At 45.5% G+C, this 1,153,433-nt stretch overlaps 3 protein-coding genes and 1 pseudogene across 13 annotated transcripts; 2 read left to right on the forward strand and 2 right to left on the reverse strand.

Annotated features, from left to right (window-relative positions):
• Positions 1 to 74,096: 74,096 nt before the first annotated feature.
• TMPRSS7 (transmembrane serine protease 7) lies at positions 74,097 to 633,176 on the reverse strand. The gene is made up of 18 exons (XM_085623815.1): positions 633,075 to 633,176; positions 632,622 to 632,826; positions 628,333 to 628,463; positions 593,429 to 593,496; positions 589,723 to 589,916; positions 552,452 to 552,490; positions 541,926 to 542,154; positions 512,235 to 512,365; positions 435,006 to 435,118; positions 395,545 to 395,651; positions 364,214 to 364,350; positions 295,549 to 295,656; positions 263,054 to 263,164; positions 260,875 to 260,991; positions 236,387 to 236,558; positions 218,509 to 218,777; positions 162,241 to 162,377; positions 74,097 to 74,267 (listed from the first exon to the last, which is right to left on the reverse strand). The coding sequence occupies exons 1-18, from the start codon at positions 633,174 to 633,176 to the stop codon at positions 74,097 to 74,099; spliced, it is 2,541 nt and encodes an 846-aa protein (XP_085479941.1).
• Positions 78,956 to 84,263, reverse strand: LOC146805719 (uncharacterized; annotated as a pseudogene).
• Positions 84,686 to 89,231, forward strand: LOC146805720 (uncharacterized). Its single transcript, XM_085623004.1, has 7 exons — positions 84,686 to 84,881; positions 85,365 to 86,113; positions 86,426 to 86,482; positions 86,569 to 86,686; positions 86,844 to 86,980; positions 87,475 to 87,721; positions 88,927 to 89,231. The coding sequence occupies exons 1-7, from the start codon at positions 84,692 to 84,694 to the stop codon at positions 89,079 to 89,081; spliced, it is 1,653 nt and encodes a 550-aa protein (XP_085479130.1). The 5' UTR covers positions 84,686 to 84,691; the 3' UTR covers positions 89,082 to 89,231.
• A 330,341-nt stretch (positions 633,177 to 963,517) lies between the features above and the next one.
• On the forward strand, positions 963,518 to 1,090,253 carry POU1F1 (POU class 1 homeobox 1). Of its 11 annotated transcripts, none has more exons than XM_085623005.1 (11): positions 963,523 to 963,578; positions 964,185 to 964,291; positions 964,407 to 964,430; positions 964,925 to 965,098; positions 1,023,276 to 1,023,344; positions 1,024,022 to 1,024,135; positions 1,039,062 to 1,039,286; positions 1,042,014 to 1,042,064; positions 1,070,115 to 1,070,279; positions 1,075,715 to 1,075,775; positions 1,087,299 to 1,090,253. In XM_085623005.1, the coding sequence occupies exons 4-11, from the start codon at positions 964,951 to 964,953 to the stop codon at positions 1,087,510 to 1,087,512; spliced, it is 1,047 nt and encodes a 348-aa protein (XP_085479131.1). In that variant the 5' UTR covers positions 963,523 to 963,578; positions 964,185 to 964,291; positions 964,407 to 964,430; positions 964,925 to 964,950; the 3' UTR covers positions 1,087,513 to 1,090,253. The 11 variants fall into 11 exon arrangements, with proteins under 11 accessions (XP_085479138.1, XP_085479131.1, XP_085479134.1 ...); XM_085623008.1 differs by having other exon boundaries at positions 964,925 to 965,068; XM_085623009.1 differs by lacking the exon at positions 1,042,014 to 1,042,064.
• The last annotated feature ends 63,180 nt before the right edge of the window (positions 1,090,254 to 1,153,433 follow it).

The raw sequence follows: 1,153,433 nt of genomic DNA on the forward strand, positions 1-1,153,433 counted from the left end.
TTGCTAATGACAATTATATAAAAAGTAACAGCAGTCCCAACCCGCTCTTTGCATTCTCCCACCCGATCACAAGGATCATGGAAGATGGCTTTGCTAGTGGACCTGCTGCTGCTCAGCCATGCAGAATGACATTGATGTCAAACTAGTATCTGCCCAGCCTAACAAAATGAGCTGTTCGGTCTATTTCCCTTTTTGAAGATGCTGCCTCCTCCAAGATCACCATGTAAGCTATGACGGTCTTGCAGGGAAAGCTCTGCAAGGTGCCCCTAACATGCTGCAGAAAACTCTCAGCACATCACAAGCATTTCTTATGTGTATATTGGAAATGTGTTCTTGTTTAAGCGGTATCATTCCAGGGAGCTGGGAAGCGTGGAAAATGGTGGGGAGCAAATACAGATGAAAACACTAAAAGGGTATCTGTTCCTATGGTAGTATGTCTCAGGATGGATATATAGAAAAGTAGAGGGGGGTCTTCCTATTTTGGAAGTAGTGCCCTCACACACCTGTGAGGGTGTCATGCTTTATCATCTGGCTTAGCACCTCATGAGGTCGGCGCAGCAATACCCCACGGGCCCGCGAGAGGGCTCTTTGGTGGAGATCTTTTAGTGAAATAGCCGTGATGATGAGTGTGGGTGTATGAGATGAGTTGGGTGGTGAGTTAAAACTACCTAAGGTGTACCAAAAAGATACATTTAATTTAGACCCCCTTGGTAACAGTAAAAGATATGTGTAGATTGTGTACTTCTAATTCCGAAAAGAGGCACCCTATCAATGTGTATAGGTCGACATGTTTCACGCCTCAGGGATCCAGGAGGGATCCATGGTGCTTCATCAGGACCAGAAAGTGATAATTAGTATCCCTACCCGTAATCAGGTTTAGGTGAGAGGGTTTTGGTATCAAATAATTACCATAATGGGATAAAGTAAGTCAAGCAAGTTCCTACTTGAAATGAACCTACTGAGGTCTCTTAATCCAACCTGAAAGAGAAAAAGTATAGGGTATTCTGATGGTTTGATATTGTACGCTGCCTGGGGGAGTCACAGGGGGGTACATGATGGCATTGAAATACAATGTATAAATCAAAGCATGCTAGGAGCGTATACAGCAAATACGCTCATGTAATTGGATGGAGCTTGTGAGTGAAGCAAGTGAGCCTGACCACATTTAGGAGAGTTCAGGGAATTCTGCCCCCTGAAACATTTATTTAAAAGAAACAGGGACAACTGGGGCAGCCTGAAGCACATTTCCAAATATATCCAGTACAAATTCAAGAATTTTTAAAGCACACTTCAGAAATCTTCCAATACCTTTGTGGTGTGTCAGACAAGTTTTACTTTACTCAGATACGTTGAGACTGATATGCCCCAAAACCAGTGGCCAAACAGTTACTTTTCAACATAAGGTTCCCTAAACGTTTGCTGCTGATATCCTTGTATTGCAGGTAGTTATGAAAATCTGGTTATGCAAGATAACATAGACAATCATTTTTCAGAATGTATACAGAATCTTTGTTCACTTCATTTTCCACCCAGACTCTACATGGTTGAGGCACAATGTGAAATTAATTATAAAAGTCTCAGAATCGCAGGCCACGCACATTATAACTAAATTAACCGTAGAGGCTATGACAGCAATGCTACTCAGCAATTAGACAGCACAGGATCAGATAGCAGATAGACGACACCTACTTTACTTGCTTATGGTTCAGACAGAAGTAGTCATAACATCATATGAACTTTATCAATGTAAACAAAAAAAGGCCTCCTCAGAAGTTAAGAAGCAATTCCCGTGGCAGAAAGTGCTTTCTGCTACCAAGGAACCAAAATCAGCAACAGGTCTCTTAAACTCAGCACAAATGATCACTCAAATAACATCATACCATTTTTGGGAGAATTGCAATAATTTTATTTAAAGCATTAGCTCAACCAGTTTCTTCAAGTACAGATATTTTATCATGAAGTATAACATTTTGTTTTGGATAAATACTCTCAATTCCTAAAACCAATGTTTGACATTTCCATGAAATGTTTTTTACTTTTTCCTTCCTCGGGCAAGCAGATACCTACTAAGTCATGTAGCTGGCTGGAAGCAATATTCCTGTGAGCAAGCCGTCCTTCCAATTGGTTTCAATGGAAGAATGCTGAGGCACACCCGCAGACAAAACTTTGGAGAATTACTTTCTGCAATCTACATCATGGCAACTGCCATACTACATATGAAACAAGTCTCCAGTATTGTTAGGATTTGGAGACAATCTGACTTGTAGATGTTCAATCATAGTCCCAAAGATAGGAACTTTGCTCCATTGGCCCTCTCGGCCAAGCCCATATGTCACACTTTGCATCATCTGTTATTGAGCAAAATAAAATTTAAAAAAAATCATCATTAGGAGAAGCACATTTCACATTAACTCTGCTCCAGTTATACTTTATGTTCTTGATGTCAGGTCTGCACAGAGTTGCTTTTGCTTTGCAATGCTTGAATCACTTGGTGTTAGTTCTGATGAAACTTTCAGCTGGGAGCCAAGGCTTTGTGGGACTAAGCATCACTTGGCATCGGTTGACTTGAAGCTCTCAGCTGGGCTGCGAGCATAATGGGGCTTCATGTCCCTCTGCATTGGAACCGGTGCAACTGTCAGGTCGGATCTGTGTGGTGGGCCCCTGCCAGGCTTTTGATTCACTTGGCATCATTTTCTGTGAAGACGTCGGTTCGGAGCTGCACTTCTTAGAGGGGCCCTACATTGGTTAGCACCGGACATGATAGAACCATCCGTTAGGCAGGGAGGAGTGCTCTCTGATGTCAGCTAAGGGTTTAGGCACCACTTGAGGATCAGAGCTCACTTCAGCAGCGGCTAGCGGCAGTGCTCAGTCAGGCCCAGTTAGTACTAGTCAGCTGGGCAGCTGCAGGGTAGGCTTCTGGAAGCTTTTTGTGTCCCTGAAGTTCAAACAGGAGGCTAGCCAACTGACCATTTGAGTCACTCTGGGTAGCCTTGGATCAAGGCAAGCAGGTCCAATCTTTCTTCTTCAAACAGGCAGGTAGTATTTAAAACAGCAGGGCAGTCTTTCTGACAACAGAGTGATCCTTCTTCTGAATCTTCCACAGGTCCAGGAGTGTTTTGATGAGTGGTTCAGAGGGTCCTCTTTTTAAACCTGGTGCCAGCCTTTATGTGGGGAATTCAACGGCCTACACCCAAAACTGGTTCTGGTTACTTCTCCCCCTTCCTCTGGGATTGACTTCAAATTGTCTAATTTGACAAATGACTGGTGTCCGGTGTTTTGTGTGTGCTGTGGGCAAGGTCCTTTGAAATGTAATGAGGGGAGGGTGCATCTCCTCCACTACCAGAAAGACCCTCTCTCAGCTACACCCAGATCTCATTGTTCACTGTCTGGGCCCAAAACACATTGTTGATGGGGGATCAATTAAAAGGCCCAGTTATCAGGGAGCTAGAAACTCATAGAAAGGCCTCAGAAATTGGGCAGGAAAATGCCAACTTTCTAAGGAGCCATTTTCAAAATTATAATCTACAAACTGACTTTACAATTAAAGAGGATTTTAAATTGAAATTCATGTGAGTGTAAACATAATTTCTCTATCTGCTCCCAATTTGAAGTTAACACTTAATTATTGAAATAAAGTAACCCAGTATTAGTCGATGGGAGAGATAGACCTTACACCTGTGGAAAACAACTTTAGGAGTTGATACAGCTAAAAAGCTGTATGAATTTTTATGTGACACATAAACTGATTTTGAAATGTTTCAAGTGACACATGAATAAATGTGAACTAATCACACGTTAAAGAGATATGAAAAATATTGTGAGATAATTTAGTTACTGCATCTTAAAAGCATGCAGATAAACTGTAGGATAGATGAGGTCAAATACATTGAATAATATAGGTTAATATTTCATTAACCAGCTTTAGTTGCTGATTCAACGTGTATGAAAAAGGTAAAGTGATATACTCATGTGTTATAAAACTTCTAATTATTCTCATTGAAATGGTAATGTGTGTAAAGAATTAATGAACTCTAACGTGATCTAGATAATTTTACGTGTAATATTGAAGAGTCTCATCATTTGAATATGTGAAATTGGTCACCGAATGAGAAAAGAAAAACTGGTGTTGAATAGCCATATTTAGTGCAATTGTCCTGAGACCTTTCAGATTATGATCTTCATATATGTACCATTTGAAAGAATATTGATATTTTAGTGCTCATAAATTGAAAGGATTTTTAGAATATTGATATATATTTCCATTACTTTAAATTCTGCATATTTGCTTTATCTGACACTTGTGAGACGTTTCCCTAAACGTACAATTTGAAGTGAAACTATGTCTTACTGGACGAGTTCTCACTCGCTTGCAAGGACTATTGCAACGTAAGTTGATACTTTGGGAACATCTGCTATGGGAAACTGTCCTCCTGAACTCACTCATGTGCCTGTTGCTAAGGGATCATTGTTTGGAGGTTTTCATATTCCGGTGATCGGACAAATTTGTGATATGTACCACCTCTGATGTCCTATAACAATCATGTTATACAAACTGACCAATGGACTAAGTGGTCTGACACAATGAGGTGACCAAGGAGGTATCATACAGTTTTTTTGGATCGTGCACAGACCGGAGGTTGAACAATTTGCAATGTTGTCAGGTGCCACAGAGGTATCACTCTCAAATCCCAAAGAGTGTAAGTGGACTCTACTTGCTCTTTTTGGGCTGACATATAGATTGTGTTTGCAAATCTTGGACTCTTTCCTGATGGGACTCTGCCCATGAGCTGTCGTGGCTCATGTTCTTGCTGAACTTTCCAATAGCTTGTTTTTTTTTACTTATGGGAAGCCTAAACTAATTAGACTGTCCTGCACTCTTTAAATCTTAAATGTTTAATAATGATGTACTAGCCTTTGAAAATCTTTGATATAGTTTACTTTTAACTAAACCAGAGTCCAAGTTTATCATGACTTGTCTCCTTAAATTGATTGCGCATTCAAATTAATTTATGAATGATAGGGAAAGACCAGTATGGAGAAATCTCTAATCGTCAGGTACTAATGATATTGTTTTGTATTGCTTTAACAGAACTATTGGTTTGCATAATTTTAGTCTGGCTAAATTTCTTTAGAAGGTTCGGACTAGCAGTGATAATTCTTTATCTATATAGTCTGGAATTGAGAGTCATATATATGAATCTAATTATTAATTTGTGAATCGATTACCAGTTCCTGATCCTCATTGGATATCCAGATGTTAGTTCTCCTATGTCCAACCCCTCAGAGGCACACAGCAAGATCTATCGAAGGGTCAAGTGAGTGTCAAAGAGCTAAGGGCTGGTACGCCATTGCCCTGCTCCCATACCACCAAACCTGAATGTGGCCCGCCCGCCAGATTACTAGTGAAATTGGTGTCCGGCAATAAAACGGCTCAAATGTGGGACCGCCACATCGTGTTCCAGCACTGCATGGACTGCAAAGTCCATGCTGTGCTGGAACTGGGGATGCATGCACACAGGGAGGCACAGCATGTGCCACTCTGCATGCACCAACATGCATGAAGCAAGGGGGCCCTGTAGGATCCCTTTTATTTTCTGATCGGCAACAGTTTCATGGACTAAAAACCTCCATGAGACCGCCAGCAGTCAGGAAACTTATAATATGCATGGCGGTGCCACAGCGGCACCACCAGCATATTGTAAATCCCTGACTGCCATGCCACCACCAGGGAACCAGTTTCCCTGGTGGTTGCAGCAGTCCAATGGTGGTCTGAACGTCAAAGTTGTAATATGGCGGTCAAAATGCTGGTGCAGCAGTGGCCAGACCACCTCCTCCACACCACCGTGAGTTTTTGGCGGTCCAAGGCCACCAAACTCATAATCAGGGCCTAGGTTATATGTTAGAGAAGTGTCATAATAAGAAACACATTTTTACCAAAAGGGCTCAATATACACTGCAACATAGTTATTTTTCAATCAGGACATGTAAAACATAAACACACATTTCCTACTTTTAGATTTCCATGCCTCCTTCCCCATAAGCCTTTAGGGCCTACCTTAGTGGGGACTTATACGTATTAATAAGGAAGGTTTAGGCCTGGCAAAAGGTTTCGTTTGCCAAGTTGAAATGGCAGTTTAAAAATGCACTACAGGCTGCAACAACAGACCCGAGATATGTTTTAGAAAGGCTGCTTTAGTAGGTGGCAAAATGAGTGCTGCTGTGCACTAGTAGCATTTAATGTACAGGCCTTGGGTATATGTTATGTTATGTTATCAGGACTTGTAGAGCGCACAGCTGCCCCAGCAAAGGGGCGTCCCGGCGCTATAATAGACAAAGAACCGGACAACAAAACAGTATCAGGATGCATGACACAGCTACTCTAGAAGTCCGAGGGAAAAAGGAAGGTTTTAATGGCCTTCCTAAAGACTGTCAGTTCCTCAATAGCACGGATATGAACAGGGAGGGAATTCCATAACTTAGCAGCGAGGACTCTAAAAGAGCGGCCGCCGGCCCTAGCCCTCTTAAAACGCGGGACTGTAACCAAGTGGAGCCCTGAGGATCTTAGGGACCGCACTGGTATGTATGGTGAAATAAAATGCTCCAAAATCTGAGGGGAAGAGTGCTTCAAAATTTTAAATGAAAGACAGAGAGATTTAAACTGGATCCTCTGAGCAACAGGGAGCCAATGAAGTTTATGGATAGTTTTTTTGGCCGAACAAAATCTCGGCAAGCCGACCAGAGCCCTGGCGGCAGCGTTTTGAACGCGCTGAAATCTTGAAATTTCGGCCAAGTTGGCTCCCAGCAGCAGAGAACTAGCGTAATCCAACCTAGACAATATTGTGGCTTGTACAATAAGCTGTCTGGTAGGGGCATCAAAGAATTACTAGGGACCTAAAAGTAAATTAAATGTGCCAATTAGGTATAGGCAACTTTTGCCATGTTTCAAGGAGAGAGTATCAACACTTTATCGTTAGAAGGAAAAACAGAGCCCTAAAAGCCAACAAAAACTGATTCAGCAAAGAAAGGCAGAGGAAGGCAAAACTCTGGGGTGCTCATGCAGAGAGGATCGGGTCCTATATTGATTTTAATAATCATAAGCAGTGGGCAGAAATCACATTGCATCAAGACCCACAGTGAGCCTTCACAATGCTTTGTTTCATTTAAACAATTAGAATCCCTGTGTTCGAAACAGTTATTAGGCACCAGATGAGGCAAAATGTCAGCTATACACCCTGTGGGAGCACAAAGAGAAACTAGTATTGCACCTGGGGTGATTTGGAAACATAGCTTTTATGCATTCAGAGTCACTGATGTCCCACTCAGAGATGCATCTTAAATGTATGTATCTTGCTTAGGCCCACATTGCAGTCCAATCCAATCAACCAGTCTCCATAGCCCATCAATGCCCTTGGATCTCACTGGCTTTCTTTACTCACACTGTTTTAACATGCCAGTGGTTGTTCACCTTGGAGGAATTCTGCAGCTATGGGCATGGTCGAGCGTGATATTTGGATCATCCCCCATCCAGATTCTCAAGAACCAATGATCACTCGCAACATGGTCTCAGAACTGTGATCCTTTCCGAGCCTTTTCCTCCTGTCTCAGTAAGCTCAATGGAGGGTGCAGTGCCAACACAAAGAAAATCAAACTCTCTTTGGGACTTTCACCAACTTTACCAGGCTCATTTATGCTAATATTTTGGAAGCTGTGAGCAAACCTGAATCCTTTTTGATCAGCTCATTGAAGCATTCTCAACTTCAGCCCTCAAATGTCACAGTCGCATTTTGTTCATACCAATGGGGTTTTCACTTCTGTGGCCCCTTGTGCATCCTCCTTTGGATTTAAGTGTGCACCTGAGTAGCCATCTTGCTCATTTTATCATAGCTTAGCTTCTGTGGCTCTCACAACCAGAAATAACTTGGTGTGAGCCGAATGCACCAGAGATATTTTCAGCACTAATAGATTTAGCAGGTTATCTAGAATACACTGTTTAGTGAATTCTGACATGATGAACACTGGCACTGAATGTATTGCCTAGGGTTCAGTTGATACAAAATGGCTTGTTTTGCTTACCAAATAGCGGCCACTTGGTGCTCACATTCAATCACCTGTAAGGCAGGCTTTTAAACCATGTAAAAGTTTAGATCAAGGTGAGATTACTCAGTCCTCCATGCATCTTCTGATTCATTCTACCAGATATAAATTAGTTTCCAAGTACTTTTTGTGAGGAGTAAGCTGGGAGGGAATTACATGGCTCAATGAAAATTCCACTGGTGACCTGGTAAGCGGATTAATTTGCTCATCATGTATCTCTTCTAAGGTTTCTCCTCACTTTGCCCGGCAAAGGCATTGTATATTATCATTTGGGTCTTATTTCACATGTTCATGCTTTTCCTCTCTGACAGATTGGGCAAGATAGGCTTGTGGCAGGTACACCACATAGAAAACATATATCAGCACTACACACTGTCTCTCACCTTCCTTGCACACATGGTTTTGGTCTGTCTGCCAACTAATGCATATGTACAACTTGTTGGCCTGTGTTTAATGATGGGTTGGGCAAGTAAGGGAAACATCCATTACACCGCAGTCATTACATCGCACTACTTTTACAACACAGCTGTTACAACGCAACTGCCTTTACATTTCATTATAACGCATGCATTACAAGGCATGTCACTACAATGCATGCCATTACAATGTATACCATTACAATGCATGCCATTACAACTCATGCCATTACAATAAATGCCATTACAACGCATTATAAGTTAAGTAATAGAGATTTTTTAGTTTTGGGGTGGGTATGGGTTTTGGGGTAGATGGGAATAGTAATTTTTACCGCTACACTATCCAATACTTACCCTACTGTTGCACTCACTGTGGTCAGAATCGTAATTTTTACCCCTACACTATCCAACACTTTCCCTACTGTTGCACTCACTGGAGTGGGAATAGTAATTTTTACCCCTACACTATACAACACTTACCCTACTGTTGCCCTAAAAGAATTATGCATTGTAATGGTATGCGTTGTAATGGTATGCTTTTTAATGGAATGCGTTGTAATGATAGTTTCTAAAAATGCGTTGTAATGGCATGCGTTGTAAAATCATGCGATGTAATGGTAGTTGCGATTTAAAAACCGCATTGTAAAAGCATGCGTTGTAATTGTTTGTGTTGTAACGTCATATATTCAGTAAGTAACAGACATTATTGGTCAAATCACCTAACTCTCTATCCAGTGGCACAATGCAGGTTAGGTTCACTGAGAACAGTTCACCACAGATGATCACCTTCAGCCTCACAGACAAATCAAAACTGCTACCAGTGAGCTGTAGCATTCATTGTAAAAGGAGAAACCCAACTGGTCCTGAAATCTTCCTACCTGACTTGAAGCCAGCAGCAACACACTTCCACAGTTGAAATGCACCCTGTAGGGCCAGGATGTATCTGCGCGATGATTTTGTGGATGGGATCCACTTTCCTAGGTGACCGACCTTCCATCCATTTTCACTCCTCTAAATAGCATGCATGTTCACCACCCTTCTACCCATCATTGGTTTCACGCCCTCTTAAACTTTATACAGAGTTGTCAACTTTACTTTTAAAATTAAAGACATTAACCCCATAATCACTGGAATTTGTGTGAATGACTAGAAATGTCAGGAGGTTGGATGGGACCCTCAAGTATTCAAAGCCAAATCTGAGTATAAGGAAACAGGTACCATGTACGTGGCAATGGGGGCAAGTCACCCGACCAGCACGTTGGCCACGCCATTATTGGCTAGTGTCTAGGCTTAAAGCTAATACAATCTGCATATGCTGCAGACCAAAATGCACCAGTGTGCTGGATACTGAATGTGAGAGTTGTTGCTTGGCCACTTAAAAACTCATGAAACATATCATCTGTTTCCTCCATGGAAACCCCGAGTAATAATAACAGCTCACTGACCTTGAAGCATCTCGTAAAACACCATTGGGGTGCAGCAAGGCATTTCAGTCAAAAAGTGCTGAACATCTCTCATTACTGTTGTTCTCTCAGCCAGACTTTCATGGTTTTTAAGTCGTTCTTAAATGACAACTAGAGTTTCCAGGAGCAGCTCAAGGAGACTGCGATTCTATTCGTACATTGTGCTGCATGAGTACTAGTTCTGTTTCATAGGGTCATTTCTAGAATAAGGCTGCTCCCAGGCAATGGATTTTCCCACACTCCTGAGCAGGTCTGTAGACCATCCTGGTTCTAGTTGATTCCACCTGGGATGCATTAAATGTTGAGCAGGTGCCATCCCTCAGGCTACTCCACCATTAATTATCCTTTTACAGGTTCACTGACAACAAGGTCGCTTTGACTCTACTTCTTCTATGTAGGCAGGGCTGGTTGACTTTTGGTGTTTAAATAGTACTGTTGCTGATATTTGCACAGCTGATGTGAGGAACATATTAAGCCATCCAATAGGTCATGTATAGAAAATGTAAGAGCTTAACAAACACAAGATTATTACAGGCACTTACTGTGAAATCTTTGTTCAGGAAATGTAGCTGCAATACCTTATCCCCATCATTGGTGGGGGTATGTGGGTTACCCACACCTGCCAGTGACGAATAGAAACAATGGGAATACAGACTTCGAATTGTGCTGTGTTGTAAGTCTGAATAATTCTTGTCCTTCTAAAACCATTGAGCACTGTCTGCTTGCAGCATCATTACTGGTTAGTATGGAGGAGTCATGTTAATTATTAGGCCCCAACCAAGAAACAAGAAATAGCTTTCAAGCCTTTCATAATTTCCATACTAAGGCAGGATGAGGTTTCCTCTGTGCAGTCAACTGAAGCCAAAAGCTCCACTTCTGGTTGTGCCATATCTGTCAAAGTATTCAGTTTTCAGCTTTGTAACTTGCTCCAAGGCAACACATAGATGTTAGTTTCCTGGAATTTGCTTGGCACGTCAATAGAATAATACTGTTAGATTGCAAGTCAACAATGTTGGAAATGAACATACTTTGCATGGTATTCCTCTACATTAGTCCCTCATATATGGTACAACCGGTACTCAGGGCCTGTAGATTAAATGCTGCTAATGGGCTGCAGCACTCACTATGCCACCCACCAAAGTAGCACTGAAGAACATGTCTCCATCCTGCCATTGCAACCTGTAGTGCAGTTTTTAAACTGCAATTTCAACATGGCAACTCAAGCCTTTGCCAGGTCTAAATCTTCCTTTTTAATACTGTGAAGTCACACCTAAGGTACGACTACAGCCTCACAGGGCAGGGTGCATGGTATTTAAAAAGTAGTATATGTACCTTTTAACTTTTAAATGTTCTAGCGGTAGAAAGACCTTCAAAGTAGCTTTTCATGGTGGCAAGGATGGCTCTCCCATAGAAAAGAACTGGGTTACATTTTAACTCCTTATAAAGCATCACCTCAGGTTGGGACTAACTAGAAAAATGATTTAAGAACTCTTTGGAAAAGGAATGTACAATCCAACTTAATGGTCAAGTCAGATTTTAAATTGCTATTTTGAAGTTGGGACTTTTAGAAAGTTGGCATTTTCCTGCCTAGGCGAAATGTGCCTTTTGACAGTGTTAGGGTCACATGACTGTTAATGACTCTTCTGTATGTGATGTGTTTTGGAGCTGGACAGTGGACAAAGGACCTGGGTGTACACGGGAGTGGGTCTTACTGACAGGATTACTGGGGAGGAGCTGTGTCTCTGCCTGTTTATACTTCAACGAGTAGCGGGGGCTGTACCCAGCCCTTCCTGACTTCAGAAGGAACCTATCCTGTCACCTGCAGGTGCTGCATGCACCTGGGATTGCCTGCCATTTGTTTCACTAGACAGGCTTGAGCCAAAGCCCGGGGAAAGAGAAGAACTGACCAGAACCAATTTTGGGCTTCAGCAAAATATTATCCTCTACCGACAAGCTGGCACTGGGTTTAAAAATGGCACCCCCAGAACCTGAAATCAGAACACTCCTGAACATAAGAAGATTCAGAAGGTCTGCCCTGCTGTTAGAAGAAGAAACCTGGACCTGCTTGCCTTGAACCCAGGACCCCAGAAGTGACTCCATGGCTCAGTAAACCTATCTCCTGTTTGAGATACAGAGACACAAGCTTCCAAAAGTCTTTCCTGCTTCCCAGCTGAGCAGACCAAACAGGACCTGACCATGGTCCCATAGCTTGCTTCTTTGGGAGTGAGTCCTGCCCCTCAAGTGCTGTTGTAAAGGTATTGGGCCCTTTGCTTGAGTCCAAGTGTACTTCTCCCTTCTCAACAGAAGGTTTCACTGAATCTGATGCAGAATGACACAGGGCCTTGTATTGCTGCACTGCACAGCTCCTGATCAGCGGCTTCAACATACCTGATACAGTGCCTTGCATTGCAGGACCACACAGCTCCCGCACAAAATACAGAAGATACAACTTCCAGTGCGCCGAACCTGGTCTCGTATTCGACCCGCTCTTCATTGCGGTAGGACTGAACTTTTGACTCACCAGATATCCGCAGTTGGTGCTCTACGTCTTTTGGTGTTATTTTCACCTTAAACTTTAAAAGCCCATAACTTCAGTGAATTCTTGTCACTTTGGTGTCAAATATTTTATAAAAATGTACCCAATTGTTTTGCATTTGCATTGGATTTGGGATTGTTCTTGTGCTGTGTTTCACTTAATTATTGTTTGACCGTTGCATCCATACTTTACACATTGCCTCCAAGTTCAGCCTTACTGCTTTTGTGCCAATCTACCTGAGGTTGCAGCATGTTTAAGTATTGACATCGGTGGTTCACCATGACAAGGCTCATGATTATTACTTGAGTTGGACTCTCCCCCATCTCAACTAATAACCCAATTTCTTGCCAACAACATCACTATCGAACGATCTGCAGATCTATTATTTATTTATTTATTTGAAAAGTTTTATATAGCGCTGCAAGACCCGGGGGTAGCAGAGCACTTTACATGAGCATTAAGATTCCAGTCGGTACAGTAGATTCAGCGGGATCAAAAAAATATACAGACATTACACATTAAAAACACTTAAAATAAGCAAATAGGCTAACAGTTATTTCCCTGAGTAGAACAAGAATGTCACGGCAGACGGTTAGCACAGAAACAATAAAAAAGGCAAGGGAGCTAAAGAAGGGTCGTTTACCCGGGACAAGGCTTTCGTTTATGCAGTTAAATGAGATGGGCTGATCATATATCCTTTGTCCGAAACATGCAGCACAGCTCACATTAGGAAAGGGGGAAAGGGAGAAATAGGGGCCGTTAAGTGAGGAAGCGAAGAAAAATCCTGTGACATAGGGTGGGAGGGAGCAAAAGAGAGGAGAAGGGAGCAACGAGTTTGCGGGAGATTGAGGAGGAGCTGGAGGTAAGGGTTAAAAAGAGGGAGGGTAGCATTAGAGTGGAGAAAAAGTCTAGGAGAGAGAGAGGGGGAAAAGTTGGACAGAAAAAGAATAATAAATAACTGGGGATGAATAAAGGGTTGAATGCAGAGATTACGGTCCCCAGTATTTGGAGAGAATGTGGGATTTGAGGTCTTTTTTAAAGGTGTGGTACGAGGGGTTGCAGCGCAGGTCTCTGGGGAGGGCATTCCAGATGATCGGGGCATTTCCCGAGAAGGAGAGGGATTGTGTGGAGCTCCTATTTGATAGGGTGGGACGAGAAGTAAAGCATTTGAGCTTCTCATCTGCCGGGAGCAGCCCACTTTTTCAAGTTTGTCGGAGAGATATAGCGGGGTTTGTTGGTGGAGGGCTTTGTGTGTAATGCAGGCAGTCTCGTATGCAGATCTTCTCTCAACGGGTAGCCTTGAGGGCTGGGGAGATGTGGTCGAAGCGTTTGCAGTCGGGGATTAGTCTGGCAGCAGAGTTGAGCACAGATCTGAGGAGGGCAAGGTGTGTTTTGGGGAGTCCAGTGAGGATAGCATTACCATAGTCTATTTTGGAGAGGACTATTGATTGGACAAGCCATTTAAAGTCGTCAGAAGGAATGAAGGGTTTGAGTTTTTTAAGATGCCGGAGAGTGTAGAGAGCTCCTTTTGCTGCGTTCTTAATGTGATTGTTAAGAGTGAGTTTGTTGTCGATATAACATTGGCTTTTAATGTTTTGAAGTATTCTAGGCAAATACCTTTCTTTTGATTCATTTTTGCTGATTTAGTATTTTCATTCTTTTTTTAAATATTTTATTTTGATTTTTAAGTTTATAATTATACAAAACATGACAAGCATATTGTACACAACATAGTTATAAAAAGAAAAAAAAAACAGAAAAGAAGAGAAACTACATGTACAACCAACATAAAGCATGAAAAATGAAATAAATCACTATTTGCCTAGATAGCTACAAATCCTAAATACTATCAAAGATAGGTCTGTTAAGGCGAATACAAAGGAAGGTCAAAATAAACAGAACAAATATGAAAGACAGGGGCACGACATATGATAGAAATTAGTAGCTATGTAGCCGAAGACTGGACCAAATCAATCAAACCCATCAGCCATCAGACCACTCCTTAAAGGGGGCCCAGATTCTAGCCCCGACGTCCCGCCTTTTTCTCCCCTTAACAAAAATACAGAGGACTCGAGATTATATAATGCTAACATCCTGGCTCTCCATTTAAAAAAAGTTGGAGCTTCCGGACTAATCCACTGCGAAGTAATGCATAACCGGATCATTGCCATTGCTAGAAAAAGAAAAGCAGCCGTATATCTAGAGCCCCCAGTAGACCCGGTGCCATCGCAACCCATTATCACAAATTCGGGGGAAATTTTGAACTGGATCTTTAACACCACATTAACGAAGTGCTCAATTTCATGCAAAAATACCCCCAGCTTAGGACAAACATAAAACATATGCACTGCATCCGCACTTTGAGATCCGCATCTAGCGCATCTATCACCCTTCTGCCCACCCCATTTTGCGATCTTAGCAGGTGTATAATATAGGTCGAACATCGCCATATAGCATTGAGTCTGTAGGCTGCCTGAGACTGAGATCTGACTTGCTAACTGTACCGTAAACCTGATGTCAACCCCCGTCTTACCAAATTTCTCCTCCCACTTTAAATCCTGCAAGTCCAAGTCGTCCGGTAGACAGGATAGAAAATACTGATAGACAATACCTATTCTTACTTTCTTTCGGGCCATGTCAATTATGGTTATATTTCCGAATTTAATAGTCATCTCGTTCCGGGGTTTATCGAGAAAGCTTCTAATCTGGAGATATTTAAAAAAATCATGGGTATGTAAATTAAACTTCTCTTTAAGAAAAGAAAAAGTAGATATTTGCCCCCCCGAACACAGATCACCAATAACCTGCAATCCACATGGCTGCCATCTTAAAATAACCTGATCCTGAAAAATTGATGGCAACGTACCAACAGCAGAAAAGGGCGTATATATGTTAATATTTGCGATTGCACACCTGCGGCGAATCTTCCGCCAAATCACGAACGCCGCATAGATCACTTTGAACCTCGTCTTTTTAAAATAACTTGGTTCAAGTATCTTTAAAAGAATACCTTTAGCTGCATCCCCCAGACCTATTTCATAGATAGTAGGCCTATTTGCTAAAGGGACAACTGCCCTATCCCCTACTAAAAGTATTCCAAAATGTTGCAGCATAGCTGACCAATAATACATTAACAAATTAGGGACCGCCCATCCCCCTCGAGCTCTTGGGAGACACATCCATTTGGCAGCCCTCCATGCTCGACGAGAGAAATCTAGATCCAGCCCTCTCGGCACTACTCAGAGAAGCTAAAGAGAATTCTAACGGAATAGTTCTGAACAGATATAGTAATTTCGGCAAGACTAACATTTTAAGAATATTACAGCGACCATATAAAGAGAGATGTAAATGATCTAATCTTCCAAGTTTCGTATTAATAGATTTAACCACTGGGAGCATATTCATGTCTGGGATACCGGATACAGAAGCAGAAATTTTAACCCCCAAATACGTTACTTCTGTAGTAATAGGGATATCTGAGGTACACATAAAAGCTGAATGAAGAATCTGCGTCTTATCGACGTTCAGCTTATATCCTGATAATGCTCCGAATTGCTGTGCCAGATTTATTATAGTTGCAAACGCCGTGGAGACATTGCTTGTTAAACTGACAATGTCATCAGCATATGCCAGCGTTTTATAATCTGTACCATTAACCGTAACCGGCACATTTTTTTAATCTTCTTCAATTTTTGTGAGATACGGGTAAATGTACAGAGCAACAAGCAACGGCGAGCACGGACAGCCTTGCCTTGTACCCCTACAAATATTAAATAAGCTAGTTTCCTGCCCAGAAATACGGATCAATGCCTGCGGAGAAATATAAAGTGCTTGCACTGCCTGTATAAATTCGGAGCAGAAACCCTTCCAGCGGAGCACTGCCCATAGAAACCCCAAGGAGACCCTATCGAACGCCTTCTCGGCGTCCAATAGGATCACCCCGAGGGGAGAAGCCGTGGCCTGTGCCCAATCTAGCAAGGTGATAACCCGCCTTACATGGTCAGCTGTATCCCTACCAGGAATAAAGCCGTGTTGCCGAAGAGACACTAAAGGGATAATTACCGCAACGAGCCTAGTAGCTATGATATTTGAATACATTTTACTGTCCGTATTAATTAATGAAATAGGGCGATAGGATGACGGATTCTGGGCAGGTTTATCTTTCTTTTTAAAAAGCACAATGGTTGTTTGCCTCCAAGATGCAGGTATAATGCCCCTCTGGGCTTCCCTTAAAACTGATAATAAGTCCTGTTGAATTACTTGAGCAAAGGACCTGTAAAATTCTAGCGGAATAGCATCCGGTCCAGCGGCCTTCCCATTAGCCAACAATTTGATAGGCAATTCAACCTCTTCCCAAACATTAGGAGCAGAGAGGATTTCATTCTGACCTGTTGTAATTCTGGAGGTATCCATGCCATGCAAAAAACCATCAGTCAAAAAGTCGACAGAAGCCATGGCATCCTCTTCCTTGTATAACTGAGAATAAAATAAAAAAAAAACATCTAGAACCCCCTCCTGAGTAGCCTGCAACTGACCTTGCTGATCCAGAACACTGATAATTCTATTTGACATACTTCTCTGCTGGAGCCGTTTGGCAAGAACTCTGCCACAGTTTTCACCAAATTCAAACATCGTCGCACGATATTGAGTATATTTTGCAGCCAGGTCCTTACCAAAAAATTCCAGTAACTTAGATTTGACCTTGGCAACCGTCTGTTGACTTTGATCACTATTAAGACCTTCCTTGATGTTCTGTGTCAATACCATCTCTGCAACCCGTAATTGCTCTAAGCGAACCTTTATCTGATCCTGAATGACCCTCCAGCGATAAGCCACAAAAGTCTTGGTCTCACCCCGGACCGTAGCTTTGAATGTGTCCCATACTATCCCACACGACGCCGATTCCCGATTGAAACTGAAAAATTCTCCCATCCATTTGATCATATGGTCCCGATAGGACTGTTCCAAAAGAAGTTTTTTTTCAAAAGTCCAAGGTCTTGGGACTCTAGTCCCTCTCACCCATGGACACTCCATAATCACGGCATTGTGGTCTGACAATGGTCTTGGAGAAACCTCAACCGAGGCCTCCCCTACCAATTGATCTGACATAAAAAGATAATCCAACCGCACCATTTTATTATGGGAAGCAGAGTAAAATGTAAAACCATCCTCAGTTTTACTATGCCAGTGCCAAACATCAGCAAGTCCATGTTCGGCGGTTAATGCCTGAAGGGCATGAAAAACCCTTGGCTTCCTACCATGATACTTTTCGTTGTCTGCCAAATTAAAATTGCCTGGCAAATGAATATTCATATCACGACAGAAAATCATTGGGTGCGGCCACAATGCTAATCCGATATTTAAGTACTTCATAATCGCCGGGTCATCTAGATTTGATCCATAAATGGAACAGATCGTGATAAGCTCATTACAAATCGAAATTTCAACTAAAGCCCACCTTCCCACTCCATCCACTTTGATCCTTCTGCAGACACCAAGCCTGCGCCTTACCAATATGGCCACACCTCTAATCATTGAAGATTGTTTTGTACAGGCTACTAAATCAAACCCCGGAAATTTCAGACATTCCCGCTTACCCCATGGCACGTGCGTCTCTTGTAAACATAGAATATCAAGTTGCATAGGTTGTAGAACTTTAGATAAGAGCGCACGCTTCTTACCAGCATTCAGGCCACAGATATTCCATGTAGCTATACGCAACCTACCCTGCCCCATTTAAACAATGTAAATATTCCAAGCTCACTTTATTCCTATGCATCTTTTTTATTCATGTAATCACCGTCAACCACAACCTTAACATTATGCTTGTCATGACCGTAACACACCAAAACCCAATCACCAAAACCCCCCCTCCACCCTCGAAACTGGATCAGCCCCCTGCCCAGACCCCACCCACTCCCACCCGCAACCCAGAACTACAACCCCCTTACTAGGCAACAGGACCTGAGTCCTTATGATGGTTATGAACAGGCTGTACTCCGCTCTCCCCTAGATCCTACCACCAATCTTTGCCCATCTTAGCCCAGCGGGGGAGGGTCAAAATAAACAAGTGTAACATCAACAACAACCACTAGAAAGAACCCCCCCCTCTAATATATCGACATGAAACAATATTGACCCCTGCAATAGAATACCTATATGGTCATCATAAACCTACATGGCATTCAAAAATTCCTTCGCCTGGATCTCACATAGGAAGAATCTAGTCTGACCCTGATGTATTATTTTCAGCTTTGATGGAAAAAGCAAAAAAGCTTGTGCCCCTTTTGCTTGGAACGCGGTCATTAGCTGGCGGAGCTGCCACCTCCGCTCAACTGTTGCCTGACAAAAATCTGGTCTGACAAAAAACTTGCAGCCTTTCCCGACCCTCTTCCTATCTGGTCTTGCAAGGTTATAGACACTTTCTCTATAGCTAAAAATTTATTTAGGCAAATCAATATGGCCCACGGCTTATCCGTAGCTGACCCCATCTTCTACTTCAGCTTAAAGGGGAAACGATGTGCCCTCTGAACCTCCGTCTGCCAATCCCATTGTTTTAAATCCGGAAATGCTTCTGCAAAAAGCTCTACAACAAACTGCCTGGGATCAGAACCCTCCTTTCCTTCTGGAATACCTAGAATTCTTAAGTTATTCCTCCTGGCTCTGTTTTCAAAGTCTGTTAGCTTCCAGACCATGTCGTCCCTTTGTGCCTTAACCATATCCGTAATACCCTTTTGCGTTGCCAGGTCATCCTCCAAAGCAGAGATCCTTTCCTCGGCCACTACCGTTCTTGAGACTATTTCTGAGCAAGTTTTGACAACTCTCCGGATTGAGTTCTGCATCTTGCTACATGCTCCCTGTGTTCAAGAGCTCTCCTGGCGCACCTCCTCTCTGTGAGCCATAATAGTCTGGTAGATGGTTGATAGCGTTATTTCGACAGGAGGCCCTTGAACGCCATCATTCGATTTAGAAACATCGATAGTAGGGCCAGACTGAGTAGAGAACGAATAGTCCCATGCCATTGATCCGGCTGACTCAGCCAAACCAGATGCCTTACTTGAAGCCAGCCCCTCTTGACCAGATGATTTGTGTCTTACGGATTTTCGCACAGTACCCTCGCCACCGAGTGAGAGTTCGGATTTTTGTGCACCCCCAAATTGCCAATCTATTAAGTCACTGTCATCATCTGTCCATTCTTTATCAAGCTCTTCAACCTCTGAAGAGCCTGAGCCTGAGTGGTCCGACATAGAGTAAAATTTATCAAAACTGTGCACACGTTAACATCCGTGTAACATGCTTCATAGCATTTAGTTTCAAACAAATCAATTCAATTAAACAACGAATGGCAATGAAGGACCACAATGTTCTGATTTCTGTTTTATCCTTCTGTATTATGATGAATTTGGATTTACAGCCAGCCAACACGTGTTTCGTCACGGGGCACAGTCTCCCCTGACTTCTTCAGGGCTTTACTTTGTAAATCAGACACATCAGACCTTAAACCTGGTTGTAATTCCGACCCAGCGGGTCCTAAGAAAACACGATCAGTCCAAAAGTAATCGGTGTAGAGCAGTGTAAGAGGAAGTTTGTGCTGACCTAGTAAGTTAGTTGGGGTAGAGCCGATGTCAATCTCATGACGAGTACATCCATGAGTCACAGCCTGTCTCTCCCCGTGTGTAGACCGATCGTGTTTTCTTAGGACCCGCTGGGTCGGAATTACAACCAGGTTTAAGGTCTGATGTGTCTGATTTGCAAAGTAAAGCCCTGAAGAAGTCAGGGGAGACTGTGCCCCGTGACGAAACACGTGTTGGCTGGCTGTAAATCCAAATTCATCATAATACAGAAGGATAAAACATAAATCAGAACATTGTGGTCCTTCATTGTCATTCGTTGTTTAATTGAATTGATTTGTTTGAAACTAAATGCTATGAAGCATGTTACACGGATGTTAACGTGTGCACAGTTTTGATTTGTTTGTACAGTGGGCCGAGGCCCACTACTAGAGGGTTTAGGGGTTTTATCCCTCTCCTGTAGCACCGTTTTTGATAAATACCTAGTAAATACTATACGTATTAATGTATTATAAAGAGAGCGCCCTGAAACAACCTGGCAGATAAATAATAAACCCCCCCCCCTTTTTGAAAATAGAGTAAAATTTGTCTACCCCTTCCAGCTCTTTACTTGAATCGCTACCATCATTAAGAGCCTGCGTACTAGTTTCTAAACCATCCGCTAACACCGTATCAGGATATTTGCTAGATGCTTCCATATTGGTTTGCTTCGGTCGAGGTCCCTTAGGCTCTGTAGGAGAGAGGTGGACTACAGCTCCCATAATTCCACTGGTCAGGGCAGATGCCATAGTATGGATTACATTATGCTCATTAGGTACAGCCTCTAACGAATTTCCACTGCCTTCGCCCTGTAACTCGTTACCGCTTTGGGATGCCGACCCCTGAGCCACAAAATCACCCCCAGACTGCTGCTGACGAGGAGCGATACCAGACTCAAGGGCAGGGACCAACAAACCTCCATTGCGAGCCTCCAAGCCAACAAGTGAGACTTTCTCAGTTACATTCTGCTCGTGTTTGCCGGGACCCACACTCGCTGGAGGAGTCGATCTTCCAGCTTTCGCCACTTTCCCTGCTTGCAGCTTAAACAGCGCGGGGAGCGTCTGCTTCGTTTTACCGGCTCCAGCGCCGGCCGATAGCACAGGACCCGAGGCAAAACCCAAGGCCCCCGTCACTGCCTCCTCCGAACCGCGGGCGGACGGATGATCTTTACCACCGAGGGCTTTACCAGGGCTTGCTGTGTGGGCTGATTTTGCAGTGCCGGCACGGGTTTTCGGCATTTTCGGGGGCGGTTTCGGTGGCATTGTGAAAGAAGCAGACCAGGATGTCCGAGGTCTGCTAAGCCGAACTGGATACAGCTGATGTAGAAAAATTTTACTTGATAGAACTCGGTAACGTTTAAACAGCCGCCAGAGCATAGCCAAGTTACGCTATAAACCGCCTTCACTCATTTAGACGGAGCGGTCAGTTGTATGGTGGAATTATCCAGGAGAGTTCACAGCGTCTGCTCACACAGCCGAGTGACCGGCCGCCATCTTTTAGTATTTTCACCTGAACAAAAATGACAAAACAGAGCTGGTGTACTATTCTGTTATCACTAGATGAACTAATGAGAGTGCCTTCTCATTGCTTTTCCCTCGATCACACTGCTTTCTCCTTGCTTTCCCCCCTTTTTTAGTGTCTTCTCCTTGCTTTTCCCTCGTTTCTATTACTTTCTCCTTGTTTCCCCCTCATTGCCGCTCCTGCCTGCTGGCCTTTTTCCCACCTCCTGTCTAGCTCCACCTACGGCCTCCCACCGTTCCTTCCGCTTTTCTGGACCTACATAGTGGAGACCCCATTGAGCAAGTCTCTGGTCCAGCTCTCCCTGTGCTGATGCATTGCTCTTAAGCATGTCTTCCCCTTGCTCTCTTCCCCATTTCCTGGTACTTTCGTCTACCTTTTCCCACATTTTTAACTGCTTTCTCCTTCCTTTTCTGCCTCTACATGAGTGCTTTGGTCTTGCTTTTTACTCATTCTCACTGGTTTCTCCTTGCTTTTTCCCACGTTTTTGAGTGCCTTTTCCTTGCTTTTCCATCATTTTCTCTGTTTCGCCTTGCTTTCGCCCCAGTTTTTGAGTGCCTTCTCGTTGCTTTTCCCTGCTTTCTCCTTCCTTTTCCACCATTTTTTGAGTGATTTGTTCTTGCTTTTCACTCATTCTCATTGGTTTCTCCTTCTTTTTCCCACGTTTCTGAGTGCCTTTTCCTTGCATTTCCCACATTTCCCACATTTTCACTGTTTCACCTTGCTTTCTCCCCAGTTTTTGAGTGCCTTCTCCTTGCTTTCCCGCTGTTTTCATGGATTGAACAGATCACCTTGAAGCAGTTAGCAACTCCAGCACCTTGAGACCCTCAAGGGTCATTTGCCACGCTTTATAAATCCTTGATTGATAGATTGAGTACTCAGATTTTTTTCAACGTAAGCACTTCGGAACCTATGACTGCGTGAACAGAGAATAATTAAAAAGAGTGTCATACCATGACAAGAAGCAGCTCATCTCTCGGCACATATCTAGCTCAATCACAAGATCCAAGTTTGAACTTTTTAACTGCTTCTGGAGATGAATTTATCATGGGTGCTAGCAGCAGACACGCCATCCAACAGACTCTTATTAACCTGTTGAAACTGTTCTCATTGCTGTTACAGAACCTCGAAAGAGCCCTGTGTTGTTTTTTTCATCGCTACGTCCTCAACTCTAAAGTCGCAATTAGTGTCCCAGGGATATCCTTCAGGCTATGTTTCTGGAATCAAACACTGATTCTCCATTACCCATGGTCACCCATGGTCACCATGTCAGGCACCGAAAGTACCTCTGACATTTGGAAAGCCATACAGTTGAATGAACTGTCACTGTCATTGGAACATGCAATTAACTCAAGGCAGAATGAAAAACTGATGGGTCTTTATCTGATAAATGCATGAATCCCTCTAAATGACCTCTTCACATGTATTATCTCTTTAATTATTACCGTAGTTCTATCTGCATAAAGTGTCACCTATGGAACCACAACTGATTAGACTGTTCTCAACTGAAAACATATCCACCAACGCAGCAGATGTTAAAAGCATGGGATGGAGTGTATCATTTTTCCATAAAAGGTTCTAGGAAAAGAACATTGAAAAAACATTCTCAAAAATCCAAATCTGACATTCGTACAAGTGATACCAAATTATCTTCAATATGGAATTTAAAGATTGTTCTTCATTGGTGATAAAAAAGTATAGTGATTTAACTCTTAATGATTCCATTTATATTTGATCGTGTTTTTGAAGCCCTGGCCAACCCTCAGAAGGCATTGAAGGTTTGTCCAGAGAGCTGGTGGAGCCGTAAGCAGCAACCACACATGAAAACTATAAAAACAGGATTGGAGAGTTAGGTGGAAATTGTTTCATTGGAAACAAAAATGTTTTGTATAGGTGCAATAAACAGAGGTTGGTTGTTTTATTCTCACATGCAGTTTAGCACTGATACTGTGTGTTTTGAAAGATTTAAGTGTAGGTTCTGCCTAGAGGGTCGACACTTTTTTTAGGTGCCTCCCCCAGGTGTCCCTGATGCATTTTGGCATTTGGAGTGTCATTATTTTCCAACTTCATTTTTCAGTGGCTACATGTAATAAAAATATACTATTTTGTTCACATTCAAGCTCAACCTCTTTGCGCACAAATGTTCCTGTGAAAAGTTAGGCTTGAATTGAATTTAGCCATTAAAAAATTACGTAATGTACCTGAGCGAAAACTGTCTGCAAAAAATGTTCAACAGGCCTGCCCACTCCCTCCTTAAAACACACAATCCCAAAAATTCATGTAAACCCCATATATACAAAAAAAACAAAAAACAGGTTAGAGGACGCAGCAAAGCACTCTAAATCTAGGTTACACTCAGCATAAGGGTGTCAGATACAAGCTATTATTTGGAGGGAGGTACTGACCGCTTTTGTGGTGATGGTGTTGGTACTCAAATGAGGCTGGAAGCTTATTGGTAACTGCTCTCTCAAATATTACGCTAGGGAAGACGGATTTGCAATCAGCAGTAATTTCTGAAGACTCATGGGATGAAATGTGTTTTTTGAGAAGGGACTGGATGTGACCTGGTTGCAAAGACACAATAAATAAACCCTTAGGTGACACCATTGAATGTTGGGTTTTAGAAGATAGTTTTGATGGTACAGAATGAGAGATCACATTTTTGTAAGAAGTGGCCTTCAAAGGTAGATATTATGCTTTCCAGGTTACTGGGAGTGAAAAAAGGTCAAATAAGAAACTAAATCACAGGATCAAAAGGATAGAGCTGATTGAGTCTACTTCTGCTTTATAAAGAAATTTTGGAGCACCATTGATTTTGTTCCTGTGTGAAATATGGACAGTTTATGCAGTAGCAAAATCTATTAAAGTAGGCTATCCTATGTCAGGCGTGGCCGGCACAGGAAAGAGCAGTGGGGCAGGATGGGGTGGGGGTGAGTTGACAGATGACGGGATAGGTAAAATGAAATAAAAAAAAATTAAAAAACTTACCTTGTGCTCGCCACATCGGCAACTCGCCGATGCTGCGAGTGCAAGGTAAGTGGTTTTATTTATATTTAATTTAATTTTACCTTTCCTGTTGTCTGCCGCCCCCGCACCACCACCCCACTGATCTTACCCGTGCCAGCAGCGCCTGTCCTATTGGATGGTCTTGAAGAAGGGATTAGCTTTGGTCTTGGAGTCCGACAAGGAGTGGGCTCTGTGCCACTATTCTGGCGTAGGAATCCAATTTTTTGCACTATCTTCCTGAGGGTTTTGCATTTTTATGAAACAAAGGGGCATATTCACAAGGAACTATCGCTGAGTTAGCGGCACTTTATCGCACCCAAAGTTGTGATAAATTTATCGCCCCATTCACAAGCTGGTGTTAACATCCCACAGCACCAGTTTACCCGCTATAGCAGCCACAAAAAACATTGCCACGGATGACCCCCGCAACTATCGCTAATGAGATGCAGAGTAGGCGTTCCCGTGACAAAAGCAGCGACAACACCACTCCACATCATTCAACAACGACCAGACAGAACTGCGATAAGAACACAAAACAGGCGATACAGAGATAACACCTGCTCTGACCTGGTGCTAAGTCGAACCGCAGCCTGCACCACAAAAGGGAGCACAGCCCACAGCCACATCGGAAGGGCAGCAGATGCCAGGGAGCCACTGGTCATGCGGCCCGGACACCCAAGAGGGCCACAACACCCACCACCACCACCCCAGGACCCCATACAGCACCAGGAACACCCCCCCCCCCGGACCACCACCCAGGCAGCGCTGACAAAGACCCCCAGGAAACACACCAGCCTCACAGACCCAACACCTGACAATGTCATTGCCCAATACATGCTCATATGGACAACCATCGCACGCATCATGACCAACAACGCCCAACAGGCTGACGGCACCAACACAGCGGACAACCAACATCCCACCCCACACAAAGCTGCTGGCTGTGCTGCACCTGTTGGCCCCTGGTACCCCCCAACCAACACCCGCCACAGTCGGAGGAGTAACACAGCCAGCCACATCCCAGTCACAGACACCTGTCCTGGACATCACCATTAGCCTGGTACCCCATTCCCCATACATCAAACATAATGCGCAAGATCCGCTGGAGACCAAGCACGGACCATACGCCATAGCTGGATGCATGCACCTGTTGTGGGCAATCCACAGCACACATGTCATACCTGTGCCCCCTGCCAACACAGCACACAATCACCACAACAGAAAGCACACTTCTCACATCAATGTGCAGGCAACAACTGAACACCATGGAACCTCCACCAATCTCGCATCCAAATACCCAGCCACTGTGCACGGTTCCTCCATCCTCCGACAGTCCATCAGCAACCAGCATCCCCAGGATGGCACTAAGGGAAATGCATAGCCCCTTGGCAAGTTCCAAATGAACACCCCACACACCTCAACTCCACAACCATGCAACTCACAACTCTGGCAATGCACATGTCACAAAAACAAAACCAACATGCAAAACAACATGCCCATCCACCAGACACGACAGGACAACTCACAATGGAAACCTGGGCAAGCCGTGAACATGAGCCATCAACGGCATGGCACCTCAGCCACACAATAGCCAATTGTGGGGAGAGGTGGCAACCAGGCATGTGTGAAGGATGCAGGAGAACCATGATTGGGAAACTACACAATGCCAAGAGTGGCGGAGATGTGCTGGACAGACCGTAGTATGCAGAACACACCCATATCCATGGCGACATACACCTCTGGTGTATGGAGTGTAGTGGACAGTGGACACAACCATGTGACCCCGGCCAGTGGGGAGGTTTGCGGAAATGTTGCCTGTTACGTCCCCCCCGTAAGCGTGAGCAGAGTGAGATCGCCCGGCATACGCCAGGCCAGAGTAGGAATGTGAATAAAAAGCACGTAGCCCTGGGCGTGGTCCTCTTCCAGAAAGCTCAACGTCTCTGCCAGGGTGGTGCCGCTCACCACTCCACAAGGCCGACGCCGTCCTCGTGAGCAGAGTTGCCTGCGATCCTGTGTGCATGCCATACCCCGAACCGGTCAGGCCCACCCCTGCTCTGCCAGGCCACACTGATCACCTGCCGACACTGGCATGTGTCCCAGTGGACCCACCACGTGCAGGCACAAGCACCAAGCCCGAGGCCCGCGACCATGGCAGCCTCCTCAGACCATCACGGGCTCCACGACAGAGGCACGCTTTAATCCTTTCTCGTTAACGTACTCTACTGCCGCCTCCGGCCTACACCATGGTCAAGTAGGTCACACATTTGGAACTGAGTCTTGATTACACCATGGCAGTGAACATTATTTAAGGCAGAGTTCATGTCACTATACTCCCTTCGATGTGGTGCCACCATGTCTGTGCATAGCATTACAACCACACGTGTCTGTTGGCCTTCGTGGACTATTGCCCTCGGCCTACGCTGCACACGAGTAGGTCACAGAACTGGAACTGAACATTGATTGTTCAACGGCAGATTACATATCTACGCACGCAAGGAGAGGCGTGAGAGGATGACGCATTGCAGCCCGGAGGGAATAGTATCATCGTCACTGAGGTGATCGAACACTACCGACAACTGCCCTGATGCCACTAACTCTGTGCATTGTGAGCCAACGACAGCTGACTGTGGGCCCTAGCTGACTGCTGCCCCCATTCAAATAGGTCACACACACCTTCGAATTCAGCCTTGGTATGTTTATGGGAGACTTCCTGTCATTGTACAGGCCTCATCGCAGACTGCATCCCCTTTCAGCCCCGGTGCAAAGATGTCTATTCCCTGAAACCCATGGTCACTTTCTGGTTGGACTTTGGGGGCGACTGAGTCCATCAACTTGGGTTTGTCATCGCCATCATGGCGGTGATACTGACTTTGTGGTGAAAACTAGGCTGTGGCATTCCAGCCCAGCATTTGCTGCTTCTGGATAACATCAGACCTTTCGCCTCATTCCCTGGAGGACACCCTCCACCGTCCTCCACAACACTCCGCAACATACACCTCAGACATTGATGAGGACCCACTCAGGTCGCTAGGCCCATCTGACTGCACCGCAAGTCACCATCCCATGGCAGGGTGCTTGTGCTGGCCGCTGTGAATCCGGGGCCACTAACTCTGTGCAGATCACATCAGGGACCCTGTCTGATTGAATATGGGATGACCTCTGTGACTTTGGTCCTGGGATCATCGACACCATGTGCATGTGGACCTGTGCTGTCCACTGCCTCCGGCTTCAACTGCGGCCCACCAGGGCTCACACATCAAATTGAGGCCTGAGCAGCCCGGACGTCGCATCACCGCAGGAGGCATACGCCACCTCCGCCAGGACAACCTCGAAACGCCATCTGCCAGAGTCGAAATGTTGGTTGTGAGAAACCTACAGAGTTGAAAAACACCTGTCGTGGATGTCATCATCAGACTGATACCCTGCTCAGCACTCCAGGTGCCACTGACTCAGTGCCCCGCAAGCCATTGTTCGTTACTGATTGTGTTTTGTGCTGTGGAGAGGCTGCGCAGCAATCTCATCTCAAGCAGTGTGGGAGACCTGGGATGTTGTTGAGGAAGCTGATGCAGGTCTCACACACCACACTGCATCTGCTTCAGGAATATCTCAAAGGGACACAATCTGAGACTTTTTCTTCACATAAGTGTGCTCATCTCTAGTGCCCCAACCACAGTGCACTGCAACTCATGGACACTTCTGTTTGCATGTTGTGCGTCCTCTGGACTTTCTCCATCTCCCTCCATGTTGCTCAGCAGTTGACTCTGTTATGCAGGTGTTTTCAGTTTCCGTTGCACTGGTGTCCACTGTTCATGTGGTTGCCAGCACCAAGCACTCTGTGCGGGCTGGCTTACACTCACCCCACACACATCCAGCACAAGCGTCATTGTACATGTGGCCTTGCCAATAAAGGGGTCGGGTGCACGTGCCCATAGCCAGTTCAACATGATATCTGCGTGTGCCCCTGTGGTCTTGTTGTATGCATGAGGGCCCTGAGCTTTACATTACATTGTGCTGTGTACAGCGGATGCAGACATGTCACCACAGGCAGCGCGTTGGAGCGTGGCCGTGTAGTTTTGTCGTCACCATTTAATTCGTAAGGGGAGTGGGCTAGGCCGTCGTAGGCAGAGCCAACATGGGTGTGTGACTGCTATTTGCGTGCCCCTGGGCGTGGTTCTATACTGTGAATGTGCATCTGCATGTGTCTCTATGGCTGTGTGGGTCTCCTTTGTGAGGTGTGGGTGGTCCCTGAAGTGTAATAGTTACCAATGTATGTGATCTAGTTTGCCTTCCATGGGCCCGGACTCTAACCATGCCTGTTCAGCCACCTCCTTTTGGCGTGTTGACACATGGAAACGGGGTGCCATGTGTGGGTGGGTGAAGTGTCGTGAGCCAGCTGTGCTTGCGGGTGCTTCCTGCTGTGTGGTCTGTTGTAAGCTCTGTGTCCTCCTCTGAGTAGCTTGTCTGCCCGGGTCCGGGTGGTGGGTTGCGTGGAATGTCCATGGGCTGTTGTAGGGTGTCGGTGTCGAAGTTGTGGTGGTCCTCTCCGGCATCACAGATGTGTTGTCTTGTGTGCTCTGCTGGAGGTGTTGTGTGCCCCTCTGCAATGTGAAGGGGAGATGCATGTTGACATTGTGTTAACATGTATGTTTGCGCATTGTTCTAGTCTTCATGCTGACTGTGTGACAATGTACAATGTGACTGTTCGTGAGGTGCTGAATCCTGCTGCGGGACAGTGTACATTTGGACTACATGATGGATGTGAGGTCGTAAGAGTACATTTCCATTTCACAGTTTCCTGCTCTGTCAGATGTAGTAGACATGTTTCTGTGAATGTGCGGAGCCAGTTGTGTCCTCTGTTCTGCAGTGTCAGCTATGCGCATTGTACCACGTTGTCGTCAATGTGGGTGTGCTGTTCTTGCTATGTGTGTGTGCTGCAGTGTTCCAAGGGGATGAGGGACATGATCCTGGGTGATTGTGGGTGTGCAGTGTGCTATGCCTCGTTGTGCATGTGTGCCATTGTGCCCATCTCCGCCCGTCCCCCCAGTCCCTGTTGATGTTGTGTCAGGTCCTCTCAAGCTGTGTCCGTACTCCCTACTCCTTGCACCGTCTCCACACTGATGACTGTGGCTCAGTTTCCTCCAGCTCCTCCTGTGTTGGTGGACTGCCACCTCCTGTTGCTGTTGCTGCCTTCCTGTTGGCAGCGGGTTTGTGCCTGATTTCGGTTGTCACGTCATGCCGGCGCCTCTTGGCCTCCTCGATTGGCCTCCTCGGCACTCCGACTGCATTCCGGGTGGTCTGCTTGTGGGTCAGTTGCTGGTAGTTTTCTGTCACCTCCGTAACGCTGGTCTTGTTTTCCTGCTATCTGCACCCCGTCTTCCTCTCCCTCTTCTCCTTGGCCTTCCCCGACCCCGTTGTTCCTTGCTGGTGGTCTGTGGGGGTTGTGGGGTTCGTGTTGGCCTCTGTGCTGGGTCAGTTTGCATCCATGTTGCTACGTGCTTTGGCTTGTTTCTGGTGTGTTGTTTCTGTCTTTATTGTGGTGCATTTGCCCGCCAGACGCGGTGTATTTGAAGGCATGTGTCTGGTTTTCATGACTTTTTGTACCACGTTGGCCTCGTCGCATTTTTTTTGCCTTTGCGTGTCGCATTTTTGCAGCGTGGAATTGGATTTTGTGCGGCCAGTTGACACGTTATCTGGTGACTATCGCATGTTACTGCCGCACTGTGAATACTTAGTTGGCACGGCGTAATTTTCCCAGGTTGGGCTGCGACGTTGGAAGTTGCGTTAGGCTACTCTTGCGGTAGTTATCACACGTTCTTTTGAATATACCCCTAAATTGTTTGCAGTTGTGATTTCTGAGTACTGAGAAGTTGCTAAACACCTCCTAGTAAAGGTGTCATACCTCTAAACATGCCACCGAATTGCCTAACACGAACTAGCATAATCAACGTTTAGATTGGTCCAGGGTAGGTCTGCACAAAACACTGCACGTAACATATACGTCACAAGCCCCAAGTGAGATGCAGTCACCATAACGACACACAATGCAAGACTTTAATAATATGGAAGTAGAACTGAGAGGCATCCATGTAGCACAGCAGGGCAAGATAAACTATCCGATTAAATGATTTTCATGTTTTAAAGCCTACCTCTATCATTAAATATGTCAACAGTTAAAAGTTTGCCACATGCACAGCAGGTTAACTTACATTAGCTCACATTTTTCTGCCGTAAACAGAGACCTAAAGCGCGTTCGGCAGCTTTCCATTTGCAAAGGTGAACCATGTTTAAGAACCACAAATGTTTAGGCACATACTTTAAACTTCGATTTGTGATTTTAGTGCAGCAGCCACTCTGAGAGCACGCGCTATGAGAAAAACAATCAAATGATATTTCAGGAGCTCACATCCTGTAAGTAATTACTGATAAATATCAGGTAGTTCTAAAAGGAAGGAAGGAAGTTGAGATTGCTGGCCCACACAAAGCGAGAAAGGATATTCTGCAATTTCCATCCCCACATAAAAGACGTGACAGTGTTGCAAGCAGCCTTTGAAGCAGGCCTTCTCATCTACCCACAGCACCGGCTCCTCTTAACAGAGGGGGTACCATATGCAGAGGACCCGTTTAAGTAGGTGTCCCCTGATATTTAATTATAATTAGGGCTCCCTGATTTCCGTTTTTAATTATTTTTACACATGAATACAGACAGAAAACATTTAACATTCAACATTTGTAACACAGACACCCTTGCACCCCTGGTGCAAGGGTGCCTGCCTTGCAGGGAATCATCCTTGCAATGGAGGCACCTTTGCACTATGGAGCAAGGACACCCTTGCACTATGAAGCAAGGGTTTCTGTGTTGGGTCTAGGCAGCTTTTTTTGGCACAAGGGAGAACAGAGGGGTGCGCTGTATTCTTGTAAATAGGGCACATCCCAGCATTTTTTAAATGATGCAGCACAGTGCTCCTAAATTGCTTGCAGCGTCGTGCTGCACCATACCCTTGTAAATATCCCACTTAGTATATAAATACTGTCGCTTGACCAATTGTCAGGAGAGGTCCTTTGCCCAGATTATCACCTGAGATTCTGCCAGAGACGGTCTCACCTCCTGCCAGCACACTTCGCAGAGGCTACATCTCTCCTGAAGCCGATAATGCCAAGTCCAGAAGGAAGGCTGCAGCATGTGTTTGCCCTCTGCTGATAAAGACAGCATTTGCTGACAACAAGGTATGCAGTGCATCTCCTCTCCTTAAGAAACTCTAGACTGCAAGTTGCTCTGCCTTTCATGCTCTCTTAGTGTAGTGCATAGAAGTAGGTATTAGAGTGTTAGGTTATAGATGACGTTTTAACCATGCTACAAATGATTATTGAATTCTTGTTATTTATAAGGTGTCTTCTTGCTGTTTTTGTAATATTCTGTGTAGTTGCTTTATATGTACTAAAAAAACTGATTATTCCTGTAGTAATATATCCTTGGACATGTAAAAGCATTCATTCTTCTTAGAACAGTGTTTGTGAAACTGTGAATAACTAAATAAGGTTTGTTACTATTACCTTGGTGCCCCTGACCACTTTATGGGGTTGTTAGTAACCCAGAAACAATACTTCCATGTCAATTAAACATTGAATAGTGTTCTGTAGTGCTACAATAACCTGTCTTTGAATTAAGTTCACCCTAGTCACATGGGCGTGGCAAACCACACCTTGTAGAGCTATGACAAAGTTGTAGCTTATGTAACAGAAGCACACATTGAACATCCATCTAGGCCGAGGCAATACAAAATTATACTCTGGTGCAGCTTTCATCTATAGTTTATATACAATAAAGCACTACAGTTGTATGATGGACCCTGCATGCATTTCCCATGCATGCCTTTACACCGCAGTCAGTATCCCGGCTGCAAAGTTACCATGTGTTCCTTTATCACGCAAGTCATTACAACAACTTTCCTTAGGGAGGCGCTGGACTTTGGAATAGTATAAATTACTATTCTAACTCTAGTCAGTGTTGGAGGTGGTGGACCTAAAATCCAACACCAATCTAACAATGTGTCCCCTAAAGCAAGTCATTGTAATGACTTGCGTCGTAAAGAAACGCTTGGTAAAATTGCAGCTGGGGTAGTGACTGTGGGGTAAAGGCACATTGTGGTATTGAATGCAGTGTAAAGGATGTTTTTCAAGCACTACAGACTTTCAGGTGAAGCACTACAGATGTATAATAGAGTCATAGAATAGAATAGAATAGAATAGAATGTTTTGAATAAATCCCTAATTAAATTATAATTGCAAAATACCAATTGATGGACAGAATGCAGAACATTGCCATACATTCACCCCAGTATAGAGATGTGGGCCTAAATCCATCGTTTTTTTTGCTCCACATGCCATTTCAATTTGAACCCAGCCAAATGCAAATCAGTCTTGACCCGGCGCCCAATGGGAATAGTCCAGCCCGAACTGCCAGGCCAGGTCCTGCCTGGACTGGAATCAAGCATCCTAGGACCAGTTTTGGGGTTTCACCCCTCATCAGGCAGGATAGCTTGACTCCAGTGGCATGGAGAGCATGGGTCCCACTTCTGGGCATACCCGTCCCACTCGGGGTGACAAATGCAAAAAGAACAATTGATGGACAGAATGCTGCACAATGTCAAACATTCACCCCAGTACAGAGATCTGGGCCTAAATCCATTGTTTTTTTGCTCACCGTGCCGTTCCAGTTTGAACCCAGCCATATGTAAATCAGTCTTGACACTGCACCCAATGGGAACAGTACAGCCCGAACTGCCAGGTCAGGTCCTCCCTGGAATGGAAACAAGCATCCTAGGAACGGTTTTGGGGTTTAACCCCTCATCAGCCAGGATAGCTTGACTCCAGTGGCATGGAGAGCACGGGACGCACGTCTGGGCATACCCGCCCACTCGGAGTGACAAATGCAAAAAGAACAATTGATGGACAGAATGAAGAACAATGTCATACATTCACCCCATTACAGAATCTGGGCCTGAATCCATCATTTTTGTGCTCCCCATGTCATTTCAGTTTGAACCCAGCCACATGCAAATCAGTCTTGACCCTGCACCCAATTAGAACAGTCCAGCCCGAACTGCCAGGCCAGGTCCTCCCTGGACTGGAAACAAGCATCCTAGGACCGGTTTCGGGGTTTCACCCCTCATCAGCCAGGAGAGCTTGAATCCAGTGGCATGGAGAGCACGGGACCCACATCTGGTTTTATACAGAAAAAAAACATATGTAATGTAAGCTGGTTCTGTTGTGAAGTGCTCCAATACCCACTGACAAGCTGTGCACTATAACAAACTGCAAAAGAGGTTTTTCAGAGAATGGCATAGTGGGTACTTTGAGGGGATAAATGGCCCATTTGGGTTTTTACATAATGGCCAACGCTCCCAGCAAGATAATGTATGAAAGCCATCTTGTATAGGCCTGGGCGGTGAACTCCGCTCCGTTCGAGGAGTTTGCGGAGTTTTCCACACTCCGTGTTCTGCGGATCACACGGAGTTCCGAAAAACTCTGCTCTGTGAGATTTCTCAACGCGGGCAGTCAGATTTCTCAACACAGGCGGTCACGGATGGTCCCGACCTCTCGCATTGAGAAACTTTCAGTTTGCGTTGAGAAAGCTGCAGCTCAGGTAGAAAATCTACTCAAGCGGCAAGAAAAGAAGCAACGTCCTCTTATGCTGCGCATGGTGCCATTCCCGATGATTTTACAGTGTGGGACAAACACCCGGAGCTGAAAATCAATGCGACCGGCATGACCAAATGCACGCTTGCCGAACTCTGCGTAGCGCTGCAGCAGAGTTTTTTGGTCACCTCGGGGAGTTCCGCAGAGCGGAACTCCGCAAACTCCGCCCAGGCCTAATCTTATAGGAAACCAGTTTTCTGTGACGTGCAAGACTTTGAGAGAATGTCCTGTAATAAAGGCAATGATGATTGGTGCATCTAATACAGCAGAACCGACACTGATCAGCATTAAGGGGCCATTGGATGAGTATGGACATGGAAATGATGATGGAGTTGTTCTGTTTCATTAGGCACTCTTTTGAATCAGACTAGAAAGTACTTCAGAGGGGCGAGTACATAGACAGGGATGTCAGAAGTGGATTTTAAACAAGTGGGGGCTACTTTACAATTGAATATCAAATGTACTCTCATAGAGTGGGGTACATATCCACCTCTTTTAGAAATCACAAATAGAGAAAATATGCACCAGTGTTGTGGTTCATGCAAAATTCCCCCACAAAGGAAAATCCCACTTGATAACATTTGCCTTTTCTTCTTTGCAGAATACAAATGTTTCCACATGGAAAAAAACAACCTTTCCCTACATTTTACCTGTAAGAAAGTGAATTCTTAAATGGGGCATATGACAGTCCACCTCAAATATTAAAGTCACTGACCTGTTAGGTCCAGTCAAATAAAAATAAAAAATTTAAGTGTGAGGTCAAGCACCAGCAGCTATGGCACAGAGAGAGGACAGTCCCGCCCCAATTTGTTAGCAAATAGAGAACAAATGAATAAGCAAAAATGCAACAAAACAGCAAACATTCAATGAGAGGAACCAGAGATATGATTTTTTCAAAAATGTAAGCAAAAATGGCATTGAAAAGCACAAAGCACCAATGATAGACAACGGAAGCGATAGAGCAAAACCTTGGTGCAATTTGAGAATGACTGTTTTGAAGTCCATATAGGATGCATCAAGCGTATTGGTCCTGGGGAAAGTCTGGAAGTTAAAAAGTTTGAAAAAGTTTCTAAGTCCCACTTCTAAAAGGGACTTTGTCACTTTGTAAGTCCCCACACAGAATGGGATTTTCTTCAGATGTGTGGCGATTGCCGTGTGGGATGTTACTGAAATTCAGTCTCATTTTGTTGAACTGCTGGTCAGATACTTTTCCCGGTGGATCCTGCTGAAGCTCCGAAGCGCTGGAGGAAACATTTTCAAAAGCTTCCAAACATTTTTCTGGTACCTAAACTACCACAGGAGTGCACTTCTAAAGCCCCCAGGACCTCAGGGGAGCAGGGGAGGCACTTAGAGACTTTAAGAGTGCCAGTCAAAGGCCAACAGCAGTGTGCAGTCCTAGTCTATTTGTTACTGCTCAGCTGAACACTTCAGTAAAAAGGCATCTTGCACCTTGTTCTGTCCCTTTAGCCACACAAGAAATCATTGACCCTTTATGTCCACTTTGTTGTCCTGGGTACTTGTGAGAGCTGGTCCATCGCTTCAGGTCCCCTCACAGGTCTCAAACAGCAGGTTCAGTTCTGTTCTTCTGCAGATCCAGAGAGTGTTCTGGGGATAGAACCCTTGTGTGCAACATTTATACCTGACACCAGCTAGTGTATGTGGGTTTGGTACCAACCTGACTAGGGGGACAAAAGACAGCTTCTTCCAGGCCTCCCATTACATTTACTTGTGTAAGGGGAGATCCCCTTTCAAATTAATGATGTTCTTTGATCTACCCTACCTTGTTTTACTGGAAGGTGAACAAAAACACCTTCCCACACCCAGGCCGTTGTCTCTGCTCTGGGAGACGTTTTCACACCTCTTTCACACCTCATTCTGGCCAAGTGCAGGCTGGGCAGTTGCTGGATAGCTAATACAAATTATACTCCAACAGATTCAGGCAGAGTAAAGGTAATTTTCTAAAAGTTGTCTAGCAAAATATTTAATAAAAATCAGAGTTCATCATTAGATTAGATTTTTTTTTAAATATAAAACTAAGTCTTTGAACTGAGTCTGTAGTTGGGAGAGTTCAAAAGTTAAATATTAAAGTGTATAATCTATACTTTGAGGCAGATCAAAAAGCCCCTTGCGAAACTTTTGCACCTCCATTGTGTCACTTTTTGTGATGCAGTGGCGGTATAAACAATGTGCCACTCATTTACAATGTTACGCATCTAGGGAGATGTGTCACCTTGTAAAGCACTGTGGCACATTATACATGCGTCAGGTATAATGTATGAAGGGTGGGCGTTCCCATGCAGGAAAACCTCGTAGAAGAGAGGCAGTGAAATTTACAAGATTTCACAGCACCACGTCTAGGACGCCACAGTGTCAAAACCCTAAGCCTGCTTGGAGCAGGCGTAAGGAGTGATGCAGTGTACTGGGAATAGGCCTCCCCATGCATTGCTGGAGCTGCGTCATGCTTGTGGCATAACTCCAGCAATGCATGACTTTTGCATCAACAGAAACGTCAGAATTTCTAACGCATCTGTCAAACCTTGCACCATGGTGCGCCATATTGTAAATACGTCGCCTCGATGGTGGCACAAGGGTTTCGCATGGAGGTGCAGGGAAAATGACGCATCTGCATCAATCTCTGAGGTGTCAGTTTCTTCTAAATCTGCCCCTCTGAGTTTTCCTGTGGGGCAGTTACAACTTGACTAGAGACAATGCCATTTTGAGTCTGGACACTTGGGGATCATGTCATTACTAACGTCACACATGTGCCACTGTTACATATTATTTATCCTAACTTGTGGGCAGCAAAGTCTTGTATGGGGTGACTTATTTCATATTGAAGGTTTTCCTGCCCATCAAAAGGGTGATTTGGACTGGTCATATATTCTCTGCCAGTGTGGTGGATGGCACAATAATGCACAATTGGCATTTAACTTTATCTGCCAGGGGTGTAGTGTTTACGCTATACTCAATGGCCTTATAGGAGAGTTAAAATTGCCAATCGGGGAGTTGCCCATTTCTACATATTATAGGGTCAGTGCATATACACTGTGCACCAGACAGCAGTGTCCCAGTGTACAAAGTCTAAAATCCAACCATAAACCAAGCATTTGCAATGCAATCGGTCTCGTCTTTGGGACCTTACATGTATGTAGCTATGCAGCACATTAGCCTGGGTGCTGAAACATCTACTGTTCTTTAACATGGAGGGAAAGTAAGCATCAAACTGCGTAACACGCCAGGTATGGGAACACATGGAGAAAAATATTGCCTTTCAGCGGGGAAATGGCATAGTCCAAAGCTCTGTTTTTAATATTAAATCAGGGCATTTGGTGCTCATATCACTGAAAATCCAAGATTTGGAAAAAATACTATTGTCTACGGGTGCTGGTGAAAGACAATTTCTGTGGACTGGAATCTAGAGAATGCTAATGTGATTCTCGTATTTTTCTGACCTCTGCTGGTCGTTTTCTATAAAGAAAGTTAAATAGAGGCAGTTGTCAGAAAATAAAAAAAAGAAAGTTCCCAAGCAGGATGTAATTCTGGTATTTTACTGACATCTACTGGTCTTTTTCTATCAAAACAGTTAAATGGAGGCAGTTAAACAGAAAAAAGGTCCCTAAGGGGAAGAAGACAAGTCCTAGGGCTGATCACCAGAGCTTACAAAGCACATTCACATATAAGTATATACTAAAGTATAGACAAGAGGTCTTGAATGCTCGACCTAAAAAGCAGCAAAAATGGGGGTGACAGCACAAAAAGGGGAATTTTCTTACACCCACAAAGGCAAATCCTACCTTGGATACACATTTAGAACTGCCCTTTAAATCGTCAATTATATCACAAGTGTGAATATTCCTTGAACAAAAGTATGAATACCCACACACACACACAAGATTCCGTTTTTTCACCAATTTTGAAAGGCATACCTGCCCTGAAATACCCTTTTTCTGCACCTGAGAGTAGATTTACTCTCATATAACATTAAATATAATTGCCTCTATATATATTTGTGAGTGTTATTTCACTTTTCTGCAAGGCAAAGATTAATTTACACTTGTAAACAATGTATTTTGTGTGATGAAGTTGCTTTATGAGTGCGAATCCACTTGTGTGCATCGCTCAGATACATCTGAGCTCGTAAATCATGCCATTTGTGTGGTGAAGTTGATCTTAGATGTGCAGATGGATTTTTGAATCAGGCCACTGGTGAGATTTTACCTGGTGTTGTAGGATGCAGGGGTAAAGGGCTTTGACCCTTTCCACCCTCTACAACTCACAAAAAAAGAGTCCCCACATGAATTTGTATTTAAATTCTTATCCCCTTAGATGAAGAGGCCTGGCCTGGATAACACTGGGTTCACTAACTACAGCATAATGCACATACCAAGAGCTGGCAATTTTAGGGAAGTCAGAGGAGGTGGAGTCTGTCTAATAGATGGCTGCACGTGAGCCGATCTCAAATATGAGGGCAGGGATATGGAAGCAAGTTTCCCTCCTGCTTCACAAAAGGACATAAAGGTATTATTTCACTGCCAATGACTGCCTATCTTCTTCATCCTCTGATATCACATAGTCATGTCACCAACGGCATCAATGAGCAATAATAAATGTCTACTCAGGCAAAGAAGTTAGAATCCACTTAGACATCCTTAGTAATTCGCGTATCTCCAGAATGTGACCAGCAGATAGAACAAGCAACTATTAAATGTCCAAAAAAAAGTGTTCAAAATTCATCCAAAAAAAAAAATGTATGTGATTGTAAATCTGTTTCTAAATTTACAGTTAAGGAGGTGATCCAAGTGAATTTAGATCCTACCCCAAGACTTCTATTTAATTCAGTGCTTAATTTGTAAAATGTTAAGTGCCAGGGCTCTGACCAGGAGGCCACTGCAGCTTGCACCAGCCGTAGCCCTTGTCATCGCTGCCAAAACAACTACTAACCATCTCTCTCGCATGTAAATGCGACAGTTCAGAGTATTCCAGGTCCCCAAAGCTAAAGAATGGTGGGGGAGGCAGGTATTATCACTTTTAATGTATTTGTAGTCCTAAATAACCGTTGTTCTGCTCATCTCTAAATTATATGAGCAGCGCCACCATGTGGTGGACTGTTTTAAGTACAGTGCTGACAATTAGGTGCTGGTGCCGAGCACCAAATACCAATTAAGTGCCGGTGCTGAGCACCGGAAAGCACCGGCTCAAATTAAGCGCTGATTTAATTGCAATAATTACCAGATCTAGGCCCAGATTTACTAAAACTTTATGCTGTTGCCAATTGACACAAAGCTATCTATTGGTATTTGCTTTCTAGTCAAAAACGTATTTTGCCCAGGAATTGTGCCTTTTGCTGAGCGCAAAAAGCAAGTTGTGCTTCTTTGTGTCACTTTGAATCACTTTGTGTTGCTTTGTGACAAGGGGGCTTGACTTGGGTGGATCAGCGCAAATACCCATTGGTTTTGATACAAAGTCTGATCTACTAAACGTGCCAGACAGGGCTTTGCATAAAAAAATAAAGCCTTGTTTAAGCAGGTGTTGCCGGAGAAAATGTGTTAATTTCTCTTAAAATCCATGCATTGCATGAGTGTTGAAATCTACAGCACACATCCAATGCATGATCATTCTGAGTTTGTCTTGGCATAGGAATTTGTACTGGATAGGTATACTTCCAGTACAAATGCTATGCTAGAAAGTACACACTCACCTCTGCACTGTGGGGCACGTGGTGCAAGGCAACCTTATTAGAGTGGCAGAGGAGAGGATGACATTAGCTGGAGGCCAATTTTAGTATGCATGGTGCTGTGCTGTTTTTCCCTCTTACGCAATACAGCACAGCAAATGTGGTTGTTGTGCTGCGTCACATGAAAAATGTATAAATCTGGCCCTCAGTGTGCAAAAAGTCAAACCATCTCAGTTTTTGGGAGGTAGTGAAGACACAGCTGTGTCCACAGAAGCTGCTTTTACAGGGTTCCTGTTCCTTTCTTTACAGTGTTCTACTTGAAACTGTCTATGGTATTCCTATACTACCGTAAAGAGTAATAGTCCTGGTGTGTGATGACCCTGAAACCTTTCTTTCTGCTGTTGTAAACTTGACGCGACCTTGCCGTTACTTGTAGGAAATTGATCCCCTATCCAAGTTCGTAATGCTGTCTATGTTTCCATTACTCGATTCATTTATTGTATCTTTGTATTGTTGTGTTAGCACGTATCCCAGAGTCTATTGCATCCCTTGCCGAAATCCTGTTAAATTTAGTTTTTTCCATTATAGGAAACTTTTTGAAAGCTGAAAATGTTAACTTTAGTGTTTCAGCTAAAGTGAAGAAAAGCCCCCAGGTTCATGCTGAGCTTTTCGATTTGGAGAAATCCGATGAGACAAACTTTTCACTATACTCCAAAAACTTGAAAAGTTTATTGACATGGGTCATGACTATTTATTCTCCTTTCTATAATTTTTCAGCACAGATGTTGGTTGACTAAGACCTGAGCCCAAGTCATACTAGTCAGGGTAAGAAGCAGGCAAACCCTAAATGAACCTGTGCTCACCCTCTGATAGCTTGGCACAGAGCAACAGGCTTAGCTTTGAGGCAATGTGTAAAGTATTTGTGCCACACTTCAAACAATAAAATAGTGAAAACACCACACAAAAAGATTCCACACCAGGTTAGAAAAATAGTGATTGATTTAATAAATAAAACAGGACCAAAACATCATAAATCCAGTAAGTAGAACTTGAGATATGAATTTTTCAAGAAAAAACTGTAAAATAGCGCTTAGAAGTAATAAGCGCTTACTTGGGATATCTAGTAGCGCGGGACCGTGACAAAGTCAAAAGTTCAGGCCAGTGGCGATGGAGCACAGGCCGGATACATGGATCCAATGAGGTCCTCTGAACAAAAGTACCTCTATCTTGGCTGCGTCAATGTCGAAGATGCAAGGTGCAGCCGAAGCCACGCAGTGTTGATGATACACCAGTCCTGATCTGCGAAGATGCATCAGCTTTGATGAGCTGTGATGCGGAGAGTCACCATTAATGGAGATATGGAGACCTTATGTAGTGCAGGTTCTGAAGGTGATGTGTTGGAGCCAATCGATGCTGCAGAGGCAATGCACTGGTTCTGGTCACGCAACAGGAACAATGCACTGGTTACACTCCACACAAAATGAGTGACGTAGAAGTCTTTTAGGTCCCTAAGAATTCAAATCAGGAGGCCAGCCATCTAGCGCTTGGAGTTACTCTGGGTTCAAGTAATGCAGGCCCAGTCCTTCTCACCCAGGCAGCAGAACAGCAGGCAAAAGGGCAGCACAGCAAGGCAGGAGTCCATCAAAGCAACAGTCCAGCAGAGTCGCAGTCCTTCAGCAGCACAGCAGTCCTTCCTCCTGGCAGAGTCGTCACAGGTCCAGAAGTATACTGAAGTGGTGGTGTCAGACATCCAGTACTTATACCCAGTTGTGCCTTTGAAGTGGGGTTGACTTCAAAGACAGGTCGTTGAAGAGCACAGAGGTACTCCCTTCCTACCCTGACTCACTACAGAGGGGTAGGCTGCCCTTTGTGTAGAGACAGTACACAGCCTATACAGATGCAAGTGAGGTGGGTTCCGGCTCCACCCTCCCATCCTGCCAGAATGGCCCATCAAGTCACACTTAAGCTCCATTGTGTATTGTTGTTTAGGGGGAATACACAATGCCCAGCTGCCACCCTTCCCAGAGCTGTATCAGAGAAAGGCAGCAGGCACCAAATGGCTAAAGTAAGAAAATGCCAACTTCCTAAAAGTAGAAAAATGTATAATAGAGCATGCACTACTTCCCTTTAATTGCTCCAAACTCCAGAAACTTATGTGTAGATGCGTGCTCCCAATGTCCGTGGATCGCCCCGAACCACAGCAATACGAAAGTATTAAAGAAAGAGCACTCCTCTTGCGCTCCCACTGTCGCACATCGAAAAGTGGGAATCAATCCCACCAATGTATTGCATTTAACCAGGTATTCCAATATAAACTCATTATGACCGTAGCTATTTGCTTGTCCAATCTTAAAACCATACGCCGTTATTCTTTCATCATGACGGAGACAGTGTGATTGAATCTGCAATCTTTATTGACATCTTCAAATACCAGCTGCACGCCAATCCAGGCTTATACACAGGTACGTTCAAATCAATCACGTTTTGAAATTGACACGTGTGAATACCCAATGCATTTTGAGCCTACTTGGCTCTTCGTCAGGGGTTACTAGGACAAATACAATAAACAGCTTAATCACTTTCATGAACGATATATAAAAGACAACGTCAATATACGACAAAAGCTTCAACCCATCTATGTCCTTCCTAATCAAACATGATTCAAATACCATGATCAGTGTTTTTGGGTGGTATAGGGAGGTAAATGGGGTAGCAATTTATTATTATTTGAATCATGTTTGATTAGGAAGGACATAGATGGGTTGAAGCTTTTGGGTTGTAGTTGGGTTGTATTCACACAGCGTGTCAACTTCAAAACGTGTCAACTTCAAAACGTGATTGATTTGAACGTACCTGTGTATAAGCCATAATGAGTTTATATTGGAATACCTGGTTAAATGCAATACATTGTTGGGATTGATTCCCACTTTTCGCTGTGCGACAGTGGGAGCGCAAGAGGAGTGCTCTTTCTGTAATAACTTCCTAAAAGTGGCATTTTCAGAAAAGCACTTTAAAATCTGACTTCACCATAAATTGTGATTTATAAATTGTGACTCCAGAGACACCAAACTTGTAAAGTCTATCTCTTCACAATTGGGAATTACACTTACAAAAAGAGCTTTTCACTACCAGCACATGTAAAACTTAAAAAGTGCATGTCCTGTTTTAAACACGTTGTACCCTGCCCTCTGGGTTATCTAGGGCCTACCTCAGGGGTGGCTTACGTGTATAAATAGGGTCTGGCAAAAGGTTTATTTTGCCAGGTTGAAATGGCAGTGTAAACTGCACACACAGGCTCTGCAATGGCAGGCTTGAGACATGGTTAGAGGGCTACTTAAGTGTGTGGCACAATAAGTCAGGCAGGCCCACTAGTAGCATTTAATTTACAGCCTGGGCACAGATAGAGCACTTTACTAGTGACTTATAAGTAAATTAAATATGCCTATTGGGGATGAGCCAATATTGCCATGTTTAGGGAAGAGAGCACAAACACAGAGTGAGCTTGTGAGTTGTGTGTGCTATAGAGGATAGATTATTCTGTGTGGTACTTCTTCATATGGAGGCGGTATGTGTTTATCCACATGAAATTGCTATCTTTGAACTGGGCCATGCTTTCATGATTAAATACACTGAAATAAAGAATAGTTGATATCCCTTGTAAGGTAAGTTGTTCAATGATGTTCGATAACTGTAGTTGTATTTCACATAATCATTGGCGTATCATAGGGCCCGCATCCCCCACAGAGCATGGGGGTTCCCAAGTTCCAGAGGCACCTATCAGGACAGTACCCTGACTGGAGAGCTCCTGACTGAGTCTGGAGGGGGGATGCCCTCCATGTACCTTGCAGGGGCGGCCCCCTCAAGGTTAGTTACGCCTCGGTACATAACTACATCTGAAGCTGCAGGGCAATGAACCCCAAATTTAAAAAAAAACTAGTCCAAATGCCATCATACAAATAGCATAATTACATGTGGAATTGATACATTCACCAGTATTGATACTTATGTTTTTCTAAAAGAAAAATTTTGTCTTCATTTTACCATTGATTTAGACACACTCCTGATTTGGCGGGGGTCTATTTCCCAGAGAAAAGCAAATCGCTGGTATTGCTGAATTCTAGATTGTAGGCAGAAGCATACCACCCTCCCTAAGCAGTATTATTGTGTAATCAAAGGAATGTTGCTTTCAGATTGACAGGTTATGTATTTTTTCTGGAGTTTTGTGTTGACAGGCGAAATCCATCTGAACGAACGATTCGCTGACTTAATTCAATCTATGAGGTGCTGGGTATCATTCAAAATCCAGTTTCTGCACATGTTTCTCATTCTTAAGAGAATAAGGTAGAAAGCCAGTCTCATTTGGTTCTTACTTATCGCTTTACCCAGAGCTGGATCGAAGCCAAACAGGATTAAAGAATAGCTTACCTTGACTTCTACTCCAAGAATTTTATTCAGGAGCTCACTTACTTCCCTCCAAAAAGACATCAGGGCGAGACAATCAACAAACAAATGCTTGTCATCTACTTCCAAAAGATTACATCTCTTATATCTTGGGACTTTTTGAGCCAATATTGCCAATCCCTGAGGAGCCAAATAAGCCCTGTGGAGGGTAAAGAGGTGATTCATTTTTAATGATGCAGGTCTAACTACTGTATAGAGTAAGCTTAAAGGTACTTGCCATAAATCTTCGGTCATGAGTTACGGCAAGTCCTTCTCCCATATTAGATATGGCTGAGCTAGGTTTTTGTCCTCTGCTTTAACAGTGTCCCAGTACCATAGATTGACTTCTTTCTTGAGCAGACCATTTTCTCTCACAAGATCTACTTGTTCCCAGTACTTGATCTCTGATCAATTCTGTGACGAAGACCCTGCACATAAATAGAGGTAATCGAACATTGATAACTCTCCCTTTGTGAGGTCTGATAATGCCTACCAGGCCATGGGATTCCTAACATCCTTCGAATCTCTCCAAGGAATAAGGCTCGCATTCCTAAGTGTACAGAACAATTTATCTTGGAGCTATTTTGGTGTTTCCAGAGAGTCCTCAGATACAGCCATAACTTATGTACCGCGAGCAGGACCTTCAACCTCACTTGTTTAAAAAATATTGGATCCCAAAATATATTGAGAAACTTCTCCTGCCCCAGTTGCAGCCACATAGCCCTGAACATGTTCCCAATATGGGATTCATCAGGTAGCCTTGCTAACATCCTGATATTTTTTAAGTGGAATGTCTACCAACAGTTCTGAAAACCAGGTAACACTAAGCGACCCTGTTTTGGCTCTTTCTAAGTTTCTTCCAAGATATCCTTATGTCCTTGGATGACCGTATAAAACGTTTCACACTCCCTTGAATTTTGTTTATTTGTTCCCTCTCTAATAATAGGGGGACAGTATTAAAAAGGAAAGTCAGTTTGGGGAGAATCATCATTTTGACGAAATTTTCTCTCCCATAAATATTTAATAGAAGATTTTCCCACTTCCATAACAGAGCCTCGATCTCTTTACGGACCTTACCTAGGTTCTTACTGTGGAGATCAAGAATTTGTGTTATTGATATTACCAAATATCTGATTTAATTTTAAGCATTCTGATTATAGTTAGAGCCTGCCCAGGACATTACCTCTGTCTTTTCCTTGTTTATTGAATACCCCAAGATTTTCCCAAATTCAATAATGTGCTGCTCCAAGCTTGGAATAGATATTTCTGGATTAGATGTATACACAATAATGTGATCCTCATATAAGGCGATCTCTAATGGGAGGCCTGGAGCTTGGAAGGGGACCATGACCTGATCGAGTTGAATTGTTTGGGCTAGGAGTGCTATAGACAGGTCAAAAAGAATAGGTGACAGCAGACACCCTTGTCTAGTTCCTCTTTAATTAGAAGATATTTGAGTTAATTCACCGTTTATCGAACATCTAGGTCTGGGTGATTTATATAAAGATTGTATTACTTTAATGACATTGTCGTTAAAACCAAATACCACCAGTTTTCCCTGTCAAAATCCTTAGCAGCGTAAAAAGTCGCTATCGATAAGGGGGTATTTTGGCCCATATTTATCATAGTGTTGTGTCGCCCTTGCACCACGCAAGGTGGCACAACACTAAAGTCAGATTTATCGAGCCACGCAAGGTCACCTTGTGTGGCCCTGCATGGCTTGATAAATCTGGAGTAACACAGACAGCGCAAATCACTGCCTTGCGTTACTCTGCCCTAGGGAGGTGTTCCATTGTTGGAGAGTGGTTGTTCCCACACATCCACCCATGGCTTTTGGTGCATTCCAAGATTTACCCTTAGTGGTAGACCAGAAAATGCATCAAAATGCTACGCCTCCTCAGGGGAGGGGTAACAAATAGAAATATCTTTATTTCTCCTTGTTTTTTTCCTCTTTCTATGTATGCTGCATTCTGCAGCACACATAAAAAGAAGAAACTGGCTCACTGGATTGTTTTTGTGCAGCAAGGTGCCCTTTCCTTCACAAAAACAATCTTGCTTACAACGCAGGCATTATGGTGCAAGGGGCCCTGCATTGGCACTAGTAAGCCAAAAGTGCACCAGTGCGAGGAAAGGACAGGAATGTGCTGTATGATGGCAAGTATGGTGCATTCCTGCCCTTTCCCTTTCACTCAGTGCAGCTTAGCAAGGTGGCCTACTGCATTGTGCTGTGCCAAAGTATGATAAATGGGAAACATCCTTTACAATGCATGTGTTACAATGTATGCCATTACCTCGGGTTTTTTACTCCGCAAAATCTTTTACAACACAGGGCTTTACACCGCAACCCATTACAACGCATTCCCCAAAGTAACGCCCCGGTGGAGTTACAATAGTAAATTGAGTTGTAATGGGGAATGCATTGTAATGGATTGCGTTGTAAAAGATTTTGCAGAGTAAAAACTGCAGGGTAATGGCATGCTTTGTAAAAGCATCCGGGGTAAAGTTTCCTATTCATGATAAATAAGCCCCTAAATGTCTCATCTAGATCTATAGCACCTATAAGTAAATTAAGTTGGCTTTCTGGCATGAAGCCCTTCTGATCCTTGTGAACAATTGAATAGATAGAATTTGCTAGTGTCTTCTCTATTATTCATGTGAAGATCTTATAGTCACCATTTAATAGTGAAACGGGTCTATATTATTATTATTTAGCTTGTAAAGCGCCTGGTTACTCCAATGGAGTGTCCCCACATTAAAACACCATCAGAACCCCAACAACTGACCTAAGCTAGCAACCTTCCTACGCCTCTGACTGCCCGGCAGTCAGAGTGTAAGCACTACTTCCAACCTCCAAGCGGGTGTCTGAAGAGCCAGAATTTTATTTTTTTCCGGAACAGAGTCTCCGATACACACATCCGGAGATCCACGGGCAGATCATTCCATGCCTTAGCCACCAAGAAGCATAAGCATCTCCCTCCCGCTCGAACCTTCCGCACCCTGGGCACAGTCTCTTTGGCTGTGCCCAACGATCTCAGGTTCCGAGCAGGCTGATATGCAGTGAGAAGTGGGAGCAGAAATCTTGGCCCCTTCTGATTAAGGATCCTATGGACAAAGCATAGGGCCTTAAAAGTAACTCTCGCCTGTATAGGGAGCCAATGAAGTTTCATCAGAGCTTCCCCCACCGATGCCCGCCTGGGGATATTCAGAATCAGCCGAGCTGCCGCATTTTGGACCTTCGGCAAGATGTTCAAATTTCTGGCGGCCACCCCTAGGTACAATATGTTACAATAGTCAAGACAAGATGTAACAAGGGCCTGTACAATAGTTCTTATAGCGTCAGGTGGAAGTAGGTGTATGATGTTTCGTAGCATTTTAAGAATGCCGAAGCAGACTCCAGCCACAGCGGATATCTGCTCTGAGAAAGACAAATTGTCATCGAACCATACTCCCAAATTCTTGACCTTAGCTTTCAGGACCGGAGTAAGTCCCAGTTCCTCCGGCCACCATAGCTGAGACCAAAGAGAGGGCTGTTTTCCAATTACCATCACCTCAGTCTTCCCCGCATTCAGCTGAAGACAGCTATGTTTCATCCAGTCTGCGAGCGCACCCACGCAGACCTTAAAGTCAGATGCCATTCCAGACTCCTTTTGCTGCAGAGTAACAATCAGCTGAGTGTCATCGGCGTATGACACCAGCTTTACCCCATGCCTCAATACAATGTCTGCCAGGGGGCGCATGTAGATATTAAACAGGGTCAGGCTGAGGGCCGAACCCTGCGGCACCCCCTGCGACAGAGGGCAGACTCTAGCTTTAAAAGGATCTTGTATAACCTGGAAGGATCTGTTCTGCAGGAAGTTTTTCACCCACTCGGAGATGCTGCCACTGACCCCAGCCTCCCGCAGCCTCTCCAACAAAAGGACATGGGAGACCGTGTCGAACGCAGCGCTCAGATCAAGAAGGATCATTGCAGCTGTGTTTCCTTCATCAGCTGCGGTTCTCAGCGCCTCCGCAGCCAGGAGAATGGCCGACTCCGTGCTATGAAGTGGCCTAAAGCCAGATTGGGTGTCGTGGAGAACCCGGCTTTCTTCCAAGAACATGGACAGTTGGTGATTTAGATGTTTCTCCGCAATTTTTGCAACGAAGGGGAGCAGAGAGATTGGTCTCAAATTTTCTGAGAGGGAGGGGTCTTAAGAAGGTTTCTTCAGCAATGGTACCACCATGGCGAATTTCCAATTGCTGGGAACCTGCCCCGAGCTGAAGGACATATATGAATCAGATTTTTGGGATCTTTGTTTTCGTTTTAAATTATAATCAAGGGGCTTTATACCAGGAATGAGGGATCTCTCCATTATTCATGTATATTGAGATGAATAGTGTTCTCCTACTTATTTAACTTGTGTTTCAATTACCACTTTCCCATAATCTTTAGGGTTACAGTGCCTTGGAGCCCACAGGGTGTTTTAAAAGAACCCTCACTCCCCTACCTGGTAGGTGACATACTTCATCATAGGGCTCCCACTCTGGTTGTTGCATGCTCCCAGGGTGTTCAGCGAAGCCAGATTACAGCTGAGCTTGTTTCTTTTAGGGTGATCTTGTACAGTTCCAGAATAAGCCTCCTATAGAGCTCCCTTGGGAACCCATCTCAGCCTGCCGCCTTACTATTTTTTGATCTCTTGACCTGGTTTGTGATCTCCTCTTCTGTGATTTCTACCTGGGGGCCCTTGATTTGCTCAGCAGTAAGGGATGATAATTTTTAAGCTAAAGGGCAGCTTTTAATATCTGTCGACTCTTGGTTAATATCCTCAGTATATTCCTTTCTTATTTTTATTTTTTTTAAAAACCTTTATTGAAAAAGTTGTACAGTCCATCAGTGTGATAATGAACACCAGATCATATTACACATCAGGACATTTGTAAAGAACACCTTCCCGCACCAGAATAAACATGTAGTAAACCCCCCCCCACTAATGTCGATGCAGGCTTGGTAGTCTCATGTTGCAGTCCGATATCTGTCGGCACAGTCTATTTGCATCTGACGTAGTCCACCTTTTACCACGAAATATGCGCAGGTCAAAGCGTCATTAAATACTCAAGGCTCCCATGTACAGGACCCCCCCCTCCCAGTATCCCAGAACACCCACAGCGTACAACCTAAATAGTGTGCAACATACTCAAACCGCAATCTCAGTGCAGCTGCCCTGGCGGTGAAAAGAACCCCCTCTCGGGGTGCCCCTCCTGTAAGGCCAAGAATCGGGAGTCACATTCCGCCTCACGATTTGTCTCTGAAATACCCTCCCCGTCTACCCCGTCATTCCTCGCCACCTGCGCTATCAGATATGAGGTTAATGGACCCCAAATATCCTTTGTGCGCGACTTAGTGGGCAGGAGGTCGACATACTCGTGCATGTGCTCCTGCCAGGTAGTCATCAAATTAATCCAATCTTTAAACTTGGGAGCCCGGCCCCTCCCCCAATGACATGCCCCTTGCTGTTTTGCCAATAGCAATCCCATTGCTAGAAATTTTTTATATTTTGTATTAACCGCTTGAATCAGTCCCAAGAGGCCTAGTAGTGGGCATGGCTGCAGCCAGGCCCCTATCATGCCCGATAAACCATTGAACGTCTGCGCCCAGAATTCCGCCACCAAAGGGCAGCTTCATGCCAGGTGAAAAAAATCCGCCCCTCCCGCCTTCAGTGCACACATAGATCATTGTCTCTAAGGTGGAGTCTGTAAAGCTTGGCCGGAGAAGAATACAATCGGTGCAAGAACTTAAAATGAATAAGGCGCAGTCTACTGTTACTAGTAATGGCCACAGTCTGCGTTCAGCTGAGTTCCCACTGGTCATCTGTCAGCGGGGAGCCCAAATCTCTATCCCACTCACTTCTGGCCCGTACAGGGTGGGTGGGCACTGCCTTCTGTGTATTCTTATATAAGAGAGATATAGCATGTTGGGGGGTTCTTTCTGCAAAAAGGCATGCAAAGGAGCTAATGTAACTGGCTCTGCAGGGAAATCTGGGGTCACTGCCTTAATACTCTGTCGGAGTCTGGTATATAGAAACGTGTCCATAACTGTTGGTGTGTGTGTTCCAAAGAATTGCTCCTTTGAGCGGAACTGCCCCGCTATATACAGGTCCCCCCATGTGGAGTATTGGAGGCCATCGAGCAGATTGCGACATATTCCCTTACACGTTACACGTATCAGAGGGTTACGCGACAAAGACATCTTGGGGGAGTATAACACAGGGTTCCCCAGCTTGCGGGCTATCCGGTGCCAGGCCAGTATAGTACAGTCCACAGTTGATGAATCACGAGCCCTCTCCCTCACTGCAGTGAACAGATAGCCGGACGGTGGGATCAGAGCCATATATCCATCTTCAACCACCAAATGCGGCATAAAGGGCGGTGGATGGAACCAATAGGTTGCAAAATGGGCCTGTGCCCAATAGTGATAAAATTCAAAATCCAGAACTTCAAACCCCCCTTGATGGTATGGCATCATGAGCGTGTTAAGGTTAAGGCGTGCTTGCTTCCCATCCCATATAAGCCTTGTGAGTTGGGTTCAGAGTGTGCTAAAGAAAAAACTCCCTGAATGATATGGAATATTGACAAAGAGATATAAGAGCTTCGGCAACAACACCATCTTGATTAAGGATATCCTACCCGCCATGGACATGGGGAGGCGCAACCATTTGGTGACGTTATCAGCTATCTTATCAATGGCCGTGCCATAGTTTGTTCTCATCAATGCTTCCTTATCCCTAGTAATGCGGACTCCCAGGTATTTCAAGTTGTCAGCTTCCCATATTAGGGGGTAGTCCAGATGGTATGGCAGGGTGTTATCTGTTAAGGGAAACACAGCAGACTTTGACCAATTGATTTGTACTCCAGATATAACGCCGAATTCAGTTATCTCGCGTAGTATGGGATTCAAATTGATTTGGGGCTTCTTAACATATAATGTCATGTCATCCGCGTATAGCGAGATAAGCAGTTGCCTAGAGGGGTAAATCAATGCTTTATCATTGTGGTGCTGGCAGAGCTTCGCTGCCAATGGTTCAATTGCAAGAGCGAACAAAATGGGGGATAAAGGGCACCCCTGGCGCGTGCCCCTGGAGACAGCAAAGGAGGGAGATTTGGCTCCATTTACAAGCACTGACGCCACTGGGTGACTATAGAGCAATCGTATCCAGTTAAGGAAAGTAAAAGGCATCCCCATACGCTCCAATACACCGAGCAAGTAATCCCATTCCAGGGAGTCAAACGCCTTGGTGGTGTCAAGGAAGACCGCCACAGCCGAACACTTAGGGTCAATATCTTGTAACACTGCAGCAAGGGTTCTGAGGTTATGCGACATGGCTCGAATAGGGATGAACCCCGCCTGGTCAGGGAGTACCAACCGCTGCATCAGCAGGCCCAACCGGATTGCCAAAACTTTAGCCGGTATTTTAATATCACATTTTAATAGCGATAGGGGTTGGTACGAGTCGCAAGACAGCGGGGACTTCCCGGGCTTCAAGAGCGAGGTTAACACTTCGCGCATGGTTCTCGGTAAGCTACCCTCCTCTAATGCCGCATAGAATACCTCTTTCAAAATGGGGGCTAGTATCGAAGCATAGGTTTTGTAAAATTCTATGGGCAGCCCATCGGACCCCATGCCCGACCAGATTTCATCAGCATAATATCCTCTGTGATTTTGTCTACCTCCAATTCCAGGTTTAAGAATTTTTGCTGATTATCCCCCAACCAAGCCAGAGCAGTATCCTCAAAATATTCAGGCAGGTTAAGCGGGGTGCCCCTCTGGGAAGAGTACAGAGTTCTATAAAAATCACTAAAAGTGGTCAATGAGATTTCTGTGTGTAGTACCTTGCGCGTCTTGAATCTCCGTTACATAGTTAGAGAATCTAGGGGGCCTAATCGCTGCTGCCAGCGCCTTCCCCGGCCAGTCGCCCTCCCCGTATTTCCTTGCCATGTGCGGTTTCCCCTGAAATTTACACACCCTGTCCGCTGTTTCGCCATATTCTGTCAGCTTGCTGCGTAGGGTAGCTCTAAGTGCGTGCCCATCAGTACTGACGTTCACGTCCTGCTCCAATTTTTAAAGCTCTGCTTTCAACCTAGAAAGGTCCCTGCACAGCATTTTGAGTACTCCCCCCTTGGACAAGCACCAGCCATGAACCGTCACTTTAAACGCTTCCCAGACAGTAGTTATACTGGACACAGATATGAGGTTGCGTTCAAAGAAATCTCGGATATCTTGCTCCAGTTCCGTTTTAAACACCATGTCGTGCAAGTGTGCCGGGTTAAGACACCAACTATTGTATGGGTAGTGCTGCAAAGGGGCATAAAGCTCCGCCACCACTGGGGAGTGGTCCGAATACATTCGGGCCAGGTGGGTTGCATCATGCAGCCAGTGCGTAATGCCAACCGATATGAGCATGTAATCTAGGATGAGTGGACTGCTGAGTAGTGTGTACCCTCCTGCAGCGCAGGATGTATGTGCCTCCAAGAGTCGAGTAGACGATTATCGATTACTATATCTCGCAGTGTTCTGTGAGTGAGTGTGGAGTGCACAGGCACAACCATAGATCTATCCAGCTGCGGTTGCAATCCATTTTGAAATTACCCCCCCATATGACATAGGTGGTGCCTATCTCTTGGATTCTACTCCACAGCCGAATAAGAACTTGAGGGTCATCAGTGTTGGGTCCATAATAATTAGCGAATGTCACATCATAGGAATGGAGCCTTCCCCAGGTAAGACAAAACCTGCCGCTAGGATCTGCGTCCATCCCACCAGGTACAAACGGCATCCCCCTTTTGAATAAAATAGCGACCCCACGAGAGTAATTGGAGTAGCATGCTAAGCAGCGATGTGAAGCCCACATCGAGGCGAACAAAGCTTCAGTACCAGGGCTGAGGTGCGTTTCCTGTAACATAGCCACGGTGATATGGTGTCTGTCTAAATACCTAAGTATCTGCCTCTTTTTCCTGGGGTTGTTCAGGCCTCGCACATTCCATGATGCTATCTTAAACCCATTCATATCACGCACGGTGTTTGTTGTGATTGCTAAAAAAGGCTGTGCTCAACCCTGCATCAAGAACTACTGTAAGTTGTACAAGCCATAAACCGGCAACCGTGCACCCGCCACCCACACCGGCTTCCCCAACATGCTGGGCATATTAACCCTCCCCACCCCTCCAACAATCCGTATCCCACACTTGCTTTCCCTCGTTTCCATATAAATGGGGGTATGCCCTCATGGGGGAACACCAGGGGCTCACGACCCGCCCTCTCCCTCCTTACTTTCACCCACTCACTGCTTCGCTTGGAAGCGGGCAGCCGCTGTGGGACAGAGGGGAGATGCCAAGCAGGACAGTTTGCCAATTGCATAAGATATAATAAACCATCACCAATTGCGAACCATTCAGCAGAAACAAGATATTGCGAAGAGCCACAGGAGAATCAGTGGCCATTATAGGTCTTAGTCAGGGTTCGACAGTGGCGAGTGAGATCTGGAGCGACTCTGTGCCTCCGACGTCTTGGACGCTGCCCGCCGATGCTGTTTAAGGTAGTCTTCAGCCTGCTGTGGATTCTGGAAAAAGTGCTGCTTACTCTGATGCATTATCCGCAACCTCGCCGGGTATAGCATAGCATAAGGGATGCCCTGTGTCTGGAGCTTTTTCTTGACTGCAGAGAACTTACGTCTGGCTTCCTGAACCAATGGTGTGAAATCTGGATAGAATGCCAAGGTAGTGTTCTCATATTGAACCTGTTTCTTTTCACGAGCCAGGCGCAGGACCGCATCCCTGTCCCTATAGTTCAAAAACCAGGCTATCACCGGTCGTAGCGGCGCTCCCGGGGGCGGGCGAGCTCCTAGTGATCTGTGCGCTCTTTCCACCGTAAGGTGTGTTGAAAAGGAGTCCCTTCCAAATAGGTCCGCAACCAACATTTCAATGAAGTCTTCCATGCAACCCACATTGGTGGATTCTGCCAGGCCAAGGATGCAGACATTATTTCTTCGGGAGTGAGCCTCCAAATCCTCGTTTTTGTCAGCTATTATCTTGAGCAGCTTGTCCATTTGTGATAATTGCCCCCTACTCGTGGTAGCGCCATACTCTAGATTCGAAACCCTAGTCTCAGCTTCCTTTAGGCACTGCGCATGTTGGTCCAGTTTTTGTTTTTTGTCCACATACATGCCACCAGATGGTTTAAACTCTAGGTGGAAGATCCCCATACCTTTCACACTTGCCGATGTCCTTACCGCCCTTAACACAGTGTGCGGAAAAAAAGAGATCTCCCAGAGGTAGGCTGTCTTCGTGTCCAACTCCCGTTCCCATTCACTAAACTGGACCACCCTGGGAACCCAGGAGGACTGAACCACAAACCCCTGGCATAATCATAGGACCATCCTTAGTCCAGTTTGTTGACCACAGCCTCCATGCGCATGTTCATTGTATCAATTTTAGTGCCTATAGCCGTGAGGCTTTGCTTCATACCCAGCAGAAGGGCCTTCCAGTCATCATCCGGCGCCTCCGAGGCATCCGAGTCTGCATGCTCCTGCGATGACGATTTGGGTGCCCTACGTGATTCAAACAGGAGTTTAGTTTGCTTGGCGTCCATGCGCCCCATCTTGCAACGCTTTAATCAGGGCAGTGGCCCCAAGTAGAACTTCCAGCAATGTCACTTACGTCAGCGACCTCCGCAAGTCAGAGATGACAACTGCCCCTCTTAGAGCAATGCGACCAATGCCATCTAATCTGTGCCTAAACACCGGCCTCCCGGCGACAAGCTGAATTAATATCTGGCCCGCCGGCCTCGCGGACAGCCTTGGTAGCAATAAAGCAATGCCCACCTAGTATACTGACAAAAAGCCGCTCCCAAGTTCCAGTGGTGCCATAAGCAAGCTGGGGCTCCTAATGTCCAAAGGCGCTGCCGGGAGGCCCAGAGCGCCACGAGGGTCCCAGAGGGGTATGTAATGTTGCAGTTCCCCACTCCTGTCAACTATGTTTATACGTCCTCCCCCAGAAGCGCAGATCCACCGCAGCACATACAGCACAAAATTGTCGCCAGGTGCAGGCTATCCTTCAACCATAGTAGCAAGTAGATAATCAGCGCTGATTGGGGGCCGCAGGCTCAGTGCACCACAGGCAGCTGACCGGGGATCCCACACAGCTTACCTCAACCCCGGCCAGACCTCCGGGAAAAGCGTCTCCACTTCAGGCTGTGGCGGGTCAGGCATGTAAAAGGGAGGCTGCCCCTGTCAGTGCGCGCACATGCAGCACAATGGAGGCACTGACCTCAGGCTCTGCATATCAGGACGATCTCATGAGGCCAGCAAGTGCACCAACGAACCCTCCCGGGCCACCACGAGCTGTATCTCACACCCGCTGCAATGAATGCGCGCCGCAGGACTGCCGCTCCACAGCAGCACGTGTCTCCGGTCCACTCGTAGTGTCAGGTGTCGGAAGTCAGCGCCAGTGTCCTCGTGCATCTCCGTACCCACCTCCGCCTCACAGCTTTGGTAGTCCGCCAAGCAAGGCGGGAGGCGCCAGCCGCCAGCGCGCCTCTGTCTGAGCAGTTACGTTCTCGCCATAGCGGCCTCGGGCTCTCCCAACTCGAGCGCCGGCAGTCAGGCTCCGCACGGAAGCGGGGAACGCCGCCCACAGCAACAGCAGCAGCGTGTCAGGCAACTTCCCCAGGCAAGGCACATAAATTTAGTATCACCAGCTTCAGCATCACGTCAGCAGGCTCACAGTGACTTCAAATATACATTTCCCGGCTTCAGGATGTGCTTAAAGTATATTTTCCTGCTCGACTAGGCGAGAGCCTCACAGGCGTGTGGCCATCTTGGTCGTGCGCCCCCTAGCGCCCCCGTATATTCCTTCCTTATTATTCATAATTTCAACTTGTATTTCCTCTGTTGAGGTTAAGTCCCTTCTTGTACTATGCTCCGTTAATAGATCAATATGATTTCTTACTAAGCCTCCTTTGGTCTTCCAGGATAACAGTGAGCTACTTTTCTCTTCATACTCCAAGTGCTGCATCTTACTAACTTTCCACTTGTCTTTTATCTTCTCCAAGCAGATCTTAAGCTGTTTTTGTTCTTTTTCTAACTCCAGTCTCAGAGTTGGTTTAGGCCAGGGCAGCTTCACAGCATCCATCTGTATTTCTCGTTCTTTTTGAGTAAGGTTAGGAGTTATGCGAAAACTCAGCAAAATTAGATGGAGTTCAGCAAACAGGCAGAATTTGGCATGTTGCGCTGCTCGCCTTGATTAGTGCTAGGAACTCATTCTGTGCTGAAAATTCAGCGCCAATGGCACCACACCACAGGGCGCTGCTATTTGAGTTGATTTTGCTACCACTTGAGTAGATTTTCTACTTGAGCAGCAGCTTTCTCACCGTGACCGGTTGCGACTGCCCGCTTTGGAGAAATCTTTCCGGGTACCCTCCTGACAACTGATAATCGCACTAGGGGATCTCAAATCTCACTCGCAAACTTACTGTTGGCGAGCTGCGCACAAGAAAAAACTGTCACATGATGATTGACGGAATTTGTCTGGAACTCTTTATTACATGCGTAATGTGGAGTGACCAAAACTCCGCAAGCTCTGCCGGTGGAATGGAATTTATTGTCGACCCCTACTTCTGAGCAATTCTTTTACAAAGCTTACTAATATTACCCCGTGTCATAAAGACCTCTCTATAAGTAATCTTACAAAACACCCCCTTATTTATGCTTTATAAGTATCTCAAACCATAGTATGTCCCACTGTTCATATGATTTGATAGTAAAAAACCCGGGTTTCCCCGCTTAACTTTTCTATAATTGATTAATCCAAGAGAAGAGCACCATTAAGCATCCACCTGGTGTTAGGCTTTGCAACAAGGAATTCTAAAACAAGTGAAAGCGCAGTGATCAGACCCTGTTGCTGGGCAGTGGGTAACTAATTGAACCATTTATGTTATAGACTTCTTTAAAAGAAAATAGTCTATTCAAGAATAATGTACATATTTTTTATTGTAATCTGTGAATCCTCTCTTCTCACCAGAGTTTTTGCACCTGATGTCAAGTAGAACCAGGCCTCCGTCATGTACCTTAATTTCCTTCTCATTCTCAGTGTACTATTATAAAGACATTTTGAGGTTCTATCTGTCTTACTATCCATAACAACATGGAAAGCCTCCTCTTGCAAACATGGAGAAGAAGAATCTATCAAGTGTCGCTCTAAGATGTTTAAGAATGATTGATCATCGCAATTGGGTCCATAATACCCTGCGCCTGTCCACTCAAATGAGCCCGCCGTCAGAGTGACAATTAATCATCTACCAGAGAGCAATCAATGTTTATATCCAATGACTGTAATCCTGGAGAACCTCTGGATTATTATAGTCACCCCTTTTCAATGTGCTCTTTGATCAGAGCAGACAATATCCTGGAGCCAAGCACATTGTTGAAACACAGTTTACACTCTAAACTTTTTAAGTGTGTCTCCTGAATAATGATAATTTGGGCTTTGATGCTCCTCAAATAATCTTTTATCAATCTTAGCTTTTTACCTGTTCTCAAACCACTGATATTCCAAATAATGATTTCTATAATTCTACTAATTTCTAAAAAAAGGTAGAGATGCCCAACCACCCTGCACCTCCAGTTTCACTTTACCACTGAGGTCATCTTTCCTGCTAGTATTTAGCTCTTCATTACTACTGCTTCTCTGGGAATTTTGTTGCTTGACTGTAGGACTTTGTTTATTTTTCTCCCTATGCTCCCTACCTTTGTGTACACATTCCTGAGGAACCCTCCCAACATTATATGGTGTCATCTTCTTGCCTTCTTCTCTAATTACATTGGTAAGATCCCTTGCCTCTAGATGTCTACCTTATAAATACAATGATTAAACAAACTATGTCCCTGTGAACAAAACATCACATGCTTCCCCATATCTAGCAGTTTTCCTAATAATTAGTTCCTATTGTGTGGACCTCATACTCTTGATTAGTTCTTCTACCTCTTCCACTTCTTTGAGGGTGTACATCTCCCCTTCACACCTCACTCCTTCCCTTCCATCCATTCTTCTTTAACTTTCTACCCTACGTCCGCGTTTCCTCTTGGGGAAATTAGGGCCGGTAGTCAACACCTGAAAACACCTGCACAAATTAAGCACTGCTGCCTCCCCTCATTAAATGCTTTTCATTGTTCACCTTTCCCATCTGCTGTTTTTCCCTTGCCTTTCTCCCATTTCCACTTTTTATTCTCATCATGTTACACTTTAATCTTGCACTCCCAATCTCTGGTTGCCACTGAAGAAAGTGGGCGAAGCCGGGGAAGTGGGTGTGGCCTCTTAACGAAATGTGAGCACCAGCACTTCATATTTTACAAATTAAGCACTAAACAGCACTAAAAACCAAATGATCTTTAGCTTAATCGAGAAACTTATCTATTGCCTCCATGCAGTGAAACCATGCAGAATGAATACCACTACTGTGAAACACATTAAAAAGTACTTACTGGTGTGCGCATGACCTTCTTTCACATATGGTGTACGCGTCACCGATGTGAATACACAAACAAATATAGATGCCCCCCTCCATGTGTGCTGATCACGGCTGCCACAACTGGTCAGGAATGTCTTGTTGCTTATCGGTAGTCTTCATAACCCGGATTAGGGTCCTCCTCGTCCCAGTCCTTACAAAGTGAGGCAGTCCTGCCTCCAGTCAGCCAATCAAAACACTACAAAACCAAAAAGTCAAAGGTCATATAAACCCCTCCCACCCACCGCCATGCCTGTTATCAACAAGTCCCAGACACAAACACAGCGGGAGGGAGGGAAGAGGACTGGGACGAGGAGGACCCTTATCGGGGTAACGGTAAGTAACAAGACATTACCCCCTCATGGGTCCTCCTCGTCCCAGTCCTTACAAAGTGAGGAACTCACAAGCAGAGAACCAGGAAGAAAAAACGCAGTACACCAGGGCTCCTTGCGAAAGCACAAAACTTAATCAAACAAGCGATTAAGGAAAAGCAGTGTCCAAAACGCCAACAGCAAAACCGGCCACAGAGGCATATAAAACAGCAAGGCGATAATGCCGAACAAAAGTGAGATGGGACCGCTAAGAGGCAGCTCTACAAAACTCCAGGACAGAGACCCCTGCCGCCTCAGCCCAGGAAGAGGACACAGAACGTGTTGAATGACCCTGCACCGGAGACGGAGGAGGCAGACCCAGAGACCCACAAGATAGGCAGACCGCCAAATGCACATAGCGAGAGAAGGCTGAAGAAGAAACCAACCAACCCTAAGCCACTCCCGCACAGGAGACAAACAGGGCAGGAGAAAGACGAAACCCCAAGGCACAGAGGAAGAAAAACCGAAGGGTGCGAACATCCAAGGAGGAAGGAACAAAGGAATCCTTATACCCAGGCAAAAAAGGAATGTATCACCCCGAGCCGAAAATGGAACACGGAGGAAACCCAGGGAGAAAAGCCGGGCCCAGCTGCAAAACAACCCCAACCAGCAGAAACTGCAAATGAGGGAAGAAGAGAAGCAAAGCACCCAACTCACCCAAACAAAGCGCGGAGGTGATGGTCAACAAAAAAACCACTGTTGCGGACAACCACAACAAACAGCCACCAACAACAGCACAAAAGGGGGCAAGAGCAGACCCCGCAAAACAGTAGGCAAACCCAAGAAGGCACAACCAAAGGAGAGACTGGACATTGACGTCAAAAACTACACAGAATCCGACTCACCAAAGGAGCAACAACCTCCAAAGAGGCCCGGGACCCCGATAAGCCTGAACCGCAGCCCAATGAGCAGACAAGGCAGAAGGGGAAAGGTCCTTCCAAAACCCATCTCGGAGAAAGACAAGAAAAGAAGCCGTATCTCCAACCATGGATCCAGACCAAGAGAAGAGCACCAGGAGACAAAAGAGCCCCAACATGCACCATAGTTCTTAAGTGTTAAAGGCCGACCGACAACTGAATGCCACAGGCCACCAGAGAAGAACAGTCCAAAGATGCCAACGACATCCGGTCAAGAGCCAGGCTGTCAGATGCAAGCGACAAAGACAGGGTAAAAACAGATGCGGACACAGAAGCGGAGCTGGAACCAAGGGAAGCCGGCCAAACCTTCCCCCCGCGTAGCAGCAGGAGCGGAAACAAAAGGCAGCAAGGCCAAAAAGGAGTAACCAACAACACAGACACCTTCACCCCCCGAATCCGCTCCAGCACCCTCGGGAGGAGGGAAATAGGAGGGAAGGCATACAGAAAGGCCCGAAGGCCAAGGAAACGAGAGAGCAACCCCCAAGCCTGAGGACAGACCACCTCGGAACAAAAACGGGGGAGAAGAGCGTCGTGAGGGGAAGCAAAAAGACCGATCCAGAGAGTCCCGATCCGAAGGAAAAGGTGCCGGAACAGAGAAACAGACAGATGGCACAAAACAGAGGACAGGAGGAAGCGGCCCAAGCCACCCTAACGAAATAAAGATGCCTCTGAACGTAAACAGCCCTCAAAACAGATGAGATTTCACCCAGAGACAAATCATGGAAGGCAGCAGCTACAGAGACGTGCACCTGGATCCCCCAAGAAGGCGCAAATAACAACAAGCCACCCAATCGTCGGGATGAACCAACAGACTCAGCAGACTCCAAGGACCCCAACGCAGCCCCCCAACCCCAAGGACAGGCATCCAATGTCAAGAAGAGTAGAGAAGGAAGCAGAAAACGTACCCTCACACCAGGGTGGGAGAGCAAAGCCACCACACCAAATTAGGAACCAGAACAGGGGAGAGAAGAACCAGAGCCATGCAACCAGTATGGGAAGGGTCCCAACGAGCCAAGAGAAGAATCACCAAGAACCTGAGGTGCAGACGAGCCCAAGGAACCACAGCCGTGGAGGCAGCCACCAACCCACGGACCTGCAACCAACCCCGAGCTGGGGCAGAAGGGCGACCCAGCAGGACCAGCAGAAGTGTCAAAAGTACAGAAAACTGAGCCGGAGGGAGGAAACTGCCCCCTGCAAAGCGTCGAACAGGCCTCCGAGAAACTGAAGTCCCAGAACAGGAACCAGATGAGAAAAGGCCAGAACCAACATGAACCCCAGATCCTTAGAACAAGGCCATCAACGCCACCACCGCCAGAAGAGCCACAAGGAGGTTGGAAGCAGAAAACTGACAAAAGAAACACAGGGAAACACAGAGAACCCAGACTCTGCAAAACCACTACAGCAGGAGCCAGCACCGCTGAAAAAAAAACCAGGGAGCAGTATAGAGGCCGAAAGGCAACACCTGAATCTGGAAACGGAACTCGTCTCCCGCAAACTGCAGGAACCGGCGACCTGCTGGATAGACGGGAATGTGAAAACAGGTGACTTCCAAACCCTGGGAAGCCCAAAAATCACCCACCAGGATGAGCGGAATGACCCAGCCGCACCAATCTGTTCAAATCCCGGGGACTCAGATTCAGAAGGAATATACAGGCGCCGAGACCAGGAACAGAGAGGAACAGAACCCCAGGTCCCGCAGCGCCACCGGAACCAGCACAACAGTGCCCTATGACAAAAATAGGCTGACGCCAGAGAACATGGCAGAATGCATCACGGAGCCCATGGACAACTGGGTAACCTCGAAAACAGGCCAAAAGGGGGACGGCCCCGGAACGGAATCCGATAACCAAGAACGATGCTCGACACGCCCCACCAGTCAGAAATTGACCCGACCAACGATCCAGGAACAACGGTGCCGATTCTCCAAAACAGCAACATCGCCAACAATGTAGACAGGAACCCAAAACCCGTGAAACACTAGGATTTGAACACATAACCTCTTGAGGTAGAGACCGCAACCATAGCCACCAGGCCACCGAGACACCACCTGGGCATAACAATAATTGACCAACACCCAGGGACAGCTGCAGGATAGGGTAGAGAACCGCTGCAGATGCCGAGAACCAAATGGAATGCAGCCCCCGACCATGGGCCCGACCACGAAAGGGCGGAGCAGAAGAAAGAGTACACAGAAACCCCAGATCATGGTAAAAAGACAAGTTTGTCCACAGAACTGTCTGTGGAGGAAGCCAAAAAAAAAACTGGATCCACAAAAGGCAGGCAACGGACCAAGGTGTCTGAGCAGCATTAAGGCACCAAAGCGCGGTCCAGAGAGACCTCCAAACAGCCACCGCCTCCCTAGCATCCAAGAAGAGGGCCCACAGGGCAACAAAAGTACATCAGACAGAAACCGAGACAAGACCTCCATCTGTGCCAAGACGGAAGTGAGATCCCCCTGACCCGGAAGCTGGTCAAACAGGTACCCAAACCGTCAGAATGGACCTGCGAAGCATAGGTCAAAGAGCACCAGTACGCACCACAAAAAAGAGACGTTGCAGAAGAACGCTTAAGAGCAGACACCACCTCCCGCACAACTGGGACAGCCCAGGAAGCCGTGAAGACATAGAGGATAAACAGCACATATAGAAGACCTTAAACAAATCAGTTTAAAAACTCACGGTACCACAACACATCCGGCACAACCGGAAACGGCAACAGGAGACCCGGAGCACCAGGGTTCCGACCACCATCAGAGCAAGAAAAAAACAGGCATTGCGGTGAGTGGGAGGGCTTTATATGACCTTTGACTTTTTGGTTTTGTGGCGTTTTGATTGGCTGGCTGGAGGCAGAACTGCCTCACTTTGTAAGAACTGGGACGAGGAGGACCCATGAGGGGGTAATGAGCTGCCCAGTATGCACTAGAGCCGGTCAGTAAGGCATGCATATCGCAGATACTCCACTATATTATTAAGACACCTTCACAGCAATACTCTCTGACCAAATAAAGATGCCCGCCAACCTTGGTCCCAAAGTAAACGTCATGATGTGCAGATCAGCCGACAGCTGGTTTTAACAATGGCGCTGAGAGCTCGAGGCACAAACTCTGGAACTACTTGTTGAGTTGAATGACACGCTGCTGCACCAACAGTTCACCACAGGTTCTGCTCTCAAAAGAGTAAAAAATAAATTCGTAAAAGCAAGTAAAACTCACTCGCGCACACGTGTTACCTCCTTAAGTCACTAAAATAGGTGTGTAGTTTCGAAAACGCAAATCCTTCCAATCAGCATAAAAGCATATCTTTGAACTAGCAGGTGGCATAGGTCCGTATGCTGGGGCTACTCATCGCCACACCTTCAAGTGTAGAAGTAGGATTTATTGTAAGAATAAAGCCCCGGCAACAGAAGTAACAGCAACCGTCAGCTCCTTATTACTGATTTCTGATTCTGATTCTGATTTTTTAATTCTTTATTTCGACCATACTGATCATAAAAGACAATGAATAAGTAACATCACCCAAAAAGTACATACATAAACCCCAATACTTAACAATGACAGTACGTGACAAAATGGTAGTGCATGATAAAATACAAGCAAATTTGTATTTAGGTTAAAAAAGCTTATACAAACTTTTTTTGTTTTAAAAGGTTTAAAATCAGTACAGGCCATTGACAGTGGTTAAAATAAATTACCTTACATTACATCTAAAATTCTAAAACCATGGGTCCCAATACTGGCTGAGGGGTATAATACATGACAGAGCGGAAGAAGCAGAGTAGAAGACAGTGATTAATAATAATTACTTTCGCAGTCTACTTGCTTTCGATCTTGTGTCGGATTCTCCACACTCACCCTAAAAACTTCGCTAGGGCGATCACGATTGCCCCCTGAGTGCTTGTCTTCAGTATTCGCAACGCTGTAGCACTCGACCTGGTGCCCATATTCGAGTAGATTGGTTTAAGCTATTTGCTCCGTGGAGAACTATATGCTGGCCAAACAAATAAAATGGGAGGAATTGTCTCATCCATATTCTGGCAGTATGTGCATTTACTGTCTTGGGAGTGGTGCCAGGTTTTGGTGAAATCTTTGATCGGTAATGTACCTGTCCGAAACTGAAAGAAACGTTTCCTGTCAGTAGGCTTTGTTATGAAGTCCCAGAAGCCTTCATACAAAGGTTCCGACTTATGTTCCAGGAAGATACTGGTCAGTGATGATGAACTAGAAGAACACAGATTGCCAGCTCTAATCATAGCCCAGTATGCTTCTTTAAAATCTTTTTGGGGGGGAAACATGTTATTCACCCGGTCATCCCACAGCTGCCTCATGCCCATGTTCACTCGGGAGCTTTTCACCCGCTGTAAACAGCTAATCTTGTGAGAGTTATCGGCATCTCTAATGTCTTTGAGTGCTTGGGCGTAGTGGGCTAGCTCCGGAGTCGACCATAATCTTCTCCAGTAGGCCAATGGTCTGAACCTAGCAACCTCTGCCAGGGTGTTACACCCCGGATCAAAATATAGGGGTGTGAGTGGAGTACTTTGGGGAAGGCCAGTTAGACCTCTCACAAATCTGTTTTGGGCCAGGACTAATGGGGACAGATTTTCAAATCCCCAGAGTTCTGCACCATAGAGAGTGGAGGCCATAACCTTGGTATTGTATATCTTAAGTACAGGACCAACGGGCTTAGTCTGGGAGAGCCTATGTTCTTTCAAAAGTGCTCCTGCAAGCTGGGAGTGCTTAAGCGCCATCATTTCTATCTGGGGTTTCCAGTCTAGGTTATGGCCTACAGTTATTCCAAGGTAGGTACATATATCGGTTTGTTCCAGTGGCTCCTTATTCATAACAACCCTTGCCTTGACTACTTTATGTTTATGCTGCACCTTGAGTTTTGTTTTGTCCACATTTACCACCAACTCATGTGCCTTGCAAAATGACTCAAAGCAGGTTAATGCTTGCTGTAACCCAACTTGTGTTTTTGATAGAATTAGGGTATTATCAGGGAACATAAGTATTGGGACCTTTTTGCCTTCAACAGAGGGTGCGTCAGTGGAGAGCTGTTAGAACTGGGATTTCTGGTTGGCTAGGGCTTGCGCCAAAGCCAGGCAGAAACCACCACTCTAGTCAGGGCAAGGAAGTTACACGCCAAAGATAACCTCTGCTCACCCCCTTGGTAGCTTGGCACGAGCAGTCAGGCTTATCCCGGAGGCGATGTGTAAAGCGTTTGCGCGCGCACCCAGCAACAACACCCAAGGCGCACCACAAAGGAAGCTCCACACAAGGTATTCTATAAAAATAGCCTTTGTATTATAAAACACATTAGATAAAAACACACACTTTACAATGTGCCAACAGGCACGGGCAGAATTTACAAGGGATTATATGTACAGGGGACAGGGCCACATGGACCACTGTCCGGAATTAGCACTTTTAGAACTTAGCACAAAAATATAAAATTACTGTAGCACAAAAATAACATGTATAGCACACAACCAGTACTTACTGGTATCAGGTAAGTACCACCTACGCAACCCTAACCACCTTAGGAGAATGTCACGCAGGGAACTAGAACCTCACTAGCACCACCTGTACTAGGAGAAAACAAACAACCACCTAAGTATCACAGTACCTGTAGGGGTAATAGAACATTACACATGATGCATCAAGCATTCAGAGGTGTAGGACATGGCACATGACGCAGAAACTCATTCAGAGGTGCCGGGCAGGTAAACACATGATGCATAAAAGATTCAGCGGTGTTAGGAAGAAAAACACATGATGCATAAAACATTCAGAGGTGCTACGAAAGAAAACACATGATGCATAAAACATTCAGAGGTGCTAGGAAAGAAAACACATGATGCATCAAGATACATTCAGCGGTGTAAAACAAGGCACATGACGCATAAACATACATTCAGAGGTGCAGGTTAGGAAACTCACATAAGCCACCACCTGTGGCAGTCCCTAGGCCAACTGGCCCTGTCGGGGCTAGGACACTCTGTCCCAGTCAGGCTGCGCCAGCTGCGCAGGCCAAAACGTAATTATCCCAACCTAAACGTTGCAGCTGCCCACTAAGTTCTGGGCAGCTGTAGAACTGAGCGTGGGCAACACCAATGGGCCCTGGGACACGTGGGAGCGGCCCGCTGCCTTCCGGGGCCGCTCTACTCACTAAGAAATGCCCCGTAACGTTGGAGCGACGCGCGCTCTAAACAAATGTGCCACCTTGGTTGCAGTGGCCCGCTACGGCGGCACCACCACGGGGGGACTCGACCCCGGCACTGCGTGCGGACTGGGCTTTACGTTGGAGCCTCACGGGGCTCGAAGAGAATAATGCCCCCGTCTGTTGGAGCGCCACTCGCGCTCTTCCCACCACAATGCGGCAACGTTAGAGCCTCTCGGCTCTTAAGTGAAGAATGCCTGACATCGGAGCGGCCCGCTGTCAGGTGCGGGGCCGCTCAGACAGTACGACGTGGAGCCCCAGTTATCCCCCACTCACCGCGAACTCTCGTCGGCTCCAGGGGCACTTCGGGGCTGGGGGGCAGTCACGGCGCCTCTTCTTTCGGATATCTGGGAAGCGCGGGGTAGGCTCCCGTCCGCTTCCGTGAATCAGAGCGTCGCATCCTCCGGTGAGGCCCCGGTCACGTGGGCAACACTCCCTCCCGCTGGACCAATCCCAGCGCGGCAGGGAGATGACGAGGCGGGGACTCCGGGCCTGCGGCGGTGATTACCTCTGCTCTTCACCGAAGCGCGGGGTGGGCTCCCGCCTTCGCATTAACGTACAAGTCAGCGGCAATAAGCGGGGTGGGCACCCGCCAACGAACGCCACAACAATGTCCCAGGCAGGGTGGGCACCTGCCAGGGGACCCCAGGATCAGCGAAGACGGGGCAAACACCGGGTGGGCACCGGCTTCCTGAAAAAAAGCGCTCACAGCGCTATAAAAGCCCAAACAGCGCGCCCAGCGCGCCCAGCGCTATAAAGTCCAAAGAGCGCTCCCAGGCGCCACAAAGCCAAAAATGTCCAGCCACAAAGTCTTTCAAGAGCAGGGGGGCAAAGACTGGGCCCAGAGCCAGCTCACAGGGCCCTCCAGCAGGGAGGCAGTCCCCAGTGGCGGTCTCTCCTGGCGCCCAGCAGCAGCAGGCCCCCCCTCAAGTTGATCCTGCAAGAGAACAAATTGTAAGGGGACACAGCCCCTTTTTATACAGTAAAAGTCTTTGTCTGAAGGTGCAGGGAAGGGGCGAACCAGTTACAACAGGTTCCTGAGCACTTTGTTTTGCTCAGCCCCTCTCCCTATTCACTGGCAGGGCTAGGGTCATTAGACGCACCACAGGGGCCGGAGCCAGCATTGTGTGGGGAAAGCCCTGTCCTATTCAGGACCCAGGTGTACTCCCCAGCCATCAGTATGCTAAACTCCCCATTCACCACTGGGTGACTCCTCCTGACTCTGGGGATTTCCCTAGTCCGTCACATGACCGCCACCAGCCAATCGCCAGACAAGCCACACATTTCATACTGCACACTGAAGTGCCCACTTCTAGAAGTGGCACTTCTACACTAGGTACATGCACGCCGCACACATCATCGGGCAGCATTCAATCACACGAGTCCGCACATACCAAACTCGGGCCTGCACACCCCACGCATCAGGAACTACCAGGACACATACATTCCCCCATGCATTCCTATGGGAGGGCAGGCCAACCTCACAACACGCACGCACTTTACCCTGGGACACAGCGGTAAAGTGTGCAGAAACCCAAAAATCACTACACCAAGTCACCAATAAAAAGCAAAAAGTTTCGGGGTGAACCTGCCAGAAGGGCCGGGTCCAACACAACCCCCTTCCAGCCAAAACGCAGGGCAGACCAATCACCACCGTGATGGTCTTCCCTGCTTTGGGCGATAAAACACGGACGCAGGCCCGCAACGGCAGGGACACTCTCCGGTTTTACGCCACTCTGAACCCACGTGGTTCCCTCTGGAAAAACCCAGCGGACCAACTGGGCTACCCCACTGGTACTCCTCAGCTGTCCGCGGCCAGGACCAGGCCCTAGGCCATCTAGGCGCCACTGGTCCTTGCCTAACCACAGAGTGGGGGGTAGTAACCCCTGGCACGTAGTGACCATTTTCCACTCTTCCTCTCATCAGGGCGGTTCTAAACATCCACTGATCTTCCAGCCCAGGGTCTGTACCCTCAAGCTGACCAACAGTCACGGGTGAGGCTCTCCTCCCCCTACCTCTTCTTCTAGGGTTCCGTCCTCTCCTCCTCTGAGAGGCACCCTCAGAAATCAACTTTCCCACCAGCTCAGGACCTCTCCCTGAGAACTGGTCTCCCAACCTAGGGTTTAACCCCTCAGGTTGCACCGGGGTCAGAGGTGGGCTCTCCCACCCTCTGCACCCCCTTCCAGAGTCCTGCTCCCTACCAACTGGGGCGGTACCTCTGGAAGAAGAACCGGTCAGGACACTGGTTACAGTCGTCCTACCCTGCAGGTCAGGCTGATCCTGAACCTGGCCTCCCAACCTCTGGTCTAGAACCTTCGGTTGCATACTTGCCTGGCACTCCAGGACTTCTGGGGACTCACACAGTATCCCCCCAAGAGTAACATATGCCTCATATGTTGCATGACAGTCTGCCTGGCGCAGATCTCCCGTCCCCTGTCCACCTGACAGTGCGCGAAGATCCCCCAGGACAGACGTGTAGTCGCCATGGTCACTTCTAGGAGACTCAGCCCTCCCGGCTGGTCCCTGACCCAATGGCTCCTCCACCGGGGAACACAGCCCCATGCCCCTCCTCTCGCTGGACTTCTGTACCCTCCCTACTGGAGCGGTACTGCCTGACACCAGAACCACTGGAGCTCTACTTACAGAGATTCCAGGTTCTCCATACACTGGGCGATCCTCCTCAAGTGGCCTAACAGGACAGCCTAGGCCCCCAACCTGGTGTTCCCTGAAGAAACCATCCAGGTTCTGAGACTGGGTTTCGGGCCTCTGGGGACTCAAAGTCACCCGCTCACTCCTACTCCGCTGAGATAGGCCGTGAGCCCCTACACCCCTCTCACTACTCTGGGACCTAGCTGGGCTACTCTGAACCTCTACCCCCATCCAAGACGGGAAGATCCCTGAGCCACTGCTGTTGGAAGCACTCTCCCATACCTCATCAGAACCTTGGGCCCTTTCCCAACGGTCCGCTTCTTTTGCAAGGTCCCCTGGACTAGCAAACCCACACTCCAACAGGTGTTGGCGCAACTCGGGACAACAACTCCTGAGCACCTGCTCTTTGAGAACCAGATTAAACAGATTCCTACAATCACGTTTCCTGTTAACCCACTCCCACTCGCACAGTGCATCATCACATTCCTCCACAAAATCCCCCCAATCCTGGTGAGGCAGCTTCCTACTGCCCCTGAACTTCAACCTATACTCCTCTTCTTGGGAAACAGGTACCAGACTGGGGGATCTGGGAATGGAACTCTCTGCACTGGCCTCTCTATCGCGGCCACCACTGGACTCCACCCTCCCTGGTGAATCCAGAAAACTACCACTGCGCTCTGGGGACAATTTACCCTCCAGAGCTAATCTCTCCCTGGTGAGGGCCCTCTCAGCCTCCGCAATCTGTTTCTGGGCTAAGACCCTCTCGGTCTCAAACTTTTTCTCCTCCACCCCCAGCTGCGCCATCGCCTTGCCATGCTCTAACCTGAGCTTCTCCATGGCCAGCTGATGCTCCCTCTCTTCCCTCCTATCTATCCACTCCTCTGGGGACAGGGAAAGGGATGGGGTGCTGCTCCTGACACTGGACCCAGCAAGGGACTCCCTATCTATGGGGTCTTCACTCTCTACTGGCGTCCCAGTCAGGTAATCTTCCTCCTCTTCTGAATCCTCAGGGCTCCCCTCAGACCCACCACCCTCTCGGCGTGCGGCCCGGGCCCTATCTTCCTCGCTGCGCTCTCGCTCCCACTCATCCTTTTGCCATAGGATCAGGTTGTCCCTCAGTTTGGACTGGGTATCTGACTCCCCCACCTCCATGTCTCTCTCTTCACAGAACCTTACCAACTCCAACCTACTGTATCTAAACAGACCACAGAAATTAAAAGCAGGCTCCATTTTGGCGGACGTTCTCGAGAAGAGTTTAACACAAGGAACCTGAGTGTCTGAGCTAACACAGGAGTACATAATTCAAAAAGGACACCTTTAGGAGAAGAAATACTGGAAGTCAAAAACAATAATCCCTAAAACGTGATTTATCTAATGCAGAGTTTTGTGGTGTAGCCAGTCGCTGCTGCGGTACAGCGCAAACGCAAGTCCAAATCCCACCGCTGATCACCAATGTTAGAACTGGGATTTCTGGTTGGCTAGGGCTTGCGCCAAAGCCAGGCAGAAACCACCACTCTAGTCAGGGCAAGGAAGTTACACGCCAAAGATAACCCCTGCTCACCCCCTTGGTAGCTTGGCACGAGCAGTCAGGCTTATCCCGGAGGCGATGTGTAAAGCGTTTGCGCGCGCACCCAGCAACAACACCCAAGGCCCACCACAAAGGAAACTCCACACAAGGTCTTCTATAAAAATAGCCTTTGTATTATAAAACACATTAGATAAAAACACACACTTTACAATGTGCCAACAGGCATGGGCAGAATTTACAAGGAATTATATGTACAGGGGACAGGGCCACATGGACCACTGTCCGGAATTAGCACTTTTAGAACTTAGCACAAAAATATAAAATTACTGTAGCACAAAAATAACATGTATAGCACACAACCAGTACTTACTGGTATCAGGTAAGTACCACCTACGCAACCCTAACCACCTTAGGAGAATGTCACGCAGGGAACTAGAACCTCACTAGCACCACCTGTACTAGGAGAAAACAAACAACCACCTAAGTATCACAGTACCTGTAGGAGTAATAGAACATTACACATGATGCATCAAGCATTCAGAGGTGTAGGACATGGCACATGACGCAGAAACTCATTCAGAGGTGCCGGGCAGGTAAACACATGATGCATAAAAGATTCAGCGGTGTTAGGAAGAAAAACACATGATGCATAAAACATTCAGAGGTGCTACGAAAGAAAACACATGATGCATAAAACATTCAGAGGTGCTAGGAAAGAAAACACATGATGCATCAAGATACATTCAGCGGTGTAAAACAAGGCACATGACGCATAAACATACATTCAGAGGTGCAGGTTAGGAAACTCACATAAGCCACCACCTGTGGCAGTCCCTAGGCCAACTGGCCCTGTCGGGGCTAGGACACTCTGTCCCAGTCAGGCTGCGCCAGCTGCGCAGGCCAAAACGTAATTATCCCAACCTAAACGTTGCAGCTGCCCACTAAGTGCTGGGCAGCTGTAGAACTGAGCATGGGCAACACCAATGTGCCCTGGGACACGTAGGAGCGGCCCACTGCCTTCCGGGGCCGCTCTACTCACTAAGAAATGCCCCGTAACGTTAGAGCGACGCGCGCTCTAAACAAATGTGCCACCTTGGTTGCAGTGGCCCGCTACGGCGGCACCACCACGGGGGGACTCGACCCCGGCACTGCGGGCGGACTGGGCTTTACGTTGGAGCCTCACGGGGCTCGAAGAGAATAATGCCCCCGTCTGTTGGAGCGCCACTCGCGCTCTTCCCACCACAATGTGGCAACGTTAGAGCCTCTCGGCTCTTAAGTTAAGAATGCCTGACATCGGAGCGGCCCGCTGTCAGGTGCGGGGCCGCTCAGACAGTACGACGTGGAGCCCCAGTTATCCCCCACTCACCGCGAACTCTCGTCGGCTCCAGGGGCACTTCGGGGCTGGGGGGCAGTCACGGCGCCTCTTCCTTCGGATATCTGGGAAGCGCGGGGTAGGCTCCCGTCCGCTTCCGTGAATCAGAGCGTCGCTTCCTCCGGTGAGGCCCCGGTCACGTGGGCAACACTCCCTCCCGCTGGACCAATCCCAGCGCGGCAGGGAGATGACGAGGCGGGGACTCCGGGCCTGCGGCGGTGATTACCTCTGCTCTTCACCGAAGCGCGGGGTGGGCTCCCGCCTTCGCATTAACGTACAAGTCAGCGGCAATAAGCGGGGTGGGCACCCGCCAACGAACGCCACAACAATGTCCCAGGCAGGGTGGGCACCTGCCAGGGGACCCCAGGATCAGCGAAGACGGGGCAAACGCCGGGTGGGCACCGGCTTCCTGAAATAAAGCGCTCACAGCGCTATAAAAGCCCAAACAGCGCGCCCAGCGCTATAAAGTCCAAAGAGCGCTCCCAGGCGCTACAAAGCCAAAAATATCCAGCCACAAAGTCTTTCAAGAGCAGGGGGGCAAAGACTGGGCCCAGAGCCAGCTCACAGGGCCCTCCAGCAGGGAGGCAGTCCCCAGTGGCGGTCTCTCCTGGCGCCCAGCAGCAGCAGGCCCCCCCTCAAGTTGATCCTGCAAGAGAACAAATTGTAAGGGGACACAGCCCCTTTTTATACAGTAAAAGTCTTTGTCTGAAGGTGCAGGGAAGGTTCGAACCAGTTACAACAGGTTCCTGAGCACTTTGTTTTGCTCAGCCCCTCTCCCTATTCACTGGCAGGGCTAGGGTCATTAGATGCACCACAGGGGCCGGAGCCAGCATTGTGTGGGGAAAGCCCTGTCCTATTCAGGACCCAGGTGTACTCCTCCCCAGCCATCAGTATGCTAAACTCCCCATTCAGCACTGGGTGACTCCTCCTGACTCTGGGGATTTCCCTAGTCCGTCACATGACCTCCACCAGCCAATCGCCAGACAAGCCACACATTTCATACTGCACACTGAAGTGCCCACTTCTAGAAGTGGCACTTCTACACTAGGTACATGCACGCCGCACACATCATCGCGCAGCATTCAATCACACGAGTCCGCACATACCAAACTCGGGCCTGCACACCCCACGGATCAGGAACTACCAGGACACATACATTCCCCCATGCATTCCTATGGGAGGGCAGGCCAACCTCACAACACGCACGCACTTTACCCTGGGACACAGCGGTAAAGTGCGCAGAAACCCAAAGATCACTACACCAAGTCACCAATAAAAAGCAAAAAGTTTCGGGGTGAACCTGCCAGAAGGGCCGGGTCCAACAAGAGCTCTGAAAAATAATTAACCACCCTGTTTATAAACAATGAAAACAGGGTGGGAGCCAGAACACACCCTTGTCGCACCCCTTTGAGGATTGGTAACCTGGGGGTATTGTTTCCTTGTGATGCCCAGCGAACCTGCGCATAGTTGGATTTGTGCAGTTTAACTACAAGCTGTAACAGCTCTAGAGGTAACCCTAGATCTTTCAATACGGCCCAGAGCTTATTACACCGGCCGGAGACAAGTGTTGCCGTCACCTACATTCCACATTACCTCATGCAATCTCAAATCCACATTGGTAAACTAGAGGAACCCTAACAGCTCAAACTACAAACACATAATGATAATACACGTAATAAAGACACTACTATACAACACAACACCACAGAAGTCAAAAGGTTCTGAACCACTAGGTTAGAGCATCTCCCTCTCTAGAGCTGAAAGTTATGTGTGCTCTCTTATGCTGCACCTGCTCCCCTGACCTCCCTGCTTCTATCTTGGGTGAGTCATTCCTTTCATCTTCATATGCTTGACTTGGCTGGGAGTTGCCTCTATTACTTAGCAATTTACATAACAACCAAAAGCAAAATCTGAAGCAGCGGACAATTTACAAAAGTACATTATTAAACACCTTTCTGGAGTCAAATAGCTAAAGCAAATAAAACACACAGACATATTGCTGTTGTTTTTCATTTGAATATTTAATATATATAATTATATTTTATTCCAAATAAAGGCTAGTTACAAAAGAGAAGGTAAATGCTGTTCAATCCAGGAATCAAAATGTGACACTCGTGTGTAAACACCAGGAAAATTGGGCCTTCCGCATCCATAACCCCAGCTGACGATGCCGATGAGAAACCATTTTCCGTCTAAGTCCCTTTGACATGCCAGGGGTCCCCCGGAATCACCCTAAAATAAAACAACGCATCAGTTGTAATTGGTCTGTCATAAAATGTTATGCAAGCATCACACGCGCGATCGAGAACAGAGAAAAAAGACATTTCATCGCGGTTGTCATTTTGCTTTACCAGTGGGCCTCAAGGTTTATTTGCTAATCCCGTCAAGAGCATATTGCAAGCTACACCGCACATTTGAAATGTATAAACATAGGAGCATGAGCATTGACATGCAGAAGCCTCTGTATACAAGGGAAATAATCGCAGGTTTTTATATTTTCAGGACAGTGCAAACATTCATTTCGGTATTTCGAAAACATTAGTTTTAAATTATATTAGTTTTAGGGATATGTATAATTGTATGTGTTTTTCTTTCTTTATTTCTTACTTTATTTTAGCGGATTCATATAACACAAACATGGCCAATTGATGTCAGAACGCTTTACATGAGAAATGTTTAACACTGCAAAAGCAGTTTACAAAAAGAACAATTTCAGGCTATAGTTGCATATTGCAACAAGCATTTTACATGAACACATTTTATGAATGATGCACAAAAGCGCAGCTTCTGTTAGAATTGTAAAAGTTAACATTTCATTTTATTCACACACAATTAATCCTTGTGCGTTGTAAATTCATCAACGGAGTGCGTTAACCAACCAAGCTAACACTACACACTAATGTGTGAGAGGAAGTGTTTTCTATGTAAGTATGTGAAAATAATTCAAAGAGGTTCTTCTTTAAGTTCAGAAAAATTTTACTTTCATCCGTGGTCGCTGAGGCTGTGAAAGGCTGGGACTTTAAGCAGTGTTGGGAAGTTCACTTTCAGAAAGTTGCCCAGAATATGAGCCTCTGCACAAGAGCTTCGTATGTGTCTGGATGTGTTCCAAGAGTTTAGGTCATTCTGGTGTGATGCTCACCCAGGTCAAACAGGATTACTTTAGAAGCAATCCCAGAGTCATTGGATGATCATCCAACTACTCTAGAAGTCATTTTCACATCATCAGACATCATCAAGCTCTTGAAGTCATCAGCAGAGTTTAGAAACTTGAGCTCGATGACTTGTGGATGACGTGAAAATGAGCATCTGATGACTTCACAAGGTGTGACTATTCCTGATTACTTCAGGAGGATTTAAGAATGAGTATGCGATGACTTCACAAGGTGTGACTATTCCTGATGACTTCGGGAAGACTTAAGAATGAGTATGCGATGACTTCACAAGGTGTGACTTCCTGATGACTTCAGGAGGATTTAAGAATGAGTATGTGATTACTTCATAAGATCCAATTGTGCTTGATGATTAGAAAATAAACATCCAAATCTCCACAAGCATCATTTCTTCTTAACATGATGAAATTGCTCCTTATGTTTTGAGAATGATTATACTTCTAGTGCAAGAGGTAAACACCCATTACAACTAATCTTTTACCGCTACTACCATCACCCCGCATACCATCACAATGCAACTACCATTACTCGGCAATGCCATTACAACGCATGGCATTACAATGCATATACCACACATGCTTTTACAACGCAATTTGTTGTAAATGCATGAATGGTAGAAGCATATGTGATTTATATGTAAGTATAAGGTATGTATAGGGTTTGGGTTTTGGAGTGTAGGGTTATATGCTTTGGGGTTCGGGGGTAATTTTAGGGTTACGGCGTTTGGGGTGCTGGGGTATTTATAGGGTTCAGGGTGTGTTTAGGTTTTGGGGTGTCTGTGTATTTGTAGGGTTCAGGGTGGGTTTAGATTTTGGGGTGCAGGGGTATTTTAAGGGTTCAGGGTGGGTTTAGGTTTTGGGGTGCAGGTTTATTTTTAGTGGTCAGGATTAATTTTCGGGTTAAGGGCATGTTTGGGTTTTGGGATGCTGGGGTATTTTTTGGGTTCAGGGTGGATTTAGGTTTTAGGGTGTAGGGGTATTTTTAGGGTTTAGGTTTTGGGGTGCAGGTTTATTTTTAGTTGTCAGGGGTAGTTTTAGGGTTAAGGGCATGTTTGGGTTTTGGGGTGCCCAGGGTATTTTGGGGGTTCAGGGTGGGTTTAGGTTTTGGGGTTCAGGGGTATTTTTAGGGTTCAGGGTCGTTGTAGGTTTCGGGGTGCAGGTTTATTTTTAGTGGTCATGGCTAATTTTAGGGTTAAGAGTATGTTTGGGTTTTGGGGTGCTGGGGTATTTTTAGGGTTCAGGGTGTGTTTAGTTTTTGGGGTGCAGGGGTATGTTTAAGGTTTAGGTTTTGGGGTGCAGGTTTATTTTTAGTGGTCCGGGGTAGTTTTAGGGTTACGGACATGTTGGGGTTTTGGGGTGCTCAGGGTATTTTTGGGGTTCAGGGTGGGTTTAGGTTTTGGGGTGCAGGGGTATTTTTAGGGTTCAGGGTCATTTTAGGTTTTGGGGTGCAGGTTTATTTTTAGTGGTTATGGGTAATTTTAGGGTTAAGGGTATGTTTGGGTTTTGGGGTGCTGGGGTATTTGTAGGGTTCAGGGTGGGTTTAGTTTTTGTGGTGCTGGGGTATTTTTAAGTGGCATGGTGGGTTAGGGTTTTGGGGTGTAGGGGAATTTTTAGGGTTCAGGGTGTGCTTGGGTTTAGAGGTGCTGGGGGATTTTTAGGGTTCAGGGTGCCTTTAGGTTTGGGGTGTAGTAGAAAATTTAGGGATCAGGGTGTGTTTTGTTTTTGGGGTGCTCAGGATAATTTTAGTATACAGGGTTCAGTTTAGGTTTTGGGGTGCTAGGGTAGTTTAAGGGTTCAGGGTGGGATTGGGGGTGTAGGGGTATTGTTAGTGGTCAGGGTGTGTTTTAGGGTTCAGGGTGGATTTGGGGTGCCAAGGGTAATTTAAGATTTTAGTGGGCATGGGTATTGGGGTGGTATGGGTAATTTAACAATATTAGGGGTGTTTAGTTATTGGGATAAAAAAGGCCTTTTTTTGTTTTTAGTTTAAAAAAAAAAAAAATTAAAAATAAATATATATATACATATCAAATTTAAAAAAATATATATATTTACCATAAACACTTGTACAAACTTTATGCATTCACCGTGCACGCCTTTACGTTGTCATGGCATGCGTGGTAAAGGCATATGCGGAGTAAAAGTTTGCGGGGTGATTATATCGCGTGGTTGTGCATTTTTATACAAAGGCGAAAAATTGCTTTGCAATTTTTAATAAACGAAAAGGGCAGAAATGGTGCTGTGCATGAATAGCAAAATGTATGCAGCGGTAAAGGTTGGAAATAGAATTTCACGCACCTAAAAGTGGAAAGACTATGATGCCTCTATCATAGCTGCCCAGGTCTCAGATTGCGTATGTGTGACATTTTCATATTTCACTGTAATTAGGAGTGACATTCAACGACTATGAGTGACACTTTCCTGGGAACAAAAATCAAAAATGAAGATGAGGGGAATATATAAATAATATAAATTAGATCTATTTGAGCAACCAGAAACACTAAAAAAAAGTCTTAATAAAGCTGCAAAGCACTAGAAATGGAAGGGCACTAAGCAACATGAAACACAGGGCGCTCTGGCGCTAAGCAGGCCACGTGTTACTAGTAGCAAGTCTCATCTTCCGTACTCACAACAATACCAGTGTGCACATTTGTGCCGGTTTTGGTTCCCAGTCTGGCCCTGTCTATGGCTGCCGCGCAGGCGTGCCAAGCGAGTGTGCTAACATTTCATAACATTGCTCCATCTCTTCAAGAAGGAACCGTGATCACATGTACTGTGTGTCTGTGTTTAAGTCTTAGGTTAGGTTCTTTTGCTTTTAAATAAGGGAAATGTCCCCTAATACAGATATATTTCACCAGCAGTTCGCTCAGTGCCAATACATATATATTTCCGCTAAGCGAAACTACCCGCTACGTGAGCTGAGAAGAGTGAGGCCAGTGATTAAAACTGGTGAAGATTTTTCCTTTCCACCTTTTTAAAGTTTTCTAAAACTTTATAATCCTTGTGAACTTCACACACCTTTAAAGTTTAAATATAAGGGATCTGGTGGAACAACATTTTGGCTAAAAGTAATTTTGAAGGAGACAAACTGGTAAACTACAAACAGCTTTTACAAAGAGAAGTGTCTTTCCAAAAGGTTTTGGTGTAACGCTTTATGGCAAAAATCAGTTTTTTTGTGCTCAACACTTGTGTAAATGATGATGTGGAACTGACGCTTTGCGCATTATACAAAGTGGATAGTGTGATAAACGCAAAATGACATATACGTTTTCTATTATACACAACAGAGCATACAATGTGCTTTAGCAAACAGTGTATAAGTCAGTGGTTATTTTTAACACATGTATTTATTTTTGTCACTTTCTTTTTGTACAAGGCAGGTAAAATAAGCATCCACTGTAAAAAGACCAATGCATAACATTAATGAAGATGAACATTGGGCATTATATGCATGGTCACTGAAGTTAAGTGAAAATGAAGTATGAAAACATGCGGCAGGATAAACTAAATAACATAACAAAAATAAATGCTGCATATTATGTTCAGTTGTACATTTTGCATCTATATTGCTATACACGTTATTATTTGGCCAACATTACTATGTTTTATGAGCAGTCTAGGACCCCGTAATAGGTGTTGCGGGCCCCTAGGTGTCCTTGGGGCACATGTTAAGAATGCTTATCAAGATGATTTCTAATCAAATGCGCTATAAAAAGAGACGTGCATGTAGGAGAACTTTCTTTCATGATTTGCCTTAATCTATTTCAAACAGATTTGGCATTTCACTAACAAATGATTCATTTTCTACCTGAATGTAAAAACAGGCACATTTTATCATTGATATCCTGATAGCTGTGATGATGTTATCTACTACTACCAGATGAACTGGTTCACGGATGTCATAGGATTCACACTTAAGTGGAACCATGAGTGCTATATTAATAGAAACGTCTGCCTGCTTACACTGAATGAATCTAGTGACCCTGCCATAGGCAAACACCCCGGATTCTGTTTCATATTTTATTACACTTTGGTCTCTCCTCTGAATACGAGTGTAATTTGAGCTGTAAACAAGAATATTGCTTTTTTCTAAAAATATTTTGTTATAGGCTACTACATCAGAGCCTAAAATATGAGTGATCTGAGTTACTGCTACATATTCATTCTCTGTTAAGCTGTAAGGGTATGTCGAACCAACGCTATAAATGCAATTTTCTAGTTTTAAGTATCGTTGTCTGTTTCTCTTATATGAACACATCATACTCTGGTAAAATTCTGCCTCAACACTATCAGGAGGCAAATGATTTTCCACTAACACAGGTATTACTTGTATCATATTTACTGCATCTAGAATTTGTGTTTCTATACCTACTGTACCATGCACATGTTGTAAAAGGAAACCATTAAGATCTTCAAAAACAAAACAATTAGCAGTAAACAGAGGCCCTGCTGCTCTTACACTGTCCACTAAATGGACCAATTGATGAACATTCATTGTCAAAAATCTTTTTTCATATAAATCATTAAACAGTTGCACAAACAATAGTAAACACTGTTCTGCTATATTTAAATCTTCCTGGCTAATGTCATCATTTAATAGCTTATGAATTGCTTTCATAAGTACACAAAAGTGTAAATAGCGTGATCTATCTAAACATGTTTTAAAACAGGCATTCCATAAAATAAAAGAAAGTTCCTAAACTCGGAGGCCTTCCAATATGGTAGTTTATCAACAGACCTTGGAACTCTACTAACATCCAGTGTGGGTTTTATCTGTTTCAAATAGACATTAACTACTTTGACTTTTTCATAAAAAGAGTATGAATGGTGCTTATATTCTTTAGTGAACCAGATGGTCATCAACAATTTCATAATGCCACTACATACACCATGCATGTAATCAATCACAAATCCTCTGCTTACACAAAAATGTTTCAAAAACATGAACCACATGGGACCTTTGATCCCTCTTACACTGTAATCGGAAAGTCCACTCTCAATATTAGCTATTGCACTGTTTACATCCGATTTAATAGTATCAAGTGTCCTTGGTGGCCCTTTTGGGTTTTCAGCATTGTAGGGAAATACTCTACAGTGCCCTTTTCCTGAAACAGTGACTTCACCCTCTTGTAAACAATGCCAGCACCCAAACTTCCCATTAAACTGGGTGCTGTTTGAAACAAGACAACGAGCTGGTAAATCACATGTGATTGTCAGAAGTGTAGCGTGGCAAGTAAAACTACAATTGTTGTGATCTTTAAATGACACTCCACTTTCCAGCTGTGCAAGTTCGTTATATAATGGTTTTAAGAAAGACCACATTATTGGCTTTTTTGCAGAAACCCAAATACCATATAGTAATATATTTTCACGCAGCTTTCTTTGGGATGCAGGCAGCTCGTTTACCATTAAGTACACTGGCCACATTGATATTTTTGAACTTTTAAATACAGGAACACCATCTGTGTTCATTGCAAATGAAAGGCTGTTAGGGTTTTTCAGGAATCCACTCTTGAATAAATCCAAATACAGTTCTCCATCATATACATCTTTCATTGTTTGTTTCTCATTCTCCATATAGTGATCAAATCGATGTTTCCTCACCTTTTCTGTAAAATGTCTCCGCCTAAACATAGTCTGTAACTGTGCAATTACGCTATGCTGAATGAAATAAGACACCGATTCACTTGGACTCAAATCTTTCCCACAGTGTTGGTTAGTACAGGTCTGAGTGTTTTTATCAACATGTGTATAGCAAGTGGCACAATAGTAAGTAATATTTGGGGCCTTAACACTTTTTTTGATATATTTGTGAAGGTGATACATAGTTCGGAACATTCTATTATCACATGGCAAGAGCAAATAGATGAGATTCAGCATATAGCCAGCTGCCTCATCACTCAAGCGAAAACGAATAATAAAGCAACAAAGCAATAGTATGACGACCCCTAAGCATTTGTTAGAGCCCTCAAAAATAGGTGATGATTCATCTGTGGTATTAGTTTGATCAGAACAAACTTGAATATCTCCGTACTCATTTTGAATGGTATATCCAACTTGTTCCAAAAGTTGTTCAAAACCAGAATCCGAGTCATTAATTAAATCATCTTTAAGTTGAGCATCTCTCTTTTCCTTTGCCTTTCTGCCCTCTGCTCCTGTCGTTTTTGATGCCCTCTGTGCCACTCGTTTTTGTGCCTTTCTGCCCTCTGTGCCACTCGTTTTGCTCTCTTTTTCTGTGCATTCCTGCCCTCTGCTCCTGTCTTTTTGGTGCCTCTCTGCCACTCGTTTTTCTCTCTTTTCCTGTGCCTTTCTGTCCTCTGCTCCTGTCGTTTTTGATGCCCTCTGTGCCACTCGTTTTTGTGCCTTTCTGCCCTCTGTGCCACTCGTTTTGCTCTCTTTTTCTGTGCATTCCTGCCCTCTGCTCCTGTCTTTTTGGTGCCTCTCTGCCACTCGTTTTTCTCTTTTCCTGTGCCTTTCTGCCCTCTGCTCCTGTTGTTTTTGATGCCCTCTGTGCCACTCGTTTTTGTGCCTTTCTGCCCTCTGTGCCACTCGTTTTGCTCTCTTTTTCTGTGCATTCATGCCCTCTGCTCCTGTCTTTTTGGTGCCTCTCTGCCACTCGTTTTTCTCTTTTCCTGTGCCTTTCTGCCCTCTGCTCCTGTCGTTTTTGATGCCCTCTGTGCCACTCGTTTTTGTGCCTTTCTGCCCTCTGTGCCACTCGTTTTGCTCTCTTTTTCTGTGCATTCCTGCCCTCTGCTCCTGTCTTTTTGGCGCCTCTCTGCCACTCGTTTTTCTCTCTTTTCCTGTGCCTTTCTGCCCTCTGCTCCTGTCGTTTTTGATGCCCTCTGTGCCACTCGTTTTTGTGCCTTTCTGCCCTCTGTGCCACTCGTTTTGCTCTCTTTTTCTGTGCATTCCTGCCCTCTGCTCCTGTCTTTTTGGTGCCTCTCTGCCACTCGTTTTTCTCTCTTTTCCTGTGCCTTTCTGCCCTCTGCTCCTGTTGTTTTTGATGCCCTCTGTGCCACTCGTTTTTGTGCCTTTCTGCCCTCTGTGCCACTCGTTTTGCTCTCTTTTTCTGTGCATTCCTGCCCTCTGCTCCTGTCTTTTTGGTGCCTCTCTGCCACTCGTTTATCTCTCTTTTCCTGTGCCTTTCTGCCCTCTGCTCCTGTTGTTTTTGATGCCCTCTGGGCCACTCGTTTTGCTCTCTTTTTCTGTGCATTCCTGCCCTCTGCTCCTGTCTTTTTGGTGCCTCTCTGCCACTCATTTTTCTCTCTTTTCCTGTGCCTTTCTGCCCTCTGCTCCTGTCGTTTTTGATGCCCTCTGTGCCACTCGTTTTTGTGCCTTTCTGCCCTCTGTGCCACTCGTTTTGCTCTCTTTTTCTGTGCATTCCTGCCCTCTGCTCCTGTCTTTTTGGTGCCTCTCTGCCACTCGTTTTTCTCTCTTTTCCTGTGCCTTTCTGCCCTCTGCTCCTGTTGTTTTTGATGCCCTCTGTGCCACTCGTTTTTGTGCCTTTCTGCCCTCTGTGCCACTCGTTTTGCTCTCTTTTTCTGTGCATTCCTGCCCTCTGCTCCTGTCTTTTTGGTGCCTCTCTGCCACTCGTTTTTCTCTTTTCCTGTGCCTTTCTGCCCTCTGCTCCTGTCGTTTTTGATGCCCTCTGTGCCACTCGTTTTTGTGCCTTTCTGCCCTCTGTGCCACTCGTTTTGCTCTCTTTTTCTGTGCATTCCTGCCCTCTGCTCCTGTCTTTTTGGTGCCTCTCTGCCACTCGTTTTTCTCTCTTTTCCTGTGCTTTTCTGCCCTCTGCTCCTGTTGTTTTTGATGCCCTCTGTGCCACTCGTTTTTGTGCCTTTCTGCCCTCTGTGCCACTCGTTTTGCTCTCTTTTTCTGTGCATTCCTGCCCTCTGCTCCTGTCTTTTTGGTGCCTCTCTGCCACTCGTTTTTCTCTCTTTTCCTGTGCCTTTCTGCCCTCTGCTCCTGTTGTTTTTGATGCCCTCTGTGCCACTCGTTTTGCTCTTTTTCTGTGCATTCCCGCCCTCTGCTCCTGTCTTTTTGGTGCCTCTCTGCCACTCGTTTTTCTCTCTTTTCCTGTGCCTTTCTGCCCTCTGCTCCTGTCGTTTTTGATGCCCTCTGTGCCACTCGTTTTTGTGCCTTTCTGCCCTCTGTGCCACTCGTTTTGCTCTCTTTTTCTGTGCATTCCTGCCCTCTGCTCCTGTCTTTTTGGTGCCTCTCTGCCACTCGTTTTTTTCTCTTTTCCTGTGCCTTTCTGCCCTCTGCTCCTGTTGTTTTTGATGCCCTCTGTGCCACTCGTTTTGCTCTTTTTCTGTGCATTCCTGCCCTCTGCTCCTGTCTTTTTGGTGCCTCTCTGCCACTCGTTTTTCTCTCTTTTCCTGTGCCTTTCTGCCCTCTGCTCCTGTCGTTTTTGATGCCCTCTGTGCCACTCGTTTTTGTGCCTTTCTGCCCTCTGTGCCACTCGTTTTGCTCTCTTTTTCTGTGCATTCCTGCCCTCTGCTCCTGTCTTTTTGGTGCCTCTCTGCCACTCGTTTTTCTCTCTTTTCCTGTGCCTTTCTGCCCTCTGCTCCTGTTGTTTTTGATGCCCTCTGTGCCACTCGTTTTTGTGCCTTTCTGCCCTCTGTGCCACTCGTTTTGCTCTCTTTTTCTGTGCATTCCTGCCCTCTGCTCCTGTCTTTTTGGTGCCTCTCTGCCACTCGTTTTTCTCTTTTCCTGTGCCTTTCTGCCCTCTGCTCCTGTCGTTTTTGATGCCCTCTGTGCCACTCGTTTTTGTGCCTTTCTGCCCTCTGTGCCACTCGTTTTGCTCTCTTTTTCTGTGCATTCCTGCCCTCTGCTCCTGTCTTTTTGGTGCCTCTCTGCCACTCGTTTTTCTCTCTTTTCCTGTGCCTTTCTGCCCTCTGCTCCTGTCGTTTTTTGTGCCCTTCAGCCCTCTGTGCCACTCGTTGTTCATTTCTACCCATCCATTCATCCATCCATCCATTCATCACTCACCCACCTATGCATGCATACATCCATAGAACAAACGCACCCACCGTCGGAGTGCGGCCAGCTATGTCATCCATTCTATGCATTCACCCATTCATCACTCATCCATACAGCGCCGGAGTACGGCCAGCCATGCCATCCATTCTATGCATCCATTCATCCACTGTATGCATTCACCAATTTCATTGCTTTCTGCATGATGGCAACAAGTCAGATTTTTGCAGCTTCATAGGGATCTGTACCATTATATCATATGAATTGTAATCCCTTTAGCTCATACTGTCTTATTGGGCACTTTTGTCAATGGCCTTCAGTGGATGCCTAAAAACCTCTTTGTAGTCCAGAAGCTAGGAATATTCGATATAAATTGCACCACGTCAGTGTACTTTTCGGGATGCTTTTCTCCAATTAAATCTGTGAATCAGTTGAAATGCTTTGTATTTTACCTCTGAAACTTAAACAGACACAACTAATTCCTGATTTTTATATCAAGCAGGACATAATCATGGTTTCATTCAACGTCCTATTTTTCACTTGCGATCGTTCTGTGTGTGTTCGAAAAGATGGTGACTTTCTGCTTTTGGACAATCCTGGGGAAGTTCTTTGTAAATGGCTGGTCAAAAATCTAGATGAAACTGGTCGGCCAATCACCGAAGAGAGAGATTTTAAAGCTATGATTCTTTTCCAATCATCTGGTAAGCACAATAAGTAAACCTTTAGATTAAGGTTGCAACTGCAGGATAATGGTACAAATTAACAACCTGATTAAATAAAAACCTACATTGGTGTATAAATGTATCCAATAATGGCCAGTAAAAATGAACCCGCATGTCCTCACATATGCCTTGCATTGCTCTCCAGAGACAAATGTAACACTTATGAAAAGGGCTGAAACGTTTAGCTTGTGGCACTACTATAAGGCAGCCATTTTTGGATAAACTATTTTATTTAGGCAACTTTATTCTGGAGGTTCAAGTTCAGGCTTACAATGTGTACTGTCTATTAAGGAACACTCACTTACTTGGTTATGGATAGATTGTACATTTGTCCTTTATTATCCATACCTCTTTATTTATATATTCTGGCTAGCGCGTGAAGATATATTGCAATTGATCACTATGTTCTTATCTCTGTTTTGAAGTTTATATGTAAATATTTTTTTTTTCTCGTTTTTTTAGTGAAGAAACAGTGTCTAATGATTCAGGCTATTTTTGAAGACATAATTGCAAGCTATTCGGGCACAACAGAGGGTCTAAAACAGGTGTTACTTCAAAGGGCACAGGAGGAAAAGCAGTTGTTAATGGACTGTGGCAATCGGGGAAGCGCTGGGAGACTTAAGAAGGTGTTACGCGAACTCCAAGAGGAAGAAATTGCTGAGAAAAGATGTAAGGACAAAAAAGCCAAGCAGAGTGGACTGGATTCTACAAGAGTTGGCAACAAAGCTCATGCCGAAAGCACAACTTTTCAGCATGGTGATGCGAGTTCGCGGATGAATTTGCAAAAACTTGAAAACCTGGCCCTTTTAGCAGGGATGGCTAGGGTCCTTCATCCTAAACCCACAAGTAAAGACTCAGTAGAACGTGACAATGAACTTGTCTTGGAGTCCCAACTTAAATCCAAATACCAAGGACAAAAACATGCCTCCCTTTCACCACGGCACCAGTTAATGCCCAAACAACTATTCCCTGCACGAGAACTGGCTGTTGCGAGCAAAGATTTAACACCTTCTAGACCCTGCAAACAAGATCCTAAAATGATGGTACACTCGGCACCACATAGTTTGACACCACAAGAATTTGTGGCTCACGGCTCACAGTCACACTGCCTGGCCTACAGTGAGTTTCCATCTGCAGCAACAGCTGTGGATATGAACCATACCCCGTGCCGTGATGACCTGTTTGCAAGCAACGAAAACTTTGACCAGAATGTAAGCAGAGATAAATGAGTGCTGCCATTATACACATTTGCATATTGTTAAGGCTGTATGCCAGCCGTTTTTCCTTGGTTAACACAATTTGCCTTTTGGTGCCAAAACCACAACTTCTACCTGTTATCTCTACAAAAAGCCTAGATACTCATTAAAGCATAGAATTAATATGGGGCATTCATTTCCTCAACAATAAGGCACGTATACCTACCTGTGAAATATGAATAGACAAATGGAAAACTGTTTGACATGGTCAGTGTAAATGAGGGCCTAATGATTTCTTTCTCTCCCCCCCCCCCCCCCCCCCCTCAGGACAGTGAAGAATCCTTTCATTTGATGACGGAGGAAAGTCCATCATTCAACACTGGGGTAATGTTTTTTGTGTTTTTTTTAAGATACATAGGAAATTGCATTTCCACCTGTATGGCCTAATTATGATTTGCTTTCTCTCTAAGGAAATGGTATACAACTCCTTGGCCATAATTAATCACAATGAAAACTATTCCGTTGGCCCTGGTTCCTGTCAGAATGAGGAGTGTGTACGGTTACGAGCTGAAATCGAACACTTAAAGGGTGCGTGCTTGATATTCTACCTTCCCAAGTAAACTGCAACAAATTCCCATTAATAATGATTTTTTCCACCGAAATACATGCATTGCCAAAGAGTATGCTCGTTATGTGACTATTGTATTATCTGCTGCCTTTAACAACTGTATTTATTTGATTATAGCACAGTTGCAAGGCACTTGCAATAGGGAGTTGGCATTGGAGTATTTGCAAGCTGTGATGTCTGCTTTGACCAATGCAAGCAACGTAACAGATACAGCAGCATCCAAGATATACAGTCGATCATTCACTGTACAAAAGGTACTTATTTTCTCTGCCACTCTTTTAGCCCAGTTGAAGTGTATATAGGGTAAACCTTGTAGATTTCCTGCATGAGGACTTTGAAATCTTTCTGCATGCTATGTTTTTAAATATGGCTGCCTTATACTCGAGGTGCTACACTAGCAAATATTACATTGTTAGCAAAGTGTTGTAAATATGTTCTTGAAGCTTCTTGTTAGATATAAGTAGATTTATTCAAGTTACAGCAGAGTACAGAAAACCTCACCAGCTGACCAGGCCATCAGCTGACAAGTGTAGAATGCTAGAGTACAGGCTAGAGTACTCTTAGGTAATGTGGTAGGCTGAGGAGGTAATAACACTAAGAAAGGACTAACTAATACAGTCAGCCATGTTAAGTAAGAATCAATATACAACACAATGTATAGATGCCAAATCAAAATATAAAACTCATATATTTTTTAATATGTAACCTAACATGATGGCAAATAGTTAATAGTTCTATTATTTTGCAGCCTGATATGCAGCAGTTGGTGAAGGACTCAAATGATCCTTCACGGTTCAAAGATGTTCTCGTTCCAAAGCGAAAATTGCACAAACTCTTGGAGGAAGCCAAGGCAGCTCGAGACAGTGCGGGTTTTCTACTCAATGGCATCAGCGAAATACTTTTTTCGCCCAAAGAACTTGCTTCGGCAAAAGGTGTAACGAAGGCTCGTGCTGGAGCAGCTGTCCTTGATGAGGAGAAGGTCGAGCCATTATTTGGTAAGATATTACAAATGTTCAACTTAACATTGTCTATCTGGGATTGTGAAAATTCATTATTATACATGGTGTTAAAGAAGGTTTGCATATGTGGTCTTGTATCATATAATGGTACGATAACTCCATCATTACTCAACAGATGTCTGCAAATGAACAAGAAGAACAATGGGGGTGGCTTGTCATTTATTAACAATGTGTGCTGAGTTTGTGCTACAAATCTGGCACAAAGCCTTGAGTTGGGATTTTATTTCTAAGTCTGTGGTCCAGGTGAGGGGCTCAAACCGGATGAATGGGTGATAGCAAACTGAAATTATAAAATACTGTAATTGAAGCTTTTATGATTAATAGACCAGTTGGTCCGGTCCCTAGCACTTGGTTGTAAGCTCCAATTTTTATTTCTAGTCCCTATGCTAGTTAGACTGTTTTCAAAATATGAACATTGCAAGTAGAGTTCTGCCTCCAGGATGGTTTTGTTAAGAAATCTGGCACTGATTACTTTGTTTGCAGAGGAAGCGTGACTGTGTTTCCAGAATATGTTTGTTTCACTTCCTCTACATCGGTACAGTCTTTATTCCAAGTACCCCAGCGTTTCAAAAGGGTGAAAGAGGCAGAGAAGACAGACTTCTACTTTGGGCTGTAATGGTCATTAGGGACCAGGGGCTACACACCAGTTATGTGGTGGTGCTTTGTGTTCAATTTCTGTCGTCGGTCACGTTTGCTCCTTAATAATTCTCCTATTTAATGTGGATTTAGAGCTGCAGAAATGTACGCCTGCTCTGAGCCATGCCCACTCCGGCTGCCCTGAGTTTTATCTGAAGTTTTGGAGGGGACCTCATCTTTTATCACCAGGGGTCCCATTGCACAACATTTAAGACTTTTGTTGAAGGTGCACATTTCTGTGTCCTTCCTGAAACTCCAACAGATTTCCAGAATCCACAACTTGCTGCTTCACTCTTAAGTCCATAAAGGGACTTTTTTCTTTCCTCACCTTCCGCCCCCTCTTCATCAATGCCTTGCTCTCACCTGTGCCTCTTTGACCAACTGCCCTTAATGTTACACTTGTGAACCCTTGTAACCCTAACCATATCTCATCTGGCACTCTGTATGAAATAATGGTACTGAAACTTTTTAAAGACAGATCAGCCCATTTAAAATCTAAAAATAGTGGTGGTGACATGATACTGATGTATGTTTTATTTTCCCAGAGTTTATGAAGTCTGTGTGCAGTAGCAATGGCTGGCCATCACTGGACTACAGAAGCATGAGAAGGAAGCTGGCTACAAAGATTTGTAATGCTAGGAGAGGATTAAAGAAAACTCCGCATCTCGAATCAAACCATGAACTTGCTGGTTTTCGTTAAGCAATTTTTTCTGTCTGGCCTTTTTCCCCCTCCTTTTTGTTTTTTACTTGACTTTTTTTTTCTTTTCTGGATTTTTCCTCTTGTTTGGTATCCTGGCCCCTATGGGGCCAAATATGTGCTTTCGATAAATAAAATTACATGTTGACACATACCTTTTGGAACATTTTTCATTTAACCACTGTTTTGTTTGTTCTTTTGCCACTGGTCACCATGTCAAACAGATTCAGATAATGCTCTGTACCTCAAAATAAGGCAAGTCCCAGTGAGTCAGGAGTATGTGAGTAGCAGCACAGGTTAACAGTAGCGGCTCGTATAGGGCGTGCTGCGGGCGGGGGAGAGACAGGGTGGGAGGGTAGCAAACAATGACATACGACAGAACGGAGGAACGTAATAATTACTTGCCTTCGTCCGTCGTATGTCAGTGTTTACTACTCCCCCACCCTGCCCCTCCCGTCCCACTGCCCTGTTGCACGCCCTATGCAAGCCGCTACTGGTTGTTACACTTATCTGAATGCAAAGTATAACATTCTTGCAGACCACTTCTTTTGTATGAAGGTGCTTGTGGTATTTCTGCAGCACAAACCTAGCCAAAAATAGCATTTCTCAGATTTATTTTATACAGGTATCTACCTCTCACTGTACAATTTAAAAAATAATCAGATTATTAGGACCAGATTTAGGGAAGTTTTCTTTGGTTTGCTTAAGTTTTACAATGCAGACCTGAATCAAAATCCTTTTCAGGATTTACAAATCAGTGTATTGGTATTTGGTACAACACTCATCCAAAATGGGAAAGGTTACACGTTTGCCTAGACATAGTGGGGCATATTTACAACTTCTGGCGCATCTCTGCAAATCAGCAGAGATGCGCCAGAAGATTTGCGTCACGCAAAACTACCCTTGCATCACGGCGGTGCGTCAGTCCTTACGCCTGGTTCAAGCAGGTGTAAGGAATTGCCGCAGTAGCGTCGCAAAAGTGCCTGCATGTAATATTTCACGCAGGCACTTTTGCGAGGCGCACCTGCCCCGGGAACACCCACATGTGGTGCAGGGCTTTACAACCTTACACATCTGCCTAGATGCGTCATGTTGTAAATGGGTCGCAGGGATTGCCACGTTTACGCCGCCGATGCGTCACGCAAGTGACGCAACGGCGGCGTAAACGTGATGCATGGGGCTTGTAAATATGCCCCAGTATTTTTTGGGAACCAGAAGCGTAACCTTCCAGGATAAAACCCAGGCTAGACTCTCACAGACATTGCATTCTAGTGCAGTGGTGCTAGAGAGAGATAGACATGACCCTTCCCAGCTCTCTCCCTGGTTATGCAACACAGCCAATCGGGTGCTGCACTGCGTTCAGTGACAGATTTGTAAAGCTGGGCCTTACTTTAGAACTTGTGGCATTGCAAACAATATTTGGTATTGTGTAAAAAAAGGCATATTACATCAAAGTGACCTGTTTTCAACAGGAAAATACATCTAAGGTTGTCTGCCAAATGTTTTCCTACCAGCAAATTCATAGTCCTAAACTAGTAGGGAATACTGGCAGGTGGCTAACGTGCTCCTAACGTGGAATTGTCAAGGTGTAATGCACCTGTAATGATTTATTAGTGATCTGCAGGCATTCTAAATTATTAATTAAATCATCTGGGAGTAATCTACTCTTATTCTTCTGTTGGTTTAAAGTCATCCAGGAGTATTTCAAATAATCATGAGTAATCCAAGCTCCTTTTGGAGTTGGCATTACAGCACCCTAGAGTAATCTACACATTACTAAAAATATAATGGGGCCTTTCTAAAGTAATCAATAGCGATCAATAAGCTGTATTAGGATCATCCAGGAATAATCCACATTCATCCGGAAATTGTCATGGGATCATTCCAGAGTAATCAACTTCCATCCTGAAGCGGTTATAGGATCATCCAGGAATAATTGACAGCCATCCTTAAATTGGCTAGAACCCATCCTGGAGTAATTCTCACTCATTCTGAAGTTGTCAATTAGTATTCGTGGAGTTGTAAAAGGTAATCGCTCCCTGCCAGTGGAAGTCATCAGAGCACCATCCTAGGGTAGTTTTTGTGATGAGTCTATAGAGTCATCTCATTTAAATATTTCTTCCTATAGGCATACTCCAGGATGGCTTCAGATGACTTCCCCAGATAATTGCAGGAATAGCCTGACTGTAATCATCGGATGAGTCCAGAATGATTCCAGGATGATCTTCCTTTTTGACTAGGGCAGTTACGGAAAAGGAAAGGTAATGATAGGCCGGTCTTTCTGGTGTGAGTTGGACTGTGATCGACGGTTGAATTTTAGAGGACTCTGTCAGTCAGAGAGGAAAATATACATTTACAGGCATGTGCAATTTGCATGTTTTGGTCTTTGAGTTCAATACAATGGCATTGAAGGCAATCACGTGTGAACAAGTGTTCATTTCAGTTAGGAGCAGTGATTTTCATCTCCTTTATAAGCTCTTATTTTTGGAGCCAGCACAGAGTCTGCATGAGAGGCTGCAGATGCTTCTGGACTGAGGCCAAAACAAGCTAAAAAAAGCCGGCATCCATCTCAGGTGCTGATCCTTTTAGCGCACATGGACACTTTATCCAGGGCCAAAGTCTTGGAAGGACTTCTCAAGGGACGAGTACTTCAAGGTACTAGTCATGTCTCTCTAGTGAGGTCTGAAAGATCTGAAATGACAAATTTCACACAATCATATCTGTAAACACTTGCAATCTCCAAGGTATGCATAGAAGGTATATGTACTGGTTGACAAGTATTGTGCCTTGGATTAGTAACATTACTAACACCTGATGAAGAATAGGAAAGAGTCTAGTTAGAATTGGGTTATAGGGACTTGAGCTAAAACCAACCATTGAGAAGTTATTTGAATCTTAACAATGATACGTATATAATTGTAAATATTGTCTAGACCTTCCATGAGGTGTGAATAATGAAGATATGTGTGTGTGTGTGTGTGTATATGTATATATAAATACAATATACCAAGTCTTCCACTTCTTGCTAATTTATTAGAAGACTGTAGGGATAGGCAAAGGCAACCTCTATGTTGCCTTTGTCGATTTAAAATATTCATTCGAATTGGACCCTCGCACCAAATTGTGGCAAGTTGTTAGTGCCATAGGAATACCCTCTGATGTCTTGTCTATCGTGGTTTGCTTACATGAAAAACACTATGCTAGAATTTGTCTAGGCTCCCATGACCAGCTAACAGAGAGAGTTCCTTTGTCCAGAGGCGTTTGCCAAGGTTGCATTATGTCCCCCCTCTTTGTTTTTGTTGTCTTGAACCCCTTCAGTGCCCATGACGAGATGGTCTCGTCATGGGCCGCGGTTGCGCTGTGCCCATGACGAGACCATCTCGTCATGAACTCCGCCCGCTAATAGAAAGCCCGGCACAGGGCGGGGAAAGGGCGGGGCACAGAAGGGGTTAAACAATATTGTGCATTGTTTAACTTTACCTAACATGGCTTCCCCCTCTCTAGCGGGTGTGAAAACTCCTATCCTTCTCTTTGCCGATAATACCTTGCTGATTTCCATGACCCCGATTGGGCTTCAAAAACTTCTGACCCACTTTAGAGAGTTCTGTTGCACTTGGGGCCTGGAAATCAACACTGCAAAGACTAAGGTGATGTTTTTCATTCCATATAAATCGTTTAAAGGGAGACTTGTATTTTAGGGAGCATCGCTTGAGATGGTGGATTCCTTTATCTATCTAAGAGTCACTTTGTCTGCTACTATGTCTTGGAAGCCCCATGTTACGCCATGATTCAGCACAAACAGATAGTGGGGGCCCTTTCCAGAGAACATCAAGCTCCTTATAGTAGACCGATAGCACCAGCTCTCCATATTTATTAAGCAAAGGCATTGGGCTCTGCGCTTTATGGAGCAGAGCTGTGAGGCTTTACCAATAATGATGTGCTAACTAGATCTGAGAACACATTTATGAGAACTGTTGCCCTTCTCCCTACCAGCACTCCTCTTTAGCCTTTGACTTTAGATATGGGTGTGAAAATGGTGGAGGGAAAATGTAGATTGAGCCCACTATTATTCTGGAGGCGCCTATGGTCCACTCCTAAGTTAGCTCACTATGCTACTGCTCTTCAGGATGTTATTGAGAGTGATCATTTTCACAAAATTCACTGGCTCTATAACATCAAACAGTCACTAATTTCTATTGACTTAGGGTGTCTATGGGAGAACCCTTCAGGGGCTCCTATTCTTCAAAGGAAACTATGAAAAATCTCTATTGGGCAAAAATATTGTCTGATGAAGCCAACAAAGCTGCCTGTGCCACTTTGTCAGCTGAGTTACCTAATTTTAAATCGTCCTGTGTTTACGAGCAGTTTTGGTAAACTATCACAGTGTCATTGGATAGAAAGCTGGATTTCCAGTTCAGAGTGGTCACCCTATCACTCAAATCATTTACTTCTAAATGGTTGGCATCTGATTCTACGGTTTGTTCTATCTGCAATGCCCCCCAGAAATAATTTCGCATGTTGTTTTTGCCTGTCCTGCATATGCCCGTGCACGTTCTGCCTGGCTGTCGGCTTTTTGCGGGCAGCTACGCGCTAGAAGTCATGGCACCACTCTCTGAATACTCAAATCTGACTGTGGCCACCATACGCTTATACAGTTGCCAATTGTCTGGGTGCAATGTTGTTAGTTCGACGGAAGGGCTCTTCCTCGCTCCTGTAACAAACTGTCTTTTACATGTATGTTCTGTGCATTATACACTTTATTCTTTTTGTCAAATGACTGAGCTGGTCTGGTCTCATACACTTATGGGATTTTATGTGCATCTCACATGAATTGTTGTTTTTATGTATTTCTACATTTTACTGCTACATTTACAGTTTTAATAATTCATTTTAACTGCATGCACAAACTGTTATGGCTTGATAGGGGAAACAAAGTTATATTGAATTGAACTGAACACATCACTGATGACATCATCCAAGCTTCTTTTGCAAACATTACTCTTTAAACGAGTAAGGCATAGAGATCTGAATTCTGAAAGTCCTCCGTTCAGGACTGTGGGAATTCTTCCAGGGCTTAATATCTCAAAAAATACTGAATGTATTTACACCAAATCATAGAAAGCACGCTTTCTGGACCAAGATCTTTTTGGTGTAATTTTGTTCAGCAAATTTTGCTGTAGCGCTGTCTAAAAAACGTCTCTGGAAAATGCATGGGGATTTTGTGGCTGATATCCCTCATTTTCTCGGCCCGGCATGACAGATCATGGCGAAACGTACAATGCACAAATTAGACAAAAAAGAGCTCTTGTTTGGAACTTTTTGTGAAGGTTCATCAAACAGTGACAATGTTATTAGCAAATCAGAAAGGTATTTCCTATGGGAAAACTGACTTACTTATAACTACCCAGTGGTGACCACCACTGGGCAGCATATGAAGAGCGTTTTTTGTTTGGGTTATAAATTTGGAGTTGTTTGATGAATCTTCACAAAACTTTCCATGCTCATCACCCTCAGCTGCTTGCTGGAAAGTTTAGGGGTCATCTATCAAGCGGGGCGGAGAAAAATGAAAAAGCCTTTCCCCCATGCAGTGTACTATGGGAATATTAGACAATGATACAGTAAACAAATGCTGAAAGAATTGCACCAAATTTGGAAGAAAGCTAGCCCGTTACTGAGAAAGAGCGCTTTTTGTGATTTGATATAAATATGTACAGCCGTTTTATAGAACTGAAGGTACCAAATTTATAGATATCTGTTACTGCAGGACTACAGTGGGACTATACAGCAAAATAAATAATTTCGATTGGCTGTGCTGCGGGAGTCCCTCTTGCCAAGTGATGTGATTGGAAGCTGCACCATGAAGAAAAATGTTGCTGCTGCCATTCCAGGAAACTGGGACTCGATCCTCGTGTTCTGAAAAATAAAACAAAAAGCACATGGGGGGCACGATAGGGATACCCTTAACCCCTAGACCTTGTGGGGAGTCCCACATGGGTTGAAATAAAAAAAAAGTTTTAAATGTAGTCACTGTACAACTGAACTCCCACAGGACTCATCACAGTCCCTGCATGGTAATGCAAGAGTACCAATGGACCGGAAGAGACACGAAAAAACCCTGAAAGTACAGCCTTGGGGCTGTGCAAAGCTTTTGATGGAGATTGCACTCCCAATACACTATGGTTTCTCATTACATGAGCAAGCCCCGTGTGTGGCGGGCATTCTGTGGTCAGTGATCAGACTGTCAATCAACCAATAAATCCGTACTTGTAGTATGTGGCTTATCAGCAGTGAGAGTATCCAGGCGCTGGATTGCTGGGTTTAGTCCAAAAGTCAGGTCTTGAGTCTCTTCCTGAAGTTCATCAGCTAGGGTGATGTTCAGAGGTGAAGTGGAAGGGTGTTCCCGGACTAGGCGGTGAAGTTGTAGAAAGAGCATCCCTTGCTGTCGCTACGACAGATGTATGGTGTCTTTGCGAGGACGAGGGAGGCTGAGGGTAGTGTAATGAAGTGACAGAGCCGGATACAGGTAACACTTCTTTATTCAGGCCAACCGCTCTCTAACTGTCGAGCAGGTTGTCAACATTCCATAGTAAGCTTCAGGACATACCAAGAGGAGAGGGGAGGCGGGGGTGGATGGAAGGTACCAAAGGGAGGAAAGGGAAGATACAACAGGTAGGTTTCTGGATGGTTGGTGAAAAGTCAGGTGATGGTTTATATATGCTGGTCCTTGGTCATGGAGGGCTTTGTGGGTGTGTGTCAGTAGTTTGAAGTGGCATCTTTTCTGAATGGGTAGCCAGTGGAGGTTCCTCAGATATTGAGTGATGTGGGTCAATTTGGGCAGGTTAAGAATCAATCTGGCCACAGTGTTCTGTATTGTCTGAAGCCTTCTAATGAGTTTGGTGGTGGTTCCTTCATACAGTGCGTTGCCGTAGTCCTCGTGCTTGTGACTGTGCATAGAGCCCACTCCCTCCAGGTAATAAATGCCCATTAAGTGGGCAAACACTAACTGTGCACAGTCTGCACTCAGTGTGTAGACTATTTGTAGAACCCACTCCTTCATGAGATGCAAGCCCCATCAGATGGGCAAGCCTCTACTATGCACAGTCTGTACTCGGTGCGTGGATTGCGTAGATCTCGGTCTCTCCAGACATGGAACCCCATTTAGGTGGACAAACCCCCACTATGCATTGTCAGCGCTCAGGACAGAGACTGAGAGTAGAGCCTACTCCCTCCAGAGATCTAAACTCCATTAGGTGGGCAAGCCCCTTTTTTGCAAAGTCTGTGCTTGGTGTGCAGACTGTATGTAAAGGCCAATCCAACCACACATGTAAGCACTATTAGATTGGTAAGCCCCTATTTTGCAGTCAGTACTCAGTGAATAGGCTGTGCGTGGAGCCAACTCCCTCCAGAGACCTAAGACCAGGCAAGCACTTTTTGAGGGGGAAAGCCCCTCCTATACACAGTTACCGCTCAGTGTGCAGACTCTAAATCGAGCCCCCTCTCTCAAGAGACACAAGCCACACTAGGTGTGCAAGCCCCTACTATGCACAGTCTGTGCTCAGTGTTCAGATTGCATAATGCTCAGTCTCTTCAGCCATGGAACCCCCTTTAGGTGGGCAAACCCGTACTATACCTAGTCTGCGCTCAGTATAGAGACTGTATGTAGAGCCCACTCCTTCCAGAGACCTAATGCCTATTAGGTGGTCAAGCCCCTATTATGCACAGTCTGGGTGCAGTGTGCAGACTGTGTGTAGAGCCCACTCCTTCAAGACATGCAAACCCCATTAGGTGGGCAAGCCTGTACTATGCACAACCAGCGCTTGTTAAGTAGACTGTGCACAGAACCCACTCTATCTAGAGACCCAAGCCCCATTAGGCAGACAAGCTCCTACTATGAGCAGTTGAACTCAGTGCGCAGATTATATGTAGAGCCCACTTCTTTAAGAGATCCAAGCCCCACTAGGTGGGAAGCAACTATTATGCAAAGTCTGCACTCGAGGAGCAGACTGTGTGTAGAACTCAATGGCTCCAGGCACCCAAGCCCTGTTATGTGGGCAACCTGCTAATACACACAACCTGAGCACTCCGTGCTGCTCTTCTTAGAGAGCCCACTCACTGTGAGCTCACTCCCCCACATACTCAAGCCTCCTCACAAAGCAAAGGTCATACTGTGTACAGTTAGGTATGTTAGTAATATTTGACTTTACGTTAAAAAATACCTAGAAATTCACTGAAAAGATAGAAAGGTTCAAGTAACATTATAGTTAGGAGTGTGAATCATTTGTCGGTTTTAAGTTTTTAAAAAAACATAGAAATTCACTAAAAAAACAAAGGTTAAAGTGATGTTATAGTTAGGCTTGACAATAATATCTCACTTTATGTTAAACAACACAAACCTTAGAAATTCACTGATAAAAGTTTAAAGTGGGGTTATACTTAGATAAAAATACCAGCTAAAAATAAAATTTTAAACTCAAAAAAACTGAAATCTGCTATTTATAGTTTACTGAGCTAACATGACATGCACCCCCGCCATGCACTGCTTATCACCTCACATACAACATCACTCATGACATGCTTAATGACATCATCAATGACATTACTGATAACATCTCTCGTGCCAGATATAAATGGGTATCTCCAGTCACCTGCTTCAGTACACTACTGGGACAGGGGAAGATCAGAAGAAAACCGAACCTTTTTTCTGAGAAGAGCGCTAAAGACCTGGTTTCCCGCTTCCTTTTGTACTCAGTACAAAGAAGTGGATTCCAAGGGTCATAAGACTGGCCTTCTGTTAAAGTTACAGGGACACAACAAGCCACGAAAGGCATTTTTGTGCAACTGCCCAGTTGACCATTTGCAACTTGACCTGGACTAGATCCTGCTGTTTGCCCTCTGCCTGTTAACCCATGAGTCTGTAGGTGCCTCCTCTAAGCTTTAGAAATGTATTCCTGTGGTAGATTGTGACTGAAATGACTAAAGTCAGCAGGTAAAACTTTGATCAGGAGGAACCTGGTTGGTGTTTCTGCTCCGCATACCATTGTGGTCAGCTTCAAATTGTGCCTAGGTCTCGGTCTACCGCGACAAGTGACTATAATTGTCACTTTATGGGGCATATTCTCAAGAACGTGTGATAACCATCGCAAAAGTAACTTAATGCAACTTACAACATCGCAGTCTATCGCGGGAAAATTACGCCATGTTAACGAAGCATTCACAACTCGGTGGCCCCATGCGATAGTCTCCAGATAATGCGTCAAATGACCGCGTTAATATCAACGCCACGCCGCAAAAATGCGAAAAGCAAATGCAAAAAAAGCTGCGAACAGGCCAATCGCGATACAAAAATCAGCAAAAACCATCTCCGGGCCTGCAATAGACACCCGTCAGGCGGGCAAAATCACCATAAAAGTAGAAAAAAAACAGACAAACAAATGCCAAACAACAGCGAAGCACAATGGATGTTGCTGGAGCAAGTATGGAGGAGAACCAGAACCCCACAAGTCCCCCGGAGGACCTGCCTGGGACCTCGGGGTCAGGAAAGGCCAAGGAGAAGAAGAGTAGGAAGAAGGATCCTGATAACGGAGGTGGTAGAACACCATAAACAACTGTTCATCACCTCCACTGTGTCATTGGCAACCAAAAAGGGACTATCGCAGTCCATCGTGGACAAGGTGAATGCAGTGGGAGTGCTGAAGAGGACAATGGAAGAGGTCAAGAGGCGCTGGAATGACGTCAAGCGCAAAACCAAGCTGAAACTCACCAACAACCGGAAGGCAGCAATGCAGACTGGAGGTGGGAGTCCTGCGCCACAGGAGGAGCTGGACGAGATGGAGGAAATGCTGTCCACAGTCATCAGTGGGGAGACGGTGGCTGGAGTTGGGGGACCGGACACTGCTCAACATGACCGGACACAACAGCAGCAGGGTAAGTAATGACCAGGGACTCGGGGCACGGGGGAAGTAGGGCACAATGGCACACATGCACAATTGAGATGAGCACATCTGCGAACAAACCGTGCCCCAGCCCCCAATTCCCACCAAGAGACCAATGTACCCAAGTAGGCAACATCTCAGCACTGTATAAGCACAGAAGGCAAAGGCACACCACATGAAAGTGATAAGAGGCAGCAAAATCAGAGCTGCAGGGGCGACTCTCCCAAAATGCAGCACACACACATAACATGCAGAGCACATCAACACTGACAACAATGTAGCACAAACTGCAACACGTCCACAATAGAACACAGGACATAACTGGTGCCGACTGGGTGTAGACACTGGCCAATCACAAGTGGCATTGCAGGGAAATATGAGTTGACAATGTACAAGTACAAACACACACACGTCTGTTGTCGAAATGCCCACTGTCCCCCATCAAATAGGCAACTCCTCCCAAACAGCCACGATGTACACTGTCATGCAACCTTTATGTAAACATGGACAATGCGACAGCATACATGTGAACATATTGTCAAACTGCATCTCCCCTTCACATTGCAGAGGGACAATCAACACCTCCTGCAGAGCAGGTCGACCCTCTCTTCTCTGATGATGAAGAGGACCACCACAGCTTCGACTCCGACGCCCACCAAGAGTTCATTGACAGCCTCTGCAGCCCACCTCCAGCTGCAACGAGGACACCCCACCCGCTGCACAGACCACACAGCAGGCAGCACCCACCACCACCGCTGCCTCCCAGGACCCCCAGGAAGAACACATGGCCTTCCAACGCCATGTGTTGAAATGCCAGGAGCAGCTGGCTGAACAGATGCGGGTGGGCTTCGACCGCATGGCAGATAAACTAGATGCCATACGTGGTTGTCTAAGTCCCATCAGGGACCACTCACAGTCCCTAACGGACACCCACAGTCCGCTCCATACTCTCCAATGGACCATGGCTGATGTCGCTGGGGCCCTGACTCAGAGACTAGAACAACTGTCCAGTCAGAGTGGCTCTAGCGATGTCGCCCGGGAGTTGGCACATATGCGGAGGTTAATGGAGACCATGGAGTGGGCCAATGCGGAAAGAGCAGTTGCCACGGCTGCACACCAGCGAGTGGTAGCTGTGTTCCTCAATGACCTAAAAACCATCCTCATGGCATTGCTGACACAAGGCCTGGCATGATGCATGCTGCTGCTAGCACTACATTCACATCTCCACCCCCTGAAGTGTCAGTGCCACACAGTGCGGCAGACATTCCACCTCCGGCCCCTGAGGTATTACTGCCACACAGTGCTGGAGAAAGGCCAGCACCACCCACACGTTAGGCACACGGAACAGCAGAGGATAAAGATGCAGATGAAAATGTCTTTGTGGTAAGAAGGACGCAGTAGCATTGCTCTCCACATATGGCCGGTTTCTGCTTGTGTCTGCCCTCTGCATCATCACCTTCCACTGTCCCCCGATGCACCCTGCGACATTCACCTTGGACCTCGACATGGACTACCATATACTCGGTGTTTGCCAATGACACAGCACTCAGACTGCGGACTGAACACTTCCTCTTCCTTTGGACATGTCATTCCCTGAAGGACTCTAGCTGGCCCTCCACGGGCCAACATTGTAAAGTGGGGTTTGCATGGCCCTGTACTGCTACAGATGCAACACTCCACTGAATGTGCATTAAACATTCCAAATCACACAGATGTGTTGTGTCTATGGTCTTACAAGTGTGGTAGTACGGATTAATGTAGGGTCAGTTAATCCCTCTTACGTCCATGTGGCTCATGTCATTGGACTTGGGTCACAGGGTGACACATTGCCGACGCAACAACAGTGACACACGCATTTGTTACTTCCTTGTCCAGCCCCATACGGAACAACGCCCAGAGCCCCGGGGTCATTGTTCACAGCCTTATGCTGAACTGGCATTCGCCAGGCCAGCCCACTACGCTTACGCACACAGGTGGGGATGACAACGCTACATGTGCCAGGACCTCCCTGTAGTGATCTGCTAATCACAGATCTAGTTGTCAGCATGCCATAGCCACTCCCTTACAGCTGGTTTACACCCACACCACATCCATCCAGCACACGCGTCACAGGACATGTGACCCTGCCTATAAAAAGGGCCGGGCGCACGGGGTGTGTTCGTGTGGTGTGCATGTAGCCATGGGGGCCAAGGGGCCTGCGACATCACATTCCGCCGGCCTGGAGGAGACAAGATGGCGCCCGCACCACGATACCCAATCATAGAGGGTCCATGACTTGCGGGGCACAGACTTGGTGGCACTGGATACACTGCGGCCGGCATAGGCACACCGCCACAGGACGGTGACTTTCGGTGCACTGAGGTAGGGGCACCTTAAGTGCTGAGCAGCTGTGCAGCCTGCGATGATGCCCCGTCCCGGCGGTCCGGACGGCTCAGGTTTTTTGTGCCCTGCTGGACCGCAGTGTAGGCCTGAGACAGCGGACAGTGGGGGCCTACCGCCACTGGATCACAGAGTTAGTGGCACTTATAAGGCTGAGCGGGTGTGCACCCTGCGATGATGCCGGGTGCACTGGTATGTCCTCTGCCATGGCAAAATCAAGACCCAGAATCACAAGTGATAACTCCACCCCCACCTTTCATTGTCCAAAGTCTCTCCCATTGGCGGAAATCCACTGACCAATGGTCACTTCCTCGCAACTACGTTGTTGTTCAAGAAAAACTACAGCTCCCAGGATGCTGTATTACCGGGTAAGTGTTGAATGGGGGGGACTAATCAAAATTGAACCTCAGTGGGTGAAGGTAATAACATGAAAGGTGCCGAGTTTCTAAATATGGAGTCCTTGAAAAAACGTTAGTTGCAAATTTCCCTCAAGTCCCCTTCAACGTTCCAGCCTTGTCGTGCGTGTGCCTGCCGGGTCGAGAGTCAGGGTTTCAGTAAACCTGGCTTACCGTTAATAACAATCTGCTTTGCGCAGCAACCCATGGCATGGCTTGCAGTTCATGGCGGGCCGGAGTTATGGCAATACCTTGACGACGAAAAACTGCAATAGCAGAAGGTGCCAGTAATACTCCAGCCTCTTTGGGGAACGGAGCCTTCAACGCGTCTCTGGCAAGTGTGACAATATCCACTGCTTTCCACTCCAAACGAAGAGGTAGATGCCACTCTGGGGAAATTGTCAGGAAATCTTTCATTAAAACAGCTCACGCCTAATGCATTTCGGCCATTTGGGCCTTCCTCAGATGCTGCTGTGTACAAGGTGTAAATCCACCCCCACCTTTTAATGTCCAAAGTCTCTCACATTGGCGGAAATCCGCTGACCAATTGTCACTTCCTCGCACCTACGCTGTCGTTCAAGAAAAACTACAGCTCCCAGGATGCTGCATTTCTGGGTAAGTATTGCATGGGGGGCACTAATCAAAATTGAACCTCAGTGGGTGATGGTAATAACATGAAAGGTGCCAAGTTTCTAAATATGGAGTCCTTTAAAAAAGTTAGTTGCAAATTTCCTTCAAGTCCCCTTCAACGTTCCAGCCTTGTCATGCGTGTGCCTGCCGGGTCGAGAGTCAGAGTTTCAGTAAACCTGGCTCATGGTTAATAACGATCTGGTTTGCGCAGCAACCCATGGCGTAGCTTGCAGTTCATGGCGGGCAGTAGTTATGTCAATACCGTGATGACAAAAAACTGCAACAGCAGAAGGTGCCAGTAATACTCCAGCCTCTTTGGGGAACAGGGCCTCCAACGCGCCTCTGGCAAGCGTGACAATATCCACTGCTTTCCACTCCAAACGAAGAGGTAGAGGCCACTCTGGGGAAATTGTTGGGAAATCTTTAATTAAAACAGCTCACGCATAATGCATTTCGGCCATTTGGGCCTTCCTCAGACGCAGCTGTGTACAAGGCGTAACTCCACCCCCACCTTTCAATGTCCAAAGTCTCTCCCACTGGTGGAAATCCGCTGACCAATGGTCACTTCCTCGCAACTATGCTGTTGTTCAAGAAAAACTACAGCTCCCAGGATGTTGTATTTCCGGGTAAGTGTTGCATGGGGGGACTAATCAAAATTGAACCTCAGAGGGTGATGATAACATGAAAGGTGCCGATTTTCTAAATATGGAGTCCTTGAAAAAAGTTAGTTGCAAATTTTCCTCAAGTCCCCTTCAATGTTCCAGCCTTGTCGTGCGTGTGCCTGCCGGGTCGAGAGTCAGAGTTTCAGTAAATATGGTGGCCTGCGGAGCGGGGTTGCATGATGTGGAAGGGGCCATGTCCGCGGGCCCTGGGCTAATGGCTTGCAGCGGCACGTGGTGGTCCCTCTTTTCTACAAGCCGGTGGCGGAAGGTGAGCAGTGAGACCAGAGTGCGCAGGAGTGGGCATGCACCGCTGGGTGGCGGGAGGGTCTGGGGTGCAGCTGCCTGGGTGCGTAGGGGCGGACAGGCGATGATGTGTGCAATTGTATGTAATGTGCCGTTCATGTATCTGGACTCTGTTTCAAATGAAGGGTCTGTCTCAGACGTGGGACCCGGTGAACTGCACTACATACCAGCATGTGGTTGGAGACACACCGGTGGCAGCAGGTGAGCAGTGAGGCCTGGGTGCGCAGTGTCGGCACTCTCTCTCTCCCTGTCCATCTCTTCTGTTATCTGTGTCTCTCTCCCCCCCTCTGTCTGTCTATAGTTCTCTCTCCCTCTCTGTCCGTCTAGCTCTCTCTCCCCCTCTCTGTCCGTCTATCTATTTCCCCCACTCTGTACATCTAGCTGTCTCTCTCCCCCTTTCTATCCATCTATCCCCCTCTCTTTCTCTCTCTCTGTATCTATCTCTCTCCTTCGCTCTCTCTCGGTCCTTTGATGTGCGCAAGACACACCTTCTCATCATGATGTTTGTCTTGCAGCCTGTGACCTACGGATTGTCCCGAGGGGAGCCGCCATGTATCTTCATTTCTGTTCTGTGTTTAGTTGAATACATTTTCATTTGTTGATTTGAAGGAGAATGTGTGATGCTCATTTTTGTGATGACACATGCATGTCACCAGATGTGATTGTGTGACATCAGGTGGATTATTTGGTACATGATTCCGTGTAGTTGATGTGGCATGTCTTTGGCCGGGGGGGGGTGCCCTGGGTGGGGGGGACCTGGGGGTGGTGGCGGTGGGTGTTGTGGTCCTGTTGGGGGGCCGAGCTGCATGATCAGTGGCTCCATGGTATCTGTTGATCTTCAGGTGTGGCTATGGGCTGGGCTCCCTTTTGTGGTGCATGCTGTGGTCCGACTTTACACCAGGTCGGAGCAGGTGTTAGTTTCCTGCTGCTAACGTGCCTTATTGCTTGTTTTGTGGTCGTATCGCTGATCTGGCTGGTCATTGATAAATGTTGTGGAGTGGTGTTGTCGCGGCATTTTGCTCGGGAACGCCTACTCTGCATGCCATTAACGATACTTGTGGGGGTCATCTGTGGCGATGTTTTTTGCGGCTGCTATTGCAGGTAAACTGGTGCTATGGGCTGTTGGCACCAGTTTGTGAATGGGGTGCTAAGTTTATCGTGACTTTTGCTGCGATAAAGTGCCGTTAACTCAGCGATAGCTCCTTGAGAATATTCCCCCTATGCTTCTTGGTGCTTATTCTTCTTAAAACTTTAACATTTTACATCTCTGATTTCCCTTATTAAATGTTTGTCATTTTTTCTATTCAATTTCACTCTATTTTTCTAAGTCAGCTTGGGATTTTTACTGTGTCACTTTTCAACTTCATTATTGTTTTTGTACTGCACAAATACTTTACACATTGCCCCAAGATAAGCCTGCATAGTTACTAGTGGGTAGAGCTCAGGTTCACTTTGTTAATTTAAGGGTGCATGTGACAAGGGTTGTGATAATTCCTTGATTATTCGTTGAGGTGGGCAGTCACCTGCCCCAAATAATGCCACACTGTCTTACAGTTATTATGATTAAAAACATATTTGTGGTTAATATTTTGATTCATAAGATTACAACACATATGCACATTTTTTGGAACATGCATTTTTTTAAATTAAATTAACATCTATTGTGTATATATATATATATATATATATATATATATATATATATATATATATATAATCTACTGGCGGTCGCCAGTAGATAGTTATAGTTAGGACCGTGTTTCCATAGGAAATCCGCAACATTCTATTTGGAATAACTTTGGCGACGGTTGACAAATCCTCGCGAAATTTTCAAAATAGGTGGGGCGCTCCGCTCCGCTCCTACCCTGAAAGTCTCGGGGGGATTCGTCAAGCGGGGGCTGAGAAAAAAGGGGGGTCCCCAAACGCATTTCCCCCATGCAATTTTCCATAGGGACCTTTAGTCCAAGGTACAGCCCGAACGGCTGAACAGAATTACTTGAAATTTGGCAGAGAGGTAGTCCTCAGGTCAGGGAAGTGCCTTTTGCTTGGTCTGGTGTCAATCTGTTCAGTAGTTCCTGAGAAAATCAAAAGTAAAATCATATATATATGTGGGCGGAGCCTAACCACACATCTCATCCTGAGATCTGATTGGCTGTCGGCACTTCATACAAGAAGTGTTGGCAGCCATCTTGGGACCAATATACATGATAGCACCTCATTAAACAGCATTGCAGTTAATAGAAGGTTTTAATACTTTAGTTACATTATAAATCATTTGTTGATGGTACCATACTCATTTTAGGAATTGTGGTATGTTCTAAGGTGATTTCATCATGTGAAAAAGCCTTCTGCTGGGATATCATGATTGAGAGAAAAATATTTTCTCATGCTTTTCCCACAGAGGTTTGGAAGGTGATCTATAAGCTAAACTAAGAGCTTATTTTCTGTAAATTCACATTATCTTTCTCAGTCATGTGAGAATGAAGTCTGACATTCTCAGTAAAACATGTACATCCAACAAGGGCAGAGACTGTCAGTTGATTCCTTTGTGTTCTACTGCAGCTTCCCAGAGTGTTCCAAAGAACAACTAGAGCGCTAACAGTCCTACTTATGATAAACATATGGCACACCTGAAGCCATCTTGCTTGGATTAAAGTGGTAACTCTTAAAACATTTAATTTAAAAAGGAACAAAATGAGGGGGTTCATTTTTCCATAAAAAGTATGATTAGTGCTGCAGAAAGAAAAATTAGGGCACATTTTGAGTGACTTCTCAAATCCTCTTCTATTTCATTAAAAAATTCTGACATGCAGACTGAAACATGCACTTTCAATACCAGCAGCAGTTTTCCCTGGTGAGCAGTAGCTTTACTACAGTGATCTAATGAGCAAAAATAGTGTTAACATTCTGAATTTATGGCAAATGTGTGACACATCTGAATGCCTTCTTGATGGAATCAAAGTAAAAAACTGAAAGTATTTCCTACTGAGGAGACTGCAGGAAATGAGGAAATTAGGAAACTTCATAACAAATAAGTCTCCCAAGATGGCCACCAGAGACAAAAGAGCCCAAATGTAGCCCAAATATCACCCAGATGTAGCCCAAGTATAGCCCAATGACAGAATGTCCCAGAGTGTTCTTAAAAACAACTAGAGCGCTTACTGTCTTCATTATGACAAAAGTATGGTACACCTGAAGCCATCTTGATTGGAATAAACTGGTAACACTTAAAACATTTAATTTAAAAAGGAACACAATGAGGGGGTTCATTTTGCCATAGAAATTATGATTAATGCTGAAGAAAGAAAATGAGGGCACATTTTGAGTGACTTCTCAAATCCTCTTCGATTTCATTAAAAAATTCTGACATGCAGACTGAAACATGCACGTTTAATACCAGGAGCAGACTTCCATGGTGAACAGTAGTTTTACTACAGTGATCTAATGAGCAACTAGAGTGCTAACATTCAGAATTTATGGCAAATGTGTGACATATCTGAATACCTTCATGATGGAATCAAAGTAAAAAACTGAAAGCATTTCCTACTAAGGAGACTGCAGTACATGAGGAAATTAGGAAACTTCAAAACAAATAAATCTCCCAAGATGGCCACCGGAGACAAAAGAGCCCAAATGTAGCCCAAAATCACCCAGATGTAGCTCAAATATAGCCCAATGACAGAAGTGTGCAAAACACTTATTATTTTGTGTTTTTGCAGTGTTATATAGTGCAGACTTGTCAGGTATTGGAGTGCTTTACATGAGCATTGGTTACATCACACAAGAACAAATTCATTTTGGTTGTAGACATGGGGAGACTAAGTGATTTGACCAGAATCACAGAATGTCGAGCTGAAGCAGAAACTCCAACCTGGTTCCCCAGTTGCAAAGTCTGCAGTTCTGGAAGTAACACCACATCCTCTCCCCTAAGTGCAACATTTAATCAAGTGGTCAACAGGATAAAAAAACATAAAGATAATAAATAATTTAAAAGTGCTTTGTCGCTATTTGAAAACTCAGAAAATATGTCCTTATTTTAGTCTTTTAGAGCACTAACCATAATTTTGATGCCAATAAGACCCTCTCATATATGTAATTTCTAAAGGAAATGCTCTAGGTATTACAGTTTTGATTACATCAAGATGACGTCAGGCGTTCCACACTTTTGTAATAAATATAGAATGTTAGCAATCTAGTTGTTCATTAGGATACTGTTGAGAGGCAGAGGCCAGGGGCACGGACTCTGAAAATTGAAGGCAGGTAGGAGGGTGCAAAGGCAACAATTTAACCACACTGAGCAGGCAGGAAGGGCCGTGGCAGCACAACAGACTATGGAGGGCAGTGGAAAGGGGGGAAGGGGCAACAAACCAACAATACAGGACTTGCCAGAGAGGCTGTGGCAATGTAATAGACCATTGTGGGCAGAAGGAAGAGGCAATGGTAGTACAACCATACATGCCAACAGACCCGATTCAGCCAGGAAACGTCCAATGTTTTTAAGCTCAAATGGCCTTTATTTGATCTGTCTCCTGTCTACAATCTCCTCTTTTTCAAAGTAACTCAAAGGGGAAAATCAATACCCCAGTTTTTTTTTCAAAATCTCCCTCTTACCAAGTCCAAAATGTTCGCAAGTATGGTACATTGGATCATGGAAGGAAATGGGGTAGGGGCATGGACTTGGATAACAGAGGACAGGAGGGACATGGAGAGGTGCACCAAACTGACCCTGCAGGGCAGGCATCAGGGTTTGCAGCAGCACAATACACCACACAGGGCATGCAGGATGGGAGTGCAGCACAACAATCCATAGAAAGCAAGAGGGAGGGGACAGGACCATGCACATGGACAACAGAGAACAGAGGGGCAAGAGGCAATGGTAGCTAGCTGACCATAATGGACAGACAGGAGAGAAAGCTGCAACATAACAGACCATAAAGGGCAGGAGGGACGGATCAGGGGCATTACAATGGAACAGACAAGCCAGGAGGGAGGGAGTAGGAGTCTGCACATGTAAACAGAGGGCTGGGGGCAAGAGGGAAGGGCAGGAACAGCAAGATAGCCATGGAGGTCAGGCAGGATGGGCACTAGAAGCAAGACACACCATGAAGAGCAACACTGAGACTGTGATGGCATACACACAGACCATGGAGGGAAGGTGGGAGGGGGTCAGGGGCAGCTAACTGACCACACAGGGAAGGTGTGAGGGGCCATGGCAGCACATAAGACCATGCATGGCAAGTGGGAGGGTTAGTGGCACCACAATGGCTATGATGGGCAAGAAGGAGGGTGCAGGGGCATGCACAAAGGACGATGGAGGATAGAAGGGAGGGTCAGGACCTGTGCACAGACAAGAAAGTTCAGGGGAAGGGGCCTCACAACAGACCGCACGGGGTAGGCAGGAGGAGCAGTTGCAGCACAACAGACCAGGGAGGGCAGAAGGGTATGGCAGTACAATGGACCATGTAGGACAGGAGGAAGAGGATAGGGGCATGGCATGTGGACAGGCAGGGTGGAGGTGGCAGGGACAGGTTACAGTCATCTGACAATGCTAGGCAGGTGGGAGGGGAGTGGCAGCTCAACAGAACACTCAGAGTAGATAGGAGTGGCAGGTCCATGGAACATGGTGGGCAAAAAGGATGGAGCAGGGGCATGCACAAAGACATCGGAGGGCAGGCGGAAGGAGAATAGGGGCAGCAAGCTAAGCACAGAGTTTAAGCAGGAGGTCAATGATGGGGCATAGAATTGGGCAATGGAGGGCAGGAGGAGTGGACTGGTACATCATACTAAATTGAGGGCAGTGGCAGCACATCAGACCATGCATGGCAGGAGGGAGGAGGCTAGTCCATGGATTCACACAACAGAGGATAGGGAAGAGGGGGATGGGGCAGTAAGCTAACTGTTCAGAGAAGGCGGGTATTAGGAACTTTATTGTTTTTAAAACGTGTGTCTGAGCGAACTACTTAAAATATGAACAAGTATGCAGCGTAATCTCACTTTTATTCAGGAAGAAGAGGACGTTTGTGACTGTGACTCCGGGCTCACTTGGCAGAAACACCCCCTGACCCTCCACCCCCTATCGCAAAATGTAATGCCCGTGAAAAGGGTAAGTGAACACAGTGTTATATAGAACATAGTCCTGACAGCACGATTGAAAATGAAAACTAGATATAGTGTATGGTATAAACTATGCACCAAAAAGTGTGATATAAGATAAACCGGTGTGAAATATAATATGCAATACATTGTGCGCAATTACAGATTCATTGGAGAGCGCGAGATAGCACAGGCACTAGCGCGTGCTATGCGATATGCGCCTTGGAGTGTAATATGCACAGGGCAGTGTTGTGTAACCTAACTAGTCTCTAAAGTTGTAATATAAAATATGTGCTGGGGAGTGTAACGTTGCATATGCACTGTGACAAAGATATGGATCCCAGATTGTAATATGTATGGCATAGCACTGTGCGTTATAACATAGGCATCGAGGAAGGCACGTTAGATGGGGCAATATAACCCGTGCGAAGACAAGTGTGGCATGACATATTCACGGGGTGGTGTTACAGTGCACATGGGCTAGAGAGTGTCATAGCATGTGAACTAGCTAGTGGAATACAACACAGAGGTGTGTGGCACTCAGCAGGCAATGGTGGGTGTAACACAGCATTGGGCTCTGCCAGGAGCGCGCTGTGACTCTCAAATGATGTTCGTCCCCTTTCCAGAGAGTAAAATAAAAAGTATTACACATCCGGCAGTGGATGTGTGTTTTATTAACCGTGAGGGGGGTTTCTTGCATAGTTTTGGTTGAATTTTTGTCGAATCCCCTTTGAATGGCTTGGTGTGCATGTGTATTAAATGTGCCCGTCAATAGCTACCCATGTTTGTATAAATAAACGACAAGGGTGTCTACCGGGATTGGGCACGGTAGGGCATCAGACATGTCAGAGCTTCACTAGTGGTGTAAATACATTCCACGTGGATTCATTGTATGCATAGTCGCCTTTTAATGAATATCACACAAATCGTCATGGTGATAGGTACGTACGGTTTGTCCAGCATGTCCTAGGTGTGTCTATAAATATATATTTTTTAAAAATAATGAAAAACAGTGGCCGGCCCTGGGGATTGGGGTCAAAAAAATATAATTAGGAGACAGGCCCTGGGTGATGGGGTCATCAGGGCCAATAAATTAGAATAAGAAGGGGAACCACACAGCCCCCCTTCTTACAAAATTAAAATAAATAAAAGACTGGCATCGTGCCGGAGGCCACGCCCCCTCCTTGCAGCACTCTGCAAACGCGCCCCCTGGCGAATTGTAAGTTGGGAATTAATTCCTCTTCAATACTGAGGGTCCCTGAGGGCCAACTAGCCCAACAGGCATCTCCAGTATGCACCAGGGAGCTGCGCTGCAGACAGGTGTTCAGAGGCCAAGCCCCTTTTTACACCTCTCTGCAACGCAGCTCTGTGGCGCTTACTGGAGGTACCTAGTGGTCTAGTTTGACCCTAGGGACCCTTAGGATTCAAGGGGACTTAATCTCTCAATTTAGAACAGCCACAGGGCGCGTTTACACAGTGGTGAAGGGAGGGGACGGGGCCTGAGGTGACGTGTGCAAACACGCACTATGGCACGTTAAATTGGGGATATATTTTCCCTTCAATACTGAGGCCCCCCAGGGGCTAACTAGCCCACCAAGTGCTTCCAGTAAGCGCCACTGAGCTGCATTGCAGAGAGGTGGTCCAGGCCGTGCCACTTTTTACACCTCTCTGCAACGCAGCTCTGTGGCACTTACTGGAGGTACCTAGTGGGCTAGTTGGTCCCTAGGGACCCTCAGGATTCAAATGAACTTAATCTCCCAACTAAAAACGGACACAGGGCGTGTTTACACAGTGGTGAAGGGAGGGGACGGGGCCTGAGTTAACGTGTGCAAAAACACCCAGTGGCCTGTTTTAAGAGGTAGTTTTAATCCCCCTGCCCTATTATATACTAGGGGCTTACAGAGGAGGTCATGCTAATCACAGGGGGACCCCAACGCATAATGTTCCCTAGTGTATGTTGGTGTTTTCACTGTATTCTAAGTGTCTTTTAACATAGCAAGGGCTCTAGGACTGGTTAGTCAGACTCAGTTACCACCAGTATCCGTCTGAAAAAGTTGAGGGTACAGGATGATTTTGCAACAAGGCTTCTTTCTGCTTTTCTTTTTGTTCTTTCTGCACGTTATCCTTCTTCCTGCACTTTTCTTCGTCTTTGAGGACTTCTGTTGCTTCTTTCTGCACTTCTTTTTTTTCTTTCTGTGCATTTTTTCTTCTTTCTTCACATCTCCTATCTCTGTAGGCATAGTTAGAAATTAGCATTTAAAAAACCTTTGAAATTCACATAAAAAAACATAGGTTTCAGGCACGTTATAGTTAGGAATTAGCATTTAAAAAACCTCAGAAATTCACTGAAAAAAACCATAGGTTTCAGGGGTGTTATAGTTAGCTGGACTTTTCACTTGTACAAAACCATTGAAATTCCCCCGTTATAGTTAGTTCAGCTAACGATAACTCGCGCGCCCACAATGCACTGCTGATGACGTCACATATTACATCACTCATGACATGGTCAGTGACATCACTCATGACATCACTGATGACATCTCAAATAACATCACTGATGACATCATCCTTGTGATAGAGTGGCAGACCTCCTCTCACCCTAATATAACCTTTGATACACACATTCAAAAATAGAGACTAAAATTTTCAAAACAATGGACATACCAATACCAGTTACAACAACCTCTTCAGTAATTCTAAGATCCACATACACATCCACTCATTCACCAACAGTCCTATACAGTCACTCATACATGTACTCACTCATCATATGTACTCATACACCTATACATCCTGTTACACAATGCCACTCATCCATAGAGTTACTCACACACATAGTCACTCATGCTAATAAAGAATCAAACATACATTTACTTGCATATACAGTTATACACACACCACCACACTTACTTCTATGGAAACTTACACATACTTAGTCTTCTAAACAATCACTTATAGAAACACATACTTATTCATACAGGAACTCTTTCAATCTCTCACTCTCACATATACTCACTTATATACACCAATAGTCACATATACTAGTTTAAAACATATGTAGTTACTCATAAAGAAACTATTGAGACAGTCATTCACTCACTAACACACCCATACACACACTCATCCACCCATACAGTCCTGCACACATGCTGTCTTCAACACATACAAACAGTGAGTCACTCATTCATGCACCTATGCACTACGTAATACCCCCCACCGAACCATGCAGACACTCAGACTGATACTCAAAAAAACAACTAATAACCTATATAGACACCCATGTAGCTACTCACCAACCCATGCAGCCACTTATACACAAAGTGAGAGACTGATACAGATATTTACATATTTAAACATTACTCACTAAGCCATGTATTCACTATGATACACTTAATCAGTCAGTTACACAATCAATTTTTCAAAAACAAATCATCCCTTTAGACACTTATATACCCATTTATTCTTCCATCGACCTTGAGATATACATATATAAAACATATTTAATTTTCAGAAAAACAGACATTCACTGGATGATGTCATCAGTGATGTCATCAGTGATGTCATTTGAGATGTCATCAGTGATGTCATGAGTGATGTCACTGACCATGTCATGAGTGATGTAATATGTGACGTCATCAGCAGTGCATTGCGGGCGCGCGAGTTATAGTTAGCTGAACTAACTATAACGGGGGAATTTCAGTGGTTTTGTACAAGTGAAAAGTCCAGCTAACTATAAAACCCCTCTTTTCACTTGTACAAAACCACTGAAATTCTCCCGTTATAGTTAGTTCAGCTAACTATAACTCGCGCGCCCGCAATGCACTGCTGATGACGTCACATATTACATCACTCATGACATGGTCAGTGACATCACTCATGACATCACTGATGACATCTCAAATGACATCACTGATGACATCACTGATGACATCACTGATGACATCATCCAGTGAATGTCTGTTTTTCTGAAAATTAAATATGTTTTATATATGTATATCTCAAGGTCGATGGAAGAATAAATGGGTATATAAGTGTCTAAATGGATGATTTGTTTTTGAAAAATTGATTGTGTAACTGACTGATTAAGTGTATCATAGTGAATACATGGCTTAGTGAGTAATATTTAAATATGTAAATATCTGTATCAGTCTCTCACTTTGTGTATAAGTGGCTGCATGGGTTGGTGAGTAGCTACATGAGTGACTATATAGTTTATTAGTTGGTTTTTTGAGTATCAGTCTGAGTGTCTGCATGGTTCGGTGGGGGGTATTACGTAGTGCATAGGTGCATGAATGAGTGACTTACTGTTTGTATGTGTTGAAGACAGCATGTGTGCAGGACTGTATGGGTGGATGAGTGTGTGTATGGGTGTGTTAATGAGTGAATGACTGTCTCAATAGTTTCTTTATGAGTAACTACATATGTTTTAAACTAGTATATGTGACTATTGGTGTATATAAGTGAGTATATGTGAGAGTGAGAGATTGAAAGAGTTCCTGTATGAATGACTATGTGTTTCTATAAGTGATTGTTTAACCCCTTCGGTGCTCATGACGGAACGGTTCCGTCATGAGCCACGGTTGAGCTGTGCTCATGACGGAACCGTTCCGTCATGACCACGCCCGCGCAAGATTCCGTCAGCACAGCGGCGGAATCTGCGCAGCATGGAAGGGGTTAAAAGACTAAGTATGTGTAAGTTTCCGTAGAAGTAAGTGTGGTGGTGTGTGTATAACTGTATATGCAAGTAAATGTATGTTTGATTCTTTATTAGCATGAGTGACTATGTGTGTGAGTAACTCTATGGATGAGTGGCATTGTGTAACAGGATGTATAGGTGTATTAGTACATATGATGAGTGAGTACATGTATGAGTGACTGTATAGGACTGTTGGTGAATGAGTGGATGTGTATGTGGATCTTAGAATTACTGAAGAGGTTGTTGTAACTGGTATTGGTATGTCCATTGTTTTGAAAATTTTAGTCTCTATTTTTGAATGTGTGTATCAAAGGTTATATTAGGGTGAGAGGAGGTCTGCCACTCTATCACAAGGATGATGTCATCAGTGATGTCATGAGTGATGTCATTTGAGATTTCATCAGTGATGTCATGAGTGATGTCATTGACCATGTCATGAGTGATGTAATATGTGACGTCATCAGCAGTGCATTGCGGGCGCGCGAGTTATAGTTAGCTGAACTAAATATAACGGGGGAATTTCAGTGGTTTTGTACAAGTGAAAAGTCCAGCTAACTATAACACCCCTGAAACCTATGGTTTTTTCAGTGAATTTCTGAGGTTTTTTAAATGCTAATTCCTAACTACAACGTGCCTGAAACCTATGGTTTTTTCTGTGAATTTCAAATGCTAATTTCTAACTATGCCTACAGAGATAGGACATGTGAAGAAAGAAGAAAAAATGCACAGAAGGAAAAAAAAGAAGTGCAGAATGAAGCAACAGAAGTCCTCAAAGACGAAGAAAAGTGCAGGAAGAAGGATAACGTGCAGAAAGAACAAGAAGAAGAGCATAAAGAATCCTTGTTGCAAAATCATACTGTACCCTCAACTTTTTCAGACGGATACTGGTGGTAACTGAGTCTGACTAACCAGTCCTAGAGCCAGTGCTATGTTAAAAGACACTTAGAATACAGTGAAAACACCTACATACACTAGGGACCATTATGCGTTGGGGTCCCCCTGTGATTAGCATGACCTCCTCTGTAAGCCCCATGTATATAATAGGGCAGGGGGATTAAAACTACCTCTTAAAACAGGCCACAGGGCGTTTTTGCACACGTTAACTCAGGCCCCGCCCCCTCCCTTCACCACTGTGTAAACACGCCCTGTGTCCGTTTTTAGTTGGGAGATTAAGTTCATTTGAATCCTGAGGGTCCCTAGGGTCCAACTAGCCCACTAGGTACCTCCAGTAAGTGCCACAGAGCTGCGTTGCAGAGAGGTGTAAAAGTGGCACAGCCTGGACCACCTCTCTGCAATGCAGCTCAGTGGCGCTTACTGGAAGCACTTGGTGGGCTAGTTAGCCCCCAGGGGCCCTCAGTATTGAAGGGAAATTATATCCCCAATTTAAAACGTGCCAAAGTGCGTGTTTGCACACGTCACCTCAGGCCCCGTCCCCTCCCTTCACCACTGTGTAAACGCGCCCTGTGGCTGTTCTAAGTTGAGAGATTAAGTCCCCTTGAATCCTAAGGGTCCCTAGGGTCAAACTAGACCACTAGGTACTACAGAGCTGCGTTGCAGAGAGGTGTAAAAAGGGGCTTGGCCTCAGAACACCTGTCTGCAGCGCAGCTCCCTGGCGCATATTGGAGATGCCTGTTGGGCTAGTTGGCCCTCAGGGACCCTCAGTATTGAAGAGGAATTAATTCCCCAACTTATAACTCGCCAGGGAGCGCGTTTGCAGAGTGCTGTAAGGAGAGGGCGTGGCCTCCGGCACGATGCCAGTCTTTTATTTATTTTAATTTTTTAAGAAGGGGGGCTGTGTGGTTCCCCTTCTTATTCTAATTTATTGGCCCTCATGACCCCATCCCCCAGGGCCTGTCTCCTAATTATATTTTTTTGACCCCAATCCCCAGGGCCGGCCACTGTTGTTTATTATTTTTTAAAAATATATATTTATAGACACACCTAGGACATGCTGGACAAACCGTACGTACCTATCACCATGACGATTTGAGTGATATTCATTAAAAGGCGACTATGCATACAATGAATCCACGTGGAATGTATTTACACCACTAGTGAAGCTCTGACATGTCTGATGCCCTACCGTGCCTAATCCCGGTAGACACCCTTGTCGTTTATTTATACAAACATGGGTAGCTATTGACGGGCACATTTAATACACATGCACACCAAGCCATTCAAAGGGGATTCGACAAAAATTCGACCAAAACTATGTAAGAAACCCCCCTCACGGTTAATAAAACACACATCCACTGCCGGATGTGTAATACTTTTTATTTTACTCTCTGGAAAGGGGACGAACATCACTTGAGAGTCACAGCGCGCTCCTGGCAGAGCCCAATGCTGTGTTACACCCACCATTGCCTGCCGAGTGCCACACACCTCTGTGTTGTATTCCACCAGCTAGTGCATATGCTATGACACTCTCTAGCCCATGTGCACTGTAACACCACCCCGTGAATATGTCATGCCACACTTGTCTTCGCACGGGTTATATTGCCCCATCTAACGTGCCTTCCTCGATGCCTATGTTATAACGCACAGTGCTATGCCATACATATTACAATCTGGGATCCATATCTTTGTCAAAGTGCATATGCAACGTTACACTCCCCAGCACATATTTTATATTACAACTTTAGAGACTAGTTAGGTTACACAACACTGCCTTGTGCATATTACACTCCAAGGCGCACATCGCATAGCATGCGCTAGTGCCTGTGCTATCTCGCGCTCTCCAATGAATCTGTCATTGCGCACAATGTATTGCATATTATATTTCACGCCCGGTTCATCTTATATCACACTTTTTGGTGCATAGTTTATACCATACACTATATCTAGTTTTCATTTTCAATCGTGCTCTCAGGACTATGTTCTATATAACACTGTGTTCACCTACCCTTTTCACGGGCATTACATTTTGCGATAGGGGGTGGAGGTTCAGGGGGTGTTTCTGCCAAGTGAGCCCGGAGTCACAGTCACAAACGTCCTCTTCTTCCTGAATAAAAGTGAGATTATGCTGCATACTTGTTCATATTTTAAGTAGTTCGCACAGACACACGTTTTAAAAACAATAAAGTTCCTAATACCCGCCTTCTCTGAACAGTTAGCTTGCTGCCCCATCCCCCTCCTCCCTATCCTCTGTTGTGTGAATCCATGGACTAGCCTCCTCCCTCCTGCCATGCATGGTCTGATGTGCTGCCACTGCCCTCATTTTAGTATGATGTACCAGTCCCCTCCTCCTGCCCTCCATTGCCCAATTCTATGCCCCATCATTGACCTCCTGCTTAAACTCTGTGCTTAGCTTGCTGCCCCTATTCTCCTTCCCCCTGCCCTCCAAAGTCTTTGTGCATGCCCCTGCTCCATCCTTTTTTCCCACCATGTTCCATGGACCTGCCACTCCTATCTACTCTGAGTGTTCTGTTGAGCTGTCACTCCCATCCCACCTGCCTAGCATTGTCAGATGACTGTAACCTGTCCCTGCCACCTCCACCCTGCCTGTCCACATGCCATGCCCCTATCCTCTTCCTCCTGTCCTACATGGTCCATTGTACTGCCACACCCTTCTGCCCTCCCTGGTCTGTTGTGCTGCAACTGCTCCTCCTGCCTGCCCCGTGCGGTCTGTTGTGAGGCCCCTTCCCCTGAACTTTCTTGTCTGTGCACAGGTCCTGACCCTCCCTCCTATCCGCCATCGTCCTTTGTGCATGCCCCTGCACCCTCCTTCTTGCCCATCATAGCCATTGTGCTGCCACTAACCCTCCCACTTGCCATGCATGGCCTTCTGTGCTGCCATGGCCCCTCCCACCTTCCCTGTGTGGTCAGTTAGCTGCCCCTGACCCCCTCCCACCTTCCCTCCATGGTCTGTGCGTATGCCATCACAGTCTCACTGTTGCTCTTCATGGTGTGTCTTGCTTCTAGTGCCCATCCTGCCTGACCTCCATGGCTATCTTGCTGCTCCTGCCCTGCCCCCTTGCCCCCAGCCCTCTGTTTACATGTGCAGACTCCTACTCCCTCCCTCCTGGCTTGTCTGTTCCATTGTGATGCCCCTGATCCGTCCCTCCTGCCCTTCATGGTCTGTTATGCTGCAGCTTTCTCTCCTGTCTGTCCATTATGGTCAGCTCGCTACCATTGCCTCTTGCCCCTCTGTTCTCTGTTGTCCATGTGCATGGTCCTGTCCCCTCCCTCTTGCTTTCTATGGATTGTTGTGCTGCACTCCTGTCCCACATTCCCTGTGTGGTGTATTGTGCTGCTGCAAACTCTGATGCCTGCCCTGCAGGGTCAGTTTGGTGCACCTCTCCATGTCCCTCCTGTCCTCTGTTATCCAAGTCCATGTCCCTACCCCATTTCCTTCCATGATCCAATGTACCATATATGCGAACATTTTGAACTTGGTAAGAGGGAGATTTTGAAAAAAAACAGGGGTATTGATTTTCCCCTTTGAGTTACATTGAAAAAGAGGAGATTGTAGACAGGAGACAGATCAAATAAAGCCCATTTGAGCTTAAAAACATTGGACGTTTCCTGGCTGAATCGGGTCTGTTGGCATGTATGGTTGTACTACCATTGCCTCTTCCTTCTGCCCACAATGGTCTATTACATTGCCACAGCCTCTCTTGCAAGTCCTGTATTGTTGGTTTGTTGCTCCTGCCTCCCTTTCCACTGCACTCCATAGTCTGTTGTGCTGCCACGGCCCTTCCTGCCTGCTCAGTGTGGTTAAATTGTTGCCTTTGCACCCTCCTACCTGCCTTCAATTTTCAGAGTCCGTGCCCCTGGCCTCTGCCTCTCAACAGTATCCTAGTGAACAACTAGATTGCTAACATTCTATATTTATTACAAAAGTGTGGAACGCCTGACGTCATCTTGATGTAATCAAAACTGTAATACCTAGAGCATTTCCTTTAGAAATTACATATATGAGAGGGTCTTATTGGCATCAAAATTATGGTTAGTGCTCTAAAAGACTAAAATAAGGACATATTTTCTGAGTTTTCAAATAGCGACAAAGCACTTTTAAATTATTTGTTATCTTTATGTTTTTTTATCCAGTTGACCACTTGATTAAATGTTGCACTTAGGGGAGAGGATGTGGTGTTACTTCCAGAACTGCAGACTTTGCAACTGGGGAACCAGGTTGGAGTTTCTGCTTCAGCTCGACATTCTGTGATTCTGGTCAAATCACTTAGTCTCCCCATGTCTACAACCAAAATGAATTTGTTCTTGTGTGATGTAACCAACGCTCATGTAAAGCACTCCAATACCTGACAAGTCTGCACTATATAACACTGCAAAAACACAAAATAATAAGTGTTTTGCACACTTCTGTCATTGGGCTATATTTGGGCTACATCTGGGTGATTTTGGGCTACATTTGGGCTCTTTTGTCTCCGGTGGCCATCTTGGGAGATTTATTTGTTATGAAGTTTCCTAATTTCCTCATGTACTGCAGTCTCCTCAGAAGGAAATGCTTTCAGTTTTTTACTTTGATTCCATCATGAAGGTATTCAGATATGTCACACATTTGCCATAAATTCTGAAAGTTAGCACTCTAGTTGCTCATTAGATCACTGTAGTAAAACTACTATTCACCATGGAAGTCTGCTCCTGGTATTAAAAGTGCATGTTTCAGTCTGCATGTCAGTATTTTTTAATGAAATAGAAGAGGATTTGAGAAGTCACTCAAAATGTGCCCTCATTTTAATTCTTCCGCATTAATCTTAATTTCTATGGCAAAATGAACCCCCTCATTGTGTTCCTTTTTAAATTAAATGTTTTAAGTGTTACCAGTTTATTCCAATCAAGGTGGCTTCAGGTGTGCCATACTTTTGCCATAATGAAGACAGTAAGACTCTAGTTGTTTTTAAGAACACTCTGGGACATTCTGTCATTGGGCTATACTTGGGCTACATCTGGGTGATATTTGGGCTACATTTGGGCTCTTTTGTCTCTGGTGGCCATCTTGGGAGACTTATTTGTTATGAAGTTTCCTAATTACCTCATTTACTGCAGTCTCCTCAGTAGGAAATACTTTCAGTTTTTTACTTTGATTCCATCAAGAAGGCATTCAGATGTGTCACACATTTGCCATTAATTCAGAATGTTAGCACTCTTTTTGCTCATTAGATCAATGTAGTAAAGCTACTGCTCACCAGGGAAAACTGCTGCTGGTATTGAAAGTGCATGTTTCAGTCTGTATGTCAGAATTTTTTAATGAAATAAAAGAGGATTTCAGAAGTCAAAATGTGCCCTTTTTATTCTTTCTGCAGCACTAATCATACTTGTTATGGAAAAATGAACCCCCTCATTTTGTTCATTTTTAAATTAAATGTTTTAAGAGTTACCACTTTAATCCAAGCAAGATGGCTTCAGGTGTGCCATACGTTTATCATAAGTAGGACTGTTAGCGCTCTAGTTGTTCTTTGGAACACTCTGGGAAGCTGCAGTAGAACACAAAGGAATCAACTGACAGTCTCTGCCCTTGTTGGATGTACATGTTTTACTGAGAATGTCAGACTTCATTCTCACATGACTGAGAAAGATAATGTGAATTTACAGAAAATAAGCTCTCAGTTTAGCTTAAAGATCACCTTCCAAACCTCTGTGGGAAAAGCATGAGAAAATATTTTTCTCTCAATCATGATATCCCAGCAGAAGGCTTTTTCACATGGTGAAATCACCTTAGAACATACCACAATTCCTAAAATGAGTATGGTACCATCAACAAATGATTTATAATGTAACTAAAGTCTTAAAACCTTCTATTAACTGCAATGCTTTTTAATGAGGTGCTATCATGTATATTGGTCCCAAGATGGCTGCCAACACTTATTGGATGAAGTGCTGACAGCCAATCAGATCTCAGGATGAGATGTGTGGTTAGGCTCCGCCCACATATATATATGATTTTACTTTTGATTTTCTCAGGAACTACTGAACAAATTGACACCAGACCAAGCAAAAGGCACTTCCCTGAGCTGAGGACTACCTCTCTGCCAAATTTCAAGTAATTCTGTTCAGCCGTTCGGGCTGTACCTTGGACTAAAGGTCCCTATGGAAAATTGCGTGGGGAAAATGCGTTTTGGGACCTCCCTTTTTTCTCAGCCCCCGCTTGACGAATCCCACGAGACTTTCAGGGTAGGAGCGGAGCAGACCGCCCCACCTATTTTGAAAATTTCGCGAGGATTCGTCAACCGGCGCCAAAGTTATTCCAAATAGAATGTTGCGGATTTCCTATGGAAACACAGTCCTAACTATAACTATCTACTGGCGACCGCCAGTAGATAATATATATATACCAATGAAAAGATGCCAAAAATGCCCACCAGGATGACCCATAATATCCTCTAAGAACAGTCTCTTTGAAAATTAGGTATATGTAGATCACTTCCTCGCTCCCTTTGTTAAAGGCTTGACATCTCATGTAAGGGATACAAAGGACTTTTTTTTAACTAAAATTGAAAATCTGCGATGGAAGGAATTATATATTATGGTGTGCCTTGATGTTGAGAGTCTATATACAAGCATTCACCATGAAGATGGTCTGGGAGCTTGCAAATATTTTCTAAAGGAGAGAGACATCCACCTCTTGGCACATACCCATATGCTTCTTGATGGGATTAACATCTGCCTCAATGAGAATATCTTCCTATTCAATAAGATCTTGTACAAACAAACACAAGGAACAGCAATGGGCACCTGTTTCACACCCAATTATGCCAATCTTTTGGTTGGTTGGTGGGAGGGACAGGTGCTCTGGGAAGCAGAACTATCTTGGTGGTCTGCCCAGATAGTTATTTGGCATCGATATATCAATGATGTTTTCTGCATTCGGAATGGTCAGGAAAATGAATTACAGGACTTTGTAAAGGACCTAAACTCAAACAGTGTCAATCTCTGTTTCATAATGAATTACAGTAGAAACATTGTGGAGTTCTTAGATCTTAGAATAACAGTAGTTGAAAACTCTCTTCAGACCAAACTTTTCCTTGTTTGTTTAATTTCAAACTGATACTTGCTATTGCTTGAGTAGTCCAGTATTAAAGATTTTTTTTTAATTATTTCGATAATGCCTGATTGAAATCCAAGTAACACCACTGAATCTGTCTTAGTAGTTATACCCTCTGTAAAGAATGCAGTATGGGTAGATCAAAATCAGTAGTTATTTTTTGTGGTCTGTATTTGTTGGGTTAGTTGTGTATGAATGAGATGAGTTATGTGTATATAGGGGCCTGTTGTTTGCTAGGGTTGCGTATATTATCAGTGGGTTGTTTTGTAGGTATTCGCAATGGATTGTAGCAAATTGTGCACGGAGGGGGCAAGATTTTATTGTTTCTTCCATAAGCCAGATTGAAGATTTCCGTGGTATTTGTAGGTTTGACTCTGTGCTGCAGGTGATCATACTTTTTCACTGTCTTCATTGTCACATGTAATAATGTTTCCTTATTATGTATGACTATGAAGTGAGTGGGAATTTGTATTTGGATATATGGCCGTGGTGTTGGTGTACTATCTTGGTTCTGTTTTCCTCTAGAATTATTGTAATCTTTATATTTGGGATTAATGGCATTGTATAGCCAGGAGCAGTAGTATCTGGAGACAATGTCTTTGGGTTCTATTCGCGATTCTGCAGTGGATGTAAAGGTTATGGCGTTTATGTCTTCAAGTGTAGTGCATGCTTTTATTTCGAGAGAGATGGTGGGTGGTTGTAATTTGCTCAATGTTTTTTTTCTTTCTACCATATAATTTTAATCAGTAATATTTGTCACATTTCCAATATGTCCGGTTGCTCTGAATGCTTTCTGTAAGTGAAAGATGCGTAGTGGTCTCCCTATAAGAACAGTCCAGCTCGTATTGCTGGCCAGGCTCTCTCTGAACAGGGACACATGCAACCTGGGACTGGTGTCTGACGATTTGGGCCTCTACAATCAGAAGTGGGGGGTGGCCTCTCGAGTGAGACACTCGCTTTTGGGAGCTCCGGTGGACCGCTGCCTTTTGAAGTGCTTACTGTGGCACCGGGGCATCTTCTGCAGTTCACCGGAGGGGGCCTTGACTCCTGGAGTGCTCCGTAACTTCTGGGCTGTTTGGAGCAGTTTCACTGAGGTCGGTGGCCGTGATCCGAGTGGCGGGGACCAGAGTCGCTCTCAAGACCCGCCATCTTGCGGGCTCCGAGCCCGAGCAGACCGCGAGCAGGGACTTCTTCTCCGTGACTACCAGAGGTGCCAGTTTCCTCTTGACCACATTGTCACTAGTGACGATCGCTATATGCATAGCGGAGTGGCACCTGAAAATCTCCCCTTGAACTGCTGGGGGTCCTGCGGCATGGAAGATCGTATGCCGCCATCTTGGGGATCTCCTCGACAGGAGCGGACCTAGTGGGAGCCTCCCCTCCTGATATTTTCTCTGCCTTCCAGGCCCTGGAGGGTCAGCGCTCTCTCAAGGTAGCGGGTATAGGGGAGATGCGCGGTGACTCATTAGTCCCGGTCTCTGTGAGCCCTATTTGTTTAGAAGCTCAATCCAGCTCCCAACCCTACCTGACCTTAAGATGGTAACCGCTCTAACAAGCTTCTCTGGAGTCTGAGGGAGACTGCCCTGGTGACACGTGGGTCCCGCATGCTACATCTGACGCGCTTAAGAGGCGGTCAGTGGGAGAGTGGAGAATATCCCAATAAGAGTTTAGATGATCGGATAGTGCCTGAATCATACCTCCACAAAAACTCTGGTAATACGGATTTGACGAGCCGGTCCCCAAAATGGCACCCACACAGTGTAATACCATCGAAGAGGGAGGATGTTCCCTTTAGATGAGGGAGTCACATTGTGGATATAAGGCTTAACAGAGTAACAGAATAACAGTACTACAGGCATGACCCTCCACAAAGTCACGGAGATCCACAGACTCAACTTGCCTGACTTAAAGACTGCCGATAAGCTCCATAACCGATTCCATACTACCTTACTCGTCACCTCCATCTCCCCATTTCTGGTCCCGAGACCTTCAATCACATCAGGATCTTCATTATAATCCGGTGGAGCTCGAGTAACAGGGCCAATTTCCAGTGGAGCTGCATTGACAGCTATAGGGGAGATTGGCTCCGGCACAATGCTTAGGCCGTCACCTACCCAGCCGGACCTTGGACATAAGTCTCGTCGTTTATTCTCCGCTGTTGTTTCCTCCCTGTGAAGACTTTTCCCCATTTATTTTCTCCTCCATGAGCTACTACTCTTGGTCTAAAATTGGACTTCGACCAGACCTCGAGTTTATCCCACATCTGGATCACTCATCAAGACAAAGATTATGTGAATTTGCCACCTGACCGTTGAGACCTTGCATTTTGGACGATGCCCAGTGGAGCTACCTTGATACCTTTAGAGGAGATGGGCTGTGGACTTCCCCCTCGGCCGTCACCTACCCAGCCGGATTTTGGGCAGACTTTCCTTTGTCTCTCCGCCGGATCTCCCTCCTGCCCTTTTTCCTTGCCCTTCTTCGCTCCTTTTATCTTGTTTTCCATGCTCTTTAAATGTTTTCTAGCAATGATTGTAACTGGTAACTGATGTAACTTTGTAACAATGTGGAACCTCATGTAAAACGCTCTGATTGCTTCGGGTCTAGCCAGGTCTATATAAAACTCAAATAAAAAAATAAATTAAAAAAAAGTTGTTTGAGTCCTCTGACAGTGAGCATGAGACCAAGGTCTGGGCATACTCATTGCACATAGGGTGGCACACTGAGAAACACATTACAGTGATGGGTGGAATTGCTTGAATTAATCTCAGCCCCTGGCCATTACTCTGGGCTGCATTCTAGTCCAGTATTTCTTTGCCCACCATCCCACCTCAGACAGCAACCAGCCATATGCAAATCAATCTTGATCCTGCTCCACTAAGAACAGTCCAGCTCATACTTCTAGGCCAGGATCCCTCTGAAAAGGAGCACAAGCAACCCAAGACCTGTTTTGGCCTCTTTGGGCCTCGTAAGTCTGGTGTAGCTTGAGTTCTATAGCACTGAGCATGGGACATATGACTGGGAATACCTGTTGCACATAGGGTAATGCACTGAGGTTCCCAACAAAGTGAGGTCGGCATTTTTGTTTTCAATTTATGGGTCTTGGTTGTTAATTACTTTTTAAAATGTCAAAGTGATTATTTAATTAATTTCCATCTTTTGCATGAAGGTCCATATTTATTAAGGGTTTGCATTGCCCTTGCTCCACTAAAGGAGCTGCAAAAGTGATGCAAAACCTAAGTAAGATTTATCAAGCCATGCGAGGCAATCTTACATGGTCCTGTGAGGCTTGATAAATCTAGAGTAACGCAAGGCAGCGCAAATCGGTTGTCTTGTGTTACTCTGCGGCAGGGAAGGCATTCCATTGGTGGAGCATGGTTGTTCCCATGCATCCACCCATGGATTTTGGTGCTTTCCTAGATTCACCATTAGCGGTAGACCTGGGAATGTTCCAAAATTGCACTCCTCCCCAGGTGAGGAGTAACAAGGAGAAATATACTTATTTCTCTTAGTTTTTTCCTCTTTCTATGTGTGCTGCATTCGGCAGCACACATAGAAAGAGGAAAATGCCTTGTTTTAGTACAGCACCCTTGCATCATGATGGAAGGGTGCCTCCGTTGGCGATAGGCAGCCAAAAGTGAACCAGCACTAGGAAAAACATGAATGCTCTGTATAGTGGTAAATACAGCACATTCCTGCCTTTACACGCAGTGCAGCAAGGTTGCTTGCTGCTTCACTTTGAGTGAAAGAAGTATACATCTACCCCCTAACGCAAGTTTTGTTGATGGTGTTGTATGTTTAACCTGATCATTTGAGAGGTTCTGTTTTATGTTGTTGTTTTAATTAGTATCTATAGGAACACAATGGGCCTCATTACGTTGTGGCTGGGTAAGCCTCCGACCACAGGTCGGAGGTTTTCCAAGTCACATTGGAGGTTTCACTTCCGACCGCCGTATTACTATGAAAGCGGTCGAAAGTTAAACTGGCCAGTCATTCCAGCTGGATTTCGATGGGCTCAAGGAGCCCATCGGCCAGTTGGAGGCCCCACCGTAATCCCTAAGGACGGTGTTTCCACCGTAGGGATTATGATGTCGGTTTCTAACTGGTTTCCATGTAGGTCTTTCTGACATGGAAAGCCTTTCGGAAAACGACTTTGGGGGTCTCTAGCAGTGTGGTGCCTGCCACATGGTGTAGGGATTAACAGAAACTTCTATTTCTCTATGGGAGCTTGTGCTACGGCCGGTTTACGGCCGTACACAAGCTACAACATATATATATTATCACTATTATAAAAAATATATATTTTATATTATATTAAATTATTTGGGTTCTCTTTTTTATTTACTGGTTTTATAGTAGTAAATGTAAAGAATAGCCAAATATATATATGAAACACAAAAATTATTAACAAATCAATTTCAAAACATAAACAAATTGCCAAATAAACAAAAAAAAAAAAAAAAAATATATATATATATATATATATATATATATATATATATATATATATATATATCCAAGTTACTGACAGCTCCTTCTGGTACCACAAACGACCCACGAGAGGTGGCGCATATGCCGAAAGAGCAAATCGGCAAATCCAATCAAAGGTACGATTTCAAACGTAAATGCGCTCTCAGAACGCATGAATCAGGTCAACAAAGTTTCGGTAACAAGCGTTTATTACATGACGCGTTTCAACTGCCGCCGTAGTCTTGGTCACATGTAAATTGTTGTGAAAACATGGTTGGTTAAATAAAGACATCTGACATTTGATACAGGAAGTACTAAATCAACCGAAGTACGGCGGCCATATTGTAGTGTCTAAGAATGTATTAGATATAATGCAAAATAGCAGCGATACTTCTAGCATGTAAAGTACAATCAAAGATAGGCTCCCCTGTGAATTTACAAATAACAAAGTAAATGCATACATGCATGAAAATATATTGTATTCGATGGTGCCATGAATGGCCACTGTCTGTTATACATGTGGGAAAACATCCAAAATAACTGTCCTGTGTGTAAATGGACATGACACAACAATCACATGTTTAAATACATGATAAATGCACAAAATAGTATATCCATAAATGTATCTCAAGTGAGAAAATTCGTATGTCACCATTCCATGATTGCTGTGAGTCCATGATATCAAAGACAGTCCGCCAAAAGCATACTTCCATAAATCATATATATATATATATATATATACATATATATATATATATATATTTACTTAAAAAACCATAGGTTTCACACATGTTATAGTTAGCTGGACATTTCCCTCGTAAAAAACCAATGAAATTCCCCCGTTATAGTTAGTGCAGGCAACTATAACTCACGCGACCGCAATCCTCTGCTGATGACGTCAGATATTACATCACTGACTAAATATGTGTCTTTCTGAAAAATAAATATTTGTAATATATGTATAGCTAAAGATTAATGGAAGAACACATGGGTAAATAGGTGTCTAAATACAGTGATGTAATATCTGACGTCATCAGCAGAGGATTGCGGTCGCGTGAGTTATAGTTGCCTGCACTAACTATAACGGGGGAATTTCATTGGTTTTTTACGAGGGAAATGTCCAGCTAACTATAACATGTGTGAAACCTATGGTTTTTTAAGTGAATTTGCAAGGTTTTTTAAATGCTAATTCCTAACTATAACGTGTGTGAAACCTATGGTTTTTTAAGTGAATTTGTACGTTTTTTTAAATGCTAAGTTATGTATTTATTAATAAAAAATTTTTTCAGGTTCTTCTCCGTGCGCGCACCGTGCGCGCGCTGTGGGCGCTCGGTGCGCTTCGCGCACCGAGCACCCACGAAGCGTTGTGCGTGCCGTGCGCGCACCCCACGCGTTCTTGAAAAAAAATAATAATTTTCATCCTTGGGGGTCCTTCTGTGACCCCCCTGACAAAGGCTAGGGGGTCAGGAACTGCCCACCCTGCCTCCTTTTCACATTCTCCACCTTTGTTTTTCACTGCCTCAGACTGCGAGAGACAAAATGGCGGTCGACACTTCCTGATTTCGACCGACTGGAATGTTTACTGTCATGTAACCACCAATCAGAATTACGCTCGCGCACGGCAGCGTGCGCGTACGGTATGCTTACCGTACGCGCACGGTGCGCGCCTATAGATATATATGTACTTTTAACTGAAATTTTCTCAGAAACTACTGAACAGATTGACTCCAGATATTCAAAAGGCACATCCCTGACCTGAGGACTTTCTCTTTGCCAAATTTCAAATAATTCTGTTCAGCCGTTCGGGCTGTACCTTGCACTAAAGGTCCCTATGGAAAAATGCATGGGGAAAACGTGTTTTGGGACCCCCCTTTTTTCTCGACCCCCGCTTGACTAATGCCCCCGAGACTTTCAGGGTAGGAGCGGAGCGGAGCGCCCCACCTATTTTGAAAATTCGCGAGGATTCGTCAACCGGCGCCAAAGTTATTCTAAATAGAATTTTCAGATTTCCTATGGAAACATGGTCCTAACTATAACTATCTACTGGCGACCGCCAGTAGATAATATGTAGATAATATATATATATATATATATATATATATATATATATATATATATATATATATATATATATATATATATATATATATATATATATAACCTACTGGCAGTCGCCAGTAAGTAGTTATAGTTATTAGGACCTTATCCAACTAGCCCACTTACTCAGGATTGAAACGGAATTCAGTCCCCAACCTTAAACGCACTACAGGGCGTGTTTGCACACATGGCACCTCAGGCCCCGCCCCCTCCCTTTACCACTGTGCAAACGTGCCCCGTGGCGTGTTTTCAATTGAGTGATAAAGTCCCCTTCAATCCTGAGGGCCCCTGGGGGCCAACTAGCCTACCAGGTACCTCCAGTAAGCGCCACAGAGCTACATTGCAGAGAGGTATAAAAAGGTGCATGGCCTGGAACACATCTCTGCAACGCAGCACAGTGGCACTTACTGGATACATCTGGTGGACTAGTTGGCCCCCAGGGGCCCTCAGGAGTTAAAGGGAATTAATTCCCCAACTTTAAACGTGCCACAAGGCATATTTGCACACATGTCACCTCAGGCCTCGCCCCCTCCCTTCACCACTGTGTAAACACGCCCGTGGCACATTTTAAGTTGGGAGATTAAGTCCCCTTGAAACATGAGGGTCCCTGGGCTCCAACTACCCCACAAGGTACCTCCAGTAAGCGCCACAGAGCTGCGTTGCAGAGAGGTGTAAAAAGGGGCGTGGCCTCTGAACACCTCTCTACAACGCAGCTCCCTGGCACATACTGGAGGTACCTGGTGGGCTAGTTGGCCCCCAGGGACCCTCAGTATTAGGTAATTAGGTAATATATATATATATATATAGGACACAGATATCACAGAAGTGTTGCAATCTCTGCCATCTGCTGACCATTCTTTGCTACAAGTATTGACTGAGTTGCATCAAGAAAATTATGATATGGATTTCCAAGACTCTTCCCCCAACTTAATCAGAGACTTGTCTGCCTTACCCAAAATCCAAAAGATCGATACACCTTTTAAAAAGAAATCTAAGTTTACTCCTATACTGACAAGAGATGGCATAGACATATTTAGTGAAATCAATCAATTGAACTACAAGATCTCTAATTCCAAGAACAAAATGAATAACAGGAGAAGGCAATATTTTTCCTTGGTTAATAAACTACAAAATGACAAAAGCATCAAAGTCAGAAATTCTGACTAAGGAGGAAACATGGTTTTATGGGCCAGAAAAGACTATATGGAGGAGGCACTATCTCAGCTAAATGATAGATCTTGCTACAGACTTAGCAATCTAGGGGCCTTACAAGACACAGCCAAGGAGTTTTATGCCAAATTGGTGGCTTGGAAGGGCATGGGTTTATTATCTATGGATGAATACCAATATATTAGGAATGATCACCCTACAGTCCCTAATATCTATTTTATTCCAAAAATTCACAAAGATGCTACCAAACCTCCGGGTAGGCCCATTATATCAGCAAGAGGTAGTTTACTTGAAAATGCCTCCAAATACATAGACTTTTTTCTCCAAGAATACGTACAAAAACTACCCTCCTATATAAGAGACACGGGCGACTTCTTCTCCAAATTAAGGGACTTTGAATGGGATAACAAATTTTATCTTTTTAACTTTGGATGGTTTACATGCAACGGAAAATGTTATCTGTACAAAAACAAGGCTACCTTGCCCCAACACAATACTATGTTATTAGGCATGATAAACTTTTGTTTAAATAACAACATATTCTTATTTGACAACTCATTTTATCAACAAATGCGAGGCGTTGCCATGGGAGCCAGCTTCTCCCCCAGCTATGCCTGTTTATTTATGGGCTGGTGGGAGGAGCTGGTTCTCATGAGCAAACACAAGAAATACATTGATGATCATGTCAAACTATATTACCGGTATATTGATGATTTATTTATTGTATGGGGGGGAACCAAAGAACAGGCCTTGAACTTTGTTTCAGAAATTAACAAAAATGACATCAACCTGACTTTTACTTTTACCATCAACAAAAATAGTATGAATTTCCTAGATGTAGAAATTTAGTCTAAAGACAATGCACTTCAAACCAAATTGTACAGAAAGGAAACAGCAGGAAATGCCGTATTGCACTTTTCCAGTTTTCATCCCCGTTACTTAGTACGCAGCATTCCATATGGGGAAATGCTGCGACTTAAAAGGATTTGCAGTAACCCAGAGGATTTAGTCGCAGCTCAAGACAAGAGCAAGATGAGACTATTATCAAGAGGATACCCAATGAACATCATACAAGGGGCTATTAACAAGACTAAAAAATTGGAAAGAAATGATTTATTGATTTCTAACAAAATCAAAAATATGTCCCAGATCTCTGATAATAACTCTGACGAGTTGAGACTTATCATTACGTATAATGTTCAAGAAAAAGCAATAAAAAAGATTATATATAGAAACTGGGTTTCGGTCAAAAACGACCCCATAATTGGGAACAAGCTCCCCATTAAACCAAGTATCACGTATAAAAGAGCACCTTCTATGTTTAATTGCCTAGTTTCCAGCGGACCTGAATCTTCTAAAACTAGTAATTAGTTAACCTTTCCAAATGGTTTCACCAAATGCAAGACATGCAAAGCATGTCAATATGGCAAAAACAAAACCAGCTATCAAACTGCATTTTGCAAAAAAGAGATTAAAATCAATAAACCGCTCCATTGCAAAACTGAATTTGCCATTTACATATTAGAATGTACATGTCAACTCAAATATGTAGGCAGTACCGAATTGCCTGTCAACAAAAGGATTCTGCAACATATCCAAGTTATAAACAATGGTGATCCCACTTACCCTGTCTCTAGGCACTTTCGAGAAATTCACAATAATAACTTAAAGGATTTTACATATTTTGTCATAGATGCCATACCCAAAACTAAAAGCGGGGGCAACAGAGAATATCAACTTAGAAAACTGGAGACCCGTTACATTCTTAACTTGGATAGCAAATCACCAGGAGGGTTAAACAACACGGAAGATCTTTATACTTGTTTATAATAATGTCCTGCCCCACTTGTGATCCCGCGCAACAATTTCATATGATACAAACCTTATTTTACATTTCTGTGAAATATATTTACATGATTGATGAGATTAGGTCCTCATGTTTATTTGGTCTTTCCCTTTTCTCTTTTTACAAAATGAACTAAAATTTAACAACTCTAAAAGTAATATAAGGGAAGAAACAATACAAACTACATAGATGCTGCCACATCACATCAACCGGTGAACATTCTGTTTTTTTTAGGTTCACTATATGCACTTTAGTATTTTACACTAGTTTTTATTCATTTTATATGAATAAGAAGATGGGATGATTTTATCACATTTTAGGTAGCACTTGGCACTTTATGTATGGAACTGATGTTTATACCAGTTTTATCCACTCTACGTGAATTTGTTCATTACTTTAAATAGGAGGTAATAGGGGATTGAACCCAATATTGTCTACATGTTTATTTAGTCAGTCTACTTCTCTTAATAACTCACGCTTCATGAAGAGTATTTTATATCAGTTGTTTTTGGTATTACAATTATATATTTATATATTTATTATATGTTTAAACAACCAAAACTCTTTTATATGCTGATTTTAATCAAAACTATCCATTTTTTGTTATCTAAATGGGTTTTTTCAGGAGGTAATGTTGAACAAAGAAAGTTGATAATATATGCTGTAAATTTACTGTTATAGCATTTATTTCAATGTGACTGTGAAAGTATTTCTTCGATAAGTGGAATAGTATGTTTTCTTGTTCCATAGCCAGTTATAACCTATAGCACGATAAAGGGTCTGTTAGCACTATCAGCGCTGTCATGTGATCAAGGTCCGCTTCAGACTGAAACGCGTAATGGCCGACACTGAAATACAATTTTAAAGCACATCATTTTGGGTCCGTGTCTGCTTTGCTAACAAACTTTTTATTGAATGGTGGAAAGCAGCATATATATATATATATATATATATATATATATATATATATATATATATGTTATGCACTTCGAAACGCGTCGGCAAGAGAATGATAAGGTGATGCAGGAAGACAGGCTGCATTCTACTGAAGCGCTGTTGAGTGACCTCCCGTTGCTTCAGGGCACTTTGGTTATAAAATTCGTACACGGCGGCCCGGCCGTGGGGAGGAGCACCATTGCCAGTTGGAAGAGGATTGTGAAACCAACTGGTGAGGCTGCAGCTTTGGAACTTTTCAGAACTGCTCGGCACAGCGCCCAATATGCTAATTCAAGCCTGCTTCAATGCATCACTACCTACCAAGGATGATAAAGGTTTTAATACAAACTAACATTTGAACTTACCAAAGAGAACAGTTTTCATCGGATTGGGGACTCTAAGTCCCATGAGGCAATTCATTACTGCACTGAGCAAACGCCCACTGGGGGGCGAACATACTAAATAAATAAATAAAGCCGGAAATGGATCAATGCGAGTTTCAAATGCGAGTTTGCTGCCAAGAAGAAGAAGTTATGCACTTCGAAACGCGTCGGCAAGAGAATGATAAGGTGATGCAGGAAGACAGGCTGCATTCTACTGAAGCACTGTTGAGTGACCTCCCGTTGCTTCAGGGCACTTTGGTTATAAAATTCGTACACGGCGGCCCGGCCGTGGGGAGGAGCACCATTGCCAGTTGGAAGAGGATTGTGAAACCAACTGGTGAGGCTGCAGCTTTGGAACTTTTCAGAACTGCTCGGCACAGCGCCCAATATGCTAATTCAAGCCTGCTTCAATGCATCACTACCTACCAAGGATGATGAAGGTTTTAATACAAACTAACATTTGAACTTACCAAAGAGAACAGTTTTCATCGCATTGGGGACTCTAAGTCCCATGAGGCAATTCATTACTGCACTGAGCAAACGCCCACTGGGGGGTGAACATACTAAATAAATAAATAAAGCCGGAAATGGATCAATGCGAGTTTCAAATGCGAGTTTGCTGCCCAAGAAGAAGAAGTTATGCACTTCGAAACGCGTCGGCAAGAGAATGATAAGGTGATGCAGGAAGACAGGCTGCATTCTACTGAAGCGCTGTTGAGTGACCTCCCGTTGCTTCAGGGCACTTTGGTTATAAAATTCGTACACGGCGGCCCGGCCGTGGGGCGGAGCACCATTGCCAGTTGGAAGAGGATTGTGAAACCAACTGGTGAGGCTGCAGCTTTGGCACTTTTCAGAAATGCTCGGCACAGCGCCCAATATGCTAATTCAAGCCTGCTTCAATGCATCACTACCTACCAAGGATGATAAAGGTTTTAATACAAACTAACATTTGAACTTACCAAAGAGAACAGTTTTCATCGCATTGGGGACTCTAAGTCCCATGAGGCAATTCATTACTGCACTGAGCAAACGCCCACTGGGGTGCGAACATACTAAATAAATAAATAAAGCCGGAAATGGATCAATGCGAGTTTCAAATGCGAGTTTGCTGCCCAAGAAGAAGAAGTTATGCACTTCGAAACGCGTCGGCAAGAGAATGATAAGGTGATGCAGGAAGACAGGCTGCATTCTACTGAAGCGCTGTTGAGTGACCTCCCGTTGCTTCAGGGCACTTTGGTTATAAAATTCGTACACGGCGGCCCGGCCGTGGGGAGGAGCACCATTGCCAGTTGGAAGAGGATTGTGAAACCAACTGGTGAGGCTGCAGCTTTGGCACTTTTCAGAAATGCTCGGCACAGCGCCCAATATGCTAATTCAAGCCTGCTTCAATGCATCACTACCTACCAAGGATGATAAAGGTTTTAATACAAACTAACATTTGAACTTACCAAAGAGAACAGTTTTCATCGCATTGGGGACTCTAAGTCCCATGAGGCAATTCATTACTGCACTGAGCAAACGCCCACTGGGGGGGCGAACATACTAAATAAATAAATAAAGCCGGAAATGGATCAATGCGAGTTTCAAATGCGAGTTTGCTGCCCAAGAAGAAGAAGTTATGCACTTCGAAACGCGTCGGTAAGAGAATGAGCCGCACTCACAACGGTGGTGTTTCTGATTTAATAAATGACAGCACTGGCAGTCCTAATGCATTTCTGCCTCCTGACCTTTCACAAAGGGAAGCCCCAGCATCACACTGAAACCGCAGCCGATCAAGGTGATTGCTTCAATTATATACTTTTCTGCCCCCTGGTGGGCGGCCTTAGTGGGCCTTCGTTTTGAAGCATGCTGGTCCTTGTGGTGCGAAAACAGTCAATCATTGCCCTCCAGTGGGTGATGCTTTGATACTGTTCATTTCCGTTGTCCCCTCGCAAAACCATTTTCTAATTGCAGGAAACCATGCCAAAGTCAATGCTTGGCGGCGCCTACTATCCCTTGCCGTTTTATCGGATTACACAGGTGGTTCAATTTCGGGAAGTTATGGCACTCTTTAGAGGCGGTGCGTAGCTCGCGGCCGAACCAAGCCGCTAAAACATCTCTCCAAATCTCCCAACGGGAAGAAAACGAGCCGCACTCACAACGGTGGTGTTTCTGATTTAATAAATTACAGCACTGGCAGTCCTAATGCATTTCGGTCTCCTGACCTTTCTCAAAGGGAAGCCCCAGCATCACACTGAAACCGCAGCCGATCAAGGTGATTGCTTCAATTATATACTTTTCTGCCCCCTGGTGGGCGGCCTTAGTGAGCCTTCGTTTTGAAGCATGCTGGTCCTTGTGGTGCGAAAACAGTCAATCTATATATATATATATAAACTTGATAGGTAGTATACCGTACGGCGAGTTACTACGTATCAAGAGGAATTGCTCAATGGATGAAGATTTTGACCAAGCAGCTAATGACAGCGTTAGACGCTTTAAAGCTAGAGGATATTCACAAAAGGTATTGAATGAGGCACAACTGAAAGTAAAGGAAGTGACAAGACTAACCTTGTTAGAAGACAGTCCCAAAAAGAAAGATGAGGCAGGAAGCTTAAGATTAATTACTACTTATACCTCATCAGCAATGAGGATAAGACAAATATTACGAAGACACTGGAGGATTCTCAGAATAGATACTACTATAGGTAGTTCTCTGACTGATTATCCTCAGATTACTTTTAGGAAATCAAGATCCCTAAAAGATCTATTGGTACAGAGTCACTTAAAAAAACCATCTGTTTCCACCTTGGGATTGGGGGACCTTCAAGGTTCATTTCCCTGTCGGAAATGTAAGGCGTGCCAGGCAAGTAGAAAGACCATCATGTACACCATTCCGGGATGTGAAATCCCAAAAAAGATCACTAAATTCATAACTTGCACTACACCTTTTGTGGTATATTGCCTCGAATGCCCCTGCAACTACCGCTATGTAGGTAGTACGGTAAATGCGGTTAAGATGCGCATCCTAGAACATCAAAGGGCAATTGCAAATAGAGATGTCAATTACCCAGTTGCACGACACTTTGCCTCTCACCACAACAGTGATAGAACTCTCCTCAGTTTCTTCAGTCTGGACTGTATACCTAAAGATATCAGAGGGGGAGAAAGGGAGAAAGCTCTGAGACGCCTGGAATCCAGGTATATTATTGAACTCTAAACAAAAACACCTGAGGGGCTGAATTCAGGGGAGGAACTAATTACTCACTTATGAGAAACTATTTTGTCACTGTGTTCCAAAATTTGAGCTGAATAGAAATCAAGGAATAACTGTAAAATTTGTACAAGTATGATCAATGAAGTAATGAGATGTCTCGTCTGAAGTGCATTAATGATATTGTGAACATACAATTTGAGAGTATGCCCATACAGGGCTTTATATTTACAGAATATGATGAGAATGAGATGCCTCATTGAGAAAAATTAATGAATTGTGAAACATACAATTTAAAGTCAAGAAATTGAATGAATTATAAGTTAATTTGATTACAAAGAATATATATCATGAATGAAATGTGTTTTTGCATGTTCAAAGATGGCGACCAAAGTTACATGGTACTGGTCCCTCATTTATGTTTATAGAATGAGTTAAAAGTCAATTTCCGTTTTGAACGCGAGCCGACACTGACGAAAGCTACGGCTGAAACGCGTCTGTTGCACTAATAAATCCGAATTGGGATTAAAATCTAACCGGAGTGCTGGTCCTTTGTTCTGGTTGTGGAACTTTGGAGCGTTCTATATATATATATATATATATATATATATATATAACCTACTGGCAGTCGCCAGTAGGTAGTTATAGTTAGGACCTATTTTCCATAGGAAATCCGCAACATTCTATTTGGAATAACGGTGGCGCCGATTGACGAATCATCGTGAAATTTTCAAAACTTTTGGCCAGTTCCGGTCTGCTCCTATCCTGAAAATTCCACGGTGATTCGTCAAGCAGGGGCCGAGAAAAATGGGGGGTCCCAAAACGTGTTTTCCCCATGCATTTTCCCGTAGGACCTGTTAACGCAGCTACAGCCCGAACTGCTGAACGGAATTACACCAAATTTGGCAACGAGGTAGTCCTCAGTTCAGACTCCTGCCTTTTGCTTAAATGGTGTAAATCCGTTCAGTAGTTCCTGAGAAAATCAAAAGTAAATTCACATATATATCTGGGCGGAGCCTAACCACACATCTCATCGTGAGATCTGATTGTCTGTCAGTACTTCATCCAAGAAGAGTTGGCAGCCATCTTGGGACCAATATACATGATAGCACCTCATTAAAAAGCATTGCAGTTAATAGAAGGTTTTAAGACTTTAGTTACATTATAAATCATTTGTTTATGGTACCATACTCATTTTAGGAATTGTGGTGTTTTCTAAGGTGATTTTACCATTTGAAAAATCCTTCTGCTGTGATATCATGAATCATGTTTGTGAGAAAACTATTTTCTCATGCTTTTCCCACAGAGGTTTGGAAGGTGATCTACAAGCTAAACTGAGAGCTTATTTTCTGTAAATTCACATTATCTTTCTCAGTCATGTGAGAATGAAGTCTGACATTCTCAGTAAAACATGTACATCCAACAAGGGCAGAGACAGTCAGTTGATTCCTTTGTGTTCTACTGCAGCTTCCCAGAGTGTTCTAAAGAACAACTAGAGCGCTAACAGTCCTACTTATGACAAACGTATTGCACACCTGAAGCCATCTTGATTGGAATAAAGTGGTAACTCTTTAAACATTTAATTTAAAAAGGAACACAATGAGGGGGTTCATTTTGCCATAGAAAGTATGATTAGTGCTGCAGAAAGAAAAATTAGGGCACATTTTGAGTGACTTCTCAAATCCTCTTCTATTTCATTAAAAGATTCTGACATGCAGACTGAAACATGCACTTTCAATATCAGCAGCAGACTTCCCTGGTGAGCAGTAGCTTTACTATAATGATCTAATAAGCAACTAGAGTGCTAACATTCTGAATTTATGGCAAATGTGTGACACATCTGAATGCCTTCTTGATGGAACCAAAGTAAAAAACTGAAAGTATTTTCTACTGAGGAGACTGTAGTAAATGAGGAAATTAGGAAACTTCATAACAAATAAGTCTCCCAAAATGGCCACCAGAGCCAAAGAGCCCAAATGTAGCACAAATATCACCCCGATGTAGCCCAAGTATAGCCCAATGACAGAATGTTCCAGAGTGTTCTAACGAACAACTAGAGCGCTAACAGTCTTACTTATGACAAAAGTATGGCACACCTGAAGCCATCTAGATTGGAATCATGTGGTAACACTTACAACATTTAATTTACAAAGGAACAAAATGAGGGGGTTCATTTTGCCATAGAAATTATGATTAGTGCTGCAGAAAGAAAAATTAGGGCACATTTTGACTTCTCAAATCCTCTTCTATTTCATAAAAAAATTCTGACATGCAGACTGAAAAATGCACTTTGAATACCAGCAGCAGACTTCCCTGGTGAGCAGTAGCTTTACTACAGTGATCTAATGAGCAACTAGAGTGCTAACATTCAGAATGTATGGCAAATGTGTGACACACCTGAATGCCTTCTTGATGGAACCAAAGTAAAAAACTGAAAGTATTTCCTACTGAGGAGAGTGCAGTAAATGAGGAAATTAGGAAACTTCATAACAAATACATCTCCCAAGATGGCCACCAGATACAAAAGAGCCCAAATGCAGCACAAATATCACCCAGATGTAGCCCACATGTAGCCCAATGACAGGAGTGTGCAAAAAAACTTTTTATTTTGTGTGTATTTGCAGTTTTATATAGTGCAGACTTGTCAGGTATTGGAGTGCTTTACATGAGCATTGGTTACATCACACAAGATCAAATTTATTTTGGTTGTAGACATGGGGAGATTAAGTGATTTGACCAGAATCACAGAATGTTGAGCTGAATTAGAGACTCCAACCTGGTTCCCCAGTTGCAAAGTCTGAAGCTCTGGAAGTAACACCACATCCTCTCCCCTAGGTGCAACATTTAATCAAGTGGTCAACATAAAGATTACAAATAATTACTTTGTCGCTATTTGAAAACTCAGAAAATATGTCCTCATTTTAGTTTTTTATAGCACTAACCATAATTTTGATACAAATAAGACCCTCTCATATATGTAATTTCTAAAGGAAATGCTCTAGGTATTACAGTTTTGATTACATCAAGATGACGTCAGGCGTTCCACACTTTTGTAATAAATATAGAATGTTAGCAATCTAGTTGTTTATTAGGATACTGTTGAGAGGCAGAGGCCAGGGGCACGGACTCTAAAAATTGAAGGCAGATAGGAGAGTGCAGAGGCAACAATTTGACCACACTGGGCAGACAGGAAGGGCAGTGGCAGCACAACAGACTATGGAGGGCAGTGGAAAGGGGGGCAGGGGCAACCAACCAACAATACAAGACTGGCAAGATAGGCTGTGGCAATATAATAGACCATTGTGGGCAGAAGGAAGAGGCAGTGGTAGTACAACCATACATGCCAACAGACCCATTTCAGTCAGGAAACGTCCAATGTTTTTAAGTTCAAATGGGCTTTATTTGATCTGTCTCCTGTCTACAATCTCCTCTTTTTCAATGTAACTCAATGGGGAAAATCAATACCCCAGTTTTTGTTCAAAATCTCCCTCTTACCAAGTTCAAAATGTTCGCAAGTATGGTACATTGGATCATGGTAGGCAGGAGGAATTGGGGTAGGGACATGGACTCGGATAACAGAGGACAGGAGGGACATGGAGAGGTGCACCAAACTGACCCTACAGGGCAGGCATCAGGGTTTGCAGCAGCATAATACACCACACAGGGCATGCGGGATGGGAGTGCAGCACAACAATCCATAGAAAGCAATAGGGAGGGGACAGGACCATGCACATGGACAACAGAGAACAGAGGGGAAAGAGGCAATGGTAGCCAGCTGACCATAATGGACAGACAGGAGAGAAAGCTGCAGCATAACAGATCATAAAGGGCAGGAGGGACGGATCAGGGGCATAACAATGGAACAGACAAGCCAGGAGGGAGGGAATAGGGGTCTGCACATGGAAACAGAGGGCTGGGGGCAAGGGGGCAGGGCAGGAGCAGCAAGATGACCATGGAGGTTAGGCAGGATGGACACTAGAAACAAGACACACCATGGAGAGCAACAGTGAGACTATGATGGCATACACACAGACCATGGAGGGAAGGTGCTAGGGGGTCAGGGGCAGCTAGCTGACCACACAGGGAAGGTGGAAGGGGCCATGGCAGCACAGAAGACCATGCATGGCAAGCGGGAGGGTTAGTGGCAGTACAATGGCTATGATGAGCAAGAAGGAGGGTGCAGGGGCATGCACAAAGGACCATGGAGGATAGAAGGGAGGGTCAGGACCTGGGCACAGACAAGAGAGTTAAGGGGATGGGGCCTCACAACAGACCGCGCGGGGCGGGCAGGAGGAGCAGTTGCAGCACAACAGACCAGGGAGGGCAGAAGGGTGTGGCAGTAAAATGGACCATGGAGGACAGGAGGAAGGGGATAGGGGCATGGCATGAGGACAGGCAGGGGGGAAGTGGCAGGGACAGGTTACAGTCATCTGACAATGCTAGGCAGGTGGGAGGGGAGTGGCAGCTCAACAGAACACTCAGAGTAGATAGGAGTGGCAGGTCCATGGAACATGGTGGGCAAAAAGGATGAAGCAGGGGCATGCACAAAGACATCGGAGGGCAGGGGGAAGGAGAATAGGGGCAGCAAGCTAAGCACAGAGGCTAAGCAGGAGGTCAATGATGGGCCATAGAATTGGGCAATGGAGGGCAGGAGGAGTGGACTGGTACATCATGCTAAATGGAGGGCAGTGGCAGCACATCAGACCATGCATGGCAGGAGGGAGGAGGCTAGTCCATGGATTCAGACAACAGAGGATAAGGAGGAGGTGGATGGGGCAGCAAGCCAACTGTTCAGAGAAGGTGGGTATTAGGAACTTTATTGTTTTTAAAATGTGTGTCTGTGCGAACTACTTAAAATATGAACAAGTATGCTGCATAATCTCACTTTTATTCAGGAAGAAGAGGACGTTTGTGACTGTGACTCCGGGCTCACTTGGCAGAAACACCCCCTGACCCTCCACCCCATCACTAAATGTAATGCCTGTGAAAAGGGTAGGTGGACGCAGTGTTATATAGAACATAGTCCTGAGAGCACGATTGAAAATGAAAACTAGATATAGTATATGGTATAAACTATGCTCCAAAAAGTGTGATATAAGATGAACCGGGGCGTGAAATATAATATGCAATACATTTTGTGCAATGACAGATTCATTGGAGTGCGCGAGATAGCACAGGCACTAGCGCGTGCTATGCGATATGCGCCTTGGAGTGTAATATGCACAGGGCAGTGTTGTGTAACCTAACTAGTCTCTAAAGTTGTAATATAAAATGTGTGCTGGGGAGTGTAACGTTGCATATGCACTGTGACAAAGATATGGATCCCAGATTGGAATATGTATGGCATAGCGCTGTGCGTTATAACATAGGCATCGAGGAAGGCACGTTAGATGGGGCAATATAACCCGTGCGAAGGAAAGTGTGGCATGACATATTCACGGGGTGGTGTTACAGTGCACATGGGCTAGAGAGTGTCATAGCATACGCACTAGCTGGTGGAATACAACACATAGGTGTGTGGCACTCGGCGGGCACTGGTGGGTGTAACACAGCATTGGGCTCAGCCAGGAGCACGCTGCGACTCTCAAGTGAGGTTCGTCTCTTTTCCAGAGAGTAAAATAAAAAGTATTACACATCCGGTGGTGGATGTGTGTTTTATTAACCGTGAGGGGGGTTTCATGCATAGTTTGGTCGAATTTTTGTCGAATCCCCTTTGAATGGCTTGGTGTGCGTGTGTATTAAATGTGTCCATCAATAGCTACCCATGTTTGTATAAATAAACAACAAGGGTGTCTACTTGGAGAGTACCCACCGGCGGGGGCGCCGGGATTAGGCACGGTAGGGCGTCAGACACGTCAGAGCTTCACTAGCGGTGTAAACACATTCCACGTGGATTCATTGTATGCATAGTCGCCTTTTAATAAATATCACGCAAATCGTCATGGTGATAGGTACATACGGTTTGTCCAGCATATCCTAGGTGTTTCTATAAATATATATTTTTTTAAAATAATAAAAAACAAATGCCGGCCCGGGGGGATGGGGACCCCGTGGCCATAAGTGGCCTGAGGAGGGGGGCAACGCAGACCCCCTCCTAAAGAATTTAAAAAAAAAGACCATGACCCAGGGGTTGGGGTCCCCGGGCCGATTAAGGCCTTGGGAGGGCCAAATTTATTTTTTTCAACCAAAAAAATCAGGGTGCAGGCCCTGGGGGATGGGGTCTCCAGTGCCAATAAATTAGAAAAAGAAGGGGGGCCACACAGCCCTCCTTCTTAAATAAATAAAAGACCGGCATCACGCCAGAGGCCACGCCACCTCCTTGAAGCACTCTGCAAACGCGACCCCTGGCCAGTTGTAAGTTGGGGAATTAATTCCCCTTCAATACTGAGGGTCCCTGAGGGCCAACTAGCCCAACAGGTATCTCCAGTATGCGCCAGGGAGCTGCGTTGCAGACAGGTGTTCTGAGGCCACGCCCCTTTTTACACCTCTATGCAACGCAGCTCTGTGGCGCTTACTGGAGGTACCTAGTGGGCTAGTTTGACCCTAGGGACCCTTAGGATTCAAGGGGACTTAATCTCGCAACTTAGAACGGCCACAGGGTGCATTTACATAGTGGTGAAGGGAGGGGACGGGGCCTGAGGTGACGTGTGCAAACACGCCCTGTGTCGCGTTTTAAGTTGGGGAAATAATTCCCTTTCAATCCTGAGGGACCCTGGGGGCCAACTAGCCCACCAGGTGCTTCCAGTATGCACCACTGCTCTGCGTTGCTGAGAGGTGGTGCAGGGCGTGCCCCTTTTTACACCTCTCTGCAATGGCGCTTACTGGACGTACCTAGTGGGCTATTTTGCCCCTAGGGACCCTCAGGATTCAAGGGGACTTAATCTCCCAACTTGAAAAAAACGGCCACAGGGTGTGTTTACACAGTGGGGAAGGGAGGGGACGGGGCCTGAGGTGACGTGTGCAAACACACCCTATGGCGCATTTTAAGTTGGGGAAATAATTCCCCTTCAATCCTGAGGGCCCCTGGGGGCTACCTAGCCCACCAGGAGCTTCCAGTAAGCTCCACCGAGCTGCGTTGCAGAGAGGTGGTCCAGGCCGTGCCACTTTTTACACCTCTCTGCAACGCAGCTCTGTGGCGCTTACTGGAGGTACCTAGTGGGCTAGTTGGACCCTAGGGACCCTCAGGATTCAAATGAACTTAATCTCCCAACTAAAAACGGCCACAGGGCATGTTTACACAGTGGTGAAGGGAGGGGACGGGGCCTGAGTTAATGTGTGCAAACACGCCCTGTGGCGCGTTTTAAGTTGGGAAAATAATTCCCCTTCAATCTTGAGGGACCCTGGGGGCCAACTAGCCCACCAGGTGCTTCCAGTAAGCGCTACTGCGCTGCGTTGCAGAGAGGTGGTCTAGGCCGTGCCCCTTTTTACATCTCTCTGCAACACAGCTCTGTGGCGCTTACTGGAGGTACCTAGTGGTCTAGTTGGACCCTAGGGACCCTCAGGATTCAAGGGGACTTAATCTCCTAACTTAAAATGGCCACAGGGCGTGTTTACACAGTGGGGAAGTGAGGGGACGGGACCTGAGGTGACATGTGCAAACACGCCCTGTGGCGCATATTAAGAGGTAGTTTTAACCCCTGCCCTATTATATACTAGGGGCTTACAGAGGAGGTCAAGCTAATCACAGGGGGACCACAATGCATAGAGTTCCCTAGTGTATGTAGGTGTTTTCACTGTATTCTGAGTGTCTTTAAACATAGCACTGGCTCTAGGACTGGTCATTTGAGATGTCATCAGTGATGTCATCAGTGATGTCACTGACCATGTCATGAGTGATGTAATATGTGATGTCATCAGCAGTGCATTGCGGGCGCGCGAGTTATAGTTAGCTGAACTAACTATAACGGGGGAATTTCAATGGTTTTGTACGAGTGAAAAGTCCAGCTAACTGTAACGCCCCTGAAACCAATGGTTTTTTCTGTGAATTTCTAAGGTTTTTTAAATGGTAATTCCTAACTATAACGTGCCTGAAACCTATGGTTTTTTCAGTGAATATATATTATAAAACAGTTGAAACATGTACATGATTAATAAACAATTGAATAATTTATTATCAATTTAATTGTTTTATTTATTTATGTATTTGTGGAAATGTGGATTTTCCTGGTCAGTTATGTCCCCTATCTTGGACCCCAACGGTTCTATATACATATTACAAGTACATGTATGTTCCCTCCAGTTCCAGTTTCTAAGACGCAAACATATGTGTGTCTACCGTCGACATGTTCTCTGTCAGATCCGCCATCAATGGGCTGGATATTCGATTCCTAGGTATGAAAGGCCACCGACTTTATATGGCTAAGTTACTACATTTTTACAGTTCAGGCAAGTAGGCCCGATTCTGTCCTCAAAGCCTTTCCCTGCTCTCTGTCTCTGACAGCTTCAGCTTGAGCTCGCATCTGTATCCATGAACTTTGTCCTACTCCCTGTGCAGCTAACGGTGCCTGCCTCGGCCAGTTTTCGCCTGTCTGCCAAGAAGCTGTATTTCACCTTCGAATTATCTATTTTGCTCTTCAGCCGATGCATTCCTGTCTAGTGATTTAGGTAAACATTTCCTTTAGCTCACAAGCAAAGGACTCAGCTTTCCGTCCTCCTGCAAGTGATTCATAGCCCTGCTGCCATGGAAAGTTTTCTGCCCCTCACATATTATATAGACACTTAGACGCTTGTACACGCACACACAGTTAGTATAGAATAGATTCTGTCCGAGAGTCCTTCTTTGTGGATAAACTAGTTCTCTAAACATAGGATGGTAGATATGATTTGGGATTAGGTTGACTTGACCCCTCAGACTTCTCGTCTCCACATGTAGAGCTAAATGTCAAGTCCCCTTCACCCCCTAGTTGCACGTCAATTACACGTCATACTGCTGCGCGCGCATCTATGCTAAGTATTATCTTATAGATCCACCTATGTCTGATAATCCTAACCAATCATGTTTCTTTTATTCCTTATTACGCCTAGTTTCAATTTCGTACCTGTTATGTCATTTTTCTTATCAAATGTTACGCCTTCTACATTCGTTTCATTGTAATGCACTTATTATAAAAATGCATGTCTGTCAACAAAATATTGTACTTCACTTCCTGAACCCTCGTGGTGACGGAACCTGAAGGCCGCGACTCGAGTCGGCCATTTTGAATGGAATAAAGCCCATTTAGAAAACCTCTTATACCACGGATTCTGCCTCTTGTTATTTTGAGCTATTTTATTTTATTTTAAGATTCCGTATGAAATTCAGTCCGGTAATATTTATTTTATTTACCACATAATGGCGCCCGAACAGGGACACTTTCTCATCTCACGCGCCGGCGGTGCGTTGCAGGCCCGGTCTCCTGCCACAGCTGGACGGACCATAAACGCGTACCAGCAGGATTTCCTGTAAGCTCCCTCCGGTCAAGCGGGGGCGACTGAGGCTGCGATCAACCCAGACGAGGCGGTGAGAAGTGCGAAGTATCCCGACCAGAGCCTAGCTGAGAGAGCAAGATCCGAGGTATACAGAGGCCCACCAGGTTTTCCGAAATCCCGATGTCCAGAGGGTCCGCTGTCCGCAGTTATCGAGTCCTGTCCATTCTCTGAGGCCTTCCGTTTCAAGGAGCTACTCGGTGAGTACCATCGCCGGGGAGGCGTGTTGACGCGCACATAGGTTGTGCCGGTCAAAACGGATTTGGGTACACAAATCCGGTCTGCACTGTTTAGCAGTGTATATGTACTGTTTAGCAGTATATCAAGTATTCCGAAGTATTCAGTTATTGTCAAGAATTCAGCGTGGTGATTAGTTAAGCAGACTGTCATCATTGTCGACCATTATTAAATGTTTAATGTTTAATGTTTAAAGTATTCAGAAAATGTCTTGCATATTGTGGTATGAATGACTGTTCATTGTTCACTGTTCATTATTGTGTTTCTCGTATTAAGTAAGTTCAAGAGTAAGTATCAGATCAGTTGTCAATATGCCGCTCTTCTCGAAGTTAAGACAGATTACCACCAGAAAAGGGGTGCTTGAAGAAGCAGTTCCTATTCCTCCTAGAGACACTCCAGGACATTTCATGTACCATAAGCATGGCTTAGATGCCATATTGTTTCTTGATCTATGGGTAGATTATACCAAGGGATTACCGGAAAGTCAAAGGTGGCCCGCAGCGGGAACCTGGGATGCAGAGTGCATCATGAAAGTGGAGGAAGAGTTATGGAAAAGAAAGGTCAGACAGTCACAGAAAGACGCTGTTGAGTTATGGCGTAAAGAATCTCATAGACGAACAGAAAAAGCACGTAGACAAGAAGAGAGGAGTAAAGAAAGTTCAAATAAAGTTCAAGAAAATCTATTAATTGAGGAAGGTATCCGAGTGAGATCAGAACAAGTAAATAGACAAAGAAATGCTCTTATGAACGGTATGTATCCCCTTCTAGCCGAAGGATTACCTAAGGCTGCTCCAGAGATACCAAAAGACTTGCCACCCCCATTATTTCCAATTAAGGTACATCCAAAGGGGCTTCCCAGAACCGCAGAAGATGTTTTTCTTTCCTCATATCTAGATGACGCAGCTCCCGAGTATGCTAACGCCGCACCACATAGACCATCTGGCAGAGGGGTTCAACGTCAGGATCAGGTATCTGTCCCCGTGCAACAGCAAGTTCCGACACAAGCGTCGGCAAGCACATCTGTTTCCGCATCTGTCTCCGCAGTCGACTCTACAGGGGTATCGACACCCATAGTTGCTGTGTCACGTTCGACGAACCCATTCACACCCGACGCCCCAGATGGGGCCACGGGAGGTGCTAGCAGTACTTTTACACCACCTAGAATAAATAAACTTGTCTTTCAAGAGTCAACACATTCACGTACACCAAAATTCGTAAATGAACGTACGCTTAAGGAACTCCTTGTAAATTGTAGATATGACCCCGTGGTCGGTAAAGAGGACGAAATGGTCCTGGCATCATTACGTATCAGGCGAGCCGCAGAGTATTTAGCAAGGTTACCAGGGATGATTACGCATCTGGATAACATATATCATTTTGTTCAAACAGGACGAGATCCAGGATGTATTAACAGAGCTATGGAATTCCAGAAAGTAGAGATACAGGGGGAACTGTTACGTTTCCTCATAAACTGTGTGATCAGAAATCAAGATCGTCCGGGGGTAGACCCGAATGCAATGCTTATTCTTACAAAATGGAGTCAGAATATATCGGAAGGGAGACACGATAAGCAAAATTGTATAATAGCCATGTGCCGAAAAATCCGTAAAGAAATAGAGCGTATTCATGAAGAAAGATTGGGAACAGACGAGTTTGAGCAAGATGAAGTGTCCGAATCAGGGAACTCTGCAAGACAGTCAGAGACCATAGCCTATGTAGGCAGAGGAAGATCCTGTGATAATGCTAGATGTTTTTCTGATCCCATACACTCAGTATGCTCAAATAACAGCAGAACGTATCCAACGCCTGTAATAAATCTGAAGTCTCCTGAACATTCGTTTCAAGCCGCAGATAAAATACTACGAGAACGAAGGGGTTATCACCTCCTCGATTCCATAGATGAGCAAGAATTAGCCAGATCAGCCGTTCACTGGATTGTTAGTCCTGAAAAATACGGTGATGAGACCGTAGCACACACGTTTCTCAACCTCAGTACAGATGAGCAACGTTTAGCTGGAATCTATATGATTCAGCAACTCCTCATATTATATAAGAGCCAACATGCTGACCCTGGTCCTTTACCTGATATATTAACGGAACTACTCACGTACAGATGGAGAGGTTCTAGTAACAAGCTAATTAAAGAGATATTAGTGTCACGTAAGCAGTACGTCCTTTTTGTAAATCCAGATTCTCTCTCCCTGCCCCCCAGAGAAAGAGCACCGTACTACATGGATAGACAAAATCCTTTACGAGAGGTGCACCCAATAAAAGGCGAAGACAATGAGTTTCACCGTGTATTTGTTTACACACCCATATCAAAAATGGAATTATTAGAAATGAAGAAAGTAGTACCTAGTCATGACAAAGACCCAGCGGGTTTCCACCGAGAAATTAAAGACATGTTACTGATGGGAGAGTACACCTTTCCTGATATTATGACGATATTAAAGGTGCTTTTGCCTGCTGGCATTTATGAAAAACTGAAAGAAAAAGAGTGGGAAGTGGGAGACCAAAAGATAGACTGGACAGCATTAGCAGAGGAAGAAAGGGCCCGAACTGCAGGTTCAGGGCTCGGGGATAAAGTTAAACTGTTACCAGGTTTACTAGTACAGGTACTGCCACGTTTATTAACTACAAAAAAAGGAAGATTGGGGTGCAATCACAGCCTGCAAACAAAAGCAAGATGAAGACACAAGCGATTATTATGCTCGATTTGAAAAATGTTTTGGTATAAATAGTGGTATAAAAGCAAGTAGTGATTCATATCCACATTTATTTGTGACAAAATTAGTGGAAAATGCATTACCTCCAGTAAAGAATAGAATATTGAAATTCGAGAGTACCTGGCAAAGTAACACTCCGTCGCAAATGCTACAAATGTTACAGTATCATCACAATAGAATTAGGGATGAACAAGAACACGAGCATAGACGCATGAAGGATACAAAAATGAAAATGCTAGTTTCTCAGACAGTACCAGCAGATGGTCACAAAAAGGGTGTGACACATTCTGGTGATTCTGCAGTTCCTGTAAAAGGAACCTGCAATTACTGTAAACAACTAGGCCATTATGTACACGATTGTCCAGTCCTGAAACGTAATATAGCTACAGGTATTGCAAAGGAGAGACCACGATTAGTTAGACAAGATCAGAATGAGCAAGGAGCTATGCAGCATGGACAGTCCATGCCAGTTCAGCAACAGTCCATGCCAGCCTCACAGCAACCCATACAGTTTGTGCCAGCTGCACCACCGTTGCCTGCTACTGCCACACAAACTACAACACGACAAATGTATCAGACTGCACAGTATGAATACCCTGAGTATCAGCGCTACGCATGAACCAGCCTAGAGAGGGAAGTTGACTTACCGCTTATCGAGATTCCTGTAGATCAAGAAGGACCTTATGTACATAGTGAATTATTAGGTCAAGATAGAAAATTCTTACTCGATACAGGGGCAAGTCGAACAACTATAAAACGAAGTGAAGTTCCAGGGGCACCCCTCTCAGGCTCTCAAAATGTTTCCCTTGGTTTTTCGGGAAAACCTATTGTTAATGAAGTATCACAGCCTCTACCACTTACGATAGGACCTTTGACACGAACTACAGATTTATTGCTTACTAAATCATGCCCAGAAAATCTGTTAGGAATTAAAACTCTGAAAGCACTAGGAGCCATAATATGTTGTTCTCCGGAAGGAGTAAGGTTGTTTTTGCGTGATTTTAAAGGTCACTATGTGTCTAGAGACATGGATCCCCGACTACAGACTTTACCAGTACATCTATGGGCACAAGGCCCTACGGATGTTGGCTGCATGAACATTACACCCTATCGAGTTACATTGAAAGCAGGAGTGGTACTACCACGAATGCGACAATACAAGTTACCGCATGATGCTGTAGTGGCTTTGCTGAAAATCATTGATGAGCTAATTGCCCAGGGAGTAGTTGTAGAAACAGACTCCAATGTATGTAATTCGCCGATAATTCCGATTCTTAAACGAACTGATCCTACTGCCCCACCAGTGTACCGATTGGTTATTGATTTGCGTGAACTAAACAAGTGTATTGTACCACAATTCCCTGTGGTCCCTGATATATCATCATTGTTGACAGCAATTGATTCCGAAGCAACATTTTTTACTGTAATTGATCTCAAGAATGCCTTTTTCAGCGTCCCAATAGATCCGGAAAGCCAATACTTGTTCGGATTCAGTTTAAATGGGCGCAGTTTTAAATTCTCACGCGCTCCCCAAGGATTCACAGAAAGCCCCAGCATCTACAGCCAAGCACTGAAACGAGAACTTGACAGTATCCACATGCCAGTCAATACAGCACTGCTTCAATATGTCGATGATCTGCTGATCACCGCGAGAAGCGAGCCAGAATGTGAAAAAGCTTCTCTGACAGTTTTACATTTTCTAGCCGACAAGGGGCACAAGGTGTCTCCTTCTAAGCTGCAATTCTGTGTCCAGCGAGTTATTTATCTTGGTCACTCGCTGTCCAAGGAGGGAAGGCAGCTTACACCAGATCGCATCCAGTTAATTGCTAACATGTCAATACCCCAGACACAGAAGGAGGTGCGGGCTTTCATAGGCCTCACTTCATATTGTAGGCAGTGGATCCCTCAGTACGCATTTCTAGCAAAACCACTCATTCAGTTAACCACACAGGAGGCAGCCACATCGACTGTTCTCCCTTGGACTCAGGAACATACACAAGCTTTTGAAAGCCTAAAGAAAGCTTTATGTCAAGCACCTGTTTTAGCAACACCATGTTATAACAAACATTTTACACCCTTTGTTACAGAACGCGAAGGTACTGCCTTGTCAGTACTCACTCAGGATCAAGCAGGATCACGCAAGCCATGTGCTTATTTTTCCAGTACAGTATAAGTACCACATGCAGTAGAGATTCTTGTGAACCGAACACAAACACAACACTTGACCATAGCAAGACTTACCGGTTATGAACTGACATTGTTTCAACCACACATAGAGATCCGACGGTGTAATACATTGAATCCTGCTACACTATTACCTGTAATTGGAACAGACCCACTAGCTCATGATTGTGTTGAAATCATTGAAATAAAGACGAAACCTAGACAAGACTTGACAGACGTTCCATTGTTAGATCCAGACCTGACGTTGTATGTAGATGGATCGTGCATGAGAACAAATACAGGAGATTTAGTGGCCGCGTATGCAGTCACAACAGACACTGAAATTATTGAGACACATTGTATAGATATTCTGTCAGCCCAAGCAGCAGAACTTATGGCTCTAACGCAAGCCTGTATTCAAGCCACAAATAAGAAAGTTAATGTATACACTGACTCACGTTATGCATTCGGAGTTGTACACGACTTCGGCGTGCTATGGCGAGAGAGAGGTTATTTAACGTCCCATGGTGCCCACATTCAGCACGGACCCCTCATTCATGCCTTGTTAGACGCAATACATCTACCCACTGCTATATCGATTATGAAATGTAAAGCACACACGAAGGTTACTGATACCATTTCTCAAGGCAATGATTTAGCTGACAAAACAGCTAAACAGACTGCTCAGAATCGCACATTAGACATGACAAAGCCAATAGTTCAGACACCAACACAGTGTATGACAATTAAGGATCCCACACTTGACGTAATTGACATACAGACACATGCCACAGCAGAAGAAATAAAGAAGTGGACGGAACTAGGAGGGATCCAGACAGATCAAGGATGGATGACGAAGGAGAAATCTGTATGGTTTCTCCCTGATTCCATGGTTCAAGCCATTATAGCTACAGTTCACAGTCCAGCACATTTGGGAGAGAAGGCTATGCTAGACAGCATTCAGCACATTTGGTTCAACAAACATTTACGAGCAGCAGCTAAACAAAAAGTTCGTACCTGTATGATATGTTGTCAGTTTAATCCAGGAAAGAGTGTTCCCGTAGAGCAGGGTGGATTTCAGCCTCCTGACCATCCTTTTGAAGTCCTCCAGATGGATTATATTCAGATGGAACGTTGTCGAGGATTCAAATATGTTCTCGTAGTTGTCTGCGCTCTCTCCCGTTGGACAGAGGCGTATCCCGTATCAGATTACACTGCCCCGACTACTGCCAAGCAGCTAGTTCGAGAATTCTTCCCACGGTACGGTTTACCACGTGTTGTATATTCAGATAACGGCCAGCCTTTCTCATCCGAATTAATGAAACATGTCTCACTCTTGTTGGGATATCAGTGGAAATTCCACTGTGTCCGACACCCCGAGGCAGCAGGTCTCGTGGAACGACATAATCAACTTTTAAAAATCAGACTGTCTAAAATATGTCAGGAAAAGGGTGTGGACTGGATAGTAGCCTTACCAGTTGCGCTATTCTACATGAGAATGGTAGCACACTCTCGAACAGGGCTATCCCCGTATGAGGTGATCTTTGGTAGACCACCGAATATGTGGGGGACGCCTATACCCCGTAAAATAACTGATGTTGACTGTAATATGCTGACAGATTACCTGGCTTCCTTGATGTCTGCACTACAATCTTGTCGTTCACAGGTAATCGCAGCTTTTCCCGACAACACCGAGGTGAAACCTCATGATGTAATTCCTGGCGATTATGTCCTCGTCAGGAATTTTGATCGGAAAACCCAACTGGAGCCAAGGTGGAGACTTCCTAAGTTGGTCCTGCTGACGACCAGAACAGCTGTGAAGATCGAAGGAAGGAAAGGCTGGGTGCATACCAGCCATATCAAAAAATTTCATGGACTTCCTCCTGACACAAACAGTATTCCCCGTGTGTCTTCCCCCATTGACTCAAAGCTACCTTTGGCTGAGGCCAGTAGCACCGAACTCTATAAACAGAAACTCAGGTCCAGATCTAAACTGTCGGACGATTTGATTGTTTAAGTCCTCTCCAAGGTGAAGCGGTTGAATCTGTCCCGACATGTATCCCTTAGGTCTGAATCATGTAGAGTCCAGAATCATAATGAAACGACATGCTTATTGTAAATCACTGCGTAACCACTGTATTGTGACTTTATTAATTTTGTTTTCCTTGAGTTTTTTAATAGTTACTGCAAGTATATTGTTGCATATGTATTATCCTGTTTCTAAACGTGTTTTCAATATAACTGATGAACATTCTTTTAGTGACCTACCCCCACATGAGTTGTCCTATAGACTTGCGCTGCGCAATAACACATTCATTAGTATGTTACATCATTCCCATCAGACTAGTAATGCCACCAATTGTTGGGTGTGTGGCCGGCTTCCTCCCTATCAGAATAACAAAGGAGTTCTGCCTTTCTTTCCACATCCGTTCACACACAATGGCTCCTGTGGAGCATGGTTTAGTTTATTAAATTCCATAGACCCAGACACAGCAGTTTATCAACAACATTGGATATGGGGAAATCTGAATCTAGTTTTATTCAAAGTCTGTCACCCTAATAAGGAGGGTCACCCCAGTAGAACAGGAACTGATTTAGAAAATGAAGTGTATAAATTAGGTAATTTTACGCCTAATCTTATGATTTTGAATGTCAAATCCGAAGTTGAACTAATTCTGCCCACTATGTCAGTATTTCCAGTAAAGGGTGAATTATGTGTAAGAAAAGTTGGTTCCATACATATGGGCCATAGCCAATGTGTTACTACAGTAGAATATCGTGATCAAGGTAAATCTTCATTTAGAGCTTCTCGCCATTCTTACTTTATATGTGGCCAGACGGCATATATGCGTCTGCCTCTAGATTGGGATGGTACCTGTTACATCGCATTCCTTTTGCCACCTGTTTTCCTAGCTCCTCCTGATTATTATCGACATGTTCATTTAGTACACAAAAGAGAGCGGAGAGATCTCCCAGTTGTCGATTATACTGAGACGGCATGGGACAAGTATGTAGATTTCAATAAAGGTATCTTTCCCTATATAGGTACTATATCAAATAGTAAGCTGATACGCAGACTAACCAAGACTCTTGAAGCTGTAGTAAACGAGACTATAGCCGCCCTAGGCAATCTGACAGAGGAACAATCAGTGATGAGAATTGTTGTTCTCCAGAATCGTCTTGTCCTTGACGTCATCCTGGCCGATAGGGGCGGAGCTTGCAGGGTCATCGGATCCAGCTGCTGCATATTCATACCAGAAAATTCGCCATCTGTATATAAAGCTATAACACGCCTTCATAAGATTGTAAGCCAGATACACGAGAATCCAGGCACTTGGACGTGGTCCGGGTGGTTTTGGAGTGTGATATCAGCCTGGGGATGGAGAGTTCTATCCTTCCTAGGTATTGGCCTTCTTATGCTCTTCAGTTGTTGTTTATGCCTGCAATGTGGACCAGCGATTTGTGGTCTGTGTGCCACATCATGCATTCCATATCACAGTTCTCGTTCAAAATACCGGAAGAAGAAGGAAGAAGAAATGATGCTCCATGAGCAAATCGATGGAATGATGAAGATTGATATCTCTTGAAGGGCAAGTAGGGGACAAGGAGGGAATGTGGAAATGTGGATTTTCCTGGTCAGTTATGTCCCCTATCTTGGACCCCAACGGTTCTATATACATATTACAAGTACATGTATGTTCCCTCCAGTTCCAGTTTCTAAGACGCAAACATATGTGTGTCTACCGTCGACATGTTCTCTGTCAGATCCGCCATCAATGGGCTGGATATTCGATTCCTAGGTATGAAAGGCCACCGACTTTATATGGCTAAGTTACTACATTTTTACAGTTCAGGCAAGTAGGCCCGATTCTGTCCTCAAAGCCTTTCCCTGCTCTCTGTCTCTGACAGCTTCAGCTTGAGCTCGCATCTGTATCCATGAACTTTGTCCTACTCCCTGTGCAGCTAACGGTGCCTGCCTCGGCCAGTTTTCGCCTGTCTGCCAAGAAGCTGTATTTCACCTTCGAATTATCTATTTTGCTCTTCAGCCGATGCATTCCTGTCTAGTGATTTAGGTAAACATTTCCTTTAGCTCACAAGCAAAGGACTCAGCTTTCCGTCCTCCTGCAAGTGATTCATAGCCCTGCTGCCATGGAAAGTTTTCTGCCCCTCACATATTATATAGACACTTAGACGCTTGTACACGCACACACAGTTAGTATAGAATAGATTCTGTCCGAGAGTCCTTCTTTGTGGATAAACTAGTTCTCTAAACATAGGATGGTAGATATGATTTGGGATTAGGTTGACTTGACCCCTCAGACTTCTCGTCTCCACATGTAGAGCTAAATGTCAAGTCCCCTTCACCCCCTAGTTGCACGTCAATTACACGTCATACTGCTGCGCGCGCATCTATGCTAAGTATTATCTTATAGATCCACCTATGTCTGATAATCCTAACCAATCATGTTTCTTTTATTCCTTATTACGCCTAGTTTCAATTTCGTACCTGTTATGTCATTTTTCTTATCAAATGTTACGCCTTCTACATTCGTTTCATTGTAATGCACTTATTATAAAAATGCATGTCTGTCAACAAAATATTGTACTTCACTTCCTGAACCCTCGTGGTGACGGAACCTGAAGGCCGCGACTCGAGTCGGCCATTTTGAATGGAATAAAGCCCATTTAGAAAACCTCTTATACCACGGATTCTGCCTCTTGTTATTTTGAGCTATTTTATTTTATTTTAAGATTCCGTATGAAATTCAGTCCGGTAATATTTATTTTATTTACCACATATTACTTAATTAACTTCACATACTATACCCTTACAAACTTAGCAGTCTACAGTTAAAATATAACTAATATATCACACAATCCACACCTTTGATAATCAATTAGCTACTTAATTAACAACTAATAATCATTTGTTAATTATTAATTAATCAACGTCCCACCCTACACCCCTACAAACTTTGCAAGACACAACTAAAAGGTAACTAAAATAAATCGGTATTAGCTAATGCACATAATTAGTTATGAATTAAAAATAATAATAAATAAATAACAAATTGTTAATTAATTATTACTTAACTTCCCACCCTATCTCCCTATAAACTCAAAAAGCTCACACCCAAAATATAACAAAAAATATAATTGTTACACAATTTACATAATTAATGATCAATTAAATAATTAGTAATTAATTAATAATTTTTGTTTTATTAATTATGGATTAATTAACTACTCACACTATACCCTTGCAAACCAAGCAGCTCGCACATAAAGTATAACACAAAAAGATAATTTTACTCAATTTCCATAATTACTATTCAATTTAATTAATAGTTATAAATTAATAATTAATTGTTAATTATTTATTGCTTAATTAACTTCCAAATCTATACCCCTACAAAACAAGCAACCTCTTGCAACACTATAAATTACAATTAGCAATTAAATAAAAAATTACTTAATTTTACAAACTACATTTCAAAATATTATTAACAATTATACAAACAATAACATAAAATTAATATATGAATAAAAGCACATCAAGATGAATAAAAAACTATATTTTTTACAACTATATTATTGAAAATTTTATTAACAACAATATTCTTAACAACTATATTAATTTCCTGAAAAAAACAATAATCTTGACAACGATTTTTCTACATCACATTTTTGTATCACAATATTTTTTTCGATATTTCTCTTACAACTCAATCTTTTGTCCAAATACCGCTCGAATCTGAACTGCATGGCATCGAGGAGCTGGTGATTGCTAAGCTGGTCGATGACTGGGGGAGAATGTTTTGATTTGTTCTGCATTCCGTCCATCAATTGGGTGTCTTTTGCTTTCTCGCCCTAAGTGCGCCGGGTATGCCTAGACGTAGGTCCCGGTCTCACTTTGCCACTGGAATCAAGCTATCCTGGCTGAAGAGGGGTGAAACCCCGAAACCGGTCCTAGGATGCTTGTTTCCGGGCATAGCTTGGCAGTTCGGGCTGGACTGTTCCCATGAGGCACAGGGTCAAGACTGATTTGCATATGGCCAGGTCTAAACTGGGGTGGCATGGTGAGCAAAAGAATGATGGATTTTACCCAGATCTCTTGTCTGGGGGAGAATGTTTTGATTTGTTCTGCATTCCGTCCATCAATTGTGTGTCTTAAGCTGGTCGATGAGACATCGGCTGATTCGTTTCTCTAAGAGCTTTGTTGGATATGGTAGGAGGTAGATGAGTTTGTGGCTGGGAAGCATGGCTTGGTCAGCGAATGGTTTCTTTAGCAGGGGCATGATGGTGGAATGTTTGCAAGTGTCCGGAAATGTGGCTAAGTTGAAGGAGGCGTTGAGTATGGGTGCAAGTGCTTCGCTGATCGGTAGGAATTCTTTAGTGAAGGCATGGTGGGTGGAAAGTTCAGAGGGAGCCCTCAAGTGGATGGTCTTCACGGTAGCAGCAATTTCAATGGTGGTGATGGCAGGCCACAAGGTCAGGGTTTGTTCATCTTACGTGATGGGAAGTTGAATTGCGAAGGGATCCATATAAGGGTCGGAGTTGCTGTATATAGTGATGATTTTGTTACAAAAGAATTCTGAGAGTTTGTTGTAAAGGTCTTCTGAGGGGGTGATGTTGCTGGAGTCATCAAGAAGTGCTGTGACATCTTTAATGATGGCCAAGATTTACTTGCTGATGTTACTGCTGGCGTTGATGCGATGATGTATTTATCTGCAGTGTCTTGTTTTGTTTTTCATTTGCCCTCTAGTTGCCTGCTGTGGTGTTTCATCAGCCTCACTTCTGCTGTGTATCAGCTGGCCTGTGGTCAGGCTCCTGCTGTTTGGTTTCACTTGAGGAGAGGTGGGGTGTTAGCACAGGCAGTAATCCAGCTGTTGAGGTTCTTGATAACTTTGGGCTAGTTGCTGCTGTGCATGGGACAGTCCATGGAAATGGCCGAAGCTAACTCTTCTTCTGAGATTTTTTCCAGCTGTGGAAGGTAGTTTCAATGGTGGTAGGTCCGTGGTGGTATGGGATGGGTATGCTGAAACTGACGAGGACATGGTCTGTACAGGCCATAGTTGCTAGATTGTGGACTGTCACGTAACTATTTGAGGAGAAAATTGGGTCCAATAGATTAGCAGCAGTGTGAGTGGGTTTCGTAAAGTCCTGAGGGAGGCCAAGGTTTCAGAGGTTTTAAAGAAGGGCCGTAGAGTTTGGGACAGTGTGGTTTTCCAGATGATTGTTAAGGTCTCCAAGGAGGATGAAGGTGCTGACGATGAGGGGCGCCATGAAGTCTGTGATGTCACTGGCAACATTTCTGAAGGATCCTGGTGGTCTGTATAGGAGGGTTCTCCAGGGAGAAGTTGTCCGTGATGCCTATTTCGAATGTAAGGTATTCTATCCAGCCTGTAGGGAGGGGTGTCTGTGTAGGTGGTTCAGCTGATGGTATCTTTGAATATGATGATGACTCCAACTCCTGCCTTGTGCTGAAGGTCTTGCCTGGCGATCTTGCACCTGGTGGGAATGGCTGAAGCATCATAAGGTGCAGAGATTGGGTTTAGCCATGTGTACCTGAGGAAGAGCAGGTCTGGAGTATGGTTGTGTAGTAGGTCATATATCTCCTGTGCAAGTGAGTGAATGTTGTTTGGGTGGTGTTTGGTCTGTGTGAGCATGAGCACATGGCTGGTTTGTGTGAGGTGAGTGAGTAGGGTAATGTGTGCTGTTGGTGCAGGAGTGATGGATGTAGGATGTGAGAGAGTGCATGAGAACGTGCAGGAGGTGCATGTGAATGTTTCCTCTGTGTTTTGTGGTGTGATGTGGCAGCAGAGCGGCAGCCAGGAATAAGAGCACGGAGGTACGCAGTAGTGTAGAGGTGGGTAGAGGAGGAACCAGGGTTCCTGGTCCTGGGCATAGCCCAGGTTTGGACGGGCACAGAAAAGCTTGCCTTTGGCCCACCAGCGTTGCATCCATGCTACAGTCATCATAAAAAAGGGTCTGGGAGGTGGGAGGAGCACAGGGTACCATGGAAGGGAAACCAGTGATACCACTTAGTATGCTGATAGATGATGGGAAATCCGGTGGTCACTTCTTGTGCAGATTGATGGTGGGACAGTTTTGCCAGGAAACCAGTGATGTCACTTCCTGTGCAAATGGATGTTGGGAAATCCAGTGATGTCCCTTCCTGTTCAAAAAGATGATGGGTGATCCAGTGAAATCACTCCCTGTGCAGTTGGGCAAGGGGAAATGAAGTCATCTTTTTTGGCTTCTTCTTTCAAAGACTTTTTTGGGGAAAACCAGTGATGTCACTTCCTATGCATATGGATGATGGGAAATCTAGTGATGGACAATGGGAAATTAAGGCTTCTTGCTTGACATCTTCTTTTTATGCTGACTGAGTTATTGGAGAAAAGAAGTATCTCAAGTTTTGAAAGCAGATGAGAATTCTATTCTCATGGGCCTCCAGCCCACATCTCTGCCTAGATCTTCATTAAATTCCATATTCACCACTTGGAACCGATGGGCCTATTGTTGCATTTTTCAGATTCATATGTCCACAGTTTGAGGCTCAGGTCCAGTCTGCTTGTGAGCTTGTATGCCTCATTACAAAAAGGCCACAAGTAACCCCATGCCTCTTAATCATTCTCATCAAGTATGTGCCTCGTTAATCATTTTCTTATTTTCATAGTGGTGAAAAATAACAAGGGAATCGTCAAGAGGTTCTCTTTGAAATACCTGAAATCACCTCCTCACCTATACCAGCATGACATTTTATAGAACTACATTGATGCACAATAAACATCTTTTCTGCCCAAGCGCACACCTGTGATACTCCAGAAATAGTAATAAAACATGACCTCATCTTCTCACTGAAAAATGGTTCGCCCCACCTCTTAATTTTCTTTTACCATCTTAGTCCCTCCTGTCTATTTAATGGTACACTAAGACAGACCCAAGAAAAGAGAAGAGATATTGCTTTCATTTGCAGACAGAGGAAATGTGCCCTGACTCATTCACGTTCTTTCTCTTCCTTTGTACTCTTGCTCATAATATTTAGATTTACTCATGACAAGACCATCTGAGTTTATATCATTCTCTTAACTCTGTCTGCTTTCCTCCATTTTAGGGTAATTCAATCACATAACCACTTTCATGGCTTTTTAATACACAGTCAATATCACTCAAGCAGCATAATATTTTAGTCATGAAGGCCATGTAATCTGAATTATAAATCATTCTGACATGATCAGATTTAATGGTTTGTCCAGCAAGCAATCACATTCAGAACTAAACCACAAAACCTCTCTGGACATTATCAAAACCCTGCATCTCTTTCCCTGAAATGTTCTCAAACATCTCAAACATCAGAAAAAAACATGTTTGAGAACTTGAAAAATATCCAAGAGACAACACACACATGGCTTCTTACCAGCTCACAAAAATAGAATGTTTCAAAGATATAATATTTCATGCTAAAGCTCAATCTCTCAATAAAAAGATAAATATAACATCAAATTGCCTCACTAATCTTTGCCATGGCACAGAGAGGAACTTCATCTCATTTGCAGTTACATTCCCAATAAAAATAATATCAGTAATTAATTCACTATCCATAATCCAGGTGATTTAATAAACAAAACCTTAATTCTGTACAATGTAGCACTATGCACTACTTTGCACTACTTTACATCAAGGGGACTACCATGGGTGGCATATGGGCATCTCATGCAACACCTCATGGGTTTTGATGCAAACACTTGTCTACTAACATTTGTCGACAAAGTCTTGCGCCAAAATATTATACCTCATCGAGGCTTAACAGTACAGCAACTTTTAAAAGCGTCCACATTTGTTCAATTTGCATGTGCATTGCACTGGATAGAACATGTACATAGTGGTAAAAGTATTAAAGTAACGTTTTTGTACTGATAGAGTCTCCTTCTAATACAAGACAAATGTTTGACAGGATTCACACACACACTATTGCATTATGGCACAAGCGTGTGTGCATTGGCGCATGAAACCCTAAAGTGTGCCAGCACTAGGGGAGAGGAAAACAACACTATATCTTACTATTTACTTTCTCTCATCATTTGACCCAATACAGAGACTTTGGATGGTGCTCTGCATTGTGCAAAATCTTAGTAAATCTGCTTGCTTGTCTCTCCAAAACGTATATCATGCCTTTTATATCCTCATTTTCCTGTTCCTGTGCAAGCTGGAAAATCTGCATCATCTAAACTACTAACCTGTGGTGATTGGTTTTGCACTGGTTGAAGTATGATGGAATGCCACATGGAATGTGTAGTGTTAAGAATGTTGGAATGCAAGGTGGAACCTGGGACTGTATTAGTAGGTAGTGAGTAGTTAGGATGGTTTTCACCATGGCTCCACACCTTTCCCCCATTGGTCCTTTGTGACCTCGCCTACTCATGAATAGTCTACTCACCTCAAACCCAGTTCAGCCTCTAGTATTTTCTTAGGCTCATCACACGCGATGAAGAGGGTTTGAGCAATGGATTTATTTCCCTTGATCCTTCCTCCTCATCTAATGAGCTACTTTAATCGAAAGGGATTCAGATTATTTTCTTAGATGGAGAACCATGATTGTACTGCACAATATGATGACACTTTCCATTTCCAACAAGCTAAAGTGGCTATCCACTATCCTTGGAACATATTGCATTCCACTGTGGCCTTCACCCTTTTGCATCCCCTAGAACTTTGTGAAAGATGCACTAAGTGACTACATTGAAACACATCACTTTACAGGTTTCCTCAGCAATGCTGACAGACTTTTATGTGGACAATAGCAAAAAGATCATGGGTGATTAGGGGCTGGCTCAGAGCAAACACTACACTGTCATCAACATAACAAAAAGTAATGAACAAAGAGAAATTTGTAGAGGGAATTACAGGCCCCTAGAATGTAGAAGCCATTGCCATCAGGAAGATTTGACGTAGTCTTCAGGGGACTTAGGGCCAATGGTAAGATTTATATTGCAGAACAAAGGGACCCCCTCTTGTGCTTGCCACACCAAGAGGAGATGGAGATAAGACTAGATCCCAGGGCTGATCAATCTGTCAATGTGATCAGTTCAGTAATATTTTTATTAACGAATTGTGAAAGTATAGAAATCTGGAGCATCAGATAGTGTTAAAGGATGGGGCTCTTTCTGTAATGCATCTGGTGAGGAATGGTCCCCTACTGTATAGAGGGAAACTCAAAGAGATTCTTAAAGATCTTTGTGTCATGTACATTATAGAACCCATATAAGCAAGTACTTTAGTGGGCGAAAGAGCAATGGAGATGATTTGAGTGATAAGGAGAGCACATCACTGTATTTCACAGGCAGGTTGTGTTGAGTGGGTAATTAGCATGCTTCACTTACTTTGCAAGCATCTCTTTTTCCAGACATTACTCCTGCACAAACCATCCTCGGTGTTATAATTCCATATGTAGAAAGACATATTGTTTGGTTAACAATTTCAACCTCAGCTTTTTGAAGAATAGTTGAACCTCTCACACCTAAAAGACACATACAGGAATTTTTTCATCAAAGAAATTACATGCTTGGGTGGTTACAATTGTTTTACAAATGCATGCTTTAAATTCAACTATTATTGTACTGTCTTTACCATGTGTCCAACGCACGATCCATTATGTATTGGCTCTTGAACATGAGGCATTGCTTTCATGCAACTTCAGTTATGTTACATTATGCTAATTTGTTCTGGCCCAAAGGATACATACCAACTATATTACAATGCAAAAGGATACATAGGACGACAAGCTTTTGAAGAATGGTAAATAATTGGCTTCTGTGCTGAAGGCAGCATGTTACACGGTAACATGAAAACATAACATGTTTATTTGTAAAGCACACCCGTAGGTATTTTGGCGCTGAAAAGCAGATGTTTATTGTTACCCAATTCAATGGTACTCATCTTGACACTTCCACAAAGAGTGCTCTACCTCCTGTCCACCATCTCCTGGAGTTCTATATTTTGTGAAGCAATGTTCAGAAGGAGCGTTAATCCCTAATTTGGGTGCTCCATTGAAACTTCCTCCTTCAAATTCTCGGTACACATTCTGAAGTCCCTGTTGTACATTGCACCTAACCTGTTCTGTACCCCTGTTGCTCCTGGCTAGCAATCAATGTTTTAGGAACATGCAAAATGTCTTTCAAGTGTTCTCTTCTAGATACAGTTATCTGTACATTTGCTATCCGTAATAGCCCTGTCAAAAGGTATGCTTGGGTGGCACTTCGGAGAAATGATCGAACACACTGAGGTCACCCGTTGAGGGAAGGGCATAAAATGAAAATTGCTTCCAGAGTTGTTATGTGGAAATGTATTTAAGTAATTTGGTTAAATTAGAGAAGAGAGAGAGCGAGAGCGAGAGAGAGAGAGAGAGAGAGAGAGACAGACAGAGGGGGAGATAAAGAAAGACAAACAGAGAGATAATATAGCAAGCATCTCAATTTTGTGTTTTTAATATTCTACAGGTAATAATAATGTGTGGCAAACCATGGAAAAAATAAGGCTCTATGGGCCATATGTATCAAACTCCCTTTTTGCTATTCCCAAAATGCGATTTTTCGCGAATCGCAAATTGAGAATCGCGAAACGGTATGTAGATAAAAAAATCGCAAAAAATGTACGATTCAGAAAAAATCGCTATTTCCATTGCGATATGTGAAATAGCGATTCCTTATACCACAAAAATCGCAATTTAGAGAACTCAGGTGCAGCATGATGACATCAGAACCAGGAAGTGTGACTACCCATGCTGCACCTGAGTCTCAGAAGCACAGTGAGAGAGTAGGAGTGGAGGTGAGGGATCACTGCAGTGCAACAAACAATGGCAGAGCTTGGAGACATGGCCAGAATGGACAATCAGCAGCAGGGAGAAACACGCAGGAAAAGAAAACAAAAGTTTTCTGAAAGTGAGCTGGAGGTCCTGATACAGGAAATGGTCGTTAGTCACAAGCACCTCTTTGGGAAAGAAGTCCCTGGTGTTCCTGAAACACGCAAGAGGAGGATTTGAGCTGATATCCAGCGTAAAGTAAAGGCAATTGGCATCACCCACAGAAGCTTGGAAGACCTCAGGAAGCGCTGGTACGACATGCGCCAGCGCTCCAAGAAGGTCGCTGCCAGGTTGGAGCAGGGGAAGAAGACCGGTGGTGGGACCTCTACTGCCACCGCCTCAACACCACTCGAGGAAATGGTTGAGGGGACCCTGCTTCTGGAGAGTGTAATGGGCTTGTCAGACCTTGACAGCTCCGACCCCCTGGAACCAAGACAAGGTAAGAAGCATGCCATCACACCTCTGATACCCCCTACTTCCCCCACATACCCAGGAGAGTCCCAGGGGCACCACAAAACTAAAAGTCCAGTGCAGGTACACAAGCACACACATCAATGCATTATGGGTGATGTAGTCACATGCACATAACAGTGGAGCATTGACATCCAGCCAGTCCCAAACAGCATGTGCGCATCAGGAAAGACAAAACACAGACAGACAGACAGGACCTATGTAACTTCAAACAGTGAATTTTAATGCATGACAGATGCAAGTTAGGACAGAAAATTAATGTGTGCATTTACGTCCACAGCACCATCAGAAACACAGGGAACAGTCAGTGGAGGAGAGGATGCATTCCCTAACCCAGAGGAAATAGGGCAAGAGGAGGAGGAGGGAATGGAGGAGGAGGGCAGCCCAGTCATCCCCCCAAAATGCAGGAGGCGGAATGCAGTGCCACCATTGCCCCCGCTGGAGGAGGAAGCCCAGGACTCCGATGGCGATGTCCAACCAGTCACGGAACAGCCAGAGCCACAACACCGTCATCGAGCACTTGCTGATCCTATCCCGCCAATCCCATCCAGGTGCAGGGCACGTGCATCCACCAGTGCAGCAGTACCAGGAGAGGACACAGTCTTCAGAGGGCAGGAGGTGCACATATTGGAAGTCCAGCGCCTGCAGGCCAAAAACATCAGGTCAATACAGCGGCAAATCAGTGTTGGCTTCATGGGCATGACGGGTGCCCTGGAGGCACTCTGTGCTGAACTGAGGGCGGATCGTGCTGCCAGGTGCAGGGAGATGCAGCGCCTAGACCTCTACACCAGGGCGGTCAACCGCCTTTCCTCAGCAACCAATGTGCTGTCAAGGCGCAGCATCAGTATGCAGCGTGAGGTGGCACACAACAGCCAGGACGTGGAAGGGGCCTGGTACAGGTGACATGTGCTGTGGATGAGCTGCGGGCAGCACGCACTACTGGCCCAGGAGTCCTCACTCCGACAGACGAGGACGCCCAATCTGGCAGGAGCACCATTACCCCCTGCCCCCCTGGATAGGTGCCGTAGTGTGCGTCACAAAATGGCTTCTGGGATAGGTGAGGAGGGCACTGTGCACCCACAGTCAGGAGCTACAGGCCGACAGCGCCGCATTTGAGGTGCTCAGACTTGGACAGGGAGAAGGGTGCATCAACCCAGTGTACATGGACACTTGCTCCAGATTGTTAATGCACACTGTGATCCTAGCATGTGCTGGGCATTGAACAATACATTGTGTGTTACACAGGCTGTGTGCAGATATTAATCCTGTAGTAAAGGAAATAAAACACATTTTCGTAATTGATAGTTAGCATTGTGTCATATTTTCTTACCTAGAAATAGTTCTGTGTGATCTCATCTGGCGCCCAGCCGCTGCACCAATTACACCGGCTGGTATGCGTCCTGGCGCAGGTCCCTCCTCATTGGATGAATCCGATTCACTGAGCTCCACTGTTGTGCCTTTCCTGGTGGCAATGTTGTGCAGCATGGCACATGCAACCACTATCTTGCAACAGGTCTGGGGGCTGTATTGTAGTGCCCCTCCACTCTTATGTAGGCATCTGAATCTGCTCTTGAGAATCCCGAAGGTCCGCTCAATGGTACATCTGGTTGCTATGTGGGCACTGTTGTACCTCCGCTCCCCAGCGTTGGCAGGATTCAGGTAAGGAGTCAGTATAAAATCACGGACCGTATACGCACTGTCACCTGGTGGGCGGGAGGAATATGGTTAAACACTGTCCTGCCAATGCTGTCCTTTACTAGTGTGTCCTTTGTACAAATGCTATTACCTAGTAGGTATCCCTCACCAAACTCCCCACTTGTGAGTCGATGGTGTATCCCACTGTGACTGAAGATGAAAGCGTTGTGTGCGCTGCCTGGGTATTTTGCGACATTGTCTGTGATAATGTGCTTGGCATTACACACCACCTGTATGTTCAGGGAATGGTAGGATTTACGATTCCTGAACACATACTCGTTCTGGGAGGGGGGGGGATATGGCGACATGTGTCCCATCTATGCATCCAATGACGTGGGGAAACTGTGCAATTTGATAGAACTCCTGCTTGGTCTGGTCTAGTGCCTGTGGTGTGCTGGGGAACTGGATGTGGTGATGCAGCCTCTGTACAATGGCATCAAGGGACGCGTGGAAAAAGCGGGACAATGCACTCTGTGAGACCCCTCCTGCTGTGGCTATCACCCCCTGGAAGCTACCTGATGCCTAGAGGTGCAGTGAGCACAGAACTTGGATATGGGTGGGGATGGTGTGTGTCCTGCGTGTGGGATGTTCAAGTATAGGTTTGAGCTTCGCTATTAAATCCAGGATGCTCTCCTCATTCAGCCTGTAGTTTGTATGGATCTCCTCCTCAGTACGCTGGAACAGGGTTATACGCGCATGAAAGATCCTTTCCTGGCGTCTCCTTCTCTGTGCAGCAGCTCTGAGTCGCAGCCTCCTGGCTATCACATACAGCCCAGCCATTGTTGAAAAGATCTGTTGCATTTTGGGCCTCCTTAAATAGTTGCACCTGGTTACCACCTGCTCAGACTTGGTGGTAATTGCAATTCTCAAAAATGCAAATTTCGGAAAATCGCAATTAGCGATAATTTCATCCATTCAGTTCTGCGATTTCGCAAGTTGCGAGCTCAGCAATTGCGAAATTCGCTATTGTTGAGTCAAAACTTGCAAATTTGCAAATAAATAGCTAAGGCTTATTAAACGCAAATTTGCTAATCGCAGAATTTGCGATTAGCAATTTTGCATAGAGAATGTGTCTCTTACATAGCAAAGCTTTGTTTTGCAATCGCATATACTGTTTTTTTTGCGATTCGCAGTGTATGAGATTGCAAAACTGCTTCATACATATGGCCCTTAGTGTGTGAATGAGCTAAGAGACATCTGGCGGCAGTGGAACAAAATCATCCTGCAGGCTCATGGTTAGAGGATGGAAGTCACAAGGGAGCCAGTGAACTATGAATAATCCAACTGTATTGTGAAATGTGATAAGACATGAAAAGTAAAGCCAGGACTTGGAGCAATTAGACAGTGTCACCATCATGCCCACCAGTACCACACTATGGGGTAGCAGAACAGCCTCAGCACCAAGTACAGAGCTCTAGTTTCAAAACTAGGAAAGTACAAGAGCACTACATTCCCATCTATATGGCAAACATTTATCAGGGGTTCCCAGGAAATAAACAATGATGATGGCCATCAACATTGAAAGTGGAGAAGGATGTGGTCTAACAGCTAGGGCGGTCGACCTCAAATCTAGGGAACCTGGTTCGAGTTTCGGCAATGATGCTCAACATTTTGTGATTATGGGCAAATCACTTAATCTCCCTGTGCAGAACATAAATAAATGTGTCCTTATGTAACACAACATGTAAAGCGCTCTGATACCTGATAACTTCATGTCAAGTTTGAGCTATATAAAAACTCCACCCAAAAAACATTGTTAGAGCTGACATCCTTTGTGAGGTATTACCCAAACCTTTTGCCTTCATCCCTCCTGTTTTGCTGAATTCATTTTAGTAGATTTTAGGACTGTGTGCACTTTACCACTGTTATCAAGTGCTAAAGTGCTTTTGCTCTCTACTTAAAACATGGTACAATTGTACTATACCCAAGTGGCATACTTAATTTGCTTGAAACTCCCTAGTAAATAGTACTATATGAACCCAGGGCCTTTAAATGAAATGATTCGAGTGGGCATGCAGCGCTCATTGTGCCACTCACTAAAGTAACCTTTGAAAACCAGTATAATGCCTACCACTGCGGCCTGTATTGCAGTTTTAAGCTGCCATCTCGACTTGGCAAATTAAACCTTTTGCTAGGCCTACACTTTCCTTTTTAATACTTATAAGTCACCCCTAAGGTAGGTCCTACAGATTCATAGGACAGTGTTTTAAAAAGTAATGATAAAGTCGGATTTTGAGTCACAATCCGGAAAATGTCACTTTTAGAAAGTTGGTATTTACTTGTCCCAACCATTTGTGTCTTCTTCCAGTGTCCTGGGTCACATGACTGTGAATGGCTCTGCTGCTGGAGTTTGTGTATTGCTTCCAGTTAGTACCACAAAGGGTGCGTAGGTGTGGACAGGATGGACCACCCTGGCAGGAAAACGGGGAAAGGGCTGCACCTAGCACCACTTACACTTTTTTTTATTTTATTTTTTTATTTTTTATTACAGCTTGATGAGAACATAACAAGGCAAGTAATTAAACAATTATGGCAATCAGTACAGAAAATGAGTAGACTATGCAGATTAATCTACAACGGCAGAATTAGATAAGTCAGACGCGGTAGGGGAAACCTTGTGAGGGGGAGAAAAACAGTGAGGGAAAAAAAAAATGGTTTGTTAGATGTTCAGCCAATCTGTAAAAGGCGCCCATATCTTCAGCCCCCTCTCACGCCTCCTCCGACCACTTCTTAAAAACACAGCTGATTCCAAATTATGGAAAGTGAGAATTCTTGCTCTCCAATTCAGAAAGGTTGGAGGTAACGGGTTAATCCAATCGGAGGTTATACACAAACAAATTAGAGACATTGCAATACAAAGAAGGGCAGACTTGGAAAAGGGTCTGTCTAAGCATGAGTCAGTTTCACACCGAGTTATTACCAACTCAGGAGAAAATGCCACCTGAATGTTAAGGGAGCTATTAATAAACAATTGGATATCTTGGAGAAATGTAAATAATTTGACACAAGAAAAAAACATGTGTACATTATTGGCTGCCGACAGGCCACATCTTGGACAACCCTGAACACCACTGCCTTCCCATTTTGAAATTTTGGCGTGGGTAAAATACAAATCGAACAAAGCCATGTAGCTTTGGGAACGTAAGCTCCCGGAAATCAGTACAGCATTAGAAAGACCCAATGCATGAGTAATATCTATACCAACCTTACCGAACTAGACTTCTAATTTCACATTCTGAGAAGAGAGATCGTCGGGAAGGCCTGATAATAAATTTTGGTAAAGGGCCCCTATTCGAGCCTTCCTTAAAATCAGATCCATAAGTGTATTTTTAGTAAGTGCGATAGGGGTATTATTGAAAAGATGGCCTATATAGCTGCGTAACTGCAGGTACTTAAAGAAATCATGTGAATCCAATCCATACTTGTCTTTTAAAAATGCAAAAGAGGCCATATTGCCCTCATAAAGTAGGTCCCCCAATATAAGAATACCGTGGGATCTCCACCTAATTGTAACCGAGTCTTGAAAAATTGAGGGTAGCAGCCTGGCGGTAGCCAAAGGTGTATAAAAGTTAATTTTGGGGATCAACCATTTCCGCCGTACCTTCCTCCAGAGTGCATAGCTGCGATAACCTTGAACTTAGTCTTTTTGTAGTAACTGGGTTCAAGGACCGACAGGAGAGACCCCTTAGCCTCTTGTCCTAAGCCAATCTCAAAGATAGAGGGACTACATGGTTGTAGGAGAGTAGGGTCTGCTATCCTATGGTCACCCCAAATTTTTGCTTTTTGCTTCACTGGTTTTTGACATATTGAGGCTGTGGGCCTGCCAATCAGACCCCCAGCCTGCTGTTCTCTCTACTAAATTAAAACTATGCACCCTAGGTGCATAACCAATTGGAAGTGGATCACCCTGTCAGCCCCTGTACCAGTGTACACTAGGTACTCAGGGCATTGGTGTACCCAAGGCCTGCCAAGGGCTGCAGCATGTATTATGCCACCCCAGGCTTGGCCTAACAATTTGACACAACTGGCTGATCACTCAGCTGGGGTAAGTTGGTGTAATCACCTCTTACTTAGGTGTAGTATACCTATACCTAACCTTAAATGTAACACCTGGTAACCTATAAGTCACTCCTATGGCAGGCCTTAACAATCCTGAAGGCAGAGTGCTTGGTTCCATGTGAGATGGTGCTCTGGCATGAGCTGAGCCTGTCTGCAGTGGTCGGAACAACTTCCTTCTACTGTTTCCAGATATCGTCATACCATATACTCTTAAGTGCATTATGAACCTCGCGGTTAAATGCTATCTTTGGTTTGGCTTTATCAAAACATGTCGAGTAAGGTGTCATACGAATTGGAATACTAACCCCTCGCCAATTCTGGCGACGGGGTTAGCATTCCACCCTTCTAGAGGGACACGACATGTACAGTACCTGAAACCCGGGTAAAATCAGACATAGCCTCAGCTCCACAAAATGGATGCTGCCACCACAGACACAAGTCTGCCCTCCTGCTGCTGGGAGTCCTTCCAGCTTGGGAGGTGTGGACAAAGGGTTTCCTGCCAGGGGAGGTGCGTGCACCACCCCAGACAGGATTTTGTGTATTGGTCAGGTAGGGCTTGAAAGAAACCAGATATGCCTGTGGCTCACAAGGAGCCTCGGTGCATATGCCAGTTCAAACCGGTCCTGGGGCACACCAGTCCCGGGCCTGGGGCGAGCTGGACAAAGGATTGGGGGTGTAACCACCCCCCTTCCTGGTCCCACCCATAGGGAGGGACCTAGCAGGTAGTCCGGCCCCTAGAATCCGAATAAAGGTAGGGGCTGTGTCCTAAGACTTCAGACATCCTGGAATCAACTTAAAACTAAGAAGAAGACGGGAACTTCGACGCTCTGCTGCACAGAGGACTGAAGCCAATCTCCCCTGTGGTCAGGGAGTGACCACCTTGCTAACGCAAGCACCATCCAGCGAATCAACGTCTGCTTTGCCGCCGCCTCCCGCCGGAGCCCGAGCCCAGAGACTGACAAGACCTGGACCTCCAGACCTCTCACCGCCCGATCCACAGTCCCTGCAAAGAGGAGACCCGTGGAGGCACCGAGACACGTGGAGCCAGCCATCTTGAAACGACTACGACAAGCTGACCAGTGCAACGACCGAGGCTCCCTCCAAGTTGTGCTTTGGGTCCTGAGAAGCCCAACCATCGAGCAGCATCTGCACCAAAGGTGAGCCCTCCAGCATCTCCACGATCTGCGTGGGGCCCTTCTGCATTTTGCCACTCGACGCGCCTAACCGGTTGCTGGCCCGCTGGCTAGTGGCCATCTTGGCGACGAAATCTACGAAAAACACCGCTGGTCTGGTTGCTCCAGACTGGCCCTTGCTCCCCTCCAAAGGAGCAGTTCCTCTGACCTTGCTGGTCAGAGCCATCAGCTTATCTCCTTGCCTACAACAATTGCTTTTGCCAAGGCTTGTTTGCTTCGATCAAGTCGCCGACACCGCCGACAGCGAGAGCCTGCGTGGGACAGCTCGTGACTCGACTCCTGGACGTCGTCGACCTTCAGGGACCACGTGGCTGCAGAGACAAGCTACACCTTTCTTCCTGTTTGCACCCGACATCGCCTGGTACCCACCTGGTGCCACGCTGGTCACTGGCTAGTGACTGTGAACACTGTCCCCTCTGCTTACAGGTCCTCAACATCTCCGATCCACCCTTGGATCCACTGCATCTCTTCCCGACCGACCGCCTGCAGCACTTTTGTCTACAGGCCCCACGGAACAGATAGAAGAAACCCGACGCACTTCGAGGCCTATGCACCCGCTTCCTGTGGGTGAGGTAAAGCTGGCACTCCTGTGCCCAAGTGTAGTATTACATCTCTAGTGCCTGTGTTCCAAATCTTAAGTTCCTAGGTCATCCGGAAGATTCCTTTTGCAGTAACTTTGTACTTTTTACGCACCCATTGAAACCTATGGGAGCACGCGTGTGACTATTTGCTCTGCACACGCCACCCGTGGACCTCCTGGTCACTAACTGACGTTAGCTCCTTGTAGGCCCAGCGATTCTAGAGGCCCTAGGCCTTTTCCCCTTTCTGTTCGTGGTACTTATACCACTATTTTAGTATATGGTTTGAGTGGCCACCAGGGCCTATCCATATAAAGTGCAACTTCTGTGTATTCTGTGATAATCTTGTTTGACGATTTGTGCTCCTGTGCTCATAAAGAGACTAGGAGTTACTTTGAGAAATAAATACATATATATTTTGAATATATATCTGTGTGGTGTCCTTTCATTGGTATAAAAGGGGGTTACTATTGGTAAAACAGCTTGCTTAACACGCATCACGAGTTTAGCCTCAAAGACTGCTTAGCCTACGATACCACTAGGGCAGCTAGTCCAAAAAGGTTGACTTACAACCACACCATAAGGGTTGCTTGGCATGGTACAAGGTGGTCACTAGAACTAGTGAACAGCATATACCAGGCCAACTTCTCACATTGGTGAGCAGCGGTTGGATTTGAGCTTGCTGTGTTTTACCATTGTAATCTCTTGGTTACCAATTGAAAGATCACATAGGTACCTGTAGGTACATATAAAACAAGATTAGATATACTTAAGTTCTACTGAACTTAGTTGTTGTAGAGCAAAGGGAGTAGCACACCCTGACTACAACTACTAGATAGGTTTAGTAGGTAAACCCAAGTGTAGGTAGATTGCAACACATCCACCCACACTTAAGAGCAATGGCTGGGGCAGAGGGGTCCACTGTACCCATCTCTGTTGAGAGTGACCCCCCGAGGGCACCATCCATCTTTGCTACCCTTAATCAGAATGAGCTCAGGCAGTTGGCAACTCTTAGAGGCCTTAAACAGCCCAAGAACCCTACCTCTGCTGTGCTCAGAGCACTCTTGCAAGATGATGAGAATCAGAGAGAGCTCAAGAGAGCTTCCCAGTTAGCCCCCTTAGGGACAGGAACAGGAGGCCCCCCTTCTGAAGATGCCACTGAGGTACCCCTTTCCAATAGCCATCCCTTAGATGAAAACCATACTACAGAGGAGGAAAGTGAGGGGGATACAGACAGTGGTGAGGATGAAGGGAGAACTAGCCCAGTGCCAAGTGTTATACTTGGCCCAGCTAAACCAAGGCTATTGGGGACTGACAGTGGGTTCACCCCACTGGATCTCCCCAGTGGACTTAACACAGGGCTTGGGAGGCAAAGGAATCGCTCAGGTGACTCCAATGCTTCTCATGGCTCTAGAGGCTCTCAAGGTCACTCCAGGAAAAGGATGACCACCCCTCAGAGGAGGGAACATGAGGCCAGAATGCAGGAAGCCCAGCTGAGGATCAGGAAGCAGGAGCTAGAAGTAGCCCTGATGGAAGAAAAACTGAACAAGGCTAGGCAACCTAGAGAGAGTGGGTCTATACCCACTGGTGGCAGCATTGTCCCTAAGGACAAAGATAGGGTCTTTGATAATAGGAACCTGTCTAAGGTTGTGCCCCCCTACAAAAGTGGGGATGACATCCACAAGTGGATAACTGCTCTTGAGAGAGCCTGCAAAGTACAGCAGGTTCCTGAAGACCAGTGGGCAGCAATCCTCTGGCTCTCCTTTGAGGGAAGAGGCAGAGACAGACTCCTCACTGTTAGAGAAGAGGATGTCAGAAACTACAGAGTCCTGAAGAGTGTTCTAGTTGATGGGTTAGGCTTAACCACTGAGCAGTACAGGTTAATGTTCAGAGACACCCAAAAGACACAGACTCAGGACTGGTCTGAATACATTGAATGTGCCACTAAGGCTTTGGAGGGTTGGTTGCTGGGAAGTAAGGTATCTGATTTTACAGGATTGTATAATTTGATGATGAGAGAACAGATTTTAAATAACTGTCAAAACCAGCAACTGCATCAACACTTGGTTGACTCTGATCTGACCTCTCCCCAAGAATTGGGAAAGAAGGCAGACAAATGGGTCAGAACCAGGGTTAAGCAAAAGAACCAGAACCAGGGCCAAGGGGGTGATCAGAAGAAAACAGACCAAAAGGGTGGAGATCAGAAATCTAAAGACCAGAAGTCTTCAACAGGGCCCCAAACTACTGCTAAGGAGGGTGGGTCCCAACAACAGTCCAAAAAGAAGAAAGAAGGTCAAAAGAAACCCTGGTGCAATCATTGTAAAAATACAACTCACTGGACTAGTGATTGCAAAAAGGGTGGAGCCCCCAACACTGTTGCCCCTAAGGCACCTGCTCCCAGTACTACTGTTAGCAGTGTTGGTCCCCAGACAAAGGGTGTAGTGGGAATCACTATGGGAACTGAAGGAGATTCTGACTTAGACAGAACCCTGACACAGGCAGTCTTGATCTGTGATGGGGACATTGATTTGTCCCTGACTGTGAGCCCCAGTAACCTGGGCAAGTACAGACAGACTCCTTTAATTAATGACAAAGTGGCTCAAGCCTACAGGGACACATGTGCCAGTGTCACTATGGTGACACCAGGCTTTGTGGACCCTGGACAGTACATACCAGGTGAGAACTACCTGGTGACCAATGCCAGCAATGCCACTACTTCACATAGTGTGGCAGTTGTTAACTTCTCATGGGGAGGGGTAACTGGCCTCAAAAGGGTTGTGATTAGTGCAGACCTCCCAGTAGAATGTTTGTTGGGCAATGACCTAGAGAGTTCTACAGGACTCATGCAGAGATGTTAGGTATATCATCACATGTCCTTGCTGTGACCAGGTCACAGGCCAAAAAGTGCCTCACTGAACCTCAGGTCTTGGATCCTGGAACAATGGACCAAGCACCTACCAAGAAGAAGAACAGGAGGGTCAAGGCTGTGCCTTCCCCCCTGCCTCAGAGTGATGATCAGCCTTCCCAGGAAGCTGATCTAGAGGACCCTGAAGGAACTGTCCCTGAAGAGCTTGAACCTGACCAGGTTGAGTTTCTGGGGACAGGGGGACCTTCAAGGGCTGACTTGAGGCAGGCTCAGTTATCCTGTCCCTCTCTTGAACCCCTCAGACAGCTGGCTGCTGCTGAGGCTGCTGGGAATGCTCAAGGTACCCATAAAGTGTATTGGGATGAAGGGCTCCTTTATTCAGAGGCTAGAGACCCCAAGCCTGGTGCAACCAGGAGGTTGGTTATACCTCTGCAATTTAGGGGCTTCCTTCTTACCTTGGCCCATGATATTCCTTTAGCAGGACACCTAGGCCAGAACAAGACCTGGGACAGACTTGTCCCTCACTTTCACTGGCCTCATATGAATGAAGATACAAAGGAGTTTTGTCGCTCCTGTGTTACCTGCCAAGCCAGTGGCAAATCAGGTGGCACAACAAAGGCCCCCCTGATACCACTACCTGTGGTGGGGGTTCCCTTTGAAAGAGTGGGAATAGACATAGTGGGTCCCATGGATCCTCCCACTGCATCTGGGCACAGATTTATACTGGTGGTAGTGGATCATGCCACCAGGTATCCAGAGGCAATTCCCCTTAGGACCACTACAGCTCCTGTTGTGGCCAGGGCCCTGCTGGGAGTATTCTCCAGAGTGGGGTTTCCTAAGGAGGTAGTATCTGACAGAGGTACCAACTTTATGTCAGGATACTTAACAGCTATGTGGAAGGAATGTGGTGTCAACTACAAGTTCACCACCCCTTATCACCCACAATGCAATGGGCTTGTTGAGAGATTCAACAAGACCCTAAAGGGTATGATCAAAGGATTACCTGAAAAGCTCAGGCGAAGATGGGACATCCTTCTACCCTGCCTTCTGTTTGCTTACAGAGAGGTCCCACAAAAAGGAGTTGGCTACAGCCCCTTTGAATTGTTGTTTGGGCACCCTGTGAGAGGCCCACTGTGTTTGGTGAAGGAAGGCTGGGAGTTACCTCTCAAAAAGCCTAAGCTAGACATAGTGGACTATGTACTTGGTCTCCGCTCCAGGATGGCTGAGTATATGGAGAAGGCATCCAAAAACCTTGAGGCAAGCCAGGCCTTACAGAAAGCTTGGCATGACCAAAAGGCTGTCTTGGTTGAGTTTCAGCCAGGACAGAAGGTATGGGTGTTGGAGCCAGTGGCCCCAGCAGCACTCCAAGACAAATGGTCTGGACCCCATACAATCCTGGAAAAGAAGGGAGAGGTCACCTACTTGGTCGACCTAGGAACTCCCAGGAGTCCCCACAGGGTACTCCATGTTAACAGGCTTAAAGCATATGTTGACAGGGCAGACATGGGCTTGCTCATGGCTACAGATGAGGGACAGGAGGAAGAGAGTGACCCTCTCCCAGACCTGTTGTCTCAGAACCCTGAAGATGGCTCAGTTGAAGGAGTGACCCTTGGAGGCAACCTCACTGCCCATCAGCAGACTGAAGGTAGACAGGTTCTACAATCATTTTCACATATGTTTTCCTTGATACCTAGTCAAACTGACTGGTGTACCCATGTGGTGGACACTGGTGACAGTCTGCCTGTAAAGAACAAACTTTACAGACAACCTGACCACGTCAGGGACTGTATAAAGGCTGAGGTACATAAAATGCTGGAATTAGGTGTCATTGAACCCTCAGAGAGCCCCTGGGCTAGCCCAGTGGTTCTGGTCCCCAAACCTCACACCAAAGATGGCAAGAGAGAGATGAGGTTCTGTGTGGATTACAGAGGACTCAATGCTGTCACCAGGACAGATGCCCACCCTATTCCAAGGGCAGATGAGCTCATAGACAAACTAGCTTCTGCAAAGTTTTTGAGCACATTTGACTTAACAGCTGGCTATTGGCAAATCAGATTAGCTGAGGAGTCTAAGGCCAAAACAGCATTCTCAACCCCAGGTGGGCACTACCAGTTTGTGGTGATGCCCTTTGGTCTGAAGAATGCACCTGCCACCTTCCAAAGGCTGGTGAACCAAGTCCTTACTGGGTTGGATGACTTTTGCGCAGCATATCTTGATGACATTGCTGTCTTTAGCTCCACCTGGGAGGATCACCTGATCCACCTGAAGAAGGCTCTTGAGGCTCTGCAAAGGGCAGGCCTCACTATCAAGGCTACTAAGTGCCAGATAGGGCAGAGTAAGGTTGTATATTTGGGCCACCTTGTAGGTGGAGGCCAAGTTCAACCACTGGAGAGTAAGATACAATCCATCAAGGACTGGTCCCCTCCAACCACCCAGACTCAAGTTCGAGCTTTCTTGGGCTTGACTGGGTACTACAGGAAGTTTGTTAACCCCTTCGCTGCTAGGCCTTTTCCCCTCCTGTGCTAAGCCCTTTTTGGGCTATTTGAGGTAGTGCGCGCTTAGGCCCCTGTAACTTTTTGACCACATTAGGTATCCACGCCAAATTTGCGTCCTTTTCTTCCAACATCTTGGGGATTCTAAAGGTACCCAGGGTTTGTGGATTCTCCTAGAGGGGTCACAGAAATTAGTCAAAATACAGCAATTTTTTTTTTTTTTTGTGAAAAATGTGAAAAACGGGCTGCAAATGAAAGCTTCTGGGTTTTTCTCTGCAAATGGTATCAAAAAAGGGTTTGTGGGGCTGAAATCACAATTTCTCCAGCTTTTAGGGAATGACAGACTTTTGTTAGAAAACCAACATTTTTTACACAGTTTTGGCATTTTTCTGGGACATACCCTATTTTTGCTATTTTTTGTGCTTTCAACCTCCTTCCAGTTAACGGTAGAAAAGGGTAACAAAACAATACTGGATCCTGGAAAGCTATACATTTTTGAAAAGTAGACAAAATTCTGAATTCAGCAAGGGGTCATTTGCGTAGATCCATCAAGGTTTCTTTATAGAAATTTACAGGCAAATATAGGAGAAATTAAAAATTTGTTGAAAAAAGCAGCCTCTTGAGTCAACGTTTTTACCTGTAACTTCTTCGAATTATGACATCTCTTTGAAAGCAATGTACCGTTACATCCGGTAGACCTTCCTGGTTGTGTGGACATATAGGACTTGTAGGTTCATCAAGAGCCCAACGAACCCAGAGTAGAAAAATGAGCAGCATTTTGTAATGTATTTTTTTTTTGGTCCGGGTATATAGCAATTATTGTGGGAAAATGTATACTTGGAAAAATCGGTATGAAAGTCACCTATGTATTTCTGAAATGGGAACAAATTACAGAGTTCAGAAACAGTGCATATTTGCACATTTTCGAAATTGGGAATACTCATATTTGCATGACAATTATTGGTCATTTTTCAAAATGACTTTTTTTTTACACAATGTCTTTCATTTGGAAGGGAGAAATGCATCAAAAATCAACAGGTAATAACAGTTGCTTTACAAATTTGAACTACCCTAAGTCTCCCGAGAAAAATGGTACCTCACTTGTGTGGGTAGGCATAGTGCCCACGACAGGAAGTGGCTCAAAACCTAAGGTGAACACACCACATTTTCACACTGAAAATTTACACTTTTTTTGCAAAGAGTCTAGCTGTAGTTTTTGAACCCTAGCCCTGCCGGCACCTAGGGAAACCTAGCAAACCTATACATTTTTGAAAACTATACACCCAGGGGAATCCAGGATGGGGTGACTTGACTGCCTCCCACCATGGTCTGTTACCCAGAATCCCTTGCAAACGTAAAAAATTGAAAAAAAAAACACATTTTCCCCACATTTCTGTGATGGAAAGTTCTGGAATCTGCGTGGATCCACAAATTTCCACCCACCCCGCGTTCCCCAAAGTCCTACGAGAAAAATGGTACCTCACTTGTGCGGGTCGGCCTAGTGCCCGCGACAGGAAACGGCGCAAAACGCAACGTGGTTTTGGAGTGAAAAATGACCCTTTTTTTGGCAAAGTGACTAGCTGTAGATTTTGTACCTTAGCCCTGCCGGCACCTAGGGAAACCTAGCAAACCTATACATTTCTGAAAACTAGACACCCAGGGGAATCCAGGATGGGGTGACTTGACTGCCTCCCACCATGGTCTGTTACCCAGAATCCCTTGCAAACGTAAAAAATTGAAAAAAAACCCACATTTTCCCCACATTTCTGTGATGGAAAGTTCTGGAATCTGCGTGGATCCACAAATTTCCACCCACCCCGCGTTCCCCAAAGTCCTACGAGAAAAATGGTACCTCACTTGTGCGGGTCGGCCTAGTGCCCGCGACAGGAAACGGCGCAAAACGCAACGTGGTTTTGGAGTGAAAAATGACCCTTTTTTTGGCAAAGTGACTAGCTGTAGATTTTGTACCCTAGCCCTGCCGGCACCTAGGGAAACCTAGCAAACCTATACATTTCTGAAAACTAGACACCCAGGGGAATCCAGGATGGGGTGACTTGACTGCCTCCCACCATGGTCTGTTACCCAGAATCCCTTGCAAACGTAAAAAATTGAAAAAAAAACCACATTTTCCCCACATTTCTGTGATGGAAAGTTCTGGAATTTGCGTGGATCCACAAATTTCCACCCACCCCGCGTTCCCCAAAGTCCTACGAGAAAAATGGTACCTCACTTGTGCGGGTCGGCCTAGTGCCCGCGACAGGAAACGGCGCAAAACGCAACGTGGTTTTGGAGTGAAAAATGACCCTTTTTTTGGCAAAGTGACTAGCTGTAGATTTTGTACCCTAGCCCTGCCGGCACCTAGGGAAACCTAGCAAACCTATACATTTTTGAAAACTAGACACCCAGGGGAATCCAGGATGGGGTGACTTGACTGCCTCCCACCATGGTCTGTTACCCAGAATCCCTTGCAAACGTAAAAAATTGAAAAAAAAAACACATTTTCCCCACATTTCTGTGATGGAAAGTTCTGGAATCTGCGTGGATCCACAAATTTCCACCCACCCCGTGTTCCCCAAAGTCCTACGAGAAAAATGGTACCTCACTTGTGCGGGTCGGTCTAGTGCCCGCGACAGGAAACGGCGCAAAACGCAACGTGGTTTTGGAGTGAAAAATGACCCTTTTTTTGGCAAAGTGACTAGCTGTAGATTTTGTACCCTAGCCCTGCCGGCACCTAGGGAAACCTAGCAAACCTATACATTTCTGAAAACTAGACACCCAGGGGAATCCAGGATGGGGTGACTTGACTGCCTCCCACCATGGTCTGTTACCCAGAATCCCTTGCAAACGTAAAAAATTGACAAAAAAAACACATTTTCCCCACATTTCTGTGATGGAAAGTTCTGGAATCTGCGTGGATCCACAAATTTCCACCCACCCCGCGTTCCCCAAAGTCCTACGAGAAAAATGGTACCTCACTTGTGCGGGTTGGCCTAGTGCCCGCGACAGGAAACGGCGCAAAACGCAACGTGGTTTTGGAGTGAAAAATGACCCTTTTTTTGGCAAAGTGACTAGCTGTACATTTTGTACCCTAGCCCTGCCGGCACCTAGGGAAACCTAGCAAACCTATACATTTCTGAAAACTAGACACCCAGGGGAATCCAGGATGGGGTGACTTGACTGCCTCCCACCATGGTCTGTTACCCAGAATCCCTTGCAAACGTAAAAAATTGACAAAAAAAACACATTTTCCCCACATTTCTGTGATGGAAAGTTCTGGAATCTGCGTGGATCCACAAATTTCCACCCACCCCGCGTTCCCCAAAGTCCTACGAGAAAAATGGTACCTCACTTGTGCGGGTTGGCCTAGTGCCCGCGACAGGAAACGGCGCAAAACGCAACGTGGTTTTGGAGTGAAAAATGACCCTTTTTTTGGCAAAGTGACTAGCTGTACATTTTGTACCCTAGCCCTGCCGGCACCTAGGGAAACCTAGCAAACCTATACATTTCTGAAAACTAGACACCCAGGGGAATCCAGGATGGGGTGACTTGACTGCCTCCCACCATGGTCTGTTACCCAGAATCCCTTGCAAACGTAAAAAATTGACAAAAAAAACACATTTTCCCCACATTTCTGTGATGGAAAGTTCTGGAATCTGCGTGGATCCACAAATTTCCACCCACCCCGCGTTCCCCAAAGTCCTACGAGAAAAATGGTACCTCACTTGTGCGGGTTGGCCTAGTGGCCGCGACAGGAAACGGCGCAAAACGCAACGTGGTTTTGGAGTGAAAAATGACCCTTTTTTTGGCAAAGTGACTAGCTGTAGATTTTGTACCCTAGCCCTGCCGGCACCTAGGGAAACCTAGCAAACCTATACATTTCTGAAAACTAGACACCCAGGGGAATCCAGGATGGGGTGACTTGACTGCCTCCCACCATGGTCTGTTACCCAGAATCCCTTGCAAACGTAAAAAATTGACAAAAAAAACACATTTTCCCCACATTTCTGTGATGGAAAGTTCTGGAATCTGCGTGGATCCACAAATTTCCACCCACCCCCCGTTCCCCAAAGTCCTACGAGAAAAATGGTACCTCACTTGTGCGGGTCGGCCTAGTGCCCGCGACAGGAAACGGCGCAAAACGCAACGTGGTTTTGGAGTGAAAAATGACCCTTTTTTTGGCAAAGTGACTAGCTGTAGATTTTGTACCCTAGCCCTGCCGGCACCTAGGGAAACCTAGCAAACCTATACATTTTTGAAAACTAGACACCCAGGGGAATCCAGGATGGGGTGACTTGACTGCCTCCCACCATGGTCTGTTACCCAGAATCCCTTGCAAACGTAAAAAATTGAAAAAAAAACCACATTTTCCCCACATTTCTGTGATGGAAAGTTCTGGAATCTGCGTGGATCCACAAATTTCCACCCACCCCGCGTTCCCCAAAGTCCTACGAGAAAAATGGTACCTCACTTGTGCGGGTCGGCCTAGTGCCCGCGACAGGAAACGGCGCAAAACGCAACGTGGTTTTGGAGTGAAAAATGACCCTTTTTTTGGCAAAGTGACTAGCTGTAGATTTTGTACCCTAGCCCTGCCGGCACCTAGGGAAACCTAGCAAACCTATACATTTTTGAAAACTAGACACCCAGGGGAATCCAGGATGGGGTGACTTGACTGCCTCCCACCATGGTCTGTTACCCAGAATCCCTTGCAAACGTAAAAAATTGAAAAAAAACCCACATTTTCCCCACATTTCTGTGATGGAAAGTTCTGGAATCTGCGTGGATCCACAAATTTCCACCCACCGCGCGTTCCCCAAAGTCCTACGAGAAAAATGGTACCTCACTTGTGCGGGTCGGCCTAGTGCCCGCGACAGGAAACGGCGCAAAACGCAACGTGGTTTTGGAGTGAAAAATGACCCTTTTTTTGGCAAAGTGACTAGCTGTAGATTTTGTACCCTAGCCCTGCCGGCACCTAGGGAAACCTAGCAAACCTATACATTTCTGAAAACTAGACACCCAGGGGAATCCAGGAAGGGGTGACTTGACTGCCTCCCACCATGGTCTGTTACCCAGAATCCCTTGCAAACGTAAAAAATTGACAAAAAAAACACATTTCCCCACATTTCTGTGATGGAAAGTTCTGGAATCTGCGTGGATCCACAAATTTCCACCCACCCCGCGTTCCCCAAAGTCCTACGACAAAAATGGTACCTCACTTGTGCGGGTTGGCCTAGTGCCCGCGACAGGAAACGGCGCAAAACGCAACGTGGTTTTGGAGTGAAAAATGACCCTTTTTTTGGCAAAGTGACTAGCTGTACATTTTGTACCCTAGCCCTGCCGGCACCTAGGGAAACCTAGCAAACCTATACATTTCTGAAAACTAGACACCCAGGGGAATCCAGGATGGGGTGACTTGACTGCCTCCCACCATGGTCTGTTACCCAGAATCCCTTGCAAACGTAAAAAATTGACAAAAAAAACACATTTTCCCCACATTTCTGTGATGGAAAGTTCTGGAATCTGCGTGGATCCACAAATTTCCACCCACCCCGCGTTCCCCAAAGTCCTACGAGAAAAATGGTACCTCACTTGTGCGGGTTGGCCTAGTGCCCGCGACAGGAAACGGCGCAAAACGCAACGTGGTTTTGGAGTGAAAAATGACCCTTTTTTTGGCAAAGTGACTAGCTGTAGATTTTGTACCCTAGCCCTGCCGGCACCTAGGGAAACCTAGCAAACCTATACATTTCTGAAAACTAGACACCCAGGGAAATCCAGGATGGGGTGACTTGACTGCCTCCCACCATGGTCTGTTACCCAGAATCCCTTGCAAACGTAAAAAATTGACAAAAAAAACACATTTTCCCCACATTTCTGTGATGGAAAGTTCTGGAATCTGCGTGGATCCACAAATTTCCACCCACCCCGCGTTCCCCAAAGTCCTACGAGAAAAATGGTACCTCACTTGTGCGGGTTGGCCTAGTGCCCGCGACAGGAAACGGCGCAAAACGCAACGTGGTTTTGGAGTGAAAAATGACCCTTTTTTTGGCAAAGTGACTAGCTGTACATTTTGTACCCTAGCCCTGCCGGCACCTAGGGAAACCTAGCAAACCTATACATTTCTGAAAACTAGACACCCAGGGGAATCCAGGATGGGGTGACTTGACTGCCTCCCACCATGGTCTGTTACCCAGAATCCCTTGCAAACGTAAAAAATTGACAAAAAAAACACATTTTCCCCACATTTCTGTGATGGAAAGTTCTGGAATCTGCGTGGATCCACAAATTTCCACCCACCCCGCGTTCCCCAAAGTCCTACGAGAAAAATGGTACCTCACTTGTGCGGGTTGGCCTAGTGCCCGCGACAGGAAACGGCGCAAAACGCAACGTGGTTTTGGAGTGAAAAATGACCCTTTTTTTGGCAAAGTGACTAGCTGTAGATTTTGTACCCTAGCCCTGCCGGCACCTAGGGAAACCTAGCAAACCTATACATTTCTGAAAACTAGACACCCAGGGAAATCCAGGATGGGGTGACTTGACTGCCTCCCACCATGGTCTGTTACCCAGAATCCCTTGCAAACGTAAAAAATTGACAAAAAAAACACATTTTCCCCACATTTCTGTGATGGAAAGTTCTGGAATCTGCGTGGATCCACAAATTTCCACCCACCCCGCGTTCCCCAAAGTCCTACGAGAAAAATGGTACCTCACTTGTGCGGGTTGGCCTAGTGCCCGCGACAGGAAACGGCGCAAAACGCAACGTGGTTTTGGAGTAAAAAATGACCCTTTTTTTGGCAAAGTGACTAGCTGTACATTTTGTACCCTAGCCCTGCCGGCACCTAGGGAAACCTAGCAAACCTATACAGTTCTGAAAACTAGACACCCGGCGGCTTCCAGGGAGGTATGGCTTGCGTGGATCCCCCAACGTTTCCTTACCCAGAATCCCCTGCAAACCTCAATTTTTGCCCAAAAAATCACTTTTTTCACACATTTTGGGGTGGGAAAGTAGTGGCATCACCGGGCTCACACAAATTTACCACCACCCAGCGTTCCCCCAGGTCTCCCGGTAAAAATGGTGCCTCACTTGTGTGGGAGGCCCAAGTACCCGCGGCAGGCAAGGGCCCCAAAGGTAGTGAGGCCACCTCAAGATGGCCTATCGCCAAACCACCTGGTTTTGCAAGGGGGGTCACTTTGGTTTTTGGCCCGGTGCGCGGCGGCCATCTAGGGAAACCTACCAAACCCAGGCATTTTTGAAAACTAGACACCCGGCGGCTTCCAGGGAGGTATGGCTTGCGTGGATCCCCCAACGTTTCCTTACCCAGAATCCCCTGCAAACCTCAATTTTTGCTCAAAAAATCACTTTTTTCACACATTTTGGGGTGGGAAAGTAGTGGCATCACCGGGCTCACACAAATTTACCACCACCCAGCGTTCCCCCAGGTCTCCCGGTAAAAATGGTGCCTCACTTGTGTGGGAGGCCCAAGTACCCGCGGCAGGCAAGGGCCCCAAACGTAGTGAGGCCACCTCAAGATGGCCTATCGCCAAACCACCTGGTTTTGCAAGGGGGGTCACTTTGGTTTTTGGCCCGGTGCGCGGCGGCCATCTAGGGAAACCTACCAAACCCAGGCATTTTTGAAAACTAGACACCCGGCGGCTTCCAGGGAGGTATGGCTTGCGTGGATCCCCCAACGTTTCCTTACCCAGAATCCCCTGCAAACCTCAATTTTTGCTCAAAAAATCACTTTTTTCACACATTTTGGGGTGGGAAAGTAGTGGCATCACCGGGCTCACACAAATTTACCACCACCCAGCGTTCCCCCAGGTCTCCCGGTAAAAATGGTGCCTCACTTGTGTGGGAGGCCCAAGTACCCGCGGCAGGCAAGGGCCCCAAAGGTAGTGAGGCCACCTCAAGATGGCCTATCGCCAAACCACCTGGTTTTGCAAGGGGGGTCACTTTGGTTTTTGGCCCGGTGCGCGGCGGCCATCTAGGGAAACCTACCAAACCCAGGCATTTTTGAAAACTAGACACCCGGCGGCTTCCAGGGAGGTATGGCTTGCGTGGATCCCCCAACGTTTCCTTACCCAGAATCCCCTGCAAACCTCAATTTTTGCTCAAAAAATCACTTTTTTCACACATTTTGGGGTGGGAAAGTAGTGGCATCACCGGGCTCACACAAATTTACCACCACCCAGCGTTCCCCCAGGTCTCCCGGTAAAAATGGTGCCTCACTTGTGTGGGAGGCCCAAGTACCCGCGGCAGGCAAGGGCCCCAAAGGTAGTGAGGCCACCTCAAGATGGCCTATCGCCAAACCACCTGGTTTTGCAAGGGGGGTCACTTTGGTTTTTGGCCCGGTGCGCGGCGGCCATCTAGGGAAACCTACCAAACCCAGGCATTTTTGAAAACTAGACACCCGGCGGCTTCCAGGGAGGTATGGCTTGCGTGGATCCCCCAACGTTTCCTTACCCAGAATCCCCTGCAAACCTCAATTTTTGCTCAAAAAATCACTTTTTTCACACATTTTGGGGTGGGAAAGTAGTGGCATCACCGGGCTCACACAAATTTACCACCACCCAGCGTTCCCCCAGGTCTCCCGGTAAAAATGGTGCCTCACTTGTGTGGGAGGCCCAAGTACCCGCGGCAGGCAAGGGCCCCAAAGGTAGTGAGGCCACCTCAAGATGGCCTATCGCCAAACCACCTGGTTTTGCAAGGGGGGTCACTTTGGTTTTTGGCCCGGTGCGCGGCGGCCATCTAGGGAAACCTACCAAACCCAGGCATTTTTGAAAACTAGACACCCGGCGGCTTCCAGGGAGGTATGGCTTGCGTGGATCCCCCAACGTTTCCTTACCCAGAATCCCCTGCAAACCTCAATTTTTGCTCAAAAAATCACTTTTTTCACACATTTTGGGGTGGGAAAGTAGTGGCATCACCGGGCTCACACAAATTTACCACCACCCAGCGTTCCCCCAGGTCTCCCGGTAAAAATGGTGCCTCACTTGTGTGGGAGGCCCAAGTACCCGCGGCAGGCAAGGGCCCCAAAGGTAGTGAGGCCACCTCAAGATGGCCTATCGCCAAACCACCTGGTTTTGCAAGGGGGGTCACTTTGGTTTTTGGCCCGGTGCGCGGCGGCCATCTAGGGAAACCTACCAAACCCAGGCATTTTTGAAAACTAGACACCCGGCGGCTTCCAGGGAGGTATGGCTTGCGTGGATCCCCCAACGTTTCCTTACCCAGAATCCCCTGCAAACCTCAATTTTTGCTCAAAAAATCACTTTTTTCACACATTTTGGGGTGGGAAAGTAGTGGCATCACCGGGCTCACACAAATTTACCACCACCCAGCGTTCCCCCAGGTCTCCCGGTAAAAATGGTGCCTCACTTGTGTGGGAGGCCCAAGTACCCGCGGCAGGCAAGGGCCCCAAACGTAGTGAGGCCACCTCAAGATGGCCTATCGCCAAACCACCTGGTTTTGCAAGGGGGGTCACTTTGGTTTTTGGCCCGGTGCGCGGCGGCCATCTAGGGAAACCTACCAAACCCAGGCATTTTTGAAAACTAGACACCCAGCGGCTTCCAGGGAGGTATGGCTTGCGTGGATCCCCCAACGTTTCCTTACCCAGAAACCCCTGCAAACCTCAATTTTTGCTCAAAAAATCACTTTTTTCACACATTTTGGGGTGGGAAAGTAGTGGCATCACCGGGCTCACACAAATTTACCACCACCCAGCGTTCCCCCAGGTCTCCCGGTAAAAATGGTGCCTCACTTGTGTGGGAGGCCCAAGTACCCGCGGCAGGCAAGGGCCCCAAACGTAGTGAGGCCACCTCAAGATGGCCTATCGCCAAACCACCTGGTTTTGCAAGGGGGGTCACTTTGGTTTTTGGCCCGGTGCGCGGCGGCCATCTAGGGAAACCTACCAAACCCAGGCATTTTTGAAAACTAGACACCCGGCGGCTTCCAGGGAGGTATGGCTTGCGTGGATCCCCCAACGTTTACTTACCCAGAATCCCCTGCAAACCTCAATTTTTGCTCAAAAAATCACTTTTTTCACACATTTTGGGGTGGGAAAGTAGTGGCATCACCGGGCTCACACAAATTTACCACCACCCAGCGTTCCCCCAGGTCTCCCGGTAAAAATGGTGCCTCACTTGTGTGGGAGGCCCAAGTACCCGCGGCAGGCAAGGGCCCCAAAGGTAGTGAGGCCACCTCAAGATGGCCTATCGCCAAACCACCTGGTTTTGCAAGGGGGGTCACTTTGGTTTTTGGCCCGGTGCGCGGCGGCCATCTAGGGAAACCTACCAAACCCAGGCATTTTTGAAAACTAGACACCCGGCGGCTTCCAGGGAGGTATGGCTTGCGTGGATCCCCCAACGTTTCCTTACCCAGAATCCCCTGCAAACCTCAATTTTTGCTCAAAAAATCACTTTTTTCACACATTTTGGGGTGGGAAAGTAGTGGCATCACCGGGCTCACACAAATTTACCACCACCCAGCGTTCCCCCAGGTCTCCCGGTAAAAATGGTGCCTCACTTGTGTGGGAGGCCCAAGTACCCGCGGCAGGCAAGGGCCCCAAACGTAGTGAGGCCACCTCAAGATGGCCTATCGCCAAACCACCTGGTTTTGCAAGGGGGGTCACTTTGTTTTTTGGCCCGGTGCGCGGCGGCCATCTAGGGAAACCTACCAAACCCAGGCATTTTTGAAAACTAGACACCCGGCGGCTTCCAGGGAGGTATGGCTTGCGTGGATCCCCCAACGTTTCCTTACCCAGAATCCCCTGCAAACCTCAATTTTTGCTCAAAAAATCACTTTTTTCACACATTTTGGGGTGGGAAAGTAGTGGCATCACCGGGCTCACACAAATTTACCACCACCCAGCGTTCCCCCAGGTCTCCCGGTAAAAATGGTGCCTCACTTGTGTGGGAGGTCTAAGTACCCGCGGCAGGCAAGGACAACAAACGTAGTGAGGCGACATTTGGGATAGGCAATGTTGATGTTGCCTCACTACGTTTGGGGCCCTTGCCTGCCGCGGGTACTTGGGCCTCCCACACAAGTGAGGCACCATTTTTACCGGGAGACCTGGGGGAACGCTGGGTGGTGGTAAATTTGTGTGAGCCCGGTGATGCCACTACTTTCCCACCCCAAAATGTGTGAAAAAAGTGATTTTTTGAGCAAAAATTGAGGTTTGCAGGGGATTCTGGGTAAGGAAACGTTGGGGGATCCACGCAAGCCATACCTCCCTGGAAGCCGCCGGGTGTCTAGTTTTCAAAAATGCCTGGGTTTGGTAGGTTTCCCTAGATGGCCGCCACGCACCGGGCCAAAAACCAAAGTGACCCCCCTTGCAAAACCAGGTGGTTTGGCGATAGGCCATCTTGAGGTGGCCTCACTACGTTTGGGGCCCTTGCCTGCCGCGGGTACTTGGGCCTCCCACACAAGTGAGGCACCATTTTTACCGGGAGACCTGGGGGAACGCTGGGTGGTGGTAAATTTGTGTGAGCCCGGTGATGCCACTACTTTCCCACCCCAAAATGTGTGAAAAAAGTGATTTTTTGAGCAAAAATTGAGGTTTGCAGGGGATTCTGGGTAAGGAAACGTTGGGGGATCCACGCAAGCCATACCTCCCTGGAAGCCGCCGGGTGTCTAGTTTTCAAAAATGCCTGGGTTTGGTAGGTTTCCCTAGATGGCCGCCGCGCACCGGGCCAAAAACCAAAGTGACCCCCCTTGCAAAACCAGGTGGTTTGGCGATAGGCCATCTTGAGGTGGCCTCACTACCTTTGGGGCCCTTGCCTGCCGCGGGTACTTGGGCCTCCCACACAAGTGAGGCACCATTTTTACCGGGAGACCTGGGGGAACGCTGGGTGGTGGTAAATTTGTGTGAGCCCGGTGATGCCACTACTTTCCCACCCCAAAATGTGTGAAAAAAGTGATTTTTTGAGCAAAAATTGAGGTTTGCAGGGGATTCTGGGTAAGGAAACGTTGGGGGATCCACGCAAGCCATACCTCCCTGGAAGCCGCCGGGTGTCTAGTTTTCAAAAATGCCTGGGTTTGGTAGGTTTCCCTAGATGGCCGCCGCGCACCGGGCCAAAAACCAAAGTGACCCCCCTTGCAAAACCAGGTGGTTTGGCGATAGGCCATCTTGAGGTGGCCTCACTACGTTTGGGGCCCTTGCCTGCCGCGGGTACTTGGGCCTCCCACACAAGTGAGGAACCATTTTTACCGGGAGACCTGGAGGAACGCTGGGTGGTGGTAAATTTGTGTGAGCCCGGTGATGCCACTACTTTCCCACCCCAAAATGTGTGAAAAAAGTGATTTTTTGAGCAAAAATTGAGGTTTGCAGGGGATTCTGGGTAAGGAAACGTTGGGGGATCCACGCAAGCCATACCTCCCTGGAAGCCGCCGGGTATCTAGTTTTCAAAAATGCCTGGGTTTGGTAGGTTTCCCTAGATGGCCGCCGCGCACCGGGCCAAAAACCAAAGTGACCCCCTTGCAAAACCAGGTGGTTTGGCGATAGGCCATCTTGAGGTGGCCTCACTACCTTTGGGGCCCTTGCCTGCCGCGGGTACTTGGGCCTCCCACACAAGTGAGGCACCATTTTTACCGGGAGACCTGGGGGAACGCTGGGTGGTGGTAAATTTGTGTGAGCCCGGTGATGCCACTACTTTCCCACCCCAAAATGTGTGAAAAAAGTGATTTTTTGAGCAAAAATTGAGGTTTGCAGGGGATTCTGGGTAAGGAAACGTTGGGGGATCCACGCAAGCCATACCTCCCTGGAAGCCGCCGGGTGTCTAGTTTTCAAAAATGCCTGGGTTTGGTAGGTTTCCCTAGATGGCCGCCGCGCACCGGGCCAAAAACCAAAGTGACCCCCCTTGCAAAACCAGGTGGTTTGGCGATAGGCCATCTTGAGGTGGCCTCACTACCTTTGGGGCCCTTGCCTGCCGCGGGTACTTGGGCCTCCCACACAAGTGAGGCACCATTTTTACCGGGAGACCTGGGGGAACGCTGGGTGGTGGTAAATTTGTGTGAGCCCGGTGATGCCACTACTTTCCCACCCCAAAATGTGTGAAAAAAGTGATTTTTTGAGCAAAAATTGAGGTTTGCAGGGGATTCTGGGTAAGGAAACGTTGGGGGATCCACGCAAGCCATACCTCCCTGGAAGCCGCCGGGTGTCTAGTTTTCAAAAATGCCTGGGTTTGGTAGGTTTCCCTAGATGGCCGCCGCGCACCGGGCCAAAAACCAAAGTGACCCCCCTTGCAAAACCAGGTGGTTTGGCGATAGGCCATCTTGAGGTGGCCTCACTACCTTTGGGGCCCTTGCCTGCCGCGGGTACTTGGGCCTCCCACACAAGTGAGGCACCATTTTTACCGGGAGACCTGGGGGAACGCTGGGTGGTGGTAAATTTGTGTGAGCCCGGTGATGCCACTACTTTCCCACCCCAAAATGTGTGAAAAAAGTGATTTTTTGAGCAAAAATTGAGGTTTGCAGGGGATTCTGGGTAAGGAAACGTTGGGGGATCCACGCAAGCCATACCTCCCTGGAAGCCGCCGGGTGTCTAGTTTTCAAAAATGCCTGGGTTTGGTAGGTTTCCCTAGATGGCCGCCGCGCACCGGGCCAAAAACCAAAGTGACCCCCCTTGCAAAACCAGGTGGTTTGGCGATAGGCCATCTTGAGGTGGCCTCACTACCTTTGGGGCCCTTGCCTGCCGCGGGTACTTGGGCCTCCCACACAAGTGAGGCACCATTTTTACCGGGAGACCTGGGGGAACGCTGGGTGGTGGTAAATTTGTGTGAGCCCGGTGATGCCACTACTTTCCCACCCCAAAATGTGTGAAAAAAGTGATTTTTTGAGCAAAAATTGAGGTTTGCAGGGGATTCTGGGTAAGGAAACGTTGGGGGATCCACGCAAGCCATACCTCCCTGGAAGCCGCCGGGTGTCTAGTTTTCAAAAATGCCTGGGTTTGGTAGGTTTCCCTAGATGGCCGCCGAGCCCTGGGCAAAAAACAAAAGTAACCCCCCTTGCATAACCAGATTACCTATTGTTACTACAGCGTGAGAATTTAGGAATAATACTGCAAAGAAAATGTGGCAGACAATTTGAGGTTTACAGGACAATGGGGATAAAAAATATTTTTCAAATCACTAGAGAGACATCACCATGAACTCCCAAAGGTTTTCGACAATATCTACAGTTGGTGGGTTATTCTTACATGGAAATTGTACCTTGGCAGAGAAACAAAAAAAAAAGATTCCTGCACAACCATCTATTCTTCAAACACACACACATACTGGTTGGATTTGGCACGAGGGCAAGTCATGGTTCAGTGTATTAAATTTTATTAACAAGAGATTTCACAAATATGAAATGCACTGTCAATAATTAAATTCACAAAAAACCAAACCAATGACTTGCAGCTCGTGAGCTGTAAAGCCACGTCAAGGCACCAACCGCTTTACAGGCCATTCACACACCTTTCATACGTGATACAAACAAGACCATTCGCACCACCAGGTACAAAAGCAACACAGTACAAAAATCACCAAAAAGGGACAAGGTACACCCTGCTTCAAAAAAACAAATATTACTGCACAGTCATCTAACCCGCAAGCACACGCACATACTGGTTGGATTTGGCACGAGGGTGAGTGATGGTTCAGTAGATAAAATTGTATTACCAAGTGATTTCACAAAAAATGAAATGCACTGGTAATAATTGAAAGGGCAAGAAACTGAACCATTGACTCACAGCTCGTGAGCTGTAAAGCCACGACAAGGCACCAACCTCTTTACAGGCCATTCATACACCTTTCATACGTGTGAGACATACAAAACCATTCACACCGCCAGCCGCGGGCCCATCACATAACAAAACTCACACCGGCACACAGCGCCATTCAAGGGCCCATCACTTTCACACGCCCACAATCCAGACACAGCAACTACACAGGCAGAAGGATTGCGTGGAGTGGCACTCAGCTAGCAGTGTGTGTAGTGACCAGCAGAAAGTCACTACTCACACACAGCCAGCCAAGCACCGGTCGACACACACCGCTAGCCAAACGCCAGTCCACGCACACCGCTAGCCAAGCGCCAGTCCAGGCACACCGCCATCCAATCGCCAGTCCAGGCACACCGGCAGCCAATCGCCAATCCACCTACACCGCCAGCCAAGCTCCAGTCCACGGACACCACCAGACAAGCACCATTCCACGCACACCGCCAGCCAAGCTCCAGTCCACACACACCACCAGACAAGCTCCAGTCCACGGACACCACCAGCCAAGCTCCAGTCCACGGACACCACCAGCCAAACACCAGTCCGCACACACCACCAGTCCACACACACTGCCAGCCAAGAACCAGTCCACACACAGCGCCAGCCAAGCACCATTCCACGCACACCACCAGCCAAGCACCATTCCACGCACACCGCCAGCCAAGCACCATTCCACGCACACCACCAGCCACGCACACCGCCAGCCAAGCACCATTCCACGCACACCACCAGCCACGCACCAGTCCACGCACACCGCCAGTCCATGCACACCGCCAGTCCACGCACACCGTCAGCCAAGCACCATTCCACGCACACCACCAACCAAGTGCCAGTCCACACACACCAACAGCCAAGCGCAAGCCTACACACACCGCCATCACATTTTGGATTTTTTTAGAAAAAAATAAAAACACAAACAAATTGCAAATAGATAAAAATCTTCTAACAGAAAATCAGCAACTAAATACATTGCACTAACACCAACATTGAAACAGAATCAAATTATCCAAAGAATACAGACCAGCCAGTTCACTTTACCACTCAAGAATCCTCCCAAAAATTTTTTCGCGTGTGGTACGCTCTAAAACAAGCAGAGAGACACAGTGCAGGATGAGAGGGACAATCGGGGCAGTACATACGACTCTCCTTCCGCGTACCTCTTCGCCAACAGACTCTACATCTCCTACTGGGAAAATCTTTTGCGGGTGTGGGAGGAATGTGATCTGGAAAGTGGCGTTCTTTCAATCTAGCAACATCCTCCACCAGTCCAACTCTAGGAACACTTGCCTGTTCCACTACAACAAGGCTGCCTATTACAGACTCCTGAAACTTAACAAAAGTCATCTTTGAGGAGGAGGAGCCTAGCGCGCATCCAAGATGGTCGCGTGAGCACAGGGCTCCCCGGACCCTTTCTGCTCCTCGGAATATATCCTGAGATTATCCTGATTTGGTGTATGGAATCTGGGAGATGAAGACCAGCTGATCATATATCTCTTTTCAAAACTCTAATCGGACCTGGGAATCCTGAGTTACCGTCGCCGGAACTTTTGGGACCCACCCGACGGAGGTGGCCGGGGTGAAGGTGACCCGTGGGGCCGGGCTGCAATTGAACAACAGCGGCCTCTGCGCGGTGCCAGTTACCGATTCAGCACTTTCGGTTTCGGTTTTGGCCTTCAGGAGATCAGCTGGCGTGCGTGCTCAAGGTGGCGAGGTGCCTCCTGGGCCTCTGCCCGAGGTTTGCTTCCATCTGCTACTGGCGGGTCTGACGCCTCCGACCCCTACACCGACGGTTTGTGGTCCTTTCGCTGGCACCCGCGCACCCCTTGATCGGAGGTCCCATTGAGTGACTGCGCTCACATGGCGGGCAAAGGGGGTCCGGAGGGGCGCAAGACCAAGGCTTCACTGCGCGGGGGGGCGGTCCAGAGCAACAACATGGACCGCTATACCCAGGGCAGGGGGTCCCCTGGCGCTGCTGGCCTCTCCCCGGATGCTGCGGGGGGAGGCACGACCGTCGCTGCGGAACCTTCCCTACAGGACATTATGGGCGCCATCGAGGGCATCAGGGAAACTATCGCGACGCAATATGAGGCCCTGGCCCGTAAGATCGACACTGTCGCGATCGACGTCACCCTGATTCGGGCCGACCTCTCTAAAACCAACGAGAAGGTCCAGGCCCTTGATACACGGACCTCCACCCTGGGTGCGGAGGTGTCGGATCTGCGGGCCGCGCTTGGGGACATTAGAGTGGTCAACGACCATATGGCCCGGCGGCTTGAGGACTTCGAGGGACGGGCCCGACGCAACAATATCCGCATCATTGGGGTACCGGAGTCCTCCGACAGCCGCCCGGTGGACCTCGTGGTCGAGGAACTTATCCTGCAACAGCTGTCCCCGGTTGGCCTAAGCAAATTCTTCGCTGTGGAGCGGGCCCATCGAGTTCCGGGCGGCCGGCCGCGGCCGGGGGCCCCCCCGAGGCCTATTGTGGCTAAACTGTTCCACTACAGGGACCGCGATGCTATTCTGCAGGCTTCACGGACCCGTGGCCCGGTCCGCTACGAGAACTCGACCATCAACTTTTATCCGGACTTCACGCAACTGGTCCAGAAACAGCGGATGGGATTCCAAGGGGTGAAGCGCCGTCTCCGCGAGCTAGGCCTGAAGTATTCGATGATCTACCCGGCGAAACTTCGAGTGGAGCATGGAGAGCGGACAGCCTTTTTTGACTCTCCTGTGGCCGCAAGTGACTGGCTGGACTCGCTGCCGGACGGGGGTGGCCGGCCCGGGCCCACTGGGGGCACCGCAGGTGACGGGTCCCCTTAGACTGACCTTTGGTCCTTGCTTTTGCGGTTTTGCACTGTACAGTTGGGTCTTACTTCTTTTGCATACTGTGCTTTACCAGGACCCGTGAGGGGTGCGGGCGGGTACGGGTCCCTTTCCTCCTCCGGGGTCTTTTTGTAGAATGGGGTTAGTGGGGCGACAGGCACACTGCAAGTTGGGGGGGGTCTTTGGCCCGCAGGGGTGCAGGGTGGGGGGCGTTGGACTTGGGGTGGGGTTGGGGGGGAAGAGGGGTTGTTTAGTTGTGTGTTTTTTGTTTACAGGGCGAGGTATTGATTTTTATCCATATTTGGGAGCGGTGCTGCGGGCTGGGGGCCTCTTGAGCTATTGGATGGGATGGGGGGAGACGGGTTGAGGCTTATGTCATGGAACGTCAATGGGTTGGGGGACCGTATTAAGCGGGGTGTTGTACTGCAATATTTGCGTCGTTTGACTCCTGATGTGGTGTTTCTCCAGGAGACGCATTTGGTCGGCAATGTCTGCCATGCGATGAACAGGGGGGGATACCGCCTCGTAGCCCATTCTGGTTTCACAACTGGCTCCAGGGGGGTGGGCATTCTCCTGCGAACCTCCCTTCCGGTGGAGATCACGAGGATAGTCTCGGATGACAGAGGGCGCTATGTGTGTTTGATTGGGAGGTGGGAGGGGCAGCCCCTTACCCTGGTTTCAGTCTACGTCCCCCCGGGCCTCCAGAACTCCGCCTTTACTGATTTGGGTCGAATGTTGCTTGACTTTCCGGACGGCCTCCTGCTCATGGGCGGGGACTTTAATTCTGTGGTTTCGGGTGAACTGGATCGTCACCCACCGAGGACCCTCCCCGCTGCCCAGTCATGGCTGGGTGGGATGTTGGAGACCTTCGGCTTGGTGGATAGTTGGAGACTAATGCATCCGACCCAGTGCCAGTTCACCTTTCATTCGGGGGCGCATGGGAGTCTCTCCAGGTTAGACTACTTCCTTATGCCCGCGGCGCAGACTGGTCGGATTCGAGAGGTCAGACACCTGGCGCGTGGTATCTCCGACCATTCTCCGCTGTGGCTTCACTTTGACACCGGGTCGCGGTCCGCCGGGCGGATAGCTCCCATTAACCCCTAGTACCTGCGGGACCCTGTGACTCGTGACAGCCTGGTTAAGGCCATGGACCAATACTTCAGTGAAAACGAGGGGTCGGTGTCGTCTGCGTTGTCCCTTTGGGAAGCCTTTAAAACTGTTATACGCGGACACGCCCTCGCCCAGATAGTGGTGGCCAAGAAGGTTAGGAGCGAGGCGGTGGTGAAGCTGGAGACTGACATCTCGGGGCTGGAGTCGGCCTTGGAGGCGAATGTTACTCCGGACGGGCTACATGCCCTTAGCCTGAAACAGTTCGAATATAGGTCCCTGGTCACTGACGCGGCCAAAACTATGTATAGGGAGCAGCAGGGCCGATTGTATGACGCGGGGGACAAGGCGGGAAAGTTGATTGCGTGGCTGGACAAAAAGGAGAGAGTGAATCGTGTGGTCCCCGAGTTGCGTGCTGCGGATGGTGTGTGTGTGACTGAGCCGGATGAGATTGTGGAATGCTTCGCTGACCACCTCCGGGCGGTGTACTCCCCGGTGACTGACAGGGACGAGGATGACTCTCGCCTCCTACTGAGAGATATTGCTCTGCCCGGCCTGTCCGTTGAGGACCGGGAGCGGTTGGACGCCCCCTTATCGTCGGATGAAATAGCGACCGCGATTCGTTCCCTTCGCTCGGGCAAGGCTATGGGTCCTAACGGTCTGCCCATTGAACTATACAAATTGCGTCCTGATAAGCTTGCGCCCTTCCTCGGCCGCATGTTCCGCGGCTCTCTTGCGGCGGGTTCCCTTCCTGCCGACCAGCGCTTGGCCACTATAGTCGTTATCCCCAAGGAGGGCAAGCCTCGTGACCGCTGTACCTCTTACCGGCCTATTTCACTGCTCAATGCGGAGCCTAAAATCCTGGCGAAAGTCCTGGCCAATCGATTGTTGAGTGTCGTGTGCGACCTTATTCATCCGGACCAATGCGGCTTTATCCCGCACCGCAACACCGCTCTTAACTTGCGGCGTCTGCACGGGGTCCTCGCCAGGGCGGAGTTCCTCTCCGAACCGGCCGTGCTGGTTTCTTTGGATGCCACGATGGCATTTGACACTATTGAGTGGCCATTCCTCTGGGCCGTCTTGGATAAATTCGGCTTTGGAGAGGGATTTATTGGCTGGGTGAGGCTCCTTTACACGGGACCCATGGCTCAAGTGGTGGTGAATGGGCGGGTCTCTCGGCCCTTTGCCCTCGGCAGGGGCACGAGGCAGGGGTGCCCGTTGTCCCCGTTGCTTTTTGCTCTCGCCCTGGAGCCACTCGCTGCTTGGCTCCGTTGGGAGCCCTCGCTTGGAGGGATCCGGTGGGGCCCGGGCTTTGAAGATCGGGTCTCGCTGTATGCGGACGACATTCTCCTGTATCTCACCTCACCGCGGCAGTCACTCAACGTCCTCTTTGACGTTCTGACCTCCTTTGGGAACAATTCGGGTCTCACGATCAATTGGTCTAAATCCTGCGTTTATCCCATCGCTGGTGGTCCTCCTCTCCTGCCGCCTCGGCTCCCGATTCAAATATCTCTGAGCGGCTTTAAGTACCTGGGGATATACGTTTCGCTGGACCCGGTGGCTCGCTACGAGCAGAATCTTCTGCGTCCACTTCGGCGACTGCGTGAGGACACGGCCCGGTGGTGCAGGCTGCCCCTGTCCCCGCTGGGTCGGGCCGCGCTGTTTAAAATGATGTCCCTTCCCAGGTTCCTCTATGCACTCCAGAACTCCTTCGACGTTATCCCAGTGGCCTACTTTCGGGAGGTGGAGAGCCTGCAGAGGAGACTGGTGTGGAACGGCCGGGCGCGTATTGCTCTTGCCAAGCTCACTCTCCCCTGGTATGACGGGGGCATCGCGCTTCCTGACATTCGCAGGTACTATTGGGCCTCGCAGCTATCTGCCATTAACCACGCCACGTATGCGCCCGGCTTGAATCCGGCGTATGAGATGGACAAGTTCCTGCTTCCCGGCGGGAACTACAACAGGGCACTTTATTCCCGCCTGGCTGACCGGACCCTTACGGGTCCTACTAAGATTGCTGTGCGGACCTGGAGGGCTGCCACTGCGGCCATGGGCTGGAGTGAGCGAATGACATGTGCTACTCCCTTGTTTGCCTCCGACCGCCTGGGCAGCTTGTGGACCACCAAGGGGTTTGACCAGTGGGACACGATTGGTATCAGCAAAGTGGGAGACCTGTGGCACAAGGGCGCGGTCAAGACTTTCGCGGTGCTCCAGGCCGAATACGAGCTGACCGACAGGGAGTTCTTCCGCTACGCCCAGGTTCGACACGCCCTGCTCTCGGTCTTCGGGGAGGGGACCAAGATCCCTGTTTCCTCGCCCCTCGAGGACCGCGTACTTGACGGACATGTCCCTGATAGTACTATTTCTTTAATTTATAAAAAATTGATTAATCACCGGGCGGATCTCCTGGTGCGCCTTCGGGAGGCTTGGACTGGGGATGGGGTCGAATTGGACGACGAAGACTGGCAGTCTGCACTGTCGTCCCCCAAGGAGGTTGCCATTCCGGCTCGTCTCCGGTTGGTACAGCTCAAGATTCTCCACCGGGTGTATGTTACGGGTCCGCGCTTGGTCGCGATGGGATTTTCCGACGACGGGCTCTGTAAACGAGGCTGCGGGCTCAGCGCCACCTTTCTTCATATCCTTTGGGAGTGCCGCGAGGTGGCGGACTACTGGCGCCGGGTCCACACGGTTATGGGACAGGTCACCGGGGTTGTGCTGCTGCCGGAGGTGCGTCGCTGTGTCCTGAATGTGTGGGAGCCCAATGACTACAACGCGGCTCAGACTCGGTGGGCGGCCCTAGGGAACATGATTGCCAAGAGGGATATAGCGCAACTTTGGGGCGCTCAACGGCCGCCCACCGTGTCAGTATGGAAGGAGAATATGGACTGGTGTATGTTTCGGGAGAAGACAGTGTATGTGGCCCGTGGCAAGCCGGGGGCATGGGGTAGAATTTGGGGTCAATGGAATGCGTATCGCGGAGGCATCTGTACGCCCCCCCTGGTAGACACTGATATCGCCATGTCCCCCTGACCCTTGACGGCTCCTGGCGCTTTTTGTAACAACTACATATGGACGTTCATCTCCCTTGACCCCCTTCCCCCCCCCCCTCCGTCCCCGGCCTCCCGGTACTCCTCTCTTTAGCGGATTGCTCAAATGTTCTGACTGGAGTTTCCCGGGGGGAGCCTGAACCGCACTGGTATCCCTCGTAACTCGCCTTTTGTTTTTATTGTTTTTCCTTTTGTTTCTGTTATTGTTGGACTGACGCTTGCTGTTCTTCGAGAACTATCTTGAGCCACTGCGGGGCAGTGCCCTGGGAACGGACTGCAGCCTTGATATGTGTATATTTCCTTATGTACCTAGCGGCCGGCCCGGGTGGTTGTAGGCCTATACTTGTAACCGAATTATTGTTCAATAAAAACTTTTTCAAAAAAAAAAAAAAAAAGTCATCTTTGACTCAGGGCAAGAATCCTGGAACACAACAAAAGCATTAAACATTGCCAAGTGGAAAAGATGGATAGCCAACTTCTTGTACCAAATGTAAGCCTTACGAAGAGCAGTGTAAGGTTCCAACCTCTGATCTACTCTGTCAACACCACCCATGTACCTATTATAGTCTAAAACACATACAGGTTTGCGCGCTTCAGCGACCTGACCCCAAACAGTCACAGGTGCAGTGCTTTCATCATGGATGGAAGTCAGCATGTAGACATCTCTCCTGTCTGTAAACTTCACAGCAAGAAGCTCCTGGCAACGCAACGCACTGCACTGTCCCCGCACAAGCTTTTGACAAACAAGTTCTTTCGGAAAACCTTTACGGTTACAGCGGACTGTGCCACAAGCAAAAGTGTCCACTTTGGCCAATTCCCTGAACAACCGTACACCAGTGTAGAAGTTATCTACATATAAATGGTGGCCTTTGTTAAAAAATCCTCTTCCAAGTTCCCAAACAATTTTCTCAGTCACTCCAAAAGTGGACGGACAACCAGGGAGGTTAAACCTAGATTCCTTACCGGTGTACACCCTGAAATTAGAGACATATCCAGTCCTACTGTCACACAGCATATACAGCTTTATTCCATAGCGTGCCCTCTTACTAGGAATGTATTGCCTAAAAACCAAGCGGCCCTTGAACAACACCAAAGACTCATCCACTGCAATTTCTCTACCAGGGGCATAAATCTCAGAAAATCGATCAACAAAGTGATCAAGGACAGGCCTAATCTTAAAAAGACGGTCACAATCAGGGTGATCTCGTGGCAACGCTAAACCATTATCTACAAAGTGCATCATCCGAAGCAGAAGCAAATACCTGTCACGACTCATGACTGCCGGAAAAATAGACGTTGCCATCAAGGGACTGCTAGACCAATATGAAGCCAATGATGGCTTCCTTAGCAAGCCCATCAAAAAAGTTAAACCCAAGAACTTCTTCATCTCTTCAACATTTGTGGGAGTCCACCGGGTAGCTCTAGAGTGTGGCTTAAGACTGGCACTGTTGTCCCTCAAAAACTGTTCGGCATACAAATTAGTCTGCTCAACAATCTCTGCCAAAAACACATCGTCCATAAACAACTGAAAAAAATTTACAGGCAAAAAGTTCTCGGTATTCACTCTAGACCCTGGAACACCAGTAAACTCAGGAAATTCCGGCTGCACCATGCCAGGGGCAACCCAGAGGTCATCACTTTCAACGGGAAGACTTGCAGCCCCAGCCTGCAGCCCAGATGTCTCTTGCCGCACTACACCAACGGAAAGGCTTGCAGCCCCAGCCTGCAGCCCAGATGCCTCTTGCCGCACTACACCAACGGGAAGCCTTGCAGTCCCAGCCTGCAGCCCAGATGTCTCTTGCCGCACTACACCAACGGGAAGCCTTGCAGCCGCAGGCTGCAGCCCAGATGCCTCTTGCCGCACTATCGGCACATCAGTCTCCTCCTTTAACACAGGCACTTCATCCGCGCTAAGAGTATCTTCATCATCCGATGACCCCATACGGAGAGAAAACTCACTGCCAGAATCGTCCCCTGCCCCCTCTCCCTCAGAAGCAGAGTCAGTCTCTGACCCAATATCAGAGGAAGACTCAAACAGCAAACCAACAACCTGCTGAGCAGTCATCCTGCGGCTAGCCATTATACCTACTAAGATGGAAGACTGCACAAACAAGTCAACAACAACCAACAATGTGCAAACCAAGTAAGTAAAGAAATGTGTACCTTATATCAATAAGATCAATGTACTCAAAAACTATACAATCCAAAATCAAAAGAGACAGCTACACTCACCAGAAACAAACTCTGCAGTGACACAGCAAAGACCAACGATATCAAACTAGAAAGAAGAAAAAAAAACAAATTACTCACAAGACAACAAAATACACATCATGCACCAATGCAAAAAGTTTTTGAAACTCAAAAACCAAACATACTGCTATTATTACACCATTTGCAAAAAAAAACAGGCAGAGAAATCAAACACATTTGCATTGTACAAAAAAACAGTCTCTTACCAAACTACACAAACAGCAAAACCACCAGAACCAAAATGTCACCGTGAACAGAAGAAAAGCCTTCACCTAGAACAAAAAAGTAAACAAAAAAAACATTACAATTGGAAATCACAAAACATATAACAATAAACATTATAACATGCCATGTCACTACCCAAATGGTCAATCGGTTTGTGTGCCAGGTCAGGCAGAAAACAGCAGGAAAAAAAAGGCTATTCAGTCCCGGGGCAGGTGACCCAAATACATATAACAAATTGCACCCTGGAAGCGAGGGGTCACTTCTATTTCTAATTGAACTAATTCCCTGGTGTCTAGTGGGCTTTTCTGCCTCCAATGGGAGCAGAAACGGCAAAAAAATAAAACCGATCTGCCCACAGAGGGGGCAGAAAAGTCTTCAAAACATTTAGGGGCCCAAGGAAGCGACCCTTGCCCAAGGGGTCGCTTCCTACAATAATATTTATATCCCTGGTGTCTAGTGGGCTTTTCTGCCCCCCCCCCAAAGAGCAGAAACGGACAGAAAGACGACCAATCTGCCCCCAGGGGGGGCAGAAAAGTATTCTAAAAAATTAGGCCGCAAAGGAAGCGACCCTTGCCCAAGGGGTCGCTTCCTACATAAAGAAAAAGACATCCCTGGTGTCTAGTGGGCTTTTCTGCCCCCCCTGGGGGCAGAAACGGGCAGAAAGACGACCGATCTGCCCCCAGGGGGGGCAGAAAAGTCTCCTAATCACTTTACCACCCTAGGAAGCGACCCTTGCCCAAGGGGTCGCTTCCTACATAACGAAATAGACATCCCTGGTGTCTAGGGGGCTTTTCTGCCCCCCCTAGGGGGAGAAACGGGCAGAAAGAAGACCGATCTGCCCCCAGGGGGGGCAGAAAAGTCTTCAAATTATTTGGCCCCCAAAGGAAGCGACCCTTGCCTAAGGGGTCGCTTCCTACATAGCATAAACAATATCCCTGGTGTCTAGTGGGCTTTTCTGCCCCCCCCGGGGGCAGAAACGCGCAGAAAGCGGACCGATCTGCCCCCAGGGGGGGCAGAAAAGACTTCCACAAAATTTGCCCCCAAGGAAGCGACCCTTGCCCAAGGGGTCGCTTCCTACATAGTAAAAACAGCATCCCTGGTGACTAGTGGGCTTTTCTGCCCCCCCTGGGGGCAGAAACACGCAGAAAGCGGGCCGATCTGCCCCCAGGGGGGGCAGAAAAGACTTTGCCAAATAATCGTGCCCAAGGAAGCGACCCTTGCCTAAGGGGTCGCTTCCCAACCTCCAAATACAAAATCCCTGGTGTCTAGTGGGGCATCCCTACTCCACGATCGCGACGCTGTGCGCGATCGTGGAGCAGGAATGCCCTGTATTGAGAGATCGGGGGAGAGGAAATACTCTTTCCTCTCCCCCGATGCCTCAATACTAGAGATTTCACCGCCGCGGCCCCCACCAGACGCCAAACACCTACCTCTGCTCCCCTCGGACGCGCTGGAAGAAATGGATTCCAGCGCGTCCAACGCTTCCTGATGACGCCGGCGCGCGCTGTGCGCGCTGACGTCATCAGAAAGCGTGGGGGGGCTCGGGGGGGGTCGGGGGTGGCAGCGGAAGCTCTTCCGCTGCCACCCCCGTAAAGGGGGCCAAGATCGAGGGACAAGGGGGGGAGCGCCAGCGCTTCCCCCGGGGGCTGTCCTCATGACGGAACGGTTCCGTCATGAGCACAGCCCAACCGATGCTCATGACGGAACCGTTCCGTCATGAGCATCGAAGGGGTTAAGAACTATGGGTCCATTGTGACTCCTCTTAATGATCTGACATCCAAGAAGATGCCCAAAAAGGTTCAGTGGACAGTAAGCTGTCAAAAGGCATTTGATGACCTGAAGGAGGCCATGTGCTCTGCACCTATCCTGAAAAGTCCTGACTACTCCAAAGAGTTTATTGTCCAAACAGATGCTTCTGAGTTGGGTGTGGGAGCTGTGCTGTCACAACTTAATGTAGATGGTCAAGACCAACCCATTGCTTTTATTAGCAGAAGGTTGACCCCCAGAGAGAAGAATTGGTCAGCTATTGAGAGGGAGGCCTTTGCTGTGGTGTGGGCCCTGAAGAAGCTGAGGCCATACTTGTTTGGCACTCACTTCAAGATTCAGACCGACCATAAGCCCCTCTTGTGGCTAAATCAGATGAAGGGTGAAAACCCCAAACTGCTTAGGTGGTCCATTTCCCTACAGGGGATGGACTTTACAGTGGAGCACCGGCCAGGTACTGACCATGGGAATGCAGATGGTCTCTCCAGGTACTTCCACTTAGGACATGAAGACGAGACTGGTCAAGGCTAGTTTAATGTCCCAGCGTTTGGGGGGGGGTTGTGTAGGAGAGTAGGGTCTGCTATCCTATGGTCACCCCAAATTTTTGCTTTTTGCTTCACTGGTTTTTGACATATTGAGGCTGTGGGCCTGCCAATCAGACCCCCAGCCTGCTGTTCTCTCTACTAAATTAAAACTATGCACCCTAGGTGCATAACCAATTGGAAGTGGATCACCCTGTCAGCCCCTGTACCAGTGTACACTAGGTACCCAGGGCATTGGTGTACCCAAGGCCTGCCAAGGGCTGCAGCATGTATTATGCCACCCCAGGCTTGGCCTAACAATTTGACACAACTGGCTGATCACTCAGCTGGGGTAAGTTGGTGTAATCACCTCTTACTTAGGTGTAGTATACCTATACCTAACCTTAAATGGAACACCTGGTAACCTATAAGTCACTCCTATGGCAGGCCTTAACAATCCTGAAGGCAGAGTGCTTGGTTCCATGTGAGATGGTGCTCTGGCATGAGCTGAGCCTGTCTGCAGTGGTCGGAACAACTTCCTTCTACTGTTTCCAGATATCGTCATACCATATACTCTTAAGTGCATTATGAACCTCGCGGTTAAATGCTATCTTTGGTTTGGCTTTATCAAAACATGTCGAGTAAGGTGTCATACGAATTGGAATACTAACCCCTCGCCAATTCTGGCGACGGGGTTAGCATTCCACCCTTCTAGAGGGACACGACATGTACAGTACCTGAAACCCGGGTAAAATCAGACATAGCCTCAGCTCCACAAAATGGATGCTGCCACCACAGACACAAGTCTGCCCTCCTGCTGCTGGGAGTCCTTCCAGCTTGGGAGGTGTGGACAAAGGGTTTCCTGCCAGGGGAGGTGCGTGCACCACCCCAGACAGGATTTTGTGTATTGGTCAGGTAGGGCTTGAAAGAAACCAGACATGCCTGTGGCTCACAAGGAGCCTCGGTGCATATGCCAGTTCAAACCGGTCCTGGGGCACACCAGTCCCGGGCCTGGGGCGAGCTGGACAAAGGATTGGGGGTGTAACCACCCCCCTTCCTGGTCCCACCCATAGGGAGGGACCTAGCAGGTAGTCCGGCCCCTAGAATCCGAATAAAGGTAGGAGCTGTGTCCTAAGACTTCAGACATCCTGGAATCAACTTAAAACTAAGAAGAAGACGGGAACTTCGACGCTCTGCTGCACAGAGGACTGAAGCCAATCTCCCCTGTGGTCAGGGAGTGACCACCTTGCTAACGCAAGCACCATCCAGCGAATCAACGTCTGCTTTGCCGCCGCCTCCCGCCGGAGCCCGAGCCCAGAGACTGACAAGACCTGGACCTCCAGACCTCTCACCGCCCGATCCACAGTCCCTGCAAAGAGGAGACCCGTGGAGGCACCGAGACACGTGGAGCCAGCCATCTTGAAACGACTACGACAAGCTGACCAGTGCAACAACCGAGGCTCCCTCCAAGTTGTGCTTTGGGTCCTGAGAAGCCCAACCATCGAGCAGCATCTGCACCAAAGGTGAGCCCTCCAGCATCTCCACGATCTGCGTGGGGCCCTTCTGCATTTTGCCACTCGACGCGCCTAACCGGTTGCTGGCCCGCTGGCTAGTGGCCATCTTGGCGACGAAATCTACGAAAAACACCGCTGGTCTGGTTGCTCCAGACTGGCCCTTGCTCCCCTCCAAAGGAGCAGTTCCTCTGACCTTGCTGGTCAGAGCCATCAGCTTATCTCCTTGCCTACAACAATTGCTTTTGCCAAGGCTTGTTTGCTTCGATCAAGTCGCCGACACCGCCGACAGCGAGAGCCTGCGTGGGACAGCTCGTGACTCGACTCCTGGACGTCGTCGACCTTCAGGGACCACGTGGCTGCAGAGACAAGCTACACCTTTCTTCCTGTTTGCACCCGACATCGCCTGGTACCCACCTGGTGCCACGCTGGTCACTGGCTAGTGACTGTGAACACTGTCCCCTCTGCTTACAGGTCCTCAACATCTCCGATCCACCCTTGGATCCACTGCATCTCTTCCCGACCGACCGCCTGCAGCACTTTTGTCTACAGGCCCCACGGAACAGATAGAAGAAACCCGACGCACTTCGAGGCCTATGCACCCGCTTCCTGTGGGTGAGGTAAAGCTGGCACTCCTGTGCCCAAGTGTAGTATTACATCTCTAGTGCCTGTGTTCCAAATCTTAAGTTCCTAGGTCATCCGGAAGATTCCTTTTGCAGTAACTTTGTACTTTTTACGCACCCATTGAAACCTATGGGAGCACGCGTGTGACTATTTGCTCTGCACACGCCACCCGTGGACCTCCTGGTCACTAACTGACGTTAGCTCCTTATAGGCCCAGCGATTCTAGAGGCCCTAGGCCTTTTCCCCTTTCTGTTCGTGGTACTTATACCACTATTTTAGTATATGGTTTGAGTGGCCACCAGGGCCTATCCATATAAAGTGCAACTTCTGTGTATCTTGTTTGACGATTTGTGCTCCTGTGCTCATAAAGAGACTAGGGGTTACTTTGAGAAATAAATACATATATATTTTGAATATATATCTGTGTGGTGTCCTTTCATTGGTATAAAAGGGGGTTACTATTGGTAAAACAGCTTGCTTAACACGCATCACGAGTTTAGCCTCAAAGACTGCTTAGCCTACGCTACCACTAGGGCAGCTAGTCCAAAAAGGTTGACTTACAACCACACCATAAGGGTTGCTTGGCATGGTACAAGGTGGTCACTAGAACTAGTGAACAGCATATACCAGGCCAACTTCTCACAATGGTGGTGGAAGTGAAGCTCATGAGCCAAAAAGTGGGAAAGCCAGATGTTGAAGTAAGGCGGCCCAATTATATAACAGAACACTAGGGACTGCTCACCCACCTCTGTCCAATGGTAGATACATCCATTTGGCAGCCCTACGAGGCAGAGGATAATTCCACAAAAACCTATTACAGCATCTTTCTGCACTGCTAAGACTAGATTGGGAAAATTCAAGGGGGATAGTCCTAAAAATATACAAAAATTTAGGCAAAATCAACATCTTTAATACATTCCTCCTACCAAATAAAGAAAGATGTGGGTTGCCTAGCCTGTGCAAAGTAGAGTTGGCGATATCTATAATAGGTAAAATATTCATTTCAGGTAGCTGTTCTATTGCAGCCGAGATTTTAACCCCCAAATACATTGCGCTTTGCATGACTGGTGCCTCCGAGGGTGCCATTGTGGACGATTGGATAATCTGAGTTTTCTGAACCTTAAGTTTATACCCTGAGAGTCGGCCAAAAGAATGCGCCAGGGTCTTGATGGCCAAAAATGAAGAAGACACATTGCTGGTTAGAACAATAATGTCATTGGCATATGCCAGCGCTTTGAAGTCAACCACATTAATCTTAACAGGCACAATATTGCTAGAAAGCTCTAATTTATTTATAAAAGGATCAATATAAAGAGCGAATAAAAGGGGCGAGCAGGGACAGCCCTGTCTAGTGCCCCTATTAATCTCAAACGGTCTTGAGAGTGTCCCTGAAATTGACAAAGTTGCTTGAGGGGCGATATAGAGTGATTGTAAGGCATGTATAAAATTAGGGGAGAACCCCTTCCACTGAAGAACGCTCCGCAGAAAACCCCAGGCAACCCTGTCGAACGCCTTTTCGGCGTCCAACAGGATTGCTCCGAGGGGAGAGCGCGTGGCTTGAGCCCAATCCAGAAGAGCTAAAACACGGCGGACATGGTCCGCCGTGTCCCTTCCGGGAATAAATCCGTGTTGCCGAATAGAAACTAGTGGGGATATGACCGAAGCTAATCTAGCCGCCAGGATCTTTGAAAAGATTTTGCTGTCCGTATTTATCAAAGAGATCGGACGAAACGAGGCGGGATCCAGCTAACATGATAGTTGTAAAACACCAAGAATCTGGAATACTACCAAGCTGGGCGTCTCTAAGGGTCGTTAAAAGGTCCTCCTGAATCTCTGAACGGAATGTGCTGTAGAATTCCAACGGGATAGAGTCAGGACCCGCTGCCTTGCCACTGGCCAATGAATTTAATGCTATTTCTACTTCATCCCATACAATGGGTGCGGCGAGAACCGTATTTTGATAATCCGACATTTTGACTGTATTGAGTTCATCAATAAAAGTACTAAATTCGAAATCTATAGTATGGGAGGTGACTTCATCAGTATATAAGGAGCGATAAAATTCAGAGAAAACTGACAAGACCCCATCAGGGGTATCATGGATGGCCCCCAAAGGATCCTGAATCCTAGTAATACGGTTAGCTAAACCACGCTGCTGAAGCCGCTTAGTGAGGACCCGCCCAGATTTCTCACCATACTCGAACATAGTCGAGCGGTACTGCAGATATTTAGCCACAAGGTCATGGCCAAAGAACTCAAGCAAGGAGGCTTTGATTTGTGCAACCTGCGTCTGAATAGGGAGTATATCCCCACCATCCCTAATCGTGCTTGTAAACAGAACCTCCGCGCTACGTAATTCCTCGATCCGAGCCTTAGTTTGATCCTGTATTTGCTTCTGACGAAAAAATGAGAAGCTTTTGGTCTCCCCGCGGACAGCGGCCTTAGATGAGTCTCAAACTATGTTACTGGGGGCAGAGCCTCTATTAATATTCAGGAATTCAATTGCCCAAGGCCTCAAATGGTCTAAATAATTTGAATCGAGTAGCAATTTTCTCTCAAATATCCAGGGTCTAGGGATTCTTACAACACCTGTTATAGTGCATTTAATAACCAAAAGATTGTGGTCCGACATGATTCTGGGGAAAATTGCAATTGATGGGGTATCTGCCAGTTGATCAGGCAAAAAAAATAATCCAATCGGACCATTTTCTTATGGGGAGCAGAAAAGTATGTAGAGCCGTCTTTATCTCTACAATAACGAAACCATAAATCAGTCATAAAATGTTCTTGGACAAGGGCTTGCAAAGCTCTATAAACTCTGGGTTTTTGGCCCACATAGGTCTGCCCTCCAGTTATGTTGAAATTGGCTGACAAATTAATGTCCCCACAGAGACAGATAGGTTGGGGCCTTAAAGCCAATTCAACATTTAGGAAATCTAAAAGTGCGGGGTCGTCCAGATTTGAATTATACACGGTGCAGACTGTCAAGGTTGAGCCATTAATCAAGAGCTCCGCAATTGCCCATCGCCCCCCAGCATCTTGGCTAGATCTTAAGCATGAGCCTACCCCACGTTTCATTAAAATAGCCACCCCCCTTATCATAGAGGTCTGGTGAGAGCACACTATTAGGTCAAACCCAGGAATTTTAAGACATTCTCTATTGTTCCAGGGGACGTGAGTTTCCTGCAAACAAAGTACCTCTAAATGGAGAGCATGAATAACCCGTACAAATAAGGCTCGCTTCTTCCCATTATTCAGACCGCAAACATTCCATGAAGCAATAGAGATTTTACCCGTTGTCATTGAGCATTTTAAGGATAAACATCACAATTTTAATAATTCGATGATTTAATCCATGATTACCATGATAAAAAAAATCTATTTCAAGCTTATTTTTTTGAATGCGCCCTGTACCCACACACCCAACCACCCCCCACCCATGCTGAACCACCCCCCCATGCCCACACAACCCCCCAAACAAGGCAGGGATCGTAATCCCAGTGATGGAGAAGCTGGTATGAGCAAGGACCCCCCCCCCCCAGGAGTCGCTGCCAATTCCCCAAAAATAATTTTCCGTCTAATAGTTAAAGAGAAAAAGAAAAGAAATAGATTGTTGTGAACTTAACGTTACATACAATTACATTGTACATTCATTGTAATGTGGCCAAAAATGTTTTTTCTTGGATTTCAGACTCAAAAAATCTAGTCTGGCCTTGGAAGGTCATTTTAAGTTTAGAAGGAAAAAGCAAAAAAACTTGTGCCTCCTTAGACTGAAAAGGAGCAATCAGCTGGCGGAGCTGCCACCTCCGCTCTACCGTGGCTGGACACACGTCCGGTCTAACAAAAAACTGACATCCTTTTCCAAACCATAAATCCTTTCTCTGGCTAAAAAATTATTCAGACAGATTAAAATGGCGCGAGGTCTATTGTCAGTCTGGCCCAAACGGTGCTTTAGTTTGAAGGAGAAACGGTGGGCACGCTGGATCTCCAGCCGCCAGTCCCATTCCTTCACCTCTGGAAATGCTTCCGTGAAGAAAGTCGATGACAAACTGGCGGGTGTCCGAACCTTCCGTGCCCTCGGGAACCCCCAGGATTCTTAGATTGTTTCTTCGTGCCCGGTTCTCCATGTCGACCAGTTTCCCTTGAATGTCAACCCTCTGCGACTGAATTGCATCTATGGTGGATTTGTGAGTCACTAGATCATCTTCAAGCGTGGAAATCCGAGTTTCTGCTTCCGTGACCCTAGATGCAATATCCGTACAGGTCTTAATTACTCTGCGCAGAGAGTTTTGGACCCTGCGACCCACAGACAGTATGGAGCCTTGAAAGGTCAAGCAGAACAATTTTACAGAACCCGATCTGGGGTAGGACATTGAGTTCCCCATACAAATGCTGGCACCAGGTATAAATATTGGACCTCCAGAGCCACCCAGGAAAAGACTCCTGGACCTGTGGAAGTTATAGAAGAAGTTCTTCCCTGCTGCTAGAGGACTACTCTGCGGCTTGAAGGGCTGCCTTGCTGTCTGTGAAGGAAGACTGTACTTCCTTGCCTTCATCCCAACAAGAGTGACTTCACAGGTCAGTTGGCTGACCTCCTGTGTGAACTACAGAGACACAATAATATTCAGAGGGTTTCCTGCAACTGCCCAGCTAACCCTCTGCAACTGGACCTACCTCGACCTGCAACTGGGCTTGCCTGAGTCCTACTGGCCTCTGCTGGAGTGAATCCTAATCCCTAAGAGGTGCCTTCACAGGGCCTGGATCCTTGGCTGGCATCACATTGCACTCCTCCTAAAACAAAGTTGAAAATCCTGCAGTTTGTACTCCTGACGATGGCTAATAGGCCAGTTTCTGCCTCTCGTGATGACCACTAATGCGAGACTCTGGTGAACCCTGCTCTTTGTGCCAACAAAGTCAGTCCGCGGCAACCGGCAACGCAAGACTTGCACTTTGCGCGTTACATTGACAGTCCACGGCGATTGACCTGCCCTTCAGGCTACAGCGACGATTGCTCGCAATGCCTGGACTGCTCTTCGTGCTACAGCGACAACCATCCACGACTCTCAGCCTCCTCCGTGTGGCCTCCTCCAACACAAATGGAACTCTCTGTGCCGGACTCAGAAGGTAACTTTTCAGTGGGACTAATCTGGTCTCTGTATCCAACCCACCCTCCAGTGCAGTTGACCTGAACTTGTGATTTTCGCCCCCGTCTAGCAAAGCCAGATGACTGCGAGTGGTGCTTTGTGCTTTTAGGTGTTAGTCTCACTAAACAGTTTAAAATTGAATATCTCTGGTTATACTTACTGTATTTTTATCGTTCTGGTATTATTTATTAAAATTTACTCTACTTTTCTAAATTGGTTTGGGATTTTTCTTATGTTTTCACTTTATTACTATTTGTGTGCTGCTTAATTACGCTACACATTGCCTCTAAATTAAGGCTGACTGCTTTAGTGCCAAGCCATCAGAGGGTTAAGCACAGGATAATTTTGTGACTTTTTGTGGGCGTGTGGTTGTTGTTTGAGTGGAGCGTCTATCCCTCTCATCCAATAAACCAATTCCTTACAAACTTTTCATTAAACTGCTGCTTTGTCCTTGATGTGTGGGTGAATCTTCTTTCTGGAGTGGAAAGGATTTTTCCCATGTAGGCTGTCTATTTCTTATCAAGGGGAGTCTCTACTGGAGATTTTGGCTGAATCCAATTTGAGTGATACTTGAGACATTTATTTTACTAATGACTGGATTCCAACCATTTATTCCAGGGGTGGCAGAGTGTGGTTGATTAAATCTGTGCCACTGCCAATATGAGGAATCTTATTATGTTTTGCTTCATATAAGTGAATGGCTTTATTGATCATAAGCCTTTGTGTTTGAATCTTTTGGCCCAACTAAGTGTTTCAATGCAACCAATGTCATGCCCTATAAAGGAATTGTTTTTTAACAGGACTGAAATGGGATTTGGTGCATCCAGATACTCTGCTATTAAATTTATGTCGGCACCAACAAATTGACATAAAGCAATGCCTTTTGGTACATAACTACATTTGTTATGTTTATGCCATTTCTAACATTTGTGCAACTATAACTGATGTCTTGGGTATTAATAGCGGGAGTTCATTTTATAGGAAAATATATAAAAAGTCCAATAGCTCTTGTTCTAGACCCTCTTCTGAATTAAATTTAGCTTTGAAATGGATCTCCGAAATGTGAGAAATTGCACAGTGCAGAAGGCGGTGCCAAACGGAAATCAGAGCAAGGAAACTAGCTATTCCGGAAAGTGCTTTGAATGATTTATGCACTGCCAACTTGTCTAATAATCAATGATCGTTTTAGAAACCACACATGCCATTACAACACAAAGGCACCCTAAACCCTAAAACACTACCCCCAGCACGACCCTCCCTCGACCCCCAGTCCTCTCCCTACACTAAAATACAACCCTGCTCGACCCCAACACTACCCTAAACCCTAAAACACTACCCCCAGCACGATCCTCCCTCGACCCCCAGTCCTCTCCCTACACTTAAACACTACCCTGCATGACCCCCCTGACACTACCCTAAACCACTACCCTGCACTACACGCATACCCCACCGACCCCCTTTTACCCTAAAAAAGTAACCTCTACCGAGGCCCAATCCCCCTTACCTCTCTCTTCTCGTGGTTCCTCTCTCCTGCTTCCTGCTTCACGTCGGCTCTGAGGGGCGGGGCACGTCGTTGTGAGTAAATGGAAGAGCCTCTGTTTCTTCACAACGAGGTGGATCGCCATTTCTTTTTTACATCGCATGCGTTGTAAAAGCGCATGCGATGCAAAAAAATGCATAGTAATGGCTACGTGTTGTTACATTGCATGTATTGTAACACTTGCGATGTAATGGCATGTGGGGAAACAGTTGCGTTGTAATGACTGTTTCCTGTTACTACCTATATCTTTGAACGACTCAATGGTAAAACTTGTGGGTCAAGTTATTTTGGAGAGACCACTCACCTGGGCATACCTATTGAGCTTATGGCATTAACTGCAACAACAACAATGTGGTAGATGGAATGCTTGAGTTAATTTCAGCCATTGGCAATAGCTTGGACCAGATTCCTGACAAAGTACCACCTTATGCAAATCCGGATCTACCCTGCTCCTCATGGGTACAGTCCCTCCTGAACTGCCCGGGGAAGCCCCTCCAGAAGGAATCACAATTAACTCCAGACCAGTTTTGCCCTACCAAACTACACCTGACTAATGAGTCTCAATCAGGGCGAAACTAGTCATTGTTTGCTTGTGTACTGGTGTAGGGTGTAGCTGGCCTAGCAGCTTGAACTACACTGTTCCTATTAGAGCAAGGTCAAGACTGATTTGCATATGACTGACTCCAAATTTAGGTGGCATGATACACAAAAGAACAAAGAGTTGGAATGCCACCCGAGCAATTGCCAGTGGTTAGAGACTTATTGCAAGCATTCCTCCCATCGCTTTTTGTGTGTCGGTCTACCACCATGTCCTACAAATTAGAATGTTGGGCCTTTGAGTTGTTGTACCTAAAATATGTTTGGGTGTTGCAAAGGCCACAACTTTTTTCAAAAGCCCTTTATCTTAAATCAACTCCCTGCTTGAGTAAATAGCCAATCTAAATGTCTATAACCAAAGGGTGGGGCTACACACTGTTTCTGGAAAGACTGTCAGAGTCCTCCCCAAAGCATGCTGGTACATGTAGACAAACAGTCTTTTAATCACTATAGAAAGTGGTTGCTTGCATGTTCAAGCATAGCTCAGTGCTTGGTAACCTTTGCCACATATTTCATATTTTCGGAATTCTTCAGAAGAGTAAATGTTGTTAAGGTAGAATGGGTGGGGGCCATGTCTTGATGCTGTTTTATTCGTGGATTAGAGCCAGCACAACACCAATGAGCTAACCTCAAGCTCTGGAAACCAAATCAACAGCTCCAAAAATGAGTTGGTGCCCATTGTAATCTATTTATCAAGGGGTGGGGAATGACATATTGAGTGCGGTAAAGCTGTCCCCGTTCTCACCAATGCATGCCTGTACATGTAGTCAAACAGTATTTTACTCACTGTAGAAAGTGGGTAGTTCGAGCTCAGCCGACAGCCTGGTAACCTTTGACAAGCGCACTCAAACATGCAAGTGAACATAGGATTATGAGGTTCTTTTTGCTTAATTTTGTACCTTTTGTAGGCTTTTAATTTGATCAGGTAGTAGCTTTACTTATGAAATATGGATATAGCAAGAAGAAATTCACAGCAAGGAGAACACTGTGGGGTTAAAATATGTGGACAACTCTTGTTGGTGTTAGCCTGCAATTCTATTTTTGATGGGAATGTGACAGGTTGTTTCAGTTGCCTCAATTTTGCTATAATAGGAAATTGTGTTCTATTCATCGTTCACTCGCTGCCATTAGCTAACATTAACAACTATTTTTGAATCATTGAAATTGTCAGATTCACCATTTTCAGAAGTCCGTCTAAATGACAGTGGTCATAGGTGCATACCCAAAAGAATGCCCAACTTTTTCATAAGTGTTCCTTCTCCTTTTTAAGTTGAACCTGTGACAGTGCATGTGCTGCTGCATGCACTCTTGCTTGCAAGACATATTGTGCAAAGTAGAGGGCTCAGAGCCTGCCCATTGCTTACCATTTGTTTGCTTTGTTGTTACTTTTCTTTGCTGACTCATATTGGCTGTCACATGTCAAGCGTCACTTTCTTTCTTCTTTGTGGAGCATGGACCAAGCACAGCTTCATCAACTTAATTAGTGCCAGTCCACTGCTCACGCTGTGATTCAGGTATTATTTCTTCTTCTCCCCACCCACTCCCATTCCCTTTCCCCTGACCCCTCCTCTTGCTTTTCTTTATTGCTGTTCCCCCTTCTCTCATGTTGCTCTCGCCCTTACGTTGTTGCTGCTCCCACTCTCCTCTCCCATGCCTCCCTCATTTTGCATGTCAGTACCACCCATTTGCCACTTGATAACAGCATGGATAGATGATGGGATGTGCAGGCATTGAGTTTAATTCCTGGCTAGGCTGACGCAGCCTTCCATCCTTTCGGCGTTGGTATATTGAATGTGTTAAATATGATAATAGTAACACTTGTTATCTACGCTACTTAAAAACAACCTGTGCACCTGGGGAATGTAGCTCCACATCAGGACTGTAAAACATGCACTGAAAAAGCAGTAGAAACAATTGTTTCTTTATATGCGCCTCGAAGTGGGAGATTGGAATTGCCACTTAGGCGCACCCTTCCACCTCATCTAGGTCACACAGGGTACAAGAGGTGCCGGTGTGTCCCGTGTAGGCGGGGCTTTCTTGATGACCATGGGACAACCTCGTGCTTATCCCATCACTTACCAGATGATATCCTACCATACACACACACACACAACACCCACACACTCAACAGTCACTCCCACCAAACACTCACTCCTGCACAAAAACAACCTGACGGCCTTCCCGCCAAACACACAGTATTCATTACATGCCACTGATGCTGCATGCAGCATGCAGCAGGAGGCACTCATTGCGAGCTTGGTGTTTGTTAGGTGACCGTGTCCATCCATAATCAATGTTGAGAGACAATTCACATAAATTCCCAGAATCTCCACACTGTATTTTAATGAAGGGCTAAGGACAGGAGGCTCCGGACCCTGGCAACAGTGTGCTTTTCAGGCAAAGCCACGGACAAAGTTTGAAGTACTTGTGAAAGTATGATTTCTTTTCCCATTTTAAATAGTTGTCATTTTTTATTTTACTACTATTTTAATGTACATTGTTCCAAAGCACTCAGAAACCCCTTCTGTATGGCTTGGGCTATATAAATGTGATAATAAATAAAACAAAAGTAATGCTGGTACTGTCTGCATGTTTCAAGTGCGTGGTCTTTCCTAGAGCAGTACTCGAACTAAAGGGCTGATTACCATATCGGTCAGTCGGACCCTGACTGCTATCGCGTGAGTCATGAGACCGCCTGACAAGCAGTCAGTGGTCCAACCACCGCATTAGGAGGAGACTGCTGGGCCGGCGGTCGGAAAGTGCTCCTTTTCACGGTGGCTTGTGGTCGCAGCATAAGCCACAGTGAAAAGGAGCACTTCCTACACACCATGAGCTTTGTGCCATGCACTATATAGTGCATGGCACAGAGTGCATGGAGGTGAGTGGGGGCACCACATGTAAATGTAAATGTTTTTGTACTTGTATAGCGCACAGCTACCCACAGTGGGTTTCCCGGCGCTTGTACGAATACCGCAAGGGAACCCTTCCTGGTTTTCCTTGTGAAGTGTCCACTCCTGGGCACCCCCATGGTGAAACCAGGCATCCCTCGCGCTGCGGGGGCCGTTGTGGAGACTAAGCAAGCTATTGCCCAGAGTTGCAGCGTGGGACCCATGATTAGAAAGGCACTGAGGCGAGAATATCCGGTCAGAGGAATTTATGAGCCCGAGACCCGCCGAGGTAGGAATCGAACCCTGGTCCCTGGCAAGAGCTCTGCATCAAGGTCTGCCTGTTCTAACCATTGAGCCACACTTCTCCACTTGTGTCCCCAGGGCCACTTTGCATGGGGCCCACGAGGGACGGGGGCCCCATTTGGTGCCCCCAATATCCCTTTCCAACAACATGTACATGGCGGTGTTCCCGCCATGAGCAGGCTGTTGGAAAGGGATATCCAAATTCCAATGGCGGTGCCTGGCATTGCACCGCCTCCATTCTGGGCCGTGACTCCAGCTGCCAGCCCATCGGGATCTCAGATCCTGCCAGAGGTGGCGGTCTGGACTCCATTGTGGGTCCAACCGCCAGCATTGAAATGCAGCGGTCAGACTGAAGGGCTGTCAGTGGTCGGAACGCCACTGACAGCCTGTTGGTGTGCGGTCTGACTGCTATCATAATCAGCCCCTAAGTTAACATTTCTGCCTAAACAGATACTTTATCTCAAATGTGATCAGTTTATAGTAGTCTAAAAAGATCCTTTTAATAATAATAATAGATTGGATGAAGAACCTAGTGCTTGCTGGGAAAAACGTCCAGTTTCAATATACGTTTACATGTATTGAAACCTATATTATCTTGAAACAAACACTAGGAATTTTACTTAATTGGATGAAGGGTGAGTAAATTCCTCTGAAATTTATCTTGTGACCTGCATTTCGCCTACACATTTGAAAAATAGTCACATAACCAACTGAGCTTTCCCACCATTTGAGACAGCACCTCCTCAAAACAGACTGAAGATGAAGAACATTCAAGTGTGCACTGCTGACCAGTAGCTATCAGTGGTATTACAGGTGCATTGGCACTGAGAAAGGAGTAAAGGACCCACTGCACCCTAATGATGATTGTCTTTAACTAGCCATAGAGGCACTAAGATGGCTAATTTTCCTTGTGTGCATTATGGCCAATGGCATCCGTGCTTTGCCACCGATCATGTAACTTTGTACTTGCCAACGGGGCTACCAGTCTCTCTCCCAGTAAAAATGAAAATTGCTGTTTTTACTGTTAGAACATGTTAAACACATGTTCTCCTTTACAAATATGCTGCTCACTGCCTTAGGACTGGATGGACCTGATATAGTGGTGACTTACACCTATTAAAAAGGGAGTTTGGGCTTTGTCATTGCTTAAGAAGACAGACTGGGAGCCATGTTTTACCTTATCCCTCTCAGGGTGATTAAACAAGTGATGCAGTCCCTGAGGGGACACTATAACTTACAGGCACTGGTTACCATTGGTACCAAATATTAAGGACTTACAAGTAAGTTAGACTATACCAACAGAGTATAAGTCAATCAGCCGTATACCTTTTTAAGTGTCAGAGCACATGCAGTGAGTCCTGGTTAGTAGGGCTCAAGACATTTCAGAGCCACTACACCAGTGCCTAGTAGTCAAAACAGGAGTAAAATGTGGGGGTGAACCCAGCAAAAGGCCTGTTTACTCACAGCATGTTACAATGCCTTTGCTAACAATCACAAGTTATATTTAATGTGATTTTATTACACTTCACAAATGTAAACCCTTACATCCTGTTTTTATTTAAATACCATTTAAAAAACAAAACAAATGCACATTAAAAACATGTGTGCAGATACTCAGAGTGTTGCATGTTATTCTTTACCATTAGTGAATAATGGTAAAGAATGGGGTGGACATCATAACCCACTGGAGGCTTCCTCACCTGTGAGTCATGGCCCCTCCCCACTCTAAACAATGGTAATAAATAGTATATTTCATTTTGTGCATATGGATGTTTACTATGTAGGCGAATCATAACATTTGAAATAAGTGTGCTAATAATCCAACACTTGACACATTTATTATTAGTGCAAAGGCAAATTAAATGTTACTGCAATAGAGGTATACATCTCAGCCAAATTAGCATCTAAGATGGTTCACAGTCTACGTACCATAACTCCTTATTTCTTCAAAGGTGAATCTTCGTGAAAAAAAGTAACACTACTTTATTAATTTATGAATCATGGCCTTTGTTTACTAAGTGAATCTATAGTTTATGGACTTCCAATCTTTTCCTAAAAGATAGCAACAATGACTTACAACTTAGATCTGCAACTGCCACCACCTCACAAATAACAAACATGCTTCTAAAGTGTGAACAAATCTGTGAAGAAGAATCTGTGCTAAGGTGCGGGTGAATCTTTATTACATCACCTTAAGTATTGCGAAATGGGTGGTCAGTATGGAATCTTTGGTTACCAAGAGAATCTATCACACATTTGGAGTTCCAAGATTGCAAATCATGTTCGTGATATTTTATAGGGAAAGGAAGGAATCAAATTTAAGAGCAATGCATTCTTACCTGCTTCTTGCTTTAAGCCCCAGCCGGTAATCCAACATTTGGTACCACCATGTACTTGTTGTGCTGCTGACGGGATGCATATTGGCTGAACCGGTCCCTTCACTGAACTAGTCCATGCTGTGCTGAGTTGTAGCAGTGCTATGTCATAATCAAAATTTCTATTATCATAGTATTCATGAGTTATGATTCTTTTAATAGTTGAAACAAATTTAGCATAGCCTTGAACACGCATTCCCAAATGAGCTGTCCATTGCCTAGGATCAGATAATCTAAGTAGAGAGAAAAAAAAAATAATCATTGCTCACAAAATTTAATTTTTTTAATAAATATCAAATCGCAAATGTCAATATTACATTTTTATTAACAGTAGTTTCTGCTTCCTAACTCATAGGTTAGAGAGCCTAGGGAATCATGGACAAACAGCCCAATTCACAAAGGTAAACTTAGACCAAAAGTTTAAGTTTACGGCTTTCGGTATTCACAAAGGTAAACTTAGACCAAAAGACTAATTTTACAACTTACGGTATTCACAAAGATAAGTTACGAGTGGTATCTTTACATCCGCACTCGGGGTGGAGGGGAGATTCCTCTCCACACCTGAAGTGAGATTCCGCCCCAACTGAAGAGAATCCATACCAAGTTCTTACATAAAGATACTACTCGTAAGTTACCTTTGAGAATACTGAAAGTCGTAAACTTGAAATTTTGTGACCTACCTCATAAATATTGATGAAGCGCGTTGAACTGCGGACCACTACATTTCTGTATATTGTGAACCGACCTATTAGTACATAGGTCGGTTCACAAAATAAGAATGCACTCCGTAAAAGTCGGTGTGCAAATTGTAACCCCCTCACCTAAGGCATTCTTTGTACATGAGGCCCCCATGCCCTTGGGAGGGAAACCACATGTATTTATGCTATGTAATTTTCGTGTCATTTGTTCATCAAACCCTATGCCATTTGTTTGACCTCTCAGTGCAGTCTGCCTTCCAGAGAGTTGACCCCAAATATCTGAGGTCTACACTGCATATTGATATCAACAGTATTTTAAGATGATGAGTTTGGGAATTTGTTCGTTAGTGTCTGGGTTGGTGGCATCGCTTAATCAATAAGTTACGGGTTTACGATATGTTATTGGACAAGTGTAGTCACAAGGCAATGCTGATTGCTTACTAATACCTTAGATGTTGTAAAATTCCTGATTCTGAGCTAATAATATGTGATTCTGGGTCTTTGTGTTTTGTTTGAGAATGGGGCTGTATCCCTTCCTAAACTTTCTAAGAGTCTCTAGTGCTGTGTACCTTCTTGTCCATGACTAATACATGCTGCATTGTATGTAGCCAGATCTTACGCTATCTATTTGGTTCCACATAATGCTAGTATTGAATGTTTTGCCACAACAGGAATAGGAAAATGGTTTTCTCTACCTTTAGTCTCAGTGGAATATTTATTTATTCTGACAGGAGTTTCAAAAGTATAGTTTTAAGCTTTTGCAGGAGTTCTCTTCCTCAAGTCACCTTTACACCCTCAATGCTTCACCCTGAACTTCTGCAGTTTTGATCTCTCCCATAACATGCGAGTGAGGGATCCCTTTTTCACATAACGTTTAACAAGCTTCAGGGCAAGTTTTGTTTATTGCGTCTGGGCATAGTAGAGTATAATTTCACCTGTAGAGGAAGGCAAAAAGTGTTTATTTGCTCTGTGTGTGAGTTGAAATGTTGCTCTCCCTCTGTAGTATAGTTTGCCACTGTGCCTCATCAAAATCTTTGCCCAGCCCCCATCTCTGGATACTGGAATTTAAATTTATTTTGACCCAAAACAATAATTATGAATTTAAAATAGTCATACTTCAAAAAGCTACTATTCATTCAAGAATTAGGAAAAACGGAAGGTGTTTCAGGAAAAAAGGAAATAACAATCAAAATTAAGAGCGGACGAGGAAAAGAGTGTATATGGAATCCACCCAATGGAAAAGTAAAAATAGCTAAAACAAACTCTGACAGAAAAGGAACAACTTTGCAAACGTTTTTAAAAAGCAAGAGAATGAAAGAAAAATGGATAATGGGGGTCACCCCCATAAGGAAGTAAACAAATGGGAACTGGGATCAGACAAAAAGTAAATATAATAGGTGAAGGAGAATTGCTACTACAGGGAGCATTTTTAAATGAAAAAAAAGAAGTAAAAGTGGGAAGTAAAGAAATGAAATCATGAGCTGCATTATTTCCAGAAAAATTGTCTAATTTGCTTTACAAATACTTTTCAAATGGGGTGAGATGCTCATGCTTGATAGATGTATGTGGCACCTAATATGCAGCTATAAAATAAGAGCCTACCATATTAGGCACATTAAAGTCTTGATTTGATTAATGTGAGCAATTTATTGCTACTTTGTGAAAAATATTTGGTGTTGTTTTCTATTCTTTCCATTTATGAAACTATATCATTCTCTAGCCTTAGAAAAAAGTCTTAATTTCCATATATTGAAGCAAATCTGTTGGAGCAAATGGCAGCTTTCACTACTGAGCTTGTACCATCTCTTATCTTTTTGTGTCCATAGCACTTTCCATTCCAGGCTTTCTTATAGTTTATGGTCTTGCACAAATTCTAGAGTTTTTAGGTCACACCTACTAGACATCGCATGTGCTGTCTTATGTGAAATGTACTGTTAGCTTACAGCGGGCCTAGAGCCCACCCTCTGCTTGCTGTTGGTTGGCTTTATTATCACTCTCATTTGCTTGCTTCGTATTTGTTAATGTATGTCGGCTTTCCTTCCTCTTCTTTTATTTGTCCCTCTCCTGGAGCAGGCACCCATAAATTGTTTTCTTCCCCTGCTCACTTTTCAAGTGTGACTCTTTTCTTTTTGTTTAAGCACTTCACAAAGGAACATGTGTTTTCCAGAAGATTCCTTTGTGTGCTATGCTTCCCACCCTACCATGCTTCGAAGTTCCTTTCTCTCGCCCATGTGCTATCCCCCCATTCCCCACTCACATTTCTCTCCGGCCCATATGCTTTTACCCGCCAGCTCCATGTTGCTCTTTTGCATATCTGCTCCCCCACTCTGTTCTTTGATTCAACAGTCATAGTTATTTCAAGTAATCATGTCATCATGCACTCCTTATGACCTCACATATTACCACACTCATGACATGTTCGTTCTGTAACATCAATAATAACATTACCGATGAAAACTAAACTTGCATCATTGATGAAAACACTTTGCATGGCAAGGGAGCTAGTTATAGTTCTTCAAACTAACTATCTGTGTTGGATTCCAGAGTTTATTTTGTTCAAACAGTTATGTTGAAACAGACATTTTCAAGCTATAACATCTCTTTAGCCTCTGTTTTTTTCATTGAATTTCTGAGATTCTTTTTAATGCAAAGTAAGATATTATTACCATACCTAACTAAAACATCACATTAACCTTTGGATTTTCAATGAAAGTTTAAGTGAAAAATGTGGTTGTTGGTTGAGGTGGTGAAACCCTACTCAAACAACAGCCTCAATCCTTTTCAGTGTGAACCACAAAAAGTCACTAAATAAACCTGTGCTTAACCCTCCGGTAACTTGCAATTAATGTTGATGCACACGCAATTATTAAACACAAAATGAAACAGGCTGCCGCACCAAATTGTTAGGACAAGAAAATGCTAACTTTCTAAACATGGCATTTTCATAGTTGTGATTTAAAATCTGACATTACCATTAAAGAGAGTTTTAAATTGCAATTCCTCAAGCACCAAAAAGGACATTCCTACTTGCTCCCACACAAACGTTATCACTTATTAAATGTAACAAGGTAACCCAATGTTATCCTGTGGGAGAGGTAGAGCTTGCAATAGTGAAACACAAATTTGAGTTTTCCACTACCAGAAAATGTAAAACTTAAAAGCACATGTCTGACCTTTTAAATACAATGCACAATGCCCTATGGGCTGTTTAAGGCCTACACTAGGGGTGACACATACCTATTAAAAAAAAAGGTTTAGGCCTGGTAAAAGGTGTATTTTGCAAGGTCAAAATGGCAGTTTAAAACTGAACACACAACCTGCAATGGCAGGCCTCAGACATGGGCTGGTTAAGTATGTGGAACAGTAAATGCTGCAGGCCCACTAGTAATATTTAATTGATAGTCCTTGGGTACATGTAGTACCATTTTACTAGGGACTTATAAGTAAATTAAATGTACCAATTAAGGGAATACGCCGGGATAGAGCAGTTTCTGATTTTTCCGTATATCTGGAGCCTTCTCGATACCATCACATCGCAATTTGTTCTGTCTGCAAATTACTCAGGCTATGGCCCGTTATTGTAATTACCCTCCATAAAGAGATTACCTATTATTTGGAATTTCCCTTAACCTTCAGGTTTATTTCATAATACATGGATTGCTGACGAAGGCTGCATGACCAGCACGCGCGTAGGAGGAGATGGAAATAATAAGCCATGATGAATAAGAGAAATTAATTCAAACAAACCTCATATTTGCCAGGAATGATAAAGTATATTTGCAAATTCAATTAAGTAAACAATACTGTCATTTGATGAATAACAGAAGATTTACTCTCTGTGTGGGAGCGAAACTGTAAATGTTTTATGAATATGAAGGTGCAATATTGAAACATTGTATAACATGAAAAACAAAGAAGGATGAATGAGGAAGTATGAATGTATGACCAGGGTCATTTTGTTCTACAGCAATAAACAATCATCTTTTAATTGAATTGTATATAGATTGAAATATGTATATTCATATAATTTTCTTCTTTTTTTTCATATAATAAATTCATCAATTTCTATTTGATAGTTGGGTTTGGTATTTCAATTTTAGATGCCCCCATTATGAACAAGACAGTTAAAGATATAGATACCTAAGCATTTTTTGTACAATTGCTTTACCGTCCCTGGCTTAGGAAATTCTTCAAGTATCGGGGGAACCCCTATATATGTGCAATTGCCTACCTTAGGGGTGCCCTACATGTAAGGAAAGGGAAGGTTTAGGCCTGGCAAGTGGGTGCACCTGTCAGGGCATTATGGCAGTTTACAACTGAGCACGCAGACACAGCAGAAGCAGGTCTGAGACACAATTTCAGGGCTACTTATGTGGGTGGCACAACCAGTGCTGCAAGCCCACTAGTAGTATTTGATTTACAGGCCCTGGCACACACTGTGCACTTTACTAGGGACTTACCAATAAATCAAATACAACAATCATGGATAACCAATCAGAATCACAATGTATACAGCGAGCTTATGCACTTTAGCACTGATCAGCAGTTGTAAAGTGCCCAGAATGCTATAGCCAACAAAAACAGGCTCAGAAAAATAGGCGGCAAAGGGCAAAAAAGTTTGGGGATAAATCTGCAGAAAGGTCCAGGTCTAACAAGATTAAATATCGGAATCAGGAAATCGGCACTAGCACCACTGTAGGAGCTGTGCTCCCGGCTAGGGGGACGTTATTCATAAGACAAATGGGTCTTTTCCTTGACTGACTTCATCCACTGAGGCTATTTATGGAACTGATGTGGTTACCTCTTCTATGTTTTAATAAATCCACTGTTCATTTTTGTAGGACTAGGCCCTTTTGGCTAAAGTTCCCTAAACTTTTTGCTTTCCCCCTAGACCTTTTTTCTGACATGGTGTTGCCTGCTTAGATGCTTTGGACACTTTGCCACTGCTAAACAGTGTCAAAGTGCAAGTGCTCCCTGTATAAAGTGTAATGGTAATTGGTTGTCCATGATTAGTATGTTTGCCTTACCCTAGTAAAAGTGTGTGCCAGGGCTGGTAATGCAAATGCTACTAGTGGGCCTGCAGAACTATTTGTGCCACCCACACAAGTAGCCTTAAAAAGGGAACTCAGGCCTGCCACTGCAGTGCCTGCGCGCAGTTTGTTACACTGCCATGTTGTTCTGACAAGTGCACCAACTTGCCAGACCTTACCTTTCCCTTTCTATGCACATCAGACACCCCTACGGTAGGTCCGAGGTACCCCCTGGGCAGGGTGCAGTGCTTGTGAAAGGTAGGACATGTACTAAGGTGTGTACCATCCCCTGACAGTGAAATAATCTCCATTCTGTTTTTCACTGTTGAAAGGCCATCTTGCCCATAGGATAGAATGGGAGGGCTGTGCAATATGTTTCCCAGCCTATCTTCCTAAAAGCTTAAGATGGAAAGGTGAAGTTTAGTATGCCTGAACTCACAATGTAATAACACATCTTTTTATGAAGGTGGTTTTTGCATTGTGTGTTTAGAAGCCACTCTTTTAGAAGTGGCTGGGTTTTTGTGCTCTAACATTTCTGAGTCTCTGCCTGGTTGTGGATTGACTGTCTGTATTTGAAAGCAATAGGATCTGTGGAATGTCTTGACCCAGGGGAGGAGGTGAGACAGCAACAGGCTGACCTGCATCTGGAGTGTAGGGGAAGGAGTAGCCCCTAGAGGTGAAGAGGCCTGGGTTGCAGCCATAAAACAATAGTCCCATCTCCCGCTGGGTGATTGAAAATCCAGACCCCCACTAATCACAGGAAGAAAGTGTCACTGGCAGGGAGGCACCCAGAACTGGTTTGAACAGGGGTCAGTGCCCCCTAAACCCAAAGACTTCAAAGCCATTGAGGGGTATAACTATGAGAGCTGAAGCCCCTGAATTTTGGAGAATGGCTTGATCAAGACTGAACAAGACTGGAGCTACTTCGTGGTCAAGAGGAACCTTTGCCAAGGAAGAAACAACTGAAGAGACTGAAGGAAAGGACTGACCCTTGTTGTGTGCTCTGGGGCTGGCCTGCAGTTTGCTGTTTTAACCAAGGAAAGGCTAAAGGGACTTTGCTGTGAGCTGTGTCCCCCTGCTTGAAAGGACTTTGCTGTGCTGTGTGCTGAAGAAACTTATCCCCAAGGGCCCGAGGTGAGCTGGCCCCCTGTTGCAGAAACTCGGGAACACAAAAGTGTCCAGAAGAGTCTCAGCGGCGCTGTGTGCATGTGCTTTTTGCAGCCTGAGACACTCGTAAGAAGTGCCCTGTGATCGTGGGCACCTGGAGCCCAAGCGAGGATCAGCGATGCTGTGTGCGTGTGCTTTTTGCAGCCTGAACCCGTTGTGAGGATTGTACAGCTATCATGTGCACGGGAATCCAAGTGAGTCTCATCGACGCTGTGTGCGAGTGCTTTGTGCAGCGTGAGACCTTCGTGAGAATTGCCTTGTTATCGTGCACACCTGACATCCAAGTGAGTCTCATTGATGCTGTGTGTGTGTGCTTTGTGCAGCGTGAGACCTTTGTGAGGATTGCTTTAATATTGTGCACCTGTAGTCCAAGTGAGTATCATTGACGCTGTGTGCATGTGCTTTGTGCAGTGTGGACCTTCATGAGGATTGCATTGTTTACATGCACCCGGAGTTAAAGTGAGTCTCAGCGACGCTGTGCGAGTGTTCTTGGTGCAGCCTGAGACCTTCGGAGAGGTGGAGAGACCGCCTAAGGCACCGTGATCAGTGCCGGATTGTATTACGCATTATCTTATTTCTGCATAACGAACTACCTGATTGTCGTATTACACATGGCATAATTTCTGCATAACTAACTACCTAATTGTCGTATGAACCATTGAATTGTTTCCTCATAACGAACTACCTGATTAGTGTATTACGCATTGCCTTATTTCTGCATAACGACGTACCTGGTGGTCGTATTATGCATTGCATTATTTTCACATTGCAAAGTGCCTGATTGTTGCGCTACGCATTGCATTATTTTTCCATTGCAAAGTGCCTGATTGTTGCGTTACGCATTGCATTATTGTTACATTGCAAAAGTGCCTGATTCTAGCATTACGAACTACATAACATGGTATTAGGATTACAGTGGAATGTTTAGAAGTGCTCAATAGTATCGTCAGAACCTATAAGGGCTGGCTGGCCTAACAACCAGCCAGAAGATATAGTACACATACTCATATGTTTGATTTATATTGTGTGGTCTTATAGTATATCTTGTTTTAGAAATTTATACTCGTATTTATAAAACTTGTGTGGAGTCTATTTGTGGTGTCATCATTGGATTGCTGTGAGCGTGGTTGCAAATACTTTACACATTTGCCTTGAAGATAAGCCTGGCTGCTCGTGCCAAGCTACCAAGGGGGTGAGCGGGGCTATCTCAGAAGGTGACCTTCCTTTCCCTGACGTCGAAACGCGGGTCCTAAATTTGGCCTAAGCTACCTACCTCTGCCAACCAGGGATCCCGGGTCTAGCAATTCTCAATTTGTGAGCCGGTCTCCTGCAGCCGGGTCAAAGTCAATTAGTGTAAATGCAAAATGCTTTGTGTCTGAGATATGCTCATTTGCATGAGCAGACTGCTCCAGCTTCCCCTTTTCCGGCCGTAGAGCCAGTGGTTAGTATGTGTTGTACTATTCAGCCAAATGCTCCTCCATTTAAAATTTTATCATGGAATGTTAATGGAATTTAAAAACTGCTACCTAACTTTATTGATTCCCATGATGTTTGCCTCTCTCAAGAGACCTGGGCTTTGTCGCCTGTCCATAGATGTGGGTTCACATCTATAAAGGTAAACACACCCGGTGTGGAAGGGGCAGACCCTCAGGTGGGTTAGAGATTTGGGTTAAAACTTCCTTACAATGTCAAATTAAGAAAATTCACATTGACTTACTAGATTTGATGGTGGTTGTGCTTATTCGGTACTATGGTGTGGTTTTTATCATTTTTCATGTTTATAATAGAGTGAGTCCTGATCCAGCAGAGCCAGTGGCTCTCAATAACCTTGAGGCGGCACTCACAGAGCAAATTGGGAGGGGATTCCTTTTGATGGCAGGAGACTTAACAACATTTGAACCCCAGATTGATAATCAACTGGAATTGCCGGCAAATTGTGATGGTCAGTGGGGTATTCCCCAGCTGGATTTGCCTCCCCTATGCTGGTCTTCATAAGCCGGCCAGGTATTGGCCCTCACACTTAACTTTGATTTAAAAGCCGCAAATGGCAGGACCCCATCTGATCGTTTAGCTAAAACGACTTTTAATAGACCTGGATAGGGGAGTCATATTGATTACTTTCTTGTAGATGTGAATCTATGGCCGCATATGATAGATATAGAAGTGGTCGATAGATTTGATAGCAACCACCATGCACTAACCCTAACCCTGACTGATAATTTTAGAATAAACTCAGCCCGAAGGGGCTTCGTGATTTGGGGTGCCTTTCTGCATCTAACAATTAAAAACAAATAGTGATGAAATGGTTGGAAAAAAATCCATTATCTCTTGAGGCAGTAGTTTCTAAAGTAAGAACTGAAGTAGAGCTTCTCACATTCCTTAATGATTCCACCAGATGTGAGTTGCTTGAGTTGAGACACATAGTACTTTTTAACCAGATCAGGGATCTGCTGGGCAAAACGCCAAAGGGGGGTGTGAGCTTCCCCAAGTCAAACCCATGGTGCAATCGCTCCTGTAGGTTAACTGAAAGCTATTTGTTGGTGGCAGTGAAAGCCAATATGCGCCATAACATGCCCAGCTGTAAGGCCAAATATAGACAGGTTTTGTCAAAGGCAAGGAAGGAGTGGGAGGATAAAAGGTGGCTAACTCTTCATAAGACCATGATTTCTAAGGATAGCCATACATTTTGGCACCTGGCCTCCACTTGTACTACTGGTATTCAAACTGTGTTGGATCTTTGTGTACAGCTTGATGATTGGGTAGATCATTTTGGAAAGTTATATTCTAGCAGTGGAGCAATAGCTGTGGATGATAAAGTGATTGAATGTGTCTCTGCTCAGGAATCTAATAACACTCTTGTCTTCACCTTATCAGAGACGCTAAACACCATTAATTCATGTATTCCTGCCCGTGCACCGGGTCCGGGCAGGATCCCCAACGATTTATTTAAAACCAACACGAAAGTGTGGGGACAGGACAGTATATAAATATTCTGTCGAATGCTACACTGTTGGGTCTTGCAATTTCATCTTTGTGGAAGTTTGCTGAGATCCTGCCCATCTTCAAGAAGGGGTATCGGGCAAGTACGGCGAACTATCGCCCCATCAGTTTTATGATTTGTTACAAAAATGTTTTTGCAAACAATTACTGTTTCACCTGCAGAATTGGATTGTTGAGGAGGGTATTCTATCTGACGTCCAGGTAGGCTTTTGCACAAGTATCAGTACCCTGGATCAGGTCCTTAGGTTTGTATGTCTATATTGGCGCGAGGTGTCACTCCGTGGGGGAAATCTGTATGTCGCTTTTGTAGACCTGCGCAGAGCATTTGGCCTTGTTCCCCGGGCAAGTATGTGGAGAGTACTGGAAAACCTGGGTATTCCGCCCTCCCTATTGAACATTTTAGTGAGACTCCATGTGGGAAATAAGGCTTAGGTTCAATGGGGCACAGATGGACAGCTTACTGATCCATTTAGGGGAGTCCGAGGAGTCAGACATGGCTGTGTTTTAGCCCCTACCCTCCTTTCTCTGTATACTAATGCGGTGATTGACCACCTTAGTAAGGAGGGGTGTGATGCACCAAGCCACGGGAGAAGGAGGGTTCCGGCCTAACTTTTTGTCGATGACGCCTTATAAATTTCGAAGACAACGCAGGACCTACAACTGCTCTTGAACTTTTTTTCTTCATTCTGTGCTGAGAGGGGCCTTGAGCTAAACGGTATCAAAACCAAATGCAAGTTTTTCTCTAGGGCAAGACATTTTCGTTGTAGTAGACATATTTTGGTGGAAAACATGCCCATCGACCGTGTGTACTCCTTCTATTATTTTGGCGTACAGTTGACACCTAACCTGAGCTGGACCCCGCAGATTGAAAAGGCCCAAGTGACGCTTACCCAACAGTATGTAAATCTGGTGAAGGTTCGCTGCAGAACCTCTTTCAGGTGGGTGGCTCCTGTCCTGGAGATTTATAATGTCAAAGTTATTGGGTCTGTATTATATGGTGCTGAACTATGGGGCTCATCAAACCATAATAGCCTTGCTATGGATGAGCATAGGTTTATGAGTTCTATCCTCTCACTCCCAATGAGTACTCCTCTTGTCCCCCTCTATCTAGACCTTGCCCATAGGAAAATATTGCACAAAATTGAATGCTGAATGTTATTGTTTTGGTATCCTTTATGTACTACAGTCGATCTTGAACCCTATCTTGAAAGTGTCAGAGATTTGCTGACTCATCCAGGTATAGTTAAAATCCCCTGGTTTCATGCTATTAAAACTCTCCTACAGAGGTTGAGTCTAGAAGTTTATTGGCTTTTTTCTTGAGCACTTGGGCCAGTTATCTAGAGAAAAGATGAAAAATCTTCATTGGAAAGCAGCAGCTATGGACATAGTGACTAATAGCACAGGTAGTCTCACTTTGGGGCACATTATCAAGGACGGCGTTACAAATTATCGCCGGTTTAGCGGCAGAAAACTGTCACTAAAGCAGCGATGATGGGCTTGATAATATGCCCTTGAGAATTCCAATAGAAGCCCATGTTCTGGTGTGAACCTGGGCTTCTATTGGAATTCTCCAGGGCATATTATCAAGCCCATTATCGCCGCTTTAGCGGCAGTTTTCTGCCGCTAAACCAGCGATAATTTTAACGCCGTCCTTCATAATATGCCCCTTCATCTTTTATTGATTTGAAACCATCTATGAGTTTTGAGCTATCAATTGATGAAATCGAACCTTCTCTTGCACACAAACTATAGCTGCAGTTTAGATATGGCACCCTTCTGGAAAAATCCTTTTTTCTTAAGTGGTCTGCAGGGAGTGAGGGTGGTGACGACCAATGTCCGGCATGTGGGGGTGGAAGAAACACTGAAACACTTATTGTTCTTTTGCCCCCAGTACAGTAGTTTGCAAGCAAAGTGGATTGTGCAAGAATCTTGGTACTAGGATATACCAGGTTGCTCTTAGAAATTTAAGTACCAGTACATCCAGGCCACATGTCGTCGGGGTGGCTAAATTTCTCATGGCAACTTTAATAAGGCACTCCGAGTGCCTATAAGATGTGTAAGTCACCTCCCGAGCAGCTATAACTGGGATGAAAACAGTGGAGTGTTTTTATGAAACTGTAAATGTGCTTAGCCTATGAACTGTTTTATTCTGTCTTAATAATTCTATTCATTTTATCAACAGCTGGACAGTTTAAAAAAAAATCTATTTAGTACTCTGTAAACTGTGTCTTTTTTCTACTTTGTGTGATTTGGACTGACTGTTGTCACTACAGTGGTCCACCCTGACCAAAGCAGCTTAATGCAACATAGAGCAACTCAACAAAATATAAGAGGAGTCTATAATACGCTTTACAGTAGGGGAACATTCTCACTGCTGTTTATTTGGGAAAGGGGGATGTGCAGGTGTGCCCTCCCATTTCCTTGCTCTTTCCATTAGCAGTTGAAACAATGGTATGCATGATAGAGACCCACCTGGTTCCAATGGGCTAATAGTCTGGTGGATAAAGTATCACTATATGCAGATAACCTCCACATTTACATAAGAAACCAAGAAAAACATGAGGGTCGGCAGTGATGAAAATCCTACAGACGTTTAGTCACTTTTCAGGTCTGGGAGTTTACTGGGATAAATCTAAATTATATCCATTAGGCTCGGTGGAGGACCTGGGTGGGTTGATGCAGGAACATGACTTACAGCTATGAGGGTGTCACTTAACAAATGTACATATTTTTTATTTAATGTGTAGTATTTATTAGTGTATGTGTAATAAATGCGTTTTTCTTTTTTCAAAAGAAAAGACACTGACTGGAAAATATTTTATTGAGTGTTGGTGTTGCGTGTCAGTGAATGGAAATTACTTGCCCACACCACCTTCCCTGACTAGGCCTTGAACTGACTGCTCCACTTTACTATCTTAAGAGAGTGAAGTGCAGCAATGGGGTACTTGGTTCCCAGTAAGGAGAGTAGTGTGGGTTTAATACTTGGAATAATATATTTCTTTACGTTAAAACAATCCCTAGAAATTCACTGAGAAACAAAAAGGTGAAGTGAGGTTTAAGTTAGTTGAAAATGTCAGTTAGAAAATACCATTTTAATCTAAAATTAACCAGGTGTAGTTAACTGCCCCAACTTTGGCCCCCACCATGCACTGCTTATGACCTCACATATTACATCACCCATGACATGTTCAATGACATCTTTGATGACATCACTCATGACATTTCAAATGATATCATTTAAAAGAGAGTTGCAGTCTGGGATTGTTTGCATTAGGGCTGTGAGAAATTGGGTTACTGGTTGAGGGGGGTGAAATACTACTGAAACAGCAACCACAATTCTGGTCAGGGTGAAACACAAGCAACCCCCCAAATTAACCTGTGCTCAACCCTCTGGTAGCTTGGCACAAAGCAGTTAGATACCTCTACCCCTGATATCCATCTAGCTACCCCTCCGGGCTATCTTTTAAAGGGCATTAATCGTGCAGGGGGCAAACTAGGAGGTGGTCTTGCCATTATCCTAAAATCCCACCTCAATCTGTCTATCACCAAAATGACGAATATCGGGATGATTGAAGCTATGTACTTCACTATCTCGGATGCCGCAGCAGTAGTATTGGCGGGTATTTTAGTCTATAACCCTCCTACTGCCTCGTCTCTTTCTCTAACGGCATTCATCCACCTGGTGGCTGATCTCTCCCTTAAGCACCAATATTTTTTGGTGCTTGGAGATTTCAACCTCCATGTGGACAACCCTCTCTGCTCGAAAGCTAACAACTTGCTGGAATCGATGCAGAGTCTGAATTTGTTTCAATTAGTCAAGGGCCCCACACATATAGCTGGGCATACTCTTGATCTTATCTTTGCTAATTCCTCGAACATCACAGTTTTTTCCTTCTCTCCCTCTCACCTGGTCTGACCACCATCTTGTCCCTTTCGACCTAGAGTTAAACTCGAGACCCACCCCCACTGTCCTTAGGAAAGAGCTGGGAAAAAAATGGCATAAAGTTACCTGTGCAACCTTAGACCCCTTATTCAACTATCAGCCGGACCCTCTGTCTAGTGACATTGATGCTAATGTGTCCAGACTCAACACCGCTCTGCTCCTTGCCATCGATTCCATCGCCCCTCTCAAACCCATCACCTCTGCTAGAACACGCCCCTCTGCCCCTTGGTTCTCTCTAACCCTCCGTGAGGAAAAAAGTCGCTGCAAACTTCTCGAACGCAAGTGGCGGCAGAACTATGATCACGAATCCAGAGCAATTTACAAATCCTCTCTGAAAAAATTTCTCAAACTAAAAAAAGCTACCATGAGAGACTACTTCTCACTACAAATCTCCAACGCTAAGAACTCTTCTAAAACCCTTTTTAATATTGTTAAAGAATTTGTAAATCCCCCGGCCAGGGCCGTGCAGAACCCCTCTAGCCAGGCTCTATGTGATGGACTGTCTGACTTTTTCCTCGAAAAAATTGCTAAAATTAGCACCTCGTTTCCCACTGAGGAATCTCCCCTGGTCCTCCCTGTGATGGCCCCGGAATCCACTTCTTTACAGTCCTATAACGAGCTGACTCTTGAGATCGCACTTAGGTTACTCACCCAGTGCAGATCTGGCTCTCCTTCCGACTCTATTCCTGCCAAGACCATGGGTGAACTGGCCCCCTTACTGGCTATCCCATTTCTTTCTATTTGGAATGCTTCCCTCCATCATGGCATTTTTCCAACTATGTGGAAGGAAGCTTTGTTGGTCCCTATTCTGAAAAAGCCGGATGCCGATCCTACTAAATTCTCCAACTATCGCCCCATTTCCCTCCTCCCCAAATCCGCAAAGATTCTGGAAAAGGCAGTGCAGTTGCAAATAACAGAATATTTGGAAACTAACTCTTTATTGCACGACTCCCAATCTGGCTTCAGAGCAGGCTTCAGCACTGAGACTGCCCTCTTGGAAGTGTCTGAGACTATCCGTGAGTGTGTGGATAGGGGCGAGGAGGCCTTGCTGGTCCTCCTCGACCTATCCGCCGCTTTTGATACGGTTTCACATAAAATCCTATTAAACCGTCTAAAGCAGGTCGGAATTGGTGGCTCCGCCCTCGCCTGGATTGAGTCCTTCCTTACTGGCAGAACTCAGAAGGTGGTGCTCAGGCCTTTCAAATTAGAGGGTAAACCCCTGTTGTGTGGTGTCCCGCAGGGCTCTGCCCTGAGCCCTCTGTTTTTCAACGTTTATCTTGCACCCCTGGCCGAGGTGGTGGAGTCTTGTGGAGTCAGAGTGGTCTCTTACGCTGATGATACTCAGCTAATATTCTCTTTTAGAGACCACTCGGACTCCACCTTTGCCAACTTCCGCCAATGCCTGGACAACATCTGTGCCTGGATGACCACCAACCACCTTAGACTTAATGCTGATAAGACAGAAGTCCTGTTCTTTAATCAGAAAACTCCAATATCCCCTAGCCTATGGTGGCCTACAGTACTTAACCCTGCGCCCACCCCTGTCCAATCAGCACGTAACTTGGGCTTTCAATTTGATGATTCACTCTCCTGTAAAGCGCAAATTAACAAGGTCACCTCTGCCTGCTTTGCGAAGCTGCGCATGATCAAGAAGATTTTTCCCTATCTTCCTTTAGATGCCCGCAGAACAATCACTCAGGCCCTTATTACATCTCATCTGGATTACGCCAACAGCTTATACGCCGGTGCCCCACAATATCTGATCATTCGTCTTCAGATCGTGCAGAATGCGGCAGCCAGACTGATTGGAAATATTCCCTACCGTCAGTCGGTTGCCTCCTATTGCAAAGAGCTTCACTGGCTCCCCATTGCAAGCCGCATTCAATTCAAGATCCTCACCCTCGCCTATCACGCTATTAACGGCCTTGGGCCTGGATACATCAAAAGGCGAGTGGCAATATCTCAACCTGTCAGATCACTGAGATCTAACAACTTATGCCTCTTGACTACACCTCACTTTCGACGCTCCAGAATGGGCGGTAGAGGGTTCAGCGTAATTACTGCTAAACTATGGAACTGTCTCCCACTTGACCTCAGGTTTTGCCCGTCTGAATCTATCTTCCGTAGCAAATTAAAAACATGGCTGTTCTCCTTACCATGACTTCTGTTTGTGCTTTCGATCTGACTCTCCCCTCATGTTTTTGAGTTTCTGTCTTAGTGCCGGGACACCCCTTCGGGGGTAGCTGCGCGCTGTATAAGCTACTTAAATAAATAAATAAATAAATAAACTTAGAAGCAATGAGTAAATTATTTATGCAGCACTTCAAACAGTAATAAAGTGAAACACAACACAGGAAACATCCAACACAGATCTAGAAAAATAAAGTAAATTTTAGTAGATTATTTGATGCCAAAATGACAAATATTCAATCAGCAGAACCAGAGATATTTTAAAGATGTAAGTAGAAATAGTGCTAAAAAGCACAAAGTGACAACTGTGGTTATCTGGTCATGCCGGATAGGGACAAAGTCACAAGTACAGGCCAATGGCGATGGAGCATGAGCTGGCTACAGGGAGTAAGTTTGACCTTATGAATAAAGTACTTAAATCCTGGTTTTGGAGAGTTGCGAGATCCTGCATCGGGTATGCATTGCACAGCGGTAGTTCCGATGAGCAAAGAACAACTGTCAACTACACCTAGTTGTGTGACCCAGGATACAAGCTGCAGGCACCAAATGGTTGGGACAAGAAAATGACAAGTTTCTATAAGTAGTTAATGAGTACAAGGGAACCTAAAAATCGATAGGGACCAAGGGTAGTAAGTATTTACAGGAACCGAGGTCTCTAAAGTCAATGAATAGATAATACTGCTCTGGATTCGAGAATAATGTCCAGGAGTAATCAAAAATGCATATGTAGTACACTTTTAATCAAACATATATGTGTGTGGAAGAATAACCCCACTTGGATAATCCTCAACGGGTGTTAAAAACATGAACACAAACAGGCATTAGACATTAAATGACCATCAGCCATATATACAATGAGGGTCACTTATTTACAACAAGGAGAAAACTACTGCACGGCAAAATATCCAACTGGCAGTTCCATTACATTTAATTGAATTTAAGATTCATTCTTCTCATGGCTTCCAGCACCTGTGAAAAGAAAACAACTAAGTCCCATTCTGCCTTTTGAATTTATAAAAATTTGATCAAGAAATATCTAAAGCTCCAGAGCTTCAGTGGTACAAACCTGCTGCAAGTATCCAGTCTTAGCCACAGATGCGGTTACAAATGTATTAGTGGGCCACTCAAAAAGGTTTTTTTTTATGAAAAAGTGATCAAGTCCCCTTCTGCATTGCAACGTAGCAAAGCTTTCAAACTTTTTGACTGCTAGACTTTCACCTGGGCCAACCCACTTGGTGTATCCAACCATGGATCTAGAGTGGTCCTCCTCAAATTGCATCTAGGTCCCGTTCTACTGCTTCTCCGGGCTATCATTGGCACTTTGTTCTTCTTATTCTCTTTATGATAAAATTGGTTGTGCAGTTTTATTGTGTTTTGGGTGACTTTTTCTAATGTGTATGCACTGCTTAAATGCTTTACAGATTGCCCTTGGTTTGAGTCTGACTACTTTGTGCTTTATTTCATTTTATTTGGGTGACATCTAGTAGATGGTGGCCTTATTATTTAAGGTGGACACTTTTCCAATCCAAATATTTATTCACTTTGCTACAAGTAAGAAGTGATTACCTACGGCTGGACTGAAAGCGTACAATGAGAAAAACAGTGGATAGAACAATAGTACACCATACCATTTAAGTGAACATTCCCTAGAACTTTGCAACAGCACCTTGATTTTAGACTTTCAGAGTAAAATATGTTCATTTAGACTACTATATTACCCTGCTAGAGTGGAGATCATGTTTATATACAGAAATTACATGCACACACTAATTGGTGCTTAAGGTTCAAGTTTAGTGATTTATAATATACTGTACCTGTCCCCCTGAAAGCAATGAGCAGCAGAGATTAGCCAATCCTTGGATAAAACAGAAGCACCGCAATAGGCTCCTCCAGAAAAGTGTAGACTGACTTGCCACGGCCATTCCCCATCCACTGAGTCCAAACCTCCAATTATGCGGTTAAGAATGTTAGACTTTTGACCACAGTCTACAACACAACAAGCCACATTAATTAGTATGTGTCCAATGAGCATAAGGTAAATAGAAATACTTTGCTAAGGAATAAACATACTATTATTTCTATTAAAGCCTTCTCACAAAGTTTGCTATCACCATGTATACTGTTGACAAAGACGACTTCATCAGTTTATAGCCAGAGATCATGTTATTTCACATGCTTCAGATTACCTGTCTTAATATATGAGTAACACAATAACTAATATTGAGTTCTTCAAGCGCCCAGGCGCCTTGCATATAAAATGTGTAGGCATAACTGTTCATGCTTTGGTACGATTGTTAATAACATTGTGGGGAATACATTTATTTTAGTTCAGAATTCTTATTAGATATTTTAAAAGAAAAGGAATTCAAAATAAACAAATACAAAAAATGCATTAATACAGTGATACCCTGCCTTGTAGTGTCTGTGATGTCTCTGTGGTCTCTTTGTCTCTTTGATGTGGTGGTGTGATATTCTATTCTTGTTCATGGTCTAATTATTCCAGGTGCTGGTGATTAAATCTTCCTGGACTACTATCAACAACTTAGTTCCTGGTGAGATGGTGTATATGTGTCAATCTGGGGTTTGCCTGATGATGCACATGATGTGTCTGCATATACTACCTGTCGGAGCTCATCCTCAAATATGTGTGCAATAATAGTTTTACAATTTGGTTGCAAATTAAAACTGGGCTCTCAGGCGTCAAAGAAGAATTAAAATACAATTGCCATGAATAGAAGAAAAAAACAAATGATATCCCACCAGTGCTATTCAACACCAGACAGTCGAAATATAATAATAAGAAAAAACAAACATTGACAAAACCCATAGGTCTTGGTTTTTGTCTGGAGTAATGTTTGGCAATAGTTGGGAAACTCTGTGTTGCACCCCAGCAGTCCTAGAAAGAAAACTCCTTATTGGGAAACATCTTGGGTGACAATAATATGGACTAAAAGAAAGTCCCACAGGTAGATCTCCCAGTGGTGGGCATGAGAACGCGAATCAATAAAATTATGTCATTTAATTGCCTCAATAATATTCTAGTTTGCTACTCTTCATTCATTATTAAACTACTCCATTAGACCAAGTTGTTTGGAAGTTGAGTAAGATTTATTCAGATATTTTCCTATTGTACCCAACAGTGCAGAAATAGGGGAATTATACAACCCACCATCATGAATAGATGTGTTACACTTGAGATCTTCCAGCTATGGCAAGTTCTTGTTGCTCAATATAGGATACTTCTCAACTACAGCATCAGAGTACCACCTAATTCCACTGAGAAGGGAAGATGTTCATGTTACCAGTCAGGAGATGTATAGATGTACGTGACTTAACAAGGAGCTTCACCAAAACCATTAGGTGTAAAGGGTCATAGTCACTATTGGCTCTCTTAATGACTTTAAAACCAGCAAATGGCTCCTCAGGCAAAAGAACATAATGAAGCCAGAGTTTGACCCTCCAACTTTGAACACTGTAATTAACGTATATCCAACAGAAAGCAAGCCTTTGCGGCCTTCATACAATTTCTAATTGCCACAGTAAACAACTGTTGGGTAACTTTTGACGAATATATAGAACTTAGCAATATTGGCTCAGGAATGTTTAAAGCAAAATTGTCATCCACAGTCTAACTCTGAAGAGGACCAGTGCATTACAAGGGAAAATTGAAAACACCCACTACAATACAACAAAACTGTTATCTGTTCTACATGGACTGTTATCAAATTTTTGTTTTACATTTTTTTATAAGACCTTTATTTATACGTTCCAATGGTTAAACCTCATAAAACGTATTCTTCCAACAATTAACTTGTACACACGGGTAATAAGTTGTCATTTTTTGTCTTTCATTGTTATCTTTCTGGCAAATTTCTTTCCTCGCTTTCATCTGACTATTTAACAATGACCATGCCACCTTGAGGTTGTGTCCTTCTATCTAATTTCCAGTATTTATCTCAGCTCTTTTATGGAGTGGGGGGTTCTTGAATCTTAATAGATGGGTATAATCATCATACAAATTCCACCACTGGTCGCATGGGCCTTTGTTAGTGACATGAAGAGGAACTTAGGAGTTAGCATTCAAATAGATTTGCATAAACAGTGAAACCATTAGGCTCCACAGGAAATAACAAGGATAATTTAAATAAATGTAAAAAACATTATTAACAAACTTGTGATTAAAGCAATGACATTAATCCATTAAGAATTCTTATTCAAACGCCATCAGTTACCAATTTAAATGGTCCAAGAGTCCATATTTTAGAATAAGGAAAAATAAAACATTAGTAAGAATTACAAGAATACAAAATAGCCAGAAAGTGTTTTGCATAATGGAAACCCCTAATCTAAATCAGCTGATATGGTTTGGGTAAAAGGGCATTTAGTTTAGGTAAATAAAGTGTAAATTGTAAAGGCTATTTATAAAGCGCACTGTGACCAAAAAAGATATCCTGGCGCTATAACCACTATGTAAGAAAATAGCTGATGAAGAAACTGAAGAGCGGGTCGCTAGTGAGGGAATAGCCAGGTTTTCAGTAATTTCCTGAATTTTAGTAGGTCAGAATGAGATCGTAGGGGAGCTGGTAATTTATTCCATATCCGAGCTACATTGACGGTAAAGGTACATCTGACTTTTTGAAATCTGAGTTCTTGGACATAGTTGCCTGTGGTTGATCGGAGGTTTCTGCCAGGAGTATATTTTTTTAGTTTGCTTTGTAGGGGTTTTGGTCCTTTATTGTGTAGTGCCTTATGGACAATACAGAAAGATTTAAAGATAATTCTCTGCTTGATAGGCAGCCAGTGGACTTCCTTCAAGGCCTCTGTGGCAGATGAACATCGATATCTGCTCAGTGATAACTTAGCTGTGATTATCTGGATGTGCTCTAGCTTTTTTAACAAGTAGTTAGGGGCTCCTAGCAACAGGTTGTTGCAATGGTCCAGCCTACTTAGTATTACACCTCTGGAAATCAGTGATCTAGCTGGTAGATCAAGCAGAGAATATAGCTTCCTAAGGGCCCGGATCAGTGCAAAACAGGTCCTGGTAAGTCAGTTCACTTGATTTTCTATAGACAGGACTTGGTCGATGATCACACCTAATTTGCGTACCGCTGTTGGGGTGCCAAGTGGCATTTCCGAGGTAACGCCTAGAAGTTAGGAGATAGGGATACCGGAATTTTATTGGAAGAGCAACAGAGGAGTTCAGTTTTATTTCTATTCATCTTGAGTGAATTTGCATTCATCCAGTCAAAGATGTCAAGAATGCATGCTTGGAAGTTACCTGTGGTATCCTCTTGGTTATTGTTCAGCGACAGAATTAACTGAGTGTCGTCTGCATAGTTAATTAACTTAATATTGTGGGTTTTTATAAGTGAGATGAGAGGTTTGATATAAATATTGAATAAAATTGGGCTGAGGGAAGAGCCCTGGGGGACACCATTTGTTGTCTTTCTTAATTTGGATAGAAAAGGGGTAGAGATACGGCCTGACAGCGACCAGACAGATAGGATTTTAGCCAATTTAACATCGGGCCCCCCACACCCACAGCCATAAGTCTGGACAGAAGAGTGTGGTGGTCCACCGTGTCAAATGTAGCCGATAAATCTAGGAGGACAAGTACAACAGATTGCCCATTGTCAGTAGTCCTCCGCATTTCATCAGTAGCACAGATAAGGGCAGTTTCGGTTCCATGGCCAGAGTGGAATCCAAATTGCTCTTCCTCAAGCCATGCATAGTTTTCTAGATAGTGCGACAGTAATGAACTTATGTGGTGCTCTAAATATTTTATTGGAAAAGGGAGGAGGGAAATAGGTCTAAAATTGGCTAGATCGGCGTGGTCAGACAGAGCTTTTTTTAGCGATGGCTTAGCTATAGCTTTTTTCCAGCAGTCAGGCACCTTCTCAGTTTCAAGAGAATGGTTGCAGAGTTGTAGGAGAGGGCCAGCAAGCTCTTCTTCATATATTAGCCATTGCTTTGGTGGCATAGGGTCCAACGGCGACCCTCATTTCATGGCCCTGTACAAGGTTTTAAAAACTTTGCCAGAGATAGGATCCAACCTAGTCAGTGTAACAGGAGAGAGGTCTGAAGGGGAGAGGTCTAAAGGGGGAGGCAGTCCAGATTATGCGGAGCTATGAGAATGTGCGATGGTGTGTTTAACTGCAATAGATTTGGCAATCCCATCCAAAATAGTTTTAATCTTACTGTCAAAATATTACGACAGATTGTCACAAAATATCTGTGATGGTATAATCTCTTGCTTAAAGCAAGATGGATTGTTAAATTCTCAGAGAATTTCAAATGTTTTTCTTACTTTGTGAGTGGCTGCAGTTAATAGTAGTTGGCTCTCACTTTCCTTAACTTGTTTTTGTATTCACTTAGTGCATTTTTTAAATTTAACTTGTCTACCTCAAGATAATGGCGCCTCCATTTCCTCTCCAGTTGCCTACATTTTAGTTTGACATTTCTCAACGTAAGGTCGTACCAAGGGGCTGATACCTTTTTCCGATTTTTTAAGGTAGTCAGGGGTATAGTTTCATCTAAGGTTTTTAAAATTTCCATGTCAAATCTATAATAATTCACTTCAGCAGAATCTGCTGGAGAGAAATATGTATTATTGATGAAACGTTTGGATTCAACTTTAGGGAGCTTATGCCAATCTCTGCCTTCTACTGAATGTACTGCTGACTTTTCAAGGGAACAGCTCTTATCCACCTGCAGGTAGAAGGTAATCAATGAGTGATCAGTCCATCAGAGAGGGGTAATTTCCCCTACTGAGATAAGGTTTTCTGGGGAGAAATTAGGTCCTAGGTATGGCCAGCTATATGTGTGGGGCTATGGACCTGCTGCTTAAGGTCAATTATTCGCACGTGCTGAGCAGCTCCTTATATGCTGCAGATAGGCCACCTTCTGCCCAGAAATTAAAATCTCCCAACAGAAAAAAATTGTTGTGCAGGATCCACAGGTTGGAGATATTATCTAAGAGAGAGGGAAGAGAAGAAATTACAGTAGTGGGAAACATTTCTGACCGACCGATTACGATACAAGGTAATCATTTGGTCAGTCCGACTCGGTTCCGACCGGCATTCGGAGAGTCCGAGTCGGTCGAAGGAATCATAGAGCTCTACGATCTGCGTTTCCTACTGACCGATTGCGATGTCGGATTCCAACAGCCGTTCCGACTCGGTCTGTCCGACATGGATCCGCTGTCGGAAACTGACTTTTAGGGCCCTTAGCAGGCCCCCCATCACCCGAAGACTAATGTCTGGGAACTGTGGGGGTACCTATGGGTCCCCTCTTTCCAACCATGCACAGTGTGACAGGCACCATGGGGTGCCTGCCACAGGGTGCACGGTTTTCCGCATTCACCTCTTTTTTCAATAGGAGCCTGTGTTGTTGGATGGAAGACAGGCTTCCATTGAAGTCAATGGGAGTTCAACCGAACGGTGTTCAGTACCATCATAATTGGTCGGTCGAACTCCCCGAACCCGAGAAGCCATTCCGACAAGGAGTAGGTCGGAATGCTTTCCAACCGACATCGTAATGACGCCCATAATGTACAAAACAAATGAATATAAAATGTGTAGGCCTTTTCGTCTTTCAAGTTGTAAATTCGACATTTCAAAATGGCAATAGAAAAGTTAGCTAACATTAACTATTTAACAGGGGTTAAATTGGCAGCTGCTCATAATGATTAAATATAGTTATCTACTACAAATTATATGATTACTATGTACACGTTATTTTACAATGTAAATCTCATTTTAATTACAGATGTGTTAATTAAATGAATATTATATTCGGTCTCCCATATTCCTCTAGTTCTCTCTTTAACCATTTTCCATGGGGCATTCAAGCACTGTTTCTCTCTCTCCTCCCAGGTTACTTCTATCCTGTGCTTCATACAGCAATGTCTGCAAGGTTTTCTACAATTTGTTTATCATCTCTGGTCAGTTGATTAAATCCTCTACTGCCCTCTCACCATCCTGACCAACCTCAAATTGAATTTCTTCAACCAGAGTCCACGCTGTCAAACCTTTTCCCCAGGCTGTCTTAGTCGATCTCTTAACTGAAAGCCAATGTATTGCTATGCAGTGTTTTGCCAACAGTAGATCTAGCACTGCAAATTTTTGTCGCATGTTCCTACTCTTGCATTTGGGTGTGACACTGTTGGACCTGGCTCTTTCGGCAGGGTCCTACACATGATTGGTAAATTTAATTTACTTGTACTTTCCTATGTACCCAGGGCCTGTAAATTAAATGCTACTAGTGGGCTGCAACACTCATTGTGTCACCCATTAAAGTAGCTTTTCTCATGAGTCAGGCCTGCCACTGCAGCCTATAGTGTAGTTTTAAATTGCTGTTTCCACCTCACAATATAAATCTTTTGCCAGGCCTAAACCTTAAAGTCTCATAGGGCAGTGTGGATGGTATTTAAAGTAGGACATGTGGGTTTAAGTTTTCCCTATCCTAGCAGGGGAAAACTCCTAAAGTCATTTTTCACTAATGTAAGGTTTACTCTCCGATAGACTAACATGCGGTCACCTTATTGTATTTGATAAATGCTAATTTCAGATTGAGAGCAGATAGAAAAATTATGTTTATACTCAAATGAATTGTAATTTTAAATCGTCTTTAATGGTAAATTCAGATTTTAAGTTACGTTTATATAAATGTTACTTTTATTAACTTGGCATTTTTTTGCCCAAACCAGCTTTGCCTTCCTGCCAGTGACCTGGGTCACATGACTGCTCTGCTGGTTTGGGTTTGTATTGCCTCCAGACAGTGAGACAAAATGAACCTAGGTGTGAGGGGAGAGGTTTTTCCTGGCAGGATAGCTGGGGAGAAGCTGTCCCCTGCTAAGATTACACTTCAAGGGGCCCTACATGTAGCATACACAAAGGAACCTGTGACAAAGCATGCACCACCCTAGATAGGTTAGAGCCAACCCTAGGGAAAGGAAGAAATGACCAGAACCAGTTTTGGTGGTGGGTCAGGGAATTCTCACAAAAACGCTGGCCCCAGGTATAAAAGTGTGACCTTCAGAACCTCTCATCAGAACACTCCTGGACCTGTGGAAGATTCATAAAAAGGAGTGCCCTGATGTCTGAAGAAGGACAATTTGACCTGCTTCACTTGAAATTTAGCTTTACAGAAGTAAATCCAAGGGTTGATTGGCTTACAGAGCCCTCCCTGCAACTGCCCAGTCGACCAGTACCAACATGACTGGCCTCGACCTGCCTGAGCCCTGCTGCTGACCTTCTGCTGGAGTCAGTCCTGATCCACAAATGGTGCCCCCTAGGACCTAGAACCTTGGCTGGAATTAGTGTGAACTCCTCCTCAAAAAAGGTGAGAATTCAAAAGTTTTAGGCTCCTCACAACCACAAAGCGACTTCTTCATGCCGAGAATCTACAGCCAGCAACAACCAACAACACAAAACTCCTGCAGGACCTGTTTTTCACACCAACAGCAACCTTATGAGACGACTTGCAATATGAGACTTGCACTTTGCGGCATCTGCGACAGTCAGTGACAATCATCCAATGCAAATGTCCAGAAATCACCGGCTTTTCACGCTACAGCAACAAACATCTGTGATGCTCAATCTGCTTCTCACACTGTAAGACTCTTCTTCGCATCCCCCTCTCGTGAACAGAACTCTTTGCACTGGATATGAGAAGGTAACTATTCAGTGGAACTAACCTGGACCCTGGACCCAAACCGTACTCCCTCCCGGTCAGCCTGAACTTGTAATTTTTCCCCAGTAAAGCATTACCAGATAACTATGAGTCGCAATTTGCACTTCTTGGCACTATTTTTACCGAAAAAATGTAAAAACAGTATGTATGGATCCATTGATTTGATTTTTGTCATTCTGGTATGATTTTTCTTATAGAAATTAATACATTTTTTCTAAATTGGTTAGGGATTTTTCTTGTGTTTTTACTTTATTACTCTTTGTGTAAATATTTTACAAAACAAATCACAGGTGTACCCATAGACCCAGATGAAACTGGGGTAATCTTTATTATCTGCAATAGTGTCTCAAAAGGTATTTATTAGTACAAAGACATTGCCACACTTAATTAATAAGAGAACCAAAGGAAGAACCAAATATATTACTGAGTTTATTTAAATGTCTCAAAGCACAAAGTAATGAAAAGCAGCATCTACAAAAATGGGTGCAGTGAATATAAAAAAGTGAAGAATTAGTGCTCGTGAATCAGTGCCCGTATATGGCCCATGTGAAACACATAAAAATATATATTTTTTAAAGCAACATACATAGAAAGACTTCAAAGAAATCTTAACACATGAGTTCAATGATAAAGTAAAGGATTTATATAATCAAGATAGTCGAGATAAGCAAATTTCCGCTGCCTCTCCTGTCAACGGCGTTTCGACCCCAAATACTGAGTGTCATTATCAGGACAATAATGCACGTAGATAATGTATGCTTCCAAAAAGAGGGAAAGGAACAATGAATTAGCAGATAGACTCAACAAAGAGCATGGCAGGTAAAAAAGATATAAGTGCTCAGGGGACCAACCTGATCAATAAATCAAAATTGAAGAAGCAAAGGTATTAGGCTGTTCAAGCAACAAGTAAAACCAATCTTTGGGCAACCTTCATCTGGGGTGGCTCCGAATTAAAGCAGACAAGTTCTTTTTCTCTATGATATAAATACTTTAGTCAGACTCAGGACAGTCCTTTCAAGTGATAACCCAATGTGCACCGATTGATCTAAGTGAGACTGACAAGTATAGCACAAAAGTAAGGTCAAAATCCAATTGGTAGCTTAATAGGTACTGGCAAGAAGGTCTAAGGTCACCAACCACGGAGACACCAATAAGCAGTTCCTGTAAATCAGTGAATGATATCTATGAAAAATATATATGACCAATTCAAAACTTCAGTAAAAGAGTAAAATAATTCCACTTATCACTAGCACCAAAACACATTTCGCTGTTCAAATTTAAAAGTTACCTCAGTTTACGTGGCAAACCCGGAGGCCAAAGGAATCCAAATGCAATCAAAGTGATCATTGTAATGAGGTCGCTAACTCTGAAGCGGCACACAAATGAATTGTGTTGACCTACAAGAAAGTCAAAGAAAAGCCTCTGAGCTCTGTTATGCCACAAGGGAGATCCACATGGCAAAGGAAGTGTTACAAGAAAACGGGCACTCACTTACCGATAACGTTTCAAGAGAATCACCTCAAGCGGCTGCCTCCTCCATTATGAGCAGCCGCAAGGGACACCGAAAAGTTATAACGACGTTTGGAGCAATAAACACTAAACCGCTAAGCATATTTTACACATTGCCTCTAAGTTCAGCTGATTTCTTTGTGACAAACTACCAAAGGGTTATGCACAGGTCGATTTGTAACTTTTGTGGTTTACTCTGATAAGGATTGTTTTCAATATTTCAGTAGAGCTTCCACACCTCTCAAATAATAATTACATTTCTTAATGACACCAAGTAGGCAATGTCTAATTGTCCCAAATTGACGAGTTTTGCCACCACATCTCCCACTAATCAGATATTATCCTGCATGTTTAGTTCATATACATGAAAGTGGCTTCTCTATCTTCACATTTTGGACACTTTGGGGGCCTGTTTGGGAAATCCTATGTAATGTAGTGGGTGTCAAATATGTCTGGTTTATGTAATTGAAGTGGATCATTTGAAATCCGTCATTGCTGGTTATTTCTTGCATTTGTGCAGAGGTGTTCACCCATTCTGCATCTCTCAGTGGGACCTGCAGTTCCCTGTCCTATGTTTTTCTCACTTCCAGGGGGGTCTCTAGTCTCTTTCAGAGCCTTATATATACATGAAACACGTCTCCTGCCCTGTTCTGCCTCTAGCGACGGCACCACAATTGCAGAAGTCTCATGTTTAGTCGAGAAGTCTGCCCCAATCTCCCTGGTTGGCTCAGCTTGGCAAACTTGAGGAACTGCCCAGGTCCAACCCCAAATGACTCCTGGGTCTCCTTGAAAGTTATAAACCTTTCCCTGAGGTTCATTTCTCCCATTGTTTAGTATCCCCTCACTCTCTAGGCCATTAACAATATACTGTTGCATATTTATTCAAATGGCTGCAAGCACTCTATCTAGAGCAATCTACTGAAGGGTGGCCGCTTCAGGACTCTCTTGACTGCAGTCTCCCAAGCAGTTGCCACCTGCTGCACAACATACTTCATGCCCACAATTTGGATCCTGCCCCTCTTTGGAACAAGTAAGAGTGCCCTCTCTTCTACTAGACCCATGAGCAGCTTTTTTCCAACTTCTCTCCCTTTTCACATCACTTTGCTGCCTTTTGGAGCTGTGTAGCTTTATTAAAGGGCTCCAGATCTGGCAAACTCAGCCTTCCCCATTCTCTGTCCAGTTTTAAGACACCCAACTGTACTCTGTTCCTTTTCCCTGCCCAGAGAGATCAAAACACTGTCTAATTCTCTAAATGTTGATTGTGGGATTTGGCACATAGTGTTTTGTGGACTGTTTAGGTAATCGGGGCGCAACACCATTATCACCACTGCTACTAACCCATAACAGAGAGTGGGAGGGAATTCCAGAAGTAGATTGATGCCTTGTGCCCCCGCAGTACTCTCCCCGTGTTATGTTCATATTGCAGTTTTGTTGTGCAAGTCACCCAAATCTCCAGCTATCAGAAGCCCTCTGGCTCCCATTCAATTTCTCTCTCATGAAGCTCCACCTTACTTTTCCCTCCTGAGCCAGACAATGGATATAGGACCATTTTGTTCCTATTAATACACAAACTCAAGGCTTTCGCAAAGTTGTCTAGTTCCTGGAGGAGGGAGACAAAGACCGGAGGTAGTATTTAAATGCACTAACGTGCCATCTGCATACATTTACACCATATCTATTGTGTCTACCTGTTTGTCCCATGGCTGCTTATTACTCTCAGACAGTTCCCAGCAGTTCAACTTCTGAGAGCAATATTGGTATTAGGGGCTATCCCTGCCCTGTACCACTCTCTATGCTTCACCTTTACAAAATCATGACCCTTGCCATGAGTTGCTGATGCAGCAGTTGAATCCAACCAATATACTAAGGTCCAAAGGCCATTCTTATGAGGACTCAATCATATATTGCCAACTGAGGGTGTCAAATGCCTTTTTGATATCAAGTGTCACCATGACACATTCCATTTATGTCTTCTATGTGCTGTCCATTTTATCACTCAGGCGTCTTGAGTTCTATAGGGTGCAGCGACCCGGGATTAAAAATCTGCACTGGTCCTCAGTAATATGTTCCCAATGATTGTCAGCAGTCATTTTTTGAGAATGTTTAAGAGAACTTTTGTATCCACGTTTAACATGGATAGCAGTCTGTAAAAGGTTGTCACTCCTGGGTCATTGTCAGGCTTGGGCAACATGGCTATAACAGTTTCCCTCATGTGCTCAGGTAATGTATTTCTTTGCTTAGCTTCTACCTAAATGTGCAGGAGTCGGTCTGGAACTACATACACAAGCTAACCTGTTGTGAAGGTGTCGGATGCGAGTGTTTCCCGCAGTTTGGGCACTGGGTGTGCTGGAAAATAGGCTGCAGTGAGAGAATATGGTTCACATATGAAGGATGCGTGGAATATTCAATGATGTTTTAATTTACAAAAAAAGAGGTCGAGTGGGAATGATTATCCACTGTTTTCCTCTTCCTTCTATAGATATGTCCTTCCTCTTGGAATTTCCAAAAGAGCGAAGCGGGGATACTGCCCCGAACGAATAAGGTAGTAAGTACACGACAAGGGGTACAGACCACACCAAAGGGACCAACACCCTGATGAATGCCAGAGTGACCCGGCTGGGCACGCAAATAGCTGGCAGAAACATGTTGGTTTTAGCAGGGGGATTATAGGGTCGTTACCTGCCCTGGATACCCCATTTTCTTCATTTTAACCCTGCCAGAGGTTGACAAGAATAAAAGTGCGAGAGTCAACCCCTAGACAGTTTTAGATTTCTTTCTGCTTTTCTTTTGGTCCCTTTACTCTGAGAGACTATCCGTTGTCTTTTTCTTTGAGAAGCACAATTTTGTGTTTATTCTAACTGTTCTGTCTTTATACTTTACCCTCACCACCGTCTTTCATCATTCATTCTAAAAAATTGCGCTCCACCAAAGGTGTTGGTCTGCACCTTGGTGTATGATGCGGCCCAATGATGAAGCATGACACTCTCGGGTGTGTGAGGGCAGTATTATAAAATCTATTGATTTTCCCACTTCTTAGCATCCTAGACTGCTATACTTGCTTTTTTCTGTTATTCTTTGTCTCTGTCATGTGTGATTAAGAATGTTTGAGGGAGTCAGAGACAGTGCTATCCCTCGTCTCTTCTACTTTGTGGGTTGATGATTGAGCACGGCCGCTGAGCCGTAGAGACAATAAGGGGTATTTCCCCGCAAGATAAAGGTGATTCCCCTATAAAGATTCAAATAGGATCTGGAATGGAGGAACAAGGCCTCTCGTATGGAGATGAGGCAGCAGCCCGTATTTTAGCTTGTCCGTCCCTGCTGGGGGACACTGCACTTACACAGGCACTTACACAGGTGGAGGGGTGGGATGCACTTACCGAGTTAAAAAGAACACAAGTAAAAACGATCTTACATGGTGCAATCCTCACGGAGTACCTGAGAGCGAATGCAGCCCCTGGGGGCCTCTTAGTAGTCAACGAACCATTGATCTTTTTGGAAGACTCTACTTTTAGAAAAAATTGGTCGTTGATAGCGTGGAGATGCTCCCGGGACTGGCTGATATTGATCATAGAGACAGCTAAAAAGATCTCAGACGACCTGTTGATCCAAATACAAGCGAGTGAAGACAATTTAAAAACATCAATCCAAATCTCTGTGTTCAAAAAGAAATTAGAGGAGACAAACAGAGTAGTCAATGAATATAAAGACTACTTGGTCAACTCCAAAGTCCAGAAACTTCAGAAAGACCTGAAGAAATTTTCAAGGGAAAAAGTCTTCCCCTACACTAATGATGAGTATATTAAGAACAAAGAAAACTTAGCGAAACAAAAGAACCAGACTCGTCCGGCTACAGACCATTCCAGTTCAGGGAGTGAAAGTAGCGACAGCGATTATAGACCGAGATACAGGGGTAGAGGCTGGTCAAGAGGATATATGCGACCATACCAACAGGGACCGCAAATGGGCTTTGGATGGCCTCCGATGTACCCCCCGATGGGCCCCCCACAATTCTTCCAGAAAGAATATCTGCCTTTTTTAGAGAGAGGCAGGGGGAGAGGCAGGGGGAGACAGAGAGCACAGAGAACACAGAGGGTGCAGTGGGACGATCTGAACCAGAGGATCACACGCAGCATGGCCCGGGAAGGGGAACCCAGCACAAGCAGGGAGTAAGTCTGGTTATGAATTTGAGAAAACTAATCCTTACACCAACACAGGAGAGAGTATTAGCTAAAGGATTAGGTTTCGTACCCACTAATCAACCCGATAATTTCAAACTCAAGTGCGAATTAGCTGGGTTCTTTCGAAACATCCGTTTGAAAGTTTTTTTCGAGGGAAAAGAAGCTGTTAATACTGGAGGTGACACTGGGTTTAGAAACAAGTCGACTTTTGTCCCTACCCTCAATCAGTTGCCGCCTGAAGTAGGGGTGTTTGAACAGGCAGTATTGAGAGAGGTGGATCAATTGGACGCAAGAGGAGGAAGGAGACCATTCTTCAACCTTTCCAAAGTGGAGAACAAGACCCTACAAGAACTCAAAGATGATAAATCAATAGTGATAAAACCAGCGGATAAGGGCGGGGCGATAATTATCCAGGACCTGGATACTTATAACGCCCAATGTCTCCTCCTCCTAAATGATAGGAGGAACTACACTATACTTGAGAGGGATCCCACAGAAAATTTGAGGATTCAAATTGCCTCCTTGTTGGAGGAAGCGTTGTCGAATGATTGGATAAGCCAGAATGAGGCCGCTTTTCTATGTAAGGATCAACCAACAGTACCTTACTTTTACACCTTGCCTAAGGTACATAAACCAACACGACCGCCCCCGGGGTGGCCGATCGTATCAGGTGTTAACTCAATTCTGGAACCTCTGTCCAAGTTCTGTGACTTCTACCTGCGCCCAATTGTTCAAAAAATGCCGGCCTACTTAAAAGATACCAGAGAAGTACTTAACCTCATGAAAGATCTTGAGTTTGCTGTAGATAAAGATCTATTGATTGGGTTGGATATAGAATCTCTTTATACCAACATCCCCCAACAAGAGCCTCTGAGGGTGATTGAAAACATACTGTTCTCAGAGAATTGGATTTTCCAGACACCAAGGGCTTTTATTCTCTGCCTGTTGGAGATGGTACTTACTCAGAACTTCTTTAAGTTTGAAGATAAGTTCTACCTACAGACCCACGGAACATCGATGGGGAGCTCATGTGCCCCCAGTGTGGCGTGTCTGTATGTCTCAAAGTTTGAGGAAGAGGTAATCTTTCAACCGTCCAACCCCTTCTTTAACAACATAAGGGACTGGCATCGGTATATAGACGATGTTCTGATAATTTGGCGGGGGGATAGGGCCTCGGCTGAGACCTTCCTAACTTGGCTCAATTTGAGAAATCCTTTCCTGTTCTTCACTGGAACAATCACGAACAATACCCTCCCATTCCTCGACTTGAATATCAAAGCCGAGGGAGGGGGTCTGACTAGTAGTGTGTTCCATAAAGAAACAGATAGGAACAACTTACTATCTTTTCTGAGCTTCCACCCACGGACCCTGAGGGAGAATCTTCCCTATGGACAGTTTATGCGCATCCGCAGGAACTGTTCACATGTGGAAGAGTACAAAAAGGAAGCAACCATCCTAAGTGAGAAGTTAAGAAGCAGAGACTACCCTGAGGGTGTAATTAAAAGCGCCCAGAAAAGAGCAAGGAATTGCAACAGGGATGTTCTCCTGGAGACCAATCAGAGAGAAACTACAGACAGGAGTATCTGTGTGACCACATACAACACAGCTTCGAACAACCTTAGGAAAATCATTCAAAAGAAGTGGCAGATTCTTAATTCAAATGGACTGAACCAACCTGTCCCTTTATTTGCATTTAAGAAGAGTGCGAGTATTAAGAACATAATTGTGAACACTCGCCCGAGACTAACAAGAGAAGTGGGTCACCTGGGTTCTGGCCCACATTTTTTACCCCCGGTGGTTGGGCATTATGCCTGTGGATCGTGTAGAGCCTGCCCCTTGTCAATTAATGGGAAAAATATTGACATTGGTTTGAGGAGCCCGTGGGAACTTAGACAGCACACCACATGTAATACTGAAAACGTCATTTACATTCTGAGGTGCCCGTGTAATCTATTATATGTGGGCATGACCACACGAAAAGTAAAAGTTCGGATTTTAGAACACATGAGCACAATACGCTGTGGTAAATCCAACACGAAACTTACTGCTCACTTTTTGGAGAAAAAACATGATGAGAAAGACCTGAGGTGGCTAGTGGTGGACAAACCCTTTATTCCGCAGAATGTGAATGACACTTCTAGCTTCCTACTACTGAGAGAACAGAGATGGGTAGAGCGTGTGAATAGCCATACCATAGGACTAAACGATGGAATCCCATGGTTCCAGTTGTATGGTATCACACAATAGGTTTTGATAAATGAATATAAGATCTGTATCTATTCTGAAGAAAGGAGAGAAAAAAAGATTCCAGTTTTTAGAGCACACTGCCCTTTTGTACATGCCAGTGACACGATACCTTAAATTAATACTCGGTAGAATGATGAAATACGAGTATATTAAAACCCTCCCCGCTCTTCCCCCATAACCGAGATAAATACCTTTGGGTTAATTAGATTGTAATGAACCGTCAGACATTCAAAGATGGCCGCTTCGAAAACAACATGGCAAGATAGCATCTAGAAGGCCTCTTTCTATCTCGTGGATACAGCGAGGCTGCCGGGTAACACGCAGAAGGGGCGTGGATGACCGCGCGTATACGAAAACAATGTTCCCTTTTTAAAAAAGGACTCGAGGGAAGTTAATCGCATCGGCGGAGGACTGACGAGGGGAAAGAGGAACGAGTGCCTCTTTGAAGTAGTAAGCGTTTGTTTTAGATGCGTGAGTGGGATTAATGCTCTCTAGGCACTTAATTAGGTGCAATGATGGCTCGAATGGAGAGACTGTGTTGATGCAAATAAGCTTCAAGCATTGCGATTATTGGGCAGTCGTTGTTACGAATTTTAACCATTGCCCGGAACACGCTAGTGTGTGACAGTCAAGGAACCAAGGTATTCAAAAGGTCCCTTGACTAGAGGAGTAATTCTAAAGCGAGTATCTTTGTGCCATACAAACGAGTCTTTCTTTCTTAGTTATTGACCATTTTTCATGCAGAGTGTGACGACAAGAGCACCCGCCCCCGCTGTCCCGGGTTTAGAACATTTTTTCATAAACTCTTGTGAGTATGTCTCTGTTAAGTGTATAGATGGGTACACTAAAGGGGTGATAGAGACTATTAACACGTGGTGTGACATAGGTATTGTACTGAACAGGGCATGTTTTTATCGATAGTTTGGGTATTTTATTCGGATCACTATCTGGATATACATGCACAGAGGTGACTCGTGATACCACCTAACCTGTTGTGAAGGTGTCGGATGCGAGTGTTTCCCGCAGTTTGGGCACTGGGTGTGCTGGAAAATAGGCTGCAGTGAGAGAACATGGTTCACATATGAAGGATGCGTGGGATATTCAATGATGTTTTAATTTACAAAAAAAGAGGTCGAGTGGGAATGATTATCCACTGTTTTCCTCTTCCTTCTATAGATATGTCCTTCCTCTTGGAATTTCCAAAAGAGCGAAGCGGGGATACTGCCCCGAACGAATAAGGTAGTAAGTACACGACAAGGGGTACAGACCACACCAAAGGGACCAACACCCTGATGAATGCCAGAGTGACCCGGCTGGGCACGCAAATAGCTGGCAGAAACATGTTGGTTTTAGCAGGGGGATTATAGGGTCGTTACCTGCCCTGGATACCCCATTTTCTTCATTTTAACCCTGCCAGAGGTTGACAAGAATAAAACTGCGAGAGTCAACCCCTAGACAGTTTTAGATTTCTTTCTGCTTTTCTTTTGGTCCCTTTACTCTGAGAGACTATCCGTTGTCTTTTTCTTTGAGAAGCACAATTTTGTGTTTATTCTAACTGTTCTGTCTTTATACTTTACCCTCACCACCGTCTTTCATCATTCATTCTAAAAAATTGCGCTCCACCAAAGGTGTTGGTCTGCACCTTGGTGTATGATGCGGCCCAATGATGAAGCATGACACTCTTGGGTGTGTGAGGGCAGTATTATAAAATCTATTGATTTTCCCACTTCTTAGCATCCTAGACTACTATACTTGCTTTTTTCTGTTATTCTTTGTCTCTGTCATGTGTGATTAACTACATACACAAGACCTTGAAAAACTCAGGAGTAAGGCCATCTGCTCTCAGGGTTTTCTTAGGAAGTAGTCCATGTATACCAGTCACAACTTCCTCTTTTGTTATACATAGCTCTAATTTCAATCTCTTGGACAATCCTCTCCAGGAACGCTTCCATCTGTGACCTACAGTGCAATACCAGTCTCCTTAACAGATCTGCCAGTTATTCAGAGAGAGTGCAGTTAATACTGATTTGTGTGATCACCGCAGTACTATCTGGTTTATTTAGGGTCAGTATTAAAGGCTCTCTTTTTAACAGCCAGGCAAAACGTCTACCACATTTATCTCCCTTCCTGTGTAATTTTTGTCAGCATTATGTCAGGGTGTACTTGTCTAATGCACCCCCCTCCATATTTTCTCTAAGTGTATCTAAACTTCCAATCATTTCCCGGCTTGCACTTGATTAATGGATTCCTGCACCTGTAGTTGTGACAGTCTCCCCTCCTGCTGGTACAAAATATACTGCAATTATCATTTTGCACAGTATATTTCACAAATGCATTCCTATCTTATAACTGCCTCCACGGCCTCTGTTAGAAATTTGGTTACTGGTTGACTGTGGTTTAAGCCCTGGTCAAGCAGCAACCACAATCCTAGTCAGGGTAAGGTACAACAAACCCCAAATTAACCAGTGCTCAACCCCTTGGTAGCTTGGCACAAAACAGTCAGGCTTAACTTAGAGGCAATGTGTAAATTATGTGTGCAAATTATTCGTGTTCAAACCACACGAATAGGATCTCACACACGTTAGGAGAATAGAGCTTAATTTAATAAGTAAAACAAGACCAAAACAACAAAAATCTGATTAGTAGAACTGGAGATATTCAATTTCAAAGTTTTAGGTCAAAAGCCAAAAAGCACAAAGCACCAACTGGGGGTACCTGGTTGCGCCAGAACGGGACAAAGGTACAAGTTCAGGTCGACTGCTATAGAGCAATGCTAGGCTACAGAGACCCGGTTAGGCCAGCTGAACAAAGTACCTTAAATCCTGGTTGTGGAGCATTGCATTGATCCGTGTCGAACATGCACTGTGCAGCCAGAGCGATGCATAGGTTCTGAGATGTGGCGTGTGAGGTCCTGTTGTGTCATAGTTCAGGGTCCCATCAATGGGGCTTGAGATGCGAAGTCCAGAGTCGGGATGCGGCAAGGAGCTGGTGATGCGTCAGATCCAAAGAGCTGCAAGGCCACAATGCAGAGTCTGGCGTTCATCATTGAGGCTGCCATCGACGAGAGATGCAAGGACCTAGGCTGTGGATGCACGGTGATGTCTGGGCAAGGCGTTGGTTCTGAGGACTGTGGGTCTTTGCGACAGGTAGAATGCATGCAGCAGTGGCGATGTGTCGGTTCTGCTCTGGAAAGCTCTGCTCAACCCAAAAGGGGCGTCGGTACTGCTCAGGGATGTGCGGCTCAGCAGAGAAAATGTGCCGGTTCCTTTGACAAGCACTTTAGGATCATTTCCAAGGGTCCAGAACTGGGGTTGCACCACTTGGCTGGTAGACTCACAGACGGCAGAGTCCAAGTGCAGATGCAAGGTTGTTGAAAGCCTTTTATGTACCTGAGTCTTCAGATCAGGAGGCCAGACAACTAGCAGTGGAATCACTGGGAGTTCTGGGTTCAAGAGATGCAGATACAGTCCTTCTCACCCAGACAAGAAGACAGCAGGTTAGCCCAGGAAAGCAGGATCCCAGCAGACCACAGTCCAGCAGAGTGTCAGTCCTTCAGCAGCACAGGAGTTCTTATTCCTGCGGAGTATCCATAGGTCCAGAAATGTAGTGAAGTGGTGGTGTCTAAGCTCCTTCTTTTATACATAGTTGTGCCTTTGAAATGGGGAGGAGCTTCTAGAGGCAAGCCTTTAAAGTGCACAGATGCCCTGCCTTCCCTGCCCTGGCTCCAGACAAACTACAAGGGGTATGCAGCCCTTTATGTGGCGACAGGACACAGCCCAGTTGGGTGAAAATTAGGCTTTATGCAGCTCTTACCCCTGACAGTGATGGCCCATTCAGTCACACCTAGGTTTCCATTTTGTGTGGCTGTTTAGGAGGAATACACAAAGCCCAACTGTCAACTCCACCTGTTCATGTGACCAGTGACAGGCTACAGGCACAAAATGGCTGAGGCAAGGAAATGTCAATTTTCAAAAAGTGGCATTTTAAGATTTGTAATTTTAAAATCCAACTTTAGGATTCCAGAGACACCGAGCATGAACTAGGCATCTCTTCCCATTTGGAAATGACACTTATAAACTGAAATGATGCATTACAACGTTAAACGACATAATTTATTTCGTACATATTTTCTGTTTTCATAATGAGTGTGCGCAAGGATTAAAACTAAATTGCACTTCATTAGAGCCATACGTAGTATTTTGCCCTTCATTCAGCATGTACCTTTTTTATTTACTAGTTACTGTTGCCCGGCTCACACAGTATACAGCTGTCCTTGATCCATAACTTAAGAGATGTGCGCTCCACATCTTCTTAACAGTCATTTCGGAATACCCTGTCTCACGTACATTAGCCTACCTTGTACCTTAATAGTATGAGACCCCGGAAGGTAATACATCTAATAAATATCCTACGTCTTTTTCTTCAATTATGTCACATGACTTTAACAAGACCTTAGGTAAGTTTGCACTCTCGATTTTCCTTGGTCTACACGTCTTTGAATATAAGTGCCTCATGGGGTTTGATACTTTCTTTTGTTACATGATGACATATGAAATGTGTTTTTCTCTCTCCACTCAAAAGGAATGCAGGACAAATGTAAGATCCATACCATGCGATTACTATTTCTGACTCGCAATGTATATTTTCCGACATGAATCATGTAAATGAAATCACCAATGTGGGACAACATGATTAATAATGCCATGTGACTTATGTATGTCTTATTGGTATGTTTACAATTAACTCTGCTTTGAAAAATGTGTTAACCAAAATATTTTGCTGAAAATGTCTTGACACTGTGTATTCCATGTTTTTTATGTGATCAATTATCTCTCCCTCTCTGCTTCACTCCTACTTCTATGACTTCCCGTGTCACTCATTTGCTCATCGCACATAATTCTTGATGTGCTATCTTCTCTCACCCTTTCTTTGGGTCTCTTATATACCTAAATAATGGTATGACCAATCATTTGGTCACTAATCACTATTATCTAAAACCATAGGTCTATTGTTCTTTACACTTTAAATCTAATATATGACGTGGGTTTCATTATGACTATCATCCTTGAAAAAGCCCTTGGCCTATCTGGCCCCAATGGTGAAACACGTGTCGGCTGCCTTCTTTTTGTTTCATATGGGTTCATAGAATCTGTTCCAAATAAATAAATGTACAAATCAAAGAGTGCATTTTGGATTATATTACCACAGGATATTATAATCGAACTCTTGGGCACAATTTTCCCCATCCTTACCACTACCCCAGGTCTGTGTTCAACCCTGAAGTCCATTCCCTGTTGGGAGAGGGACCACCTCAACAATTTTGGATTATCACCCCTCCTCATTTGTATTTGCAACCTGAGTGGCCTGTGGTCTTCATGAATAAGAAGTGAGTCCCAAACAGGTATGGTCTCGCCCAGACCACAGCAAAGGCTTCCCTTTCAATAGCACTCCACCTCTGTTCCTTGGGAAGTAACCTCCTAGAGATGAAAGTTGCAGGTTGGTCTAGGCCCTCTTCATTAATTTGTGAAAGTACTGCCCCTATGCCATGTTCTGAAACATCTGTTTGAGCAATACATTTCCTGGAAAGGTCAGGGGCTTTGAGCACACATAGCCTGCTTTAGGGAGTCAAGTGCTTTTTGGCATGCCTCTGTCCAAATACCATTTCTGGGCTGCTTATTTGAAGTCAGCTCTGTCAAGGGAAGAACAATGGTGCCATATTCCTTGACAAACCTCCTTTAGTACCCTGTGAAGCCCAAGAAGGCTCTCACCTCAGTTTAGGTTTTAGGGGGCTTCCAGGCCATGCTAGTCTCTATCTTGACCTGGAGGGCCTGCACCTAACCCCTGCCCGAAATGTGCCCGAAGTACACCACAGACCCCTCCCCTATATGCAACGTACATTTAATGAGCTACTTGGATGGGTTGCACAATCAGTGCTGCAGGCCCACTAGTAGCCTTTAAGTTATAGACCTAGGGCAAAGGTAGTGCACTCTACTAGGGTCTAATATATACATTAACCCCTTCAGTGCCCATGACGAGCTGGACTCGTCATGGGCCGCGGTTGCGCTGTGCCCATGACGAGTCCAGCTCGTCATAGACCCCGCCCGCTAATGCAACGGCCGGCACAGGGCGGGGAAAGGGGCGGGCACTGAAGGGGTTAAATATTCCAAATGTGGATAAGTCAATCAAACCATGTTTGAGGGGAGAAGTACATGCACTTTAGCACTGGTTAGAAGTTGTAATGTGCTTAGAGTCCTAAGGCCAACAAAACAAAATCAGCACATATGCAATGATACGCCGAAATGAACATCCATGTATACACTTCTTGTAATGCAAGGTATGCCTGCAGCATTCTGTGCTTGTCCGCTATGTTTCAAAAACAGTCTCCTACTACACTTGTCAGGTTTATTCTTTGATCACACTATGGTTCTTCTCCATTCTACTAGGAAACTCCCTACTGAGTAGTGTAAATCCCATATTAATTGTTCTCGGGACTCAACTAGAGGCACAAAACGATTTAAGAAAACAGGAATAAAAGAGATGCGCAATATGGCATCCAAAATTATGATTGCCACCTTGAAATAGTTTCTGTTTTGAGAAGTCTATGATGTAAATTGATATCAAATTTAAAACAAAAACTTTTTACAGCTAGGAATAAGCAATTCTTCCACCGTGTTTAAATGTATTTAAATCTAAGTTTTTTGGTTTCTTGTTGAAATTTTCCCAAAGCATCCACTAGGGCTATTACAAGATGATGGTGACATTCTCACCAACATAGAGCCTGAACACAGATTTAGCAGGCGAAAAGTGACTAACTGTGCAATGTGTCAGAAAATGCACAAACTCCAACATACAGCATTCTTTGATCCGTTTCAGTTATAAATATTTCTTTTTGGGTGAAATCTGCAAATTACACAGCAGGATTGAGGATAACGTGGCAACTGTGCCCATGAAATCCCAAATATAATGCAGACCTGAAATGATGAGATTTTGAGATGATTTGTGAACATTATATTATGATGCAAATTCTAAGAGTCTTTTTAAAATGCAGACTCAGTGGTGACTAGCCCATCCAGATAGTAGAGACAAGTGACATTAATACACAAACTATTGTACTAGAGGAAAGCGTACACAAACTAGTGTTAACCAAACGAGTTGAGGCACCCACATAACAGCCTTCTTGGGGGATCCAAGTCGCTTACATAACAATGCAATCTTGCACTGAGGAAACTGTAGCCAAATCTATTTTCTATGGTTTTGGAAACTACAAGAAAGAGTGAGTAGTCATACTTGTGTTGTCAGTTTTATAAAAACATTCCCTTTATGGTCCTTTTTTGAAATCATCAATGGAATACTCCACCAGTGACATTTTAACCTCAGAACAGACCAAGACCTTCACTGTGGCTCCAGTAAGAGATGTTTTCTAAAATGACGTAATCAAATCAACCAGTAAGCGGATCAAATCGCCCTACCCCCTGCATCAACCGCAGCTCAATCTCCCCAGTGTAACAGCTCCCACCAAAAGACATGTCCTGCGCACCACAACTGTAAAATACGACAGCTTTGATGATAAATTATTACAAATGCCCTAACAGAGCATCCCCAAACTGTCACTATAGCATAACTAGTTTTTTCATAAAGGCAAGGTCAACAGATAAAAGAAAACATGGTCAAAAGCGAATGTTCCACAACATTCCTTATAAATCACCCCAACTGCTTAACAAAATGTCACCATTGAATCACCTTGAATAAAATAGTTAACACACCTATTGGTTCTATCTCATAATATTACACAAGTTGGAATTAAAAATATTAACTATCAAATATATGTGTCTCCTACTTTACACTGAATGCATTAACGGACATATAGTTTTGCTTTGGAAAAATTGAATTTATTGATATTTTTCTTGAATACACCACCGCCCAACACTTTTTTCTTTTAGGAGGAATATACATGTCTTGGCAGGCTGCTCATGCCCTTCAGTTTTAACAATATTTCTTTCTAATTTGGTGCATTGACCCTGCTGGCTATTGCGCTCTTCTACCAGGATGCACCTCCTCGCTTTTTCCCTACCGCCCTCTGAGCAGCAGACTGATATTAGTGCATCTCTTTACTTGTAACGGGGTGGCTGAGGACTATCAGAGCTGTCCACGCCCCCCAATACTTTCACACTCAATGAGGCCTGAGCATAGGGGGGATAATCAGTACATCAATGCATCAGGAGAGAAGATGGAGTAGTCAAACCTCCCCCTGCACTTATGCCCCATTACCACTCCTAACCCACCAGAACTTCCTTCCTCCTTACCCTAGTGAGAGGCTTAGGTAGTTGTGGTGGCAAGTTTGCACCATCAGTGTGCTATGTTTGAAATGGCAACACAGTTCCCAGCAAATGAACCGGGAGGGAGTAAGTGATGGAAGGGTGGAAGGTCACCGAGTTCCAGAAGGAAGTGAGCATGAGTAAGAGTTGTCAATGCATTGTAAAGGGTGGCAGGTCATGATAAAAGCAGTAACAGGCAAGACCTAATTCAATAACTTGTACTTATTAAGGTAGGCCAAAATGTTTTCAAACCAATGTTATAATAAACAACTGATATGATCACTAGATACCCGCCTACCTTAAACTGGAAGAGCACACAGAATAAGTGAAACAAGGCAAGGCATACGAATATTTACGTACTACAACTTATTTCATCGCTTCCATCAGGGCAATCCACAGTTCCATCACATTTAGCATTTTGTTTTTTGATGCATATGCCATTTTTGCACTTAAATGTGACACTGTTGCAGGGAACACCTGAAAGAAGAAAGCTTGTGTCATATGAAGTCACTACAATATGAACTTTAATTTCTGGTCACTCACACCTTCTTACATCCCACTATTTACTCTCCAGAGACAACACTCTTGAGTCTTTATTAATGTAGTGTCTTAAAAACGCGAGTCACTCGAGGTTTTTTATTTGGGCTTTTCCATGCCATATCTGTGCGTAGCACACAAATTGCAGAGCCTCCACTAAGTTACTTGGGAGTGAGTCCAGGGTTTCGAAACAAAAGTCAACATACCGCCACGTTAAGCCACCCTTTCATTTAACATATTTGCTTCTTAAGAAGAATCCATTTTCCCTTTGCATGTCACAGATGTTTTATTTTTTGATTTCACCAGCACAATCTTGAACCCATGGAGTGTACCTAAGAGATGAAGCCCCCCTACCCTTTTTGTTTGCTGATTATCCTTGGCTAGAGTCATAATGGGCAGCAATATAATTCATTGGACCAGTCATATAGTTAATTGGACCATTCATTGTCGCTCTCTGTCCGAGGCTGTAGCACTCAAGAGATACTTAACTGCACACTCACATCCTTGTCGACTTGTACACTGATGTTTTATCACTTGATTCTGGTGATATAATGGGTCATTGTCAACTTGGAGTTTCTAGCGTAATAAGCGTCCCTTGGATGTGTGCTATAGAGAATTAAGAAGCAGAAGTCTCTTACTGGTCCTAAGGCTCCCCATTGGGACTCCAGTCAGGCATAATTCAGGATTGGATTGAGAAATTAGGGACTACTTTTCCAAAGATGATGGATCTATGATTTTCAAATGTGTCTATTTTGGTCCTGAAGAAGTCATTGTCCTAGATGACACAACAAAACATGCGTTGGTTAGATTATAACCAGTTGAAGTGTTAACCACTGAATAAAGTGTCAGTAAAGAAGACTTGGTCACACAGTCACACAGAGACTATTTCTTTGTGTGCAAGTTCTCACAGATCCCAGAAGATGAAACCTGCCAAAATTTAGCAGAGAACATGGCCTGGAAGAAAACCAAAACATGTGGAATTCGGTGTGTTACATACTGATTCTTCACGTTTATGCCTCTTTTCCAAGTTGAAAACTCACACGACAGGATACTTACCACACCTGGTAAATACATCACCCCATGGTAATGGTAGTTACTGAATGTGGTAAACAACCCACCCTTTTCCACAAAACTGGTACTCAAGGCCACAGGGCTTGCTTCTGGCTTTGTTACAATGATGTACAGCACACTGCTGGAGAGATGAGGGCCTTCATTTAAGACCCAAGTTATTTAAAAGTGTGCTAATTCACCCCACCACAAAGAGTGCACATGTGATGGGGCAAGAGTGAACCGTCGTTGGCCCATCACACATGCACAGTATTTCCACTGACACTCTGAGCGTCTTGCGGTAGACAGTGTTACAATCAAGGATGTAATCTAGTAGGTTACAAAAGATGTAGGTTTAATAGGTTTAGATCAGGTTACAGGCAAATCATGTAAAGCCCCACCAGGAGCAGCATCCTGCTGCTCAGCCCTTCCCAATCTAACTGTCCACTCAATCAAGCAAAAAAACACTCTCCACATTCCAACCATCCAATGACCTCACTCATTGGCTGAGCAGCAAGGAGCAGAGCACTAGAGAAGAATGCATTGCAGAATACACAGAATACACCAGATGGCATGGGAAAAATGCACACACTGGGAAAGTCAGGAAATACTTATGCCGCCAAACCCTCTTATGGGAGAGCCACGACTGCTAGTAGGCGTTAAATTATACCCATAGTTATACATTTGTGTCAATTTGCATGGTCCTTGAGCAGAGGTTTTGTCTACACCATGAATATATAAAGAGTTGATGAGGAGCGACTAGCTTTTATTTTTCAAATAGTTTTGAGTGAATTCAAAATTTCAGCAAACTAGTGCATTAGTTGCTAAGCACACATATCCAATACAGTATTAAGCACATGTCCAGCGAAATACTCTACATACATACATACAGCCCAGTAAGTTTAAAGTCTCTTTTTCAAATGTTAAGGACACTTTACTATGGACAATTACTTACTTTCTGTACAGTTCAGTTCATCTCTGCCATCTTCACAGTCTTTTATTCCATTACAATCATAAGAATTATATCGGTTTAGGTGACGGGTTTTGCAATCTTTCTTCATCGTAGCTAAAATAGAAGTCAATTATATTAAAACCAATTTTCTAATAATAAAGACATTAATCTTTTGAGGACATAATGCCAACAGGTTTGCACACACCCAAATAAACGTATATACGGATTGTGATCTTGAAGAAAATAATAACTTCTTATTAACGAGTGGAAGTATGATGCAACCAGTCACATTATACAATGAACTGTAGAAATTGAGGATTCATAGTAATCTGGCATTCATAAACCACATGCATGTGAGGCAGTATTTACATGGTGTCGTGCTGCAGGATATATACCCACCACAGCAGGCAGGGTTATGCTAAGGCTAAATGAGAAAAGTGCTGTTTTCAATCCTGAAGCATTTTGCTGTAGGTCTTTCTACTAAAAACAATTTTCTTAAAAATTATTTTTACCATTTCCAGTAAGAGTAAGTTAAAAAATAAATGGAAAATGACTTGCTATTTTCTCTTTGGGGACTAAGGCCCAGCGAGCTCAGTGATCGGTAAATTAATAGTTTGTTTATTGATAACAAAATGTATACAAACTGAACGGAAGCATAATTAAATTAATTGAAAGTACTTGAGAATAATGTCCCCAGAATGTTTGATTAATATTGAGGAATATTATGATCTTTGGGATAAATCTAATGAAATGTATTGTGATTCGAGGTAAATCATCACGTAGTACTCGTTTAACCCCTTCGCTGTTTTTGTCGGCCAACGGCCGTCGCAAGCACTACCTCCATAGTGTTGCGCACGTTCGTTGGCTGGCGCGGCCCCGCCCACCTTATTAAACCGCCACACCGCGGCGGAATCCGAACCGCAGTTAAGGTTAATCGATCCAATATTGCTGCACTGGGTTAGGAGGAAACAGCAGGACTATATTTATTAAATGTGGCCTGCTGCTGCTCTCTTCTCCTACGCAGGCGCACAAACCGGGTGCATAGCACCATGCACAGCCCTTTGCACCATAGTGCAATGGTATGTGTGTGATATCTAGCATAGGTTTGTTTTGAACTGGAAAGATACCCTTCCTGTTAGACCTGTCAGCCTTAGGGTTGTCTTCACCCATACTTTTTACCTTGCTCCTCCATATTTTTCTAACCTCATTTCTGTTGGACATAGGACTATGTGCACTTTATCACTTATAACCAGTGCTCAGGTGCGTGTGCTCACTGCTTAAAACATGGTAACATTGGCTTATCCCCAATTGGCATATTTAATTTACGTATAAGCCCCTAGTAAAGTGGTACAGTTCATGTTGCCTATAAATTAAATGCGACTAGTGAGTCTGCAGCACTAGTTGGGCCACCCATTAGGTAGCCCTGAAAACCTGTCTCAGGCCTGCCATTGCAGGCTCTATGTGCAGTTTCAGACTGCCTTTTCAACCTTACAAAAGAAACCTATTGCCATGCTCAAATTTTCCTTTTTAATACATATAAGTCACCCCAAGAGTTGGCCCCAATCAGCCCACAGGGCAAGATGCAATGTATTTAAAAAGTAAGACATGCACTTTTAAGTTTTACATGACCTGGTAGTGAAAAACTCTTACATAATGTTTTTCACTATTGCAAGGTTTACCTCTTGCATATGATAACATTAGGGTTATTCTATTACATTTAGTAAGGCTGTAACTTCCAAGTGGAAACAGGTAAATAGTTCATGCTGGGTGTCTCTGGAATAGTAATGAAAAATCCTCTTTTACGGTGAATTCTTATTTTTGAATTTTTGAATTTACAATTGTAAACATGCCAGTTTTAGGAAAGTTGGCATTTTCCTCCCTTAGGCATTTAGTGCCTGTAGCCTGTTTTTGGATCCCATGAATGTGTATAGTTGGCAGTTAGTCTTTGTGTATTACTCCTAGCCAGCCACACACAATAGAGAGCTTAGGTGTGCCTGGTTGGGTCATCACTGGCAGCATGGAGGGTGGAGTTAGCTACCACCCCACTTGTACCTAAATATGCTGTGTCCTGCCTTCACACACAAGGGATTTCATACCCCTATAGTTAGTCTGGAGCCAGGGCAGGCGAGGCAGGAAACTGATAAAGTTAAAGGAAATCCTCTTGAAGTTCTCCCACTTCAAAGAAGTGACCAGGTATAAATATTGCACCTCAGACACTAACTCTTCATTACACTTATAGAACTGGAGAAGAAGGACTGTTATGCTGTTGAAAGGACTGCCACTTTGCTAGACTGCTACCCTGGAGGACTGCTGCCTGCTGTGCAGACCTGCTGCTCTGCTACCCTCTTGCCTGGTTGAGAATGGACTGGACCTACAATCTGCACCAAGGATCACCCGAGTGACTCCAAGGGCTTGTTTCTTGTAACTAGCACCTTGACTTTGCAACTGTGAGTCCTACCCTGCCAAATGGAGTCACACCAGTCCTGGACCCTTGGAAGTGGGCCATGAAAAGGCGCTCATGGCAGCCTCTATACTCTAGTGCTGCTTCTTTAACTTGCATGTATGGTTCTGAATCTTACACAGCACTGGTCTTCATTCCTGTAGACTAGGCCTGGGCAAAAATTTCGTTCCGTTCGCGGAAATTGCGATAATTTGACATTTTTGCGTTCCGCGGAGAGCGCGAAAATGTCAAAAATTCCGGTTTCCGCAGCTTGGCGATAATTTGTTTCTTGCTCGCGCTGTAAAATGATACATTCTCGCGCGCGCGCGATCGCCTTACCTGAATCCCTGCGTTCGCCGACAAGTTTTCTTGATCCGGTCGCGTTCTCCATGAGATGTTGTATTGTTTTTAGCCATTTGCGCTGTCTCGCGACAGTTCGCGCCCGCAGTGACGTCATGCGTCGCGCGATCACGTCTTTCTTCTCGCGATCATGCACCGCGAGAACAACTCAAAACAAGATGGCCGCGCCCGCAAGCAACCACATGGGTAAGTTGGCGACCCGCAACCATGCAGAAAATCTCGCGAACATGCCGGAAAAAAACTTCCGCATCTTTGCGATATTTCTGCTTGTTTGCGATAATTTTAAACATTCTCGCGATAATTTGCGAAGGTTAATTCCGCAAATTCCGCCCACCCCTACTGTAGACCCTAAACATGAAAACACACCGTAGGTAAGACATGAACGGCTGCAAAGAAGGATATGACAGCTCAGGGCGTAGCGACCTAGCGACCTAGCTGCCTGCAAACTAAACTTCCTGTGAGCTGCTGAAGCTGCACGCACCCCTCACTTCACGTCCGAAAGCGCAGCCAAAGGGCCTGGAAGTCAAGTATGACGTAGCTGGAAGGACAAAATTCCACTGAACGCAGGCAACCAGTGGCTTAAAGAGAACCGGAAGCTGAGTGAGCGCCTGGAGTTAGTGAGTCGTTTGGGTCGTTATTCTTTAAAATGGTAACCGGCGGTTGCCCCTTCACCGCTGCTAACATGTGCAGGGAGTCTGCGGCGGTGCAGACGGTGCCACGTCACGTTGTGTCAACGAGTCTCTGGTGCACACATTACTATCAGGCCCCCCCTGGAGCTTGGGGGCCCCCCTGCACCACGGGGGCTGCGGGGTCCTGTGTTACGCCCCTGCCTTTAGTGTAAGTTAGGCGTCAAGGGCTTTTCCAAGTGACTTGACAATGTGTGAAACCTAGGCTAAGACACGTCTAAGTTCAAGTCAATGAGCAACATTTGAGCTGGGTTGGGCAAGGTTGTCAAGGAAATGAGCCTGTCTCAGTTCCTTTTCTTGTCTTTTTTTATGGTGCATTTGTTCTCAGAAAAAAGTGACTTAGGCTTTGAAGATTCAGTTTCACATGCCTGTTCGAGGGCCATCCCTGATACAATAGATTCCACGATTTTAAAGGGCTACCTTGCAGTGGAAGTCCTCTAGAAGCCAGGTGATTTGTCGTTACCACTCTCAGTCAGACCCAAAACTTCGATACTGACAACAAAATATAGCAGGCTAATCATATTTTGTACGGGGCAGATTTACAAGCCCCTTGCGCCTCTTTTATGCTGCCGTTGCGCAAAACCAGCGCCATACTGCGGGGTATTTACAACGTGACGCATCTGGGAGATGCGTCACGTTGTAAAGCCCTGTGCCAGAAGCAGGCGTTTCTGTGCAGGGGGGGCGTTCCGTCGCAGGAATGCCTCCTAAAAGTGGCTGAGTGAAATCTACAAGATTTCACTCAGTCACTTTTGAGCCCATGCTGCGTCAAAACCCTGCGCCTGCTTGAAGCAGGCATAAGGATTGACGCAGCATTGTGCAGATAGGGCACCACAGAGCCTCGCTGGAGCTGTGACGCGCTTGCGACACAACTCCAGCAATGCGCTGCATTTACGGCACAGATGCGTCACGCATCTGTCCATTTTTGCCCCATGGTGCGCCTCATTGTAAATGCGGCGCATCCATGGTGGCGGAGCCGTGACGTACAATAACTGGCGCATCCCTGCTGATATGCAGGGATGCGCCAGTTATAGTAAATCTGCCCCCATATCTTTTCCTTGAAGTGCATTGGGGTTTAGTAATCCGTTTTCTTTTTATTCTCTCATCAAGTAATCTTGCATCAGTAACATACAATATACAGAGAAACTGTTCAATTTCCAAAAGGTGTTTGGGATGCACTTTCCTGCACCACAACCAAATGATTGTAGGATCATAGACACTGCAGCATCTCCTAGTTTAATTGGCCAGTAGCATCTGTTTTTCTAATGTACCTTGCCCACTGTTAAAAAATATATGTTTTTTTTGCCCTAAAACAGTAATTACAAATTTGCTTCAAGAGGTTTTTACAAAGAAATCCACAATTACCTTGCAGTACAGTGGGATACATATGTCTTTGAATGGAGCATTCATTTTTCCCAAGGTTTCTACCCTTCAGAACAGCTCGTGACGTGCTTCTGATGAGACTGCAAAGGGTCATGGAACATAGCACTGCCACTGGCGCCATGCTGGAGACGAGAATCCCAGCAATATTGAACATTTTTCGTAAACACGGTTATGAATCTCGCAGGGGTCACGGCAGGCTCACCCACCACTAATATAAACTTTGATGAAAGATGGGCAAGATTTAAGGATAGGTAATTGGGCTGGGAACAGAGGACAAAGGGCTTTAGTGTTTCATCACCTGGAAATCATGTCGCTCTTTGATATTCATAACTGAAATGAGAACTGCTTGCAAAACAGCGCTTTTAAGTTAGCCGGGAACTCAAAAAGCTTGTTATGAGCAAGCAAAAATGGCCGTCACGTGGTGAGTTGATGGCCATCTCATAATCAAGGTCTAACAAGCTTTTCTGTGTGAGTTCTTGTGATGGCGTAAGAAACAGGGGCTAGGGTCGTGCATTAGACATCATACAGGCGATATCTGTTGGGTAATGTGCACCGATTACATAGATAAACTGTAATGAGCATTTCTGAAAAGCGAGGTAGAGTTACAGTGGGAGGAGGGGTGAGGCGGAGAGCAAAAGGGGTGGAGGAAAGAGAGAGCAGTAGAATGTTTGCGTCCCAGATATAAGGGGTGACTTGGCATAAAGCGTTTGCCTTTTACTTGCTGCTAACTGCTAATAAACCAGAGACAGAAAAATCACAGACCTCATTTTGTAAAATAATAAGTGCCAGGGTCTGAGGTACGAAGTGGGACAGAAAAAAATAGGCCGAGACACCAAAAGGAAACCGGATATCTTAAAAAATAGCCCACGTTTGCAAAGCAAGGCGGTTTTGAACTTGTAAAGACACTTTGTATAGGTGTTTTGCAAGGTATGGGAGAGTGTCGGAATTTGTGCTTGCTGCAGGCAGTTTGTGGCATTATCAAGGAAATCAGCAATAAAAAAATAACCCACCCGAGCATAACATAGGCTCAAAAACACTCAGAAAACCAGCCCACACACTAACTTGTCAGACCAACTCTTCTGGCCCTACTTGATTCCCTCTCTGCCACTCCGACCCTAGAGGCCATCCTGGATGATGCCACACACTGGCTACACCTGCCCTGCTGAATGCCACTGCCACCCACGGACTAGCCCACTTTTTTAGTCCAGTTCTGTATATTCAGCATTTTTAATTCAACACAAATGACTGCACTATAGTATCATTAGCCCCAGACTGGCAAAGGCACAATGTGCTCGCTTTTGTGGGAGCATTATTTTTCTGGTCTGCACTATCAGACGTGCATTTCAAGCTTGCCAATGAAAACAAACTATTCCTAGTTCAGGAGAGCTAAAAAGATGCGGAAGCACAATACAAAATGACATAGAAGTCATGTACATGCAGTCTCTCGCTTTCACTCTCGCGGACACAGACACACACACACACACACACACACACACACAACCGCCCCAAGACCGGCAGATCATTGCAGTATGCAGCATTAGCCATATCATTCGGATTGAAACTTGTGCCTTAATGTGCTACATTGCACAATCTGTTGCCCACTTCTTTGAATCTCTTTTCATAGCTTGGACAGATTTGAGGAGCTTCAAGCACCTTATTTACTTTTCAAATCATTGTTCTTTGCCCCAGCCCATCAGTAACCCGAGCACTTCCCCAGAGGTCTGCCCCATCACTGTACTTTCTTAGCTCTTTCACCATTCCCACACACAGCTTATTACCACTACTAGATGCTTGGATGCCTGGCAGCCTTTATGCAATCTCTTTTTATGATCACTGACTCCCATCTGGTCAAAGCCAATATACACATAAAAGGGATCTAAAAGCAGCAATGTAAGTACATACTGAGGGGGTCCACTGCAACTCAGAAATACAGAGGAGGTCCACCCCTTATCCCATCCACTCACACACAATTTGCCCCATCCTACTTATTTCTAATTATTTGTACTAGATCAAGAGTTTGTACTTTGAACCTATGTGATGTCACTAGAAATAGGAACAAAGTTGCAGTAGTACCGTTTTAAATAACATTGTGGGGCCAAAGCACTAATGAGTTTGTTGTTTTGCAAGCCTGCAGTTCGCAAAATCACAGGCTTTTTGACTGTGAAAAGACGCAGCCCCCCTCCCTACATTTGTATAGCCTCAGGAGGTGGCCCCCGCCTCAAATATATTGAGGCCCCGGGGAGGTGGCGGTCCCCAGGCAGCGTGGGAGGGTTAGAGCCCACCCACACATTTTTTTCGAGCCCTTGGGAGGTGGTGGTCCCCAGGTCTGCACGGGGGCCACATGCCCCCGCGCATAATAAACAAAGCCCCAGGGAGGTGGCAGTCCCAGGGGCTGCGGGGGCCACCGCATATAATTTCCCCATTGCCCCCAGGACCTGGCCCACCCAGGGGCACAAAGAAACAAAGTGTGGGAGACGGCACTTCATTTTCTTTTCCAGCAGGATTTGCGCACCCAGCGCTAATTCTGCCGATTTTTTTAAAAAAAATGCTTTGTTTGGGCCTGGGGGTCCCTGTTGGTTTCCTTGAGCAGGCCCGGGGGGGTCAGGGTGTTTCTTGTTTTTAATCTTTTTTTTTACTGTTTTCCTGTGACTCGGTTATCGAGTCACAAGATAGCTGCCAACACTTCCTGGTTTGGACTGTTGACAGCCAATCAAAATGAAGCTCGTGCTCTGGACAATTCGCGAATCCTCCTCAGTGCTCAGATATCGATATTTTTAATTTTTTTATTTCTCAGCAACTATTGAATGGATTTACACCATTTTTTTTTAAAAGCACGCTTTCTAGACGGAAACCTACAATTTTTGCCAAATTTGGTGAAATTCCGTTCAGCAGTTCGGGCTGTAGCTTTGTCTAAAGATTCCTATGGAAATTAACATGGGCAAAAATGCGTTTTGGGACCCCCATTTTTTCTCTGTCCCTGCTCAATGAATCACACCCAAACTTTCAAGACAGGAGCTGACCTGAGCTGGTCATTAGTTTGGAAAATTTCACGAAGGTTCGTCAAACGACGCCAAAGTTATTGGCAAACGAAAAAACGTTTTTTTAATAGAAACAAGGTCCTAACTATAACTAGTTACTGGCGACCGCCAGTAGGTAACAGACATATATATGTATATATGTATATATATTCCACCACCAAAAGGTCCCCACCAAAGAGACCATGGAGCACACACGGTTTTAATTCCTTCTTTTATTCCTAGGCAAAAGCGTTTCAGCGATTCCACCTTCGTCAGTGCCATCACAATTTATTCCCCACATTTCACCAGGCAACATTGTCCTATTTCATTGGACAGTCGCACGATATATATATATAGATGGATAGATAGATAGATAGATAGATAGATAGATAGATAGATAGATAGATAGATAGATAGATAGATAGATAGATAGATAGATAGATAGATAGATAGATAGATAGATAGATAGATAGATAGATAGATAGATAGATAGATAGATAGATAGATAGATAGATAGATAGATAGATAGATAGATCACTTAGTGCTGGTCACCAATGGGTAGTTATAGTTTGGATTGCTTTTCCACAGAAAAGGCAATTTTTGGTTTGCTATTAACTTTGTTTTCATTTGACGAATATTCACAAAACTTTACAAAAAAAGCAAATTCACCTCAGCACCTTCATCTGTCAAGCAGAGCTAGAGGAAACAAGGGGTCCTAAAAAGCGAATTTCCCCATCCATTTTCCATAGACTTGTTTAGGCAGCACTAATGCTGAACGTATTTACACCAAATTTGGTAGGAAGGAAGATCTTGGCCAACAGATTGTGCTTGTTATGATTTGGTGTAAATCTGTTAAGTAGTTTTTGAGAAATTAAGGTAAAAAAATAATTGTATGTCTGGACGGTTGGGTCCGAGGGACTGTAGCAAGTGTCCCTCAAACTCAATGAAGAATAGAACATTCTGATTGGCCCATGGAGCTTTTTTCCCTTGGGCAAATTTGCTTCCGCGGGAGTCAGACTCGCAAGGGGAGTGAGCCCTCTGATTGAGAAAAATAGTGCTGGCAACCATTACATAACTCAGGTACTTAGTCCCCTTCCCTGAGGTTTTAAAAAAAAACTAATATATCAGGGGTTATGGTAGGGATACCCTGCCATAGGCCCTGTAGGAGGGGGGCCCAGAGAGACCCCACCCAGGCACAAAATAAAAATATATGTGACTGGGACCCTCCTCCCCTCCGCCCATTTTGGTAACTTAAGTAAGAGAAGGTCCCCCTCCCTGAGCTAATTATGGCCTTTGGGACCCCACCCCCAGGGCCCAATGCATTCATTAAGTGAAGAGGGTACGTGGGCCCTACCCCGAGCCTTTTTAGACCTCGGAGACCCCATCCCCTGGGGCAAAATCATAAACAAAGGGATGGCCATGTGCTCCCCTCCCTGAACCTAAAAATGTCCCAGGGGCCCCATCCCCCAGGGCCAAAGTCAATAAGAAATTGGAAAAGGGCTCCCTTTCCAGATCCATTGTTGGTCCCATGGACGAAAATAAGTTTATAGTGAGGGGGGCCACGCTGTCCTCCCCACTGAGCCTTGAAAGGCCCCGGGGACCTCATCCTCGGGGCCAGCTCATTTAATGTCACCCGGGAGCCCCACTTATTGGAATTTGACCCTGGGGGAGGGGACCATTTAAGTTTAAAACGTTTTTTATTGAGACAAAAACAAACCATGGGGGAGGGGGATAGGAGGTCAGGATACATGGAATACAGTCAAAGAAAAAGAGTGCAACTCCAGAGGGTTGGCAATAGGTAGCGCAGTGAGTCAGGGGGAAAAACACAGTAAATGAAGGCTAGAAATGCAAGCTATGGAATCCCTACCCGCGTATCCGACACCCCAAATCTAAGCAATGAAAGCCATCAGCAACTCAACAGAACACAATCCCCCCCCCCATCCCCCATCCTCCCAGTAACGAAAAAACCACACCCCCCCCCCCCCGTCCTATGGTCCCGCACCAGAGTAATCCTCACCAGGAAGCCCCGCACCGCCCCCCCCCTCCCCGGGAGGTCCCCGTCTCACATGTAGACTAGTCCGCCGGGGTCACCGGCGGCGTCAGCCTGAGAAGCCTAAGATACCTCGGGCAGGTGAGCTCCCGGAATTCAGTGGACAGCAGCGCTAGAAAGGGTTGCCACAGCTCTTCAAATTGGTCTATCTCCCCCGCAACCGTAAGCGACAGCTTCTCCATCCCCAGCACATGCCAAAGCCTATGCAACCAACCGGTGATGGAGGGGACGGTGGCTGTGCGCCAGTGGATTCGAATGTTCTGAACCGCAGACCCCAGCGCAATTGCGATCTGCCTACCCCTACGGGACTTCAGTGGGTACATTAGGTCATTGGGGAGGCCCAACAGGACATACGCCGGGAGTCGCGGCAGCTCTATCCCAAAGTGCTTATCCACCTCGTCCAAAACTTCCTTCCAGTAGGCGGTCAGCACTGGGCAATCCCAAAGAATGTGTGAAAGGGTACCTTCCTGCCCGCAGCTCCGCCAGCACCCCCTGTCAGTGTGTTTATGCATTTCATACAGTCTCTCCGGGGTGTAGTACCAGTATGTGGACACCTTAGTAAAGGTCTCCGTAAGGCCCGTGTGATATGCAGAGTGCCGCGCCCGATACGCAATGTTGTCCCATTCCTTGTGGCTGAGTGTCCTACCCAATTCCCTGTGCCAGCGCTCCCTCCCGGGGTTGTAATAGTGAAACGGCGGGGGTTGTAGGTATTTGTACAGATCGGTGATTAGCTTAGCGTCGGAGGTCCGAGTAGCCAACCACCTCTCATACGGTGTAATTGGACGGGCGGCGGTGGCACGCACCTGGGGCTGGAGGGCCCAGTGCCGAACCTGCATGTAGCGCAATCTGTCCAGCTCCGTCAGGCCGAACTCCTGGCGGAGTTGCTGAAAAGGAACCACTCCTTCCGGGCCATAGATCTGGAAGAGTGCCCTGCAGCCCGCCTGCACCCAGTGGGAGAAAACCCCCGACTCCATCCCTGGGGAGAAGTCCGGGTTGCCCACAAGGGGCGTGAACGGCGAAGGGAAGGTGGTAAGGCCCCGGGCCTCCCAGACCGCGTCCCACACACGCAGGGGGACCCGCGTAACAAAGGAAGCGTAAAGATTAGGGGGGCGATGCGCGCGGCGCAGGAATGGAACCTCTTGTAAGGTGCGGCCCGCCACTGCCTGGTCTTGGAAGAGCCAATGCTTGTCGGACTCCCACCTGCTCCACTCCACCAGATAGCGTAGCTGTGCCGCCTGAAAGTACTTACGGAGGTCTGGAATGCCGAGACCCCCCGCCTCCGGAGCAAGCGTGGAGAGGACCCTCTTCATGCGTGGCCTGCGGCCCTGCCAGACAAAGCGGGAGATGTCAGCCTGCATTTGTCGTATCCAGCCCACCGGGGGTTGGAGCGGGAGGGCCCGGAAAAGATATAGTATCTGGGGCAACACCGTCATCTTGACCGCCGCGATTCGCCCCAGCCAGGACAGCAGGCCTTTGTTCCAGCGGCCAAGCTCATCCTTGATCTTCCTGCTGAGGGAGGCATAATTGGCCGTAACCATCTCCGGTAATGTAGGCGCCAGTAGGATCCCCAGGTACGGCACCGTGGACGAGGACCACTGCATGGGGAAGAGCCGCTGAAGATCCCTCCTGGTACCCGCAGCCAGGGACACGTCTAACGCCATCGACTTGCTCATATTCATTTTGAAGCCGGCCACCCCCGCAAAGGCGTCCAGTTCCCGGAGGCAAGCAGGCAGCGACCTCCTAGGGTCGTCCAAGGTCAACAGGACATCATCCGCGTAGAGACTGACGGTGTGGACGTACTGGCCCATCCGGACCCCAACAGCATCCGGATTATTACGAATCCTCTGAGCAAACGGCTCCATGTAGAGGGCAAACAAGAGCGGCGAAAGAGGGCAGCCCTGCCGCGTGCCGCGCTCGATGGCAAAGCCACCGGAGCTGCACCCGTTGACCCGCACCGACGCTGAAGGATGCTTATAGCAGTTAAATACCATGGTGCGGAACTTATCGCCGATTCCCAATTTCTTGAGGACCAGCTCAAGATACGGCCAGTGGACTCTGTCGAAGGCCTTCTCCGCATCTACGGACAGCAACATCCGCTCTCCCGAGATCCTTGAGGCCTTCTCCAGAACATGCGTCACCCGCTTGGTGTTGTCAACCGTCTGTTTGCCGGGCACAAAGCCAGCCTGGTCCGCCTCCACCAGACCGGGGAGGTGTGGACTCAGCCTGGACGCGAGAATCCCCATGTACAACTTGAGGTCGACATTTAAAAGCGAGATGGGTCGGTACGAGCCGCAGAGGGCCCGGTCCTTCCCAGGTTTCGGGATTACCGCGACCGTCGCCCTCAGGAGATCCGGAGGGATGGCTCCCGGTTCGGAGAAAGAGTTAAATAGCCGAGTAAGGACAGGGGCCACGACCGTGCAAAACGTCTTGTAAAATAGCGACGTGTACCCGTCCGGGCCCGGGGCCTTGCCATGTTTCAGCCGCGCGATAGCTGAAATCACTTCCTCAACATGGATGTCCCGCTCCAGGTGGTCCGCCTGAGCCGGATCCAGTACCGGGAGGGTCACCGACTCCAAATAGCCGTCGGCATCCCGTGGCGAGGAGGGCTCCTCAGCATACAGCGCCTCGTAGAAGCCGCGGAAAGATTCCGCTACCTCCGCGTCCCCGGAGACAACCCCCCCGTCCGTGCCCACCAATTCTTTCACAACGCTACGCTGTTGCGCGACCCGGAGCCGGTGTGCTAGGAGCTTGCCACATCTGTCCCCCCCAGTATAGTAGGCATGTTTCAAGCGTAGGGCGGCATACTCCGCCCTGTCAAGATCCAGAGCCGACAGGAGCTTCCTCGCTGCCTTCAACTGCCTCCACACCCTCGGCGCCCCCGTGCGGCGGTGGACCTGCTCAAGCTCCCGGACCTGAGCTGTCAGCTCATCCCTCTTCAGTTGCCGCTCCTTATTTTCAGCTGCAGAGATAGAGATAAATTCCCCCCGGAGGACTGCCTTCAATGCCGCCCACTGTGTCGCCTGCGAGGTGTCAGTGTTGCTATTGTGGGTGAGATAGTCCTGTATGACCTCCCCGATGCGTTGCACCACCGACTTCTTGTGTAGAAGGGTATCCCGGAGGCGCCACACCCCCCGAGAGGGGGAGGCCGCCGGCCACTGGAAAACGCCGGTGACTGGGGAGTGGTCAGACAGGGTCAGGACCCCGATGTCCGCCGCCGTGGCAGCGGCACGCATCGGTCCACTCACCAGGAGGTAGTCCAGCCGTGAGTAGGTTCGGTGTGCGTGCGAGAAATAAGAGTAGTCCCTATCCGTGGGGTGCATGGAGCGCCAGAGGTCGTGCAAGTCCATTTCCGCAATCCGGGCCCTCCCAGCCTGGGACAGTTCCCCCGTCTGCGGGAAGCGCTGCGCCGATCTGTCCATCACAGAATCGAAGACAATGTTAAGGTCCCCCCCCAAGATAATGTGGCGGTCGGGGGAAGCAGTGACATCCACCAGCGCGGAGTCTAGGAAGCGCTCTTGGTGATCGTTTGGGCTATAAACGGAGCCGACCGTAAATGCTATGCCTCCCAGGCGCATGCGATACGCAAGGAGCCTCCCCTTCTGTTCAGCACACTTGTGCAAAACCTCCCCCCGAAAGGAGCTCGCTAGGAGAATGGCTACCCCCGCCGTCTTGTTCGCTGCCGAGGAAAAGAACTGGGTAGGGAACTTAGCAGAACGCATCCTATGGCAATCTCGGGGCAATAAGTGTGTCTCCTGCAAAAGGCAAATGTCCGCCTGCGTCCCCTCCAGCAACGATAGGATCGCTCTGCGCTTCACCGGGTTATTCAGACCCTGAACATTAAGGGTCACTACCTTTAGGCCCGGCATTCCTCGCGGGGATCGGGAGCGCCATGCAATGGGCAGGGAATCAGCGGGTGGGGCGCGCGGGTCCGCCGCGCAGGACAAGCCAAAACAAAGCGGGCATAGACAACATCGGACGGGACCTTCCCAACCCCAAAACAACCCCCTCCCCCACCCCAAACACAACCCTGGCAACTAGCCACCCACAAACTCAAACACCCCATTGTCTCAGTCAAGCCCCAAGACGGGCAAGTCCGTAGAAAGGAACGAAGTGGACGTCCAGCCACTCACCTCCATCCACCCCCCCCAACCGCCCCGCCCCGTACCAAGCATGTAAAGAAGCTAAAGACATCTCCCCCCGGAGTGTGTGTTAGGCCGTCAAGGCCACGCCAGAGGAGCCGGTCGAGTCCCCGGCCGCCGCCCTCAGAGCGTCGGCCATGTCCGCCCTGATGGTAGGGGAATCCGGACGCCCCACGCTGGCCGCTGAGCGCCGCCTCGTTGATCTCCGCCGGTTCCGTCTCTCCGAGGACCTCCACGACGGCGTAGCTCCTTCTTCCTCCGCCGCCGTGAGCCCCAGGACACCACAAATGTCTTGCAAGGAGCGTAGCTGGTGTAACACCCCATTCCACCGAAAAATCAGGCGGAAGGGGTGACCCCAAGAGTACGGCGTCTCGTGTTCGCGCAAAAAGTCAGTGGCAATCCTAAAGGACCTGCGTTTCTGCAGCGTGATGGAGGAGAGGTCCTGGTAAAGCGCCACCGGCCGATCCCGGAAAGTCAGGGGCTGTTTCCTGCGGGCCTCAGCCATGATGCGTTCCTTCAGTGGAAAGTCGGGCAGGAAGGCCAGAATGTCCGGTGGAGGTGCCGATGACTGGCGCTGCCGGCCGACCCTATGCGCCCTATCAATGCTGATGGGAAAGTCCGCAGCTTCCCCCAGGATCTCTCGGAACAGGGCCTGCAAGTAGCCCCTCAGATCGGACCCCTCATCCGCAGTCGGCACACCACGCACTCGGATGTTGTTCCTCCGAGATCTGTTCTCAAGGTCCTCAGAGTGGGCCTGGAGCTCCACACACTGCTCCCGGAGGCGGAGAACGTCCTGCTGTAGGTGGACTATCTCCTCCGCTCGATGTTGGCCCTCCGTCTCCACCGCTTCAACACGTTCGCCAAGGCCCTCCACCTCCCTGCGCACTTCTCGGACCTCGCTGGCCACCTCCCGCTTCAGCGTCTGGAAGTCCTCCCTGAGGGAGCTAAACAGTTCCTCCATAAAGGCCCTCGTGACGGGTGGCTCCCCCCCAGTCACATCCGCCGGAGCCCGGGAGGACCCCGGCGAGGGCTGCGCCCTGTCCCGCAATTGCTGGGCCCTGCCAAGCATGTCCGGCAGGGTACGGTCCCCTTTCTTCGGGCCGCCTCTTCCAGACATCGCTACCTCCGCAGTCGAGCACAGATCCGGGCGCCCCAGGGGTGCTCAGCCGCCGGCAAGCACTCGACGTGGGTATCCCCCACGAGCGAAGTCGCTGCGTCACAGGTGACAAAATGGCGGCCCAGTCCGGTCACTGTCAGCCGCGGGGGCCCGTGCGAGACAACCAAGGGGGCCGCAGTGGGGGGGTCTCATCAGCACATCCCTCCGAGAGTCAGCCCAGCAGCAGCGGGGGTCACTTGCATCCAGCAGCCAGGACTCCGGCGAAGGCTGCCACCACTGCTCCTTCGGGGACAAAATGGCGGCAGGGCTGAGCAGGCCAAAATGACCAGGCCCGACGACACCACCGGGCCCCCTGAAGCACCTCACAGTCAAATAAGTTCCACCACCGGCCTCAGTCCGTCAAGCACAGGGGCCCAGATGGTCCAACCCCGTCAGGGAGTCCGCTGTACCTCGGCTAGGGGTTAGGGGCCCCCGCAGTGCGAGGTGTCGCCGTCACAAGTCTGAGTGCCGGGGCGCCCGTCCCAAGCCTTCCGCACCGTCGGGTCCTCTCCCGCAAGGCTCCTTCAATCTGCATCGAGCGGCGGGCCAGATCCCCTCCAAATCGCAACTTTCAGCACCAGGCCCAGCCGAGGTGCCCGGACAGCACTCCACTGCGCTCCGCCCCTCGGGCTCGCCGTCGTCCCTTGAACTCGATCGAACTTTTGGGGGGGTTCCCCCGAGGCGATCCGAACCAAAACAGCACCAATATGCACCCCTGATGCTCCGCCACTCTCCTCTCCCGCGCTGAGCCTCAGCAGGGGGAGAAAAGCGTAAGAAAAGGGCTCTAGCTTGGCCGGGCCGGAGGAGCTACGGGAGGAAGCGTCCGCTCACCCCGCCATCTTGGCCACGCCCCGGAGGGGACCATTTAAACCTCAGGGAGGGGGGCTGCATGCCCCCTCCTAATAATTTATATGTCTTGGCACCAGGGAATGGGGTCCCAGAGGCCTAAAGGACAACCCAATGCCTCGCACATCAAAGGGTCTGCATCGAATGGGTTTGGAAGCCTACTGGCTGGGGGGTGTTGGCCACAGGGACTGGTGGCAGGCCAAGACTTATGGCCCCACCTCGCTGTGCATAGCCAAAGACCATGTGCAGTGTGGGGTTGGCTTTTGCGTGGAGTTGGGTGCTGAGCATGGCTGCAGGTCGAGCCCTGTGACCAACCCTCACTCCACACATGATGAAAGATCGTGTCCACCATGGGGTTGACTGCCTCCGGGTGAATTGGCCACAGGGACTGGTGCAGGCTTTGCTTTGTGAATTTGTGGCAAGGTTCTTAAAAAAAAGTTTTTGGCCCCAAGCACCAGGCCTAGGGGGTTAGAGTATCTCTACACTGCCCCCATAATGTCTTTTTTTACCTACAGAAGATGTCCTGAGTGATGCAATATGTGGGGAAATTAGTAGTGCCTGGTGAGGGTGTGAGTTTTAGTTACTGTAGGGCACGAGATATAGTTGCTTGAGATAACTGTAACTGGTGAATTTGTTTGGTTTTTTGAGCTTAAAACGTTTTGGCATTACTGAACCTTTCACCCAACTATAACGTTACCTTAATCTTTGGGTTTTTTCAGTTACTATATAAATATATATATATATATATATATATATATATATATATATATATATATATATATATATATATATCTATATATATATTCACTGAAAAAACCATAGGTTTCACACATGTTATAGTTAGCTGGACATTTCACTCGTAAAAAACCAATGAAATTCCCCCGTAATAGTTAGTGCAGGCAACTATAATTCACGCGACCGCAATCCTCTGTTGATGCTAATACTGTATCTTTAGCTATACATATATTACAAATATTTATTTTTCATAAAGACACATATGTCATCAGTGATGTAATATCTGACATCATCAGCAGAGGATTGCTGTCGCGTGAGTTATAGTTGCCTGCACCAACTATAACGGGGGAATTTCATTGGTTTTTTACGAGTGAAATGTCCAGCTAACTATAACATGTGTGAAACCTATGGTTTTTTCAGTGAATTTGCAAGGTTTTTTAAATGCTAATTCCTAACTATAACGTGTGTGAAACCTATGGTTTTTTCAGTGAATTTGTACGTTTTTTTAAATGCAAATTTTTTTTTGAGATTTTTGGTAAACCTATGTATAAAATAATATATGTACTATATCCTGCATTATGGAATGGTTAATTTTTTTTATGCATTTTTTTCCGTGCGCGTACGGTAAGCTGACGCTACGTGCTCCGTACGTCATAAGTACGGTGCGCTTACGTGATACGATGCGCGTACGGTAAGCTGACGCTACGCGCTCCGTACGTCATAAGTACAGCGCGCTTACGTGATACGTACGTGACGTACGCGTACACGCGGAAGCAACGTCGCGGTTACGCAGGGGCATGTAATGCGCATGCGCGAGTGCGTCTTACGCTCCGTAAGCGCTCCGTAAGCATCACGTTCGCGCATGCGTACTTGTTTCCGAGCGCGTAACGTAAGCTTACGGAGCGCGCACGGTAGGTCATGTGATCCACAAAGAACACTTTTCATTGGTTGAAACTACTTTCAGTTCCAGAAACTTCCCACACCACACCCATTCCCCTCATTACTGCTTGAGATCCCCTAGGAGAAGGAGCTGAATTGACATTGAGATACAATGGCAGAACAGCAGACCTCTTCTGAGAGTGAGGCTAGCAGCACCACCATCATCCAGAGAAGGAGGAAACAAAAGAATTCTTTTGTATGGGAGTATTTTACTTTTCCAGAGGGGCACTTTGTGACCGTGTTTTATCTAGAGGAAATCCAAGGAAGAAGTATTCCTTTGGAAATCACTCTATGATGAGACACCTTAGGGATAGACATCCCAGGACCTTTGCTCGACATACTGGAGAAAACTCTTCAGTAAGTCACCTGAGCCCAACCTCAGAAGCTCAGCCGAGTACATCATCGGCAGCTCAGCTGAGCCCTTCCTCTGAGGTGGGAGCATCACCTTCTTCTGCTCCTCTGGACATTAACCCTCGATTTGGGAGGGTTGCAATGAGGTGTACAACGTGTTGTGGTCTTATTGTTTTTGGGGAGACCAGTGTTTCCCTTATTAACAATAAGATAGACCAGCACGTTTGTAGACGCTCATAATATTCCCATTCTTTCTTTCCTCCATCCCTGTATTAACCCAACGGCTCTTTTAAGAGCCAACCTTACCTCACAATTTTTAAAAATTTTTTTTAAGCTTTCCTTTTTGAAATTTTTTTTTTGCCGTGCGCGCACGGTACGCGTAATAGTTACGCGAAGTTCGCGGAATTTCTCCTCGCGGAATTTCTCCGTTTACGCCGTGCGCCTACGCTATGCGCATTCGGTGATTTTTTGAAAAAAAATTAAAATTCATTTTTGCCCTTGGGGGTCCTTCTGGGACCCCCTGACAAAGGCTAGGGGGTCAGGAACTGTCCAGCCTGCCCCCTTTTCACGTTATCCACCTTTGTTTTTCACCCCCTCAGACTGCGAGAGACAAAATGGCGGCCGACACTTCCTGGTTTCGACCGATTCGAATGTTTACTGAGATCTAACAACCAATCAGAATCGCGCTCGTGCACGGCGGCGTGCGCGTACGGTAAGCTTACGGTACGCGCTCGGAGCGCGCCCATAGATATATATATTGATTTAAATGCTATTTTCTCAGGAAATACTGAACAGATTTACACGAGACCTTCAAAAGGCACATCCCTGACCTGAGGGCTACCTCTCTGCCAAATTTCAAGTAATTCTGTTCAGCCGTTCGGGCTGTAGCTCGGACTAAAGGTCCTATGGAAAAATGCATGGGGAAAACGCGTTTTGGGACCCCCCCTTTTTCTCAGCCCCCGCTTGACGAATCCCCCCGAGACTTTCAGGGTAGGAGCGGAGCGGAGCGCCCCACCTATTTTGAGAATTTTGCGAGGATTCGTCAATCGGCGCCAAAGTTATTCCAAATAGAATGTTGCGGATTTCCTATGGAAACACGGTCCTAACTATAACTATCTACTGGCGACCGCCAGTAGATAATATATATATAGAGAGAGAGAGAGATAGATATATGTATATATTAAATGTTGTTGAAATGTTGAAATAATCATGCAATTTATTTAACTTTAGTTGTCACAAGTGTTATTTTATTTCCCTGCCTGGGAGTGTGTTACAGTACCTGTGAGTGGCCCGTGTGGTGCTGGACCTACTCCAAGGCTCGGCTGGAGTATATTTGAGTGTGTGTTGACAGCTTTAGGGATATAGTAACTCTGAAGTGTATTTTGTGAATTGAAATTGTCTTAGTCTGGGAGGCGCACGCGGCAGCGCTCAAGATGGCCGCCGCCTAGTGGAGCTCTGTGTCACGTCGGAACGCCGATACGAGTATGCAGCCTCCAAGACACTAATTATCTTGGAAACAGGCAGATACCAACAGCGTAACATGCCCTGCTTTGTTCAGAAACATTTCTGTGCCCTTTGAGGGATCTTTTTCTGGCTTTTAGGTGAAATGTGTGCTGGACCTGTACTGCAACCGCCATTTTGGATTCTAAGATTTTCCTTTCTTCAGAAGTCTGCGGCGCATTTTTCTTTCTCCCCATCTCTCTCCTCAATTATTGAATTTATCTTGATTAACTCTGGCACTGAGAGACTGGGGAATTTGACTGTGGAGCTTTCATAACATTTTCCACTGCTTATCTATGGGCAGAAGTTAAAATCTGTTACTCTTAATTACGAGTCATCAATCGACCTGGAAACAGACAGGTATTGCGGGCGGCGCATACCCTGCTTGGTTTGGCAATTATCTTATGCCTTTTGAGGATTTTTATCTTACTTTCTGTAGACCTGAGAGCTTAGCATGTGCTTCAGCCGTCATTTTTTGTCCCAGGACTTTGTTCTCCTCAGAAGTAAAATCTTTGTGGTACGCTCTTCATACTCCTCACCTCTCTCCTCATCAGTTGGTTATATCTTGTCTACCCTTGGCATTGTGAGGTTGGGGAAGGCGATATATTTTTTCTGTTCGCAGCATCCTTTTTCTTCTCTGTGTTTTTTTCACGTTTTGCAATGTTTTCTATGGGCAGAGGTAAAAAACTACTGCACTCAAATAAAAATAAAAGTGCTAATTTCTCTACAACTGACTCCTTGGTTACTGCTCCTCCTTGAACAGTTCGCTCTCTGCAGTGGAGATGGCTCAGTCTTCTTTCACTCGGTCAGTACCTCTTCCCTTGTCAACCTCCAAGACGCAGACAACACCTACAGCTACCAAGCGCCTCAAACAAGACCCACCTTCTCCTCCTAATCCTCTTGCTCCTGAATCATTGGATACTATTTTAGAGGAGATTCGTGCGCTATGCCCATTCATTGAGGAGACTAATACTCGATTACAAGTGATGGATAACAAGTGGTCATCCATGGAATCTAGGCTCTCCTTGGTGGAACAACATGTTAGTGATGTCCAGGACGCTGCTGTTACAATAGCGACGTTGGAAAAAGATATTTCACTGCTCAAAAAGTCAGCAGAAGACCTTGAAAACAGAAATAGACGGAACAATCTTCATTGATATGGTCTTCCATGTTTTGTTGGCCTTAAATGTCTTGTGTATGCATTGTTATGTTCGTTACTCCACCCATATGTTCCATGTTCCATGACTTGTCGAATTTCTCACTTTCTTCGTTCCGCCTATGTGGATCACATTCCATTTACCCTGTATCTTGTAACAACCACGTGTTTAATCTCTGTTTATGGCCCTTACTGACATACCAACTGTATATAACAATGTTTCTCTTCGTATACTTAAATGACCTGTGGCCTATGCAACCCTTGATGTCTTCGGTTTGGCCACCTATAATCACGTACTGCTCTTTCTCTTTGTTCTAAAATATGGACATATGATATGACCATTATCGTGTTTCATTCTAAAATATGCTACACACTGTATCTAAACTTGTACATATTAACTCTTACTGCATCTCCATCACTAACCCTCACATGACTTCTGCATTACAACCCCCCTTTTGTTTTTCCCTTTCAATGCACTATTCATTCCCTCACTAACTCTCCGCTGTCAACTATATACTCGCTGTCCTGTAACGTTTATCACCCTGTTCATCCACCTTCTTGCCTTTCTCTCTCCTCCCAACGCGCTTTCACATCTTGATCCACCGGTATGTTCTCTCTGACTCTCTTGATATATACTCTTATATGTATCTGCATACTCTCAAATGGCTTTATTAACCCTTACTGTACAGCCCTGAAGAAGCCCCAGGCCTATAGGCCATGTAGGGGGCGAAACACGTGTTGGCTGTGCCACCTCTTTCCTCATCCTTCATACCCACTCCTATGTGAGAGTGCAAATAAAGGACTTTTTCACCTCTGGATCAACTTGTTTTGAATTGGAATTTGTTCCTCCAAGAATTAAAATATATAAATCTTGCCTAGACAAACCCTCAGAACATGGTCTTCCGGAGGGCCTTGAAGGGAATGATCTGGTCACCTTCTGCACCTCCTTTTTTCCCCAAGCTTCTAGATCTTCCACCTTCTACTAATTTGAACATTCAGCGTGCTCATAGATTAGGCCCTCGTCTTTCTTCGACGTCGGCTCCATCGAAACCTTGTGGAGTGATTTTTCTTTTCCTGTAGTTTACAGACCTCATCCAAGTACTAAACGCAGCTAAGTTCAAAAAGCATCTCGTTTGGTCTGGTGCTAAATTGTTTATCTCTCAAGATGTATCTAATGCAAGGGCTAAACGTCGGAAGGACTTCCTTGAACTGTGTCCCGCACTACGGGCCCTTGGTGCACGATATGGGCTCTTTCATCCTTGTCTCTTTAAGGTGACCTTTCAGAAAAGCACGTCCACCTTTGAAGATCCTGCAGACCTGAAGAAATTTATTCATTCACACTCTACTTCATCAATGGAGATTCCTGGTCCTTCTAATGTTACTTGAATGTTACGCTAAATCCTGCTATCTGTTTTACTAATGTTTGCTTCCTTTACAGGTCACGCGCTAATTTATAATTTTTCTCACCAGCTTCCTTTGTCATTTCTTTTGTAGACCTTTTGGAATCCAGTTGCTTGTTTCCCCCTGTATTGTATTGGTGTTCCGGCGTGATGCCTTCTTCCTTGTTGGTTGTACCGTCTTCATTTGTTGTCGCCACTCCCTATTGTTGTCCTCATCCCCCCCTTAAACGGTACGTATTACAGTAGTCTTTTTGACATGTACTGTCTTCTCTGGTTATTTTTCTTCCTTTTTCTTTTTCTCCTCTTTTCTTTCCTTCTTCTCTTTTCTCCCCCAGTATTTGCTCCAGTCTATTCTTCATCACATATTTATCTCTTGTTCTTACTCTTTTTTCCCACTACTGACAGTCATAGTATTCTCCATAAATTATCTCTATATTTATCCTACTCCACTTTTTGGCTTTGCCTTCTCCTCTTTCTATACTTCTTCATTACTGCCAATCTCATTGCTTTCTATTTTTGGTCCTTTTCTTGCATTCAGAATGGTTTTATCTCCCTAATTCTTCCTCTTCTCTTTTGTTTTTCACTGGAGACTCGACTTTACAACCTTCTTTTTTCTCTTTTCTTTCTAGTACATTGCATTGATATTAATTGTGTGATTTTATATTTAATTCATTGTATTTACATTCAGACTCATTTCATGGAATGTAAAAGGTTTTATTAATCCCATTAAGAGGCAGAGAATATTATCCCACCTTGCTACATATAATCCTGACTTAGTCTTATTGCAAGAGACTCGTTTGACAGAGTCAGAAACTCTGAAACTTAAAAAGCAGTGGGTGGGTTTAGTTTTGGTATCCCCTACGAACACAAAGAAAAATGGGGTAATTATTCTTGCTCATAAACATTTGAAATGTTCTGTTCTTTTCTGTCTAAGGAAACCGATTAGGATGGTAGATGGTTATTAGTTAAGTTACTCATCAATAATATTTCCCTTACAGTTGCTAATATTTATGGTCCAACTCAACCAGACTCTTCTTTTTGGCCTAATATTACAAAAAAGTGCATTCAACATAAAGATTATTTTTTTTATTTTGGGAGGTGACTGCAACCAAGTTATGGACCATTTCATTGACCGAAAATCCCAAGCCCGTTTCATTCCCCACAAGACCCATAAACAGGTTCAAGATACAGTATCTCAGACTCATCTTGTAGATGCCTGGAGACTCTGCAACCCTGACAACTCAGAATTTTATTTTTTCTCTCCTCCACCTGGCACTCTGTTACAATCGGACTATATCTTTCTTTCTTCTGCCATAACACAGACCCTTATTTCCTCCTCAATTGAACCCATTGTCATTTCTGATCACACACCGGTTGTTGCTGATTTTGACTTGATTCCCTCACATCCCAAGTCTTCTAGATGGAGGTTTAATAATTCCCTTTTGCAGGATCCACTTTTCTCTTCTTCTTTCATTTCCTTTACAGAATAATTTTTTTCTCTGAATTCTGCTCCTGATATCTCTCCTTCACTACTTTGGGATACTTTTAAGGCTACAGCCCATGGCTTTATCATCGATTTTGTAGCCAAGAAAAAGAAACATTTTCTTAATAAGCAAAAGATTTTGCTAGCTAATATTAAACGTTTCGAGCATCTTTTTACACATCTTCTTCTACTTCCTCAATACAGGAGCTTATTCGGGCTAAACTGGACTGTAATAAAACAACTACTGATAACTCCTCTTCTGTTTTACTCCGAACGAGCGCTCGGTATTATGGTGGGAACAATAAAGTTGGCAAACTCCTGGCAAATTATCTTAAATCCCATAAAGAGCGTGTTTTGATAGATTCTATTCATTAATCAGATGGGAAAACCCTTCTCAAAGAACAAGACATTTTAAATTAATTCGTGGAGTTTTACAAAATTTTATATACCCCAGAATCCTCTCCACTTCCCTCTTCTATTGACTCCTATCTTAATCAATCAATCAATTAGCTTTATACGGCAATTAAGTCATAAAATCACATTTACAAACATTACATATAAATACACATAAATTACCTAAAAAGTTAAAATTGCAATTAAATTTATAAATGGCCGACGAGCTTGAATTTAAAAATGTAAAAGTTAAGAAGATAAACCTATCTTAATCATGTTCCACCTTCACCGCATATAGACCTTGACTTTAGCTCTCTAGAGTCTGATCTGTCTATCCAAGAAATATTGCAATCCCTAAATCTTCTTAAGAAAAACAAAACACCTGGACCTGATGAGTTTACGGTAGAATTTTTTCTTCATTTTTCTCAACTTCTTTCTCCCAAACTTCTACAAATCTTTCAATTTTTCCACACTAATGGTAAGGCACAAGGTACTTTCTTAGATGCTACAATCTGCTTAATCCATAAAGATGGCAGCGATCCGAAACAGTGTAAAAATGATCGCCCAATATCTCTTGTAAACGTAGATTATAAAATCTTTGCCAAACTGCTCATGATATGCCTTGAACCTCTTTTACCGAAACTAATTGGTTTGGAGCAGTGTGGTTTTGTTATAGGTCAGTTAACATCTGACAACTCTCGCTTATTTTTTAAAGTTTTAAATAAGGCCTCTTCTCTTTCGTATCCTCTTGCTGCAGTCTTTATCGACACAGAGAAGGCTTTCAACAGAGTTAATTGGTCCTTCTTATTTAAAGCTCTCCACTGGCATGTTTTTGGTCCTTAATTCATTTCTTTGATATCTTTATTATATTCAGCCCCTAAAGATTCTGTAGCAGTCAATGGTCTTGTTTCTCAATCTTTCTCCTTAAATCGCGGTGTCCGTCAAGGCTGCCCTCTTTCATCCCTTCTTTTTATCCTATCTCTTGAACCCTTCTTATTGCATAACCGCCAGAATTCGTCCATCTCTGGCTTTTCATATGGTGATCAACACTTGAAATTATCTGCCTGTGAAGATGATATCTTACTCTTTATATCTCATTGTAGGAGAGTAGGATCTGCACTTATGTTGCCCCCATTTTTTCCTGATGTATACACTGGTTTCTGGCTATAGTCTGGCTGGGTCCCTGCTAATCAGGGCCCCAGTCTCTCTGTTCTCTCTAAATGACCTGGTGTGCATATTAGATGCACTAGTGATTGGATACTGTGGTATCTTATGAGCCTCTAGTATATGGTACCTTAGGTACCTAGGGCATAGGCACTTCACAGGCCTACCAGGGGCTGCAGCATGTATTATGCCACCCCTGGGAAGCATTCTCAATCTGACACCACAGGCCTGCTACTGCAGCCTGGGTGAGGTAGTGTTAGCACTCCTCACTGAAATATAGGTTTCTATATCTCACCATACACACACATATAAACCACCCCTATGGCAGGGCCTATCAATCCTGAGGGCAGGGTGCTTGGTTTACAATGTGAGGGGGTGCATCTGCATGAGCAGGGCCCCTCTGCAGCTACCAGAGTCTATTCTCTATGGCTGTTTGTGGATACGGTTAAACCATATACTCTTAAGTGCATTATAATGCTAACTTTGGAATGACTGCATCAAAACATGTCATGTTTGGTGTCAAACAACTTGGAATCATACCCCCACATCAGTCCATGATGTGGGAGCATGATCCCACCCTTCTAGAGGGGAGGACATGTACCCACTGTAGTAAAACAACAGAAATCTGAAAGAGCCCTTGCATCACAAAATGGATGCCACCAGCACAGACACTGGGCTGCCCTCCTGCTGCTGACTGAAACTCGCAGTGGAGGAGGCCCAACAATAGGCATCCTGTCACAGGGAGGTGTCACCACCTTCCAGACAGGATTTAGTGTATTGGAGCTGGGTGGGTGCACTTCTAGAGTGCTTTGAAGTCCTGCACAGGGGAGCAGTAGGCTCCTCTGTGCATATGCCAGCTCAAACCGGTTCAGGGTCTACCTGTCCCTGCTCTGGCGCGAAACTGGACAAAGGGAAGTGGGTGTAACCACCCCCTACCCTGGCCCTCCCAGAGGAGTGGTCATAGAGCTAGTCCCTCCCCTATCTTCAGTATAAGATAGCAAACTTTGCCATTGCAAAACCGAAAACCCTGGACGACGCTCTACAAAGAAGAATCCTGGCCCTTCGATGTTTCACTACCTTTGGAAGACAGAAGAATCTCCCTTGAAGTCAAGGAGTGACTCCCCTGCTTGGCAAGCACCAAAAACCTTAATCAGCGGTCGCAAACTTTCCCGCTCCCACTGGAGTTGGAAGTCCCTGCAGCCTGAAAGTAAATTTTCTGACTTCTCGACGGCCATTGTGAGTTCCTAGCAGAGCTGAGGAAAGTGGACCCCATGAGTGACGAGGAACAGCAATACCCGGGTACCGTGCACTATTGTCGAGTGCAACCCCTTTCATGACGTTCTACGAACTTGTGCATTGAACCATTTGTGGCCCAAGCCACCAGCAGGTTTTGCAGCGAAAATCAAAGGCCTACCCCGTCCCGAGTGACCGTGGGCTCCTGTGAAGCATTTCCTCAAGAGGCGTCTTTGCGATCCCTTGCCTGTTGGCTTGTGGGTCCCCCGAAGACTTTCTTATCTACTAAAAGGGCTCCTCTAATTGCTCCAGGCCTGCCCTCACTCACCCTTGCTGGGTGACTCCCTCAGACCTTGCTGGTCTGCAATGCTGACCTTCGTTGATTTCCACAAGACTTGCAGTTGCCAAGGCTTGTTGGCTCCAATCCGGTTGCTGACACTGCAGTCAGCTGCAGACATCATGGGACACTCTGAATCCAGCTGCTGGTCATCGTCGATCTCTCCTGGACCTCGTGAGCAAAGAGTCAAAACACCATCGATGACCTGAAATCACCCAACATCCGTGGTCAGCCATCTTTCTGGCCACCGGTCACTGGCAAGTGACTTTGAACACTGTCCCTTCAATTTTCAGGTCATGTGCATCTCGAATCCACCCTTGGATTCCGCCGGACACTTCTTCAGTCGACGCAAGCAGCAAGTCCTCCATAGAAAACAACAACGCGACCCGACACCAAAAGACACCTATGCACCCGGCTTCCCTGGGTGAGGTAACTCGTGCACACCAGTGCCCTAGTGTGTGTTGGCCCTCGAATTACTTACCTTGTAAGTGGCTTGCTTGTAGACTTCCTCGAAGTACCCTAAAACAAAAATCAAACCGCGACTTGCTCCATTGTAATCAATAGGAAACCCGCGGCTGTGTTCACACACTGCATGCGTCTCCAGTGGGTCTGTTACTTACCTGCTTTCACTGCAGCAGTGAAGCCCCAGCGATTCTACAGGCCCTAGGCCTTGTCATTTTGCAAGTCGACTTTCTTAACCCATTTTTTTAGTATATGGTCTGGTACACCCCTAGGGCTCCAGCCATATTTGTGCTTAACTTATTGTGAAACGTTGATATTTGAATGTGTTCCTGGCTTCTAATCTCATAAAAAGCTTAGTAGAGTGTGTCTAGAAATAAATACATATATATTTGATATATATACCTGTGGGGTGTCCTTTCATTTGGCAATTCAAGAGATTATAAGGTAAAACAAGCTGCTTTACATTCCTCTGAGACTTAGCCTGAAGGCTGCTCTCCACAGCTACCACTAGGATAGCTTTCTTTAAAAGGTTGTCTTAAACCTATCTACCATAAGAGTCAAATTGGACTGGTGCAAGGTGGCCACTATAACTAGTGACCAGCATATGCCAGGCCAACTTCTCACACTCATCCCAAAACTTCTATCTCTCCTCTTTTGCAAGAAAACTCAGATTTTTCCCTTGTTTCAGGCTATAAGATCAACACTGACAAGACAGAAATTCTCCCCATCACTAAATTTTGTTTTAAACTGCTTTTTGATCCCACTGGTTTCCGTTGGAATAGTTCTAAAATCAAATACCTAGGTATTTGGTTCTAAGACTTCATATAAGATTCTGTTAAAATCAACAGGAAGGATGTGTTTGATCGTATCTCTAAACCTCTCTCCTCCTGGAACCCTCTATTTCTTTCTTGGTGGGGTCGGCTTTATTCTACTAAAATGATGATTACTCTTATTTTATTATATATTTTTTCAGGGATTCCTGTCCATATCCCAAATGTCTACTTTAAAAAAATGGAGTCCCTCCTTTCTAAATTCTTACGGAACAATAAAAAATATAGACTTGCCTTGCCACATCTTCGTAAACCTAAATCTATGGGTGGAGTGAACTTTCCCGATTTTCGATTGTATCATAAGGCCTTTTTATCTTCGATCGGCTTCTAAATGGCTCCTTTCTGAAATCTCCCGCCTTTACACCTTTATGGATCAATATTGAGCATTGCACTCTTTTCCTTTAAGGAAGTCCTTGCTTTCTCAACAAAGACCACCATTACTTCTTTTTCGTTATTTAAACACACTTGTTCATTATTAAAACCTCATTATAGATCAGACTCTCTCTCTAGGAATTCTTTCTTTCAATCCTCCCTTTGGTACAACAACCTTATTACCCTCAAGAACAGATCTCTTTTCTGGAAGTCCTGGAGGCTTAAGGGGATTATATGGGTTCAGGAATTGTTTGATGGTTTATCTCCATGTTCATTCCCCCAATTTCAAACCACCTTTATATGCCTTCGATCCTTCTGGTAAAAATGTTCTACTCTTATGACTATAATCTTAGATGTTTTTAATCTCTGCCCTCTACTGAACCCCTTCCCATAGTAGATCCACTACTTAAAGTATTAACTACATTTCCTGAAACTTCCTAGATCTATAAATCTCTTCTTTCTCCTGATCTGATTCATTCTAAATCTAAGGTGAAAACTGCCTGGGAGACGGATTTGGGCTGTGATTGGACCGTTAATTTCTGGAACAAACTATGGGGTAGATCTCTGAAGATATCTAGATCTGCTTCCACTACTCAGTCTCTGTTCTTTATTTACCACAGACTATATTATCCACCTGCTTCCATAGCAAAATTTACACACGCAAACGATGTGACCTGCTGGTCTTGTCAATCTCCTCTAGCTGATCTGATGCACCTCCTTTTTTCTTGCCCTGCTGTCGCTTCCTTTTGGAAGAATGTTTGGAAAAACCTTTCTCATATTTTTAACTTACAGTCTCCTTTATCACACACTAATCTTTTTTTTGGGTAGCTTATCAGATACATTGGGTTTGTTTTTTCCATGAAAAAGGTTTATTTGACTTGATGTTAGCCTTAGATTTACAGCAGATCTCACTTAATTGGAAATGTTCAACTAAACTTTCAGTGGCTTCCTGGTGGAACAACATTTGTCATTACCATAGATTAGACATTGCATTTGCTTCTTCTGTTAAACCACATGTAAATAGGGATTTATTTTGGTCATCATTAACCAACTATTTAACTAAGATTTCAACTCCTGTATCAAGTAATCGTTCTGAAATTTTTCAAACCCCATAAGTCATCATCTGGTCACTATTGTTTCTCTACTATATTTTTTCCCCTTTTTGATTATTATATCTTTTATGCTTGTTTATTTGTCTGCCTCTTACATTGCATACGATAAGATAAGTTACAATAATTTTAATAGTATATAAGATTATTATATTGTATTGTTATAAGAAGGTTATAATATAATCTCATGATCTTCAATTATAGAACTGTACTATTTACTCCTCTTCCCCCCCTCTTTTCTCCACCCTTCTTTCCTTTATTATTGCTAAAAATGAAAACAGCTTTCTATTTTGTCTATTGTCTGTTTTTATATTTATTATATTATTCATATTTTGGTTTTCCATGACCTTTTCTTATGTAATTGTTATTTACTTAATAAAGCTTTTTAAACATAAAAAAGTAATTGTCTTAGTCTTTTATAGTTTGAATTAGCAAGCCCCTCCCTAAACCCCTACTTACATTTTTATAAATCCCTCTCAGTTCGTACTAATATTCCTCATGTCCAGCCACTTCTCTGTGTTCCACCTACATTTAATACAAAATGTACATTTATGTGTGCAGAGATCTCTGTCACCTTGGCAGAGATCTCTGCACAGAAAAGGTAGGAGAGGTGGAGGTCTCCAGCTGTAGGTTTGTAACTTGCATTTTATAGTGCTAATGTAGTACTACTTTACATAGTACAAAATGCAGTTTGTGAAACAGCTCCTTGGTGATCCCTTCCTTTAAAGGCTTTCTAAGAATCCTATGCAGTAAAGATGTGAGGAGAGTTCAAATTATTTTCATGAACATACACTGTTTTCTAATTAATCGTGTCTAGCAACGAACTCCTTTTTAACCAATGGTTTATAAAAAGTCCAGTGTGTTTTTTCTCTTCCCATCAACGGAGATTTGAATCAAATCAAGAGTAGAATCATGGAGTGAGCTGATATATGGTGTTGACAGTGACATCTATTCTGACCCAGGCCTGTTGCTGACTGCTCTCTGACTTCTCTGGTTTAAAAAAAGTTATTTTGCATTCTTTCTGTTTCTTTGCAGATTCACCCTTTACCCACCCTGGGGAAACACCTCAATGGGCTAAATATGTCAAAATCAGCTTATGTGGATAACAAGAGGGCTTATTCCTGTCTTTGATCTCCTGATTCTGCCTCTAAGGGGGCTGCCTCAGAGAAATTAACTGTCTTAGGGTTTTACCATTGCCATTTGATTTTGAGAAATTCCTGTGCTTAGGCATAAAACGTGAGGGCATCCAGTAAATCAGACCTCAGAGTGCTGACCTTCACAGCAGCTTTCTTAGTCAATTGCTTATCTGTTCCCAGCCTCTGGCCTCCTCCTCCTGCCTCTCAAAGTTGTTGCATGAATCTGGTGTTCTCAAGATGGCTGCCAGAAGCTTGGGATATACTGGTGCCCTTGGTCACTGCATAGAGCTTCCAGGTCCCAGAACCTCTGCTCACTCAGGCCTCACTGTTGTTGGCTGTCTGCCGAACACATCACTCAATGCAGCTGAGACTTAACCCTGTTTCAATGGTTGACTTGCAGAGGACAGGGAACAAAGCAGGTAAAAAGATCCATTCCATTTCTTGCCTTTTTGTGTATTTGATACCTTTCGCCCTTCTGTTTGGTCACCAGATCATTAATTATTCAGCTGATACATAAATTTGCTCTTTCATGTCCTTTCTTATCTCTGGAGAGCTGGTGTTGAACCCTAGAAGTGAGCTGCATCAGCAAGCCGCCATCTTCCCTCCATTTGTCCCATGTGAGAACATTTGGCCAATGCTATCACCATGTAGACAGCTGCACACAAATCAAGTTAGATAAGTAAAGAGAAGAGAAGAGCATGTTGCGACCAGAGGAATGAAGATGGTTGGAGACTGCCATGAGGAAGGTTTGAGTAGAGTGTAAGTCAGATTGAGCACATAAGAGAAGAGAATGTGGTTGACAATTTACAATAGTTTTGGAAAGGTAGAGAAGAAGAGAGATAAACAGAAAAAAGAGGGACAGAGGGTGGTATGAAGATTAATTACGGGAGCAAACATACCTACCAACATAAATGAACCTGGCAAGGATTCAGCAAAAACAGAGAATGAGAATGGGACAAAAAAACTGGGAAATGCAGTTTAAAAGAAAACATGGTACAGCTAGGAGTTGAACAATATAGACATGGAGATTGAGGAATTTATACACGCTGTGGATCCAATAGGAGAAGAATCAAAGAAAGCAGGGATATCAGTGCTTGGTTCAATACAAACAAAAGCAGACCATTAAATGTCAACTTTAGAAGCAAAAGAAAATGGCAAAATGCGATCTAATGCATGCAAAGTGAGAAAAGAGGACATTTGGGGGCAAGCTATTGAGATGGTTAATAGAGGAGAAGGGTACAGGGAAAGAATGGTCGTAAGAGTCTGAAAATAGTTTTCTTCATCTTCCTCTGCTCCACTGAAGCATCTCACACACACCTTCTGCCAGACGTTATTATGTATGACTGTTGGTCTCTATACATGAACGTATTTATGTTTACTGCTCTCTGTTTGTGAATGTCTGTATATTGTGTGCATCTGAGAGCAAGCACTACACAAATTCAATACTTAATGACCTTGCCAAGCTTGCTTTAAAAGAGTCTGCCCAAAGGGAGGCATTAAGGTAACAGTGATGCATCTGATTACAAATAGGCTGACAGAAATTAAAGATATGTAAATCATGCTTTCAAGGTGGTGCGGTGGGGGTGGCAACAGGTGTTCTTTGCTCTGGGCACTGTGCTTTTAGGGGCCCTCCGCCCAAGTTACAAAATGTATTTAAAAAATAAAGAAGCAGGCCTGACCTGTTCCTTGGTGATGCATCAAATGCTGTCACATCACTAGGTGTCAGATTAACATTTCTGGGTAATCAATATGTAAGATAATAACTGCTGAAACAAATTATACATTCAAGATGTAGCTTAAATAAAGTTCATTGCAGATACCAACCACAGTAAAGCTCATCGCTTTCATCAAAGCAGTCATCGATCCCATCACATTGCTGAACCTTCTCAATGCATAACCCGGTGGAACATTTGAAATAACCTGCTGGACAAGCTGAAGAAATGGAAAACCATGTTACAATGTGACATACAGGCCAAGATTATCATGGATGAAGTATAATATTTAAGATAATTTCTTCCACATTTCATTTGGGATTAGCTGCTACACTAGTAGATCAATACAGCGTACATGCTTACATTTGCAGTATTGTTTAGGTGGCTCAAAAGTACAGTGGAAGTGAATGACTTTGACATTTCAAATATCAAGTATTTCTTCTGGTCTGACAGCTTCTATGCTCACCCTTTCACATACTTGGTATTGGGTTTAAGTCTCCATAAATATCTGAAGCAGTACGAATCTCATGGCTCTAAGCCGCTGTACAAATAAGTGACTTTAGACTCCAGTATCCCAGCATTGCCCCACAGCCCCTGCCCCACGTCCTGCTTCGGGTAGGGTTTCCATTTACATAAACAGCCAACATTGTGTCCATCTTTTGGGTCCCCGGTCCATGCCAGTTTATGAACCTGATGCTCATTGTGCATAAATACCCTGTAGCACAATTGTGTCCACAGCTCCAGCCTCTGTGACCCATCTAGGTGTATTTCTTGTTTATTTAAGTCATTGAAACCAAGTAGAGCATGGGTACACCACAGGCTAGGCGGGGACCAAGGCCAGACTCACCTATATTTCTTAGCACAGAGGAGGCACCAGAAATGGAAGTAATTTGTGGTAATTGCACATCCAGACTTTATTATCATTGTTTTAAAGTATTATTGTTTTAGAATTGTCCTTTCTCTTGTCCTGCCTAAATGATCCTCGAATGAAGGATGTGGAGCCTCACACTTGGAGTGCCCCTGACTTTCAGATCACAGGGATCTTGAAATAAATATTGATTCTTTTGTATTGTGTTAGATTGGTAATCTTTAGCTATAATGGGCAATTATAATGCTGCTTTTCCTTCAGTAGAGGTCATTCCTTGAAGAAGAAATGTCCTTCAGATTCAAGACAGGACTATCTTAATAGAGCAATGGGGAAATAACTCACTGCAAGAAAATGTTGATACATCTTGTGAACACTTTACTTCACTTATTCCCTCATCCAATTCAAATATAAGTACTATACGTAGTATAAATTTGGTGCTGCTGTGTATTTCTGTACTGTTTCGAGGGGTCGGGCTTGCTATGCAGTCAGGGCTTTTTGTGACTACTAGTGGTCCAACAGGTTCTCTCAAAACTAACTGCCTTAATCAATAGACTAAATGCAAACCTGAGCATGCTGTTCACTGTGCAAAAACATATGGGTTCTTAACCACCGTCAAAGCCCTCACCACACAGCAGTATGAGACATTAGGAGAATGTAATATGTATCGTGAAGTTCCTCTAATAGTTTTATATTCTTTGGACCTAGAAATCTTATCTTTAACTGATTCAGGGGAGACACAAAATCTGGTTGGCCACATGGTACAATCAGAAATGATGCTAAAACTTGCTAAAGCCCCTGATGAGATAAAAAGAGTATACTGGAGCTACTGAAAGCTAGTAAAGAGATTAATCCTTTCTGGTAGGTTATAATACAAACAGAATAATACACAGGGTTTTACTATCTGAAAAAACACATTACAACTTAATGCCTAGAAAAATAGCAGCATGGAGGCAGCCTTTGCCTCATTTTGGAAATTAATGGCCTGGTGGATTTTTGAGACAGAGTATTGATAAGATGGTAGAAACAGATGTGAAGCAGGAACAATCAGTTGCATATTAATCTACACTGTATAGTGAGTGCAACACAAGTACAGGGCAATCTTTTTTCTGTATTTAATTTTATTAGATGAATGAAATCAGTGAAAGAGGATATTAGCATTTAAACAATAATATTTTTAAAGTTAGTAATAAATCCCATTAAAAAATGCACAAATAACCATAGTGTTCTTCATGCAGGTGATGCAATTGTGCTTTATAAGACTGCAATAGATCTACAATCTGCTTTGTCCGGTGACATTTTTTGGTAGTTAGTTGGATGACAGATCGTAACACAAACATTATCAAAACAAGAGTTATGTTTATTGCGAGTGTTACTAGGAATCATATAATTTTCAGGGTTGAACTGGAAGTGTTGTGAAACGTGTGTAGCTTTTCATACTTAAGGCCTAATTACAAGCACGGCGGTCCTTAGGACTGCCGTACTTGTGGTGCCAGTCAGACTGCTGCAACCCTGGTGGTCCGACCGCTGTATTAGGATTGTGGCGTGGGACCGCCACAAGACTGCTGCCTCTGCACGGATCAAAGATCCAGCTGGGGTGGCGGTCTGATAGCAGTTGGAATATGCTGACGGTGCCGATGCCAGCACCGCCAAGCATATTCTGAGTTGCATTTCCACTTCTCATTTCATGGCGGTGAGCCCGCCATGAAAAGGGTGGCAGACATGCAAGTAAGGTGCCACTTCTGGGCCTGGGGTGCATGCGGGGACTCATGTTGTGGGCCCCCCTGGTAGTGCACCCCCGTTCCTGCTTGGTTGACATGCATGACATGGTGCATACCACACCATGCAGGAATGTGCTGCAAGTGCTGTAACGGCGGCAGTCTGCTGTTAAGGCTCTCCTATGAGCCTAACACAGCCACTGCCATGAGACCACCACAGCACCGCCTGCCTGCCTGCCCTGGATTTAAGTCAGAATCTGTCAGGCTTGTACACCACGGGCTTGGCGGTCCTCCTGGCAGTGCAGCGGAGGCAGTGCTCGTTAGCGGCCCCTTCGACTTGATTTTAATTAAGCACTAAATTGAGCAGTAAATTTCAAGGTAACTATATCATGCTTTACCCAGCTCAATCAGACACTGAAAAGATTTGGTGCCTGTTAAGGAACTAAATCAGTTTTGCACATGCTACAGCTAGTGGAGCAAAATCATTTGCAGCAGCAGCACATGTAAGCTGAATTGAGAGTAAAATGGATCATTTGAAATCCCATGCTTATTGTATGTAAAATCATTCATATCTGAATTGGAAGTAGCTCGTATATAGAAACCTATCACTGTAACTTTAAATTCTTCTTATTCCATGCCCATTTCACTTGACCTCTAACCCCATTGTCCCTAAAATATCTAAAATAGAATTTCCGAATAGGAATGGGAATACAGTACATGCCTATCAACATCAGAGCAGTTAGTGGTGCATGGTCACACCGAGACCTGTACAGAAATTCTGCATTGAGAAAGAGTAGCTGCTTTCCCTGACAAAGCAAAACCAAAGGGATGATGGACGGAGTGTTGAACATTGCAAGCACTCACCCCCAGTCAACTGATCTGGGTTTAATCCATCATCATTCTTTAGCTCACTCTGCCACCCCAGTTCAGACATGGCCATATGCAAATCAGTCTGACCCTGTGCCTCATGGGAACAGTCCAGCCCGAACTGCCAAGCCATGTCTTTCCTGGACCGGAAACAAGCATCCTGGGACCGGTTTCGGGTTCATAACCCTCATCAGCCAGTCTATCTTGAATCCAGTGGCAAAGCGAGCAAGGGACTCACATCTGGGCATACCCTGCCAACTTAGGGCGAACAAAGCAAAACTAAAGGGTTCATCATCCCCTTTGGTTTGGCTTTGTTCGCCCTAAGTTGACAGGGTATGCCCAGACGGGGCTCCCTTGCTCACTTTGCCACTGGATTCAAGCTAGCCTGGCTGGTGACGGCTGATTAGCCAGAAACCGTTCCCAGGATGCTTGTTTCCGGTCCAGGGAAGACATGGCTTGGCAGTTCGGGCTGGACTGTTCCCATAAGGCACAGGGTCTGACTGATTTGCATATGGGCATGTCTGAACTGGGGTGGCGGAGTGAGCTAAAGAATGTTGATGAACTAAACCCCGGTCAGTTGACTGGGGGTGAGTGCTTGCAATGTTCAACACTCCGTTCATCATCCCCTTTGGTTTTGCTCTGCTTTTCCTGACAGACATTACATAGCTAATTCTTGAAGACAAGTCACAGACCATGGAGTAAAAGGACCAGCCTCATTCATCTGCAGGATAAGGTCTCCCCAGTCCCATCAATTCATAATCTATCATCTAGTTTGCAATATACAAATAGTTTCACCACCCAAATCAGGGCCAGTTCCACATAATCATCAAGAACCATTGCCATTTTTTACCAAAAATACAGTAGCATTGATACTGGGAGCACACAATCACGGCAGTAGCTAATTCGTGCTGATAATTTCACTCACCATCGTAAGATATCAACAAGCATCATCTTTAAACATCTTTCAAAAAATGACTAATGCACTGACTGTAACCCAGATTAATACAACTCTGATAAACAATGCAAACATTGAAAGGTATGGTTGACTTTCTGCTTCTTTATTCATTCACTGCCCTCCCTATTCAGTTGTGCTGCATGCAGTATGGCAATGGATTCACCCCTTCAAATTAGCAGGAGATTTTACTCCACTTTACCATCCCATTACTCCCCTTAACTTTTCAATTTATTATTCTGATAATCGTCATCTGTAAAAAAACAAAACTACATTGGCCATCCAATTCAACAGATGCCTGTAGAAATAATGCACCAAGGTTTTGGCTATAGCAAACGCAAGTGAGCTACATACCATTGACGCAATAACCGGTAACAGCACAGCAAAGAACACACACTGAGGCTAAAACTGTTCCTAACTCGCAACTCCTCCCCTATGCATCACAGCTCCAACTTGTGTCACTGTGACCCTGTTTCTTAGGTCACCTCAGTCTCTTCTCAGACACCGCTCCACTGAAAACAATCCACTTCCGTCAAGTAACCCAGTTCAGAAACACTTACAGCACCTCGCAGCACTCAGTAATGTTTTTCATTTCTTAACAGTGCCAGTTTTTCCTAATTTTCTACAGACCTGTTCAGTAAGATAATAAACCTTTGCTAAACTATGGTGAAATTTCACATTTCTGGAAGTACAGTGATAATGCTACCAAAATGAACACACAGACACTCAAAGTAAACAATTTCTGTAGAGTATGAATTTATTTGTATGAGAGCCACCAATGAAAATATCAAATGTTACTACAGATGGCACGCTATACTCTTTAAGCACAATACGTGCTTTAGCATGTGAATGCTCAAAGTTGCACTTATTAGAGTCAAACCTCAAACGATTACCTAAACTAGAATATGGCAGAAGGGAGAAAAATAAAAACACAAGTGTACCAAGATCAAGTAATGGGGGGCAAAACTAAAATTTTGAAGATAGAGGAGCTAAGGACACCAATTAATGTATCTATGGACCATTAGCTGCTGCTACCGTCAGGGGTGGTGGGGGGGATTAAGAAAAAAAAAACACCTCGGGATGGCCAGTCAGCCGGCCGCCGCCTCTCCTCTGTCCTCTTACTTTTTCCTGACTCCGGTCCGGCCGTCAACAGGAAGCACCCGGGCACACACCCTTGTCCAAGCCTGGTAATCAGTCGCCTTGATCACAGCAACTCACTCTTGGCCTCCATAAATGAGAATTCGCTCTCTAAACTTCAGGTTGTCCAGAACACTGCCGCTCGTCTCGTATGCACCCTACCCCGGGGGCTCGGCCACAGCCCTACTTCTTCAGTCTCTACACTGGCTACTGGTGAGAAAGAGAATCATTTTTAAACTATGCTGTCTAACCCACCATGCTCTCCGTGGTCAAGGGCCCTCTTACCTAACCTCCAAGATTCTGCTCTACACTCCTTCGAGACTTCTTAGATCATGCGATAAGGTCTTGCTCAAAGTCCCTAGGTTTAAGAAGGCCAGAGAAGGCTGCAGATCTTTCTCTTTCCTTGCCCCTCATCTCTGGAATAATTTGATTACGCAATTACGCTTCTGTGAAAACCATTCCCTTTTCAGGAAGGCTCTTAAGACCCACCTATTTTAGGTTCACCTTCAGCCTGTCCGTACTGTCCTGGTCCCATGCCAAGATATTCCTTCGGGGGTGATTTGAGCGCGTAATAAATTAAAATAACATAACACAGGATTACCTGAGCCAATCACAACGCTGCAATGTAGCGTTGTGATTGTTCTGAGTGTCATGGATTGGCGCTCAGATGGGGACAGGGAGCCTGTGCATGTTCCCTACCAGGCTGTGCATTACAGGCTGGCGGGGAACTTGCAAAGTGCGCTAGAACTGTTAGGCTGGCCCAAGAGGGCTGGCCAAACAGTCATGCGCAATTAGGTAGTGCAAACCACACCTTCCCTGCTCTGGCCCGCCCCGCTCCACTTTGAACAAGGGCACTGACTGCATGCAACAGGAAAAATCAATTGATAATAACGATCCCTTATTGTCATTTTATTTTTCCTTTTGCTCTGCTTTAGCGGAGGAGCCACCACTGCTATGGACTCAAGAAATAAATGAAAAGTCGAAGAAGGATGAATCCCTCTGTGCCCCAACACTATAATACACATATTTCAAACAAAACAACATAAAGAAGAATAAGCCAGCCAGCCAGTCCTGGTGAAAATCCTAAAAGCCAAATATATATCAACCACACAAAAAGGCAAGAAAACAGTGGGGGGAGGGGGCGGGGGTGGAAATAGACCTGAATAAAGGGACAAAAATGCAGCAAAAAAAATAAACCAAGGAAGAACATACACAATAAAAAATTTCAAAGTACAGCACATAGTCAAATGTCAAAAACAGAAAGTGAACAGGGCAAATAAATTGATGAATATAGAATAATAGAGAAAGAACAAGCATTGTCAATTGTAGGTAAGCGAGACCACTTGGCAGTGCCAATGCTTGTTTTCTAGGTATTCGCCTACATCGTTTATGTACAGACTGACCAGGAACAGCGCCAAACAGGAGTGAAGATGTTCCAATATTAAAGTAATGCATTTGAGTGATCTGTATCAGCTCAGTGAGGCAAAGCTCAGAATAAGCAGTGTAAATATTCAAGAGCTCTCCATAATTTGACGCACTTCAAGCAGAAGTCAGAAACGAGGCGGAACATTCTGCAGACAAAATGCTGATTCATTCCTTCAGCTTAATCTTTCATAAAGTGCAATTATCTTTCATAGAAAGTTCATATTGTATATGGCTGGAACAGTCCGCATAAATATGAAATGGTATTAATGCTCCTGTCCGGTGAATTACAGAGCAAAGATTCATAGGGTTGTTTACACACCCCGTTCATGTTACTTCCTACAGTTCAGCTGTTTGCCATCTTCCCACTACTCGCTATTTGCTTTCCATTCAGATGCTCACCAACCTCTTCCCTGAAGTCTTCTGGGGCAGATGAAAACCAACTGGTTTCCATGTCAGGCCTGGAGGTAGATGAAGGTGGGTTCCAACACCAAAACGAAGTACCACAGAAGTGGCTTGTAACATCAATGAGGTGCTGGGGCAAACCTCTCTTTGCTTACCCACAGCACACAACCATCAATGTGCATGTACTTAAAGAGCCATCTGCAGTAGATATACGCATGTAACATACTCTACTGTTTTTAGAAACTACAATGTTTTAAACTCAGCGGGCTTATTCACAAACTGCATTTTGCAGCATGTTTAGCAGTATTACAATAGCACAACTAAAGTACTACAAAATGCTGTTCACAAAACTTTTAGTATAACATTCCACTTCCATCCCTACTATATATTTTCTATTGAGAGATCCTCACACATGTAAGTTTACTACTAAGGGGCCGAATACGATCCCGTTCGGAAGGTCTCCGAATCGATTTCAGGCTTGCCGAATCCGATTCTGAACCCTTGTTTCCCACTGAATTGTACCCAGTTCCGAATGACCAAGTACCATGCCCGGAAACCATTCAGGCTCTCCAAATCAGTTCCGAAAGGCATTTTGGACAGGTCGAGCCTTTCGGAGCCGAATCGATCAGCTCTATGGACACAGTTTCCAAGCGAGCTATTACGGTGACAATTCGGACAGCCGTTCCAATTCGGTTTGTCAGGAACAAACCAGCTGTCGGAATCTGTCTTTAGGGGCCTGTAGGAGGCCCTCTCACCCCGGGCCCTCCAAATCAGGCGCGTGGGGGTACCCACGGGTCCTCTCTTCCCAACCATGCACAATGTGGCAGGCATCAAAGGGTGCCTGCCACAGGGTTTATGATTTTCCCCAGCCACCCCTTTCTTTATTGGGAGCCTGTGTTCTCGTCCGGAACACAGGCTCCCATTGAAGTCAATGGGAGTCCGACCAAATCGTATCTGGAAGCAACCGGAAGCATCCAAATCGTTTGGTCAGAGTCCCCCGATCCAAGTCGTCCAGAAAGCATTCCGGAACCGTTTCGGCCAGAATGCTTTCCGGATGAGATCGTAAACAGCCCCTTAGTAGTAAATGTGGAGGGACCCATTGAGTGGCTGAAAAAAGGGGCGCACTTACTGATGCCAAAAGTCTTTTCCAAATGTCTCCTATCGCTAATTACTGATTGGGTTGATGCGAATCAGATATTACCCCTTGAACAAACCGGCTTCCGTAAGGGGCATGGTACATTGGATAACCTCACAGCCCTTCAGGTTATTTTGGACAAATATATAAGAGTTCGGGGAGGAGGAGTGTATGCTGCTTTCATTGATTTCTCCACAGCATTCGACAAAGTTGTTCGTCCCTTGCTGTGGAGAAAGCTATCTGACTTGGGCATACCCCTCTTCTATTAGATCTGGTGCGGTCTTTACACACGGACACTTGGTGCCGAGTGTTACAAGGTGGAGAAAGGGGTTTATCGCGGGTTATTCCCTCCATTAATGGATTAAAACAGGGTTGTCTACTGGCCCCATTACTTTTCTCCCTGTATATGGCTGATCTTCCAGCTTCGCTTTCATCTTGTGTTGGCATAGACCCGGTAGTGGGGGGATCTTCTATTTCCTGCCTTCTATATGCAGACGACATCCTTATCCTAGATTTAACACCTAAAGGATTAGCTAATCGTCTGCAGGCTTTACATCTTTTTGCAGAGACCCTCTACATGAGGATAAAAGCCACAAAAAGCAAAATTATGTGCATTACAGGGAAGAAAAAATCTAAATCAGAGAATTTTGGTTGGTCAGTTGGTAGTCAGAAATTGGAGGTGGTTCAGACATATACCTTCTTAGGAAAAATAATTTCGGCCAACCTGAGTGAGAAGCCTCATATTGATAATAATTCCCGTAAAGCCCTGTCCCAAGGCAAAAGTCTGAGCGCCCTTTATTCCGCCACAGGGAGAAGACATTTTGCTTGTTTACTGGAGGTCTATAGGGCAAAAATTCCATCAACCCTCCTGTATGGAATGGAACTGGTTGACTTAAAGCACTGGGGTTTTCTACAGACGGTAGAAGGAAAACTATTAAGGTCTATAACTTCTCTCAACCCTGCCTGTAGACTTCAATTCGGTCTCCGTAGTAGTTGGGCGCAGGGCCTGTCCGCTCTAGTATGATGGGTTGTCAGCCTGGCTAGAGGAGAAACGGGGACTTTGAGATCCCTTCTCAAGGGGGAATTGCTGGGTAGCTTAAGAGAGTACTCCCAAATTGTTAAGAATTTTAGAAAGGCTGTGGCACTTCTTGAATTGGAAGAGAGTACCCTTTTTACCATTTCTCCTTCCCAGCTAAAATCTCTTTTGAAACAGGCTTCTTGGGCTCTTTGCTTCACGTTGGACAAGAAGCCCATGCTAGTAAAGAGGGGAGGTGATCTCCTTGCTAACACATACACAATGAAGCTTGCCCAACCCTATGTCACTTGGAACCTACCACATGGTGTTCGGAGATTTTGGTTCCTCCTAAGGCAGGACTTGCTGCCCCTAAATACTCTTTTGGCAAAATGGCATGGGTCCTCTCCCACATGTAATCTTTGTAATATGTCTGCTCAGGATCGTTCTCATGTACTGTTTATATGTCCTGCATTGCGTCCACTTCGTTCGAAGTGGTTAAGATCAATATGCTTGCAATTGGGTATCCTTAATGTGAATTCTTTTTTGCAGGCCTTATATATTCCTCCAAATGAAATGTTTTACTTCAATATTTTTAACTTTTTTTAAGGTTTTTTAGCTATTTATTGATGAAATATGGAGGTATGTGTCGCTGATTATCTCGTTCAGTGGAAAATGTTGCAGCTGTCAATTTTACTTTGAGAATTTGTATTTGTGTATCTTGTTTTATGTGGACCTCTTTGGAGTGCAAAACATAATAAAATAAATTGAAAAAATTGGGCGCACTTACTACTAAATGGAAGGGGTTTAAGGTGGAGAAAAGAGGGGTTTAGGAATGAACATGCACCTGCCCACAAAATACTAAGCCAATTGCTGTTCACCAATTGAACTTTAAAGTTACTATAGCCAGAAAGGGACCCAAAACATTAGTACTTGATTAAGAGTTCGGCTCTCTGACCGCCATGGTCGCATTGGTGACGGATTCACCGCTGTCTACTAAGCGGTCCGCCTTCCATATTACGATGTTGTTGGATTTCAGAATGAAAGACCGCCAGAGCACCACCTACACCCTCAGTCATTCGCCTACTGCCGTGGCGTCTGTTGGGGCAACAAACTTTTTTTCTCAATCAATTGTGAGAAGGGATTTTAGAGCTAAACAAAAAAACCTTAGACAAAAAGCTTTGTCGATTGAATCAATCAATTCTTTAATATATTATTTGTATAGTTGACCTTCTAGTTTATAGATCAATCGCAAATTTAGAAAAATACTCAGTGGACAATACTGTGCTATCTTCACGAACCATCACATTCAGTCATTCGATTCGATTCAACTCATTTATTCTCATTCATACATACATCCATTCAAAAACATACAAAGGATTCATTCATCAAGTACATAAAACATTTTTTAAGAAGACCACAGAAGAAAAAAGACTAAACACTTTTGTCTGACAATTTTGTCTGACAATTTAGATTAAATCGAAATTCTTGTGGCCAAAAAAGCAAGGTCTACGCGTTTCGAGTCCCCATAATTACTAGGGCTCTCATCAGGACCTGTTGTGCTGGAAAAACAAGAAAAAAGAAAGATTTACTGGGTCTGGAAGCTCCACACTATCTCTTTACAATACTGCGAGTGTTATAGGGTTTAAATTACCTCTATTATGTGGAAAATAGATCATCCGATCTATATCACAGATAATTCTGAAATGAAACAGAAAAAGATAGAAAGATTGAAGAAATGCTACAGTTGGAAAATTAAAGAGATGCTAGAATATCAACAGTCATCCTCAAGGGTTGCTTATTACTTACATGATGTTATGTTTAGCTTTCGTCTTGTTTTAGTGAGCAGAAGCGGATATGTAGTCCGGGCTGAGGGCAGTAGGGCAAGCAAATCTCTTTATGTGCTGTTTGTAAAAATGACACGAACAAAGTATAAGCACCATAAAGTTGCCAATAAAGCAAGCTGTTAAAACAGTCGAGGTGAGTCCATTACCTTCAAGAGTAGAGTCACGGAGATAAATCTGGTAGACTCGTTTGTTTGAGTTTTTTTCATATAACGAAGCTCTGTGAAGAATAGTAAAACAGAGATTTTGAACGGGCGCGGCGTGGATGGCAGCTTGGGTTTTTTTGTCTACGCATCGTTGTGGAAGTAATACAGACAAAAGATGAGCATGCTAATGCTGCCAGTAACACGAAGTGTTAAAACAAGTTAATTACCTTAGAGGCGGAGTCGCGGGGGTGAATCGGAAGGACTCGCTGTAGTTTGTTTGTCTTATATGGAACTCTGTGAGAGAAGGACGACCGTTAAGTTGATAATAACTCAAAGGCAGTTGAATTTTGAGTTTTTTAGTAGATACGCTATCAGGAGCGGAGGCCATACCTTGGAAATCCAATTTGCTTTGTCTTCTCAGTCTCGCGATTCGTGAGTGTGGTCATATGACCTCAGCGCTATTTTGTATGTCCGAGGAAGTCATGGAAGAAAGACTATGGTGTAGAAGCATGTGTATTATGGAATCTACGTTGCTGCAATAAACAATTGTAAGGATATTTGGGAGTTGACGTAAAAATATTTAGCAGTCTGGAAATTAAGTTGATGCCCATAAATACTGTAGGTACTGAGTTGCCATGGTTGGTATATTCTGAGTGGTGAAAATGGCGGTGTAGTAAAGGGACTCGTTGTTAGTTGTTCATATGTTGGGATTATGAGATGAAAAAACCCCTTGATGGCAGATAGTAGCTGAAAAAAACTTTATTGATACTCTTGTGAACAGAGCTGAAAGGCAACTGGAGAATAGGCTTGTGTGTCTCAAGTCAGTTTGAACAGTTCTGAGAGTTCATTCAGTCCAGTAGTAGCTGTATTAAATTTGAGAATTAACATTGCTTCACGTCTGGTCAATTTAAGTTCTAGATCGCCTCCTCTCTCATCTTGTTCAACTTTGGAGATTACTGTCCATCTTAAATCTTTGATTGAGTGATTGTTACTTTTCCAATGAGTGACAAGTGGCGCTGTTTCGACGTTTTTGTTAATCCTTGATTTGTGTTGGGATATTCTTAGTCGGATTTCTTGACTTGTTTTCCCAATATACAATAAATTGCAAGGACAACAAATCCCGTAAATCACGAATTTGCTTTTGCAGTTCGTGAATGAGTCGTGTTTCCAATAAATGGAATTGTGTTGGAAAAGAGAGCCTTCTTCCGTAGATGAACAACATATGCAGGTACCGCATTTATGATGACCACATAATGGTGGGAGCCCAACATAGTCTCGTAAGGTGTTTTGTTTTGTGGTGGGCATAGCCGCCCGTACAATTTGATTTGCAATGTTACGTCCCTTTTTGAAGGCAAAGAGGGGGTTGTGTCTGAGTGATTGATCGATGTTCTTGATCAAGTGCCAGTTCTGATTGATGACTTTTTTGAGCATATTTGAATTAGGGCAGAACGTATAGACACATACGATTCTCTCAAGTGATGGTTTTTCATTCTTTTCAAGGAGTACATCTCGTGGAGTGAACCAAGCTCTTTTTAAAGATCTTTTGAGCAGCTTTTTAGGATAACCTCGTTGTTTTAGATTGTCCAATAGTTTGGATGCATGTAGCATGTATTCATCCTTAAAAAAGCAGTTGCGTCTAATACGCAAAAATTGCCCGTAGGGTAAATTCTCTTTTAGGTTCCTGGGGTGACTGCTAGTAAAGTGTAACGCTTTATTGCGGTCAGTAGATTTTTTAAAAAGAGTAGTAACCAAGCCGTCTTCTGTAGGATAGACCTCTACATCAAGGAATGGAATCTTAATTTTTGAGTAGTTCAAACTGAAATTAATGTCTTCTGTACGATCATTTAGCCAGCAGTGAAATTTGTTCAGATTGTCTTCTGTACTTGTCCAAGTCATAAAGACATCATCAATGTACCGCATCCAATTACCAATGTATGGGTAAAAAGGATTATTTTTATAGATGAATTTTTCTTCAAACTGGGCCATAAAGAGTACCGCTAGCTCTGGTGCGAACGGACAGCCCATCGCTACTCCTTTTACTTGGTAATAGAACTCACCATTGAAGTTGAAGAAGTTTTTCTTTAAAGCAAAGTTGGCTAGATCCATAATAAAGTCACTGGGTACTTTTAGTGGGTCTGACCCTGCTTTCCAGGTATGAGAACACTACAGCCAGGCCTTCATCCTGTGGTATTTGAGTATATAGTGAGACGACGTCTAGTGTGACCAAGAAATGAACATTTTGAACAAACTTTATTGAGGTTAGTTTGTTGATGAAATCAGTGGTGTCTCGCAGGAAAGATGGCACTTCGTGAATGAAGGGTTTTAGAAAATAATCAACGAACTTGGAGATTGGTTCTATTAAAGAATCACATCCTGAAATTATAGGTCTTCCCTGGGGCGCTGTTTGGTTTTTATGTATTTTGGGAAGTACATAAAACAGTGGTGTTCTTGGATTGTTATTTTTTTAGGAACTCATGTTCTTTTTTAGTCAGGAAGCCTTGTTGTAATCCTATTTCAAGTTTTTCATAGTCTTTCTTCCATGACTTCCTCGGACATACAAAATAGCGCTGAGGTCATATGACCACACTCACGAATCGCGAGACTGAGAAGACGAAGCAAATTGGATTTCCAAGGTATGGCCTCCGCTCCTGATAGCGTATCTACTAAAAAACTCAAAATTCAACTGCCTTTGAGTTATTATCAACTTAACGGTCGTCCTTCTCTCACAGAGTTCCGTATAAGACAAGCAAACTACAGCGAGTCCTTCCGATTCACCCCCGCGACTCCGCCTCTAAGGTAATTAACTTGTTTTAACACTTCGTGTTACTGGCAGCATTAGCATGCTCATCTTTTGTCTGTATTACTTCCACAACGATGCGTAGACAAAATAACCCAAGCTGCCATCCACGCCGCGCCCGTTCAAAATCTCTGTTTTACTATTCTTCACAGAGCTTCGTTATATGAAAAAAACTCAAACAAACGAGTCCACCAGATTTATCTCCGTGACTCTACTCTTGAAGGTAATGGACTCACCTCGACTGTTTTAACAGCTTGCTTTATTGGCAACTTTATGGTGCTTATACTTTGTTCGTGTCATTTTTACAAACAGCACATAAAGAGATTTGCTTGCCCTACTGCCCTCAGCCCGGACTACATATCCGCTTCTGCTCACTAAAACAAGACGAAAGCTAAACATAACATCATGTAAGTAATAAGCAACCCTTGAGGATGACTGTTGATATTCTAGCATCTCTTTAATTTTCCAACTGTAGCATTTCTTCAATCTTTCTATCTTTTTCTGTTTCATTTCAGAATTATCTGTGATATAGATCGGATGATCTATTTTCCACATAATAGAGGTAATTTAAACCCTATAACACTCGCAGTATTGTAAAGAGATGGTGTGGAGCTTCCAGACCCCGTAAATCTTTCTTTTTTCTTGTTTTTCCAGCACAACAGGTCCTGATGAGAGCCCTAGTAATTATGGGGACTCGAAACACGTAGACCTTGCTTTTTTGGCCACAAGAATTTCGATTTAATCTAAATTGTCAGACAAAATTGTCAGACAAAAGTGTTTAGTCTTTTTTCTTCTGTGGTCTTCTTAAAAAATGTTTTATGTACTTGATGAATGAATCCTTTGTATGTTTTTGAATGGATGTATGTATGAATGAGAATAAATGAGTTGAATTGAATCGAATGACTGAATGTGATGGTTCGTGAAGATAGTACAGTATTGTCCACTGAGTATTTTTCTAAATTTGCGATTGATCTATAAACTAGAAGGTCAACTATACAAATAATATATGAAAGAATTGATTGATTCAATCGACAAAGCTTTTTGTCTAAGGTTTTTTTGTTTAGCTCTAAAATCCCTTCTCACAATTGATTGAGAAAAAAAGTTCTTTGCAGTACTAGCAACCTGTCGTTACTTCTATAGTCTGGCTCAGCTTTACTGCCACCAGCCAAAACCCAGTCCTGTTATTGGTCTGTTGGGGCAAAGCAGCTGCCGTGGGGCAGTACAGAGAAGTTTCTCTGCTCTCTGAATTATGAGTTGGCTTTCCGATGAGCCAACCGAAGGATTTGGGGTGCATACTCACCCATTTCCTTCCCTTCAGTCTCTGATGAGGATCACTTCATCCACGTCCCCCCTTCACAGCAGCATCTTGACACCAAAGAAAACACCCCTTTTGGTGCCAAAATCCAGGTAAGTCAATTTTGAAATATTTACTCATTGAGTGGGCTGGGCACATATTGTCCAGACTCCAGCAATGAATGGGTAGTAGGTATTTTTTTACATGTGTCATGCATATGTGCACATTTGACACTTGTGCAGTCAAACTATACATGCACGCATCAACATATCTGAAAACATATTCACAGTTGTCAGAAAGACCACTACCAGCCCATCAGAGACACTTTAATATGGCTGGCAGGAGACCGCTCGCCTCATTCAAGCAGCACAGCAGGAGTTAATGAGGTGTGAATCAGGGCTGCTGAGCCCAGCCTGGAGTTCTTCACAGGCAGGGAGGGAATGGAAAAAAAACACATATACATATAGAAAAAGGACATTGAGTCCAATTTTTTGTCTGTGTCCGTCCCGGTTTTTCCAATTGAAAATCTGGTCACCCTACCATCAATGGCAAATGTGATTTATAACTCCAGTGTTAACATTCGGCTTGTGCCTTTCCTTTCCGAAGGCTCTGTGGTATTACTTCCCCCAAAACAGAATAAATGCTCACAAAAGCAGTACTCTGGGCAGAGGCTGAGAACTGAACAAAGAGCAGTCCCTAAATTCCTCCACTTGACCAGTCTGATTATAATGTGTTTCAAAGACAGTTTCACACCCATTTGCCCCAGCTATGTGCTCCAAATGTACTATCCACAGAGTGATCCGAAGACACTATTAAGAGTCCCTGTTATAGTTTCAGTCAGCAACTCCAGGAGGGGCATTCCAGGCTTCGGATCAAAACCCTAGCTACTTGCTTCATTGTATAGTGCAGTCCTAGAGCAACACACGCTGTGCCCTACTTGTGGTCTGTCAGTCATAGAGCCACCGAAGAGATTAGACTCAGTCTAGACTTTTTTTAGGTCTCGCCTGACCCAGCGCATGCGCTGGTCTGGCGAGACTTATTGAGAGGGCTCCAAAAAGTGCTACCAGGCCAACCTAGAGCTACAGTGCATGTGCGCGGGCGCGCTCGCCGCGCTTTACCGCGATTACTTTTCTTTTTTTGCATATTTATATAGCGCGAACTCGACCCGAAGGTATTGGAGCGCTTTACATAGCACCGTATTTACATTACACATTCAGGCACGGGGAGATTAAGTGATTTGCCCAGAATCACAGGATGTGGACGCGACCTCGAGGCTCGAACCCTGGTTTCCTGTACCAGAGGCGGCAGCGCAGCCGACGGACCACATCCTCTTTCACTCTGGCGGCCGCTTTGATGTTTGATCGCGATCGTGATCACTTTCACTTTCGCGGCCGCTTGGCATAGCCAATAGGTCTCGCTTTTTGGACCTTATAAGTATTTAGTTATGCAACTGTTGCATAGGTAAACGCTTATAAGGTCCCAAAGGCGAGACCTATTGGCTATGCCAATGCTTGTTTAGCATACTTGTAAGTAGGTCGGCTGCTCAGGCTGATAACCTCATCAATAAAGTGGGTGTTGTTAATGCACTCAGAGGTTTAACAGGACCCCTCCTTCTGGGAAGAGGGACACAGACCCGATTGAAATGGGTGCTCTCGCCCAAGTATACTGTGTCACGTTTCTAGCTGCAGGGACACAGAAATGCATCTTCTAAAGTGGAGCCCTCATGTGCATAAATGTTGATGCCCGACAAGGAAAAGTGGATGCTGAAAACTGCAATGACAGCAACAACATTGACCAATCAGGATCCCTGAAAACACAGAAGCGCTAGCTGTCACTGTCTCGCTTATTGGTTCAGGCTGTGCCCAGGAAAAAAAATTCAAAGTTTTTTATTCAGACTTTTCATAAAATTGGATATAAAAATTATGCATTAGGTCATCGACCATATGTCACACTATAACAAGCAGCGGCATAGTCTCTGCTATTAAGTGTCAGACATATGTTACAAGTAGTACAATATCTAAGGTAGAATAAACAGTGGCACAACCTCCCTCCCTAAACTAACACCCTGATAGAGAGATAAAGATGAAGCAAATAGCATATATAAAGAAAGAATAAAAGCGGGGGATAACAAAGATATCTGAATATCGCTGAGGATGGAGGTCAAGAGTCTTATGGCATAAGGGCAAGCTCAGAGGAGGGAGGTGTGAAGGTGTAGATTTAGGATCGTCCTAGATGTATGACATATATAAAGAGCAACGAGGTAGACTAGGAATACTACCTCATAAATATTACAGTGTGAGTGGGGGAACTAGTGGACATGGAAGACGGTTGTGCCCGGGATATTTTAAAGAGTCCTGGCTGAAAAATAAAACTGCACCTTTGCTATAGAGTGTAATACTTCTCCAGTGGTTCACTATAAGCATTCCATGATGTGCAAAATTATTGTGAAGACTAGGAAAAGCTATTCAACAATAGGCAAGAATGAGTTTCAAGATCACTGTTTCACCGCATACATATTATGAAAAAGAAGATGTTGTGCCTTCCACATTTCAGCTATAATTTTCTAGTGCACACTAGGTGGGACTGAAATGCAGCAACTGGTGTTGTTGAAATGTGGCTCTGTTCGGAGTGAATGGCAAGTCTACCGATGGCAAACCACAAAGGACCTGTGGGTGGATCAAACATAGAAAGGGGGGAAAGCCACAAATAAGGGCAAGACAACTGAGATTGACACGAATACCATCCAACCTTGAGCAAGGATTGGCTTTGTGGAGTATGGCATACAATGCTGTCTGCAACAGACAACTTGAGTTGTCCATAGTGCGATGACAAGAATGAAAACAGAGAAAAGGAGCATGTAAATATGAGTAAGTTGTAGCAAAAGGATATCATTTGCTACTGTTAAAATGTGTTTGACAAGGTAAAATGGCAAATTGGGGCGGGGTTCATGTTTTAAAGTGTGGCTACCAGTTGAAAAAAGAGAAAACATAAGAGAAATAAGATGTTAGTGGGTTAGTTGTGTTCCTTTAGTATTCCCTGAGCACTTTCACAATCATGCACTTCATGTTTAAGAACCGATATATTATAAATAGGGGTGAGTAACACTGCATATCTTTTCATGGGTAATGGGTTAATGTTTTGTTAAAATTACAAGTATTGTGCATATTATGCTTGGGTGGCTGTGTGCATGAAAACGTATGCCATCATCTACAAAAGTCTTGCAACAGATCTGGTATGTGGTTTGAGTGGTGGACTGAACGACATATTCTAACTAAACCAGTTCCCCACCTCCAAAAAGTATGCAAAAAGCACAAACGTAAGAAAAAATAAACCTGCAAAATATGCAAAACCCAATTTTCTGGATTTACGTAAGATTATGTTCACATAAAAAATTGCATACCCTGGGGATTAATCAAAATTACGTGCTAGAACTCTCCTTACAGGTTAGAGTGAGAGAGCGGCCAAAGCGATATATATGCTATGGTTATAGGGACACTTGTAAAGCTATTGCAAAACCCCACAACATATTATTGGCTCACCTTTTAGTAAGCAGAGTAGAGTTCAAGACTTACTAAGAAAGGCATAGGAGTGCAAGCATCAAAACACCAAATTAACATTACAGTTTAAGGTTAAAGAACGACCACTCATAAAAATTACCATTTGATAACTAGTTATAATCAATAAAGTGAAGAGAAAGATAGAGGTGAAGTGGAGAAAATGTGATTTAACTATTCCAATAAGTGTCATGGGAAACAACCATTCATTTGCGGTACAATAAAATTGAGGGTAAGGAAAAAGTATGAATATTGGAAATATTGTGAGAATCCGCAAGAGCAGGAATTTGATAAAAGTGGTACAATTTATGACTGTGGTTGATACAATAGCGATTGCAGGTCAGGGTCAAATGCGTTGTTTCTTTCACCAAAACCTTTACCAATAGGATTGCTGCAACAGCTGCATTTCATAAGTGGTCATCCAGCTCAGATGGACTGGTGGGGCAAATGCCACGAAATGAAGAGAAGTGCATCTGAAGAAACTCAAAATGGTGAAAAGTGCCTTTCAAGGGTTGATACTTCCGGTGAGTTTGTCAAATGATCTGATTGTTTTCCATCAATGTGTTCTCTGTGTGAGGAATTACTAACCGCTTCCCTCCAGGAGATAGGACTGGCATGCTGAGAACAGTTATACATCCACTGACATGGGTATGAATGGTAGGAGCTGGGCGTGAGGAGGTCTGAAGACATTCAAAAAGCTCTGGTACTAGCACAGGCTAAGTCAGTTTGGGCTTTGCTTGATGAGTATGGGAGTTTTAACCTTGTTTTATATGCCTCAGAATGTCTCTAAATTCTATAGCTATAAGTTTCTACTGTGAACTTGCAGACAACTGTTCAGTTTGTTGCAGACATTAGTTACAGCACTTAAGACAGGGATCTACAGGTATAATGGTCTCACAGCCCTTAGAAAAAGACAAGCACATGCCGAAGGCACACAGGTTCTGAACAATGGACCATCGACTGCACTCTGTGGATCCTCTGTCATCCATGCAGCTGTAGAGTTGTCAGGTCACACTGATTTCCAGGTCCTTGGGTCTTCACAGTAGACAAGCAGACATAGGAACAGGCAGAGCCCTACACTAGTCAACAGTGGGGCATATTCACAAGGAGTTAATTTATCTCCACCTTAATGCAGCAAAAGTGGAGATAAATTTAACACCCCATTCACAAGCTGGTGCACACTGCAGACAACACCAGTATTCTAGCGATAACTGCCCCCAAATTTATCTCCACGGTGGACACCACCAACTAACACTAATGAGATGCAGAGTAGGCATTCCCGTGCAAAAACACCAGAGAAAAACACAATACCACATTCACAACGATCTGCCAGATCTGTGAAGCGAAGCAAAAACAGGGGATAACCCGCTGTAGCACCATGGATTTTACACCTGCCTTTTGTTGGTGCTAAGCAGGATGACTACCCACAGCATGAAAGGGAGCCAAGCCAAGAGCCACAACCGGAGGACCCACAGATGCCATAGAGGCAATGATCATGCAGCTCCGATACACATGAGGGTCACAACACCCACCGCCACCACCCCCAGCCCCTCCCCGGCCATATTTGCCTTATGTTGCCAACCTCTGAATACCAAGATGATACAGTCCTTGGCTTTGAAACAAGAGTGCTGACACTATTTGTCTTCTCTGCCCCCCTTACCCAATCCAAACACGACCCTATAGAGAGTCAGATCAAAAAGGCCCCCAGTACTAGCCATTGAATCCTCATGTCTGAATGCGATGGATTAGCCAGCTGGATGGTTTAGGCTACTTGATCGTCCTAAGCAAGGCCAGGGTGAGATAGTTAACTGCTTCTCACAGGAAGTTCCCCTTAGATATGGGATACCTATCTGTATGTAAAACCCTCATAGGGCAATGTGCATTAGAGCCTAATCTCAAGAAAAGTCATCTTGTTCCCTCGAGCTATCCCAACGCCAGGTAAACAACATGCCCATAGCGCAGGACTCTTCGGATGTTTTAGGGGATATAGTGTTATATCCACTTCAATGGTTCTTGGCTCAAAGTGTAGATCGGATGAAGGGGTAATATACAGAATATTTCCGTTTGTTTATAGCCTTTTTGAAAAAAGGGCTGGCAAGAGTTTATTTCTGACACATGAAACCTTTTAGACTTTAAAATGACCACTAGTCATGGCTGTATAATTGAAGAAGAAGCAACATGAAAACACTTGATGGCCAATGTTTGACTGCTAATGAGAAATACTTCAATGAACAGACCAATCAATCCAAACTCAGTTGGTTAATTGATTTATACATTTAGAAACAATGCAACAATTCTGTTAAGACAGCAAAAGGTTTGGGCAGTAGTAGCGCCTACCGGACACGGTTTGTGGGGCCACCACCTCTCCTTCGTCCTCTGTCCCTCCGACATTTTCCTGGACTCTCCGCCAGCAGCATGAAGCACCCACCCTCCCAGCCTCCCAATGTCCCCATAGCCAATCTCAATGCTGCCTGTGATTGGTCTGAGTGCCGTGGATCGATGCTAAGACGGGGACTGGGAGAGTTTACCTGTTCCGCACCAGGCTGTGTAATGCAGCCTAGTGGGGAAGATGCAAAATGTGCATGACTGCTTGGCCGGACCAAGAGGGCCGGCCAAGCAGTCGTGCGCACTTCAGGAGTGAAAAACACTCCTTTCCCTACTACGCCAGCCCTGCCCCGCCCTGCCTCGCCCAAGAGCCACTGAAGTATATAGGAAAAATATAATGATAATACCAATATTTATTATCATTTTATTTTTCCTTTTGTTCAGTTCAGTGAGGTGTTGCTCCTCCGACTTAGCGGATGAGCCGCCACTGGGCTTGGGGTCTCTTGGATTCTTAACCTAATGTTAAGAACTCTTTTTCAAAAAATGTTTCAGGATTAGAACACAAACATTTTCTGATCACTAAGGCCTTAGTTTAATGTGTGTAATATGTAGTTCTGTACATAGCTTTTTGCTTTTGCTGTGACTATATTGTCACATTGATTTGTCCACTCAGTCATAGTAAAATAGCCTGGCCACCACAATAGCTTTCCAATTGGTCCTCTAAAGGATTCATCAACGCGGTTTGTGTAATTCACAGAAAGACAACACACATGCATGAAAGTATAGACAGACAGATGTATGCACTCAAATACACACGCATATGGAGTCATATAGGTAAAAATACAGATATGTGCACACACAACCCTCTGCTAATATCCATGCACATATGCACAAACGCATAGGCGCACATTTCCATTCATTGGCACAAACGCAAGTACCAAAGCCACGAAACCCTGTCAACCTCATCAATGCTGACTAAAGTTGCGGTGAGTGTGAGATAAAAGGCGTTTAGCCTGAGCATTGTTTCCTCATGCTCTTACCATGGCTGCAGTGACGATCAAAGGGCGGTGAGCGAAGCTTTTAAAATGCGTATTGTGAAGAAAGTGTGAGGAGGAAGTGCGGTTCTTTACACAGGTACTCCACACATTTTCCTCCTCTTGCTTATTTATGGAAACTGAACATTCTTTCATTTGGGGAAGAGAAAGAGTGGATGGTTTATAAAGTAAATTGTGTTCGGTGTCATCAAAGTAAATAACAGCCTGTGACACGAACCCCTGACAGGAAAATAATACTTTTTTCTGAAGTCAGCTTCTTCAAACCTTTGAGCGCACCTTAAGACATTTTAATACTGTGATATTAGCACATTTTTAATCAGGAACTGAAAGTGCACCAAAACCAAAAGCCGGGAATTATTCTTTCCCATGACATTTTCTGTGTTAATTTAAAAAAAAAAGCGGGTTCAGCTTCAGCAAACTGAAACACTAAGGAGCATATTTACAAGGTGCGAACGCCGCCGCAGGGTAATTTATTTTGACACAGCGGACTCATAATCAGTGCTCCACACTGCTACATATCTAGAAACTGATTCATTGGGCCAAAAACGTCAGTTTGTAGTGTCCCGTGTCACACTATACCTGCACCAGGGATAATGTATGCAGGGTAGGCGTTACCAAGTTAAAAGCCACATAGAACTGACGCAGTGAAATTTACAACTTTTCACTGCATCACTCTACAAGCCAGGCGTAAGGATTGATGCAGAGCTTTTAACATGAGACTTGCCTCTGTGTTCTGACTCATTGCTGGAGTTGTGTCGGTCTTACAACCACCTCCAGCAATGCGCCACTTTAGCGACGAAAAAGGCCTCAGAATTTCAGACACATCCATGAATCCTTGTGCCATGAAGTACTGTATCGTAAATGGTAAATAGACATAATATCGAAAAAAAAATATCGAGTGGACAGAATATCGAGTTTTAAATATAGAATGGACAGAATATCGAATTACCAAAATATAGTAGTGAAGAATATCGAAAAACAGGTAAGAAATATCGATTGCAATAATATAGAAGTAAATAATATCGACAGTCATAATATAGTTGTTAAAAATATCGAATTTTTTATAGTGTTTTTAAGTGTTAGTATATGTGTTAAAAGTATGTATTAATATTGTAATGTATGTTAGAATATTTTTAAAGTAATGAATTTTATGATATTTTATTTTTGTGTAATTTAATTCCGTAGCGGGTTGTGGGTTTATAGGGGAGTAGGGTGGGAAGTAATTTAATTATAATACATTAAATAATAATTTATTGGAATTATTAATAATTTTTAATTTAATTTTGCGTTTTACTTCTGTAGCGGGTTGTGGGTTTATAGGGGAATAGGGTGGGAAGTAATTTAATTGTTATTAGTTAATTATTAATTGGTATTGAAAATTAATTGGTTGTTGATTAATTATTAATTGGTAAATAATTAGTATTAATTGGTAATTAATTTGTATTAATTGTTTAATTGATAATTATGTTAATTGTATTTATTTAATAATTGTAGTGGGTAGTGTGTTTATAGGGGAATATGGTGAGAAGTAATATAATTGTAAATAATTAATTATTTAATTGATGTGTGTATATTGTTAATTAATATATCATTAATTTAATTTAGCGTTTTACTTCTGTAGCGGGTTGTGGGTTTATAGGGGAATAGGGTGGGAAGTAATTTAATTGTTATTAGTTAATTATTAATTGGTATTGAAAATTAATTGGTGGTTGATTAATTATTAATTGGTAAATAATTTGTATTAATTGGTAATTAATTTGTATTAATTGTTTAATTGATAATTATATTAATTGTATTTATTTAATATTTGTAGTGGTTAGTGTGTTTATAGGGGAATATGGTGGGAAGTAATATAATTGTAAAAAATTAATTATTTAAATAATTTGTGTATATCGTTAATCAATATATTATTAATTAATGATTAATTGGTATTATTAGCATTTATTAATGTTTGTTATTGAAAAACAATTGGTTGTTAATTAATTATTAATAGGTAATTAATTAAACAAAAATATATTGGTATTTATAAATAATCAATTATTAAATCTTGTGTGATTGGTAATTAATTGTAATTCTTGTTTTGGTATTAATAATTAATTAATTGTTAACAAAATATTAATTTATTATTTTCCCTACTTTTGCACTTACTTGAGTGGGAATAGTAATTTTTACCCTACTGCTTTGCAACGCTTTCCCTACTGTTGCACTCTCTGGAGTGGGAATAGTAATTTGTATCCCTACGCTATCCAATGCTTTCCCTACTGTTGCACTCTCTGGAGTGGGAATAGTAATTTTTACCCCTACGCTATCCAACGCTTTCCCTACTGTAGCACTCGCTGGAGTGGGAATAGTAAATTTTACCCTCCCGCTATCCAACGCTTTCCCTACTGTTGCACTCTCTGGAGTGAGAATAGTAATGTTTATCCCTACGCTATCCAACGCTTTCCCTACTGTTGCACTCTCTGGAGTGGGAATAGTAATTTTTACCCCTACGCTATCCAATGCTTTCCCCACTGTTGCACTCACTGGAGTGGGAATAGTAATTTTTACCCCTACGCTATCCAACGCTTTCCCTACTGTTGCACTCACTGGAGTGGGAATAGTAATTTTTATCCCTACGCTATCCAACGCTTTCTCTACTGTTGCACTCTCTGGAGTGGGAATAGTAATTTTTACCCCTACGCTATCCAATGCTTTCCCTACTGTTGCACTCACTGGAGTGGGAATAGTAATTTTTACCCCTACACTATCCAACGCTTTCCCTACTGTTGCACTCACTGGAGTGGGAATAGTAAATTTACCCTCCCGCTATCCAACGCTTTCCCTACTGTTGCACTCTCTGGAGTGGGAATAGTAATTTTTATCCCTACGCTATCCAATGCTTTCCCTACTGTTGCACTCTCTGGAGTGGGAATAGTAATTTTTACCCCTACGCTATCCAACGCTTTCCCTACTGTTGCACTCACTGGAGTGGGAATAGTACATTTTATCCTCCCGCTATCCAACGCTTTCCCTACTGTTGCACTCTTTGGAGTGGGAATAGTAATTTTTACTCTCCCGCTATCCAACGCTTTCTCTACTGTTGCATTCTCTGGAGTGGGAATAGTAATTTTTACCCGCCCGCTATCCTACGCAGAAAATATAGAATATTTTTAATAAATATTACGTTAATATATATGTATTAATTTATTTTTTTACTTACATTAATTATTTATTAATTTTAATATTATTTAAGTATTTTTAAGTATGTGTCAGTTATTTATATGTATTATTTCATTAATTTTACATTACTTTTAAGCCATTTAAAAAAATCGATATTTTGACTAACTATATTATTTACAACGATATTTTGGATTCTATATTTTTGTATTTTCCTGTTTGGAGATAGGGAGTCGATATTTTGGTATTCTATATTTTGGCATCGATATTTTTGTAAGTCTATATTTTTGTAGTCGATATTATGTCAGTGATCCATTGTAAATACAGCTCAACCATGGCATTGTTAGGACACTTGCAGCAGATGCATCGATGCAAATGCAGCAGTTCTTGTACATATGCTCAATATATACAATGCCCCTGCAGCACTTTTATACCACCAGAGCGTCGCTCCAGAGGTGCAGTGTGCCGGCCCATATTTACATGGCAACGTAAAGCCATCATGTGTGGCTTCTCATGGCCTTGTACATATGGCCCCCTTTTCATGCATTACTCTGTGTGAAAGGAGCTTTCCACGGGTGTTGCTGTGGGTGTTCCCACGCAACACCCATGAAATCTGACGCATTTCCAGGTTTACAAGTTTTCACAAACCTGGGAATGTGTCAGATTCTAACGCCTTTCCATGGGAGGTTTTAAAGTGGCTCAATGAGGAAAAAGACCTTTATTTCTCCTTGTTTTTTACTATTTGTATGTGTGCTGTATTTTGCAATCAATCAATCAATGATTGTTTTTGCGCAGGAAGGTCTCCCTTCCAGCACAAAAACAATCATCCCTGCAACGCAGGTTACCTTGCCCGATTCATGGTGCAAGGGTGCCAGAGTAGATTAAGCACAGAGATGCACTGTATTGTTGTAAATATGACGCATCCCTGCACTTTCCTAATGGCGCAGCTCAGTGCATCAAGATGGCTTACAGTGCCGCGCTGCATTATTTTCTAGTAAATGTGGCTTATTAGCCCCTTGCACTGCCGGTGCATCACTTTTTATCACATAAAAAGTGATGCAAAGGCAGCGCAAGAGGCTTGTATATTAGCTCCTCATGGCCTCATTCACAAGAGGCCTGTGCCACCGGACCTTTGGTGGTGCAGGCCTCTCAATCATATCTATGAGGTGACGCAAAGCCACCTGCGTGCCTTTGCATGGCCGCATAGATATGGAGTAAGGCAAGGCAGCGCAAAGTGCTGCATTGCCTAGCTCAATATCAAGGAGGCGTTCCATGGACAACACCCATGGGTTTTGACACATTCTCAGATTTACAAGGATCTGTAAACCTGGGAATGCATCAAAAATGTGCGCCTCCCCAGGGGAGGCATAACAAGGACAAATAACTTAAATACTCCTCCTTTTTTCCTCTTTCTATGTGTGCTGTACTCTGCATTCCTGCCCTTTCCTTTTGACGCAGGGCAGCACCGCAAGAAGCCCTGTAGCACTGACCTGGGCCAAAAAATTTTAAATGAACTCCTTAGAGACTGAAACACAGACATTGTGAGATGTGTAACCTTGGGATACCAGTGCGCAACCTGAGTAAGCTATCACTTTACTACAGTGGCGTAACAAAACTTGAGGGGGCCGTCCTTCAAAGTACATGCAGGGGGCCGCACATGCTCCGGACCCAGTCTGAAGCTCTCAGCCCTGGGGTCAGCTAGTGCTGGAGGGAGCCCCCAGAGCTCATCCCCCCCGCACCGCAGGGGCTGCAGGGGCTTTTGTTACGCCACTGCTCTACTAGAAAAAAGGTGCTATACCAGTAATAATCAGTCAGTCAGTCAAAAAAGTCTTTATTCGATTCGCATCATAAAAGACATACTACACATATTAAACAATTTGACTACAATGCAATTCATATACAATACAAAACAGACTGTAAAACCTTTAAAATGTTACATAAAATAGTAGATTAAAAATAATCGCAACATGTTAAAAAATACGATAAAGTGCAAATAGGGACGCGCCATTTAGCCCAAGGACCAAAATGAATACTAATTTGTGACAGCTAACAACACAGATCACGACTTAAGTTTCCTAGCCCTAAGGATCCAAGCCCAACTGATAAATTTGGCAACACCAATTACTATAGGTTTTGATGTATCTGTTTTCAAGATTCTACTAGCAACCTGTGCAGAACGGGTACTCATTAATCTGCAGACGGGTCGAAGCCAGATACGTCTAGGGAGTTGGTAAATTGGGCAACAAAAAAGGAAGTGATCCATAGGTTCAATCATGTCTACACAAAAGGGGCATTTGTCACTACCAAGAGGACTCCAACTTTTGGTGAGTCCTCGCAGTGGTAGGGCGCCCACTGTGAACTGGTGATACAATTTACGATCAAGAAACTTCAAGATGGTATCCCAGTAGCTTTCGTAGACAGACTCGTCCTTAAAAACTAGGAAGGTAACAGTCATCGTGGAACCTATAAGGGAAGCACATCTCCTGTTCTTAATATAACTCCAGTACGCATCCTTAAGGACCTTTTTTGCCGGGAAGACTTCTGTATCAGGGTTAGCCCATAGGTCACGCATCCCGAGATCAAACAACAGAGTTTTGATGCTAGACAACCAGGGAATCCTATGCGACCCCTCCAACCCTTTGATCTCCAGGAGGGCTTTTGCATAGTTAATTAGTTCAGGAGTCGTCCACAAACGACGCCAAAATGCCAGGGGTCTGTACCCTGCCCAGTCCTCTATAGGCTGAATTCCCAGATCATACAATAGGGGGATGCGCGGGGTGGATTGGGGGAGCCCGATAGCTGACCGGAGGAATTTATTCTGGGCGGTCATCAACTTAGACAAGTTATTAAAACCCCAGATCTCGGCTCCATATAAAATTGCAGGTAAAATCTTGGAGCCATAGATCTTCATGAGTGGAGCTATTGGTTTTGTTAGAGAGTGTTTGTGCTCTTTCAGCAAAGCTCCTCCCAGTTGAGCATGCTTGAGAGCGAGGAGATCCAGCTGGTGGGACCAGCTGCATGTCTCGCTGAAGGTGACCCCAAGATAGGTAAACACTGCCTTTTGTTACGCCACTGCTCTACTAGAAAAAAGGTGCTATACCAGTAATAATCAAACTGGTAAGGCAGTGAGCAATTTATCTATATAATGTGTGCCTCAAGGAAACAAAGCTTCACCTCCTACTTCTGCACTGGCTAATCAAAAGCACGAGCATGCGCGGACACATGCTTACTGCTTTGAGCTCCGGTGGCAAAATGCTGCTGCCCGTGACGCACGGAGTGGGCCCTGTAAGAGGACGGCCCCTTTGGGCCGCATTAGGCACATCCCAGCACCATGTTGCAGGGACCCCCTCCTCTGGGAGTCCCTCCTTCGTCCGGCGCCTCTGCGGCGTCATTTCTGGTGCAAAGTGGGCTGGGGACAGGTACTTATACCTGGCCCCACCCACTGGCCACCCTCTTTGACCTGGATACGCTGACCAGACCTTGGTCTGGCGTCGGCGGCGTGGTGATTGCATCCCATGTACACTCCCTGTTGTGTGGTGCGGTGTCGGTTGTGTTGCGTCGTTGACCGGCCTCTTTGTGCTGTGAGTCTGTTCCCCTTCCTCCCCTTGGTGGGGGACAGACACATGGATAATCCGGAACCTGAGTATGCTATCACTCTACTACAGTGGCGCAATGAAACTTGAGGGGGCCTTCCTTCAAAGTACACGCAGGGGGCCCCACATGCTCCCGACCCAGTCTGAAGCTCTCAGCCCTGGGGCCTGCTAGTGCTTCAGGGAGCGCCCAGAGCTCAGGGCCCCCACCGCACTGCAGGGGCTGCAGGGGCTTTAGTTACGCCACTGCTCTACTAGAAAATGACCAGGCGCCCTCGATGAATAGAAGTGGGGCACCTTTAGTCGCTTCACGGGCAGGAGTAGCCAAGGCAAAGATTCCTTCAGCTGTTACTTTGAAGAGGGGGCGGCACTCGTGGTGTCATCTGGGGGTGCCGTGGTACTGCTCTGTATAAGGTATCGTAAGGCAAAGGATCGGCCTCTTTTCTCTCCATCGCGCACCCTACAATGTGCTATTTGAGCTGGTTTGCTGATCTTACGACTTGTATTTTCACAGCAATAATGTAAATGGCTGATCTTCGGCTTGTGAACTCAACGATAAAGTATGCGTTACTATGGTTATCATTCCTCGCTGATGCAATTAGACTATGTGAATAAAAAGCTAAGCCCTTGGTCAAACCACAATAATTGCTTTTTTATATTCCTTTGAGAATCTTTTCAGTGGGGGGTCAGCGAGTTGCAAGTGCAAGCGCACTAAGGCGCTATACCAGTAATAATCAAACTGGTAATGCACTGTGCAATGTATCTATATAATGTGCGCCTCAAGGAAACAAAGCGTCACTTCCTCCTTCTCCACTGGCTAATCAAAAGCACGAGCATGTTCAGACACATGCTTACTGCTTTGAGCTCAGCTGGCAAAATGGACCCGCCAGTTCAGCGCACTAAGGTAGGGCAGCCTTACCTGCCAGAAAACTGCATCTTTAGTAAAAGAAGCGGTTTTCAACAAGTAATGCGTTTAGAAAGTCTCCGCTCATGCGGAAGCGGAAAGACCGCAATCTGAGAAGAACAAGCAGAACGGCAGGGCAGGTAGAAATGAGGGTGTCTGTGCTTGCAACTGCCCCAGTTTAAGATGGAGACGGGGTAGAAATCAATCCAGTGCCTTTGTACAATGGGAGACCTATCCAGGCCTCTACAAACATGTCTGAACAACCATCTTAGATATGAACTGGGAAGTGTTTCCGAAGTGGCCGCGCCACGATGAATTCGTCTACTACGAGCCCACAAATTCTGTCTTCTGCTGGAGTCTTAAACATAGGACCAGTTGCGGAACTATGGGGCATATTATCAAGACAGGCGATAAAATTATTAGGTTTTTGAACTCTCTAAAGTATGTGTGTCTATTTAATTCCGAATGTCTCTGAGTTACTACTAGGGGTGCACAAACTTCACGTTATTTACTTTTGTGTAATTAGGTGAAATATTACGCACAATTGCGCAAAATGCGAATCCATCATATAGTGCTACATTTTAGCGTGGAATGCATCCCAGCTGCAATTTTTGAGCTGAAAATGCATTTCAAGATAACAAATAGCATAATAAACACGTGACATGAACAACAGACACTCACAGGGTGGCTGTTCACGTTATTCTCACAAGCTCGCTGTAGAATTCAGCCATGAACGGGCGTAATTAAATGATGTTGCGAAATCGCTCAATTTTGTGAATTTTGCTTACAAGCATAATGCAAAACTCCCAAAATTATGCGAATGACGCTGCGTAATCTAAATTTCACCCGGGGCCTAGTTAGTACAAGAACTGCAGGGGTTGCATCGTGAAGGCGTGTGTCCAGACATGGCATAGTTGTCCGCCTGTTTTTATACAATTGTAATTTATGAATACCTCACATTTAACTCAGAATTGCTCTGAGATAATGCACGCACGGCAGAGAGGTCAGCTTACAGTGAGCAGTGGCTGCCTTTCTCTGTTTCCATGCTATGGCGTCTGCAGCATTAAAATAACTCCGATAATTTTAAATTTGGCTTTTAGAAAGAGTGGTTGCATAAAACAGGCACAGCTGCGCACTGTCCGAACTCACACCTTCATGATACGACCCCAGCAGACAGCACAGCTCGCAAATAGTGAGCAGTCATTGCCTACGTTTCCAAATCGTGCTCTCCGTGGCTCTTGTACCAACAGAGAAATTCCAAGTTAAACGTAAAATATGCGCTTTAGAAAGCGCAATCGCATAGAAAAGGGTGCACCCTTTCATGATCGGTCCAAGTTTGGCATTTATGGTTAACGAGCTGCTTTCTTATTTCTTTTACAGTAAAGTTTGGTTGGATATCGTTCAACAATACCAATCTATCCGTGTGAGGTAATTTTATGTTCAAGTCACAACATGCCACTCTTCTCCGGAGAGCGCCGCGGGGTACTGTGAGTTCCTTCCCTCTACAAGTGACGCTGTGGCACAGAAATGGCCTGTAATTGTTAAAACTGCCCCCAGTGGCCTGCGGTTCAAAGGGAAATTCAGAGAACTAAAGAAAAGGAACAGAGGGTGGATTGTTGCTGGAGTAGATTCAAGCTAAATCGGGATTGGGTGACCTTTGTGTGTTTTATCAAAGAGCGCTCTGTGGAGTGGAGTTCCGGGAAAAGAAGAACGCCTTCTCCAGGGGGAGCAGGCCTGGCGAAGCACCAGCTCCTGGAACTGCTGCAGGTGGGAGACAGCGCGGCCCTTCCAGGCGCCCGAGCCGCCTGTTGTGTGCAGAGCTACCTCTATGACGTCACTTCCACATCAACTGAGCTGGCACCCCTAGGCGTTCATGGCAGGCACACACATTTGTGAAATTAATGGGCATATTGCGTCTTCGCCTCCAGGGACTCTCACGTCACTAGGCATCCTCAAAGGCTGAAGTCACCAGCAGTCAGGCACAGATTGGCATGTATTTCCATGTTGACTGTTGGCTGACCCAGTCACCTGTGTCCCACACTGAAGACAGAATGGGAGAAGGGGACAAGGGTTCTGGAAATCAAACACTGATAACGCTGTTTTGACTGTGAACGCGTGCCTTTATGACTATTAACCTTGAAGGGCCCCTCTCTTTTACCCAAAACACATATGTAATAATAATCCTGATGAGTGGGTATTTGTGTCTGTTAATAACACAGCTCACCACAAAAGGTGCGCATTGAAGCCGTTCTAGCGACCTGCCAGTATGTGGGGAAAAACATTTGGGGGCATTAACAAGGGCATTATCTCCGCTTTTTTGGGTTTAAAAGCCAAAAAAGCGGAGATAATCTTTTCACCCTATTTACAACAGGGTGATGACATGCATTAGCGCATGTTAGCACCCTTTTACCCGACGCCTCCCTTTGCATCCCTAATGAGATGCAAAGTGGGCGTCACTGGGCAGTATAACCTTGCAAATATCGCTGATGTGCATATCGCGATATTTACAAGGCTGCCCCAGCATTTAAGCAGACGTTAGTTTTCGGAGAAAACCGCTGTTTTCGCCAAAAACTAACGTCTGCTAAAATGCAGACTTACCTATCCCTAACATTGGGGGTGGATTATGCTGATACGACCACAGGGTCGTATCAGCAGGGAAATCGCCGTTTTGCAGGGAACATCGCTGGAAAACCAGCGATGTTTCCTGCAAAACGGCGATTTCCCAGGATACCAACTTTCAGAGCCAGACCAAGTTCCTGCGTACAGGGAACCGCATCAGGTATCTCCGGCTTGATGGTATTCCGAGGGAACAATATCCCGGAAGTTCGGAGGTACAGATATCACGGATCTGACCTTGTTTATTAGGGTGGTGAATTACCACCTCAATACTAACGGCGATAATTGTGCTCTTATTCTATCGGTCCTAACGAAAGCCTCTAGAGGTCCCATGAGGCTGAAACATGTTGACCACCTACATCAGTGCGACAGACCAGTAACTAGGTCTACACACGCACAATTCTGTTTTTAATTTCCAACATCATATATCTCAGGAATAAAACTACACGAGATTTGATGCAAGGAATTTTAACCCACATATTCTTTTTGATCATCAACACACCCTCGCTTTTAATATTCATTTTTTATTTCTGGCCACTACTGTCAATCCAGTTGGTCTACCGCCATGTGGAGGTCAGCATATTGACAAAGGAAAAGACCCAATGATAATGCTGTTATGGTACACTGAGGCGGAGAATCAACATATACCGCCCGTCGCCTGTGTACGTATATGAGGGTTTTTTTACAACAATAGCACTACACGCCAACTAAGACCCTGGTGACACAGGACAAGTGGTCCATTCCTCTATTGATTTTTTGCCCCAGCATTTACGCAGACGTTAGTTTTGGGAGAAAATCGCTGTTTTCGCCAAAAACTAACGTCTGCTAAAATGCAGACTTACCTATCCCTAACATTGGGGGTGGATTATGCTGATTCGACCACAGGGTCGTATCAGCAAGGTTATCGCCGTTTTGCAGGGAACATCGCTGGAAAACCAGCGATGTTCCCTGTAAAACAGCGATTTCCCTGCTATCGCTGGAATTTTTATCGCCCTGGAGAAACGCGTTGTTAATAACACGCTACCAGGGCGATAAATTCTAGAGATAGACGGCGATAAATAAAAAAGCGCTAAGCGCGCTTTGCGTTATTTATCGCCGTCCCTTGATGATATGCCCCTTACTTTTTCTGATTAATTCATTTTCCCTTTGCATGTTAAATTCTGTAAAACTGACACTTTTCTCTACTGTTTACATGTTAGAGTATGTTTACAGGTTTTCTTGTGTCCAATAGTTTTTCCCATTTTACCGTTTTTAGGTCTCGATTACGCAACCCACATGTGCTGCGTAGGAGACCTTTAGCCGTCGTACAGCTCTTTTTCCAAGCACATACTCGTGCTTGTGGAGGCATACAGCTTGCGGGAGTGCGCAGCGGCGCGCCACAAGCATGAGTATGTTCTTTAAAAAAGAGCAAACAGCTGCTGCTTAACGCACGCGTGGATTCCCCCCCCCCCTCCCACTTGTTTACTTCTTCAAGCCACTCTGTGCTTTGTGCCCTCTCGCTTGTACTCGCTATTGCGCTTGTTTGTATCTCGTGTCTTAGCTTTTAAGCTTCCCACATTGTGCCATTATTGTTTGTATCCTCATTGCCCACACTGTGCCATTATTATTGTTGTATTTTCGTTGCCCACATTGTTCCCATCGGTTTAGGTTTTGTTGGTTCTGTTTTGCTTCCCGTCGTTCCCGCCTCCCAGGCAGCTGCCCTGCGGGCAGCGTATCCATGGTGATACAGCACATTTTCATTTTTTGCGCCAGGCGCACCATTTAAAAGGTGTGCCCGGTGCAAACAATGAAAATGCACCTTTAGTGTAACACAGCCCTTGGCGTTCTGTACCTGATGCAGGTTTCATTTTAGCAGGTAAAACTGATGCTTTGTTGCATATGAAATACTACTAGACGTCACTCATGATGTGGCCTTTTGGGTACAGAGACTTTGGAATGTTTGTGGATGACAGTCACTACTGCATTATGCCATGACTGTAACACCGACCCTGATTGTAGACAGCAGCTTCAAAGTCCGAAGCCGGTATCGTTCATCATAGACTGTGTGTATTTTGCAGGAGGATGCTGCAACTACCATGCTATTGCTGTTCACGTCTGCGCACTGATGTCACTAGTCTATCACTAGGCATTCTAAGTTCTCTTTCACATGATGTTTGTACAATAAGATATGGTAAAGCAATTAGCCAAATGTCCACTTCATTCTACTCTGCCTATAGCAATGTCCTTTTCCCCAGACCTACTTTTGCCTGTCCTTAAATTCAGAGGGAATTGAAGGGCCTGCCTGGACTTTCCATTCTGTTATTTCTGTGCTGCAACATATACAGGGTATGCGCCTATCAACTTTGGCCACGACGCACAGCCACTTCACCCTGAATAGCAGCGTGACCGGAATACCATGGCAATTGTTTCTGTTTGCAAATGGCGGGTTGGTTTGAGTGACACGCCTTCCAGAAATTGAATTGTATTAAAGATAAACCCTCTCGGAAATAACACATCAGCCAGATCGCCTCTCTGCATTTCATTATGCAAATCCCACAGACGGCCAGGCTACAATTTAGGCTGCAATAATCTGCTGTTTGAATTTCTTTGGGTGAGAAACAACTGCGAGTACGTAGCAAGCAGGCTGCAGTTTCCTCCACCCTCTCTCTCTCTTCCTCCACCCTCTCTCTCTACCTCTCTCTCTCTAACTCTCTTCCTCCACCCTCTCTCTCTCTCTCTCTCTAACTCTCTACCTCTCTCTCTACCTCTCTACCTCTACCTCTCTACCTCTCTCCCTCTACCTATCTACCTCTACCTCTACCTCTCTACCTCTACCTCTCTCTCTCTACCTCTCTACCTCTACCTCTCTACCTCTACCTCTCTACCTCTACCTCTCTCTACCTCTCTCTCTGTACCTCTACCTCTCTCTACCTCTACCACTCTACCTCTACCCCTCTCTCTACCTCTACCCCTCTCTCTACCTCTCTCTCTCTACCTCTTCTCTACCTCTCTCTACCTCTCTACCTCTCACTACCTCTCTACCTCTCACTACCTCTCTACCTCAATCTACCTCACTCTACCTCTCTACCTCACTCTACCTCTCTATCTAACTCTACCTCTCTACCTCACTCTCTCTACCTCTCTCTACCTCTACCTCTACCTCTCTCTACCTCTACCTCTCTACCTCTACCTCTTTCTCTACCTCTCTCTCTACCTCTCTCTCTACCTCTCTCTCTACCTCTCTACCTCTACCTCTAGCTCTCTCTCTAGCTCTCTCTCTACTTCTCTACCTCTACCTCTCTACCTCTACCTCTCTACCTCTACCTCTCTCTCTAGCTCTCTCTCTAGCTCTCTCTCTCGCTACCTCTACCTCTCTCTACCTCTACCTCTCTCTACCTCTACCTCTCTATCTCTGCCTCTCTCTTTCTCTACCTCTCTCTCTACCTCTCTCTCTACCTCTCTCTCTACCTCTACCTCTCTCTCTAGCTCTCTCTCTACCTCTCTACCTCTACCTCTCTACCTCTACATCTACCTCTCTCTCTCTACCTCTCTACCCCTCTCTCTCTACCTCTCTACCCCTCTCTCTCTACCTCTCTTCCTCTCTTCCTCTTCCTCTCTACCTCTCTCTCTCTCTCTCTCTCTCTCTTTACCTCTCTCTACCTCTACTTCTCTATCTCTCTCTACCTCTCTCTTCCGCTCTCTCTACCCCTCTCTACCTCTCTCTACCCCTCTCTCCCCTCTCTCTACCCCTATCTCTCTACCCACCTCTCTATACACACCTCTCTCTACACACCTCTGTACACATCTCTCTCTCTCTCTACACACCCCTCTCTCTCTCTACACACCTCTCTCTCTCTCTACACACCTCTCTCTCTACCTAAGTGGCAGCTGGAGCCTGATAGCACTGCTTGTCCTGTTAAAAAAACAAAACAAGCTTTGGCATAGCCAATAGGTCTCGCCTCTGGGGCCTTATAAGTGTTTAACCATGCAACAGTTAATGTTGTTGCACCAAGAATATTGTGCTGCATAACTAAATACTTATTAGGTCCCAAAAGCGAGACCTATTGGCTATGCCAATGCTTGTTTTTATCGTATTTATTTAAATGTTGTTTGAACACATCAATGGGACTTACAGTATTTACTTAAATGTAGTGTGTCCACATTAACGGTTTTACGACATTTACCTTCATGTTGTGTATCTGCATCAACTGTTTTTACCATATTTACTAAAATGTTAAATGTGTCCACATCAACAGTTTTACCACATATACTTAAACGTGTGCCCACACCAAACAGAGGTTTTTATCACAATTACTTATATGCCGTGTGTCCACCTGAACGCTTTTTTAACCCCACCTTTACTTAAATGTGTGTCCACATCAACGGTTTTGACCACATTTCCATAAATGTTATGTTTCACCTTCGTTCTCTATTTTCTACCTCTGCTGACGTTTTCCTAGCCTGCTCTTGTTAATTCTGCACAGTTATAGTTATTTACACATATAATATCCAATATCATATCCCTGCGCTCCTTTCGGTATTATATTCCTAACAACTTTTAAATTACATGTTCATTTCCATTTGCATTGACATCTCACTCATATTCAGGAGTGTCGGCATGATAACATCTAATTTCTCTGTTCTTTGTTGCCTAACAAATTCTGTTGTTAGTTATTTCAAGTACATTTTCAACAATGTTTTTTAGGTCTTTCGTAGGACTTAAGACCTCAGATTTGCTTTGCGTATTCATACTCAGCTTTTTGGTACTCCGTTTATCGTTTTCTTTTGGTGGAAAGGCTGAGTTGGCTCTAATGAGACTGAAACTGGACACGCAAGGTCAAAAAGAGGTGTCAAGCTCTTAACTAACTTGGGGACATATTAAAAAGAGCATTATCTTCACTTTTTTGGCTTTAAAAGCCAAAAAGCGGAGATAATCTTTTCGCCCTATTTACAAGAGGGTGATAACATGCATTAGCGCATGTTAGCACCCTTTTACCCGACGCCTCCCTTTGCATCCCTAATGAGATGCAAAGTGGGCATCACTGGGCAGTACAACCTTGCAAATATCGCTGATGTGCACATCGCAATGTTTACAAGGCTGCCCCAGCATTTAAGAGATGAGGATATCCGTTGGTACCGTTGTGATTCAACATATGAAGTCTATAATATGGCAAACATATTTTTCATCATGAATAAATGAACTTTTGATTCAATTTCTGTTTGAGAAGACTGGTAACTTCGTTACCCCATAACGCTGTGCGCATAGAGGGACACCACCCCGGATGGGGCAGTGCAACTAACATGCCCCAGCATTTTAGCAGACGTTAGTTTTTGGAGAAAACCGCTGCTTTCGCCAAAAATTAACGTCTGCTAAAATACAGACTTATCTATCCCTAACATTGGGTTGGATTATGCTGATACGACCACAGGGTCGTATCAGCAAGGTTATCGCCGTTTTGCAGGGAACATCGCTGGAAAACCAGCGATGTTCCCTGCAAAACGGCGATTTCCCCGCTATCGCTGGAATTTTTATCGCCCTAGAGAAACACGTTGTTAATAATGCGCTACCAGGGCGATAAATTCCAGAGATAGACGGCGATAAAGAAAAAAGCGCTAAGTGCGCTTTGCGTTATTTATCGCCGTCCCTTGATGATATGCCCCTTAGGGCCATATTGTCAAGCCCATTATCGCCACTTTAGCGGCAGTTTCCTGCCGCCAAAGCGGCGATAATGTTATCACCGTTCCTTGATAATATGGCCCCAAGCCATCTTGCTGAGGATGAGTGCACACTGGTGGCTGTTACTGACTACTTCCTGTTGGTAGCATAGGTGAATTTTGCTAGAACCCCACATAAAACCCCCAGTACCGAAAGCAAATGTTACCTACCCTATGCCCCTTAAGAGTAAACGCAAGCTTCGCCCAAACCATTCCTTCTCATATTAAAGCTACAATACAAACGACAAAAGGCTCCAACAGTGTGGATAAGAGCAGTCATCAAATGCCTCATATTCCAGAAAGAAGCTACCTGTGCTGATAGAAAAGGCCACAATGTTGACTACTGAGACCAATTTAACTGAAGAAGGTAAAATGAAAGACAAACGATTGGATCATCCAGCTTCATTAGGGTGAAACAAATCATGATTTCTAGATTAGGGCGGCAGAAGAAGACAAAAGTGTAGGTCTAGTGTAGGGAAAGGAAAAGAAGAAACGCTGTTTATTAAATATTCTTTCATATGGACGATATCAAAGACATGGAAGGATGGTGATGATTGAAATAAATTGGCCAAAGTAAGCACACATTGTAACACTAGAATAAGGCTTACCTGCAGACCAAGAGAAGCAGGGTTTCATATGTGTATGGATTGGAAAATAGGATAAATTAGAAGAATTGTGTTGATAAACGGGGGATTGGAATATGACCTACATCCCCAACCAGACAGATTTGGAAAGGGAGACATACAAAACTGTGTGGGAATTTTTTATAGACTACAAACTGATAGACACATGGATACTCATGCACACAGAGTAGTTTCATATTCTAACGATTTATACAAAATTAGAATATAAGAAACAATCAAAATTAATTAAGACTCAAGATAAAAACACTAGCTCAAGAAGGACAGAAAATTAATGGAACAATTCAATAGATGAAACAGTAAGAGTCATAGGTCTTGATTGTGAAAGACCAAGAGTGTAGTGTAGTATTTATCATATATGTTAAAATCCAGGTTCGGAATTTATCACTTGGGATAAATAGCTAATATTACATGTTCAGCCATCGAAATGGGGCTTAACATGTAGATTTCCCTAAGTTCCTGGATTTTCACTGCCTTTTCTCCCATTTCAGCAGATTTTACCTTCCAACATTTATTGGGTATAAAATCCAAAGGTGTAGGCTTCTTTAATAAACATCCCACCGGTAGTAATAGCGAACCCTGCAAAAACAGGTGTTTGGACAGGGTTGGGCAAATTATGAGGCACTCATATTTGAAGCCACAGAGTGCTAAACGAAAATTCAATTATAGTTCCACTAGGAACATAGTCCTCTTTACTAAAACTGAGGACGTGACATTTTGAACAGGAAGAGGAGGTATGAAGGCTATTGACAATGCAATTAACATGAAAATAGGAAATTTGGAGAATATCTAGTGCAATCTACTCGGTGAACTCATCAGAATTCACAATGGTATTGACCGGCCTCTATAAGGAATTGTATAGATCAACAGTAGTATCAACCAAGGAGAATGGGAATGCCAAATCAGCTGACCAGGAATAGGTCAAGTACCAGAAAGGTGACAGAGGTTTACATGGGGGGCACTTCACTAAGACTTCAAGGTCATTATTATCTGACAGAGAATATTGAATTATTTCTGAAATCTTTCAACGTAGTAGAAAACTAGCCCTTAGATTAATAGGGAGCTATTTAAAACGGAGAAAAATATGGTGATATTGCTGCAGGGATTCTGCTCATGCACAGAACTATGCGTAGGAAACCAGGACCTCAGTGAATTGCGGTGTACCAAAAACTCACCTCCGTACCCAGAACCCCAATCCGACTAGCATCAGTGTCCCATTCGTTATCCGTATTCTCTCGGAGCTCCCAATGTATAGACAACCCAGAACAAGCGCAGTAGAGTACTCTCAGGAATGGTGGGAATCAGAAATAGCTGTTCATTTTTATTCTCATATCAGTCCACAACAAGAGTAATCAGAAACACGGTAAAGTTTAAAATGTTTATTTTATAAACTACGTGTCCTAAGATGCAGTACCTTAGCTAACATAAGCAGACAAATGATTATAATTAAAACCATCAGCATTGTTACAATACCATAGAAAATGAAGGGAGTAATCATATTACAAATGACAGTGGAATACAACCACCCTTCCTTCACTAGTGAGCTAGTATTATTATACTAATGGAAGGTCTCTAGTTTTGAATGGGGAACCCCATACCGTAAAGATCAGCTTAGGTGAATCACATCACAGGATCAGCTTTGCTCTGCGCCTGGAAAGGTTCTTCTCCAGAATGTGTGTATAATCCATGCAAACTGCAATGTTAAAGGCTCTCGACTTTGAGATATTTGCAGCGGTGTGCGTGTTATGGCTAGAGAGTGGGCCGATCAACCTGAACTCTAAAACATACATTGTTGGGTGGCTCAGACTGTTTCTGCACACAATGTTCAGACCAAGGTCGCAGTGCACGTCTAGGGATGTGAACACCAGACAGTTCTCATGTGAAGAAAAGGCAAGCAAGCAGTTTTCAAATAATAACATGTATCTGCAGTGTTGTGTGCAAAAGCAGCAACAGTGGCAAGATGGCGTTTCTAACATCTAATGCACTTATGCTAACATAGCAATGTATGTATCTAAAACGCTGCCTCCACTACACCCCCCCCTTGGTCGGACCACAAATTATTAGGGACACAACAAAGGAACGCAGAGTTCAAGTTCGACAGAGCGGAACCAAGTGCATGTATTGGAAATCCAAATAAAGGGGAGCGAAAGTTCGAAGAAAAAAACGTAAAAAAAAACAAAATGAAGGGGAAAAAAGAAAATGGTAAGTCGTTACACCTTGCAAAAGGTCAATGAGCCCAAATGTCGCAACACCAAAAAACAAAATTTGTGGTTTGTGCAAGGAAAGTTGGACGATATCCAAGTCAATCCATCAATGTGTAAGCACAGTAAGTAGCAACAGCTTCCAAGAGGAAGCCATTGGAACGGTCTGCAAAAGTGTCCGCCATCCAGTCTAATAAGGTAAACGAACATACATGTTCCACGACTACTGGGCCCTCTAGCACAATCAGAGGACAACTGGCGTGTTCTTCAAGATAACTCCTTGCCAAGAAGTCATACGCTGTTGTTCCGATGTCCCAATTCCCTAGGACTCCATATGCCGCTCCACAGGATATAATCCTGACACCAGAACAGTCCAACTCATGAGCCACTAATGGACACATCAGTCGATCATAATCCGGGGCAGGAGACACCGAGTTTGAAAGCACAAATCCAGAGCCCACTCAAAAGGACAATCTAGGCAATGAAAAACAGGTTGCACGCATGTAAAGTAGGAAAACCGGAAGGACAATCCATAGGCTATACTCAGGATTGCCAGTGGTAATTTTCCATAATATTCAAGCATCCGGTTACGAAGATGGAGCAGCCGGGCTGTCGCGTGACACAAATTGTACAGCCATTGAGCAGTAAGCAGACCAACAACAGCACACCAGCCACGAGGGCGAGAATCAACGGGAGCCCCCCAAAGACGCTGGAAAAAATAGAATGAAAAAATGCAGGTATCACACCAAAAATAGTTTGGAAGGAGGTCACGAGGCCGGAGCCCACAATTTTGAAAAAATGTGTCAAGCCAGTTGTGGACGAGGCATTAAATATAGTTTGAATCAGGGCACCGAAATGCAGTGGGAGATCAGTATTTAAAAGCGCATGCACCTCTGTGCGGGTGTTTGCTACATGAAGGACAAATGTTTCACGGGACGAAGTCAGAGCGACTTCTTTTTGAGACAATAGAGCCCTTATCCTGCTCATCTTGTTGAACTCTGCTTTCAAGGTTGGAATTGAAGGCCAGATGGATACATCGAGCCGACCATGCAGGGGTGGGAAAAGGACATTTTTCCAGCAGACTACCCTCTGTGATACAGTCACAATGTAGGGAATCCCCACTAGCATCCCGCAGCAAGCCTCGTTATTTAAAAGCAAATAACTACCGTTAGCTAGCAACGTGAAAGAGGGTGTAAAAGCTGGCACTGGAATCCCTTTCAGGACGCATGCTAAATTAGGTGCCTGAACATTGCAGGCGCCATGTAATTGGATGTGCCTACAGACTACAGAGTGATCAGGTGTGGAAGTGCATTCCTCACCCTTCAAATAAACTTCTTTACCTTCTCTCATGCACCTATATGTAATTGGGAGTGACCAAACTTCATGCAGGAAAGCAGTACCCAACGGTTCATATGTTCCCAGGGCATAATGTTCCATGCACAAACTGAACTTAAACAAAGGAAATGATAATGTTATTAGCCCGTGGATAAGCCACACAGCTGAGTTCAATTCGGCCACAGAGAAAGGCAAAGGTTCTAACTTTTCAATATGCAGTAATGAGTATGTTGCATCTTTCATGGACATGAATTGTTGTTTCGCAGTTAGATTAAAGGGAAGGAACAAAGATGAAGTATTCATGTAGTCCCAGAGTACTTTCCCAGCCTTTAACATTTGCAAAGTCCATGCAAACTGCATTATAGAACGTAACTGATTTTGACCATGACATAAAACAGACATCATCCTGCACAATATCAACAACAGATAAAACAATATTATCTAATGTGTAAATTCTGGAAGACAGGGTATTAATGCTATTATCAACTACAGCCAGAACTTTTTCCAAATTGGCCTGATCAATGGCTCTCAACCTGGAAGCCGCTTCAATTTGAGATAATTTCCAAACTTCGTTGTACACAGCATACACCCATCTTTTGGACCTGCCACCTACAGGACCCTTAACAAAATTATTCAAATCTATTTTGTCATTTAATTTAGATAAATGAAGTTTAACAGATGTCAAGGTGGAATGTTGCAGCCAAGATTGGCATAGCTTCCCTACAGAGTAGGTAGTAACAGAATGAGAAGATTCAAAGCGGGGGTCTACGCGAACCTGCGTGTACCCAGGTTGTAGACCCAAAAAACGATTTTGACAGGAATCCGAGCTTGTCTGCCAAGTCAACCATCCTTCAGAATGTAATTTGGAAATATTGAAGGATGTATTAGTAATGTATGACTGCAACACATCAAGTGACAGATCTGTATGATTATCCCAATTTGGATAAGCACCCAGATCCGGAATAAAGGGGGAATTCAGTTTTTTAGAGGTAGCCAATCCAAAGCAGGTGGTCTGAAAAATAGTTGAATTCAAAAATAATATGTGGTTTGGGATGAGGCAGGCACGATGCATAGCTTCTGTTCCCTGTACCTGCCATGGTTTAGAACTGCAAACAGATTTAAGATCAATAGTAGCTTTCCACAGATCATAACCCCTGACCGCCAAATCATCCATAAAGGATTTGGAACACAATACTTTAGTGTGTGTCAGCCTAACCTTCGAGGCAGACTCCGCTGCCACTTTAAAATAAAAGGCGGCAGGTTTCGAAACACTGAAATCAGTAAAGTATGCAAATTTGTTCACTAATTTGCTGGAGCTGCCGAGCATTGGCGTTGGACAATGTTCCCATTGCGTATAATTTACAAAATTTCGATACGTATTGGCTTTATGTAGGAAATGATTGCCATAATGTTGATATCAAAACAGCTCCCCATAATTAGCAGTGTCTAAATACAAATCTTCAGCATCAAATGCGGCATAATATTTCAAATCAGAAAACAGTGCCTCTATGGCCTGAACGTCCCAATCATCAGAGCGGATGTTTTGTTTAACCACATCACCCATAGAAACCCGAAGAACATTCGGAACATTAATAACCTCAGTGGGACCATGAATTTGAAATTTAACAGCATCCCACGCAATCCCATGTAACACAGGCCAGGCAGTAATATTCACAAAATTCTGGTCCCTCTTCATGATGTGTGATGAGGAGTGTGGGGCCAAAGTTCCATCAATTAGTCTAATTGTTGATCTTTCCTTTAGGTAGTGTCCATTTACAAGACGAAAAAATACCACCACAAATCCAATGGACATAAACAAAAAAATACATATGAGCACCAGCCAAATGTAAGTCCAAGGGGGAATTAAAAAATGTCTTTTAAACCAAACAGCAAAAATAGAGACTTTTGACGGGGCACCGGAAGTCATAGAGTTAGTATCAAAGGAGAAACGTGAATGGGTAACTGCGGTTGATTGTAAAACAGGCAATGTTACATCTGCTGGATAAGCATACTCAATATCTTCAGGTGGACCAACAGCCGGTGGTAGCAATAAAGGATCATCAACTGTATGCATCTCGATAGCAATATCAGGCATGGTGGTAGAAGCCGGAGCCAAAACAGAATTTCTCAGCATCGCAGGGCAAGAGACCGCTGGAGTCATACTAAGAAGAATCGGCCACTCGCTGTAGTTTGACATTGTCAATGGAGATGTACCTGTTATCCTTGCGACCAGGAAGTGGAGGTAATATGACTGTTCTTGTACCCTGCACGCCAAGCACTGGAACCGGGGCACGATAAGAGGGGCCAAACTTCTTCTTGTTCTCCACCTTCTCACGGACCAGGTCTCCAACTCGAGGTAGCCAGCCGACTACCGGAATCTGAAGTGCAGCATCAGATGTGGAGGGCAAGTGTTCTCTTGCGAGACTGTCTCTGGTTTCTTGTAGACTCTGTAATACAGCACAGTGATCATCTACATCATAGGGTGCGGCAGACGCCGCCATGTCTAGACCATCAAGGTCCGGGACAAACATTTTTATGGCAAAGAGCATCATGTATGGGGTCCGCCCACCCAGAGACCTTCTAGGGAGATTATTATGTGCACGTTGAACGTTATATAAATGGGCTAACCAGTTTCGGCCAGTGCCTAAAACCCTGGCTGTCAAGGATTGCTTTAAGTCACGGTTCATTCGCTCCACTACACTATTACCCTCAGGTCGGTATGGAGACGAAAATTTGACTTGGACCCCCAAAGATTTCATGGCTTCCTTGTACACCTTAGAGGCGAACGCAGGGCCTTGATCAGAATGAAAGGTACCACATGCAAAAATTCCCACAAAGACACGCAAATCCCTGATGACAGTACGGGCATCAGCACTCCTTTGTGGCCATACCCAAAGAAAACGTGTGCACGAATCCACTGCAACTAAGATGTACTTATACGCAGTATCAGAGGAGAAAGGACCGCAGTGATCTAAATAAACACACCCAAGTGGTTTATTAGATATGTACAACTGAGTTTGAGGTGGGCGCGCAGCAGTCGAAGGTTTAATCTGCTGGCAAATGTCACAATCAAGAACATAAGTGCGAGTTTGTCTATACAATCTGCGCCACCAGTAATGCTGTTGTAATTGAGTAACAGTAGCAGACACGCCTGCATGGGCAGAGGCCATACCCTCGTGAGCCTCTGTTATCAAGAACGGTCTGCAGTCCGCGTTGGGACTCAATCTGTCACCAACGTCGTTAATTCTCACATAGGGGACTTTATCAGGACTTAAATGATAAGAGTACCAAGAAGGGAAACCTCTCGGGTAATTACTTCCCTTCTCTGTAGCAGCAATAGCCGCCAAGATGTCATCATCGATCTTACTTTTGGATCTTGTAACTGCTGCTACTAGATATGTCGCCACTGCTGTATTCGCTGCCTCATCAGCCAAGCTGTTGCCGACAGTGTGGACACCAACTCGCTGGTGACCAAGAGTGTGAATTACATTCACGAGAGGCAGATGCTGTTTAAGTTCTGCCACTCGAACCCAAAGCATTTTATGCTTAATTGTGCTACCTTTGGAATCACGATATTCATTTTGAGACCAAAAGAATAGATTGTCGTTAAAAGACTGAACACAGTAAAATGAGTCACTCACTATAAGAGTAGTAACCCGAGGATCAGCAAACTCCAGTGCAAGCACCAGAGCACGGACCACTGTCAACTGTGTGGTACAATCACCCAATGACTGCGTATGCACGACATCAGACTTGAATTCTCCATTCTCGAAAGTACCCGCTACAATTGCGCAGGCTGCTGAATAGGCATGCTTCGATTCCGTCGCCGGTTGCCCTGAACCGTCAGCGTAAATGACACAATGGTAATCATCAAGCGGGCGCAAAGACAGAGGAGCCGGATGAACAAATTCATACTGCAAGTACTCCTGCGTCTGCAATGAGGCATCAAAGATATAGGTGACATCTGGCGATGTCAAAGAAGTAGCCCATTGTATCCAACGTGGATGCAAAGCTTTTGAATTGGGTAGACTGGCTTTCGTCACTGCCTCTAGGGCAGGATACGGTGTGACCACCAACATGCGTTTTCCTTGCGATAGCTCTCATTCTTTAAGAATTACCATTTGCACTGCAGTCAAAACTTTTTCGACCGAGGAAAAGCGCAGTTCAGCCGAAGTGTACAAGTGTGATTTGTATGCAATGGGGACTGTGTCGCCCTCATTGAACGTTAAGTACGTGAAACCCACTGCACCCGGCACAATTCTTATTACCAGGTCAGTGTGGTTATCACGTGACAGTAAGTATTTCGCAGCAAGAAGATCAGCCTGCAAAGATTGCAAAATAGCTGAATGCTCTGGCAGCCAGCTCGATTTGGAAAAAGTAGGTTGTACCAAGGCATATAATGGCTTGATACGCCGGGCATAATCGGGAATGTACGTACAACCGAAATTCAGAAAGCCCAGCAAAGACTGTAATTTTTTCAATGTTGTAGGTGCACGCAAGCATGCGCACTTCTCCAGAAAGTAAGGAGCTAAACCTCGACCCTCATTGTTGAGCTCGTAGCCCAAAAACAACACTGTATACTTGCAATGTGACCTTAGTGAAAAAAACAGACCTCCTTTGGATCTATACACTTCACTAGCCAATACTCCACACAGACCTCACAATAACAGGATGAGAATGGACATCCAGAGTATACTCAAAGAAACAATGTAAAAAAAATGTTTTACAAATTTATTCAGAGTTCATAAATAATCACATATATCACAAAGTATAAAAGAATTTTTTGCACAGATATTTGATAGAAATCCTGACAATATCTAAACACAAAAAATATGTAATATTAATTAAAAGTTTCCTTTTAAACCCTAATGACAAATAAAATCACAAAATACATCAATGATCATATAACACAATGCATTTACAAGTTGGGAAAGAAAAAAGGACAAATCAATCCTATTAAAACAGGGAAATCACCAAATCAAAGATTCATCAGTTGTAACCACAATGAAAAATAATTCAAATATATATGTCACAGAACCATTGTCATCACAGATTTTGTGTGAATTCCTCTCATTAAAGCATCGACGCGTTTCGGTGGGCACTAATGCACAGCCAACACCTTCTTCAGGAATTTTATCATAAGATCCCAATTCAAGTATATATATATGAAAAAATAATTATTGTGTGAAAAACAATCTCCTTGTAAGTTTTGCCAAGATTTCTCTTACATGAACCAAAACCGCTGCTTCTCATACAATCACTCAGATCCTTTTATACGTTTCTTATCGGCTTTTATCAACCGCCCCACTAGGATCAATCATCTATTCAAATGTAATCCTTATGGGTAATAACCTCATAGGAGTATAGTGCCTATAGTCTGTATTCAGTACAGATGTCTCTTGTATGTTTGGACCGTCACTGTATTTATTTAAAAATTCCCCACAAATGGTCGAAGGATCGATCTCTCAAATATTTGCATTGTATAAGTATAAGTATAAAAAAGGCTTGTAAAGCGCTCGAATACCGAATGGTATCTTGGCGCTGTGGTGTGTGTGATATGCAGGAAAGTGAATTAAAGTTGGGCCTGGAATAGGTGATGTTTCAGCTTTTTTCTGAAGAGGGCATAGCCAGGTTGGAGTCGCAACTCCACAGGCAGTTGTTTCCACAGCCTGGCTGCACAGATGGCAAAGGAGCGGCCGCCCCATCTAGCAAGTTTGTATCTAGGAATACGGATAAGGCCAAGATTGGCGGACCGCAAAGCACGGGGCGGAATGTACGGTGGAAACCTATCGGTCCCATCATTCGCACCCCCGCCAAAACGGGCCCGATGCACCAGGCAAAGTGCTTTGAATTCGATCCTTTGTAGAACCGGGAGCCAGTGGAGGGAATTCCTTCCCGCTGAGGTGGAGCAACCCCTGGGTAAGTTAAGAATTACCCGAACCGCGGCATTCTGCAGGGATTGGAGCTTTCTGACCTGAAATTTATCAGTGCCCAGAAACATGGCGTTGCAATAGTCCAATCTGGACATAAAAAGTGCGGCTATCACAGTCTTTTGTAATGACGAGGGTATGTATGGAAAAATCTTCCGCAACATTTTAAGCAGAAGGAAACAGGAAGATGTTAGGCTGTTGACCTGAGCTGACATATTTAGCTTTTGGTCAAACACCACCCCCAAGTTCCTGACCTTGGTGACCGGGAGGGGGCATTGCCCTGCCGTCGATGGCCACCAGAGGGAATTCCAGACTGAGGGACCTTTCCCAAATTCCATCACTTCCGTCTTTTCAGTATTGATTTTTAAGAAGCTCAGATGCATCCACTTCATCACATCAGAGAGGCAAGCGTGGAATTTGGCCGCAATTCGATCAGGATGCTCGACAGCAGATATCACAAGCTGTGAGTCATCAGCATAGGATACCAGCATGAAGCCATGTTTCCTGACCAGACTCGCCAGAGGTCTAACATAGATGTTGAAAAGGGTCGGGGAAAGAGGCGAGCCTTGGGGAACACCGCAAGGCAAAGCAAAACTGTCAGAATGTAGACCGGCCCAATTTAAACATTGCTTTCTGTCTTCCAAAAAGGAAGGAAGCAGAGTCAAGGCTCGGCCTACAATCCCGACCTCCCTAAGACGCTGAATCAGCACCTGATGGTTCACGGTATCGAACGCAGCAGACAGATCCAGGAGGACGAGAATAGCTTGTCCCCCTTCGTCTACTGTCGTCCGAATCCCCTCGGCTGCCGTTATTAGGGCAGACACCGTAGAGTGCCTGGGCCGGAAGCCGTGCTGGGAGCTGTCCAGCAGGGCATTCTTGTCCAGATACCCCATCAGACTTTGGTTAATGGCCTTCTCAATGACTTTAGCCATCAAAGGGAGGCCAGAGATGGGGCGATAATTTTTGGGTTCAGAGGGGTCCAGTGAGGCCTTCTTGAGAAGGGGTTTAACACATGCTGATTTCCAGGTGACTGGATAGGTACCTACTGCTAGAACCTGATTAATTAGGATCGTAAGACATGGCACTATCCTGTCCGCCACCAAGTGGATGATGTGAGGGGGACATGGATCGGAAGCAGCACCAGACTTTATGGAGCCTAATAGAGTCAGAACCTCCCTGCTGGTTAAAGGATCAAAATTAGTCAGCCTACATGTGGGCGGCACCTGCTGAAGATCCAAGGTGGGGGATCCCAAAGTGTTTAATAAGTCATTGTAGATGGTAGCCACCTTGGTGTGAAAAAAGGTAGCTAGTTGGTTGCAGAAGGACTGATCCGGACTGAACTGATTAGTCTGCTGCGGACTTGACAGAAAGACTACCGTTTTAAACAGTTCTTTAGAGGAATTCCCAGCCTCGGAGATTTTACGGGAAAAGTAGTCCTGCTTAGATTTCCAGATGGCCCGCTTGTAGTTATGCAGGGCCAGATTGTAGGCCTTGTTATAGTCAGTTCTCCAAAGCCGTTCCCGCCGTCTACACACTACCTTCAGGGCTTTCAACTCCGGGCCATACCAAGGGGCACCCGGAGGACGCCTGTTCTGGGTAGCTGACTGGAGAGGGGCAACCTGATTAATACCGTCCCCAATCCAGTTGGTGAGCTGGGCAACAGCTGTATCATTATTATCCTCCAAGATAGGAGGAGGGCTACCCAGTGCTTCCATCAGGGGCACTTGGGCAACCCTACTCCATCTCCTGTAAAGGATCTTGTTAGGTATGTGGGGATCACTTCTTGCCCTTGACTTTAGCCCAATCTTGAAGAACACTGCCCTGTGGTCGGTCCATGGGAGGGATTCGACCCTAAGATGTACCAGGTCTGGGTGGCTGGAAAAGAGACTATCCAGGGTGTGGCCCCCGTCATGAGTTGGGGCTGTCACCAATTGGGGTAGTCCATAAGCCTCCAAGCAATCCAGAAGTCTCGTAGTATCCGAGTTATTAACGGCCTCCAGATGGAGATTAAAATCCCCAAGGATCGTGTAGGCCTCATACTCAGTACAGGACTCTAGATGCATTTGGAGGGCCTCCAAAAACATGGCCCTAGGTCCGGGAGGTCTATACACCAGTAACCCATGGGCGATGTTAGTGTCTTTTAGAAATATGCTTGTGCAAAAGTGTAGTGCTTCTGCATGCATATTTTCAATAGCCCTGACCTGGACCTTTAGTTGGTCCTTGTAAATAATTGCTAAGCCCCCCCCTCTGCCAGACTTTCTATCAAGACAGTGTAACGCATAGCCAGATGGCAAGGCGATATTCCAGTCTGGGCAGGAGGTCGCGTTGGTCCAAGTTTCCGTGACAAAAGCCATATCCGGAGAATGGGCGGTCAAGAATAGTTCGAGTTCGTGTTTGTGTTTGACCACAGAGCGGGCGTTCAGGAGGACACAAACCAAGTGGTTATATAAGCTCACACCTGATTCCCGGTTAGTAGATCTCCTCTGAGTGTCATCGGAGTTGGCAACATGTCCTGCATTTAACGCCGAGCAGAGGGAATGTATAGATCCTACTTCATGCCTCCTAGCCTCACTAGCAGCGGGGAAACCCCATCCAGGGCAGAGGTAGCTATGTAGGTCTTCTGGATCTAAGACAGGGAAGCCATGTACTGCTTTTTGCACCCGTAAAACTAGCAGGTTGAAGCGAGTGTAGCGTAAGGGACAAGGGAGGAGGGTAAAGGGGGGGGCCCCTGCCACTGGCCCGCTCCTGGCGCGGACGAACGCAGACGGGCTTGCCTTTGGCGCGCCTTTGGCGCGCCCACTGCGCGCGTCCACTGCGCGTTCGCGCCAGCGTTCGTTTTATGGAGGCCGGGAGGTTAGCGCTAGACCGCTAACCTCTTCCGGAAAGATGGAGGCGTGCCCGCTCGCACGGACGGGCAACGCGCACCAGGACAGAAGGCCGGGAGACATGCTCCGGCTACCAAAAAAGGTAAAGTCAGTTTAAGCCAGCTTTAAACAGTGTAAATGCTCGGAGCTTTAAAACCAAAACTTTAAAAACATAGGTGCAGTACCCATATCATCCCACACATAAAATGCTTTTTAAAAGTTGCCAAATCATACAGAATAGATGCCGAGTGAGCACTATCGCAGCCCATCCCAAAATCGGCAGTCGCTGCTAAAATCACCACACCTTCAACATTGTACATCTTCAACAGGGGTAATGAAAATGAGACCGTCCCAAAACTGGGATCTGTTCAATCACTGCACTGTATGTCGCCTAATATAGTCCGCGGATTTAATTCTTCAGATATGATACTCTGCAATGTGATACTTCGCAAAGTTGAATTTGTAACCGAAGTCTGCAAACATAACAATGAAGCGATCAACGCGACACAGATGCGGCCACAACTCGTTGTTCGTGAGATAGATATCATCAACATACGAGTACGCATCAGGGTCAATGCTCTCTAACAGAGAGACAACACGTGCGGCAAAGACGCCAGGGCTGTTTGTATAACCCATGGCTAATATCTTAAGCTGTTTTTCTTTGCCGCCAGAAGTAAACGCTGTCCACTGACTACTAATAGAGGACAGGTTATGGCTTTAAAAGCCATTGGATATATCAAGTGTGGTCTTAAACCTTTTTCTCACAAGACTATCAATGAGGCCAGAACTGTGGGTATTCTGTACAGCACATGTCCGACAATGAGAGTTCAAATGCCGGTAATCCAAAACTAGGCGGTACGACCCATCAGGCTTCGTTATAGTGAATAAAGGATTATTCATTGGTGACACACATGTTTCAATAACACCCTGATATTCCAATTGCTCAAGGATTTCTGCGACGTGAGATCTAGCCTCGCGGCACATGGGATATTGGGGCTGCGGCTGGGGCATGGACCTTAAAGGAATCTCCTGGCTTGGAGACAATTTATCCCTCCCAACCTGAGTACGGTACAATGCCGGAGCAAGCACCTGAGCCCACTCTACGGCGAACCTTTCAGCGTGCTCCTTTGACACTGTGTGCACAAAGGACGGGAGGATTACCTCCTCCCCTCTCAGAGCATCCAAAATGAAAGCCGGGGGCCAGTCTGCCTCAGCTAAGAGAATGTCATAGGAAGAGGTCAGATTATCCCCAAAAATCCCTTGTATTGTACGTTATATGTCACCTTCAATTAAGAGGACTATGTCATATAGTCTGTCAGGGGGAGCCACTCTAGTGTCAGCAGTTTCAACAGTAATGAACGTGTCAGTTGCTGTCGCCTCCAGATATGGACGCAGTGCTCGCAGCACTACTGTAACCTCCACTGCGCTGTCGAGCAGCGTTAGTGCCCATGTCAGGTTCCGAAGCTGCGTTCTCACTATCTGTGGCATACCTGGCTGTTAGCGCAGCAACTTTCTTCTTCTGAGACGGGGGACGTTGACGTGCAAACTCGTCCTGCTTGCCTTTACCGTCAGGCTGATGGGGTTGCTCACGTCCTTGTTGGGCACCCCGACCTTTGCCACGTTCTCCGCCACCGGACTGTGAGACCGATGTTTCCTGTGAAGAACGAGGAGAACGTTGTTCAGTAACCTGAAATCTATCAGGTGACCTAATACTAGTGCGATCGCGCAAATCGTATGTGCGTTCACCAGTCGCCTGTACTGGAGATGCAGGACGAGACCCCTGTTTCTGTTGCTGCTTTCCCTGTTTATTTGTTCGCCAATTTTGTTTAGGAAAAGTTGGATGATCGTCTTTGACAGAGACAAACTCACCTTAGTCTGCTGTATTAAGTCAGGAATGACAATAGTTGGCTTAATCCCTAAACTACTGCGGGCAATAGTTCTATAAGCTCCCGCAATAATTTTAGGCAATTCTCGGGGCTTATCGAGCTCATCGACACGGGCTAAGCCATTAGCCACTTGAAATTGTACCGCATCTCCCTTGAGATTACCAAGGACGAGAGTGGCAACTACGTCGAACACACCGACAAGCCGCATTCCCGACTCGACTGCCGCCTCCAGACCAGGTTGATCTTGAACACGTTTGATGACGGAGGGAAGCACAGCCATAGACGGGGTGCCGAAGCACTTCGAGAAGACCGCTGCAAAAACCTTACCCCAGTTTTTACAATCGGACACCTCTGGGACCAAGTCCTTCTGCAAACTAATGGTGAGGATCCTGTGTTTCTCCACAGGAGTAGAGTGCGGAAATACGGCTTCCAGCTGGTCAAATTTCTCAGCAAGCCAATAAGGCAAATCGTCCTTATTCTGGGGGCGCTTGTCCATTACCGAATTAACCATTACGGGACTAATAACAACACCGGTCTGGCCAGCTGTCTGTCCCGCAACAGCAGGTGCCCCCACCTGCACGTTGCGCGAAATGTATTGCACTAAAGCCCTATTTACAGTAACCAGGGCTGTATGGAGGACACGTAACTCATCCACCGCAACATTCAGATAACGAGGATGAGGTGTAAATCTGGCCAGCACCGGCCAAGTGGCCCCTGGAATTGACAAAGGACCCATTCTAACCGGTGTAACCGCATGGGGAAGGGTGCCATTAAACCAAATGCGATGCTGTAAAGCTGAAATAGGAATTTCTTGCGTCCTATATGGCGTATAGTTTGCTGGGAGCTGCGTGGGAGAATAGGAGTGAAACGTATCATCGTCTGCATTTACTGCCGGCATAGTCACCCAAGAGTAAAACAACTCGTAAGGATATGGCGCATTGGCACTCACCACAAAAATAACGGCCATCCCATCGTCTGGCACGCCAAACTGCGTCAAATGACGCCACAGAGGCGTTTGGCTATGCGCTGCAATATCGACTGCCATAAGGACACAAAGAAGAACAACAATGGATATTACAGGAGCACAAGGGTTCAGAAGTATAAAAACCTTTTTAATTAACAAGCTTGACGGAACCTATCGTACAAATAGGTAGGTAAAAAAACGTCACTCCCGCTATCCGGAAACAAGAGTGAGGGTGTCGTGGACTAATATAAGCACTACTAAGGCGTTTCAAATCAAAAGACCAAATGTTAGGTGCACCATGTTGCAGGGATTCTGCTCATGCACAGAACTATGCGCAGGAAACCAGGACCTCAGTGAATTGCGGTGTACCAAAAACTCACCTCCGTACCCAGAACCCCAATCCGACTAGCATCAGTGTCCCATTCGTTATCCGTATTCTCCCGGAGCTCCCAATGTATAGACAACCCAGAACAAGCAACGTAGAGTACTCTCAGGAATGGTGAGAATCAGAAATAGCTGTTTGTTTTTATTCCCATATCAGTCCACAACAAGAGTAATCAGAGACACAGTAAAGTTTAAAATGTTTATTTTATAAACTACGTGTCCTAAGATGCAGTACCTTAGCTAACATAAGCAGACAAATGATTATAATTAAAACCATCAGCATTGTCACAATACCATAGAAAATGAAGGGAGAAATCATATTACAAATGACAGTGGAATACAACCACCCTTCCTTCACTAGTGAGCTAGTATTATTATACTAATAGAAGGTCTCTAGGTTTGAATGGGGAACCCCATGCTGTAAAGATCAGCTTAGGTGAATCACATCACAGGATCAGCTTTGCTCTGCGCCTGGAAAGGTTCTTCTCCAGAATGTGAGTCTAATGCATGCAAACTGCAATATTAAAGGCTCTCGACTTTCAGATATTTGCAGCTGTGTGCGTGTTATGGCTAGAGAGTGGGCCGATCAACCTGAACTCAAAATCATACATTGTTTGGGGGCTCAGACTGTTTCTGCACACAATGTTCAGACCAAGGTCGCAGTGCACGTCTAGGGATGTGAACACCAGACAGTTCTCATGTGAAGAAAAGGCAAGCAAGCAGTTTTCAAATAATAACATGTATCTGAGGTGTCGTGTTTTAAAAGCAGCAAAAGTGGCAAGATGGCGTTTCTAACATCTAACGCGCTTATGCCAACATAGCAATGTATGTATCTAAAACGCTGCCACCACTAGAATATACAAGAAGAATTTAATAGGAAAATTATTTTAGGATATCTAAGATCAGTATGGACTTTTCAAAATAGCAAAATTAGTGGTAGAGTGGTTATATGGGAAGGTATGTGGTTCTCTCAGTCTCTGTATAGATGAGTGAGTATATATTAGTATGTGCTGTACTTGGCCCTTTTTGCAGGGTCATCCCTGAACTTTTTGCTTCCCTCCTAGTCTTATTCTGACATGGTGTTGGTGGTTCTAGGACTTTGAGCACTTTAGCACTGCTGTCCAGTATAAGGTGCGTGTTCTCTCTGTGGTAAATTTGGTAAATAATGGTCTACAACTGTTTGGCATATTTAGTTTACCTGTCAGTCCCTTGTAAAGTGGTATCTCAAATACCGAGGGCCGGTAAATTAAATGCTACTGGTGGACTTGCAGCGCTGATTGTGCCACCCACCAAAGTAGCCCTTCAAACCTGTCTCAGGCCTCTGCCATTGCATGGCCTGTGCGTGCAGTGTTACTGCCACTGTGACGTAACACCTAAAGTGTGTGTGTCACGTCTGTGACCCCCCTTTTACTGCATGTCAGTCACCCCTAAGGTAGGCCCTAGCTAGCCCTATGGGCAGGGTGCATTGTAGGTAAAAGGTAGGACATGTACTGTAAGTACGTGACATATCCTGGTAGTGAAAAACAGTCATTTTGGTTTCTCATTGCTGTGAGGCTGCCCTCCCATAGGAATGCATTGGGGATTTCCTGATAAGGGTTTCAGGGATAATTCCTGATATGAGAGGGGCATCGTGGTCAAGTTTGATATATTTGGAATGGTAATAATAAATGCTGCACAATGATGTGCGCAGATTTATTATAGCTATTTTAGAAATGCCACTTTTAGAAGTTGGCATTTCTGTGTGCTATGTGTCTGCCTGCCTGATGTGTATTGCATGTTTGGCTTTGGAGTAACAGAGGCTGGGGAGGTGTGTGGGTGGCTCCAGGGATGGCAGGGTGAGTTAGCGCTAGGCTGAGTAGTAGAGCTGCATTTGGAGTAGTGGGAGGAGTAGTCCCCTAACCCTAAATAGGTCTGTGCCTGCCTAGGCGAATGCTGGCTCCGGCCCCCTGTGGTGTGTCTGATGACAGAGCCCCAACCTGACAAAGGAGGGTGGGAGCCCTGTAAACAAAGTGCTCCACACCCCCCAGAACCAGTTGAGGCTGGATTCCCCCAAGCCCTGTGCCAGGGAGAGAAAAAAAATGCTGTATAAATATTAGGGCTGTGACCCCATGAAGTTGTGCTTTCCTTGTGCTTTGGGTGACTTGTTGCTGCTGGGCCCCAGGAGGAACCGCCACGGGGGACTGCCTCACTGCCGGAGGGTCCTGTGAGCTGGCCTGCCTGGGCCCAGCCTTTTGCCCTGAAACCTTTTGGGAGCTGAAGCACCTTGTGAGCGCAGGGTCCCTCTCCCAGGATGAGGAGAGTGCTGGTGCCCTGCCGCGTGGCGCTGCCTCCAGAGGGAATCCCAGTGTAGGGATTCCCCCGTGCTGCTGCCAGAAGAGCGGGAGCCTACCCCGCATTGTGTGGGGAAAGCGGGAGCCCACCCAGCGTTTGCAAGGATTATGGAAGCGGGAGCCCACCCCGCTGTCGTGTGCTCCTGTTTGCAGGAGCCCACGCCGCATTTGGTTTGAGTTACAGGCAGGAGCCCACCCCAAACCTGAGAGGAGAGAGACTCGCGGCCCGACCCGGAAGCCAGGCGGCTGTGCCTGGTTGTACATGTATAAGTAAATGAGTGGCTGTGTGAGTAATTGTATGGGTGAGTTAGTGGCTGTGTGAGTGACTGTATGGGTGAGTGAGTAGGTGTGTGAGTAGGTGTATGGTTAACTCATTTACTGTGTCAGTAGTTGTGCAGGTGTATGAGTGGGTGTGTAATTATGTCTATGTCTCAATAACTGAATCTGTGACTGGCTGTATTGGTAAGTGAGTACGTGCATGAGTAGCTGTATATGTAAGTTAGTGGTTCCATTAGTGGCTGTATGGGTGAGCTGATGTGTTACTGGCTGTATGGATGAGGGACGAGATGTGCGAGTGTTTGTATGGGTTCTGTGAGTGTTTGTTAGTGATTGTGAGGGAGTGGGTCTATGACATGTTTTATGGGGGTGTAAGTGTGTGTGTCAGTGTTTCTCTGGATGATGTCCAGTGATGTCATTTCATATGTCATCAGTGATGTCATTTGAGATGCCATCAGTGTTGTCAGTGATGTCACTGGCCATGTCATGAGCACTCCCAGCATGCAAAACAAATTAGGTTCACCTGTGAGGCCCAGCAAAGGTCAATTTAAATATAGCATGCTGATAGGAGATAATGCGTGAGAGTGCTTCTGTGCACTGACAGTCAACGCCTATGATTAAGGGGCAGGAGCCCCGAAACACGTCAGGCAAGAAGAAAACTTTTTGAATGCAATGTGCGGGTTTTGTGAATAAAGCTTCAAATGGAAGATTTCACTGTGGTGGGCGTCTACGCTTCATGGCAAGTTTTTGGTTGGATTTTGTCACGGCAGTCTGAGCGTGGAAGACTGCACCAACACGAAACAAGCATTTGCAATGCAATAGGTCTTGCATTTACACAAGTTTAAGCTATTGGCATTGTAAATGACAATGCCTTTTATTTATGTTTTAAAAACTAAAACAAAAATAAAAGGCATTGTCATTTGCAATGTCAATAGCTCAAACTCGTGTAAATGCGAGATCTATTCCATTGCAAATGCTTGTTTTTTCACTTCTTACAAAAAACAATGGGGATACCCTGTGTCCCTCAGAACCTGGGTATGAAAGAACAAATCTACAGTGGTTCTGTCGGGTATGTGACTGATTTCTTCACAGAATTATTATTTTCAAAAGTAGACAATAGGAACACATGCGGAAAACACTTCATGTATACCGAGTTCAATCAGGATATTTATTTAAACTAAATTTATCAGGCTGTCAACAAACACAGTGACAATGACGAACACATTCATTTCAGCAGGCCTCAAAATGCAAGCCTTGGCTATTGGCTTTGTCGATGTGTGTTTCATTTTGAGTACAAAACAAAAATCAACCAGGTCAGACACTGGCAAGGAATCTACCAGGGCCAATAAAACAGCTCAGTGGGTTGAGCATTCACTGCATAATAGACTGGGGAGGAATGGTTAGGAGCCCAGAAAGGCCTAATCAGCCTTACCATGGTCCATCCTTAAGAAAAAAAGTACCACTGAGCTAGTGTGCCTAGCGCCTGACACAAATGCTGCAAAACACTCTAGATGCCAGCTGGAACCGGGGACACTCTGAGGTACGCTGCCACGATAGAAGTACTTTTCTGTAAAAACCCTGGTGCCCTCTTCGCAAATTCCTGCTGACGTCTACATCAAAACACACAGAAAGCACGAGTGTGTCAGGAAAAAAGAAGACCAATGCAACTAACAAAATATTATATTGCAAGGCCGCCCCTTCCGCCCTTTTCATCATGTGTCACGCGGAGCGCCAGAGAGGAGCTGCAGACTCACACTGACAGCCTAATGGCTCTGAGACGTGTCAAAGCAGCCAGGCTGCACTCCCACAGGAATACCAAAAAGATAGATGCGTGGCCAAGCCTGGAAAAAAGCAGCATAGCAATCCGCTGCCTTGCCCCATTTGTGTTGAATCGATGTTTACGGAGAAGTAAAAACCCACACAAAAATACACACAAAAGTTTGACACTAACAAACATACAATAGGCAGGATTGCTCAGCTTGTTTAATGATCGCTGCTGACATCTACAATGAGTTGAAGGACAAATTCAAACCCCAAGTGGACAGAATCAGTCCTTCATCCTTCTAAGTAAATTGAACACCACTACATTTAACAATAGTAACAATCTGCTAGTTGCAATGTTTGGAAACGCAAATATGCGAAATTAAGCATTTTATGAAACAAGATGTCTATTCCTTCTTATCAGTTTTCTCTGGGGTTCTCCGTTCTATTTTCCTGCACTAATCCTCTGCGCTGGTACTTAAACCTACTCCGGGATTTAAAACGGGGCACACACTACGTGCAAAATAGCGAGAAATATTAATTAAAAAGGTAAATTGGTGCGCTCATTTTTGACTACCTCTCTGCCAAATTTCAAGTAATTCTGTTCAGCCGTTCGGGCTGCAGCTTGGACTAAATGTCCTATGGAAAAATGCATGGGGAAAACGCGTTTTGGGACCCCCTTTTTTCTCAGCCCCCGCTTGACGAATCCCCCCGAGACTTTCAGGGAAGGAGTGGAGCGGAGCGCCCCACCTATTTTGAAAATTTCGCGAGGATTCGGCAATCGGCGCCAAAGTTATTCAAAATAGAATGTTGCGGATTTCCTATGGAAACACGGTCCTAACTATAACTATCTACTGGCGACCGCCAGTAGATAATATATATATATATATATATATATATATATATATATATATATGGCGGTCGCCAGTAGATAGTTATAGTTACAACCTAGTTTCCATAGGAAATCTCAAAATGCTATTTTGAATAACTTTGGCGCCGGTTGACGAATCCTCACGAAATTTTCAAAACTAATGGGGCGCTCCGTTCAGCTCCTACCCTGAAAGTCTCGGGGTGATTCCTCAAGCGGGGGCCGAGAAAAAGGAGGGGGCCCAAAACACGTTTTCCCCATGCATTTTTCCATAGGACCTTTAGACACAGCTACAGCCCGAACGGCTGAACAGAATTGCTTGAAATTTGGCAGAGAGGTAGCCATAAGGTCAAGGAAGTGCCTTTTGCAGGTCTGGTGTAAATCTGTTCAGTATTTCCTGAGAAAATAGCATTTAAAAGCATATCAATATCTATACGCGCGCACCGTGCGCGCACCGTGCGCGCGCCCTGCCGTGCACGAGCGCAATTCTGATTGGTTGTTAGATGTCGGTAAACATTTGAATCGGTCGAAACCAGGAAGTGTCAGCCGCCTTTTTGTCTTTCGCAGTCTGAGGGGGTGAAAAACAAAGGTGGAGAACGTGAAAAGGGGGCATGGTAGAGAGTTCCTGACCCCCTAGCCTTTGTCAGGGGGTCCCTGAAGGACCCCGAAGGCAGAAAAAAACATTAAATTTTTTTTTTTTTAAATCGCGGGGGTGCGCGCACCGTGCACGCACGGTGAAAAACCATAAAAAAATAAATATATAAAAAAAATAATAATACATACATAACTTAGCATTTAAAAAACCATACAAATTCACTGAAAAAACCATAGGTTTCACACACGTTATAGTTAGGAATTAGCATTTAAAAAACCTTGCAAATTCACCTAAAAAACCATAGGTTTCACACATGTTATAGTTAGGTGGATATTTCACTCGTAAAAAACCAATGAAATTCCCCCGTTATAGTTACTTCAGATAACTATAACTCGCGCGATCGCCACTCTATCACAAGGATGATGTCATCAGTGATGTCAAGAGTGATGCCACTCACCATGTCATGAGTGATGTAATATGTGACGTCATGAGCAGAGGATTGCGGGCGCGGGAGTTATAGTTATCTGAAGTAACTATAACGGGGGAATTTCACTGTTTTTTTACGAGTGAAATATCCATCTAACTATAACATGTGTCAAACCTATGGTTTTTTAAGTGAATATATATATATATACATATATATATATATATATATATATATATATATATATATATATATATATATATATATATATATATATATATATTCACTGAAAAAACCATAGGTTTCACACATGTTATAGTTAGCTGTACATTTCACTCGTAAAAAAGCAATGAAATTCCCCCGTTATAGTTAGTGCAGGCAACTATAACTCACGCGACCGCAATCTTCTGCTGATGACATATGTGTCTTTATGAAAAAAAAATATTTGTAATATATGTATAGCTAAAATTTAATGGAAGAAGACATGGGCAAATAAGTGTCTAAATACAGTATTAGCATCAGCAGAGGATTGCGGTCGCGTGAGTTATAGTTGCCTGCACTAACTATAACGGGGGAATTTCATTGTTTTTTTACGAGTGAAATGTACAGCTAACTATAACATGTGTGAAACCTATGGTTTTTTCAGTGAATTTGCAAGGTTTTTTAAATGCTAATTCCTAACTATAACGTGTGTGAAACCTAAGGTTTTTTCAGTGAATATATATATATATATATATATATGAAGGCAATGGTTTCTCTGCACCTCCACGGCAATGGCGAACAGAGACGCGAACCCAGCGAAGTGAGGTTTAAATGGAGTTCTTTATTTTCTGGAACCTCGAACCTGACGCGTTTCGGGATTCAGAAGCCCTTGCTCCACAATTTATATATACAGCTCGGCAAGGACAGCACTGTGCTAGTCCTATGCTTAAAGACTTTGCTGTACAAATGGCAAAAGACTTTGTCCTTTTCTATCTCGGCGTGGATGGCACTGTGCTAATCCTCTGCTTAAAGATTTTGATAGAAAAACAGACATTTGAGGTGAGCAGATCTAGAGTGTCGCTGGTGTTGAGAGTGCTCCATACAGGAGCTGCTTTCCACCTAAACTTGAGAACTACCCAGAGTTCTCTGCTTCTTTTTTGCATAATTTATTCGTCACTCTATGCCTGAAAGGGTATTTCTTTGACTTATACTGGGTGCTCCCTTGTGTCTGGACAAAGCTATACCTCTCTGAAGAGCTCTAATTAGAGCGAAACACTGTGTCAGGGGTTGCTTTTACTCATTTCAGGTTGGCTTGATTGGTATTTTGCCAACTCAAAGCTGTAATACTGTGCCTGGAGTGGTAATTGGCTCTTGTCATTTTACAGCTCGGCAAGGACAGCACTGTGCTAGTCCTATGCTTAAAGACTTTGCTGTACAAATGGCAAAAGACTTTGTCCTTTTCTATCTCGGCGTGGATGGCACTGTGCTAATCCTCTGCTTAAAGATTTTGATAGAAAAACAGACATTTGAGGTGAGCAGATCTAGAGTGTCGCTGGTGTTGAGAGTGCTCCATACAGGAGCTGCTTTCCACCTAAACTTGAGAACTACCCAGAGTTCTCTGCTTCTTTTTTGCATAATTTATTCGTCACTCTATGCCTGAAAGGGTATTTCTTTGACTTATACTGGGTGCTCCCTTGTGTCTGGACAAAGCTATACCTCTCTGAAGAGCTCTAATTAGAGCGAAACACTGTGTCAGGGGTTGCTTTTACTCATTTCAGGTTGGCTTGATTGGTATTTTGCCAACTCAAAGCTGTAATACTGTGCCTGGAGTGGTAATTGGCTTTTGTCATTTTACAGCTCGGCAAGGACAGCACTGTGCTAGTCCTATGCTTAAAGACTTTGCTGTACAAATGGCAAAAGACTTTGTCCTTTTCTATCTCGGCGTGGATGGCACTGTGCTAATCCTCTGCTTAAAGATTTTGATAGAAAAACAGACATTTGAGGTGAGCAGATCTAGAGTGTCGCTGGTGTTGAGAGTGCTCCATACAGGAGCTGCTTTCCACCTAAACTTGAGAACTACCCAGAGTTCTCTGCTTCTTTTTTGCATAATTTATTCGTCACTCTATGCCTGAAAGGGTATTTCTTTGACTTATACTGGGTGCTCCCTTGTGTCTGGACAAAGCTATACCTCTCTGAAGAGCTCTAATTAGAGCGAAACACTGTGTCAGGGGTTGCTTTTACTCATTTCAGGTTGGCTTGATTGGTATTTTGCCAACTCAAAGCTGTAATACTGTGCCTGGAGTGGTAATTGGCTTTTGTCATTTTACAGCTCGGCAAGGACAGCACTGTGCTAGTCCTATGCTTAAAGACTTTGCTGTACAAATGGCAAAAGACTTTGTCCTTTTCTATCTCGGCGTGGATGGCACTGTGCTAATCCTCTGCTTAAAGATTTTGATAGAAAAACAGACATTTGAGGTGAGCAGATCTAGAGTGTCGCTGGTGTTGAGAGTGCTCCATACAGGAGCTGCTTTCCACCTAAACTTGAGAACTACCCAGAGTTCTCTGCTTCTTTTTTGCATAATTTATTCGTCACTCTATGCCTGAAAGGGTATTTCTTTGACTTATACTGGGTGCTCCCTTGTGTCTGGACAAAGCTATACCTCTCTGAAGAGCTCTAATTAGAGCGAAACACTGTGTCAGGGGTTGCTTTTACTCATTTCAGGTTGGCTTGATTGGTATTTTGCCAACTCAAAGCTGTAATACTGTGCCTGGAGTGGTAATTGGCTTTTGTCATTTTACAGCTCGGCAAGGACAGCACTGTGCTAGTCCTATGCTTAAAGACTTTGCTGTACAAATGGCAAAAGACTTTGTCCTTTTCTATCTCGGCGTGGATGGCACTGTGCTAATCCTCTGCTTAAAGATTTTGATAGAAAAACAGACATTTGAGGTGAGCAGATCTAGAGTGTCGCTGGTGTTGAGAGTGCTCCATACAGGAGCTGCTTTCCACCTAAACTTGAGAACTACCCAGAGTTCTCTGCTTCTTTTTTGCATATATATATATATTCACTGAAAAAACCATAGGTTTCACACATGTTATAGTTAGCTGGACATTTTACTGATAAAAAACCAATGAAATTCCCCCGTTATAGTTACTGTAGGCAACTATAACTCACGCGACCGCAATCCTCTGCTGATGCTAATACTGTATTTAGACACTTATTTGCCCATATCTTCTTCCATTAAATTTTAGCTATACATATATTACAAATATTTTTTTTTCATAAAGACACATATGTCATCAGCAGAGGATTACGGTCGCGTGAGTTATAGTTGCCTACAGTAACTATAACGGGGGAATTTCATTGGTTTTTTATCAGTAAAATGTCCAGCTAACTATAACATGTGTGAAACCTATGGTTTTTTCAGTGAATTAGCAAGGTTTTTTAAATGCTATTTCCTAACTATAACGTGTGTGAAACCTATGGTTTTTTCAGTGAATTTGTACGGTTTTTTAAATGCTAAGTTACTTTACGCCATTTGTGGCGTGCGCGCCCACTTAACGCAGTTCGTTCCGTGCACGGTTTTTATCAACTTTAATAAGCCCTGTACATTTGGTGGTCTTCGGCCACCAAAAGCACAGGGGGTGAGGTCAATGTGGATAGTGTTTTTTTATTTCGATTTTATAATTTCATGTTGCCAAAATTACGTTTTTTTTCTCTATTAATAAGCCCTGCACATTTGGTGGCCTGCGGCCACCAAAAGCACAGGGGGTGGGGTAAGTGTGGATAGTGTTTTTTTTATTTTTATTTTTTTACCGTAAGCGTACGGTAAGCTTACGGTAAGCGTACGGTAAGCGTACGGTAAGCGTACCCCGCGAAATTGCCGAAAAAAAAATAAAACCGTTTTTGCTCTTGGGGGATGTTTGGGGACTCCCTCAACATGACTATGTGGGAGGGAGTTGTCAAAACAGCCCCGTAACATGTTTTTGGCCATCATGTTTGATAAACAACACTCAGTGCGAGAGACAAAATGGCGGACGCCGCTTCCTGGTTTCGGCCGATTCGAATGTTTACTAAGATCTAAGAGCCAATCAGAATCGCGCTCGCGCACGCCACCGTAAGCTTACGGTAAGCGTACGGTAAGCGTACGGTAAGCGTACCGTAAGCGGGCTCAGATATATATATTGATTTAAAGGCTATTTTCTCAGAATCTACTGAACAGATTTACACCAAACCTACAAAAGGCACTTCCTTGACCTGGGACTACCTCTCTGCCAAATTTCTAGTAATTCTGTTCAGCCGTTCGGGCTGTAGCTCGTTCTAAAGGTCCTATGGAAAAATGCATGGGAAAAACGCGTTTTGGGACCCCCCTTTTATCTCAGCCCCCGCTTGACGAATCCCCCCGAGACTTTCAGGGTAGGAGCGGAGCGTAGCGCCCCACCTATTTTGAGAAATTCGCGAGGATTCGTCGACCGGCGCCAAAGTTATTCAAAATAGAATGTTGAGGTTTTCCTATGGAAACGTGGTCCTAACTATAACTACCTACTGGCGACCGCCAGTAGGTAATATATATATATATATGTATTCACTTAAAAAACCATAGGTTTCACACATGTTATAGTAAGCTGGACATTTCACTCATGAAAAACCATTGAAATTCCCCCGTTATAGTTAGTGCAGGCAACTATAACTCACGCGACCGCAATCCTCTGCTGATGACGTCAGATATTACATCACTGTATTTAGACACTTATTTACCCATGTCTTCTTCCATTAATTTTTAGCTATACATATATTACAAATATTTTTTTTTCAGAAAGACACATATGTCATCAGTGATGTAATATCTGACGTCATCAGCAGAGGATTGCGGTCGCGTGAGTTATAGTTGCCTGCACTAACTATAACGGGGGAATTTCAATGGTTTTTCACGAGTGAAATGTCCAGCTAACTATAACATGTGTGAAACCTATGGTTTTTTAAGTGAATTTGCAAGGTTTTTAAATGCTAATTCCTAACTATAACGTGTGTGAAACCTATGGTTTTTTCAGTGAATTTGTACGGTATTAAGTCGCCTAGACTATTGCAATGCTCTGCTGATCTCAGACAATGAGGCATCATTGAACAAATTGCAAATGGTCCAAAACACCGCAGCCTGACTGGTCTCCAACGCTCCCTCCCTCACTCCCTCCCTTCCCCTTTTGCAGAGATTACATTGGCTGCCAGTGCGAAGTGGATCCGTTTCAAGATCTGCTGCATTGTGTATAAATCTCTAAATGGCAAAGGCCCCAGATATTTGGCAGAGAAACTTACGAAATACCAACCTCCAAGGGCTTTACGCTCAGGGACCAAATCTCTACTTGTGGTCCCACGCTGTAAAAAATCTCGACTAGGTGGTAAAGCCTTTTTCCACTTAGCCCCTACCTACTGGAATCAGTTACCTATCCATTTGCGGGAGTGCTCTGATCACCTGCAGTTACGCAGGCTTGTGAAGACTACATTGTTTTAATCTGTTCCTTTTTCTCTGGCCGACAAAAGCAGTTTGCTAGCGTGGAGATACCCCTTGGGAGGGTGATTCAGGCACTTTAAAAATCATAAATCAAATCAAATCAGTAGACATCTTAGTAACAGTGCTAATGTCTGAATCATGCCAGAGTGGGCCTAAATGCTCATTGTTCTGTGAACATATCAAATAATATAAATTAATTCATGTAAATTAACACATCTGGCAAAATAACCATTGTTTACAATGTGATTAATAAATTCAGACAATGTGCTATATCTACAGTGGAAAACTACTAAGTAGTTCTATTCAGCCAAACATTACAGAACATAAATGTCAGATGCAAGGCAACATTGGAGCTTATGTTCCCTGGAACAGTCAATGTCTCTCAAACTCATACTGTTTGTATGATATTTAATTGGACAGCAATGCAAAATATGCAGATTGGCACATATTCATATAGATTGAAATGCATATGCATTCCGCCCTACATCCTTGGCACAAAATCCAATAAAAAGTTATTTATAATATGTATAAACTGAAACATTCCAATATGGCCACCATGGAAAAGCATGGCATTTAGTTCATGTTCAGTGTCAATATACCTGTGTAAATCAGAAGTGCTTTCTGTGCGCAGGCGTCGTGAAAAAGGCTTTTGAAGCTGAAACATGCCTGACATTGCACATGTTTTGATCTGCGTGCTGAATAAACACTTCAACACTACTTGGAGTACCGTTCTGTGTTTCAACTTTTACAGAAGCATCCTTAATGATTATACGCCTGGGTGTGTGTGTCTGAAGAGCACCCCCATGGTTAGGCTGCACGCCATCCATACACATGGATTGGAAGATATATATATATATAGGGTACCGTGTTAGTCAAGGAGTAGAGATGCTTGACCTTAATATCATTATATCATTGTAAAAATATGGGGCCATATTTATGGCAAAGTAATGCAATACAGCACAGCGCAGCAAGTCACCTTGCTTTGCTGCACTGCATTGTATTACAGGGAAGGGCAGTAATGTACTGTATTTAAAATAATGTGATGCATTCTTGTACTTGTCCCTACGCTGGCACCGTTTTTAGCTGCCTAGCACCAACGCAAGCACCCGTGCACCATGGTACATGGGTGCCTGTGTTGCAGACAGGAATGTTTTTGTGCAGGAAGGGACACCTTTCTGAACAAAAACAATCCTGAGAGGCAAATTTCACTTTCTTTGTGTGCTGCAGAATGCAGCACACGGAGAAAGAGGAAGTAACAAGGAGAAATAAAGATGAGTGTAACGCTACACCTGAAGAGGTGCATCTTTTTGGGCATCACCAGGTTTACAAGTTCTTGCAAATCTGGGGATGCGTCGAAATCCATGGGAGTCCTGTCACATTTTTGTGTATGTCTAGGAGCAGGCTAATATAACATGAATAAATTGCACAATGTGATAGATTAGAAAATATAATAAATAACTCGAGTGGCTTTTTTGTGTATAACAGGTTCTTTCTGGAGGCCAGCTCACCCCTGAGGTCCCATAGCCTCTGGGTCCCTACTGTAGAAATTCTCCAGGGTTATTATGGTTTAAAGTTGCGTGGGAAAACCCATGGAGCTCCTACCTGGGGCAGAGTAACGCAATGATGCTATTTGCCCTGCATTGCGTTACTCCAGATTTTGTAAGCCACTCAGAGCCACACAAAGGGGCATATTATCAAGCCAGGCGATAAAATTATCGCCGCTTTAGCGGCAGAAAACTGCCGCTAAAACGGCGATAATGGGCTTGATAATATGCTCTATGGAATTCCAATTGAAGCCCATGTTAGATGTCCTTCACATCTAACCTGAGCGATAATTTTATCACCTGGCTTGATAATATGCCCTAAAGTAACTTGGATTGGCTTAAAAAATCTGTCTTAAGGTTTGTGTCCCTCTTGCACCATGTTCCGTGTTGCAAAAGAGACTGCCTCATATGTAGGCACAATGGTCTTTTGTTTCAAGGTAATGAAATGAAATGAAATACCAGCATTTGCAAAGCGCACAGCTACCTCCGGAGAGGTGTCCCGACGCTGGGGGCCATCGGGAAGATTAAGCGAGCTATTGCCCAGAGTCACATGGTGCTGTGCTAGCCTGCCGCTGACGATCGAACCGTGAATCCCGTGGTCCGGAGTCAGGCACCCTGGCCGCTGCACCACACCTCTTCCACAGTATTAGAGCGTGAGCACTGTGGAGGCTAATTTCATTCCAGCATGTCCCATTTCCATGGGTGAGTCACCCTCATTTGGTAATTCAGTATTATGAGATTCATAATAGAATGCCGTAAAGAAGAAAAACAAAGCACAATTGAAATGTCTTACGCTGATAGATGTGATAGTTGCCATATTCTGCAGTCAAAGGTTGCTCTGAAAACTTGGAGCTGCATTGGAATTCAATGTTCACAACAGAGTTAGCAGCATAGAAAACTGTTGGGTAATCGATGTAATAACCACAGTACCTGAAAAGGAAATTACATTTCATAAATAAGTGATACACGTTTCTGGTTAATCCAGAAAATGGTCCACATAGGACTGGCAATGACTCAACTGCATTTCTTGCAATATGTTTATACTGACTACAAATCTGTTGCATGCCAGGTAAGAGTAATTTCTTGGTGGTTTACCTTATTTGAAACAATCGTAGTAGGACTGTATGAAAGGTAATCACAAATATCACATTCATACAAATATGATTAAATGCTATCTTACCCAGAAAGGAAAGGAATGCCCTAAATATTGATACTGTTTATAAAGGTGGCTTTGACAGTCATGAAAGTCTTACCACTGTGCTTATTGAAGGCCTAACCGAAACATAGGTTTATGTAGTCATTGGAAATAAAGCCTACATTAGGAACTAAGTAGATCTTGCATTTTTCATTTTCGATAATATGCTTCTAAATAAAACTCAAAGTTTTTGTCTCCATCATCTGTCTTTAAAGCAGAAAATCTACAGTTTTTTAATGTAAGAAGCTCTAATGTGGCATTGCAAAGCCTTCACATCCTATGGATATGGAGGGCTTTTACTGTATCTTTGTAGATTCACACATAAAAAATATCTAAACTACTGAAATGAGGGTCTCATGATTCAAAGTCCCTCTGTGTTTACGTTTCTAGCTCTTTTAAGTCCCTAGTAATCTCCTTTCGGCTCATTTGTATTTGGTGTTTGTTCCCTAATCTCATATTCTACCATCCTTTTTTCACCTGTCATTATCCATTCTCTTCTTCTCTGCTCACATCTACTTACTCCTATTGTCTTCACATATACTTGCTTTCATCATTTCTCTTTTTTGCACGTCACTGTTGGAAAATGGCCCTCTCTGAAGGGGCATTCCAACGTTTCTGCCTTCCTCCTCCTATTTTCTGGACTTTTTTTGTTGGCTTTAGGACTATGAGCACTTTACCACTGCTGACCAGTGCAAAAGTGCATATGCTTCCCCCCTAAATATGGTGACATTGGTGTATACCCAATTGACATATTTAGTTTACTTGTAAGTCCCTTGTAAAGTGGTATACCATATACCCAGGGTCTGTGAATATTACTAGTGAGCCTGCAGCAGTGATTGTGCCACCCACATAAGTAGCCTTTCAAACCTGTCTCAGGCCTGCCACTGCAGGGCCTATGTGTGCAGTTTACTGTCACTTTGACTCGGCTTTTAAAACTACTTGCCAAGCCTTTAAACCCCCTTTTATTACATATGTTACCCCTGAGGTAAACCCTAAGTAACACCAATTGCAAGGTGCCATGTAAGTAAAAGGTAGGACATGTGTGTTTAATCTTTACATACCCTGGTAGTGACAAACACCCAAATTAGTTTTTCACTACTATGAGGTCTACCCCTCTCACAGGGTAGCATTGGGAATTCCTTAATACACTTTTAAGCTATAATTTCTGATCAAAGAGGAGTAGCTTTTTCTTGTTACATAGCTTTGGAATGTAATGATAAATCCTTCTCACTGGTGAAGTTGAATTTAACATTACTGTTTCAGAAATGCCAATTTTAGAAAGTGGAAATTTCTCTGCACTTACTGCTCTGTATGCCTGACAGCTTCTCTCCAATACACGTCTAGGGTGGTTGACAGCTATACTTTGTGCATTCCCTCTAGACAGCCCCAACACAAGAAGGATCGGTGTGTCTGAGTACTCATCTACATACATCTGCATTCTGATGTCCTTGCCTGGGCAGGATGGAAGGGAGGGGCTAACACTTCACTTGAGCAGGCAGTGTTGTGTCTCCACACAAATGACTGATTGCCCCACAGACAGACAGGATTAGGTTGAAAGGGATAACTGCACTTCAGGAAGTCCCTCTGTGTTTACGTTTCTAGCTCTTTTAAGTCCCTAGTAATCTCCTTTTGGCTCAATCGTATTTGGTGTTTGTTCCCTAATCTCATATTCTACCATCATTTTTTCACCTGTCATTATCCATTCTCTTCTTCTCTGCTCATATCTACTTCCTCCTATTGTCTTCACATATACTTGCTTTCATCATTTCTCTTTTTTGCACGTCACTGTTGGAAAATGGCCCTCTCTGAAGGGGCATTCCAACGTTTCTGCCTTCCTCCTCCTATTTTCTGGACTTTTTTTGTTCGCTTTAGGACTCTGAGCACTTTACCACTGCTGACCAGTGCTAACGTGCATATGCTTCCCCCCTAATTATGGTGACATTGGTGTACCCAATTGACATATTTAGTTTATATTGTAAGTCCCTTGTAAAGTGGTATACCATATACCCAGCGTCTGTAAACTGAATATTACTAGTGAGCCTGCAGCAGTGATTGTGCCACCCACATAAGTAGCCTTTCAAACCTGTCTCAGGCCTGCCACTGCAGGGCCTATGTGTGCAGTTTACTGTCACTTTGACTCAGCATTTAAAACTACTTGCCAAGCCTTTAAACCCCCCTTTTATTACATATGTCACCCCTGAGGTAAACCCTAAGTAACACCAAGTGCAAGGTGCCATGTCAGTAAAAGGTAGGACATGCGTGTTTAATCTTTACATACCCTGGTAGTGACAAACACCCAAATTTGTTTTTCACTACTATGAGGTCTACCCCTCTCACAGGGTAGCATTGGGAATTCCTTAATACACTTTTAAGCTATTATTTCTGATCAAAGAGGAGTAGCTTTTTCTTGTTACATAGCTTTGGAATGTACTGATGAATCCTTCTCACTGGTGAAGTTGAATTTAACATTACTGTTTTAGAAATGCCAATTTTAGAAAGTGGACATTTCTCTACACTTACTACTCTGTGTGCCTGACAGCTTGTCTCCTATATACGTCTAGGGTGGTTGACAGCTATTCTTTGTGCATTCCCTCTAGACAGCCACAACACAAGAAGGATCGGTGTGTCTGAGTACTCATCTACATACATCTGCATTCTGATGTCCTTGCCTGGGCAGGATGGAAGGGAGGGGCTAACACTTCACTTGAGTAGGCAGTGTTGTGTCTCCACACAAAGGACTGATTGCCCCCACAGGCAGACAGGATTAGGTTGAAAGGGATAACTGTTCACTTCAGAAAGCTGCTTTGAAGTCACCCCCACATTGACAGCACTTTTGAGTAGAAGTACTGGGCCTCTGACCCCCTGCAATCAGACACTACTGAACTTGTAACTGAAGCTTCGCCAGAAGAATTGGACAGCTGCTCTGGAAGGCCTGCTTAATTATTTGTTGCCCTGCTGCTTTTTGACTATGCTGAAGGAGAGCTGGGCTCTGCCTTCCCTCCAAGTGATCTCCAAGGGTTTGTTGGCTTGCCTCCTGTTGCTTAAGACTCCAGAGATAGCAAAGTCTCTACCCCTGCTCCTGAGCCTGGCTCACTGGAAGGGGCCCAGATACTTGTGCCACAGATTTTGACACATATCCTGTCTGTATGTAGCAGACCTGGTAATTCGACCCGGTTGTGGGATTAAAAATCGTTGCATTGGGTTAGAACCAGAGCTTTGCCTCCAGAGATGTATGCATCGAACAGCAAATCACCACTGCTGCAGCTTGGTGAGATCGACGTATCTCCTCGACTGCATGGCAGAATCCAGTGCATTGCTTAATGCCTCTCGACTCCAACACCAGTCTTCGGATGACGTATCGCCTTCACTGCGTGGAGAAGATTGATGAATCCTGCGCCTGCGGGACTCAACATCGACGCACCTCACTGTTTGCAACCAGGAAAGGTACTTTGTTCACCAGGGCCATTGTGGGTCCAATAGCTGACTGGTGCTCCATCACAGTCGGCCCAAACTTTGACTTTGAACTGGTCCAGCATGACCTAAAGTAACCTTTTTAGCGGTACTTGCTTCTAAGTGCTTTTAAGTGCTTTACTCCATCTATTCCTTTAAAATTCAATATCTCATCTTCTATACATTGGATTCTTTTCATTTTGATCTTGCTTTGTTTATGATATAATAATTTATTTTTCTAAACCCGTGTGGAGACTTTTTGTGGTGTATTCGTTGTGTTGCTGTGTATGGGTGTTGCAAAAATACTTTAAACATTGCTTCTCTAGAAAAGCCTGACTGCTCTGTGTCAAGCTACCAGAAGGTGAGCACAGGTTATCTTTTCATGTTTTTCTAGCTTACCCTGACTAGAGTGGTGGTTCCTGCCTGACATGGGTGCACACCTGAGCCAACCAGGAATCCCAGTTCTACTAATCACTCTTCATCTTACTTCATGAACTTTCTCATTTCCATCAGGCCCCAATGTCTTGAGTATTCCTTGTCCCAGTAATCCTTTCATTTTTGGTTGGTGGCTCAAATGTCTCTTTCCATAGGTAGGTTGGACATCTCTAAACCGGGAATAGTGGTAATAAGTGAAGGATTCAACATCCTGCTGTAAAGACTGAATTAAAGTACACAACACACTTAAGACTGCCCAATTTTAAAACTGCAGGTATTCCATCAGCTTCTCTATTTTCCTTTTATTTTTTCATTTTTCTTGCATGTGCTTTATTAGGCAAAAGGGCCCTACACTCCTTGGTAAAGGATCCCCCGGTTTTTGTGTTTTCGAGTATCCTAAATCTTATCAGCGTGTTAATGTGGTGGCAGTGGTTACTTTTTTAAGGGTGGATAGTTTTGGCATTTGTGCCATAGTTCTTAACATCTGTAATATTGCAGCAAGGCCTTTCCCATTGTTCATGGTACTGATATAAATGAAATTGATAGAATATAGGAGAATGAGACATATATGGCCCGATTAGGATGTCGGGCGGACCTCCACCTACAGCCCCTCGGTCCACCTGACATCCAGATTATCGGGCCAACCACTGGATTACAATGCCGGCAGTAGAAGCGATTTGGGCTGGGGGAAGGATCACCCCCTCCGACTGGCTCAAGGAGCCCATCTGGGCAGTGGTAGGAGCCTAATCCCTACAATTGGGGTGGTGCCTGTGGAGGCATTGCTGTAGGGATTAGGACGTCCCTTTCCCTCTGCTTTTACATGGCGGTCCGACTGCCATGTAAAGGCAGAAGGAAAGGGACTCTGGGAGCTCAAGAAGGACTCCCGTCCCCTGTGAGCCTCAACTATGGGGGCAGGGGAATACATGTGGTGCCCCCCGAACATCCATGCACCATGTGCCAGGCGACACATGGGGCCTGGCACACGGTGCATGGGTGTTTGAAAGCTTCTGGGCCACATCACAACCCGCAATAGAAAAAGGCATGTTTGCGGCCACCTGCATGTCATATTCTAATTGGGCTGTCGGAACTGCTGACTCTTTGTCGGAGGGTCCCCTGCCCGGAATGATGGCGGTCGGGCGCTTGTCTGGCCGCCATCGTAATGAGGCCCATAGGCAGGAGACACATTTCCTCCCTACCACTTTTTCACCCCTGCTGAATCACTTTGCCCTGAGCTGTGGTTAGTTGATATATTTTGCTAGGTGTTTGTTAATCCCATGTTATCTTCTAATGCTTTTACTGCATCTCTTCATAATTACTGTCCATGTATGTAAATGTGCAGAGCAAGAACAATGTCTGGAAAGGTGAATGACATCAATTTTGTTTTAAAAATATCTAGTTGCTAGACTACTGTGTCAAAAATATTTGGGAACATGATAAAGACGGTTAGAATATATTTTGTTATGTATATTTTTAAAAGAAATTCTTGTATTTGATATTTTATTTTAATATAGTTGCATTCAATATCATTTTATAATTAAAATATTGGTTATTATCTGAATTTTATGTATGATCATTATTATAATAATTGTTTTATATTTTTTAGTATTTTATAATTTCTAATGTGAAATTGATAATTATGTATAATATTTAATTGATTATTTGATATGTCAATTATCTGTTGTATTTCAATTAGCTGATAATTTATTGATAAGATTATTTAATAATAAATGTTTTAAAATAAATGTTTTATTTATTATTTGTTTTAATTGTATTTGCTTTATTTAATTACTATGTTAATGTTGTTATTATTTTATTCACCTGTTGTTTTTGTGGACAGTAGGGAGGCATATGTATTTATTATAAAAACATTATTTATTTATATTTATTAAAACTCTTTTGCATTATTACATTTCATTTTTTCAATAATATTTGTTTTATTTGTTTTTAAAGTATATATTTTTCTTTTAAATAATTTGTTAATTTTTTAAGCTGTTATGATTTAAATTATTTTTTTAAATGATTAGGATTTAAAATGCTACTTAAAACACTTCTGAGGTCCAACACTTACCCTGCATTTGCTTACATTGGAGTGAGAATAGTAAATCTAACATCTACAATATCCAACACCTTACCTAAGGTTGCTTAGATTGGAGTGGGAAAAGAAAATGTAACCCTTCCAAATTCAAACACATTCCCTACCGTTGCTTAGATTAAAATGCGAATAGTTAATGTAACCCCTCCAAAGTCCAACTCTTTCCCTACTGTTGCTTAGATTGAAGTGGGAATAGTAAATCTAACCTTCCCAAAGTCAAGCACTTGCCCTGTCTATGCGTACATTGGAGTGGGACTAGTGAATCTAATTCCTACAAGGACCAATGCTGTCCCTACTGTTGCTTAGGTTGGATTAGAAATAGTAAATCCAATGCTCCAAAGTCCAACATTTCCCGACTTTTGCTTGGTTTGTAGTGGGATAGCTAATTTAGAGTAGACCTTCTATGGGCCAATATTTTCCCTGATTTTTCTTACCTTCGTGTGGGAATAGAAAATCTAACCCTTTCAATAGGCAACACTTTCCCTGATTTTGTTAATCTTGCAGAGGCATTAGTTAATTTAATGCCTCTAAAGTCCAACACTTTCCCTACTTTTGCTAGTATTTTGACTATTATTATTTTGAAACTATTTTTTTAAAATATTTTTCTTATTAATAAAATGAATGTACATTTTTAATTTACATTTTATTTTAGTTTTTTACATAAATTATATTTTTTATTAAGTTTGATATATGTTTATGTGAATATGTTTGTTAATTTACATTTTTTTATTAATATTATTTTGTATTATTTAATAAAATGTTTACATATTGTGTTTATATTTTTGAAACTAGACATACATATGTTGAATATATTTAGTTCATATTAAGACAATTTTATATTCATTGTATTGTTTATATTTACATTTCATATATATATATAATATATATAGAAATATAAATATATATATATTATAAATATGATTGTAATTTTTACTTTTCAGGTATTGTTAATATGTTTAATATTCTGCTTTTAAAAATTGTTTAAATATTTTTTATGTTTTTTAAAAAGTTTAAATATATTTAAATGTTTAATTTATATTACTAATTCAAAGTATTTATTTTCAATATTATTATCTAATGATATTAGTGGTCCTTTAAACAGTGACATGTAGGGCATCTAGTGCAATTGCCCAAAACACTACTAAATTGATGAGATAGTGGTAGCTAAACTGAAGCAACTTAAATTTACTATTTCTGGAGCTAAATAAGCCACTACACTTTCCACTTTCATTTTCTCTTTCTAATTCTTCAACTATGTTTTCTAACTCAGAAACCAGTAAATGTTTTCAACAAGTTTCATACCAAAAGACCTTAATGTTGCAACATTAATGTACACAATGAACTAAGGGCCCTATTACAAGTATGGTGGTCCATTGGACCGACGTAGTCATGGTGGCAGTCCATAGACCACCAGATTGGCGGTCCACCCGCTGCCATATTCTGACTATGGCAGTCCGACTGCCACTGGACCACTGCTGCTGCCAGGTCTTGCAGCAGTGTGAGGCTGGTAATATGCTGGGGGTGCCACTGCGGCACCACCAAGCAATTTACTAGTTTTCTCCCACCACACTTTTCATGGCAGTGAGCCTGCCATAAAAAGTGTGACAATGAGAAAACAAAGGGGGTCCTACGAATCCCCCTGTTACCTCTGCGCCATGGGAAGCAAACAGGGGGCACATGTTGTGACCCTCTGTATTCATGCCCCCCCGTTCCTGAAGGGCATGCAACGTAGCAGTCCGTGCACTGCCGGAACTGTCTTTGACTCTCCCAATTCAGATGTCATTATCAACTCCTCCCACCAATCTAGCTCAGGAAGATCCATCAGCCTGGTGATGTGCCATCAGGATATGCAGGGCACACCTCAGCTCTCTTTATGTGACTGTCTAGTGTGAATGCACAAACGTCCAACAATCATACCAACCCAGATGTGTATTTATAGACAGGCAGAGGCACAGAATGGTTAAAGGTGAAAGTAAGAACATGCCCACTTTCTAAAAGAGGCATTTTCAGACCTGCAATTTAAAAACCAGCTTTAGCAAAATATGTATTTTTAAATTGTGAGTCCAGAGGCCCCAAACTCCAATTGTCTACCAGCTCCCAATTGGAAGATACACTGTTAAGATGTTACAAGGCAGCTCCAATGCTAACCTATGGGAGACAGAGGCCTTGCTGCAGTGAAATACACAATTAGCAAATTAGCAGCATTTCACTACCAGGACATGTAAAACAAAACAGTACATGTCCTACCGTTTAAATACACTGCACCATGCCCAGGGGGCTACCTTGGGCCTAACTTAGGGGTGCCTTACATGTAATAAAAGGGAAGGTGTGGGCCTGGCAAGTGGGTACACTTGCCAGGTCAACATGGCAGTTTAAAACTGAACACACAGAAACTGCAGTGGCAGGCCTGAGACATGTTTACAGGGCTACTCATGTGGGTTGCATAATCAGTGTTGCATTTGGTTTACAGGCCCTTGGCACACATGGTGCACTGTACTAGGGACTTACTAGTAAATCCAATTTGCCATTCATGGAGAAACTTAATATAATTACATTTAAGACAGGAAGCACTTGCACTTTAGCACTGGTCAGCAGGGGTAAAGTGCACAGAGCTCAAAATCAGCAAAACTTAAATACAGCTCACAGTCAAAAACAGGAGCTCAGAGGCAAAAAAACAGTGTAAACCATGCCAAAAGATGCTAGGTCTAATAAGATGTTGGTGATGTTCATGAGTTTTGTTGACTCCGCTATATAGAGGTTCTGGTATAGATTACTTAGTTGTTCCAGTCCAGTGTTGTAATGCCAAGCAGTGTAGCACACAAGTGATGTAGCCCTTTTTGCAATGCAGTCGGGATGGAATCTCTATCGATCCCAACCCTTCGCCTTTTTTTATGTAAGCGAAATACTGTTTTGTTCCATACTCTCCCCCGGGCCCAGGACACTGAATTTTCCCCAGAGCAGTGTCTATGGCACCACCCACCTCAGAGAGCCATCCGGACTGTAACTACGTCATGTCACAAGTAAGTCACTTCCTGTATCATTCTCTGAGCCATTCTCCCTAGTACCATGCCTGGGGCCAGGCCCATAGTGTGGCTGCGTGCTAACAGCAGAGTGGTACTCATGTGAGGAGGGCTTAGGCTGGCCACCCTCTCTGTTTAGGAGTCTCTGACAGCCCACCGTTGGCTCGCACTGCAGCCACTACGAAGCCGGTGAGTCTGATGTGCAGGTGTTCACCCTAAGGAATAAAACATTTGAAAGCTCTGCTACAAGGGTGATCTGAATAATATCCCTTGTCACAACTGTTCTGAGGGCAAACTGTCATGGTACCATAGCACTCTGCTATGAATGTACTTAGATGCATTGAAACCAGATGGGTTTGTTATGCTTTATTTACTTGGATTAATCTAAATTCACATCAATGGTCTGTAAGGTCTAGAAACAGAAGGCCTCTGGTGACATGGAGTGAGGTGGATAGGTTTCACTATTTTTCTGTTTTTGCAGTTTGTATTTTGCCTAATACCAGACAAGTCTCTGTTAGATGTGCGCTTAAGTGGTAATAAAATGCTGCAGGCGTGTTTCGGAGGACCCACTGCTTCCTTCTTGATATCAACTTCATACGTGTGGTACGTACTTTGTGCACTCTCTGTTCAGCAGCGCACATCATTCAAAATGTGGCAGAGATAATATACTTTATTCACTATGGAGGGGCGAGAAGCTTTTTTTCAAATTTTCATTTAGTCAATATTGATATGATTTCAATTTAGAAGTACTTGATTGCACATAAAACATGATAGTCATAATCATTTAGCTCTAACTTGTGGGAGGGGAAGCAAGAGACCGTGTATTACACACCTTGTACATTTCAGAATTGTGCTACTAAATTGACATGAACCAAGAAATGGGTAGAGGCAAGTTTCACCAGTGGTTTTCATCTAGATTCTAATGCTGTCCTTTACATTGTAAAAGGTTTACTGTTTTTTCTACACTAGTCTCCTTTAAAGGACAACTTGTGAACTTGTATCACCGTGCAACTGAATGCAATAGAAATAGCAGATCTTTTTTCCTAAACAGTGGGGCACATTATTGCCTACTGCAAGATGCACATAATTGACACCTAAATAACTAATGGTTTTAAAGCGGGACCTGTGCGAACCAGCGGCGATACAGATACATATCTGACACTGCTACAGCCTGAGATTATCTGAATTTAAAGGGATTCAGATCAAACACATAATTTCACACAGTGGGCAGAACTCCGCAGAATTAAGTGGAGTTTTTATGTGACTCCGTGGAATTCCGTGGAGTACAACTCCGCGAGTTCCACGTACCCCTAGTTTCAACTCCCTCAGCAAATGAATTTTGTGGACTATAAATCAAGTCACAATCTAACAACTTGTATCAGAGAGGATAAACATTTACCCCTCATGCAGGTAACCAAGAGCTGATTATTGTACCAATTGGGCTACTCTATGGCCAGAGTGATGAGCTGTAATAGCTAATTATGGTCTTTCACCTTAGATACTAAAGCTTCACATACACAATCTACCACAAGAGAAAATATATATTACAATGGGGTATGTTTTTGCTGTGTATCATATGCATGTACCCTTATTTTCCATATAAACTTTACCAGAAACCACTATAGGGCAACTGCAGCACAGCTTCCTGTATGTAAGAGTCAACAGGTGACTTTATGGATATGGCATTCATTATAACTTGTTATGTGGCACAACTAGCATGTGCATGTTCATCTTTACTAGATGACAAAGTTTGAGGCCATAGTGGTAACTGTTCACCCCTTTCTATTTCAATGGTTTCTCCATCTGTGTCATCTTCATGTGATAATTCTTTGCCCCTGGAGTTGTTCGCTTTCATGGAGTATCTAGATTCTCTAAGGCTTCTGTAGCTGCGTCCAAAACCACCTGATCAGCCAGCATTAAATTGAGTAAGGGCCCTCTAGACTTTCTGCTTTTTCTTCCTGGACTTTTGCATGGATGTGATTGAGAACCAGTTTATGGAGGTGTTTGTTCACCACCCCTTTATCTTCACTGATGATCCAGCCACTCCAGACTGCTGAAGGTTCAAAATAGGTTATGCCTTCAAGGATCCCTTTATGTTTGGCCAGGAATAGTAACTTGTATCAAATCTGCATGCTGGAGTTTCTTCTATATTTCAGGGAATGATCCATGTTGTGATTGCACTGCTGATGTGTAGTCCTAGAACATCAAATCATCTGCATTTTCGATTTTAAAGAGGTCATGTGCCCTGCCTTTTGATAGTATAACATCTTGGTTGTTGTAATTGAGCAATTTTGTGATGATTGATTTTTGTGATATACCCGTTGGTCATTGGAGAAATGAAGCTCAATGCACCTCCTTAATTGGAAAACAAATTTAGTCAGGTCGTGTGGGACAACAGTAGAGGTAAGTCAGTTATCTAAGAACAGTGAAGTGTCTTTACCTTCAGCTCATTCTGACAGACCAATGAGATGGATATTACTTCTGCAGCCTCTCACATAGGATTATCCTAATCAAGGCCCCAGTTCAGCTAATTCCTGTTATGTCTTTCCAATTCTGACACGAGTTTCTACATTGATCAGTACAGAGACATGCAACATCCAGTGCTGCTGTTTCTACTTTTGCTTCCAATTACACTCTTGTTTCCAGGGTGACATCCCGGGTGCGGTCCTGGCATTATGGGGAATTGGTGCCTATCCCAATTGTGAGCAGCTCTGTAATACTGCTCCAGCAGAGATTGTTGGTTGGATTTCTTAGGCATTTATGTCCATTTTATAATTTGGTTTCTGCCCATTGCCAGATCGACTCAGGAATTGAAGACCTCTAGCTCCAGTCCTTTCTGGCTAGGGTTTGCGATTGGCTGTGGTCATCACATTGAATGTCCTTAGTGTCAGTGTTGTGTTACTGTTCCTCAAATTTGAGGTGACTAGTTAACAGGTGCAGGTCTCCTTGGTGCACTTTGTAAAGGGAGGTCTTCTGTTACATCACACCAGCACTTCTCTGTACCTCCACTGTATGTTATGTTTACTCTTAGTGATGTATGTGCACTTGGGTCACACTGTGGCAGGATAGTGGGCTGGACGAGAAGGAAATCACCAGTATTTGTGCAATGGTATAAAGCAAATCTTGGTAAGAGTGAGCGGGGGCTGGGGGAGGAGAGGCACTTACAGTTGTCTACCCTCCATGCTGTAACATACAGCAATTATCCAACTGTGGGCTCCAGGTGCCCCTGCAACGTGCCCGGGCTCATGCTGTCCAAAACTCCTCCTGTATCTCCAGTGAGGCAAGACCCTGAGATACAAGAAAATCTGGCTGTCCCAGTCATCAAGCCAGCAGTCAGAGGGTCCGCCAGACGTTTCAACTATGATGCTTCAAATATGAGACCCAGAGATGCCATTTTATTTACATGGATACCACGCTCCAAATCAGGGCTCACTCTTGTGCATATACCTCTGGAGTTTAGTCATGCTAAGGAGTGTTATCAGTCTCAGTTGATTGAGGACAAGTAACCCTTGATGGCATTCTCATTTCAGGTGGTGATTGTTGAGTATGATTCTGTTGAATATCATGAAACAAGGAAGCAGAAGACCCAGGAATTATATCTCGCCAGCCATGATGCCTGCCCTGCCTCATGCTTGTTGTTATATTTAGTAGTGGTTTTCACTTTTTTGTTGCCTAATAAGTTCATTTGAATGCAAATAAAGCCTCCTGAGGTGGGTCCCCTCTGGGTGTTCACTCCCGGGAGGCTTCAAGCGAGTGGTACAGTCCAGGTCCACGGACTAACACGTTTGGCCAGGTCAGGGCTGGGTCTTTCGTAATAGCAGTAAGGGCTCGAAGTAACTAGTGCACAGTAAAAGTGCTGTGCTGTGGTCCTGCTGGTAGCCTTGGGTAATATTCCTGTCATCTTTGGGGGGAATAAGGTAGAAAAAAAAGTATTTTGGCTACTTGGAAAGATAAGGAGGCAAGATTACGGCAGAAAAGAGTGAGGCAGTCAGGGAGGCTTTAATTTTCCTCTGCACTCTGGGCATAGAAGATAAAATCTTGGGTTTCATCTCAAGCATGGGTCGGATTTTCTAGACCCAAAAGGGTGGCAGTGAGTGACAGTCACAGTTGAAGCTTCAGCCCGGCTCAGCGAGTACTCATTATTTTCACCATTTTGAAAGAAAAACATCCCTCACTGGCCCCTTTGATATCATTTATTATGTGGAAGGGATCGTTTTCATGTCTAAGAACTTACAATTATTGAGTCCGAACCCATCAAAAACAAGCAGGCCTGCAGTCTCTCTGCCCTCCATAGGAATCCCATGGAAGGTCCATTCGCATGCAATTCAAGGTTGCCCCCCCCCTATATCCTGATGAAGACCCTTTAGGATGGTTTCAAGCTGCCACTAATTCCTCGATCAAAACGTTGACAATATATATTGACTGAACCAAAGCAATAATCCCCCTTGGACTTTTAAGATATTTCTAGAAGCCCCATGTGCTAAGGATTTGGGCATCCATTTTTTGGGGCAGACAGCTTGCAGGCTGCTCCAGGACTGCATTTTGTTGTATTCTATGTCTACAGTCACTTCATACTTCAAATAGTCACTCTGCACAAGCACCTTTATCATACTATTCCCACTAATTGGAGCAACCTTTATTCTACTGTACATAGATATCCCGATTAAAAAATACATGCATTTGTAAGCAAATATTTCTCACTGGTTGTGTTTCTGTTCTTTTGTGTTGTTGATTTATTCTTTATTTGACCTTCAATTTATTGCGATCTTAAATGGTAATTGTTCACCAACAGAAATGTTGTTTATACTAATTGCAACCGAGATCCTGAGGTTCACTGGGTCACCCCATTAGAAAGTACTGAGGAATGGGGTAGCAGCAGCTAATTTGCCTGCTCACTCCTTAAGCTAAGGCAAAATAAAGGAAGAGAAGGTAATGGCAAGTGCCCCCTTGACTGGGTGAGAAGCGATGTTAGCAATCGAAGCATAGAGTATCTTACCAGAGGCGGCTTGTGGTGAAGAGTCGTTCCGGGTTGTTGATGCAGAGACAGAGTGAACAATGTCACGCAGAGGGGGAGAGGCCATCCAGCATAGGTGGTTTGGTCAAGGGAGCGCCGATGATACAACTACACACAAGGGCTGAATCAGCCTTGCCTGTGCCAGCCATGGTGTGGAACATAGAACAGGAGATCGCTTGATGATGCAACCTCGGTTGTTACTCAAAGCCAGCAGATGGTGCCAATATTGTCATGTGAGGATGCAGCCGCTAGTGTAAGGGAGAGCTAGAAGGTGGCACTGCAGCATGAGGTCGGCAGCGCTGCAGAGCGCTGATTCTAAGTGCAGTTGAACACCGTAGCCTTTACTACAGGACCAGCTAAAGTGGTAAGAAAGAAAGCAATGGGGGTCAAACATTGTTTTGAACAGCCAGGTGACAAAAAAAGTGAGGCAATGAAAATTGGGGCACACATTGAGTTGAAGGTGGTTTAGCTCAGCATTCCCAGCTAAGACAGAAAGGCAGTTTCCTTGGAAGAAAGATTAATTTCTGGTTAAAGCAGATGCAGGAAGGAGTGAGCATTTCTTGAAGGGGGAGCAAGGTGGGAAGTGGTTGTGAATGCCAGATGACAAAGTGCACAGTAGAGAAATTCAGGAGAGTAGTGCAAGGGAACTTGACCCCAGCTTGCTCATGTAGGGTCAAACCTTGTACAAGAGGCAAGGCATGGTGAGCTGCAACGGACCTGGAAGGAAGCAGCCTAATCACATCAGACTGAAGAGAGGGAGAGGTTCAGAGCAACCAACTGATGACATGGAAAGAGGAGACTGCTGGGCATTGCACCAAAAAGCAAAAGATTGAATGGAGATTGTTTGCTGGTGGTGTTGATGATTGTGAACATCTGGGGGTGAGCAGAAGGGTTGGAGATGAGTGGGGGCATGAGGATGTGATGGATTTGGATTACCAGGAGGAGGAAGAAGAGCTGATAGAAAGAGAGATTCCAAGTTGGCAAGAGGCAGATACACAGGGCAGTGTGGGGCAATTGGAAATGGGGGTGACTAATGTGTTAGAAAAGAGATCTATTTTACCGACAAATGAAGCATAAAAAGAGTGTTAGACTGATGAAGAGAGATGGAGACAGCCAAGAGATGACATGGGAATGTAGGGGATGAAACACTCAGCTGCCCAACAGGGATTAGATATAGATGAGAAAGGCTGGTTGCTTGTTGGGATGGGGGAACAGAAAAAGAGTGGTTATGACTGTTGAGAAAGGTGTGGGCCAGATTTCACGGATGAACAATTTGGGACAGAGGTAGATTTGGAAGCCAATGTGGTGTGGGAACAGCAAACAAATACAGCAGAAGAGAATGAGAAAAATGAACATGGTGATAAGTTAGTCACAGGCAAAAAGGGAAGTGACTGGCAGAAAAAGATGGAGAAGAAAAGCAGAGTCAGGTGGGATAAAGAAGTTGCCTTATATGGGAGTAGTTACCCTTTTTGTGGCACACTTAGCCTCAGCTACAAAAGAAAAGATATGGAAGAGGAATTCATTGATGTGTATACATTACTGCTCATGGAGGTGCAGTCATAGGAAGGATATAAAGAGGAGGTGTGGTAACTAGCCAAGACTCATCTTGGCTATATTGACTCATGGGCTTCGGCTTTTCTTATTTATGTAAGTGTCTATTGTGAGAAGTTTCCCATATAGGTCGGTGTCTATTTTTAAATCTATAGACATGATTGGGAAGGTGCAGATGGAGTTTGGGGGAATCGCATGGCTGCACAATGATAAGCAATTTAGAGCCAGACTGGGTTTTAAACCAGACAAACCCTGGGGGAAGATGAGTTGTGGCAACCCGCACCAATGCTGCATATAGCCAGTGGTTCAGTAGTACAATATATTCCTTTTCTGGAATGCCCCACCCGTGCAAGGGGAAGGTGACGGGCGTTAATCGGGGAGAATGTTCAATACAGGCTGCTGTGTGAGAAAGCCAAGGCATCAAGATGAGTGTGCAAGTGTGGGGGAAAACACCCAGGGTTACAATGTTTAGGAGAGTGGGCAACCTTTGCAAAAATTGTTCAAGGAAGGGACGGGGGTCAACAACAGCCTGGTAACAAGGGGTTTTACATCAATTAATATGGCTAAGTTGAGTTTCTGGCTAGCTTTTTACATAGACAGAGACACTGCCAGGGTGTTAGAGTGGTGTTTTCAGGAAGGGTTCAAGTTGGGTAATCAAGGGCCTAGACAGAGGAGGTTTGCAGGCAAATTGGAATCAGCAAGAGATATGCTGGAAGTTGTGAGGGAAAAGTTGTTAAAAGAGGTTGGGGAGGGGAGGATGGCAGGCCCGTTCAATATTTGGCCGCTGCAGAACCTTATTGTATCACCTTTGGGAGTAGTTGCCAAGAGAGCTGAAGGAGAAATCCAGAGGACTCATCTCTTGTTATGGCCTGAAGGTTTGTCTGTGAATAATTTCATTGCTAGAGAAGACACAGCAGGGTAGTTTGCATCGGTTGATGTTGCCCTTGTGTTGGTAAGATGTGACGAAGGTACAGAGGTGGCAAAATGTGATATAAAGGTTAGCTTTTGGTCTGCTTACGGTACATTAAGTGCATTTAGGAATACAGTTTAAAGGCTGTATATATGTAGACAAAGTGTAATCAATGGACCATGCAATATTGTGTAAATTGTTTGAGATGTTAGAGCACTTTTTTGTAATGTTGTTTCACAATAAGGTCAGGCCATGGTGATACGTTATTTGGATGACTTCTTGTTTCTTTGGGCAGCAGTCGCAGGGGCATGTGTCTCAAAACTGAAGGATTTGAAGCAGTGGTGGAGGACTTAGGCGTACCATTGGCATCAGAAAAAATGGAGGTGCCCCGTCCAAAGTTGGTTTATCTGAGCATTCAGACTTGAGATGGAAGAGGATGCTATAGAATAAAATACAATAAATGGTTGCATTGTTGGAAGATGCTATAGCAGTTACAAAGTTATAATTGTGTCAGGTACAGCTTCTGCTCTAGCATCTAAACTTTGCATGTAGAGTGTTGAGAGCATGTAGAGCCTTTTGCAGAAGGTTAGGTTTTGCAATATCCGGTGCAAAGTTCCTGCATCACAGGGGAAAAAAATCAACTGTGATGCAGGCTGATCAGGAAGTCTGAATGTTGTTTCTGAGGATCTTTCATTGAGAGACAATGTTGTCTCTTGGGTTCTGTATGGCCGATTCAAATCTTCTCAGATGCAGCAGTCTTTAGTGGATCTGGGGCCATATGTAGGTAACATACTATTTACCGATTCATAAATACCGAATTTTACCGATTCGGTATTTATGAATCGGTAAATAGTATGTAGGTAAACAATCGGTAATTAATACCGATTCGGTAAATATCGGTATTTATGAATCGTATTTACCGAATCGGTAATAATGCATCCCTTCCCATTCATTCCTATGGGCCTGGAGGCCCATAGGAATGAATGGGAAGCCATTTACTATTACCGATTCGGTAAATACCGAATCGGTAATAGGGGAAGCATAATCATGGGTGGCAGGGTGTCACATTGACACCCTGTTGCACCCCTGATTTGTGCATGTGTGCACATGTGGCACACATACATGCCCTAAGGGCATGTATGTCTGCCACATGGCACTTTTAAAGCAGCCAAATTTTGCTTTTTGAAAGTTATTCGTTATTTAACATCAACCTGTAGTTGGTGTTAAATACCGAATCCTTACTGCTGAAATTCACTCACTTGAGTGCTCCATACATATGATTTTAGGATTCGTTAATTTACCGAATCCTTAAATCATGCCTCCTACATCTCAAATGCCTAAATACCGGTCGGTAACGGGATATTTACCGAATTTCGGCCGTTACCGACCGGTATTTAGCTACCTACATGAGGCCCTTGGGCATTTTAGGATGGAATTTGGTGCTCGGAAAGGTGGCCAAGCGGGAAGAGCAGAAGGGGAGGACAAATGCTTTCATGGAGCTCTTTCCATCTTTAGTAGCAATTTCCTTGTGGAGTAAAGAGCTAGCAAACAAGTACAGTGACTTTTAATGTAGACAATGAAACACCTGTTGCATTTGTCAATGGACAAAAATTGAACGACAAGAAATTTCTGAAGTTGCTACAGTCCTTCATGCTTGATTGCTTGATGTACAACATTATTTTTACAGCAAAGCACATGCCAGGTGTGGACAATACCATTACAGATGCATGGTCTCGCTCACAGAGGCAGAGATTCCATGGTTTGGCATCTGGAGTGGGCGTATAGAAAACTGTAAGAGTGATGGACGCAGTGCGTGAAGTGGGAAAGTGAGATTAAAAGTGGATAGCGAGAGAAAAATACTTTAATAGGTATCTCTTGTCATCCACATTAAAAACAGTGCATAAGCAGTTTTAACAAAATAACTGCAGTGATAAATTAGCTAGGTCTGCATGTTTCAGCCAAATGGATAATTGATCCTTGGCCTTCTTCAGGACCATAAAAAACCTATAATACTACTGCGTAGTGAAAAACAGAAATATATAAAAAAACTCTTCAAGGTTGGAAATGAATATAACCACTGTAACCAGATTTTCAGGTGTCCAAATCCTCCGTAATCTATAGAAAACTGATGGCACCTGTGGAAAGAAATTGCTCATATTCAAACAGCAAAACAGAAAAATTAGTCTTATGCAGATATGAGTTGTTTATATACTGTGATGCAAAGAGTCAACATCAGTAAAAATGTGTACCAACAGTCTACAACTGCCAAGTAGGTATTTATGCTCGCCCATGTATTATGAGGAGTGGGCCTCACCTCACCTGGCGACACTCAGGATTAGAGGCCCGCTCTGTGGAAAAAAGAGAAAGAACTAAGGATGATATACAGACAGCGAGCTGAACCTCACGTCTAACACATCATACACTCTACTTTTCAAAACCTGTATTATGAAAAAAAACTGTCTAAAGAATCAGGAAGGCACATAAATTGTCAGCAATGTATGCATTTAAAAACAAGGGGGTGCAGCCTTTCTTGCTGAAGTGATGCATAATACTATTTACAAACAGACTTAGGGATCACGCTCGCAAACTCGATAGCTTTTAACATTCATGATGATATCCAGCCACAGTTATACAGGAAGCTCTGCGCTCGTGTAGCTGTTGATCGTTAGAAGACATTAGCTTGTGAAAAACCTTTTATAGTTTTAGAGGGTCACACCCCGCAATAGTATAGTGGGTGACAGTGCACAGAAAAAATACATTTGCGCATTAAAAAGCTCTTAGCGTTTAGCAGATTTAATTTAAGATGAAGGGTACCCCTGGTATTTCCCAATGTTACCAGCGCGTATATTAACATGTTAAACAAAGACCTATTTTGCCACAAACTAAAAAGGAGGAGATGCCAGATCGCAAGTTAACGCATTCACCGGTTCTACCTGCAATCCACCTACGTACACTGTGCCTTCTCAGGTCTTAACCTTTGAGAAAGAAGTGTTGGAAGATGTGAACACACTATGTGCTGTGAGAAAGAGGTCATTTAACAATCTTCTGAGAAAAGAACAACGAGCACTCCGCACTGTGAGTATGGATGACCATATAACAATCAAACCGGTGGACAAAGGCGGAGCCATTGTCATCTTGGATACTGATAGGTACCGCACAGAATGTCTACGACAGCTAGAGGACTGAAGGTTCTATCGCCCTCTTAAACAAGATCCCACAGAAAGGATCAAAAGATCAATTTCCGATATAGTCGAGGAAGCCCCTAACGAGGGATGGATCACTACTCAAGAAGCCACCTTCTTGCAGACACACCCTGTGATGCTATACTTCTATGTACTACTGAAGGTGCACAAAAAACAGAGGCCACCACCTAAAAGGCCTATTATATCTGGCCTAGGTTCCATTCTCGAATCTTTGTCTACTTTTGTAGACCATTTCTTGAGGCCAATGGTAAAAGAGATGCCTACGTATCTCCGAGATACAAAAGACATTCTACGCTTGCTTCCACAAGTTGAATTTGACATGGATAGGGACTATTTAGTCTCTTTTGATGTAGAATCACTCTACACCTCCATTCCTCAGGATGAGACTTAGTCTCTATCACCCCTGTGCACGCTATCATGGCTTGTGCTCAATTAGCCATGAAAGAAAATTTCTTCAGCTATGAGGAGACCATCTACCTCCAAGTCTCGGGTAAAAGTATGGGCAGCGTTTTCACGCCTAGTTTGGTGAACCTGTATGTACATGCCTTTGAACAATAACATGTTCTGAATGAATATAATCCCTTCCATGATTCCATTCATTTATGGAAGCGCTATATCGATGACATTCTAGTCGTATGGCGAGGTGACCCCGATTCCATCCTTCTGTTTCAGACCTGGCTAAACACTAGGAATAATCTCCTTAGTTTTACAGTAGAGTTTAACAAAAACAATTTGCAGTTTCTTGATTTATTATTTTTTCCCGTACCCACAGGTTTGGAGACCAAACTGTACCGCAAGCCAATGGCTAGAAATTCTCTTCTTTGCTACGACAGCCATCACCCGAAAATCATTGCGGGACAATCTACCGTATGGACAATTCCTTCGGGTACGGAGGAATTGCTCTACAAAGAAGAATTATGAGGGCCATGCAAAAATGCTATCTAAACAACTTCAAGCTAGGAAATACCCGAAGAGACTTGTACAATGCTCCTTCAAGCGAGCTACAAATAACAACCGTGACACACTGCTAGATCAACCAATGCTAAAACCCCCAAAGGGCCGACTAACTTTTGTAAGCACCTTTAGTACACTGTCTAACGGAATCCAACGGAGCGTCCGAAAACACTAGCGCATTCTGAATATTGGGAGAGAGAAAATTCAGTTACCTTTATTCTCTTTCAAAAGAAGTACCAATTTGCAAGACAAATTGGTACACACCAGGCCTAGAACACAACTGACCCGACCAGTAGGGGCGCTGTGGAATCTCCCAGCAGTCCAAGGACATCTTCCATGTGGATCATGTGCAGTTTGCCCACAAACTCAACATTCCAAAACTGTAGATATTGGCGCAGATAGACCTTGGGTGCAGAAGAGTTTCACAAACTGCAATAGTGAAAAACTGATCTATCTAATAACGTGACCTTGCAAATATCAGTACGTAGGAATGACCACCCAGAAGGTTAAATCAAGAATACTGGAACATGAGAGTACTATAAGGTGCAGAAAGCAGGCAACAAGGATGATGAAACACTTCATAGATCATGATCACAAGGCTGAAGAATTTACTTGGACAGTCCTTGAGAAACCATTTATACCGAACCATATTAGTGATGTGTTCAAATTTTTGTTTATCAAAGAGCAGAAATGGGTCTTCAAATTGCAGAGTGATAAACAAGGATTAAATGACGAGATACTGTGGACCACATTATGAACTACAATTTATATTTTTGTATGACCTAATTTTGTTTTGAGTGACACATCTCATAATAGGAGTTACGCGAAAGTTTGCTCGTCGCGTGCTATTGGGCTCATTTGTCCAATGGATTGGACCTGCTCCTTACATACATCCATACGACACTACTAACCTTGAGCCTATACACTTCATAAGAAGACTGACGTGATAGTTTTTTGTGCCACTCACCACTGAGCTCCTATTTTATCTGTTGTATATTGGATACAAGAGTCATCAATTACCACAATTAGCCAAACTCCAGTCAGTCGGGGATTAACTGTCTGTACACATGAGTGAACAAAAATAGATTACATGAAACTATACGCTACTAATTGAACTTTAAGTAAGACATTGTTGTTGGAAACTACATTCACTACCAAATGTGAGGGCAGCCTGTAGTTTCTAAACAACGAATAACATTTCTAACGCCGGTATAAATATAACGGTCCGTTATTAATATGTATAATAACAATGAGAGATAAGTATGTGTGTTTTAGGACCGGAAACTACAATTCCCATCATAAGCTACGTCAGTTTGAAGTTTCTCAATTGGCTGACGTTACCTTATGGAAGAATAAAGACAATATGACCAGAAACTACAATTCCCATCACAAGTTACGTCAGATTGTAGTTTTCAATTAGCTGATGTCATTCTAGAGCACAACACCAGGCAGAATATACTACACCTGTGTAAGACACCACCATAAATGACGGACTCGCCCTGTAGTCGGTACCTCCGTATCCAGCTCAGAGAGAGCACGAGGTACCCACGGACAGGTAAGGGTCATGAAGGAGGCTGCAGCGTGGTTTAATGTTGACCGGGGTATGCGTTAACTTGCGATCTGGCATCTCCCCCTTTTTCGTTTGTGGCAAAATACGGTCTTTATTTAACATGTTAATATACGCGCTGGTAACATTGGGAACTACCAGGGCGTACCCTTCATCTTAAATTAGATCTTCTAAACACTAAGAGCTTTTTAATGCGCAAATGTATTTTTCCTGCACACTGTCACCCACTATACTATTGCGGGGTGTGACCCTCTAAAACTATAAAAGGTTTTTCACAAGCTAATGTCTTCTAACGGTCAACAGCTACACGATCGCAGAGCTTCTTGTATAACTGTGGCTGGATATCATCATGAATGTTAAAAGCTATCGAGTTTGCGAGGGTGATCCCTAAGTCCATTTGTAAATAGTACTATGCATCACTTCAGCAAGAAAGACTGCGCCCTCTTGTTTTTAAATGCATACATTGCTGACAATTTATTTGCCTTCCTGATTCTTTAGACACAGTTTTTTTATAATGCAGGTTTTGAAAATTTGAGTGTATGATGTGTTAGACGTGAGATTCAGCTCGCTGTCTGCATATCATCATTAGTTCTTTCTCTTTTTTCCACAGAGAGGGGCCTCTAATCCTAAGCTGTCACCAGGTGAGGTGAGGTCCACTCCTCGTAATACACGGGTGAGCATAAATACCCACTTGGCAGTTGGTACACATTTTTAATGATGTTGACTCTTTGCATCACAGTATATAAACAACTAATATCTGCATATGACTCATTTTTCTGTTTTGCTGTTTGAATATGAGCAATTTCTTTCCACAGGTGCTATCAGCAATCTGTGGATTACGGAGGATTTGGACACATGAAAATCTTGGTACGGTGGTTGTATTCATTTCCAACCTTGTAGAGTTTTTAATATATTTTTGTTTTTCACTAAGCAGTAGCATTATAGGTTTTTTATGGTCCTGAAGAAGGCCGAGGAACAATTATCCGTTTGGCTGAAACATGTAGACCTAGCTAATTTATCACTGCAGTTATTTTGTTAAAACTGCGTATGCACTGTTTTTAATGTGGATAACAAGAGATACCTATTAAAGTCTTTTTCTCTCGCTATACACTTTTAATCTCACTTTCACTCTTCACGCACTGTGCCCATGACTCTTACAATATCTCTTCTTCACATCTGCAAACCTTTCGAGAGCTTTCTCTCTCTCTTGTTTTTCTCACTATTTCGAAAACATCCGTGAGCTCCCCTCTCCGCCTGGGAGGGTTGTTGCCCTTGGTTACACCAGTGTGTGACTAGGAGGAGACCCAGATGATGAAGCATGTCACCTCGGTGAGTGATGGGAATCAGTCCTTTTTTTAAGGACTTTTCTTTCTAAGGGGTCCCATTTTTTTAGGACAGTCCTTCCTCTGTTAGTAACATGACAGCTTTTTGAGTCTTTAGCTATAATAAGAGTCTTGTTTGACTCTACAGAGCAACGGTTTCTTTTTGTGTATACAGTCAAAAGAGGCCAAGATTGGAGGGGTCTTGAAGACAGAAGGGAGGATGTAATACATTTTATAATGAACAATATGGAAAAGGTGTATCAGCTACAACAGTTGCAGGGAAATGGTCAGGGCTTAGCTCTTACAACAATTTGTTTTGGGGGGTATGAACCCACAGCAGGAGAAATGGGAACCAGAATGTTGCAAGGTTGGGCAAAGGAGAAAAGACAGCAGAGTAGGGTAAGGGAGCCTATAACCATCCAGAGATTGGTTTTGTTGGTGTGAGGCTTGCAAGAGATCTGTCATTCCAAGTACTGTTGTTCAAATTATGTATGTTATGATTATTTTTTTACGCATTTCGGAGTTGTTGGGGAGGGACCGAGATAACAGCATTAAGGTGGAAGAGGTCGCACAGAAGGAAAGGAAATTGCATTTAACTCTGCAAAAGTGAAAGGGGAAAGGACAAGGGGCAAACGCAGTGTTGAATAGGATTGGGGGACCGTATACCAGGGGACGGGAGATTGACTGGAGTTCAAAGGGCCTGGTGAGGCAAGGTTTGACGGGGTCTTTTGTCACCAAGATAGGAAAGTGTTGCTGGCATCACAAGTTCTAGGAACAATGAGAAAAGTTCTAGCTAAAAAATGTTGAGAAGGCAACAACTTTTGGTACTCATTCGTTTCGTACTGGAGCAGCATCTGAGGCTAACAAGGTGGGATTTTCAATGAAGGATATAATACAACTGGGAAGGTGGTCCTCAGGATGTTGCTTGACATATATTAGCCACATTGAGGACATACATTGATTATGTGTTTAATTTGTTTTTTCTCTTTTGCTACCAGGTTGTGTGGCAGGACCGAGTGTTATGTTGTTTCTGTTCTGGATTGTTGGGCACTCCTTCATCAAATGGGGGACGAAACAAGCAAAAAATGTGCCTTTTGGAAAAATTGTGTTTTCCAGCCACTGAGGTGAAAATTGATTGATAGGACAGAAGGGGTATTAAGAGGTATGAAGCAATTGTTGCCCTGGCTTTCTAACTTAGTGACTGCGAGACACTGTCCAGATGTGTTGATCATCCACTTAGGTGAGAACAATTTGGTGCAACTGTTGAGAATTGGTGTGATAAAAGCCATAAAAATAGATTTGGAAGTGATTGGAAGGTCATGGTCAGGCACTTATATTTTTTGGACAGCACTTGTTGCAAGGAGAGTCTGGAGTGGGGTTGTTAAGTACAATGTTGTTGAAACAGCACAGTGTAAGGTAAACTGGGAAATGCACTGTTTCTGACAGCATGGGGAAATAGGAGTGATTGAACATAATGACATTAAAAAGGAAGGTTTTTACACTATTTTGCCAAGATGGAGAGCATTTGTCCTTTTTGAGTAATGAGTTTTACCTATTGGAGTTGAAGGCCCAGTTGGCAAAGAATCTAGGGGTGCGTCGATGACGGTAACATACACACAGGTTGCTTGGAGACAGCCTGACTGGGGTGACTTTACGTGTTGAGCAGGCTGTTAGGGCGACAGCCAGTACTTAATGTCAAAGGGACAGCGAAAGGGGCAGAAGAAGCCTGTTCAAGTTGTTTCCTGAGCGACAGACAAGCATAGGGCTCACAGATTAGGCCAAAAGGACTGTGGCCTTGTCTGAGGGGACTTGGCAGATGGAGTACAGGGAAGGGGTGCTTGGGCCAGGTATGAAAGGAAGATGAAAGAAATCGAAAGGGGCATGGTGCTGAATGGTTGGATGTTTTGTATGAGGGTTTGCACAATTTTAGAGAGAGTTTTAAGTGTGAGAGGGGATAGATTGATGAATTGTATTACTGAGGCAGGGTTGTTTATTATGTTATGGTGAATTTAAAGTTTCAGCTGTATAACTGCACCAATAAATTTGCCTTTTGTCTCTTTATTTTGTACTGCCCATTCTATGCCGTTTCGCCTAAAGGAAGCCATACATGTACCCCACCCATATACATTTTTGCCTTTTTTTTTTTTACCGATTTTTGTTCAACAAGGCAAATTCCCTAAACTACTTTTTGTTAAGATTGGCAAAGATTGATCCAAAAAGGAAAAAGTTAGGGCTTGAAGTAGTTTCTCTTACAATGGAGTTAGTTAATAACAATTAGAAGAGAAATAATGTTGCTTACTCCTTGGTCTAGAATAAATGTGAAACATATAGATTGATAGAAATGTTATCTAAATGTCCCACTAAAATAGAGTGTATTCGATCGTGTCTAATCACCCTGCAGTAAATCTTTATCTATTTTATATAAACTTCAACTTCTTGTGAATTGACCATGGACATTTAGAGTGGCATCACGTGTGAAGTGTATGTGTGATCCTTAAAACTTTCAGCAATTATTACATAATTTGCTCATGGAAACCTGAATCTTTTATTATTTGAGGCAAAAAGACCAGTTCATACTGATAAATTACTGAGATCATTTTATACTGCATTTTCGAGCTTATTTGTTGACAGCAACAAGTGACAGGTATGTCTCTAGTGTGACTCACTCACTTATAGCAGCCCTGCCAAGTACCACGCATCAGGCGTTAGAATAACGCATTGTAGTGCAAGTGGCCACATCACCGCACTGATATGCATTAGTCACGCATATAGAGCTCCCTGATACACTGCAGGAATCATGAGGCGCTCCAAAGACAGCCCTGTGCACGACGCTGTATCTGCAATGCTGTGCGCCTCAGCTCTGCCTGGCAATTTAGCCCGCTGGCGCACCTGGGAAACTGGTTGTTACAGTGACATGGGGCCATAAGCTACATTGTTTCAATTACCATGCTGCACAGACAAAACAAATTCTACTCTCGCTGGCAGCCCTGCCCAGCCTCTCTAAAACACACATAGCAGGCTGCTGGTTCATCCATGCGTCAAGTATAATGGTGTTACCCAGTGACCCTCAGGACCTGGCTATCTGAAATCTAAGGTTAGGTAGGTTCTGTCAGGAATGGAATAATTACTTTAACTATATTTTAAACATTTATACATGAAAAGAAAAAAGGAAACACACCTAGATTGATGTAATCAAGAGGAATTGAATTAGTAAATAATTCATTTTTCTTTTTACAATTTGCTCTGGTTGTGACGTAGTTAGGCTGTCACAAAACACAAAATGTTATTAAAAAATGACGCAAAATAAATTAATCTGTGATAAGGTGATCTAGAAGTGACAAAAGTGCTTTGGGTGAATAACATATATACAGTCTGTACAAAACATATATAAATTGTTCATTCAATAGACATCAATCCCTGTACACTTGAATCTCCAATCCATACACAGTTCTGCTATAGTTTCCAGGCCCAAAATACAGCAGAGACAGCTGTGCATTTACCAGCCACTGTATGTCCCTCTTAGCTGACAACTGCGGCCTGCTGCTGCAGCTCAGGCCTCCTCCCCCGCTGCCCTGCCCCGCCAAAGACAGAGGTTCTAGAGGACAATAGACATTCCCAAGCCAATGGGTCAGCCAACAGTCGCAGACACATTCCCCAGTCGAAAGACTGTTATGTTTTACTGTCTTAGTCAAGGCTATAATTAGCAACCAGTGCCTATCTAAGATCAATGAGGCTGGGCAGTGCCAGTGTATGCCAGTCTACGGAGCCTGACTTTGCTCCTATTCTGCCTCTATTTTAAAGGTCTGCCTGAAAAGAAGTGTATAGCGTCTGTCTAACTAACTTTGCTCATCAAATTTAACAGACAGACAGTGTTGTGAGTCATGTTTAGCTGTTTCTCGAAAGCTGTTTGCTGATCCTCACCCTTACTTGTGTGTTCTGTGTCTGAAGCCAAAGGATAAGTTGTGGAGTTCATCACAGGGTATACAGTAAATCATCTGTGAAGCTGACAAAGGTGCAGAAAAGTAACTCTCCCCTTTCTCGGAATTTGATACTGGCAAGCAAACACTGATATTTCTGTTTGCCAGAAAGGTGCAGATCTGCTGTTCTTAGGGTTTTTACTCTTTTTAAGATTGCTGATATTGTGTATATCAGTCCCGGGATGCAACCACCACATTGTTGGATGATAAAAATCATCGTAAGCCAAAAAGTAATCAGTCTTAATCCACTTTCATCGTTTTCCTTATAGGTTTTATTGTCCATTTAATTGAATAGGTGAAACATGATAATTCCAATGTGCAAATGCATGTATAATGCCAGATCCTTTAATACAGCATGTCGGATTCCCACGTTTCATATTTATGTTTGACCCAATGCATTTTGGCCGTTCGGCCTTCGTCAGGGGTAACTCTGAAGTAAAGAAAAACATTGTATCATGAATAGTTTCTCAAAACCTAAATACTTTCCTAATAAACTTAACAGTGTGAACTTAAAAACACTCTCCAATAAATAATCCCCCGTTTCTTATGAAAAAGTAAAATACTCTATTTGTTTAAACTCATAACGTTAAAAAAAACAACCGCATTAGAATCAAAGTCATAATTTGTTATTAAACCCTTATGTTACTCAACACGTGCGCTACATTGTATCCAATTCCTACCTTCACCGTTCAACGATCAAGTTCAAACCCATTCATAGATTGCAAAAAGTTCTTACGTAGCTGTAACCCAACTAAGGCTTATATCCCCAATACCACGCCTTCCATTACCACGTGTTTCTCCACTGTGTGTGTTCATGGACATAAACAAAATTCTTGAAAATAAAATCGACTGTTATTGGCTCTATGAATTTTAACTATACGTATCCGTGAAATAACATGCTTGAATGAACGTGATAAAAAACACCAAACAGTTCAGGATGACAATCATTTTCTTCAATAAATTAATGGCAATACAAATTATAATCAAGTTCATTTAATTTTAATCCTCGGGTGCTGGGTCGGTTAGGACATCGTGTATACAAAACAATTATAGATAGATTTTTAACGTTATGAGTTTAAACAAATAGCGGATTTTACTTTTTCATAAGAAATGGGGGATTATTTATTGAAGAGTGTTTTTAAGTTCACACTGTTATGTTTATTAGGAAAGTATTTAGGTTTTGAGAAACTATTTACAATACAATGTTTTCTTTACTTCAGAGTTACCCCTGACGAAGGCCGAACGGCCGAAATCGATTGGATCAAACATAAATATGAAACGTGGGAGTCCGACATGCTGTATTAAAGGCTGTGGCATTATACATGCATTTGCACATTGGAATTATCATGTTTGACCTATTCAATTAAAAGGACAATAAAACCTATAAGGAAAACAATGAAAGTGGATTAAGACTGATTACTTTTTGGCTTACGATGATTTTTATCATCCAACAATGTGGTGGTTGCATCCCGGGACTGATATACACAATATCAGCAAGCTTAACATGCATTTTCATAGTGCTTCAGGACATAGAACTTACCAGGATAGCACCCCAAAATGACTACCCTCAATGAACTTTGAAGAAATGGGAGTGCGGGCCGTATCTATAATTGATTTCTTCTCTTTTGACATCTTATTGATTCCTTCTTTATGGTTCTGCTCTACCATAACTATTATTAGGGGTGGCTCTCAAGTACAGCCAGTTTAGACTGGCAGCTAGGCGATGTCAGTCACACGCTCTCACTGTTTCTTATCCTGTGCACAATTCACTCATCTGATGATCTCTGCAGCATGTGCTTTAACCAACCTCGACCATAACAATTCCATTTTGCTTAGAGGCATGTTTTTCGTAATTAACATTTCGGACTGACACAGAGCACTGCCTAGTCAACAACATGGTCCTCCTTGCACGATGAAGACACCCTCGTTATGAATGGAGTTAAAATGGACTGGGATAGGCCAGTACGGTCCCCACCTCTCTCAGAGCATCATGTTTTAAGATTCTGCAAAGGCCCAGAAGAATAACATGAATTTGAAGCCAACTGGTAGTGGGTCTGAATTCCTTGTGTGTCCTGGAGTTTTCATGCAACAGTAAAAGGTGAATAATGGAGTGCTGAAACAAGATCAGTGTTTTGTCTAGTGACAGTTGTCACAAAAGAACATGAATCACGCACATTCCCAAAACTGTATTTTATGAGGATTAGCTGTGAGTTTCTGCTTTTTACTAGGTTAGTGTCCACCCATTTCTGGTGCTTTGCAGCAGTTTTAAAGATCTTAGGGCCAGATGTATCAAGCTAAATTGCGTTCGCAAACGCTGATATTCGCTGTGTGCTATGTAGGTAGGCAAATACCTACTTGCAAAATAAGGAATCGCAAAAATTGTGATTCCTTATTTTGCGTAAGCATTTAGAGAATCGCAATTTGCGATTCCCTAAATGCTATGCTAGTAGGCATCGCAAATTGCGATATTGCCTTAAGGAATCGCAAATTATCACCAACTTCAAGTTGGTGCTAATTTGCGATTTCCTTTAAAAAAAATCACTTTTTTGCTTTTTTTAAAGTGCCATGTGGCACACATACATGCCCTCGGGCATGTATGTGCGCCACATGTGCACACATGCACATTTCAGGGATGCAAAAGGGTGTCCTTTTGGAACCCTTGAAATTGCGTGCGCAATTTGTGAGTACCTATTGGGTACTCGTAAATTGCGCTTGCAATTCCCATTCATTCCTAATAGCCTCTTGACAAATAGGAATAAATGGGAAGCCATTCCTTAATTGTGACTCGCAATTTGTGAGTCGCAATTAAGGAATGCGAGGGAATTGCAAAGAAATTGCTAATTTTTATATACATATCGTTTTGCGATTCTCAAATTGCGATTCTCTGAAAATCGCTATTTGAGAATCGCAAATGCATTCTTTGATACATATGCCCCTTAGAGTTTCTCGTTGCTCCAATGGGTGTAATTTCTGATATGTATATGTTTCCCTCGTCTTGATTGCTTGATTTTGCTCGCAGGAAAGTGTCACGCATAGTCGTTGAATGTCACTCATAATTACACTGAAAATATGAAAATGTCACACATAAACAATTTGAAACCTTGGCAGCTATGTTATAGAGGAAGGGAGCATATGATTGTATAGCTCTTTTTAACACTGTAAATCAAGCATGACTAAGCATGACTCATACTACGCCCAGACCCGTCTGTTTCCTCTCCCTAAGCACACTGGCGAATGTGGTACATTCTCAAATTTTCCATTTTCAAAAGAATACCTAACGGCCCATTTAGATCTCTAGTAAATTGGCATCTTGGTTACCGTACTTTTAAAAAAACAGTAATTCAAAGTTCATTTAAAATGCTACAGGACAACTTTTGAATGTGGTACTTCGATTAATATAAATTTCCAATCAAAATACAGAGTCGCATACTTACATCTCTTCATTAATCTTCCACCATCCATGTTCACAGCCATTAACATTCTTCACCTTAATTGTATAATTATGAAATTTCAGTGCAATACCAAGGTCAGTATGCGGAGTCTGCAATGCAAGAGTTAAATGTAATAAACATAATGTGTTCAGTATGAGAGCATTTAGTCATATTTTAACTCGGTATCACCTTGGTTAGTAGGATGGCAGAAAAAGCAACAGCAACATATATCAGTATAACTGTATTGCTTTTTGAAGAATATTGAGAAATGTACGCATTATCCTGGCACCAATATGAGGTTTAGAAGTGATAACATGGATAAATGCATACACTCATAGACCCTCCTAACTGTGTCAGGGCTTGTCGTCTTCACTCAGAGTTGCTGTGCTATGGTTGTATGACGGTACAACGCAAGAAAATACATCACATGCCTTTACCACGCATTTTTTACCACGCATGTTTTTACCATGCATATGCTTTTACAACGCATGCCATTACCACGTATTTTCTTTATATATTAAAACAATGTATTTGTGGGGGGTGACCCCCCCATGCCCCTCAACTTACCTTAAATTCATGGTATAAATATGCATGCTAAAAAATGCATGGTAAAGGCACAACAAGGTAAAACCTTGTAGTAAAGGCTGTTTGCCCTGTGCTATGAATGTCACTGAAATACTGTGAGGGATTGGCAGCACCCAGGAGAGGGCCCTGTGTATTTGTTTTACTGTATATCAAAGTCAGGTGCATCTGTGAACACCTACTACTATTTTCATCTTTGTATGTTCTCACTATCTTTGTATATTGTTTCAAATGTCTGCTTTTTCACTTTTATAATATTCATTCATACTTATCTTTCATGTATACCTCACTGCATTGAAATCATTTGTGTTAAATATCACTGTTAACATTTGATTCAAAATTCTTCTAACTGATGCTCCATAGTAATATTCTCTGGAGCTGCTGGATTAGGGGATACCTTACCACTACCATCTTCAAGGACTCTTGCTCTGCAGCTGGCATCAAGGACTCCATCTACAAAGCAAGCACCCGTGGCTGAAGAAGGTGAATTGCGACTGCATCTATATGATAGTTCCACGCCTGGATCAACAATTACCTTGATATGTTTAAGTATATTTTCATGTCGCTAAGTTATAGTGTGACCTCTTTCAGAAATCTATTGTGAAGTATTGAGCAGAAACTTTATTTTAAGTATTTCAACTTTTGTCATATTCCTCTAGCAGGTATTTGGGAATCGGAGCCTGACAATGATGTGATACGGTCGACAAGCAGTGGACGGCAGATAATCCCAGGAAAAATTCAGAGGCATATTTACAAGCCCCTATCAACACCACAGCGTCGCTTTTCAGGACGTTGTGGTGACGATAGGGGCTTCGCCTTATCACAAGGCAGTGTTAAGCCACTTAACATGGCTTAATGCTGCCTTGTATAAAAGGCACCCTTTCACGCTATACTTAGCGTGAAAGGAGTGGGCAATGGGTGTTGCTGTGGCCATTCCACAGCAACACCCATTGAGTTTGAACTGCCCCATATTTACAAGGGTGGCACAAATGTGGGGCAGCACCAAAATTAAGACCAGGGAAAACCTGGTCTTACCCTTCCTGCACATAAACAGTAATTTAAAAAAAATGACGTTTTGCAACTTCTATGTGTGCTGCATTGAGCAGCAGACATAGAAGTTACAAAATGCCATTTAAAGATTGTTTATGTGCAGGAAGGGACACCTTCCTGCACATAAAAAATCTTCCCCTGCAATGCATACAACCTTGCACTATGGTGCAAAGGTGCCTGCGTTGGTGCTGGGTAGCCACATTTAGTGCCAGCGTGGGGGGAAATGCAGTGACGGAGCGTGTTGTTAGCCTTCCTGGCTTCACCACTTTACTTGTAAATATGCCCCTCAGTCCTTCTCACAGCAGCTATATCAGCAGCTGCCATTGCAGAAGAAGAGAGGAGGAGCAGGAGGTGGGGAAGGGGGAGAAGCAGAAGGAAGGGCATTATTGGCCCCACACAGAAACAATCAACCAAGACCACCCAAGACCACTTCACTGCCGGACAGCAGTCTTTCTCCGATATCTCTTCAGGAAAGACATTGGAGGAATCTTTCTAGGAACTAGTTACCAGCCCAACAGTCATGGATACTTGACCCAGATATGCAGGTTTCATTTCCTCACAGTGCCTCAAGACCCTCAGGGTGAGTAGCCGCGCTGTATAAACCATTGATTGATTGATTGATTGATTGATTGATTGACACAGTCCTTATCCTACAGTTAACTCACTTACACACTCCTTCAAAGCAGGTGCACCTCCAGTATTTTCTCTGATGGAGAGGGTACCCCTCCATTCTTGAATCTCACCCACTACAATCTCCAGGAAAGCAACATTCTCTGTGAGGGACAACTTGCTTGATTTATCAGGTGACCACGCAGAAAAGGAGTGGGTGGGCATTGAAAAGCATAGCCTGGACAAATCCTGTCAACTACGAAGATGTATTTTTCCAACAGCAGTCCACCTTGTGTCGGATAGTCGTGACACTTTTTGGTTAAAACTGATCTTTATTACTTTGAATCCTACATTTCCTTGCCACAATCTGTATTTTGTTTTTTACTTAGCCGCTGTTTTATAAATATTAATATTAACAGAGTGTATTTTAAGTGCTGGATTGTGATGGGAGCGACTTTGTAACACTTTTGAAAGGAGACATCTCGGAAAGGCTTCTGCTTGATGTGAATAATGTATTTCAGAGTTTAGTAACAAGGCACCTGAGTCTATTTCTAGTCACATCTATGACAAAATATTGGTGTTAAAAATATCGCAATACAAAAATATTTAAACAAAAATGATGTGGCCCTAAATATTGGGTTTACACCTTTACAATGTAAACTACACAAATATTATCTACATATGTTTGTGGTACCATTGAGACTACATAGATAGGTATATATCTGACAGTGTTTCAAAAATATAGTAACTTAAAACATTAAACTTAAAATAAATATATATATATACATAAAATGCAAAATGAAAATAATAAACATGTTTTTAAAAACAATATACTTAAAAATAAAATGTAAAATAACAAATAAATACATATAATGATATTTAATAACAAGTTTAAATAATTACAAAAACAAATAATGTTGCTTTGTAATAAAAAATTAATAAACATTTAAATTGTACAATATAATGAGTAAACCGTTACAAGTACATCATAATAACACACAACCCATCTAAGAACATTAAACATGAATTAAATTTCAATCAAATATTGAAATCCTATTAAAATAAAATGTAAACCAAAACAACTCTGAGGCATAGCATTTACTACTTTCATTGCAACCTAAGCAATAGTGGGGAAACTGTTGCACTTTGGAAAGATGAAATTTACTATTACCACACCAACCTATGCTACTGTAGGAAAAGTGCTAGGCTCTGGAGGGGTCAGATTTACTATTTCCATTTTAATGGAAGCACCAGTAAGGGAGGTGTTGGGACTTTGGCAGTGAAGGGTCAGATGCTCTATTCCAACTCCAATCTAAGCAACATTGGTGAAAGTGCTGGACATTGAAGGATTTACTGTTTCCACTCCAACTTGAGCTAACGTTGGGAAGGCCCTGGACTATGGAGGGGTCAGATGTACTATTCCCACTCCAACCTAAGCAATAGGAGGGAAAGGGTTGGACTTTTTGGGGGGAGTAGGTTTACTATTCACATTCCAACCTAAGCAACATTGGTGAAAGAGTTGGACTTTGAAGGGGTAAGATTTACTATTTGGTCTTCCCACTTCAACTTGAGCAACAGTAGAGAAGGCTTTAGACTTTGAAGGTGTCAGATGTAATATTCCCATTCCAAACTAAGAAATAATACAGAAAGAATTGTAAAAATATATAATAACTGTTATAAAATATTTATTACAATCACAAAATAAAAACACTGATATAATATAATCAATTAAACATACATTCAAATTTGAAAAAATAAAACAATACACCAATTTCATTACACAACCAAATACTTTTGAAAATTACTTAAATAAATGAATTAAAACATGCTTTTAAAAAACCTTAAGTAATCAATTTGAACATTTTCAGCCATTTAAAACCACTGAAAAAATGATAGTAAAACACTTCCTCACTACTGCCCTACAATCCCAACAATCTACAATAAAAGAAATAAAATAAAAAATAAGCAAATCATAACAAATAAAAATGCAACTTTAAAAAACACAACATAACATTGAAAAAAGCAAATCAATTATTTCAAACTATCACATAATTGATATATGTAATAAGGTAATTGTCCAATTAAAAATTAATTTACAGTTTAAAAATATTCATTAAATAATGTATCTATTAAATAATTAAAATATTTAGTATTCTAACCAAATGAAAAAAATATGAAGAACCAAATATTAATTAAACAATATAACAATTAAACAATTTAGATAATTAATAATCTAATTACCCAATTACATTTTAAATATGCAAAACAAGTATATACAATGCAAAATGTATATTAAAATAACTTGCCATGTTATTCACCCACAAACCAACAACCTGCCAATAATGAAAAAGAAATATGAAAACTCAAAAACCACACTTCAAAAATATTACCATAGCAATAAAACAAATACCACAAAATACTACAGTGATATAACATTAATACTTTAAAATAACTTAAGACACACAAAATCATAAAACAATGCTAAACAATACAAAAATCTATGTTATATTCCACTATATTATATTTAAAACACTAGGGGCCTCATGTAGGTAGCTAAATACCGGTCGGTAACGGCCGAAATTCGGTAAATATCCCGTTACCGACTGGTATTTAGGCATTTGAGATGTAGGAGGCATGATTTAAGGATTCGGTAATTTACTGAATCGGTAAGGGATCGGTAAAATACCGAATCAGTAAAATACAGATTCGGTAAATTACCGAATCCTTAAATCATATGTAGGGAGCACTCAAGTGAGTGAATTTCAGTAGTAAGGATTCGGTATTTAACACCAACTACAGGTTGATGTTAAATAACGAATACCTTTCAAAAAGCTAAATTTGGCTGCTTTAAAAGTGCCATGTGGCAGACATACATGCCCTTAGGGCATGTATGTGCGCCACATGTGCACACATGCACGAATCAGGGGTGCAACAGGGTGTCAATGTGACACCCTGCCACCCATGATTATGCTTCCCCTATTACCGATTCGGTATTTACCGAATTGGTAATAGTAAATGGCTTCGCATTCATTCCTATGGGCCTCCAGGCCCATAGGAATGAATGGGAAGGGATGCATTATTACCGATTCGGTAAATACCTATTCATAAATACCGATATTTACCGAATCTGTAATAATTACCGATTGTTTACCTACATACTATTTATCGATTCATAAATACCGAATCGGTAAAATTCGGTATTTATGAATCGGTAAATAGTATGTTACCTACATATGGCCCTTTAGCACTTAAAACACAATATTTTTACCTGCAGTTTTGTACTCTATGATATTCATGACAATCTTTTTTCACAGTGTTTTGGTTAGATATTTTTGATACGATGTTAATGTCATGCCCCTTCCATCCATGTTTCTTGTGATTGTACCTGGCCTTCAAAATCCTGTTTGACTTACAAAACCTCAGGTTGCAGCTGATGAGAAAGGGTGGAAAAGGCCAATATTTGGGATGTTGTTCCTCCTGTGCCTTCAAAACAGAGCAGTCTGAGTTTTTTTCTTCACTACTGACTGCCAAGTAAGACCTTTGAAGGTTAAAGTGATGTCATTCAGTTTCTTCAGGCTGAAACAGTCTTGCAGCTTGATTTTGTAGGCTTTGAAATACATTTCTTGTTAACATCAACATAGGCATTATTGCAATAATCTAGTTTCTGTAGGACCAAAGCCCTGGTCAGTTCAATACTTTGGTGCCAATTACGATCCGGTAAAAAATGTCCCCGTACGACTCGTATCCGGTCTTTTTACCGTACGAATCGTACAAGTGCCGTACAAACTGGCAATCACGATTCGCATGGTAAAAAGTCCATACGAACCGCATTGGGAATCATTCCCCACACGTCCTCGGGTCGGAAAATGTGTCCGACACGTCCTCGGACGATTTACCGTACAAACGTGAAAAGTGAAGTCCGACCGAGGAATCACTATCCTACCCGTGCGTCCGATCTCACAACCGTATGGAAAAAACACCGTCCGCACCGAACTCCCATTGCAACCATGGAGACATGTGCCCGCATACGCGCCCAACACTCCCCCCAGCACCCATACGTTCGAGTCGTACTCCCCGTGAATGTACACCCCCCCTGTATGTACACCCGTGTACGTGTCGTACCACCGTGTACCCACACCCCTGTATGTTCGAGTCCTACCCCCACCCCTGTACGTGTCGTACCACCGTGTACCCACACCCCTGTACGTTCGAGTCCTATCCCCACCCCTGTACGTGTCGTACCACCGTGTACCCACACCCCTGTACGTTCGAGTCCTACCCCCACCCCTGTACGTGTCATACCCCCGTGTACCCACACCCCTGTACGTTCGAGCCGTACCCCCACCCCTGTACGTGTCGTACCACCGTGTACCCACACCCCTGTACGTTCGAGTCCTACCCCCACCCCTGTACGTGTCGTAGCACCATGTACCCACACCCCTGTACGTTCGAGTTCTACCCCCACCCCTGTACGTGTCGTACCACCGTGTACCCACACCCCTGTATGTTTGAGTCCTACCCCACCCCTGTATGTGTCGTACCACCGTGTATGTACACCCCTGTACGTTCGAGTCGTACCCCCACCCCTGTACGTGTCGTACCCCCGTGTACCCACACCCCTGTACGTTCGAGTCGTACCCCCACCCCTGTACGTGTCGTACCACCGTGTACCCACACCCCTGTACGTTCGAGTCCTACCCCCACCCCTGTACGTGTCCTACCCCCGTGTACCCACACCCCTGTATGTTCGAGCCGTACCCCCACCCCTGTACGTGTCGTACCACCGTGTACCCACACCCCTGTACGTTCGAGTCCTACCCCCACCCCTGTACGTGTCGTACCACCGTGTACCCACACCCCTGTACGTTTGAGTCCTACCCCCACCCCTGTACGTGTCGTACCACCGTGTATGTACACCCCTGTACGTTCGAGTCGTACCCCCACCCCTGTACGTGTCGTACCCCCGTGTACCCACACCCCTGTACGTTCGAGTCGTACCCCCACCCCTGTACGTGTCGTACCACCGTGTACCCACACCCCTGTACGTTCGAGTCCTACCCCCACCCCTGTACGTGTCATACCCCCGTGTACCCACACCCCTGTACGTTCGAGCCGTACCCCCACCCCTGTACATGTTGTACCACTGTGTACCCACACCCCTGTACGTTCGAGTCCTACCCCCACCCCTGTACGTGTCGTACCACCGTGTACCCACACCCCTGTACGTTCGAGTTCTACCCCCACCCCTGTACGTGTCGTACCACCGTGTATGTACACCCCTGTACGTTCGAGTCGTACCCCCACCCCTGTACATGTTGTACCCCCGTGTACCCACACCCCTGTACGTTCGAGTCGTACCCCCACCCCTGTACGTGTCGTACAACCGTGTACCCACACCCCTGTACGTTCGAGTCCTACCCCCACCCCTGTACGTGTCGTACCCCCGTGTACCCACACCCCTGTACGCTCGAGTCCTACCCCCACCCTTGTACGTGTCGTACCACCGTGTACCCACACCCCTGTACGTTCGAGTCCTACCCCCACCCCTGTACGTGTCATACCCCCGTGTACCCACACCCCTGTACGTTCGAGTCCTACCCCCACCCCTGTACGTGTCATACCCCCGTGTACCCACACCCCTGTACGTTCGAGTCCCACCCCCACCCCTGTACGTGTCGTACCACCGTGTATGTACACCCCTGTACGTCAGAGTCGCACCCCCACCACAACCTCCTAAGTACGGAGCGCACCCCATGCCCCAACATCACAACCGCATGTACGAGTCGTACCAAGCCACACACAAGGACAGCATCGTACAACCAAATGGCCCATGCACACACCGTACACACGCATAAAAACGCACGTACACAACCAGGACAAACCAAAACAACACAAGAATACACCATTCGAATGGCACAAAGCCACTAAACATGTCCAACAACCACTAAAATAACACATTCACTGACCTGCAACTGCCAAAAACAAACAGAGGCCCAATACACCACCACTCCTTATAACACACCCACCCAAACTTTAAACACAGCCACACCCACCAATGGACCAATAAAAAGGGCCCACACACACAAACCATGAGCCTTTGCAACAGACTCACTGCTGCCAGACACCACAGACAACCTACAGCATCATACTACAAGCTTCACCACACCTTACACTTGCACACCTTCACACAACCACCTTCACAAACACCCCCTCATCACATTCACACACACACACACCTGCACAACCACACCCACACACCCACAACCATCCACACCCCCCCCACCATCCACACACCCCCCCCACCATCCACACCCACAACCCTCACCATGCCCACTACCAAGAATCCAAAGTTCAGTAACCGAGAGTTGGAGGTCCTTGTCGATGAAATCCTCAGAGTCGAGCCACAGCTCTTTGGAACATTGGTCAGACAGACCAGAATGGCAGCAAAAACAGCCATGTGGCAGACCATCATCGATGCTGTGAATGCTGTTGGGGACACCAGAAGGACCAGGCAGGAATGCCAAGCCAGGTGGTACGATCTGCGGAGGAGGGTCCGAGCCAAGATGCTGGAGGAACACAACCAGGCCAACGCCACTGGAGGAGGGCCCTCCCGCAGACCCGTACACTACCAGCCCTGGGAGGAGAGGCTGATGGCCATACAGCCGGTGGAGGCAGTCGAAGGATTAGGAGGACTCCGAGACCCGGGTGAGTACACAAACAACGCACCTCACATGGGGGGAACGTCATCCACAACCAAAATCACTAACAGGCACGCAACCACCCCAAGCTATCGCATGACTCAACCACACTCCATGAACACGCACATGCCACTGCCGCCACCATGCCCCATGCACCCAGCTGGACAATGTCAAGTCACAAGCCACAGAAGACACCAACACATGACACGGTAACCCGGATGGCGGGAGGGTGGGCCCCAAAATATCACATAGTGCAACTCAGAAGCAGACAACAATGCCCTCTGCCCATATGTCCTAGGTCACAGCCAGACAAACACAGGAAAGACTCGCCAGCAAATGGCGGACGCCTTGCATCAACACATGGGGGTGAAGGCACTGTTTTGCACATGACAGCAGCTAATGAACAGCCAACATTGTGAAAGAGTGGCAGCACACACCACCACAGCAGCAGCGCAGAGACACACACTACACCCAATGGGTGCCTGGAGATCACAAACAAACTCACATCAACAAGCCAAGGGCCACTCAAAGATCTGCTAACAGTGTGTGCCCAGGAAGCTGGGCTGAGGTGACAGAGGGTGACACACAGAGGGAGGGAGAGGGGGACAGAGAGGGAGGGAGAGGGGGACAGAGAGGGAGGGAGACACAGGGAGACGGACAGAGGGAGGAGGCTGACACACGGAGGGAGGGAGAGGGGGACAGAGAGGGAGGGAGACACAGGGAGACGGACAGAGGGAGGAGGCTGACACACAGAGGGAGGGAGAGGGGGACAGAGAGGGAGGGAGACACAGGGAGACGGACAGAGGGAGGAGGCTGACACACGGAGGGAGGGAGAGGGGGACAGAGAGGGAGGGAGACACAGGGAGACGGACAGAGGGAGGAGGCTGACACACAGAGGGAGGGAGAGGGGGACAGAGAGGGAGGGAGACACAGGGAGACGGACAGAGGGAGGAGGCTGACACACGGAGGGAGGGAGAGGGGGACAGAGAGGGAGGGAGACACAGGTAGACGGACTGAGGGAGGAGGCTGACACACGGAGGGAGGGAGAGGGGGACAGAGAGGGAGGGAGACACAGGGAGAGCAAATCAGCCGTGTGGTGTGTGGGAATGTCTGCTCGTCAGCAGGTAGACTGCGTGCATGTAGCCAAGGGTGGCCAGTGCCAGAACCCCCCCACTTCTCCATGGCAAAACACAGGGCCATGTCACAACCTGTTCACGAGCACAACGACAGCTACCTGCATCATATAAGTGTGTGGATCCACTCCATGTGCACATGTACAGTGCTTCACGGAAGGCACCAATGCATGGCTCGCCACACCTGCCCACTCCACTGCTGACTGCAGTCACACTTGACGCAGCAAGTAAGACTGTGCCACACATAGTTAAAGGGGCCAAAGTGGTGGCCAAGGGACACACCCATGCACAAGTGCACTGTGAGTGGAATGCAAGACAGATCCTAATTCCAAGAGGAAATGTGCCAACTTTGAAACTGATGAAACATGGATGTTGCATGGACCAAAATTAACATTGTCTCTCTCACACACAGGTCAACGTCGTGGATCACCCCCCAACACTGGGGGGAAAGACTCACAGGACCCGGGTCTGCAGGATGACGGACCCACCGGCAGCGACGCCTCTCACCACTCTGTGGACGAACCCGACCCAGACCGACCTGGCCCCTCTGGTGTCCAACGACCTGCAGCACCTGCGTCAGGTACAACTGGGCCAACCACCACCCCCACTCCTGCCACATCCCAGGAGACACCCAGGATCCCTGCCCCAACACCACAATGCAGCCAGGCTGGCCAGGAGGGACACGGTGTCCCGGGCACCCAGGAGGAGGCAGGCGACAACGCCAATGCCACCCCTCAGGGGTCCCGGAGACCCGATGTGCCCACAAGGGCAGGCCAGGCGCAAGTGGGCAGGGGTGGTGGGAGTGGAGGACGGTGGAGGCGCGAGCCTGACCAGTTGGCTGGGGAACCGGTATATTCCCATGTCCGTAACATCCTGGACACATACCGGCAGGGCACCACGGGCATGGCCCAGGTTGTGTCCATCCACGAGGAGATCAAGACCCAGCAGGCCCAGCAACATGCCTGTCTACTGCAACACCAACGGAGGATGGAGGACAGACAGGCTGAGCAAGTGACGGTGTTCCAGGGGATTCACAATACACTCCGTCGGATGGCCGACAACATGGGCAACCCTCCCTGTGCCAGAAGGCGGAGAACATCACCACCCACAGGGAGGGATCAGGAGGAGGAGGAGACATCCGACGGAGCATCCCAGACGTCGTCACGGCCTGCTTCTGAGGGTCCCCGCAGGAGGCCGGGTCGTCCACGGAAAGGACCGTGAGGGTCGGCGCTACATCACCATCTCCCAGGACACCTGGCCTGGCACCTGGCCCACTGGAGCAACAGCATCACAGCATCAAGAGACATTCTCTGCCACATGGCCCTGCTGGTCACTCTCTGACCAATGTTGACAAAGACTGTGGCATGGACTCTGAGGATTTCCAATGGCAAGGACACCAACTCCCCTACTGAACTTTGGATTCCAAACTCCCGGAAAGGCCCTCATGTTATACCCCCCCCCCCCCACTAAAATAAAATATCACACCATGAAGAGAAGATGCCTGCTGGTTGCATTATTACCTTACATGTGTGTTGTAAAGTCTAAACATGCCTGAGTTCTCTTTTGACTTCAACCATCCACACCCTGGGGCCTGAGTCTGGCATAGGACACACGGGTCACAGTGTATTAGGCAAGACAGACATGGAGCACCATACACACCCGTGATGGGCCCAACCAGCTGAGGGGGTGGCCGCACAACCGTGCTGACAGACACATTGAGTACAGCAACAGTCATGCGCAGAGGTCAGGGATCCTGTCCAGTGTCCGGGGGGGCACCCAGGTATGTGTAGACAGATGGCAGAACCATGTCCTGCAAGCTTGAGTCCGGTGGATGCAGAGAATTGGGGCCTGGCCAACGTTGGATGCATGGGGATGGCACATGTCACAATACCCACACAGTCATGGACATCATGCACGATACAGAGTCTAATCCCAGACAAACAGCTTGCATCTTGCTACTCTACACATAGACACATAGCCACTATCACTGAGAACCATGCCAGACATGCCGTATGCACCGTGGCAACACACCAGCATTGACTGAGAAGAGGCACCTTGGAGGCATAGGGACACCTTTATTAGTCATGTTTTCGAGATTGCAGAGTCAACTTTAATTACACATGAACACTTCTTGTGGAGTAACATGTGGGTCCAACACTGGCACCCCCCTTCTGCAGCACAAATGCGTGTTAGCCATGGAACTGGCACACAATTGTCGGCTAACAGCTAAACACCCACAGCTGCTCACGGAGAGACTGCCATACACCATTGATCCACTGATGTAGAAGTCCCACACCATGTCAAGCCAATGCAAACCGTATGTGTCCGAGGGCAGTGTTACACACATTGATGCCATCATCACAATCCACTATCCCATCACTGATGACTGTCAACCAGTCAGACCATCTATTCAGGTGTACACAGCTGCATGTCGTGTCCCATGGTGATGCTACATGTCTGCAGAGGAACCAAACATCGACAGGGGCAGTGTGCATACATCGTGAACACCTGCCACACCCAACACACCCCTGATGCATCCCTTACCCTAAGGAGACTTCCAAACTTGTCCGTGCGTGTAACGCTGAGTCAGCACACCATGACGTGTCCATGAGGAATAGCAGTGCCACAACAATGCAACCAGCAGACGCCATGCGCAAGTACCTGGGCAAGAGAGACACACAAGAAGTCAGCCACAAAAAACACAGCCACTTGCATGTGCATGAACTCGACACATGTATGGATGACAACATGCTAGGTCACAATTATGACTGGGGAAATACAACCATCACTGCCACCATCACTCCAGTGACACACCCACACACACCTCTGACTCACGTGCCATACATGCAGGTGGAGACACACATCACAACACATGCCATACGTGGAGCAATGTGTGCACACTCAGACACTGGTACTCACCACTAAGCAAAGAAGTCGCGTATGAGCCGAGTCCGGATGTCCTCCTGCGGCTCCACATCCTCCACATCACTAGCCCCATTGCCAAGCCCTTCGTCCTCCACGGGTGGATGGTCCTGATCATCTTGATCCAGGATGAGTGGCACAGCTTTCTCAACTGCCATGTTGTGCAGCATGCAGCAGACCATGAAGATTTTGCAGACCTTCGCAGGGGCATATGGGAGCGCGCCGCCGGTCTTGTGGAGGCACCGAAATCGGCTCTTCAGCAGGCCAAACGTCCTCTCTATCACTCGCCTTGTCCGGCCATGGGCAGTGTTGTAGCGGAGCTGGGCCGGCGTGATGGGGTTACGGAGAGGTGTGAGCAGCCATGGCATGTTGGGATAGCCAGCGTCCCCTACATGGGAAGCACATGGACATCGTTAGAACTGGTGAAGCGGTCGTGCTGGTAGGCTATGCAAAATACAGGACAGACAGACTGTACCCACCAACAACACATGCTCGTTCGTTGCGCAGCTGCATCATCATTTCAGGCATCCTGCTATGCCTCATGATGTAGGCATCGTGTGCTGATCCTGGAAAATGAGCACAGACATGTGAAATCACCATGTTGGACAGACACACCACAAGGGCATTGATGGAGTGGTAGTGCTTGCGATTGCGGTACGCTACCTCCCGTGCGTGTGGTGGTACCAAAGCTACATGTGTACCATCTATGGACCCAATGACATGGGGCATCCCTCCCAGGGCATAGAACTCACGCTTGACACCAGTCAACATTTCAGGGGTTGGGAACTTGATGAAGTCATCCAGGTGAATCAACATGGCCTCTAAGAAATCATGCAGCACACGGCAGAACATGCTCTGGGACATGCCACCAACATGAGCTATGGTATTTTGAAAGGTACCCGTGGCTAGAAAATGTAGGGCTGCCATTACCTTCAGCTTGGGTGTCAGTGCCGTAGGATACCTGTGCAGCGGTTCCAGGTGTGGTGCCAGTCTCGCCGTCAACTCCAGAATCAACCGTCGGGGGAAGCGGTAGAACCGGATACGATCATTCTCCCGCATGGCAGCCAAGTCCGGAATTGCTCGTGGAAGAGGCGGCACTCTGCAGGAATGTGGAAGTGACAAGGAAGAGTGAGTGCACTACAACAACAATTTATATGTACTGAGCACATGTTAATCTGTCAATACACATATGCTACATACGGAGTCAGGTATGTGCTACATGCCCTGGACACGTATGGCTGGCAGGTGACACTCCTACCAAGACCCAGCTACACACGGAGATTGAGAACCTCCACATGCCATGCCATGGGATTTGCTGTGTCCCAGTGCAAGAGAACAGCCAGACGCAACACAGGAGTGACATACACCCACACATCAGCAGAAGTAGGATGCCGATTGCAGAGACTGGTAGCGGAACACTAGAGACACAGGTCACATGACATTATACTAGGACAGCCCACACACCTTGCCATGAAGGTGCACATGTAATGACTCACCACACATTCATAGAGAGGATGCAGACATGTCCTTGTCACGCTAATCCGTGTCCCATGCATACATACGCACCTCACATCCGATACCACATGTGGCATGGTGTGCGGAACAGTGTGCCATGTCAATCTACACACATACACATGTTGGTTGCTGCAACAGCTGCAGCTTTTGAGGGTGCTCCAACATCAACCTAATGGGAACCCCCCACACATACATGACATAGTCACATCGTGCACCATGGGTAGTGACAAGTCAGGTGTGGTAACCCCTGTTCCGGCCATCAGGGGACATTTGCGTGTGTTGGTGTCCGTGCCATGCCAGTGACGCTCATCCCCAGTGTGCAGTACGACATGCACACATGTCAAAGGAGTCAAGGGCATGCCTGGCACACATAGCACCGTCACACATTACATCTGTACACATCTCATCATACATCTGGTGCCTTCTCCACTCAGGAGTTATGTTCCACATCACAGCCTGTCACACCTGTGCCCCACACATGTAGTACTGCCCAGACAATGCCTTTATGTCCATCCATGGACAAGTATGTCAGCCCTATTCCTTCCTGTGTGCTGCCTGTCACCACAGTGATGTATGAAATCCGCCGTACTGCTGCTAAGAGGGCCTGTGTACGTTCCATTATCACTATGGGAGTGCTGCCGTATGTGTACCCATAGTGATAGTGAGCGTACGCACACGTGTACGGTCCGTATCACTATGAGTACGCATACGCGAGAACACCCATAGTGGTACGGACTGTACACGCGTGCGTACGCTCACTTTCACTATGAGTACGCATACGCGAGAACACCCATAGTGAAGGTGAGCGTACGCACGCATGTACGGTCCGTATAACTATGGGTGTTCTCGCGTATGCGTACTCATAGTGAAAGTGAGCGTACGCACGCGTGTACGGTCCGTACCACTATGAGTACGCATAAACGAGGACACCCATACTGATAGGGAGCGTACAGGCGCGTGTACGGCCCTACCACTATGGGTGTTCTTGCGTATGCGTACTCGTAGTGGTACGGACCGTACACGCGTGCGTACACTCACTTTCACTATGAGTACGCATACGCGAGAACACCCATAGTTATACGGACCGTACACGTGTGCGTACGCTCACCTTCACTATGGGTGTTCTCGCGTATGCGTACTCGTAGTGGTACGGACCGTACACACGCCTGTACGCTCCATATCACTCTGGGTGTCCTCGCGTATGCGTACACGTAGTGATAGGGAGCGTACAGGCGCGCGTACGGCCCGTACCACTACGAGTACGCATACGCGTGGACACCCAGAGTGATAGTGAACGTAGGCACGCGTGTACGGGCCGTTGCAATGCATTTGGGGTGCCCTAGGGCCCCGGAACGCACCGTACCTCTGTGTGAAGCTCCAAATTACATAGGGGACACATGAGGGACAAGTATTAAGGCCTACATGCATGCTGGTTGTCATGGAGACCAAGTTAAAATTTTGAATTTGTTCAGGAAGCTGCACGGCAGAATTCAGTTGGAATAAATCTACTTTGTTGCAATGTGTTTGTGGGGCTGACATCATGCAGGACAAAAAAACAGATTGAGAACCCACAGACTGCTAGGTTTGAAGGAATTGGAGGAAACATAGGATGCAAATGTGAGTGACCAATCACTCTGTACTCCTGTGCATGAGATGGGCCAGCAAGGCAGATATAAGGCAGCCAGGTCCCATGAGGGAGCACTTGCCTGCACATCTCTGTATTCCACGACCCAGCTGCTGCTACTGATTCCCTGGAACCATGTCAAGGGCTGTGGAGAGGTCACAGCCATTCACCCTGGAGGAGAACATGGCTTTGGTGGATGTGATCCTCCCACGGTATCCCATGCTGTACGGGCGACCAGGTTATCAGGTGAGTGCAGTGTCCACTGGCACAGACTGTGTCCCTTTTTAGTGACTGTGACTTCTGCCATTGTGTCCAGGTGTGACACACATGCTATGTACTGTAGGGGGGGGTCCCACGGGGGGAATGCCTGATGTCTCCCAGCAGTGCCCTGAGACAGGAGGGGTGTGTGCAGAGTCCTCCCAGCAGTGCCCTGAGACAGGAGGGGTGGGGGCCTATCACTCCTAGCAGTGCCCTGAGACAGGAGGGGTGTGTGCAGAGTCCTCCCAGCAGTGCCCTGAGACAGGAGGGGTGGGGGCCTATTACTCCCAGCAGTGCCCTGAGACAGGAGGGGTGGGGGCCTATCACTCCTAGCAGTGCCCTGAGACAGGAGGGGTGGGGGCCTATCACTCCTAGCAGTGCCCTGAGACAGGAGGGGTGGGGGCCTATCACTCCCAGCAGTGCCCTGAGACAGGAGGGGTGGGGGCCTATCACTCCCAGCAGTGCCCTGAGACAGGAGGGGTGGGGGCCTATCACTCCCAGCAGTGCCCTGAGACAGGAGGGGTGTGTGCAGAGTCCTCCCAGCAGTGCCCTGAGACAGGAGGGGTGGGGGCCTATCAATCCTAGCAGTGCCCTGAGACAGGAGGGGTGTGTGCAGTATCCTCCCAGCAGTGCCCTGAGACAGGAGGGGTGTGGGCCTATCACTCCTAGCAGTGCCCTGAGACAGGAGGGGTGTGTGCAGAGTCCTCCCAGCAGTGCCCTGAGACAGGAGGGGTGGGGGCCTATCACTCCCAGCAGTGCCCTGAGACAGGAGGGGTGGGGGCCTATCACTCCCAGCAGTGCCCTGAGACAGGAGGGGTGGGGGCCTATCACTCCCAGCAGTGCCCTGAGACAGGAGGGGTGTGTGCAGAGTCCTCCCAGCAGTGCCCTGAGACAGGAGGGGTGGGGTCCTATCACTCCTAGCAGTGCCTTGAGACAGGAGGGGTGTGTGCAGAGTCCTCCCAGCAGTGCCCTGAGACAGGAGGGGTGGGGGCCTATCACTCCTAGCAGTGCCCTGAGACAGGAGGGGTGTGTGCAGAGTCCTCCCAGCAGTGCCCTGAGACAGGAGGGGTGGGGGCCTATCACTCCCAGCAGTGCCCTGAGACAGGAGGGGTGGGGGCCTATCACTCCTAGCAGTGCCCTGAGACAGGAGGGGTGTGTGCAGAGTCCTCCCAGCAGTGCCCTGAGACAAGAGGGGTGTGTGCAGAGTCCTCCCAGCAGTGCCCTGAGACAGGAGGGGTGTGTGCAGAGTCCTCCCAGCAGTGGCCAGAGACAGGAGGGGTGTGTGCAGAGTCCTCCCAGCAGTGCCCTGAGACAGGAGGGGTGTGTGCAGAGTCCTCCCAGCAGTGCCCTGAGACAGGAGGGGTGGGGGCCTATCACTCCCAGTAGTGCCCTGAGACAGGAGGGGTGGGGGCCTATCACTCCTAGCAGTGCCCTGAGACAGGAGGGGTGGGGGCCTATCACTCCTAGCAGTGCCCTGAGACAGGAGGGGTGTGTGCAGAGTCCTCCCAGCAGTGCCCTGAGACAGGAGGGGTGGGGGCCTATCACTCCTAGCAGTGCCCTGAGACAGGAGGGGTGTGTGCAGAGTCCTCCCAGCAGTGCCCTGAGACAGGAGGGGTGGGGGCCTATCACTCCCAGCAGTGCCCTGAGACAGGAGGGGTGGGGGCCTATCACTCCTAGCAGTGCCCTGAGACAGGAGGGGTGGGTGTGATGCACAGTGTGAGCCTGGATCATTGATTGTGTAGTTGCCCTCATTCCACCTGTGTCCTTTCAATGGCACATACTGCTTTTGGCCTTCCCCCAGAGGATCATGTCCCTATGACAAAGGTGCAATGCGTTGGATGCATACTAGGCCTTGTTGTAAACAGCGAATGTGTTCTAATCTGTGTCCCTGTGACATGTGCCAGGTGTATTGATGTAGTGTCACTTGTCCATCCTCACAGGTAGACGCCTCTGCCAAGGAGCAGATATGGCTGGACGCCGTCAGCGCCGTGAGGAGTGCGGATGGTCGGAAGCGGCGCCTGTCCCAGGTGAGGAAACGCTGGCAGGATATCCGGTGCTGGACGCGGAGGATCGCACGGGTCCTGCTGGGGGACTCACCTGAGAGCCATAAGAACCGCGGGCGCTGCCGTCTCTCCCACATCCAGAAACGTGTGCTGGTGGTGGTCTTTCCTGACTTGGACAGGCGCCTAAAGGAGATGCAGCAGCCGGAAGGGGGTAGGTACATGTGTGTGTTTGTTGTGTATCACCAGCATTTCTAAGTGCACTGTTCCATGGATACACTTCCATGGTTTATGGTGCTGTGCAGATCCTGTTACCCACAGTGTTGCAGGGCTCTCCTGCCTCCCTTCCCGACCTTGCAATGTGTTCCCTGGTCTCTGTGTAGTCACTCCATCACAAAGTTATGTAGCCTGACACCTTCTCCAAGTGTACAATGCCTGCAGCATCATGTGTGGGGGTGGTGTGTAACAGGTTTAGTGACCTTGCCTGTGCCCTGTCCAGTTCTGGACTTGTGGGTTCCATGTCAGTTGGCACTAATGCTGATTCCAGACATGGGAGTTAATCTCTCGAGTGCGAGGCCTTCCAGCAGGCATGTCCCATGTGGTGGCCTGTGACATGATGTGCATGATAGTGCGTTACGCATAGTGCAGGGATGTTAGCGTGTGTTGCAGTCATTCCCATTCAGGAGCATGGAGTTGTGTGGCCACTACTGTCCCCAGGGGCATCTTTTCCTAGGTATCATGTGTGTAATCCGAGAATGTCGACAATCTCTGTGTCTACAGCATAGGTTGTGCTCTGTGCCATTGTCCCCTGGCACCATGTATATTGACGTGAGATGTATTACAAGTGTCCACTGTACAGCCTGACCTGATTTTCCTATTACATACTCACGGTGGCCATTGCCTTTGTGTCTTGTTGCAATCATCTGATGATGCCCATTTGTACATGATAATTTGGACAGCTGCACCTTGGGTAGTTTGTGTGCAATATTGAAGTTTTGCATCCCATGTGTATTTCACCCTGACTAAGAGATGTAAGTGCTTCCTGTGTCTCCACAGATTTGTCTCATGTAGGGGGTGGGTGGTGCGGGCATGGCCTACATGTCAAGACCTGTCATCTCCTTGCTAGGACTGGCCAGTGTGTGATGTTTGTCTGGACATACACTCAAGGTGTATTGTGCCAGTCAGGGTGTGCATGTTCTCAGTATTACCTATGCTGCATGTGCCTCTAGTTCCTGGATGTGGTCCCTGCTCATCCCTATTTCCTGCCACGCTGTGTGGTGCAGATGCTGTGCTGGATTGTCCCCAGGGCCTTGCTCCTCAGTCAAAATTCCATGTCATCTCATTTGCTATTGTGTCATGCTCTCCATAGTTTTTCCATGGCATGGTGGGTCACACAACTGTGTCTTGCAGGGCCTACATATGTACCTTGTTTTGTAGTTGTAACTCTTCCTTTGTTTTAGGCTATGCACTGTGAACTAAGTAGATTTGACTCATGTGACATATGAATACAGGTGTATGAATAATTTCTGTCTCTTCACCCTGACCACAGCATCGTCGGGGGACACGGAGGGAGACATGGACACAGACGGCGCGGAGGGACCGAGCACCAGTGCCAGCGGTGGCATCGTGCCTGGCACTTCGAGTGGGACAGAGGCGGAGGAGAGTGAACCCGGGGACCTGTCGACTGGCACAACAGAGTATGAAGCTGACGGGTCCGAGGATGATCTCTCCGAGTGGGCGGTGGCTGCACCACCATCTGACAGCAGCCCTACATCTCGCACCGCCCCCTCCATTGGCATCAGCCACCTCCCACTTGCTCGTGTCCCTTCCCAACGTGCCCGGTCCCCACATGTCTCCTTCCTGCCAGGCACCGCACCCCCTGCCCCTGTCTCCATTGCTGCCGCCAATGCTGAGTCTGTGGACATCCAGCGGCAGTTGCAGATTGGTCAGACTGCGATCCTTAATGTCCTCCATGGCCGCAGCCAGGTCCTCAACAACATGGAGGCATACTTGGAGGGCATTCATTCATCGCAGGCTGACCAACGCAACTTGCTGAGGTCCATAGACTCCACACTGACTGCAGCAGTGGGTCTCCTGCAGCGCTACGTCCCACCCCCTACCCCTGCTCCTTCCACACTTCCCACTCCCATGCCTGTCCCACATACACACAGACGTAAGCATGCACCCACCACAACAGACACAGGCACCACACCAGCAGGGAAGGTCCGCCGCACACCTCCTGACACGCACACACAGGGTGAAGTAGGCACACCCACTGGGTCGGGGGGCAAACGTGTGACACGCAGCCAGAGTGGGAGTCCGCATTCCACCCAATCCACTCCCTCCAAATCCCCTCCCCTCAGCTCTCCTGGCCACACCTCCCCCAAAGACTCCTTCATGGCCGCTCTGTCCCTGAGCCCCACAGTGACACCACCCCGCAAGCGGTCAAGGAAGTCCCCGGTCAGGGTGCTTGAGTCCCCCCCCCTGTCCACACCCTCCCCCAGTGGCGCTGCAACCCATCCCTCTGACCCCCCCCCTCCTTGGGGCCTGTGGTTCCTTCCGGTGCAGGGGAGTCCCTGGAGGACCTTGCCAAGGTGTGCAGCGCGCTCCTAGAATCTGCCTTTGGCCCTGCCCCACCCCCTGTGGTGGAGTCCTCTATCCCTGCACCCACGTCGCCTACCCTTTGCCCTCCTGTCCCTGCGGTGCCTGTTCCTTCCCCCCCACTTGATGCCCTCACCCCTGTGGAAGACAACGGCTTGTAACTGTGCAGGCAAGCTAGGGGACACGCATCCCACTGTGTCCCCCATCCAGCTGTGACTCCTGGACTGCCCTATGGGCTTTGTAAATATTGAACTTTCTACATACGAGTTTTTGGATCATGCTGAATAAAGCTATTTATTTTTTGTCCTTGGAACACTCCTGCTTTGCTGGCATTGCTGTCGGTGGGGCTGCTACATGGTTGTGGGTGGTGTTCATGTGTTGGGTGTGTGGGAAATGTAGTAGTGTGCTGCTCATAGGGGGGACCATGGGATCTGTGTGCCATCACACGGTGTTAGCTAGCTTTCTCAATTAATGTAAGCAGTTGCTGCATGTTGCAATTGTCCCAAGGTGTTTTCCTTCCTCTGTGTACCCTGACTTCTTCCCTGCAGGGTGTTCCCAATATTTAGTGCAGAGCCGTGTGTACATTAGCTGGGTGTGTGACGGACTCCTTCAACTTTGCACATGCATGCTGAGCCATTCTCCACCTGCATCATTCGTGGCATCCTTGGTAGTCATTGTACTTGTGTATGTGGACTATTGACATGACTTCATGTGTACATGTTTTCTTTTTGGCCCTATGCATGCGTATACTTCCAGCCTCGCACACATGTGGTACATGTACTGCAGGGTCTTTGTGCACCTGACTGACATTTGTGGGCATGGTATCTGTGGCAACTCCACCCTTTGCGTTCCATGGGCACTGCTGGGAATACTCTGCACACACCCCTCCTGTCTCAGGGCACTGCTGGGAGGACTCTGCACACACCCCTCCTGTCTCTGGGCACTGCTGGGAGGACTCTGCACACACCCCTCCTGTCTCAGGGCACTGCTGGGAGGACTCTGCACACACCCCTCCTGTCTCAGGGCACTGCTGGGAGTGTTAGGCACACACCCCTCCTGTCTCTGGGCACTGCTGGGAGGACTCTGCACCCACCCCTCCTGTCTCAGGGCACTGCTGGGAGGACTCTGCACACACCCCTCCTGTCTCAGGGCACTGCTGGGAGTGATAGGCCCCCACCCCTCCTGTCTCTGGGCTCTGCTGGGAGGACTCTGCACACACCCCTCCTGTCTCAGGGCACTGCTGGGAGTGATAGGCCCCCACCCCTCCTGTCTCAGGGCACTGCTGGGAGTGATAGGCCCCCGCCCCTCCTGTCTCAGGGCACTGCTGGGAGTGATAGGCCCCCACCCCTCCTGTCTCTGGGCTCTGCTGGGAGGACTCTGCACACACCCCTCCTGTCTCAGGGCACTGCTGGGAGGACTCTGCACACACCCCTCCTGTCTCAGGGCACTGCTGGGAGGACTCTGCACACACCCCTCCTGTCTCAGGGCACTGCTGGGAGGACTCTGCACACACCCCTCCTGTCTCAGGGCACTGCTGGGAGGACTCTGCACACACCCCTCCTGTCTCAGGGCACTGCTGGGAGTGATAGGCCCCCACCCCTCCTGTCTCAGGGCACTGCTGGGAGTGATAGGCCCACACCCCTCCTGTCTCAGGGCACTGCTGGGAGGACTCTGCACCCACCCCTCCTTTCTCAGGGCACTGCTGGGAGGACTCTGCACCCACCCCTCCTGTCTCAGGGCACTGCTGGGAGGACTCTGCACACACCCCTCCTGTCTCTGGGCACTGCTGGGAGGACTCTGCACACACCCCTCCTGTCTCAGGGCAATGCTGGGAGGACTCTGCACACACCCCTCCTGTCTCAGGGCACTGCTGGGAGTGATAGGCCCCCACCCCTCCTGTCTCAGGGCACTGCTAGGAGTGATAGGCCCCCACCCCTCCTGTCTCAGGGCACTGCTGGGAGTGATAGGCCCCCACCCCTCCTGTCTCTGGGCTCTGCTGGGAGCACTCTGCACACACCCCTCCTGTCTCAGGGCACTGCTGGGAGGACTCTGCACACACCCCTCCTGTCTCAGGGCACTGCTGGGAGGACTCTGCACACACCCCTCCTGTCTCAGGGCACTGCTGTGAGTGATAGGCCCCCACCCCTCCTGTCTCAGGGCACTGCTGGGAGTGATAGGCCCCCACCCCTCCTGTCTCAGGGCACTGCTGGGAGGACTCTGCCCCCACCACTCCTGTCTCAGGGCACTGCTGGGAGGACTCTGCACACACCCCTCCTGTCTCAGGGCACTGCTGGGAGGACTCTGCACACACCCCTCCTGTCTCTGGGCACTGCTGGGAGGACTCTGCACACACCCCTCCTGTCTCAGGGCACTGCTGGGAGGACTCTGCACACACCCCTCCTGTCTCAGGGCACTGCTGGGAGGACTCTGCACACACCCCTCCTATTTCACAATATGTACGCTCATGACATACACGGATGTGGATAGGCTCCATGCATTCGAGGTGAGGGTACGGGTCGTACTTACACTGTTGGGGTTGGTGGTACGCTCCTTGCATACGCGGGTGGGGGTACGTGTCGTACGTACAATGTTTGCATAGGGGGTACGCTCCATGCATTCGTGGTGAGGGTACGGGTCGTACTTACACTGTTGGGGTGGGGGTACGCTCCATGAATACGAGGTGAGGGTACGGGTCGTACTTACACTGGTGGGGTGGGGGTACGCTCCATACGTACGCGGGTGGGGGTACGTGTCGTACGTACAATGTTTGCATAGGGGGTACGCTCCATGCATTCGTGGTGAGGGTACGGGTCGTACTTACACTGTTGGGGTGGGGGTACGCTCCATGAATACGAGGTGAGGGTACGGGTCGTACTTACACTGTTGGGGTGGGGGTATGCTCCATGAATACGAGGTGAGGGTACGGGTCGTACTTACACTGGTGGGGTGGGGGTACGCTCCATACGTACGCGGGTGGGGGTACGTGTCGTACGTACAATGTTTGCATAGGGGGTATGCTCCATGCATTCGTGGTGAGGGTACGGGTCGTACTTACACTGTTGGGGTGGGGGTACGCTCCATGCATTCGAGGTGAGGGTACGGATCGTACTTACACTGTTGGGGTTGGTGGTACGCTCCTTGCATACGCGGGTGGGGGTACGTGTCGTACTTACACTGTTGGGGTGGGGGTACGCTCCATGAATACGAGGTGAGGGTACGGGTCGTACTTACACTGTTGGGGTGGGGGTACGCTCCATGAATACGAGGTGAGGGTACGGGTCGTACTTACACTGGTGGGGTGGGGGTACGCTCCATACGTACGCGGGTGGGGGTACGTGTCGTACGTACAATGTTTGCATAGGGGGTACGCTCCATGCATTCGTGGTGAGGGTACGGGTCGTACTTACACTGTTGGGGTGGGGGTACGCTCCATGAATACGAGGTGAGGGTACGGGTCATACTTACACTGTTGGGGTGGGGGTACGCTCCATGAATACGAGGTGAGGGTACGGGTCGTACTTACACTGTTGGGGTTGGTGGTACGCTCCTTGCATACGCGGGTGGGGGTACGTGTCGTACTTACACTGTTGGCATGGGGGTACGCTCCATGAATACGAGGTGAGGGTACGGGTCGTACTTACTGTGAGAAGTTGGCCTGGTATATGATGCTCACTAGTTAAAGTGATCACCTTGTACCATGCCAAGCAACCCTTATGGTGTGGTTGTAAGTCAACCTTTTCGGACTAGCTGCCCTAGTGGTAGCGTAGGCTAAGCAGTCTTTGAGGCTAAACTCGTGAAGCGTGTTAAGCCAGCTGTTTTACCAAATGCAACCCCCTTTTATACCAATGAAAGGACACCACACAGATATATATTCAAAATATATATGTATTTATTTCTCAAAGTAACCCCTAGTCTCTTTATGAGCACAGGAGCACAAATCGTCAAACAAGATTATCACAGAATACACAGAAGTTGCACTTTATATGGATAGGCCCTGGTGGCCACTCGAACCATATACTAAAATAGTGGTATAAGTACCACGAACAGAAAAGGGAAAAGGCCTAGGGCCTCTAGAATCGCTGGGCCTACAAGGAGCTAACGTCAGTTAGTGACCAGGAGGTCCACGGGTGGCGTGTGCAGAGCAAATAGTCACACGCGTGCTCCCATAGGTTTCAATGGGTGCGTAAAAAGTACAAAGTTACTGCAAAGAGGATCTTCCGGATGGACTAGGAACTCAAGACTTGGAACACAGGCACTAGAGATGTAATACTACACTTGGGCACAGGTGTGCCAGCTTTACCTCACCCACAGGAAGCGGGTGCATAGGCCTCGAAGTGCGTCGGGTTTCTTCTATCTGTTCCTTGGAGCTTGAAGACAAAGATGCTGCAGGCGGTCGGTCCGGGAGAGATGCAGTGGATCCAAGAGTGGATCGGAGATGTTGAAGACCTGTAAGCAGAGGGGACAGTGTTCACAGTCACTAGCCAGTGACCAGCGTGGCACCAGGTGGGTACCAGGCAATGTCGGGTGCAAACAGGAAGAAAGGTGTAGCTTGTCTCTGCAGCCACGTGGTCCCTGGAGGTCGACGACGTCCAGGAGTCGGTTCACGAGCTGTCCCACGCAGGCTCTCGCTGTCGGCGGTGTCGGCGACTTGATCGAAGCAAACAAGCCTTGGCAAAAGCAATTGTTGTGGAGAACAAGATAAGCTGATTGTTCTGACCAGCAAGGTCAGAGGGACTGCTCCTTTGGAGGGGAGCAAGGGCCAGTCTGGAGCAACCAGACCAGCGGTGTATTTCGTAGAGTTCGTCGCCAAGATGGCTACTAGCCAGCGGGCCAGCAACCGGTTAGGCGCGTTGAGTGGCAAAATGCAGAAGGGCCCCACGCAGATCGTGGAGATGCTGGAGGGCTCACCTTTGGTGCAGATGCTGCTCGGGTGTTGGGCTTCTCAGATCCCAAAGCACAACTTGGAGGGAGCCTCGGTTGTTGCACTTGTCAGCTTGTCGTAGTCGTTCCAAGATGGCTGGCTCCACGTGTCTCGGTGCCTCCACGGGTCTCTTCTTTTCAGGGACTGTGGATCGGGCGGTGAGAGGTCTGGAGGTTCAGGTCTTGTCAGTCTCTGGGCTCGGGCTCCGGAGGGAGGCGGCGGCAAAGCGGACGTTGATTCGCTGGATGGTGCTTGCGTTAGCAAGGTGGTCACTCCCTGACCACAGGGGAGATTGGCTTCAGTCCTCTGTGCAGCAGAGCGTCGAAGTTCCCGTCTTCTTCTTAGTGTTAAGTTGATTCCAGGATGTCTGAAGTCTTAGGACACAGCTCCTACCTTTAAGCGGATTCTAGGGGCCGGACTACCTGCTAGGTCCCTCCCTATGGGTGGGACCAGGAAGGGGGGTGGTTACACCCCCAATCCTTTGTCCAGCTCGCCCCAGGCCCGGGACTGGTGTGCCCCAGGACCGGTTTGAACTGGCATATGCACCGAGGCTCCTTGTGAGCCACAGGCATGTCTGGTTTCTTTCAAGCCCTACCTGACCAATTCACAAAATCCTGTCTGGGGTGGTGCACGCACCTCCCCTGGCAGGAAACCCTTTGTCCACACCTCCCAAGCTGGAAGGACTCCCAGCAGCAGGAGGGCAGACTTGTGTCTGTGGTGGCAGCATCCATTTTGTGGAGCTGAGGCTATGTCTGATTTTACCCGGGTTTCAGGTACTGTACATGTCGTGTCCCTCTAGAAGGGTGGAATGCTAACCCCGTCGCCAGAATTGGCGAGGGGTTAGTATTCCAATTCGTATGACACCTTACTCGACATGTTTTGATAAAGCCAAACCAAAGATAGCATTTAACCGCGAGGTTCATAATGCACTTAAGAGTATATGGTATGACGATATCTGGAAACAGTAGGAGGAAGTTGTTCCGACCACTGCAGACAGGCTCAGCTCATGCCAGAGCACCATCTCACATGGAACCAAGCACTCTGCCTTCAGGATTGTTAAGGCCTGCCATAGGAGTGACTTATAGGTTACCAGGTGTCCCATTTAAGGTTAGGTATAGGTATACTACACCTAAGTAAGAGGTGATTACACCAACTTACCCCAGCTGAGTGATCAGCCAGTTGTGTCAAATTGTTAGGCCAAGCCTGGGGTGGCATAATACATGCTAAAGCCCTTGGCAGGCCTTGGGTACACCAATGCCCTGGGTACCTAGTGTACACTGGTACAGGGGCTGACAGGGTGATCCACTTCCAATTGGTTATGCACCTAGGGTGCATAGTTTTAATTTAGTAGAGAGAACAGCAGGCTGGGGGTCTGATTGGCAGGCCCACAGCCTCACTATGTCAAAAACCAGTGAAGCAAAAAGCAAAAATTTGGGGTGACCATAGGATAGCAGACCCTACTCTCCTACACTTACACTGTTGGGGTGGGGGTACGCTCCATGCATACGGGGTGGGGGTACGGTCCGTACATGTCCGTCCCCACGCTATGTGATGCTTGTGCGGGCCGTACCCAGGTCTTTGCCACGTGGGTACGAGCCGTCCCGCCATTGTTGGGGTGACGTAGGTGTGGGCGTGGTACGACTCGTACCCACGCTCTTAAGGCGTGGGTACGGGACGTACCTGTCTGGTTGTGTTGCCGGTTCGCGTCGTGAAGGACTTCCGTTGTGGCGGTCGCTGGCTTGGCTGGACACGCCCCCACCCCCTCGTAGTGACCAGGGCCTGGGAGTCAGGTATGTCCAGGGCATGTGTGCTGTGTGACTTTGGTGGGGGGTTTGTGGCCTGCCCTGGTCCTGCCACCCCCACCCCTTTTTCCCCTCCCTTTGTTGTTCTGACCTTCTGCGGCGTCTGCGTCGTAACCTGTAGAGGAGGTCGACTGCTATGAGGGCCGGGATGACACGTAGGTTCGGGTCCATGTCTGTCCGTCGCGTACGGTTACTCCTTGTACGCGTCGTCCTGTGTGTCCGTCGCGTACTGGTACTCCTTGTTCGCGTCGTCCTGTCTGTCCGTCGCGTACTGGTACTCCTTGTTCGCGTCGTCCTGTCTGTCCGTCGCGTACTGGTACTCCTTGTTCGCGTCGTCCTGATTTCCCGGCAGTTTTTGGCTGCCGGATAATATTCACCGTGCGGGATGACGTCGGTACGAATCGTAATTCCTGGTTCGTGAATGGCAGGCTGCGAGCGTCCCGACGTCAGGTCGGCGCGTTCCCGGATCGAATTTGTAAAACATTTTTCGTCGGTCGGGCTTTTGTACGATTCGTACGGAAATGGTATTTCCGTGCGAATCGTAATTCCATGTTGGTAGTTTTTGACGACCGGGTACGCGTCGGACGGAGAAAACTCTCCGACCGACGGTTCGTACCCGGTTTTTACAGGATCGTGATCGGCGCCCTTGTGTCTTTGACCAATTTGGAATTGTTTGAATAGCAAACAAAGAAATCTCCAGGTTAGATGCCATGTAAGAGCCTTCAGGACAAGGTCAAGTGTCATAAATGTATTACATTTAAAGGGGCAATAGAGTTGACAGTTAATAGATATACAAGTCATCTTATAAAGTAAGGAATGAGATGAGAAAGAGTAGGACAAGGGCTAAGAATTCATATGGTTAAGTGATCAGAGAAACTATTTAGGTAACAAGGTTGGATCACTTTTATTGGTGAGAACTTTAGCGCTGATTATATTTAGTATTCATTCAATGGTTCTTTTTCTAACTGTGACATATTTATGTAGGAAACATAGCAATGCTGTTATAAATGGAACATTATTTTATATTTAAAAGTCTTGCTGCCCTATACAGGGCCATTGACTTCATTTCACAGTATACCTTATCCTATGTAAGAAAGTATAACAAAATAGAAAAACAAAAGTGAAAAAACTGCAGTGAGTATTTTAATGGACACATTTGCATTTATGAACAGAGGTTATACATGTGTTATACATATTACTCCTCCCAGAAAGGGACTTCATAACTGCTATTCTATCCCATGTATTCTCACATCTGGATGGTGGCAACATCCTGCTCCACTGTCTCCCAAACACAACACTGGCCTTGCTTAATAGCATTGTATAGGCAGCAGCAGACTAATCCAGGGCCTGAACAAATATGACTACCACACCTCACCGACTCTACTGTCCCTTGTTACCAGCCAGCAATGTCTTAAAACCCAGGATGCTTGTTTCCGGTTCAGGGAAGCCCTGGCTTGGCAGTTCGGGCTGGACTGTTCCCATGAGGCACAGGTTCAAGACTGATTTGCATATGGTTGGGTCTGAACTGAGGTGGTGAAGTGAGCTAAAGAACGATAATGGATTCAACCCAGATCTGTGACTGGGGGTGAGTGTCTGAAAAGTTCCAGCGCTCCGTCCATAATCTCCTTGTGTTTGCTTTGTTCGCCCTTAGTTGGCAGGGTATGTCCAGACATGTGTCCCTTGCTCACTTTGCCACTGGATTCAAGCCAGCCTGGCTGATGAGGGGTGTTACCGCGAAACCGGTCCCAGGATGCTTGTTTCCGGTTCAGGGAAGACCTGGCTTGGCAGTTCAGGCTAGACTGTTCCCATGAGGCAAAGGGTCAAGACTGATTTGCATATGCCTGGGTCTGAACTGATGTGGGGAAGTGAGCTAAAGAACGATGATGGATTCAACCCAGATCTGTGGCTGGGGGTGAGTGTCTGAAAAGTTTCAGTGGTCCGTCCATCATCTCCTTGTGTTTGCTTTGTTCGCCCTAAGTTGGCAGGGTACCTCTGGATTGAAGCTAGCCTGGCTGATGAGGGGTGTTGCCCCGAATCCGGTCCCAGGATGCTTATTTCCAGTTCTGGGAAGACATGGCTTGGCAGTTCGGGCAGGACTGTTCCTATGAGGTACAGGGTCAAGACTGATTTGCATATAGCTGTGTCTGAACTGAGGTGGCGAAGTGAGCTATAGAACGATGATGGATTCAACCCAGATCTGTGACTGGGGGTGAGTATCTGAAAGGTTTCAGCGCTCCATCCATCATCTCCTTGTGATGCTTTGTGCACCCTAAGTTGGCTGGGTATGCACAGACATAGGTCCCTTGCTCACTTTGCCACCGGATTCAAGCTAGCCTGTCTGTTGAGGGGTGTTACCCCGAAACCGGTCCCAGGATGCTTTATTCCGTTTCAGGGAAGATCTGGCTTGGCAGTTCGGGATGGACTGTTCCAATGAAGCACAGGGTCAAGACTGGTTTGCATATGGCTGGGTCTGAACTGAGGTGGCGAAGTGAGCTAAAGTACGATGGTGGATTCAACCCAGATCTGTGACTGGGGGTGAGTGTCTTAAAAGTTTCAGTGATCCAACCATCATCTCCTTATGTTTGCTTTGTTCGCCCTAGGGTGGCAGGGTATGCCCACACGTAGGCTCCTTGCTCACTTTGACATTGGATTCAAGCTAGCCTAGCTGATGAGGAATGTTACCCCAAAACCGGTCGCAGGATGCTAGTTTCTGGTTCAGGGAAGACCTGGCTTGGTAGTTCGGGCTGGACTGTTCCCATGAGGCACAGGGTCAAGACGGATTTGCATATAGCTGTGTCTGACCTGAGGTGGTGAAGTGAGCTATAGAATGATGATGGATTCAAGCCAGATCTGTGACTGGGGGACATCACCATAACTACAATACACCACAGCATCACATGTTGCATTCAGAGACCATATTCTAAAGTTAAAATTAATATGTAGATCATTGAAATACACCAGAATGTGATTCATTGATGTGATATTCCACACTTCATTTGTAATATTTTGCACAATTGAATCTAGCTTTTTTCTCACTTGTTGCCAGGATGTCCACATTCCTTCACTTTAAAAGTTTTAATTTTCTGCCTAATTATTTACAACGACCTACAAAAAACACTTCTGTATCATTTCCCAAAAAAATCCAAAACGGCAGCGTGAATTGAAGCCACTACATTCCCGACACTCAGTGATATAACTGTACACTTCTGGAATAACACTGGTTACCAGTTAAATAAATATTCAAAGTAGCTATTGCCATGCATAATTTCTATTCTTGTTTCCCGCCAAATCATACTGTCAAAAGGTATTCCTATATTCCTTGTAGAGCCCCCTCATCTGTCTATAAAGAACTTACTAGCTTTTCAGTGCCTTGCGCTGTGAGGCAACATACCGAAATTATCTTCCGAGAGTATGTTCATACATAAATATGTAGCGGTGCATGGAGGGCAGGGTCAGCTAGGCGGAATCAGAGAGCACAATTGTCAGGAGCAGATTCAAACAAGCACAGGTTCTGTGTATACGTAACTATTCATTTAAAGCACATCTATTTTGAGATCCTGCTATTTGATTTCATCCAGCGAACAGCAAAATGACTCAAAGCGAGGCCACTACTTTACAACCTGAGACAATACTGCCATCTTGCGGTAGAAATTAACCAATTTACAATAAAATAAAACAAGATCGCAGGTTTCAGAGACTTTGTTTTATTGTGAAATGGTATGTAAATGCAAAAAAGAAAGCAGATAATGTGAAAAATCTGCCTTTGCGTCTGCCTCTCCTTAAGTAGGGCTCTTGACTTTTTGTTTTAATCAAATTCCAATTATACTAACAAAAGTTTCAAAAAAATGTGTTCTCAAACACAGGAAGGGACAACAATCTCTATTCATATTGTTCTTCAGACTGTGATTTCAGATAAATCGATTGGGCTTCAGGACAAGAATTGTTATCCACAGCAAACGGGAAATGACATCTGCTGCCAGTGGTAAGATCTCACTCTTTGCAGAATAAGCACACTACCTATGGTTATTTCCAGTAGTAATCCAGGCACAGCTTGGTGATAAACTGTTCACCACAGATAGCATTACACCCCAGCTTTTCTTATTACAGGACATTTTCTGGCACCCACCTTTTCTGTAGAGTGTTTGTGTTCAGTTGGTGTTGACCTGTGTCCTAGAAAGCCTAATGTTCTGAGTCATTGTCTCTCAGCAGTAGGTGTGGTCAAGCAGTCAAGGCTCCCTCAAGAGGGTTGGGTATTGTGGGGGTTTAGATACAGGTCAGTGAACATGAATCAAAGCTCAGAATGCAGACAATATGAACAATAAATTGATGTCCAGCCTAATACTTGCTTTTATTAGAAAAGTAGTATTTTATTTCTAACACTACACATGCAACGAAGTACAACATTCAGAAGCAACAACACAATCCCCCTTGAGGTCGGGGCTCTAGTAGTTGTCAGTCAAATCCCTGTCCCGCCCTCCTTTGTGTAACGGGTCCCGATTATTCCCCATTCACTGGTGGCCACATCAAGGAATGCAAACTATAAAGTCGTACTCAATAGTTCTTCCATTGACTCTTTAGGAATTTAGTCAAAAGTGTCTATGGTGCCGCAGCACCTTTAGAAGCAAGTTGCTAAGGCTCAATTGGCCGAGTTCACGTCTTATCTGCTCTCACAGCAGGGGAGAGTTCAGCGATGCAGTGGGCACCATCAATGTGTACCTATGACTCCTTCTCAGTTCAGAGAAGATGGGCTGCTCCCAGCCCATGCAGCAGCTCCCAGCAGTGCAGGCTCTCTCTCCTGAGTGGAGCTGCTGGAGGTCTTTTAGATGGTGGTGAGACCTGCATGTTGCTCAACACATGACTATATCTACATCAGCACTCTCCTGGCATAAAAGGGTCACCGAAAACAATCCGATACATGGACAATGGCCCAATCAGTGTACAGCCGAATCCTCACACCTCGCACATGGAGTCCTCATGGTGGGGATCCCCACTGGACCTTGCTCCCTCCAACAATCTCCTCTTCCTCACAGGGTACACTGGTATTGGCAAGTAGGCAGGCATTGGTGCTCCAGGACAGGTGGTCTTGGCTTCTTTGGCTGATGTCCCGTCATCCAGCAGGAAGACGAGCAGGCCTTGGCCCCCAGCCTTGGTCACGGGCAGAAGTTGTAAAGAGCTTCCCCTTCTCACACAGCCTGTCTGGCTCCTTGGCAGATGACACGTTTTTGGGGACTCAACATCAGCTTCTTAAAGTCCTTTTCCAGATACCAAATGTGATTTAGGTCCGGGGCATTTGAAGTTTTATGTTGGGGTTCTGCTTCTTTGGAAGTGGGCACTTCGCCCTTTCTTCTTTCTTCATGAAAGATGTCTGCCAAAGCAGGCATGATTCCAGAGCTGATTATCCACAACACCATTCATGGGAGTGACCAGAGTTCCCAACTGGATGTCAACTACAGTGATATGTGGATCAAAAGGTTAATACCAGACCCCCAGCCCTACTAGATATGATTTACTTATCAGACCCATTTCCCTTCTTGAGATGTGTCCAGGCCCCTTCCTTGTAATCTATCATTGAATCAAAGAGCAGTCTTTTACAAGTCTAAAGGGAGTCTTTTTGTTTTGTCGTTCTCTCCCCTCCCCCTCCCCAGGGTGTGTTCAACCCAGCTCACAGGAATGCAGCAATACACATTCTGTCTGGGGGGATTCCTCTCCTCCTCATGTCTTTACCAGGCACAGCCTGGGCTTCCCAAAATGGAACCCAGGGTCCTCTATACAATGTACCATTGCAGACACACTCACCCTGTGTACATTCATAGCACACATTCTGTTCAGCACCAATACCTCTATGCATTGTACCCTCACATGTTCACATTCATTCAGCACACACACACAGTCTGCACCCACTGTTCAGCACTGAAGCTTTTCTATATTCAACCAGGCTGTGCTACTTTAAAAAACACACACACACACACACACTCACTAAGTGCATCTTTACATCTCCTATGTAATATATTCCTCCCAGGCATACATACATCCGGTACATGTACTAACCACACAGTACTGTTTCTAGATAATATTGCTACCTCTGTACCATGCTATTTCCAGTTTCAAGGACTCAGTGGGGCAATACCACATGGGCCCTGGAAGTAACGGGCCATTTCCAGCGTGTCAATCCTCCTGCTTTCAGCTGGTGGGATTTGTGAACAGAGACACAAGTAAAGTTACCTTTTACAAGTGGCGTTACCTTGTACAAGTCCACACCTGGTCAACTCATAATCATACAGGATGGTACTTACAATGTAGCTAACCCTCTGTACCACTCACAATGAGGCCCTACATAAATAATTTGTCAGACAGTGGATTATTCATTCGGGAAGGGGGTACACTCGCAAACTGAATAAACAAACCCTAGCTAGGTCTCATCACAGCTCTATGAAAAACTCAGCTCAAACCAAGGTACAATTGTGAGATAATTTCAAGCAGAGTCACCAGTTTTAAAGTCCACAAAACATCTCAATAAGATTCCCAAACAATTTAGAAAATAGAGTAAAATGAATAAACAAACGGACACCAAAGCAATCAAAATCTGATGAGGAAACAGATATGTTTGAAGTTTTGAGACATAAACCCACTAGAAAATACAAAGTGCGAAGTGTCAGTTTGAGGTCAACATGGTCATAGGTGAGAATTCAGGCTGACAGCGAGGGAGCAGCGGTCAGCTACACCAAGTCAATCTGGGAGGTTAAAGTTTTATCCTCGGACTTAGTCTACTTTTTGGAACTCAAAGTTGTCCAGCGGGCGAGGTCAGATGCTGGAGAGGGTACATTGAATTCAGAAACACCACTGAATCCGTTGGCTTAAATGCCCAGCCTCTGAACAGGACAAACCTGAATTCCATAGCCACCAAGGCTGCTTCATCGCTGGGTTAAATTTGTTGTGCCACCCTTATCCAAAACTTTACCTTAGTTCTCAAAATCCACCAGCAGGATGGAGGCTATATCTGAGCAGGGCTCCACAAGGCCAAATACCTTTACCATGAGCTCCTAATGAACCTCTTTCGCTAGAGCAAAACACTCTGAACAGGTTGAATCTGTTTTTCTTGCCTGCCAAAAGTGCACCCTCTAGGCAAACAAATGCATTTTTTTGTTCGCAACTGTGCCCCTTCACATGTTTTGGGATGTTCTACGTCTTGCGCGTGGCGCAGTAGCAATTGTGGTGTTACAGCTGTACCAGTGCCAAACTTCTCGTTTACTTCAAATGAAACAGAACCTTACAAATGTCTAATAATGACATACAAGGCCCATTTTATATGAATAAGACAGTTTATAAAACTATTTTATATCTGAATAGAAATGAAGTAACGTTAAATTAAACAGATTAGATTTAAAGGAGCGTGCATAAGAACTTGTCTGCCATCGAATCAATATATGCAATTTGCTTTTATTCTTAAAAGTAATTGCAGTGTTGGACAGGCCTCACAGACGGCTTGCTCCCTCCCCGCACGACAGGGCCCGAACTCCGGCCCACCTGGCATATCCCCGCGACAAGCACCCGTACTCCGTCTCCCGACGGACCCTCTGCCCTCGGACCCCTACTCATCACGGGGTCCAGCCCCACCGGCTTCCCCGGCCGAGTCAAGCCGCCCTCTTGGGCCCTGCACCACGCGGCCGCATGGCCTCACCTCGACCCTAACCCCGGGCCTGGCCGGCCCCGACATCCCGGCACCACCATCCACCCAGGAGGTGAGCGGACCACTTGGCAGGTCAATGGGAGAACGAAGTGTCAAGGGCTCTCCCCCGCCAGGTGCCGATCGCCCCCAGCTCCCCCAGGCACTGGCTCCACCCCCTGCTGGGTGTCTGGACACCTTCATCCCGGACCCTCCGACCTCCAAGTGCGAGGGTCCGGACATCAAAGGGCACCAGCCCTATAACTGAGGCAGCTCCGGAGCAGGAAGGCAGTTGTATCCTGGAGTCGAGAGACACCGAGTGAACTCAACCTTGACGGTCTACTGGCGCTGCCGTAGCCGCTCTTGTGAACCATCGTCCTGCCTGCTGGCGCTGCCGCGGCCTTCTGCAACATTCATCTTCCTGGGACCTGCTGGCGCTGCCGCGGCCCGTTGTAACGTCCATCCTCACCGGGACCTGCTGGCGCTGCCGCGGCCTTCTGCAACCTTCATCTTCCTGGGACCTGCTGGCGCTGCCGCGGCCCGTTGTAACGACCATCCGCACCGGGACCTGCTGGCGCTGCCGCGGACCGTACATCTTCCGGGGACCTGCTGGCGCTGCCGCGGCCCGTTGTATCGACCACCCGCACCGGAACCTGCTGGCGCTGCCGCGGTCCGTACCACCTAACCACCAAGCTCGAGGATTGTGAGCTCATCATCATCTCATCCGAACTACCTGATTGGTAAATAGACTGTCCCGCTACCCCCTTCCCTACCTTGCGAGACTCTAATCGAGGGGACCCCTGAGTCCAGACCTCCTTGTACCACTCAACCGTATCTTAAATAAGTGCTTATAAAGAACACTGAACCTTATCCGTGTGTGATATCTGTCTGTGGGGGGGAAGTTACTTGTCTGTACGATCGCTGGAGACGGCTCTCCCCGGAGACCTCTCCCCCTGACCCCGGCCGGCCCTCCCGGTCCGTCTACCTTTTCTAACATTGGTGGCCAGCGGCGCGATCCGAATCAACGCGTAATCGTACAGAGAGTAGCTCACCCCACGACATAAGCACGATGTCGACCAAAGATAGCAGCTCCACCGAGAAATTCCAAATGGAGAAATTAGAAGAATACAACCACCGCGAACTGAGACAATTTTGCATAGAACTTGGCATTGCTACCACCGGCCTGAGTACCAAGGATGATCTAAAGCGCGCTCTTGAGTCATGGACAGAAACTGGGGTCACAGGGCCCTCCGACCAAAGCAGCGTCACACCAGACCAAAACAGCAGCACACCAGAGGGGAACGCCACGGCTCCCGAGGAGCGGGGAACGGGCCTCTCGCAAGAGGAGATCCGAGAAAGAGACAGAGTCAGATTACACGAGTTGGAGATGGCACGACTCAAGATGGATGGGGAACTCAAGTTAGCTGAACAGAAACTCAACCTCGAGCATATGCGGCTTCGAGAGGAATGAGAAGAAAAGCAGAGACAGAGAGAGCTGGAAGAGAAAAAAATAACGCTCGAGCACGAGCGCCGACTAGCGGAAATAGAACTGCGCAAACAGAATAAGGAACTGGGGGTGCCTGAGCGACCACACACCCCGGGGCCAAGTGAGAAAAAAGTTCACATCCCCAAGGATGTTGTCCGCGAATATGTCCGAGAAGACGACATACAACAGTGGTTTAAAGCCTATGAGATCGCAATGACCTCCCACCGGATCGACCGGAGTGATTGGGGAGCCGGACTTTGGGGGAGATTTATCAACGAGGGTCGCGATGCCCTGCTGCAGCTCCCCGATCACCAAATGTCGTCCTACGACCACATGAAGGCTGCCCTCCTCACCCGCTACGGCCTCACGCCCGAGATGTACCGCCAGAGGTTCAGAGATTGCACCCGGATCCCAGGTACAACTTGGGTAGAATACGTGAACTATTTCAGCCGGGCCTTCGAGGGTTGGATCAAGGGAAGTCAGGTCACCACCTACGAACAACTCTTCAACCTTATGGTATGGGAGCACCTGTCAAACAACTGTTTCGTCGAGCTCAGGCAGCACCTACTCGACAGTAAGCTGACTGACCCCCGGAGCTCGCCGCCGAAGCTGACCGGTGGGAAAGCACCCGAGTGGGCCGGAGAGGGCCACACGACCAGAACAGAAGCAACCAAGGCCAGCACCGTCCTCGGGGAGGAGGAGGGGGCCAGGGGCGAGGGAGAGACGCCTTACCAGCAACACCCGTGGCCAGCACCCCGCCTCCGGCCGGCCGGGGCAACCCCCCGTTGCGGCCTGGGTACCGAGCCAACGTCACGTGCCACCGGTGCCAGCGACTAGGCCACTACGCCAATGACCCGAACTGCCCGCTAAACCAAACACCCAAGCCCCGCCAGGTAGCTGCCGCTGCCCTAGGGGAAGAGCAATCATCGGAGGGACCCGAAGAGTACGAGCCGGCCCAGCAAGGGTGGGAACCGGCCGCCATGGTCCTGGCGTGCTTAGGGGGAAGAGACATGGTTCCGCGGGCTCCCCTACCCGCCAACACCAGAAAATACGGTCAGTGGGTGACCATTAATGGACAGAGAGCCGAGGCCTTGCGTGACACCGGCGCCAGCGTGACGGCCGTCCGCTGTCATCTGGTGAAGCCCGAGCAGATCCTGCCGAACATTCTCTGCCCCGTCCGCTCGGCAGATAACTCTGAGAGTATGTGTAAGATGGCCTGCGTCCCGTTTGAATGGGGAGGGGTCTCCGGCCTACTGAAGGTGACGGTCCGGGACGATGCCCCCGTGGACTGCCTCCTGGGGAATGACCTCGAGAGTTCCCCGTGGGCCACCGTCGAGAAAAGAGAGCACCTGGGGATGCTGGGCCTCCCGGACTGGGCCTGCATAACCACCCGATCCATGGCCGCCCGTGCCGCCCCCCGATCAGAAGAAACCGAATGGCCAGCACCTCCGCCCCCGGTTGCCCCCGTAGAGGACAACGGCGAGTCCGACCTCCCGGACCCGACTACCGAAGAAGACGCGCAACACCAGGACCTTCCGGATCTGGCTCAGTGGCGTCAAGAAGGGGGGCCCACCCAAGAACAGTTCCGCCAGGAACAAAAGACCTGTCCCTCCCTCGAGGGACTCCGCCAACAAGCCAGTACCCAAAACGCCGGGGACACCACCGGAACCCACTGGGTCTACTGGGATAACGACCTGCTCTACAGCGAGCAAAGAATCGCCGAGCTGGGGGCCGGTCGAGTTCTGGTGGTACCGCTCCGCTTCCGAGACTTTCTGCTCAACCTGGCCCACGATGTCCCCCTGGCTGGACACCTGGGCCAGGACAAAACGTACAGTCGCCTGGTGACCCACTTTTTCTGGCCGAAAATGAGGAATGACGTCCTGAACCACTGCCGATCTTGCCCCACATGCCAAGCCAGCGGGAAGAGTGGTCGGAAGCTGAAGGCCCCTGAAACCTCAAACTCTCCTAGCCTCCCAGATCTTTGTCTCGGCGGAGTGAAACGTTACATAGGTATGCCCTACACTTGCACTGCATAGTTTAGTTAAAAAGGTACATTTTTGCTAGAGAATAAAAATTCATGCAATCCTCTTGGCCTACAGTCTAAATTGCCTCCTGGTTACCATGCGATATTGATGCTTGGGCACCAAGTTAGTCATGTAGCCCACGTTTAGAAGTCAACTAATGCAGGTCCCACTGTTTAATGTATTTCCCGATGACAACTCTGATACCACTTGTGACATCACGTCCAATTTCATTAGTAATGTAGAACTGCGGAGTAAAAGTTGCTAAGCAACCAGAATATCCCAGCTTTTAAATTGAACTTCACTAAAAAAGTGTTTGAATTATTTGAACTGTCGTGTTCTATTCAGTTTTGCTTTGGTTGGTAATTAATAGGTAGCAAACTTCAAATTTTTGTTGCTGTCTCCTGATCCTGCATGAAAACTTTTATCTGCAAACTACTTGCAAACTTTCCTAACATTCTTTGACAAACACTTGATCTTCATAATTATATGACATTTACAGCATAATTAAATGTTTGTCTAGCCTCATAGTATGTTAGCATAACATTATTTCTTAGAAAATATTCTTAAAAAACGTACCTGAAAGTTCCATCTACAAATGCAATTAGGAGGATAAAAGCTAGGAAAATACGGGCTCAGTATTTTTCCCTGGAATCCATTCATTTCCTTCGTTTCTATCAAATCTCTGCATTCTAATCAAAGAAAAATACAGCTGTTTTCAACTTTATATTTATCTCTGATAATATCTTTAAATATCATAATTTGGGAATAACTCTGATTCACTATAAATTAAATTGCTCCTATAGGATACATAACAAATTATAAAATGTTCAAACAATTGAAAGACAAAACCACATTTTCAAAAATCCATAAATTAAAATGTGGTATAAATGAATTCATACATGTTCTAGATCAGTTCCTCCAAAACGTTTTAGAACCACGACCCAATTAAATGAACGACAACTTTTGCGACCTACCAAGCTTTCATGGACATGAGGCAGTCAGTTGTTAATGTTATTAAAGCATCGTGTGATGGCGCACTGTCATTTACAGAAGCAGATTTTCCATTGAAATGGCCACTATATTCGCGCAGAAATACAGTTTTGCTGATATACATAATTTTTTTATATTTCTTTATTTTTTATTATTTTTTAAAAATGTATATATAAAATAAAAAATAAAGAAATATAAAAAAATATAATGTATACAGGAATTGCGAATATTAAGAAACGCTAAAAGACGACAAATGTATGGTCCCTAAGTCTTTTTGAATGATGTGTTGTGTTTTTTTAATATATGTGTTGTTATTAAGGATAAATGTTTTGTATATGTCGCATTTAAGTATTCGTGTATTATTTTAAGAATTTGTATCTATGTCCGTCAGTTAAGTGATATGATTTTTTGTCTTATATATGTTTTATGTTATTTTGTCTGCAGCCCTGAAGAAGTTCTCTTGGCTTGTTGCCGAATTGAATGAAAGGTGTTGGCTGCCCTTTTGTGAAATCATATTTGGATTTGAAAATAAAGGATTTAAAGTAAATATATAAAAAGACTGAAAAGATTTTTTTGTTCAAGTGCACTGCTCTTTAAGAAATATAGTTTGAGAATCTGTCACCAGTGGCACCAAAGGGCAACAGGTGCCGAGAAGTGTGCACGAACCATTACTGTAATAGGACTACAGCACAGTTGTGAGGTGCTTTTCTACAAGTCCGTTGCCCAGTGTTTTTGGGATTTACTGATAAAACTATATTGCATCCCTCCAGGTGTCTAGTTTTCAGAAAATGTCTTGGCTTGGTAAGTTTCCGTAGAAGGCCGCTGAGCCTGGGACCAAAAATGCAGGTGCCCCCGTGCAAAACCAGTTCATTTTGTGATGGATAATTTTGATGTCTCCACAATACATTTTGGGACCTTCTCTGTCGCCAGCACCCACACAAGTGAGATAGCATTTTTTATTGGGAGACCTGAAGGAATGCTGGGCAGGAGGAAATCTGTGCTGGCCGGTGATCCCCCAACTTTCCCACACATAACTGTGAGGAAAATGTGACTTTGTAACTGAATTTGAGGTTTGCAGGGAATTATAGAAAAGAAAACGTTTGGGGATACACGCAAGCCACACTTCCCTGGACTCCCAAGGTATCCAGTTTTCAGAAATGTCTGGGTTTGGTAGGTTTCCCTAGATGGCTACCGAGATCGCCCCCCCCCCCCCCTTGCAAAACCAGGTCGTTTTGTGATAGATAATTTTGATGTCTCCACAATATGTTTTGGACCCTTCCCTGTCGCGGATACTTGGCCCACCCACACAAGTGAGGTAGCATTTTTATTAGGAGACCTGAGGGAATGCTGGGTGGTAAGAAATTTGTGCTGGCCTAGCGATCCCACAACTTTCCCACGCAGAAGTGTGAGGAAAATGTGATTTTTTAGCTAAATATTAGGTATGCAGGGAATTCTGGGTAAGAAAACGTTAGGGGATCCATGCAAGCCATACATCCCTCGACTCCCCTGGGTGTCTAGTTTTCAGAAATGTCAAGCTTTGGTAGGTTTTCCTAGATGGCCGCCAAGCGCGGGACCAAAAACTCAGGTGCCACCGTTGTAAAACCAGGTTGTTTCATGATAGAGATAATTTTGATGTTTCCACAATATGTTTTGGTCCCTTCCCTGTTACATGCGTTTGGCCCACCCACACAAGTGAGGTAGAATTTCTATTGGGAATGCTGAGTGGTAGGAAAGTTGTGCCGGCCCAGTGATCCCACAACTTTCCCACACAGAAATGTGAGGAGACAATATGTTTTTGTCAATTAATCAAATTTACAAGGGCTTCTGGGTAAGTAAACCTTACGGGATCCCACAAAGCGCACCACATATTATTCCCTTAGTGACCATTTTTCAAAAAGATGTGAGGGCAGAAGGTTTTCACTACAGAGAGAGTATGCATTGACGGTGAAAAGCAAAATAAACACCAAAACATTATTGCACACCCATCCACTAGTCAATCACAGGCCTACTGGTTGGATTTGGCACAAGGGTAAGTAAAGTGTTCATAAAAAAGACTTTAGTCACCAATGACTTTAGGAAATAAAATCCACAAAAGTCATTGTTAATAATTTCAACATTAGATCAAAGAACCACTGACTTACAGCTTGTGAGCTGTGAAGCCACGTCAAGGCACCAACCACTTTATAGTCCATTTACACGCCTTTCATGCGTCAGAAACAGGAAACCATTAACACTGCCAACAGCGGGCCCAACACAATACAACACTTATATTTACAAACAGTGCCATTTAAGGGCTCATCACTCTCATACAACAACAGGACTAACACACCAGTCACACCACCAAGCACCCAAACATCAGACAACTGCCAAACAAACCTCAAGCAAGTCAATACACATACTGGCTATCAGCCACCAACACACTACCAGTCCACACACACCACCAGTCAAGCGCCAGTCTACACACACTGCCCACCAAGTGCCAGTCCATGCACACTGCCAGACAAGCAACAGTCTAGGCACACCACCAACCAAGCGCCAGTCTATAAACACTGCCCGCCAAACACCCATCCACACACACTGCCAGTCGAACGTCAGTCCACACACACCACCAGCCAAATGCCAGTCCATGCACACCACCAGCCAAGTGCCAGCCCACATGCACCACCAGCCAAGTGCCAGTCCCCTTGCACCGCCAGCCAAACGTCAGTCCACACCCACTGCCAGCCAAGTATGACTGTACATGTGTCGCCAGCCAAATGCTAGTACACATAGGCCATCAGCCGGACTCCAGTTCACACACACACAGAAACGTTTCCTGGTGTCTAGTAGGTTTGTGTTCCCCTTGGGAGCAGATGGGCATAAAAAATATGGCCAATCTGCCTGGGGTGCAGAAAATAGGCAAAATATTGTCCCAATAAAGGGGAGTGACCCTTGTCCAACGGGCCACTCCCCAACATATAAATATAACACTCCCTGATGTCTAGGGGTTTCCTGCCCCCTTGGGGGCAGATGGGCCTAAGAATATGTCCTATCTGCCCCCAAGGGGAGCAGAAATGGCCAAAATATGTGGCCAAATAAAATGGGAGTGACCCTTGCCAAAGGGGCTACTCCCCTTATTGTGCAAACAATTATCCTTGGTGTCTAGTGGGTTTCTGCCCCCTTTGGGAGCAGATGGGCCTAAAAATATGGCTGATCTGCTCGAAAGGGGGGCAGAACCAGCTAAAAGAATTCCCCCCAAAAAGAGGGCACGACCCTTGCCTGAGGGGCCGCTCCCCCACATGCAAAAATACTTTTGCCCAGGTGTCTAGTGGGTTTCTGCCCCCTTCGGGGCAGATCGGCCTAAAACTTTAGCCGATCTACCCACAAGGGGGGTAGATAAGCCAAAATATTTGTGAGGAAAAAAGCGGCGCGACCCTTGCCTGAGGGGCCACTCCCTCACATATCAAAATACTTTTTCCTGGTGGCTAGTGGGTTTCTGACCCTCTTTGGGACAGATCAGTCTAAAATCTGGCTGATCTGCCCCAGGTGAGCAAAAACAGCCCAAACTTGACCCAAAATAAAGCAGAGCGACTCTTTACCAAGGGGCCGCTCCCCAAAGCCAAAGAAAGTTCTTGGTGGCCTAGTGGGTGCATTCCTGCTGCTCGATCAGTGACCCACCCACGATTGCACAGCAGGAATGCACTGCAAAGAGACACTAGGGAAAAGGAAAAACTCTTTCCTTCCCCCTGGTGCCTCTCAGCCTTCCCAGAGCCCTCAGTGGAGAAGTAAAACACTTACTTCTCCGATGCGCTTCCAGCGTGTCCCGGTATTTTTTTATGACATTGATGCATGCGGCCCTCGCCGACGCCATCAGATCGCTGAGGAGGGGGCCGGGGGAGGCTGTCAAAGCGATTTCGCTGCTATCCCCAGTGGGGGCCCGTAGATGGGTGGCACATTCCCACATGGGGGTGCGAGGACAGAACTGCTCCGTCCTCAGCACGCGCCCACCGTGATTGAGGACGGAACCGTTCCATCCTCAGCATGGAGCGGGTTAAGGAAAAGTAGCTGCATATTTTTTTATTTTAAAGATTTCTTTATTTAAAAACAATCACAGAAATGGCCATCAGGCCACCATCCCAGTGATGGCTGGGATGCCTAGTAGGTCACAAACTGTGACCTACCTCGTTAACATGCTTGAAGTAAGTTGATTTGCGATCCTCCGGGAATCACTATTTAAGACTTGCAAGTTTTCTTACACTTGGAATTGTGATTTCCTAATTGAGATTCGGTAAGAATCACAATTTGGAATCAGTAAGAATCATAATTTGGAAATAGCAATACCTACATTTTGTACATCTGGCCCAAGATATCATAATCCTTCCATCTGTTTGACCAGTAATCTATTTGCTGTGTCCCAACCCATGAAGGGAACAGAAGACATTTAAAAACTAATAATTAGAGACCAGTACAAGAACACTGTGTGCTAAATATGGTAAAGCAATTGATTCAAATACAATAAATCACTATATCACTATAAATATCTGCTGTTCACACTAAAGAAAACTTCCTTCCCTCACTGCACTTATGGCTTTCACTTCATCTGCAAAACGTTTTAAGAGCATAAAAATGCCCTATGGGTAGAGTTTGGTGGTACACCAAATGGCTGATCTTTTACATCTTGACGCCCAGGTGGCCAAGGAAGATGAAGGTGGGTGAGAGGGAGGGGAATTTCTCTCCTAGGGAATTACCATTTTACAGTTGCCCCTACAAAGGCAATAATGAAAAAACATCAAAAGAAAAATGAAAACTTCTAGCCTCTCACATGCAGAAAATGGGAGAGGGTGTAATGCTAAATAGTGATCTTGATGCTGGACAAGGGGAGATGACGGTGGCACTAGATACCATTCTAAAACTATTGACAAGGAGAAGAAATTACAGTAGCGGTGGAATTTCAACTTGAACACATGCAGGACAGTGACCAGAATGAAGTCCTCAAGAAGACGATGGATACTAAGATCAAAGTGGTGGTGTGCAGGGTAGAGTAGGGGTAACACTTTTGCTCGAATGTTGGATTGAAGTGCAGGAAAATTTGAAGAAGGCCTGAATATTAGGTTTCTAGGGTGTCAAGTTATCTCCCTGATAAAGGTAACACATAAGAAATGCAGATTTTCCTCAAATGACATTTGGCTTGCCCTAGTGTTGTTAGAGCGAGATGGTGAAAAGGGTTTCAAGATACCTCTGACATTAAAGCAGTGAGAGCCATTGTATTGATGCTTAAAGGAGGTGGCCACTTTAGGGCTGGACTTGCAAGTCCCCAAAAATCACATGCTACTTTTTCCGGATCTCAGCATTATACCCCACAGACATCAAGAACTCCAAGCAATATGTAAAGAATGTATAAGTCTGGGTGTATCATCCGCATTGTGGAGCCTCACATGCCCTAAGGCAAGTGTCATGTATTCTCAAAGACTGAGGCGGTATAGGCTTTTCTGGACAATGCAAAGAGGGTGGCGGGTGAGGTAACGCTTAGGCAATGTTGTTAAATATGCTTCATGACAAATCGTCCTGATTACATTCTCTCACCAGTAACATAGACCAGATGGAGACTGCTGTGGTCTATTGCTTTGTATTTGTCAATTTTAATCTGCATTCCACCCTCTTTCGCTTCCTGCGTACCCCCACCACTCAACCCTTGTGTTTCCCATCCTCTTCTCTCCACTCTCCTTTCCTATTTGTCCATTCTTGCCTTTCCATTGGAGACTGATAATATTTCTGTGCTCTTGGGTACATTTCTCTTTTCCTACAAAATGGGTAGAGTTTGTTCTATTTGGAAGACTTGTTGGTGGATATTTATAGCTGACTGTTTCTTTTGACAATGTTGTTTTTAATTTATTTTGTGCAATTGTTTTCTCGGCTTTCATGTCCATTCTTCTTGAACGTCAATATAAGTATTTACACATAAAATGCTCTGTGGTCATAGGCCATCATAAAAAAAAGTACTATAACAGTCTTCCTTCTCAGCTTTTTAAAAAATAGTTAAAACAGTAAAAAGCATTGGCAAAACCAAAGCCAAACAGTTACACAGAAATGTACTTACATGTGAAAGTATATCAAAGTTAGACATTTTGGCTTGACCAATGTTTGGGGATGGTAGTGGATATAGTGCTGGTAGTGGTGATGGCTGTGGTGTTGGTATGGTATTGATAGTGGATGTGGTGGCACTGGTAGTGATGGTGCCATGGGGTAGTGGTGTTGGTGTTACTGGTGATATTGGTGGTGGTGCTGGAATAAGTGGTGGTATTAGTGTTATTTGTTTTGTGATGGTGGTATTGGAAATGGTGGTAATGAGATATTGTCTGTGGAATCGGTTGTGGTACTGGTGAAGTTGGTAATGGTGGTAGTGGTATTGGAGAGGAAGGTGTTGGTGTTGATAATGGTTGATAATTAGTGCTATTGGTGGTGTTTATTGGTGGTATTAGTGGTGGTGTTCTTTCCCCATGCTGAGTGGAAGTTGACTGCACATTTTGACACTTAGCAATGGTACACACATGTATGTTTATCCAGCTATTACACACTAGCTTCATTAAGAGACCAGGTTTAAAAAATGTAATATGTTCTTTCACAAAAAATAGTATGTTTAAGGTAAGCAAGATAATATGGATAGAGAGGGTAAGTCATCATTTTGAACAGAATAATAGATAGATGGATAGATTGTATTTGGCATGATTAATAAAAATCATTTCCATAATCAAATTTAAACATTATCATGCATACGAATGCGTACAAAAATATTATAACATTAAATATTCAATGGTAATCGGTGCAAAACAGAAAGCAACATGAGCCCCAAACGGTGGTTCAAAGCCTCAAGTAACAGACATAAAATCCACATTCTTATGCAGAAAAACTGAGAACCGAGTATAATTTTTTAATGAATTACATAATAAAATATAAAACAAAGAAGAATTAAAATTTGCGCTTCAGCTGTGCCATTAACTACGGAATTTAGAATATTAAGAATAAGGCCCAATCTACCCCTAATTGAAAGAAGGGGGGTCACGCAGATTTGAAAATCAAAGATTTTGAGACAATACTGCAGTAATGTAATCCTCAATGCAACATTCATGATGTTAATTATTATCCCCAAGGTACTTATTACCATCTTCAAAAATGTAAAAAATCCTGACGTTAATTGCGTGGGTGCTCCTTCAAACAGGTTTCTGATGCCTCATTACAAGAACGGATGTGGAGGATTCTAAACATCGGCTTTAACTAAACTTTTATGTGCAAAGAGAGCTGTCCATAAATGCACACAATATGGGTAAGTGTTTCTGTAGGATAATTACACGAGCGAGCAAGAAGCAAGTTTGTTTGGCAGTGCGGTGGCATCATATGATAATGTGGGCATTAGTTTACTGATAATCACTCATCTTACTACTGGCCAAGTTCTTGCATACAGAATTATAGTTTTTTACAGAAGCAATGTGTTGTATTTTTTTGTGTTTTGTGCTTTGTTGTTCTTCCTGTTTATTGTGACAACTTTAAGCAGCAAATTGCTACTTCTTAAGTTTAAAACATTGGGGTAAATAAATAATGGCATTTGGGCTCTGGAATGAAAAGTAAGGTGAAAATGCTCATCTGGGCATCCAACTCTGGTGCACATTACATTCAGCTGCTTCCAACAGGGGCTCACCACAGGGCCTTGTGCTTAACCTCCTGTGCAGAGGTCAAGCACCCATCTGTGCACAGCTATAATTGGTGTAGTGGAGGTTGGATGCAAGGTAAGGACTGTTCAACCATGGCTAAAGGCTGTACTCAGTCAAGGTAGTGATCAACTGCTCCTGAAGGTATCCAACACCAATTGACGTTATACATGAGAGGTAGACTGCAGAGTCTGGCCTGTGGCTAACACATGTGCACAACCACCCATGCAGGTGTACAATCCCTGCTGCCTAGCTTGTGGCCAAGCCCAGTGCATACCTTCCCATGCTGGTCACCAACTCTGCTGTGCATGGCTTTTGGCTGTGCACATCAGGGGTTCTCTGCTGGACCTGTCTGTGTCCTTGTAGGTGTTCAACCTTAACTGTATTTGTGCAGTAGTGGTTGGTTGAAGGGCCTAACACCTAACTGCCCGTGTAAGCATCCAACCATAGCTACACAAGACCTTTGGCTGTGCACAGAGAGGCTGGGTGTTCAGCTGTAGTCTGTATGCAGTCATGATGTGCCACCAGAGGGGAGCTGACTTCACATCCGCTCTTGACTGTGGGAGGAGGCCTTATTTTGGCACACTTCCCCTTGACTTGGGCAGGTCTTCCCCAAACCAGAAACAAGCATCCTGGGAGCGGTTTCAGGGTATCATCCCTCATCAGCCAGGCTAGCTTGAATCTGGTGGCATAGCGAGAACGGGACCCACGTCTGGGCATACTCTTCCAACTTAGGCCAACAAATGCAAAAAGAACAGATGATGAACAAATGTGATTTTTTGTACTGCTATCCCTCCAAGGAGGGATAGCTCTGCACTTTCCAACCTGCCCTTTAACTTCTTACAGTACCCTGGCTTATAGCTTCTTGGCAGCAGCCTGGACCCGAACCTCGGTCTGGGCTCCTGGTACTTCTCCTTGGGCTGGGGTCTTCTTTAGCAGCACCTCGTAGCCCATAGGGTGAACAACAATTCCTGCCTACATCCCCAGGTCATCTGCCTACTGAACACTAACATATTACCTGTAAGTCCTTTTTTACTTGCCTCCAGATGATAAGTTCACATAAGTTTCAGAAAAAACCCTCTCTTCTGGGATCACTGGCAAGTTTACCCCTCTGCTGTACTCAAGAAGAGAGTGGGGAGGCACGTGCCACTAGCCTTGAAGTTACCAACCCACCACGTTCAAGTTAGTACAAGTCCAAATTGTCCCATCACTCCAAACATGTGTTCATCCACAATCTGTCCATCAGTCCTTGCCTTCTGCAGATTCCAGTGCTTATATCAGTATCTCCCTGGTAGAGGGGGTCTTGAGTGGGGGTGGAAAGTACCAGAATGGGGGTACCTTTGCGCAATCCAAAGATGACCCATTATTACTTCAACCCTGTACAATCTCTCCTGTGCAGCAGCTTGATCCTTTTTGTTATGGCAGCATTAAATTAGTCAGTGTTCACAGCTCTCTGAGAGCATTAAGCTCACCCCAACTGCCCTTGCAAAATGGGTTCCGTCCTACCAAAACTGTGGTCTTGCTGCTTGCCTATTGCTTCTCTTAGCAAGGCATGTCAAGGAATGCCCAAGCTTGTCAGGCAGTGTTAATGCAGTTAAGCAATCCAGATACTACTCCACTTTCTTCCACTCCCAGGAAAAGGCTTAATACCCTCCAGGCTATTGTGTGGGAAAGGCTTTGATATATCTTGAAGACTATAGAGTAATTAACTTGTCTTAGCAAGGTAGTTTGTAGCTTGAATATACTTAAGGGCTAACTGAGCAACATATGTCCAAAAACCAAAGAACATGAAGAAGTGCAAATATGGTCAAATGAATACTATATTTACACTACGATAGGATAACTGCACAGATTTTTTATTTATTTAACTCATTTGTATGGCGCAGCGAATCATCCCCAGCGGGATCTCTCGGTGCCTGACACCAAATAGGCAGTAGAATCTAAAACAGCCAGGTTTTAAGTAGCTTCTTGAACCGTGCGAAAGTCGAGCAGGCACGGATCTCCTCCGGGAGCCTATTCCAATGCTGAGGGGCAAGATAAGAAAAAGCCCATCCACCTAACTTGACCTTTCTGATCCTCTGAGTACAGAGTAGAGAGCGATTGCTAGATCTTAACTGCCGCGTTGCTCGGTACACTTCAAGCTTTTTTTCAAGACGGCAGGGCCGTTCCCCTATAGGGACTTAAAGACCGTACATAACAATTTAAAGATGGCCCGCTTCCTGATGGGGAGCCAGTGCAGTTGGTGTAGGAGAGGAGCAGATGGCGTAAGTGCTGGCTTATTGAGGGCTAGGCGGGCTGCCGTGTTTTGGACCACCTGCAGGTTTGATGCCAGGTCTTCCCTTATTCCCACAAGCAGGGAGTTGCCATAGTCTAGTCGACTGATCAAAGGCAACAGAATCAGAGACTTCCTGGCCACTAGAGGGATCCACGGGAATATCTTCCTAAGCATCCTCATTGTTCCATAGCAGGTGCCCGAGAGTGATTTAACATGTTCTTCCATCGACAGTTTATTGTCGATTCTGATGCCTAGATCCTTCGCCCATTTCTTTGGGGAAGGCGGTGCTCCCAGTTCTGAAGGCCACCAATCAAAGGTCCACAGCTCTTCTGCTGTCCCAAATAGCAATATCTCGGTTTTAGTGGCGTTCAGCTGAAGGAAATCATCGATTTAAAGCATCAAGAAAATTAGCAATGATCTATAAGTATCTTGATCGTTTTCGTTTAAAAATATTTTCCTATGCTCAACTTGTCATATTTCTTTATGTAACACACGGTACCATGCTCAAAAACAAGCGCATTACAGTCAGTCAATGGGTGATGATATGGGTCACATCACAGGAACTACACGTCTCAAAGGTTTATCTTCATTTGCAAAGTGAACTTTGTTTCCATGAAACCACATGTTTCCCAAAGAAGCACATCACATCTTGCAGTAGATGAGAAAGCTAACCATCGTCCAATCAGGAATATATTTGCATATCTCTATCTCTCTAGCAATTGCAAAGCAGGTAATTACATATACCACAACCGCAGTCCTGTGCATAATATGCAATAATTTAGAATGTGTTTATTCTTATTCTAATTCTTATTATGATCATTCTTATAATTGTTATTATGTTACTGTTATTATTATTGGTGTTATTATTTGTGTTATTGAGCAACACTAATTATCATTATAATAAGTATAATTATTAGTATTACCATCATTATTATGATTAAATATTAGTATTACTACTACTACTAATGCTACTAACATTATTGCATAATCATCTTCATAATACACATTTTTTTTTAATTAAAAAACATTTTGGTATTAAATCATATTTATATATCGTCGGTGTTCAGTGGGTGGTAAATGAAGTCATTACAATGTTGCTATCATGTTTCACATACAAGTGGTCATGAGGTTAAGGGTCCTACATTATTTTATATTTCATTTGTATAGAAATTACCACAGTCATAGTAACAAATCCCCTTCAAGCAAGGGGCATACAAATATCAGACAAATGTATCTACACAATGCATCACAAGCTGGACCAGCTAATGAAGACAGTCTAACTGAGTCATAAAATGTTCATGTTAGGTGTTTTTATTTTTTACCCTACCTTGATGCTTGTAAAATATGATGCATACCTTCACCACATTCAGCTTCATTCAGAGCTCGGCAGAGGGGAAGCCTCATTGGAGAGGCTCCTCCTGCTAAACGTTTGGTTTTCCCACCTCATTTAGGGGTAGGGAAATCACTATGTTGTTGTCTCTGACACCGCGCTCCATCCTGAGGTGGAATGTTGAGTCTGAGGAATTCTTTGAAGGGCGTTTGGGGCTGATGAGGTGCATGCATCTGTAACAAGGTTTGTTAACCCCTTCGCTGCAAGGCCTTTTCCCCTCCTGTGCTAAGCCTTTTTTGGGCTATTTGGGGTAGTGCGCGCTTAGGCCCCTGTAACTTTTTGACCACATTAGGTATCCATGCCAAATTTGCGTCCTTTTCTTCCAACATCTTGGGGATTCTAAAGGTACCCAGGGTTTGTGGATTCTCCTACAGGGTTCCCAGAAATTAGTCAAAATACAGCAAAATGTTGTTTTTTTTGTGAAAAATTGGAAAAACGGACTACAAATGAAAGCTTCTGGGTTTTTCTCTGCAAATGGTATCAAAAAAGGGTTTGTGGGGCTGAAATCACCATTTCTCCAGCTTTTAGGGAATGACAGAATTTTGTTAGAAAACCAACATTTTGTACACAGTTTTGGCATTTTTCTGGGACATACCCTATTTTTGCTATTTTTTGTGCTTTCAACCTCCTTCCAGTTAACGGTAGAAATGGGTACAAAAACAATAATGGATCCTGGAAAGCTATACATTTTTGAAAAGTAGACAAAATTCTGAATTCAGCAAGGGGTCATTTGTGTAGATCCATCAAGGTTTCTTTATAGAAACTTACAGGTAAATATAGGAAAAATTAAAAATTTGTTGAAAAAAGCAGCATTTTGAGTCAACGTTTTCACCTGTAACTTCTTCGAATTATGACATCTCTTTGAAAGCAATGTACCGTTACATCCGGTGGACCTTCCTGGTTGTGGGGACATATAGGACTTGTAGGTTCACCAAGAGCCCAACGAACCCAGAGTAGAAAACTGCGCAGCATTTTGTAATGTTTTTTTTTTTGTTCCGGGTATATAGCAATTATTGTGGGAAAATGTATACATGGAAAAATCGGTATGAAAGACACCTATGTATTTCTGAAATGGGAACAAATTACAGAGTTTAGAAACAGTGCATATTTGTACATTTTCGAAATTGGGAATATTCATATTTGCATGACAATTATTGGTCATTTTTCAAAATGATTTTTTTTTTACACAATGTCTTTCATTTGGAAGGGAGAAATGCATCAAAAATCAATAGGTAATAACAGTTGCTTTACAAATCTGAACTACCCTAAGTCTCCCGATAAAAATGGTACCTCACTTGTGTGGTTAGGCATAGTGCCCACGACAGGAAGTGGCTCAAAACCTAGGGTGAATGCACCACATTTTCACACTGAAAATTTACACTTTATTTGCGAAGAGTCTAGCTGTAGTTTTTGAACCTTAGCCCTGCCGGCACCTAGGGAAACCTAGCAAACCTATACATTTTTGAAAACTAGACACCCAGGGGAATCCAGGATGGGGTGACTTGACTGCCTCCCACCATGGTCTGTTACCCAGAATCCCTTGCAAACGGAAAAAATTGACAAAAAAAACACATTTTCCCCACATTTCTGTGATGGAAAGTTCTGGAATCTGCGTGGATCCACAAATTTCCACCCACCCCGCGTTCCCCAAAGTCCTACGAGAAAAATGGTACCTCACTTGTGCGGGTCGGCCTAGTGCCCGCGACATGAAACGGTGCAAAACGCAACGTGGTTTTGCAGTGAAAAATGACCCTTTTTTTGGCAAAGTGACTAGCTGTAGATTTTGAACCCTAGCCCTGCCGGCACCTAGGGAAACCTAACAAACCTATACATTTTTGAAAACTAGACACCCAGGGGAATCCAGGATGGGGTGACTTGACTGCCTCCCACCATGGTCTGTTACCCAGAATCCCTTGCAAACGGAAAAAATTGACAAAAAAAACAAATTTTCCCCACATTTCTGTGATGGAAAGTTCTGGAATCTGCGTGGATCCACAAATTTCCACCCACCCCGCGTTCCCCAAAGTCCTACGAGAAAAATGGTACCTCACTTGTGCGGGTCGGCCTAGTGCCCGCAACAGGAAACGGCGCAAAACGCAACGTGGTTTTGCATTGAAAAATGACCCTTTTTTTGGCAAAGTGACTAGCTGTAGATTTTGAACCCTAGCCCTGCCGGCACCTAGGGAAACCTAGCAAACCTATACATTTTTGAAAACTAGACACCCAGGGGAATCCAGGATGGGGTGACTTGACTGCCTCCCACCATGGTCTGTTACCCAGAATCCCTTGCAAACGGAAAAAATTGACAAAAAAAACACATTTTCCCCACATTTCTGTGATGGAAAGTTCTGGAATCTGCGTGGATCCACAAATTTCCACCCACCCCGCGTTCCCCAAAGTCCTACGAGAAAAATGGTACCTCACTTGTGCGGGTCGGCCTAGTGCCCGCGACAGAAAACGGCGCAAAACGCAACGTGGTTTTGCATTGAAAAATGACCCTTTTTTTGGCAAAGTGACTAGCTGTAAATTTTGAACCCTAGCCCTGCCGGCACCTAGGGAAACCTAGCAAACCTATACATTTTTAAAAACTAGACACCCAGGGGAATCCAGGATGGGGTGACTTGACTGCCTCCCACCATGGTCTGTTACCCAGAATCCCTTGCAAACGGAAAAAATTGACAAAAAAAACACATTTTCCCCACATTTCTGTGATGGAAAGTTCTGGAATCTGCGTGGATCCACAAATTTCCACCCACCCCGCGTTCCCCAAAGTCCTACGAGAAAAATGGTACCTCACTTGTGCGGGTCGGCCTAGTGCCCGCGACAGGAAACGGCGCAAAACGCAACGTGGTTTTGCAGTGAAAAATGACCCTTTTTTTGGCAAAGTGACTAGCTGTAGATTTTGAACCCTAGCCCTGCCGGCACCTAGGGAAACCTAGCAAACCTATACATTTTTTAAAACTAGACACCCAGGGGAATTCAGGATGGGGTGACTTGACTGCCTCCCACCATGGTCTGTTACACAGAATCCCTTGCAAACGTAAAAAATTGACAAAAAAACCACATTTTCCCCACATTTCTGTGATGGAAAGTTCTGGAATCTGCGTGGATCCACAAATTTCCACCCACCCCGCGTTCCCCAAAGTCCTACGAGAAAAATGGTACCTCACTTGTGCGGGTCGGCCTAGTGCCCGCGACATGAAACGGTGCAAAACGCAACGTGGTTTTGCAGTGAAAAATGACCCTTTTTTTGGCAAAGTGACTAGCTGTAGATTTTGAACCCTAGCCCTGCCGGCACCTAGGGAAATGTTGGACTTGGCCCTTCTGGCAGGTTCCCCCCGAAACTTTTTGCTTGTAATTGGTAACTTGGTGTAGTGATTTTGGGTTTCTGCGCACTTTACCGCTGTGTCCCAGGGTAAAGTGCGTGCGTGTTGTGAGGTTGGCCTGCCCTCCCATAGGAATGCATGGGGGAATGTAGATGTCCCGGTAGTTCCTGATGCGTGGGGTGGGCAGGCCCGTGTTTGGTATGTGCGGACTCGTGGGAGTGAATGCTGCGCGTTGATGTGTGCGGCGTGCATGTACCTGGTGTGGAAGTGCCACTTCTAGAAGTGGGCACTTCAGTGTGCAGTCTGAAATGTGTGGCGTGTCTGGTGATTGGCTGGTGAGGTCAGGTGACGGACTAGGGAATTCCCCAGAGTCAGGAGGAGTCACCCAGTGGTGAATGGGGAGTTAGCATGTAGATGGCTGGGGAGGAGTGTACCTGGGTCCTGAATAGGACAGGGCTCCCCCACACAATGCTGGCACCGGCCCCTGTGGTGCGTCTAATGACCCTAGCCCTGCCAGTGAATAGAGTGAGGGGCTGAGCACATCAAGGGTGCTCCCCAACCAGCTGCGACTGGTTTTCCCCCTCACCCTGAACCCAGAACAAAGGGATTTGGTGTATAAAAAGGGGCTGTGTCCCCTTACAAAATGTTCTTGTTCTGCACTTGAATCTACCAGGGGCGTGCTGCTGCTGGGGCCCAGGGGAAGGCTTGCCTCCCTGGGCCCTGCCCAGCCCCTGGATGCCCTGGATACTGGAGGACTTTTCCTTTGCTGGGAGCTGCTGTGCTCCAGCTTCCTTGCCCCAGGACCTTTGCGACAGCCTTCTAGCGCCTGGGAGCGCTTTATCTCTATTTTTGCCAGGAAGAAGAGCGTGCATGCTCTGCAGCGCTCAGCGGCCTTCCTTGACCCCAGAGGGGACCCCCAGCGTGAGGATTCCCCCGTAAAGGCTGCACCGTGTGGGAGCCTACCCCGCCGCCCTGCGGCTTGTTGTAATTATGCGCGGGTGCCCCCCCCCGCATTGCGGCCTTAGTTTATGTCTTGGCGGGTGCCCACCCCGCTGAAAATGCCGCCGACTGCTGTGTTTAGGAGCGGGTGCCCACCCCGCACTTTGCCAGGTGAAGGATCGCCGCCGCGGCCCGAGCCGCAATGAAATCACTTCCGGGCCGCTGCCCAACGCGACCCGGAAGGCAGGAGAGACTGCGTCCCTGTGGGCGGGGCTTCCATGCGGAAAGGGAAGCCCACGCGCCGCACAGAAGGGATGCCGTCTGGAGCCTCGCAGGCTCCGGGAGGAATAGTAGAGTCCCGGGTCCCAGGAGGGGGCCCGGGTTAAGAAATGCGGCCGGTGCAGGCAGCGCCTGTCCATCCTCTCCTCCGGGGCTCCCGTGGTGAAGGGGGAGCCCCGGTGCCGCGAGTAGAGCAGAGGTGTCGGTCCTCTACATCGAGGGGGCCGTGGCGGTGCTGCACGCATGCAGCCTGGACCGCCGAGTGCCCCGCGGATTCCCTGCGCCAACCGGGTGGGAAGGAAGCCGGAGTCTTTGGTCCAGAGTCCTCGAAGCAGCCCGGTAAGTGAGGGCTGAGTCTGACGGTGGTTTGGGGGGGTGGTGCGGGGCACATTGTCGGTGCCCGCCCCCTGAGTATGTGCCGGTGCTTTGGTCTCTTGAGCGGCCCCGCTTGCTAGAGGGCCGCTCCCACGTGGCTTGTGTTAGGGTCCCCATGACGGGTCCAGGGGTGCCCAGGCCAGTTCCTATCTCCACAGTTGCCCCGCTGGACAGTGGGCAACTGCAACGATGGGGCCATAATTGTTTTTAGAGCCCAGAGAGGCTCCAACGTGGGGGACTGATTTGTTTTAGAGCGCTCCTGCGCTCCAACGACGGGTGCCAGTTCCTCGTGTGGGAACATGATTATGCTAGAGCCCAGAGAGGCTCCAACTTGGGGACATGGTGTGTGTCGAGCCTAGGTGGCTCCAACGTTGTGGATATTGGTTCAGGGGCGATTGAGAGCCCCTGCTTTATTTGCCTCCCCCAGCTGCGCAGCACTTAGTGCCAGCTGCAGCGTTTAGGCCCTGTGCTTGTCCCCAGCTGCCCAGCAAGTAGTGGGCAGCTGCTACGTTTAGGTTCTGGCGCAACCTGGACTCTAATATGCTTTTGGGTGCTAGGAAATGTACGGTGTATAGTATGTTTTGCGCACCCTGTGTTGTGTACCTCTAAATGTGGTTAGTTCTGCCTAGGAGGTTGTTTTACCTTGTTTAGGTTGATGGTAGGGAGAATGTACTTCCCTGTGTTATGTACGCCCCTATTGTAAGTATACTTAGGTGGCTAGGTCTAAGGCGTTAGACTTGCGAGAATTGCATAATGTGATTTATGCCCCTGTGATAGATGCAGGATAGGTTTTATACCTGATGCTAGTGTGATGACGCTGAGGTCATTATTGCGCCAGTGGATACTGGTTATGTTCTACATGTACACTTGGTAATTTGTGTTATGTTCTAAGAGTGCTAATTCCTGACAGTGGTCCATGTGGCCCTGTCCCCTGTACATATAATCCCTTGTAAATTCTGCCCGTGCCTGTTGGCACATTGTAGAGTGTGTGTTTTTATCTAATGTGTTGTGTATAATACAAAGGTTATTTTTATAGAATACCTTGTGTGGAGTTTCCTTTGTGGTGGGCCTTGGGTGTTGTTGCTGGGTGCGCGCGCAAACGCTTTACACATCGCCTCAGAGATAAGCCTGACTGCTCGTGCCAAGCTACCAAGGGGGTGAGCAGGGGTTATCTTTGGCGTGTAACTTCCTTGCCCTGACTAGAGTGGTGGTTTCTGTCTGGCTTTGGCGCAAGCCCTAGCCAACCAGAAATCCCCATTTCTAACATTGGTGATCAGCGGTGGGATTTGGACTTGCGTTTGCGCTGTACCGCAGCAGCAACTGGCCGCACTACAAAACTCTGCATTTAGATAAATCACATGGTATAGGGATTATTGTTTTAAAGTCTGCTTTTAAATGTCATTTCTTTGGAAATGTGTTTCTTGTGCACTGTGAGTTAGGTGTCCCTAGCTCGGGAGGGTAGATCATCCCCCTTAGTGCATTGTGTTTTCTGGATTCACCAGAGGGTGGGATCCAGTGGTGGCAGCAGATGTGTCCAGTGCATGTATTCCCATTCCCAGTTCCAGGGGTAGTGGTACCTGTGTCACGTGGTGGTCAGGTTGAGAAATCAGGGGCGGTAGAAACTGTCTTACCAGTCTTGGGAGGGGTTTGGGGATGAATGTGTAATGCGCTGGATGAATGTGAATGTCCCATTCCCAGTTCCCAGAGTAATAGTACCTGTGTCACGTGGTGGTCAGGTTGAGAAAATCAGGGGCGGTAGAAACTGTCTTACTAGTCTGGGGGGTGTGTGTGTGGATGAATGGTGTGAGTTCTCTGAAATAAGGAGCTTGCTGAATTCTTTGGTGTGAGTTCTCTGAAATAAGGAGCTTGCTGGTTGATTGGGTGTGAGTTCTCTGGGATAGGGAGCTTGCATTGGGGAGTGATTCCAAAAGTAGTGGCTGAGGTGTCTTCCAGCCCAGCGTGGTGGAAGAGGTTCAGAGTAGCCCAGCTAGGTCTCGGTGTAGGGGCTCACGGCCTGTCTCTGCGGAGAAGGAGTGGGTGGGACTGCGTGTCTCCAGGTGCCCGAAACCCAGTGTCAGGGCCTGGATGGTTTCTTTAGGGAACATCAGGTCGGGGGCCTAGGCTGTACCAATAGGTCACTTGAGGAGGATCTCCCAGTGTCTAGAGGACGTGGAGCGTCTGTAATCAGACCTCCAGTAGTCCTGGTGTCTGGCGGTACCGCTCCAGTTGGGAGGGTGCGGAAGTCCAGAGGGAGGGGTGAGAGGGGGAGGGATTCCCCAGTGGGAACCAGTAGGTCAGGGACCAGCCGGGAGGGCTGTGTCGCCACTGAGTGACCGTGGTGTCGCCACTTCTGTCCTGGGGGGTCTGCACGCACTGTCAGATGGACAGGAGGTAGTGAGATCAGCGCCAGGCAGACTGTCACACGACCCATTAGTTATGTGTCACCCTCGTTAAGTCCTGGTTCGCCAGGCATCTGACCAAAGGGTACGTCCCTCGGTTGGGGAGCCAGTAGTCGGTGTTTCCGGATCTGGACGTAAGGGCAGCTGTAGTCCTGAGGGCAGGTGGGGCTCATCTTAAGTGAAGAGACCCTGCTCTACAGTGGAAGGGGGTGCAGAGGGAGGGAGTCCTCGCCTCTGACCCCTTGGATCCCAGGTGGTAGACCAGTTGGTGGAGAGAGGTCCTGAACTGGTGGGAGAGTTGTGTTCTGGTGGGTGCTTCCCTGGGAGGGTGCGGAACCCCAGAAGTAGAGGTAGGGTGGGGCATTCTTGCCCGTGACCTCTGGTCAGCCTGAGGGTGCGGACCCTAGGTTGAAGGATCAGTGGTAGTTGGGAACTACACTGAGAGGGAGAGTGGAGAAGGGCTTGTATGCCAGGGGTTACTACCCCCCACTCTGGGTTTGGCAAGGACCAGTGGTATCTGGGTGGCCTAGGGCCTGGTCCTGGCCGTGGACAACTAGGTAGTACCAGTGGGGTAGCCTAGTTGGGCCTGAGTTCTTTTCGGTTGTTTTTTTTCAGATGGAACCATGTTGATGGAGAAGGGCGTAGAACCGGAGAGTGTCCCTGCAGTGCGGGCCTGCGTCCGTGTTCTATCGCCCCAAGCAGGGAAGACCATCACGGTGGTGATTGGTCTGCCCTGCGTTTTGGCTGGAAGGGGGTTGTGTTGGACTTGGCCCTTCTGGCAGGTTCCCCCCGAAACTTTTTGCTTGTAATTGGTAACTTGGTGTAGTGATTTTGGGTTTCTGCGCACTTTACCGCTGTGTCCCAGGGTAAAGTGCGTGCGTGTTGTGAGGTTGGCCTGCCCTCCCATAGGAATGCATGGGGGAATGTAGATGTCCCGGTAGTTCCTGATGCGTGGGGTGGGCAGGCCCGTGTTTGGTATGTGCGGACTCGTGGGAGTGAATGCTGCGCGTTGATGTGTGCGGCGTGCATGTACCTGGTGTGGAAGTGCCACTTCTAGAAGTGGGCACTTCAGTGTGCAGTCTGAAATGTGTGGCGTGTCTGGTGATTGGCTGGTGAGGTCAGGTGACGGACTAGGGAATTCCCCAGAGTCAGGAGGAGTCACCCAGTGGTGAATGGGGAGTTAGCATGTAGATGGCTGGGGAGGAGTGTACCTGGGTCCTGAATAGGACAGGGCTCCCCCACACAATGCTGGCACCGGCCCCTGTGGTGCGTCTAATGACCCTAGCCCTGCCAGTGAATAGAGTGAGGGGCTGAGCACATCAAGGGTGCTCCCCAACCAGCTGCGACTGGTTTTCCCCCTCACCCTGAACCCAGAACAAAGGGATTTGGTGTATAAAAAGGGGCTGTGTCCCCTTACAAAATGTTCTTGTTCTGCACTTGAATCTACCAGGGGCGTGCTGCTGCTGGGGCCCAGGGGAAGGCTTGCCTCCCTGGGCCCTGCCCAGCCCCTGGATGCCCTGGATACTGGAGGACTTTTCCTTTGCTGGGAGCTGCTGTGCTCCAGCTTCCTTGCCCCAGGACCTTTGCGACAGCCTTCTAGCGCCTGGGAGCGCTTTATCTCTATTTTTGCCAGGAAGAAGAGCGTGCATGCTCTGCAGCGCTCAGCGGCCTTCCTTGACCCCAGAGGGGACCCCCAGCGTGAGGATTCCCCCGTAAAGGCTGCACCGTGTGGGAGCCTACCCCGCCGCCCTGCGGCTTGTTGTAATTATGCGCGGGTGCCCCCCCCCGCATTGCGGCCTTAGTTTATGTCTTGGCGGGTGCCCACCCCGCTGAAAATGCCGCCGACTGCTGTGTTTAGGAGCGGGTGCCCACCCCGCACTTTGCCAGGTGAAGGATCGCCGCCGCGGCCCGAGCCGCAATGAAATCACTTCCGGGCCGCTGCCCAACGCGACCCGGAAGGCAGGAGAGACTGCGTCCCTGTGGGCGGGGCTTCCATGCGGAAAGGGAAGCCCACGCGCCGCACAGAAGGGATGCCGTCTGGAGCCTCGCAGGCTCCGGGAGGAATAGTAGAGTCCCGGGTCCCAGGAGGGGGCCCGGGTTAAGAAATGCGGCCGGTGCAGGCAGCGCCTGTCCATCCTCTCCTCCGGGGCTCCCGTGGTGAAGGGGGAGCCCCGGTGCCGCGAGTAGAGCAGAGGTGTCGGTCCTCTACATCGAGGGGGCCGTGGCGGTGCTGCACGCATGCAGCCTGGACCGCCGAGTGCCCCGCGGATTCCCTGCGCCAACCGGGTGGGAAGGAAGCCGGAGTCTTTGGTCCAGAGTCCTCGAAGCAGCCCGGTAAGTGAGGGCTGAGTCTGACGGTGGTTTGGGGGGGTGGTGCGGGGCACATTGTCGGTGCCCGCCCCCTGAGTATGTGCCGGTGCTTTGGTCTCTTGAGCGGCCCCGCTTGCTAGAGGGCCGCTCCCACGTGGCTTGTGTTAGGGTCCCCATGACGGGTCCAGGGGTGCCCAGGCCAGTTCCTATCTCCACAGTTGCCCCGCTGGACAGTGGGCAACTGCAACGATGGGGCCATAATTGTTTTTAGAGCCCAGAGAGGCTCCAACGTGGGGGACTGATTTGTTTTAGAGCGCTCCTGCGCTCCAACGACGGGTGCCAGTTCCTCGTGTGGGAACATGATTATGCTAGAGCCCAGAGAGGCTCCAACTTGGGGACATGGTGTGTGTCGAGCCTAGGTGGCTCCAACGTTGTGGATATTGGTTCAGGGGCGATTGAGAGCCCCTGCTTTATTTGCCTCCCCCAGCTGCGCAGCACTTAGTGCCAGCTGCAGCGTTTAGGCCCTGTGCTTGTCCCCAGCTGCCCAGCAAGTAGTGGGCAGCTGCTACGTTTAGGTTCTGGCGCAACCTGGACTCTAATATGCTTTTGGGTGCTAGGAAATGTACGGTGTATAGTATGTTTTGCGCACCCTGTGTTGTGTACCTCTAAATGTGGTTAGTTCTGCCTAGGAGGTTGTTTTACCTTGTTTAGGTTGATGGTAGGGAGAATGTACTTCCCTGTGTTATGTACGCCCCTATTGTAAGTATACTTAGGTGGCTAGGTCTAAGGCGTTAGACTTGCGAGAATTGCATAATGTGATTTATGCCCCTGTGATAGATGCAGGATAGGTTTTATACCTGATGCTAGTGTGATGACGCTGAGGTCATTATTGCGCCAGTGGATACTGGTTATGTTCTACATGTACACTTGGTAATTTGTGTTATGTTCTAAGAGTGCTAATTCCTGACAGTGGTCCATGTGGCCCTGTCCCCTGTACATATAATCCCTTGTAAATTCTGCCCGTGCCTGTTGGCACATTGTAGAGTGTGTGTTTTTATCTAATGTGTTGTGTATAATACAAAGGTTATTTTTATAGAATACCTTGTGTGGAGTTTCCTTTGTGGTGGGCCTTGGGTGTTGTTGCTGGGTGCGCGCGCAAACGCTTTACACATCGCCTCAGAGATAAGCCTGACTGCTCGTGCCAAGCTACCAAGGGGGTGAGCAGGGGTTATCTTTGGCGTGTAACTTCCTTGCCCTGACTAGAGTGGTGGTTTCTGTCTGGCTTTGGCGCAAGCCCTAGCCAACCAGAAATCCCCATTTCTAACAGGAAACCTAGCAAACCTATACATTTTTGAAAACTAGACACCCAGGGGAATCCAGGATGGGGTGACTTGACTGCCTCCCACCATGGTCTGTTACCCAGAATCCCTTGCAAACGGAAAAAATTGACAAAAAAAACACATTTTCCCCACATTTCTGTGATGGAAAGTTCTGGAATCTGCGTGGATCCACAAATTTCCACTCACCCCGCGTTCCCCAAAGTCCTACAAGAAAAATGGTACCTCACTTGTGCGGGTCGGCCTAGTGCCCGCGACAGGAAACAGCGCAAAACGCAACGTGGTTTTGCATTGAAAAATGACCCTTTTTTTGGCAAAGTGACTAGCTGTAGATTTTGAACCCTAGCCCTGCCTCACCTAGGGAAACCTAGCAAACCTATACATTTTTGAAAACTAGACACCCAGGGGAATCCAGGATGGGGTGACTTGACTGCCTCCCACCATGGTCTGTTACCCAGAATCCCTTGCAAACAGAAAAAATTGACAAAAAAAACAAATTTTCCCCACATTTCTGTGATGGAAAGTTCTGGAATCTGCATGGATCCACAAATTTCCACCCACCCCGCGTTCCCCAAAGTCCTACGAGAAAAATGGTACCTCACTTGTGCGGGTCGGCCTAGTGCCCGCGACAGGAAACGGCGCAAAACGCAACGTGGTTTTGCAGTGAAAAATGACCCTTTTTTTGGCAAAGTGACTAGCTGTAGATTTTGAACCCTAGCCCTGCCAGCACCTAGGGAAACCTAGCAAACCTATACATTTTTAAAAACTAGACACCCAGGGGAATTCAGGATGGGGTGACTTGACTGCCTCCCACCATGGTCTGTTACACAGAATCCCTTGCAAACGTAAAAAACTGACAAAAAAACCACATTTTCCCCACATTTCTGTGATGGAAAGTTCTGGAATCTGCGTGGATCCACAAATTTCCACCCACCCCGCGTTCCCCAAAGTCCTACGAGAAAAATGGTACCTCACTTGTGTGGGTCGGCCTAGTGCCTGCGACATGAAACGGTGCAAAACGCAACGTGGTTTTGCAGTGAAAAATGACCCTTTTTTGGCAAAGTGACTAGCTGTAGATTTTGAACCCTAGCCCTGCCGGCACCTAGGGAAACCTAGCAAACCTATACATTTTTGAAAACTAGACACCCAGGGGAATCCAGGATGGGGTGACTTGACTGCCTCCCACCATGGTCTGTTACCCAGAATCCCTTGCAAACGGAAAAAATTGACAAAAAAAACAAATTTTCCCCACATTTCTGTGATGGAAAGTTCTGGAATCTGCGTGGATCCACAAATTTCCACCCACCCCGCGTTCCCCAAAGTCCTACGAGAAAAATGGTACCTCACTTGTGCGGGTCGGCCTAGTGCCCGCGACAGGGATCGGCGCAAAACGCAACGTGGTTTTGCAGTGAAAAATGACCCTTTTTTTGGCAAAGTGACTAGTTGTAGATTTTGAACCCTAGCCCTGCCGGCACCTAGGGAAACCTAGCAAACCTATACATTTTTGAAAACTAGACACCCAGGGGAATCCAGGATGGGGTGACTTGACAGCCTCCCACCATGGTCTGTTACCCAGAATCCCTTGCAAACGGAAAAAATTGACAAAAAAAACACATTTTCCCCACATTTCTGTGATGGAAAGTTCTGGAATCTGCGTGGATCCACAAATTTCCACCCACCCCGCGTTCCCCAAAGTCCTACGAGAAAAATGGTACCTCACTTGTGCGGGTCGGCCTAGTGCCCGCGACAGGAATCGGCGCAAAACGCAACGTGGTTTTGCAGTGAAAAATGACCCTTTTTTTGGCAAAGTGACTAGCTGTAGATTTTGAACCCTAGCCCTGCCGGCACCTAGGGAAACCTAGCAAACCTATACATTTTTGAAAACTAGACACCCAGGGGAATCCAGGATGGGGTGACTTGACTGCCTCCCACCATGGTCTGTTTCCCAGAATCCCTTGCAAACGTAAAAAATTGACAAAAAAAACACATTTCCCCCGCATTTCTGTGATGGAAAGTTCTGGAATCTGCGTGGATTCACAAATTTCCACCCACCCCGCGTTCCCCAAAGTCCTACGAGAAAAATGTTACCTTACTTGTGCGGGTCGGCCTAGTGCCCGCGACAGGAATCGGCGCAAAACGCAACGTGGTTTTGCAGTGAAAAATGACCCTTTTTTTGGCAAAGTGACTAGCTGTAGATTTTGAACCCTAGCCCTGCCGGCACCTAGGGAAACCTAGCAAACCTATACATTTTTGAAAACTAGACACCCAGGGGAATCCAGGATGGGATGACTTGACTGCCTCCCACCATGGTCTGTTACCCAGAATCCCTTGCAAACGGAAAAAATTGACAAAAAAAACAAATTTTCCCCACATTTCTGTGATGGAAAGTTCTGGAATCTGCGTGGATCCACAAATTTCCACCCACCCCGCGTTCCCCAAAGTCCTACGAGAAAAATGGCACCTCACTTGTGCGGGTCAGCCTAGTGCCCGCGACATGAAACGGTGCAAAACGCAACGTGGTTTTGCAGTGAAAAATGACCCTTTTTTTGGCAAAGTGACTAGCTGTAGATTTTGAACCCTAGCCCTGCCGGCACCTAGGGAAACCTAGCAAACCTATACATTTTTCAAATCTAGACACCCAGGGGAATCCAGGATGGGGTGACTTGACTGCCTCCCACCATGGTCTGTTACCCAGAATCCCTTGCAAACGGAAAAAATTGACAAAAAAAACACATTTTTCCCACATTTCTGTGATGGAAAGTTCTGGAATCTGCGTGGATCCACAAATTTCCACCCACCCCGCGTTCCCCAAAGTCCTACGAGAAAAATGGTACCTCACTTGTGCGGGTCGGCCTAGTGCCCGCGACAGGAAACGGCGCAAAACGCAACGTGGTTTTGCATTGAAAAATGACCCTTTTTTTGGCAAAGTGACTAGCTGTAGATTTTGAACCCTAGCCCTGCCGGCACCTAGGGAAACCTAGCAAACCTATACATTTTTGAAAACTAGACACCCAGGGGAATCCAGGATGGGGTGACTTGACTGCCTCCCACCATGGTCTGTTACCCAAAATCCCTTGCAAACGGAAAAAATTGACAAAAAAACCACATTTTCCCCACATTTCTGTGATGGAAAGTCCTGGAATCTGCGTGGATCCACAAATTTCCACCTACCCCGCGTTCCCCAAAGTCCTACGAGAAAAATGGTACCTCACTTGTGCGGGTCGGCCTAGTGCCCGCGACAGGAAACGGCGCAAAACGCAACGTGGTTTTGCATTGAAAAATGACCCTTTTTTTGGCAAAGTGACTAGCTGTAGATTTTGAACCCTAGCCCTGCCGGCACCTAGGGAAACCTAGCAAACCTATACATTTTTGAAAACTAGACACCCAGGGGAATCAAGGATGGGGTGACTTGACTGCCTCCCACCATGGTCTGTTACCCAGAATCCCTTGCAAACGGAAAAAATTGACAAAAAAAACACATTTTCCCCACATTTCTGTGATGGAAAGTTCTGGAATCTGCGTGGATCCACAAATTTCCACCCACCCCGCGTTCCCCAAAGTCCTACGAGAAAAATGGTACCTCACTTGTGCGGGTCGGCCTAGTGCCCGCGACAGGAAACGGCGCAAAACGCAACGTGGTTTTGCAGTGAAAAATGACCCTTTTTTTGGCAAAGTGACTAGCTGTAGATTTTGAACCCTAGCCCTGCCGGCACCTAGGGAAACCTAGCAAACCTATACATTTTTGAAAACTAGACACCCAGGGGAATTCAGGATGGGGTGACTTGACTGCCTCCCACCATGGTCTGTTACACAGAATCCCTTGCAAACGTAAAATATTGACCAAAAAAACACATTTTCCCCACATTTCTGTGATGGAAAGTTCTGGAATCTGCGTGGATCCACAAATTTCCACCCACCCCGCGTTCCCCAAAGGCCTACGAGAAAAATGGTACCTCACTTGTGCGGGTCGGCCTAGTGCCCGCGACAGGAAACGGCGCAAAACGCAACGTGGTTTTGCAGTGAAAAATGACCCTTTTTTTGGCAAAGTGACTAGCTGTAGATTTTGAACCCTAGCCCTGCCGGCACCTAGGGAAACCTAGCAAACCTATACATTTTTGAAAACTAGACACCCAGGGGAATTCAGGATGGGGTGACTTGACTGCCTCCCACCATGGTCTGTTACACAGAATCCCTTGCAAACGTAAAAAATTGACAAAAAAAACACATTTTCCCCACATTTCTGTGATGGAAAGTTCTGGAATCTGCGTGGATCCACAAATTTCCACCCACCCGGCGTTCCCCAAAGTCCTACGAGAAAAATGGTACCTCACTTGTGCGGGTCGGCCTAGTGCCTGCGACATGAAACGGTGCAAAACGCAACGTGGTTTTGCAGTGAAAAATGACCCTTTTTTTGGCAAAGTGACTAGCTGTAGATTTTGAACCCTAGCCCTGCCGGCACCTAGGGAAACCTAGCAAACCTATACATTTTTGAAAACTAGACACCCAGGGGAATCCAGGATGGGGTGACTTGACTGCCTCCCACCATGGTCTGTTACCCAGAATCCCTTGCAAACGGAAAAAATTGACAAAAAAAACAAATTTTCCCCACATTTCTGTGATGGAAAGTTCTGGAATCTGCGTGGATCCACAAATTTCCACCCACCCCGCGTTCCCCAAAGTCCTACAAGAAAAATGGTACCTCACTTGTGCGGGTCGGCCTAGTGCCCGCGACAGGAATCGGCGCAAAACGCAACGTGGTTTTGCAGTGAAAAATGACCCTTTTTTTGGCAAAGTGACTAGCTGTAGATTTTGAACCCTAGCCCTGCCGGCACCTAGGGAAACCTAGCAAACCTATACATTTTTGAAAACTAGACACCCAGGGGAATTCAGGATGGGGTGACTTGACTGCCTCCCACCATGGTCTGTTACACAGAATCCCTTGCAAACGTAAAAAATTGACAAAAAAAACACATTTTCCCCACATTTCTGTGATGGAAAGTTCTGGAATCTGCGTGGATCCACAAATTTCCACCCACCCCGCGTTCCCCAAAGTCCTACGAGAAAAATGGTACCTCACTTGTGCGGGTCGGCCTAGTGCCTGCGACATGAAACAGTGCAAAACGCAACGTGGTTTTGCAGTGAAAAATGACCCTTTTTTTGGCAAAGTGACTAGCTGTAGATTTTGAACCCTAGCCCTGCCGGCACCTAGGGAAACCTAGCAAACCTATACATTTTTGAAAACTAGACACCCAGGGGAATCCAGGATGGGGTGACTTGACTGCCTCCCACCATGGTCTGTTACCCAGAATCCCTTGCAAACGGAAAAAATTGACAAAAAAAACAAATTTTCCCCACATTTCTGTGATGGAAAGTTCTGGAATCTGCGTGGATCCACAAATTTCCACCCACCCCGCGTTCCCCAAAGTCCTACGAGAAAAATGGTACCTCACTTGTGCGGGTCGGCCTAGTGCCCGCGACAGGAATCGGCGCAAAACGCAACGTGGTTTTGCAGTGAAAAATGACCCTTTTTTTGGCAAAGTGACTAGTTGTAGATTTTGAACCCTTGCCCTGCCGGCACCTAGGGAAACCTAGCAAACCTATACATTTTTGAAAACTAGACACCCAGGGGAATCCAGGATGGGGTGACTTGACAGCCTCCCACCATGGTCTGTTACCCAGAATCCCTTGCAAACGGAAAAAATTGAAAAAAAAAACACATTTTCCCCACATTTCTGTGATGGAAAGTTCTGGAATCTGCGTGGATCCACAAATTTCCACCCACCCCGCGTTCCCCAAAGTCCTACGAGAAAAATGGTACCTCACTTGTGCGGGTCGGCCTAGTGCCCGCGACAGGAATCGGCGCAAAACGCAACGTGGTTTTGCAGTGAAAAATGACCCTTTTTTTGGCAAAGTGACTAGCTGTAGATTTTGAACCCTAGCCCTGCCGGCACCTAGGGAAACCTAGCAAACCTATACATTTTTGAAAACTAGACACCCAGGGGAATTCAGGATGGGGTGACTTGACTGCCTCCCACCATGGTCTGTTTCCCAGAATCCCTTGCAAACGTAAAAAATTGACAAAAAAAACACATTTTCCCCGCATTTCTGTAATGGAAAGTTCTGGAATCTGCGTGGATCCACAAATTTCCACCCACCCCGCGTTCCCCAAAGTCCTACAAGAAAAATGTTACCTCACTTGTGCGGGTCGGCCTAGTGCCCGCGACAGGAATCGGCGCAAAACGCAACGTGGTTTTGCAGTGAAAAATGACCCTTTTTTTGGCAAAGTGACTAGCTGTAGATTTTGAACCCTAGCCCTACCGGCACCTAGGGAAACCTAGCAAACCTATACATTTTTGAAAACTAGACACCCAGGGGAATCCAGGATGGGGTGACTTGACTGCCTCCCACCATGGTCTGTTACCCAGAATCCCTTGCAAACGGAAAAAATTGACAAAAAAAACACATTTTCCCCACATTTCTGTGATGGAAAGTTCTGGAATTTGCGTGGATCCACAAATTTCCACCCACCCCGCATTCCCCAAAGTCCTACGAGAAAAATGGTACCTCACTTGTGCGGGTCGGCCTAGTGTCCGCGACAGGAAACGGCGCAAAACGCAACGTGGTTTTGCAGTGAAAAATGACCCTTTTTTTGGCAAAGTGACTAGCTGTAGATTTTGAAACCTAGCCCTGCCGGCACCTAGGGAAACCTAGCAAACCTATACATTTTTGAAAACTAGACACCCAGGGGAATCCAGGATGGGGTGACTTGACTGACTTCCTCCATGGTCTGTTACCCAGAATCCCTTGCAAATGTAAAAAATTGACAAAAAAAACACATTTTCCCCACATTTCTGTGATGGAAAGTTCTGGAATCTGCGTGGATCCACAAATTTCCACCCACCCCGCGTTCCCCAAAGTCCTATGAGAAAAATAGTACCTCACTTGTGCGGGTCGGCCTAGTGCCCGCGACAGGAATCGGCGCTAAACGCAACGTGGTTTTGCATTGAAAAATGACCCTTTTTTTGGCAAAGTGACTAGCTGTAGATTTTGATCACTAGCCCTGCCGGCACCTAGGGAAACCTAGCAAACCTATACATTTTTGAAAACTAGACACCCAGGGGAATCCAGGATGGGGTGACTTGACTGCCTCCCACCATGGTCTGTTACCCAGAATCCCTTGCAAACGGAAAAAATTGACAAAAAAAACACATTTCCCCACATTTCTGTGATGGAAAGTTCTGGAATCTGCGTGGATCCACAAATTTCCACCCACCCCGCGTTCCCCAAAGTCCTACGAGAGAAATGGTACCTCACTTGTGCGGGTCGGCCTAGTGCCCTCGACAGGAAACGGCGCAAAACGCAACGTGGTTTTGCAGTGAAAAATGACCCTTTTTTTGGCAAAGTGACTAGCTGTAGATTTTGAACCCTAGCCCTGCCGGCACCTAGGGAAACCTAGCAAACCTATACATTTTTGAAAACTAGACACCCAGGGGAATCCAGGATGGGGTGACTTGACTGCCTCCCACCATGGTCTGTTTCCCAGAATCCCTTGCAAACGTAAAAAATTGACAAAAAAAACACATTTCCCCCGCATTTCTGTGATGGAAAGTTCTGGAATCTGCGTGGATTCACAAATTTCCACCCACCCCGCGTTCCCCAAAGTCCTACGAGAAAAATGTTACCTTACTTGTGCGGGTCGGCCTAGTGCCCGCGACAGGAATCGGCGCAAAACGCAACGTGGTTTTGCAGTGAAAAATGACCCTTTTTTTGGCAAAGTGACTAGCTGTAGATTTTGAACCCTAGCCCTGCCGGCACCTAGGGAAACCTAGCAAACCTATACATTTTTGAAAACTAGACACCCAGGGGAATCCAGGATGGGATGACTTGACTGCCTCCCACCATGGTCTGTTACCCAGAATCCCTTGCAAACGGAAAAAATTGACAAAAAAAACAAATTTTCCCCACATTTCTGTGATGGAAAGTTCTGGAATCTGCGTGGATCCACAAATTTCCACCCACCCCGCGTTCCCCAAAGTCCTACGAGAAAAATGGCACCTCACTTGTGCGGGTCAGCCTAGTGCCCGCGACATGAAACGGTGCAAAACGCAACGTGGTTTTGCAGTGAAAAATGACCCTTTTTTTGGCAAAGTGACTAGCTGTAGATTTTGAACCCTAGCCCTGCCGGCACCTAGGGAAACCTAGCAAACCTATACATTTTTCAAATCTAGACACCCAGGGGAATCCAGGATGGGGTGACTTGACTGCCTCCCACCATGGTCTGTTACCCAGAATCCCTTGCAAACGGAAAAAATTGACAAAAAAAACACATTTTTCCCACATTTCTGTGATGGAAAGTTCTGGAATCTGCGTGGATCCACAAATTTCCACCCACCCCGCGTTCCCCAAAGTCCTACGAGAAAAATGGTACCTCACTTGTGCGGGTCGGCCTAGTGCCCGCGACAGGAAACGGCGCAAAACGCAACGTGGTTTTGCATTGAAAAATGACCCTTTTTTTGGCAAAGTGACTAGCTGTAGATTTTGAACCCTAGCCCTGCCGGCACCTAGGGAAACCTAGCAAACCTATACATTTTTGAAAACTAGACACCCAGGGGAATCCAGGATGGGGTGACTTGACTGCCTCCCACCATGGTCTGTTACCCAGAATCCCTTGCAAACGGAAAAAATTGACAAAAAAACCACATTTTCCCCACATTTCTGTGATGGAAAGTTCTGGAATCTGCGTGGATCCACAAATTTCCACCTACCCCGCGTTCCCCAAAGTCCTACGAGAAAAATGGTACCTCACTTGTGCGGGTCGGCCTAGTGCCCGCGACAGGAAACGGCGCAAAACGCAACGTGGTTTTGCATTGAAAAATGACCCTTTTTTTGGCAAAGTGACTAGCTGTAGATTTTGAACCCTAGCCCTGCCGGCACCTAGGGAAACCTAGCAAACCTATACATTTTTGAAAACTAGACACCCAGGGGAATCAAGGATGGGGTGACTTGACTGCCTCCCACCATGGTCTGTTACCCAGAATCCCTTGCAAACGGAAAAAATTGACAAAAAAAACACATTTTCCCCACATTTCTGTGATGGAAAGTTCTGGAATCTGCGTGGATCCACAAATTTCCACCCACCCCGCGTTCCCCAAAGTCCTACGAGAAAAATGGTACCTCACTTGTGCGGGTCGGCCTAGTGCCCGCGACAGGAAACGGCGCAAAACGCAACGTGGTTTTGCAGTGAAAAATGACCCTTTTTTTGGCAAAGTGACTAGCTGTAGATTTTGAACCCTAGCCCTGCCGGCACCTAGGGAAACCTAGCAAACCTATACATTTTTGAAAACTAGACACCCAGGGGAATTCAGGATGGGGTGACTTGACTGCCTCCCACCATGGTCTGTTACACAGAATCCCTTGCAAACGTAAAATATTGACCAAAAAAACACATTTTCCCCACATTTCTGTGATGGAAAGTTCTGGAATCTGCGTGGATCCACAAATTTCCACCCACCCCGCGTTCCCCAAAGGCCTACGAGAAAAATGGTACCTCACTTGTGCGGGTCGGCCTAGTGCCCGCGACAGGAAACGGCGCAAAACGCAACGTGGTTTTGCAGTGAAAAATGACCCTTTTTTTGGCAAAGTGACTAGCTGTAGATTTTGAACCCTAGCCCTGCCGGCACCTAGGGAAACCTAGCAAACCTATACATTTTTGAAAACTAGACACCCAGGGGAATTCAGGATGGGGTGACTTGACTGCCTCCCACCATGGTCTGTTACACAGAATCCCTTGCAAACGTAAAAAATTGACAAAAAAAACACATTTTCCCCACATTTCTGTGATGGAAAGTTCTGGAATCTGCGTGGATCCACAAATTTCCACCCACCCGGCGTTCCCCAAAGTCCTACGAGAAAAATGGTACCTCACTTGTGCGGGTCGGCCTAGTGCCTGCGACATGAAACGGTGCAAAACGCAACGTGGTTTTGCAGTGAAAAATGACCCTTTTTTTGGCAAAGTGACTAGCTGTAGATTTTGAACCCTAGCCCTGCCGGCACCTAGGGAAACCTAGCAAACCTATACATTTTTGAAAACTAGACACCCAGGGGAATCCAGGATGGGGTGACTTGACTGCCTCCCACCATGGTCTGTTACCCAGAATCCCTTGCAAACGGAAAAAATTGACAAAAAAAACAAATTTTCCCCACATTTCTGTGATGGAAAGTTCTGGAATCTGCGTGGATCCACAAATTTCCACCCACCCCGCGTTCCCCAAAGTCCTACGAGAAAAATGGTACCTCACTTGTGCGGGTCGGCCTAGTGCCCGCGACAGGAATCGGCGCAAAACGCAACGTGGTTTTGCAGTGAAAAATGACCCTTTTTTTGGCAAAGTGACTAGCTGTAGATTTTGAACCCTAGCCCTGCCGGCACCTAGGGAAACCTAGCAAACCTATACATTTTTGAAAACTAGACACCCAGGGGAATTCAGGATGGGGTGACTTGACTGCCTCCCACCATGGTCTGTTACACAGAATCCCTTGCAAACGTAAAAAATTGACAAAAAAAACACATTTTCCCCACATTTCTGTGATGGAAAGTTCTGGAATCTGCGTGGATCCACAAATTTCCACCCACCCCGCGTTCCCCAAAGTCCTACGAGAAAAATGGTACCTCACTTGTGCGGGTCGGCCTAGTGCCTGCGACATGAAACAGTGCAAAACGCAACGTGGTTTTGCAGTGAAAAATGACCCTTTTTTTGGCAAAGTGACTAGCTGTAGATTTTGAACCCTAGCCCTGCCGGCACCTAGGGAAACCTAGCAAACCTATACATTTTTGAAAACTAGACACCCAGGGGAATCCAGGATGGGGTGACTTGACTGCCTCCCACCATGGTCTGTTACCCAGAATCCCTTGCAAACGGAAAAAATTGACAAAAAAAACACATTTTCCCCACATTTCTGTGATGGAAAGTTCTGGAATCTGCGTGGATCCACAAATTTCCACCCACCCCGCGTTCCCCAAAGTCCTACGAGAAAAATGGTACCTCACTTGTGCGGGTCGGCCTAGTGCCCGCGACAGGAATCGGCGCAAAACGCAACGTGGTTTTGCAGTGAAAAATGACCCTTTTTTTGGCAAAGTGACTAGTTGTAGATTTTGAACCCTTGCCCTGCCGGCACCTAGGGAAACCTAGCAAACCTATACATTTTTGAAAACTAGACACCCAGGGGAATCCAGGATGGGGTGACTTGACAGCCTCCCACCATGGTCTGTTACCCAGAATCCCTTGCAAACGGAAAAAATTGAAAAAAAAAACACATTTTCCCCACATTTCTGTGATGGAAAGTTCTGGAATCTGCGTGGATCCACAAATTTCCACCCACCCCGCGTTCCCCAAAGTCCTACGAGAAAAATGGTACCTCACTTGTGCGGGTCGGCCTAGTGCCCGCGACAGGAATCGGCGCAAAACGCAACGTGGTTTTGCAGTGAAAAATGACCCTTTTTTTGGCAAAGTGACTAGCTGTAGATTTTGAACCCTAGCCCTGCCGGCACCTAGGGAAACCTAGCAAACCTATACATTTTTGAAAACTAGACACCCAGGGGAATTCAGGATGGGGTGACTTGACTGCCTCCCACCATGGTCTGTTTCCCAGAATCCCTTGCAAACGTAAAAAATTGACAAAAAAAACACATTTTCCCCGCATTTCTGTAATGGAAAGTTCTGGAATCTGCGTGGATCCACAAATTTCCACCCACCCCGCGTTCCCCAAAGTCCTACAAGAAAAATGTTACCTCACTTGTGCGGGTCGGCCTAGTGCCCGCGACAGGAATCGGCGCAAAACGCAACGTGGTTTTGCAGTGAAAAATGACCCTTTTTTTGGCAAAGTGACTAGCTGTAGATTTTGAACCCTAGCCCTACCGGCACCTAGGGAAACCTAGCAAACCTATACATTTTTGAAAACTAGACACCCAGGGGAATCCAGGATGGGGTGACTTGACTGCCTCCCACCATGGTCTGTTACCCAGAATCCCTTGCAAACGGAAAAAATTGACAAAAAAAACACATTTTCCCCACATTTCTGTGATGGAAAGTTCTGGAATTTGCGTGGATCCACAAATTTCCACCCACCCCGCATTCCCCAAAGTCCTACGAGAAAAATGGTACCTCACTTGTGCGGGTCGGCCTAGTGTCCGCGACAGGAAACGGCGCAAAACGCAACGTGGTTTTGCAGTGAAAAATGACCCTTTTTTTGGCAAAGTGACTAGCTGTAGATTTTGAAACCTAGCCCTGCCGGCACCTAGGGAAACCTAGCAAACCTATACATTTTTGAAAACTAGACACCCAGGGGAATCCAGGATGGGGTGACTTGACTGACTTCCTCCATGGTCTGTTACCCAGAATCCCTTGCAAATGTAAAAAATTGACAAAAAAAACACATTTTCCCCACATTTCTGTGATGGAAAGTTCTGGAATCTGCGTGGATCCACAAATTTCCACCCACCCCGCGTTCCCCAAAGTCCTATGAGAAAAATAGTACCTCACTTGTGCGGGTCGGCCTAGTGCCCGCGACAGGAATCGGCGCTAAACGCAACGTGGTTTTGCATTGAAAAATGACCCTTTTTTTGGCAAAGTGACTAGCTGTAGATTTTGATCACTAGCCCTGCCGGCACCTAGGGAAACCTAGCAAACCTATACATTTTTGAAAACTAGACACCCAGGGGAATCCAGGATGGGGTGACTTGACTGCCTCCCACCATGGTCTGTTACCCAGAATCCCTTGCAAACGGAAAAAATTGACAAAAAAAACACATTTCCCCACATTTCTGTGATGGAAAGTTCTGGAATCTGCGTGGATCCACAAATTTCCACCCACCCCGCGTTCCCCAAAGTCCTACGAGAGAAATGGTACCTCACTTGTGCGGGTCGGCCTAGTGCCCTCGACAGGAAACGGCGCAAAACGCAACGTGGTTTTGCAGTGAAAAATGACCCTTTTTTTGGCAAAGTGACTAGCTGTAGATTTTGAACCCTAGCCCTGCCGGCACATAGGGAAACCAAGCAAACCTATACATTTTTGAAAACTAGACACCCAGGGGAATCCAGGATGGGGTGACTTGACTGCCTTCCTCCATGGTCTGTTACCCAGAATCCCTTGCAAATGTAAAAAATTGACAAAAAAAACACATTTTCCCCACATTTCTGTGATGGAAAGTTCTGGAATCTGCGTGGATCCACAAATTTCCACCCACCCCGCGTTCCCCAAAGTCCTACAAGAAAAATGGTACCTCACTTGTGCGGGTCGGCCTAGTGCCCGCGACAGGAATCGGCGCTAAACGCAACGTGGTTTTGCAGTGAAAAATGACCCTTTTTTTGGCAAAGTGACTAGCTGTAGATTTTGATCCCTAGCCCTGCCGGCACCTAGGGAAACCTAGCAAACCTATACATTTTTGAAAACTAGACACCCAGGGGAATCCAGGATGGGGTGACTTGACTGCCTCCCACCATGGTCTGTTACCCAGAATCCCTTGCAAACGGAAAAAATTGACAAAAAAAACACATTTTCCCCACATTTCTGTGATGGAAAGTTCTGGAATCTGCGTGGATCCACAAATTTCCACCCACCCCGCGTTCCCCAAAGTCCTACGAGAAAAATGGTACCTCACTTGTGTGGGTCGGCCTAGTGCCCGCGACAGGAAACGGCGCAAAACGCAACGTGGTTTTGCAGTGAAAAATGACCCTTTTTTTGGCAAAGTGACTAGCTGTAGATTTTGAACCCTAGCCCTGCCGGCACCTAGGGAAACCTAGCAAACCTATACATTTTTGAAAACTAGACACCCGGCGGCTTCCAGGGAGGTATGGCTTGCGTGGATCCCCCAACGTTTCTTTACCCAGAATCCCCTGCAAACCTCAATTTTTGCTCAAAAAATCACTTTTTTCACACATTTTGGGGTGGGAAAGTAGTGGCATCACCGGGCTGACACAAATTTACCACCACCCAGCGTTCCCCCAGGTCTCCCGGTAAAAATGGTGCCTCACTTGTGTGGGAGGCCCAAGTACCCGCGGCAGGCAAGGACAACAAACGTAGTGAGGCGACATCAAAATGGCCTATCGCCAAACCACCTGGTTTTGCAAGGGAGGTCACTTTGGTTTTTGGCCCGGTGCGCGGCGGCTATCTAGGGAAACCTACCAAACCCACGCATTTCTGAAAACTAGACACCCGGCGGCTTCCAGGGAGGTATGGCTTGCATGGATCCCCCAAAGTTTCCTTACCCAGAATCCCCTGCAAACCTCAATTTTTGCTCCAATAATCACTTTTTTCACACATTTTGGGGTGGGAAAGTAGTGGCATCACTGGGCTCACACAAATTTACCACCACCCAGCGTTCCCCCAGGTCTCCCGGTAAAAATGGTGCCTCACTTGTGTGGGAGGCCCAAGTACCCGCGGCAGGCAAGGGCCCAAAACGTAGTGAGGCGACATCAAAATGGCCTATCGCCAAACCACCTGGTTTTGCAAGGGGGTCACTTTGCTTTTTGGCCCGGTGCGCGGCGGCCATTGAGGGAAACCTACCAAACCCAGGCATTTCTGAAAACTAGACACCCGGCGGCTTCCAGGGAGGTATGGCTTGCGTAGATCCCCCAACGTTTCCTTACCCAGAATCCCCTGCAAACCTCAATTTATGCTCAAAAAATCACTTTTTTCACACATTTTGGGGTGGGAAAGTAGTGGCATCACCGGGCTCACACAAATTTACCACCACCCAGCGTTCCCGCAGGTCTCCCGGTAAAAATGGTGCCTCACTTGTGTGGGAGGCCCAAGTACCCGCGGCAGGCAAGGACAACAAACGTAGTGAGGCGGCATCAAAATGGCCTATCGCCAAACCACCTGGTTTTGCAAGGGAGGTCACTTTGGTTTTTGGCCCGGTGCGCGGCGGCCATCTAGGGAAACCTACCAAACCCACGCATTTCTGAAAACTAGACACCCGGCGGCTTCCAGGGAGGTATGGCTTGCGTGGATCCTCCAACGTTTCCTTACCCAGAATCCCCTGCAAACCTCAATTTTTGCTCAAAAAATCACTTTTTTCACACATTTTGGGGTGGGAAAGTAGTGGCATCACCGGGCTCACACAAATTTACCACCACCCAGCGTTCCCCCAGGTCTCCCGGTAAAAATGGTGCCTCACTTGTGTGGGAGGCCCAAGTACCCGCGGCAGGCAAGGACAACAAACGTAGTGAGGCGACATCAAAATGGCCTATCGCCAAACCACCTGGTTTTGCAAGGGGGGTCACTTTGGTTTTTGGCCCGGTGCGCGGCGGCCATCTAGGGAAACCTACCAAACCCAGGCATTTCTGAAAACTAGACACCCGGAGGCTTCCAGGGAGGTATGGCTTGCATGGATCCCCCAACGTTTCCTTACCCAGAATCCCCTGCAAACCTCAATTTTTGCTCAAAAAATCACTTTTTTCACACATTTTGGGGTGGGAAAGTAGTGGCATCACCGGGCTCACACAAATTTACCACCACCCAGCGTTCCCCCAGGTCTCCCGGTAAAAATGGTGCCTCACTTGTGTGGGAGGCCCAAGTACCCGCGGCAGGCAAGGACAACAAACGTAGTGAGGCGACATCAAAATGGCCTATCGCCAAACCACCTGGTTTTGCAAGGGGGGTCACTTTGGTTTTTGGCCCGGTGCGCGGCGGCCATCTAGGGAAACCTACCAAACCCAGGCATTTCTGAAAACTAGACACCCGGAGGCTTCCAGGGAGGTATGGCTTGCATGGATCCCCCAACGTTTCCTTACCCAGAATCCCCTGCAAACCTCAATTTTTGCTCAAAAAATCACTTTTTTCACACATTTTGGGGTGGGAAAGTAGTGGCATCACCGGGCTCACACAAATTTACCACCACCCAGCGTTCCCCCAGGTCTCCCTGTAAAAATGGTGCCTCACTTGTGTGGGAGGCCCAAGTACCCGCGGCAGGCAAGGACAACAAACGTAGTGAGGCGACATCAAAATGGCCTATCGCCAAACCACCTGGTTTTGCAAGGGGGGTCACTTTGGTTTTTGGCCCGGTGCGCGGCGGCCATCTAGGGAAACCTAGCAAACCCACGCATTTCTGAAAACTAGACACCCGACGGCTTCCAGGGAGGTATGGCTTGCGTGGATCCCCCAACGTTTCCTTACCCAGAATCCCCTGCAAACCTCAATTTTTGCTCAAAAAATCACTTTTTTCACACATTTTGGGGGGGGGAAAGTAGTGGCATCACCGGGCTCACACAAATTTACCACCACCCAGCGTTCCCCCAGGTCTCCCGGTAAAAATGGTGCCTCACTTGTGTGGGAGGCCCAAGTACCCGCGGCAGGCAAGGGCCCAAAACGTAGTGAGGCGACATCAAAATGGCCTATCGCCAAACCACCTGGTTTTGCAAGGGGGGTCACTTTGGTTTTTGGCCCGGTGCGCGGCGGCCATCTAGGGAAACCTACCAAACCCAGGCATTTCTGAAAACTAGACACCCGGCGGCTTCCAGGGAGGTATGGCTTGCGTGGATCCCCCAACGTTTCCTTACCCAGAATCCCCTGCAAACCTCAATTTTTGCTCAAAAAATCACTTTTTTCACACATTTTGGGGGGGGGAAAGTAGTGGCATCACCGGGCTCACACAAATTTACCACCACCCAGCGTTCCCCCAGGTCTCCCGGTAAAAATGGTGCCTCACTTGTGTGGGAGGCCCAAGTACCCGCGGCAGGCAAGGGCCCAAAACGTAGTGAGGCGACATCAAAATGGCCTATCGCCAAACCACCTGGTTTTGCAAGGGGGGTCACTTTGGTTTTTGGCCCGGTGCGCGGCGGCCATCTAGGGAAACCTACCAAACCCAGGCATTTCTGAAAACTAGACACCCGGCGGCTTCCAGGGAGGTATGGCTTGCGTGGATCCCCCAACGTTTCCTTACCCAGAATCCCCTGCAAACCTCAATTTTTGCTCAAAAAATCACTTTTTTCACACATTTTGGGGTGGGAAAGTAGTGGCATCACCGGGCTCACACAAATTTACCACCACCCAGTGTTCCCCCAGGTCTCCCGGTAAAAATGGTGCCTCACTTGTGTGGGAGGCCCAAGTACCCGCGACAGGCAAGGACAACAAACGTAGTGAGGCGACATCAAAATGGCCTATCGCCAAACCACCTGGTTTTGCAAGGGGGGTCACTTTGGTTTTTGGCCCGGTGCGCGGCGGCCATCTAGGGAAACCTAGCAAACCCATGCATTTCTGAAAACTAGACACCCGGCGGCTTCCAGGGAGGTATGGCTTGCGTGGATCCCCCAACGTTTCCTTACCCAGAATCCCCTGCAAACCTCAATTTTTGCTCAAAAAATCACTTTTTTCACACATTTTGGGGTGGGAAAGTAGTGGCATCACCGGGCTCACACAAATTTACCACCACCCAGCGTTCCCCCAGGTCTCCCGGTAAAAATGGTGCCTCACTTGTGTGGGAGGCCCAAGTACCCGCGGCAGGCAAGGACAACAAACGTAGTGAGGCGGCATCAAAATGGCCTATCGCCAAACCACCTGGTTTTGCAAGGGGGGTCACTTTGGTTTTTGGCCCGGTGCGCGGCGGCCATCTAGGGAAACCTACCAAACCCAGGCATTTCTGAAAACTAGATACCTGGCGGCTTCCAGGGAGGTATGGCTTGCGTGGATCCCCCAACGTTTCCTTACCCAGAATCCCCTGCAAACCTCAATTTTTGCTCAAAAAATCACTTTTTTCACACATTTTGGGGTGGGAAAGTAGTGGCATCACCGGGCTCACACAAATTTACCACCACCCAGCGTTCCCCCAGGTCTCCCGGTAAAAATGGTGCCTCACTTGTGTGGGAGGCCCAAGTACCCGCGGCAGGCAAGGGCCCAAAACGTAGTGAGGCGACATTTGGGATAGGCAATGTTGATGTCGCCTCACTACGTTTGTTGTCCTTGCCTGCTGCGGGTACTTGGGCCTCCCACACAAGTGAGGCACCATTTTTACCGGGAGACCTGGGGGAACGCTGGGTGGTGGTAAATTTGTGTGAGCCCGGTGATGCCACTACTTTCCCACCCCAAAATGTGTGAAAAAAGTGATATTTTGAGCAAAAATTGAGGTTTGCAGGGGATTCTGGGTCAGGAAACGTTGGGCGATCCATGCAAGCCATACCTCCCTGGAAGCCGCCGGGTGTCTAGTTTTCAGAAATGCCTGGGTTTGGTAGGTTTCCCTAGATGGCCGCCGCGCACTGGGCCAAAAACCAAAGTGACCCCCCTTGCAAAACCAGGTGGTTTGGCGATAGGCCATTTTGATGTCGCCTCACTACGTTTGTTGTCCTTGCCTGCCGCGGGTACTTGGGCCTCCCACACAAGTGAGGCACCATTTTTATCGGGAGACCTGGGGGAACGCTGGGTGGTGGTAAATTAGTGTGAGCCCGGTGATGCCACTACTTTCCCACCCCAAAATGTGTGAAAAAAGTGATTTTTTGAGCAAAAATTGAGGTTTGCAGGGGATTCTGGGTAAGGAAACGTTGGGGGATCCACGCAATCCATACCTCCCTGGAAGCCGCCGGGTGTCTAGTTTTCAGAAATGCCTGGGTTTGGTAGGTTTCCCTAGATGGCCGCCGCGCACCGGGCCAAAAACCAAAGTGACCCCCCCTTGCAAAACCAGGTGGTTTGGCGATAGGCCATTTTGATGTCGCCTCACTACGTTTTGGGCCCTTGCCTGCCGCGGGTACTTGGGCCTCCCACACAAGTGAGGCACCATTTGTACCGGGAGACCTGGGGGAACGCTGGGTGGTGGTAAATTTGTGTGAGCCCGGTGATGCCACTACTTTCCCACCCCAAAATGTGTGAAAAAAGTGATTTTTTGAGCAAAAATTGAGGTTTGCAGGGGATTCTGGGTAAGGAAACGTTGGGGGATCCACGCAAGCCATACCTCCCTGGAAGCCGCCGGGTGTCTAGTTTTCAGAAATGCCTGGGTTTGGTAGGTTTCCCTAGATGGCCGCCGCGCACCGGGCCAAAAACCAAAGTGACCCCCCTTGCAAAACCAGGTGGTTTGGCGATAGGCCATTTTGATGTCGCCTCACTACGTTTGTTGTCCTTGCCTGCCGCGGGTACTTGGGCATCCCACACAAGTGAGGCACCATTTTTACCGGGAGACCTGGGGGAACGCTGGGTGGTGGTAAATTTGTGTGAGCCCGGTGATGCCACTACTTTCCCACCCCAAAATGTGTGAAAAAAGTGATTTTTTGAGCAAAAATTGAGGTTTGCAGGGGATTCTGGGTAAGGAAACGTTGGGGGATCCACGCAATCCATACCTCCCTGGAAGCCGCCGGGTGTCTAGTTTTCAGAAATGCATGGGTTTGCTAGGTTTCCCTAGATGGCCGCCGCACACCGGGCCAAAAACCAAAGTGACCCCCCTTGCAAAACCAGGTGGTTTGGCGATAGGCCATTTTGATGTCGCCTCACTACGTTTGTTGTCCTTGCCTGCCGCGGGTACTTGGGCCTTCCACACAAGTGAGGCACCATTTTTACCGGGAGACCTGGGGGAACGCTGGGTGGTGGTAAATTTGTGTGAGCCCGGTGATGCCACTACTTTCCCACCCCAAAATGTGTGAAAAAAGTGATTTTTTGAGCAATAATTGAGGTTTGCAGGGGATTCTGGGTAAGGAAACGTTGGGGGATCCACACAAGCCATACCTCCCTGGAAGCCGCCGGGTGTCTAGTTTTCAGAAAGGCGTGGGTTTGCTAGGTTTCCCTAGATGGCCGCCGCACACCGGGACAAAAACCAAAGTGACCCCCCTTGCAAAACCAGGTGGTTTGGCGATAGGCCATTTTGATGTCGCCTCACTACGTTTGTTGTCCTTGCCTGCCGCGGGTACTTGGGCCTCCCACACAAGTGAGGCACCATTTTTATCGGGAGACCTGGGGGAACGCTGGGTGGTGGTAAATTAGTGTGAGCCCGGTGATGCCACTACTTTCCCACCCCAAAATGTGTGAAAAAAGTGATTTTTTGAGCAGAAATTGAGGTTTGCAGGGGATTCTGGGTAAGGAAACGTTGGGGGATCCACGCAAGCCATACTTCCCTGGAAGCCGCCGGGTGTCTAGTTTTCAGAAATGCCTGGGTTTGGTAGGTTTCCCTAGATGGCCGCCGCGCACCGGGCCAAAAACCAAAGTGACCCCCCTTGCAAAACCAGGTGGTTTGGCGATAGGCCATTTTGATGTCGCCTCACTACGTTTTGGGCCCTTGCCTGCCGCGGGTACTTGGGCCTCCCACACAAGTGAGGCACCATTTTTACCGGGAGACCTGGGGGAACGCTGGGTGGTGGTAAATTTGTGTGAGCCCGGTGATGCCACTACTTTCCCACCCCAAAATGTGTGAAAAAAGTGAGTTTTTGAGCAAAAATTGAGGTTTGCAGGGGATTCTGGGTAAGGAAACGTTGGGGGATCCACGCAAGCCATACCTCCCTGGAAGCCGCCGGGTGTCTAGTTTTCAGAAATGCCTGGGTTTGGTAGGTTTCCCTAGATGGCCGCCGCGCACCGGGCCAAAAACCAAAGTGACCCCCCTTGCAAAACCAGGTGGTTTGGCGATAGGCCATTTTGATGTCGCCTCACTACGTTTGTTGTCCTTGCCTGCCGCGGGTACTTGGGCCTCCCACACAAGTGAGGCACCATTTTTACCGGGAGACCTGGGGGAACGCTGGGTGGTGGTAAATTTGTGTGAGCCCGGTGATGCCACTACTTTCCCACCCCAAAATGTGTGAAAAAAGTGATTTTTGGAGCAAAAATTGAGGTTTGCAGGGGATTCTGGGTAAGGAAACGTTGGGGGATCCACGCAAGCCATACCTCCCTGGAAGCCGCCGGGTGTCTAGTTTTCAGAAATGCGTGGGTTTGGTAGGTTTCCCTAGATGGCCGCCGCGCACCGGGCCAAAAACCAAAGTGACCCCCTTTGCAAAACCAGGTGGTTTGGCGATAGGCCATTTTGATGTCGCCTCACTACGTTTGTTGTCCTTGCCTGCCGCGGGTACTTGGGCCTCCCACACAAGTGAGGCACCATTTTTACCGGGAGACCTGGGGGAACGCTGGGTGGTGGTAAATGTGTGTGAGCCCGGTGATGCCACTACTTTCCCACCCCAAAATGTGTGAAAAAAGTGATTTTTGGAGCAAAAATTGAGGTTTGCAGGGGATTCTGGGTAAGGAAACGTTGGGGGATCCATGCAAGCCATACCTCCCTGGAAGCCGCCGGGTGTCTAGTTTTCAGAAATGCGTGGGTTTGCTAGGTTTCCCTAGATGGCCGCCGCACACCGGGCCAAAAACCAAAGTGACCCCCCTTGCAAAACCAGGTGGTTTGGCGATAGGCCATTTTGATGTCGCCTCACTACGTTTGTTGTCCTTGCCTGCCGCGGGTACTTGGGCCTCCCACACAAGTGAGGCACCATTTTTACCGGGAGACCTGGGGGAACGCTGGGTGGTGGTAAATTTGTGTGAGCCCGGTGATGCCACTACTTTCCCACCCCAAAATGTGTGAGAAAAGTGATTTTTTGAGCAAAAATTGAGGTTTGCAGGGGATTCTGGGTAAGGAAACGTTGGGGGATCCACGCAAGCCATACCTCCCTGGAAGCCGCCGGGTGTCTAGTTTTCAGAAATGCCTGGGTTTGGTAGGTTTCCCTAGATGGCCGCCGCGCACCGGGCCAAAAACCAAAGTGACCCCCCTTGCAAAACCAGGTGGTTTGGCGATAGGCCATTTTGATGTCGCCTCACTACGTTTGTTGTCCTTGCCTGCCGCGGGTACTTGGGCCTCCCACACAAGTGAGGCACCATTTTTATCGGGAGACCTGGGGGAACGCTGGGTGGTGGTAAATTAGTGTGAGCCCGGTGATGCCACTACTTTCCCACCCCAAAATGTGTGAAAAAAGTGATTTTTTGAGCAGAAATTGAGGTTTGCAGGGGATTCTGGGTAAGGAAACGTTGGGGGATCCACGCAAGCCATACTTCCCTGGAAGCCGCCGGGTGTCTAGTTTTCAGAAATGCCTGGGTTTGGTAGGTTTCCCTAGATGGCCGCCGCGCACCGGGCCAAAAACCAAAGTGACCCCCCTTGCAAAACCAGGTGGTTTGGCGATAGGCCATTTTGATGTCGCCTCACTACGTTTTGGGCCCTTGCCTGCCGCGGGTACTTGGGCCTCCCACACAAGTGAGGCACCATTTTTACCGGGAGACCTGGGGGAACGCTGGGTGGTGGTAAATTTGTGTGAGCCCGGTGATGCCACTACTTTCCCACCCCAAAATGTGTGAAAAAAGTGAGTTTTTGAGCAAAAATTGAGGTTTGCAGGGGATTCTGGGTAAGGAAACGTTGGGGGATCCACGCAAGCCATACCTCCCTGGAAGCCGCCGGGTGTCTAGTTTTCAGAAATGCCTGGGTTTGGTAGGTTTCCCTAGATGGCCGCCGCGCACCGGGCCAAAAACCAAAGTGACCCCCCTTGCAAAACCAGGTGGTTTGGCGATAGGCCATTTTGATGTCGCCTCACTACGTTTGTTGTCCTTGCCTGCCGCGGGTACTTGGGCCTCCCACACAAGTGAGGCACCATTTTTACCGGGAGACCTGGGGGAACGCTGGGTGGTGGTAAATTTGTGTGAGCCCGGTGATGCCACTACTTTCCCACCCCAAAATGTGTGAAAAAAGTGATTTTTTGAGCAAAAATTGAGGTTTGCAGGGGATTCTGGGTAAGGAAACGTTGGGGGATCCACGCAAGCCATACCTCCCTGGAAGCCGCCGGGTGTCTAGTTTTCAGAAATGCGTGGGTTTGGTAGGTTTCCCTAGATGGCCGCCGCGCACCGGGCCAAAAACCAAAGTGACCCCCTTTGCAAAACCAGGTGGTTTGGCGATAGGCCATTTTGATGTCGCCTCACTACGTTTGTTGTCCTTGCCTGCCGCGGGTACTTGGGCCTCCCACACAAGTGAGGCACCATTTTTACCGGGAGACCTGGGGGAACGCTGGGTGGTGGTAAATGTGTGTGAGCCCGGTGATGCCACTACTTTCCCACCCCAAAATGTGTGAAAAAAGTGATTTTTGGAGCAAAAATTGAGGTTTGCAGGGGATTCTGGGTAAGGAAACGTTGGGGGATCCATGCAAGCCATACCTCCCTGGAAGCCGCCGGGTGTCTAGTTTTCAGAAATGCGTGGGTTTGCTAGGTTTCCCTAGATGGCCGCCGCACACCGGGCCAAAAACCAAAGTGACCCCCCTTGCAAAACCAGGTGGTTTGGCGATAGGCCATTTTGATGTCGCCTCACTACGTTTGTTGTCCTTGCCTGCCGCGGGTACTTGGGCCTCCCACACAAGTGAGGCACCATTTTTACCGGGAGACCTGGGGGAACGCTGGGTGGTGGTAAATTTGTGTGAGCCCGGTGATGCCACTACTTTCCCACCCCAAAATGTGTGAGAAAAGTGATTTTTTGAGCAAAAATTGAGGTTTGCAGGGGATTCTGGGTAAGGAAACGTTGGGGGATCCACGCAAGCCATACCTCCCTGGAAGCCGCCGGGTGTCTAGTTTTCAGAAATGCCTGGGTTTGGTAGGTTTCCCTAGATGGCCGCCGCGCACCGGGCCAAAAACCAAAGTGACCCCCCTTGCAAAACCAGGTGGTTTGGCGATAGGCCATTTTGATGTCGCCTCACTACGTTTGTTGTCCTTGCCTGCCGCGGGTACTTGGGCCTTGTTAGAAATGGCGATTTCTGGTTGGCTAGGGCTTGCGCCAAAGCCAGGCAGAAACCACCACTCTAGTCAGGGCAAGGAAGGTACACGCCAAAGATAACCCCTGCTCACCCCCTTGGTAGCTTGGCACGAGCAGTCAGGCTTATCTCTGAGGCGATGTGTAAAGCGTTTGCGCGCGCACCCAGCAACAACACCCAAGGCCCACCACAAAGGAAACTCCACACAAGGTATTCTATAAAAATAGCCTTTGTATTATACACAACACATTAGATAAAAACACACACTCTACAATGTGCCAACAGGCACGGGCAGAATTTACAAGGGATTATATATACAGGGGACAGGGCCACATGGACCACTGTCAGGAATTAGCACTTAGAACATAGCACAAATCACCAATAGTAAACGTAGAACATAACACAAAGTAAATGTAGAGCACAACCAGTCTCTACTGGCGCAATAATGACCTCAGCGTCATCACACTAGCATCAGGTATAAAACCTATCCTGCATCCATCACAGGGGCATAAATCACATTATGCAATTCTCGCAAGTCTAACGCCTTAGACCTAGCCACCTAAGTATACCTCCACTAGGGGCGTACATAACACAGGGAAGTACATTCTCCCTACCATCAACCTACGCAGGTAAAACAACCTCCTAGGCAGAAAAGACCACATTTAGAGGTATAAGACACAGGGTGCGCCAAACATACTATACACAGCACATTTCCTAGCACCAAAAGCATGAACACAGGGTGCGCAAAACATACTACACCGTACATTTCCTAGCACCACAATCACATCAGAGTCCAGGTTGCGCCAGAACCTAAACGTAGCAGCTGCCCACTACTTGCTGGGCAGCTGGGGACAAGCACAGGGCCTAAACGCTGCAGCTGGCACTAAGTGCTGCGCAGCTGTGGAAGGCAAATAGGGGCCTGGGCTCTCAAAGGGCCCATGACACAATGTCACAACGTGGGAGCCCTCTAGGCTCTAGAAACAACATGTCCCCAAGTCCCCCTGGGACTTCTAAATATCAAATGGCCCCCAAAGCTGGAGCCTTTCCTGGCTCTAAAAATAAATATACCCCCGTTGGAGCGCACCAGCGCTCTAAAGCACACCTGCCCAGCGTTGGAGCCTCGGGGCTCTATAACAATTATGTCCCTGGTTGGAGCGCACTCGCGCTCTAAAAGCCACACTGCCCCTATCGTTGGAGCGGCCCACTGCCATGTGGGGGCCACTCTGGCAGGAAGCACCGGCACTGGTGCCTCGGTCCCCTCCCTTCGCCCCCTGCCCTCGTTACTCACCGGCAGGAGCGAAGGCTGGACTGGACTCTTCTCGCGGCGCGGGGCTTCCCTCACTCCTGGGAGCCCCGCGCTGCAGTCTCTACCCGGGACTTCTCTTCCTCAGCTCGCGGAGGCGGGGTGGGCTCCCGCCCTCCGGGAAGGGGTCCGCTTCGTTCAACCACGGTTTACCCGGTCCCCCATCTCGGGACCAGGACTCTGCAGATGGAGCCTGCGAGGCTCCGGGACTTCATCTCCTAGCAACGGCGGCACTTCCGCTTCCGTCCCGCGGCCCCGCCCACAACCAGGCGGGCCGCGGGCTCGGCGGCGATTTTTAAATGCAGCTCGGGCCGCGGCGGTGATTTCTTTGGCGGGCAAGGTGCGGGGTGGGCACCCGCCCTTTTAAATAGGTAAATAAGCGGGGTAGGCACCCTTACTCAAGATGCAAGGCGGGGTGGCACCCGCCGGACACGGCCAATCGCGGGGTGGACTCCCGCCGCACATAGCAGATCGCGGGGTGGGCACCCGCTATTCCCACATAAAGATGAAGTGAGGTGGGCTCTCGCTCGACAAGGCATCATGGGGGGAATCCTCACGATGGGGATTCCCTCACCCGGGGTGGCAGCACAGCGCTGCGCAGCCCCCAGGCTCTCCTCCTTTGGGGGGAAAGCAAGTCAAAGCGCTCCTAGTGCGCAGTAAAGACTGCACGAAGTCTTGGGCAAAGCCAAAGGGGGAAAACGGTCCCAGATGTCCTGGCACAAAGAAATGGAGCAGCAAAGTTCCCAGCAAAGAGGCCCCTAGAAAGTAAGGGGCAATGGCCAAAAAGAACGGTCCCAGAAGTCCTCCGGCGTCCAGGGCATCCAGGGGCTGGGCAGGGCCCAGGGAGGCAAGCCTTCCCCTGGGCCCCAGCAGCAGCACGCCCCTGGCAGATTCAAGTGCAGAACAAGAGCATTTTGTAAGGGGACACAGCCCCTTTTTATACACCAAATCCCTTTGTTCTGGGTTCAGGGTGAGGGGGAAAACCAGTCGCAGCTGGTTGGGGAGCACCCTTGATGTGCTCAGCCCCTCACTATATTCACTGGCAGGGCTAGGGTCGTCAGTCGCACCACAGGGGGCGGGGCCAGCATTGTGTGTGGAAAACCCTGCCCTATTCAGGACCCAGGTGTACTCCTCCCACCCATCTAGCTGTTGATCTCCCCATTCACCACTGGGTGACTCATCCTGACTCTGGGGAATCCCTAGCCCGTCACATGACACGACCAGCCAATCACGCGACAGACACACTGCACACAGAAGTGCCCACTTCTAGAAGTGGCACTTCCACACTAGGTACATGCACGCCGCACACATCATCGCGCAGCATTCACTCCCACGAGTCCGCACATACCAAACTCGGGCCTGCACACCCCACGCATCAGGAACTACTAGGGACACATACATTCCCCATGCATTCCTATGGGAGGGCAGGCCTATCTCACCATATGCACTCAGAGTGTGCACGCACTTTACCCTGGGACACAGGGAAAGTGCGCAGAAACCAAAAATCACCACACCAAGTCACCAATAAGAAGCAAAAAGTTCAGGGGTGAACCTGCCAGAAGGGCCAAGTCCAACACAACCCCCTTCCAGCCAAAACGCAGGGCAGACCAATAACCACCGTGATGGTCTTCCCTGCTTGGGGCGATAGAACACGGACGCAGGCCCGCACTGCAGGGACACTCTCAGGTTCTACGCCATTCTCAATCAACATGGTTCCATCTGAAAAAAAACAACCGAAAAGAACTCAGGCCCAACTAGGCTACCCCACTGGTACTACCTAGTTGTCCACGGCCAGGACCAGGCCCTAGGCCACCCAGATACCACTGGTCCTTGCCAAACCCAGAGTGGGGGGTAGTAACCCCTGGCATACAAGCCATTCTCCACTCTCCCTCTCAGTGTAGTTCCCAACTACCACTGATCCTTCAACCTAGGGTCCGCACCCTCAGGCTGACCAGAGGTCACGGGCAAGAATGCCCCACCCTACCTCTACTTCTGGGGTTCCGCACCCTCCCAGGGAAGCACCCACCAGAACACAACTCTCCCACCAGTTTAGGACCTCTCTCCACCAACTGGTCTACCACCTGGGATCCATGGGGTCAGAGGCAAGGACTCCCTCCCTCTGCACCCCCTTCCACTGTAGAGCAGGGTCTCTTCACTTAAGATGAGCCCCACCTGCCCTCAGGACTACAGCCGCCCTTACGTCCAGATCCGGAAACACCGACTACTGGCTCCCCAACCGAGGGACGTACCCTTTGGTCAGATGCCTGGCGAACCAGGACTTAACAAGGGTGACACATACCTAATGGGTCGTGTGACAGTCTGCCTGGCGCTGATCTCACGACCTCCTGTCCATCTGACAGTGCGTGCAGACCCCCCAGGACAGAAGTGGCGACACCACGGTCACTCAGTGGAGACACAGCCCTCCCGGCTGGTCCCTGACCTACTGGTTCCCACTGGGGAATCCCTCCCCCTCTCACCCCTCCCTCTGGACTTCTGCACCCTCCCAACTGGAGCGGTACCGCCAGACACCAGGACTACTGGAGCTCTGATTACAGACGCTCCACGTCCTCTAGACACTGGGAGATCCTCCTCAAGTGACCTATTGGTACAGCCTATGCCCCCGACCTGATGTTCCCTAAAGAAACCATCCAGGCCCTGACACTGGGTTTCGGGCACCTGGAGACACGCAGTCCCACCCACTCCTTCTCCGCAGAGACAGGCCGTGAGCCCCTACACCGAGACCTAGCTGGGCTACTCTGAACCTCTTCCACCACGCTGGGCTGGAAGACACCTCAGCCACTACTTTTGGAATCACTCCCCAATGCAAGCTCCCTATCCCAGAGAACTCACACCCAATCAACCAGCAAGCTCCTTATTTCAGAGAACTCACATCATTCATCCACATACACACCCCCCCCAGACTAGTAAGACAGTTTCTACCGCCCCTGATTTCTCAACCTGACCACCACGTGACACAGGTACTATTACTCTGGGAACTGGGAATGGGACATTCACATCCATCCAGCGCATTACACATTCATCCCCAAACCCCTCCCAAGACTGGTAAGACAGTTTCTACCGCCCCTGATTTCTCAACCTGACCACCACGTGACACAGGTACCACTACCCCGGGAACTGGGAATGGGAATACATGCACTGGACACACATCTGCTGCCACCACTGGATCCCACCCTCTGGTGAATCCAGAAAACACAATGCACTAAGGGGGATGATCTACCCTCCCGAGCTAGGGACACCTAACTCACAGTGCACAAGAACACATTTCCAAAGAAATGACATTTAAAAGCCAACTTTAAAACAATAATCCCTATACCATGTGATTTATCTAAATGCAGAGTTTTGTAGTGCGGCCAGTTGCTGCTGCGGTACAGCGCAAACGCAAGTCCAAATCCCACCGCTGATCACCAATGTTAGAAATGGCGATTTCTGGTTGGCTAGGGCTTGCGCCAAAGCCAGGCAGAAACCACCACTCTAGTCAGGGCAAGGAAGGTACACGCCAAAGATAACCCCTGCTCACCCCCTTGGTAGCTTGGCACGAGCAGTCAGGCTTATCTCTGAGGCGATGTGTAAAGCGTTTGCGCGAGCACCCAGCAACAACACCCAAGGCCCACCACAAAGGAAACTCCACACAAGGTATTCTATAAAAATAGCCTTTGTATTATACACAACACATTAGATAAAAACACACACTCTACAATGTGCCAACAGGCACGGGCAGAATTTACAAGGGATTATATATACAGGGGACAGGGCCACATGGACCACTGTCAGGAATTAGCACTTAGAACATAGCACAAATCACCAATAGTAAACGTAGAACATAACACAAAGTAAATGTAGAGCACAACCAGTCTCTACTGGCGCAATAATGACCTCAGCGTCATCACACTAGCATCAGGTATAAAACCTATCCTGCATCCATCACAGGGGCATAAATCACATTATGCAATTCTCGCAAGTCTAACGCCTTAGACCTAGCCACCTAAGTATACCTCCACTAGGGGCGTACATAACACAGGGAAGTACATTCTCCCTACCATCAACCTACGCAGGTAAAACAAGCTCCTAGGCAGAAAAGACCACATTTAGAGGTATAAGACACAGGGTGCGCCAAACATACTATACACAGCACATTTCCTAGCACCAAAAGCATGAACACAGGGTGCGCAAAACATACTACACCGTACATTTCCTAGCACCACAATCACATCAGAGTCCAGGTTGCGCCAGAACCTAAACGTAGCAGCTGCCCACTACTTGCTGGGCAGCTGGGGACAAGCACAGGGCCTAAACGCTGCAGCTGGCACTAAGTGTTGCGCAGCTGTGGAAGGCAAATAGGGGCCTGGGCTCTCAAAGGGCCCATGACACAATGTCACAACGTGGGAGCCCTCTAGGCTCTAGAAATAACATGTCCCCAAGTCCCCCTGGGACTTCTAAATATCAAATGGCCCCCAAAGCTGGAGCCTTTCCTGGCTCTAAAAATAAATATACCCCCGTTGGAGCGCACCAGCGCTCTAAAGCACACCTGCCCAGCGTTGGAGCCTCGGGGCTCTATAACAATTATGTCCCTGGTTGGAGCGCACTCGCGCTCTAAAAGCCACACTGCCCCTATCGTTGGAGCGGCCCACTGCCATGTGGGGGCCGCTCTGGCAGGAAGCACCGGCACTGGTGCCTCGGTCCCCTCCCTTCGCCCCCTGCCCTCGTTACTCACCGGCAGGAGCGAAGGCTGGACTGGACTCTTCTCGCGGCGCGGGGCTTCCCTCACTCCTGGGAGCCCCGCGCTGCAGTCTCTACCCGGGACTTCTCTTCCTCAGCTCGCGGAGGCAGGGTGGGCTCCCGCCCTCCGGGAAGGGGTCCGCTTCGTTAAACCACGGTTTACCCGGTCCCCCATCTCGGGACCGGGACTCTGCAGATGGAGCCTGCGAGGCTCCGGGACTTCATCTCCTAGCAACGGCGGCACTTCCGCTTCCGTCCCGCGGCCCCGCCCACAACCAGGCGGGCCGCGGGCTCGGCGGCGATTTTTAAATGCAGCTCGGGCCGCGGCGGTGATTTCTTTGGCGGGCAAGGTGCGGGGTGGGCACCCGCCCTTTTAAATAGGTAAATAAGCGGGGTAGGCACCCTTACTCAAGATGCAAGGCGGGGTGGCACCCGCCGGACACGGCCAATTGCGGGGTGGACTCCCGCCGCACATAGCAGATCGCGGGGTGGGCACCCGCTATTCCCACATAAAGATGAAGCGAGGTGGGCTCTCGCTCGACAAGGCAACATGGGGGGAATCCTCACGATGGGGATTCCCTCACCCGGGGTGGCAGCACAGCGCTGCGCAGCCCCCAGGCTCTCCTCCTTTGAGGGGAAAGCAAGTCAAAGCGCTCCTAGTGCGCAGTAAAGACTGCACGAAGTCTTGGGCAAAGCCAAAGGGGGAAAACGGTCCCAGATGTCCTGGCACAAAGAAATGGAGCAGCAAAGTTCCCAGCAAAGAGGCCCCTAGAAAGTAAGGGGCAATGGCCAAAAAGAACGGTCCCAGAAGTCCTCCGGCGTCCAGGGCATCCAGGGGCTGGGCAGGGCCCAGGGAGGCAAGCCTTCCCCTGGGCCCCAGCAGCAGCACCCCCTGGCAGATTCAAGTGCAGAACAAGAGCATTTTGTAAGGGGACACAGCCCCTTTTTATACACCAAATCCCTTTGTTCTGGGTTCAGGGTGAGGGGGGAAAACCAGTCGCAGCTGGTTGGGGAGCACCCTTGATGTGCTCAGCCCCTCACTCTATTCACTGGCAGGGCTAGGGTCGTCAGTCGCACCACAGGGGGCGGGGCCAGCATTGTGTGTGGAAAACCCTGCCCTATTCAGGACCCAGGTGTACTCCTCCCACCCATCTAGCTGTTGATCTCCCCATTCACCACTGGGTGACTCATCCTGACTCTGGGGAATCCCTAGCCCATCACATGACACGACCAGCCAATCACGCGACAGACACACTGCACACAGAAGTGCCCACTTCTAGAAGTGGCACTTCCACACTAGGTACATGCACGCCGCACACATCATCGTGCAGCATTCACTCCCACGAGTCCGCACATACCAAACTCGGGCCTGCACACCCCACGCATCAGGAACTACTAGGGACACATACATTCCCCATGCATTCCTATGGGAGGGCAGGCCTATCTCACCATATGCACTCAGAGTGTGCACGCACTTTACCCTGGGACACAGGGAAAGTGCGCAGAAACCAAAAATCACCACACCAAGTCACCAATAAGAAGCAAAAAGTTCAGGGGTGAACCTGCCAGAAGGGCCAAGTCCAACAGGCCTCCCACACAAGTGAGGCACCATTTTTACCGGGAGACCTGGGGGAACGCTGGGTGGTGGTAAATTTGTGTGAGCCCGGTGATGCCACTACTTTCCCACCCCAAAATGTGTGTAAAAAGTGATTTTTTGAGCAAAAATTGAGGTTTGCAGGGGATTCTGGGTAAGGAAACGTTGGGAGATCCACGCAAGCCATACCTCCCTGGAAGCCGCCGGGTGTCTAGTTTTTAGAAATGCGTGGGTTTGGTAGGTTTCCCTAGATGGCCGCTGCGCACCGGGCCAAAAACTAAAGTGACCCCCCTTGCAAAACCAGGTGGCGATAGGCCATTTTGATGTCGCCTCACTACGTTTGTTGTCCTTGCCTGCCGCGGGTACTTGGGCCTCCCACACAAGTGAGGCACCATTTTTACCGGGAGACCTGGGGGAACGCTGGGTGGTGGTAAATTTGTGTGAGCCCGGTGATGCCACTACTTTCCCACCCCAAAATGTGTGAAAAAAGTGATTTTTTGAGCAAAAATTGGGGATCCACGCAAGCCATACCTCCCTGGAAGCCGCCGGGTGTCTAGTTTTCAGAAATGTGTGGGTTTGGAAGGTTTCCCTAGATGGCCGCCGAGCACCGGGCAAAAAACCAAAGTAACCCCCCTTGCAAAACCAGATTAACTATTGTTACTACAGCGTGAGAATTTTGGAATAATACTGCAAAGAAAATGTGGCAGACAGTTTGAGGTTTACAGGACAAAGGGGATAAAAAATATTTTTCAATTCACTAGAGAGACATCACCATGAACTCCCAAGGGTTTTCGACAGTATCTACAGTTGGTGGGTTATTCTTACATGGAAAGTGTACCTTGGCAGAGAAACTAAAGACAAAGATTCCTGCACAACCATCTATTCCTCAAACACACACACATACTGGTTGGATTTGGCACGAGGGCGAGTCATGGTTCAGTGTATTAAATTTTATTAACAAGAGATTTCACAAAAATGAAATGCACTGTCAATAATTAAATTTAAAAAAAAACAAACCAATGACTCGCAGCTCGTGAGCTGTAAAGCCACGTCAAGGCACCAACCACTTTACAGGCCATTCACACACCTTTCATACGTGATACAAACAAGACCATTCGCACCACCAGGTACAAAAGCAACACAGTACAAAAATCACCAAAAAGGGACAAGGTACACCCTGCTTCAGAAAGACAAATATTACTGCACAGCCATCTAACCCGCAAGCACACACACATACTGGTTGGATTTGGCACGAGGGTGAGTGATGGTTCAGTAGATAAAATTGTATTAGCAAGTGATTTCACAAAACATGTAATGCACTGGTAATAATTGAAAGGGCGAGAAACTGAACCATTGACTCACAGCTCGTGAGCTGTAAAGCCACGACAAGGCGCCAACCTCTTTACAGGCCATTCATACACCTTTCATACGTGTGAGACATACAAAACCATTCACACCGCCAGCCGCGGGCCCATCACATAACAAAACTCACACCAGCACACAGCGCCATTCAAGGGCCCATCACTTTCACACGCCCACAATCCAGACACAGCAACTACACAGGCTGAAGGATTGCGTGGAGTGGCACTCAGCTAGCAGTGTGTGTAGTGACCAGCAGAAAGTCACTACTCACACACAGCCAGCCAAGCACCAGTCGACACACACCGCTAGCCAAACGCCAGTCCACGCACACCGCTAGCCAAGCGCCAGTCCAGGCACACCGCCATCCAATCGCCAGTCCAGGCACACCGGCAGCCAATCGCCAATCCACCTACACCGCCAGCCAAGCTCCAGTCCACGGACACCACCAGCCAAGCACCAGTCCGCACACACCACCAGTCCACGCACACCGCCAGCCAAGTACCAGTCCACGCACACCGCCAGCCAAGCACCATTCCACGCACACCGCCAGCCAAGCTCCAGTCCACGCACACCACCAGACAAGCTCCAGTCCACGGACACCACCAGCCAAGCTCCAGTCCACGGACACCACCAGCCAAACACCACTCCGCACACACCACCAGTCCACACACACCGCCAGCCAAGTACCAGTCCACGCACACCGCCAGCCAAGCACCATTCCACGCACACCGCCAGCCAAGCACCATTCCACACACACCGCCAGCCAAGCACCATTCCACGCACACCACCAGCCACGCACCAGTCCACGCACACCGCCAGTCCATGCACACCGCCAGTCCACGCACACCGTCAGCCAAGCACCATTCCACGCACACCACCAACCAAGTGCCAGTCCACACACACCAACAGCCAAGCGCAAGCCTACACACCCCGCCATCACATTTAGGATTTTTTTAGAAAAAAATAAAAACACAAACAAATTGCAAATAGATACAAATCTTCTAACAGAAAATCAGCAACTAAATACATTGCACTAACACCAACCTTGAAACAGAATCATATTTTCCAAAGAATACAGACCAGGCAGTTCACTTTACCACTCATGAATGTTCCCAGAAATTTTTACGCGTGTGGTACGCTCTGAAACAAGCAGGGAGACACAGTGCAGGATGAGAGGGACAATCGGGGCAGTACATACAACTCTCCTTCCGCAAACCTCTTCGCCAACAGACTCTACATCTCCTACTGGGAAAATCTTTTGCGGGTGTGGGAGGAATGTGATCTGGAAAGTGGCGTTCTTTCAATCTAGCAACATCCTCCACCAGTCCAACTCTAGGAACACTTGCCTGTTCCACTACAACAAGGCTGCCTATTACAGACTCCTGAAACTTAGCAAAAGTCATCTTTGACTCAGGGCAAGAATCCTGAAACACAACAAAAGCATTAAACATTGCCAAGTGGAAAAGATGGATAGCCAACTTCTTGTACCAAATGTAAGCCTTACGAAGAGCAGCGTAAGGTTCCAACCTCTGATCTACTCTGTCAACACCACCCATGTGCCTATTATAGTCTAAAATGCACACAGGTTTGCGCACTTCAGCGACCTGACCCCAAACAGTCACAGGTGCAGTGCTTTCATCATGGATGGAAGTCAGCATGTAGACATCTCTCCTGTCTGTAAACTTCACAGCAAGAAGCTCCTGGCAACGCAACGCACTGCACTGTCCCCGCACAAGCTTTTGACAAACAAGTTCTTTCGGAAAACCTTTACGGTTACAGCGGATTGTGCCACAAGCAAAAGTGTCCACTTTGGCCAATTCCCTGAACAACCGCACACCAGTGTAGAAGTTATCTACATATAAATGGTGGCCTTTGTTAAAAAATCCTCTACCAAGTTCCCAAACAATTTTCTCAGTCACTCCAAAAGTGGACGGACAACCAGGGAGGTTAATCCTAGACTCCTTACCGGTGTACACCCTGAAATTAGAGACATATCCAGTCCTACTGTCACACAGCATATACAGCTTTATTCCATAGCGTGCCCTCTTACTAGGAATGTATTGCCTAAAAACCAAGCGGCCCTTGAACAACACCAAAGACTCATCCACTGCAATTTCTCTACCAGGGGCATAAATCTCAGAAAATCGATCAACAAAGTGATCAAGGACAGGCCTAATCTTAAAAAGACGGTCACAATCAGGGTGATCTCGTGGCAACGCTGAACCATTATCAACAAAGTGCATCATCCGAAGCAGAAGCAAATACCTGTCACGACTCATGACTGCCGGAAAAATAGACGTTGCCATCAAGGGACTGCTAGACCAATATGAAGCCAATGATGGCTTCCTTAGCAAGCCCATCAAAAAAGTTAAACCCAAGAACTTCTTCATCTCTTCAACATTTGTGGGAGTCCACCGGGTAGCTCTAGAGTGTGGCTTAAGACTGGCACTGTTGTCCCTCAAAAACTGTTCGGCATACAAATTAGTCTGCTCAACAATCTCTGCCAAAAACACATCGTCCATAAACAACTGAAAAAAATGTACAGGCAAAAAGTTCTCAGTATTCACTCTAGACCCTGGAACACCAGTAAACTCTGGAAATTCCGGCTGCACCATGCCAGGGGCAACCCAGAGGTCATCACTTTCAACAGGAAGCCTTGCAGCCCCAGCCTGCAGCCCAGATGCCTCTTGCCGCACTACACCAACGGGAAGCCTTGCAGCCCCAGCCTGCAGCCCAGATGCCTCTTGCCGCACTACACCAACGGGAAGCCTTGCAGCCCCAGCCTGCAGCCCAGATGTCTCTTGCCGCACTACACCAACGGGAAGCCTTGCAGCCGCAGGCTGCAGCCCAGATGCCTCTTGCCGCACTATCGGCACATCAGTCTCCTCCTCTAACACAGGCACTTCATCCGCACTAAGAGTATCTTCATCATCCGATGACCCCATACGGAGAGAAAACTCACTGCCAGAATCGTCCCCTGCCTCCTCTCCCTCAGAAGCAGAGTCAGTCTCTGAACCAATTTCAGAGGAAGACTCAAACAGCAAACCAACAACCTGCTGAGCAGTCATCCTGCGGCTAGCCATTATACTTACTAAGATAGAAGACTGCACAAACAAGTCAACAACAACCAACAATGTGCAAACCAAGTAAGTAAAGAAATGTGTACCTTTTATCACAAAGATCAATGTACTCAAAAACTATACAATCCAATTACAAGAGACAGCTGCACTCACCAGAAACAAACTCTGCAGTGACACAGCAAAGACCAACGATATCAAACTAGAAAGAAGAAAAAAAAACAAATTACTCACAAGACAACAAAATACACATCGAGCACCAATGCAAAAAGTTTTTGACACTCAAAAACCAAACATACTGCTATTATTACACCATTTGCAAAAAAAAACAGGCAGAGAAATCAAACACATTTACATTGTACAAAAAAACAGTCTCTTACCAAACTACACAAACAGCAGAACCACCAGTAACAAAACGTCAACGTGAAAAGAAGAAAAGCCTTCACCTAGAACAAAAAAGTAAACAAAAAAAAAACATTACAATTGGAAATCACAAAAAATATAACAATAAACATTATAACATGCCATGTCACTACCCAAATGGTCAATCGGGTTGTGTGCCAGGTGGGGCAGAAAACAGCAGGAAAAAAAAGGCTACTCAGTCCCGGGGCGGGTGAGCCAAATACATATAACAAATTGCACCCTGGAAGCGAGGGGTCACTTCTATTTCTAATTGAACTAATTCCCTGGTGTCTAGTGGGCTTTTCTGCCCCCAATGGGAGCAGAAACGGCAAAAAAATAAAACCGATCTGCCCCCAGAGGGGGCAGAAAAGTCTTCAAAAAATTTAGGGGCCCAAGTAAGCGACCCTTGCCCAAGGGGTCGCTTCCTACAATAATATTTATATCCCTGGTGTCTAGTGGGCTTTTCTGCCCCCCCCCGGGAGCAGAAACGGACAGAAAGACGACCAATCTGCCCCCAGGGGGGGCAGAAAAGTCTTCTAAATAATTAGGCCGCAAAGGAAGCGACCCTTGCCCAAGGGGTCGCTTCCTACATAAAGAAAAAGACATCCCTGGTGTCTAGTGGGCTTTTCTGCCCCCCCTGGGGGCAGAAACGGGCAGAAAGACGACCGATCTGCCCCCAGGGGGGGCAGAAAAGTCTTCTAATTATTTTGCCACCCTAGGAAGCGACCCTTGCCCAAGGGGTCACTTCCTACATAACATAAAAGACATCCCTGGTGTCTAGTGGGCTTTTCTGCCCCCCCTGGGGGCATAAACGGGCAGAAAGAAGACCGATCTGCCCCCAGGGTGGGCAGAAAAGTCTTCGAATTATTTGGCCCCCCAAGGAAGCGACCCTTGCCTAAGGGGTCACTTCCTACATAACATAAACGACATCCCTGGTGTCTAGTGGGCTTTTCTGCCCCCCCTGGGGGCAGAAACGGGCAGAAAGCGGACCGATCTGCCCCCAGGGGGGGCAGAAAAGACTTCGAAAAATTTTGCACCCCAAGGAAGCGACCCTTGCCTAAGGGGTCGCTTCCCAAATTCCAAGAAACAAATCCCTGGTGTCTAGTGGGGCATCCCTACTCCACGATCGCGACGCTGTGCGCGATCGTGGAGCAGGAATGCCCTGTATTGAGACATCAGGGGACAGGAAATACTCTTTCCTCTCCCCTGATGCCTCAATACAAAAGAAATCACCCCCGCGGCCCCCACCGGACAAGGGAACCTACCTGCTGCTGCCTTGGACGCGCTGGAAGAAATGGATTCCAGCGCGTCCAACGCTTCCTGATGACGCCGGCGCGCGCTGTGCGCGCTGACGTCATCAGAAAGCGTGGGGGGGCTCGGGGGTGGCAGCGGAAGCTCTTCCGCTGCCACCCCCGTAAGTGGGGGCACGATCGATGCACAAAGGGGGGAGCGCCAGCGCTTCCCCCAGGGGCTGTCCTCATGACGGAACGGTTCCGTCATGAGCACAGCCCAACCGATGCTCATGACGGAACCGTTCCGTCATGAGCATCGAAGGGGTTAAATAATGGTTTGTCTACCCACTTCACCTGAGCTGAATCTTCCTTTCATAGGCGACAATCAGAAATACGTCCCCTGTGACTACTGACTTTAATGTCATTTCCCTTGTCATGCAAATGTAGCACGTAACAACACATGCTTTTACCACGCAGTACATAACAACGCGGTCGTTGAAAAACGTCTTGCGTTACAACGACCGCATTGTTATCACGCGTGCCTTTACATCGCAAGACGTTTTTCAACGACTTGTGCTAGGTGGCGCGCTGGACTTAGGAATAGTATAAATTACTATTCCTACTCCAGTTAGCGCACCAGCAGGTAAGGTGTTGGATTTAAGATCCGACACATTCCCTGGTGTTGCACGCCACCTACCGCAAGTCGTTGAAACGTCTTGCGATGTAAAGGCAAGCGTGGTAACAACGCCGTCGTTGTAACTATTGCGTTGTTATGTAGCTGTGTGGTATTGTCAGCGTTCTAAACGTTGTTTCCCTTGCCGGTCCGTGCTGCCAGACTGCTTTGAGCTGGACGGCTGTGAGCTCGACTGCATTGAGGCATGTGAAAAACTTCAAAGAGGCCTCAACGAAACCATTGGAGTAACATGCATATCAGTAGTTGCCATTCCCCATTAGGCTGACATTATGGTGTGGTGAGTTGGTTCTTTCATTTTCTCCGTGATGTGCATTCAATTTGCACCTGGTGGCTTATTCTTTATCATATAGTATTGTTGGCGCCACCCGCTTTGGTGACGTGGTGGCTGAAGCCATCATTTCTTTTCTGCAACATGCTTTCAGCATGCAACACCATTTTAGTCTTGTCTGATTAGTGCAGCTGCCATTTTACATTGGGATCAGTTCTATTGGGGCCTGTATCTCCCATTGTGTGCTATCTTTATATGTCTGTTTTGCTATTTTGTCGAATGTAGCTATTTTTGTTCAGGATCAGCTACACAATATTGTAAAGTTCTGCAGTGCCACCATTTTGAGTTGGATGGCACCATTTTTGTTCATGATTGGCTACACAGTATTGTAAACTCGTGCAGTGCCGCCATTTAGAGTTGGTGAATACACGATATGTATAAACCATTCCAGCTCTAGCATCCAGGACAGGAAATTTTATTCTTCTTCCTTTTGGAATATTGATCAAATTTGAACAATGGATGGCATTTCTGCTCCTGATCAATTTTTAGTGGAGCTTGGCACACCTCCTTTACTCAGGTTTTGATGAAAGGGGGCTTTTGAAGCCTATTTGGATGCAATTGATGGGATTGATAACACCCCACAAGCCCACATACGTGTGCAAGATACAGTCAGATATGTGGTGAACTGGATGACGGCCAACTCACTTAAGGTTAGCCCAGATAAAATGGAAGTATTGGCCATTACTACGGGCAGCAACCCGTGATCCGACCAATTCTGGCCACCGGAGCTGGGAGACACACCGTCTCCAGCCCCAGTGGTAAAAAGCCTGGGTATTAAAATAAAGGCCAAACTTTCACTGACCAACCACGTGTCCACCGTGATCGGGACCTGCGTGGGCCTGCTGAGGCAGTTAAGGAAACTATCACCCCTCCTTTCATTTTTCACCATGTGGACGGTGGTGTCCACATCTATCATGTCATGACTCGATTATGGCAATGCACTTTACATTGGGCTACTGGATAAGTTGCTAGGCAAACTACAGATTGTTCATGAATGTTGCAGCCAGGCTGATCTTCAAGCTCCCCAGATGCACACGAGCCACTCCCCTGCTGCAAAAACTTCACTGGCTCCATGTCAAATAGAGGGCTAGATTTAAGGGCCTTTGTATCGCCCATAGGGCCGTTTATGGACAAGCCCCAAGATACATCAGAGCGACTGGAGAAATACGTCCCCGGCCGTACCATACGGTCATCCGTGGGATGCCAGCTAGCCTGCCCACGGTTTAACCACACAACTAAAGCCTTCTCTGTCCTCATCGCGCAACTTTGGAATAAGTTGCCGGGCCACCTCTGGTTCGAAAAAGCCCTTCTCCCATACACGAAGAAAGTGAAGACCCTCCTCTTCACTGAGGCCGGGGCATAACACAGACTGATCAAGGGTTAACATTCACTCTTGGGGGCTGTGGCTACTCTCTCTCAGCGCTTAGAGACCTGCCGATATTAACCCCTTCGATGCTCATGACGGAGCGGTTCCGTCATGAGCATCGGTTGGGCTGTGCTTATGACGGAACCGCTCCGTCATGAGCACAGCCCCTGGGGGAATCGCTGGCGCTCCCCCCCTGGGGCATCGATCCTGCCACCACAGAGGGGGATGGCAGCAGAAGAGTTTCCGCTGCCACCCCGAGCCCCCCTTTGCTTCCCCATGATGTCAGCGCGCACAGCGCGCGCCGACGTCATCATGAAGCGTTGGACGCGCTGGAATTCATTTCTTCCAGCGCGTCCAACGGAGAAGGTAAGTTTTTCGCTCCGCTGTGGTGCGGGGGGGGAATTGGGATGCCTTGAGGCATCGGGGAGAGGAAAGAGTATTTCCTCTCCCCTGATGTCTCAATGCTGGGCATTCCTGCTTCACGATTGCGCACCGCGTCGCGATCGTGGAGCAGGGATGCCCCCACTAGACACCAGGGATGTCTTTGTTATGGTAGGAAGCGACCCCTTGGGCAAGGGTCGCTTCCTGGGGCCCCATTTTTGTTGGAAGACTTTTCTGCCCCCTCTGGGGGCAGATCGGTTTGATTTTGTTACCGTTTCCGCTCCCAGGGGGGGCAGAAAAGCCCACTAGACACCAGGGATGTCTTTGTTGTGGTAGGAAGTGACCCCTTGGGCAAGGGTCGCTTCCTGGGGCCCCATTTTCGTTGAAAGACTTTTCTGCCCCCCAGGGGGCAGATCGGTCTTTTTTGTAGCCGTTTCTGCTCCCAGGGTGGGCAGAAAAGCCCACTAGACACCAGGGATGTGTTTTTTTGAGTAAAGGAAGCGGCCCCTTGGGCAAGGGCCGCTTCCTGGGGGCCCAAATACTTTTCAAGACTTTCTGCCCCCCCCTGGGGGCAGATCGGTTTGATTTTGTTGCCGTTTCCGCTCCCAGGGGGGGGGGCAGAAAAGCCCACTAGACACCAGGGATGTCTTTGTTGCGTGAAGGAAGCGACCCCTTGGGCAAGGGTCGCTTCCAGGGGCCCAATAATGTTCTTAAGACTTTTCGCCCCCCCCCCCCCTGGGGGCAGATCGGTTTGATTTTGTTGCCGTTTCCGCTCCCAGGGGGGGGCAGAAAAGCCCACTAGACACCAGGGATGTCTTTGTTGCGTGAAGGAAGCGACCCCTTGGGCAAGGGTCGCTTCCTGGGGGCCCAAATATTTTTCAAGACTTTTCTGCCCCCCCTGGGGGCAGATCGGTCTTTTGTGTAGCCGTTTCTGGTCCAAGGGGGGCAGAAGAGCCCACTAGACACCAGGGATGTTATTTTTTTGCGTAAAGGAAGCGACCCCTTGGGCAAGGGTCGCTTCCTGGGGGCCCAAATTTTTATTAAGACTTTTTTGCCCCCCCTGGGGGCAGATCGGTCTTTTGTGTAGCCGTTTCTGGTCCCAGGGGGGCAGAAAAGCCCACTAGACACCAGGGAATTAGTTTAAATAAAAATGGAAGTGACCCCTTGGGCAAGAGTTGCTTCCAGGGTGCAATTTTTTATAATATGTATTTGGCCCACCCGCCCCGGGACAGAGTAGCCTTTTTTTTTTTTCTGCTGTTTTCTGCCCCACCTGGCACACAACCCGATTGACCATTTGGGTAGTAACATAGCATGTTATAATGTTTATTGTTATATTTTTTGTGAATTGCAATTGCAATGTTTTTTTTTTACTTTTTTGTTCTAAGTGAAGGCTTTTGCTCTTTCCAGTTTGCCGTTTCGTTACTGGTGGTTCTGCTGTTTGTGTAGTTTGGTAAGAGACTTTTTTTTGTACAATGTAAATGTGTTTGATTTCTCTGCATGAATTTTTTTTGCAAATGGTGTAATAATAGCAGTATGTTTGGTTTTTGAGTGTCAAAAACTGTTTGCATTTGTGCTCGATGTGTATTTTGTTGTCTTGGGAGTAATTTTTTTTTTTTCTTCTTTCTAGTTGGATATCGTTGGTTTTTGCTGTGTCACTACAGAGTAGGTTCTGGTGAGTGTAGCTGTCTCTTGTAATTGAATTCTATAGTTTTTGAGTACATTGATCTTTGTGATAAAGGTACACATTTCTTTACTTACTTGGTTTGCACATTGTTGGTTGTTGTTGACTTGTTTGTGCAGTCTTCTATCTTAGTAAGTATAATGGCTAGCCGCAGGAATACTGCTCAGCAGGTTGTTGGTTTGCTTTTTGAGTCTTCCTCTGACCATGGTTCAGAGACTGACTCTGCATCTGAGGCAGAAGAGGCGAGGGACGATTCTGGCAGTGAGTTTTCTCTCCATATGGAGTCATCGGATGATGAAGATACTCTTAGTGCGGATGAAGTGCCTGTGTTAGAGGAGGAGACTGATGTGCCGATAGTGCGGCAATAGGCATCTGGGCTGAAGCCTGGGGCTGCAAGGCTTCACGTTGGTGTAGTGCGGCAAGAGGCTTCTGGGCTGCAGCCTGCGGCTGCAAGGCTTCCCGTTGGTGTAGTGCGGCAAGAGGCATCTGGGCTGCAGGCTGGGGCTGCAAGGCTTCCCTTTGAAAGTGATGACCTCTGGGTTGCCCCTGGCATGGTGCAGCCAGCATTGCCAGACTTTACTGGTGTTCCAGGGTGTAGAGTGAATACTGAAAACTTTTTGCAGATACATTTTTTTCAGTTGTTTATGGACGATGTGTTTTTGGCAGAGATTGTTGAGCAGACTAATTTGTATGCCGAATAGTTTTTGAGGGACAACAGTGCCAGTCTTAAGCCACACTCTAGAGCTACCCGGTGGACTCCCACAAATCTTGAAGAGATGAAGAAGTTCTTGGGTTTAACTTTGTTGATGGGCTTGCTAAGGAAGCCATCAATGTCTTCATATTGGTCCACTAGTCCCTTGATGGCAACTGCTATTTTTCCGGCAGTCATGACTCGTGACAGGTATTTGCTTCTGCTTCGGATGATGCATTTTGTTGATAATGGTTTAGCGATGCCACGAGATCACCCTGAGTGTGACCGTCTTTTTAAGATTAGGCCTGTCCTTGATCACTTTGTTGATCGATTTTCTGAGATCTATGCTCCTGGGAAAGAAATTGCAGTGGATGAGTCTTTGGTGTTGTTCAAGGGCCGCTTGGTTTTTAGGCAATACATTCCTAGTAAGAGGGCACGCTATGGAATTAAGCTGTATATGCTGTGTGACAGTAGGACTGGATATGTCTCTAATTTCAGGGTGTTCACCGGTAAGGAATCCAGGATTAACCCCCCTGGTTGTCCGTCAACTTTTGGAGTGACTGAGAAAATTGTTTGGGATCTTGGTAGGGGATTTTTTAACAAAGGCCACCATTTATATGTAGATAACTTCTACACTGGTGTGCGGTTGTTCAGGGAATTGGCCAAAGTGGACACTGTTGCTTGTGGCACAATCCGCTCTAACCGTAAAGGTTTCACAAAAGAACTTGTTTGTCAAAAGCTTGTGCGGGGACAGTGCAGTGCATTGCGTTGCGAGGAGCTTCTTGCTGTGAAGTTTTCAGACAGGAGAGATGTCTACATGCTGACTACCATCCATGATGAAAGCACTGCACCTGTGACTGTTTGGGGTCAGGTCGCTGAAGCGCACAAACCTGTGTGCATTTTAGACTATAATAGGCACATGGGTGGTGTTGACAGAGTAGATCAGAGGTGGGAACCTTACGCTGCTCTTCGTAAGGCTTACATTTGGTACAAGAAGTTGGCTATCCATCTTTTCCACTTGGCAATCTTTAATGCTTTTGTTGTGTTCCAGGATTCTTGCCCTGACTTTTGCTAAGTTTCAGGAGTCTGTAATAGGCAGCCTTGTTGTAGTGGAACAGGCAAGTGTTCCTAGAGTAGGAGTGGTGGAGGATGTTGCTAGATTGAGAGATCGCCACTTTCCTGATCACATTCCTCCCACACCGTCAAAAGATTTTCCCAGTAGGAGATGTAGAGTCTGTTGGCGAAGAGGTATGCGGAAGGAGATTCGTATGTACTGCCCCGACTGTCCTTCTAAACCTGGGCTGTGTGTCCCTGCTTGTTTTAGAGCGTACCACACGCAAAAGTATTTTTGGGAGCATTCATGAGTGGTAAAGTGAACTGCCTGTTCTGTATTCTTTGGAAAATTTGATTCTGTTTCAAGGTTGGCGTTAGTGCAGTGTATTTAGTTGCTGATTTTGTGTTTGTAGATTTGTATCTATTTGCGATTTGCTTGTGTTTTTATTTTTTTCTAAAAAAATCCTAAATGTGATGGCGGTGTGTGTAGGCTGGAGCTTGGCTGTTGGTGTGTGTGGACGGGCACTTGATTGGTGGTGTGCGTGGAATGGTGCTTGGCTGGCGGTGTGCGTGGACTGGTACTTGGCTGGCGGTGTGTGTGGACTGGTGGTGTGCGTGGACTGGTGCTTGGCTGGTGGTGTGCGTGGACTGGAGCTTGGCTGGCGGTGTGCGTGGAATGGTGCTTGGCTGGCCGTGTGCGTGGACTGGCGGTGTGCGTGGACTGGTGCTTGGCTGGTGGTGTGCGTGGACTGGAGCTTGGCTGGCGGTGTGCGTGGAATGGTGCTTGGCTGGCGGTGTGCGTGGACTGGTACTTGGCTGGCGGTGTGCGTGGACTGGTGGTGTGTGCGGACTGGTGCTTGGCTGGTGGTGTCCGTGGACTGGAGCTTGGCTGGTGGTGTGCGTGGATTGGCGATTGGCTGGTGGTGTGCCTGGACTGGCGATTGGCTGGCGGTGTGCCTGGACTGGCGCTTGGCTAGCGGTGTGCGTGGACTGGTGTTTGGCTAGCGGTGTGCGTGGACTGGCGCTCTGCTAGCAGTGTGTGTGGACTGGCGCTCGGCTGGCTGTGTGAGAGTAGTGACTTTCTGCTGGTCACTACACACACTGCTAGCTGAGTGCCACTCCACACAATCCATCAGCCTGTGTAGTTGCTGTGTCAGGATTGTGGGCGTGTGAAAGTGATGGGCCCTTGAATAGCGCTGTGTGCTGGTGTGAGTTTTGTTATGTGATGGGCCCGCGGCTGGCGGTGTGAATGGTTTTGTATGTCTCACACGTATGAAAGGAGTATGAATGGCCTGTAAAGAGGTCGGTGCCTTGTCGTGGCTTTACAGCTCACGAGCTGTGAGTCAATGGTTCAGTTTCTCTCCCTTTCAATTATTAACAGTGCATTTCATTTTTGTGAAATCACTTGCTAATACAATTGTATATACTGAACCATCACTCACCCTCGTGCCAAATCCAACCAGTATGTGTGTGTGCTTGAGGATTAGATGGCTGTGCAGTAATATTTGTCTTTCTGAAGCAGGGTGTACCTTGTCCCTTTTTGTGAATTTTGTAATGTGTTGCTTTTGTGTTTGGTGGTGTGAATGGTCTTGTTTGTATCACGTATGAAAGGTGTGCGAATGGCCTGTAAAGTGGTTGGTGCCTTGACGTGGCTTTACAGCTCACGAGCTGCGAGTCATTGGTTTGGTTTTTTGTGTATTTAATTATTGACAGTGCATTTCATTTTTGTGAAATCTCTTGTTATTAAAATTTAATACACTGAACCATGACTTGCCCTCTTGCCAAATCCAACCAGTATGTGTGTGTGTTTGAGGAATAGATGGTTGTGCAGGAATCTTTGTCTTTAGTTTCTCTGCCAAGGTGTACTTTACATGTAAGAATTACCCACCAACTGTAGATATTGTTGAAAACCCATGGGAGTTCATGGTGATGTCTCTCTTGTGAATTCAAAAAGTTTTTTTATCCCCAATGTCCTGCAAACCTCAAAATGTCTGCCACATTTTCATTGCAATATTGTTCCAAAATTCTCACGCTGTAGAAACAAACCAATAATTATGGTTTTGCGATAGGCCATTTTGATCTCGCCTCACTACGTTTTGGGCCCTTGCCTGCCGCGGGTACTTGGGCCTCCCACAAAAGTGAGGCACCATTTTTACCGGGAGACCTGGGGGAACGCTGGGTGGTGAAAAATTTGTGTGTGCCTGGTGATGCCACAACTTTCCCACACCAACATGTGTGAAAAAAGTGATTTTTCAGCTAAAATTGAGGTTTGCAGGGGATTCTGGGTAAGGAAACGTTGGGGGATCCACACAAGCCATACCTCCCTGGAAGCCGCCGGGTGTCTAGTTTTCAGAAATGTGTGGGTTTGGTAGGTTTCCCTAGATGGCCGCCGAGCACCGGGCCAAAAACCCAAGTGACCCTCCTTGCAAAACCAGGTGGTTTTGCGATAGGCCATTTTGATGTCGCTTCACTACGTTTTGGGCCCTTGCCAGCCGCGGGTACTTGGGACTCCCACACAAATGAGGCACCATTTTTACCGGGAGACCTGGGGGAACACTGGGTGGTGGAAAATTTGTGTGAGCCCGGTGATGCCACAACTTTCCCACACCAAAATGTGTGAAAAAAGGGATTTTTTTCAGCTAAAATTGAGGTTTGCAGGGGATTCTGGGTAAGGAAACGTTGGGGGATCCAGGCAAGCCATACCTCCCTGGAAGCCGCCGGGTGTCTAGTTTTCAGAAATGTATGGGTTTGGTAGGTTTCCCTAGATGGCTGCCGAGCACCGGGCCAAAAACCCAAGTGACCCCCTTGCAAAACCAGATGGTTTTGCGATAGGCCATTTTGATGTCGCCTCACTACGTTTTGGGCCCTTGCCTGCCGCGGGTACTTGGGCCTCCCACACAAGTCAGGCACCATTTTTACCAGGAGACCTGGGGGAATGCTGGGTGGTGGAAAATTTGTGTGAGCCCGGTGATGCCACAACTTTCCCACACCAAAATGTGTGAAAAAAGTGATTTTTTCAGCTAAAATTGAGGTTTGCAGGGGATTCTGGGTAAGAAAACATTGGGGGATCCATGCAAGCCATACCTCTCTGGAAGCCGCCGGGTGTCTAGTTTTCATAAATGCATGGGTTAGGTAGATTTCCCTAGATGGCCGCCGAGCACCGGGTCAAAAACCCAAGTGACCCCCCTTGCAAAACCAGGTGGTTTTGCGATAGGCCATTTTGATGTCGCCTCACTACGTTTTGGGCCCTTGCCTGCTGCGGGTACTTGGGCCTCCCACATAAGTGAGGCACCATTGTTACTGGGAGACCTGGGGGAACGCTGGGTGGTGGTAAATTTGTGTGAGCCCGGTGATGCCACAACTTTCCCACACCAAAATGTGTGAAAAAAGTGATTTTTTCAGCTAAAATTTAGGTTTGCAGCGGATTCTGGGTAAGGAAACGTTGGGGGATCCACACAAGCCATACCTCCCTGGAAGTAGCCAGGTGTCTAGTTTTCAGAAATGTATGGGTTTGGTAGGTTTCCCTATGTGCCGGCAGAACGAGGGTTCAGCTAGTCACTTTGCCAAAAAAGGGTCATTTTTCACTGCAAAATTGAGGTGTGACCACGTTGCGTTTTGCGCCGTTTCCTGTCACGGGCACTAGGCCGACCCGCACAAGTGAGGTACCATTTTTCTCGTAGGACTTTGGGGAATGCGGGGTGGGTGGAAATTTGTGGATCCACGCAGATTCCAGAACTTTCCATCACAGAAATGTGGGGAAAATGTGTTTTTTTTGTCAATTTTTTACGTTTGCAAGGGATTCTGGGTAACAGACCATGGTGGGAGGCACTCAAGTCACCCCATCCTGGATTCCCCTGGGTGTCTAGTTTTCAAAAATATATAGGTTTGCTAGGTTTCCCTAGGTGCCGGCAGGGCTAGGGTTCAAAAACTATAGCTAGGCACTTTGCCAAAAAAGGTTCATTTTTCACTGCAAAATTGAGGTGTGACCACGTTGCATTTTGCGCCGTTTCCTGTCGCTGGCACTAGGCCTACCCGCACAAGTGAGGTACCATTTTTCTCGTAGGACTTTGGGGAACGCTGGGTGGGTGGAAATTTGTGGATCCATGCAGATTCCAGAACTTTCCATCACAGAAATGTGGGGAAAATGTGTTTTTTTGGTCAATTTTTTACGTTTGCAAGTGATTCTGGGTAACAGACCATGGTAGGAGGCAGTCAAGTCACCCCATCCTGGATTCCCCTGGGTGTCTAGTTTTCAAAAATATATAGGTTTGCTGGGTTTCCCTAGGTGCCGGCAGGGCTAGGGTTCAAAAACTACAGCTAGGGACTTTGCAAAAAAAAGGGTCATTTTTCACTGCAAAATTGAGGTGTGACCACGTTGCGTTTTGCGCCGTTTCCTGTCGCGGGCACTAGGCCGACCCGCACAAATGAGGTATCATTTTTCTCGTAGGACTTTGGGGAACGCGGGGTGGGTGGAAATTTGTGGATCCACGCTGATTCCAGAACTTTCCATCACAGAAATGTGGGGAAAATGTGTTTTTTTTGTCAATTTTTTACGTTTGCAAGGGATTCTGGGTAACAGACCGTGGTGGGAGGCACTCAAGTCATCCCATCCTGGATTCCCCTGGGTGTCTAGTTTTCAAAAATATATAGGTTTGCTAGGCTTCCCTAGGTGCCGGCAGGGCTAGGGTTCAAAAACTACAGCTAGGCACTTTGCAAAAAAAGGGTCATTTTTCACTGCAAAATTGAGGTGTGACCACGTTGCGTTTTGCGCCGTTTCCTGTCACGGACACTAGGCCGACCCGCACAAGTGAGGTACCATTTTTCTCGTAGGACTTTGAGGAACGTGGGGTGGGTGGAAATTTGTGGATCCACGAAGATTCCAGAACTTTCCATCACAGAATTGTGGGGAAAATGTGTTTTTTTGTCAATTTTTAGGTTTGCAAGGGATTCTGGGTAACAGATCATGGTGGGACACAGACAAGTCACCCCATCCTGGATTCCCCTGGGTGTCTAGTTTTCAAAAATGTATAGGTTTGCTAGGTTTCCTTAGGTGCCGGCAGAGCTAGGGTTCAAAAACTACAGCTAGACTCTTAGCAAAAAAATGTGTACATTTTCAGTGTGAAAATGTGGTGTGTTCACCTTAGGTTTTGAGCCACTTCCTGTCGTGGGCACTATGCCTACCCACACAAGTGAGATAGCATTTTTATCGGGAGACTTAGGGTAGTTCAGATTTGTAAAGCAACAGTTATTACCTATTGATTTTTGATGCATTTCTCCCTTCCAAATGAAAGACATTGTGTAAAAAAAAAGTAATTTTGAAAAATGACCAATAATTGTCATGTATTCCAAATTTCGAAAATGTGCAAATATGCACTGTTTATAAACTCTGTAATTTGTTCCCATTTCAGAAATACATAGGTGTCTTTCATACCAATTTTTCCATGTATAAATTTCACACAATAATTGCTATATACCCAGAACAAACATTTAAACCATTTCAAAATGCTGCTCAGTTTTTTACTCTGGGTTCGTTGGGCTCTTGGTGAAACTACAAGTCCTATATATCCCCACAACCAGGAAGGTCCAGCGGATGTAACGGTACATTGATTTCAAAGAGATGTCATAATTAGAAGAAGTTACAGGTGAAAACATTGACACAAAAGGCTGCTTTTTTCAACACATTTTTTATTTTTCCTATATTTAACTGTTAGTTTCTATAAAGAAACCTTGATGGATCTACACAAATGATCCCTTGCTGAATTCAGAATTTTGTCTACTTTTCAAAAATGTATAGCTTTCCAGGATCCATTATTGCTTTTCTACCCATTTCTACCATTATCTGGAAGGAGGTTGAAAGCACAAAAAAATTGCAAAAATAGTGTATGTCCCAGAAAAATGTCAAAACTGTGTAAAAAATGTTGGATTTCTGACAAAAATCTGTCATTCTCTAAAAGCTGGAGAAATGGTGATTTCAGCCCCATAAACCCTTTTTTGATATCATTTGCAGAGAAAAACCCAGACGCTTTCATTTGCAGCCACTTTTCCCCATTTTTCACAAAAAAAAAAATGTTGCTGTATTTTGACTAATTTCTGGGAACCATCTAGGAGAATGCACAAACCCTGGGTACCTTTAGAATCCGCATGATGTTGGAAGAAAAGGACGCAAATTTGGCGTGGATACCTAATGTGGTCAAAAAGTTACAGGGGCCTAAGCGCGCACTACCCCAAATAGCCCAAAAAAGGCTTAGCACAGGAGGGGGAAAGGCCTAGCAGCGAAGGGGTTAAGCGCTCTACAAATCGCAATTAACATAACATAACATATATTTACCAATAAAACAGAAAAAGCTCTTTTAATACACAAATTAGGCGCAGAAGGTAAATCAGTGTTAAAAACGTTGCCGGTACTAGAAGTAAAATCTCTTATAGATCAAGAAGGTTCATCAGGTGAAATTGGAGCTGAGGACATAGTCGATGAATATGGCACAGTAATCCGAACATTGGATTAAAAAAATTTATAATCTAAAAATATGGTTTTAGAGAGGCATAGGATTCAACAACCCAATGAGTCCATCGATGATTTTGTGTCAGCTATGAGGAAATTAGCAGTTACATGTAATAATCGTGAGCTGAAGGACACAATTATCAGTGATCAACTAATTGAAAAAAATGTAAGCAAGAAAATTTAAGAGAGGTTTTAACTGCTTTAAGTATTTCTAGATTAACTGAAACTGCTAATGTGTATTTTAAAGAGTTGTCAGCTCCTGCAGATTCTGCTGTTGAGAAGGTTTTCAATCTAGTTAACACAAATGAAGATTGGAAAGACATGAAGAAATCATGCAAAAACTGCTTAGGTTACCTTTGTCCTTAAGGTGTGATCTGCACAAAGAATTAGACAAGTTGTGTAAACTCGATGTTATTATGATGATTGAGGGGTTAGAGTGGTTAACTCCTGTTCTGGTGTGCAAGGGTGACAATTCTTTATAGTTATGTGTGGAGTTATGTAATCTAAATCTGAATACTTGGGTTGATAATGAGCCATTGCCCAGCATATCAGAAATGTGTGTATTTTAGAAAATGCCTCTGTATTTACCACATTAGACATGTCAGCAGCATATTATCAGGTGGTACTGAGTGATAAGTCAAGACAGCTCACCTCATTTATTACACTTGAGGAAGCGTACTGTTACAAGGGTATGTCTTTTAGTTTGGCATCAGCCTACATTGTATTTCAGAGGTTAATAGGGGAGTTATTCAAGGACATCAAGTGAGTACTATATTTTCAAGATGATATTCTGTTGTATGGCTGTGATGTTTGTGAACATAATGACAGACTGATGTTTGTATTGCATATCTTACTGGAAAGAGTTTTTACCACTCATTTTGAGAAGTGTAAGTTCAAAATGTAAGAGGGTAACTATTTTAGGCATTACATATCAAAGAATGGTGTGGAATCTAGGAAAGGTGTGGTGTATGAATTGGGTAATGAATGTCAAGAGGCATTTGGCAAAATAAGCATAAACATTGTAAAGACTGAACCATTGAAACTCTTTGATTCAGGAGATATGAGCATCATTGTGACTGATGCCAGCAATTTTGGATTTGGGACTATTCTTTTGAAGAGAAGGAAAGACGCTAGGGAAGAGGTGGTTGCTTTTGCATCTAATGCACTTCAGGGTGCTGAGGCAACATACTCTACTATAGACAAAGAAGCCATGGCTCTATGGTGGGGGAAGCATCATTTTGGGATTTATGCTTGGGTGGGCCATTTATTTTATTGATGGACCATAAACCCTTGATCAAATTCTTCAGCACTGAAGAGGCTGGTAAGGCTACTCCAAGAAAAGCAAAACACAATTTAGTTTGAAAGAATATAAGAAAGAATATGTTCCGGGTAAGAAGAATACTGTAGCAGATTTTCTATCCAGGATGCCTTTATGTGAGAAGAATAAATTCTGACATGATGATGGTGAGAAGATGTGCATGACTAATCAGTTTAATAGAGTGCTGCAAGGCACTCTTGACAAGCATGTTTGGATGGATTGTTTGGAAAAGGATTGTGTTACCAAGCAAGTTATGTTGTGGGTTTCATGTGGCTTGCCAAATTTAAAAAAAACTGTATGAGGATGCCATGCCTTATGCACAGATAGTATCTGAATCAATTTGTGATGAAGCTTATTATACAGATCAGGATGATCAGATCAGGATGATTGGTGCTATGCAGTGACATGAGGGAAAAACGGAAAAGTGAGGGAATGAGGGAAAACGTGTTGAAATTAGCTCATGAAGGTCAAGTAGGGTTCGGGTTACAAAGTGTACAGTGCAGGAGGATTTTTGGTGGCCAGGGTTGGACACAGCAGCTGAGAGTTTCAAGAGAGTTTGGGAGTTGTATTGTAAGTGACAAATCAGAGGTGATCAAGGCAACACCAGATATTCTCATTAAAACGCCCATGGTGCCTCGCTCTAAACTGGCTTGGACATCACTGGTCCCATTAACCCCTTCGCCGCGGCGGGAATTCCGCCGCGGCGCGGGGGGGTGCGGGGGGGCAGCGCGGCGGGCCTGTGCTCATGACGGAGCCGCTCCGTCATGAGCCACAGTTGAGCTGTGCTCATGACGGAACGGTTCCGTCATGACTCCGCCCATTTGCGTTGTCGCCCCGCACAGGCGGGGAAACAGCGCCGCGCAGGCGGAGCGGCCGCCGACAGGATTGCCATGACGGAACCGTTCCGTCATGAGCACACGGCAACCGTGGCTCATGACGGAACGGTTCCGTCATGAGCAGGGAAGGGGTTAAGGTTTTAGGTCAAAGTTCTAAATATGCCACTGTGCTAATGGATTACATGAAAAATAGCCAGAAATTATTTTTGTGTACAATGTTAACACCTCTACAGTAATTCAGTGTTTTTAACATGTGTTTATGAGAGGAGATTATCCCAATCAAATAATTACATATAATGTTACACAATTGGTTTTGGAAGAAAAGAGAATGTTCCTGGAAATGCACAGTACTGCGCATGTCAAGATTTCTGTGTACCATCCTAGGAGTAATTGTTTGGTCAAGCGTTTCAACCATACAATGAAAAATAAGTTACAGTTAGCTTTAGTGAACAAACTAAATTGGAGAGCAGTTGTGGATGATATGGTATTGGCATATCTAATGTTAGCACTGGTGTGCCACCATTTGTACTCTTGAGGGGCCTTGTATCTGGGTGCAAAGTGATCAGGGAGTGGATTGGTCATTCCACTGTTGATCCTCCATGTTTGTCCAGGGTGGTTGACGGAAGAGAGAGTACAGAAAGAATATAAAGGATATGATGGTGAATAAAGGGCGAAGGATGATGACATGCCGAGAGTTGGTTATTGGGTCAAAGTTCAGAAACCTGGACAGGTTTAGAAAGAAGATCAATCAAAATTTCCATCACCTGTGCAAATAGTCAGGGTCTCAGCTAATATGGGGCACAATAACAATGGTTAAGTATGGAACAAGGATAGGATTGGTATCATTCCACTTCACAAAGTGGAGTTTGTACGATCTAGGTTGAGAGACGTGGAAGAAGAGGCTAATATTGCCACATCTGTACTCTGCTGTGTACATCCTGGTAATGCCAGGTGGTTGCCTGAGCATTACAAAGACTTTGTGATAGGTTAAGTTTTAATATGCCTTGTATCTATTACCTTTATTTGTGTGCAAAGGATTATAAATCTAGTTTAACAAAGCAATGCAGCGAATCTCGAGTTGTCTCATTATCTGTTGTCTTTTATATATATTTTGTTTTGTCCCTTTATGTGGTTGTTATGTTGCATCATATTTTACGCTCATAGAATGTTTTGACTCGCCTGCTTGTTTTTAGTGGATATATTGTATGCACTCATCCTACGTTCTTATGTTTTGTAGTTCTTGTTCAATTTATTAAGGGGCAAGGAGTGTTGTATCTGACATCGAGCTCCATCATGAGGTCAGTAAGGTGGAATATTGAGTATGGGAACTTCAATGGAGGGCGGTTTAGACTGATGAGGGGTTGATGGTCGTATCTCAGAGAGCTGTAACTTTGTATGTTAAACATGTATCTAACTACTTCATCTGAGCTGAATCTTCCTTTCATAGGTGTTTGATGGAAGAGCATCAGATGGCTATGCCATCAAAAACCCATGACTGGCAGCCTATCAGCCATACCTCAGGAGGACTGTCCTATTTAGGGTGTGCCTTCAGACGAAATGTTTACTGTGAAGCACTGCCATGAAGTGCATGGAAGACCATGGAACAAAAAATATCGATGACGGATACATGCAGGTATACATGTCATGGCCATTGATTTATTTTCTGCTGGCAAGAACCCCTTGTAAGAAATTGGGTTACTGGATGAGGGGTGTAAAACCCCTTCTAAAGCAGCAACCACAATACTTGTCAGGGTTAAGTCACAAGCAAACCCTGAATTAACCTGTGCTCAACCCTCTGGTAGCTTGACACAGAGCAGTCAGGCTTCACTATGAGGCAATGTGTAGAGTATTTATGCAGCACTTGAAACGGTAAGAAAGTGAAAACCCAAACATTCCACACCAATTTAGAAAAATAGAGTACATTTTAATAAATAAATCAAGACAAAATATCCAATCTCTAGAACTGGAGACATATGTTTAAAGATTTCAGTGAAAATAGTGACACACAGCACCAACTGTGGATACCTGGTCGCGCTAGACCTGGACAAAGTCACAAGTTCAGGCTGACTGCAATGGAGCCAGGGACAGCTACAGGGACCCAGTTAGGCCTGCTGAACAAGAGTACCTTAAATGACCCCCAAAGTTTACAATACCATTTGAAAAAACAATCTTTAAAAAACAGGTGCATAAATTGTAAATAGTTTTAATTTTTTTTAAACTTACTTTCCTGTGGAATCGCTTCGAAATATCCCTGTAGTCTCCTTATTTTGTTTGCATGTGTTGATGTGAATGTTGCAAGCATAATATTGTTTGTAGAAACAAAAGATATTAATGACTCCGATGGTTCACATATTCTGAAACAGAAACAAGGATGTGGGTAAGTAGCACGGTATGAATTTTTCACATGCCAGATGAACAATTGCATCCATTAATCAAGCCCTGATGCACTGACATAATGAGGACAGCTTGCTAAACTGCCAATTATGATTAATATAAATGGACATGGGCGTGGCCAACACTTAGGGTGATATATCACAGATTCACAAAAGAATGTATATTCACATACACCGACCCACGACTGCTCAAAGCTTTGACTGGAGTGTATACCTATCGTAAATTATATTAAATGCCACAGATATATAAATATTCCCAGAATTATTTACTCTTGAATTGATCACAATACTACGCTATACGTAAATGTAGGTGCATAATTGTTATTCTTCTTTGTAGGTTGCTGGTGCACCTAATATGGCTATACGTCAGCAGGGAAATTCATTTCAGGATGTTACAATTTTGGAAATAGCATTGTAACACTCAATTTAACAGTCAACACGTTTCACTCTATAATAGTCAATGAGACTACGGCTTTCTCAGGGCTGTAGACAGGGGTGCAAAGTAACTCCATTCATTTATATAGTCTTTGCTATATATCTCACTGATACCATATTTATCGGTTTAAATGCAAACAGTTCATCACAATAAGCGTACTCATGTTGGATGTAGTGTTGTCGTGAAGCATAAGATAATTTCTAGGAAAAGATCTATGGCTGGGAGGTGAGGCAAGTTTGGGGTAGAGAAAATGGTAAAAGGACAAGGCATCACAAGGTCAGTTAGTGCATATATGTTTATGGGTGCACATAGATAGCCTTGTAGGCTCAAATAGTCTATTATTGTTGTGAATTGTTACCTTCTGTAAGTGGATACCAACATCTTCTAAAGAAGTTCAGATAAATGGAGGCTGAGCCACAGCAATATTGACAATAGCAACTAAAGGTCAGCTCTCAGATTCTATCATAAACAAATCAAATCCACCATGCACTAAGTTCTCACTAAAAGCAATTAAAACATCACAAACAGGGCCAAGGGAATCTTTGCCACCATGAAGGATTTCTCCACTCCTGTAACTAGCTCTACCAGCATCACCTCCCCACAGGGCTCTGCACCCAGCTTTCCCTTTTTTAGCAAGAACTTCAAGCCCTAGCTGGACCGATCCACTCTCAAAGCCCTCCTGCCCATCAAGACAAGCCCTCTGATATCGACAATAACCACTTGGCTCATTATCACCTCTCAGGAAACAGCAGGAACCATGAAATCCATACATTCCTGAGCATTTTTGGCCCTCTGCTGTAACCACAACTTCACCAAAGGCCTAGACCTTGGCAGCTCAGCTCTAACCCCAATTCTGAACACTTTCCGCACAGCCCCCTTCCGTATGCCTGGAAGCATGCAACAATAATCCCTCTCCTTAAAAAACCCTCAACAGACCCAAAGAGGCTGGCCAACTACCACCTGATCTCATTGCTACATAATCTAATTGTAATTGTTAATAATTTGTATGGAGCATTACACCAAGAGGCATCAAAGCACTAAGCTGGATACGAACTGAGTGAAGGGGAGGGCCCTAAACAGAGAAAATCTAAACAACCAACCTCTGAGGGATGGCTAATTCAAGAATAACCACGCTTTAACCTGCCTATGGAAAACCAGGAACCAGTTTAAACTCCTAATGTGTTCCGGGAGGGAATTCCACAGCCTGGCGGCTGCCACTGTATATTCTTGTTGTCCCCACCCAACTTTCCTATACCTAGGGACTATCACCTTGCTTCGAACTGCCGACAGCAGAGAATCTAGTATACTTCATGGAGAAAATTATCAACAAGTGAATAGCCACTCACCTCAAAGACAACCAGCTCCTCGACACCAGTCAATCCGTATTCAGGCCCAACCGCAGCACAGAGGCCACCCTCATCAGCACCACAAACGACATCTGCCTGAACATGGATAGAGGAGACCCCGCAGCCCTCATTCTACTTGACCAATATGTCATCTTTGACCGTGTCTCCTACCCCCATCCTTATTCAACAGCTCCATGAAGATGACATACAAGGGCCAGTGCTTCTCTGGACTTGATCCTTCTTCACAAACTGCACCTAGTTAGTCAACGTGGCTCCCTACACCTCAGCCACCACTAACATCATCTGCTAAATACCCAAGGATCATCTCTCCGCCTCACACTTTTCGAAGCCTACATTGACCCACTCCCAAACCTCATCAGAACTCATGGAATCAACATCAAATCATACACTGAAGACACCCAACTCATTTATTTCTCTGACAAAACACAGAGCACTCAGACAAACTTCACCTCCTGCAGGTTCAATGTTACTAGATGATGAAAATCAAGTGGCTAAAACTCAACACAGAGAAAGAAAAAGTGGTACTCTTCAGCAGGGGCACCTCACTATGGAACTCTTAATGGGGTGAAGGACTTAGATGAGCTAGCTGATTCCCAGAGTGGTGAAAGTGGATTAGATTCAGGATAGAGTCTGAATGTGGTCTGGGTACAGCAGACTCTTTGAAAAGGCCAATGCATTGTGTCTGTATGTGCAGGAGACAGATTCACTGTTGGGCCTGGCCCTCTGCAGGATCACTGCAAATGTTTTGCTGTCAACCCTTACTTTACTGAACCAGTTTTATTGCTGGGTTTTATTACTTTGTTCACTTTACCACAGCTAACCAGTGCTAAAGTGTTTGCTCTCTCTCTCACTAAGGATGGTAACATTGGCATGTACCTGATTGGCACACTTAATGTACTTGTAAGTCCCTAGTAAATGGCACTTCATGTACCCTGGGCCTGTAAATAAAATGTTACTAGTGGGCAGGAGCACTCATTGTGCCACCCGCTAATGTAGCCGCTCAAAACATATCTCAGGCCTGCCACTGCAGCCTGTAGTGCAGTTGTAAACTTCCATTTAGACCTGGTAAAATGAACTTTTAGCCAGGCCTAAACTTTCCTTTTTAATACATATGAGCAACTTCTAAAGTAAGCCCTCAAGGCTCATATGGGAGGGCGCATTTTATTTAAAAAGCAGCACATGTGGGTTTAAGTTGTACATGTCCTAGCACTGAATAACTCCTAAAGTCATTTTTCACTGCTGCAAAACCTATTGCTCCCATTGACAAACACTGGGTTACCTTATTACATTTAATAAGTGATAACTTTGGATTATGAACCAGTAGAGATATGCTGTTCACACTCAAATGAATTGTAATTTAAACCCCTCTTTCATGGGGGAAGTCAGATTTTAAGTTACAATTCCGAAAGTGCCATTAATAGGAAGTTGGCATTTTCCTGTCCTAACCATTTCTGCCTTCTGCCAGTGTCCTGGGTCGCTGTTGGGGCTTGCGTATTCCTCCCAGTCAGTGACACAAATGGGTCTAGATGTAGGCAGCTGTGCCCTGACTCACTTTCTCCTCAAAAGGCTTGCTTCAAACATACAAAAATGAGCCTGACATAAGCCTATTGCCACCCCAGACAATTTGGAGCCTTGACAGGGGAAGGGAAGAACTTTCCAGAACCACATGTGGGGGAAGGGTAGGGTGTCCCCCCAAATACAAAGGCTGGAACCAGGTATAAATATTAGACCTGTAAGTCTGCTTCAGAACACTCCTGGACCTGTGGAAGTTACAGAAGAAGGACTGCCCTACAGCAAGAGGACTGCACTGTTGCTTGAGGATTGATTTCTGGAAAGAAACACTGGACCTGCTAACTTCCATTCCAGGCTAGAGCTACCCACAGTGAATCCAAGTGTCAGTTGGTTGACCTTCTGTGTGAGTTACAGTGGGACACAACACACTTTAGAGGCCTCCCTGCAACTGCCCAGCTGTCCTGCTGCACAGGACCTGCCTGGACCTGCAACTTGACCTGCCTGAGCCCTGTTGGCCTCTTTTGGAGTGGGTCCCTGTCTCCCAAGAAGGTTTACCCCAGGTCCTTGTTCCTTGGCTGAAAATAGAGGGTATTCCTCTACAAGAAAAATTTAAAAATCCTGGTGTTTGGGCTCCTCACAAATGGGCCAGTTCACGCCCTTTACTCTGCCTCCTCCAAAGACTACCAATCTGGAGCTCCAGTCAGACTGACCCTTCATGCTGCAGCAACAAACGTTGTGGCAAGCTGACAAAGATTATTAACAGAGGTATTTCCCTTTATGAGGGTAATGTTGCAAACTTAGTTAGTTAATTCCATATTATATTAACATGAATTAAATACTATTCCTTTCTACCTTTAGTGAGTCTATGATGTTCGATTTACCATTCCACTGCATGATATGGGGCTATATTGATTGGTGGGCTCATTTGTCCTCATACATCCGTATGTTATTTACACATTTATGTTTGGCATCTTATTGCACAGTATGGATAGATTTTTGACTTTAATATAAAAACACAGATTTTGACTTTTGTACACTTTCAAACTCCAAATCCTATGTACCAAAAAATGTGCTATACGTACATATACTGGGCATATTATCTGTGCAGGCCCATCTACAGGGTCATCAAATACCTTTTGTATATTTTGCCACTGTTTCTCATTGGTACAGTTTCTAGTAAATTGTTAAGAGTTTAAAGAAATCTGTTTTTGTGGGCAGTCATGTGTACAATTGGTTTGCCTTAATATACCTTATTAATTACTTTTCAATTGCTTTTTTGTATCCTAGCAAACAAATTGATGTACAAAAAATATTTACTTGGCATATATATCTTTGCAATCTATTTCATTCTTATACATATACCTAAACCAAGTGTTTCCTTATTCTACACGTGCTCTGCCCTGTTTATAGGGCAATGTGGAGGACATCTGTTCTACTGTATTATTTCTATTGTGACATAGGGGTATTCACTGATAGCTGTTGTGTTATTCTTGAGGGTTCTATATCAAATGGTTATGGTTTAAATTATTAAGGATGCGTTCTAAGGAGGAGTTGAAGGGATAAGTCGAAAGGAGATAAGGACATTGTCTGAAGGCTGTGTTTTACTAGTTGACTCGAGCCCAGGATTGATAGGGCACACTGTCCTTGTTTGCTCATAGCGCTCTTTTAAGCAGGTGCGACAGGCACAAATAAGGACAATGCACCCTGTTATAATGAACGCACTGCCCCCATGGAAGCCGTGAAGTTTCGCTGCCCGGACAGCGTATTCAGTCAAATACACAGCAGAAGCTTCAAAGCACCTCTGTGTTTCTCTGTGCGGGGGGCAACCCGCCGTCACTTTAAAGAATGGTTAGAGATCCAAACAGGCAAGTACAAGAGTGACTTCACCCACCTGCGGAGGGATGTCCATGGGACCCCCTTTAACTCCTCAAGGGGGTTGGCTTTAGAGTTTGGCACAGAGGCAAAGTGATTCCCTCATTTGCATGTGTCCACGCTGCCAAGCAAATGATAGAGGATATCGATATACAAAAGCTTCTTTGGCCCCTTCTGTGATACCATAGTGCCCTGGGGGTGCAAAAAACGTATCTTCTAGTAACAATGGGCTTCCTATACCATTTCAAGAACAGGTAATCACTACAGGTTTAGCTGCTTGTGATATGTTAGAACACACTAACCGAGTGTTCATGTAAAGTAACTTAGTGTAGTTGTTTAGATGCCTATTTTTGTTTGCAATCCCTTCATATACTCTCTAAGGGCCTGATTACGAGCCACTTCTTAAATTCAGTCCCGGTTTGGAATTAGGAGTTGTTAGGCATTTAACACATACAATAACTGTTGAATGTGTCAGATAACTCAACACTTGTTAAATTTCAGAAGGTCAAACCTGCTGAAATTTAAAGGGGAAAAACCATACGCTATGTACCATATCATGCAGATTTTGGTGAGTTTAACACCAAAATCATCATGTTATTCCTAAATAACTCGTAATAGGTGGTATTTATCGCAATTGCAACATACCTCATGGTATCATTTTTTAGGTCGAGCCTAGAGCAGCGCATGCGCTGCTGCTCGACTTTTAGTAAGGGGCTTTTCAAAGTGCTACACTGTGGCCTAGAGCTTGCGTGCATGTGCGCAGGCACGCGTTTACGGGCAGAGGTGCTATATGGTTTTCCTCTCTCGTCATGGGTCATCAGCTTTCAAGATACGAGAGCTTTCTTTCACATTCCTGAAGTCGATAGCTTCCTTGTTGCTCTTTGTTACTACAACTGTCCACAAGGTGGTGGTGTTCTCACATTGTAGATGGAAGCTACTTAATATAAACAACATAGAAGTTAATACGGCATAGTGTTGCTACCTGGCCAGTATTGTACTGACACGGCTGGTGTTTGTATGTCACGGCCGTTTAATAAAACAAGCATTGGCATAGCCAATAGGTCTCGCTTTTGGGATCTTATAAGTATTTAGTTATGCAACTGTTGCATGGCTAAAGACTTATAAGGTCCCAAAGGCGAGACCTATTGGCTATGCCAATGCTTGTTATCAGGTGCAATAAATACCACCTAAACTCCTAACCAGGCTCTAAGAAGTGAGACTGAATAAATACTCAGATGTGCACACACATTTCATATGTGCAAGCACATGTGCGTGTGGTAAACAGCACAAAGACCATATTAACTTACGTAAACAGTTCAGGGCGTACAAATGACAGTAAGGTATGCTGTCCATGTATTGTAATATGTTACGCTGTCAATACTTGCTATGGTGATAACGTTGTTCTGTCACTCTTGTCCTACAGTTACAGCACAGCAGATGTTATGAAGAAAGCTAGATTTGCTGGAGGTGAGCATGAATTTCTAATAGACACAATCATATCTAATGCCATCCAACTTTTTAGCCCATATGAGTGCCGGACACCCACTACCAGTGCTTAATTTGTTAAGGTATAAGTGTCAGGCCCAAAGTTGTGCTTAGGAGCCTGCAGCCAACGCTATTGAATGTCAGAGTGCTGAATACCAAGGCAGTGATTTCTTGATTCCACCTCACTCATCTTTATTGCACCACTAGAAACTTCCTGTTCAGTATCTCACTGTTGCAGGCTCCTGCTTTCTACTTTGTCATGTTTTTTCCTTCTCTCTTCCTCCTTCTTTCCTCTAGTCTGTTTTCACCTCCTTGGCTCTGGCCAAAGTCTAATGAGGACAAAAAGTTTCCAGTCCCCAAAAATGAGTGCCTGTGGGATCACCCTGCATCCACTGGCTCAAACTAAACACTGGCAATTACCACCATGTATAATAAATGAAAAAAAACTAGAAAGGGAAAATCCTGTTACTCATGTGAACATGAGTAAGATGGAGCATGAAGGAACATATAAAGAAATGTTATGCCCTAAAAGGAAGAATTCAAAATACGACCACAAAAGCAAAAGTACATAACACAATAACAGACGATAGTTCACCCCCAGAAATTGGAATTCTGACCAAGTCAGGAAACTGTTTTATCAATCATAAGCATACGGACCTTGAAGGAACTGATAATGGACTACCACAGCTGAGTTAGAAGACAGTGGTGAACACAGCCCACATCCCATTAGGTATATAGGTGGTTAAGTAAAAGTAAGTCTATTGCTAGTATCAATGGATGTGTTTATTTAAAAAATATATATATATATTTTTATTGAAGACGGCAGTTTTAATTACAGATGGTGCATTGTTGGATTAGGATTATACAACTTTATGCAAACTGATTTGTCTTGGAGGGTACAGGTATTGTTCCCTTTTATATACATTTAGGGTTCACCACGATCAGCATGCATATGTTCATCGAGAAGGGGGGATGAGGGAAACAGGGGGAGTACAGATATCCCGCGGTATTCATTCCATTTAGCCCATAAGTGCGACCATTTTTTAGGACAACCCCTGGAGATATATACTGTCTTTTCACGAAACATCACCAGTCTATATCCTGTTTCCATGAGGCTAGTCCCGCGATCTCCCTTGCTCCCCACATCCTAGCGATGTTACTCTTAGCTATCATACACCCCAGGGCTGCCCATGTCTTCTCTTTATTATTCAGGTCTGTCGGCCCCCACACATTGAGCAAGCACCGTCTGGCCTCCAGGGTCAGATCCTGTCCCAACTCCTCGGACATACAACCCAGCACACTCGACCAGTACTTGCTGATATTGGTGCATTCCCACAGCGTATGAATGAAAGTGCCATCCTGCTCACAGTTTTGTATACATCTCGAGTCTTCCCAGTATCCCATCTGAGCAAGAGCCGTTCTTGAATAATATGTTCTATGTAGAATTTTTAACTGCGATGAGATTGCGACCTCCCTAGGGGAGGCAAGCGTCTCCATCCAGTCTTCCTCATCTAGTTCTAACAAGCCCCCTGTCCATTTTTCCCTAAGCTTCACAAGGGGATCGGGAGCATGGTTAATTAGTTTACGATAGGTGAGGGAAATTTACTTTCTGGGCATGTATCCATCTAGGAGTCTGTCCTCCAGCGGCATCTCTTCTGAAAGCGACTCTCCAACCAGGAGACAGGAACAAAGGGCATGTCTAACTTGGTAGTATCTGAAAATTTCCGATCCGGCAAGATCATTTTCCTGCTGCAACTCAGAGAACTCCATCACTTTGCCTCCTCTCCATAAGTCACCCACCTTAGAGAGCCCAATTAGGTCCCAACGTCCAAAGCCCTTGGATTGTCGGAGGGTACCTAGCAAATATGAGTCCCACGGGGGGTGGATTGCGTGATCTTCTTATCCCAGCCTAAACCTTTATGGGTTGTATGCCCTGCCAAAACAGAGTGTGCTGTCGCCCCCATCAACTGCAGTCGGGCAGAATTAGAGTAAAGAGTCCGGGCATAGGATCCCCCATCAACAACCATCTATCCATTTGATATCTAGGGTCATTATCTGGTCTATATGTGCCCTGATTGATAGCTGCCAGTTCGACAGCCCAGTAGTATCGCTTAATATCCGGGAGACCGATGCCTCCATCATACCATCCTCGCACCAGTTCACAGACTGATATTCATGGTGTTCCCCCCATTCAAAGGAGGGCTCTTTGTTCGCTTTCTATTGCCAGCTGGGACCGGACTTGGCATGTTATGTAAAACATACAGGAAGCGTGGTAGGGACATCATTTTAAAAAGCGCTGCCCTACCCAGTAGGGACAACGGTAGAGTCTTCCAGTGCTCCACATCACTACGAAGTCTCCGCAGTGGGGGCATGAGATTATGATCATATGACCAACCCGGGATCCCTGGTAATACAGATACCCAAGTATTTAAAACCTTATTTTGCCTTTGTCACTTTACACCCCTTGGGCAGGATCAGAAATTGTCCCCAGAGCACGTGGATCATTGACTTGGACCAGTTGATAGCATATTCAGAATACCTTCCAAAGGTAGAGAATATATCAAGAACTCTGCTTTATGATGCCCTTGGTGATGCCTGATATAAAAGGATGTAATCTGCATAAAGGGAGATGCGGTCCTCCCATTCTTCTGCCCATTTTAAGCCTCGCACAACTGGGTTTCTGCGGATCCAGGCTGCTAGTGGCCCCAGTGCCAGGTCAAAGAGCAACAGGGACAGGGGGCATCCCTGTCTCGTTACCCTCCCAAGGGCGAAGACCTCAGACCTTTTATTGCTTACCACCTGTGCCAATGGGTCAGTGTATAGGAGCTTCACCCACCCAATGAAGCCTCAGCCAAAACCCATCTTCTCCAGCACTGTGAAAAGATAGGGCCATTCAATCGTATCGAATGCCATGGTGGCGTTGAGGGACATCCTCCAATGTGTGTATTCTCCCAAGGACCCCATAAAGTCAGCGGAGATTCAGGGATGTATTCCTGGCTGGCAAGAAGCCAGCCTAGTCCGGGTGAACCAGGCCAGAAATAACCCCAGACAGGCGTGTCGCTAACAGTTGGCTAATATCTTTGCATCGGCATTTAACAAGGATATAGGCCTGTATGATGAGCACTGGTCTCTAGGTTTGCCCTCTTTGTGAATGACCACCACTGTGGCAAGGCGCTGATCCTGGGCAAGTCAGCCGATATCTCGGCTCTCCTCAAACAACCCTAAGGTAAGGGTCAATTCCATTAGATTTTAATTTATAGAGTTCTATTGGAAAGCCATTAGGGCCCATTGCCTTTCCTGACTGTAGGTCCTTGATGGCTTGCGCTATTTCGTGATCTGTGAGTTCACCATCCAGCAGGTCACAATCATCTGCCGATAAAATGGGAAGCCTTATGTCGGCCAACAATTCCCTCGAGTCCTCCTTCAAATAAATGGAATGGGATTCATATATTCTAGTGTAATGCCTGGCAAACTCGTCCGCTATCTTTTGCAGATTAGTGATCATCTCTCCTGTCTCAAGTGTGAGCTCTGTGACCAATTGGCATGGTCATGCCAATCTAACCATGCAAGTAACTTGCTTGGTCTGTCCCCGAGCTCATATATTTTACCGAGTTTATCTCTGTGTAGTGATTTAGCCCTATCCTCAGTTATAGTTTTGTATTCATCCCTTTTTAGATTGAGTTTATGACTGTTCGCGGGTCCCCGGACCTCAGCTGCTCCCTTTCTAGCACCAATATCTCCTCTTCCAGCTTGATTAATGCAGCGTTTTTCTCATTTAACGCCCCCGTTATTTGGGAGATTGCCTGCACATGGACCACTGTTTTAAATGCCTCCCAGAGTGTAACTGCTGATGAAACAGATCCCTCATTATCCTGAAAATAATGCTAAATAGCCTGGGTTATATTTTGCCTTATAATGGGATTACAGAAATGCCACGGGTTTATGGGAGCCACTGTGCCCTCCGGGCCCCCTCCCCTTCCCATCTTCACCCATATGGGGGAGCGTTCTGAAATGCCACGTGCCATGTGTCTAATTTCTGCAATGTGCCTCACCTGGTCCGCCGGTGTAAGGATGTAGTTGATGCGGGAGAAGCTATCATGCACCCCGGTGTGAAATGTGTACTGGGTTTTGGTGGGATGGCGAATCTGCCAATGGCTTTCAGTAATGCGGGCAAGACCATCTGTGCTGGACCCAGATCTCTGGGAGGACGTCAGTCCCTTCAACCACAAACCACTGAGTTAAAATCCCCACCAAGCGTCAGTCTGCCATCTGGAAACTCGAGTATAGTGTGCCCCAAATCTCTAAATGCAGTTGCCTGTAACCCTGGGGGGGGCGTATACTGATACTAGAGTTAATGTTTCTCCCTCCCACTTCCCCAACACCGCTGTGTTTCTACCCAGTGGAGAAGTGTGGCTCAATGATTAGAGCGGCAGACCCTGATGCAGAGGTCTAGCCTGGGACCAGGGTTCAATTCCCCGCCTCGGCGGGTCTTGGGCTCAAAAATTCCACGGACCTGATAATTCTCGCCTCGGTGCCTATTCCAATCATGGAGTCCCACTCTGCAACTCTGGGCAATAGCTTGCTTAATCTCCACAACGGCCCAAACAACGCTAAGGATGCCTGGCCTCCACCTTGGGGGTGCCCAGGAGTGGACGCCTCACAGGGAAAGCCAGGATGGGTTCCACAGCGGTATTCGTACAAGCGCCTTGAGACCCTTGCAGGTGAGTAGTGCGCTATACAAGTAACAAATTTACATTTACCCAGCCCATCAGTCCAAGCCCGCTCGACCGACATCGATAAGGATTTATGCACCAAAATACCGACACCCCGTGAACCTGAAGTAAATCCAGAGTGCACCACTAATCTGTAGCCCCACCTGTCCAGTGCCTTGCATGTATTGCCAACCAGGTGTGTCTCCTGGAGCAACACCACATCCGATGTATGTTGTTAAATGAACTGTGATACAATTCCCTGCTTAATTTTGTACCCTTATCCGTTCACATTCCAGGAGAGAAGCCTGCATTGATTCTCACCCATTGGGCCTGTTTCCCTCTTCCCCGTGACCCCTCACCCCTCCAACCAGGCCCCATTACTCGGGCGTGCATAGGAGGCTCCCCCACCGATCAATGGCACCTCCAATCCAACATGAATTTCAACACATGTACCATCCCAGCTTTTACAATAGACTTTACTTGACTGTTTCGTAACTGAACTAAACTCTGGATCCCCAACATCCCCCCTCCCTGCTTACCCGCACTCTGGACCTAAAACTGTCCATGTCCCCAATAGTGCAGAGAGCCTGTTGCCCTAACAAACTAAACTGACTAGGAAATCGGAGGGGTGGGGACACCCTCCTCAGGGCCATCAGCCAGCTTATGGAAAACCCCGCTCTACATATTCAAACATATTTGAATGTAAACAATATCACTTAGCATTCGTAGTGTCCTCTTGATCGGCCAGGTATGCTGTATACGCTCTGCAGCTGTGAGACGAAAGCGTCTATTTAGGTTTATCCCCACTGGCTCTCAGTGCAGGACCGGGATGATTGGACTGTTGGAGAAAGAGTTCCTCCAGTCATCGTGCATTGTGGTCCCTCGCCGGTCTCCAGCCCTCCAGCCACTCCTGCGCTGCCTCCGGGGTGTCGAAGAACCATGCTCTTCCATCTGCTTCTACTCTTCGTTTTGCAGGGAACATCATTGCGTATCGAATATTCTTGTCGCGTAGCTGCTTTTTGACACCAAGGAAGGTTCTTCTTTGTCTTTGGACTGTAATTGTAAAATCTGGAAAAAAAGGACAGCTCACTATTTTCAGACTTTATAGAAGGAGATGACCGAGCCGTCTGCAGAAAAACGTCACGGTCCCTGAAATTTAGAAGTTTCGCCAGGATTGGCCTCGGGGCGCACCCGGCTTAGGCCCCCCTCCTGGTACCCTGTGTGCTCTTTCGACCATGAAAAACTTTGACAGGGTTTCAGGCCGAAGGTGTTGCAGTTTTAGATCCTCTACAAATAGGTCGACGGCTGGCCCTTCTGCTCTCTCAGGAAGCCCCATGATCCTAACGTTGCTACGTCTTGCTCGACCTTCGTAGTTTCTGTCCTTTTCTGAGCGGCCTGCAGTTCTTCAATCTCCTGACGCATCTGACAGGTTTTACTACTGAGCTCCCAAGCTGTTACTTCAATGGTTTTCACTTTTTCACTCGTCTTCTGCAGATCGGCCCTTAGCAGCGTCATTTCGATGGTGATTGTGTCCATTCTTTGTTCCAACGATGTGCGTACACCCGCTATGGCAGCCATAATATCTTTGATGGTAGGTTCTTCCTTGGCTGAGCTCATCACCTTCTCCACTTCTCCTTTATTTGTGGCGTCCAAGTCTCCCCCTTTAGGGAGGTATATTTATCTAGTTTGGTTTGTAGCGTGTTTTTCTGTCCCTTGGCTCCCGACATTTCGATATACTGGGGAAGGAACCCCCACGGGAGTCACCCGCTGCCTGTTCATGGGATATATATCTCTCGCCGGCCTGTCGGAGCTTACCCGGGAGGCCCTGAAGACCAACAATCTTGGGGCTACTTTCGGGATGTCGTCCTCCACCACCCGGTGCTCATCTGGTGTGCCGCTCGCACTCGATTCCTTATATCCGCAGGATGGCCGCTCTTTGGCCTCCGGTCACTTCCCAGGGTCCTGGCACCTGGAATGGTGCACACTGTAGTATGGAGCGGGTATATTAATGAGTTTCTCAAACCCACCGCCGGCTAGAGCTGCACAATGCCTGAACGATACCTTTGTGTGCTGTCTAGTTGCTGGCCGATATGGGGGAGAGGGGGCCCCTGCTAGCACACAGCAGGCATTTTTTGAAGCAATCCTCATGGGGCCCCACCCCCCACAGTCTGCGGTGTTGGTTGTCTGGTATTGGAGCTGTTGCTACTATTTCTGTGGCTTGGGCATCTCACACGGCCCAATAAAGAGAGCAGTATCCAGGCCCCCCCGGGCCAGGCGCCACTGTACTTATGTGGCTCCAAGTTCTGCCTCCCTGCCAGTCTCGAGCACACAGCCTGTGCGAAGCCTCCGTAGAACGCGGGCGAGCCGCCATGTAAACAACACCTTCACCGACCAAGGCCAGGTTGGAAGCTCCCGCACATGTCTTCCGCTGCCCCAGCTTACTGGGGAGAGGTCAGCTCCCAACCAGATGCACCGCCTGGGTCATGCATTGCTGCCGCTGGTTTCAGCCCGTGGGGAACCGCAGTGTGACCCAAATGCCGCTGCCACCCTTGGAGGTCACCCCGGGCCTCCCAGAACCCGAGTCCGTGGCTGCCCAGGCCTCGATAGTGCTTGGCTCCCACACTCGGCTCTCCTCAATGCTGGCGATTTTCCGGCTGTCACGCGACAGCGAGTGACTTGCTGACCATCCAATGCATTAACTGGGTATTTTATGGATATATTAGCGGATCTTTGGGCCGGCTGTGGCCTCGGAAGGTGGGAGCTACACTCGAGTGTGGCCATCGCGCTCGGCGTCCAAGCCACACCCATGGATGTGTTCATGTATTTTTTTTTTGGTAGATGCAGATAAACTATAATCAAATTTAAGGTTGTTTGTGGTCGTTCTGAGTGAGAGACCAAGCACGGTGAACTATATGTTGGACTACATGGGTGAAAAAGAGACAAATGTAACCCAATCAGAGGAATACAGAAATGTTCCTCAGCAAAGCGAAGTAGACCTTCCTCCCAATTATTCTCTTTAATTCGTTTATTTATTTTTGCAGTTTTCCATGTCGAAGGGCATTAGAGCTCTTTATGGGAAATTAAAGTAAGTGATGATTTAACAATAAAACAATAGAAAAGGTAAGTAACAGATCAACTAGGATGAAGCAATGGAGGTTTGATGGCAGAGTTTAGGGAAACCATTAGCCAAAGAGTTTTTATAAGATGAGGGGTTTAATTTCTTCTTGGAAGGTAGCCAGGCATGTGGTCATGAATAGAGTTCAAGCAACAGAGTTCCAGATCCTACTGCCGGAGAAGGACTGCTTCATACATCCTTCAGACTTGTATTGTGGGGCTTGAGTAGGAGAGGTTTTCAGTTTTTTTGTCGGGTGGGTGGAGGTGAAATCATGAAGGGCCCTGTAAGCTGTGCAGGCAGTTTTAAATTGTGTTCTGGCTTTGATGGGTCACCATTAAAGACTTAGGAAAAACAGGAGAGATGTAGTAAAAATAATCGTATTATGGCACAGAGTGTGTAACAGCTCTAGGATTTGATGGGGAGGGCGGGTGAACTTTAGATTTCATGGCTAGCAATGATCTATTAATGGGGTGGTCATCGGGGATGTAGCCTTATGGCTAGAGCGGTCGACCTCGAAGCTTGGGAACTGGCTTTGAGTCTCGGCAACCACGCTCAACATCCTGTGATTCAGGGCAAATTACTCAATCTCTGCATGCCTAACAAAAAAAAAATTAATGTGTCCTCATGTAACAAAACTGGTGCTCATGTAAAATGTTGAGATACCTGATGTCTCGGGTCTAGTTCGCGCTACATAAAACTCTTAAAAAAAAAAATAATAATAATCGGTGGCACCTTTTTGTGACTTATCACAGAGCATAGGCTGTTTAACCCCTTCGATGCTGCGCAGATTCCGCCGCTGTGCTGACGGAATCTTGCGCGGGTGTGGTCATGACGGAATGGTTCCGTCATGAGCACAGCTCAACCGTGGGTCATGACAGAACCATTCCGTCATGAGCACCGAAGGGGTTAATTTGGACAGGTTACACTTTACAAACGTCTAGCGCCTATTCTTAGCAAATGCTAACCATTATATTCATTGTCACCACAAAAATGGTCACAAAGTATTTGTGAGTAAGTTAGCAAATTGCAAGGGACATGGGACACCCATTTGCCTCCTATTTTACGTTGTGATTGGCAGAGGCCCTAATGTAAGATTTCTGATACATAATTGTAATTATATTGCAAACCACTTCTGTTTGTTATAATTTAAGCCTTTGTATTTGTAAAGTCACAGGGACTTTGTAAATAGAAGGGGGCCTATTCCGGCAGTCCGTTGCGCAGCTGGTGCTTCACTTTTTATCAAATAAAAAGAGACACACAGGCGGCGCAAGGGGCTTGTAAATAAGACCAAGGTGCCAATTACGATCCTGGAAAAAAACGGGTACGAACCGTCGGTCGGAGCGTTTTCTCCGTCCGACTCATACCCGGTTGTAAAACTTTACAAACATGGAAGTACGATTCGCACGGAAACACCATTTCCGTACGAATCGTAAAAAACACAGACCGACGAAAATATACATACGAATGTGATCCGGGAATGCTCCGACGTGACGTCGGGATGCTTTCAGGCAGCGTTTCACGACCCAGGAAGTACGATTCGAACCGACAGCAGTCCGGACGGCAATATTTTCACGGCACCCAAAAAGTGCCGGAAAAGCGAAGTTCGCCGTGAAACAACCAGATTAGGGGGCCCGGTACGTGCCGTACCCCCCCCCAGCCCCCGTGAGTACGCGCCGAACCCCCCCGTGTATGTACACCCATGTACGTACGAGTCGAACCCCCACCCGTGTATGTACACCCGTGTACGTACAAGTCGAACCCCCGTGTATGTACACCCGTGTACGTACGAGTCGAACCCCCACCGTGTATGTACACCCATGTACGTACGAGTCGAACCCCCACCCGTGTATGTACACCCACGTACGAGTCGAACCCCCCGTGTATGTACGGTGCGTACCCCCAGCGCGTAGGGGGTTTGCACCATACATACACGGGTGGGGGTTCGACTTGTACGTACACGGGTGTACATACACGGGGGGTTTGACTCGTACACGGGTTTACATACACGGGTGGGGGTTCGACTCGTACGTACACGGGTGTACATACACGGGGGGTTCGACTTGTACGTACACGGGTGTACATACACGGGGGTTCGGCTCGTAAACGGGTGTACACACACGGGGGGTTCGGCGCGTACTCACGGGGGCTGGGGGGGGTTCGGCGCGTATGCGGGCACATGTCTCCATGATTGCTATGGGAGTTCGGTCCGTACGGTGCATTTTCCATACGGTTGTGACATCGGACGCACGGGATGGATCGTACTTGCGCGCTCGGACTTCACTTTTCACATTTGTACGTAAAATCGTCCGGGGATGTGTCGGACACTTTTTCCGACCCGAGGACGTGTGGGGAAATTTTCCGAATGCGATTCGTATGGACTTTTTCCCATCCGAATCGTACTTGGCAGTTTGTACGCTACTTGTACGATTCGTACGGTAAAAAGACCGGATACGAGTCGTACGGGGAATTTTTTTCCAGGATCGTAATTGCCACCCAAATGTCTTTTGAGAATCAAGCCGATGACTTTTGCACTGTAAATTATTTTTCCCCTTCTGCTGGGAATTGTTTATTTGCACACAAGGTACATTTCTAGACTTTTTCAGTATAGGACAACCAAAGTTAACATGCAGAATCAGACAGAATTGTCATCAGTGAGAAAAACATCAGAGGGGCAACATTAATTACAATGACTCCTCTCATAGCATTGTCACCAACATTAGGATGTCCTCAAGGATTTCCCCAAGTAGAGCGACTGCAGCAGCTCCACGATTGGTAACACCTCTTTCTCCCACAAACTAAATTAGGTAGGAAACTTAGTGGAAAGCTTCCAGGACATATGCAATTTTTTGGCATATGTCCCATAACTTCCGCCCTCTAAGGGTGACCCTAAATATGCTGCAATGTCATGAGTAGTTGGAAATGGTTCAGTGACTAAATATCGAGGGACATAATATAGAATGCCCAAAATATCGACGCCAAAATATAGAAGGACAGAATATCGACTCCCTATCTACCAACAGGTAAGTACTAAAATATCGATTCCAAAAAATAGAATGTTAAAATATAGTTAGCTAAAATATCGAATTTTTTAAATGTATTAAAAATAATATAAAAGTAATTAAATATTAAAAACAATTAAATAAAACATACATAATATAATATAAAAAAGATTAAAATGTAAACATAATAAAAGTAATGTAAAAAAAAGTAGAGCTTTTGTTGGATAGTGAGAGCGTAAAAATTACTATTCCCACTCCAGTGAGTGCAACAGTAGGGAAAACGTTGGATAGCGTAGGGGTAAAAATTACTATTCCCACTCCAGAGAGTGCAACAGTAGGTAAAGCGTTGGATAGCGGGAGGGTAAAAATTACTATTCCCACTCCAGAGAGTGCAACAGTAGGGAAAGCGTTGGATAGCGGGAATGGAAAAATTACTATTCCCACTCCAGTGAGTGCAACAGTAGGGAAAGCGTTAGATAGCGCAGGGGTAAAAATTACTATTCCCACTCCAGTGAGTGCAACACTAAGGAAAACGTTGGATAGCGTAGGGGTAAACATTGCTATTGCCACTCCAAAGAGTGCAACAGTAGGGAAAGCATTGGATAGCGGGAGAGTTAAATTACTATTCCCACACCAGAGAGTGCAACAGTAGGGAAATCGTTGGATAGCGGGAAGGGAAAAATTACTATTCCCACTCCATTGACTCCAACAGTAGGGAAAGCATTGGATAGCGTAGGGGTAAAAAATACTATTCACACTCCAGAGAGTGCAACAGTACAGAAAGCATTGGATAGCAGGAAGTGAAAAATTACTATTTCCACTCTAAGGAGTGCAACAGTAGGGAAAGCGTTGGATAGCGTAGGGGTAAAAATTACTATTCCCACTCCAGTGAGTGCAACAGTAGGGAAAACGTTGGATAGCGTAGGGGTAAAAATTACTATTCCCACTCCAAAGAGTGCAACAGTAGGGAAAGCGTTGGATAGCGGGAGGATAACATTTTGGTGCCGATTACGATCCGGTAAAAACCGGGTACGAACCGTCGGTCGGAGCGTTTTCCCCGTCCGACTCGTACCCGGTCGTAAAACTTTACAAACATGGAATTCCGATTCGCACGGAAACACCATTTCCGTACGAATCGTAAAAAACACCGACCGACGAAAATATACATACGAATGTGATCCGGGAATGCTGCGACGTGACGTCGGGACGCTTTCAGGCAGCGTTTCACGACCCAGGAATTACGATTCGAACCGACAGCAGTCCGGACGGCAATATTTTCACGGCACCCAAAAAGTGCCGCAAAAGCGAAGTACGGCGCGAATCGACCAGAGTAGGTGGCCCGGTATGCACCGTACCCCCCCCCCCAGCCCCCGTAGGTACGCGCCGACCCCCCCCAGCCCCCGTAGGTACGCGCCGAACCCCCCCCAGCCCCCGTAGGTACGCGCCGAACCCCCCCCCAGCCCCCGTAGGTACGCGCCGACCCCCCCCAGCCCCCGTAGGTACGCGCCGAACCCCCCAGTATGTACACCCGTGTACGTGTCGAACCCCCCGTGTACGTTCGAGTCGAACCCCCCGTGTACGTTCGAGTCGTACCCCCACCCGTGTATGTACGGTGCGTACCCCCAGCGCTACGTGCTGGGGGTACGCACCGTACATACACGGGTGGGGGTACGACTCGAACGTACACGGGGGGGGTTCGACTCGAACGTACACGGGGGGGTACGCACCGTACATACACGGGTGGGGGTACGACTCGAACGTACATGGGGGGGTTCGACTCGAACGTACACGGGGGGTACGCACCGTACATACACGGGTGGGGGTACGACTCGAACGTACATGGGGGGTTCGACTCAAACGTACATGGGGGGTACGCACCGTACATACACGGGTGGGGGTACGACTCGAACGTACACGGGGGGGTTCGACTCGAACGTACACGGGGGGTACGCACCGTACATACACGGGTGGGGGTACGACTCGAACGTACATGGGGGGGTTCGACTCGAACGTACACGGGGGGGTACGCACCGTACATACACGGGTGGGGGTACGACTCGAACGTACATGGGGGGGTTCGACTCAAACGTACACGGGGGGTACGCACCGTACATACACGGGTGGGGGTACGACTCGAACGTACACGGGGGGGGTTCGACTCGAACGTACACGGGGGGTACGCACCGTACATACACGGGTGGGGGTTCGACTCGAACGTACACGGGGGGGTTCGACACGTACACAGGTGTACATACTGGGGGGTTCGGCGCGTACCTACGGGGGCTGGGGGGGGGGGGTCGGCGCGTACCTACGGGGGCTGGGGGCGCGTATGCGGGCACGTCTCCATGGTTGCTATGGGAGTTCGGTGCGGACGGTGATTTTTCCATCCGGTTGTAACCTCGGACGCACGGGATGGATCGTGATTCCTCGGTCGGACTTCACCTTTCACGTTTGTACGGTAAATCGTCCGAGGACGTGTCGGACACATTTTCCGACCCAAGGACGTGTGGGGAATGATTCCCAATGCGGTTCGTATGGACTTTTTACCATGCGAATCGTGATTGCCAGTTCGTACGGCACTTGTACGATTCGTACGGTAAAAAGACCGGATACGAGTCGCACGGGGATATTTTTTACCGGATCGTGATCGGCACCTTACTATTCCCACTCCAGAGAGTGCAACAGTAGGGAAAGCGTTGGATAGCGGGAAGGGAAAAATTACTATTCCCACTCCAGTGAGTGCAACAGTAGGGAAAGCGTTGGATAGCGTAGGGGTACAAATTACTATTCCCACTCCAGTTAATGCAACAGTAGGGAAATGCTGGATGGTGCAGGGGTAAAAATTACTATTCCCCCTCCAAAGAGTGTAACAGTAGGGAAAGCGTTGGATAGCAGGAGGGTAAAAATTACTATTCCCACTCCAGTGAGTGCAACAGTAGGGAAAGAGTTGGATAGCGGGAGGGTAAAAAATACTATTCCCACTCCTGAGAGTGCAAAAGTAGGGAAAGTAATGATTTAATTTTAAACTAAGATTACAATAATTATCAATACCAATAAAAAGTTAATAAAAAATAATTACCAATTAATAACAATTAATTACCATTGAAAAAATTAATTAGCAATTAATAAAAATTAATTACCAATTAATACCAATTAATTACCAATTAATAATTAATTATCAATTATCAATATACATAAATAAATAAAAATATATTTACTTTATTACAATTAATTTACTTCCCACCCAATTTCCCTATAAACCCACAATCCACTCCCAATAATAAAAAATACAATTAACATTATTATCAATTAATCAATTAATAAAAATAATTTTGCAATTAATAAAAATTAATTAGCAATTCATAAAAATTATTTACCCATTAATACAAATGAATTACCAATTAATAATTAATTATCAATTAATTATCAATACACATATATAAAAAAATTATTATTTACTTTATTACAATTAAATTACCTCCCACCCAATTCCCCTACAAACCCACAACCCGCTCCTAATAATAAAAAATACAATTAACATAATTATCAAATAATCGATTAATATAAATTAATTACCAATTAATAAAAAATAATTACCAATTAATATTTAATTATCAATCAATTAATTATCAAAACATATAAATATAATTAATATTTAATTAACCATATTTAAATTACCTCCCACCCTATTCCCCTATAAACCCACAACCCGCTACGGAATTAAATTACGCAAAAATTAAATTACATAACATTCATTAGTTTAAATAAATTAAACATATATTACAAAAATAATACATAATTTTAACACATATACTACCATACATAACACTAAAAAAAGTCGATATTATAGATATCTATATTTTCAAATTCGATATTATGGTAATCTGTATTTTAAAATTTGATATTATGGAATTCTATATTTTTAAATTCTATATTATGGAAATCGATATTTCGTACCCCAATTTCGATATTCTGACCTATCTATATTTTGATAATTCGATATTCTGTCCACTCTATATTTTGAATTTGATATTCTGGGCAGTCGATATTTCTGAATCGATATTTAGGGTGTTCACCGTTGGAAATATGGTAGCAGAATATAATTGTATGAATATTATCTTACCCACCAGGTACCTCCAGTAAGTGCCACAGAGCTGCATTGCAGAGAGGTGGTCCGAGGCCACACCCCTTTTTACACCTCTCTGCAACGCAGCTCTGTGGCGCTTACTGGAGGTACCTGGTGGGCTAGTTGCCCCCCAGGGACCCTCAGGATTCAAGGGGACTTAATCCCCCAAGTAACAACGCGCCATCACCTTATCTAAAATATCATGATTTTATACGTCTGTTGATGGAGCAAAATGCTCAGTGCATAAAAAAGTGCATACCTACCAAAGAATAAATAAATAAATAGGTATATATAAATTTTTAAAGCAGATGGAAAGGACGCCTGAAATTACAAAAAATCAATCATTATACTATTAAGTGCTAATGCAGTATTAATTCATAAAGCCAGGGTGACACTTCATATGGTATTAGTATACTGTAGGATCTGAATGTGCAAATATAAGCATAATATGTGCAAAACTTATGTGTAATAAATATGTGCAAAAAGTGCTCAGAAATGAAGTCACAGGAAATTCATTAGATTTCACCACTGTACACTAAAACTATTGTAATAAACACTTAAATCCATACATGACCAACAATAACCGGAACCCCATACCTCACAGACACCGAATAAAAACCAGTAAAACCAAGAAACTAGTAAAACCAGTAAAAATCTGATATAAAGCAAGGCCAAAATTCCAATAAAAGTCAATCATACATAAAAAAAGCATTTATCAAAATTCATGGAACAAGAATAGCAGCTTTAAGACAAAACCCAATTTATGATATAAAAAGTTTTACAAATCTTCTCCAGTGTTTAAGCCATTTGGCATCTTCGTGTCTAATTGTAAAATGTAGTGGCTCTCCAGTTGTCGCAGCTTCTACTCTCTATTGCCCCTTCTTATCGATCTGGGCACTGCATCAATTACAAAATAAGTCAGATCGTTTAAGTTATTATGATGCACTAGTTTGAAATGACGTGCAACTGGATAAGTGGAGTCCGAATTAACAATAGCACGTAAGTGCTGTAAAATACGATTAAAAACCTGGAGCTTGGTACTGCCTATGTACTTTAAGTGACCCGTGCAATCCAATACATAAATTTCGTGGTCGGTCTTACAGGTGAATAACCCTTGGATTTTACACGGGGTAGGGGAGAAAGCATCTAAAAATTCCTGTTTGTTAGTTCCAAATTTACAGGCCCTACAGGAACTGCACTTTTAGAAACCCGTTCTATTTGATAGCCAATGTCTAGTATGTCACATACTTCTGGACTAGTTTTAAGTAGGGCATCCCTCATAGAAGGTGCCCTTCTAAAAGTAATAGCTGGCAAGGCATCCAATTTGGGGGCAAGTGTAATGTCAGATTTCAAAATCAGCCAGTTCTTATTTAGGATTTTTCTGACTTATTTTTCTTGACAACTTAAATGTGGTAATAAGCCTGACCACTGAGTTCTCGGTTTTATAATCGCTTATTTCAGTTGATGCTTTACTTCCTTATTTATTGGGTACAGTTAATTCTCTATCTTTATTGTGTACTTTAAATAGAGCTGACTGTAAATCATTCATTTTATAGCCCTGTGCCAAAAACCTATGCACAGAGTCAGTCAAACAATCAGTTAGGTCGTCCTCATTGCTACAAATCCTCTTTATCCTTAAGAACTCACCGTAGGGGATGCTCTTAACAAGGTGTCTAGGGTGAGTGCTACTGGCATGTAGCATCACATTTCCGGCAGTAGCCTTTCTATGACGTTTAGTGTGTATTGTGTTATTGCTAACATATAACTCAAAATCCAGGAATTCCATCTTCTCATTACTAACAGTAGCTGTGAATTCCAAATTCAAATTGTTCTTATTGATTTCATCAACAAAGCTTTGTGCGGATTCTTTAGATCCCTGCCAAATCACACACACATCGTCTATGAAACACCACCACCTGACAATGTTTTTCGTAAAAGTGTCTCTATAGGTGTTGCCGAGGACATGTCTCTCCCACCAACCAATGTGCAAGCACGCGTAGCTGGGGGAAAAATATGCCCCCATAGCCACCCCCCGAAGTTGTTGGTGTACCTCCTTATTGAACAAAAAGAAGTCATTAGTCAAACATATTTCAATCATTTTTAACAACATTTTGTTGTGTTGGTTAAATCTCACATCCCGTCTAGAAAGGAACCATTGTATGGCATTTAACCCGTCATCATGATTGATGCTACTATATAAGGAACAAATGTCCATAATTATGAAACAATATTCAGTACTCCAAGTGACTTCTCTCAATTTGCTTAAAAAATGACCAGTATCTTTAATGTAAGAGGGAAGGGATTCCACATGTTCTCGGAGAAAAAAGTCCACGTACTTTGACATGGATTCTAATAACCCTCGCTGTGCAGAAATTATCGGTCGACCAGGCACAGGACTAATTTGTTTATGCACTTTCGGAATAAAATACAATGTCGGGGTAATAGGATGGTCAGTTTAAAAAAAATTGTGTTCGTCTTTATTAATCAGGCCTTCCCTCTTCCATTGTGCCAACTCCTTAAACACTTGATCCTTTACCAATTTTAGTTCATTGAATGATGCTTTCCTGTAACATAAAGGGTCACTCAAGTGTTTGGTGGCCTCCTTCAGATAGGCATCATGGGGCCATAACACAATGTTGCCCCCTTTGTCGGCTTTATTCACTATTACATTGTCATTGTCATTAATCTTTCGCATAAGCTTAGAATATTGTTGTTCTGAATAAATTCGATGTATGTTCTTATACATAACTGTTCTATTTAGCACCTTCAGAATCTTCAATGACACAATCGCTAAAAATGTCTATGGCATCTCTCGGCATCATTGGGATAAAAGTCGATAGCGGGCGAAACGGGCTTGCTGCTGGACTCGCACTAGCAATTCCCATTTGATGAAGCTCTTCCTGAGTACTTGTAGCGTTCACATCAGTATGCCCTGCCAGTGTGTACATGGTTTTTAACATAGAAACACCCAACGCCTGTAGTTGCATTCTTGGTTGGTTCTCGGCAATGATCAAATTGGCCATGCCGCTTGCCTTGTTTAGTTTGTGATATTTGATCAATTTCAGTTTCCGTATAAACTTGAATACGTCAATTCGTGTTTGCACATATTTAAAACCATTTTTTGGGCAAAATGAATGTCCCAAAGCCAAAAGTTGGATTTCTGCGGTATTAAGGTCCATATTTGTCAAATTGATGACTGTATTAGTAGTAGTGTCGATACTAGAATTTACTGATCTGGGTGGAACTTCCCTCTCCCTTTCCTTCCTCTCCTGTTGCCTCCTCCTCTTGCGCCTCTGTTTGCGGCGCTCATTTCACCTGCAGCTTTTGATTTCTGAGGTATTCGCGGCCTCAGTGTGTGTCTTCTATGATAAACCCCAATTCTTCTGATGGAGTAAAGCTTGTCAGGGGTTGTAGCTGCTCTGATGTTGAACAGTCTTCATCTGAATCAACGCTGCTGATCACTGAACTAAGGTCTTTGTCAGATGTTACAATAGCTTCATGATTTTGTGCACGGACAGGAGGTGTTTTGGTCACGAGAGCTTGCCTTTTAACTGATTCAAACTTCTTTGAAAAGGTAAAGATTCTTCCAGCCTCATAGTCTTTTTTGTCTCGTGCAAATTTGAATACTTTATGCTCTTTTATGATACCTTCATGTTTATCAAGGCGTTTTTTGATGTCTTCTCTTCCTTTGCTAACTGCCTCTTGTTGCTCTAAGGCATCCAGTTCGTGATAGAGTATATCAATCTGCTTGACAGTCTCTGCCCTATCAATTTCGGCATATTTTATTAAAATGCAGACCATGTTCATGGAGGCATTGAGGTTGTTAGTAGCCCATTCTGTCAACATATATATATATATATATATATATATATATATATATATATATATATATATATATATATATATATATATATATGAAAAAAGCCTTACGCTGCTCCAGCATAAGAAAAGAGTCGCACTCAGGATTCAAATAGGCGAAAAACAATTTTATTGACTCTGACGCGTTTCAACGACAACCGTCTGTGTCAAAGAGTCATTCAGTAACCCGGAAGTGGTCAAGGGCTTAAAAGTACTTCCTCACAATTTAGTAGACATAGAAAACAGGGTGAGTTACAAAGTGAAACTGCAGTGTTGATTCAGTGAAAAACAGACTATCACAGTAAATAAATGTGAAATCCATACATAGAATCACACAATTTCAAATACATATACATGATTCATCAAAGTAAAGTACAGAGAGTCAACATATATGTATGAAAAAAATAATAAAAATAAAAATTATAAAAAATATATATATATAATAAATGCCAAGTGGCAAAGAAGGCCAACATCGTAAGATATATATACACGAAGGAAAGGTTGCCCCCATGAGCACGAGCTCCCGGGGAGTACCTCCTTACAAACATGAGGACTGCAGCCAGGTCAGTGACAAGCATTTTTATCAAAAGTGCAGGCTTTACGCATTTCGAACTGGAAGTTCTTGATCACAAGCCATAACACACAGGATAACTGCCAACCAATGTAGAACTCATTGCGTGATTTAAATATCTAAGTTCCCGCCTCATTGGGCCGGACTTCCCGCCCATGTGGGCCGCAAAGCATTGTGGAATCAGCAGTTCTACATGAAATGATGAAACCCAAAGTGGGTGTCATAGTAACTTGTGCATTGAAGTTGATAAAAAAAACCCTGTGGGCTGATTAAAAAATTCAGGAAACTGAACTGTTGCCCAATTCGTCCATCGCTTTTGAGGCGCGAACTTGGATATTTAAATCACGCAATGTGTTCTACATTGGTTGGCAGTGATCAAGAACTTCCAGTTCGAAAAGCGTAAAGCCTGCACTTTTGATTAAAATGCTTGACACTGACCTGGCTGCAGTCCTGCATGGTGATTTCTCAGCATGCAATGACCTCTGGTTTCAGCTGGAGTGCCTCCTCTGCTAATCTATCAGGATACTCATCTTTTATAATAGAAAGCAGCCTTGCGATGCGCATATCGATTAGTAATGTTACGGATATGTAGATAGCCCTGTCGCCCCATGGATGAAGATAGAGATGACATTTGCACATAGGTAGAAAAGATACCTTCTACATGATGTCCAGGGCATTGTGATAATGTTGTGCGAAGCAAGATGTGTAAACAAGTTCAGCTTCAGGGAAACTAATTCAACATTGTTTTGCACGCAAATATGTGCAAAAGGTCACAACTGAAATGTTATTGTGACAATGGAAGAAATAAGCTGCTTCGCTACATGGGCCTAACTTGGGAATATAACAATGTGTAAATCAGAGTATAGGAAATTCTACATAAGATAATGAGAACTACAAGGTGTAAGAGTCACATCAGCCATACGAGTAGGTAGCATATTTGAGGAGTGCTTGGTCTGAAGAAGCACAAACTCAGGATTTCAAAAATAACACAGTAGTTGGAATTGGCTATACCAATAAGAGTGTATTCCTCCCCCAAAAAAACCTTTTTAGCAACATTATTATAATGAAAGACTGGGGGGAAAACATAACATTCTAGCCTATACCTTGCAGTTTACAAGCAGCTCTTTGAGGATATATCATAGTTCACTGTAGTATATTAGGATTTGAATTTATGAACTGTTACTAACAAAAGTATCACTCTTACAAAAGTAGTAACCCACTTAGCTATCTACATAAAATACATTTCTGTGATCTGCACGGTATATACGTCCTTTGCAGCCGGTATCTTAGCCCTCTGAGCTACTTTATGATGACTCAAAACTGCCAGTAGACAAAACTGGGATCTCTCTCTAGCAGGTGCATTATTCACCAGAGTTATCTTGACAATTTTATTGTTGCCTGAAAATTGCTGGCCACACAAGGAACTTTGCAGCAGTTGCTTTTAAACTCATAAATATTTCAAAACCCAGCCCCCCTCGAGGTTAGCGTTCGGTGCGGTGTTACCTTTCATATCACCCTAAAGCACGCCTTGCTGGGGTACCTTCATCTTAGTAAAGAACCCTTCATTAGTGACTGATATTTCTTCTCTTTGGGGTTGTTATCAGTCATAGTGATAGATTTGTGACACTCGCTAATGGGGCTCAGTTTTACAGAGAAATCATTGCAGACTTCTACAATACCCCAAGTTGAGGTCAAAATGCAGCAAGCAAGCAACATTTGAATTGTACAACTCACATGGGTGCCGATCACGATCCGGCAAAAACCGGGTACGAACCGTCGGACGGAGCGTTTTCCCCGTCCGACTCGTACCCGGTCGTAAAACTTTACAAACATGGAATTACGATTCGCGCGGAAACACCATTTCCGTACGAATCGTAAAACACACCGACCGACGAAAACATACATACGAATGTGATCCGGGAATGCTGCGACGTGACGTCGGGACGCTTTCAGGCAGTGTTTCACGACCCAGGAATTACGATTCGAACCGACAGCAGTCCGGACGGCAATATTTTCACGGCACCCAAAAAGTGCCGGAAAAGCGAAGTACGGCGCAAATCGACCAGAGTAGGTGGCCCGGTACGCACCGTACCCCCCCAGCCCCCGTACGTACGCGCCGACCCCCCCCAGCCCCCGTATGTACGCGCCGACCCCCCCCCCAGCCCCCGTATGTACGCGCCAACCCCCCCGTGTATGTACACCCGTGTACGTTCGAGTCGAACACCCCCGTGTACATTCGAGTCGAACCCCCCGTGTACGTTCGAGTCGAACCCCCCGTGTACGTTCGAGTCGAACCCCCCCGTGTACGTTCGAGTCGAACCCCCCCGTGTACGTTCGAGTCAAACCCCCCTGTATGTACACCCGTGTACGTTCGAGTCGAACCCCCCCGTGTACGTTCGAGTCGAACCCCCCCGTGTACGTTCGAGTCGAACGTACACGGGGGGGGCTCGAGTTCGAGTGCGTACCCCCAGCGCTACGCGCTGGGGGTAAGCACCGTACATACACAGGTGGGGGTACGACTCCAACGTACACGGGTGTACATACAGGGGGGTTCGACTCGAACGTACACGGGGGGTTCGACTCGAACGTACACGGGGGGGTTCGACTCGAACGTACATGGGGGGTTCGACTCGAACGCACACGGGTGTACATACACGGGGGGGGTCGGCGCGTACATACGGGGGCTGGGGGGGTCGGCGCGTACATACGGGGGCTGGGGGGGGTACGGTGCGTACGTATGGGGGCTGGGGGGGGTCGGCGCGTATGCGGGCACGTCTCCATGGTTGCTATGGGAGTTCGGTGCGGACGGTGTTTTTTCCATCCGGTTGTAACCTCGGACGCACGGGATGGATCGTGATTCCTCGGTCGGACTTCACCTTTCACATTTGTACGGTAAATCGTACGAGGACGTGTCGGACACATTTTCCGACCCGAGGACGTGTGGGGAATGATTCCCAATGCGGTTCGTATGGACTTTTTACCATGCGAATCGTGATTGCCAGTTCGTACGGCACTTGTACGATTCGTACGGTAATAAGACCGGATAAGAGTCGCACGGGGAAATTTTTTACCGGATCGTAATCGGCACCATGGTGTTTGTGGTTCTCCTTGGTTCTTGTTTTCCTGGCAGGGCAGAACCACATAAAGAGAAAACAAAAAACATTTTTTGTTTCAATTGCAGCCCAATTTCGCTCTGTGAGTCAATTGAAAAAAAGGCTGCACTTCGCTTGATTAGCACTAAAGTAATTGTATAGCCCATTCCTAGTTATAGTCTGCAAATTATCCAAGCTAGTGGTCATATCGCACCAAACAAATACTGAATATGTCATAGTTTCAACCACATCTGACCTAAATGTATGAGGTGTGAGAAAGATTTGACAACATGTCATTGTAATAAATAAATAGTTTTTCAATTGATTATATCTCAGTCAGAAGTAAGTTTAGACATTTACAAACAAGTTTTCATACCTGTACAGAATTTTGCTTTTGATTGGCACCAGTGAGTCAAAAATAGTTAGTGACTCGGTTATACAGTTGTCAGCTTCAATCTGAATAGAGGTCAATGATAGACGAATTATGTGGCCAAGTAAAGCAATCAGTTTAATGTGGCAAATTGCTTGACTTGAAGACTCAGATATGTCCAGAGGGAACTGCTGACCAGGCCTTTCAGCATACATGTCATATATGCAACTGGAGTCTGTGAAAAAAAGAAATGAGATGTTAATAATTAAGTAATACTACGGCCAATACAGAGGAGGCTGGCCAACAAATCACCTGACAAATGTATTGTAGCTCTGTGATTTTGCAAATTAACATTCAAGTTATAGATGAACAACAATCCCCTAAAACAGTGTTTCCCAAGCTGTGGGTGCTGGTGAGGTTGAGAGAGTCCAAGCAATAAAAAAGGTGCCTTTCAATTCTGCATTTATCTTGTCACATTTGCTGCACTTCAAGGCAGAGCTCCAATGTCAGGCCATATCTACTGACAAATTGCTGCCTATTTTTTAATATAGGGATTGGTGTTTACAGACTCTTCCCACTTTGCACTCAGAGAAAGAAACGTAAAGGTAATTATATGACAATCTTCCTGGGATATAAGGTATGTGAAAAGAAAGACTCTAGGGTGCCATTTTATGTTGCCTAAAGCAAAAAATAAATACCTATAATGAACTGTACACATTCAGCAGTTAGGAAAGCAAAAATGAGCACATTTCTTCTTGTTGTAATTCTTTAGAGTGATGGACTCCAAGATTTTAATAGGATCAAAACAAATCAAGCAACTTTACATGGTGATGCACGAATGATAAATATTCAAAGAAACCCGATTTTAGCACATTATCATTTGTGTGCAATTTAGTTTTATCAGTAAAACAAAATGGAATGGAAAGTATCCTGTCTGTAAATGACATTGTGCTACCATTCAATGCTTCAGTTACATTAAAATATTACAAAATCGTCCGCCTCATGTCTAATAAAGCTAGTTGGGTTACAAAAGTTTGTAATTCTACACATTGGGACATGTTTCTTAAAAGTTTGACAAAAAATTGCACTATGTCCTTGAGATTTAGGGTACTGAGATGTTCCCAATTCTTTTTAAACATCTGTTAAAGTAAAAAAAAAAAAAACTGAAAAAGTGACGTAGAGCGTGAAGAGTAGCACCTACGAATACCTTCTTTTCACTGTGTGCATCATTAGCAGGGCACTGTCTGCCACTCAAAAGCATTATGTCACAACAAAAGGGACTGGAAAAGCACATAGAGTTACTACACCAAAACAAAATCCATTCTCTAAATATCTAACATTTCAAGTTTGAAATCCACAAGTCCAGAAGAACATACTTGATTCTAAAGATATTCTTTATTTCTTATCACAAAACAATGGGAAGATAAGCCATAGCATTTTGTCCCAGAGATTGAGGGAACTCCTTCAGGGGTTTCTAAATGTTGTACAGCACATAATATTGTCATCCCAAAATGCGGTCAATTGACATCATTTAGCAATGTTCATATGGGTATGAGTCCCTTCAGGAGTAGTGTTCTGGGTAGTAATATACACACTGCAGTATTCTAGATATTTCTAGTCCAAAGACAATGTACTCCATACTGTGAAGACAGGGCAAGAGGCGGGGTCTGTGACATCGCTTCCCAGACCAGAAATATCAATGTGTCTACTACTACTCAGAACACTATTCCCGAAGGGACTTATATCCATCTATCTTCAACATTTAGGGATGACAATGTAATGGGCTGTTCGAAATTTATAAAGCCTGGAAGAAGTCGCACTTGTTCTCTGGGATGAAACACGTTGGCTGTGCTTCCACGACCGGACCGGACCGGACTGGCTGTGCGTTTCCCTGGGAGGCTGGGAATGTGGGTGCCCGTTTAGTAGCAGTGAGGGCCCGTTTTGATACTAGGGCCTGGTTTTGCAGCAGTGCTGCAAACATCGCCGCCCAGTAACATAATAAGCAGTGCTTCACACATGCATCCTGCCCCTCTCTGGGGGCTGATCTGGCGAAATTGCCAGGACTGCTTTGAGTACCCAGTCTGGCCCTGTGTGATTCCCATGGTTTTGTGATGCGAAATAAAGAATATTTTTAGAATCACATATGTTTTTCTTGACTGGCGGATTTCAAACTTGATCTTTTGGACATTAATGAGAATGGTTTTTGTTTTGGTGCTGTCACTGTGCTCTTTCCATCCCTTCTGTTGTGATTTATGTTAATTATTTTGGGGTTTTAGAAGGGTTAACATTGTGAATACAGCATCCGCAATTTTGGAACGATTCACAGTGCAGTGACATAAATCACAAATGTTCAAAGCAATAGCTTTAAAAGGGATTGAAAAGCCTTATGTGTTCTACTCAGTGCTTTTACTAGCTACACTAAGTTGTCCATGTGTGAACCTTTGAAATGACACTGTGTCCCAGTGATGCATGTAAATTAGGAATGACTAATTTGTGGGTAATATAAGTACTGCTGGTGTTGTGTCTAAATGGTGAGTGGACAGTGTGGGCACTGGGTGACAATGTTATTACTGTTTTTGCTAATGACATGTCAGTGGTTTTGTGTATTAATTGTGTGCAAGGTGCGAATACATGTTTGTGTCTCACACCTCACTTTTTATGTTCCCCTGACTTAAATCCAGCACAATAAATAGTGAGCTGCTTCAACATCAGTACGGTGAGCTACTTCAACATCAATATGGTATGCCATATCAGTGCTATAGTGATCCTGAATTGTTATCCTTCTCCAGAAAAATTGCTCCTATCTAAATTTTTCTGAATTATGCCACCCACAGTGACATAACTGCAAGGCAAACTGGCAAAACATCTGTTAAAGAGGCTACAACTCTTGTTGGTATGCTGATCAGGAGAAGAAATTAATGACCAGATATCATTAATGTCTTATTCCACCCTTTCTGTCTCAGACAATTGATGTTATTCTGTGTAAGTTCTGACATCTAGAGAGTAGGGTACTGCTACCATCCAAGTGGGAAAGTACTTGGATTGTATGGAATTTCTTAAATCAGAATTCGGGGAAATAGTTTTATACTACACAGAAGTGATAAAAGGTTCCAGGATGCTTGAGTGCTTTGCCAGTGTGGTTTGTGTGTGGGAAGCCATCGTGGATGAAGAATCCAACATTTGCCCTTGAGGAGACTTAAATTAGTCCAGCTTCAAGCTGAAGAGTCAGTCTGGTTATCAAAGGTTTTTTCCTTCTTTTTTCCTTATGACAATTAAGTTGTATTTGATCTTTGTGGATGCTGTGTGAGGTAGACCCTTGAACCCAGTTTTAGATGAGGACAAAGTAGTCGTTGAGCAGATCAATGTCTCTTCTTGTGAAGTGTAAGTGTGAGTACAGACACACTGGTGCCCAGAGGTATCCTGATGCTAGAATAGCATAAGAAAAACAGATTGGAAGAAGACAATTATGCATTGCTAACAACAACAGTGTGGCTTAAGGCCTTGTAAGAGGCAAAGTGCTCCCTACATGCTGCCAAAAAGCCAGAGATAGACAGTTCAATGTTTGGGATACTATGATGCACAATGCTCTTGCTGGATGGTGTGCCCTTTGAAATCAAGGGCCACTAGGAGAGACATCACGTTTGAATGCAAATATATGCCTGCTGTTTACCATTGTATTCTTGTGAAATGAGAATAAATGAGTCTCAAATCATAGAAAATATGTTGCTCCTTTTATTGGTACAATTTAACATCCTGAACACAAGAGGAATGCTTTTCAAGAGTTGACTTTTGAAACTAATTTCACTGCCAGAACTACTTTTCTCAGAATCTGCCAAAATATACTTCGCAACTATTACAGAGAGAAATTTCTTCAGGGCTAAACACAGTGCCTACGTAATCAAATTATAATTAAAAAAGCAACTTCCAATCTTCGATAAAAATACAAGTGTAGCAATAATTAAACAAGAACAAGTAAAAAAAGAAAAAGATTGAGAAAGAGAGCATACAATATGTTAATAATTTTGCCAATTTCAGCCATGTTACAAATGTCACAACTTCACTACGAACAGATATTGTTGCATTGCTTTCATTAAAAGTTATAAAAATTAATCTCCAGTTATTTCAATCATTCAACTGTGGATTATTCTATTCTTGCAAGTTCTTAAAAAAGAAGAGTGCTGGGAAAAGTAAAACACAATTAGGGTTTTATAAACCAAATGAATTTTCAAGTTCCAGTTCAAATTCCGTGCTTAAGTTAAAAATGTTTACATACATTCTCTGAGTACAAACCTGTGTTTTATGATATTGCGTGAATTTTTATTTCTGTAGGGGGATTTTATCAATTGATTTGCAATGATCACTTTATCTAAATTTAGAAAGAACTAATGTAAAATAAAATTATTAAAACGTTTTAAAAAATTGTTTTAATGAACAAGTACCTACCTATTCTTGCATTGGTGCTTTTGTAGTTGCTCAAATAATGTCTTGGTATTTATTTAGGTTCTTTAGGTAGGTTTTTTATGATACTGAAACTATTTTGATAATAAAGCAAGGATAAGCTTGCTGCTGGTGGGCAAAGGTTACTAACCTAAGCTCCCTGTTTTAGAAGGTGTAAGTTTCAGACCTTACTTGCCTGGTGTCTGGTGTACTAACTTTTATTTCTTTGGGGGAGGAGTTGTCAGTCGATGTGCAATTGTGCTTCATCTACTATTAGAAAGAACTAATTTAGATTTGATGATAATATTAAGGCTACTTATAAAACTTTCTAATGGACACATACTTATTCTTGTATACCGCTTTTTTAGTTACTCAAAGTGTGTCTTGTTATTTATTCCAATTCTTTAGGGAGATTTTTTATGATATGGTGGAACTATTTTGATTAAACAAAAGCAAGGATACATTTACTGCTAATGGGAAAATGTGCTAAACTATGCTTTGTTTTAGAAGGTATAATTGTCAGGCCCTACCTGCTAGATGTCTGGTTTAGTAACTTTTATTTCTTCTGGGGAGATTTTGTCAAATGATTTGCAATGATCAGTTTGTCTAAGTCTAGAAAGGATTAATGCAAATTGAATGATAACATTCAAATGATTTTAATACACTCTTTATTGGACAAGTACCTATTCTTGCATTAACACTTCTGAATTTACTTAAAGCTTATATTGTTATTTATTCCAATTCTTTATGGAGATTTTCTTTTATGATATTGTAGAACTATTTTGGTAAAAAAAAGCAAATATAAGCTTACTGGTAGTGGAAAAATATGTAAGTTTCAGACCTACCTCATAGGTGTCTGGTGTGGTAATCCTTGAGATACATTTCATTATTAAATGTAAAAGGGCCGAGGAGACGGGGTAGATTTCTATGTGCTATGTGTGAGGTGGTGCTTGATAGTGCCTTTTTGTTGTATAAATAAGGATTTTCATTGCACTTGGCAGCTGAACACAGCAATGTGGGTTCTGGAATCAAAGTGAAACAATAATTCATGGCTTTGATGATGGTACAGATGGCTTTGAAGAGGAATACCCCTAAGTACAAAGAACAGAAAAATGTTGTCAGATTACTTAATGGATAAGGTGCTGATTAGGTCCATCATTTCCTAAATTCCTTTTTTTGGGCATTTGGTCTGTAGATTGGGTGGAAAATTAAGGTATGAGATGCTGAGCGATTTAGTGGTTCCTGAAGAGCTCCTTAGAACTGATGGGCCTGGGTTCCTAGAAAGTGCCTGGCCATGAGGACATGGGGATAACCACATTGGCAGGAAGACATGTCTTTTTTTTAATGCTTATGCCTACATGTTTGGAAAAGGAGGACATGAAATTACAGTTGGAAAATACAGTACTGCAAAGGTACACTAAGTGGCTAATGTTTTTGCTGTGCAGATCTGTGACTTGTAAATTACAAGTCACAGATTTGAATGCGCAGCTCAGACTGTTAATGTGCCTGAAACAAGGAATTGTGTCTAAACTTTAAAGTGAAGGTTTGAATTCCAAGAAAATTTGGTGTAGAAGGTAGTGCATGGAGGGCAATGGAAGGAGGAGTGCACAGGACAGGTGGCATTGGACACTAGTAATATTCTACTGACAGTTAAGCTTTTGTAATAATATATGTGCTTAACAAAACATGTTTTTGAATACTGCCACAATGTCTCTTTTTGCTTGAGTTTTAAAGTAAAGTACATGCGAGTTGCAAGAATGAAGGTGTCTTAGAATTGCAGGTCGAGGTAGGAGGAGCAAGGAAAACTTGGCCAAGCACATATCTATTACCTATATGGAAATAATCAGGCGCTGGACACTAAGCCCATGTTTAGACAATAATTAAAGAGGTTTGAAAGGAGAACCTGATGCAATGTCCGCAGTGCCTGCTCTTGTGTGGCAAATAAGAGCTTGTTGCCTGCAAACTCACCTGAAGGTGATCCTTAGCATAAGGTTTGGACTTTGAGATGAGGAGTGTCTACTAGCTCAATGTGATCCAAGCATGTATAGTCCCCTTTAACATACCATGGAAAACACAGCTTTTCATAGCTATGGTAGTGACGGAAATCCCTGATTTCTTTAAGGACAGGGAGAGGAATATTATGCATTCTCTTATCTCACTCCTTTGTTTACAGCAGCTACATTTCCTATAATTGCGGTGACTCCGAGCAGGCTAGGATAACCAGTCATATCGACCCATAAACATTATTAGGTAGTCCAGATTCACTTTCATCCTATTTTGTTAATAAAAAAGCAAATCAGAGACCATGTCGGAAGAAACTAGTAAATTTATATTAGTTATACAGGCAAAAGAAAGCAACTGATGAAACCTAGACAGAGGAGGGACAATATGCACCTTTGAAACTTCAAAAAGATCAGGACTTTCCTTTCCAACAATAGCTAGGAAAATCTACATTTATGGAAGACCAGAGGCTCAATTAAGCTTGTTTAAAGTTTAATAATAACTATTAACTATTTGTGAGCCACTGATTTGCAATAAAAACATCCTGAATATCGACACTCTGGACAATCAGCAGATCAAAGAATGCCCGCCAACTACGTTCCAGGCCAAATTAAGTTAGATACAATTCCAATCCCAATGGAATGAGCACCAGAAACTAGGCCTGGGCAGGGTTCGCAGAGTTCTGCTACGCAAAGTTCGCAGGCCGCCGAGTGCGTTAGGTTGTGCCGTTCACACTGATTTTTAACGCCAGGTGTTTGTCCCCCACTGGAAAATCAGCGCGAACAGCACAATTGGCAGTGCAAGAGCGTGCTGCTCCTTTCTGCCGCTCAAATAGATATTCTACTCGAGCGGGAGCTTTCTCGATGTGAACAGAAGGTTTCTCAATACGAGTGGTAGCAGCCATCCGGACTGCCCGTGTTGAGAAATCTTGCCAGGAGGTGGTCTGGAGTAATATTTTCCTCGCTCGCACTTGCCAACTTAACATTGCCGAGTGCGAGCGAGAAAAAACTCCAAAGAGCAGAGTATTTCAGAACTCTGCACGTTACCCAGAATGGGAAAAAATCTGCAAACTCCGTGAGCGGGACGAATTCGTGTTAATCCCGAGTAGGGTCATTACCCAGCTGACCAATCGAGCTACAGTGGAGGAAGAAGCAGGAGAATTAGGCTTCTTAAATAATAACAACAGTTGAGCAAAAGATATTCTTAGATCCACTGTCTTGAATTCATACTCTCTAAGACACTGTACTACACAATGTTTTGAATTTAAAATAATGTATGGACAATCATCTATACTGGAGGCATTCTCTGTATATCTTGTAATCGAAAAATTAACATCAGAATGTGAGGATTGCCCTCATAGAGATGTTCAATGTTTTAACATCTGACATTTTCTTGTACAAAGTTAGGCAAAATGGTGTATTAAATTTTGGTAACAGCATCATATGAGAAAGTATATTATTTTTGGGCATGTAACTAGACTACAAAATTGACATCCCATCCCAATGAATATCATGTTTTGGGAGGATTAGAATACTGATTAGCTCTCAATAATTTGCATATCAAGGGATATTCTCTGACAGGTGTATTATCAATTCTCTTACTCTTGCTCACATTGTGGACCTGTATCAATTACTGGTTTGAAACAATGTATTTTAGAATATAAAGGAAAGTACAAAATTAAGAAGCACAGTGGCATCCACTGAAAGAGGACCAAAATACCTTTCCAGCTAGAGCAACAGCTAGAATAACTTTCTTAAGTTAACATGTAAGTATTGTAAGCTCTTTGGGCCCATAATGACTGAAAGAGAGTAGCAGCAGAAGCCAAGAGTCTCAGGTGAGTCTACCTTCCCTGAAAAGCTTCCAAGCCATCAACTGGAAACTGCCAGATGAGATCAGCTAGTGACCAAACCTCGATGATTTAACAAGAAACAATGATAATAAGGAACAATCCAGAAGTAAAGGGAACCCCAACTGAGTCCTCCATAAGGTTGTGACAAGTACTAAGCTTGTTTTTGCGTGTGAATCATAGCTATGCATCTGGATAATATAGCAAAAGGAAGAAAGGCGTAAGGATGTCCTCCTAACTAACCCTGCAGAAAAGCGTCTGATATAGGAGGCCATGTGTCCAGTTTCCAACTGCAGACTTGAACTAACTGAGAATTTAGGTGAGAAGTGAGCTGGTTGACGGAAAAAGGGCCCCACCAATAGTTCCATTCCTGAAAAGCCCTCAGATATAAGCACCCATCTTTGCAATGTTTCAGATTTGTGTAGAACCAATTTGCCCTGTATTGTGTATGTATGCTTCCACAGAGATTCTGTGGTTGACACAAAACTCCCAAAATGCATTTGCTAATTTGTGCCCCTAAATGGTTTAAGATCTGACTACTCTAATTATCCATTAGCAACAGGATTGGACAACTCGCCCTCTGTTCTGTGCTACTGTGGGTTGCAAAGGAGCCTGCTAGAAGTCCTAACCAATTCATGTACTTTGGCAACTCCTTCCTTGACTATGTTCTGCCAGTCAAGAACTGGCCGAACCAAGCCCTACAATACCACTGCGTAAAGCCCCTCTCCTCCAGTTCCCCTGCGGTGGCAGAGGACTCTCCGAAAAATGTGTCCTTGCCAACATATTTATCTGCCTCAAGATTCGACCACTGGTTTCCCACTAACCAAGCACGGCCCCCCTGGATTTCGGTCACCACTCTTGCTCTTCCAGTTTCAGCCTTGGACTTAGTGGAGGCAGCCCCTCGTCTTTGCCACCTTCCGTTTCAATTGTTTGTTACGCCTAGACCTGTGCACCAACAGCTGCCATTTGGACATCAGGCTGTACTTTTCCTTATCAAATGCACATTATAAAGTGCAGGGCCTTGATAACTTCATGTAAAACCAGAGATAACCTGGTAAAAACTCACCACATTTTCTGTTATTCATGAAGTGACATTGTTACTTGAAAATTAGGCATTTTCTCTGGCAAGTTCCATTCCACATGGCACTGTAGGTGGGGCTATGTTTCTACCCTGAAATCTCTACCGTCACTTGAGAGACAGAGTCATTGGAAGTATACCCCCTGTGATAACAAAGAAGCCAGGAATATTTTCAGAGGAAGTGTGGTCAGAGACGTTTTGAAACAAACAGGAAGCTGGACATGGAATATGGGATGATAGAAAGCAAAGAACTATCAGAGGTTTGAATACCACAATGTTGAGAAGAGTGGAAGGAGGATGCAGTTAAGAAGTTTCTGATTGACTTAATTAGAACTTTGAATTTACCAACAGTTTCAAATCAATTCTATTGTTTCGAGAATTAATTTGCAACTGTATGTGCTGTACTGTATGGACTCTGACCAAAATTTATGAGAAGTCTGTTAATTGCATGCCTGGTGTACAGGAAACAGGATTGGGATGTACCAGAATATCATAAACATCATCTAACATAATTATCACATCCTAAGTATTGTGTACACAAATATCACTTCACTGAAGTAAATAATAGAACATCTACACCAAATAGGACAATATTTTGGACAAGATATTTATGTCAGAGGACATTTCTGTGTACAATATTCAGACATTGAACCACAGGAGTACATTACACCATCCTGGAAAGGTCTCCATTCGCTACCATTGGAGTCACTAATCAATAGTAAACAATCCGATGTATTTCACACTGAGCATACAGAAAGGTCTAGATTGCCTACAGAAGTTTGGAAAACTTTACATACCTACCTGATATATGCGCGTATCCACTGCACACTTGGTCCAAACTGAACCTAACAACCAGCTAAAAAGATGGCACCTTGGACCTACACCTGAGTGCAAAATCAAGATAGGTGCATTTCAAGAAACCTTTTAAAACAAACCTGCTTAGAGCATCACACACCAAAAGGACTGATCTAGGGCACGTGGAAAAGGGGATACTTCCAACAATGAAAATGCCTAAAGTCAACAGGCATATGCTAGACCATAATAAATTGGCATAAAAGTGCAGTTGGCCTAACCAGAATGATGCTTGGGTACATCTTAGAATATAACACAATGGGAGAAGAATACAAGGACCGTAATAAAAACAATGAAATACTGGTAGAAATAAATTACCTGATCTGGTTGTGGAAGTATAGTCTGACCGAAGTCCAGCTGCATTAAAAATAAAATAAAAAATATTGTTTAAAATACATTTTCTTCAAAAGCATAGATGTGTGCTCATCCCATAGATTACATTTCATGGGTCTAGATGTGTAGCATTTTAGACCTTGGGACAGAGAGAGTGTGGAACGCCTCTCACTGGATGTTCTGTACCACTAAAGCATGGTGGCTGATTAAGAAACACAATACCAGTTGCTATTTTTGACTTTTATGTCCACTGTAAATTTGCAAAAAGATTGCAAACATGAAATAAAAGATAAATTTCCAATGGGCAATGCATACATAATTAAAGTAGGGCAAGGTTTAGGTGAGGGACCTTGAATTTCTTTACATCTCGTAATAGGATTCAGTCTTATTAGAGTCAAAGAGGGGTGAACTTCACTTTCTTGAGGACCAGCGGTAACAATGTAAACTGTAGGGCGGGGGGTAACTATTGCCTTGACCACTTGTATTTTCCCACTGCTGCCTTCCTCTGCTATCAGCGTATCTAGATTAGCACTGTTATTTCTCAATGCACATTTGTTAATCTTAGGGTTATTTCTTACCGGTATTGTTCCCAAAGGAGTTTCTGTCTCTCGATGTGTTGTTTTCTTAGCTAAATCCTCTTTGTGGACACTAGAGGAGTGGTAAGCACACAGGGTTTCCCTCTGCTGCCCACTTCTGCTTTCCACATCGGGCTCACATATTCCTATTTCCCCTCTATGAGCTTATTTATCCCCAGCTCCTGCAGTTTTGAGAAAGCTGCCTTTGTCCCTGCATGCAACCACCATTCAGTGCTGATGCTTCCTGGAGAACCCCGTAAGCCCACCAGTGCATAGACTCTTTAGTCTCTGTGGAGTCCTTGCGCAGCACATAGCCAGGAGCCCGCAGCCTACCATGGTCTCCAAGCTGCTGCTGTCTATGTCGTGGGACGGCTTGTTCATTCGGCCGAAGAAACATAAAGGAACACGAAGAAAAGAAACCCAGCCAGAGTTCTGCCTGCTATTCCGTTTCTGCTGCAGTGTCCGAGAGAAGAGCTTGTGGCTAGCACTTCAGCTAGCCATCATGTTCTTAGTCCCTAAACCTGGAGGTAGAGTTACAATTATGCCCTCATTGCTACCCTTCTTTAAGGTGCAGGATAGGCAAGAGAAGAGAAATACTACAGCATACCAACCTGTCTCTTCGGTTCCATTAACTGATAGCTATGACATGGAAAAAAGCAAAATCCAACTGAGGGAAAGGGGGTAGTGTTAACAAACTAGTTTTACGTACTTTCCCAGGAAGCCCCAGGGGAAACAAAGACAGTGAATCTGATACACTGTCCCAAATGGTGTCTCAAATGATGGAAGGACAAATGTAGGGCTTTGCAGAACAACCTGGCATGGAATCACTTTTAGTTGAACTGCTGGAGGGAATCAAACATAAATTTGCTATATCTGAAAAGAACCTGGCTAAAATACAAGGTAACTGTGACTGCCTGGAAATTAAAATGCCAGACCTCACAGAGAGATTAGCCAACATGGAAGCCTCCTTACAGAAACTAAATAAGGAGGTTGAAACAAATTACAGGGAAATCCAAATAATGTAAAGAGGGGAAACTAAGCTAAGGGACAAGATAGAATCCTTGGAGAACAATGCTAGAAGGAACAATATATGATTGTTAAATATCCCGGAAGGCATGAAAGGGGGAGATCTAAAAGAATTTGTGAGAAATCTGATTAAGGAGTATGTTCCGCTGGTAGCTTCAGAGGACTTGTAGGCTGACATACAGAGGATTCACCGAGATCCTTTCAAGAGAAATCCCAAGAAGGAAAAACCCAGGAAAATACTAGTCAATATTAAAACATACTCCTTACAACACACAACAAATTCTGTCCGAAGCCCTGAAGGCCAACAGTTTCAAGAAAGGTTCCCCACAACACTCAGGATAATTTGGGGAAACAAAATGCACAACATAAAATATCCCATTGAGGTTGAGAATCTACTGCAACAGATAGAAGGAAAACACTAGCAGTCGGCGGACAGAAGAAGCTTGAGGGTTCCCTGAGACACCCAACACAGTTGTGGGGAGGGTTCCAGCCATGGGGAGATCCAGGTGGGGACATGTAAGAAGACTGAGAGTTAATAGTGTTTTTCACTGGGTGAGTAGCATGTGGGGAAAAATTAAAAAAATAATTTCCTCAGTTGAGATAAAAGGCACTACAAAGACTACGATAATGACCCAGGTAGGGACCCTACTAATAAGATGACAAAGAAAGTTTAAGGGTTCTGATTTGGAATGAAAACAGGCTTTGGGTTCATGGCAGGAGGAGAATATTAGAATACCTCTAACAATCAGATAGTGAGATCCTAATACTGCAAGAAACGCATCTACGGAAGGGTGAATGGGCCAAAATTGTAAAGGCTCAAAAATAGACTTCCCAATTTGCATGCACAGATCAGAGATGTAATGTGAAGGGGGAAGCCATCTTGATGAAAAAGTCAGTGCAGGCTAAAATGAAAAATTGTATTGCCAACATTGATGGGAAGTGGTTGACACTCAATACTAAAATACGTGGTGTAGGGTGTACATTTATAGGGTATTATGGCCTGAATATTGATGACCCAGGACGTCTTTGCGAGCTGTACGGCCAATTAGTTGTGGTCGGAAACTACTCCATGATAGGAGGGAATTTCAATGTGCATTTAGACTACTCCCTAGAAAAATCTACTACCAGACCAGTACCCAAAGATGAGGCATTATGTACACCACATAATGAAAGTCTTAGGCTTAACGTCTATATGGAGACGAAGGGCAGGTCAGAAAAAGGAATTCACAATAAAACATTTGGAAGTTTCTCCCGGATGGATTTTTTTAGATAAGTTTGAGTTTGGGGCAAAATGTTAAAAAAGTAACACATCAGCCGAAACATCTACCTGACCACTCAGAGGTGAAGATAGAACTTTTGCTAGACAAAGAGCCTGCATCATCTAGATGGACCGTGGATAGAACAATATTAGGTGACCCATTTATGATACTCAACTCAAGAAAGGCACAGCAGAATGTTTTTAAATAAATGAAGGCTCAACATCTATAGATATTATATGGGATGCCTATAAAGCATTTATCCATGGAAGAATATGTGACATAGAAAAGAAAGGAATGTAAGCTTAGACTGATTGAACTGGAATTGAGGATAGAGGAGCCAAAAGTTTGTAACACTCTTGGAGAACAGGTAAACTTAGTAATAAAATTAAAGAGGTAAAATAGGAACTGGTCGACTAGTTGGATGGTATCACGCAGAAAAAATGGGAGGCTAATGAATTGGCTCATTATGAGTATGGGGAAGGATGTGAGAAATTATTGGCATGGAAGACAAGGGTAGATAGCTAAAAAAACCAGATTAAAGAAATTACAAATAAGGAGACTGTAGAACGTTATTTACAAGATCCAGATATAGAACAGGCTTTTGTTAATTTCTTTCAGAAGTTATATAAAAATGATGTGTTTATTACACAACAACAGATAAATAACTGGCTCAAGGATGATGAACTTCCAGTTATACAAGAACAGCTAAAGTACAGTTTAAATCAAGAAATAAGTACTGAGGAAGTAGAAAAGGCCTTAAGAGTGCTAAAGATGTGGAAGGCGGCAGGACCGACAGTATACCTAATGAGCTATATAGGGCCTTAAAAGAAGAACTATCCCCGTTTTTAACTAGACTACTAAATGCTGTTTATGTGGGGGGTCATGGTCATCCTAGTTCATGGGAAGAAGCAACATAAAGTAAAATTTTAAAACCTAAGAAAGACCCTAATGAGTGCGAATCATATACACCAATATCCTTGTTGAACAATGATTACAAAATCTTTACGCAAATTATATCTAAACGACGAGATAAGGTGATTGGCGAGGTGGTACATCTAGACCAAAAAGGTTCAATGAAAGGCCAACAGCTATATGAGCTGAACTATGATTTAGTGAGTGCAATTTACATAGCAATAGATGGAAATCATCCTCTCACTATAATGACCTTTAACACCGCAAAGGCCTTTGATAGAGTGAGATTGCCTTTTCTATATGCAGTAGTCAAGAAATCCAAATTGGGACACAATTTTCTTAGGGCAATAAAGGCTATCTATAGGAGACCATCAGCAAGGATTCTAGTTAACGGGAATCTAACAAAACAATTCCAGATAGAAAGAGGAACAGGGCAGGGTGCCCCTTGTCTCCACTACTTTTTAACTTACATATAGAGCCACTAGCAAATAAGCTTAGAAAACATCTGATCATTCCTTTTCAAGACTATGGTGCCTATCACGATCCGGCAAAAACCGGGTACGAACCGTCGGACGGAGCATAATCTCCGCCCGACGCGTACCCGGTCGTCAATTTTTACAAACAAGGAATTACGATTCGCACGGGTACACCATTACCGTACGATTCGTAAAAAAGCCCGACCGAACAAAAAACACCTACCAATGCGATCCGGGAAAGCGCCGACCTGACGTCGGGACGCTCGCAGCCAGCCATTCACGACCCAGGAATCACGATTCGCACCGACGTCACCCCGCACGGTGAATATTTTGCGGCAGCCAAAAACTGCCGGGAAATCAGGACGACGCGAACAAGGACCACCAGTACGCGATGGACAGACGACGCCGCGAACAAGGAGGACCAGTACGCGACGGACAGACATGGACCCGAACCTACGAGTTATCCCTGCCCTCATAGCAGTACACCTCCTCTACAGGTTACGACGCAGACGCCGCAGAAGGTCAGAATAACTAAGGGAGGGGGGAAAGTGGGGTGGGGTGGGGGTGGCACGACCAGGGCAGGCCACAAAACAACCACATAAGTCACACACCACACATGGCCTGGACATACCTGACTCCCATGCCCTGGTCACCACGAGGGGGTGGGGGCGTGTCCTGATAAGCCAGCGACCGCCACAACGGAAGTCCGTCACCACGCGAACCGGCAACACAACCAGACAGGTACGTCCCGTACCCACGCCTGAAGAGCGTGGGTATGAGTCGGACCACGCCCTCACACGTCACCCCAACAATGGCGGGACGGATCGCACCCACGTGGCAAAGGCCTGGGTACGGGCCGCACAAACATCACATAGCGTGGGGACGGATATGTACGGACCCTACCCCCACCCCGTATGCAAGGAGCGTACCCCCCAGCCCAACAGTGCAAGTACGACCCGTACCCCCACCCGCGAATGCAAGGAGCGTACCCCCCAGCCCAACAGTGTAAGTACGACCCGTACCCCCACCCGCGAATGCAAGGAGCGTACCCCCCAGCCCAACAGTGTAAGTACGACCCGTACCCCCACCCGCAAATGCAAGGAGCGTACCCCCCAGCCCAATAGTGTAAGTACGACCCGTACCCCCACCCGCGAATGCAAGGAGCGTACCCCCCAGCCCAACAGTGTAAGTACGACCCGTACCCCCACCCGCGTATGCAAGGAGCGTACCCCCCATGCCAACAGTGTCAGTACGACCCGTACCCCCACCCGCGGACGTACGGAGCGTACCCCCACCCCAACAGTGTAAGTTCGACCCGTACCCTCACCCGCGTATGCATGGAGCGTACCCCCCAGCCCAACAGTGTAAGTACGACCCGTACCCCCACCGCAAATGCAAGGAGCGTACCCCCCAGCCCAACAGTGTAAGTACGACCCGTACCCCCACCCGCGAATGCAAGGAGCGTACCCCCCAGCCCAACAGTGTAAGTACGACCCGTACCCCCACCCGCAAATGCAAGGAGCGTACCCCCCAGCCCAACAGTGTAAGTACGACCCGTACCCCCACCCGCGAATGCAAGGAGCGTACCCCCCAGCCCAACAGTGTAAGTACGACCCGTACCCCCACCCGCAAATGCAAGGAGCGTACCCCCCAGCCCAACAGTGTAAGTACGACCCGTACCCCCACCCGCGAATGCAAGGAGCGTACCCCCCAGCCCAACAGTGTAAGTACGACCCGTACCCCCACCCGCGAATGCAAGGAGCGTACCCCCCAGCCCAACAGTGCAAGTACGACCCGTACCCCCACCCGCGTATGCAAGGAGCGTACCCCCATGCCAACAGTGTAAGAACGACTCGAACCCCCACCCACGAATGCAAGGAGCGTACCCCCCAGCCCAACAGTGTAAGTACGACCCGTACCCCCACCCGCGTATGCAAGGAGCGTACCCCCCATGCCAACAGTGTCAGTACGACCCGTACCCCCACCCACGGACGTACAGAGCGTACCCCCACCCCAACAGTGTAAGTTCGACCCGTACCCTCACCCGCGTATGCATGGAGCGTACCCCCCATGCCAACAGTGTAAGTACGACTCAAACCCCCACCCACGAATGCAAGGAGCGTACCCCCCAGCCCAACAGTGTAAGTACGACCCGTACCCCCACCCGCAAATGCAAGGAGCGTACCCCCCAGCCCAACAGTGTAAGTACGACCCGTACCCCCACCCGCGAATGCAAGGAGCGTACCCCCCAGCCCAACAGTGTAAGTACGACCCGTACCCCCACCCGCAAATGCAAGGAGCGTACCCCCCAGCCCAACAGTGTAAGTACGACCCGTACCCCCACCCGCGAATGCAAGGAGCGTACCCCCCAGCCCAACAGTGTAAGTACGACCCGTACCCCCACCCGCGAATGCAAGGAGCGTACCCCCCCAGCCCAACAGTGCAAGTACGACCCGTACCCCCACCCGCGTATGCAAGGAGCGTACCCCCATGCCAACAGTGTAAGAACGACTCGAACCCCCACCCACGAATGCAAGGAGCGTACCCCCCAGCCCAACAGTGTAAGTACGACCCGTACCCCCACCCGCGTATGCAAGGAGCGTACCCCCCATGCCAACAGTGTCAGTACGACCCGTACCCCCACCCACGGACGTACGGAGCGTACCCCCACCCCAACAGTGTAAGTTCGACCCGTACCCTCACCCGCGTATGCATGGAGCGTACCCCCCATGCCAACAGTGTAAGTACGACTCGAACCCCCACCCACGAATGCAAGGAGCGTACCCCCCAGCCCAACAGTGTAAGTACGACCCGTACCCCCACCCGCAAATGCAAGGAGCGTACCCCCCAGCCCAACAGTGTAAGTACGACCCGTACCCCCACCCGCGAATGCAAGGAGCGTACCCCCCAGCCCAACAGTGTAAGTACGACCCGTACCCCCACCCGCAAATGCAAGGAGCGTACCCCCCAGCCCAACAGTGAAAGTACGACCCGTACCCCCACCCGCGAATGCAAGGAGCGTACCCCCCAGCCCAACAGTGTAAGTACGACCCGTACCCCCACCCGCGAATGCAAGGAGCGTACCCCCCAGCCCAACAGTGCAAGTACGACCCGTACCCCCACCCGCGTATGCAAGGAGCGTACCCCCCATGCCAACAGTGTAAGAACGACTCGAACCCCCACCCACGAATGCAAGGAGCGTACCCCCCAGCCCAACAGTGTAAGTACGACCCGTACCCCCACCCGCGAATGCAAGGAGCGTACCCCCCATGCCAACAGTGTAAGTATGACCCGTACCCACACCCGCGGACGTACGGAGCGTACCCCCACCACACCAGTGTCAGTAGACTCGTACCCTCACCTCGAATGCATTGTGCGTACCCCCACCGTGTATGTGCCAAGCGCACATATCCTGAAATCGGAGGTGTGTGTGCAGAGTCCACCCAGCAGTGCCCTGAGACAGGAGGGGTGGGTGTGGAGTCCTCCCAGCAGTGCCCTGAGACAGGAGGGGTGGGTGCCTATCACTCCCAGCAGTGCCCTGAGACAGGAGGGGTGGGTGTGGAGTCCTCCCAGCAGTGCCCTGACACAGGAGGGGTGGGTGCAGAGTCCTCCCAGCAGTGCCCTGAGACAGGAGGGGTGGGTGTGGAGTCCTCCCAGCAGTGCCCTGACACAGGAGGGGTGGGTGTGGAGTCCTCCCAGCAGTGCCCTGAGACAGGAGGGGTGGGTGCAGAGTCCTCCCAGCAGTGCCCTGAGACAGGAGGGGTGGGTGCCCATCACTCCCAGCAGTGCCCTGAGACAGGAGGGGTGTAACACATGTGTGTGAGGCCAGAATTATCCACATGCATACTGGCTACAAGGGAACATGTCCCCATGAACTCATGTCAACAGACTCCACACACAAGTACAGTGATCACCAAGGATGCCACGATTGTCGCAGGTGGAGACATGGCCCTGCATGCATGGCCAAAGTAGAAGGGCTCCGTCACACACACAGCTCATGTAGACACAGCTCTGCGCTAAACATTGGGAACACCCTGCAGGGAAGAAAGCTGGGTACACAGAGGAAGGAATACACCCTGGGACAAGTGCACCATGCAGTAACTGCTTACATGAACAAAGAAAGTTAGCCAACACCTTGTGATGGCACACAGATCACAGGGTCCCACCAATGAGCAGTACACTACTACATATCCCACACACCCAAACCCTTACACACCACCCAAAACCATGTAGCAGCCCCACCAACACCAATACCAGCATAGCAGTAGTGTGATAATGAAAACAAAATTAAGCTTTATTCAGCATGAGCACAATGTCCGTGGATCGCAGGCAGTTCAATCTTCACAAAGCCCATAGGGCAGTCAATGATTCTCAGCAGGATGGGGGACACAGTGGGATGCGTGTCCCCTACCTTGCCTGCACAGTCAAATGGCATCGTCTTCCACACTGGTGAGGGCATCAGGGGGGGGGAAGCAACAGGCACCGCAGGGACATCAGGGCAAAGGGGCGGCGTTGTGGGTGCAGGGATGGAGGACTCCACCACAGGGGGTGGGTCAGTGCCAAAGGCGGAGGCCAGGATGGCACTACACACCTTTGCAAGGTCCTCCAGGGAGTCCCCTGCACCCGAAGGGACCTCAGGCCCCAAGGAGGGGGGGGGGTCAGAGGGATGGGTCGCAGCGCCACCGGGGGAGGGTGGAGACAGGGGGGGAGACTCAACCACCCTGACCGGAGACCTCCTTGACCGCTTGCGTGGTGGTGTAACTGTGGGGCTCAGGGACAGAGCGGCCATGAAGGAGTCCTTGGGGGAGATGTGGCCAGGAGAGCTGAGGGGAGGGGATTTGGAGGGAGTGGACTGGGTGGAATGCGGACTCCCACTATGGCTGCGTGTCACACGTTTGCCCCCCGACCCAGTGGGTGTGCCTACCTCACCCTGTGTGTGCGTGTCAGGAGGAGTGCGGTGGACCTTCCCTGCTGGTGTGGTGCCCGTGTCCGTTGATGTGGGTGCATGCCGACGTCTGGGTGTACGTGTGACAGGCATGGGAGTGGGAAGTGTGGATGGGGCAGGGGTAGGTGGGGGGAGGTCGCGCTGCAGGAGACCCACTGCTGCAGTCAGTGTGGAGTCGATGGACCTCAGCAAGTTGCGTTGGTCAGCCTGCGATGAATGAATGCCCTCCAAGAAAGCCTCGATGTTGGTGAGGGTTTTGCCGTGGGCATGGAGGACATTAAGGATCGCAGCCTGACCAACCTGCAGTTGCCGCTGGATGTCCACAGACTCTGCATTGGCGGCAGCAGTGGAGACAGGGGCAGGGGGTGCGGTGCCTGGCAGGAAGGAGACATGCTGTGACCGGGCACGCTGGGAAGGGACACGAGCAAGTGGGAGGCGGCTGGTGGAAACTGAGGGGGCGGTGCGAGGTGTTGTTCAGCTGTCAGCTGCTGGTGCAGCCTCCGCCCACTCGGAGACATCGTCCCCGGACCTGTCAGCTTCGTAGTCTGATGTGCCAGTCGACAGGTCCTCGGCCACACTCTCCTCCGCCTCTGTCCCACTCGATGTGCCAGACCCGATGTCACGGCTGGCACTGGTGCTCGGTCCCTCCGCCTGGTCTGTGTCCATGTCTCCCTCTGTGTCCCCCGACGATGCTGTGGGCAGGGTGGAGAGACAGAAATTAATCAGACACCTGTACACATCTGTCACATGAGTCCAATCTACATAGGTAACATTGCATGGCCTGAAAAGGAAGATCCCTAACATCTACTGAACAGGGTACCGATGTAGGGCATGAAACACACAGTTGGTTGAGCCACCATGCCACTGAAATACCATGGAGAGCATGAGACAATAGCTAAACACAGGAAAAGGAGTCTGACATAGCACCCAGGCCCTGGGGACAATCCAGCACTGCATCTGCACCACACAGCGTTGGCGAAAATACCGATGACCAGGGACCATATCCATGAACTTGAGACACATGCTGCATAGGTAATGCTGAAAACATGCACAACATGACTCGGTCACTGCACATTGCGTGTGTGTCCAGACACATCACACACTGCCCAGACCCAGCAAGTGGTAATCAGGATTTAACACATAGGCATTGCCCGCCCCAACAAGACCCTACACGAGGCAAATTGTTGAGACACAGGTGGCACCAACATCTCATAGTCTGGGTGATACACACAGGGGCAGGCAAAAAGCAAGATTGGACGCCAAACAGCCAAGGTGCGCCTGTACAAATAATGAGGTACCAGTGCCCATCCTCAGATGAGTATAACAAGACACACAGGCACTGGCAACTGTGAGTATGAAGAAGGACAATCAGGTCAGGCTGCACAGTGGACACCTGTACAAAATAGCACGTCTATATACATGGTGACAGGGGACAATGGCACAGAGCACAACTTACGCTGTAGACACTGACAGTGGCCACGTTTATGATGACACATACACCACTGAGGAAAAGGTGCCCCAGGGGACAGTAGTGGGCACGCAACTACATGCTACTGAATGGTAATGACTGCAACACACGTCACCATCCCTGCACTATGTGTATCGCACACTCATGCACATCATGTCACAGGCCACTACATGGGACATGCGCGCTGTAAGGCATGACACATGAGAGACCAACTCCCATGTCTGGAGTCAGCATCAGTGCCAACTGACATGGAACCCACATGCAGTGAACTTGACAGTGCACAGGCAAGGTCCCACAACCTGTTACACACCACCCCCACACATGATGCTACAGACATTGTTCCCGTGGACAAAGCGCCAGCCTACATTACCCTGTGAAGGAGTGACTACACACAGACCAGGGAACACATTGCAAGGAGGGGAAGGGTGGCAGGGGCACAGCGCTATACTGGGGCAAACAGGATCTGCACAGCACCTTTAAACCCTGCCAGTGAATTCATGCTACTGTGCCCTTACAAATGCCGGTGACACACAACAAACACACATGTACCTACCCCCTTCCGGCTGCTGCATCGCCTGTAAGCGCCTCTCCAGGTCTGGAAAGACCACCGGCAGCACACGCCTGTGGAGGTGGCTCAGACGGCGGCGGCCGCGGTTCTTGTGGCTCTCAGGTGAGTCACCCAGCAGGAGCCGTGCAATCCTCCGCGTCCAGCACCGGATATCCTGCCAGCGTTTCCTCACCTGGGGCAGGCTCCGCCTCCGACCATCCACACCCCTCACGGCACTGACGGCGGTCAGCCAGATCTGCTCCTTGGCAGTGGCGCCTACCTGTGAGGAGGAACAAGTGACACCACATCAATACACCAGCCACATGTCACAGAGAGACATATGGGTACAAATTAGCTGGTTACAACAAGGCATGTCATGCAGCCAACGCATTGCACCTTTGTCATAGGGACATCATCCCCTGGTGAGGGAAAAAGCACTACGTGCCACAGTGGGTACACAGGTGGAATGATGGCAATGTCACAATCAATGATCAAGGCTCACACTGTGCATCACACCCACCCCTCCTGTCTCAGGGCACTGCTGTGAGTGATAGGCCCCCACCCCTCCTGTCTCAGGGCACTGCTGTGAGTGATAGGCCCCCACCCCTCCTGTCTCAGGGCACTGCTGTGAGTGATAGGCCCCCACCCCTCCTGTCTCAGGGCACTGCTGTGAGTGATAGGCCCCCACCCCTCCTGTCTCAGGGCACTGCTGTGAGTGATAGGCCCCCACCCCTCCTGTCTCAGGGCACTGCTGGGAGGACTCTGCACACACCCCTCCTGGCTCAGGGCACTGCTGTGAGTTATAGGCCCCCACCCCTCCTGTCTCAGGGCACTGCTGTGAGTGATAGGCCCCCACCCCTCCTGTCTCAGGGCACTGCTGTGAGTGATAGGCCCCCACCCCTCCTGTCTCAGGGCACTGCTGTGAGTGATAGGCCCCCACCCCTCCTGTCTCAGGGCACTGCTGTGAGTGATAGTCCCCTACCCCTCCTGTCTCAGGGCACTGCTGGGAGACATCAGGCACCCCCCCCCTGGGACCCCCCCGACAGTACATGGCATGTGTGTTACACCTGGACGCAATGGCAGAAGTCACAGTCACCACATAGGGACAGTCTGTGGCAGTGGCCTATGCACTCACCTGATACCCTGGTCGCCCATACAGCATGGAGTACTGTGGGAGGATCACATCCAGCAGAGCCATGTTCTCCTCCAGGGTGAATGGCTGTGTCCTCTCCACAGCCCTTGACATGGTTCCAGGGAATCAGTAGCAGCAGCTGGGTCGACGAATGCAAAGATGTGCAGGCAAGTGCTCCCTCATGGGACCTGGCTGCCTTATATGTGCCCTTCTGCCCAGTCTCATGCACAGGAGTACAGAGAGATTGGTCACTCACATTTGCATCCTATGTTTCCACCAATCCCTTCAAACCTAGCAGTCTGTGGGTTCTCTATCGGTTTCATTCTCCTGCATGATGTCAGCCCCACAAACACATTGCAACAAAGTAGACAAATTCCAACTGACTTCTGCTGTGCACCTTCCAGAACAATTTCGAATTTTGAACTTGGTCTCCATGACAACCAGCATGCATGTAGGCCTTAATACTTGTCCCCTATGTAATTTGGAGCATCACACACAGGTACGGTGCGTGTGGGGGCCCTAGGGCACCCCAAATGCATGGCAACGGCCCGTACATGCATGCCTACGCTCTCCATCACCATGGGTCTGCACGCGTATGCGTACCCGTAGTGGTACGGACCGTACACTCGCATCTACGCTCTCCATCACTATGGGTCTGCACGCGTATGCGTACTCGTAGTGATAGTGAGCGTAGATGTGAGTGTACGGTCCGTACCACTACGGGTACGCATACGCGTGCAGACCCATAGTGATAGTGAGCGTAGATGCGTGTGTACGGTCCGTACCACTACGAGTACGCATAGGCGTGCAGACCCATAGTGATAGTGAGCGTAGATGCGTGTGTACGGTCCGTACCACTACGGGTACGCATACGCGTGCAGACCCATAGTGATAGTGAGCGTAGATGCGAGTGTACGATCCGTACCACTACGGGTACGCATACGCGTGCAGACCCATAGTGATAGAGAGCGTAGATGTGAGTGTACGGTCCGTACCACTACGGGTACGCATACGCATGCAGACCCATAGTGATAGTGAGCGTAGATGCGAGTGTACGGTCCGTACCACTACGGGTACGCATACGCGTGCAGACCCATAGTGATAGTGAGCGTAGATGCGTGTGTACGGTCCGTACCACTACGAGTACGCATACGCGTGCAGACCCATAGTGATAGTGAGCGTAGATGCGTGTGTACGGTCCGTACCACTACGGGTACGCATACGCGTGCAGACCCATAGTGATAGTGAGCGTAGATGCGAGTGTACGGTCCGTACCACTACGGGTACGCATACGCGTGCAGACCCATAGTGATAGAGAGCGTAGATGTGAGTGTACGGTCCGTACCACTACGGGTACGCATACGCGTGCAGACCCATAGTGATAGTGAGCGTAGATGCGAGTGTACGGTCCGTACCACTACGGGTACGCATACGCGTGCAGACCCATAGTGATAGGGCCGTACACTCGCATCTACGCTCTCTATCACTATGGGTCTGCACGCGTATGCGTACTCGTAGTGGTACGGACCGTACACTCACATCTACGCTCTCCATCACTATGGGTCTGCACGCGTATGCGTACTCGTAGTGGTACGGACCGTACACTCACATCTACGCTCTCCATAACTATGGGTCTGCACGCGTATGCGTACCCGTAGTGGCACGGACCGTACACTCGCATCTACGCTCGCCATCACGATGGGTACACATACGGCAGCACTCCCACAGTGATTTGGGAACATGCACAGGCCCTCTCAGCAGCAGTACGGCGGATTTTACACATCACTGTGGTGATAGGCGACACACATGTAGGAATAGGGCGGACATACTTGTCCATGGATGGACATACTTGTCCAGGAATGGACATCAAGGCATCGTCTGTGCATTACCACATGTGTGGGGCACAGGTGTCACAGGCTGTGATGTGGAACATGCCTCCTGAGTGGAGAAGGCACCAGATGTATGATGAGATGTGTACATGTGTACTGTGTGAGGGTGTAATGTGTGCCAGGCATGCCCTTGACTCCTTTGACATGTGTGCATGTGGGACTGCGCACTTGGGGTGAGCGTCACTGGCATGGCACGGACACCAACACACGGAAGTGTCCCATGATGCCCGGTACAGGGGTCATGACACATGACTTATCACTACCCACAGTGCACAATGTGACTATGCCATATATGTGTCCGGGATTTACATCAGGTTGATGTTGTAGCACCCTCAAAAGCTGCAGCCGTTGCAGCAACCAACATGTGGCTGTGTGTAGATTGTCATTGCACACTGTTCCCAACACCATGCCACATGTGTTATCGGATGTGAGGTGCACATGTATGCAAGGGACACGGAGTAGCGTGACAAGGCCATGTCAGCAAACTCACGAGGAATGTGTGGTGAGTCATGACATGTGCACCTTCATGGCAAGGTGTGTGGGCTGGACTAGTGTAATGTCATGTGACCTGTGGCTCAAGTGTTCCGCTGCCAGTCTCTGCAATCGGCATCACACTTCTGCTGATGTGTGGGTGTATGTCACTCCTGTCTTGCGTCGGGCAGTGCACTTGCACTGGGACACAGCTATTTCCATGGCGTGGCATGGGGAGGTTCTCAATCACCGTGTGTAGCTGGGTCTTGGAAGGAGTGTCACCTTGCATCCATACGTGTCCTGGGCATGTAGCACATGCCTGACTCCCTATGTGGCATGTGTGTATTGCCAGATTTACATGTGCTCAGTAGACATGAGTTGTTCTCGTAGTGCACTCACTCTTCCTTGTCACTTCCAAATTACTGCAGAGCGCCTCCTGTTGCCCGAAGAATTCCAGACTTGGCCACCATGCAGGAGAATGACAGGATCCGGCTCTACCGCTTCACCCAACCGTTGATTCTGGAGCTGACGGCGAGACTGGCACCACACCTGCAACCGCAGCACAGGTATCCTACGGCACTGACACCCCAGCTGAAGGTAATGGCTGCCCTACATTTCCTTGCCACGGGTACCTTCCAAAATACCATAGCTCATGTTGGTGGCATGTCCCAGAGCATGTTCAGCGGTGTGCTGAATGATTTCTTGGAGGCCATGTTGATTCACCTGGATGACTTCATCAAGTTCCCAACCCCTGAACAGATGACTGAGGTCAAGCGTGGTTTCTATGCCCTGGGAGGGATGCCCCATGTCATTGGGTCCATAGATGGGACACATGTAGGTTTGGTACCACCACACGCACGGGAGGTGGCGTACCGCAATCGGAAGCACTACCACTCCATCAATGCCCTTGTGGTGTGTCTGTCCAACATGGTGATTTCACATGTCTGTGCTCGTTTCCCAGGATCAGCACACGATGCCTACATCATGAGGCGTAGCGGGATGCCTGATATGATGATGCAGCTGCGCAACGAACGGGCATGTGTTGTTGGTGGGTACAGTCTGTCTGTCCTGTATTCTGTTTGGCCGAGCAGCACTACCGCTTCGCCAGTTCTAACGATATCCATGTGCTTTCCATTTAGGGGACGCTGGCTATCCCAACATGCCTTGGCTGCTGACACCTCTCCGCAACCCCATCACGCCGGCCCAGCTCCGCTACAACACCGCCCATGGCCGGACAAGGCGAGTGATAGAGAGGACGGTTGGCATGCTGAAGAGCCGATTCCGGTGCCTCCACAAGACCGGCGGCGCACTCCCATATGCCCCGGCAAAGGTTTGCAAGATCTTCATGGTCTGCTGCATGCTGCACAACATGGCAGTTGAAAGAGCTGTGCCACTCATCCTGAATCAACATGACGAGGACCATCCACCCGTGGAGGACGAAGGGCTTGGCAATGGGGCTAGTGATGTGGAGGATGTGGAGCCGCAAGAGGACATCCGGACTCGGCTCATACGCGACTTCTTTGCTTAGTGGTGAGTACCAGTGTCTGAGTGTGCACGCCTTGGTCCCCGTGTGGCATGTGTTGTGATGCGTGTCTCCACCTGCATGTATGGCACGTGAGTCAGAGGTGTGTGTGGGTGTGTCACTGGAGTGATGGTGGCAGTGATGGTAGTATTTCCCCACTCATAATTGTGACCTAGCATGTTGTCATCCATACATGTGTCGAGTCAATGCACATGCAAGTGGCTGTGCTTTTTGTGGCTGACTTCTTGTGTGTCTCTCTTCCCCAGGTACCTGCGCATGCCGTCTTCTGGTTGCATTGTTGTGGCACTGCTATTCCTCATGGACATGGCATCGTGGGCTGACTCAGCGTTACAGGCACGGACACGTTTGGAAGTCTCCATGGGGTAAGGGATGCATCTGGGGTGTATTGGGTGTGGCAGTTGTTCACGATGTGTGCACACTGCCCCGGTCGGGGTTTGGTTCCTCTGCAGACATGTGGCATCCCCATGGGACACGACATGCAGCTGGGTACACCTGAATAGATGGGCTGCCTGGTTGTCAGTCATCAGTGATGGGATAGTGGATTGTGATGAAGGCATCAATGTGTGTGACACTGCCCTCGGACACATACGGTTAACATTGTCTTGACATGGCGTGGGACTTCCACATCAGCGGATGTATGGTGTATGGCAGTCTCTCCGTGAGCAGCTGTGGGTATTTAGCTGTTAGCCGACACTTGTGTGCCAGTTCCATGGCTATCACGCATTTGTGCTGCAGAAGGGGGGTGCCAGTGTTGGAGCCACATGTTACTCCACATGATGTGTTCATGTGTACTTCAAGTTGCCTCTGCAATCCCAAAAACATGACTATTAAAGGTGTCCCTATGCCTCCAAGGTGCCTCTTCTCAGTCAATGCTGGTGTGTTGGCACGGTGCATCCTGCATGTCTGGCATGGTATTCCCTGATTGTGGCTATGTGTCAATGTGTCGAGTGGCAAGATGCAAGCTGTGTGTGTGTGCTGAGACTGTGTATTGGGCATGATGTCCATGACTGTGTGGGTATTGTGACATGTGCCATCCCCATGCATCCAACGTTGTCCATGACCCCATTCTCTGCATCCACCGGACTCAAGCTTGCAGGACATGGTTCTGCCACCTGTCTACACGTACCTGGGTGCCCCCAGGACACGGGCCAGGATCCCTGACCTCTGCGCATGACTGTTGCTGTACTCAATGTGTCTGTCAGCACGGTTGTTCGGCCACCCCCTCAGCTGGTTCTGACCATCACGGGTGTGTATGGTGCTCCATGTCTGTCTTGCCTAAAAAACTGTGACCCATGTGTCCTGTGCCAGACTCAGGCCCCAGGCTGTGGATGGTTGAAGTGAACAGATGACTCAGGCATGTTTAGACTGTACAAGACACATGTTAGGTAATAATGCTACCAGCAGGCATCTACTCTTAATAGTGTGATTTATTATTGGGGGGGGGGGGACAAAGTGAGGGGCTTTCCGGGATTAGGGAATCCAAAGTTCAGTAGGGGAGTTGGTGTCCTTGCCATTGGAAATCCTCAGAGTCCATGCCACAGTCTTTGTCAACATTGGTCAGCCAGAGACCAGCAGGGCCATGTGGCAGAGAATGTCTCTTGATGCTGTGATGCTGTTGCTCCAGTGGGCCAGGTGCCAGGCCAGGTGTCCTGGGAGATGGTGATGTAGCAGCCACCCTCACGGTCCTTTCCGTGGACGACCCGGCTTCCTGCGGGGAACCTCAGCAGCAGGCCGTGACGACGTCTGGGATGCTCCGTCGGATGTTTCCTCCTCCTCCTCATGATCCCTCCCTGTGGGTGGTGATGTTCTCCGCCTTCTGGCACAGGGAGGGTCGGCCATGGTGTCGGCCATCCGACGGAGTTCAGCGTGAATCCCCTGGGACGCCGTCACTTGCTCAGCCTGTCTGTCCTCCATCCTCCGTTGGTGTACCTGTAGACAGGCTATTAGCTCCGCATGTTGCTGGGCCTGCTGGACCTTGATCCCCTCGAGGACGGACACAACCTGGGCCATGCCCGTGGTGTCCTGCCGGTATGAGTCCAGGATGTTACGGACATGGGAAAATACCGGATCCCCAGCCAACTGGTCAGGCTCGCGCCTCCGCCGTCCTCCACTCCCACCACCCCTGCCCACTTGCGTCTGGCCTGCACTTGTGGGCACATCGGGTCTCCGGGACCCCTGAGGGGTGGCATTGGCGTTGTCGCCTGCCTCCTCCTGGGTGCCCGGGACACCGTGTCCCTCCTGGCGAGCCTGGCTGCATTGTGGTGTTGGGGCAGGGATCCTGGGTGCCTCCTGGGATGTGGCAGGAGTGGGGGTGGTGGTTGGCACGGTTGTACCTGACGCAGGTGCTGCAGGTGGTTGGACACCAGAGGGGCCAGGTCGGTCGGGGTCGTCCGCAGAGTGGTGAGAGTGGTCGCTGCCGGTGGGATCGGTCTCCTGCAGATCCGGGACCTGTGAGTGTTCCCCCCCAGTGTTGGGGGGTGCAGCACGACATTGACCTGTGTGTGAGAGAGAAAATGTTAATTTGGATCCATGCAACATCCATGTTTCATCCGTTACAAAGTTGGCACATTTCCTCTTGGAATTAGGATCTGTCTTGCATTCCACTCACAGTGCACTTGTGCATGTGTGTGTCCCTTGGGCACCAATTTGGCCCCTTTAACTATGTGTGGCACAGTCTTACTTGCTGCGTCAAGTGTGACTGCAGTCAGCAGTGGAGTGTGCATGTGTGCCGAGCTATGCATTTGCGCCTTCCTTGTAGCACTGTACATGTGCACATGGAGTGGATCCACACACTTATATGATGCAGGTGGCTGTCCTTGTGCTCGTGTACAGGTTGTGACATGGCCCTGCGTTTTGCCATGATGAAGAGGGGGGGTTCTGGCACTGGCCACCCTTGTCTACATGCACGCAGTCCACCTGCTGACGAGCAGACATTCCCACACAACAAAGGACTGATTTGCTCTCCCTGTGTCTCCCTCCTTCTCTGTCCCCCTCTCCCTCCCTCTCTGTCCCCCTCTCCCTCCCTCTCTGTCCCCCTCTCCCTCCCTCTGTGTGTCAGCCTCCTCCCTGTGTCCATCTTCCTGTGTCTCCCTCCCTCTCTGTCCCCCTCTCCCTCCCTCTCTGTCCCCCTCTCCCTCCCTCTGTGTGTCAGCCTCCTCCCTCTGTCCATCTTCCTGTGTCTCCCTCCCTCTCTGTCCCCCTCTCCCTCCCTCTCTGTCCCCCTCTCCCTCCCTCTGTGTGTCAGCCTCCTCCCTCTGTCCGTCTCCCTCCCTCTCAGTCCCCCTCTCCCTCCCTCTGTGTCCCCCTCTCCCTCCCTCCGTGTGTCACCCTCTGTCACCTTGGCCCAGCTTCCTGGGCACACACTGTTAGCAGATCTTTGAGTGGCCCTTGGCCTGTTGATGTGAGTTTGTTTCTGATCTCCAGGCACCCATTTTGTCTGCTGTGTGTCTGTGCGCTGCTGCTGTGGTGGTGTGTGCTGCCACTCTTTCACACTGTTGGCTGTTCATTAGCTGCTGGCATGTGCAAAACAGTGCCTTCACCCCCATGTGTTGATGCAAGGCGTCCGCCATTTGCTGGCAAGTCATTCCTGTGTTGGGACACAGTGTTTGTCTGGCTGTGACCTAGGCCATATGGGCAGAGGGCATTGTTGTCTGCTTTGGAGTCGCACTATGTGATTCTTGGTGCCCAGCCTCCCGCCATCCGGGTTACCGTGTCATGTGTTGTTGTCTTCTGTGGCCTGTGACTTGACATTGTCCAGCTGGGTGCATGGGGCATGGTGGCAGCAGTGGCATGTGCCTGCTCATGGAGTGTGGTTGAGTAATGCGATGGCTTGTGGTGGTTGCGTGCCTGTCATTAATTTTGGTTGTGGTTGCAGTTCCCCCCATGTGAGGTGCGTTGTTTGTGTACTCACCCGGGTCTCGGAGTCCTTCTACTCCTTCAACTGCCTCCACCGGCAGTATGGCCATCACCCTCTCCTCCCAGGGATGGTACTGTACGGCTCTGCGGGAGGGCCCTCCTCCGGTGGCGTTGGCCTGGTCGTGTTCCTCCTGTCTCTTGGCTCTGACCCTCCTCCGCAGATCGTACCACCTGTTCTGGCAATCCTGCTTGGTCCTCCTGGTGTCCGCAACAGCATTCACAGCATCGACGATGGTCTGCCACATGGCTGTTTTGGCTGCCTGGCTGGTGCTTCTGACCAATGTTCCAAAGATCTGTGGCTCGACTCTGAGGATTTGATCAACAAGGACCTCCAACTCTCGGTGACTGAACTTTGGATTCTTGGTAGTGGGCATGGTGAGGGGTGTGGGTGGGGATGGTGTGGGTGTGGGGGGGGTGTGGATGTTGGGGGGGGTGTGGATGGTTGTGTGTGTGTGTGAATGTGATGAGAGGGTGTTTGTGAGGGTGGTCGTGTGAAGGTGTGCAAGTGTAAGATGTGGTGTCGCTTGTAGTCTGGTTCTGTGGTGTCTGGCAGCAGTGGGTCTGTTGCAAAGGCTCATGGTTTGTGTGTGTGGGCCCTTTTCATTGGTCCATGGGTGGGTGTGGCAGTGTTTGAATTTTGGGTGGGTGTGTTATAAGGAGTGGTGGTGTATTGGGCCTCTGTTTGTTTTTGACAGTTGCAGGTCAGTGATTGTGTTATTTTAGTGGTTGTTGGCCATGTTTAGTGGCTGTGTGCCTTTCGAATGGTGTATTGTTGAGTTGTTTTGTTTTGTCCTTGTTGTGTACGTGCGTTTTGAGCGTGTGTACGGTGTGTACATGGGCCATTTGGTTGTACGATTTTGTCCTTGTGTGTGGCTTTGTACGACTCGTACATGCGGTTGTGATGTTGGGGCATGGGGTGCGCTCCGTACTTAGGAGGTTGTGTTGGGGGTGCGCCAGGAACGTACTGGGGTGGGGGTACGACTGGAACGTACTGGGGTGTGGGTACGACTGGAATGTACTGGGGTGTGGGTAGACGGGGCTATGACACGTCCTGGGGTGGGGGTGTGGCTCGCACGTACTGGGGTGTAGGTACACGGGGGTACGACACGTACAGGGGTGGGGGGGTGTCCATGGACGATGGTACGACACGTACTGGGGTGGGGGGGTGTACATTGACGGTGGTACGACACGTACTGGGGTGGGGGTACGACTGGAACGTACTGGGGTGTGGGTAGACGGGGCTATGACAAGTCCTGGGGTGGGGGTGTGGCTCGCACGTACTTGGGTGTAGGTACACGGGAGGTACGACACGTACAGGGGTGGGGGGGTGTACATGGACGGTGTTACGACACGTACTGGGGTGGGGGGGTGTACATTGACGGTGGTACGACACGTACTGGGGTGGGGGTACGACTGGAACGTACTGGGGTGTGGGTGGACGGGGCTATGACACGTCCTGGGGTGGGGGTGTGGCTCGCACGTACTGGGGTGTAGGTACACGGGGGGTACGACACGTACTGGGGTGAGGGTACGACTGGAACGTACTGGGGTGTGGGTAGACGGGGCTATGACACGTCCTGGGGTGGGGGTGTGGCTCGCACGTACTGGGGTGTAGGTACACGGGGGGTACGACACGTACTGGGGTGGGGGTACGACTGGAACGTACTGGGGTGTGGGTAGACGGGGCTATGACACGTCCTGGGGTGGGGGTGTGGCTCGCACGTACTGGGGTGTAGGTACACGGGGGGTACGACACGTACTGGGGTGGGGGTACGACTGGAACGTACTGGGGTGTGGGTAGACGGGGCTATGACACGTCCTGGGGTGGGGGTGTGGCTCGCACGTACTGGGGTGTAGGTACACGGGGGGTACGACACGTACTGGGGTGTAGGTACACGGGGGTACGACACGTACAGGGGTGGGGGGGTGTACATTGACGGTGGTACGACACGTACTGGGGTGTGGGTACGACTGGAACGTACTGGGGTGTGGGTAGACGGGGCTATGACACGTCCTGGGGTGGGGGTGTGGCTCGCACGTACTGGGGTGTAGGTACACGGGGGGTACGACACGTACAGGGGTAGGGGGGTGTCCATGGACGATGGTACGACACGTACTGGGGTGGGGGGGTGTACATTGACGGTGGTACGACACGTACTGGGGTGGGGGTACGACTGGAACGTACTGGGGTGTGGGTGGACGGGGCTATGACACGTCCTGGGGTGGGGGTGTGGCTCGCACGTACTGGGGTGTAGGTACACGGGGGGTACGACACGTACTGGGGTGGGGGTACGACTGGAACGTACTGGGGTGTGGGTAGACGGGGCTATGACACGTCCTGGGGTGGGGGTGTGGCTCGCACGTACTGGGGTGTAGGTACACGGGGGGTACGACACGTACTGGGGTGGGGGTACGACTGGAACGTACTGGGGTGTGGGTAGACGGGGCTATGACACGTCCTGGGGTGGGGGTGTGGCTCGCACGTACTGGGGTGTAGGTACACGGGGGGTACGACACGTACTGGGGTGTAGGTACACGGGGGGTACGACACGTACAGGGGTGGGGGGGTGTACATTGACGGTGGTACGACACGTACTGGGGTGTGGGTACGACTGGAACGTACTGGGGTGTGGGTAGACGGGGCTATGACACGTCCTGGGGTGGGGGTGTGGCTCGCACGTACTGGGGTGTAGGTACACGGGGGGTACGACACGTACAGGGGTGGGGGGTGTCCATGGACGATGGTACGACACGTACTGGGGTGGGGGGGTGTACATTGACGGTGGTACGACACGTACTGGGGTGGGGGTACGACTGGAACGTACTGGGGTGTGGGTGGACGGGGCTATGACACGTCCTGGGGTGGGGGTGTGGCTCGCACGTACTGGGGTGTAGGTACACGGGGGGTACGACACGTACTGGGGTGTAGGTACACGGGGGGTACGACACGTACAGGGGTGGGGGGTGTCCATGGACGATGGTACGACACGTACTGGGGTGGGGGGGTGTACATTGACGGTGGTACGACACGTACTGGGGTGGGGGTACAACTGGAACGTACTGGGGTGTGGGTAGACGGGGCTATGACACGTCCTGGGGTGGGGGTGTGGCTCGCACGTACTGGGGTGTAGGTACACGGGGGGTACGACACGTACTGGGGTGGGGGTACGACTGGAACGTACTGGGGTGTGGGTAGACGGGGCTATGACACGTCCTGGGGTGGGGGTGTGGCTCGCACGTACTGGGGTGTAGGTACACGGGGGGTACGACACGTACTGGGGTGGGGGTACGACTGGAACGTACTGGGGTGTGGGTAGACGGGGCTATGACACGTCCTGGGGTGGGGGTGTGGCTCGCACGTACTGGGGTGTAGGTACACGGGGGGTACGACACGTACAGGGGTGGGGGGGTGTACATGGACGGTGGTACGACACGTACTGGGGTGGGGGGGTGTACATTGACGGTGGTACGACACGTACTGGGGTGGGGGTACGACTGGAACGTACTGGGGTGTGGGTAGACGGGGCTATGACACGTCCTGGGGTGGGGGTTCGACTGGAACGTACTGGGGTGTACCTAGATGGGTGGGGGTATACATATACGGGGGGTACGTGTCGGACGTACGGGGGCTGGGGGGAGTGTTGGGCGCGTATGCGGGCACATGTCTCCATGGTTGCTGTAGGAGTTCGGTGCGGACGGTGTTTTTTCCATACGGTTGTAACCTCGGACGCACGGGATGGATCGTGATTCCTAGGTCGGACTTGGTTTTTCACGTTTGTAAGGTAAATCGTCCGAGGACGTGTCGGACACATTTTCCGACCCGGGGACGTGTGGGGAATGATTCCCAGTGCGGTTCGTATGGACTTTTTACCATGCGAATCGTGATTGCCAGTTCGTACGGCACTTGTACGATTCGTACGGTAAAAATACCCGATACGAGTCGCACGGGGGAATTTTTTACCGGATCGTGATCGGCACCTATGTCTGGGTTAAGAAAGTAGTACTTTACAAAGACAACCTGATGATTTACATGCACAATTTAACAAAATTCTTCCCTGTTATTCAAAACACATTAAATGATTTTGCCAGATTGCCAGGCTACTCAGTGAATAAGCAAAAAAAAGAACTAATGTCAAGGAATACTCATTTGATCATCTCCCTAAAGGAAATCAGATACTTGGAGATTCAAGTAGTAAAAGATCTAGATACGATGACATACGTACATTTCAAAACACTTATGAAGGAAACTAAAGAAATTACCGAATTTCTGGGCATACCTCTCCCTCTCATTTCCTGGTAGAACTAATGTAATTAAAATGATGCTACTACTGAAGTTTACTTTCACCTCCAATGCAACACTCTTTGAATTTAGGACAGACTGGTTATAAATATTGCAAGGAAAATTGAATAGTTTTGTTTGGGCCCATAAGAGCAAAGGTCCACCCATAAGACTTATGTAGTAAAGAAGAAACAAGGTATCTAAAATTGTCTAGTGGTGCCTAGACATAGCTCCCAGTCATGCACCTCTGAAGAATTTGGTGCTAAAAAAAGAGACAAAATCTAAGGTGACTAACCCAGTGATGACAAGCACTTGTCCTGTTTGGAGCTTTGCTGTCAAGGTTTCGGCAAGACTTCATAACTGACTTAACTGATCCCATTAAGACCACTTTGTTCACAGCATTCTGCATTTCCCCACTGAAAAATGTTGCCTTCCATTGTGCAGAAGGTAAAATGGTTGACCAGGTGAACCACTAGGCCTCACCAGAACCTTTCTCTATTGTAGTCAACGTGACAAAACACCTAGGAGCCAGTCATCTGTATCTCATAGACTATCATTGACTTTTCTATTTGCCAATGTTTAATTGGGACAATTTGTGTAATTTCTTTAAATAATATCCCAGTGATCACCTATAGCATTTGCTGTTGTTTCTGTGCTGTTTGTGGAGTTGTTTGTATCATTAAATTTACTTTTTTCTCTCAACTGGCTTATGTCTTAACTTTAAATAATCTTGGGGCTGCTAAATACTAGACAAGCGTCCGAGGAAAGGGAATGATTAGCTATTGAGATTTTAATGTTAAAGGGGACGATGAACCCTGACACACGTGAGGTATAGGGTGCAAAAGAAAACCTGAAGCTGTACTGTTTGAACCAAACTAAATGATACTAAAATATTGTGATCTTGTAATATGTTGTGTGCACAAACGAATATACAAATTAATGCATCGTTGTATAATAACAAAAAATGTTAATAGAAAGAATATTTTTTTTAATACTAGACAAGTGCTTATTTGAGCAAAGCCCATGGTTTGAGCCCACCTGTAAAGGGGAAAAGTGTTACAAACAAATGATGGAGGGAATGCTGACAATGCAAACATTCTCCCTCAGTCAAAAGATCTGGGTTAAATCCATCGTTCTTTTGCCCACTACGCCACCCCAGTTTGGATCCAGCCATATGCAAATCAGTCTTGACCCTGTGCCCCATGGGAACAGTCCAGACCGAACTGCTGGGCCAGGTCCTCCCAGGACCGGAAATAAGCATCTTGGAACCGGTTTCAGGGTATGTCACCCTTGTTCAGACAGGCTAGCTTGAATCCAGTGGCACAGAGAGCAAGGGCGGGTTGGCGGGCCAGATGCTGGTGAAGCTGCAGTTCCGGCAGGAGAAGGGTGCTTGGATGCGTTTCGGGGTGGCCTGGCAGCAGGTGCGAGATCGTCCGGCGTTGAGTGCGTGGAGAGTGCTGGGATCGTAGCAGAGGCGGGCGTCGTGCGGGCCAGGGTTCCTGGCGCTGGGCGTGGTCCAGGCGTAGACAGGCGCAGAAGGGCTTGCCTTAGGCGCGCCTTTGGCGCACCAGTGGCGCTGCCGCGCAGCGTTCGGCATATATGGCGTGGTGGGAGGGAGGAGCAGCTGGGATGCAGGAGGCGGGAGCAGCGACTGGGCAGTGGGCAGACAGGGGGGCGGGGCCGCAGGGGGCACAGCGGCGGGGGAAACGAGTGGCACAGAAAGCAAAATGGGGCACAAAAAGAGGAGGAAACAGTGGCACAGAAGCAAAAAGACGGGGCACAAAAGAGGGGGAAAACAGTGGCACAGAGGCAAAAAAACGGGGCACAAAAGAGGGGGAAACAGTGGCACAGAGGCAAAAAACGGGGCACAAAAGAGGGGGAAAACAGTGGCACACAGGCAAAAAACGGGGCACAAAAGAGGGGGAAACAGTGGCACAGAAGCAAAAAAACGAGGCACAAAAGAGGGGGAAAACAGTGGCACAGAGGCAAAAAACGGGGCACAAAAGAGGGGGAAAACAGTGGCACAGAGGCAAAAAACAGGGCACAAAAGAGGGGGAAACAGTGGCACAGAAGCAAAAAAACAGGCTACAAAAGAGGGGGAAAACAGTGGCACCGAGGCAAAAAACGGGGCACAAAAGGGGGAAAAACGGTGGCACAGAAGAAAAAAACGGGGCACAAAAGAGGGGGAAAACAGTGGCACAGAAGCAAAAAAAAACGGGGCACAAAAACGGAGGGTGAGCACACTTACGAGGGAGTCCTTAGCAGCGGCAGCTGGGGCAGGGGCGCACAGGTGAAGCTGTGCGGAGGGGGAGCGACCTACCAGGAGGGTCAGGGGTCGCTCCCCCTCCTGAAGGAAGTGAAGGAAGCAGTACAGAAAAAGTAATTCCCTGGACCACTATCAATTTCAATTTCAAGTCTTTATTTCGATTTTCATCATAAAAGACAACATAAAATATATTAACAATTTTAAAAGAGGCATACAAAAAGGAAGAAGGAGGACCTAAATCACATCGTAAATTGAAAATGTGATGTACATAGCAGCGACATTAATAAATAAATATCACGATGTTAAGAATCATAAAAAGTGTTAAGAGGTTACCAAATATTCAAATGAGGCGTAATTTATATGCACTAATAATCCAAAACCAATGGAGAAATTTTGCAACGGCAATAGTCACAGATTGGGAAGTATTTGTTTTAAGACACCGCAAAGCCTCAACACCTGTCCGAAAACCCAATAAAAGACAAATTGGTTTGAGCTAGACCCGCCTTGGAATTTTATACTCCGGACATATGAATAAAATGTGCGCAATATTTTTCCGTAGTGCTGGGCAAAAGGGACAGTCAGGAGTTAGATCTTTACGCCATTTGGCAACAAAAGAATTAATAGGAAGGGTGCCCACCCTAAATTGGTGGTATCGCTTTCTGTCCTCCACAACTGTAATACAGTCCCAATAGTTTTCAAACAAGGGCCTGTCCTTAAGTGCCAAAAAGTCTGAGGTTAAAGACGGGCCAATGCTTGATCCAAATCTTCTTTCTGAGACCACCCGCCAATATAAGTCTTTGAAAAATGTTCTGGGAGGAAAAATGTGTGTTGTGGGATCTTCCCATAAACTTGCTAAGCCCATAGCAAAGTAAAGTAACCTGACCTCCCTCATCCATAAGATCTTATGTGCCTTGTCAGCCCCCCAAACGTCCAGGAAAGCCCGAGCGTACTCAGAAAGTTCGGGGGTAACCCAAAGCCGCCTCCAGTAAGCCACTGGTCTATATCGTGCAATATCCTCTAAGCGCAGGACCCCCAGGTCGTAATAAGGGGAATAAGAGGAGAGGATGTTGGAAGGCCAGTGATTGTACGCAAAAATTTGTTTTGGGCCCTAGTCAACTGGGTAAGATTACTATAACCCCACAGTTCAGCCCCATAAAGAGTCGCCGAACCTATCTTGGCATCGTATATTTTAAAGACTGGTATCATGGGTCTAGTGTAAGACAGGTGTAGCTCTTTTGTTAATGCACCAGTTAGCTGTGAATGCTTTATTATCACTTGATATATATGCGGTTTCCATTCCAACTTCGACGCAAGGGTTATACCCAAGTATGAGAAAACCTTGGTCTGCTCTAGTTTAATTCCATCCATCACAACAGTCCCTCTGACGTGTTTAGACTTGTGCAAGACCACAAATTTCATTTTTGTTACATTTACAATAAGCCCATGGTCTTTACAGAAGACTTTAAACACGTCAATGGCTTTTTGTAGGCCCTGTTGTGTCTTGGAAATTATAAGAGTATTGTCTGCAAACATCAACAGAGGAATCAACTTACCATCCAATTTTGGAGCATCGGTAGGAGTTTCCTTAAAATAGTTGATCACTCTGTTGATGTATAAGGAGAAAAGAGTCGGAGCTAAAACGCACCCTTGGCCTACTCCCCTAGCAATTGGAAATTTGTCTGTGACGCTGCCTGATTGATTCCATCTGACTTGGTCAAAATTGTCCTCATGTAATTTCATTAAAAAAGATAAAATAGCTATAGGCATACCTTGATCTTTAAAAACTGACCACATTTTTGCTCGAGGGACTAAATCAAAGGCTGATTTGAGATCAACAAAAGCTGCAAATAACATACCCTCTCCCAACTGAACCACCCTCCAATAAATTAACAAAAACCTAAATGCCTGATCTATGGTACTTGTGTGGCTGCGAAAGCCTGCCTGGAGTGGTGATAGGACTTCCTCCTCCTCAATCCACCCTTGAATTCTTAATAAGACAAGCCTAGCTACCACCTTCTGTATACAGTCGATCAGGCTTATGGGCCTATAATTGCCTGGATCAGAGCGCTCTCCCTTTTTAAAGACCGGAATGATCTGGGCGCCCTTCCAGGTATTAGGTATGGGTGAACCGTTGGATATGCAATTAGCTAGGCACAAAATATAGGGTGCCCACAGTTCCTTGTCATACATAAACAGGTCAGCTGGAACCGAATCCAAACCTGGTGCTCTACCTCTAGGGATAGAATTCAATACCTTACGCACCTCATTTAAGTAAAAAACCAGAGGAGTTATATCCATAAATGGAGAAATAATTGCTGTACAACTCCCCTCATGAGCATCCATAGAAGCAAACTGAGATGCATAATGCGAAACCCACAAATTAGGTGGCACAAAGTTGGTAGGTTCATTGCTTTTAGTACCCCTGCCCCACCTGACCATGTCCCAAAAGGAACACATTGACCGTTCTTTACTGGCAGAGTGGAGGTCCCTCCAATAATCCTGGTCCCATGCTCGTTTAGCATCATATTGAGCTTTTTTATAAGATGCACGAGCATTCCTAATACAAACAATATCCTTGGTTTTAACTGCGTCGGACAAGGTCTGATATGCAATCCTGCATGTTTTCCCATACCATTAGCCCTCCTTTCTGGGAGGCCTATTGGGTTTGGCATGAGTCTGTTTAGTAAAAAAGACTCTAAGTTGATTAAAAAAAATTGTATGGATAGTATTCACATTTCCCATATCTTCCTTCTGAGCAATACAGTTTTGTAAGGCGTCAGTAGCTTTAATAGTTAAATTACTAATACATAAAATCTGCCTCTCATTCCTTAGACAATTGACCCATTTAACACGCCTAGAGTCATTAGATTGGACAATCTCCACCTTCCTAGCAGGGACCTCCTGACAATTAATCTTAAACAATTTAAATGATAGTAGTAGGGGGTCATGATCACTCTCCACCCTTTCCACCACTAACATATCCTTAATACTAGGCCAATGTTCTTTATTGGTAAGTATATAATCAATGCGGCTTTTACGTGATCCATTATTGAACGTAAATGCCCCATTTTTGTCGGAGGCTTATCTGCCATTTATTGCACGAAGCCCATGTCCAATACACAATACCTTAAGCTGGAATACAGCCTCAGTCCATTGTTTTATTGGTGGGAGTGTCAGGTGGGGAATATTCCAGGTACAATCCTCTTCTAAGGTGAGATCGATATCATTAGTGTCCAAAGGTTCAAAGCAGCAATTAAAATCACCCGCTACTATGACATTACTGTGGACATTCCACAGGGAAAAGCCAGGAAGGGTTCCACAGCGGTATGAGTACAGCGCCAGGACACCCTAGGGTAACAGTGCGCTATACAAGTACAACACATTTACATTTACATTACCCTTTTTACAATACATGTCAAGAAGCAGGTCCAACTCCTCCACAGTATTTGAGGGTTTACCCCCCGGCAGCCCTCTGGCATAAATGTTAAAAACAAAAAGATCCTTTTGTCCAGGGCACTGGACAAGAATAAGTAAAATATCATTACTATTTGAATCCAGTTGAGTCAAATTATACCCGCTATCCTGTTTAATCCAGGTTAAGAGTCACCCCTTAGCTCTTCCATGGAGACTCGGGACAGCGGGTACATAAAAACTGAGGTAACCAGGTCTGTAATCTAAAGCAGTCGACCAAGTTTCCTGCAATAATATAAAGTTCCTATTTTCAAGGAACTTGGACCAATCAGATGACGCAGTTTTAGTACTAAGCCCTGCCACATTCCAAAAAACTAGAGATGTAAAGACATTATCGTCGTCCCTACCTTGGGTGCCACATGATAAAACTTCCTGCAGGTCTCCTATAACTTGATCCCCAAATTGAGAAACCTCTTGTACATGATTATTGGTGTTGACAGATCCACTTGTCTGGGCTATGTCCATGGGCACTAGTCTGATTTCATCATGTAGATCTCCACCAGATGATGCATTTGCTCAAAAAGTTTGGGCGGAAGAGTGCCTCGAGGACCTAGATCTAGACCATTAACAAGTCAATCATTGCAATCTAATGAGCTCAGCACCTCAATTCTGTTACTTACTGGGATAAGTCTAACATAGGGATCGAGACGAGGAGCATGATCTCTCCCTCTAGTAACAGCTTTAGGGCATGGTGGGTAAAAATACCCTAAAGGCAGGATATTAATACGATCTTGGTGTATCCTCAAAGAGCCTGCCTGTCTTAGGATATGATCAACCAATTGAGGGGATGCAAAGTTAACAACAACACAATCTCCCTCCATATCCTTCTTAGTGGCTCCCACCCAATCCACCCTTCGAACCATCTTAAAGTTGTTATAAAGGTTATCCCCCAACACTGTTCTATTGTTCAAGAAATTTAGAACTTTATTTTTAAGTGATGACCAATGTTCCTCTTTACCGTCCAATGTTTTGGGGACATTAGCCAGAATAATAGAGTATGGGCAAGCCTCAGGGGGGGAGATGAAATTTAATGTGTTTCTGGTGGATATGATGGATACCATTAGGACTACCCCCGAACCCTCCACAACCAGAAGTAGTACCTTTTACAAAAGTTGGAATATTTGATGCATTTGTTATCTGAGCTGCTACCTGTTCGCTAAATGCGTGCGCTCCAACATTCAAGCTAGTAGCTATTGGTAAATGGGTAGGAGCACTATCAAGACATTTAGCTGTCAGTTTTGTCTCTATCAGAGATCCCTGTTGGTTTAGTACCTGTCTTTCCAAGGCTAATAATCTATGGTCAATTAGCTTAAGTTTTTCCATAACAGGAATAATGAGAGCCTTGAGGCGCTCCTCTACGATCCCCAAGAATCTAAGCATTTGGTCACCCACAATGGGGTTATCTGGTGTGGAAGTCGATTGGGCAAGCCTCAGGGGGGAGATGAAATTTAATGTGTTTCTGGTGGATATGATGGATACCATTAGGACTACCCCCGAACCCTCCACAACCAGAAGTAGTACCTTTTACAAAAGTTGGAATATTTGATGCATTTGTTATCTGAGCTGCTACCTGTTCGCTAAATGCGTGCGCTCCGACATTCAAGCTAGTAGCTATTGGTAAATGGGTAGGAGCACTATCAAGACATGTAGCTGTCAGTTTTGTCTCCATCAGAGATCCCTGTTGGTTTAGTACTTGTCTTTGCAAGGCTAATAATCTTTGGTCAATTAGCTCAAGTTTTTCCATAACAGGAATAATGAGAGCCTTGAGGCGCTCCTCTACGATCCCCAAGAATCTAAGCATTTGGTCACCCACAATGGGGTTATGTGGTGTGGAAGTCGATTGAACGCCCTCTGCATGAGACTTGGATTGGTTGGCCTGGGTCAATTGGCTTTCTACTTGAGAACTCGGGCCAATAGTAGAATTACCTTCCTCGCTTGTTTGGCATGTGGTTTGCTACCCTTGATAACACCATCTGCCTTCCGCTTCCTTTGTTGCTCTTTACCTCTAGTAACATGCTCAACCCATGCCTGTCTAGTACGTGTATTAGGGGGAGAAGGCAACGGGCTGGGAGCGAGAGGGCAGGGGGTATTTATTGCATTTGGCACCCTTGAATGGGCATCATTGATTAGTGCATCTGGGCTTTGTAACCCTTCCTTAGGAGCTTGAAAACTCCCCATTAAAACAGTCGTAGGTGCATGGTTCAAAATATTAGTATTATTACTAGATGGGTCAAGAGATAGCCTCCTTTCTACCAGTTCAATCTCCTTAGCCACAGCAGTTTCAACCCGTTTGAGATATGCATCCAATGTCCCAGCCCCCCCTTTAGGATTGACAATAGATTTGGCCATATTACTAACAGCCTTCGCAATGAACAAAAGAACAAAAAATAAAAATAAAAATCCGAATCCACAATCAAAGAGGGCCCCACACAATAGTCTGTGGTCAATTTACAGAACGAAAGTCACTGAATAACTTATCTGATCGATGAGTTGTTGCAAATGTTCCTGAGCCGAAAAAGAAAAAATGAAAGGGAACAGGCCCGACCCGGCCTACTCCGGCCACAGACGGCCCCGCCCTAGTCCCGGGCTTAGCCCGGCGACGCCCGCGCGCGTCCCGCTGGGCAGTATTCCAGACTCCAAGATGTACTCCACGGTGCTTTGGGGGAGTGGCCACAAGGGGAGCCTATGCCCCGCTGAGTCCTGGGGCTTGGAGTCCGAGCTCCGATTCCGGCTGGCAAACTGGTTGCAGGCAAAACCGCTAACGATGCGTCTCCCCCACTATCTACTCTCTTGCCTTCACTTGGCACCACTCACAAAGGGAAAGGTATGCCAGAGGACACCTTCCCCTTTGTGAATCGCTTTCTTCCTCCTTTGAGATGTAAATAACTGATCAATGGTCTGTGACCACAACCGGGTGTCACAAATCATTGGTACATGTCATACCGCAAATCTAAGCGGTAGCCCTCTTCACACAACCCATCCTAATTGCGATTCTGTATGGGTCACTACATCAATTTTGCCAGTCTGAAGGTCTTTCCGACTCCAAAAATGGGTTCAGTAAATTCCTTAAAGCCATTTTGTGAGTTCCAAATGTTGGTTTGCAAATGCAAAATAACGTTGAATATCTGGCCCTAAATTAATTAACTTTGTGGGAGCCCAGGCATAGTTCATGTGAATAATGAGACATCTTTCGCTTCCCAGTTACCAACACAGTTCCCTTTAATGTTTATGCAGCTCTCTTATGTGACCCTCTCTAAACAGTTTACCAGTAAAGGAAAGCGCCTGTTCACTCGCCAATATGGAAATGAATACAAGTGGAGGATATTTCTGTGTCTATGAATGTGATGTAGAATACCTACAACATTCCATATTTTCCTTAAGTATTATGAAATTACTCTTTTGCGAGGAATTTCTTATGTCCTTCTATGTAACTACTTTTAGTAGCATGTTAATTACGTTTAAATACCACACCACACAGCGAGTCACGCACTAGCAGCACACTCATGGAAGGCACCTGAGTTAACTGACGGTCTCAGCTCCGGTAAGATTTTGATATTAACCTCCGTAGTTCCCTCCAGTTTGCACATTTACTTTTCAACGCCCGTATTATATTTATTTAGTCACTTTCACATAGCGATTTCAGTTATAACCCCCACACATTTTTTCTAAGTGATTAAACCGCCATCCGGCACGAGGTTCACCTACACGGTCCCCTTACAGCCCTTCTCTCGAGTCTAAAACCACGCTTGATACATTTACACGCCATTTGTTTAACATTTGTTACAATGTATGTGACTAGTATTGTGTATTGTATATATTTATCTGGTATCATTACAGACAGTTAAAATTTTTGTTTTAGATGTTCCCTGATGAAGGCAGTTTGCCGAAATGCATTGGAACACTGATTGAGACAACTTTGTGAAAGTAACATGTTGCATTTTGGGAAATGAAGTTTTCCAACGGATTAATGAAAAATCAAGTGAAAAATTAAAAAACTTTCAACTGCATAATTGAGTAAATTATTCATTGACAACCACGAAAAAATTTGTTACTCCAGGGGTGGGGTCGTTACCTATTGTTTGATTTCTACACACTCTCCGGCAGGGAGTGATACCCTGGAGCACGGCACAGACTTTTGAAAATTCTTTTAACCCCAGCAGTGCACAATTGACCACAACTAGTCTCTTCTATGTAAGAGGCCATGTTATACAAGGTGCAACAGGAAAACCGAAGATGGTAGTAAGAAATTACTGCTGTCATTAAATTCTAACCAATCTAGGGTAAAATTCGATAAGGTTGTAAAATCTAGCCTTAAAATTAGCCAAACCCCCTTGCACAGCATGTAATCTGGGTTACAAGTGATCACTAATTGTGCGTATAATGATGCATTAGTGTTTTAACATTAAGGGGTCCTGCTTATTTCCTGCAACAAAGATGGAATCGTTTGCCTGACATTGGACCCACGCAATTTGCTCATATAAATTGGCAGTGCTTAATTTGTTTGTTTTTAAAAGTGGCAGGACTCTCCTCAGGGGGCCACTGAAGCTTGCACCACCTGCCAGAGACGCTAATTATACAACAAACACCACCAGACAGCACCACCTTGTGGCAGACTGTTGCATGCGCGGGTGTTGACATTTAAGTGCTGTGTCCGATCACCGGAAACCACCGGCTCAAATTAAGCCCTGAAATTGAACCTACATATTAAAATGGAATTTTACATGGATAAAGTCATGTTTGGGATTCTGTGTCATTTAAGGTTTGGCAGAGCTCCTACAAAGTCAGATACATGGTTACCTTGCCTCAGAAGTCAGGTACTGCTTGGTTTCGGATTGCACCTTGGTTAGATGTCTAATCCTCTGACCTGGCAGCCCAACCACCACAGGGCCTTCTGGCCAATGCATCAGAAGCCACTCTGAAATATATTTTTCTCTCCGTGACCGCCATGACCCAGACAAGAAAAATGACTAATGTTCACCACATTCATGGAGAACATTTTCTGTGTGTCAGGCCTATTTCTTCTTTTCATATTGCAGCAATACACCTCGGCTCTAAGGGGTTATTTCTGCGCAAAACAGTAAGCGTATAAACAGCAGCCAGACTCCCATTACAATTTTGAAGAAAGTGCCAGAACCCCATTGGCAGGAGCATTTTACCAAAATGATCCCCACCATAATGGTGGGATCTCTTATTATGATGGGATTCTTATGCCAGGTAGGTTGAGGGGGCACGGACCATGGTCTAAATGACCAAGTTAGTTTAATACATCTAAAAAGGTTACTCACATATATGTTTTGTAATAGTAATTCTTCTCCTATTAGTAGGGAGTGGGGGATTCAGAGACAAAATGCCCTAGAAAGTTTGGTAACAAAGTTTGTAAGTTTCCAGTACGTTTGTGGGCATTCACAAACTTTTCAATGGCGAATTCTCACCTAGGAAAGAAATTATTAAATGTTTGTCTCTCTGAGGTGCAGGAGTAAATGTGTTTTAATGGTGGTAATGAAATTAAAAAAACACTCCCTGAAGTTGATGGGGATGTGCATACATGTGCAGTATGCACATTTAGACAGGAAGCAATGCCTTCACAAAAGTTGCTAGTTAATATTCTTGGGTCACCCTGAAGGTTGCATCTTCCAGGAGTACTAATGAAACTCCATCAATTCTCCAAAAATCCGAAGTATAATTCAAACATAGAAGCAAACATTTAAATCCCCATTTCTTTTTTTGCGAATGGGGCCAGTATTTTTTCCATCTGCCAGGACTGCAACGCAAGAGTACTAATTCATGACTGCTTGGAAATCCTATGTGATGAGGACCGAAAGCGTAACTCCAGCTTTTGTTAAGCAGAAAATTGATCTGTCTGTCCATCAAGGCAATCACCTTACACAATATGCGTTATCTTATATCTAAAATGCATACATCAAGTAAATAGCATTTTAATAGCGAATAAAAAATTGAAAACATGAACTACCTCTAGCTGCACTTGATCACTGATTTTGCATTAAATTTGCTTACATATCCTTCGATGTAATAATGTCCTTCCTTGAAAATTATAGACAGGTTTAGGTTACCCTTCCAGTCTAGTGTAAATTATTAACCTTAGCAAAGGTATCATTCTTTTACTGTCACACTGAGGATGCATGGACTACATTTAGTAAAAGAACGAAAGCAATTACTACTTTCTGTATGTTTCAAAAGGACCAGCCTGTGTATGTTTGTCATCTATGGTTCCTCCATAAATATCTGAAAAAGATCCTATGGCATATGCATAATGCACAAGATGGTATTTATTGTTTTGGTGGCATATGGCATTAGAGGTGGGGTAGCAGTTACTTAGTTTACATTTTTTTTCCTGTCAAACTAAAGACTTTCCCTTAGAATGTTGAATTCAGTATGGGAGGGAACTTCCTCATCTCATTCTGAATTCAACATCCTATGGGAAAGTCTTTGGTTGCGACCTTTCTTGCAGGAGTTCCACTGCCCACCTTTATGCCAGAAGGAGTTTTACAGGCAGGGCAGAGAAAGGTGCTACCAACTTTTACAGGAAAAAAACATTAAGGATAAAAAGAGAAAAAATCCAAACAGAGAAAATATCCATGCCTTCATTCTGATTGTCTCACAGTCCCGTTTAGGGTGCAAACAGCAATCTGCGCACAAACTAAAGATTCTGAGATTTACAGTAATTATTCCACCCACAGATTAGCCTGCATACATTTTGCCAGGAAATACTTCACACAGATTGTGGGGACAATAGACACATAATCTGAGATTGTGCACATTCCACAACTGAAAACACACAGTACCACGAAAGGACCATTCCCTGCCATGTTAGGATTTGTTGCATGTGCTATTAGCACCTAAGCAAATACAAGATTCAAGTATCAATATCAATTAAAGGATGTCATCATAGAGGGAAACATAGACCTACAGACAATTCTACAATAGATCAATATCCTTCTCCTAGTAATACTGAGGAAAATACTTTCAGGTTCTTGCACGGTTCATTGTATTTGCTACATTTTAAAAATCTGTGCTGTTCTACATGCTTAAACCATACTGTGTCAAAAGATACAACCACTGACCATTTAAAACCACAGAATCTATATCCACAGCAAGGCTCTGGAGAGTTCCAATGGAGGTGCGGTTCAATATACTAGTCTGGATGGAATCCTTTAAGATGGCCCCAATGCAGTCTTCACAGAACACTTGGCCTTCAGTGTGCGGCACCACAAATTGCAACCAGAAATGGACAAGCAGGCCACCATTGTTGTTATTGCTGAAAAACATGAACAATGATTAATGAGTAATACTCTCACACTGCATAACATGATTTTCAGATTCTACAGACAGTAACGTGACAGCCCTGATACAATCGAGATGTGTTCAGAAATGACGTATTCCGAGAGTGCAGCTATTAACACACACATAATTTAAAGGAAAATTAAATGCTATCAGTGACATTGCTCTACCTTTTCTCCAATTATTGGAGCATTCAAGGCAATGTATAAGCAATAAAAGCTTATTATAGACTTAGAGACCACCGTAACGGGCTCTATTGACCACTAAAGGCCCGCTCCAGCATTAAAGGTACAAGCCGAAGGTGAGCGGGCCTTTAGTGGCTGGTAGAGCCTGCTACGGAGGGCTCTAAGGCTATTAGAACATTCCACCTCTAGGGGGCAGAATGTTCTAATTTGTAAAACAAAGGCCACATGGAGCCCGAGGGGGTTGAAATCCCCTCGGGCTCCGTAGGGCCTTTGTTCTTAGCTGTTGCTGTGAACAACCATTGGAATGTTGATGCTTTGGGTTTCTACCAGCCATTGGAAGCACTGAGCACTTCAATAGTGCACACAACGTTTCAATGTTCTAATTGCAAATATCTGTGCTCCTAAGAAAATGCACAGCTGTGCCTCTCATTTGGCCAAAGTTTGGAACTGAGAAAAGAATGGATGCGTTTAGTTGAATTACTTTCTTCTGGGTTTTGATGGTCATAGTCTTATAGAGTCCTTTGAGTAAAAATCTTCCTGTTTTAGGTTATAAATGTGATAGACAAGTCGAATCAAGCAGGCCAGAAAGCTGAACACCAATTCGAGAACGGCTATCATATGCAAATAGTTCTGTTCACGAGGCACATTTAACATTTTCCAATGCACTCGATGATTGATCCCTTTTGAATACACTCTACTATGATTTCGCTTTGTATGCCAGGATCCTGAGTGAGGAATAAAGTATGCAAGCTGATTGAATTACTTCTCTAAAGCTAGGAAGACAGCTGTTTCCTGGATCCCTTTGCTTCTGTTGAGACCAGAATGCGTTGGTAAGGTAGTCACTCCAACACATCAATCACATTGTTAGCAGTTGAGGGGAGTCTCGTGAATGGCTGCAGTATGGGCTGCAATTATGCTTTGCTGAGAAATTAGGCAAAGCACAATTAAACAATCGTAGTTTCTCTTGAGAGGGATTTTGGCAGATCCCTTGGAGAATTTGTGCTCAAATATTTCCATGGGCTTTTTTGTTTTGGTGGAAATCTATCTCTATGTGACATAAGTTAACAGTCCTACGACGGTTGCTTCAAATGGTTTTTAAGGAGACCAACGCAATTTCGACCCTAGATCTCAGAAACCTCTCAATGCAATTGATGCAACTTAGATACGCAGCCCCTGATCAACTTAGCTTCTGATAACAAGTTTCGAATTATTCTATGGAATGGGCTGCTGGAATCTTCACTTGGAATGTATGCAATTAAGAATGAAATCCCACTGAACTGAGAATAGCTGTGCTGGACTGGTTTTTCCAGTCGGTGTTGTGTAAGGAATTCCCAATTCTGTGCGGTGTCACCCTAACTACGCATTTTCCCATTCTTCGATCATTAGCTTGAAATGAGCCTGATTAACCCAGTCACTGAGAGTTTTGCTTTGTGAATTATAAGAGAACTACAGCTAACACATGTTTCAGAATGTGTCATTTAAAATGTATTTATATTATTTGTTTTGTGTGCCACTTAACATCTTACAACAGAGCCACACCAACGTATTTGTTTCATCAATAAAACTGTTTAACATAAACAAATTGGTGAGTTTGTAAAACTAGTAATGGCAGCACATTTCACTATAAATATATGCAACATAACACACTGAATTGCCTTACAGCACTTGCAAAATTGATACAGTTGCCAAGTAGAGTGTAACAATTGTATTCACTTCAGAAGCAAAAAAGTGTGAGATGAAATTAAGAGGAATAGAAACTGTGATTTCTGTGTCTCAGGGAACGTGCTACCCACTAAATGACACTAAGCCCGCCATATTGGGAGATTGACTACAGTTGGACTAGATAGGTGACATAAGTCGGATTGCTATTGTAGATCACATGGGATTCAGGAAGCATGGAGCTGGGAGATGGGCTACAATCCTACTTTCTGTAAATCTCGTTTGTCTCGTTAGAAATGAGTTTTTTCAATACTTGTTTGATCAGTGCCATTTTAACAAGAAGGAGGTATGGTGGTGTTCTCATGCAATGTTCCAATGAATTAAAGATTCTAAGGTTCTGCATGCATTCCTCTGTATCTGACTCAATTTAAATGCTGTTGGTAGATTGTCTGGCTATGACATTACTTCGGAATTCATTTGAGGACAAAGAGGGCCAGATTTATTGGTAATTTAGGGCTCTTGCAGTATCCCTTATGCACTGCTCAGAGTATCGTAGATTTTACTGTAAAATTTATTGGGAATATTTATTGGGATGGTTTCATTTTATAATGTTCTCTTACAGCTAAAGCACTGTTTCGCCATCTGCCATTAAATTATTTTCACACCTTGCTTTGAGAAGTGTATGAAGATGCGCAATACTTCTGACAATTCCATTGTTAAATATTTGTTAATAAGTACTTAAATGTCCATCTGCAAATATCTTCGGAGAGCACATCTTTCAAAGCAGTTTTAACTTCTTCGGTGGGTAGGAGAAATTGAGCTGATGGCAACACTGTCACGGCATAGCCGTTGCCATTGAAGTTGGCATTAGCACAGTCTTCCTTTAACACCAACAGTTTTGGTCCTATCTTCTATATATTTGTACAATATAAATGGGCATCAAATTCCAACTACCACAAGTTCTCCATGTATAAGTAATTCACATCTACAAGTTCATTTTTAGTTGACTAACAGCACAAGAAACCCAAACATTGAAAGGCTGAGAACTTTATGGGTCTCATGATAAAAAATGCAAATTTGATATCCACCTGTTCTGCTTTTGGTGCAGTGCCTGACTCATCTATGCTTTCAGAAGTGGGTTCCGGGTGGCGCCTTTCATTTACAAAGGGCCTTTAACCATGCACCACCCAGCACTGGGCACATTGGGGCACCCTTTACACAGGCACACCCTTGGTAAATGATCTGTTCTAAAGCACACACAACAGCTGGGAAATGCTGCAGTGAATTTCTGCCTTCCCAGGCCAACTCTGTAATTGTAAAAGGGATAATAGCACTGGGGCTGGAAAAGAGAGGTGACATCCAGGGTGTATGGTCAGTGTGCGTCTGTCACCATTGACTGGTAACACCGGTTTCTGCTCTGCAGTTCTGAACTGTCCATTCTCTAATAAGAGACGATAGTTTGTTGAAACAGATATTCAGAAAATATAAGTAAACACCAAGAAACCCCAGATCCAGCAGTCACAAGATCAATAAACATTTTGTCTACCATGCCAGCATTTAGGCTGTGAGCACACAATCTTGCAAGGGAGAATGCATTAGATTCATAGCACAACATTTTTTTAAAACTAAAAAAGCCCACATTTACCTGACATCTGCCAAAATGGACTGCTTATAAAATTTTGAAAATAGTGACTTCTTGTAAACAAAGTTCATCTGAAAAAGAAAACAAAATTCTCAATTTTCACACTAAAACACTAGAAAATATGAGGTAAGATCATATTGTGACATATACTACCCAAATAACACACAGCAATCGATGTTTCAGTGATGATTCTCAAATGGTTTTCCCCGGTGTTTCATCAACTGAAATATATGTGTGAAATATCACAAATTGTAATCCCGAGAGGTCTGTAACCTTCTCAAAGGCCTCATCGGGACACCTGGGGTACTTGTAATGAGGCCCATCGTGCATAAGCACAGACATTATTGATATATATGACGCCAAAGTATTTGTCCACAAAAAGTCCTCTTAAATGCAATTTGGTAACAGGCATGAGCAAAAAGATGCATACACGTTTCCTCGAAAAGTGTATTATCTCTTCCCAGACTGGAAACCAGATTTTGTTTCTATTTCAGTATATGTATCGGGTATTAATGCCAAAGATGTAAGCAAGGATATTATGATCTCCTTTTACCTTTAATTTTTTCAGCCTTTTTTTATAGATAAAACATTATTTTAAATGGTCTCCATTGCCAGTATTGGTCTTTCCGATTCAGCTTTGTCAATTTTGGGTTTTGAACATAATTCCACTGTTTGGTGATATCTTTGAGATTGCAGGAATCTTTACCTTTTTCTTGTGGTTATGATTAAAAACACGTATGGCTAGGCGAACTACGCTTGCAAGCCCCCACTATTGTTAAATGTTTTTTGTTTAGATTCTTTTTTTTTGTTTCTCAAATTTGGCATCTCAGTTAACACGTAGTTCACCAATAGGGACAACAAACACTGACCACAGATTTTTCTCCAGCAGGAGAGATTACCAGGGAAAGTAAAATGTGCAAATTATTTATCACTGGTTCATCATTTGAGGAAAACGTTAGCTGAGTCGGGGTTGAAATTTGAGTAGAACACAAAGTAGATGCTAAAGGGGGTGTGAAGAAGGCCTGTAAGTGTTCCCTAAACTTTGCACAATGTATTGACTCAATATATATAATGCCTAAGACAAACAATCATTTGCAATGCAATAGGTCTCGCATCTGTGAAAGTTAGAACTATTGGTGTTAGAAATGACAATGCTTTTTAATTTTGTTTTTTGTACATAGTGGAGTGATGATATGTGCATTGCGCTATTTCTATTCATATGACCTTGTTATGCTAGAGAACCAGAAAATGGGAAATAGGTTATGAGGGAGTGGAGACAAGAGTAATATGCTGGTTGTGAAAAAAAATTTACAATGGGATTATATGCTCTTGAAGCCACAAGAATTTAAACTGTACTATGTATTTCACAAACATGACACAATCCACAACCTACTGTTTTCGTCTTAGATTGCAACAACAAACACATTGTAGCTCAAACAAAAAAAGCATGACACGTGGTGCTGGGCAATGGCATGTTCTCTCCAAAGTTTAATTTGGCACCGTACAGTTCCTGATTGTTGAATTCAAGTACTAAACTGGTACTAATGAGATTAATCTTTTCCCATCCAGTAGTTATTGCCACAGACATTGTTTTAAGGAAAGTCCTTTAAGTGCAATAAAAAAACAGTCAACAGAAACATAGATGCACAGATATACACACACAAACATGCCAACACAGGTCGAAAGAAACACGTATACACAGACATAGAAATGCACACATTTGGAAATAGCCAGCTGCAGCCGCACACACACATAGATGCAACCACACATAGATGCAACCACACAAGCATACACACACACATGCATGCACGAGCACATACAAGCACAGACACACGCGCACATACACCTGCAAATACGTATACAGGATTACCAAGAGGAGATACATTTACAAACTGACACATCCATGCAGATATATACAAGCACACATACACAGGCACTCATACATACCTACGCATATTTGCACTCAGATACACATGCGTGCAGGCATGCCCGCACACATATACATGCACACACTCTTGTATTTCTTGTCTCACCCATGTGAGGTGGCTTGAATTAAATATTTATTTCACGTGTTTTGCAAATATATGCATCTGACGTGTTTTGACGGGCAGCGGATAGATATTATTTTTTTTTTGCAGATTTATTTAGCGCGAACTCGACCCGAAGGTATTGGAGTGCTTTACATGAGCACCAGTTATGTTACACAAGAACATATATTTTTTTTTGGGGGGGGGCAGGCACAGGGAGATTAAGTGATTTGCCCAGAATCAAAGGATGTGGAGTCGACCCCGAGGCTCGAACATTGATTTCCCAGCTCCAAAGCCGGCAGTCTAGCCGTCAGACCACATCCTCTCCCCTAGATGGAGATAAGAGGCAGATAGGGTGGCAGACATAGAAACAAGAGACAGATGGATATAAGAGGCAGATACGGTGGCAGACAGAGAAACAAATGAGAAAGATGAGTGTGTAAGATGGGGAGAGGGATATGTAAAACACAGACGGGACAAATAGAGAAACAGATGAGAAGAAACAAGAGATGTTAAGGACCCAAGATGGTGCAATATGGGTGGATGGGTATAGAGGGAGCAAGAGAAACGGGAGAGAGAGATGAAGACAGAGGTGAGAGAGAAAAGACACAGAGGTGAGTGGCTAAGGTGAGAGAGCGAGAAGGAGGGAGAGAGAGATGGAGTGACGGGTGAAGAAGTAAGATGAAGGAGCAAGAGAGAGAGTGGGATGAAAAGACAAGAGGATGTGTAAGGTGAGAAAGAGAAAGAGGTGAGAGAGAGATGAGGAGACAAGCGATAGGGAAATTTGAGATAGAAAGAGAGAGAGGGAGAGATTGGGAGACGTGAGGGCTGGTAAATTGGGAGAGAAAGAGGGAGGATGGAAGAGCGAGAATTAGAGAGAGAGAGAGAGACACTTAGAAAGAGAGCACGAGAAAGTGAATGAGAGATAGGAAACAGGGTGTACTGATAGAGACAGAGATCAGCCAGAATGAAATGTTTTCACAGAGCATGGAAGGTTAAGTGAGGAGCTGGGATGGGGTGTAACAAGTGAGAGTCAAAGGCGAAGAGCCACTGCACATTTCTCCCAAATACTGCACCGAGGCAGGATCTGAATCCACGGTCGAGCTTTCATTTCTCTTTTAGGTTTTTAACAGGCAGGTACAGCCAACAAACTGGCCTACAGCTGTTGTTACAAATTTCAGGTAACAGAACAGGAAAAATACAGTTTTGCCCGGGCCTTCAGTAGATATATCCTTACACCAGCTTGGTGAATCTAATCTTCTTTGCAATTGTAGATTTATGTCGAAAAATTGGAGGGGGGAAGGAGTGGGTGGGGGAATCATATCTAATGCTAATTGTTTGAAACACAAAAATCGAATTAAAAAAATTAAGTGTTGGAAAAGTTCCGGTTAGAGACAAGCAAAGACACTAAGACGCACATATAAACGCTTCCAGAACAACAATGAAACAGGTGGCTTTCTTGAGGCCTTCGATAATGAGCACATTTGGATTCCCACTACTCTAGAGGTGTCCCTAGGCAGGACCAACACGAGGAACACTCAGGTGGTACCTCACTGCAGGTAGCACAGCACAGGGTATGTGAGAAACCTATTTTGCAACAAAACGGTGGATTTTAAGAGTAAAACCATGTTAAACTGACCAACAATTACATCTTAAATGTCGCTGGGAGTATGGAAAAAATACATGGATGAAGAAAAAAAGGAGGTGCATTGATAACATGAGGATGGTCACAGAGGGACACGTATATCCACAACTCAAAGAAAGTGAATGAAAAAAAAACAGGACAGACATTTTAAACTATACAATGGAGTTGTTTTGTGGTTCGAGAATAAGGCTGCATTGTTCGTTCAATAGTTATGGTGTATTGTCTATGGGAAGGGTAGCTGGTACAGCAGTGTGTGATGTCTGTGAGAAAGCAAAATAAGGAGATGAGAAGCCGGGCCAGTGATAGGGAGCACAAAAAATTTAAAAATAAACTATAATTCAGAAATATGAAAAATAATACGAAATCTAATAAATCAGTAAAAGATAGCTATCAGCGTAGCCACCAGGGAGCATTGTTAAACATTGCAGGGTCAGGAATTGGGAGCCTGACTGAGTACGGTTGCCATGTCTTGCAGCAAAAAAATTAAAACACTGAGCAAAGAAAAGCAGCTTTTCAATAGCATGCCAGTGCAAGGGTATGGCCAGGGCTTTAAGAGGGCATGCAGTTCTAACAAGCAGCTGCTGAGACGGGTCCCTTTCGGGCTCGCCATCTTTGCCCTCACTGTGAGGGTGAAAAGAAATCTTAACCCAGCAGCAGTACCACCTTTCACTGCCTTTAATGTAACTCAAAAGAGACTCGTTAGTTCTTTTACTGTCTCATCATGTTAGAACTGAAGCATTTTCAAAAATATATACAATGAAGCCATGGTTGTTTTTTCTTCGTATACAACTAACAACTATTGACAAAGCCAAAAGTCCTCGCTTGTTGTCGGTACAATGTTACTTGTTGCATTAAATATATGTGGATACAAAGACAAAAACAGCAAAATACCAGTCGGTCGGCACACTATGCTAAGCAAAGAGTTTTAGGTTTTGTGCTTTCAAGCCACACGCTTAATAACACCAGCCACGCCCCTTTGAGAGACTCAAGTTTTTTCATCCCACGTAAAGCCCTGGTTATGGCCAAAAACTCCACTCAGACATGTGAATGCCAACGGCATGTGGAAATGTGGTGCCTCACAACGCTCAGCAAACAAAGCATACACGACCTGCTACAAAAAAGACGAGTGAACACGAAAAGTTGGGAAATATTGAAACATGTTTGTCCCTGTAAAGGGTTCTTACAAATCAGCAGGAAATATGGGACGTAACGAAATATTTGGCTATTGTAATTAGATGTGAACAATTCCTGAAAAGGGCATTCATTTTCTCTGCTGATTTTAAAGTTAACAACAAAGGTTGTTTATGTTTTAAATAATGTTGTGTTTTAAAGCCATCATGTCATGGTCCGGTTGTTTGTTTTAGGAGGGCCTGTCTCTGCTTGGCAACTGGAATAGCAGCTTGGCTTGGCCAGATTGGGGGATGGGAGGGTTCCATGGGATCCCGGAGCAGGCACTGGGCTGGTTATGTTCCATTCCCGGTTTCATGTGTCGGCGGAAGCCTAGACCATTATGAGCTTTATAATCTGACAAGTTCTTTTGTCTCAGACCTCAGTTTGTATTATTTCTACAAACTGAGGAGTAAGTTTGCAGTCTAAAGTCTTAGCCTCTAAGCATGGACATCATGTCACCAAAATGCCAGGGGTAGCGGAAGTGACATTGCATGTCATTTGACCTTTACTTTGACCAGGGCCGGACTGGCCGTAGCGGTAACCGGGCAATCCCCCGGTGCGCCGCAAGGGTGGGGGCCGGTTTTGGGGCCCTGGGGGCCGCTTTTGTTACAAGGCCGTTTTGCAGCATAGCTGCAAAATCGGCCCTGTAACAAAATCGGCCAAAAACCGGCCTTGGCAAAGAGCACGGCTGCACCCCCAACCCCCAAGGGTGAGGGAGGGGGTCGGCCGAGCACTTTGCCAGGGCTGTTTTTGGTTCCCAGTCCGGCCCTGACTTTGACTCAAACACACATACTTACAAATACTAACACATTCACACACACTCGCACACACAAACACACTCTCACCCGCAAGCATGCATACAACATACATTTAACAGCACTTTTCACTTACCTTAGCTTCCAGAAAGGGTCATATTCCAGTGAAAGTACTCCATTTTTTATTACACTAATAGTGAATAATATTACTCATTATTTGTAGAATAACAGAAACCAGGCAAGTGGATCTCCAACCATAGTCCATTAGGAAGAGCTGCTTCTGTTTTCCAGGCACTGATTTTGCCACCTCTGAGGCCAGGGGTCGCACTAGCAGTGCCAGGGGTAGCAAAGGGCAAGCCGTGACCCCTGGTGAACCCTAAATGTCGTCCATGCCAATAAGATCGTTTCACTGTGAGATATAGCTCTGCTGTCAAAGTTCGGAGTCAGCAAGATTTATGGAACATTGAGCGTAACTTTGACATTGGATGCCTGGAACAGCTCAGTTGAGAAAGGCCTCAGCCTATAAGATCTTGACCAGTGTGACTTGAGGAACATCCATGCTAAGGAAAGCATGAGCCTGTACGATCGCTGTACCCCAAGTCATAGGTCTCCTGTCACAGGCATGAGCATGTAAGAGAGATCTGGATAACCCATGAGATAAGTCAGGTATCAGAGGTCTGAGGCTGCAAGAACTGTGTAACTGGAGCAGAAACTTTTTGTCTGATTTCTAAGACTGTAAGAACTCTGTAACATTAAGAATAGTTCATTTGTCGTAAGCATGAGTGTAAGATATCTATTTATTCTGTTGCTGTAATCCTTAAAGAGCTGTTTGACTTGAGCAAAAATGTTACTGGAGGAATAAATTAAAGCCCAAATTTATTAATTAAACAATTAAAAAGTAATGAAAGTATATGTCAGTCTGGAGGCTCACGTGGTGTACATATCTGCAATATCTAAAATGTAATAAGTCTAAAAGTTAGAAAGAGGGGGCTACAAAGTACACCTACCTGAAAGACCATTAACAACCTTGAGTTAACTTTGGGCACATGAATACAAAAGCACATGATACAGGCACTATATGTTTTTTCTTCACTTTCCTCTCAAGATTCCTCTTTGTCACTCGCCTTTCATGAAAAGGATAGATGCTGTGTAACAGCACCTCAGGTTGCAAGCGATACAAATGTTAGGAAAAATATCTACTTTTGAAAAAGCAAATAGATGGCATGGAATAACAAGCATTTGCAATGCAATCGGTCTCGCCTTTGGGACCTTATATGCATTTAGCTATGCAGCACATCAGCCTGGATGCTGAAACATCTACTGTTCTTTAACATGGAGGGAAAGTAAGCACCAAACTGTGTGACACACCAGTTATGGGAACACATAGAGAGAAATATTGCCTTTCAGTGGGAAATGGTGTAGTCCAAATCTCTGTTTTTCGTATAAAATCAGGGCCTTCAGTGGTCATACCACTGAAAATACAAGATTTGAAAAAAATATTATTGTCTGCGGGTGCTCGTGGAAGACAATTTCTATGAACTGGAATCTAGAGAATGCTAAATAAAGTGATTCTGGTAATTTACTGACCTCTGCTGGTCGTTTTCTATCAAGAAAGTTAAATAAGAGGCAGTTGCCAGAAAAAGAAAGAAAAGAAAGTCTCTCAGTAGAAAGCAATTCTGGTATTATACTGACCTCTGCTGGTCGTTTTCTATCAAGACAGTTAAATAGAGGCAGTTGAACAGAAAAAAAAGTCCCTAAGCGGAAGCAGACAAGTGCTAGGACTGATCTCTAGGGATTATAAAGTTCAAACACATATAAGTATATTATAAGTATATACTAAAGTATATACAAGAGGTCTCGAATGCTCGACCTAAAAAACGCTTTGCATCTTATCTTGACAGTATACACAAAACTGTGCTTCTAAATGACTCCTTTCCCCTGCATGATAAATAAATTTGCCTTCGTAGACTGTATATATTCACTTTGACAGACACCATGAATCCTCAGTTGATGAGGAAGACACAGGGGTGATAACCAGCCGCGGTCGGTAGTAGGAGTTCCTGCAGGGCGGTGATGTGGTGAGGGGGAGGGGCAGGGTGGGGGGTAGTAAACTATGGATTACGGAGGTTTACAGGTAAGTAAACATATAAATTAATAAAACGAATTTCGTTGCGTGCACTGCATCCCCAAATGCGATGCAGTGCATGCAACGAAATTCGTTTTATTAATTTATATGTTTACTTACCTGTAAACCTCCGGAATCCATAGTTTACTACCCCCCACCCTGCCCCTCCCCCTCCCCACGTCACTGCCCTGCAGGAACTCCTACTACCGACCGCGGCTGGTGATAACCCCTTTTTATGGCATGGGGGTATTCCCAATTACTCACATTAAGACAACATTAGATTAAAACAATCTTTTAAAATGTTATTTCCACAGGCATCTTGCGGTCTACAAATAGAATAGCTCAAACAACTTAGAAGGGTAGAATTACAGATTCCTGCACCACTTTAATTTGGAGTCTGTATTCGAGTGAAGCCAATATACTAAGCATATAAACTATACCAATATATGACCCTGTGTAAATACATATTTTAGGAAAGTGGATTATTAGGGGGGGGGGTATGCACCTTCAGCTAGTAATAATACCACAATCACTAATAAGGTCCAGTCAAGTCTCAATAAATTAACCCTTGCTCAACCCTTGGTAGCTTGGCAACTAGCAGTCAGGCTTAACTTAGGAGACAGGTATGTGTAAAGCAATTAATATCACCAAAATAGTAAATAAGTATAAGACACAACATAATAAAAATCCAACACCAATATATACAAATAGGGATATTTTTATCTTTAAAATCACACCAAAACGGCAAAAATCCAATGTAGGGAACCGTATATATGATTTTTTATTGTTTAAGTAAAAACAGTGGGCATTTTTTGCGCCAAAAGCATAAAGTGTCACTCGCAGCCATCTGGTCCTGCTGGTCTGGGACAAAGTCAAAGTTTTAGGCTTACTGCGATGGAGCACAGTTCAGGTAGGCTGTGCACTAGGTCCTGTTCAAATGTTTACCTTCGCACTTAGTCTTTTTCTTGGAGCTTTTCTCTCGTCGATGAGCTTGTTGGTGGATCCTTGGGCTTCCCGGATCCGAAGTTCGATTCGACGATGGTGGCCTGCTGCAGAACGATACATCGGTGAGTCTCTTAAAGTCTTCATCCTGGATGTTGATGGCAAGGAGCTCTGAAGCTTTCAGCGAGACAAACCAGCATAATCTGGTTGATTCATGAGTTGACAACGGCGCCTTGAGCTTTTTAGCCAAATTTTGTAAAAGTTCCCAACATGTCAGAACTTCTTCTTGGTTGTTTCCTTTGTGTTGAAAAGTGTCCAGAGGCACCAGCCAAGGGTTCATAAGTGCTGGGTTGCCTCTGCTATGACCTCTTACTGCAAAGTGTGGCATATGTCTGACCCAGAATGAACTGTTCTTCAAAGATTCAAAATGGAGAAAATCCCTCCTTGGAGTGTGTGTCTGGCATACCCAACACACAGGTGTGACTAACAATTCACTACAATCCCCTTCCAGCCCCTCTCCTCATCTAATTAGAGATGTCCCAAATGGCTGGGGATCAAGGAAGTGTGTGTTGGTGTGGGTCCTATAACATCTGTTCTCCTGTCTTTGAAGTCAAGCTTATCTCCCTAGCCCCCTTCCTCTCCTTGGCTTCTCCAGGAAGCAAATCTCCTCCCACCAAATGGCTGTATTGTTTCAGCAAAATCGAGAAGTACTAAAATAGGCAAGACTACTTGACCCAAAAGCACAGAAAAGAGGTACTCAACTTTACAGAACCTCCTAAATGTAAATACTACAAATAGATTAAACAAGGACAACAAACAAAGGGGAAGACAATAAATGTCTTAATACTGCCCTCACACACTTTGCAGTGTCATGCTTCATCATAGAGCCGCATCTGACATCCAGGTGCAGACCAACACACTGGATGGAGCGCAATTGTTTTTGTATGTATGAAGACTATTGGTGAGGGTAAAGAAAGTGCAAAGGAACAAAAACCACAAAGAAGGACACAAAGTATAAAGGAAAGAATATTCCCTCAAGAAGGGACTAAATATTGCAGACACATAAAGTTAAAACTACCTATGGAGCAACACTCATCTCTCTTTATTCCTGTAACCCCTGGTAGGATTAAAAATTGAAAATTGGGATATTCAGGGGAAGTAAAAGCCCCTATGTCCCTGCTGCAGATACCAACATGTTTCTGCCAATTGTGCACGCCAAATCGGGTCGCTCTGGCATTCATCAGGGTGTTGGTCCCTTCGTTATCTGGTCTTCACCCCTATTCAGGTGTCTACCTTATTAGATCACGATGGACAATATCCAATTTTCATCTACTCTGGGAATTTCCGGGAGGGATCCTTTTTCTGTAAAAAAGGTAGAACATATGATTGTAGTTCTACCCATCTGTTCTTTATTCCTCTCATAATATCTTAGTTAGTTGCCCTCTATACCTCTGCAACAAATTAATATGCAGTGTTTCCATACAACCAAGCCAACCTTCATAACTTAGTAATACTGTCCACACCATGTGCTCACGTCACTTACACCCTCACACACCAGTGGTGATACAGAAGAGATTCTATCGTGTTCCTATCAATACATTTTAAATTAAAATGCCAAATATCAGTGCCCCAGTTTCATAATGACTGCGGGATCTAAACTAGATCCATATACACTTGAAGAATATAACCAGCCGACTTACAAGAGTTCACAAGTAATGCTCTGAACCCGGGACCTTTGTGGGAACGTGGTCTTGTAGTCACACTCTGTAGTGATCATAGGGGGAAGAAAAAAAAAAGTCCATATCGTGTTGATCTTATTCTCATTCTATCATCGATCATGGTTCTTGAGTGGTATCTGTGGTGGACCAGCGTGAGGAAATGGCCATTGGTGGTTCTTTGGAGTAGTAAGCAGGCAAAAGCGGGTGGCAGCCTGATGACACGATATTATGGTGACCAGCCGAAAATATAGAATTTTGACGATAATCAGCTGCAAGCGGTCTTTTATTTTGGACCGTCTGTACTTTTGGACGTAGATCATACATGACATAGGCAGCGATTGGGTGCTAGTAACACTGAGATTGTAGTCACAAGGTGATGGGGATAATACTCTATGAGCATAGTCAATTTTGTGTCCTCGTGTCTGAGGTCTCTAGAGGCAGATACATGGTAACAATACTGTCTAATTGAGTTAATTCTTTCACTAAGAAACAGGAATGTACAAAGAGTGAGAATGATAGAATGAGAATAAGATCAACACGATATAGACTATGTTTTCCCCTATATTTACTACAGAGTGTGACTACAAGATAACGTTCCCACAAAGGTCCCGGGCTCAGAGCATTTCTTGTGAACTCTTGTAAGTCGGCTGGTTATATTCTTCAAGTGTATATGGACCTAGTTTAGATCCCGCAGTCATTATCAAAATGGGGCACTGATATTTGGCATTTTAATTTCAAATGTATTGTTAGGAACACTATAGAATCTCTTCTGTATCCCCACTGGTGTGTGAGGGTGTAAGTGGCGTGAGCACATGGTATGGAAAGTATTATTAAGTTATGAAGGTTGGCTTGGTAGTCTGGAAACACCGCATATTAATTTGTTTCAGAGGTATAGATGGCAACTAACTAAGATATTATGAGAGGAATAAAGAACGGATAGGTAGAACTACAATCATATGTTCTACCTTGTTTACAGAAAATGGATCCCCCTCTGGATATTGTCCATCGTGATCTAATACGGTAAACACCTGAATAGGGGTGAAGACCAGATAACTAGGGACCACCACCCTGACGAATGCCAGAGCGACCCAGTTGGGCGCGCACAATTGGCAGAAACATGTTGGTATCTGCAGCAGGGATATAGGGGCTTTTACCTCCCCTGAATATCCCAATTTTCAAGTTTTAATCCTACCAGGGGGTTACAGGAATAAAGAGAGACCAGTGTTGCCCTGTAGGTAGTTTTAACTTTATGTGTCTGCACTACTTGGTCCCATCTTGAGGGAATATTCTTTCCTTTATATTTTGTGTCCTTCTTTGTGGTTTTTGTTCCTTTACACTTTCTTTACCCTCACCACTAGTCTTTATACATACATCCAGTGTGTTGGTCTGCACCTGGATGTCAGATGCGGCCTTATGATGAAGCATGACACTGCAAAGTGTGTGAGGGCAGTATTAAGACATTTATTGTCTTCCCCTTTTTTTTTGTTGTCCTTGTTTAATCTATTTGTAGTATTTACATTTAGGAGGTCCTGTAAAGTTGAATACCTCTTTTCTGTGCTTTTGGGTCAAGTAATCTTGCCTATTTTAGTACTTCTCTGTTTAGTGAGATTTCAGTAACGGTAGGGGAGTCAGAGAAGGCTTATTCCCTTGCCTCTTCTTTGTGATACTCTGTATTGTTTCAGCCTCAGGACTCACACCCACTCAGGGAGCAGCTTGGCTCAGACTGTCAAACTCTGGCCAATCAGAAGAGGCTGTTACAGGGCTGTTTTAGGTAACTTCAGGATATTAAATTCTAAAACTACTTTCCTGAATTAGTTATAATAAGTCTGACCTTTGCACGTTGCTGGATTTATTGTAGCTATTATGTTGATACTTTGATTCAGATTACTAGCTAACTCCAATCAAAAGTTAGACTTTATTCAAATTTAATGAAGCCTCCCCATGTAGCCTATGGGGTTAGCAGCACTACAATGGGGAAAACAACTTTAGCTGTTTTTCCCTACAAGGGCATATAACACATCTTTTATATCACCCTACATTTTAGAACAATGCACCCTACCCTTGGGGCACCTACGGCATACCTTAGGGGTGACCTATATGCAATAACAGGTAGTTCTGGACTTTGGAAGAACTGTTAATTACAAGCCTAATTCAGACATAGTTTTATATTAAAACCAGCCTGCAAGGCAGTCTCTAGCGGGACGAGGAAGAGGTCTATAGCCGAAGACAGTACCATGAGGTCAGCTACCACTTTGGGAAAGGACCACTGAAAAGGGTTTACTGCTGCACTGAAGATCACAGCGGAAAAGCCAAAAAGGCAATCTGACTGGCGATTCACCTTTGGCAGATAGGCGAGCAGTTTGGTCCCTCCTGGTTCTCAGAGCATTTTTGGCCAAAATGTTTTTAAGTCCTCAGTTTTGGAATTTGGCTATGTGGGCACCATTAGCACCACCGCCAAGAGTCCAGGACTAGCAGAACACATATTGGGGATTCAGAATTCACTCAGGCTGGGTACAGGTGCTGGTTCAAGATGATGAGAGCCTTTTGTATCCCTATAGCTCTGAACAGAAGGCCAGCAAACTAGTCCTTGGAGTCACTCTGGTAGTCCTGGGTTCAGATGAAGATGCAGGGCACAACAGGAGGGCTAGCATCTAAGGGTTCAAAGCAGGATCCAGTCAGCAAAGTAGTCCTTCCAGGTACAGCAAAGCAGTCTTGCAGAGTGCACACCAGGTCACAGCAGCAGGTAGTCCTCTGAAAGTCCTTCTGCAGGTCCAGGAGTGAACTGAAGAGTTCTTACTCTGAAGATCCTATTTTTATACCCTGGTTCCCTTCTTCTGGAAGGTAGGAGAAGGTTCTAGAAAGGTTCTTTGAAGTGAATGGACTGTCCTTACTCCCCTGCCCTGGCTACAAGCTGGCTGCAGTGACAAGGGTAGGTGTTAGGCCCTTTGTGGAAAGGCAGAGCACACCCTTTTGAGTTGCAAGTGGGGCTGTGCTCAGCTCTACCCCTTTTAGCAGGTGGCCCATTGAGGCACATCTAATCCTGCTATTGTGTGACTGTCTCTTATGAATTCACAAAGTCTAACTACACCCAGTCATGTGACCTAAGACAGGTTGCAGACACAAATGGCTTAGGGCAGGAAAATGCCAACTTTTCAGAAAGTGCCTTTTTTCAAAATTGTAATGAAAAACTGACTTTACCATTAAAGAAGATTTCTCATTACAATTCCAGAGATACCAAACATGAGATAGCTACCTCCTCTCATTTGAAAATTACCGTCTATTAAATGTAACAAGGAATCCTCAATGTTATCCCATGGGGTAGGTAGGGCTGTCACCACCATTACATGAAAAACTTAAAAGTACATGTCCAACCTTTTAATCACACAGCACTATGCCCTATGGGCTACCTAGGGCCTCCCTTAGAAGTGACATTTATGTAATAAAAGGGGAGTTCAAGGCTTAGCAAAGAGGGTTAAATGCCAATTCGAAATGGCAGTTTAAAACTGCATTTAGGCTGCAATGGCAGGCCAAGGACATTGTTTAAGGTGCTACTTAAGTGAATGGCACAATAAGTGCAGCAGGCCCGTAGTATTAAATGTATAGGCCCTGGTTATTTGGTATATGCCAATTCGGTATAAGCCAATCAAACCATGTTTAGAGGAGTGAGCACAAGCACTTTAGCACCGGTTAGGACAACAAAAACAAATTCAGCAAAACGTGTAGGCTAAAAGGCAAAATGGCGGTGATGCTGCAGAGAGACCCAAGCTAACATCTACTTTTTAACAGGGCACCCAAAACACAGACAAAATAAATAGCTGGTGTTTAAAGTTCGTATATAAAGGTATATAAAATAAAACACACTTTGCAGTGGATGTTTCACTGTAGAGAAAATACCAATTTTAGACCGATATGAACAATATGCCCAAGCTTTGTTCAGTCACCCAAAGTGAAGGGAGCCAATGAGTAAAGTGGGCTGTCCCACTGCCCAGTACACTGTGCTGTGGTGGTTGGAAGCAAAACATGAATGACAATTTTGCAGACCAACAGAAGAAGACCACTAATAAAACAAATCCTTTTGTCATGTGTATTTATGTGTAATTGTTTTGGGGAAAAACTGTCTGCTAAGAATCTCAAATGCCAGATTTTAAACAAGAGATACATCAGATATATGGGGACACAACAAAGTAGCTTGCCTTAGCCATGGCAAAATATGAAAGTGTTATTTAATTGCAACACTTAGGATTATCCTTCAGCCTCAATTACAAAAACAAAGTTTGGGACATTCAAATAGGAGTCAATAAAACCCTTATTGCCAGTAAAATAGAAATGTGGCAAAGTCACTAAGAACACGTATAACTGTTCTGTAACTCTAAAAGGAGCTTCGTCCTTGCCATGGCATATATTCAGATCAAATCCCAGGCTGCAGGAGCCCAAGAAAATCCAATACTAGCGGTTGGGGCAGTGTTTTAATTTAAAAAAAATTGGAAAATAATATAGCTTATAATAAGAGTGCAGTATTAACGTATAGGCTTTGATAAAAAAAATAATGTGTTTAAATGCAGAATCTGCAGTAGGCAACAGTGTTTATTCACTGAAAAGCTGTGGTTGCATTGACACAAAACTGACATGACTTAAGAAATACTGACATATAGTAAATGTTTATTTCTTGACCTTGCCATGGACATATTATTTATATTATAATGGATAATAGTTGCATACATGTTTTCAGCTAACTCCGCAAATGTGTCTATTTACACAAGGAACACTGTTTGCAAATGATTAGAAATTAGTCTTTAACCCCTTCAGCGCGGCGCGGATTTCCGTGCCACGCTGAAGGTTCCGTGCGCGGGCGGGGCCATGACGGAGCGGTTCCGTCATGCGCACAGCGCAACCGACGTGCATGACGGAACCGCTCCGTCATGCGCGTCGAAGGGGTTAATGGGGTAAAGAAGAGTTCATATACGAAGTTGCAGCATTCTTAAAGAGAATAAATGGTTGCTGTGCTGAATGTTTTTTTCTTTTTGTTATATTGATGTATCAACTTCTACATAGACCATTGTTAATAAACTTTGGGCCTCATTTACTGCAAAATGATTCAGCACGGAGCCACAAGCCATTTTGCTGCCCCGAGCTACGTCATTTTAAAAGCACAGGGATGTGTCATAGTAACAACAATATGACGTATCAGTGTGCTTTCCCCTGCGCTGGCGCACAATTGGCTGCCATGAGCCAGTGCAGGCTCCCTTGTGTCATGTCGCAAGGGTGCCTGCGTTGTGGGATGAATGATTTTGTGCAGCAAGGAACACCATCTTGCATAAAAACAATAATTGATGGCATTTTCCTCTTTCTATGCATGCTGCAGAATGCAGCACGCATAGAAAGAGAAAAAAAGAAGGAGAAATAAAAGTATTTCTCCTCGTTGTGCCACTCCTATGCCTCCTCTGAGGAGGCGTAGGTTTCTGACGCATTCCCAGCTTTACAAAATATTGTAAATCTGGCAATGTGTCAGGTTCCATGGATGGTGCGTGGGAACACCCACAGCAACGCTCATGGAATGCCCCTTTCATGCAGAGGAATGTGTGAAAGAGGCCCATATTTACAAGGCCATGAAAAGTCACGCAGCTGACTTTACATGGCTTTGTAAATATGGGCAAGCCCATTGCGCCGATGGTGCGTTAAAAAAAGTGAGGCACCGGAAGCAGAATGGGCTTGTAAATGAGCCCCTTGATATATTAGATGGTTAGAAAAGTAGATTATACGTTTAAAAGTAGACCTGAATGGGAGAATGACCTATACTGAAACTTAGAATTGATAAAACGTAGCTGCTGATAGGGATTATTTCCTTTATGGAACGGGCTTAATGCATTTATTATGATTTATATTGACTAATATCAATTACTTATTTCTGTTTATGTTTGATCATTGAGATGAAAACAAGTTAACTTGTGATCTTAATAAAGGTGAATTACTAAAAGATTGGATTAATAAAACCCTTTAACTCACACCAAAATCTCTTTATTGACTGAAAATAGGTTAGTGATTGTGATGATAAGGTGTGTGATGTACAGCTCCTGACCTTCTCTAAAACAATGGCAAAGATCCATAACCTCAGTGAGCGAGGTTGGGGGTTAGAAAATAATTCCTGGCCAAAACGCTACAACACGGTTCAACATTTAAACCCAAGACATTGTGTAATGCACTTGCATTTTATCTTAAGCACCAATCACCAAGCCTACAAGTGCTATTTAATCCAAACAGGAAATTCCCAGAAATGTCAGTTCTACATTAACTAGAGGCCTGAGGATTCCCTTAAAAGACATCCATCTGTGCCTTCAAATCCAAGAATATTTTACTTTTTTTTTTAAAGTGTATAGGCACCATTCTACTTTATTTAATGGTTATTCCTCTGCCTTTTCTGATCACTCAAACTGTATTTTTATTTTCATTTCCTAACTGACACTGTGAGTCCCTAATTCCCCAATTGTGTGTTAGGAGGCTTTTACATGAGGGTGTGTAAAGAAGATGGGACAGTGTATAAGTTTCCTACAGCTTGAGCTCCTTCAATTCCGATATTCTTCACTCTACTTATCGACTTCCATGCTTGTCTTTACCCCATTTGTCCACTTCCCTTTGTTTATGAGTTGTGGCTGAGATAAGACATTTGACATAGTTCAACGACAAGTACAATAGTAGACTTGGTGTCCACCACATGAAAATTATTTTTCTAAAATGATTGGAATTTGTGGATGTAAAATATTATTTTTGAAACACAACTTATGCTCAAAAGCAAGCTTTAAGGCCCCACGTTTTTCTAAGTAAACCAAGTTCTGTTAGGTTCAGAGTGAAGAGATGAAGTAACATAATTCCAAAGTTTGGCTCCCGCAACCACTGCTGAGCCTCCTCCCAACCGAATAGTGTGGTATTTGGGGGACGAATTAGAAAATGATTAGAAGATCTAAGTAATCTGAGTGGAGCATGAAATTTAAACAGTTTCTAAAGACTAGGTGGACCAGAGGAAAAAATGGCCTTGTGTATGTGCACCATGACCTGAAATTGAACCCTCTTTTGAATAGGAAGCCAATGAAGATCCTTTAGATGAAACTGAACAAAATCTGCAATGATGCAGGAAAAGCCTGGCTATCTAGTTCTGCACCTGCGGAAATGTATTGGTGTGTTTCTTAGGAAGCTGAAGGTATAAGGCATTAGAATAATCAAGCCGAGATGTTATTAATGCATGGATCACTGCCTTTTTGGCCTTGAGAGGAAAAAAATCTAACACATTAAAGAGAACTTTAAGTAGCCCAAAGTAAGTGAAAGAGACTGACAAAATCTGATGAATAAAGGAAAGCTGACAATGGAATTTCATACCTTCACACACGAAGTTCTTCACAACAACAGCTAGGTGAGGAGATAGGCCAAATGTCAAAGACCTCCATAGGTCACTCCAAAGATTTTTATTTTTCCTAACTTTCATCAATTCTGTGTTATCTATATTAAGGTTTGGGTGATTGTCATTCAAGTCAAGTCAAGTCAATCTTTATTTGAATTTATAAGTAAATTCATAAAAGATACATAATTATGAAATATATAAAACCCGTTCCATAATTTATACACAAGCACATTACCTTACATTCCATGAAATAAATAGACCACATGTAATTAATAAAAGGGAGCATTAAAATTATTTAAATTAACCACAGTTACAGTAGATAGTATCTACTCTAAAAGGTATAATCCCACATGCTATTAATTTTCTTTGTATTTGAGATCATCTGAAAAGGTCAACGATTTTCTTCTTTGCAGGGCCATTTTGATAAAAGTACCAATGGAATAACACATATGAATATTTGATAACTGTTTAAGATAAGTAAAAGCCACCTTGTGGTGAATTATACAATTAGACAAAAAAAGGGGGTAAAGTATAAACTTTCTAATGTCACTATAAAATCTACAAAAAAGCATAAAGTGCAAGGTTGATTGTATAGCCTTCCCATCACATTGGGTATGTAGGTAAATTACAGGGCCATTAATCAGATTTTTAGAAAACCACTAGAGGATAAAATGACTTCTAATGCAATCTGGTGAGCAAAAATCTACCCTATACATTCTTTACTTCAACTAGATAATCTTGAATCTCTTGTACTCTATATCCTTGGAGATATCTGGTAACTGTTGTTTTAGACTTTTCCAAATATTCTATTCGGGTGTTAATTTTATCCAAGAGGATAACTTTGAACCATGAGGTTCCAGGGGTTCCAGGGGGTTCCAGGGGGTTCAGGTATCCCCTACTTCTGATAAAAAAGATCTCACATTTTGTAGCCAGTGGATTTTCTCTGAGTGATCCAAACCTAAACAGTCCTTAATGACCTCTCTGGTAAACTCAGTGCTCTCTTTTGACCAGGCGCTATACCATTTTCTCAAAATACTTATTTGAATGGGCTCTTCAATATATTCCATACCCAATTCTTTATGTATAATTACGGTGGAAGTTGAGCTGGATATACCAAATAATCTTGGTAAAAATAGGTTTTCGTGTACGTTTAACAAATGGCACTTATCTCTGCCCCACAGCAGGGAGCCATATAGAGCTACCGGTAAACATTTACTCCTGTACAACTTGACTATATCTCTCACAGGTTTGTTTCCCACCTTCTTGGAATATCTAAAAATCGCTGATATAACCCTTCTAAAGTTTAATGTAGCTGCCTCCATACGTTTTAACCTCTGTCAATTTTTGTCATGTACATAAAAACTTCCCGGGTCTCTTCTTATTCCCACCGGACCTAATAAAAGTTTTTCCTAGAAATTTTAGGGCTCTATCTTCCATAAAACATACATACTGATGGCTAAGCTTCTCTAGGTGTCCTAGGTGTCCTAGGAATAAGTACTGCATTGTCTACATAAGCAGGATAGGAGTCGGACGTGTACCTATCCCAGGGGCACCAGCACTAACTTCTTGCAGCGAGCAGTCTACCCTATTTATGTGCGGAGAGAATAAAAGAGGGGCAAACACACAGCCCTGTCTGATTCCCTGGGTCACCCGAAACTTCATACTGCGGTCTCCATTTCTACCAAATTGCATGGAAGTTGTTAAAGTCACATTTGTCGGGAAAGGAAGCAGACAATATCACAGGTGACACCCATATCCATTAAAACTTGCCAGAGCATGTCATAGTTCACAAGATCGAAAGCACTTGATAAATCAGCAAAACAGAAATATATATGCCCTTCTCTTGCCTGGGTATATTTACTGATTATAAGGAATAAGTTAATCCCTTGCCCGCCGTACCTATTTCTTTCCTAAAACCAAATTGGATATCGGAAATTACCCCATGTTCGTGGGCCCAAGCTTCCAACCTTGCCATTAGCACCCTATCCATTACCTTCAAAGAAGAATCTAGGAGTGATATGGGGTGGATACATCTGGCGTCTCCTCTGTCCCCTTTCTTAAAGATGGACACAATCACACTCTCTGACCCGGTAATTGGGTATTAACCATGAGCAGCAGCATTAAAAATATGAGTGAGAATTGGAACGCATTATGATAGATATAACTTAAAAGCGTCAACTGGGACGCCATGGGGCTCTGGCCCTTTACCCAACGTGCTGTTCCTTAGAGCAGTGCTAACTTCCTCTATGGTGATAAAATCCAATGGGATATGGTTTGTGTTGTTAATAAACACATTCACTGATGGACTTTCTATGTTAAATATAGCACCAAAATGGGAAGTCCAGGCATCTGGTGGGACTGAATTTTTCAGACTTGGCATTACACAATCTTTCAAAAACTGTGAATTTATGATTCTCTAAAACAATATATCATCGCCAGTGTCGGCTGCCTGCTCCAAATTTTCCCATGTCTGTTCCGGAAAGTTCCTTTTTCCTATTAGCAATTTCAGTCTTGTAATTAGCTCTTAACATCCTATTTCTTCCCTACCCTTGGGGTTTCCTGGAGGGCTTTTCTCAAAGTTTGGTTTGCTTTTGTACATATTGGATTAAACCACAGCTGGGAGGTTTCTCTTTTCTCTGTACTTCAAGCTAGCCTATGTAATTTGTCAGAAATAGCTACAGTGGTTTTACCAAATGCTTCTACAATTTTGTTATGGTCTTCTCCCCATTCGGTACAAATCACAAAAGACTCCCATTGTTCAGAGACAACAGTGCTGTATAACAAGGGTTTGTTAAGCAGCACTGACCATTTAATAGTAGCAGTTTTACTTCCTACGCACTTAATTAAAGGTGGTTACCCATCAGACTCCCCATGAGATTCCCCTTTATTACAAGAGATATTCAAGGTCAGGATTAAAGCAGCATGATCGCTAAGAACTGTACAGATTGTTCTATAATCTTTAATTAACAGTGAATCCTTAGCTGTAACAAGGATATGACCGATAACAGAACAAGGCCTATTACCAACAAATGTTGGCATATCAATTCCATCTTCCTTCAGATTCTGGGCATCAATCTCCATGTTACACTGGTATATTATTTCATTTAAAATATCCCCATAGGGATCATGTATAAAATGTGATTGATATGCCCCAGACCAATCCACACAAAGACACACAGCATTACCATTAGTCTGACATTTTTTAATGTTAAAATCTCCAACCCAAATATACATGGGATCTAGAGGTAACTGATTTAAAACACTCTCCCTGTCTTTTCTTAATTCCATTGCAACTCTACCTCAGGTATTATTAAACAGATTATTATAATAATCAATCAAAACAATCTCCAAACTATGGTGAAATATAAGATGAACTAGCTGATAAAACGGAGATGTTGCCATTATTTTCCCAACCTTAATGGGTATATGGTTTGAAATAAGCACAGCTAACGCCTTTTGCTTGCCCATGTACTGATAGTATAGCAGGAGTTGAGATGAAAAAATAACCATCTACGTATAGATTTTCCTCCAGCCAGGTTTCTTAAAGATAGATTAAATTAGCAAGTTTTAGGGTCCTGAACCAGTCCAGGTTTTTTATTCTCGACCTAACTCCAGGCGTATTCCAGTTTATTATGTTCACTAATTCCCTTATATCTTGAAACCTTTCTCCATTTATCTTGCTACTTATTGTTTGCCCTGTTTCCTTTTCTTCCCCCAAACTGCTATTCACACCACCAGATTCCCTTGATTGTCATTCATCAATGAGGCAACTGATAGAAGGCATTGCCTGAACCTTTCATGGGCAGAGTCCAATCAATTGTGCATCATCAAGTAGGACAATACCTCTTATCCAAAGCCACAGATAAAGGCAGTCAGGGGGATAATGTAAATATTAAAGAGGGTTGGACTCAACGATGATCCCTGACATACTCCACAATCCAAAGAAGTGGGTTTGGAGCTAAAAGGAGGGAGGCACACTGATTGGGCTCCGCGGCTGTTTGCATTTAAGCAAAAGTTCTTGCATGTCCGAGAGTGAAATGGATGAAAATTCCTTAAGCCTTACTAAATTCTTTTGATGCAGAGGAATAGAGCACTATGTTCGTCTATCATAAAGGATCCTTGACTATTCCAGGTCTTGTCTTTAAAATAACCAGCTATTGAGTCACAAACTGATTAAGAATGTGGTATCTGCTGATTCAGAGACGCTGGGGAGCCCTTGACTAAGAAAAACAATTACTTTGATGAGTGTTTAGCAGCATCTATTTCCACGCATAGAAGATGGAAATTGCAAATTTAATCTTTTTGTGATAGGATCTGATGGCTATATGATGTCTTGTTTTTTTGCCTCATCAAACATGTTATGCCATTTCCTTGCTAACTGAAGGCATTTTCTTTTACCAGATATAAGCTTCTGATTGAACCAGCGACATGACTCTCTTCCCTGCACACCTTTATCTGTTTAAGGGGTGCTATTGTGTTTCAAGCAATTGTTAACCTATCATGAAATACATTTTAATCTGCCTCACTATTACCTGTCAATGTTGGATGATTAGCAATCAAGGTCCCGTTAAAGGCAATCAATAAATCATTCATATTTAAGTAGAAAGCATTCATCATATTGGACTTTAGCAACCTAATAACTTATTTCGCTGGCCATCTGAACTTTGTGCATGTATTACAGACTGGCCAGTCCACTTAGCATTTGTACCCTAGAGCACACCCCCCCCCAAGCTATCTTCACTAAGGCATGTATTAGTAAAACGCTTAGATTTTTGGCCCAGAACTTGATACACATGAACTATGAATCTACTTCACCTTCCAGAAACCCACCACACACCACCGCACCCAAAAGATCCCCCGCCGCTGCTGGAGCAAAATCACCGAAGACCAACTTCATGCAAACCTCGCTCTCAGCCCGCCCACCGAACCCTCCAACGCCGACGACGCTGCCCACAGCCTCAGACGCTGGATCGAGGACTGCGCCAACACCCTCGCCCCGCTGAAGAAACCTCCCCACAGAGACACCAGCAAGAGGGCCAGCAGGTTCACCCCAGAACTCCTAGCCCCCAAGCAAGCCTGCCGGAAGCTAGAGAAGAAACAGCACAGCAAGCAGACCCCGGACAGCCTCGCAGCACATAAGGACGCCATCCGCAACCACCACCACCTCATCAAGGCTGCCAAGAGGACCTCCTTCAAAGACCGCCTCGACAACAACGCACACAACAGCAAGGAGCTCTTCAACATCGTGAAGGAACTCTCCAACCCCAGCTCCAACACCAACGACATCCCGCCATCACAAGCCCTGTGCGACTCCCTCGCCACTTTCTTCCACCGCAAGATAGCAGACATCCACGACAGCTTCAACACCCAGACAGCCCCAACATACAGCAACACACCAGACTCTCCTCACATCGACCCCCTGCTAGCCTGGGCCAGCGTGAGCATCGATGACACCATCAAGACCATGAGCACAATCCACTCCAGCTCTCCGTCAGACACATTCCCGCACCACGTTTTCAACAAAGCAAGCAGCTCCATCGCACCCCACCTGCGCAACGTCATCAACTTCTCCCTCAAGACCGTGACCTTTCCAGAGAGCTGGAAACACGCTGAGATCAACGCTCTTCTAAAAATAAACAAGGCAGACCCAAGAGACCTCAAGAGCTTCCGGCCCATCTCTCTGCTCCCGTTCCCGGCCAAGGTCATCGAGAAGATCATCAACAGACAGCTAACCCAATACCTCGAAGAAAACAGAATCCTGGACCCTTCTCAGTCAGGGTTCCGCAGCAACCACAGCACCGAGACCGCCTTCATCGCCGCCACAGACGACATCAGGACCCTGCTGGACAACGGTGAGATTGCAGCACTCATCCTCCTAGACCTGTCCGCCGCCTTCGACACCGTCTGCCATCGCACACTATGCAATAGAGTCCACGCCGCAGGGATCCGAGACAGGGCTCTGGAATGGACCACATCCTTCCTCTCAGGCAGAACCCAGAGCATCTGCCTCCCCCCATTCCGATCCGAAGCCTCCGAGATCATCTGCGGCGTACCACAGGGCTCCTCCCTCAGCCCGACACTGTTCAACATCTACATGGCCCCGCTTGCACATGTCGCCCGACAGCACGACCTCAACTTAATCTCCTACGCCGACGACACTCAACTGATCCTCTCCCTCACCAAGGACCCCATCACCGCAAAAGCCAACCTCCACGATGGAATGAAGGCTGTCGCCGACTGGATGAGGGCCAGCCGCCTGAAGCTGAACTCGGACAAGACGGAGGTCCTCATCCTCGGCTCCAACCCTTCAGCCTGGGACAACTCCTGGTGGCCAACAGCACTGGGGACAGCCCCGACACCCACAGACCATGCACGCAACCTGGGAATCATCCTAGACTCAACGCTCTCAATGATCAAGCAAGTCAACGCCGTCTCCTCCTCCTGCTTCAACACCCTGCGCATGCTCCGCAAAATCTACAAATGGATCCCAACAGACACAAGAAAGACAGTCACCCAGGCCCTCGTCAGAAGCAGACTCAACTACGGAAACGCCCTCTACGCGGGAGCCCCGACCAAGCTCATCAAACAACTGCAACGCATCCAAAACGCCTCGACACGACTGATCCTCGACATACCACGCCACAGTCACATCACCCCCCACCTGAGAAACCTTCACTGGCTCCCCGTCAACAAGAGGATATCCTTCAAGCTCCTCATCTACGCACACAAGGCACTCCACAAAACCAGCCACGCCTACCTCAACAGTCGACTCTCCTTCTACATCCCCAACCGCCAGCTATGAGCCGCTGACCTCGCACTTGCCACCGTTCTGCGCATCCGAAGAACTACCACCGGTGGGAGATCCTTCTCCCACCTCGCCGCCAAAACATGGAACACCCTACCACTGAGCCTACGACAGACCCAAGACCTGCTGACCTTCAGGAGAACACTCAAGACCTGGCTTTCCGATCGGTAGCAGCCTCCCCCCCCAGTGCCTTGAGACCCTCGCATGTATGTAGTGCGCTTTACAAATGTTTGATTGATTGATTGATCTACTCAACAGCACTAGTACCAAGAACGTCAGTCTACATTCTAAGTGGCCCAGTATGTACCATGACTCTCTGTACAACAGCCTATCAAACAGAACCCAGAGCAATTGATTCTGTAATCTGACGATAGCAACCAGTGCACATTATTCTAAGAACCCAAATCTGCACCAGCTTCTACGTTAGACACAACTTTCCTGTGATCCTCTCCACCCTTGCCCTCGTGCACCCTTCAAGTTAAGGCAGCCAAATTTTCAAAACCAAAGTCTAGAAGGCCAGAGGCATCCAACCCTATGGCAATAATCATAGGCACAAAATCACTAGCATAACACATGCACTTGTTCTAGTGTTTAGTAACACAAATGTGAAAAAGGCAATTTGAGAAGTAGGGAGCCCTGCTAAACCTCTAATGTGACATTACAAATACTTCTCAACAAGATTGGTATTATTTGACAGGTGCAGTACTGGCCTGTGACAACATTATTGATATCTCCTGAAAGCAATGGTACCAGAAATTCTCAACATGTTACCTACACTATAAAATAATACCAGCACCTGTGAAGTCAAAATCTACTGGCCCAGCAAAGTCAATGGCTGGGAGAGTCCCTCAAAATTGGACATGTCATAATTGATCTCCTGCCGATTACATTGGCTTTTGGGACCTAAAACTCCTATCAGGAGAAACCTGGATTTTGTAGCCACTTAGGTCACTTCACTGCTGCGAGAGATTTGCTACCCAACCTAAGTTCACGGTTTACCTTCACACTTGGTCATTTTTTGGGTTGTCAAAGCCCTCCTGTTGGTAAAGGCTAGAAACTGTGTATTTCAAGAGCTACATGAGGCGAAATTACTTCATCATGAGATATGGCTGAACAGGTTGTCAGTGTGGTAAACAGATATGTACAAGACAAACCTGGTTGCCCAATTAGGATGCAACCTCTCCCGTTCTCCAGAGGTAGAAAAGATGAGTAAGTCCTACTTTTCTCATAACTGGTGGATAAGTTCTTTCTGGTCACTCTTACAGCTCTCAAATCCTCAGGGGATGTTTCTAGGCATCCGGTCACTCCCTCGCCAAGGATCCTCCAGGATCCAGGCCTCTGTGGTCAGCTAGGACTTCTTGCAGTCAGATGTCTTCTACTTGTTGAGTCTTTGCAGCAGTCAAGGAAGTCAACAATGTGACCCTTGGAGAGTGGTTCTGGTCCCTGGGTATTTGCAAGAGTCATTAGTCCATGAGTTTGCTTTCTTCCAGCAAGGCCTTTTTCTTCAAAGATAACCTTACCAGGTCTGATGATTTTCTGATAAGGTGGTAGTGAATCAAAATGTCAATCTTATCCAGTGTACTAGCCCCTGACTGGATAATATTTCCTACCCGATTCTGTCTACTTTCTTGCCTTGTACCCACCTCTTTTTGTGTCACTCCTTCTTTGCTTTTCTTTAAAAATTCTGCGATGTCTAATTTCATCTTCAAGCAAAAGTAGGCCTGGCTCTCCTGAAGCAAAACCCATGCTTAGATAAAGTGTCCTCCCTCCTTCTTGGTGAAGAACTATGGTTCCCCAGCTGGGACTGGAGTCAGAAAGTCTCCAATGGCCCTGGGAAAGAATGGGAGCAGACCCTGTCAGTCCTTGTTGACATCTCCAAGTCAAAAGAGATAGTGTGAAGGTTGTCATTCACAATGCTCTTATATAACTCATCTGTCACTCTTTGAATTTTTGATTGTCTTTGGCCCTGCAGAGCACTCCATTGCCTTTTGGCTAGGTTCCTGCTATAGCAATAATACATACATAATACATACAGATATGCATTTAGATGGCTAAACCCTGTTAAATGGGCAGTTGTTGACTGCACCTCTATTTTCCTAGGCCCAGAGGCCAGACAAATATCCTCTAGAATCCTGGGTTATTAACTGAAGCCAGGAATGGTTATGGGTATCTGTAGGTGAAACAAGTGGCTAGTTCAAAGCCAGAGTTGGCTTAAGCAGCACAAAGTATATTTTTATTAATTTACTTTTTAAATACATTCATCAAAAATCTGCTTTTACAATTAAATTATATTTTTTTAAATGAATGGAAAATAACTTTTAATCATTCAACTAGCACTTTCTCAGGCAATGATACACACTAAGGTTGTTAATTTTATGGAGGCCTGTTTAGGCAGAATATAGCTGAACCTTCACAGAGAGAAAAAGCTTTGAGAGATGTATTCACTGTGTGGTCACAGTATTTCAAACTTATAGCGTGACCCTTTTTTATATATATATTGTGAACCCAGACCCATGGGCTTGAAATGCACACTTTGGGGGTGACTTATTAATATATAACATTGTTTTTCTATGTGACAAATACGTTTTCCTTTCCATATGTCAATGCAGTTCTTTTAAACTGCAGCCCATCGAGAGTATATTGGTGGTGCACCTGGCAGACAAGTATTTGTGTTATTGTAGGGTGAGGCAAATACATACTCAAGTCCAACTTAACATTTAACTTCAATGCCACTAATGCACTTTGGGTTATATACCATGGCCCCAAAGGAAAGCTTTATAAGCCAGTTAGGTATACCCAAAGCAGAGTTCATGTTTTGGTATGTTCAAGGGCACTATACTACTGTTTAGCCATGGTGCACTGCACTAATTCCTAAAGCCAGCAAAATCGGATAGGAAAAATGAGTAGACTGTGAAAAAATGATGTCCTTTCATACAGCTGGTCGTCTGCTTTATAATGCAATCAATATAGTTAGATATTTCCATTTTTTGCATTCTGGATATGGTGGTTGGCCTTATCATCAATCTTCTCAATTGCTAGCTTTATCATATGGACCATCAGGCCTCAGAAAATATGTAAATGGTCCTACGTTCAGATAGCCTGGCCTCCCATTTCTCACTCCAGAACATGTGTGAATGCTACTGTTATGGTGTATACTAGGTGCCTTCAGGTCTCAGAGAATAGGCCAGTCATTCAATGTGTATGGAGCACTTTTCTCAAAAATCTAAACTTAAAAAAAGAAATTATCGCAATGCTGTTTGTAACAAATAGTACATAATCATGTAATTGTAATATTAAAAAGCATTGCTTTAGCAGGGAAAAGTATATTTATGTTTAGGATAATTTTAGTCTGTTATGAATACCTTTCCACCATACTTGTATCACTATTACTATATAAACATATGTAGGTAGTCATCTTTCATATTTAGATGCCTCCCATCAATTCCTGTCATCGAAAAGATTTAGTGTTTCCATCTTATTGAGTCTCTGTTGGACTTGGCCCTTTTTGCAGGGTCATCCCTGAACTTTTTGCCTTCCTCCTATATTTTTTCTGGCCTGTTGTTGGCTGTTTTATGACTCTGGGCACTTTACCACTGCTGATCAGTGCTAAAGTGCATATGCTCTCCCTATTGTAAATTGATGTATGGATTAGTGATTCCATGATTGGTTGGTTTGGTTTACCTGTCAGACCCTAGTACAGTGCACCAGGAGTGCCCAGGGCTGGTAATCCAAACACTGGTGTTGGGCTTGCAACACTGGTTGTGCCACCCACAGAAGCAGCCTGTAAAAGTGTGTCCAAGGCCTGCCATTGCAGAGCCTGCGTGCAGTCTGGTACTGTCATGCTGACTGGGCAAGTGCACCAACTTGCCAGTCCCTAAACCTTCCCTTTTCTTCATATCAGATACCCCTATGGTAGGCCCAACGGCAGGGTGCATTGTAAGTATAAGGTAGGCCATGCCCTGGTGTGTGTGGCATGTTCTAATAGTGAATTACAGCCATTGTCATTTTTCACTATTGCAAGGCTATCTGTTCTCCATAGGCCAGAACGGGCAGTTTGATTATTACATCTTATAATCCTAACTGACTCAGGGAACATGGTAGAAATTCGGATTTAGTATGATAAAAATACATTTTTTAGTGAAGTTGGTTTTAACATTCTGTGTTTGAAAATACCACTTTTAGAAAGTAGGTATTTGCTAGTCTAACCATTCAAACCTGCCTCTGCTAGGCTGTGTATTCCTTGTCTGGAGTTTGAGTGACAGGGACTGGGGAATTCCAGGGGGCTGGGGAATTCCCGGAGAAAGGGTGAGTCAGCACAGGGCTGAATAGAGCGATCTCCATGTAGATGGGTGGGAAGAGTTGCACCTGGGACCTAAATAGGGCTGTGGTTTCCCTGCACAATGCTGGCTCCACCTCCTGTGGTGCGTCAGATGTCTCTGCTCTGAACTCTGAAAGGAAAGAAGGAGTCATGTCAACAAAGTTCTCCAGGACTGACCAGAACTGGTTTGGACTAGGCAAAGGCCTCTCTGCCTTCAGAGAACAAAGAGAAACTGTGTATAAAAAGGGGACCCAGACCCCAGAACATTAGATTACTCTGGGAAACAAGAAGAAACCTTTGCTGAGGAGAGGAACCAAGAAGAAACTGAGGAGAGACTATCCCTGAAACTGGGGGATTGGCCTGCCGGGGTTGCCTACTGCCAAAGAGAGGAGAAAGGAACTTTGTGTGCACTTTTGCTCAACTTGTGAAGGATCTCCAAGGGCTTGGAAAAGAGCTTGCCTCCTGCTGAAGTCTCAGGGACAACAGACTTCAACCACCAGCTCCCCAGAGTTCTTTAGAAGTGCCTGCTGCTGTTTTTGGGCCTTCTGAGGGACTGCGTGTCGCAAGGAGCTGGAAGCGCGACTCACAGAGAAGAAGCGTGCGCCGTCGCAGCCGCTGCTGTCGCATCACTGAACAAGGGTGTCGCTGCTGTAGCTGTTGCATTGCACCGCATCACGAGAAGCACCCGCAACACCGAAGAAGCGTGTCGCCGTTGCAGCCATCATAGCTGACGCATTACACCGCATCAAGAGAAGAGTCTTGCATCGAGGAAGAAGCGTGTCGCCGTCGCAGCCGCTGCCGTTGCATCTTGGATGACGCCGCTATAGCTGTCGCATTGCACCACATCAAGAAAAGCACCTCGCATCCATGGAGAAGCGTGCCGCCGTCGGAACTGCTGCAGTTATCGCATCGAGCGGTAGCGTCTCGCATCGCTGGAGAAGAGTGTCGCCGTCAAAGCCGCTGTCGTCGCATCACTGGACAAGGGTGTCGCCGCTGCAGCTGACGCATCAAGCCGAGATCTCTCGCACCATCGGAGAAGCGAGATGCATCAGGGAGATCTTCACGTTTTCATTTCTTTGCACCAAACTTTCATCGCATCAACATCGTTGCAACACTTTCGTTGCCCTGCGTATCGCATCTAAAAGGAACATTGACTTAAAGTGTCGCATTTAAGAACTAAAGAAACTTAAGCTAACTACTCCCATTTTTAAGTAACAGTATTGTGGATTTTTGTCGTTTATGGTCTTGTGTTAAATCTGTATAAAGAATACTTATTTTTTATATAAAACTTGTGTGGTGTCCATCTGTAGTGTTGTCACTGGATTACTGTATGTGTTCACAAATGCTTTACACACTGCTTCTGAGATAAGCCTGTCTGCTCGTGCCAAGCTACCAAGGGGGTGAGCAGGGGTTATTTTAGGAGTGTACCCCCTTACCCTGACTACAGGCAAGGGTCCCCATTTGTCACAAGTGCATACCTGTGCCAACTAGAGACCCCCAAGTCTAACAGTCTCCAATGTATTAATTTTTTTTTTGTTGGTTGAAACTAGAGTTAGCTTAGCACTAGTTCAAGGCATTATATTTAATTGCATTTTTCAGTTTGTGATTTTGTTGTTTAGCTAAGGGTCCCAGTCACATTTGATTTTATTCTTTACGGACAGTTTTTTCAATGTCACTATTTGACACAGTCTAAAACTAAGGACCAAAGAAGAGCATTAGCAATTTTGTTTGTGTCAGATTTACTTGTTCTCAATTTTGAATCCTGGTATGGAATACCAGCAGTATAATATAATATAATATAATATAACATGATAAATAATACACCATGTCTGGAGGACACTGTGTTTCCTTTGCTGTGAAGGGTAGAAGAATCCTCTGTATAGGTCTGATTTATTGCAAAGTGATTGTATCACAAGCTAGCCATGCTTTCCAATTAATGGGCTTTCTTGCAGAGCATAATGTAAGCATGGAGCCTGATGTCACCTTGTACTCTAGGTATAATTGCTTTTAGTGTGTTGTACACAGGGCAAGATGCATCACAGCCAATAGGTCAGTGACTTTATGGATTTAGATTCTGATTGGTCATTTTACTCTTCAGATCAAGGCCCTAGTTTAGAGTTTGGCTGGTGGGGACGTATTGCAAGTGCATTAGGATGTAATACATTTGTAGTAAGGGGGACAGCAAATCTGTCATGTTTGTGTTGGAGTTGCTCATCTGCCAAAGTCTAAATCAGTCTCCAAGTTGTATTGCTACTGATATCCCACTAACAAGGCAGCATCCACAATACTTGCATGCACACATGACAGCTATAGCACAGACTACCGGTTATAGCACAAACTGCCACAGCTTTTCTCACACAGACGCATGGTAAAGAAAGCGCAGTGAAAACTCCACATACAAGTAGAGTAAAACGACAATGAGGTCAGCAGTGTAGGCTACTTAAAACACAGAACACTTTGGTATACATATGTCAGGATCCACAATTAAATGAACACCCAGATGCCAATGTATCACCAGTCTATTATTTAAAATTGAAGCCCTCTCTGTCATTGTTGTTCCTCAATTACTGGGGGAGCTTGTCTCCACCCATGATGTCCCTGCTCTCCTCTATCCTGGGATCTAGTGCTCCTTAAAATCACATAAAAATACCTGGGTGTGTACACTGTCATGATATTTGTTTTCACTCAGTAAAGGACAGTGCTGTCTCTAACATATTGAAAATTATTTGTCTTAAGTTGGTATCTTGGCCGACGTCCTCAGACCCGCAAGCACCAGTGACACAGGAGAAAAGAGAAGCCGCAGCCCAGTTCCTCTTGTCAGGTAGCCTTGAGTGGAGGCTTGTTACCAGAAGATAATGGGTATTCCATAACAGTGGATCTTCAATGCTCTTCTTATGACACTGGTTGTAAACTTTATATTATTATTTATTTATTAACATTGGCAGAGTGGCTTCTTTTCAATCCTGACAAATGCCCCCACACCTCGTTAAGGGTAACACTAGGGCAAAAACACATTGACAAGATTTCTATCAGAGGTTACATTTCATCCACTGTTTTGTTTTGTTACTTTTAATCCTAACCTTGGGGACAAAGTAAAGTGGTGCAGTTCCACCAAGAGATAGTTATAGCTGACTGTAGTTTCAATTGCACTCTGCATCATCACACACACCCCACACTCACATAGGGAATTTATATCTAGAAGAGCTCCACCTGTGCTCAAGAGTCCAAGTTGCTGAGGTGGTCCATCTTCCTACAGGGAATGGACTTTATGGTGGGACACAGACATAGGGTAGGCTATGCAGGTGCTGATGGTCTCTTCAGGTTCTTCCACCTTAGTGATGAGAACTCTCTAGAGATTGGGTATCTCTCCCCACTTTCAGGTAAGGGGTAGCGTGATAGACATGATAACTTTAGGGTGGTCTTCCCCCAGATATTTTGTCTGCTTGACTCAAAGTTTGCTGAATTCTTTTTGTTGGCCTCAGGACTCTGAGCACAATACTATGAACAACAGTTGCTAAAGTGAATGTGCTTCTCCCCTAAAACATAGTTTGATAGACATATCCACAATTGGCATTTCAAATGAATCTATAAATACCTACTAGAGTACACTAACTGTGCCCAGGGCCTGCAAATTAAATGCTACTAGTGGGTCTTACAGGACTGATTGTGCCACCCACACAAGTAGCACTTTAAACATTTCTCAGGCATGCCACTACAGAGCCCGTGTGTGCAGTTTACACTGCCATGTTGACTGGGCATTTAAAACCCCTTGCTAAGCCTTAAACTCTACTTTTATTACATATATGTCACCCCTAAGGTAGGCCTGGGTGGTTAACTTCGCTCCGTTTGCAGAGTTTTCCGTACTCAGCGGAGCTCGCGGAGTGCAGAAAACTCCGCTTCGTGATGTGCAGAGGAGCTTTTCCCTGCTCGCGATCCCGAACGGTAAGTTTGAAATACTGAGCGGTAAGTTCGCGAGCGCGAGCTGCCACTCGGGTAGAATTTCTACCGGAGCGTCAGGAATACTAGCACAAACTGCAGTTCACTGCATTCTGCCACTCACAGAACTTCGCAGATTGTTTTGTAACTTTGCGGAGTTTCGCGTAGCAAAACTCCGCGAAGTATGCCCAGGCCCTAGTTTGCCCATAGGTCAGGGTGCTGTGTGATCAAAAGGTAGAACAAGTACTTTTAAGTTTTGAATGTCCTTGTAATGGAAAACACCCACATTTATTTTTCACTACTGTGAGGCTTACCCTTCTCATAAGTTAACATGGGAAAATCCTCAGTACACAAATAAGCTGCAATTCCTGATTGATAAGGAGTAGCTCTGTCATGTTTCATATCATTGGAGTGGTAATGATGAGTCCTTTTTACTGGTAAAGGTGAATTTATAACTTCCCTTTTAAAAATGCCACTTTTAGAAAGATTGCATTTTTCTGCTCTTAGCCCTGTGTCTCTGCAGCCAGTCTCCAATACACATCTTAGGTGGGTGACATCTAGACTTTGTGCATTCCCACACACAAGGCGGACTTAGATGTGACTCGGTGTCCATCCACATCCATCCACATCCTGATGGGCCATCCTGGGAAGGATGGGAGGGAGGAGGTGACACACCTGAATGGACTGTGTCCTGTCCACACACAAAGGGCTATATATACTCCTGTAGTGAGTCTAGAGCCAGAGCTGGGAGGGAGGACCTCTGTGCACTTCAAAGCCCCTCTTTGAAGTGGCCTCCACTTCAAAGACACAACTGGTTATAAGTACTTTGTCTCTGACCCAACCAAATCATACACTACAGGATCTGTGAAGAAACTCCACCAGGAGGAAGGACTGCTGTGCTGCTACAAGGACTGTCTCTTTGCTCTACTGCTGCTCTGGAAGAACTGCTTTTCTGCTGTGCTGCCCTGCTACCTGCTACCCTCTGTCCTGCTGAGGAAGGACCGGACCATCTCACATGAACCCAAAGTGACTGCAAGGGCATGCTGGCTTGCCCTTTCTAAGTCTCAGGGACATCAAAGACTTCTCATCCACCTGCAACAGCACCTGGACTTGGCTTGCTGCAAGTCGTGCCTTGCCAAGTTTTGCCTATCCAATCCTGGGCCCATGGAAGTGGGTATAAACTGCTACAACTGCTAAAATCCATGCATCGACAGCGTTGCGCCGATCGGCACTGTTGCATCTCCCTCAACGTTGATGCATCGCCACTGCTGCACAGACTGAGGACCTCGCATCACCGACTGCACGGTGCATCGCCTCCAGTTCCTGATACGTCGCCTACATCCTGTGGCTCGACAACGATGCATCTTCGATTTGCGCAGCTCGATGATGACGCATCGCCTTCAATCCAGCCATTCGACGTTGCTCATAGCCTCTTTGCTTCTCGCATCTCGACTTCGTTGACGATGCATCTCAGGTACTTTTCAGCGGGCCAAGGCTGATCCATGTATCTAACCTACGCTCCATGGTGGTCAAACTTAACTTTTGGATTCACCCCGGTCAAGCGCGACCAGATGTCCCTGGTTGGCGCTTTATGCTTTTAAGCACTATATTTTCATTTATTCACTAATAAAATCATAACTCTGGTTATACGTATTGGATTTCTGTCATTTTGCTCTTATTTAGTTTATAAACAATGTAAGCTATGTTTCAAACTGGGTGTGGAGTCTTTTTGTGGTGTTTACACTGTGTTGCTGTTTGAAGTGTTGCATAAATACTTTACACATTGATTCCTAAGTGAAACCTGTCTGCTCTGTGCCAAGCTACCAGATGGTGAGCACAGGTTAATTTATGGTGTGTATTAGACTACAAAGACTAGGGTTGTGGTTCCTTCAGAACTACAAAGAATGCAGGCAATAAATGAGAACTATCTCAACGGTATGAGGGAAAAGATGGATCCCAGTACTACAGAAAGGAGACAGAGTAACATTGATACAGAAATGTACGCTCTACCTTGAATATGCATTCTTACATTTTTAACTGTTTTCAAAACCACTCATGGAGTAAAGTTTAGCTTACCACTTGATGAACTTTATCTGATATGGTCAGAAATTCCTTTGAGTCCTTTTGTCTGTATTCAGGAAGGAATTCGGTGTTGACAATGCGAAATAGTCCAACAAAGTACAACACCTCCTTGTTTTCTGTGCGAACTGTGGAATGTAAATATCATTCACAGTTATGTCTCAAAGTCATCTTACATATTCATCAGTTACCAACTTCTTAATGCAACATTTTACAGAAGATGCCCTTATTGTGCATTGTATTTTCTCAAAATAACACAAATGTGTCCTTTGAAACTCTTTAAAGCATTAAAGGGTGTAGGGTCATTGTTTAAACCTTCGAGACTTAGTAACAAAAATGAACATCAGAGAAACACTAACCTAAAGCTCCAGTGCTAAATTCTGGTTCTCTGGCTTTACCACAACACAATATATATATTCTAAACTCAGAATTAGAAGAACAGGGGATCACCATGATAGCTAAATGGGTTTTCTACAAAGATCGCCATGAAAGATAGAAGAGTTTTCTATAAGGAAATTGATGGGAAGCAGTACTATTATATACAAATATTGTCTATGTTCAAATTAATGGACGTAGAAATGGTAAGCGCAGATTAGGGTGATGCTAATCTGAATCAAATATAGCAAACACTGCTCAATCAGGTTTCAGAAAATGGGGATTCATTTTAAGGGAGATTCCTTTCAAATTCTATACATGCATCCCATAGAAAATCTTTTATATAATAAGAGTACATTGGCACTCATTGGACTTTTGAGATATTCTAAGATTTTGTCTATGCTACTCATAGGGAAGTCTTCCGTTGTTCTGATGACTCAGTAAGACAGAAGGTATTTCATAATCTGATTTTGTTGTTAGTTCTTCAACACATTGAATTTGGTAGATTGCAGGCTTAGAACCATATGCAAAATGGCAAAGGAGGTCGGGAAGTAACACCAGCATTTGTCGGTGGTCTTATGTGGTTGCAAAATCCCATCCTCCTTTGGGTCAAACAAATCAATTTACTGAATTTCCACTATAAAACTGAAAAAGAAGCAGACATTTAGAATTTGCTAACATTCTACATCAAGTAACCATCTGAAGAGCATAAGATCTCAGTTTTAACTGGTGCCAAGTTTATCTATGGTACTACAGGGCCACATCTGACTTTATGAGGCAATGGTCAACCTGGAAAGCATTGTCCTTTTTATTCTAAGCAGGAAATTAGAAATGCACACAGTACCAGACTGCTAGTTCCAGCTGTCAATTGGGAATTGATAAGAATGCACACTCTTTTTGACTCTCACTTTATATTCTTCAGGAAGGATTTAACACTTAAATTTTAAATAGGATTTAAAGAATCTGTAGTTATTCAGCCAAGTCACAAGCTCATGTAGGTGCAAGTTGGGTATAGGTTCTCCAATTTGTCTTGTTCAGTAAGCATAGAATACATGTGAGGAGGGAATAGTACTATTTTAGGATTTCTGTGTAATAAAAATCAAGGCTGATGAAAAGTGATCTGTAGATTTGAATTAAATAGCCCCTTTGGTATCGGGCATACCCAAAGACAGAGGTTGATCACAATGAAAGATGTGAAAACAATTTTGGTCAGTCTTTTCAAATCCCTAATTATCAAAGCTTAATTACGTAAATATCGTTGCAGTCTGATTTTCTTTTTAAAAATGAACCATTAATAGAAGCCATCTTTGCCTTTATATTTGAAACAAAAGGACTACAAATCTAGCTTTCTATAGATCTATAGTTGATCTCGGATTTCCTCCTTCTATTTTTTGAAGCTTCGCTATCTTCGTGAAATTGATGAAGTTGCAAGAGCTTGACAAATTTGCCAAAACCTTCTTTGGCTAGTTCACAAACTCATAGTTCACGGTATTGAATCACCTAACCAGGTAATGTATATTTCTATTCTGTCAATAAAGGTATGAAAAAGAAAGTCATGGCGTTGCATTAAGCGGCACTGTCGATCTATGGCACTTCATCAATTAATATTTAGCATGATGAAAGTAAATTTTAGAGTTTTCCCCCTTTGTGCTTTGCTCAAGAAAGGCAAAAGATAAAATTCAGGCTTAATGTCATATCTATGCCACTGGTTGAACAGGAATCAGTAAAGTTATATAATCAGCCATTCAAACGGCCAAAAACTGGCTTAAACAAATACACTTAAAAGCTTTTTTTATCTACTACTCAAGCCAATCATTCATTTCCATGGAGAGGTTAGTGACCGATCTAGCTGTAGGCAGAGCTTTTCCATCCATGGTGATCTCTGATGGACTATGGGCCTCATTTACAAGCCCCATGCACTGCCAGAACGTCACTTTTATTGACATTCCGGTGGCGCACAGTGCATTGCCACATAAAGCCTGCATGATTTTTCATGGCATTGTAGATATGGTGTGAGACAATGCAGCGCGTCAATGCGTTATCTCAAACTACGAATGGGGAGGCATGCCATGGGCATTACAGTGGGTGTTGCCACGTAACACCCATGACATTTGACACATTCCCAGATTTACAATGCTCTGTAAACCTGGGAATGCATCAAACGCCTACACCTCCCCAGGGGAGGTGTAGGGGAAGTGCAACAAGGAGAAATAACTTTATTTCTCCTTGTGTCTTCCTCTTTCTATGTGTGCTGCATTCAGCAGCACAGTTAGAAGGAAGAAATCACCTCCATTAATCGTTTTTGTGCAGGAAGGTGTCCCATCCAGCACAAAAACAATAATTCCCACAAAGCAGGCACGCTTGCAACATGGTGCAAGGGTGCCTGCTTTGGGGCAGAGCAGCCAATTGCGCGCCAGCGCTGGGGAAGAGGACAGGAATGTGCTGTATTTCAGAGATATGGTGCATTCCCACCCTTTTATTTTGATGTAGGGCAGTGCAACAAGAAGGCTTGCAGCACTGCCCTACGCCAAAAGCTTGTACAGGAGGCCCTAAATTAGATAACGCTCAGGAAAATAAAGATTTGCTGGTGAAACCATGCACCAATGTTGCAACATAAAAGGCCTTATCTAGTCTGTGCCCAAATGCTGTGTCACTTAAATTGAGTGCACAGTGAGATTCAACATATATCAACTGTGCGGCTGATGATTGGATTATTGATACAAACTGGATATCATTCGAACGTCAATTCAAAAGTATTGTCTTCAGTGACAAAATTAAACCGGGGTGATTAGGGGGCGACCACCCTTGGGGATTAATCAGCAAATCAACTGTGCTTTGTGCTGCCTTTGCGTTGCCCAAGGTGATTCAGGGCAACACAAAGGCTTATTTGGGATTTGAAAAGCTACGCAAGGCATGATTTGCGTGGCCTTGAGTGTCTTTGCAAATAAATGCAAAGCAAGGCAGCACCTTGCGCTGCATACGTTATATTTCTTAATAGTGGGTGGAGCACGGTTGTTTCTATGCATCTACCTATGGATTTCATACAATTCCAGATTTGCTAAGATGTGTAAAGCTGGAATTGTGTGAAATTTGTATGCCTCCCACAGAGAGGTGTCACACGGAGAAATACGTTTATTTCTTCATTTTGCTGCCTTTTTCTATTTGTGATGCGTCTGCATCATGCATAGAAAGAGGAATATGCCTCTGGATTGTTTTTGTTCAGGACAGTACCCCTTCCAACACAAAAAAACATGTAATGCAGGCACCCTTGCAGTATGATGGAGGGGTGCCCGTGTTAGCGCTAGGCAGCCTCTAGTGTGCTAGCAAGAGAGATGAACAGCACCATATCTTAGTAGATATACTACTTTTCAGCTATCTCATTCACACAAAACAATGCAGTAGCTTTGCTTGCTGTCATGCATTGTGTGAACTTTTGATAAATATGCCCACACATCTTTTGCCATATTAAGAGTCTGATAATGTCTTTTTACATGACACGTAGCTCAAAGATCAGAAAATGTAGTTTTGTGTAAATCCAACAAAGTGTTCATGTATAAATGGATATGGATATGACGTGCTACATTTAACTCACTGATTTTACAACAAGGGCTACAATCCACATAGCTCCGATATTAGAACTGATGTGGTAATACTGCCCATTTTGCCTGCAGCTAAAACCTGGCAGAATTTCTGCATGGGAAAATACCACACATCCCATGTTTTCAACTTATATCGGAAAAAATCTAGTGGTGATAACCAGAAGCTAATTGAATGTATTGGTATTTACTGTATGTGGTAATGCCACCTCAAATATCAGGGCTTATGGAATGAGGACCAAAGTGAATTTGTCTTGAAATTATTTTGTGTTTATATTATTTTTACTCAAACCTTGTAAATAACATACAACTCACAGATGAAAACCCAAAGCAAGGACCATGTTATGACAGCTATGACAAACAGGATCACAGTGAAAAGTATTAATTTGTTTTGAAAATTCCAAAAATCCGCTGTTCTCGCTTTTTTCTTTGATTTCAACTTGTGGTGTCCTTTCCGACGAACTCTCTTTTTAGAGACCTTTTCCTCTATGCTGGAGACCTGGACAGATACGTTGGAGACCTAATGTAAAAAGAAAATATGTGAATTTTCAACAAATTGCTTCATTGTTCCATCAAATTTAAATATGGGCATGCACTAATTTTTTTTATCAGATTCATTATTCGATGATTTAAGGGGATGGGCCTGTGTGAAGGTAGATGATGCTGCAGGGTATTTTACTTCCTTACTTGTAAAATAACAGCTATCACCACAGTAACCACATTAACGACACATGAGAACAGAGTATTATCAAATCAAATAGATCTTGCCTTTAACAGGCAAATGCTGATCTGTTGACTTTGCCAGTGCTTGTTTAACTTTATTTCCAGAACATGGCCCAGAGCTATTAACAACAGTAATTCAACAAGCATTAGCAAAGCCAGTAGGTTTCGGCAATCCTAGAGCTATAGGCGTTGCCAATGTTAATGCCTTTTAGCTATGAGTTATGGAGTGGAGTGGATGTTTGTGGTGTGGAGTAAAATTATGTGGGTTGGAGTGGAATTGTTTGTTGTGGAATTGTGTGGTGTTGCGCTGAGTTATGTGTAGTGCAATTATGCGGCATGGTGTGCGTTGGAATTATGTGGCTAGTAATTATGTTGTATTGAGTGGAGTGGAATTAGGTGGAGTTGGATTGTGTGTTATGGAGTGAAATTATGTGGAGTGTTATGTGTGCTGTGGAGTGGAATGAATGTTATTGTATGTTGCGGAGTGGCATGTAGTGGAGTCAAATTATGTGGTGTGGTGTTGAATTTTGTAGCATGATGTGGAATTCTGTGGTGCCGTGAACTCAAGTGTTATCACTGCCAAGAAAGGATTTAGGGAGAAGCAAAAATGACATGCACAAAGTAATTTGGGACAACAGATATGAAATTGAGCAGAGACAATCATAAATCAATTCAGAGTAATCTGCGAAAAGCAATGGGTTTTTTTTTTGGGGGGGGGGCTTGGAGTCAACGTAGCAAAAAGCAATTGTGGTTTTGGCTTTAATGCCAGAATGAACGCCAATTGTTTTCACCTTATCATGTCAGACTCAAAGATCAACTGTAAGTTTATTTTGCTGCACTTTGATGATTGTACAAAAAGTGTGACAAAGTTATCACATGACCACAAACAGTGCCTTACAGAACAGCTAAATATATACCATACATTGGTGCTTGAATGTAGTGTGATTATTTTCAAACACAAATGTGTTTTATTTAGCAGAAGCCCTTAATAAGTGGAAAGAAATCAAGCTAATATGGCAGGCCTGAAAGAAACCCCGCCTAAGCTACTTCAGCCATGCAAGTATTATTAAAGATCAACTTTGAAAAAAGTGTTAATAATGAGCTTGAAAGTTAGCTCAGACATAGAAAAATGTCAACAAGAAGAAAGGCCTGTAATTGGTTAACAGAAGCGGCTCACAGCAACTATGAGTCACAAATGTTTACTAAATGTAACCACAAACCCACCCAACTTAGCTGCACAAATACTTGCAGACATCGCTGAGAATATTAATTTTTTAAGGTTTCTTAGAAAAAAAAATGCATCCACAGCTTTCAGGATTGATTCCTTGTAAGGCCAGCCTTGCGGCTGGCGGTATTACTGAACAAAAGCCACAAGGTATGGCAGCCTCACAGTCTACACAATGCAGTCACACACATGAGGTGGAGCATTAAAACCAGGACACCTACATTGGTGGGCTACAATGGGGTCAGAGCTGTAAGCAGATAGCGCGGTTGTCTGTAAACAAGGAAGGCAGAATTAGCAAACCTGTGGCGGCTTCAGATCTCTGAACCCGGCCGTAGGTGGGGAAAAGGGACAACAGTAAACAGAGAATGGAACGAGTGAAAACACGAGCACTCGTGTGAAGTGCTCAAAAACAAAGAACAAAGTAGCTCCTCAAACAGAAGCAGTGGATGGATACAAGCCAGAGAGAAGTACTTGGTCCATGCTCTAGGGGAGGGCTGAACACAAGAAGAGGCATGAATCATGGATGCCATAGACCAACTGGAATGAAGGATATGAGAGCGATGAAGAAGCAAATAAATGGTAAGCTTATGGGCAGGCAGAAGCCCACAGATTGAATACAACATGTCTCTTCAAGACAGCGCATGCGCTGTCTAGCCAAGACCTAAAAATGTAAAAACAAAAAAAAGGCCCACTAGCAATTTGCAGCTGCTAGGCACCAACTAAACAAAAGTAACAAAGCACAATGGATTTGTGGGGAGGCGGGGCAGCCAGTGTGTGTGTGGTTGTGTGTGTGTGTGCGCCCCAGAATGAGGAGAGGCACTGTTTTTCAGATATTCACATCCATGAATTGCCTTGGGTTGATACCAACACTGATGGATAGCTATGTCGAATGTCAGCTGAGCCATGATACTAAAAAGGCTTAAAGAGGCTGTCCAAGATCCCATTATTGTATGTATACATATGCATGTATGCACCTGTTGAATTTTTTATGATATCATTAGTTCTTGCCAGACAGAAAGCTGTCTGAAAGTGATACCTAAAATGGCTTTTTTATCGTATTATGTTGTTACTTTTGCTCTAGCTACAAAATGCTGCATAGGAGCACAATACTAGAGTAAACTAATAAGTCTTTTCTTGAAGCATCTTTTCTTACATACTCCTTCCATGGACAGAGAGGCCCAGGCAAACTCCTACCGAACTAATGATATTCATGACAGCAGGATGCGCAGTCTAGCCCTCAGTCTCAAGTTCCTCACAGGATAACTGATGTGAAATTACAAAGCAAACACAGCCTGCGCTCACAGTGCTAGAACCTAATATCAATGCTCACTCTACCAGAGGGTGGAGCAGAAATACACTGAGGGCTACCATTCTCAAATCCAAGAGGTTTGTGTTAAAGTTGGTAGCACAAACCAGGCAACCAGAAGAAGTAAACAGAGAGATCTACTTGTGTAAAGTTGTATCTCATGCAATTCAATGTATCACTCAAGTGAAGGTAGAAGGATATCATCTAAACAGCAATAGCATTAGGTGGGCAAATCTGTGGCAGGAAGTGCTGCAAGTGAGAGTGTGCCAGAATGAGATAAGGCACTTTTCTCAGATGTTCACATCTGTGAAATGCTGTGCGCTGAGACCTACAAGTAGCAAATTGTTCTTTAACTAAAAAACACACAAAAGATCCTTCGGTTTGAGTATGTATTTTACTTTTAAAAATCTCTTTTTGGTCAAACAACAGACGGTTATACAACAAGTATAGACAATGCGAACAGTTAATTAGTGACTGATGTGACATGTGGGGAAAAAGGTGAGGAAATTGTCAGCCAAAACATAAACACATAAATGACAAAACATAAAAAAAAGTATATACATATATCTCTGTCCAAAGGTTTAGTTCAAACAGTAACCCAAAATATCAATTTTTGCATGGTTACAATGATTATGGACATGAGTCAAGGGTACGTCAACATTTCGACCCAAGTGTCTGTACTATAGGGTTATCACGTAGGGCCTTCTTCAGGACAAAACAGTGTGACAGCCTGAACGAAAAAAAGGGGGGGTAGTTAAGATGTGTGTGTGCAAAAAATATAACTCATGATGAGAAACGGGTCACGTGGAGACTCACCAGGTAGCGTAAGATACACTCATCCAGTCCTGGATGGAGTGAAGTATGGATCTAGTCAAGGCATCTAAAAATGCATGAAGTGTGTAACTTGAGTACACGGCAAAGATCATTGTAACGGTTCCAATAAATGGAAAAAAGAAGCATGGGAGTGAGACACTCACCATTAAATACTTGGCTAGTCAAGAGGTCGTCTTTCACATGGGCAAGAACTGGGCACCAAAAGGCTCCCAGTGAAGAATCCAAGGTCCACGTAGTCAGAAGCCCTGGAGAGTATGCTGGTGGGTAAATGTGAAAATCAAGTTGTAGGGAACTTTAATTAATATAAGAATTGCGCTGCACAATAGCATGTTAATGACGCCACTCATTAAAGGTGCACTTACCAGGGGTTAATTAAATGGTAGAGTGAACCCTTCAGAAGGGACAAGGATCCGTCTGATTCACGGATCGCGATAGAAAGTACGGAACAAGTGTTTCCGGATTTTCTGGAAAGAGTTGCTGGCAAAAGACAAGGGGGGGTGGGGGAGAGATTTAACTGGTCTGTAAAGGGAAACTAAATTGCTAGAAAGAATTTTTAAGTGGGGAATTATCTTACCAGAGTCGCACTTGATGCGAACAGGAACCGTCAGCTACAGGCGGCTCGACCGGGGTGGATTGGTATAAGGAAGCTCACGAGACGATGCGTAACTACGCACATCAAGTCAGCGACGCTGGGAGACCTGCACGATGAGTCAGGTTGCGTTAGCTCCCGTCATAGAGCAGGAAGGAGGGGAGTTAATCGAGCATCAGAGTCCCGAATTGGGGCTCAAGAAAAAGTGTAAAAAGGTCAAAATGACGTGGTGGTGGCACAAGAGCCTAACAATGATCAAGAATTAGAGGCATAATGGCCAAAGATACTTCCTATATGACAAAGGATGAACGAATAATTATTGTACGGAAATTCAAGGGGTGCAAGAATAATTCATATACAGTAATTCAACACAACAATATTTAATACAAACACACAATGACTGAAGGTTGTATCTGATCATTAAATTACATGTATATATGAAATTGGACATACTGTATGCGCACAATGAGTGACACGGGTAGTGGGAAACCGAGTCCCACAAATGGGCTTGAGAAAAAGTGTTAAAAGGGAATTTTAAAATGAGTGGTGGTGGCGCAAGAGCATACCAATGATCCGGATTGAGGGACATCATGGCCAATGAAAGTTCAAATACGGCAATGTATGCTCCAGTGGATGCAAGGATAATTCATACACGGCAATTCAACACAGCAGTGTTGAACATGAACACACAATGACTGAAGGTTGTATCTGCTCATTGAATTACACGTATATATGAAACACAATGAGTGTCAAGGGCAGTCATTAACACAGATTCTTATCAGCAAAATAAGTAGTGTGTAGCCAAGACACATTTAGAAAAACATGTACAAATTCATATTCAAAACAATAGTAAGTATGATAGATATAAAGATACATATTCAAACAATTGACAAACCCCCCAAGAAAGGTATCCAATTAGGATGATAAGATAGAGGAAACGTGAGAATAAATGGCCTGTATAGTCAGGAAGGGGCTTGAGGAGTATCCAGTATGCAGCGTACTACAATCATACTTACTCCAGTTTTGAATATCAATTTGTACATGTTTTTCTTAATGTGTTTTTGAAAAGTTACCTCTTCCCCGCCTAAAGCCTCTGAAGGCTAAGTTGCATTAGTCTCCAGCCGCAGTCCTCTGAGTGCTAAAGCTGAAAACTGCTTGAGGAGCAGAAACAAAGGTCAGGATGTTGGCAGGGGGTTCGGTTACTCATTTGGGCAGTGCTAGGAACTTGATAACCTTCCAAGAAAAATTCCCTATAACAGGTAAATGTTAGCTGACACTTAGGCATACCCCTTTATTAGTTCCCTCAGTCAGGCAGGCTCCAATCCTGGTAGGAAGTGAGCTTCCCCAAGAACTAGTTTGAAGTGATCACAGAGGAGGGGTTGCTCGTTTTTCTGGCCACACATCTGAAGTGGGCACATAGGCTCTGCACAAGGGAGAAGGGTTTCACCATTTTGAATTCAGGTAGAGAGTGGCACTGTGGGATTGGTTGCACTAGGGCACAGAGGATGTGCTGCAAAAGAGTGTAGGGTAAACCCTGGGAATTTTCACCCCATTGGTTAGGAAGGAATCGGAAGTCACCCCACCCACAAGCTTGTGCCAAGCATAAATGTGGTATCATCATTGGGTTTGGCACCTGAGTACTTGCTTCATGAGGTGAGTACTGCCTCCGGCTGAAGGAGGGTACTGGCGGGATCTGTGCAGTGAAATATAAAATTACCTCCTATACCTTAAATGTGAAATTTAATGTGAATGAAGAGTATAGGGGTAAGATTAAAAAAAAAGAAAGTGATTAATAATCACTGGGGACTCACATCAGATGACATAGAACAAAGCAATCATCCAATGCATTTGTATAAAAAAGCTAAAAGCATCAAGGACCACGTAGTACGCTCTTTCCTCGAGACCCCTGAGGCACCATCTATCCAATCCTTATGGAACTTACCACAAACGCTTGGTCACTTTAAAGTGCGGCCAATGCAAGGCATGCCAAACCACTATCCAAACTAAAGAGTTCATCTACAAACAACATGTGATTACCTTGAAATCCTTTACTAACTGCAATACGAACAATGTAACCTATGGTATCCTGTGTCCCTGCGGCCTTATCTACATAGGCCAAACACAACAGAAAATTAAGGAACGCACTCTCCAATATTGCAGCCGAATAAGATGTGGTGTGGAAGGAGCACCCCTGGTCGAACATTTTAAAACTGCAGACCGCAGCCCGGATGAAATTCAGTGGGTGGTACTTGAGAAGGCCTCCCTTTGCCCCAGGGGAGGGAACATTGTCACGATTCTTAATACGAGGGAATGCAAATGGACGTTTCTCGTAGACTCCATACAGAACGGCCTGAATGAATCAGAGGTCAGCCATGCGCAATTAGCCTGCCTCATGCTTGAATAATTCACTGGTTATCAGTATACTATACATATATATGAATAGGTTTGGGACCATTGTATACATGGTATAACATCCATGCACACTGTGTGAATACGAACCACCTTGTTTTCACCCAACATCACATTTTATGACTTTTGTCTAATTTGGTCACTCTCAATGTATGTGTATATCTCTATCCAAATCATGCATTGTGTTTCATATGATGGTGGTATGTTAATATGGCTCTATACTTGCAATATATTCCCCGTGTATGGAGAATCTCATCTCTGTTTCATGAAGACGGTGAATATTAATCTTGGTTTTTCGGTATGATTTTCAGACTGAAATGTTTCCATTGTCCATCCATGTTGTTTATTTTACCATCAGAGGACTGTCAATCCTGTTACCTAGTGCGCCCCTTTTTCCCGACCCCATTACAAGAGATTGATCTCTGCAGCCTCCTATTTTACAATTTGGCCCTCTTCAACAATACCATTCCTATCCATGCAATTTTCTTTCTAATATGGTGACATGGCAATATGGCTCTATATTCGCAGTGATTTCCCCGTGTATGAAAAATACCAGTTTTTTTTTAGATAAAATGGCTTATTTTAATCTTGTCACTATGCAAGATTTTCGGACTGCACAATCTTACATCTATGTAATTTCATTTATGTCATCCACAGAGGACTGTCATCCATTCACATGATGAGCCATTCTCCTCCCTTAACCCATCAGAAGATATTGACCCCCCGACCTTTTTTCAGCAGTGTCTCCCTTGGGATGCCCTTCGTCATCCATCTAATTTAATTCAGTATAGTAGGGTTTTTGATTTAATAACCAGGCATTTTATTAGACGGGTCATGTATTTCCATAGTTTTAAATAAGGGTTTAAGCAGCCTTTCACAGTCTGTTTTCCCTTACACTAACTTCTGACTTGGGCGTCTGCACAGTGACGTTACGCTTGTGCTTGATTTTCCCGCTGAAAACCTGCCTATTGAAATCACCAGGCACAGTGCTCCGGTTCCCCTTCACGGACGGAGATGGTCTTACGAGCAGTGGTGAGTCTACAACGCGTGCAGTCTTGTTCATACACTCTCTCATCACTTGGGGGCTCATTTATGAGCCCCTGCGTCACTTTTGCGCCACCGGTGTGTCACTTTTTGTGACGCACCAGTGGCGTAAAACATGCGCCATGATGCGCCATATTTACAAAGTGACGCATCTACCTAGATGCGTCACTTTGCAAACCCCTGCGCTACATTATACCTGCGTCAGGTATAATGTATGCAGGGTGGGCGTTCCCACGTAAGTAAGCATCGTAGAAGTGACGCAGTGAAATCTACGAGATTTCACTGCGCCACTCCCAGGTTGCAAATGCGTCAATATCTTACGCCTGCCTCACAGCAGGTGTAAGACTGATGCAGGCCCTATCACATGGGGCTTGCCCCATGTGAAAGGACACATTGCTGGAGTTGCGTCACTTTTGTGACACACTCCAGCAATGCGTCACTTTTGCGCCTACAGATACGTCAGAAATACTGACGTATCTGTGACTCCTTGCGACATGATGCGTCATACTGTAAATATGACGCATCACTGGAGTTGCAGGGAGGGCGCAGTGAAAAGTGACGCATCACTGTTTTCACGCAGTGATGCGTCACTTTTCATAAATGAGGCCCTTAGAGTGTTCGGGTTCGGTTAAATTAACCGCAATGTTGGTTCATTTTTCATTCCAGATTTTGGACTAACACGGAGCATTTCTGCCCGACATTGAGTATTTCAGGTATTTCATTCATCACATACTTTTGTCCAAACACTCTTTTACCTCATAGAGTGTTCGGGTTTGGTTTAATAACCACAACTTTGGGTATTATTTCTATTACAGATTGTGAACTAATACGGAGCATCTCTGCCTGACATTCACAATATTTCAGGTATTTAATTTCATTCCTTAGCAGGTGTTGGGATGCACTCCAACCCTGCTCTCTGTTAAATTGGTGGTGCCACCTTTAGGTTCTGTTTATTTATTTTTCGCCTAGTTAGTGACCGCATCTGGTCCACCCCTTTTCTATGTTACAGGTCACACAGGAAAGCCTTTTCTGAAACTGCACCTTACTCTTGCAGGTGTTTTCGTTTTCGCTCTCGGCATGTTGGAGCCTACGCGCCCACAGTCTTCCACCGGCCCTCATTGAAGGGCTTCATTCCACAGTAAATTTAGGGGCCTTTACCCATTATTTGAACCTAAATGACATTTCTAGCTCTAAAGTGTTTTTATGCTCTACCCCTAGGACCATCCCCCTTCCCTTCACTCCTGTCCTGATGAAGACCCCGGTGTTAGGGATACAATAACCTACTAGTTTAGGGGTCGAAACGTCGACATCTGCTTTACTAGCCAGCTCAACCAACAGCGATTGATCACTGTGCCATTGTTATAAAGCATGACTATTTATTGTTTTGACTGAATTGTTAATCCTTTTGGCTTACGATATCAGCCTTTTGTTTTTTTAAACAACGTATTTTGTGATTTGCACTTCCTGCTCACCTCTGTATCCTCACTTGAATCTCCAACACTGTCACATCCTCTCCAACCCCCCCCCCCTTCTCTCTAGGGGCACTTTGCAATGATTTAATGGTAATACGAACCAATGTATGCTCAGCGTGATTAATAACACTGTTTGCTAACCATACTATGTGTTTTCTGAGTACTTGTCCTAATTAATGTATTTTTTTGTATTGACGTATTGTGTACTGGGACCACTGTTCCTATTGTACTATCCTATACCCAGGTGCCAGTGACTCACTTTGGGTTTACCCTTCTTGGTAACTCTGCATTCTAAGAGACATCGTCAGAGGGCGCAGAGTGGACCTCGACGCAGTAGGTTGGACCAGTCAGTGAGTAACAGGAACCTCACATATTGAGGTGGGCAGCTGACATCGAGGGGTCAGAGTCCGATCATGGGCAGCCAACCACCAATAGAGATTTCGAGGGGGCCACGCCATGCCATAAGTCCATTTGTTTGTAAGACTGACTACTGTAACGTGGGGGCAATACAAATATGTAAAATACCCTATGACAAATAGGAACACGCACAATCTAATGAATTGAGCAAGAGTGGGAATGATTGGAAATAATGGATAACAGCCGGCTGGCTGACAGTATGGGCTGGAATTGAGTATGTTATTGTGTTACATGCTGTGCAATCTGTTCTGTGTAACTTTCTATACATTAATTTAGAGTTTGACTACAGTTCGCCGTCCCCCTCTCACCCCAGGTTTGGAAATAAAGCAATAAAACTCGGGTAAGAAAGGGCATTTTTCATTTTTGATATGTTTATTTAAAATGGGATGAGTGTTTCACATGTACACCACCCGGATGGTGGCACTTTGGGTGAGTGCACAATATGAATGTGACACAGAGTTGCATCCTAGTTAGATCAAGAACAGACATAGCTATGAGTTTTACATATTGAGGAAAGAATATTAATAAGTTGATTTTTGTTATAAGGTACTTCCTATAGGTACTTCCCTGGAGAGTGTCTACAAGGGGAAAGTATTGCCACATGTTAAATAACCCATACCATATGTCATTGACGAGGAGGCAGTGTTTGAAGGGATCTGTATCCTGAGGAAGGCCATTGACCCGGTTGGGCATTTGTCTACGGCTGAAATATGTTGATACCAGCTCTTAGGGTAACGGGATGTTGTTTCTCTGATATCCCTAAATAATTTTTCAATCCTGCCTATGGGGGGCCAGAACACAATTACGAGGGTACCCTCTTAGACAGTTTTAATAATTTTTTATGCAATATGGATCCCTCAAAAACCTTTAAAATATGCGCTCCACCTGAGCGTTGGTCTGCGTCAAGGTGTGCCAGCAGCCCTATGATGAGCATGCCACTAGTTAGTGGGTGAGGGCAATTTTAGAAACCCAAAGGGTTTTCAAGGAAGGTTTAACTTTACCCCATAGTCTGTTCTATTTTGCATAGTCCTTCTTGTGGTGTGAGTTTAATTGTACCTAAGGGAGAGCGAGTGAAGGCTCAATCTCTTGTCCCTTTTTTTGTGTGCTTAGCCTTTATAGTAGTAGTCATATCCCTTCTGCAATCATTTATTTTACATCCTGTAAGTCTCACTTAAAGATATTATGTATCTTCATTATGGTTGTATAGCGAGATGTTATACAGTTTTGTGTAGAGCCTATAACTTTTAGTATTTATGGCTCTGCCTCATAGGCATCAGGTGAGGTGAGTGTCTTGTGCGAATTTAGTCAAAGTTTGGCCCTCGGCATCTTAGTCTAGATCGTCCTCACCCATCCTGGATGCCTATGAGGCAGAAATGATGATGCCACCCAATAAGACACCATAGTGGTGACTACTTACATCAACAGTGGTAGTTACTGGTTGAGGGTCAATATTCATGGGACCCAGGCTTCACATACTGATGCAGTTCACTCTCTTTTTGATTGATAACAATACACTCATGGAAGCTGAGTGAACTTCCTCTGTGCTTCTATCTCCCACTGTTTGTGTTTTTGATAAGTGTGGTATACTCGTTGCCCTCCTCAGAATACTCTGGACCTGTGGAAGAACAGAAGAAGGAGTGTGGCGTGCGGAGACCTGAAGGGCTAGACTACTCCCACTTTTACCCAGGAAAAAGAAGTGGACACCAAGGGTCTGTTGGTTGACATCCTGTTAAGCTTCAGGGTCACAACAAGCTACAAGAAGACTTTTCCTGGGGATCCCAGCTGGCCATTTCCAATTAGCCCTTCCTTGGACCCTGGTGGCAGCTTCTGCTAGGGTGAGTCTTGAGCCCTATGTGCTTTCCTGAGGTCCTTGGACCCTTGGATGTGTCAAAGTCTACGCCTCCCAACATCCTGGAAAATCTGGACTTAGAAACTTTTTGGCTTTAAAGACCTCCAGAGGACTGGGAAAAACGTGACAAGTCAATTTGATCAAGGTAGGTTGCCTCTGGGCTAAAGATGCAGGCTTCTCCCTCTCTGAGCTTTTTCCCAGTAGCAGGAAATATGTGTCAACTGGATCTTGAGGAGAAGGTATCCAAATTGCAGCCTTGCCTTTCTGTTGGAGTCTGAGCTCCAAAAAGTGACCTGATTTAGAGTTTGGTGGATGGGTTACTCCATCACAAACGTGATGGATATCCATTCACCATATTACAAATGCATTATATCCAATAGCACTTGTAATTCAGTGGATGGGATATCTGTCATGTTTATGATAGACTAAACCATCCACTGAACTTTAAATCAGGCCTTGATTCTGAATGTAAAAACCCTGACCAGACGAAGGTGGCAAAAGTATCCGGCCATGGAGAGGACATCTCTTGGAACAAATTTTCTATTTTCCCACTCTTAGCTTTTCCCTACATAATCAATGGCATCACCTGGGACTGGTCCAATACCCATCTGACTTTCTGGAGCCCTTCTCAGCTATAGCCTGCTGCTGTGCCCCACTGAAACACTTTGACTTAGTTGACGCCCGAAGGTAAAATCACCGACTAGGACTAACCTGATAGATGTAGCCGACGCCCGCTCCATCACGGTTGGCCTCAAATCATGTCTAGGTCTTGGTGTACTGCAGCTAGGCACTTAACACTTTTTGGTGCTATTTCAATCTAAAACTTCAAAAATTCAAGTCTCCTTTTCCCCTAACTGGATTTTTGTTCATTAAAGTATTCTTTATTTTTATAAATTGGATTGTGTTTTGATTGTGATCTCTTTCCCACATTTTATCTATTTAGGTACTTCTAAATCCTTTACAAATTTTCTTAAGTTACGCGTGTCTGCTCTGTGCCATAGATATCAGGGGTTGAGTTCAGGTTTAAATTACTGAAACCTTTACTGACCTAACTAGATAGCGACATTATTACGTGTAATGGATTCCCATCTACTCCAACCAATAATCCACTTTCTCACACACATGTAATCAGCTTCTAGTTCATGGAGCAAAATAGCAAAAAATGTAGTTCCTATCCTTATTTTTTAAGCATCCAAAATAACAAGTGTGAGACCGGCCTCACGGCGTTGCCCTCCCAATCATCCAGCCAACCTGCAACCACCCTCAAGACACGACATCTCCGACTCCGGCCGCCCCAGCCACCCAGATCCGAGGGCCGGCCAGATCCCTGACAGACTCGACACCCTACCACGCATGTCCGACCGGAGGAGCGGGAACCCTCGAGCCAGACCCAAAGGCGCCAGCCCAGTCACACCTCGGGTCACCTTCCCCGGGAAGACTCAATCGGCCACCAGGCCCCTGGGGAGCAGGCGCCTCCCCTGCCGAGCGTCTGGGGTCCCTCCCAGACCCACCTGAAAAGACCAAAGAAGTGAGCGGCAGGAAATCCCGCCGAACCCCCTCCGTCACCCCAGTCCCCCCTCTGCGAGGACCCCGGACTTCAAAGAGCAAGCATAGTATAACAAGGGCTGCCGGAGAAACGAAGGCAGAGAAGACCTGGAACCATCCGAGCCTGCTGACGCTGTCGCGGCTCCTGAACGCTGAAGTCACCTGGGCCTGCTGAGTGACTCGCGGCCCCTTGCTATCGAACCATCTGAGCCCTGCTGACGAGGTCGCGGCTCCCGAGCACTGAACCACCTGGGCCTGCTGAGTGACTCGCGGCCCCCAGCTATTGAACCATCTGAGCCTTGCTGACGGAATCGCGGCTCCCGAACTCCGACCACCTGTGCCTGCTGAGAGACTCGCGGCGCTCCCCTTGAGGACGACTCGGTAAGAGATCGCCCAGAGAATCGACACCCTCCAGCTCGAGGATTGTGAGCTATCCGCAGGGTATTTCGCAGAGACACTATCTTGAAAGACTGTCCCGCTACCCCCATTCCCCACGACCGATTTGTGGTACTTCGTGCCACTGCTGTACTACTTGCATCTTGGATCATAAAGATCCCTTGAAAATCATCGATAAAAAAGACCTATCGTCCTACAAAGAATACGTGTGGTGTCACTCTGTTCGTAGTGTATATCAGGGTGTGCGCGCCTAGTTCGGCCTACGTGGGAGAGGTGGGTCAAAGGGGTGGGCAAGACGGGCATCGAACCCCCCTCCGGCGAACGCCTTTCCAACATTTGGTGGCAGACGACGGGATCCGAGCCGACACCGAAAGAGAGCGTGCAGTAAACGACTGACACACTACCAAACAGAGATGGAAGGAGAAACCTCCCTGGGTGCCGCAAGTACCGAAATAAGCTCACCGTTCCGAGAGGATCAATTGGACTATTACACACATAGAGAATTAAAACAGTTTTGCAAAGACCTTGGCATCGCTACCACCGGATTAAGCACAAAGGAAGACTTCCAGAAAGTATTGAAAACCTGGGTCGAGACGGGGGCGCCCCCGACCCAAACGGAAGGAGACTCTGCCCATGAACCACAAAGCATCCCGGCGAGAAACAACGGGCCAGAGGGGAACCTGTCCCCCGAGGAGCTAGCGGACCGAGAGAGAAGCCGCAACCACGAACTTGAACTGGCAAAACTAAAAATCGAGGGAGAACTAAAACTAGCAGAGAAAAAGTTGGCCGTCGAGCAGTAACGGCTACAAGGGGAACTCGAAGAGAAGAGACGCCAAAGAGAGCACGACGAAAAGAAGCTCCAGCTAGAACATGAACGCAGCCTGAAGGAGATCGAGTGGCGGGCTAAAAACGAAAAGTCACAACCACCCGGGAATCCACCGCCCGCTCCCACCGGGGAAACCAAAGTCCACATCCCCAAGGATGTGGTAAAAGAGTATTACAAGAACGACGATATCCAGCAGTGGTTTAAGGCCTACGAAGTCGCCATGACCTCTCACCGAGTCCCACAGAAGGATTGGGGGGCTGGCCTATGGGGCCGGTTCTTAAGCGAAGGAAGAGACACCCTGCTAGATCTGCCCTCCACGGTCATGAACTCCTACAGCCACATGAAGGAAGCCCTCGTGGGCCGGTATGGACTCACCCCCGAAATGTACCGACAACGGTTCCGAGATTGTAAGAAGATACCGGGCACCACGTGGGTAGAATACGTGAACTTTTACAGCCGAGCCTTGGACGGGTGGATCAAGGGCAGCAAGGTCTCCACCTTCGAAGAACTGTTTGATCTGATTGCCTGGGAACATTTAGCGGCCAATTGCTTTGTAGAACTGCGCCAGCATCTCCTGGTCAGCAAACTCACCGACCCTCGGAAGCTGGCCGCTGAGGCTGATCGTTGGGTGAATACCCGAGCCACCCGAGGCCCCGTGGGGGACTACGGCCGCCACAATCAAGGCCCCCCCGCCAGAGGGGCGGAGGGAACCACGGCCGACCAAGAGACTTCCCCGGGGGGTCCTCAACCAGCCCCCCCAGCAGCCCACCAGCGGCGGGTTCAGCCCCGTCTCCAGCGAACACCGGAGTCGCAGGACGGCTAGGTCCACGAGCTAGGATCACCTGCTTCCGCTGCCAACGGCCCGGACACTACGCCAATGACCCCCAGTGTCCCCAGTATCAGCGAACCACAACGACCAACCCCCCGGCCCGGCAGATGGCCTCCGTAGCTCTGGGGGAAGAGATGGAGGACTCCGAAGAATGGGAACCGGCGGCCATGGCCCTGGTCTCCCTTGGTGATCGAGAAATGGTCCCCGGGACACCCTTGCCCGCCAACACAAAGAAATACCGACAGCAAGTGACCATCAACGGCCACCGAGTCGAGGGCCTCCGCGACACCGGGGCGAGTGTCACCGCGGTCCACCGCAGCCTAATTTCCGAAGACCAGATCCTAACCGGTGCCCTCTGTCCGGTCGTATCCTCCGACAATTCTGAGAGCCTCTGCCAGATGGCGCTGGTGCCCTTCGAGTGGGGAGGGGTCTCCGGAGAACTGAAGGTAGCGGTCCGGACATCACAGCCCGTAGACTGCCTCCTGGGCAACGACCTGGAGAGTTCCCCATGGGGGCAAGTAGAACGACGAGCCCATCTGGAGATGATGGGCCTACCAGAATGGGTCTGCGCCACCACGCGCTCCATGACCGCGCGATTGCCTCTCTCCGAGGGCAGTGAGGCCCTCCTACCGAACACTATCCCCGAGAGCCGGGACACTCTACCAGAAGCGGACAACCCTCCTTCGGAGGGAGAAGAGGACACTAACCCGGGAGAAGGGCCAGAACCTTCCGCCCCGGAGGCCCTGACTGAGCTCGGAGAACTGCCCGAGATGGGCCAGTGGCGCTGTGAGGGGGGGCCCTCCCGGGAAGAATTCTGCCAGGAACAGGCCATTTGCCCCTCCCTCGTGGGACTCAGACAACAAGCCGAAGCCCAGGCCGCCGGTGACCGAACCGGAACCCATTGGATCTATTGGGACAATGGCCTCCTATACAGCGAGCAAAAGTCCACCGAGCTAGGCGCAGCTCGGGTACTGGTGGTACCCCTGCGTTTCCGGAGCTTCCTCCTGGGCCTGGCCCACGATGTACCCTTGGCAGGACACTTAGGCCAAGACAAGACATATCAGCGATTGGTTACCCACTTCTATTGGCCCAAGATGCGAGCGAATGTAGAAGTACACTGCAAATCCTGCCTCACGTGCCAGGGCAGTGGGAAGAGTGGCTGAAAACGCAAAGCTCCCTTACAACCGTTCCCCGTTGTGAGTACCCCGTTCGAGCGGGTCGGCATCGACATCGTGGGACCCCTGAATCCGAAGACCACCCAGGGCCACAGGTTCATCCTTGTCCTGGTGGACCATGCCACCCGCTACCCCGAGGCCATCCCCCTCCGCACCGTGACGGCTCCCGTGGTGGGCCGAGCTCTCATGGGGATCTTCTCCCGTGTCGGATTTCCCCGCGAGGTTGTGAGTGATTGCGGCACTAACTTTATATCCCGCTACATGAAGTCCCTGTGGCAGCAGTGCGGAGTCACGTATAAGTTCACGACCCCCTACCACCCCCAGGGCAACGGCCTAGTGGAACGCTTCAACCGTACCTTAAAGGGAATGATCCTGGGCCTCGAAGAGCCCCTGCGCCGGAAACGGGACGTCCTCCTCCCTTGCCTCCTGTTCGCATACCGAGAAGTTCCCCAAAAGTCTCTGGGGTTCAGCCCTTTCGAACTGCTATACGGACATCCCGTCCGAGGGCCCCTGAGCCTGGTCAAAGAGGGCTGGGAGACAAGCCCCCGGGGGACACCCCCTGATGTGTTCCGCTACATCCTGGCGCTCCGCAACCAGACGAGGAAGTTCAGAGAACTCGCAGAGGCTAACCTCGAGGCCAGCCAAGAAGAAATGAAGCGCTGGTATGACCAGAACGCAACCCTGGTCGAGTTCCAGCTGGGCCAGCAGGTTTGGGTCATGGCCCCGGTGAAGCCCTGCGCCCTACAAGACAAATGGACTGGTCCCTTCAAGGTGATCGAGCGGAAGAGCCAGGTCACGTACCTGGTCGATGTACAGTCCCCCCGGAACACCCTCCGGGTCCTCCACGTGAACCGTCTCAAGCCCCACTTTGTGAGAACGGAATTAAGTTTGCTACTGGCCACCGATGATGGGGCGGAAGAAGACACCGAACCCCTGCCTGACCCCCTGTGCGCTAAAGACCTGGATGGCTCCGTGGAGGGAGTAAGACTTTCAACCACCCTCACTCCCCAACAGTCCGACGACTGCCGCCAGCTGCTCAGACAATTTGCAGACCTCTTCTCCCTCATTCCAAGGGTCACCGACTGGTGTGTCCACGACGTGGACACCGGCGACAGCCCGCCTGTGAGACACCGAGCCTACCGGGTGCCTGACCGGGTCCGCACCTGCATCAAGACCGAGGTACAGAAGATGCTCACCCTTGGAGTAATCGAACCCTCCGACAGCCCCTGGGCCAGCCCGGTGGTCCTGGTCCCGAAGGCGGCTTCCCCGGGGGTCGCCCCCGAACTAAGATTCTGTGTGGACTACTGGGGGCTCAATGCGGTCACCCGGGCAGACGCTCACCCTATCCCCCGCGCCAACGAGCTCATCGACCGCCTGGGGGCCGCCCGGTTCCTCAGCACTTTCGACCTGACCTGCGGATACTGGCAGATTGCTCTCACGGAGGGAGCGAAAGAACGCTCTGCCTTCTCCACACCCGATGGCCACTACCGCTTCAGGGTCATGCCGTTCGGGATGAAGAACGCCCCGGCCACATTCCAGCGGTTGGTGAACAAGGTCCTGGCCGGACTCGAGGAGTTCAGCGCAGCATACCTTGACGACATCGCCGTATTCAGCTCTCAATGGCACGAGCATCTCCAGCACCTCCGACAAGTACTCATGGCCCTGCGCCAAGCCGGCCTAACAGTGAAAGCCAGCAAATGCCAGCTCGGGCAAGGCTCCGTGGTCTACCTGGGGCATCAGGTGGGCAGCGGCCAGGTCGCCCCCCTCCAACCGAAGATCGACGCCATCAAGTCCTGGGAGCCCCCCACCACGCAGACGGAGGTCCGGGCCTTCCTGGGCCTTACAGGGTACTACCGGAGGTTCCTTAAAAACTATGGTAGTATCGCGGGGCCCCTCACGGAGTTGACCTCCAAAAAGCTTCCGAAGAAGGTGCAGTGGACCACCCCGTGCCAGCAGGCGTTCGACGCCTTGAAAACCGCCATGTGCACCGCCCCCGTGCTCAAAGCCCCCGACTACTCCCAAGAGTTTGTGGTCCAGACCGACGCCTCCGAACACGGCATCGGGGCCGTCCTCTCGCAGTTCGACGACAAGGGCATCGATCAGCCCATAGCCTTCATCAGCCGAAGGCTGCTGCCGCGAGAGCAGCGTTGGAGTACTATAGAACGAGAGACCTTTGCCGTAGTCTGGGCCCTCGAGAAACTATGGCCCTACTTGTTCGGAACCCATTTCCGAGTACAGACGGACCACCGGCCCTTGCGGTGGCTAATGCAGATGAGGGGGGAGAACCCCAAGCTACTACGATGGTCCATCTCTCTCCAAGGGATGGATTTCACTGTCGAACATCGCCCCGGGGCGGATCATGCCAACGCCGATGGCCTGTCCCGGTTCTTCCGCTTTGGCGAGGCGAATCCCCCAGTGGATGGGTAGTTCTCCACGCCTTTCAGCTGGGGGGGACGCGTGTGAGACCGGCCTCACGGCGTTGCCCTCCCAATCATCCAGCCAACCTGCAACCACCCTCAAGACACGACATCTCCGACTCCGGCCGCCCCAGCCACCCAGATCCGAGGGCCGGCCAGAGCCCTGACAGACTCGACACCCTACCACGCATGTCCGACCGGGGGAGCGGGAACCCTCGAGCCAGACCCAAAGGCGCCAGCCCAGTCACACCTCGGGTCGCCTTCCCCGGGAAGACTCGATCGGCCACCAGGCCCCTGGGGAGCAGGCGCCTCCCCTGCCGAGCGTCTGGGGTCCCTCCCAGACCCACCTGAAAAGACCAAAGAAGTGAGCGGCAGGAAATCCCGCCGAACTTCCTCCGTCACCCCAGTCCCCCCTCTGCGAGGACCCCGGACTTCAAAGAGCAAGCGGAGTATAACAAGGGGTGCCGGAGAAGCGAAGGCAGAGAAGACCTGGAACCATCCGAGCCTGCTGACGCTGTCGCGGCTCCTGAACACTGAAGTCACCTGGGCCTGCTGAGTGACTCGCGGCCCCTTGCTATCGAACCATCTGAGCCCTGCTGACGAGGTCGCGGCTCCCGAGCACTGAACCACCTGGGCCTGCTGAGTGACTCGCGGCCCCCAGCTATTGAACCATCTGAGCCTTGCTGACGGAATCGCGGCTCCCGAACTCCGACCACCTGTGCCTGCTGAGAGACTCGCGGTGCTCCCCTTGAGGACGACTCGGTAAGAGATCGCCCAGAGAATCGACACCCTCCAGCTCGAGGATTGTGAGCTATCCGCAGGGTATTTCGCAGAGACATTATCTTGAAAGACTGTCCCGCTACCCCCATTCCCCACGACCGATTTGTGGTACTTCGTGCCACTGCTGTACTACTTGCATCTTGGATCATAAAGATCCCTTGAAAATCATCGATAAAAAAGACCTATCGTCCTACAAAGAATACGTGTGGTGTCACTCTGTTCGTAGTGTATATCAGGGTGTGCGCGCCTAGTTCGGCCTACGTGGGAGAGGTGGGTCAAAGGGGTGGGCAAGACGGGCATCGAACCCCCCTCCGGCGAACGCCTTTCCAACAACAATGACATACACAAAGTGTAAACTTTTCATAGATGTACTGTCTTTGTCTACAGCTCAAATGCGGCTTTTGGATGGGTGTAATACAGTAGCAAAGATCATATCAAAATATATCCTGTTGTCCCCCCCATCAGGAATTGTTCATAATATTGGAAATCTGCATCCTGTAAATAACTGTGCAGATTAAAAAATAGCCTTGATGTTTGAATGAACTTTTGCACAGAGTCTACTGCTGAAAAAAAATAATCTCTAATACAATATTATCTAGGCAAAAGGGTAAAAATGCAGCTGCTGCCCATCCGTACGGGTGGAGGGGCCATGACCCCACACCTTTTTCCTGACAAGAAGAGTGTTTGTCAGGCTAAACATGGGTCAGCCTGACAGACACTCTTCTCGTTCAGGTCAGGCAGCCAGGAGCTAGACATGAGCTTAACGCCCAGGGTCCTGGCTGCCTGAACTGAACTTTGCCAGTTGGTGTGACCTCCTCAGCTTCGCAAAAGTGCCTCGAGGCCCTCCTTTTGGTGATGAGGGTGAGCGTCACTAATTGCCTCGGACCTGGACGCTTCAGTTTTAAGCCCTGTAGTGCCCAGAGCTGAGTGTCAATCAGTCACACTTTGTCACAGAGTGGGGTGGATTCAGCAGTCTCACTAACCCCATCCCACTCTGTGACAAATGAGAGTCTGCTGCCATCTCTCATTGGCTGACCTTAGGCAGCAGTCCCAACCCAACTGGGACCTCCGAGGCTTCCCTTCCGGAGAACTGCAATGAAGGTAGGTTTTGTTTTTTGATGTTTGGTGCGTGCATGTATGTATGAGTGAGTGAGTGTTGTGAATGGGTGTGTATGTGTGCCTGTGTGTGAATGCATGGGCGTGAGTGTGTATGTGTGCCTCCCTCCCCGTTAAAATTACTGTCCGCCACTGTAAAATGTACTAATTAGATAAAAGAATACATACAAATATGTCCAGACACTCAAGTCTTAGTAACGTTTTCGTCTGCATTGAAACCAAATAGTGTATGAGCAACACTGCCATGGGAGAGATGTTATTTATGTGGTATATTGGTAAAATGTGTTGTTATATGTATATTATGCGACACTTTTCAAATAATATTTCATTTGGGGAGCTCCCATTTAACTTAGAATCTTTACGTTAAATAGAATTTATATTGCACACTGCCCTCTCTCAGAATAATTTATTGACAGCCCATTGTCAACAACAATATGAATCCCTTTCAAAATAATTGGGCGAAGGATGCTTCTATCGAGTCAGTAGTCGACAACATACACGTCTGTAAAAAACCATACATACCCCGGGTGAGTGAAAATACGACAACCAGACAGTTATCTTTTATATTCTCCTTTTTAGCAACAGGGTTTTAAGCCCCATTTTACACCGTTAAAAGAGGAAATATAAATTAAAATGTGCAAACGTATATGTACAAATTGAACATCTATTTCTGTGCAGTTTTTTAAGAGCAGAGGCATGGCAGTCAAGTACACCAGAGAGTGAACACAATTCAGGAGTCGGTACTTACACTCAGGGCCTCTTCTGGCTTCGGTGATTGGTCGTCGTTTGTTTTTTCCATAGCAGGGAGCGTAATTCATAATGTGGAGCCGGAATGACTTACGTAAAATATTCCTCGCACTGCCGCTGTCCCTCGCGCTGCGGAAGCAGCCGCTCACGCGCTGTTGGCAAGGATCAGTTTACGTACCTACACCAACAACTTCCTGAAACTGACCCGCTGGGGTCACTCTATTATTGATGCCCTGCAGGACAGCAAGTCATGGAGGGAGCCCTTTCCGAAAAACTAAAATCTAATTAATTTCGGCGCGAAAAATCTATCGTGAATGGGGCATGTTAAATATTTTTGTTTCGGATTGTATAGCTGTACGCATTCATATAGGCACTACCGTTTCCTACTGTGAACTATAGGATGCAGCTAGGTCAGGTTGGCAAAGTCCAGGAAATCAGAACATGAAGTATAAAGCATCATGCTACATGTTAGACTTACAGCCTTCCACCACCCTGTTCCACCGCAGGAGATTTGCCCCACCGCCCCCTAGTCCAATGCAGACATTTGCCCCACCTCTCCCAGTCCACCGCAGACATTTGCCCCACCTCTCCCAGTCCATCGCAGCCATTTGCCCCACCTCTCCCATTCCACTGCTGACATTTGCCCCACCTCTCCCAGTCCATCGCAGCCATTTGCCCCACCTCTCCCAGTCCACCGCAGACATTTGCCCCACCTCTCCCAGTCCACATTTGCCCCAATGTCACGCTCACATGATCTCCTCAACAGGGCATTCACGCTGCTCATCTGTTTAAAGCTTATATTTAAAATGGACTGCTCTGCTCATAGCTACTGAGAGTATAGATCAGTGCAATGCATCTGTACTGCTCATTATGCAACAAATATTGAGGTGCACGAAGAATAGCAAAGATCACACACGTTCGTGAATAAAAAAAGGATTTCAGTGCAAGATGTACTATTGTTATTGTCGCAAAGAGTGGTTGGAATTTGAGTCCAGTCTTTTTGCAATCAGAATAGTTTTTTGCGAATCAACCTATTTACTAATATAAATAAGCAATCCAAGCAGATTGCAGTCCGATCTACCTTATTAATACTAATTAGTTTGGTTGCAAATTGCGACTCACTCTGATAAGCCAAAATCAAAGGGATGATGGAACGCAAGGATCAGCAGACTAGAATCACTCAAATTTTTTAAAAAACTGAAAACTTGTTCTAAAGCAGGACGATTTCCTTCTAGCAAAAGTGGTTGCTTTAGTAAACAAGCATTTGCAATGCAATAGGTCTCGCATTTGCAAGAGTTTGAGTTATTGGCATTGTAAATGACAATGCGTTTTATTTATTTGTCTTTTAAACCTGCAAGCGGTGCATAAACACGCACTTTGTACTTATAGTCCTTTCTTACGAGAAGCAAGGCTGGCAGTAAAAGAGGCACAGTTACTGTCAGCCTTGCTTCTCATAAGCAACGACTAGAAGTATAAAGTGCGTGTTTACGCACCGCTTGCAGGTTTTCAAAACAAATAAGAGGCATTGTCATTTACAATGCCAATAACTCAAACTCTTGCAAATGTGAGAATTTATACACGTGCGCTACATTGTGGCCTACATCCTGTTACACGCCTGAAATGTAAACTGTGAGCAACCTGGCACATCTGCAGAGATCTCAAGTGTCTAGCGTCATGCACCGTCATGGCTTCTCTCCATGTATTCCCTTCTGTGTAACAGGATCTGTTTAGAACTATCCAGACACAACGTTGAGGCAGGATGGCAGGGGCAGCCCACATCTGTCACAGAGCACTTCGAGATTTTTGAAACAGGACACAAATCAAAAAGGAGGACACAAATCAAAAAGGAGAACGCGAGAACAGTGCTTTCGGTGTTCGATTTCCCTTGCATTCTGATAAGAGCATCCTAGAAAGACGGGGCCGGGCTCGGCCCCGCCGCAAATATGGCGGGGCACCGACCCCCTCCCCCCCCTCGCTTGTGCACCCGGCGGCACGCGCCACCGCGTCATCATGACGCGGTGGGCGCGCCCCGGCCGGGATTGGCTCGCGATGGCGACCCCCATGCCCCGGAAGCGATTAATGCGCTTCCGGGTCATGGGGGGGCTGGGGGCAAGGCCAGTTAGAACTGGTCTGCCCACCTGTTAGCATAAAAGGCTGGGGAGCGCGGGACTCGGTCTCTTTGTCCCGCGCTCTCCCGGCATACGAACGCAGCCCCAGGAGGCTGCTCACGTTTTGTTTATTTTATTTTTCTCCAGGTTCCAGGCGGTGTGGTTGCCGGAGGTCGTGGATCGACGGTGTTTTGGGAACAAGGAGCTGGCAGAAGGAAAGGCGTTTCCTGACGGTGCGGAGTCTTCCGGGCGAGTCGAGTGCGGCGGAGTACCGGCAGCGTGATTGCATCGGTGGCGGCGGCGCGAGTTGTCGGGAGAGAGACTCGTGAGGTTTGCTGTAAGGCGCGCGCTCGCGCCAATAAGGTATTAGTCAAAGGTGGGGGGCCCAAGGGGCTGTATGCGCGGGCAGGAGCACAATATTTTTGTGTTCTGGTGTCTTGGTGTGTAGAAAGTGTTTTGTATACCATTGATGAATACAAGCCCCAGCTAGGCCCGCAAGAGACAAGGGTTCGCTCTTCTGTAACGAAATCTATAAGGAAGTTGGCACGGAAACTGCAAAGTACAAAAACAACGTTTATTAACCCTTAAGGGTGGTCCTACAATCCACACAACACTCTTCAGTATTGCAAGGAGTAGCACAAAGAACTTGCATACACAGTCCCCTTTTATACACAGCGAAGGGGCTCATGAGTGGGTGGATACCACTAAGTTGAAGAACATTACCATTTAGGGTCATTCTCGATACCAAATCAATACATGGGCGGAGCTAACACACTCCTTGGGCCCGCGAAAACACATGGTCAAGCAAAGCTAATTATAACAGATGTGGTCGAGTCTGGGCATGCGCCAGACGGGCAAGGGAGAGCTATTTATAACCTGTTGCTAGGCAGATCACAAGAGCAACTAACACAGAAGTTGGACTCTCCTCGTGGTGAACACATGGCAGCATGTCAATACAAAATGGAGTCCGGACTTCGGCCAACATAATGGGGAAAACACGATAAAAGGGAAACACCAATGTTTTCAGTAAATGCTTAATCACATTCTGCCTTAATTTACAACAGACGACCCTTTCAGCATTTACTGAAGACATCTGGCTTCCAAGAATAATCATCGTATATGTCAATTATCATCATTCCTGTAACCTCTTTAGCTAGACCCTTCTGGCGGGCAACTTCGGCAATAGCTTTCTTGTCTGGAATGCAGAATGAAATGCATACAGAACAGCACAATGGTCCACATTGAATACACATACAAAGAGAAAACAGAATTGCTATAATAATACAGAGACCAGTTAGAACCTTCCAACCCCAGGCAGTAACCAACGCCCAAAACCATCCAGAAAAGGACCAAGTGCCGTTTTCCGTGTGGATTTCAGCTGCTATTTTATGCAGCTTATTAATGGCGTTATAAACGGATGGCGTATGATCAGGAATGAACACACAGCAGCTACTTCCAATAATTTTACAGGCTCCTCCTCGATCAGCTAGCATTACATCCAATACCATACGGTTCTGTAATGCAACAATCCTGGTAATCTGTAATTCTTCCGTAAGATTCCCAAGAGCAGCAGCAGTCTGATTAGTCACAGCTTCTACCACTCTTGTTAATCTTCGGATCTTTCTACTATTCAGAGCGGCTCCCACAAAGAAAAACAGTCCTAAATTAAAATCAATATACTGTTGCAAACTGGTATCGGTTTGATCCACCTCATCAATAGATAGAGTACGTTTATATCTATTTACAGTTACATTATTCAGCAATTTCAAGTCTTTATGATATGATGCAGGTGCTAGGAATACAGGAGGTAATAGGAATGATACATAGCATACCCCAGACCACCCAGCCGGCAGACGGTAATAACCTTTATTTCCACATACAAAGTAGGTATTATGGGATGCTAGGAAGGTGCTATTATTTAACCCATCAATGTTTAACACAGTAAGGCAATCACTGACACCAACAGGGATGAAACCCACACTCTGGACACACAAGTCCGCTTGAGCTTGTGCTACTTGAATTACAAATTTCTCTCTTCCCATAGTGTCTCTGGTGTTCGTGAAGATATAGGGAATGGATTCATTGTCCGGTCGGTATTCTTCCCATTCCCAAATTGTCCCATTCGCTTGTGGATATCCATTCTTGTCCTGATGGCATTCTTTATTAAGTCTGAAAAGCAATCGTCCCACTGTCGGTTTTCGAGTGGCAAACAACAGAGTATACCATGCTCTACAAGAGCCATTGTGAGAGAAAGGAAGTGGTATGAATGGCGTACCTCCTTTCTTCTGATGGGCTGGCATCATCCCACATATCCAACAGTTCGTAGCGTTTGTAGCAACGTGAGTGTGATGCAGCATCTGAATGAAAGTGTTATTCAAATAGGATTGCCGATGCTTCAACTCTTGGTATGGCAATGTGTAAAAATAGTGCTCCGCAGGCACTGGAGTCGTCAACACAAGCGTCTCTCGGGCTGGAGTTGCCTCCTCCACAAACCATGTGGTTATACCAACAATAGCTACTGTTAGCATGAACCCCAACGCACAAAGAATTTTCTTCTTCTCCATGTCAAAGGAAATAATACCCTAATACCTTCCTGAAACTAAAAGTCTGTCAGAACTCTTCCCCTTGGGCAGCGGTTGATTTCTTCACCAGCGGGCCAAGACGGGTGTCGCTACACTAATGCAGGGCTGATCCCCCCCCCTTGCCTCATCGGCTCTCCGTTTCACTAACCCAAGGGCCGTTCTGACAGTATGTCCCGGTACTGGAAACCTCACTTCCTTGGTCGCAGATGATATCGCCTTCCTCCAGAAGTCGTATGGTCCGGAAAGAGCTCCTCAGTGTCGTTTGGCTCTGCAGCACGGCCTGTCTCTGCTGCTAGGATGTCTCGTTGATCGGTCAGCACGGCAGACTCCACCAATCCGGGCGGTACCTTTCGACAGTGCAAGGAATGGATCCAATTCTTCCTGTTCGAGACTCGCACTGCCGTCCTCGTTGCAAGAAGGACCTGCTCAGGTCCGACCCATCTCGGCTCCAAACTGTTCGTCCTGTCGAAGACCTTCAGCATGACATGATCCCCAGGGCGGAGACCATGTCCTTCACCGGTAGACCGATCAGGGAGCGCCTCTCGGACCTGTTGATGAATAGAAACCAAGTTATCCGTTAACTGTGCCAGATAATCACTCATCATCACACAAGGTACATCATACACATCCTTAGGCCTTGGTGGACCCCAAATATTCATTGGGCGTCCAAATACAATCTCATAAGGTGTAAGGCCGGTTCGAGAGTGTGGCACCGACCTAATTGACAATAACGCTAGTGGCAAGGCGTCTGGCCAAGTCAAAGATGTTGAAGCTTGAATTTTGGCGATCTTAAGCTTCAGTGTACCGTTATACTTCTCGACTAGGCCTGCAGACTGAGGATGGAACACGGCGTGGAACTTCTGGGTGATGCCTAGGCCCTTCAAGACATACTTTATAACATCTGCCACAAAGTGAGGGCCATTATCACTCCACAGAAGTCTACAGACGCCGTATCGGGGGAAAAACTCTTTCAGCAATAGCTTCGCTGTAGTCATTGCAGTATTGTCTTTCGCAGGGTACGCCTCAACCCACTTACTGAAGGCGCAAACCACTACTAGAACATACTTCAAATTGTTACAGCGCTCAAGCTGGATGTAATCCATCTGCAGAACCTCAAAGGGTGCAGTGGGTGTCGCAAATCCTCCTGCTGGAGTTCGCGTGCCTTTCCCTGGGTTGTACTTCAGACAAATCATACAGGTCTGCACCACCCTCTTTGCCGTGCTAGCAATCTCTGGATGCTCCCAGACTTGGGTAAGCAATTTCACAATTGCGGAAGCTCCAACATGTGCTAGCCCATGTGCCATCTGGACCATAGGTTGTACAAAAGCCGTGGGTAACTTCCATCTATCCATCTGCTTATTTCTCCAGCAACCCTCGTCATCCAGTTCTCCTTCGCTAGCCCATTGTTCCCGCTCTTTGTCAGAAGCGGTCTTTTGTATTTCTCGCACTTCCTCCTTCGCATCATGCCATCTCTCCACCTGTGACTTCACTACGTACATGGCAGTAGTACCGGGCTGCATCGCAGTCTCCCGTGCTACTCGATCCGCTAACGCATTTCCTTCTCCAACCTTATCAACCACTTTCCTATGGGCGCTACACTTAACAATGGCGATTTTCTTTGGGTATGTCAATGCAGTTAAAAGGTTGTGAACTAACTCCCCATGCATTATCTGTACCCCATGTGACGTTAGAAACCCTCTCTCCTTCCAGAGTAGGCCGAAATCGTGCGCTACTCCGAAGGCATAGCGGCTGTCTGTATAAACATTCACACACAATCCTGTACTGAGCTCACACGCTCGTGTCAACGCTATCAGTTCCGCCGCTTGAGCTGATTTCTGTGGTATGCGTGCTGTCTCCACTATTGTTTGTAGTGTGGTAATTGCATATGCTGCTGAAGTCGTACCATCTGGTAGCTTCAGGCATGATCCATCTACCCACAACTCTCCATCTACATCTGAAAAGGGCGTATCCTGGAGATCAATACGACCCTTTGTTTGTTCCTCAGTCACAAGAATACAATCATGCGCTTTCTGTGCCTCAGGCTGGGTCTCGGGGTATGGTAACAATGTGGCCGGGTTTAATGTCACGCACCTTTTTAACGTAATGTGAGGAGCTAAAAGCGTCAACTCATATCCCGTTAAACGGGCACTGGTCAAATGCTGCGTCTTTGTTTGATTAAGCAGGGCATCAACAGCGTGGGGAACTAACACCAACAGTTTATGGGACAATACAATTCCTTCACTCTGCCGTATTGACACAGCTGTCGCCGCAACCGAGCGAAAACACCCTGGTAATGCTCGGGCGACAGGATCAAGCACAGCCGAAAAGTATGCACAAGGGCGCTGCTTATCGCCGTGCATCTGCACTAAGACTGATAATGCACATCCATCTTTCTCATGCACATACAACGAAAAGGGTTTTGCATAATCAGGGGTCCCTAACACTGGTGCTGAACAAAGGGCCTGTCTTAATTGCTGAAAAGCAGCGTCACATTCATCTGACCAGGGGATCGGGATGGGCGTGTCTTTTGTCAAGAGCGCTAGTAATGGCTTAGCTATGTGTGAAAACCCCAATATCCACTGTCTACAAAAAGAAACAAGGCCCAAAAATGCACGCACATCCTTCTGCGTGGATGGCCTTGGTGTGTCCAAAATTACTTGGATACGATCAGGTGTGAGTGCACGCCCCTCCTTAGACAAAAGGTGACCCAAATAAGTCACCTTTGGTCTACAGAATTGCAATTTCTTCCTAGAGACCTTATGATTGTGAGATGCTAAAAAGGAAAGTAAGGCTATCGTGCTTTTCTCGCACAACTCCAGGGTGTCAGCCGCCAACAGGATGTCATCGACATATTGAATGAGGGCGACCCCCTCGAGTAAAACAAAGGAATCCAACTGTCGCTTCAAAGCCTGACTATAAATACTAGGGCTTTCTGTATAGCCTTGGGGAATTCTACAAAAACGATAAGATCTATTGTTTAATGTAAACCCAAAAAGAAATCGGCTATCAGGGTGAATGGGGATAGAAAAGAAGACATTTTTCAAATCAATCACTGAGAACATGGTCGCTGTAGGCGGGACCAAGGTAAGCAACGTCGTGATATCGGAAACCACCGGGTACTGAGGTATCACGATCTTGTTTACCTCCCTCAAATCAATTATAAACCGATAAACCTTTGCATCCGTGTCCTTTTTCAGAATAGGGAGAATCGGACTGTTACAGACATTATAGGGGACTTCTTCCACTACCCCCACTGCGATCAGGTCTTGCACAATCTGTATGAGAGCCTCCTCGCCCTCCTGAGAAATACGATACTGTGGGAGGCGTGGTAGCACCGCCCCCTCCTGGACACTAATGTGGACCGGAGGAATCACCATTTGTCCGACATCTGTGTCCGAAGTTGCCCACAAAGTTTGGGGGAGGGTAGCCAACAACGCGTCCTCTGAGATCGTACACATCCGCCCAGATCGGGGGTAGTTGTCATTTAATATCACCCTCACACCCTCAGGGGAACAGCGAATTGTAGCCCTAAAATGCTTTAACATATCAAGGCCCATAATGTTATCCGGTGTGTACGGAGCAAGCAGAAACGGACAAGGCGCAGAAAAACAATCAACTTTAAATGCAAGGGGCTGTGAAAGAGGGCTTCGGGAAAGTGTACCGTCAAACCCTACCGATGTAACTATTGAGCCGGATGGGGGAGCCCCCGGAACCAAGTACCTAGACAATGCACTACGTGTCGCTCCTGTATCCACTAGGAACTGATCAATAGAACCTAAAACCTTAGCCGATACATAAGGACCCGTCTGATCGACCGGCACCTCAACTGATTCGGACCCCCATCCTACGCATTCCTATGCATGCTGAGAATCGTGATATCCCAAGCGATCGCTGTCCGTTACATGATACTGATGCTGGCGATCGAAAACATTTGAGCTATCTCGGTGCTGTCCGGCAGTATCGAAACGGACATTATCGTTGGAATTCCCTCTAAAGTTCGAGAAGCCCCCTCTACCCCTCGGTCCACCCGGAGTGTGCCCCTGACGCGAAGCACGCAACGCTGGGCAATTCCTGGCCCAATGGCCCAACTGCTTGCAATACGCACACTGGTTCCTATTCAAATCAGATCGGCCCGAAGGGGGACCATAAGATCCGCCCCTTCCTCTATTATTATTTCCCCGGCGGGGCGGGCCATATACTTGTGCTAACATCACTTTGGTTTTAAGATCTTTCGATTTCTTCTCCTCCTGGCCCTTCGCCTCGTGCTCCTGACGCTCATAATACTGAGCAATGGTCAGAAGGGCCGTCGGTGTCGCGGAGGACCAAGAACTCTCACTCGCTTTTAACCGGGCCGCAACTGCCGGCAGCAGATTAGCCACATATTTGTCTGCGAAAAGATGGCGGCCCGTGTCGTCAGTAAGCGACTGGCCACTAAAATCATGGAACGTTTCCTCAAAACGCGTAAAGAAGTCCGCGACTGACTCGTCAACTTTCTGTTTACACGCTGCTAACATATTCCAGTCAATCTTTTTAGGGGGGATAATCGTCTTCAACTTAGCCACAATAGCCGCAGGGAGATCTAAAATATTCTGGGGTGGTTTCTGTGCAGGCTTCCGTTCCCTATCCTCATCCTCAAGGTCAGACCACCGGGCCTTAAAGGCAACCGCATCATCTACCTTCCGGACAGAGCGCCACGTATCCGGCGGTAGGATAAGGCCAAAGAACAGGTCTATATCCGCCAAGGTCATAATGCAAGAATTCAAGGCCCCCTCGACTTCTTCATAGAAGGCCGCTGGATTCTTGCGGGGGTCAGGCAACGCATTTTTTAATGCCATAACATCGGCCCTATGCCATGGAGTATAAACCCAGTTATATACAAAATATCCCCTTGCATCGGCGGAGTTAACATCCGAGCTAGTCCCTGCTCCCTTAGGAGGAACATACAAAGGCGCCGCCTCTCGCATTGGTTTAGCATGCACTATGTCATCCTTATCTGACTGGGAGGCGGACGGGTGGCCCCCTGCTGCAGACGAATCCGACTGCTTCTCCTCCTCCGTTTGTTGACGTGCTTTCTCTCTAAGGGCCAGCACTTCGTCCCGCAAAGCGAACAGCCGCCGAGCCGCTTCAGAAGCCTTAGGGGGAGAAAAAACACCATTACGTAATGCTCCGGCATCCGAAGACACGTCGGCAGGCTCAAGGACACCAGAATATTTTCGGAAAGCAGTAATTACTTCTTCTGAAAAATGAGACAGAAAATACACCCTCTCTCTATCTTGCCACGACCCCCAAGCATGGAACAACTCATCCATAGACATCTTGCCCTTAAGTGCACGAAAGGAAAGTTTCCGAAGCTCAGCCATATACTCGGCCGATAACATGGACCGTGTGTCGACCTTACCCGGAGCCGGGCCAGAATCTTGCGGCCGTGGAGCAGATGCGCCAACATAAGGGGGCGGAGAGCGATCTAGTAAATAAAAATCGTCATCAGGATTATTAAGGACAGGATAAAGCGGCTGACGAACAACATATTGACCCGAAACTTGTAGCCTACGCTCTTTCTCTTGTCTGTCCGTTTGCTCTGTATCCTCCCGACGCTTCGCTTCCTGCGCTCGCATATGATCATTCTTTCGTTGCTCCTTATCAAACAGCGCTTTCTCACGTTTCTCTCGCTCACGCACTTCCTTCACCCATAATCGCACACACTCAAACATATCCTGACGAGCACGTCGCTTACACATACACTGTTCCACATACTCAATCTTACGTATATCAAACGATCCATACAAAGGCCATCGCAACTCAGGATCCTTCCTAGTATATTTCCTCCATAACGTGCTGTACATTATGGAAGAAAGACCATGCTTCACGTACATATCCCTATTAGGAGTCCCCTCTGGGGGAGCTGGAGCAGATTCCTCAAGGTTCAACCGGTTCCCAAGACAGCAACACCACTTACGGAGTGCGCTGAAAGCAGGCATGCTAGGAATAATGCAAAATATGCAGTATTTATCAAAAATGGCACTTAATCGTTGCGCCGTTCAAAGTTTACACAGCTCCGGAGAAATTTCTCCACATTACCTGCCTATATGTGTTGCAACGCATATATTTTCACAAAGACAAATTCAAAATATGACTAGTCACCATCAATCAAACTCAAATAGCCAGACCAGGCTTCAAAACTCGGAGCAAGTACCGTACAACGGTTCTTACCAATCAAGAGTCCAGGTTCCAACTGCCAAGCTCCACAATCGCCCAAACGGCTCTCACGGCAGGACCGACAGAAGAGGTCTCAGTCGATGACCGGCGCCACCCAGATGGTCAGCTCGGAAGGGAAGGAAGAAAAACCTCGGGATGCCAAGGCTAAGACGCCGCTGGCAGTGATCACGTCCCCGGCCAAACTCCTCACCTTCGTCGCGACCAGTCCTTCGGGCATCCGAGTCGCCGATGAGCCCCACGTGACGGGCGCCAATTGATGAATACAAGCCCCAGCTAGGCCCGCAAGAGACAAGGGTTCGCTCTTCTGTAACGAAATCTATAAGGAAGTTGGCACGGAAACTGCAAAGTACAAAAACAACGTTTATTAACCCTTAAGGGTGGTCCTACAATCCACACAACACTCTTCAGTATTGCAAGGAGTAGCACAAAGAACTTGCATACACAGTCCCCTTTTATACACAGCGAAGGGGCTCATGAGTGGGTGGATACCACTAAGTTGAAGAACATTACCATTTAGGGTCATTCTCGATACCAAATCAATACATGGGCGGAGCTAACACACTCCTTGGGCCCGCGAAAACACATGGTCAAGCAAAGCTAATTATAACAGATGTGGTCGAGTCTGGGCATGCGCCAGACGGGCAAGGGAGAGCTATTTATAACCTGTTGCTAGGCAGATCACAAGAGCAACTAACACAGAAGTTGGACTCTCCTCGTGGTGAACACATGGCAGCATGTCAATACAAAATGGAGTCCGGACTTCGGCCAACATAATGGGGAAAACACGATAAAAGGGAAACACCAATGTTTTCAGTAAATGCTTAATCACATTCTGCCTTAATTTACAACACCATCGTAGGCGTTTGTTAGCAGGAGCGAGACATCGTGGTTAGCCTTCGGTGTGGTAGGTTCCCTAGCAGGCAACGGTTTCAATCCCAAGCGAGAGGCAAGGTCATCTCTACGGCTTACATCGTATACAGGGGGGGCCCTAGGGTGGAATAAGGAGATTTGACTCGCAGGAGTGCAGAGTGATTGTGGCATAATCATTAAGGTCTGAACTCTTACACTCAAGGTTGCAGGTTGCTTTCTTTTGGGCTGGTTGGCCACCCCGCACTGGCATGGACGTCACTAAATGGCGCAGAGTGCAAGACCCCCCAAATTTGCATGGAGTTCAGGGTACGTATGGGGGTAACCGGGGTAGGGAAGTACCCTCTCGGTAAACGAGCCCTCTGTGCATGCGCAACCCTATGGGGGGGCGTGGTAGGTTGATAAGGATCTGACACCAGTTAGTGACCTTGCCGTAGGCCTAAATAGGATACGCAGAAAGTAATTAATGTATGATTATGATCATTATGTTAGATTCGGATAGGAGAACTATGTATTAGAGATATGTTAAGGTTAGCCATCTGGAATCTGTACATATGAATTGTAATCAAATGTTGTGTTATGTTTCTGCGTATAATTTGTAAATTGTTTATTTCAAAATTTTAATTTTGTTTTCATATTTTAATAAATACGGCCGGGGGTTGTTCGACCCCCGCCTCCAAAAGTACATTACTTCTCATGTCCCTCATTAAAATGTGTTTATGCGTAGGGGGGGAGGGGGAAATTCGGTCGTCCCAGACCATATTAATGTACATTGCATAAACGGGATGAACTACTCACGCCAGACAGGAGGCAACTGGAGATCTCTGGGCACCTCTGATGTCACCTACATAGCGGGATGCAGTCACCCTCATACACCCACTGATCTAGCTGTCTGGAGGAGGAGCCTAAACCACAACAGGGTAGTCGAGGGGCATCTGGTCCTGCCCCCATCTGCTCCAAGCTCCGCACAGAGGATGTGAGCACTGGCCTGGCCCATGTCATGACTGCAGCAAGCTCCTGTCAAAGGGACCGCGCACTCATTTAGTCCTAACCTGCCTGCTGCAAGCAACACGCGTGGGTAAGAGCACTTTATGCGTCCAGCCTGGAGCCATCTCTCCACTCACTCACTAACAAAACGAACTCACACCACACGTGGGGAAAGTGCAGGCACGCCAAATACCAGCAGCCCAGGAATCGCACGCAATTAGCTCTGTCTCACTCCATTACCCCGGGCGGGCAGCCAGAGTCACGGCAGAAGTTGCTGGTCTCTCCTTGCCAAAAGCCACCACAGACACCGGACCATAACAATGGAATGTTTTTCATGCTGTGAAAGAGCTGCCGACACCATATCTGTTGGGGTCGGGGGATGGGCTGGCATACGTAACTGATTACAAACATGTAGCACGAGGTGTCAGGGTTCTCTCACACTGTTTTTCTTCGCACATGGGGACTTTTACTTAGCCTGTTTAAAATTCTGCACTACAAATACCAGGACGCAGTGGAAAACGGGACTGGCTGGACACTACCTTCACGCCTGATAACGAAGATTTTCATATACTTTCTCTACGAGTACAACTATGCACTTTGCACAAATGTTACAACAGACAAACATGAGGCACATTAAGACCTCCATAGTTCCAGATATGTGAAGCAGGGCTAACAGAGTCTGCGACATCCCATCCACCTGGTGGGAAAGAGACCCCTGCCTCACAGCGGCATGCTATGTGCGTGGGCAGCATTCACCGGGACAACACAGAGGGGGTGGGGCGGGGGAAGGAATGGATAACATTACGTTAGACAAACTCCATTTGTATCGCACAGTGGAACCTACAGTATCGGAATAAGTCTGACACTTGCTCCATTTTATTCTCTGCACTGGAAACTGAAGGCTCTCGCAGAGAAATCACAGCATTCGCCCTTATTCCGTGCACAAAGATCAGAACACGCTGCTCGTCTCCTGCGCACTACCAGGAGCAAGCACAGCTCTTCAATGGCAGCAGGGGGTGAAAGGCCACTCTCAGTCCGACTTATAAGACGGGCACAGGGTGTATGGAGCTCAATATACAAAGCATGCAGTGTGAATGCCTTTGCTCGGACTGTGCAACTACAAATACCAGACTGCAAGAGGTGATAAGGAGCTTGTTCGCACTGCCGGGGTTCCTATTCTATCATTAGAGGGATACTGCTTTGCTCCCCTAGTGACAATTCTGTCAGCACCACCCAAGTCGGAACGCGATATGCCGATATTCTTTATTTTTGTTGACATAAGAGTTGCCTCCTATCGGGGTTATCACTCGTATATTCTTTCCGTGGGACATGTTATCAGCCGACAGAGGCCACTCACTTGCAAGACTGTCTAGCTCAGTCGCTGCCTTAGGGTCCGGACCTGCGCTGCACAATGAAACATAGTGAACACTCCCAGTTGAACAGGGCTTGCCACTCCCCCTCAAGCACTCCGGGTGCGCGCCCGTGGGTATGGCTGTCAACACCGCTCACACGTTACACAGTAAGAGCCTGAGGTAGGACACACATTCATATCCCAGGGTCAGCAGCCAGCGCACACAGAGTACAGTAGCGAGAGCTGGGACAGGCAAGGTGCCGGGGTGATGTTGCCAACCTTGTTCCAAAAGTAATAAAACAAGCGCTGACCTAGGAAATGCCGTAAAGAAAGTGAAAGCCACCGAAGCGCCATGCCTGCACAGCAAACGCGTGCACATCTCTTATCCGGGCACGTGAAGGCAGAGAGGGGTTTATGTGGCAGCAGTGAAACTGAAAGCAAAATCAAGCGCGCGATGGGAGCGTGCGAAAGCTAACATCGCTAGAGAGGAGACGCCAGAAAGGAGACGCCATGCACTTGCACATCGCCTGTCCGTGTGCGCACATGGTTTGTCTCCCTTCGCGCACCAAACCGACAACTATAGGTCTCGCAAAGCCGGGCAACGCATGCGCTGCTTTCGCTAGGCAAGACCTAAAAAGCATCTTTTTCTAAATGTTTCTGTGAGAGTTGGCAGCGGTCCTCCTCCTAAATATTTATCCCAGTTTGCAAATGGGGAGCAGTCCATAGGGACACCTTCCCTTTGGTGAGTAACTTACCACCCTGACTTGGGAGTCTGTAACTTTTCTGTGGTTTGCAACTGAAATTCTGGTCATAAACCATTGCTCAATCTGGTACTGATTCAGTATTTGGAAGGGGAATCTAATGCACATCTCATTGGCATGCAGTTGCAATTTAATTTTAGAAGCCAGTAAAACTTTACCAACTTCTAAAGTAGGTTTTGTGCAAGGCCTACATTTTTTTTGTGGTCACAAACTCTGAATCACAGTTTGTGCGACGTCATAAAGTTTCTGACGTCTGGCCCATAGCCTTTTCTTGGAGCAGCAGAAGGCTTGAGTTTGCTTGCATTATGGGTCATGACCCATTCAAATGAAGTAGTCACTTTGGCTAGGCATATTATATTTATTACTGAAGCATCTGTGCGGGCAATGAGGCCCAGGTGGTCATACAAAATCTGTATCAACCAGGTGGTATCTAGCAATTAAAGCACTCTCCATATTTCCTTTCCATGAGTTCTGGAGGCTTCTAAGGACTCCCCGTGTATAGAGCACTGTCCATAGAGGGATAGCGGATATCGTCTTTTGGGGGGGCCTTTGTGTCTCAAGAAAAAAAGGAGGTTAGGATGCCCATCTTCAGACTCTGAAAATGTTTTAGTGGTCAAATTGACACTATTTACATATGGGAATTCTTCACCCAAGCCCCTATTGGATCAAAGAAGGCTTTTGAGGAACCTTCAACTCCTCCTACAAAAGAGAGGCGCAGACCTCCACACAAGTATGTAGCAGTAGGTGAACTCACTGCATTGCATTTGCCTTTTACATATTTATCTGTACAGGTGGTTATAATTAAGCTGAATTGGCCCCTGCACAATGCTCTAATAGAGGTTAATGCCCTCTGCAGATGACTTTTATCACTGATAACTGACTGCCCCACAATTATGCGTCCGAGCCAAAGGTGAGAGTGCATAATGATGATGAAGGGCATTGGGCAACAAGGCTATTAATACCAACTTCCTAATCTCACCCAACAAAGGCAAAATACAGTTAAATATCGGTTTCACTTCCCTGCACTATATTCAGAATGCTGGCCAGCAACAGTAGTGACTGTCAGCATTTGAAGCATTCTCATTGGTTAAGCCAATCTCTTAATCCAAGATACAACATTTCGTAAATGCACAAACAACTGCATGGAAGTAGTGCAGCTGGACCTTTTCTGACATGATGTACCCAGTTAAATGATCACATGTGCAGCTTGGGGACATGTGGATCATTGATGATACACTCCGCCTAGTCAGCAATGATCTGGTTGCCCAATATATGCGTAGGACGTATCATTGATATTCACAGATGTATGAAATAGCAATTGAATGCCCTATCTAAACCTAATGCTGTTTTAGGTGACTGACGTCTTGCAATTTGGTACAGTTTTTAAAACAAGGTTGATCAGATAGCTAAGCTCATTTTGGGCAAAACATTTATTAAATAAAAAATAAAAACATTAGCCCTGTTCTGCATGCAGCTGGAATATTCCTACTGTTGCGCAGGACCCAAAAGTCAGTCAAATACTTTTATCCTGATCACAAACTGCATTTTCTATTATGTTTTGAAATGCTACAAAACATCCTAAAAAAGATACATTTTACCTGTACTAGTGTGTGCAATGATCTACTCTCTTACTGTGGAGTCTTCGCACACATAAGTACAGGTTTTAGTAGTAAATGTGGGAGGGACACAAAGGAGTGGTGGGAAAAGCAGACTTACTCCTAAAGGGCATGGGAGTAGGGAGAATTAAGAAGGGTTTAAGGAGGGCAGCCCTGCCAGGTACCATGCATCAGGGATTAGACTAATGCATTTTAGTGCTGGGACCCCTTCCCGTTTGCGACTGGTTTACCACCAATTTAAAAATTGGTGGTAAATGCGATTTTTTGGCGATGGCATATGCAGTTGCAAAACAATCTTACATCCCTCTGCGACTCGCTATTAGGAAGGGATGCCCTTGGCATTCCCCTTCCTAATAAAGATTTGCAAAACTTATTTTACGAGTTTGTAATAGGTTACCGACTCACAAAATAGATTTAGTATATGCTACATCCCTTTCTAGTGGTCTCAAACGGGCCGATTTCCTGTTTGCGACCATTACAAACAGTTGTAAATCTGGCCCTATGACTTTGAGTTAGATGACATACAACCACACTCCACAGTTGCTCAACATCACTGCATGCTGTTTGACGCTGGTTTAGTGACATGTATCTTATACCACCATGGTCCTATTTCTGTATAGCTACTGGAGAGTTTTTCCTCGCAAAATGCATCACCCCGCCGATTACAGTTTTGCTGTTAAAATTGGGCACAACATTCCTGATAAAACTGTGCCATTCCCTGTGGTTCAGGAATTGCAACTGTATTTTTCTTCTCACAGAGCTCGCAGGGATCATCATGCTGGGAACATCAATGGATATCCATTGCTGGATAGTGTGATTTGGTAAATGGTTCCCTATCAGATCATGGGACCTACAGAGCTGTTGCAACTCCCTTATGCTTGAAATATTTCACTAGATGATGAGACAATACCTGATTACTTTTCAGATTAATGAGACATCAAAACTACTAAAATTATGTTAAAAAATGTACAAGCATATGTGAAGCTTGACAACGAAGACCCTTATTTAAGTTCTGACAATTATAAAGATATAAATTGTTTTCACCACTTTGGAAAACACTACATATACAAATCTAGTAGTTCCAGAGAAATATCTAACTATACAGAGTGGGAGAATTGTAGGGGTTCTTCCCTCAAACAGTCATCCACATTTTAAAAAGAAATATCCTTCCTTTCAACAGTACTGACAGATTAAATCGATCAGCTTTTTTTTGTTCACAAAAGACTGAAAGAACTAAAAAGAACCTGATTACTAATCACAAATTGATATATTCCGATACATTTGTTGGGAATCCTGCTATACAAGCCCATGAGTATTGTAAAGAAAATATTAATGAAAACAATATTTGGGGAACAAAACTTTGGCAAATCTATGGTAAAGAAGACATACATAGAGCATGAATAATCCCCAGAAAAAATATCTGTTCTGAACAAATCTATCCAGCAGACAAATTGCCTTGGATTTAAAACCTCTGGAGATTTAAAGACACTCTCAACTCCAAAAGTCAATTTGACACAGCTTTCAAATTCGCAAAAAAAAGAAAACATTATAGATGTTGAATTAAATGACAGGGTCCAGAACTCTACTTATAATTTGCCTGCGTTACACGCCTTCTGGCCAATTAATGCTGATGTATGCATGTACATATTTCTTTCCAAGATTCTAATCTCTTAGCTAAGTGCCTTGGCAGCTTATAAATAAGAATGCCATATTTGAGCCTTATAAGTTGACCTGCACACAAAAAACCATGACTAACAAATGAGCTACCTAAACTCTGTTGAGTTATAGAAGAAATAGAAAATGCCCTGTTTTCATAGCAGAAGACCCACCTATCACGTGGCTCCTTTATGGTGTAATCTCCCTGTCTGTTACCGCCCTTCACTTTCATGTGTGTCAGAAGTATATGTTGGTATGAAGAAAATGCACAGAATCTTCTTCCACCCTGTATGGCAGTTACCATTTAAATTTGACTGTTACACCCAAGACAATGCCTCATACATAAGTACAGCTGGATGTTCCAATTCTCTAGGTCACATACTCCTCTATGATTCCATTACTCTGACCAGAGCTTGTAAACAATTTGGGTCAGGTTTAAGATGTAAAGTATTATCTGCACCTGTTTCACCCATTCCAGCAGAGCATGCACTCATGAATACCGGTTCCTATTTGTTAATTACACATGAAACAGACTGTGGAATGGCCAGTGACCAACAATTTTTGTTAACTGTATCAGCAACCCTAACATGATGAGGTATAACTTTGTGCCCACCCCAGGAAAGGTTCTTAAACGTGTTCCATAGTGCAAACAAGTGCTTAGTTAATTACAACCATTACACATAGAAATCACTCATTAACACAACACATAAATTACGTTATTTTTTTACATTATTACATCAGCAAAGTCTTCTGATGACCCAAATCTGTGTGTCTTAAAAAGTCATGAGATTCCAAAAATCTGACTAGTTCCTCTCAGAGTCTTAGTTCATCACGCTGTCAAACAGCAGATGGCCGAGACTGCAAAACTAGGGCCAGTTTAAAAAGGTTTTGCTCCTCATATTCCAGGCTTAAGACAGCCTTCTGTTTATCAGGGCAGCATTATGGTGATTATGTGTTAATGGACGTCAGTACTCCTATGAATCCAGGGCCAATGTGGATTGGGAAGCTGGAATTTACAAGATTATTTGACTTGTTCTCACCATTGTAAGTCTTTGCTTTTGTCTCAAACAGGTGTACAAATTTGACGACTCGTGAGTCCAATTGGGTATGGACTGGGTAGAGATCTTGGATGAGCGCTTGTCTGTAAATTCTTAATCCGGCTTGAATAAAGGGCCCCCTTAGCAGTGCTTGATTTGTAAAATTTTAAGTGCCAGGGCTCTGACCAGGAGGCCACTGCACCACCCATCACCCTTGTCATTGCTGCCAAAACAACTACTAGCCATCTCTCTCACATGTATATGCAACAGTTCAGATTATTCTAGGTCCCCAAAGCTGAAGGAATGGCTGGGTAGGCAAGTATTAGCAATTTTAATGTATATTGTGCTCCTAAACTACCGTTCTTCTGCTTGTCTCTAAATTAGATGAACAGCGCCACCATGTGGTGGACTGTTTCAAATATGGTGCTGACAATTAGGTGCCAAGCACCGGAAACCAATTAAGTGCAGGTGCATAGCACTGGAAAGTCCCTGCTCAAATTAAGCACTGCCCCTTAGTAGTTTCCTTCTTTTTGGTAGTAGTGCTAGACAAATGCAGACAATATGCATCATTGCCTCCTTTCCCATTCCACATAGAATAGACTCTTCTCCTTCAGTTGTTCTGGACTGGGGGGGGGCTGGTACAGAGTCGGGTGAACCCCAAGGCACAGTCGCATGAATGCTATCTTTAAGTGAAATGGGTATCCTTGGTTAGTTTGTGCCCGACCTGTGATAAAACAGCATTGTTTTCAGCTAGACAAAGCCTTGGCACATCTTAAGAAAAGTGTATTTTATACCCCAAGTATGTTTTGTGAGGCCTAACTCTAGATGCAGTTGGACCTTTGAGATATAGTTTGAAAGTATGAATACTAGCCATTATGTCTTAGCCGCCAATACATTAACAAGCATTTGCAATGCAATAGGTCTCGCATTTACAGGAGTTTGAGCTATTCGCATTGTAAATTACAATGTCTTTTATTTAGGTTTTGGTCTTTAAAACAAATAAAAGGCATTGTTATTTGCAATGCTAGTAGCTTAAACTCTTGCAAATGCGAAACCTATTGCATTGCAAATGCTTGTTTATGCTTCTAAAGCTGTTGGTGAGAGGGGTTCACCAATAGCCCCCAACAGCCAGACTCAATCTAGAGTTACACAGGGGGCTATTGAGAGGGGTATTTAATACAGTTGATGTCTACACACACAGACACAGTGGTCATCTTCAAACCCTGTACATTGGGGGTCCAGCCATTCTACAGATGCGTGCCAGAAGGCCACACAGTAACGCCACTGTCCAGGAGGGAAAATCCACCACCCTGCCGAGGTCAGGGAGCTCAGGGATGTTTCCGTATGTACAATAAACTTTCAAAAGTTACAGAACGTGCATTCACACAACCTTAAAGACATACTGCTGGTCTGTGCAAAACGTCTCGGACATGTTGTTGAGCAAAAAAACTCTAATAAATGGCTAATTCCATGGAAATATGAGAACTGTATTTATAGGCAGATAAAGCACATGATCTCCCACAGTTTGACATGTCTGTGATTACTTCACCCATGCTTCCCACATACCTGTCCACTCGCCATATCTATCACATGTGTGAACTTCGAGCAGTTCTGAATGTCCTGCCCCAACACTTTCCATTCTGAGGCTCGGAGTTTTAGGACTGTGCCTAGATTCTGCTCACACCAGGGGCCGTCTTGCACACAGTGCTGGGTGGGGGTCTACGTGCATGCCCCCAGGGCACCGCTGTAGTACACAAGGGACTCCCAGTAATGAAGGGGCCATGCCGCCGCTGCCTCTCACGCCCCCTCATTACTCCTGGCGCTCTCAGCCCAAACAGCAAATTAGTGAGAGGGCCTGGAGCCACCCACCGCGCGTGAAGAGCAAAAACAGAGGGGGAGCTGCACACGAGGAACGGGGAACATGCGCGTTCTTGGACTCTTCCCACAGGCACGCAACATGGGCGGGCGGAGGGATGGACACGTGAGCTGATGAATGAATGGATGGATGAACGGCGGGTGCATGCTTTGATAGATGAGTGGCAGGAAGGATAAGTGGATGGATGAGTGGCGGGAAGGATGAGACGATGGGTGAGTGGGTGGATGAGTAGGTTGGCGGCTAGAGGGAGGGACAAGGGAGCAGATGGATGACGAGATCAGCGGGTGCCTGCTTTGATAGCTGAGTGGGTGGCTGGAAGAGCGGGTGGAGGAATGGTTGAGTGGGCAGATGGGTGGATGAATGAGAGATTGGTAGGTGCATGTGTAGATAGATGAGCGGGTGGATTAGTGACTGGGTGTTCTGATTGGTTAGATGAGTGGTTGAATTTGATTCATCTCCCTTGAGTGCAGCAAAGCAGCCGTGTGGTGAGGTTATCACGCAGCGTGTTTGTTTAAAGACCCGATTCAGCTGGACAAGAACACAGAGGTCTGAGGTGTGACCTAGAGCAGGGGTGTGCCGCATATGCCTAAGAAGACTCGATCGATGCGACATTTTTAGAACCACCAACTACATAAATGGCTCCTTCTCATTTGAATGAATTCTCCAGACCCGTGTACCCATTGGACGCAGCGCCCACACAGAGACGGGGCAACATTACAGGATAAGCAAAGGGTGCAGCCTGTGTGCCTTGTGCTGCGTACAGTGCAGTCTTTCACTTCTGCGAGCCTAGGGGGTGTTTACTGTATGCCTTCACTTGCTTAACTTTTCGTTAAATAATATATGCACTATATTTCTAAGTGTTATCTTTGAGTTCTATGAACGACCCTGCATCAAATTCCCCGCTCTAATCGCTAGTTCTAAAGGTCACTGGTTTGCAGAGGATGGGTCAATATATAGAAATACAGCTGAATCAAAGTTCACAATTTTAGAAATATCTACAAATAGCACTGAAGGAGTTATCGGCACATGTGATTTGGGATAGGACAATAACAATAACATCCTTAAAGAAAGCGAGAAAAAAAATTGTCGCACCAGGCGCTTCTGACTCTAAGGCCCATCCTGACCTAACGTCTGTAGCTGCATCAAGGAAAGCAATGTGTAATATAAGTTTCCCTGAATTAATAATATTACTCAGTGCGTCTATTTTAGAGAAGATGCAGAGGAGTAGAGTAATGGGTGCTTGCAATATCACTGCAAATAAGGGCAGGGGACAGGCAACAGCCTGACCCACTCTGGCAGGAGGTGACGCTGGGATGGCAAAGACAGGCAGAATGAATATAAGTGCTTTGCCCCTTGGTTTGGCCCCCTCACCCCAAAGGGAGGGGATTGTGGCTGGACCGGGGGCCTTAGTGGAGGCCACATCCCCGGGAGCAGAACCCGGGCTGCTGGAAAGGGTGGGGGTAAGGGAAGCGTAGGCAGGACGTTACTGGGCAGCAGATTAGGACATGATAGGACAGGATAGAGGCATGGAGGAAGGAAAGAAAGTAAAGGAGAGGCATTCATGGAGGGAGGAAGGGAAGCAAGGGAGGGATAGAGTCATGAGGGAGGAAAGGAAGCAAAAGAGAGAAAGAGCCATGGAGAAGGAGATAAAGTAAAGAAGAGAGACATTCATGGGTGAGGAAGGAAAGCAAGGGGGGGTCAGAGACATAGAGGAAGTAAATGAAATGCAGGTGAGATAGAGGGAATGAGGGTGGAAAGTAAGCAAGACATGGGTAAAGGCTTGGAGGAAGGAAAATAAGTAAGGAAGACAAAACAAGCGGACGTGCGGCCACAAAAGTGAAAGTGATCGCGATCAAACATCAAAGCGGCCGTGCGGCCGCGAAAGTGAAAGCAAATGGTGTGCAGGCTGCCAAATGGTGCGCGCGCCCGGCGCACATGAACTGTATTTGGAGGCCTGAAAGCACTCGCTTGCACTTCCAGATCCCCCATTTACAAAAGCTCTCGCGAGAGCAGCGCTAAAGCGCTGGCTCAGGCGAGACCTAAAAAATCTTGACATCTTTCCTGGTGCAATTTCAGTGCTGTATGTTACTGTGGGTAGGAATTTTGCCGTTATTACTTTTAGTAGGGGCCCTGAGATAGGAGTGTGCAAGGTGTTTGAAAGCTGCCAGAATCCAAATGCTAGGGAGGCAAGCTTTGACTTAATGGTATTTATGTGTGGGATAATGGATCCTCTGGAATCAAAGACCACTCCGAGATACCTGTATTGTGAGAGACGTGCAAGCTGGAGACCACCAATAGTCCAAGCAACAAGTGCTCTAATTCTCTTTGTGAATGTAATCACTTTGGTTTAGTGAGGTCAACTTCTAGTTTGTTCAGCTGTGAGAAAATGAAGAGACCATTTAGAAGGCCCTGCATCCGTACCATTGTCAAGCTCAGTAGCAGAAGATCGTCCCCACATATAAGAAGTGTCATCGGAAGACCAACAAGTTTTGGAGAGTGTGAATTTAAAGAGTTTAAATCACGTGACAGGTCTGAAACATAAATATTGAACAGCAGCGGGTTGCAAATGCACCTCTGTTTCAGTCCTGTTGTGGTACAAATGTTCTTCGAGACCTGTGAGCCATCTCCTACTTTTACCATATTTTGTGTAGTGGAAATTGTACTTATCATAAGGTAGCAGAGGATGAATATGCCTGATGGAAAGAACATGCATCATAGATCACAGAAGTGCATATAAAGTAAATAGTTCAGTTGGTTACTGCGTTTGTCACAGAGATCCTCTTGTTACTTGCATTTTATAAGTTAAAATCCTAATGTAGAATAGTGACCTATTAATTGTCTCATATACTTTCAAGTCAGACACGAATTCCTGTTTGTACGTGGTCTAATCGGGAGAATATTTGGAAACTAAGGGGCATATTTACAACTAAATGATGCAGCGCTGCAAGCAATTTACCAGCGCTGGGCTGCATCATGAAAAAAATGCAGGGATCCACCGTATTTACAAGAATACGGTGCACCCCTGTGTTTTCCCTTGTGCTGGCACTAAAAAAACTGCATAGCACCAACGTAGACAACCTTGCGCCATGGTGCAAGGGTGCCTGTGTTGCAGGGATGGTTGTTTATATGCAGGAAGGGACACCTTCCTGTACATAAACAATCATTAAAGGCAATTTGCTTCTTCTATGTGTGCTTCAGAACGCAGCATACATAGTAAGAGCAAAAAAAGAGGTGAAATAAAAGTATTTCTGCTCGTTGCAACACTCTACCACCAGCTTTTCAATGGCATTTGTTTTTTGTACTGCCTCAGATTTACAGATACTTGTAAATCTGGCTCAAAGTCAAAGAGCAATGGGTGTTGCGGTGGAATGCCCACAGCAACACCCATTGCGCACCCCTTTGATGCAGAAAACAGCGTAAAGGGGTACGATATTTACAATGTGGCGTTGAGCCACGCAAAATGGCTTAGCGCTTAATAGCAAATATTGCATGAAACAAACAGTTGTTCTGCCACAACACACTGTTCAAAGCTTAATAGCTTCAAAGTTTTCTTTTCCCTTTCAATGTTAGGATATCAATTAATGTTATACATATCTGTCTAAACACATACTCACAGTAAATAGTACAAACTAATTATGTTATTCCTTAATTTTTTTAAGCAAAAAGGTTCTTGTATCTTCATAAAAACAGGTCATACACACATAATTATCTAGTGCAAAAAGACAAAGTGAAATAAAGTGTATATTTTTCATAAATCACAACAAATTAATTGGATACATACATAAACAACATTAACATTCAGGCACAGAGAAAAAACAAATGGTTATTCTCAAAATGACCTAGAATTTATTCATAATCATTTTTGCTGGTCAATATGGAATGTAATGCTTCTAGTTATGCATCGACGTTTCGACCCCTGTGTATCTGTGCTACAAACAAGCATCAAACGCAGGTCTTCTTCAGGACAAATTAAGATAGACATTGTGTAGCCTTATCGATACGGTTCCAAAGGAATCCAATATGTGGAAACTTGACTTAATTCCAAAGGAGCTCCTAAGTAGCTCCTGGGTGGATGATGGTCAATAGTGGATGGGCAAGGCATGCTCTTTAACCATCTCTGGCATCACACGCTCAGTGCCATCATGGAATATTGTGAAGGCAGGGCTAATTCGCTTCACGCTGTCTTAATGAGTCTGCTGTACGATAAACTCCAAAGCCTCGTGAGTTATCTCCGAAAGGCTGAGTGCCAGTAATGTTTGTTTGCCATGGGCTCTTCAGTTGGCTTGCAGCCTGCATAGCCATAAATGCGTGTTGTGTTGCATTGCACATATTGAGCAAGCTATTACGCCACCAGAGTGTCATAAAAAGTGACACTCCAGTAGCACAATGCCCTTGTAAATATTCCCCAAAGTGACATATTTTTCAAGAGCAGGCAGTGCGTTAGAAGTGTCTTGCAGGTCAGGAGATATGCCCTTACCTGCTCACTTCAGTATCACTGTGACCAAGATGTAATGTATTGGTGCACTTTTATGCCAGTGCCAGGTCGCAAGACATTACCCACGGTCAGCAGCCTGAACTTTGGGGCCTCATTTATAAGGCCCTAGCAGCACTATTGCGCCACTAGAATGTAACGTTTTTGATGTTCCAGTAGAAAAATGTGCCACTGCCATATTTATAAGACCACGAAAAGCCACGTTAATTGGCTTTTCATGGCCTTATGAATATGTGCCCCTTTCACACAGAAAACTGCGTGAAAGGGGACTTCCTTGGGTGTTGCTAGGCGAGTTCTCAGCAACATTCATGGCTTTTTGGCACTGCCCCAGATTTACGAGAAATCGTAAGTCTGAGGCAGCGCCAAAGACTAACGCATCCCCAGGAGAGGTGTAAGTGAAGCACAACGAGGAGAAATATTTTTATTTCTCCTAGTTTTTTCTCTTTGTATGTGTGCTGCATTCAAGCACCTAGAAGGAGGAAAAAGCTGCTTGTGATTTTTTTTTGCAGGAAAGGTTTCCCTTCCAGCACAAAACTAATCATCCCCTAGGGCAGAAAAAACCATAAATGAGGCCCTTTATGTTTAAAATGCCTCACTAGCAACAATTAATTTCTTTCATCCACACTGTACAAATAAATAAACAAAACACAGTGCAGTGTGGTGCTTGATATCATACATGGTGGCACATATATGGCTGTTGGATAAAAAATGTAACTAATTTAATAGCATTTTTATTACCTGATAAGTATTTGTAATTTTCAAAGGGGACTGTTTCGCTGATTTATTACATTAAGCGTTTGCAAAACGATGCAAAATAATATACTACATTAGTATATTTTGCAGTACGTGTCCTTTCTGTTTATTCTCAAGCATACATTTCCCCAGTAGGTGGCACCACAACACATCAAAACACTATCAACCAAATATGCAAACACTATCAAATCAAGACGAGCTTTCTATGTGAGCAGCTTTACTGTTTTTCATTGCTGACATTTTCATATATTGAGAAACTACTTCGTTTAGTTGCCATTGATTTTAAAATGCAACACAACCCTTAACCGCAACAATACCTTTTTAATTATGAATGTCTGCTCGTTAATAGCATGCTGGCACCATCTAGGGGTAGTATGAACTATACACGGTTTCGGCGCAATGCGAGCACTGAGTATAAAGGGTCAGATTTACAAGCCCCTTGTGCCACTGTTGCGTCACTTTTGCCATGTTACAAGTGACGCAAAAGTGTCGCAAGGGGCTTCTAAATCTGCCCCAAAGTTTGTCTCCTCCAGTCTAGAAAATGGGATGCCAGTTATCGGTCCAAGGGGCATATTATCAACAACGGCGTTAAAATGATCACCGCTTTAGGAAGCGGCGATAATGGGCTTGATAATATGCCACAGAGAATTCCCATAGAAGCCCATGTTGACACCAGAACGTGGGCTTCTATGGGAATTCACAAGGGCATATTATCAAGCCCATTATGCGGCCCCCGGGGGAAGAAAGGTCAGCGGACTAGTCTTCCCCCGGGGATTTCGCACAAGGGAGGTATAGGGAAGGAAGGGGTGGGATAAGGGGTGGGGTCGTTAGGTGAGGTTAAAGGGGGCTGGGAGAGGAAGTCCTTCCTCTTCCTTTCCCCAGCGCCTCAGGGTGGGTTAGTTAGTTCTGCTTTGGGAGGTGTGCTTTGGAGTATTTTGTCGGGCCCTTTCGGGCGGCGGAGCGGCTGACGGGAGGCGGCCTAGTCTGGCGACAGGTGGCGGCCTGGGAGCGACGTGATTCGGAGGAGGCGGGTATATTTGCGGCGGAGGCGGTCGAATGGCTATGGAGGTAGGAGTGGGGCAGGCACCGGACGACGCTGCGGTGCGCGCAGCGCTGCAGCTCCTCGGCCGCGCGGGGAGAGCGGATCTCCTGCGGACGGGGGTTTTAGACAAGGCGTGGGTTGGAATGACCCGGACGCCACGCTCGGCCTCCGCAGGAGTGGCAGCGGCAGTGGCAGCATGTTTGGAGGAACCGCCTCCTAAGAAGCACGCGGGGGATGCCAAGAGGGCAGGCTCTGGGGGGAAGCGTGGGGATCGGCGTATAAGCCTCCCTGCGCTGGGGGCCACAGGCATTCGTGAGGTGAGGGGGGAGCGGGGGGGGCGGAAGCACTGGCGAGGCAGGGGCAGGGGGTCCCCCGGGGGTGTCCATGGTAGGGGTGCGGGCGGAGCGGGGGGGTAGTGGCGCCTGGGCGGGGGAGGGGCTTGGGCCTGGTGGAGTACAGTGAGGGCAGCGATCAGGAGGGGGAGAGTGAGGAGCCAGTGGGGGAGGATTTTACACTGTACCTCTCTGGCAGTGAGTCGGCGGGGGGTGGGGGGACCAGCCCCCGAACGTCCTGGGTGGGGGCAAGGGGAAGGTTGGGGGGCGGGGGGGCAAGAGCCCGGCGAGGGGGGGTGGGGGGGGGTCGTGAGGCCCCCGGCCCCTCCTGGGGTGCGGGGCGCGGCCGCGGGTCAAAGGGAGCGGGCAGGGGTGAGGTCAGGTGGGAAGACAGGTGGGAGGGGATGTCATTGGAGGAGCGCATCCGGGAACAGCGTAGATTGATCGAGGAGACGGAGCGCAAGTGGGGTGAGATGTGCGCGGCCAGAGAGGGGGTGCCGCTGGGGGGGGCGCGGGCGGAGGACAGGGCTCCGGCGCGTGGGAGGAGTGCGGGTCCGGCGGTGGGGCGCGGACGGTGGGTATGGGTGGATGAGTCAGGGACTGACTTGACGTCTCAGAGACCTGGTGGTGCTGGGGCCCCCTTGGACTCTGCCAGTCCCGGGGGGAGGGGGATCCAAGCCAGCGCAGTTTGCTGGTAGAGGCCAGGGTGTGTCGGCGGGGCGCACGACGGCCTCCAAACGCTGGGGCGAAGGGGGGTCGGCGGCGGCCGGCCCTCCATAGCGGGAGCGGGCATCGTCGGCGCCGTATGAGTTTCTGCAGGGCGCGGAAGGCAAGGGTGTGAAACGAGTGGTGCGTGAGGTGCGGATGGGGTTATGTGCGGATGACTATGAAGAGGAGCTGGATTATGAGTCGGAGAGTGAGGAGTTGGAGGAAGGTGAACTGCGTGAGGTGCATAAGGTGAAGGGGCAGGCGGAAACCCGGAAGTTTGGTGTTTTACAGGCGCAAAAAGCCAGCTGCAGCAAGACGCCAGTGGTGAGGACGAAAGCCCCGGGGTTCGGCAGACGGGCACAGGAGGTGCCAGTCAATATTGCAGGTGAGGGCGCATGGTGGGGGGTGTGGGAAGGGGGGGACAAGGTGGGGCGACAGAAGACATGCAGGTCAGTGGGGGTAGGTGACGGATCGGTGCGGGAGGCGGGAGAGACGGCTAAGCAGACGGACCCGGCTAAGGCGGCGGCCCTGGGGGGGGAAGGGAAGCGGCTCGTGGGGGCAGGTGTTCAGACGGACAAGGAGGGGGAGAAGGATGGGAAAGATGAAGGGGGGGAGAAGCACAAAAAGAAGCTGCCTTACATGGGCCTGGCGATGCCTTTGGGGTCGCATTTGTCCGAAAAGACGAGGGCGCGGATTTGGAAGCATGAGTATGTGGATGTGTTCAAGCTGTTGCACAGGGAAATACAGGCTAAGGAGGGGTCTAAGGAGGAGGAGTGGGAATTGACGAGACAGCCGTGGGTGCCGGTGAATATGGAAAATTGGACGTCGGCCTTTTTGATTTACGCGAGCATCTATTGCGAAAAGCATCAGGACAGGGCTATTGCGGTATTTAAATACATGGATATCATCCGCAAAGCGCAGATGCACTTTGGGGGTTTCGCCTGGCTTAGTTATGATGAGGAGTTTAGGGCCCGGATAAGTGTTAATCCTGACAAGCCCTGGGGAGAGGTAGACCAGGAGTTGTGGGTACAGTGGATGTCTTCGACGCAATCATCCGCGTCCACGCATACGGCTAGTGGGCTTCCGGTGTCGTATCGGTCTTTTCAGTCACGTCCCGCCCCGACGGGGGCGGGGGGAGGACAAAGTGGCATCGGGGGTGCAGGAGGACAGGCTGCCAAGAGCGGGGGAGCCACCACAGGGGCCTGTTGGAACTTTAACAAGGGTTTCTGCACCCGCCACCCGTGTAAGTTCAAACAAGAGTGTTCTAAGTGTGGAGGGCGGCACCCGGTCACACAATGTTTTACACTGGCCACTCCCTCCGAACAGTGGCGGATTACCAAAGGCAAGGGACAGGCTGGGCCAAAGGGCTCCTACGCCGGTTAGTGTGGAGGCCATGGGTCCTTGGCTCTCCCGTTATCCTGATAGGGAAGCGGCGCTGAAGCTTTACTGGGGGTTCACTGAAGGGTTTCGGGTGGGGTACCAGGGACCGCGAGAGCACAGATGGGCATAGAATTTGATGTCAGCGAAGGATTTGCCGGGGGTGGTGGAGGCGAAGTTGCGGAAGGAGGTTCTGGAGGGGAGGATTGCTGGCCCGTTTGACACGTGGCCGATGCCTGAGCTCATCATATCCCCTTTGGGGGTGGTACCAAAAAAGGAACCAGGGGAGTTTTGCTTGATTCACCACTTGTCGTGGCCTGAGGGGTTGTCGGTGAATGATTTCATCGCGGAGGAGGATTCCAGGGTACTGTATGCGTCGGTGGATGATGCGATTGAGTTGGTGAGGACTTGTGGCCAGGGGGCAGAGTTAGCTAAGTGTGACATCAAGTCTGCGTTTCGCCTCCTGCCCATTCACCCGGCGGACTTTCCATTGCTGAGGATGCAGTTTGGGGGGGCGATCTTTGTAGACAAGGTTTTGCCCATGGGTTGTGCAGTATCCTGTGCTTTGTTCGAGGCTTTCAGTTCCTTCCTGCAGTGGGCCTTCACTGACAGATCGGGGCACCGGCTGGTGTCCCACTATTTGGATGACTTCTTGTTCGTTGGGCGCGGGCAGTCGGGCGAGTGCGGGGAAGCTTTGCGGCATTTTCAGCGACTGGCGGGTGACTTTGGGGTTCCTTTGGCGCCGGAGAAGACGGCTGGGCCTAGCTGTTGTCTGGCGTTTTTGGGGATTGAATTGGACTCGGTCGCGTGGGTGGCGCGCTTGCCCCAGCGAAAGGCGGAGGAAATGCAGGAATTTTTGTTGCAGGTGGTGGTGCAGCAGAAGATTGATTTGAGGTCCGTACAGCGGTTGTTGGGTTTGCTGAATTTCGCGTGTCGTGTGGTGCGGGCTGGCAGGACGTTTTGCAGGCGACTGGGGCTGGCCATGTCGGGGGGGGTGCTCCCCCACCACAGGGTGCAGATTTCCATGGGCGTGCGGGCGGATCTGCGGATGTGGCAAGTGTTCTTGAGCGACTTCAACGGGGTCTCATTGGATTTTGCGGATGACAATATGGTGTGGCAGGTGCAGATCTTTTCGGATGCGGCTGGGGCACGAGGTTTTGGCACTTTCTGGGATGGGAGGTGGTGTGCGGAGCAGTGGCCGGCGCACTGGTTGACGCAGGGCAGGAGTATTGCGTTTTTGGAGTTCTTTCCGCTCGTGGTTGCACTGCAGGTGTGGGGACAGGAATTCCAAAACAGATTGGTGCTGTTCCATGTGGACAACCGGACGGTGGTTGACCTGGTGAATCATCAGAGGGCGAGGGACCTGCGGGTGCTGCGCTTGCTGCGAAGTTTCATGCTGCTGTGTCTGCGTTTCAATGTGCTGTTTCGCGCGAACCATGTGCCGGGCGCTAGCAATGACATTGCGGATGCATTGTCTCGTTCGCAGTGGCAGCGTTTCGGACGGTTGGTGCCAGGAGCAGAGGTTGTCAAGACCAAGGTGCCGGAGGGTATCTGGAGCTGGGGGGAGTGAGAGTGGTGGAGTTGGTTGAGAAGTCTGTTGCAGAGTCCACAAGGCGGGCGTACCGTTTGGCTTGGGCGGAGTTAGGTGCTTTTCTGGGATGGTCCAAGGATGCTTGGCGTATGTCTCAGGGGGATTGTGAGGAGGGTGTGATGAGGTACGTTTTGCACTGCATGGACAAGGGTTTGTCACCGGTTACAATTGCCGGGAAGTTGGCGGGGATTTCCTTCTATGGTATGGTTTATTTGGGATTTGATCCAGCCAGGAGTGAGTTGCTGAGTAAGATGTTGAAGGGCTTGGGTAGGGTGCGGGGGGGGCTTAGGGGGCGGCTGTGCGTGAGGCTATTACGTTTGAATTGCTGTTGGACATATTGGCGGAACTGAGTTTTTGTTGTTATGACGTGGTTGAGTTGGCGTTGTTTCGGTTGTGCATGACATGGATGTTCTTTGGGGCATTCCGGGTTTCGGAGTTGTTGGGGGCTAGAGGGGCTCCGGGGAGGGGGTTTGAGGACGTTCGACTGGACGGGACGCGCCTGGGTATCTGGCTGGGACGGTCCAAAACAGACCAGGCTGGAAGAGGAAAATGGGTGTGGTTGTGCGAGTCGGGAGGGGTGGGAGCTTGTACGGTGCGAGAATGGAGAAGTTTTTGTGGGCAGGTGGGCAGGAGTGTAGGAGAGATTTTTTGTCATGCTTCCGGGAAGAGGGTCACGGCGTTTCAGCTGCTGGCGGTGTTGCACATGGCATTGAGGCGCCTAGGTAGGGACCCGGCGGGGTATGGGACGCACTCATTCCAGATTGGCGCTGCGACAGCGGCAGCGCGGCTGGGGTGGTCCTGGGACAAGATCAGGCGGATTGGTAGGTGGAAGTCGCGCTGTTGTGAGCGATACGTGAGGAAGTAGAGCGGCGAGATGCGTAGGGGCGCGACGGCTGCTGAAGCGGTTCTGTTCTGTTTCGTGTGCTAATTTCTTTTTTCTTCGTAGGTTGTGTTGGGGGTCCGGGAGCGAAGACGGTTACCTGGATCGTTGGACATTCGTTTGTGCATTGGGCCTCCAAGTATTCCGACAGGCAGGTGTACGGTCGTAGCCTGGGCCTGAGAAGCAGCCGTCACGAGGTACATTGGTGGGGCAAGAGTGGGATGCGCTGGGGTGAGCTATTGCCCTGGCTGACAAAGAAAGTTTCGCAGAGAGGCTGTCCGGATTTGCTCGTCATCCATCTGGGGGAGAATGACCTGGTGAAACAATCGGGGGTGTCATTGCTTTATTTGATGCAAAGGGACTTGGAGGCTATGAAGCGCAATCTGGCTGGTGCCTGTATTGTGTGGACTGAGTTCATCCCTCGTCAGATCTGGAGGGGGGCATTGAAGCCCGCAGCGGTGGAACGAGCCCGAAGGAAATTGAATAGGGCAATGCGGGTGTTTTGTGAGAACAAGGGAGGGACAGGGAAGGAAGGGGTGGGATAAGGGGTGGGGTCGTTAGGTGAGGTTAAAGGGGGCTGGGAGAGAAAGTCCTTCCTCTTCCTTTCCCCAGCGCCTCAGGGTGGGTTAGTTAGTTGTGCTTTGGCCACCTGCCCACCCTACAGTCGATGGAATCGATTGCGGGATAATACGTTTTTTCTATAAGCGTGCCAGTTTAGGACGGGTTGTGAGTGCTTGGAGCAGATTTGGGAGGGGGGAAGAGTCCATGGCAGGCATACTCACCCTTACGGGGAGGGGGATACTGGTGAAAGGTGGGGGTGCGTCATACCAGTTTACGACGAATGGAGATGATGGAGGAGGTTGGAAGAGAAGTGAGGAAGCGAATGTGATAAGTGAGGAGGTTGCTGTGTGAAGTGGGATGGAGTAGTTGGAGTATGGGAGAGTATGGGAAAATGAGAAGTTATGTTGTTGGGGATTGTTGGGGGGTTTGTGTGATGTTTGGGCATGGTTGTCCAGCCCTGTCCTAATAAATGGCCTTTTACGCTAAGTTACCTTGCGTGGAGTGATTATTGCGCGATCGCCGCAGTTTCCTGCCGCTAAAGCGGCGATAATTTCTAACGGCGTCCTTGATAATATGCCCCCAAAATCTCCCCCTCTTTTATCGAGTCTAGTTGCATTTCAAGTGCAGCAAATCAGTAAAATATGACCAATGCACGCCTGCGAGATGTTCAGTGTTAATTGGATCCTGACCCTATCTTTCCACATTAATGTACTTGCCTCCCGCATTATTCCTACGTGCTGCAAACAGCAGACTTGTGTGTCCCTTTTTAACAGGGCCTGTATTGTAATGTGATGTGTATGCTCATCATGTTGTTTAGCACATTAGCGAGTAGGTAGCATGCTGCACCACGGAGGAGCGCTTTGTTGGGGCAGTGCTGAGCTGCAACGCAGGTTACACAGGACGCATTTTGTGCTGGGCTTGAGTGAGCAGAGCTGTGGCCTCTTCTTGTGTAAGGCAGCTTCGGGTAGGGTGTAATTAGCAGAATAAGAATTAGTGATATTACATATGCAATATATATTAGTTTAATGTGGGGCTGATTCGGTGGGTATCTCTTGGATTCACCCAGGATAGATAAACAGGTCCACAGCATGCACGGGATACAGGCAGCCATTGAAGATGCTCTATTCAATCCTCCCAGAGCAATAGGTTTGTGATGGATAGGTATGCACACTATGGCATTAGCCAAGGTGCATAAGCCCATTCTGGAGGCAGGAGGGGTTTCCAACGGGCATGCACAGGGGAAACAGTGCCATTATAGGTGTTCTTTAGGATTAACCAGGAGCAACTGATGGGTGACCAGCAAGGGCCCACCTGGGCAATGGAGAGTGATGTATGGACATGCAGTGGATACAAGACAAAATATCTATGATGTACACCCAGGAGTGGCAGATGGCGACTCACAAACGTCACTGTTTTACAGGCAGCCAGAATAAATACCCAATTGGATCCACCCAAGTACAAGAGAGGGGCAGCCCTCAGCATGGACTTGAAATACCCAGCCATTGTAAATGATCTAAAGAGCGTGCCCATGAATGGAAGCAACCAATAGCCCTACACAGAAGAAATTAAGTCTAAGTGAGAATATAACCATGAGTGATAATGGACTATCCGTAGACATGTGTTGGTTGCAGGCAGCAGGGCCTTAAGGTCACAACCCAAAGAGTGAACCAGCCTTTTCAACAACATCTTTACCACACATTGGGCCTCATGTAGGTAGCCAAATACCGGTCGGTAATGGCCGATTTTCGGTAATTATACCGTTACCGACCGGTATTTTGGCTACTGGTATGTAGGGGGACAATTTTTGGTTTCGGAATTTACCGAATCGGTAAAATTACCGATTCGGTAATAATACCGAATCGGTAATGTTACCGAATCGGTAACTTTTCCGAATCGGTAATTTTACCGATTCGGTAAATTCCGAAACCAAAATCGAGATGTAGGGGGAGTGTGTGGGTGTGTTTAAGAGGCGGTATTTACCACCAACTAATAGTTGGTGGTAAATAATGAATGGATGTGTATGGGCATTTTGAAGCGCGTAGCAGTGTGCAATGTGGCATACATACATGCCCTTAGGGCATGTATGTGTGCCACATGTGCACACATGGCCGAATCAGGGGTGCAACAGGGTGTCAATGTGACACCCTGCCACCCTTGCATGTGTTCCCCCCATTACCGAATCGGTATTTACCGATTCGGTAATGAGGCATACCTTCCCATCAATGGGAAGGTATGCCTCATTACCGAATCGGTAAATACCGATTGGGTAATTACCGAATTGTAACGAATCGGTAAAAAATACCGACTCATTACCTACATACGAGTTACCACTTCTAAAATACCGATTCGGTAACGTTCGGTATTTTAGAAGTGGTAACTGGTATGCTACCTACATGAGGCCCATTGTATTTACCTCACATGATATTAGTTAGCATGCGTGGTAATTATTGGTAAGGTAAGTATAAATATTTGAGAAATTGGGTTGTTGGTAGAGAGGGCTGTGAGCTATTCTCAAGCAACAGCCACAATCCTAGTCAGAGTGAACAACAAATCTATCAATCAAGCAATACTTGTAAAGTACGGGCTATCACTCGTGAGGGTATGCAGGCGCTGGGTTGCTGGGTTTAATTGAAGAGCCAGGTCTTGAGTCTTCCTGAAGTCTGTCAGCGAGGGTGATGTTAGGGGTGGAGGACGTTCCAGACTCTGGCAGCGTACCTTTTGCTGCCGCAGCCAGCCGTCTCCAGCATCATGTTCACTGCCTCTCCACTTCCTGGGTCCCAACAGCCCCTGGCACCCAGACTCCCATCCAATCCCCATGCTGGAGTTGGAGAACAGCGCGGGGATTGGTCTGGGCAGGCAAGAAAGATGCCCTGCTCAGACCAGGGAGTCTGTGGGGTTTCTCCAGCCCAGCTGCCTGAGACGGCCGAGCAAAACACATGTGCGCACTTAGGGAGTGAAGTGAACATAGCACTTCTCCTCCCCCCCTCATGCCTATGCCCCACCCCTCCCAACACCGCTGGCTAAGTGCCGGCAAATGTAAAATAAAACGATGCAAGAGCATCCTTTTATTTTACATTCGCTGGCTCTGCACCAGGGGGGCGACACTCCTCTGCCATTGCGGAGGAGCTGCCACTGATCTGGATGGTTGGCGGGAGTGGTTAATGTGTGATGGTCCTTGGTCGTGGAGGGCTTTGTAGGCATGTGTCAGTAGTTTGAATTGCCATCTTTTCTGGTCAAGGAGCCAGTAGAGGCTTCTCAGGTGTTGCATGATGTGGGTTTGTTTGGGCAAATTCAGGATCAGTTTGGTCACAGAGTTCTGTATCATCTGTAGCCTTCTCATGAGCTCTGTGGTGATTTCTGCATACAGTGCATTGCCACAGTCCAGCTGGTTGGTGATTAAGGCTTGTGTGACTGTTTTTTCTTGTGGTGATGGGGATCCATTTGATGATTTTTTGGAGCAAGCAGAGAGTGCGGAAGCAGGCAGAGGAGACTGTGTTGATCTGTCATTTCATGGTGAGCTTGCTGTCTAGGATGACGCCAAGGTTGTAGGTGTGGTCTTTTGGTGTGGGAGTTGGTCCAAGTTTGGCGGGTCACCAGGTGTCCTTTCAGAGGTAGGCATGGTTGCCAAAGATCAGCACTTCGGTCTTGTCGGTGTTGAGCTTTAAACAAATGTCCTTCATCCAGTCTGTTACATTCTTCATGCAGTTGTGGGAGTTGGTCTTAATGGTGGTGGGGTCTGCTGAGAGCTAGATGATGATCTGGGTATCATCGGAGTGGGATATGATGTTGAGATCTTGGGTTCTGATGATGTCAGCTAGAGGCATCATATAGGTGTTGAATAGGGTGGGGCTGAGGGATGAACCTTTAGGGACACCGCAGATGCTGCTCATGGGTTCAGAGGTGAATGGGGAAAGGGGAAGGAGGATTCTCTGTGTACTTCCTGTGTGGAATGATGCAAACCACTTGAGTGCATCTCCCTTGAGGCCTTGCTGGTGCAGTCTCTTGATGAGTGTGTGTTGGGATACGGTGTCGAAAGCTGTGGAGAGGTCGAGGAGGATCAGGGCCGCTGATTCTCCCCTGTCGAGTAGGGTGTTGATGTCATCTGTGGCAGTGATCAGGGCAGTTTTGGTGCTGTGGTTGGCACGGAAACAGGATTGGAAGGTGTCTAGCAGGTTGTTCCTCTCCAGGTGTCTAGGTAGCTGCTGGTTGGTGGCCTTCTCCAGGACTTTGGCAGGAAAAGGGAGCAGCAAGATGGGACTGTAGTTTTGGAGTTCGCTTGGGTCGGCCGAGGGTTTTTTGAGGAGAGGTCTGACTTCTGCATGTTTCCATGTGTCAGGAAAGGTGGCTATGGGAATGGATGGTGGTGAGCTGGTGGCTGATCTTGTTGCACCCTAGGTTGAATAAGCGGTGGTGGCAGGGGTCCGTGGGTGCTCCAGAGTGAATGGAGTTCATGAGGGCTGTGGTGCTTGGTGTGGTGAGCTGTCCCAAGGGGTGAGTTGCCGTGCGATGAAGGCTTCCGTTAGGGTGAGGAGGCTGAGGAGGGTGGTAAGTTGGGGCTCGAAGTCCCTGTAGATGGTGGATATCTCATTGTGGAAGTGATTCAATAGAGCGCTGCAGAGTTCCTGTCAGGGATGAACCGTGTTCTCGGTGGCTGTTGGGCAGGAGAAATTTCTGATGATGCTCAAGAGTTCCTTGGTGCTGTTGTCAGTTGCCTCTATGTGATCTGCAAGGGCGTCGTTTTCGCGTCTTTGAGACGACGGTATTTGTTGAGGGCTGACTTGAAGGTGGCTCAGTCTGTAGCATCTCAGCGGGTGTGCAATCTTCTCTCCAGTTGTTTGCAGCTGTTACATTATACTGAGTTCTAGTGTATACCAGCTGGCTTGCTTGGTGAATCTGCTGGTTCTAGATATTTTGATGGGTGCAACTATGTCAGCAGCATTGGTGGTCCAGGTGTTGAAGTTCTGGAATGCTTGTTTCAGGTTGGTTAAGGCATCAGGCTGGGTTGTGTTGTGGGCATCCATCCATTGGGTCTGTGTCACTCTCCTCCAGCTACGGAAGGAGGTGTAGGGGGGTGGGTTGGAAGTGGTGCATAATGATCCTGTGATGATGAAGTGGTCAGTCCAGATGAGTTCCGTGGCATGGCTGTATTTTACTCTGTGGCTGGAAGTGAAGATAGGGTCCAATGTGTGTCCTTCTGTGTGTGGGGGGTCTGTGATCAGCTGGGTGTGGCTGACGTTGGTCATTGGTTCCAGGAGATTGGTGGAGTTTGTGTCAGTGGGTTTGTCTGGGTGAAAGTTGAAATCTCCAAGGAAGAGGTAGTGCTTGGACTCGATGGCAAGTGGGGCGATGAAGTCTGTGATGGCATTGCAGAAGCTAGTGCATGGTCCTGGAGGTCTGTATGGGAGGGTGCCTCTGATGGTTGTTTTGTTGTCAGTGTGGAGTTGGAAATTGAGGTGTTCCATGATCGGTATGGAGTCGTCTTTGTGGTGATGTAGCGGACTGTATCTTTGTGGATGATGGCAAGGCCACCTCCGTGTTTGTTGCTGTCTTCCCTGTATAACTTCTTATAGCCATTGGGCATTGAGGTGGGGATGTTGATGGAGGAGGAGGGGGTGAGCTAGGGCTCTGTGATGAAAGTCACATCAGGGACGAGGGTGGAGATGGGAAGGCAGGCAGCGGGAATCAGATGGCGGGAAGCAGGTGGCGGGAAGAGGGGAAAGCAAAAATAGCTAAAAGTGAAGAGAAAAAACAATGAAACAGAAAAGCACTACGAAAAAGTGGTGACAACGCTAGTCAAACCACCCTAATGAGCACCAGACAGTCAGGAGACTGCAGCACTAGTAAGCTAGATGGTGTGATTGCAATGCCTTACAGCAATGCCTGTGAGCCTGGAAGCACTTGAACAAGCTGATCTTCGCAATAGCAAGAGGAAGTGGTGTGAGGACTAACGGTGGGCAATGAACTCGGCTTCGCCAGCGGAGTTTGAGAAGTTTTGCCAACTCCGTGCTCGCTTAGAGGGCAGGACTTGGTAAAAACTCTGATTCTGCAGCGTGGCGGAGTGTGCCCCTTCCACCTAACCATTTGACTCAAATGTTGGAGACTGTGGCAGCACAGAACGCAAGAAATAACTGATTCACCGTCATTGCTTTGCATTGTGAGATAGTGTAACAGCTTTCCCAAAAGTAAGAGTGTCAATCTCATCTTTAATAAGGTTGTGGTCTATATGGTTTGTTTCATATCTGGTATTTTTTTCTTTTAAAATGAGAAACTTAAAATTTGTTTAGCCTAATTACTCTCCCTTACACACACACAGAAAATTCAGATGTTTCTTTACTACCAAGTGGGCAACAGCTGTGAAAAATGGACCCTCAGAACACTCTTCAATTCACTTTCTGCACCTGTGGAAGAACTCTCAGAGGACTGTCTGCTGCTGGGGCGTGCTGTTTACTTCAGAAGACTGCTTTGCTTCACCACGAAGGACAGCTCTGCTGCCTGAAGCCTACTCTGAGCCCCAAGAAATCTGTCCTGCTGCTTGAGCCCTGCAATGTGACTCCAAGGGCTAATTGGCTGGCCTCCTGTTACAGCCTAAGGGACAAAAAGCCACTAACCATCTTGAACTCACACCTGGACTTTGCCAGTGTGAATCCTGAACCTCCAAGTTGTGCCACTCCAGTCCTGGAACCTTGGAAATGGTGCTGAAGGTGCCCAGATAGCCCAAACCCAAAACTGGGACTTAGAAAATGCCCAACCAAATGTTCTCTGGGATCCGAGAGGAGACTGTGACCTACCTGCTCTTCGATCCACCCAATGTGCATTGCCAGTCAGCCTTACTTCACAGTAGCTCCCACCACATTTTTCTCAGCAGCAGCAAATCCTGTTTAGCGGCTCCTTGCATAAGGGTATCCTGGATAAGCCTGGGCAAAGCACTACGCTACGCTCGCGTAGTTTGCGAAGTTTGCATAGCATAGCGTTGCGTAGTGCAGCGGTCATTTTTTGCTTGCTCGCGGTCCTCAACGTCAAGTAGGCGACCGCGAGCAAGCAAAATGACATCCCAGCGAGACTTTTTCCTTGTTCACGATCAGCTGATGCAGATTGGGGTGTATAAAATCTCCCTGCTTCCATGGATAGAGTAATTTCACAGTTACACGCACATACACTCATCATACACTAGGGCCCATTTCACTAACATACGCTCAAATACTCTACCAGCACTGAACCTGTGGAAAGAAAACTCCTAAACACCCCACATCTACACTGAGGTCGATAAGACCTAGTTATTGTAATTGTCCTGAGTCATAATCTAAACAATAATCAAATACAGTACTCAATAATTGACAAGAAATAATCACCAACACCGTATTTAAAATTATGGTACTTTATCTAAAATTAGTCAAAGGAAATCAATCAGAGTAAATCATTTTCTCATAATTACCTATTCTAGCTAAATGTCAGAATGGGTCATCAGGACAAGTCTCTCAGTAGAAGTCTCCCGAGTCGCCATCCTCACAGCATAAGTCCTCACCAACGCAGGTTTGGGAAGAAGTGGCAAAGTGGCAAAGACCCTCTCTGAGCTAACATATTTATAAGGAAACTTACAATATTAAAGAAACATAAAATGTTCTAAACGTCCGCTGAACCGCTGAGCAGAGCGAGCAGGAAAGGATGTAGCATTGCTACATTTGGAAAATCTCCGCTCAGAAAAAATCACAAAAATAAAAAGACAGAACAGGAACTAAAAATTAAAAAGTATCTTTTGACATCCACATTTCCTCGGAACTAACATGATGATCTCAGAGTCCATTCAGTTCATTCATTATGGCTCCTTTGTCCTCCAAGGCTATTCGGATGTTTCTTGGAGACTTGCCCAGCACTGCTGCTGTCCTCACGGAAAATTTTAACCAGGCGAAGACTGTGGTCAGATGACTTCGACCATATTCAGCAAGGCCCTCTCATCACAAATCTCTCACTCGAGGCCAGGCTGCAAACGGCGGCCATTTTATTCTAGGCCAAAATAGACCATCTTAATTAAAAGAGACAAAAACAACGTTACCACAGCATAGTGATTAAGCAGTGTTAACCCCACTAATACCCTTATGTGTATGTATTTATCTAGCCTTTGCAACCCAGAAAAGCATTAATTCAAAAGCGTTTCGTGCTTTAAAATAAACAGCACTCAGCAACGTTTATTTAATAAAACATGCACATTATCAATAAGCAAACGAAAGCATTCCCACGTGTCGGTTTTCTTCTCATTAGTACGTGTTGGTAAGTTTAAAACATTTACACAAAACAAATAATTAGTAATTAATAATTAATAATTTTAATTATGACAAATAGACAAACCAGAGCTTAAAAACCCAATAGATTTTCATCAGAAAACTCTGCTCCAGCAATCCCCCCTTTGGTGATATAATCACCAAATAAACAACCCAAAAAAAAAATTAGTGAAATTTAGTCCCATTTTAGGAGAAATTGGAAATGTCTTTTCCTCCTTACACAACACTACACACCAGACACTCTTTCATCATCCCTCTTTGTTTCTAAGTAGACACTCTCCCTTAATTCTTCTAATTCAATTTCTTGTGGTTCTCTTTTCAACCTTTTATTTCTCTTTTCATGGTTTCTTTTAATTAATTTCTTTTTCCCTCCCCTGTTTTTACAACACAAACACACCAATCTTAGTATCAATAGAGCAACAATTATACAAGTCAAAGGAAACAATATCTTACCTATAATAGTACTACCTATTTTTGCAATAAAACTCTTAACAGCTACTATTTTATTAACTATTTTAGTCCAAATACTTTCAGCTTCAAGTGGTACTAATTCTTCATGCAAATCAGTAATATTTTTTATATAGACCTTCAGGTCTTTGCTTTCATCTGGAATGTAAGTGCAACAATGTTGAACTTTCAGCATTCCACAAACTCCACCCTCCTTAGCTAATAGAATATCAAGGGCAAGTCTATTTTGCATAGACATGGCACGTACGGCAATTAGTTCCGTATTCACCAAAAGAAACCCTCCAGCGGTATTTGTCGATAAGCGATCCACCACTGTTGGCAGTTTCCGAATCCCATAAGCATTCAAAGAAATTCCCACTGCTGGAATTAAAGCTCCAAAAATGTCACCCACTCTTTCAGACCAAGTTTCCCTCTTGAAGCGCATTAGTAAATTAATATGTTCTACATCTTCTATTCTATCTATATGAAAGATCTTTGGAAAAACCAGGCCCACATAACACGTGCCATACCAATGGTCAGGCAACTTGTAATAAGCCTTGTTCCCACAAACATAATACACTCCTGGAAAAATTGTATCTTCTCCACCTCTGAAACCCCATCCTGTTGCAATGAAGTATGTATCATGACATTCACTAGTCCCAACAAAATATGTATCATATTGGGATTTCCCTCTTGTAATGCACAGCTTACCCTTCTGTGGTGCATCTAGAGCTAAAGTTGGACTAACCCCATTTCTTAATTCTTTTCCCATCTCAATGTCCCAAATTGTCTCACTCACTTTATATTTCCCTGCCTTTTCATGCATGCTCAATCTCCTTTCCTCCACCATGTTTAGGAAAGCTTTCTCCTCTTCTTCCAAACTGCAAGTTGAATTATTCTTAAAAATGTAATCTAATGTTAATTCTTCTTTCTCAATAAAAATCTTACCAAAAATGTTAGCTTCTTTAGCTGGATTCAGCTTTCCATTCATAGGCAATTGCCCAAAAATACTATCTTTGTTAGACATCTCATAATCTATTTTCCCTAACAAATAAAAAACACTACTTAATACACTACAAGAAATTCCATACGTAGCTGGTAAATGGTGATAAGTAACACCCTCTGAAACGGATGCAGGTAATTGCATACAAACGTAGCAATCCCTCACTTCCATTGTCTTCACATATTCGTATAACAACTTTGAAAAAACATTACTAGAAAAATCATTAATTGACCTATCTTTATGCATGTAAGTATTACTAATTCTAGTTGGAACTACTTTTTGCGAACTCTTCTCTGCATTTGTCACATTCTCTGTATGCATCTCAAATGTACCTATTGTAACTCTAAATGTAACTAATAAAGCTAAAACACCCCATAGTAGCATTAATAATCCAGTACAGCAGCAGCACATTCTACACCATCTTCTTAAGAAGGCACATCTACTTTGGTTATTCTCTATGTTAGCCATTTTACTACTTTGACCTTGTCTTTTGACTTAGCCTCTACTACTCCACTACTGAAATTTCTCGAACTTTGGATTACTTCAGACAGCTGAATTTCAGACTTTCTCCTTTTCACTTTTCTCCAAGTGATTTCTTCAGTTCACTCAATTTGGATATTCATCATTTTTCACTCCTTCTTCTTCAGCAACATCAAATTGTATCAGATCATCAACAACATCCTGTGCATCCGACTCTTCTCCAATGTCAGTCAGGATAACTTTTAAGATTCCAACAGATTTTTCCTTTTCCTCAACCACTTTTCTCAAGATCCCCTCCGGATTGTCTCGATTCACTGTTTCTTCTTCTCCTTCTTCAGACAGTGCCACATAAGACCATTCCGGTGATCTGTACTTTTGGTTGGGTTTTCTAATTCTCTTTATCTCCTCAGGTTCTCTTGACTCCTTTTGTTCCTTTCTTTTTACTTCATTTTGACTCGACACCTCATTCACTTGTTCAGCTTTCGATGTATTTGCTCTTATCAGTCTGTATCTCAGCCTCTTTACTCTGTTGTTAGGCCAAAAATCTCCTCTTACAACCTTTTTCGGTCTCGTTTCTGTATTATTTCTTTCTCCAATCCAAGTTCTTTTCCTCAGAACTCGACCCTCTGATTTTTCATTCTCACTTTCATCCGATTCTGTTTCAAATGCCTCTTGTTCTTCAGCAGTTTTCTTTCGCTCCACAGTCTTTTTCACCACTATTTGAGACTTCCCTACTTCTGTCCCTCCTCGGGTCTCCGACACGCAATCTTCTTGCTGTCTACTTGTCCCTTCACCTAGCTTGTCAAGAATGTTCCCTACACCTCCTCGGGGGTCTTCCGCAATCTGTCCCTCTCTATCTTCTTCTGACCCTACTTCTTCAGGTATAATCTCAAGTGGTTCTTCGATCTCCTCCTCTTCTGATTCAGGAGTAATTTCTGTGGAACTGCTCTTTTCTTTTCTTTTTCCTCCACTGCTTTTTGGAACTTCAGGCTCTCTTACAGAATCTGATCTCCTTTCTGAGATTCTCAATGGTTCTCTTGAAGCCTTTTCTGCTTCTTTTCCTGAACTTTGATTTTTTCTCACTGGTTCTGGGTCTTCATCATCACTGGAATCTGACTCTTCAAAATACTCTCTACCAGTCCCATCTTTTGGGTTTGGAACTCTCAGAGTATGACTCGCATGTACCCAGTTTTTCACACCAGCACACTTCACTGCAGTTGTCGTAGTTAAAATGACTTGTCTTGGTCTTCCCCACCTTGGAACCAAGCAATTTCTTCTTCTGTGTACTTTAATCCTTACCCAGTCCCCTGGACTCAGATCATGAGCTTGCTTCTTCTCAAGTGTGGTAGCTTCTTCTCCAATCTGGTGAAACACAGAATGAACTGCGTCAGCCAGGCCTTTACAGTAATCCAAAATCATGTCATCAGTTATTGTCATCAACTTATTGACAGGTACATATGCATGTCGCATTGCACGTCCCATTATGATTTCATGCGGACTTAAACCAGTAGTTCTATCTGGAGTAGATCTAATAGTCATTAGCACTAGAGGCAAGACATCGGGCCATTTCATACCAGTGGCTAAACACATCTTACCAATCCTGTTCTTGATTGTGCCGTTTATCTGCTCAACAACACCAGAAGCCTCTGGTCTGTATGCACAATGTAGCTTCTGCTGTATGCTTAATGCTTCACAAACCAAACTCATGAGTTCATTATAGAAGTGTCCACCTCTATCAGACTCAATCGTTACCGGAAATCTGTACCTCGGAATCAACTCTCTTAACAGTAACTTTGCCACTGTTACTCCATCATTTCTCCTAGTCGGATAGGCCTCAACCCATCTTGAAAACAAACAGACTACCACTAGTACATACCTTAGTCTGTTCACTTGGGGCATTTCAATGAAATCAATCTGCATTCTTGTAAAAGGACCTCCTTCTCTGCCTATTGTTCCCAGACTCACCACTGTCTTTTTCCCAGTGTTAAATTGCTGGCAAATCAAACATCTTTGACAGATACTTTCTGCAATTGTCCTGAACTTTGCATTGTACCAGGTTTGCTTAAAAGACCTGATCATCGCATCCCTTCCCAAATGTCCCTGTCCATGATACATCCTTGCCATTGTCGACAGTATGGAGTTCGGCATTACTGGTCTGCCATCTCTATAGACCCAAACATGGTCTGTCTCTCTTGGGGCACAACCTGCCTTGATCCAATCTTTCTTTTCTTCCTCTCCTGCCTCATCCTGCAACTGTTTCACTTCATCCCACGTCTCTAAGACATTAGTAAACATCACAGAACAAAAAGACATTTCACCTTCTCGTTCCCGATTAATTGACTGGTTATTTTTAGCGCAATATTGAGCAATGTCATTTGCGTATCGATTGCCAACTGTCACAAAATCATCTCCTTGTCCATGAGCAGCACATTTCACAACTGCTAATTCTTTAGGCAGCTGTATCGCCTCAAGTAATTTTCCAATCACTTCAGCATTCTTTATTGGAGTCCCACTCGACGTCAAGAAACCTCTTTGTAGCCAAAGCTGGCCAAAATCATGCACAACTCCAAATCCATACTGACTATCAGTCATCACAGTCGTTCTCAAATCTTTCCCAATTTCACAAGCTTTTGTCAATGCCACTAATTCAGCAACTTGCGCAGATTTCACTCCTTTCAATGGTGATGCTTCCATAACCTCTGAAACCTTGCACACTGCATATGCTGCACATAGCACACCCTCATCATTCCTCAGGCATGATCCATCCACAAACAACACATGATCACTCTCATGCAAGGGAAGATCCCTTATGTCTGGTCTCGGTTTTGTACAGTAATCAAGCACATCCAAACAATTGTGATCATCTTTTGTTTTCACACCCACATTTTCAATATCCGGCAACAATGTCGCTGGATTCACATTCACACATCTCTCCAAAGTCACATTTGATGCTCCCAGAATGACTTTCTCATATTTAGTCAGCCGACTATGTGACATGTATTGAGTTCTGCTTCTTGTCAAAAGAATTGCCACATTATGAGGTACGAATACCATTACAGGATATCCCATTATGATTCCCTCACTCTGTTCCAGGCTTCTGCATGTTGCAGCCACAGATTTCAGACATCCTGGTAAACCTACAGCTACAGGGTCAAGTGTCGATGAGAAGTACGCAATAGGCCTTCTCAGTAATCCATGCTTCTGAATTAACACTGAAAGTGCACATCCATTTCTCTCACTGCAGTACAATTCAAACTCCTTTTCATAGTCTGGCATACCCAAAGCAGGGGCTTCACACATTCTGCTCTTCAGCTCTTCAAATGCTGCCATTTGTTCTCCATCTAGTTCCAATGGGTCTGTCATCTCACTTTTTGTCAGCTTAATCAGTGGCTTTGCTATCAGCGAAAAATTAATTATCCACTGACGACAATAACCCACCATTCCCAGGAACATTCTCACTTCCCTCTGGGTCTTTGGGGCCTTCATTCCCCTGATGATTTTGATCCTGTCATCAGTCACTTTTCTCAGACCTTTTTCAATATTGTGTCCAAGATAATGCACCTCTTTCTTGCAGAATTGCAATTTGGCTGGAGATACTTTTAACCCTCCATCTGCCAGATGATTCAGTAAAGCTATAGTATCTACTTCACAAGCTTCACGTGTCTTTGATGCCACAAGTAGGTCATCAATATACTGCACTAGTACTGAGTTTTCAGGCATGATCAAACTCTCCAATGACCTTTTCAATAACTGATTGAATATCGAAGGACTCTCTGTATACCCCTGTGGGATACGACACCATGCTAAAATACGCTGGCCAAACCTAAATGCAAAAATCGGCTGGCTGTCATGATGCAATGGAATTGAAAAGAAAGCATGACACAAATCAATCACTGTATACCACTCAGCATCATGTGGAATCTGATACAAAATCACTGATGGATTTGGCACAATAGGACAACATGCCACCACAATTTGGTTAACTTTTCTAAATCTTGTACAATCCTGAAGTTCCCATTAGGCTTCTTTAGCCCCATTATCGGTGAATTACACGGACTACTCAGTAGTTCTCTCAGAACTCCCTGCTGAATCATTTTCTCAATTATAGGAGTTATTCCCTCAATTATTTCTGGTGTCATTTTGTACTGAGGAATGTTAGGATAAGTAATTCCCTCTTTCACTGAAATTTTCACAGGATCTACATTTTTCATCAATCCCACATCCTCTCCAGTAAAATCCCAAACTGTCCTTTTCACTGTGTCTCTCAGCTCTTGAGGCAAATCCTCCGGGTCAAACACAGCATATGCACCAATTAACTCACTCTCTCTATTTTCTAGAGTCATTCGGTACAAAATATCCTCATCTGGTGTTTCAAAAGCTATTCCATCCGGTGTACAAAAAATTGTACAATTCATTTTACATAACAAATCCCTACCTAACAGGTTCACTGGACTTGTGTCACAGACGATAAATCTGTGCATGTCTGAAAATTTCCCTATTTGTACTCTTACTGGTTCAGTAAGACGTGTCCTGATTTGTGTATTGGCTACACCAACTACTTGGATTGCTTCATCCGAGAGAGGAAGGTTTCTAATATCTGTTGACCTGACAGTTGATCTTGTTGCACCTGTGTCTACTAAAAAAGTAACACTTTCTTCATTTATTTTCCCATCTACAAATGGTCCTGCCTGGTCTATTTCTAGAGTTTCACCAAGTATGCACTCTTCCTCCTCTCTTCGGCACCGTCAATAATCACCCTCAGACTCACTCCCTTCATTCTTTAACAAGTACTGTTGTACCTGGTTAGAACGCCTTGGTTTGTTTACCTGCTCATCATTGTAGAATCCCGAATCCGGATTATACTTTTGTGATCCTCTATTCTGCGGCAATGGTGGTTTTGGCTCTTGACTCTGCTGTCTCACAACTTTCTGTTGTTGCTGCTGTTGATTATTCCCTTCGTTCTGCACCTGTTGATTTAAGGATTTTCCCTCATTATTCACTAATGGTGGATTGGTACACTCAGATCTCCAATGTCCCAGTTGGCCACAGTTGTGACATGGGAACTTTTTTTTGGCTTCCTCAAGATTCCCCTTTCCTTTCCCTGCATACCTAGGTCTATTCCCTGCATTATTTCCTGCATTATTCGCCTGTTCCACCAACTGTGCTTCCTGTCTTTCCGCAACTTTCACTTGTGCCCACATTGCTTTTTCTTTCAGCTTTCTCTGTTTTGCTTCAATTTCATCACTGAAGTATTTTGCATGTCTCAGAATCTCATCTATTTTCTTACTCTGCCAATCCACAGTATGCTCACGAATTCTTTCACTAATCTCAGGTCTCAGGCCATATACAAATCTGTATACAAAATGACTCAAATCCTTGTCACCCAGGTGTTCATCTCCACTGAATTGTTTAAAAGCCAGTATCAGCCTCTCGTAAAAAGCATGAACTGATTCTTTTGCTTCCTGTTGTGTTCGATCTATTTTAACCCAGTCTGTCTCTTTTGCAGGTACTTTACTTTTCAGGTATACCATCACCTGATCATACTTTCTCATTACCTCTGGATCTGGTGCTCCTGTTCTCTGATCTCTTGGATATTCCTCAGTAGGCCAACTCACAACTATTTTACACTCAGTCCACAAATCTGCTGGAACAATTATATCAAACAGACTATTCAGGTCAATCCACAGCACTTTTGACAATTTCACAAACCTGTCTACCTGCCTATACCACTCGACGGGCTTTTCTCTCAATCGAGGGAAATCATTCGTAAATGATAAAATATCCTGTCTGGTCCATGGAACATGTACATATCCTCCTCCAGGTATTTCTCTCATAGGATAAGTATCCACTGGTTTCTCTTTTTCTCTCACAGGAAATGCTGAATAAGTCCTATCCCCTGATTCTTCTCTTTTCTTGTACCACCTATCCTTCCACTTCTCAACATCACCCCATCTTCGCAATAATGCGACCATTTCTTTAATCTGTCCTGTTCTACCAGTACCATTCAAATTTTCAATATCTTTGTCTGTGAAATCCATCCTGTAAGATTTTTGCAGAGCTTTCACCTTATCAAAGTCAACTCCCTGCTCATTCGCTATTGCTCTTAACCTGTCATGTGTATTTCTCGCTCCTCAGGTGATATTTTTACACATAAACAACAGTTCACCATCATGATGATTTTTAAGAATTTCTGTAGGAACTGTCCCTACAACAAGCTCTTCTAATTCTACACGTAACCTAGCCACATCAATTGCTTGTGAATCTTTATCCCTCTTTTGAAGAACTTTCATCCAATCATTCAAATCTTCAGCTGTTATTTCAGTAGTTTTTCTCACTGGAACCACTTTCTTCTGCGGTTCTAAAATCGGCATCCCTGAACAACTAGCTTCACTAGCATCCAGTCTTGAATTAGACTGTACCTCTAATCCTTCACTACATGTGTCATGTCTGGATTGCCTCAGATCACTACTTTCTGTCCTTCTTCCTGAATCTCCTGAGGGACCAGCTAAACTTGTTATCTTATTCCCAACATATGGAATCACCAAACCATTTTCACCTGTCCTCTGTTTGTCAAATACAGGCATAACCGGACCTATGGTTACAGGCACCGTAACAGCTTCCAGATTCTTTGTTAGCTCTCTAATCTTTTCAGTCAGCTCTGTTGTAGTCCTGGCTAATTCTCTTGTATTCTCGTCACCACATCGATTCTCTCTCTCCCTGAAAGGATTACCACTTCTTAGCTCTGGTGTCACATTTTCTGTCTCAATGATACGCACTGTATCTCTTATCGGAGAAACAACTGGTGTACTCTCGTCTGGTTCTGGTCTATATGGAGGTGGTCATTTGTAAATCATGTCATTCAAGACCTCATCCTCATATTCATTAACTCCATATCTTCTCACTTCTGCCTCAGGAACCCTTTCTGTTCCCTCTTCAACTGTTCTTATAGGATATAATCCCTCTGACATGCTAGCATCTCGCCATCTTTTCATTCGATCATGATGAGTTTCACAATCATGTCTCCTCCCAAACATGTACCTATACTGTCCTCCAGACCTCTGCTTTTCTCGCTCATGCACTTCCTCTTCCCATTCCACTAAAGCCTCAAACTGTGTCGGCCTTGGTCTTGGGTCAAGACATAACATCTTTTCCCGTAAATTTTTCAACACGGCCAGATTAAATGAACCATGTTCTGGAAATGCTAAAACACCATCTTCCTTGGTATACCTAACCCAATTCTCCAACCATATACAGGTATGATACCCATATCTCGCAGCCATGAAGGATGCAGGTGTTTTCGCTGGAGGTAACAATTCAACCTCTCTTGTTTTAACATCTTTATCCTTGTCAAACCACTTTCTGATTTTTCCGAACAATGTTTTTTTCTTTTTCTCCTCTTGGTAATACATTTTAACGTTTACCAAAACTTTCTAATCCCTTCCGTATTACAACTGCACAATATGATTTTTCAACCAATAACAGCGCGACTCACACTAACGCACCAATCCTGGAACGTCTACGTCACTAGAATAGCTCTTCCAATCCTTGCGCGGCTCACACCAACGCACCAATCTCAGCGCGAGCACTGTTCTGATCTAATATCCAATCAGAGCGCGGTCTGTTTGACGTCAGCAGTCGCTGCAGTCGCTTCTGTCTCCTGTCTCTTGTCACTCGTCTACCCCTCCTTTACGAAATTTCTCAGTAGACTCCGTGTCAAATTTCTACAAAATCTATTAGTTACAACATATAAACATCTCCATTGTCTGCTTCGCTAACCACAGAATAGTAAAGAAAATCTATTTCACAAGAATCCCGTTGACATAGTAGCACATCCCTCTACTCTGCCCTTCTAACATACATTCATTAATTGTTTCCTCTAGGACTTGCCCAAAGAGTCTTACAATCAACTAAATATATGAGCATTCACGCACATTCATACAAGGAAATATATAGTACATACACACAGAATCCTGCTTTTCCCGAGAACAGCGAACAATCTGCTCCACTACAGAATTATATCACACGTTAACCAAGCAGCTTACCTCTGCCCAGTTTCTCAAACAAGCTCAGAGAATACCTATTACTTCTCCCGCGATAAGCTTTAACGGTGAACCTTACGGATCCCTGGGACTTAAGACCAGAGTTTCACAGATAACCTTCACTACCATACGCACTCCTTATATACCAGAAATATTTCTAATAGTAACATACGACAATGTCACTGATTCCGAACCCAGACAATGTGACGCGCAACTTCAATTGTCACACGTTTTTCCTACAATCCCGTCTTTCCCGAGAGCAGCATATACTTCCTTCTGTCCTACTACGGAACTGCTACTAGCTCCCAAGTTCCAGAAGCACTACATATAACTCAACATGACGACTCCAACATATAGTATTAGTACATATACCAACATCAATCAATAATCAATAATCAATAAGCTAATGTACAAGCAATCTAATCAGATCAAGACAATCATCAATAACCATCCTCACTCTGCTACCAGGAAATTGATGCAGATTGGGGTGTATAAAATCTCCCTGCTTCCATGGATAGAGTAATTTCACAGTTACACGCACATACACTCATCATACACTAGGGCCCATTTCACTAACATACGCTCAAATACTCTACCAGCACTGAACCTGTGGAAAGAAAACTCCTAAACACCCCACATCTACACTGAGGTCGATAAGACCTAGTTATTGTAATTGTCCTGAGTCATAATCTAAACAATCTATACAACAATAATCAAATAGAGTACTCAATAATTGACAAGAAATAATCACCAACACCGTATTTAAAATTATGGTACTTTATCTAAAATTAGTCAAAGGAAATCAATCAGAGTAAATCATTTTCTCATAATTACCTATTCTAGCTAAATGTCAGAATGGGTCATCAGGACAAGTCTCTCAGTAGAAGTCTCCCGAGTCGCCGTCCTCACAGCATAAGTCCTCACCAACGCAGGTTTGGGAAGAAGTGGCAAAGTGGCAAAGACCCTCTCTGAGCTAACATATTTATAAGGAAACTTACAATATTAAAGAAACATAAAATGTTCTAAACGTCCGCTGAACCGCTGAGCAGAGCGAGCAGGAAAGGATGTAGCATTGCTACATTTGGAAAATCTCCGCTCAGAAAAAATCACAAAAATAAAAAGACAGAACAGGAACTAAAAATTAAAAAGTATCTTTTGACATCCACATTTCCTCGGAACTAACATGATGATCTCAGAGTCCATTCAGTTCATTCATTATGGCTCCTTTGTCCTCCAAGGCTATTCGGATGTTTCTTGGAGACTTGCCCAGCACTGCTGCTGTCCTCACGGAAAATTTTAACCAGGCGAAGACTGTGGTCAGATGACTTCGACCATATTCAGCAAGGCCTTCTCATCACAAATCTCTCACTCGAGGCCAGGCTGCAAACGGCGGCCATTTTATTCTAGGCCAAAATAGACCATCTTAATTAAAAGAGACAAAAACAACGTTACCACAGCATAGTGATTAAGCAGTGTTAACCCCACTAATACCCTTATGTGTATGTATTTATCTAGCCTTTGCAACACAGAAAAGCATTAATTCAAAAGCGTTTCGTGCTTTAAAATAAACAGCACTCAGCAACGTTTATTTAATAAAACATGCACATTATCAATAAGCAAACGAAAGCATTCCCACGTGTCGGTTTTCTTCTCATTAGTACGTGTTGGTAAGTTTAAAACATTTACACAAAACAAATAATTAGTAATTAATAATTAATAATTTTAATTATGACAAATAGACAAACCAGAGCTTAAAAACCCAATAGATTTTCATCAGAAAACTCTGCTCCAGCACAGCAACATCAAGTTGGCGATCGCGAGCATGGAAAATAAACCTCCTGGCGAGATTCTCAACGTGGGGATGTCAGGTCTCTCATTGCGAGTGGTCGCGTATGCTCGCGACCGCTTGCGATGAGAAACTACCAGTCCGCATTGCGAAAGCTGCAGCTCGAGTAAAAATCTACTCGAGTGGCAGAAAACTACAGCTCGCACTGTGCAAGATGCCGTTTTCAATGATTGCACAGTGCCGGATGCTTGTCCGCACTGTGCAGTCATTGAAAACGGCATCTTGCACAGTGCGAACAGGGTACTACGCAGTTCGCGAAGTGCTACGCGTAGCTCGCGTAGTGCTACTTTGCGAACTACGCCCAGGGTTAATCCTGGAGCCATCATCGGCTATAGCCTGCAGCTTCTTACCAGTGGATATCTTCAATTTCCATAAAAGATACTAAGGGCCTTATTACGAGTTTGGCGGTGTGGCAGCAGACCACCATGCACAACATTCTGAGGCCACAATATGTTGGAAGTGCCACAGCGACATCAACAAACATATTCCGAGTTTCCTCACTGCCACAGTTTTGTTGGCGTTGAGCCTGCCATGAAAAGTGTGGCAGTGAGGAAACAAAGGGGCCAGCAGGGCCCCCTTTTGGTTCAGGGCCTGGGGTGCATGGAGGGGGCACATGTTGTGATCACCTGTCAGTATGCACCTCCTGTTCCTGCATGCCATGAGCTGGGCAGTCCATGCCATGCAGGAACATGCTTTGACGCTCCCACTGCTGTGCCTTTCTAAGGCTCAGATATGAGCCTTTGAAAGGTACCGCCATGGGACTGCCAAAGCACTGCCCGCCAGACAATGAATGAACTCGTAAACTGGCGAGCGGTGTGCGGACAAGTTTGCGGTGTGTTAGCTGGGCTAGCTTGAATCCATGCACACCATGCCATTGGAGTCATGCTAGCCTGGCTGATGAGGGGTGAAACCCCAAAACCGGTCCCAGGATGCTTGTTTCTGGTCCAGGGAGGACCTGGTCTGTCAGTTCGGGTTGGACTATTCCCATGGGGAGCAGGGCAAAGACTGATTTTTATGGCTGGGTAAACTGGAATGGCATGGGGAGCAAAAAACGATGGATTTAGGCCCAGCCCTCTGCAATGGGGTGAATGCTTGACATTGTTAAAAATCCTGTCCATCAATTGTTCTTATTTTGCATTTGTCACCCCAAGCGGGATGGGTATGCCCAGACGTGGGTCCTTTGCTCTCCATGCAATTGGATTCAAGCAAGCCTGGCTGATGGGGGTGAAACCCCGAAACCGGTCCCAGGATGCTTGTTTCCGGTCCAAGGACGTCCTGGCCTGGCAGTTCGAGCTGTACTGTTCCCATGATGGAGCAGGGCCAGACTTATTTGCATATGGTTGGGTTTAAACTGGGAAGGCATGGGAAGCAAAACAACAATGGATTTAGGCCCAGATCTATGTACTGGGGTGAATTCTTGACACTGTTTAACATTCTGTCCATAAATTGATCTTATTTTGCATTTGTCACCCTGAGTGGGACGAGTATGCCTAGACATATTTCCCATGCTCTCCATGTCATTGTAGTCAAGCCAACCTGGCTCATGAGGGCTGAAACCTGGGCGTGGGCTCCTGGCTATGAAGGGTGAACATGGCATTGACGCGCAGCGGACGGGCGCAGCGGGCGCACTGGCCGCGTGCCAAAGGTGTGCAAATGGCAAGCCCGTCTGCACCCGTCCGTGCCTGGACCGTGCCCAGCGCTGGTCCCCCTGCTCCTTTTGGCCAATAGACAAAGGAGAATATTAGCTACTCACGCAATGCCCTGTTATCCTTAACCCCTTCCACGTGTGGCAAATTTCACCGCGATGCGAGGGGGGGCAGGGCTGGGCGTAGCGCTCAGGTACCCAGGACGGCTCCTGGCCGTCATAAATCACGGTGGGCGTGTACTCATGACGGCCGGGAGCCGTCCGAACTCCGCCCACCAATTAATTCGCCCGCACAGGCGGGGAATTAGCCGCGCGTGGGCGGAGCGGCAACAGTCGGACGGCTCCCGGCCGTCATGAGCACACGACCACTGTGACTCATGACGGCCGGTAGCCGTTCTGAGCATTGATGAGGTTAAGGCAATCAGGTAACAGCATTTCAGACAATGTGCATCGCACTCCCGCCCAGTCCCCCCTTCCTAATTCTTGCCCCTCAAAAACGAGATCACCCAGGCCAAATTGGCCAAACATTTCAGGGGCTAGGGGGTCAGCTGGTCAGCTGGTCAGGCCAATCGAAAGGGTAGGGATTCCACAAATTCAAACATTACTTGTATGCTAGTGAACACCAGGTGTCTAGTGAAACATCATCAGGAATTCTCAGACTTGATCATAGCCCAGTGTGCGGATGTGACATTCGTAACAGAAACTTGGGCCGACCTTAGTTCAGATCCTGAAATGGTCGCAGCCACCCCCTCCAGGCTACTCCACCTACAGGCTTGATAGACAATTTAAAAAAGGAGGTGGGCTGGCAATATTCTACAGAGATCACTTCAAAACGACCTTTGAACCACTCACCACAGTTGGTTTCGAGGCTTCAACCTTTTCAGTGCAGCCACCAGGCTCACAGGCTATCAAGGGCCTGCTGATCTACCGGCCGCCAGGACCAAGGGGTTGCTTCACAAACAAGCTCAGCCTTCTAATGGAATCCACCATCACCAATGCTAACTACCTGGTACTGGGAGATTTTAACTTTCATCTGGAAAGTGAATCAGAGGCAGACTCCTTAAAACATATCGAATCTATGAATACCTTCGGGCTATCCCTAATCAAGAAAGGTCCGACACACAGAGCAGGACATATGCTAGATGAAATTTTTTCCAACTACACGGCTACTACCCTACTCCCTTCTCTCCACCTCACCTGGTCCGACCACTGGGCTGTTAACTGGCAGATTAAGACAGAGAAATGCAAGATGCACAGAAATATAATCCGAAAACCCGTAAGTAGACCCTGGCATAAAATTCGGGAGGCCGAATTGAGAGACTACCTCTCCCCTGGGCCCTGGAAATTTGCTGCGGACCTGGAACAAAGAGTGGAAAACTTTTCAACCTGGCTAAACTCAGCTCTGGACATAGTAGCACCCCTTAGCCATAAAACGGCAGCCAAAAAGGTATCCCAACCATGGTACAATGATAATTTAGGAGATCAAGACAGGACTGCCGAAGGCAAGAACAAAAATGGAGGAAAAAGTATGATGTAGAAGAGAAAATCACATATAAAAATAAACTAGCAGAACATAAAAGAATTATCGCAGCAGCAAAAACCTCTTATTACTCTGAAAAGATCAAAGCAGTCTGCGATGCAAATAAAACTCTCTTTCTAGTCATAAACAAACTAACTACACCTACTAGTCCAAACCACGCAGTAATAAATCAAAATTTCTGCAATGACTTAGCAACCTTCTTTCAAGAACAGGTTGCAAGCATCTTCTCCAGCCTCTCAGGTAAAAGGGTAGCGGGCGAACAAGTGGGGCATGCCACCAATGACGTTAGCTGTTTCTCTACTTTTAAGGCTCTCTCAGAGGAGCAACTGGTAAAACTGATTCCACTTATTAAATCTGGGACACCACAAGACCCCTGTCCCCCTAAGATAATGCACATGATTCCTGAACAAGTGGCATAATACCTGGACCATATACTGAATCCCACGCTGGCGGGAAGAACTTTCCCTACACACTGGAAACATGCATCCATTCTGCCTCTGCTAAAGAAGAACAACCTGAATGCATTGGATCCTAATAACTACCGCCCGATTTCGAGGCTCCCTTTTGCTACCAAGCTGGCAGGGAAAGTTATGAATCAGCAACTCTCAGAGTACTTAGAGGAAAATCTACTCTGGACAATTCACAATACGGTTTCAGAAAAAACCGAAGCACTTAGTCGTCTTTGGTAGCAGCTACAGAGGAGATTCAGGAAGTGCTGGACAGGGGGGGGGGGACGTGGCCCTTATTCTGTTGGATCTTTCCACAGCTTTTGACACGGTTAGCCACAATATTCTAGTGGATCGTATGCGCAGCCTAGGGATTGAGGATGCAGCATTAGATCTCCTCAAATCTTACCTGGTAAACAGACAGCATACTGTGTCAATGGGCAACTTTACATCTAAGCCTTTCACCTTGCCCTGCGGAGTCCCTCAGGGATCAGCACTAAGCCCAACACTTTTTAACCTTTATGTGGCACCATCTGCGACAATCATCAGAGGTGCAGGCTTTCACCTGGCGTCCTACGCTGATGACACCCAAATCGTGGTGTCACTGGCAAAGCCTGAAAACAACTCAGGCATGGCACTCAGAACTTGCATGACCAATGTAAGTAAATGGATGGGTTACAACTACCTCAAACTAAATACCACTAAAACTGAGGTCATCCTCTTTGGTAACAACCCCTCACTCTGGACGCCAGAATGGTGTCCACCAGAACTGGACTCACTTCCTGAACCCGTAAACAAAGTAAAAAATCTAGGCGTGTTGATAGATAAAGAACTGAAGTTCAGGGACCAAGTTAACAAAATCACATCAGCCTCTTTCTTTTCGTTAAGGCTCATAAAAAAGATTGAAAGATTCCTGCCCCCTGAACTTCTGAGAAAAGCTGTAAGCACATTGGTTCTTACTAAGATAGATTATTGTAACAGCATCTACCTTACTCTCGCAGTGGGTCTGAAAAACAGGCTACAGACTCTGCAAAACGCTGCTGCCCGGTTCCTCCTCAAAATTCCCAACATGAATCGGCAACAGGAGCCATCAGGAAACTGCACTGGCTGTCGGTTAAACAATGATGCAGGTTTAAAGCTCTGTGCCTGGCCTACAGATCACTGAATGGACTGGGACCAGACCATTTCACAGAGAAACTCAAATGGTGCATCACAGCTAGGACACTATGCTCAGGCTCTGCCATGAACTTGATTGTTCCTTCTTTCAGGAGAACCAATTGGGGTGGAAAGAGCTTCTTCAGGGCCACAGCAGTGCTCTGGAACAGTCGCCCAATGACACTGGAAGCTGCTCCCTCCCTACTCACTTTCATAAAAGCCCTAAAGACTTGGTTGTCCCCTTAGGAGACATAAAGGCACCTGGCCCTGGATAAACCTGATGGGGTCATCTAATTCAGCAACTTTTATCTGTTCCTCCAGCGCCAAGATGCCTATCGGCATTAGTTGCGCTTTATAAATTATATAAATAAATAAATGAAACCCCAAAACCGACCCCAGAATGCTTGTTTCTGGTCGAGGGAGGACCTGGCCTGGTAGTTCAGGCTGGACTGTTCCCATGGGGAGCCGGATCAAGACTAATTTGCATATGGGTGGGTTTAAACTGGAATGGCATCGTGAGCAGAAAAACAATGGCTTTAGGCCCAGATCTCCGTACTGGGGTGAATGTTTGAAATTGTTCAACATTCTGTGCATCAATTGTTCTTATTTTGCATGTGTCAGCCCGAGTGGGACGGGTATGCCCAGATGTGGTTTCCATGCTCTCCATGCCATTGGAGTCAAGCTAGCCTGGCTGATGAGGGATGAAACCCAGAAACTGGTACCAGGACGCTTATTTCAGGTCCAGGGAAGACATGACCTGGCAGTTCAGGCTGGATTGTTCCCATGGGGAGCAGGGTCAAGACTGATTTGAATATGGCTGGGTTTAAACTAGAAAGGCATTAGGAGTAAAGAAAACAATGGATTTAGGCCCAGATCTCTGGACTGTGGTGTATGCTTGACATTCTTCAACATTCTTTCTTTCACTTGTTCTTATTTTGCATGTGTCACCCCGAGTGGGAAGGGTGTGCCCAGACGTGAGTCCTGTGCTCTCCATGCCATTGGAGTCAAGCTTGCCTGGCTGATGAGGGGTGAAACCCCAAAGCCGGTCAAACGATGATTGTTTCCAGTCCAGAGAGGATCTGGCCTGGCAGTTCAGGCTGGACTGTTCCCATTGGGAGCAGGGTTAAGACTGATTTGCATATGGCTGGGTTTGAACAGGAACAGCATGGGGAGCCAAAAGACGATGGACTTAGGCCCTGTCTATGTACTGGGGTGAATGCTGAACATTGTTCAACATTCTGTCCATAAATTGTTCTTATTTTGCATTTGTCACCCAGAGCGGGAGAGGTATGCCTAGACGTGGTTCCCATGCTGTCCATGCCATTGTAGTCAAGCCAACCTGGCTGACGAGGGGTGAAACCCCGAAACCATTCCCCGGATGCTTGTTTACGGTCCAGGGAGGACCTGGTCTGGCAGTTCGAGCTGCACTGTTCCCACGGGGAGCAGGGCAAGACTGATTTGCATATGGCTGGGTTTAAACTGGAAAGGCATGGGAAGCAAAACAACAATGGATTTAGGCCATTCTGTGAATCAATTGTTCTTATTTTGCATCTGTCACCCGGAGTGGGACAGGTGTGCTCAGACGTGGGTCCTGTGCTCTCCATTTCATTGGAGTCAAGCTAGCCTGGCTGATGAGGGCTGAAACCACGAAACCGGTCCCAGGATGCTTGTTTCAGGTCCAGGGAGGACATGGCACGGCATTTCAGGATGAATTGTTCCCATGGGGAGCAGGTCAAGACTGATTTGAATATGGCTGAGTTTAAAATGGAATGGCATTAGGATTAAACAAAAATGATGGATTTAGGCCCAGCTCTCTGGACTGTGGTGAATGCTTGACATTGTTTAACATTCTGTCCATCAATTGTTCGTATTTTGAACTTTTTAATAATGGCATTTTCAGAATTGTGACTTAAAATCCAAAGAACCATTAAAGAGGATTCTAAATTACAATTCCTCAGATACCAAACATGAATTTCCTACCTGCTCCCAATCAAATGTTATCATTTATTAAATGTAATAAGGTAACTCATCCTATGGGTGAGGTAGACCTCACAATAGTGAAAAAAAGAATTTGTGAGGTTTTAACTACCAGGACATGCAAAACAAAAAAGTAGATGTCCAACTTTTGAAAAGTATTTAGGCCTTACAAGTATTGGTCAACCCATGCATAGATTAAATCTTGTGTAAAAGAAATATAGGTCAGAGAGGAGTTTTTTGTATATTAGATTGTTTACCTTTCCCCTCTTACTCCTAGACCTTATACGCCTTTGAGGGGGTCCCTTTATTTACAAGCAACTTTTTAAATACACCAAACCTTTTCCTACGGGCAGTTTAGGGCCTAGTTTAGGGGTGACTTATATCTATTGAAAATTGAGTGTTTAGGCATGGCAAAGGGGTTATTATGCCAGATGTCCAACTTTTTAAATACACCGCAACTTTTCCTATGGCTTGTTTAGGGCCTATAGGGGTCTTAATAACACATTTGTGCACTTTTGGAATCAAATAAGACACACCATTCTAGGATGGTCATTATGCATGAACATGTACTATTCCTGGCTCAGGAATCCCATGTTGTGCCACTCCACTTGTTCATTGCGATAAGTAACCCTTGCTTGGCTCATTCAATTGCTTGTAAGCCTCCTTCATATACATTTTTAATGACCAGAGAACAATATTCCCTCCTTTATCTGCATCTCTTATTACTCAGTCTGTTGCTTTCCTCAGCCTATGTATCAAATTGTTGGGTTTTGCTGGGTTCGCTGTATTTTTTGTCTCTTATTTCCTGTTTTGACATACAAATTCTTAATTTCTTGAACGAGTAGGTGTCAAAAGCATCCTTTTGCTTCACCGGATGGAAAGTGGACGAGAGTTTGTAATCCGTTTTGTCTTCTCCAAACATATTTAGCTTTTGCTCACTAATCAGTCCTTCCTCAGTCATCTCAGCCATCCATAATTCCAATTTTTGTCATTTTCCAGTTGCTGCAAGTTCCAGATCAGAAAATTTCAGATATTCATGTGGGTCTTTCACTCGTGCTTATAATTTCTTTTTTCCCACTTGTTGCATACAGAATTTTTCAAGTATTAATTTTCTAAAAAAATGTGTACATATTGACCTTTGCGATACCAAAGGGGATGATGGGCGGAGCGTTTGAGCAAATCAAACACTCACCCCCAGTCAACTGATCTGGGTTTAATCCATCATCATTCTTTAGCTCACTCCACCACCCCAGTTCAGACATGGCCATATGCAAATCAGTCTGACCCTGTGCCTCATGGGAACAGTCCAGTCCGAACTGCCAAGCCATGTCTTCCCTGGACCGGAAACAAGCATCCTGGGGCCGGTTTCGGGTTCATAACCCTCATCAGCCAGGCTATCTTGAATCCTGTAGCAAAGGGAGCAAGGGACCCACATCTGGGCATACCCTGCCAACTTGATCTTATTGACCTTTGTCTGCGAGCTGTTCAATGACTTTTTCAGGGTAGAAAGAAACTCCCAAAAATAATATTTGATCCTGTGCTTTTATGAGATCGACATTGGATACATTAATTATCGTAATTCGCAAATTTGCTTTTTCTTCTGTTTCCATTTCTGCCTGTTGGCTGCAGTTCAGGAGAAGGTCCTGAACTGTTTTTTTTCGATGTTCTTCTTCTACCTCGATTTCTCCTCCTTTTGGGCTTCTTTCCTTTTCTCCCCTTTGGCTCAAGTTCCTGCATCTACTTATGCGTAAAAAATGTAACTAATTTACTACTGCTGGTACTGAAGAAGTGCTTGCCTTATCCCCTTTTGGAGCGTCTTCATCCAAATCAGTGTCCACTTTATAGCTCAATTGTGAACTTCCCAATACTTTTTGCTCCTGCGGTCTATTACTGTAATGTCAAACCTTCGTGCAAAAGTAAAAATGTTCCCTCATAAAAATAATCTATTTTGGCCCTAAATTTCAGGGCTTTGTGATTTTTTATAGTTTCTTCCTGTTTTTGCAATCTTTGTTTAACTTCCATGATATACTTATCAATTCCTGATTGGTCTCTTTTTTCATTTCCCCGTCACTTGATCAATCTCCTGCAAAATTCACTTCCTATCGATTTATCTGCATACTTGATCAAAATTTGCATCAATCTCACGGATTCTTCTGTGTTACTCAATGCCCAATCCTTCACCATTTCTGGTGGGGATTCTCAAAACTTGGAGCTATTAGAATTCTCAAGCCTCCCGGGACACATCCCATCTCTATATATTTTTGCAAGGATTTACTTTGCCAGCATCTAGAAAGTTCCAGTCTAGATAGTTTTTCCAATTTTTTAAATTTTGTCCGTACATCATCTGCTTGTTTATTACCCCCTGGCACTTCCATGGGGTTCTCCGCTTGTCATGGCATTGAACAGTTAATTCGCTACTACCTCCCTTTTCCTCAGGATCTCGTCAGCCTTTGAGTCTAATCTCTTTCTCCTATTGCAGTGCATCTCCTCTGATCACGTTACACCTTAAATGGAGCAAATATATAATTCCCCTCTGCCGCACAAGTGCACATCCCTTACCTGGGGGAGTTTGCTGAACTATCAGGTATCCTTCGACTCTTCGAACTCCAGCTCTCAACCTCCTGGTTTGTTTCTCTCTTGTGTATCAATTTGATGCCTGTTTTTACTAAAGATGAAGGTGTGGTAAAGGCTGCGTGTTTAAGGCATTGTGTGGTAAAGGCTGTTTACCTCAACTGTTTGCAAAGGTTATTGTACTCTACACTGCTGGATCTGTACAGCTTGCATTGGCACTGTGCTATTTCTATTCTAATGGCCTTATTTAGAGTGTGGTGGCCAGGATAATTCATCACACATGTAGTCAATATCCCATCCACCATATTATGTGTGCATTAAATCCAATGGCACTTTTGATACAGCGGACATGACATGTACTGCATTTTGATGGATTATCCTATCCGCCAAGTGCTAAATGAGGCCCAAATTATGTCGCTGAGGTTAGTGAACAATGAAGCTTTATGAACATTATACGTTTTTGCAATTCATAGGGCATCGTTTAGAGGTTGATGGTAATGGGTCATCTGCCAAAAAACACTAGATGTCATGTAAACCAACTTCTCACTCTCTCCGCCTCTTTTAGAGGTATTTGAATCTCTGAGTTTCCAATCGCAGAGCCTTAGCTGGCTTTGCTATTGAAAACTTCATGTGGTGAATCATCTGCCACTAAGCCGCAGGTTAAACAGCAACAATAGTTGAAATGTCCCATTTCAAACTATAGGCAAGGTCTAGATAATGGTCATAGTATTTAGGCAGTGGCCCTCGTTTCAATACTGCATTTGTTTACAGCTGCTCTGTGTGGGTCAACACTGCTCCAGGTTAACATTGTCATTCTCATAGTGATAGTACTGCTTTATTGTAAACCAACACTGTATGCTACTGAGCATTGTGCATTGTATTTGTGTAGTATTGTGTTTTGTTACTTTCCATTTGAAGTGATTTTCTTTTTAATGTAAGTATATAATATATGTATGAGATATTGATATATTTGCCTGTACGCACAGCTCTTGGCTTCACATTTATACTTTAATGTGTCTATGACAATTATACAGTGAATATATCAGATATGCATGTGTTATCATTAGCTGTGTCATGCACAAACAACCATTTGTTAGAAATTGTACATTGTTGTGCCTTTGATAACTTAGTTGTACTGTAAGAAGAGTATCCCCACACACACTTTCTTGAGTTAAACTGTGGGTTGCTCATCCATATTTACCCAGAGAGTACAGAATGCTTAGGAGACCCTGCTTATTGCTTCAGACTGTGGCCCTGAAGTATCAAAGTGTTTTCCCATTCTGTGTCCATGGGAAAATGCATAAGTACATAAGCACCTGTGTCCTTTAAGGGTTCACTGCGAAGGACGCTGTGCTTTCTCTCAATTAGAAAGCAAAGTGGTCCCTGTCATTGATTGATTGATTGAAAAAGCTTTATATCGATCCGTAGGATCATAAAAGCAACATACAATTTACAAAAACAAATATAAATATACTCACTTACATATATATAAATAGTAGGCCTGGGCAAAAATTTCGTTCCGTTCGCGGAAATTGCGATAATTTGACATTTTTGCGTTCCGCGGAGAGCGCGAAAATGTCAAAAATTCCGGTTTCCGCAGCTTGGCGATAATTTGTTTCTTGCTCGCGCTGTAAAATAATACATTCTCGCGCGCGCGCGATCGCCTTACCTGAATCCCTGCGTTCGCCGACAAGTTTTCTTGATCCGGTCGCGTTCTCCATGAGATGTTGTATTGTTTTTAGCCATTTGCGCTGTCTCGCGACAGTTCGCGCCCGCAGTGACGTCATGCGTCGCGCGATCACGTCTTTCTTCTCGCGATCATGCACCGCGAGAACAACTCAAAACAGGATGGCCGCGCCCGCAAGCAACCACATGGGTAAGTTGGCGACCCGCAACCATGCAGAAAATCTCGCGAACATGCCGGAAAAAAACTTCCGCATCTTCGCGATATTTCTGCTTGTTTGCGATAATTTTAAACATTCTCGCGATAATTTGCGAAGGTTAATTCCGCAAATTCCGCCCACCCCTAATAAATAGACTCCCCAGACAATTTTTCTTCCAATACAGGCCTCCCTTAGATGAGCCATTGTTAACTCTTGTATCAATAGCATAATCCTGGACACTTATTAAAATGCGGATGCAATTACAAGTAACACAATACAATCAAAATGCAATAAATAAATTAAAAACACATACAGAAACCTCATACAATTATTTTAAAAAGTCCAAATATTAGCAAACCATTTTATACGGGCATATTAGACCTGGTACCATTGGTGTGGGTCTCCATTCTATTTTATTGCTGTTGCCTCCAGTGTTTTTGCTACGTTTTTGCTGGTCTAGATGCTTTGGGCACTTTGCCCCTGCTATTCAGTGCCAAAGTGCAAGTGCTCCCTATTGTAAATTGTTGTAAAGGATTAGTGACTCCATGATTTACTTGTCTCACCCTAGTACAGTGCACCATGTTTGCCCAGGGCCTGTAAATCAAATGCTGCTGGTGGGCTTGCAGCACTGATTGTTCCACCCACAGAAGCAGCTTGTAAAGTATGGATCAGGCCTGCCGTTACAGAGCCTGTGTGCAGCCTGGGACTGCCATGTCCACTTGGCAAGTGCACCCACTTGCCAGTCCCTAAACCTTCCCTTTACTACATATTAGTCACCCCTAAGGTAGGCCCAAGGGCAGGGTGCATTGTATGTAAAAGGTAGGACATGCCTGATGTGTGTGACAAGTCCTGACAGTGAATTAAAGCCAATTTCGTTTTTCACTATTGCAAGGCTATCTGTTCCCATAGGCCAGAATGGGCAGTTTGATTATAACATCTTATAATCATAACTGACCCTAGAAACAAAATAGGAATATAAAGTTTAGTATGCCTGAACATAGAATGTTAAAATACATCTTTTAGTGAGGGTGATTTTTACATTCTGTGATTGAACATACCGCTTTTAGAAAGTAGGTATTTTCTTGCCTAACCACCCAGCATGCCTCTGCTAGGTTTGTGTATTCCATATCTGGTTTGTGAGTGACAGGGGGCTGGAGAGAGCCTTGGCTCCAGGAGTCTGATGGGTCAGGGCTGGGCTGAATGGGATCTGCATTTAATAGAGAGGGGGCAGAGATTTCCTTTCACTGACCTGAGCCCTCATAGACTAGAGTGTAGGGGGAGTATATTTCCTTTCAGCTACCTGGGCCAGGTCTGCTTTCAACAATGCTGTCTCCACTTCCTGCCCGGTAACTGCACAGAACTGATTTTGGCTGGGCAGAGGCACCCTCTACCTTCAGAGGACAAAGGATTTACTGGTAGAAATATTGGGGCCCAGACTCCAAAACTTTAGATCACTTCTGGGAATCAAGACAAACCTTTGCCAAGGAGAAGAACAAAGGAAGCTGAAGGAGGAGACTGCCCCTGTGCTGTTTTGCTATTTCAGGGGTTGGCCTGCAGTGGTTACTTTATTGCCAATGAAAGGGGAAAAGGACTTTTGTGAACTTTTCATAATCTGGAAGAAGAATCTCCAAGGGCTTGAAGTGTGCTTGCCTCCTGCCTGAAGTCTCAGGGATACAAGACTTCACCACCATCTACCCTGAATTCCTTTGCTGGAAATTCTACCTGCAGAGAGGTGCCTACTGTTGTTTGGGCCCTCTGAGAAGACTGCCTGTTGTGGGAGCGTGACGCAATGAGGAAAAGCTTGTCGCTGCCACAGCAATTGCCGTCACATCGCCGAAGAAGCGTGCCGACGCCACAGCTGTTCGCCATTGCATCACAGACGAAGTGTGTTGCATCACCGGAGGAGCGTGTCACCGCCGCAGAGGTCGCCTTCGCATCACCAGAGAAGTGAGTCGTAGGGCCTGTCGCGGCTCAGAAGTTACAGAGCTCGCTACACGGCCGTCGGGTGTGCACACATCGCATCCAAAGTTGTCGCTTCGCATCAAAGACGCCATTTTGTTGCATCGCACCGGATCGTCGCATCGCATCGAGGCGCCATCTTGTCGCATCGTCACCGGACCGCAGTAAGAAACAACGCATCAACTCCCCACACAGTAAGGAAGCAAGCCTCAACTCCCCTGCACAGCAGTAAGGAACTGACGCATCCACTCCCCTAAGTGTAAGGAACAGCGCATCAACTTCCCTACAACCTTTTTGCTTGTTTTGCTGACACATCTAGGGTACTTTAAGAGTAAAGTGTTGCATCTACCATCTACATTGAACTGAGCTATTTCTACCATTTTAAAGTCTATTTTTGATTACAGTATTGTGGATTTTTGCTGTTTCGTCTTGTGTTAAGTCTAGTAAAGATTGCTTATTTTTCTAAACTGGTTTGGTGTCCATTTGTAGTGTTTTCACTGTATTACTGTATGTGTTCACAAATGCTTTACACACTGCCTCTGAGATAAGCCTGTCTGCTCATGCCAAGCTACCAAGGGGGTGAGCAGGGGTTATTTTAGAAGTGTTGGCCGTTACCCTGACTAGAAGCAAGGGTCCCTATTTGGTACCTACCTCTGCCAACTAGAGGCCCCCAATTCTAACATTGGTGGTCAGCGGTGGGATTTGGACTTGCATTTGTGATTGATATACAGTGATTGGTGTACACTACTAGTGAGTGCAGACCATAACGCAACTACATACTTTTTGGTAGAATTTTCCGTGGACCTTCTTTTTGCTTTTTTGAACACTGTCAACTGTTTTTCACCATGAACACAGCATCCATTGCATCTGTTGACATTGATTTTGAAGAATATAGGATTGACATCTACCTTCGCCACTACCATCACAGACTTTATCGCACCCCACGCCATCGCCTCAACAAACTACACACTCATTGGAGACCTGAACTTCCACCTCGACAACCCCGGCGACCCCAACTCCACTATCCTTTGTGACAACCTCGCCAGCATCGGACTTAAACAACTCGTCAACACACCGACCCACAGAGCAGGACACACCCTCGACACCATCTTAGCGGCAGGAAACAGCGTCCAATTCAGCCACACAATGCAGCCACCATGACCGACCGACCACCACTGTGTACACTTTGCCATCAACAAACCCAAGGCACCCAAACCAGTCCCATGCCCACCATGAAGGAACTGGAGCAAGGTTACCGACGAGAAACTTAACTCCACCCTCACCCGAGACAACCACACCTGGGCACCCGACGTAAATGACGCAGCCAGAGAACTCCACACCTGGATCTCCGACTGCGCAGACGAGCTCACCCCGCTATGCAAACCCGACAGACAACGCCCCAGGAAAGCCGCCTGGTTCACCGCTGCTCTCCAAGAAGCCAGATGCACCTGCACAAGCCTGGAGAAGCACTGGAGAAACAGCAAGACAACCGAAAACCACACCACCTACAAGGACGCCATGACAGACTATTGCAACCAGATCAGAGCCACCAAGAGGAACTTCATCCACAACAAAATCCTGGCCAACTCCACCAACTCCAAGGAACTTTTCTTTTTTTTTTTTTTTTTTTTTTAACAGCTCCAAAAGAAACCAAACAATAAGGTCATACTTAACAGAAGATAAATGTTATGAAGAAATATACAAAAGCCAGATAATACGATGAAACCAGTAAAGTTAAAATGCAAACAAAAGAATTCATGCAGAATCCAAATAAAGCAGTAACAGCTGTTGCAATATACGAAACATATTAGCAAAGGTTTTGTACATTAATTTGGAACAGTTGCAATGCTCCAAGCTGTGATAGGAGACCAAATCTTATCGCCTCTTCTTTTAGACTTCGGGCCCCTAGTGGCATATATTGCTAGCTCATAGTTATGTACAGTCAGAAATCTGGATAACCACATTTGAAAACTAGGGGATCACAGTTTTTCCATAATGCAGCAAGAATAATTCTATATATCGCAGTTCCAGTAAAAAGAATAGCTTCCTCGCTAGGGTTCAATTTTAGCGTACCATCATATCCAAGCATACAGATAGTGGGCGACTCGGGCAATTTACGCCCAAAGATCTCCTCCCAGAATTCCCATATCATTTTTTTTAATAGTGTCAGCTTATCACAATAGTAGAACATATGTGTTAGCATGGCGGGTCCGCAATTACACCTGGGGCATTGATTATTACTTCTTCTACCCCATAAATATAATTTAGCTGGAGTGAAATAGAGGTTGTAAATAGTTTTATACAATTGCAATTTTAGATTAGTGGAGAGTAATAGTTGTGATGACATGACCAAGACCTTATCAATGTCTATATCTAAGATATCGAGCCTATTTATCCATAGTAGTTCGGTCTGTACTATATCATCTGGTGAATTCTCGTGGAGGAGTGTATAAATTGTGCCAATTCTAGAGGAAGGCCTGATGGTAGCTTCGATAAGAGGGCTTCTAATCCAACTTATGTTAGGCAACTGGGAGTTTATACTTGATCTTATTTGAAGGTATTTTAAATAATCAGTCTCAGGTATATTAAACTGACTTTGGAGAGTAGTGAAGCTAGCCTTCATATCTATACCCAGAAAATCAAAAAGGGAGTTAATTCCCTGTCTCTCCCACCTGGCGGAGATAGCATCATTTAAACTTTGCGGTAACAAACAGGAATGCCAGAGTGGAGTATAACGACTTAACCTGGGAATATTCATATATTTTGTGATTCTTCGCCAGACTTTCCATGCCCCAGTAATAATTTTAACTTTTTTTAAATAACTGGGCTCAAGTTGTCTTAAGAATAGTCCTCTAGTATTGTGACCGAGGGCTAGTTCGTATATGGACGGTATTTCGGGCTCTTCCCTATTAGCTACTGGGTTAACCATTGGGTTAACCATTGGGGAGAGTTGTTGCAGGAGGGCAGCCCAAAAATATAGAAGTAGCTGTGGGATTGAGAGCCCCCCTCTAAGCGATCTTCTAATCTTGCCGTTTTTGCCAGACAAATTTAGAGAACTGTGAATCCAAAATGTTAATAAATTTATCTTCGACTAGCAACGGAATTGCACGAAATAACTACAATATTTTAGGAAAGATAGTCATTTTGATAAAATTCCCTCTCCCTATGATAGATAACTGCAAGCTATTCACTCTTGTTTAATTGAATCAATCAGTTGTTCATAATTAACCTTAGTAATATTTTGTACTGTAGCGGATATACGGACCCCTAGATAAGTTGCCAATTCGGTCCATCTAACATCCACAAACTGTGTATTTTCTGTACATAATATGATGGTTTTATTTTTGTTCAGGGAGTATCCTGAATAAGCGCCGAACTGCAGTGTGATTGCCTCTATCTCAGTTATGGCTGTCTCTGGATCAGGTGTTACGACAGCGACGTCGTCTGCGTAGGCTAAAACTTTGGTTTCAAATAGTCCTGTCACCACTGGTGTGATTCTAATATTCTTTAAGATTTTAATTATCAGAGGATTGATGTAGAGGGCAAATAGTATCGGGGAGCACGGGCAGCCCTGCCTTGTTCCTCTTGAGATTTTGATGGTGTTTGATTCACATCCCATAACCTGAAGCTTAGCCCTTGGATCGATATACATAGCCTTAATTGATTTGATAAAACTATGCCCAAAGTTATATCGCTCTGGAATAGCCCACATAAATTCCCATGACACTCTGTCAAATGCCTTCTCGGCATCTAGGAGAATCATTGACATCTGGCCACCTGCCGTTGCAATAATCTCGAATAGTGCTATTACTCTGCGAGTGTGATCAGTAGTACCCTTCCCTGGGATGAAACCGTGTTGCCATGGGGTGACCAGATGCGCAATGACTCCCCTTAGCCGATTGCCAAGTATTTTTGAGTATAGTTTCGAGTCTGAATTAATCAGTGAAATTGGGCGATAAGAAGATGGAGAATCTGTGGGTTTACCTTTCTTGGCGATGATAATAATGTTGGTATCCTGCCAGGATGCAGGCGTGTTTCCATTCCACTGAATTCCAAGAAATAGGTCTAATAGAAGTGGTAATATTACTTTACCTAAGACTCGATACAGCTCCAACGGCAGTCTATCGGGGCCTGCAGCTTTCCCCGAAGCTAGTTCAGCAAGAGCGAGTTCAATCTCAGTTAACGATATTTCTTTCTCCAAATTATTTTTGATGGTATTATCTAGCCTACTATCTGAGCAAGTTACAAAGTCGCTTAAAAATGTATTTATTTCCTCCTTGTTATAGACAATGTCATTCTGATATAGGCTCTGGTAGTAGTGTTGAAATATATCAACTATATCTTTTGTTTGTGTGTAATCCTGACCGTTTGATTTAATAGAGGAAATTGTATTTTGGGAGGCCCTTTGTCTTGTTCGTAAAGCCAGTTGTCTGACAACTTTTTCTCCATTCTCATAGAGGTTTCTTTGCTGGGTTCTGAAAGTTTCCGCGGACCTCTTTGTTATTTCCTTGTTTAAGTCAGTTTTTAAAATTAAGATCTGACAAAGCAGATCTGCCCCATCTGTTTTTTGTACAAGCGATAAGGTATGCGCGGCTTCTAAACTAGCTAATTCCCCTAATTTCTTAATGAACTCAGCGGTCTGTTGTTTCTTGATCCTGGCTACATAGCTAAGGGTTTCCCCTCTAAGCGCAGCTTTAAAACAATCCCATACTATATTTCTAGGGGCGCTGTAGCGGTTGATGTCAAAGTAGCACTGAGCCCAGTTCCTAATAAAATTAATATACTCACTACTAACCAATAGTTTCCTATCGAAAGTCCAAACTGAGGGTTTCCTAGCAGTGTTTGTTAAATTAATGGTAAAAGCTAGGGCATTGTGATCTGAGATTAACTTAGGATGTTTTACAATCATTGCTGAATCAGAGATACTTCTGGTGGTAAATATATGGTCGATTCTGCTGTATTTAATGTGTGGATTTGAAAAAAATGTATACCCCGGGTCTCCTTGGTGTTTAAGGGACCAAATTTCGGCTAGATTATGGCTAATAAGAAGTGAGTTGATAGCTCTAGGTTTTCGACCATAATAACTATGCCCGCCTTGAGTATCATAAACAGAATCAAGTGTGATATTGAAGTCGCCGGCCATGATTAGTGGAACAGGCCAGCCTGCCAGCTCCACTTCTAGGCTTTCGAACATAGATGGATCGTCTAGGTTTGAACCGTAGACAGAGCAGATGGTTAACCCTACGGCAAGCTCCACGATTACCCATCTACCATACTGATCCATTGCTTTGCGTATGGGCATCCCAATATAGCTCTTACCTAATATGGCCACCCCCTGGATATTTGTCGTTTGGGTTGTAGTTGCCAACACGTTGTACCCCTGGATTTTGAGTAAACTTCGCATTGCCCAGGGTAGATGAGTTTCTTGCAGACAAATAATATCTAGGGAATTTCGTTTTATTATCTCAGTCAGCCGCCCTCGCTTGCCTCTATCATGTAACCCTGCTATATTCCAACTACATATACTTATCCTCCCCATGATACTGAGTGGTTTGATCCTTTGCTGATACTTAAATCTAAGTTTGCCCTATAATGCAAATATGTTTTGCAACTTATCTTAATAGTTTGGATTCTTTTATATGGAGTTGTCTGCTTTTTATTAGTTTTGCTCCCTTTCCCACCCATCCCCCCCTTCTTGTCCCAACCCACCACCCACCCCCTCCCCTACTCCCAAAATGAGGCAACAAGACTCCATTAGAGTCTAGATGTGATGAAGGTGCATCACGCTGTCAGGCCCCCAACCAGTAAGCCGGTGAGAGAATAAAGAGCCTTTGTTTTTATTTTGTTTTTTGTTTTGTATTATCACCCATATACCTATCACCTATATACCTACTGGATGCTAATCCACACATCGCACTATTCTTAGACAGTGTTTCATGGAGCACCCTCCACACCTTATATTAACATACTTTACATTGCTTTAAATTGCACAAACAAACTCAACCGTGCCCTGGCTTCTGGAAGATTATTTTAAGCTGTTGAGATATTCTTGCGCAGCTATCTCAGAGACAAAAAATGTCACCTGCCCCCCATAAATAACTTTCAGCCGCGCTGGGTTATTGAGGTACACTCTTGCCTTCTTGTCTTGAAAGGGTTTTATAATCTGGCGCAGCCTCCATCTTCTTTCCACGGTTGAGTGGCAAAAATCAGGACGTGAAAAGTAAGTAATATCTTTGGAGGTACGTTTAGTGTCAGGCCTTGCCTTTTCAAACACTGCCTGTCTGAGCAAGAAATTGCCAAAGTAGACTAGAATAGCCCTCGGGTATGCTCCAGGTTTATCGGGGGTTTTTTGAGTGAGAGGCATACGATGTGCTCGTTGGACTTCAATGTTCCAATTCCAGTTAGAGAGCTCCGGCAGAGAGTCTCGGAGGATGTTAACCATAAATGAACGGATATCCTCCCCCTCAGATTTCTCGGGTATCCCAAATATGCGCAGGTTGTTTCTGCGCTGACGATTTTTGAAGTCCTCCAATTTCCATCTAATATCCCCTATCTGTAGCTCGTTTGACTCCACCCGCTCTTGGATTGTGACAACTTCGACTTCGTTAGCCAGGGTTCTGGATTCTATCTCGGTCAATCGCTCTCCCTACACGTTTTAACCAGCTTCCTCACCACACCTTGCACCTTACGAAGAGCTGCTTGTGCCCTGCGCCCATCCTGTGAAGTTGCTTCGCGGTGTGAGGCTATCGCCTGTAAGACAGTGTCTATAGATGCAACCACCGGGTTGTTTGGAGCAATTGAAATTGTTGGAGTTAGCTGCTCGGTGTGTGTGTGGTCCCAGTGTAGAGCCGTCCCATGTGATTTATTTCCCCGCTTATTGAGGACTTTTTGCTTTAGTTTGACAGTAGTTGGCTCTGCCCCCGCATCTGTTGCGCTATCAGATTCGTCAGACAGATATGAGGCTGATGTGTCACCCCACGCTGCCCCTAGTTCTTCTTCATCGGAAAAAGAGAAAAAGTCGCTAGCTTCTTTCTCAAGGTCATTATGGATTAAGCTGGCAGCGCCAGAATTATCTGGAACTGATGTAGCTCCCTTGTTTTTGGGCATCTCCTGAATCTTACTTAGAACTGGATTTGGATCAATATTTGTATTAACTGTCGGACCTGGCTGATTATACTCTCTTGGGCTGAAACAATTCTGCAGCTGCGCTTGCTTACTAAGTGACCCGCACCTTAAGCTTGTATCTCCTTTCAGCAGTTTTACTTGAACCAGGGTCACCCTCCGCTGTGAGAGACGAATCATTAACAAGGGAGGCCACAGTATTACAGTGTATGCCAAGTAATATGCTCACCTCGGGGTTTGCCTGTAACTGTATCAGTTGCTGAGAAGGAATCGGGCTGCCTGAATCATTCTCCCCTAACTGAAGACCTTCAGTTACTATAGTTTTGCTGCCTATTCTCGTTGTTAGGGGGAATGGTCCACTTGGGAGACCTGTAGCAGGGTTGCTCTTGTCCTCAGTATGCGAGACCTGTCGCTGCTTCTCCTGGCCTGGAAGCGTTCAGGAGCCTTTCCGCATCAGATCTACCACTGAGGGTCCCGCAGCCTCTCTTCGCGTGTCTTTCTTCCGGGTCACGGCTCCTGGCTTGGAAGAGTCGAGCAAGGCCGCCGCCTCAGCTCTCGGAACCCGCGCGGGGTGTCAGCTTTCTCCAGTGCTGCCGCTGTCGCTCTGTCCGTCCCCTGGCGCTCCGGCGCTTCACGCTGTTCCTGCCTTGCTGCCCTTGCACGGGCAGCTGCCGACAAGGTGGGTGGAGCGGTGATTTTCTGAGCCATTTCCGCAGTGACCGCGGCTTGCATCCCCACGTCCCGATACTGTATCGTCTCGACTTGACATGCACGAGCACAGCAGTCCGGTCTATTTATTGGGGTAAGTGAATTAAGAAAAATACGATTTAAGATTGACCAACCAATGTAGGAGTAACAAGTCCAGGCTGCGTAGCGCGTTGAGGGGGTAAGATCTATAAAAAGCGCGCTTAATGATACCCGTTTGTGCTTGGGTTGTCGTTGTTTAGGCAGTCCAGTAGCTATTTCTCCAAACGCTGATCATCGTGAGAAGAATGGTGCTTCCAGCAGGGCCATAGCGCAGATATGCAGTTGCCGATCCTCGGCTTGTATCAGCGGTTGGGCTGGCAACGCTGTCAGGGCTCTCTCAGCATGACTGGTCAGGAACCTGTTGCGTGAGCACTGCGGTCCGCGTTAGATCGCGATCTTGCCCCCCCAAGGAACTTTTCAGTGTCATTTAAGAATTTACCAACCCATGCCGCGAAGCCACAGACATCACCCCATCCCAAGACCTCTGCAACAAGCTTGGAACCTATTTCCACCTCCAGATCAAAAACCTCTACCACAACTTCATTGACCATCCACCAGGTGCCACAGATGGCCCCCCGCTCCCCAGAAACACCATCCGCCCCCCATCTCCAACTGGACACCGATCACGGCCGATGACACCGCCTCGACCATGAAAAGCATCCACTCGGGGGCCCCCACTGATCCCTGCTCCCCTCACATCTACCACAGAGCCACGGCCGCCATCGCACCCGAACTACAACGCACCATCAACACCACCTTCAGAACAGGCACCTTTCCAGATGACTGAAAGCGCGCAGAAGACCTCTGCTCAAGAAGTCCTCAGCTGACCCCACTGACCTCAAGAACTATCGGCCCATCTCGCTCCTCCCCTTCACAGTCAAAGTTGCAGAGAAAACAGTCAACAGGAAACTGACACAATGAATGGAAGAGAACGCCGTCCTTGACCCGTCCCAATCCAGATTTCGAAGCAACCACAGCACAGAGACCGCACTACTTGCCGCCGCAAATGACATCCGCATCCTCCTGGACCAAGGCCACTCTGCAGCCCTCATCCTACTCGACCCATCAGCGACCTTCAACATCGTCTCCCACCGCACACTAGTCACCAGACTACACGACAAAGGCATACAAGGAACTGCCCTGGATTGGATCCGATCATTCCTCACCGGAAGAAGCTAAAGGATCAGACTCCCACCCTTCCTCTCCGACTCCATGAAAATCACCTGCGGAGTCCCACAGGGTTCATCCCTGAGCTCAATCTTCTTCAACATCTACATGGCCCCCTCTAAGCGATCGTGCGACAACACAGCCTCAAAATCGTATCCTACGGCAACGACACCCAGCTCATCCTCTCCCTCACCAAAGACCCCACCAAGGCCAAACTCAACTTCCAGAAAGGAATGCAAGACGTCGCAGTCTGGATGACCAACAGCTGCCTGAAGCTCAATGCCGAGAAGACAGAAGACAGAAGTCCTCGTCCTCGGTACCAACCCTTCTGCATGGGACAGCACCTGGTGGTCGACTGCCCTCGGAAGCCCACCTACCCCCTCAGACCACGGCAAGAACCTGGGCATCGTACTCGACTCATCACTCACCATGAACCAACAGGTCCACGCCGTCACCTCCAGCTGCTTCAACAACCTCCGCATCCTCCACAAGACCGTCAAGTAGATCCCCCCTGAGTCAAGGAAGACAGTCACCTACGCACTCATCACCAGCAGACTGGACTATGGAAACGCACTCTACGCCGGCATCAACAAGTCCCTACTCCGCAAACTCCAGACAATACAGATCACCTCCGCCAGACTCGTCCTCGGCATCCCCCGACACAAACACATCAGTCAACACCTACGAAGTCTCCACTGGCTCCCCGTGGAAAAAAGTGTCACTTTCAAAATCCTCACTCACGCCTACAAATGCCTACACAACAATGGACCAAAATACCTCAACGACAGAATCAACTTCCACATACCCAAAAGAAACCTCAGATTTTCCAACATCGCACTGGCCTAAACCCCACGCATCCACAGAGCCAGAGAAGGCGGAAGATCCTTCTCTCACACTGCAGCCAAGACCTGGAATGAGCTACCGGCAGACATCAGACGCGCCCCCTCCCTGAACACCTTCAGGAAGACGCTCAGGACCTGGCTCTTCGGCTAAACAGATCTGCGGGCCCCGCCCCCCTCAGCGCCTTGAGACGCTCACGGGTGAGTAGTGCGCTTACAATTCACTGATTGATTGAGGTGGTCCCCAGGACCCAGCAGCCTGATAACACTTAAAAGTACAGGCAGTGGGTGACCATCAATGGTCATGGAGTGGAGGCTCTTAGAGACAGTGTGACAGCTGTCAGTTGTCGGCTGGTGTCTGAAGAGCAGGTGGTCCCCAATGCATTTCACCCAGTTGTTGCTGCTGACAACACAGAGATTCACTGCAAGGTGGCTCAGGTTCCCTTTGAGTGGGGGGGGGGGGTCTCAGGTACTTTTCAAGTTGCTGTGAGGCCAGCCATGCCTGTTGACTGTCTGTTGGGTAACGATTTAGAGAGCTCCCCTTGGGCTAAGGTGGAGCGAAGTGCTCATTTGAAGATGTTGGGTCTGCCTGAGTGGGCGTGTGTGACCACTCGGTCCATGGCAGCCAGTAAGGGTGTTCAAGAGGACCTGGAGCCTGAAAGAGTGGCCCAGGTGCATGCCTTAAAGAGAAGAGGCCAGGGCGCGGGAAACCCGGTCCCCACAGTTCCCACGGTCCAGGCGGAGGCAGACCTTGAGGGGGATGCCCTGGAACCTACAGGGGAACAAGTAGCTGAACTGGGGGACCTGCCTGAGCTGACCCATTGGCAGCAGGAAGCAGGATCCTTCAGAGAGGAGTTCTGTGAGGAGCAGAAAAAGTGCCCTTCTCCTGTGGGTTTGCGGCAACAGGCTGCAAACCAGGCAGCAGGTGATCAGTCTGTAACACATTGGATCTACTGGGAGAATGGTCTCCTGTATAGCGAGCCTAAGGTTGCTGAGCCTGGGTCAGCCTGTGTGTTGGTAGTACCCCAGCGCTTCAGAGCCTTCCTACTGGGTTTGGCTCATGATGTACCTTTAGCAGGACATTTGGGGCAGGGCAAGACCTTTGAAAGGCTTGTCACCCACTTTTATTGGCCCCAAATGTGCAAGAGTTCAGATACTCATTGCAGGACCTGTCAGACTTGCCAGGCAAGTTGAAAGAGTGGGAGGAAGCACAAGGTCCCCGTGGTGGGTCATGCGTTGTTGGGAATTTTCTCCCATGTGGGGTTCCCCAGAGAGGTGGTGTCAGACAGTGGTACAAACTTCATTTCCAAGTATATGAAGCCCCTGTGGCAGGAGTGTGGTGTAACTTATAAGTTCACCACTCCTTACCACCCCAAGGTAATGGGCTGGTTGAGAGATTCAACCGGACCCTCAAAGGCATGATTATGGGTCTTGAGGAACCTATGAGGCGTAAGTGGGACATCCTCTTGCCATGCCTCCTCTTTGCTTACAGGGAGGTGCCACAAAAGTCCTTAGGGTTCAGCTCCTTTGAACAGCTGTATGGTCACCCTGTGAGAGGACCTTTGAGTTTGGTAAAGGAAGGCTGGGAGAAAGCTCCCAGGAAACCTCCCCAGGATGTATATAGTTACATGCTGGCCTTCAGAAACCAAACCCGGCGTTTCAGGCAACTTGCTCAGGTGAATCTGGAAGCCAGCCAGGAGGAGATGAAGCGGTGGTACGATCAGAATGCCACTCTGATTGAGCTTCAGCCTGGTCAGAAAGCTTAGGTCTTGGTCCCCGTGGAGCCATGTGCGATTAAGGATAAGTGGACTGGGCCATTTGAGGGGGTGGAGCGCTAGAGGGATGTCACCTATAGTTGGTGGACTTGCGGTCTCCCAGGAACGATTTGCAGATCCTACTTGTCAACCGTTTGAAGCCCCACTTATAGAGGTCTGAAGTGGGCATGCTCCTAGTGACAGATGATGGAAAAGAGGAGGAGACTGAGGGGCATATTATCAAACCCCTATCACCACCACAACGTCACTTTTTGTGATGTTGTGGTGGCGATAGGGTCAGCTCCCTATTATCAAGGCAGCGTTAAGCCACCTAACGTGGCTTAAAGCCACATTAAGTGGCTTAACGCTGTCTTGATAATAGTGCCCCTTTCACGCTAAACTTAGCGTGAAAGGAGGCATGCAGTGGGTGTTGTGGTGGGCGTTCCACTGCAACACCCATTGAATTTGACACTGCCACTTATTATCAAGGGTGGCGATAATAGGTGGCAGCGCTGAACTTAAGACCAGGAAAATCCGGTTCTTAAGATGGCGAAAAGAGGAGAAATGCTTTATTTCTCCTCTTTTTTGCTTTTTCCATGTGTGCTGCCTTGTGCAGCACACATGGAAAAAGCAAAATGCCATGGTTTGTTTATGGGCAGGAAGGTGTCCCTTCCTGCACATAAACAAACCATTTTTAAAATGGCATTTTGTAACTAACATGTGTGCTGCATGAAGCAGCACACACGTAAGTTACAAACTGGCATTTTAGGTTTGTTTTTGTGCAGGAAGGGACACCTTCCTGTACATAAACAAACCTCCCTGCTCTTAGACACCCTTGCACTCTGGTGCAAGGGTGCCTGCATTGGTGCTAAGTTGTAACACTTAGTGCCATCACAGGGGGAAATGAGAGGCTGCACCATATCCTTGATAATATGGTGCATCCTTGCATTTCCGAAGTTGCGGAGATAGGCGTAAAGCCAAGAAGGCTAACACCTCTCTCCGCCACTTCCTTGCTAATATGCCCCCATGCCTCTTCCTGACCTCCTGTCTGCAACAGAGAAAGATGGGTCAGTGGATGGTGTAACTCTCTCTTCCACCCTGACCCCTGGGCATCAGAATGACTGTCACCAGTTGTTGGGACAGTTTTCTGATCTGTTCTCCCTGATTCCCAGTGTCACTGATTGGTGTGTCCATGATGTAGACACTGGGGACAGTCCTCCTGATAAGCACATAACTTACAGAATGACTGACAGGGTGAGAGTTTGCATCAAGGAGGAGGTCTCCAAGATGCTTGCATTAGGGGTGATTGATTCCTCTCTAATAGTCCTTGGGCCAGCCCAGTGGTCTTGGTCCCAAAGGCTGCCGCACTGGGTGCCACGCCAGAACTCCGGTTCTGTGTGGACTACCGAGGACTCAATTCAGTCACCAGGACTGATGCGCATCCCATCCCCAGAGCTGATGAGCTCATTGATCGGTTAGGGGCTGCCCGGTACCCCAGCACGTTTGATCTAATGTCTGGGTACTGGCAGATTGCCTTAACTGGTGGGGGCAAAAGAGAGGTCGGCATTCTCCACACTAGATGGGCACTACCAATTCCGGGTTATGCACTTTGAGATGAAGAATGCCCCTGTCACCTATCAGAGGTTGGTCAGCCAGGTGTTGGCTGGACTGGAAGGTTTCAGTGCCGCCTACCTGGATGACATTGCAGTGTTCAGCGCCAGTTGGGAAGAACATCTGTGTCACCTCTGGGAAGTGTTGATGGTGCTGCAGAGAGCAGGCCTCACGATCAAGGCAAGTAAGTGCCAGATCGGGCAGGGTTCGGTGGTGTACTTGGGACACCAGGTGAGGAGCGGCCAGGTGTCGCCCCTACAGCCCAAGTTTGAGACCATCCTGGCTTGGGAACCCCCCAAGACCCAGACAGAGGTGAGAGCCTTTTTAGGACTCATTGGGTACTACAGGAGGTTTGTCAAGGGGTATGGCAGCATTGTTGCACCCTTGACAAAGCTGACTTCCGGGAAGCAGCCCAAGAAAGTGAACTGGACTGACACCTGTCAGAAAGCTTTTGATGCCCTGAAGACTGTCATGTGCACGACGCCCGTGCTTCTGGTGCCCAACTTCTCCAAAGAGTTCCTTGTACAGACAGACGCTTCAGAGCATGGTGTGGGGGCTGTTCTTTCACAGATGAATGAGGAGGGCCTAGACCAACCTATAGCCTTCATCCGTAGGAGGTTACTTCCATGGGAACAGAGATGGAGTGACCATACTTGTTTGGGACTCACTTCCAGGTTCAGACAGACCACAGGCCCCTCAGATGGTTGATGCAGGGGTGAGAATCCAAAGCTGTTGAGGTGGTCCATTCCCTACAGGGGAAGGATTTCACGGTGGAACACCGCCCTGGTACAGAACACGCCAATGCTGATGGTCTGTGCAGATTTTCCGCCTTAGTGATGAGAACTCCCAAGGGGTGGATAGTTCTCCCCACATTTCAGCTGGAGGGGACACGTGTTAGACCTGGCACCATTGGCGTGGGTCTCTCTTGCATTTTTTGCTGTTGCCTCAAGTGTTTTTGATATGTTTTTGCTGGTCTAGATGCTTTGGGCACTTTGCCACTGCTATTCAGTGCCAAAGTGCAAGTGCTCCCTATTGTAAATTGTTGTAATGGATTAGTGACTCTATGATTGGCCTATTTGATTTACTTGTCAGACCCTAGTACAGTGCACCATGTGTGCCCAGGGCCTGTAAATCAAATGCTGCTGGTGGGCTTGCAGCAATGATTGTGCCACCTACAGAAGCAGCTTTTAAAGAATGGCTTAGGCCTGCCATTGCAGAGCCTGTGTGCAGCATGGGGCTTTCATGTTGACTTGGCAAGTGCACTCACTTGCCAGTCCCTAAACCTTCCCTTTTCTACATATTAGTCACCCCTAAGGTAGGCCCAAGGGCAGGGTGCATTGTATGTCAGTCAGTCAAGAAGGCTTTATTTCGATATAAATATATCTTAAAAAGCAGCACAACAGCATTATACAATTAAAAAGATAAAAAGGAGTCAGTACATAGAAAAATATACATACAATTCATACTACTACTGATACCAATAAATTAACTAAAAACAAGCATTTTTAAAAAACAAATTAAACAACATACAAAAGCCTAGATGACCTAATGCGCCAGGCCCAACCTAAGAACTTGGCTAAACCACACGCAAAGAGGGGCCTTGAGTCACTTTTTAATATACGTAGGGCTTCTAAGCAATGTCTGGTACCAAGTTCTCTACAAAGCGGTTTTAACCACCTACTCCGGGGGGCTGCATAAGCAGGACATTCAAACAAAAAATGGGGGACAGACTCAGACCTCTTGTCACAAAATGGGCAAATGGAAGTTGTTTGAGATGGGACTTTCCATCTTGAAGTTAACTCACCTACAGGGAGTAAGCCTATTCTAAATTGAAAGTATAGGGCCCTGTCTTTACGATTAGAAATAACATCCAAGTAGGGTTCGCAAAAGTAAATTTCTTTAACCAGAAGAAAATCCAGAGTGGACCTGCACAAATTAGCATTACTGCTTCTATTACCCGCCACCCAATTCCAGTAAATCTTTTTTAACTCGGACTTAGGGGGAGCAGTTCTATCAGACCAGGCCTCGCCAAGACCTAGGCAAACGAGGAGACGCTTAACCTCCCTCAGCCAAAAGATCTTGGGCCAGCCTGTTAACCCCAACACCTCGTTAAGGCCATCCGCATAACTAGACAGTTCAGGTGTTCTCCATATACGCGCCCATAGGAGGAGAGGGCGGAGCCTAGCCTGATCACTGATTGGCCGGGTACCCATGTCCAAGAGCAATGGCAGAGTAGGGGTGCCATAAGGTAGCCCCATGAGATCTTTATGGAATTTGTTTTCAGAGCGGGACAGTTGGTCAACCTTGTGGACACCCCAGAGTTCCGCCCCATACAGAGCTGCGCTAACCCCCCTTGCTCTATATATATCAAGAACGGGAGCAATGGGTTTCACTGGTGAAGCACGATGTTCCTTAAGCAAGGCACCCACCACCCTCTTGTGGGTCAGCAACATCTTTTGATGATGGCACTTCCAGCTCATGGAGTCGCAGAGGCGGATACCAAGATAGTCAAATTCTGACACTCTTTCGAGGGTAACAGAGTCCAAGGATGGTGGTTTGGCCAGCCTTTTCGGGGGGTTAAGGACCAAATACTTGGTCTTCGCTGTATTAATAACTAACCCTCTCATGTCACAGAAGGACTTGAAGTTGGTTAATAGACTCTGCAAACCTACCGGGGTTTTAGAGATCAGGAGGGTGTCGTCCGCGAATAGAAGGGTTGGTATTTTCCTACCAGCCAGGGTTGGTGCATCTGCAGGATGTTGAAGCAGGTGCTCCACCACTCCGTTGACATACAATGAGAACAGAGTGGGGGCAAGAACACAACCCTGGCGTACCCCTCTATTAACAGGAATACGAGCTGTTTTCTGACCCTGGTCTCCCCACCTGATCTGGGCAAAATTATCCGAATGGAGATTTATCAGCAAGGTCAGCAAATAGGGTGGAATACCCTGTTCGCTGAGTACACTCCATAATTGGCTGCGGGGAACTAGGTCAAAGGCAGTCCGCAGGTCGATGAAGGCAAGATACAGACTGCCTTTGCCCAATAGAACCACCTTCCAGTATAACATCAGAAGGCGAAAAGATTGCTCTATTGTCCCTGTGCCTGTTCTGAAACCCGCCTGGAAGTCCGAGAGAATGTCATTTTCCTCTACCCATTGTAATAACCTTGCCAGAACCACTTTTCCTGCCACTTTTTGTGAGGTGTCTAGCAGGCTGATTGGGCGATAATTAGCAGGGTCGTTACGACATCCTTTTTTGAAAATAGGAACGACCTCAGCGCCCTTCCAAGAGGTCGGCAGGGATGCCCCTTCAAGACTGGAATTCAATAGGGCGGAAATGAGTATTCCCCATTCCACAGGATTAATGCGTAGCAAATCACCTGGGATCCCGTCCGGGCCAGCAGCTTTATTGGGCATAAGGGAAGTGATTGCCTTAAACACTTCCTTGGGTGTAAACAAAATCTCATCGATAGGTTGAGAGTGAGCATGGGAATGGTAAAAACTCGAACTCTCAACCTGGGCCAGGGTCATAGAATAAAGCTGTGAGAAATGGGAGACCCACGCACTCTCGGATACATTACATGTGATCAGAGTATCCACAGGTCTCTCTCTATTTCTAAGAAGGTCCCAGAATCCCTTAGCATCCTTCCTAAGACTTGCGGCCTTCAGGTCACACCAAAACTGTTCTTCCCAATCTGATTTTGCCTTTGCTAAAACCCTCCGATAGTTACCCCTTGCGGCACGAATCAAGGCATTGATCTTAGATCTAACTGCCCTTAAGAGTTCCCGTTTGGCCAGGCGACAAGCAACTGAAAACCACCCGGCAGGACCCTTCCTGCCCCCTCTCTTGTGGGCCATTTTCCCATCCTTAGGGACTATGAATAGTTCGCCTATAGCCGTTATGGTTTGTTCAAAAATTGCAGGTGCCTCTTGCACAGTAAATGAGGGGGAATCTAGAGAAAGCATGATGTTAGCCATCACGGATTGTACCTCCAACATCTTAGCCTCATTAACAATAATATTTTTCCATTTCAGGCGCCTACCACAATTAGAGGGGCGCACTTCATGGGTTGTTTTCCAAACATGAGGGGTTTGAGGGAAAGACCCACCCCTCCAAAGTTGGGACAGAGACAGAATTAGAGGATTGTGGTCACTATCTATAGAGGGCCGAACCTCCATATCCACCAGGAAAGACCACAGCCGAAAATTCAGCATAATGTAGTCGATCCTAGAGGAATGCCCTATTCTATTAAACGTATGTGTCCCCATTTGGTCTGATTTGGATCTACCGTTTGTTGCTCTAAGACCATGCTCCAAGCAAAGGGCATTAAGGTCTATTGCATTTTGGGTCCATCTTCTGATAGGGGGGATAGACAATGGAGGGATGCCTCTCCTTGCATCATCCTCCCCAATGCCTAGCACATCTTCCAAAGCAAGTGGTTCGTATGTGCAATTAAAATCCCCAGCTAATAAAACAAGGGAATCTGGGCCACAACGCTTGAGTTCCTCGTCGATACCAGATGAGGCTAAAATAGATAGACCACCTCTAGTGCTTCTGACATAGATATTAAATATTTCGAGCACTCCACCACCAGACGGGCAACTTACAGTTAGTCTCAAAAGATCTGGGGAATTGGTGACTATGCTTTTACTAGAATACCGCAAGGAAGTGCTTACCCAAATTAACAAGCCTCCGGAGGGGCGCCCTTTGCCTCCCTTCGGACGAACCGCTGGTACAAAATAAGTAGTGTAGCCAAGCTTATATTGTGGGTCCATGCACCAGGTTTCCTGGAACAAACAAATGGAAAAAGATTCGATAAATTTGTTCCAGTCTGGGATACCCATATTACGGGCTAAGCCGGCAATGTTCCAGCTTACGACCCTCAGGGGGTTGTTAGAAATCCCTCCGTGCCCCAAAACCAAGGCACCTGCAGAGTGAGAACAATCCGTGACAATATCCCCATGGCCAACAGGTGATACCACCTGAAGGGGAATTCGAGAATTTTCGCCAGGCATATCCCTCTGTAGATAGCCCCTAAGTATAGGGGAGGGAGGCGGAAAGGTAGAAATTGGAGAGATCACCTGCAACTCTCCAGGGGGTGAATTTTCCAATAAAGGCTCCCTTAATGATTCAGCTTGTGACTCACGTATGGGTGGAATGACCTGTCAGTAACCATTCCTCAGATGACCCTGCAAATAACCAGGACCACTGTTAAATGAGCTGAGTATAGAATTACAGCCACCAAAATATCCACGGTCCCGACCAACCCTCAAATGGGTGCCGGACTCCCGTGGCAAAGTTGAAGGATAAAAATAACTGAGGTCACACGTACCAATTGGGCCCAGGCTTCCTACTGGACTATATTCCTTAGCAGCGTCACTACATATAAAACTGGGGATCCTTGGATCTTCAAAATTTACTATGATGCAATCGCCAGAAATAGCTTTATCCCTGGAGCCAATCCAGCCGACTCTGCGTACATGTAGAATCCTTCCTCCCCAGAACTCAGGCAACGGTCTGTTTTCTTTGAGCCAAAATAGGGTTTTGTTGAACAATTCGACATAGGACTCTTTCTTGCCTGAACTAAGGGCGGGAACCCCTGTCAAAACGACTACATAGGGCTTACACTCAGGGGGAAGATTAATAGTGGGGTGTCTCCCACCGAGAGGGACCTCGCCTGGATACAACCCATGGACTTTTGCATTCTCTGATGATTCCATGGTCGGGGATAAAATTTTACTAGTGGAAGTAATCTCACCTACGCTAGCCGCTGCCGAGGGACAAACAGTTTTTTTCCCCAGAGTGTTAGCTGTAGCTTTGGGGGATTTAGGTTTCACAGCCGGCTTACTAGAGGACAAGCCGATGGAACTAAGAGTGCCAACGGCAGGCGCCGGAAAGATCGGGTTGTGATGAGTTGCCTCCAGAGCTATTGGTTTGTCAGCTGTGGGAACTAGAGAATGTCGGGCAGTAGGCGTCGCCTTTTTGTCAGACTCCCTACCCAAGCTATCATCCCTAGATTTTAAATGCATTTTCATAAAAGATTTTAATGAGAAAAAATTATCCAGGGTTGTCTGCTCCAGTTTGTCTAATCGCTCGGATATCCCGCTAATTTTATCTAATACTGGCAAGAGTAGAGATTTCATTATTGCCTCCATTTTTTTAGCCAGGGGTGAATCAGAGGGGGGAGGGCCTAAACTATCACCAGTTTGAGTATTGGTGGCAAATATTGCATTCCCCTCAGCAGAGCCATCATCTTTATCTTCCTGAAATTGACTAGATTCGCCTCCTGATGCCTTATTAAGGAAGCCCCTCCTAACAGCCACCCGCCTCTTGTGTTTGCAAATTTTAGAAAATCTATTACTCTGTAAGGTGGACTGTTTTCTAGATTTTAGAGGGGCTGGGTGGACATCCGCCTGGACCAAGATAGACTTCGGGCTAGGTATAGTTAAGGGATTAATGGTGGCATCCAGATGGGCAAAAACAGTAGCTGGCTTGCTTCCTGCTACAGCTGGGGCCACAATGCTTTGGGTATTAAGTGCCGAATCTGACAAATTTTCAAGCCCTTCTAGATTGGCTCTCAAAGCCGCTACACGAGGATGATCCGGAGGAGAGGGCCCAAGAGGGTGGGAAAGTGGAACCAAAACATGTTCCGGTGTAGATATCTGAGCTAGCGGACCGATCGAGGAACGTCTATCGCCAAAAGAGTTTCCTGATAGCCGCCACTCAGCCATGGATATTTCTTTGTCAATGACATTGGCCACACGGGTAATAAACTGGTCCATGGATCCAGCCATACCCCCCCCGTTCCCCCTCAGAATTTTCCCAGAACGTGTTGACATTTGTAAATCAGGACCGAACCGTGAGACAAAACTACACAAACACTGCACAGGTGGACAATAAACAACAAAAGTATATGTCCAGAGCCAACAGTTAGGTAAAATGGGGGAATCAGACACAAAAACACCTTACATATATGTGGCGGCAAAACGGGAAATAGTCAATAGGCACTACCCAGTCCACAACAGATGATGGGTGGTTCTGTTACTCGGACTCAGTACCAAGTTGGTGTTCCCAACATCCAGCCTAGCAAATTAGGGGGGTGGCCCAGCCCGGCCTCTTCCGTCCCCTGACGGCCACAGACGGCCCGCCCTTTGCCCGGGCTTAGCCCGGCGCTGCCCGCGCGCGGACCCGCGAGGCGGGGGCTCACGTTTCTTTTAAGCGCCTCCAGGCGCGAGAATACAGGAGGCGGGTTCAGGTTCCGCTTCCTGTCCGCTGCAAAGGATCCTGGGAAAGGTAGTCCCCCTCCGCACAACGGCCGCGTTGAGGATGGCGGCGGCGGGAGGGAGACGGCGATGGACGTGAAATGGCACCCAGGGAATCCGGCAGGTAAGACAGAGCGTGTTGGCCACAAGTGCAGGGTTAGAAAGTTGCCCGCTTTGTCAGGGGCTCACGTTTCTTTTAAGCGCCTCCAGGCGCGAGAATACAGGAGGCGGGTTCAGGTTCCGCTTCCTGTCCGCTGCAAAGGATCCTGGGAAAGGTCCCCCTCCGCACAGCGGCCGCGTTGAGGATGGCGGCGGCGGGAGGGAGACGGCGATGGACGTGAAATGGCACCCAGGGAATCCGGCAGGTAAGACAGAGCGTGTTGGCCACAAGTGCAGGGTTAGAAAGTTGTATGTAAAAGGTAGGACATGCCCTGATGTGTGTGGCATGTCCTGATAGTTAAATACAGCCAATTTCGTTTTTCACTATTGCAAGGCTATCTTTTCCCATAGGCCAGAATGGGCAGTTTGATTATAACATCTTATAATCATAACTGACCCTAGGAACTAGGTAGGGAAACAAGGTTTAGTATGCCTGAACATAGAATGTTAAAATACATCTTTTAGTGAGGGAGATTTTTACATTCTGTGTTTGAAAATACCACTTTTATAAAGTAGGTATTTTCTTGCCTAACCATTCAGCATGCCTCTGCTAGGTTTGTGTATTCCATGTCTGGTTTGTGAGTGACAGGGGGCTCGAGAGAGCCTTGGCTCCAGCAGTCTGATGGGTCTGGGCTGGGCTGAATAGGACCTGCATAGAATAGAGAGTGGGGGGCGGAGATTTCCTTTCACTGACCTGAGGCCTCATAGAATAGAGAGATGGGGAGGAGATTTCCTTTCAGCTACCTGGGCAAGGTCTGCTTTCAACAATGCTTTCTCCACCTCCTGCCAGGAAGCTGCACAGAACTGGTTGTGGCTGGGCAAAGGCACCCTCTACCTTCAGAGGACAAAGGATTTACTGGTATAAATATTGGGGCCCAGAACTCAGAACTTTAGATCACTCCTGGGAATCAAGAAGAACCTTTGCCAAGGAGAAGAACCAAGGAAGAAGAAGGAGGAGACTGCCTCTGTGCTGTTTTGCTATTTCTGGCATTGGCCTGCAGTGGTTACTTTATTGCCAAGGAAAGGGGAAAGGGGAAAAGGACTTTTGTGAACTTTTCATAATCTTGAAGAAGAATCTCCAAGGGCTTCAAGTGTGCTTGCCTTCTGCCTGAAGTCTCAGGGACACAATACTTCACCACTAGCTCCCCTGAATTCCCTTGCTGGGAATTCTATCTACAGAGAGGTGCCTACTGTTTGGGTCCTCTGAGAAGACTGCCTGTCGCTGAGAACTGGAAGCGCGACGCAACGAGAAGAGTGTCGCCGCCGCAGCAGTTGCCGACAAATCGCTGAAGATGCGTGCCGCCGCTGCAGCTGTTCGCTGTCGCATCACCGAAGAAGCGTATCACCGTCGCATCACCAGAGAAGCGTGTCACAGGGCCTGTCGCGGCTCAGAAGTAACCGAGTTTGCCACACGGCCTTTGGGCGCGCACGCATTGCATCTAACGTTGTCGCTTCGCATCAAAGACGCCATTTTGTCGCAGTGCACCGGATCGTCGCATCGCATCGAGGCACTATCTTGTGGCATCGTCACCGGACCGCAGTAAGAAACGACGCATCAACTCCCCACACAGTAAGGAAGCGAGCCTCAACTCCCCTGCGCAGCAGTAAGGAACCAAAGCATCCACTCCCCTGAGTTTAAGGAACGGCGCATCAACTTCCCTGCTACCCTTTCGCTTGTTTTGCGTGACGCATCTAAGGTAGTTTGGGAGTAAATTGTTCCATTTACCATCTACATTGAACTAAGCTATTTCAACCATTTTAAAGTCTATTTTTGATTACAGTATTGTGGATTTTTGTCGTTTGGTCTTGTGTTAAGTCCAGTAAAGATTGCTTATTTTTCTACACTGGTGTGGTGTCCATTTGTAGTGTTTTCACTGTATTACTGTATGTGTTCACAAATGCTTTACGCACTGCCTCTGAGATAAGCCTGTCTGCTCGTGCAAAGCTACCAAGGGGGTGAGCAAGGGTTATTTTAGAAGTGTAGCCCCTTACCCTGACTAGAAGCAAGGGTCCCTATTTGGTCAAAGGGATCTACCTCTGCCAACTAGAGGCCCCCAATTCTAAAAGGGGTGTAATGCTAACCCTCTCTTTCACTATGAGCATGACAACAACCACAAGCTTCTAGCGGAGTACTACATCACCTCTTCTCCTTGTGGCACTTATACATCAATTAACAATTAAAAGTTCAAAAAAGTTCACATTGGATATAAAAGTCCCATTTACAATAGAAATGTAATCAGAAAATAGAGGGTTCAGCTAAAAGTTTGGGGGAAGGAGGGCGAAAAAATGTGACACCCCGTATATGTTAAAGAGACACTTGGCCATTTACTTGTAAACATTTAGCACGCCAAATCCAAACAGACCCTAGAAATTTTGCAAGAGCAAACACTATAACTTGTATCGTGTCTGTGCTAAGTATCGTAATGGTCTCCAACTACCTTCTGGTTCCCAGCGACCTACAGATATGCAACATCCCTGTGTTTCTTTCGGTAGCATAGGGTGGGCAAAACAAATAGAATGTGTATTGAAGTTTCTGAGGCTCCCATACAGGCTGGACATAGATCATATTTAATTGCTACTTCTGACCACTTACTACAGATAGCCTTTGTTGGTAATGACTTGTATCTAAACTGTATATACAGTCTACCTGCTCTTATTGGTACTATTTTATCTACAGTAGGCTCAGATCTTGGTAGAGGTTTATGACCCATAAAATTCCCAGTTAAACTACCTGTATTTCCAGGTGGCCCTTAGGACTGCCATAGCTTCCCAGTAAGCGCTTTTTAAACTGGCTTTCGATACTGACGACAGATCATCTGTGTTTGGCCATAGACTCTCCAAGCCCAGACTACCCAACAGATTTTTCACAAATTGGAGCCATGGTATTTTTATAGCCTTCCCTGACACCAATAACTCTCTTAGACCTGCCCGATAAAACTCAAGGGCTGGGGAAAAACAAAGTCTATGTCAGTAAATCAAAATTCTTCACTCAATTTTTTTCCCTTGTTTTCTTCTGTGCCAAATAGAGGAAAACTGGGACCAGTGGGGCGCTCACTGGTAAGGACAATAGAGATCTTAGGAGTTTATTTTCAGGTGTTTTCCAGCTATTTAATATTTGCACATTCCCAGATTTCCAAACCATATAGAGCTGCTCCTAGTACCTTCACAGTGTATATCTCAAGGACTGGGGCCACCCTCTTCGAAAAGGTATTTGTTTTGCAGTTTTTCAGTTTCACAATATTGGCAGTTTGGTAGGTTAGAGATACATATACCTTTTGGATTTGTAAATCCCAATTAAGATCAGATGATAATCTTATGGCTAAATAAAGTTGGTCACTTGCTCAATTTGACTAGAACCAACATGCATCTGCAATCTACCTAATATCTTTTGGTAAGATGGTCCAAAGACCATACATTTAATTTTTGTGCTGTTAAGTTCAAGCCACCGTTCCCCACAAAATGAGGTAAAATGATAAGCAACTGCTGCAACTCTCATGGGGATTTCGATAGCAAGAGCGTATCATCTGCGAAAAGCAGGGCGGATACCCATCGGCCCCACACCTTTGGTGATTCACACCCCACCCTTGCCAGATGATCTACAGCTCCATTTATAAACAGAGAGAACAGAGCTGGTGCAAGGACACAACCTTGTCTGACACCTCTATCTATTCTAAATGAGTCAGTCAGCTGTCACTGCATCCCCCATCTCACTCTGGCACTGTTATCCGAACGAAAGGGAATAAGAATATCCAGGAGATCCAACAGATTTTCAGGTTTGCCCATTTTTTCCAGCTCCCTCCATAAGATATCCCTCGGTACTAGGGCGAATGCAGCACACAGATTGATGAAGGCTACACATATTTTGCCTCCACCATTCACTGCAGTATTCCAGAATATACAATTAAACTGAAACACCTAGTCTATGGTACTGATACTACTGCGGAAACCCGCCAGGAGATCTGACAATAAATTATTATCTTGTAACCAAGATTGTAAATGAACCAACAGCTGTTTGCAGAAAAGGTTTTGTACTGCATCAATCAAAGAGATTGGTCTGTAATTTTCCGGCCCCTGTCATAACCCACTCTGGAGAATCCGGACTGACCATTGGTGGCTGGTGGTTGATGTTGAGTCTGAGCCTTAAGGCACCCTCAATCCTAGTACAACACAGTTCACCTCACAATAGCTCATTACATTGTTTATTTATATGATCACTGAAAAAGAGAAGACATGGGACTGAGGCCCTTTGTGGGGGTCATTGTAAATGAAGGAAACTAAAGTACTCAGGTAACAAAGGTAGTATCATAGCAGAGTGCTTGCTAGAGTATAGGCGGTACAGAATTCTCTGAACCTGAAGTGGCCACGGATCCCTCTGATGGTGTAACCTTGCTGAACCTCCCAGTCCTGTTGTTCCACCCAGTCTTGTGGGTAACTGGTTCGGAAGAAGCCAGTGATTGAGGAGTTACGGTGGAGAAACAGAGGAAGTCTGAAGAGGAAGGTGGTGCACAAGTGAAAAAGAAAAAAAGAGAAGTGAGAGGAGGACAGGGCTCATACTGGAAAAACATTGTACAAAGATAGAAGCCTTAAAATTCAACCTGCATATGTAAACATTACTGTGCTCCAACTCCCTTCAAATCCGTGTGCTCCTGCACTCCGCATCCCAGAGAATTTAAGGGCTGATTTATAATTCGGAGGACGGAATAATCTCCGTTGGCCTAGCAGAGGATTTAATATCTGCCCAAGACCGACTACTCAGTTCTCCAAATCTAGAAATGGCCACTAACCTGGTGGTGGTCATTTCTAAAGCGTTGACATGAACCGCCGCCAGGGTCGTTCGAGTCAATACTGATTACAGCTTGATGCAGGCCCACGTCAACATGACAGAGCCCTGCACCAAACTGTTTTCTTTTTTATTTTCATGAAGAAAACCCCGAAGCAGAATTATTTTTTTTATAGAAAAAGAAAATGCTCCCCTCGCCATGGGAGTCCTCTCCCATGGCGAGGGGAGCATTTAACAGTTTTCACTGCCCCTTACCCCCAGGGTTTGCTGGCGGTGACAGGCAGTGAAAACTGACCTAATTCCGAGCATCTAAATTCAGTGGGCAGAATTAGAGGTCTGCCTCCGATGGGCATTACTCCACAGGGCAGTGGGAGGGGTTCATTCACTGCGATGACGGAGTTATCTATGCCATGATTAAACCTAAGGTCCGTCTGCATCTAAGTTTGGCGGGCGGATCATTATCTTGGTGGTATCTATATAGCCAAGATATAAATGTGGCCTTTACTTACGATGTTCTCTGTGGGCGAAGATGAGTTAGCAAGATTCTTATGAATGTGCCCGTAAAACCTATACCGTACAGAGGAGGCGGGACCCACAGGCTCACTTTAGATCTTTCTCAGAGACGGGGAAATTGTAATGGAAATGGACGGTTATGTTTAGGTAAAATATGGGTAAACGTAAAGCTAATCTTAAATTGACCATTTAAAAAACACAGTCCATACAAATGAAAAGCACTTAATAAACGTTTACACTTACTTTACCTAGGAATTCTTTTTTGTGAAAAGGTGGGATCACAATCTAGAATAATAAATATGCTATATGAAATATTCCTGAGGACGTTAATGTGCACAGAAAGAAGCAGCTAAAATATGAGTGCATGAAACATACATGGAAAAATTGAGCATTCGGGTTTGTTTTTTAAAAGAAAAAAAAATGAGCAAATGTTTTGGAAATATGGCTTATCTTGTTCATCTGCGGGGACAGTAGACACTTCTTCGTTTTGAAAAAGCTGGACCCATGATAGGCCGGGAGATTGTATTCCGTAAATTACTATTAACGTTCAGCCATTAATAAAACAGTACAATAGGCAGAGGGACAAGTAATATAAATCAGTTTGTCTCTGAAGCATTCAGTATTCATTTTATACATTTATTTATTCTCTATATAAAGTTTGTTGGCTCTAAAACTCACCTGCTTCTGAGCAGAGTCCACTGGCTGCCCTGCACAGCACGTTTAATGCCCCGGAGAGATGTAATCGGTGCAGTTTCAGAGAGAAGAAATAACTCGCTCTATTTTCCAAACACGCAGGTTTATCAAAGAGCGCGGGATTATGGCGGAGATTAACCAATGGCTTGGGGGGACGCGTCTGCTCAGGTACTATACTTTGTTTGGAATTTCGAGACCGCGTTCCACGTGACCGATGTTCCGTCGCGTTTATCGGAATACTTTTTGGGGTTTTAAGTCCTGAGGTTTGTTTGGTGTGTTTTTTTCCTGTACCCTGGACACTTCCCCGGTGTTTCAATGCATTTCATTAACTTCATCGTTCCTGTTCCTTCTCTGAATTCACTTGAGATGCATTTTAAAACTGCCCATAGGTTATAAATGGGAGATTTATATGCGGTGTAAATAATGCTGACGGTGTTTGTGCAGAACTAAAAAAAGGAGGCACGTGCCCAATAACTATGGACAGAGGCGTCTTTGTGGCACGAGAGATTTCTTTATTCCAGATGCATTTCCCACCTCACTTTCTTCATGTATACCTGATGTAAAGGGGACGCCAGCACACATTTGGAACGCTCTTCAATCTGAGTTTAAAGGTGGCCTCTGGTATGTTTAGCACAAAACTCTAACGCTCGGTGTTTGACGACTCACGCTCTCCGTCGCCTGGATATGAGACTAGTTTATGAGGTCAATTATAGACAAATGTTTCGAGGATCATGATTTACACAATAACAAAGAGGAGAGCGGCTGATCCATACATCAATAAACTACTGCTGATCTTAAAACCATCAGGGAGCCCTGTCGAGGATGGAGTTAAAAGCCTGTGATGATCATCTGTTGAGCGCTCAGTGAGAGCATGGGTGGTTCATCAGCAGTGCTCGCCATTTCTAGTCGGTTTCACTGAGAGGCAAGAGGTGAGCTAACCCGGCCGAAGTCCTACAAGTGTGCAGATACTAAGGCTAGCCCAATGCAGAGGGGCACAAAGCAACGCATGCTATTTGCTATCCAGTGGAAAAGGGTTTTGAACTGGCAAGGTGCACTTTTCGCAGCACCAAAAGGCTTTACATCACTTTGTGCCAATTAGTGTCACGGGGCCAATCCTAGGATGATCAGTACGAACGCCTATTGGTTTTGAGGTAAATCCCGATCTACTAAGAAATTTGGATGGATTTTGCCTGTTTGAAGCATGTGCAAACGGGTACATATGTTAATTTCTAAATAAAAAATGTCACATCTCATGCCTGCTGCAGGGCACAGCACACATCCAACATGTGCAGGGCACGAGTCAGGAGTACACGCGGGTACACGGCTTCCACCCACTATTTTCACAGGGTGGACGTCGACCACCCTGCTAAGAAGCTGGGCCATACAGAAATATGTTGAACTTGTCCCAGTGTAATTTTGAGACACCGGAAAACGTTTACCAGCTCCTACAGGTTGTCTGCTTTCCATTCCCAACAGCAACATGCAGGCAGGGAGGGGGCTTTTTTTCACCTCCAGCTGGGCAAAGATAAAGACAAAAGTTAAGGGGCCATCAGGCCTCCTTTTGATCGGGTATGGGACTGGAGGCATCCTGGAACCTCACAAATGCAAATGAACCTCCAAGGAAACAAAAGCACACAGCTTGTTATCCCTTCACAGGTACTTAAGAGATGCATGCTTTTCACTGTGTTGTATATAAGTGCATGCACTGTAAGAATGTCAGATGGGCTGGTCTGTTCCAGTATTTACACAAATAGCAATTTAAATAGCACTATTTTATTTCTTTTATAGCGCTACTGTTCCCAATGCAGCGTGTTAGAGCGCTTTACATAACATGCACATTATCCATTCCAAATAAATCATGTAAGTGTACAAATCAATACACAAGATGTGTTACATGAGACAGTCGGGGTTACAAGGTGTAGGAGTCAAATACCCTTCATAGTTCACTGTGGTCTACTAGAACGAGCACAATTTATTAACTGCAAGTAACAAAAGGATCTCTGCATCCAAAGCAGTAATCCACTTACCTTTCTACATAAAAGAAAAATCTGTGATCTGCATGTTACATGATATGCTTTGCAGAAGACAACTTTAAAAAAAAACATATATTACATTGTACTTTCAGTTGGCACATTTTATAACATACACATATCAGAGCACCATTGTATAATTAAGTGTTATATTCATGCTCACAACATTGTATAAAATGCACACCATATGTGTTGCGATATCATGAATAACAAACCTGAAGAAGGTAGCAACAAAATAGAGGTTCAACAATCCCCAACCGCCCCCTCTTCAAAGAAAAGTGGGTGATTACATTTTGCCGGAGACAACTTAATCTTCTATACTACTTTGATTCAAATCTAGGACTACCCAAAACACAGATCTCTCCAACAAATGCGTTAGGCTCCAAAGTTATCTCACCATTATTATTATTCCCTGAAATTTACAGGGCACCTCTGCAGCAGATGCCTTAACCCAATAAAATATTTAAAAATGCAGACTTTGCAACAGGTTAAGCAGAACAAACCTACCATCATGCTTTTCCTTGTTTCCAATTTCTTTTGTGCCAGGGTTTTAAAAAAATGTATTCGTAGAGGCCCAGATTTTGCGTCAGGATTGTGCCACTTTTTTGGCACAACCCCGACTCCAGATCTCATTTGTTAAATATCATAATGCACTTATATGTACTAATGATGCACCTGATAAACATATGTGTGAGATCTTAGTATCTGATGTCTCTTCTTGTGATGTCACTTCCAGTGAGGTCACTTCCTGTGATGCCACATGGAATGTCACGTGTCGTGACGTCATGTGCTTTGATAGCCCGTGTCATGATGTCACTTGCATACTGCCTAATTTGGTCAGTCCCCCCCCACTTCTTTTTTTAGGACTTGTGCTTTGAACATGTGCAAGCCATTTTTGTGAGCTCATAGAAATTTGTACTGCAAAAGCATGGTTTCAGTATATATCTTATTCTAGACAGAGCACACTCGCCTCCTGAACATGCTGTGAGGCTGTGTGTCTTACTCAACGGAGCCTTAATTGTTAGCTAGCACAGTGCCAGGAGGCCAATCTTAGTAGATATGGTTCGGCACTGTACACTTAAATTTTAAAGAGATGCCTCCAGCACACACACAGGGATCTGACACTAGTCTTTTGCCACCTCAGACTAATTGGAGCTTTAGCTGGCCAAGGGAAGAACTTTACAGAAACAGATGTGTGGGGTAGCCAATATGTTGGCCCCACTTCAAAGGTTGGCACCTGGTATAAATATTGGACTCTAAACTATCTTTTTAGTATACTCCTGGATCTATGGAAACATTCAAAATGACTGTATTGTGCTCCAGGGGACTGCCCTGCTGGTTGAGGCCTGCCTTGCTCTTCAGAGGACTGCCCTGCTGCTGGAGGTATGCCTTTCTGCTTGAAGGAGAGAGGACCATCTCCTTGAACCCAGGACTACAAGAGGAACTCCAAGGTGTAGTTGGCTGGCTTCCTAGCTTGCATTTTGTGCGAGCTACAGGGACATAACAAGCTCCAGAACCCTTGAACCCTGGAACTTTCCTCTGTTGGAGTGAGTCCCAACGACCTCATCAGTGCCCCCATATACGGGACCCTTGGAAGTGGTGCTAGAGTTGCTGCTCCTGCCTAACCCTAAAAGTTGGTACGTAGAGCTATTTTCACCGAAATGTGTGATAACAACTGGAAGAAGACTGGGACCTACCTGCCAGCCAATATTCCCAAGGCCCATTGTCGTTCAGCCTGCCTCATGGAACCCTTTTCGGCTACAGCTTGCAGCTTTGTCCTTTTGGAGGTTTTTGACTTTTAAATTTGTCTAAGTCCAAAGGTAAAAAACCTCACCAGGATTGATGGTGACAGGCTCCTATCGATGACGAAGTCCTCCTCGGCCTGGAAATCCGGCATCCCCCATTTTGAGCTTTTTCCCACCATTATTAATGGCTTTCCTAAGACCTTGTGCAGACTTCCCCAGCAACAACGACTCCTCCTCGGACACTGTCTGCTGCCTTGCCCCGCCATACTCTACATTCTCCTAGACATTTCTTCAAAATGTCATCTAAGTCTGAAGGTAAGCGGTGACCGGGGCCCAGTCCACCTCATGTATCCGAAAGACGTTCTTGGGCGGTCCACCTTCACTTTTAACTTTGCCCCGATTTTGTATGACTAGATACATGCGGCTGGTGTTTTGATCTTTTAGGTGCTATTTTTCACTAGAAACATAAAAAAAACATAACTACTGTTCTCCTGATTATATTTAATTTGTTTTTGCAACATTTTATTTGATAAATTATTCTCTATTTTTCTAAATGTTGTGGATTTTTATTGTGTTGTGTTTTCACTTTATTACTGTCTGAATGCTGAATAAATACTTAACACTGTGCGTCTGAGTTAAGCCTGACTGCTTTTGTGCCAAGTTACCAGGGGGTTAAGCACAGGTTACTCTAGTGACTTTTGTGGTTCACCATGACAAGGATTGTTGTTGTTGTTTGAGTGAGGCTTTCACCCTACTTAGTTAAAACCCTTTATCTCACAGGTCCCTTTATGGAGGAGGTGGTGAAGTTATGGGCCACACCCATCCACTGGGTCTGGCCTCCTAGGACGAAAAATGTGAAGATTAAAGCAATGTTCATTAAAAGGGTTATTCTCCAATTGACAGAATAATGTAATACAAATTAGAACATTGGAATGTGGAGCACTCCATTGAAGACAATGGAGTGCTCCGAGCTTCGACGGGCCGGTAAAGGCCCGCAAAGCAACATTCCAATGTTGTTTTCACAAAGGCTTCTCGGAGCCCAAGGGGATTTAAAACCCCTCGAACTCCGAGAGGCCTTTGTTTAATTTGTTTGACCATTCTGGCCTCTAGTGGCAGAATGTTCTCATAGCCTTATAGCCCTTCGTAGCTGGGCTATACCGGCTCTTAAAGTCCCACTCCCTTGTTAAAATCCCTCGCCTTCGGCTCGGGCATTTAACGCTGGAGCGGGCCTTTAATAGCTGGTATAGCCCGCTACGACAGGCTATAAGGCTATATTAAATGGGAAAATGGTTTGCCTACCAGTAGTACATATGAAATAGCACTGCTTGTCACAGCATTCGTTTGATACAGCGTTGTCAATGAATCCACGTTTATTACTAGTACTGTGAAAATGTCTTTGTAACAGCTCTGAACATACAAAAATTTGATATGGCTCACGATTTTTAAACCTCTTATTGTCGTCTTGAGTTTGTTAGAGGTTTGACGGAGAATGTCTAAGGGGTACAAGTTACTGAAACCTTGTGATCGGTGATACACCTGCAAACGTAGGTGCATGGCTTGTGTTTCTTACTGAGAAGTTACTAATGGAAAAAGTGAATATATCACACAGGTAAATTGAGAAAGGCATTTTGCATCATAGCATGACTGCACTAATGAAGACAGCTGTGCCAAACAGTTTTCCAGAGAGGCAAAATAGACTTTCGTGAAGGAAATCAGGTATGCAGAGACGTGTAGAAAAACACAACAGCAAGCTTGGATCTTTACCTATATTTTATAGGAATCTATGAAAACATTTGTTTGGAAGATTTAAAGACATTTCCCACAGCCCATTAAAGAAACATGTTGTATTCTAGAAATGTACGTCCCCCTTTCCAGACTGGCCAGTTTAGAAAGTTCATTTATCAACTCCTCTACAATGGCATGCCTATTACCTTTCCACTTTTGTAGAATCAATATTCTGGCTGCCATTAATGCTTTATGGATTAACAACTTTGGCAGTGGACTCTCTGATTAAGTACTTGACATTTCAATAAATAATAACAATAGCAAATATTTGTGACATAAGACGTGTAAGTGTTGTAAAATTGCCATTCACCCAAAAGGGTACTGGGGCACTGTTTATTGTTACCTACCTCAGTGGTATTAATTTTATGGACCACAAAAAGATGAAAGGATGAGTGAACCCATCTACATTTAAACCTGTCACCATTAGGTTGAACACAAATCCCTGCAGCGGAAGCATTTGTCCACTGAGTCACCTGACAATGCCACTTCACAACTCCTTTCTGTACTTCATCACTTCCTCCGTGGACTCTTCTTTTACTGATTCTGAATATTCTCAGGCAGGGTCGGACTGGGACAGAAAATAGGTCTGATACCAAAATTAAAGTGGCCCCCATTAGTGAATTAGATAGATAAAAAAGTGAACCATGTGTGCTTATTGGGGCAGCTTTGCAGCTGGTAAAGACATGCTTTACAAGTGGTTTGCAAGGTATGGAAGACTGCATGGATTTGAGCTTGCCTCAGGCAATGTTTTTAATAATATTAAGAAAATCATCAATAAAAACTTGCACAACAGACTATACAAGAGGCTCAAAAAGAACCAATAAATGAGGTGACACGCTAACCTTCAAGACCAGCTCCTCAGGCACTACCTGGTTGCCCTCTATGCCAGTCCGGACTTGTTAGTCGGATTTTTGAATAAAGTAAGTGTCCCCATCTACCAGGTGTAAAGCTTTCATCTGTGATTGAGCAGTAAATATATTATGGAGGATCTCTAGAATGGTGGCACAGGCTCGAGCCTGGCTCAAAGTTGGACTCATACTAGCTTTCTGATAATGACGGTCACTCTCAGTTGGGATTTGAACACAATTTATTTAAAACCTTGTACTTGTAAGGGCAGCCTGTGGCAGGTCAGAGAGTGTGAGCACTGTATTCTGCATTAATGATGATTCAGTATCTGACATCAACAATTTTAGATGAAGTTGCTACGACTAACGCTTTGCAAAACTTGATCATAGTAGTCAACCCATGTGTTTTAACTGTGACACAATTGCAACTTTAAGCCTAAACAGATATCCTCACATAATATATGAAAAGCACAAATAAAAGGTAGTCAAATTGTATTTATGCTAGTTACACTACTGCATATAAAAGAGTCACCAAGATTAAAATCAAGCAAACAGTAAGTCAGGTTCTTGGTTACAAAATAAGGGTCCAATATTTGAAAGGGGGTCCCCCCCACTTGGTTAATTTACCACATTCAATTCAATTTCTTTTCCACAATGTTCATGAACTTTACAAAGCATGCACTGAAAGTTATGGATAGAGGCTGTGACTGCATGCCTATATAAGCAGAATCCCATGCAGTTAAATGGTTGTTTTTACCAGATCTTCTTTCAACTGATAACGCTAGACAGGCACAGACAATATGTGCAATGACTCCTTAGTGCAGTGGTTCCCAAACTGTGCGCAGTGGCTCCCGTGGCTCCCACTTGGTAAATATAAACTACAGCGATCTTGAAACACAGTGTCTGGGGCCATGCCTGAGTCTGTGTCTTGATAAGTCAGTACCTGCTTTGAAGGAAGTGGCAAATGGTGTTTTTTAACTAAAGGAATTTTCGTTTGTCTTGTTTGTTTGTCAGTCACTCGTTATTTACAGTCAGATGTCCAGTGAGGGGATTTCTGACCTTGAAGCCCTGACGAATTTGCTGTAAAGACATACAGGCAATGAAACATGTTGGCCTACTGAGAATTAGTATATAACATGCTGTGTTTTGAACATTGAGCAAGCTCACTATTAGGATTAAAAAGGGTCGAACTATGTATGTGAGTCTTAGCTCAATTTTAATGCTTGTTTGAGACACTCTGTCTCTTGCATTTCACGGGGTCTTTTCTTTTTCCTTTTAGTGGTCTATTTTTCACTGAATACACCTCTTTATACTTTCTTTACTGGACACTATACATTTTCTCACTTTATATGAGAAAGATACCAATGATGATAAATGCGCGGGCAAGCTGGTGAGAACCTGCCAGTAGCTCCTCTGGTGTTGCACACGCGAGGTACTTTCTCTTGTCTATACACATTTTTTTTGTGGTATACATACTTTAGTATTGATGGTATGTGTTGCGGCGAGTGTTCTGACATACATTCTTTCCTTTTCTTTCTTTTATGAAGTAATCAAAACATTGGGTGTAGAGGACTAGGCTAGACTGTGTAATCAATGAAGCAGTGGTTGGGTTGAGGTGGATACCCCCCTACACCGGTTCTACTTAAAACGAATGATTATTGCCTTGCTTGCCAGATTTTTTGTTGTCTGAATAGTTGATGGGTGAAGGGTGATCTGGCTAAAAATGATCGCTCTATAGCTCCTTGTTGTAAAGCCACTGTGTAAGAGCCAATGGAGGTGTTCTGATAGATCTTCTCAGTAGATGCCTTAATGTCTTTTTCTGGGTCCTTTTAACTTTATACCGTACAGAGGTAATTACACCAATAATCTTCACGGTTATTGGGGTTGTTTGCTGTCACACTCCTCTTTTCTAAGTGGCTTATAGTGCACCAGAAGCCCCTAGGGTTCTTTTCCTTATTTTCATATAAGAGCTTCTCCCAGAAATCGTCATATTTGAATATCATTTTTCCCTCAGTAAAGTTTAGGGTGATATTATGCAATCAGGATATATAGAGCGTGGCAAATCACCTGTGAGTGTGTCAAGGCGCCGGCTATCATAATCCACAAATTTCATAAAAGTTTGGCACTTTTGCTTACATTGGCTAAAATGTACTCATTCAGATAGTGATCATGAGCAAAATTATAAATGTGGCAGGAGATACACTGCACGCCCTTTGATCCTGATGACACCACCAGATTTGTTCTTTGATGCAGATGATTGGCCATTGTATATTTCTGTAAGCAGTCCATATTAAAAAAGTGTTAGAAACATTGATTGATGACAAACAAGCAGCTGCTTAAACAAGTAAAAGGTGTCTATACCTATTTTCAGTTTTTTAGAGGACTTGTGGTATGAATATTGCTGACAGTATCCCCAGTAACAAAATGGCATCTTTAATGGAAGTGGAGAGTTCTGTCAGGCAGTAAAATCCACTCCAAAGGGTACCCTCCAGCTCAAAAAACGGTTATGACCTTAAATGCATTGCCATCTACGGTATCCATGTTATCACCCACAAAGCCCCTTGTATCATAAGCACGGCTCCTGGAATTATGTGATCCTGTTTTCATGGCATTGTGTGTATAATGATGGATTTACTGAACTCGCCATATAATCTACCACCTGCTGCATAATTTGTGAATTGTAACAAAACAATTGTTGCTAGCTCAGAAGGATCAAAAGTTACTAAAAAAAGCAAAACAAGCGGTGCTGCGTGGTGGCAAACCTTCTGCAAAGGTCAACGAATGACCTTTCAGTTGATGATTGCTGTATTTGGGTGTTATGCTGCTGCTAATCAATGTGCAACATTTGCAAAGGTAGTATTAATAATATGTGTTAAAATAACAAAATAGTGAAATAATACTGCCACAGAATGTGTCTCATTACACAGCATATTTTGCCTTTTCTTGCAACATAATTGAGTAAACAGTGCTATAATAATTTGGTCCTCCATTGGCACATAATTCTATTGGACCTGATTATAAGGTACAGCTTGAAGATGCGGTAATCACCATACAAAATTAGACCAACTTTGAGTTGTTCATCAAAAAGGCGTCTACTGGAAGTGTATGTCAGTTTTGGTCACCAGGCAGAACAATGGTTCACAAATAATTTCAGACTGGCCAAAGTCTTGACTGACACCTTTTTAGGTCGAGCATTTGAGACCTCTTGTATATACTTTGGTATATACTTCAGTATGTATACTTTAGTATATACTTATAAGTTTATGTACTTTGGGGGCTCTGGAGATCAGCTCTAGAAATTGTCTGCCTCCGCTTAGGGACTTCTGTTCAACTGCCTCTATATAACTGTCTTGATAGAAAACGACCAGCAGAGCTCAGTAAAATACCAGAATTGCTTTCTGCTGAGGGACTTTCTTGTTTACATTTTTCTGGCAACTGCTTCTATTTAACTTTCTTGATAGAAAACGACCAGCAGAGGTCAGTAAAATACCAGAATCACTTTAGCATTCTCTAGGTTTCAGTCCATAGAAATTGCCTTCCATGAGCACCCGTAGACAATAATATATTTTTCAAATCTTGTATTTTCAGTGATATGACCACCGAAGGTCCAGCTTTTATATTAAAAACAGAGCTTTGGACTATACCATTTCCCACTGAAAGGCAAAATTTCTCTCCATGTGTTCCCATACCTGGCCTGTCACGCAGTTTGGTGCTTACTTTCTCTCCATGTTAAATAACAGTAGATGTTTCAGCACCCAGGCTAATCTGCTGCATAGCTAAATACATATAAGGTCCCAAAGGCGAGACAGATTGCATTGCAAATGCTTGTTACACCTGGCTGTGCTTTTTAAATTTTTGGCATGACTCCAGAAACATTAACTTATGTTTTCACCGGTGATACCTATAGCAGCAGTGGTTTGCACAACATACAGGCAGGCCCCCATTACAAGTCCAGGGTTCAATTCTCATCCCTGTGCAGAAAAATATTTGCAAGGGGCTCAGAATTACAAGTTGCATGATCATTTTCACACACTCAGGGGCTTATTTACAAGCCTCTTGCGCCGCTGGTGCGTCACTTTTTCCCATGTTAAAAGTGACGCACCGGTGGTACAAGGGGCTTGTAAATCTGCTCCTCAAAGTTTTTTCTCTGTCTCTGTTAGATTCCAGCAGGTCAAACCTGTTGGAGTTTACTAGGGAAATAAGCCTAGAAAAAAAGGCATAACATATGCAATTTGGTGAGTCAAAAACCGAAAACACATGTTATGCTAGATTTTCCTGCTCAAAACTCGGAATAGAGGGAATTCACCACATGTAGTAAATACCTCACCCTGGGATATTGGCATATACATAGGGGTATATACACAAGAACGTGTGATAACTACCGCAAGAGTAGCCTAACGCAACTCTCAACATCGCAGCCTATCGCGGGAAAATTTCGCCGTTCCAACCAAGGCGGTGGTAGCATGCGATAGTCACCAGAAAACGCGTCAAATGTCAGCGAAAAAATCAACGCCGCGCCGCAAAAATGCAAAACGCAAAAAATAATGCGATGAGGCCAATCGCGGTACAAAAAGACGCGATAACCTGCCATGGGCTTGCAAATCCCACGCGTCTAGCGGGAGAATGCACCATATAAACCACAGAAACAACACACCAGAAACAAGCCAAAGCACATAGCAAACTGGATGCACCCTGACCCAGCGCAAAGGCCAACGCGAAACCCACAGCCCCCACAGACCACCAGCAAGGAACAATAGGGACAGGGACTGCCAAGGGGAAGAGGGAGAGGAAGACGGGGTGCAGTCCGCAGCAAAACCAGATCAGCATCACGGAGGCGACAGAACACTACCAGCAATTGCCCCACTAGTCGACCACCTGGAATGCAGTCGGAGTGTCGAGGAGGCCAATCGAGGAGGCCAAGAGGCGCTGGCATGATGTGACAACCTAAACCAGGCACAAACCCGCTGCTAACAGGAAGGCTGCACCGGCGACAGGAGGTGGCAGTCTTCCGCTACAGGAGGAGCTGGAGGAAACCGAGGCCACAGTCATCAGTGTGGAGACGGTGCAAGGAGTAGGGAGTACGGACACAACTCAAGAGGACCTGACACAACATCAACAGGGTGAGTAACGACCAGGGACTGGGGGCACGGGGGAGATGGGCACAATGGCACACATGCACAACGAGGTGTAGCACACTGCACACCCACAATTACCCCGGATCATGTCCCTCATCCCCTTGGCACACTGCAGCACACACACATAGCAAGAATAGCACACCCACATTGACGACAACATGGTACAATACACAAAGCCGACACTGCAGAACAGAGGACACAACTGGCTCCGCACATGCACAGAAACATGCCTACTACATATGACAGAGCAGGAAACCGTGAAATGGAAATGTGCGCGTACGATCTCATGTAGTCCAAATGTACACTGTCTCGCAGCAGCAGTCAGCACCTCCCAAACAGTCATAATGTACATTGTCATACAGTCTGCATGTAACCCAGAACAATGCGGCAACATACATGTCAACACAATGTCAACATGCATCTACCCTTCACATTGCAGAGGGGCACACAACACCTCCAGCAGAGCACAGAAGACAACACATCTGTGATGCTGGAGAGGACCACCACACCTTCGACACTGACGACCTACAACTGCCCATGGACCTCCCACACAACCCACCACCAGTGTCAGGACAGACAACCCACTTAGATAAGAACACAGAGCCTGCAACAGACCACACAGCAGGAAGCACCCCCAAGCACAGCTGGCTCACAACACTTTACCCATCCACCCACACATGGCACCCCAATGCCACGTGTCAGCACGCCAAAAGGAGGTGGCCCAACAGGTGTGGGTATGGTCCAAACCCATGGAAGGCAAACTAGATCACATACGTTGGTGTCAATTACCCTTCAGGGGCTACCTACACCTCACAAAGGAGACACACACTGCCATAGGGACACATGCAGATGCACATTCACAGTACACAACCACGCCCAGGGGCACGCACATATCAATCACACACCCACGTTGGCCCTGTGTACGACAGCCCAGGCCACTCCCCTTACAAATTGAGTGGGTGACGACAAAGCTACATGTCCAAGCTCAAACCCGATGCCTGCGATGACATGCCTGCATCTACTGTACACAGCACAAGGTAATGTTGCAGGGCCCTGGGCCCCCATGCATACAACAAGACCACAGGGACACACACAGACATACTGTTGAACTGGCTAAGGGCACGTGTGCCTGACCCCTTTATTGGCAGGGCCACATGTATAGTGACGCCTGTGCTGGATGTGTGTGGGGTGGGTGCAAGCCAGCCCTCAGGGAGATGTTGGTGCTGGCAACATATACAAAAGATAACACAATGAATACATAAACAGACAACACCAGCATCACAGGGACAACTGCGGAGCATCATGGAGGTAGCCTGAGCAAGTCCAGAGGGCACACAATGAGCAAACAGAAGTGTCCGTGAGTTGCAGCGCACTGAGGTCTGGGCACTACAGCTGAGCGCACCCATGTGAAGAAAAAGTCTCGGACTGTGTCCCTTCGAGATATTCCTGAAGCAGATGCAGTGGGGTTGTTACACCTGCATCATCTTCCTCTTCAACGTCCCAGGACTCCCACACAGCTTGTGGGGACATCGCTGCGCAACCTCTCCACAGCACAAAACTCAATCAGTAATGGACGATGGCTTGGGGTGCACTGAGTCAGTGGCACCTGGAGTGCCGAGCAGAGTATCAGTCTGATGATGGCATCCACGATAGGTGTGAGCAACTCCGTAAGTCTGTCAGGACCACCGTTTCCACTCTGGTAGATGGCAATTGGAGGTGGTCCTGCTGGTGGTGGCGTGTGCCTCCTGCGGTGATGTGACGTCCGGACCGGTCATGACTCGATTTGGTGTGTGAGCCCTGGTGGACCGCAGTTAAGGCCGGAGGCAGTGGACAGCGCAGGGCCACAGACACATGGTGTTGATGACCCTAAGGCCTCAGAGGCCTCAGAGGCCATCCAATATCTCAGAAGGAGGGGTCCCGGACCTGACCAGCACAGAGTTAGTGGCCCCGGATGCACAGTGGCCGGCACAGGCACCCTGCCACGGGACAATGACTTCCGGTGCACTGAGGTAGGTGCATGTGCAGTGAGCAGGTCCTCATCAATGTCAAAGGTGAATGTGGCGGAGTCTTGTGGTGGACAGAGGAAGGTGTCCTTCCGGGCATGATGCGGAAGGTCTGATGTTATCCAGAAGCAGCAAATGGTGGAGTGGAATGCGACAGCCTCGTTTTCACCACCAATTCGGCATCAGCTACATGAGGATTAGAACTAGCCCCTAGTCCATAGACTCAGACGCCACAAATATACGACCAGAGAGTGTCCATGAATGTCGGGGAACAGACTTAGTGGCACCGGTGTTGAGAGGGGATGCAGTCTGAGATGATGCCAGTACACTGATATGAACTCCACCATTGCTAAATCAAGACTTTGTGACCTACTGGACCGCAGTGTAGGCCGGAGGCAGCTGTCAGCAGTGGCCCACACCCACCTGTCGTTAGCTTGTGATGCACAGAGTTAATGACACCAGGGCAGTTGTCGGTAGAGTTCGATCACCACCATAACGATGATCCTATTCCCTCCGGACTGCAACGCGTTGTCTACTTACGCCTCACCATGCGTGCGATGATATGTTTTCTGCCTTTGAATAATCGATGTTCAGTTCCAATTCTGTGGCCTACTCTTGCGCAGCGTTGGCCGAGGGCAGTAGTGTGGTTGTAATGCTATGCACAGACTTGGTGACACCACATGGAAGGGAGTATAGTGACATGAACTCTGCCTTAAATAATGTTCACTACCATGGTGTAATCAAGACTCAGTTCCAAATGTGTGACCTACTTGACCATAGTGTAGGCCGGAGGCGGCAGTAGAGTACATCAACGAGAAAGGTCTACAGCAGTCGTGGAGGCCGTGATGGTCTGAGAGACTGTCAAGGTTGCGGGCCTCGGGCTTGGAGCTTGTGCAGGCATGTGGTGGGCCCTCCTTGACACAAGCCGGTGTCGGCAGGTGATCAGTGTGGCCTGGCTGCACTGGGGCGGGCCTTACGGGTTCGGGGTCCAGCGGGCCGGGGTACGGCAGGCGCACAGGATCGCAGGCAACTCCGCTCACGAAGACGGCGTCGGCCTCGTGGCGTGGTGAGAGGTGCTGCCCTGGCAGAGACGTTGGGCTTTCTGGAAGAGGACCACACCCAGGGCTACGTGCTTTTTATTCACACCCCTACGCTGGCCTGCTGTACGCCGGGCCATCCCACTCCGCTCACACTTACGGGGGGGGGGACGTAACAGGCAACATTTCCGCGAACTCCCCCACTGGCCGGGTTGACATGGCTGCGTCCACTGCCCACTACACTCCTTACACCAGAGGTGTATGTCCCCATGGATATGGGTGTATTCGGCACACTGCGGTCTGTCCAGCACATCTCCGCCACTCTTGGCATTGTGTGCTTTCCTAGTCATGGTTCTCCTGCATCCTTCACACATGCCTGGTTGCCACCTCTCCCCACATTCAGCTAGTGTGTGGCTGAGGTGCCATGCCATTGAGAGCTCATGTTCACGGCTTGCCCAGGTTACCATTGTGAGATGTTCTGTTGTGTCTGGTGGGTGGGCATGCTGTTTGGCATGTTGGTTTTGATTTTGTGACGTGTGCATTGCGAGCGTTGTGAGTTGTGGAGTTGAGGTGAGTGGAGTGTTCATTTGGAACTTGCCAAGGAGCTGTGCATTTCCCTTGGTGCCATCCTGGGGACGCTGGTTGCAGCTGGACTGTCGGAGGATGGAGGAATCGTGCACAGTGGCTGGGTATTTAGAGGCGAGATTGGTGGAGGCTGCATGGTGTTCGGTTTTTGCCTGCACATTGATGTGAGACGTGTGCTTTCTGTTGCAGTGATTGTGTGCTGTGCTGGCAGGGGGCACAGGTATGACATGTGTGCTGTGGATTGCCCCCGACACGTGCGTGCATCCAGCTATGGCGTATGGGCCTTGCTTGGTGTCCAGCGGATCCTATGCATTGTGTTGGACGTATAGGGACTGGGGTAACAGGCTGATCGTGATGTTCAGGTCAGGTGTGAGGGACTTGGATGTGGCTGGTTGTGTGTCTCCTCCGACTCTGGTGGGTGTTGGTTGGGGGTACCATGGACCAACAGGTGCAGCAGTCAGCTGCTTTGTGTGGGGTGGGATGTTGGTTGTCCGCTGTGTTGGCGCCTTCGGCCTGTTGGGCGTTGTTGGTCAGGGTGCGTAGGGTGGTTGTCCTTTTGAGCCTGTGGTGGGCAATGACATTGTCAGGTGTTGGGTCTGTGTGGCTGGTGCGTTTCCTGGGGGTCCACTGTCTTTGTCTGCGCTGCCTGTGTGGTGGTCCGGGGAGGGGGTTCCCGGTGGGTGTTGGGGTCCTGGGGTGGTGGTGGTGGGTGTTGTGGCCCTCTTGGGTGTCTGGGCTGCATGACCAGTGGCTCCATGGCATCTGTTGCCCTTCCGATGTGGCTGTGGGCTGTGCTCCCTTTTGTGGTGCAGGCTGTGGTCCGACTTTGCACTAGGTCAGAGCAGGTGTTATTTTCCTGCTGCTAATACGCCTTATCGCCTGTTTTGTGTTCTTATCGCAGTTCTGGCTGGTCGTTGTGAATGTTGTGGAGCGGTGTTGTCGCGGCTTTGGGCACAGGAAGGCCTACTCTGCATTTCCTTAGCGATAGTTGCGGGGGTCTTCCGTGGTGATGTTTTTTGCGGCTGCTATCGCATGTAAACTGGTGCTGTGTTCTGTTAACACCAGCTTTTTTTTTTGCATATTTATATAGCGCGAACCCGACCCGAAGGTATTGGAGCACTTTACATAGCACCGTATTTACATTACACATTCAGGCATGGGGAGATGAAGTGATTTGCCCAGAATCACAGGATGTGGACGCGACCTCGAGGCTCGAACCCTGGTTTCCTGCACCAGAGGCGGCAGCGCAGCTGACGGACCACATCCTCTCCCAAGCTTGTGAATGGGGCAATCGATTTATCGCAACTTTGGCTGCGACAAAGTGCCGTTAACTCGGCGTTTGTTCCTTGTGAATATCACCCATAGTGTGGTAAACATCTCGCCCTATTTCGACAACCTGTAATGAGAGCAATGGTGTTTACTAGACAAGATTAGATTAGTCACATGCGTTCCGAATATATGCGCTGTAGTAGCTGGTATCCCACGCTATTCTTAAATGATATCCTTACAAATCAGGTCTATTTTCCATTAATTTCTTCATTTGTTTTATGGAGCTGTCCTCGAGATCCTATACTAAGTGTAAGCAGCTCGGCCCCTTCCATTCCGGTACAAATTTAGTGATGTAGTACATCTGAATGACAGCATCTCAGTGAGTCAGCACTCGATTTGGTTCAGCCTGTGCTTATCTTTGCACCACCTTCCAGCCATCTGGCAAACCTCAAGAAAGGTCATGTTGTTCTGAATAACTTTGTTGGTTTGGTAGCAGTTGTACGATCAAAATATCATGCTGCAAAAATGTCGTTGCCAGAATATCGTTTTTTAAAGTGTTGGGAAGTTAATTAATGAACAATTAAGGTAAATATAAAACTATCATGGCCAGGTTTAATAACTGCTGAATCATATAATTTCTGCAGTGCATCCATAGACTTTGTAAGAGGGATATTGTGAAATAAGTACACAAAATTATGTATAGCTACACTGCACTTAACTCCACATTCACGTACCTCAATACAGGTTTTTTAAGTCGATGTTATGGCTGTTTGTGTTTGTAGCAAGATAATTTAAACGTTGAATTCACTTAGAACACCTTAATGATAGTCTTGGGGGGTTGCATTTTATGTCTACGTTTGATCGGTTCCAGGCTGAGAAAGGGTGGGATGTTTGTTTTCCAAGTACAACCAGGGCAGGCAGAGGTTGGTTTGAATATTCTGATGAAATTAATTTGCCTCCACAATGTTTTGTTTGGTTACGAAACCTTAACTGGAAGGACTGCGCTGAACAGATGATGTTTTTCCATCTAAAATAAGAATATTCATCAAACACATCTGCGGCAAGCAAAGTTCAGAAATGCATATAGATGAGCGCAAGGATTGTACCTGAGCTGGTGCAGTCATTTCTACGTTTTTTCTTAACAAATGGGGGCCTTACCGTGTCATGTATGTGTAGCTTAGCAACTGTTCATTTGCAGATAAATATGTCCGTTTTTAAATAGGCTTGTATCCATGTTACAAGGTATTTCCGTAATGTCCTAGAGTAACTTTCTATGATTTTAAAATAGTCTTCCTCGGTTTGAAACCATTCTGCGTCCTCCACAGATAGTAGTGCATTTTAGGGTGAAAACTAAAATGTAAAAACATTTCTTTTCACATTGAGTCAGAGGCCGATCTGAGATGGTGGTCGTGGAAGTCAAACAGGAAAACAGATAGCAGAAAATGAGAAATCCCTGATTTCTTACCACAAGCCACTTATTAATACAACTTACACACTGAGACCCAGATTTACAAAGAATTTGTACTGGTTTTGCTTTATTTTTTTAATCCAGAACTGACACAAATTCTAGGTTTATATATATATTTTTTGTTTGTTTTTTAAACACTTTATTTTTCCAATAGCGCATGGAAGTGACATAACATTGCAATGAAGTACTAAAGAGAAAAAAAATCCAAACAATTCTAGCAGTTCCTGACAGTGTTAATACCAAAAGAGAGTCCGTGATGCAAACATTCTAGGTTTATATTACGGAGAACACATACAAAGAGTATATTGCCTTTCAGCATATCTTTTGTACATGAAGGGGCCCCGTTGTGCACAAAAACTATTCTGACTGCAATGCAGGTACTATTGTGCTATGGGGCAAATATGTCTGCATATGTGCACAACTGCAGTTAGTGAAGATATAATGCACTTCTCCTCTCCCCAGTTTATGCAACGCAGTGCAGCAACCTTATTTTAAGTTCTGAGAATTGTTCTTGAACTTTTAGTTAATTGTGCAAAAAAAGTACAACATTGTACACTTTGTACTGCATGAACAAACATAGCGATATATTCATTCACTATGATGAGTAACAACTGGTTTCTTTCACCCATTAATGATAATGCCATATAAGAATGATTTAGTTCTGAATTATACCTTAAGTATGCAGTACTTGTGTTAAACAGACTGGCAAATACCCTGAGATAGAGAAGAGAGAGAGAGAGAGAAATAAGGAATACTCGGTACAGAAGGTATTGGACTTCGCCATTTTTGCAGGGTCATCCCCGAAATGTCTACCTTTGTCCTCCTGTTTTCTGAATCTGTTTCCGTTGGCTTTTAGAACCCTGCACACTCTACCACAGCTAACCAGGCTAAAGTGCTTGTGCTCTCTCCTCTAAACATGGTAAAATTGGCTCTCATCCAATTGGCATATTTAATTTATTGTAAGTCCCTAGTACAGTGGTATTAAATGTACCCAGGGCCTGAAAATTAAATGCTGCCATTGGGCCTGCAGCACTGATTGTGCCACCCACTTAAGTAGCTCTTTAAACATGGCCACCTGTTAGGGGACCTCTTAGCCTTGTAAGAGAGTGGTGGGACCAAGATCGCAAGAAACCCCCTTGGGATATAGTCAGCTACATGCTGGCCCTCTGCAACCAGATGCACTGATTCTGGGAAAAGGCAAGAAGCAATCTTGAGGCCAATCAAGAAGTTATGAAACTCTGGTATGACCAGAAGGCCACTCTGGTAGAGTTTCAATCTGGCCAGAATGTGTAGGTCATGAAACCTGTGGAGCCCCGGGCTCTCCAGGGTTGCTGGAAAGCCCATATGAGGGAATTTCCAGACCCCTAAAAAAACCCACAAGGGTGCTCCATGCGATCCGCCTCAAACTACTTTTTGAGAGGTCCAAGATGTGTATGCTCCTGGTGACAGATGAGGGAGTGGAAGAGGAGAGCAAGCCTATCCCTCACCTCCTGTCTGCCCAGGGACAGGATGGGTCAGGGAGGGCGTCAGACTCTTCCTTACTCTGACCCCAGAACAGCAAAGTGATTGCCGGCAGTTACTGAGGAAGTTTGCTTCTCGGTCCCCCTGGCCTCACTACACCTATGCGTCCATGACATAGAAAATGGCGACAGTCCACCTTTTAAAAATAAGATTTACAGGTTGTCAGACAAGGTGAGGATCAGTATCAAGGAGGAGGTCTCCAAGATGCTGGTGGTAGGGGTGATTGAGCCCTTTAACAGTCCCGGGTCCAGCCCTTTGCTGCTGATACCCAAAGCTGCCCCACTGGCCACCACTCCTGAAATTAGGTTCTGCATCCACAACAGGAGTTTCAATTCTGTCATGAAGTCCGGCACTCACCCCATTCCCCGAGCTGATGAGCTCATCAACGGGCTGGGTGCTGCAAAATTTCCCAGTACTTTTGATTTAACATCAGGGTAGGGGTGGGCGGAATTTGCTTAGTCGCGCTACGCAAAGCTCCGCAAAACAGTAAAAAATCTCCGCGAGCACGCAGAGTTCCGCGAACACACGGAATTACTTGTTTCACCCATTCGCAATGCTTTTTTCCTGTTTGCAAACGCTGTTTGCGTGCCCGGGTGAAATATCTCACGAACACGCATTTTGAAAGTGCGAACAAGCAAAAAATTCCGCAAAGCCGTGGATCGCGGAATTTTCGGCTATTCCGCGTTCTCTGCGGAATGCAAAATTACCCAAATTCCGCAAATTTCGCGAGTGGAATGGAATTTTCCGCCCAGGCCTACATCAGGTTACTGGCAGATCACTCTTACTGAGTGGGGCAAACAAGAGGTCTTCATTCTCAACCTTGAAGAGCCACTTCCAGTTGAGGGTGATGCTCTGTGAGATGAAGAATGCCCCTGCCACCTTTCAGAGGTTGATCAACAGGGTCCTGGCTGGGAAAGAGGCATTCTGTGCTGCATATCAGGATGACATAGCTGTCTATAGCTCCAGCTGAGAGGAACACCTGTACCAGGAGGTGCTTCTGGCCCTGCAGCAGGCAGGCCTGACTCTCAAGGCCAGTAAGTGCCAGATAGGGCAGAGTTCAGTGGTTTATCTGGGCCACATGGATGACAGGGGTAAGGTGCAGCCCCTCCAGGCCAAGATTAAGACCATCCTGGCCTGGCAACCACCTAAAACAGAGAATCAGGTGAGGGCTATCCTAGGCCTCCTAGGATACTATTGAAGGTTTGTTAAGGGATATTGCTCTCTTAACAGAGCTGACTTCAAAGAAGTACCCCAGACAGGTGATCTAGAGAGAGGCCTGACAGAAAGCCTTTGATACCCTTAAGGAGGCCATGTGTACATCACCCGTATTCAAGGCTCTTGACTTCTCGAAGGAGTTTGTAGTGCACACAGACACTTCAGAGCACGACATAAGGGTGGTCTTAGCACAGTTAAATAAGGAGGGCCCAGACCAACTGCTAGCTTTCATTATCAGGGGGTTACTTCCACAGGAACAGAGGTGGAGTGTAATTGAAAGGGAGGCCTTTGCTGTGGTCTGGGCACTGAAGAAGTTGAGACTATACCTGTTTGGGACTCACTTCCGGGTTCAGACAGACCACAAGCCACTCATAAAATCCCAAACTGTTGAGATGGTCCACCTCCCTACAGGGAACGGACTTTACGGTGGAACACCGTCCTGAGTCAGACCACCCCAATCCTGATGGTCTATCCAGGTTCTTTCTCCTTAGTGATGAGAACTCCCAAGGGATTTGGTAGTTTTCCACTTTCAGCTGGGGGACACATGTTAGAACTGTCAGCCTTAGATTGGTCTTCCCTCCAACTTTTTGACTTCCTCCTTCATCTTTTCTGATCTTGTTTTTGCTGGTATTAGGACTCTGCACACTTTACCATTGCAAACCAGTGCTAAAGTGCATATGCTCACTCTTCTAAACATGGCAATATTGGGTTATCTCCAATTGGCATATTTAATTTACTCATAAATGCGTAGAAAGGTGGTAATGCATGTACCCATGATCTGTAAATCAAATGCTACTAGTGGGTTTGCAGCACTGATTGGCCCATGCACTGAAGTAGCCCTTTAAACATGTCTCTGGCCTGTTGTTGCAAAGCCTGTGTGCAGATTTTTTAACTGACATTTTGACCTAGCAAAATAAAACTTTTGCCAGGCCCAAACCTTTCTTTTTAATGCATATAAGTTACCAGTAGGATAGGCCCTGGACATCCCATTGGGGAGGGTGCAATTTATTTAAAAAGTTGGACATGTACTTGTAAGTTTTACATGTCCTGGTAGTGAAAAACACTTACACTTGTTGTTCACTACTGCAAAGCCTATATCTCCCATTGGATAACATTGGAGTTGTCTTGTTGCTTTCTATAAGTGTAATTTCCAAATAGGAATAAGTAGCCCCTTCATGTTTGGTGTCTCTGGAATCCTAATTTAAAATCTTAACTTATGGTGCAGTTGGATATTAAATTACAATTATGAAAATGCCACTTTTAGGAAGTTGGCATTTTCTTATCTTAGCCATTTGGTGCCTTCTACCTGTCTCTGGCCACATGACTGGGTGTATTTGGCAGTTGGGCTTTGTTTAGTCCTCCTAGAAAGCCACACACAATAGGAGCTTAGGTGTGACTGGATGGAGCACCACTGGCAAAATGGGAGGGAAGAGCTGGGCCAAGCATCACATACACCTGAAAAGGCTGTGCCCTGTCTCCACACAAAGGACCTAATGACCCTGCATTGTCACTTCAGCCAGCTTGGAGCCAGGGCAGGAAAGGCAAGGAATTCAATGCACTTCAAAGCCACAGTCTAGATTAGAACCTTGTCCCACCTTCCAGAACCAGGGTACCAGTGTATAAAAGTGGGTCCCCAGACACCACCACTTCAGTACACTTCTGGACCTGCTGTCCTGCTACAAAGACTTCCCCTCTGCTGGACTGCTGCTCTATAAGGAACTGTTTACCTGCTGTGCAGACCTGTTACCTGCTACCCTCTTGCCTGGAGAAGAAGAACTAGACCTACAACTCCATCTTGAACCAGGACCCCAGAGTGAATCAAAGGGCTAGTCTGCTGGCTTCCTGATCTGTGCCTCAGGGACGTGACAGGCTCCCCAAAAGCTCCTGGACCCATCATCAGCGAGTTCCTATCGCCAGGAGGTGCCCCTCAGGTCCTGGCCCCTTGGTGTGGCTCTTGAGCTCTTAAATTCAAGCTTTTAGGCTCTTTGCAACTGCTCAAATGCACCGGAACTGTGCCACTCACATCGAAAATCAGCACGAGCGGCAGCAAGCCCGTCTCTTCGCAAAGCAGCATCGTCACCTGATGAGGGACCACCAGTATGAAGTTCCAAGCTGCCCGTCCACAACGCCCTGTCGGCTCTTCGTGCAACGCCAACGGCCGACTGCAACGCTTTCCTTGCTCCTGGCGACCTTCTTCCACATGAATGTGACTCTTGGGACAAAACTTGAGAAGTTAAACCTTTAGCAGGACTCATCTGGGACTGTATCCTACCCACGCTTCATCACAATTGGCCTAAACTTTTGACTTTTGACTTGGACCAGTGTGACCAGAGAGCTGAGGTCGGAACTTTATGCTTTTAAGCATTATATTGCAGTTTATTCATCATTAAATAGCCTGGTGTGGGATACCTTTTGGTTGGTATTTTCACTGTTTTACTGTTTGAAGTGTTCCACAAATACTTTACACATTGCCTTTAGGTTAGGCCTGAGAGCTCTGAGCTACCAGGAGGTGAGTACAGGTTAATTTGTGGTTTGCCTTACCATGACTAGGATTGTGGTTGCTGGTTGACCAGTGCTCACACCCAAGTCAACCAGTAACCCAATTTCTAACACATTCCTTTTAAAGTGGGGGGGCGAGGAAGTGGTCACAGGAGGTGATGTATGGATTCTTTGATAGCAGAGAGATAAAAGAGACTTGAAACAACTATGAAGGAGGGGCATTTGACTCATAGAGTACAGCAGAGGATGAAGAAGTGGCCACAGGAGGTAATAATAATACTAATAATGCCAATATTGATGTTAGCAGTCATTGAGTAATAAAGATTGCCGGTAAGCAATCCAAGCATTATTATTATTTTTGTTATTTTTATTATGGTTAGTATTGGCATAATGTTAATACTCCTCCTCCCTCTTATATTAGTGATACAACTAATAATGTTAACCATAATTATAAGAATAGGAAGAATGTATGACTGCTGGTGTGGCTGCTGTTGCTTTATATCCAGTATTTTGTAATTTACTGCAACAAGCAAAACATAAAAGAAAAATACAGTTTATTTCCTTTTGGGCTGTGCAAAACCCGTGAAGGCTGTATCAGTGGTTTTGAAGCATTTTATGTGAATTAGGAGTAGCAGACAGCACCCACTACTACTGTTCCTGCCAAGGCATCTAAGCAGATTTTCAAAAATTGTAAAATGTAGTATTCAATTGATTTGCATGTGATGTGTTCTGCAGGTTTTTCAGTGTATTTGTGTGGTTTTTGTCTGCAGAAAGCCAGAGGAGCTGTCATGCTTACTAAGTAAACCTTCCTGAATCTGTCCAGTAGGGAAACATCCATCACAATGCAGTCATTACATCGCACTGCTTTTACAACGCAACTGTTACAACGCAACTGCCTTTACATCGCATGCCATTACAATGTATGCCATTAAAACGCATGTCACTCCAACGCATGCCATTACAACGCATACCATTACAACACATGCCATTACAACGCATTATAAGGTAAGTAATAGAGATTTTTTTGTTTTAGGGTGGGTATGGAATTTGGGATAGATGGGAATAGTAATTTTTACCCCTACACTATCCAACACTTTCCCTACTGTTGCACTCACTGAAGTGAGAATAGTAATTTTTACCTCCACGCTATCCAACACTTACCCTACTGTGGCACTCTCTGGAGTGGTAATAGAAATGTTTAACCCTACACTACCCAACACTTACCCTACTGTTGCCCTAAGAGTATTATGCGTTGTAATGGTATGCGTTGTAATGGAATGCGTTGTAATGGGAGTTTTTAAAAATGCGTTGTAATGGCACACGTTGTAAAATCTTGCGATGTAAAAACTGAGCTGTAAAAGCATGCATTGTAATTGTTTGTGTTATAACATCATATATTCGTCTAGGAGGGCTTTATCCTCAGAAGTGGAGGCCTTTTCACCAAAGTAAGGAAATGCCTTTTTGCATGTTCATCCCCACATTTTTGGGCTAATGCTGATGGTTTTTCGACTCTGGGAGTGCACTAAGGCCTGCTAACCACCTCAATGGAAGTGTTCTCATCCTATACCAAAGTTATGTTAAATTGGATACTCCCAATTGGTAAGTACTGACTTACTTATAAGTCCCTAGTATATGCCTGATACCCATGGCATGTAAGGCAATGTTCACCCAGGGCTGCAGCACCATTTCTGCCACCCTGCACGTTACAATGACAAAATGGGCACCAGCCTGTTTTACACTGCTAGTTTGACTTTGCCATTACACCTAATGGCAAAGCCATCACTTCCCCTAAATAGATATGTAAGTCTCCCCTAAGGAAGGTCTTTGCAGCCCTATGGCAGGGAGCTATTTATTCTAAGTAGGACATATGATTTTCGAAATGTCTCAACAGCAACACTTCCAAATTGCCTTTTTGCTGTGGAAAGGTTAGTAGCTCTGTTAGACCTGGCATCTTTGGCGTGGTTACCCCTGACTTTTTGCCTCTACCCCCTGTATTTTTGATGCTATGCTGGATTTCGTTTTTGCTGGTTTAGATGCTTTGGGCACTTTGCCACTGCTGATCAGTGTCAAAGTGCAAGTGCTCCCTTGGTAAATTGTTATATTGATTGGTTATCCATGATTGGTATATTTGTTTCACCTGTTAGCCCCTAGTAAAGTGCACTGAGTGTGCCAGGGCTGGTGATTCAAATGCTACTAGTGGGCTGCAGCACTGATTGTGCCACCCACAGGAGTAGCGCTAAAATGATGTCTTAGGCCTGCTTGCAGTGCCTATGTGCAGTCCAGGACTGCCATGTCGACCTGGCCAGTGCACCCACCGACCAGGCCCTATCCTTCCCTTTCTGTACATGTCAGGCATCCCTATGGTGGCCCTAGGTACCCCCCTGGGCTGGGTGCAGTGTATCTGAAAGGTAGGGCATGTACTGAGGTGTGTAACATGCCCTGGTAGTGAATTACAGCCATTTTCGTTTTTCACTACTGAGAGGCTATCTTGCCCATAGGATAGAATGGGGAAGGCTGTTTACATGCCTATCTTCCCATAAGGGCAAGATAGAAAATCCAAGTTTGGTATCTCTGTGTTCAGAATTTAATTATACATCTTTTTAGCAAGATGGTTTTTAAATTCACTGTGTGAGAATAGCACTTTATAGGAAGTAGCTATTCTCCTGTTTAACCTTCCTGTGTGCCTGTGTGCTGGTTGGCTGACTGGTGTCATGTGATGGGCTAGGTGGCTCCAGGAGCCTGGATGAGTCAGCAGCAGGGTGAATAGGGAGATCTGCTTTAGATGGGTGGGAGGAGTAGTCCCTGGGTTTGAATAGGGCTGCCCCTGACAAACACAATGCTGGCTCCACCCCCTGCTGGCCAGGCTGAGGACTCTGCCTCTGCTGGCACAAAGAAGGCTCCACCTCCTGCTGAGCGTCTAACGACCCTGCCCCTCACTCTGAAAGGAACCAGGTGCTCCAGAGCAGAGCACACCCAGGAACCGGTTTGAGCAGGGGAATCCCCCCACTAGAACAAAAAGAGACAAAGACTTGGAGGGGTATAAGAAGAGGACCCCAGTCACCTAAAACTTTAGATCACTTTGGAACTAAGAAGAAACCTCTGCCAAGGAGAAAGCTGAAAAGGACTGAAGAGGAGAAGACTGCCTGCTTGCTGTTTTGCTTTGCTGCCAAGGAGAGGGGAAGGACTTTGCTGTGTCCCCTTCTTTTGATTCTGATCTCCAAGGGCCTGAGAAGAGCTGGCTCCCTGTTAAGAAGTCCCAGGAACAAAAGGACTTCACCACCAGCTCCCCTGGAACTCTGCTGAAGGAGTTCTGACCTGCCTTGGAGTGCTTGCCCAGTCTTGGGGGCCTCAGGAGGTCGTTTTGCTGTGTTTTGGGAGCTGGGAAGCAGAAGCGTGAAAAGAGTAACTGGTACCCAACGCATCATCCGATTGCGTGTCGCAAGAACGAGAGTGCGTGGAAAATTTCATCGCGGCACCATCGCAACACGCAGGGTCCCCGCATCGCCGAGTGCGTCGAGCATCGTCCCGAAGCGTGAAGATTCCTGACATTGCGAGGGTCGTCGCAGAACCAGTTTGCGAGCCGCACCACTGCCGGTGCGTGGAAGTCTCCAGTCATCGTGTGCGTCGACGCAGAGTCCCGTTCCGTGGCGCATCGAGAGTTGCGGCGCCGGAAGTCAATGCTGCGCCGCGCATCGTGCCACATCGAAGCGTGTCGCATCGAACCTGTGCGTGAAGCTTCCCCTAAGAAACCTACGCAACGAAGGTCAAAGTCATCGCATCCTCCCCTTACAGATCGGAGCCGGCGCATCCACCTCTGCTGCGTGAAGCAGGGCTGCTGCAAAGCCTCCCCAGGATCTCAGGAGTATCGCATCGCCTTTGCAAGCTTCCTTGTTATAGCTTTTGGGAACCTTATCGCAACTACAGGTACTGTTGGGCACGAAAGTGTCACATTTTGTGCATTGAGAGTCGCATTGTGCAGGACACTGACTTTTACATCCTGGAGTACTTTCTGCAAACTCTGAACTATCTTTAAAGTAACCTTTTTGAATTATATGTTGGTTTGTCTGTAGTATTTGGTCTTGTGAAGTTTTTAGTAAAGATACCTTATTTTTCTAAAACTGGTGTGGAGTAAATCTGTGGTGTTTTCACTGTGTTACTGTGAGTGTTGGTACAAATACTTTACACATTGCCTTTGATAGCCTAGACTGCTCAGGCCAAGCTACCTAGAGGCTCACCGCAGGGGTTATCTTAACAGTGTATCCCCCTTTCCCTGACTAGAAGCAAGGGTCCCTACTTGGACAGTGGTACCTACCCTGCCAACTAGAGACCCCCAGATCTAACAAGCTCCATTGGCTAACATAGGGTTACCGGATCGCCTCCTAGCCTGTCTAACCTCTGAATGGGACTACCTAACAAGGTCGAGTAAGACATCAAATTAATAGTGGCATAAAATCTGACTTGATGCCCGGGTCAGATTTAAAGTCACTATTAAAGTTAGCAACTTTTAGAAGTTGCCACCCTGCACTCCAGGTAGTCCAGCGGCCTCACAAAGGCCCTGACACTTAGACAGGGTTCTTGCCACCTGGGGGGATGTGTGAACGACTCCCATGCCCAAGAACAAAGGTAGTTGCCACACAGCAAGGTGTTACCTCCTCTCCCAGGATGGCCACTCAGGGTGTTTGCCCAAAAAGTAAGTTTCAAAGGTGAAGCTGCCTTTGAAGGGGCGACTGCGATGACACCCCTGCGCAGTATGTCTTTTGGTCCTGCAGACAATTAGGAGAGAGAGTCAAGGAGAGAAACCTGAAACGGTTTTCCTGTTGGCATGTAGGCCATGGGTAGCCACACCTCTAGGGTTGGTATATCATGCTCCTGACAACCAAGGAAGGGTTGTGTCAATTTGAAAGGGACAAGAATGGGGTACTCTGGGATAGCTAGATGCCGCACATCACAGGAAACTCATCACTAGGTAAAAGGGGACCCAGTAGCCCATTGACTAGTAACCACATGGTCCTTTGGGGGCTCTTTATTGGGATAAATAAAGCACCCCTGGTAACCTGCCCCTCAGTTCACATTAGAAACAAAGAAAGGACCGAAGAAGGACTGCCCTGTTGCCCTTGAACCACACAAAGAAAGGCTGCCCCCTTGAGAGGGCTGCACCTGCTGCACATTTGGGAAAGGGAGATTGGGACTGTGCCTACAGCCCCTGACATGGGAAAAAATTGATTTCCCACCTTCACCCACAGCAGTGACTACAAGGATCAGTTGGCTGATCTCCTGGAACCAGCTCCTAGGACACAAGAGCTGAAAGAGCCCAATCCTACAAGTCGGTAGCCACCACAGGAGTTTTGTTGCTGCCAGTTGATGGGCACAACAAGAGACAAATCTGAGCTAGCCAAAATGTGCACCCATGGCTTCCGGACCCAGGAGTGTTATCAAAGTCTGGTTTTGTCACACTCAAGGTACACCAGCACCCACCAAAGGTTATGCCTCCAACCGTGGTGCATAAAGACCAGTAGCACAGCATCAGCTGTCCGACAACTGAAATGTAGAGGACTTAAAGGCGCCCTGATCTCCTTGGACAAAGTCACTCCACGTCACCTGTGGACCATCACCCATGGACCGAGGACCCACCACAGAGACACCCCCATCGACTGCATCACAACCGGAGCATCGTTTGAGCATCTTTTGCCTTTATCCTCAGCATCAGGACTACTCCATTGAAGTCTATGGCGGTCGTCCTGTAAAGTTTTGAACTAGTTTCAAAAACACCCTGGTGGACAGGTAATTGTGCAAAGAATCTTGCTGGCCCCTTGACCTTTTTCCTGCCGGTTCGGGTTGCCCAACCTGGGTGGAATACTCGCACTAACTCTTTCAAACTTTTGAAAAGTTTACAAACTTTTTGTTGAACAATGCTTGTTTGCGGTTGCATTTAAAAGTGGTAAAAGCTTCTAAAATCTGTATCCCCGAAACCCTCCTGTGGATTTCAATGATCAAGGTCTCAAAATATTCATTAAAATACACTCTATTTTTTATAAATTGCTGTTCTATCTTAGTGATATTTGATTTTTTTGGTGCTGTTAAATGCTTCACACTTGGGGCCAGATGTAGGTAAATACCAAATTGTGAGTTCTTAATAGCGATTTTTACCGAATCGCTATTATGAACTCTCAAACTCCGCTGTAGATAAAAATTCGTTAAAAGTTAGCGAGTCGGTAATAATCGCTAAATCAATACCAAATCTGTATTACCGAATCGGTATGTGCGAAATCGCAATTTAAAAAAATCGCAAATTAGCGAATCTGCTATTCCGGTGCACCCTGATGACATCACAACCAGGAAGTGGCCTGACACATGCTGTTTCACTGAGTGTGAAGCTGTGGGAGAGGCAGGGAGCAGGACCACACACCCAGGAGCTGCACAGTAATTGCCAAGCAGACACCAAATTCAAGTATGAACACACAGGAGAAGGGAAAGGAGCCCGCAGAGAGGAAGAGGAAACACAAATTTAGCGATAAGGAGTTGGAGGTTTTAATAGAGGAGATGGTAAAGACTCACGACCAATTGTTTGGGAAAAATCGCTGCATGGTCCTGAATCGCAGAAAGGTAAGATATGCCTAGAAATAAAAGGAAAAATTAATGCCATTGGTGTCACCCAGCGCTCCATTGACGAGCTGAAAAAGCGCTGGTATGACCTCTGCTCCTGTGCCAAGGAGAGGGTGGCTGACAGGCTCAAACAAGCTAATCAGACATGTGGCGGAACATCCACTGCGCCAGAAACAACTCCCCTGGAAGAATTGGTGGAGTCCACCCTCCAGCCTGAGACCATCATTGGCATTGGAGACGCGGACAGCTCAGACAGAGGAAACACCAGACAAGGTAAGATGCATGCACAGCATGGTGTGCCCACCCAGTCCCCAATGAGCAAGTATGAATCCCACTCCAGTCCATATTTTGCTAACAACCAGCAATGCATCTTGGGAGATGTAGTCCTAATTAACACATAGCATACTAGTGAGTCCACAGAACCCAAGTACATGTGACCCACATCAGTAAATAAGTACGCTCGAGATGCTAGTTTGAATGACATTCATGTAATTTAATGAAACACAAATGCTGCAAGGCAAGTCAGTAAATTGACATTCTGTACCCACAGGCGAACATACACCCCAGACTGCTGCAAGGGAGTCAGAAGAGGCACCTAGGGGACACGACAATCAGGAGGAAGAGACCCTGTCACCCGCAGATGTCCCACCACCACCACCGAGACCCAGGAGGTACACAGTGGGTAGCCTGCAGGAGATGGAGGGGTCAGAGGAGGAGAGCACGGGAGCCCCACAGACCATGCAGGAAGAGGCAGAACAGACTCCAGAGACAAAGTCACCCATGGAGCATTGCCACACAAGTGCTCGACAACAAAGACCAAGGGCACACAGTCCAGATGCACAGGGTGAAGAGTCCAGTGTATTTGCAGGTCTTGAGGGAATTCAACGTCAGATGGTGGCCATGAACAAACACATGAGGGACATGAGAGAGGGCATAAATGGTCTTAAAATCACCATTGGAGAGGGCATGCGGGACATGGCTGAGGCTGTAAGGCTGTTGTGCAGCAAAATGGACATTAAACGTGGGCAAGGCGCAGGGACAAACAGCGCATGGAAGGGTACACAAAGGCGGTGAACCGCCTATGCAATGCCACCTCTGTCCTAAGCAGACGCTCAGTGGCCATTCAGTTGGAAATGGCCCACTGCAGCCAGGATGTCGCTAGGGGGTTGATTACTGTCACCACTGTATTAGAAGTGCTCCAGACAACACACACTGCTGCCACAGGGTCTGGGGATGGTGGTGAAAGTGAGGAGGTAACAAGCCGCAGCTGCATCACTCCACCAATTGCTGAGTCCAGAAGGCGCAGGGCAAGGCAAGGTCCGGCCACAGGACAGTCAGCTAGAGAGGGCAGTGTGCAAAGTGAGCGGAGCAGTGCTGTGCGTGCCCGCAGGAAATGAAACCATGCTTCAGCTGACATTGGGAGATGGGTGAAGTAACCCATGTAACCAACTGATAAGGGATGACAATGAGCATGCAGTGTATCAATGCCATGCTGGGATTGTTGAGGCACTGAGAGACCAATATGGTGCTGTGGTGTGCAATCCTATTGCCTGATGTAAGGTCAATAAAACGCCATTACACAATTGCAATTACTCGCTTTGTATCATTACTGACTCAGAAATAGTTGCGTGTGATCTCTGCCCGTCTGTGTCTCCCATCTGGCACTGCTACGACACCTGCTGCGCCGTGCAGTGGCTGTGGACATTCCTCATCCTCATCCTCAGATTCAGTGAGTTCAACGAGTGTTCCCTTCTTTGTGGCCAGGTTATGAAGCAATGCACATGCAGCTATCATTTTGCAGCAGATCAGAGGGCGGTACTGCCGTGCACCTCCACTGGAGGCAGAAGAACCTGCTTTTCAGGAGTCCAAATGTACGCTCTGCCACATTCCGCGTTGATTTATGGGCCACATTAAATCTCCTCTCACTTGGGGTAGAGGGGTTGAGGTATGGAGTCAGGATAAATGCCCACACCGCATATGCGCTATCACCTAAGTGGTAAAGGAAGTAACATTATTCACAGTCAACAACAGATACATCCAAGGTGTACATCAGGGTGTGTCACATTGATTTACCTAGCAGGTATCCTTCTCTGAATTCACCCCCAGCCAGACGTGTATAGATCCCACTGTTCCTGAATATGTAGGAGTCATGCGTGCTCCCTGGATCTTTTGCTACAATATCGGTGATGATGTGAGACGCATCACAAATGACCTGTACGTTGATTGAATGTGTTGATTTACGGTTCCGATATATGTACTCAGTAGCAGAGGGGGGGCAGATTGGAATATGTGTCCCATCGATGCACCCTATAACATGTGGGAATTGGGCCTTCTGATAAAAATCCATCTTTCTCTTATGCAGTTCCCTCTGTGTGCTGGGGAGCCGGATATAGTGGTGCATTCTTTGCATCATGGCATCCAGGAACGTGTTGAAAAAGCGTGACAGGCAACTTTGTGAGACACCACCAGCCACAGCTATAACCCCCTGGTAACTACCTGATGCAAGTAGGTGCAGGCAACAAAGGACCTGTAAATGTGGTGGTATTGCATGCACCCTTGGTGTCTAGTGCTCCAGGATTGGGTGCAGGCCACGTATCAGGTCTAGGATGGTGGTGGGGTGAAGCCTGTACCTTTCATGGATGTCTGCCTCTGTGAGTTGGAATAGTGCAATGCGCACTCTGTATACGCGTTCCTGTCGTCTCCAGATCCTCAGTGCTGCTGCTTGCATCCGCCTTGCAATGACATAGAGGGCCGTCATTGTGTTCACGCCGATGCATTCTGGGGCTGTTTATATGCAGTGCACCTGGTTACCACCTGCTTTGAGTCAGTGTTAATTTGCGACTTCAAAATAGCGATTTTTCAAATAATCGCAATTTGCGATTTTTGGTACAGTGGTTTGCGAATTTGTATTGCGATTTCTTATTTAGAGAATTGCAAAATGGAGAGTCGGTGTGACATTTTTGCTAAATAAAGAATCGCTAACTGTTTTCCTTTACTTTTAGCGATTCTTTATTTTGCGATTAGATTTTTCTGTTTCTACATTTCACATGGGTCATTTGCGATCGCAAACGTGGGAATTCTGCGAATTTCTGCATTTGTGATAGCAATTTGTCTATTTACATCTGGCCCTAAATTCTTTTGCCAAGCCTTACTGCTCACAAGCACAGCTATCCAGGGTTGAGCTAAAGTTAAGTAAACAATACAGACTGGACCCAAGACGGTATCTTGAGTGTACTCCCTGATAGGGCCCTACAGCCATATCATATAGTACACCCAGATCCTCACAACCACTATGGTGGCAATGCAGCCAGAGTTAGATTATGTGGTGACTATGCTTATGATATGAGTTTTATTTTGTAGCACTGTCCTAAAGCAAAATTCAATATAAGGAGAGAGCACATATTAAATTATGATACGCTTGATACATGAGTAATAATAGCCGTGCTCGTTCAAGGATAATATCAACAGGCGACCATACATGTGCATTGAAACTGTGGCTCCTTCCACCAGTTCTGTCACTCCTGTCAACTGCAGCTGAAGAACTACAAGCTCTGACTGTGACAGGACACACAAAACAATTGAAGTAAACATTGAAAAGAGCCCATTGGTCGAGAAATTACAAGCCAGACGTATCAGCTTTTCCAATGTTTGTTACCCAGCGGAGTTGCCTTCAGAGAGAGGAGGCTGGGAAAGTGCAGAATCGAGATAGCAGGGTTGTGGGCCTATGCTGTTTACCTTCTTCCAGCACTGTAGAAGTTGCTTTTGTTGCTAACAGATCTGCGATGGTTGTGTAAGTAGTAAGGAACTACTGGAACAGCGCCGCCATGGGTGGAATCCTGTGGTTCTGTCTTGGAAACATGAATTCTAGAGAAGCCTAGACAATCTTCAAGATGAATCTGAGGAAAACCTTGTGACTTCCTCCTTCACATGAATTTCCCTCTTTTACCTAAAGAAGTTTCCTTTGACTGATCTGCCGATCTAAATTGAATATGTACAGGAAGAGTGCAGTCCTAATATGATTAATATTAATTATATTAATACATTTATGTGTATTATATTTTCTGGGAGACTGTGCTACTTTGAAATTGATGATATTTTTTTTCACAAGTATGTCTTGAAAAGCATAAATGTACACGACGCTGTACATATGTATATGAATTATAACTTCCCGCTTCCTTCTACTCCTATGCACAATCTATTTGTATAATTGCATCAGGTAAATAGCGTGCAGCTTACTATAGTAGTGTATTTAATGTGTTTAAAACATGGCAGCATTCCTTTTGTTTGGGATTGTGGTAAATCATTGTATTTGAAAATTGCAGCAAGTCTCTTCATTCAATTTTATTTATTTTACTGAACGTCTAGCACACTTTCACCAAAGTGCCTCCTGCAATAAATACAAGTAGCTATTGGAAAGTACAGACAGAGTGCCAAGAAAAAGAAACCACAACCAAAGTGACAGCCTAAAAACACAATGCAATTTACATCAGTAAACCTAAAAGGTGTACTAATTTAATTGTGTACAAGATCATGTCATAGGTTTAGCTTCCTTCATTTGACTAGCATGTTTCTTTGGTCTTAGTTTTGCCTAAGTAGATGGATTCAAATGATGCTTATCACTTTTGTATGCCCCTCTTGCAAATACATGACAATATTGCCTGTCCCTAAATTACGTCTAGTCAAATCTGAAATATGCATGTTGCTATTGGCCACATTTATGGGGTTTTAGCATACGGCAGCGCAGCAAGTCTCCTTGTTGCACTGGCATACATCAAAGTGAAAGGGCAGCAATTCAATGTATTTATTCAATACTATGCATTCCTGTCCTTTCCTCCTGCGCTTGCACCGTTTCTGCAGCCTAGCACCAACACAGGCACCTTTACAACATGGAGCCAGGGTGCCTGTGTTGTCAGCAGGATTGTTTTTGTTCAGGGCACCTTCCTGCACAAAAACAATCCTGATAAGGCTTTTTCCTCTTTCCATGTGTGCTGCATAATGCAGCACTCATGGAAAGGAAAAAAAACAGGAGAAATAAAGTTATTTACATGGTTGTGCAAATCTGGGGAAGCATTAAAATCCATGGAATGCTTCCCTAGCACAAAGTAAAGCAACACAGCGATTTGTGCTGCCTTGCCTTACTCCTTATCTATGAGGCCATTCAAAGCCACGCAAAGTGGCTTTGCATGAGCTCATAAATATGGTTTTGTAGTTTTCGCCACTAAAGCGTCACAAAAAGTGATGCTCCAGCGGCACTAGGAGCTCATAAATATGCACCTACATACTTCTGACTTGGGCAGTTGCACGTTTTTTAAATGTGCAAATCCCTTTTAGGATAAAAACTGACCTTTAAAGGTGGACCCTGAGTGGATCAGGAAAATATTGTCAGTGACGCTTGAACAAAATCAATACATTAAATATCCACTCTATTTCTAGCAGTAGTTTGACCACTCACTCCAAAGTTTCCATGGTGTTTAAAACAAAACAAAACCTAAGGTTAGGGTATCCTCTTGCCAGTCCCAGCACTGCATACTCCCTCTAGGACCCATTAAGAATACACCACTGCCTCTCCCTCTAGGATGTATGTTGGAACAATGATAGGCTAAACAATTAAAGCTTTTACAACAAAGGCTTTACAACAATAAAGTTTTAACAACGCTTGCTTTTACAACAAAGGTTTTTACCACGGATATGCCTTTACCACGGATGCGTTTACCAAGACAATGCAAGTAGTTGGCAGGTAAGTATGAACCCTTTTTTATTATACATCTTTATATAAGTATAATGGGTTTATACTTACCTGTAAAATACTAAAACTTTGCGGTAAAGGCAAGCATGGTAAAGGCATATGCATGGTAAAAATATTATAGGTATTACCTCTATACATGTATATTTTCACCTAAGAAAAAACAAGGTTACAGGGATGTTAGAGTTAGGAAACAGCATTAGAAAGAACCTTAGAAATTAATTTAAAAAAAACAAGGGTTACAAGGATATTATAGTTAGGAACTAGAATTAAAACCTTTGGAATTCACTGAAAAAACCAAAGGTTACACAGACGTTATAGTTAGCCACAGATTTTACTCGCACAAAACCAGTGAAATTCAGCAGCTATAGTTAGCTAAGCTATCTATAACTTACGCCTCTGCAATGCACTGCTTATGACCTCACATATTACATCACTTACGACATAGTCAGTGACATCACTGATGACATCTCAAATGACATCACTGATGACATAATCCACAGAAGCACTCTCACACCCCTATACAACCGCAAAGCCCCTCTCTCATTCTTTAAAAAAATATTTGGCCCTGGGGAGGTGGTGTTTCCCAGGATCCCCCTAACACTGTTTGCCCACAATGTCAAAGGAAAGAAGGAGTCTTGTAAACAAAGTGCTCCAGGACTGACCAGAACTGGTTTGGACTAGGCAAAGGCCTCTCTGCCTTCAGAGAACAAAGAGAAAATGAGTATAAAAGGGGGCACCCAAAACCCAGAACTTTAGATCACTTTTGGGAAACAAGAAGAACCTTTGCTGAGGAGAGGAACCAGAGAAACTTAGGAAGAGGCTATCCCTAAGCTGAGTGCTGTTTGGGGGATTGGCCTGCAGTGGTTGCCTGACTGCCAAAGAAAGGGAAAAGGAACTTTGTTCTACTTTCATCCACTTGTAAAGGATCTCCAAGGGCTTGAAGATTGAGCTTGCCTCCTGCTGAAGTCTAAGGGACAACAGTCTTCACCAACCAGCTTCCGTGCATTCCCTTGCTGGGAATTGAAGTGCCTGCTGTTAAGCTGGGCCTTCTGAAAGACTGCATGTTGCTGGGAGCTGGAAATGCGATTCAAGACGAAGAATCGTGTCGCCACCGCAGCAGTTGTCGTTGCATTGTTGAGAAAGCGTACCGTGGCTGCCGCTGTCACCATCGCATCATCGAAAGCGCCTCGCTGGAGAAGAGAGTCGCCGTTGCAGCAGATGCATCGCATCACCGTAGAAGCGTCTCGCCGCCTCAGCAGTTGTCGTCGCATCACTGAGGAGGCGTGCCGCCGCTGCCGCTGTCACATTGCATCACCGAAGCACCCCGCATCACCGGAGAAGAGTGTCGCCGTCGCAGCAGATGCCGTCGCATCACCGGAGAAGCTTGTCGCAGGGCCTCTTGCGGCTCATAAGATTCGTTGAGTTGCCGCACGGCTGTCGGGCGTGCACACATCATTTTCGCATCAAGAAGAAGACGCCATCTTGTTTCATTGCACAGGATCTTCATCGCATCACGGCGCTGCTGGTCGCATCGCCACGGAAGCGCAGTAAGAAACCAACGCATCACCTCATCACGCCGAGAAGAACTGACGCATCATCGCCCCCTACGCCGCTGTAGGGAACCTACGCATCACCATTCTTGCATGTAAGGAACCAACGCATCACCTTCCCTGCAACACTTTCGTTGTATAGCGTTACGCATTCAAATGTACATTGAACTTAAAGTGTCGCATTTACCATCTGAAGAGAACTAAGCTATTCCTACCATTTGTAAAGTACAGTATTGTGGATTTTTGTCATTTGTGGTCTTGTGTTAAGTCTATATTAAGAATACTTATTTTTAATATAAAACCTGTGTTGTGTCCATCTGTAGTGTTGTCACTATATTACTGTATGTGTACACAAATGCTTTACACTCTGCCTCTGAGATAAGCCTGCCTGCTCGTGCCAAGCTACCAAGGGGGTGAGCAGGGGTTATTTTAGGAGTGTGCCCCCATACCCTGACTAGACGCAAGGGTCCCTATTGGGTCAAAGGTACCTACCGCTGCCAACTAGAGACCCCCAAATCTAATATTGGTGGTCAGCAGTGAGGATTCTGGAGTTTGTGACTCATATACAGTGATTGGTGAACACTACTAGTGAGTGCAGACCAAAACGCAACCACATACTTTTTGGTAGATTGTTTTTTCTGGGACTTCCTACTTTTGCCAAGAACTGTCAAGTTTAATCACCATGAGTAAAGCAGTATCCATCGCATCTGTTGATTTTGATTGGGAAGAGGAGAAACTAGAAAGCTACAATGTGGAACAGCTGAAGCAGTTCTGCATGAGATTTAAAGTTGCTATGATCGGTCTCTCCAAAAAGGATGAGTTCCAAAAGGCGCTGAGGGCCTGGGTGGAAGCAAGGAATATCCCTGAGAATGAGGAGGGGGTTGAAGATGCAGAAGGGCCGCTGGAAGGGACATTGGGTCCAGGGGGGAGTAGAGCACATTCCCCAACAGGTAGCAGTATTTTGGCCAAGGGTCTGTCCCCAGAGGAGCTGGAGGACGGGGAGAAGAGTAGGATACATGAGATGGAGCTGACCAAGCTCAAGTTGAATGGGCAATTGGAATTGGAAAGTAAGAAATTGGCCCTAGAGGAAAGGAGAATGCAAATGGAGCATGAGAGAAGTTTGAAGGAGTTAGAGTTGAAAGCTAGGGGCCCGATTCACAGAACAAACTTAAGACAAAATCCTAAACTTAGTACCATTTTGGTATTCACAGAATGCACTTACTACTTCTGGTATTCACAGAATGAACTTACTATTTTTGCGATTCACAGAATAAACTTACTACTTCTGCTATTCACAGAATGGATTTACGACTACTAACTTTACGTCCGCACTCGGGCCGGAAATTCCGGCCCGGAGGCGGAGCTTCTGGCCCGGAGGCGGGGCTTCCGGGCCGGAGGCAGAGCTTCTGGCCCAGAGGTGGGGATTTTGGCCATGGTTAAATTGCCGCCACTGGCCGGAATCCCCACCTCTGGCCCGGAAGCTCCGCCTCCGGCCCGGAAGCCCCGCCTCCGGGCCGGAAGCTCCGCCTCCGGGCCGGAATTTCCGGCCCGAGTGCGGACGTAAAGTTAGTAGTCGTAAATCCATTCTGTGAATAGCAAAAGTAGTAAGTTTATTCTGTGAATCGCAAAAGTAGTAAGTTCATTCTGTGAATACCAGAAGTAGTAAGTGCATTCTGTGAATACCAAAATGGTACTAAGTTTAGGATTTTGTCTTAAGTTAATTCTGTGAATCGGGCCCTAGGAGCTTAGAGATTACTCCTTCTGGTGGCAGCGCACCGTCCATGCCTGTTGAAGCAAGTGTGTATATACCTAAGGATGTGGTTAGAGAATTTTATAAGAATGATGATATTGAGCAGTGGTTCAAGGCCTATGAGGTAGCTATGTCCTCCCACCAGGTCCCTGAGAAGGATTGGGCAGCGGGGTTGTGGGGGCAGTTCCTTAGTGAGGGCGGGATACCTTGTTGGACTTGCCTTCTGAGGTCCACAATTCTTATAGCCACATGAAAGAAGCATTGATGTTCAGGTATGGGTTGACTCCTGAACTGTATAGACAGAGATTAGGAAATGCAAAAAGATGGAGTCAAGCACATGGGTAGAGTATGTAACATTCTTTTGCAGAGCATTGGATGGTTGGGTGAAGGGTAGCAAGGTGAATGATTTTGATGCGCTCTTTGATTTAATTGCATAGAAGCACTTGTCAAGTAATTGTTTCGCAGAGTTACACCAGCACCTGATTGATAGCAGGCTGACTAACCTTAGGAAGCTTGCTGAGGAGACGGACCGCTGGGCGAGCACCCAGGTCCACAAGGGTCACGTGGGAGACTCCGCCAAGAGTGGGCAGGGTCCCCAGCAGAAGAGTGGGGGGGGGACAAGGGTAAACAGAGGGAGTTCCAAAAAGGGCCCTAAAGTAATCCCCAAGGAAACCAAGGGAAAGGTTCCCAGCCTCCCCCTGAGAAGAAGCCCGGGGCCCGAAAGGTAACCCTGTTCCTAGGGGGCTCCTGAGGTGCTTTAAGTGTGGTGAAGTTGGCCATAAGTCTATTGATCCCCGGTGCCCACAGTTTGAAAAGACAACACCCACTGGTACACCACCCCGGCAGATGGCAAGTGTAGCCCTGGGGGAGGAGATGGGTGCCCAAGGTGGGTAGGGTCCCGCAGAGATGTCCCTTGTCACTGTAGGAGACTGTGAGATGGTCCCCAGGACCCAACTGCCTGATAATACTAAAAAGTACAGGCAGTGGGTAACCATCAATGGCCATAGAGTGGAGGCTCTTAGAGACACTGGAGCCAGTGTGACAGCTGTCAAGTGTCACCTGGTGTCTGAAGAGCAGGTGGTCCCCAATACCTTTTACCCAGTTGTTGCCGCTGACAACACAGAGAGCCACTGCAAGGTGGCTCAGGTTCCCTTTGAGTGTGGGGGGGGGGGGTCTCTGGTACTCTTCAAGTAGCTGTGAGGCCAGCCATGCCTGTTGACTGTCTGTTGGGCAATGATTTGGAGAGCTCTCCTTGGGCTAAGGTGGAGCAAAGTGCTCATTTGGAGATGTTGGGTCTGCCTGAGTGGGCGTGTGACCACACGGTCCATGACAGCCAGTAAGGGTGTTCAAGAGGACCTGGAGCCTGAGAGGGAGGCCTACCTTAAAGAGAAGAGGCAGGGGGTGCGGGAAACCAGCCCCTGAAGTTCCCACGGTCCAGGAGGAGGCAGACCTTGAGAGGGATGCCCTGGAGCCTACAGGTGAACAGGTAGCTGAACTGGGGGAACTGCCTGAGCTGATCCATTGGCAGCAGGAAGGAGGACTCTCCAGGGAAGAGTTCTGCGAGGAGCAGAAGAAGTGCCCTTCTCTTGTGGGTTTGCGGCAGCAGGCTGCAAACCAGGCAGCAGGTGATCAGTCTGAATCACATTGGATCTACTGGGAGAATGGTCTCCTGTATAGTGAGCCTAAGGTTGCTGAGCCTGAGTCAGCCTGTGTGCTGTTGGTATCCTAGCGCTTCAGAGCCTTCCTATTAGGGCTGGCTCATGATGTGCCTTTAGCAGGACATTTTGGGCAGGACAAGACCTTTGAGAGGCTTGTCACCCACTTTTATTGGCCCCAAATGTGCAAGAGTTCAGACACTCATTGCAGGACCTGTCAGACTTGCCAGGCAAGTGGAAAGAGTGGGAGGAAGCAAAAGGCTCCTCTCCAGCCATTCCCTGTGGTCAGCACCCTTTGAACAGGTGGGTATTGACATTGTGGGGCCACTGGACCCCAAGACAGGCATGGGCAACAGGTTCATCCTGGTCTTGGTGGACCATGCCACCTGGTACCTGGAAGCCATACCTCTCAGGACAGTGACGGCCCCCATGGTGGGATGGGCACTGATGGGAATTTTCTCCCGTGTGGGGTTCCCTAGAGAGGCGGTGTCTTACCGATGTACAAACTTAATTTCCAAGTATATGAAGTCCCTGTGGTGGGAGTGTGGGGTAACCTATAAGTTTACCACTTCGTACCCCCCCCTAGGAAATGGGTTGGTTGAGAGATTCAACCGGACCCTAAAAGGCATGATTATGGGTCTTGAGGAACCTATGAGGCGTAAGTGGGACATCCTCTTGCCATGCCTTCTCTCTGCATACCGTGAGGTGCCACAGAAATCTCTAGGGTTCAGCCCCTTTGAGCTTCGCTATGGTCACCCAGTGAGAGGACATCTGAGTCTGGTCAAGGAAGGCTGGGAGCAATCTCCCAGGAAACGTCCCCAGGATGTATATAGCTGCATGTTGGCCTTCAGGAACCAGACTAGGCGTTTCAGGCAACTCGCTGAGGCAAATCTGGAAGCCACCCAGGAGGAGATTAAGCGGTGGTACGACCAGAATGCCACTCTGGTTGAGCTTCAGCCTGGTCAGAAAGTGTGGGTCACAGCCCCAGTGGAGCCCTGCGTGATCCAGGATCAGTGGACCGGACTATTTGAGGTGGTGGAGTGCAAAAGACCTGTTACCTACTTGGTGGACTTGCGGTCTCCCAGGAACCCCTTGCGGGTCCTGCATGTCAACCGCATGAAGCCTCACTTGGAGAGGTCCGAAGTGGGCATGCTCTTAGCGACAGATGCTGGAATGGAGGAGGAGACTGAGCCTCTTCCGGACCTCCTGTTGGCGACAGAGCAAGATGGGTCAGTGGATGGTGTGAACCGCTCTTCCACCCTGACCCCTGAGCGAGCAACAGAATGACTGTCACCAGTTGCTGGGACAGTTTTCTGACCTGTTCTCCCTGATTCCCAGTGTCACTGATTGTTGCGTCCATGATGTGGACACTGGAGACAGTCCTCCTGTTAAGCACAAAACTTACAGGGTAACGGACAGGGTGAGAGCTTGCATCATGGAGGAGGTCTCCAAGAGGCTTGCTTTAGGAGTGATCGAGTCCTCTAACAGTCCTTGGGCAAGCCTAGTGGTCTTGGTCCCAAAATCTGCCGCACCGGTTGCCACGTCAGAACTCCAGTTCTGTGTGGACTACTGAGGACTCAATTCAGTCACGAGGACTGACGCGCACCCCATCCCCAGAGCTGATGAGCTCATTGATCGGTTAGGGGCTGCATGGTACCGCAGCACGTTTGACTTAACGGCTGAGTACTGGCAGATTGCCTTGACTGATGGGGCAAGAGAGAGGTCAGCATTCTCCACACCAGAAGGCCATTACCAGTTCCGAGTAATGCCCTTTGGGATAAAGAAAGCCCCTGCCACCTTTCAGAGGTTGGTCAACCAGGTGTTGGCTGGACTGGAAGAGTTCAGTACCGCCTACCTGGATGACATTGCATTGTTCAGCGCTAGTTGGGAAGAACATCTGCACCACCTCTAGGAAGTGTTGATGGTGCTGCAAAGAGCAGCCCTCACGATCAAGGCGAGTAAGTGCCAGATCGGGCAGGGTTCCGTGGTGTACTTGGGACACCAGGTTGGGAGCGGCCAGGTGGCGCCCCTACAGCCCAAGATTGAGACCATCCTGGCTTGGAAGCCCCCCAAGACCCAGACAGAGGTGAGAGCCTTTTTAGGACTCACCGGGTATTACAGGAGGTTTGTCAAGGGGTATGGCAGCATCGTTGTCCCCTTGACAGAGCTGACTTCCAGGAAGCAGCCCAAGAGGGTGATTTGGACTGACACCTGTCAGAATGCTTTTGAGGCCCTGAAAACTGCAATGTGCATGGCGCCCCTGCTCCTGGCACCCAACTTCTCAAAAGAGTTTATCGTTCAAACAGATGCTTCAGGGCAAGGTGTGGGGGCTGTTTTGTCACTGATAAATGAGGAGGGCCTAGATCAACCCGTAGCCTTCATCAGAAGGAGGTTACTTCCACGTGAACAGAGGTGGAGTGCAATTGAGCGAGAGGCATTTGCTGTGGTCTGGGCACTGAAGAAGCTGAGATCATACTTGTTTGGGACTCACTTCCGGGTCCAGGCAGACCACAGGACCCTCAGATGGTTGATGCAGATGAGGGGTGAAAATCCAAAGCTGTTGAGGTGGTCCATTTCCCTTCAGGGGATGGATTTCACGGTGGAACACCGCTCTGGTACAGAACACGCCAATGCTGATAGTCTGTCTAGATTTTCCGCCTTAGTGATGAGAACTCCCAGGAGGTAGGGTAGTTCTCCCCACATTTCAGCTGGAGGAGACATGTGTTAGACCTGGCACTATTGGCGTGGGTTTTCCCTTCCATTTTCTGCTGTTGCCTCATGTGTTTTTGCTGGTTATAGATGCTTTGGGCACTGTGCCACTGCTATTCAGTGCCACAGTGCGAGTGCTCCCTATGGTAAAATTGATGTATCGATTAGTGACTCCATGATTGGGTTATTTGATTTACTGGTCAGACCCTCATACAGTGCACCATGGGTGCCCAGGGCTTGTAAATCAAATCCTGCTGGTGGGCTTGCAACACTGGTTGTGCCACCCACAGAGGCAGCCTGTAAAGTATGTCTCAGGCCTGTCATTGCAGAGCCTATGTGCAGTCCGGTACTGCAATGTTGACTGGCCAAGTGCACCCACTTGCCAGTCCCTAAACCTTCCCTTTTCTTCATATCAGACACCCCTAAGGTAGGCCCAAGGGCAGGGTGCATTGTAAGTATAAGGTAGGACATGCCCTGATGTGTGTGGCAAGTCCTGATAGTTAATTACAGCCATTTTCGTGTTTCACTATTGCAAGGCTACCTGTTCCCAATAGGCCAGACTGGGCAGTTTGATTATAACATCTTATAATCCTAACTGACTCAGGGAACTAGGTAGAAATTCGAGTTTAGTATGCCTGAACTCAGAATGATAAAATACATATTTTAGTAAAGTTGGTTTTAACATTCTGTGTTTGAAAATAGCACTTTTAGAAAGTAGGTATTTTCTTGCCTAACTATCAAAGCCTGCCTCTGCTAGGTTGTGTATTCCATGTCTGGAGTTTGACTGACAGGGGCTGGGGGATTCCAGGAGACAAGGTGAGTCAGCACAAGGCTGAATAGAAAGATCTACATGGAGAGTGGTGGGAGGAGTTGCACCTGGGTCTGAAGAGGGCTGTGCCTTCCCTCCACAATGCTGGCTCCACCTCCTGTGGTGCGTCTGTTGTCCCTTGCCCACACTATCAAAGGAAAGAAGGAATCATATAAACAAAGTGCTCCAGGACTGACCAGAACTGGTTTGGACTAGGCAAAGGCCTCTCTGCCTTCAGAGAGCAAAGAGAAAATTAGTATAAAAGGGGTTACCCAGACCCCAGAACTTTAGTTCACTTTTGGGAAACAAGAAGAACCTTTGCTGAGGGGAGGAACCAGAGAAACTGAGTAACAGACTATCCCTAAGCTGAGTGCTGTTTGGGGGATTGGCCTGCAGTGGTTGCCCGACTGCCAAAGAAAGGAGAAAGGAGCTTTGTGCTACTTTCATCAACTTGTGAAGGATCTCCAAGGGCTTGAAGATTGAGCTTGCCTCTTGCTGAAGTCTCAGGGACAACAGACTTCACCAACCAGCTTCCGTTCATTCCCTTGCTGGGAATTGAAGTGCCTGCTGTTGAGCTGGGCCTTCTGAAAGACTGCGTGTTGCTGGGAGCTGGAAGCGCGACTCAAGACGAAGCCACAGCAGCAGTTGTCATCGCATCGCCGAGAAAGTGTGCCCCCGCTGCTGCTGTCGCCATCGCATCACCGAAAGCGCCTCACATCGCCGGAGAAGAGTGTCGCCGTCGCAGCAGATGCCATTGCATCACCGGAAAAGCATGTCGCCGCCGCAGCAGTTGTAGTCGCATCGCTGAGGAAACATGCCACCTCTGTCGCATCACCGGAGAAGAATGTCGCCTTCGCAGCAGATGCAATCGCATCACTGGAGAAGTGTGTCGCAGGGCCTGTGGGAGCTCAGAATATTCATTGAGTTGCCGCATGGCCGTCGGGCGTGCACGCATCGTTGTCGCATTAAGAAGAAGATGCCATTTTGTTTCATTGCACCGGATTTTCATCGCATCATGGCGCTGCTGGTCGCATCGCCACGGAAGCGCAGTAAGAAACCGACGCATCACCTCCCCAGGCCGAGAAGAACTGACGTATCATCATTTCATATGCAGCAGTAGGGAACCGACGCATCACTGTTCTTGCATGTAAGGAACCGACGTATCACCTTCCCTGCAACACTTTCGTTGTATAGCGTTATGCATCCAAAGGTACATTGAACTTAAAGTGTCACATTTACCATCAGAAGAGAACTAAGCTATTGCTACCATTTTTAAAGTGCTGTATTGTGGATTTTTGTCGTTTGTGGTCTTGTGTTAAGTCTATATAAAGAATACTTCTTTTTGATATAAAACCTGTGTGGTGTCCATCTGTAGTGTTGTCACTATATTACTGTATGTGTTCACAAATGCTTTACACACTGCCACTGAGATAAGCCTGCCTGCTCGTGCCAAGCTACCAAGGGGGTGAGCAGGGGTTATTTTAGGAGTGTACCCCCTTACCGTGACTAGACGCAAGGGTCCCTATTTGGTCAAAGGTACCTACCTCTGCCAGCTAGAGACCCCCAAATCTAACAATAACAAAAAGGCTTCTCTTATGGACGAAGAGCTAACTTTCTGCCAAAATTGATGTAATTCCATCCAGTCGTTCGGGCTGCAGTCATGTCTAAAAATCTCTATGAAAATTAACATTGGAAAAACACTTATTTTATCCCTCCCTTTCTCTTGGCCACCCCATGACGGATCATCCCGAAAGTTTTCATGTGCAACAAGAATCACCGGGGCACTTTTGTGGGGAAATTTTGTGAAGATTCGCCCAACAGCACCAAAGATACGGGCAAGTCAAAATATGATTTTCCTATGAAAACATGGTCCTAAAAATAACTACCTACTGGCAATATAAATATATATTTAAATATGTGTGTGTGTGTGTGTGTGTGTATATATATCAGTGATGTAATTTGAGATGTCAAGTCATGAGTGATGTAATATGTGAGGTCATAAGCAGTGCATTGCAGGGGAGCAAGTTATAGTTGATTCAGGTAACTATAACAGCTGAATATGTCTGGTTTTGTATGAGTAAAATCTGACCATAACTATAACGTCACTGTAACCTTTGTTTTTTTTGTGAACTTCAAAGTTTTTAAAAAGTTTATTTGTTAACTATAACATCCTTGTAACCGTTGGTTTTTTCAGTGAATTTCTAAGATTTTTTAAATGCTAATTCCTAACTGTAACATCCTTGTAACCTTTGGCTTTGTTAGTGATTTTTTAAGGTCTTTTGACTAGCAGTCACGTTTGCAGAGTGGTGGAGAAAGGGGGCTGTGCCTCTGAACAGCTCTCAGGAATTCTGCTATGTAGGACTTACAGGAGGTACCAGGATGGCTTCTTGGCCCTCAAGGTCCCTCTGGAGTCAAGGGGGCTTTATCCCCCAACTAGTAGTGCTCCGGGAGGCACGCTTGCAGAGCAGTGGAGAAAGGGGGCGTGGCCTCTGACAACTTCTCAGCAATCCTGCTGTGTGGAACTTACTGGAGGTAACAGGAGGGGTAGTTGGTCCCCAAGGACGTCCTTGGAGGCCAACCACCCCTCCTAACACCTCCAGTAAGTCCCATACAGCAGGATTGCTGAGATCTGATAGCAGTTCATGCCCCCTTTCTCCATAAGTCTGCAAACGTGCCTCCAGGTGCACTACTAGTTGGGGGATGAAGTCCCCTTGGCTCTTGAGTGTCCTTGGGGGCCAACTAATCCTCCTGTTACCTACAGTGCGACCACACAGGTGGATTGCTGAGAGGTGGTTGGAGGCCATGCGCACTTTCTTCTCCACTCTGCAAATACGCCTTCTAGGGGGGTGAATTCCCCTTGGCTATTGAGGGTCCTTGGGGGTCAACTACCGCTCCTGTTCCCTCCAGCAAGTACCACAAAGTGAGTTTGCTGAGAGGTGGTCAGAGGCCATGCCCCCTTTCTCCACCACTCTGCAAACACTGGTTGGGGAAATAGTCCACTTTAGTCCTGAGGCCCTCAGGATTGAAGTGGAATCCATTCCCCAACCAGAAGTGCACCAGGAAGCAGAGTGGTAGAGAACGAGGGCGTGGCCTTCAAGTCCTCTCAGCAATCCCACTGTCTGGGCTTGTTGGCCCCCAAAGACCCTCAGCATTCTAGATGATTTAATTCCCCAACTACCACTGCGCCAGGAGGCAAGTATGCAGAGTGGTGGTAAAGGGGTTGTGGCCTCTGGCAAAATGCCCGAGTAATTTTTTTAAAAATTTTTTATGGAAGAGGGGCCACGTAGCCCCCTTTCCCTCGGCGGATATTGGCCCAAGAGACCCCATTCCCTGGGGCCAGTCTCTTTTAAATGGGGAGGCGGTCTGTGCGGCTTCCCTCCCCGGGCCGAATATGGCCCTGGGTACCCCATCCCCCAGGGCACAGCTTTTTCCTTTTTTGTAAAAAAAAGAAAGGGAAGGGGGGCTGAGTGGCCCCCCTTCCCTGGGCCAATTTTGGCCCCGGGGACCCCATCCCCTGGGGCCTGCCCTTTATTTATTTTTATTTTTTTAAAGAGAGGGCGGCCGCATGGTCCCCCTCCTTAGGCATATTTAGGCCCGGGGACTTCATCCTCCGGGCCAGGCCGTCACCTTTTTTTTTCAACTGGGAGAGGGACCAGCCCCCTCCCCGGGCTGATATGGGTGAGAGGACCCCATCCCCCAGGGCGTTGCCTCTTGTTGGGGATCACAGGGAACCTAAAGGCCCTCGTGGTCCCTGTCGGCTCCCTGCCTCCTGCGGGAGCCGGCATTGCTTTTGTGCAGATTGAGCTGCAAACTCCCTCTGTCCAAAAGCAATTCTGCTCCATTTCAGGGAAGGAGAGCCTTTTTACTGCTCTTGCTTCCATGAAGTGAAAGCAGAGTTTGCTATGGGTTGGTGGAAGCAATGCTCCCGCCAAGCCATAAAAAACTGCAATGTCCTGGGCACCCTGGGACATTGCTAGAGCTGGTCCTGGTGGGTGGTGGTTCCCAGGGCCATGGAGGGCTCCCATCATCTGTATAGCAATGCAACAAACCCCTATCATTGCTTCATTTGTGTCACAGGGGTGGCGGTCCCCCAGGGCTGCGTGGGGGGGCTGGAGCCAGCTATACATTATTTTAAATATAGCCCTGGTGAGGTGGCAGTCCCTGGGGCTGCAGGGGGCTAGAGCCCCCCACGCATTTTAATTCACTATATCCCCGGTGAGGTGGTGGTCCCCGGGACTGGGGGTGGCCCATATGGCCCCCGCACTCCAGTATATTAGCTCTGAGGAGGTGGTAGAACCCGGGCTGCGTAGGGGGGCTGGAGCCCCCCCACGCATTTTATTTTACTATAGCCCTGGAGAGGTGGCGGCCCCTAGGACTGCGGGGGCCCACACAGGCCCCGTCATTTTTATTTTTAATTGCCCCCGGGATCTGGCACACCTGTTTTTTTTACATTTTCAGTGGGATTCACAGACCCAATGCAACTACTGCCGAAATATTTTAAAATGTATGCTTTTTGGGCCCTTGGGGGTCCCTGTAGGACCCCCAAGAGGCCCAATGGGTCAGGGTGTTTCTACCTTGCCCCCTTATCTTTTTTTTAATGCTGTTTTTTGTGGCTCAGTTCAACCGAGTCACAAGAAAGCAGCCAACACTTCCTGGTTTGAAGTGTTGGCAGCCAATTGGATCTCAGGCACGAGATCTGGAGGGTTCACGCATCCATGGTGGCCACAGTTGTCCATCCGAGAAATCTTTAAATTTCTCAGCAACTACTGAACAAATCTACACCATTTAACAAAAAGAGTGCTTTCTGGACCAAGATTTCCTTTTTGCCAAGTTTGGTGTAATTCCGTTCAGCAGTTCGGGCTGTAGCCGTGTCTAAAGTTTCCTATGGAAATTAACATGAAGAAAAAGCATTTTGGGACCTCCCCTTTAACTCGGCCCCCACTTGACAAATCACCCCGAAACTTTCAAGACAGCAGCTGAAGTGACTTGCGTATTAGTTTTAAAAATTTCTTGAGGGTTCGTCAAACAACGTCAAAGTTATTGGCAAATGAAAAAACCCTCTTCCTATGGAAACTAGGTCATAACTATAACTATCTACTGACGACTGCCAGTAGGTAATATATACACTAATATATGTATATATATGTATGTGTATATTACCTACTGGCGGTCGCCAGTAGGTAGTTATAGTTAGGACCTATTATCCATAGGAAATCCGCAACATTCTATTTGGAATAACTTTGGCGCCGGTTGACGAATCTTCGTGAAATTTTCAAAACTGGTGGGGCGCTCCGGTCCGCTCCTATCCTGAAAGACTCGGGGTGATACGTCAAGCAGGGGCCGACACAAAAGGGGGATCCCAAAATGTGCTTTCCCCATGCAATTTTCCATAGGAATCGTTAATCGCAGCAGCAGCCCGAAATGTGGAACGGAATTACACAAAATTTGGGAAAGAGATAGCCCTTCATTCACACTCATGCTTTTTGGTTAAATGGTGTAAATCCGTTCAGTAGTTGCTGAGAAAATCAAAAGTAAATTCATAGATATATCTGGGCGGAGCCTAACCACACATCTCAACGTGAGATCTGATTGGCTGGCATCTTGGGACCAATATACATGATAGCACCTCATTAAAAAGCATTGCAGTTAATAGAAGGTTTTAAGACTTTAGTTATATTATAAATCATTTGTTGATGGTACCATACTCATTTTAGGAATTGTGGTGTGTTCTAAGGTGATTTTACCATGTGAAAAAGCCTTCTGCTGGGATATCATGAATCATGTTTGAGAGAAAACTATTTTCTCATGCTTTTCCCACAGAGGTTTGGAAGGTGATCTATAAGCTAAACTGAAAGCATATTTTCTGTAAATTCACATTATCTTTCTCAGTCATGTGGGAATGAAGTCTGACATTCTCAGTAAAGCATGTACATCCAACAAGGGCAGAGACTGTCAGTTGATTCCTTTGTGTTCTACTGCAGCTTCCCAGAGTGTTCTAAAGAACAACTAGAGCACTAACAGCCCTACTTATGACAAATGTATGGCACACCTGAAGACATCTTGATTGGAATAAAGTGGTAACTCTTAAACCATTTAATTTAAAAGGGAACAAAATGAGGGGGTTCATTTTGCCACAGAAAGTAGGATTAGTGCTGCAGAAAGAAAAATTAGGGCACATTTTGAGTGACTTCTCAAATCCTCTTCTATTTCATTAAACAATTCTGACATGCAGACTGAAACATGCACTTTCAATACCAGCAGCAGACTTACCTGGTGAGCAGTAGCTTTAATACAGTGATCTAATGAGCAACTAGAGTGCTAACATTCTGAATTTATGGCAAATGTGTGACACATCTGAATGCCTTCTTGATGGAATCAAAGTAAAAAACTGAAAGAATTTCCTACTGAGGAGACTGTAATAAATGAGGAAATTAGGAAACTTCATAACAAATAAGTCTCCCAAGATGGCCACCAGAGACAAAAGAGCCCAAATGTAGCACAAATAGCACCCAGATATAGCCCAAGTATAGCCCAATGACAGAATGTCCCAGAGTGTTCTAAAGAACAACTAGAGCGCTAACAGTCTTACTTATGACAAAAGTATGGCACACCTGAAGCCATCTTGATTGGAATAAAGTGGTAACACTTAAAACATTTAATTTGCAAAGGAACAAAATGAGGGGGTTCATTTTGCCATAGAAATTATGATTAGTGCTGCAGAAAGAAAAATTACGGCACATTTTGACTTCTCAAATTCTCTTCTATTTCATTAAAAAATTCTGACATACAGACTGAAACATGCACTTTGAATACCAGCAGCAGACTTCCCTGGTGAGCAGTAGCTTTACTACAGTGATCTAATGAGCAACTAGAGTGCTAACATTCAGAATTTATGGCAAATGTGTGACACATCTGAATGCCTTCTTGATGGAACCAAAGTAAACAAGCATTGAAAATGCAATAGGTCTTGCCCTCGTTTAAGTTAAAGTAATTCTGTTGGTAATTAGGTGGCTTTTTAGCTTTGCTTTTATTAGTGTTTTTCAAACTTTCATGTACATAACATGCATATGTATGCATATATGTGTATGTATATATATGCATGCATTTATATTTGTATTTATATAGGTTTTGCAGATTATATATATGTTTATATATGTATGTATGTATATATATATACACATACATATATATAAATGCATATGCATATATATGCAAATATATATTTGCATATGTGTGCGTGTAGAGAGGTAGAGAGAGGTAGAGGTGTAGAGGTGTAGAGGTAGAGGTGTAGAGGTAGAGAGGTTGAGATACAGAGGTAGAGGTAGAGAGGTAGAGAGTAGTAGAGAGAGAGGTAGAGTAGAGGATGAGTAATAGAGTAGAGAGTAGAGAGTGAGTAGTAGAGAGTAGTAGAGAGTAGTAGAGAGAGTAGCAGAGAGTGAGTAGTAGAGAGTAGTAGAGTGAGTAGAGTGAGAAGTAGAGAGTGAGTGGTAGAGAGTGAGTAGCAGAGAGTAGTAGAGAGTGAGTAGAAGAGAGTAGTAGAGAGTGGGTAGTAGAGAGTGAGTAGTAGAGAGTAGTAGAGAGTGAGTAGTAGAGTGAGTAGTAGAAAGTGAGTAGTAGAGAGTAGTAGAGAGTGAGTAGTAGAGAGTGAGTAGTAGAGAGTGAGTAGTAGAGAGTAGTAGAGAGAGTAGTAGAGAGTGAGTAGTAGAGAGAGAGTAGTAGATAGTGAGTAGTAGAGAGTAGTAGAGAGTGAGTAGTAAAGAGTGAGTAGTAGCGAGAGAGAGTAGTAGAGAGTGAGTAGTAGAGAGAAGTAGAGTGAGTAGTAGAGAGTGAGTAGTAGAGAGTAGTACAGAGTGAGTAGTAGAGTAGTAGAGAATGAGTGGTAGAGAGTAGTAAAGAGTAGTAGAGTGAGTAGTAGAGAGTAGTAGAGAGTGAGTAGTAGAGAGAGTAGTAGAGTAGTAGAGAGTGAGTAGTGGAGAGTGAGTAGTAGAGAGAGTAGTAGAGAGTAGTAGAGTAGTAGAGAGTGAGTAGTAGATAGCGAGTAGTAGAGAATAGTAGAGAGCGAGCAGTAGAGAGTGAGTAGTAGACAGTGAGTAGTTTAATTTAAAAGGAACACAATGAGGGGGTTCATTTTGCCATAGAAATTATGATTAGTGCTGGAAAAAGAAAAATTAGGGCACATTTTGAGTGACTTCTCAAATCCTCTTCTATTTCAATAAAAAAATTCTGACATGCAGACTGAAACACGCACTTTGAATACCAGCAGCAGACTTCCCTGGTGAGCACTAGCTTTACTACAGTGATCTAATAAGCAACTAGAGTGCTAACATTCCACATTTATGGCACATGTGTGACATATCTGAATGCCTTCTTGATGGAATCAAAGTAAAAAATTGAAAAAAATTCCTACTGAGGAGACTGTAGTAAATGAGGAAATTAGGAAACTTCATAACAAATAAGTCTCCCAAGATGGCCACCAGAGACAAAAGAGCCCAAATGTAGCACAAATATCACCCAGATGTAGCTCAAGTATAGCCCAATGATAGAATGTCCCAGAGTGTTCTAAAGAACAACTAGAACGCTAACAGTCTTACTTATGACAAAAGTATGACACACCTGAAGACATCTTGATTGGAATAAAGTGGTAACACTTAAAACATTTAATTTGCAAAGGAACAAAATGAGGGGTTTCATTTTGCCATAGAAATTATGATTAGTGCTGCAGAAAGAAAAATTAGGGCACATTTTGACTTCTCAAATCCTCTTCTATTTCATTAAAAAATTCTGACATGCAGACTGAAGCATGCAGTTTGAATACCAGCAGCAGACCTCCCTGGTGAGCAGTAGCTTTACTAGAGTGCTAACATTCAGAATTTATGGCAAATGTGTGACACATCTGAATGCCTTCTTGATGGAACCAAAGTAAACAAGCATTGAAAATGCAATAGGCCTCGCTCTCGTTTATGTTAAAGCAATTCTGTTTGTAATTAGGTGGCTTTTTAGCTTTGCTTGTGTGAGAAGTTGGCCTGGTATATGCTGTTCACTAGTTAAAGTGGACACCTTGCACCAGTACAATTCGACTCTTATGGTAGTAGGTTTAAGACAACCTTGTAAAGAAAGCTATCCTAGTGGTAGCTGTGGAGAGCAGCCTTCAGGGTAAGTCTTTAGAGGAATGTAAAGCAGCTAGTTTTACCTTATAATCTCTTGAATTACTAAATGAAAGGACACCACACTGGTATATATATAAAATATAGATGTATTTATTACTAACAACTCTCTGCTAATCTCTTTATGAGATTAGAAGTCAAGGACATATGCCCAAATCAACATTTCTCAACAAGTTAAGCACAAATATGGCTGGGGCCCTAGGGTCGTACCAGACCAAATACTAAAAAAGAGACTTAGAGATAACGACTTCCAAGGGGACAAGGCCTAGGGCCTTCAGAAGCGCTGGGGCCTCACTAATCCACCCAAGGCAGGTAAGTAAAGGACCCACGGGAGACGCATGCAGTGTCAGAACACAGCGGCGGATCCCAATTGACTTCAATGGAGCAAGTCGCGATTGGAAATTTAGAGTTTAAGGATACTTCAGGAGAGTCTACAAGCAAGTCACTTACAGGGCAAGTAGTTCTAGAGCCAACACTCACAGGAACACCGTTGTGCTGGAGTTATCTCACCCAGGGAAGCCGGGTGCATAGGTGTCTTTTGGTGTCGGGTCGCGGTGTCCTTTTCAATGGGAGCCAAAGAAGACTTGCTGCTTGTGAAGACAGGAGAAGTGTCTGGTGGAAACCAAGGCTGGATTCAGAAGAAGGAATACCTGAAAGCAGAGGGGACAGTGTTCAAAGTCACTTGGCAGTGACCCGGGGCAAGGAAGATGGATGCCCACAGTCATCAGGTGATTTCAGGTGATCCACGGGTGTCTTGACTCTTCAGCCACAAGGTCCAGGAGGTGTCGACGATGACCAGGAGCTGGATTCGGCATGTCCCATGAATTCTGCAGCTTATTGCGGTGTCGGTGACCAGATTGGAGCCAACAAGCCTTGGTAACAGCAAGTCTCGTGGAAAGTGTGAAAAGTCAGCGGTGCAGACCAGCAAGGTCTGAGGGACTCACCCAGCAAGGGTAAGTCAGGGCAGGCTTGGAGCAACTAGCGGAGCCCTTTGGAACTGTAGAAAAGTCTTCAGGGGACCCACAAGCCAACCGGCAAGGGATCGCAAAGACTCCTCGGGAGGATTCACTCAACAGGGGCACACGGTCACTTGGGACGAGGTAGGCCTCTGATCTTCTGAGGGATTCCTGCTGGAGGCTTGGACCACATGTTATGTTATGTTATGTTATTTTTATTTATACCGCGCACAGCTGCCCGAGCAAAGGGGCGTCCTGGCGCTTTGAGAAGGTGAACATAACACAGCACTAAAAGCGGACAAAAGGAGACGAGACACAACAGATGAGCTAAACAAATAAAAAGGTCTTGATAGCCCGTCTAAACTGAAGGAGCTCATCGATGGTCCGAATTTGTGGAGGAAGAGAATTCCACCAACTCGCTGCCAGGACTCGAAAGGAGCGGCCACCAATTCTGCTCAACTTAAAACGCGGGACCACTGCTAAGTTCTGGCCTAGCGATCTAAGAGTGCGAGAGGGGACATAGGGGATCAGCAATTTCTCTAAGATTTGTGGGGGAGCACCCTTTAGGATTTTAAATGCAAAGCAGAGAACCTTAAATCTAATCCTCAGCTGCACAGGGAGCCAATGGAGAGAGCGCAGAGTATTGGACACCGAGCATCGCCTAGGCAGACCTGTCACCAATCGGGCCGCAGCGTTTTGAACCCGCTGGAGCCGCAGAGATTCTGACTGGTTTATCCCTGCCAGTAGGGAGCTGGCATAGTCCAGCCTGGACAGCACTCATGCTTGGACCACCAGCTGTCTTGTGGGTGCATCAAAGAACTTGAGGATGGGTCGAAGTCCTCTGATGATGCCATAACAAGAAGCCGCCACCTTCTTGGTATGACAGATGAAACTCAGAGAAGGATCAAGCCACACCCCCAAGTTTTTTATCTCTGCCGCTGGGAGGGGAGTCACACCCAACTCCGAAGGCCACCAGTTGTCATCCCACAAAGCCACCTGTTTACCAACCACCATAATCTCCGTCTTCTTGGTGTTTAACTGGAGACAGTTGGAATTCATCCAGTTAGCCACTTCCCGCAGACCATCACAGAACGTGGTCCAATGCATAAGTTTGTAGAACGTCGTGAAGGGGTTGCACTTCAAAATAGTGCACGGTACCCAGGGATTGCAGTTCCTCATCACTCGTGGGGTCCACTTGCCTCAGCGTCGCTGGGGACTCACGATGGCCTTGGGGAAGTCAGGAAATCCTCTTCTTAGGATGCAGGGGCTTCGGACTCCGGCGGGAGTGGGAAAGTTTGCGACCGTTGATTGCAAGATTGGGTGCCTGCCAAGCAGGGGAGTCACTCCTTGACTGCAAGGGAGATTCTTCCATCTTCCAGAGGTAATGGAACGTCGAAGGTCTAGGATTCTTCTTCAGGGCATCGTCCAAGGATATCTAGTTTGCAATGGCAAGGGTTCCCTAACTTATACGGAAAGGAAGGGAGGGACAAGCTCTATGACCCCACCTATGGGAGGGTCAGGGGAGTGGGTGGCCCCTGAGCCGGTTTGAACTGGTGTATGTACAGAGGAGCCTACTGCTCCCCCAGTGCAGGACTTCAAAGCACTCTAGGAGTGCACCCACCCAGCCCCAATACACTAAACCCTGTCTGGGAGGTGGTTACACCTCCCTGTGACAGGATGCCTATTGTTGGGCCTCCTCCACTGCGAGTTTCGGTCATCAGCAGGAGGGCAGCCCAGTGTCTGTGACTGGTGGCATCCATTTTGTGATGCCAGGGTGTGGTATGTTGATGTCACATCTGCATTACTATGGTTACGGTTGTTAGATGCAGGTATAGTTCTAGAATGTAGTAGATAGAGTTCAGTTGGAGAAGGAAGCTGTGAACGAAGGATGTACCTGCTTACTCTATTAAACTACTTATCTTCATGAACCATCCTTGGAGCATTTATTACAATGGCGACGATCGGGATTTCAAGTTAAACCTGGACTCGTAAATAGGAAAATTCCTTCCTTGAACTTTACTAAAAAAAATTTTTACGGCGAGTTACAGAAGTGATCAACCTGAAGAGGAGAATTAAAGTTGAACAATGAGCGGACCTAACAAGGAGTAAGCAGAGAAGAAAATACTGCTCAAGCAATCAAGTAAGAAAACAAGAAAATTTTGTTTTGCTGGGAGGAACTGAATTTCGGAACTTTCACATAAAGGAATTATAACATGAAGTATTCTTGAACTCAAGGAATGTGAAAGCAACGCGTGTATTCGGCAACATCTTGAAAAGTACGGTCCTGCTCACCGTGAAAATCAAGTAATTTGCAGAGACAGCGTAAGTGCATCCTTTGAAGAAGGTAACGTTCCAAAGCCGATGTTCAGCTCACAGACTCCGCAACGAGAGAAGAACGTTCCAACTTCTCACGTGAGTCAGTGTGTGATGAGAAGCGCATGAATGAGACGTCTACTCCGGTTGCCTTAGAGGATGAGCACTGACGTCACCACGCGTCGCGTCATCACGTAAGGTCACGCAACGTGACCTTACGGAGCCGCCATCTTGGATTTTATTTTTTTTCTCTCATTCATCGAGAATACACGCGAAAGTTACCAGATAAGCAGGAAGCAGATACGAGATAAGGAATCGTTAACCATAACGGTACTGTACTGTATTCTGGAAGGAACTTCAGTATGTTCTCAGCTTAAAAGAGTATTTTCCATTTGTGAATAAGGATAGTATATTTGGTTGCAAAATATATATTTGTGCATAATTCAGTAAGGCACACTGTACATCACCAATAATCACAATGGCAAACCAAGGATGTGGACTTGGACTTCCTGTTCCATTTTTGACTCTTCCTGGTGAGCCTGCATTAAAGTGGCTTGACTGGAAGGAATACTTTTTGAACTATATTTCTGCTTTAGAGGAAGAAAATGAAGAGGAATTCACAGCTTCGAGGAAAAAGAAAATGCTCTTGCACAGTTTAGGACCCGAAGGCTCAAGAATTTATAATCAGATGGAAAAAAAGTCTGGTGTAAATACGAATGTATTTCTAGATGCTTTACAGGATTTAGATACTTACTATCAACCTACAGTATGTGTGGGAATTAATAGATATGAATTTTTTCAACGCAAACAAAAAAAAACGAATCTGTAGAAGATTATGTTTCTGCGTTGAAAAAACTGTCTGTAAATTGTCAATTTGAGAATTTACATGATAGTTTTATTAGAGATCAATTGGTAATGCATTCTAATAACAGTGCCATACAAGAAAAATTATGGGTCTGCGGGGATTCTCCATTGAATGAAATTATAGCCATTGTTAAAAAAGGTGAGATGACAAAAAGATGTGCACAGATGGCATTAAAAAAAAATGAAGAGAATAGTGTAGTAGGAAAAATATCTACCAATAAAACAAATATTAAAAAAATAGAGAAGAATAGTTACAAAGACGCTGATAAAAGAACGAGTAGTTATAACAAGAGTGAGCATGAAGACAACAGGCTAACTTGTTACAGGTGTGGTTATAAGGGCCATACTGCCAGAGACAAGTGGTGCCCAGCCATGAAATCTAAGTGCAGTTATTGTGGGATGTTTGGCCACTTCACTAAAGCATGTAGAAGAAGAATTAACAAAAATAGTAAAACATATGTAAAGTGCATCAATGAGGCCAAATGTGTAGAGGAGGAAGAAAATGTTGATTCCACTGATGAAGAAATATTGTGCATTGAGGATTTCGAAGAATTTGACAATGTGATTATGAATGTAGGTCTAAAAAAGAAAAAGAAACCCGTATGTGTGATAAATATTGGTGGTATTGACCTACAAATAGTTCCTAATTCAGGTTCACCGTATACCATCATACAAAGAACAGTATGGGAAGAAAAATTTAAAAAAGTTATTAAGCAGGAACTAAGAGCTCCAGATATACAACCGGTGACATACACTGGTGAGAAAATTGCTATGGTAGGTTTTGTGGAGCTGATATTCAAGTTTAAGGACAGGAGCACAACAGGAAAGTTATATGTGTCAGAAAGAGGTCCATCCGTGCTAGGTTGGATGGACCAAGGCGAACTGGGCATAATACTCAACCCTAATACTGAAGATCAAGTTCTGTTATTAGATGAATCAGAAAAAGGCTTGGTAGATGACATAGTTAAACAGTTTCCCAAAGTATTTTCAGGAGATGTTGGAAAATTGGAAGGCTTTGTACACAAGATTGTACTTAAGAAAGACGCCATACCAGTCATGCATAGAGCCAGAAACATTCCTATTGGTATTAGAGAATGGGTAATGAAAGAACTAGACCAATTAGAAAAAAAAGGGATAATTGAGCCAATAGAATGCGCAGAATGGATTGCCCCTTTGGTGGTAGCACGCAAACCAGATGGACGTTTGCGTTTATGTATTGACTTAAGAGACCTTAATAAAAATATTGTAGTTGATAAGTTTCCATTGCCCAGAATAGACGAATTATTAGCCCAATCGAAAAATATAAAATATTTTTCCACAATCGATTTAACATCTGCGTACCACCAGGTTCAATTACATGACAGCAGTAGAAACCTGACTGCCTTCATAACTCCTTTTGGATGTTATAGATTTGTACGAATGCCTTTTGGTTTGGCTTCTGCTGCTGCCGTGTTTCAAAGGCTAATGCATAAAATGTTTAAGGGATTAAAAGGCGTTATATATTTCCAAGATGACATCTTAATAATGGGACAAGACAAACATGAGCATGATGTAAGACTCAATACGGTACTATCAAAATTGGCAGAGAAAGGGTTGACAGCGGAAATCAAAAAATGCAAATTTAGAATGAAATCTGTTACTTATTTGGGACATGAAGTGGGAGGTGATGGTATATCACCAAAGAAAAGTTTAATTGAAGCTATAAAAAATGCTCCTTCTCCCAAATCAAAGGATGATTTAAGATCAGTTTTGGGGATGGCGGAATTTTATGCAAAATTCGTAAAAAACTTTGCCACCAAAACATATAATATGAGGCAACTGTTGAAATTAAAAAGTTAATTTAGTTGGAACAGTGATCTGAAATGTGACTTCAATAGTGTAAAAAATGATTTGCACTCTGCCCTACCTCTTCAAGCTTTCGACACCTTGTCACCAACCATAATTACGACAGATGCCAGTGGAAAAGGACTGGGAGCAGCACTGTCTCAAGTAAATGAGAATGGTGAAGAGATAACCATCTCATTTGCATCTCGTTCTCTTTCACAGTCAGAGGAAAAGTATTCCGTGATAGAGAAAGAAATGTTGGCAACAATATGGGCAATGGAAAAATTTAGACAGTTTGTATGGGGTTCTAGTTTTAGGCTACGTACAGATCACAAACCGTTACTCAAAGTCTTAACCTCTGAAGGCATATACAAAGCCACACCCAGGATAGCAAAGATGACCTTAAAACTTTTGGATTTTAACTACAAGGTAGAATATTTACCTGGTAAAAAGAACCAAGTGGCAGACTACTTGAGTAGATCTCCTTTGCCATATGAGAGTTTTGTACAAAATGATTGGGATGAATTCAATGTAGCAGCAGTGTATGATGGATCTTGTGCTATTTCTAAAGAGGAATGGGACTGTGAATATTCACAAGATGAATGTTTGAAGAAAACGGCACAATTCATAACCGAAGGTTGGCCTACCAAAAATGATATTCAAGGTGATTTAAGGGCATTTTGGGAGATACAATGTGAGTTATCTATAGATGATTCGGGATATATTTGCAGGGGAGATAGAGTCATAGTACCTTTAAAATTGAGATCAAGAATTTTAGAACTAAATCATGAAGGTCATCTCGGTATCGCTAAACTAAAAAGTAAACTGAAATCATCTGATTGGTGGCCAGGTATTGATCGTGATTCTGAGAGATGTGTAAGAGATTGTGTTATTTGTCAAGATTCTGATAAGTCACTTCGTATGCTAAGACCTTCACTAGGTGCAAAATCAATTCCCAATGGGCCGTGGGAAAACCTAAGGATAGATTGGCTAGGTCCCATTGAGGGAGACGATGGTTCCAATGCATATGTTTTGTTGTCATAGACGATTTTTCGAAATGGCCAGAAATCGAAGTGTATGAGACATGTGACACAAAACATACCATTACGTTTTTGGAAAGTTTATTCTTAAGAGAAGGGATTCCAAAGTTGATACGCAGTGACAATGGTCCACAATTTTCTTCTGACAAGTTTAAGAATTTTTGGGTAAGAAATGGAATTTGTGAAAAAAAGACTCCTGTATACAATCCAGCGGGTAACAGTAGTGTAGAGAGGTTTAACAGGGTCATAATGGGAAGTGTACAAGCTTCATTAAAAGCTGGTAAAAACTGGAAAAAGGAACTGCTCAGTACAGTTTGGGCATATAGAATTACGCCAACTGGTACTGGGTATAGTCCTTTTAAAATACTGCGTGGCAGAGAACCATTTTATAAAGATAATGTGGCATGGTCTAACATGCAAATATATGGGAAATGGTCACCTGCGTTGGTTAGGGCCAATTTAAGGAAAATGCAAGAGAATTACAAGATCAACTTTGACAGAACCCATGGTACTTTTGAATGTGCACTTAATGTGGGTGATTGGGTTAAGGTTAAGTTGGCTAACAAAGTAAGAAAAGGGAAAAGTAAATTTTCAACACCGTTACAAGTAATTGCAACATATTCAAGATCCGCAAAATTGAGTGATGGGAAAATTTGGCACTATCATAGAATGTCAAAATGCAATGTTCAAAAAGGAAAAACAATGGATACTGATGGCATTAAATCAGACATGAAATGGTTATGGGATGAAGTTCCTGACATTGACATTGGGAATTGTAGCAATAGTTTGACACGGTCAAATGGTACATTTTCCAGTAGTAAGGCAGGAACCTCAAGTGAGGGGTTGAGAACATCACGTGCTGGGAGGGCGATTGTTATGCCATTTAAATATCGAAATTATGTTGTTAATAATGGGAAAGGGGAAAAGGATTGTTCATGAATTCAGTATAATTTATAATTATTGAATTATTTTATTTGAACTTAAGTGAAAACATTTTACAGAACTTTTTGTAAATATATGTGTAACTCTTACCAATAATTAGTTAGGTTGTTCTGGAAAAGAGGGAGATGTGGTATGTTGATGTCACATCTGCATTACTATGGTTACGGTTGTTAGATGCAGGTATAGTTCTAGAATGTAGTAGATAGAGTTCAGTTGGAGAAGGAAGCTGTGAACGAAGGATGTACCTGCTTACTCTATTAAACTACTTATCTTCATGAACCATCCTTGGAGCATTTATTACACAGGGCTCTTCAGGATTCTACCGTGTTTCCAGAGTAGGTACATGTCTATCCCTCTAGAAGGGTGGGATCATACTCCCACACCAGTTAATGGTGTGGGGGTATGATTCCAAAGCATTTGACACCAAACACAACATGTTTTGATGCAGCCATCCCAGAGTTAGCATTTACCGCAAGGTTATAATGCACTTAAGAGTATATGATTTGACTGCATTCACAAACAGCCCCAGAGAATGGACTCTGAGAGCTGCAGAGGGGCCCTGCTCAGGCAGAGGCACCCCCTCACATGGATTGATAGGGCCTGCCTTAGGGGTGACTGATAGGTTTAAATGTGTGTGCAGGGAGAGATATACCGAACCTATATCTTAGTGAGGAGTGCTAACACTACCTCACCCAGGCTGCAGTAGCAGGCCTGTGGTGTCAGATTTAGTCTGCTTCCCAGGGGTGGCATAATACATGCTTCAGCCCCTGGTAGGCCTGTGAAGTACCTATGCCCTTGGTACCTAAGGTACCATATACTAGGGGCTCATAAGGTACCACAGTATCCAATTACTAGTGCACCTAATATGCACTCCAAGTTGTTTAGAGAGAACAGAGAGGCTGGGACCCTGATTAGCAGGGTCCCCGCCAGACTATAGCCAGAAACCAGTGTAAACATAAATAAAAAAGTGGGGGCAACATAAGAGGCAGATCCTACTCTCCTACACAATCCCCCCCAAACGCAGGGACACTCTACTAACCTTGACCAGTTGAGTCTTCGTGTTCTAAGTGGAAATACCTTGAGAGTCCATCTGCATTGGCATGTTGGGTCCCAGGTCTATGTTCCACTGTATCGTCCATCCCCTGTAGGGAAATGGACCACCTTAAAAGTTTTGGTGTTTCACCTTTCATCTGTTTAAGCCATAGGAGGGGCTTGTGGTCAGTCTGAACTATGAAGTGAGTGCCAAACAAGTATGGCCTCAGCTCCTTCAGGGCCCACACCACGTTTCTCTCTAGGGGTCAGCCTTCTGCTAATAAAAGCTACTGGCTGGTCTTGACCTTCATCATTCAGTTGAGACAGTACAGCTCCCACACCCAGCTCAGAAGCATCTGTTTGGACAATGAACTTTTTGGTGTAGTCGGGACTCTGTAAGATGGGGGCAGTGCACATGGCCTGCTTTAGGTCTTCAAATGCCTTCTGACAGCTAGCTGTCCACTGAACCTTTTTTGGCATTTTCTTTGAGGTAAGATCATTTAAGGGGTCACTATAGATCCATATCCCTTTACAAACCTCCTACAATACCCAGTCAGGCCTAAAAAAGGCTCTCACCTGTGTCTGGGTGGTTGGAGCAACCCATTCCATGATGGTTTGGATTTTGCTCTGCAAAGGCTGAACCTGGCCCCCACCTACAAGGTGGCCCAGGTACAAAACCTGACTCTGCCCTATCTGGCACTTAGTGGCCTTGATAGTGAGGCCTGCTTTCTGCAGGGCCTCCAAAACATTTCTGAGGTGGACCAGGTGATCCTGCCAGGAGGAACTAAAGACAGCAATATCATCTAGATAAGCTGAGCAATAAGTTTCCATCCCTGCCAGAACTTTGTTCACCAACCTCTGAAAAGTGGCAGGTGCATTCTTCAATCCAAAGGGCATCACCACAAAGTGGTAGTGCCCACTAGGGGTCGAAAATGCTGTTTTGGCTTTTGCATCATCAGCTAACCTGATCTGCCAGTAGCCAGCTGCTAGGTCAAATGTACTCAGATACTTGGCTGAGGCCAAAGTATCAATCAGCTCATCTGCCCTTGGTATGGGATAGGCATCAATCCTGGTGACTGCATTGAGGCCTCTGTAGTCTACACAAAACCTCATTTCTTTCTTACCACCCTGGGTATGAGGTATGGGTACTAGGACTACTGGGCTAGCCCAAGGGCTATCTGAAGGCTCAATAACACCTAATTCCAACATTTTCTGGACTTCAGTCCAGATACAGTCCCTGACATGGTCAGGTTGCCTGTAGATTTTACTCTTGACAGGCAGACTGTCTCCAGTGTCCACCTCATGGGTGCACCAGGTAGTGTGACTAGGGGTCAGGCTAAACATATGTCTGTACTGTTGCAGAACTTGTCTGCATTCAGTTTGCTGAAACCAGTGAGGCTGCTTGCCAAAGCAACACCATCTACTGACCCATCATCAGGGTTCTGTGAGAGCAGGTCAGGGAGAGGGTCACCCTCCTCCTCCTGTTCCTCATCAGTTGCCATGAGCAAGTCCATGTCAGCCCTGTCAACATATGGCTTCAATCTGTTGACATGGAGCACCCTCAGGGGGCTCCTGGGAGTTCGAAGATTCACCAGATAGGTGACTTCTCCCTTTTGCTCAACAATAATATGGGGTCCACTTCACTTGTCTTGGAGGGCTGCTGGGGCCACAGGCTCCAACACCCACACTTTCTGTCCTGGCTGGTACACAGGCAGCACAGCCTTTTGGTCATGCCAAGGTTTTTGTAATTCTTGGCTGGCCTCCATGTTTTTAGTTGCCTTCTTCATGTATTCGGCCATCCTGGAGCGGAGACCAAGTACATAGTCCATCTCATCCTGTTTAGGGGGTTTGAGAGGTAACTCCCAGCCCTCTTTTACCAAACACAATGGACCTCTTACAGGGTGTCCAAACAGAAGCTCAAATGGGCTGTAAACAACCCCCTTCTGTGGAACCTCTCTGTATGCAAACAAAAGGCAGGGAAGAAGAAGGTCCCATTTTCGCCTAAGCTTTTCTGGGAGCCCTTTAATCATTCCCTTTAGGGTTTTGTTGAAACGTTCAACCAACCCATTGCATTGTGGGTGATAGGGGGTAGTGAATTTATAAGTTACACCACACTCCTTCCACATTGCTTTCAAATATCCTGACATGAAGTTTGTATCCCACTCTGGAGAAAAATCCAATGAGGGCTGTTGCCACCACAGGGGCTGTGGAGGTCCTCAGGGGAATTGCCTCTGGGGACCTGGTGGCATGACCCACTACCACCAGGATAAATCTGTGCCCAGATGCAGTTGGAGGGTCAAGGGGACCAACAATGTCAATCCCTACCCTTTCAAAGGGTACCCCCACCACAGGTAGTGGTATCAGGGGGGCCTTTGTTGTGCCACCTGACTTGTCACTGGCTTGGCAAGCGACACAGGAGCGACAAAACTCCTTGGTGTCTTCAGACATATGTGGCCAATGAAAATGTGGAACAAGCCTGTCCCAGGTCTTGTTTTGGCCCAAGTGACCTGCCAAAGGGATGTCATGTGCTAGTGTCAAGAGGAACCCCCGAAACTTCGGAGGTATTAGCAACATCCTGGTGGCTCCAGGGGATGGATCTCTACCCTCAGAATATAGGAGTCCCTCATCCCAATAAACTTTATGGGACCCACTAGCACTCCCAGCAGCCTCAGCAGCAGCCTGCTGTCTGAGGGGTTCAAGAGAGGGGCAGCACTGTTGCTCGTTACTCAGATCTTCCCTAGAAGGGCCCCCTGCCCCCAAGAACTCAACCTGATCAGGCTAAAGTCCCTCTGGGGAAGTTCCTTCTTCAGGATCTGCTTCTCCTCCCTCAAGAGGTAAATCTGAGACAGAGGGGAAGGCACTGCCTTAATCCTACTGCTCCTCTTCTTGGGAAGCACCTGGACCATGGTTTCAGGATCCAGAGCTGGTTCAGTGTTATGCATTTTGGCCTGTGACCTGGTCAAAGCAAATACCTCTGCAGGGATGCCCAACATCTCAGCATGAGTCCATAACTCTACTTCAGACCAGGCTGAAGTCTCTAGATCATTGCCCAGTAGACATTCTACAGGGAGGTCTGCACTGACTACTACTTTCTTGAGACCAGTTACCCCTCCCCAGGAGAAATTCACAACTGCCAGACTATGGTTGGTCCTGACATTGCTTGCATTGGTTACCTGGTACATTTCACCCAGGATGATCTGCCCAGGGTCCACAAGATCCTCTGCCAACATGGTGACACTAGCACCTGTGTCCCTGAATGCCAACGCCTGTTTGCCATTTATTACATGCTGTTGTTTGTATTTGCTCAGATTACTGGGGCTAACTAGGAAGGACATATCAATGTCTCCATCACAAACCAGCAATGCCTGAGTGGGTACTCTGACTAGGCCAGAGTTATGTTATGTTATGTTATGTTAAAGTGCATTTTTATAGCGCTCGGCTACTCTAAAAGAGTGTCCCGGCGCTTTCCACAGGCAGCTACAGAGTATAACAACATAGCAAGAAGAACAGAGCCCAAAAGAGAAAGAAAGAAGCCCACCTAAACAAAATGATTAAAAAGCCAAGTCTTCAAATTCTTCCTGAATTGAAGCAAGTTGGGAGTGCTGCGGAGTGCCAGTGGAAGCGAGTTCCACAGCTGGGAGGCCTTGAGGCTGAAAGAGCGTCCCCCAATGCGGGCCTTCCTCACGCGTGGGACCACAGCAGTGAAAAGGGATTCCGAACGCAGTGAGCGAGCAGGGCGATAGAAAGCCAATCTTTTCTGCAGATATCCTGCGCCTGAGCCAAACAAAGCTTTGTGCACCAGCGTCAGGGATTTAAAAATAATCCGCTTCCGGATCGGCAGCCAGTGAAGCGTCTGCAGCAGCCCAGAAGCCCGTGCTCGTCTATGCAGACCAAAGATCACACGGGCTGCAGAGTTCTGTGCCACCTGCAAACGCTGGACCAAGTAGTCCGAAAGGCCTAGGAAAAGAGCATTGGCATAGTCTAGCCTAGATCCGATGAGCGCCTGCACCGTAATCCGTCTGTGCTCCGCAGACAATAGCGGAAGAAACTTGCGGAGCATTTTCAGGATGCCGAAACAGGTGCCGGACAGGCCAAGGACATGCGCTCTCAAAGAGAGCTTGTTATCAAGCTTCATACCAAGGTTCTTGGCAACCAAGGAGGATTGTGCCGGAGGACACATGGCGGCCGGCCACCACTGCCGCCACTCGGGATCGATGGCACAGCCGAAGAATAAAACCTCCGACTTACTGGAGTTGGCCTTCAGGCTATTCCGCTGGAACCAGCCGAAGACCCTGTCCAGGCAGTCCCGAATTCTCTCCCCATCAAATGTCTGATCTTTGCCACATGTGAAGAGGAGTTGCGTGTCATCGGCGTAGGACACGATCTGGGCTCCGTAAGCCTCAACCGCAGCCGCCAGGGGGGACATAAAGATGTTGAACAATGTCGGGTTCAACACAGAACCCTGTGGAACCCCAACTCCCAATGGCGGCATCTCGGCGGAGCTCTGGGAAACCCAGACCGTCTGGCGGCGGCCCTCCAGAAAAGATGTAAACCATCTGAACACCGTCCCCCTTAGGCCGATGTCATAAAGCCTGGCGAGAAGCGCCTCATGGGGGACGGTGTCGAAGGCCGCCGACAAGTCCAACATGACTTACATGGCCTTGCCACCCACATCCAAGGTCTCCCTGATGATCTCAGAGACCTCCACCAACGCCGTTTCCGTGCTAAACTTCGGACGGAAACCGGATTGGGATGGATGGAGCAGATTGTTGGACTCTAGGAAGCTCGACAAGACGCCATGAACATGTTTCTCAGTGATCTTAGCCAATGCCGGGAGAAGTGAGATTGGCCTGTAATTGGCCAAGACCTCGGCATCAAGACCAGGCTTTTTCAGGAGGGGGATCACCATCGCCCTTTTCCAGGTCTGTGGGGCACTCCCCTCCCTCAAGGAGGCATTGAGGATCGGGTTGACCAGGGGATTCACCACTGCCGCCATCCCAGCCAAAAATTTGGCGGGGCAGAGGTCAAGTGGGGAGCCAGATTTAAGACTGGCCAGCAGAGTCCGGGACATATCACTGGAGACAGGAGGAAAGTCCTCCAGGGTAGCCGTAGGCATGGACGATGTTCCAAGTCCTGCCCCGGGGTCACAGCAACCCTCCACCAAGCTCTCCGAGAAGGAGGCCTGAATTGCCTTAATCTTGTCGGTGAAAAAAGTGGCAAGATCACACGCCCACGCATCAGGTGATACAGGTGATAGAGTCCACTTCAGAACCCAGGGCCAACCCTACTACACCCTTATTCTGTGTACCACCTCCACCAGTAGCTGTACTAGGGGGGACAGTTGCCTTAGGGGCAGGAGGGGTGGTGGTTTGGTCTTTGGACTTGTTACAGTCAGAAGTCCAGTGCCCTTTCTGTTTACAGAATTTGCACCAGGGCTTCTTTTGGCCTTTTCCCTTGTTGGATTGTGAATCGCCACCAGGTGCAGATTTTTGGGGCCCTTGTGAAGACTTCTGGTCTTTTGACTTATCCCCACCTTTCTCAGAGCCCTTAGAATCCTGCTTCTTGGTGTCACCCCCTTGGTTCTAGGTTTTCTGCCTCACCCTTGTTCTGACCCATATGTCTGCCTTCTTTCCCAATTCTTGGGGAGAGCTCAGATGAGAGTCCACCAGGCCGTAGTGGGCACCGGGCAATCCCCCGGTGTGCCGCACGGGTGGGGGCCGGTTTTGGGCCCCTGGGGGCCGTTTTTGTTACACAGCCGTTTTTGCAGCATAGCTGCAAAATCGGCCCTGTAACAAAATCGGCCGAAAACCGGCCCTTGCAAAGAGTTCGGCGGCACCCCCAAGCCCCGGGGGCCGGCCGAGCACTTTGCCAGGGACGGTTTTGGTTCCCAGTCCGGCCCTGGAGCCCACCAGGTATTGATGCAACAACTGGTTCTGGCAATTCTTAAGGATCTGTTCTCTCATCATCAGATTATACAATCCCTTGAAATCAGTAACCCTACTGCCAACCAGCCAACCCTCCAGAGCGTTGGTTCCACAATCTACAAAGTCAGTCCAGTCCTGAGTCTGTGCTTTCTGGGTGTCTCTGAACTTCAACCTGTACTGCTCAGTGGTTAAGCCAAACCCATCTATCAGTGCACTCTTCAGGACTTCATAGTCATCAGCATCCTCTTCTCTAATGGTGAGGAGCTTGTCTCTGCCTTTATCTGAAAAGGAGAGCCACAAGATTTCTGCCCACTGCTTTTGGGGGACCTGTTGTACTCTACAGGCCCTTTCTATAGCAGTTATCCACTTATGGATATCATCCCCACTCTGATAGGGAGGAACAACCTTGCTCAGGTTCCTATGGTCTGGAATATATACTCTACCTCTAGGGACACTGTTGCTGCCACCAGGGGGTTCTAACCCCTCTCTTCTAGAAGCTCTCTGGAGCTCAAATGCTTCTCTATCTAATGCCAACTGCTTGGTTTTGAGCGCAAATCTTGCTTCCTCATACTGCAGCAGTTTGTACATTTTGTCATAGGAGGTCTGCATTCTAGTAAGGTAGGAGTTCCTCTGCTGGGCAGAGATTTTCTGCCAGAGTGATAGGAGTGGTCAGATTCCCTAGAAAGGGACCTAGGCCTTTGCTCCCCTCTGTCAGTTCTCTTAGGGAGAATTCCTCTGTCCTTTTCAGACCCTTGTGGGTTTGGCCCTCCAACCACAGAGGCCTGGTCATCCTGATTCTCATCATCTGACCCAGACACTGTAATTGACCCACCCCCTGATTCAGACCCATTAGCTGCTAGAGCTAATCTAAGATCATCAGCAGATCTATCAGGTGTAGTGTGGAGGTACTCTGTCCTATCCACAGGTGCCTTGCAGCAGACATGCTTTCAAGTCAAAGAAAGTCATGCCCTTATACTGAGGCTGGGTGGACCCACTGGTTCGAACCCTTAAGGACATTCTAGTGTTGTGCAGTGTTGTACTACCTACACTAGTTTGTGGCCTACTGATCGTAGCTTGAGCTGTAGAAAGGGTGTGCTATCCCTTGACACACAGCTCTAAGTTCAGTAGAACTTATTGATACTAAGCTTGACTTTATATGTACCTTGAGTACCTACAGTGGTTTTCAGTTAGTAATTCAAATAGAGATTTTCTGGTAAAACAATGGCAAGTTGTAATCCCACACGCTGCCCACCAATGTGAGAAGTTGGCCTGGTATATGCTGTTTACTAGTTAAAGTGGACACCTTGCACCAGTACAATTCGACTCTTATGGTAGTAGGTTTAAGACAACCTTTTAAAGAAAGCTATCCTAGTGGTAGCTGTGGAGAGCAGCCTTCAGGCTAAGTTTTTAGAGGAATGTAAAGCAGCTTGTTTTACCTTATAATCTCATGAATTACTAAATGAAAGGACACCACACAGGTATATATATAAAATATAGATGTATTTATTACTAACAACTCTCTGCTAATCTCTTTATGAGAGTAGAAGTCAAGGACATATGCACAAATCAACATTTCTCAACAAGTTAAGCAAAAATATGGCTGGGGCCCAGGAGCGTACCAGACCATATACTAAAAAAGAGACTTAGAGATAACGACTTGCAAGGGGACAAGGCCTAGGGCCTTCAGAAGCGCTGGGGCCTCACTAATCCACCAAAGGCAGGTAAGTAAAGGACCCACGGGAGACGCATGCAGTGTGAGAACACAGCTGCGGATCCCAATTGACTTCAATGGAGCAAGTCGCGATTGGAAATTTAGAGTTTAAGGATAATTCGGGAGAGTATACAAGCAAGTCACTTACAGGGTAAGTAGTTCTAGAGCCAACACCCACAGGAGCACCGTAGTGCTGGAGTTACCTCACCCAGGGAAGCCGGGTGCATAGGTGTCTTTTGGTGTCGGGTCGCGGCGTCGATTTCAATGGGAGCCAAAGAAGACTTGCTGCTTGTGAAGACAGGAGAAGTGTCTGGTGGAATCCAAGGCTGGATTCAGAAAAAGGAAGACCTGAAAGCAGAGGGGACAGTGTTCAAAGTCACTTGGCAGTGACCCAGGGCAAGGAAGATGGATGCCCACAGTCGTTGGGTGATTTCAGGTGATCCATAGGTGTCTTGACTCTTCAGCTACGAGGTCCAGGAGGCGTTGACGACAACCAGGAGCTGGATTCGGCATGACCCACAAAGTGTGCAGCTTGCTGCGGTGTCGGTGACCAGATTGGAGCCAACAAGCCTTGGTAACAGCAAGTCTTATGGAAAGTGTAAAAAGTCAGCGGTGCAGACCAGCAAGGTCTGAGGGACTCACCCAGTGAGGGTAAGTCAGGGCAGGCCTGGAGCAATCAGGGTAGCCCTTTGCAACTGTAGAAAAGTCTTCAGGGGACCCACAAGCCAACCGGCAAGGGATTGCAAAGATGCCTCGGCAGGATTCACTCAACAGGGACCCACGATCACTTGGGACGAGGTAGGCCTCTGATCTTCGGAGGGATTCCTGCTGGTCCAATGCACAAGTTCATAGAATGTCATAAAGGGGTTGCACTTGAAAATAGTGCACGGTACCCAGGGATTGCGGTTCCTCGTCACTCGTGGGGTCCACTTGCCTCAGCGTCACTGGGAACTCACGATGGCCTTGGAGAAGTCAGGAAATCCTCTTCCTGGGATGCAGGGACTTCGGACTCTGGCAGGAGCGGGAAAGTTTGCAACCGTTGATTGCAAGATTGGGTGCCTGCCAAGCAGGGGAGTCACTCCTTGACTCCAAGGGAGATTGTTCCGTCTTCCAGAACATCGAAGGTCCAGGATTCTTCTTCAGAGCATCATCCAGGGATATCTAGTTTGCAATGGCAAGGGTTCCCTAACTTATACTGAAAGGAAGGGAGGGACTAGCTCTATGACCCCACCTATGGGAGGGTCAGGGGAGTGGGTGGCTACACCCACTTCCCTTTGCTCAGATTCATGCCAGAGCAGGGGCAGGTAGCCCCTGAGCCGGTTTGAACTGGTGTATGCACAGAGGAGCCTAATGCTCCCCCAGTGCAGGACTTCAAAGCACTCTAGGAGTGCACCCACCCAGCCCCAATACACTAAACCCTGTCTGGGAGGTGGTTACACCTCCCTGTGACAGGATGCCTATTGTTGGGCCTCCTCCACTGCGAGTTTCGGACATCAGCAGGAGGGCAGCTCAGTGTCTGTGACTGGTGGCATCCATTTTGTGATGCCAGGGCTCTTCAGGATTCTACTGTGTTTCCACAGTAGGTACATGTCTATCCCTCTAGAAGGGTGGGATCAAACTCCCACACAAGTTACTGGTGTGGGGGTATGATTCCAAAGCGTTTGACACCAAACACAACATGTTTTGATGCAGCCATACCAGAGTTAGCATTTACCGCAAGGTTATAATGCACTTAAGAGCATGTGGTTTGACCGCATTCACAAACAGCCCCAGAGAATGGACTCTGAGAGCTGCAGAGGGGCCCTGATCAGGCAGAGTCACCCCCTCACATGGAAACCAAGCACCCTGCCCTCAGGATTGATAGGGCCTGCCTTAGGGGTGACTGATAGGTTTAAATGTGTGTGCAGGGAGAGATATAGTGAACCTATATCTCAGCGAGGAGTGCTAACACTACCTCACCCAGGCTGCAGTAGCAGGCCTGTGGTGTCAGATTTAGTCTTTTTCCCAGGGGTGGCATAATACATGCTTCAGCCCCTGGTAGGCCTGTGAACTACTTATACCCTTGGTACCGATTACCGAAGGTACCATATAGTAGGGGCTCATAAGGTACCACAGTATCCAATCACTAGTGCACCTAATATGCACTCCAAGTTGTTTAGAGAGAACAGAAAGGCTGGGGCCCTGATTAGCAGGGTTTCAGCCAGACTATAACTAGAAACGAGTGTAAACATCAGAAAAAAGTGGGTGAAACATAAGAGGCAGATCCTACTCTCCTACAGCTTGTATTGGTATTTTTCAAACTTTCATATGTATATGTATGCATATGTATGCATATATGTATATGTATATTTATGCATGCATTTATATTTGTATTTATATAGATATGCAGATTATATATATGTTTATATATGTATGTATATAAATATACACATACATATATAACTGCATATGCATATATATGCATATATATATTTGCATATGTGTGCGTGTAGAGAGAGGTAGAGAGGTAGATGTAGAGAGGTAGAGGTAGAGAGGTAGAGGTGTAGAGAGGTAGAGAGTAGTAGAGAGAGAGGTAGAGAGAGGTAGAGAGTAGAGAGTGAGTAGTAGAGAGTAGAAGAGAGTAGTAGAGAGAGTAGCAGAGAGTGAGTAGTAGAGAGTAGTAGAGTGAGTAGTAGAGAGTGAGTAGTAGAGAGTGAGTAGTAGAGAATGAGTCTTAGAGAGTGAGTAGTAGAGAGTCAGTAGTAGAGAGTGAGTAGTAGAGAGTGAGAGTGAGTAGTAGAGTGAGTAGTAGAGAGTGAGCAGCAGAGTGTGAGTAGTAGAGAGTGAGCAGCAGAGAGAGAGTAGTAAAGAGTAGTAGAGAGTGAGTAGTAGAGAGTAGTAGAGAGAGAGTAGTAGAGAGTAGTAGAGAGTGAGTAGTAGAGAGTAGTAGAGAGAGAGTAGTAGAGAGTGAGTAGTAGAGAGTAGTAGAGAGTGAGTAGTAGAGAGTTGTAGAGCGTGAGTTGTAGAGATTGAGTAGTAGAGAGAGAGTAGTAGAGAGAGAGTAGTAGAGAGTCAGTAGTAGAGAGTGAGTAGTAGAGAGAGAGTAGTAGAGAGTAGCAGAGAGTGAGTAGTAGAGAGTAGTGGAGTAGTAGTATAGAGTGAGTAGTAGAGAGTAGTAGAGAGTGAGTAGTAGAGTGAGTAGTAGAGAATAGTAGAGAGCGAGTTGTAGAGAGCAAGTAGTAGAGAGTGTGTAGTAGAGAGTGAGTAGTAGAGAGTAGTAGAGAGTGAGAAGTAGAGAGAGTACTAGAGAGTGAGTAGTAGAGTGAGTAGTAGAGAGTAGTTGAGAGCAAGTAGTAGAGAGTGAGTAGTGGAGAGTGAGTAGTAGAGAGTAGTAGAGAGCGAGTAGTAGAGAGTGAGTAGTAGAGAGTAGTAGAGAGAGAGTAGTAGAGAGTGAGTAGTAGAGAGTAGTAGAGTGAGTAGTAGAGAGTGAGTAGTAGAGAGAGAGTAGTAGAGAGTGAGTAGAAGAGAGTAGTAGAGAGTAGTAGAGAGTGAGTAGTAGAGAGAGTAGTAGAGTAGTAGAGAGTGAGTAGTATAGAGTGAGTAGTAGAGAGTAGTAGAGAGCGAGTAGCAGAGAGTGAGTAGTGGAGTGAGTAGTAGAGAGCGAGTAGTAGAGAGCGAGTAGTAGAGAGCGAGTAGTAGAGAGTGAGTAGTAGAGAGTGAATTGTAGAGAGTGAGTAGTAGAGAGAGAGTAGTGGAGAGTGAGTAGTAGAGAGTAGTAGAGTGAGTAGTTGAGAGTGAGTAGTAGAAAGGGAGTAGTAGAGAGTAGTAGAGAGTGAGTAGTAGAGTAGTAGAGAGTGAGTGATAGAGAGTAGTAGAGAGCAGTAGAGTGAGTAGTAGAGAGTGAGTAGTAGAGAGTAGTAGTAGAGAGTAGTAGAGAGTAGTAGAGATTAGTAGAGAGTGAGTAGTAGAGAGTGAGTAGTAGAGAGAGAGTAGTAGAGAGTGAGTAGTAGAGAGTAGTAGAGAGTGAGTAGTAGAGAGTGAGTAGTAGAGAGTAGTAGAGAGTGAGTAGTAGAGAGTAGTAGAGAGTAGTAGAGAGTGAGCAGTAGAGAGTAGTGGAGAGTGAGTAGTAGAGGGTGAGTAGTAGAGAGTGAGTAGTAGAGAGAGAGTAGTAGAGAGTAGTAGAGAGTGAGTAGTAGAGTAATAGAGAGTAGTCAGTCAGTCAGTCAGTGTCAGTCAGTCTGTCAGTCAGTGTCAGTCAGTCAGTCAGTGTCAGTCAGTCAGTCAGTGTCAGTGTCAGTCAGTCAGTGTCAGTCAATCAGTGTCAGTCAGTGTCAGCCAATCAGTGTCAGTCAATGTCAGTCAGTCATTGTCAGTCAATCAGTGTCAGTCAGTCAGTCAGTGTCAGTCAGTCAGTGTCAGTCAGTCAGTGTCAGTCAATCAGTGTCAGTCAGTCAGTGTCAGTCAATCAGTGTCAGTCAGTGTCAGTGTCAGTCAGTGTCAGTGTCTGTCAGTCAGTGTCAATCAGTCAGTGTCAGTCAGTCAGTGTCAGTCAGTCAGTGTCAGCTAGAGCAGCTCTGCTGACCTGGTTCTCTGGCTCTAAAGCAGCTTTGCTGACCAGGTTCTCTGGCTCTAAAGCAGCTCTGCTGACCTGGTTCTATGGCTTTAAAGCAGCCCTGCTGGCCTGGGTCTCTGGCTCTACAGCAGCTCTGCTGACCTGGTTCTCTGGCTCTAAAGCAGTTCTGCTGACCTGGTTCTCTCCCTCTAAAGCAGCTCTGCTGACCTCGTTCTCTGGCTCTAAAGCAGCTCTGCTGACCTGGTTCTCTCCCTCTAAATCTGCTCTGCTGACCTGGTTCTCTGCCTCCAGAGCAGCTCTGCTGACCTGGTTCTATGTCTCTAAAGCAGCTCTGCTGACCTGGTTCTCTGGCTCTAGAGCAGCTCTGCTGACCTGGTTCTCTGGCTCTAAAGCAGCTCTGTTGATCTGGTTCTCTCCCTCTATAGCAGCTCTGCTGACCTGGTTTCTCTGGCTCTAGAGCAGCTCTGCTGACCTGGTTCTCTGGCTCTAAAGCAGCTCTGCTGACCTGGTTCTCTCCCTCTAAAGCAGCTCTGCTGACCTGGTTCTCTGCCTCTAGAGCAGCTCTGCTGACCTGGTTCTCTGGCTTTAAAGCAGCTCTGCTGACCTGGTTCTCTGGCTCAAGAGCAGCTCTACTGACCTGGTTTTCTGGCTCTAAAGCAGCCCTGCTGATCTGGTTCTCTCCCTCTAAAGAGCTCAGCTGACCTGGTTCTCTGGCTCTAAAGCAGTTCTGCTGACCTGGTTCTATGGCTCTAAAGCAGCTCTGCTGACCTGGTTCTCTGTCTCTAGAGCAGCTCTGCTGACCTGGTTCTATGGCTCTAAAGCAGCTCTGCTGACCTGGTTCTATGGCTCTAAAGCAGCTCTGCTGACCTGGTTCTCTGGCTCTAGAGCAGCTCTGCTGACCTGGTTCTCTGGCTCTAAAGCAGTCCTGCTGACCTGTTTCTCTGGCTCAAAAGCAGTTCTGCTGACCTGGTTCTCTCCCTCTAAAGCAGCTCTGCCGACCTGGTTTCTCTGGCTCTACAGCAGCTCTGCTGACCTGGTTCTCAGCCTCTAGAGCAGCTCTGCTGACCTGGGTCTCTGGCTCTAGAGCAGCTCTGCTGACCTGGGTCTCTGGCTCTAGAGCAGCTCTGCTGACCTTGGTCTCTGGTTCTAGAGCAGCTCTGCTGACCTGCTTCTTAGGCTCTAGAGCAGCTCTGCTGACCTGGTTCTCTGGCTCTACAATGGGTCTGCTGACCTGGTTTCTCTGGCTTTCTTAGCAGCTCTGCTGACCTGGCTCTCTGCGCTCACGATGCACGCACCCGACTTCGCAAAAATATATTTAAAAATAATATAAGTTATTATAAGTACAAATATATTATTTCTATGAACATCTTAGATAATCTCTTGCCCTTATATGTATATTAAAGATACATACAAATCATTTTGGAACATAACATTTTTTGACGTCATGCGGGACCCGCCACCACGCAAGTATCTCGAACCGTAATGCGCATGTGTCGCAAATGCACGGGACCAGGAGTCGCGGACTGGTCGCATACCAATCGCGCACATCACGTAATCTTAAATGTATATGATGTGACTGAAAAACTCGCAGCCGTCGCACACCGTACTTGGATCCTTCACAACTTTTCTAAAATGGCGGCTAGAATCCGTGCACCCACCGTGATGTGAACGCTTTGAGTGCGCAACTCTGAAAAAATTTTGGAAAAAATATTTTTTTTAAAGAAATTAATATAAATATATTAACCTTTTCGGTGCTCATGACGGAACGGTTCCGTCATGAGCGTCGGTTGAGCTGTGCTCATGACGGAACCGTTCTGTCATGACCACGCCCGCGCAAGAAACGGTCAGCGCTGAGCGGGAATCGGCGCCGCATCGAAGAGGTTAAAATAAAAAATGAAAACAAAAAAAGTAATCAATATTTCAGTTTGAATGTTTTAAAAAATTTTTTTTTTGCAATTTTCAGAAAAATATATAATGTTATTTAATGAATACAATATTTATAAATAAACAGTTAAAAAACTGTAGAAAATCAGTACAAAAAAATAGGTATAACTACTATCACACTTAAAAATTAGCATTTAAAAAACCTTTGAAATTCACTGAAAAAAACCATAGGTTTCAGAGACGTTATAGTTAGAAATTGGCATTTAAAAAAGCTTTGAAATTCACTAAAAAAAACATAGGTTTCAGAGACGTTATAGTTAGAAATTAGCATTCAAAAAACCTTAGAAATTCACAGAAAAAACCATAGGTTTCACGGGTGTTATATTCACTCGTACAATACCATAGAAATTCCTCCGTTATAGTTAGTTCTGCTAACTCTAACTCGCGCGCGCGCAATGCACTGCTGATGATGTCACATATTGCATCATTCATGACATGATCAGTGACATCACTGATGACATCACTGATGACATCTCAAATGACATCACTGATGACATCACTGATGACATCATCTACGTGACAATCTGATACACCTCATCTTACACTAGTATAACCTTTCATTACTCACTGTAAAATACAGAGTACCATATTTGAAACCATTGACACACCAATACCAGTTACTACATACCCACTCACTGATTCCTAAGACTACACACACAACTCCCCATTCAACAACAGAATCATTTATACATGCAGTCACTAATTAATAGAACACTATCAAATGCACTTATACACATATATAGACATTGACACATCAGCAGTCCTCTTAGTCGGTTATGCAGGCATCCTGCTCACACATGAAAAAAATTAGTCACACTTACATTTTCTCACTTACATAATTATCCAACAACACCTCATTTATTCAAACACATAGTAACTCATAGTTGATATGTTAAAAAAATCACCATTACAATTATACACTCATTCATATAGTTACTCTCACAATCACTGACTCTTACACATACTTATTTATATACACCAACTCTCACATACAATGCCTTTTATTTTTTTACTTTGTTGAAGATGTACAACTAAAATATATATTCGCTCACCAACACACAAATGAATACACTCAGTCACCCAAACAACTGTTTCCATATGCACCTATACACCTAGTCAATCAACCATTCACACATCTATGCATAGAGTTACACACACCCCATCCAACCACACACAAACTCAGTGTCCCATACAAATACTCACCCAACTAATCAAAAACTAATATACACACTCATGTAGTTAGTGACCAACTGATGCAGCATGTTATACAACAACAGAGATAGTGATGCACACATTCACACAGTTTAGTTACTAATCCATGTATTAAGTGAGATAGTTTTAATTACTCACTTAAACAGACAGTCAGACAGCTACTAAATCCTCCATCCAGACAGTTATATATCCACTCAATCTTCAATACAGATTGGTATATATATATAATACATTTTTAAATGTCAAACTAAACCACATTCACTGGATGATGTCATCAGTGATGTCATCAGTGATGTCATTTGAGATGTCATCAGTGATGTCATCAGTGATGTCACTGACCATGTCATGAATGATGCAATATGTGACATCATCAGCAGTGCATTGCGGGCGTGCAAGTTATAGTTAGCAGAACTAACTATAACGGAGGAATTTCTATGGTTTTGTACGAGTGAAATGGCCAACTAACTATAACACCGCTGAAACCTATGTTTTTTTCTGTGAATTTCTAAGGTTTTTTAAATGCTAATTTCTAACTATAACGTTTCTGAAACCTATGGGTTTTTCAGTGAATATATATATATATGAACACAAACTCCACATTCCTTCCAGAACTCGGATGCCAACACAGGGACTCATACTCAATTTTAAAAGCTTTCAGTACTTTTATTCATTCGGTGACACGTTTCACCTGCCTCCGCAGGCTTGTTCACACAAACAAGCGTTTGTCACATTGACAACATTTCAAATACAAGTTTTTGATCACATGGTCCGCTATAACCACCGCAGTGGAAGACAGACTATACCACAGATGTGGTTCAAATCGTTATTGCAGGATTGTTGTGTTGATCTGACAATAATTATACATTCATTGCCTTACTTTATTTTTATATTTTAGAGAAGAACTTTTTAAACGCAAAATACACATTTAAAATTTGTCTTTTTTTCTCAATAGTCATGTGCCATGGAGTCAAACAATTTGTGTTTTCTCCTCCTCATTTCCACTCAGGTATTTCGTTTCGTATAAATGCACAGAGTGACTGTAAGTATGAGTGACTGTACAGGTGAGTGAGTGGACATGTATGTAGACCTAAAAGTCAATGAGTGGGTGTGTAGTTATTGGTATTGGAGTATCTATGGCTGTCAAAATGGGCGTTAGAAATTTTGAGTCGGTATATCAAAGGTTATATTAGGGTGTGAGAAGGTGCACTAATTTGTCACATGGATGACGTCATCAGTAATGTCATCAGTGATGTCATTTGAGATGTCATCAGTGATGTCATCAGTGATGTCACTGACCATGTCATGAGTGATGTAATATGTGACGTCATCAGCAGTGCATTGCGGGGGCGCGAGTTATAGTTAGCTGAACTAACTATAACAGGGGAATTTCTAGGGTTTTGTACGAGGGAAATGTCCAGCTAACTATAACGCCCCTGAAACCTATGGTTTTTTCAGTGAATTTCTAAGGTTTTTTAAATGCTAATTCCTAACTATAACGTGCCTGAAACCTATGTTTTTTTCAGTGAATTTCAAAGGTTTTTTAAATGCCAATTCCTAACTGTAACGTGCATGAAACCCATGGTTTTTTCAGTGAATTTCAAAGGTTTTTTAAATGCTAATTCCTATCTATAACTTATCTCTAAAGATATCATGAAAAGCATTCTTTTTTAAAAGTAGGGTGCACATTAGTTTTGTGGAAAAGCATCTTTTTGATTGGTTAAGAAAAAGCCGTTTCAACGTGGAGTACATATCATAGGATAAAATTTGCTCAGCTCAACCACACCTGCTACTTGCATTTGGAAGGCACTGTTTGAACTTAAAACAATCGTGAACTTTTAACCTGCACGTGCCGTTAAATGTTCAAGAAAATGTTGCAAAAAAAGATCGTTAAGTTTTAAAAAATTGATGAACTTTTAACCTGCACGTGTTGTAAAATGTTCTAGAAAGTGTGTTGATAGAATACGTTGCACTTCTGAGTTCTATGTGTTGTTGAATATTACAAAAACGGTTCATATGGAAAATTAAAAAGAAACCAATAGAGATGTTTTGAAACCTAAAAGAATCAAGGAACTATTCTAATTTATTCTTTACATGTATTTATGTGTGGAGCAACAAAATTATAGACACAACAGCACCAGGAAGAGGAAGAAGCAGGGAGTGGGGGGGAGGGGGGGAGATGGGCAGAATGGCACATATGCACAGTTAAGTACAACACACATATAGACTAACAATGGCTAAAATGAAACACACCAACAAGGAGCACAAGTCACACAACTAGGGGTGGGCGGAATTTGCGGAATTAACCTTCGCAAATTATCGCGAGAATGTTTAAAATTATCGCAAACAAGCAGAAATATCGCGAAGATGCGGAAGTTTTTTTCCGGCATGTTCGCGCGATTTTCTGCATGGTTGCGGGTCGCCAACTTACCCATGTGGCTGCTTGCGGGCGCGGCCATCTTGTTTTGAGTTGTTCTCGCGGTGCATGATCGCGAGAAGAAAGACGTGATCGCGCGACGCATGACGTCACTGCGGGCGCGAACTGTCGCGAGACAGCGCAAATGGCTAAAAACAATACAACATCTCATGGAGAACGCGACCGGATCAAGAAAACTTGTCGGCGAACGCAGGGATTCAGGTAAGGCGATCGCGCGCGCGCGAGAATGTATCATTTTACAGCGCGAGCAAGAAACAAATTATCGCCAAGCTGCGGAAACCGGAATTTTTGACATTTTCGCGCTCTCCGCGGAACGCAAAAATGCCAAATTATCGCAATTTCCGCGAACGGAACGAAATTTTTGCCCAGGCCTACACACAACCCGCCAACATCATACCACTGAACGAGCATAGAAGTGAAAACCACGCTGCATTCATTCAGGATGTGTACAAAGGTCAGTCGTTGGTGTTGTGGGATGTCTGCGACCGTGGTCATCATGGATGAGATGCCCAGCATGTGGCACATGGTCGAGTTCACTGTGTGTTATGTTGCCAAACAGCTGCTCCTCCCTCCCACGAGCCCCCACACTTTTGTACGGTGCACTGTTGTATATCGTCCACTCGTACGGCACACCATGGTAATGGCTATTTGTGCATGTCCTGCTACATTCCAACTACACCATCACAGTGCCGTTTGGAGGTGGTGCATGCCACTTTACAACATCGACTGCTGCGGCTCTTGTAGCAGGCCACACCAGAACACAGAGACACACTTACCGCACTTCCTGTACACGGACATGTCCGAGACACCCCGTTCCCCTTACCGGATAGGCACACCCCTGCACTGACCTGTGAACCCCAGACCAGCACACGCCAGTTGTGCATGCAGGAGGATACGTGCGTAGCTACACATCCAGGCTCACTGCCAACGCTGAGGTGACAGCACACTGTGATGTTGCAGGGCTCGTGCCTATCATGCTAAGACAATGACCACAGGGACACACTTGCTAAGATATGGGTTTGGGGGGCATTGGCGGTCCTGGAGTTGTTGAGATGAGTCTTCTGGCCCTCATGGGTATCCCTGTATCATGCTCATTGACTCTATGGCACCTGTGGGTGTTCTGGTGTGGCTCTTGGCTGTGGTCCCTTTCATGGTGCAGGTAGTTGTCCTGCTTAACACCAGCAGAAAGCAGGTGTAAAATCGCTGGTGCTAACGTGTCTTATCGCCGGAATTTGTTTCGCATTGCAATTGGTGTGAAAGTTGTGATGTGATTTTTTTCGTGTGCAGAACAATATACGAACTGAGCAGTGTATCTCGTCAAGATCCAGCACCTGACGCACTATTCCCAATCAATATTAATACAATGAGATTTCTTAATAGATTTTGTGTGTACACTGTAAGTGCAGCCAATACCTCAGTGCAATTCAATACAGGATTTTAGTATTTAGAATAAATCGGAAAGGTGCACCTCGTGTCTTTTTGCACGGGAACGGCTAGTCTCCATTTCATTATTAGTACTTTAACAGATGTAAAGTTGAGATAAATCTAACACACTATTCAGAAGTTGGTGCAAACTGCAGATATCACCAGTATTCCAGCGATAAGTGCCCCAAAATTTAACACCATGGTGGACTCCATCAAATAACAGTAATTAGAACAAGAAAGAGTCGCACAGCAGTTAAGAGAACAACCAAAAACGTTATTAATTTTTTTTCAAACTTTATTTTTTATAATGATAAATATGTAAACGATAAACTATTTTCAAACTTTCTTTTTTTATTAACGTATATATGAACGATAAACTAATAAACAAAATGTATCAACAATAATACAAAACAACAAGGTGGAACACTCCTGTGGGGACCATGGATGTCGACGACAGACCTGGAAAATCAGAAAGATTGTTAAAAAAAAAACAACATGCTATTCTCAACAAAATACCACAAGAAACAAATCACAGATATATAAAATGCATACAGCTATCAAAATTTTATAAGTTTAACTTACAAAAACTGTAAATGTTGCCACTTTAAAATATTTACCGAATCTGAGGATTTTTTTTTGCAGAAGGCACCACGCCCACAACGTTTTTCTTCAGTGGTGAGGACATTTTTTACTTTTCCCAAGGGGCAAACAAAGACCAATGCCACCTTTGTCACGTGCAAGATTTGCAAAAGAGTTCTGCCACGAGGGGATCCTCACAAGAAATACTCGTACGGCACGGCAAGTATGATGAAACACCTAAGGACCCTTCATCCGAACAATCTTGCACGAGAAGAGTGCAAACAGATGAGAAACACTCCTATTCTGTATCTGTAAAAAAGAATCACAAATAAATGTATATTAATAACTTTCAAAATTATACTATTCCATTACTGTACAAACACATTTTATATAAATACTGACTAAGAAACTATGTCCCTGAACCACAAGTGTGACGATGGTTAAAACACTACATGCATAGTGCATACTACTTTGAAGCAGTTCATGCCCTAAAGCCTACCTCACTAAAACTCTACATGCTAACTGACTAAATGATTACAGTACTATAAGGAGACACACTGGGTGAGTGACAGGGTGTTTGCTAGAAGAGTATGAATACTAACTAGGGAATTGAAGGTGTGAAACACAACTGTGTAGGTGATTAGAGGACTGCATCCATACTGCATAGGCATTTAAAGCAGTCCATGTGCTAAGGCCTGGCTCACTGCATGACTACTTGGGTACTGACTGAATGATTAGAGTATAGCAAGGAGAGTGCCTAGGTGAATTTATAAGTGCTAGGCTTTTCGCACAGGGAATGGATTAGTACTTGGTACTGAGTGGGTCACTAGAGAAGTGCAAAGGCAGTGACAAGATGTTTGCTGGACTGTATGGATACTGACTAGGAAATTGAAAGTGTGAAAGACAAGTGTCTAGGTGGTTAGAAGACTGCATGCATAGTGGATAGGGGTTTGAAGCAGTCCATGTGCTAAGGCCTGGCTCAGTGCATGAATATTTAGGCACTGACTGAATGATTAGAGTACTGCAAAGATAGTATCTTGGTGATTTTATAAGTGTTTGAGTTTCCGCACATTGAATGGATTAGTACATGATGCTGAATGGGTCACTAGAAGACTGCAAAGGGAGTGACAGGGTGTTTCCTGGAAGTGTATGGATACTGACTAGGGAATTGAAGGTGTGAAAGACAATTGTGTAGGTGGTTAGAGGACTGCATGCATAGTGGATAGAGGTTTGAAGCAGTCCATATACTAAGGCCTGGATCACTGTATGAGTACTTGGGTACTGACTGAATGGTTAGAGTACTGCAAGGAGAGTGCCTGGGTGAATTTATTAGGGTTTGGTGCAGTGAATGGATTAGTACAGGATGCTGAATGGGTCACTAGAGGAGTGCAACGGGAGTGACAGGGTGTTTGCTGGAAGTGAATGGATACTGACTAGGGAATTGAAGGTGTGAAAGACAAGTGTGTAGGTGGTTAGAGGACTGCATGCATAGTGGATAGGGGTTTGAAGAAGTCCATGTGCTAAGACCTGGCTCAGTGCATAAATACTTAGGCAGTGACTGAATCATTAGAGTACTGGAAAGAGAGTGTCTTGGTGAATTTATAAGTGTTTGGGTTTTGGCACAGTGAATGGATTAGTACATGCTGTTGAATGGGTCTCTAGAGGACTGCAAAGGAAGTGACAGGGTGTTTCCTGGAAGTGTATGGATACTGACTAGGGAATTGAAGGTGTAAAAGACAAGTGTATAGTATGTTAGAACACTACATGCATACTGCATAGACATTTGAAGCAATCTATTTGGTACTTAGAAACTGACTAAATAATCAAACTACTTCTAGGACAGTGCTTAGGTAAAACTTTTAAATTTTCAGTTCTGCCACAGTGAACAGAATAGTACATGAAACTGCATCTTAGTGTCAAACCCTGACTTATTTTATCAATGCATAAGCAAAGACTAGCCTCTAATGCTCCTAAAACTTGACAACATGACAGGTTTTAAAAGAGTTATCTGCTAAAAAATGCACAATGTTACCAAATGCTACTCTCACAGTGGTTCCCAAATGCACACAGACTCACAGTGTGATTCTAGACAACAACCACTATACCTAGGAGTTTACCAAAAATCATTCACTACTGTGGAAGTGGTAAGGGAACTGCACACAATCTTCATATTTCAGGACTGCACTTTTGTGTCAAAGCCTGACTCATTTAATCAAAGCATAAGCAAAGACTGGCTTCTAATGCTACTAAGACTTGACAACATGACCGGTTTTAAAACAGTTATCTGTCCGCAAATACACGATGTTACCAAATGCTTCTCTCACAATCCTTACCCAAATGCACACAGACTCACAGTGTGATTTTAGACAAGCAACATTATCCTAGGAGTTTACCAAAACTCATTCACTAGTCTAGAAGAGTTAATGGTACTGCACACAATCTACATATTTAAGTACAGCACATCAGTGTCAAAGCATGACTCATTTAATCAACGCATAAGCAAAGACTGGATTCTAATGCTACTAAAACTTCACAACATGACAGGTTTTAAAACAGTTATCTGTCAGCAAATACATGATGTTACCAAATGCTTCTCTCACAGTGATCCCAAATACACACTAACTCACAGTGTGATTCTAGACAAGCACCACTATCCCTAGGAGTTTGCCAAAACTCATTCACTATAGTTCAAGTGGTAAGGGAACTGCACACAATCTACATATTTCACGACTGCACTTTACTGTCAATGCCTGACTCATTTAATGAAAGCATAAGCCATAACTGTCTTCTAATGCTACTAAAACTTGACAACATGACATGTTTTAAAACAGTTATCTGTCAGCAAATACACGATGTTACCAAACACTTTGCTCACAGTGGTTCCCAAATGCACACAGACTCACAGTGTGATTCTAGACAAGCACCACTATCCCTAGCAGCTTACCAAAACTCATTCACTACAGTGGAAGTGGTAAGGGAACTGCACACAATCTACATATTTCACGACTGCACTTTTCTGTCAAAGCCTGACTCATTTAATCAAATCATAAGCCATAACTGTCATCTAATTCTACTAAAACTTCACAACATGACAGGTTAAAACAGTTATCTGTTACCAAATGCTTCTCTCACAGTGGTTCCCAAATGCACACAGACTCACTGTGTGATTCTAGACAAACAACACTATCCCTTGCACTATACCAAAACACATTTCTTCATCTAGAAGTAGTACTACATTTTAGTATAGAAACATAACATCTCACAAATTCATAAACAATGACTGGTTTCTAATTCTACCAAAATATAAAAACAGCACAGTTATCTGTCTGCAAACACATGAAAAACACAAATGCTTATCACAGAATGGTTTCTACATGCACACACACTGTCAATAAGATTGTAGAGAAAAAAAGTACTCCCTACACTTTAGCAGGAGAAATACATTAGTCTGATTAAAATCAAAATAGTCTACATACATCTCCTCACAATTAAATAACTCATCTTTCAAGTTCTTTTGTAGATTAAGAAGTATATCAGTCACTCACCATATTTTCTTTTACAGAATCTCTGCACTGTGCACCTCTCAGCAGAAACAAAGAATGGAAAAGTTTCCCTTTCATTTTCCACACATATACATGTAAACATCAAATCACAATCCTTCACACATAAACTCAAAAGCAAACACACATTTCTATTGGTTAAACATTTCAACCCTTTCCAACTGAAAGACTTTTCAACCCTTCCTCCAATCTGCCTTCTGCCTGTTACCATAGAAAAAGGTCATGGAACACTGCACTAAGCACACAGGTCAGAAGTTCAGCACACAATGTTCCTACACAAGAGAGGAAGTGTGCTTCACTTTTCAACATATCAGCTAATCATATATAATGTTCCTTACAATCTGTTTTTGTTAACCAATAAGAATCATACCTTTAAAAAACAGAAATATGCACCCTACCTCTCAGTGTACAAAGTAGTCATACAACCAATGATTTCTTGTCTTTTTAAAAAACAACTCCGTGGATCCGCGTACCCAACGCGATAGGATGCGCGCACTGTGCGCGCATTTCGCCGTTTTTTTTTATTTTTTAAAAGGGGGCCCCAGGGGCTCCTCTGGGACCCCCTAAGCACCTCTAGAGGGTCAGAGTATTTCCACTCTGCCCCCTTTATATGTTTTACACACTTATTCCCCTTGCATCTTCAGCCTCGCTTCTACCGAGGCAGAAAATGGCCGCCAACAATTCCTGGTTTCGAATGTAGAGAGACACTCAACAGCCAATTAGCATTCAGCGTGCGATCGGGAGGGTGTACGCTCGGTTCGGGGAGGGTGCGCGTACGGTTCGTGTACGGTCCGCGGATCCTCCGCGGCCATAGATATTTATGTACTTTTAACTCTAATTTTCTCAGGAACTACTGAACGGATTCACACCATTTATGCAAAAGGCACGAGTCTGAACTGAGGACTACCTCTTTGCCAAATTTGGTGTCATTCCGTTCAGCGGTTCGGGTTGTAGCTGCGACAACAGATCCTATGGGAAATTGCATGGGGAAAACGGGTTTTGGGACCCCCTTTTTTCTCAGCCCCCACTTGACGAATCACCACAAAACTTTCAGGGTAGGAGCGGAGTGGAGCTGGCCTAAAGTTTGGAAACTTTTGCGAGGATTCGTCAACCGGCGCCAGACTTATTTGGAATGGAATGTTGCGGATTTCCTATGGAAAATAGGTCCTAACTATAACTACCTACTGGTGACTGCCAGTAGGTAATATATATGTACACATACATATATATACACATACATATATATATATGTTCACTGAAAAAAACATAGGTTTCAGGCACGTTATAGTTAGAAATTAGCATTCAAACAAAATTATGAAATTCACTCAAAAAACCATAGGTTTCAGGGAATACTGCGTCTATGTTTTGGAATGTGACTGCCATTTAAAGTATGTTGGTAGCACAAAGTTGGTAGTCCATAAGCGTATTCTGCAGCACTTAAGGGCAATATCTAACAAGGATCAGAGCTACCCAGTTGCGAGACATTTCCAGGCAGTACACGATAGTAACCCAAAACATTTTCGTTATTTTGCCATTGAAGCTATACCTGTGGCAAAAAGAGGGGGCGACAGAGAGGCTAAATTGCGGCGCCTGGAAACAAGCCACATTTTGGAATTTGATTCCAAGTCTCCGGGTGGGCTCAATGCAACAGAAGATCTCCACACATTTCTTTGAGGACTCACACATCTATTCACAATATTTTTGAGGCTCGACTATCTATCTAGTCGATTTGAACTAAGATGTTATACATGATGGTTTTATTATGCAAAATATAGATGAAGGGGATAAATGTTTTTTTTAAATTGTCTTACCCCAACCAAGACCATTTTTAAGAACTATATCTTCGCACTAAATCTATTTATGATCCAGGTCTTGATGATTGGTTTTTAGACAGGAGGGTAGATTTCTTATCTTTGTCTTTTTAACTAGTCATTTTTTAGTGGGGTCCCTGTGTATTTGATATTTATATTGTTCTTTTATAGGTCGTTGACATCATTTTTGTCCGCACGTCTGAATAAGAACTACAAACTAAGAGTTGTCCTATGGCTGGTATATTTGAAACACAAAGGATTATTGTGTGTGTACATGTGTATGTATATATATGTACATATGTAATTTTATGTGTGCATATGTATATATATATATATATCAAACAAAGAGTGCCCAAAGCAACAAGAGCGCACTCACTGCAGAGGTAACCAAAGGTTTATTTTAAAGTGAAAAACGAGCGTCAGCATTCAAAGAAATTGTCCTCATTCCATTGTTACCCTCAGTGGGTCATGAAGCTGACGCTGGTTGCATTTATTCTCCTCTGACGTGCTGAAAAGAGTTCGGCAAAGTTCCAACTCCAGCCTCCCAGTAATCGAGGGACGGTGCATCTCTTCACGGCAGGGCTGCCGTGTAATTTCAGCACTTCAGAGGAGAATAAATGTAACCAGCGTCAGCTTCATGACCCACTGAGGGTAACAATGGATTTAATATTCATGTGCACAGCGGAGCCCACCGGAGGGTTTAAACTGTAAGTGACTCTGTTTTCGGACTACAAGTCCCAGCATGAAATTAACACACTGACGCACTGCGCAAAGCCCACTGGGGGTATTTAAATTAAACATGCTGCAACGGAAAATGTTTGGAGTCATCTGCTGTGTGTATGCCAAATCACCCATGATTAAGAGGCAGGAAAAGCCTTGAAACGCGTTGGGAATGGACAAGCATTTTGAATGCTGACGCTCGTTTTTCACTTTGAAATAAACCTTTGGTTACCTCTGCAGTGAGTGCGCTCTTGTTGCTTTGGGCACTCTTTGTTTAAAATATATATATATGTAATAGAATTTAAGTTCTTTGCATTGGCACTTTATTGGCACAAGTCACCTTATTTCCAAGTACTGTAGCATGATGTCACTTTAATAGTTTGATCAACTTAAGGTAGGGATTGCAAAAAATGGCAACTACTTGAGTTTTCGGAAGTATAGAAACAGCATGGGCTACCAAGCAGAACTCCGTATAATAGTAGATGGATTACCTTAGGGCAATGGTCAAGACAGATACAATACTCTTTAGGTCAACATCTCATCAACAAACTATTGACTTGTGAAAATGGATATATTTGGAAATGGGTAATTGGCCTATTTATTATATTTTCAGGAACTATTGCCCTATGTTTTTTCCGATTTATTTGGACTATACGGGGGGATAAATCCTTTAATCCACCTTCAGGGAGCACGTTAAGTTTTTGTCACTTTTTTGATTTATTAATTGCACCACCTGTGTACGGTAGAAATTTAGTCAGGAATGCATTTATGCCTTTATATATATAAAAAGCACATATTTGCCTAGGTAAATTGTGATCTATTTAGATCTGTGATCATTATGTCATCAAAAGCATTTAAGCTTATATGAAATTGACAATATTTATAATTGGATAAAAAATCTTTTATTCAATGACATACCACAAGTATTTTACAAATATTTTTTCTATGTTCATGGTTGGATGTATGCACTGTCACTTTAAAAACTGGGGATGAAGTCAAGCGCAGTCATGTGATCAAGGCCGCCTGTACGGACGAAACGCGTCAAGACAAAATGCTGGAATAAATAATTGCACTATTGTTGGTCTGCACTCGTTATTTCTGCGCGAAGCAGAGGGAGGTGTCACGAGTTAGAGGTGACATATATATATATATTCACTGAAAAAAACATAGGTTTCAGGCACGTTATAGTTAGAAATTAGCATTCCAAAAACATAATGAAATTCACTCAGAAAACCATAGGTTTCAGGGATGTTATAGTTAGTTGGAAAATCCCCTGTTATAGTTAGTTGAGCTAACTATAACTCACGCCCCCGCAATGCACTGCTGATGACATCACATATTACACCATTCATGACATGGTCAGTGACATCACTGATGACATCTCAAATGACATCACTGATGACATCCTCCACATCAAAATCTGATGCACCTCATCAGACCCTAATATAATACTTGATACACCCACTCTAAAATACAGACTATAATTTTCGAAACCATGAACACACCAATACCCGTTAGTACCTATCCACTCACTAATTCCTAGGATGTCATCAGTGATGTCACTGACCATGTAATGAATGATGTAATATGTTACATCATCAGCAGTGCATTGCGGGGGTGAGAGTGCTCAACTAACTATAACAGGGGAATTTCTATGGTTTTCTATGAGTGAAATTTCCAACTAACTATAACATCCCTGAAACCTATGGTTTTTTTCAGGGAATTTCATTGGTTTTTTAAATGCTAATTTCTAACTATAACGTGCCTGAAACCTATGGTTTTTTCAGTGAATTTCTAAGGTTTTTTAAATGCTAATTTCTAATTATAACGTACCTGAAACCTATGGTTTTTTCTGTGAATTTCTAAGGTTTTTTAAATGCTAATTTCTAATTATAATGTTCATTAAACCTATCTTTTTTTCTGTGTTTTTTAATTATCAACCTATTCTCAACTTGCTCATTACTAACTATAACGTGCCTGAAACCTATGGTTTTTTCTGTGAATTTCTAAGGTTTTTTAAATGCTAATTTCTAACTATAACGTGCCTTAAACCTATGGTTTTTCAGTGAATTTCAAATGTTTTTTAAATGCTAATTTCTAATTATAATGTTAATTAAACCTATCTTTTTTTCTGTGTTTTTTAATTATCAACCCATTCTCAACTTGGTGAAAACTGCAAACCTCACCACTCTTCCATCAATACCTTACGCCAACAAAATCGCCACAAACGAAAGCCACAACTAACGCTAATGAAATGCAAAGTAGCCGTTCCTGTGCAAAAAAAACACAAAAACACCACTTCCCCATATTTTCAACGACCAGCCAAATCTGCAATGCTATCCAAAAAGCAGGCGATAAGCCAAATTAGCAGTAACAAATTAACATCAACCTTTAACTGGTGTAAGGAGGTCGACTATCTACTCCATGATTTCGACCCAACTCACAGCCACATCTAAAGACCAACACGTGATAGAGCTACTAATCATGCAGGTCCGACAGGCAACATGACCACAACACCCAGTGCTACCACCATCAGAACCTCCCCCCACACCACCCCCCTACTACCACCGAGGCTGTGCAAAACAGGACAACGGACCTTCCCAAAACGCCACACAATAGCTGAATGTTGGGAGATGTGGCAACCAACTATATATGAAGGAGGCAAGTCACCCATCAACAATAAAGCACACAATGCCAAGTGTAACGCTGATGTGCTGCATAGACCTCACTATGCAAAGCACAAACCTCTCCATGTGGAGATATACTATTGATACTTGTAGTGTAGTGCACAGTGGACGCAACCATGTTACCTCAGGCAGTGGGGAAGATCTTGGTCATGTAGCTGTGTTGTCCACCCTTGGAAGTGGAAGTGGAGTGGGCTGCTCCAACGTACGCCACTCCAGCGTAGGAGTATGAATAAATAGGCCAGGCCCTAGGTGTGGTTCACTTGAGGGAAGACCAAAGAGTCTGTCACAGCGGCAGCCCTCACCCTGATACGTAGCTGCCGCCTTAACCGCTGGCCTCCTCGACACAGGCCCCCTGCGAACCCAGCGGTACAGCACCGCAGACTTATGTCTGTACCAACTACTGCCTTCGATCTACACTGCGGAGAGCAGCGCTCACAATTCAGATGCAGTGGTGATTGCAGATGTCGCAGTCCAGTTCACAAGACACGTTTCTCCCAGTGCGGCCTGCCCAGACCACGCATCATTCCATGGTGCGCACACGCTGTGTGCTTCAGGTGCTACTAACTCACTGCACCATAAATCATCACCACGTGGCCTCATCAAGGCACAATTCATTAGACAAAACACATTGCTCTCAGTGCGGCCCACCGGGACCACCTATCATCGCAGGGTGCACACACGCTGAGTACTCTAGGTGCCACTAACTGTGCAGCTCAACTCAATGCCACATGGCTGTGCGCCCATCCTGACCGCTGCCTCCGCCCTACACTGGGGTTACACAGTTCAAAATTCAAGATTAGTAGCGACGCAAATTGTGTAAGAGACTATAATGGGTTAAGAAGACCAAATGCTCCCAATCTGTGCAGCTCAAGTCAACGTCACCTGCCTGTGGGCCTTTGCTGACCGCTGCCTCCGGCCTACACTGTCGAAGACCGGCGACACGTGGCGCCAACTAGCCCTGTTCAACACAAGCCTATCCCACATGTGTAACTGTGTCCTGAGTCCTGAATGGCAGCGACCACAGCACCAGACTCCCTTCGATCAGTGAGGGGTATTTCCATATGGAAGGCCGGCGACACATGGTGCCACTGAACCTGCACTATGCAGGCCGGTGGGGCCACCAATGTATGCTTGTGGCTGTGGGCCCTTGCTCACCGCTACCTCTGGCCTACACTATGGAAGACCGGTGACAAATGGTGCCACTAACCGTCTTCAACACAAGCCGATCCCACATGTGGAACTATGTCCTAAGTCCTGAATGGTAGTGACCCCAACTCCGTGAGACAACCACAGCACCAGACTCCCTTCGATCAGTGAGGCATATTTCCATATGCAACGACGGCGACACGTGGTGCCACTATCCCTGTTCAACACAAGCCGAACAACCCCACATGTGGAACTGTGTCCTGAGTCCTGAATGGCAGTGACCCCAACTCCGTGAGACAACCACAGCACCAGACTCCCTTCGATCAGTGAGGCATATTTCCATATGCAACGACGGCGACACGTGGTTCCACTATCCCTGTTCAACACAAGCCGAACAACCCCACATGTGGAACTGTGTCCTGAGTCCTGAATGGCAGTGACCCCAACTCCGTGAGACAAACACAGCACCAGACTCCCTTCGATCAGTGAGGCATATTTCCATATGCAACGGCGGCGACACATGTTGCCAATAACTCTGTTCAACACAAGCCGAACAATCCCACATGTGGAACTGTGTCCTGAGTCCTGAATGGCAGTGACCCTAAGTCCATGGCAGCGACCACAGCAGCATACTCCCTCTGATAAGTTAGGCATATTTCCATATGCAACGACAGCGACACGTGATGCCAATAACTCTGTTCAACACAAGCCGATCCCACATGTGTAACTGTGTCCTGAGTCCTGAATGGCATCACCCCAAGTCCATGGCAGCGACCACAGCACCACACTCCCCCACATGTGTAACTGTGTCCTGAATCCTGAATAGCAGTCACCCCAAGTCCGTGGCAGCGACCACAGCACCAGACTCCCTTCAGTCTTATTTGTTGTTCTTTTCTTTAAATAATTTTTATTAGATGTAAAGCTATACATGACTAAGATTCTTCTTTGTCCAACCGCACAGGGACACTTCCAGGCCCAAGACAGTTGTTGGGGGTATGATGGTAATGTGGGAAGAGGGTGCGTTACCTGCTGATGTGGGGGGTATCTATCATAGAAAGAACTCCGATATATTTTCACAAATGCCTCAGACAAATGCCAGCTGATGGACTGAATCACAAAATGGTTTTTCAATGCTTATGTAGTGTGAGTTATGAACAGTTCGCACCCAGGCTCGCAGAGGACCAGCTGCGGCCCATCCGCTCGACTCACAGACGCAGTACTACGAGCCGTCCTGGTGGAGTGTTGGTGCAGAGGGAGTTGACGAGATGTTCTTCGGTGGCAGTGATCCAGCTGCGAGGGGGTGTGATGATGGCGGTGGCATCCGGTGGGCAAGGTGAAGACGTGATGTTACCAATGATGTTCGGTCCAGGAGAGTCCGGTGTTGTGGCTGTAGTTGAAGTTCCCACTGGCGGAGGTGACATGCTTGACCATGTGTCCTGTGATGTGGCTTGTTGAGGTGACTTGCTGCTTGCGTCTGATGTAGGGACCTTCCCCAGGAGGGGGTGGTGTCCTCGGGTTTTCCAGGTGGAACTTGAGTTCACCGAGTAGGATGTTGTTGGTGGATGGGAGACTCTTCGGGTGCAATGAGGTCTACAATGGTATTGGAGAATGGGGAGCCATGGCCCGGGGGGCCTGCACATGAGGGTACCACAGAGGATGAGCTTGGGCTTGGTCTGGATCTGGGAGTTGATGGTGGTCCATGGTCACCCTTGGGTCATTAGAGTGTGTGGTCAGTCAGAGTGTATTCTGTAGGTGATGGCAATGCCTCCTCCTTGATGGTCGGGGCGCTCCTTGCGGGTGATACTGCAGCCGTCAGTGATGGCGGTGGCCATTTCCGGGCTGGAGCAGAGGTTGGTCCTGGCAGGCGAGGTGGCGTCCAGGGTTGATGGTGAGGAGGGTGCTGGTATCATGCAGTGGAGTGTCCAAGAGGAAGGCTCCTTGGTGCTGAGCAAGGTCCAGGGGCAGACAGAGGCAAATGGTGTAGCCTATGGGTTGTCTTTGGCACGGGAGATGACCATTACAACGCAGGCAGTACATTGTTAACAACGCAACTCCGACAATGCAGGTGCCGTTAAATAGCATTTGCTTACAACGCATTGTGAAGTCAGTAATGGGGTAATTTAAAGTTTTTCAGGTGTATATGGGTTTCCGATGTAAAATATGAAAATCGGGGTGTGTTTTGGGGTAAAATATGGAAATTGGGGTGTATTTTGGGGTAAAATATGGAATTTGTGGTGTGCATTTGGGGTAAAATATGGAAATTGGGGTGTGCATTTGGGTCAAATTTGACTTGTTTTGGGTATGTTATGGGGGCTCAAAGGAATTCCAGGGTTCACGGTTGGGTTTGCGGTGCAAAGATTAGTTTTGGGTTGCACTTACTGAAGTGGTAATAGTGATAATAATGTCTCCGCTTTGCAACACCTACTCTACTGTTGCAATGTGCCTAGTATTAGTATGCATTGTAATGGAATGCAATGTTATGGCATGCGTCGCAACCACATATGTGCCTTTGGCACATGACTCGTATACCCTCTGTGCATAGGAGCACAGCGGCTGACATTGAGAAGTGCTGGTGGGGGATCTGGACAGCTGTGAGGTGGTAAACGCTGGAAAGAACACTGGATGGGGTGTGGACGAAGGGATTTGTGTGTGAGCGGGTGTTGTAAATATTTTAATAAGGGAAGTCTCACCTCGAAGCCGTGTCCCGTGTCTTCGTTGCTCCTGCTCTCCTGCGTCTGCTTCCAGAAACAGGAAGTAGGCAGCCAGGCTTCCTCCCCTGAGCCAATCACAATCTGCGATGCGGCAGTGGGATTGGTAATTGGCAACAGGACAAGGCATTCAGCCAGGGACTGGAGGGGTGGGCATGTTCTCCATGCAGGCTGTAATGCAGCCTGCATTACGAACAGGGAAGTGCGCATGATTGCTTTGGGTGGCATGAGTGGGCCGAGGCATTCAGCCTCCAGACACAGGTCCAGCGAGGCATCCAGGCTCCAGACGCAGGTCCAGTGAGGCATTCAGCCTCTAGAAGCAGGACCAGCGATGCATCCAGGCTCCAGATGCAGGTCCAGCGAGGCATCTAGGCTCCAGAAGCAGGTCCAGTGAGGCATCCAGGCTCCAGATGCAGGTCCAGTGAGGCATCCAGGCTTTAGATGCAGGTCCAGCGAGGCATCCAGACTGCAGACGCAGGTCCAGTGAGGCATCCAGGCTCCAGATGTAGGTTCAGCGAGGCATCCAGGCTCCAGACACAGGCCCAGCAAGGCATCCAGGCTCGAGACGTAGGTCCAGCGAGGCATCCAGGCTCCAGGCGCAGGTCCAGCGAGGCATCCAGGCTCCAGACGCAGGTCCAGCGAGGGATCCTGGCTCTCATCCTGGTCATCCTGGATGTTGGGTGGCCTGCAGGGGTTGTTGATGTGTGCTGCACTTGGCCCAGGCTGCTCCATTCAGCATTTTGGGGGTTTTTATGCCTATTTTCTATTAGATGTTGACTGATAGGCTATTGTTTGCATTAGAGGCAAAAAAAACTCACGTTGGGCTGACTAACGTGAGTTTTTTTGCCGCTTATGGGCCTATCGGTAGTTTTCACCCTCTGACGTCGGATTTCCTATCGCCTTCACGCTAATGTTAGCGGCAGTTTTCACCGCCGCTCCCTGATACTATCGCCATGTAACGAAAGCTTGTTAATAAGCCGCTAACATGGCGATAGTTTTCAGGGATAGGCAGCGATAAAACACTGCTGCTAACTGGCGTTTCAGATAGGTATCGCCGGTCCTTGTGAATATGCCCCTACATTTTCTGCAATTGAGCATCTGCACTTACTTCTGTGAGGATCGATGTACAGGATACTCAGTTGCCGTTTGCCATAAGCCGCCCTGCAGGCTCGGGGGCACCTATCAACAGAGGTGTCTTTCTGTATGAATTGGGGAGCATGAACATCATGCCTCCTTGCCAACAAAGGATTTCCCTAGTATTAAGGAGCACGGAAGGCGAGCAACGGATTGTGAGAGGGGTGCGTTTACTGCCTCTCACAGATTTCGGAATCCTTGTGTTTTCAAAGACATTGCGCGATCGTGGCAATATAGCACATGTTTAAGCTGATCTTATTGGGAGCACAAAAGATTGAAATATTAACTGCCATGCCTAATATCATGGATATGAAATTTACTAACGTTGGAGTCAACGAACATGTAATTTGACTCTCAATTTACAAAGTAGAACTTTTAAGCACGAGGTCACTTTTACAAAAATAGCAATTTGCACTGCATATAGAATGAGTGACATTACAACTGCAGCGCATTGATGCTATTAAGTGCTATTTGATTGCGCACTGCACTTGGAGAGTCTACGTGAACAATTGCAGCTACAGTGCATTATGGTAAAAGTATGACCCAATGGACAACAAGTCACATGGTAGTCTACATTTAAGCACATGGGGGCATATTATCAAGACAGGCGATGAAATTATCGCCGCTTTAGCGGCAGAAAACTGCCGCTAAAACGGCGATAATGGGCTTGATAATATGCTCTATGGAATTCCAATTGAAGCTCATGTTAGAGGTGAAGGACATCTAACCTGAGCTTCAATTGGAATTCCATAGAGCATATTATCAAGCCCATTATCGCCGTTTTAGCTGCAGTTTTCTGCCGCTAAAGCGGCGATAATTTTATTGTCTGTCTTGATAATATGGCCCTTAGTCACTTTACTAAGTAAAATCTGCTCACCTGTGAACAACGCTCATTGCAGTGCTGAGACGCGTCAGGCCTAGCATGTTGCCGTTTTCTACCATTTGAACTAAACACTTGGGGACAGAATTACAAGCACCTTGTCCCGCCTATGTGTCACATTTTGTGACGCACTGGCAGCGCATTTCCCTGTCCCATATTTACAAGGACAGGAAAAGGCACCCTGCATGGCTTTTCCTGTCCTTGTAAATATGGCCCCTTTACACACAGCACTTTGCATGAAAGGGGCGTTCCATGGGTGTTGCTGTGGGTGTTCCCACGCAACACCCATGGAACGAGACACATTTCCAGATTCACGAGGATTTGTAAACCCGGAAATGCGTCAGTATTCCTAGGGTTGCGTAGTAAGTTGCAACAAGGAGAAATGTTTTCATTTCTCCTTGTTTTTTTCCTCTTTCAATGCGTGCTGCATTCTACAGCACGGATTGAAAGTGGAAAATGCCTGTAGTGATTTTTTTTGTGCAGGAAGGTGCCACTTCCTGCACAAAAACAATCTCCCCATGGCGCAGGCATCCTTGCACCATGGTGCAAGGGTGCCTGCACCGGCTCATGGCAGCTGTTTGTGCGCCAGCGCAGAGGAGAGCACTGGAATGCGACTTATTATTGTATATATGTTGCATTCCTGTGCCGCAGCGTGGCGCAGCCAAATGGCTTGCGGTGCCGCGCTGCGGCACTTACTTGTAGATCTGCCCCTTGGCATTTTCCGCAATTGGGCTTCTGCTCTTTCTTCTGTGAGTGATTGATGTACGGGATACTGGGTTCCCATTAGCCGGAAGCTGCCCTGCAGGGTTGGGGGCTCCCATCAATGGAGATGTCTTGCTCTCTTTCTCTCTCTGTATGTGTGTGTATATATATATATATATATATTACACTTAATAATTACCTTTATTACTTACCAAATTTACTTTCATTTACATGTAAAATAAATTTACTATGAGTGTGCGTTTACCCTTGATGCTTTTACAACGCAATTTTTTGTAAAGGCATCTGTTGTAAAGGCATCTCATTTATTAGCCTGTTTCCACTTATATGTAGAATGCACCCTGTGTGCCTCCAAACATCTGTCCTTACCTTATTGCTTCTCAATACCTGCTGGTGCAGTTCCGGACCATGGCATCTCTAGAACAGAAGCAGAGCACAGTCTTGAGGAGGAGGCTACAGCCTAGGCTGAAAGGGTCTATGCTGACAAAGGAGATAACACCGGATGGTGGAAATGAAGTTTGTTCAGAGGAACAAGGCTTTGTTTTTGTTTCACAATTCTTTATTGAAAGATTAAAAACAAAACAGTGTATAGGGGAAGGAGGGATGAGGAACATATCATACCATATTTGAAATAGTAATACTGTACGAAAAACACACAGTGCAAAGTGAAACAAAGCACCAGGTACATATCATGTGGTGTTTCCACAAGGGAGGGGCCCTTGAAGGACAAGGAATGGCGATAACCAGGAGGAAACATGGGTCCACATCTGTACACAGAATGGTCAGCGGATTGAGGGGGGTAGAAAAATGTAAAATGACTAAAACAAACAAATAGAGGAAAAGCAAACAGTGAATCCATACTTACATCCACATGCCTGGGGGAGGGGAGAGAATAGGGAGCGAAGGTGGAAGAGAGGAAAAAGCTAAGAGGCAAAGAAGAAGAGAGATGTGGAAAAGGCGAAGTGGGAGAGGAAAGTGAGGGAACTTGGCTTGTACCTTCAAGGATCATGACCAGATGGGATCTCAAGGGCGATGTCAGTGTGATATAACATCTGTCCTCCCTTTTGGGGGACAGGGGTGCTCTCAATTTAGGGCCAGTGGGCTTCTTCCTGGAGAAACGGCACCCATGTGAGAAGGAAAGCCTCTGTCTTATCCTGTAGGTTATATAAGCTCATAGGAGACTGTCTGGTACCTTGTCACAAGACATTCATCATGGGAGGTGGGGTAGGGGAAAACCAGTGCCGGAAAATGTAGATCTTAGCTGGGGCAAGAGCCATATGCAGTAGATGGCCCTAAGAGTGTGAAAGGGTGGGAAAGATCCAGTGAGGTCGCAAGATCATGTACAAGGATCCGGAGACGAAGCAGGGGTGACATAATTGGAAGGGGCTCGCTCAGCATGGTGCAGACTACCTCCCAAAAAGGTTGTACTGAGGGGCAATCATAGAGGACGTGTATCAGGTCACATCTGTCATGCGAGCAGCACAGTAATTTGAGTGAGTTAACAGGCCCGCTGCCCATAGTTTTACGGGAGCCCAGAGCCAGTCAGGCAGTGACATGAAGAGAGGGAACTTCAATCATGCCTCCTGGGCACCATGATCCAATGCCTCCAGAAGATCCACCCAATCCTCTGGTTCTGTTGCAATTCAGGTTTGCCATGTGATACAGAGTCTATCTAGAAGGATGAGGGAGAAAAGATGACAGCTCAAGAGGCTTTAGAGGCCAGACTTCACCCCGCCTAAGCGGCCCCACGTACTAAAATAGGAGACTACAGGAGAAGGATGGAGGACCCAGGGCCATGCACCCAGCTGACGATTGAGGCAATGTCAGAGCTGCAAATATTGCCAGAACTGATTGGATAGGAAACCAAATTTGTGCTGTGAAGGATTTAAAGGCAGCCTGTTCAAGGACTTGATGGAGGCTGTAGATGGCCACAGAATGCCACACCTCCCAGTACAAAATCTCACCACCAATACGGATGCCAGAATTGCAGCATAATAGTACATGGTTGTGAAGAAGAGGATCAACCTAGACGAGGCAGTGGGCCCACCGCCATGATTTAACCATGACTTGCAGCATTGGGTTGGTGGGGCTTAGCATAGGTGCACTGCTCTTGTAGAGTGTGTGCAGTCTCTGTGGACAACTCTGCAGGGTGCACTCTGTCAGCACCCACTGCAGCGGATCTGGAGTCCCAGGGAAAATGCAAGTGAGCTGTGCCAAGTGTAGGGCCAGTATGTAGTGCTTAACCGAGGGGAGGCCCAGGCCCCCAAAAGATGGGTGAGCCAGGAGTTTGCTACTGGCTAACTAGGGACTGGAAGTCGCCCAGACAAAAGACTGTATGCTCTGGTCCACGGAATGCAGCAATGAAAGAGGGACCAGTAGGGGCAGCATGTTGAAGACATAGGTGTATCATGGCAGTGTCACCAGCCAAATCAAAGTGAAACAATGAGAGGGACCCCTTAAAACTCTCAAGGGAAATAAGGTACTTATAACCAGAAAAAAAAAAATTCCCTTGATCCAACAATGTCAATGTCAGTGGATACTAATTACTCAATAGATACATTGAATACTTAATCCAAAATCTATATTGTCGCAATATTTTATCAAAAAAGGGTGTTGTATTCTATTTGTTTCTAAACACATACAATTGCATTTCATCTCACAATGGTTTAAAATATACAATTAAAACAAATTATGCACTAAAACAACATACATTTCATATTGACAAAAAAGAATGAATTAACAACAAATCACAATTATGACCAGCATAATAGAGACAGACACATATGTAAGACAAAGTTACTGTTCTTTATGGGTGCACATCACATTAGACTTCAAAACATAGCTTCTTAATGCATTGATTCAATCAGTATTTGATTTGTCTATGTTGGTCCTTGGATTGTGCCTTCAACAGCGTTGATGCGTTTCGATGGCTTCAAGTGAGTCGTACCATCTTTTTCAAGACACAATGATTCTGTCTACCTCCTATGTCAAATCCTGAATAAAACAAACATATATAATCATTTATCCAGAAAATACCTCCTTTTTTCTTATTCTCCTACTGTTCTAATGTATGTTAAGACTATTACAGATTTCCATATTGTCCTAGTACAATAATGCACTCAAAACATTCCTCCTTCAAAGCAAATAGAGGTGTAAAATAAATAAGAAGAATTTTCCATTTAATGTGCACGTGTCTGGTTTCTCTCCTGGTTTGTGTATCAATCCGCCTAATTCTATATTGCTATCTTGTTCAAGGACATATCTTGTGGTTATCTTAAAATATTCTCACATTGTCAACTATATTCCTATTGAAAATTGTTGCAGCAATTGTCATCTACTCTGTTATGCCATTATCGTAATAAAGGCAAATTCAACACACGAAGCAAGCAGGCCAGAAATACATTATAAATCGATTGGAGTCTCCAATGCTTTACTGGCCCTCCAACCCCTACCCGTACTCTGCCTAAGCACAAACAAGTTTCTTTTCTTGTTATGAACATCTGACAATTCTCACCTCAGTTTTTATTAGAATCAATGCGTGTTCGCAGTTTTATTTAACAACTATTCGTAAACTGTCATGGGATTGACAGGGAACATGAGCTTTTTTAGTAAAGTTAGGGATCGAGGTGCTGGGTAGAGTCAGCACAAGTCCGTAACTGTTACAGGATAAATAGGAAACGCGAGTTTTCTCTTTAAAGTTCTTTGATTGCGTGAATCTCTGTCAAAAGATGAAGTTTATCTCAAAATGTTTCAATAAAATATCATTGAGGATTATTACAGTTATATATTTAATTAAAATGATAAAGCACACACTAAAGAGGATGGTGCCAGAAAGCTATATAACAAACGAGTACCAATAAAGTTTTGAATAAAAAGAAAGAAACAGGCAGAATCAGGTGACTGAATGATCCAATCATGAATCAGAATTGAATAATGGTAAAAAGACCCATATCACGTGGTGAAGAATAACCAATCAGAAAGCACATTACAATAGTTAAATAGGGAATCGGGAACTAGAAGAGGGATACAAACTTTGAACCCGACACCCGATTTCCGGACCACATACCATTGGAATATAGGTAAGGGGAGCAATGTAGGGATTTAAATAAGACCAGTAACACTGCAGGGGGTGATAAAATTGAAGTAGGATCGCCTGTTTTTTCGCTTCCAAAAACGTGCATATGTTCACTTTGTTAGACACATCCGATCAAAAGAGAGGAACGTAAGCCTCGCGGCGCGTGGAGTCTCATATTAACTTCCGAGAAACGAAACACAGGAAGGAAGGAAAAATAATTATCTGAACGGAATTAAAGGTAATGAATCAATGAAAGTAGATATCAGATTTGGAAGTAGTTATCTACATGGGGCATTATCAGGCATTTTTGCATATGAAGTAAAATTAGGAAGTTCCGTTTCTTTCTCTCTTTTATATCTAGAGACACGAGGGAAGGAGGATTTTATGAGTAGTGAAATATAAGACATTGGATCAACAATCGTTTCAGACCGAATAGTCGTTAAATAAAACTGCGAACACGCATTGATTCTAATAAAAACTGAGGTGAGAATTGTCAGATGTTCATAACAAGAAAATAAACTTGTTTGTGCTTAGGCAGAGTATGGGTAGGGGTTGGAAAGCCAGTAAAGCATTGGAGACTCCAATAGATTTATAATGTATTTCCGGCCTGCTTGCTTCGTGTGTTTAAATTGCCTTTATTACGATAATCGTTACAACAAACAAATGATGGACGGAATGCTGACAATGCAGACATTCTCCCCCAGTCAAGAGATCTGGGTTAAATCCATCGTTCTTTTGCCCACTACGCCACCCCAGTTCAGACATGGGCATATGCAAATCAGTCTTGACCCTGTGCCTCATGGGAACAGTCCAGCCCGAACTGCCAAGCCATGTCTTCCCTGGACCGGAATCAAGCATCCTAGGACCGGTTTCTGGCTATCAGCCATCATCAGCCAGGATAGCTTGACTCCAGTGGCGTAGTGAGCACGGGTCCCACGTCTGGGAATACCCATCCCACTTAGGGCAAAAAGCGTTACAACAAACAAATGATGGACGGAATGCTGACAATGCAGACATTCTCCCCCAGTCAAGAGATCTGGGTTAAATCCATCGTTCTTTTGCCCACTACGCCACCCCAGTTCAGACATGGCCATATGCAAATCAGTCTTGACCCTGTGCCTCATGGGAACAGTCCAGCCCGAACTGCCAAGCCATGTCTTCCCTGGACCGGAATCAAGCATCCTAGGACCGGTTTCTGGCTATCAGCCGTCATCAGCCAGGATAGCTTGACTCCAGTGGCGTAGTGAGCACGGGTCCCACGTCTGGGAATACCCATCCCACTTAGGGCGAAAAGCGTTACAACAAACAAATGGTGGACGGAATGCTGACAATGCAGACATTCTCCCCCAGTCAAGAGATCTGGGTTAAATCCATCGTTCTTTTGCCCACTACGCCACCCCAGTTCAGACATGGCCATATGCAAATCAGTCTTGACCCTGTGCCTCATGGGAACAGTCCAGCCCGAACTGCCAAGCCATGTCTTCCCTGGACCGGAATCAAGCATCCTAGGACCGGTTTCTGGCTATCAGCCGTCATCAGCAAGGATAGCTTGACTCCAGTGGCGTAGTGAGCACGGGTCCCACGTCTAGGAATACCCATCCCACTTAGGGCAAAATGCTTGTTTCCGGTCCAGGGAAGACATGGCTTGGCAGTTCGGGCTGGACTGTTCCCATGAGGCACAGGGTCAAGACTGATTTGCATATGGCCATGTCTGAACTGGGGTGGCGTAGTGGGCAAAAGAACGATGGATTTAACCCAGATCTCTTGACTGGGGGAGAATGTCTGCATTGTCAGCATTCCGTCCATCCTTTGTTTGTTGTAACGCTTTTCGCCCTAAGTGGGATGGGTATTCCCAGACGTGGGACCCATGCTCACTACGCCACTGGAGTCAAGCTATCCTGGCTGATGACGGCTGATAGCCAGAAACCGGTCCTAGGATGCTTGATTCCGGTCCAGGGAAGACATGGCTTGGCAGTTCAGGCTGGACTGTTCCCATGAGGCACAGGGTCAAGACTGATTTGCATATGGCCATGTCTGAACTGGGGTGGCGTAGTGGGCAAAAGAACGATGGATTTAACCCAGATCTCTTGACTGGGGGAGAATGTCTGCATTGTCAGCATTCCGTCCATCCTTTGTTTGTTGTAACGCTTTTCGCCCTAAGTGGGATGGGTATTCCCAGACGTGGGACCCGTGCTCACTACGCCACTGGAGTCAAGCTATCCTGGCTGATGACGGCTGATAGCCAGAAACCGGTCCTAGGATGCTTGATTCCGGTCCAGGGAAGACATGGCTTGGCAGTTCGGGCTGGACTGTTCCCATGAGGCATAGGGTCAAGACTGATTTGCATATGGCCATGTCTGAACTGGGGTGGCGTAGTGGGCAAAAGAACGATGGATTTAACCCAGATCTCTTGACTGGGGGAGAATGTCTGCATTGTCAGCATTCCGTCCATCCTTTGTTTGTTGTAACGTTTATTACGATAATGGCATAGCAGAGTAGATGACAATTGGTGCAACAATTTTCAATAGGGATATAGTTGACAATGAAGGAATATTTTAAGATAACCACAAGATATGTCCTTGAACAAGATAGCAATATAGAATTAGGTGGATTGATACACAAACCAGGCGAGAAACCAGACGAGTGCACATTGAATGGAAAATTCTTCTTATTTATTTTATACTTCTATTGGCTTTGAAGGAGGAATGTTTTGGGTGCAATATTGTACTAGGACAATATGGAAATCTATAATAGTCTAAACATACATTAGAACAGTAGGAGAATAAGAAAAAAGGAGGTATTTTCTGGATAAATGATTATATATGTTTGTTTTATTCAGGATTTGACATAGGAGGTAGACAGAATCATTGTGTCTTGAAAAGATGGTACGATTAACTTGAAGCCATCGAAACGCGTCAACGCTGTTGAAGGCACAATCCAAGGACCAACATGGACAAATCAAATACTGATTGAATCAATGTATTAAGAAGCTATCTTTGGAAGTCTAAAGTGATGTGCACCCGTAAAGAACAGTAACTTTGTCTTACATATGTGTCTGTCTCTATTATGCTGGTCATAATTGTGATTTGTTGTTAATTCATTCTTTTTTGCCAATATGAAATGTATGTTGTTTTAGTGCATAACTTGTTTTAATTGTATATTTTAAACCATTGTGAGATGAAATGCGATTGTATGTGTTTGGAAACAAATAAAATACAACACCCTTTTTTAATAAAATATTGCGACAATATAGATTTTGGATTAAGTATTCAATGTTTCTATTGAGTAATTAGTATCCACTGACATTGAAATTGTTGGATCAAGGGAATTTCTCTTTTTTTCTGGTTATAAGTACCTTATTTCCCTTGAGAGTTTTAAGGGGTCCCTCTCATTGTTTCACTTTGATTTGTACAACCTGTTGGCTGGAGAGGTGAATCGTTCTACAATAGGAATACTAAGCTGACCCATTGTTTTATTGTGTAAAAGGGGTCTTCTATATATTATCATGGACAAATTGAAAACATTTGGATTTACGGAGGATCAATTTAATAAATTAATAAATCAAAATCCCCGTAGTGGAAATTCAAAAGGGCTTAATAACACAAGTCATGAACAATTAGTAAAAATTCTAAATCTCAAAAAGAAGTCAATTCGAACAGAACTTCATGCTGAATTCTTAATAGAATACTTAAAAGCAGGAGTGATCCCAATAGGATTACAAGTAAGAAATGAGCCGGGATTATTTGTCGAGAATCCAAAATTCATTGGAACATGGACTCATATAGCCAATCGATGCAGCCGGGATTGGCTAATTTTAATCATAGAAACTGCACAAGAATTGATAGAATTAGAAAAGCGCGAAATAAATGATTCAGAGGCACAGTTAAAACAAAGCTCAGCTTTAGAAGAAGCAAAAAACAAAATTGAAGAATTAGAAGCAGAAACACAGAGTTACAGGGAATATTTAACAAATAAGAAATTGAAAAAACTGGGAAAGGACATAGAAAGATATAATGTGGAGGTAGTTTACCCATATACTAACAAAGACTACTTCAAGAGCAAAAGAGATCAGAGATGGGACAAACCACAATTTCAGAGACCTATGTATTCCAGAGGAGGGAACAAACGTATAACCTTTTCAGAGAGCTCAGGTTCTAGTAGCGATGAGGAACAGATAGGGATACAAGGCAATAGAGGAGCACCCCAATTTGAACGTGAACCTTTTTTAGGGAGACGCCAGACTCGAGGTCATAGGGGCTACAGAGGTTTCAACAGACAGGAACCCCAGAGAAACCATCTACCTCAGAATGGAGGACAGGAATACCTCACTACGAGAAACAAACAATATTGGAGGTAGATGAACTTCCTATAATAAATCTTTCTCAAAGAGTTCTAAGTAAAGAAGAACAAGATGTACTACAAAGAGGTTTTACCTTTGCACCCACAGCTTCACACGACACGTTTGAATCAGAAAGTGATCTCAAAAAGTTTTTTAGAAAAATAAGACTAAACAGGTTTTTTGAAAATAAAGTATATATACACCCGCCAAATGTATCGGGTCTGACACCAAAGTCAACCTTCACCCCTAGTTTGGCTCAGGTCAACAATAATGTCGACATTTTTGAAAAAGTAGTTGAAATGGAAATTAAAAATATTATGAAGAAAGCACATAATAACCATCACAACAATATGGCAATGGATCAGAGAAGGGCATTAAAAACCTTACAGAGTTGTGACCAGATAATCATAAAACCCGCCGATAAAGGCAGAGGAGTGGTAATCTTTGACTCATCAGATTATGAAGATAGGATGAGAAAACTCCTTAATGTGAAAGATCATTACCAACGAATAAAGTTTACCACAATAGGAATTTTAAAAAAAGAAGTGGAGACTCTCTTAAATACAGGTAAAGAAGAAGGCTGGATTTGCGAGAATGAATATAAATTTTTAATGAACTCACATCCAGTCATTCCAGCAATTTATGGATTACCAAAAATCCATAAGAGTGTATCCAATCCACCGATGCAGCCTATTGTGAGCAGCATTGGATCAGTTCTAGAACCACTAAGCAGATATGTAGATTTTTTTCTTAGACCTATAGTACATAAACAAAGGTCTTATCTTAAAGATACGGCTCATGCAATCTCAATTTTTGAGGGACAAGGCTTCAATGGGGTGACCCAAATTTTGGTCACCCTAGACATTGAAGCCTTGTACACCAATATTCCCCAGGACAACACTATAGAGGTTATTTCTACCATCTTCGATGGGGAAGAACTAAATGGAGGAAACAAAGGTTTAATCATGTCATGCATAAGAATGGTATTGAAAAATAATGTTTTTTTGTTCAAAGATTAACTTTACTTGCCAACAAAAGGGACCAGTATGGGGGCTACTTGCGCCCCAAGTCTGGCCTGCCTCTATGTGGGGGATTTCGAACAACGCCACATATTCAATGAGATAGGCCCATATTTTGAGAACGTCACATGCTGGCACCGTTTCGTAGATGATATCATTTTCATATGGAACGGTGCCAGCACTACGTTGATAGAATTTTTGGAGTGGATAAATTTGGGGGATCCCAATTTAAAATTCACGGCTTATTACAGTGACTCAAGTGTCGAGTTCCTAGATATTAAAATTAAGAATGTTAATGACGAATTACAGGTAGAACTCTACACTAAGCCTACGGATAGGAATACTCTCCTACAATATACAGGCAATCACCCCCATTCACAGAAAGACAATATACCTTTTGGGGAGTTTTTAAGATTGCGAAGAAATTGTACGAGTATCAATGATTTTTACTATCATGCTGAAATACTGCGAACAAAACTGAAAGCAAGAGGCTATCCAAACTAACTAATCAAAATTCTCTAAAAAGAGCTAGATTCTATTATAGAGATTGGTTACTGGAATCTAAAAAAGAGAAAGGAAATATAGCTTCTGAAAGAGTAGTATTTGTGACACAATTTTCAAACATAAGCAACCAAATCAAAAATATAGTAAATAGGAATTGGAAAATCTTAAATCATGGCACTGATATTAAGTTACACAAACCACTTTTCTCCTTTAGACGTAACAAAACCATTAAAAATTCACTAGTGAGATCTTATGAAACAAGAGTGGAAAAACAGGGAACACTAACAGGGAAAAAAGCTAGTGGTAATAACAAATGTGGGACTTGCTCAATATGTGCGCAATGTCTAGAAGGAAAAAAGATTACCTTTGCAGGGAAAAATTTGTTTGCAACAACTTTAAATAATTGTCGCAGTAAAAACATTGTTTACCTTTTGGTCTGCCCATGTGGATTGGGCTATGTAGGAGAAACGAGTAGAGATCTCCGTATACGCCTTTTGGAACACAAGTCTGCGATTAGAATGAATAAGGAAAATGCCCCACTGACAGACCATTTTCACAAGATGAACCATGATTGTGGGGATTTTAAATGGTTCATATTGGAAAAAGTTGTGATCAACAGAAGAGGAGGAAATCTAGACCAAAAGGTAACACCACGCTGTGCGAGGGCTTTGCGCTGCGCGCACTGTAGTGCCTGCTGAAAGAAGTTTTAAATCCTACCTGGTCTTGATTTGATTTAATTTTTGTTCGTTTTCCCTGTTTTTAGCATAGCTGCGCCCCCCCTGGCCCTTGCTCGCACCATAATTGCTTGAAGCACCGCATTTCGCGGGTCCGGGCTCACGGGGTCACGTGACGCGCCGCCGCCATCTTACTGAGGGCGCCTTGCACTTCCTGGGCTCCGGGGTTAGCGCTCCAGCGCCGCGGCTACGCCTCGCTGCCTACTTAAGGTGAGTGAGGAGGGGTGTCTGCCTCTAAAGGTAACACCACGCTGTGCGAGGGCTTTGCGCTGCGCGCACTGTAGTGCCTGCTGAAAGAAGTTTTAAATCCTACCTGGTCTTGATTTGATTTAATTTTTGTTCGTTTTCCCTGTTTTTAGCATAGCTGCGCCCCCCCTGGCCCTTGCTCGCACCATAATTGCTTGAAGCACCGCATTTCGCGGGTCCGGGCTCACGGGGTCACGTGACGCGCCGCCGCCATCTTACTGAGGGCGCCTTGCACTTCCTGGGCTCTGGGGTTAGCGCTCCAGCGCCGCGGCTACGCCTCGCTGCCTACTTAAAGCTCGTATTGGCGCGCAGCGGTGACGCGCAGCGGTAGCGCCTGTGTCGCGCCTGAGTCAAGCCAGAGTCCTGCCCGTCTGCGCCCGTCAGCGCTAGACGGCGCAGGGCGCGGCAGACTCATTATCGGAACCATGGGTATTTTGTCATATCGTTATGATAGAGCAGATTTACTGGCTATCCGCGATCTCTGCGCCGTCTGTCCATTGCCGTCGGTAGCACCATTAAGGGGTCCTTATCGGTGTACTTGCTGTTGCTGGCACTTGCCGCCTCCAGCTTGTATTCGCTCTAGCCATATTGCAGCTCGGCAATTGAGCGCGCTGGTGGGGAACACGGCCAGCATATACAGCCTAAATGTCAGATCTCTGGTTAAACATCAGGCGGAGATCTTTGACATGGTCACCAATGACTCCCCTGATGTGATGTTTATGACTGAGACGTGGTTACAAGACGATGACACTGCTATTTTAAATCTTGCCTTCCCCCCTGAATATACCGTGGTAACGCTCAATCGCGGTTCGAGAGGTGGTGGGATCGCTATGGCAGTGAAACGACGCTTTCCATGCGATTGGAAAGCATTAACACTTCCAGGCTGCGAATGCGCCCGCTTCAGAATTTCGCTATCTCCTTGTTTTAGCTTTTCTGGTCTTTTAATATATCGTCCTCCGGGCTGCGACGCGGCATTTAGGGCCGCTCTCCCGGATGTTATTAGCTTGGAAGCTCTCGGCTGTGCGAACTTTAATGTGGTTGGTGACCTTAATTTGCATTTTGATTGTCCCTCCCAAGCCTCGATTAGGAGTTGTCTAGCAGATCTGGAAGCTTTGCAGCTTACACAGAGAGTGATGTCCCCCTCCCATTCTGGGGGTCATATACTGGACCCATTTTTTACTTCCTTAGAGGAGATTACTTTAGGCCACCCTGTCCAGCTGGCCTGGACAGATCATATGTTGGTGAAAGCAGTTCTTCCGGTGGCAGATCCTCTGCACGTGACTCAGAATAAAACTTCTTTGTCCCGCCAGTGGGGTAAACTAAAGCTTGATGATTTTTATAGTTTTTTAGGAAACATTCCTCTACCCCTCTTCGCTGATGTGGACAGTGGGTATGATGCATTCTGCACTTGGATTGAGTCTGCTTTGGATTCTCTTATTCCCCGTGTACGTTCTAATTGCCGGACTAAGGCCCATAGCCCGTGGTATGACGAGACACTGGCGTCTCTTAAGAGAGAATGTAGACAAGCGGAAAGGCGATGGAGGAAAGCCTATGACCCCGCGCTTAAGATCAGTTACCTCACTGCCTCCAAGGCATATCACAGAGCGGTGTGTCGTACACGCGCAGCTTTTTATGCGCAGGAGTTTCGGAATAGTCCGAACCCCTCCAAATTAATATTTAAGGTCCTAAAAGACCTTATAAATAAGAGGACCCCTGCGGCCGAAATCTGCACTGATGCCCATTGTGAGCGCCTGGCCTTGTTCTTTGTGCAGAAGGTGCAAGCTATTTATCAAACCTTCCCTATTGCTATGAACAGCTCCAATTCAGCTGATTGTCTTGAGTCCAAGGATGTGATCCTGGACTGTCTCGCCCCCCTATCAGAGGAGGGCTTTGACTTGTTGAGCCAGAAAATTAAATCTGGTTCTCCGGCAGACCCCCTCAAACCGGCCCTATTTAAAAACCTGCTGGACACTTGTCGTGCTCCCTTGCTTGCTCTCATTAATTTGTCCCTGGGGTCAGCAACTGTTCCTACCAAGTGGAAGGAAGCGGTAGTCACTCCCATCCTGAAAAAGCCTACCCTTGACCCCACTAAACCTGAGAACTACCGCCCCATCTCCTTGCTGCCGTGGGCTGCCAAAGTCATTGAAACTCATGTGAATGGGATCCTGGCGGATCATCTGGATAAAGCGAATATTTTGGATCCCACGCAAAATGGTTTCCGGAAAGCTCATAGCACGGAGACTGCTCTATTGTATATGGTTGAACATCTGCGCTCCGTGCTGGACACCGGTCATACTGCGGCACTCCTTTTGTTAGACCTGAGTGCCGCCTTTGACACGGTGTCCCATGACATTTTGCTGCGGCGGCTAGAGGAAGCTGGGGTTAGGGGTTTGGCATTAGGATGGTTCCGCTCCTTTCTCTCTAACAGATCCTTCCGGGTAGCAATACCACCCGGTAAGTCCACCTCTCATCAGCTCACGACGGGGGTCCCTCAGGGCTCATCTCTGAGCCCCACTCTTTTTAATCTGTATGTGAGGCCGCTGGCTGCTATTGTCAAAAGCTGGGGCCTGACAATGGTGTCTTACGCGGATGACACGCAGCTAGCGGTCACACTAAGTGGGGACTCAGTTATGGCTGCCCGTAACTTCTGTGAGGGGCTGCGTTCGGTGGCCAATTGGATGAATCAGAACTGTCTCCAATTAAACACCAAGAAGACTGAGGTGATGGTGTTTGGTACGCGCCCCGGTTGTTGGAAGGAAAGTTGGTGGCCTTCTGAGCTAGGTGGGATCCCCTCTCCGGTAGTGGAGTTAAAGAACCTTGGAGTATGGCTTGACCCGGCACTTAGTTTCACCTGCCATACGAAGAAGGTTGCTGCCTCTTGTTTTGGCATCATCAGGAGCATTAGGCCGGTGCTCAAATTTTTTGACGCCAGTACGAGACAGCTGGTGGTCCAGGCCTCGGTTCTATCTAGAATAGATTATGCTAGTGCATTGCTCGCAGGCACGAACAAGGCTGAACATGCGCGGTTACAAAGAGTTCAGAACGCCGCTGCTAGAGCAATACTTGGGTTGCCCAAACGCTGCTCAGTGTCCGGAGCATTATATACTCTTCACTGGCTACCTGTTGTGCGGCGTATTGAGTTTAAGGTGTTGTGCCTGGCCTTCAAAATTTTGAAGGGCTTGGCCCCTCCTATCCTTATGAATCTCCTTACTCCGTACACTCCTTCGCGCTTGTTGAGATCTTTGGGCCAGAACTTGGCGGTTGTTCCTCGCTTTAGGTTGACCAGGGCGGGTGGCCGCTCCTTCCGAGTGGTAGCTGCCCAGCTCTGGAATACTCTTCCTGCTGAAATCCGTGCTGTGGATAATCTAACCAGGTTTAGAGGGGCTATTAAAACGTTTCTTTTTAATAAATCAAAGTAATCCCACTGCATACTGTGTTGTTGTGTTCACCTTTGGCGCCAGGACGCCCCTTTGCTGGGGCAGCTGTGCGCGGTATAAAACTTAGTAACATAACATAACATAACAAGAGAACAATGGTATATGTGTTACCTCAACACAGTGGAAAGAGGTTTAAATCTGAGAGAGGATTGGATGAAACTTATTTTAACATAATAAGAAAATCAGGACAACGGCATTGGTTGCAATCAAAGAGTAGTTTCAGCAGCCCTCTTGTACTTATATTGATTTATAATGTATTTCCGGCCTGCTTGCTTCGTGTGTTGAATTTGCCTTCATTACGATAATGGCACAACAGAGTAGATGACAATTGGTGCAACAATATTCAATAGGAATATAGTTGACAATGAGGGAATATTTTAAGATAACCATAAGATATGTCCTTGAACAAGATAGCAATATAGAATTAGGCGGATTGATACACGAACCAGGAGAGAAACCAGACACGTGCACATTAAATGGAAAATTCTTCTTATTTATTTTATACTTCTATTTGCTTTGAAGGAGGAATGTTTTGGGTGCATTATTGTACTAGGACAATATGGAAATCTGTAATAGTCTAAACATACATTAGAAGAGTAGGAGAATAAGAAAAAAGGAGGTATTTTCTGGATAAATGATTATATATGTTTGTTTTATTCAGGATTTGACATAGGAGGTAGACAGAATCATTGTGTCTTGAAAAAGATGGTACGACTCACTTGAAGCCATCGAAACGCGTCGACGCTGTTGAAGGCACAATCCAAGGACCAACATAGACAAATCAAATACTGATTGAATCAATGCATTAAGAAGCTATGTTTTGAAGTCTAATGTGATGTGCACCCGTAAAGAACAGTAACTTTGTCTTACATATGTGTCTGTCTCTATTATGCTGGTCATAATTGTGATTTGTTGTTAATTCATTCTTTTTTGTCAATATGAAATGTATGTTGTTTTAGACTTAGTGCATAATTTGTTTTAATTGTATATTTTAAACCATTGTGAGATGAAATGCGATTGTATGTGTTTGGAAATAAATAGAATACAACACCCTTTTTTAATAAAGTATTCAATGTTTCTATTGAGTAATTAGTATCCACTGACATTGAAATTGTTGGATCAAGGGAATTTCTCTTTTTTCTGGTCACCAGCCAAATCGCCTGTACCCTGCCCCATAACAAGAGTCCAAGGTGGGCCCACTTCTCGAATTCCATCTGCATACGTGCCACCATGGATCGAGGTTATCCGCCACTTTGCAGTCCATTCCTCGGTTTATGTAAACACCCAGACACTTAAGGTGCATAGACTTCCATTTGAAGGGATAAGAGGATACTGCTGCACTAATTGTCAACCGTGACATGGGTAGTGCCTCACTTTTGTCCCGGTTAACCCGATACCCTGAGAGCACCGCACAGCCAGAGACTATGCCCAGGAAGGCTGGGAAGACCGAGAGGATAAGCAATGTGTCAACGGCATAAAGAAAAAAGGTGGACGTCCCACCAGGATGGCAATACCAGTGGGGTGCGGGGATTGGCGAAGAAAGGCCGCAAGAGATTTCAGGGCAAGAAGGAACAGCAAGGGTGACAGCGGGAAGCCCTGCAGGGTTACCCGCTTGACTGATAATGCCCCCACAGTTAACTTGGGCAGTAGGCAAATCGTAGGGCCATTGAACTTGGGCCCCACACCCAATAGTAGGAGGGTCGCAAAGAGGTATCCCACTCAATCCTATCTTTGGAGGTGAACAAGATGTTTAGGTCCATGTGGGCTTTCTTCGAGCAGCGGCGAAGAGGGGATGATGGATTGTCAGTGTAGAGGCATGTGAGGGATGCAATCTCATCCTCCAGGGTCATGTACTGGTTCGCCCTCCGGGAGTGGGCAAGGGCCCCATTTCTCATGAGCTTGTGAGAATCGAAAATAATTGCTGTCAGCATGAGCAGAAGGCATCTTGTTTGCAGCATCCATTTTGTTAGCCTTGTGACTCTTCCGTCTGCACTGTTGCTAGCTTTTCTATTCTGCTTGAGTCATCATCTTTAGTTAACTCCTTCTATTCTAAGCTCAAGCAATGTATATGTGCTGAGAAAAGGCCTGTAGCAGCTGGAATGCACCTGACTAAAGACATAACTGTCAACTGTGTCATGCAACTGTAAGCAGTTCTGTTCCCCCTCCCACTTTGCTAACTAAGTGATTTCCCATCTGCCCATGTCTGGCTGTAACTATTCCTGTGTATGCTTGTACCTTCTATTTGCAACTACATGCTTACTCTGCAACAAAGGGTGCATATAAGCACCATGGTCTCTGTATTCCATGTACTACCTCCTGCAGCACTTGAGGGTGTTGTATTGACGTAGTCCCACTCATGAGTGATTAATAATTTTGTTATTTGAATTCCAGCTTCAGTGCCAATCTCTATTTTGTTGGTTTAAGGACCCGTGGACAGAGAAGGGTGAACCCTGCACCGTGTGCCCCTATGAAGGCACATTTCCACAGTTTGGCACCCGACTCGTGGGGCTCATCGGAGACGCGTCCGCCTGGTCTTGATGGAGGAATGGAATCTTGCTGAGGAGACATCCTGCATGAGGAGACCCTTGTCTTTGCAGACAGAAGCGACTTTTCCGGTTTTCTCGATTTGACCCTCCAGGTTGTGGCCAGTCCTGACTGAAACTTCCTTTGTCGCAAGTTTTGCAGTGACCATTAGGTTGACCAAGAGATTGGCAGTTGGAGGTTTGAGACTATTGTTTGGTAAGGTTGCTGAAGCGGCACTCTTGATTTTGGATTGGCTTGGCCAAGGTTCTGGTTTTGTTTGTCTGTTTATCTCTTGCAATAGATAAAAGCAGGTAATGTGGAGATTTTTCTCTACTTTGACATATCTGGGATAAGTAATATTTTACAAAATATTGGTAGCATGCCTGCTCCTAGCACACTCCGTTGGTTGTGTTGCTGTTTTGGTGGTACCAAATGGATTTAGAAAGAAGTCACTCGACTCCCCCAGAGGGGACACCTAATAGGCATATGTACATTAAATACGGTATTTCTTCCATAATGTATAGTACACTGTGGAACAAATATAGGAAAAAGAATCCTGATCTACGATGGCCAGTGAATCGGTCATTTGATTTTAAAAAGTTTCAGTACGTAGAGCAGTGTTTGTTTAAGCATAAGAGTCGACCAGATATGTTTGTTTGTGTACGAATGTGAGAGAAAGAAGTGCAAGAGAGTGAGGAAAGACGAAGCTATAGCAGAAAAAGAACAGTGTAAAACGATCTATCAAAAAGCATTGGAATTAAAAAATAAAGAGATGAAGGCAAAAAAAGAAAAAGAGGAAAGGGAGCGTCGTTTAGAGGTAACTGGCCAGTACCCTATTAGGAGCTCTATTTGTCCCATACTTAATAAACCTCAGGATGACTCCATTTTGTTAGATCAACCTCCGCTCCGTATAAATTTCCCTCTGCCCCGGAGGATGATCTTTCTGAAGAAGAACATCTTTCTTCAGATGATAAAGACTTAGATAAGCAAGATGGGTGGCAGACTCGCTCTACTTTGACTATTGATGAAAAAGCCACTATCAGATCCAATGCTCGCAAAGAAACTCATGGGACTACTTCTGCCCCAGACCTTGTAGCAATGGTTCAGCAGGGGAAGGATTTAGAGCAGCTATATTTTGCAGAGAAGTTTACCTGGGAAATAATACTTGGTTTTAGAAACTTTTCTAAAAACTTAGAGCCCATTGATATCAATTCTGATTATAAACAATTAAATGATGGAACTTTTCCTTTTTCAAATATACCTGATTTAATTAGGCGAGTTGTTAAATTAAGACATGATACACTACGTTTAAAAGCGGAGCAAAAATCAGCTGGTAAAGTTAAAACTGCACAAACAATTCAGACCACAGTGCAGAAAGAAGAAGTTTTGGGGACATACAATGACCCAAGTGTAACTGTGGTTACTGTAAAACCGATGCGTGAAGCTACACCTCTGTATGTTCCCCCAAAGGGAGCGGGAACGAATGACAATAAATATTCAGATGATGCCAAAGTATATTTTGTCTATAATTAGGTCTACGCTTCTTGGAGTAGAGCAGATGTTATGCTCTTAAAGCTGCTTTGCCTGACCCGCGGAAAAATCGGCCGCTTTTTATGAAGTGGAAGGAGCTATTAGCTTCTGTACTATGACTCTGCCAGATATTGACATGTTTTTTAGACTTATTTTGCCCCCTGATATGTGGTGATCAATTTGGAAGGTAGATAATAATGTAGCCTATGGTGATATTTAGGTGCATTTAGAACAAATAGATGCGGCTAGAGAGCCTGCGCAGAAACCAAGACAGGAGATATTAGATCTTCCCAAAGCTATTGTGACTAAATTAAAAACTCTTATACCCCCTAAGAAAATAGATTGGACTACATTAGCGTCTTGTAAACAGAAAGCGGATGAGTCAGTTCCTGATTTCTTTATGCGATTTGAAGAGACATTCCATGATTTTAGTGGGCAGTCATTGACAGATGACAAGGGTAAGCATCTGTTCGTCGACAAATTTGTCGCCAACATGTTGCCAGAAATAGCTAGTCGCCTAAAGGCCAGCGAGAGTTCATGGACTACGTCTTCCCCAGTCTCCCTTTTGACTATGGCCCAGTATTATGAGCATCAGGAATTGGAAGCAAAAGGCAAGGATAAAAAGGTTAGGGATTTAAAAACTAAAGTTATGTTGGCTCAAGTCTGTGGTCCACCAATTAGAGGAGGTGGACAAGGTGGGTGTGCGATGTATCGCCCTGGTGTACCCCCTTCCCCTCGAACAACGTTGGACATTGGCGTTCTGAGTGCCCCCTTTTGCGAGGTCAGCAGTTTCAACGGGGTCGAGGAAGCATGAGAGGACACCCAGGGAATTCAGGAAATAGGGGAGGAATAGAAACTCATCCCAGGTTTGAGGCAGTTGAACATGGGCCAAATTATTCTAATACTTTTGATAGACAAAATCAATATCAAATGTCAGATTATTCGGCTGATTGTCTTAGGGATTCTGATAATGCATAGGAATGCCTAGGATGGGGTAAGGAACCGGTTGAGGTCCCAGTAGATCAGAAAGGTCCTTATGTTGATGCAAATGTTTTGGGTTCTACTGATCGGTTTCTGCTTGATACAGGAGCTACTCATAGTGCTCTGTCTAAGAAATTGGTTCCTAGGGCTCCCCTGTCTGGCGCAATGATATCATCGATAGGATTCGATGGGACACCTACATCTAGCCCACTGTCACAACCACTTGCATTTAATCTTAATAAATTCACTGCAGCAAGTCCATTTTTGCTTTCCCCTACCACGCCGGATAACATTGTGGGTATCGATATGCTCAAACATTTTCGTGCTACAATACGTTGTTCCCCAGAAGGTGTGCGTGTTATTTTAAATGATAACTATCCAATGGTTGAGAGGTCTTGTCTCATTAAAGAGGATGTTGGTCTAGCATCACTACCTAGTACTTTGTGGGCTACATCAGATACCAATATGGGACACATGGTTATTCCACCAGTACATATTCAAGTGAAGGAAGGTGCTTCGTTGCCTCGACTGCCCCAATATAAAATATCTCGGAAAGGTGAAGAATCATTAATACACATTGTTCATGATTTAATCAAGGTGGGGGTTGTGGAAGAAGTCCCTTACAATACCTGTAATAGTCCTATTCTTCCTATTTTGAAAAAAGATACTGACACTAAAATTTACAGATTCATCATTGACTTATGAGAGGTCAACAAAATAGTGGCGCCCCAATACCTGGTAGTCGCTGACATCACGACACTTCTTAGTATGGTTCCTCCTACTGCCACTACATTTAGTGTGATCGATTTAAAGAATGCATTTTTCTCAATACCTATTCACCCTGACAGCCGTTTTTTGTTCGGATTCACTTTGAATAATCGATCATTGAGATTTTGTAGAGCTCCACAGGGATATACAGAGAGTCCTAGCATTTATAGCTAGGCATTGAAAAGGCAGCTTGACTCTTTCCCTGTATCAAAAGGGGTGGCTCTTATTCAATATGTCGATGGCATCTTGTTGGCTGCTGATAGCCCTGAACAGTGTGAAGAAGGAACACAATTATTCTTATCATTCCTTTCCTCTCATCATCACAAAGTGTCTCGAAAGAAATTGCAATATTGTAGACAGCAGGTTACCTAATTAGGTCACCTCCTGTCTAAGGAAGGACGTGCACTCACACCAGATCGCATTCAGACTATTTTAGACACGCCTGTGCCCCGTACTCAGAAGGATGTTCGTGCACTTATTGGCCTTACTTCTTTCTGTAGGCAGGGGATCCCTAGCTTTTCTCACATTGTTAAACCCTTGTTGGCCCTTTTGACTAAAGACACTCCGATGCCCCTCCCATGGACTACTGAATGCCAGAATGCTTTTCAACAGTTACGTCAAGCTCTTTGTTCTGCACCAGTATTAGGAACTCCAGACTACAGTAAGGCCTTCACACTCTATGTACACGAGAGGGACGGTTGCACTCTCTCAGTTTTAACACAGATACACGGTGATAAGCAGCGCCCTTGTGTAGATTTCTCAGCTGTCCTTGATCCAGTCGCCCGTGCGCAGCCTGAGTGTTTTCGAGTGGTGGCGGCAAATGCTGTGTCCATACGTCAGAGTGAGGGAATAGTCTTGTCACATAGATTGCTTGTGCTAGTACCCCATTCAGTTGATGCTTTGTTAAATCAAACGAAAACACAGCATTTGACTAGTGCCCGTTTGACAGGCTATGATTTGACACTTTTGGCCCCTCATATCACACTGAAAAGATGTTTGACTCTGAATCCTGCTACATTATTGCCATTTCTAGCTACTCAGTCTCAGTCACAAGAGTTACATGATTGTATATCCCTTACTGAAGAACACACAAAGGGTCGCGTTGACATACAAGATACACCTCTTTCTAGTGTTGATAGGGAATTGTGGGTTGATAGATCCTGCCTGAAATTGCCTGATGGCACTACATCTGCTGCTTATGCAATTACAACACTTCAGACAGTAGTTGAGACAGCTCGTATCCCACAGAAGTCAGCTCAAGCAGCTGAGTTGATAGCACTGAAAACAGCATGTGAGCTTAGTACAGAGTTGCTTGTTAACATTTACACTGATAGCCAATACGCCTTTGGTGTGGATCATAACTTCGGGCAACTCTGGAAAGAAAGAGGCTTTCTTACTTCACATGGGAAACAAATAGTGCATGGGGAATTAGTAAATAATCTCCTTACCGCCTTGACATATCCTAAGAAAGTGGCAATTGTTAAGTGTAGTGCACACAAGAAAGTGACTGATAAAATAGGAAAAGGAAATGCATTTGCAGATTACACAGTTCGTGAGACTGCAATGCAGCGAAGTAACACATCTATGTATGTAGTTAAGTCACAAGCTGAACGTTGGCATGATGCCAGACAAGAGGTTCTGGACATGCAGCAATATGCTTCTGTTGAAATATTAGACCAATGGTCTAAGGAGAGAGCATTGGATGATGAGGGATGTTGGAGGAATAAAGAAATGACGAAATGGCAGTTACCCACAACCCAAGATTCACATGGCACATGAGCCGGCACATGTTGGAGCATCCTTTAATGGCAATGCAACCTATGCAAGTTTGGGATCATCCAGATATTGCCGGCACAGCTAAAAAGATAGTCCAGTCTTGTCTGATCTGTCTCCAGTATAATCCTGGAAAGGGAACACAAACTTCAACAGGAGTGTTTGCAATACCTACTGCACCTTTTGAAGTTCTGCAAATGGATAACATCCAATTTGAACGCTGTAACAATCTGAAGTATGTTCTGGTGGTGGTTTGTGCCTTTAGTAAATGGGTGGAGGCATACACCACAAAAGATAATACAGCTCTTACCACAGCGAAGGTGCTCCTAACTGAGTTTGTCCCCAGATTTGGAATTTATTGAGTTTTTTGGAGTGACAATGGACCCAATTTTATTGGGCAAGTTGTTGATTACCTCATGAAAGGGTTAGGAATTAAGCAGAAGTTTCATGCTGCTTTTCACCCACAATCAGCAGGAGCAGTGGAACGTTACAACTCTACCCTTAAATTGAAGTTGGCCAAAATACAGGCTTCCACATCTTTGAAATGGCCTGATGCGCTGCCCTTAGCATTGCTATCCATTAGATCAATACCACATACACGATCTGGCCTCACACCGTATGAGGTGGTTTTTGGAAGGCCAATGAATATTTGGGGGATTCCTAAGCCACGCCCTATACATGATGTACCTTATGTATTGATGAATGACTATTTGTCTCAGTTGACTGACAGTTGGTCTTCTATTTATCAACAGGTTCGGGAGACTCCTCCAGACAGGTTGCAGGGTGAGGGCTATGATCTACGGCCTAGTGACTTCATTCTGACGAAGTCCTTTCAGCGGACTAGCTCCTTGGAGCCTCGTTGGCGTGGCCCTGAGCAGGTGCTCTTGGCTACCAGGACTGCAGTTCGAGTGACCAACCGGAAGAACTGGGTTCATGCGACACATGGTCGGAAAGTGTTGCAGGACCTAGTGAGTCCAGCTGCGTTGTCAGATCACCGCAACATCTTGGTCACAGACAAAGGACAAGCCAGTCACCTGAAGGACCTGAGGAAGTCTTCCCAGACCACACGAACCCTGGTATCTCTCGATATCAGCTACGACCCCGGAAGAAAGACACTTCCTTGCTGAAAAAGACTGTTCGAGCCACTGTCCTGGGTAGTGAAAGACTGAGTTACAAAGGGGGGTAACCTTTTAGTGACTACTTGTCTCAATCTCAGTGAAGAAACCAACGTCTGCCCAGGACCTTAGGGCACCAACTGTTTTTCAACGACGAGAGGAACTTGTCTAAGGAAAAGAAGCAAGCTGCTGCAAGAGTTTGTGATCGAAAGAGTATGTTCATTATTGGACTCACTTAGATTGTTGTTATCATTTCTACAATAACATGGATTGTAGAGGAAGTAGCTCCTGCTCGAAATCTACTGACTGCTGCTACTCCTGTCCCCATTGAACACCACTATTTTTCTCTTCCTTATCATAAGCGGAAGCACAGAATGCCCTATCTCAACAATACGGTCATTCAGATGTTGCATCACACCCACAATGCTACGAACATTACTAACTGTTGGGTGTGTGGAATGATGACAGCTCATCAGAAAAGGGAGGAACGCCTTTTATTCCTTGGCCATTTTCACATAATGGCTCCTGCAGAGCCTGGTTTGCACTATTGTGGGCTTCTCATATTGGTAATATTACCAACTTTGATGTAGGAAGACTTAACGCTCAGTTAAATAGAGTCTGTTACCCTGATAAGGAAGGAGATCCACAAGCTAAAGGACCTGTATGGGAAATGGAGGAGTATCGTCGAGGAAATTCCTCAACACACTATGTTTTCCCCAACATTCGAACTATCAAAGGTAATGGACCTCCTGTTATAGCTGTTACTAGAGCTCGAGCATGACCTTTGTGTGAGCAGTATTGGCAATATCCCTGTGGGAAAAAGTGACTGTACCTTACTGTTGAACATTACTGGAATGAACAATAGCAGTTTTTTGTCCTCACATAACACCTATTTCATTTGCGGAAATAAAGGTTATTACCATCTACCTATTGGGTGGTCAGGTAGCTGCTATGTGTCCTTTTTGCTACCACCTGTGTTCTTGGCACCTCCTGCATCCTACCATAAAGACTATAAACAGTTTAATGACATTTCCAAAAATAGATTCAAGAGGACAATAAACAACGATGAGGTGGATCAAACTGATACTGCACTACAGCAGTATATTGACTTTAATTTGGGACTGTTCTTCTTTGTTGGTGCGGCCTTAAACAGCAGAAAGATAAGGCGCTTAACACGTGTTGTAGAGGCTGTAACCAATCAGACAGCCATGGCACTTGGAAATATCACGGAAGAACTACAAATTGCAAGAGTTGTGGCGCTCCAAAACAGGATGGTCCTCGATGTCATCCTGGCCGACCGTGGTGGAGCATGCCACATCATTGGGAGCAGCTGTTGTGTGTACATCCCTGACCACGCCCCTTCAGTTTTTGAAGCAATTTCTAAACTGCGCAAAATAGCCACTGAAAATCATCAGGATTCAGGGACATGGACTTTGATTGGATGGCTATGGACTATGTTTACTGTATGAGGCTGGAAAATATTGTCAGCCCTATGTATATTTTTGGGGATTCTTTTCACTTGTTGCCTATGTATTCAATGTGACCCAATGCTCTGTTCCCTTTGTATCTCTACCTGTACCTCATGTATACCGACTAAACAAAATGTCAAGAATGTAAATGCCCGCCTAGCAATGGAGCAGGAAATTAATGAACTCATGAGAATAGATGTACAGGATATCTTCCGTGCCCCTTCTAAGTTGTAGAGATGTCTTCAGCCAATGCTAAAAGGGTCGTCTGTGGGAATCGAAAACAATTGCTGTTAGCATGAGCTGAAGCCATCTTGTTTGCAGCATCCATTTTGTTAGCCTTGTGACTCTTCCATCTTCACTGTTGCTTGCTTTTCTATTCTGCTTGAGTCATCAGATTTAGTTAACTCCTTCTATTCTAAGCTCAAGCAATGTATATGTGCTGAGAAAAGGCCTGTAGCCGCTGGAATGCACCTGACTAAAGACATAACTGTCAACTGTGTCATGCAACTGTAAGCAGTTCTGTTCCCCCTCCCACTTTGCTAACTAAGTGATTTCCCATCTGCCCATGTCTGGCTGTAACTATTCCTGTGTATGCTTGTACCTTCTATTTGCAACTGCATGCTTACTCTGCAACAAAGGGTGCATATAAGCACCATGGTCTCTGTATTCCATGTACTACCTCCTGCAGCACTTGAGGGTGTTGTATTGACGTAGTCCCACTCATGAGTGATTAATAATTTTGTTATTTGAATTCCAGCTTCAGTGCCAATCTCTATTTTGTTGGTTTAAGGACCCGTGGACAGAGAAGGGTGAACCCTGCACCGTGTGCCCCTATGAAGGCACATTTCCACAGTTTGGCACCCGACTCGTGGGGCTCATCGGAGACGCGTCCGCCTGGTCTTGATGGAGGAATGGAATCTTGCTGAGGAGACATCCTGCATGAGGAGACCCTTGTCTTTGCAGACAGAAGCGACTTTTCCGGTTTTCTCGATTTGACCCTCCAGGTTGTGGCCAGTCCTGACTGAAACTTCCTTTGTCGCAAGTTTTGCAGTGACCATTAGGTTGACCAAGAGATTGGCAGTTGGAGGTTTGAGACTATTGTTTGGTAAGGTTGCTGAAGCGGCACTCTTGATTTTGGATTGGCTTGGCCAAGGTTCTGGTTTTGTTTGTCTGTTTATCTCTTGCAATAGATAAAAGCAGGTAATGTGGAGATTTTTCTCTACTTTGACATATCTGGGTTAAGTAATATTTTACAAAATATTGGTAGCATGCCTGCTCCTAGCACACTCTGTTGGTTGTGTTGATGTTTTGGTGGTACCAAATGGATTTAGAAAGAAGTCACTCGGCTCCCCCAGAGGGGACACCTAATAGGCATATGTACATTAAATACGGTATTTCTTCCATAATGTATAGTACACTGTGGAACAAATATAGGAAAAAGAATCCTGATCTACGATGGCCAGTGAATCGGTCATTTGATTTTAAAAAGTTTCAGTATGTAGAGCAGTGTTTGTTTAAGCATAAGAGTCGACCAGATATGTTTGTTTGTGTACGAATGTGAGAGAAAGAAGTGCAAGAGAGTGAGGAAAGACGAAGCTATAGCAGAAAAAGAACAGTGTAAAACGATATATCAAAAAGCATTGGAATTAAAAAATAAAGAGATGAAGGCAAAAAAAGAAAAAGAGGAAAGGGAGCGTCGTTTAGAGGTAACTGGCCAGTACCCTATTAGGAGCTCTATTTGTCCCATACTTAATAAACCTCAGGATGACTCCATTTTGTTAGATCAACCTCCGCTCCGTATAAATTTCCCTCTGCCCCGGAGGATGATCTTTCTGAAGAAGAACATCTTTCTTCAGATGATAAAGACTTAGATAAGCAAGATGGGTGGCGGAGTCGCTCTACTTTGACTATTGATGAAAAAGCTACTATCAGATCCAATGCTCGCAAAGAAACTCACGGGACTACTTCTGCCCCAGACCTTGTAGCAATGGTTCAGCAGGGGAAGGATTTAGAGCAGCTATATTTTGCAGAGAAGTTTACCTGGGAAATAATACTTGGTTTTAGAAACTTTTCTAAAAACTTAGAGCCCATTGATATCAATTCTGATTATAAACAATTAAATGATGGATCTTTTCCTTTTTCAAATATACCTGATTTAATTAGGCGAGTTGTTAAATTAAGACATGATACACTACGTTTAAAAGCGGAGCAAAAATCAGCTGGTAAAGTTAAAACTGCACAAACAATTCAGACCACAGTGCAGAAAGAAGAAGTTTTGGGGACATACAATGACCCAAGTGTTACTGTGGTTACTGTAAAACCGATGCGTGAAGCTACACCTCTGTATGTTCCCCCAAAGGGAGCGGGAACGAATGACAATAAAGATTCAGATGATGCCAAAGGATATTTTGTCTATAATTAGGTCTACACTTCTTGGAGTAGAGCAGATGTTATGCTCTTAAAGCTGCTTTGCCCGACCCGCGGAAAAATCGGCCGCTTTTTATGAAGTGGAAGGAGCTATTAGCTCCTGTACTATGACTCTGCCAGATATTGACATGTTTTTTAGACTTATTTTGCCCCCTGATATGTGGTGATCAATTTGGAAGGTAGATAATAATGTAGCCTATGGTGATATTTAGGTGCATTTAGAACAAATAGATGCGGCTAGAGAGCCTGCGCAGAAACCAAGACAGGAGATATTAGATCTTCCCAAAGCTATTGTGACTAAATTAAAAACTCTTATACCCCCTAAGAAAATAGATTGGACTACATTAGCGTCTTGTAAACAGAAAGCGGATGAGTCAGTTCCTGATTTCTTTATGCGATTTGAAGAGACATTCCATGATTTTAGTGGGCAGTCATTGACAGATGACAAGGGTAAGCATCTGTTCGTCGACAAATTTGTCGCCAACATGTTGCCAGAAATAGCTAGTCGCCTAAAGGCCAGCGAGAGTTCATGGACTACGTCTTCCCCAGTCTCCCTTTTGACTATGGCCCAGTATTATGAGCATCAGGAATTGGAAGCAAAAGGCAAGGATAAAAAGGTTAGGGATTTAAAAACTAAAGTTATGTTGGCTCAAGTCTGTGGTCCACCAATTAGAGGAGGTGGACAAGGTGGGTGTGCGATGTATCGCCCTGGTGTACCCCCTTCCCCTCAAACAACGTTGTCTTCTGATCAGTGTGCTTAATGTAAAGAGATTGGACATTGGCGTTCTGAGTGCCCCCTTTTGCGAGGTCAGCAGTTTCAACGGGGTCGAGGAAGCATGAGAGGACCCCCAGGGAATTCAGGAAATAGGGGAGGAATAGAAACTCATCCCAGGTTTGAGGCAGTTGAACATGGGCCAAATTATTCTAATACTTTTGATAGACAAAATCAATATCAAATGTCAGATTATTCGGCTGATGGTCTTAGGGATTCTGATAATGCATAGGAATGCCTAGGATGGGGTAAGGAACCGGTTGAGGTCCCAGTAGATCAGAAAGGTCCTTATGTTGATGCAAATGTTTTGGGTTCTACTGATCGGTTTCTGCTTGATACAGGAGCTACTCATAGTGCTCTGTCTAAGAAATTGGTTCCTAAGGCTCCCCTGTATGGCGCAATGATATCATAGATAGGATTCGATGGGACACCTACATCTAGCCCACTGTCACAACCACTTGCATTTAATCTTAATAAATTCACTGCAGCAAGTCCATTTTTGCTTTCCCCTACCACGCCGGATAACATTGTGGGTATCGATATGCTCAAACATTTTCGTGCTACAATACGTTGTTCCCCAGAAGGTGTGCGTGTTATTTTAAATGATAACTATCCAATGGTTGAGAGGTCTTGTCTCATTAAAGAGGATGTTGGTCTAGCATCACTACCTAGTACTTTGTGGGCTACATCAGATACCAATATGGGACACATGGTTATTCCACCAGTACATATTCAAGTGAAGGAAGGTGCTTCGTTGCCTCGACTGCCCCAATATAAAATATCTCGGAAAGGTGAAGAATCATTAATACACATTGTTCATGATTTAATCAAGGTGGGGGTTGTGGAAGAAGTCCCTTACAATACCTGTAATAGTCCTATTCTTCCTATTTTGAAAAAAGATACTGACACTAAAATTTACAGATTCATCATTGACTTATGAGAGGTCAACAAAATAGTGGCGCCCCAATACCTGGTAGTCGCTGACATCACGACACTTCTTAGTATGGTTCCTCCTACTGCCACTACATTTAGTGTGATCGATTTAAAGAATGCATTTTTCTCAATACCTATTCACCCTGACAGCCGTTTTTTGTTCGGATTCACTTTGAATAATCGATCATTGAGATTTTGTAGAGCTCCACAGGGATATACAGAGAGTCCTAGCATTTATAGCTAGGCATTGAAAAGGCAGCTTGACTCTTTCCCTGTATCAAAAGGGGTGGCTCTTATTCAATATGTCGATGGCATCTTGTTGGCTGCTGATAGCCCTGAACAGTGTGGAAGGAACACAATTATTCTTATCATTCCTTTCCTCTCATCATCACAAAGTGTCTCGAAAGAAATTGCAATATTGTAGACAGCAGGTTACCTAATTAGGTCACCTCCTGTCTAAGGAAGGACGTGCACTCACACCAGATCGCATTCAGACTATTTTAGACACGCCTGTGCCCCGTACTCAGAAGGATGTTCGTGCACTTATTGGCCTTACTTCTTTCTGTAGGCAGTGGATCCCTAGCTTTTCTCACATTGTTAAACCCTTGTTGGCCCTTTTGACTAAAGACACTCCGATGCCCCTCCCATGGACTACTGAATGCCAGAATGCTTTTCAACAGTTACGTCAAGCTCTTTGTTCTGCACCAGTATTAGGAACTCCAGACTACAGTAAGGCCTTCACACTCTATGTACACGAGAGGGACGGTTGCACTCTCTCAGTTTTAACACAGATACACGGTGATAAGCAGCGCCCTTGTGTAGATTTCTCAGCTGTCCTTGATCCAGTCGCCCGTGCGCAGCCTGAGTGTTTTCGAGTGGTGGCGGCAAATGCTGTGTCCATACGTCAGAGTGAGGGAATAGTCTTGTCACATAGATTGCTTGTGCTAGTACCCCATTCAGTTGATGCTTTGTTAAATCAAACGAAAACACAGCATTTGACTAGTGCCCGTTTGACAGGCTATGATTTGACACTTTTGGCCCCTCATATCACACTGAAAAGATGTTTGACTCTGAATCCTGCTACATTATTGCCATTTCTAGCTACTCAGTCTCAGTCACAAGAGTTACATGATTGTATATCCCTTACTGAAGAACACACAAAGGGTCGTGTTGACCTACAAGATACACCTCTTTCTAGTGTTGATAGGGAATTGTGGGTTGATAGATCCTGCCTGAAATTGCCTGATGGCACTACATCTGCTGCTTATGCAATTACAACACTTCAGACAGTAGTTGAGACAGCTCGTATCCCACAGAAGTCAGCTCAAGCAGCTGAGTTGATAGCACTGAAAACAGCATGTGAGCTTAGTACAGAGTTGCTTGTTAACATTTACACTGATAGCCAATACGCCTTTGGTGTGGATCATAACTTCGGGCAACTCTGGAAAGAAAGAGGCTTTCTTACTTCACATGGGAAACAAATAGTGCATGGGGAATTAGTAAATAATCTCCTTACCGCCTTGACATATCCTAAGAAAGTGGCAATTGTTAAGTGTAGTGCACACAAGAAAGTGACTGATAAAATAGGAAAAGGAAATGCATTTGCAGATTACACAGTTCGTGAGACTGCAATGCAGCGAAGTAACACATCTATGTATGTAGTTAAGTCACAAGCTGAACGTTGGCATGATGCCAGACAAGAGGTTCTGGACATGCAGCAATATGCTTCTGTTGAAATATTAGACCAATGGTCTAAGGAGAGAGCATTGGATGATGAGGGATGTTGGAGGAATAAAGAAATGACGAAATGGCAGTTACCCACATCCCAAGATTCACATGGCACATGGACCGGCACATGTTGGAGCATCCTTTAATGGCAATGCAACCTATGCAAGTTTGGGATCATCCAGATATTGCCGGCACAGCTAAAAAGATAGTCCAGTCTTGTCTGATCTGTCTCCAGTATAATCCTGGAAAGGGAACACAAACTTCAACAGGAGTGTTTGCAATACCTACTGCACCTTTTGAAGTTCTGCAAATGGATAACATCCAATTTGAACGCTGTAACAATCTGAAGTATGTTCTGGTGGTGGTTTGTGCCTTTAGTAAATGGGTGGAGGCATACACCACAAAAGATAATACAGCTCTTACCACAGCGAAGGTGCTCCTAACGGAGTTTGTCCCCAGATTTGGAATTTATTGAGTTTTTTGGAGGGACAATGGACCCAATTTTATTGGGCAAGTTGTTGATTACCTCATGAAAGGGTTAGGAATTAAGCAGAAGTTTCATGCTGCTTTTCACCCACAATCAGCAGGAGCAGTGGAACGTTACAACTCTACCCTTAAATTGAAGTTGGCCAAAATACAGGCTTCCACATCTTTGAAATGGCCTGATGCGCTGCCCTTAGCATTGCTATCCATTAGATCAATACCACATACACGATCTGGCCTCACACCGTATGAGGTGGTTTTTGGAAGGCCAATGAATATTTGGGGGATTCCTAAGCCACGCCCTATACATGATGTACCTTATGTATTGATGAATGACTATTTGTCTCAGTTGACAGACAGTTGGTCTTCTATTTATCAACAGGTTCGGGAGACTCCTCCAGACAGGTTGCAGGGTGAGGGCTATGATCTACGGCCTAGTGACTTCGTTCTGACGAAGTCCTTTCAGCGGACTAGCTCCTTGGAGCCTCGTTGGCGTGGCCCTGAGCAGGTGCTCTTGGCTACCAGGACTGCAGTTCGAGTGACCAACCGGAAGAACTGGGTTCATGCGACACATGGTCGGAAAGTGTTGCAGGACCTAGTGAGTCCAGCTGCGTTGTCAGATCACCGCAACATCTTGGTCACAGACAAAGGACAAGCCAGTCACCTGAAGGACCTGAGGAAGTCTTCCCAGACCACACGAACCCTGGTATCTCTCGATATCAGCTACGACCCCGGAAGAAAGACACTTCCTTGCTGAAAAAGACTGTTCGAGCCACTGTCCTGGGTAGTGAAAGACTAAGTTACAAAGGGGGGTAACCTTTTAGTGACTACTTGTCTCAATCTCAGTGAAGAAACCAACGTCTGCCCAGGACCTTAGGGCACCATCTGTTTTTCAACGACGAGAGGAACTTGTCTAAGGAAAAGAAGCAAGCTGCTGCAAGAGTTTGTGATCGAAAGAGTATGTTCATTATTGGACTCACTTAGATTGTTGTTATCATTTCTACAATAACATGGATTGTAGAGGAAGTAGCTCCTGCTCGAAATCTACTGCCTGCTGCTACTCCTGTCCCCATTGAACACCACTATTTTTCTCTTCCTTATCATAAGCGGAAGCACAGAATGCCCTATCTCAACAATACGGTCATTCAGATGTTGCATCACACCCACAATGCTACGAACATTACTAACTGTTGGGTGTGTGGAATGATGACAGCTCATCAGAAAAGGGAGGAACGCCTTTTATTCCTTGGCCATTTTCACATAATGGCTCCTGCAGAGCCTGGTTTGCACTATTGTGGGCTTCTCATATTGGTAATATTACCAACTTTGATGTAGGAAGACTTAACGCTCAGTTAAATAGAGTCTGTTACCCTGATAAGGAAGGAGATCCACAAGCTAAAGGACCTGTATGGGAAATGGAGGAGTATCGTCGAGGAAATTCCTCAACACACTATGTTTTCCCCAACATTCGAACTATCAAGGGTAATGGACCTCCTGTTATAGCTGTTACTAGAGCTCGAGCATGACCTTTGTGTGAGCAGTATTGGCAATATCCCTGTGGGAAAAAGTGACTGTACCTTACTGTTGAACATTACTGGAATGAACAATAGCAGTTTTTTGTCCTCACATAACACCTATTTCACCTGTTCTTCTTTGTTGGTGCGGCCTTAAACAGCAGAAAGATAAGGCGCTTAACACGTGTTGTAGAGGCTGTAACCAATCAGACAGCCATGGCACTTGGAAATATCACGGAAGAACTACAAATTGCAAGAGTTGTGGCGCTCCAAAACAGGATGGTCCTCGATGTCATCCTGGCCGACCGTGGTGGAGCATGCCACATCATTGGGAGCAGCTGTTGTGTGTACATCCCTGACCACGCCCCTTCAGTTTTTGAAGCAATTTCTAAACTGCGCAAAATAGCCACTGAAATTCATCAGGATTCAGGGACATGGACTTTGATTGGATGGCTATTGACTATGTTTACTGTATGAGGCTGGAAAATATTGTCAGCCCTATGTATATTTTTTGTGATTCTTTTCACTTGTTGCCTATGTATTCAATGTGACCCAATGCTCTGTTCCCTTTGTATCTCTACCTGTACCTCATGTATACCGACTAAACAAAATGTCAAGAATGTAAATGCCCGCCTAGCAATGGAGCAGGAAATTAATGAACTCATGAGAATAGATGTACAGGATATCTTCCGTGCCCCTTCTAAGTTGTAGAGATGTCTTCAGCCAATGCTAAAAGGGTCGCCTGTGGGAATCGAAAACAATTGCTGTTAGCATGAGCTGAAGCCATCTTGTTTGCAGCATCCATTTTGTTAGCCTTGTGACTCTTCCATCTTCACTGTTGCTTGCTTTTCTATTCTGCTTGAGTCATCAGATTTAGTTAACTCCTTCTATTCTAAGCTCAAGCAATGTATATGTGCTGACAAAAGGCCTGTAGCTGCTAGAACGCACCTGACTAAAGACAAAACTGTCAACTGTATCTTGCAACTGTTTAACACCCTATCTACAAGGGGATGCTAACATGCATTAGCGCATGTTAGCACCCGTTTTCCCGACGCCTCACTTCGCATCTCTAAAGAGATGCACAGTGGGCATCACTGGGCGTACCCCTGACAGACTACCTTGTAAATTATCGCTAATACAGCGCGATATTTACAAGGTGGCCCTCAGGATTTTAGCAGACGTTAGTTTTTGGCGAAAACCGCGGTTTTCGCCAAAAACTAACGTCTGTTAAAATCCTGACTTAGCTATACTTACCATTGGGGGTGGATTATGCTGATACGACCACAGGGTCGTATCATCAAGGTTATCGCTGTTTTCAATGGAACATCGCTGAAAAACCAGCGATGTTCCATGGAAAACATTGCTATCGCTGAGATAATTATCGCCATTGCGCTATGCATTGTTAATACAGCGCTAGCATGGCGATAATTATCAGCGATAGCCGGCGATAAACATTTTTACGCTGAGGGCGGCCAGCGATAATTATCGCTGCCGCTTGGTAATATGCCCCTAAGTGATTTCCCATCTGCCCATGTCTGGCTGTAACTATTCCTGTGTATGCTTGTACCTTCTATTTGTAACTACATGCTTACTCTGCAACAAAGGGTGTATATAAGCACCATGGTTTCTGTATTCCATGTACTACTTCCTGCAGCACTTGAGGGTGTTGTATTGACGTAGTCCCACTCATGAGTGATTAATAAACTTGTTATTTGAATTCCAGCTGCAGTGCCAATCTCTATTTTGTTGGTTTAAGGACCCGTGGACAGAGAAGGGTGAACCCTGCACCGTTGTGCCCTAAAAAGGCACATTTCCACAAGTTGGTCATGATTGCTTTAGCGGCCACCCATAAGACCCAGTGGGAAGTGGAAGTTCCTCTTTTATGTTCCAGATGAGTGGAAACATTGGATCCGAGCTGAAATTTGCCCTGGGGAGTATGGTAGCGTGAGATGTCTAAGGGGAGGAAAGTCTCAGGTCCATGGAGAGCAGGATCAGGGAATGATCAGAAAGCGCACCTTCGAGGATCCGGGAGTCCCGGGAGAGGGCAACCACATTACAGGCAACAGCATCATGTGAGGCTAAAAGACAGGTGATAAAAGAAAAATGTAAAGCAAGTGGTGATGCAGGAGGACAGGTCAATTTACCAAACAGTGGCATGGTCATTGAGCTGAGCTTTGGGTTTGACCAAACAGCGCAATATGTCAAGGACCCCAGTCTATGCAAGAACACCGCTTGGAAACATGTTGCACTTTTTAAGTTTTACAGTTGGAGCCAGGGGTCGATGTATCTGCATCAGGGTGAGTTGCCACCTGTTCTCTACCAGCGAGATAGTGTTCCGGGGGGGTCCATATGTCCCTCAGCCAGGACCTCGGGCTGTAAAGTTGCATAGAATTTAGTTAGCTCATTATCATATATAACTCTTAGGAGACAATCGGAAACTCTCAAAATGGGCCCTCATATCTAGGCCCCTAGGCCCGGGCTATACGGCACCAGGCATGCAGCCGAAGCAGTGCAACCAACCGTTGTCTGCCTCGCAGTATGTCTGCAATGTAACCTAACAAGAGTAGTAGCGGTGTGATGGGGACAGGAGTCCCTGCAATGGAGAGAGTGCTTTGCGTGGTGCAGGTGGGAAGTGGGACAAAGTGGGAAGCAGGGAACTGCAGACCAGCATAGAGCTGCGCTTTCAATGCTGCTTAAGCTTCCTTGGAAGTGGGGCTAAAACCTCCAGTTCAGTTAATGTAGGTCATATTGTGATTGGTAAGCCACTTGTGTGTCTTCCAGTTAGAATGAACACCTTTGGCCACTTCTCAGCAGCTGTGTGCTGCTTCGGCCAGTGTCCTGCTCCAGAAAGCATAGGAAAGGAGGCAGAGTGGGTGGCGAGTGTGCAGGGCAGTAGTGGGGGCGCACGCACAGCACATTACATAATTATTATTGTGTTTGAATCTTTTTATTACCATTTCAAAACGAAAAGAAACATATCAAACATCAACCTTCATAGGTACCTACATCTCACAGCAGATCCCTGTACAGACAGGTGGTATCCATCAAGAGTAGGCAAAAAAAAGTAAATTTAGGTCTGTAGAGGCAGTGTCAGAGGCAGTGTCAACGACAAGATAAGCAGCAAAGGAATAAAGCCATCGAAGACAACAAAGAAAATAGGATAATACAACAGCCGGAGAAGGAACATGAAAAGGATTCAGAAGGCGGGAATAATGGGCACATTACAAACAGCAGCCCATCAGGATTCAATAACAGGTTAAAACCAGTAGGCGGACACGGACAATCCACAGGAAGCACTGTACATGCAGAACAGAATCCTATACCACCATATTTGGGGGTTGCAAAGTAATGGGTGCTTAGGATATGGTCCATAATCCTAGCCTATTGAAGATATGACCCCTATATGTTATTGAAAGCCTTATCTCTGTTGCTCAACCTGTTCACCAATCATTCATGGGTGGCATTACGGCCACCGCCTTAAGCCAGTTCTCCAGGGTAGGAGCGGCAGGCGTGGCACATTGGCATAGAATTCATAGTTTGGCCGCTGTTAGAACTGAGCCCATCAATGCTTTTCGTGATTGGTCAGGTCCTGTAGTTCTTGTGTGGCATGGAGGATGGACCGCACTGCCGTAAGAGTGAACAGTACATAATTATTATTGATAAATTTAATAGGAATGGCAAGTAGAGCAAGGACTACTTTTTTCCTATCAACAATTTCCACTAGGAAGAACAACACAAACTGACATCTGATATATGCCATGGGATGATAGTAAAAGGTGACAGACAGCACATCCATGGAAATCCTAATGGGGGCTCAATTAAACATACCAAACGCTGAAGACAACTGACCAAAAGTATTTATTTGTACGTTATATGTGTGTGGTGTGTTGCTATGTAATTATATCAGGTCTGCCAGACAGCTAAAGTTCTCTGTAGTGAGACCTAAAAACATTTGGACAATAGAAAAGTAATTTTAACGCTTATATATTCGAGGGCACTCTCCTGTGAGCACCAGATAAACCAGGTTGTGTTACGGTTCTCTGCTGCATACTCACAATTGTACAATGAAACTATAGTGTGCAGTCGGATACCTCTTGTAAAATATAACCGGTGTTTGTGCTCACCAATGACAGTGGTGATGATGGCTATAAAACATTAACTAATACAATTTAAAACTTTTATATCTGAGCATCACTAAAATAAAACGCTGCCATTAGAAACCGATATATCTCAGCAGCCAAGGCTTGGAAAGATTATTAGAAGGCAGCCATTCTGTCGGTAAAGTTATTTCCTGCACAAGTGCACTTTGTGAATTTTTTAAAAGCTGAGCTCTGCAAATGTTCTTTCGAAGCTTGAACGTCTTGGGAAGTGAAAAACAATTTCAAATGATTGGTACGACACATTAAAAGGTAACATAAAATGTCACAAATAGAATTATTATACAGCACGTGGCGATGCCTTGCTTTCTCACTAAAATATTTCTCAAGGCAATAAAGAAGGCTGAACTGACAGGAAATGTGCCGCGCTCATTAGCATGATGTGTATCTTATTAACGAATAATTCAACATCTCTGGCCTGGCACAGTGCAAAATTGCAATACACAAGCGTGCATTGCCGTTTTTGCATTTTCCTGTCATATTTAATTGATTTCCACCAGCGCGTTTGTAATCATCCAGTTCGTGTTGCTTTTGCTTTGTTTGTCCTTTTTCTGGTCCTGCTGATAGGTGTCTGCCACCATAGGAAGGAAAAGGCAGGCATGAGTCTTTTTTATTCTTTGATCTTACATGTATAAGTGCGAATTGATTTGAGGTTTCATAAGGTGTAGCCAATCGCCATAAGTGATAACCAATTGTATATTGTTGAACTAACCTGTCTCTAAGCAGCCCATAAATTGAACCATCCTGCCTCTAAGCAGCCCATAACTAGACAGAGACATTCCGCAAACATAGAAATAGGACTATAATTCTGACTTAAGTGCAGGGCAAATAATGACTTCATTGACATTGTTTCCCAACATAAAAGAAATAACAAGTACTGAGGCAATTAGCGTAATGAAACACGACCTTCATACACAGTGTCATCTGCTTTAATTTACTTTCTGATAAACACGTGAAAAAGTGCCTACCTATGTAAACAGCCAACTCTGGAAAAATGGGATGGTAAAAACCTGGACTGCCCCATCAAATCTGGGATGTCTCGTCATCCTACCCCAAACTAGTCAGTTGGAGGACTAGACCCCTGGGGGTACTAGACCGAGCTCGAATTTACCGGGTTCATGAATGCACATTTTATCTCCAAAGCAAATATGCATGTTTGTTTGGGCTGCAAAGCGCAGCACGGACCACAACCGACTCTAAAGATGTGTGAAAAAGGGCGCTTTATTGAAGACAGGTACACCTTACAAAAACATAACCTTGGCCTTTGCCTCACTAAACTATACCTCGCTATACATGCTTCATCTATGTATCCTCCTCCCCCACCTCTAATGTTTCCTCAACCTTCTCCTTTCTTTGCAACTATTTAACAAACACCAACTCAGTCAATAACTATTGACCCTTTAATCCCTGTAACCTCAATCTCTACCTGTCTAAAGATCTATCTAACTAAGTATCTCCTATTCTAACTCTATTACCTATTCCCGGAGTGTTGGACTTGGCCCTTCTAGCAGGTTCACCCCTAAACTTTTTGCGATTATCTTAGCTTTTTCCCTATGGAGTGTTAGTGGTTTTAGGCCTCTAGGTGCTTTAACACTGTGTCCCAGTGTAAAGTGCGTGCGCTCTGGGTTACATTGAATGAGACTGACCTGCCCTCCCATAGGAATGCATGGGGAGTGTGTGTGTCCCTGGTAGTTCCTGATGCGTGGGGAGTGCAGGGTCGAGTTTAGTATGTGTGAACTCGTGAGATTAAATGCTGCGCGGTGATGTGTGCGGCGTTACTGTGGCTAGTGTAAAAGTACCACTTCTAGACGCTGACATAAATGTGCAGCGACTGTCTGGCGTGTGATTGGCTGGTGTGTCTGGCTTCAGGAGTCAGGATGGGTCTGCCCCAGTGGTGAGTGTAGAGATCTGCATGTTGATGAGTGGGAGGGGTACACCTGGGACCTGAATAGGGCTGGGCTTTCCCCACACAATGCTGGCTCTGCCCCCTGTGGTGCGACTGATGACCCTGGCCTGTTCTGAGAATAGGGAGAGGGGCTGAGCAAAACAAAGTGCTCAAGAACCAGTTGCATCTGGTTTGCCCCTTCCCTGCACCTTGAAACAAAGGAAACTTGTGTATAAAAAGGGGCTGTGACCCCAAGTAAAATGTTCTCTGCTGATCCTAACTAGGGGGGCCTGCTGCTGGGTGCCAGGAGGACCGCCACTGGGGACTGCCTCCCTGCCTGGAGGGCCCTGTGAGCTGGGCCCAGCCCTTGCCCCCTGCCTTCCTAAAGACTATCCCTGGACTTTGCCTTGCTGAGGAGAGCTTTCCACTTTCTCCCTGGAACTGTGTACTGCAGCACCTGGGGAGCGCTATATCTTTATTTACTGGAGAACGCTTTATTCCTGTGCCAAGAGGAGAAGCGCTGCGGATCTGCCTGCAGCACGAAGCTGCACCGTGTGGGAGCCTACCCCGCCGCCTTTCGGCTTATTATAATTTCTGCGGGTGCCCACCCCGCTTTATGCCGCAACGTAACGGGAGCCCACCCCGTATTGCCATCCTTCGCGGGTGCCCACCCCGCACTGTATGATTAAAGAAGAGGGAGCCTACCCCTCATTGCCGCCGTATTGAAATCACCGCCGCGGCCGGGTGAAATAGGAAGCCAGGCAGCCTCGGAGGAGACGTGGGCGTGACTAAGCACAGGAAGTGGATGGGAGCCTACCCCGCGCTCCTGTAACGAAGAGACGGAAGCAGGTAGCAGTCCGGCAGCCTCGCAGGATCGAGAACGAAGTCCCGGTCCCGAGACGAGGGACCGGGTGAAGCGAGGCGGAGAAGAGAGCCCCGCGCCTACACCGGAGGAGGCGTCCCCCGCAGTGAGGAGTCCCCCGCTTCAGTCCGGTGAGTGGGGGCTCTTGTATACATGGTGCAAGGGGCTTCTCGTTGTGATACCTGAGCGGCCCCGCAACTGACAGCGGGCCGCTCCAACGTCTGGCATTCTCATGTCCACGAGTCCCCGAGCGGGACTCCAACAGTTGGGGCACATTTTTCTTTGAGGGCTCACAAGTCCCCCGAGCGGGACTCCAACGTCGGGGGCATTGCTTGCGGGAGAGCGGCCCCGGATGACAGCGGGCCGCCCCCAGGACTAAGGCTCAATTTCGCACTGCCCCGCCTGACAGTGGGTAGCGGCAGCACTTTGGGGGCATTTTGTCTTGCTGAGTCCTAGCACGGGACTCCAACCTTTTGGGGGCATTATTCTTTTAGAGCCCAGTGTGGCTCCAACGTTTGAGGGGCATTATTATTCCAGAGCCTGTGAGGCTCCAACGAAGGGGGCATTGCTAATCTAGAGCGCCAGTGCGCTCCAACGTGTGTCATATTTGTTTAAAGGCACAGTGGTGCCCCGGGTCATTTTCCCAGCTGCCCAGCACTTAGTGGGCAGCTGCAACGTTTAGGTTGTGCCCCTGTGCCCTGTTGCTTACGCTGGCAGCCCAGCCCTGACTCTGTGGACAAAGGGCGTTTGAGCCCCTGAAAGGCCAAGTTGGCCTGGGGACAGTTTCCTGTGTTGTGCCCTCACCTAGGGTACATGGTTGCTTTTTACCTGTGTACGTTTGCGCAATGTGTATTGCCTGTATGCTTATTTTTATTCCTAACTGTGTCCATGCGTAGGAGACTGTTTTCCTAGTATAGGTTATGCTAGTGTGTTGATGGTTCCCTGCGTGATATATGCCTAAGGTGTTTAGGATTGCGTAGGGTGTACTTACCGTTTACCAGCGGTTACTGGTTGTGCGCTACATTTATTATTTGATCTACATTTCTACATTTACAATTTGGTGATTTGTGATGATTCTGACAGTGGTCCATGTGGCCCTGTCTTGTGTAAATAGTCCCCTGTAAATTCCGCCCAGTGCCAGTTGGCACAGTGTAAATTGTGTGAATATTATCTAATGTGTTTTGGTATAATACAAAGGCTATTTTTATATATAACCTTGTGTGGAGTTTCTTTTGTGGTGGGCCTTGGGTGTTGTTGCTGGGTGCGCGCGCAAACGCTTTACACATTGCCTCCGGGATAAGCCAGACTGCTCGTGCCAAGCTACCAAGGGGGTGAGCAAGGGTTATCTTTGGCGTATAACTCCCCAGCCCTGACTTAGAGTGGTGGTTTCTGCCTGGCTTTGGCGCAAGCCCTAGCCAACCAGAAATCCCATTTCTAACACGGAGCAACTTGTCCCCAACCAGAAAATAAACCAGCAAAACTGCCCAGGACTAGCTACCAGATGCCATGCACCTGCTTCAAGCGACAACCAAATACAAAGCGTTTTCGCACCCCCAATGCACAAGGGTCAGACGCCCTCCCATTACTAAATTCCCCTCCCTTTTATACAGGAAAAAAACCTGACCCTAAGTTATCGGTCGCCGTGTCACCATACAAAATGGTGCCATTTGGCCCGAAATGGCCGCTTAAAAACCCTAAGCCCAAATCCAGTCCAAAAGGAGCCCAATTGGGCCTGGGCTGCACCACATGGCCCAAAAACCCTGGGGGAGCAAGCCTCCCTGATGGTCGGCCGCCCCCCCCAAAGCCCTATTTGTCCGCAAAGCGCAGCACGGACCACAATCGACTCTAAAGATGTGTGAAAAAGGCCGTTTATTGAAGACAGGTGCACCTTGCAAAAACATAACCTTGGACTTTGCCTCACAAAACCACAGCTCGCTATGCATGCTTCATCTACGTATCCTCCACCCCAACCCCTAATGTTTCCTCAACCTTCTCCTTTCTTTGCAACTATTTAACAAACCCCAACTCAGTCAATAACTGTTGACCCTTTAAACCCTGTAACCTTTTCTCTACCTGTCTAAAGATCTATCCATCTAAGTATCTCCTCTCCTAATCTTATTACCTGTTCCCGAAGTAATTTGTCCCCAACCATAAAATGAACCAGTAACACTGCCCAGAACTAGTTACCAGACGCCACTCAGAAATAGTCCCTACAACATTTCTGACCCCTACCACCTAGGCCACTCTTGGATATATTCGGATGTCCAGGGCTTTGTCTAAAACTTCCTTTATTTGTATCAGGTAAAGCTTCATACCGTAACAAGATAAATGTACCCCGTCCCCCCTGAAAAAGTACACCGCCTCATACCTCAGCTCTGGATGCTCCACCCTACCCAACCCTGACTCACTGCAAGAAACCCTCATTTCCTTGTTTATCTTTCTCCTCCCCTTATCAATGGCAACGGGTCTCTCGTCCCCCCTACAATGTCTTCTGGGAATGAATTGGGTCCAGACAACAAAGCATTCAGACTACTGCTGTCTAATCTCTCTCAAGTCCCTTTTCATTTGCTTCAGTAAGGACAGACACTTGCAAACCACTAAATCATTTCCCCCCTGGTTAATTATTAGCACATCCGGGCAAACATGACGAGGCATCAAATTATTTAAACTGGAAAAAAGCTTGTGCCAACGCATAACCCCTTTCCCCTGCCAACTTATTTTAAACAATGCAGGATCCAATACCAGGTTAACACCTTTCCCTTTCTGCTGCTCGTGTCTTTCCGCCCATTTGACAAATGAATGCCCAACTATTCAAATTGATAGCGCTTCTGTCTCTGGGCCTACTACTGCACCTGAAAAGACACATGCATGAGGGAAGGAATTACATACCCATTCCCCCCTCCCCTGCCTGTCATGATTCTACCACGTCAGTTTCCTGGTGCACCTTGTCTGACACCTGTTTACTGTTTTCTATTGTTTTAACCAATGCTTGTTGTGACTTTGCTACTTGTCTGTGCCAATGCTTGTTGCAGACTATGATGTTATCAAGGCCTATTGTCCCTTCTCAGCTCCAGTAGTTTACCTGTGAGTTGGAATCTGGAAGCTAATAGGGACACCACCCTGTTCTGGAAGATCCTTCCTGAGCCCTTTAAATAGGGGCCACACCCTGTTCTCATTGCTGGTTAGCGAGAACCCTGAGCTTGAGCAGCAGCTGTTCCTGTTCTCCGGTTGCTGAAAGAAGATTTCGGTTGCAGCAAGAAGACTTCTGTTTTCTTTTCCCAGGTTGTAGATCCTCTCTAAGCTACAATCAGGTAGGATTGTTCCTTTCTTAACCAACAGCATTGTGAAAGGAAGTACGCGCTGTATTTGTTAGTTTGTATTTTGAAAGAAAGTTGCATATCGCGCTGAAGTGCTTTTTGAGCATTTACATGTTTGGTAATTTTGGCACTGTTGTACATCGCGCTGTAGCGCTCTTTAGTCATTTACATGTTTGGTAATTTTGGCACTGTTGTACATCGCGCTGAAGCGCTCTTTAGTCATTTACATGTTTGGTAATTTTGGCACTGTTTTACATGTTTGGTGATTTTGGCATTTTTGTACATCGTGCTGAAGCGCTCTTTGGACATTTACATATTGATCACTCTGGCATTTTGGGCACATCGTGCTGAAGCGCTCTTGGGGGCATTTGCATACCTGATGACTTTGGCATTGTGTCACATGGCGCTGAAGCGCTTCCTGGACATTTGCACATTTTGAACTCTGATACATAGCTCTGAAGTGCTCCCTTGGGCGTTTGATTATTAATCTGCCTAATTAGCATATGTAACGTATTTCAAAAAGGTTGTTGGAAGTACCACTGTGATATTTAACAGTGGTTAAAGCACATAATTATGGAAACATTGTGTCTAAAAGCCTAGTGGCTCTTTATATGAATGTGTGCTTCGTTTTGAAACATGGTTGTTTTGCCATAACATTGTATCCTTGAGAATTATAGGAACAGAAATTGCCAGTGAAGCCTGAGAAGACTTACACAATGACTGTTATATGCATAACCTGATTTTCTTTTACAGGTATGTTTTAATTGCTTAACCCATGTTAAATATAGTCATAAAGTTTAAGAAGCATGAAAGGAAAGTTAATCAAGGACAACGTCTCGTTCCAGGTCTCACTCCCGCAGTACCCACCCTAATTCCCTTACCCCCGTCTAGCCACTTTGATACTCAGTGCAGTTCAGTTTGTGTCAAGGCTGCTGGAAGGTGGGCTTCTTGAGGGTGCTGCTCCTGAGGAACCCAACGGAATTTTACCAGTTCTGACACGTCCTCCCCATTTTAACATAACGTTTATAGCAGTCTGAAGTCCAACGTCCCAAACGTTTTATCCTCTCCGGGCACCAACCCATCCTAGCGGCGTCCGAAGCTACCCCTATCCCGAAAGAATGGGTTCCAAATGCTTCTGGTACCTCCCTCAATAGTTTTAGTGAGCGCCGCATGACCCACAGCAGCTGCGCCACCGTCACCTCCCTCCCGAGGTTCTTTGAAAAACTCCACCTGCCTCCCCCCTTGTCCTGCCTTGTAATACGCACCCCCATCGAACCGGACATATCGAGGACTCCTCACTGGCCCTTAATACTACTTTCTTCCCGACTCCCCTCTGGTCAGTCTTCAAGTGCTTGAGGAAGATCGTGACCGCTTCGCTCCCTATTACACACCCCTGTACCTCCCCCACTGCAGTCCTGTAACCCCTTTCTTCCCCAACAAATCGAATACTCTAACGCTCGGAAATACAACCAAGACATTAGAGCAGCAAATAAAAATCGCTTCCTGCAAACTAATGCATATTATGGGGAGCACCTGTATCAACCTGCCCAACATATCCTTTGTCACCGGCAACCTGGCCCCTGCCCCTTCCCCGCTTCCCTGCTTCCCTGGCCCAATCCTCTAGGATACGCTTCCCTAGCTCCCCTGCTGATGGGGCATATCCCTAACACAACTTGCCCATGAATGCTATCCCTGCTAGCTTGCAAGCCATAGTGACTTTCGACAAACCCCTCTCAATCAGTGACATAATGAACTGTATGACATCCTCCTTTCTGGCCCATGTCCCAGTCCTCCTCCTTGCTCCTCCCTGTAGAAATTCCTGCCATGCCTGTCTGTACGCCCGTCTCGTAGAAACTGCTAACGGCCCTACCACCAGCTGCAGCATCCTTTGTCTCCTACGGACCACATCTCCGCAGGCACTGGTGTCCTGTGATAATCCGCCTCCATGGCCGGCCCATGCACCTCTACCACTGCGGATAAGACAAGGCATCCTCAATGTCATTGTCCACACCCGGGACATGTTTTGCCCTAAATTGTATATCATACTTTAGACAACTTAGAATGAATACTCTCATCAGCTTGAGGACCTGCTCATCTCTTGTGGACTGCCTGTTGACCACCCTGACATTGACCATATGTGCTAGTCTCTGCCCCCACACTGTGACCGCTACAACTAAGGGAACCAACTCCAAAAAGGCAATACTCCTGCGCCCGCCCTTCCACTGTTGTGGCCATTCTTCTGCACACCACTTGCCCTGCAAGTACAGTCCGAAACCACATGCTCCCGCATTATCTGAAAATATCTGCACATCCAATTCCCAATCCTCTGGTGCAGACATGAGGATCCCATTGAATTCCTCTAAGAATCTGTACCACATGCGTAGATCCCCCTTTAACCCTGCGGACAGGCGCATGTGATGGTGTGGCAGTATGAGTCCCGTTAATGACCTGCTCAATCTCCTGCAAAATGTCCTTCCTGATCTAACCACCCTGCATGCAAAGTTCAAGTGCCCTAGCAGCACCTTTACCATCCTCACTGTCACTTTATCCTTGCCCAATATGTCCTCGACCAACAGTCTCATGTGCAGCTTTTTGTCCTCCAGTAACTTTGCTTCCATGGCCACTGAATCCAATTTGATTCCTAGAAATGACAACACCGTGCTTGGACCTTCTATCTTCACAACCAGCGCCCCCATAAGCTCTTGGAAACTTGTCAGCTGTTGCTGACAGTCTGTCGAACCAGGCCGTCCCACCAGGAAGAAGTCATAAAGATAGTGTGTCAACGTCTCTTTGTCAGTTTTTGTGGAGAAAACCCATTGCAAGAAGGAACTAAACTTCTCAAACAAGGCACATGATATTGAACATCCCATGGGTAACGCCTTATCCACAAAGATGCTCCTATCCATTTGGATGCCCAGCAGCTGGAAATCCTCCAGGTGTACTGGCAGCAGCCAGAAGGCAGCCTTATTGTCGCATTTTACCATCTAGTCAACCCGTTCCACCAGGGCCCTGGCTACGTCCACTGACAAGTACGAAACTGATGTTAGGTCCTCCGATATGAAATCGTTCACTGACCCTCCCTGCGGCCATGACAAATTCTGAATTAACCGATACTGGCCTGGTTCCTTCTTTGGCACCACACCCACCGGAGAAATAATCAAATCCTTTTTTGGGCTAACTGCGAATGGGCCCTCCATTCGCCCCTCTGCGACCTTTTTTTGCAATTTTCCCCAAATGACTGATTTATGAGCCGTCACTGACCTCAGATTCTCTTCCAATCTTGCCAACCTCGGGCCCGCATACCCCAATTTAAAACCTTCCCTGAAACCCATAATCAATAATTGAGCATCCTGTTCTCGTTGGTAATGCATCAGCCAGGCCTCTAAACAGTCAAACTTAATGGGTGTATGAGCCTTTGCCCAAGCCTCCCGTCCCCTGTTGTCCCTGCTGTCCACTATTCTAATTCTGGTGTTAGAAACTGTTGCAAAGTGGGTTATTGGTGGGGGCAAATGTAGGTCTGCCACTGGCAATAAGGCCACTAACACATGATAGGACTCAGCATAGGTCTTAGAAAATTATTCCTCTGCTCAACCCTTGGTAACGTGGCTGCGAGCAGACAGGCTTAACTTCAAAGACAGGTATGTAAAGCATTCAAAAACACAATTTCAGTAAATAATTCAGACACAACACATGATAAAAATCCAACACCAATCTATAGAAATAGAATATATTGTATCTTTACAATGACACCAAAACGACAAAAATCCAATGTAGGGAACCGGAGATATGAATAAAATATAGCACTTAGAAGATTATAGCACCATATTGTGATACCTGCTCGCGATAGACCGGGTCAAAGTCAAAGTTTCAGGCCGGGCGCGATGGAGCCCTGAGCGGCTACAGCTCCCGGCAGGTCCCGGTCTCAGTTTCTACCTTCACACTTAGAAACTTTTCTGGATCTTTTCTTCCCGATGGTCCTCAAAGCTCCCAGCCAGTCTGGATCCGGTGAGGGTTCGCTGGCTTGACTTGTGACGAGGTCCCGGTCAACTTCCCTGGAGCAGACTTAGAAAATATTTCAAGATTGCTTCAGCGGGACAACCCAGGAATCCAGGCCGACACGCGATGGAAGGCAGGCAGCTTGGCTCTCGCGGTTGCTCCCTGTCACCTTTTCTACGAGCGGACTTAGAAACTTTTCTGGAGCTTTTTCTCGCGGGGTCTCTCGATGCTCCTCATGTAGCCGGATCCGGTGAGGGTTCACCGGCTTCAGTTTTCTTCGAGTCCCGGTCAAACTCTAGAAGTTGGACCCATGGAGCTTTTAGCGGGACGAACCTGGATGACCAGGCGGCCTGACCAGGTTGAGTCGGTCCCTCTATGGAGCTTTCTTTCAAAGTTGCTCCAAAGTTCTCCAAACTTCTTGAACTTCTGCCTGAAGTTTCTCAAGGGGTCCCACAGTGTCTCAAACTTACTCCAAGGGTCTGGAAGCTCCAAGAGGGTCCTTGAAAGTTAAGGATGTCAGTTCCCACAATCCACTGGTACAAAATCCTTATAAATCCACTGATGATTCTCCAAGGTGTAGATTTAGTTGGTGATGTTCCAGTTGAGCTCTTTTAACCTGTAGCTTTCAGGGAGTCCACCCTTTAGTTATTTTTCAGCAAAATAATCCACAGGGCTGTAGTTTCAGATGGTGCAGTTTTCAGAGGTCAGGCCTTAGAAATCGTTGCACAGCAAAACTTCTCAGCAGCGCACTTCTTGCTTCAGTAAGTTTCAAGCAGCAGATCTGGAGGGCTCTGCCCCTCTCAGATACTTATTCCAAGTTCTCTGGGTCATGCAGGAGGTCACTTCTGACCAATGGGAGCAGGGTAACTCCTCCAAGTTATGACCACATCCTGTAGAGTGTGGCATTATTTTGTCCCAGAGTGCATCAAATCTTCCAAATCCATAATGGCTGATTTTCCAGCAAGGAGGCAAGAGCTGGCTAAACACACCCATAGGATGGCTAATTTACTTAGACTTTCCCCCCTGCATCTGCTCATACCTTCCTTAATCCTACCATCTGCCTGAGGTGGCAAGATCAGAGCTATAAATGACACTGGCCTTTGCTTTCCTCTTTGAAGACCATGGTTTATGACTCCTTCCCCTGGACTGGCATTCATATGGAACAGCACACTGCCCTCCCAGGAGAGCTGGTCAACCCCAGGGGCTCTTTATCACCTCTACAAGGCAGCTTGGCTAATCCATTTAACTCTGACCAATCAGGGCAGACCACTGGAAGGCTGAATTTGGACCTACAAACAAGAAAGCCTTATAACTTCTTGTATGTACACTTAAGGAGAAATTCAACAATGGGATATTGTTGGATTTAATAATACCATTCAGGGAAGTGTTTGAATGGCATTTCTAGCCCTCTCCTATCAATAGTTATTAATCAATAACTGCCTACCATGTTAACCTATGTTACAGGGGATTTGCAATGGGAAAAATGACTTGGGCCATTTTTTCAGCACCAGGACTTACAAAAACATATTTTATAAGTACTTGCCTTATATCTACAGGAACCCCACCCCATGTGCAACTAGGGGTGACTTTAGGGGTTCTGAATCTGTAGAAATATTGCAGATCCTCCCTCCACAGTGCCCCTAGCATCAAAGTCGAATTTGAGTAGCACTGTATCACAATGTGGGGAGTGAAATGTGAAATTTCACTTTCCCCAGGCATATAAAAACTCATTTTATAAGGGTGTACCTTATAAATGCCTGACCCCTTCCCAATCCATGGATACCTAGGGGAGACCCTGGGGGCCCCTAAGATGCCAAAACATTGTAGGTTATCCATTTTTAAGTGCCCCAAACACCAAAGTCGAGTTTGGGCACAATTTACTTTTTAAAAGCAGTCCTGGCACCCAGTGCTGCTTTTAAACTGAACTCAGGCTTCAGCAGTGCACACAAGCAAGTGCAAAAAGAACTGCTGGCATCTAAACTGCCGTGCCCCAGGATACTAGGGACTTCTAAGTAGTTTCAATCCCCCTGCCCTATTATATACTAGGGGCTTATAGGGTAGGTCATGCCAAGCACAGGGGTACCCCACCATACCATTGTGTACCCTAGTGTATGTAGGTGTTTTAACTGTATTCTAATGTGTTTCTTTCAGCATAGCACTGGCCCTGGACCTAGTTAGGCAGAGCCCAGAGTCAGTCAGAGTCAGTTACCACCAGCACCAGTCAGCAAAATGTTGGGGGGTGCCCAGAGCACATGATGACTTTGCAACAGAAACCTTGCCACCCTGGCTGGCCCTGCCGTGTATATCCTGCCCCGAAGCACTGCACCAACGGGTGCCTTCCTGAGCATTTCGAGCATTCATGCCGAGATCTGCAATATTCCTTTGTACAGGTTCCTTTATTGTAATCCCAACAAGTCCCCGGTCCTCACCTAGTGGCCTTCGGTGTGTATCCCCCCACCCTGGGAGGGGCGATTTTGAAGGAGACGGTATACCAAAAGCAACCCACTGGCCCTGTATATTGTCTTCCCAAATGTGACTGCCCCCATTGTCTGCTGATACAGATCAGTGTCAATCTCCCCCAGTTTGTCTCAGGATCCCATGCTACTCTTCGTCATAGTGCAACAACGCATAACCCCGGTACATCAACTGGGCCCTCCAAACTACTTCCATGAATTTAAACAAAGTCACACACCTATCTGGGTATTTTCCGCAATAGGCACTTGAGAAAATCAAAAAGGCTTCCGTCCAGTTCTCTATAGTCATGGGTACCCTGGGCCTTCTGACAACTCTAGCTCCTCCTCCTTAGATCCTTCTTCAGACCACAATTCCCTATGCAGGAGCTTCAACATGTCCACATACTCCCCCTTCCAAATTTTCTCTTTCATGGCTGCATGAGGCGTGCCCCCAAAGGTTTTGCCGTGCCCATATATGGCATTTTAGGCAATGTGACCTCCTTACTTTCTTTGGCCTCCATCACTTGACTTTTCCCCCATCAATCTTGTCGCTGTTGCTGCTAACTCCTTCTGCACCGTGCTGCTTAATTTCCCCATCTCTCTACCCCCCTGTGTCCCCTTCTGCCTTCTGCCCTTCTTTCCCAGCCCCTGTGTCGCCCTTTGCGTAATTTGATCTCATCATCCCCTTCCTCCCCTCTTGCTTCAGTCCCTGTGGACACCTTCTGTTTGGGCTGTCTACCCGACCATACCCCCCTCCTTCCTTACCTGGTGTCAAGGTCAGTGTCCTCACTGGATCCAACCACCTACCCCGGGGTACGCACCGTACATACACGGGTGGGGGTACGACTCGAACGTACACGGGTGTACATACACGGGGGGTTCGACACGTACAGTTCGACACGTACTCGGGTGCACATACACGGGGGGGTTCGACACGTACTCGGGTGTACATACACGGGGGGGTTCGACACGTACTCGGGTGTACATACACGGAGGGGTTCGACACGTACTCGGGTGTACATACACGGGGGGGTACGGCGCGTACATGTGGGGGCTGGGGGGGTACGGCGCGTACATGCGGGGGCTGGGGGGGGGTACGGCGCGTACATGCGGGGGCTGGGGGGGGTACGGCGCGTACATGCGGGGGCTGGGGGGGTACGGCGCGTACATGCGGGGGCTGGGGGGGGGTACGGCGCGTACCGGGCATCTGTTTGGACGTCAACATGGTTGCTATTGGAGTTCGGTGCAGACGGTCTTTTAACCATACGGTTGTACAATCGGACGCCCGGGACGGATCGTGATTCCCCGGTCGGACTTCGCTTTTCACGTTTGTACGGTAAATCGTCTGAGGACGTGTCGGACACTTTTTCCGACCCGAGGACGTGTGGGGAATTATTCCCAATGCGACTCGTATGGGCTTTTTACCATGCGAATCGTGATTGCCAGTTTGTACGGCACTTGTACGATTCGTACGGTAAAAAGACCGGATACGAGTCGTACGGGAATTTTTTTTACCGGATCGTAATTGCCACCCATCGAATCACACTGGTACCATAATAGCAATAACTAAATAACTAATAACGCTGGACTGAAGGGAACTGCGGGTTAAAAGAGATCACATGTCTCAGGAGTGGGCAGGCTGGCACCTGCAGTGACAGTTGTGCTGAATTTCTCTACCCATCCTAAGATTCCAGGGGTGGAGACGAAGAAGTGAACCATCAATTCTAGATATTGGGGGTTTTAGCAAGAAAAGAAGACTGGTTTTCCACAAAATCCAGCATTATTCTAGAATTAATAATAAATAACTGCCATTTTAAATTAGTTGTCCTCTTATATTACTACTGATTTCCTTCACAACGGTTCCTATTAAAGTAGAAGGTGAACCATCACAGAGATATGTGCAAGGTCTTACTTAGCCAGTGGGGACTGCACTCTTTGAAGGACAGATATTTGAACTGCAGCACGTTGGTTGTTTTGTTCACACTTTAAATTTGCACTTATATTTTTTGATGAATGCAGGACGGATGTTTAGATCTATGGCACCCATGCCAAGGAGCTTTCAATATCCATCACCGCCAACGCCTTCATGGATCCTAGAAGGCTGAGTGTTTATGTATTTTATTTCAGATTTCTCTGGTTGTAAATTAATAAGTTGAATATTCTAATAAATTGTATTTTCACACAACATTTAGTTCAGAAAAACCTTATTTTACAAGACATGCTCACAAAAAATTATCTTCCATTCTGTTTTATAGCATGTTTATAGTCATGGAAACATCTATCAACACACCTTTCTAGTTAAAGCAAATGCATTTCGTGTGAAATAAGTGCTTCTGGTGCATGTTTTGTAAAATCAATATTTGCTCTCTGATCTGCCTGGATGAAAAGAAAATGAGCTCCTTTATACACAGTTTTGTATCTCACTCTTGTTAGTATTATTTCCAGAAATTAAATTTTAACTGCACAAATGTGTCTAAAAACGACAAGGCGGCACAGCAAATCATTCTTCTCGCATCTGCGGAGCCCTGAATGAAGGGGCAAAGAGAGGACTCTGACAAATGTATTTGGACAAAACTATTCTTCGATAGGAATCTCTTTTTGAGAGGAGGCTTATTTCCACCCATGTTATCCCTGCCCTATCCTCTCTTAAATAATGTCTTTCTTCTTCCTCACACTTCCTGTACTGTGGCTGGAACAGTAAGTAGTGTCCAGACATGCACACAATACCAATAATAACAAAAGGGTCTGTGGGGTAGAGCACTCAGGAGCTCCACACGTTAGACTGAAACTCATTACATTCTTCACTCACAATTGCTGTTATAGAAACTGAATGCAAATTCCCCACTTACATAACATACATGCAAAAGCAGAGTCTGTGGAGCTGATGTCTGTGGGGATGTCATGAAAGCAACATAAATAAATACTCACAATGGACAAGTAATACCTCCTAGGTTGTCAGCTGTAATGTAATGTAATGTAATGAAGTTATTTATAAAGCGCTAACTGCCACTCCGGAAGTAGCATCCTGGCGCTGGATGGAGGTGAGAGGTGGTCCCTAGGTAGCCTAAATGAGGGCTAGGCAGAGTTCATCTGTGGAACTGAATATCCATGTTTTCAGCAGTTTCCTGAATTGGGTTTCATTTGTTTCCAATCTCAGATGGGTTGGCAGCTTGTTCCATGCCTTGGTTCCCAGTACGGCCACTGTTTTACCTCCTTTGGTTTTACATCTAAAGGTAGGCGGTTTAAGGAAGTTGGCTGATGAGGACCTGAGGGTTCTTGATGTGATGTTGGGAGTGAATCTCTCCGAGAGATACTTAGGTCCTAGTTTGAGCGACGCTCTGAAGGTGATTAAGAGGATTTTGAAGAGTATTCTCTTTTGAAGTGGGAGCCAATGAAGGGCTTTCAAAGCTGCCGATGCCGAGGACCTACGGCGCAACTTTAGTACTAAACGCGCTGCCGCGTGTTGGACCACTTGGAGTCTTTTCAAGATAGATTTTTTTGCTCCTGCAAAGAAGCTGTTGCAATAATCTAAACGCGAGAGGATTAAGGCCACTGCTACTGATTTCCTCGCAGAGAGTGGTATTAAATCAAATAATTTTTTCAGAGATTTGATGAGACTGAAGCAGGCCCCTGCTACTGCCATTACATGTGGATGAAAGGATAGAGTAGTGTCAAGGTATACTCCTAAATTTTTGGCTACCTCCACTATGTCAAGAGGGGGTGTCATACCCTCTGGCCACCAATCATGTGGCCGAAATGGGACGCCTTTTCCTACTGGCAAAATCTCTGTTTTGTCAGTATTGCATCGGAGGTGATTATCCTTCATCCACTGGATGACCTCAGATAGACAATGTTTAAAATTGAGTTCTGCGTTTGTGGAATTGTTGTCCAGTGAAAGAATAATTTGGGTATCATCCGCGTAGGAAGTGACTTTGATCCCAAAGGATATTATCAACGAGATGAGTGGGGTCATGTAAGTGTTGAATAACAACAGGCTCAGCGAAAAGCCCTGTGGAACTCCTGTTGTGATGTGCCATTCAACGGAAAGAAAAGTTCCCAAGGTCACTGCTTGTCTATGGTTAGTGAGGAAGGACTTTATCCATTCAAATGCAGTGCCCGAGATGCCGCAGGTTTTTAGCCTTTGCAAGAGGATGCTGTGTGAAATGATATCGAAGGCGGCCGACAGATCAAGTAAGATCAGGACCGCCTTTCTTCCTTTGTCGGCTAAAATTTGTAAGGTTTCTGTCAGTTCTAGGAGTGCGGATTCAGTAGAATGCTTTGGGCGAAAACCCGATTGTTGAGGGTGAAGAATGTTAGCGTCCTCAATGAATTTGGTAAGTTCTTCGTGAACTAATTTTTCTGTGATTTTGTCCAATAGTGGAAGCAATGATATGGGTCGAAGGTTTGAGAGCACCGAAGGGTCAATGTTTTGCCTCTTTTGTAGTGGTTTTATCAATGCTAACTTCCATTTGTCAGGCACTGTACCTGAACTTAGTGAGGAATTGAATATGTGATTTATAATATGGTTCACTATGCTGATGATTTTGTGTAGAATTATGGGAGGGCAGGCGTCTAAGGGGGAGCCTGATTTGCTTGCTTTGATGGCATTGTGAGTTAGTTCTATCGATACTGGATCGAAAGTTCGTAAGGAATAGGCAGTGGTGATGAGGTCATGCTTCTGGGCGACATCTAGGTCTGGGGGGGTTCTAAAATCCTTTTGAATTTTCTTAATTTTGTCTTCAAAGAAGACTGATATTTGGTCACACAATTTTTGGGAAGGTGGAATCTCTTTCTGTAGTACTTTAGGGTTAGTAAAGGACTTTACAACTAGGAAAATGGCTTTTTGGTCCTGGTTAGCCTCCTGCAATTTGTTAGCGTAATACTCTTTTTTAGCTAATTTTTAGCTGTGCCCACAAATGCTAGCAATCACACAGAAACATGCAAAGCAGTAAAAGTCAGGGTGAAAAACCTAAAATACACAGCAGCAATAGGCAAGTAGCTGAAGAGTGCTAAACAGGAAAGAATGGAAAATAAGGGAACACTAGGCAAAATGGAAACTGAAAACTGAGTAGTAGGTAAAAGAAGGTAGCTTAATAGAGGTAACCACAGAAAGAGAAAATGTTCAAGGATGCACTAAAATAGTGCTGGCTCATAAATCAGGAATTAAGGCAGCACTGCAGGCAGTTCTAGTTCAAGGAACAAGAATAAGCTCAGAAACACAGTAAACAAGGGGTCAGATGTACAGGAACACCGCTACAATGACTAACGCTGGACTGAAGGAAACTGAGGCTTAAAAGAGATCACATGTCTCAGGAGTGGGCAGGTTGGCACCTGCAGTCACAGTTGTGCTGAGTTTCTCTACCCATCCTAAAATTGCAGGGGTGGAGACGAAGTAGTGAACAATCAATTCTAGATATTGGAGTTTTTTTTTGTAGTTTAAAAAGCTTTATTGAGTGAAATAAACCAAGTAAAACATCAGTACAAAATAACATCAGTAGGCAATGAAACAAATCAGTAAAAAAAAAACAACAAAAAAAATTCTAACAAGGTATAAGAAGTGCCTAACAGAACTAAGGGATATACTAAGGGAAAAAAGCTTCTTTTTTTTGACAAGTATTATAGTAAGGAGTAAGGGAAGGAAAAGAAGAAGGGAGAACAAGGGAGAGGGGGGAAAGGAAGGAAGGGGAAGAAATAATGAATACACTGGGTAAAAAATCTTATGAATAAGCAAGGAAATAGTTCTATATAAATGAGCAAATATAAAAAAAGACGTAAATAGCAACTAAATGGGAAAAGGAAATATACACGGGATAATCAAGGGGTAACTTGAGAAAGAAAATTAGTTAAAGGCAACCATAACAAATCTCTTTTGATCAAAAGGGGTACAGTGGTGGCAAATGCACGATCAAGTCTATGATGATGACATAATAAATTCCACCATGCATTATATGAGATCTTGGAGGTGTCTTTCCAATTTGTAGTAATGATCTGAAAAGAGATGGCTATATACAGATCTATAAATTTGCGTGCATTACAGTGAACATTACATATAGGTGAGACACCACCTAAAAAAATATGGACAATCTCAAAGGGATGATCCGTACATAATATTTCATTCAATTTCAACCAAATACGCGACCAGAGAGATTTAACTGAAGGGCAGTGAAAGAACATATGAAAAAAATCACTATCTGTATGAGGGCAAGACCAACATTTTTTGGAATCAGACAATTTGAAATTATGTAAGTCTGAAGGAGTGAAAAAAAGTCTATTGTAAAAAAAGTACAAAGTCTGTGTAGTGCTAGCAGAACGGGAGACAGTGTGTATCTTAGACCACAAAGAATTCCAAACCTGAGGAGAAAACTCTTGAGCTAGGTCTTTCTCCCAGGAAAGTTCAAGTTTGGATTTGGATCTTTCAGCAAGGGGGCTGGCAAGAAGTTTGTAAATAGCAGCAGCCTTAAGAGGAATGGGTAAATCTGGTACTGAAAGAGAAGGGGTAACATCAGACGGCGGGGGGAGGCAACTTGTGAAAGAATGAGATTGAGGGAATGTTGGAGTAAGATATACTGAGAAGAGCGCGCATTGGAAAGATGAAAAGAAACACGAATATCCGCAAAGTCTTGTAAGGTGTTATGTACAAGAAGCTGGTCAAAGGTGATAATACCTTTGTCAATCCATTCCTTCCAAAAAAGTGCTCTGTTATTAATCTTCAAGGATTTTTTATACCAAATTGGAGTCGAAGAAAGAAACTCTGATTGCGAAAGAAAGGAGCGAAACAACGAGAGAGCAAGTGCTCTGGAATGTCGAAAAATAGGGGTAAGAAAACGTTGCGGAGGATGAGATAATCGAGTAGCCGTATGGTATGAGAAAGGTGAGAGTTGCGCAAGTTCTATAGAGCTCCAAGCTGTTAGAGGAGGATCAGACGAGTCAGATAAAAAGGGCCAAATCTGTTTTAAAGTAAAGGCAGAATGAAAGCGAGTGAGGTTGGGAAAATTAACCCCGCCTGAATCTTTATGTTGTTGAAAACGGGAAATAGAGATCCTGGCCTTACGATTGTTCCATAAAAATGAGGTTAAGATGCGATATATTTTTTTTTAAAAAAGGAGTGGTAGAGAAACTGGAAGCATAGAGAGGTAAAAATTTACAATAGGAAGAAGCATCATCTTAATAGTAGCCAACCTCCCCCACCATGACAAGAAAAGCGGAGACCAAGTAGTAATGAAGGAGGAAAGCTTACCAACAATATCCTTTTGATTAGGCATAATGGTATCTCTAATATTGTTTGTGTAAAGAACACCAAGACACTTAATACTAACCGAATTCCACTCGAAACCAGAGCCCTGAAACATAGAAGGAAGGCAAAATTTATTAAGAGGTAGAACCTCAGACTTGTCTATGTTAAGTTTATAGCCAGAAACAAGAGAGTATTCATGCAGCAATGAAAAAAGTGAAGGTAAGGAAGTGGACGGATTAGAAATATATAGTAAAATATCATCAGCATAGACAGTGAACTTAATATGAATGTTTTGAAATGTGAAACCAGTATACGATGGTGAGCGACGAATTTTGTCTAAAAAGGGTTCTAATGCAAGAATGAAAAGAAGAGGGGAAAGAGGACAGCCCTGTCTGGTGCCTCTATATAAAGAGAAGTAATGAGACTGAGAACCATTAACCCAGATAGTGGTAGAAGGGGCCGAATATAATAATTGAATATAACGAATTATAGTAGGGCAGAAACCATGCCATCGCAATGCACCAAACATGAAATCCCAGCATACTCTATCGAATGCTTTCTCAGCGTCCAATGTGATAGCAGCGACTGGGGAGTCCATCTTAGAGGCAAGATGAATGATGTTGAGAAAGGTTCTCGAGTTGTCCGTAATGGATTTGCCCTTGACAAAACCAGATTGATAAATATTAATAAGATTAGGAATGATTACATTAATACGAGAGGCAAGAATTTTAGCGTAGATTTTGCAGTCAGTATTAATTAAAGAAATAGGCCTATAATTTTTACAAAGGGAGGGGTCCTTATCTTTTTTAGGGATCAGACACAACATTGCCTGGGTAAAGGAACCCCTGGACTCTCCTTGAATAAGAAAAGAGGTAAACAAAGAAAGTAAATATGGAAAAAGGATATCCTTAAAAGACAAATAAAAACGAACCGTGAATCCATCACGGCCAGGTGTTTTATCTTTAGGGAGAAGAGAAAGAGCGTTAAGGACTTCATTTTCAGAGAGGGGGACATCAAGGGAAGAAAGATCATGAAAACTGTCAGAGGGCTTGGGAAGAGACTGAAAAAAAGCATCAACTTGCTCCTGAGAGGGGACAGATTCTGGAGTATAAAGCGAAGAGTAGTACTGGACAAAACAATCAAGGATTTTATCATCAGAGTGATGACATGTCCCATGTGAGTCCACAATGGCAACTATTTTGGATTTTTGCTTTTTGATTTTGAGATAATTAGCGAGAGATTTACCAGCTTTATTACGACCTCCATACATCTTAGCATGAAAATTAAGGAGATTATTACAAGCAGAATCCCAGGAGTGCTTGTTGAATTGCATTTTAGCTTTAATGAGAGAAGAAAGTACATCCGAGGAATTCGTGGTGAAATAGAGATGTTCCAGGTCCTTGATTTGTTTAAGAATTTGAGCAGACGCAAATAGGGCTTTTTTCTTTTTTCGGGATACAAAATCAATAATGAAGACTCTGGAAGTAGCCTTAAAAGCGTCCCAGATAAAATGAAATTGAGAGGTAGAGTGAAGATTGGTTGTGAAGAAATCTGCTGCAAAGAGCTTAAATTGTTCAATACACTGTGGATCAAGGAGGAGCGAATTGTTAAAGCGCCAGCGCCTAGAGGTACGAATAGGCGAAGGAAAATCCAAATCAACTATGACGGGTGCATGATCGGATATTAAGATGGAACCTATTTCTGAGTTAGTCATGAATTGAAAGGTGTGTTGAGTAAGAAAAATATAATCAATACGGGAGTGTGAAGCATGTACTGGAGAGAAAAAGGAGAACTCTAAAGTGTCAGGGTGGGAAAGTCTCCATGCATTTATAAGACCTCTGGATGAGATGGCCTTAATAAAAGACTTTTGCATCCTGTTGGGTACATATGTGGTGAGCGATTTGCGATCCAGAAAAGGATCCATAAGTTGATTACAATCACCCCCAACAACTAAATCGTCAGTCGCATGAGAGGAAAGGAGCACAGAAAAGTCCTTCCAAAAGGATAAGTCTACTCCATTAGGGCCATAAACATTGCAAAAAGAAAATTTTGTATTATTAACAGTAACATCCAAAAACAACCATCTACCACAGTTATCATGAAACTCATTCGACAACTGAACAGACAATGACTTATGAAAAAGAATAAGTACACCATTCTTGTTATTTGCTGCCGGAGAACAAAAGGCCTCCCCAACCCATTGCTTACGCAAAGAGGACACATCCTGTGAGTTAAGGTGAGTTTCTTGCAACAAAGCAACCTGGCATTTCAGTCTTGCTAAGTGAGATAAAACACGCTGCTTTTTAACAGGGTTACGAATACCTTTGACATTCCAAGAGATAACACGAAGACCATTCATTTCATGAGGTAAAAGAAATATACGCAAAGGATTGTAGAGAAGGTATAATAGATTGGGAAAACTGAGAGAACGAGATAAAATATGTTGAAAGGAAAAGAATAAAGGAGAAGAAACAAATGCACGAAGACCAACACATACGCCCACCACAAAAATAGCAACGGAAATAGGAGAAGAAAACACCATAAACAGTAAGGAGAAAGAGAAAAGAAAATAGAAAATAGAAAAAGGATTGTACATGTTGCCAAAAAAGGAATAGAAAGGGAGGGAAGAAGGAAGAAAGGTAAGAAAAAGGAAAGGAGGGGGAGAGGGAGAAGGAGAAATAGAAAGGAGAATAAGAGGGAATCAAGTCCCTCAAAAAGTAGCAAAGAAAAGATGGCAAAAAGCCAAGGGACTTTAGCCATAGAGAACATACAGTCGAAAAACATTAATGTGGGAGAGGGGCAACGAAGAACAAGACAGCCAAGCCAGGGGAATGCAGTAAAGAACAGGCTATCGAAATCGAAAAAGAAGACAGACAATGGAATGAAATACATAACAAAAGTCAACCAAAAAGAACAAACGAAGGAACTTACCAACCAGCTAGAGAGAAGGGGAACAGCAGCAGAATAAAACACACATGATAGACAACAAAGCAACGCGAATGATGACCATAACAAAAACACCAAGAGGGAAAGACCTGCAAGACAAAACAAAAAGGAATAAGCAAAAGACTTGCAAGAACTAGACTATACATTGGAAAGTAGAATAAAACAAGATGCAATACATCAAAAATAAATAGACATAACAATTAGGGTTTGCTCAGTTCCATGAGTTCTCCTTTATGAGTAGGGATGAACTTCTTCAAGTCTGCAGGGTCTTCAAAGCTGTAGGTTCTATCTTTATAAGTCACCTTGAAAAAACAGGGGTGTATCAAACCATAGCGTGCGTTCATAGATCTCAGCGTAGGCCGAAGGTTCAAAAATTCCTTTCGACGAGAAGCAGTAGGCTTAGTGACATCCTGAGGGAAAAAAACTTTATGACCAGACCAGATCATTTGCTTATGTTGCTTGGCAGCCTGAAGAACCGTCATGAGGTCTGAGTAAAGAAGGAAATAGTCGATGATCCCCCGAGGCTTAGAAGAAGAAGAGGTGTTCCGAGGCCCCAGACGATGGGCGTGTTGTATGTTAAAGTCTGAGGATTTCGGAAGACCAACAATTTGAAGGACTTGAGTTTTCAAAAAGTGGATCATGTCCGCCCCTTCAGAACCCTCCGGAACACCATAAATGCTGAGATTATTGCGCCTATTGCGATTTTCTAAATCTTCAGTGACTCTCTTGAGCTGGCCAACCTCCCTAGTGAGTGTGTCAACTCGTGCAACCACATCCTGCGCATCGCTAATCCTTTGCTCGACATCAGAAAGTCTCGTATCTAGACTAGACCACTTGTCGTCTAACCGCTGAAGAGTGGCAACAGTGTCTGTCATAAAAGGGCGGATAAGGCGCAACTCCTCCATGATGTCTTCAAGGGTAAGAGCTAATGGAGACTTATTTGGAGAGGGCGGGTCTTTCTTGGACCGTTTGACCGATGAGGAAGTAGAATCTTTACGACCTCCTGAGGAACCCGCATGAGGCTTACTTGAATGCACAGTATTCATAATGAAAAAAGTCGCAGCAGATGATAACAGAAGAAGGCTGACGACAACAGAAGGCAATACTGGTGAAGCCACAATAGGAAGAAGAAGTATGGCGCAAAAACAACAGTGGATATCATTGAAATCCAACACACTGAATTGATACTACAGGAGAGCAGTGAGTTGGTGATATAAGCAGAGCTAAAAAGTCATCAGCACCAGCAGCATAAGAGAAACCGAGACCAAATAACAGGGACCAACCGTCAAGAAGATCCTGCACCAAAGAGACGACACTCCAAGCCGACGAACAGGCTCAACAAAGAGGGGCTCCACACATGACATTCATCCCGTCTCGCCGTGCCGCACACATATCAGAAAAAGGATCCTTGACTGGTTCTTCCAGTGAGCAGAGCCACATACATTTAAATCCGATTGAACACAGCGCCAACCGAAGGAGCCATCATAATGAGTTCATTCCACATCAGGAAAAAAAACCAATGCCAAATGATGAAGAAACTCGCACTGTACGTTGTTAGAAAAAAAGGTTGCATAAAAACACATCCTGCAGCTGCATGAAAAACTCCTCAAAAGGACAGCATTTCACATACAGTCAATGAAGTATTGGACCTCTGTACATCCACTGCTGCTCGAACGAAGCTCAATACTCAAAATGAAGGAGTAATAATAGCTGGAGGTAATACCTGAAAAAAGGTTAAGGCGCCATGGTCAGGAGAAGGAGTGCTCCAAAAACAGCGAAGCAGAAAGTCCAATTGAACACGCTCGCGCTCCTCGCGCTGCCGCCATCCTATGCGACGCGTCTGAGGAGAATACGAGCATGAAGAAAAAAACAACAAAAAAGGCACTCCATACACGCCGCAACGCCTCCGTCGTATCGACAAAGCCTTCTGGAACTGGTAAACGATAGATGAGCCGGCTGACAGAACTCCGAGCTTCAGGGCACGAACATCTTAAGTGTATACGGGTCGGAGCTCACAAAACTGCGGCCATCTTGGCTGCGCGCAAGCCACGCCCCCAGATATTGGCGTTTTAGCAAGAAAAGAAGACTGGTTTCCACAAAATCCAGGATTTTTCTAGAATTTATAGCAATTTCAGAATAGTGTCCAAGAGGATAGAAAACCGGGATGTGGATTTAGTCGAATGTTTGAAAGCTTATTTGAATATTGGAATGCTTCACATGTAGGCCCCCTGGTGGTGGGCATGAGGGTGCAGAGAGTGAGTCGTAACAGTTTAGTAGCAGGGATGTTTTCTTGAACTTGGTGGGCCTGATGATTGCATTGATTCAAAAGAACGTGGTGTCCTGCTCTCTGAGTGTTACATGTCTTCAGGTAGTGATTAAGTCAATTAATCTGGAGTCTTTACGTGGTTGTCTGGTAGTCACACCTCAATGATGCTTATACGCTCTTCTGCCCAGTCTGGTGTTTGGAGCTGGTGACTTTTAATCAGAGGTGGCAGACTCACATTCCTTCGCATTTGGGTCTGATGACTGTTCTTGACATCGTTGATGGGTACGTCTTACACTACAATTTCGAATGCTGTAGGTCTTGCCTATATTTCTGTCTGGTGAAATTAACCACTTCTTGGGTTTCTGCTTTGTGCTGGCTTTTCCGTGTGTATTTGCATTCTAATTTCCTGGGTGTGGTTGCATTCACAGATCCTGTGCTGCTGGCTTCTTCTTCAATCCTCCTGGGTCTGCTATTGACCATGCTACTTTTGTGTACTGTGTTTGCGCTTGATACCTTGTTAGAAGACTTTAGCGCCACCTCACATCCGACGCTGTGGGGGGAAATAGTTATCCCCTTTGGAGTGTCAGACTGTGAAAGTGACTCTGTGCAAGGCGCCACAGAAAGAACAATTGTGGAAAAGTGCTGTGGTAATGACCTGAGCACTAAAGCTGTAGTTTTGTTTGATGAGGCCTTTTAAAAAACCTATTTCTTTCCATTCAAGGCAGGGGCGAACCATCTCATGAACCGTGGAGATCTCATCAACCATTTTGGGCCTAAGAGAATAAATAGAAGCCACAACGTAAATGCCTCGCCTTTTATTCTTTATATCTGAAAGGTGAGCTGTTGGGCAGTGGTTTTCTTTTAAAAGTCTGTGCTTTTGAAAAAACATGGTCACAGTTATTGCATCGATCCTGACGTTCATTATGAATATATGAGAGACAGTTTCCGCGAAGGTGATCTGGCATTCTTGTGACTCTGGACAGTTGAAATCCTGATTGTACCTATGTAGTGGGCCCCCTAAGAACAAAGGGCCATATTTACGACATCGGTGGCACAGGGCACTGTTACATTGAAAAAAGTACTTTGGCAGGTAAGTAATCCAGTAGCCGTAGGTATAATTAAGTAGATTTATTGGTCATAAGTTAGATGGTAAAGAAGGCCCCACCGAGAGCAGCATCCAGCTGCTCAGCCCATCTCTCGCAAACCGACCACACATTCAAACCATGCATTCACGAACATTCTGATGACATCACACACACAGGCTGAGCAGCAGGGAAGGAGAAGAACAGAATATAACACATCTCCCTCCTTTAAAACAATGAAAACAAAAGAAAGCAAGAGAAAATAAACACAGTAAGCCCTGACGATGACATGGTCAGGATTTCAAATAAGTATTAAACAAGAATGACTACAAAGAAAATTATGGAATAGCAATACAGCATAATATAAGAACTCAAACAGTGGAGAATAAGTTAAAAAGGAATAATTAATAGCATCACACCCAAATAACGAAAACACCACTCGCACAAAATCCGAAAGAAAGGTAGGACTTCACATCTCGCGCAAAACATAAAAAGAGGCATTATATCACCTCGCACGAAACCAATGCAAAGGCACCACATGACAACACAATCCAACAATTCAATGCAGAAACATCACATAACAACTCAAATAGACAATAACCAATGCAAAAATAACACACGACAATTCAATCAGACACTCAACTTCACATAACCACCATCCCTCATCACAAACCAAAAAACCCTAATAATCAGAAATCATGCCAGTTGGCCAGACCAGCACAAAAAGCGATAAACAGGGAACCCGAAGCTAAAAAAATAGCGCCCCAAAGAATAACAAAAACAGGAACGCAGCATTTCTAAACTAAGCAACACACAGCATGGGGTATAAGATTCCTCAAAACACATAGGTTAAAAGACTATTCAAACATATACCAAGGCAAAACACACTTTAAAGGGTACTTGACTCCCCAGCGCTCGGGGTTCACGACTTCCCGAAATGCACGCCTAAGCAAAACATATATCAAGTTAAATGACTTTTCAATCATATACTAAGGCAAAACACACTTTAAAGGGTACATGACTCCCCAGCGCTCGGGGTACACGACTTCCCGAAACGCACGCCTAGGCAAAACACATATCACACTTTAAAGGGTATCTGACACCCAGCGCACGGGGTACATGACTCCCGAAACCCACGCCTAGGCAAAACACATATCAAGGGAAACATAACTCCCCAAAAATACACATGCGCACGCTAACAAATTGAACAAAGAGCTTAAATGTATTACTACAAGTACTCAGCAAACATGGCACACATAACATGTTGAAAGCCAGTCTCTATATCAGCAAAATATAAGTGAATTACTTCTTACTGCAGATAACAGCACATTAATTTGGGCAAAACACATGGCAGGCACAACTATATGCATAGGCAAAGGCTACGAATTTGAAAAGGCAACACAATAAATTAAAATAATTAAAGTAGACACCGTTGTCACAAAAGTGCAGTAAGATTCGTGCTTGGCAACATAATAACTGAAATAAATAAAACAGTCACCATTGACACCGTTGACAGGCACTGTTCCACCGCTCAGGTGCATTGTTCAAAATTGACGTGGGAACAGATTGTTCAAGACTGAGATGGGAACAGAACAAGGTTAATGCGATACCTCCAAGCACGTCACAGAAACTTCCGGGTAGTATCTGGGAAACCTAATCTTGTTGACACATGCTTTCCGGATTTCATATTCATGTGAAGCGATGACATCCACCTCAACTATAATGAAACGTGGTTGGCAAACTTTGCTTTATGCTTGCGATAAACTGTGCAAAAACGCCAATCTAAAGATGGCAGCGCACAATGGTGACGTTGCGCTGGATGGCTTGCAGCACGGCGTGCACGAATAGACCCGCTTCAAACAAATTTGCATGAACAGCGTCATGACAGCCATCAGAATTATTTGGAAATTACCTCTGTGATGGAAGATTGGGAACAACACGCCACTATGAGTCACAGAGAAGAACACTGGGTCACTCACGCGACTGCACTCTGAAGGTAACGGTCGCAGTTAATTCAAATGATAATTCACTTCAGGCAAAAGCAAATAAATTTTGACATGTATGTAATTTTCCTTTGACAAGTCTGTGCAACTCCACAGCTCAGTCCTCACAACTCGAGTTGCTCACCTCGTTGTTGAGTAACCGTAAATGTGGCATTTCAAATCCCAGTTCACTGGCACATCAGTAGTGGTCCTGTTTACTCACGATCAATACGTTTCAGGATCTGCCCCTGACCAGCACATTTCACAGTCACCTAACAGCGTGACCAAATTTTTTCCCTCACTCAACACTTCCGAATCTATGAATCTTCAGAGCGCATCATCCCCTTTGGTTTTGCTTAACTGTCAAACGCTGGCTCACAAAGGTTGGTTGTCTTCAGATCAACATATTTCAAATGCCTAAAACTTTCAAAAAGCAGGCTGATGTAGGCTGGCTGTAGTCAGGCTTATTACTGTGTAGGCTGATTGTAGGCAGATGTACAATATCCAAACTGGTAGGTTTCAAGACATTCAAACTACACAATGTCCAACGCCCAACACGTACCTTTGTAGGCTGTCTGTTGCAAAAGACATCGGTGGGGCATCCAAGGCGTAGGTTAGCTTTACTCTTCAGGCTCAGCTGGCTTTGTTTAGGCGCTTGTGCAGTTTCATCAGTTTCTTAAGTTTTCACGCGTGGTTCTTTATTTCCAATCGTCGCCACTGTTACATTGAAGAAGTCACGAACATTCTGATTACATCACACACACACAGGCTGAGCAGCAGGGAGAAGGAGACACAGAATAGTATAGAATATAACAGGCACCATAGCAAGTCACCTTGTTGTGCTGCCCTGTGTCAAAGGGAAAGGGCAGGAATAAGTTGTATTTATCCAATATGGTGCATTCCTGTCCTTTCCTTTTGTGATGGCATCGTTTTGGCAGCTAATTGCCAATGCGGGTACCCATGCACCATGGTGCAAGGCTGCCTGCGTTGTAGGCAGGATTGTTTTTGGGCAGGAAGGTGCACCTTCTTGCAAACAACAATCAGGAGAGGCTTTTTCTTTCTATGTGTGCTGCATTCTTCAAAATGAGGAGAAATGAGGTAATTTCTCCCTGTTACGCATCCCCTGAGGAGGCGTATCTTTTGCCACATTTCCAGGTTTGCAAGGTCTTGTAAATCTGGGAATGCGGCAAAAACCATGGTAGCACCTGGAAACACCAACACAACACCCATGCAACGCCTACCCAGGGTAGAATAACACAAAGCAGCGATTTGCATTGTGTTGTATTACTCCATATTTTTGAAGCCACGCAAAGTCGCTTTGCGTGACATCAAAAATATGACTTAAGGTTTGTTTTGCTCTTGCAACACGTTGCGTGGTGCATGAGCGACGCAAACCGGGTTATAAATATGGCATAAATAGAATTGCAATAATGAAGGGAGAGAGAAATTAAGAATAATTGAATAAAAAGCAGTTGTGCCAATTTCTGTGAACTGTGAATTTGTGTTTAAAAAAGAATAACATAAAAAATATCTTGAGAAATCTGAAGCTGTGACGAAACAGGCGAGAACTATTGTCATATTATTGAAACTAAGAGAACTTGATGTGAAGTAGGAGCATCAACTGTATTATTTGAGAAGGAACAATGCAACATATGTGTAGATCAAAGACTATAAACAAAATCAAGAAAAAGAACTACAATTACGGATCTAAAGACATTTGGCAAGAGAATAATTTTCCTTTTTTTTAGATAGTGTCTACTTAACATCATTAACAACCAGTCAGGCTAATAATATTTATAAATCTACCTGATTTGCGGGAGCAATTTATGATGTCTCCATATTGCTCCATGTCTCCTTCCCTGATGTGTCCTTTGTCATTTCCTCTCCTTTTTCAGCCACTCTAAGCCCACTTGAGTGGTGTCGGTGCTACTGAAGGGTGGGCTTCTGGTTGCATACTGTACCAGTGACACACAGACTTGACATATCTCTTCTGAAGTGCGTTTGGGGCGTGCATGTCCTTGATCTAGTCACAACTCTAATGGGGACCAGGTCTCTTGATTGCTTATCCCATCCAGTATGGGTACTGTAGGATAATGGCCTTGTGTGCCACCTCTGCTCTGATGTTTCGTGTTGACCAATTTTCACCATCTTGAGATCTTTTCTTGCTCCTCCTTGCTTCTCTTGCAGCTTATTGGTCTCAATTTGATGGTGGGCAAGTTTTCCATTCTTTCTTGCTCTCCTTTCTTGTGCTGACATGTGATGTCTTTGTATTTTGCCAGCTCACCTGCTTGGACCCTTTGGAGGTTTTCTGTTACTCAAAGTGGCCTTTTGAGACGTCATTGTTGATCTGCTGACAGATCCCCTTGATCTACAGTGGATCTGTGCACTCATTTGCAAATGTATCAAAAGAGCAATGTTGTACTAAGTTGTCTACCCTTGCAGTACATACAATCTGCTAAAGATTCACCCACATCATGGCATGCTGAGCTGAAAATGTGGCATTATTGATTCACATTTCCTGTGGAATCAAAATGCGCACACATGAGTATTTGTTTTTTTTGTAAGTTTCTGTTTTCTTTGTTGAAAATGTCCAAATCAGGCTTCAGCCATCATGCCCCGTAGATCGATCAGAATGTGCCGCTGTTGCTTGCCAGGCAATTCCCAATAGTGGTTCCCCCTAATTTATGAATTTTTAACAAGACTTTGGACATGCAAAAAATAATACAGTCAGGAAAGACAAAAATATCCAATATTTTAAATCTTTACTTTTGTAAATCTTCAATAACTTTAAATAAAAGATGGATTTATGGCATTTTAAATGGCGTAATGCTCAGCACAATGGCAAAGTACTTTATTCACAAAACAAACCAGCCCCCAGATAAGCAGTTTTTGAAGGCCGCAAACTCTACAAGGGATTCGTTGTGCAATTATTATTTTGGCCCAAGGCGGTCATCTATACCCTGGTTGAATAGTTCAGTTCTCATTAGTCAAAGTTTCGACCCATTGTTTAAATCACAGGATCATCATCAGGAGACCAAACAATACTGCAAGCCGCTGAGGCCACTAAAAGACCCTCGTAGAAGGAAGGTACTCAAGTGAAACAGGGGCGCAAGAAGAGTGTGTGCAAAGGTGTCTAAAAAATTAGGAAGAGAACAACAAACGGTTACAAATCTGTGTTCTGAAAATGGCTTTACATATAAAAAAAAAAGATTTGTAATAAGTAATAATCCTATAGCGACCCTAAGAAGGGGTATGCAATATACTGATAAGGTGAGAAAAAGGCTAACATTTTGTCAAGTGATGTGAGAAGTGAATTAGCATATCCCACTGGTAAAAAATAAATAATATGCATCATGTTATTATGAAAAGAAATGGAAGGAGTTCAAGGGCCTCGCACTAGAAGTAAGAAACCTCTAGGAATAAATCGAGGTGAATGAACGTGTTTCAGGACTTAAAGGGAAATAAAACGCTGCATGAACGTAATACAGCCACTGTATGCAGCTGCATTCCCAACCATCATGTAGGTAGAAATGTGGGGGCTAGCGAGAGTGTATCTCTGCACACCAAGTGGTGGGATTAGCTGTAATCAGAGCCCCCATGTACAATCGAACAGCACAGAGTTGGCTGAATCCACCCTTCTCCAGCCACAGCAGAGCATGCAATGGCTTGAAGTAAATTTAAAATGACCACTGTGTTACGTGCTATACCATCCCCCGTAGACTAAACCAGGGATGAAAAATACGCAAAAAATAAAACTAAATAAATCATTACTGCAACACAAAATACAATACAAATGTTACAGGTAATGATACCAAACTGAAAAATATATTTGGTGGAACAGAAGAAAGACAATGAGACTGATAGAAATTGACAACAGGGATAATTCCTAATAAGAGTAAAGAATATATTTGACCATATTAAACCACACCACCGACAAATCAAATATGGGCTGATAGAAATATGCGTAATCAAAAAATAAATAAATACACAACTGAAATTGACAACGGTAAATTAAACAAACATGGTAAATTACAAATCCAGGTTAATTAAAAGAGTTACGACATGGCCAACACATTCCACTCGTTGTGAGAACAGGTATCATTGCAGTATTTATCAAAGTGAAATAATTTCATGCATTTCTTTTAGACTTTGTATTCCATGATTAATGAAGTCCAATGTATGAATCTATAGACATGCCATAAAATTGAGGACGGATCTCATGTTTCATCCCTCTGTTAGGTGTTGTGGCCACATCAATGATCAGCAAGTCATTGTCACTGTTGTTCATCTGCTGAAAGTGTTGGACCACAGGTATTTTCGCAGTTCTGCATCAAATCCTATTCCGGTGTTGAAAAATGCATAGGCGTGCTTTCTGTATTGTTTGTCCCACATAGATCAATTCAAAAGGACACCACATCCAATAGATCGTGTTCATCGTGTTGTATGTAGAGTGAAAATCCATTAAAAAAAATGATTGTCATGTCTTAGTGATCCAGCGGCGTACCAACAACAGATACTCCAATACCATATACTCACCTGGGCCCATAAAAACACACTTACAATTGAATAAACCACCGAAGTCAAAGTTTATGATTTTCGGAATTCAAGATTAGTTTACCTCTTATTCCTAACTAACCTTTCACTGATCAAAAAGTTCTTTCCTCTGGTCGATGGACCATTAATTAACCCTTTGAATGCGCATGACAGAGCGGTTCCTTCATGCGCGTCGGTTGCGCTGTGCGCATGACGGAACCGCTCCGTCATGGCCCCGCCCGCGCACAGAACCTTCAGCACTGCGCGGAAATCCGCGCCGCGCTGAAGGGGTTAAACTAGTTGATGGTGAAAAGACATCAGCTAACCTTTTCTTTATTGTAATGAAATAACCACAGACTCTGGAAAGGTTTAAATCTTTTATCCAAATTAAATTCATGTGAACCATCTCAAATACACAGTGCAGTCACCATCAATTTAGGAGAGAAAATTCAATTAGACACATACTTTGAATTCATGCAATAATCAATGCTCAGAAAGAAGAGGACAGAGAGAAAAGAACACTTACAAATGCACAAAGTTATATTTACCAAGAATGGTGTGAAGACCAACCCCCTGGCCAAAGGGCTGGTAAGGGTCCCCCGGGATAGATCAGGGGACAAAGGCTTCAGGACAGAAATCAGGACAGGATAGATGACTTCTCTAATACCGACGCTTGCATCGCACCCCTCTCTGACACTCTCTTCCTCCTTGAGATTCTTCCGCGATCTTCTTTCTAATTCAATTAAGTTAAGATAGTAAGTTCTGCATTCGGTTCTTCTTCAGCGTCTCACAGCATCTCTCCCCGCATCAGCATCACCCGCTACACCGACAGCATCCCGAGCTCTGCAGCATTCAGCAAATCTCCGTCTCTCACTAACTAAAAACTACCTCAATTATACCTTTTCGTTCTTCATGTACCACCCACTAAAGTTTCAATATCGTAAAAATACTAAATCTGATTGGTCAGGCAAGGGGGAAAGATCATCACAACATGCTTACATATCACTTTTTCTGTTAGCCCATTGTTTACAGACCCATACCCTTAATTTTTATTCATGCTTAATTTTCCCACCTGCATTCACATTTCATCTGCAACAATTGTTATAATCTAACATGTAGACTCATTCATTTAAGCTTTTCACTGCCGGTTCTCAGGCTCGGGCACTCTGCAACCTTGTCCTTTTCCCGAACCCCATGTCATTCTTCCGGGTTGACTTTCAGTTGTCATGCACCATTATCATGGGACTCAGCTCACTTCAGCCATACACGAGGGTCCCAAATGCGCACTAGTGATAAAGTCAAACAGACAGATGTTACTTTCGAAAATAAATGGTTTCACTGTACACCACCCATCTCTACTCTAATCCCCTTTCCTTATTAATACTTTCATCGTATCAGCATTAGTTAAATAGCTCAGTTTCGCTTTCACTAAGCAGGTGCCATGCACGTGAGTCTTCAAGACTCCATTATAGTGCCATTTGCTCATGCGCAAGAATTTCCCTCCAAGCCTTAGTACGTCATATTGCGTAGATGCAGTTGACGCATGCGCAGTAAATATTTCCCTGTTTTAGTAATTTGCTCGAGTTGTTAACGTTAGCAAACACATATGCATTCTTCACTAACCCGTATGTTTATGTGGTGCGCTTTAGTTTTACACAATACGTAATTAATAACATGTTAGTGAGTTAAACGAGCGGATTGCTTCCAAGCAAGTCTCTTTCTACGAGTCCTTGCTCCATCATTAGCACCTTGGTATTCATGCTGACCTGGCAAACAGAATAATTCTCAAATCTAAAATTGTCCTTTGTAGGTAGATGATCCCAGCGGCTAGTAATCTTGTTGCTAAAACTCTTAGGCCTGTATCCCCAAAATAAATTGTCTTTTATGTTATGACTCATTTTGAAAGCAAACACAGAATTGGAACCTCTATATAAAGGATTGGACAGTATTTTTTATATAGCTCATGAGCAGGTTAGATACTGGATCGAATGTGGACCCACATATCAATTTGCTGAAAGAATCATTGGGATTTTTTGTTCAAAAAGGGATTCTCTTGGACAGTACCAATCCTCTTGATTGCTAGTTTAATGAGTTGTCTTAGGTAGCTTCTATTTTGCAATATGTTTCCCAGCAATGCAGCCCCTTGAGAAATATCCTGTTTTATTGAGAAATTTCTATGTATCGTAAGGACTTGTCCATAATCCATGTCACAAAAGGCTGAAAGTCATACCTGGATTCTCTCCAAATTAAGAAAACATTGCTGATGTGGCACTCAAAGTGATTCACGTATTGAATTGCTAGATTTGGGGTGAAGCAGCGCCCATCGCTGGTCTGATAAACTGAAAATAAAAATCCTCCTTCAAGGAGAAATAGTTCCGGATACCTGCCAGGTCTATAAATCCCAAAATAAATGATGTGGGTGTAGGGTGTGGTCAAGACAGTCATGGATGATCTGTAGCGCTTCTTTTTGTGGAATGTTGGTGCATAGCTGTTCTATAGCTAATGTTTCTAAGCCAGCCAGGATCTCAGAATGGGCTTGCACCTTTATGTACCTTGCGTGGCCCTCCGTGGCTTCAGGAATCTAGAGTAACACAATGCAGTGCAAATCACTGTGTTGCGCTACTCTGCCCAAGGGAGGCATTCCATAGGTCAAGCATGAGTGTTCCCACGCATTCACCAATGGATTTTAGCACATTCCTAGATTTGCCATTACTGGATGACCTGGGAATGCAAAAAAATGCTGCACCTCCCCAGGTGAAGTGCATCGAGGAGAAATATCTATATTTCTCCTTATTTTTTCCTCTTTCTATATGTGCTGCATTCTGCAACACACTACGAAAGATGAAAGGTGTCCCTTCCTACACAAAAACAATCCTGTCTGCAACGCATTCACCATTGCACCATGCCGCAAGGGTGCCTGCATTGGCGCTAGGCAGCACATTGTGCGCAAGGGCAAGAAAAGGACAGGAATGACCTGTATCGTGTTAAATACAGCACATTTGTGCCCTTTCCCTTTCACACAGTGCAGCACAGCAAGGTGGCCTGCTGTGCTGTGTGAAATAATGACAAATCTGCCCCTTGGTGTGTATGCTATTTGTTTTGGTTTGACACCACCTAAAGCTCATCTTTGGCATAAAGGAAGTAGCTAAAAAAGGGCATAGATTGAAATATTTCCAAGTATTAAATTATAAAATACATGTCTCCTTTTGTCTTGTGACAAATATTTGTGGTGGATTTTAAACCCCATTAGGATGCAAAATCCTCTTGGATGTTTTAGGATATATTGCTGTCATTAAGAAGGTGGATTTCTTCAGTTTTTGTGCCACCAAAACATGTGTTAATGTTTTTGGTCTTTGCCCATCAGCTTTTTTCACCAAATATTAAGGGCTGTGTTTTAATTAATTTTCATTGTTGGTTTTGATCTAAATGTGGCTGAGGGAGGTGAGTATTTTTAAGTTGTTTTAAATGGTGATTTGTGGCTTTGTGTAAAATGCAATGTGTGAGAGGTTTCCCGAGATTGGACTCCTTGGACTAATAGAATGATTGTTAGACCTGACACACTGGGGTAGCAGTCCCCCAAACTTTTTGCCTTGACTTCTCTCACTTTGCTACATTTGTATTCTTTTTGTTGGTTATAGGATTTTGTGCACTGTACCACTGCTAACCAGTGCCAAAGGTGTTTGTTCTCTCTCTCTAAACCATGGTACAACTGGCCTGCACCTAAATGGTACTAGATGTAGCCAGGGCCTGTAAGTTAAATGCTACTAGTCGGCCTGCATCACTCATTGTGCCACCCACAGAAGTTGCCTTTTAAAACATTTCTCAGCCCTGCCACTGCAGCCTGTAGTGCAATTTATTAAACTGCAAATTCAGCTTAGCAAAATAGACCTTTTGCCAGGGCCAAACCTTCCTTTTTAATACACATATGTCACCCTTTTGGTAGGCCATAAAGGCTCATAGAGCAGAATCCAGATAAAACGATTTACGTTTTACTCGTCCTGGTAGTGAAAAGTTCCTTAAGTCGGTTTTTACTATTGCAAAGCCTATCTCCCCAATAGGATAACATTGGGTTACCTTATTAAACTTAACAAGTGATAACTTAAGTTTGGGAGTAGATAGGAAGTATATCTACACTTTAATTAACTGTAATTTAAAATCCTCTTTAATTGTAAAATCGGATTTTATGTCACAATTCTGGAGATGCTATTTTTAGAAAGTTGGCATTTTCTTCTCCAACCATTTGGTGCCTGCTGCCTATGTCCTAGGTCAAATAACTGTGAATAGCTTGGCATGTGGCCTTTGTGCATTTCTCCCAGACAGTAAGACATAGGAGTATGGGACTAGGGCAGGATGCGACATCCTGCCCGGATTGTTGGGACAGAGCTGTTCACTGCTCCACTTACATTTCAAAGGGCTGCCTCCAGCACATACACAAAGGTACCTTACCCTAGTCCTTGTCATCCCAAACGGCCTGAAGTCTTGACAAGGGAAGGGAAGAACTTTCCATAACAAGATTTAGAGGTAGTATAGGGAGTCTCCCCACATCAAAGGCTAGCACCAGGTATAAATATTAGACCTCCCGAGCCACTCATCATATCACGTCTGGACCTATAAAAGACTCAGAAGAAGGACCGCCCTGCTGCTGGAAGGAACACCCTGCTGTCTTGCTGCCTGAGGAAGGAAACCTGGACTTGTTCTTTCAACCCAGGATGGCCAGAGTGACTTCAAGGGCTAGGTGGCTAGCCTCCTTTGTGAGCTACAGGGTCAAAACAAACTCTAGAGACCTGTCCTATATCTGCCCAGCTGGCCACACCTGTAACTGGACCTGCCTGAGCCCTGCTCAGTAAATCCATGCAGAGTCACTAAGAGAAAAGAGTGTTAGGCAACAATAAAAAACATGTTTGATTTTCTTGAGATCTATTTCCCAATCTTCACCACTTGTACCAAGGTGTACAAAGCATTTTAGAAGTTACAAACCCTCCAATACAGTAAATCAGAGAGGTTTACAACTGGTAGAATGCTTTTACTAATGAACTAAACACATTTTACAATTTGGAAAACATTTTCTGATTGCGTACTGAAAATATTACTGAATTGGTATTTGGAATGGGCCTGATTTGGGCATCATTTTAAATACTGTATCGGAACCCTATGCATCAATGGTTTGCAACCATAAATCCGGTTGCAAACTATTGATACATTTATGACCCCCAAGTTAAGGTGGTAACTGATTCACAAAGGGGAAGGGGTCCTGTTTGGACCCCCTCTCCTTTGGAATTGGGTGGCAGCTTTAGGGGAGTACGCGCTGCCAGCTCTCACTGAAGTTTTTCAAAACTGAAAACTTGTTTTTTTTTAAAGCAGCCTTTATTTAGAAAAATCAGGCTGCATAAAAAAAGTTTTACATTTTGAAATGCAATCACAGGGATGTTGGTCTGCTGCTTAATGATGCACACTATCCCTATGATTAGTATCCAATCATATGGGATCACAAATTGCTACCTGACCAATTAATATTCATTGCGCAGATAGTTCTGCAACTCCCTATGATTCTTCATTTGCTAAACTGACCTATTAGCCCAAAAATTAGTTTGCAACATTAGATATGGGTCACAAAACGTCACGTCACAAATTGCAACCACTTTTTGTGACTAGTATGTTAGTACATCTGCCCCTCCATGCCTGTTTTTGAAAGAGGAAAACCAAGAATCTGACAACTAATCTGGTCACAAAAGCCCATACCTTGGTCAAGACTTTGCATCATTATGGAGTTATTGCTTGGACCGGAAAGTGTGTAAATGTGAGTTCATTTGGGTTAAGGCATTTGGAATGAGAGCGTATGTGGCAAAAGTCGGCTTTTGAGATGGTAGGTATAGTGAAGTGACCTGGATGTAGGCACATTGTTGTTTTTTTGGGTAAGGTGAACAGAGAGAAAAGAGCTAACTAGAGAGTGTTGGAGTTGTGCTGGGTGTAACTCAAATACTTCTGTGTGGTGTAATCACATGGAATCACCGAAAAGTTCTGCAAGATTATGTGGAATTACATGAGAAGAGTAATTCTGCATTTAGAGCTATTTTGTTAGCACAAAAATGACCCTTCGCATCCAAAATGGATGGAAGGATGCATTTTGTGCTAGGAAGTAGCACTAAATGTAATAGAACATGAATAGTAGCACGAGCAGCAGCCTGCGTTTGCTAAATGTTCACTTGGAGTAGGATTTTCTCCCAATTTACTCCTCGAAATTTACCACTAGTTTCTTAATGGAAAATTCATTCTCGCATCCAAAATGGGCACAGGGATGCATTTAATGCTAAGAAACTAGTGCTAAATGGAACAGAACATGCACAGCACAACTAGCAGCCACTCACACTTGTTAAATGTGCTCTCACTGTAGGATTTTTTCCTCCAAATTACTGGTAATTACTGGAGGGGGCTTAATTCACGTTATTAATGGTAATTTAACGTCAAAGAGTAAAATTAATTTACCAGAAGATAAGAGAAAGAGTGATAATGTGAGAGTAGGAGAAATAGGAGTAGGAGTATTTAGATATAAGTGGAGCAACAGTAAGAGAGAAAGCACTGGAGTGTGGAAATAATAAAAATGGAGATTAGAGTAGATGTAAGGGTAGGACTGGGAGTATGAGTAGAACTAGTGGCAGGATTATGTTTAGGAGCAGCAACAGTACTGTGAGTAGGATTAGGACTAGGAATGGGTCTTCGATTAGAAGTCAGTGAAGAAGTAGAAGTAGTGTAAGAAGAATTAGGAGCAGGCGAAGATATAAGAGCTAATATACTTCTAGGATTTCAGTAGGTGACTTGGACCACATTCAGTGAAGTGCATGGGCACATTTTTGTCCATACACTGCAAAAGAAATGCTCTTAGGCAGACCTATTCAAATAACAACCACTAGCATGGTAGTAAAGATAAAATACTCATGTAAAATGATTCAAAATAGCAGCAATGTAAGTGTGCTGAATTCAAGGAACCAGGTGCTGAATGAGGCAAACATGAAGCCATGTACAGTTTCATTTTGCTTACTACATTAACTCTGGCAGATAGATAAATCTGTCTCTAGGTCAGACCTATTAGTAAGTACAAAAAATACTAAGAGTAAGTATGAGCATGAGAAGGCACAATTTGGAGAGCAGGAGTAAAAGTTAAAGTAAGTAGAAGAAACAGTAGAAGTAAAGTAGGAGTATAAGTAAGGTGATAGCAGTAAAAGGATGGGTAATAATATTGGTATGTGTACTACTAAGGATAGGAGAGGGAGTGGAGGTAAGCAAAGGGGTGGGCATAGGCCCGTTAGTGTAAGAAGGAGTAGCAATAGGAGTGGTGTACGAATGGCAGTGGTAGTCACCTATGTAAGTGTTAGGCAAGCAGTGGGTGTGTTAGAAATGGCAGCAGGAGGCATAGGTGTATGTTGGGAGTAGGCCAAGGGGGTTGCTTTCATTGCAGTTTATGGATGCTCACCATCCTAGTAATGTAATGGAACCCCTCTATAGGCAGCCTAAATAGATAAAGCTAGTAGCTAATAGTATAATGTTAACGAAATAAACACTTCTGTTGGCCGAATCAAATTGAGAATGACACCTTCATCGAGCAATGGTTGAAGGGGCCTGAGCCAAAGCAATGAATGGCTGGAGGGAGCTGACTCAAAGCCTCTCTCTATGTATTTTTTTCATCCTGTGAGCTGAGGCAAATATAGAAAGCTGCCTCTAAACCAGAAATACAAAATCAGTTTGTAAAGTGTGACTAACAAAAGATGAAGCAAATGAAGTTTACACCCACAAATGTGCATGTATTATAACATAAAACAAGTACTGACAGGAACAAATAAAAATATATGATTTTTTAAACATGTCAGAACAGAGAGAACTGCACTTTCAATGTATAGGTTTGGTATGATTTCTTTTCAAAACATGAGACTGTTAAGACAGCTCATGTTTTGAAAAGAAATCATAATAAAAAAATAAATGCCTACATAAACTGTGAGAAAATAGGCTTTTTGCAGGTTTCCCCAATGTTTTACCCCATTTTTGGACTACTATCAGCTGGTTTTCGACTTTGATGGTGCACTGAGGCCTGCTGTCCAGACCTAAGTGACAGAGATCTTTCCTTTTCAAAATGGTATGTTTAATTGGAGGTCCCCAATTGGCATGTGCTGACTTACTTATAAGTCCCTAGTATATGGTACCCAGGTACCCAGAGCACATAAGGCGGGCTGTTCACACAACAGCTACAGCACTGGTTATGCCACTCTGTGTCCTCCCAGGTGTTGGTCTGAGCCCAAAAGTGGTACTTGCCCAGTGCAATACCTCCCCCAAGGATTCTGGAGATGATGTACCTTCAGGTAGTAAATGTAGGCCCCAGATGAAAGGCAAGAGAAGAAAAACGTTTAGGAAAGGTAGGCAACTTTTAGAAAAACTTACAGTGGGCCAAGGAGATTCTACTCCAGAAATGAAGAACTCCAGGGCTGGCACTGGTGATGCCTTACCTGTCTCATGAAAAGTAATGGCCAGTCATGCAGTTGTCAAGCAGGAGGTTGCGACACCGCAGCTAACAGGACAGACTGGAAGAAGGGTGACAACCACAAAATGCGGTAGCCACCTCCTGTTGTATAGCCAATCCACCTGGGAGCTAAAGGTGTGGTTCTGGGTATTGACAGCTGTCAGTAGGCTCTGCTGGGTATTAGCCTTCATGGCTGCACTGTCTTTGAACTGGTGGCTTGACCCCATGTCACGTAGCAAAATTGCCCCTCTGACCCTGTTGGTCATGGTGGGGCTACTCCAATTATGGATAACCTCTATGGGTAAGTAGGCGTTATCCTGGCTAAGATAGGGTTAGCAGAGGTAGGTGCCTCTGATCCCCAAGAAAAGGGCGAAGAAAACAAAGAGTCTGTTAAAGTCCTGTTTAGGATGGGTCCTGTCAGATTTGAGGTTGGTCAAATCCCCAATGGGAATGACCCTGTCAGAAGGATGTAATACAGAGAAGGCCCTTCAATAATGACAGTCAGTTTTCTGCATCCTTCTTCACTTAATGCCCATGAAGGCTCGTCAGGAGGTGGTTGAGGTCTCCCTGGGGTATTAGCTGGAGGGGGGAAGGGGTTTTGTGAAAAAACATGCTTTTGCAGGTTTCCCCCAACTTTTTGACCCATTTTTGGACTACTATAAGCTATTTTTTGCCTTTGAGGGTGCACGCAGGCCTGCTGTCCAGACCTCAGTGGCAGACTTTCCTTTTCAAAATGGTATGTTTAATTCTGTGTCCTCAATTCACTTACTTATAAGTCCCGAGTATATGGTACCCAGGGAATGTAAGGCTGCCTGTCCACAAAAGAGCTGCAGCACCAGTTGTGCCACTCTGTGTGTGTCAAGGTGAAAACATGACTTGTAGCTGCCATTGCAGACTGAAGAGGCTGTGTCCTGCAAACACAACTTTGCCACTACCACTAGTGTCAAAGTACCCAAGTCCCTTAACTATACAGATAAGTCTCCTTTAAGGAAGGCCTATGAAACTCTAAGGTAAGGAGCTGTATCTTGTTAAGACACATATATATTTTTGATATGTCTGTGCAGCGAAACCCTAAAGTGTTGGTGTTTGCTGAAGACAGTTAAGTAGCCTTATTAGGTAACTGCAAGATTCACTGTTGGCATTCCAATGCGAGTAACTACTAACAGAGGCTACCTAACCATGCCAAGTAAGGTATCAAATTAAAGTGGACATCAAATGTGAATTAATTGTGCAGTCGGAATTTATGTCAAATTTAATGCTGGCCACTTTTGTGAAAGTTGCCATTCTTGGATCCAGCGGGTCCAGTGACTTTCAGAGGCAGTGGGACTAAAACAGGTTTCTGCACACCTGGAGAGACATGTGAATTACTCCCAGGCCAGGAACAAAGGCTGCTTGCCACACTGTAGGTGTGACCCCCTCCAACAGGATAGGCTGAAAAGGATGCTAGCCCAAAAGGCAAGCATCAAAGGGTGATGACACCTTTGAAGGCCCGCTGCAATAACACTCCCATAAAGGAAGCCTTTTGTTTTCCCTAGACAAGGTAGGGAACGCCAGTTTCAGAACTGTTTTTTCATGGGCGTGCAGCCCATTGTAGTCACACGCCTGGGAGTGGGCTACCAAGGTCCTGACACTCGAGGAAGACTTCATACATGTTGTTTGTGGCATGCAAGATGCACCGTGGGATAGCCATATGCCACTGATCACCGGAACAGTGTCACCAGATAGGAGGGGACATACCAGTCCATTGGCTAGTGACTGCGTTGTCCCCTCTTGGGACTTTACTGGGATATAATGGGCACCCCTAGCACCTGAGACTTCAGTACTCACTGGATTTGGAACAAGGATGAGAGGAAGACCACTTTGGACCCATAGGAAGTGCACAAAGAGAGGCTGCAACGTTGGAGCGACTGCACCTGCTGCACTTTGGGCCAGCGGAGTTTGGACCCTGTTCTGCATGCCTGGCGTTGGGAAAAGTTGATTCCCAGCCCCAATCCAAAGCAGTGCTGCCAAGGGTCAGTTGGCTGCCCCCCCAGAATGGCACTGGGGACAGTAAAGCTCGAAGAGCCCAAACTACGTCTCTGGTAGCCACCGCAGCTCTATTGCTGCTATCGGCCAGCGTGCACTTCGATGGACAATTTGGGAATTCCCAAAAGTTGCATCTGAGTCTGATGGACCCGTGGCTGTTAGTTGTAACCAGATTCGTCCACCCAAAGTAACACTAGCCCCCACCAAAGCTTTGCACTGTGACTGCTTTTTTGCAAGAATGAAAGGTTTGCATCATCATCCCTTTGACCCCTGCATACAGGACTTTGTGGGACACCGAGATCCGTGGCTGGAGTCGCCCCCAATCACCTGTGGACAGAGGACTTAACTGGACTTCACCCTTGTGGGCTGCACAGTATCGGGAGCATCCAATGAGCATCTTTAAGCCTGCGTTTCTCAACATCAGGACCACTCCATAGAAGTCAATGGCTGTTGTCCTGTAAAGTTTGGAACTCGCTCTAAAAAAGCTATGGTGGCCAGGTAACTGATTCCTTTCAGACCTCCTAGACTTCTATCCTGTCAGATGTGTTGCCCTACCTGGTCAGAGTTGCCAAACTCAGTGTCTTAAACTCTTACAAAGTTTTCAAAAGTTTTCAAACTTTGCATTTGCCCATACTTGTTTGCAGTTGTATTCAAAAGTTATAAAAAGTTCTAAAATCTTATCTCCCGAATCTTCTGGTGGATTTTAAAGATTAAGGTCTCTAAAAATTCATAAAAATATGCTCTTTTTTTATAAGTGGTTGTTATGTCTTTTCCTTGTTTGGTGATTTTCTTATTCTGTTGTTTGGTGCTGTTAAATGCTTTACACATTGTTTCTTTGCTAAGTTTTGCTGGGCTGTGCCATAGCTACCAAAGAGTTGATCTGAAGGTTAAGTAAATGAGCAAACAGAACTCAAGACAGTATGTGTGTGTGTACTCCATGATAAGGCCCCACAGCCATATCATATATTACACACAGATACTCACACATACATACATGCATACATACATACATACACGCATGCATGCATGCATTCATACATACATACATACAAACATTCATACTGTTGGAAATGGCCCGCTCTGCAGGGTCACCTCAGAATTTGTGCTTCTCTGACTATCTTCATTAAACCTGTTTTGTCTGCTTTTAGGACTCTGCACTTTTTCCCTGCTAACCAGTGGTAAAGTGCTTGTGCTCTCCCTTCTAAACATAGCATAATAGGCCTGCCCGTCATTGGTTCATTTAATTTACTCATTTGTGCATAGTATGTGGTACTGCATGGACCCATGGCATGTAAATTAAATACTACTATTTAAGTTTACATGTCCTGACAATGAATGAAACGCCTCAGGTTATTATTCACTGTTGTAAGACCTATCTCTGCCTTTGACTAACACTGGGTTATCTGTTTACACTTAATAAGTGCTAACTTCAGCCAGATAGAGAAATGCTGTTTCAACTCAATTGAATTTTAATGCGAAATTCTCTTTAATGGTGACTTTTTGGTTTTAAGTTACAATACACTTCTACAAAGGTGGCATTTTTATGCCCAACTCAACTGGCTTCCCAATAGTAGCTCATGTATTGTTACAGGCATTGAGACAAAAGAGACATATTTGTGAGAGGAGCTGTGTGCCTGATAGCGTGGCTGGGTAGATGTTGTGCCCTTCCTGTATTAAACTTGAAAAGGCCCTTCCTGCTGCACTCACAAAGGAACCTGACACCTGGCCATCCCTTGCCTTTGTCACCCTTGACAGTTTGAGCCCGCACCAGGACCAGGGGAAGGGGAAGAACTGACTAGAACCAGTTTTAAGGTAGGTCATGGAATATCCCCACACAAAGGTTAGGACCAGATATAAAAATGGGACCTTCAGAACCTCTCATCAGAACTCTCCTGGACCTGTGGAAGATTCAGAAGGACTGCCCTGCTGTCTGAGGAAGTGTGACAGCCCTTCTAACTGAAGAAGGAACATTGGTCCTGTTTTCTTAGAATCCAGACAACCCAGAGTGACTCTTGGGGTCAGTTGATTGGCCTCCTGAGTGACAAGGATACAGCAAGCTGCGAGAGGTTTCTCTGCAATTGCCCAGCTGACCAACAAAAACGGGATCTATCTGGACCTGCCTGAACTCTGATGCTGGCCTCTGCTGGACTGAGTCCTGATCTTGCAAGAGATGCCCCCGGGTGCAGAACCCTTAGCTGGCATCATTGTGAACTCCTCCTTAGAAAAAGGTGAAGATGCAGAAATTTTGGGCTCCTCATGACTGCACAGTGACCTCTTTGTGCCGAGAATCAACTGCCCATGACAACCACAAATGTAAGCTCTAACAAGACCTGCTCTTTGTGCCGATAGCGACCGTCCGTGACAGCCACCAAGGTGAAGCTGCAGTAATACCTGTGCTATGTGCCGACAACGACAGCCCCATTGACCGCCAATGTGAATCTACACCGATGACTGGCTTTTCATTCTACAACAGCAACCCGCCATGATGCTTGGCCTGCTCCTCACACCGTACTTGAGAACGTAACTCTTCAGGGAGTCTAGCCTGGTCCCTGCATCAAACCACACTTTATCAGGATTGGTGTGAACCTATGACTTTCCCCAGGTCCAAGGCAACTAGATAACCACAAGAGGTGTTTTGTGCTTTTTGGTGCTATTTTCACCTAAAACTTTAAAAACAACTTTCTCTGGTTCTACTGGTTGGATTTCTGTCGTTTTTGGTGAAACTTTGTTATTAAAATGTACTCTATTTTTCAAAATTGGTTTGGGATTTATGTTGTGCTGTGTTTCCACTTTATTACTGTTTGAAGTGCTGCATACATATTTTACACATTGCTTCAAAGTTAAGCCTGACTGCATTTGTGCTAAGTTACCAGAGGGTTAAGTACAGGTTCATTTTGTGACTTTTCTGGTTCACCCAGACAAGGATTGCGTTTATTATTTGAGTGGGGTTCCCACCCCTCTCAACTATTATCCAGTTTCATACACATACATACATACATACATATTTGCATAAATACATACATACATGCTTACTTACATTCAGGGCCTTCCAGCAAGTTGTCTTCATCCTTTGGCATCATCAAGTGTCATCTACATTTCTGTTCCATTTCCACACACCACATTACAAAGCATCGGGCATTTGGTCAGCCACTTTCAGCCATTGGCTCCCCACTATGTGCCTGAAGGCATTTTTCCTGATCACATATGTACAGTCACCTCAAAAGGAGCGCTGATCTATGCCAGGACAGATGGGCCTGGGCTAGTGGGCTGCTTTATTTAAAATAATTTTGAATTCATTTGCCTGTTTTTTCATATTCCATATGTGTGGTTGAAAAATAAGAAATCAGACACTTGCCAAGGCAAGAACCTTTGGCTTTGCCAAATGTTTGTTTCTTGCGGCTATTGGTCATGAGCTTTTGGCCTATTTCATACCTGTGACCATGCTACTTTTTTCTAATTCGCAAACTTTTTCTATTCGATTCCAGGTGATGGCCAATTCATGAAAAGTGGAGTTGGATTTGTGTGTGAATCATCCCAAAATGCATACCCTGCAATCATACATAGACGCACGTTGCGCCTGGTGTAAGTTGCCCTTATAATAATATTAGAAATGTAGTCGCTTGCCTATGATAAGAATGTTCCTCCTTTTTGATCTAGCATATATTCGCATATTGTTCTGCGCTACAAAACATCCTACAGTTTACACAGCATTCTTGGTCTAAGGATTGTTCCTAATTCTATAATTTTTCTGAGTTCTTCTTGAGTTTATACAGTAACTTTTTTAAGGCCCAAGATACTATGGGCCAGATGTACGGCCCACCAATTTGCGACTCGCAAAGTGGGATGCACAACAGTGTCTCAGACACTGTTTACGATTCCTAATGGGGTCGCAAATTGCATGTCTCATTAATATTGATGAGGCAGGCGCCATTTTCAACCCTATTAGGAATGGCTAGCACTCTCAAGGATGGTGGCCTGCTGGGGTCAGCAGACCACCATGTCTGTGACTATTTTCCTAATAAAGCAGTTTTTTTTTAATGCCGCTCGTTTTCCTTTATGGAAAACAGGATGCATTTAAGAAAGAAAAATGAAACTTTTCAGTTTCATTTTTTAAGGGCAGGCTCTTAAAAAATATTTTCTCACATACTCACACCGGGGATGGGGTCCCCTGGGGTCCCTTTCCCGTTTGCGAGTGGTTTACCACCTAAGCAAAGTAGGTGGTAAACTGCGAGTGTTTTGCAGCCGCAAATGCGGTCGCTTAACAATAGTACATGGTATGGTGACTCGCTATTAGGAAGGGATGCCCCTTCCTAATAGCGAGAGGAGCAAATGCTATTTTGCGAGTCAGTGACCCACAAAATAGCATTTGTACACGCCATTACCCTTTTTTGCTGTCGCAAAAGGGAGGATCACCCATTTGCAGCTGCACAAAAGAGTCGTACATCTGGCCCTATAAGTTCTTATTTATGACATGCGACTTATATGAATGTTAATAATTCAGAGTTTTAGTCCATATCCAGTCACTGTTTGAAGCGCCTGTTATTTCATAACATTCTCTATAGACGCAGAAGACTGAATAATGTAGTGCAAATAAAATATTATGGTTCCAATCATTAGCATGTTTATTAATTGTCACTGTTCTTAGGCATCCTTCCTCATTTTTAGAACCACTATTTTTTAACTCCTAATCAACGCGATGTTCATGTAACCGTTGTGCATTGTATACCATAGTATTTTGTTTTGTATAACTCTATTTTCTTTGCTCTGTGTCCAGTTTCCAATTGTGTTGTAATGTTTACTGTCTTTCTGATTTTGTTCCCCTGTTTGACTCTGGTCATAAAATTGAAGACACATACATTAATTCAGTTTCTACGGGACTTTTCTACTGTATGCACAGTTCTTACTTTTATATAATGGTTTATTTTTAGTGCTGAACATTTATGCTTACATCCAGATGGCTTATTTTTTACTGTTCATCTGTGAGCACTGTGTCTTGGCTTCTTGGTTTTCTATAGGCATACATTAAATGAGATCAAAGGATTGTGTCTGGCTTGCGATTTCTTTGGAGGCTTCCCAAAAAGCCCCCCAACTCCTTCGCAGCCTTTAGTTATTGAAATAACCATCGACATAACGATAACCCTTATTCAACAGCCATTCAGTCATTGGCTGCTTGTAACTGTAAGTCATGTTGTATGGATTTTGTTTTCCTTTTTACTGACCCCATGTCACGAGATCATGTTGCAAGCCACTTGTTTCCAATCAGCAAGGCGTCTTGTAGTCAAGTAATGAGCTGCTGGATACCTCCCAAATCCTCAGAAGAAAGCAAAACCGTGCACAATGGATGGCTATGAAAGTCGGGATATGTGTCCGATTGCAGCTGCTTACTCACAAAGCAAACATAAACAATCAGTGCAAGCTTCCCGAAATAGCCTTTTGTACTGGATGGAGCACCATTGACTATAGCTCCTAAGTGGAAACATTAGACAGAACGTCTGAAATTCTACTTTGATGGGGCTGGCATAGTTTGCAAGCAGAGGAAAGCCCTACTGCTGCATCTGTGAGGGAAGAACATTCATAGAATGTATACAACGCTAGTGGACGCAATGCCAAAAACTTACACCACTCTAATGAATGCACTGAATGCTCATTTTGAGCCCACGGTGGATAAAGATTATGAACGCTTCATATTCAGGCAGGCTCGCCAGGACTCAGATGCATCTATAGACACATTTCCCAGCTGATTGAAGTAACTTGCCAGCATGTGTGGGTTCCAGGATGAGCAGGAAGAGATTTGTGCCCAGCTCATCCAAGGGTGCTACTCCGCGATGCTTCAAGAAACAATCCTCCAAGAATCTGGGAAAACTCCACACAACATCTTGACATTAGGGCAGTCCAAGTAGTTAGCAAAGGCGAGAGCTTTACACATTGAAGCAGCACTCCACCGCTCCATCAAAACAGAACAAGTAAATGCGACCAAGACTCACCCAGCACCGAATCCCACAAGACGCTTCCAGGACAAGAAAAATAAATGGGGATACTGCAAAGGGTCCCCGCACAAGGTGAGTGACTGTCCCGCCAAAAGGCAAACAAAGTTCAGTGCGTGGAAACTATAACCACTTTGCAATGGTTTGTAGATCATCCAAGGCCCCAAAGGAAACAGTACATGTGGTATCAAATGAGCCAGACAGCAAAGAAGGCATGGATGACGATGCAGAACAATACTCAGTCCACTACTTGTTTGCTACAGGTATGCCACCTTCTACTCATTGCCACCTCCCACAATGCTAATCAAGATAGGGGATCAACCAATCACTGCTACCATTGACACAGGAGCATCAATTGAACTCATATCAGCGACCACATACAGCACCATGTCCCACCATCCCCAACTATACAAAGCAAAAATCAAAGTCTTCAAGTTTGGGCAGAAGTCACCAACCCCCCTCCTGGGCTGTTTCAAGTCCGTGGTATCCAATCTAGAAAACAGTGTAGACACAATAGTGTATGTGGCAGAAGAAGGCCATGGCATGCTTGTCAGTTGAGCAGCTGCAGAGGTACTGCGATTGATCTCCTTCGCTTCAGAAGTCGAGGAAGAAGAGCTATCAGCCATTCTAGGAGAATTCAACGCAGCCTTTAGAGGGACTGGGTGCCTGAAAAACAAAGAGGTCAAGCTACATGTAGACCCATCTATCCAACCAGTGGCCCTACGTCACTGCTGCATAGCTTTCCACCTGAGATCGAAAGTGGGAGAAGAACTGGAGAAGCTGGAAAGGGCCTTCATCATTCAGAAGGTCACCGGACCCACTCCATGGATGTCCCTGATCGCTGTGGCCAAGAAGCCAAACAAAATGGGGCAGGTCCGCATATGTGTGGATATGAGACTACCTAATGTTGCCATCATGTAGGAAAGACTCCTCACCCCCACAGTAGATGACATACTGGCCAAACTGAAGAGTGCTAAATGGTTCTCAAGGTGAATCTCCATTTGGGATATCATCAACTACCAGATATATCACCACATTTTCAATGCACGTGGGTGTACGCAGGTACCGCCGCCTCTACTTTGGAATTTCCAGTGAGGCAGAAGTCTTTCAAAATTCTGTAAGTGAGATGCTCAGCGGCCCACCTGGCGTCATCAATGTTAGTGATGACATCCTTGTTGACGCCAAGTCACTGAAAGAACACCATAGCCATCTCAGAGGAGTACTACAAAGGGTCAAAGTTACAGGACTCACCCTCCATCGGGAAAGATGCAAATTTCCAAACAACAAAATCAGCTTCTTTGGGTACACGTTTTCAGAGAACGGGGTTGACCCAGATCCTGAAAAAGTGTGTCATGTGCAAGAAGCCCCAGCTCCCCTCAACCTCACCAAAGTGAGAAGTTTGATTGGCATGGTGAACTTCTGTGGGAGGTTCATACCAGACCTCAAGGGCCTCACTCAATCCCTCAGAGAGCTCAACAAGGTGACCACACAGTGGCAATGAGGTCCTGAACAAGAACTGGCCTTGCGACAAACCAAAGAAGCGCAGTCAGCGGACACCACTCTATCCTATTTTGATCCCAGGAAGACCACAAGTGGAGGTGGAGGCAAACCCTCATGGCCTGGAGGCAGTACTAATGCAACAGCAACCGGATGACAGCTGGACCCCAGTAGCTTGCCAGTTGGCAGAAACCGAGCAATGTTATCCACAAATAGAGTGCGAGGCCATTGCAATACACTGGGCTTTCCGACATTTCCACCCATTTGTTGTCTCCATGGACCATAAGCCACTCATGCCTCTAATCCAGGGGTCCGCATCCAAACCACCACCCTGTGTCGAAAAATGGCTCTTACAACTCCAAAAATACAATTTTCAAGTTGAATATCGGCCAGACTGTCTCTACTGCCATTCCCGTGCTGCCACTTCTGAGGAAGCAGAAGAAGCAGAAACGACAGATGTCTATGTGAAATATGTTTCTGAAAGATCTTGCCCACTCCCACTGGCACTTGAAACCTTAAGGCAGGCCACCTAAGTTGATTAATATCTACAGGTAGTGATCACAGCTAACCGCTCTAAGGACTGGAATGGTCTAAAAAAGCACCTCTTGAGGAGAACCCCCGAGGCAAAGAAAGTGCTGGAATCACTCCACCAAGTTCACCAAGAATTGTCGACGGATAAGAGTGGGTGTTTGCTCCGGGAACCATGACTAGTTATACAGAGGAGCCTCACTTCTCAAGTAGTACAATCGGAACACCATGACCATCAAGGCATAGTCAAGATGAAGAGCTGATTGCCCGCCAAAGTCTGGTTCCCGGGGATGGACGAAATGGTGGAGAGCACTGTCCGATCGTGCCACTGGTGTCACGTAGCAGGTTGTCCATAACAACTCCCTCCGGTAATCACGGAAGAAGGACCCAAAGCCCGCTGGGAACAGGCAAGCCTTGATGTTGGCCATCTACCTTAAAGACAACATTCTTTAGTTATCGTTAATGACTATACCAAATATCCGTAAGTGGAGACAGTAGAGTCCCAGACAGCGTCGGACGTCCTTGCAAAAGTGGAGAAAAACATTGCTACTCATGGGATAATGAAGGTTGTGAAGACAGACAATGGCCCTCTTTTTCATAGCAAATAATTTTCTGAGTACCTAAAGTCATGGGACATACTCCACCTCAAAGTGACACCGAGATGGCCCCAAGCCAATGGAGAAGTGGAATGGTTTATGCGGACACTCGACAAGTTGTCCGCATAGCCAATGCTGATCACCAACTGGTAGAGAAGGCCGTTTATAGATTCCTGCACGAGTACAGGCAAACTCCCCACATGACAACAGGTCAAGCTCCTGGATATGCCTGCATGGGGTGCATAGTCACTGATACCATTCCCCATCACCCCACTTGGAGTCCCGAACTTATTAATGAAGTTTAGGTTCTCAACAGATGAAAGATCACAAACTAATGCTCCAGTGCCAGACGAAAAGCCAGTTACTCAGAGATCCATCAAGGTGATTCAGTGTACATCAAGGACTGCCACCCTGGCAGCAAATTTGGTCTGACCTTTGCACAATATCTGTGGGTGGTAATACACCGCAAAGGCACGATTGTCACTGCTCATCGAGGAGATGATGAAGTTATGCAAAATATTTCATTCTTCAAGAAGGTTCATTACGAGGACACTGGGTCCAGTGCACACTTTTGCGAACCAGGCGAAATTTCCCATGACATTGGACCCGCACCGTCTTCCCCCTCAACTCTATGAAACATCTCATTAGACTGCTCCCAGCACAGCAGTGAGTTGTGAGCTACACCAAACCCAAGCCAGCAGCATCCACCAGCGCGCAGAGAAGAGAGACTCTGTTCCCCGGAAAAGCCGTTGCCATCATCCTGCCTGACGGGCTTCCTGATGTAAGCTGGTTGTTACCCTAGAGTTAAGGCCGATGGTGGGGTAGCTATGCATCGCTGTAATTTCTGTTTATTTGGATAGCTGTATATCTCTTTCACTTCTGCTTTTCTGTGAGTTCATACTGTTGCAAATGTTGTTTAAGTTGGGGAGGAATGTAATATACCACCTCACCAAGTTGGTGTGGTGGCCAAAGTGAAGGCACCCGTTAACTTGTGGGTTTTGGTAGTGTCCTGTATGATACTGGGACTCGAATAAATAAAGTGAGGATTGGGCTGCTAGTCAGTCACGTAGCCCGCTGAGACACAGTAACCAGATGTGGCTTCCCTTTATTTCTAAGCCCATGAGCACAGTGGTAAAGCCTACATCAGCCTGGAGTCAACACCACAGGGATATCTGTCCCATTTGTGAAGAGTATCCCGTCCACCGAAATATAAATCAGGCCCTTACTGTTTTATGGACAGGAAGTGCTTTGTGAACCTAGGAGAAAGGACACCATGACATCATTGTGAGCATTTCTAAGTGTGCATAGGAGGTATTGCAGAAGCTAGTGAGACTGATCCTGACTGAGAGTTTCTGGTGAGAGATAAAGGGAAAAATAGACTAGCTAAATTAGCATGCTCCATCTCCTTGCTTAAGTGCATGTGTGGGACCTCAAGTCAATCTTGGCTCCAAAGCCAATATTGTTAGCATGCCACTGTTAATAATTCAATTTTTACAATGGTGGAACAAGAATTACAAGATGCAGAACATAAAGTTTGGTTGTCTAAAAGCCAGAATCCGGTGTCACATATGACATGGGACCACTTGCCTGATATGTTTACCTCCTTGCCTGCAACACACTACAGAGAAGCTCCAGAAAATATTGATTTCTATTTGTTATGCCAACATGGCATATGATGGTACATCAGAATTTATTTCAAATGTATTTTTACCTTGACATGTATACACGACGTGTGCTTCTCACTGCAGCTATTTTTTATGTTGTCGTAGTATATCAGCACACACTTTTGAGCTGGATGGACAAACATCAATGGGATGGTGCAGATTTGTGTGTGTGTTTATGAATCAATACCAAAATGTAAGATATTTTGCTTGCTCCCGACTTCTATATGCCCTCTGTCTTTGGTTAGTTTGCTCTACAAATATATAATTTGTGCTTGCCATGCTTCTATTTCTTTGTCCTTTTTTCCTTTCTTTGCCAACAGGGGGTACAATCGCACGTTTTTAGCCGAGGTGACCAATTACAGGAAAATACCGTGTGGAAGGAGTGAGGCGGTAACAAATGCATATAGTAGGATGGGCACCATGAATTATTTTGTGGTTTTATATTGGTGGAAAAGAATAATTTGATCTCCCACGTACATGGCCTGCTATTCTTCAGTGTTAATTCTAAGGTGATGCAAATGTAGTTATATTGTCCCGAAATACTGACCTGCTACTGAACAAAAACAACCTTTCTTGACTGGACAGTGATTTGCGACTGACTCAAATGTGTTTTTTTTTTATTACAAATCCTGTGTCTCCTTTTTAGAAGGCTGGTCCAAATTAGAGGACTTTTCAGACAGTGTCAACACAGCAATGTGTCTGTAGCCCATTCGATCAATAACCTGATTTGAAAATATATTTAGGTTAAGGATGTACCTGTCAATTGCACCAAGGACAACACAGATGGATGAAAGGAAAAAGGTTTCATTTACACGAGTTAGGGTCTCATTAAGATAATAGGAAAACACACTTATGCAGCAGGTGTGTGCCCATCTTCACAGGTGGAAGATCCCTGTCCGTTCCCACTCATCTGACAAACATATTGCTGGCTATAGGCAACTGCTGCCCCAGTCATCGTTCCTTGGAAAGCTAGATAACAATACCAGATGTCATCAGCAAACGCAAAACTTACTGAGCCAGATTTGAAAAGAATTGAAGAAAATCATCACAGAATGAAAATTATTGACAGAAAGAGACAGAACATAAAGAGAGGCAAAGTGAGACAGACAGACAGAAATGAGGGGTAGGAAAAGCAAGACTGCTGCATTATTAACAGTTTGTTAACTCTTGGAAAATTCAGCCCTTGCCCTAAATTCATTAAGGACTTGCCTCCATCATATTTAAAACTAGATGATTTTCCCTCTGTCACCTTATTACTTTCATGCTGCGCCCATCTCTTTCTCACGTGCTCAAACATCTTGGCCACTGTAAGACCTTCTTTAAAATGGTACCTTTTTTTCAAAACTTGTGGGACACAATGGTTACCAATACATTATTGACCTCTCTGTTGGACTGTACCCTATTTGCAGAGTTATCCCCAAACTTTTAGCCTTCCTCCTGTATTTTTTCTGACCTGTTTTTATTTGCTTTAGGACTCTGGGCGCTTTACCACAGCCATTCAGTGCTGAAGTGGATGGGCTCTCTCCTTTAAACTTGGTATGATTGGCTTACACCTGTTTGGCATATTTAATTTACCCGTTAAGTCCCTTGTACAGTGGTATCCCATATACTGAGGGCCTGTAAATTAAATGCTAATAGTGGGCCTGCAGTGCTGCTTGTACCACCCACAGAAGTGGCTTTTGAACCCTGTATCAAGCCGGCCACTGCAGGGCCTGCATGTGCAGTTTACTGCCACAGTGACTTGGCTTTCAAAGTTACTTGCAAAGGTTGAAACTCCCCTTTTGCTACAGATAGCTCACCACTAAGGTAGGCCCTAGGTAGTCCTATGGAAAGGGTGCTGTGTAGGTAAAAGGTAGGACGTGTGCCTTCAGTGTGTGGCATGTCATGGTAGTGGCAAATAGCCTATTTGGTTTCTCACTGCTGTTAGTGTTGCTCCTCTCATAGTTTGCATTAGGAATTCCCAGATATATTTTTTAGTTATAATTTCTGATCTGAAAGGGGTAGTGTTGCTGTGTTTTAGGATAGTGGTGATAAATCCTACTTATTAGTGTAAATGGATTTTTCAATACTATGGTAGAAATGCAATTTTTAGAAAGTGGGCTTTTCACTGTGCTTATGAGTCTTGGTGCTTTGCAGCCTGACTCCAATCCACGTCTAGGGTAGAGTGACAGCTGGGTTGTGCATACTTTGAAGACAGCCATCACACAGGAAGAGTTGGGTGTGAGAGGGTTGCATCTGCATTCATCTGCATCCTGAATGGTCTTCCTGGGCTGGGAGAGAGGTAGGTGGGGCACACTTACATTTGTAAAGGCTGGGCTCTGCCCTCACACAAAGGACTTGTTTATCATATATTGATGTCTGGAGCCAGAGCTGGGATTGAATAGGGGTGTTGTGCACTTCTAAAGTTCTTTTGAAGTTACCGCCACATCCAAAACATTTTGAGTACAAGTACAGGGGCTCTGCCCCATTCTTTTAGACACTGTGTGGGACGTGTAACCAGATGCTGCTGATACTATATACTGCACCAGAGGATCGCTGTGCTGCCAGGAAGACCACCACGTGGACTTTGCTTTGTTGGGCTGACCTGCTTGCCTGCTTGGCTCCTCGAGAGACTGCCACTTTGCTGAGGAAACCAGTGTGCTGGCCTACTGCGTGCTTGTGCTCCCCAGTGTTATCTAAGGAGGGCTGGTTGATGCCCCTTATCCCTGCAATTAGCAGGTGAAGAGCTCTTTATTCTTGGGTTTTCTTATACCTGAAACCGGTGTGTGCTGAGCGCTTCATCTAGCGCAGGGTGTGCATCTCACTTTCCCTGCTTCTGGTAGTAAAAGTAGCACGGGTGAGCACTATGGTCTCACTCTGGGGCAAAGTCAGTGGGGGCTGGGCGCTTGGGCCCAGCAAAGCCTTTTATTGTGTGCAGCACGGCCCCCCCAGCTGGGGAGACCGTGACGTACAGTTGCTGAAGAAGGGGAAGTGCTGTGCTGAAGCACCAGTCACCTGCCACTGACTTCAGTGTCAATTTGTGGCTTCATCATCGGCCGTTTGACATCCCAACAGTGCTTTTACACCAGCGGGGAAGCCGCCACACCTAAGAAAGACATGTCACGAAGGCTGGGATGGGCATTTTTGCACGTGGCAGCTCCTGCCCAGTTCAGCAGAGGACAAGCTGCTCTATGTCAGCCCAGCCCGGGCAGTATTCAAGTGGCCACCAAGAACTGAGCCTGCTATTCCCCCTGCAGAGGGGAGAAACCTCTACAGGCGCAGGTCCTGACCCCTGCATTCCACCGGAAGGCACTTGGGTAGTGTGGCTGTGTGGGCTTCATTTTGGGAGTCATTTATTCCCTAAGTTGGACCAGTCCACCAGAAGGTGTTGTAGGGATCTCAAGGCGCTACAATGGTTTCGGCAGCCGCACCGCACGTTCGTGGGTGGTTGACTTCCACTTGTTGGTACGTGGGGGACCTAATGAGGTCTCCCCGTCAAGTTCACAGTGTGTGCCCCCATCTCTTAATGTGGCATACCTTTGGGGCACTGTATTTGGCTCCACGGATGGGGTGAGACCTCGATGGAGGCCCCCAGTTAAAGGATTGATGTTCTGGTGACCAGTAAAGTTACCGGATTAACTGTGGTGGGCGCACAGGGGCTCTTGTACACCCACAGTTGGCCTGAATTACCGTATTATTTGTAACAGACATGCAAGGGTTTCTGCCCACAAGGTGTAGTTTATGTCCCACCAGGAAGATTGGTGGTTCAGGTCTCTCCCTACCCTAACCGCTGCATTTCATGCCCTGATGGTATGATATGTGCCGTTTTTTTGCCTTGCTCTGACAGGATAACAAGTATTATTTCAGGATTTACATTTGTATGGCAAGGGATGGTGTATTCATGACATGTGCAACATATAGGTCGTTATCTTATTGCACTAACTATGATGTTATGACAATTCTAATCACAAGGATACTCCACTGGGTGTGTGGAGGAGGGAACAAGAGGCGTGGGGTTCTAGGAGCTAGCAGCCTCCAATACTAAATGTTTACCACAAAAGAGCTGCTCCTAGTGTGATAACCCAAACGAGTTACAAGAACGTCGTGAGTGTGGGCATCTCACAAAAAGTTACGGACTGGTCTCACACACCACCTGGTGTCATGCTTCATCATTGACCAGTCCTCGCCCTCCAAAACCTTCGTTTGATGGAGGGCGGGCATACACTTGACGACAAGGATGCACTTCTAAGTGACTAAGTGGGGGCCCGTGACTATGTGAGTGAGGTTAAAAATCATTATAGTAGTCAGAGGCGTTTTTTTATGTGAAATGAAAACTATATGATATTAAAATGTAAATGTGACGGTGATTGGGGTGATTATTGTTCCCAACCGTCTAGTGGATGGTCGACATGTTTCTGCCCAAGCGGCCCAATTGGGTCAATGGCATTCATCAGGACCTAGAAGTAAGAAAAGGGGGGCTCCGTTCTTACCAATGTTGGTAAGATGTTACCACTGCGGGAGTGTGGCGGTGGTCACACTTCACCGTTTTGAACTGCTTCCAAATGTGAAGCTCTAGTTAAATGGACAACTTGTCCCATGGGGGAAGGGGCGGAGGGGATCCACAGTTATGTCTCTTTGTAACATGTGATCGATGCGTCCCGAAACCTGTACATCCGCTCCCGGTCCTCCCGAAGCATTCGGGAGGACCGGGAGCGGATGTACAGGTTTCGGGACGCATCGATCACATGTTACAAAGAGACATAACTGTGGATCCCCTCCGCCCCTTCCCCCATGGGACAAGTTGTCCATTTAACTAGAGCTTCACATTTGGAAGCAGTTCAAAACGGTGAAGTGTGACCACCGCCACACTCCCGCAGTGGTAACATCTTACCAACATTGGTAAGAACGGAGCCCCCCTTTTCTTACTTCTAGGTCCTGATGAATGCCATGGACCCAATTGGGCCGCTTGGGCAGAAACATGTCGACCATCTACTAGACGGTTGGGAACAATAATCACCCCAATCACCGTCACATTTACATTTTAATATCATATAGTTTTCATTTCACATTAAAAAACGCCTCTGACTACTATAATGATTTTTAACCTCACTCACATAGTCACGGGCCCCCACTTAGTCACTTAGAAGTGCATCCTTATCGTCAAGTGTATGCCCGCCCTCCATCAAACGAAGGTTTTGGAGGGCGAGGACTGGTCAATGATGAAGCATGACACCAGGTGGTGTGTGAGACCAGTCCGTAACTTTTTGTGAGATGCCCACACTCACGATGTTCTTGTAACTCGTTTTGGTTATCACACTAGGAGCAGCTCTTTTGTGGTAAACATGTTATGACAATTGCCTAGTTGGCAAAGGAGTATTGGTTTATGTGGTTTTGGTCTGTTTATATGCAATAATATTGTATGGAGTCTCTTTTTTGGTGTATATATTGTGTCACTGGTGTGAGACTGTGTTGCGCAAATGCTTTGCACATTGCCTTTGGGACAAGCCTGACTGCTCGTGCCAAGCTACCGAGGGGGTGAGCAGGGGTTATCTTGGGTGTGTAACTCCCTTACCCTGACTAGAGTGGTGGGTTCTGCCTGGCTTAGGTGCATACCCTAGCCAATTAGAAACCTAATTTCTAGCACTCTCTAATCAGGGTCGGACTGGCCTATAGGGCAATCAGGAAGTGTCCGATGGGCTGGTCTGACAGATTTATGGCCAAGGGGGCCGGTTTTTTATTGTTGATTTACCAGATATTACCTCTTCTTAGTTATCTCCCTTCGCTAATGGGGGCCACTTTTATTTGGGTGCCTGGTCCTTATTTTTTTTTCCCAGTCCGACCCAGTATCTGGTGATCAGGTCACCTTACTAAGGATCAAACTCAGAACGTGGCAATTTACCCAGCACCTTTGACAACCAGAAGCTTTGTGGCACTTCAAATGATAACACCCTGGGCCACTGCTCCGTATGACCCTGCGTCGAAACCAATCCATTATTCCACATTAATGATAAAATCGAAACAAAATTCAGTCGTTCAAACTCTCATCTCATTTGTAGCCCTAGTCGTCAATCAAATGGATCAGTCCACATTGGCTAACCCCTAAGTACAGCCTTATACACCTGTTATATCTTACACTAATGAAATAACGGGAAATTTCTAGAATAGATGTGGGAACAGTATGACTTCTAAGTGCATCTTATAGTTAGCTATCACTTGATATCTGGGCCCACTGTACTTGCACCTCTGTTCCAAGGGGTGTTTCCAAACAAAAATAAATGTTGGTGCACGCGGCTTCTTGAGATCCGTGGGAACAGCGCTTGCTTGCCCGGGCCCTGCGCGAGACGGACATGCTCTTGTTTTCCTCCCAGGCAATCAAGTCCCAGGACAGGTGCTCCTGCGAAATACGGTGTCTTCCGATGTTTATTCTTTTTCAAATAGCCCCCCCTCTTCCCGAGCCCGGCTTTGCGGCTATTGTCAAATGTAATGTAATTAGGTGCATTTGAAGCAAAAGCCAACGAGGCAGATTCTGACAGCAGACCTAATAAGCCCTCAATATGTTGTCAAAAGGTAATGATATTGCGTGGTACCATGGGAAAGTGTCTTCTTGTCAGAGCCCTTAATCCTGCCGCCTCATTGTGCGCTGGTGATTCATGGTCGCCCGTGCGTCGTTTTACCGCAGCCGCCATGACTGCTTTATCTCTTCACACACATAAAGAGATGCAGTGCTAATGGGGCCCCGCTGACTGCGCGCAATAAAGCATAGGTGGGCCTGAATTATGAGTCTGAAAGCGTCGTATCATAAAAGAGATCACTTTGTGATTTACTAACAGAAAAAAGAGTTCTCTTTCTTATCACCAGCTACAGTACAGTTCATTTACATTTTCATTGGTGCAAGTTCCGAGCTATTTTAGTGTACAGTTAAGCTCATAGATTTTTTTTGGTTAATATATTCTTGTGTTAGGGATACACAAATATGATTACATTTGCTTGAATTTCATTAGAATACTAAAACAGTAATTTAAAGAAAGTTAGAATATAGTCAGTTTTGATTTAATTCGCTCTTTTTCACAAGACCTGTGCTTCATCCACTGGCCTGTCCTCACACCCTGAGCCGCACTGGCATATGCTGCTCTTCCCACGAGACAGCGGCCATCTTGCGACCACTTCAGATTGAACACCAATGCCATCCATGGTCCTCAGTGTAGAGAGTCCTCACGCGCTATGGATGCACGTGGGTCATGCTTTGTTTCAATAGACTCAGCATCCTTGCGAGGTCTTCCAGATTCAAACCTCCGTCAGTTGTTCTAGTCACAGTTTAGTTTTTTGACCCTGGTCCCACTGCCGCCTATCAGAACAACCTCTTTCCCTAAAGGCATGCCTACACACAGGGCTTTAAGTGGACCGGGTCCTGCCAGTGCCAGTTCTAAATAGCAGGTGCTGAGACGGATCCCTATCCGGCTCTCCATTTTTGCCCTCACCTCAGTTTGCCCTCACCTCAGGGTGAAAATAAAAGGGTAACGCTGCAATAGTACCACCCTTTACTGCCTTTGATGTAACTTCGAAGAGACTTGTTAGAGTTTATTCACAGTCTCATCCTGTCAGAACTGAAGCATTTTCAAAATTCTATACGACAAAGCCATAGTTGTTGTTTATTTATCTTACGCAACTAAAAACCATTGACAAAGCCAGTAGTCCTGCTTGTTGTAGGTGTAATGCTATTTGTTGTATTATATATCTGGATGTAAAGACAGAAGCAGCAAAATACCAGTCGGGTGGCACACTATGCTAAGCACAGATTTTTTATTTTAGGATTTTTAAGCCACGCCCTTAATTACATCGTTAACGCCCCTTTGAGAGACCCCCCCAGTTTTTTAATTCCACTTAAAACCCTGCCTGAAGTCTTTCCCAAGCCCCTAGGCCCTTTGTTGTGCTGGGGCCTTATCCCACTGTCTCCTTCTGGAATGAAAGCACAAAACTAATCACTCCTATTCCACAATCCCTGCTTTTTCCTGACAGTCAGAGCTTTTTCCATGAAGCTGCGCTGCTTCTGTCCCTCGAAAGCTACACACGCCTATCTACCCTGCCACCCAGAGCAGCTCCTTCGGGAGAATGGGCCCTGCTTCCCAAAAGCCTAACTGCTGTGGTTCCTGCCACAGCCAAAGTGCTACTTTCCTAAAATGTGCATGGAACCATTACTTCCTCGTCTGACGTCCTTTTCCCACACCTTAGCCTCTAGATACAGGCAATTCTCATTGCTACCCAAATATCTTGATTTTAATTTACTCCACCCTCTATGGCTGTATAAGGAACTACCTATCATTAGCACTTTTTAAGTCTGGCTTGATATTGCAGCTGTAGCCAGATATCATCCGAGCACCAGACAAAAGAGCTTCGATAAGCTGTACTGACAGAGAGAGGTTTAGTCTCTCCCCACTTGATGGTTATCCTCTCTGCAAGATTTGGACTGAATAGAAGGTTATGCTTCCACTGAAAAAGAGAACTTTTGCCTAATGGGAAAGAGTTTCCTTATGCATAGGCTTTCCTGTTTTCAGTTTCTATTTTTGGTAAATTCTAGTGGGGGTTTTTCAGTGATTACAATACCTTAAAAAAACAGTGGTTATCAGTGGTTACACATTTCACCATTAAAAACAATATAAACAGGGTTTTTACGGTGTTTATGGAACATGTTGCTTTTATTATTGCTTGCTTTCTGCACTGATAGTACATGGTATGTAGAGTGTACATAAAGTGTATATGAGTTCCAAATACATTTTTATAAATCAAACTTATTGTACTACACTATACAATAATTCTTCAGTGAGTCTTTGGTCATGCGCGATCGCTCTTTCCTTCCCATGTAAACTTTTATCTGTGAAAAGGCCCTCTCAAGATTGGCACTTGAGACGGGCAATGCCAAAACAGCCAGTACACAATTTGCTAAGTCTGGCCACCTACATAGCTTTCATGCCAATACTGATACACCTGAAGATTGTGATTCTTTGGGACAGGTTCTGCAACAAATGCATTGAACTAGGCGCATATGCCCTCAGAGTTATTGAAACGGTCAAAAATGAAGCAGCACTTTTCAAAGTCTGGAGAAAATTCCCCTTTTACGGAAGAGATCTAGAACTTGTGCAGAGTACCACAGTGACGCTTCATTGACTTCAAATGCCATGGTTGGTGAAGGGACATTTCTATGCATCATTGCACTAAACTTAAAAAAGATGTTAAATAAACGGGTAAGCATTTCTTGAAATGTTAATCGAATCTTGCAGCAAATGTTTCAAATATGATAAAGTAAATTCAAAAAGTGTATTTCATTAACCTTCAGAACTGTTTCACCTTAGTACATCAGGTTATATCAGTGCATTGAGAAGTATTTTGAAAAGTGATAGTTTTCAAACATGAATTTAGAAACATTAATGTTCCTCCCACTCTCACAACAATGCCAGTAGTGAACTATGAGGCAGGTCAGTTTTGGGCACCCTTTGGGCAGCCTGGCTTGCTATGTTACAGAAACAACATTATAGTTTATTAAATCAAACACAGCAGGTTTTGTACAGCGCAAATCCTGAAGTTTGTATTTGGAGGTCCAATTGAATGTGAGAATGAAGTAAAAGGAGGGAACATGAAATATAACAATTGCCTAGGATCACTCAGTTTGATCAGGTGGGGAAGCCGGGATTGATCCCAAACTTCTGGTTTCACATTGTGCAATTCAGCCACTAAATGTACATGCTTCGCCTCCCCTACACCCACCTTTTCTCCCACTGCCCCTCAACAGCCACCCTGCTGGCTTCAATGCGGCTCTCAGTCACATCACAGATCAAACTTTTTGGCCACTGGGAAAATGTTTGCGAGTAGCCGTGCTTTAAATCAACCTGTGCTCACCCTCTGGTAGCTTGGCACAGGGCAGTCAGGCTTAACTTAAGAGGCAATGTGTAAAGTATTTGTGCAACACTTCAAATAGTAACACAGTGAAAACACCACAAAAAGACACTAGTCTACATTTGTTTAGAAACATAGCTCATATTTTTATGAGTAAAACAAGACCAAAATGACAAGCATCCAATAAGTACAAGTCAAGATATGACATTTAAAAGGATAAACTGTCTTGAACAGCTTAGAAACAAATAGCACCAAACGGGGCTATCTGTTCGCGCTTTACTGTGTCAAATCCAAAAGTTCAGGCTGACCGCGATGTAGCGCAGGTTGGCTACAGGGACCAGCCTTGGCCCACTGAACAGTAGCTTGGATGCGTCAACATCAAGGGCTATGTGTGGAGTACGGGAGGCGAAACATCGCCGCCGATCTCGCAGATGTAGGCGATACATCGGTTCTAAGCTGAGCACCATCGAGGATGCGTCAAGATGCGAAGAACACAGGGGCTTTGCATTGTCATCAAACCGCTCGGTAGAAGGTGATGCAAGCAACACAAAGCGATTCATCGGGCCGAGCCACACAAAGTCAGAGATGCGCCGGAAACTGGAGATGATGTGCTGCGCTGTTGACGATACAGTGTCTGCAGTCTGTGCAGCGGCGGCGATGCTTTGCTGTCGAAGTAGATGCACTGGTTTCGACTAGCACAACATCGTTGATGCATGGATTTTCACAGTGTTAATATTGGTGAATGTGATGTCAATGTATGCCATAATATATGTACACATAACAATATCAATACCGGTAAGTACAATGTCAATGTATGCCATAATATAGATATGCATAACAATGTCAATACTGGAAAATGCAATGTCGATGTAAGCTATGACAAATGTCTGCATAATAATGTCAAAATCGGTAAACGCGATATCAATGACTGCCATGCTATATATACACTTAATAACAAACTCCTATCATTGCTGTCGAATCCACCAGAGATGACCTACCCATCAACCTCGAGTCAGAGATATGATACGTGGCCAGACAGGCCCTTGCGACCCGAACCCAAACCTACCAATTGATAGGTTACAGGTGGGGTTACACTTAGCCCGACGACAGACGCGCAAACAAGGAAAACCCAGATTGATTCCACAGATAGGCAGCTACACCACAACAGGTCCAAGGAGATAGGCCCCAATAAAATACATTTGGCCAAAGGCGCACCCGTTCCCTAAATCCCACAAAGTCAAATGCCGCATGTAGTTAGGAACACTCAGCCAATCAGAACACAGCATGCTCACTACACGCAGTGATCATGCACTCCCCATGCCGGACATCTGGACACATACACACAATCCCACACTAAGGGCCTCATGTAGGTAGCCAAATACCGGTCGGTAACGGCCGATTTTCGGTAATTATACCGTTACCGACCGGTATTTTGGCCATTGGTATGTAGGGGTACAAATTTTGCTTTCGGAATTTACCGAATCGGTAAAATTACCGATTCGGTAAAAATACCGAATCGGTAATGTTACCGAATCGGTAACTTTTCCGAATCGGTAATCTTACCGATTCGGTAAATTCCGAAAGCAAAATCGAGATGTAGGGGGAGTGTGTGTGTGTGTTTAAGAGTCGGTATTTACCACCAACTTATAGTTGGTGGTAAATAATGAATGTATGTGTAAATGCATTTTTACGCGCGTAGCAGTGTGCAATGTGGCATACATACATGCCCTTAGGGCATGTATGTGTGCCACATGTGCACACATGGCCGAATCAGGGGTGCAACAGGGTGTCAATGTGACACCCTGCCACCCTTGTATGTGTTCCCCCCATTACCGAATCGGTATTTACCGATTCGGTAATGAGGCATACCTTCCCCTCAATGGGAAGGTATGCCTCATTACCGAATCGGTAAATACCGATTCGGTAATTACCGACTAGTAACGATTCGGTAAAAAATACCGACTCATTACCTACATACCAGTTACCACTTCTAAAATACCGATTCGGTATCGTTCGGTATTTTAGAAGTGGTAACTGGTATGCTACCTACATGAGGCCCTTGGTCTCCACAAAATCGAGAGCCAACTGTGCCCCTTATCAAACGGTTAAATTTAGGGTTCAGGACCACACCCAGATTTATGTGTTCCACAAGAATGTGTAATTATTTTATTGTACTTCAAGAACTGTATATAATGCCAGGAGAAACCTCTGTACATCAAAACAGTCTTCAGGCATGACTCTGTTGATGCTGACCAGGCTGCTGTGTTTAATTAAACCAACTTGTTCCTGTTTTGCTAAACGTCTCTTGTCTTTTCATTTTTTGACGGTAAATTCATATCAGTTGCAGGTTTTAAGCTCACGTCCAAGGGCCCTTGACTGGACTGGTACAACTTAGCAGAGCTGGACTCACAGCAGACAGAGCCCCAGGTTATGTCTGCAGGTTGAAGAGAGAAGTCGTTGATATCCCTGCAACTTCTGAGAACAGGAGGCATGCCAAAAAGCCCTTGGAGATACTTACAGCCTGGGATGTAGAGATGCAAGTCCAGTCCTTCTCACTCTCAGGCAAGAGGGCAGCCGGCAGCAGGCCAACACGACAAAGCAGTTCAGCAAAGTGGCAGTCCCTCTAGCAGCACACCAGTCCTTCTTCCTGGCAAAATGTTGTCAGTTCCTGAAGCGTTCTGTGTTGGTGGTGCCTGACATCCAATACTTATATCCAGTTGTGCCTTTGAAGTGGGTAGACTTCAAAGAGAGGCCTTTCCTAGTGCATATTTCAAAGAGTTGCCAGTGTAAACCTGACCCTCAGGGTATGGAGGTGGAGTAGTCTAGGACTGACTCAGAGCACTGTTGTGGGCTAGAAACTCAGAACTAACCAACACACAAAAAGAACCCACAATTAATTAATGTCCAACGGCTGGCCAAGAGCAACCTCACTGAACTGGTGACAGCGGCCATATCCTGGGAACACCCGGTAATACTGGAGTGGTTATCGGGCACTAATACCATGACACAGAAGCAGCGTGGCAATATCTTAATGACGACGGCCAGACGTAACTGGAGTAGATATGTGTTGCCCAAAAATCGGACTAAACCATACGCCCCTGGCCTGCCCCTAGAGGCCCTGCTGGGCACATTCATCTGCCTCGGCCGAACGTAGCTTGGGCCCTGGAAGGTGAGGGGGTTGGACATGTGGGGTGACATGTACGTAGAATCACAGCTACAAACGTTTGAGGAATTAGTGTCCAACCATGAGGTGCCACAGGGTTCGTTCATGCTACATGCATTACTTACACGCCACTTCCTACAGACATGGAACAATGATCGCACTGACCCCCCCCCACATCACATCTTATGCAAACGTTACTGATGCACAAGCGAGTTGGGCACGCCATTATGGCAATATATACCTTTTCTAGACTGGTCAACGCACCCTCACTGATAGCACTGCGCACGTATTGGGACACACCGAATTAGCCAACACCATCGCAGATAAACAATGGGCACAATGCATCAGCCACCCAAAAACGATATCTACCAATGACAGGTTGAAATACACTCAATTTAATTATTTACATCATACATATTTGGTGCCTCATAGGCTGGCACACATGTACCCAACCACCGTTGACATATGCCCCAGGTGCCGGGACCCGGAGGCCAGATTCACACACATGGTATGGACATGCATGAGTATTCAGTCATACAGGGCTGAAAAAGCTGCATTACTTACGGAGGCAGCAGAAACCCAGGTGGTGGTCCAGCCCACCCACTTCTTGTTGGGCATCATGAAATGCAGCGCCTCCCGCAAGGGCCTAAATAAGTTCCTGGATCTAGCCCTGGGCCTCGCCAAATGTAAAATAGCCATGACATGGAAGACGCAACTAGGCCTCAATATACACTCATGGCTGCTCGACCTTTGCAGGGCACTGGTGTCAGAACACACAAATCAATTGGCTAACGCAGCACGAGCGTCTTCGCCCCCGCGCCTGAATCCCAATCAGTGGAAGGATTACTTGACAATGGTGGAGACCAAGTTAGCTGCGGCGAGCCCTCCCCCCTAGCCCCAGTACACTGTTCGGACCTTGGATTCTGAGAAACCACATTACTGCACATACATAGCTGTTGCGTTGCACCCCTGCCCTCCCCGTTGCTCTCCTCCTTCCTTACTCACTACCACACGGGTCACCATACCCGTTTAACCATACACGTGATGTCCCATAACACATCTCACCAATTTGTACAATTATGCCTGAACCCATATGTAAAGATTGACTTTCAGTTTCTTTTCTTGTTATTTCCCTTTGTTATTCATATACAGTTAAATGATGGAATTGACTTGTGTGATACCGGAGACCTTTTTTCTTTCTACCTCATGCAACTGACTGTGGATGAATCTTATCTTGGAAATGTGAGACGACTAAGGGGCATATTATCAAGCCAGGCGATAATGATGTGAAGGACCTCTAACATGGGCTTCAATTGGAATTCCATAGAGCATATTATCAAGCCCATTATCGCCGTTTTAGCTGCAGTTTTCTGCCGCTAAAGCGGCGATCATTTTATCGCCTGGCTTGATTATATGCCCCTAAGTTAACAAAGTGTAAATCTTCACTGTATTAGATTTTCTCGATATCCCACCTAAGCCACTTAAGTTACTGTCATTGTAATGCCGAAGTTTGATTTTTTCTGTCATACAGATGTTATCTGTATAATTTTGCTAAAAATCAATAAAGATTTCCCAAAAAAAGTTTTAAAATAATGTTCAATCAATGCCTTTTCTTCTAAAAGAAAAAGTACTTTAGTGCATACACATCTGATAGACCGAGCTGAAAATGACAAATATTTTCAATCTTTCTGCTACAATTACAAATTGGAACCCTTCCTTTAGGGGCTTTTTAGATGAACCAGAGTGTGAATCATGCTCCCTAAAGAAATATCACTCGTGGCAACAAAACCTGTAAATGTAGTCTTCTTTCATTTTCAATAAGGTACCATGTGACAATTTGCACATCAGCAGTCTTTACTCTGAAAAAAAAAAATTGCAATTCTCCTACACAGGCCTATTGGAAAACAGGATTTTTTAACAATCAAAACGGTTAAGCCAAAGGCTTTGTCCAGTAATTCAAAATGTATATCCAAGGGCTTCTGTCTATGACTCCACATTTAATAATCAAAAAAGTAAGCTTGCAAGCTTTATCATGAAAGTAAACAAAGATGACTATGTAGTCTGTGCCTAGAGAGCCCCTTCACATGTTTTAGGAACACTTGAATTATACATTGACGTGAACCCTAAATCTCTCAATAGATATCAAGGATTTTCAATGAGTTCAGAATGCAATTCCCATTCCTCTTTTACTTGTCAGATAGTTAAACAAGCAATGCCCCTTCATATGCTGTTTGTCCTAGAGTTCACAATGTAAACCTAATTACTATTGCATTTGCCATAGCATTCACTATGTGAAATCTCTTTCTGTTGCTTCTGTAAGAGTTTCCAATGTAATAAACATTCATATTGCATGTGTCAGAGTTCACAATGTGAAGCAATTTTCTGTGGCATTTTTCATAGCGTCCACAATGAAAAAAAAAAAGAATTTTTAATGATACCCAAAATCCATTAGCACATCGACAAACCATCAAAACATCAGGCCTAATTAGCAAATATATTTTGCTGTGATTGACTCTAATGGGGGCTCCTGGGGGTGGCAATCGCAGATTGTCCACCCCCGGGCTGCTTCGGGCAATGGTATGCCCAGACAGGTGGCGCGCGCGCTGCGCGTTTGGCTTGTTTAGCGCGAGCAAGTGGTGACGTATTAACCGTCACTCACTGCCGCTGAGGTGCGCTGAAGAAGGCGGTGGCGTTTTTGGCGGCGGTTTGAAGATTCAATTAATAGGTACGATAATGGAGGGAGATAATAAAGCAGCCGCTTCGGTACGGGAAGTGCTGCGCACGCTGTGTGAGGCGGGACGTGAGGACCTCAATATGCCGGGTGTGCTGTCTCAGGCATGGGTGGGCATGGACAGGAAGACGCGCGGGGCAGCGGGTGGTGTCTCGGCTGCGGTGGTGGCCTGTATGTCGAGCGAGAGCTCCCCTGCTCGTTCTATTGAGGGCAAGTGCTTTAAAGACAAGATTTTACCTCAGGCTGAGGGCACTTCACTGTCACAGGCTCCTGGGGATGTTTCTTCTCTGGCACTCCTGAAGAGAGGGAGGGGCAGGCCGCGCACGCGCGTCTCCAAAGTGTTGCTGCCTCAGCAACAAGATACAACACAAAGGGGCCCGGCTTCAATACAATCAACGGATGTTGTTTCAGGAAAAGAAAATACACCATCTGGTGGCTTGAGGCCGGTATTGCAGGAAGGGCTGGCTGGTAATCAAGCATTGGCAGCACGCAAGCATGACATTTGCATTTTTAGGCAGAAAAGTTTGAGTGGCTCAGCTGGGGGCACAAAATTTTCTGGTGACCGAAGTTTATCACCGGTTTTTTCCAGAGTGGGGGGTGATTCAAGGGCTTGTTCAGTGCAGGGTCTTGGCGCCTTGGACATAGGCGAGGCTACGGCAACACAGGTGCATGAAGATTGTTTGCTGGCACCTGACAGGGTGGGGTTGGCAAGGGGAGGGGGGGGGCTGCCAGTTTTTTGGTTTGGAATCGGGGGGGAACTCAGGTGTACGATGACGTTGTCAATACGACTGATGGCTGTTGGGTTTGGCTGCCTTCAGAAATTAAGGACTCGGCGCGGCTTTCACATTTTCAAGTTGAGGGTGCGCCAGCAGCTGCGGGGTCAAGTGCCTTGCAGCCCGCCGGGGGAAAAACGCTGCCATGCACGAAAAAGGGCAGTGGGAGTTCTACATCCAGGCTTTTGGCGTCCTGCAACGAACGAAGCGGAGAGGAGGGGAATTTTTCGGCGAAATTTCCCACGCCTTTGGATCCCAAGAAGGCGGCCCGTTTTGCGCCACAGATAAAATGGACTGTGTATGATGGAGGTGTTGGGGACGGGGAATTGCTGGGTTGCAGTACAAGGGGTGGTAGAGTAGGTGAGGAAGGGGGTTTGAGGCGCAAGCAGGTAGAAGTGGATACCGTCTCTTTGGAGGAAGGGGAAATTGTGGATGAAGATGACCTGGCACAGGATTTTTCTTTTTCTTTGGGTAGCATGGGGGGGTCTACTAAAGATTTTTCCAGAAGTTATTTTTCACAGGGAAAAGAAAAGGTGGAGACAAATGCAGGGAGCAAGTCACGTTCAGAAACTACAGGGAGGAAGAGAAGAGTGTTTTCGGAAGGCAGACAGGCCATACCAACAGGTGATGCGCTTACGAAATCACGTTGTAAGATTTCATGTGTGGATAAGGGTGTGGGCACGGAGGGAGGCGGGGTCAAGTCAACACGAACGGCAGCCAGTCAGGCAACTGAGTATAATAGCAGCTCGGGCAAACAGGATCAGGAGTCTACAGGTAAAGATGAAGGGACAAAAACGGAGGTTGGCGCAACACAATCATCTGTTTTAAAGCGCTTACCGTATATTGGTTTCTCGATGCCATTGGGTGCTCATTTGTCCAAAACCACGAAAGAGAAGATTTGGAAGGGCGAATTTGTAGATGTTTTTAAGCATTTACACAGGGAGGTCCAGGCAAAGGAGGGTTCCAAAGAGGAGGCGTGGGAGTTGTCCAGAAGGCCTAGGGTACCCACCAATATTGACTCCTGGACCTCGGCGTTTCTTATCTTTGCAAGTATATATTGCGAACATTTCCCAGACAGGTCGGTGGCCATATTTAAATATATGGACACCATTAGGAAAGCTGCCATTGAGTTTGGCGGGTATGCATGGCTGCGGTATGATGAGGAGTTCAGAGCACGGTTGGTTCTTTTACCTGAAAAACCATGGGGTGAGGTGGATAATGAGCTTTGGGTTCAATTGATGTATCCACAAAGGCCCCCGCCAACCAACTACACTGCGAGTGGTTTAGTGGTACACTTTCGGCCCTTTCAAAGCAAGCCCACCCTGGGGGGGGGGTGGGTAGTTGGAATAAACAACAAATCGCAAGTTCCGGTGCTTGTTGGAACTTCAACAAAGGGTTCTGCAACAAATATCCTTGCAAATACAAACATGAATGTTCACGTTGTGGAGGGAAGCATGCCGTCACGCAATGCTTCAGGGAGCAGTGGCAGTGGGGGGGGAACAGCTTGCCAAGTAGAGGTAGGGGCGGGGGCCCTCAATCTGGTGTCAAAGGCTTCTACACCAATTAATATCGGGAAGTTGACTGCATACTTAGCGTCTTACCCTGACATACACGAAGCTTCTCTACTTGCATGGGGTTTCAAGGAGGGTTTCAAGCTAGGCTATCAAGGACCCAGGTGTCGCCGTTTTGCAAAAAATGTAAGGTCTGCGGAGGAGCTCCCACAGGTGGTGAAGAAGAAACTGTTGACAGAGGTGGCTGAGGGTAGGATGGCAGGCCCTTTTGGTACATGGCCATTGGAAGACCTTATTGTGTCCCCTCTGGGGGTGGTGCCCAAAAAGGCGGAAGGTGAGTTTCGTATGATCCACCATCTTTCCTGGCCCCAAGGGGAATCCATCAATGACTTCATTGCCAGGGAGGATTCTATGGTAAGGTTTGCTTCTGTGGACACGGCCTTTGGGTTGATAAGGCTTGCTGGGCAGGATTCAGAGCTAGCAAAATGTGATATCAAGGCGGCCTTTCGGCTGTTGCCGGTTCACCCATCAGATTTTTCCTTACTAGGCATACATTTTGAGGGACAGTTTTTTGTGGATAAGGCCCTCCCCATGGGTTGCGCAACGTCTTGCAGGCTCTTCGAAGCTTTCAGCTCTTTTTTGCAATGGTGTTTTTCATGGGTATCAGGCCATACGGGAGTGACACACTATTTGGACAATTTCCTGTTCATAGGTGCGGCAGGTTCACAACAATGTGCCAAAGCATTAGAGGATTTTGAATCCTTTGCACAAGATTTGGGCGTTCCATTAGCGCCTGAGAAAACTGAGGGGCCGAACTGTTGTTTAACATACCTGGGTATCGAAGTGGACACCCACAGGATGGAGGCTAGATTACCGAAGAGTAAGGTGTCTGAGATCACCAGAATTCTGGAACATGCCATAGGAGCTAACAAGTTGAAATTGTGTGAGGTGCAGTGTTTACTGGGCCATTTGAACTTTGCCTGTAGGGTGGTCCGGGCAGGGAGGTCATTCTGCAGAAGGTTGGGATTTGCCATGTCGGGCATTCAGATGCCACATCACAGAATCAGAGTTACCGCCAGTATAAGGGCGGATTTGGTAGTATGATTACGCTTCCTGAAAGATTTCAACGGTGTCACAATCTGGTCTTTGGATGTGGATTTCAACTGGGAAATACAGTTGTATTCGGATGCATCGGGCGCAAATGGTTTTGGCATATTTTGGGAGGGGAAGTGGTGTTCAGAACGGTGGCCACAGGCATGGATTGAGGAAAAAAGGAGCATAGCTTTTCTGGAATTTTTCCCGCTTATAGTGGCATTGGCCATTTGGGGCCCACAAATAGCCAACAGGGCAGTGGTTTTCAACGTAGACAACAGAACTGTGGTCGATCTAGTTAATGGACAGAAGGTCAGGGACACAAAGCTGTTAAAATTGTTACAAAATTTTATGCTAAAATGTTTGCAATTTAATATGATTTTCAAAGCCAAACATATTGCGGGAGTGGCAAATAACATCGCAGATGCCCTCTCTCGTTTCCAGTGGACGAGATTCCGTGGTTTGGCGCCCGGAGCAGACAGTCAGAAGACACCGGTCCCTCGGGAGGTGTGGGATCTAGCGCATTGACCACGCATCATCTCATCGAGAGCTCTTTGGCTACCAGCACCAAGTTGGCTTACAGACGGGCTTGGCTGGAATTTTTAGAGTCAGGAGCTAAGTATATATATATCTCCTGGCGGGGCAGGTTTCAGGCAGCGTAATGATGACATCATTAGATTTATAATGGATAACATCAGAAGAGGCATATCTTCCACTACTATAGCTGGGAAGTTGGCCGGGGTGTCTTTTTATGGGAAATTCTTTTGGGGGTATGAACCTTCGGCGGGGGAGATGGGTTGGAGAGTCCTGCAAGGTTGGGCAAAAATGAAAAAGAGGGGTCAGTATAAGAGAGAACCCATATCACTTAGGTTGTTACACAATATTATCTGTGTTTTGGGCGGGGTCTGCTTTTCCCAATTTGAATGTAAATTGTTGAAACTATGCATGATTTGGCTTCTCTTTGGGGCATTCCGTATTTCGGAATTGTTGGGTACAGCTCATGTCGAGGGACTAAAAGTACAGAATGTGTCCATTTCCCTCTTCCATTTCCATTTTTTTGGAGCAGTCTAAAACAGATCAGGTGGGTAAAGGGTCCACTGTGGTTTTACAAGCGATTAAGGGCCAGCTATGCCCTTTGAGAGCATGGTCAGATTTCATATCTGTGGGAGGGGCAGCATCAAGGTTTGTTTTCAGGCATCAGGACGGCTCCCGGTTAACGGCCTACCAAACACTGGCGATCCTGCGCAGAGCGTTGGTAAGGGTGGGGGAGGTCCCCTGTCAGTTTGGGACTCATTCCTTTCGCATAGGAGCGGCTTCAGAGGCTGCCAGGTGGGGCTTTTCTATCAGTGATGTAAAGAGGCTGGGCAGATGGACTTCTGATTGTTGCTTACGCTACATTCGCCATTTAGAGAGTGAGGTCCCTAAATCATGATACTAATTGCCCTTTCTTTTCAGGTCCTTGTGCCAGTGATGCATTTTCTCAACGCCGGGTATGGATCATTGGACATTCGTTTATTAAGTGGGCCGCTAAGCAGGCTGAGAAAAGGCAATTTGGGAGAAACTTAGGTTTTCGTTCGGAGGAGATCCTGTTGTCATGGTTTGGTAAGAGCGGCATGAGGTGGGGTCAGCTTTTGCCTCTTATCAGCGAGCTGTCCTGTAGAAGCAAACCGGCAATGTTGCTGATTCATCTTGGGGAAGATGATATCATTCAATTGTCAGGTCTTGGGTTAATTATAGACATGAAAGCAGACCTCAAAATCCTCTTAAAGACATGGCCTGAAACGCATTTGGTTCTAACAGCACTAATGCCACGTCGAGTTTGGAAAGGAGCAGAAAAGTTTACAGCAGTCGAGAGGGCAAGACGCAAAGCGAATAGAGACCTTCATCGTTTTTGTCACGAGGTGGGAATAGGTTGGTTGTCTCATGACTCCATTACAAAGGATGATTATCAATTTTTTAGACACGATGGGGTCCACTTATCTTTTATAGGTAATGAAATCTATTTGCTAAATATAAGGGAAAAGGTTTCGAAGAAGTTTCAGATTAAAGCATGGTGTTAGTTACGATGTTTTGGCGACATTCGTTTTCTATGCATACAATGCATTGTGTTGTGGGGAAAGTTTGGTTGAGACATGTACCTTTGCTCTAATGTATAGTCATGCAGCACTTAACGATCACAAAAGTTTTTATCTTTCCCTCCCTTTTCATTTTTCTTGTCCTTCCACCCCCCCCCCCCCTACCACCCACTTCCTCCATGATTACTTAGAAATGTTCAATTCGCTTCCAAGGGATGAATTTATGTTTTTCTTGTTTGAAATATTGCTGGTTTTGGGGGATTCAGATTTTGGCAATTTTTTCACCTGTTGGGCGACAGTGGTGGCATGTGTTACATTAACTGATGACAAGCGTCCAGTCAAGGGGTTTGGAGTTCTTCTTTGCCACCTGTCCAATAAAGCGGCCTTTTACCCCACTTATTGGTCCAGGGTCATTATTATAGCCCGATGGGGGCTCCTGGGGGCGGCAATCGCAGATTGTCCACCCCCGGGCTGCTTCGGGCAATGGTATGCCCAGACAGGTGGCGCGCGCGCTGCGCGTTTGGCTTGTTTAGCGCGAGCAAGTGGTGACGTATTAACCATCACTCACTGCCGCTGAGGTGCGCTGAAGAAGGCGGTGGCATTTTTGGCCCGCCCGCCCTCCCCATTTGTAAAAATAAATAAATATATATATATATATATATTTATATATTTTAAAAAAAAAAAAAGAAAAAAAAGAAAAACCCTTTGGGTGGTTGTCGCTTGGCCAGGTGGCAGAGTTGGAGGAGAGCAAGACAGGCAGGAAGGGTTGGGGGCATCAGGAAGAGTTTCGGACAGAGGGAAGCAAGGGAGCGAGGTTGGAGGCAAGGGATAGGCAGGAGAGGTAGATAGGGGTTTGGGGAGGAGGATTAGGCACGACAACGTTAGGGGAAGACGGTTGTTGGGAAAATTTGGTAGGGGTGGGGGGTGATAGGTAGGAATATGTATTTGTGATATTTTTGTATTATTTGCCACCTGTCCAATAAAGCGGCCTTTTACCCCACTTATTGGCCCAGGGTCATTATTATTGCCCGATAGTACCTGTGGCTTACTACTGAATTCCAGGAGCTAGTACTCCTGGTTTATTCCTGGCATACAGGAGTAACAGCAGGGCCAGCTTTAGTGCTGGTGGCGCCCTGTGCGACAATGTTTGTTGGCGCCCCCCCCAATGACCACTTCCACCACGGATTCTCTCACTAGCACCCTTTAACAGTGACCAAGTCACCATAACCACACTCTCTCAGATGCATTGAATTAGTTATATAGCGCCACTCATACCAGTGTAGGGTGTCCGAGCACTTTGCATCACACACACATTACACAGAGACAATCAATCATACAAGTGTAAATCAGTGTATAGGAAATGTTACTTAAGCCAAAGGACTGAAAGTGTAGGAGTCACATGTCACCCATACTGGTAGGCAGTATAGTTTAAGAGTGCTTGGTGTGGAGAAGCACAAACGCAGAGTTGAAAAAGAAACAGCTTAGTTGGGAGTTTTCTTTAATAATAAGAATCGATTTCTAGCCAAATTAACCCTTTTTGCAACATTAATCAATGTTCTAATAATGTATACTTTGCAGTGTGTATGCAGTTCTGGGATGAAAGTTAATAGCTCATTGTTGTATATTAGGACTTTAAGTTATAAATTGCAAGTAACAAAAGGATGTCTCTTTTGAAAGCAGTAACCTGCTGATCTGTGTACATCATATGCACTCTGTAATCTACTTGATACAAGTTCTTTGCAGAAGGCATATTAACCCTCTGCACTAACTTCACCTAAGTCAAAACCTCAACTATACAAAACACTGATCTCTCTCCAGGAAGATAATTAATCACATGTGTTTTCTTGACATTTATGTGAGGCCTGGTATTTGCAGGCGGAAACGCTGCAACAGGTGCTTCAAAAGCTTAATAAACTTTCAAACGCGGTGCCCCCAGGAAGCCAGCACCTGGTGCGGTGGCACCGGTCGCACCGCCCTAAAGCCGACCCTGAGTAACAGCCTGATTTAGAGTTCGGCAGACAGGTTACTCCGTCACAAACATGATGGATATCCGTCCGTTGTATCAGACGTGCCACTGGATACAGTGCACTTATATAATGCGGCAGACAGGATATTGTTGTGACATAGGGCCTCATGTAGGTAAATAAAATTTACTGATTCTTAAATACCGAACCGTACCGAATCGGTATTTAAGAATCGGTAAGTTATATGTAGGTAATAATTCGGTAATATTTACCGAATCGGTAACATTCGGTATTCAAGAATCGGAATTTACCGAATCGGTAAATACCGCGGTGGTATTTACCGAATCGGTAAATACCGAGGTGGTATTTACCGATTCGGTAAATACCGAATCGGTATTTACCGAATCGGGAAAAGAAAATCAGATGACTGGATGAAACAGCCAATCCTGTGCAACCACACCCCACCCAACCAGGAAGTGGCCACACCCAGGCAGGTGCACACAATCAACAGACTCTGGAGAGGCTTGGAGTGCAGAGGAGAGGCAGGGAGCCAGTGCCTGTTTGTGCAGCTCAAAATCAGCATGTCCAGCCAGAGGACACAGAGAGATGGAGGGGAAAGGAGGAGGAAGATGAAATTCAGCCCCAAGGAACTCCAGGTGCTAGTGGAGGAGGTGGTGAAGCAGCACCAGAAGCTGTTTGGGAGGCAGTCCCTGCAAGTGCCGGAGTCTGAGAAGCGCACTATATGGCTGGCTATCCAGGCGCAGGTCAATGCTGTGGGAGTGACCCACAGGGACATTGAGGTACTCAAAAAGCGCTGGTACGACCTGAGGATTGTGACAAAGAGGAAGATGGGGGAAATCCAGAAGGAGGCCAGCCAGACTGGAGGTGGAATCAACAGGGCACCTGCCCTCACCGAACTGGAGGAGCTGGTGGAGGCCACAATAGAGCACGAGAGCGTCGTGGGGCATGGAGATGCCGACAGCTCTGCCAGAGCCGCCACCCAACAAGGTAAGACGAATGCACAGCAATGTAGCCCCTCCTACCCCTATCCCACATCCCCCATTGTGAAATGAGTATCCCACTCCATTCCATGTGTTAGTGCAGACAGGCAATGCATTATGGGAGATGTAGTCAGGGAACCCCCAACCATGAAGTGAATAGCACAGGACAACAATGCATGGTACACACATTAGCCAAAAGCAGGCAGAGGACAATGTGAGAGTGTTACATGAATTTATTGTGATGCTTGCAATGCAGCCCTTCAGGTACACTGAGCTGATGTTGCATTTCTGTCCACAGATGTAACATCGCGCAGGACTGCACATGGTACAGGAGAGAGGGCACACCGGCAAGACAGGTCAGCTCTGGCCAGCACGAGTACTGCACAGCCAGCATCACCACCACCACAGCCTGCATCACCACCACCACAGGCCGCATCACCACTCATGCATGAGTCACCGCCCACATCACCACTTGCAATTGTGATGCCGAGGAGGCATGCTGCTGGCAGGTTGGCAGCGTTAGAGACCTCATCCGACGACAGCAGGGGCCCGGAGCCAAACACAATGCCCCAGGATGGGAGCTATGCCACTGTGCCCTCCACCTCACAGGGAGCACACACGGGTGCAAGACGGCGCCGCAGGTCGCGGGTGCAGAGTCCACCAGCAGACGGTGACAGCCATGGGGTCTTTGCGGGACTCGAGGGCAACATGCTCAAGCAGCAGTGCCTACAAACAAAGGCAGTCATGTCAGTTCAGCGGCATGTGCGGGGACTGAGAACCACATTCAAAAACATGGACAGGAACATCAGCGCAATGGCGGCGAGGATTACTGACATGGCAGCGGGCCTGCGGGACGTGTCACAGTCCATGCAGCTGTTGTGCAGCAAGTTAGACGCAGATAGAGCTGCAAGGCGCCGGGAACGGCAGAGGGGAGACAGGCACACCAGGGCACTCAACCGCCTGGCAACTGCAACTTCACTACTCTGCCGGCGCTCAGTGAACATGCAGGAGGGCCTGACACACTGCAGCAGCGACGTTAGTAGGGGGATGGTGCAGGTCACCAGTGCCCTGGAGGTGCTATTGACCAGTCAGGCGGCCACAAGTGGTGCAGGGGATGCTGCTGAAAGCATCGACACCAGCAGCAGGAGCAGCATAACACCCCCGGTTCCAGATACCCGCAGGAGCAGCAGGCGGCTTGGGGCTGGCAGTAGTGAGGAGGCTCAATCCGTGCCATCCCACACTGTAGCACGTGGACGCAAGCATTAATGCAGCACCGCATAGCCAAAGACTATTGGGTGACGTAACCCTGGACTTACTCCTTGTACTTACGCAATGTTGCCAGAATGGCATATATTTGGTGTTGTGGCGTAGTGCCGCATTAAAACTACGTCATGACATACAACAACTGGCTGTGTCCCCTTACTTACTCAGAAATAGTTGCATGTGATCTCTGCCCATCTCTCTCTCCCATCTGTTGCTGTTGGCACTCCAGCAGTGTTGGCCTCTGGCTGACCTGAATCATCCTCATTGTCCTCAAAATCTGTTAGTTCCACCTCTGTACCTCTCTTCGTGGCAAGGTTGTGCAGCATTGCACAAGTGGCAATGATCTTGCAACAGATGATGGGTGTGTACTGGCGTGCGCCTCCGCTCTTGTGGAGGCAGCGGAACCTGCTTTTCAATAGTCCAAACGTGCGCTCCACCACGTTGCGTGTAGATTTGTGTGCCACATTATATCGTCTCTCACTCTGGGTTGTTGGGTGTAGGTAGGGAGTGAGGATGAATGACCGCACGGCATATGCACTGTCGCCTAGGTGAGGAAAAGGGAACCATCAGTCACATGCCTCAATACACTATGATTTGCAAGTTTCATGGGGCGTCACTGTTACTTACCTAGCAGGTATCCCTCTCCAAATTCTCCGGCAAGCAGTCGTGTGTAGATCCCACTGTTCTGGAAGATGTAGGAGTCGTGGGTGCTCCCAGGAAACTTCGCAACAATATCAGTGATGATGTTCCCTGCATTGCAGATTACCTGCACATTGATGGAGTGGGTGGACTTTCTGTTCCTGTAGATGTGCTCAGTGGCAGCTGGTGGGCAGATTGGGATGTGTGTGCCATCAATATAGCCAATGACATGGGGGAACTGTGCCATGTGATAAAAGTCAGTTTTAGTTTTCTGCAGTTCAGCCTGTGTGTTTGGGAAGCTGATGTAGTGGTGCATTCTCTGCATCATGGCATCCAGGAACTTCCTGAAGAAACGGGACAGGCAACTCTGGGATACACCGCCCACCGCAGCTATCACCCCCTGGTAACTGCCAGATGCGAGTAGATGTAGGCTGCAGAGCACCTGCACATGTGGTGGTATGGCATGCGCCCTTCTTGTTGGCTGGTCCAGGAGTGGGTGCAGGTCCCTGATCAGGTCCATGATGGTTTGTGGGTGTAGCCTGTACCTTTCATGTATCTCTGCGTCAGTCTGTTGAAAGAGTGTGATGCGCTGTCTGTAGATGCGTTCCTCCCGTCTCCAAATCCTCAGACCTGCTGCCTGTAGACGTAGGCGCCTTGCAATGACATACAGAGCGGCCATGTTGTCCACGCTGTTGCATTTTGGGATTGCTTATATGCACTGTTGATGCTTACCACCTGCTTTCAATCCGTGTTAATTACCGACTCTTAATTACCGAATTTCATGGATTTCTTAATTACCGAATTTACCTACATGTCTTTTTCAGTTTTACCACTTCATATTTACCACTTCATATTTACCACTTCATATTTACCGATTCGGTAAATCTGTATTCGGTAAATATGAATCGGTATTTACCGCTTCATAGTTACCGAAAACTGGTTTTTGGCCTCCTACATCTCACTTGACTAAATACCGGTCGGTAACGGCATATTTACCGAATTTCGGCCGTTACCGACCGGTATTTAGCTACCTACATGAGGCCCCTAGTGTAGTGAGCGCTCTACTGGCTGTTGTGGGCATTTCATGTGTTCAGTTTAAAAGTTCATATTCCCAGTAGAAAAGTTTTGAAGTATTTAACAGGTCTAACTAGCAGTGTATTTGACAAATAATATCCAATTGATTCAGATTTTCTGGTGCCACAAATAAAATCGCTGTATCATATTGTGATTCCTCCTTCTTTCCTGGCACAACCAGGGCAACCTTCGATGCCTTGGGAGGAATGGATTGACCTGTTTGAGAACTACATCATAGCATTAGATGGTCAAGAGTTCTCAGCAGAGAAGAAAAAAGCACAGCAACTGGGTACTATAGGAAAGAAAGGAAGCACATTGCATCTTCAAGTATTTGCCACAGATGCTTGGAAGTGGTGGTCAACAAGTCGAGGATGTGTTCTTGGAAGCCAAGAGAAGATTGGAAAAAAGATTTGCAAAAGAAGAGCACGTCGTGCTCTCACGATACAAATTCTATACTAGACCACAAAAACCTGAGGAATCTATGGAAGAGTTTGTTTCAGTTTTGCGCGAATTGTCTATCAAGTGCAACTTTGGCCAAAGGGCAGATGAATGTATTCGTGGCCAATTCATCATGCAATGTCAGAGCAAAAAAGCACAAGAGCACTTATGGGCAGCTAAAAACCCGACATTGAAAGATGCCCTGTCCATTGCCAAGGTGGTTGAGGAGTCTGAGCGTTGCATGTTGGCCATGAGCAAAAAAGATGCTGTTGCAGAGGAAGGGGCAGCAGTTGGGAGGAAGGACTACCCATTGAAGTCTATGAGTGAAAAAACAGGTTTAAAGATGCAGAAAGGCACAAAGCACAAGGGATGTGCTAGATGTGGTAGTTCGGTACATACTAGTGATTGAAAATGGTGTTTTGCAAGCAAACAAGACTGCAGGAAGTGTGGACGCAGAGGTCACTATGCAAGGATGTGTAAGACGTTGGACCGGTCTAGGGTTGCTGTTGCGGAAGATTCGAGTTTTGACGGAGATAATGATGAACGTATACTGATGGTCCCTCCTGGCAATGTTGTTGAAGGCAAAAGACAACGTCCGAAGGCTACATTTTGCATTCAAGGCAAACAGGTGGAACTGATGGTGGATTGTGGGTCAAAATGGTGTTTTGCAATCAAACAAGACTGCAGGAAGTGTGGACGCAGAGGTCACTACGCAAGGATGTGTAAGATGTTGGACCGGTCTAGGGTTACTGTTGCGGAAGATTCGAGTTTTGATGGAGATAATGATGAACATGTACTGATGGTCCTTCCTGGCAACGTTGTTGAAGGCAAAAGAAAACGTCAGAAGGCTACATTTTGCATTCAAGGCAAACAGGTGAAACTGATGGTGGACTGTGGGTCTTTGTACACCATTGTACCTAAGTGGATGTGGAAAAAGAAGTGGCCGCAAGTTTCTCTTGTACCAAAGGACATCGATCCTAGAGGGTACCAAGGAGAGACCATTGATGTTCTCGGCTTCTTCACCGCTCCCATCATCTTCAAGTCCAGAAAAATAGTGGGCAAAGTCTATGTTGCTGAGGACGGACCTCCCATTTTGGGGTGGGGTCATCAGTTTGATCTATATATCATCATTGACCCACATGCTGAGGTTCAAGTACTTAGCTTGTCTGATGCGACCACTGATGATGTTTTGCGAGAAATAGAGGGTGTTTTTGCAGGGGGCTAGGAGAAATGAAGGGGTACACTCACAAAATTGTTTTGAAAGAAGGCACTGTCCCTGTCAAACATAAATTGTAAGATTGTATACTCACACAAGTCACAAAGGTTATGCATGTATATGTAATATGGAAATCAATGATGACTTGTTATGCCCATGCAATATTAAGTAGAGACACTAGATTGACTAATCAAATGAGTAAATGTAAGTAGACTTAGTTCCTACACATAATGGTTATTTCTTCACCTGACGGGGAGAATTAATAGGAGATGAATGATCGATTTAGATGGGGATATCTTGTCATGCATAGCTTAATACCAAGTACAATTTAACTTAAACCCTATGGCACGCATTTCTCACATGGCGAATATGCTGGGAATACGAATGGTAGACAGGGCTAGATTTCAACCTATTGATAGATTCTGGTATTTGCCTGAAACATATTCTCTTGGAATAAAAAGATCCTTTATGCAGTATATGGCGGGATCTATAACACTTGAGCCACACACTCAAGGAAGGGAGGAGGGTTTCACACGTACTTAATAATTCTATTGCACGTTTCTGTTTTTCTTATTAGCTAACAACAATATGGTGGATTTATATAGAGATACTCGTTTTTTTTTCATTTGGTTATTAATTTGTTTATTTTTGAGGACCCGATAATATGATGCGTAACAATTAAAAAGTGCGCACTTTATGGATTTGAATCTTGGCAGATACAATAATACTTACATGGATATTATTATTTTATACATAGATTTGCAGGAATTTCAAGATGGTGCCTACGTTTACTATGACAACGTGACGCACAATTTTCTGCGATCACGTGACACGGGTGGGATTCAAAAACACGGATATGGCGTCCGATCTTCCTCGTACACGAGGAAGACGGCGTGAGGTGACGGTCATTATACTTGACTCTGTCAACAATTTGCGGTATGTTTCCAATATTTAATCACAATACCATGCACCGACCCCCAACAGTTATGGAGACTAATGTTTCTGTAATAAGTGGCTTTATTCTGGCCGATCCAATACACAGTCTGGTGCATCTGGTATTCAGTAGAGATGTTACATTATCCGCATTTATGTCTCAGGAAAGGGATGTAGTTTGCGAGCGGATTTTGACTGGCCGAAAATGGGTTTTGCGGCGCACGCGCTATCAACTAAATTATTGTATTGTGTGGTCGCCTTATATATATGAAGTCAAGCGGGGAAACTTAATGTGGATTCCCATGGAATTGAAGATAGATGGCTGTTTTTGAAAAATAAAAATAACAGGCATTTTTCATCTCTCGGCCCCAATCACTATTAACTGGCTGATTCACCTCGCTACTAATGCTGCTAATATGGGATTGATTAGTGCTTATGTAAACGCTCTGGTAGATGCCCTTTCTACAGTTATGATAAGACTATGGTCATACAGAAATTATGTTTACAATTAGACTCAAACAGACATCATTCTATCTCAGATCTTAGATTTAGACTGCTAGGTCTTGGATGTTGGTTAGATACCAGCCTCAGCTCATATCTTTATTATAGCATGGATACAAGATACTGGATCCAGCGCATTGGAAGAATATTGCTCAGATTGACAGTATCTACCCACGCCTGGGGTTGTGTGGGTCGGAATTATCACCACACGTAAAGTAGGTACCTCAGAATTAACCCAAATTATTAGACATGATTTATGAATGTATAGCTTACCTTATTAGGGCAAGCATTAATTGCAAGTTTCTCTCTTCTCCTTTTGTTTATTAATAGCGGTCCTTTAAGAATAAGATTAAGGTCTGTGTGCTTTTTTTATTTCCCTCTATACTTGTCTGGGTGATGGGTGACTTATCTCATCTTTTAGTTGTTGGTATTGATAGCTCTGATTTGGCGAAGCGTCTATATGGGTGAATAGACACACATTAGATATAACTGACACATAACACACCATGGATATTGAATCAGATAGAATCACAGATGTTGGAGTTAATAATATTAGGATGATTTGTTTATAGGATGAGTATGTAGAAAGCCAGTTAAACAGGTTTCAAAATGTTTATTTCGTGCTAGTACACTATTGGCTGGTATTGTATGAGCCACATAGACTTTGAATTTATGTTTGACAGGTGTGTCTTTAATATGTTTATATTCTGTATTCACATGAGAAAGGCACTTTACTTTTCAATATACACACAATTCACGGTGGAGGTCAATGGGTGCAATGTCGTAGAAATGTAACTTATTTCATAATTATTGCACACATAAGTGACTGTGGTCTATTTTTTACATAGCCTTGAGGAAGTCGCATGTCTATATTATGAGAAGCGATGAAACACGTGTTGGCATTGGGCTCACAAACAGTCACAAGAATGAATTACTGAAGGAATCAACAAAAGGATTAAAGATCAAAGATTCCAAGATACCTGCTTTGTGCTGTGAATTTATATTGTATCACTATTGTTATTGTAAGAATGTACTGTGTTAGTTAACAGTGACAATTCATGTGTGCTAAAGATCTGTGTGAATATCTGTTGCAGTCTTTGCTGCTGATCAGGAGAGGTGGGTGGTTCTCTACTCCTAGTAGCACTGTACTAATTGACCGAATTGTGAATAACTCTAGTGAATATTTCTAGCAGCGCCTTCCCTATGTCCCATACCACTTATTCTTTGTGCATCCATAAGAGGCGTGAATGAACTGTGGCGTTTGCCTCCAGATCTTTGACTGAGTGCGAGTGCAACTATTCAGTCATAGAGCGGGAGGCATTGGCTACAGCATGGTCTGTTGAACATTTAAGGACTTTCTTGTGGGGTCTTGAATTCTGCATCAGTACAGACCACAAGCCTTTAGAGAAGGTGTTGAGTCCTGGAGGTGCTGGTAAGGGGTCAGCAAGGTTAGCCAGACTCACCTCTCGGCTGCAGGAGTACAGGTACAAGGTGACACATATTCCAGGGTGGAGAAACGCACAGGCTGACTGTTTGTCTCGGTTGTCATTGAGTAATAAGGGTGAGGTGAATGGTAGCTTGTTGTGGGAGCAAGAAGGTGCAGTTGCCTCTATGGGCGATGTGTCAATGTGTTGGAGGTGCATTTTCGGCAGAGGAATGGAAGTCAAGCATGGATCTCGATTCCACCCTTAGAGCAGTAGAACATATGTTGATCACAGGTGGTAGAAGAGAAAGTACCGTTGTGCCCACAGTTAGACCTTACGTTAAGATCTTGAATGAGTTGAGCATGAGTGTTCAAGGTATTAATGAGAGATGACAAATTTGTACCACCATGTGGTTTGAGACGCAAGATAATTGCACTTGCGCATAAGGGCCATCTGGGTCAAACTATGACCAAGAAACGTGTGAGAGAACTTATGGTGGCAGAGTATGGATGAGGAAATCAACACGTGGGTGGTCAATTGTGAGGTGTGCGTGCAGAGCGAGAAAAGACTCAAGACTCAAGTCTACCATCGGGCATATTGAGGATCCCGAATTATCCTGGAGTACCGTTTGCTTGGACTTCATTGGACCCATGCAAGGGGTGGATGAAAAACTTAAAAATGCGTTGGTCATGGTTGATGTCCACTCTAAGTGGCTCATTGTGCATTTCATGTCTGAAGTCACTACTCACAGTACCATTGAGCAACTTAAAGTGGTTTTCCAGGAGGAGGGTCTACCACGTGTTAACTGATAACGGGACCCAACTCAAAAGAAATTAGAGATTTCCTTGACAAGTGTGGTATCACACATCATCGTACAGCTTTGTACAACCCCCAGGCCAATGGCATGGTTGAATGGGCTAATCGCCTGGTCAAGGGTACTATCTCCATGGTCATCCACAGTGGAAAGAATGTGAGGGTGATGGTGGAAGAAATGGTATGGGCGCATTGTACTACTGTGCACAGAGTTACTGGGTTTTCTCCATTTGAGAGAATGCATGGGAGGAAACCTGGCACCAAACTCATACCTGCCTGGCTGCTTTCACCCACTTCTACTACTGTGAAGGAGGTTGTCCACAGCTCTAATGCATCTAGTATCTGTGCCGGAGACTGAGTTAAGATCAGGTACGGCAGGACGGTCAGAGGTCTGTCAAAGTACTGGGGTCCATTTAGGGTAAAGCAAGTGTTCAAGAAGCATGTTGTGCTTAACAATGGTAACAAGTGGAACAAACATAAGGTTGCATTGTTTCACAAAGGAGGTGGAAGGTGGCCTAAAATAGCTGGTGAAGCCGTTGCTAATTCGGAAAACATTGCCAATGACTTCTGGCTCTTGAGTGATGTTGAAAACAGTGCTAACGACATTGTCTGGGGTAATGATGGTGGTCTTGGGCATTCCTCTGGGGAAGCACAAAACCCTCTTCCTAGTACCTCTTCCCTCCCTTTGGGGGATGAGTCCTCACACCCTTGCAGAGACCGCAGACCACCTTGTTATTTGGCTGACAATGTACTTACATAATTTCCTTTGTTCTTTCTTCTTTTGTATTCTCTTTTTCTTGGCTTACTTCTCACCTAGCAAAACCAAAGGAAATGATGGACGGAGTGTTGAATATTGCAAGCACTCACCCCCAGTCAAATGATCTGGGTTTAATCCCTCACCGTTCTTTAGCCCACTCTGCCACCCCAGTTCAGACATGGCCATATGCAAATCAGTCTGACCCTGTGCCTCATGGGAACAGTCCAGCCCGAACTGCCAAGCCATGTCTTCCCTGGACCGGAAACAAGCTTCCTAGGACCGGTTTCTGGCATTTCAGCCGTCTTCAGCCAGGCTTGCTTGAATCCAGTGGCAAAGTGAGCAAGAGACTCACGTCTGAGCATACCCTGCCAACTTCTCACCTATCCTTCCCTCTTTGTTCTACTTTCCTTTCAGGTGAAGGGAGGGGGTGTGTTGTGATGTAGTATCTACCTTTTTGGACTTGGCTGCATCCAGTCCCTACGTTCCATTGTTTAGAACGTTCACGTCACGCTGTTCCACGAGCGACCGCTGGCATTTGTCTGGCGTGAGGGGAACACCCTTCTCTTGCTGTACTGAGGAACTGTCTTTCCTTGAAATAAACCCCTGTTCCTAGTTCCTGTGTCCGGTGTCATTACTACAGATATCCGTCATATTTGATATAGTAAGCCGAAATCTAAATCAGGCCCTAAATCAGGAGTTGTACAAGAGTAAGTCACATCTACTCTGAGTAGATTGTTTGTGAGTTGTGGCCATAGTGCTCTCACTTGTCATGTGACTACAGTACTTATTCTGAGGGTACAAGATATAATGATGTTGGTGAAAATGGATATAATATGCAAATATGGTATCTAACCTTCTTTGTGAGGCTAACAATACTTTAGCACAGAAAATGCTGAATTAAAGAGGTAGTCATGCTGCTCGTTTGTCCCCTACTGTAAAAGGACAACACACCGATTGTGAAGTGACTCTTATGGTACTCCCGGCTTTGTATTATGATTCATAAGCAAGTCAGAAGTAGTTCATTGGTAAGTGGCATTTTCTATGGTGGCGAACTTAGGGGGCACTCCTATGTAGAATGAACATGTTACACTAAAGTGTTAATAAACACAGGAAGAAAGACGCAGTCACTGGGGGACATATTTACGATTTCAGTGTGACGTCCAGAGTGGGAATTCAATATACAGAGACGCAGAAGAACCTATGGATTTAAAGGGATACACACATTGAGGTTTTGATATCTGAATAAAAGAAAGGCAGTGGAAGTGTTTCTGAGTCCCCTGCAGGAACCCTTATGGAGTTCATCTGGTTTCCAAATAAAATGATACCAGTCCTCGAAGATTTCCTGCCGAAATAAGTTTTACATATATTATGCATGGGTGTTTTGCACATAACATACTCTCCCCTTTAAGCAGTTGCTGTGAGCCAGCCAAATGCAACACGTTTAAGTCATTAATTTCCACCAAGAAATTCTGCTTTGCCCTTTATAACACTGTAGAAGCAATTAGAGCGAATAAGCACAATTTAATGTTTCTTGCTTTCCTATTTCGTACACACTTGCACATCTATTTTACAGAGCAAAAATACAATTAGCTCGATATTCTTTTTTTTTTTTACCTAAACCAACAAGTTGAATCAGGAAAATATTCGCTTTCTATAAACATCTGCTGTGATCTGCAGGTCACACGTACAGATCACAGCAAGGCCACCTCCGTCCGTCGTCCATGGACTTCAAGTAGGAACATTGAGTACCATTACACTTTTTAGCATTACACTCTGTCTTATATAGTGTTTAGAAACATCAGAAATTATTAACCCCTTCTGTGCCACGCCCTTTCCCCCTCCTGTGCCGGGCGTTTTATTAGTGGGTGGGGTTCATGACGAGATAGTCTCGTCATGGGCACAGCGCGACCGTGCTCCATTACGAGACTATCTCGTCATGGGCACTGAAGAGGTTAAATGAAGCCTGCATGAAAACAAAGAAAGGGTCTTGTCCAATGTACTCTAATTTCTTGAGGGAGGGGCGTATGTGGTCTAAAATGCTGTCAACCAAACCCATGAAATAGCTGAATAAATGGCATCTCGTCTCTAACATATTTTGAGATTCATGTGCCTCTTTGTAAACACACTGTGACACTCACTTCAATTCAAAATAAGCTTTATTCGGTTGGGACGTACAACCATAAAAGCACAATATATAGCACATGACATACTAAAATACCATGATACAGATCTACATACAATATTAAAACACTTACAGTTAGCATTTTACAGTAACCAACTGACTATAGTTATCCTCTCTTGAAACAGTAAGCACAGAATAGCATTGCATATTTCCATTAGGGGGAACCATCGGGGCTTTTCAATGTCCGGTATATAGTGCGTAAGTTAAAACAAAACTCCAGATGTAAACAATGGACTCATAGCAGCGTAACCTAATATTAATAGCGATAGCGAAGGATCAACTCGCAAAGACTTAAAAAGTACAAAAGCTAAAGTGCAAAGTGCATAGCTAAAATGCAAAGTACAGGAGCAATAAGACTGTCCCTAACTTAATGAAGGATAAAGGTTCATGTTAGAACAGCATACTCTTTCTTATCTCGATTGCACTTAACATAAAAGTAGCAGTATAAAGACATACATCAAGGTCATTAACTGCAAAAAGTCGGGTCATAGCAGCTTTGATGGTATTGGTTTCATACTTTTTAAACAAGGGCTTGAGATAGACGATCCTTAAAGGCAGTAAAACATCACATAAAAACAGAGCGCAAAGTGCTTTGTTTTGTGGACCCGTCACAAGGACAAGGGGTAACTGGGTGCTGGTTCATCACAGGAAACGCAACCAGATGGTGCACGAGGCCTAATCTCAATCTGGTTAATACATAACGATGGGAAGATCTTGTGACAAAAAAGAGATAGGATTGGAAACCCAGAGTATCCATATATTGGTGGTAAAACTGGTATGTGGTTTGTTTCTTAATTAATTCCCTCCTACATGAGTACTTATGTGACAAAAAGATGTTCTTTAGCTCCTGTTTAGATGTAACTGGTATCTCGTTATGCTTTCCCAGGACAGGTAGATTAAGAATGTCCCCATAAGTTTGAGTTAAATATTTCAGCCATGGTATCTTTAGATAATTTTCCAGGCATAGACAGTCGTTTATGATAGACTTGGTAAAAGTTGTCTCGTCTTTAGACCATATTGAACGCCAAAGCTGAAGCGGTCTCAAAGCTATTAAAACACTCAAAAAGTTAAGACCAACCTCGCAATGAATAGGTTCAGAGGGGGCAGAGACGGGGAGACATAAAAGCTTTTTTTTAAAAGAGTTCTCTTCGACCTGTAGATCATGGCAAGATTCTGATCCCCAAATCCCAGCCCCGTAAAGGGCGACTGATGTACATCTAGCTTTAAAGATCTCAATCATGTCTTTAATACGACGATCCCCCAGATAAATGGCAAATTTAAAAACACCATATATACTTTTTCTCAATTTGTCCCGAACCTGGGATATTTCATAATTCCATTTCCCATCCGATGAGAAAGAGATACCCAAATAACAGAAATTATCCACATTTTCTATTTTATTACCCTCGATAAAAAACGGTTTCAAGCTTTTATATTTTGGGCCACATACCATTGTGAAGGTTTTGGTTTTATTTATTACCAGCTTCCTCTGGTTGGTAAAAGCTCCAAACCCATCTATTAACCTCTGGAGGCCAACCAGTGTTCTTGATATAAGCACGGCATCGTCCGCGTAAAGCAGGACTGGTACTTCTTTGCCTTCCACTAGCGGTGAATCCGCCTGTATGGGGAACAGCCATTACAACGCGGTTTTTATCACGCAGTGCAGTTACATCGCATGCGTTACAACGCATGCGATGTTACAACGCTATGCCATTACAACGCAAGTCTGTACATCGACTTGCGCTAGATGGCGTGCTAACATTACAAATAGTGTAGTTTACTATCCCAACACCTTCCCTACTGTTAAGTGGACTGGAGTTGGAATAGTAAATTACACTTTTTTAATGTTAGCACGCCATCTAGCGCAAGTCGATGTAAAGACTTGCGTTGGAATGGCATAGCGTTGTAACATCGCATACGTTGTAACGCATGTGATGTAACTGCACGTGTGGTAAAAACCCGCGTTGTAATGTCATACATCCGCCTGTATCCTCTTAAGTATAGCATCAACTTCGTTAATAAACAGAGTAAAGAGTAGTGGGGCTAGTACACAGCCTTGGCGAATGCCGCGTTTTACATTGAAATTGGGGGTGCATTCACCCTTCTGGCCGTATCTAACTTTTGTTGAAAGATTTTCGTACAACCTGGCCAAGAAATAAATAATCGGTTTCGAGGCCCCTAGAATGAGTAAAACAGACCATAAAATTCCATGATCAACCAAATCAAAAGCACTACTTAAATCAATAAAACATAAAAAGAGCCGACCCTGCTTGGCTTTGGTATATTTGCCGATTAAAAGCTCCAAATTAATACATTGTTCCAACGTGCCTAACCCGTTTCTGAAACCATGTTGTGCCTGTGACATAATTTCATTATCCGAAACCCACTCCTCCAATCTTATCAATAAAATCCTACTCATGATTTTTACTGAAGAGTCAAGTAGGGAGATTGGGCGGTAATTCTTCGCTTCTGATTTGTTACCTTTTTTATAAATAGGGATAATACCGGATTCCCCCCAAGACGAAGGGCAACCCTCGGTTACCGCTGCGTTAAAAACTCTGGTAAGTATGGGTTCCCACAGTTCTGGTATTGATTTGTACACATCAATGGGGACACCATCAACACCCGGTGCTTTGTCTCCTTTACTATTTCCTATTCCTATCAGGACTTCGTCCAAAGTTATATTAAGCGGGATAATTGGCCAAAGGCATTGGGTATTTAAATTTACTGAGGGGATATCACTAGGGCTAAAAATACTAGAAAAATGGGCCACCCATTCTTCACAGCTTACATGAGTTAAAAGCTCTGGGACTGATTCAATTTTAAGTAATTTTGACTTCACTGTTTCCCAGAATAGCTTATTATTTGAGGTTTCTGCTGCGAATGCAAGGTTGTCCCATGCCTCTTGTTAGAGCTCTTTCTTCCTTCGTTTTATATTAAGATTATACTCTACTCTTAGCAAATGGATAACTGAACTATCCCTTGGTTTATTTGAGAGGGCTATTTTCAAATGGTTCAGGGATACAGTACAAAAGTGATCAAACCAGCCCCTAGCCTGTATTGGTTTCCTGGGTAGTAACACAGTCAGTAATTTAGTGATATGCGCAGAGATTTGAAGGAAATTAGACATGATCTGTGGCGGTACCGTCCCGAAAGATAAACAATCATCTATTTCATTACGACATGTCTTTACAATCTTTTTTTGCATCACACAGGAGCTGGAACCTCTCCATTTCAGTCTTGTACCATTAGGGCGTGTCGGTATAATGTTATTCACAATTGTACATGGTTCAGCTGTCTTACGCCCCCATATATTCAGGTACATAGTGATTGAATTATGGTCACTTATAGACAATTCGACAACCTGCGGGGTAGAGCATAAATTTACAATATTGGCAGAAACTAAGACATGGTCACTGTGACACTCACTTGGTTAACGTAGTACCCGCCTAAACATTTACACCAAAAACACATTAATCACGCATGACTCACCCCTTCTCTTTAATATTTTTATATGCACGTTAAAAGATCCCTCTTTCTAGCCTTTCTCACCCCTTCTAAAGCCAAGGGCTCTCAGAAGCCACAACAGACACTAAGGTTGCAAGACTGCTCAGAAAGCTTTTCCAGAATAAAGCACACTTTTTGCCAGCTGCGATTATTATCGTGTCTGCACTGTTTGCACGAGTCACGACTGGTGTAGCACGTTGGCAGCCTCGCAGGACCCGTGGTCGCGTCTCTTGTGATATTCACGCGTCATCTTCAGTGAAAAACTCTTCTTGGGGTCATATCTTAAAGCAAAGATTCATCGTATAATTGTAATGATATAAATATTATTGACAGTTTATGCTCCATCTACTACAACGTGAAGTATCTCTTAGTGGTTGCACAGATACTACTACTATCCAGTTTATCTGACCTGGAAGAATGAACTGCTGAGCCAACTTATTGTATTTTCTCAGATGCATAACCTCCTCTATATATCTGGCTGAATACACCTATTCTTCTATCTGTCAACACAGTTATCTGACTGTCCCTCAGTAAGATGTTTCGCCAATCTGCGTTCAATCTGTCCGTCTGTCTGTCCACATTTTCCTAACAGTGATGTCAGACGCTAAACGCCGGACGCAAGGAGGAGAGAGAAGCTGCTGCTGCTGCCGTGGCTCCCGCAGATTCAACCACCTCCCACTGCCTCCACAGCCTGCCCGCCTAGCGCTGTGTCTCTCCTGCTAAGCGCCGTCAGTGCAAGCGGTGCCTGTGCCTCTACCTTTGTTTCCACTCTTTCTGCTGACACAGGAGACCGTCACAGCTTGGGGCACTGAGGACGGAGCGGAGCAGGAGCGTGGAGTAGGCACCAGCGGTGTGGAGAGGCAGAGGCAGCGAGGCAGAGAGGCAGTGAGGCAGCCCCGCCCCACTCTTTCAGCGCGTCACTAGTGCATCCAGCCTCCAGCTCTCGCAGTCCTCGCAGCCCCGAGCGGCCCTGTGAAGCCTGAAAAGGACCCGGAGTGCTTCTAAGCCCCGCTGCATCCCGCTGATCTGACTCAGCCGGAGCCGCTGTGACAGTGGTGAGTGGCAGCGCACGTGGTGGGAGCAGGAGTGGGGGTGGGCGGGTGTCTGGGCACAGTGGGAGAGTCCTTGGTGCACAGGGTGGTGGCAAAGTCTGCCAAACAATCAGTGCAGCCAGCGACCCTCTTGCACACTCATTCATCTTGCCTTGCATTGCCTTTGGCCCCCCTACGCATTGCCCTTCAGGGGGTATTGGCCATTACCATCGCACACCCAATCCCCAGCAGTGCCCACAGAGACAGGGCAGAGACAGAGGTCGCGCTACAGCAGCAGTGGTATTGTATTGCTACACCGAGGAGACAGCGGCAACCTTGGTGGCAACAACAAAGCACAGCCAGAAGCACGGTTAGGTGCCACTCAGGACAACGCACACAAGTCACACAAGCTACTATACTATACTACTCGCCACATGCACTCCGCCCTGCTAGTCACAGCCCCTGGTCTGTTCTATAAACTCCGCAGACTCAATAAGGTCAGGAAGAACTAGAGTGGCTATGCCATCCAGAACAGGGGGGAGAACAGGAAAGAGACAAAACCCCTTCGCTCAGCACAGCGCTGAATCAAAACTGACCAGGACCAAAGTGAGATAACAGCACGGACGGGCCTCACCAGCATTACATACTCCAACCAACCCAAAATTTACACTAAATTGAACTTCCTAAGGGATGCAGGTTCTGTCCTTTATTCCAGCAATGCAACCCTGAACGACCTGCAAACTCCACTGCAACCCCTACTGATGCAAACACCTGCCTCAAGCACACCACCCTCAGATGAAGATAGGTTGGATTTCAGGGCACCACAGCAACAAGGCCAGCAAGTCCAGATCAAGCCTCAATCTCCAATGCACTCAGTGGGGGTACTGGCAGCAGGCACTACACCCCCTGTGGTCCCCGCTAGAGCGCCCGTATACCCAGGGCTCTCTCCCACAATAATTAGCCAACAGGGCTGCTTACAGGGGACTCCTACCATAGAAGACACGATTCAAAAACCAACTACATCATCATCACAATCCGGCATCAGGGCCGGGGACAGCAACACCCAAAAAATCAAGGCTGGTAAAGACGCTACAGAAGCCTCAAAGGGAGTAAACATGGATCAAATCATCGAAATGAATTCCAGCCCCACTTACAACACGACAACCAGTACCCACAGCACGCCCATTCAAACATCACATTTAGTAAACACATAATCGCCAACCACCCCACTACTCTGCGCCCAAGGAAGTCCGCTTACTCAACAAGGAGGACCTCGTGCAAGGATTCAGGACCCAAACCAGCAAGAGGATGGGAGGGCGATAATCTCATACTTGAACACACAAGAATGGAAAGACATGCTCGCCACTTACTCACCAGATCAGGTACAAAGGGAGCAGCCTCCCCAAGAGCTTCCCCGGAACCCATCTCACACGGATCAGATCAAGAACGACCAAAAGGAGAATGCGCAAACAAAGGAACAACGTGCTGGTACTTGGACTTCCTTACTAAATACAATACAACTGGCCGTCGAAGCACTGCAATTTCAGTCAGAAAAGATAGAGATCCAGCTCACACTACTGAATACGTTGGCAGTCTTCACGGCAGGTATCCACGAGAAATTGGAGAACCTGAATGGCATGATAAAGAGAGCTCAAGTCGACACTCATCTCAGCTGCAACTGCGACCAGATCGTTGACAAACTATTCACTCTGCCCTCAATGCTAAGTAGCATGTTAAAGGAAATAAAAAGCACAACAGCGGTGTTAGATTTGGGGGTCTCTAGTTGGCATAGGTAGGTACCTGTGACAAATAGGGACCCTTGCGTCTAATCAGGGTAAGGGGCTACACTCCTAAAATAACCCCTGCTCACCCCCTTGGTAGCTTGGCACGAGCAGGCAGGCTTATCTCACAGGCAGTGTGTAAAGCATTTGTGAACACATACAGTAATACAGTGACAACACTACAAATGGACACCACACTAGTTGTATTATAAAAATAAGTATTTTTATATAGACTTAACACAAGACCAAACGACAAAAATCCTCAATACTGTACTTAAAAATAGTCTCTCAAATGTTATAAAATAGCTTAGTTTTCTCAAGTTGTAAATGCGACACTTTACTCTCAATGTAACTTAGATGCGTAATGCAAAGAAAACAAAAGGGTCGCAGGGAAGGTGATGCGTCGGTTCCTTACATGCAGGGGAGTGGATCCGTCGGTTCCTTACTGCTGCGCAGGGGAGTTGATGCTCGCTTCCTTACTGTGTGGGGAGTTGATGCGTTGGTTTCTTACTGATCTCCGGTGCGATGCGACACGCTGGCACCTCGATGCGATACTCTTCTCCGGTGCGATGCAACAAAATGACACCCTGGTTGCGATGCAACAACGTTGGTGTGATGCGTGCACGCCCGAAGGCCGTGCGGCAACTCGATGATCTTTGGAGCCGCTACAGGCCCTGCAACGCGCTTCTCCGGTGATTACCTCTGTGGCAGCGTCCCGCTTCTCTGGCGATGTGCCGCGCTTCGGTGATGCGATGATGATAGCGGCAGCGGCGGCTCGCTTCTTCGGCGGTGCGAGGACAGCTGCTGCGGTGGCGACATGCTTCTCATGTCTCCTACTTTCCTTTCACAGTGCAGGGCAGGGACATCAGACACACCACAGGAGGTGGAGCAAGCATTGTGGAGGGAAGGCCCAGCCCTATTCTGGTTCCAGGTGCAACCCCTCCCACTCATCTACATGCAGATCTCTCAGCCTTGTGCTGACTCTCTCTGTCTCCTGGAATCCCCCAGCCCCTGTCACTCAAACTCCAGACAAGGAATACACAGCCTAGCAGAAGCAGGTTTGGATGGTTAGACAAGAAAATACCTACTTTCTAAAAGTGGTATTTTCAAACACAGAATGTTAAAACCAACTTCACTAAAAGATGTATTTTATCATTCTGAGTTCAGGCATACTAAACCCGCATTTCTACCATGTTCCCTGAGTCAGTTAGGATTATAAAATGTAATAATCAAACTTCCCATTCTGTCCTATGGAGAACAGATAGCCATGCAATAGTGAAAAACGAAAAGGGCTGTAATTCACTATCAGGACATGCCACACACATCAGGGCATGTCCTACCTTTTACAATGCACCCTGTCCTTGGGCCTACCATAGGGGTGACTAATATGTATAAAAGGGATGGTTTAGGGACTGGCAAGTGGGTGCACTTGCCCAGTCAGCATGGCAGTATCAGACTGCACACAGGCTCTGCAGTGGCAGACCTGAAACACACTTTACAAGCTGCTCCGGTGGGTGGCACAATCAGTGCTGCAAGCCCACCAGCAGCATTGGTTACAAGCCCTGGGCACATGCAGTGCACTGTACTAGGGTCTGACAGGTAAACCAATCAAGCCAATCATGGAGTCACTAATCCATACATCAATTTACCATAGGGAGCACTTGCACTGTGGAACTGAACAGCAGTGGCAGAGTGCCCAAAGCATCTATAACTAGCAAAAACACACGAGGCAACAGCAAAAAATGGAAGGGAGATCCACGCCAATGTTGCCAGGTCTAACATGTGTCCCCTCCAGCTGAAATGTGGGGAGAACTACCCTACCTCCTGGGAGTTCTCATCACTAAGGTGGAAAAACCTGGACAGACCATCAGCATTGGCGTGTTCTGTACCAGGGCAGTGTTCCACCATGAAATCCATCCCCTGTAGGGATACGGACCACCTCAACAGCTTTGGATTCTCACCCCTCATCTGCATCAACCATCTGAGGGGCCTGTGGTCTGTCTGAACCCGGAAGTGAGTCCCAAACAAGTATGGTCTCAACTTCTTCAGTGCCCAGACGACGGCAAATGCCTCACGCTCAATTGTACTCCTCCTCTGTTCCCGTGGAAGTAACCTCCTACTGATGAAGGCTACAGATTGATCTAGGCCCTCTTCATTAATCTGTGATAGAATAGCCCCCACACCATGCTCTGAAGCGTCTGTTTGCACAATAAACTCTTTTGAGAAGTTGGGTGCCAGGAGCACGGGCGCCATGCACATGGCAGTCTTCAGGGCATCAAAAGCTCTCTGACAGGTGTTAGTCCAAATCACTCTCTTGGGCTGCTTCCTGGAAGTCAGCTCTGTCAAGGGTGCAACAATGCTTCCATACCCCTTGACAAACCTCCTGTAATACCCGGTGAGTCCTTAAAATGCTCTCACCTCTGTCTGGGTTTTGGGGGGTTCCCAAGCCAGGATGGTTTCGATCTTGGGCTGAAGGGGCGCCACCTGTCCGCTCCCTACCTGGTGTCCTAAGTACACCACGTAACCCTGCCCGATCTGGCACTTACTCGCCTTGATCGTAAGGCCTGCTCTCCGCAGCGCCATCAACACTTCCCAGAGGTGGCACAGATGTTCTTCCGAACTGGCGCTGAACACTGCAATGTCATCCAGGTAGGCGGCACTGAACCCAACCAGTCCAACCAACACCTGGTTGACCAACCTCTGAAAGGTGGCAGGGGCATTCTTCATCCCAAAGGGCATAACCCGGAATTGGTAGTGCCCATCTGGTGTGGAGAATGCTGACCTCTCTCTTGCCCCATCAGTCAAGGTGATCTGCCAGTACCCAGACGTTAAGTCAAAGGTGCTGAGGTACCGGGCAGACCCTAACCGATTAATGAGCTCATCAGCTCTGGGGATGGGGTGTGCGTCAGTCCTGGTGACTGAATTGAGCCCTCGGTAGTCCACACAGAACCGCAGTTCTGGCGTGACACCCGGTGCGGCAGCCTTTGGGACCAAGACCACTGGGCTGGCCCAAGGACTGTTAAAGGACTCAGGGGCATATGTATCAAACGATTTTTTAATCGCAAACGCTGCGATTCGCAAAATAACAGCGTTTGCGATTAAAAAATCGGTAATCGGGATGTATGAGCCAAATCCCATTGCAAGATTAAGGAATTGCTAATTTAGCGATTTCTTAATTTTGCGTAAGCATTTAAGATATCGCAAATTGCGATTTCTTAAATGATATGTAAAAAGCACCCAAGTTGTGCGAATTATCCTTAAGAAATTGCAAATTACCACCAACTTCCAGTTGGTGGTAATTTGCGATTTCCTTTCAAAAGGCACTTTTTAGAATTGTACAAAGTGCCACGTGGCGCTCATACATGCCCTTAGGGCATGTATGTGCGCCATATGCACACACATGCTAATTTCAGGGGGGCATCAGGGTGTCATCATGACACCCTTGCACCTTTGAAATTATTCTCAAATTGCGATTAGCAAATTGCGATTCGCTATTTGAGAATTACTTCCCATTCATTCCTATGGGTCTCCTGGCCCATAGAAATGAATGGGCAGGTATTCCTTAATTGCGATTTCGCAATTTGCTAATCGCAATTAAGGAATTTTAAGAAATCGCAAAAAGTTTGCAATTTTTTAAATACATCCCGTTTTGCAATTCTCAAATAGCGATTCTTTAAAAATCGCTATTTGAGAATCACAAATGGTGATGTTGATACATATGCCCCTCAATCACCCCTAACGCAAGCATCTTGGAGACCTCCTCCTTGATGCAAGCTCTCACCCTGTCAGTCACCCTGTAAATTTTGTGCATGACAGGAGGACTGTCCCCAGTGTCTACATCATGGACGCACCAATCAGTGACACTGGGAATCAGGGAGAACAGGTCAGAAAACTGTCCCAGCAATTGGTGACAGTCATTCTGTTGCTCAGGGGTCAGGGTGGAAGCGAGGTTTACTCCATCCACTGACCCATCTTGCTCTATTGCAGACAGGAGGTCTGGAAGAGGCTCAGTCTCCTCCTCCATTCCAGCATCTGTTGCTAGGAGTATGCCCACTTCGGACCTCTCTAAGTGGGGCTTCAGGCGGTTGACATGCAGGACCCGCAAGGGGTTCCTGGGAGACCGCAAGTCCACCAAGTAGATAACCGGACTCTTGCACTCCACCACCTCAAATGGTCCGGTCCACTTATCCTGGAGCTCACAAGGGCTCCACTGGGGCCATAACCCACACTCTCTGACCAGGTTGAAGTTCTACCAGAGTGGCATTCTGGTCGTACCACCACTTTATCTCCTCCTGGCTGGCTTTCAGATAAGCCTCAGTGAGTTTTCTGAAATGCCTAGTTTGGTTCCTGAAGGCCAGCATGTAGCTATATACATCCTGGGGAGGTTTCCTGGGAGATTGCTCCCAGCCTTCCTTGACCAAACTCAAGAGTCCCCTCACTGGTTGTCCATAGAGAAGCTTGAAGGGACTGAACCCTAGAGATTTCTGTGGCACCTCACGGTATGCAAAGAGAAGGCATGGTAAGAGGACATCCCACTTACGCCTCATAGGTTCCTCAAGACCCATTATCATGCCTTTTAGGGTTCGGTTGAACCTTTCAACCAACCCATTTCCTTGGGGGTGGTAAGGAGTGGTGAACTTGTATGTTACACCACACTCCTGCCACAGGGACTTCATATACCTAGAAATTAAGTTGGTACCTCGGTCAGACACCACCTCTCTAGGGAATTCTACTCATGAGAAAATTCCCATCAGTGCCCGTCCCACCACGGGGGCCGTCACTGTCCTCAGAGGTGTGGCTTCCGCGTACCGGGTGGCATGGTCCACCAAGACCAGGATGAACCTGTTGTCCATGGCTGTCTTGGGGTCCAGTGGCCTCACAATGTCAATGCCCACCCTTTCAAAGGGGGTGCTGACCCCAGGGAATGGCTGGAGGGGAGCCTAGCACTTCCTCTCACTCTTTCCACTTGCCTGGCAAGTCTGACAGGTCCTGCAATGAGTCTCTGAACTCTTGCGCATTTGGGGCCAATAAAAGTGGGTGACAAGCCTTTTAAAGGTCTTGTCACCCACAAGCCCAAATGTCCTGCTAAAGGCACATCATGAGCCAGTCCCAATAGGAAGGCTCTGAAGCACTGGGGTACCACCAGCACATGAGCTGACCCAGGCTCAGCAACCTTAGGCTCACTATACAGGAGACCATTCTCTCAGTAGATCCAATGTGATCCAGACTGATCACCTGCTGCCTGGTTTGCAGCCTGCTGCCGCAAACCCACAAGAGAAGGGCACTTGTTCTGCTCCTCACAGAACTCCTCCCTGGAGGGACCTCCTTCCTGCTGCCAAGGGATCAGCTCAGGCAGGTCTCCCAGTTCAGCAATCTCTTCCCCGGTAGGCTCCAGGGCATCCCCCTCAGGGTCCGCCTCCTCCTGGGCCGTGGGAATCTCAGGGGCCGGTTTCCCACGCCCCTACCTCTTCTCTTTAAGGCAGGCACCTGGGCCATTTTCTCAGGCTCCAGGTCCTCTTGAACACCCTTACTGGCTGCCATAGACCGAGTGGTCACACAGGCCCACTCAGGCAAATCCAACATCTCTAAATGAGCTCTCCGCTCCACCTTAGCCCAAGGGGATCTCTCCAGATCGTTACCTAACAGACATTCAACAGGCATGGCTGGCCTCACAGCTACTTGAAGAGTCCCTGAGACACCCCCCACTCAAAGGGAAGCTGTGCCACCTTGCAGTGGCTCTCTGTGTTGTCAGCAGTTCCTTGACCGCCTCCTGAAGGTGTAAAACATCGTCCACAAGGCTGGCTGTCGTGAGTTCCACCTGTTTGACCTTTTCGTTTAGTTTGCCCATATCTGCCCTAATGAGATTAACGTCTATAGCCAGTGTGTCCAGGGGCGTCTTGCTCCAGTGATGGCGGCCATCACGTCCTTAGGCAAAATTTCTTGCTCCTCTTCGTACTGTCCACCAAGTCCGGAGTCCCCGGATGCCCGGGCCTGCTGCGCTTCTTTAGGGACGGTATAGCGGTCCAGCTTGTTGGACTGCATATTTTTGGATCCACGGAGCACCGCCGTCTTGACGCACTCCATCATGACCTGCTCCAGCCCGCCCCCGCCAGTAGCGTTCAAGAGATGGCTAGGCGTCACCCGGTTTGTTGCAGCAGTTCCCAAAGCGGACAAACACAGCCAGTAGATACAGGAGAGACAGAGGATCAGCGCCACTGTTGGGGACGCGCGGCCACCCATGACCACCTGATGGCCGGCGCGCCCACCTAATCCTCAGCTATGCGACTCACTTGGCTCAGCTCCAGTCGCAGCCTCCGGCCCCAGAGATCCCCCAGGCTTCTCGGGTCACTGCTCCCCGGCCCCCCCCGCACTGGGGGTCACAAGAATATACAGCAGTCACTTCGCCGGGTACAGGTGCAGCCATTGGCAAGGCAAAACTGATCAAAGCTCCGATGGCCCCCGTGGGTTTATATACCATCCTATGCCTTCAGGAGGAGGGGGGGTTGGCCCCAATCCACGCCTCACACAACTCACCGATCTCCACCCTGAGTGAGGGGTTTCCACACATGCGTTTTATTGCTGGCGGTACAGCGGCCCCTGCCCAATCACCTTCAGGCTGTGTAGGTGTCGCAAAGGTGGCGTGTTGGGCTCTCGTGATGCCGCCGCAGGAGGGGAGAGTCTCTTCCAGGGCTTCCCAGTGGGGGGGAGGCGCTCAACATAGGGCATACACCCCCACCACTAATGCAGGCCGCTACACCCCCGGAGGCCGGTCTAGTCATCCACAATAGGCAATGGGGAACACTCAAGGCAGGGGGCGCCCAGCCGCCATCTTCCGCCTCACGGCCGGCGCTCCCCTCCTCGCTCCGATTCACCCGTCTCACCTCCAGTACCAACACAGCTCCACAGTCTTCACCGCCGCTGCCACTGTGAGAGAGGTCTCCGATAGGCGGCCACCACTTCAGGACCTCCGCCGCGGTTTCCTGTGACGCCGCGCCACCGCCGGGCCGCCGAGGGGCGGATGGAGCCTCGCCGCCGGCTAGGAGCAGCACTGGGGGTCCCGGCCCTCGGTCCTTCTGGAGGCCGATGCCTCCCGGGACGATATCTTTGCCTCTGGGCTCGCCACAATCTTCGGAACGAGCGGGATGGGCTCTGCTAGTGTTCCGATTGCAGATATCGTCGAAGAGCATGACAGATCTGTGTCCGGGATAGACATGGGCTAGGTAGGAAGGCGGAGCCTCCTCACAACACGGCCATCTTCAGCCCGTGCTTGGCCACGCCCCATAATGCGACAATGTTGGTGTGATGCGTGCACGCCCGATGGCCGTGCGGCGACTCGATGATCTTTGGAGCCGTGACAGGCCCTGCGACGTGCTTCTCCGGTGATGCGACAATGACCTCTGTGGCAGCGTCCCGCTTCTCCAGCGATGCGCCGCACTTCGGCGATGCGATGAGTACAGCGGCAGCTCGCTTCTTCGGCGATGCGAGGACAGCGGCTATGGCGGCGACACGCTTCTCTTTGTTGCGTTGCGCTCCCAGCGACACGCAGTCTCTCAGAAGGCCTAGCACAACAGCAGGCACTTCAATTCCCAGCAAGGGAATTCAGGGGGGAGCTGGTTGATGAAGTCTTGTATCCCTGAGACTTCAGGCAGGAGGCAAGCTTTAGTTCAAGCCCTTGGAGATTCTTCTTCAAGTTGATAGAAAGCACACTCAGTCCTTTTCTCCTCTCTTTGGTAATGAAGCATCCACTGCAAGCCAACCCCCAAACACACAGCACAGGGATAGTCTTCTCCTTCAGCTTCCTGGTTCTTCTGCTCAGCAAAGGTTCTTCTTGATTCCCAGAAGTGATCTAAAGTTCTTGGGTCTGGGTCCCTATATTTATACTACGTTTCTCTTTGTTCTCTGAAGGCAGAGAGGCCTTTGCCTAGTCCAAACCAGTTCTGGTCAGTCCTGGAGCACTTTGTTGACATGTCTCCTACTTTCCTTTCACAGTGCAGGGCAGGGACATCAGACACACCACAGGAGGTGGAGCCAGCATTGTGGAGGGAAGGCCCAGCCCTATTCAGGTCCCACGTGCAACACCTCCCACCCATTTAGATGCAGATCTCACTATTCAGCCTTGTGGTGACTCACCCTGTCTCCTGGAATCCCCCAGCCCTGTCACTCAAACTCCAGTAAAGGAATACACAGCTTAGCAGAGGCAGGTTTGGATGGTTAGACAAGAAAATACCTACTTTCTAAAAGTGACATTTTCAAACACAGAATGTTAAAACCAACTTCACTAAAAGATGTATTTTATCATTCTGAGTTCAGGCATACTAAACTCACATTTCTACCATGTTCCCTGAGTCAGTTAGGATTATAAAATGTAATAATCAAACTGTCCATTCTGGCCTATGGAGAACAGATAGCCTTGCAATAGTGAAAAACGAAAATGGCTGTAATTCACTATCAGGACATGCCACACACATCAGGGCATGTCCTACCTTTTACCTACAATGCACCCTGCCCTTGGGCCTACCATAGGGGTGACTAATATGTATAAAAGGGAGGGTTTAGGAACTGGCAAATGGGTGCACTTGCCCAGTCAGCATGGCAGTACCAGACTGCACACAGGCTCTGCAGTGGCAGACCTGAGACACACTTTACAAGCTGCTCCGGTGGGTGGCACGATCAGTGCTGCAAGCCCACAAGCAGCATTGGTTACAAGCCCTGGGCACAGGCAGTGCATTGTACTAGGGTCTGACAAGTAAACCAATCAAGCCAATTATGGAGTCACTAATCCATACATCAATTTACCATAGGGAGCACTTGCACTGTGGCACTGAACAGATGTGGCACAGTGCCCAAAGCATCTATAACCAGCAAAAACACGAGGCAACATCAAAAAATGGAAGGGAGACCCACGCCAATGGTGCCAGGTTTAACAAGCGGGAAACACAAATAAGACAGGGCAATCCCAACACCGCGGAGGGAATGATCAACGATAAATCAAACAGTAATACACACACAGGCAACTCAAATGAGAACACTGAGATGACAGGAGTGCCCGGCAACGGAGGATCCCACGGCACACTGGAAAAAGCCCAATTAGCAGAGGCACAAGCAACAAAACTAAATGCCAAGCAACGCCGCCAACAGAAAAGGAAAAGGCGTAACCAGAAGCCCCCCATAAATACAACAGCCTACTTCTCCATCTTCTCAGGCTCTCACAACAAATGGGACATCAACGTAGGTGATTCAAGTTTTCCAAATCAAGCACAACAGTCACCGAATATCTCCAACAATTCCCCGGAACAAGGAGGCGACCCAACACGGGCATACGCAGCAAGGGCACATGCGGAAACTAGAGTCGAGAATAGACAAGGAATCCCATCAGGGGCTAGCATAGAATACAAAAGAGGTAAAAGACAAGGTTTTACATCCATCCCCCTAACAAATAAACTTGACAGAGGCCACAGTCAACAATCACCACACTGTCAAGATCCGAGGGGAGAGACACGGGCCATATCCAATAACCCTGTACCCCTCCAACAGTCAAGTGGAGAGGCGGGCAACTCTGGGGCCCCAAGGCCGACAGAAATAATGTGCAAAGACACTAATATGAGTTCAAGCAACGGGCCCAAAAGAGGATGCACTGGAAAGAAAGACAGGCAAAACCTGGACACACCGCTTAGAGAGCCTAATTGGCCTCTTCCGCCAACTAACAACTGCTCCAGCTGGAGATTCCCGGATAAAGGGGCTCAGGATAGCGTGCAAGACTTAAAACAAATACCCCCCAAGTTGATAACATCCAAGGCAAACCCAAGAAACTCTACGGCAGGAACATCAAGTAATTAAGTGAAAATCCAGTCCAAAGAAGCAACCAGCTTCATATTTCAAACTGCACCGATGGCCACAGAAACTTTACATCTGCCGGCAACACAAACACCAAGTACCAGGCAGCAAGAAACACAGGCTTTGGTATTCCACCTTCTATACACTTCCAAGGGCCATCAGGATACATTAAATCGAGGTAATATTATAAGATTGATGAAGGCAATCCCAAATCTCACCTGCATAAGCTCCAAGGATCTACTCTCCATAGAGTTAATACACACTTCCAATCCTCAAAGACCAGAGGCCACAAAGGCAACGCGGAACTCAAGCAAGATTACAGAGACAATCCTAGCAGAACTCGGCACATTCCAAGACTGGGGTATTGACATCTCTCCCTTTCAAAAACCAGCCTACACACTTCCATTGTTACAAAGCAACACAAGCCCTAGACAAAAAATACATCATGCATACTCTAACTGAGTACTTAGAGGAGCTCGGGTAGATCTCGACAACAGAGTGCTAGCAGCCAGCCGGACCCACAAGAAACACAATGGATGGCAGCCGCCTCCACATGCCAAGGATTTAATAGGGAAGTAATATCTCATACTATAATTACACGCGCAGTGGAGGACTGACGCTACTCACAGGACGACGGCCTCAGCAGAGTAAAGGGGACCCCATTGAGACTATGCTAATGAAACATCAATGGCTTAGCAACAAAATAGAGGACCCGGATTTCCTGAGCTATGTTAGAACTTTTGATATAATCTTGCTGCAAGAAACCTGGCTCACAGATCCTCAGCACATTCAGGGCTACATGTGCTTCGTTACACCAGTGACAAGGAGTGGCAGATTTGGACATCATTCTGGGGGGCTTGCCACCTACGTATGCATGATGAGCATACCTTCAGCAACTCTCATGGGCTCGACTTCAACTGCAACAATAGTAGTTACAATTACCATCTTCCTCCAGGCCAAAGAAACGGAGGTGTGCCTAATCAACACATATGTTCATCCCAAATGTAAAGTGAAAGACTCAAAAAAGCTCACTTACCAGGTGGCAAAGAACGCAACAGAGAGAAACACCAATGTTCATCCTGGCAGGGGACCTAAACCAATATCTCTTTGGCGCAGCAGAAGGAGAGGAGGTATCAATCCAAACGGGAATCCTCAACATCCCCACACAATGCGCCCCACTGCATGGAAGGAAGAAATGCTTCAAAAGCCGCCTCCTAGATGATCTAGAACACCTAAACCTCTGAGTGCTAAACAGCAGATTCCCTGATGACTCCCCTCCAGTTGACTCATTCTATTCTGCAACAACAAGCTCCGTACTGGATTACACCTTTGCAAGCCTCTCTCTGTTCCCACACATCCTTGGGTTCAGAATGGGGGACAAGGGGAATAGTGATCATCGCTCACAGGAACTTCAGCTAACAGCTACGGTACCTAGATCTTTCAAGCCAGGCTTAGCCTTGGGGCCCATTTTCACCTCCAATTTAAGAAGGATCAAATGCTCAGTAAACAACACAAATTCACAGGCCGATGCTGTAATCCAACTTTTTAAATCTCAAGTATTCAGTCTTCCCCCTTTCTCTCTGTGACCTGTTTTCAAGGATTTTCAGCGCCATGATGCTCCTTCCGGAGCGAACGCCGCGCTCTATAAATACTCCTCCAAATACTCCAAAAGACCCAATTGCCCATCGGGGACAGTTTACTGCCTCACTTCTAGACCAACACGCAGCTTCTCTCTGCATAAAAGACCACTTACAGAAATCACGCCAAAAAAACATAATTCCGAAAGGCCAGAGAGATCAGCTTAAGTCCCTCAAAAAAACAATAAATACAACTTTGCGCAGGCTGAGAAGACTTCCGGGAAATGCCAGCGTACGATCACTCTTGAAGGACCAAAGGGCATCACTCAAAAGACTGAAATGGAACATCAGCAGAGATCAAGAGAATGCAACCTGGGCAAAACTCTTACATGACACAAATTGCAATGACAGTGCCCACTTCTGGAAAACCGTGAATGGGATTATCCGCCCTCATCACGTCATACATCTCGGAAGCAATCTGGGGGGAATTTCTTACAACTCATTTTAATATCCAAATGGGAGGCGCCGGAGTACAAACTCTTAATAGCTGGCCACCAGAAGAACAAGCTGGAGCATGTGCCACTGAGATAAGGGAGCATACGTTGCCAGCCACAGAAAACATACCATCATGCGAAATTAGCAGCCACCTGTCACTCCTAATAAAAATGCAAATTGCCAAAGGGAGGAAAGAAGGAGCTCCGGGACCAAACGGCAATACACCTGCACTATTCAAAGCAAAGACGGAGGACTGGGCTGACATCCTGCAACCTCTCTTTCTGGAAGTCAGGCTGCTAAACAGAATACCCGAATCCTGGAAGGGCTCGACAATTGTGTCAATTTACAAAAAAGGAGATAAGGCCGAGCCTAGTAACTACCGCCTAGTTGTTCTAATAGATAATGAAGCAAAATACTTTGCGGGCATCATACTAGAGGAGCTCACATCCTGGGCAGAGGCAAACCAGATAATACCGCTGAATCAGACCGGTTTCGCAAAATGGTCGGCACATCAACAAATATCCTCACCCTCTCTTTACTAAATGACGCAGCAAAACCCTCTAACTTACCTCTACATGGATGTATGTCGTTACAACGCACACTTTTACAATGCATGCACTTACAACGCATTTTTTACAACGCAAAATCCATTACAACGCACTACACTTACAACTCATGACACTACAACGCATTTTTATAAACTACCTTTACAACGCATACCATTACAATGCATAATAGTAAATTGCATTTAAGGTAAGTATTAGATAGTATAGGGGTAAAAATTACTTTTCTAACTCCAGGGGGTGCAACAGTAGGGTAAGTGTTGGATAGTATAGGGGTAAAAATTACTATTCTAACTCCAGGGGGTGCAACAGTAGGGTAAGTGTTGGATAGTATAGGGGTAAAAATTGCTATTCTAACTCCAGGGGGTGCAACAGTAGGGTAAGTGTTGGATAGTATAGGGGTAAAAATTACTATTCTAACTCCAGGGGGTGCAACAGTAGGGTAAGTGTTGGATAGTATAGGGGTAAAAATTACTATTCTAACTCCAGGGGGTGCAACAGTAGGGTAAGTGTTGGATAGTATAGGGGTAACAATTGCTATTCTAACTCCAGGGGGTGCAACAGTAGAGTAAGTGTGGGATAGTATAGGGGTAAAAATTGCTATTCTAACTCCAGGGGGTGCAACAGTAGGGTAAGTGTTGGATAGTATAGGGGTAAAAATTACTATTCTAACTCCAGGGGGTGCAACAGTAGGGTAAGTGTTGGATAGTATAGGGGTAAAAATTACTATTCTAACTCCAGGGGGTGCAACAGTAGGGTAAGTGTTGGATAGTATAGGGGTAAAAATTACTATTCTAACTCCAGGGGGTGCAACAGTAGGGTAAGTGTTGGATAGTATAGGGGTAAAAATTACTATTCTAACTCCAGGGGGTGCAACAGTAGGGTAAGTGTTGGATAGTATAGGGGTAAAAATTACTATTCTAACTCCAGGGGGTGCAACAGTAGGGTAAGTGTTGGATAGTATAGGGGTAAAAATTACTATTCTAACTCCAGGGGGTGCAACAGTAGGGTAAGTGTTGGATAGTATAGGGGTAAAAATTACTATTCTAGCTCCAGGGGGTGCAACAGTAGGGTAAGTGTTGGATAGTGTAGTGTAATATTATGCGTTGTAATGGTAGGCGTTGTAATGGAATGCGTTGTAAAGGTAGTTTTTAAAAATGTGTTGTAGTGTCATGCGTTGTAAGTGTAGTGCGTTGTAATGGATTTTGCGTTGTAAAAAATGCGTTGTAAGTGTAGTGCGTTGTAAAAGTTGCGTTGTAAAGGTTGTTCCCCCCTCTACATCCATGTTACATCGACTTTAGCGCTGCTTTCGACAACATAGAGAGGGGCAAACTGTGGGGGGAAACTGGCGCAATGGGGCATATCAGCCTATCCTAAACATTCTGTTGCTTCTACATACAGACACCTGGGTGCAGGTGAAACTAGGCAGCGGTACCCACCTCTCCTCAAAAGTCCCCACAACAAAAGGACTGAAACAGGGTTGTGTGCTTGCACCAACCCTGTTCAATCTATTCATGGCAGACCTCCCAAAGGCGCTCGATGCCTGCAATTCCCACTCACCCAAGCTAGGAGGAAAAACATTGTCCAATCTTTGATGCAGACTTAGTTCTGCTTAGTCACACTTACGTCGGGCTTCAACATCTATTAACGGAAATGCAGAACTACACTACAGAAAACAACTTAAAAATAAATCTGAGCAAGACTCGAACAATGACAATAAACAACAACAAAAAAACTGCAGAGGAATTGGTTTCTGGGCGGCACTAAACTTGAACCAGCTCATGAGTACAAGTATCTAGGAGTCATAATCGACAAGGAAGGGTCATTTAAGTGCCAGAGAGAGAAAATAAGAAGGAAAGGATTGCTGATATATCTTTCAATGAAACACCTTACAAATAAATTGATGGGGCCGACATTGAGCCCGCTTCTGAAGGTAGTCCAGGCCAAATTACTCCCCTCGATTGACCAATGGCAGTGAGGCAATGCGGGGAAGAGACGCTAAGGATCTGGACAACACCCTGGTCAAAGCGTATAGAACTATGTTCTGCCTCCTGCCCTACACCTCACCGGCTCAAATAAGGCTGGAGTTCGGTCTTCTACAACAAGTCTTGGCAAGGCATGGTTCTTACGTCATCTGCTGGCATAAGATCAGAAGCTCCGCCACAAACACGTTAAATCATCTGTTGTGGCACGACATCCAGCATAGTGATACCTCCTAAGCTAGAAGCTACCTTAAGCTAGCCCTGGAATCTACCAGACTCAAGGGGCTCTGGGACATGCAACTTGGCTATCTAACCTTTAAAAAACTAGTCTGGAAATGCATAAAACAAATTTACTTGGTGGAGGACAAGGCAAGCTTCTCAAAAAGATCACATGCCTGGATGACATTGACCTCCTACAAATCACTTGCCCCACAAACATTTTTTAATCAGGGATATCCCAAAGCCATAAAAATGATCTTTCTAAAGCATAGACTGGGGATTCTTCCGTGTGCTCAGCATCTTCCACCATGGCTGAGGACAACAGCACAAGACACGTGCAGGCTGTGTAACACCCAGCAAGGAGATATATTACATCTAATTTGTTCATGCAAGGAACTGCATCTAGAATGGCAACAGTTCCTAAAAGTACCCCTTAAGCAGAAAGGCACTCACACCAGGAGGCAAGCAGTGCTGGCCTGCCTAAACCCAGAGAATACACAATTAAACTGTAGATTGGTAAAATTCCTTATGCTGGACAAACAAAAAATGCAGAAAATGCCGTAAATTTGATAAATCAAATATGAAGCTCTGATGCTGCATGACGTCCTGTAGATGGGAAGAGGTCTTTGCTTAGAGTAGACCATACCAAGGACGGATCACCTGCACTTTAGTGAATAAGTCCGCAAGAAGTACAGAGAATTAGAACAACATACACAATACGATACTGGTCTATGGGCAAGTCTGGTTGTAGCTAAAAAAATAAAAAAATCTGTGACTGTTGTGCACTTACCTAGTGAACTAATGACATTCACTAATGCCACTATTATTAACTTTGGGCCCGATTCACAGAACTAATTTAGGACAAAATCCTAAACTTACTACCATTTTGGTATTCACAGAAGGCACTTACTCATTTTGGTATTCACAGAAGGCAGTTACTCATTTCGGTATTCACAGAAGTTAGGAGTCCTAACTTTAGGACTCCTAAATGCCTTCTGTGAATACCGAAAGTCTTAAAGTTAGTATTTTTCTCACTTTAGGACTCCTAAACTAAGAAAAATCCTAACTTTAAGACTTTCGGTATTCACAGAACGCATTTAGGAGTCCTAAAGTTAGGACTCCTAACTTCTGTGAATGCCGAAATGAGTAAGTGCCTTCTGTGAATACCAAAATGAGTAAGTGCCTTCTATGAATACCAAAATGAGTAAGTGCCTTCTGTGAATACCAAAATGGTAGTAAGTTTAGGATTTTGTCCTAAATTAGTTCTGTGAATCGGGCCCACCGATTTTAAGCTGTACTGTATTTTTCTATCTTGGGTTTTAACTGTTTTTACTTGAAGATATTTCTTCCACAATATAGCGCTCAAAAAGGTGGTAATGGATGATGCAATCATATTGAATATTTGTCTATATCTCTTTTCCTTTTAAATGTTAATATTGCAAAGGTTTTTAATTAACTATGCAAAATAAAGAAACTTGAAACGGTCCACAGTTTTGGGCAGTATGATATAACAGATTGATCCCATGATGTGTCAGCCATCCATCCATCCATCAACCCCAACCGCCCATCTATCCGTCCATCCATCCACCCATCCGTCCATCCATTCATCCATCCATCCATCTATTTATCTAATTGTCTGTCTATTATTTTAGTTGTTTTTCTATGATCAGTGGCTTGGAGGTTTATTTTCCTATTCATGTATACTGTCGCTTTCACTCTAGTCTACAATATAGGTAGTGATGGAAATGTACATTTCGCTGCTTGTTTTCTTTCTCAGTGGATTCGTTTTGTTTGGAATCCTCTCACCTCATTGGCCAGGTAAGCTGACTAATCCATGTCTCAGCTAACAGGTGTTGCTTGTTAAAGATGCTCTATTTTCACTTTACTTGCTGGACTCCCTTTCGAATGATTTCTTGTCCAGATTTCCACAGGGCAGACGCCAAGGCCCGGCTTAGGGACATTGTTGCCCGTGCTCTCAGGTTTCCCCTTTCTTCCGCTCAGATTGGACGGGAATTGTGTTTGGGTGGAAGGGAGTGGGCGCTGTGTTGATACAGCAATACTCCTGGGAAAGGCACATTAACATGGATCATGGGATTTCCGAGCAGTATAAATACCTGCACACGACCTGCGCGAGCCCTGCAGTCAGTCCCATGATGTTTATATGCAAGTGAAAAGGGCCGAGCGATCCTCCTGCGAAGCCATCCATCACTCCCAGCTCACCGTGGGCAGAGTCTAGGACCGCGCTTTACCTTTCCTTCCTTCTTTCTTCCTGCGGAGGGAATGAGTTTCCAGGCTTTCGTTACTACCGACCCTTTCGTCTCCCTGAACTCTGACTCCCCCTCCGCTCTGCCTCTGCGAATGCACCCCGGCACGGTGGAATACCTGCCCGCTTCCAACCACCCCTCCAATGTCGTGCCGACAGGTACCGTACCTTACTAACATTCCTCTTTTCGCGTTTCAGTACTAACACTACTATAGTGGTAGGCGCGCGCCCTCAGGGTACCCACGAGAAAGGCCGGCGCAGCCCAACAACGCCCATAGTCCTGGAAGGTGAGTGGTTTTAAGTAAAGTGCTGCAAGAAATGAGAGCTGCAGACTGAGAGAAGACAGCTTTTATTGTATTTCATTTTTTTAGAAAATTAATGTGTGCCTCCGAAAAATGGATCTACTTTTTTGTGAGTTTTGTATAGCGTGAACTAGACCCGAAGGTATCAGAGCGCTTTACATGAGACCAGTTGCGTTACAGACCGACACATTCATTTCTTAGGTACGGGGGAGAATAAGTGATTTGCACAAAGTCACAGGTTGTTGAGCGGCAGCCGAGACTCTCTAGGCGCTAAGCCACATCCTCTTTTGTGGAGAGAACGCAACTTGTGGTTATTGTCAGAATGTCTCGTATTGAACTATCATCTGACATAAATAATGTGTGGTAAATATCCCCCTTTGGGTCTAGATTTTCTATGATTAACTTCACTGTTTTGATGTTTTTGTAAACAGTATTTGGGATTTGATATTTTTGTCAGAAGACATTCTGACAATCAATTTCTGGCATCATACACTATGTGGTCTTGAAAAGCACATCTTTTGTACTCGTTGTGCAGGTGAAATGTCAGATAATATTAGTCACTCAACAGAGAGTTAGTTATCTGACCAGCAACCTTCTTTGAAAAAGTTCATAAAGCTACTAAACATGGTGTATAGTTGGGAGAGGTTGGAAACAGTCTCATCTGTGCCCAACCTGGAATGCAAAGATGGTCCAAAGAACGAACCTAATCTGCGTGTATTTAAAGCATTTTCAAACTAAAAGTCATATTAAGGTAGAGGGGAACAATTTGCACCACGAATGTAATTAATTCTGATTTTCGGGTTTCTATAACAAGGCATACTTTCCAAATATAAACAGATGCATTGCAATCAACCCACAATATTGTCTTTCTCCAAAGAAGTGAGAAGTTAGGAGCAAGATTAGAATAGATTGAAAACGTTGATGACATGGGTTTCTTTACCCGCCATAGAGTGCTTGGCCCAATGTTTCAATGGCACCTTCATAAAGGCTAATGTGTTCATCTTCTTCAAAATACAGCGACTTCTAACTTTTATCATCAATTCTTTTGAACTTTTTGTGAAAGAGTAAATATTTTGTATTTTAGGGAGTATATTTAACTTTTAAAGTTAGAACACCTGTGAATTTGTCATTTTATGATTTGGCCACGTCAATTTCGTTGCTCCCATTTTGGCAGTAGGCGAATAGATGTGTCGCGGAGCACTTTTGAGTCATCCGTGGCATGCGGGGTACACATTTCTCCATCCAGGATGCGTCAATAGCGACTGCTGTCCTCGTGCATGTCTGGGCACAGGATGTGGGTAAAAGAGAGGGATACATACACGAGTGACTCCCGCTACATCATCAAAGGACTGTGCATCCGTGTTCTCATGTTCAAAATTCACCACAACCTTTTATATGGATGGGTGTAAGAAAATACCTGGACATTAATTAGGGTTGGTACTAATGGCACTGCCCGTGTTACCCCAGATCTTTGGGGTCATGAAGGCAGCTGTAGGAACAGAAAGTAAACAGGATTCCTTTAACCATCATTTCTTTCAGTCATTTGTTCTCATTGCTCTTCTCACTGCCCAAAAAGCAGCTAAAAAGGATGCTGAAGGGCAACTGTACCACACTGTGAAGCCAAGAGGGATCAAAGGGTGCATGATGCCATATCCGCAACCCCAGGGATTGTGGTGAATCGGCCTCATTAGTGAACACTTGAATTTTGGGAAGTGCCCTTATCCATTGGTTTGCATCAATATTAGACCATGGATTGGAAGCAACAATTTGAAATGAATCAATTGAACACACTGGTTATATCACTACGACCCTTATCACACTGTGCTTTGTAAAGCTCAAAAAACAGCTTACGCTGGAGAATCATATTATATATGAACACCCCAGTACTTAAAGGGACATATTTACAAGGAAGTAACACAGCTCGGTGGCGCAAGCCATATGGCTGCACCGCGATGCGTTACTTACGAAGCAAAGGGATGCATCATATTTATAACAATATGTCATATCCCTAAACTCTCCCCTGCACTAGTGCACAATTGGATGCCATGCACCAGCGCACAATTGGATGCCATGCACCAACACAGGCACCCTTGCTCCTGCGTAGTGGGGATAATTGTTTTTGTGCAAGAAGGGATACCTTCCTGCACAAAAACAATCACAAGAGGTGTTTTCGTATTTCTATGTGTGCTGCAGAATGCATCACACATAGGAAGAGGAGGAGATGAGGAGAAATAAAAAATATTTCTCCTTGTTGCGCCTTCCTATGCCTCCCCTGGAGAGGCGTAGGATTCTGATACATTCCCAGGTTTACGAAACATTGGAAATCTGCGAATGCGGTAGAATCCATGGGTATTGCATGGGAACACCCACAGCAAAGTGCTGTGTAAAAGGGGGCCATGTTTACAAGGACACGAAAAGTCACGCAGGGTGGCTTTTCGTGTCCTTATAAATATGGAGCACCACACTGTGCCGTCAGTGACGCACCGGTGGCGAAAGGGGCTTGCAAATATGCCCCAAAATCTATAGTTAATACTTCTTAGTATTGAATGCTAGTATTTTATACTGATTAAAACTCTATAAGTGTCAATATCATGGGTTTGAAGAGAGGCACAATCCCTATTCTGCAAACAGGTATTCACAGTTTAAGAATGCAAATGGATGCCCCCATCAGTTCATCACTGGTAAAAACATGCAATTTTAAAAGCTGACATCAGGGCCACTGGAATTATGCAGCAGGGGAGGGGCAAAATATGAGGCAGGATTGGTGAAATTATGCAGCAAGAAAAGACAAATCATGCGGCGTAATGTGGCTCATTTTGTGATGTTAATACCTCATTAATTTGCCATTTTTGCACAGGTTAACACTATCTGGGCAAAGGCGCCACCTCTTTAGTACACGTTTGGACCCAAATACAGCAATAAGCAACAGCTAGTTGGCTCGTCCACCTTTGCTAAAAGCCTTCCGCTACCTGGCAACACAATTCGCTGCATTTGTACTAACCTTTGAGCCGTTTGAGCTAGATCTATTTTTTTTTAATGCAGATTATGCAACAGATGGATTATGTGGCAAATGCGACAGATCCATAGTTATGTGGAAAACACTGTGGCTGCACAATCACATAATTCCAATGGCCCTGGCAGACATACATCAAAGGCCTGGTACTGGTGCGTCTATTGATTGACAGTGACTGCAGAGAGCACCTAGACTAGAATAGCGAGGTCTATACCGAACTCTTTTACCCCTTCAAAGGCTGTAAACTGAGTAAGTAAGGTGCCCATGCTCATCACCTTAGATGCTGCAGAGGTGCACATTAGAAACACTAGACACTAAGGTGCACCTCTGGAAACACCTTTGCTTTTTTTAGTTCAAAGCTGTCATGTTTAGTTTTGGAGCCCTGTCGCTTTTTGCACTTAATGTTTTACTTTGGCCATGTGACCTTTTCAAGTGAGTTTGGATCGGTTATGCATTTTGAACCCAATTAGAGTATTGTTTTCCACGTGGGTAGTATTTGAGTAAATGAATCCAAGTCCACTGTAGTTTTTCAAAAGTACATCTATAATTATCTGAAAGAAGATGCCGCTTGATCAACTGAATACATAGGTTTGGGTTCCTCCGTTGTGATTTCTTTGTCAGTACTATGCAGTTAGTACTCCTGTGCCATGGGTTACCTACATAAGTGTTGCATTGAGTATCAATTGGGGTTTGGAAGAAATATCTTTAATGCACAGCACACCACTGTGATTTTAGGTCTGACCTATAGGTGGCTTTTGCCTTCACCCCACCCTCATGTAATCAAAAAAGTAAAAAAATATATAGATCTATACATACATTGAGGGGCTTTGAGTCAGTCGTTTGGCCTGCTCAAGTGTTATTCACAGATTGCTTCCACCCACCTCAGTAAATGGAGCAAAGGTTCAGACCACTTCAGTCAGCGGCTATTTTATGTTGTGAGGGGCAGCCATTTGCCTGACCGCATATGCAAATCCACCCACAAAGTTCACTTTATATATTTTAGTTTTTAGTCATTCTTGTGTTTTAAACTATGCCTTCAGGTTACAGTAATTCAGAGCCAATAGTATATTTTGTTTGTGCTAGTAAATTTCATATTTCCTTTGAGGTGCATTTAAGTTAAAAACGATTTCTGCATCTATTCTAAGTAAACCTGCTTCCTTGGAAACGCACATACTGTTCTATTCAAATGAAATGCCTTGGTTATTTTTATTATTTACAGCTTTTACTCTACATGTCTGCCTAACTTAGGCAGTGGCATATTTTCTTGTTTTTTCTTTTTTCTTTTTGTGACATTCACTTGCAATAAAAAAAAATATATATATCATAATAACCATTGCTTTTGCTTGGTAAGGCCAGGTGTTTGGGCTTCTCCAATGTTTGTTGGTGCCATGTGCCTCGACTCCGAATGTCCTGTAAAGATAAAGGAGCCTGTTTTATCAGGCCTGTTAGAAGGAAGCGGGGATCTGGAAGTTAAAATTGTAGGCTTATTGATGTGTACTTGGAGAGAAGTTTACAGGTCAGGCATGACGTGGAATTTAGCTGTAGTGCTGTTAACCTGGGGAGGTTCATTTTAATATTATATTAAATAAAATAATGTAATTAAATATTTAAATAACAAATCAGTGTATTATATTAAATTAAAATAGTGCTCGTATTTTTACGAAAGTCCCTATGCAGTCTGGTATTTACTTTAATTTCTTCATGGGCTATTTCCCTCCCTTTGATATTAAACAGATTTGTTTTATGTGGAACTTTATGTTTGCAGGTCAATGTAAATAATAATTGTTGATGGGTATGGAGCTTTCTTGAGTGGGTCAACCAGTAAAGATGGGGAAAACGGTACATTTGTTTTACTTTTTAAAGCTGTAGAATACAGTGTTGGTGACATGAAAAGTATAGATTCATTAGAAAAAAATCCGATTTTGTAAGATACATTCCTTATTTGTTAGTTGCTTTCTGTCAAGACCACTTACAGACCACCCTCAAGCATAACTGCTCTTTTTTTCACCTTGGACCACTCGTGTCTCTGCACCAACCAACTCTCTGCTCCCTCAGTCCTGATTTATTTTTCACTCTCTGCCTCCCATAATTCTGTCATGATCCCATTTCTCCCCACACATTTATGTACAGTTATGTACTGTATTCACAAGAATACGGCGCACTCCCGTGTTTCCCCTAGCGCTGGTGCAAAAAAATCTGCCTAGCATTAGCGCAGACACCCTGCCACCATGTAGCAATGGTGCCTGCTCGGCAGGGGCAATTGTTTATGTACATGAGAGGACACCTTCCTGCACATAAACAATCAATAATGGCGATTTGCTCTTTCTTTGTGTGCTGCAGAATGCAGCACATATTGAAAGATCAAAAAACAAGGAGAAATTAATAATTTCTCCTCTCCTTGTGTCGCCATTCTAACGCCCGGCAATCCATGGCGTTAGTTTATGGCACTGCCTCAGCCTTGTAAATCTGGGGCGGCGTCAAAAAGCAATGGGTGTTGTGGTCAAAGGCCCACAGCAGTACCCATTGCACGCCCATATGCTGCAGAGGACTGAGGCGGAAAGGGGCATATTTACAAGGTGGTGTTAAGCCACGTTCAGTGGATTAGCGCCACCTTGTAAATATAGGAAATGCCGAGAATGCCACCCGAGCGTCACAAAAAAAAGTGACGCTCCGGTGGCAATAGGGGCTTGTAAATATGCTCCTAGCTTTTAAAAACTCGCTCTATTTTAAACAGCGATGGTAGCAGACTTGCACTTTCACGAATACCAGATCTTATCAGACTAATCCCTGTAGCTCATTCATTGACTATTTCAAAAGGTGAATTTAGTGCAGCAGAATATGGCATTATTGGCTCAAGCTTAAAGGGGGATACTGAAGAAGCTCAGCACAGAGCATAAGGGGCCTAAATGAAAAGTACTTTTCGTGATTCCTTCCTATCATTCAGTCAAATAAAAACAGATTCCTATATGATCAAATCACCCAACCTCTGTACTGATCCATCTTCTCTCATAAATGTACAGTTGGGGAGTTTGCTAGTTTCCATAATAGGTAGTTTAATAGAAAGTTGTTTCTGACAAGAGAACTAAATCATTAGTTAATCCAGATAGGCTATTCTCATTTCTTGCATGCAAATCCTTGTCATGTGCATTTTAACAGAAAAGACACAGCACAGACTTTAATTCGGGAAACAGTAGCTTTCTGACACTGCAGGTCATTGACAAAAGTGTTTTGGGTCCAAAATACATCCATGACATACACTTTGTACCACAGGGAAATCTTCAGTGTGTACATCATAACACATTCTTGCATAATTGCTAGTATGAAGGATGTGGGCAATCTCTACAAGGTCTTGATTGTGCACCCGATTCCTCTAGGGTGGAAAAGAGATTGTAGCAATTCACAACATCAAAAGCAACCTTAAAATCCAAGAAGGCTAGGTAATGATTCCAATTCATTCCCTCCCCCCACTCTGTCGCATTAACTTATTTCAGCCTGACTAATCTTTTCAATTCACACTGTACCAATGACCTCACGTATATATTTTCAGTTTCCTCAAAGGCTCTCTGAGTCAATGAAAGCAAAAATGTGTCTGTATATTTACTTCTAAATTGGCCACCACGCCGCATATCTCCACTTGATTCTGGCACACATTTTCAGTGAGGCTGTCAAGCTATTTTTCAAATAGTTTCAAGCAAAAATTCAGAATAGATTTGCAGCAGTTTTTGCTTTTTATGGATTCATTATGTGGGGGTTGGTCACAAGATCTAGCCACCTCCATACTCCCTCCCAGTGGGACAAATAGGGTCAGTGACTTCGCATTGCCTGAAGGGAATATCTTCTCTGTCTATGATGATGGTTCCTGGAAAGGGGATGTGGGGGTCACAACGCTCTTCTGAGCCAGTGAACTGATGAATAGTTTACTAGAATGTTATATGAAGTCATTTACTCCTGTGTTCTCAAGCAGTGCCTGCATTTTTTTATTCACGAGTACATAAACATATCTGGTAAGGGACAGGCTGCGATTGTTTGCGAGGGTGTAAAACATGTCAACAATTAAATCGTAATACCACACACAACTGGGAATTAAGGAGCAATAGAAATGAGTGAATACATATTTTCAATTAAACCAGCAATCAGAATCCTAAAACACAAAGAAAACCTGATAATGAAGGGTAAATGTAAGTGAACAAAAATAAATCGAAGTTGCTCCATCAATTTTATACAAAATATGAGTTCCCCTGCCCTTTTTCCTTTCTTGCCTACGATTTATTATCGAGACTGAATTAATGCAAGATACAAATTGATGGACAGACATGTTTGTGAGTACAGGAAAGAGGTAAAAGAAAAAGCCAAAGAACAGCCGTGGAGATCAAACAGCAGTTTAAATTTTCAGTTTCATGAATGCAAAATGCAACTGGGTTCTAAAACATTTTCCTTTGCAGTGTTATATTTTTAAGTTATTGAATACAGGATGCACAGATTGATTTGATGCTATCAACATGGCAAAATATCATGATTTTACAACAGGCAGGTGCACTCAAATTCATCCACAGAGGCCATCATTAATGGATAATTTCACAGCCTAGACCATGGGTACTCACAAACTTTCTCTCGGGGGCCAAATTTACAGTGTTGTTTTTGGCCGAGGGCCGCATCGGTGGGGGTGGGGTCAGAGGGGGAGGGGCGAGGCTAAAGCAAAAAAGAATTGTGACCATGAGGTTGAACACAGGTCCCTGCAGCAGATGCCTTCATTCACTGAGCCACCAGACCCGGTATACACACCTCTCTCTCTCTCTCTCCCTCTCCCTCCCTCCCCTCTCCTCTCCCTCCCCCTCCCTCTCTCCCCCGTCTCTCTCTCCCCCGTCTCTCTCTCCCCGTCTCTCTCTCCCCCGTCGCCCTCCCCCCGTCTCCCTCCTCCCCCCGTTGCCCTCCTCCCCCCGTCGCCCTCCTCCCCCCGTCGCCCTCCTCCCCCCGTCGCCCTCCTCCCCCCGTCGCCCTCCTCCCTCCGTCGCCCTCCTCCCTCCGTCGCCCTCCTCCCTCTGTCACCCTCCCTCTGTCGCCCTCCCTGTCTCCCTCCCTCTGTCTCTCTCCCTCCCTGTCACCCTCCGTCTCCCTGTCTCCCTCCCTCTCCCTCCGTCTCCCTCCCTCTTCCTCTGTCTCCCTCCCTCCGTCTCCCTCCCTCCGTCTCCCTACCTCCCTCCGTCTCCCTCCCTCCATCTCCCTCCCTCCGTCTCCCTCCATCTCTCCCTGTCTCTCTCCCTCCCTCCGTCTCCCTCTGTCTCTCTCCCTCTCTCTCCCTCTCCCTCCCTGTCTCCCTCCCTCCGTCGCCCTCCTCCCTCCGTCGCCCTCCCTCTGTCGCCATCCCTGTCTCCCTCTCCCTCCCTCTGTCTCTCTCCCTCCCTGTCACCCTCCGTCTCCCTGTCTCCCTCCCTCTCCCTCCCTCTCCCTCCGTCTCCCTCCCTCTTCCTCCGTCTCCCTCCCTCCGTCTCCCTCCCTCCCTCCGTCTCCCTCCCTCCATCTCCCTCCCTCCGTCTCCCTCCCTCCGTCTCCCTCCCTCCCTCCGTCTCCCTCCCTCCATCTCCCTCCCTCCGTCTCCCTCCATCTCCCTCTGTCTCTCTCCCTATCTCTCCCTCTCCCTCCCTGTCTCCCTCCCTCCGTCTCCCTCCCTGTCTCCCTCCCTCTGTCTCTCTCCCTCCCTCTCCCTCTATTTCTCTCCCTCTGTCTCCCTCCAACTCCCTCCGTCACCCTCTGTCTCCCTCCATCTCCCACCCTCCGTCTCTCTGTCTCCCTCCTTCTGTCTCTGTCTCCCTCCCTCTATCTCTCCCTGTCTCTCTCCCTCCCTCTATCTCTCCCTGTCTCTCTCCCTCCCTCTATCTCTCCCTGTCTCTCTCCCTTCCTCCGTTTCCCTCCCCCTGTCTCCCTCCCTCTCCCTCTATCTCTCCCTGTCTCTCTCCCTCCCTCCGTCTCCCGCCCTCTCTCTCCCTCCCTCTCCCTCTGTCTCCCTCCCTCTCCCTCTGCCTCCCTCCCTCTCCCTCTTTCTCTCTCCCTCTCTCTCCCTCTGTCTCCCTCCCTCTGTCTCCCTCCCTCTCCCTCCCTCTGTCTCCCTCCCTCTCCCTCCGTCTCCCTCCCTCCCTCTGTCTCCCACCCTCTCCCTCCCTCCCAGTCTCCCTCCGTCTCCCTCCCTCCCCCTCCGTCTCCCTCCCTCCCTCTCCCTCCCCCTCCGTCTCCCTCCCTCCCTCTTCCTCCCTCCCTCCGTCTCCCTCCCTCCGTCTCTCTCTCTGTCTCCCTCCCTACGTCTCTCTCTGTCTCCCTCCCTCTCCCTCCGTCTCCCTCCCTCTCTCTGTCCCCCTCTGTCTCCCTCCCTCCGTCTCCCTCTCTCCCTCCGTCTCCCTCCCTCCGTCACCCTCCATCTCCCTCCACCTCCCTCTGTCTCTCTCCCTCCCTCTCCCTCTGTCTCTCTCCCTCTGTCTCCCTCCCTCTGTCTCCATCTCCCTCTGTCTCCCTCCGTCTCCCTCCCTCCATCTCCCTCCCTCCGTCTCCCTCCCTCCGTCTCCCTCCCTCCCTCCGTCTCCCTCCCTCCATCTCCCTCCCTCCGTCTCCCTCCATCTCCCTCTGTCTCTCTCCCTATCTCTCCCTCTCCCTCCCTGTCTCCCTCCCTCCGTCTCCCTCCCTGTCTCCCTCCCTCTGTCTCTCTCCCTCCCTCTCCCTCTATCTCTCTCCCTCTGTCTCCCTCCAACTCCCTCCGTCACCCTCTGTCTCCCTCCATCTCCCTCCCTCCGTCTCTCTGTCTCCCTCCTTCTGTCTCTGTCTCCCTCCCTCTATCTCTCCCTGTCTCTCTCCCTCCCTCTATCTCTCCCTGTCTCTCTCCCTCCCTCTATCTCTCCCTGTCTCTCTCCCTTCCTCTGTTTCCCTCCCTCTGTCTCCCTCCCTCTCCCTCTATCTCTCCCTGTCTCTCTCCCTCCCTCCGTCTCCCGCCCTCTCTCTCCCTCCCTCTCCCTCTGTCTCCCTCCCTCTCCTTCTGCCTCCCTCCCTCTCCCTCTTTCTCTCTCCCTCTCTCTCCCTCTGTCTCCCTCCCTCTGTCTCCCTCCCTCTCCCTCCCTCTGTCTCCCTCCCTCTCCCTCCGTCTCCCTCCCTCCCTCTGTCTCCCACCCTCTCCCTCCCTCCCAGTCTCCCTCCGTCTCCCTCCCTCCCCCTCCGTCTCCCTCCCTCCCTCTCCCTCCCCCTCCGTCTCCCTCCCTCCCTCTTCCTCCCTCCCTCCGTCTCCCTCCCTCCGTCTCTCTCTCTGTCTCCCTCCCTACGTCTCTCTCTGTCTCCCTCCCTCTCCCTCCGTCTCCCTCCCTCTCTCTGTCCCCCTCTGTCTCCCTCCCTCCGTCTCCCTCTCTCCCTCCGTCTCCCTCCCTCCGTCACCCTCCATCTCCCTCCACCTCCCTCTGTCTCTCTCCCTCCCTCTCCCTCTGTCTCTCTCCCTCTGTCTCCCTCCCTCTGTCTCCATCTCCCTCTGTCTCCCTCCATCTCCCTCCCTCCGTCTCCCTCCCTCTGTCTCCCTCCCTCTGTCTCTCTGTCTCCCTCCCTGTCTCTCTCCCTGTCTCTCCCTCTGTCTCCCTCTCCCTCCGTCTCCCTCCCTCCGTCTCCCTCCCTCTGTCTCCCTCTCCCTCTCTCTGTCTCCCTTCCTCTCCCTCCCTCTGACTCCCTCCCTCTCTCACTGTCTCCCTCCCTCTGTCTCCCCCAGACTGTGCCTCTCTGTCTCCCTCTCTCTGTCACCCTCTGTCAACCTCTGTTTCCCTCCCTCTCCCTCTGTCTCCCCCTCCCTCCCTCACCCTCTGTCATCTCACCCCGTGTGTGTGTTAGCCCTCAGCCCGGGCTGAGACAGCTTCCCAGCGCGCACACACAGCCGCACCCGAGTACTTCACAGGTCTTTAAAAGACCATTTACTTGTTAATAATCTTTGTTGTATTTCACCTCTTGGGCCCCTGCATCGCCACTTTGACAATCTCTGGAATCCCCCGGCCCCCACAGAGCAGAGTCTCAGAGTCCGCACCTGGCAGTGTTTGCTAACACTATTTAATTTTTTTTTTTTAAAACACGTAGGATGTCTGCAAGGTCCGGGGGCCGCCTAGGAAGGCTTGCCGGGCCGCTGTCGGCCCGCGGGCCGTACTACGAGTAACCGTGGCCTAGACCTTTTGACCAACGAACTGCACTTTGGCCCCATTTTGAACTCTCAACATTGCATATTTCACTTTCAACGGACCATTAAAGTATGATGTAGCACATGCACTATTTTGGTGATTTCACATTCTAATTCATTACCTTTAAACATCAGGCTAGCAGTGTTGAAACAGACGCGTCTTTTAAGTTTGCATAATGGACTTTGAGGACGCTCAGGGCATGCCTGCATGTGTAACAAGCATTGGCAAAGTTAATAGGTCTGGTGTCCTCTGCTAGCTTTTGGCAATTCTTGTTTTGTTGTGCGGCTTTTGCACAACTTTATTGCTTGGGAAGCTACAAGGCATTTGTTAATCCAAATAAAAAAGAATCAGCAAAGACAAAAATGTTTTTGGTCTCAAAAGCACACATTACCATTGTACACCCTGGTATTAAAGGGAAGTAATTAGTGTGTGGATGTGCTCCTTGTGAAAGGGCAGCATGCAATAACTCATAGTGAAGTCAGCCAATGGCTGAAGTGGAGTGATGTGCTGGAGAAAGATGTGAATGACACAAACACAGACACATTGATGAAGTGTGGCTGTAAATTCCTATTAGTAACTATGTCACACACATATTTTAGTGAAATACAAAGGTGTTGGCTAACACTGACCTAAAAAAGGTAATCTTTATGCCATTGGCTACCAGCTTCCCACCTTTGAGAAAGAAAGGACAAAAGAAAGCAGGAAAGAAGGAAGGATAGTAGGGAAGTAGGAAAGAAAGAAGGGAAGAAAGAATAAAAGTTAGAAAGTAGGGAAGAAAGAAGGAAAAAATGGAGGCAAGAAGGAAGAAAGAAAAAGTAGAAAGAAGGCAAGAAAGAATGAACGAAAGAACAGAAAGTGAGAAAGAAGGCACGGAAGCAAGAAGGAAAGAAAGAAGGAATGAAATAAGTAAAGCAAGATAGAGAGAAAGAAAGAAAGAGAGAGAGAAAATAGAAGGAAAGAAAGAAAGAAAGAGAGAAAGAAAAAGAGAGAAAAAAGAAACAGAAGTAAAGAGAGAAAAGAAATCACGCAAGAAGGAAAGAAAGAAATAAGGCGAGAGCAGAATGGAACGAAGGGAAGAAAGATAGAAAGATGGAATGCAAGAAAGAAGGGAAGAAGGAATGAAAGCAAGAAAGAAGTAAAGAAGGAGTGAAAGCAATTAAGAGGGAAAGAATGAATGAAAGCAAAATAGAAAGAATGAAAGAACAAAAGAACAAAAGAAGCAACAAACAAATGAAAGCAGGAAAGAAGGACAGAAGGAAGTCAATAGAGTAAGTAACCAAGAATGAAGGAAAGAAGGAATGAATATATGAAAGAAAATGGAAAACAAGAAAGAAGAAAATTCAGAATGAAAGAAAAAAGAAACACGAGAAAGAAGAAAGAATGAATGTGAAAGCGAGAAAGAATGAATGAAAGATGAAAGAAAGAAAGAAGGAATGTAAGAATGAAAGAAAAAAGGAAAGCAAGAAAGAAGAAAAGAAAAATGGAAAGAATAAAAGTAAAAAGGAAAGCAAGAAAGAAGGAAAAAAGGCATGAAAGAAAAAAGGAAGGTTAAATGGAAAATGAAAGAAAAACGAAAGAAGAAATTAAATAATGAAAGAAAGGAAAGAAAAAAGGAATGCAAGAACAAAGGAAAGAAAGAGAAGGAAAGCGGAAAGAAAGAATAAAGGAAGGAAAGAAACAAAGAACGAAGGAAGGAAAGAATGAAGTAAGAAAAGAAGGAAGAAAATATAGTGTTACAAGTACTGCAAATTACATGATAAAGGCTGGTTCTTTGTGGGGAAAGTTTATTAAAGAATACTCGGTGAATTTGAGTTGAGAAAAATCATTTTCTGAAGAACTGACGGCTTACTATTGAAGCTTTTGACACCATAATGCAGAATAGTTTCAAATGGACACAATCTGTTGTGGAATCCCTTTTGGAGTGTCATTTGTTTATCTGAGAAAGTTAGGTAAACAACAGAATTTCTCAAAAGGAATTTACAACAGCATTGGCAGGAGACAGGAATTGATAAAGTGTGGCATGTGACCATGTGACATGTGCTCACAACTGGTATAAAGTATCCTGCTGTCACATCAGACTCTAAACACAAAGGTGCCTTCAAAGTAATAAATAAAAAAGCATTGACACAGAAGGAAACTAGCTTGTGTGTGAAGATGCTCCTTGTGAAAAAGCAAAATGCAGTCACTCAAGGTGAAGTTATTCAGTGGGTTGACCTCCTGCTGTATGCTGTAGTGGATGGAATACAATGTGAAGGACACATCTACAAGGAATCCAACAAATGCACAGAATCTACAGAGAGCGCCACCCCATTCATAGAACACCTGCACTTCAAGCTGCAAACCTCAGAAAACTTCACCTGGAATGGAAGTCTTGCCTACCGACCACCTGGACCACGAGCGACCTTTACCAACCTCATCACCCATTTTGTTGCTCCGCTCACCATCATCTACAGAGCCTATATTCTCCTCGGTGACCTCAAATTTCACATGGAAGACAGAAACAATGCCTGCTCAACAGCACTCCTCAAAAACTTTATCAACATTGGACTCACCCAGTTCATCCCAGAAGCAACACACATAGCAGGACAGACACTGGACCCCATCTTCCCTACAAGCGACAGCATCAAATACAACTCCACCACACCGTTCATACGGACAGACCACTGGATCATCCACTTTGAAATCAACACATCGCAAGTCAACACCCCTACCAGGATCAGCTTTCCAAGATGCCGATGGGGCAAATTCACAGAAACAGACTGGCTCAGAGCCCTCAGCACAGATCAACCTAGCCCCACAGACAACCTCAACAAGGACATCAACAACTTCAACAACTAGAACAAGAACTGCGCAGGCTCCCTCACACTCATCAAACCCAAGAAGCATAGTAGATCATACAAGAAGGCCAACTTGTACACAGAATACCTCCAAGACACCAAACGACACTGTAAACATCTAGAAAGGAAATTGAGAGCCAGCCACGACACCACCGTCAGAACTACCTACAAGGCTGCAATCAGATGCTATCACCAGCAAATAAGAGACACCAAGAGAAAAGCACTAGTGGACAGCATCCAACAGCTGCAAGGAGATCTTCTCAATTGTTAAGGATTTCACTTCGCTCTCAGTTACTGTCACCAACATTGCTGCATCTCAGCAATTCCGAGACAACCTATCCAATTTCTTTTACAGCAAAATCGCAAATAACTATAGCAATTTCACACACCAACCCAACCCCAGAGAACTCGATGCTAACCTAGCCACCACCAACCATGACGGCCACCTGACCGAATGGCCAACCCTCACTAGAAGGTGGCACAGTGGCAATCATGCGGACCATCCACTCAGAGACTCCAATGGACCCATGCCCCCACCACATCTACAACCTGGGAACATCATCATTCAGCACCATCCTGACCCACATCATCCGCACCTCCATTACATATGCCACTTTCCTGGATGAATGTAAACTTGTAGAAACAATGCCCTCCTCCAGATGCCCACAACTGACCTGAATCAACTGAGCAACTTCTGACCCATCTCGCTGCTTCCCTATCCAGCTGAAGTGATTGAAAAGGCCATCAACAAGCAACTCACAGCTCACTTCTAACTTCACCATCTTCTAGACAACACTCAATCAGGATTCCGAAAGAACCACAGACAGACATTAAAAGGACAAACAGTGGCCCTCATCCAACTTAACCTCTCTGCGGCCTTTAACACTGTCTCCCATAACACCCTCATCAGAAGACTCCACAAGATTGGCATACAATCATTCACTCTCAAATTGATCAGTTCCTTCCTCACTGGAAGAATCCAAAAGGTTAGGCTGCCACCCTTCATATCAGAAACCAAGAAATGTATATGCGTAGTCTCACAGGGATCCTCCCTCAGCCCAACGCTTTTCAATATATAAATGACACCACTAGCCAACATCATCCAATCACTAGACATCACAGTCATCTCCTATGTCGATGACACCCAATTCATCCTCTCCCTGATGGACAAAACAACCACTGCCAAAACCAACGTCACCAACTGCATGACTATGGTAGCAGACTGGATGTTAACCAACTGCTTGCAGCTCAAGTTCGAAAAGACAGAAGTACTGGTCTTCAGCAACAGGACCTCCCCATGGGACTCCACCTGGTGGCCACAAGAGCTAGGACTAACACCCACACAGACCACGCAAGAAATCTAGGGATCATCATAGACAACAAGCTCAACATGACAGCTCAAGTAAATGCAGTGTGCACTTCCTGCTTCCATATCCTAAGCATGCTGCAAAACCTCTTCAAATGGTTGCCTCAAAATACCAGACGGACCATAACGCAAGCACTCATCACCAGCAAGCTGAACTACAGCAACATTCTCTATGCCAGAATCTCCAAACAACTCCTACACAAACTCCAGACCATCCAGAACACCACTGCAAGGCTCATTCTCGACCTCCCACACCGCTTCCACATCACACCACACCGCAGAAAGCTTCACATGCTACCCTTTCACAAGCACAGCTAATTGAACCTTCTCACATGCACACAAAGACCTACACAAAACAGGACCAGAATACCTGAACAGCCACAAACACTTTCACCAACCCACCAGACATCTACGTTCTGCCTCACTGTCACTCGCACACATTTCCCACATCCACAAAAGCAAAACTAGAGATTGCTCATTCTCCTACATTGCACTCAAGACATAGAATGACCTCCCTCAACACATCAGAGGTTCCTCCTCACTTCTTGAGTCCTGCAAGAAGCTGAAGACCTGGCTCTCTGTATAAGCACATTAGGGATCACAAACCTACACACCTACCCAAGAGCCTGGAAACCCTCTTGGGGGATTAATGCGCTGTAAAAATCAATATAACATAACACACCAACAGACCAATGGATGAAAAAGATGGGTGAATGCTTCTTTAAATAAGTATATTGTACATATTTGTTTCCAATCAAATGGTCTTGGCTAACACCAGACCTAAAAATCCGGAATTAATAAAAATAATTATTTTCTGAAAGGTGCTATTTAAATCATTCCTTTTATATGACAAATAGAGCATTTCTAAAATGTATGTAATTATTAATTAATATCATCTACTTTCAAAGAAAACTGATGAAATCAGAATGTTGGTGAGGATTTGGCATTGTGTGCTGGATAGAAGATGGTGGTCAATCTATCCTAAACTACTAAATAAACTACCAGATTCAAACATCTTAGCAGTATCTCTTGACGTCAGAGCTCCAACTGGAAGAGGCATTATACCTTGCACAATATGCAGTGTGAACAAGAATTGGCATAGCCTTTAGGTTGTGCTATTTTTATAGTGAACATTTGCATTCCCTAGAAAACAACAATTAGTACTTCCCTGATAGAGGTTTCGGTATCTCATTTTTTTTAAAACAGATTTTATGGAGGTTTTCAAGTAGCAGCTGGGTGTACAGATACATCTCTTGCATATCAGTAGCAATAGGAACCTACGATAAGCAGAGCAACACCGCCCATTTACAGTAACTTACCTTAACTTCCCTTCCCCCCTCCTCTGTGAGTCAGTGCATCACTTTCTATGCAGCATTAGGTCTGTTACTAATAAGTGTATGTGCATCTTCGAGTTCTGGGTCCGGGGGGGCGCTTGCCTTCGTGCCCAGGGTCGACCCCGGTCTAGTTTCATGAAGGGTCAGGGACTGGGTGGGGCTCTGAGTCTAATTACTCAGGGTGTTCCGTGGGTCTCCTGGGAGAGGTCACCGGGGTGTCCGGCTCCGGGTTAGTCAGGCAGACCACCAAAGCTTCTCAAGCTGGGGTGCCTTCTATTTTGACCATACCCCACTGCTCGTCTCATAGGAAGATTCTCCCTTCGCACTCTGCCCATTTGATCAGCTCTTTTCTCCACACCGCCAGTCGTGGGCCCCTGGTCAGCTTCCAAGTTTGGGTTATCTCGCATTTGGGGAGGATGTCTGGAACCTCCCTGTGATCTTAGTCTGGGCCGGGTGGGGGAACCAGCCCAGTAGGCAATGTCGAGGGTTGCTTTGAACCTCCCTCCCAATGCACTCCTCGGTCGTTTATATGACTCCCTCCCAAAAGGCATGGATTGTGGGATATTCCCAGAACATATGGAGTATGGGAGCCCCTGCTTCCCCAAATCTGGGACAGGCCGCGTCCCGGACTCCGGAAATACCAGCCTATCCATTTAGGTGTCAGATATGCTGGCTTCAGTACCTCATGCCATAACAAGAGGTTCTTTGGGTGAGACACCAGTCTTTTCTGTAGTAGGCTTTAGCACATTTGCTTTGACAAGAGGTCAGTCGAGTCAGACAAAAATGATTGGCATGCCAGCCTGCAGCATCTTAAAGCATTACTAGCGGGCCCATAGGTTTCCACTCAATCCTTGAATAAAAAATAATTATGAACAGGTGAGATGATATTAAAAGTCTTCTTTTGCTGAAAGCGGAAAGGAGCAACAGTAAAAGTTTAAACTGTGCTATGCATTTTGAACTGGCAGATTACAGAAAGGGTGCAAATTCAACATCTACATTTCCATATTCACTTTCACAGTTCTTATCGATTTTGCTTGTTTTCCAGGGCCTACATAATATCCCAATGCTGGGTTATAATGGTAACTGTAATTATGGAGACACTCTGATTGCATTCCCTCTACGTTTTAGAAGAAGCCACCCTAACACTGATAAGTAGGACCAGACTCTGGTATGGCCAAACTAATTACGCTGCTTCCATAAGGAGCAGCTCTTAACTGTTTCTTTGAGTTTACCTGTACACAATGGCCCACATTAGAATAAATACCTGCATCCCACCCAATGTAACCTGTGAAGCGCTGTCAACATTGTAACACTGTAAGTGTTAATTGAAAGACTTTAGGGTCCACCATTCTTGTAAGAAGAGGTTGTCGATGAAAAACATGAAACAAGTCAAACGTTTGTGTGCACCTATTAGAAAGTGAGTTTCTGGTTGGCAGTGTTATTTACCCTATCCAAGCAGGAACCACAATCCTAGGTCAGATACGCACCAAAAATTAACCTCTGCTCACCCTCTGGTAGCTTAGCATAGAGCAGGCAGGCAGGCTTAACTTAAGACATAATATTTAAAGTTTTTGTGCAAAACTTCAAACAGTAACACTGTGAAAACACCACAAAAACATAGATTATGATTTTATAAATAAAACAAGACCAACAATGACAAAAATCTAATAAGTAGAAGTCAAGAAATGAATTTTTAAATATTAAAAGGTGAAAAATAGTGCTTAGAAGCAGTAACCACCTATGGGGTTATCTTGTCGCACTGGACCCGGCAAAGTGAAGAGTTTCTTTGACGCTGGTTACAACAGCTAGATGTGGGATGCAGTTGAGCAATGCGTCGGTGTCGAGCCCGTAGTCGAGGTGAGGCATCGATTTTCTCCATGTAACGATGACGATAAGATAATTCCAAAGATGAAGCACTGTTTCCAAGCTGTGTTAGATCTAAAATTGATGCGCTTGGTTTCCCCACGCAGTCATGGGGATGCGTTGATTGTCTCTCTGCAGTGGAGGCGATGCGGTGGTTCCGATGTATCGGTTCTGATGGTGATGTGCTGGTTGCAAGTGTGATGAGCCTGTTCTGTTCCCACAACAGCAGCGATGCACTGATTCGGCTCACGCAGCAGATGATGCATTGTTTCCACTGAAGCCAGCACCTGAATCCACTTCCAATTGACATGGCACAGGAGGAAGGGGTAACACTTTGATATCCCTGAGTCTTAAAACAGGAGGCAAGCCAGAATGCCCTTGGAGATCATTCTGGGTTCAAGTAAGATAGTCATGTCTTCCTTAGCAGGGCAGAGGGTAGAAGGCAGCAGGGCAGCACAGCAGAAAAACAGTTCTTCCAGAGCAGCGGTCCAGCAGAGTGGCAGTCCTTGTAGCAGCACTGCAATACTGCCCCCTGTTAGAGTTCTTCATAGGTCTAATAGTGTCTGATTTGGTGGGGTCAAAGACCCAGTACTTATACCCAGTTGTACCTTTAAAGTGGAGGTGACCTCAAAGAGGGGCTTTGAAGTGCACAGAGGTCCTCCCTCCAAGATCTGGCTCCAGAGGCCCTTTCTGTGGGGACAGGATACAGTCTACTCAGGTGTAAGTGTCAGCATCTCACTCCCATTCTGCCCAGGATGACCCATCAGTATGTGGATGGCAACTTAGTCATACCTAAGCTCCCTTTCTGTGTGGCTTTCTAGAGGGAATGCACAAAGCCCAGCTAACACACACCTCATACATTTATTAGAGAGAGACTGCAGGCACATAGGGCTAAGAGAAGAAAACTGCCATCTTTCTAAACTGGGGTTTTAACCCAGATCTCTTGACTGAGGGTGAATGTTTTGATTTGTTCTGTCCATCAATTGTGTGTCTTTTACTTTCTCGCCCTAAGTGTGCCGGGTATGCCCAGACGTGGGTCCCGGGCTCACTGTGCCACTGGATTCAAGCTATCCTGGCTGATGAGGGGTGAAACCCCGAAACCGGTGCTAGGATGCTTGTTCCCGGTCCAGGGAAGATCTGGCTTAGCAATTCGGGCTGGACTGTTCCCATGAGGCAAAGGGTCAAGACTGATTTGCAAATGGCCAGGTCTAAACTGGGGTGGCATGGTGAGCAAAAGAGTGATGGATTTAACCCAGATCTCTTGACTGGGGGTGAATGTTTTGATTTGTTCTGCATTCTGTCCATCAATTGTGTGTCTTTTATCTTTCTACATGTGGCATTGTTAAAAGGGTACTGATAAATTCATCTTTACCAGTAAAGAGGATTCATCATTACCATTCCAGTGATATGAAACATGAGAGATCTACTCCTTCTCAATCAGGAATTGCAGCTTATAAGTGTAATAAGGAATTCCCAATGCTAACCTATGAGAGGGGTAGGCCTCACAGTAGTAAAAAACTAATTTGGGTGCTTTCACTTCCAGGATATGCAAAACTTAAAAGTATATGTACTACTTTTTTTTATTAAACAGCACCCTGCCCTATGGGCTACCTGGGGCTTTCCTTAGGGGTAACATGTATGCAATAAAAAGTGAGTGTAAGGCTAGCCAAGGGGTTTTAAACGCCAAGTCAACATGGCAGTGTAAACTGCACACACAGGCTCTTCAATGGCAGGCCTGAGGCATGTTTAAAGGGCTACTTAAGTGGCTGGCACAACCAGTGCTGCAGGCCCACTAGCAGTATTTAATTTATAGGCTCTGGGCACATTTAGTGCTTTATACTAGGGACTTATGAGTAAATTAAATATGCCAATTGGGTATAAGCCAATGTTACCATGTTAAGAGGAGAGAGCACATGCACTTTAGCACTGGATAGCAGTGGTAAAGTGCTCAGAATCCTAAAGTCAATGAAAATGAGGTCAGAAAAAGAGGCGAAGGAAGGCAAAGAGTTTGGGGTGACCCTTCAGAGAGGGCCATTTTCCAACAAAATCATAAACACTTAGGGCCTCATTACAACGTTGACGGTCCTCTTGAGGTGCCACCACTATGCCATCTGCTGGAGGACCGCCAAAGCCATGGTGCACCTCTCAAACAGATTACAAGTGTAATCCAGGTTGGGCCGGCGGTGATGTGGCAGTCTCATGGCGGTAAGCTGTTTGGCTCATAGGAAGGCCTAACATGCAGCCCACCACGTGACAGCACCTGCAGCACATTCCTGCCCGGATCTGGCAGGTTGCTTCTCTACCAACCTTTTCATGGCGGGCTCACCGCCTTGAAAAGGGCAGTAAAAAGGCAACTCAGAATATGCTTGGCTGTACCAATAGCAGCACCGCCAGCATATTCAGGGCCAGCGAATCCTTGATACCGGCGGAGCTGGGGGTCTCATGGCAGCCCGAATGCCACACTTTGAATACTGCGGACGGACCCGCAGTGTGGCGGCGGTCGTACTGCCACCAAGAGTATGGACATCCTTGTAATCATGCCCTTAATAAAAGTTTATGACCTAAAAAATGTGTAAGACAGCAGCCAACACTGCATATGGGTACAGGAAGACAGGAATCTGATGGTACACTAAGCAAGAAGTTTGTAAGCAAGGCATAGAAAGAAAGAGAGAGAGAGAGTGACTGAGCAGAAATAGTGAGAGCTTGAGAGAGAGAGAGGGACACTGTGACAAGGGTAGGAAAAGAGGCATGTGTAGAAATCCTTGTGGAGACACCGGGCATTAACTCAGAGATTGTCCGAGCCAATGTATGTGCTGCAGATGGCACTTTCAGTAAAAAAAAAAAAATCATGGACCCATTCTGTATCTGTCTTCCATGCTGGAGAGATCATTTTAAGTGACCTGGTTTTAAACTCCATCAAATCATTGATGTCTATTGCAAATGTTGCTGTACCAAGAATGGTTTCCTCAACTGTGTTTCATAACAAATAGTGAATTTGCCAGTTCAAGTTAAGCTAATAACTTTCTGCATCACTCATACTGAAATGAGTAACTTTACGAGTTGTTCAATTACTCTTATGATTTTCATAAAGTTACTTTTTGGGATTCGCAAAAATCCCATTGCTTACTCACAATGTGCAATAAATCTCCAGGTAAGTCCATTCTGCTAAAGACTCAGTTAGCTGTGAACAAGTAAATATTTGAGTGCGAGCTTGTAATGTAATATTGGCTATCATCCATGAAAAATCCACAGTACTTTGCAAAACACACATAGCCACTATTATTGAGTACAGAAAAGCAAGATATTTTAAGCTTAAGCAAATGGCACATGGATCTCCTACATGGACTGAATGGTCACAATATAGAGAGAAACAATGTAATTATTATTAAAGGAGATCTGTCTTTATATAGGTGATTTCATTCTGCTTTTTCTTGAGGGGTCTTTGGGTGACCTACAGATCCTTGGTATGGTCGGTGCTCCCAGTTCACTGGAAACTCATATGAGAGAACAACATTATTTTAGCTTTAGTTATTCAACCCGGGACCGCTGCTGCAGTACATGTGGGCCATAAGTCATTTGGCTACATTACCCAACATTTCTACTACAGTTTGAAATCCATCATTCAAGGGAGATCTGGGACTTCTTCCTTGCTTGTGTTCCATACTGTAGATACATATTTCTATTGTGCTGGATAAAATTATTGGTATGATGCATGGGGACAACTTTATGATGGCAGTTCTAATGTGTTGCACCTTCTAAATTAAATGTTAGGGGAAAATAATAAATGGTGCCAATGACCAAATTGCTATGGCATTTATCCAAAGAGTAACTTTGGAAAAAGCACAAAAATGACATAAGATTTTAAAATAATATTTATATCTTTTAATTCCAGTTACAACAATGTGAAATGTATATTCATGTACCAAAATAAGGTAATTACAGGTTCAAGAACTCAGATTATGTCAAATTCAGTTTAAAAAAAAAAGCAAAAAAATCTAGGATTTTAGAAAAAGTATTTGGTTCCTACATGCTGTTTCAAACCAATAGCATATTTTAAACATTCTACAAAGCTGCACTTGTTATATTAAAAAATGAAGTTACAAATTTGACATTACCTCTCTAATTCTGAATAGTAACATTTGATTAGGGAAAATAATACCACTGCTTTACTACAACTGATCCACTATAGAAAAAGTATACAAAAATGGAACTAAAGAAATAATTATAATACCAATGATTAGCATATATGGTACAATCAAAAAACGGAGGGAGGTAGAGGTTAAGTTTAAGTTCACCCTCCTTACTGAATAAAGTTCCACAACATTCCGAATACTGAAATAAGAAACCTAACCATAGGGGGAACAGAGATTCCACTGAAAATGTATAAAAACCCTCTTTCCAGAAAGAAAAATTAATTTCTAGAGGCCCCTCACCCACCAGGGTTACCCCTAGGTGGCATGCTTCATCATAGGAGTAATCTCAATCCGCTGCGGATTGAGGTGTGCTGCGACTTGCAGACTACGTAGGAGCACTTAGTTAGTGAATTTATGTGTGATGCAGTGATGTGGAGTGGAAGAAAATAATTAAAAATACCTAGCCAGTGAGCTAATGTTTTATTACTGCTCCTAGTTGGTATGTTTTTAAAATCAGGGGTTAATACCAGGGAGAGACCTAACTATAATGAGTATGGTTTCCCTAGTATTGGGTCAACATGTTTTGAGCTGTCCCCTTCAAGCTCTTCTTCAGGACCACACGGGGACCAGCCTTGTGCGTACCACTCCTAATTTATCTTGTGATGTGGATATAGTGAGGTGCACACCTAATTTGTATACACACAATACATACGGTTATTCATTGATACGCCGTATTTCTGTTTAGGCAGAATTCTGCCTCATGGTCAGTAGGGGTAGATGGGCTTGTAGTCACACCTTCATAAAAGCTCTCCTCTCGGTATATCACCTATTGCCTTCCCCATGTGGTCCTGAAGAAGAGCTTGTAGGGGACAGCTCGAAACATGCACGGCTCCACGATGCATTGGTTCTGAGATCAGTGCATGGGATTCAACATGCGGTGATTTAGCAGGTGCTGCATCGGTTTCTTCAGTGGCACACCGGTGTTGCGTCGGAAATGGGTGTGGATGCATTGCACTTCTCTTAGTTGCTTCTCTTTTTCAGCTCCCAATAGCAGGAACAACCTCCAGAGGCCCAACACAGCAACAGGCACCTCTTGGCCGGTCAGTACTTCCAGCAAGAAAGTTCAGTTGAGCTGGTGGTGAAGTCTTTCTACCCCTGAGACTTCAGAACAGGACTTCAAGCAATTGGAGATCTTTTTCAAGCAAGATACACAGCACACAGCAAAGTCTTTGTCCTCTCCCTGGCAGAAACAGCCACTGCAGGCCAATCCCAGACAGCACACAGCAAAGGGGCAGTACTTCTGCTTCAGCTTTCCCAGCTCATATCCTTAGCAGAGGTCCCTCTTGAGTCCAGAAGTATTCTAAAGGTCTGGGGTCTGCGCCCCAATATTTATACAGCATTTTCCTTAGTTCTCTGGTGGCAGAGAGTCCCTGTGCTTAGTCAAAACCAGTTCTGTCCTCTCTGGTCCAGTTTCTCGGCATGTGGTGGAAACAGCATTGTGAAAGGCAGACCTGGCCTATTCAGGTGCAAAGAAATCTCCCCCTACCCTAAATGCAGTCCAGGTCTATTCAGCCCAGACCAGACTCATCCAGGAAAGGCAGGACACACTTCAACCCCCATAGTGGCTGTCTACAGTGAATGCACAGCCCCAGCCCCTGTCACTCCAAAGCTAGACAGTCAATCCACAAACCAGAAGAGGCACACAGGATGGCTAAGCAAGAAAATACCCACTTTCTAAAAGTGGTATTGTCAAACACATAATATAAAAATAATCTTTACTAAAAGGTGCATTTTTATATTCTGAGTTCAGGCATGCTAAACTCCATCGTTCTATCTTGTCCCAATGGGAAGTTATACTTATAAGACGTTATAAATAAATTCCAATTCTATCCTATGGGGCAGATAGCCTTTCAATAGTGAAAAACGAAATACACTGTATTTCACTATCAAGACATGTCACACACATCAGTGCATGTCCAACATTTCACATACACTGTACCCTGACCACGGGTGTACCTTGGGTCTACCTTAGGGGTGACTCACATGTAATAAAAGGGAAGGTTAGGGCCTGGTAAGTGGATGCACTTACCAGGTCGACATGGCAGTAGAAACTGCATGCAGACACTGCAGTGGCAGGTCTGAGACCCCTTTAAAAGTCTGCTTGTGTGGGTGACACAATCAGTGCTGACGGCCCACTAGCAGCAGTTGACTTATAGGCCCTGGGCACAAACAGTGCACTGTACTAGGGACTTAGTAGTAAGTCAAATAAGCCAATTATGGTAACCCCAATCCATAATATCAATTTACACTGAAAGCATATGTACTTTAGCACTGATCAGCAGTGGTAAAGTGCCTAAAGTCCTAAAACCAACAAAAACAGGGTTAAAAACTGGAGGTCCAAAAGCATAAGGTCTGGGGAGAAATCTGCTGGAAAAGCCAGGTCTAAGAAGAGATGTTCCTCAATCACTTGTGAGCTATCTATCCAAGTGTATATTTTATCCAAGTTACCAGAGATCTGTGGTTGTTTTGTCTTGTACCGTGCCCTGCTGCTAGAGGGCTACTCACGGAGTATGGCTCCATACCAGCTTGCATGTGTCATTCCTTTTAGAAGAATGTGTGAGGGAGGTTTTTCTGGAACTACAATCTGTATGGAGGCACTTGAGTTATTTAAGAAACTTGAAATGCCACAAAGGTATAAATAACACATAAACTAGGCTGTATGTCTGCTCCTGTAAAGGTAAGCATCAACTAGACCCACACACAGAGCTGTGTAACCCAAGGTGGATGAGAGTATATAGTGACCAGAGGGCAAACCAGGGATGGAAGTATATAGCTTCTTTCTTAAGCAAGCCCTATTTGTAACCTTTAATGTCTATATAAATTACTTCCCTGTGTACTTGCTTGGATTCCTCTTGTACAGTGGAGAAACAGGCATCATCACCAACTGGTAGCTGTGTAGTGCATGAAAAAGTGACGTAGATGTTTAACCAACGTAACTTGTGGATGGCACCAAAATACTCTCAGATGAACCTATGTATACTTAAACTTATGTTAAGGCATCATTCACAAAACATTTGTGGTTACATGTTCAATTTCCATCAAGAAAAGTCATATCCTATTTCCTAAAGATAGAATCACAGAATGAATACTTGAGGAATTTTCTGTCTCTAATATCCCACTTACAACCATGAAAGATCCACCGGTATATCAGAATTTCTGCAGTCATAAGTTTAAACTTAGGGTTAAGAGCATGACTCCTTCCGTCAGAGGGGCAGAAGGTGGACATCAGAAATGTGGTCAGCAACCGCAAATGAAAACTTTTTGGGACATCTCTTTGTGTTCCAAAATGGTAAAGATTAGAGCCACCACCAAGGTAATAATAAAATGTACTCTTGATTTATTATTAAGGTACATTTCTCTTATGTCTTGCAGGGCCATTGCATAACACATTTTAAAAACACCATGATAAAAGGAAAGTTTAGGCAAAGTAATTGAAACATAAATAGTAGCTTCCTATTCTAATTTTAAAACTGCACAGAGCTTGGTAAGGGCTTCTGTCCACATGTACAGTTTGATGTTCTGTGCAGCACTTTTCATAAACATATTCCTCTCTATAGATCAGTAGGCCTGGCTTTCGGAGGGTAATATTAATTTTGCCACTGGTGCTCTAAATGGAATAAAGGTCTTGTCCAGTACAAAAGAAGCACATGACGACTGGGGCAAAAATACAGGCCACAGAACAATGTACAGTCAATTTAACAAATTATAGAGATTTGCACTAGGCAGATGGGATGCTCTCACAAAAGCAGATGGCATGATAAACTATTTGAATTTAAATGCTCTGAAACTGGTATACGTATATGTACAAAATAGATCATGCCTGACTTGGGATAGATGGCATTAATACATTAAAAAGAAAACACTTCGATAAGGTACAAGTTAACAGTCAATCCGTCTCATTTATGCTTATTGCAGAGTGTATCCCAACTTTCTTAATAGATTAGAGAAAGCATTTCTGAAACTGAGTAGTCCATAGCAAGCAAGTTTCATGAAGGGTGGAGAACAGATCATAAAATCTTAAAATTACCCTTAAAAATCCATAATGAATATCTCACTGAATGTGGAAAGGCCCATGATAGAATCAGATGGAATATCATCTCTTAAGACTTTTGAGACCTTTGATGTGCATGATTTATTTGCAAAAATTGTACAATTAATATACAGGACCCAATGTCTGTGTGATGATAAATGGGATAGCATTTGTTTGATCACTTGAGGAGACGAAACATTGAAAGATGGCTTCTTTTATCTTGATGTTAGACTGGGGGCCAGATATACTATTTTTTCATGCAATGTAGGGCAGCAGCTAAATGTTCTGCATTGTGATACGTTGCACAATAGGTAAGACATAGAGCCAGATCCACGAAGATGGGCCTGCTGCTTCCATCATCCCCTCTTCTCGCCCACCGACAGACACTCTTGCCATGCAACCTCGAACCATGATGCAGAGGTGAGTGTGCACTGTTGAGCATTGGATTGTTCCAGAAGCATACCCTTCCAGTACAAACTCCTGTGCCTACAAAAACACAGAAGAATCCCAGGCATCAGAAATGTGTTGTGCACTGAAGCATACATACATTGCAATTTTTTTTTTTTTTTTTAAAGAAAGAAACACATTTCCCTTATGCGATGCGTACTTTAAGAAGTCATTAGTTTTGATGCACAGCGCAGTCTGGCTATCTATGTAGACTGGTATTTGCATCAAATCCTATGGGTAGCTGATCTGGCCTAATAGTGACCCAGTAGCGCTCCCTTGTTGCAAAGCAGTGCAATGCAGCAGAAAGGGGTTTTTGCACCAGCGCAAAGCTTTAGTACATCTCGCCTATGTATCAGTCCTTCTCAGTGCGAGTGGGGGGCAAGTCACCCCCTTGATGAAATACCACATGCCAAAATGTATTCATTGCATCGTATAGCTACATGACTGTGTTTTTTAATGAGTATCTTTGACGTACACACATTTTGTATGCTATTCTAACGTGCTGAATTATAAAGTGCTAATTTCTTTGAAAAATGTATTAACAATTTAATGGATAAATCTGAACAGAAAAAAACAATTGAATGTGTGCTTTGTGTTGAACCTGTTTAATGGAACATAATTATCTTTCAACTGGCCTTTCCTCATTATTGTGATCTCGTTTGATTATTTAAATAGTGTAATGCATACGTACAAGAAATTGTGTGTGGGGGCTGAGTGTGTGTGTGTGTGTGTGTGTAAAATAATGTTATAAGCAACATTTTGTCATGATAAAATGGCAGGATTGTTACGTTTATTGACCAGTATATATAGTAGAGTGACGATTATGATAAAATTCCCCAACAATAAGGACTTTAAAGAGAGAATTTCTATTTGACACTTTTTGAAACTGTTCATGTTGGTACAGGACATTATTAATTTGTTATGTGTCTTGCTTCTGCATTAGTACACCGCATGTCTCAAATGCACCATATGCATATAACATGTTCAAATGAGAGTTGTCCTGTGTTTGGATCTGCAGAGAGATAGATTTAGCTGCCTTGCAAAGCTTAGACGATACATACACGGAGAAGGTCAAAAGACCAGCTGCTCCCACCCACAGGTTGTTGAAAAAAATAATGCTCTGAATTTATGACTATTTCATTGGTACAGCAGATGTATGCGTCTGCAAAGGCAGGTGTATCTGTATTTTTTATCTTGTTTTGGAAGACCCCAGTGGTTCCTGAGAACAAGAGGATTTCTGGTCAACAAGCTCTTCCCAGACTGGTTCGGTGTGCCCGGTGTGCAGGACTGGCAGCACGCACTACTTGTGCTCGCAGTGGGCCAGGCTTCTGTTCATCGTTGTTCCCCATAACTCACCTAAATATCCATCACTCATTAATTTACAAGCTGATAGACTAGTGGCAGCTGACATGTACAAAGGGTGGTAGGATAAGGGGCACAAAAATAATAATAATAATAAATAAAATGGGCTTACATTCAGGCTTGCAGCATGACGTCCTCCTCCCTTGGGTGTTTTCTCCTGAACCAGGAAACTGCACTACCCAATCCTGGTGCTGCTCTCACAGCATGAGAGCAGCACCAGGATTGGAGGGAGCAGCCTCACTCAGTGCTCTCAAGAGCCCTGGAGGCCTGCGCTCTCTGTACCCGAGCTGTTTAAGACCGATACGTTTAGAGAAGTTTAAAATGCGCATGTTTAGTTGGCCGGCTGTCTAGCGATGTCCAGTCAGACATTTACATTTTAAAGTGCGCAGCTTCCTGTTGCTGGCACTATGCAGCAATAACCCTGCCCCGTCCTGACACTTAGGTCGGGACGGGTTGCTGAAAAATAAAATGGTAATAAATAAACTTTATTGCTATTTTATTTTCCAGCTATCGGGCTTGTGGGGCGACACCCCTTAGCTCAAATGGAGGAGACACAAAATCACCACTTAATAAAGAAATGTGTTTATAAAAAGCCAGGTCTATTTCCTCTGCACATCTCATTATATATATATAAAGTGTAGTTTCCATTGAGGGCGGGGTCTAGGCCCTATTTTAGATAATAAATGTCAGATGAACTGAATTGTGTTTGTAAGAAATGTAAAGCTGTGTTCTGTTATAAAATGTTTGCTTGTTATAAACTGTTTATATAATTGCATCTATAACTTACTTGATGATATAGGACAGTGCTTAGTTTGTAAAAGAAATATGTGCCAGGGCTCGCGTCAGGAGGCCTCTGCAGCTTGCACCACACATTGACCCTGCCTTGCTGCCAGTGACAGTAACAACACAACTACCAACCATCACACTCATACAAGTGTGACAATTCGGCCTATTTCAGGCCCCCAAGGCTATAAGAATGGTTTTGGTGGCAGGCAATAGTCATTTTTGATGTGTATTGAATTAATAATTAACTGTTGTTGTGGTCATCTCTAAATTAGTCAGACAACACCTCTTGCGGCAGACTGTCACAAGCGCCGGTGTTGACAATTAAGTGTCAGAATCGAGCATTGGAAACCAGTGGCTCAAATTAAGCACTGATATAGGAGTGTGTGAAATTTGTATAATTTTCTTTTGTGTAATTACCCAAATTTCTGGAAGAGTTGCCTGAAATTATGCACAATGCAAAACCGGTATTTGAAACTATATTTTAGTAGAAGAGGCATCCTTGCATCCATATTAGTTGTGAGAGTGCATTTTGTGCTTAAAAAAGTGCAAAAGGCAATATTGGCGCAAACAACAGCTGCTCGCATTCCGGTCATTTACGCTGTTTACTTGTTTCCATGCTAAGATTTTGCCACAACCACAGCATAATTATGCTGCTTGGTGGAAAGAAGCAATTTTGGGAATTTCTTGTAACTAACATAACACAAAATGTGCTAAATTACACATGATCATGCGAGCATAACAGAAATTTCGCCCAACCCTAATGATGATGTGGATGAAATATTCAGCAGCAAACCTGCTACAAAATGCAAGTGAAGATGAAGTTGAGTGCCTAAATATAAATTTACACTTAATTCAGGCCAGCTAGTAATCAGCTAACCTCCTGAATGTTTGTGAAAATGTTAACTGCAATATTTTAAAAAACAATCCATATTAAACACATATTTGAAAAAATGTTTTTGAATACTCATGCATTTTCTTACCAGTCCCATCTGTTTTGTCTTTGTTCCAAACTCCTGGCTGCGTTCCCATGTACTTCTCCATGCTGTCATCAGCGGGCCTGCATTACTCAACACCCTCATGCCACTATGGAAACCAACAGTCGACCTACGGGGTTATGGCTGGTAAGGAAATTGATCTATAAAACGTCAATAAACCGGGCAGGTTTTTCTTTTCAATTTCAAATGCTTAATTTAGGATGGTATCCAACTAAGTTGAAGATAAAAAGTAACCAGCGTTTTAAACAAATCATTCTCAGGCAGGAAGGGCAATTTCATGAAAATACATCCCATCTGTACCTGATAATAGCAAATACATTTAAATCAGAAAAGGAACTGCCATATCTAACACTCCAATACTGGCTGTAAAATAAGACAGTTATAAGAATGGGAGACGGTGGGGCATGGTCTATTGGAGAAGAGAAATGATGTCCCAAATCTAGCAGTTAAAGTATTTTCTGCGCTTGCTCAAGGGTAATACAGAAGGGACCACACAAATATTTGAAGTTTATTCTGTAATTTCATTAGCAGAAGAGTGCAAAAACAGGCGTGAACATCATCTTGCGTGTTATTGTTTCTTTTAATATGACCTTAGATTCCAATCCTCAACTGACATAAATTGTGTGACTGTAGTCAAATCACTATACTTGCATGTACCTCACACAATGAAATGTGTATGACCAAAACGAACAAGATTCTCAAATAGTTTTAAGGAAAAACATCTTCCACAATGACTGAAAACCAACAGTGTTTCCCACCAACGCAATTTTTTAAATATTTCTTTTAATCTTAACATGTTTTAGGAATCAAGCCAACCACCCAAGAGATGTTGTCAGCAAGTCTCTCCCAAACCAGAATTTTGCAGGCTTGCAGTATGCCGATCCCCAATGTTGTAAATGGTGTTGGAACATTACAAGGTAATTTCTGATAATTGTTCACGGTTTCATATAGCATTGTTTACTCAGAGAGACGTTTATGCAAGGATATCACTGGCAGAGTTGTGTGGATACAAAATCTGGAAGACTATTAATTTAGTTTCCAAACCCAGGCACAATGGCTGAAGGATTATCTAGAAAGTGAGTGTAATAATGTGGTAGGTAATGAGGTTCATGATAATATTCTGTGAAAGCCTACTTTAGCATCTATGAAATGGAAAGCTACAGGTTATGGGCCTCAGTTAGAGTTTGGGGCACAGGGTTCTCCACCACAAATGTGGCAGAGTACCCTGTCCGCCAAGGTGACAGACCACCTACTCTATTTATAGTTTGGTGCACGGTGTAGTTTCTACAGGGCCCTTGCTGGCTCGGCCGTCGAAATCCTTACACCTATGTCCCAATGGACTTGAGGCCATAAGAGTAAGTACTCAAGACCAATCCCCCCATTTAGAGAGGGCAGTTTAATGTACTTTTTTGTTCAGACTGCGAGAGAAAGTCTGGTAGTCCTAACAGAAAAAAAGAAAAATAAATAAAGCAGACGTTTTCTCATAATCACAAATTATCGAAATGTTGCATGATACGCCAGACCTTAGGGCGTCAGGGCTATTAGTATTTTGTTTTACAAAAACAAACTCCCACATCAGGAGCTTTTTATGTAAAGCAAAAACGTTTGCTGAGCATCTGCATGAGATATGGCAGTCAAAGCAAACTTTCAGTTTTCAACACCTTAAGAGGAGCCACCGTTGCAATAGCTCCTGTGAAGGCACTTAGATCTTTGCTACGCAAGCCGAGATCTATAAATATGGACAACCACCAAACTCTAAATGAGACCCTCTGTATGGTTGCCAGGTGATAGCTAAATCGCTGCCTGCTCAATAGTTCAGGTGACAATTTTTGATATTAATTTTGTATATAGCTTTAATTATTCTAGTTGAGAAGCCTTGCTTCTTGACTCCTCTGTCAATGTGCCTGCAACATCTAAGTTCTCTGATCTGTGAAATAATAAGGATTTTATTGTCTGATTAATTACAATATAGACAAACTTAATAAAATATTTTAAAAATATCAATCACAATCAAGCTTTAACCATAACAGACTAGAGAGGATGGCTTCAGGCAACTACCATCTAGAAATAGTGAAATTGACAGATTCATCAAGTCTATAAGAAATGGCTTCTAAAATCATTTTCGAGAGTCAGTGCAAGGTTGCGACAAAGTGCCTGAGTGTTTTCAGTTCATTAAGAAACATTATAATATGATAAAAACTTTTAAGGCACTTGACAAATTCAAATGGTTTTTAGCTTATTCATAAGACTCAGTGATAAAAATTTCTGATTAAACAATACTATCTGTCTAAGAATGATAAAATTATTTGATACATCTAAGATACAACTTAAGTCTATGAGAATTGGTTTCTAAGAAAACATTACCAATCAAATTCAAGAGTCCGTGCAAGGTAGCACTAGAATGCTTAAGTTTTTTCCCATTCAATGTAGGCTTTATAAGATGATAAAAAACCTTTGAAGGTATAAGACAAATTCAGTACGTTTTTAACTGGTTTGTGCGACCTATTGCTAAAAATACCTGAGTCTTCTGATCATTTATCCTGCTACACTGACAACTGGCAATCCAAGGATCCAATATGAGTTTGAGGAGTGGAAAATGAAGCCATGTCAAGCACATTAGGTACCCATAACCCCTCCCTCCAATTCTGGTGCTGGATAGGAGTAATGGGACCAAAGACTAAAAGACTGTATCCAGGAGATAGCGGATAACATCAGAAATGACATCAATTATGTCCCTGGCGTCACCTTAATATTACATTATTGATGACAACACTACGAATTGAGTTTCAGCTCTTTGTTAGGATGTGTGTTGTTATTTAATGATGTGATGTTAAGTCATATTACGTATTGGTCCAAATATTGAGAGGCCATAAGCATTGCTTTTTGGGTGAGAGTTATGATTTAAAGAGCAGTGGTATGAGTTATGGTTTGATCAGCTAATCATATTTGGGTAATGTCAGGTGTTTTTTGTAGTGAAGCATAACTAAACTTTAATTGTGGCTTTTTAAGGGAATGCCAATGTTTCTAACATACATTGATGTCTTATGACCAGAAGAAATCATAACTTACCATTAACAAATTTTTGCCACCACATTGATTTTTATGGTCTACTTCACCTGCTGTGTACAGCCTTGCACACTATCCCCTGTTTAGTCAATCCCTGGTACACTAGGCAAGTGAGCTTGTTCATTCACAATGGGCATATGGGAGCTGCTAAGCCTGCCCCATGGCCCACGTTACCCACTGTGCATGATATTTGGCATGCATAATTGTATTATGAGTTGTTTGTTGCTTTAGCTTTTTCAGGTTTTGCAAAAAGAAAGTATATTGAATTTGTTTTTTAAAAAAACAAATGGATCTACGGGTGAATTCAAGGATCCATGGACCCCCATGGATATGGAAATCCCAAGAGGATCAACCACATCGTCCAACTCAGGAGATACTCCCCAGCCACTTCACACTTCTTCTGTAATTTTATTTGTAGGACACATGCTTTTAATGTCTGGCAAACTCCAATTGCCATTGATGCTACAGTAAAACATTTTGCTTGCCGCCAATCAAATTGTCTGTATTTTCCTCTGAGGAACCCCAAACCATGCATTGGACAAATGGACAAAATGCTGGCTCTTTAATAGGGTTTGTTTATTTATCACATGTATTAACATCAGATGATTTGAAGTTCCAATCCATGAATAATCTGTGAATTAATGAACAAGGTAAACCAAAGTTATTGATTGATTAACTGTTTGAAACCCACCAAATTTTTTTTGTAGTGCTCAGATCTCAAAATCTACTGAAAGGATTTACAGCAAACCAAGCAAAGGCACTCCTCCGAGTAAAAATGTAGTTTCATGCCAAATGTGGTGTAATCCATTTAGCAGTTTTGCTACAGTAGGGGGCAAATTTCCTTTTAGGAGTTAAAATTAAAAAACGCATATTTTGATCTCTCCCATTAGATATGTAAATATAATTAGAACATTAGAATGTTGAGCACTCCATTGCAGACAATGGAGTGCTCAGGGCTTCTAGGGGCTGGTAAAAGCCCGCAGAACAATATTCTAAGTTGTTTTTTATTCACAGCTGCTGCTGTGAACAAAGGCCTCTCGGGGCCTGAGGGGATTTAAATTCCCCTGGGTTTTGAGAGGCCTTTGTTTTTAACAATTAGAACATTCTGCCCTCTGGGACAGAATCTTCCAATAGCCTTAGAACCCCCTAGCAGGCTCTACCGGCCATTAAAGGCCTGCTCCCTTGTTAAAGGCCCTCGCCTTCGGCTGGGGCATTTAAAGCTGGAACGGCCTTTTAAGGGCGTTAGAGCCAACTAGGTCAACTCTAAGGCTATAATATATGTATATATTCACTGAAAAAAACAACAGTTAAAGAGACGTTATAGGTAGGTACAAATTTCAGTGACAGCATAAAGTTTTAATTAAAATCAAACTGAAATTCAGCAGTTATAGTTTTCACTTCTAACTATAACTTGCACCCCGCCATGCACTGCTTATGACCTCACATATTACATCACTTATGACAGCTCGAATTTTATCAGGCCGTGCACAGCGTGGGGTTGGCTGCAGAGCCTGGCCTGCAACCAGGCCATGCGTCCAACCCCCCACGGAAAGCCAAACCCTGTTTGTCAGCCACAGGACATGGTGGGAGTCATCAATTCTTATTTTCTTAATTATTGGGGACGGGGCATACTTCCCACCTCCCCAAGCCTTTAGGGCCCTGGAACCCCACCCCCCAGTGCCATTTTATTTAATTAAGGTAAGGGGGCAGACAGGCCCCAAGTTTTAGTGGCCCGAGGACCCCATACCCCAAAGCTTTCCTTTCTAATAAAGGGGAGGGGGCATGCGTCCCTCAACCCAGAGGCACTATTGGCCCCAGGGACCCCATTCCGCAGAGCCTTTTTTTTTTTTAAAGGAAAGGGCATGCAGCTTCCCTCCTCAAGCTATGATTGGCCTCCTCAAAGGCCCCCGCCCCCTGGGCCAAAACACAAATTATCAGTGGAGGAGGGAGCATGGCCCCCTACTCAAGCTTCTAGAGGCCAGAGGACCACATACCTGCTGCCAAAAACATTTATATTAGGGGAGGGGGTGTGCAGTCCCCCTCCCTGAACCGTAAGAGGCCCTGGGGACCCCATATCACAGGGGAAAAAACATTTAAATTGGGGAGTGTGCAAACCCCCTCCCTGAGCCCAAGTGGGCCCCCGTGACCCCATCCCCAGGGCAAAAGCTAATTATAGGGGAGGGCACACCCCGGGGACCCCATTACCATGTGCCGAAAACATTTAGCTTCAGGGAGGCATGCAGCCCTCTTCCTAGAGCCCATTTGGGCCCCAGGGACCCCATCCCCTGGGGGCCATAAATTAATTATAGGGTAAGGTGGCAGATGGCCCCCCTCCCCGTGCTTTAAGAGGCCTCTGGGACCCAATCCTTCAGGACATTTTCCATTCTAAGTGGCTTGCCCCGGTTGCCACCAGGGGCACCCACTATACATAACATTGAGGGCCGTAGGGGGAGCTTCATGGCTCCTGTAGCTCCAGCCAGCTCCCGTACAGAAGCTGGCATTGCACCCATCAGGAGAGAGCAGCTACTTCAGTCTGCTCCCACTGGCTGGGAGCACATTTCGTTCCCTGCACGTGCTCCTGCAGGCAAGGGAAAACCACTGTGTCCTAAGGGTGTGCTTCCCGGGGCACAGATAAAGAGCTAGACCCAGGGGATGGAGTCTCGGTGGTCCATTTGGGCTGGGAGAGGGGGGTCAAGTACCCCACTCCCCTAAATGTAAAGATTTCAGCCCCAGGGCTGCCACTGGCTCATGGAGGGGGGCCATGTGCCCCATCCCCTTTTAATATATTTTCAGCCCTGGGGGATGGGGTCCTTGTGGCACCTTAAGGCTCAAGGATGAGGACCGTGCTCCCCCTATCCTTTTTCATTTTGTCCCATGGGATGGGGTTTCTGGGCAACATCTATGGCTTGAGGACAGAGGCCTCATACCTCCTTCTGCACGTAATATACATAATGAAATACCAATGAGCGTTAAATTATTTTTAATTCTCGGAAGTCCTACAGGACTCTCGTGGGATTGCAACTTTAAAAAATATATATTTTGGCTCAGCGGGGGTGGGGGAGGGAATCCTACCCTGCCCCCTTTTATACGTTTTTTTAATGACGCACTGGACAGGGGTCTAAGGGGCCTATTTGGATGGTGGGCGGACTTTTGTCCGTCCGCCACCCTAGCGGTGCTGGGACCGGCTGCCAGTGGTGCGGCGGTCCTGCACCGGCCATTAGGATGCCACCATCACCGTGGCGGTGGCATCCTCTATTCCCAGCATTGTGGCGGGCGGTGCTCGCAGCACCGCCCACCACAATGCTGGGAATACACTTTGTGCATTGGCATGCACAGGGTGACAGGCACCGCGCGGTGCCTGCCACTTTGTCCGTAGGTACCCCATAGGTACCCCCCATGTGCCCCCCCACCCCAACGTCCTGGGGGCCCGCAACAGGCCCCCAACTGCAAAATCCGCTTGCCTTTCCGTGGCGGCGTTGGCTGCTTTCCGCTCCCATGGTAATATGGATGGTGGTGTCTAGCAGACACCGCCACCATATTCAACCCTTTTCCGCCCAGTTGACTCGTTGACCGGGCGGAAAAGCGGCAGACGGTCTTCCCGTCTGCCGTGGTACCCCCCGCATCATGATATGGTGGGTGGGAAATGAGAGGTGGGCGGGGGATGATGTCGGGCGGATCGCCACCGCCATGCGTGCGGTGGCGATCCGTCCGACATCGTAATCAGCCCCTAAGTCTCTGAGTCCTAAAATGGCTGCTTGCAACATGCTTCCACATGTGTTAGGTATTCAATCAGAGCTTTGCTCCCATGGGAACACGATCGCAGAAGGGTAAAAAAGCCACCTGGGGCAATTAGAAGGCTCAATATTTTTTTAATTGGGTTTGAGGGGGAAACATCGTTAACATCGCAGTCAGTACACCGCGATACTGTTAGATCGCGGTCGTTACAACGAACGCGATGCAACCACGCGATGCCATTACAACGCAAGTCTTTACATCGACTTGCGCTAGATGGCGTGCTAACATTACAAATAGTGTAGTTTACTATCCCAACACCTTCCCTACTGTTAAGTGGACTGGAGTTGGAATAGTAAATTACGCTTTTCTAATGTTAGCACGCCATCTAGTGCAAGTCGATGTAAAGACTTGCGTTGTAATGGCATAGCGTAGTAACATCGCAGTCGTTGTAACGATTGCGATGTAACTGCACGCGTTGTAATGACTCGCGTTGTTACGTCATACATCCGGTTTGAGGGACTCACGCAAGAGTCCCTCGAACACAGCTATCTAGATAAGCAAATATTTTTGGAGCCTAAAATCTCCAAAACTACTGAAATGATTTGCACCAAATAATAAAAAGCATACTTTCTCGACCAAGATCCAGCTTCCTGTCAAATTTGGTGTCATTCCGTTCAGCAGACTTTGCAGGTGCACTGTTCAAAAAAGTCCATGGAAAATGCACAGGGAGTTTACATTATGGCCACCCCCTTTTTTCTCAGCCCCTGCCTAACAGAGCACCCCGCAACTTTCCATGCACAAACTATACAAAAACTAGCATGCTTTTTGAAAGTATTGTGAAGATTTGTAAAACTGTGCTAACGTTATTAGTATAACAAAAGACATTTCCTAAGAAAACGCTGATATATAGATGTTTTTCAGAGGATTACATAATTCCATATGTATATACATATAGGTTTCAAAAGACTTCAGAAAGTCACTTGAAAATATCACAAAGCAAAGGTATGGGTACAAAAGAAAACCTAAAACCATTGAAATTCCCCAGTTTTAGCTAAATAAACTATCCATAACTCAAGCCCCCATTACGCACTGCTTCTTATAGGACATCACTCATGGCATGTTAAATGGCATCACTGATGACACTGCTGATTACATTTTCCTTAGGAAACGATATGCTGCTAATTTCATTAGTAAGTGTCTCATCTAAATTATGTTTCATTTACCTAACCATAACTGGTTCATTGTAGTGGCTTTCAGGTTTTGTTCTGTGAAACACAGCTTCACTTTACATGTACCTTTTTCAGTGAATGTTTGAGGTTTTAAAAAAACAAACGACATTAAAGTGTTACAATCAAAGGTAGCCAGGCTTTAGTGCATGTGCTTAGCAGCTTCCTTAAGTGCCTCGCATTTTAGGGTTATGAACTTTTTTTTAATGTTCTCAACCTCATGTAGATATTTTATTACAGCATTGATTTTGTCCATTATCTCCTTCCAAAGGCATGTCTTCGATTATTTTTGGTAGCATCTTCAGCATGAGATGGCACATTAGGCATTCATGGCAGCAGATTTACTAACATTTGAGGCAGCACAGCAAGACAACTTGCTGTGCTGCTGTGCGTCAAATGGAGAGTGCAGGAATGCGCCATATCTACTAAGATGTGGCGCACTCCTTCTCTCTAGCTGCGATGACTCTAAACTTAACTTCCGTCAGGAAGGTACTGCCCAAACCCAACCAGGAATTTCAATATACCCAGAATTTGATTTGGAACTCTTTGGACCCTAACACAATGCTGATAAGAGTGAGCGTGTTAGTCTCAGTCCAGGACAGATCTCTAGCCAAACACCTGCTGGCCCTCTGAGCTCGATGCTCCTCCTCTTCCAGCAGCATATACCAAGAGCCTGGGCTTTGTGGTAGACAATGAACTCTCCATGATCCCCCAGATCAAGGCAGTCATGGCACAGTGCTTTGTTCTATTGAAATCCATTAGGTAGGGTGCTCCTCTTCTGTCACCTGAGGCTTCTTTGAATGCAGCTATTGCAGCAGTAATTGTGTCCCACGTGGACTATGCAAACTCCTTGTATTTGGGTCTCCCTGCAACTTCTTTACCCAATTACACAAATCATTCAAAATACAGCTGTGAGGATAATCTGTAAATTGCATACACGTATCTCTCCTGCCTTAATGAAGCTTCACTAGCTCCCCATCAAACAGAGAGCACTTTTTAAAATGTTGTGTATTTACAAATCCATTCATGGCCAGGCTCCAGCCTTTGTAGCAAGCAGAGTAGGGAGATATGTTCCTCCTTGAACTCTCAGATCCTCTCTTACCAACCAGTTGGGGATCCCTCAGTTCAAGCAACAGAAAGCAAGGGTCAGGAGCTACTCTGTCCTGACCCCATTTATGGAACTCTCTCCCTTCCTCGGTCAATCTGCAACCTAACATCTTGAGGTTAAGGAAGCTTTTGATGATATGACTGTTCAAGCAAGCTTTTGGTTGCCGGAGTCCTCTCCCCTCTCCCTCCTGGTTGTCACAGCACCAAGAAATCTTGTGTGTAAGTGTGCTTTATGTGTTTTCCTAACATAACTAAGCCCGGGCGGAGGACTCCACTCCGCCCGCGGAGTGTGCGGAGATTTGCATGCTCCGCATTCCGCGGAGAATGCGGAGAAGGCAGATTTCTGTACACTCCGCAGCGGAGCGGAGGTGGTCAGCCCCCACCTCCACCCCCCCTATTAACCATTAATTCTACATTAATAAAAAGTAAATAAAAAACCACTTACGTGTACTGCGGCATCCTCGGGCTGTCCTCTTCCCGCCGTCTGGGTAATCCTTGAAAAAACTGCGCATGCGGGGGGGGGGGGGGGGGGGCATGCACAGTTTTTCAAGGATTACCCAGACGGCGAGGAAGAGGAGGAGGGCAGCCCAGGGACGCCGCAGTACACGTAAGTGGTTTTTAATTTACTTTTAATTAATGTAGAATTAATGTTTAATAGGGGGGGTGGAGGCAGAGTGGAGCGGAGTTTGTTTGCTACCCCGTGGACCTCTGTGTAGCCCCGCTAAGCCCACTACGCCCATGGTTAAACATAACATGACATGACATCCAATCTAATTGACTTTTATTCAAATGGCTATCATTATTTTTCTTGCTTCTCTACTTATTATCTTAAAGTTTTCGCTAGTTAATGGCTGCTTCCTTTTTAGGTCTCATCTAGAGACAGCTTTCGCCAAACTGACCTTCTCTAAAACATTCATAAATAAAAATAAATATGTATATAGATGAGATAATGGTCAGCTGTCATCATACATTGGTTTGGTAAATTGCCTTACACATTTTACTTCCTCACCTCCCCAGCATACAGCATGGGGCAATGAGTATGCCACTTCAACCACTGAGTGACAGCATTTTCGCCTATGAACATGTGCACAACCGCCTACAAAGTAATTGCAAGAAAGTGGGCTATTAGTTGAGATGGGTGAAAGCCCTATTCAAATAATAAACACAATCCTTGTCAGGGTGAACCACAAAAGTCACTAAATAAACCTCTGCTTAACCTTCTGGTAGCATGGCACAAAAGCAGTCAGGCTCAACTAAGAGGCAATGTGTAAAGTATTTATGGGGCACTCAAACAGTAATTAAGTAAAAACAAAACACAAGAAAAACCCCAAAGCAATTTAGAAAAATAGAGTAAAGTTTAATAACTAAAATGACACCAAAAATAGAAGCAAGAAGCACAAAGTGCCACTTGCAGTTATATAATTATTCTAGACTGGGTTAAAGTCACAAGTTCAGTCCGACTGCGATGGAGCGGGTCGAATATAGGTACTAAGTTAGTCCTGCTGAAGATTTTACCTTCTCAAAATTCAAGTCTGCATGAGGAGCTGGAACCAGAGCTTTGCATTGGCTGGGGCCGCAAGGAGGTCAATGTCGGCACAATGAGCGGTCATTGGCGGGTGTCACAGGTGGTCGCTATTTGGCATGAAGAGCAAGTCGCTCCTGGAACTTTGAATTGGAGACCGAAGCTGTGATTGTTGCTAATGCAAGGTACCTGCTTTCAATCACAAAGAGCCTCAAATTTCTGGGTTTTTACCTGGGGTGCACATATTTGTAGATTTGAAACAGGGGGAGTTCATTCTGATGCAAGCCAAGGGTCTCAGCTGGGCAGTTGCAGGGAGTCCTCTGGATGCCTGTAGTGCCCTGTAGCTCAAACAGAAAGTCAGCCAACTCACCCTTGTAGTCACTTCTAGGAAGCCTGGTTTCAAGGCAAGGAGGTTCAATCTTCCTTCTTTAAAAAGCAGGACAGTCCTTCTGAGTCTTCCAAAAGACCAGGATTGTTCTGATGAGAAGTTCTGAAAATGCCACATTTATACCTCGTGCCAGGCTTTGAGGGGGGTAAATCTCTGTCCTACTCCCCAAACTGGATCTGGTCAATGCTTCCCCTTCCCCTGAGTTTCGCTCCAAACTGCCTAGGGTGACAAAGGCCTGTTATCATGTCCCTTTGTGTGCGCCTCACGCAGGATACTTTGAAGTTCAATCAGGGCAGGGTACAGCTCTTTTCAAGCCATCATGTCAGGAAGGCCCATCTCATCCATACCCAGGCCCATTTCATCCAATGTCTGGAAGAAATATCCAACAAACAACAGGAGAGCCATTCACAGTAATGTGACCCCGGTCTCTGGCAGAAAGGCATAACACATTTGGTTTAAGCAGAAAAGTGTCATTAAAGAGTATCTTAAGTTACAATTCAAATGAGTGGAAGAAGCATTTTTCTATCTGGCTCCAAATAGAAGCTATCATTTATTGAGTGTAATAAAGTAACGCAGTGTTAGTCTATGGGACAGTTAGCCTTGCAACAGTGAAAAATTACTTTAGGAGCTTTTCCCTGCCAGAACATGTAAAACTTAAATACACATGTCCTACTTTTTAATTATCATGCACCCTGCCCTATGAGCCTTCAGGGCCTACCTAAGCCTGGCAAAAGGATTATTTTCCCAGGTCAAAATGGCAGCTTAAAACTGCACTACTAGGGAAAGGCTGAGACATGTTTTACAGTGCTACTTTAGTGGGTGGCTCAATGAGCTGCTACTCTGAAGCAGCCAAGTAAGTGATGTCTTCCTGTGGTAAGGTACACATCTTTTTGTCCGCCACTCCTTAGGCTCTCCTTGCAATCTTCTTTTAGATGATCCATGATTTTTGTTGTAACACTCCACTCTTAGTTTGTGGTGGTTTTGATTTATTTGTCTCTTAGTAAATGTCTTTTACAACTTTGCAAAGGTCATCTGAGCAATTTTTACTTGTTTTAATGTGTTCTCAGACACTTCACAGGTTTACTCGTTGCTTCGTCAAGTGAGTGCCTGCACCTGGAGATGATTACCCCACGTATTTTGATCATTCTAATTTTAAAGCACTGGTCCCATTTTTCAACGTTTTAATTTTTTCACTTCTAGATACTCCTCTGGCATCTTTTGAAACTTTTCTAGTACTGATGATGATCCTTTAAATATGCTGGTTCAAAATGCCATGAACACTTTGGGCAATGAGGACATTAGGTTGATGAACTCTTTTGCCTCATATTCTTCAGAACCCGGGATTTAGTAAGAATACTGGAATTGTCATCACTGATCTGTTGCCTTTTTATGTTGCTCACACTTTCTGTATCGGCTTGGTATTATACACTGTGTGACCACATGAGCAGAGAGCACCTGTTTGAAATTCTATTGTTGAGCTAATTATGTTTCCAACAATTAATTATTGGATCCAGCTCTTTACTATTGATTGTGGAACAATTTGAAATTATTCTTACTCCTCTTGGAACCACTGTTCTTTATGTATGAACATTCTAAAAGTGTCATTTTCAGAATTGTAACTTAGAATCCAACTTTACCATTAAAGAGGATTTCAAAGGGGCATGGCCAAGATGGTAGCCAAGTATGAGCTCCACCATACAACTCTGCACTCCGGGCCCATCAGCCAGCAGTCCCGACCATCATCCACTGCCCGAAATGCAGTGTACCGACCACGCTCACCCCAACAGTCAGTGGCGGACACTTTGGATGGAGAGCGAACACTGACAGCCTCATTTCCGGAAGATTCTGTGTGTGGCTGATGTCACAACCTTTCTGCATGCAATGCCAGTCGCAGTCAAACGTGCCAGAGCCTAGCTCACCTAGACCTTGGGGCTTAGCAGGAGGAGCGAGAGCAGGCCTAGAGGTTGGCACCCTTAGGGAGGTGAACGCACCTCTGACTGCACAACAGAGCTGACCACCGGGGCTGGTGACAGCCCAGCTGGGGCAGCCGCATCACATAAGTCTTTGCCCTGCCTCTGGGAAGACTCCCATGGCAACCCAAAGAGGGAGAGCCCAGCGTAGGGAGGAAATCGCTGCTAGAGCCGCCGGAGTTCATTGCGGCCATTCTGCCACCATGCGGACAGAGGAAGAGGATTGTCTGAGAAGCCCAGGTGGCAGATTAATAGAGGGCATGGAGGAGCCCACCACCATAGTGGTTAGAGACGGAGGCCGCACTGAGGCGGGGGAGGAGATTGCTCCTACCCTGTGCCCATGGGATTGGGTGGCAAAGAGGCCTACCCCCTCCATGCTACCACAGCCTACAGGTCAGTCAACCCACGGGTCACATTCAGTGCGCAGCCTAAACAGAACCTTGGAAGGTGGGCACAGCAGCTACATGCCAACACCTGCCAGCCTGTTTAAGGAGGCCCCCTAATCCAACCATGGATCAACTCAGAGAGACTTATAATAACGGCCACACAAGCTGTTTGCTCTCAAATCTCCACCCACACCTGAACCCACGAGGGGACACATGGCAGCTCACAGAGGAAAAAAGGACTCCACACTATGAGACATACTCTCCAAGGCCACCATCAAAAAGGCCAGTCTTCAACAAGCCACAGTCGACAGGCACTGAAATTGACTGCCCTGAAGCACCCCTTACAAGCTCCTTCATGGATCGTGTCCCGTTTGTGCTGCAATATGAATTCACTACCCTGAAGAAGGAGGTAGCAGCTGAATTTAAAGAAATCAAGTTTGAGGTGGCAGACATCGAGCAAACAGTGGCAGCATTGGAAGATGTTGCTGATGCCAGGAAAGTGGAATTGAACTATCACTGGTGCACCCTCCTTGACCTACAATAAAAAACATTGACCTTACCACACAGCTGGTGAATTTGGCAAACAGGTCATGCCACTCCAACATCAGTATTAAAAGAGTCCCTCTAAATGCAACGAACGGGGACCTAGAAGGCTATGTTATCCACCTTTTCAAGTAAATCCTCCTGACCCTTGTGGAAGCGGACATTGTTCTTGACTGCGCACATAATGTGGGCCGCCCTGTCACTTCTCCTGCATGCCTCAGGATATAATGACCTGCCTCCACTACTATCACCAGAAAAAGGCCCCCTCATGGTGGCTGCCAGCAACCAAGGTCCTATACTTTTTGAGGGTGTCAAAGTGGAGGTCTTCCAGGATCTCTCCCCCATTACACTTCAAAGACTTAACTCCTTCCGAGAAGTCACCACCTTCCTGCAGGACAAGGGAGTCATGTACAGATAGGGACAACCCTTCAGACTTATCTTCGTGTGGGGGAAAGAAACACATATCACCCGCACGCTGGTGGAGACTCACTCCATATTGGGTCTGAACCCCACATGCAACAGGACAGACCTGTCCCCAATTCCTCAACATATTCCCCACATGGGGGAGGACGGGCACAGCTGGAAAATGGATGGGGAAATAGCAGCAGTTTTTGAACGATGTTATGCCACCCTATGAGGAGGCAGATCCGAAGCTAATTTAACCATGTTTAAGGGAGTGAGTACAAGTACTACAGCACTGGATAGTAGTGGTAAAGTTCACAGAGTTCTAAGGCCAACAAAAACAAATTCAGAAAAATAGGAGGGGTGACGTCTAAGAGTTTTGGAGAAGATCACCCTAAAGCTGAAAGGGGTAACAGATCTGATACACTGGGTGCTCTTCTAAGCTTGCGGGTGGGTAATTATTAATATTTTCTGTTTGAGACTGGTAGGCTTTCCCTGGCAGTCCCAAACAGTAAAAAATGTTTCTCAGAATGTCCACTGTCAATAGGGTGGATGGCGTAAGGCACTTTGACCAACAGCCTTGAATAAAGCAGGGGAACTGTAGCATAGCAGACACATTTTTGGCAGAGTGCCCTGACCTGAAACTGTAAATAAAATTGTATATCTTCTGGCCTGTTTCTCCGGCAAAAAGAAAAAGAAACATTAAGTTACTCTACCATGGAGGCTTTGTTACATTAACACCCCTAAGGTTCAGAGAGACTCAAATCTGTCTTGCAAACTTAGTGACCTTTTCTAGGAAACATATTCAAGCCTTCTCAAGAGTACTCATTTTCCAACATGAGGTCCAGTAAAATATATGAGAATGTGTGGAACTCTTTACAAATAGTTAATACCAAATATGCAAATGGAATATGACACTTTACAACGCACGTGTTACAACACGCGTCATTACAACACATTTTTTACATCGCAAAATCCATCACAACGTATGTCGTTACAACGCATGTTATTACAACGCATAATCCATTACAACACAATTACTATTCTAACTCCGCTGGGGCGTTACTTTGGGGAATGCGTTGTAATGGATTATGCGATGTAATGACATGCGTTGTAATGGATTTCGCGTTGTAAAACATTTGTTGTAATGACACGCGTTGTAAAGCATGCGTTGTAAACGATGTTTCCCATGCAAATGTGTTTGAAGTCAATCACTGCATAATTTGAACTGCTTAGCAATACTATTGAAAATATTGATGGATTCCTGTGCTCTCATCCAATTCATCTTGTTTTCTGCTAGGATGCGATGAAACCCAAGTCATGGGAAATAGAGTTCAATTAAAGAAAAGCAGTTTAAGTTAAAAAAAAAGTAATAAAATAAAGACATTTAAGCAAATTTTTCATTTATCTATCAAACAACTTGTAGTTGATTATTGGTCGATTTTATAGTATTTTAGGTTGAAAGTGTTATTTAAATATCCTTGTTTTACACATATAGGTAGCCTCACCTCTTGCCTCATGAGTGCCAGCCCCTGTACATTAGGTCATGGCTTTGCTTCCATGCATCAGTCTATCCTAGGAGAAGACCCCTCACTCACCGATTTCAAGCAGGAATTTCGCAGGAAGAACAAGTCCATCGAAGAGCCAATAGACATGGATTCTCCTGAAATTCGGGAACTCGAAAAATTTGCAAATGAGTTTAAAGTGAGGAGAATCAAGCTGGGTATGTATTTGTCTTCTGTTTTCTCTTTTTACTTTAAAAGTTACTTGTTGAGTTTCTCTTTTTAGCAACAAAAGATGTTTGTTAATATGTTTAATTATAAATCTGTCTGCAATCAATGCTTCTCTATATAGTATGTCAAAGTGTTTCTCGTGAATTAGTTTGTCTTTAAAGACAACAGAAAAAAATACAGGAAATAATATATTTATTCATAAAAAATGTTTAAAAAAATGCAAGAATGAATCAAACCATGTGACCCATTGAAAGGAGCCATTCAGTGCAGAGAACAAATACTGTTCTCTTTGCACAGTCCTGCATCTGTAACAACCATCAATCATTGCCACTTTACAATGTTTGTTTGCTTGACGATATCTGTAGGAAAGAAGGATCTGCTTTTATGTTTACCCCCACTTTTTGCCTGGTGCCAAGCTGTTAGAGAATAGCCTGACTGGAATCCTGCTAATTAGGACCCCAGTCTATCTGCTTTCTCCTTTAAATTGTTGTGGTTAGTACTTAGGTACATCCCAGATTGGATACTGGGGTACCCTTATCAGTCCCTAGTATATGGTACTAAAGTACCCAGGGCATAGGTACCCTAGAGGTCCCCCATGGGCTGAAGCATTCATTATGTCACCCATGGGAGACAATTCAAAATGCAACTACAGGCCTGCCATTGCAGCCTGTGTAGCTGGTACTAGCACCACTTACGAAAGATATAGGTTTCCTATAAGTCACGCCTATAGCAGGCCTTATCAATCCTGAAGGCAGGGTGCTTGGTTCTAAGTGTGAGGGTGCCCCTGCATGATCAGGACACCCCTACAGCCTACGAGGTCCATTCTCCCAGGTTGTAAGTGAAGCAGCCATATACCATATAGAGGAGCACCGCGTAATTACGCGATGGCCATCTCAAAATTGGCTGAAACAAATCCTATCAAACGGTGTGGAAGGTATGATTCCAAGCAATGTAATAGCCCTCCCTTATGCTCTCAGTGTTCCCGGTGCCAACCATCTAGACCCAGACAGCACAAAATGGTTGCTGCCAACCAGAGACACAATTCTGCCCTCCTGCTGCTGAGCCAAGCTCTAGCAGGGGAAGGCAGAACAATAGGCATCCTGTCACAGGGAGGTGTGACCACCTCCTAGACAGGATTAGTGTACTGGGACTGGGTAGGTGTGCTTGTCAGCGCCACTTAGTCTGCACAAGGGGCACATTTGGTGTCCCCGTGCATAGTCCAGTTCAAACCAGCTCTGGGACCCGTTGGCTCCCGCTCTGGCTTAACACTGGATAAAGGACATGGGAGTAACCTCCCCCCTGTCCAGAATCTCCCCTGGGAGGGTCCTTTGAATTGTCCCAACCCTTTCCTTAGTGTACTTAAAGGCATACCTGAGGGTGGGTCTCTATATTCGTCGTGGGACAAGATTCAATTCAGACACCATTTCTACTTCTACCGTCTGGGCACTCAGGACTTTGCTGGACTTCGTTTGCGCTGGACTTCGTCCATCTTTTAGTCAGCTGCATCATCTGTGCCTGTGCACCACACAGGAACCTTCCAAGGCCTGTGGGCATCAAAGTCACCTGAAGGAAAGGCAAGGCAAAGGCTTGTTGAATTCCTTCCACTAAGATCTTTGGGCTCCAAGCAGTCCCAACCTCAAGCATCTCCAGTGACCAAAGTCTTTGTCCACATCACATCATTTGCACCATGGCCTGCATCATTTGGTGAGACGCTCGAGATCCTCTTGCCACACCAGTGCCTCTGGCCTGTGGGTCCTGTTGAGGGTCATTTTTGCTTATTTTGGGCTCCTCTGACTGCTCAGTGCCTGCCCTGGCTCCCCTGCTTGTGGTGAGTCCCCTAGACCTTGCTAGTCTCAACATTGCACCTTCTTTGACTTTTGCATTGGTTGCATTTGCCAAGGCTTGTTGGTGCTGCCGCCGGACACCGACCCCTCAGCACTCGACATTCGACCTGGGACAGCTCGTGCATGGCTCATTGTCTTCCTCAGCATCGCCTGGCCCTCACAGCTGCAGAGTCAAGTCAACTCCTGCAACTGCCGATATTGGTGGACATTCGTCTTCCTGATCTCCTGGTCACTCCTGAATGACATAGACTCTGTTCCCTCTGCTTGCAGATACCTCTCAACTAGAATCCACCTTCAGATGCCACCGGACACTTTCTCCTTCGTCGGCAGCAGTACTTTCCTGAAGTCCTCCTTTCGGTTCAACTGCGGTTTCTGACACCACTTCACACCTATGCACCCAGCTTCTCTGGTGTAGGTAACGTGGGTACAAGGGTATCCACGGGTGGGGTGGCTCTCCAATATTCTGTCTTCCACGGGGTTTCTTCAGGGTCCACTGGGAAGGGTCCTTAATCTTTAAAATTCCAACTGCGACTTACACGTTGATTTGTACGGAGCATGCGGTCGTGTTCCCACACTGAACACACTCTCCGTGGGCTTCCTAGTCACTCACCTTGGGTGGTTCCTTGGGTTCCCAGCACTTCTAAATCCTCCCGACATTGTCTTGACCCGAATCGTGGTTCTTATACCACTTTCTTATTATATGCCCCCCCCCCCCGGGTCCACTGTGTATTTCATGCTATTTACCTGATTTCTATGAAAAGTATTGTGAGCATTGTGCATTTCTCCAGGTAAGAGATATTTGTATGAGTGAACAGTCAAAATATCGACTTTTTAATACCGAAGTACATTAATATCGAGTTTTAAATATCGTAGGGACAGAATATCGACATCAAGGATATCGACTACCAGAATATCAAATTGAAGGTAAGAAATATCAATTTAGCAAATATCGAAGTTAGCAATATCGATAGTAAAATTATCGATGTTAATAATATCGATATTTATATTAGTGTTATGTATTTTAGCATGTATTTTATATGTATGTGTTCTATATTTTTTGTTAAGAATTGTACTGTTTTTTAAAATATATGTATACATTTTTTAGAAATTAGGATTTTTTTTTTAAAGTAAATTATGCGTATTAGCGGGTTGTGGGTTTATAGGGGAATAGGGTGGGAAGTAATTTAATTATAGTAAATTAAATAATAATTTTTAGGAATTAATAATTATTTTTAATTCATTTTGTGTTTCAGTTCTGTAGGTTGTTGGTTGTGGGTTTATAGGGGAATAGGGTGGGAAGTAATTTATTTTTAATTAAGTAATTATTAATTTGTAATTATTGGTATTAATAATTAATTTTTTGTTAATTATTAATTGGTAATTGATTTTTATTAATTGTTAATTATATTAATTGTATTAATTTATTATTGGAGGGGGTTGTGGGTTTATAGGGGAATAGGGTGGGAAGTAATTTAATTGTAATTAATTAATTATTAAAACAATTGGTATTGATATTTTTTTGTTAATTAATTATTAATTGGTTATTATTTATTATTAAATAAGATTTATTGGTATTGATAATTAATTTATTGTTAATTAATTATTAATTGCTAATTCATTTTTTTATTAATTGATTAATTGAAAATTAAATTAATTGTGTGAAATTTTATGTGGAGTGTGTTGTGTGTTTATTGGGGAATAGGGTGGGAAGTATTTAATATTATTAAAATAATTATTCATTTTGATTTATTTATAGTTTTTATTTTATCTATTGTTAAGGTATTAATAAATCATTATTTAATTACAATAATTATTTGATTTATAAGTATGTTATTTTTAACACCTATGCTATCCAACGCTTTCCATACTTTTGCACTCTCTGGAGTGATAATAGTAATTTTTACCCCTAGGCTATTCAACGCTTTCCCTACTGTTGCACTCTGTGGAGAGGGAATAGTAATTTTTACCCCTACACTATCCAACGCTTTTCCTACTGTTGCACTCTCTGGAGTGGGAATAGTAATTTTTACCCCTGCGCTATCCAACACTTTCCCTACTGTTGCACTCTCTGGAGTGGTAATAGTAATTTTTACTCCTACGCTATCCAACGCTTTCCCTACTGTTGCACTCCCTGGAGTGTAAATAGTAATTTTTACCCCTACACTATCCAACGCTTTCCCTACTGTTGCACTCACTGGAGTGGGAATAGTAAATTTTACCCCTACGCTATCCAATTCTTTCCCTACTGTTGCACTCTCTGGAGTGGGATAGTAATGTTTACTCCTACGCTATCCAACACTTTCCTTACTGTTGCACTCTCTGGAGTGGGAATAGTAAATTTTACCCCTACGCTATCCAATGCTTTCCTTACTGTTGCCCTCACTGGAGTGGGAATAGTAAATTTTACCGCTACGCTATCCAACGCTTTCCCTACTGTTGCACTCACTGGAGTGGGAATAGTAATTGTTACCCCTACTTTATCCAACACTTTCCCTACTGTTGCACTATGTGGAGTTAGTATATATATTAATTTATATGTATATGTTTAATTTATTTTAACATTCTATGTATTAGTTATTATTTTTAAACATGTTTTTATATTTTTAACAGTTTATTTTCATTATATGTATTATTTATTCAATTTTACATTATTAAAACATTTTTAAAAAACGATATTTTTAACATCGATATTTTTGAAAACGATATATTTTTTCTTGATATTTTTGTACTTACCATTATGTAGATCGGGCTTTGATATTTTTGACATCGATATTTTTGTGTCGATATTTTTGTAGGTCGATTTTTGTCCGTTGAGATTCTGTCAGACATTCATTTGTATGTGTTAGAGAGTATTATATATTAAATAGCTATTTTTATAAATACCTTGTATTGTTGTTTTTCACTTAATCTATACATATAACATTGCATTCTGGTAAATCAAGCTGCTTTACACTCCTTCTGGACTAAACCTGAAGGCTGCTCGCCACAGCTACCACTTAGAGAGCTTTCTTAGGTTGTCTAAGACCTCTTAAATCACCATAAGGGTTGTCTGGACTGGTGCAGGGTGCCCACTTACATAAGTGGACATTAATATCCAGGCCAAGTTTCACAATATCAGTTACATTTCTGAGATCTTTTGTGACATCATTCGTTGGAAAGCCCCTTTAAGAGCATGTTTTGACTCTTGCACATAGCACATCTGTCTTCTGTCTATCCAAACTTCTCCCAGTGTGGCATGTCCAGAGACCCTGTACCCAAGGTGAAAAAGGTCTCAGAAAAGTGTATTTCAGTATTTTATAGCTGTATTAGAGGTTCCTCAAATGTCGCTGTTCAGCTACGAAGAACCGGTGATCTTATGATTAGAAAATGATATCTAAATGTAAAGCTCTAGAAGGCGCAGTTTATTCTCTAGGTGCTCCCACATCTTCAAATGGAAAAAGAACAAGGGGAGTGATGCATTCCCTGAACCTTTCTAAACAATATTAGGGGATTGGTCAACGAGCCACAGAAAAAAAAGAAAAAAATACTTCTTTCAGATCCCACTTTGTTTACTGGTGCAAAAAAAAGTGGGCATGGAAGAAAATTGGTATCTGACTGATGTGATCCAGCAATAACAATGAGACAGCGCACATTCAGGCTAGCAAACCTCGCCCAGATCTAGCTTGGGATAAAGATTGCCAGTTGCAGGAATCTAGCAGGAAATACACCTACATTCAGACTTTTGCACTAACCACAATCTGCCTAACAGAGCTGCAAGAGTAGTAGAAATAGAAGGAAGGATTTTAATTAAACATAACTAGTCTAGCCCTGAAATACTCTTCACACGCTAATATACTAAAACACATAAAACACACAAAGAAACATTCCCTCAGCCATTCACACACACAAACATTAAACACGCAATTGTAGACACAAATGAGACAAATTAATAAGGGTTTTAGATGCAACTCCAAAAACCTGATAAGTACCTCTGAGGAACTATTGCACAAATCCTGAGGATGCCTTTGCCCCATGCTAATGGAGTAAGGGGTTGTTTTCTGTGTAGGAGTTGTGAATGCATAAGGTGCCCTGTGCTTTTCGGTTGCCGTATGGAAAATACAACCCTTACAACCAAGAAAATATGAATTGTTAGAAAAAATGACAAAACTTCAGGACTTCAATATTTGTTTATTCATTCTTCACTTCACTCGTACCTGTAAAAACCTACGAATGCCCAGGCTATGTCTGCAATAATTCATCGGGGGCCACTTTGGCTCTTTAATTTATTAAAATGCGAGTGGAGATAGGAGACACATACAAGAAGTAAATAGGCTCCATGCCTAAAATTCTAATAAGTGAATGTTTTATTGCACCACCAGGAAATCTAGCAGCAGCAGGTGGAAGTGTGCAAAGTTGACATTTCCAAGGACTGATAGCTCTAAGTATTTTTTTGCATAAGCATTACAGAAGTATTTCGTTTGCTGTGCAAGTTATAAGCTTACATGACAGGTATGTGAGTTATAGATTGCAGAGCTAACCAGAATATTAGAGTGTCAGTGCTTTCTTTGGTTTTAATTCTTAACTATAATTTCTCTGGTGTTTTTATCCCTATGTTAAGGTGTTATAGCCAAAGCTAACCATACCTTTACGTTAACCGTGGTTTTTCAGTGCATTTTTGTGGCTTTTTGATCATATATGACATACAACTTCAATGAAGTATATCTACTCTGCTGTTTGTGACCACAAGTCTGTACACAAGGGAGGTTGGCTGCAGGAACTGTGTGGTGTTCTGTACTTGTGTAATGATGCTATGTTCTGGAATGTGTGGATGGTTAATACGATGGAATTACAGGCCAAGGGGTATTGTTACTCAGTTGACTGTTGGATGAGGCTGTGGCTGGGGTCTCTGATACTTGTAACTTAATAAGGAAGCTTACTAAAACGTATTTGAAGATGTGTGAGCTTTCTTCTTAGAACTTAATATTGGTGACAGGCGTCGGGCTGCCTACAGGGCTACATACTGAAGGACTTGAAAATTTACATAGTGAGACCCCAACAAAACGCTACAATCTACAAATCACTCAGGCAAGTGGTGCACACAGTTTTAGGACTCAAGTAGGTATTCCTACTGTTCAGGCGTTTTTTATTCACCATTTTTGGCCAATTTCACCTGTGCAGCCTCTCGTGCTATACAACGGTTGTGTGGTGGCTCGGAGCATCAGGAAAGCTTAAGAGCGCACCATGTGACGATGCTGAGAGGAGTGAGCGTACTGGAATCATCAAGCAACAGTGGTAAACAAAGCGCACCTCTGTTTGAATGCTTGTGTGTTGCTGAGCAACGCTGTCAGCAAAAGGAAGCGATTGGACGCGGCAAGGAGGGGGCCCCATGTGGAACGCCTCAGTGTTGTTAGATGATGAAACGCGGCAACGAAGAGGCCCTGTGTAGAATGCCTCAACGTTGCTACCCAATGAAACATCAACACCAGGAAAGGATCAGCATGGCTAGGCAACATCACATTGGCATCAACAAGTGATCAGATGTGCCGGGGTTGCTCTATAGTGTCATTGAGTGCACAAGGAGCAGTTCGCGCTTCCTCAGCGGTATTTCAGCGTCGCATGAAAGCCTCCTTTCCAGCATTGCAACTAAGTATTGGTGATTTGTGGCTATTGCACCGGGCACAAGTAGAGTGAAGATTTTGGGATGCAGCCTTCTCTCTTGAACTACATTGGTTAAGCAGTAAATACTGGTGGTATAGAACCATGGATTTTGTATCAAAGCTCTTTTGTGTGTGAGCAGCTGAATTTGTTTTTGTTTTGTGCTAAGTGAAGGGAAAGACTGTAATGTGTTCACACTGACACTATGGGGTTGATTCGGATCCGGGTCGGACAGCTCTCCGAGACCTGTTCGTAGCCTTACCGTGCGGCCGACAGTTACCCGTAGCCGGTCCGTCCTGTAGATGAAGTACGTTGCGCATAACTGCCAAAAACACGACCGACACGTAGGCTGTGATTCAAGCTCCATTCTCTGTCCGAGCCGTAACCCCTAACGCCGAACCGAGTCGCCCGGAAGCAGTATCCACAACAGTTTCCGCCCTGACAAGTACGATGCGTACTTCCTATGCACCGGACGGGTCACCATGTACGGCACGTCACAGCATACGGAAAACAAGCATATCAGCTACGATTCGCTCCACAACTCAATCCACGGCTACGAGACGGACCAGCTTGCAGCTGGTACGCGACGGAGCAACAAGCAACATGTACGAGACAAACACATCATGAATCCCATCGCGCAGGTCATACCAGTACTCTACATCTATGACCGGATCAGGAACCAACGCCGACGCCGCAAACGGTAAGTCAGACACCTACCACACAAACAAACAACACGTACCTGCAAAATGGTATAAACACACAGGGAATCTACATCCTGGCCACTAACAACAGGCCACCATAGGGGTTGCATGGCCAGCACCACTACCACCCCCACCCATAGGGCATATGTTACCCATCACCCCTGCCACCCCCACTCATAGGGCTTATGTTGCCCATCACCCCTGCCACCCCCACTCATAGAGCTTATGTTGCCCATCACCCCTGCCACCCACACTCATAGGGCTTATGTTGCCCATCACCCCTGACACTCCCACACATAGGGCATATGTTTCCCAGCACCACTGCCACCCCACCCATAGGAACTATATTGCCCATCACCCCTGCCACCCCCACTCATAGGGGACCTGTTGCCCAGCACCCTGCCACCCCCACCCATAGGGGACCTGTTGCCCAGCACCCCTGCCACCCCCACACAGAGGGGACCTGTTGCCCATCACCCCTGCCACCTCCACCCATAGGGGACCTGTTGCCCAGCACTCCTGCCACCCCCACCCATAGGGGACCTGTTGCCCATCACCCCTCCCCCCCACTCATAGGGCATATGTTGCCCATCACCCCCGCCACCCCCACTCATAGGGCTCATGTTGCCCATCACCCCTGCCACCCCCACTCATAGGGCATATGTTGCCCAGCACCACTGCCACCCCCACCCATAGGGACTATGTTGCCCATTACCCCTGCCACCTCCACCCATAGGGGACCTGTTGCCATCACCCCTGCCACCCCCACCCATAGGGGACCTGTTGCCCAGCACTACTGCCACCCCCACCCATGGGGGACCTGTTGCCCATCACCCCTGCCACCCCCACTCATAGGGCATATGTTGCCCAGCACTCCTGCCACCCCCACACATAGGGGACCAGTTGCCCATCACCCCTTCCACCCCCACTCATAGGGCATATGTTGCCCATCACCCCTGCCACCCCCACTCATAGGGCATATGTTGCCCATCACCCTTGCCACCCCCACTCATAGGGTATATGTTGCAAATCACCCCTGCCACCCCCACTCATAGGGCTTATGTTGCCCATCACCCCTTCCACCCTCACTCATAGGATGGGTGATGCGCCACACATCCATCCTACTCCAACATTAGGTATGTCAGCAAAATACATCCCCCCTAACATCATGACAACAGTGTGTAGTCTGTGACAAATGTCCACAACAGTGATTATGACTTTGAACATACAATGTAACTAACAGCACATGTGTGACCAACAAATGAGTGTGCCCTACACAAGGCAAGCATCACTATAGCACTGTGTCAATGTAAAACTAACACCCCCTCACTTTGTAGAACAAAAGTTAAGTGTGGGCTTCCAAACTGCAGCAAATGTCGAACATTGTGGTGATGGGGTCTAAACCCCCCCACATCACAGTGACCCAAAGGTAAGTGTCATCATGGTCAAAGCTGCAAATGCCAAACAGCATGTATGATTCCCGGTCCGAACACATCAAACACTTCTGGGGCAAAGTAGTGGCTGTGTCCCATACCCACAGAGATGTGGTGAGGCTAACATTGCTGTGAAAACCTAACATACTTTCGGCCATGCGCAGACAAGCACCACCCATGGGGGCTGACAATGCATACAGTGTACAATGACACAAGAGCAGAAGTGACCATCACAAAGCATACACACATCTCGAAAATAGACACACTAATCAAACAACCTGTGTAGACTGTAGGTGTCAGGTCACAAACTCACATTCCAGGCCAGCAATGGCACCTAACAACCAGGATGAATGTGCACAATGATGTGATATGACTCACAGGGACAGCAGGGCAAATCACAGAAACAGCATCCAGACAATGGCCCACAACAGCAATACCAATGCACTGATGCAGATGCACAAACACAAACAGGCAACCTCACACTACATATCTGACACAACATGTGTGTGTGTGTGTCTCAGTATCCCCAGGTAACTGCACAACACATGAGGGGGGCTGAACCACAGAGACACAGATGTGGACACAGTGCCATACAAAAGTAAATCATCATTGGGACGCCCTTAGAGGGCAATCAGGCATTGTGAGATGAGAGGTAGCACAACAGACACATGTGACACAAGCTGGAATGAACACCAACTAACACAGCAAGAGACTGACACACAACAGCACTACCCCCAGGGACCAGACATTGGGGTGACACAAGCATGCATGACACCTCCACTGTGATGACAAAGGTAGATGTCGTACAAACTGGGAAACCCAGACATGTGTCCTGTTCCACAAACGTACATCACACATACACAAACACAAATCACTCAGCATGGCCCGTCATCCATGGACAAACGGGAGCTAGGGGCCCATCCATGCAAACATTTACATCAGTCCACCCTCAACACCACCACCACACACCCTGAACTGCAACAATGTGCATCTGTGAAGCCCACATGGACAGGTGACATTGCATATGCACCCATGACAAACACAGTAATGTTTGGAGGAACTAAGGTGCACAGACTCATCACACAAGGACAGTTTACAACCCTGGTGAATGACAGACATACTGCACAGTATGCGGTACATGGCCATGACGTCAAAGCTCACGTAATCTTCCGAATACCTGCCACAGTCCCAGGACAATGCAGAAGCCAAGGAGAACCACAAGGCACACATGCTGACACCTGCAAACATTGCAGCCCTGAACCCGACAAGTGGGAGCAGTCACACACACATACACATGTCTCAATCACTGAAAGGTACCACCTAGGGACAACTACATGATATTGCGAACAAACAAGTGCCTTGGGGACCCCTGACTGTGTCACCACTCAGAACTGACAAATCCCAATGATGAAACACCAATTAACAGTAGTGTGTCATGCACCCACACATCTGGTAGCCCATGGCAAAGTTGTGGGATGAACACAGTACCACTCAGCAAACATCAACAACAGGAACATATCAAGGGAACACTGCCTGTGTATGAAAAGGGATGTGGACACACACACACACATGCTCATACAACACACACCATGGGCCCAGGCTATGTCACGGGACAACACATTTACTTGAGGGGACCCAACTCCTGTGGAAGGCCAGCTGTGCCAAACATAGTCACAGCACGTCTCAGTCATGTCAGCAGAACACTTGGTCAGTCAGCCATCAGTTACCACACAATGAAGGCTCTGGTCAGAACAGCCTGGGTATGGGAGTCTCCCCTAAGTCATCTGCACATACTCAAAACATATGTACAGCAAGTTGCACAGTGGACCCAGTTGCTCCTATACCAATGATGCCCACACATGTAGGTCCAGTGGTGATGCGCATAAAGTCTGTGAAGTAAACAAATTGGACAATGGGAAGCACATAATATGTGCATGGGTGCAAGCCAGAGATGTGACCATGCAAATGAAATGTTCACAGCGATGTCCACAAATAGTTGATCATGACACACCCAGGTAGCTGCAAAGGATAACATGGATACCGACCAGAATAGGATACATATCTCATGGACCACATGGAGTACCTCACATCAACACCTCAGTATTCAACATTGGAAACCAAGCATTACAGGTGCAAGGGCATGTTAAACATCATCAATCTAATGTACAGCTAAATCAAGTTTACAGGGATAAAGAAAAAAGCTTTATTTAGCATATTAAAAGTTAAACGTCCGTTCAAACAAAAGGCCAATGGCCAGTCCATTATCAAATGCCAAGGAGTGAACTAGAGTGACAACTGTCACAAGTTGCTTGCCTGCACTGCTAAGGACAGGGGACATCCCCTCAGAGGGGCATACATGGGGGCAGGCCAGGCACCGCAGTAACAGGATCAGGGCGCAGCAGAAGGAGGCAGTGAAGAGGTGGTGGATGCAGGAGAGACACTTGCAACTGCAGTGGAGCTCACTGAAGTGGTGGGTGCAGTCACAACTGTGGAGCACAAGTCAGATGGGGTGGGTGCCGCCACAACTTCAGTGGGCAGGTCAGATGGAGTGGATTGGGTCCCCACTGCAGTGCTCAAGTCAGACGGGGTGGTCGTGGACTCCACTGCAGTGCTTAAATCCATGTGAGCGGAATGGGGTGCAGGTGAGGTCGGCAGGACAGAAGGGGGACACGGTCCCCACATCAGTGGCACTAACCATCTGACCAGGTATGGAGGAGCAAGTGGTAGGGCCTCAGCATTTTGGGGATGGTGTATCTGTGGGTGGGGTACTCGGGCAGGGAGTGGCGGGGGAACCTCTGGAGCTGTGTGGCGGCGGTGGGGGTCTTGCTGTTCCGGCTCCGGGGGGACTTGCGGGTGGGGGTCTCAGTCTGATTGCACCTGGGGGAGGGTGTCCTGGTATGAGGGGCACTCCCCTCTGTGTGTGGGGACTTCCTCTTCCCCTTGTAATCTGGATCTGCTGGGTCGGAGGGGAAGAGGCCAAGGTAACAGAGGAAAAGCTTCTGTGGAGATGGGGTTGTAGGTGAGGCAAGGGAAGGGGGCTGGGAGGGAGAGGTTTCGGAGGACTGCAGAGTGGTTGTGGATGACTGTGTGTGTGTCTGCAAACCATCCCCTGTGAGTGTGGTATCAGTCCCCTGCGCTTGCTTGTTTGCACGTCTAGCCCTTGGTTTGGGTGTTTGTGTGCTGCCCGTGTCTGTGGCTTTGTGAGAATGTGCAGGTGTGTGTGTGCTTGGGACAGGTAGGCTGCTAGCAATTGTGGGTGGTGCAGGGGTAGGAGGGGTGCGGGACTGTTGGAGGAGGGACACTGCTGCCGTCAGGGAGGAGGCCATGGGCTGATTGGTCCTCTGTAGGGCAGACATGCCTGAGGAAATGCCCTCCATGAACGACACCAGTTGCATCAACAGACTTGTGTGTGCATGGAGGACCTTCAGCATTGACATCTGCCCTACATGGATCTGTCTAAGTAAGTCCACAGACTCCTCACTCAGGGCAGCAGGGGACACAGGGGCAGAGGGTGCGGTGCCTGGCACAAAGGAGACATGCTTCCGAACACAGGAGCCTCCAAGGACCTCTGGGATGGGAGCCGATGGCAGGGTGGTGATGGTGGTGGTGGGGGCGGTGGCGGGGACAGCCTCACTAGCTGGGGTTTGGTGGCTGCTGACACCCGCCTCCACAAGGGAGTCATCCTCAGAGCTGCTGTGGCCCTCAGCTGGGCAGGATGGTGCTGACGACTCCTCTGTGTGGCTCCTACTCGCCCTCCGTGCCACTGGGTCCCCCCCAACTCCTCTCCTTCTGTCCCTGTCAGGCTCTATGGCTCCTCCAGGTCCGTGGAGCTGTCCCCTCCTGTCGCTGTGAATGTATCTGGATAGGAATAGGAAGTAAGAGAACAAAATCAGTCACCTGCACTGACTGCACACACCACAGTAAGTACATCACATCACAGGGCAAGCCCTGGCATCATCAGCTGAACACAGGTCAAAGTGCCAACACTGTTTAGAATAAGCCAATTGTCATTCTCAACATAAACCATGGCACACATATCCCTCCTTGACTTGCACACAGATGTCTGTTGCATGTTGGATGCTAATACCCCAATGGCCCGACATGCACCACCCACACATTAGTTGGACATGCAAGTGAACATGTCGGAGTATGTCACTATACACACAGCACAGCTCTTGCTACTGACTCAGTACAGGTGTCCAGATGAAGGGACGGGCAGAGACTCATTTCACATGCTTGTGATGCATGCCAGCAACACATACTATGATGTTCTCATGTCCTGATGGGCAATGCCACAATGGGGTGCATGGTGCACACTTGAACACAATGCAGGATCACTCATAGCAAGTTAAATGCTATGGCACTGGCATGCCCTGAAAGTAAGTCAACACTGTCTCCTGTCACAGGGGCAGGGCATCCAGACAACAACAGTATGCACTGTCTCACAATCATAGCTCAGGGGTAAAGCTAACTCAGCAGATGACAGGTGCACTTTCCCAACCCCTGCAAACAACATATCCAGGACCCAGAAGACCCCACATCATGCAAATCAGACATATGAGTCTCTGCAAACACAACTCCCTGTACATTAACACATCACAGTCTGCCATGCATGTAACCCAGCTGCCTGAAGGACACAGTTGCATACACCATTGTGCGCTGTCAGATGATCACACACCTATATGTCACACAGGTCGTGTCTCTCACAGTAACATTTCAGATGTCCTGCTGACCCTCTAAATCATGGACACTCCAGTTGTACGCAACAACAAGCCACACAATAATGACAGAGGCAGACACCTGAAGGCACATGTCACTAAGCACAGCCTGTAATTTGATACACAGGAGTGGGTTTACAGAGTGTTTCTAAATGCCCTTCAGGAGGCATGACTGCCCAGGTCTATGTGAAACAGTGTTTGGCCCTGGACAGTAGTCAGGTGGCTAAGCAAGTGTGAAATACTTGGTATACATACTCCTGAGGCCCCAAAATTGGAGTCCCCTGCTGCATGGGTTTGTTTGGAATACCCCAGCCACATGTGGCGAGTCAGACCAGCAATTGGCACACATCTCAAGGGCACACACAGATCACATGTCAGATCTCAGGCACTGGGCAAACAATTGAACCACCCATGAAACACACAACAGAGTCACAGGAACAGATGCTGTCCGGTAGCTGAAGCATAGCTGACAGCAGGGACACAGTGCCCTAGTGACACAAGCAACAGACTGTAGGGGCCACACCTGTGGAACAGATGAGTAGGGTGCATCACACAATTAAGGGACCTGAGTACAAGACCTACGTAATGTGGAAGTGTGACCAGGCCAAAAGACTGCAATTAGCATGTTAGACATAGTACACAGATTAGGCATGGACTTACCCCCTTCCTGCTACTGTCTGGCCTTCATCTGCCTATCCAAGTCCGGGAAGACCACTGCCAGGATCCAGAGCATGTGGGGGGTCAGGGTCCGGTGTCCGCCCCTCCTGCGTGGAGGTGACAGCTTCAGCTGGACTCTAGCTATCCTCTTGGTCCAACCCCGAAGGTCCTGCCACCTCTTCAGGCAGTTGCGGATCCGGCGCTTGTAGACCCCCACCAAACGAACTGCCCGGGCGATGGGCAGCCATATCTCCTGCTTCTGGTGGGTATCAACCTGTGAGGATGTCAGAACTGCTTTACGGCAGGGGGACGATTCCCTCGGAGGCAGATGACCTTGTCCCAATTCCAACCTGCCCAAGCCAGCGACAGGTGAAGACAACTGTCACTGACTTCAGCTCGGGGGAAAGGGGAAGTGGAAGACAAAACAAGAGAGACTGCCTCTGGACTCTGGTCGCTCTCCTCACTTCTATATTCAGAAAGGAAGCCACCGGCAAAAGAGAACACAACATATACTTGCCCAATGTTCTCAATTACTTCTTTTGCCCTCTCTCTATTTTACGCCCATTTACCTGAGTCACAGCTGAGGCTAGCTCCTCTCTTTATGCCTTGTCTAAATTGTGTAATAATCTGATTGACTGGAAGGACCACTCTCAAGAGCTTGAATGTCACATTGTTTTTAGGAAGTTTCTTATTAAGTAGTTCTCAGTCAATTTGGAAGTCCAACCATAACTTAGTTCTTTTCAGTTCAGTTCTCAGTGACCTCTAGAGCTCTAGATAGAATGGTTCCTTGTTACTGCTACTCCTTATCTCCAACAGTTTCTTTTGTCTGAATGCGTGAACCTTGAAAATCACTTGAACACTCTTACTTGTGAGACGGGGGCTCTTCTCTTCACAGAAGCTGCTCCCCTTACCAATCTTCGACTCTCGCCTTTCTTGCTCTACGGAGGCCTGAAGCTGCTCTGGTCTTCACCTTTGTTCTCTGGTAAATAATTTCAGAAAAGGCTTGAGAAAACTAATATACAAGAAAAAAACTACAAGATAGCATTCACTACTTCCCTACTGATAACTTTGAGTCGCCTTATATCTTCTCTGAGGTACTTCACTGGATTGACGCGAAGCGCTGAGGGAAAACGCTCCTGTCAACGGTTTTCAAATCGTTGAAGTGCGCCGCGCGATCTCCGCGCATGCGCATCAGCCCATCCAAGCGTCTCGAGGGCGTACAACTAGACCGCGCACCACCACAGGAAGTGGACACAGTCAAGTCTCGATCCCCTGCTAAGGGGTGCTTCAAATTACCAATAACTGCACACAGGAAAGACCTCCAACCAGGACTAATTCTCCTCCAACGCGGATACTTGGCTGCAGGGATCTTTATGGAGACATGTCTTTCCTTGCCATCGTGATGCCTAGCATAGACGGGAGCGTTCCTGACAGTACTTCCCACCAAAAGGCGCTCCCCCAATCTTGGCTTTGCTGGATTGGCTTTATGAAATTCACGGATCAATCTTGGAGCATGAATGTTGGTGTGAGGCTCCCATGATCTTTCCTCTGGACCAAAGTTCTTCCAATCAATCAGATAACACAATTTACCCTTCCTAAACATGGAGTCTAAAATTTTGTGTACCTCAAACTCCTCTTCTCCATCAATCAAAACTGGTTTAGAAGGTGCCTGACTTCTCAAATTAGGTGGACTCTTTTTAAGCAGGGATACATGAAACGTTGGATGGACCTTGAGATAGGAAGGCGAATGGATTCTGACTGTCACTGGATTTAACATCTTGTCAACTTGGAAAGGACCAATAAAGCGAGGCTGAAACTTTCGATTTTCTTTTAACCTGAGGTTCCTAGTGGATAGCCACACTCTATCTCCTGGGCTAAAAACTGGACTGATTCTCCTTTTCTTATCTGCCTGAGTCTTATAAGAAGTCTTAGCCTTAGTTAGATTTTCTTTCACTTGAGCTAGAGAATTTTGAACTTCTTTTACAAATACCTCAACTGCAGGGACTGGGCTTTCTTCCTTATCTAATATTAAACTAGGATGTCTACCATAATTTAGATAGAAAGGTGAATTTCCTGTGGAAGAATGCTTGGCATTGTTATAGGCGAACTCTGCTGCCCACACCAATTCTGACCATTCTGACCTTTGATCTAATAGATAAAGCCGGAGGTACTGTTCTAGATCTTGATTTACCCTTTCTGTCTGCCCATCTGTTTCCGGGTGAAAGCTAGTGGAATAGCGGGCATCTATTCCTAACCTCTTAGTGAAGGCCTTCCAAAAATGGGAAACAAATTGCGGGCCTCGATCTGAAATTAGAACCTTTGGAATTCCATGTAACCTCACAACATGTTGGGAAAACAACTGAGCTAAACTTGGTGCATTGGGAATTTTCTTAAGTGGGACAAAATGAGCCATCTTTGAAAAGGAATCTACCACTACTAGGATGGTATTAAATCCTTGACTTGGAGGGAGATCTACAATTAGATCCATAGAAACCGTATGCCAAGGATGTGGTGGAGTGGACAATGGCATTAACAGCCCTTGCGGGGCCTTACGGTCTGATTTCCCTTTTAAACATCGTTCACAAGTGGACACAAACTGTCGTATCTGCGGTCTCATCCCTGGCCACCAAAAATTCCTTTCCACTAATTCAACTGTCTTGCAAATTCCTTTATGACCCGCTAATAGATTGTCATGGCAGGACTTCAGGGCTTTTTCCTGGAGAGCCTTTGTTGGAAGAAAAAAGACATTTCTGCTCTTGTCATCGATCTCTTAATCTCAGTTGAAAAATCTGAAAGATTTGTGGCTGATATAATTTTCTCCTCCGGAATAATAAATTGAGACTCCTGGATCTTTTCTTGGGAATTGGAGTCGATTCTGGAGAGTGCATCTGCTTTAGCATTACTGGCCCCAGGCCGAAAAGTGATCACAAAATTGAAGTCCGCAAAAAACAAGGACCATCGCAATTGCCTGGAAGTCAGAGTGCGAGCAGACTTTAAAAATTGCAAGTTTCGGTGGTCAGTGAACACTGTGACCTTGTGCTTCGCTCCCATCAGGTAATGTCGCCACTCGACAAAAGCGCATTTCACTGCCAACAACTCCTTGTCAGCAATTGAATAATTACACTCTGGTGGAGTCAACTTTCTGGAAAAATAGGCTACTGGGTGGAGTTGCCCGGTATCTGCATGGCGTTGAGAGAGAATTCCTCCAATAGCGACATCCGAAGCATCAGCTTCTACATAGAAAGGATCTTCAATCTTGGGATGCAGTAAAACTGGAGACTGAGTAAAAGATTTCTTTAAAAATTGAAAAGCCTCTTCAGCTTCTGTTCCCCAGATAAACTTCACTCCTTTCTTCAAGAGACGAGTAATGGGGGTCACTACACGGGAAAAATTTGGGATGAATCTTCGATAGAAATTGGAGAATCCCAAAAAACTTTGGATCTCTTTGACATTCGTTGGAGATGGCCACTCTTGCACTGCCTTCACCTTGGTGGTATCCATACTGACGCCTTGAGGGGTGAGCACAAAACCCAAAAACTCAACCCTTTCAACATTGAACGCACACTTCTCCAATTTTACGTAAAGGTGATTTTCAAGCAACCTTGTGAGAATGGCTCGCACATGTTGCACATGCTCATCCTTGTTTTGTGAAAAAATCAAAATGTCATCGATGTACACCACAGCCACTCGGTCCAAAAATTCTCCTAAGATATCATTTACAAAATGCTGGAAGGCAGCGGGAGCATTGCACAACCCATATGGCATTACTTGGTATTCGAACAATCCATAACGGGTGCGAAACGCTGTCTTCCACTCATCGCCAGCAGCCACTCTAATCAGATGATATGCCCCTCTTAAATCCAATTTAGTGTACACCTTGGCATCTTTTACTTGATCCAGTAACACTGAGATAAAAGGAAGAGGGTAACGATTTTTTACAGTCACTTGATTCAAGGCTCTGTAATCCACACATGCTCGAAGATCTCCATCTTTCTTGGGGATAAAAAATTGGGGAGAGGAAACTGGGGACTGGGAGGGGCGTATGAATCCATTTGCTAGATATTGGTCTAGGTAAGATTTCAAAAATTGATTCTCAGTTTCGGTAAGGGCATATATACGGCTGCAAGGGAGCACTGCCCCAGGCTCTAGTTCAATCTTGCAGTCATATGGGCGATGAGGGGGGAGTTTTTCGGCTTCTTTTTTGTCAAATACTGATGATAAATCCTTGTACTCAAATGGAATTTCTTTGGTTTCCACAGAACAGATTTGAACAGGATGATGGACCAAACCTTGAACTGGCGATTCTTCTTTAGATCGGATCTGATCATTGAAACAATTTTCCTTACAGAAGGGAGAGTCCATGACTACTGTTCTCTTACTCCAATTTATGCTTGGATTGTGCTCTGTTAGCCACGGCAGTCCCAAAATTAATTGGAACTGAGGAGCATCAATTAGATTGAACGTCATTTGCTCAGAATGACCATTCAGTCCATTCAATTGAACTAATTCAGTTTCGTGAGTGATTGGCCCTGAAGATAGATTTGTGCCATCCACAGCCCTCACTGCCTCCAGAATTTCCTTTCTGACAAACTTGATTCCCTGCTGGCGGGCATAATTGATGTCACAAAAATTTCCGGGAGCCCCTGAATCTATCATCACTGAGACCTTCTTTATTTCCAATCCCCGAAAGCTTATGGTAAAGGAGACTACCAAATGGGGAGCGGCAGACTGTAAAGTGTTCACAACTTGCTGAGGTTCTTGAGCTGTCTTAGTCATTGCTTCCACCCGCGCAGCTCCTTCTACGGGTGAAGCCTGTCTTTTCCCTGCTGAGAAACCTTTGGTCTTTTTGGGCACTCTTTTACAAAATGCCCTGCTGATCCACAATATAAACAGAGTTGCGCACTTCGTCGACGTTCTTTTTCCTCTTTAGTCAGGGGCCCTCTAACGGATCCAATTTGCATTGGTTCTTCGGTGGAAGCCCCTTCTGGAGCCTTGTGAGTCTCCGTCTTAACTCGGTCAAAGCGAGGAGGAAAAGGTCGAAAGTCTTTTTTCTTTTCATTGCGCCGCTCACTCAATCTGTGATCGAGCTGTAGCACCAAATCAATCAGTTCTGAAATTTCTGTAGGTCTTCGAGGAATTTGGGCGAGCGCATCTTTTAGTTCATCCTTTAATCCTCTATAAAATATGGCTGCTCTCTTTTCTTCGGGCCAATTAGTCTCTACAATCAATTTGTTAAACTGCGCCAGATATCCTACGAGGTCTCGATCCTTGTTTGAGTTCCAACAACTCATTATCCGTAGCTTGGGATGCAGAGCGTCGATCAAAAATCCTAGAAAATTCTTTTTTGAAACCTTCAAAATCATACAAAACAGGGTCATTCCGGGTGACCAGAGACATAGACCAGGCAGCTGCATCACCATTCAGATACGACAGGATAAAGGCCACTCTAGATTGATCTTCAGCAAAGATCACTGGGCGACATAAAAAGTGCAATGAGCACTGAGTCAAAAATATTTGCGCCTTAAGAGGATCTCCACCAAATCTTTCCGGGGGCGCCAAAGGAATGATTGGCGAGATTGCGTGAATGACTTGAGTGGAAATGTCTGCAGAGGAGGGGTAACTTGACGAAGGTGGGGGACCCTTATGAACTGACCCTGAAGCCACCAACTCATCTAATTTCTGCCTAGTTTGCATGGATTCTTGACTAGACCTCCTAACTTCCTCCCTCAGGGACTTGTTATCGTCTAGGGCACTATTTAATTGTTCCTGCATATTGGTCAAAATGCTAGTCAAGGATTTTAAATCTATACCCTCAGCCATACTGCCCGGGAGGGAATCTGCAATCCTCAATTAAGAGGTAGGCACTTCAATCTGTCAGAACTGCTTTACGGCAGGGGGACGATTCCCTCGGAGGCAGATGACCTTGTCCCAATTCCAACCTGCCCAAGCCAGCGACAGGTGAAGACAACTGTCACTGACTTCAGCTCGGGGGAAAGGGGAAGTGGAAGACAAAACAAGAGAGACTGCCTCTGGACTCTGGTCGCTCTCCTCACTTCTATATTCAGAAAGGAAGCCACCTGCAAGAGAGAACACAACATATACTTGCCCAATGTTCTCAATTACTTCTTTTGCCCTCTCTCTATTTTACGCCTATTTACCTGAGTCACAGCTGAGGCTAGCTCCTCTCTATATGCCTTGTCTGAATTGTGTAATAATCTGATTGACCGGAAGGACCACTCTCAAGAGCTTGAATGTCACCTTGTTTTTAGGAAGTTTCTTATTAAGTAGTTCTCAGTCAATTTGGAAGTCCAACCATAACTTAGTTCTTTTCAGTTCAGTTCTCAGTGACCTCTAGAGCTCTAGATAGAATGGTTCCTTGTTACTGCTACTCCTTATCTCCAACAGTTTCTTTTGCCTGAATGCGTGAACCTTGAAAATCACTTGAACACTCTTACTTGTGAGACGGGGGCTCTTCTCTTCACAGAAGCTGCTCCCCTTACCAATCTTCGACTCTCGCCTTTCTTGCTCTACGGAGGCCTGAAGCTGCTCTGGTCTTCACCTTTGTTCTCTGGTAAATAATTTCAGAAAAGGCTTGAGAAAACTAATATACAAGAAAAAACTACAAGATAGCATTCACTACTTCCCTACTGATAACTTTGAGTCGCCTTATATCTTCTCTGAGGTACTTCACTGGATTGACGCGAAGCGCTGAGGGAAAACGCTCCTGTCAACGGTTTTGAAATCGTTGAAGTGCGCCGCGCGATCTCCGCGCATGCGCATCAGCCCATCCAAGCGTCTCGAGGGCGTACAACTAGACCGCGCACCACCACAGGAAGTGGACACAGTCAAGTCTCGATCCCCTGCTAAGGGGTGCTTCAAATTACCAATAACTGCACACAGGAAAGACCTCCAACCAGGACTAATTCTCCTCCAACGCGGATACTTGGCTGCAGGGATCTTTATGGAGACATGTCTTTCCTTGCCATCGTGATGCCTAGCATAGACGGGAGCGTTCCTGACAGAGGATGACACAGTTAAAAGTACATTAACACACATGCCCCAAATTTGTGCTGCACACATTTGGAGATACATGTCATCATCACAAAGGGAAATGAGTTACACAGGTAGTGCAACCATGGGGAAGGACAAATCACCTGCATATCTGACATGTTAACAATGCCTGGGAAGTTTAAGCTTGCACAAATGCACTTTAGCACCTGGACACCTGTTCATTACATGTACCTACACACTTTGGGTGATGAAAGTAGTCCGTGAGAATGCTTGCCACAGATGTACACACTGCTAGTACTGCTAGTCAGACAACATGCACAATTAGGATGGCAGTGGACTACACACTCACCTGCTCCCCTGGTTTTCCATACAGCTTGCTGTACTGTGGAAGGAGCCCGTCCAGCAGGGCCTGGTTCTCCTCCTCATTGAAGGCTGGGGCCCTCTCCAGAGTGCGTGCCATAGCAGGAGCTAGAGGATGCAGAAACAGCAGCAGTGGTAGCAGGGATGTGGTCCAGTAGCATGTAGTGCAGGCAAGTGAGCTCCCTGGGTGCCAGCCAGCCTTATATCTGTGCTGCAGAGGCAGAATCTGTGCCATGTGTCCCAAGTGATAGGTCCAACATGGTTGCATTCTATGAATCTGGCCAATCCATGGAAATGTACGACTCGTACACGCCTTCCGCATCGTTCAAATCTTCACCTTCATGAAACACTCGTAATTGCAACATTGTTGTAGGCATCCTACTGAATTTCCAGCGCACAACTCGTACAAGTTTTGAATCCGCATCCGTCTCCATGACAGTCCAGAGCCAATGGGTGCGCCCGGCTCGGTCAACTGACTGTACAACATGTATTTTGAAAATACACATGCACCCGTCTCCATACGATTCAATGGCCAAGGCGTACTCCTGTCTCGGACCATGCCTGTCCGATGAGCATGCATGATAGTCACCCGCGTCGGACCTCATTGCAGTCAATAGCAAACCGCACGCACGGCTCGGTCATGAACCGTGCAATGCGTACGCATTTTCACCGCGTCGGACCTCATTGCAGTCAATGGCAAAGCGTGCGCACGGCTCGGTCATGAACCATGTAATGCATACGCATTGTCACCCGCGTCGGACCTCATTGCAGTCAATGGCAAAGCGTACGCACGGCTCGGTCATGAACTGTGCAATGCGTACGCATTGTCACCCGCGTCGGACCTCATTGGTGTGACTATTCAACGGATTCAACACACAATTACTTGCCAGGGACACCTGGGCACACCTACCACACTACAGCATTGGCCACACAGTGTCCCATGGCATGTAAGGCTGCATTCCCTGGGTGTTTAGGGGGGCCACATTTGGTTTGTTGGGTGGCACTTTTGTGCAGCCACTCCCAGGCTGTGCACGTGTCCTTTGTGTGTCGTGCACATTACCACTGTGATGTGCAAATGTACAGTAATGGGCATGAGTCACAGACACAGTTTCATGTTGGATATGTGTGGGCCATTTCACATACACCCTGAGTCCTGCGGGTGATGGCATGTACGTCACAGTGAGACCTGTAGCCACAATACTGATGTGCACCCACAGTCTATGTGCATGTTGTGTCTCAGATGTGTCTGATCAAATGTGCCCAATGGGTGACAGTCTCCACATCCATGTGGTATATGCATCAACCTTGATGGTGTGTGTGTGTGTGTGTGTCTAAGAGACGTACATGTAGGGCCTGCAGGGACAACAGTGACCACTACCTGTGGGACTCACGCTTGCCTTGTGGTGTGTATGTGATACGCTATGTCCATGCCAGTGTCGATGTGGCAATACAGGGACCCCTTGGGTTTCTGCATGGCAAAGATCTGTGATGCCTGTGAGACATCAGACCTCACTTGTTATTGTGGTGTGTGTTTGGAACGTCACAGCAGTACATAGGTCGGGTGACACAGCCAGATGATTGGCCATTGCACTGCATGGGACTCATGGACATGTGGAATTGAGATGTGAGGTGATGGTCATGTAGGTGACATATGTGTCCATGCCCAACAGCATGATCTATCATGTGATATTGAGCCTGGTCATGGCCACATGGGTGGATGGACCGACATTCTTCCTTTGTTCATCTCTGTTCTGCAGGGCACCAGCTGTCCATCGACCGTTCCCAAACCTTGCAACCATGCAGGAACGTGACTGCATCCGACGGTACCGCTTCACCAGGCCACTGATTGAGGAGTTGGCGGAGCAGTTGGCGCCACATCTGCTACCTGGCTGAACATACCCTACAGCACTGACCCCAGAGGTGAAGGTGATGGCAGCCCTGCACTTCTTTGCTACTGGTACCTGCCAGTACACTGTGGCTACTGCTGGTGGTATGTCGCAAACTATGTTTAGTCGGTTGCTACACGATGTCTTGGAGGGGATGTTGCATTTCCTAGACCTGTACATCAAGTTCCCGAGCCCAGCTGAACTCCCTGCAATAAAGGATGCCTTTTATACACTGGGGAGGATGCCGAACGTCATCGGATCTATTGATGGGACACACGTGGCCCTGGTACCACCACAGGCACATGAGCAGGCATACCGGAACAGGAAACATTTCCACTCGATCAATGCTCTGGTGGTATGTCTTGCAGATATGTCTATCACACATGTGTGTGCACGGTTCCCTGGTTCTGCGCACGATGCCCTCATAATGAGGAGTAGTCGCATTGCAACGCTGATGTCACAGATGCCAGCTCAGCATGCCTAGTCTTGTCAGTGTGTACTGACTGTTTCTCATTGTGTGTGTTTGTCAATGTTGTATTCTGCACTCCTACAAAACTCAGCTACTTGTTAATTTTTGTGTGTGTAGGTGACTCTGGATACCCCAACATGCCGTGGTTGCTGACATCCTTCAGGAACCCTGTGACACCAGCCGAGATGCGCTACAATGAGGCACATGGTTGGAGCAGGAGGGTGATTGAGCGGACATTCGGCCTCTTGAAGAGCCGCTTTCGCTGCCTGGACAAGACCGGAGGGGCCCTCCCATATGAACCTGCAAAGGTGTGCAAAATAATCCTTGTATGCTGCATGCTACACAACATGGCAGTGCGGAAGAAGGTGCCACTCATCCAGGATGACGATGACCAACCTCCTGTACCTGTGGAGGATCCCGGCCTGGTCCTAGATGCCAGTGATGATGAGGATGAGGGTGACGTCCGCTCACAGCTCATCAACAACTTCTTCACCTGAATGTGAGTTTCCAGGGTTGTTATGTCAATGTATGGAGTTAGCCTGGAATGTGTTGTGGCTGCTCTGTTGCTGTCTGAGTGTGTCTGTGTGCCACTTGACTGGATGCGTGTAGTGATGTGTCCATTCAGGTGGTGTGTACTGCATAATAGGGTGGTACTGCTAACTTGTTTTTGTGTAGGTTTCTTGCAACATGTTTTGTGCATGTGTATTGCATTTCTCTCCTGTTCTGCTGTGCTTTTGACTGTGTCTTGTGTCTGTCCTTCACAGGGTAATTTGCCTGGTGTATGTTCAACACTGACCCCCACCACCCAGAATCCGACACCAGTGTGGGAGTAGTCAATTGACATCAAGTGATGTGCCACACACCCCTGGACTAATATTCTCAGACACTCTGTGACCGTGTGTCCACCGTAACGTACAATTGCCTTGCAACTATTTTTGAATAAACATGTTGCTGATGTGTAATGAATCTGTGCTATGCTTTGTTAGCTGCATTGTCGATCTTCCCACATCTGACTGACATTTGCTTACCTCACATGTGGACTTGTTACCACTGACTATGGATAGGTGTTGTGGTTGTGCATACCTAGGTGTTTCATGTCAACATCATTGTGTGTGATGAGTAACATGGCCATGGTGAGTATGTGTTGTGGTGCCATAGTGGTGTGTCTCCCTCACATGTGTGACATCACCATGACTCACCTAACATTGGTCACATTGTTGCAGTATTTGGCATGCACTGTGTTGTGTAGCAGATCGACATGTCCATGACACATGACAATTTGGAATCACAACAGAGGCAAGTATGGTGTACTGGTGAGTTTATTTTCGAACATGTGTGAGGAAAGTGCACAGGATGGTGGGTGCTGTACATTGGTTTTGGAATCCAAAGTTCACATTAGAGTTGGAAGTGCTGGTAGATGAAATGTCCAGAGTAAAGTCCACAGTCATCTGCTACATTGGCCCAACATGAACCCTCCATGTCATGTGTGCGATTGAACAAGGTGAATGGGTTGCGCACAAAGAACATTGTCCGGAACAGGCTTAGAGGCCCTGGGGGATGTGCTGGGACATCTGCCTCTCAGATGTCCTTCTTAGGACTACCCCTCTTCTGGCAGATGGTGTTGCAACAGATGTTGTGGTCACACAGGGAGGTGTGGACAGGTTTGTGTTGATCTGGCGGAGGCATTGGAGTATGTCCCGATGCACCGCAGTAAGGGCATCCCACTTGGCCTCCATGCGGACATGGTGGGCAGACTGCTCCTGTTGCATGTCTTTGAGGATCCCTACTACCTGGCCAAATCCTCCGGTGCTATCCTGGTACGCATCTATGATGCGTGCCAGTTGGGGGTCATCATGCAGTCCAGACCCCTCTGCAAGGCGCGCCCTCTGCCTCCCACTCCTCCCAGCACCCCTATCCACACGGGCAGGACCAGCGGCGGGACGCACAGGTGACACTGGGACCCCTTGGGTGGTGTTGCTGGTGGTGTTTGCTGTAGCTTCCGGGGGGGTCCTGTGTCCCTGTGCTGTGGGTGTTCAGTGGCCTTGGTCTGTCCGTGTTGGCGGGGGTGCCCTGTCGGTTTCCAGATGCTGGAGGCATGGGTACAGGGGGTGCAGATGTTGATGCTGCTGGTGCTGCTTGATGACTCACACCGGAGGGGCCAGGTTGGTCGTCGTCATCCGAAGAGGGCAGAGACAGAGTCATACCAGAGAGCTCAGTGTCCACCGGAGTCTGGGCCTGGGAATCCTCTTCATTTGGTGCTGGGTCCCCAGCACCACCTGTGTTTGGAAGAGACACACAATGTGAGTTATGTTTCTACATGCATCAATGGTTCACAAACATGACATTTTCTACTGTAGGAACAGATGCCTGCCTGTACGCTGCTTTTTCCCAGCTTTTCACGGGCAGAGTTTGATATTGTTGTTGCCCATGTCCCAGCATGGCCTTGTGCTCCCCACAACAGAGCCCAGTGTCAGACATCCTGTCAAGTCCCTTCCCACTCCCTGTGGGGCGAGTATGGTTCAGTTAGAACTTGCTGGGCCATGTGGGTGGGTGTGTATATTCTGTGACTGCAACTCCCATCATGATCTTGGCTACACCCCCCTTCCCAGCATGCCCATACTTCCTCCCTCTTGACTCTGCTTCCCTGTGAGGGGGTGTGACACCAATGGCAAGATGGCTGACTGTGAAGTCCTGGTGTTTGTTAGCCCAGTTCCCAGCAGGGCCTTGTGCTCCCCACAACAGAGCCCAGTGTCAGACATCTTGTCAGTCCCTTCCCACTCCCTGTGAGTCGAGCATGGTTCAGTGTATGCTTGCTGGGCCATGTGAGTGGGTGTAGATTGTCTGTGACTGCGACTCCCATCATACTCTTGGCTACACCCCCCCTTCCTAGCATGCCCATACTTCCTCCCTATTAACTCTGCTTTCCTGTGAGGGGGTGTAACAGCAATGGCAAGATGGCTGACTGTGAAATCCTGGTGTTTGTTTCGCTACAAGTCCAAAGAGAGCCCCTGTGCTTCACGCAGTTGCACCCAGTACGGGGTGTCTTTTGATGATGTTTCACAGAGGTGTGGGTTAAAGCATTGTACCCGGTGAGTTGTGTGGAGTTTGTGTTGAGGGGGGTGTCTCCACATGCTGGTAAGTATGGTCAGAACTGTCAGTCCTCCTTCCCATCCGGCCAGACATCCCATCATGAAACGTGCTTCCATTGGAGGGCGTGCAAGTTGTCTTTCAGGATGTCAGTCAGTGGTGTCCTGCTTCTAATTTGCGCACATGCCCTAGCACGGCCTTGTGCTCCCCACAGCAGGACCCAGTGTCAATCATCTTGTCAGTCATTTTCCACTCCCTGTGATGTGGGCATGCTTCAGAGAGGTCTTGATGGGCCAATTTTGAGGGGGAGCATTATCTGTGACTACAAATGCTTTTGGATACACTCACTTCACCTGCATCCCCACAATTCCTTCCTGTCAGTCAGTTGCACTGTGAGGTAGTGTGTTTGTGGTGGCAAACTGTCTGGCAGTGTCTATTTAGCTTTGTGCCACTGCCTAGCTCTATTTGTTTTTAGGTTGGTGCATGTCATGACACAGTTCCAAGTCACTATGAGATGGCAGGTATTGTGTTTGTCTGACTGGCATACCCCTTGCCACACAATCTTGGGTATGTTGTTTTTGACCTCACCAGGCTCTGGTATGTCTGTTAGCCCATGGACGCTCTCTGGTGGTAGGATGTCCCGCACCTTCTCCTCCCAGGTCCTAAAGTAGACTGGTTTGAGGGGAGGACCACTGCCGGTGCACTGACTCAGGGCGTGATCTTTTTCGATGAGTTTCTTGACCCTCCTGCGCACGTCATACCACCTGTTCTGGATATCATCCTTTGTGCGCCTTGCTGGTGCTTGGGTGTTCACCTTGTCCAAAATCCTCGCCCACATCTTTGTTTTCTGTGACATGGGGGTCCTTTGGACCAATGTACCAAACAAATGTGGCTCTACTCTGATGATCTCATCTACCAGCACTTCTAACTCACTATCTGTGAACTTTGGATTCTTCTTTGGGGGCATGGTGATGGGTGGTGGTGGTGAGGGATGTGTGTGTGAGGGTGCAAGTGAGGGTGGGTTGGTGTTGGTTTTGCTGGCTGTATGTGTGTGTGATGTTGGATGAGGTGCTGATGGTGTGTGAGTTGTGTGATGGGTGAGTTGTGAGTGTGTCTGTGGTTGCTGTGTAATGGTGTTTGCTGCTGGCTGTGTCTCCTGTTTGCAAGGGATCATGGTAGTGATTGTAGTCCTTTATATATTTGGAGTTGTGGGTGTGTCTTTGTCCCAGGTTTTTTTTATTTGATATTTATTGCCTTTGACATTGCTTGTTTGGTCCTTTTTTGGTCTTTTTTCCTTTGGGTTTTGTAGGCATGAAGGTGACGTTCATCTGACGGATATGGACGCTGATGTTGTCTCGTGCGGGCTTCTCCGCCTCGTTCATGCTGCCTATCTTCTGTGTTTCATACGCGTCGGTCGCAAAGGTCTCTATTGCTTGTGGGCCCGGTTTTCTGTGCGTGTCAGTATGAGTTTCCACGCACTGCATCGTACTGCGCAGATCGGACATCGCGGGTACGGGCCTGTCGGGTTCATTCCGGGTTCGTGTCGGTCGGTGAAAATCGCATCGGTTTTCCGGCCAGTTCACTATTTTCCCTACAGCTCGGTCGTACGGCTTGTATTCCGTACGTGGTGGTTGTAATTCAAACGCGTTGCATCGTACAGCACGGGTCGTACGGTGCTGGTCCGTGTCAGTCGGTATCCGGTCCGGGTCCGTGTCGGTCGGTTCGTTTTGTGGCCGGAATCGGCCCCTATGTAAAATGGAAAACCTATAACATAAGTACTGAATTGGGAATACATGTATCTGGTATCATTTCGGATATCTAGCTTTCAGGTATTAAGGTCATATACCAGTGTCCCTCACTGAAAGTTCTCACATTTTGCCCTTGCTGTTAGTTTCTGTGAATTTTCTTGTGTTTTTTTGTTGATATGTTGGTAATTTATCATGCAAAATGTTACTGCACCACCATTTTTCCTTACAACACCTGGCAATCCTCACATATTATGGAAAAAATAGAGGAGGGTTTCCAGTCACTATGTAAGGGTCTGTGGCACCTCGCTTAGTGCGGAACGGAAAATGTCCTTATTGATGCATTGTCTAGGGCCTGAAGGTCAGGAGGTATTTCAACATCTCCCTTACCTATTTGACAGTGATTCAGCGAATCTGAATGAGTATGAGATTTGTCTAAAAGAACTCGACTTGCATTATCTTCACAAAGTAAGGAAGAACATGAGACCAAAAATTGTAATCCAGTTAGCAAAGTCCAGCCTACAATTTTACAACTGGAGTAAACATGCACATCAGCCTGAATATTTTGGAGAAAAATGAAAATAAAGTGTGCAGAAATTTCCCGAGAGCCCCTGCGTGAGCGTGCTGTGATGTCTGTTGGTTTTCTGCACTTGTTCCGCACCGAAAGTTTGCTGTTTCCCTCCGACTGTTGCGGGGGGGTTGGGAGAAAAGGTGGTAGTGGACGATTTATCTATACATTACCTTCTCCATGAGCTGCGGTCCCAGTACTCGCCGGAGCGTCTGGACGGGACCGTGTGCCTAGGATTTGTTTCCAGTTCACGAAGCCCACAAATGTAAGACCTTCCACTCTTCACTGGTTACGCCGTTGTACTCCTAATCGAAGCCATGGGTGTGTATCTCCCTGTATGTTAGGATGCAGACATTACCTATGACTCCTGCCATGTTACACCTTAATTGGCCACATTTGTCGATATCGCGGCCTGCCTCCGGGTTGTTGGCGTGACGCAGTGTAATCATTCCTTTGCTAAATAAAGGTCTTTTAAAAAAAAAAAAAAAAAAGTGTGCAGAAATTTCCGAAGCAAGTTAAACGTGCTCTGATTACAATGGTACTATTTACGAGCTCCTGTTGTATGCCTGGGGAGGGAGATACTAGTGGGCACGTAAGGTTTCTAATTTTACAGATGGGTTAGGCGGTGACTGATTAAATTGTTGAAAATATTAACTAACTTTTCACAAAGGGGTCCTTCACAGTCTTCTTTTTTGGCTGTTTCAGGATATACTCAGACGAACGTGGGAGAGGCCTTAGCCGCTGTGCACGGGTCAGAGTTCAGCCAAACTACGATTTGTCGGTTTGAAAATTTACAGCTGAGTTTTAAAAATGCCTGCAAACTGAAGTCCATCCTATCCAAGTGGCTGGACGAGGCTGAGCAAGTCGGAGGTAGGATTCTCAAAACATCTGAATTTACTCACTGCTGATCCATTTGAACTTTTCCAGTGTGAAATCTTGAGCCATTTCAAGTTGTGTTTTTTCTATTAATCAATACATATGAAGTCCAGTTCTTGCCCGGAAGTAGAAACCAAAATAAGTCCAAAGGTCAGAAGGAATGTTAATGTGTTTTATTCTAGTCTCATAGTATTTACTCTTGGGATATGGCTGTCTTCCCGGATATACTTACTACACCAAGACAGAGTACAGGTTCTTAACATTAATCTCCCACATGAAGGCGTAAGTGCTCCCACTTCTGTTTCCTTATAAGGAATCAACTCACACCAGCCATCCAGAGGGATCTACACTAGATTGGAGGTGACTAGTGAGATTGTTACCGTTATACACATCTGAGATATGACAAAATATCTATGCCAACCTTTTCTGAAATGAGAACTACTAATGTTCAATTTTTTTAAAATTTTATTTTTTATTTTTTTGCATCTTTTATATAGCGCGAACTCGACCCAAAGGTATTGGAGCGCTGTACATGAGCACCGTATTTACATTACATATTCAGGCACGGGGAGATTAAGTGATTTGCCCAGAATCACAGCATGTGGACACGACCTCGAGGCTCGAACCCTGGTTTCCTGCACCAAAGTTATAGTTGTCACAGTGGCCACATCAGGAAAGATTACATTAGTGGCCAACATAAAGAGACTACTAGCTAGCAACTCAGTACATCAGGCATGGGTGCCAGCAGTAATGTAAAGAGGCTTTGACTATTTGGAATGCCCGAACAAGAGTTATACGTGCCAGCCATAATTGCATGTCTCTGGCACCCAGTTAATATCGTAAAAAGTCTCCTCAATGGCACGTGATTTATTATTCAAATGTCAGCTTACAATAGATTTTAGAAATTCAGCCATTTTTTCCAAATGTCAGCTTATGAGTTCTGAAAATAAACTCATTTTCGTCTTGAATGCACACTATCAATTTTGGTATATGTATATTAATTCAACAAAGCACAAGATTCTAATGTGGGCGGCTGGGCTGCACTCAGCAGAGCTACTTACAGATATCTGGAGAGTTAGCAGTAGCTCATGAGGTACACGTTGGAGAAGCCTGATCTGCAGGATTGCTGGGACATTAGTTGTGCATGACTTTCAATGCCAATTTTAGATCTAGATTAAGCCAATGCCTTTTATTTTATGAAAAGCATATAATATATATGTATAGTGGTCTTTGGGTCAGCCTCCTTTAGTCATTGGCTTCCTTCCTGACCTTTTCGCCATTAGCTTCTTTGGTTGCGGAACATTCAGCTGTTGGCATAGCCACTGTTAATCACATCTTAGAAGAGCAAACAAAAGTAATTTTGTTTCCCAGTTTTTCTTTTGGCCATTTCGGTGTAAACTTCTGCCTCCTCTGGGATGCATGAGGGATTATTTTACATCAGAAAAATAGTGTCAATTATCAAACATTCAGTTTCTTTTGTCTGAAAAGTGGAAACACTCACCACAAATTTGATACACAATGCTTCTCTCTCAACTCGCATGGTTGCTCCCTCCTTTCTGTCCCATCTGCTCAGGTTCTAGCTAGGTCAATGCTGACATAATGCGAATGCCTGATGACTTGTCCCCCACCACAAGGTTGCTGCACACATCATGCATGTTCCCATCTTCTCCTCTTAGCTGTTGCAACATGTTGCTCATGCTACTGTGTCCTTTCTGCATGTTTAGTGAGTTCCCACTGGCTGCCTTTCTCCCGGATGAGACTTTTTTTCCCTGCTGTTGGGACACTAATGATACTGTGAGCATGTGATATAACTCCTATGTTTTACCGTCCGGCTGTTGCTTGTGTTAAGAACACCCAGAAACTTCCTTCAGCTATACACAAACATTGGCTTAGCCAATGGGCGTGTCTTGCAAATCACAATGCAAGCCAGACCAACTGGCTTTGCCAACGATTGTTCCAATAGTAACCTACCTAGTATTTAATTGACATTTGAAGTTTTCAGAGTATTTACTGCCACTCTGGACCAGTAGCCCTGGAAATATATATATAGACTCAGTATATGGTACTGTGAATAAACTAATAATGGGACCCCTGAATAAGTAGTTAGAGTAGGAGGGGTTCTTTCTCAGATTAAATATTAGCGGCATTAATGTTACTTTTGCAGGATTCCGGACCTTGTATTCTGTCAGACTCACATTCGCTAATGTCTAATATGTGCTGTATGGCAGATGAATTGTGTTCCTCCTAGACTGGCGACTTCTCAAAATATGTGCATCGCAGTTCACAGCCTCCAAACCATTATCAGAGCCTGAATCAGTGCCCACTGAGTGGCATTCTCCTTGCATAGTCTTCTTCATTAATTATGAGGAGCCTTTTCACTGAGATGGTGCACTACTAGCTCCAAAGGTTCCAGTGATACTAGTCCCTTAACTTTCTCACACTTGATGATAGTCAGCTGTTCTTTCTCCACATCACTGGTGGGAACTGTCTCTGACAGCTGTATGGTATGTTCTGTCAGATCCCAGTAAAATTGTCATTTTATTGAACTGAAATTATTCTTGAATGTTCATGTGAATGGTCACTTGCTCACATCACTCTTCTCGTTTCCCAGAAGATGGCTGCTTGTGTTTTTCTGTTGTTGTCTGAAGTGCATGATTCCATGGCCAGATTTATTATATTTGGAAGCAGTCAGAGATCACCTGTAGTGTCCCAAATAGTAGATGGGGTGGGTCATAAATAGAGTAGTGTACATAACAGTCTAATTTGAAAGTCTTCCAGATTTCTAGTGAATGCAGATTATTTTGAATTATTGTTAGGTAATTTAAACATACAAGTGATTCCTTTTTACTACACACAACAGGAGAAAATTAAAGTTTTAGCCTGGGAGGTTTTGTCTTGGATGATAGACAAGAGAACTTATAGAACACTTCCACAATATGATATCTACAGAGCAGAGGATGTTCGCCGGTAAAGGTACATCTACCTCAACCGTGTAGCTCACGTCCATCCATGCAAATGGAGGACCTGCTGTCAGGCAGGTGAGAGCTTTTTCATGTAGTTCTTTCTTACTCAGCACAGCTATATGCTTTGTGATCCAGATCAGATGTACCACACATGTGAGGAAAAGTGGCAAGTCACAATCTGCTGGTGACCGATCACATAAATACTGTTCAGTGCATCCGAAAAAGACGCATAGCTGCTTCCTGGTCAAAACCTGGTTGGCCAGCTAACACAAGTATCTAAATACACCTGGTCACAAGAGGTTCATGTAGCTACTTACTAAATTGTGATCTCTTATCATTTCATGACATACAAGTCTGATAATCATCATAATTAAGTTGCTGCACAGATGTCTAAACGATGTCTGCTAGAAAGCATCCTCTCGGAGCTGTGCCTCTTTTTGGATGCCTCTCACTGTTCCTGTCAGCAGTACACTTTGCTTAGAGTGTCTGTACCGATCAAGCTGGATGCACTTGAGTAACAAAATGGCTGCTGGCTTCCTGTCCCTTAATAGATGATCCTAGCAATCCATGTGTGTTGATGGATGCGGATGTAGCAATCTTTGATACTGAACTTCCTGAAACTGGATAGTTTACTCGCCTCACTCTCTCCTATGATTAATTTCCTTGGCTTTACCTTTAACCCCCACCACATTTCTATAATGCATGTTAAAACAGTCCCAAAATCTTCCAGCTTTTCCCTCTACAACCTCAACAACAATCTCCAAATACCTTCGCACACTCTTTTTATTGCCAAATTAGAGTATGGGTATGCAATCCTAGGAGGTGTCTCGCAATCACCTCTTGCACGAATGTATGTCGATACTTCGCATACCATTACTTCGCATGATTTTAGTGCGATGTTTTTACTTAGCATAAACCATCACTTCGCAAGTTTTAACTGCGCATGCATTTATAACGCAAATGGTTATAAATGTACCATGGTTTATGCTAATTTAAAACATCGCACTAAAATCATGCTTACACTAAACTACCTTACACTACTTAAACACCACTACACTACCTTAAACCCTAATACACTACCCCCTACACGACCTTCCCCCTTCCTTGACCCTATACTCTAACACTACACTTGATGACCCCCCAACACTATCCTAAACCCTAAAACACCACCCTACACTACACCAACACCACACCACTACCCTAAACCCTAAAACACCACCCTACACTACACAAATACCACACCACTACCCTAAACCCTAAAACACTACCCCCTGCACGACCCTCACCCTTCCCCAGTCCGCTCCCTACACTACAACACTACCCTGCACGACACCCCAACACCCCCCTAAAACACTACCCTACACTACACAAACACCCAAAAACTACCCTAAACCCTAAAACACTATCCTGCACTACACTAACGCCACAACACTACCCTAAACCCCAAAACACTACTCCCTGCACGACCCTGCCCCTACCCCCAGTCCGTTCCCTACACTGAAACACTACCCTGCACGACCTCCCGACACTACCCTAAACCCTAAAACACTCCCCCCTGCACATCCCTCCCACAACTCCAGTCCAGTCCCTACTCCCAAACACTACCCTTCATGACCCCCGACACTACCCTACACCCAAATACACTACTCTACACTACACCTACACAACCGTACACACAGCCCCACTTACCTCTCTCTCCTCGTGGATCACCTTCCACTGCTCCAACTTCCTGCGTCTTCAGAGTCGTACGGCGTTATTATGAAACGGAAGCGCCTCCAAATCAAAACAGCGATGTGGGTAGCCTGCAAAGTAACGGTCATGCACAGTAAAACCATGCGAAGTAATGGTGTCTGCGTACTAAACATGCGAACTAATGGCAATCCGAAGTAGTGGCCACATAGAAAAGGTCACCCACCCCTCTTGCACTGCTCAGGGCACTCCACTCAGCAGCCAGGTTGATCGCCACCTCAGCAAAACATAACCTCATCACCCCATACGCTGTAGTTTCACTTACTACCTGTAAATGCAACACTTACATTTAAACCATGCTGCCTTTTTTACAAGACTATACAACCGCACAACCCTCCCTAGAACTCTGAACAGCTTCTCATCTCTTAGGACAAAGAAACAGGCCTTGGAACTCAGACCTCTTCTAATTCCAGCCTCCAGATTCACACCATCTGTCAGCCAAAAACGATCCTTCTCAGGGTCAAAAAAAATATTGCCTGGAACTCCCTTTACTTTGGTATCAAAGCTGAGCCCACACTTCTTGCATCTAAAACCCATCTCTTCCCTCACAACTTTCTTCAGAAAAGTGTTTTTCGTTAAGTATAAATTCCTCAGCTAAATCCCTCTGCTAATATGGTGTCGTTCTGAGCACACATTGCAAATCCGGTATCTCAGCAACAAAGGCGTTTTGTGTTTGAACGTTCCCAAGAATAATGTGCTTTCTTATTTAATCTTCAGCTCTTTACAATGAAAAGGTTGGGGCGAATGAAAGAAAAAGAAAGCGCAGAACAACTATAAGGTACAGAACTAATTGTTTCAGTGTTTTAAACATGCTGTCGTAAATGATATTGTCTTGATTATGTGCATAGTAGCTTGCAAATAATATGTGATAATTAGTTGATAGCATGGGCTGATTAATACAAAGACTGGCAGAAATGAGTAGCTAGAACATTTTTGTGCTATGTGGCCTTTGTTTAATCCGGAAGTAATGTTGCATACTTGTCATCCATAGACGTCACTTCACTAAAATGGCTGGGGTAGTGGAAGTGCCATCACGCACCCTTTGACCCCAGTGACATCAAAGGAAGTGATGTCACATGACCCTTGACCCAGATGACATCACAGGAAGTGAAAACACTTGTGTTCTTTAAAAAAATATACAATAAGTTAAATATTAATAAAATAACAAGAAAGGTACTAACAATGGTAACATCTAGTTTATTTACTACCCATATATTAATTAGGGAGCTGCTATATGTTTTAGCATATGTGTGATTGTGTGCCATGGAGCTGCGTTGCAGAGTGTTGTAAAAAGGGGCGTGGCCTCTGAACACCTCTCTGCAACTCAGCTCTCTGGCGCACACTGGAGGTACCTGGTGGGCTAGTTGGCCCCCAGGGACCCTCAGGATTGAAGAGGAATTAATTCCCCAAATTAAAAAGCGCCACAGGGCGTGTTTGCACACATGTCAATTCAGGCCCCACCCCCTTCCTTCACCATTGTGCAAACGCGCCCCGTGGCAAGTTGTAAGTTGGGGAATTAATTCTCTTTCAATACTGAGTGTCCCTGAGGGCCAACTAGCCCACCAGGTATCTCCAGTATGCGCCAGGGAGCTGCGTTGCAGACAGGTGTTCAGAGGCCATGCCCCTTTTTACAATACTCTGCAACACAGGTCCGTGGCGCTTACTGGAGGTACCTAGCTGGCTAGTTTGACCCTGGGGACCCTCATGATTCAAGGGAACTTAATCTCCTAATTTAAAACGGCCACAGGGCGTGTTTACACAGTGGGGAAGGGAGGGGACGGGGCCTGAGGAGACGTGTGCAAACACACCCTGTGGCGCGTTTTAAGTTGGGGAAATAATTCCCCTTCAATCCTGAGGGCCCCTGGGGGCCAACTAGCCCACCAGGTGCTTCCAGTAAGCGACTCTGTGCTGCGTTGAAGAGAGGTGGTCTAGGCCGTGTCCCTTTTTACACCTCTCTGCAACGCAGCTCTGTGGCGCTTACTGGAGGTACCTAGTGGGCTAGTTGGACACTAGGGACCCTCAGGATTCAAGGGGACTTTATCCCCCAACTTAAAAGGCCCACAGGCTCTCCCCCTCCCTTCACCAGTGTACAAGCGCACCCCATGGCGCATTTTAAGAGGTAGTTTTAATCCCCCTGCCCTATTATATACTAGGGGCTTACAGAGGAGGTCATGCGAATCACAGGGGGACCCCAACGCATAGTGTTCCCTATTGTATGTAGGTGTTTTCACTGTATTCTAAGTGTCTTTTAACATAGCACTGGCTCTAGGACTGGTTAGTCAGACTCAGTTACCACCAGTGCCCTTCTGAAAAGGTTGAGGGTACAGGATGATTTTGCAACAAGGCTTCTTTCCGCTCCTCTGTTGGTTCTTCCTGCACATTACTTGCTTCTTCCTGCACTTTTCTTCGTCTTTGTGGACTTCTGTTGCTTCTTTCTGCATTTCTTTTGCTTCTTTCTGTGCGTTTTTTCTTCTTTCTTCACATGTCCTACCTCTGTAGGCATAGTTAGAAACTAGCATTTAAAAAACCTTTGAAATTCACTGAAAAAACCATGGGTTTCAGGCACGTTATAGTTAGAAATTAACATTTAAAAAACCTTGGAAATTCAATGAAAAAACCATAGGTTTCAGGCATGTTATAGTTAGGAATTAGCATTTAAAAAACCTTAGAAATTCACTGAAAAAACCATAGGTTTCAGGGGCGTTATAGTTAGCTGGACATTTCACTCATACAAAACCATTGAAATTCCCCCGTTATAGTTAGTTCAGCTAACTATAACTTGTGCGCCCGCAATGCACTGCTGATGACGTCACATATTACATCACTCATGACATGGTCAGTGACATCACTCATGACATCACTGATGACATCTCAAATGACATCACTGATGCCATCTGTGATGACCTCATCCAGTGAATGTGTGTTTTTCTGAAAATTAAATATGTTTTATATATGTATATCTCAAGGTCGATGGAAGAATAAATGGGTATATAAGTGTCTAAATGGATGATTTTTTTAATGAAAAATTGATTGTATAACTGACTGTTATTGAGTAATGTTTAAACCAGTCTGCGCCCGTCAGCGCCAAGACAGCGACTAGGGCCAGTCGCGCTGCCTGATTTGAGTTGACAGCTGGGGTCAGGTTCCAGTATTCTGGGGAATCCCTGAAAGTACTTTGGGCGCCTCCCTGCCCCCCGTCTGGCTACTGTGTTATGCCTAACCATGTGGCATCTGGTTGTAGAACCTGCAGTTTTGTGCCGACACTAGATACCTCATCTTGTAATGTCTGAAGAAATTCTGTTGGGGCCCCCCGCATTAGGGCTGCCCTTATTAATGCTAGATCACCCAGGAAACACCATGTTGACGTTTTTGACCTGTTTTCTGACAATTCTATGGACTTATTATTCATCACTGAAACCTGGCTGAATGCGTCCTCTAATCCAGTTGTTGCTCTGGCTACCCCTCCAGGCTATAAGCTCTGTCGCGTTGATTGTCCAGTTGGTAGGGGAGGTATCTTGGCCATCCTGTATAAGGATAAATGGGTTTTTAAAAGTGAGGTCTCCAGCCTTTGGGACGAGTGTGAGGTTTTAGACTTTAGCATCTACGTCTCTGCTCACTTTACATTAGGCGGGTCCTTCATCTACCGCCCCCCGGTCCTGCTACTGCTTTTCTTAAAGCATGTGGCGATGCTGTTGTTGAGCGAGCACTTCACTTCACACACTATTTGGTTTTAGGAGATGTGAATCTTCACCTTGATCAATGTGAGGCAAGGAACTCTATCGACTTTCTCGATTCCCTCCAATTGGCTCAACTTTCCCAATGGGTCAGTCACCCTACACACCAAGGGGGCCACATCCTGGATCCCATTTGTTCTAATTTCCCCATCCAGGTAGTCAAGCCCCTTCCTGTCCCCTGGTCAGATCACTTCCTTACCCGTTTTTCCTGGCAGGTTCCCCAGCCTGCCCTGCCGGCTCAATGCAATCGTCCTCCAACATTTGGCAAAATTGACCCTTTGCAGTTTAATAGCACTTTGGCCGCCAGTTTGCCATCCCTTCAGCAAGATTTGGATGGGAGTGTATCTGGATTTACTTAATGGATCTCTGACTCAGTGGCCGCGCTATCTTCATCGTGTCCGCCCAAGCTCGCCAGAGAGTACCCCTCTAAACCCTGGTTTTCGCCTGAGCTCAAAGTCTTGAAACATGAGTGTAAGATATTGGAGAGGGCGTGGCGGTCGAGCTGCTATTGCTCCGTTGCAAAACACAAACTCAGAATTAAACAAAAAAGCTATTACACCGCTATAGCTTTAGCAAAAGGTCGGTACTTTACATCACGGATCGACCAGGCCAATAATAACGCAAAATAATTTTTTTCCATCGTGCAGAGTTTTATGTCCCCGAGTGCTCAGGCACGCTCTGCTCCAGTCTCTGAGACTGGACTCTTGCCAAGTTTTTTGGGGATAAGATTTGCTGTATTCAGACTGCTCTTTCATCTTGTCTTACTCCACCCATGGTTTTCCCTCTTCCATTGCCTCCAGTTGGCCTTTCCCATACTCTGCCATCCTTTCTGCCAGTAGATTTGCCCAGCACTCTTAAAATTCTGAAAGGCTTAAAATCGGGCTCACCTACGGACCCCTGTGCTGCCAGACTCTTGGCTTCAGCTGCTGACATCATCAATCCTGAAGTCAATAAGATCATTAATACCTCTCTGCAGGACACTCTGGTTCCGGCTATCTGGAAGCAAGCTAAAATCCTCCCCCTCTTGAAGAAGCCCACCTTGGACCCATTGGCTCCTGGAAATTACTGCCCTATCTCTCTCCTGCCTAGTTTGGCTAAGGTATGTGAGAAGGTGGTTACAAATCAAATGTCGAGGCCATGGGTCTGCTCCATCCGGCTCAGTCCGACTTCCGAGCTTCGTATAGCACGGAGTCAGCGCTTTTGGAGGTGTCAGAGGTAATCCGGGACTGTTTGGATGCCGGCAGGAGGGTGGCTCTGGTTATGCTGGACCTCTCAGCGTCATTTGATACGGTACCCCACTCCTTGCTTCTTGACCGTCTCTCGGAGATTGGTATATCGGGGTCAGCCTTGGGTTGGATCAGGTTTTTCCTTGATGGCCATTCGCAGCAGGTCTGGCTTCCACCTTGTGCCTCTGCCTCCCAGCCTATGGCCACTGGTGTCCCGCAGGGGTCATCCTTTAGCCCCCTCCTATTTAACATCTATGTCACCCCGCTGGTTAATTTAGCGGAGACATTAAGGGCTAAGGTGATGGCCTATGCTGACGACACCCAGCTCCTATTCACCTGGGGATGGGACGATGACTCAGTCTCCTCTGCTCAATATTGTCTATCTTACGTTTTTCATTGGCTTGCTCATGCACAGCTTAAATGTAACAAGGAGAAATCTGAGATCCTTCTGTACGACAAATTTCCGGCAAACTTTAGAGAGAAACTTTGGCCCCCAGGCTCCCCCTGCCTAGTACGAAGGTAGGCTATGCTACGAATCTGGGGGTATGGTTTGAGGAGATCCTGACTTTTTCAATCCAGGTCAAGAAGCTGGCCGGGACCTGTTTCGGCATCTTGAAAACATTGAGGAAGTTTCTTCCTCTTCTCCCTAGGTCTGCTAAGGAAACTGTTGTTCGCGCTCTGATCCTCTCCCGCCTGGATGATGCTATTGCATTATACGCCGGCATTCCGAGCTATCTTTTGAACAAACTTCAGATAGTGCAAAACTCGGCTGCCAGACTCCTGCTGGGCATGTCCAGCAGGAGTAGTGTGCGCTCTCATCTGCGTTCTTTGCATTGGCTTCCGGTGGAGGCTCAATTAAAATTCAAAATGTTGACTATCGCCCACAGTGCTCTCTACGGCCGGGGGCCTACCTATTTACAGAGGAGGTTTTCCTTTTACGTCCCGGTGAGACAATTGCGCTGCTCCTCACAACTGCTTGTTCAGACCCCCCGGTTCAATCGTCAAAGGCTTAGCGGGAGCTCCATTGTTCAGAAAGCTGCTTTGGCATGGAACACCCTCCCGCTGGCCCTACGCAGCAGTCAAGATCTTGTGACTTTTTTAAGAAAAAGCTCAAAACCTTTCTCTTTTTGTTATGTCTTTTGAAGTTCGTCCTCCTCTCAGGCTCGCACTGGGACACTCCTCGGTGTAGCTGTGCGCGCTACAAATGTAATAATAATAATAAACACGAGATGGGAATTATTATCCAATGAACCTGAATTTAACAATATATTCGCCAATAAACCTCTGCATGCTTATACTAGAGGAAGGAATTTGAAAGAACTATTATCATCAAAGACTACAGGATCACAAAAAGAGGGTAAAGGAACCTTGAAATGTTATAATTGCACTCATTGCAATAATGTTATTTTAGGAAACATTCTAACCCACCCAACTTCAGGAGAAAGAATTCAATTGAGACATACTGGTGACTGTAATACTAATAATGTGATATAGTGCATTAAATGCCCTTGTGGTAAGGCATATATTGGAAAAACTGAGCGCAAAATTAAGATAATATTAACAGAGCATAAAAGTAGAATAAGGACAAAGAATGTGACTTCTGCATTAGCGACACATTGGTTTGAAGCTAATCATCCCATTTCACAATTGCAGGTTTCAGGTTATAGAAAAAGTCACTGTCATACCGGGGTAGACAACAGAAAACTTCTGCAGCGTGAAATCTATTAGATAAAAAAAATTAAAATGATGATGCCGAAAGGGTTGAATGATCGTTTGGATATGTCATGTTTCATTATTCAGCCATTGGTACAATACAAATACTCAATAGTCACAACACGTTAGATCACCCATGTAACATATTCATGACTCATTCAGGATCACCACACATAACCTGTTTGGCATTAACTAGTGATTACATAGTTTGTTATTGGGTTTACATTGTATGTGACTCCGGACAAGTGAGAGTAGGTTATACTTGTTTGGTTGACAGCTATTGATACAGTTGCACCGTAAATTTGTATAGCATGATCGCTAGTGGTATTTTAGTTTACAAATGATTAAGGCGTCTCATGTTGTATTTAGCAGATTACGTTTTTCCGTCTGCTTTTTTCCTTCATCTATTTTCAACATCAGCTTGGTTTTAAAACTCGGATACCTTTTTAGCCATTTTAAGATGGCGCCCGTCGACAGGTATACACTCTAAACAGTCCGCTTTTGATGACAATGGTTTTTTTCGCGTGTTTTATCTGTTTATAAACATCGGAATTATATGAGTTTGTTTACAGCTTGCAGTACGAGTTTTCCGTAGTTGCGGTGATATTTCTAGTATTTTGAGGTAAGAAGTAAGCTATTGAATACCGTCGAGATATTATATTTGATATGACTTTAGACTTTGATTACCGACGGTTTTTGGCACTCATGGTAGTTGTCGTTTTCTTATTACAGAGAATTAACATCTAGTACAGACTTATGAGGTAAGAGAATATGGAAGGAGTTGGGCTACTTCGAATATTATTGATGGTGCATTATATCTGATATGATGATATTGTTTTCCTTGGTGTAGAACTTTGGTGACAATCCTTAATTATCGTTCTCATTAAGGCACATGAAGGTATGTTGGTTTTTTGAATACATACACCTACCACTGGGTGAATATATAGGTCATAGACATTAAGCACGATAACAACACAGTAACACACAGGCATATTAAAGGTGTAATAGGGCTCCAAGGGAGATCTGGGTTAATTTTCAGTTCTAATTGGTATACATTTTTCTGCATTTACAGATTTTCCCCTGAGGAAGGGACCATGTATGATCCCAAAATGCATTGGGCACAGTGAAAATATATGTGCAGTTTTGTGGAAAAAAACATTTCTGGTATAAAATGATGGTTATTATACTTGAGATGTATTCATGTTAGAAAATGACAAATGGAGTATATTTTGAGATTGTTTTAATGAAAAATTTCAGTTTATGGCAAAAATTGCTTCTGATTTATGGTTAAATAAATAGTTTGACGTTTCATTCAAGAATGGATAAAATGATGATGTAAATCATTTTGTGAACTGTGCGCAGCATTAACAAGCCTCACCGCTTGTTATTTAACTACGTGATTTTTTTTACCACCATGAACAGTATTTTTTGCCCAAGCAGGTCCGTAAATTTGGATAAAAATCACTTAAAGTCAGTATTTTTCCCGCTTAACAGTATATCCTTAAAACAGTAGTAAATATATAGAAGAAAACACTTTAAAGTGTGGTCTAGAATTCCCTTAATTATTCGAGACTGATAATTAAAGTAAACAAAGACAGAAAGGCCATGTTAAAACTGAAGAAATACAATTTATGAAGTTCTATTTGAGGATCCAGGGCATGTGCAGACTCTAAAAAACATAAACATACGGTCAGTAGATTTCTCTTGGACAGATGGAAACACTACCTCCTTGACCATAGGTACTTACAAACATTTTCCCAGGGGAAAAAGGTTTGGTCTGTGATGTGACCGAGGACCGCATTGATGCCAGCAGGGTGGCAGTTGGGCAGGGGGCGGTAGGAGGGGGGACTGGCAGTAAGGTTGGTGTAGGGGAAGCAAAACATATGCATCTACTGGCTGAATTGAAAATGTGAAACCAGAAAACCTGGGATTAATCCTGGCTTACCCACTTTACCAAATTGTGTGATTCTAGGAAATTGTTTCATTAACTTTCCATCCTTTTTTTAATCATCACATATAAAAGGACCTTGAAATACATGAGTTAAGAATGTACGCTGTGTTTGATTAAATAAACTCTACTGTTGTTCATGTATAAAAGGAACCCAGGCCACCCAAAGAGTGCATCTAACAAATGACATGTCTCTTACTTCACTATTGGTATTGTTGTCAGGGTGGGGAAAAGCGTGAATGTTTCTACATATCACTTTTAAATTAATACTTATCAATGCACTGATATAATCCGATGTACTAAGGTGAAACGATTCTACCTTGCCTATTTCACTTCTAAGTGATTCTTCCCTGCTTATGCATACATTACAAATTGCAATGGGTTGTACAATTCTTTTTGTGGCCCACGCATTTTAGTTCTCATTTCTGTCCCTAGCCTCTACTTTGCCAGATGAGGGATCAGGTTGAGAATAGGCTACTGGGAGAGGAAGACAGAAGGAACCGAAGAGGATATGGTAGTGCAGGAGTAATTAATCGAGAGAAAGAAAAAGCAACAGAACAGGAGTGAGGAAAATAGCTGAATCAAAAAGGATGCAGTGGGGGTTACAGAAAGAGAGAAATACATGGTGAAATGGAATGCTAGTGTAAAAGAATGCATATGATACAAATAAGATACATATAAAAATAAGGGTGTAGCATGAGCTAAAGACAGCAGGAGCAAAAAGTAGGAACAGAAAGTATAAATAAATGATAGCTACGTATAAGCTTCCACTTTATATGAAAATCACAGTCAGCACATTGGTGTATTCCCTGATCTAGGAATATTAATACCCAAGTGTGTGTTCTGATGATGTGCCCAACAGATATTCCATTAAACATGGTTTTTCTTAGAACATGATCTGAATATAACTGTGACCCATGGCACTGATTTTTTTATTACTTATTCGATGTTAGGAAAGGTGTTTTTATTACCTCTGGCATACAAGTGTAACAATAGATGTAGATCTAATATTTGCCATTAGTGGGGTGGGCACTGCATAGTTCATTTTGCACATATACATATGTTTACAAATCTTATCATTTTAATGCATATGACCAATGGAGACCAATGGGGCTATTCATAAAGGTAAATTACATTTGTGAGTAATTTACATATGTAATTTACTCTTACACTTTAGAGTACCTTTACTACTTTTGGCTATTCACAAAATCAGAGTGTAAAGTTACTCAAAAGTGTAGACTTACATGTCTCCACCCTCTGAAAAAGGGGGTGAAGCCAAATTTATAAGTGTACGATACTACTGCTAAAGAAAACAGTAATAAGTCCACTCTCACATAGAAAATAGTAGAGTTAGGGACTCAAAAAAAACCTCATAGGAAATATTGTTAATAAATTACATTATTAAAAATGGTTAAAAATATAAATGTATTATTTAATGTTAAAAAATGTACAAATAGTTCAATATTTAATTATAGAATGTGTCAACATTTTGAAGTTAAAACTAATGTAATAATACATTTGATATAAATAAATTACTTTTTAATTAAATATATACATTACTTTATTAATACATAATAATAATACAAATATTTGCTTTATGTGGGAATTACTTGTTACATTCAAAAAAGGTTACTTAAAAATGTTATAAATAATATATGTACTATTTATAGATTTGTTTGCATCAAATTATAAATATTTATATTTGTAACTATTTTACATAATTTATTACATTTAACATTATTTCCTATGCAGTTTTATTTTAAGTCCCTACCGCCATTGATCGCTAATGGAGGATGTTGCAGTGCCAGTGGTTGGCCATGTGTGGTGCTTGATTTACTTTAGGTATAAGCTGGATTCATTTACTCAGGTCCCTTTTTAGATGTAGTAACTTTAGACGGGCAGTTCATGCACAGCAATGGGCTTACTCTTTTGTGTGTGGGTACACAACCCTCTTTAGAAGCCTACCTACCCCTGACTTAACCCCTCCTTACTCCTCCCTATGAACCTCACCTTTCGTAATAAGTATTCCCCAATTCCCAGCCACTTTCCTAACCCTTCCACATTGACTACTACAACGTATACTTGTGACGCTCCACACCTTAGGGCTGAGATCTCGGCACAGAAAATATTAGGAGAAGCAGAGGTAGAACCACCATACAAAGGTTTGTGAATAGCATTTTGTAGTTTTTTTATAGTACTATTGAAGAACTACAAAACGTACTTCAAAGTGCATTTTCTGAAAAGGCTGCCTAAATTTATAAACTGAACAGTAAGCAACGGGCTTAATGTTAATTTTGCACCTGCGACCATGCCATAAAGCAAACTCTCATTACACTATATAACACTTGGCATGTTTATTTCAAATGTTTATATAAACATGGACAAATCTTATAGCCTTATAGCCCGCTGCCAAGGGCTTTATCTGTTGTTTAAGGCCCTGATCTCGAGTTCTTAAACCTGTGCCACGAGAGAGGGCCTATAACGAGGGAGAGGGCTTTTAACAACAGGTACAGCCCGAGGCAGAAGGGCTATAAGGCTATTAGAACATTCCACCCACTAAGGGTAGAATGTTCCAAATTAAAAAGTGAGAAACATAAAGATAAACGTTGGAAAGTTGGAGCAGAAGACTTACAGCAGCCATTGTAAACCCGGGGCTGTCTTTGTTGTCTTCAATAGAGCACTCAACATTTCAAATGTTCTAATATGAATTATGACATAAAAGACAATTGGTATAAAAGTCATACAATTAATATCCCTTCTTGACAACAGTGATATAAAGGATAAAGTACTCCCGCTGGCTGTACATTATGAGGATATTGCATTGTCACTGACGAGTTATATTACTATTTTGAGGAATGATGCCTTCATAAGGTTATGGAACTCAAGGTGACTTGAAATATACTAATCATGTATGCCAGGGAGTAATTTAACCCATATAATACATGGTCACACTATCTCCTTTTCCACAAAGCACTTGATGCGTAGCTCTTTGATATGAAAGAGTGATCATGTTTGCAACATGAACATGAAGAATAAAAATAAAACCTCTAGTGCAAAATTGAACACATCAAAAACCTGTTAGATATTTGTTGCAAACAGATATTAGAAACAGTTAAATACAAGTCAGTTTAAAAAAAAGAAAAAGCTACAGCAACTCGGAACGTATAGAAACAAGCAGAAAGTTTCTAGGTTTTGTCTATCTAAGGAGTGCAAAAAAGAAATATATTATCTCTGCTTGGCATTGTAAGCTATTAAAATAGAGCCAAAGAAAGAAAAGTAGCATTCTGTTTGTTGCTCTAAACAGCTGCTTCAGTTATGCTCCTGTGACCTGACCTGACCTGCCTTTCACCTCAGTGTCTGGCAGCAGGCATTTTGACCTAAGAAATTGACTGTAATAACTTATAATAGTTGAATTATAGCATCTTTTCTTTATAATCGGCACCTGGGTGCGTCACAAGTCGCTGATTATAAAGAAATTAGTGACTGCCATTTATACAGAGAATTACAGAATCCCAAGTATTATGTATATAATAAAGGTTAAAATGCGTTGTTCTGTAGACACCAATTTTAAGTAACTGTGCCAATTAACAACTGCTGTTTCTTCTTTTCTGAAATGCAACTGTGCATTTGTAGATCTGTGCTAGAGGAAACAATTAATATATATATGCTAATTTTTACAGTATTGCTGCCAAAGAGGCTCTTGAGGCACACTTCGGAGAACAAAGTAAGCCCTCCTCACAAGAGGTAATGAGGATGGCGGAGGGACTCAACCTGGAGAAGGAAGTGGTGCGCGTCTGGTTCTGCAACCGAAGGCAACGAGAGAAGCGGGTCAAGACGAGCTTGCACCAGAACAGCTTTAGCACTTTCACAAAGGATCACCACGAGTGCAGATGAAGGGTTCAATGAAATGAATTTGGCTGATATTATTAAATTGCTATTTATTTCTTTTAAAGTGGTGTTTAAAAAAGAATACTGTCCCAAACGATGCAATTTATTTTAGCACTTAGATATCACTGCCAACAATGAAAAATACACACTATCCTCCAATTTAGTGCTAACATATATGGGGCAATTTACTGCTGACAAATTAAAATCTAGATGACAGCTTTCACCACTGACAAATCCAAAAGCCTCCATCACAATAATATTTATGTGATAAGGACAATAGTTTATTTATTTTAAATGTATAAAGCGCACAAATCATCCCCCAAGGGATCTCTCGGCGCCTGTGGAGGCAGGCTTCCATGGCCCCGGCAGCTCAGTTAAATAACCAGATCTTTAAATGCTTCTTGAAGATGGTTAGATCTGTGCAGGAGCGCAGATCTAAAGGCAGCAGATTCCAGTGTTTGGGTGCCAGATAGGAAAAATCACGCCCACCTATCTTCACTTTTCTAATTCTTGGCATTTGGAGAAACTTTTGGCCGCTAGATCTTAGGCAACGGGCAGGAGTGTACCAAACGAGCTTACTTGTAAGATATGCAGGACCTTGTCCGACACGTGCCTTAAAAACTAGGCAGAGAAGTTTAAAGGGAGCCCTCCTTCTAATCGGCAGCCAATGCAATTCTCTCAAAAGCGGGGAGGATGGCGTAAGTGGCGGTTTATTCAAAGCAAAACGAGCCGCCGTGTTTTGCATGACTTGTAACCTCGACAACAGATCCTCCCTCACCCCCACTAGGAGAGCGTTCCCATAATCCAGTCTACTGACTAGCAGTGACTGGATCAGAACCCTTCTAGCAGAGAGAGGAACCCACGGAAAAATCTTCTTCAAGGTACGCATCAGGCCAAAACATTTTCCTGTTAAAATCTTAACATGTTGTTCCATGGATAAATTGTTGTCTATTGCCACGCCCAGATTTTTTACCCAATTTTTACCCAGACAAATTAATAAACTGCTCATTCAAAACTGGTTATGTGGTACTTCCCAGGGAAGTCTGCATTTGTGCCTGCCAGTTTGCAACACTTACATAGCAGTCAAAGCACCACTTATGTTCTTAGTTTTACTTTACTGCTAGAAAGGAGCAAAGAGGGTTCAATAGTGCTCAGCACGGGTATGACCGATTACAAGTTACACAAGTTGGCTTAACCGCGCCCTCACATGCAATTTTACAATACTGTGCGATAAATACCCACCAGGATTGTGGAATGGAGAATTACCAGGTGGGGCAAATATTTTTGGGATGTAAAACCACACATCAAATTTCATGGTGGTTTAATGCAGACTTTTACCACCTGCTCAGAGCAGGTGGTAAATGCGTACAGAGACCTCTGGGTATGTTGGTCATGTTGGAATAGAGAGGAAGGGAAATATTTTTGTGGTAGGGTCCCCCTTCTCAAAAAGAAAATGTGAATGAAGCTTCGCTGCTGCTGCCACACAGTCTCATGCAATTTTTCTGGCCATAAATCCTGGCTGGAAAAAGTGGGTATGGTTCTCCCACACCCAGAAAGGCGGGGTTTAGAAAAACCTTCTCACTCTAAATCAGGCAAAGTGCGATTCCAGGCAATAATTTCACTCTACCTTCCTCAGAATTGTGGCCTCTGACAATGAGAGAGGATGAAAAAAACGATCCTTACGCAATAGCATTGTAAAATATCAGAATTTACCATTTCTTCAAAAAAAACAGAGGGATGTAAGAGAAAAACTCTGTATTTTAATTTTTTATTTTTGTAAAGATGGACAAATTACGTGACTATTAAACACTGGAATGCAGGATGGAACTAAGACAAATTTCAAAGAAGGACACTGTGCTTGTAAAGGAGTGGAAGAAGATTAAAGTAGGCCTGTGTAAATTAAAGAAACATAGAACTGCACAGTTAAAGGAAATGCACAATACCAGGGATTTGACAACAATGGAAGACCCATGAGACAACATGATCAATACATAGAGATTGAGCCGGTGGCACAATAACACCACATTTAGAGGGATATCATGCCATATAAGAAACACCTCCAAATTTTTGGGAGGAAACTGCAGATCACCTCGAAGTTTCATAACCCTGTAAGGGGATGCAGCTTGTGGCACTATACTTGTGTGTGGTAAATCAGTGCCTCTGCAATTATGCATGGTTGGGGGTACTTTATCATACACATCATACCGTCACATAGTCAATACACCCCTGTGAATTAATTTCCGATAGCATTGACACCAATTTGCCTGGGGATCTCTTACCTTTCTGTGATTGCATATTAATGAACCTTATTTCCTGTTCCGGAGGACTGTGCTATATACACTGACCCCAGCTGCCCACACATACACATGTGGGTGGGTGAAGATTCAACAGGGACAAACAAAACCAATTATGCACTTGACTGGGAAAATATGCTTTACGTGCACATTAAATTATATGGGCCTTTATGCCAATGATTTTTAAACTTACATTGATCCCAGTGTAACCCCTTCCACATTAGAAGTGCCTCAGAGGCCCTGTTCGGTTTAGTTCATCTAATGTTTGTGAAGATGTCCAAGGAGTGTTGTCCTGACCGTGTGCAAGACTGTGTGCATGCCATAATATTATGTATTTAGCTTGTCTTGTAACTGTGTTACTTTGTTTTGATTTTCTATTTATTGGAATAAGAAAATTAATATATAAATATCAGCATCTTTAGCCTTAACGAATAAAGTACTGAAGAACAGTAACCGAAGGCCAGATTTCTTGAACAAATTGGTTTCACAACCATGAGTGCCTTGCAAAGTCAACTTAACCTCATTGATGAGTTCTTTGGATGTTGACATCAAGGTGGGGGGAAAGGGCGATTTTAGGCTGGTTACGAGGAAGCTGTGTTGAATAAAAGGGCGAGGCCAGCCTCTGGAGAACGAACAGACTTTAGGTTGCATAGCAATGGCACCTAATCTGCGTTTCAACGTTTGATTTTCCAAACCTTCGAATATACTATAGGTTCCACCCACATCCGTGGCCCGTGCAGGTAAGAGCGGTGGGGATGGGGGGCAGGGGGAGGATTTCGACAGACGACGACAAGGGAAAAATAAAAAAATATTCATTTAATTCTCCCTTGTGGTTGTCAGTTGAATCCCTCCACATCCCGGCCCCACCACTCTTACCTGCACAGGTCGCGGCTGTCCACCCACCAGCTCAGATGTTCTTGGTACTCTGATTGCATCATCCATAACCAAATATTTAATAGTAGGAAGTCTTTACCACAAACATTACCAGGTCTTTCACAGTGAAAGAAAAGGAAAAGCATGTGTTACTATGTTCCATTACTCTGGAGTCTTTCTCATCACCATGCACACCATCTGTTGGCCACCGGCCGAGGTGTAATAAATCAAATCATAACAATGCCTTTACATAGGGAACACATTGAATTGAGTTGCCGCTGGTATTCAAATACGAAGTAGTATTATTACCCAGCACATTAGTACTCATCTTGAAGGCTTTGGAACGATGGAAGGCGAATTGGGATTTGCATCTGTGGTTTGCTGATTTAAGGGAAGATGCTTTGGTCGCGTGCAAGCACCATAGTTTACATGTGTTGAGCTGAGAAATTATGCACAAATAAAATAAATATAGTTATTTCAAAATGTAGTGAATCCCAACTCATAAGAAGTTTATTCATAAATTCATTTTGATGTCCTGACCTAAAACCTTCCAATTCTTAGATTCGCAGTATCTGCAAGGGATTCAGTGTGAACAGGGTACACTTGTCCAAAGTGGTAGTGGGATTATGATATTCTTGCAGAAGCCAAAAGAAATATACTGAAAGGGCAAGTTGTTAAGAAAACACATAAATGTCTAAATAGCAACCTTGAATTAAAAAGGGATCTGGTTTATTCCCTTTCAAGGAATCTGGTTCAAGCAGACGGTTATTTTTAGGTCTGGCTACATACAGCAATAGATGTCTTAATGGACACCATGTCACCTCACATCACACACAGACCACACACTATACACAGCTCATAGAACATTCAGAATGAGGCTTTAGGTCACCCACTTCAGCAATCGGCTTATTTAGTGGGTTAGCCTCCTTCAGGCATTGACTTGAAGGGCTGTTCCTCGTGTTTTGGATCAACCCAAGGCATCTCACAGATGTTTACATAGCATTGCTACCCCTAGCCCTTTGACGATGTGAGGACCCTTGAAATTACAACAATACAATGCATGTAACATACTAAATGCCAATGGCACTCTTTGTGGATAAAATATGTCGCAAGTGTATTAATTACACAAGTTGGGTTAGCTTACGGGCGATCCAAGTGTCAGCGGTGATTTCCTTGTACAGCCGACACCCATCCTGAGAAACCGCAAACTGTCCTGGTAGTCTTTTCAGCCCCAACGCACTTAGATTCTTTATAGCTTGTTACTTACTCCTCCCCACCTGATGTCCAGGGCAATAAAACAGAAAGGTGACTGTAGAGAGCCACTCAGCCTCTACTATACAATGTACTACACTGTACACGCATCCCCCACCCCTCTAGGCGTGCTCGCCTCGGGGTATAAATAAAGTTACGGAAGACCGCTAGGGGACTTTCCGGTTGAGCACACTACCTCAGCGTCCTGGTAGTCCTTGCGACAGGTGTCCTGCACACGTGGCCTGCCCCTAGGTCACCACACTGGTGACGAGGCCGGAAGTCCCGCTGCGTGCCTATAGCAGCCTGGAGCTGTTGCCGCGGCGTCAGCGGAGCCCACCCGCGACGCTCCACCGTCATCGGCATTCATCCTGTGGCCGGCTGCGCGTCCGGACTGTGGCGCATCAGCTGTCCTGCCTCCCTGAGCCCGCCCGGGTGTCTCCCTCTCCGCCGGAGGCTCACTCCAGGGGAAGGGCGCGTCACCGTTGAGGCCCGAGGGGAGCGCTGCGCGTGCTGATCTGCGCCGCGACTGCCGCCGCAGAGCCCTGTGACCTCGCCCGCAGGAATCCGCCCATCGCCACGTGGTTGCTGGAGCGCTCCGCCCTGAGGGCGACAGAGTGCAGGCATCGCGCCCAGCACGCGGAGAGAGGTCACACCTGGCCGGTTTCCATGGCGCTCTAACGCGCCTGAGGGGCTCCTTGAAAATCAAGCATTGGCAACATCAAGAGCTCCAGCTGGATCCCCATCCACTACTGCGGGGCCCATCTGGGTCGCTGGACTCCTTCAGGTGTGGGGTGACTCAGCCATCTCCGTCCTGCCTGCTGCCAGGTGCCGGCTGCCTCAAGGGTCCGGGACGTCCCACGTTGGAGTGAGTACACCACCCTGCACGCGCCAAGCTGTCTGCCGCTGCCCATGCGCGCGTGAGGCACCCACCTCTCCCAGCCCAGCCGCCCTCCTGGGTGTAGCGCCGGGCACGCCGGAGTGCCCCACCCATAAGCATGAGCGTTCAGCAGCAGGCGGGCAACAACGCCCCGCCGGGCCCAGCTGCGGCCCAAGGAGGGGGGGGAAGGGTGAATGAACCGCGACACGCGCAAGTCAACCCACTCCCGCCGTTCAGCGAAATGGCGGATCCAGCCACCGCGGCCCCCCTATGGAGAGCGTGGGTCGGCCAGCTCAACAACTATTTCACGGGGACCCGTGAGGCGGACGGCACGGTGAAACGCTCCCTGCTAATCTTCTACGGGGGACCAGAGATTTATGATTTATTCGAGACCCTTCCAAACACAGGCAACGCAGATGATTACAATGCAGCGGTGGCGGCTCTCAATCAACACTTTGATCCACAACTTGACCCGGACTTTGAGAAATTCTAATTTCGACTCTCCTTACAATTAGAGGATGAGTCAGTCGACATATTTCATGCGCGCCTGAGGAAGTTAGCGGCCACCTGCGGATTCGCCGCCCAGAGGGAGGAAATAAGAAGCCAGATCATACTGGGCTGCAAATCAATACTGCTCAGAAAGCTGATACTGCGTCAGCCCGGCATCACGCTGGACCAGATCCTGGTGCTAGCCAGGTCACACAAACTCTCGGACGTCCGGGCGGAAGAGATGGCCGCAGCTCTCCACAAGCCACCTCCGGTGCAAATCAGTACACGGCCTCCTCAGGTCAAAGAAGAACGCGTCGACGTGATCCGAAGGCGACCACCGTCCACACCAGTCAGGACAAGACCGCCACCTGGAGGACCCTGCGGGAATTGCGGAGAAGATCATCCTCCCACGGCCACGTGCGGAGCGAAGGGGCAAGAGTGTTCCCGCTGTGGGAAATTGAATCACTACGCCAAAGTATGCCGCAGTGGGCAGTCACGGTTTGCCCCAAGAAGACCGAGAGGGTTCACACAAAGAGTCAGACAACTGTCGATAGCTGACCCGGACGAATCAAAAAAGGATGCACCGCACCAACAGAATCTTGATCTGGAAGACGAAGACGATGAGGTATACTACGTCTCCTTCGTAGGACAGCCAGGACGCCGGCGCAGGCTGCCGCCCATGTGCTCGGTCAGGCTATTTGGTACCGACCTCCAGGCACTCATAGACACCGGGGCGATGGTGAACGTCATGGACTCTCAACAGTTCGAAGTAATGGCGCACCGACCCCCTCTGCTACCAACCAAAGCGAGAATATACGCATATGGTGGGGTCGACCCCCTTCCCCTACGAGGCAGCTTTGAGACGACGGTCACCAGCGGTCCTCTCTCCACCACGGCCAGGTTCCACGTGACGGGGGGAAGGAAGGGCACCCTCCTGAGTTGCCACACAGCTGAGGACTTGGGGCTTGTGTTTTTCACGAACGAAGTGCATGAAGCACATGCTGAGGACATTATGAGGGAGTTTCCTGAACTTTTCACAGGGCTAGGAAAGCTGAAGAGAAAACAATTTCAGCTCCATATAGACCCCACAGTTAAACCGGTAGCCCTGCGTCACCGGAGGGTACCGTACAACCTGAGGCCCCAGGTCGAAGCGGAGTTGGCAAAACTCGACGCGCTAGACGTCATTGAGAAGGTCACTGGTCCCACACCCTGGGTATCTCCGCTAGTGGTCGCTCCGAAGCCAAAACAACCGGGAGCGATTCGACTGTGCGTCGATATGAGGCTACCCAACGCTGCTGTCAAGAGAGAGCGCCATGTAACACCAACCATGGATGACATCGTAGCGGACCTAAACGGCGCTAAATGGTTTTAAAAATTGGACCTCAATGCGGGGTACCACCAGCTGGAGCTAGAACCAAACAGCAGATACATAACGACCTTCGCTACACATGTGGGCCTCAGACGATATAAGCGACTCAGTTTTGGAGTATCTTCAGCGACTGAGGTATTTCAGAACGCCATTAGAGAAACCCTGTCAGGCCTGACCGGAGTAATCAACCTAAGCGATGACATCCTGGTGTTCTCATGTACACTTGAAGACCATCATGCACAGTTGATGGCAACACTCCAGCGGCTCAGAGACCATGGCCTAACACTACACAAGGAGAAGTGCGTGTTCTATCAAGAATCCATTGACTTCTTCGGCTACACGTTCACGCAAGAAGGCCTCAAAGTAGATCCGAAGAAGGCACTTGCCCTGCGGTCGGCAAGCATCCCCAAGTCACCCACCGAAGTGAGGAGTTTCCTCGCGATGGCAACGTACTGCGGTAGGTTCATCCTGAACCTAGCTGCCCTGTCTGAACCCCTTCGCGTCCTCACACGAAGCGACCAGCCCTGGATAGGGACGGTGGAAGCCAACGCAGCGTTCGCAAAGATCAAGGCGGCCCTGCAAGACAAAACAGTCATGGCATACTTCCGCCCCGGAAGGGCGACTGAACTTGTGGTAGACGCAAGCCCGGTGGGCCTTGGGGCAGTACTACTACAATAACACGAAGGAGGAACATGGAAGCCGGTTGCCTATGCCAGTCGTGCGCTATCTGGCACGGAGACAAGGTACGCACAAATAGAGAGAGAAGCCTTGGCAATAAAGTGGGCGTGCCAACACTTTCATCTGTACCTGTTTGGGCAAGACTTCAACGTGATCACCGACCCCAAACCCCTGGTCTCACTGTTTGGAGGCTCCACACGGCTGGCTCCTCCCCACATTGAACGATGGGCAGTACAGCTGCAGCAGTACCGATTCACAGTACTTTTCCGCCCAGGGGCACACAACCCTGCAGACTACCTCTCCCGGCACCCAGAGGACCTTCCCCCGGCATGCGTCCCCACGGACGTCAGATACTCCAACGCCTATGTTCAGATGATTGTCTGTGACGCTTGCCCAGATGCGGTGACCCTGGAAGAAGTTGGCCAAGCCACGGACAATGACGAGACCCTGATCAAAGTCAAAAGGGCCCTGGCAGCTCACGAGTGGAAGAGGTTTTTAGAAGGGAACAGGGTGCTCACGGAAGAAGAAAAGCACGCACAGCAGCAGCTGTGGCAAGTTCGTCATGAGCTAAGCGTAGGGGAGTGTGGCGCAGTTCTGAGAGGCCATCTCCTAGTGGTCCCAAGGACACTGCAAGGCCGTTTCCTGCAACTGACACATGAAAGCCATCAGGGCATGGCGAAAACCAAGGCACGACTCAGGAACAAGGTCTGGTTTCCAGCCATGGACGCAAAAGTGGAAGAGCTAGTACGGCGATGCCGAGCATGCACGATCACAGGAGGTGGCCCACCATCAGCGCCGGTCATCACGGAGGAACCGTGTCATCACCCGTGGTCCAATGTGAGTGTGGACTTCGGCAGCTTCCCGGATGGGAGACAAATGCTAGTGCTCGTGGATGCCTACACGAAATTCCCTGTGGTAGAGATAGTGGAGTCCACATCTTTCCAACACATACGGATGGCTCTGGAAAAGACATTCGCCCTGCTAGGGAACCCCAAGGAACTCCGATCTGATAATGGGCCGCCCTTCCAAGGCCAAGAACTCAAGGAATACATGGGAAAATGAGCGATCAAACACAGGCGGATAACTACCCTGTGGCCGCAGGCGAATGGGGACGTTGAGAGGCTGATGCGCACGCTGAACAGAGACCTGCGTATTGCCGTAGAACAGAGACAGGATGCAGAGGCAGCTCTAACCAAGTTTCTGGACGCATATAGACACACGCCTCACTGCACGATTGTCGGCGAACGCGGGGATTCAGGTAAGGCGATCGCGCGCACGCAAGAATGTATTATTTTACAGAGCGAGCAAGAAACAAATTATCGCTAAGCTTCGGAATGCGGAAATTTTGACATTTTTGCGCTTTCCGCGGAACGCGAAAATGCCAAATTATCGCAATTTCCTTGAATGGAACGGAATTTTGGCCCAGGCCTACTCAAAACACAACGTGAACACACCACATTTTCACAATGAAAAATTACCCTTTTTTTGCAAAGTGCCTAGCTGTAGTTTTTTAACCCTAGCTCTGCCGGCACCTAGAGAAACCTAGCAAACCTAAACATTTTTAAAAACTAGCCACCGAGGGGAATCCAAGATGGGGTAACTTGACTGGCTCTCACCAGGTTCTGTTACCCAGAATCTCTTGCAAACCTAAAATATTGTAAAAAAAAACACATTTTCCTCACATTTCTGTGGTGGAAAGTTCTGGAATCTGCGTGGATCCACAAATTTCCACCCAACCTGCGTTCCCCAAAGTCTTCCGAGAAAAATGGTACCTCACTTGCGTGGGTGGGTCAAAGTACCTGCGACAGGCAAGGGCCCAAAACCTATTTAGGCAACATCAAAATTACCTATCGCAAACCAACCTGTGTGAGTGTCCAATGCCGAATTGGCTAAAAACGTATTTTTAAAAAAATATAGGTCTTAGAATTCTCAGTGCTATACCCTTATTCCCTATGTTGTGGGCTCTTACCAGTCACAGGCCCTTGCCCCACCCACATAAGTGAGGTATCATTTTACTCGGGAGACTCAGGGGAACGCTGTGGGGTAGGACATTTGTGCCGGCACTGTGATTCCATACAAAAATATGTGGAAAATTGTTTCTTTTCCTCTAAATTTGAGGTTTGCATGGCATTCTGAGTAGGAAAACATTGAGGGATCCACGCAAGCCATACCTCATTGGACTCCCCTGGGTGTCTAGTTTTCAGAAATGTTTGGGTTTGGTACTTTCACAAGATGGCCGTCGAGCCCAGGGCCAAAACCCCCACACGAGTGAGGTACCATTTTTATTGGGAGATCTGGGGATCCACGCAGATTCCAGAACTTTACCACAGAGTAATTTGAGAAAAAAGTGATTTTTTTCAGCAAAATTTGTGGTCTACAGGGGATTCTGGGTAGGAGAATGTTGGGGTACCCACACAAGCCATACCTCGCTGAACCCCCTCCGGTGTCTAGTTTTCAGAAATGTGTTGGTTTGGTAGGTTTCCCTAGATGGCCGCAGAGCCCTGGGCCAAAAACTCATGGGACCCCCCTTGCAAAACCAGGTTGGTTTGTGATAGGTCATTTTGATGTTGCCTCAATAGGTTTTGGTCCCTTCCCCGCCGCGGGTACTTGGCCCCCCCACACAAGTGAGGTACCATTTCTTTTGGGATACTTGGAGAAATGCTGGGGGGTTGGAAATTTGTTGTTACTTTCTTCAGCGTGAAAATTTGAGCACAATAATGCAAGGAAAATGTGACAGTCACATTTTGAGGTTTGCAGGACATTGTGGGTAAGATAACTTGTTGGGATCCACAAGAAAGACATCACCATGTACTCCCATGGGTGTTTAGATTATGACAATATCTACAGTTGGTAGGTTTTTCTTAGATGAAATGTACACCTTGGCAGAGAGACAAAAAAGACAAAGATTACTGCACAGCCATCTATTCTTCAAGCACACACACAGACTGGTTGGATTTGGCACGAGGGCGAGAGATGGTTCAGTATAATGTTATTAACAAGAGATTTCACAAAAATGAAATGCACTGTCAACAATTGAAAGGACAAAAAACGGAACCATGACTCGCAGCTCGTGAGCTGAAAAGCCACGACAAGGCACCAACCGCTTTACAGGCCATTCACACACCTTTCATACATGATGCACACAAGACCATTCACACCATCAGGCACGAAACCAACACATTACAACATTCACAAAAAGGGACAAGGTACACCCTGCTTGACAAAAACAGAAAGACAAATATTTCTGCACACATACATACTGGTTGGATTTGGCACGAGGGTGAGTGATGGTTCAGTATACACAGTTGTATTAACCAGAGATTTCACAAAAATGAAATGCACTGTTAATAATTGAAAGGACGAGAAACTGAACCATTGACTCACAGCTCGTGAGCTGTAAAGCCCCAACAAAGCACCAACCTCTTTACAGGCCATTCATACCCCTTTCATACGTATGACACATACAAAACTAAGCACACCGCCAGCCACGGACCCAGCACATTACAACACTCACACCAGCAGACAGCGCCATTCAAGGGCCCATCACCTTCACACACCCACATTCCTGACACAGCAACCACACCAGCTCATGGATTGCGTGGAGTGGCGTTTGGCTAGCAGTGTGTGTAGTGACCAGCAGCAAGTCACTACTCACACACCGCTAGCCAAGCACCAGTCCAGCCACACCGCCAGCCAAGTGCAAGTCCACCCACACCGCCAGCCAAGCACCAGTCCACGCACACTGGCAGCCAAGTGCCAGTTCACGCACACTGCCAGCCAAGCACCAGTCCACGCACACTGCCAGCCAAGTGCCAGTCCATGCACACCACCAGCCAAGCGCCAGTCCACTCACACCACCAGCCAAGTGCAAGTCCACCCACACCGCCAGTCCACGCACACCACCAGCTGAGCGCCAGTTCACGCACACCGCCAGCCAAGCACCAGTACACGCACACCACCAGCCAAGTGCCAGTCCACACACACCGCCAGCCAAGCGTCAGTCCACTCACACCACCAGCCAAGCGCCAGTCCACTCACACCACCAGCAAAGTGCCAATCCACTCACACCACCAGCCAAGCGCCAGTCCATGCACACCGCCAGGCAAGCGCCAGTCAACGCACACCGCCAGCCAAGTGCCAGTCCACACACACCGCCAGCCAAACACCAGTCATGGATGGTAGTCAGCATGTAGACATCTCTTCTTTCTGAAAACTTCACAGCTAGAAGTTCATCGCAACGCACTGCACTGTCCCCGCACAAGCTTTTGACAAACAAGTTCTTTTGGGAAACCTTTATGGTTAGAGCGTATTGTGCCAAAAGCAACAGTGTCCACTTTGGCCAATTCCCTGAACAACCACACACCAGTGTAGAAGTTATTTACATATAAATGGTGGCCTTTGTTAAAAGGTCCCCTATCAAGTTCCCACTCAATTTTCTCAGTCACTCCAAAAGTGGATGGACAACCAGGGGGGTTAATCCTGGATTCCTTACCGGTGCACACCCTAAAATTAGAGACATATCCAGTCCTACTGTCACACAGCATATACAGCTTAATTCCATAGCGTGCCCTCTTACTAGGAATATATTGCCTAAGAACCAAGCAGCCCTTGAACAACACCAAAGACTCATCCACTGCTATTTCTTTCCCTGGAGCATAGATCTCAGAAAATCGATCAACAAAGTGATCAATGACAGGCCAAATCTTAAAAAGACGGTCACAATCAGGGTGATCTCGTGCCAACGCTAAACTATTATTGACAAAATGCAGCATCCGAAGCAGAAGCAAATAGCTATCACGACTCATGACTACCGGAAATATAGACGTTGCCATCAAGGGACAAGTAGACCAATATGAAGACATTGATGGCTTCCTTAGGATGCCCATTAAAAAAGTTAAACCCAAGAACTTCTTCATTTCTTCCAGATATGTGGGAGTCCACTGGGTAGCTTTAGAGTGGGGCCTAAGGCTGGCATTGTCGTCCCTCAAAAACTGTTTGGCATACAAATTAGTCTGCTCAACAATCTCTGCCAAAAACACATCGTCCATAAACAACTGAAAAAATGTTATTGGCAAAAACAATTCTGTATTCACTCTACACCCTGGAACATCAGTAAAGTCTGGCAATGCCGGCTGCACCATGCCTGGGGCAACCCAGAGGCCATCACTTCCAACTGGAAGCCTTGCAGCCCCAGGCTGCAGCCCAGATGCCTCTTGCTGCACTATTGGCAAATCAATGTCCTTCTCTAAAACAGGCACTTCATCCGCACTAAGAGTTGCTTCATCTGCACTGAGAGTAGCTTCATCATCCGATGATTCCATGTGAAAAGAAAACTCACTGCCTGAATCTTCCCCTCCCTCCTCTGCCTCAGATGCAGAGTCAGTCTCTGAAACATGGTCAGAGGAAGACTCAAAAAGCATTCCAACAACCTGCTGAGCAGTAATCCTGCGGCTAGCCATAATCCTTACTAAGAAAGGAGACTGCACAAACAAGTCAACAACAACCAACACTGTGCAAAATAAGTAATAAACAAAGTGTGGCTTTAGCACAAAGATCTATATACTCAAAAACAATGGGGAGGAGCTTAGCGCGTGATCAAGATGGCCGCGTGAGCCTAGAGCTCCCGAGACCCTCGCTCCCTCCGGCAGATATCCTGTCTATTATCCTGCTTTTGATGCCCGGAATATTGGAGGGGAGCCGTTGCTGAGGCGAGAGCCGTTGTCCGGATCGAAATCGCCCACCGGAGACCGAAGTTGTACTGCCTGGAAGTTTGTGGCCTACTCCCCGGAAGGTGCCCGGGACTTGCGTTGGCACAGTGCCCGTGCACTAATTGAACAACAGCGGCCACGCGAGGGGCGAGTCGTCGGAGGGAAGGTGTCCTCACTTTCACTTTCGCTTTCGCTTTCCTGTCTCCATCGCGCCCGGCCTGGACGTGGGTAGCACCAGTCACTGGCTGCATGGTTGTCTACTCTGTATGGGCAAAGAGATTGTCCCCGCGGCAGATAGCGATGTCGAGTAAATCGGACGCCGAAAAACAGAAGCCCAAAAGTACCAGGCGGGGAGGCTACACCCAGACTAACAACATGGACCGCTATGCCCACCAGAAGGGGTCACCGGGCGGATCGGGACAGACACTGGAGGCCTTGAAGGACGTGTCGCCCCCCTCCGCGGAACCAACCCTGCAAGATATCATGGGGGCCATCGAGGGGATGAAGTCCTCTATCGGGCAACAATTTGAGACCCTGGCGCATAAAGTGGATGCCATATCGATCGACGTCAATCTGATTCGGGCAGACCTGGGGAAAACTAATGAGCGGGTTCAGTCCTTGGACCTCAGGACTGCAGGCCTCCTGGGCGACGTCTCCGGCCTTCAGCTGGAAGTCTGTACCTTGCGGACTGCAAATGATCACTTTGCCCGACGGTTGGAAGAGTTCGAGGGCCGCGCAAGGCGCAATAACGTGCGCATTATTGGGGTCCCGGAAAATTCGGAGGAACAGTCAGTGGACCTGTTTGTGGAGGACCTGGTGGTGAACCATCTGGCGCCCAAAGGCCTTAGTAAGTTTTTTACTGTTGAAAGGGCCCACAGAGTTCCTGGCGGGAGGCCCAAGGTGGGGGCCCCTCCGAGGCCAATTGTCGCCAGGATCTTTAACTTCAGGGACCGGGATGCCATTTTGCAAGCATCACGGGTGTCCGGCCCGACGCTATTCCAGAACACCACTGTAAGTTTCTATCCGGACTTTACCCAGATGGTACAGAAGCAACGACAAGGCTTCCTGGCGGTCAAGAGAAGGCTACGAGAGATGGGACTGAAATACGCCATGCTCTTCCCGGCCAGGTTGCGTGTGGTGTTCGAAGAGCGGACTTTCTTTTTTGAATCACCAGACATGGTCGGAGATTGGCTGGACACATTGCCCCAAGGACGGACTAACGTGGAACGCTCCGGTGGAGCAGACGGTGGCGGTGATGAACAATGAGCCTGGACTTAAGTACCAGATCTCCGGTTCCCCCGGGAGGGTGACAGTCCGGGGGGTAGCGGGGGCAGTATGGGAGCTTTTTCCTCCTCTGGGGTTCTTCTTGTAGATTAGTCTTTGTATGGGGCGACAGGCACACTGCAAGTTGGGGGGCATTTTAGAGCTTACGCAGGGGTGCAGGGTGGGGGGTGGATTGGGGTTGTTGTTGGGGTTGTTGTTGTTTTTGGTTATGCAAGGCGTAAGGATGCAAGCTTCTGTGACTCTAGTGCGGTTCCACGCGGGGGGGGTGGTCTCCTTACATGTTGGGATGGGGGGTAGGGGCTTAAAAATACTCAGTTGGAATGTAAATGGCTTGGGGGATCGTATTAAGCGTGGGATTGTCCTGCAATTCCTGAAGCCATGTACCCCTGATATTGTCTTATTGCAAGAGACGCACTTGATTGGTAACATGTGCTATGCACTCAATAGGAAAGGCTACAAGTTTGTTGCACACTCCGGGTTTTCCTCGGGGTCTAGAGGGGCTGGAATACTCGTCAGGTCCTCCCTGCCCTTCGAGGTTGACTCCACTACTGTTGACGATAGGGGACGCTTTGCGGCTGTAGCGGGGAGGTGGGAGGGCAGGACGCTGGTCCTGGTGTCGGTTTATGTCCCTCCTGCACTGCAACCTTCCACACTTGCGGACTTAGAGAGGACTTTGTTGGATCTCCCAGAGGGATTGTTGGTGGTGGGTGGCGACTTTAATGCGGTAGGCTCCGGATTGCTTGACAGACACCCGCCAAGGAGCTCGGGGGGGGCTCAGAAATGGCTTCCGGACTTTGTAGATACCCTTGGACTGGTTGGTTGTTGGAGACTACTGCATCCCACACAGCGGCAATACACTTTCCATTCCGGGGCGCATGGCAGTCTCTCCAGAATTGATTATGTGCTTACCCTAGCTGCACACGCCTCCTTTGTCTCTGAGGCCAGGCACATGGCACGGGGTATTTCTGACCATTCGCCGGTGTGGATCTGTATGGATGTTGGTAGAGGAATGGGGGGTAGGGTGGCCCCAATTAACCCGTGGTATCTCAGGGACCCTATGACTCGTAGTGCGGTGCTGAAGGCGGTCGATCGTTACTTCCAGGAGAATCTCGGCTCGGTCACGTCGGCTGTGTCTTTGTGGGAAGCGTTCAAAACAGTGCTTAGGGGAGAGGCCCTCTCCTTGATAGTAGCGGCCAAGCGTCGGCGAGACGCGGAGGTCGCCCAAATTGAGGCGGAGATCGCGGAATTGGAGCTGTCATTGGAGGGGGAGGTTACGGCGGCGGCGCTGCACAATTTGACCCTTAAGCAGTCGGAGTACAAGGCCCTTGTGACGGACGCGGCCAAAGCCTTGAGTAGGGAACAGCGGGGCCGTCTGTACGACGTCGGGGACAAGGCCGGGAAATTAATCGCATGGCTGGATAAAAAGGAGCGGGTCAATCGTGTTGTGCCAGACCTCGTGACGGAGGATGGCGTCGTTGTCGCGGAGCCGGATGGCATAGTCCAGTGCTTTGCGGATTTCTTCCACACGGTCTATACCTCCGTGTCGGACAGGCCAGTGGGGGATTCGTGTGAACTCCTGTGTGATCTTGCTTTGCCTTGCCTTTCCGACATAGACAGGGACGATCTTGATGGCGATATCACAGTCGACGAAATCGCGGGGGCTATCCGTTCGTTACGTTCGGGCAAGGCCTCGGGCCCGAATGGCCTGCCAATTGAGTTCTACAAACTCCGGCCAGAAAAGATCGCTCCGCATTTGCGAGCTATGTTCGTGGAGGCGCGGGAGACGGGATGCCTCCCACGCGACCAGCGCCTGGCAACAATCGTGGTTATACATAAAGATGGTAAGCCCAGGAACAGGTGCAGCTCATATAGGCCGATCTCGCTCCTTAATGCCGAGCCGAAGATCCTCGCTAAAATCCTCGCTAACCGTTTGGTCAGGGTGATCGGTGATCTGATCCACCCTGACCAATCCGGATTCATCCCGCATCGTAACACCGCGTTGAACCTTAGGCGCATCCACGGAGTGATCGCAAGGGTGGGGACGATGCGGGAGCCGGCCATTGTGGCAGCGCTCGACGCAACGATGGCTTTCGATACGGTTGAGTGGGAATACCTGTGGGCTGCGCTTGCGAAATTCGGCTTTGGACCCGGATTTATGGGCTAGGTGAGACTATTATATGAAGAGCCTCTCGCTAAAGTCGCGGTCAACGGTAGGGCGTCCCGCCCTTTCGGGCTGGGGAGAGGTACCAGGCAGGGCTGTCCTCTGTCGCCGCTGTTGTTTGCTCTTGCTCTCGAGCCGCTGGCGGCCTGGATACGATGGCACCCGGAGGTGAGGGGGCTTCGCTGGTCACCTGACCACGAGGACCGCATCTCCCTCTATGCCGATGATATCCTGCTTTATCTCGCTTCACCCCGGAAGTCCCTCATAGTTGTCTGCGACATTTTGACTTCCTTCGGGAGGAATTCGGGGCTAACCATTAACTGGGGGAAGTCATATCTGTATGCCTTGTGTGGAGACGTCCCGGTTCCCCCGCGGAATTGCCCATTCCAGATCGCCCAAGAGGGTTTCATGTATCTTGGGATTTATATCACCACCGACCCAACGGTACGGTATGAGAGGAACCTGGTCCCTCCGCTGGCGCGCTTGCGGCGAGATGTAGCGGGCTGGCGGCGGCTGCCGCTTTCCCTCCTTGGCTGCGCTGTGCTATTCAAAATGATGTCTCTTCCCCGTTTTCTCTATGTCCTGCAGAACACCCAGGAGCTGGTTCCGGCCAGCTACTTTCGGGAGGTCGAGAGTCTCCAGCGCTCACTGCTGTGGGACGGCCGTCCGCGTATAGCGATAGCAAAACTAACTCTTCCTTGGTACGATGGGGGTATCGCGCTTCCCGACATCAGAAGATACTATTGGGCCTCCCAGCTGAGTGCGATCAACCATGGAGTCTACGGCCCGGCGCTTAGCCCCGGCTTTGCTATGGACCGGTGGTTGCTGCGTGGGGGTGGCTACTATAGAGCACTTTACTCGAGGCCCCCGGCTGGGTCCCTCACGGGGCCGACCGGGGTGGCGGTGAATGTGTGGAAGACAGTCACGAACTCGTTGGGCTGGAAAGATAGGCTCACCCTCGCCACTCCGTTGTATGACTCAGATATGCTGGGGAAACTTTGGCACTCTAAGGGATTCGAGAAATGGGATCTGATTGGCATCTCCAGGGTGGGCGACCTGCTGGCCAAGGGGCGGATTAAGTCGTTTGACGAACTACGGACGGAATATGCGCTGGAGGGCACGGAATATTTCCGGTATGCGCAGGTGCGCCATGCGCTGCGGTCGGTGCTCGTTGAGGGGGAAAAGGTGCCTGAGTCCTCTCCCTTGGAGGACCGGATCCTGGACGGCCATATGCCGGAGAGCACAATCTCCCTAATTTATAAAAAGCTTGTGAATGTCCAGACCGACCTCCTCATGGGGGTTCGGGATCAGTGGACTAGGGACGGCCTTGAGCTGGACGATGAAGATTGGCAATACGCCGTCTCCTCTCCTAAGGAGGTCGCGATCCCCGCCAGACTACGGCTGGTCCAGCTTAAGATACTGCACAGAGTCTATGTCACTGGGCCCCGGCTGGTTCATATGGGCTTTTCCGAGGATGGGTTATGCAAGAGGGGCTGCGGGATGGTGGGCACCTTTCTACATATCATATGGGAGTGTGGTGTGATTGCGGACTTTTGGAAGCGGATTCACGTGGTGATGCAGGAGGTCACGGGTATAGTACTGCACCCAGAGGCGCGGCGCTGTCTTTTGAATGTGTGGGGTCCTACGGATTATGACGCAGCGCAGACTCAATGGGCGACCCTAGGCAAGATGGTGGCTAAGCGAGATATAGCACGACTGTGGGGATCTCATAGCCCGCCCACCCTGGATGCATGGAAGGACAACATGGACTGGAGCATGTTTCGGGAGAAAACGGTGTATAGTGCACGGGGGAGGCCTAAGAAATGGCATAAGGTATGGGGAAGTTGGAACCAATATAGGGGAGGCATATGTCTGCCTCCTGCCATTGAACCGCCAGAGGAGCAACTTTCCCCCTAGCCTCACTTCCGACTTGGGTCTTTCTGATGCACCTCCGTTAGAATGTTAGTGCCTCTGCTCTCCCTCATCCTCCCGATCGGTGGCTTTGATTTGATGTTGGAAATGGGGCCGCGCCCCCGCTGGAAACTGGCACGACTTTGTGGTGTATACTGCCTTGCTTGTTGTGTTTATTGTAGGTAGATTTCAAAAATGAAACCTTTGTCATTCTCCTGCATTAGAGCTATGGAGGACTTCACGTGTTGACTGTTTAGCTGCCGAACCTCCGGGATGTCGGCTGAATAGCTGTGTATCTGATTTATGCGAATAAAGGTTTTTATAAAAAAAAAAAAAAAAAACAATGTAACTCTCTTGCCAAAGATAGCTACACTCACCAGCACCTTCTCTACAGAGACACAGCAAAAAGCAACGATATCCCACTAGAAAGAAAAAACTAAATCAAATACTCATAAGACAACAAAGTACACATCGAGCACTAATGAAAAAAGATTTTGACACTCAAAAGACAAAAGCCAAACATACTGCTATCATTACACCATTTGCAAAAAACACCTTCATGTAGGGAAATTAAACTAATTTACAGCAAAGAGTACAAAAAAATTCTCTTACCAAACACATGCAACTACACAAGCTGCAGAAACAGCAGTAACAAAACCGCAACCTGGAACAGTCTAAAGAGCAAAAGCCTTAAACAAGAATAAAACAGAGAAATAAAAAAATACAATTACATTTCACAAACAATAATAAAATTAAAATTATAACATACAATGTCACTACCCAAATGGTCAATCTGCCAGATGGGCCTTCAAATAAGGCTGAGAAAAATGGGGATTAGGTGGGGTTTTCAACCAAGCCACTCTATCCTCCAGGGGGGCCAGAAAACAACAGACAGATATTTGCCGCCCCTTGCAAAAAAAAAAAATAGATCCCTGGTGCCGAGTAGGGTTTTCTGCCTTCCCCTCCCACCTAGGGCAGAAAGACCAAAAAAGGGGCAGATCTGTAGGGGGCAGAAAATACACAAACATAATTTAACCCCCTTGGAAGCGACCCTTGGCCAAGGGGTTGCTTCCATTACCTATAAAAGAAAATCCCTGGTGTCTACTGCGGTTTTCTGCTCCCCCATACCCGGGGGCAGTAAGGCCAAAAAAGGGCCAACTGCCCCCGGGAGGGAAGGGGGAAAAAAATCATCCACAAATTATAACCCCCTTTGGAAGCGAACCTTGCCCAAGGTGTTGCTTTCACACACTAAAAAACACAATCCCTAGTGCCTAGTGGGCCAGGGGGGGCAGAAAGGCCAAAACAATGGGAAGATCTGTCCCCGGAGGGATAGGGGGGGCAGAAAAAACCAGCACAAATTTTGAGCCCCTTTGGAAGCGAAGGGGCTGTTTCCATTTAAATTAATGAATCCCTGGTGGCTAGTGGGGTTTTCTGCCTCCCGGGGTGGGTAGAAAAACATCAAGAAATAAATGCTCCCCTTTGGAAGCGACCCTTGCCCAAGGGGTCGTTTCCATTTAAATAAAATTAATCCCTGGTGCTAGTGGGGCATTTCTGCTGCACGATCGCGATGTTGTGTGCGATCGTGAAGAAGAAATGCCTTCCAAAGAGACATCAGGGGTGAGGAAAATCTCTTTCCTCTCCCCTGATGCCTGGATGCATTGTGCAAATCCCCCCAGGAACAAGGAAACCTACCTCGTTTCTCCGACGCCTGGAAGCAAATCGCTTTCAGAGCATCTGGGACTTCCTGATGACGTCAGCACGCGCTGTGCGCGCTGACGTCATGGGATTCCCATGGGGGGCTTGGGGTTGGCAGCGGAAACTCTTCCGCTGCCACCCCCCTTTGTGGGGGCGAAATCGGACACCCATGGGGGGAGCGCCAGCTCTCCCCAGAAGGGTGGGTGCCATGACGGAGCAGTTCCGTCATGAGCACACGTCAACCGTGGCTCATGACGGAACAGCTCCATTATCAGTATCGAAGGGGTTAAAAACATGACGAAATGTACACAGCTATCATATTTAGAGGTACTTGGCCTTATTAGACCAGACCTTTTTGACAGGTTTATCTCCAGGCTTTTTGCCTCTTGCCTCCTATTTTTCTGACCCTGATTTTGTTGGCTATATGATTCTGGGCACTTTAGCACTGGTCAGCAGTGGTAAAGTGCCCAGAATCATATAGCCAACATATGCTCTCTGTATAAATTATGACAATGATTGGTTATCCATGTTTGGCATATTTGATTTACTGGTAAGTACCTAGTAAAGTGCACGGTGTGTGCCAGGGCCTGTAAATCAAATGCTACTAGTGGGCTTGCAGCACTGGTTGTGCCACCCACATGAGTAGCCCTGTAAATGTATCTCCAACCTACCACTGTAGTGTCTGCGCACGCAGTTGTGAACTGCTATGTTGTCCTGGCAAGTGCACCCACTTGCCAGACCCAAAACTTTCCCTTTCCTTTCATGTCAGGCACTCCTAAGGTAGGCTCAAGGTACCCTCATGGGCAGGGTGCAGTGTATGTGAAAGGTAGGACATGTACTAATGTGTGTGTGACATGTTCTGATAGTGAAATATTGTGTAATGCGTTTTTCACTATTGAAAGGCTATCTGTACCATAGGATTAACATTGGAGTTGCACTGTAACATTTTTACATGTGTAACTTGCAACAGGGACAAGATAGGAAAATTACGTTTAGACTCTCTGAACTCAGAATTGATTAACACACCTTTTGGTGAAGGTGGTTTTTAAATCCTGTGTTTGAAAATGCCACTTTTAGAAAGTGGGCATTTTCTTACTTCACCATTCTATGTGCCTCTGGCTGTTTGGGTATTCAGTGTCTGGTGAGTGAGTGACAGGAGCTGAGATGTGCATTCACTCTAGACAGTCACTGTGGGGGTTGAGGTGTGCCCTGCCTTGCCTGGGTGACTCATCGCAGGCCTGAATAGACCTGGTCTGCATTTAGAGTAGTGGGAGAAGTTGTAATTACACCTGAAAAGGCAGTGTCTCCTTTTGCACAATGCTATCTCCACCCCCTGTGGTCATGCTGCACCAGTGAAGACAGAAATGGTTTAGACTGGGTTTAGAGGCCCTTGCACCAAAAGAACAAAGACATTTGGGATATAAGTATTCCACCTAAAACTCCAAGACTTTAGACTACTTCCTGAATTAAGAGGAACCTTTGCCAAGGAGAAGAGCTGGAGAAGCTGGAGGAAGAGTACTGCCCCTTTGCTGTGTGCTGTCTGGGGTTGGCCTGCAGTAGCTGTTCTGCCAAGGAAAGGACAAGGACTTTGCTGTGTGCTTTGTTCCCCTGCTTGAGAGCAGTCTCCAAGGGCCTATGTGTGCTGGCCTCCTGTTGTGGAAGACTCAGGGACATCAAAGTCTTATTTGTGCTTAGGCTTGATTGGAACTTCATGTGCTTACCAGGAGTCCGTTGTGCTGCTGGAAGGTTGTTGGGCTTTATTACCTGATAAGCCTGCCTGCGTTTTGTATCCCCGGGGGAGGCTGCATGGTATTCCCTTTATTGCGACCTGAATGGCCACTGCTGCTGAGACACCTGTGTACTTGAGTTGGGCTGAGCTCTCACTTGCTTTTGGTGAAAAGTCCGAGAGGTTCACTAATCCTGACTGTGGCCGTCCGCCTGCTGAGCGAGCGCCGCACTTCTAGCAGGCATTGCCCGATAACCAGTCATTGAAATTGAAGCCAGGTACCCCATTGGGCCTGTGAACGGCCATCAAGCACCCCCCCCCTTGTGAGGCCAACTCTTCCAGAGGGTGCCACTGTCCCGTTGCTAAGCACCACCGAGGACGCCTTAGGACGGCGAGGCAGCAAGACCCCTGGGCATGTCTCCTCACCAGCGGGGGCGGTAGGACCTGCGGCGGCAGCCCCTCGGCACAAACGGGGGCTGCTGCCCTCCTGTCTACCATGGGGAAGTCTGGGTGAGGTCTCCCAGCCCACTTTAGCTGACCGGGGGCATTTAAGTGCTCATTACAGAGCTCCACTTCTTTCACATGCGGAGCTCCACCAGAGACACGGAAAAGACACGTGCGTGGCAGCTGCACCGCGGGATCGCGGCTGCTGCCCTGGGGTTTTGTTTACTCCCAATTGAGGTGGGGGACCCAGGGAGAACTCCCCGCTGCCTCTGGTGGTGTGGGGGCCCCCACACCAAGCAGTGGTTTCTGTGATCGGGGGCTGTGATTGGCCATTTACCGTGCAAGGTCTGTAGTGATCTCTGGGTTGCTGTCCCTTGTTTATTGCTGTGTTTACTGAGAATGGATTCTTTTTCGTGCCTAACCAGTGTGCTGATTACATGCTTGCTTAGCCATTTCCCTACCATTGGACCCCTGAGAGGGGCTCAGAGAGATCTGGGCCCACACTAGTTTGTTGATCATTATATTGCTGGCATTAGGAGCTCAGAGGCTGCTCCTGGGGTAATGGTGGCATATGCAAATGAAAATGATGTGGTGTACAATGTGTTTTACCTGGGGAGCATGGTGGCCTTATGCTTGGCAAGTCATGTGCACTACTTATGACAGGATGAGGATGGCCTTATGGTGTGAAGCTGATCATGATGCATATGATATTATGACACAACTGCCTTATGGCAAAGTGATGATGATTTATGATTTATACATACTTATGACAATTGCCAAGTGGCACAGTGAGTTGTGTAATTGTGGTCTGATGTGTTTTGACCTCATGTGTATCTCTATGACAAGCACTTAGTGACGCAGTACTTTATGTTATGTGGTCTAAATGTGTTTTACATACTACTCAGTGATTTATGGTCTAATGTGCTTTGTGTATGTGTAAATAATACAAAGGCTATTTTTATATACCCTTGTGTGCAGCCTCTTTTGTGGTGTGCCTAGTGTGTCACTGGTGTATGAGTGTGTTGCGCAAATGCATTACACATTGACTCTGGGATAAGCCTGACTGCTCTGCCAAGCTACCAAGGGGGTGAGCAGGGGATATCTTGGTGGTGTAACTCCCTTGCCCTAACTAGAGTGGTGGGTTATGCATGGCTTAGGTGTATGCCCTAGCCAACCAGAAACCCCATTTCTAACAGGCCTCAAACAGTCAAAGTAGCACTGTTAAAAGTTTAGTTCACTTAGAAATACTTAAACACATGAAATGTTAACTACTTAGCAGAAGATGAGATCATGTATAATGTAGATAGTAGAAAATCTTTTAATTCTTGACCTCTTCATGGAGATGTTTTTTCATTATAATGTTAACATTTTATAAAATGAATAATATATTTCAGCAGAATGTTTCTATTTGAATTGAGATTACAGTTGCAAATGATTAAAATATGGGGCCAGAAGTATCACAAAAGCATTTTGCAATTTCCAAATAGCGTTTTTACCGAATTCAGTAAAATTCACATTCGCAACTACAGATTCCCAATTTGCAATTCTTAAATAGCGAATTCGCAAATTAAAGAATCGCAAAATTGCAAATCTACTGTTCCGATGCACCATGATGACCTCACAACCAGGAAGTGAGGTTTCCCATGCTGTTCCTGGGTGCTGGAGGCTGTTTAGGAGGCTGAGAGAAGGAGAAAATCGCTCAGGAGAACATCCAGAGTGGAGAGGTAGGCACAAATACCCAGCATGGCATCACAGGAGAAGGCAAAGGAGGCTGTAGAACGCAAGAGAAAAATTAAATTTAGTGAAAAAGAATTGGAGGTCCTAATTGAGGAAATGGTCAAGACCCATGCACAATTATTTGGCAAAAGAATCCCTGCATGTCCCAGAGTCAGAGAAAAGAAAAATGTGGCTGGACATCCAAGCACAAATCAACACTGTAGGGGTCACACCGCGCTCCATTGCAGATGCCAAGAAGACTGGCGGAGGACCATCTACCCATCCAGCCTCTACGCCCCTTGAGGACTTGGTAGAGTCAACCCTACCGCCTGAGACTATCAGTGGTGTTACAGACATCAAAATATCAGGTAGAGAGTGGATCACTGGTCCTGAAAGAACCAGGGTAAACATCAACAGTACAAGGTACTGTTTAAGAAACCCTCAATCACGTTTTTGCAGGTGGATTAAAGCGGTATATTTCGATTGTCCGCTCTGTGCTTGACAACGTGACAGCATCATCATTGGGTTAATGAATGCTTCCTCCACCCGGAGGTTTTTGCTCTGGTTTTTTCAGTAGTGATCGTGGAAAAGTGTTAGTGTATGGTGAAGTGACTTATAGTGAATCAAGTTAAAAAACTCGTAAAACCAGTGTGTAATTTTAATAAACTGGGTTCGAGTTGGCTTAAAACATTCTACGTGCACAGGTCAGATAGCTTACGGTCTGGTGCACTATAAAAATGTGTCCATAAAAAAGGTCGACATGTTTCAGCCCTCTCTAATGCCCCTAAGGGTCAAGTGGGCTTTCATCAGGACCTAATCCAAGTGAAACGGGACCCCAACATTAATAGGTCTCCTAGTGAAAAAATGGAAAAGATTGTTCCACAAAAATGTTCGATTTGAACCGATTATGATTAAAGAAAGAAGGGGGGAGAAAAAAGGAAAACAAACTGTATTAAGTCAGTATATATGCTGTAAAGATGCTCAAATTTCAAGACATCAACCATTGTAGCAACTGGAAAATGACAATACTTCAATTGTAAAATGGCAAATTGGCAATCCTCACTCATTTTCACGTGCAATGATGGCAAAATCAACCCTCTTTTCTATTGTTCAGCAATAATAAAAGCAAAAACAAAGGCCAAAACAAAGACTGACACAGCATCCATCTTGTCATATAAAACCACAATGTACAGGTAATCATGAACACCATCAGGGGCTGTTCACACAAAGTATGTGGAACCAATGGTAAGGGTAACACAACATACTCGTAATGTAAATAGCGAGGGGTGCATTTGCTTGAATCATTACTAATTCTGATATAGATAGCCAAAAAATTCAGCCTTCCTACAAGATTAGTTGATTATAACGAAACAGATAAACGAAATCTCGTGACACTGGATCATTGACATGGTAACTGGTGGTTATTGGGGCAGGTAAAAATGTTCACACATAAGATATTACTAGTTGTATTGATCTCCCAAGCTGTGTTACAAGCACCAATGCTAAAATCACAGTGAGACCACCTGGGTGACTAAAAAGTACTATCGTCGTTTGGTAATTGTGCAGGTACCACACATACTTTGACGCGTGATGCAAAAAGGCCCTGTCTACGTACTATGCAACGTTTTACGAGGAGAGAAAGTAAACGGCTAAATGTAAAGCAAGCCGAAGCGCTGCACATATTAGCGAAATCCTCAATAATCAAAGGATCAAATGCATCACGTACTATGCATCGTTTTACGAGGAGAGAGAAATAACGGCTATATGTAAAGCAAACAGAAATGCTGCACATACTAGCGAAATCCCCAAAATTCAATGGATCAAATACATAACCTCAAAAAATGAAAAGGGAGAAAGAATACCTTGTATCCCCTAGTCGAGGGCTACATCGAGTAAAGAGGGAGGTCGTTCCCGCTCTTGAAGGTAATAAGGAACCAGAAGAGAAAAGATATTAAGAAGGTTGTACATTACAATTCCTTGGCGGCGTCCTCGTGTGCTGGTACCTATACCTTTACGGCGGGAGTACGCGGTTTGTTCTGTCGCTGCCTCTTCTTACCCGGTATTGTTAAGGGTATTGCTAGGCTGGGTTTTAAAGAGGCAGAATCATGCACAGAGAAAGAGGACATTCGAGATCTCTGTAAGGCATGATCCGTGTAAACTGTATCTTTGCTTCTCAACAATTTAGAAAGAGAGTGAAAAAGTGACGCTTTTCTTCAATGGTATCCGTGGTAATATTAAAACAAATTAACTATTAACAGTGAAGGAAAAGGAGGTCCAGGGTTTAGATATGTCCTTTATTCATGCCGTGTTATTTATTTTCAATAAAGTTATTTTGAGGGAGTCAGAATGACATGATACTTGGTTCTCGAAGAAGTTATGTTAACAAGTTATTTAGGGGGGGTAAGAATATTCCTTATCCATGACGTGGTGATTGGTTCTCAATAAAGTTATGTTGACACTTATTCTTCCTGGGTACTGGTTACCCCTGTCCATGTCATGTTTCTTATGATCAAGTTATTTTGAGGAGGTCCGAATATCCTTTATCCATGTCATGATTCTAGGTACTCAAAACAGGTATGTTGACAGGTTATTTTGTGGGAGTGAGAATCTTCCTTATCCATGACATGGTTCTTGGTTCTCAATAAAGTTATGTTGACACCATTATTTCTTGATACTTAGCCACGGGATGTTGTCATTCAATCCATGTGTATGTGTACGTAAGCGATAAACCCACCTTTGTTCTTTTTCATACAGTATGTTTTCTGCATTGTATTTCTTGGTGGTCAAAGTCTCCAAAATCACCCATTGAAGGTGATTGACTGTGTGTCCTTTGTCCAAGTAGTGGCTGCTCATTTTTGTGGTACTTTTTTTACACTTGACATTGCTCCTATGTTCGCAGAGTCGTTGCTTGACTTTTCGACATGTCATACCAATGTAACGCAATTCGCTAGGACAAGTGATCATATAGATCATGTGGGTGGTATTGCAATTAGTATGAGTTCTGATTGTCTATTTCAGATCGGGCAGCAGTTGTAAGGTTTTTGTTGCCGTTGTGAGATGGCAAACGGAACAGGAGCCACATGGAAAGTGTCCGGTTACTGGTGTGTTATTCCAAAGACCAAGAGGAGCTTCCAATGTAGGTTTTAATGGTGGTCTTGTGTGTACCAGCATGTCTTTTAAGTTTCTCGTTCTCTTGTTTGAAAACCTAGGTTTTGGCCATTTCAAAGACCCTGACGTGAGAATTTTCCAGTTTTTGTTGATGATCTTTTTTACGTCGTTGGATACCGTACTGTAGGTACTGACACAGGTAACCAGATCTTTAGTAGGTTCTCTCACTGTTGTCTCCAACAGGATCTCTCTTTGTTGGTTCCTGGCCCTCTTCTGACACTTTTTGATGGTGCGTGTAGGGTAATCCCTGTTCTGAAGTTTATCACAGAGATCCTTCGCTTGTTCCTTATAATCCTGAATATTGCTACAGTTGCGTCTTAGACGGAGGAACTGGCCATAAGGAAGATTCTCTCTCATTGGGCATGGATGAAAACTCCTGAATGAGAGGAGACTATTTTTAGCGGTAGGCTTGAAAAAAGTTTTTGTCTGTATTGTATTGTTATCAATGAAGATCGTCACATCCAGAAAGTCTAGTTTGTTGGAACTAGCTGTGTAAGTAAACTTCAACTATTCATCTCTGGTGTTCAGCCATTGATGGAAGTCGGTAAGGGTTTCTTTGTTGCCTTTCCAAATTAGCAGGACATCGTCGATATAACATTTCCAAAAGACTATCCGCTTAAGGAAAGGGTTAGTTGGGCTGTGTATGTAGTTAGCCTCAAAATCACTCACATATAGTCCGGCCACGCTCGGCGCAAATGTGCACCCCATGGAAGTACCATGGCATTGCCGGTACATAGTGTTGTTGTACTCGAAGTGGTTTTCTGTGAGTGCTAATCTACAGCATTCGAGGATGAAATGCCTGGGTGTTCTGTGATTCCACTGTTGATTGAACAGTAACACTTCCAGAGTGTCCAGTGTTTTTTGCTTTGGTAGACTGGTGTAAAGACTCTCAACGTCTAAACCCACTAATAACATTCTTCCTTCGGAGTATTGCTGGTCTTGGAGGAGATTTAGGAGGTCTTTGGTGTCCTTTAAATAGGTCGGAGTCTGTTGTACCAGAGGTTTTAAGTAATGGTCAGCGAACTGTGACAGCGGTTCAAGAATAGATCCGATCCCTGAAACAATTGGTCGTCCCGGAGGGGGTCTTCGTTCTTTATGGATCTTGGGAAGGGAATAGAAGTATGGTATCCTAGGTGTTCTAGTCACCATGAAATCCGCTTCAGTCTTTGAAATCCAATTATTCGTTTCGGCTTCATTTAACCATTAGTATGATGGTTCTCTGTAAACGTACTGTGGGATCTGTTGTAATGACTCCATAGAATTTCCTGTCAGATAATAAGTCGGTGCATTGTTGGTCATAACCCTCTTTGCTGAGTAGTACAATCCCTCCGCCTTTATCAGCAGGTTTTATTACCAGTTCACAGTTCTTTCGTAATGTATCTAGTGCTAGTTGTTCAGAATTGGACATATTCATAAATGGTCTCTTCGTCTGGTCTTTCAGGCCTTCTACTTCTCTCATAATAGCCTGTTCAAAGGCCAGGATCTCCACTGGGACTTGGTGGTTCAGAGGACAAAAGTTAGACCTACGGCGTAGTGTGGTATCGCCGTCTCTCGTTGGTTCTTCTTGGTCGTTAAAGAAGGCTTTGAGTTTGATTTTTCTGCAAAACTCAGCCATCTCACATTGGAGTTTGAAGATATCCAGGGGTGGTGTAGGGACGTAGCTAAGGCCTTTATTCAGGATGTCTTCCTGTTCTGTTGTCAGTGCAATGTTTGTTAAGTTGAAAACGAGGTCGTTGCGCTGCTCCCTGGTTTTGCGTTCGTTATACTCCTGGTGTGGACCTGGCGCTGTTGATCTTCCCAGGTCACCCCTTTCCGTCTTGTTCTGTTGTTGGTCTGGCCTCTCCCTAAAAAAGGTGGTCTCTGTGTGTAATTCTGGCCCATATTTGGCAATAATGGGGTTCCCATCTGTGGTGGGCCAGGGTAGAAGGGGCTCGGCCAGCCTTGAAAATTCGGATTGAATGCCTGAAAAGGTGCTGGATGTGATTGGGCGCCGAAATATGGGGTATACCAAGTGTTAGGTCTTCTTCTATTTTGGCGTCTATACTGTCCTCTGTTTCTCCTAGGTGTGTAGGGCCCATCCCCGCTCCAGTCTGAACCGTTGGAAGAGGAACCTATACTGGAGTTACTAGAATTGTTGTCATAGGTGTCATCAGGAACCTTATAATCATCTGCGCTGTGTGGTAAATATTCTTTTTACCGAAACTGAATTTCATACGGAATCCTTAAAATAAAGTAAAATAGCTCAGAATAACAAGAGGCAGAAATCCGTGGTATAAGAGGTTTCTAAATGGGCTTTATTCCATCCAAAATGGCCGACTCGAGTCGCAGCCTTCAGGTTCCGTCACCACGAGGGTTCAGGAAGTGAAGTACAATACTTTATTGACAAGAAGTAACTTTTATAGGTCATACATTTACAATGAAACAAGTGCAAAAAGGCGTAACAATTGATAAGATAAATTAACATAGTGATACGTAATTGAAACTAGGCGTAATAAGGAGCAAAAAGAAACATGATTGGCTCTCATTATCTTACATAGGTGGATCTATACGATAATACTTAACATGGATGCGTGCGCAGCAGCATGACGTGTGATTGACGTGCAACTAGGGGGTGAAGGGGACTTGACATTTAGCTCTACATGTGGAGACGAGAAGTCTAGGGGGTCATGTCAACCTAATCCCAAATCATATCTAACATCCTATGTTTAGAGAACTATGTTATCCACAAGGAAGGACTCTCGGACAGAATCTATTCTATACTAACTGTATGTGCGTGTACAAGCGTCTAAGTGTCTATATGAGAAGCGAGGGGCAGAAAACTTTCCATGGCAACAGGGCTATGAATCACTTGCAGGAGGACGGAAAGGCTGAGTCCTTTGCTTGTGAGCTAAAGGAAATGTTTACCTAAATCACTAGACAGGAATGCATCGGCTGAAGAGCAAAATAGATAATTCGAAGGTGAAATACAGCTTCTTGGCAGGCAGGCGAAAACTGGCCGAGGCAGGCACCGTTAGCTGCACAGGGAGTAGGACAAAGTTCATGGATACAGATGCGAGCTCAAGCTGAAACTGTCAGAGACAGAGAGCAGGGAAAGGCTTTGAGGAAAGAATCGGGCCTACTTGCCTGAACTGTAAAAATGGAGTACCTTAGCCATATAAAGTCGGTGGCTTTTCATACTTAGGAATTGAATATCCAGCCCATTGATGGCGGATCTGACAGAGAACATGTCGACGGTAGACACACATATGTTTGCGTCTTGGAAACTGGAACTGGAGGGAACATACATGTACTTGTGACATGCACATAGAATCGTTGGGGTCCAAGATAGGGGACATAACTGATCAGGAAAATCCACATTTCCACATTCCCTCCTTGTCCCCTACTTGCCCTTCAAGAGATATCAATCTTCATTATTCCATCGATTTGCTCATGGAGCATCATTTCTTCTTCCTTCTTTTTCCGGCATTTTGAACGAGAACTTTGATATGGAATGCATGATGTGGCACACAGACCACAAATCGCTGGTCCACATTGCAGGCATAAACAACAACTAAAGAGCATAAGAAGGCCAATACCTAGGAAGGATAGAACTCTCCATCCCCAGGCTGATATCACACTCCAAAACCACCCGGACCACGTCCAAGTGCCTGGATTCTCGTGTATCTGGCTTACAATCTTATGAAGGCGTGTTATAGCTTTATATACAGATGGCGAATTTTCTGGTATGAATATGCAGCAGCTGGATCCGATGACCCTGCAAGCTCCGCCCCTATCGGCCAGGATGACGTCAAGGACAAGACGATTCTGGAGAACAACAATTCTCATCACTGATTGTTCCTCTGTCAGATTGCCTAGGGCGGTTATAGTCTCGTTTACTACAGCTTCAAGAGTCTTGGTGAGTCTGCGTATCAGCTTACTATTTGATATAGTACCTATATAGGGAAAGATACCTTTATTGAAATCTACATACTTGTCCCATGCCGTCTCAGTATAATCGACAACTGGGAGATCTCTACGCTCTCTTTTGTGTACTAAATGAACATTTCGATAATAATCAGGGGGAGCTAGGAAAACAGGTGGCAAAAGGAATGCTATGTAACAGGTACCATCCCAATCTAGAGGCAGACGCATATATGCCGTCTGACCACATATAAAGTAAGAATGGCGAGAAGCTCTAAATGAAGATTTCCCTTGATCACTATATTCTACTGTAGTAACGCATTTGCTATGGCCCATGTGTATGGAACCAACTTTTCTCTCACATAATTCACCCTTAACTGGAAATACTGACATAGTGGGCAGAATTAATTCAACTTCGGATTTGACGTTCAAAATCATGAGGTTAGGCGTAAAATTACCTAATTTATACACTTCATTTTCTAAATCAGTTCCTGTTCTACTGGGGTGACCTTCCTTATTAGGGTGACAGACTTTGAATAAAACTAGATTCAGATTTCCCCATATCCAATGTTGTTGATAAACTGCTGTGTCTGGGTCTATGGAATTTAGTAAACTAAACCATGCTCCACAGGAGCCATTGTGTGTGAACGGATGTGGAAAGAAAGGCAGAACTCCTTTGTTATTCTGATAGGGAGGGAGTCGGCCACACACCCAACAATTGGTGGCATTACTAGTCTGATGGGAATGATGTAACATACTAATGAAGGTGTTATTGCGCAGCGCAAGTCTATAAGATAATTCATGTGGCGGTAGGTCACTAAAAGAATGTTCAGCAGTAATATTATAAACATGTCTAGAAATAGGATGATATATGTGCAAAATCACACTCGTAATGATTATTAAAACACTCAATAAAAACAGAATTAATAATGTCCTCACACAGTAGCTACGCAGTGATTTACAATACGCCTGTCGTTTCAACATTTCTCTGGTATTTTCTCTACTCAGGTCCAAGGGATACATGTCAGAGACAATTCAACCGCTTCACCTTGGAGAGGACTTAAACAATCAAATTGCTCGACTGTTTGGGCCTAAGTTTTAATTTATAGTTCTGAGAGTCATTCCTTTCAACAAAGGGAAGTTTTGAATCAGTCTGTGAGGGAGTGCAGGGCACAGTGTCTATATCCGAGGATAGTCCATGAAATTTCTTAACGTGACTGGAATGTATCCATCCTTTGCGGCCCTCCACTTTCACGGCTGTTCTTGTGGTCAGCAGGACTAGCTTCGGTGTTTTCCACCTGGGCTCCAATTGGGTTTTCCGATCGAAATTCCTCACAAACACCAGATCCCCCGGAGCAACGTCATGGGGTTTCACCTCAGTGTTGTCAGGAAAAGCTGCAGCTACCTGTGAACGACAAGATTGTAGTGCAGACATCAAGGAAGCCAGGTAATCTGTCAGCATATTACAATTAACATCAGTTATTTTACGTGGTACAGGCGTCCCCCACATATTTGGTGGCCTTCCGAAGATCACCTCATACGGGGATAGCCCTGTTCGAGAGTGTGCTACCATTCTTATGTAAAATAGTGCAACTGGTAAGGCTACTATCCAGTCAACACCTTTCTCCTTACATATTTTAGACAATCTGATTTTCAAAATTTGATTATGTCGTTCCACGAGACCTGCTGCCTCGGGGTGTCGGACACAGTGGAACTTCCACTGATATCCCAACAAAAGTGAGACATGTTTCATTAATTCGGATGAGAAAGGCTGGCCGTTATCTGAATATACAACACGTGGTAGCCCGTACCGTGGGAAGAATTCTCGAACTAACTGTTTGGCAGTAGTCGGGGCCGTGTAATCTGATACTGGGTACGCCTCAGTCCATCGGGAGAGAGCGCAGACAACTACAAGAACATATTTGAATCCTCGACATCGTTCCATCTGGATATAATCCATTTGGAGCACTTCAAAAGGATGATCAGGAGTCTGGAATCCACCCTGTTCTACGGGAACACTTTTTCCCGGGTTGAACTGACAACATATCATACAGGTACGGACCTTTTGTTTAGCTGCTGCTCGTAAATGTTTATTGAACCAAATGTGTTGAATGCTATCTAGCATAGCTTTTTCTCCTAAATGCGCCGGGCTGTGAATTGTAGCTATAATGGCTTGGACCATAGAGTCAGGAAGAAACCATACAGATTTCTCCTTCGTCATCCATCCCTGATCTGTCTGGATCCCTCCTAGTTCAGTCCATTTCTTTAATTCTTCTGCAGTAGCATGTGTCTGTATGTCAATTACGTCAAGTGCGGGATCCTTAATTGTCATACACTGTGTTGGTGTCTGAACTATTGGCTTTGTCATGTCTAATGTGCGATTCTGAGCAGTCTGTTTAGCTGTTCTGTCAGCTAAATCATTGCCTTGAGAAATGATATCAGTAACCTTCGTGTGTGCTTTACATTTCATAATCGATATAGCAGTGGGTAGATGTATTGCGTCTAACAAGGCATGAATGAGGGGTCCGTGCTGAATGTGGGCACCATGGGAGGTTAAATAACCTCTCTCTCGCCACAGTACGCCGAAGTCGTGTACAACTCCGAATGCATAACGTGAGTCAGTGTATACATTAACTTTCTTATTTGTGGCTTGAATACAGGCTTGTGTTAGAGCAATAAGTTCTGCTGCTTGGGCTGACAAAGTATCTATACAATTTGTCTCAATAACTTCAGTGTCTGTTGTGACTGCATACGCGGCCACTAAATCTCCTGTACTTGTTCTCATGCACGATCCGTCTACATACAACGTCAGGTCTGGATCTAACAATGGAACGTCTGTCAAGTCTTGTCTAGGTTTCGTCTTTATTTCAATGATTTCAACACAATCATGAGCTAGTGGGTCTGTTCCAATTACAGGTAATAGTGTAGCAGGATTCAATGTATTACACCGTCGGATCTCTATGTGTGGTTGAAACAATGTTAGTTCATAACCGGTAAGTCTTGCTATGGTCAAGTGTTGTGTTTGTGTTCGGTTCACAAGAACCTCTACTGCATGTGGTACTTGTACTGTCAATGGATGTCCTAATACTATGGCATCGCTTTGTCTGATTGCTAAAGCTGTCGCCGCCACTGATTTCAGGCATGCAGGCAAAGCCTGAGCTACGGGATCTAATGTACTGGAAAAATAAGCACATGGCTTGCGTGATCCTGCTTGATCCTGAGTGAGTACTGACAAGGCAGTACCTTCACGTTCTGTAACAAAAAGTGTAAAATGTTTGCTATAACATGGTGTTGCTAAAACAGGTGCTTGACATAAAGCTTCCTTTAGGCTTTCAAAAGCTTGTGTATGTTCCTGAGTCCAAGGGAGAACAGTCGATGTGGCTGCCTCCTGTGTGGTTAGCTGAATGAGTGGTTTTGCTAGAAATGCGTACTGAGGGATCCACTGCCTACAATATGAAGTGAGGCCTATAAAAGCCCGCACTTCCTTTTGTGTCTGGGGTATTGACATGTTAGCAATTAACTGGATGCGATCTGGTGTAAGCTGCCTTCCCTCCTTGGACAGCGAGTGACCAAGATAAATAACTCGCTGGACACAGAATTGCAGCTTAGAAGGAGACACCTTGTGCCCCTTGTCGGCTAGAAAATGTAAAACTGTCAGAGAAGCCTTTTCACATTCACGTTCGCTTCTCGCGGTGATCAGCAGATCATCGACATATTGAAGCAGTGCAGTATTGACTGGCATGTGGATACTGTCAAGTTCTCGTTTCAGTGCTTGGCTGTAGATGCTGGGGCTTTCTGTGAATCCTTGGGGAGCGCGTGAGAATTTAAAGCTGCGCCCATTTAAACTGAATCCGAACAAATATTGGCTTTCCGGATCTATTGGGACGCTGAAAAAGGCATTCTTGAGATCAATTACAGTAAAGAATGTTGCTTCGGAATCAATTGCTGTCAATAATGATGATATATCAGGGACCACAGGAAATTGTGGTACAATGCACTTGTTTAGTTCACGCAAATCAATAACCAATCGGTATACTGGTGGGGCAGTAGGATCAGTTCGTTTAAGAATCGGAATTATCGGTGAATTACATACATTGGAGTCTGTTTCTACAACTACTCCCTGGGCAATTAGCTCATCAATAATTTTCAGCAAAGCCACTACAGCATCATGTGGCAACTTGTATTGTCGCATTCGTGGTAGTACCACTCCTGCTTTCAATGTGACTCGGTATGGTGTAATGTTCATGCAGCCAACATCCGTAGGGCCTTGTGCCCATAGATGTACTGGTAAAGTCTGTAGTCGGGGATCCATGTCCCTAGACACATAGTGACCTTTAAAATCACGTAGAAACAACCTTACTCCTTCCGGAGAACAACATATTATGGCTCCTAGTGCTTTCAGAGTTTTAATTCCTAACAGATTTTCTGGGCATGATTTAGTAAGCAATAAATCTGTAGTTCGTGTCAAAGGTCCTATCGTAAGTGGGAGAGGCTGTGATACTTCATTAACAATAGGTTTTCCTGAAAAACCAAGGGAAACATTTTGAGAGCCTGAGAGGGGTGCCCCTGGAACTTCACTACGTTTTATAGTTGTTCGACTTGCCCCTGTATCGAGTAAGAATTTTCTATCTTGACCTAACAATTCACTATGTACATACGGTCCTTCTTGATCTACAGGAATCTCGATGAGCGGTAAGTCAACTTCCCTCTCTAGGCTTGTTCATGCGTAACGCTGATACTCAGGATATTCATATTGTGCAGTCTGATACATTTGTCGTGTTGTGGTTTGTGTGGCAGTAGCAGGCAACGGTGGTGCAGCTGGCACAAACTGTATGGGCTGCTGTGAGGCTGGCATGGACTGTTGCTGAACTGGCATGGACTGTTGCTGAACTGGCATGGACTGTCCATGCTGCATAGCTCCTTGTTCATTCTGATCTTGTCTAACTAATCGTGGTCTCTCTTTTGCAATACCTGTAGCTATATTACGTTTCAGGACTGGACAATCGTGTACATAATGGCCTAGTTGCTTACAGTAATTGCAGGTTCCTTTTACGGGAGCTGCAGAATCACCAGAATGTGTCACACCCTTTTTGTGACCCTCTGCTGGTACTGTCTGAGAAACTAGCATTTTCATTTTTGTATCCTTCATGCGTCTATGCTCGTGTTCTTGTTCATCCCTAATTCTATTGTGATGATACTGTAACATTTGTAGCATTTGTGACGGAGTGTTACTTTGCCAGGTACTCTCGAATTTCAATATTCTATTCTTCACTGGAGGCAATGCATTTTCCACTAATTTTGTCACAAATAAATGTGGATATGAGTCACTACTTGCTTTTATACCACTGTTTATACCAAAACATTTTTCAAATCGAGCATAATAATCGCTTGTGTCTTCATCTTGCTTTTGTTTGCAGGCTGTGATTGCACCCCAATCTTCCTTTTTTGTAGTTAATAGACGTGGCAGTACCTGTACTAGTAAACCTGGTAACAGTTTAACTTTATCCCCGAGCCCTGAACCTGCAGTTCGGGCCCTTTCTTCTTCTGCTAATGCTGTCCAGTCTATCTTTTGGTCTCCCACTTCCCACTCTTTTTCTTTCAGTTTTTCATGGACGCCAGCAGGCAAAAGCACCTTTAATATCGTCATAATATCAGGAAAGGTGTACTCTCCCATTAGTAACATGTCTTTAATTTCTCGGTGGAAACCCGCTGGGTCTTTGTCATGACTAGGTACTACTTTCTTCATTTCTAATAATTCCATTTTTGATATGGGTGTGTAAACAAATACACGGTGAAACTCATTGTCTTCGCCTTTTATTGGGTGCACTTCTCGTAAAGGATTTTGTCTATCCATATAGTACGGCGTTCTTTCTCTGTGGGGCAGCGAGAGAGAATCCGGATTTACAAAAAGGACATACTGTTTACGTGACACTAATATCTCTTTAATTAGCTTGTTACTAGAACCTCTCCATCTGTTCGTGAGTAGTTCCGTTAATATATCAGGTAGAGGACCAGGGTCAGCATGTTGGCTCTTATATAATATAAGGAGTTGCTGAATCATATAGATTCCAGCTAAACGTTGTTCATCTGCACTGAGATTAAAAAACGTGTGTGCTACGATCTCATCACCGTATATTTCAGGACTGTCAATCCAGTGAACAGCTGATCTGGCTAATTCTTGCTCATCCATGGAATCGAGGAGGTGGTAACCCCTTCGTTCTCGTAGTATTTTATCTGCGGCTTGAAACAAACGTTCAGGAGACTTCAGATTTATTACAGGCGTCGGATACGTTCTGCTATTATTTGGGCATACAGAGTGTATGGGATCAGAAAAACATCTAGCATTATTACAGGATCTTCCTCTGCCTACATAGGCTATGGTCTCTGACTGTCTTGCGGAATTCCCTGATTCGGACACTTCATCTTGCTCGAACTCGTCTGTTCCCAATCTTTCTTCATGAATACGCTCTATTTCTCTACGGATTTTTCGGCACATGGCTATTATACAATTTTGCTTATCGTGTCTCCCTTCTGATATATTCTGGCTCCATCTTGTAAGAATAAGCATTGCATTCGGGTCTACCCCCGGACGGTCTTGATTTCTGATCACACAGTTTATGAGGAAACGTAACAGTTCCCCCTGTATCTCTACTTTCTGGAATTCCATAGCTCTGTTAATACATCCTGGATCTCGTCCTGTTTGAACAAAATGGTATATGTTATCTAGATGCGTAGTCATTCCTGGTAACCTTGCTAAATACTCTGCGGCTCGCCTGATGCGTAATGATGCCAGGACCATTTCGTCCTCTTTACCAACCACCGGGTCATATCTACAATTTACAAGGAGTTCCTTAAGCGTACGTTCACTTACGAATTTAGGTGTACGTGAATGCGCTGATTCTTGAAAGACAAGTTTATTTATTCTGGGTGGTGTAAAGGTATTGCTAGCACCTCCCGTGGCCCCATCTGGGGCATCGGGTGTGAATGGGTTCGTTGAACGTGACACAGCAACTATGGGTGTCGATACCACTGTAGAATCGACTGCGGGGACAGATGTGCTTGCCGAAGCTTGTATCGGGACTTGCTGTTGTACGGGGTCGGATACCTGATCCTGACGTTGAACCCCTCCGCCAGACGGTCTATGTAGTGTGGCGTTAGTATACTCGGGAGCTGTGTCGTCTAGATATGAGGAAAGAAAAACATCTTCTGCGGTTCTGGGATGCCCCTTTTGATGTACCTTAATTGGAAATAACGGGGGTGGCAAGTCTTTTGGCATCCCTGGAACAGCCTTGGGTAGTCCTTCGGTTAGAAGGGGATACATACCATTCATAAGAGCATTTCTTTGTCTATTTACTTGTTCTGACTTCACTCGGATACCTTCCTCAATTAATAGATCTACTTGAACTTTATTTGAACTTTCTTTACTCCTCTCTTCTTGTCTACGTGCTTTTTCTGTACGTCTATGAGATTCTTTACGCCATAACTCAACAGCGTCTTTCTGTGACTGTCTGACCTTTCTTTTCCATAACTCTTCCTCCACTTTCATGATGCACTCTGCATCCCAGGTTCCCGCTGCGGGCCACCTTTGACTTTCCGGCAATCCCTTGGTATAATCTACCCATAGATCAAGAAACAATATGGCATCTAAGCCATGCTTGTGGTACATAAAATGCCCTGGAGTGTCCCTAGGAGGAATAGGAACTGCTTCTTCAAGCACCCCTTTTCTGGTAGTAATCTGTCTTAACTTCGAGAAGAGCGGCATATTGACAACTGATCTGATACTTACTCTTGAATTCACTTAATACGAAAAACACAATAATGAACAGCGAACAAGGAACAATCATTCATACCACAATATGCAAGACATTTGAACACTTTTAAACATTAAACATTAAACATTTTAACAATAACCGACAATGATGACAGTCTGCCTAACTAATCACCACGCTGAATTCTTGACAATAACTAAATACTTCGGAATACTTGATATACTGCTAAACAGTACATATACACTGCTAAACAGTGCAGACCGGATTTGTGTACCCAAATCCGTCTTGACCGGCACAACCTATGTGCGCGTCAACACGCCTCCCCGGCGATGGTACTCACCGAGTAGCTCCTTGAAACGGAAGGCCTCAGAGAATGGACAGGACTCGATAACTGCGGATAGCGGACCCTCTGGACATCGGGATTTCGAAAAACCTGGTGGGCTTCTGTATACCTCGGATCTTGCTCTCTCAGCTAGGCTCTGGTCGGGATACTTCGCACTTCTCACCGCCTCGTCTGGGTTGATCGCAGCCTCAGTCGCCCCCGCTTGACCGGAGGGAGCTTACAGGAAATCCTGCTGGTACGCGTTTATGGTCCGTCCAGCTGTGGCAGGAGACCGGGCCTGCAACGCACCGCCGGCGCGTGAGATGAGAAAGTGTCCCTGTTCGGGCGCCATTATGTGGTAAATATTCTTTTTACCGAAACTGAATTTCATACGGAATCCTTAAAATAAAGTAAAATAGCTCAGAATAACAAGAGGCAGAAATCCGTGGTATAAGAGGTTTCTAAATGGGCTTTATTCCATCCAAAATGGCCGACTCGAGTCGCGGCCTTCAGGTTCCGTCACCACGAGGGTTCAGGAAGTGAAGTACAATACTTTATTGACAAGAAGTAACTTTTATAGGTCATACATTTACAATGAAACAAGTGCAAAAAGGCGTAACAATTGATAAGATAAATTAACATAGTGATACGTAATTGAAACTAGGCGTAATAAGGAGCAAAAAGAAACATGATTGGCTCTCATTATCTTACATAGGTGGATCTATACGATAATACTTAACATGGATGCGTGCGCAGCAGCATGACGTGTGATTGACGTGCAACTAGGGGGTGAAGGGGACTTGACATTTAGCTCTACATGTGGAGACGAGAAGTCTAGGGGGTCATGTCAACCTAATCCCAAATCATATCTAACATCCTATGTTTAGAGAACTATGTTATCCACAAGGAAGGACTCTCGGACAGAATCTATTCTATACTAACTGTATGTGCGTGTACAAGCGTCTAAGTGTCTATATGAGAAGCGAGGGGCAGAAAACTTTCCATGGCAACAGGGCTATGAATCACTTGCAGGAGGACGGAAAGGCTGAGTCCTTTGCTTGTGAGCTAAAGGAAATGTTTACCTAAATCACTAGACAGGAATGCATCGGCTGAAGAGCAAAATAGATAATTCGAAGGTGAAATACAGCTTCTTGGCAGGCAGGCGAAAACTGGCCGAGGCAGGCACCGTTAGCTGCACAGGGAGTAGGACAAAGTTCATGGATACAGATGCGAGCTCAAGCTGAAACTGTCAGAGACAGAGAGCAGGGAAAGGCTTTGAGGAAAGAATCGGGCCTACTTGCCTGAACTGTAAAAATGGAGTACCTTAGCCATATAAAGTCGGTGGCTTTTCATACTTAGGAATTGAATATCCAGCCCATTGATGGCGGATCTGACAGAGAACATGTCGACGGTAGACACACATATGTTTGCGTCTTGGAAACTGGAACTGGAGGGAACATACATGTACTTGTGACATGCACATAGAATCGTTGGGGTCCAAGATAGGGGACATAACTGATCAGGAAAATCCACATTTCCACAGCTGTAAGGATGCATCCGGTCCATTGAAATTTTTTTAAAATCTTTACCGAGTTTTTGTATTTTATTTTGTGTGATATAATCTCTAGTTTCGTTCATCTCTTTATTGATTTCCTCCAGTCTCTTCTTGTATACTGTGAGATGTACCATGTTCTTGAGTTTAGTTTCGCTCACCTGGATCTTGATAGTGAGTTCTTCAGTCAGTCTGGTAGCCGTCTTGATTATCAGAACTAGATAGTCTCTTGTGCACTTCCACGAGATGGAAGACCAGTCTTTACGGAAAGTCAAGTCGTGGAGGAAAATGCGTGGGGCATTGTTCACCCAGAGACCTCTCGGCGCCGCATTGGCACCCAGGTACTCGGTCATTATAATGCCATGAATGGGTGTGCGTACCTGTTCTTTTTTAATCTCTGATAGTTCATCTCAGTCGGTGGTTTGGGCCAGGGTTTGTGTCAGATCTTTGTATTGCAAAAGTGAGGGGAGAGACAAAATTGCATTGATTTCGTCAGTAGAATAACTCAGGCCTAGATTCTCGACCATAGTGATTTCAAAAAACCTTGTAATTGGATCAAATGCATCACGTACTATGCATCGTTTTACGAGGAGAGAGAAATAACGGCTATATGTAAAGCAAACAGAAATGCTGCACATACTAGCGAAATCCCCAAAATTCAATGGATCAAATACATAACCTCAAAAAATGAAAAGGGAGAAAGAATACCTTGTATCCCCTAGTCGAGGGCTACATCGAGTAAAGAGGGAGGTCGTTCCCGCTCTTGAAGGTAATAAGGAACCAGAAGAGAAAAGATATTAAGAAGGTTGTACATTACAATTCCTTGGCGGCGTCCTCGTGTGCTGGTACCTATACCTTTACGGCGGGAGTACGCGGCTTGTTCTGTCGCTGCCTCTTCTTACCCGGTATTGTTAAGGGTATTGCTAGGCTGGGTTTTAAAGAGGCAGAATCATGCACAGAGAAAGAGGACATTCGAGATCTCTGTAAGGCATGATCCGTGTAAACTGTATCTTTGCTTCTCAACAATTTAGAAAGAGAGTGAAAAAGTGACGCTTTTCTTCAATGGTATCCGTGGTAATATTAAAACAAATTAACTATTAACAGTGAAGGAAAAGGAGGTCCAGGGTTTAGATATGTCCTTTATTCATGCCGTGTTATTTATTTTCAATAAAGTTATTTTGAGGGAGTCAGAATGACATGATACTTGGTTCTCGAAGAAGTTATGTTAACAAGTTATTTATGGGGGGTAAGAATATTCCTTATCCATGACGTGGTGATTGGTTCTCAATAAAGTTATGTTGACACTTATTCTTCCTGGGTACTGGTTACCCCTGTCCATGTCATGTTTCTTATGATCAAGTTATTTTGAGGAGGTCCGAATATCCTTTATCCATGTCATGATTCTAGGTACTCAAAACAGGTATGTTGACAGGTTATTTTGTGGGAGTGAGAATCTTCCTTATCCATGACATGGTTCTTGGTTCTCAATAAAGTTATGTTGACACCATTATTTATTGATACTTAGCCACGGGATGTTGTCATTCAATCCATGTGTATGTGTACGTAAGCGATAAACCCACCTTTGTTCTTTTTCATACAGTATGTTTTCTGCATTGTAATTCTTGGTGGTCAAAGTCTCCAAAATCACCCATTGAAGGTGATTGACTGTGTGTCCTTTGTCCAAGTAGTGGCTGCTCATTTTTGTGGTACTTTTTTTACACTTGACATTGCTCCTATGTTCGCAGAGTCGTTGCTTGACTTTTCGACATGTCATACCAATGTAACGCAATTCGCTAGGACAAGTGATCATATAGATCATGTGGGTGGTATTGCAATTAGTATGAGTTCTGATTGTCTATTTCAGATCGGGCAGCAGTTGTAAGGTTTTTGTTGCCGTTGTGAGATGGCAAACGGAACAGGAGCCACATGGAAAGTGTCCGGTTACTGGTGTGTTATTCCAAAGACCAAGAGGAGCTTCCAATGTAGGTTTTAATGGTGGTCTTGTGTGTACCAGCATGTCTTTTAAGTTTCTCGTTCTCTTGTTTGAAAACCTAGGTTTTGGCCATTTCAAAGACCCTGACGTGAGAATTTTCCAGTTTTTGTTGATGATCTTTTTTACGTCGTTGGATACCGTACTGTAGGTACTGACACAGGTAACCAGATCTTTAGTAGGTTCTCTCACTGTTGTCTCCAACAGGATCTCTCTTTGTTGGTTCCTGGCCCTCTTCTGACACTTTTTGATGGTGCGTGTAGGGTAATCCCTGTTCTGAAGTTTATCACAGAGATCCTTCGCTTGTTTCTTATAATCCTGAATATTGCTACAGTTGCGTCTTAGACGGAGGAACTGGCCATAAGGAAGATTCTCTCTCATTGGGCATGGATGAAAACTCCTGAATGAGAGGAGACTATTTTTAGCGGTAGGCTTGAAAAAAGTTTTTGTCTGTATTGTATTGTTATCAATGAAGATCGTCACATCCAGAAAGTCTAGTTTGTTGGAACTAGCTGTGTAAGTAAACTTCAACTATTCATCTCTGGTGTTCAGCCATTGATGGAAGTCGGTAAGGGTTTCTTTGTTGCCTTTCCAAATTAGCAGGACATCGTCGATATAACATTTCCAAAAGTCTATCCGCTTAAGGAAAGGGTTAGTTGGGCTGTGTATGTAGTTAGCCTCAAAATCACTCACATATGGTCCGGCCACGCTCGGCGCAAATGTGCACCCCATTGAAGTACCATGGCATTGCCGGTACATAGTGTTTTTGTACTCGAAGTGGTTTTCTGTGAGTGCTAATCTACAGCATTCGAGGATGAAATGCCTGGGTGTTCTGTGATTCCACTGTTGATTAAACAGTAACACTTCCAGAGTGTCCAGTGTTTTTTGCTTTGGTAGACTGGTGTAAAGACTCTCAACGTCTAAACCCACTAATAACATTCTTCCTTCGGAGTATTGCTGGTCTTGGAGGAGATTTAGGAGGTCTTTGGTGTCCTTTAAATAGGTCGGAGTCTGTTGTACCAGAGGTTTTAAGTAATGGTCAGCGAACTGTGATAGCGGTTCAAGAATAGATCCGATCCCTGAAACAATTGGTCGTCCCGGAGGGGGTCTTCGTTCTTTATGGATCTTGGGAAGGGAATAGAAGTATGGTATCCTAGGTGTTCTAGTCACCATGAAATCCGCTTCAGTCTTTGAAATCCAATTATTCGTTTCGGCTTCATTTAACCATTAGTATGATGGTTCTCTGTAAACGTACTGTGGGATCTGTTGTAATGACTCCATAGAATTTCCTGTCAGATAATAAGTCGGTGCATTGTTGGTCATAACCCTCTTTGCTGAGTAGTACAATCCCTCCGCCTTTATCAGGAGGTTTTATTACCAGTTCACAGTTCTTTCGTAATGTATCTAGTGCTAGTTGTTCAGAATTGGACATATTCATAAATGGTCTCTTCGTCTGGTCTTTCAGGCCTTCTACTTCTCTCATAATAGCCTGTTCAAAGGCCAGGATCTCCACTGGGACTTGCTGGTTCAGAGGACAAAAGTTAGACCTACGGCGTAGTGTGGTATCGCCGTCTCTCGTTGGTTCTTCTTGGTCGTTAAAGAAGGCTTTGAGTTTGATTTTTCTGCAAAACTCAGCCATCTCACATTGGAGTTTGAAGATATCCAGGGGTGGTGTAGGGACGTAGCTAAGGCCTTTATTCAGTATGTCTTCCTGTTCTGTTGTCAGTGCAATGTTTGTTAAGTTGAAAACGAGGTCGTTGCGCTGCTCCCTGGTTTTGCGTTCGTCATACTCCTGGTGTGGACCTGGCGCTGTTGATCTTCCCAGGTCACCCCTTTCCGTCTTGTTCTGTTGTTGGTCTGGCCTCTCCCTAAAAAAGGTGGTCTCTGTGTGTAATTCTGGCCCATATTTGGCAATAATGGGGTTCCCATCTGTGGTGGGCCAGGGTAGAAGGGGCTCGGCCAGCCTTGAAAATTCGGATTGAATGCCTGAAAAGGTGCTGGATGTGATTGGGCGCCGAAATATGGGGTATACCAAGTGTTAGGTCTTCTTCTATTTTGGCGTCTATACTGTCCTCTGTTTCTCCTAGGTGTGTAGGGCCCATCCCCGCTCCAGTCTGAACCGTTGGAAGAGGAACCTATACTGGAGTTACTAGAATTGTTGTCATAGGTGTCATCAGGAACCTTATAATCATCTGCGCTGTAAGGATGCATCCGGTCCATTGAAATTTTTTTAAAATCTTTACCGAGTTTTTGTATTTTATTTTGTGTGATATAATCTCTAGTTTCGTTCATCTCTTTATTGATTTCCTCCAGTCTCTTCTTGTATACTGTGAGATGTACCATGTTCTTGAGTTTAGTTTCGCTCACCTGGATCTTGATAGTGAGTTCTTCAGTCAGTCTGGTAGCCGTCTTGATTATCAGAACTAGATAGTCTCTTGTGCACTTCCACGAGATGGAAGACCAGTCTTTACGGAAAGTCAAGTCGTGGAGGAAAATGCATGGGGCATTGTTCACCCAGAGACCTCTCGGCGCCGCATTGGCACCCAGGTACTCGGTCATTATAATGCCATGAATGGGTGTGCGTACCTGTTCTTTTTTAATCTCTGATAGTTCATCCCAGTCGGTTGTTTGGGCCAGGGTTTGTGTCAGATCTTTGTATTGCAAAAGTGAGGGGAGAGACAAAATTGCATTGATTTCGTCAGTAGAATAACTCAGGCCTAGATTCTCGACCATAGTGATTTCAAAAAACCTTGTAATTGGATCAAATGCATCACGTACTATGCATCGTTTTACGAGGAGAGAGAAATAACGGCTATATGTAAAGCAAACAGAAATGCTGCACATACTAGCGAAATCCCCAAAATTCAATGGATCAAATACATAACCTCAAAAAATGAAAAGGGAGAAAGAATACCTTGTATCCCCTAGTCGAGGGCTACATCGAGTAAAGAGGGAGGTCGTTCCCGCTCTTGAAGGTAATAAGGAACCAGAAGAGAAAAGATATTAAGAAGGTTGTACATTACAATTCCTTGGCGGCGTCCTCGTGTGCTGGTACCTATACCTTTACGGCGGGAGTACGCGGCTTGTTCTGTCGCTGCCTCTTCTTACCCGGTATTGTTAAGGGTATTGCTAGGCTGGGTTTTAAAGAGGCAGAATCATGCACAGAGAAAGAGGACATTCGAGATCTCTGTAAGGCATGATCCGTGTAAACTGTATCTTTGCTTCTCAACAATTTAGAAAGAGAGTGAAAAAGTGACGCTTTTCTTCAATGGTATCCGTGGTAATATTAAAACAAATTAACTATTAACAGTGAAGGAAAGGGAGGTCCAGGGTTTCGATATGTCCTTTATTCATGCCGTGTTATTTATTTTCAATAAAGTTATTTTGAGGGAGTCAGAATGACATGATACTTGGTTCTCGAAGAAGTTATGTTAACAAGTTATTTAGGGGGGGTAAGAATATTCCTTATCCATGACGTGGTGATTGGTTCTCAATAAAGTTATGTTGACACTTATTCTTCCTGGGTACTGGTTACCCCTGTCCATGTCATGTTTCTTATGATCAAGTTATTTTGAGGAGGTCCGAATATCCTTTATCCATGTCATGATTCTAGGTACTCAAAACAGGTATGTTGACAGGTTATTTTGTGGGAGTGAGAATCTTCCTTATCCATGACATGGTTCTTGGTTCTCAATAAAGTTATGTTGACACCATTATTTCTTGATACTTAGCCACGGGATGTTGTCATTCAATCCATGTGTATGTGTACGTAAGCGATAAACCCACCTTTGTTCTTTTTCATACAGTATGTTTTCTGCATTGTATTTCTTGGTGGTCAAAGTCTCCAAAATCACCCATTGAAGGTGATTGACTGTGTGTCCTTTGTCCAAGTAGTGGCTGCTCATTTTTGTGGTACTTTTTTTACACTTGACATTGCTCCTATGTTCGCAGAGTCGTTGCTTGACTTTTCGACATGTCATACCAATGTAACGCAATTCGCTAGGACAAGTGATCATATAGATCATGTGGGTGGTATTGCAATTAGTATGAGTTCTGATTGTCTATTTCAGATCGGGCAGCAGTTGTAAGGTTTTTGTTGCCGTTGTGAGATGGCAAACGGAACAGGAGCCACATGGAAAGTGTCCGGTTACTGGTGTGTTATTCCAAAGACCAAGAGGAGCTTCCAATCTAGGTTTTAATGGTGGTCTTGTGTGTACCAGCATGTCTTTTAAGTTTCTCGTTCTCTTGTTTGAAAACCTAGGTTTTGGCCATTTCAAAGACCCTGACGTGAGAATTTTCCAGTTTTTGTTGATGATCTTTTTTACGTCGTTGGATACCGTACTGTAGGTACTGACACAGGTAACCAGATCTTTAGTAGGTTCTCTCACTGTTGTCTCCAACAGGATCTCTCTTTGTTGGTTCCCGGCCCTCTTCTGACACTTTTTGATGGTGCGTGTAGGGTAATCCCTGTTCTGAAGTTTATCACAGAGATCCTTCGCTTGTTCCTTATAATCCTGAATATTGCTACAGTTGCGTCTTAGACGGAGGAACTGGCCATAAGGAAGATTCTCTCTCATTGGGCATGGATGAAAACTCCTGAATGAGAGGAGACTATTTTTAGCGGTAGGCTTGAAAAAAGTTTTTGTCTGTATTGTATTGTTATCAATGAAGATCGTCACATCCAGAAAGTCTAGTTTGTTGGAACTAGCTGTGTAAGTAAACTTCAATTCATCTCTGGTGTTCAGCCATTGATGGAAGTCGGTAAGGGTTTCTTTGTTGCCTTTCCAAATTAGCAGGACATCGTCGATATAACATTTCCAAAAGACTATCCGCTTAAGGAAAGGGTTAGTTGGGCTGTGTATGTAGTTAGCCTCAAAATCACTCACATATAGTCCGGCCACGCTCGGCGCAAATGTGCTCCCCATGGAAGTACCATGGCATTGCCGGTACATAGTGTTGTTGTACTCGAAGTGGTTTTCTGTGAGTGCTAATCTACAGCATTCGAGGATGAAATGCCTGGGTGTTCTGTGATTCCACTGTTGATTAAACAGTAACACTTCCAGAGTGTCCAGTGTTTTTTGCTTTGGTAGACTGGTGTAAAGACTCTCAACGTCTAAACCCACTAATAACATTCTTTCTTCTGAGTATTGCTGGTCTTGGAGGAGATTTAGGAGGTCTTTGGTGTCCTTTAAATAGGTCGGAGTCTGTTGTACCAGAGGTTTTAAGTAATGGTCAGCGAACTGTGACAGCGGTTCAAGAATAGATCCGATCCCTGAAACAATTGGTCGTCCCGGAGGGGGTCTTCGTTCTTTATGGATCTTGGGAAGGGAATAGAAGTATGGTATCCTAGGTGTTCTAGTCACCATGAAATCCGCTTCAGTCTTTGAAATCCAATTATTCGTTTCGGCTTCATCAACCATTAGTATGATGGTTCTCTGTAAACGTACTGTGGGATCTGTTGTAATGACTCCATAGAATTTCCTGTCAGATAATAAGTCGGTGCATTGTTGGTCATAACCCTCTTTGCTGAGTAGTACAATCCCTCCGCCTTTATCAGCAGGTTTTATTACCAGTTCACAGTTCTTTCGTAATGTATCTAGTGCTAGTTGTTCAGAATTGGACATATTCATAAATGGTCTCTTCGTCTGGTCTTTCAGGCCTTCTACTTCTCTCATAATAGCCTGTTCAAAGGCCAGGATCTCCACTGGGACTTGGTGGTTCAGAGGACAAAAGTTAGACCTACGGCGTAGTGTGGTATCGCCGTCTCTCGTTGGTTCTTCTTGGTCGTTAAAGAAGGCTTTGAGTTTGATTTTTCTGCAAAACTCAGCCATCTCACATTGGAGTTTGAAGATATCCAGGGGTGGTGTAGGGACGTAGCTAAGGCCTTTATTCAGGATGTCTTCCTGTTCTGTTGTCAGTGCAATGTTTGTTAAGTTGAAAACGAGGTCGTTGCGCTGCTCCCTGGTTTTGCGTTCGTCATACTCCTGGTGTGGACCTGGCGCTGTTGATCTTCCCAGGTCACCCCTTTCCGTCTTGTTCTGTTGTTGGTCTGGCCTCTCCCTAAAAAAGGTGGTCTCTGTGTGTAATTCTGGCCCATATTTGGCAATAATGGGGTTCCCATCTGTGGTGGGCCAGGGTAGAAGGGGCTCGGCCAGCCTTGAAAATTCGGATTGAATGCCTGAAAAGGTGCTGGATGTGATTGGGCGCCGAAATATGGGGTATACCAAGTGTTAGGTCTTCTTCTATTTTGGCGTCTATACTGTCCTCTGTTTCTCCTAGGTGTGTAGGGCCCATCCCTGCTCCAGTCTGAACCGTTGGAAGAGGAACCTATACTGGAGTTACTAGAATTGTTGTCATAGGTGTCATCAGGAACCTTATAATCATCTGCGCTGTAAGGATGCATCCGGTCCATTGAATTTTTTTTTAAATCTTTACCGAGTTTTTGTATTTTATTTTGTGTGATATAATCTCTAGTTTCGTTCATCTCTTTATTGATTTCCTCCAGTCTCTTCTTGTATACTGTGAGATGTACCATGTTCTTGAGTTTAGTTTCGCTCACCTGGATCTTGATAGTGAGTTCTTCAGTCAGTCTGGTAGCCGTCTTGATTATCAGAACTAGATAGTCTCTTGTGCACTTCCACGAGATGGAAGACCAGTCTTTACGGAAAGTCAAGTCGTGGAGGAAAATGCGTGGGGCATTGTTCACCCAGAGACCTCTCGGTGCCGCATTGGCACCCAGGTACTAGGTCATTATAATGCCATGAATGGCTGTGCGTACCTGTTCTTTTTTAATCTCTGATAGTTCATCCCAGTCGGTGGTTTGGGCCAGGGTTTTTGTCAGATCTTTGTATTGCAAAAGTGAGGGGAGAGACAAAATTGCATTGATTTCGTCAGTAGAATAACTCAGGCCTAGATTCTCGGCCATAGTGATTTCAAAAAACCTTGTAATTCAAGGGGGAAAGGGTGTGTGTAAATGTAAGCTAATGCTTCGGAGAAACTCCCACAGCTGCACGCTGCTAAGGCTAGATAATAATCAATAGGAGGGAGAAAGAAGGGCTATGACCCACTCAGCTTCTTTTTCTCAAATATCAAAATATCAGGTAGAGAGTGGATCACTGGTCCTGAAAGAACCAGGGTAAACATGAACAGTACAAGGTACTGTTTAAGAAACCCTCAATCACGTTTTTGCAGGTGGATTAAAGCGGTATATTTCGATTGTCCGCTCTGTGCTTGACAACGTGACAGCATCATCATTGGGTTAATTAATGCTTCCTCCACCCGGAGGTTTTTCCTCTGGTTTTTTCGGTAGTGATCGTGGAAAAGTGTTAGTGTATGGTGAAGTGACTTATAGTGAATCAAGTTAAAAAACTCGTAAAACCAGTGTGTAATTTTAATAAACTGGGTTCGAGTTGGCTAAAAACGTTCTACGTGCACAGACATCGACAGCTCAGCCGCCCCTACCACCTGCCAAGGTAGGATGCATTATAAAATACACTTGCCCCATAACTCATAAAATGCACTCTTAGTAACTTGAAAATTTGTTTTGTAAAATCCAACTCCAGTCCATCTCTTGGCTACCACCCAAAAATGCATCATGGGAGATATAATCTGGTACACATGATAGAATTTTTAATATTATTAGCAGCATAGGCGCAGTTGAGAACCACAAGCAAGTGACCAATGAACACACCATATTTTGGTAGATCAAATCAATTTTCATTTAAGTTACAAATGTCACAAAGATGTACACATATAATACTGAAGTAGTTCTGTTACATTCACAGATACCCTTGTGCCACAGGGCAACGACACAGTAACAGATGAGCCAGAGGAGACCCAGGAACAGGTAGGGGAAGAAGAGACTGTCACCACAATGCCAACAACACCTGCACCAAGAACACGCAGGTACACTGTGACTCCACTACAGGAGTTTGAGGTAAAAGGCAAAGACACCCAGGAAGAGCTGCAGTTGAGGCCATATGAGCAGGCACAGACCCAAAGTTACCAGTCCCACTTGCAGTGTCACAACACCAATCGCAGGAGACACAGAGCAAGAGAACACAGTGCTGCTGAGGAAGTAGAGGGATTCTCTGTCTTTGTTATGCTGGATGGCACCATGGTGAAAGTGCAGTGCCTGCAATTAAAAAACATGTGGTCAATGCAAATCCAGCTGGTGTGTCTGAAGAACAACATTGTGGGCATTAAGAACAGCATCAGGGAGCTGACCAACACAGTGGCGGAAGGCCATAGGGCAAATGCTGAAAGCCTTAGGGACATGACAGAAGCCATTAGAGACTTATGTAACACCATGCAGAGGGAGCATACCTCAAAAAGCAGACAAAGTCACCACCTATTAGGCCGTTGGGATGGTTACACCAAGACAATAAACCACATGAGCAATGTTACAGCGTCCTGTTCAGGCGTACTGTGGCAATGCAGGTGGAAATGGCCCACTGCAGTTTTGATGTAGCCACTGCTGTAGAACAGTTACAGACAGCTACTAAAGCTGGGACGAGTATACCGGGTGCAAGGGACAGTGAGGAGGCCTTCAGCCTCAGCAGCATCACTGCAGAGGTGACTGAGACCAGAGGAGTGCGAGGCAAGGTACGTCATCTGAGGCCTCATCAAGGGAGACCAGTGTTCACACTGACCGTTCCAGTGCTGTGCGTGCCCGTCAAATGTAAAAAGTGATGTGACCAAGGCATGCCAATGGGTTTAGTAACCTGTTGCATGTGATGCTCAGTGCAAAACGTTGTCATGTTTATTTTACATCCAATGTTGTCCTACAAATGTACACACATGTAAGATGATGACGGCAGTGTGCATACAGTTTACCTGAGATTAAGGTGAATAAAACACAGTATCAAATAAGTCCTTGCACCATCTACTGCTCTGTGAGGTTGACATGGTTCATCCTCTTCATCAGACTCAGAATCTGTCAGCTCCAATGGAATGCCATTGGTTGTCACAAGGTTTTGCAACATGGCACAAGTGGCAACAGTTTTGCAACATATCTCCAGCATATGCTGCAGTGACCCTCCACTTTTGTGTAGGCAGTGGAACCTACTCTTTAGTAGGGCGAAGGTCCGCTCTATCACATTGCGTGTTGACTTATGCGCAGAATTGTATTTCCTTTCACTTTGAGTTGCAGGATTCAGGTATGGGGGTGAGTATGAAGGAGCACACAGCACATGGGCTGTCACTTACAGTGTAAAAGGGAAAAAATTAGTCACTGTACTGTTTCACCAGCAGGTATCCTTCGCCAAATTTACCCACAAGGTGACATGTGTATATACCACTGTGTCTGAATATGAATGAATCGTGCGTACTGCCATGGAATTTTGCCACTATGTCAGTTATTATGTGTGAGCCATTACATATGACCTGGATGTTTATTGAATTAAAGGATTTCTTGTTCCTGAACACGTACTAATTACCTTAGGATGTGTAAATGGCTACATGTGAAGCATCAATGCACCCAATAACAAGGGGGAATTGGGCTATGTGGTAGAAATCTTATTTGGTCTGCTGCAATTCGTGTGGTGAAGTGGAGAATCTAATGTAATGGTGTATCCTCTGGACCATTGCATCCAAGAAGGTATTGAAAATGCGCAAAAGTCATGGATTTCTTCCTCTGTCTGCTGAAACAGGGTTAGGTGCACTCTGAAAATGCGCTCTTGTCTCTTTCTCTGTGCTGCTGCTTGAATCCTCATCCTCTTCGCTATGACGTCCAGCGCTGCCATTTTGAAACATTCCGAGGCCCTCTAGGCCTGTTTAAATTGATTGCACCTGGTTACCACCTGATTAGAATAGGTGGTAATTTGCACGTTCAAAATTGCGAATTTTGGATCATTCCCAGTTTGTGAATAGTTCATACATTGGTCTGCGATTACCAATTTGCGAATTCACAATTTGAAATACGCAAAATTGGTATTTGTAAAATAAGGATTCACATTTTTTGTGATAACCAATTTTCTGAATGTGAACCTTTCATACATTGGGAAAGGCCATTTTCCATTCGCAAACAGATGATTTTTGCGATTTACACCATTTGCTAACGCTAAATAGTTTCATACATCTGGCTCATAGTCTTTTCAAGGTCCTTCCTGAATTGGGACAGTGATGGGGATTGCCTGAGGCAGAGGGGCATGGTGTTCCAGGTCTTGGCGGCGAGGTAGGAGAAGGATCTTCCTCCTGTTCTGGTCCTGTGGATCCGTGGGGCGGTGGCAAATGGCATTTGTACAGAGCGGAGGGGTGCGTGAAATGAGAGGCTTTGGTTCAGGTATGCTGATCTGGTATTGTGGAGGGCCTTGTATGCATGGGTGAGGAGCTAGAAGGTTATTCTTTTGTCAATTGGGATCCAGGTGTTGTGTGATGTGGCTGCCGCGGGCGATATTCCTAAACAGTCTAGCTGCAGTGTTCTGTACGTTCTGAAGCTTCAGGAGGAGATTCTAGGTGACGCCGGAATAGAGTGTGTTGCTGTAGTCAAGTCTGCTACTGATGAGGGCGTGGGTGACCGTCTTCCTGGATTGGATGGGGATCACCGGTGAGATGTACCACACCAATAAATGAAATCCAGCACTTGCATAATGCCCAGATGACAGTAGGACTCATGGCCGCCATCTTGCCCCCTCTAAGCAAGAAGTCCATAACCTTGCCAAGCTCAGTTTGTGGTATGTTTTCAACAAATCGATAAACAGAGTAAAGATATTTTCATACTTTACATTTACTATAATAGCATGTGAAAGAGCATTAGTATTCTGTGTCAATTGAGAAGGATTCACATTGAGCAGATTACACTCTTTTTGCATCCTACTACAAATATTAATAGTCTGTGTCAATTCAGGGGGAATGTCAATGAGCATACCACACCCTTTTTGTGACCTACTACAAATTACAGTAATGCCCTCATCAGATCACCCACACAGAATGGAGCCAGAGATTCTGGGCGGGTTACACGTCTGAATATGCCAAGGTGGTAAGAGGTAATTGCCACCTAGCTTTCAGGACATGCGAGTCGGGTTAACTCCTAGTAACCATGTCCTGATTGCTGCGAGCAACCACTTTGAAATCTGAGCTGTGGCAAATGGTTTTCCATGGAGATTTTCAGCAGTTCATTGTTTTTCTCTCAGGTCAAGACAATGCAATTGCCTTATAAATAGGCAACTGCTAAGGAAAAGTGTTAAGCATTTCAAAGCAATTTAAATCTTGATTTTCACTTGGCATTCTGCCTTTAGATCTCTGCTGAGCAAAGACAAAAAACATTTACATATAATGAAATGAAAAAAAATGTTTTATTCGATTTCATTTAAAATCAGAAAAGCATGGTACAAGCGACCATCAAAATACTTAAAATTATTAAAGTTTAGTGCTTGTTTAAATATAATGTTGCATTAATCTAGTTAAAATACTGTCTAAAACTGATGATAAAACAATTTTCCTTTGACTTTGTTTAAACGTGGGACTTCCAGCCCTGCAATAAAAACTTTTTTTAAATGAGACTTCTGATGTATTTAGTTTAGTCCAATCGCAGGATGTCCAATCTCGTGTCTCCAGTATAATTCAGCAAATGATTCCCGGACATGGATAAAGTGCAAAGTGCTACTGCAATGATCATGTGATCTGCCAGTATTTAACCCATATAGTAAAATAGCACCTTGTGAAAAAAGGGGCGGAGTGAAGGTTACTATGGGAAAGTGGAAAGAGAGTCCATAGTATTGCTATGATTAGTTACCGGTAATTCCCATTCTTAGTCCTACTTGTCCTCAACCCAGTCATCACTAATGAGGTATTCCACTTGACAGGAAACAAAACAGGAAACGCTTTTAGGCTCCACCCACCCTCCTGCCAGGGGCTATCAGTACATAGCCAACAGAAAGCCCTTCCTGACATACCAAGCGCCAAAGGCCTGAACAGGGAGGGTGGGTGGGAAGTGTGACTGGGTCGAGGACGAGTAGGGCTAAAAGTAAAGGGGATTACCGGTAAGAAATCATAGCATTGCCTCTGCGTCCCTCGTCCTCGACCCAGTCATCACTAATGAGGCATACCAAAGCAACCACAAAAGCAGGTCTTTGGCACCCATACAGAGAACACAGACCGAACACAAAAGTGGAGTGCAGCAAGTGAAATATCTTTGATAAACCCACAGAATCAGGTGGGGGGAACAACCCCCACAGCACAAAACACACCACAACCAAAATTGGTCCGGTCAGATAGAGCACAATTCAGACGATGATGCTCCACAAAGGTAGAATCAGAAGCCCAAGTCCCAGCCCAACAGATCTCATCAAGGGAAACCCCAGGAAAAGCAGCCCAGGAAACAGAAACACACCTAGTGGAATGGGCCTGAACCCCAGAAGAGCAAGGCAAACCAGAGCCCTGATACGCCAGAGAAATAACAGCCTTGATCCAGCGACCCAGAGTAAGACGGGAGGCAGCCTCACCTTGACCAGACAGACCAAAAGTCACAAAGAGAGAGTCGGAAGAACGGAACACAGCAGAGCAGTCAACATAAATAGGCAACGCACGCTTCACATCAAGAGTGTGCAGCAACAGCTCAGCAGGCAAGTAAGGAGAAGGACAGAAAGAAGGAAGGATCAACTCCTGAGAGGAATGAAACTGAGAATGAATCTTCAGAACAAACCTAGGATCCAGAGAAAGGACCACGGCATCATCCAAGAATTGCAAAAAGGGAGGAGAACAACGCAAGGCAGTGAGCTCACCCAACCGCCGAGCAGAAGTAACAGCAACCAGAAAAGCCACCTTAAAAGATAGGAACTTAAGGTCAACAGATTCCAATGGCTCAAAGGGAGAGGAATGCAAATCACCAAGGGCCAAAGAAAGATCCCAAGGAGGAACCGAAGAATGAGCAGAAGGAGAGCAGAGTGAAAAACTCCGGAACAACCGAGAAACCAACAACCCATCCGAAGACGGGAGAGAAGCTGGATCACGGAAGGCCTGAACAGCAGCCCACTGACCCTTAAGAGTAGACATGGCATAATGCTTCTGAAACCCATCCAGAAAAAACTGAAGAATAGAAGCGATAGGGCAAGAGGTAGGAGACAGACCAAGACCAGAACACCAGGAGGAGAAAGAAGCCCAATGCTTAGAGTAGGAGGACAAAGTAGACTTCCTACGGGAGGCCTGCATCACAGTGATGAGGTGGTCAGGCAAACCCCGGACCCCAAGAGACATCCGTTCAACCTCCAGACCACCAGGGTGAGAGGGACCAGGAAGGAGGGAGAGGGCGGCCTCAGGGGAGATGGGTGGCGAGGTAGAAACCAAGGAGGACCCACCGCCAGACTCAACAACAACGGGAACCAAGACCTCCGAGGCCAGTGAGGCAAGACAGCCACCACCCGGGCACCCACCCACTGGACCTTCAGCAAGAAGGCCGGAATCAGAGGAAAGGGGGGAAGGCGCACAGCAACCAAGGGGGCCACCGGAGAGAAAATGCCTCCACCGACCCAAGCACTCAACTCCGGAGTCCGGGAACAAAAGAGGGGAAGCTGCGCATTGGGCCTGGAGGCAAACAAGTCCAGCTTGGGAGTCCCGAATCTCCGACAGAGCATCGGGAAAATCCTGGGGGATAGACACTTGGTCAGAGAAGGCGGAAACCTGTGAATCAAGGTATCCGCCACCACATTGTCCACACTCCTGACATGCTGAGCAGCGATGGCCAGAAGATGACGCTCCGCCCAACCCGCAATTGAACAGGCCACCAGATTAAATGAAGGACTGTGAGTACTTCCCTGGTGGTTGATGTAAGCCACAGTAACTGAGTTGTCAGATTGCACCAGGACATTGCACCCCAGTAGACGACCCTGGAAGAAACGAAGAGCACGGTCCACCGCAGACAGCTCCCTCCAAATGGATGACCGGTGGGACTTCGATCAGAGCCAGAGAGACTCAACAGCCCACTGACCCAGAGTCGCCCCCCAACCAGACGCACTGGCATCCGTCGTCAACACCAATGGAGGCAGCAGGCGAATCTACATCCCCTTGGAGAGATTGGAGGAATCCAGCCACCACTGGAGAGTAGACACAACCTCCAGAGACACTGGCACAGAGACAGCATAGTCCCGAACCGGAAAAGGCACCCAACGTTGAAGATGCCACAGCAGAGGCCGAAGATGAACCCTGGCCCAGGGCACCGTGAAGACAGTTGCAGCCATATGACCCTGAACCTCGAGCCACTGAAGGAGGGGAGCCGCAGCCTGGGACAACAACCTCTGCAACAGGAACTGAAGGCGCAGAAGCCGGGAATCTGGAAGGAACACCTTGCCCTGAGATCGAATCGAAGATGGCCCCGATGAAAGACCTCCGAGTGGCAGGAAGCAGCTGGCATTTCGGAAAGTTCAGGAGAAACCCATGGTGCTCTAGCGTACGGATGGTCAAGGACAGGTGCTGAGACAGGACCGCAGGGGAAGGAGCCTGGAGCAGCCAATCGTCCAAGAAAGGAAACACCGACACTCCCAGGAGGTGAAGATGGGCCACCAAGCGAGCCACCACCTTGGTGAACATGCGGGGAGTGGATCAGAGACCAAACGGAAGGACACAGAACTGCCAATGAAGACCCTCCAGGCAGAAGCACAGGAACCTCTGATCTTTCAGAGCCACTGGCACATGAAGATAAGCGTCCTGGAGATTCAGCGTAGACAGCACCCAGCCGGCCTGAATCAAAGGGATCACCCGTTGCAAGGTCTCCATCTTGAATGGGATCTTCTGGACAAACAAGTTCAGACTCCGGAGATTGATGACAATCCGAAACCCCCCCATGCCTTTCGGAACAAGAAAGACAATCAAATAGGTCCCCAGACCCCACTCCTAATCAGGGAACAGGCACAATCGCCTTCTTCAGGTGCAAAGAGTGAACACCGTCCAACAAAGACTCACGACGAGACCGGTTCAAGGGCGTCGGAGTCCATACCACGCCCGAGGGCGGAGGAAGGGACAGAAACTCGATCCGATACCCATGGTCCAAAACATCCAGCACCCACTGATCGGAGGTCATCAGGCGCCAAGCAGGAAGGCACAACCTCAGCCTCCCACCAACCTCTGGTGGAACACCAGCATGACCGACCATCAGGGGTGGCATAGTCAGGAACGTTGCGGACCCTTTCCAGCATCTCGGGGGGCTTCTTCTGGAACTTTCGGGGAAAACTCCTACCAGAACCTTTCAGGCGCTTAAAAGAGGAATACTGAAACCAGGAAGGCTGACGGAAGGTCTTGGCATGAGAGAAAGAAGAGTCCTTACGAGAAGGCTGGCGACGGAAGGAAAAAGAATGCTTCCGCTCTTTGAACACCTTGTGAAGTTTATCCTCAAGAGCGTTCCCAAAAAGACGAGGTCCAGTAAATGGCAACCGCAAAGCCATGGATCTCTGCTCGGCGTCCGTATTCCAACCCTTCAGCAACAGGTTCCGATGAACGGCAACAGAGGAACCATAGGACAAGGCAAGAGAACGCACAGAATCAAAGGCAATTATTATTATTATTATTTCAGAATTTATATTGCGCATGGCTGCCCCAGCAATGGGGCGTCCCAGCGCAGACAAGTACTGATAACTAGATGCCGTATTAAAGGAGAACATTATGCCGGGAAAAGCCAGGTCTTAATGGCTTTACGAAACATTAGATGATTCTGAATTCCTCTGATGGAAACTAGGAGAGAATCCCATAGTTTAGCTGCTAAGACTTTAAACGAGCGCCCACCCACTCTAGATCTTAGAAAGCAGGGGGCACAGACAAGGTTTTGATCCATTGAGCGCAGAACGCGCCTTGGTGTATGCACCGTTAGATGGCCAGTCAGAACCGGATGTGCTTGTTGAGTAAATATTTTGTGGCCAACGCACGGTGTCTTGAACTGAATCCTTTCTTCCACTGGCAACCAGTGTAACTTAGGTAAGAACTTAGACACTGGACAGAATTTTGGCAGCGCCAGCAGAGGGCCTGCGGCTGCATTTTGTACTCTTTGAAGCCGTTGGCTCCCAGGAATAGGCTATTTCCATAATCCAGCCTGTACAGAATTGTGGCCTGGATAATGGTCTGGCGGATTTTTAGAGTCAAAGAAGCCCAGTAGAGGTCTTAATCTTCGCAGGAGTCCAAAACAGGTCCCTGCGACTGATTTAGATTGAGTGTCAAACGATAGTCGACTATCAATCCAAACTCCCAGGTTCTTTACTGCCTCCTTAGGTACCGGGGCTGGTTTGAGCTTATCTGGCCACCACTGCTCCGACCACAGATCACTATCCTTTCCTAACACTAGAATGTCTGACTTTCTAGCGTTTAACTGCAAGCAGTTCCGGGCCATCCAATCCGCAATCACCAACAAGTCCTCCTTGAATTTAATAAGATTGTTTTTACAATTCTTGAAGAAGGCGAATAATAATTGGGTGTCGTCAGCATATGACACCAATGACAGCCCTCTGCTTTTAGCTATGGTCGCTAAGGGTTGTACATAAACATTAAACAGCATAGGGCTTAAAATTGAGCCCTGTGGCACCCCATGCTGCAGAGCATACTCTCTGGAATGGTAAGGTGGTACCAGGACTTGGAATGATCTGTCTGACAAAAAGGCTCTAAACCGTTCCAGAGCCAGACCCCTAATCCCAACCTGCTGCAACCGGTTCAACAGTATCTAATGGGAAACAGTGTTGAAAGCGGCACTTAAATCAAGGAGAATTAAGGCCGCAGAGTTTCCATCATCCAGACTACTGCGCAGTTCCTCTGTTACTGCCAGCAAAGCAGATTCAGTGCTGTGACGAGCTCTGAAGCTATTTTGAGAGGGATCTAAAATGTTGTTACGTTCAATAAACTCTGAAAAGACAGAGTTAACATACGATTCCACTGCTTTGGCCAGAAAAGGCAGCTGCGAGATGGGGCGATAGTTGCCCGGCTCAGATGGCTCCAAAGATAGCTTTTTCAGAAGAGGTGTTACTTTCGCATGTTTCCAGGCAGAGGGTAAGGATGCTGAGGACAGGGATAGGTTGATTAGTTCCCTGCCCAATGGTGCCGTAAGAGTATGAAACTGGCGAAATTGGTCAGGGTTCAGCGGATCAGCTGGAGAGCCTGATTTAATTTTCTGACAGAGCGACTCATATTCAATGCCAGACAGTGGAGGGAACGATCATTTGAGGTAACAGGAGAGTCAGACTTCGAACTCTGACTCTTCATGGTTTTAAGCAAGGTAAAAATTGTTTTAGAGGGATTGTGACTCTCTGAGATTTTACCTACAATGAACTGTGCTCTGGTTCTCCGAACCAGCTTGTGATATACCTTGATTGCGGAGTGATAATTGTTTTTTGCTTCAGCTTCATAGGTGCGTCTCCAAGCTCGTTCGAGCTGTTTGCTGTTTTTTTTTCCTTTCACAAAGATTCGTCAAACCACGGATTTCAACAACCATTCGTAGAAGAGCATATAAGCAGCATCTATATTAGAAGGTAGCTGAGGTTGGTGGCTAGACAAGAGGTCTTGAAACTTCTTGGAATCTAATTTGTGCCAGGGACGCTTTAATAATGTCAAATGGGAGATTTGTTCTTGCTTCCCTCGACAACGCACGCAGAAGTAGACAAGAAGGTGGTCAGTCCAGGCCATAGGGATCAGGGGCAACACATTAAACCAGTCTAAGTTGAAGAATACGGGATCCAATAGATGACCTGCTATATGTGTACTGTTCATAACACCTTGAACCAATTGACAGGCCTCTAAATCCACTAAGAACTGGGCAATGTCCAGCTTACTGTTATCTTCTAAATATAAATTGAGGTCACCTAAAATGGTGAAGCTCACTGCCTTACTAGCATGTAACATCACCTTATTCAGAACTTCTTCCCTAAAAACTTTAGATGGCCCTGGCGGACGGTAGATCAGCAGACCGGATGCCATGAAATTATGGTTAAGAGAGATTTTAAAGAGGGCACTTTCGCAATCAGTGATGTCTTCCTTTATAAAACTACACTGGTAGGACTCCTTATAGATCATGGCAATACCAACCCTTCTGATTCCTACTCTGTTGAGTTGATTCATGAGGTACCCATGAGGGAAAGCTAACCAAGACTCTGCTACTGAGTCCTGCATAAGCCAAGTCTCCTTTAAAAACAGCACGTCAGGGGCCTCATCTATAAGTAGGTCGAACACTTCGGCATGATGTTTAGCCAATGACCTGCAATTCAGACTTAGGAACTTAAACTCCACCAAGTCAGGGGGGAGTGTCCCTATCTCCTTTGATTTAATTTGAAATGGGCAGTGTTTACATTTAAAAAAACATTCAAGGGAGAGCACGTATGGTGTTTGGAATTTAAGCAATTTGAGTTAAAAGACATAAGCTCAGAGCGGGAGTACCCTAATCTATCCATTATACCTTGTATAGAGGGTCCGGCATCTGGCGTTGTCCCAGCACGGACGGGCACAGACGGGCTTGCCTTTGGCGTGCCAGTGGCGTGCCCGCTGCGCGTGTCCGCTGCGTGTCAGCATCCGGAGTGTCTTAAAAAAAGCCGGTGGGCAACAACAGGCTCCTCCCGACTAGCGTCTGATTGGCCCGTGACAGCCAATCAGCGCTAAGCAATCTCCGGTACACGAAGCAGGTCCAGCAAAGTGCAAAGTACAAAAAAATCAATTTTAAAAGTTCAACAGAGTTTCCAATACATTAAAAAATAATGAGCAGCAGAACGACCGTTTCAGGCAGCACTAATTCCCCTCCCGGCACCAATTACTTGAATAGCCTCGCGCCGCGGCACGGAGTGCTTTTAAAAAGCCGGTGAGCAACAACAGGCTCCTCCCGACTAGCGTCTGATTGGCCCGTGACAGCCAATCAGCGCTAAGCAATCTCCGGTACACAGAAGCAGGTCCAGCAAAGTGCAAAATGCAAAAAAAACAATTTTAAAAGTTCAACAGAGTTTCCAATACACTAAAAAATGATTAGCAGCAGAACAACCGTTTCTGGCAGCACTAATTCCCCTCCCGGCACCAATTACTTGGCAATGTCCAAGAGGAATTCGGCCTGACGTTCCATGGATTCCAGCAGGTCTGGACAACTGTCCCCCCTGCAAACAAAGTCTTAAAGTCAGTCAACAGGGATTGCATGACATAAGCCCCATAGACACCAGAATGGATAGCAAGGTGAGAGCCTGCATAAGATTTTCTCAACGTAGAGTCAATCTTCTTATCCACACCATCACACAGAATATTATCATCCGCCATAGAAGGACGACCCACTAAACTGGAGACAATGGAATCCACATGCACCGACTCAGGAAACTACTCCTCCATGTCCTGCAAAGGATACAATTTGGACATAAAGCGCTGCATCACCATGTGATCCGGATCCTTCCATTCTTTCAAGAGGACATCCATCACAAAGGGAGGGATACGAAGAGAAGTAGTAACAGGCTTCTGAAATTGTGGCAAAACAGCATCCTAGGACGTGCTGGCCACAGCATAATCAGGAAACCCCATGTTCCCTCGTACATGAGAAAGAATGTCAGGCAACAACTCCTTGGAAATATATTTGCCTTTCAGATCCACCGCTCCCAAGGAAGAGTCATCAGAAGAATCCGAGGAAGAAATGTCCGAATAGCGGTCAACACTCCCACCAGAACGACCCCCAACAAACTTCTTGGAGGACTTCAGATCTGACAAAGTCTCCAAAATCAGGCGCTTCAACCTGCCGTCATCCAACCTGGCCCGCTTCACCGGAGGGGCAGAATCCTCACTGTCTGCTGGGGAAGAGGAAGAGGAAACAGGAGACACATGCTTTCACTTCTTTTGATGTTTCCCCATCACGAACACCAAAGACAGGACCCAGCGCACACAACCAACAGAGGCAGGAACAGACCAGAATGTGACCCCCCCCCCTCCATTTAAACAAAAACAAGCCGGAAACCGCCCCCGAATCAACCGGCATGTCAAACAGCTGAGCACACCCCAGAAGTGAGGCGGGAGGGGGCGTCGCCAACCAAAGCCACAAAACACCACCTATCACGGTCGCCAAACGCCAAAAGCATGCCGAGAGCCCAGCCCGAATGCCGCAGAGCACCCTGGAGCCCAACCCAGGTGCCCCGCATAGAATACGAGCAGCGGAACACCCGGAGCCCACCCGAGCGCTCCACAATGTTTGCGGCATAGCGGCATGAGGAGGAATCAAAACGGAGCACCTGGAGCCCAACCTGGGTGCTCCCCAACTAAGTGCCACGCACGGAGCGTCCTGACCCCAACCCGGGTGCTCCACAATGTTGGTGCCGGAGCGGCACGAGACTAAAGCAGAACAGAGCACTCGGAGCCCAACCCGAGTAACCCAAGTGCTCCCAAAGACACATTACACACAGAGTGTCCAGACCCCACCACGGGCGCTCCACAATGTTCATGCCTGAGAGGCATGAAGAGAAAGCAGAACGGAGCACTCGGAGCCCAACCTGAGTGCTCCCAAAGACGCGCTGCACATGGAGCGTCCGGGTCCCAACCTGGACGCTCCTCAGAAACTGCCAAAGGGTTTCAAAGGAACAGAACACTGTCTCAGGCAGCCCAAGGCATGAAGAGCCTGAAAGAGCAACCAAAGCCCCTAGCAAGCTGCAGCGGCCGACTGGCGGGACCACAGCCACAGCGCAAAGTATGCGCAGCATAGGAGGACTCACCCGACAGCAGGACTCCAGGAAACCAGCGCAGCCCAGCAGTACCAGTAACCAAGAACCCGAAGGAGTCCAGGAAGCCAAGCAGCCCGACTCAAGCAGCTCCCACGAAGGTCCATGAGCACCCCCAGAGCCCAGCAAAGGAGGAAACCACAGGACAACATGAAGCAGGTAAGTGCCCAGCACCTACCCAAGCGTCCCCCATCAGGTCCACCGACAGGAAACAAAACAGGAAGTGCTTTCTGTTGGCTATGTACTTATAGCCCCTGACAGGAGAGTGGGGCCTAAAAGCATTTCCTGTCAAGTGGAATACCTCATTTGTGATGGCTGGGTCGAGGACAAGGGACGTAGAGGTAATGATGCGAGATGTGCATTAGCTCTGCCAAGCCAAAACATGTTGATCATGTAAACTGGTCTCCGTGAGAATTACCTGGATCACACTCTGTAGTTTCAGAGTTAAACCCATGTGGAAAATGTGCAACAACAAAACAATTACGGTAGAGAAGCAAACTGCTTACAGATCCAAACAATTTCCAAATAAAATGACAAAAAAGAACACTGGAAGTTGGGATCAGGATTTTTCCATATGAAACAAGGGGAACTTAATATCAATCTATGTGATGCAGTTGACCAGAACATGCATCATCTCATTTTTTATCCTAATGTCGACTCTGTAAAAGTGAAAGGTTTGAAACATTGGCTATCCCAGCTACCAAGATCACAAATAAAAAGCTCACTATAATTTTGACTGTTGATTAAATCCCAGCTAATACATGTTACCCTAATTGTTCTGGGGCTTGTTATTTTCTTGGGCTACACATGTGAAATTTTTTTGTTTTAATGTGATATTATTCGCCGTTTCATCACCAATTGCAATGGTAACTTTTTTCACTTTCCTTTACAAACATTGCTGCTAAACTAGATATTGTATTGTTTAATCTATTTAAAATACATTGGTATTATGACTACATGGTGTTCAATTACAATTCTTTAAATGTTTAATTTCAATTTATGTTGGTTTATAAAAGAGTGTTATTGATTATACGTTTTCAAATCATTTAAATATCTGTGACTTATTTCACAAATGTCTAGCTCCGAACAATTATTGATAGGGTTTTTTTAAGCCCAACTTTCGTGGTCGTCTACAAGGTAGCTCTTGTCCCCTTCATTGTAAACCAGAACTTAGGCACCCTCAAGGGCTGGCTGTTGGCTTATTATGATTGGATAAAAGTTGACAGTTGATCCCGTTGAAAGGTTATTAAAGACTGGGACCTAGGCACCTTTTGTGTCCAACTGGTGACGGAGGAGTTGGTAATTTCTCCTAGATAGGTTTTGAAGCTTTTAGTGGGCAGGACTCTGTGAGGTTAAATGCTCCTGCTTCGTGTAGCCTTAAACATTGTAGGCAAAATTGAGATAAGCAACTGAAATATAATTGGGGAGGTTGTGTCTTCATCAGGTAAAATTGGTTCTTTATGATTGTCCTCCATATGTGAAAAAAGTTTGTCTCGCGTTTTAGAAAAAGTTAGCATCTTCTTGCTTGTTGTCACAACCTTGATGAAGAAATGTGCGGTTGCCATTGATACAAATGTGCTCCAGGCAAACTCAAGGGCATATCAGCAAGGGCCGGCGATAATTATCGCTCAGCGCTCTTAGCGTGAGGATAATTATCGCCGGCCAACTCTGAATTTTATCGCCGAGATAGCGTGCTAATAGCAACGCTTATCTCCAAAGCAATAAAATTCAGAGCGCAAGCTGCCAAATGTGCGATTATCACTGGAAATCCAGCAATAATCACACAACTTTTGGCGATAGCTTGCTGATAGGGCCTCACATACTTAGCCATGATATCCACCTTCCATAGGATATCGTGACTAAGTCAGTTTCAAAGCAGGTGTAAGGAAAGTAGCGATAACAGAGGTTATCGCTACTTTTCTTGTCACTATGCTGCTTTGCGTGAGGCTTGATAATAGGAGAAATGTCGCTTAGCGACATTTCTCCCGTTATCCTGGGGAGGAACGCCCACTTTGCATCTCATTAGAGATGCAAAGATGGGCGTTAAGGGAAATGGCGATCAGGCAAGGTTTCACGCGATAGCGTGACCTTGCTGATCAGGCGATAAAATTATCACC

The sequence above is a fragment of the Triturus cristatus genome, chromosome 8, assembly GCF_964204655.1.
Source record: "Triturus cristatus chromosome 8, aTriCri1.1, whole genome shotgun sequence".
Taxonomy (NCBI): Eukaryota; Metazoa; Chordata; class Amphibia; order Caudata; family Salamandridae; genus Triturus; species Triturus cristatus.

Coding starts and splice junctions, on each gene's coding strand:
- LOC146805720 (XM_085623004.1), top strand. CDS start 84,692: ATGGTTTCATTCAACGTCCTATTTTTCACTTGCGATCGTTCTGTGTGT. Junction 86,114..86,425: donor ACGAAAACTTTGACCAGAAT/GTAAGCAGAGAT, acceptor CCCCCCCCTCAG/GACAGTGAAGAATCCTTTCA. Junction 86,483..86,568: donor GTCCATCATTCAACACTGGG/GTAATGTTTTTT, acceptor TTTCTCTCTAAG/GAAATGGTATACAACTCCTT.
- TMPRSS7 (XM_085623815.1), bottom strand. CDS start 633,176: ATGCTTGTTGAATTACTGTTGTTAATAGCTCTGGGCCATGTTCTGGAA. Junction 395,652..435,005: donor TTTGTAGATGGAACTTTCAG/GTACGTTTTTTA, acceptor CTTGCATTGCAG/ACTCCGCATACTGACCTTGG. Junction 263,165..295,548: donor AAGCGATGAGCTTTACTGTG/GTTGGTATCTGC, acceptor CTTCTATTTTAG/CTACGATGAAGAAAGATTGC.
- POU1F1 (XM_085623005.1), top strand. CDS start 964,951: ATGAGAAGCGATGAAACACGTGTTGGCATTGGGCTCACAAACAGTCAC. Junction 1,023,345..1,024,021: donor GACCTACGGGGTTATGGCTG/GTAAGGAAATTG, acceptor AACATGTTTTAG/GAATCAAGCCAACCACCCAA. Junction 1,024,136..1,039,061: donor TGGTGTTGGAACATTACAAG/GTAATTTCTGAT, acceptor TTACACATATAG/GTAGCCTCACCTCTTGCCTC.